Here is a 1,113,844-nt window from a genome sequence, read left to right as displayed (position 1 = left end):
TTCCTAAAACTTCTTTGTTTGTATTCTGGCATCCAGGGAGACCCTATATGTTTTATGGATTGAATCTAAATAAATTTTATGTCAAAAGATCCCTTAGGTGGTTCAAGTTGTGACAAGAACACATGACTACATTCAGAAGGGCACTTGAGCTGAACCTGGTCACACGTGGTCTCTACTGGGAGCTAGTCTCCAAAATGACTTCCTTTACGTGGCTTCTCTGGTTAAGCCAGTGAGCAGTCTGACTTCTCAGAGTCACTCCTGGCCCCCTAACACGGTGCTGGGACCAACTGGTACCATTTAGTGGCAAATGCTACTTCACTGAGGACTTTAATGAAGAAAGTTCAGGTTTGGCAGCTCCATAGTAGATCTGTTATCGCTTATGATGGTGGAGATTATATTCTAGGGTTTCTGCTAAAATGTCAATGTGTTCATATGCATTGGTCTTTTGTGAGCGTTCTCCTTGTCATATTTCACTGGAGTAAATACTGTATCCACATATTAGCACTAAAGCCTTGCTTGCCTTTACCAAGGTTCATGCTGGAGTGTTATCTGACTCCCAGAGTTTAGCCATTTCCATGTCCTCTATCTAGCTGGGAAGTTTGTTAAGCCCAGTTCATACAACTCGAGGGTCTGCCTGAAAGATTGCAGATGAGAGAGGACAATGGTCGTTCCTCCACTATTACTTAAAATTTAAGAAATTTAATTTCTTAAAATCATAATCTTATACTGATTGTTTGGCATTGTTCCCTTTTCCCCAAGTTGTTTCAACAATATAAACAGCACAATGCCACAAGATGGTGCTCTTATAACACCATACTTTTGAATTTGTTCATTCATCTGAAATTTAATATAGAAAAGGATGAAACAATATTACTGCTTTTCTATTCAATTTGTACTGTCAGATTATAACACAAAGCCCACAACATAGTGTTTAGCTAAGATAGGTAAATATAAACTATTTACATTTTGGTCTCGGGTATTAAGAACAGAAGCCTTGCTTATCTTCAACATTTTTATCCATGTTTATATTCAAAGTTGAGATCTGCACGGTCCAATGCAGTAGCAACATGAGGCTGCCAAACACTTGAAGTGTGGCTCATTCAAATCCAAACAGAGATGTGCTGTAAATGTAAAATACACCCCAGATATTGAAGACTTGGAATGAAGAGAAGCAAAATCTCATGTATAATTTTTATATTGACTACTCGTTGAAATAATGATACATTGGATATACTTGGTTAAATAAGATACTACAAAAATTAATTTTACCTGTTTCTTTTCATTATTTTTAGTGTGGCAACTAGAAAATGCTAAATTACATATGCAACTGGCATTAAGTTTCTATTGGACAACGTTGGTCTAAGATCACACAACAAACAATAACAGAAGAACCTTTTCTGGCCTCATAACCTAAACATGTCACACTCTAGTACCCTAGTACCAAGATCTACCATACTTTCTAAAAATAAGTTTATTCTAGGTATAGAGATAAGAGGGTATTTGCTAGAAAATGAAGGACTAGAGGTCATCTAAATAGAGTTGGATGCGGGGCTTCTCTGGTGGCGCAGTGGTTGGGAGTCTGCCTGCCGATGTGGGGGACGCGGGTTCGTGTCCCGGTCCGGCAGGATCCCACGTGCCGCGGAGCTGCTGGGCCCGTGAACCATGGCCGCTGGGCCTGCTCGTGCGGAGCCTGTGCTCCGCGGCGGGAGAGGCCACAGCAGTGAGAGACCCGCATACCGCAAAAGAAAAAAGAAAAAAGTAGACTTGGATGCTTTTTCTCCGAGCCCCCAACACTCATGGTTTTGCAGCAACTTGCTCCTTATCTGACCTCTGCCCACCCTCACTCCCAAACTAACACGTAACTGCTCTTACCAGCGCAGGTCAGGTCCTATCTTCCCATCACCCAGAAAATGCTTACTAAATAATTGTGGAAGAAATGAATGAAAGAACTGACTGTGTGGGTTCAGGCTGTGGCTGCAACTGAACTTGGGCTTTGCCTCCACGTTAGTGGCGGAAACTACTGTGACCCTTTACAAATTCTTCTCTACTCCCTTTCCTCAGGAATAAGGCTTTCCTTTCTTCCTGAGCTTTGAGGGCCATAGAGGACCTATAATTTGAGGTTTGTAAAATACTGTTTTGCTAATGCCTTTTTTGTTTTGGTTATGAGGGCTTATTTTTTGGTCCAATATCATTTTATATATTGGACATAGATGAGAATGTCCAGCTACACTTTATCATTTGGTTTCAAAAGGATTATAAAATAGACAGTTAGTGAAAAGAAGTGGTGGGTCATTAGGATGAAAGGGAAGGGGAAGGAAACCATCCCCTTTCTTTTTTTAAGCATGATGGTTAAACATCCACTGCATTTCATTAATGTAATTCTTTCTATGTTGGCAATATTCAAAAGATAACTCAGCCCATTAACAGAAGCAGGTACATAGTCATATATTAGATAAACCTGAATTTTTATTTGTCTAAATCATGCGTGGGATAATAGTGTCCCAAAATGGAAAAAGCAGACATTTTGTACCGTCAGACATTTCTGGTTTGGAATCCTAACTCTTTTACTTACTATTTAACATTGAGCAAGTTTTTAACCTCAATGAGCTTCAGTTTTCATGTTTATAAAGAGAAGGTAATAACACCTACTTGATATTATTAACATAACAATTAAGTGAGAAAATATAGTGTTAAATAATATTAACACTAATAATGTTAAAAAAATATATAGTGTTAAAATAAAGTGTTAATGCAATATCTGATACATAGTAAACAAATGTATGTGTTGTAATTTTTTATTATGGCCAAAATATGAATGCTTAGAAATATCTGGATGTTTATGATAGTCTAAATAAACAGGCCCTTTCCTAAATAATTCTATCATTTTGATAAGGTTAGAAAAATCTCATGTTAAATTTTCCATTACCTATGTTCTTAACTCTTGAGAATTTAAAAGGTTTTTTGTCCTCAGCAGATGAGCAAAGAAAGTAACCTTACTAGAAAATAATTTTGTTAAAGCATAAACTGAATGAAACTTCAAATGACTCACACTTAGAAGTTTACAATCATTCATTTATTTGTTTATTAAAAAAACACTTATTGTAATGGAGTACAGTGTAGTACTGTGGGTGATGTCAAATGTGTAGCCTTTCCCAGGCAGGGTTGCAGGAAAGAACTGAGCTTTAATGACCTAAGCCATCTATTATGTATAATAAATTAACATTTCTTTTAGGCATCTAGAATGGTACCAGTTAAGAGCCTTCCTTGAAGAAATTAATATCACTCAAATAATTAATTAATATCACTCAAATAATCACTCAAATAGTTTTCTGTATTCTATGGCTCAGATAAGAAATCCAGTTGAAAAAGTCTAGGGGGTAAAAAGAAAGATAAAAAGAAATACTAAATTAACCATAATAGAAAGCAAAATGAAATAAATATGAACTAAACAAAACATGATAATAGAATGGAAGGAAAAATGACTTCTAACTAGAGGCTCAGAACAAAGGAAGTACTGAAAATAATCTTGATGGTGATAAGAAGGACCTCTTTTCTTGTTCCCTCCTCTTTCCCTTTTTCAAATGTGCAAAATTTCTACTGTGTCCTGTGATTGATTCAGAGATGGATTGGTCAAGGAGCTTATATGGTTTCTGGAAAAGTAGTAAGTGCTGAGAGAGAGGTACACAAGCAAATGACTGTGTGAATTCAGCATGGAAACACTGATGTCCTCAGAAGTTCCTTTACTACTGTGAAGAAAAGTAATGCTCATCACCTATTTTCTTTACGTGACAGAAAAAACATTTCTATTTCATGCCAAGAGCTAGGAAGAGTCCGTAGAAAATTATTTTTTAAAGCCTTCAGAATAGGGTGGCAGAAAAGGAAACTCTGAAGTGATATTAGAGATTGTGACAACCCAAAACAACATGTATATTGTTGACTGAACTTCAGAACACAGTTACGTAGTTATTTTTAAGGACTAGTACTATTTTTTTATGTAAAATTTTTTTTTTAATTTTAAGTAAAATTTCTAAAAAATTCCTTTAAGGATGAGTTTTCTCATTCCAGAGGATGCACTGGAAGCACTAAAAGGAGTGGAAGATGGATTGTAGGAAGGTAAAAGAGTAGATACAGTAATACCAGTACATCAGCCAACTGAAGGATCAATTTTCTAGTCCCAGGGCAAAATAGGTCGTGTTCTTTCTCTCTAGATAAATTATCATGCACGTAAAGTCCTAGATTCTCAGAAGATGGATGCACAGCAATCTCTAATGTCACTGCCATCTTCCTGAGAGACCCAGATAAGGAGCGGAGAGGGCAATCCTTAGCCAAAGAGCCTAGTTGAGAGTGACTGTTTCTCACCAGGAATAAGAGTCTTCCTGAGGGGCTCCTGGCCTCCATGGAACAAAGGTGCTTATCTTGCTGGGACTGAGAGGAAGAGTGAAGAGAAGCATAAGAGGGGGCAGTACTTCCCTCCCCTCCTCAGCTGCCTGAGCACAGGAAAAGTATCAGTGTTGGTGACTTCATACAAAATGCTGTGCAGTCTTCGAGGTCCACCAGCCAGCTTACATTTAAGCCCTATTGCCTTTAACCACTTGAGTATATAATCTGAGAAGCAATGTTTTATTTTACACCAACTTTTGCTTGGGAGCACAGAATCAGCCCTTAGGGCCTTAGGAAGACACGTCCTAGGAATTCACGAATCCTGAAAATTCTAGCACTACAGAGGGGAATACCACACTGCCTGCTCGCAATTCCTTCCTGAGAAGGCAGTGTACAGTAGCTACATGATCATGTTTTTTTGACGTTCTGACAAATACGTTTTTTAATTAAAATGATTTCTAGTGAAAACTGTAATTCTGATATTCATTCTTTGAGATTTTACAAGATTCCTTCACACAGTTGCCCCTGTAGAGACTCTGCCGTGTGTAGCCAGTGTGTGAGACAGCTACGTCGTGTTGACTATTTAGACTTGCTCAGTATTCTTATGTCTTCTTCCTGGTAGATTTTCCAGCCATTTTCATGAGCTTGCAGACTTTTCTAGAGTCCAGAATGTCAGTGAACTAGTTCCTATCTCTTCCTGTTGCACTTCACATTCCTTGTCTCTCCTTTGGTTTTCCACCAGAGGGCATACTAAACCTAGCTAACAAAACAGTTTGGTATGGGCAGTTTTAATACATGAAGCGAAAATTTGGGGACTTATTTAGAATGGTTCTAATTTTAGTACTCCAAGGTGTTGTGGTTAAGACCTTGTCTCTGAAGCCAAACTATATGAATTCAGATCCCAGCTTATGGTCTTGGTAAATTCTTTAATTTCCTTTCTAAGCATTGCTGTTCTTATCCTTGTAAAATGAAAATAACAACCTGCCTCATAGGGTTAAATGAGTGTGGATAGATACGTAAAGCACTTAGAACCATGCCTGGCTTATAGTAAGCATGAGTAAGTGACAACTGCTATGAAAGTTTGTGAAAATGGCAGTTCTATTGGGTTGGCCAAAAAGTTCATTCGGGTTTTTGCATAAGCGGTTACCAAAAACGCAAACGAACTTTTTGGCCAGCCCAATACTTACCTAGGAGTTAACTGGAAAACACCAAGGAGTTGAAAGCTACTAAGGAATGCTAATTACTACCATTTTTGACGGTCAGATCCTATTTATAAGCATTATTTGCACCCAGTGGACACATGAGGAAGAACTCTATGTTCATTTGTTCCTTCTCCCATCCCAAGAACTAGAACAGTGCCCAGTACATCAGAGGTGTTCAAGAAGTATGTTTTAAATGAATGTAAGATAATTTTTATTAACCCATGTTTACAGGTAAGAAAACAGAGGCTCAGAGAATTGAAGTAATTGCCTAGGATCACACAAGTAAGCAGAATATGTTGTATCTAAACCCAGACGTGTCTGATTTCAAAAACTATCTTCTTTCCATGGGGTTTTCCTACTTAGGAAAAAGTTGAAAGAGTTGAAGGGATGAAGAAAATGAACCTTTGGCTTATCCTCATAACTGAACTGTCAGGCTGCATTTTTACAGTTATTGGGTAGAATATAAGACATTCCCTTTAGTAAAACTTATGAGGATGGTGGCCCCCAGGATTTAAATGGTGCTTAGCAAAAAATTAACCTAAATGAGGGAATTACTTCATTACTCTCAAGCAAGTCTGGCCAGTATTCCCCATTCACATTTTTCCCTGGGACATTTTGCACCCTATTTCCCATAATGGAAATGTAATAAGCCAAATATAAAGAAAAAAGAACTTTGAAAGCCTGCTTGCCCTTAAATTTACTCTTTGGAGGGCACAAGGGCTGGTTCAGAGTTCATGTTCAATACGTGTTTGTTTAATGCCTATGTGTGAGAGTGAACAGAAACAAATACCTATGGCTAAGGATTCTGGAGCCTTGATAAGCCTCGTGTGTAGACTGCCCAGCTGCATCAGCAACGGAAAGCTTGTTAGAAATGCCAGTCTTTGCTCGGACCTACTGATCCAATTCCACAGTTTAACAAAATCCCCAGGTGATTTACATGCACATTAAGGACTGAGAATCGGTGTTCTAGTCAATATGGTTAATTGCGGAAAACAAATGATTGATTCCACTAACTAACTAATTAATAGCTTCTTATTGGGCATGTTTCAGAAAGCAAGGAAGTGGAAGAAAATTAATGCTGGGCACCATAAAACTCCAAAACATGTGTCTTGGAAGGAAGGGAAGGGGAACTCTGAATGTGCTAAAAAATGGAAACTGCAAACTTATGTATTTTTTCTTTTTAGGGACTTGTAACCATCATGCCGATATAGGATAGGTGTCTTCAAATTTACAAAATGATTTCTTGCATGGATTACTTGTATGAAAGGTTTGATTTCCCTTTATTTATGGGTTTATATAGCCTGAAGTCATTTTATTGTCAATGATACCTTTATGCTATATATATGAATCATCAAAATGTGTTTCCTAAATCCAAGGTGGAGGTGAATAGCCAAGCTAAAGTTTATGGAACTTTCTCTGTGACAGATGTCTCATGTTAGGTTATAAAACCTCTGTCTATGAAAAGGCAAGGAAATCTTCAACAATATAAGTTTCGGTTACATGGAGATACATTGTAAAAACATCTCTGCCTAGTATACCATATACAGACATATGTGCATATATATATATGTAAAAAATACATGTATACATCTATAGATATTATTTTAATGGTATATTATTTGTATGTATTTTTATATGTGCATAACTTCTATAGAATATGTAGTACCTTCTCACATCTTTTCGAAAGTTTATAGGCGCCAAAATGTAATTTGTTATAGTAAAAACACACCTTTGTAATCACTTTAGAAAATTGTAACCCAGAGTAATAACACTGGAATATCTCGGTAGATCCTTTTCTTTTTAGTATTCAATCATATCTGTATATAGTCCAATACTATTAAAAATTGTTAGTAAACTAGGAGTAACATAGTAATAAAGAAATGATTCACAAAGTTTCTTTCATTAAATTATCTTCACATATGTTTTTCTTTCTACAAAATTGAACTCTTTTTAAAATATGAACTTGATTACTATCCTTGGGTAAGTTACTTGTGCCTCTCAGACTTGAAATTAACTCATCTGTAATGTTGTTTAATTAGATTACCTCTGAAATTACCTCAAGTTCAGAACCAAAATGGCATTGTTTCTTTCCCTCTAAATGTGTAACTGTGTTAGTTACACATTAGTTACACTGTACATTTGAGGACCCTTTCCTTCTACCAAAAGGGAAGGAAACAAAATGGCATCATTGCCTGCTGCAGTGTGTTCACCTGAAAAATACTAAGTTTCCATTTTATATTTACTTCCAGAAAGCAGGGGCTTTATTCTGCTGAAAACAGTTTGTACTTGTTTGTGAAGACAGCTCTGCTCTTTTGCTCTTTCTCTCTCTCTTTTGAACACTATTGGAGACAATGAGCCTGTAGAAACTGAAAGGGAGTTTGGCAGTGTTTTAGTGATTATTGAAGGTATTTGGAAATGTAGTCAAACTGAAGAATTTCTTCCATAGTAAGAGTTTAGGTCATTAGCAATGTAAAAGTATTTATGAAGCATAATTTTGGTTATATTTTATTATACTGCTATCTTATTTTTAGTTGGAAATGGTTTCCGTGTATTATAGAAGTCATAGTCAAGGTCCTAATCTTATGATTCAACATCTGTAAGAAAAGGGAACATCAAATATAAGGAAAGGCATACACTGATGTTTTTTTGCCAGTTAAATGTAGCCTATGGGAATTTGATCTCTGAGGACTGATAAGCGAAACATTTTCAAGGGATTTCTAGTGACAGATATTTCACGGTGCCCAAATGGATAGAGGAGCAGAATGAATATTTTCACTAACAGCAAGACCACTTCAGACTCTGAGGGAACCCACTAGCTCCTATTCTTCACATAAGGCTTTCATCTCATAGCTTATTTCGTTCTCTACTTTTACACTGAAATTAGCAGATTCAGAGAAAAAATGTATTCCTTCTATTCAATTTCATGTCCATCCTAAAGCTGTTTAGAAAGTGATTTTTTAATATACCTCTCTCTACATAAAGCAGTGGTCCAAACGTGTAGAAATAGTTGAGAGGGTTATTAGATCTCTAGTTCTCAATTGTTGTACATTTCATAAAAATGTTGGAAATGAATCCAGTTAAACATTTTTTTTTAATGCCAGGAGATTTTAACAGATGTGCTTAATGGATTTAAGTATGCTTCCTAAGTCTTGTACAGAAACTCATTTTCATTATAGAACAAATAATCCCACCACTGTAGTCATAGAAACGAAAAAAAGAAAACCTTGATAAAAGAGTGACAATAAGTCCTTGCAAAAGACTGTTAAAATTGTCCAGATAATTCTGGTATTCTATTTTTCTATCACAAAGCATTTCTGTTTTAAGAATTCCTTTTCTGAAGGTGTTCAAATCTCATTCAATTGTCATGTTGTCACGATAAAAAACAAACAAAAAAAGCCCTTCAAGAGCTTCTTAACTGGACTCCCTTCTTTCACGCCCATCAAATTTCCACCCGATGTAGTAGTGATATTTATAAAAAGATGCTCCAGAGGAACAAAAGTCTTAGAGAAACAAAAGTCTAATCTTCAAGGAGGTTTCCGTTCATTGATGGCCTTAGGAGGGAAGCTGGAGTCAGGGCCAGGTTCATGGTGCTGACCGGAACAGGCACATTGAGCTCTGCACTCAGGAGTCCAGAAGAGCTTAAGGTTCTGCTGTCACCCTCTTGAAATCCTTGTAATTTTGCCTTTTTTAATAATTTATTTTTTGTAGTTGAAGTCTAATGGGGCAACTCTGCCCTGTTGTTTCTTTAAACAGATTAAAAATATTTTCTGCACCTTTTCTAGTTGAGAATAGTTTTTTTCTTTTTTTCTTGCCACGCCGCAAGGCTTGCAGGATCTTATTTCCCAGACCAGGGATTGAACCTGGGCCCCTGCAGTGAAAGTACAGAGTCCTAACCACTGGACCACCAGGCAATTCCTAGATGTGGATAACTATAGCAAGTAACATCATTGAGTGCCTTCTATGTGTTAGGCACTAAGTAAAGCATTTTATATGGTACAAAATTGTTTGACCCATTTAACCCCCTTCTCCCCTCAAAAACAGACAAAAAAGGACTGGAGCTTTTAAACTCTCGTTTTACAAATGATTTCTTGGGACTCACAGAGGCTACGTAACTTAAGCCCAGGTGTCTGACTCCTGAGACTGTCCCTAGGTTTGAATGTGCAATACCCTTTCACCAACTCCACCTATGTTGGGTAGCCAGAATCTTTGTATCTTACTCTCTCTTCTCTGCCTTCTATCTACAAAACTCTTCTATCTAGAAAGGCTTTGTTTGATAATGAAACTCACTATACTTTTAAGTCAAAGCGTCATGTCTTTGAAGAACTTATGTTTTTGGTTTTATCCCTAACTGAAGTAAAACAGTACCTCTTGAGGCATAAATTTTGGAATTGGTGCAAAGATATTTGGGGAATGGGAGATTTGCTTGATGCCTCTGAAATTATCCTCCACAGATGTCCATCTCCTTTATGACTAACACTGATCTTTACAGGGACTATTGGGTTTTTTCCCTCTTCACTGCTGGAGCTAGGACTGCCATCTCAGATGAAAAAAGAGAAATAAACAAAAAAAGAACTAAGGCTACATATGACATAGAAGTGAGTCATAGGAAGAAAATGATAATCTAGCTATTCTCAGGTGACAATTATATTTGGTATAATCTACCTTTCATCAAATACAGGGTGTGGACAGAGTTATAATTCTTATTGCTTTTTCAAAATACATTAGAAGTTTTTACGATAGCTTTTTAATAAGATTACAAGAGAAATAGACACATCAGACAAATAAAATTATATTTTAAATGTGATTTAGAATCATGGAACTGGCTTTTGTAGAGATAATTCTCTTTTGCATATTTACACATAAGCACTATGTGTCAATTTAGGAGAAGTAATGTCTATTTTTCTTTTTTTCTGTAGTTTTCATTTTATACCAAGTTCATCTTATATTTTTAAGTGCTTTACCAATCGTTTGTTAAATTCATTCAAAATGTGTTTAGTATAATCTTTTGTTGTGGACACTATTGATTTAATAGCTTTTACAGGACAAAACACTACTAGGTGGAAATAGCTAATGATGTTGAAATATTGAGCATTTTATTAAAAGTGACACATTTATTCAGGCAGACTGAATAATGCAAGCATGAATAAAATCTGTGTATATTATTTTGAGGTAATACAAATGTGAGTAATTCAGTTCTTAGTTATCATCAGAGTTGAAAGAGAAATGAAATTTTAAAATCCTAAGATATTCTTAATTAGACTGATTTTTCTCTTACAATGCAATAGCAAAATACGTTAATGTAATCATTTTATTTATTCTTTTTAATGTGTTCACTAAGATCACATAATTAATAACAAAAATCAGAATTGGAAAATAATAAATAGGTAGATAGACCAAATATTATCTGTAGGCATTATGCAAAACGAATCAGAACATCTAATAGTCTGTCAAAATATGTTCTTTCTTTCTGAGTTTGTGTATACATTTATTTTTAAACTGTACATTTCCAATTATTAGAAGCTACTATATATTTCTGTTTAAGAATGTTTCTATAATATTAAAATGAGTTTAAAAGATAAAGATCATAAAAGGCCTTCTTTTATTTATGAGCATTAGAGAGTACTGGTTAGATGGTTATCAGGATGATTATCAACTTGATGCAAATTAACCTTCACAAAATATTTGACTTTAAAATACAAAGTGCTGTGGAAAAAGTGGACAGAGTGGAGATTGGAAAAATGCACCCCCAGTGATATTGCAACTTAATCATTCATTCATTCAAGTGTTTGTTTTATACAGGGTGGCAGATTCTGTTTTGCACAGGGATTCATCTTTGAAGATGGCAGGTATGGTCCTTGATCTCACAGCACCTATAGCACCCAGGCTAGAGGGGAAAACACATAATTAAACATTAATAACCAAGTGTGATGGATTTTATAGAGCCCTCTATCCCCACTATACCTGACCATGAGTAGATATATCACAGAGACTGCTATAGACTGAACATTCAGGTCCCCCTAAATTAATATATGGAACCTAACCTAATTCCCAAGGTTGATATTTGGAGATAAGGTTTGAGGAGATAATTAGTTCATGAGGGTGGAGACCTCATGAGTGACAGTAGTGCCCTTATAAAAGGGGCAACAGAGAGCTCCCTCACCTCTCCCGCCAGGTGAGGACGCAACAAGAAGAGGACCATCTATGAACCAGAAAGTGGGTCTTCACCAGACACCGAATCTGCCAGTGCCTTGATCTTGGACTTCTCAACCTCCAGAACTGTGAGAAATCAACTTCCTTTGGTTAAAAGCCATCTAGTCTGTGGTATTTTGGGTATAGCAGTCTTAACATTCTAAGATAGAGACCTAACACAGTGTAGGGGAGAGTCAAGAAATGATTTCCGTTTGGTCGTGATTGAAAAGTGTAAATTAAACTTAAATAGCACAAATTCAATGTCAGTACTCATGGTTTAAATATTTTGAAATTCATTCGTTGATTAACTCAATCAACAAGTATTTTTTGGACAATTACAGTGTGCCAGGCACTGTGCTGTATTTAGAGGGAAAAGCATAATCTCCCTGGTGAGATCTGACACCTGGCATTTCATTTGTGATGGCCAAGTAAACTGCACCGTTTGTTTGCAGGTTAGTAAATGGCTTATAGAACTGATTTATATCAATCACTAAACGTTTCTAAACAGATAATAGAGCACATTAGCCTTGCAAATACTTACAAAAATTACTAAGCTCCAAAAATTGCTACTTTGGCCCTCTGTATTTTGCCTTGTCCTATCCAAATACTGCTTCCTTTCTGTCCTTACCATTGTTTGTCACTTTTTTTCATCACTTAGAACATAAACATTTAAAATTCACCTGTAACAAATCAGTGAATCAATAGATGTATTTATTTACCACCAATTCTATGTATAGTGCTGATGGACTTGAGACATGCTTGGGATTCCTCCCCTGCACACTCCAGGACAACAGCCATAGCTATGCTATGTGCTTTGGAGGAGTAAAAAAGTTTGACATGGTTTTCAGGAGCTTAGAGCCAAATTTGAGCGATATGAGTAATATGCATGACATAAAAAACAGTGTGCATGAATTTAAATGCTGAATTTTGAACTATTCTGAGATTCCAAGAAAAGGAAGACCAAAGGAGACATGATCTGGGTAGAGGGTGTTGGGTTGTCAGGAGGGAGAAGGCTGGAGGTTAGGGAAGGTTTCATGGGAAGAGATATAATTTGGCCTGCAATTTTAAGGAAGGACGCTGTGATGATGAGGAAAAGCAACATTGTCTAGGCAAGAGAGGGCAGAGTATGAATGAGAACAAGAGAGCAAGATGCAGTAAGGTGTGTTCATAGGAACGACAATTTTTGGACAAAGCACATCACTGGAGAATGTCTTGGGAGTTTACTGGAAAATTAGATTGAATAGAACAAGTCCAAATTATGAAAAAATCTGGAAACCAACCAAATGGTTTAGGTAGCCACAGAGAGTATGAGAGACAGATTGATGTTGATAGCTGTGTACAAGGAAGGTAAACCTGGCAGTGGTAGTCCAAATAAATAGAACCAGGGAGATTGGGTTTGGAGACCATTCTCTTTTCTCATTTGATTCTACTCAGAAGTCCTGTGCACACACACTCTCCATGCAAACAAGAGGAAAAAAGCAATGAAACCAGTAAGATGTCATTAAATACTATTTAGATATTAAGATACCTCAGTGACTGTCCTTTTTCTTGCATACTTGAATTTTTTTCTTCGTGGCAAAGGGACAGGTGCCTTATACATTTTATATTCATAAATCTTCAGATTCTGGTCACTGAAAAAGTGTTACACAGTAAAGACTTTGATAAAAGGATTAAAAGCAGGACAGATTTTCATTTTTGGCAAAATAGCAGGAAGAATGAGCTAGCATTCTCAAAAAACATTCTTTTCTAAATAGTCTACTTAAAATCAGAAGGAATATGGCTAATATCCGAGATCTTATTACTACATGATGATATTCTTTCTACATGCAGAACAAAGAACTTTCTAACCGTATGTGTTAAGTGGGACCTGATCTTTTTTGGATTCTTAAAGAGACTGTGCTTCAAAGGTGATGTAGAATCTGGCACATCACGAGCAACTCTACAATGTGAAATGCCACTGATTGGATTTGTGCAGCCCAGATATCAGAGGCCACTCAACAAATTGTAATATTATTGAAATGCATGACAAAGAAGGAAGGACAAAAAGGGATTAATTGCCAATTAGGATCTGAAGAAAACATTTGTTTATGATTACTCACATTTTTAAAGGTTATTTAGCTACATTTTAAAAGTCTGGAACCATTAAGCCATCTTTACTTCTTTTCAAAAATGATGAAAATAGGAAATTATTACTGCAAAGAATGTAACTTTAATTTTTCTACATGCATGGGTACTGTAGTAATGAGATTTTAATTTTCATTAGGGAAAGATAAAGGAAACAAATTGCTGTTAGCCATCAATCCACCCCTTTTGTGAATTAAATGATGATTCATATGCATTCAAGACTGACCAGAACATTATTCATATAGTGGCTACTTTTCCAAGCTTCAAAAATTCACAGCAATGTAGAAAACTTGAATAGGTTTCAGGGGAGAACCAGACGTCCACATTGGTAGAATATTAATGCATAAGACCCAAGAGAAAAGCCTAAAGGAACTAAAGTCACTTGTCTGGGAAAAAAAATTCAAATATGTGATATCTTTTCTAAGAAGAACAGAACAAGGAAAAAACAGTACTAGCTAAAAGGTAAGTATTTTCGAATAGCTGTAAAGGGAAGACACTCTTTACAGTTAGTTCAACTAGACAGTTAAAATGTGATCCTTCTTTGGAGATATTTTAAAGCAGAATGGAATCATATTCATTCATTCATTCAACAAGTATTTATTAAATAGCAACCAATGTACAAAATAGACAAGATTCCTGGTCTCTTAGACCTTATGTTATACTAGAGGAAATAGACAGAAAATAAATAAACTAATACAATAAAAATTTCAAATACGAAGAAGCGCTATGAAGACTACAAAATAAGGCAATAGGAAAGAGAGTGGCCAAGTTGGGAATTTATCATTTTAACTGGGAGTTAGGGAAGTCTTTTTGGAGGTGGCAAAGTTGATGCTGAAACTTGAGTGATGAGAAGGAAACAGCCATACAAAATCTAGGAGAAAAGCTTGAGAGACAGGGTAAATAGCAAGTACAGAGGCACTCAGTTGGGCCTGAACTCGGGATACTCCTGGTAGACAAGAAGGCCCAAGTGCCCAGAGAACAGGACAGGGAGAGGACAGGAAGACAAGGGGCTGAGGCTGAGTCCCTGCAAGCTTTGTGGCTACAGTTAGGAGTTTGGATTTTACTCAAGTCCACTGGGAAGCTACTGGGTGGTAGTAAATAAGTCAGAGAATTAGAATCATAGGGTTTTCAGTTTGCTTCATCCCTATGATTTGACAATAGTAACCAAAATGCTGTTTAAAAAAAAAAAAAGTGCTGTCTTCCATAGAAAAGGACTTATTTTAAATTTGGGAATAGAATCACTTAATTTTTAAACTAAATTAAAAAAATATATTTATTTATTTATTTGGCTGCACCGGGTCTTAGTTACGGCATGTGGGATCTAATTCCCTGACCAGTGATGGAACCTGGGCCCCCTGCATTGGGAGCGTGGAGTCTTGGCCACTGGACCACCAGGGAAGTCCCTTAAACTAAATTTAATAGCCTAAAAACAATGTGAGTCTTAATCTATTAAAGTATGTCTGAAAAGACCACAGGAATCTGGCTATCTTGTGAGCCTATTTAAACCTCTTCCCATCTAAATACCATTCCAAGATGGCATTCCCCATCTATTGTCCATTGCTTTAAAAGAAGAAAGAATATTATTTCAGCATCAAATTTAACTTTATGTATAGTAATAGCCATTAAATTAACTAGAATTACTGTACTTGTTCTATTTTCAGTGTAAATTTGTTTACTAGCTTAATATTACCGAATCCATATTTCCTATATAGGGAAACATAGATGGAAAATAATCATTTAATATTTGGTAAGGTAGAGAAAGAAGTAGGTTAGCAAATATTAGGATTTATTACATCACTTTCACTCTAACTAGAGCTTCACCTAAAATACCAGGAAAGGGTGACTGTCTTGAAGTCACAGAGGGACTCCAGACTAGAGCCCTGGAATTCTGAATTCCCACTATCTTTCTACAACTCTCTGGAGCAAGTCAAATATGGTGCCCAAATAAAGGCTTTCTACACAACCCAGCCCTTAACTTTGCCTTTTGCCATGGGCTAATTACTATCAAAATGAGTTTTTCTTTTCAAGGAACATTATAGGAAATAGATTTGAGCTTCTATTCCACCTTTGTCTACATTTACCTAGATGACACTTATTTCAACTTCCTTTTGGCGTTTAAAGAGATTCTGTTAAAGGACAGACTAAGGACATGTTCATATTCACTACATTCTTCTATGTTATCATACTGCTAAGAAGTACAGGAAAGTTGGGGCCTATTGATAGAACCTGATATGATAAATATTTCTTCCTCACTATTCCTTGAGCTTCTACCATATTCACCATTTTCCCCCAGTGCTTACGATAGTCATTTACACATACTATATGTTCAGCATATTTTGTTGAGAGACTGAATCTGTACTGACAATGCTTAATATCCTTTATGAAATTCTTATTTATAAAAATATCATAGAAAATTATCCTTTCCTAGAAGAATGACAGTCCAATATTTATTCTATTCCAACGTCAAGAGGCACTGACACTCTTTCTGATAGCTGACTTAAAATTACTATTTATGTTTTACTTTGCCTGTTGCCAAAAGGATTTGAGGAAGCTTACAATAATTCAATGAAGCAAATCAATAAAAATGTGTTAGGGCTTCCCTGGTGGCGCAGTGGTTGAGAGTCCGCCTGCCGATGCAGGGGACACGGGTTCGTGCCCCGGTCTGGGAGGATCCCACATGCTGCAGAGCGGCTGGGCCTGTGAGCCATGGCCGCTGAGCCTGCGCGTCCGGAGCCTGTGCTCTGCAACGGGAGAGGCCACAACAGTGAGAGGCTCGCGAACCCATAAAAAAAAAAAAAAAAAAAAAGTGTTGGTGTTATCTGTATGCCTGGCGCATATGCAATGTGATGATATCACTTGTGTGATGGGAATACTGAAATGGATGTGATGCGTTCTCTGTACCCAAGAAACTCACTGCCTAGTGGAGGCTAGCAGTTAACTATAATACATGTGGTCAGTGCTACAGTGGTGATCTGAGCAAAGTGCTCTAATGCAGTTAAGAAAAGACAGATGCAATAAGACCACAAAATCATTGCAATTCTGATATAAGAACAAGAGTCCTGCATTGGGGGGAAGGAGATATGACCAAACAAATAAAATAAAATAAAACCTGAACTAAGAAAAAAACAACTATCAATGAGCTCTCAGCTAATAAGGAGAATCATAAGACTTTCTTAGGAGAATTATCTTATTTTTGTGGCACTAAATTTATCATGGTTGTCTCCATACGAGTGCAAGGCAAAACAAAACTGACACTGCTTATGTGGTTATACAAATACAAATATATACAAATATACAGAATTTTAAAAATAGTGTATTTTTCTTACATCAGTACTTGACAATAGCTGATAATACAATTTTCTATTATACCTCCATGAAGACATTCCTGCAGGAAATAAGAAGAGGTAGCCGGACTGAGAGTTTGTTTCTTTTCTGATCTGCTATGAGAGTCTAACATAGACGTTATAGACAAGTACGAAGCATATTCCGTATCCCAGTTGGACAGACTAGTGCTAACCACTTCTGTCCCACACCAGGGGCCTCTGCTTCCAGGGTGGCACATATTACTTGTACTGTCTTCTTATAAATGCTCAGCAGTCATTTCTCCAAGCAGCACCACCAATTCCTCCTTCAGAGGCTGGCTCCTAAAACTCTCCACCAGCCTTAAAGGCAGGCCACTAAAAGCAGAAAGTAGATTCCTTGAGAGCAAGCTTTTGACAGCTTTAGACTGAAAATGGTGCCACGGTTGAAGAGATTTGGGTGCTAATCAAAGGAAAAGGATATGACCACATAACAAACTTTATTGGGCAGTGCTTGGAGAAGATTGCATGAGAGGGGAAAGTGCCTCACAGCAGGAGGCTGTCCAGAGGCTCACAAGGGGGGCCACCATCCAGAAGGGAGGAGGGCAAGGGAGCTCCTGGGGGAGGTGGGGGGGATCAGAGAAGGAACTTGGGCTTCTAGGTGATGTGGCTCAGTAGCACTGTGGGGAGTCCCTGGGTCAGAAAGGCCACAGCAACTTGGGGTTTTATAACCACAAGTTTCAATCTTACCAATGGCCAGCAGATGGCTGGTGAGGCTTTGCAGGATATACAAAGTAGGAAGGCTCTAAATGGCTGAAAAATCTACTTTTCTGTGCTGTTTTCAAAATAATTGGGTGCATAAAAGTTTGAGTTTGGTGCTCATGAGCTTCTGAACTAACAGGTCTCACTCTGCAGTTAGAAAGAAACCTAGGTGCCAATCCACAGAGGCTGTCTTTGGCTCATTTATATATATAACAATAAATTATTATTATTATTTATTACAAGGAACCAATTTCAGTAATCTTTCCATTGATTAATTAGTAGCAATAACTAAAATATCTACCATACTTTCATAAACTTCTATTGAAATGCCTTTCCTATTTCCTGTCTTCCTTAGGTATATGGTAATTCACCTAGGGATAATAATATAATATACTGGAGTATATATTATACTGAAGTATAATATACTGAAGTATAATATACTGAAGTATATATTGAGTTATACTATTAAGTCGTGTATTCTTTAGACTAAATAATTCAAGTTTCTTGCAGGTTAATTCCCATTTTCTTTCATTCTATTTTTTAACTCAGATAAGCTTGAATAAAACTACTGCATGATAGATCCTGATAAAGTCAGTGATTTCTTTTACATTCGTCTATGTGCTCAAATACCAGTCAACTACTTTTTTCCCCTCATACAGTGATGTTAATCAAATGAATATTTCATGATTTATAAAGGTTGCTAAAAAAAGCTTGGATTAGAAAAATAATCTCACATAAAGCATTGCTAGGTTCACATGCTCATTTATAACTGTAATTATTATTGTATAATTTAACTCCCCCCAAATTAAAGGAATTTTAAGCTATTTTTATAAGTCTAGTCTTTCGACTGTCTTTAATATTTATGTATTTTTCTTATCATATTTCTAAAATTTAAAAATGGAAAGTACTAAGATTAAATATATATATTTAATAAGATAGGAATAAGATTATATATAGTATATGTATATTATATATATATAAAATCAGTGTATATAACTACACAGCTTCAAATAGAGTATTGATAATCCCAAAATGAATATGTACAGCATAATCTTGAGCATGGTATTTCTTCTCATTTTGTTGGCCCCTTCTAAAAACTAAGGTGAAATAATGATTAAATGTATTGTCATGTGTCATAGGCACTTTAGAGACATTATCTTTTTTAATCTTGAAAAACAACTTTACGAAATAGGTTCCATTGTTAGTGCCAATTTCTATATGGACCTACTTAGGTTCAAAAAAGATTAAGCTACCTGCTTAACATCACCAAGCTTGAAAGTGGGAGGAATTCAAACCTTGGCAGTTTGGTTTCAAAACCCAGGGGCTTTCCATTACACCATACTGCTTATGGGAGAGGAATCCTGAGGGCACTGACAGAAAATTTTGGGAACTGTTAATGCACTGGATAATATTAAATATTAATTAAAATGGAATAACCTATCATTTATAAATTATAGACGGTCCAAATTGAGTTATATCTATCTATCTAAAGAAATAAGCATTTTAAAACTTGAATATTTCTTGCTTTCATTCAAAAACTTACAGCCTCTTATCACATCTTATTGATCTCTCTCTTTTTTTTAAAGTTATGCTATTTTTAGTTTTCAGTAAAGGTTTAACAGTTGTCCTTATGATCGGATAAGCAGGAAGGATAATCTAATGACAAATCTAAGGTTAAGAATTTGACATGGCATAGAGGAAGTGATATTCTGCAGAGCTATTTAATGACTAATCTATATCTCATGGTGCATGAGCTGGTTGAAATACTGCTTGATGCATCTCATGAATCACTTAAACTCAAGTAATTAAATTAAGTACTTGAAGAGTCAGAGACCCATCAGATCTATTTGTGACTATGGAGATGAACAGGAAGTGATCTCTGCCCTCTGATTTGACCTCCTGTCAGTATCCTTTACTTTTCCTCCAACCCCATAGAGCCATTGGATAAGAAATTGTGACTTGTAACTTAATTCTCCCTGGTCCAATTAAGCAGTGGTAATAACTAAATTTTCCATTGCCGTTTTAAGAGAATTTGCATTCATGTTTTTATATTTTATATTCAAATAATATTCAGTGTGTACATCATTTAATAACTAATTGATCAAAATAGCTTAAACAAATTTTACAAAACTTTGAGGAGTAATTTTCAATAAAAATTATGGAGCAAGCCTTTAGTGAGTGTTGAATGGTTTTATTATGAAAACAAACATCTATTAAGTAAACTTTTATGTGTAAACAAGTCTCGATTATTACTTTTCTTTTCAATGGTCTTAATTTGTATAGTCTTAGTAGCTTACTTTTAGTCTGTGACTTTTAATATAGACCACACTACTGTACTTTAAAACTTCAGTTTCTGTGTTCCAACCTTAAATATTTTTAATGCTATGATGAATGATTTATCTTTTCAAAGTCTTGAAAATTGTGATGAATTGATAATATCATGATACCAGTTTTTCATTTCATAAAAGCAAATTTTTCTTTTTTGACATTTGAAAGTATTCAAACTTAAAATATAATAGTAATTTAACAAGAAATGTATATCATAAGTTTTTTTTGAAAATCTTTTGAAGGCCTTGTGCAGTAAGTCACAGTTCCTCATTCAAGGCAGGTATCATCTAATGGGGAAGAAAAGATTAGAAACAATCTGAAACAAATTCACTGAAACACATGTCCAAAATTTTGTATACAAAAGCTTCAGGTATTCAAAATAAGTTAAAAAATCCAAGATACATTCTACTGTAAAATAAAAATCTGATATTGCTTTATTAAAATCAGCCAAAATACATTTTAAGGCAAAAAATTACTTGAGATAATGCAAGTCATATCATAATCTATCATAATGCTAGAAGATTCAATTTGCAAGGAAGACATAATTGTTTTAAATAAAAATGCATCTAATGGTACAAGTTTGTAATATGGCAAATTGAAATAGGCCAAACTTGTTCTGAAATCTTTTTTTTCCTTAACTTTGTTAAATTATTCATGACACTCAAGAAGATGGTAAGGAAGGCTTTATTTAATACAACAATGAAGGTATTGGAGTTGGGGAGAGAGATGGGGCTGATCTCCAAATACAAGGATAAGAAGGGATTGATGGCCAAGGAGCAGGGTGGCGGGGTCAGTGGATGGAAAATTACTGAGGAAACTAAGTCTGTTACAGGGATTCTTGCTAAACAGACTCTACTGGAATCTTGCTGAAGGCAGGCCAGGGTGAGAAAATATTGAGGATGGAGATGAGAAATTGGATCAGATATGGAAGGTGATGATACACCAAGGGTGGGGGTCTTCACTAAACTGACTCAACAGAATTCTTGCTAAAACCTGGCTAACTGCGCCAAGGACAGAGCTCAAGGTCAAGGACTAGTCAGGAAGAGAGTCGTTGTCAATCATTTCGTTTTCACTCTGACACTAGTATTCTTTGCTGTAATTGCAACATAAAATTCCTTCATTGTATTCTGCCAATTCGTACATATTGTGGTTAAAACATATCATTCCCTCAGCCTGAACTTTTTTTCCTACTTGGAAAAAGTTTACTCCTAGTTATCTTTTAAAAATCAGCTTAAATATCGCCTTCTCTTAACAGTCCTCTCTGACTCACAAGTCCAGTTTGGAGGCTCCTTCTCTACATATCCCCTCATACATTCAACCAATATTTATTCAGTGTCTACTATGGATTATGTCGGGAGCTGGGCACTGAATATATGGTGGAAAACAACATGAATGAAGATTGAAGCTTCATCCATTACACGCCACAGGTCTTCCTTTATTTTCTGCCCCCTTCCTGTAGTCTTCAGTTCTGTCAGAGAAAAGCTGTGTTTTATTCATCTTTGCATCTCTAGAACTAATTCAGAATATGCTGTATACAAACACTATGAGTTCAGGAAATATTTGTGGCAGGCAAAAATAAGGGAAGGAAGTAAGATGGGCAGGTGTCGGGGAGATAGAATTAAAAACAAATTCTGCTATATTAGTTTGCTAAGCCTGCTATAACAAAGACTGGGCAGCTTAAACAACAGAGATTTATTGCCGCACAGTTCTTGGAGGCTGAAGTTTGAGATCAAGGCTTCAGCAGGTTTGGTGCTTTCTGAGGCTTTTCTCCTTGGGTTGTGGATGGCTATCTTCTTCCCGTGTCTTTACGTGGTCTTGTCTCTGTGTGTGTCTGTGTCCAAATTTCCTCTTTTTATAAAGACACCAGTCAAATTGGATTACAGCCCATTCTAATGTTCTTATTTTGTATTAATTACCACTTTAAAGACCCTATATCCAAATACAGGCACATCCTGAAGTCCTGAGGGCTGGGACTTCAACATGTAAATTTTAGGGGGACATACTTCAGCCAATAACACTTGGTTGTCTCCATGAAGGTAGGAGAGAAAGAAAGCAGTTGTGTTATCGAATAAGCATTAAATCAGAATGTGATGCACATCACACACAATCCACTAAAGAGATTGCAAAGACCGGAAGAAATGTTATCCTTTTACACAGTCAGGCAGATACAACACATTCCATACATGATCTTAAGATAAACAATAACTAGCCCTCAGGTGAGAGGAGTTGACAGTACCATTTGGCACATAGCTCATCCTAAATTCACTTGATGAGGTGGACACCTGTGTTTGCTAATTGCTCTATCCAAAGAAAAAATACATTTCTCTGATCTTTATGACAGGACATAGTTTTGCAACTTGGAGCGAGGATCCCACGGGAAGTTGGGCTTTTTCTTCCTCACAGCAACTGAGATGGGAGCATTATCTTCCTTGATGATTATATTTTGAAGAGGTCCTAAAGGAAAACATCCCTGGGCTATAAAACTGGACAGAGGCTTATTTAGCCTTTGAAAAGGATTTACATACATCTCAAAAGGACAGAAAAAGATTTACAATGACAAGTTTTCTAAAGTAAATGCTGAAAAAATAGGGAGAAGGGGAAGTCTCTTCCCTTATTTTCAGCCTTTTATTTTTAATTTTTATTTGCCCTAACAAAGACCAATTGGGAAGGTGTGCCAGTCTCCCCTCTGAGATGTTACTCCTGGTGGAGGACATGGGTCTGTCCAAGGCTATGTTCAAATCCACCGTGTCCCTTTCAACTCCAGCCCTCCTGTCACTACTATTCAGAAAGCACCATAGAATCTTAAGTTGATGGAAAGTGTAGTTTATCCACTCTCACTTATTGAAATGTGAGTCATTTATAAGCATTCATAATTTAACCCTTAATAGTAACAATTTACATGCTTTGCCCTTTTATTCATTTTTAAAATATTTTTATTAGAGTTAATTTACAATGTTGCATTAGTTTTTGCTGTACAGCAAAGTGTATCAATTATACATATGCATACATCCACTCCTTTTTATATTCTTTTCCCATATACGTCATTACAGAGTATTGAGTAGAGTTCCCCATGCTATACAGTAGGTCCTTATTAGTTATCTATTTTATATATAGTAGTGTGTATTTGTCAATCCCAGTCTGCCAATTTATACCTCTGGCCCCCGCTTTCCCCCCTGGTAACCATAAGTTTGTTTTCTACGTCTGTGACTTTATTTCTGTTTTGTAAATAAGTTCACTTTGCCCTTTTAAATGACACTATGGCATCATATTTGAGAACCACTAGAAAAGAGGTAAAATAAAAGGAGGAAAAGAAGAAGTTGTGGTATTTACCATTAAAAATCACTTTAGATTGTACATTATTAACCTTTTCTTTCCTGTAAAGGCAAGAGGAGAGAAAATGAGGAATTATGTAGATAATCACACTGATAAGGTGCATCACAAGTACAACTGCCTCAGATAAGTGCTGAATTCCCCAAAGATCATGCTACTTCAGTCACAGTAGCAAAGAATGTCAAGAAGTTGTAAGAAACCCACTTTTTTCCTGGAATCAGATTACTTGTGCAAACAAGTATTTTTTTAAACGTTTTGAATTCTACATAGAAGAGTAGCAAAAAATACAGAAAGTGTGGTGGTCTGTTGTTGCTGGGATTATGGACAATTTAAAACATATTCCTTGTCTTCTAAATTTTTTACAATAACATATATAATAATTACGACAATAATTTTATTAACATTTAAACAATAAAAATTGCTAATTCCATGATTTTCTGGGTCATTTTTCCTAACTCTGTGTGCTAGGAAAAATAAATGTACATAGAATTGTTTATCTCCACTCCAGTGCCCGTTGTCTTTTGGCAACATGAAGCATCCAGTTCTAAAGAGCAGCTGCTGAAGGGAGAAAAATAGTCATTACCAGGGCTGTACTTGTTCTTCATAATTTCCGCCACAATCTTGAAGACAGCCTTATTTACCCCCAAGGTAGCATTTGGAGTCACACATCTGGATTTTGTCATTTCCCATGTAGCCTCACTGTAGTATCAGATCTCTGAGTTCTAATTACATATTTTAACTGTGATGCAAATAAAGAAGACTTAGGGGTTCTTTTTCAGCTCTTCATAAATGTTATTGTTGTGTAATGCAGATAGATGGAATGCCAGTAGAATGTAAGATTCAGCATAGCATTTTAAAAAATATCGTGGAAGAGTAGCGTGATGGACAGCCTAGATTTCATCTGCATGGGTATTTGGTCTGTGTTTTAATTATTCATTTCTGAAAACGGAGGCAATGGCCAGGCGGAACCACAAGGATGGTAGCAAAAGCCCAGGAGCCTATTAAACTGTGGGTCTGCGAAAGACCCCTTTTTTATGGCCTCCTTAAGGGATAGGTGAACAGCTATGAGTTCCGCCAATTAGGCTGAGCTGGGAGTACCCTGCTCAATAGAGACGTGCCTGAGGCCGGGTAAAATGCCGTGACCCTCCCGTGAGCTGCATCCCTTACAGTGGTGGCACTGCCACTGATGAAGGACGGCAACTCCCTGTCCATCTCAGACAGTTGGTCCCAAGGGACTTCCCAAGTAGCCAGAGGAGGAGGAAGTGGGGGCACTGCTACCAGTTCCACAAGGTTCTCAGGCAAGGGACTGAGCATGTTGGAAGCCACATCCTTCGGTAATCTGGAAAAGGCTTTGAGGTCAGTTTTCGCCCTCCCCTGAAGGTACCATTTCCATTTTATGAAAGAGGTATCAGTGACTGTGCTGAACTTCTGCCATGAGGCATGTCTAACCCAGGGCATTTTAGGAACTTGGGTACAGAACAGCACCAGGTGGGATCTGGTTAGGACCTTGGTTTCTAAAAGAGCCCAATAGGATGTAAAAAGCTGGCACTCCAGGAAAATATATTGAGCTGCTGCTGGGGGAAGGCGTGTAGTCCAAAACCCCATAGTTAAACTCAGGTAAACTCATGTTTGGTCCAGAGACCAGGCAGAGCAAGACATGGCCAAGAACTCAACTGGGAATGCAGAGCCCGGTGGGAAGTTTATCTCAGTTTCTGCTCCTTGATTTTCTCCCATTTCCTTGACCCTATGTGTTGTTACCAAGAAAGTTTGTGAAGGATGTCCCTGTAAGGCCGCTTCATAACTGGCCACATCTTCCCTAGATGTCCTGGTTGACGTCCCCAGGATGGAGGTTTGCCTCCACTAGCGCCATATGTACAGGGTCTTTGGGGAAGCCCCTAGGCCTCTGAAGCAAAATGCCTGAGCCTTAGCATGTGGGTATGACTAAGCACTAAGCAACACCCGGGAAGCCTCCTCAGGGGTTTTGCATTTATCAGCGAGTTGGTGAACCTCCTCAGGGGTTTTAGGAGCTACTGGCACAAGTTATTCAGGACATTTATATTTTTGCATAATTTTTTTTAGCAGCACTGTGCCAGAATAATGTTCATGTTCATTGACCCATTGGGTCAGGGAACAAAGACCAGTAGCATCCAGTTAAGGCAGCAGCACAGAGACCACAGGCCTTTGCTGCCTTCCCTGTTTCATGGTGCCATTAGTTTCCTGTTGCAAAGATATTTCACTCAACAGGGTTAAAGAATTAAATGTAAGACCTGAAACTGTAAAACTCCTAGAAGAAAACAAGGGGGAAGCTCCTTGGTATTGATGCCGGTGACCTTGTGTTTTTGGATATGACACCAAAAGCACAAGCAACAAGAGCAAAAAAACCCAAGTGGGCCAATATCAAACTAAAAGCCTGTGCAGAAAAAGAAACAGGCAATAAAATGAAAAGGAAGCCTATAGAATGAGAGAAAAGACTTGCAAGCCACGTATCTGGTAAGGGGTTAATATCCAAAATATATAAGGAACTTGTACGGCTCAATAGCAAACAAAACAAAACAACAACAAAAAACCAAAACCACAAATAATCTGATTAGAAAATGGGCAGAGGACCTGAATAGACATTTTTTCCAAAGAAGACATACAAATGGACAACAGGCATGTGAAATATGCTCAACATCATTAATCATCAGGTAAATAAAAACCAAAACCACAAAGAGATCACCTGATGCCTGTTAGAATCGTTATTATCAAAAAAGAGAAAAGATAAGTGTTGGCGAGGTTGTGGAGCAAAGAGAGCCCTTGTGCACTGTTGGTGGGAATATAAATTGGTGCAGCCGCTATGGAGCACATTATGGAGATTACTCAATAAATTGAAAATAGAACTACGTTACGATATAGCAATCTCACACTGGGCGTATTTCTGAAAAAAATAAAATCACCATCTTGAAGAAATTTGTGCACTCTCCCACTCATGGCAGCATTATTCACAATAGCCAAGACATGGAAACAACCTAAGTGTCCATTGATGGATGAGTAGACAAAGAAAATGTGGTATAGATGCAGTGGAATATTGTTCAGCCATAAAAAGAAAATTCTGCCATTTGTAACAACATGGATCAACCTTGAGAACATTATGCTAAGTGAAATAAGTCAGACAGAAAAATAAATACGGCATGATCTCACTTATGTGTGGAATCTACAAAAAGCTGAACTCATAGAAATAGATAGCAGAATGGTGGTTGCCAGGGGCCGTGGGCAGGATGTGTGTGTGCATGCGTGTGTATGTGTGTGTGTGTGTGTGTGTGTGTGTGTGTGTGTGTGAGCAATGGGGAAATGTTAATCAAAGGGTATAACCTTCCAGGTATAAGATGAATAAGTCCAGGGGATATAATGTACAGCATGGTGACTATAGTTAACAATACCATATTCTATACTTCAAAGTTGTTAAGAGGGTAGGTTTAAAAAAAGGTAATTATATGAGGTGATGGAGGTGTTAACTAACCTTACTGTGGTAATCATTTTGCAATATAGACAGGTATCAAATCATACCTCTGTATACCTTATACTTACACAATCTTATATGGCAGTTATATCTCAAGAAATTTGGGGGAAAGATCCAACTTCATATACTGAATTAAACTTGAATTTTTCACTTAATAAAAAATTCTGAAAACCTTCCTCTTTCAATAAATATAGGATTAATTACTACTCTTAAGGTACAGCGTACCCCACGTGGTTTGGTATGAGAAAATACATATGAAGTACCCAGCACAGTGCCAGGCATAAAAGTCCTGGTTGCAATATATATTAATATATTTAAAATGTAGGTATTCTTAGGTATAAATCACCACAGATACTATAAGGCAAGCGGTCTTAGAAGGAGCAGTGAGGTCCCTGCACAAATTTGAGTTACACTAATAAAGGCAACACTCAATGGATGAGCTCAGATGTAGGCAAATAGCACAAGAGAAAGATTGTCTTCCAGGGTAAAAGGAGGGAGAGATCACAAGCCTGCAGCCTAAGCAGTGGTATTGACCGGGCTAAAGATTCTGACAACAGAGAGGGGTGGCCAGTTTTGAAACAGGAATACTGGAGGGGGTATGACCCAGGCACAAACCAGGGGAAAGTGTGCCTGCAAACTGACGTGCATGTTTGGCTCTATCCCCCCAGTAGTAATGGGTGAATTCCTGTCCCAGCCAGTTGACAATAGGAATGACAGCCATCCAGTTCACACCCCTGGTTCTCTTCCCAGGCTTATCAAAAAAAAGTTACTGTAAAACTTATATTTAAAAAGTGCATTTGGAAATACATTGATAAACTTAAAAACACTCTATGAAAACACAATCTTAGGTTGGCAAGAGCTTACCATATTCTGAGAAAAATCTGCATAAAAGGGAAACACCTTCTGACCTTCCTTTTTTCACAAGGATTGAGTGATGAATCTGGTGCAGGCATGTCTATAGGCCCTCAGTACACAACAGCAAACAAGTTCAGTGAAAGCCTTAGTACGAAGGATAATAATCCCAACAGAAGCCATACATAATAATAAATCAAAATAAAATCTCTCTAGAGCTGAACTAATAGTTTAATAGCCACCTATAACTTAAAAACTCATTGAATTTTAATTTTAGTACAGATGGATTAAAAAGCAAATTATCAACAGAAAAGCAATCTATCATAGCTTCTAAATGATCTTTCAAGTGGAAACACAGAGTGTGGTAATAGATACTGAATGAATTCCATTATGGTTCTGGTGTGGATAATTCTGCATTTTATTTTCCTGAAGAAAAAATTAAACAACCTTAATTAAGGCTAATTAATTAATGAATAACAAATTTAAAATTTAATATTAAGCTATTTGAGGGTTATAATAAATGCAGATCTTATCTCCCATCTCACCAAATATTAGTTTAGCCAGAATAGAAAACTTCAGTATTTGATTCAAACTCATAAACAGATCTCAATGACTTTATTAGAGGTGTGTTTAACTAAATAATTTTACTGTCTTCAAAACCTATTTTGGGGGCTTCCCTGGTGGCACAGTGGTTAAGAATCCACCTGCCAATGCAGGGGACAGGGGTTCGAGCCCTGGTCCGTGAAGATCCCACATGCCACAGAGCAACTAAGCCCATGAGCCACAACTACTGAGCCTGAGCACCTACAGCCCATGCTCCGCACAAGAGAAGCCACCACAATGAGAAGCCTGCACACCGCAGCAAAGAGTAGCCCCTGCTTGCTGCAACTAGAGAAAGCCCGTTCACAGCAACAAAGACCCAACACAGCCAAAAAATAAATAAATTAATAAATTAATTAAAAAACAAAAATGATTTTGGAAGACATTATGGGAGAATGTGGTGGGCAGGGGGGGAGCAGTAAAAAAACCAATAGGTTAATTTGTCCTTCCTAGAATTTTGACAGATAAGACATATGAAATGATAAAACAAGTGAAAAAAATCAAAGTTTAAATCAAGCAGAAAGAATATTTTCAGAAGAATAATAAGTTGTTGCAACATTAGTAAAAAGAAATTTAAATTGTCTTTGGAAATAATGAGTAACCTATACAGCAGTTCATCAAAATTTGGCAAAATTTGTTCAGAATTTAAATGCACTTCTTATATTAACTCAAGCATTATTCTTATTAATTGTATAAAGACTGCATGACCCACGTATAAACTCATATAAATATAAATGCTTTTAAGAGTATTTGTTTTTTGTTTTTTGCGGTACGCGGGCCTCTCACTGTTGTGGCCTCTCCCGTTGTGGAGCACAGGCTCCAGATGTGCAGGCTCAGTGGCCATGGCTCACGGGCCCAGCCGCTCCGTGGCATGCAGGATCTTCCCGGACCGGGGCATGAACCTGTGTCCCCTATATTAAAAGTCCGGCAGGCGGACTCTCAACCACTGCGCCACCAGGGAAGCCCTAAGAGTTTTAAAAATAAATATCATAAATATTTTAACCAGGAAGCAAAAGTCCTGCAATCTTTGCTGTCATCTCCCATACACCCACTTTCTCTATTATCCCTTAAAGTATACCATTTGAATGAGGATCTAATTAATAGAGTTCACCTTCCCCCAAAACTGTTTACATCCCTCTTTCAAGGTTGTGGCATTAAGGGGTAAGAGCTACTTCAATTATCACCTTGAGTCATCTATGATCAAATGCTTATAGAAGATAAGGTTTTGGTTGACCATGTACTTGTTGCCATAGAACTTTTTAGTGAACATAAGAAGTACGGTGTTTTGTTGGTGGTTTCTAAGAAGAACCAATTTGGAGAAAGAAAATTTGTGTTCAGGATCAAAGGCTTAGTAAAAGGCCAGGACTTCTATGTCTGCCCTAAAAGAAATTCCTGTTTCCTAAAGCTGCAGGATGGATAATTCTGAAAGACAAACACACGGTCTAATCCTGCACTTGGCTGAAGAATAATGCAAAATGAATCCCCACTCTCATTGGGTCTCTTAAGTTAAAATTAGGTCATTGACTGTAAAAGGTTGGAATCCCACAAATTTGGGGTGATAAAATGCAATCAGATTCTGATGAAACTGAGAAAATCAAATCCTAAATTCTGCCAAGAAGTTCTTTGCCAGTAGAAGCATCCCTTTCTCTCCTGCCTTACAAAGTTAGTGTCCCCTTGGCTGAAGAAACCATAATGGTCTCCATGAGGTAGTTGTCTTGCAGGGAATCCTGATTCCCCTCAAGACTCCCCTCCACCACAGCACAGAACTCAGTGTGAAGTTCACAAGTGAAAGTCTCATTCTTGTGCAAAACTCCAAATCTTTTTCTTCTACTTTTTATTCTCTTTTTATTCTACTCTTTTTATTCTACTTTTATATATGACCTGATAATCCAGACTCATCAGACATCTTAAGACATCCTATATGAAAGACAAGAACAGATAAACAATAATAAAACCACATCAGCTAGCCAAAACCAACATCAACAATAGAAACAAACCATAAACTAAGGCAGCTGGAAAAAAAAATGATGGAAGAGGGTGAAAAAAACAAAAAGACAGATAATATATCCATGAAATAAGAGCAGAATACTATACAAAGAGTAGTCAGAGAATGAGAAAGAGCCCATGGGAATTAAATATATAATATCAGAAGTGAAAACAGTAAACTATTTTAAAAGATAAAGTAAAATCCCACAAAATAGATAAAAAGACAGATATATAAACTAGGAGCAAAAGGATATGAAAACTAGATGATTAATCATAACTGTAAAACAAAACTAGGAAGAGAGAATAGAAAAAACAAAAGGAAGAAATTTTCAAACATAGTTCAAGAAAATTTCCTAGAGCTGAATGACCTAAGTTTCCATATTGAAAATGTCCACAGAGATGCACTGTAAAATAAATGAAAGAGAACCACATACATATATATCATTGTGGAATTTCAGAACATTTGGAACAAGAAGATTCTAATTACTTCCAAGAAGAAAAACACTTAAAAGTATCAAGAAGCAAAATGTAATTGAATTTCTCATTAGAAATACTTGAAGCAAGACAACAATGAATCAAGGTCCATGCACCCTTATCTGGAAGCTACTGAAAGATACATTCCACTAAATGAGAGGACATTTAAAGCAGAAGAAAAAGAGACATGAAATGCACAAGAGACATTCATGGAGTCCCCAGGATTATGGTCCAGAAGCTCTCAGGATGATGATTTGTGCAACAGACCCAGAGGGCAAGCAGTTGTCATGGGACTAAGTCAGGAAGCTTCAGGAAACTTGCCTTTCAAAGTTGAATCTAATAGAATATATCTAATATGTTTCAACTTAATGAGACAGGTTACACAATAGGGGACAAATGGAAGGTGAATTATTGCTAATTATAGGTACATAGTAAACCAAGGAAACAAATAATAAAAGACTCCTGGGAGAAAAATGTACAAGTCACCATAGTATACTACATGGCTTGGTACTAAGTATTTAACCAATTACAGTGTTGATGTACAATATTGGGAGAACAGAGAAAAGAGAAGCATGCCTATGGGGTAGGTAGTGGTGGAGAAAAAGAAGTAAGTTCTCAGCTTCCATAGTGACAAATCCATAGATTATACCTAAAACTGAAAACTCAGGGAGTGGCAGTCAGAGGAGGTTATACAGAGGTAAGCAATCAAAAGAATTAAAATTGTTGCCTGGAGAATGTGATGGAGGTGAGGTGTGTAAGGAAGTTATGGGGTTTTTATGTTTTAGGGTTTCTTTTTGGGGGGGTAAGTCATGAGGAACTGTTTGACTCCTTAAAATATGTGCTTGAATAACTTTATAGAACTGTTTGACTAAATATGTGCCTGTACAGCTTTAATTAAACCTTAAAAAATTCAAAATAAACAATTTATTATGAATGATTAAACCTTTATGATCATGCCTAAGTGAGGTTTTAGGAGATTAACCACAAACTAAGATAAATAGGTGGATAATTGTAGTTGAATACATTATAGTTCACATAATTGAATCCAAACACTATTCATCTTAAACTGAGTCATTTAAGGGTGAATCACTAATAATGCATAGATGACACTAGAAAAGGAGCAACTTGGTTTTTTAAGTTACTCACCTTTTTGGGGGTCAGATTATTCAGGGCATGGTTTTTCCAGATGTCGTCATTAGCTGTAGTCCGGTGAGGTGCTTCCCTGTACACTTTGACACTAACTCAGGACTAATTTTCTTGTGATCCTCCAAATCAGACTTGGATATCCCTAATCCCTTAATCTAGATATGTTGATCTCACTATATTTTTATACACTGTTCTTCCCTCCTAATCAGTGGTGTTTGTGACCAGTCCCTTTAGCCCTCCTTTCCTTGTCCCTATAAATGCTGGCCAGCTTGAAAGTCTAGCGCCAAAACATAATGAGCGTAATCAAGTGTTGGAGAGAAAAGCCATCTGAAAATGGTTATTCCCCCCCACCTAATGTATAGGTTCTTGTGAAAATGTTCCTTCTGTTATTTTTATGGCTGCCTAAGACAGAAATAGTTTCCTCATTGAACGAGCTATGGAGAATGAATACATCCAGGTCAGGGTCAAACTGGTCCTCCAAGACATCCTAGTTTATTTGATTAACTTCAGCCAAAAGATAAATTATATAGTTATGCGAGATCTGAAAGTCACTTTGCTAAAACTGGGTATGTGGTTACCTAGAAAACTTTAGACTTTGTCAGATAAGAGTAAGTCCTTTTTCTCCCTGTGGTCAATACTCCCTGGATCAAAATAACCATTATGTTATCCTCTGTACTTCTGTCTGCACTGGCTGCCTTCATTTAATCAGACGCTCGTTTGGAAACCCTATTTTTCCCCTCTTCAGCTTTGTTTCCTAGAGAGAACTTCTTTTTGGCCTAGATTATCTTGGCATATATTCTGTCCTTCCATTTGGTAACAGAAGAAAAAAAGAGAAATTGAATGGGATGTGACGACTTAAGGTTCCAAGGTAGTGACTTATAAATATGATGTTTATTAACACAGTTGAATTCGGATTTAAAGTCAGCATTTCTGAGATATGTTAAAATACTACATAGGAAAGTCTAACATTAAACAAGTTTATCTAATCGGTTTCTTAAGAAGCAACTTATTTAACAGTTTTAACCCTATAGGAAGTTTATGAAAATCCATTAAGCTAAAGTAATCATTCCTTCATTTAGCCCTTCCTTTTATTCACCATTATTTCTTACTGTATATATATATATATATATATATATATATATATATATATTTGCTGGTAGAAAAAGAACAGAGAGGGGAGTTTTTTCCTCTCAACTGTGACATCCTTACCTCCTTCACAAAGTAGGAAATCCTTACAAAGTTATGTTTATTGTCTCCAGAGGCCCTGTTTATAATAATTTCCATTGTATTACCTTACATCTAATTAGTCCAATCATCAAGGTAAAATCTCAAGCTTCTTTCTAAATAGATTTAATTTCTAGATCAATATGTCACAAACAGAACTTAATAAGGAAGTACTAAGAATAAAAAAAATTGTGTTATATGTTTGGATATTGTTTCACTCACTAATTTTGTCTTTGTTTCTGTTAGCTATAGGTTTAACAGTGATTTGGACGGTTTTGTTGGAGAAATGAGTCCTGAGGGACTATTTGAAGTAAAATTAGAAAATTGCTTTTCTGCTTTCCTAAGCCTGGTCAAAATGAAAGAATAAGAATAAAAGAAAAAGAGGTTGAAAATATTCAAATTTTATTTTACTATCCAGAATTAAATATTTGGAAAATATTTGGAATAATGAAATCATTTATTCCATCCACATATGAACAATTTGGACTGATGATGGTAATGCAGTGATTTGCTTGATTTATTGCCTTTGCATCAGCTTTTTAACAAAAAGACAATGAAAGCGCTTTTGTCATTGTACTTGATGCAAACAACTCATGCAAGAGTTACCAGCTGACAGTCTCATGAATACCAACTTCGGGATATACAACGTGTCATAAGCAAGGGTAAGCTCATGGAAAGGGACAATCATAAAATTCACATTTCATTGAGCGAAATAATCTTCTGAATTTTACTCCATGGTCCATGTTCTGTGAAGTCATTTACTTCCCCTAACAAAACTGAAACTTAGGGCAGTTTAGAATGTACCTGACAAATCAATTCCAGCACAATGTTCTATTAGCTCTGATGATACTAGTGGAGTGTACATTTCATTGGCATAAGGATTCTGGGAAGTCTAAGGGAAAAGCAACTCAGAAATCCAAAGCTTTTAAGAAGCTTCTCAATGGCATTTTCCTCAGGCACAAGACCTTTCCCCTACTTGAGCACTGATGGAAAATCTCTCATAAAATTCTCCATATTGTATTCAATAAAGGATCCATTAGAAGAATTTTCTAAATTTAAGATTTTGAAACTTCAACTTCATCATTAGTGGATGTCATGTAAAAAGTAAGCAATTGTATCTAATGCTAAGTCATAAATTTAATATACTTTGATTTATTTAAAAAATATATTGACCACCTACTATATCCAGGTACTATGCTAGTACCTGTAAAGTGATAGATCGATACAACTTTCACCCTCCAGGTTTTAGGGTTCCAGTGTTTGCTGCTGACATAGATCCTAAATATGCCATTCTATCAATACAGACTAAATGCAACAAGTTTGGTTTAGAGACAGAGGACAGAGCTCCCTGGAAGTGCTAAGGATGCTTTGAAATTTGCAAAGCTGTCACATAGGTGATATCTGAGATGACTCGTGGAGGATGAGATTTATACATAGAGAGAACTACATTTAATTTCTGAACTGACCTTTTAAGGCAGCCGTCCCAACATTTTTGGCACCAGGGACCGGCTTCGTGGAAGACAACTTTTCCATGGGAAGCGGGGTGGATAGTACAGGTGGTAATGCGAGCGATGGGGAGCCGTGGGGAGCGGCAGATGAAGCTTCACTCTCTCGCCTGCCACTCACCTCCTGCTGTGCAGCCCAGTTCTTAACAGGCCACAGACCGCTACCAGTCCATGGTCCAGGGGGTGGGGACCCCTGTCTTAAGGTATTCATCTTACATCCTTTATCGGTTGATACATCAATAATTTTGGAAAACTTTAGATTACTCCTCTACTATTTAGAAACAAATAATATTACACTGTTACTTTAGATGGGATAAAATGTACTCCAGTATTGGAGTCATTTTTTTTCAGAAAAACATCTTCATCTGTTTAAAGCCAACCTATTTTACCAACTTCATTATGATTCAAATTAAGTCAGTTATTTCTCATGAAAGGTCAGGGAATATCTTTCTTCGCATGCAAATGGACCGATGGCATCTAGAAAAGGTCATTCATTATTAGTAATGGAGGCTAAAATAGCAAGTATGGAAAAGCAATCTTGAAGTAGTCTTCTGTGTGAAGTGCAATATATCATATGAACCTTCATTTTGAGTGGCAAAACTACAATAGATTTTGGACACTAGGTTTTTTTATACAGGCAATCTTGAATAAGTCATCCTCTTGATCTTTGTAAGCTACATAGAGTTTCAAATAAAGCCATATACTTACCATAACTACTAAATCGTAGGAAAATTTTACTTGACTTGATAAAATAGCTGGATCTATACATAACCTCACTGCTCATGTATGCACCAAGATGGAATCCATCCTCTGAACATTGGACTGCACAGATGCCTTAGTCCAATTTTCCTACAGTGATGATTCATGCAGTTTCAGCATTCCAAAGGTCACTGAGGGTTGTGTTTGTGCAAATTTGGGAAGGCTGCTGGTTCAGAAGATAAATGGAGGCTAGGTTCTACCATCATCATATGTTATCAAAGGGTCTGCAAATATTTAATCATGAAGCCACCCATTCTCCCAAATAATTTCTTCAAGGGGCCAAAAGAAAACAGTAGTTGAGAAAATTAAATCAAAACCAATGTTGGAGAGGACTTCCCTGGTGGTCCAGTGGTAAAGAATCTGCCTTCCAATGCAGGGGACACGGGTTCAATCCGTGGTCGGGGAGCTAAGATCCCACATCCCACGGGGCAACTAAGCCCTTGTGCCACAACTACTGAGCTCGTGAGCCTCAACGAGAGAGCTCACGCACCGCAACTACAGAGTCCATGTGCCCTGGAACCCGTGCGCCACAACTAGAGTAGGAAAAAAACCCGCACACCACAACTAGAGAGAAGCCCATGCACCGCAACAAAGAGCCCATGCTGCAATGAAAGATCCCGCATGTCTCAGTGAAGATCCCACATGCCGCAACTAAGACCTGACGCAGCCAAAAAAATAAATTAAATAAATAATTATTTTTTTAAAAACGTAATGTTGGGGAAAAGAAAAAACAACAATGTTGGCAATTCCAAGAATATATGCAGGTGATATCAGTAAACAAAGACTGAAGATAAGTATACAATTCGTTAACAATTTTGGTGTTTGAATGTTTGTTTTCACTTTGAAGAAACAGGACCTAATAAAATATACAAGTTTTGAATATTTCAGAGGGTAAAGGAATAAGCCCATAGTATAAATAGGCTAGAAAGAAACATTCCTCTAGTTCACTGTTTCTATCAGTGAATAAAGATTAGTCCTGACAGCAGACATTATGCCGTTTCTAACTGGAAATGACCAAACTCAAATGAGAAATAGTAACGTTTGTGTGTAATAATTAATGCCTACTTCTATTATATAATTCAATCATGTAGAACTTTGCTGTAAAGTAATATACACAATACTTTCTCCAGCAATAAATAAAATAAAATGTCTTCAGACACTAAATAGATTGTGTCTCATAAGCGCAATGTTTGTTTCCCCTCCTAATTCTCTGTTCTCACTTTTTTTCTGATCATCTCTCTTACTGATTCCAAAAATGTATCATTTCTGTAATTTGGAGGCTGTGTTTTCACAAATGATTATATGAAATTTATTCTGAGGACTTGTTCTTGCTCTCCTTTTAAATTGGCTCCAGGAGATTTTTCGATGTAGCACACTGAGAGGTTAAGTACTAGGGTATCATCTTTCTTACACCCTACTCTTAGGTAGATAAGGACTAATTCTCCCACTATGTTAGCATATTCCACAAGCATCTCTGTTTGCCTTAATTTCTTCTATTACTTGCACTCTCTTTATGATCATTTAAATGTCTTTATCATCCCTAGGGATAAGATATATTCCCATCAACAATAGTGGTTCATCATGGCCCTGGTGCACAATCATGGGAACATGTCACTCTAGTAAGATATCTGATTCATGGTTCATGCATGCTTGCACATGCATGCCTATGGCGTGGTTTTGTAAAACTACGCAGATGGTTCTGAGGCATTTCCCCCTTCCTTCAGCCTCCCATAATCACTGATACAATGTCTCATTTTTCCTTTAAAGGTGAGAATTTTTTCTACTACTTATTAGGTCTTTGACATCTGAGCACGTTATTCTCCCATTTGCCACTACTTTACAATATTGTTTTGTAGGGTTTCTCTTGCTGTTTTTGGAAGTTCTTTCTCTTGTACTCAGTATTTCTACACAAATAAGAGGAATTAGAAGCATGTATCTCAAGGACTGTTCTTGATTTTAATACTGACAAATAAAACAAGACAAAACCGTAAAATAACCTTGTACTGACCACAATAGTACTAAACAGGGTTTTAAGTTTCCTTTTGTGATTCTAGAGGGCCATGGAAAAGGTTTTCTCCGCGGGAACCGGAGTTCCCATTGATGTGTTGTCATGATGCATAGCTAGCTACTCAGTAGCAATTTGGCCCCAGGAACAGCTCGACGACCCTTATCCTATGTTATAAAATTACCTTTTAAAGTCTGCATTTTCTCCCTTTTTTCCTGATTGCTTGCTCTTTTTAAAAAATTATTATTCAAAATGTACTTCAAGATTCTCATTAGTCTAATTTCCCATTTTACATAATCATGTACATATCCTTAGAAGTCTTTTCTAATTCTTTGCCTCACATAAGGCATTTTTAAATAAATTTTTATTTTCTTCGCTAAACTGTTACTCATCTAAGATTGAACATATATTGAATATCATTTATCTCAAACATTTAACACTATCTGGCACATCAATAAAATGACTGAATAAACTGTATTACAATTTTTCTTAGATAATTTGTTCACTTGACTTGTATTCCGACTTCTATATCAGAAAATTTTAACATATTTTAGTAACTTCCTCTTTTCTGTTCTTGGCAGTATTATGTGTGTGTGTGAGTGTGTGTGTGTGTGTGTGTGTGTCATATGCCATATACTTGGGTTCAGATTGCATTTCAAATTATCTTTGTCATCTTCATTAACCATGTCTCTTACTTGATGCTGTTCTTAAGAGCAGAGCTGCAGTGGACAAATACAATAAGGACATATGGTCAGGGTCAGCCTTGATGTACTTACATTTCTTTCCTCACCGGCACATTAAGTTTGAGGATGCTATTACCTTTCGCATCAATGTCTTTAGGTATCTTTGTAATGTTTCTGACACCCACTAACTGCATGGTCTTAAGAGAAAATGATGGCTTTAGCAAAGGTTTTCTTTTTAAAAAAAAACAAAACTAAATATAATAAGCGCTCTTTTTATTTCTCTTCTTTAGTGTATTCTGCCATTTCTCTGAGTTTATCAAACATAAATTTCCTGCCTGGTTTGACTCTATCTTGTGTCTCAAATCCTCTGTTGTTGTTCCTACAAGTTTAAGTCTTTCTATCTCCTTAATACAAATTTTCTAAAGATCTCTCCCGTACTTCAGCCTCATTTCATTAGTCATTCACCTGTCTCTCATGAGCCATAGAGAACTTGTATCAGAAGTTTGCTCATGGAAAACAAATCACAATCAAAGCTGAAGTTCTAAACCAGAATGAAAAAAACCAAAAAAAAAAAAGAAAAAAAGTGTGAAGTGATGAAATTTGCCAAATAGAGGTGTGGAATCAAGTCGCTCTGTGTCTAAATCTTGGATCTGCCACTCACTGTCTGTGTCAGCTTGGGTAAATTACTAAACCAATGAGCATAAGTGTCCTCGTCTTTCTTTAGGATCATAAAAACTATTCTTTCCATCATGAGATAACCTTGTAAAACTTCTTGCACTGTGCTTGACACTTACAAGTTGCTTCAATACAATTTTTTTTGTCAGCACAGTGCCTGACTCTAGCAAAATGAAAGTGAAAAGATACACTCTTGTTCTTAAGGAGTTCACAATGTTATTTGGTTCCCACCACACCCCTGACCCCCCTTCCCTTCAAATCAGGTGCCTTCCAGGGGAACACAAGAATGCCAGTGAGTTCTGTTATTCAAATCTCATGTTGGAAAAGGTCTTGATGTGAGTTACTGGATGAAGTTTTATGATTTGGAGAACATTGTATTAATAGAACTACAAGCACAGATGGCCCAGAGTTCTTTTTAGGGACAGATTTCTGAACCATATCCATGGCAGCTGGTTCATATGACATGGTCTTTACCAAAGGAAGAAGGAATCAGGTGGCCTGGCTCAATTTCAGCTGTGTTGTGCCCCATGGAATTGGACACTATTTAGCATAAATGTCCTGGTTTTTGAAACATTGTCTTGTGATTCTACTGCTCTTTTCTTATTAAGAGAGGTTTCATTTGCTATGAAGCTGAGCTTGGTTACTGCCTTTCTAGCTCGGACTTTGCTTCTGTGTGATTTATCAATGCCATTTGTGTTTCAGATAGAGATAAAATTAAAACTGAAATTAAAGGCAAATTTTGTTTTTAATATAGCATAATGTGACGTGGAGCTATGGAACAAGGAAATATTTTAATGCTGCCAACGCTGTTTGGTTTAAGTTAACATCATTCAACACTGCTCTTTGTCAATGGTCACTCCATGAAAAAAAATCTCAAACATGGAGAAGGCTCAGCAGTAACCGAATATGATCTCCATTTGTTGAGATGGAGCAAGAGAACAGGCCGAAGAAATGTTTACCATTTTAAGTATCTTTATGCCCGAGAACTATTTTAAATACTATTATGAAACAAAACAACAACAGCAAACTTTGATGACTTCCTGTGCTGGAAATCTACTGACCGCAGGTCATTGTGTCAGCCAGCCAGGTAGATTTCTTCTCAGCATCTACCACTGGGTCTCAGTGACAGGCTCAGTCATGACCTTTGATTGGCGAGGGCTGTTAAGGTGCTCGTGGTCAGAGAAGGACGAGGAGTCCTTGTTCAGTGCTCCACAAACCTGAATAATATCAGAATTACCTAGAAAAGCTTTTATAAAAATCTATATTTCTGGGCTCCACACTCAGATATTCTGATTTTGTAGATCTAATGTAGGGCTTAGGGATATATGTTATTATAAAAGTACTTAGGGAATTCTGATAATGAACCAGAACTAAAAACTTACTTAAGAAAATGGGCTTCTGGGTTTACTTCTAGTAACTAGGGTTCTGCCTTTCTTATCTTGTCCCCCATTTCTAGTAACTAAATCCTGGGTGTGTTGTCCAGTGCCCAAGTCCTTTTTTGATACACTACCTAGAGCACTTTAAAACTGTGGGCTTTACTTTCTTTCCAATTGGCTTTCTCCCTATATTTTCACCTAGAACAGAGTCCTTAGCTCTAAATCCCAGACAGAGGGACTTCTCTGGCAGTCCAGTGGTTAGGACTCTGGGCTTCCACTGAAGGAGGTGCGAGTTCGATCCCTGGTCTGGGAATTAGGATCCTGTATGACTAAAAAGAAAGAAAGAAAAGAAAGAAAAGAAAGAAAGAAAGAAAGAAAGAAAGAAAGAAAGAAAGAAAGAAAGAAAGAAAGAAAGAAAGAAAGAAAGAAAGAAAAGAAGGAAGGAAGGAAGGAAGGAAAGAAAGAAAGAAAGAAAGAAAGAAAGAAAGAAAGAAAGAAAGAAAGAAAGAAAGAAAGAAAGAAAGAAAGAAAGGGATAAAGGAATTAAATCCCAAATAGAAGGGACAGAATGCCTTCCTTGCGGCAGGCCTCTCTGGACCTCGTCTGCTCCCGGGTTTTCTGACCCTGTGCTGCGCTCTGTTTGTCCACCTGCCTTTCAGAACATCTGATTTTCTCATATCTGATGTCCCTAACTCCAGCTGCTTCTCTGCACTACCACCTGTTACCTACCTTCATGACCCTGGATCAAGACTGTCGAATTTATGATACATATGGATCATCTGTGTATCGTTTAAGTAGATTTTTGCACTCATTCACCCGAGTTAATAAATCAGAAGTGTTGGGAATTGGTCTTAGGCGTCTCGATTTTTAGAAGCACCCAGGTAATTCTGATGGATTTACTGCTGGACCATACTGTAAGTATGAGAAGCTATAGCTAACCTCATTTCCCTAAGTTTGGTCCCTATTTTGTGGGTACATCTTATTCAAGTTTTAATTCATTTAGTTCTAATCCGTCCTGCTAACAGTTCACATGCCAACCACCCAGCTGTGTGATGAAATTCTTCAGCATCGAATCAAATCCAAATTTCATCTCTTCCATTTCTGACCCTCTGCAATTGAGATTAATCTTGCCCTTTTCTGAACTTTCATTGCTCTCTGCCTGTTTCCTTCTTTTGCTAGTTACCATATCCAATCTTGTATTATAGATGTTTATTCATCTTAAGAAGCAGCTCTTTGAGGGCAGGCTCTGGATCTATGTTGTCTTTCTATTTCCAGTGTTTAGCATAGTGACACGTGGCCTGGCACATAGTGGGTGATCATAAGTACTTACTGAATGAGAGAAAGATGGCGCTCGACTTGAACCTGGAGGTTTGAAGAAGTTTTCCAGAGGTCTTTTCTCTTTTTAGAAGTAGTGATTTGAAGGTATTTCAAGACTTTATTTTAAAATGTCAGTAAAAAGGAAAATTTTTCTAAAAAGAGTAGTTGTTTGTAATAGTAAGGGAAGGAATATTGCGAGAAGAACTATAAAAATGACAATGCTAGGCCTTTCTATTTGGTCATGGGTTTGACTAGGAGAGTGTTGATGGATAACAGTTGGGAATTATTTGACTTAGCAACAAAATGGGGTTCTTAAAAACTGTGTGCTGTGGTATCTTAGTCTCTACAGTGGTTGCTTGTTTTTAGGTCAAAACAAACTAAATCAGCTAGCTTCAGAAATTGACTCCTTAGAAACATTTTTTCAGAATGTTTGAAACACTTTATTTAAAGAGCTGCCTCAACATTGGATGTGATTGTTCCATTTCAACACAAAGAGACCTAAGTTTTTCAGAGTGCTTAATAAAACCCTAAAAAGTGGAAAACCAATCCACCTGACCATTTCTCCCACAGAGCCATTGATGACCAGGCTTGGACTCTCAATTTTAAGTATTTCTTTTCCTTTTCATCAAGGAAATACGTTAAAGGAAATGTTTGTCTTAGTTCCTTCACTTATTTCTCTTTCTTCTATCAGTTCTGCAGTGTCACTCACGAAACAAGGGAGTAAAAATTGAAGTCAAAGGCATCTATTTAGGGCTTCCCTGGTGGCGCAGTGGTTGAGAGTCCGCCTGCCGATGCAGGGGACACGAGTTCGTGCCCCAGTCCGGGAGGATCTCGCATGCCGCGGAGCGGCTGGACCCGTGAGCCCTGGCCACTGAGCCTGCGCGTCCAGAGCCTGTGCTCCGCAACCGGAGAGGCCACAACAGTGAGAGGCCCGCGTACAGCAAAAAAAAATAGACATCTATTTATAAGAAAATCAGCCAATGTCAGAAAATTCCTAATTATCATTATTAGAAGCCCTAATGCACTCACTAGTTGGAGGAGTGGGATATGGGAGTTGATGCAACTTGACAGCAAGACCCCAATGGAAAAGTATATTTAAAGAATAAAAAATTTTTAAAAAACCCATTTGTGTACAAAGATCTGTATGTAAAGGGCACAGGTAAACTTTCAAAGTGATGAACTCAGCCAATGCACTATTCCTGTCTTCTGGACGTTTTTTGAATCCTCTTTCCTCTATTAGTCAGGATTCAATCAAGAAAGAGAAACCACACCAGTTAATTTAACAGGATTTGCTATGAAGAACTGTCAGTCAGATATTAGAGAACTGAAAATTCAAATAAGTAGGACCAGGGATTCACAGAGGTAGTAACTGCAGGAAGTAGGTTCACCCCCATGGCTGGGATAAAAAAGAAAAGACTGGGGTTATTAAATTTAGAAGTTAATTGGAGAGCTTTGTAGAGCTGGTACCCACACTTAGGAGGAAGGGGGCTTCCTGTCTACAGTTGGTACTGCAGGAACTTGCCGGCATCCGTGGAACTTGGGAGGCCTAAAGGTTACAGCATGAATGAATTAAAATCTCTTGCTCTTGCGATAACTCACAAGGTAGTGGGGAAAGTAATCATATATGTGAAGGCAGTTTGCATACTGTAAAGTACTGCATAAAAGTGAATGTATATTATGGTTATTACAATACATTTTAGACTTATATTTTTCATGAGTTATTCTGGGGCAGGCTGAACTTCATGTCTTCTGCCTGTTGCCAAACTATGGGTTAGACTTTGGCACTTGAGTTTTGGCTTGGAATGTATAATAATCAGCTGTAATCCTACGCGTCACAATCAGCTTCTAAACCTACTTGACTGGGATCTAGACTTACTAAAAGTAACATCAACATTTCAGAGGGCTCCCTATTCTTTTTGGTATTCAAGATCTGTCTATTCTAGTCTAACATTCCTGGTTAGACTGTGTGACCTTCTTGGAAGCTGGACAGGGTAGAGTCAGGACAGGGGAGGAAGTAGGGCTGTAGTCACACCTTTTGAGATATTTTACTCGCTGAGCTGAGATTGAGTCATTGAATACAGGGGAGAAAATACAAGCTGTGTTACTGCTTCTACCTTTTCATCTCATGGGCAAGAAATTGTTTATTACAAACTTTAAGAGTGAGAAAACAGTTCATCAAGAGTCCACAAATTACCTACTCTTTCAGGTGGAAAATAACTTCATATCAATCCTTCTCAGCTCTACTTGGACACACAGGTGGCAAAATCGTTTATATTTTGGTTGATTAAGAAGGAACGTGAAATTTAAGTACGAAGTAATGGGGAGAGGGAGGACCTCCTCTTGATTTAGGATAACAATCTTTTGCGGCCCCAGTTCATCCTAGAAATCAGCTGATTCCCATAAATGTCACAGAAATATTCTGCATTTTGTCAGAAAAGAAATATTCTACAAATATCTGCAGGCAGGATCTCTCCCTGTAATTAGCTTCTCATTATGCAGCTCACCATTCCCTCCACTCAAATAGCCTTTATGTTAATTGCATAATATTTCATTGTCAGCAGAATGTGTAACCGTGCTCTCGTTACTGAACAGAAGTTGGATCCTTAATCCAGATCTTTTGTGAAATAAAGCTTATTGCCTGGCATACGTTACTTATAAACTTTTGGTAGATTTATTGACTATTGGTATAGTTAAAACACAGAGGTACATTTTAATGATACTTCATATCGAGTGTATTTATATATATTTTTTACTCAACAATTGGTTTCCTGAATGGCCCAGTATGTCTCTGGATTTCTCTTTCTTACATCTAAAACTATAAATAAATGATGCTAAAATTACTTGTGGAATTTAATAACTCATCAGAAGTTATGAATTATAAAGAAGTCTATGTTTAAAATATTTATGGCCTTTTTACAATTATTTTCATCTTCCCAAAAGCAATTCTTTTGATTAATAATAGTAATACTTAATAGTTAACTTTTTGAATCTTTCCTATGGGACAAATAATGTGCTAAAATCTTTACATGATTATTTCATTTAATACAACGTGATTATAAGTAAGATCCTATTATAATTCCTATTCCATAGAAAAACTGAGGTTAAAAGGGATTAAGTAAATTGCTAGAAGATACCCACTTGGCACATGGGAGAGCTAAGATTCAAAGCCAAGTCTTTTTGACACCAAAATCTATTTTGTTAACTACTGTGCTATATGTAATAGAATACATGGTCCAAAAAAAAAAAGATCCTTTTCCAATTCTAATAGAAGACCAGATGTTTTCAGAAGTAAACCTGGGTTGGATGTGAAACATAAAATAAGACATATACTAAACAATTGCAAAGTAAAGTCTGAAATTCAGAAAAGAAGGAATAATTTTAATAGTCCATTGAGTGAGAATTAGAAACAAAAACAAAAAAAAACCTTGCAGTTTATATTCCTTAGACTTGTCAGGAAGCTACCCCTGAGGGAATTTTCTTTGAATTCTCTTGCCTTAGGTATCTGCTTGACTCACTCCCTCAAGTCTTTGCTCAAATCATACTTTTGCAAATTGGCCTCCCCTGACCATATGAATATTAAAATGTTGCCATCCCTCCTCCCACTATTTCTCTGTCCTCTGGTCCTGGTCCTCCTTTCCCTAGCAGACCATGCTCAACTTCTTTATTACCAGCAATAAATACCTTCTGAAGTACATATTTACTAATTATTGTGTTCTTTGTTGTCAGCCTATTCCCACTAGAACACAACTTTCCTGAGGCTAAGGATTTGTGTTTGTTGTGCACGCTGATGTACCCCAAGCATCTAGAATCAGGCGTGGAAAACAGTACACTTGTAGTAAATATTTGTGGGATGGATAAAGGTTTAGCAGTGAATTAGAATTTTAAGGAAGTTTATTGCCAGAAAGTGCTAGCATCTGAAAAGAGAACCATAAATGCTCCTAAGCAAAGGAAATCATCATCCCTTCAAAATATGCCAACAGGAAGAGAGGTGCCAAAGCAATGTGTTTCCAGAAGGGGAGGCTTCCTCCTGCTTCCTTGAGGTGTGGCAGGAAGGTCCTCAAAATCAGGCTGTCCCCTGAGGACTTCATTCTAATACAGAGCAGAAAGTCATTTCACCTCTCCATGGTCCTTCTCCTTCTCTGTTTTTCAAATGGAAGGTCTTTTGGGGATAATGATATTGTTTCTCCTTTCCTGTGTGTTGCGAGCTTGTTGGGATGATCACGTTCATCATTTCGCTGGACCATTTATCATTTTCCGGACCATGAGGAGCCACATTTGAAACCCACCAAGAGGAATTCACAGCCCACAGAGATCTTAAACTCAGAGCCCAATTCAGAAACTGGACATGATTTTGGTGTCTTTCTTTGAGAAGAGGATGATGCATTTTCAGTTGGGCGTAGGTATTTGAATGAGATTAGATGTGCCATTTTTGGAGTTAGATATATGACAAAAAGAAAGTGTGTGGATGTGGGCACTGAAGAAGGTGGTTAATAATGAACAATAATTGCTTTTAAAAGTAAATTTTATTGACATGAGACATAATCAGAAAAATGTACAAGTTATAATAGATTTACGACTTTACTATAAAGTGAATAAGCTCACATGATGAACACCTAGATCAGGAATTAAAATGACCAGCATTTCAAAAGCCTCTCTGTCGTATACAAATTACAGCTTCTTACCAACCCAGGAGTGATGACTCTCATGACCTCTAATACTCATAGTTGCTTTTGCTTATTTTGGGCTTTAATAAATGGAACCATGCAGTATGTGTTGTTTTTGTACCTGGCTTCTTTTGAACAATATTAGGATTGTAAGGTTCATTATGTTGTCTCAGTACCAACAGTTCTTTCCATTGTCATTGTTGTATAGTTTTCTATTGAATGAACATACCACAATTTATTTATCCATTCTACTGTTAATAGGTATTTGGTCTTTTTTTTCAGTTTAGGGCTGTGCAAACATTCTTGTCCATATCTTTTAATGTGTATATGCATTTCTACTGGTTATTTATCTAGGAGTGGACTGTAGATTTGCTGGGTCATATGATATATACTCCTGCATATATTCAGATTTGGTAGTTAGGAGTAAGCACTTTTTTAAAGTGGTTGTACAAATTTATACTCCCACCAGCCAGGTATGAGGGTTCCAGCATTTTACAATTGTTATTATCAGTCATTTTATTGATAGTTTTAGCCACTGTAGTTAAATTCATTTTAATTTTCATTTACCTCCTGACAAATAAGTGTGAGCACATTTCCCTTTTTTTTTTTTTGGTCCATCCAGCTATTCTATTGTCCTGTAGAATTTTATACTTCTTTCTTATTGACTTGTAAGTGTTCTTATATATATATAAGTCAGTCCTTTGTTAATATATGAATTGCAGATATCTATTCCCAGACTACAGATTAATTTTTCACTTCCTTAATGTCATCACTTGGTGAACAGAAATACTTAATTTTAATGAATCTTAATTTATCCATCTCTTATTTGATGGTTTTTGTGTTTTAATTAAGAAATGTCTGCTAACCCCAGGATCATATATATATTATTTTATAATATTTTTCAGAAGATTTATTATTTTCTCTTTTACATATGGAATTGATTTTTATGTAAATTATGATCTAGAGGTCAAGCTTCTTTCCTATTCAATTTACATTTAAAACAGCCCTATATATTGAAAAACACCATCCTTTCCCTATTGCTTTGTAACTCCACTTTTGACAAAAATCAAGTGTTCGTATATGTGTGGGTCTCTTTCTAGACTATTTTGTTCCATTAGTCTATAGCTTTTCACCAATACTATCCTGTTTTAATATTGTTAATTTATTATAAATGTTGATTTATGACAGTGCAGGTTTTCCAACTTCAGCCTTTTTCAGGACAATTTTGGCTATTTCCTGGACTTTCACAGGGAAGAAATATATATATATATATATATATATATATATATATATATAAAATCATATTGATATTTTCCATTAAAAATTCCTGCTAAGATTTTGATTAACATTGCATTGTTTTTATGCTTTTTCTCATATTTTAAGGGTTATTTATGTATTAGGGATATAGACCTTTATTATAACGTACATTACTAATTAATTCTTTTTTTTTTTTGGTGCCTAAACCCGGGACTAATTAATTCTTGAAGTCTGTCATCTGTCTTTTGACTTTGCTTGTGTGCTTTTTAGTCATATACTTTGAAATTTCAATTTGGCCCTCACATTCTTTCAAGAGTTATTCCCCAAGGAAAATATACAACTGTGACTAAAAGAGGCATATAATCAAGGCATTTCAGTATTTTATTTTCCCTTGCTTATTACTTTTATGGAGTCTTCATCTGTAAATTTCCATCGGTACAACAGAGTCTTCATTCAGTGCATCAAGAGTGCAGTCTGCATCTCCCAGAAGCATTTGTGAAATCTGCACAGAGAACACACCACATGGGTAAATCGCTGTGGAGAACTAAAGCAATTTCCATTGAGTGCTTAGTTAATTCACTCGAGTAGATAAATATCTTTTGAAGATTATTAAATTGTTGCATTCAGTTTTTGTAGCAAACACAAATGTGTTCTACTATTACATAATTCACCTCTTACGAAGGAAGTACTTTAAAGAATATGAATGAGTCCTTAAAAACTGTACAATGCATTGGATATTTGTACTTCAAACTATTGAGATGTAAATACAACATTTATTACCATCAGAACAAGTGGTGTTTCATTCAACGTATAAAGCATGGGTTTAATGAAACCAGTTTCCTGTGTTATTCTTTTGACAATTTTTATGTATGTTATTTGCTTCATCTAAGTAATTCAGTGCATTCTTTTCTGTGCTCCTCTCATTTGCCAATTAATTATCTAAATACAAATAAATGCCATTTAAAACCTCAGTTGATATATTAGAACCTTGTTCTTCAATTTTTGAATTCCATGTTAAGCACTTAGATCTGTGAGACAATAGGCATTTAGTAGACAAGTTGATTTAAACTGATCCCACATGAATCAGGAGCAATGTGAACTTAGAGAAATTACTTAGAACTTTCTTTTTAAATGCATGTATTTACATTTGGTTACAAAATATAGCCACTGTCATTATAGACATTTTGGAAAAAAAGAAAAAGATGAAAAAATATCCTTCTGGTTCCAACATATTTAAACACAAAGGGTGTTGGCATTTGGGTGCGGCTTCCTATCTATTAGTCCATACATAGAGAATTTTTACACATGTATTATGCACTATTTTTTACACATATGTATATTGCTTTATGTTTCTCCATTTATAATACTATATAATATTTTATTTCACCAGATGTAAAATAACTTACATGTCTGTATTTTTTCAATATTTTAAATTGAATTCACTTTTTAATTGAATGCAATCTTTTCATTTGAATCTTTAAATATTTATGGAAATCACTATAGAAGAGAGGAAAGTATAGTTAAAAATTTTTAAATCAGATACATTAATTAGGAAAATTAGTTGTCATATTTTATTTGTTTAGTCTCATGTGGTATTATTAAGAATAAAAAATGTTGTACACTGAAAGGTTGGCAGAATTACATATTCTTCTTTAGCAGTTAATGGTAATATTTACTTCTCTAGGATGCATATATTTAGATACTGGTTCTCCTATCTCAATCATTTTTGCTTAGTTCATATACTTACCAATTCCTTTGTAATTGCACAGTCTATTCAAGAATGTATGAAGAATAAGTTATTGCCAAATTCTGCTCCATGTAGATTTTACCAACTGCCATAATTCAGATCCTTTTCACCAGAATTTAATTACAGTGATATGCTTCTAATTTGTCTTCATCCAAACACTGTCCACTCATTGCCAGATGAATCTTCTTAAAATACGCCTTTCATAATAACTTTACTGTTTACAGTTTTCAGAGGCTCCACATTACTTCTTGGGTAAAGTCCACTCTGGGTCCTGAAGACTTTCTGCTTCTGACTTCAGTCTAACTCTCTGGATTTTTCTTACATTCATTCTTTCACTGCACCATCTCCCATCTGTGCTTTGTTTTGGCTTGTTGCTCAGCTGCTTAGAATGCCTTTTCTCTGTTCACTTCTACCTTTAAATATTTAATGCCAGGTAAAGTCTCAATTCTTTTGTGAAGTTTTCTTTATGGACTTGTAACATTTGTAAACATGCATTTACCTCATCCTTAATCATATATAACATTAGGCAATCATATATGGCAATATCATATATGGCAATATCATATATGATATTAGGATATCAAGTTTAATCCATAATTGTTTATACACTGGAAGCTGGGGGCAATAGAAATATTAAATTGATCCACAGTCTTGGGAAATGTACCATCTAGATCTGCACTATTCAGTTGGGGAGCCACTTGCCACCTGACGCTATTGAACACTTGCAAATGTGGCCAGTGTGACAGAGGAACTGAGTTTTAGATTTTATTTAATTTTAACTAATTTGCTTTTAAGTTTAAAATCTGAAGAAGAGTAAAGGGTTTTTCTGTTCAATACAACTGTGTTGTTTTGGTAGGATTACATTTTACTTTCCTTGTTGCATCACATAGATATTATTGCATGGAAGTGTGTGTAGGAAGGAGGTAAGCATTTCTCCTAGTATTACAAATAAACACATCATCCATCCAGTCAGGAACAATAGACTGACTCCATTCCAGTGATGTTTTATTTGAGGTTTTAATTCAGACAGCACAAGTTACAGTGATATCTATTTAATTGGTAATATAATGGGAATACTTATTAACATTTTAGTTATAATATAATTAAATTATTTTTCTAGTTAGAAAATAAGTATAGACATATTTTTAAATTTAAAATAAAGACATGCTACTGGTGTAAAATCAAGAGTTGCAGAAGCTAGCCCTATGTCTGGAACAGCTAGAGAGAGAGACAGAGAGACAGGGACAGAGAAGGAAACAGAAACTGGAAGAAGATACGTCACAAATTTCACACGAGCGACAATCAGTCTGCTGTAGCAGAGCAAAATGTAAAGCTATTTGTTGTAAAAAAAGTTTTAAGTAATAAACTGGGTAATATTAGAGGCATTTTCAGCAGATACATAATGAATTTGATAAGAACTTTCCTTGCAATAGGGAAAAGTCAAAAAAGAATAAACGAAATTAGTCACCTAAAAGCAGAATAGTCTGACCATCACAACGAAAATATTATTAAAATTCTAACAGACTCTGAGTTTGTAACTGTGGCCAGCTATTAAGTGTTTTGTATTAATGTACAAAGAAAAAAATTTAAATGGAGATATATAAAGGAAGACATTATTTCAGATATGGAAATTTTGTTAGAAAATCTTGAGGAAAGCCTAGAAAAGTTATATTATAGAAAGTGAAATATCTATAATTAAGCCACCAAACAGTGGTTTCATAATACAAGAGCTTTCTAACAATATCAATGATAAATTGAATACAAATTGGGTATACTTTTCTTCCCTGCAGTAGAGTCTTATGGTAGAAACTGTCCGATTAGCACTGTGAGTACCTTTTGTCTCAAAGAACTTTTAAATATAGAAAGAAATGTTCATTCACAGCTGCATGGTACATTTAAGACCCAGGTCCTGAACCCAAGGAACTCATAGTCTAATAAGAAAACATATGTAAATAAATAATCCAAGTATGGAAACCTAAGAGCTAAAAAAATGTAGGTTCAAAGCACTATGACTCTATAGAAGAAGGAATGCCTAAAGTACCCACTATAACATGCTAGCAAGCAGAGAAATCCTCTTTGAGACTAATGTAATAAATGGAATTTAAACATTTGAATGTAGAGTGGAGTCTGAGCAGTGGAAAAAAAATGCTAGTGGGAAAGAGATGGTAATAATAAAATTGAAGGTGAAGTAAGAATTTTGAGAGAAAATGAATTAAACTATGTCCAGTGGGTTTGGATGGAAGTTTCATGTGAAATTTACGTTGAGAAAAAAAAGGATGTGATGGTAAAAACTCCTAGGTTTGTTGCAGACTTTGGGGGCAACCAAATGCAGTAATGTAAAAGCATGCATCTCATCACATCAACCTGTTTTAAAGATACTCTTTACCTTGCGTTGGTGTTTGGAGCAGGACAATCTCTAGACAGAGATACAGAGAAAGCAGTTCTCAGAAGAGTTAATATGATTTGGGACTGTCTCACTGGTCCTGCTTTGGTGTACTCAAGTGATCTTTTGAGACCCATCATTTAAACTATTATATTATCTATGTAATGTGCTTATTTGAAATTATGCACCTTCCTTGCATTAATTGGTTTTTGCCAAATATGTCATTAATAGGTTGCCCTTTTGAGGATGTGAAGCTTTTGGTAAATTATCCCAGAGAATTTTTCTTTCTAAATAAATGGAGAAAACTACTACTTTATAAGTGGATGGTCATTTTAGGGATTACAAGGCCTAGAAACAATGATAAACTGAGGGTCTTTGGTGTTTTGAGAGATAGAAGAATCATTAGACTTTTGAAAATTCTCTACAAACGTTTCTGTGCCAAAAAAGAAGATTTAGAACTCTCCAATACTCAAGGAGTGTCCCTTAAATGGCCAGGGTTGACTGATAGAAGAAGTGGTCACCTCCTATATCTTTATCTACATACTGCAGTTCTTTACACTTCCCCTGGTTGTAAGATGAGCATCATGGGTCATTGCCCAATAACCAACCTTAGCCGTGGGCACAATGTTTTTGAATACATAATACTCCATACATCACATACACTTATAAAGTCCCTATTATGACACAGGCTATTACATTTTGTGACCAAGTGAAGATTCTGAGTTGTTAAAACTCAGTATATGGATATATCCCAGTCATAAAAAATGAACATGATACTCATACTTTTAGGGGAAATTGGCTGGATTTCATGGGAAGATTTTATACCACATTCTAATTTCTGACAAAGTGTAAAATGATGCCACTTTAGTGGGATGAATAACACTAAATTTATTGTAGCGCCTTTCCTGTGAAAGTTCAAAGTACTTCATAGTCTATAATTTCATTAATCTTAACACAGTTCCTCTAAGACATTAATTGTAATTCCTTCCGCAGCTTCTCAGATTCTTCAGTCTAATAGGAGAAGAGCTGACAGGACTGGGAAATAAACAGGACTTTGTAATTGATATTTGGTAGAAGGAGAAAGAATTCTGAGTCACTGACTGGGAATTAACAGATGCAGAAGCTATGCTAAATAAAAATCCTAGGAGATTGACTATAGAGCCAGTTGATATTTTATACATTGTGGACAGTGTATAAATACTGGAAATATATTTCCAATTTTCTAAAACCTAGCATTATGATATGAAAGTTCCTCTCATTATAAATTACAAAGGAAAAAGAAGAAACAATGGTATGGCAAGATTCTGTTGTATGATATCTTTTATGAGCACTTTCCATAAATATTTATGTATTTTTGTTATTGTGAGATGAATCTAATATGATTTTCTAATGAGACATTAATTTAATCTGGATTTACAGTACAATTTAAAGATTTTTCCACTGAAACCCTGACACTTTATTGCACCTGATTTGACTGACTTTTATGAGTCGTGGATGAAAAACCTTTCAACTAGGCAGATCTCACGTTAGCATACTGGATTTGGATCACATGTGGCATTAAGTATCAAAAGTATATTATTCATTCAACATATATTAATTAAAGGTCTGTCATGTATAACTACCAACTCCTATATAATCTCTTGGAACAAAAACCTCAATCAGAAATAAAAGGACTTGGGGGCTTATACTTGCATATCTTCAAACAAGTAACATTGGCCCCTGTGAGTACTTTTGTCTCACTAGTAAAGTAGGTAGGAAAAGACCTGTGGGTTTGCCTTTTTTTTTAACTTATAGGGTTTGTAAAGAACAAATGAGATAATTCATGTAAAAGTCATTTTGAAATTCTAAAATTCTAAATTCTAGTTGTAATTCACTCTTATATATAAGTAATATAAGTAATATATATTACTTAGATCAACAAGACTGATGAATTCAGACAATGGCCTCTGTTTTCTTATAGTATTTCTCTATGGAAAATAAACAACAAATAATTTCCTAAGTCTATAGCAAAGAAGAAAAAAAATCAAGTGGTGATTTCTGTTTAGCTCACACAATTATTTAAGAAAAGACCTTTTGTCTCACTATATTTTATCCTTTCTGAGGTAAATGTTTGTATCTTATTTGTTTTTGAATTCTCTTTGCTCTAGCCAAAGGCTTGGCAGAAAGTAAGTGCTTAATAAGTTGTTTTAAGTTTGTTAATATAGTAATGTATTAATAAGCTCTTGGAAGATAGAAGAAACTCTTAGCAATGAGCCAGAGCGTTCTGGTAAAGGCCAATGTGACTATAATAGTCATAGATATTAGAAATCGTAACTACAATCATGATTTTGTAATGGTCATTATTTTAATAGTATGCTAAAGTTGGTTCAGTCTTCATAAATAACAGAGGATATTGGAACACAGAACAATTAATTGGTGTGTTGAGTGTGCCTGGGAATTTACCAGAAAGCCGAAGAAAGCTTAGCAGTAGAATGACTCACGCTTCACACACTTGGAGAATGATATCCTACAAGTGTTAGGGCAATGCAGAGAACTCTACTTAGATGAGACTAGATAGAGAAATCAGGATAAATGAACTCTGGAAAAATGAATTCATACCTAAACCTGGAGAATAAAAATTTCTTCAATTGACAAGAATAATACATTGAAAATGCACAGAGGCAGAATTTTTTATGCAACTCCATGTGAATTCTGCATAAAAAGTCCAATAAAAATGAAATTCTGAGATGTTCCATTGCATATGACAACTGAAGCTATGCGTGTTCTAGGTACCCAAACTTTATCCACGAACTCTGGATAGAGGAAAACAGTGTGGCTGTGGAATATGTATGTAGAAATAAGTTGGCGAATTAATTTTGTAATAGATAAATCTTTCAAAAATCAAAACTCTGTGTTTATTGTTATGTCTTCAATATTAATTCTGAGATTTCATTTTTCTAAATAATTTGATTCCATGTTCTCTGGAGTAAAATACTTCTCTATGTAAAAATAAACAGTAATTACTATTACGTTTTACACAATAACTTCTGACTTATATCTTTATCACACATGTAGAAATAAGTCAGAATTCTCTACCATGCCATTCAACATCCTCTACAACATACCCCAAGCAGGTATTTCCAGCTCATTTCTGAACATTTACTCCTGTTTTGCTATATTTTTTTGTCATCCAGAACTAGCTCACAATTTAAGAGCTTTAATAAAAGCTTCCTCTTATCCCCTAACAAAAACAGAAAAACTCAAACAAACAACAACAATAAACTGGGTCAGACACACAGCATATGCTATGTGAGTTCCTTGACACCTGACATTTTGACTTGTGGTTACACCTATGTTGGTTCTGTACTCCATAGTCTGGCTTCATTTTGAGTTATAACCAGCCATGTTCAGAAGTAACCCAGTTGGAGTTGACAAGATATTAAGACATATCCTCTAGGGAAATTCTCTATGCCATGAAAAATAAAGTTGACAACCAGAGATCAATTCCTTGGTAATAAGAAACCAGTGACAGGGGACTTCCCTGGTGGTGCGGTAGTTAAGAATCTGCCTGCCAGTGCAGGGGACGAGGGTTTGAGCCCTGGTCAGGGAAGATCCCACATACTGCGGAGCTACTGAGCCCATGTGCCACAACTACTGAAGCCCACGTGCCTAGAGCCCGTGCTGCGCAACAAGAGAAGCCACCGCAAGGAGAAGCCCGCGCACCGCCACGAAGACCCAACGCAGCCAAAAATAAATAAATTTAAATAAATGAGTACCAGTTAGTCAGGACCTAAATTTTGGAACGTTGCTTTAGCTAAAAACAACAAAACAGAATGGCTTCTGGAGGACCCACACTATAAAATACTCCCATTAGTGTTAATAACTGAGAATGGAAGAACCATGTATCTTTAAAACAAAAATTACGGTTAATGGTTTTAGCCTATTCCTACAAGATTGTAAGAACACAGTATAATTACCTTCATATGTATGAAGACAAATCCATTTGACAAATATATATTGGTTACTTTCTAAGGGCTTTTTGCTTTTCTGGGCACTGGAATTCCAGGATCGTCATGGTGATTGAATGAAATAGTACGCTGTAAAGGTTAACAGTTTGGGTTTTGGCTCTTGAATTATGCTGGATTTGCCATGAGGCTCTGCTTTGCGGTTACTAGCTTCTGGGGAGGTGACTGAGCCTCTCTGAGACTCGGTTTTCTCATTTGCACAGTGGAGGTTTTTAATGTCTCATATAACAGTGAATTAATAGGGTACAAATGTTGGAAATTGCTGAACACTGCCTGATGCATAGCTAAATAATTAAATAAGGAAATAAAGAAAAATGATTAAATAATTAAATAAAGAATTAAATAAATGGCTCTGTTTTTGGACCTAGGTTTTAGACCATCTGTCCATTTGGGAAGGTTTCAAAATATCTTTACAGGTTTCCAGAAGGTAGTCACCTAAACTGAAGCCTTCCTTTACGTTTTGTCCTATATACATTTTGGGGGCTCTTTCTTTCATTCTATTCTGCATCATTCACTTTTGCAATATGAGATTTTTCTTTTGCACGTATAGTTTTTTTATGCTTAAGACAAATTTTCAAAGTGTCTTAAGCCTATTTTATCTAGTCCGTTAGGCTTTATTGTTTTAACAATAACAACAAATAAATTTAACTGAAATAATAAACTTTTAGTGAAAATATTGGGATATGTTTTAAAAAACAGATTTATTGAGGTATAATTTATATGCCTTAAAAGTCACCTAATGTAAGTGTTCTGTATAGATTAATGATTGTAGTACATTTATAGTTGTACGATCATCGCCACAATCTAGTTTTAAAACATTTCCACAACCCCCAAAAGTCCACTCGTGCCCTTTTGCAGTTAATCCCAGCTCCTACCACCAGCTCTTGGCAACCACCAATTTATCTTGTCTCTATAAATTTGCCTTTTCTAGACATTTCCTATAAATATACTTATACAGTTTATAAACTATTGCATCTGGCTTCTTTCACTTAGCATACAGTTCGAGGGGTTCACCGTATTGTGACATGTATCAGTGCCTCTCTTCTTTTTGTCGCTGCATTGCTTCATTTCATGGATGCATATATTTTGTTTATTCATGCACCAGCTGATGGACATTTGGATAATTTCCACTCTGGGGATGTTATGAATAATGCTTCTATGAACATTAGTGCACATGTCTTTTTGTGAATGTATGTTTTCATTTCTCTTGGAGAGATTCTTAGGATTGGAATTGCTGGGTCCGAGGGTAATTTATGTTAACTTTCTAAGAAGCTGCCAAAGTGTTTCACAGAGTGGCTCTGCCATTTCAGTTCCTATCGATAACGCAAGAGGGTTCTAGTTCTCCACATCTTTGCCAACATATGTTATTGTTTGTCTTTTTAATTATAGCCATGCTAATAGATGAGAATTTATTAGTGATTTTTATATATTTCATTGTGATTTTATTTTCTATTTTCCTAATGAGATTGAATATCATCCATCTTCTTATGTGGTTACTAGCCATTCGTATATCTCATTTTTCTTTTCTTCTTTATTTCTTTCTTTCTTTTGTCTATTCAAATCTTTTGACCATTTTGTGTGTGTGTGTGTGTGGTACGTGGGCCTCTCACTGCTGCGGCCTCTCCCGTTGTGGAGCACAGGCTCCGGACGTGCAGGCTCAGCGGCCAGGGCTCACGGGCCCAGCTGCTCCGCAGCATGTGGGATCTTCCCGGACCGGGGCACGAACCCGTGTCCCCTGCATCGGCAGGCGGGCTCTCAACCACTGCGCCACCAGGGAAGCCCTTGACCATATTTTATTTGAGTTCTTTGTCTTATAATTGAGTAGTAAGTGAACACATTTTTAAATGGTAAACTCTATAAAAATATTTGTATTCTATTGAGCTCTCATTCAAGGAGAATAATAAAAGCAGTTATGTGGGGAAATTTTTAGCAAAATTAAATTAGAAGAGGTTGATGTTTCTCAGGTAAGAGGTGTATGGGAATACCCTGTGAAGAGCTAGTTCAAGGACATCCATCAAGGATCGGGCTTCACTTTTATTATGGTATGGCCTCCTCCATCCGGTTTGTAAGCTAGCTGATGCATCTCTAGGCATCACAGCAGTATTCCAGGCAGAAAGAAAGGAGAAAGGTGAGGGATAAAAGGCATGTGACATCCTGATTTGGGTTGCTTTTATCTGGCCATCCTACCTAGCACAGGTCTGCTAATATCCAGTTGCCCAGCATTGGGTCCAATGACCACCCCAAACTGCTACACAACCTGAGGTGGGGGGTATTTTCAATGTGCCTGTTGCTGCAAAGGAATCTTTTATTAAAGAAGAAGAAAATATTAGCAGGTGGGCAACCAAGGTTGATGGGGCTATATTTATGCAAAAATATATCTAAAGGATGTTCATCACAGAATTATTCGTAATAGAAAATTTATTAAACATTAATTAGGGAATGGAATTAGCTAATTATGCAGTACCTATCACATAGAATTTTATCCTATTAAAATTTCATTTAAAAGATTACTTAATGATATGGGAAAACATACTTATTATATTAAGTAAAGAAATGATATAGCAAACAACATATAAACTTTTGAAGGTTTACAAGCAGGTGTATCAAATTGTTAATAGTATTTATGAATATGTAGGAAAATTAAGTAGAATGGTCATTTTTTTCCCTAATTTTGTTAATTTTCAAATTTTTTTCTAATGAACTTGAAATACTTATATTTGTCAGAAAAAAATTCAGTATTTAAATTAAATAAACTTAAGGTAGAGACAGAACTAAATATTGGCAGAGTATACCCTATGGTGTCATCATAGAGTGTTAAAAGCAGCAGGATGGGAAAAAGTTTCAAATTTGTGTCTTGCCCAGGAAGTTGGCATACTTGAGTGGACGTACTGTGGTTAGTAATAAAACACACGACGACATTAGGAATCTACATAAGGAGAAGGAAAAAACAAGTGCCAGGAACTAGGATTGAAGACAGAGGAGAAAATGGGAGGAAAAAAGCCATGCTTGATGACCTCTGCAGCTTACTGGGCTGTTCTTGCCTGTTAGAGAATCTCTGGTCATGAAGTTATTATTCATGTTATTTATTCTCCTAGATTTTCATGGCTTAGAGGAAGTAACATACTCCAGGGAATATCAGCAAATGGGTATGTATTCAGTTTGGCTCCAATACTTATTTACACACATTATGTAAGGGCTGTAAGATACTGAAAGGTCTGTTTTGCAGGAGGATATTAGAAGTTTGGGATCAGTATTGCCTAGGCAGGCAGAGCACAGCGGGTCTGGTGGCAGGAGAATGTCAAAAGAGAGTTAGGTGATCTAAAATGTTTGAATCACTTGTTTAGACTTTCATCTATTAGCCAGCTCTTCATCTTTCTATTATAGCACGGTCTAGCATCCGGTACATATGAAGCATTGCAAGTGTTTGTTGAATGAGTCAATTAATTAATGAATGCGAGAGGTCCCCTCTAGGATCTGAGATACTTGTTTAGGTACAGGACTTCAAATGAGGAGAGGCAGAAAAAATAGAGTGAATTGTTTTCATGACAGATATGGCTAAAGGATCCCTTTATAGGATGCCATATAATTTTGGTATAACAATGATGCTAACCTTTGCTCCAAAGGGTAACAATGTCATGTGAGAACAACAAACTCTGCCTCAGGGGATGGTGAGGCAGATTTTCCCTATGACCTAGTTGCCATGCACTCTACCTACTTCGTAATACAGATTCAACTAGGTATTGAATTAAAGCCTGTTTTGCCTGCTGGAGCAAGCCTAAGAGAGATCTAGTTTATTTCACAATTTATACTTAACTCCAAACTACTTATTTTATTTTAAATTAATTTTCTCTCCCACTTTTCCTTAGGGTAGACTTTTGCAAATCTATAAATTATTAAGGGAACCACTAATTATTCCATTTGTATACTACGAAAACAAGCATATCTTGGAAGTTATTTGCTAAAGGATTTTTTGGTAGTTCTTATTAATGTCCTTATTTCCCCCACACATTTAAAATTTTGCATTGAATAATCTCTTTGAGTCTCAGAATTTTTCTTTTTTTAGTTATATTTGCCAGCCTTAAGGCGCTCTCGCTGGCTCTCTTGCTCTCTCTCTCTCTCTCTCTCCTCTTTTAATTAAATTTAAATTTAATGAAATTGGAAGGTATTTAATTACAGATATGTACTAGTCAACTCATACAGATTTTACTTGTCATTCCAACAATTATTGGTAACAAGTAGGAGGTAATAGTAAACAGAGCACTTCCCAGATGGGAAGACTAGAATTCAAGTCCCAGAATTTCCATGATATGTTACTTGGTTGCTACAGAAAAAAACCAAGTATAAACAGAATGGAGTAGAAGTTTAAAATGGGCCCCAGTAGAGAAGAAGAGATAAATAAAGGCAGTGAGGGAGTGGCCAGAGAGCTAGGAAAATGATCCCAAAGGGCAAAGTACCACAACATTTTGAAGGTTATTGAGGAAAAGGAGAGCTGTTAAAAAGCCACTGGGGGTCAGTGTAGGCTCCTGGGCCAACTAGGAAGTTTCTGGGTGCCTCTGAGTGCAGTTTAAATTGAGTGGAGACAAAATTTTGATTTAAAGACGTTACAGTAGTTGGGGTGATCATAAAATGAGATCAGTGAAGTGGAGGTGATGAGAAAAAGACAGAGCAACACTTTGAGGGGACAGCAATGTCAAAGCAAGTTTTTGAGTTGTTTTTTTATTGATGGGAAGACACGCAAGATTATTAGACAAAGGGTCAGGTGTTGCAGAGATTGAGGGATCCAAGAGTAGAAAGAAAAAGAGGGATTAAGGCCATGCAATGAAGAAGTTTGGAGACTATGGAGTTAAGAGTAAAAGTTTCTACTTGAAGAGAAAGAGGGAAGAAGCATCATTTTCAGAGAGAGGCAGGAGGGAGCAATGAGAGAGCAAATGTATACAGATTTAAAGTGGGGGAAAAGGAGTGTGTAAAGTAAAAGGATTGTGTAAAGTTTCAATGGTGAAACACCAGTCATTAAAATAGTATTCTCAGTGGAGGGCTAAGCGAATGCTTTGATGGAGAAAGGAAGGTACAAAATGTGTGTGCAATATGTTCACTATCACTTTAACAGAAAGAAAAAAAATAGAGAAAGTGAGAGAGAGAGGAAGAAAAGGAAGGAAGGAAGGAAGGAAGAGAGGAAGGAAGGAAGGGAGGGAGGGAGGGAGGGAGGGAGGGAGGGAGGGAGGGAGAGGAAGGAAACTTACAGTTCTGCATAAACAAAAGGCTGGAAGGAGATATAACATGAGACTAACAAGGAGAGGAATGGAGGCATCCTGGCCAGTGAGAGCAACACCAAAGGGAGGGAGGTGCGAATTCTTTTGGGGAGATGGGAAACTAAATCAAAGAATCTCAGCTACCATGGCCATTTTTGAGCACACTTGATTTAGAAATGGCAATAGCTGTAGGGACCGTTCAATTCTATCAGTGATATTTTGGGGGATTGTGAGTTCTTCTATTTCTGCTAGCATAGGTTAAGGTAGGATAGTTATACTGATTACTATAGAACTAAGAAGAGTCCCGTTAGAAGGTTGGTGTTTGTGCAAGATGATGTGCAATAAGGATTAGATGTATTAATAGTTTGACATAACTCAAGACTGATGAAACAAATGTCAGTGAACAAAGATATAGAAAGGAGTTGGGAAAAGATGTATTTCCCTTTAAGAGATCACTGCTTAAAACTATAACCATTATAGTGTTCAGTAGTATTAAAAAGTACTGTAGTAAACCTCAAAAGGAAAAAGTCACAGAGGCAACATTCAGAGACAAATGAATTTGCAAAGGAGTTGAAAAATCTTAACGTGAAAGTAGAGGCAACTTATAAAACTCAAATCCCACAGAATCTGAAGTTCATAAAAAACAGGGTGCTTTTTACTTATACATAGATGCAGTGGAGTTTGATGAACTCCAAGAAGATCCTTAGTCCTCAAGTTCCCCCCTTTATTATTGGCCAAAATTATCGCCAAAATGCTCAGAATTTCAATATTAAAAACAGATTCCTTTGTTCGAATACTTTCCATTAAAAGTTAGCAGAACTTAAGGTTAACGTTGGTGGATTGAATGCACACACGTGTTTATAAGGGTTTTTACTCACAAGAGTACAGGAGCGGGGATGATAGAGACACAATTCTGGAAACTTAAAAGTAGATGGGCACTTGGAAATCAACTTTGCAGGCTGCAGAAAGCTCAAAGCTCAGCTGATAGCACATGTTACCCAGAAATAAGTTGATTTGCACTGCAAAACCTGAGAAAGCTCAGGAATTGGATCCAAACTCTAACAGTGAGATTCAGCGGAGGCTAGAACGGGAGGGATTGTTAGTTGCCTACATGAGAAAAATTCAGATTTCTGTTTCTGAGGTTCCATGTAATATAAAAAGATTCAGGAATAAAGACAAGTCACCTAAGAAAGTTTCTGTGTACTAGATTTCCAAGTAAGTTTTGACTTGGACTAGATTCAGAAAACCTGTTCCTCCACATCTTTGGAAGTTTGCAATGCATACCCATTACACTTTCAAACCCAGAACTTTTTTCACCCACAAATGAAGGTTTATATATTGGCAATCTTTCATTATAAAATAGGAGCTAGAGTTTTTAGCTTGAGTCATCCTTCTAAATAGGCAGCTGGCCTCTTTTGCCAGCTGATATTACATATTAAACTGTCCCCCAGATATTTCATTAAAATGGCCTGCGGCATACACCCAGCATTTACCTCATGTCCCTTTTGTGGCTCATTGTCAGTTCACACAATGGAGAAGTCTGGGTGGCAGCTGCAGATTTTCTGGTTCTCAATACACACAGCATATTTGTCAGCAATTACGTCTCAGCCTCTCTTTCTGCATTTGTATTCTCGGTACAGAGTAGTGATGGCAAATTAATTATTCCAGTGATCCGGACTGGACACTCCCTTCCCTATAATGCACACTGAAGTCCTTCCAATTCGCGGATCATTTTAACCACCAAGAAGCAGAGATAAGGAAACTACAGCCTCCGTATATTTTGAAATTCTTTGTGTCTCCCAAAGTTTCTTCCTAAAGAGAGCATTCTTTTATCTTTAATGTCCAGATAAATTTGCTACACATACTCATTGCCTTCAAAGAGCACTTTTCAAATTTTTCAATCGTATACTTTTTTTTTTTTTTTTTTTTTTGCGGTTCGCGGGCCTCTCACTGTTGTGGCCTCTCCCGTTGCGGAGCACAGGCTCCGGACGCGCAGTCTCAGCGGCCGTGGCTCACGCGCCCAGCCGCTCCGCGGCACGTGGGATCCTCCCGGACCGGGGCACAAACCCGTGTCCCCTGCATCGGCAGACGAACTCTCAACCACTGCACCACCAGGGAAGCCCCTCAATCATATACTTTTAACAGTAGAAGAGAGTAAATACTCATCCTTGGAAGGGTTAAGAACACAGCATACGATCATGGAAAGGGTGAAAAAAATTTTAATCCCAAGTTTTAGCTTAAAAGTTTACTAGCTTTACGTTCTAATAAAAAAGATCATTTTTTCCATGTCATCATAACACTCAAATTACTGCCTAGGGGGGAAAATGATGGTACAAATCTTGAAATTTATGCCATGAATTTGAGGAGACCTTGGCACATCCTCTCATATGCCTGAGCTCTGTGATTCCAGATTTCAAAAGCAAGGGGAAAGATTCCTCACAAGGAGTCATGACTTATGTTGCCTCTATATCCATTAAAATTTCTTTCTTTTCTATTATCCCCTTGATACCTCAGGTCCCTTTACCTTTTCTGAATTTGGCAGGTATTGATGGTTTCCTTATAAATCCTTTCTGGTGACCATCTATAGTTTTGTCCTCCGATGACTTTTTAAATTTCAGAATTCCAAATTAATTATTTTAAGGATGTAAATGTATATTTAGCATAGTTCCTAGGTGTGCAGGCTTGAAAGTCAGACAATCTGGGTTTGAACCACAGCTTCTTCATTTTCTTGAGATGTGAACTTGAGTTTCCTAACTATTCTTTAGTTTTCTTACCTATAAAATGGAGGTGAATATGGCACCTACGTTTTAGGGTTATCATAAAAATTAAATGAAATACTATATGTAAAATTCTTAGAATAGTGCCTGGAAACAGTACAAGTGATCACTATTATTCCTAGATGAGAAAATTGAGTCCAGAAGGAGAGAAGTTCAAACTGCAACAAAGTTTTTAGTAATTTCCAAAAATTACAACCACACATACTTGTTTCTAGAATTCTCCCATTAAGAACTAGTGACTATTTTTTTCTAGCTGGCCACCAGTTCTGCAAAATGTTGACATATCTTTCTATGTAGTCATTCTCAACAAAAAGCCCAAAGCAGCAGGCTATTGTGGTCACCTTCATAACGAACTCCGAGAGAGAAAGCAACATATACAATACATATATTTATTCCTTCATTTGTTCATTCACTCATTCCACACATGTGCCCAAGTACCTGCGGCGGCTTGTTCACATAAACTGAGTGCCACTGAAAGTTTATGCCCGAGTCCATTTTATTACAAACAACATGGTAATCCCTGACCTTGGGTTAGAGCCCTTGTTTCTACTTTTGGGTACATTTAAAAGAGCTAATGGTTCAAGTCACAACACTACACTGAATGGTTTCAGCTGTATTTTGCAAGCTTAGCTGGACTTGTACTACTGCTGAAAAAATTTCCTCTAGGAGTCTGCCTCTTCCAAACTTTTTTTTTTTCAAACTCCTCTACTCTACCACTATCCCTTTACTCCTAACCAGTGACTTGCCGAGATTTTATGAAGTTCAAGGTTATTTACAGTAAACAGCCTCAACTCTTCCTTCTCCTTCTTAAAACTGAGTGTATGTGAGCCCATCTCATCCTTTTCCTCCTTCTCTCAGCAAAGCAGACGACCCTCTTTGCAAAGGCCAATCCCCATCCCCTAAGTTCTTGATCTTGTTCAAGTTCTTTGTTTCATCATTTCCTGTGTTCTCTCCTTCTCATCTGGCTCCTTTCCTGGCAAAATCAAATCTTCTTCCCAATTCCCACAGTTCACTAAACCCCATTGTTATTAGTATCTCAGTAGAAGTTTCCTCTTCCAACATAACCATGTGTCTTCCACCAAAAGACCTAAATTTGCAAGTAAAAAACTTTAGAATTATTTTCCAAACAAATTTAGTAAATAACTTAGTTGCATATTATAAGTAATTTAGATTATTTCCTAATAACTAGATTTAGTTACATGTAGATTTAGTTGTACATTATGAATAAAATAAAATATACCAGCTCTAAAATAATCTCAAAAATCACACGATATTTTAAGAAAAGGGGCCCGCATAGAAAATAAGGACTAGCTTATTAAGAAGTTTTCGTGTTAATCTATTTACTGTGTACTTTCCTGGGATTTGCATGTGCTAGATATTGTAAAGGAGCCACCTCTGTCTGTTAAGAGTTTACCTTCAAAAGATGCTATAAGCTCCTCAACAGGCCAATGAACCACCATGGAGGATGTACAGGAAATGAAGTTGTTTTATAGACTTACATTATCATCTTCCAATACTTTAGGCAAGAAAAGAATCGGTATTAGATTCTCCCAATACTTCAGGCTAGGAAAAAACTGATGTAGAGATGCCGAATTTACCTGCTTTTAAATATTTATGTACTGGAATCTCAAGGGGATACTAAGTGACTCATTAAGTTGGATTTCTTTCACTTAAATTGTGATGATTAGATTTCTGGCTCTGTGAACAGCGAATACAGATCCACATTTCTCTCCTTCTATTTCATTACTCACTGATAATTTTATTTTATGCTGCTTTGGAATTCATCTCATAATATGCTATATGTTCTCACATTGCCTTGTGCTCCTGTTGCTTGATTCTTGATGACATAGAAAAACAAAGGTTCATAGAAAAAAAAATTGTTCTCTGTTTAGGAACATCTCAAATCTATTGACATTTGAGAATGAGAAAATGATCATGTTTTAATAAAGCTATATCTAGAAAAAATCGTTCTTAACTTACAAAATATTTTATAATAAAGAGGTATAGAAAATAATAATTGAATAGAATTACAATAAAATAATTCTTAGCTACCTAAAATGTTTACAATAAAGAACTTTGAAATTTAAGTAAAAGTAAGTTTTATATGGAAAAGTTTTTAACATATTAAAAAAATCTCACAGCTTTTTTTCTGTACCCAGACATGAAAAGGTCACCAAAGCTGACCCAGCTCTGTGTTCGGGTAGCATGGAATACTCTACCTGCCACTATAAACCTCTCCTGTTAATAGTAAAATCAATGGAAACAGTAGCCTACGTTTTAGCGCCCTCTCTAATATAATATATCCCACACAATCCTTAATCCATTGCAATTTGGCTTCTGCCTGAAAACATTTATATAAGCTTTTCTCTAAGGTCAAGAATTACTTTCATGTTGCCAGATGCAATGAACACTGTTTGGTTGTCATTTTATTTGACTCTCAGCATCACTGACACCTTTCTCCACTTCTGTCCTTTGAAAGGCTCTCTCAGGTTTTGAGATGCCACGCTCTAGGATTGCCTCTTGTTAAAAATTTTTCACTGCTCTTTCTTAGTCGCCTTCTTGGTTCCTTTCTTCTACTCCGTTCTCAGAATGTCTGGACTCGAAAACAAACATACTTAGACAGGACTTGGGGTTCCAGCTGTGAATAAAGTGATGAACAAGCGAATACACCATCCATCAATTGATTTGATTTCAGAGCACCAAGGCCCTCTATACCTACAAAATTACTCCCGCCACCCCACAGCCTTCTAAGTGATGCCTGAAATGCCCTTAGTGGGAAACAGAGCTTTGCAGGATGATTTCAAACGTGGAAAGAGCTTGGAGCTAGAAGACTTGGGTATTGCTCTAACATACACTAGCGCGTAAACCTGGGCAGTTCCCTGAGCCTCAATGAGTTTGTTTTGTCACTGTTGTCAGTATAATAATAATAATAATGATGATGATAATTTGCAGTTATTATGAAAATCAATTATTATGTAATAATGTATAAAAAACACTGTAAATTATAACGCACAATACTTGTTTTAGGGTATAATTGTTCCCGGGTAGGTAACTCATTGACCGTAATTCACTCTAAAATACAAATGAAATAAGTTTCTCTGTCTGCTATACTCCTGGACCTTAAAGAAGGATTATGCACATATCAGTCACTTGCCATCCAATAATGGTAAACTTTAGATATTGTAGAACTCTGCTGGGGTCATTATCTGGGTCTTCCGTGTCTGTTCCTGATTTGATTTCACTCTTCCTCCAATACAGAGACAGCCCTTGGGCCTGTGGTCCAGGGTTCAGTCCTGCTGTGCTTCTACCCAATCTTGGCTTCATACTACGCTCATCTGAGTCCCAGGACTGCCTTGGTGACAATTCTCTGCATTTTCCTTCACTCCTAAGATCAGAAATAATTCTGACCATTTTTTTTCCATGTCCATTCACATCAACTCTGATAGAGATATAACTGAAGAATAAGGATGAGGATTTCCAATAATTGGAATTAAAGTGAAGCCCAAACGATATGGCACATTCTGGAATGATAGAATTAACTAAGTGCAGAGAAAGCAGAGTGATGAGGGGAGATGTTGCTGAAATATGAAAAAGGACAGGGCTCAAAGTCAGAGGAATTTTTACATTTTGATTCTTCCTTTCTCTTTTCCTATGGAGAAGTCCTACTCTTATCTATTGAATTTTGAATGATTAAAGGAGATTCTTATAGATCCTGAAGTTTATTTCTGTTTTTATAAACTATAAATGGTTTTATTATGTGTGTAATTTTTGGCAACTATTTTTTCACTCAACATTATGTTGGAGAAATTCATGTAGTGCAACACATTTAGCTCTAGTTCCTTTATGTTCCCTACAGAATAGCTCAGTTTTATGTATATGTTCCTTTATTCATTCATCAACGATTTGTTGAGTATTTACAATTCATTGTTTTGGGTTCTGGGAATATAGCACCTAGCTTTTATAAACTTTACATTCTATTTGAAGGGACTAATAACAAATAGAATAAACATGGAAATATATGGTATGCTGGATGGAGAGAGCAATATGAAGAAAGATAAGAAAGAAAATGGAAAGAAATGCCAGGGAAATGGATTGCAATTTTAAATGGGAACTCAGGAAAGTCTCAATTAGATAGAGACATTTGAGTAAAGACCCGAAGGAGGTCAGGAAGCAAGTCATGTAGGTCTTTGTAGGAAGAATGTTCTAGGCAGATAAAGCAGAAAATATAAATGTCCTGAGGTAGGAACGTAGCAGGGGTATTCAAGTAACAGTAAAGAGGCTTGGTGGACAAAAATTGATGGCTAGTTCATTTATTTCTGTTGTAATACTGATTATTTCCTTCCTCTACGTGCTTTGGGTTTAATTTGCTCTTTCTTTAGTGTCTTAAGGTGGAAGTTTAGGTTATTGATTTGAGATCTTTCTTCTTTTTGACATGGGCATATACTTCCACAAATTTCCCTCTAGCACTGATTTTGCTATATTGCATAAGTTTTGGTATGTTTTCTTTTTTGTTTGTTTGTGGGTTTTTTTTGCGGTACATGGGCCTCTCACTGTTGTGGCCTCTCCCGTTGCGGAGCACAGGCTCCGGACACGCAGGCTCAGCGGCCATGGCTCACGGGCCCAGCCGCTCCGCGGCATGTGGGATCTTCCCGGACCGGGGCACGAACCCGTGTCCCCTGCATCGGCAGGCGGACTCTCAACCACTGCGCCACCAGGAGAGCCCCCTTGTATGTTTTCTTTTTGTTTGCATTCAGCTCAGAGTATTTACTCATTTCTCTAGTGATTTCTTTTTGACCCATTGTTATTCCGGAGCCTGTTGTTTAACTCCCACATATTTGCTAACTTCTCAAATTACATTCTGCTTAGGGGTAAACAGTAAAAAACATTTACCTCTAAGATATATGCAGAATTACTGCAAATTAGAGTAAATTTTTGCTTTTTTCATATCCTTAAGTTTATTAAATAGATTCCTTCTGTACCTAGTCACCTTTGGTCCACCTCAAAGTGTGCCCTTTTCAACATGGTAACTGTCCTCCATCTCACCCGACAGTCTCCTGTTACCTATGCTGAAATAGCTGTCACTACTTTTTGGAGCTTACAAGACTTCCTATGTGTTCCTATTTGTAGAACTTTATAATAAAATTCTGTGAGCAATGATTATAATTCATAGTACATAACTGCCATCTTATCATCTTAATTGGGTATTTAGGACTTATTAATATAGAAACACTTTTGGTTCTACCTGACCTCAATCCCAATTGAGATGATTAGATTATAAGTGTTCTCTTGCTCTGCAAAATATGTAAATGTTACAAATGAAAAATCATATGTGGAAATGAATAGTACCTTTATTTCTCTCCACCCTCCACTTTCCCCTCCCCCAAAGAAAAAGAGAAGAGGAGGAAACACTGCACTGCTTCTGAGTTTTGGTCAGGTCAACTTGAATTAGTCAGGACTAAAATGCCTGTTTGTGAATCATGGTTGCCTGCACTCCCCAAGTTCACTAGCATCCGTCCATCATGCTTAACGATCCACAGTTCCCTGACTCTGGTCTCCCTCCCAGGCTGCACAAAATGTTTCTAATTTCAACAACATATCTCTAATTCTGACAAAGCAGAAAATAATAATTTTCTGAAGTTAAACTGATAATACATTAAAGAAATTCTGCTTTTCAGAGTATCTGAAGTATAAAATGTTTGAGGTATAAAGTGACTTGGCAAATAAAAATATAAGTGTAGTATCAATTTACAAACCAAATAGGAAACCATTGAGTTGAATTATTTTTCTCAGCTGTTGAACTGTCACTAAATAGGGAGAAGAGAACAAGTAGATAAAGCCAAGGAAAATCCAAGGCGATGGAATAAAGCAGGTGAAGATAGAACATTGAAGGATTTGTACCACGGCAATATTTGTCTTTGCTTTTTACACAGAATAATCTGGAGTTTTGAGAAGTGTTGAAAGCAAAAATATGATAGTGAAGTAGAGAGAAAAACTTCAAGATTGACATAAAAAGGTCTGCTGAACTCAAGGCCTTAGACATGGAGTTATCCTCTAAAACCACAAAAGCTGAGTGGGTGGAGAGTTTTGTAGGAAGGGCTAAGGGTAGGCTGGCCCATTTCCTTAATGTATTCTGCCCTCTGGTTAAAAAAACAACTGGAAGCAAAAAGTATTTTCTATATTTAAAAGAAAGGCATTCTTATTATGGTCTCCTTTTATTTCTGTATCCTCAGAAGTTCTTTTAGGTGCTAAACACTGTAGTGTTCCCTATTGCAAACTTAACTTGACATTGGAATGACATGATAACAATACTCCTGTAGGAGACTCTAGGAAGCAAAACCAACACCAAACTGAACTAAACTAAACTAAAAGGGTTGCATGTTTCCATGGTGATGTTTATTTTGTTTTTATTTTCAGGTTCCATCTTATCTACACCAACTCGATTTTAATAGCAAAGACTACACTCACTTGTAATGGATATATAAACACATTGAAGGCAAAAGGTTGCTTTTTTTTTTAAACATCTTTATTGGAGTATAATTGCTTTACATTGTTGTGTTGGTTTCTGCTTTATAACAAAGTGAATCAGCTATACATATACGTATATCCCCATATCCCCTCCCTCTTGGTCTCCCTCCCACCCTCCCTATCCCACCCCTCTAGGTGGTCACAAAGCACAGAACTGATCTCCCTGTGCTATGTGGCTGCTTCCCACTAGCTATCTATTTTACATTTGGTAGTGTATATATGTCAATGTCACTGTCTCACTTCATCTCAGCTTACCCTTCCCCCTCCCCGTGTCCTCAAGTCCACCCTCTATGTCTGCATCTTTATTCCTGTCCTGCCCCTAGGTTCTTCAGAACTTTTTTTTTAGATTCCACATATATGTGTTAGCATACAGTATTTGTTTTGCTCTTTCTGACTTACTTCACTCTGTATGACAGACTCTAGGTCCATCCACCTCACTACAAATAACTCAATTTCATTTCTTTTTATGGCTGAGTAATATTCCATTGTATATATGTGCCACATCTTCTTTATCCATTCATCTGGCAGTGGATGCTTAGGTTGTTTCCATCTCCTGGCTATTGTAAATAGAGCTGCAATGAACATTGTGGTGCATGACTCTTTTTGAATTATGGTTTTCTCAGGGTATATGTGCAGTAGTGGAATTGCTGGCTCATATGGTAGTTCTATTTTTAGTTTTTTAAGGAATCCATACTGTTCTCCATAGTGGCTGTATCAATTTACATTCCCACCAACAGTGCAAGAGGGTTCCCTGTTCTCCACACCCTCCCCAGCATTTATTGTTTGTAGATTTTTTGATGATGGCCATTCTGATAGGTGTGAGGTGATACCTCATTGTAGTTTTGATTTTCGTTTCTCTAATGATTAGTGATGTTGAGCATTCTTTCATGCGTTTGTTGGCAATCTGTATATCTTCTTTGGAGGAATGTCTATTTAGGTCTTCTTCCCATTTTTGGAACAAGACAAGGTTGCCCACTCTTGCCACTATTATTCAACATAGTTTTAGACATTTTAGCCACAGCAATCAGAGACAAAAAAAGAAATAAAAGGAATCCAAATTGGAAAAGAAGAAGTAAAACTGTCACTGTTTGCAGATATGATACTATACATAGAGAATCCTAAAGATGTTACCAGAAAACTACTAGAGCTAATCAATGAATTTGGTAAAGTAGCAGGATACAAAATTAATGCATAGAACCTCTTGCATTCCTATACACTAATGATGAAAAATCTGAAAGAGAAATTAAGGAAACACTCCCATTTACCACTGCAACTAAAAGAACATAACATCTAGGAATAAACCTTCCTAAGGAGACAGAAGACCTATATGCCGAAAACTATAAGACACTGATGAAAGAAACTAAAAATGATACAAACAGATGGAGAGATACACCATGTTCTCAGATTGGAAGAATCAATATTTTGAAAATGACTAGACTACCCAAAGCAATCTACAGATTCAATGCAATCCCTATCAAACTACTAATGGCATTTTTCACAGACCTAGAACAAAAGGTTGCTTTTAAGTACATTAATCTGAGAAAGGAAAAAAGGGAGACCTGTGATTACACATGGTTCTTCCAGAAGTTATGAAACACGGTAAAAAAGATTCAGTGATGAATTTGCAGCTCTCCATTTCTCCCATAACTCTTACAAGCAACTAGAGGAGATTTTAATTTCTTTAAAGCATAAAGTTATGTGCATGTCTGCAGACGCTTCTGCAACCTAGAAAGCAGCTGGAGTCCTATTCTTCCTCTCAAAGTCATTTATCTTCAGATCCCCTTTAGAAGTTCAAAGCCCTTTTCTTATGAGCCACAGTGTCTAGGAGTTAGCCCTCTCTTCTGGACCAGACTCTTTGACTCATGTATATTGGCTTGTTTTGTTCATATCAGCCCAGACACAGATCTTAGTCTTTTTACATTTTTCCATAAGAAGTTAATACACACTAGGCCTTTGGTGAGATTAATAGTCCTAACGGAAGATTTAGGGATGACAGGAATGGGTAACATTTGAGTGTGTGAATTTTCTCTATCTCATCGAGTCTCTTTCCCATTTTGCCTTTTTAAAAAAAATATTTTATTAAAATATGGTTGATGTACACTATTATATAAGTTACAGGTGTACAATATGGTGATTCACAATTTTTAAAGGTTATACTCCATTTATAGTTATATAATATTGGCTATATTCCCTATGTTGTACAATATATCCTTGTAGCTTATTTTATACCCAGTAGTTTGTACCTCTTAATCCCGTACCCCTATATTGTCCCTCCCCCTTCCCTCTTCCCACTGGTAACCACTAGTTTGTTCTCTATATCTGTGGATCTGCTTCTTTTTTTTTTTTTGCTAATTTGGGGGGTAATTCACATGTTTGGGGGTAATTAACCAGCCTCTCTATCCTTACTCCAGGAATTCTGCAAGAAGATCCCACAAGAAGATGTAACAGGCACTGGACAGAAACCCCAAGTCAAACTCAGGTTTATATCTCTTACCATTTATCTCCTAACACCAGATGTAATTCTAACCAAATGTCCACTATTTTATATAGGAGTTAAACACTGGTAGTGAAAAGAGAGGAAAAATGTCCTTTCTGAAACACCTCTTTAATAGTTTACACCATAGAATCATCTTAGTTCTTGAATCAGGAACTCTAGTTCTTTCTGCTTGTCTTAAATATTTTGTGTTTATAAATGTGTGTCACAATTCATATATTTCTCTTGCAATAAGTACATCTATGTTAAAATGAGTAAGTGGGACCTGTCTAGACACAGAGAAAATCTCCACTTTATAATTGAGCAATCCAAGAAAAGTCGGAAAAATGCAACTTTAGCTTCAGTTGCCATCATCCAGAATTTACCTGAGGTGAACCACGCTTAATTTGGAAATGCTGACTCAAACTTTTCCAGAATTTTCAAGAACCTTGTCTTCACTCAATAGTTATTGACTATTTTGCCTCTGAATTAGATCCTCAATCTAGGAATTGAAGACTTTATGTCTGTTACAGTGTGTGCTCTCTTTTGCAGATATAACCAGGTGTTTTTCTCTTTCAAATTAAGTTTTAATCTGTCTTCCTAGGTACTTCATGATTAAACTCTCCACCTCCTCTAGTAGAATAGATTTTAGACACTGAAGCGTATAACTGAATTGTGTAATTCAGAATTGACCTCTGGGTTTTGTATGTCTCCAGGAGAATTGTTTAAACTACTTGACATTAAAATATGAAGCCATTCTTTCAATTTTTTTAGCAATTTCCTGAGTAATGTCCAATTTCCAAGCCATTTGTACACAGGAAACTGCTGATTAACAAAGGTTGCACCCAATGAAGTCAGTAGCCTTTTATCAAATTATGAGCATCCCTTATTATCTTCAGCTAAGTCTGCTGTGACCTTGAAACAACTTTGCATATCTGAAACCAAACTGTGGAAAGATGCTAATAGGTATCAAAAGCACTACTCACCTGCCCAAGCAACTAATAATTAGGATTCTGTCAAAATCTCTGCTGCAGAGATGTCTGGAGAAGGCAGGTTTAGCAATGGTTTCTATTTACTAAGAACTCACTTCCTATCAGGCTTCTAGAAATAGCCTCAGCTCAACTTTGGAGTTAACATTCCCCCTTAAAGAGACTGAAGTCCCTTGGAATTAGAGGACAAAACGAGTCTTTCAAGAAGAGGCATTCATTACAGATATGAGCTTTTTAGTTTGGAAGACTCCCTTAGGGAGGACTGAAAAGAATAGCCTTTTCAAGCCATGGGGCCTGCATTTCTACAGCAAGGCAAGAATATGCACTTCAAGTCCTCCATATTTAGTACCATGATTATATCAGGAAAGGCATCCTACTGGAGGGATGTGAGGAGATGGTGCTGAGTTAATGTAAAAGATACCAAATTAGATCACGTGTGTGTATAAATATATATATATACACACACACATATATATAGATACATATATTTTTTTTTCACCAGGTTACTACTATTTCTGGAACTTCTGGTAAAAATACCATTGTAAAAACTTAGCCTAAGTCAACATTTTATATTTTAAAATATTTTACACTGAGTTTTTAAACACTTGCAATATGAAAATAATTTAACTCTAGAGTACATACACTTTGACTTCTTCAGAAAATTAATCTGGGGAAATTTTAACTTCAGATACATATAAAATTGCATTTAAAACATAAGTTAGTCCTGAGTCTACATATGTTTTCCCTATATTCTTTCTATACTCAGACTATAGGACTCTAAGAATACCTCTGAGATGTCAAGTCATAAAAATGAAGAGGCGGGCTTCCCTGGTGGAGCAGTGGTTAAGAATCCGCCTGCCAGTGCAGGGGACACAGGTTCAAGCCCTGGTCCGGGAGATCCCACATGCCACAGAGCAACTAAGCCCGTGTGCCACGACTACTGAGTCTGCGCTCTAGAGCCCGCGAGCCACAACTACTGAGCCCGTGTCCCACAGCTACTGAAGCCCGCGTGCCTAGATCCCGTGCTCCGCAACAAGAGAAGCCACCGCAATGAGAAGCCCGCGCACCGCAACGAAGAGTAGTCCCTGCTCACCGCAACTAGAGAAAGCCCGCGTGCAGCAACGAAGACCCAACGCAGCAATAAATTAATTAATTAATTTTAAAAAAATGAAGAGGTGACTGAGGTAAAGTGAAATTGGTCTCCATAAATACTAGAACATTGCTCACATGATAAAGTCTAGCAGAGAAATATCTATTTAGTAGCTGTAGACGTTAAAATACATTATGACCTGTCCTAATTTCTATTTAACATTTGCTAATGTCATCATGGAGAAAAGCCAAAGTTAGAATGTTAGAAACAGTTTTTGTTATGGAAAACTTCCAACATAAAAAAGGTAGAAATACTTCAGAATGATTAATAGGTGGTCAATCTACTTTCATTCAGTTTTACCCAATCACCACCACTGGAATATTGTACTTCAGTTCCTAGATATAATATTACTTTACCTGTGAATACTTGAGAGTATATCTTTAAGGGGCAGGGACTTTTCAAAAAATATAACCACAATACTATTATCACATCTAAAGACAACAATTTCTTAATATCAGATTTTGTCTAGATGTGTTCTAATGTCTCTGACTATATCACAAGTGTATTGTTTCAATTGGTTTGTTCAAATCATGATACAAAGTTTACACATTGCAGGTGGTTAATATGTTTCTTAAACTTCTGTTAACCTATAATGGTCCTCCACCCTCTTTCTTTTTGCCATGTGCTTGTTGGAATCCCCCATAATCTGGATAGCAATCCCATGGCACTATTTAAAACATATTTTTTTACTTTATGAATTTCCTATGAATTAAGTAGTTAGATCTCCAAGGTTCACCTAATCCTATTTGGCAAAAATACTTCCTAGGTGGTTATGTGTACTTCTTATTGCAACACACCAGAAGGTACGTAATGTCTGGTTGTTTCTATCTCTTTCTGTGACATGAAGATTGATCTGTGAGTTCATTTGTGATCAATCTGATCTATTATAAGGCTCCCTATCAGTCTTTCATGTAATGATTTTAACAACCATTGATGATTGTTGCCTAGAGGTATATTTCATTAGCAAACATACTGCATATTGTTTCTTTCTGCATTTTTTAAATCCATTCGAAAGTGAATGTGTGTGCTTTTTTTAAAATTAATTAATTATTTTTTTTGCTGTGTTGGGTCTTCGTTTCTGTGCGAGGGCTTTCTCTAGTTGTGGCAAGTGGGGACCACTCTTCATCGCAGTGTGTGGGCCTCTCACTATCGCGGCCTCTCTTGTTGCGGAGCACAGGCTCCGGACGCGCAGGCTCAGTAGTTGTGGCTCACGGGCCTAGTTGCTCCGTGGCATGTGGGATTTTCCCAGACCAGGGCTCGAACCCGTGTCCCCTGCATTAGCAGGCAGATTCTCGACCACTGCGCCACCAGGGAAGCCCTTTTTCTGCATTTTTTAGAATTGTTTCATAAGGAAGAATTTTTCACTTCAGCTATGTGGTTATCCTCACTTGCATTGTATACAGGAAAGGCAGAATAAATGCTTAATTCACAAATTTATTGTAAATAAACTGGGACCATTTAAATATTCTTATCAAGAGCTTTTCAATGTAGCAAGAATTAGAAAAGAGCCTTAATTTAATTTGATTTCCTTAAGTAAAAGAAAGTTATTTTGTGTTGTTTTATTTAGTTTTCATGCTGTTGTGAGCAGCTAAGAAGAGTATAATCCTTTTGTAGGAGATATGATTGATTATCTAGAAATCATTTCGAATTCAGAAATTCTGCAATTTAGGGTAATGACAGTGAAGAGCTGGTGAACTAGAGTGGAAGAAGAAATGATAATGAGAAACTTTTCTTTTACAAGATGGTTTGAAATGAGATGGAAAGCCTGGGGAAAAGAGAAAGGAGTAGAGTAAAAAGGGTTATGCTTTTTTTGGTGTACCTTTTCATAGTTATGGGTTTTGGAACATGTTCTTTTTACATATTCAAAAAACAAATTAACAAGAATAGAGAGGGAACATGGAATACAAACAGAAAAGAAATTAATAACACAACACACTAAGGTGGGAAATAAAGAACTAACTCAATGAATTATTAAGTAAAGTATTTTGACTATATATATTTTCAGGCTAAAGGCAGAAAGAATTGTAAATAGTAGTTAGTAGGTTTGTTTTTCACTAGTATAAGTTAGTAATTCTGAAATTATGTAATATGAATTCTAAGAGAGAATAAATATATGAATGAATTAAGCATAGCAGAAGTCAGGAAAAGGGCATAGCAAAAATGAAAAGAAGCGAGAGTTGGGAGAAACAATCTACTACGGGCCCTGGGCCTTCCTGCACGTTCTTGCTAGGCAAGGCCCTGATCACTCTTTAACCAGACCATTTCTCGGGCTTGGATTTACAAGCAACCTTGAGGGATGAAGCCATGACACTCTAAGATGAAAAGTAGGTTTGCTTACTTTGCTATAAGACAGTGAGTTCTCCTAACTCTGTTCTTCAGCTGCAATACTAATCCACTGTCTAATGCAAATCCAGTGTCCATCCGGGCGCCTAGCATCATCCCTGAGGGACTTGTGTTCAAGAGGGAACCAATGCAAATGGTGCTGCTTGCTGTGCTGTGAGTAAAATGTTCTTTGTCTCCGACTCAGAAATCTTGTGTCTTCTGCCTGCATCTAAGAAACAGTAACAGGCTAATTTATTAGATTATAAGTATAGTAAAATCAAATTCCAACTCAGAAAGACTACTGGAATGATATAGAATATTTTATTAGAATTAAAAGTTTGAGTGTGAAGTCATGGTTTTAAAGACAAATGATAGATAGATAGATGATAGATAAAATAGGTATTGATGTGGGTATAGGTATGCAAATAAAGAAATATTTATACAAATATTTTCTAGTTATGTATGCTGAGAGGAGCTAAAAACATAGATACCCCCACTAGATCTTGGTTCCTTCTAAAAAGAACCAGGACTCCCTAGAGGACTGGTTAAATCTAGGGCATGGAATGAAAAAGTATAAGGTGAGCTTGGAGGAGCTTTCTATTCCAGAAGGTAAAATGGTACTCAGAGAATGATGGGGACATGTGAAAAGGATGTAGAGGTCACTTTCAAAGGGATCGCATTTGCCAAACCTAGGATAATTTTGAGGAACAAAATAAACAATGAGAGTAAAGAGTTATAACCCATTGAAACAAATGCATAAATGAATAAATAATGTCATCCCAATATATGTTGAAGGAAAAATGTAAATGCAAGATCAACATTTGGCAACCGCCATGATGGTCATTGTTTCGGGCAAGGAACTTCAATGGAAGTTGAAGCTGGAAGATGTTAAGTTTGATAAGAAAGAGGATATTTACACAGCCTCAAAAAATCTCGTCCATATGATACTTCTTAGATACAAAGTAAAAATAGTGACTTTACAGTGGAGAAACCTGTCAGACGCCAACGTAACCAAGAGATCAAGTGGGACAGTAGCGGGGAAAACAGATAAAACTTCCACCCTGATTGGATGCACTAAGTACACAACTTTGTAAGTACACAAACTTACTTCTGTGCTACTGCTTCTCAAAAACTCATAAATCTGGGCTTCCCTGGTGGCGCAGTGGTTGAGAGTCCGCCTGCCGATGCAGGGGACACGGGTTCGTGCCCCGGTCCGGGAAGATCCCACATGCCGCGGAGCGGCTGGGCCCGTGAGCCATGGCCGCTGAGCCTGCGTGTCCGGAGCCTGTGCTCCGCAATGGGAGAAGCCACAGCAGTGAGAGGCCCACGTACCGCAAAAAAAAAAATAGTTTACAAATATGTCCATAATTTGAATATGGTTTATGAGGGATAGTTTAGTGTTTATAACTTATATAAGTAAAAAGTGAGAAATCTTTTTATCATTTACAGATAAAATAATTTTCAGAATTAAAACATTTTGAAGATAAATATGACTACAACATTTCCTAGAAGAAGTCCTGGGTCACTGAAGTTAACATTCTTATAATAATTGCAAACAACCTTTGATTTGATGAGTACATTATTGCTGCAAAAATCACATTTTGCTCTTTTAAATTAACTACGTTTGTATAAATAGAATTGCCTTGGTCAATGGTTACATTATAATGAACTAGATTTTATGTTCAAGCATTAGGATAATCCCTTTACTCCGAACCACTAAGATGAAAAAGGAGTTGATTCACCATCATCAATTATAAATATTGTTGTACAGTTATGTTTATGCATTAGTCCACCCATTTCCTACTCGCTTGTTAGTCGTGTTACTGCACTCAGGTTTGGCTGCTCGCTGCTCAAAAGCCAATACTCCAGAGACAAGTGTTGGCTGGAAAGGAAAGACCAACAACCTGGAGGGATGGTGGACTCGTGTCCAAAAACCAACTCTGAAGATTCTGCTCCACTGTGAAAGTTTTTAAAGGGAGAATCATTTGCGGAAGGGGTCAGAGTCTTCGTTACCTTCCACTGTGTGCAGACTTTCTTTTGATTGGTTGTTGATGAGGTAACAGGGTGATGCTCCAGGAACTTTGTGCATCCTCCTTGAGGAGGAACCAGGACCCTGTCCCAAGGCTACACTATTGTTTCTTAGGTGCTCCTCCTTTGTTTCTGCATTCCCTGCCTTCCCTGCCTTCCCTGTTAAGCAACTGTTTGAATCTGCCCTTTGAGGCTCATGGTAAGGTCAAGGAGGTTGAATGAAGCTTATTTCCTACAAACAAGAAACAGGGGACACAGAAGGGGGACAGGGAAAGGGTTTGTACCCGGGAGGGCCCCACAGGGTCCTGCTCAGTTTCATTACTATGACTCTACTTTCTTGCATCTTTGTCTCCTCTTGTGAGCCTCTCTCCCCTCCAGAACATTGTACAGCTGCCTGCTGCCCTCTCACTGCATCCGTGCCCTTGTAAGTTCTCATACTTCAGGACTATGAGGATGATGTAGCTTAATGTTATAAATATTTTATACAAATTTAATCCAAATAGTAGCCTGCCCTAAAAAGCAGCCCAGATCACGTGCTTACTTTCCTATTTTCTAAAATAATTGGGGGGGTTAGTTTCAAGTTTATAACCTGGAGTTGGGGGTGGTTGCTTAGTAGAAGTAGAGAACAATTTACAAGTGGCTATTTCTAAACACCATTTTTTTTCCCCTGAATCAAATGAGCTGGTACCAACCTCAGAGTCTTAAAACCAGAATTTCCCCTGACTCTATAAAGAGGAAGGTTGAATACTCACACGACATAATAATCACATACACTCTAAACGTTATTTATTGTACATAGGTTTAGTTTCCTTCCATCGTTTTCATACACATATGATGTGTTATTCATTTAACCTTTTTAATCTCATATAAGTTTAAAGCATTTTATTTTATGACATAATTGCTATAGTGAATTACCACCAAATTTATAAGTTCATTATGCAGTTTAAAAATGTTAATAGCTCAGGATGACAGACAAAATATTTTCCACTAATGCTATCTCTTCCTACATATTGTCTATATTACTCACCAGTTAGACAAATCTGGGTAAGCAACTGAAATTTTTATTTCCTCACTACAAAATGAGGACATGATCAATACCCATCTCACGACTGCTCCAGGGACCCACTGAATGGACATGTGCAAAGTGCCCAGAACACTGCCTGCTGCACCGCAAGTGCCCAACCCAGCAAGCGTAAACCATCGTCATTATCATTATTAATATGCATGGGGTTCTCCACATGCAAGTACATTTGTCTTCTTTTGTCTGAATTGTTTCTCACATTGAATAAATTGGGTCATTCTGAATTCAAAACAGAACACAATTATTGTATTAATCTTTTCTACTTTGTGAAATGAATTAATAAAAGGGGCATCACAACTTACAAAAGAAATTTTTTTCCTTACTTTTTATTGAAGACCAGGATTTTCTGGAGTAGGTAAGGTCCTACATATGAAAAAGAATTCGTCTTATTAGGAAATAGAAAAAAGGGATAGAGTCGGGGTGTTCTTTTTGTTATAATGTATTTTCCAGACTGGAATAGATAGGAAATGCTAATTAAGTGATACTGAAAATATTCATTTAGATAGAGCAGGAACACAAAATTCTAGAGGTTTAGGTACGTCTTCTCTGACTGGGAAAAAAACATTTTACAGTTCTTCAAGTTTGAAGGTTGGACAAGATGATCTTGTTTTTAGGAAAAGGCTGGACAAAAATGAAACTTAAACTTGGAACAACTACCTTCAGCAGGATTCCACTCACTTAATCATAGAAATTTAAAGCCTGAAGGATCCTAGAAATTACATAGTTTTACACCTACATCATGTTTTGAGGGGGCAGTGCCATCCCACATAAGTCCATGGTGGTTAGGGTAGACCTTGGTCTTAAAACTATGAGTTTTAGCATATCTAAAATTTGTCTTCCATATCAATTCCTTTGGGGTTGAAATTTTATCAAACTCATCAACAATGGACTTCTGTTTCCTTCTTTTTTTAATCAATTTTTTAATTGAAGCATAGTTGATTTACAATGTTGTGTTAATTTCTGCTGTACAGCAAAGTGATTCAGTTATACATATATATACATTTTTTCATATTCTTTTCCATTATGGTTTACGGACTTTTGTTTCTAATTTCTCACCTAAAAGACTATACTTCTGCTATGTAATGCAAATGACTTAGGGGAACATACCACTTCAGAGACATTCTGTATATCTTATCCTGATATCTCCTTGGATGAAGCATTAGTTGTTAAGAGAATTGAGTTCTTAAATTTGAAGCAGAGGAATAACTCTTATCCTGTCCCAAAAAGAAATATCTATCTTTAAAAGAACTATTAGAAAGACTTCTCTCTATCCTTATTTTATTCTGCTTTTCCAGAAATCAAGTGTAACAGGTAATTTTGTCAACATAATAACAAAGGCAACTACTGTTTATTAAGAGCTTCCTGTATGTCTACATATATTGTCTATTTCAATTCCTACAATAATCGTACAAGTTCGAAATTTTTGAGCCCTTTTTATAGATGAGGAAACAGAAGCTCAGGGAAGCTGCATGACACACTCAAGGACATGGTTAATAACCTGGACCCAGATACTTCTGACTCAAATTTCCATAGGTTTTTTTTTTTTTTTTTTTTTTTTTCCGGCCCTCTCGCCGTTGTGGCCTCTCCCGCTGGGGAGCAGAGGCTCCAGACGCGCAGTCTCAGCGGCCATGGCTCACGGGCCCAGCCGCTCCGCGGCATGTGGGATCTTCCCAGACCAGGACACGAACCCGTGTCCCCTGCATCGGCAGACGGACTCCCAACCACTGCGCCAATAGGGAAGCCCAAATTTCCATAGTTTTAACCACTATGCCATAGTGCAAAATTTTTCTTTTTCCTTAAAGACATTTTAAAATATTTATTTATATACACAGCTGTTTTAACTGTTTTCTTCACTTTTTCTATGTATAATGAATCTTAATGACTTTTAGTAAGAAGATTACAGGAATTCCCTCTGACATCTAGAACCAGGAATTCCTTGTTACAATAATTTTTTCTATGCTGCTAGTTGATTATTGTTTGCCTTTTTAAATTATAACTTCATTTTTCAATATAAATTCAGAGTAAACATGTATGGAGATGGGTAATAGGAATCTATTTAGTTCTAAGAATAGTGTCTGAAGTGCAAAAATCAGGATGATCAGTTTCTTTTAGCTTTTTCATGATTATCTGTGAGGACTTGCAAGAGCAAGAGTTCCAGGAGAGAGACTTGCTGGGCACCGCTACCTGCAGACAATGCTACCCTCAGAAGAGAGTGACTCTCTCCCTTCAGAAATGCTGGCTCCAGGAAAGGGAGGAAAAAGAGCTTACTACCTGTTCTTGGAGCTTGTAGGTGAGTGTGAAGGAGACACAGGTGTTTACTTTTCATCTATATATTTCTGAGAGTAGTGCTTGCTTGAAGAGTTCACAGGAGCATGGCAAGAAGGGACCTGCTCTATTGTGCCAGGGAAAAAGATGGAGGCGACCCACCACTCCATTCCAGGTCTCCATTGTCCTCAGACATGTGAAAGAGAACTTCAAGGTTCTTGTGTTTTTATGTGAAGGGACATGAATTTAGGGGAGAGGGCAGAACATGTCCCACCCACGACATAAATGGACAAAGCAAGATGGAGGCCCAACATGAGTGGGCCTAGCCATTGGTGGTGCTGGAAGGAGAAGAGGCTGTGCATCACTGAGAAGTTTCTAAAGATCTCCCCGAGAAAGTCATCCACGTCAGTAGTAGGGATGCTCCAAGGTGCAGAGACCGTCAGCAGCAGAAGAGAACGGTTTGCACCAGAGTGAGACCAGGGTAAGTAGACGGAGCCAACACAGGACCAGAGTTGCCTCTTCACCGCCAATACATGGCCAGATCAGACAAACCTGAAAATTCTTTAGCTACCCCTTCTCCTCCCTGCCACTGCCCCAGAAAAGCTAGAAGAGAAAGGAGAAGAAGGTGTATAACTAAGAAGTTACACAGAGCTTGGACACAGAAGTCCAAGTACCTCCACCCTCACCCCATCCACTCCAAGACCGTGGTGAACAAGAAGGGGAAAGATCAGACTTTATGTCCTCCTCACTCCAGTTTTCTCCTTAATAGGAAAGGAGGGTAGCCTTCAATTAAGTCTGATATTGAAGCCTTAAAGGTGCCATTATGTGCTGGGAAAAGGATATTACAGGGTTTTGTTAAAGGCAGTGAATGGAGAAAAAGAAAATATTCATGTCTATATTCTACTGAGTTATCGCCTCAGCAAACCAGGTGTACTCACATGACATGCAAGTAGCATGGTGTGAATCTTGTTGCTTTTCTTCCTTTGATGCTTTTACACTGCATTTAGCGCATATTACTTGTGATTTTAGTTGATGATGTACACACTAAATATTAAATTTAGCAAATTTAATTGATTGGGCCAATGCTATATAATTCACAGTGCCAGGTAACATGGAGGGCACAAAGGTATGTAAGATAAGGCATATCACTTCCTTTCCAAGAGTTTACGATCTGCTAAGGTAATATATAAGCACTTTATAGGTTATACAAACAGACAGAAGTCAGGTAACAATATAATTCTGCCAATATTCATATGAAACCATTTTTCAAAAACTGCGTTTGTGTCATGTTAGAAAAAAAAATTAAATGAACTTTCTCGTATTTTCTTCAGCTACCTCCTATAATTCTCTTTGAGTCCATATTTTTTGTGGTAAACCTGGTGATACACATCTAGTTATTACTATTAATAACATGAAAATGAACAGAACACCCGTGAAAATAATCAGTTTTTGGCAGCCTCAGCAAATGGAAAATTTTTCCATCGAAAGCCAAACTGAAAAGGTCAAAGTCCTCCTCTTTATTGTTTCTAGCATTTGAAGCTTACACAGAAACTACTCTGACCAGTCCTTGCTGATGTGATTATCTGCTTTCGTCCCCTTCTCCTCCAGCAGATGCCCTGTTAGCCTTGTGCTAGATTTCCTTCAGCCTTTCCAGCTCCTATGTTCTCTCCTGATCAGCCTAGACTTTTTATCTTGTCTGAAGCTGGAACTGCCTTTAAGCATCTACTTGATTATTTAAGTTTCTAGGCTTCACTCCCTCTTGGCAGGGACCATATATATATATATAACCACTCACTGATTTTTTTTAACAGCCTTATTGACGTATACTTGATACACAAAGAACGGCACATAATATGTACAATTGGATGAGTTTGGACATATGCAAATACCCATGTTATCATCACAGTAGTAGACAAATTACCACCATCAGGCAGTAAATATATCCAATACCTCCCAGAGTTTCCTTGTGTCCCTTTGTTGGTTTGTTATATGGTAAGAAGACAACATGAGATCTCCTCTCTTAAATTTTGAAGCACACAATACTACATTATTCTCTATAGGCACTATGCTGTACAGCAGATTTCTAGAACTTACTTACCTAGCATAACTGAAACTTTATACCTGTTGAACAGCTCTGTAATACCCTCAGTCCACAGGCCCTGGAACCACTATTGTTTTCTGCTTCTATGCATTTGACTAGCTTAGTTATATAAGTGGAATCATGCAGGTTGTCCTTTTGGGACTGGCTTATTCACTTAGCATAACGCCTTCAACCTCCATCCATGTTGCCACAAATAGCAGGATTTCCTTCCTTTTTAAGGCTGAGTAATATTCCATTGTGTGTGTGTGCGTGTGTGTGTGTGTATACCATATTTTATTTGTATCCAAATATATACCATTGTCTTTATCTATTCTGTCAAGGGACACTTGGGTTGTTTCCACATCTTGGTTATTATGAATAGCGTTGCAGTGAACGTGAGGGTGCAGACACACCTTCCAGATCCCAACTTCTGGACATATAACTAGAAGTGAAATTGTGAGGACATATGGTAGTTCTATTTTTAAGTTTTTGAGGATTTCCTTAGGTGCTGTACCATTTTATATTCCCACTAACAGTGTAAAAATTTTTTCACAATCTGGTCAACACTTGTTACCTTCTGTGTGTGTGTGTGTTTTTTTTTTTTTAGAATAGCCATCCTATAAGTGTGAGGTAATATCTCACTGTGGTTTTGATTTACATTTTCCTGGTAATGACATTGAGCATGTTTTCATATACCCGTGGGCCATTTGTTTGTCTTCTTTGGAGAAATGTCTGTTCAAATTTAAATAGCAAAAATCATACCCAGTTTTCCACCTGTGTAGGGTAAAAACCCGGTTCTTACCTCCTGTGTCTTTCTTTCCCATACATCTCCTTTACTTCTACTTACTGACACACTCACACAGGGCACTTCATTTCTGACACTTCTGGCCATCAAATGTGTGATGGTTTTGCCCTACTCCAAGCAATTATGTGACACCAGCTGGGTGTCCTACAATTTTACTCAATTCTGACACTATATACTTGGAGATAGTGTCAGATTCCACAGGTTAAGGACTCAGTCCCACAAGACTGCTCCCAACCCATGCCAATCGCACATAGTAAGTCCCCAGGTTACCCACAGCTTTTGTCTGACTTGGCTACAAATCAGAGCTTCCCACAACACCCTCCTTGGGTTTAATTAATTTGCTAGAGCAGCTCACAGAACTCAGAGAAACTTACCTACATTTAACAGTTTTTTATAAAGTATATGATAAAGGATACAGATGAACAATATCACAAAGTCCTTTGCTCGTTTTAAAAAATTGGATTATTTGCTTTTTTTGCTACTCAGGTTGCAGAAGTTCAGTATTTTACATAAATAGGAAAATAATCCTAAAATACATATAGAACCTCAAAAGACTCACAATAGCCAAAGTGATCTTCTGAAAGAAGAACACACCTGGAGGCATCATACTTCCTGATTTCAAAATAAATTACAAAGCTACAGTAATTAAAACTGCATGATACTAGCATAAAGTTAGATTATATGGACCAATGGAAAGGACGAGAGATCCCAGAAATAAACCTACAAATACATAGGTACCTAATCATTCACAAAGGTGCCAAGAGCACACACAATGAGTAGTCTCTTCAACAAATAGTGTTGGGAAAACTGAATATCCACCAGCAAAAAAAGGAAGAAAAGAAGGAAAGAGGGAAGGAAGGAAAGGAAAAAAGAAAGAAAGAAAGTGGGACCCCTAGTTTTTGTGTGTACATCATACACAAAAATCAATTCAAAATGGATCAAAGACTTAAAACATAACGCCCGATGTAAAATTTCTGGAAGAAAACATGGGAGAAAAGATTTTTGACATGGGAGTTGGCAATATGTTTTTGGATACAACACCAAAAGCACAGGCAACAAAAGCAAAAATGGATAAGTAGGACTACATCAAACTAAAAATCTTTTGCACAGCAAAGGAAACAACCAACAGAATGAAAAAGCAATGGAATGGGAGAAAATATTTGCCAACCATATATCTGTTAAGGGGTTAATTTCCAAAATGTGACAAGTCATTCTGAAACATCACACACACACACACACACACACACACTACAGAAAAACCTAAAAAATATTTTGAAATGATGGTCATCAATATATTCTCTTACATTCACCTGACATACACAACACTGTAGATTAGAAAATCATATCTAAAATGAAGTCAAGGTATTATTATGCCCAGAAATCATTATTTAATTCATTTGAGAACATTTTAAGCTGACGTCAAACATTGTCATATGATTTTCTTGATGGGAGAGCATAATATGACAAACAAAACACTTGAGAATGTTTAGGTATTCTTTCAAATATATTACCGTATAAAATTGAGTCCTCGAACTGGAAGAGAGCAGTTAAGGTAGCAGGCACTGGCCGATCATCAAACTAAGGCTTTTGCTCATTAAATTGCGCTGCAGATAACAGTGCGGTTGATGATGCCCAGCGTGTTCCATGATTGTCGCAAATTGCTGTTACTTATGAAACAGAGCAGTAGCTTGAATATTTTCCAGACCAAAGAGAACTGCTTGTATATACACATATGTTTACAGGTGTTTCGTAGCTATTTCTATTTTAAAATAGATGTTTTAATACAGCAAGCTTTGGATTTCTTTTTTCCTGTGAATTGACATTGTCAAGTACACGGTCACTAAGATTAAAGTCAGAAACCTGGACTATAATATATATGTGTCATATATATTTTTCATCACCTTTTCATCATTATGGTCACATGTCTCATTAGAATACAGAACTAATACTGAGTTTTAACACTCAGGAGGTAGCTATACCTTAAACCACTATACAAAAAAAAAAAAATCTTTACCACTCTAAAGAGCTCACTGAATATGGAATGTGTTGCCTTAAGAGGACTCTCCTCAGACTTTCCTGGTGGTGCAGTGGTTAAGAATTCACCTGCCAATACAGGGGGCACGGGTTCAAGGCCTGGTCCGGGAAGATTCCACATTCCACGGAGCAACGAAGCCCGCACGCCACAACTACTGAGCCTGTGCTCTACAGCCCGTGAGCCACAACTACTGAGCCCACGTGCCACAACTACTGAAGCCTATGCACCTAGAGCCCGTGCTCCGCAACAAGAGAAGCCACCGCAATGAGAAGCCCACGCACCGCAGCGAAGAGTAGCCCCCACTCGCCAAAACTAGGGAAAGCCTGCGCACAGCAACGAAGACCCAACGCAGTCAAAAATAAAATAAATTTATAAAAAAAACAAACAAACAAACAAAAAAGAGGATTCTCTTCAACACTTGAGGTATTCCAGTATACTCTAGAGAGCCATGTAGCTGTGATGTTGAGTTGGGACTTCGAGCACCGGGTGGTGGATAAGCATGCTTTGGCTAACTCTTAAGTCTCACTGTTGAGAACCTAGTCACAACACAGCAGCTAGGGGTCTGATTGACTGGCCTGTGCTACGCTGGCAAAACTCAATGTAAACGACGACTTCTACGGTTTCTCAGAACTGGTTTCAAGAGAGCAGAAAATCTGTCATATGAAACCATGGTTAAAGTGACAGCCTCAATCCTCAGATTTATATACCACTGACATCTTCAAGTCTAGATCACCCAAACAGCAGTCAGTCAACTGGTTAGGAGAAATTTCTCTAACACACACGATGTGGTGGACAGTCTAGGGAATGGTCTGTGATGTAGAAGATGTGGGTTATAATTTATACTCTAGCTGATGGTGGAACCTATGAAATGATCATTTCCCCCATTATACCTTTTTATATCACCTGAGACCTCTCCTCAAGAGGCTTATAACAATTAGAAATTTTACCTTTTAAGTGATCATTTGATGAACGGCTGAATCCCTCCACCTGATTAAATTCCATGGGAACAGGAACCCTATTAGTTATAACTCCCACTGTATATCTAGCATTAAGCACAGTGCCAGGCATGGTGCAGATGCTCAAACATTTACTGAAAATGTGATTGAATGAATTTAAGTTTTCTGGGCCCCAGTTTCTCTGTATGTATAATAAAGAGGTAGGATTGTGGAATACTGCTACAAAGTCCCTACCCTTCAGAAGCTTAGCAACTACTTAGAAACAGAAATCATGTGCATGAAACTACCAGAGAAAAAAGATATAGTCAAAGTCAAGGGTTTTCTTACAGGTTACTGAGTTCAGGAAATAAAATAAATAAATAATGTCAGTAAGTAGGATTTTGTAATTTGGATAATGGAAAGGATATGGGAAGACATTTCCAAGGTGACTGGTAGAGAAATGACAAAGGCAAAGACAGAGGCAAAAATGAAGATGGGATATGCGGGGGAATGTGAAAAATGTTTTCCATATCTGCATATTTGTTTGATTAAAATCTCAACTTATTCTATTAATGGTGTTTCTTTATGTAATTAAATGATGGAGTAAATGTCATAGCCCAGATCTCTGTGACTGGCTTCATCAGAGTTATTTAATTGTATTTGCTGGCTCCTGGAAGTTCAGATTACAAATATCACATCTCAAATCTTGGGCAGATCAGATGACAATGCAATACTCAGAAGAAAAAGGTGGCCATCCCCATCACTCTGTGTGGAGGCAAGTTGTGACAATAGAGATGTTTGTCTTCTTTCAAAGATAAAAGGGAAAACTTCAAGTGCTTTAAAGTCTGAAAAGCAGGTAGATAGTAACAGTTTATAATAGTCTCTGAAATGACCAGAAGAGAATTCCAATTGCCTTAAATGATTAGAAGGGAGACTTGAAGTTGGGAAATTCAAAGGCTCTTTACAAAGCCATGCCCCTCACATTTATTTAAGGATATATGTGATCCCAGGCACACAATTGTACAAGTGCAGCATCCTTTTTGCCTGTCCCAGAGAATATACAGCCACTGGCACAATGCTTTTGACTAATGCTACTGAAAACAGAAAGGAGAAATCCAAGTGGGAGTCAAAGCCAAGTAAAAACATACACACAGTAACAAAGAGCTCCATTTGTTTCAAATGAAGAGTGAAGAATGAGGACTACTCGTTATTTTTAGGTTTGTTTTTTTTTTTTTTAAAGAGAGTCAACAAAGTATTTTTCAACAAGTAGAAGCCCATGTGTATGCTCCGTAGTTTTGACTAGAGGTACAAGGTACACTTAAAATATTTTAACTAGAAATGATTAGCAAGGAAAGCACTGCTTTTAGTGAAGCTCACATTAAAAAATTAACACATTAAACAAGGATTATAGCAGTTAAGAGAAGAAGGATGACTGGCATCCCTCCTTGAGGGACTGTGGTTTAATGTGGGCTTTGTAGAATTACTGAAATTTTGATGGTTGAAGAAATGGTAGATGGAAAATGGAAAAGACACACTGAACAAAGGAGTGGAGGCTGGATTTGGTGGTTTGTTTGGGTTACAGAGAGTAGGACAATCTGTTGGGAGTGGAAGATGCTTAATAAAGGTGGAGGGGGAGCAAGATTGATTTTTAAAAATATAGATCATGAATAAAATGAAAGAGTAAACATTATAATTTAAAGCCTTCTTCAATATCTATAGATCCTCTCATCTTTCCTAAGTGCTAAGTTTTTCCATGATTTCTAATATGGGGACCAATGATTTTCAATCTTAGATTGTCTTAAATTCAGTAGTAGATTTGATTTTGGAGAAAGAAGATTAATCACGGAGGCTCGCCTAGAGTTCAGGAGAGAATTCTGCAAGCAATGTTTTTATTTTACTGGCAAGCCCTCATTCTCCAATGGGAAAATCATGTTTGTATTTAAGTATCATTTTTAGTATCTGCAAATGTCACACAAAGACCTTTTGTTTTTACTTCTATAACCTGCACATAGTGTATATTTAGTTAGAAGCCCTTCCAAATTTAAGAGGTCTATTCACCCTTCTGCAAAAATATCCTTAGTTGATATATGGCTTGTGTAGACTCACCAAATATCTATCTTCTAATGTAAAGATATGATAAGACAGTGGGTTAATAATTCTTTACGTGCTTTTAATATTGATAAAGGAGGCAAATTTTTTTCTGTAGCCACTTCTGTCAGAGTGACAATATACACTGTGTCTGCAAACTGAATTCTGACATATTTAAAAAATTTAAATCGTGCTGTAATAAAAATTAACAGTACATTAAGTGTTATTTTTAAGTTTTTAAAAAAGTTTTTAAAACTCGTTTTTTAAGTTTTATGGATAAGTAAAGCAGTTACCTATAATTTGACATTATGATATGTCTATTTCTGTTTATTCTTGTGCTGGTTTATCTACAAGCATTTATAACCACATGCAATTTGCCAATTTGCTCTTTCATTTAACATTGTATCACAAATATTTTTCCATGTCTCTATGGTTTTAAAAATATCTATCATATTAGTGTCAATAATTAAACTTATTTCATACGCTTTTTAAATGCTTCTTTTAAATCTTCTTAGTCATTTTGAAAAGTTGAATTTACAGTCTTCATTTATTTTTGCTTTCATAATGATTAAATCAAATTCCCTTTATTTTTTCCAATGCTACAATTATATATTTATATTTTATCTTTATGTTACTTTCTAGTCTCTTCTAGAGAAGATAAAGAGTAAACTCAAAGCCTTATGTCTTCTCTTAGGTCATTAATTAAATTCCAGAATCTGAAACCCCAATTATTTTTATATAAGCAAACTTTTGTTACTTTAACTTTTTATTCTAAAGTTTACTTCAGTTATTTAGACTAATTAGCAACACCTCTTATCCTTGTAAGATCCTTATTTTACTACTATTAAGCAATAACCATGCACTTTAGTGATTTCATTCTGTAATGAGAACATGGCTTCAAAGGCGATCAAAGGTGTGTGTTTGCTTGTTTGTTTGTTTGTTTTGTTTTTAACCCTGGTTCATCATCTACTTGGAAAGTTTACATATCATTCAGGTTTGGCGTTCTGGATTAAATGCCTATGTATTTTACTAAAAGAATTCTTGGGTCCCTATTGCTTTTCTGTACACAGCATACACTGCTGAGTATTTTGGTTAAGATCTTTTACCATTCGTATACCAGGCTGTGAACTGACATTGATGTTTGTGATGAAGTTCAAGGTCACAATTTTAATGTCCTTGAAAGTAAATTTCCTTTGCATGAAGACTTGAAAAAACCTTTATCTTTAAAGTTTAAAAATTTCACCAGACTATGTGTAAATACTGACTTCTTTTTTTTTTTTTAGTGCTGACTTCTTACGATTGATTTTGCTGCAAAATCAAAAGAACTTTGAATGTCCAATGATATTAGTTTTTAGTTTACATCATGACCTTGACTATAAAATCTTTTTCATATTCTGTTTTCTTCCTTGATAGTAATTCCCATTAGTTGCATATTGGCAAACTTAATTGTGATCCCTTCTCATAGCTGTGATACCTTGTTTTATTTCCCTGAAAATGGATAGCATTTTTGTCCTGAAATACTGCATCATGTATATTGGACCTATTTCCAGGGTGAATATTAGTACCATGATTTTTCTTCCTTTCTTTCCTTTTTCCCCAGAATTTTCACATTGTTTTAGATTATTTATTTCTGCTTGTTCATGTTTCATTGAAAAATCTGATGAATTCTTAGAGAAAAATGCACCATGGGGCCTTCCTTCAAAATTCTCTACTTTTGGTCACTTAACAACAGAATGTACTTCCTTCCCATTTCCCAGGTTCCTTGTCAGAGTCAGATTCTTTAGTGGTACTTCTGGAGCATGAATTAATAAAATGATTCTAATGAAGAAAGAAGTTGACAAGTCTATTCCTTGAATTCAGAATTGAGAAACACACTTATTTATCTTCCACCTTTACTTAACACAAAGTGCTTCTCCAGTATCTTACTGGGAACAGAGTAAATGGAGGGGTTACTTTTGACCAGCTAAACTCCATGGGACTTCCAAATTCAGACTCTGGAGGCAATTTTGGATTACAGAGTGGCTTCTAATTAATTTAAATGTTTCATTATATATGCTTACATGTAACTTTATGTAAATGTGATGATACACATTGGTAGAAATGATGGTATAAATCATTCGATGGGTAGAAATTTCTCCATTTTTACTTGTCTCCCTCCTCTTTCTCTCTTTTTCGTGTCCCACCAACTTTATACTCCCCTGCACAGGTAATTCATGTTGAAAACTCATCAATCCATACTTTCTCCATGTTTTCTTTTTAAAAATGAGATGCTATTTTACACACTTACCTGCATCTTTACACACTCAACAGCTCCTAGTGGCAACCTAGCCAAGTGGCATGATTTATTCTTTCTAACAGCTGCATAATATTAAAAACAGGACAACAGGCACAAAATGGAAGTACTTGTGCTAGACTCCACATCAACAGAGACTTAATTACAGCTGGGCTCTCCCAGAAATGGAATCTTAAATCAGTCAGTCAGGAATGACTCGATCAGCACTAGTTAGGCAATCTGCCTGATAGACCCCTGCCAACCCTTAAAGATGAGTAATCTTGCAATAACCAACCCACTTTTTTCTTTTTTTTTTTCTTTTTTTTTTTGCGGTACGCGGGCCTCTCACTGTTGTGGCCTCTCCCGCTGCTCCGGACGCGCAGGCTCAGCGGCCATGGCTCAGGGGCCCAGCCGCTCCGCGGCATGTGGGATCTTCCCGGACCGGGGCACGAACCCGCGTCCCCTGCATCGGCAGGTGGACTCTCAACCACTGCGCCACCAGGGAAGCCCACCAACCCACTTTTTGCCTCATATAACTTTCTTGTTCCTGCTCCCTTCTGCCTCTATAAGTCTTTCATTTTGTGCAGCTCCACAGAGGTCCTTTCTATTTGCTAGATTATGTGCCGCCTGATTTATAAATTGTTGAATAAAGCCAATAAGAGCTTTATATTGTACATAGTTGAATTTTGTTTTTTGACAATAATATGATGAGTGCATAACGTTTAATGGCATGGGTGCAGCATAATTCATCCAGTCATTCCCTTACTGATGAGCTTTACCACAGTGAGCAGTGTTGTATACTGGTACTTTGATTTCTATGGGACAGATTTCTGTGAGTGGATCAAATGACGTAGCATTCTTAATTTAATAGCTGACTGCATATTACTGCCCTAAAAGCCATTATATATCACATGACAGCAGCATATTAGAATACCCTTTTCCCCATCCCTGTTAGCAATAGGCTTTTGAACAGTGTTTTTAAGTCTAACAGTGATTTAAGTAGAAAGTATACTTTGCTAATATAATTTGCATTTCTCTGGCTATTGGTTGAGCATTTTTTTCAAGTTTATTAGACATTTGAATCTGTTCTTTGATGGATTGTTAATTTAAAGTCCTTCCCCTCTTTCTCTACTGAGTTTTTTATTTGTTGTAACTTATTTTGTACTATAGATATTAATCTTCTGTCTTCTGAATTATAAATTGTTTTTACCAATTTATTGTTTATCTAGTGCTTTTTTATATGATGTCTTTTAAAATGGGCCTTAATCCTATCCCCAAATAATAGAATATTAGAGAATATCCTACGAAAAAATATGTGAATGGTTGTTATCATTTGTAACTGTGGTTCATAGTTCATCTACTTTCCATTTGCATATTATCACCTGTATTCTTAGGAGTTTATTAGCAAGATGATCCCAAAACATTTTATTCATTTGTTTCTCCTTCCAGAACACTCTGATTTTTGATTCTCTTAATTCTTTCCAATAATATGCAGCCTTATTTAATTACTCAAATTGAGTGAGGAATAGATTAAAAAAACAACTTTGTGATATTGAAAGAAATAGTCCTTCCTGGAATCTGGATTGTATTTTCCAGAGTTCTTTTTTTTTTTTTAATTGGGGTATAGTTGCTTTACAATGTTGTGTTAGTTTCCGTTGTACAGCAAAATGAATCAGCCATACGTATACATATATCCCCTCCTTCCCAGATTTCCTTCCCATCTAGGTCACCACTGAGCACCGAATAGAGTTCCCTGTGCTATACAGTTGGTTCTCACTAGTTATCTGTTTTATATGTAAAAATGTATATATGTCAGTCCCAATCTCCCAATTCATCCCACCTTCCCTTTCCCCCCTTGGTGTCCATACGTTTGTTCTCTACATCTGTATCTCTATTTCTGCTTTAATGCAATATATTTTAATGTTGTTTTTCAACAAACATAAAATAGTTTTGTTTCCTGTAAGTGAAAATCTGAATTTAGAGCTTAAATTATTGAGCTCTATCTTAAAAACCCTCTTAGATTCCTCATGATGATGGGCAAATTAACATCTAAGTATGCTGTTAAGTGCTTTCCGTGTTATACATCATTTGATTTTTACACCGCCAGCAGGAAGAAGGTGTTATTATCACAGTTTTACAGTAGAGAAAACAGAGGCCAAAATAACTTACCACGATCAAGAAGATAATAAATGTGAGAGCCGGGATTCTAGTCAATTCTGTCCTTACTCCTGTAGCCTGCCCTGTATAAGTTTAACAAAACAGGCAGTTGAATCTCAAAATCGAGGGGCAAAACCAAAAGAACTGCCTTGCCCTGAAGGTTTAAAACATATAAAAGAAAACTGATGTGCATGGCCCCCTTTTCGCTTTGTTGAAATCCATCAAAGAAGTAACTGAAAAAATTTGTGATGACAGAAAGTGGGACCCATTTTTTATCTATTCGTGAGAAAAGGGGAAAAAGCTACCAGTTCAGTGGTCTGGATTTTCATGAATTTACCAATGCTTTCCACGGAACATAATCAAGTCACCTTCTCTAATGACTCCACTCATGTCACCTTCTCTAATGACTCCACATCGCTGTCGCAGAGAAGTCCTTGGCAAAGGAGCTCAGTCCCTGCCACTTCCCCTACACTTCCCAGGGAGTTGAAGGGCAGGGTTGATTAATAATGTGCTATGGACACGGGCTAGTCTGTGAACTATTTGCTACCTGGCACCTATAAGATAATGTACATGATATAAAAGTCCACTTTCAGAAACTTTACAGAAATTTGAGAAGATAATTTTATATTTGCTGAATCTAATCACAAAAAAGGGCTTATATTTTGTATGTTTCCTTTTTAAATTTCATCTTTAGAAAAGCACTTAGCCCATATCTGCTAATGGTAAATAATAATCAAATTTTAATTATAACTTTTTTGTAATAAACAATATAATAAAATGTTATAATAAATATTATTAACAATTTTTTTTAACAAAAGTATGGTCTGTGATGGATTGGAGGAAAGAAAATCTGGTCTTTTACTACAGACTGTTGGAGAAGTAGTAGTGTAGAGCTGTGCTTACTGGTAAGCTTCACTCCTGACAGAGATCTGGGCTCTACCCATCTTCCGGCTCTTTCATTTCAACACAAGACCTCCCCCCCAGCTGCTAAGGCAGGAGAAAGGAAAACATCTCCGTGTGTTTTAATTTTATTAGATACGTGTGTATCCCTGAAATGTATACGTGTATCCCTGAAATGTTGTATCAGGTGAGTCTGAAGGATAAATAGGTATATTTGTTATAAACCTCATTTCTAGAATGTCATCTCCATGAGAAACTTGATTCTTTTGTTTACTGATTTGTGCCCAGTATCTAAAACAGTGCCTCACACATAAAAGAGATTCAAAATTTATAAATGAATTATCTTACTAATTTTATTTTTTACTGAACACTGTGCATCTGAGATCTATCCATGCTGTTGTTTTTGGACTAGCTTAATACTTCAGACTGCATCCTGTTCATTGTATTTATATATCATACTTACTTATCCATTCCCCTGGGCACGCTGGTTACCTCTAACCCTGTTATGAACCGTTCCTTCTGTGAACATTGCCCTGCCTGTTACATCTCCTCCTGAACCTCGCATAGAAAATATCCAAATACCTAATTTTACTAAGGCTTTCAGATTGTTACCCAGAGTGGCCATATCCACTCACTCCTTGTAAAGTGAATGGTGTCAATTCCCAATGTCCTTGCTAACGTTTGACAGGTGTAAAATGGTAAGTCATTGCTGTTTAAATTTTTCTTTAGTCATTTTCCTATGTGATTTTCTGAGATACTCTTGTTGACTCTTAGAGCACCTTTTCATTCTTAATATCATTTTCTCTTGATTTTACACATTGCAAATGTCTTCTCTTTCTTTATCTTTCTCTTCTTGGCTTCTGTGACTTTAAACTCTGCTTACCAATACCTTCTACTTACACATGGCTTTTTTCTTAATCATAATTTCTACTGCCACGGGATCTGGGTTTGTCTATTTCTCTGAGCCTTGAACTAAACGCTCCCAGTATCTGATTGGATTAATGAATCATTGTTATTCCTCTTGAGCAAAGTCCTCATGTAACTTTACCTCAAAGACCATGGGTCTAGCTTCTAATTGTAACTTGGATTATATAATCTTTCATGGCAAATCAGCTGTGGGGTTTAAGTGGCAGAATTAGGTTGTTCCAACATGTCATTTTATGTAGAAGCAAAATGGAGGTGCACATACTTTAGAAGGGGATGGTGAACATGACAGACATTCTGAAACTTGGGCTTTTCAGTACTAAGTCCCATGCAGTTAATAAAAACTCTTAGTAAAATAAATAATCATGTCTGGTTTGTGTTTTCTTATAGTTGTTATTTAAAATTTGTGTAAATTGATTACCTACTTATTTTTTATTTGTACATGAATGCTTTAATCCTTCTATCAATTATTTTCCTCTATGGTATGAGGTAGGGGTAGAAAAGTAATTGGTCTCACACATCTATTAAATACTCCACCTACTGATTTGAAATACCACCTTCATTATGTATTTAATTTGTATATATTTGGCTTACTTTCTGAACTTTATTCCATCAACCTTTCTATTGTATTATCAGTATTTTACCATTTTAAGTACTGCTGCTCTGTGATAAATTTCCATAACTCTCTTGAAAATTCTTGGCTATATAAGAATTTTAACAAAAATATTAGTATTTTAAAATATCAATTTTGTTTGGTGCTGGGGAGCACATCTATTTTATTTGGGAATCCATTTGTAAAATCATTATACAATTTACCTTGAAAACAAGAATCAAATATAGATATTTGTTTTTCAAGTGAATCTCATATAAAAGTCGAATTTCAGTTTAAAATACTTTTATGGGGTTCTGTGGAATTTGTTTTTATGAAATGTCACTCAACAAGTAATGTACCCTTGCAATTAAATAGTAACAAAGAGAGATAATGAACCTAGACGTGATGTTAGTGAGCTATAATAATGTCATGAAAAGGCTGATCAGGATCCATCTCTTTGCTGAGTGGTCTGCTTAGTGTCTATGCCTGGCTAGTATCCAGCTCTTGCCAATTAATGGCAATGTTTCTTATCTGAGCTCATTTAAAGGCGCTTCTAAGAGTCCAGACAGTGAGGACTAGATTGCCTTAGATGTTATCTCTGTGTTACATAGGCATGAGTCACATTGGATGATTTCACCTTAAAAAGGCAAGGACATCAGAGTTTAACTCAGCTTACAACCCCAAATGTTAAACATTTTGATTCATTTGTAATTATCTACTCTTCATCTTTTTTCTGGGTACTTAGGTTATGCCGTTGGGTTTGAAGTGAATACAGGATATACAGGTGGAAATGCCCAGTAAGACATTAAACATATGGATCAGAAGCTCTACAGAGATGTGTTAACCAAAGAATTAAATTGGGGAGTCACAGATTTCGTAAATGCTCGTTTACAATTTGGGAGTTGATGACATAAACCGGAGAGAGGACATACAATTAAAATAGATGTACAGGATGAAACTCTTCAAGAATACCAAAACTTAGAGTGTGGGTAGTAAAATAGAAGCCAGTAAAGGAAACTAAGGAAAAGGTTTCAGAGAGAGAAAGATCTGATGAAACCAAGAGAGAAGAATGCCGATCTTCAAAATACGAAGAGGACTGACTGGAAAGCATCCATTGGTTTTGAAAATTTGTTGGTGGTCTGTGAACTTACCACAAGACATAGCAGTGTGGGGTTGTGAAGAAAGCCAGCTTGAACAGAGTAGAAGAGTGAGTGGAAAAGTGAAGACATGAGGATATTGCTTTGCTCTAGCGGAGGGAGCGGGGAGGAGGAGAGGAAGACGACATGTAGTTATGTATGAGAGGGATGTGGAAGCGAGAAGCATACTTTAGGGCTTCCCTGGTGGCGCAGTGGCTGAGAGTCCGCCTGCCGATGCAGGGGACACGGGTTCGTGCCCCAGTCCGGGAAGATCCCACATGCCGCGGAGCGGCTGGGCCCGTGAGCCATGGCCGCTGAGCCTGCGCGTCCGGAGCCTGTGCTCCGCAACGCGAGAGGCCCCAACAGTGAGAGGCCCGCGTACTGGAAAAAAAAAAAAAAAAAAAGAAGCATACTTTAAGGGAGCAGAGTCTTGAAGAAACAGGTAAATAGAGTCAGATCGAGTAGAAAGAGTGTGTTAATGACTAATGGCATGACACAGGAACACTTCTGAGGAAATGGAAGTCAAAGCAATCAGTAGCACAGATATAGGGAGATTTAATCATGAACAGGAAGAAGAGCTCATTGTGGCTTTAAAATATGTTCAATGGGAAGAGCTGGAAGTTGGCGTTTCCCTGTAAAATACAAGATAAAGTTGTCTGCTGAGAAAAACAAGGGCAGAGGTAAAATGGATGGCTTTATAATGGGTGGGTAAGTATATAAGAAACTGAGGGCTCTGTGAAAGGAGTTGGGAAGTAACTCAATTTGAGCCAATGATTGGAAACCACAATACTCCATTTGCACAATCTCAGTGTGTTCTCCAATCATCTCCATCAGTCTGAGTGTGGAAGCAGAGCTGATGGAGAGCAAGCCTGGTCCAGAGACTGAGATCTGTTGAGTAGGCGAACTAAGGAATTCAGGGGGATGAACATATTGCTCAGAGAATGTCCAACTGACTCGTATAGGTTAACGTTGGGGAGGCAAGGTATGAAATGGGAAAGATAAACTGCAGGGAAACAGGGAAGCGTCTATGCAGTTGAAAAAGAGGAGAAATAAAAGGATAGGAAGTTTTCAATAAAAGAATGGAATATTGGAGTTTAAATTTTTGGAAGGTGATAATATGGTGTAGTCATATAAGATATTGTCTGAATTTACTAAGCATAAAGATGTTTATAGTTAAAGAGATCAAGAATCTTAAATCGTACTTCTATTTCTAACAGATGACTATACTACATATTTCACTAAATCTCCTGCTGAAAGATATAAAGAAGAAAATTAAATTACTGGATAAAATATTTTTTAAAAAGCTTTTGAATACATAAATGAGCTGAAAAAGAGAGATAAGTCTCCAAAGGTCAAAAACTGAGTGAAAAGGAAAAGTCTGAGAGATAAATGGAGCCGTGAAGTCAGCTTTGAGAATAACTTCCAGTTATCACCACAATTTGCCCAAATCCTTTAAATTTTCTAATTTCCCCTCTTATTGGACCAAGAGTTTTATGATTTTGTTGTTTTGTTTTTGAAGACTCATTAAATGTCTGAGAAGATCAACAAAGAAATTTTTTTACAATAGCAATAGCAGCAGAAATGCAGTTCTAAACTTATAAGATAAAGTTAGCTAATTCCTACTTTATTTTATTGGAATAGGACATTTGGGATTTGGTTGGACTTTGGTACGCTATACTGCTAATGAGAACTTGACTTTAGTATAGCTATAGTATAGCAAATATTTAGAGTAGTTTTAATATCCTATATATCATATATTTCTAATAACATTTCTTTATTTTAATTTTGGCTCTAGTAATATGTTATGAATTAAAACGATCTCATTAAAATAAGATAGAACAGGATTAACTCATGTTGAATAATCCAAAATTCCCAAACAATTTTCTGTGCTCTGAATCACAGTTAGAATTTGAGATGGGATTCCTTTTTATCTGAACTGAATTATACATTTCACACATGAACTACTTTCACTAATAATTTTCTTTTCCCAAAATCCTATTCTCTGATTTCCTTGCCAGCATTTTGAGCATAATAAGTGAGAAATAGCTAAAGAAGTGTGGGAAATTGAAGCATGGAATAGAGATCTATTTGCGCGGATTCTTGAAGCTATGCTTCAGAAGAAAATAAACTTTGAGAGTCAATATTCCCTGTGTTTTAGTTAAACTGGAACAGGAAGAGCTGTTTCTGTTTCTGTTGGTCTGTGGGTAGAAATAGTAAGCAAAGGATCTTTGCAGTTTGGCCAGGGAGCAGAAGTAAATTGTTGACCAAAGATGAGGCAGGCTCTTGGGGCCATTCAACCCCCTTCTGAGCAGAGGTGCCGCCTTGTTCTGGCAAATGGACCAGAGAAAGGTCACCGGGCCAAGAGAGACCAAATACAAGCCCTGAGCCGGGCTGCTCCTGAGCTGCAGAATGGCCCTGGGGAAGGAGCCCTATGCAAACACTCTCCCACTTTAATACCCTCAGTGTTTGATTCCTGGAAAAGTTCATCTTGCTTCTCAGCTTGCCTGCAGATGTAGACTTTCACGACAGTTCCTAAGCATTCATTTCAATATCCTGAAGCTAAAATTATTTTGGGGAATCCAGGAAGTGAGAACGTTGTCCTCAGGACCCCTTGAGTCAGTGAGGAAAGCTGGCCTCTTCTCTTTCTTGGAGTAACTCAAAACCTTATACTGCAATAATAAAGTAGGCACTAACATTGCATCAGCCCATGACTTGCACTCTCAGATTCAGTGTGGGCACTTAGGTTGCTCTGGTGTGAAGTTCACTGTGGTTCTGTAACAAGCTCTGGCTCTCAGTTCTATTCCTATACTTCTTTCTCATAGTCATCGACCAATGCTTCACTGTCAAACCCAAGAATGAGTTTCTGGGTACCAATGAGGATATATAGTGACATCAGAAGCTGTAGAGAAGAGAGGTCCCTAAAGCATTCACCTTTACACTCCAAAGCCACCTGAATACACAGGCTAGCACTTACCCAGCCAGAAAACCAGGAACACTTGGACGTGTTATTTGCTTGTCACCCATCTCTTCAGAGTCATGTTTTCCTTCTCATAACATGGACTCGAGAATGGCATCAATCAGCAATTTTTCTTATTGCAGACACATGTTGAGTGATGACACAAATTTCCTAGTTTACTCAAGCTAACGTGTGGAAGGTGTTGGTCACCTGGGTGTTATCCATTGAGAAAAGTCTCTCCTATTTAGCCCGTGCCATGAGTACCCGACTGAGAGCCATGGGATACAGAACAAATATGATGTTTCTGCTTTACTTTTTGTTCCAATACATCTTTTATCATTGATACGTGTGCATTACTTCCCAAAAGAAAGTGTGGACCTTGGCAACAACTCGAATTTAATTTTTTACCTATAATTCACTGAATTAACATGATCCATGTAATATTATTTCAGTATAAATTAGTCATACTGTTATGCAGTTTCCAAACACGTTTGCTACTTATAAGTAACTTGACAGTTATATACCACAGTTTAGTAAATAACATTCAGTTTGGGAAATAAAATACTCACTTATGTTTCATTTTTAAAAATCATTATGCAGTGTCATCATAACGCTTTAAAATCAGATGACTAGAGCAGCCCCATCATGGAAGCCAACTTTGGCTATCACCTTTTATTTACCATTTTGCTTTTACTTTGCAGGTATATTTTCAGGCTAACTCCCGTCTAATCAATTGCTTAACAAGAGCTGAGACCTTAAAATGGGAATTTTCTCAGTCCTATTCCAGTGGTCTTCTTCTCACTACCTGCACGCGATTTCAGACTTACCCATCTGTGATAAATTCTCTTTTTTGAGAATATGCTCACTGCTCCAAACCTCTATCTCATTCATCTCTACTCAAGTCTACAGAGATATGGCTAAGTTTCTTCATCTGTATAAAGTGTCATGGTAAGAACGAAATGCTTTCCAGGTAAAAACTAAGAATAATGGCACAGTTATTTCACCAGGAGTAAATTATAACCTTACATGCAGTGGCAGACTCTAGCTCAAAGATTCTATGTTTTTTAACTGGAAAGATAAATAAAATGTAAAGTAGGAAATCTACCTTAACAAGTGTCACCTGTGTGTAAGGCCTAATGGAGAGAAAACCTAAGACACAAAAAGAAATCTTAGGAGATCTATGTGAATATTCTGTCACAGGAACAAATGAGGTTGACATGTGGGTAAGGCAAGCAGCAGAGCAAGATGCCCAAGTAAATGAATCTTCAAGGCTATAGAGAACAGAAGAGCAAAAGAAAAAGGAGCAAAATTATGAAGCCAGGGCGAATTTCCAGGGAGGAGAAAAAGAAAAGGCACCCCTGTGTGGAGAGAAAATGAAAAAAGTTAAAGTATGAAAGGAGATGCACCTTACGAGAGACTTGCAATTATAGAAGGTAAAAGAGAAAGACCCAGGAAATGTTTTCTAATAGTCAGGGAGAGAAAGCTGTTAACAGAGGATTGCTTTTAATGTGTCTTTCCTTCTCTCTCCTTTCAAACAATTGCAGCTGCTATCAGTTAACCAGAGAGGGTACCATTTGAGTTTGGAGCAAACAAGAATAGGCAAATAAATAATTGGAGTGTCTTTTTTAAAAAATTTAGTTCTACTAAAACGTGCAGCTCCAAGTGTTCTCAGGAATTCACAGATATTATTATAGACTTCTTAGTCTCTATCTTTAAGACATCCTGTAGCATATTTCTGAAACCCAGGAACAGAATGTGCATGTATGTGTTAGTATTATTGCTATAGAGTATTCTACATAGTACTAATAATATATAGTAATATTAATGTAATTGTTATCCTATTTTAATATTAATATTATAGCATAAATTTCAGTATATAGTAATAGTAATATGTAGTTTTTTTACATAAAAACTTATAGAAGAAGATATGTAACTTTGCTTACTAGACTGGATAGATTCACTTTAATTCTTACAGAGATTTTAGGAAGCTAAATACCTGGAATTTATCACGCCTGGAAGTTGTAATATATGCATGTGATATAAACATGCTTAAGATGCTACGTTAGGAACTCATTATCATTATCAGGGAAAATTTGATGCCTATTACAAAAGAATATAGTCCTAAACTGAAAAATTCATCATACTATTAGACATCCTGTAACAGTTCACATAGTAAACAGCATGCATTCACAGATAAATAAAAGAGGTGTGTAGTCAGACCTCATGAGAAGTACAATCTAAGGAAGGTAAAAAATGACTTTTCTGATATTTCTTTGATTATTTTCTCCCCTCTCTTTTCTCCATTCTCTTTTTCTGAAACTTCTGTTTATTAGATGCAAGACTTCTTCTTTTGATGATCTATGACTCGTTTTTTATTTCTAAACTTATCTCTCACATTTTAGGCAATTTGCTTGATTTTGACCTACAACTCTCTCTTAAATTTTATTTTAATTCAGGGAGTTTTAAAGTCTAAGAGGTTTTTCTTTTCTCTGTTCCTACATCAGGTATTGTATTATCTGTGCAATATTTTCTTAATTGTCTTTTAGACTTTGTCTTTTCTTCTCTGACATTCTTTTTCATCCATATTCAATTTTTTAACTTGGGTCTTTCCTGCTTCTAGTTTTCCTCAAAGGCCTGGAGAACTCTGGTTGTTCACTCATATTCAGGATTTATAATAGTACCTACCATCGTTAACTTGAGGTCTGTTTGGATAAATGATTAAAGAACTATACAGGAGGAAAAACGAAAGAAGCAGTAGCAGAAAGTCTGAATCGAGTCACTGCATGGTACATGGATGAAGTTATTTGAAGGCAGGTTTCTTTCCAGGCTGAGCAGTCGGGGAACTGGATGTGACTCAGGTGGCCTAGATGGAAGAAGACTTAATTCTGGGGCATCAGCTCCCACGTTAGCCATCCTAGTTTTCCCCAGCCAGTTTTTTTTCCATTTTTAAGAGAATAACCCTCTGATTTTCATCCTTCAGGGCATCTAGGTATTTCAGCATTCTCTAGCAAGCATGGGAAGTCAGCAATCTTGTGCGTAAACTTTCTATACATGTCCTTCTGTTCAGGCCCTTCCACCATCTTGCCCTCAGTTGTAGTGTTTCCAAATTCCTGACAAATATTAATCTTTGGTGTACAGGAAAGATCAATCAGAGCTGGTAGCAATTCTCAGGAATTTCCCAAGTAATTTGTTACATATTTTTCACATACTTTATTTACATATTTCTAAAATAATAATGAATAATCATAAAAACAAAAGTGAAGGTTTTTCTAGGATAAGATCACACTAAAAGTTTCAGAGGTTTTCTGTAACAAAAGCATAATCGTAAAGGCATAGTTTGTTATTATGTACTGATATATTGTGACAAAATTATACATTTCTATAATATTTAAAGATTGTTTTTTCCTAATATCAACAACATTATAAGAAAGGCACTCCACACATCAGTGCTTCTTGCTCTTGCTTTTGACTTGACATTAGTTGTGCTATGGGCTGAATTATGTTCTCCTAAAATTCACATGTTGTAGTCCTACCCGCCCAGTACCATAGAATGTGACTCTTTGGAGATAGGGTCTTTAAAGAGGTAATTAAGTTAAAATGAGGTCATTAGGGAGTATCCTAATCCAATATGACTGGTATCCTTATGTAAACAGAAATTTGAACACAGACATATGCATGCACAGAGGGAAGACCATGTAAAGACACAGGGAGAAGACGGCCATCTGCAAGCCAAGGAGAGAGAACTCAGAAGGAACCACACTGGCGACACCTTGATCTTGGACTTCTAGCTTCCAGAATGGTGAGATATTAAATTTAAACCATGTAGCCTATAGCATTTTGTTATGGCAGCCCTAGCAAATTAATACAAGTGAATTCCTTTAAACAAGTAACATTTGTATGTAGTTTCTTAAAATTTAATTCTTTTCTTAAAAAATCATTTATTTATTATTTATTTTTGGCCACGTTGGGTCTTCGTTGCTGTGCACAGGCTTTTTCTAGTTGTGGCAAGCAGGGGCTACTCTTCATTGCAGTGCGCGTGCTTCTCATTGCAGTGGCTTCTCCTTGTTGCGGAGCTTGGGCACTAGGTGCACGGGCTTCAGTAGTTGTGGCTCGCAGGGTCAGCAGCTGTGGCTCGTGGGCTGTAGAGCGCAGGCTCAGTAGTTGTGGCACACAGGCTTAGGTGCTCCGAGGCATGTGGGATCTTCCCGGACCAGGGCTCAAACCAGTGTCCCCTGCATTGGCAGGCAGATTCTTAACCACTGCGCTACCAGGGAAGTCCCTAAACTTTAATTCTTGCATTCCCCACATCTTGACTGATTTTTTTTCTTGGGCTTTAGCGTTCGTTAAAGTGTATAAACTCTCTGAGAGATGCCAGGAAGGCATTTCCACATGGGAACGATAGTCATTGTATTTGTCAAAATACAAGTACATCTGAGCTGGTCTATAGGACAAATTATCTGCTGCAGACTCTCCACGTTGGTTGCTCTGAGGTTCCTTTAACTGTTCCATGGATCCACTCTTCAATCCTCCCCATCTTCCCCCCAAATGTATTGCAACCTCTGACCACCCATGGCTCTCTTTTTCTTATCTTTGCTCTATGGAATAATATTTCTTTACTCTTCCTATTTCTTCCTATTAAGTGAATGGTATTTGGGGAGCAAAGGGAGACATGTTCATAGGCTCAGTTTAACACCTTGAACCTAAAAAACTCTTGAAATATTGTGTCATTTGTGGGTAGATTTTGTGTGTATCAACTGAAGGCAAAGGAAGAGATGAAATGTTCATTTCAGTTCTCTAAAGAATGATATCCAATATAATTTTAGGGGACATTAATCTTAGTCTCATTCTGAACTCAGGTGTATAAGAATATGACTTTATTTTTATAACTGAAATAAATTTTTATCTCAAGCACCTATTATATTAGACTTAAAAAAATCATCTCAGTTAATTCATAATTGTCTTAGTCAATTCAAGGTTAACTCAGCAAATTCAGGTTTTGACATCTCCTTTCTCCCTGAGATCACCCTAAAAGTCTAAAGAAATGTTTGATTTCAGTAGTTTGCTGTATTAACCTTCCCTAAAACAATGGATACCCGACTCGAGTTCTATTGTAACTAGAGAAGGACAATTGGATTCATTTCTTATCGCTGCTATAAGTTACAAACCTGGTGGCTTAAAACTTGTGTTGTTTATTATTTTATAGTTCTGGAGGTGAGAAGTCTGAAAACTGGTCTTACGAGGCTAATATCAAGTTGTCAGTGGGGCTCTGTTCCTTCTGGAAGCTCTAGGGGAGAATCCTTTCCTTGCTTTTCCAGCTTCAAATTCTGCCTGCATTCCCTGACTCTTGATCCACTCCAAGAAGTGACGTCACTCCAAGCCCTGCTTTATTGTCACATCTTCTCTGACTCTGCAGCCTTCCTCTTCCATCATTTAAGAACCCTTGTGATTTTTAGTTTTTTAAGGAACCTCCATACTGTTCTCCATAGTGGCTGTATCAATTTACATTCCCACCAACAGTGCAAGAGGGCTGCCTTTTCTCCACACCCTCTCCAACATTTATTGTTTGTAGATTTTTTGATGATGGCCATTCTGACTGGTGTGAGGTGATATCTCACTGTAGTTTTGATTTGCATTTCTCTAGTGATTAATGATGTTGAGCATTCTTTCATGTGTTTGTTGGCGATCTGTATATCTTCTTTGGAGAAATGTCTGTTTAGGTCTTCTGCCCATTTTTGGATTGGGTTGTTTGTTTTTTTGTTATTGAGCTGCATGAGCTGCTTGTAAATCTTGGAGATTAATCCTTTGTCAGTTGCTTCATTTGCCAATATTTTCTCCCATTCTGAGGGTTGTCTTTTGGTCTTGTTTATGGTTTCCTTTGCTGTGCAAAAGCTTTTAAGTCATACAGAGTGAAGTAAGTCAGAAAGAAAAAAACAAATACCGTATGCTAACATATATATATGGAATCTAAGAAGAAAAAAGGTCATGAAGAACCTAGGGGTAAGACGGGAATAAAGACACAGACCTACTAGAGAATGGACTTGAGGATATGGGGAGGGGGAAGGGTAAGCTGGGACAAAGTGAGAGAGTGGCATGGACATATATACACTACCAAACGTAAAATAGATAGCTAGTGGGAAGCAGTCGCATAGCACAGGGAGATCAGCTCAGTGGTTTGTGACCACCTACAGGGGTGGGATAGGGAGGGTGGGAGGGAGGGAGACGGAAGAGGGAAGAGTTATGGCAACATATATATATATGTATAGCTGATTCACTTTGTTATAAAGCAGAAACTAACACACCACTGTAAAGCAATTATACTCCAATAAAGATGTTAAAAAAAAAAAAAGAACCCTTGTGATTACATTGGGCTACTTGAATTATCCAAGATAATCTTCCTATTTTAAGTTCCTAATATTAATCACATCTGTAAAGTCTCTTCTACCATGAAAGGTAGTATATTCACAGGTTTCAGGGATTAAGACGTGGACATCTTTATTTTTAAAACAATTTTATTATATTACTCCGCCATAAAAAGAAACGAAATTGAGTTATTTGTAGTGAGGTGGATGGACCTAGAGTCTGTCATACAGAGTGAAGTAAGTCAGAAAGAGAAAAACAAATACCATATGTTAACACATATAGACGGAATCTAAAAAAAAATGGTTCTGAAGAACCTAGGGGTAGGACAGGAATACAGATGCAAACGTAGAGAATGGACTTGAGGACAGGGGGAGGGGGAAGGGTAAGCTGAGACGAAGTGAGACAGTGACATTGACATACATACACTACGAAATGTAAAATAGATAGCTAGTGGGAAGCAGCCACATAGCACAGGGAGATCAGCTCGGTGCTTTGTGACCACCTAGAGGGGTGGGACGTAGGGTGCGAGGGAGATACAACAGGGAGGGGATATGGAGATATATATGTACGTATAGCTGATTCACTTTGTTATACAGCAGCAACTAACACAACAATGTAAAGCAACTATACTCCGATAAGATGTTAAAAAATATTTTATTGAAGTATAGTTGATTTACAATATTTTATTAATTTCTACTGTACCACAAAGTGATTCAGTTATATATATATATTCTTTTTCTGAATATAATATTCCTTTTCATATTCTTTTCCATTATGGTTTATCGCACGATATTGAACATACTTCCCTGTGCTATACAGTAGGACCGTCTTCTTTATCAATTCTATATATAATACTTTGCATCTGCTAATCCCAAACTCCCAGTCCATCCCTCCCCCACCCTCCCTCCCCCTTGGCAACCACAGGCCTGTTCTCTATGTCTGTGAGTCTTTTTCTGTTTCATCAATAAGTTTATTTGTGTCATATTTTAGATTCCACATATAAGTGATATCTTATGGTATTTGTCTTTCTCTTTCTGACTTACTTCACTCTGTATGAGAGACTCTAGGTCCATCCACGTCTCTACAAATGAACCTATTTTGTTCCTTTTTATGGCTGCGTAATCCTTTGTATATATGTAACGCATCTTCTTTATTCACTCATCTGACGGTGGACATTTAGGTTGTTTCCAAGACTTGGACATCTGTAAAGGTTTCCTACCACAATGATGTGGAAGATTTAATCTTTGGAATATGAAATATTAACATGTCAGGTTATATTTCAAAAAATATTCCACCACAGAGTAAACCAAAAATAAGTTATTTGCTAATAACTTTGTACTGCAGGTGCCTTAAAATGTAATTCAATTGCAAAAATGTATTGTGTTGCTAATTGTGCATTAGCAACATTAATTTATAAATGTAAGCCAGGGGACCTCCCTGGTAGCACAGCGGTTAAGAATCCTCCTGCCAAGGCAGGGGACACAGGTTCCATCCCTGGTCCAGGAAGAACCCACATGCCGTAGAGAAACTAAGCCTGTGCACCACAACTACCGAGCCTGCGTTCTAGAGCCTGCGATCCACAGCTGATGACCCTGAAAGCCACAACTACTGAAGCCCGCGCACCTAGAGCCCGTGCTCTGCAACAAGAGAAGCCACTGCAATGAGAAGCTCGCGCCCTGCAATGAAGAGTAGCCCCCTCTCGCGGCAACTCTCGCCGCAACTAGAGAAAGCCTGCACGCAGCAACGAAGATCCAATGCAGCCAAAAATAAATAAAACAAATAAATTTTTTTTAAAAATGTAAGCCAGGATAAAAATGAAAGTTCCTCTTTTCCCCGAGTCAGTCACCAGCATCAAAGCCACAGAAAAGACTCCGTGCAATGACCAAGTGCTAAAACCAGCGTTGTGTAATATACTAAAACAAGTCCTTTTTAAATCAAGAGGCAACTCCTTTAGAGATTGTCATTTTAGAAATTATTGCTATAAAAGCCATTTGTATCATTTCAGGAACAATAGGTTGATCTATCAAATGGTAGGCATTTTCTATCCTGGGCTATCCTTCAAAACACAGCAAACCCCAGAATCCCCAGCGATTTCAGCTCCACGTAACTACACAGGAAAACATTCGTGTGCAATGGCACAGAACATGCAGGGAGTAAAGAGAGAACAAGTTGGAGGGAGGGAACAACTGGGCAGTGAGACTGGCATGGGGGAAGAAAATAGCGTAGGCTGCTCAGAATGGGACCAGCAATAGCTAATGAAGTCCTTGTGACCAGTAGCAAATTCTGTCCAATTCCAGATAGAGATCAAGTTCCAAAGAGAGAGCTGGGACGCAGAAGGGAAAAGGGGCAAAGGCAATGTTCACAGACAAGGCCCATCTGAGACATCACCACATACGTTCAAGATGAGGTAAGGAAAAGTGCAGGGCAGTTCCGGGAAAGTTTCAGCAAAGAACAGCCCAAGAACTAGCTGAGGCTGGGTTTCAGGGCTAGACTTCGGAAAGGCAAGAGATAAGGAAAATCTGAGTACACAGGAGACCCTGGCAGAATGGAACCATAAAGCGAGACAGCGCTCCACCCCCATGGAAAGGATGAGATTTGAAAAGCTGCAAATCTAGCATCGCTGCTAAAACTTAGAGGCATGGGGTATCCTCCACGCTTGTTGAGCATGAGAAGAGAGGCAGAGTACGGTGTCTGGAAAAGCCTGGCTGGCAAGGTGAGCGCTCTGGCTTCTTTTCTGTTTGGCCTCTGAGATGCTCTAAGAGGGCGGGGCAGCCTCTACAGAGATGGGACTGAGACGGGGGGAGGCTTCGAGGGAATCCATGCACTATGCATTTAATCTTACCAATTTCAGTACTGGGTGTGAAAGAGAGAAAGATGAAGAAAGCATCTGAGTCCTGGTTCCTGCTCTGCCGCTAAATAATTGTGCTACCTTTGGAAGGTCACTTAGTCTTTCTGGGGTCTTAAGTAAAATCCATCAGGGGACTGCATGGAATATTCCCCCATGAGCTTCCAGGGCTAGGAGTCTGTTATCTACTTTGTGCTTTAGCTCCCTCATCTGAAAAACAGGTTGAAGAATAATACATGCCTCCTAGACTTGATATGATTTAACAGTGTGAAGTCCCCAGAGAAGTCCCTGCTATATGTGTTAGCTATCTCTACAATTTCCTTTCGTTTCTCATTCAGTCTAGTCCGAATCCTTTTTCATCTCACTTTTGGATGACGTTAGTGGGTTCTACCCCAGTTCCCCATTTGCAGTGACTGCACTCAGTACTTGACCACTAGAGTAAGGCTTCTTAAGGACTAATCAAGGAACCTTCTAAAATTCCATGCACAGGCATGTAAGATTCAGGGAATTCTCTGAAAGCACAAAAAAATAATATGTGCATGTTTCTTTGGAAAAGCTCCTTAACTTTCATTAAACTTTCAAAATAATAAAAAATAATTTTGGACTTAGTTAAGTGACCCCTATTTCTAAATCACCTCATTCATCACCGAATTCTTCAGGTCAGAAAAATATTTTTCCTACTTCATTTATTTTCCCACTCATCTGGTAAACTCTGTCATATATATATATATATATATATATATATATATATATATATATATACTTTTCTCACATCTTCAACATCTCCTCACTTATTCTTACTCTCAGCTATTTCTCTGAAAGAAAAGACGTAATTAAAAGAGGCATTCCATAAGCTTCTATCACTTCATCTGTTCATTCATCTGCCTTTGACCCAAACACTGTGCCTGTTGCTTTTGGTGAAGAGTATTTGTGCCATGCAAATGTCAATGTCTACTGTGTATCATCCAATTTCTCTTCTCAAGGATATCTCTCAAGCACAATCTCCCTTTACCTACAGCGTCACCAGATTTCTCTTTGTTGGATCTTTCCCTTTAGCATGCAAACATGCTCTTGATATTTCTTCCACATAAAAAGAAATTATTTGACCTCTTTTTTTCCCCACCAGCTCCCTCCTCTTTTCTTTGCTCCTCTATGCAGGAAAACAACTCTAGGAGTTGTAGATGTTCACAGTATAGACCCCTCCCTCCCCATTCTCTTGGGCCCGTACTGACCTGGCTTTCACCCACATCGCTGGACCAGGTTGATTATTGTGAAGGTCACTGGTGATAATCAATTCTTTTAATGGCTTCCCATCTCATTCAAAATAAAAGCCAAAATTTTGCTATGACCTGTAATGTCTTATTTGGCCTGGTTCCTCATAACCTCTCTTTCTCTCTTACATCTTCTCTTAATCATTCTGTCCACTTCTGCCAAACTGGTCTCCTCTCTGCTCCTCACAATGTTAGGATTGCCCCACCCCAGGGCTTTTTTTTTTTTTTAATTGGCGTATAGTTGATTTACAATGTTGTGTTGGTTTCAGGTGTACAGCAAAGTGAATCTCTTATACATATACATATGTCCACTCTTTTTTAGATTCTTTCCCCATGTAGGTCATTACAGTCTTGAGTAGAGATCCCTGTGCTAAAAAGACAAATATCATATGATATTGCTCATATGTGGAATCTCCAAAAAAAAAAACGAGAGAGAGTACAAATGAACTTATCTACAAAACCAAAATACAGTTACAGATGTAGAAAATAAATTTATGGTTACCAGGGGGTAAAGGAGGGGGAGGGATAATTTGGAAGACTGAGATTGACATATATACCCCAGGGCTTTTGCATCTGGAGTTCCCTCTATTTAGAATAATCTTCCCATAGAGACTCACAGCTGATTTCCTCACTTCTCTCAGGGCTAGTCTCAAATTCACCTTTTTGTGAGACCTTCTCTGGGAACCCCATCTAAAAGTTTAAACTTCTTTTTGAACACTTCGTATCCTCTTTCCCTGCATTAATTTTTCTCCTATCACAATCATTTTCTAACATGATACGTGTTTTACTTACCCATTTGGTTTGTCTATTTAGTTTGTTTCACTCAATAGAATGCAAGCTCCATGGGGGCAGGAATTTGTGTCTGTTTTGTTCACTCTTATATCATCAGACCGAGAACAGTACTGGGCACATAGTAGATTCCTTATAAATACTTGCTTAAGAAATCAATAAAAGAATCTTATTTCACATAACAGCAGCACTTAAATCTGTTAAGGATGCCTTCTTCCTTGAAAGGTTTTCTTCACTTGTTTCCCAGATTTACACACTTTCCTATCTTTTTTCCTATTTCACTAGCTTCTCTTTTCAGTCCTTTTTACATCATTTTTTCCTCAACACCTCAGCCTATTAATGTTGGCATGCCTCAGTGTTATGGGTTGACTTGAGTCCCCCAAAATCCATATGTCGGAGTCCTAATCCCCGGTCCCTCAGAATGTGACGTTATTTGGAGACAGGGTTTCTACAGAAGTAGCCAAGTTAAAATGGTCATTAGGAAGGATTCTAATCCAATATGACCGGTGACCTCATTAAAAAAAGGGGGGGAAATTTGGAGACACACAACACAAAGAGAGAACACCATGTGAAGATCAAGACAGAGATTGAGGTAATGCTTCCACAAGCCAGAAATTGCCGGCAAACCACGAGAGGCCAGGGAAAAGGAGCCAGTTCTCCTTCACAGTGCTTAGAAGGAACCAACCCCGCTGACACCATGGTCCAAGACTTTTAGCCTCCGGAATTGTGAAACAATCCATTTCTATTGCTTAAGGCTCTCCATGTGTGGTGCTTTGTTATGGGAGCCTGAGTAAATGAATACACCCAGGGGTCAGGTGTTGAGATTCTTCTCTAGCCTCATTCAGTCCCTGGGTGATCTTACTGTCTTGTGCTTTTAAATCCCATCTGCATGCTGAAGTCTCCCAGTAGTTTATCTCCAGCCCAGCATCTCCTCAGAACCCTCACGGATATCCCCAACTCTACACAACATCAGCTTTCACCTGTCCAAAATGGACCTCATCTTCACCAGGAACCTCCTTACCCACAATCTTCTTCATCTCATTTAATAGAAACTTCACCCTTCAAGTTGCTCAGGTCATTTACCTTGGAATCATTCTGGACTTTTCTCTTTCTTATCTTCCATTTATCCGCAAAAAACTTGACTCTACTTTCAAGATGTATTCAGACTCCACTTCTCAGCACCCGCACGCTGGTGCCCTGGTAGTTGCATTATCTTTCATGTGATTTATAGCAGTAGCCTCCTCATTTGTGTCCCAACTTCCACCCCTAGAGCCCCTTCACCCTATTCCTAGTGTAGCAGCCGAAATTATCCTGTTAAAAAGCATTTCAGAAAATCCAAAACTCTGCAATGTCTCCTCATCTCACTCATCAAGTCCTTGCGGTGGCCAGTGAAGCCCCACAAGTTCCGACCTTTGGTAACGTCTTTGACCTCATCTCGTCCTCAGCTCTCGTCCAGCTCATACTGCTCCAGCCATACTGCCTTTCTTGTTGTGCAGATGTGTCAGGACTGTTCCCTCACTTGCACCTGCTCTTGCCTATGCCCAGAACACTCATCTCTCAGATATCCACCTAGTACATCATAGTCATTCAAAAAATGTTTCTTGAAGGAATAGGAAATCAGTTGAAAATATTGCCATTAATAAGATAAAAATTAAAACTCTTTAGATTCACATTCAAATTGCACTACAATTATGCCCCCATTTGATCTGTATAAGCTCCTTTTGTGCAAATAACATCTAGACATTTTCTGTTTTCACTGCAGCGATTTGCATAGAAAAGTAATTTAACAAAGATCTAATAATTTACAGAATCAGATATGAACAAAAGGTATAGTCCAATTCACTTCAACTTGTGTAAACTGTTTTACAATTACTAGTAGTTCTAGATTAGTCTCTCCTTATAGTCATTTGTTCTAATTCTAGCAAACGAAACCAAGCAAAGTTTTACCTGTGATGATGATTTGTCATTAATAGTTAGGGTCTACCTGACCCTCGCTTTCCTTGTCATTTCATTAAGCTTTTTTGGTGAGAATTTAAGATGCATAGCCTGAGATTTTCAAAATTCCCTGCATGCATCTCTTCTTTCCTTGTTTTATATTCATAGAACCCCAGTTTTTTGCTGAGCACATGACCATCCAGAAAAAAAAACATTCCCAACCTCTTTTGCAAATGACTGTGACCATAAAACTCTATTATACTCAAGTAAGATATCAGTTAAGAGAGAACCAGCATGTACTCTTTGCTCCCTTTTCTTCCATGCCCCTTCCTCCATCCTGCTGCCTGAAATGTGGATATGATGGCTGGATCTCTAGCTGCATTTTCGGATCATGAAGAAAAGAGCCATGTCCTAGGAAATGAGGGGTGAGCTGGAAGGGGTTTAGATTACTGAGGACTTCATGGAGCAGAACCGTCATACTAACCCTTGACATTTTACTTCTGGCCTTGTATGAGAAAGACATTTCTCTCTTATTTAAGTCCCAGTTAGTTTAGGACACACCCAAAATCAAACATAATCCTACCTCAAATATCACAAAAACTATCTAGTTCCCGGAAACTTAGAGCTATAATGAAGTACTGCTGCATCGTTTAAAAGAATCAAAACAATAGAAAGTGTATGCAATGATAACCAAAGGTCTTTATTTTCTATATTTAATTTCTTACAATCATTTTGGAAAAATAGTTGTTTCTCCAAAAGTGCTTTCACTGAAGAAAGCTGATATGACCTAAGCATTATTTGAGAGATTATGGAAAAAATATTTATCACTGAAAAACAAATGTTCCTTTCAGTTTACATGTTACACATACTTAACACAAGCATAAACGAAAAGTCCGGTGTCAGAAGTAGAGGCCATTCTCCTTAACTGAAACATTCGATTTGAAGAGAGTTTTTGGCAATAAGAGATCCAAAATTGAGAGATGTAAAAATCTCATTCAAAATGAATGCTGCCTAAGAATGCGGAAACCTACAACATTTTCTGAAAATCTTTTTTGAAGAATGTCTCTTTGTTTTTGGTATTCTCTTAGACACTCTGAAGTTTATTTAGCACAGCATCCTATCTGCTCAACATTCAAATTTAGATGTGCTGATTATCTGCTCCACTCTTTTGAATAGTTAAGTATGTCCTATAAATAAACACATCAATTTTGCTCTATTACTACCCTTCCAAAAAGCCTCATATAATTGGAAGTAACTTAGTATTTACTTATCATTAAATATATTTTTGTTAGAAAGGATACACAGCATATGAAATCACAGGATTCTCATGAGTTAAAGACAAATTTTAGAACTCACAAATAATATTTACAATGTAAACATCACAGTTATTACATCAGAGTAAAATAAATCACAACATTCACAACACGGCATATCTTATTTGGTTTTGATATTGAAGTTGTTTTCTTGAATTACTTATGTAGAACTCAAAATAGAATTACTTGCTTATCGTTTTCCTTCAAGAATTCTGAAAAAGAAAGTAATGGTGATTCAAGCATGAAAACATTTTTATTTGCAGCCTCTTACTTTCATTTACTTCTCCACTCATTTGATAAATACTTCTCCTAGCCCCTCATCGGCAGCTTTTGAGAGGGGATCGCGTTTTGGGATATCAAGAGAGACTCTTCCAAAGGACTTATTGTTGCAAAGGAAGCCAGAATGTGAAGGGGTTCTCTAATTAGTCATAAATAATTACCCATTTGTAATTTTCACAACTGGTTGACCAACAAAACTTCCTGTTAAAAGAATTTGTCCAATGTCACCCATTCAAAAAGGCAAAGAATGGAGGATGGAAACTCATAAAAAGACAGAGTAATTAATCCTCCTTTATATTGTAGTGCCTATTGTATTTCTTAATTTATTGGAAAAACCTTATTTTTATAAACATTTTTTCGAGAAGCTATATGTAACTCGCTTTCTTTTTTGAGCATTTGAGGAATTTGTTTCTCTGAAATGTCTGTGCATGGTGAGGAATAAGCACATATAGCACCCCTGACCATGTATCTTACAGGTTATCTCTCATGTGACAGTAGCAGAGTTGAGCAGGTGTTACAGAAACCATAGGATCCACAAAACCAAAAGTATTTATTTGGAGTCCTTTAGAGAAATTTTTGACAACCTGATATAGTGATGCTATAAAATTTCTTTAAAGGCTTACCAAGCATTATAAAAATATTTTATGAGCTAATGTAAACAGTAATGTAACTCAGGAAAGAAATATGCCTTGTATCCATGTTCACATAAAAACAATTTTGATAACAATCTTATCACTTAACAAAGGATAAAATCTATTCGTGTTTTCTCTACTCAAAAAATGTTTTACAGCGAATATTATTAGAGTCGTTGTACCTACACTCACTTCATAGGTAAAATAAGCTAAATTTGACTTTCGCTGCATGAGGTTTACTATGTTTTAAGAAACACAGTGAGACCCAGACTGTCTTGGTATTTTCACAATAATGAGCCACGCTGTAATTTCATGGTATTTCCTTATACTTAAATTAAACGAGACGCTAACAGTCAATCACGGGACTAGACCTTAAATTAATAGAAGCAGCATGGCTTGACTATCAAAGAGAAAGCCAGTTTTTCTCATTAGTGTGAGTCAGTCTCCTTTTTTCATATCTCATCAGAAGGATAGGAATGAGTCTGTGGAAGCTAGGAGATACCAAACTGTTTACTCATTGTGAGATTTCTCTCTCATGCTATCAGAAAACTGCATGAATCGTTTCAAGCTGTTTACTAAGCTGGGGTCCACTTCAGATAGAAGCGTCCTTCTTAGATGAGGTCTCACTGAGAGAACTCTTAAGATGTTTTTCACCAAGTGACTCTTACCTACTTAAATAGTTAGATGATTGCTACTAGAATATAATAACGCACAGTGATACTCACCACTGGGAAGCTGTCAGCAGCTTTGCTCCAAAGAACTTTTCATCATTTTTCTATCACTTCGAGAAAGTTAGGAGATTCTCCCTCACTGCTGCAGACCAGAAAGAGAGAATCATGCATGTTAAGGCTCTTGGATGAGAAAGCTTCTAAAGGAGAGGTGATGTGTGACCCAGGTTGTTCTAGGTTCTCTGTAAAGTGCACTAAGAGCTAAACAATTCTCCTTCAGGTGAGTCATTACCTATGAATGGTTCTTCAATCTTCAAGTGTCTAAAAGTTTTCTTACAGAATTATAATCTGGTGGGCAAAAAGAGTCATCTTGCCTGATTTCACCCGAACAGAATTGTCCTTCATACTCACCATCTAAACAAAAATAATTGGAATAAAAAGAGAGAGTACCACATGTCCTATATATTGTGCTCCGATATTTACACACCACGGAGAGACATAGGTTTTACTGAATCTGAGAAGACAAAATAATTCATGGTTTAATTCGGTAAAATGCAGATATTACATATGCAGGTAAAGGGAATTCCATGTGGTACCAAATTGCTAGTTGACTGCCCTTTACATGTTTTAAAAATCAGCACTTTTGATAAAACCTGTTCCCAGACTCAGACTAGATGTCTCTACAGTCATCCTTTCTAACCCTGGAAGCACGGTAGAAACAACTGGAGAACTCTTAAAAAATACCAGGGTCTAGAGCCGCATCCCTAGAACCACTAGTTTCCTGGCACTTGGTCTTGGGTTAGGCTCAGACATCAGTATTTTTTAAATTCTCCAGAGTAGTCTAATGTTAGCCAAGGTTGAGAACTACTGCTTCAGAGCTAGAGAGAGAGAGACATCTCCATATGCAGCTTCTATTTTGAAAGTCGTTTACAATTTCTCATTTTAGCAAGCTCTCTGTTTCTTTACCTCCGCTTTCCATTTAGAATTGAGTTCAAGTATTTCTTTACAGCCATTTGTTTTCGAAGGCGGGTATAGTTGTCAGTGAAGACTGCATCTGAGTGGCGTTTGATTGGTCCCTGGTCTTCTGAGATGCTATTGCTAAGAAATGAGAGAATAAGGAGACCAAATAATTTTAACAAGAAATGATAAAGGTACCAAAGGTCTGAATTTCTTGGAGTCAGACAAAAATGAATTCCAACACCCAACTCATTTTCTATCACAAAAAGACTGAAAGAAAAATGCATCTAAGCCTAAGGATAGGGGAGCAAGGAATAATCCAACATACTTTGGCCTTTACTGGGAGTGCCTTTAGACACATTCTGTCCTAACTGAGCAAATAATTTATCAAAAAAAAAAATGGGGACTACTTGAAGTTGTGTTCTGCCATTGGAAGGAAAAGTTCTTTAAAAAATAAATACTTCTTTATGAAGCTATGCCACTCTGAGTAGTATCTTCTACATATTCAGTTATTGGCCATTTAAAGACAGAATCTTCCAATGTTTGCTTTGAGCAGGAAGTAAAACACAAACACTAAGGTTAACCTTAAAATTTGCTTCAGTTTGTACTATGTCTTATTTATTTTTTACTGTGTCTAGTTCAGTTTGTTTGCAGATTTATAAATGATTATTATTTAAGAAAAGCAAGTGTGTCTGGAGCCAATGAGTATGATATTACTAGGAAAACTTCTCTTCTTAATCCATGGGCCTGGTACATTTTATTGAAGAATATAAATTATTTGATAACTAAATTAAACATTATCAAGAGTTATCCATTTCAAATAAAGAAACCACAAAACAAAACAAAAAACAAATAAAGAAAATTAGTTGTTTACAGTGAAAATATAATTGTCAAATTTAATAACCATAACATGTTTTTAAAAAATAATAAACTCTCTACCTAATTCGTTTTCCAATAAGGGACTCAAGGTACTTTTTGGCAGAAAGTTGACTTAAGAGTCTACTATAGTCACTGGTGAAAACTCCATCAGCATGTCTGACATTTCTGAAACAAGGAAGAAAGAATAGTCATTATTTTGTAAATAGTTTGCTAAAATATCATTTTGGCTCATTAGATACAAAAGAAACATCAACTTATTTGAGAGCTTCTCATGTAAACTTAAATCCAAAAGGAGGTTTTCTAACAACCCAATAAACAATATAATCTATTGACTTATTCTAATGACTTTTATCTATATTTCCAGCCTTACAATTTGAAAAATTAAAGAAATTAGCTTTTTTAGAAGCATATCTCAATATTAAAATAATATTCTCTGGTAGAACCTATAAAACTAATTCTCTCCTAAGAAATACTGGTGGGAAAATATATTTAGTTTCTATTTATTTATGGTGCTTTATTTCTTCTATTCTGAATAAAGCTATATGCAAAGGGAAATTCTCCTGATTTTAGCAACAAATCCTCTTATGGCTTTTGCTATTTCTTCTGCCAAAATATTTGGAAACAAAATCTCTTAAGATAGAAGGGATCACAGAGCATATCAACCAAATTTTCCATCCAAATGAGAAATAGTTTTTGCTTTGTCTTTTGTATAGAGTTACCCTGTCTACACTGGAATGCTGCTCTGGACAAATGGTTCTGTGAAATGCATAGCTTTTATTATTAGACACCTTTTCTTTACATAGAGGTGAAACTCTTGAATGCTATAAATGCTATAGTTTTACAAGAATTGGCACACCTTCTGATGTTAAAAATTTATGCAACAGAATATAAGTGGATGAGTTGCTCAGCCTGGCCTGTTACAACCTCTCTACATGAAAATCATGTACAGCAGCAAGAACTTCAATAAATCAGGCTGAATGAAGCCGTGACACATGGAAACTTGTAGCGCTATGCTGTGAGAGTAGCTTCATGGTGACACAAAAACAAAATGTTTAGATTTCAAAAAAGCATTTTCTAAAATAAAACAATAAAAATGAACTCACCTGGTTACATCATAATAAGGTGTGTCATTTTCAGCTAATGCATTTTGTAAAACGTCAGTGTCTGCTTTTAATGAAATTTGATCAGGTTCATTTGCTCCTTCAAAAGGTATTCTGTCACCCACCCTGTTAGGAAAAAATACTGTAAAGTCTAATACATTCCTTTCTCAGAAGCTAGTGCTTATGGTTTTACAAACATTTGAAATGAGTTATTCAAAATCTTAGGATATATCACCCATTCACAATATACGGATAGCATAATTGATTTAATGGCTTCTATGGTTTACGAGAGTATAAATAGTGGAATTCCTGTTTACCCCAAAAAATACATGCCATACAACTTTTACAGGCTTTATGTACCAGAAGAGCTACTTAGTTCAGTCTTTCAGAGCATGAAGCAAAGTACACTTCCTTGGCAATAGCTTCACTTTGCAAAGTTCACAGGTAGAAAGATTTTATGCAAAGTAGAAACTTTGGAAAATTTTTTATATTCAATATGAAAATTGGGAGCAATTCATGTATTTGTTGATGGTCTCTACATCTCTCAAGAGCTGAGTACTAACTATTTTTCCTTCTCTAAGTCCCTAAACTTTGTTTCAAAGATTCACCTTGGTGTGATGTATTTCTATGTATTGACCAAGTCCGAAGACTTTCTCCATCTCTGAATAGTTACTCAAATTCAATGAATTTTGTCGAGCTTTTTTGTTTCAATTCTTACATAGTAACACAATTTTAATAAGGGATATACAATGCTTTACTGGGAGACTAAGCATAGACATGCCTAAACATGGAATATGATTATACTTGTGAACGCATGCACATTTTGAACACCAGCACACTGTTAAAATTATGTGTGTGCACATTTTCACTGTTGGGGTAAACTTCTAAGAAGTGTGTCGCCTGCCGGGCACTTGTGTATTTTTTGGTGAGGCAGTAGCTGGTAGACAGTAACAAGCAGCCCTCTTTGAGTATGAAGCCTAGCAATCAATGCAAACTTCGGCATTCTTGAGATTATTCATCTCTTGTGATATAACCATTCAGATAGACTCATTCTATTTAATTATCAAAGCAATGTATGATCTGGCTTTAAACAGACTTCACAGAGAACCACTAACAGCTAAGAGATTATTTACTCTATCGAGCATAAGCCTACGTTGAACAAAGAATTAGGAATAAGAAAATAAGCAAAGAAGTGATTATTTGTCCTTAGATATAGTAGTCCCTGTAAACTGGAAGGAAACTAATGTAGTTTCCATTTACTGTCTCCTTCCTTAGCATAAATTTATTTCAGATAAAGCTTTAAAGGTGAGTTATTATACTGTATGAACTTGAAATATGAAACACAACATAGAGAGCAGTAAAACTAAGGAATTACGATAAAAAACCAAGTCCCTTAAAATTCATTCATTGGGGAAGGATGTCTCAGTAGATCAATTACCCCACAATTCTTAATATTGACAAATTGATTCTGCCTAATGTGTCCAACATGATTTTATGCATATTCCACTAATCAACTACTCATCTTATGATTATTTGCCGACTGATCTTAAAAATGAACTAAACCCAATTTTGAATTAGTTGATGAACTAATAGAAAGTATAATTATGCTGCAAATTTTCACTTTAATAAAAGTATGAAGGAGCAAATCCAGATTTCTTTACTTCCTGGGATCAGTTCATTTTTCCAAATCAGTCCTCTTAATCACCAATTGCTTATTCTTGATGATAATGGGAAGGGAACATATAAAGTACATAATCCCATAAAAGATTGTCATTCTCTATGAACATGAAATAAAATTACATTATGATTAAAAAAATGAACTAAAATGAGGTAGGCAACTAGACACCTATTTTTCCAACAGAAACTGAACTGAACTGAGATGACAATGGAGAATAGCTCATTACTCATCTAAAACTGGTTTCGAATGAAAGGAAAGTCAAACCCTCCTTCTGCCTTGCTTGGAAATGTGATCCACGCTACCCATAAAACTAGTCATTGACACTGTCTCTCTGGCCCTGAGAGTGAATTCCAAGACTCAGAATAATCATGTGGACCTGAAGTTGAAAAAAACTTGCTTAACATGTCAACCAACAGATTTACATAACTAACCTAATGTTTTAAATTGAGCTGTCCAAAATAACATATAGGAAATTCCCATTTCCATGGAGAAGGAATGTTCAACGGTCTGAATTGAAAGAGAACCTACCTTAGAGCAGAAGGTGCTCCAAAAAGAGGCCATGCCAGGGTCTGCGAGAAAAGCACGCTGAAAAATATCAGGACCAGGAGTAGCTGGGGTTTGCTTCTCGCTTCCATCTCTCTGCACCTCAAAGGGGAGAGAAGCACATCGGCTTGTCCAACCACAGATGTTCCAGTAAGGTCATTCTGAGTGTCTAGCAGTAATGTCTTAAGGCTCTTGCAGAGTTTAGAAAAAGTAATTTTCATCATACAGAAAGAGTTAAACTGCAATATGATTACTTTTTAAATCAAAAAGGTTTTTGTGTGTGTGAATGGTGTTTGAATAAAAATTAGGATCTTTTTCAACTGCTGTCTCTCACTAGGCACAAGCATATATTGAATGCAATACTCTTACAGTACTGGAAGTAACTATAGGGACAATTTCCTTATAACAGAGTTGCAACATCCATGTCTAGTATTTTTTCTAACTAAGGAAACAACTTCAAGAAGCTAAAGTTTCTTCTTTTACTCTAAGTTTTTAGTATCTGATTAATGTAAAACTGGAGTGTCATCTATTTAATAATGTATGTATATACATATCCTTATAAAATTATTTTGTATATACATTTTTTCCTCTTAATTGTAGATGTTACAATTAACACGGAGCTTAATCTCCATAAAGAGTTTGGCTTTGAACAAACTAACTCAATTAGTAGTGAAAATTAATACAAAAAAAATCATTGAACCACATATTACCACTGAAATAATTTTTGCCATAAAAGGAAAAATATATTAAATACAAAGCCTGTATATTTTTACATCTAATACACTTACACATTTCATTTCTAAATAGCTTCTAAATAGAAATTTAGGAGTTTGATGTCTGTTTCTTGTGCTGTCTGTAAAACTCACAGCATTTAAATTTAAAGAGGAAAATAAATGCTTTTTAAGTTCACATAACTAACATATGAAATAGAAAGAACAGCACTAAAAAACAGGTTGAAACTTCCAAAACAAATGTATCCACTGAACCTTCAGTCAAAAATTTATATACAAGCCAAAAATAAAAAAAAAACAAACCAAAACCCTACTTTAACACATTATTTTTAAAGGGGCATTGAGTAAAAGAAAAAGCAAGGTAAAGCATTTTCAAACTAAAGAATTCAGAAAACCCATTCATATGTGGGAAGTTGAGGCATTTCTATACTTACCAGGTGACTTACAAACCTGTATTTTTGTTGTTGTAAAGGAGGAACACTGTAAAATTCTTTTTCAAGAGAAAGAAAAACTCAATATATCCTGAGAAAAGTTCCAGAGGCAGGGGGAGAAAAAAAAGAAGAAAGGTAAAGTTTTCACTTACCTTGTTCAGAAGTTTTCCTAGGGAGCTTTCTGTTCCAAGGAGAATATTAGAGCTGTCTCAGGTGCTGAAGCCCCTTGAGGCCGACAAAGTCTCCACCAGGTGCTCTTGCCCTTAGAGCTGAACCAGAACTTGGTACTGGCTGAGGGTTGGCTACTATTGCCAGCAACTGCTTTTCACTCTACCCTGACCAGCATTTCAAAGCCCATCATTTTATAGGGCTTAGGCGCAGGGCTGAGCAATCACAAAGCTCTCTGAAAGACGTCACAGTAATATTCTCATGGGATGAGTAGGACTTGAAGTTCTTATTAAATTGTCATTATGCCTGATTTATATAAATTTATAGTGGGTAACTTCAAGATGTAAGCTATAAAGAGGAAATTTACTTTTCTTTAAACAAAAAAAAGGTACCAAGCTTAATGTGAAATATTTTAATCTCTAATGAGTAGCAATGAAATAAAAGACAGATTAGTGTCATGGCCAAGGTCACTGGAATTCCTTCAGAAAATAAGAATTTTATGTGCAGGAACAGATGCAGAAAGCAACAAATACTTAGGCTCATATGCTTACAAACATAATTCTCCTTTATTATAAGGCATCAATTGTCCTAAAGCCTTTTTATTTTTATACTATTCATGTAGATCCTGACTTAATCTTTCTTGAGATCTATCCTAATTTTAAAAGCATCCAGAAATAAGTTTCCTTATTCTTTCTATTACTACTTTTTCTTTATATTGAAACAAGTCCCTGGATAAATTTTCAAAAAGCCTCTAAGATACTGTAATATACACACTGTTGCTTAGAATAGTAGCAGTACTGCTGTTTCACATTAGCATAAAAATGTCATAATTCCTAATGTATTTTCACATACATGACCTCAAATTATCCAAAAAAAAAAAGTTATCGTACTGGATAGTCCCAAAGGTTCATTTTTTTCTTTCTTTTTGAACATTACATTTATCAGTTTTTTAAAGTCTTGCACTGTGTGGAATTATATATATCCCTGAACACACACCACAAGCATACCAGCTTTTAATATTTCCAGCACAGTCACTTGACAGGTGATTACAAAGAACTAGTTGGCAAGCATTTACGGAGTACTTTGATAAACACTTAATTTCTATTTGTGGGTTTTTAATTCAAAGTAGCCTAGCATCAGAGTTTAAGGTAAAAATGCAGCTACCTGAACAATTTCATGGACAACAAAGTAAAATGTTACTCTCCCTTTTGTTTAAAAAAAAATGGCCAGGGTGTGTATTCTTTTATATTTTTCTTTGTAAGTCCCTCAAGGGGTAACAGCTCTAAAGCCCCCTTTCTTTCTTCTGCTTTAAGATTTCAGTATCTATTTCCTTCATTCAAAGTCAGACTGATCCAGTAAAAGAATATCCTGCTTTGCTTAATCATATTTTCTAATCCAGTTACAAGAAAAATTCAGTGAATTAAATTTCAAAACGTCTGGAAATTTGTTTCCCAGCTGACAGCTCTGACTTAAGCCAGAGTTCCTGTGGCTTAATTCCAGGAAATCTTTTTTTACCTGATAATTACAAACTAGAGGTTGAAATCATTCTCATATGGAATTTTTTTTATCCTTAGCTCTTCATCACCTAATTCCCAGTGAAGCAATTTTATCTGAGAACAGCAACAGCAAAATAGGTTGATTGAGAGTCACAGGGAACCCACCGCTGAAGGTAAGCAGAAAAATCTAAAAGAGAAAAAGACGTGAAGTTGATTATTATTTGGTCTAAGCAAGTACTTAGCATTCATACAGAGTGACTACAGTAGGTTTTCCAATGGTGAAGGCAGTTTCTCCCATTATAATAATAAAACACAAAAATAAAGAGAAATAAGTAAAACTTATTACCTCTGAATAAAAATAAACTAAATCAAAGAACTGTGTTTTTTCCTATGAATTTAAATTAGAAATCAAAACTGAATTTCAAAATGGGATCATAGCACCATCTTCAGGTTGAAAAGCCTTAATTCAGAAATTTTTTTAAAAATGTGTTTCTTCTGTTTTCTTTCAAGGAAATGGAAGTAAACCAGAGGCTCTTTATCCAGATAAATTATGGAATCTTCCAGAGAAAGAAATATATTAAAAACTACTATAGCTGAGTTTATTCTGAATACTTTGTTACTATAAAACTCAGTAAATACAAAAATACAAATGTGAATTTACTGTTTAAATCTGCTTTTTCCCCTACTTTGGCATATCTTTCCATAATGTTCCCACATCTCTAGCAGAACTTATTTCCTACCTTAAGGCTTCTCATTAAAATGATATTTATAAAAAGAAGAACCAGTTGTTCATACAACTAGAACAGATCTCCAAGACCCTTCTTTTACAAGTAAGTAAACTGATGTCCAGAGAGTTTAAGTAATTTTCAGGTGGTAGTTACAAATAAGGGATGAAACCTAGGTCTTCTGATCTTGATTAAGTTTTCTTTCCATTAAGGACTGGTGGTTTTCTGTAACTGTTGTTATCACCATTACTGATGATAAAAGGTCAGATAAGGAAAAAAAAAAACCCTCATAAAAACATCGGCATCTCCTTTTTTCACCAACTGGACCAAAGGCAGAGAAAGAAAACTGGCATTCTAAACTAAAACATACTGAATGTAGGAAAATCAGATGGAAGGGGTTTTCAGGCTCAGAAAATAGGCAGAAAGCCAGAGTCACCCTTTTTTCCTTAGTGAAAAGAGCTAATAGAAGGTCCTTATTAAAGATGATAAGCTAAAGCTGTGCTCTTCTGCGTCTTGATGTGACAGCTTTGCCTGCCTAACTCAGCCAAACTCACACTCAGCCCTGAGACCTGTCCACTGTTTGCCAGGGTCATCCTGAGGGTCTACATGAGAGTTTTGCAAACCACTGGCTGTGAGCCGCATCTGGCTCAACTCTCTGGGTTTTGTCACTCAAGCTAGGAAGGATGTTTACATTTTTAAAAGGCTGAAAAATGTTAATAGAAGGAAAATACTTTGTTTGAAAGTTATATGAAATGTAAAATTTCAGGGCTCATAAATGAAGTTTTATTGGACCATGAAAATGCTTACCACATATGTATTGTCTATGGCTGCTTTTGTGCTACAATGGCCAAGCTGAGTAGTTGTGACAGAGACCGTAGAGCCTGCAAAACCTAAAATGTTTACTACTTGGTCCTTCACAGAAAAGAAGGGCCACAGAAAAGCTGTAGACATCTGGTCTAGAGCTTCCCATTTGGGAAGATATTTAAGAAGTCATGTTTACCTTAATATTCTTAAGTCTTTAGTTTTCAATAACTTGTATTAGGAAATATATATGTGTGTATATATATTTATGTGTATATATATATATCCACATATACTTTTAGTATATACTATGTATAATATCCATGTATGTATATACATATGTGTAATGTACATAATGTATACATATATCTAAAGCACCCCTTCATTGTAGCATTCTTCATAATAGCCAAGATATGGAAACAACCTAAGTGTCCATAGATGGATGAATGAATAAAGAAGATGTAGTATATACATACACAGTGGAATACTATTCAGCCATACAAAAGAATGAAATCCTTTTTTGAAATGAAATTCATTTATGACAACATGGATGAAACTTGAAGATACCATGCTAACTGAAATAAGTCAGATGGAGAAAGACAAACACTGTATGATTTCACTCATATGTGGAATTTAAAAAAAAATGAAACTAATAAACAAAATAACACAAAAACAGACTCATAGATCCAAAGATCAGGTTAGTAGTTGCCAGAGGGTAAGGGGGTTGGGAGGGTAGGTGAAACGGGTGAAGGGGGTCAGCTGTATGGTAATAGATGGTAACTAGACCTGTGCTGGTGATCACTTTGTAGTGTACCCAGTAGTTGAATTATAATGCTGTACACCTGTAACATATCATAAAATAAATAAATGTATTAAAGATTTAAGAACAAATTTCATCTACTTCACAATGTCATGATCATACATATGCCCCTCCCTCTACTATACACACATTCCATGTAATCAGCCTTTAACTCAGTGACCCCCACCTCGACTTAGAGATCAGAATATACGAGTCCACAAAGAGTGGAGGTGTTACCAGCGGAGGAAACGGGAAGCAATGATGTCTAACCCCTGGCCCTTGACTTTAAGAACTCTGAAGTCTATATGTTAGAATGAAAGATTTGGCAAGAGTATTTACTGAGTGAGTTCACACAGTGTCTGCACCACAATACCTATTCTCCCCAGACCAGGAAAGAGCCTCTGAGATGGGGAAGAGAAGAAATGATTAGAGATGGAGAGGCAACCTTCTGTCCCTTGTCGGTAGTAGTAAGTTTATGGTAGGAGTGAAAGGATGCATGACAGAACCCTGCCTTATTAAGCTTGGGGACTAAGTAGTAGAGGCTAACTTGGCTTCTTTTCTCATCTTATTGCCACAGCAAACAATGGAGAAACACTCCGCAATGGTAGAGGAAGCAGATAGACCTGTATGACAGAGAAAAGTCTGCCACTTCCCGCTTGGGAAGACCCTAAGTGCCTTCCAGGTGGTAAAAAGTTGAAAGGGCCTACCAATCTTTAACCAAGGGCCAGACCATACCCAGAGACCAGAGGGGACTGCACATCTCAGTGGACAACAGCAAGGCACAGAGCATCCCCCAAGGACCCAGAGGAGGCCTCCTGGAATTTCACGTTGTTACGTACACATGCTCACAAACTTAGATGCTACTGTGAGGAAAAAGAGGGAGAGAGCAAATTCTGAACTGACAGAATGTTAAATCTTAAAATTACTGTGTTTACCCAGAAATGACTAAGAATACATTTTCTGTGAACTGGAGGAAAATAGAAGTTGAGTTAGAGAAAACATTTTAGAGCTGAAGGTTTTGCACATGATGCTATGTGGCCTGTGAATATTTGTAGTTGCTATTACTCTAAGAATGATCTTGAGTTTGTATGATCATGCTTTGGCTAGGAGAAGACTGCACAGGGCCCTTTATCCTACTTAGTATCAACATTAACTTTAAAAAGACTATGATTGCCTTGGCTAGGACTTCCAAAACTATGTTGAATAATAGTGGCAAAAGTGGACATCTTTGTCTTGTTCCTGAACTTAGAGGAAATGCTTTCAGTTTTTCACCATTGAGAATGATGTTTGCTCTGGGTTTGTCGTATATGGCCTTTATTATGTTGAGGTAGGTTCCCTCTACGCCCACTTTCTGGAGCGTTTTTATCATAAATGGGTGTTGAATTTTGTCAAAAGATTTTTCTGCATCTATTGAGATGATCATATGGTTTTTATTCTTCAATTTGTTAATATGGTGTATCACATTGATTGAAGATGTGATACGTATATACAATGAAATAAAAAGCAATGAATAAAAAGGCCATAAAAAGGAATGAAATCGGGTCATATGTAGAGACGTGGATGGACCTAGAGACTGTCAAACAGAGTGAAGTAAGCCAGAAAGAGAAAAGCAAATATTGTATATTAACACGTATATGTGGAATCTAGAAAAATGGTACAGATGGGGGTGGGATGAATTGGGAGATTGGGATTGACATATATACACCACTAGGTATAAAATAGATAACTAATGAGGACCTGCTGTATAGCACGGGGACATCTACTCGGTGCTCTGTGGTGACTTAAATAGGAAGGAAATCCAAAAAGGAGGGGATATGTGTGTACATATGGCTGGTTCACTTCACTGTGCAGCAGGAGCTAGCACAACATTGTAAAGCAGCTGTACCCCAATACAAATAAATAAATAAAATAAAAAATAGAAAGACTATGAGACAGAAGCCTGGCAATGTTGAGACCCATCCTGGAGTAATGAGCCCTTCCCTCGGGTCTTCCTCCAACCCCTTGTCCTTCAGTCGTTCTTGCTGGTCCCCAGCTTTGACATCTGGTTCCCTTTCTAGGCTTCCCCAGCCCACTTCTTGGCCTTCGTGTTCTCAGTCTGTTTCTTTCATTTTGCCTCAGTCCTATATGGCCCCCTGGGAAGCCTGAGTTTTGACTGCTCTCAGGACAGGTCTGATCCCACAGTTTACAAACCCAGGTACCCGCCTCTGCTGAATACTCTCCAGGTGCTGCTTCGGTTCTGCTCTCCGCTCCTCTCCACTCTGCTTTTTGTGCCCTTGAAGGTGGACCTCCAGATTCATCCATGGCCTGTGGTCCTCCGGTCTCTGGTTGGGTTTAGCCAAAGTGAGGCTCTGGTAGGAAACTAAAGGGACCAAAGATTAGAAGAAAAAATGTTCTGAATTTTTTTTTTTTTTTTTGCGGTACGCGGGCCTCTCACTGTTGTGGCCTCTCCCGTTGCGGAGCACAGGCTCCGGACGCGCAGGCTCAGCGGACATGGCTCACGGGCCCAGCCACTCCGCGGCATGTGGGATCTTCCCGGACCGGGGCACGAACCCGCGTCCCCTGCATCGGCAGGGGGACTCTCAACCACTGAGCCACCAGGGAAGCCCCATACAAATGCTCTTGACAGAGGAGTTAGTTGTTTCCAGGTGAAAATAATAGGGATAGATACTCCTTTCATACTAACTTGTTCTTTAATAATTGAATAGCATTTTGAGTGCAATAGATGCATGGCTCCTAGACCAGACACAAACAGTGGAAAGGCATATTCTTTTATAAGCAAATAGCATGACTGTATTATTGCACATGGAGGGACTAGCTTAATGGCCAAAGAGTACACTCTGGACATATACTGCCTTGGTTTGAACCCCACTGCACCAGTTACATACAGTGTAAAACCTTAAGCAAGTTATTCAATCTCTCTGGGATAGATATAGATATAGATATAGATATAGATGATATAGATATAGATATATAGATATATAAATACATAGACATATTTTGTATAGTTTATATATTAAGAATATATATACACATGTATGTATATATATACATATGTATGTATAAATTAAGATTTCATATAGTATATATTTTATATATTAAGAAAAATATATTAAGGCTATATATGTAAATATAATATACTTATATATATAGTCAATATATATTTTCTTAATATATAAAATATATATGAAATCTTAATTTGTACTCACACACACAAGATGCATAATAAATTTTTATACTTATGATCTAGCCAAGACCTCAAGAAACTTCTGGCCTGACTCGTTACTGCCAGAAAGAAAATTTTTAATTTATTTACAGCTAAAACACCATTCGGCAAGGTATCTCATTCAGTTACAGAGGGATCCATTTTGCAAAGCAATTTATGTTAGTGCATTGTTCCAGGAAATTGCGTCACTCAAAGCCAGACTGTCTATGGGTGATTTGTTTAACTTTTATTTTGTAAAATGTTTAAGATAAGCTTCTGATTAGACCAGCTTTAAAAATATTCGTGTTAAACTTATCAATGCAGTACATGAATTTTTTTTCATTTCATTTGGAGTATACACAAAATTATTTTTTATAACAACCTTCATCTTTCCTGAAAATACACGCTGGCCTTGCCTCCGAGCATATATGAAGCAGGTTACTCTACCAGTCAGTCCTAAATCAGTGCCTCAGCTTTCATCGGTGTCCAGCCCGCTCTGGCAAGCTGACTCATGGGATATATGTTTTCCTTTTTTAGAGGACATGCAGAATTTTTTCATTCTGAGAAGCAGGCAGAGAGCACAATCTCAAAGCTCCTTATCATATATATTTTTGAAAAGCTCATCAAGAAAAAGATATCCCTAATGGATGTGTAGCCTCTTTATTTCTATAAATTAGTGGTTCTCACTTTTTTCTGAAGTAAAGATCCTTCTGATAAAAGCTAAAAAACCTGTCCTCAGAAAAATGTGTTCATGCCCGCTAACATACACAACTTACAGGCTCCCTAAAACTCTTAATGTTTATCTAGCAATTCCCTTTGGGTTCTTGAAACCGCTTAAGAAGGTTTGTTCAAGATACTCCAAAAATCTCTCAAGACCTCTGAGTTGCTGCTTACCTGCATGATACCATGGTATTGGCCCCGATAGGTTTATTTTCAGTGATTATTTTTTTGTCATAATGACAACTGCCTACATTAAGACACACTCCCCAAAAACTCCTTTGCTGTAGTTATGCTAAGCATATCGTTTAGGGCTTTGTTCATTATATCACACAGATCCTATTTAGGACAAACTTCAAACCAGAAATTTTTGTGCTTCTCCTGGGTGAATAATTTGCCTTTATTTTATGAGCACTCTGAATGATATAACTGTTCATATTCCTGTTTTTAAACTTATACCTAGAAAGCTAAGAACCAAATCTGTGGCCCTTTGCTGGTAAACATTTAGGATGTAAGACTCTCTTTTTCGAGCACTAGTCTCATTACTGGCTCTACTTTACTGTTTCGTGACTTTACTGTTTACTTCTTATTTATGTTATCTCGTTTAGAAAACTTTTATAGAAATTGTATCACATTGCAAAGAAGGAGGAAAAAAGATACAATAAAGAAAAAGATGAGAAACAGTTTTTAGATGAACTGTTATATTCCTTTATATTCAATTACTTTCAAAGCAAGCAATTAATCAAATATTTGATTCTGATTTATATTTTAAAGTTTTATAAGGCTTTAGAAAATTTAGAAAAAAAACAGAAAAAGGTAATAAAAATTTTGCTAATCCACATGTTGCAAAATCTCAGTTGCCAAAACACTTTTTTCAGCTACAAAACATTTAAAAAATTATTATTGAAACTTTCAAATATATAGAAGAGTTGAGAAAAGGGTATCATGAACACTCCTTTATGTATCCATCACCTAGATTTTAAAATTTTGCCATATTTGTTTCTTTCAGTTTTCTTCTGTCGAAGTATTTTAGAGTAAATAACAAATACAGAAGAAACAAAGAATCCTCATTCTACACAAAGTCAGTATGGAAAGGCACACAGACAAGATTTTCGTAAGACAGAAAACAGAGAAATCCATACTAAATAATGTAACAACAATGGCTCTAACACATCCAGGGGGTAAGTACGATTTGTAGGAAGCAGAAAAGCTTTCCGTAGAGAAACTACTTTCAGGAGATGATTAGGTGGACTTAGGGTTTTTTTCTGCATCTGTCACTTGGCAAATGAGAAGATGCCATCTTCAGGATGTCCCATGTCGTCGTTTTATACATATATAATGATGCTATTGCAAGTGTAGTCCCATCATTACTGAAGACAAGTGGTGTGATGCTGGTGGGGTATCTACAGAACCAGCGCTGTCGCTTCTTGTTAACTGGACCCAAAATATTTACAAATCCATCAGAACCACCCATAGCAAACGTACCGTAGATGTTGTTAAAAGAAATGGCATTGACAGGATAAATCTGCTCAATATTATTTTCTTTGACACTTGAAGACATGCTTCTTCTGTATCTCAGGGCTTGGGAGCAAGTACTTAGCTGCCACTTGGCCTTCAACTGAGCTTAATACAAAACTGCTTATATGAAAATGTTCAAAGGCAGCGAGCCTGGTACGTCAAGTTGGACACCCGGCACTGCTGCACGTAACCCATGTTCTGTAATTCCCACATTAACACTTTACTGCCCACCTTGTCCACAATCAGCTGATCTCCAGACAGAGAGGGTGTTACTCACAGACAGAAGGTCACAGCATTACAAGGAGTTCTGGGATGCCGCAATTTAACTGTCTGATCCCAAGGCCCAGTAACTACCACATTCACTTCTGGACAGTATTCAACACATCTGGTAGGGGCATCACGGGTTCCAGCCAGATCTCCCTGATCAGTGTTGGAATCATGTGTTTTCAGTCGAGGGTTTGATCCCCCACTCCAGGCATGTGTCAGACCATTGAACGCACATCCAAGAGAGCGCTGGGTGCTGGTACTTGAGCTGAATGGCCGGCCCATGGTAGAGATGCACCGCCACATCTCAGGAGGAGGCCAGCAGGAACTGGGAGGTGTTGGGGCTGATTTTCACCAAGGAGACATAATCCTCAGTGGGTGGTTCAGCTTGAACTTGTTAGAACCGAACGTATCGGGCTCCACTCAGAAGTAACTTCACCATCTACTCTTCGCTTCCCTCAGATGTTACAATATCTCACCTCTGTATATTTTAGTGTGCACCCCTGAAAAGTAAACATCTATTTCTACATGATCACAGTGACATTTTCACACCTGACAAAATTTATAATGATCTCCTAATGTCACCTAATACTTAGTCTATATTCAAATTTCCCAGGTATCCTACACCCCCCCCAAAAAAAAACCTTTTATAACTGCCCAAAATTCTTAACCTTAGAATATATAAGGTAAGCATACTCTAAGTTCCTCTTCACCCCCGCTCAGCCATTTTGTTTACCTCTAAATGCCAACATGCCTGGGTATTTCTAAATGCTTAAGAAAAATAAAGTGATGGAATTGGTCATATTGTGATCCCATTCAGCAGCAAGAAATAACTCTAGACTCTTTAAGTCGCTAATAAAAATTATCTGCCAGGAAAATTTCAACTTTCAATATTACTAGAATCATTTATTATGAATTATGCAAAGGTTCTATTAATAAAAACCATTATGCACTGATTTTCAAATATAGGCACGCTATGCCAAAAATCGTACTTATTTATAATATTTATAACTTTGAAATAAAGAGAAACTTCCCAGTCAGTTCTTTTAACAATGCTAAACATCGTCACCCTTTTAACATTTGACTATGCTCTCTGCCTCCCTTTTATTTTATTTTATTTTTTTGGCCACCCTGCATGGTTTGTGGAATCTCAGTTCCCCAGTCTAGGACTGAACCCAGGCCATGGCAGTGAAAGCCTGGAATCCTAACCACTAGGCCACCAGGGAACACCCCCCCCCCCCGCTTTTGAAAAGCTAGATTCCATCCTAATAATTTACACTATTGCTTGTATATTTTCTGTTCCTATTGAACGCAGCCTTGCACTTTTATGTGCTTTAAAAACAGATATAAATTTATTTTTAAAAATTTCTTTCAGAAGCATTATCTCATAAGCATTGCCTACTTTTATAATGCATCTGTAGGTCATGGATCTGGCCTATGTTGTTGTATTTTTAAAAACAAATTTCCAGTAAATGCAGTTTTCAATTTACACTTATGAAGTCAAAATGTCAAGATGACTCAGAAACAATACGTTAAATTGCAAGTGAACTTTACAGATTTGATTTGGTAAAGATAGCACAAGATTCAATGAGACCAGACCCTGTGTCTACAATACGCCTGAGTGAGCAATCAGAGAACATTCAGGAAGATAACGTCAAAGGCCAGACCCACACCACTTATGCAAATACCTTGGGGTGGAATTAACCTAATAGAATGAAACATTTTCCTCAAAAAAAAAAAAACAATGTCAAAGCATGTGGGAAATGTTGCTAAAGTGTCTCCTCTGATGAGAATTTCAGTGTGGAAAAAACTGTGGAAAAGCTCACACTTAGAGGTAGAGCCGAGGACAAAAAGTCCCTGCACACAAGTCTCATCACCTATTTCTACCACTTATGGCTGTATTTCCCTCCAGTGAGGTGAACGGAAGTGTCTAAACATAAAGATTGGGACTTCCCTCGTGGTGCAGTGGTTAAGAATCTGCCTGCCAATGCAGGGCACATGGGTTTGAGCCCTGGTCCGGGAAGATCTCACATGCTGCAGAGCAACTAAGCCTGCGAGCCACAACTACTGAAGCCCATGTGCAGAGCCTGTGTTCCACAACAAGAGAAGCTACCGCAAGAAGAAGCCTGCGCAATGAAGAGTAGCCCCTGCAATCCGCAACTAGAGAAAGCCTGAGCAACACCACCAAAGACAAATGAATAAAATAAATAAATTTAAAAAAACAAACAAACAGAGATTGAAATTATCTCAAGCAACACCTTTGATCTTGATGTTTATCACACATGAGCATCTCTTCACTCCAAGACATTTGGGGAAGGGATTTTTTTTTTTTTTAATGTTGAGCCTTCTTTTAATTAATTAATTTATTTATTTATTTATTGGCTGTGTTGGTTCTTCGTTTCTGTGCGAGGGCTTTCTCTAGTTGTGGCAAGCGGGGGCCACTCTTCATCGCGGTGCGTGGGCCTCTCACTGTTGTGGCCTCTCTTGTTGCGGAGCACGGCTCCAGACGCACAGGCTCAGTAGTTGTGGCTCATGGGCCTAGTTGCTCCGTGGCATGTGGGATTTTCCCAGACCAGGGCTCGAACCCGTGTCCCCTGCATTAACAGGCAGATTCTCAACTACTGCTCCACCAGGGAAGCCCTGGAGAAGGGATTTGAACTATAAAATTCTACACTTGTCCAGAAGAAATAGGTTAAATGAAATTGTGGAATTAACAGGAGAGTTGGAGGCCTGAAAGGCTTGGAAAAATGGTCCAGATTCTGAAACTAAGATACAACGAAGCAGTCTTTTAGCCAACAGTAGGCATTCCACACTCTGTTTTAACTCACAAGAGATTCATGGTGGAGGAGGGCTATGCCATTAAAGTCAGCCAGCTCCTCCCAAAGGATGGTTAACTCTCACCTGTCATTTCATATCATAAGAAAAGCAGAGCCAGGGGGAATCACTACAGTATATCTCTGTCTCTAATTTTTAGAACCTATGCACCTTACGTCAGTAGATTTTTACAGCACGATTGTCTAAATTCCAAGATAAGCAGAAGCACTGCTGGAGTGATGGAATGAGGACCTCTGAAAACTTTCTTCTTCATAAAAACAATGAGGACATTGGCCAAAATTATGAACTTTTTCAGTACTCTGAAAATTAACCAAAGACTTGCAACAACCCAAGGGGAATTTATTCAAAAAAACCAAAAGTCTTGGTAAGAACAGTGAGCTACGTGGCATTTTTAACTTGCCCATTCCCAGTTCCTTCTTGCCAGTTCCATCGTAGCTTGAAAATCATCAGCCTTGCAACCACAGTACCAATGAAAACCAACAGCCTAAGAGTCACTGGAGAAGTCAAAGTAGGTTTTGTCAAAGATTAAACAGAGCTGGACAGTTAAGTGGTAAAAGCAGGTTTTATTCAGAAAAACTAATAACATAGGGGAAAAGAGACCTCAGTATAAAGAACTGGGCTCAATTCTGAATACAATAAGGAAAATTCACAATTTACAGTCAGGGAGAAAGGTGGGGGTCGGTGGATGGAAAATTACTAAGAGGAAACATCACAGTGAAGAGGGGATTCTGGCTAAATTGGCCTAATGAGATTCTTACCAAAGGCAGGCCAGGGTGACCAGACATCACTTGGGGGATGGTAGAGGAGGGGGAACCCAATTAGATACCAAGAGTGATCAGATATCGAGAATGGAGGAATATGGCTAAACTGACTTAGTAAGATTCTTGCTAAATTTGAACAATGCAGAGATGAAAATGGAAGCTCAAAAGTCAAAGTCTAGTTGAGAAGAGAGTTGAGGGGAGCCTGAGTAGAATTTCAGCAAGGAGAGAATCTTTGTCAGTTTAGAGTTCCTGAGAAAGCCCCGTGTTCACAGAATAGTCACAATTTGACCTGACTGCCAGCTAGCTCCCTGAGAACCCCATTTATAGGGCATGTCTTCATATTGCCTCATTCAGAGCTCACTCAACTCTTACCCTAACCCTAAACCTAACCACTGTCCAGCCCTTTGCTTTAATTAGGGACGGCTCTGAAGGACCATGCTATATCTCCACAGGACTGGCTGAGACCTCTATTGGAAAAGCCATTCATTTTCCTTCTGTCAAGTCCTGCTTCCCTTGCTCATTTATAGATATTCTTCCCGAGACTGCGCAGCCCCCCGTCTATATTTTTCACACAAATCACTGTTTCAGAGTCTGTTTCCAATGATCTCAATCTAAGGTGGAAGTATTGTTAATACCAGAGAGAGAAGGGGTATGTGAAACAGTAAGATCATTAAGAAGGAAAGAGGGAATGAAACTAAAAGCACTAGTGGAATATTGATTGAAAGAGGGGCGTTTTCTCCATTTTGATAAGCAGGGTGGTAAGCATAGGGACAGGTGGGAAATGGTGGCTGAGAGTTACCATAAGATTGTGTCGAATGGAAGAATAGTTTCCCTAAGAAAATTAAGTAAGCAAAAATGGACAAGTGTGCTAGACAAGCAAATGAAATGCTTGTCCACTACAAGTGGAACTCAGGAGCACAAAATAAATCTCAGAAAAGCCTGGAAACCAGAGAGCTCGGTAACTGGGGGGAAAGCAGGGAAGATTCTCTCGTTCTCTGTCTTCCCACTCCAGTAATCTTTCTCTGGTAATCTGCTTCTCTTTCTCTCCTCCTGCTTTGTTTATTCACCCTGGCTAAATTTATACTACCCACTTCACCCTTCATGTCTCCACGACTTCCGGTTCTAACTCCTGCCATTTACTTGTAACTCCTGCTTAATACCTACTTTGTTGGAGGCCACCAGGCTCTTCTACTTGAGCATTTGCAGAATGTGACAGTTGTCTGAGATCAGAGATTTTGGGTTATTTTGCGTGGAGTACAGTGAGACCTTTAAATTTGCACTCCTCCCCTCTCTGACTATAAATTCAAATCCCAGCTCATCTCATCAATCAGATAATGACTGAGCAACCTCTAAGTCAAGAGTGCATTCTTAGTCCAGTGGAGATGTAAGTGGGTTTGGGTTTGGGGAAGAGGATTGTTTTGTATGCTGTCTCTTCAGTGGAGGCTTTGGTTTAATAATCATCGGGCACCGGAGGAAGTAAGTTATAATATAAAATTTAAAACAGCTAGCTAGAATTACTCTCCCAGAGCAAATGCATGTAATCCTCAAGGAGTATTTATATTTTACATTTATATGGCCAAAGTACACTTCAGAAAAGTAACTGTCAAGGCCACGCCGGCCATTTTTATATTTTTTTTTTGCAAATTACCTGATCCATTGTGCATCTTCTATTGAGATATTTTTCTATATTAAACAGTAGAACATTTAATCCATACTAAGGTTGTTAATTGACATGTATATGGCAAAAATTACTCACAGTTCATAATTTGTCTTTTAATAGGGTTTAATAGCATCCTCTGCCCAGGCAATGTTTAATAATTTTCTTTATTCTTAAAAAATATCATTTCAGAGACTTCCACCTCCAGCCACAATAGATAAAAGGGACAAGATTTACCTTCTGACCACGAACAAACTGTAAAATTGAGCATATTAGGCAACAGGCAACACATGAGTTGGATTCCTGAAAGAATGAAAGCAAATGAGATAAGCTCTACAGTCACATCACGTTTCATTTTTGGGAAACACATTACAGAGCAGGGAGAGGGATCCAAAGCACAGCACATTGGTCTTACCAAGTTGAGGGGGGAGTTCACAGTTCAGGCGGGCTGAGGTAGCTACAAGTTGCTACACAGTTATTATACATCAGGAACAAACTAGTTGCAAAATCCTTCTGACTCTGGGGCAGATAGATATCATAAAACGTTAAAAATTGATAAAATTGATTTCACCAAAATTAAGAACTTGTGTTCTTTGAAATACACATTAACAACATAAAAGGCAAGCCAAACTTGGAAGAAAACATTTTTTAATACACATATCTGTTAAAGCACTTTTACCTAACTACATAAAGAACTCTCAGATCTTCACAAGAAGACAATTCAGTTTTTCTTAAAGGGGCACAATATCTGAGAAAGTACTTCACAAAAGAAACTATACCAATGGACAAAATAAGCAGGATAAAAGTTGCTCTGATCTTTAGTCATCAGAAAAATGCAAATTAAGACTATACTGAGGTAACATTATATACCTACTAGAATGGTTAGAACTAAACAAACAAATGAAAACAGAAAATAAGAAGTGCTGATGAGAATATGGAATACATGAAACTCATTTATTGCTAGTGAAAATTGAAAAGGGTGCAGCAGTTTTGGAAAAGAATTTAGTGGTTTCTTATCAAGTTAAACCTATACTTACTACACAATCTAGCAATGATATTCCTAGGTAGTTATCTGATAAAAATCAAAATGAAAAAAAAAGAAAACTCAAAATGTAGTTCTTGTGTTAGTTTCCTATGGCTGCTGTAAAAAATTACCACAAATAGTGTAGCTTGCTATAACAGAAGTGTATTCTCCCACAGATCAGGAGACCAAAAGTTCGAAATCTTAGCACAAGGTGTTGGCAGGCCTGCTTTTCCTTCAGGAGTTCTAGGGGAGAATCTGTTCCTTGTCTCTTCCAGGCGCTGGTGGCTGAGGACATTCCTTGGCTTGGGACAGCATTACCCCAATATTCACAGCCAGCATCTTCAAATCTCTCTCTGCTCTGTCTTCACATCACCTTCTCTTCCCTGTATGTCTAATCTTCCTCTGTCTGTCTTCTAAGGACACTTGTGATGGCATTTAGACCCCATCTGCCTAATTCAGGCTAATCTCCCCATCTCAAAATGTTTAGCTTAATCATATCTGTGTAAACCCTTTTCCCATAAAAGGTAACATTTATGGGTTCCAGGGATTAGGACCTGATTTTTTTGGAGGCTATTCCTCAGCTTACTATAGATCCCTACAAAGATTTGGACACAGATGTTCACAGAAATTTTATTCATAATAGCCAAAAACTGGGAAAGGAATGCCCCCAACAAATAAAGAAGTCATCATATATGCATTCGATGGAATATTACTTGTCTGTTAAAAAAATGAATCCTTGAAACATGCAACAACATGGATGAATTTCAAATACTTATCTTGAGGAAAAGAAGCCAGACACAAAATAGCACATATTGTGTGGTTTCATTTGTACAGAACTCCAGGATGAATAAACCTCACCTATAATGATAGGAAGTACATCCATGTTTGCTTCAACCTGGAGGTAGAAAATGAGGATTGACTGGGAAAGGAGTAGAAGAGAACATTTTGTGATGATGCAAGTGTTATGTATCTTGAATATGGTGATGGTAACATTGGTGTGTACCTATGTCAAAATGCGTTAAATTCAACACTTAAAATGCTCTGCATCTAATTGCATATGAATTAAGTCTCATAGAGTTGGTTTCAAATATAGATTTTAAATAGTAAGATTTATTCATTAAAAAAAATTAACCTTCAGAGTTAAAAAAATCTGATCTCCCACCATCCAAACTCACTTAGAAAAGTTATTTCTAAGTATATATTTTTTAAATATTTTTCTATTTTTATGGTATACCTTTATTTTATTTTAATGTTTTATGTTTCTTATTCATTTTGAACTTTTTTTTTTTTTTTTTTGCCTTACGCGGGCCTCTCACTGCTGTGGCCTCTCCCGTTGCTGAGCACAGGCTCTGGACGCACAGGCTCAGCGGCCATGGCTCACGGGCCCAGCCGCTCCGCGGCATGCGGGATCTTCCCGGACTGGGGCACAAACCCGTGTCCCCTGCATCGGCAGGCGGACTCTCAACCACTGCACCACCAGAGAAGCCCCCATTTTGAACTTATTTTAAGATAAGTGAGAGATTTTTCTCTATGGCCATCCAGTTTTCCCCAAAACATTTGTTAATCAATTTTTTCATTCATTAGAAATTCTACCCTCATCATAACTAATTTTCCATACATACTTTGTTCTATTTCTATGTTGTTTATTCTGTTCGGTTGAGTTGTACATTATTTTCTTTTGATTTTTTTGGTGAATGACTACTTAAGCTTTAAGAATATTTTGATATCTAATAGGCCAAGTCTCTTCTTATTACTCTTCTTTCTCAGAATTTTGATGACTTTGTCTCTTAAGTTTTATTTCCAACATGACTTTCTATCTTCATCTAAGTCAAAAGACAAAAAAAAAAAACAGATACAAAAACAAAACATAAACCTTTATGGAAGGAATCTAACTGAAATAGATTGAATGTATAAATTAACTTAGGTATAAAATATCTTAAAATATTGAGGCAAGGGATATATACAGCCAGCCTTCAGGAGCTGCAAGGACTAAGAATTTCAAATCCACTGGCAATTCCATTTCTTTTTTCTATTTTTCAATGGAATTATTACACCTAAATTAATTATGTATGTCTTCAAATAATGTATAAATTAATTTAGGCATAAAATATCTTAAAAATTAAGGCATGTCCCCCATATATATTCAAATATATCTTTATATCCCTCATTGTGTCTGTAGTTTGTTTTATGAAGACGTTTCTGGGGACTCCCCTGCTGGCACAGTGGCTAAGAATCTGCCTGCCAATGCAGGGGATATGGGTTCAAGCCCTGATCCAGGAAGATCCCACATGCTGCGGAGCAGCTAAGCCTGTGAGCCACAACTACTGAGCCCATGTGACACAACTACTGAAGCCCGCACGCCTAGAGCACGTGCTCCACAAGAGAAGCCACCGCAATGACGCACTGCAACGAAGAGCAGCCCCCACTAGCAGGAACTAGAGAAAGCCCGCACGCAGCAACGAAGACCCAACACAGCCAAAAAATAAATAAATAAATTTATTTTTTTAAACAAACATTTCTTGTGCTTTGCTACTTGCTACCTAAGACTCAAGATAATTTATATCTTCATTGGGATTATGGTCTTTAATATTATAAAGCAATACTCTGTTCTATTCACATATTTCATCTTGAATTCAACTTTTTCTGATATTGATAATAGGCATACTTTAATATATCTTTGCCTATACTTTCAACTTTTCTGAATCACTTCATTTTAGGCAAGATTTACAGGTGGCTTGCAGCTGGAATTTTTTTCATCCAATAGAAGCTGTTATTTTGTGTTGTGTTTATTTCGTCTGAATTCATTTTGTAAAGAATGTAATTGATTTTATTTTAATTCTGATCTTATGCTTTCACTTTTTAGTTTTCATTATTTCCTCTGTTTTCTGCCATTTGCTATATAATCTGTTTTTTGTCTACATGCCTATTTTCCTAAGATAGATACTCTAATTTTACTAGCAGTTGCTAATATAATTTCTCTTAATATGCTTATGCCCGTATTTGGCAATTTATCAGTTTCAGAGATAAAGCAGTATATATTAAATATCTGTTTAGTTAGAAACCTTTTTGGCAAGTTATCGTAGTCTAACCCAATTTGGTTTATAGAAAAATGAGAATTTGCTAGAAAGCTGTTGTGATATTCAGTCGAATCCAAGAAAGATTTTATTAGCCATGCCTTAGGAAGGCAAGGGGTGTATACAGCCAGCCTTCAGGAGCTACAGGGACTAAGAATTTCAAATCCATTGGCAATTCCATTTTTTTTTTTCAATTTCTCTCTGTGGATCAGTTTGATTTCTTTCCTACCATGTGGTAGAAAAAACACTTTTAAATTTTACTTCTTACAGTTTTAAGCATCTGAGAGATATTGGCCTCTCTTGGGATCCCTACCACAAAATCCTTTGCAAAGGACCACTGGATTTGCTTCTTCAGATGCCTTTTCCTAGACCAATTAATGAGGTTACATTTGACGCGGTGATTGTTCCTGCCATGATCATGTGGATAGCCAGGGAAAGGAATATGGTTTTCAGACTAGCAGAGGGTTTGACAGACAAAAGAGTGTGTTCTGTACTCTCACACTATGAAAGATAAGCAAGCTGTCTGTCTTTTGCTCCCGTTACCCAGAAGCTAATTAATTTTGGAAATTTCTGGCTTGATTTTTCTCTTCCTTATCTGTAAATCAGCCACCACTTGCAATAAAACTAGACACTTCTATAGCTCTTCAGCTTTTGCTTGTGGTTTTCATGTATTACTAGGGTTCTTTTTCTTAGTTTCAAAAAGTTTATTCCTAGTTGCTTCAAGACATGAATATATTAGGCAAAATTCCAAATGAATAAATGGGACTTTCTACTGATATCAGAGAACAGATTGCCAGACATGGCAGGCAGGGGAAGGAAGGAGAGATCAAATGGGTGAAGGTCATCAAAAAAGGCATAAACTTCCAGTTCTGAAATAAATAAACCCCGGAGATGTAATGTACAGCGTGGTGACTATAGTTAATAATACCATATTGTATATTTAAAAGTCTCTGAGAGTAGATCTTCAAAGTTCTCATCACAAGTAACTATGTGTGGTTATGGATGTTAATTAGATTGGACTGTGGTGATCATTTTGCAATGTATATGTATATCAAATCTTTATGTTGTACACTTAAAACCAATATAATGCAATATGCCAATTATATCTCAATAAAAACGTTTATTCTCTAAAAAAGTTAAATAATTTTGGAATTGTTTACCTAGCGAGGTAAGAATCTAATGTTTTTAACAAATAACTTACTTATTTTTACATCTGTATTAATACATTGAAAATTCTGTTTCTTTTATTTGTGATGTTACTCTTTTTCTGTTATACGTTATTAGATAAAGTAAGGTTTGTGTCTCTGGAATAGTTTATAAAGAATGGTCTTAACTGAGTTAAAACACCAAATAAATAGGAAATTGTCACAGGCTATTCAATAACTAAACTCTGAATCGAAATTGACACCAGTTTAATTTTATTCTGTAATCAACTAAATATTTCAAATAAAACAAATACAACTAAAAAAGTCTCCAATTTTTGCTTTAATTTCACATTTCATACATTGCACAATTTTTACAAGATACTCATTTTGATTGTTTCTTAACTTGGGGAGAGAGGAGGCAATAATTCTGCCAGATGGTTAAATACCCAGGGGATTTCTGCTCTCATTTTCCTCATTTGAGAGACATAAAGCAGTTTTTACTCCCAGCATAAATTCTAGACAAAAACCATACACTTTGCTTACTTCTCATGTTAAACATTAAGGATGACTCACAAGCAAAAGATAGACTTGTTACTAAATTAATGATCTCTTAAAACCTTACGTGGCTATGAGGTAACTGCCAAGTTTGTCCAAAAACAGCTTACAACAAATTCGTTATCCTGCGAGCTTTTTTTTCTTTTCTTCCTTCCTTCTGCCCTCCCTTCCTTTCCTCCTTCTTTCTTTCTTCTTTCAGGTATATTGCATTAGAGAGCATCTATTTATAGACATTTACTATAGACGTCTTTTAGCATAATTGTCCTTGAAGAACAATGGAAAATGTAAGCTAAATAAAAAACAAAGAAAATGCTATACAGAATCTTTTATTAAGTAAAAGTTATTCCACTCTTGAGCCATATTCAGACACTATTAGCTGGGACAGCTGCATTGCAGAAACTACAATGAGAGTACATTTTTCTTCACGGAAAATTCCAATGTTCAGAGAAACAAACAGCAACATAAGCTAAATATTCATTATATCAGAAACAAACCACAGGTCTTCTGAGTAATAATCCTGTGAACTCGTGTCCTTAAATGAAAAAGGGCAGCCACAGGCACCTGGCCACTGAAGCTCTCTTCCTTTAGGAGGGTGGCTACCTGTGGAGGTGGACTCCTTAAATGACTGTCTGCACCAAGGACCATTTGACATAGTTTAACCTTTGTGCAAAGACTCTTCACAGAAGCTGAAGTTGAAATTCATAGAGAAGCAAATAAAAGATGATGACCAATGAGTCCATCCAGGAAGGAGGATTCTTCATGGTTGTAACACCTATTTGGCTGAAAGACCGTCTCCCCACTAACCCTTCTGTCTGTGAAGTTGCAGAAGATCTCTAGATAAGGTGCTTTCCCAGTTGCTAGCTTTAAATGTAAGAAATAAAATTTATCCCTTAAAAAAATGTAAGCTCGGTGTTAAAATTTGTTTTTAGATCAAATGAATTGGATTTGCTGTTGTTGTTTTTATAACAACATAAGCACAACAGTAAAGAAATGTTAAATCACCGTGTGAGTAAAAACAAGGATTTTGCCTCAATGATGTGGATAACTATTCTTGGGGAAAGCACAAAAGGAGTCTGGGGGAAAAATAAGTGTCAGAATTACTATAGTATCTGCAACACCCACTGAGTTCAGCTTCCTTTACTTGCTTCCCTCACTTCTCATAAATGAGTGGAATCAAGGAACTTTAGAATCTCCTATGTTCTGTCATTTTGTGTCCATACAATCCATTAAAAATCCAAGATGGTAATGTGGTGCACTTGTCTTTCTAAAGAAAATTAAATTAAAATGCCTTAGGATAGAAATTTTTTTAAAAAAAGTTATACACTTTTAAGTGATTTTTTTCCCCTTTATAGTCACACTGGACAGCAAATGAGGATTGTAAACCACAGATAGCTAAAGTTTTTATTTTAGTCTAAAATATATATACTGCATCCAGCTGATTCTTAGGTAAGAATCACTGTCTTTAATAATTCTCACATCGAATACAAAATACATAAATATACAACTATTTGGAAACATATTATTCTTTTGTGAGACAAAGAGAAAAGATGTGTTCAAAGAAAATGTGTTTTACATTGTAATGTCCAACTTGTGTGTGCTCGTTTCAGGTTAGAAACTCATTAGGCATTTGGGCCATGTCTTCAAAATTCTGTTTAGCCTATTTGTGATTTCCTTTCAATAAAAGACAAGAAAAGAGAGAAACAAAAGCACCCTACTCAGGAGTCCGGGAAAGCCTTTATGATTGACTCATAGGCAGGTGGGGCTGGTGTTGAAAGGCCAATCCGAAGGCTGTGATTGGACCAGTGGAAATCAGGACGGCCCAGACTGTGGGAAGTGTTGATGGTGGAGGAGGTATTGGATGAAGGGAAAGTCACCATGTGACTCTCAGTTTCCACGGGAAGTGGTGGACTTTGCAGAAACGGATGGAAAGTTGAGCCCCTGAAGCTTGATTTTCTTGGAAAGGAATTGGCTTGTTCCAGGGAAGCTTGGCGCTGGAAAGTGAGGCTTGCCAGGCTGAGGTTGCTTCGACGTTCACAACCACTGTGGCGGTAAAATCCAGTTCTGTTGAGGCCGTGGGTGTAAGAAGATCTAGATCTCCGGCTTGAACTCCACTGTGAGATGGGGGCACTGGCTCTTCTTCGAGAGAAACAAACAAACAAAGCCCAAATAAATCCTCCAATTACAAGTACAGTTGCCATGGACACTGTGAAGGACATTATAACACCCTCTGAAACAAAGAAAACAAAGAGGCAATTTGCTTTGTAAATAGGTGTCCAACTAAATACACAGGCAAAATACAAATGGTTACTATGGATTACATGATTAACTTCGATTTCGGATTTGGGAAATAGAAGATGGTGCTAGGTGGATATGAATAAATGAAGCGGATATGCTTCCGTTTATCAAAGCAAAAGAATAAAGGATACAAAATGAGATTTTTTTAACTGTAGCATTCCATATTGCTTATGCTATTTTATTATCTTTAAGAAATTAGTAATTAAAAAGTCTCATTTTTTTAAAAAGGCCGTTCTTTAGCTCATAAATTTTATGGAGTTGCAAATATAGTCCAGAGATTATTTCCTTTAGAGTTACAGTAGCAACTAATGTGCCAAAAATTGATAAAAAATTTCATAGTCACATTGACTTTGCCTTTTCCTCTCTCTGCTTTCATCATCCCCACCAATGTCTTCCACCTGCAGGCTGCATGATGCCTCACTTCCTGTTCTCAGTCTGAGACAGGAAGTGCTGGGCTAGAACCACCTGGGGGGCTGACTGATTTATGTCATATTTCCAGAACTCCTGGACTCTCACCTATATCTTTGACTCATTGATGACATGACCTATGCAGACTACTGAGCTCTTTCTTGGTTCCCAACCTGGTTCATGCTGTTATCATGCCCTTGTGATCGTGAAATTCCTGTCCCCTGAATCCCCATGGAATCTCTGTTATAACACCAGTATCCTCCAACTCACAGAACTTGTATTTGTCCAGATTTCCTGTTGTGAGGAGGGGAAAATGCCATTCCCAAATGGAAATTCTACCTTATCCCTTCTTCTCGTGAACTAAAAACATATTCTTGAATAAAACTGGGTAGCAGAGACCCTGCATTGAATCGAAAGACATGCTGGATATTAGAAGACCCTTCTGGCCTTATCACCCACCACACTTACTGACCCTCTACCCCATGATCTAACCCACAAGCCATGTTGATTTTCCCACTATCCCAAAGCCTGTCTTTCTCTCTCAAATTCTATGCATTTCAACATATTTTTCCTGATATCTGGATATAATTTTAAAATTTCTCTTTGGAAAACTCAGTATGCATTGAATTTTAAATATAGTCAACCCAACAACTGAGTGTGGTCCATGAAAGAAGACCAGCAGAAAATCCATCAAGCTGACCCCAGCCCAAGTTGCCAGCCCACAGAATGGTGAGCTAAGTAAATGGCTGTTTTAAGTCACTATGTTTTGGGGTGGATTGTTACACAGCAAAAGATAACTGATTTAGGGTGCCAAACTCAGCTCTATTCCTAACATACTGTGTGATTTTTATAAAATTTATTTAGACTCACTTATTTTATTACTTTCTTCAAATGAAGGAGTTAGATTTTATGATTGCCAAAGTTCTCTCCAGTTTATTGTTGTAATCTATGATTGTATACACAAAATCTATGATGCAGAAATAACAAAACAAACCAATATTAACAAATACAAAAGAATAATCATTGCTCCTTAATTTTTGGATATATTTTAGTGTCTTTCCACCTTATATTGTCACATTTATCTCCCGTGATAAGACTATATTTGTTATGTCCTATTTTCACAATTATCACAAATGCCTTATATCGAAATCCTCTAAAACAACTATTTATGTCAAATCTAAGCAATACATTCTTTATACTAAGAAGATGACTTCTGAAATACAAGATGATTTATGACAGATCTTCTAGACCCAGTATTGTCCTTCAAAAATGTCTCTCATCAAAATAATATTGTCATAGCCTTAAAGTGCAATCTCTTGAGACTGGGATTTCATAGAGTTAGGCTTTCTCTGGAAAAAGCAATAAACACAGTCAGAACCTAAAATTAGCCTTATTGATAATACAGTAAAATTCCACATTAACTTGTACTTACCAGTGCCCCAAAATTTGGAACCTAAAAAAGGGATTATAGAAAATCTGGGCTGCCAAGGCAGTGAAACCATGAAAATCAGAATTTTCCAAAGTTTCTTCTAAAACACAATAGAGAAAAACAAGATGACCAAATAAAAATATACAAAACCATGCCTTCAGCATAATTAGAAGACAGAAAAAAAATTCAAACTTCAATTTACCTAAACGATAAACAGTGGGGGACTTCCCTGGTGGCACAGAGAATCTGCCTGCCAATGCAGGGGACACAGTTTCGAGCCCTGGTCCGGGAAGATCCCACATGCCTCGGAGCAACTAAGCCCTTTCACCACAACTGCTGAGGCTGCATTCTAGAGCCTGCCAGCCACGACTACTGAAGCCTGTGCACCTAGAGCCCGTGCTCCGCAACAAGAGAAGCCACCGCAATGAGAAGCCCGCGCACCGCAAGAAGAGTAGCCCCCTCTCTCCACAACTAGAGAAAGTTCGTGGACAGCAACGAAGACCCAATGCAGCCAAAAATTAATTAATTAATTAAAAATAAGCAATGGAAAATAGAAACCAGTAAATTAAAAATAAATGATGGGCCTTCCCTGGTGGCGCAGTGGTTGAGAGTCCGCCTGCCGATGCAGGGGACGCGGGTTCGTGCCCCGGTCCTGGAAGATCCCACATGCTGCGGAGCGGCTGGGCCCGTGAGCCATGGCCGCTGAGCCTGCGCGTCCAGAGCCTGTGCTCCGCAGCGGGAGAGGCCACAACAATCAGAGGCCCGCGTACCGAAAAAAAAAAAAAAAAACAGATTGAGGGGAAACTTGGGGATCCTTCAAAACAAAAGAAAATTTAAAACAAAGGACATACAATCCCTCCCCACCTTCATCTTCTAAAAATGAAAATCAACCAGTAAAACCCAACCAAACACACACATACACGCACACACACACACAGTCAACCAGTAAAAAAACCACGCTTTGCTACACTGAGGAAAGGATGAATCTAGAATGACTCCCAGGTTCTGGCGTGGGCAGGTGAGGGTGGATAGGTGGATACTAGTATCATTCATCCAAACAGGGAAGAAATGTGAGAATGTAGAACTGGGGCTGAAGCTGATATTAGGAAGATGTTGAATTTGTGTGTCCCTGGGATATCTATTTGGAATTCAGGGTTAAATAAATATGGAGCTTAAAGAGAAGCAAAACTGGGAATCTTCATGCTACAAGAGTTCAACCATCCATGGAGAGCACTTCTACTAAAGGAAAGGAATATGTTTATAGAAGCCGAGTTGAGAACAAACTTCCAGGAAAGCCAGAATTTAACTGGTGGTGGAAGTCAACACCGGGGAAACAAAAAGGGCTAATTAGGGTGGTCCACGGAGACAAGAGAGATTACTAGCTCTGAACCAAAGTGAGGAGAGAATTTTAGGTAGTACTGATTAGCAACCAGATGCCCCAGAGATATTTACTATTCACTTGTTAACACATAAAGCACGCACTAGAAACCAAGTACTGCTAAGTACAGAGAGAGCAGGGAAGAAAATAAAGCCTCAGCCCTGGTAGAGTTAACATTCTAGAAGACTTAAAATAAGAAAAATGTCCTTTAGATGTGGCAATGAGTGGGTCATTGGCCACTTTACCTGCAATAAGTTGGGGGTCAGATGATGGAAGACCGTGAGTACTTCTCCAAGAAGTTCAACCTCTCCACTGTGGACAAAGAAGAGGCTTGAGCAAAATTACCCATTAGGAAGGATGAAGATGGAGCAGGTAGCGATATCTGTGGTTGACTGAAAGCAGAGAAACAGGGAGGATAGTGAAGCAATGATTCAAACATGCAGTAATAATGGCTTAATCTGGGAAGTTGTAGTAAGAATAGGAAACAACCTGGTCATGAGAGACCCAAAGTGAAAAGAATGTAAAAATTATTCCAAAGTATCATACCACCTAATGTCCTAAAAATAAGACGTTGAGGGGGGTAGTGGTGATAAACTGAGGCTTAGATGCTCTTGTCCCATGATGTAAATGATAATGTTATTTTCTAGCAGTAATTTAATAATCAGATTAAATTATGTTTTAGAAATTTTAGCATCTGCTTACTTTATTATACTTACTTGTCTTTGCCATTTTATGCCATAATAGTTTATCAGAGAATAGATTTTCTGGATCAAATTTTAATTATTAGTATAATCATTATAAAGTTCCTTTAAGTTTTGTGTTGCTTATAAAGGCTACCTAAATTCTGGATTTCACTGGAAAAACTGTTTTAGTTGCTCTTAGAAAAGAGCTAAATAAAAATCATGAACTACTCAAATACTTCATAAAACCCAGTCCTTTCTCTTCTTTCCAAATAAGTATGTGAGTCCAGGCATTTTGCTAAATTTGGTTCTTTGGTTAAGAAAAATACTTAACTTTACCATATTTCAGTGAGTTTTTGGCAATCTTTGTTTTTGTGTGGCATATTGCACATAACTTGAATAATTTATTATTGTACATTGTCATCAGTTGTCCCTGAAAGAGTTTATTCATTAGTTTATACTCCAGAGATTCCATGAGTTGACTACCATGAGAAACACTTTAATCAAAGAATATGAATAAATTCACTCAGATATTCTGTCTTCCTATTTAGAATAGATGAATGAAAGATATGATCCATCTTAATGTTATTATACCTTTGAGTAGGAAAATAATGCATTAGGTAGACACTTCACTGGTAAACTATAAGCTCCTTTTAAATTTGAACTTCTATTATTCCAAGGTAGAAAGGTTTCACTTAAACTGTGATTAAGAAAATTTTGATGTTTGGAGGAATATAGTTTATAAAATGCAAATCTATTTCTATTTTATTATTGTGGTAAACAGTAATATGCATTTCTAATTTGATTAATTTAATTTATAGGTCTCGGGCACTATTTTAAGTGTACTATATCACTTAACTGTCAAACAACCCAATTAGGGAAATGCTTTATTTCTTTGGTGTGTTCTAAGAAAATATTAATCTAAAATGAAAGTGAAAATGCATAAAAACTGTATCAATTTAATACCAGATTTAGTAGCCTGTTACGGACAGAAATACTTGGGGAAAATATGGTAAGGCAGTATTATGTATTCTACAGTTATACTTTCCTAAATCAACAGCCTCCACTGGAGAATTTTAAATATCAACAACTTCAGATATAGAATCAGAGATACAAGGTTTCAATGAAAACAAACTCTTAAAAATGTTTCAGCTCACACTCCTAATTTTATTTTTTATTTCTTACTTTTTTGGGGGGCTGCACTGAATGGTGGGCAGGATATTAGTTTCCCCACCAGGGATCGAACCCATGCCCCCTGCAGTGGAAGTGTGGGGTCTTAACCACTGGACCGCCAGGGAAGTCCCACAGTCTCCTAATTTTATTGATATTGAAACAGAGTCTAAGGTTTATGTTGTAGAACTAACACAATTTATTTTAATAATTGAATATTGACAACTAGCACTGGTCAGGGGGCCTTTCACTCAGGTATGACATAAAGTGAAAAGACAAATACTCTGGTTTGCAAAGTACATGTCCTTGCTTTTGTGTATAAACCAATGTAACCACTAGGGTCTGATGGAAGATTCTAAATATCTCAGGATATAAGCAGATATAATAGATAAGATTAAAGAGACATATTTACTTTATTTCGACTATTTCAATTTAAAGTTTACAAGCATTCCTGTACATGGTCTCAGTGTATATGCCCTTTGAGCCTCTCTACCACAGTGTCTTCTGACAAATAAAATATTCCAAAAGGTTAATCTATAGAGAAAAGTAGCATAAGGTTCATTTCAAGAAAAAAAAGAAAATAGAAACTTTTAAAATGTAGCATCAAGGGGAAATAATTTTACTTCACGTAATTACAATATAATGCAACTAAAAAGACCAAATGATTGCCTTAGAAAAGGTAGATCTCCCTTAAAGGAAAAAAGGAACAAACTCTAACATTAGCAGGGCATAGCGTATAAATTAAGTGTTGTTATCCTATTTTGTAACCTGTGTCTATACAACTACCAAAGGGCCGGCACATAAGTCCTCAGTAAATGACAGCTATGATTACTAATGGTTGTATAACTTTCCCAAGTCATTTGACCCTTCCTGGCCTAACGATAATGGTCACTATAGACCCTTCTAATTCTAAGATTCTAATATTGAATCTGGTTTTCAATAAATCTTACCCACACCTAGAATGCTGTCCATTAGTGTCAAAATTTAGTAGAGGTCGCCATCTAGTGGCCTTGAGTTGAATCGTTCTGATATCTGAAAAGTGATTTTATCTTTGACAACAGAACATTGATCAATTCACAAAATCTTTTCCAATTGTAAGAATCATTAAGCTTAGCTATCACTGAAGTAAGCTATGCTGTTCTTGGTACCCTGGAGTATATAGGAGGATGGTTCAGACAATAAGACTTCAGTAAAAATCGTTTTTAGGAAGAATTATATTTAAGGTTCAGAAAACTTTTAATTACAATAATTTAAACAAAGAATAAATATTCCCTATGTGTATCTCATCTCCTGGAAAATCCTATTGGGTCTGTTTTCAGAATATATCCACAATTCAACTTCTCATTATCTACTCTGCTATCTCCCTGATGCTCCCAATTTGATCTCAATTATCTGTGCTTATCACTACTCTTCCCCTGGCTCATTCAGCTCCATCCACACTGCCCTGTTTGCCATTCCTTAAACACATCAGCTGTGCTCCCAGTTTAGGGCCTTGTGCTTGTGGTAATCTATCCCTGAAACTCTTTTATCAGCCATCTACAAGGGTGACTTCAGGTCTTTGCTCACATGTCACCTTCTCATTGAGGCTTACCCTGACTGCCCTATCTAAATTTTATCCTGCCCCACTTCTGATGCCTAACTGCCACCCTTGATTTTCTCTTTTCTTTCTGGATTACTGGAAACTAGACTCAATTGTAGGACAAGTAAGGAAAAATCTGGGAGATTTGGAAGTAGTTTTGACCAAAGTCACGAGGCATAAGTCATACTCTGAATATAATTAGTCAACAGTATTGTTAGAGTAGAAGGTAAGTTAAATTATGTTCACAAGGAACATGGTAGACCATCACTTTCTGTGTGTGATAAACTAACATGTATCAAACCACTGGGACCAATTATAAAATACAGATCAAAAATATGTTTTTAAATCTGGTTGAAGCCATCAGAGGCCTATCCAAACTTTGAGGGAGCAAATTCTAAGAGAAAAGAAAATCTCTCATACGGTGATCTGTAAAGAGAGGCAAAAAACCTGAGTAGAACTCTGCAACCTCAGTAGGCTTAGAAGACAAAGACTGGATTTCAGGGAATACCAAGGAGGATAGACTCTGGGAAATATTCTAGACTCTGAGTTGGACTTCCAAAGGGCTATTCCCTAAGAGTAATAGCAAATAGGAAAAAAAGTAGACCTCACAAAGATAGAAACACAGTTGACCCTTGAACAACACAGGTTTGAACTGCACAGGTCCACTTATACATAGATTTTTTTTCAATAAATACATATTAGTGGTTTCCTCTGGGGATGATGTAGACAGGGATTGACTAGGAAGTGTCATTAGGGAACTTTTGGGTTGGAGATAATGTTCTGTATCTTGATCGGGGTTTGGGTTACTCAGGTGTGTATGTATTTGTCAAAATTCAGCAAATGTTCAGTTATGATCTGTGCACTTCATTTTTGATCATTTTACACATTTTATTGTATGTATGTTTGACCTTAAAAAGAAAAAAAATATTGAATTCCTGTTAATAAAAAAATGCTGAATTAATTAGGGGGAAGTGTACTGATATCTGCAATTTACTTGGAAATATAAACTAACAGATTGGTAGATAGAATGAATATTATAAAAATGTTAATAGTAGAATCCAGGCGGTAGGTATATGGATATTCCCTGTAAAATTTTTCTGTATATTTGAACACTTTCATAATAAATTTTAGAAAAACATAGGAGAGAAGACCATGAACAACTTTAAGTTAACACATTTAGAAATTTACTTCAAATGGGCAAATTCCTAGAAAATACGATTCCTGCCCTAAAGCAATCAAAGAAGCAGTAGAATACCTGAGTAGTCCAATATTGTTAAACAAATTGACTTTTCATTTAAAACCTTCCTATTAAAAATACTACCGATAATTACACTGGTGAATTTTTTCAAACATTTAAACAATAAACAATGCCACTCTTACACAAAGGTTTCCAGATAATAGAAAACAATTCCTACCCTGTTTTAGGAAACCTGCATAACGTTGATACCAAAACCTGACAAGGCTATTATAAGAAAAGACTACTATAGGCAAATTTCTCTCATTAATGTAGATGCAGAAGTTCTAAAGTCAGGAACCTATCAAAAAATACATTCTTCTAGGCTCTGCTCCATACCTACTGAATCATAATCTCTGAGCATGGAGTTCAGTGAGAGATGAATCTTCAAACTTCTCTCTATGGAACTGAGATACAGCAGTTTTAAAGAAAAGCATTTGTTATTCAAACTTCCTAAGTAACTGATATAAAGGAAGTAATTAGAAGGCTGTTAATAAGAAATGTCCAAGAGTTTTTAAAATGGAAAGTAAAGATATGAATTTGAAATATAGTCAGTATCTGTTTACAATTTGGGAAGAGGAAATATAAAGAACATCTTTGGGGTGCATGGCCAGCAAAGCTTTCTCCCTCCTCAACCTCTCAGGAAACAACCTACTCCCATCTGCTGAGGTAGGTCTCTAAGTGACATATTTTTCCACAGGTTAAGGAATAAAATTTTCAGCTATTAACCAAGGTTTTCTGCCCTTGACTGCACTTGATTGCCCAGCAAATCAACTAACGATCCTCCATTTCAATTATCTGGTAGAGGATTAGGGCTATTATCAAGGATACCCAGAATAAAGAAAAAGTTAATGTTTACAATTGGTAATAGGATTATTAAATACATAGAATAGATGATAGTCTTGAAAACCAATTGTTTTACTGCAATCACTAGACAACGTGAGACAGAGAAAAGTGTTTTGGTTTTTTGTTTGTTTGTTGCAGTTTCAAAATGGTAAGAGCCTAAAGGACTCAAGAACATACCTTTTTACTATAATGAACTGTATTGGGAAAAATAAACCATGGTCTACAAGTCATGCCCTTGTCAGTTTGGGCTGCCCTTTAAATACCATAGACTGGGTAGCTTATACAACAGATGTTTATTTCTCACAGTTCTGGGGTCTAGGAAATCCAAGATCCAGGTGCCAACGTGATCAGGTTCTGGAGAGAACCCACATCCTTGCCTCAGTGCATACACGCAGACAGAGAGACAAAGAGTACTATCTCTTCCTCTTCTTTTAAGGCCATTAACCCCATCATGGCGTCCCCACCCTCTAATTTAACCCAAATTACACCCAAAGGTCTTATCTCCAGATAACACTGCATTGGGGGTTAAGGCTTCAACATATGAACGGTGGAGGAGACATAAACATTCAATCCATAACAAATAAACTTTCAGAAGCAGCATAAAGAGGAGATGTTTGGGAGAGAGAAGAAGGGCTATAAACTATGTGACCAGTAACAGTCCTGGAGAAGGGGCCATCACTCCATCTCTGCCTGTGATGAGCTACAGATTGATTTAGGGAATGCCAGAGAAATTGGTATCCATTCCCAGCTTCTTAGAGGGATCCAGATGGGAAAGATGACAATCCCCTCTGAGAAACTCTGGGTCCCTGAAAGGCAGAGGAGGAATGAGGAAGTGTGGACATTAGTATATCCAGGTCTAGGGGTCTGATATACAGTCCAAATTCCCACAGCTCCAGGGTGATGGGAGAGCATTCAACATTGTTCTGTGCCACTGAGACAGAAGGAAAAGTACGTGAATAAGAGCCAGTAGACCAGAAAGGAAAAATCATGACATTAGCAAATGTTGCACAGGCCATACGAGGCAAATTTTATGGTAAGAGCCCTCAGCAGCGGAGGCAAGAAAAAAGGGCAATTCCCCTAAAACAGATGAGAAATACACATCTGTAGTCAGCAGAGACCAGAACTTGATCAAGAACCAATGGCCCTCTCCTTCCAAGAACCTTAATAGTGTATAGCTACCACCACTGTCCCTTTCCAACTTTAGAGAAAAGTCCTAAGGAAGAGGAAAGTGGGGAGACTTGAAGTAAGTAAATTGAAAATAATTATGTTAAATCAGGTCAAACTTTTACAGTGACTTTCAAAACTACACAAATCTTTCTCAAGTTGTTCACACTTCTCCACAAATACGGCTTGTGTGTTTTTACTTCTCCATATTTGCTGATAACACTTCTCCTGAACTCCCTGAAATTTCAAACTACGCCTTATTTATCTCACTAACACCTGACGCATTGACTAATATATAAGGAGTGGTCAGTCAATGCTCCTGAGTAAACTAATGAACTGGATAGATAAACAGATGAAAGGATGAGTTAATAAGTTAATGTAGGAAAAATGAATGACTACAATGTTCTTCCTACAATTGTTTCCCTATTTGAAACTCATCTGATTTATAGGAACAGATAAAGCCTCATTTTTTTTTTCTAAGGAGGGTTTAGGGACCATTTCTGCCACATTTGTCTTTCTAACTCATAACGATCATTGTCATTTTAATGTACATTATCTTGTATTATTCCATGACAGTATAGACATATATTTGCATATTTATGGACACATAATCTCCTGCAAGAGTGTAATCTTCTTGAGGACAGATATTATAGTTTTGGTGAGGATTAAATGAGGTGAATAAATGCAAGTTCCTAAGCCAATAAATTCCCCAATTTTTCACAATGCTAGCCAAAAGGGAAAAACACAAGTGGTAAGGCAAGAAGTATAACCAAATGGTTTTCTTTAAGATTCTGAATACCAAAAAATAAACCAAGTTTAACAACACTTGTCTATTTCATTAAAGCAGAGTGCAGCAAACTTTCACAGGTTATGTTTCCTGCTGCTTTCATGGGGGATGTTTGTAGGGACGGGAAATGCATCAAAGAAAGCAAAAGTGAGAAATGCAAGGTGGTGGTCTTCAGGTGTGTTGTCATTCTCAGGCCAACTTTATTGCCCACCTTTGCACTAATTACTGTAATGTTTGCACAACATTTAATAAGGTTTAATGGGTGATCACCAAAAAAATTCAAGCTATCACTATTGGTAATAACCTGGTATCATTATCTTATTTTTCAACATTCATTAAAGTAAATCAGGAAAATTATATTTGGAAAACAACTTTTATACAGCCTAAGTTTGGGAAATTCATATGGTTAAATGTACAAGTTTTGCTTTTCTAAACTCTTCTTTCTCTATTCTCTGAATTCAAAGTGCCAAGCAGACAATTGATTTTGGAAGCAATAGGCAATGTATTGCACTGTACCTTATAAGATTTTCAAATAATATTTTTGCAGAGACAGTGATGTAGATATCAATTTAGATACAAAAAGGAAATAAAAATTTAAAAGATCAACATTTATATTTTAGGAAATTTTTACATTTCATATATTCACATTTACATTTTTGCATTTTACACTTGATATTTTCTTGAACCCCAGAAGAATTAATGTGATCTTTTATATATTTTCCCCATATCATCAAACGTTATAACATTATATCTACTCAACATATTTGTTTGGCTTTGTTAATGCTTATCAAGGTAACACTCCCCTTCCTGGTTTTCATTATTTCCATCTATTTTCTGTTGTATTCACAAAGTAAGATAAAGAAACACTAGGAACTATCTTTGGAACAATAAGTTTGAATTCTTTCTTAAGCATAGATTTCTATATTAAAAAATAAATTTCAGGATTGGTAAATAGACTCCAATTAAACATTCTGTTTTTAATTGAGGTTTATTTTATGATTATTATCCATGTTTTAATCAGTAGATAACGATTTTTTTTCCTTAAGTCTTTAAGTAAACCTGAAATTTAACTTTGAATGGCCTGAAAAAAATTGATTTTTTACAGATTATTTTTTGCAGTAAGAATTACTTTACTTTTGAATAATCTATATAGTTACTTATTTTTGCAATGATGAATTTAGGGTAAACACACGCTAGCTATTTTTTAGCGTGTGTTTAGCACATTCACTTTCTCTGTAAAGGAGGACAGCAAACTGTATTGTAAGAAACCTATATAAGTAAGACTCCCACAATTCAAAGATTTATTGTCTATTGGTTTCCACGTAGAATAACTTATTACCAAAGCCATTCTTTACAATATGCAAGTATAATTTACTTTCTTTTTCTTAATTTTTTAATAATTACATTATGATGTTTATTAATATCCCTCATTTTCAGACTTGAAACAAACATAAATGTTGATGGTAAAAAAGAATTCATTAATTCCTTCCATGCAGATTTCTGTGATGGTGGACGACCAGGTAGGTTGTTCAGAGCAGGCAGCATCGCTGCTCATTTTTCACGGGATAGTTCCCCAAACGTACCTTGGAATCACAACGAAAAGTCTGAAAGAGTTCTCTGTGAGGATGAAACATTTGTTCGGGACCAGTAAATAGGGCTATCGATCTTTTCATAAACTCCATTATCTCCTTTAAAGTTTTTTTCTGGATTTAACTCAACTTGCCGCCGTTATTTTTAAAATTTCCCTGAACCCAAGCATCCGTGTCAATTTCATGTCTCAGCCCTTCCTCCCTGTGTCTCCAGCCTTGGAAGACTCGTGGTTTTGACCTCAGCTCCATCCTGCTGCTGCTAACTGACTAGAAGCCAGGTCTGAACCCAGCCAAAAGCTACTATTGTATTGTTCCTTTTTTCCCCTTGTTAGGCTTTCTTTATAACGTTATTTGTGGTTCCACTTGTTCTATTACAGGTTTTTTGTCTAATTTCATAATATGATTTCTTATTTAATCATGTCATCACACTCCTTCAGTACAGATTTATTATTTAGATTTGCTTTGGAAATTAAAGAATATAACATTGACGATGTAAGTTAAAATAATCTCTATAGAAATTCTCAGTTTCATTAAAAAAGATACATAATCTATATAACCGTAAGACAGATAAAACTTAATTTTCTAACAAATCAATTATCAATTTCCAAACAGCAATGACTTACAAATTTTTTCTCAGTTTTATTCTTATTGCTTTCTAATTAGCACTTCCTATTATTTTCTCATTATTTTGTAACACCAGCCATAATCTATATGTGTTGCCGAGATTCTCCTTGAACAACTTCATAGCCCACTTTATGGACATTTTATATGAACAAATTTTTTGTCATAAATTTATGAAAACTTTAGGTAATCGATTCACCATAAACAAAATGGCTCAGAGATTTCCAATGTTTCAATAACTTTTAGGCAGTACCTTTCTCTGCATCCTAATTTTAAATTAAAAACAGTTAAAGAAAATCTTACCCCAAAAGTTTTCTGGCCATGGACTCCCTAAACTTGTTGTGTTATTAGCCATGATATCCACAGGAAGAGAAGAGCGAGAAGAAAAGCCAGTATGTCCAAAAGAAGCACTTTGATTTTATGTCTTTGTGGTTCAGCAAGAGAAAAATAATTTTCACACAACCCCTCATATACTTGTGTTTGCATAAAAGGAAATAAGTATATCATGTTTCCTGCTTTTATACTCAAATTAGCAACTGTTTTTCTTATCTTGGAATTCCACACAGTTCCTGAGACACAAAACAATTTCCTTCTCGTCATTTCCTCAGCTGAATTGCTAAGTACCCTCCTTTCCACCATCTCCAAACTGCTTTGGGGATAAGAGGCTCCTTTTCTTGTTCTTTCCTCTTCTCGTATTGATACAGAGGAAGATTCCAAACTCTCAGCTCCAGCTGAGATATAAATCTAACTGGGGTTAAACTTACATCGGATAAAGAAGTAGACTGCTTTCCAATGTTTGAAAGCTATACTTATGTAGTAAGTCGGGGGGGGGGAACTCTTCAGAAATCCATATTCTGTTCCAGTACAATTAATTTTATCTAATACCTATTCTATAACTCAGTTACTTACTAAAATTCTTAATGTCTCTTGCTCTATTTGGGATATTGATTTTGAAAAGTCATTTCTTTATTTCATAAATACCTCTCAAATGTAATTTATATTTAATTTTTTATGAAAATTGGTAGGTAAATATGAGAAAAAACAGTTTCCACACTGAAGGGCCCTACTTACAGCCAATTAGGGGCAACGTAAATGCAAATATTCAATTACAACAGAATGGTAAGCCCTATAGTAAGCAGTACAATGATAACAGTATGTTTTTCTTCATGGAGGAGTGATGACTTTGGTACTGTGTATGACAGTATGAAAATAATTTTACCAAGTGGAGAAAGAGTAATAAGGTAGAAAGAACAACATCAACAAATGTAGAGAAGGGACTTGAGGACACGGGGAAGGGGAATGGGAAGCTGGAACGAGGTGAGAGAGCGGCATGGACATATATACACTACCAAATGTAAAATAGATAGCTAGTGGGAAGCAGCTGCATAGCAGAGGGAGATCAGCTCAGTGCTTTGTGTCCCCCTAGAGGGGTGGGATAGGGAGGGTGGGAGGGAGACACAAGAGGGAGGAGATATGGGGATATATGTATATGTATAGCTGATTCACTTTGTTATACAGCAGAAACTAACACACCATTGTAAAGCAATTATACTCATAAAGATGTTTTAAAAAAAAGAGAGGAATCATGACAATTCATATTGTGGGTATTCTGGATGACTATAGTGGAAAGTGCACTATGGGAAAGAATTACATGAGACTTCTCAGGAGACATAGATTAGTTAAAATTTCAAGAGTCTTTGTCTGCAAGCTTAACAAGCTTAGCCTGGATCCTCTGAGCATTGGGAAGCCATTGGAAGTAGGAGTAACAGTGCCCACCCGTGCTTAATAAATGCACTAAACTGCGTTCAAGAATCTGGTTTCCTCCATCTTTGATCATTAACTCTTGTGTAACTTGCATTCAGCCTAATTGTCATCACAGCATGATTTAGTGTGAAGCAGTAAATCATCTTCATGAAGTCTGTAATATATTCCTGAGTAGATCTAGGAAAATCTGAAAAAAAACATAATATGAAGTTGATCACATACAAATTTTTGCCTTCCTAATTCTCTAAATATTAGGTTGTTTCTGCTCATTTTCTTAATTTTGATATATTTACATTATCTTTAAATTCGTTGGAAATTAAAATAGAGACACCTAAAGGAGAATAGTGGAATATTATGAAAAATTTAGAGATTTCACTGAGCACATATGAAAACTTATCTCTATAATATTCTTGCTAAGGTTTATTTACATATAATTGAGTAAATAAAATACTTATCTTTTGCTTAAGAAAAACAAAAAAAAGGGACTCATATTTCAATATTTATCTTTACAATATTTTTGACAGAATTTATAAAAATAGAAAATTAAAAGACTATCTTATTTCTGGAAAAACATAATCTGGATGAAAATATATTGTCATACTTCTATGGGATTTGTCAATTATTACATGTATTTTTAAGTACACATTTTGTACTATAGGCTACCTGATTCAATAAATACTAATTTCAAAAATGGATATATTTTTATAAAGAGTTATACAGAGTGCATTTGGCCTAAAACCACAAACCAGATGAGTGGAGTGGATGAGTCTAGTTTGGTGGAAATGCCTTCTGTGCAGAAGCAGGGCTCACTCCATCTCAGGGCTGGGATACAGGCTGAAACTTCCTTTCATTGTTTAGTGTTTAATCATGGAGATTTTCTCCCAGTTTTCACTTTTGCAGATGTCCAGAAGCCTGTCAAAACCTTGAAGAAAATTTGTTTTCTAGCACTTTGCGACCTAGGAATATTTTTCTTTTCTGTGAACAGCCTGTTGGTAGCATTCGCTTTTATCTGTGTATGTAATTTGCTTGGTAAAGGATTCATATTTTTCCTGGCAGAGATCCATATAAGAGGGTGTTTATGTCTATGTGATTTTCAAATCCCATGATTTGTAATGCCAAAACAGGAAGTTGATTTTTATCTTTCAGAAATGTTAGGTTTGTTCTTCTACTGTTGGTTATTTCACAGGTTAGGTCTTTAGATCTGGATTCTCCAGTAGTCATAAAATACTTCTGGAGGTTTGTTCTTCCCTGTAGAGGCAATCACACGGCTCCCTCCCTCCCTTCGTTCAGGTCTCTGCATCTTCGCCAGGCATTCCCTACTCACCTTGTCTAAAGCGTTTCCACTTGAGCCACTCTCTCCCTTGACTCGGCATCATCACTGTCTTCAGAGCACTTATCACTCCCTGACATTATGCTATGCTTGCTTTTGCTTTTTTGGTTGTTTTTGGTCTCTTCCACCAGAAGTTAAGTTCCATGAGGACAGGAACTTTATGGATCTTGCTCATATCTGTAAATCCTGTGGCCAATATAGTGCTAGCACTTTGTGACCTAGGAATATTTTTCTTTTCTGTGAACAGCTTGTTGGTAGCATTCGCTCTTATCTGTGTATGTAATTTGCTTGGTAAAGGATTCATATTTTTCCTGGCAGAGATCCATATAAGAGGATCTTATAATAATACAGGCTCTTAATAACAGGCTCATAATATTTATTTAATAAGGGAATGAAATAATTCTAAGGGATCTGAAGGTGAGAGTGTTACTGAAGCAGCCTTGTTTGACGTTCAGCAAACCAAAAGCTGACATCTGCAGCAGAGAAAAGGCTTACTCCCGAAGCAGCCAAGCAAGTACATGGGAGAACAAATCTCAAATCCACCTCCCCGAAGGTGACGAGCTCCGGATATTTATGGGTGAAGAGTATAGGTCAGGGGTTCAGGGGAAGGTGATTGGAGGCAGGAAAAAGGTGAGGTCATTGCTACTTTGTGCAAGCATATCTGAGCTACATGCTTCTTCACGGGACACATGTTCAGAAAATGGAAGCATTAGCGCGATCTGAGGGTGGAGCTTTTGGTCAAAGTTTCCATGGAAAGGTCATCCGTTGAAACCCAGCGTGGGTCCACTATCAGAGGTGTTATCTAAATGAGTAAAGGAGTCTAGCGCTATGTCTAAGCTTGGAGGGTATGCAATTTGCAAGAACAATTAAAGTGAGCTCAATCAGTGAAGGCAAGTTACAATTTACTCTTGATTAGACAAGCGAGGTATAGTTTAATGGATCTAATCCCCAGTTTCAAAAGTATTTTGGACATCCCAAGTCAGGTTAATAAAAATGCCACTGCTCAAAAACCCAGATTAGAAATCTTTATTAATGGGCATTCAGTATATTGAAAGTTTGACTTATAACTTGATACAGAGTCAAGTGATACAAAGAAAACTGTCACATTACATAAAACACGTTTGACTTTAAATACACATTTGACTTTAAACTTCCTTTTTTAGCTTTATCTTTTAAAACTATCATGGGTTTTGCCTTCCCCATATTAAATTGATCAAAACAATTTAGCTAAATTGAGAGTACTTTCAGAACATACATGAATTACCCACAAAAACTGAAATTTTATATCTATCAAAAAAAATCAAGTTTTTAAAAAGTAACTTGGAGGATAAATTAAAATGTAAACATCTCATTTTAACATATTGATGCTTTTTTTTCTCCTTGTTTTCATGGTATGAGAGTTGGTCTTCTTTTTCCTTTCTTTTTAAACTCATTCCTTTGGTAGGGGGATGACAAAACTAGAAAAGACCAAAAATAGAGGTCAGGTTATGTGTGTGAAAATCTTACTGCTGGGATTTAAGATTTTACAAACTGCAGTGGAGACAGAGATAATTTCCTGGGACTGGGGTAGTGGTGGTGGTATTTCTTTCTAAGTAATATGTCTTTATGAATGTCTTTTTGAGGCTATGGTAAAAGATGATCACATTAGAGAGAGAAGTTCACTCTGAGATAAACACTGAGAAGCAGAGGTAGAGCCTCAGGGTCAGAGCCCTGGACTTCATGTTCATCCTGAGGATGGCTGTCAGCACCTACTGCTCAATCACCTGCGAACTGGACAAGAAGAAGAAATTATCCCGCAAAAGGAAATTCGCTCACCTTGCCTTTGACTCAGGCAGGTGGAGGAAGAAAATAAAGCTCCACTGAGAATTCCTCATCAAAATCCTGTGCCCGAGTGTGTGAGGGACCTGAATTTACAGCACCAGCAAACATCAAATTGAAAATGTAAAGTATTTAGCTGTATTAGCACTAACCAACACACCAAGAGAAAGCAAGCTTTCTAAAGGAACACACTTTAAACCAAGATCTCAAAGAATTCCCAGAAATTCTTCTAGAAACAAGGGCTTATAAAAAAAAAACCAATAAGCACACCTGCTAAGCAGAATGCCCCGTCCACACCCTAATCCGTGGAACCTGTGAATGTCATATAACAGGCAAAAGAGACTTTGCAGATGCGATTAAGGGAGATGATCTTGGATCATGTGAGTGGGCCCCATGTGATCACATAAACTCTTATAAGCAGAGAACTTTCTCTGCTTAGAGTCAGAGAGATGTGATGGAAAAGAGGCAGTAGAGATGCAGCCAAGAGGAATTCAGAGAGATCCCAGACTAATATGGATTTATCACGCTGCTGCTCGTTCTAAAATGTAGGCGTCGGGAACCAGAGAGGCTTCTAGGAGCCAAGGGCAGCGCTCTGCTGACAGCCAGCAAAGAAATGCGGAGCTCAGTCCTACAATCTCAAAGGACTGAATTCAGCCAACAACCTGAATGAGCTTGAAAGGAGATTCTCCCCCAAAGTCTCCCGTTAGGGATGCGGGTCTTCTGACATCTTGATTTTAGTCTTAGAAGGCCTGGAGCAGAGAAATCAGCTAAAGCACACTGTGGCCAGATTTCCGACCCAAGAAAACAGATTATTTCCAAAGTAAGTCAATTCCTCTAAAAGCTGAACTGCAGTGGTAACAGTGGAAACCAGAGACAATGCAATCATATCTTCAAAGTTCTGAGAGAAAAAATCAACCTGTCTACCTAGGCAACTGAGTATACAATGAAGCCATTTTTCAAATACACCCATTTTCAGGAAAACAGTAATTGAGTGATTTTTATTATCCTAAGAATTACCAAAGACTTAAGGTCAGAAAGAAAGAAAATTATTTTAGAGAGCAAATTGGATGTAAAAAACTGGCAAGTGTGTGGATCAATCCAAAAGTTTATATTATGAAAACGAAAACAATAAATTCTAATTGTTGGACTAAACAGATCAAGACAGAACTAAAATCCTGTAGGAAAGTACAGCCTATAAGTAAAAGGTACAAAATGCGCTAAAATATTCAGGTGCTTTAATTGTCCAAAAAGGGGATAAAGATACTGATGATTAATTATAGTCTAAAGAGAAGAATGAAACTTTCTTAACCTGAAATGTAGTATGAATCAAAAACAAATTCAGGAAACATCATAAACTTGAAGAAATATTAAACCATTCCCTTTATAATTCCTTTAAAACGTTCCCTTAAGAAACAAGACAAATCTGACCACTTTTATAATTTCCATTCCACATGGGACTGCACAGCCTTGCCAGGACAATAAGAAAAAGAAATAAACAATGGGAAGATAGAAATGAAATTATCATTTTTCTTACAATCTATGTATGATTGCCTATATTACCACAAACAATATAAAACGTACAAAAGAAAGAAAGAAGTTATTAATAGCAACAAAATACAGAAAAGAAGAAAAATATAACAAATTGTGCAAGATTCATATGGAAAATGATAACATTTTATTGAAGGATGTGAAGGAAGACTTTTAAAATGTGATATAATATATTCATGGATAGGAACACTCAATACTGAAAAGATATCAATTATTTTCAATATACATTTATTTTTCAGACATATAGTTCTTTAATTCCTAAAAAAATCCTAAGAGCATTCTTTAATAAATTTAGCAAGCTGATTCTAAAATATACATGAAAGACCAAAGGGCCAAAAATAGCCAAGACACTTAAGAAGAAGAATTAGCTTAGGAGACTTATAAACACATTGTGATGTATTATAATGTATTGTACCCAGTACAGTATAGTTTTGACTCAGGGGTGAAATAACAGACCAATTACGCAGCATAGAGAATCCAGAAATGGATTCGGGATAAATAGAGGATCCATAAATGGATCCCAGGTAAATAGAGAATCCAGAAATGGATCCTTGAGTTATGACAGCAACAATGGAGAAAGATGGTTTGTTCAGAAAACTGCGCTGTCGTACAATTGAATAACCACATAGGAAGAAAATGAATCCCAAATTTGTACCATACAAAAATAAGAGTTCTAGATAGATACTTTTAGAAAACAAAGTAGGACTTGTTAAACAAAATGTACCAAAAACACAAACCTAAGAGAAAAGGTTGACTAAATGGAATATGTTAGAATCAAGAATTTATGTTCATTTAAAAAAGTCAGAAAGAAAATGAAAATACAAACCACAAACTGGTGTAGAAATTTAATCGATTTTGTATATTTGTATATTTTGTATATTGATCCAGCAAACTTTTGTGAGGTTCTTATTATTTCTAATAATTTGTCAATAGATTTCAGAATTTTGCAAATAGACACTCTATCTGCAAATAATTATAGTTTTATTTTTTATTTCCAAAGACATTGTAGTATATAATAGAATGTTACATGTCAGGTGCAAGATGCAATAACTCTTCCTATCCCTTCGAAGGAATATCCCAGCCATAGGTCACTCTGTGGGAAGATTGAAAGAAATGCTGCTATATATCTCTTCCCATGGCATTATAGTTTCTATCCTCAAGAGGTCATAGACTCCACTGTATTTGATAGACTCTGGGTCTAAGACTGGCTCAGGTCCGGGATCTGATCGTGATTTTTCAATAGCAGCTATCAGCCAAGAGAATTAACTGTTAAACTATGAAAAGCAATAAGAGTTTGGTAATTTTACTGAATAAAACACAAACACACTAACAATCACACAAACAATTTTCTTATATATCTTAAATAAACAATAGAAAATGTAGTAGAATATAGTCATCTTAATGAGAAAAACTATAAAATAGTTAAGGATACACTAATAGGAAATGTACAATATCTATATCGAGAAAACTATAAAATCAAATTTGTTCATAAAAGAAAAGAAATATTTGGAAAGAAACACCACACCCTTGGAGTAGGAAGACCATGAAACGTAAAGATACCAGCATCTTCCAGTACATTCTATACTATACCAAATATTCATTTGCAATATCTAGTTTAAAAGATCTTATTAACAAGATTTATTTTATTACCTTTATTTTATTGGATTTGGATCCAATAAAATAAATGGAATTATTTAGCTGATCTTATTAAGGACATTTAGGCTGTTCCCAAGTTTTTTGCTAATTCAAAAATTTTTTCAACAAAAATATTGCATTTTATGGTCACAATCTATGCTGCAGTGAACTGTAGATATATTTCTAGGAAGTGGATTTTAAAGAGAAGTTCATGTGTCTACATATGTATTCATTTGTACATTCTTATACATTTACTCTTCTGCGTATTATTTTATTGGGTGAAATAAAGTCCCAGTATGCTATGTAACTGGGTATGTGTAGGTGATTAAATGCTGACCACTTAGGTGCGAATGGAAGTGAGAAGGGTCACATCTCAACCCTGTTGTTAGGAGTAAGTGCCCTCTGTTTCCCCATTTTTCCTTTCTTCTTGCTGAAATGCAGAGGATATGGAAGTTGCTGGAGCAGACATCCAGGACCAGGAGATGAACAACACAGTCAGGAATGTGAACCCAAGAAAAGGACCTGCATCTCTCATAACTGGAGCTACCATACAGCCTGCATCACCTACCTGCATTTTTACATGAACAGCACATTCAAATCTCTGCATGCCTGTCACATTGAGAAGAAACCCAATGAGGTCTGAAGGATGCAGTAGAGCTGAGTCAGTGATGCTTCACTGACTTTATCTCACCCACAGGAATAGTTCACTTTGTTTGATATGATCATTGTTAATAGTGAGGGTCCTACAGCCTAGACATATTTTAATAAGAAAACTAATTTCACATGGCATGACTTGCTTTTATCGCAATAATACAGGCTCCTGCAATGATCAGTGTTCATTCTTGAGCACTCCCCAAGTCACTTATTCAAAAACTCATTGTAAAACCTATTAGGAGCGATGGCAAATATTTAAAATTTTTGGAACCAATTTCTTTCTTTTTAAAAATAAAAACTTTCGTATTCTCTATGGCTCTCTAAAGCTACATTTGATAAGTTGATACTCAAATTCCCATTATGCTCGAATCCAGCAAAAAGGTGGAACAAATCATTGTTACCTGCAAGTTGGATGAATCTTGAGGGAATTGCAAGGACATAAGCACACCCACACACGCACACACACACACGAATGCATGTAAAACTGGGGACATCTAAATAAGATCAATGGGTTCTACCAATGTCAGTATCCTGGTTGTGATGTTGTACCATAGCTTTGCGAGATGTTTCCATTGGCAGATACTTGGTGAAGGGTACAAGGGATCCCTCTTTATGATTCCTTACAACTGCATTTGAGTCTACAATGACACCAACATGAAAATTTTTGAAAAAAGGAAAGAAAGAAAAGGAAGGGAGTATAGGAAAAGGGATGGAGCATACATACAACAAAGAGGAATACACAGTTGGATTTAGAAAAAACTTTGTGAAAGATTGAAATGAGCTATGGAGTGGCGACTAATGAAATAGGACAGGAGACACAGGACGAGGTCTCTAGGGATCAAGTCTATCCCGCCAAACCTCAGAGAATCTTGGGACATGAAAATGCCAGGTTTGAGTAAAAGTATGAGAGATGTGGGAATGAAAATAAGTTGATTGACTGTAAATACGTTTATTGTACAGTCCACTGCCTATTTCCCCCCAAAGCCCCAATCTAAGAAGAACACCTGACAGCCAGGTCACCAGGTATTCTCCATTGCACCTCCCAACCCCCACTCCTCCATCACCGCTCCCCCCTCCTCCCTTCTGCAAAAAGTGGTTTTCTTTCTAAAGAGATTCTATGAAGTTTCTGGGGAAAACTAGAGCACTTAGTCTAGTAGTTCATGTTCCAGAGCAAAGCACGTGAACTCTAGCATTTATGGGATGTCACAGAACTACAGCCATCCTGTTACCCAAAAACAGGGTTCGCCTCTTGTGGGTTTCAGGCAAAAAGAAACAACCAAGCCAAAGAGCAGGAGAAGGAAGGATTTATTACTTGCAGCAAGTAAGGAGAGCACCGGGGATCTTTCCCAAAGCAGTGTCTCCCCAAACAGCAAAATTGGGGAAGCTTTAAGCTGAGTACATACATATTCATGAAAGGGTTTGGGCCATGGACAGAGTCCAAGCTCTAGTTGAAGTCATGAGGGTTAGAAAAGGTCAACAGCATCATCCCTTAGGTTCCAGTTGATCTGGTGGTTGAGCGCTTCAGGCTGATCATTACCACTGAAACAGAAGTGGGAGCCTTTACAACTGATATATTATCTTTGCTATAGTTACTTCCCTTGCCTGATATTAGTCATTTGATTCTGCATTCTTCTGATCCCTTAAGACCATTAATTACTGAGATCTGTTCAAGGGCAAGGATTGTGGCCAGGCTGAGATCACAAAACGGCTTAGGCTAAAACTGGCTTCTCTTCTGTGAAGAAGACCATACCTGTTTCTCTTTCTCCGGGGACCCCCTGCCCTGTCTGCTTACAATCTCCCCATCTACTCATAGTCAAGCAAAGGCCTTATCTGTAAAATGGAGATTCTAATATCAGGCACGTCCAGTTATGGTAAAAATTAAATAAGAGAATGGATATGAACATAACTTCACAAAATGTGATAGGCTACACAAAGTTGGGTTAATAAAAAAAAAACATAACTGTACAAAGTGTGATAGGCTATGCAAGTTTTGGCAAGTAAAAATTTGGCAAGGTTTGGTGTTAAATCCGTTAAATTAACTTGACAAGGACACCATTAGACTGAGGGGGCTTTAATGCCATAGTAACCTATACAAGCAAACCAAAACCTAAGCTTGAAATGTCTCAAGGTTAAGAAATCAGAACCTAAGAACAGCCAATCATGAACAGCCAACAGTGCTTTTCCAAATAAGGTAAATGCTTAAGCTTAGCCAATGGAATAATTTCCTTGCTTGGCTTCCACCTCTTCTCAGTAAAATCTTTCCCCTAGCCCTTATGGGTGGGGCGGGGGTCTCCCAACCTCTCTGGTTTGGCCCCACCCAATTCCAACAGATTTTTCCTCAACTAGCTCTTAAAAAGTTTAATATGCCTCAGTTTCTCTTTTAACAAATCTAAGGAGGAAAGAACAAAATGGAGAGCAAGGCTGAAGACTGTGGGTGGGAGTGTGGTGTGGTGTAGAGATAATTAACACACTACTTGCTGCAGGTCTGTCTTCTCAGCTAAGCCCTACCCTCTGCCCCTTCTGCCCTCGCTCAAGTTTTAGCTTGGTCACAAAGCATTCGGTGGTTTACATTCCACTGGGACCCACAGTCAGAAGACCAGCTGCCCAAATTCCTTCTGTTCCTGTCTGCCATGACATCAAGGCAGTTGCTAAAGTTACATCCAGGAAGCTCATTCCTACTCTCAAATAATTGGAACATGGAAAATGGCTCTGTGGAGGGAAGGAGGGAAGAATTCCCTTTTCTTTTCCCCTTCTATAATCTCCTCCCAGCCGCCAGGCCCTGCTCTAGACTTTTTGTCAACATTCAGGTACTTAAAGGAATCACTTTATGACCTTGGCCAAGTCATTTAACTACAATGAGGTTTTTCCCTAACGTGTAAAATGAGATTCAACAATTTAACCCGGAAGTCCACATACCTAAACTCTGTTTGCCCTAAAAGTTTATTTTACATGACAGTCAGTTGTCCGAGGCCAAAAGGGTTGTACAATGGAATACTCAGAAAACAAGAGAGCTTCAATTTTTTCTTTCAAATCATTTCTAACTTGATAGATTAGAAATTTAATTTCCTCTTTCCTATCATGTATAGCAGGTGTTTTACCTCTTCAGTTGTTTGACTATTGATTTCTTTCTTTCATTTCTTCCACTCTTTCCTAGGTCTCTGAACTTAAATATTTTCATGTGTTAATTGAGCTGATTATAATACTCATCCCAAAACTAACAAATGAGTTAATGAAAGGACTCTTATAAAGCGTTTAGATCCTGAGGTCAATCTATGGTAACTATAGTGCCTGACCTATACAAACCCTATTCCTAATGTCTTAAAAAATGACTTGGATTAGAAAACCTCTAAGAGCTATTCTAGGCTTTATTTTAGCTAATTTTACGGTGATAATTTCCTAATTATAGTGACATTATTATAAGTTCTCATTTTTTAAATGTCATGCTATTAATCGAGAAGATATAAAATAAAGTTAAACTGAAACAGTAGTAGTGGATTTTGACAGGACTAAAATGGATCTATTCAATATCTAAATATATATTTTAGTAGAAATTATATTTATATAAAATAACAAGAAATAAATGACTAGTAGAAATGGAAAAGGAAAACAGTAATACAATGGTAATATTTTGGGGGGAAATTAAATTTTGAACATAATTTATTGTTGTTTCTTACATGTAAGAGCATGATTTTATGATTTTGAATAACTTAAAATAAATTTAACCTTGAAGAAGTGTACTTAATAAATGAGAAAGATAGTTTGTGTTATCCCATAGGTGGAAAAAATACCTCCGTCACATTTATTTGTTTCAAGGGAATTCATGACACAGAAGCTTATGGCTAACCAGCTCAAATGAATTGTCCAGATATAAAAATATTCTCAACAGTGTTCTCCACCAAAAGTACTTTTTGGTTATAAATAAAATGTGTCTAAGCTTTGAAATGGTGTTATTATATTAAGAGAAATACAATACTCTAAATAACTAATTTTTTTTTCTCTAACTTTTGCTTCCACTAGCTTTTTTCCTTATCTCTTACAGGTCATTAAAATTTTGAAAACAAAAAGCAGGCTAACACTGGAGTAGTTGTTTTTAAGTTTTATTAAATGCTCATTTCCTCTTACTTAGTTCACACCCTAACAGAAGAATTCCAGGGGAAGAGACAGTAGAGAAATGTCCTTGAAAATCTATGTATAGTCAGTGGAATTGTATTCCCCTGTGAATGATTATTTTTTTTAATCACACACAGTTTACACTAGTGGATACCAAATGCCTATATATTCACAGTTCTCAATGCCCAAATACTTTCATTTTGTAACTGAGATTGTGTTATACACTACAAAGTACAAACTTTTCCTTGAAACAACTCTGGTTTATTCATTACTATAACCTGAATAAATTGGCCCTTATCAAAATAATGTTAGATGTATTATATGTAGGCAATAGATAAACTCCCCAAAAGATAATTATAATCTCCTTTTAATAAAAGAGTTCATTTATTAAAGGAACCTTTAGAGAATTATTTTTGGTAAAATGGTGATTCATTTTATAATACAGAAGAATCAAACAATAAATGATATTTTAAAAACAAGGTAGATATGTATTATGTGGGTCCACATTTTATCTTTGCATAATTGTTTTTATTTATTTCAAACAGATTTTATTGTATGTTTTAGTTTGTTAAAAAGATATACTTTGTGAAGAATATCTTTTAAAAAATTTATGTGAATAACATCCCCAGTTCATTTTGAGCATTTTTTTTTTAATGTTTTGATACATAAATTATATGACACAGGGATGATACCCACAATGTAGACAATGTAACCTCATCCTCTTTGTATCTTAAATACTAAATGCATGCGTACAAAGCATATAGAGAGCAATAAATGATGCTATGGAGTAAAGAAAAAAAATATTCTGTGAATTAGTGGTGTTAAAAGAAAATCTTTACATTACACATTGAAGCTAATTAAGTCCCAATTAAAGAAAAGTGTTAAGTTTTTAACATTCATTGAAAAGAAGCTAAGCAAGGGCAAAGATACATGGTGATGCCATAATATTGCTCTTAGAAATTAATATTTAAAAATAATTTCCACTGATACCCATTACCATGATCATAATCAAAGACTCAAATAATTTATTTTGCCCTTCTCACAGTGATTTCAGAGTGGCTAAATGGAACAGAAAGACCTAAAAGTAGGCAAGCAATGCTGTAAAACTACTACAACAGGAAAAAATTGGAGGAATGCTTGTACATTCTATAGCCACCCTATCCAATGTGGTAGCCACATTTGTCTATTTAAAACCAAAAATAAATGAACTAAGATTAAATTTAATTATAAATTCAGTTTATCAGTCACACTAGCCACATTTCATGTGCTCAAGTGACATGTGGCTAGTAGCTGCCATATTAGGCACCACGGATACAGATTTCCATCATCACAGAAAGCTTTATTGGACTGTGCTGTCCTACAATTACCAGATTTGGAAAAAACTTCCACTAAATTTGGATTATTTTTAAATGTCTTTGGGGTTATTCAAATTTTATAAAGTACTGATGAGATAGTAGAAATATGCCTCTACTATTTAGGTTTCTACTAAACCTAGTTTTAAAAGGTTATATAACCTCATGAGACGAACACAAAATTTGGTCTCAGATAATTCTGGGTTCTAATCCTACCTCTGCTGAGTGACCTTGGATGTATTATTTTTAGTTTCTGAGACTTTGTTCATTTATTCGCATAATGTAACGCTTACCTCCTAAGAAGTTTATTAATATTAGAAATAATGTATGGAAAGTGATTCCTACAGTACCTGAGACATAGTAGGTATTCAATTATGGTAGTTATCATTTTTGTCAATTAACAAGTAGGAAGAGAGTAAAGCTGTTAACGGTTATACACAAAAACCATGCCTTTGAATAAGGTGTGAGGTTTTATTTGCTAGAAAAAGTGTCTTATAAGTGCCTTAGTTTATTTCAGAAGCTTAGCACCAAAAATGTTTGGAATCGTGGTAATCACAGGACAGGGAGGAAATGACCACGCCAGGACAGGAAAATATATAAGCACAAAGGAATCAGTGAGTCAGGAAGAGGAAAGTGAGAAAATGAACTGGTATGAAGGGGAAAAGGAGAGATGATAAAATAAGAAAGATACAGATATACAGGGTAGAAAAGGAAAAACTAATCTCAGATGAAGTTCCTCCTGGAAATGTACCAGAGAGGAGTGTGAAGCATAATGACATAATCAAATAAGGAAGGAAAAATCATTTCTCACTACAAGACTATGAGGAAACAGCTTTCCTATAAAATTATTTTTCTTGTGCTAAAGAGGCAAATATGTCTAAAAGATTCAAGAGAAAAAAGGAGGCAAAACTGCTGAAGAACATCTATTCCTGGTGTGCTTTACAACCTTAAACAAGTCACTCTAAACTGATATGCCACTGTTTTGTGAAACACAAAATCCATTCGGTGGACTAGTTGATATTTATCCCCTCCAGATTCAGTATGTAATACGTATGGTGAGGACTTTGGCTCTGACAACCAAAACGTACATCCTCTGAGATCGTCGTTCATCAGAAAGAGGCATCCCAGTAAAGACGCAAGGTCCATCTGCCAGAGGAGCATGCGTGAAGGATAACATAGAAATGGAGAACAGAATTGTTACAAGTCAATGTGGCCAAACCTTCCATAGTAGAGAATAAAGGAGTCAACAAGATAAAATTTCAGCCCTAGGGAAAGATCTCGGGCATTGTTTGTATATTCCATGGGGAAAATATCAAGTGCTTGAAATTAACCAGGACATTGGAAGAGACAGGATGTTTGGAAGAGGAAGCAAATCAACTCTTTTATAGAAAACTGGGGCTTTTTAACACCCAGAAGTAATATAAATATATTGGATAAAACAAGAAGCAAGGCGAGGAGCTGAGAAAATTGTGAGAGAGCCCTGAGGCCTCAGACTCAGGAATCAATTTCCACTTGATTCAAAAAGCAAAGTCAGACAATATAAAGACAATAACGAAACCTATTATTATTATTCAACATATGTATCTGAATACCTAGATTGACCCTAAATAGTGTTAGGTACTGGGGATGCAATGATGAACAAAACAATCATAATCCAAGCCCTTTGAATTTAAAAACAGTCTATGTCTAGGAGTAGGTAGTTCAATGGGACTTCCCTTGCGGTCCGGTGGTTAGGACTTCCACTGCCAGGGGCCACGTTGGAACCCTGGTGGGGGAACTAAGATCCCACGTGCTGCGTGGCACAGCCAGAATAAAAGAAAAAAAACAAAAATAAAAATAGGTAATTCTTTTTCAGGCGTAATTTACACTGTTAATTTAATAAATACATATATTCATATTGATAAGGGCATTAATTTAGGAAAGTCAGCTATGTTAAGGGTCTATTGTGAAACCTTATCCACCATCTGATTAAGTACTGCCAGGAGTAGATGAAACTCACCAGAAGATGGCAACACATAACTCCGTATCTCTCTGCCATTAAATTTGCTGCAGCCAAAAGATTAGAGATTGCTTATAGTCAGCCTAAAACACCTCTATTGCGAATAACCCTTTTCATGTTAGTCATGTGCATTAAGCATGCCATGTATATTTTGCTTTTTGCTTTTTTTTTTTAAATTGGGTTGTTTGCTTGTTTCATTGAGTTTTGAGATACAAGTCCTTTTTAAAAAAAATTATTTATTTATTTATTTGGTTGCACTGGGTCTTAGTTGCGGCAGGTGGGCTCCTCAGTTGTGGCATGTGAACTCTTAGTTGCGTCCAGAATGTGGGATCTGGTTCCCTGACCAGGGATCGAACCCAGGCCCCCTGCATTGGGAGCTCAGAGTCTTATCCACTGCTCCACCAGGGCACCATCCACTGGACCACCCCCGCTAGGTATATTTTGATCACCGGGCAGTATGGGCCTTGTCAGATTTATAGGTTTTATTGATGACCAGGTAGCTAAAAAGTCCAGTGCTATAAAAATCTCAGATCCGGAGGCCGATAGGACGACATCTCTTTCATGTCCTGGTCCTCCTCATCCTGTCCTATTTTCAACAATGTACACAGCAAGATTTATGAATATAAAGTAGAATCATCTTTCAAAATTAGCTGTATTTTACATTTGCATTTTTTTTAATTAAATAAAACCACGCTGGCATGCGGGATCTTAGTTCCCAGACCAGGGATTGAACCCGTGCCCCCTGCAGTGGAAGTGTGTAGTCTTAACTACTGGACCACCAGGGAAGTCCCTCTAATTTTACATTTGAATCAACGTGTAATCAATATAAAAATTATTAATTAAATATATTACATTTTTGGACTGTCTTTAAATACTGTTTGTATTTTATACTTAAAGGGCATATCAGTTCAGATTAGGCATATTTCAAAAGCTCAATAGCAACATGTAGCTAGTAGCTACTGTGTTGGACAGAAAAGCTCTAACCATGCCAGTGAAAAGGCTGAGATCCACAGAGTGGTTAAAAAAGAACTTACTGGCTGACAGTTTCCTTAAAAAGTTAAAAATATACCTACAAAATGACAAAGAAAAAAATTCTGTTCTTAGGTATTTACCCAAGAGTAAAGGAAATATCCATCCACTCAAAGATTTATACAAGAATATTCCCAGCAGCTTTATTTGTAATTACTCAAACTGGAAACAACTCAGAGGTCTATCAGTGGCTGAATGGATAAATTGTTTCATAATCATATAATAGCATGCTACTCAACAATAAAAAGGAAAAACTTATTGATATAAGCGACAATATGAATGAATCTCAAAAATCACTGTGCTTTGTAAAAGAAGCCAGTCAATAAAAAGGATACATATTATATGATCCCATTTCTACAAAATTCTATAAAATGCAAACTAATCCATCATGACTGAAAGTAGAACAACGGTTGCCTAGGGAGGGAAAGATGGATTACCAAGGGGCACAAGGAATTTCTGCAGGGTAATGAAAATATTTTTTTACCTTGATTGTTAAGAAGAATATACATAGACATATGTCAAAACTGATAAAAATGAACACTTTAAATGTGATGTTTATCATATTTCGAGGAAGTTTAATAAAAAAATAAGTAATAAAAAAAATAAGTAATAAAACTAGAAATAAACAACATACCAGAAATCAAAGTACCCTTCCATGTGACGATTTGAATGCTCTCTTAAACGATGATTCTGTCAGAGAAAAAAATCTATGTGACAATTGCAGAAATTGAGAGAACAATAGTTTCTACAGAAACAATAACTACCACTGGACTTAACCAGAGCATGAAGTTCTTACTCTGAAAACTGGAAACTGAGAGAAAATAACTAAGTGTTTGCTCTGTCTTTCCTGAACAAACTGTATGTCTGGGTAACTCCAACTGAAGAAGCAGAGGCTTTCTTACAGAAGATTCCCAGCTGCTAAATGTAGAAGAAATGCTCAAGTTTTTTTCTTTGTTTTTTTTTTTAATCACCATTTTGCAATGCTTAGTGAAACAATTAATCAAACGACAGTCATCATTGAGTAAACCCATCAAAAGATAGGTTAAAAGGGAACATTACAATAAAAGTATCAGGTTTGGTCCTCTGAGCCCAGTCATTTTTTTTTTGGTGGTTTCCAGGTAATTTATTATTTTTTAAATTTTATTTTTATTTATTTGTTTTTTTAACATCTTTATTGGGGTATAATTGCTTTACAATGGTGTGTTAGTTTCTGCTTTATAACAAAGTGAATCAGTTATACATATACATATGTTCCCATATCTCTTCCCTCTTGCATCTCCCTCCCTCCCACCCTCCCTATCCCACCCCTCTAGGTGGTCACAAAGAACCAAGCTGATCTCCCTGTGCTATGCGTGAGCCCACCAGTCGTTTTAAACTTCACAAAAAGAATAGCCAGACACCATGTGTCTCCTTATACGAGGTGATGTCAAGCACGCAACAGCACAGATGAAAAATTTGTAACATGAAGGTGTTCCTGAACTTAAGCAGAACTTTGGACCCAATTTCCATTTGCATGAACTATGACTATGAAGAAGCAAAGAGATAAATCCAGAATGTCAGGCATTATGCAAGACAATTGACCCAGTTTCAGTAAGAAGTAAATGGCAGTAGAAATCCAGAGGGAGGAGCAGGGCGATTGCTCCAGATATAAATATACTTAAGAAATTCAATAATTAAATGCATTGCGTGGACCCTGTTTGAATCCTGAGTTTAAAAAAAAAGAAAAGAAAGTCACTGCAAAAAAAGCATTTCACAACCAATTATGAACATTTAATTACAGATTGCATATTAGATGCATCAAAGAATTGTTAATTTTGTCACTGATAACAATACTACAGTTGTGTTAAAAAAATACCATATTTTTAAGAGATGCATACTGAAGTATGTATGGGTGCAATAATTTGATACCTAAGATTTGCCTTAAAATACTTTATCAAAGGAAGACATGTTTAAAATTTGGATAAAGCAAAATCTTGAAGATTGTTAAAATTAGGTCATTGGGTGTTCTCTCTACTTTTGTATTTGTTTACAATTTTTTCATGACAAAATGTACCAAGTCACACATAGTATCTTGTTAATATCACATGAGAAGAAGCATCTGGCTCAAGACAGCAAGTAGCACACTTATTTGCCTCTCATCCATCTGACATTCCAATGAAATAAAAAAAATAGAAGCATGAAAAAGGAATAACCACAAAATGAGACAGATAAGAGGAGAGTATCTTTAGTATAAGAGCGGCGCCAAGGCATTTCTGGAAGACTGAAGGGTGTATGTTAATGAATGAAATCAGCAAAGAAAGCCATAACGGAGAGAATATCCTACGTGGATGATTTCTGTAAACAAGGTACGCAATAGGGATTCCTGCCTCAAAGTCAGAGAAGTAAGCAGAGTAGGAATGGGAAGTAGTGCTGAAAAGGGGAGGTTCATTAAAGAGCTATATATAGGGCTTCCCTGGTGGCGCAGTGGTTGAGAGTCAGCCTGCCGATGCAGGGGGCACGGGTTCGTGCCCCGGTCCGGGAGGATCCCACATGCCGCGGAGCGGCTGGGCCCGTGAGCCATGGCCGCTGAGCCTGCGCATCCGGAGCCTGTGCTCTGCAGCGGGAGAGGCCACAGCCGTGAGAGGCCTGCGTACCACACACACACACACACACACACACACACACACACAAAAGATCTGTATATAGGACAAAGATACCAGGAGGCCCTCCTAGACCTCCATCCCACCTCGTGCCAACACAGGTAGCCTAACTAGGGTGACTGTTCGTCCCAATTTGCCTAGGACTAACGTGGTGGGATGTGGGGAGGGGAGAAAAGAGGAGAAGCAAAGTTTATGACTCTTCCTAAAGAATTTTAATGAACTTTCCGAAAGAAACTAAGGCTTTCAGTGTCAATGGTTATGCCCAAGAGAGCAAAATTCTCCTCAGTCTGGTAACTGAGCAACTTGCAAGTGGACAATCATTCAGCAAGAGTGCCTGTTAGACGATACATGGCCCACCTTTCCCACACAGAACTCCCAGTCAGAGGATTAATCAGGAAAAATGGTAGCAAGAGTAAAGGACATTTACATACAATAGAAAGAAAACTCACACCAACTATCTTGTCCTCTTTGTTTTAAAAAAAAATAAATTTTTATTTATTTATATTTTTGGCTGCATTGTGTCTTTGTTGCTGTGCGCGGGCTTTCTCTAATTGCGGCGAGTGGGGACTACTCTTCGACGCAGTGCACGGGCTTCTCATCGCGGTGGCTTCTCTTGTTGCAGAGCACGGGCTCTAGGCACGGGGCTTCAGTAGTTGCGGCTCATGGGCTCAGTAGTTGTGGCTCACGGGCTCTAGAGCATACACTCAGTAGTTGTGGCGCACGGGCTTAGCTGCTGTGCGGCTTGTGGGATCTTCTGGGACCAGGGATTGAACCCGTGTCCCCTGCATTGGCAGGCAGATTCTTAACCACTGCCCCACCAGGGAAGTCCCTTGTCCTTTTTCTTAAATGCAAACTGATACCCAAGGATTGCCAGTTATATGAGAAGAATTGGCAGTATAAAGAAGAACCAATTTTGTTCTTTTTTTTTTTCTAATATTTATTTATTTATTTTTGGCTGCTTTGGGTTCTTCATTGCTGCGCACGGGTTTTCTCTAGTTGCAGTGAGCAGGGGTTACTCTTCGTTGTGGTGCGTGGGCTTCTCATTGCAGTGGCTTCTCTTGTTGCGGAGCACAGGCTCTAGGCGCGCAGGCTTCAGTAGTCGTGGCATGCAGGCTCAGTAGTTCTGGCTCGCGGGCTGTAGAGCACAGGCTCAGTAGTTGTGGCGCATGGGCTTAGCTGCTCCGTGGCATGTGGGATCTTCCCGGACCAGAGCTCGAACCCGTGTCCCCTGCATTGGCAGGCGGATTCCCAACCACTGTGCCACCAGGGAAGCCCAATTTTGTTCTTTTTATGGCTAAGTAATATTCCATTGTATGAATGTACCACATCTTCCTTATCCATTCATCTGTCAATGGACATTTAGGTTGCTTCCATGTCCTAGCTATTGTAAACAGTGCTGCAATGAACATTGGGGTGCATGTGTCTTTTTGAATTATGGTTTTCTCAGGGTATGTGCCCAGTAGTGGGATTGCTGGATCATATGGTAGTTCTATTTTTAGTTTTTTAAGGAACCTCCATACTGTTCTCCATAGTGGCAGTATCAGTTTACATTCCCACCAACAGTGCAAGAGGGTTCCCTTTTCTCCACACCCTCTCCAGCATTTATTGTTTGTAGATTTTTTGATCATGGCCATTCTGACCGGTGTGAGGTGATACCTCATTGTAGTTTTAATCTGCATCTCTCTAATAATTAGTGATGTTGAGCATCTCTTCATGTGCCTCTCGGCCATCTGTATGTCTTCTTTGGAGAAATGTCTATTTAGATCTCCTGGCCTTTTTTTTGATTGGGTTGTTTGAGTGAAGTAAGCCAGAAAGAGAAACACAAATATCATATATTAATGCATATATGTGGAATCTGGAAAAATGGTACAGATGAACCTATTTGCAAAGCAGAAGTGGAGACACAAATGTAGAGAACAAACATGTGGACACCGGGGGGGGGGAAGGGGGAGGGTGGGATGAATTTGGAGATTGGAATTGACATATACTGAGTATGAAATAGATAACTAATGAGGACCTGCTGTATGGCATGGGGAACTCTACTCGGTGCTCTGTGGTGACCTGGATGGGAGGAGGGAAATCCAAAAGGGAGGGGATATGTGTACACATATGGCTGGTTCACTTCGCTGTGCAGCAGGAACTAGCATCATTCTAAAGCAACTATACCCCAATAAAAAATAAATAAATATTAAAAAAAAAGAAGAGCCAACACAAGTAAACAAGCAAAATTGTGCTTAGAGAAGACAGATAATTCAGGAAGACAGATTAATATTCTGCAAGAGATTTGAGAAATTATTACATCCATAAATAAAACCAGAATGCTATAAAAAGCATCATATAAGAAAGAATGCTTAAAGATTAAAATTATGATTGCTGAAATAAAAATTAAAGACCAAAACTTGTCATATAATCTTCTAGAATGTATATTAAAAAGAGATTTCAAAAATTGAAAGCTGAGGTAAGAGACGCAGAGGGCCACTTAGAAGGTCTAATATTCAATACATATTCTCCCAGCAGAAGAACGAAGATAAGGTGGAAGTGAAATTTTTAAGTAAAAAGTAGAAGAGAATGTCTCAGCTGTAAGAAAAACACAATTTAAAAAAAAATCTAGCCATAACTAAATACATCGCCCTATGAAATTTCATAATATTAAGGTAAAAGGAAAGATTTTAAATGCTATTTGAAAGAGAAAATAACACCTGCAAACAAAAGAGATTCAAATTAAGAATCAACTTTATCAGATTTCTCTTTCATGACATCAATACCTGTAAGATAATCAATTTCAAAATTCTTCTGGGAAATGACATATAGGAAGAACAATTTTCTATAGGAAGAAAAATTTAGGTGTATTTGGCAGAAACAGAATTCAAATGGCCAACATGGGGATTCACAGCCTCTTAATTAATTTTCACCCCCAAACCACTTTGCAAACTCTGAGTCTTTAGACTGAGGGGGCAAATGGGTTTCTTTAAGGAAGGGCCTTGTAAACTGACCATAGATGAAAACAGTGAATCTTTCCCTGAGGCTTCTTCGGAGAATCTGAGGCTATGTAGCAGGATTGCTGGGAAAAGAGAAATACTCAGTTCTTCAAGAAGTGATAGGATTCTGTCCTGTTTCTGGGAGACCCGGAAACACCTAGTCCATTGTCACAGTAGAGACTTGTGGAGTCTGTGACAGTCTTGTCCAAGTCTGTCTTCTAGAATTGGATGGATATAAGGTAGTTCTCTCTCCTGTATACGTTTAAGACCTTTCCTAATAACATATTTAAACACACAAACATTATCGCATAGTTATTATCCTAGTTCCAAAATGTCCGGTGGGGAAACAGAAACAATTAGTACAAGACTGGTCTCTAAATTAGCTCCCTGATGTACGGAGTAAGGTCCGTTCTGGAAGAAAAGGCAGACTGGAAACCCCTGGAATTGAATTGCTCCCCCTTACCCTCCACCTTCCTCCAAGAGAGGAAACGATATGCAGTGCCACATACCTGGGTAACTGTTGAGGTAAGTGCCACCATCAGAGGCTTGAGAGGTGCAAGCCTAGTGATTCTTACCATATTCTTATTTAACATATCCGTTTTAGCTGAGCAAAAGCCAGATGGGTTAGAAAGAATAACAGTAGATTATAGCACCTTTAATCAAGCAGTGAAACCAATTATGGCTGCATTTCCAGATATGGTATCTGTGCTGGAGCAAATAAAAACAGCCCTTGGTACTTGGTATGAAGTTCCTGGCCTGGCAATTTTTCCTATTTTCAAGGAAAATTAGAAGCAACTTGCATTTATGTGGCAGAGGCCAAAGTATACATTTAATAGATTATATCCATTCTCCCACTATCATAATGTAGTCCAGGAGCATCAATCATTTCAATATTCCACAGAACATCACATCAATCCATTACATTGTTGACATTGTTTTAATAGGACTTGGTGAGCAGGAAGTAGTAAGCGCCCTAAATTCTTTAGTAATATATATTAACTACTCAAAGATGGCAGATAAATGTTCTAGATGTTCAAGAACCTGCCTCACAGGTTAAGTTTCTAGAGGTCCAGTGATAGGAGGCAATCAGAATATCTCTTCCAGAGTAAGAGACGTGTTGCTGTACCTTGCCCAGCCCACCATGGGGCAGGTTGTTTAATACTGAGTCTCCTTGGATTTTGGGGTTCTTTTAAGCTAATGAATGGATTTAATGAGGGTGATGGGAATCTTGTTTCTCGCTGTTGGAGGAAGGATTTACACACATGGAAAGATAGGACACGGGAATGAATGTGGGACTATTATCAGTGGGTGAGTGTCCTGGGGCAGCTGTAACAAAACACCCCAAACTGGGGGCTTAAACAACAGATATTTATCCTCCCCCAGTCCTGGAGACCAGAAGTCTGAGATCAAGGTGTCTCAGGGCCCTGCTCCCTCCAGAGGCTCCAGGGGAGGGTCCTTCCTGCCTCTTCCATCTTCTGGGGGCTCCAGGCATCCCTGGGCTTGTGGCCACATCCCTCCCATCTCTGCCTCCATCTTCACATGGCTTCTGCTCTGTGTCTCTCCTCCTCTGAGTGCAGGCTGAGGTCTTTACGTCCCCCATAAGTGTGGGTAAAGGTGCCGTTCTCTGAGCCTCTCCTGAAAAAGACACTTGTTTCTGTGCTCACAATGCGTCTGACACCAAGGAGGTGTGGTTTCCACATGGAGAGCTTCTCGGATTCTGCATGGACAGTAGCTGGTGTCCCAGCATCAGTGCTGGCACTGACTTCCCCAGGGTTAGTGCAGACCCCGCAGGGTGAGGGCTCAGCCCCACAGGACTGGCCCCGCTTCAGCCAAATGTTAGAGACTCACGGGTAAGGTATGGGGTGAGGGGCTCCCCTGCCCTCTCCAGGCAAATGTCACCCTTCCAGCACCTCCATGTGTTCACCGTCCAGAAGTCTCCTTGGATTTTAGAGATGATCCGCACCACATTTGGTCAAGATGCTCCAGCCCATTTACCACCACCCATAAAGTTGATTGTTTTAAGTAGGACTCAGAGGAAGAAAAGGCTCTGAAGCAGGTCCAGGCTGTGGCAGCGGCCTGACCCTTGGGCCTTATGATGCAGTGGGTAATAGAAGTATCTGGAAAGACACAGATTCTGTGTGGAGCCTCTGAAAAGCCCCAGTCAAGAGAACGGCAGTGCAGACCCTTAGGATTTGGGAGTACGGTCATACTCTCTTCTACCAACAACCATTCTTGACTGGGAAAGAATTTTCTTGGTCCTGATAGAAACTAAACACCTGCCCATGGAACCAGAGGTATACGAGATGGAATAGTGTCTCCCAAAATTCCTGGAACCTCGGAATATGACCTTATTTAGGAATAGGGTCATGGTAGATGTAATTAGTTAAGATGAGGTTATTCTGAAGCATGGTGGGCCCTTAACCAAATATGACTGATGTCCTTATAAAAAGAGAAGAGACACAAATACAGACACACTGGGAGAATACCATGTGACAACAGAGGTAGAAATTGGAGTGATGTGTAAGCCAAGGAATGCCAAAGATTGTCAGCAACCCCAGAACCTAAGAGAAAGTCATGGAACAGGTTCTTCCCTAAAGGTTTTCAGGGAACATGGCCCTGGCAACACCTTGATTTGGAACTTCTAGCCTCCAGATTGAGAGAGAATAAATTTCTGTTGTTTTAAGACACCCAGTTTGTGGGTAATTTGTTACTTCAGCTCTAGGAAACTAACACAACAAGTGACTGCACAGTCTGCGTTACATACCTTGAACTGGGTATTATATATATCTAATCGTCACTGGGAGAATTTTTGCTTAAAGTGCTCACAACCTTACACACTGTGGGTTTGAAGGTCCCCTGGCCTAGAAGAGGAGTGAGTCCACCAGGAAACATGGTTGTGATTCCAACGAATTGGAAATTGATACTCTCCACTGGCCATTGCAGGCTCCTTGGGCTTCTGCAAGAGGAAGAAAGAAAAGGGCTTCCCTACTGAACACCAATTCCAGGGGCAATTGTGTTGCTATTATTCAATGAGACATGAAGAGTTATGATTGGAACCTAGGGGATTTACTGGGATGCCTTGTGTATTCCCTTACCTAGTAGTGCTAAATTGAGCACTGCAGGAATGCATTAAAGACAATACCACCAAGAGCTCAGATTCTTCAGAATGAAGGTTTGGGTCATCCCATCAGGCAAAAATCTATCCAGCTGAGGTGCCAGCAGAGGGAAACCACTTAGGTTTGATGGTCGTGGTAGCTGTGTTTCCTAAGGTTTCTTTTCCCCACTTTTATTCTCCAGGCCCTTTTTATGAAAAACATGAGTCTGGCTAAAATTTTAGGTTTTGAAGGAATATGACTGACTTGTCATTCCCCCGCAAAGATACAATAGACGATGGGATACTTGATTCATTTGTGCATATTGAGAGGAGGTTTCGACTATTGACAGGGAAACCTGAGTGTTGAGACTGTGAAAAATTCATTAAAAATACACTAACAAAGTAACAAGGAAATTGTTAACGCCAGGGAAACCAAGGAACTGTACTGGGAGTGATGAATACTCACAGTTCAACTGTGAATTTCACTCACATGGCCATAATATCGTAAATCCTGGATATATGTCAAAGTAGAATTATGATTAAAATCTATTAGGAACATGGAGGACAGGAAGTGTATGTGTGTACAAGAGAGGTAGAGAGGAGTATTGGAATAGGTTTAAAAGCTTGTCTCCCATGGTGAAAAGTCAACAGATAATGCCTAATATATCAAAATCAAGAATTAGCAATATGAGCATGTTATTTAAAGATAAATACAAATTAAACATAGCTATAAGTGTTTCAACTTGATGGTTCTGGGGAGGCAAAAATAAAAGGAAGTAATACTTCTGAGGATTTGAGTTTTGTTTTTGTTTTGCTTTCAGTAACAAAGGAGAAGATAAATGCATCTTCAGATTGTAGGGTGATTTGGGTGGTTACTTTCACATTTGATGGAATCAAATATCCTGGCTGAATCATGTGCAGTATCATAGTAATTACTCTTTATGGGCGTTTGACACTGCAAATTTTCTTTCGATAAGTACAACAATATTTATTTGCACGCTTAATTTTTAATTTGCTAAGTGTTAATAGGTTGGCATATATTTTTGTGCAATTCAAAAAAGTTAGAATTCTTTGTAAGATGTATTATCAATGTTAATTTCTAATTGTAAATTCCTATATAATAGGGGTAGAAGTGGTTATATTGCCTTACAAATGAAGTTGAAGCTTATTTATTATTTTTTATCTTCAGCACCTGACAAACAGTATGTAAACTAAGAAATACTTTTGTCTGTCTACTATGATCAGAGTTTTCTAAATATAATGAGAAGGTATTTTTACCCAGATGCAACAGTTTTTAATTTTTGTTGTTTTGTTTTTGTTTGGTGGCAGGGATCTCATTTTTCACTCTATTAGCATGACACTTCTTTCCTAGAGTTGCCTATAGATTGTTCCATTTTGTCAACTTCAGAGAGCAAAGTCAGCAGGATATCTCATCAGCCATTTTTAGTAAGAAGAAATTACAATAGTTTCTAAACTTGTCAGATCAAAACCAGCATTGTCAGTATGGCTCTTATGTCAGCCACTGGAGTATAGTTATCCTCTCTGTAATTGATTCTGAACCTGGCTAGGTGTCCAGACTTCCGGAGTCTATTTAAAGTACAGATTTCCATGCCTTACCTCAGACCTAGAAAATCAAAATGTAGAAGGTTCGGGGTCCAAAAAAACCCCCCATATTTTTAGTAAGATCCCCAGATTATTCAGATATAGTATTTGGAAAATATTGCTGTTACATATATCTCAAAAATGTAGGAAAATACCTTCAAATAATACAATTTTCATTATAATCTATTTTCTAACAATTGTGCACAAATTTATCTAAGCCTTCATTCTTATAATATTCTACCTGGCTTCCCTCATTCCTGAGTTTATATTAACCGATTCATATTTTAGTCAGTAGCACTTTGGAAAATTTAGTTTCAAAAGCACATTTCATACTTTGTGAAGGAATACTTCTTTATTTGTATTATGTTTCCCTCCTTTAAAATGATCTCTTTACATGTACACTATCAAGCAATAGCTTGGACATAATGATTCTAAGGGCAATAATAAGAAATGACAGCAAAGATGGGAGGGGAGAAGGTTAACCAAGAAAAACCGATGAATTAGTAAACAAACAAAGCAATCAAAAGAAACAATTGCAATGCCTGAAAATGTAGGAAGAGGGGCAGAAAAGGTACAGTAAAAGTGACATGAAAGATTTGCTTCCTGGCATTGTCTTAAGGAAGATTAACCTTGTAGAGAAAGTCAGAATTTCTGTTGCTGTAGTAAATTGGAGGAGACGGGAAGTAGAGAAAGATAATGGAGTGGAGGTGGTTTCTAGAGAAAATAAATGAAGGACAAAGTGAAAGAGGCAAATATACATATAAAGAGGCCGTATTTTTGTTTAAGGACAATATCATTCTCCTTGTCACTCAGGCTCAATACTTGTGATTTATCATTGACGCCTCTCTCTTGGGCTCTGTATTCAATCAATTGCTCAGTCATTGTAGCTTTTACCTAGGAAATGTCTTTCATACCCATCTTCATTTCCTTTCCATATGATTACCTTCGTTCAGATCCCAATTTCCTCCCACTTAGAAACTTATAATTGTATCCTTGCCTCTGTTTTCATACCCCTCTGTTATGGACTGAATTGTATCTCCCCAAAATTCATATGTTGAAGCCCTAAACAATGGGACTATATTTGGAGATACAACCTTTAAAGAGGTAATGAAGGTTAAATGAGGTCACAAGAGTGGGTCCCTAATCCAATATGACTGGTGTCCTTATAAGAAGAGGAGGAGACACCAAGGATGAGTGTGCATGTGAAGGCACAGCAAGAAGGCAGCTGTCTGCAAGCCAAGGAAAGAGGTTTCAGTAGAAACCAACCCTGCTGACACCTTAATCTTGGATTTCCAGCCTCCAGAGCTATGAGAAAATGTGTTTCTGTTGTTTAAGCCACACAGTCTGTGGAGTTTTGCTATGGCAGCCTCAGCAGACTAAGACACCTTCACAAAGATGGTTGATAATGCTTTTTAAACTGCAGCACTCATACTGTTACTCTCTTCCTCCCAAAGTGTCAATGACTCCCCAGAGGGATTTCTCACCCTGGTCTTTAAAGGCATTCTTCCTGGATTTACCTTTCACCATCCCCATGTTTCAAAAGAATATGACTCCTCACCATTTCTACACATGCCAAATAATTTTTTACTTCCATGGCTTTCACAGTCTGAGCTTCTCTATCTGGGAATGCACTTCTTTTCTCCAACTTCAGTAACAGTCAGAAGTAGGAGAAACCCTGTCCAAAGAAGTCCCAGGGAGCCACCTCCATGATATACATAGTGACCAGACTGAATGCACTACCAGAAGGTCATTGGAGCAGAAGCCAAGGCAGCAGAGGCTGTGGAAGCCCCAGAAGGACAAAAATGCCTTCTGTAGTTTATTGTTGACCTTCAGGTCTTGTTAGCACTCGAGTCTTTGAGAGCAATAAGCCTCAGGATCTTAACTTGTTTGGCTTCCAGTCATGTAATCTGCTTTACTCTCCAGTTGGATTGATCCCAGCCTCACCTCTGAGATTCTCAGCCCTGGCTTAGCGGAGACAATACAAAGAGCATTAGGACAATAGCTCAATATCTAAGCATCAAATTGGTTATGATGTTGCTCTAGCTCCAGCCTGGGTGTCCTAGCGATGTGTTTGATTCTCTGTAACTAGATCTCTTTCAGAGCCAATGAATTGCTTCTTTGTTCCATGATCAAGCTGCTGCCCAATACTCAAAGTCCACTAGAGTCAAAATGATCATGATTCATGTTTCTAGGCATCCTGAGGCCTCCCTGACTAAAACTGTGTTGATCACCTGGTGTAGATCTGCCAATCACTTTTTCCTCAGCCATTCTTGCCTCACCTTAACTCACTCTGGATCTTATCCTGGGTTAAGAAACTTTGTTACTCTATCCATCCCAACTGGCCCAGAGTTTCACTTGTTAATTGCTCCAGGAGAATGGCCCACTTCCAATTTCAGACCTGTTAGAACTCATGTTTTCATGGAATCCTTTGGAAACACTCAGCTGGTCTTAATGACATTTCTCTCTGAGCTATATCCAGTCTGTCAATAAATCTTAAAATCTCTCACTTCAAAGTACATTCAGAATCTAATCACTTCTCACCACCCACACTGTCAACATGCTGCTCCAGGCTACAATCATCTCTCACCTCTTCTGTTGCAAGGGCCTCCTAATTTGTTTTTCTGCTTTTGCCTTTGATAATTCAGGCTATTCTCAACACAGTAGCCAGAGCTTTCCTAAAATACAAGTTACATCATGCCATTCTTATGCTCAGGACTGTCCAGTGAATTCCTCTATCAACCAGAGTGACAACAAGGTTCCCAAAATGACTAACCAGGACTAAAGGATCTGTCCTCCGCTACCGCTCAGCATTTCTCTGAGCTCATCTCCTATGGCTCTCCCCATCACTCGCTGCACTCCAGCTACTCCAGCTTCCTACCTATTCCTCAAATAGAACAAGTTTTCAACCTCAGGGCCTTTGTACTTGCTCTCTCCTCTCCCTGGGATGCTTTTCCCAGTTATGCTATTACTTCTTGATTTACTTCCTTTAAGACTTTTCTCAGAAGTTACATTCTCAGTGCTGTTTTTCCTGACCACCCTAACTAAAATTTCAGCCAGTTATTGGGCACAACTTTTATCTTTTCTCTGTTTTATATTTTTCTCCATAGCATCTATCATTATCCAGTATAGTTTATATTTGTGTATATATTGTCTCCTTCCCCCTCTAGAAGATAACTTCATGAAAGCAAAGATGTCTCCTGTTTTGTTCACTGCTTTAATTAGCACAAAGAACATTGCCTGGCCTATACATAGTAGGCACTCAATAAATATTGAATGAATGAATGAATGAATGAATATTCTGAACCCTAACTCTGCTTATCTTCCTGGATTTTGAATCTTGCCTTTTCTGGTCTTTACTATCATTCTATGCTTGTGTCCCTGTCATGCCACATGAAGGCTGGAGAGGAATCTGAGGGCTCTGGTTCTGCGCCTGGAGAGGAAAATTAAATGTTATGTCCATTGTAGGCCCTGTTGGTTGCCAGATTTATCTTAGAACATAAGCACAAAACTGTGCTCAAAAAAATTCAGGGGGTAAAAACTTTGGGATTTTACAGATCCTACTGTCAAAAAGTTCTCCCTCTATTTAATCTAAATATTTCATGCTGAAAGTAACTTCCTTTTCTCTTATTTTATGTTCAAGAAAGATAGGTAATAGCAGGTCTCTCTCATCCACATGATAATCTTTCATGTGCATCTTTCCTAGAAGTCATGCAATATGTCTCATCAATTAGCTAATATTCTTGATGTAGTTGTTGATACATATGATGACAATAAATATGGTTAATTAAGAAAAATAGTTGGTCCATGCTTCTAGTCACTGGGGTAGGAGAATTCTCATATGCCTATAATGTGATATTGTATGTATTTTTAAGAGGCTTTGTCTGTTTTTTGGAATACAGGTGCTTCCTTAAGTATCTTAGGAGTCCTTAGTAAGATTAGTGAGTAAAATACTTCTGGTCTATAGGGAACATTGGCTGGCTGTCTCCTCAGGATGTATTATCCCCTTCCACTTTCCTCACAGTACCCAAAGTTTGATTCAGATACTGTGCAGAGTATGAGCCGTTTGTCCTCCCACCTCTATTCTCTGCCCCTTTCCATTGTGCACCCTGCCCTGGGAGGCTGACCAGTATGGGCCACATCAACAGACCTCCTGCACCCTCAGTGCTGTTTAGGTTTGGACAATGGGAAGCCCGAGTAGAAACAGGAGAAGACAAGGATATCAGAGTACTAGTTTCCCTAGGTCCTTCTCAACCTCCTCTGAAGTTGCCTGTGTTCCTAATGGCTCACTGCTCCTTTCAACACACTATCTCCCACAAGATTCTTCTTCCAGGTTCCCTCCCCTCTTCCTTTGGTCCCAGGGTCAGTAATGGCTCTGCTGCTGCTCTCTCCAAGTTCCTGTGCTAGGCCTTATGGTTGTACAACACCCCTTTGTTATTTGGCCTTTTGAATAAAACAAAAACAAAAGCAAAAACAAATACACCTCACTTCAAATTATCCTAATCTAGAGTGTGACTTCTGATTCTTTTGGGGACTCTGACGAATACAGATATCTATAGTTTGTTCATGTAGACCATTGGCTTTGGGAAAATATTTTGTCAAGTTTAATACCCAGGATGGGTCCTGGTTGGCTAAATGAGGACATTTTATTCTTCTTGGCCACAGAAGTTGGTTAAGATGAGGATGTTGGGCACATAACCTAAGCTAGTCCATCTGGGGTAAGTTTTAGAACCCTTGCATTGAACTTCTAGACACAAGTACTTTCTTTTCTAATCAGTGAACCAAGACGTAGGTAGCTAGTCTACAACCACTAGGGCAATCAGCCTTAGAGTGAAGCCAACACGTGAGCAGCAGAAGAGAGGAAAAGAAAGAAACCAAACCCTTGATGGAAACTTTGGGTGAATCCTCAAACCTACTTTTCGAACTTTCACAAGCTAATAAATCTTCTTTATGAGTTTTGCCAGTTTCAGTTGGCTTTTCTGCTGCTTGTATCATAATGATTCTGAACTGAAACATGGTCACATATAAACTTGATTTTGATGATTTCTCACAAATTTTTCAGCTGGAAATAGGTATGGGTAGTGAAATAAACCAGGAAGAAGAAATGCACAAATAACTGTCTGTTTTCCTTTCTCAGAGGCTTCTTGGAGTATTTCCAAGGGGCCAATAAAACTGTGTTCCACTGAGCTCATTCAGCCAGTCTGGAACACTCTTTGTAGGAATCCAATTAAGAAGTTCTTCAATCCACATGATCTCTTCCCACTGCAAACCCATCTACAACCTGATGTCATTACTGGCACAGTTATTTTGTAAACAAAGGGTAAATTCAAAACAGTATTTAGGAAAGTCATTATCCAAAGTGAGGCAGAATGGAGGCGGCCTATGAAATTCATTTTTAAAGTATCCAGAAAATGTTAATACCTTCTGAAAAAGAGATAAATAAGGACAGAGAAAGGATAGATAATTTTAATATAAGACAAAGAAGAAAGGAAAGACTCCAATATGCCGAGACTGCGACACAAACCCAAGGGAAACAGGACAAGAGTAAAAAGTCGAAGTGAATTTATCAGGGGATTCAGAGATGTCTACTTATCAGGAGCCACGTCAGGCATAAAACTATATATCCAAACAGAGCCAAAAGCAGTGACAGAAGTGTTTGGAGTAGTTGCAAAATTGTGAACCAAAAAGAAAAGATAGAATGAAGAGTTGAAAAGAAAGAAAAACATCATTTTCTACCCCTTTACATCATGAAGCATGGGATTATCCTGAGTTAATGGCCCACTGAGGATCCAGATACCCTGGAGATTTGGGTAACCACTTTCTAGTGGGTTTGATAATAATGTAACAGTATAATTGATGATTTGTAGAATTTCATAAGGTATAGTGAGATTGATAAATTATTCATTAGTTTATTCAACAAATGTTTATTGAGTACGTTCTATACATCTGTTTTAAATGCTAGGAATATAAGAGTTAACAAACAGACAAAAATATCTGCCTTTGTGGAGCTTACATTCTAGGGGTAGATAGAAAAACTAGATTAGTAAGTAAACACATATACAATGTTGGTGTTAAGTGCTGGAGGAAAAAAATAAAGTGGAAAGAAGGATAGAAATTTTGAAGTAGAGTGGAGGGGATTTAAAAATATAGGGCATCCAAGAAAGACTTAGAAGGTGATATTTGATAAAAGACCTGAAAAATGTTAGGGAGTAAGCCCTGTGAGTACTTTTCAGAGTAGAATTTCTCAGCAGAAGGAATGTTACCTGAAAGGGCCCTGGGGCAGCAACTTGCCTAGTCCCCTTCAGGAGCATCAAGGAGTAAGTGCATGTGGCTGCCGGGCAGGGAGTGAAGGGAAGAGTTGTAGTTGAGACTAGAGGGCTAACAGGGTCTTGGGGGCAAATCACATAGGGCCTTATAGATCATAACTGCGCTTCAGTCTTCATTGTAAGTAAGATGGAACGCTATTGGGGGATTTTGAGCAAAGGTGTGGAAGTACCTGATTCGTGCTGTAATAAGATTTATCTGGCTGTTATATTGAGATTAGCCTGAAGTTAAGAGGTGATGGTCCAGGTGGTAGCAGTGGAGCTGCTGAATAATGGATTTTAGGTACATTTTCTGTAACCTAGAGAAAATTTCAAGAGTATTACATAGCCCTCCCATATACTTTTCAAGCAGACCCATCGATTGTTTACATTTTGCCTCATTTACTTCCTATGAATATTCTTCTTTATCTTTCATCATATTATTTTTTCTGAACCATTTGAGAGTATGTTGGGTACGCCATGCTCTAGTACTATTACATATTTCAGACCTTATTTACTAAGAACAAGGACATTCTATAGATATACTTTAAAGAAGGAATTGACATAATTTGTTAATTGACGGAAGGTGAGAAATGAGAAAAAGAATTAAGTGTGACACCAAGGCTTTAGCTTGAGCAACTAACTGAGTAGGATGGAGTTATCATTAACTAATGTGAGGAAGGCAGAAAGAGGGGCAGGTTTGAAAGGAAAGATGGAAAGATGGCAAATTTCATTTTGGACATATTTCATTTGGGATGCGTTTTTTTTGTTTGTTTTTTGTTTGTTTGTTTGTTTTTGCGGTATGCGGGCCTCTCACTGTTGCGGCCTCTCCCGTTGCGGAGCACAGGCTCCGGACCCGCAGGCTCAGCGGCCATGGCCCACGGGCCCAGCCGCTCCGCGGCATGTGGGATCCTCCCAGACCGGGGCACGAACCCACGTCCCCTGCATCGGCAGGCGGACTCTGAACCACCGCACCACCAGGGAAGCCCTGGGATACGTTTTAAACTTTAGAACCAGTGGATAGCTTAAGTAGACGATTGGGTATTCAAGTCTGGAGTTCAGGAGAGAGGTCTGAGCTAAAGATTTCAGTTCGGGAGTTCATAGTATATACATAATATTTAACACTATGAAATCGAGTAAGATTACCTAGGAATTAGTGCAGCTGGAAAACAGAAAAGCTCCAAAGTTGGAGCTTGTGGTCTTCCAAAGACTAGAGGTTGAGGAGGTGAGAAGGAAGTAGCAGAGAAGACCAAGAAGGGGAATTCCCTGGTGGTCCAGTGTTTAGGACTCTGGGCTTTCCCTGCCAAGGGCCCGGGTTTGATCCCTGGTCAGGGAACTAAGATCCCACAGCTGCACAGTTCCCCCCAAAAGAAAAAAAAAAGAATACCAAGAAGCCAAGGAGTAGTCAGAAGAAGCATTAAAGCAAGGGAAGTGTGTGTGTGGTGGGTTCAGAAGGCAAGTGACAAAACACTTTAAAGAGGAGAGAAGGGCTTCCCTGGTGGCGCAGTGGTTGAGAGTCCGCCTGCCGATGCAGGGGACGTGGGTTCGTGCCCCGGTCTGGGAGGATCCCACATGCCGCGGAGCGGCTGGGCCCGTGAGCCATGGCCGCTGAGCCTGCGCGTCCGGAGCCTGTGCTCCGCAACGGGAGAGGCCACAACAGCGAGAGGCCCGCGTACCACAAAAACAAAAAAAAAACAAAAAAAAGAGAGAAAAAATAAAATTTGTCAAGTAGTTCTAATAGGTCGAGGTAAGGACAAAGACCGCCATTTAATTTAGCACAGGGGTCACTGGTAACCCAGACAAGGTAGGTGCTGCGAGCTCAGAAGCGAGTGGGAGGAGAAAGATGGCCAGCAGTGAGTAAAGCCAGCACTTTCAAGAAGTTGGCTCGAAAACAAGGAAAGAAATGGGTGCTATTTGGTTCTCAGATGGTGATCAAGAGAAATTTTTTTTTTTAGTATGAGGTAAATAGCAGAATGTTCCCATACTGTTGGGAATAAACTAGTAAAGAGAAAAGAAATAACTGATTCTGGGAAGAGAGGAAAATACGGTTGGCAGGAAGGATGGATTGAGTAAATAAGTGGAGGAATTAGCCTTAGCTAGGAGCTTGAAGAGCTCTTTTGTAGCAAAAGCAGACAAGTTTGAATATTACATAAGGCACTGATGCAAACAGTGCAGATGTTAGTGGAAGCTTATGGAAATTTTCTTGATTGCTTAAGATGTGCAAGAGAAATAGGAAGAAAAGTTGGCAGTTGAAAATTTAGTTGGGGGAAGGATGTTGGAAGTTTGTGGAACCAGGGAAATGTATGAAATTTGTGCAGGAAAGTGGGAGAGTGTATTGATCAGAGATGCAGAGTATTCAGGGACGTTTGATTTAGTGATCATAAATGCAAAGAACAGCTAGCGTGATTGGATCTTTCTCCACCCATGCACAACCATGCACTGTGAGTGCATGCACCAAGTAGGCAGAGTTGAATTTAACAAGGTATGTGGTTTAGTCAAGTGAGTAGGAGAAAGTGAGAGGAAAGGTAGTTAAGGATAAATGCAAGGAGGTGAATTTTAAAGTAAATATGAAATCTAAATCATTTTAAGAGGAATAAATATAAAAGGGGTGGTGGACAATGAAAAACTGGTAGGATCAATAGTCACAGAACTGCCATAGGTGACTGATGTAGGCTATGCACTATATACACCTAAGGGTACCCCTTCTAAGTGGGTCCCTTTCATATTTGAAATTTGATTTGTATATTTATTACAATAATTATTTGGTGGATGGAACTCTTGTTTTATCAAAAAAAATGGCCTTTTATGACACTTGTTGTTTTCTTTCTGATTTTTCAAGCAATATATGTTCATTTCAGATAACTAGAAATACATAAAAAATAAAGTAAAAAAAATTAACAATCACCCATAATCCCTGCTCCCCACATATAACCATAATTAGAATTTTGATGCATTTCTTCCCAGTGTCTACATATTTTTAAAATTGAAGTACAATTGACCTACAATACTATGTTAGTTCCAGGTACACAACATAGTGATTCAATATTTCTATGCGTTAAAGATGATCACCTTGATATATCTAGTAACCCTATATCCCACACTACGATATTACAATAAAACTGACCATATTCCCCATGCTATACATTTCATCCTTGTGACTCATTTATTTTGTAACTGGAAGTTTGTACCTCTTAATCTCCCTCACTTATTTCATTCATCCCCTAAACTCTCTTTCCTCTGGCAACCACTTATTTGTTCCCTGTATCTATGAGTCTGTTCTGTTTTGTTATGTTTGTTCATTTGTTTTGTTTTTTAGATCCTACATATAAGTGAAACCATACAGTATTTTTCTTTCTTTGTCTGACTTATTTCACTTAGCATAATACCCTCTAGGTCCATTCATGTTGTTGTGAATAGCAGGATTTCATTCTTTTTTATGGCCAGTAATTGTGTATATATATACCACATCTTCTTTATCCATTAAACCATTCACAGACACTTAGGTTGCTTCCATATCTTGGCTCTTGTAAATAATGCTGCAAATATCTTCTCCCATTCAGTAGATGACCTTTTTGTTTTGTTGATAGTTTCCTTCACTGTGCAAAAGCTTTTTAGTTTGATGTAGTCCCATTTTATTTTTGCTTTTGTTTCTCTTGCCTGAGGAGATATATCCCTCCAAATACTGCTAAGGCCAATGTCAAAGAGCTTACTGCTTTTGTTTTCTTCTAGGAGTTTTATGGTTTCAGGTCTTACATTTAAGTCTTTAACCCATTTTGAGTTTATTTTTGTATATGGTGTGAAAAAGTAGTCCAGTTTGATTCTTTGGCATGTAGCTGTCCAGTTTTCCTCAAACCATTTATTGAAGAGTCTTTTCCCAAATTGTATATCCTTGTCTCTTTTGTCATAGATTAATTGACAATATAAGTGTGGGTTTATTTCTGGGCTCTCTATTCTGTCCCATTGACCTATGGTCTGTTTTTGTGCTAGTACCATCCTGTTTTATTACTGTAGCTTTGTAGTATAGTTTGAAATCAGGGAGTGTGATATCTCCAGCTTTGTTCTTCTTTTTCAAGATTGTTTTGGCTATTCTGGATCTCTTGTTGTTTCATACAAATTTTAGGATTATTTGTTCTAGTTCTGTGAAAAATGCCATTGGTATTTTGACAGGGATGGCACTGAATCTGTAGATTGCCTTGGGTAGTATGGTTATTTTAACAATATTAAGTCTTCCAATCCATGAACACAGTATATCTTTCCATCTGTTTTTTTCATCTTCAATTTCTTTAATCAATGTCGTAGAGTTTTCTGAGTACAGGTCTTTTATTTTCTTGGTTAGATTTATTCCTAGGTATTTATTCTTTTTGGTGCAATTGCAAATGGGATTGTTTTCTTAATTTCTCTTTCTAATAGTTCATTGTTAGTGTATAGAAAAACAACAGATTTCTGTTGATTAATTTTGTATCTGCAACTTTACTGAATTCATTGATGGGTTCTAACAGTTTTTTTGGTGGTGTCTTTAGGATTTTCTATATATAGTATCATTGAAATGGAGCAGGGCCCTAGCGGTCTATTACCCCACGTCCTCAGCCTGCCTTTTGTCTGTGGAAAAACTTTAGCCAAAGAATAAGTTTAATCAGAGAAATGAGAAAATATAGAAACAAAGGAAAACAGTCAAAGGAGACCAAATAATAATAATTTAGTCATTAAGCATAGTCAAGGACCTTTAGTTCCTTCTCAAGGGCTATAGATAATATTCTGAGCCGTATCCTGTGAGCTGTCTTATAAATACTGAAACCCCCGCCAGGTGGAAGAAGTTAACTACATGATGACCAGACTGTAGCCATGACGTAAGCTGTCACAGTTCCAAGAACTGGCCTCAAGGAAATGAGAACAAACCGACCCTGGAACTGAAGAGTAACTGTACTTAAAACAATCAAGATGACGCTGATCAGACCACCTCATGATTAATTTCAAGATGACTGTCAGAGCTGACTGTGCTGCTTCTGCACATAGCCCCCTCCCTCCACCTACAAAAGCTCTTGCCCACTGATTGTCATTCAGGGGGAGTCAGCCTTTGGGCAGGTGTCTGCCCTCCCCCCACCGTTGTCGGCGTGCAGAGTAAAGCAAACTTTCCTTTCCACCAACCCTGCCTCTTTATTGGCTTTTGAGCATCGAGCAGCCAGACACCACTTTCGGTTACATCATGTCATCTGCAAAGAGTGACAGTTTTACTTCTTCAGAAATGGTCTATTATAATAGCCTCCAAAAGAAGGAGTTGAAGCATCTTGAGGAAGGTTCCCTCTCTAATACAAAGGCAACATAAAGCTGGCAGTGGTTTATCAATGGCTATAAGGTTCTATTCAGCTGAGGGATTATTGGAATTGAAGCAAAAGAATAAGTGGGCTGGAAACAAAAGAGGAGGTGAAGAGTGGAGCGTTAACGACTGAGATTATCAGTATCAAATAATTGTTACTATTAATAATGACAAGACCAAGACCATGATCATGGGAGTGGATGGTTAAAGTAGGGGAGAGACAACAGTGGTCTAAGGACAGCTCCTGAGGGAACCATAGGGAGAAAGTGACAAGAAGACTACACTGGGTAGTCAATGATGTCATCTTAAAATTCATCGGCAATGCTAGTTTTGTGTGTGTGTTCTTTTAAAAAATAGTCTTAAAATCCTAACATGTAAAATTCTAAAATAATATCAATATGAGAGTTAAAATAGATTAAAAAGACCTAATGTTTTAAACTGGAGTTACTATGAGTTTTAATTTGAATACATGCTTGCTTTTCTTCCCAAGTCTGTGTTTGTACTGTATACCGTTCATTGGCAAACAATCTTCACTAACAATTCGTGCTATGCTCTCTCTCCCTGTATCTCAGGGGCTGGAAGTCTGAGGATTACCTTTCCCAGGCTCTTTCCTGGGGGTGGGGTGGGGTAGGGTGGATGAAATGTGCATTCTGCCAATGCTCTCACATGAGATTTGGAAGGCAAATGGGACATAGAGAAATTGTCCCTCCAGCAGCAATGACAGTAGTTCTACAGTGGCTGATACCAAGCTCCATCACCAGGAGTCAGCGCAGAGGCAGCTGTGATGCTGCTCACCATTTGCGGCAGCATCTTGACCTCTAGGTGGCAGCAGTGAGTTGCTGAGTTCTGAACTGCACCTGCAATGGCAGGTGCAATGACAGCTAAAAGCAGCCATACTAACGGTCACCTCTCTAGCCTTATCAAAAACTTTGAACACCTAAATCCTTGTTTCACATCCTCAAGTTGTCTTGATTTTTCTTTAATGAATCCTAGATGACACAATATTTCATGCCATGCCTGGGTCCAGACCTTCAAAGATGAGAATCTCAAGTTGGTTAGTTGACCTGCCTAGGTTCACATACAGTGATGATATGATTCCAATGCAAAATAGAATTCCAAAGAGTATTGGAAAGTAGTGGAGAAGAAATTAACCCCTGAAATTAAGGGCCTACTGAAGACAAGAATTTCGGAGACCAATTTGGCTACTGCTGTGGAATCTTACAGTAGGAAAGAGAACTAGAAGAACTATGATGTGTGTCAGCTACTTCTGACAATGAAGACCATAAAGAAAAGAAAATGACAAGTTCAGAAACTTTACCATCTTGGATCAAGGCATGGTCAGAGACCCAGCCAGCTTCTAGGACTCTTACCCTTGCAGCTACAATGTTGACAGAGCCAAAAACCAGACCTAAGGTGTATTGTTGCAGGTTGCACATTTATAATGTAAGATGAATTCAGAGCCTTGCTGAACCTCTCATGTGAAAGTCATGGCCCTTATTGAGAATTGCAAAAGGGGCATTTTGGAGGATTTGGTTGAATCCTAGTTCTTTGGACCCCAAATCCTCCTGAGCTTTCCTGACCAATAGAGGTAAGCCCCTCCTTCCCTGTGTGTCTTTCCTCTCTCGTTAGCAGACTGTGAGAACTCCAGCAGAGGCAATTACCAAGTAAGGGGCTGCCTAACCCAACCAGACCATTACTGACTGCGTCCAGACCATGACGATACAAAGCCCCTTTACCTTGGAAACACAAGAGCCATTTTGTTTAGTTTCCCTGCCCTGTGCATAGAGGTTTGTTTTGAAGGGACTTAAGACTAATGGAGAGAGGTGGAAGAAGAGACGTGCTTGTTAAATTGCACGTGGGCTCATCCCCGTAAAGATGCACCTCGGTAAGACTCTGGGCTGCTGCTTTTGATGAATCAACAACATATTTTTAAATGTGGTAAATCTCTGCCATGGTGTTAACACAATTACATAAAAGAGAAAGGATAGACATATAACGGATTATTTGCTGATTTCATATGGGCACTGTGACTTATTTTACAAATACATAGAACACAATGATGCAGCCATTGGGGTAACGCTGAACTAAAATCAACGGGCATTTTTTGCTGTTCTTTGCCACTTCCTATTAACTCAGGGAGGAGGTATTGGGGGCCCAGATGCCATGATGTATAGGAATAGGATTCTGTGTAAACTCAGAGGGTATGAAGAGTAGACAGATGAGGAGAACAGACCTTGGGCTCCGTGGAGGAGGAAATCAGGTTGCTCCCCAGACCGCTGTCTCTCAACCTGTGATGGCCCCCTGGTTATATTTTGCTGCTCTCAGAAACTGGTGCTCTAGCCCAATCAGCCTGTTGCAAAGTAGAGTCGGTAGTCCCTTTATGTGCCAACTTCAGAAACATCGAGAATAATAGTAATAATAACTATAATAATGATGCTAATTATATTGTGTTTCCTGACCACATGCCAGGCTCTGAAGGATGAAGTACTTGCTCATTTAGTCCCCAAAACAGCCCTATGAGTGAGATATGCTGTTATCAGCCTGATTACAGGTTTGTGAAATCTGAACTTGTGAGAGGTTAAATAACTAGCTAAGAATCACACACATAGTTAATGATGGAGCTGAGACTCAAGCATAGCCCTTTCTCGCTTCAAAACCCAAGACTTTAAGCACTATACTATTTTGACTTCCTTCTGCCACCCATGACCTTATGTCCCATACACTTTATCTATTAAACATCCCTCAAATCCATGCACTTTCCCATCACCATCACTCTAATAATTAGGCCTATGATCTTTCTAAAAGATTACTGTAGCAACTTCCTAACTGGTCTACCTTTACCCATTTTGGCCCTACTTCTAATCTGTTTTCCACATTGTAGCCGAAGGGAAATTTTCAAGACATAAATGTAATCATACTGCACCACTTACTGAGAACACTGTAAAGGCTTTATGTAAAGACCCGTCTCTTCGGGCTGGTTTTTAAGACCTGCACAATCTACCCTTCCCTTCATTTGGGGTCTCAAGGGGCCCATTTCCTGGTGTAGCTCCTGTCCCCTCCCTTGCTTTCTCTTCTGCAGCCACATTGGTCTTCACTTCCTCAAATGCACCATCTACTTTTCCTCCATTGATCCTTTGCACACTGTGCTCCCTGTCTGGAGCGCTGTTCCAGACCCCAGCCTACCTGTCTTTCTCCTAGTTAATGTTGCCTTTCCTGCAGATCACAGTTCAAAGGTCACTTCCTTAGCAAAGTCTTCCTGATCTCTAAACTAAATTAATTCCTTTCACTGAAGGCTCTCATTTTTTTTTTCCTTCTCTTGGAGGCTGAGGTTTTATAATAATTTGTGTGCCTCTTTGATGAGTGTCTCTCTTCCTGATTATACTGGAAGCTCTGTGAAGGCAGGAACCAGGTCCACTTTTACTTACCACTGTGGCTCCAATGGTTAGGACAATATTCAGTATATGGTAGGTGTTCAAACGATAGTTGTTGAATAAATGAAGCTACAACACACTTCCCTGGGGTTTATGGAGAAAGAAAAAGAAAAAAAAAGACAAGCCTGTTCCAAAAGTCGATGATGCGCGTAGTCCTGTGGAGGATAAAATTGAGCTGAGAGTGGACATTCAGTTCATCAGGCAACCGGGGCCAGCCAGGAAGCCCTAGGCTTCTGCCTGTCTGTGCCTGGGAGAAGAGCAGCTAAATCTAATGAGGAAGTTTCAGTCGGTGGGTTGAGTTGCTTAGATGAAAGCACAGGCAGAGGGGAAGAACTCAGTCAGATCCTCTCCTCCTGAGTGGCAGGCCTGCAGCTTGGATCTCAGTCTGGTCCTACCCAGGCAGAGGGAGCTAACTGGCACCACTAGGCTCTGGCCGGTTATCTCCACAAGGAGCTCTGGGCATCCACGGTGAGTGTCACCCTGAGGCAGAGGCAGGATATGTTGAGGGTGATCCCCAACATCCCCTCTCCAGGCAGGACTCCCTGGTGCAACCAGTGCTGTACTTAGAGATTCATTCTTTGGTCTCTGAGATATGTAAACACAAGGAAAGGTAACACATCAGGTGAGTTTACCAGATCCATGTCAGATATTATTTTGATGGAATCCAAAAGGGAGAGAATTTGAAGGAAATGCAAAACTAATCAGTGGAGTGTTGGCAGCAAGTGAGGAGGGAAAGGCAGGAGGCAAAGAAAAACTTCATCCACTTTAAAGCCCCATCCTTCCATTCTGCAGATGTAGAGAATAGGAAAAACAATTTTCAGATAGAAAATTCGAGAAGGTAATTATTATTTTTAAGATTCTTGCAACATAGCTTCGATTATTTGAGTTGCCACAATCCTGTTGGACTTGGGCTTCGTTGTTGGTGAAGAGAGACTATGTTTGACTTTGCTTGGAAACCATAAAACCACAAGATAAATTCTTCCTAAGGCTACTAGGCAACCCCAGACTCTCCTCTACACCATGAGGAGGACTTGTGATGAAAGCCTCAGGGAGAGCGTGAGGGAAGAACCTGAAGGTAGTTCTCCAGGGTCATCTTAACGAATAACCAAGAATAAATACGATTCAGATGTCAGGTGTCTTCTCGGGAAATTCAAGCCTTATAAACCCATGAACAAAAATCTATAGTCTGACCAGTCTCCCTAAAATTATATGCTACTGATTTGACAGCCAAAAGGTCAGCCGTTAGGATCTTTTTGAAAGTTGATTTGAAAGGAGCCAGAGGAATGTCCTCATTGAACCGCACCACTTCCTTCCCGGGACCATCAGGGAACCTCCCCAGCCTTTCAAGATAGGTTCTGCTCAGGAAGGTCAGCAGGGCAGTGGAAACCCCAGGCAAAGTTAGCAAGCCAGGGCAGCGAATCCCCTTCCCAGCGCTCTCGGCCATTTCTCTCCTCCTCGACCTCCGGGAGGTGGACCCCGTGGAAAGGCTCCCGGAGAGGGAGGCTCACGGAAAGGCTTTGCAGCTGCGGAGAGACGCCGGAGGCCGTGCTTCTCCGGGAGGTAGGGAAGCGGGTGAGAGAGGCTCGGGCGCCCGCCCCTGGCTCTGCCAGGGACCAGCGCATCCTGTAGCCGGGCGCCGGGCGCGGGGAGGGGCGTGGCGGCGCACGGGTCGCGCCGGGAACCTGCCTGGGGGCTGAACCCGCCTAGCCAACCTTCCCGAAGGGAGCTTTAGTGCGGGGGCGGGGGAGTGGGAGGAGGCCTGAACCCCCAGGGTGCACCCGGAAGGAGGACCGCTTGCAGAGGGAGGGCAGAGCCGCCGAGCAGCTGGGCGCAGGAGTGAGTGAGTGAGTGTGCGAGCGGGCCCGGGAGCGCGGCCGCGGATCCGCCGCCGGCGGGGAGCCGGCCCGGCGTGTTGTACTCGGTCACCAGGGCCGCCCGGCGCCCCGCTGCCCTGCAGCCGCGCCCCGGCTCCCGCCACCGCGGCCGGCCCAGAGCGCGCACCGGCACCGCCGCTGCGCTCGCTGCGCCACCTGGAACCAGAACAAGCCCGAGAGAGAGAGAAGGTAAAGGGAAGGAGAGAGGGAGAGAGGAAGGAGAGAGAGAGAGAGGAAGGAGAGAGAGAATATGGGTGCAAGCAGCACAAATTGCAGACAAATTGTAAGCAAGTTTGTATGTGCGTGCTCGGGGTCGTGCGTGCTTAATGGGAGGGAGAGGATGGTGATGGTGGCGGTGGTGTGTGTACGTGTGTGATACTCAAGGATGAGGAGAGACGGAGGTGGGGAGCGTTCTCCTTGCATCTCATGCGTAGATACCCCTATTAATATCCCCCCTCTGAGTTGTCACTTCCGCTTGTGGCACTTCTTCTGGGGTCCAGTGATGCAGAAGAAAAAGGCAGCCACCCTCTTATTGCGATGGTCGAGACAGTTGCTACTATCAGATGGGAGATGTAGGGCGCTGAACAAATTCCAGGAGCCTCCCTTCCTCCACTGCCGACTATTTTAGGAAGGGCTGGGGGAGGGGAAATGGGTAGCACGGCCCGGGGCTTGAGGAACAGCGGAGGCCGGGGCTTCAGACTCTACTCCAGCTGTCGCCCTGCGATTTCTGGCAGGCGGACCCTACGCTAGAGGGCAAGATAACTTTCATCTCCTCTCCAGAAAGATACGTTTCAGACAGATTTTGCATCACTGCCGGAGGGAGTTCTGTGAAATGGTGGTTCACACAGCGGCAGGTGTATGGCAAAGGGCAGGAAAATATGCAAAATAAAGCAGCTATTAGCCATCAAGGAAAGAAAGCCGGCTGGGAAACGGGGTTCAGCGGGCTGCCTCGGATAACAGAGCTTGGAGGCTGCAAGTTCAGGCCCTCTTCCACAAATAGAGTCAGGTTCAACCCTGGGGAGAAAAAGACACCAGCTGTGAAACCGGTCTTAGCATCCCAGAATGTCCATTTCAGAGCTCCTCAGTTTGGGGTAGAAAACCTGTATGCATCTGAAAATTTTCTGTAAATGTTAAGAGAGTTCAAAATGAATGTTTTTTTTTTTCTCTCTCTCTTCTTTAATGGGTATCTATTTTTGTCTTCATCTGAGAGCTGTTTTTCCAAAGAAAGCGTTTGTATTCAGGAGCTAGACTTGTGTATGAGAAATATAATAATTTTCAATTAAGCAAAGATTATTAATATGACCCACACCTGCGTAAAATGCTGATTTAGCCATGAGTCATGAGGATTGTTCTTTGAGAGGCTTGCTGTTCTCCATGATGAAAAAGATTAATAGGATGGATAAAAAGTCCCTGACATCACCAGAACAGTGTAATAAAAAACACATCTGTTTTTTTCTTGCATTTTTGAGTCTGTTTATTACTTTCTGGCAATTTTAGAACAAATTTGCCAGATCAACACTAACTTAATATATTTCAGGCTGAAGATAAAGACACATCTTCAGACTGACTCAGATAATAATATTGCTCAGTTATTACATTATAGCCTCACTTTTGTCTGTCTTTACTAATATTTGCTCAGTTATTACATTATAGCCTCACTTTTATCTGTCTTAACTAATATTTGCTCAGTTATTACATTATAGCCTCACTTTTATCTGTCTTAACTAATGATTTTTTCACAAACTGGTTTATTTCTGTCCTCGTCCCCCACGTAAGAATTTTTTTCCACTTGATTCTTCTGTGCAAAGGAGTAAAGATTGAGAAAAGGTAGTTTATCATTGAAAAATGTTCAAGAATTGCTTGTGCTAAGTGGGGAGGGTGCTACAGTAGGACCTGCTCTCTGATAATTATGCAGCCCACACAGCTACTTGGATATGAAGGGAGGTGTCACTGAAACCGGATGTAAGAAACCCATGACTGGTCAAGGTTGGTAGCAATTTCTCCCCAGGGCAGATGGCACCAGCGCTAGATACAGCAGTCACACCCTGTGGTCTGAAGACAGGCGTGCAGGACCCAAGCCTCCCCTTTGAGGAAGTCTGCATATCTCCTTTTCTGAAATGTGTTAAATGTGTGTCCTTCCTTGTGGTCTCAACCAGTGAGAACTCATGTTTGGCACGAAGTGCAATATAGACTCTAGTAAAGCATGGGAGGAAGGTAGCAGGTATCTTTGGGCAAGATTTATACTCCAGGCTTACAAAAAAATGTTCAATCATGACATAGTATCTGTCATGCTGATCAGCTCTGCACTTCATCTTTTGAGTACTTCTACATATTTTTGTTCTTCCAGGGAAAGGACCATATTTTATTTGTTACCCTGTAAAATTCATGAGTGAATAATTAGCAGCACTGTTCACTGATAGCCGGTACACAGGCATCAGTAATATTTTTGTATTAACTGCAGGATGTCCCTCTTCCTCCCCACCATTTAGCCATCTTAGCATTCATTAATTAGTACCATTACTAAAGGATGAATAGAGAAAAACAATAATTAAATGTAAAATTAGACACTTACGTGACTTGCTCCAGCAAAGGACTTAGATAGAAGGGGGGTTGAGATGTATTCAGTAGCTTTTTTCTTTTTTTTTTTTTTTTGCGGTACGCGGGCCTCTCACTGTTGTGGCGTCTCCCGCTGTGGAGCACAGGCTCTGGATGCGCAGGCTCAGGGGCCATGGCTCACGGGCCCAGCCGCTCCGCGGCATGTGGGATCTTCCCGGACAGGGGCACGAACCCGTGTCCCCTGCATCGGCAGGCGGACTCTCAACCACTGCGCCACCAGGGAAGCCCCCAGTATTCCTTTTTAATAGAACAAATAGGAAACTGCTTTAGCAGCCAGTTGTCCATTCTGCTTAGAGACTGGAAAAGTCAAGTTGTGATGATTCATTCCCGTGCTTTTCACAGGTGTTGGTGTTAAGAAGAGTACATTGTTCAGATAGGAGAATCCCAGATAGCAGATACTCTAAGTTCCCTCTGCATCCCGCATGATAAGCAGATGGTAGTGGTTGGGTGTTCTCTTTGCTCCCACGGTACCTTGGATTTCTCCATTACCATACGCAACCTACTTTATTGTAATATTGTTTGTATCATCCCCTGCTCTGGTACATAAACTCTAAGAGGGGCTTATCTGTCTTGTTCACTGCTATTTACTCAGTACCGGTGTCCTTTACACGTGGTTTCTCAATACATTTGCTGTATGACATAATAAATACAGGAATCTTACCTCTCTGCTAGGTGTGGTGGATATGATTAGCTGCTTTATAATCTTAGTTCCTTCCCTGGAAATGATTAGAAGATGGTGCAAGGACTGTTAATTGGCACACAACCTATCAGTGTCTCCCTAAGTCTCCCTTCCCATCCCTCACCCTCTCTTCCTCCCCCCCCCCCCCAATATCCTGCACCTGATTAAAAACTCTTAATTAGTCTGGGACTCTTGAGATCATTGACAGTGCTGGACATTCCTCTCATGTCCTAGTTCTGTAGGTCATGCCCACATGGACAGGAAGAGGCAGAATTAAGACTCAGCTCCATGGCTCTTTTGGTCCAGAGTCTGTGCATTTCCCGTTACCACGATCCCATTTCAGGTGGTTGTTGAGCACCTCCATACACAGAACCAGCTCAAGATCATCCAGCTAGTCAGAGCAGAGCTAAGTCTAAACTCACATCTTCCTACATCCAGAACACATATCTTGTAAAAATCTCCTTTTATTATCTTTGTCTGATTAATTTGAAATTTTTATCAAATCACATGGCCCTTTAAATTTAAGTATCCGTAGAAAGCAAGAATATCATAATTTCACAAAATAGGAAATATGTGTGTACATGAATGGTAAAAGCAAAATATTTAATCTTATGTCTAAAAAGGGAAGGATGTTGCATCAACGTCTTTTGCAGTGGGGAGGAAGGAGTTTTCTGAGGGTAGTCCTGTAGAAAACTACACGTTCATACTTTAGTGAGGAATAGAGGAAAACAATAATTAAATGTAAAATTAGACACTTATGTGACTCACTCCGGCAAAGGAGTGGGAGTGAAAGGGATTCAAGAAAACAAAAATATGTACTGGGGGCTAGGATGTGTTCGGGGATCTAGTTAATATCAGTGGGTGGGATGTCAAAACAGCATATAATCTCTATGCCTGCAGAATGTTCGAGGTCTCATTAGAGGGAGATAAGACGAACTGTTACGGATTATAAGACAGGTCTTTGCATAGTGTGGCTTGTTGGTGCTGGAGGAATGGAGGGAATTGCTGAAAGTGTGCTGCTGTGTGAGCGGGGGCTTCGCGCAGAGTGTGGGTCCTGGGCTGGGTCCAGCGAGCCTTTGGATTTGCTCAGCTGAGCGTGTGGAGGGGTAATTAAGATTCTGTTCAGCAAGGATGTGAGGGTATGAACTGCAGAGTTTGGGGAAATAGTGACCTGCACAGCTCCTCTACTGCTGAGCTCAGCCTATGGCACCGTGGCCCACAGAATCTCAAGTCAGAGCCCTGAGAGTCATTCACGATCCCCTGACTACCTCACCCCCCCACTCCCTGTCTCCCCCCAGTCACCAAGTCCTGCACGTTTTGTCTCCTCAAGATTTGTTTGGATTTTACCCTCTGTTCACCATCCTGTTCCAGTCTCTCATCACCTTCCACCTGGATGCCTGAGATACCTTCCTAACAGATCTTCCTGGAACTTTGAGCTGTCGACCTCAAATACACCCTTAAAAAATGTACCTAGAATGGGCTTCCCTGGAGGCGCAGTGGGTTAGAATACGCCTGTCAATGCAGAGGACACGGGTTCGAGCCCAGGTCTGGGAAGATCCCACATGCCGGGGAGAAACTAAGCCTATGTGCCACAGCTACTGAGCCTGCGCTCTAGAGCTTACAAGCCACAGCTTCTGAGCCCGTGTGCCACAACTACTAAAGCCTGCACGCCTAGAACCCGTGCTCCGCAACAGGAGAAGCCACTGCAATGAGAAGCTGGCGCACCGCAACGAAGAGTAGCCCCTGCTTACCACAACTAGAGAAAGCCCGCGTGCAGCAACGAAGACCCAACACAGCCAAAAATAAATAAATAAAATTAAAAAAAAAAAAGAAAAAGAGCAATGTACTTAAAAAAAAAAAAGTGTAGCTAGAATAACCTCAATCACACGTGGTCACGTCCAGCTTCAAAATCCCTCAAGGTTTCCTGTTGCCTCCTGGAGACTCAGGACCAGCTTCTGGGCAGAGCACACAGGGCTCAGCCATCTGGCTGCTCCCTCCTTTGCCAGCCTCAGCCCCAGAATGTCACCTGATAGAGTCCCTCACTGACTGTTGGCAGTTCTACATACAAATCATGCTGTTTCTTGTGTCCATGCCTTTGCTCAAGCTATCCATCCTGCCTGGCATGCATCTTGTTGCTTTTTTTTTTGCGGTACGCAGGCCTCTCACTGTTGTGGCCTCTCCCGTTGCGGAGCACAGGCTCTGGATGCGCAGGCTCAGCGGCCATGGCTCACTGGCCCAGCCGCTCCGTGGCATGTGGGATCTTCCCGGATCGGGGCACGAACCCGTGTCCCCTGCAATGGCAGGCGGACTCTCAACCACTGCGCCACAAGGGAAGCCCTAGGGGAGCCATTTGTAAGATCCCTTAGGCACTTCTCCCTGTCTATCTGTCTTCAAATTAAGGTAGCTTTGGTATGTGGGCTGGTGGAATGTTTTTCCCCAGGACATGAAGGCTGCTAATGGATGTACAGCTCCAGTAGGGCTGCAGGCCTTGAGGCATGAGGGCCAGCCATTAGTAATTATTTCTCCTCTGAGAATCCCTGGGGGAACCACCCACTGAGAGGTACCTCTCTAGCCTAGAAGCTGCCAAGTATTGGGTCCTGCTTTCTGTATCTTTGCAAGTTGCCAGGAGAAGTCTGTCTTTGCCTTCTTACCAGTCAGTGCTATTCACTGCACCACTGACCCGTAACTTGCTAAGTGACCGGTACACCCTTTCTGGCCCCAGAAATGTGCAGGGCAGCAACAGTGTGCAATGTTTTACATCCTTTTTGAGGTAGTGGTCTAAAAAGATGTTATCAGCTTATTCGTAGAATCTAACTAGATACCAGTATATACTAGTGTTAATGCCATTTAAAAAATCAGTTGTAATCTGTAATTACACTGTATTACTTAACCAATTCTTCACAAATAATACAAGTTTTATGACCACACATTCACGTTATAATGTTTGATCGCACTCATAGACACCTCTTATTTCCTTGCCGAAGTTGGACCATCCCATAGATGAAGGTGGACCACACACATAGATGCGCTGTGTTTTCTTTGCCGTCTTGCTTTTGCTGTCCTCCCCTGCCCCCACCCTGTTTCTTTTCTTCACCTTCATCATCATAGCCCAGAGATGAGTATGAATTGTAAAAGTATTATGCTCACATAAGCCCCCTTGGTTTGGTGTCTTGGTTAAATTTCTTTTCTCTGGGTACATTTTTCACCCTCCTCTTCTTTCTGTCATCAGTTGTCCTGTTCATGGCAAGGCCTCCTCTTCGGCTAACCCTAGGATTAGGAAATTCATGTTCAAAGTACATGTCTCCATGTCAAGATTTCATCAACTACTCTCTTATCTCTTTTTTACCTCCCCCCATCCAGCATGATGAATTAAACTTGACCAAAGCAGAGAATACAGGAAGGAAAGAGGTTGGAAGGAAAATGTCCTCTCTGTTAGCCCCCCATCCCACCCCAGCCTTCCAGCTTACTTTAGAATCTTTCTATGGGGAGGGAAAAGCTAGATCAAACCCATTTGTCTTCTAAAATGACAAGATTTGAAATTTGAATTTCTAGAATGAAATAGTTTTATATTTATCCTGTTTCAGTTCATCAAATTTTAGGAGCTAAGATCTGATCTCATTCCTAAAAAGTGTACAAACACAACAGAGCAAAATAGGTGTGCAAAGCAGGCTGAAATAGCCCAGATAAGAGAACCTGTGAATATTAGGAAATAGAACTGACATTTTGAATACAGGTACTTTCACTTTCATAGATCAATGAAAAAGGTCTAGTTTAAAAAGAAAACATGGAAAAAAATGAACATTTCTCCTTTTAGCGACCAATTTTACTGTGTACGTTTTGATTATGTGTTTATCAAGTACATGAGAATTCCTCATAGTTGCCTTTATAGTTTATAAAGTTTATAGTTTATAAATATTTTTACATTAGTTATTTCACTTCAGAAATAAGAGATGAATCATCTCTTCAAATTGAATAAAGATAGCTCTACTTTTTGCACTCGGGTGACCTATATAGATGTTTTAAAAATACTGAACCTTTTCTGTTTGGTTTTCAGGTTCCTGAGTTCATTTAAGAGGACAGTCTTAAAGCAAAAGAAGAAAAAAGAAGTGGTTGGATTTCCGGGAGATCTCTTCGCTGACTGCTGGGAGTGCCTGGGATTCGTCCATGACTCGATAGAACTGGAGAAGTTCAAGTATGTTTTCTGGAGGGACCTAGGGCTGCACTACGTCAGGCAAAGAGTCTCCAGTGGTGGTTCCACGCCAAGGTGGGACCATGGCAGCCTCCAGGACAGCCTCGCGGGCTTCTCGGGACATTGCCAACGTGATGCAAAGGCTGCAAGGTAAGGGGCAGAAATGTCAAGGGTTTTTTGTTTTGTTTTCTCATATGCTTTAAATTTTAAATGCCAGCTTACCTCAGATTCTCTTCAGTTTGCTTGCGTTTTTGTTCAATTTTATGAAGCTGCTGCAAGGAATAGCACCGTGATGGCTTTTATCCTAGTGTTTTCAAACTAGTCCATGCTGTTTTAAGATGCTGTCTTCTTTAAGTAGAAAAAAGACAAAGCTCCTTTTTTGGTTTCGTGTCTGCATTAGTGTGACCTTAATGGCTATTCAGTTCAGTGTCTGGCTGAGAACTGAGTCATCGGCAAACTGTCTTTCAATAAAAAATGACGATACAGCACCATGACAAGGCCCTGATAAGGATATCATGACAATGGTGGACAAATAATTATATGCTACAGTCAGATAAGTAAACCAGTAGTTTAGTTATCCCAGCGAGAAAGCTCATGGACATCTAGAAAGTCTTTAAGCAAAAAGAGGCCAAAAGGCCCAGAGGGGTGTCATGACCTGACGAGATTAATGGCTCGTGGCCCTGTGTGGACTGGAACCCCGTCCTTCACCTGTGTTCTTTCTCTAGAAAACCAAATGGTTTTACACAAGAGAGTTAACAGGGAAATGTTATGGCAGCTCATAGATGAATTCTTCAGTGTGAATGGTTCAAGTTCTTTCATTTGAAATTGAAACTCATAATTTTCAAAGGAGTTTTTGGAAGTTAATAACAATTTGGCCAATTTATGAATGGATTTTGCATTAACAGAAAGATTGGAATGGCTTGTGACTGGGTTAATTCCCAGAACCTTGTCCTTCCTTTCCTTTTTAAGTGAGTAGTTGATTTTTACTTTGGTCTGGCTCCTAAAATCAAAGGCTGTGTACAGTATGACTTCCATCTGAACTAGAAAAATATTAAAATAGGCTTTAAAATACACACTTTAATATGTGTATTCCTTGAACCAGAAAAAATAAATCATCATCCACGCCTACATGAAAATAATGCTTCTTTTGTCCCAGTCCTCCTGTTACTTCTCTCAGGCTTCAAATGGCTATTTTCAGGATATAAAACTGGCCATACTTAGCCGTGTTTGGCTCTAGGCTTTGTCAAGCGAGCTTGAGCGTAATACTGTAGCTTGGCTTTTGAGCATGTGGCTTTGCACCGCAGCCGTCATATTAATCTGTCACAGCCCCACTTTCCAGGCTTCTAATGCATTTAATATGCACATGAGCAGTCATTTCCAGTTAGGCACTTTTCACTTTCAAATACAGACCAGACTCTCACCTCTGGCTGTTCATGACCCGGAACATGCTCCGATTTATAGAAAATCAGGCTATCAGTGGGAATGGGTGTTTTTCTTTGTCTGACCGGAGACCACCAATTTGACTGAAGCTCCTGCAGTCACGTGACCCCCACCCATGTTCATCTGCCTGGGCTGATTTGTGATGCTTCAGTGCAAGCAGCGTTTGTTTCCCAACGATTCTGGAAAAATCCCACTCGTCATGCTGGAAAGAACCTGGTTAGATAAAAGACCAGATCCCTGCTGAATATGTGGGCATAAACCTCCTCCATAGGCTGAAAAACCTTTGACTGGGTCTCCCCATTGCCAAGGATCTCCAGTTTAAGTTGTACATCTTTACTTGGGTGGATGGAACACTGAACGTGGAGTTCTTTACTCTCTCTTGTCCGTCTTTGCCATTTGCCTGGGTACAAATGACTGAACCATTTTGTGCCCCAGTAACCTCAGCTTCAAAATGATGGAATGGAAACTTAGGGTTCTTTGCAAAAGTGTGGGAAGATGCTTAGGTAATGAAGCAGATTTTCCTTTGAATGATTAAACGTGAAAATTCTGTGGATAAGATACATATTGACAACAAAGGAAAGGTGTAGGAAGTAAGTTTGAAACACTTAATTCAGAATCAGATTATGGTCCTACCAGCACTCTACTCTTTATACTTATTTTGGTTTGAGTGAAAATTCTTTTATTAAAGTAGTGGTTAGAGGTGAGAGGAGAGGGAAGGGTACTGATGCCTCAGTGTTTTATTTTATTTTATTTTTTTGTAGTGTAGCAGCATGGATGGACTTGGAGGACATTATGCTAAGTGAAATAAGTCAGAGAGAAAGACAAATACTGTAGGATATTGATTATATGTGGAATCTAAAAAATACAACAAACTAGTGAATATAACAAAAAAGAAGCAGACTCACAGATATGGAGAACAAATTAGGGGTTACCAGTGGGGAGAGGGAAGTGGGGAGGGGAATATAGGGGTAGGGGAGTAAGTGGTACAAACTACTATGTATAAAATAAATAAGCTAAAAGGATATATTGTACAACACAGGGAACATAGCCAATATTTTATGATAACTATAGACAGAGTATAACCTTTAAAAACTGAATCACTGTATTATATACCTGAAATAACATATGATATTGCACAGCAACTATACATCAATAAAAATTTTTTTATTAAGGTGATGGTTAGGGGTGAGAGGAGACAGAAGGGTGCTGATGGCTCAGTGCTTTGTTCATTTGTTTGTTTTCGTGGATGTACAGATGGTTTTGCTTGAGAGGTGGGTGGAGTGGGGGAAAGCCCTGGAGTCCCACCCTCCCCGCACCCTAGGCCTGTGACGGTAAATGTCCTAATTTAGCATCTATGTGTTTAGGGACCCCACTTGCAAAATGTGGACCGTTTTCACCACCCTGCTCAGCCCTCTCAGGATTGTTGTCAAGCTCAGTGACATAATAGACAAAAGGTGCTTTAAAAACTATAAATACTGTCATATGGTCAGCTGTTCCGATTGTCATGGAAGAAAACTGGATGAGAAGGCACAGGCCTGACAGTTTGTTGCAAATTGGGCTAGTCATGCGGATTTGGGGAGGAATGTTAACCGTGTTTTTTATATTCTGTATTGTATAAAGCAAGTAACTGTATTACATAATGAAGGGACTATACTTAACTGTATAATTTTTTTCCTCTCTAGTATAAGAAAAAGTTATAACATGTCCTAAGGGTACTTGACAAATTTAGAACAATAAACCTTACAATTCAGAAGGAGAGAAAATTCCTGAGCCCTAGATACTTATCACTACTTTTAGCATCAATTATGTCATAAAATAGGTAATTGGTGACAACAAAATGTAAGGTCTGTACAAGATGCAACACATCTAGCCTGCAACAGTGAAAGCCAAATGACAGGGCTGGAAGGAAAGGTGATCTGCGGATTTGTCTGTTAACATATTGATCTGCTGGGTTAATTTTGCCGATTCAGCTGGCAAGGCCTCCTCTTCATCTCAGCTCTCACTGTGCATCCTACTGATGGCTTTGAACCCAAACAAGAGTCAGCCGGCCAGAGGAGACCTGTCTTCTGCCAGGGGTATTGAGTAACTTTTCTTGCCTGCTAGAACCTCCAAACCAGGGACCAAGGTCCTAATAAATGGAGGGCTGCTATTATTACCCAGATAATTAAGACAAGTGAGGGAATTTATTTGAGGAACAGGAAATTTTTATTAACTTAAATAGAACCAGAGTTGCTATTTTCAAAGTTCAAATATATAAGAACATTCTTCTAGAATCCTCTTCTCTTTGCCTGGATAGATAATCCACACAACTAATGTTTTTCCCCCACTCTAGGGTTTTATTGTCATATCAGCTCCATGTATAACTAATAAAAAGCATGTAACATTGAATAATGGTAAGTTGGCTTTCCTCTCTTGCTTATTTAGTTTACAACCATAATTGCTGACTGTTTTTCTGCTTTTAGTTTGCTATGAAATTAAGGCACACACATAGATTGCTACATAATTTAGCTGCTACTGTAGCAGTTCAGTATTTCACCTTTGCCAGTATTTGTACTTGTTCGGGCATAATGTTTTAGGCTGGGCTCCTGAATTATGGATGAGTGGACAGACTGCAATGAAGAGTTTTGTTTGCTCTTAAGAAGAATGAATGTTTCTGTAACTTTTATCCATTTAAATATAAGCAATTTAATATTTAAATAAAAGCAAATATTAGACACTGGCATAATACAGGGCATTTTAAATTTTTTTTTTTTTTTTTTTGCGGTACGTGGGCCTCTCACTGTTGTGGCCTCTCCCGTTGTGGAGCACAGGCTCCGGACGCGCAGGCTCAGCGGCCATGGCTCACGGGCCCAGCCGCTCCGCGGCATGTGGGATCTTCCTGGACCAGGGCACGAACCCGTGTCCCCTGCATCGGCAGGCGGACTCTCAACCACTGCGCCACCAGGGAAGCCCAGGATTTTTAAATTAAAGTATCAGTGTTGATTATTTCAAGGCAGGGTGGCATCCGTGCAACCTTACAGAGCAAGTGGTAAATGCCAGAGAAGACTCAAATGGGCAGGCTAGTGTGTCACATAGAGATCAATTTAGTAAAAAAGAAGGATTGTTGACTACAAGGTTAAACTTTGATTTTTAAACCTTGTGAATAAAATCAAAGAGAGACAAATGAGGAAAGGAGTAAACATTTACTCTTGGAGATATATCTATGAAATTTGCTAACTGTTCAAAAGAAATAATCATGGTCTTCCCCTAAAATTGTTTTTATGATCAACATTGAACTTTTTTGGTTAAATATAGTATTTCCTATAAATCTATTTTACTGTAAAAAAACCCACAAAACCTTCAGACTAACAAAAAAGCTTACTGAAAAGTAGAATAAACAACTATAACTAATGAAGACTTAATTTTCTTTTAGCTTAACATCAAATAAGCATTGGTAGGAAAAATTTGCCATCTTGTGGAGATTCTGATTTTTTATAGTGCTTTAAAGATTAAGTTTTGTTGCTTTGACTTAATGAATCTTCTTATTAAACTACAAAGTAGTGTCAAAGATCCATTTATCATATTTAGGCTGAAATTCTCCTTTTGGTTTAATCTCTTTCTTCCTATAATGGACATTATATGACAGCATCTCAAATTTAAATATAACACAAAACTCAACAAAAACAATGATGTTTTGGAACATCATAGTTCAATAAATATTTGATGAACAAGTAGATAAATCATGATCCCTAAATTAAGGAATCGAAGATGAGATTAGTCAAAACATATGTTAAAACAAAGGAAGAGGGGCTTCCCTGGTGGTGCAGTGGTTGAGAGTCCGCCTGCCGATGCAGGGGACGCAGGTTCGTGCCCCGGTCTGGGAAGATCCCACATGCCGCGGAGCGGCTGGGCCCGTGAGCCATGGCCGCTGAGCCTGCGCGTCCGGAGCCTGTGCTCCGCAACGGGAGAGGCCACGGCAGTGAGAGGCCCGCGTACCGCAAAAAAAAAAACAAACAAAGGAAGAAACCAGTTAAATTGGCTTCTACTTTATTTGCTTTCTTTAAAAAAAATCTTTAACTGAATTTTAATCAAAATTGGGTTTTGACCATAAAATCATTTTAAGGACGCCTGTCCAGTCTGAATGGGTGACTGTATTGACCCCTCAGATGTGTGTGTCGTTTTTGTAACTGTCGTGCTTTAAACACATTTTTCCTTCCTAAAGATATATTACATGTTCATATTACTATTAAATGTATTAAAGCATTTACATTTGTATAATGCCCTATCCTCCAAGCTTTTCCTTTTGCAGAGCCTTTTATCCACTATGCATTATGGAGAAAGTGCCTGAAGCCTTCAGGATTTTTAAAGGCCTGTAAAAATATTGGCTCTCAAATAGAAAAAGAAAACTGCTAAATCAAAATTCACAAAAGTTTACAAATGCTAAAATTATGTCAACTACCTTGAAGGTAGAAATTGGGTCAAACGCATGTCAGTGCCCTATACATTGAGTAGCACAGTGCATTTCCTAGTATGGACAATTCATAAGTATTGTTGAGTGAATATAATATAAATACTTAATATCAGACTGATTTTCAGCGGTGGAAGCAGGGAGACTAGGAGGGTCAACTTTGATAACTCAGAAGAGAGATAAGAGTGGCTTCGACTAGATATTAAACAGTGGATAGAGACAGAAGTGGTAAAAATCTAGATATATTTCGAAAGTAAAGCCAAAAGATTTTGCTGATGGATTGGCTGTGGTGTGTGAGAGAGAGGAGTGAAAGTTGGCCCCTTCATTTTTCATTTGGAAATGAGGAAATATATAAGACTGTTGGGAATAAGGTTGAGAAGGAAAATCAAGAGCTCTGGGGGACATGTTACATTTTAGATGCCTGGTGGACATCTAAGAGAGTAATTGAGTGTCTGGGACTGTAGAGATCAAGGGAGAAGATAGAGCTGGAAAAAAACATTTGGAAATCATAAGCACATAGAGAGTATTTAAAGCTGTGGGATGGGTTGACACCACCCAGGGAATAAGAATAGATAGAGGGCTTCCCTGATGGCGCAGTGGTTGAGAGTCCGCCTGCCGATGCAGCGGACGTGGGTTCGTGCCCCGGTCCGGGAAGATCCCACATGCCACGGAGCGGCTGGGCCCGTGAGCCATGTCTGCTGAGCCTGCACGTCCGGAGCCTGTGCGCCGCAACGGGAGAGGCCACAAGAGTGAGAGGCCTGCGTACTGCCAAAAAAAAAAAAAAAAAGATAGAAAAGAGCTTTGAGAACTAGAACATCCAACATCAGGGACGGGAGGATGAGGAGAACCCCACATATGAGACTGAGAGCTGCAGCCTCTGTGGTCAGAAGAAAGAAGACAGAAGGCTTCCCTGGCAGCCAAAGGAGAAAGTTCAAGGACGGAGTGATCAATTGTGTTGATGCCGTTCATGCTCTTTACATGTGCAGGTTTCAATGTTTATAGCACATAAAAAGATTATGTGTTTTTTATATATAAATAACAGGCCTGAGTTGATGCATATAGTTTCAAAATCATTTCTGGAAGAAGAAAAGAATGGTCCTGTGCGTTGCCCATAAAGAGTTGCAGGGTTCTTGGAAGTTAATTGGATAAGAGCAATTCCTTAAGAATTAATTATATAAATAAAATTCTGTATTGATGTTGAGCCCAATCAGTAATGCATCCTAAGGATAAAATAGCTCTCACTCAGGCCCTAATCAGTTCTCCATCCTTGTGGAGTTGGGGACCCTGCTATGAACTGAAGGATTGTCCTTGTGAGAATGGTGCGTCCACTGATGCCATTTTGGACACCTGTGTGTGACTCTTGCATCTCAGTGCACCTCCTTCGCTCATAAATCTCCATTTGCACCCCTTGACTTTATCTTTCTAGACTCGTTCCACATAACAAAACTAAGAGCATTCCTCTCCTGTTTTGGAGAAAGTCTTTATGGAGTCGGTGTCATCTCTTTTCACTGCTTTGGTCATTGTTGAGTTAGCTCCTCTAGGACATAATGAAACTATGACATTCAAGGTATTTGGATTATCTGAATCATTGTGACGACTTTGGAATTGCCCCTCCATTGAGACTGGGGTGGTAGGTACCATTCCCCAAAATGCTGTAACTGAATTTGGGAAAACGACATTTGCATTTGGGAGAACTCTTTCAGTCATTGTGCTGGTAGCTATTTAACTCTGCCTGTGTTGAGTCAAACCTGGGTTGGCCTCTAAGAAAATGAAGGCCACACAGGTGCCCGTGAACTTTAGAGTTTCATGAATGTATAATTTAGGTAATAGATACCGATAAAGGGAAAAAGTGCTAGACTTTAAATGTCATGTGATATATTCCTGATATATCTTAAAAGCCTTATAGAAACAATTCACACCCCAGGTTATTATTTTTCTCTTATATTTTCCTTCTAATTGGAGTTAATGAGAATATTGACACATTTTTTATGTGGTATTCACACCTAAATACATAGTTCCTGATCTTTGCATGACATTTTGTAATTAAGCAATTATCAGTCATAGGATTCAGTTAATCATGTACTCATTTAGCTAGAAGTTATCGTGTAAGAATATATGCTGCTTTGCCATAATTCTGAGGACAGGCAAATCATAATTTTCTGTTTGTTTTACTCAAATAAATGAATGAAAATGGGAGAAGAAGGAATTGACAACTGCCTCAAACAGAGTCAAGGTGAAATGGTTTATGTAAGATTTTAAATTCCTTGGATGTAGTGAAGTTTGCTTTAGTATTTTTTAAATAGTTTCTATGGTAACCTATGTTCTTTTTGTTTCCTCATTCTTCACAATGACCTCTTGGATTAAAAACAAACAATTCCTTCCTCTGCTGATATTAATCTTTCATGTTTAGTAAACACTGGTCCCCACCCATGTTTTAAAAAAATTATTTACCTTGAATTATACAGCTGTTCTCCATTCTTTTGCTTCCTTTCTCCTCACGTGTCACCAACATTGTTCACATGGCATTTTAAATCCCTTTTATCTATTTATTCTTTATTATACTGATGACTTGTTTACTGATTTGGGCCAGGAGCCTGCACGTCTGGAGCCTGTGCTCGGCAATGGGAGAGGCCGCAACAGTGAGAGGCCCACGTACCGCGGAAAAAAAAAGAAAAAGAATAGATAGAAAAGAGGTTTGAGAACTAGAACATCCAACATCAGGGGCGGGAGGATGAGGAGAACCCCACATATGAGACTGAGAGCTGCAGCCTCTGTGGTCAGAAGAAAGAAGACAGAAGGAAATTTTGAAATTTCCAGGACTTATCTTGTGGGTTTTTTTGTTATTGTTGCTGATTTTCTTATTATTTTATGGACCATGGTGTTCATGTTGCCAAGAATTAAACTAATTACATACTCATGGTCACATTTTTCAGCTCCTTTACTTTTCTGAGAGTTCTCACAGATTTTTATCCACTTGTGGTTGAAATGAGCATTCATTGCTCTAATATAGAAGAGAAAAATGTGGAATTCTTACCCAGAAACCCAGGAGCTAAACAGTACCCTTGATATTATAATGAAAGAGATTGTTCAAAATACAACTCCAGTCAGGTCTTTCCCCCTGTTTCAAAGCCTACAGTGACTCATCATAACCTTTAAGATAAATTCATTATTTGAAATGGATCTTCCTATGTGGCTCCTTTTAACTTCCTGTCTTTGTTTCTGATCAGCCTCCATAAATGATGTTGTTGCCACCACCCTGAACCACTTCTGGTTTTCCTCAAGCTAATTTCCATCTCACTTCCATGTCTTTGCATGTTCTCTTTCTCTCTGTGGTTCTCTCCCCTTTTTCTTTTTCTTTACCTAGACTTGACTCAGGCTTTAAGACTCAGATAACACATTGTCTCCACTCTCCCCATGCCACCAGCCAAAGTGAAATGACTCCTCCTTTGTCCTCTACTGTCAGTATGCTTCTGTTAAAGTATTGATTATATCAGTCTGTCATGGTTTGTTTCTTTCTCTCTGTGTCCCATTAGAATATTTGAACCTTGGGGGTAGGGGTCTTGTCTTAGTCAACTTTGGATATCCAGTACTGAGCACAAAACTTGACGTGTAGTAGGTACTCAGTTCATCCAATTGTGCATGCCTGCATTTAGTAAATATTTTTTGAGCATCTGCTGTGTCCAAGTCCTCTGACTACAGATGTGAATATGATATATGGGGTTTCTCTCCTTGTGGGGCTGTAGTCTACTGGAGTGACATGATAATTAACAAGGAATTTATAAACTGGGTGATAGATATGATGTGTAAGTATATGTTTGATGAATAAATGAATGAATAAATGAAATTTCCACAAAACACACAGATGTAATTAAGTAAATTGACCAGGCTAGCAGACCATTTAATGGTCTAAATTATTTTCATGTAATCTTTTACTCTGCCTGAGTTGAAAACACCTTATTCTTAAAAGTCCCGGACCCAGTTTTATAGAACTGGTGTGGTTGTTTAGATTGGAAGTGACTTATTGTTTATAATTTGATGTTCTTATTTTGAAGATGAAGTGACAGAGTTCTTGAGCAGTGAAATGATAAGCCAAGGTCATAAGTAGATATATGAGGAACTCCAACCTCTGAGAAAATTGAGGGGTAACTTGCTTTTCATACATTAGTGCATATTCCTTCAAGATTATTCTTTTGCATAGTTGCTAATGATCAACTGGATCATTATGGATAGGAGACAAGAATAGCTATGGAATTTTTTATTTTGGCTTAGTACAAATAAAAGTGTGGGCCCTTGTTCAACAGTTATTAAAACAGTTAATATGCAGCAGAACACTGAGCCATGTGTAGGGCCAATCTGGATATAGGGCCCAGCTGGGTTCAGGGCTCCATACAGTACCCAAGTCACACACCCATGAGACCAGCACTGGTAGGAGATCAGACTTTGGAGAACTTCGGACCCTGAGGGCCACTGCAAAAGCAAAATTAAGAGGTGGAAGAGGGTGAAGAGGAGAGGAAGCCAAACATCAAAGAGAGCCCTTAGCTATCTCAAAATTGTATCTGGAACAGTCTTGTAGAAAAGGAGGACTGTCTCTCTCACCTCATCTCAACCCTTCCTTGACTGGAACACAAAGCTAGTCCTTGAGCACTTGAGCGCAATCAATCAACTGGTCTATGGGTTAAATATACTGGGGGCCTGGGAGCCTTCCCATCACTTACAATCTTATCTTTCTAGGTTTCAAAATAACTTATCAAAAAATTGATTCATGGCCACTTAGTGAATTGAAGCTTGCTTATACATTTCATCAAAAGGAAAGATCATTTTGATTATTAATTATTTTAATATCCAGTTTTCTACCAAAAACATTTAGGTTGTACTGAATAATCATGATGAGAAACTAGGAATTATTTTCTTATTTCTAGATGTATTCACGTTAATTATATCCCTTTAATATCTCTGTTCTACGATTAGTAGCACTATAGTCAAATTTGTAAGAAACGTGATACAGTCCATATAAAAAGATTTGGTGGAAATTTCTTGTGTCTTGACTTCATCTTATTTAGTAAAGTTGTGAAAAATCCCTAAAGAGTGCCTGGCTTTTGTGTTTACAAGTCAAAAGGCATGAAAACATTTAGTTGTGAAAACATTGCCAAGTTCATGGGTCTCATACAGTGAGTGTCAAATATTCTGAGATCATTTCATGTTCTAATGTTATGATACTTTTCTATTTTCATAATTATGCTAGGTAGACACCTATGCATAATTAATGAATTTAATGAACTAATATAAAGCATAGTTAAATCAAACTGGAAATGTGTGTACAAATAGCACTCTTTTTTTATTCTCTTCCATTATGGTTAATTATAGGATATTTAATTTAGTTCCCTGTGCTATATAGTAGGACCTTGTTGTTTATCCATTCTGTATATAATAGTTTGCATCTGGTAATCCCAGACTCCCAATCCATCCCTCCCCGCCGCCCCTTGGCAACCACAGGTCTGTTCTCTATATCTGTGAGTCAGTTTCGCTTTCGTAGATAAGTTCATTTGTGTCAGAGTTTAGATTCCACATATAAGTGATATCGTATGGTATTTGTCTTTCTCTGACTTACTTCACTTAGTATGATAATCTCTAGGTACATCCATGTTGCTGCAAATGGCATTATTTCATTCTTTTTTATGGCTGGGTTGTATTCCATTTTATATATATATATATATATATATATACACATACACACACACACTCACCCCTCCACATGTTCTTTATCCATTCATCTATTGATGGACATTTAGGCTGTTTCCACGTCTTGGCTATTGTAAATAGTGCTCTATGAATATAGGGATGCGTGTATCTTTTCAAATTATAGTTTTGTCCAGATATATGCCCAAGAGTGGGATTGCTGGATCATATGGTAGCTCTAGTTTTAGTTTTCTGAGGAACCTCCATACTGTTTTCCATAGTGGCTGTACCAATTCATTCCCATCAACAGTGTAGGAGGGTTCCTTTTTCTTCACACTTCTCCAGCATTTATTTATCTGTAGGCTTTCTGATGATGGCCATTCTGACCGGTGTGAGGTGGTACCTCATTTTAGTTTTGATTTGCATTTCTCTAATAATAGTGATGTTGAGCATCTTTTCATTTGCCAACTGGCCATCTGTATGTCTCCTTTGGAGAAGTGTCTATTTAGATCTTCTGCCCATTTACAAATAGCACTCTTTAACATTTTCTGTTTGGTTTTATAATGTCTGTTTTCTATGAAATACATGTCTCACCTTTGTGATAAAATGGCACCTTTTCAAAATAATAGCTCACCACCACAATAATCAGACAAAGAAGGAGTGGTAGTTCTGATGTATTTTAAAGCCTTGTATATTTTTTTCTTTTGATACTTTGTACTTTTAAAAAGAACAGTTTCATGACACCATTGAGTCTTGGACATACTTTTTGAGTTTAATATGATGATAGCAGTGGTCACATAAAACTCCATCAAGTATCTATATATATTTGGAAGATATCACGTTGTCTGTTTAACATTACCCATAAAAATCTGCATTTTTTAGATTCCCTAGGTAACACTCAGTGATTGAAATCTAAGTGTCCTGAAAGGCTTATAGAATCTTATCATTTTTGAGGGAAAACTCGTAAAAGATCTTGTCTAACTCTGATTTTTAAAGATGAGTAATTGAAATTCCTGAAGATTAAGCAACTTTTACAAAGTCATGCATTTAGTTAAGGCAAAATCAGATGAGGACCTTAGATTATCTGACTTTCTCCAGAATTATGGAATTTTCTCCTCATGATAAAATTATATGTCTCATGAATAAGCATTGCCTTTTCAGCTTTGTTCTGAGTTGAAAAGCAAGGTTGATATTTAGTATGTGCTTAGTTCACATAAAAACTTACACTTTGTATTTACCTCTAATTAGAGCACTTTTTACAAATAGCTGGAGCTGTTGAGGGCATAGCCAACGTCTGTCTCAACTTTGCAAAATATGGTAAATGTTCACTGAACAATTGTTGAATGGATATTAGGTTAGTAAAGTCACCTCCTCTGCAGTGTGCCTTTGAAGAGAGAGAGAGAGAGAGAGAGAGAGAGGAAGAGAGGAAGAGAGGAAGAGAGGGAGAGAGGAAGAGAGGGAGAGAGGAAGAGAGGGAGATAGGGGGAGAGAGAGAGCTCATCACTTGACTTTTTAACTGTTGCTTCAATAGGGCTATTGCAAAAATTTCTCTGTAGAGACTACTTATTTGCTGTAGTCACTTGAACTAGAAATTATTAACTATAGGCTGTAGCTTAAAAAATGTTATTCTCAAGGACGCTTTTTCTTCTGAAAGCTTTGCCATGCAATTGACTAGTTTCTTTGCATTTGTGTGATCTTTTGTTTGTGAAATACAGTAATGAGTGGCCATTCAGCAGATATTCCATTCCTACAATAATTATAAATTGAACACCTCCTATGTTCCAGATACTGTTAAGCATAGAGGATCTTACTCTGAAACTGACAGTCGTGTCCTGTTCCTTACGGGACTTCAAAGCTAGTAACCAGTTTGTAACCACAATTGAAGAATTTTGCCACGGGTCCCTCTGGACAGGGGGCAGAGGATGCTTTGGAAGTAGGTTGACATTCCTCCTGGTCGGACGCCAGACATGGCCCCAGGAGCCTCCCTGGCTACCACTGTGCAGATGCTCTGCCTCAGGCACCGGCCCTTCCTCATGTTAATTCTCATGCCAGCTTTTGGGAACCAGGCCACAGTCTGACAGAATTGGCAATGAGCTCCCCTTCTCGCCACACTCCAGATGGGCCTTTGGGCTGTGGACAACAAACTGTGGCTCCTTTTCTCTAAGCACTGCCAAGCCACGGACTGGGAGGACGGAGGGATGAAAGACACTCGCTTCCTTCCCCATGGTGCATCCACGGTGCATTTATGCCACAGATTTTTAATGTTAACCTATTGTTCATTATACCAGGAGAAGTTGGCTTTTGTTCTGTGTCCAAGACTTTTAGGAATAGTAATTGTTAATTATTACTTTCCTGAACTTCGTGTTTTAACTTTGGTTTGGGGAAGGTATGAACTAGTTGAATGGCATACTCTGCCCATTTTTTTAAAACCAAGCATTACTCTAATGCACACATATAGCTGCAAGAGTAATTTAAAATAATTTTTAAATTACTAAAAGCCCCAATCCTTGATCGCAACTATAAAAATATCTTTAAACATCTGTGTTTAGAAAAACAAAATTGTTCCTATGCTCCGAACTATAAAGAAAGCCTTTCTACCCAGAAAGCTATGTGCAGTTCCAACCTGACATTGGTTTTAATTGGCTCAGTTATTGATGCTTCAGAAAGGGAGTTTTATAAGGGAAAAGTTGAATCAGGCTTAAGTGCTAACCACCGGACTCAAGTGCTGTAATGCATTTCTTCCTGGCAGAGTTGCTTCATAACCAGCTATACATTAATGACAGCTTTTCTGTGTTTGATAAAGATAACTATTTCCTGTTATCCAAAATAGCTTCTATGTAGGTCAGATTATCAATGCAGAACATTAGACACTCCCTTTACATTTCAAGAAACATCAGTGCTTTGAAATACCAAGTGGCTTTTGTTTCTGGTTTGAGAGAGGAAACATGAGTCCATTTTTCAAAAACGTCTCCATTGCTAGTTGGCTATTTAATAATTTAAGATAGATGTCTAGAAAATACAGAGATTTTTATCATTACTTTTTTAGCCACATGGGCTGAAAGAAAGAAGTCCAAATGGAAAGCTAGTAAGATTGCTATACTTTAAGCAAAAATATTCTTCATAAACTATAGTAATTGTTTTTAGCATTTTATCAGTGAGATTAACCAAAAAATGTATTAGACAGGTTTCTAAATTTTTTCCCAAAATTTAGATAGCTTAATTTTCCCAGATTATACAAATAGTATGTTTCTTAAAATTCAACCATTATAGAAAAGTATAAACAACAAAGTGATAATGTCTCCAATTCACTGAGGTAGGTGAATAGATGACAGATAGATAGATGACAGATGTATCTAAGTATTTTGGTGGATATCCTTCTACGTGTTTTTCAGTGCACACACCTATAGAGGAGAAAAGCTGGACCCCCTGCTGCCGGGGGGCGAGCGCATGACCCCCATCTCCCCCGCCCTCGCGCTGCCTCTGTCCCCGGGCGCGCGGCCACCCAGTGTAGCACAAACCTGCGCGTCCTGGCCGCCCCTTTGTACACACCGCCGCCAAAGGAGGCTCCGAGGGGGCGCAGGCTCAAGCCCTGCGTTTTCTCTTTTTACTTTTTTTTTTTTTTGACTTTGGAAGAGAGAAGAACAGAGTGTTCGATTCTGCCCTATTTATGTTTCTACTCGGGAACAAACGTTGGTTGTGTGTGTGTGTGTGTTTTCTTGTGTGGGATTTTTAAAGAAATGGGAAGAAGGAAAAAAAAACTCCCTCCTTCCCTTTCCTCGTTCTCCCTTACCTTCCCCTTCCATCCCTCCTACGCCCCCTCCTCCCGCCCTTTTTCTTCTGTTTGTTTTTTTGTTTCGTTTTGCTACGAGTCCACATTCCTGTTTGTAATCCTTGGTTCTTTTATTCTCTGTAGTTTTTTTCTAATGGAGCAGTATATAGTGCACTTCTTCACACGTCAATAAATATAAATCTACATTGACATTGAATGGCTAAATAATATTCCATTTTAGATATGCACCGTAGTTGGTTTAATCCTCTTTTGGGACTCACTTTTCACTATTATAAGTAAGATTAATAATCTTTTGACGTAGGATGCTCTTCTTTCTGTATTGGATTTTACATTAAGAAAGACTAAATGTGATATAGTTTATACTTTTTAAGAATCAGTTGTATAATCATTTTAGTGAGCAAGTTTTCAAAAGAATAAGATGGTGAACATCTAATTATCATTATCAGTGACTTAAAAGTTTGAATATAAGTTGGTATGTTCCCTGTTACTATGGAATATTTTCTCATGAAGTTCCCACACATTTTCTCCAGATATAGTCAAACTACCTAATCCAGAAGGAGAGTAGCTCTCCTGGTATCTGCATCTGATTTAAATGGGAACTTCTGAAAGGAGATTTATGTCAGGAGCTGATGCTTCCTTTCCTCTGAACAGACTGATTCCCATTCAGCGATGGGCAGCACCATCAGTAGCATTTTATTCAAAATGACACAAACATTTTTGCAAAACAATATACTACCTGTGTTATAATTACACTGAATTTAGTCCTCATATTGCAGAATATAATCTTGAAATCAAGAATGCAGGACAAAAAATAATCTCCAATCCTGATGTAATAATGTGTAGGCAGTTGAGGGACTGGAGTTTTATTTTCCTTTTCCTTGAATTACCCAGACCACTGGCTCAGCTCTCAGTTTGATGCTGTGAGTGGGAGGGAGAAGTTGCGAGAAGTCAGGAAAATAATAGGGGCCAAGATGCTACCATCTTGCCTTGTATTCCTGCCAGTGATTATTTCACCTGCAGAGCAGTTCCCTTAGTGTGATAATACACAGATGCTCTTCCCTGGCTGGCCCCTGCTCCTGCTTCTACATTCTGCCCTGTCTCACAGTTACTCCTATTTTATTCCTCAGCTCAAGGTTAGTGGCCACAGAGCGGGTGCCTGTCCCCCCAGGTTAGCTCTTTTGGTAGGGCTCACTCAGTCTCTTAGTCTTTCCCTCCGTGCCTCCCTGACTTCTCTCTGTCTCTGTCTCTGTCTCTCTCTGAATAGTAACTACTTAAAACTCGACAGGTATTAACTAAAAAATAAAGCACCTCTGGGTCTGGTTTCAGATCATGAGAAATTTTTATTTATATTCTACTTGTTCCAGAAAGGATTGAAAATAACAAAAATACACACAACCCAATGCAATTTGTTTTCAAATGAGGAAGTGAGTAAGTGATACCCAATGGAAAGTACTAATTAACATCACCTTCCTTCTTCACTTTGTGCAACGTCCAAGTTTGTCTCCAGCTGAGGGATGAAGAGCTCAGGATGCTGGAGGAGTGGAGGGTGGAGAAGATGCACAGTGTCTTATCTCCAGGTTGCTGAGCGCCAGACTTTGGCATCCATTGAAGGAGCATAAAATGAGTGGACATCAAGGGGCGAGACAACCCAGGACAAGGAACATCTGGATAAACAAACAAAGTGACTGGGGGACACTGGGGATGAATTTCGAAAGCCTGTGTAGCCTTCTACATGCAGCCTGTGACTGATTGTAAAGGACTCAGGATGGAATCAGTAGGGAACACATACCCCTCACCCTCACTCTTTGTTTAAACAGTCTCACATTGCCCAATGCTTAGACTTCATCATATGAACCATTTCTCTCAGTGCTGTTTAGATTTCATTCCTGTTGGAACTGTTGCTAGTCTAGTGGCTCTCAAATCATTTCATATCATGATTTGTAATCTTGTCTGCGGGTGTCCAAGGTGCCCTCTGCCCATGGCCTGAACTTCATTTTTACACTTTAGCTATTCAGCAGGGCTGTATCCTGCCAGGATCCTTTGTCCTTCAGGAAAGGAAAGCATTTATATCCTTATCGTGCTGTGGTTTTCTCATCTGACTTAGGCTGGTATCGTTCATCTGCTTCATTTACCCCTACCATTTGCTTCTCAGTGGCACTGGTGGTTGAAAGTTGACCTTAACCTATTGCTGCCTCCTCTTTGGTTTGTCTCAAATGTATTGATTAGCCCAAGTTAAGGTTGAATACCCAATTAGGTGAGCCTCAGTTTCTTCAATTAACCCTGTGCCCAGCTAGGTCTACTGTTGTTCACAGTCTTTTTTATTTTTTGAATTAAATTAAATTAATTAATTAATTTATTTATTAAAGGGAAATTTTTTTTGAATTATAGAATTTACTTTTTTATACAGCAACTTCTTATTAGTTATCCATTTTATACATATTAGTGTATATATGTCAATCCCAATCTCCCAATTCACCACACCACACCCCCCGGCACTTTCCCCCCTTGGTGTCCATAAGTTTGTTCGCTACATCTGTGTCTCTATTTCTGCCCTGCAAACCGGTTCAACTGTACCATTTTTCTGGATTCCGCATATACGCGTTAATATATGATATTTGTTTTCTCTTTCTGACTTACTTCACTCTGGATGACAGTCTCTAGGTCCATCCACATCTCTACAAATCAGCCAACTTCGTTCCTTTTTATGGCTGAGTAATATTCCGTTGTATAGATGTACCACAACTTCTTTATCCATTTATCTGCCGTTGGGCATTTAGGTTGCTTCCGTGACCTGGCTATTGTAAATAGTGCTGCAAATGAACATTGGGGTGCATGTCTCTTTTTGAATTATGGTTTTCTCTGGGTATATACCCAGTAGTGGGATTGTTGGATCATATGGTAATTCTATTTTTAGTTTTTTAAGGAACCTCCATACTGTTCTCCATAGTGATTGTATCAATTTACATTCCCACCAACAGTGCAAGAGGGTTCCCTTTTCTCCACACCCTCCCCAGCATTTGTTTGTAGATTTTCTTTTTTTTTTTTAATTTTATTTAATTTATTTTTTTATACAGAAGGCTCTTATTAGTTATCCATTTTATACATATTAGTGTATATATGTCAATCCCAATCTCCCAATTTGTTGTTTGTAGATTTTCTGATGATGCCCATTCTGACCAGTGTGAGGTGATAACTCATTGTAGTTTTGATTTGCATTTCTCTAACAGTTAGTGATGTTGAGAAGGTTTTCATGTGCCTCTTGACGACCTCTATGTCTTCTTTGGAGAATTGTCTATTTAGGTTTTCTGCCCATTTTTTGATTGGGTTCTTTGTTTTTTTAATATTGAGCTGCTCTTTATATATTTTGGAGATTAATCCTTTGTCCGTTGATTCGTTTGCAAATGTTTTCTCCCATTCTGAGGGTTGTCTTTTTGTCTTGTTTATAGTTTCCTTTGCTTTAAGTTTCATTAGGTTCCATTTGTTTATTTTTGTTTTTATTTCCATTACTGTAGGAAGTGGGTCAAAAAAAGATCTTGCTGTGATTTATGTCAAAGACTGTTCTTCCTATGTTTTCCTCTAAGAGTTTTATAGTGTCCGGTCTTACATTAAGGTCTTTAATACGTTCTGAGTTTATTTTTGTGTATGGTGTTAGGGAGTGTTCTAATTTCATTGTTTTACATGTATCTGTTCAGTTTTCCCAGCACCACTTATCGAAGAGACTGTCTTTTCTCCAGTATATATCCTTGCCTCCTTTGTCATAGATTAGTTGACCATAGGTGTGTGGGTTTATCTCTGGGCTTTCTATACTGTTCCATTGATCTATATTTCTGTTTTTGTGCCAGTACCATATTGTCTTGATTACTGTAGCTTTGTAGTATAGTCTGAAGTTAGGGAGTCTGATTCCTCCAGCTCCATTTTTTTCCCTCAAGATTGCTTTCGCTATTCAGGGTCTTTTGTGTCTCCATACAAATTTTAAGCTTTTTTGTTCTAGTTCTATAAAAGATGTTGTTAGTAGTTTGAGAGGGATTGCATTGAATCTGTAGATTGCTTTGGGTAGTATAGCCATTTTCACAATATTGATTCTTCCAATCCAAGAACATGGTATATCTCTCAATCTGTTTGTGACATCTTTGACTTCTTTCATCAGTGTCTTATAGTTTTCTGAGTACAGGTCTTTTGCCTCCTTAGGTAGGTTTATGCCTAGGTATTTTATTCTTGTTGCAATGGTGAATGGGATTGTTCCTTAATTTCTCTTTCTGACCTTTCATTGTTAGTGTATAGGAATGCAAGAGATTTGTGTGCATTAATTTTGTATCCTGCAACTTTACCAAATTCATCGATTAGCTCTAATAGTTTTCTGGTGACCTCTTTAGGATTCTCTATGTATAGTATCATGTCATCTGCAAACAGTGACAGTTTTACTTCTTCTTTCCCAATTTGTATTCCTTTTATTTCTTTTTCTTCTCTGATTGCCATGGCTAGGACATCCAAAACTGTGTTGAATAATAGTGGTGAGAGTGGACCTCCTTGTCTTGTTCCTGATCTTAGAGGAAATGCTTTCAGTTTTTCACTATTGAGAATGATGTTTGCTGTGGGTTTGTCATATATGGCCTTTATTATGTTGAGGTAGTTTCCCTCTATGCCCACCTTCTGGAGCGTTTTTATCATAAATGGGTGTTGAATTTTGTCAGAAGCGTTTCCTGCATCAATTGAGATGATCATATGGTTTTTATTCTTCAATTTGTTAATATGGTATATCACATTGATTTGCATATATTGAAGAATTCTTGTATACCTAGGATAAATCTCACTTGATCATGGTGTATGATCCTTTTAATATGTTGTTAGATTCTGTTTGCTAGTATTTTGTTGAGGATTTCTGCGTCTGTGTTCGTCAGTGATATTGGCCTGTAGTTTTCTTTCTTTGTGACATCCTTGTCTGGTTTTGGTATCAGGGTGATGGTGGCCTCGTAGAATGAGTTGGGGAGTGTTCCTCCCTCTGCTATATTTTGGAAGAGTGTGAAAAGGATAGGTGTTAGCTCTTCTCTAAATGTTTGATAGAATTCTCCTGTGAAGCCATCTGGTCCTGGGCTTTTGTTTGTTGGAAGATTTTTCATCACAGTCTCAATTTCAGGGCTTGTGATTGGTCTGTTCATATTTTCTATTTCTTCCTGGTTCAGTCTTGGAAGGTTATACCTTTCTAAGGATTTGCCCATTTCTTCCAGGTTCTCCATTTTATTGGCATAGAGTTGCTTGTAGTAGTCTCTTAGGATGCTTTGAATTTCTGTGGTGTCCGTTGTAATGTCTCCTTTTTCATTTCTAATTTTATTGATTTGAGTCCTCTCCCTCTTTTTCTTGATGAGTCTGGCTAAAGGTTTATCAGTTTTGTCTCCTCCAAGAACCAGCTTTTAGTTTTATTGATCTTTACTATTGTTTTCTTTGTTTCTATTTCATTTATTTCTGCTCTGATCTTTATGATTTCTTTCCTTCTGCTAACTTTGGGTTTTGTTTGTTCTTCTTTCTCTAGTTCCTTTAGGTGTAAGGCTAGATTGTTTATTTGAGGTTTTTCTTGTTTCTTGAGGTAGGTTTGTATTGCTATAAAATTCCCTCTTAGAACTGCTTTTGCTGCATCCCAAAGGTTTTGGATCATCGTGTTCTCATAATCATTTGTCTCTAGGTAATTTTTGATTTCCGGTTTGATTTCTTCAGTGATCTCTTGGTTATTTAGTGACATATTGTTTAGCCTCCATGTGTTTGTGCTTTTTACGTTTTTTTCCCTGTAATTTATTTCTAATCTCATAGTGTTGTGGTCAGAAAAGATGCTTGATATGATTTCAATTTTCTTAAATTTACCAAGGCTTCATTTATGACCTGAGATGTGATCTACCCTGGAGAATGTTCTGTGCGCCCTTGAGAAGAAAGTGTAATCTGCTGTTTTTGGATGGAATGTCCTATAAATATCAATTAAATCTGTCTGGTCTATTGTGTCATTTAAAGCTTGTGCTTCCTTATTAATTTTCTGTCTGGATGATCTGTCCATTGGTGTAAGTGAGGTGTTAAAGTCCCTCACTATTATTGTGTTACTGTCGATTTCCTCTTTTATAGCTGTTAGCATTTGCCTTATATATCGAGGTGCTCCTATGTTGGGTGTATATATATTTATAATCGTTATATCTTCTTCTTGGATTGATCCCTTGATCATTATATAGTGTCCCTCCTTGTCTCTTGTAGCATTCTTTATTTTAAAGTCTATTTTATCGGATATGAATATTGCTACTCCAGCTTTCTTTTGATTTCCATTTGCATGGAATATCTTTTTCCATCCCCTTACTTTCAGTCTTTATGTGTCTCTAGGTCTGAAGTGGGGCTCTTGTAGACAGCACGTATATGGATCTTGTTCTTGTATCCATTCAGCGAGCCTGTGTCTTTTGGTTGGAACATTTAATCCATTCACATTTAAGGCGATTATTGATATGTATGTTCCTATTACCATTTTCTTAATTGTTTTGGGTTTGGTTTTGTAGGTCCTTTTCTTCTCTTGTGTTTCCCACTTAGAGAAGTTCTTTTAGCATTTGTTGTAGATCTGGTTTGGTGGTGCTGAATTCTCTTAGCTTTTGCTTGTCTGTAAAGCTTTTGATTTCTCCATCGAATCTGAATGAGATCCTTGCCCGGTAGAGTAATCTTGTTTGTAGGTTCTTCCCTTTCATCACTTTAAGTATATCATGGCACTCCCTTCTGGTTTGTAGAGCTTCTGCTGAGAAATCAGCTGTTAAACCTTATGGGAGTTCCCTTGTATGTTAATTTGTTGTTTTTCCCTTGCTGCTTTCAATAATTTTTCTTTGTCTTTAATATTTGCCAATTTGATTACTATGTGTCAGTGTGTTTCTCCTTGGGTTTATCCTGTATGAGACTCTCTGTGCTTCCTGGAGTTGAGTGGCTATTTCCTTTCCCATGTTAGGGAAGTTTTTGACTCTAATCTCTTCAGATATTTTCTCTGGTCCTTTCTCTCTCTCTTCTCCTTCTGGGACCCCTGTAATGCGAATATAGGGGTGTATTTCATGTTGTCCCAGAGGTCTCTTAGGCTGTCTGCATTTCTTTTCATTCTTTTTTCTTTATTCTGTTCTGCAGCAGTGAATTCCATCATTCTGTCTTCCAGGTCACTTATCCGTTCTTCTGCCTCAGTTATTCTGCTATTGATTCCTTCTAGTGTATTTTTCATTTCAGTTATTGTATTGTTCATCTCTGTTTATTTTTTCTTTAATTCTTCTAGATCTTTATTAAACATTTCTTGCACCTTCTCGATCTTTGCCTCCATTCTTTTTCCGAGGTCCAGGATCACCTTCACTATCATTATTCTGAATTCTTTTTCTGGAAGGTTGCCTATCTCCACTTCATTTAGTTGTTTTTCTGGGGTTTTATCTTGTTCCTTCATTTGGTACGTAGTTCTCTGCCTTTTCATTTTGGCTATCTTTCTGTGAATGTGGTTTTTGTTCCACAGGCTGCAGGATTGTTCTTCTTGCTTCTGCTGTCTGCCCTCTGGTGGATGAGGCTATCTAAGAGGCCTGTGCAAGCTTCCTGGTGGGAGGGACTGGTGGTGGGTAGACCTGGGTTTTACTCTGGTGGGCAGAGCTCAGTAAAACTTTAATCTGCTTGTCTGCTGATGGGTGGGTGTGAGTTCCCTCCCTGTTGGTTGTTTGGCTTGAGGTGACCCAGCACTGGACCCTTCAGGCTCTTTGATGGTTATAATGGCGGACTCCAGGACGGCTTACTCCAAGGAGTACTTCCCAGAACTTCTGCTGGCAGTGTCCTTGTCCCTGCAATGAGCCACAGCCCCCCTGGCTCCCCCCGCATCTGCTGGAAACCCTCCCACAGTAGCAGGTAGGTCTGGTTCAGTCTCCTTTGGGGTCACTGCTCCTTCCCCCGGGGTCCCGATATGCACACTACTTTGTGTGTGCCCTCCAAGAATGGAGTCTCTGTTTCCTGTAGTCTTGTAGAAGTCCTGCAGTCAAATCCTGCTAGCCTTCAAAGTCTGATTCTCTGGGAATTCCTCCTCCCGTTGCCAGAACCCCAGGTTGGGAGGGCTGACATGGGGCTCAGAGCCTTCACTCCAGTGGGTGGACTTCTGTGGTATAATTGTTCTCCAGTTTGAGTCACCCACTCAGCAGTTACGGGATTTGATTTTATTGTGATTGAGCCCATCCTACCGTCTCATTGTGGCTTCTCCTTTGTCTTTGGATGTGGGGTATCTTCTTGGTGAGTTCCAGTGTCTTCCTGTCGATGAACGTTCAGCAGTTAGTTGTGATTCTGGTGCTCTCGCGAGATGGGGTGAGTCCTTCTACTCTGCCATCTTGAACCAATCAGAGTGTTCAGAGATCTCTGTTGTTCATGGTCTTGACAACTAGCACCATCATCCATAAATTCCGTCTCTTGACTGTCAGCAAATGCTTCTCTTCTTCCTATTTTTAAGCCTTTAACTCCCTGTTGAACATCTACCAACGTTCCTGCTTTTGGTATAAATAAGTGCTCCCTAGCTTAGTGGAGAAGGAGGCTTCCTCACCTCACACCAACAATGTTTTTCTCATTCCCAAGTTCTCTTTGGTGCCTTCTTAAATTTGGAAGGTGATCTTCCCAAATTATCTAATTTTAGGTTTTCAACTTTAGGACAGTATAAATACATCGGAAAACAAAAGCATGGTTTCCATCAAGAAAAGAGGAAAATTATTTGTTCCTACCCTCACTGGACATTTAGTTCCTTATTGAAATATTGTTGTTAGCATAGCTACACTTATGTAAGAGCTCTTTAATTTCACGGTACATTGATTCATATCCAGAATGTCCAAGAACTTCATAGATTACGTTTTTCCCTCATGAAATAAAGAGCCATCTAGAGGAAAACTTTCCTCCAGTGATTCCAAGTCCGTCCCATCTCCCAATTTCTCTGAACATCAAGGAGAATTGAGACTGCCTGAGGTCAAAGCCAAGAAGAAAGAGGAGACTGATCGCAGAAGATGGAGCTAAAAGTTTGTCAGTAGTTGGAAGGAAAATACGGAGGCAGATTTTCACAGATCCATTTGCTTCTTTTTTTTTTAAACTATTTGCCGGGTCACAAACACTTCTACCACAAGGGAGAAAAGTTACCATAGCTTCTACCTGCTCATAACCAATCCTAAAATTCTGCCTCTTATTTTCCATAGAACGTAGAGAAGAGGACACCTAAAAGAGGTTTCTGTTTTGGGTGTTTTTTGTTGGTTTTTTAAATTAGGAAACTTCTTAAAAAAACACAATTATTACGATTTACTAGCCACTTAAATAAAAATCTTGTTTGGATGATACATTTTATTGTCCTGTGCCTAAAAGAAAGCTATGCAAAGGTGAGATTCCTTTGGACTGTCAGTCCCTTGTCACCTGCGTGGTAGCATCTGCTCCTTGTAGCCTCTCGCCATCTGTTGTCTTGCTTTGTCACCTCTTCTCAGGTTTTGCCACATCAGAGCTGTCCTCTTATTGTTCACCTGTTCGTCTTTGTTACTATACGTCAAGTTTCAGGGCTTGTCAACTGCTACTACACTTAATATATTGGTCAGTCCCAACTAATATTACTGGGCTTTACTGGCCCTTGTTGCTACTAAAAGAGAGACATTTCTAATAATTGACTAAATCTTTTCAAGTCCCACATTATTTTGAGGTTCAGCTCAAGTAGTGCTCTTCATCATTCAGGTAGTTCTTGTGTCTCCACTTACCTTATCTTTCACTTTTAACCTACCAGATATCATTCCAGCTATTAATACTCAACTGCTGACTTGAGTGCTTGTGTCTAACCTTCAAGGCTAGAGGGCAAATATACAATTTAATGCTTGCCATTGCTTTCTTAGGATAAGTAAGCCATAGAAGACCTAGTGGTAGAAATAAAATGATGTCCCTGAATACACTTGACTCAAGTGAACCCAACCAATGAATTTTAATTCTTACTACAGACCAGCAGTAGAAATGTAGTGATGTAAATGATCAATTTTTTGATCAGTAGATTCTTACCAAAGGAATTGATGGTGCCTCAGCAACTTTTCTGTAGTTCATTCATCTTTATCTGTAAAGTAATTGAAAAACACTGATGAATCTGGTCGTGGTGGATAATGTCTAGAGCACTAATTCCAAGATGCATGTCTATTTGATGCTTAAAAATAGGTTTACCTCCATAGGCTTAATGGGCAAACATGTTCAAAACTCAAATGTCTGTTGGTTTGCTAACATATGTAGAGCCTCCCAGAGGGGTGCATTTAAACGAGAGCCACCATTTCATATTCAATGTAATAGAAGTCCTGCATGACATTTCTTTAGGAACCACAGTTTTTTTAGTTCATTGATCTGAAAGTGTCACTTATGTGGGATTGCGCAGCATGTCAAGAGAGGGAAGTGGCAGGAGTTCTGCAAAGATGTGGGTGTGTGATAACCTATTGCCATCAGATAAGAAGATACCGATAGGATTGCAAAAAAAAAAAAAAAAAAATCCTTCCTCTGTATTCCCAGCACTTATTAGAGTGAGCCACAGTGATGTTTTCCTTGGCAGGCTTGTAGAGCATTTATCAGCCAGTGGGGTCTCCAGTCTAAAATTTACGATGATTTGAGACACTCACAGGAGCCTGTACTTAGTGCTTTAAATAAATTCAAAATGATAGCTTTTCTCTCCTGTGAATTTTCATTATTGAAATTACTAAAGGGACAGTAAACTTTCCTGGACCACGTTGCTTATTTATCTCCTATGAAGGTTGAAAATCAAATTCCTATGTTTGTTCTCATTTTGTTTTTTGAATATTGTGGAAGACATAGAAAAGACCTCTGATCTCTTGCAAAAGAGAATGACATCAGTTGAATTTACTTCTGCTTCTCTCTGTCACACACATGAACAGCAACAAAACATCTGGGTTATTATTAGCGAGGAAGAGCAGCTAGATGAAAAATAACACTTATGTCATAAAATACTCTCTTTGGTCAGTGATCTTTATCTGTCAGATACAGATCAAATACTGAGTGTATGTGTATATATTACTGATGCTCCGTCTACCTAATTCTTTTTCTGCATAAAAAGAGCAGATTTATCCAGACTCTTAGAGGCTGGATTACTTAATTACTAGATTACTCAATTACTCAACAGTCATGAGTAATTGCCACATTGCCCCTTCCTCTTGTGTTCTGCAAATGGTAAGCTTTCTTTTAATCTTGAAAATTAAGAGTATACTATGTCCACGTGATGTTATTTTGAAAATCCTGAAGCTGAAACCATATTTATTTTGGGAGATATTGCTAAGAGACCATGGGGACTTGTGAAAAAAAAATTGGCAAATGTGAGTTAATTTAATTCTTTAAAAAAGAATGATTTTAATATTCTAATGTGTATATTCAGTTCCTGAATTTGAGCTTCTAAGCCTAAGCTCTTTTCTCCCTAAACACCGGGAAATATTTTCTCTTTCTTACCTTGTTTAGTGTAATAAGAGGGAAGTGTGTTTGCTCCACTTCATCAACTCATTGATTCTGCTACTAAATTAGAGGGAGTTCACGGATCAATTCCTAGTCTCAGAAAAAAAAGAAGAAATAAATATACGTATAAAATAATCATCATATAAAAAGTAAATGATAACTCAATACCATAGTTGCCATAGGGACTATGAAAGAAAAAGGGAGTTTTTCTAAAGGAGAAAAACTTTTCATTTGACTGTAATGTGTACTACATATTCAAGCATGTATTTTGATTTTTTTTCCTTATGAATATATTCATAACATTTACAACCAAAGAAAGAATTCGTCACCTGTGGCTATTTTCTCATTAGACATGCACTCTGCAGTTGGATGATGGTCAATAATATGGTCTTTAGAGTCACAGGTATCTGGACTGGTGAACCAAATCCAGTTCAGCAGGTATTTATCTTGCACTTGCTAAGCCACATACATTTCATAAGGTGGTAAGTTTGAGGCAAAGAGGAAAACGCTTTAGGGAGCTTTAGTTACTGTTAAATGCTCGTCTATTTAATATATAAGGACACATTTGCCTACATATGCTTAATGGGAGAACATCATGTTGCAAAAAACTCAAATGTCTGTTGGTTTACTAAAATATCACCCAGAACAATGCATGAAAACAAAGATCCACCATTTCACATTCAATTTAAGAAAAACCATTCATGTCATTAAATAAATATCTGTGATTTAAGAAGTTGGTAAGAATGGTTTTATTGGACTTTATTTTATCTACCAATTTGACATCCACATTTTCCCCGGACATATGAAAGCACTCACGTTCCTGGCACAGAGGTCGAACAGTTTTTGCTGTGCTTTTCTCTGTGCGTTTATAGAGAACCAGTCCTTTATGAAATAAACCAGTACTCCAGTAAGTTAGTCTGTAATACCAACTTAAGGTTGTTAAATTCAACAGGAAGGGAAGATAATAGGAATGAAGATCTCTTTTCCAATTAACTTTTAAAAGCTTTGTTTTATGCAGCCCATAGTTCAGATGATGTAAGTGAAACAGTCCTATAAAAATAATGCTTCCAGTACCCTTTTCTTCCACTCTGCTTCCATATAACATTTGCCTTGAGTTGAGCTAAACAGTTAATACTTCCAGTCACCATATATAGTGGAAGGCTTAAAGAAATAAGTATTATAGAAGGAGGGTCAAGTTAAAACAACACTGTAAGATTTTTTAAATGAGAAAATAATTGAAAAACATCTCATCATGCCAAGTTGGCCTTTAGGTATATACAGACAATTCATTCTTCTCTAGGGAAGTTCTAGCGAACTTCCCCCACGGATCAGAGGGGGCCATCTTTTCTGTCTTTTTTTTTTTTTAAGATCGTCATTTGCTCCGGATACACCCTTTTGAGAGAGAGGTGCAAGGAGTAGTAAAGAAGGTCAACCTCAGCCCTCCACCTCCTTCAATGGTCTTGATTCAAGCCGCCAGCTCAGCCTTCATCTTATTCCTATGTACAAGTATAAGGCCAACATCCCCAATTAGTTACTTAGGACATAGTGTGTTTGAAACAACTGGTGGGACTGTAAACAGCATAGACCCTACAGTGGCATCTTTTAGGTGAGGCAACTGTGGCCTTGAAGTCTCAGGCTTTGTCGAAGGCTGGACTCCGTGTTAGCTGCTGCTATCACACCCCCTTTATAAAGTTTCCAGAGTTCCCTCTAGGGGCAGATGTAGAGCCAAGTACATTTTCCCACAACAGCTCTGTTAACAGATATCTGTTCCAGTATTTCCAAATTCAGAAAAGAATATAGAATTTCTGGCAAGGCAATTTGATATAGCTAGTGGCAGCATTTTTCAGTATTATGATAAAAAAGAGATCAGTGATTGCTCATTTATTCACTCACTAACCATTTAATAAACTACTACAACACTGCTTGAAATAGGGTTGTCAGCAAAGGCATGTGTAAGAGATAACATTTGATCAGAGACCTGAACAAGAAGGATGGAGCCTTGAAATGGGGAGGAGGTTCTAGGCCATGTAAACAACAAACATAAAGCACCGTGGAACAAATGTGTCCACTATACCTGGGGTTTAGAAGATGAGGCATGGGGAATTCCCTGGTGGTCCAGTGGTTAGAACTTGGTGCTTTCACTGCCGAGGGCCGGGGTTCAATCCCTGGTCCTGGGAAAAAAAAAAAAAAAAGAAGAAGAAGAAAAAAGAATTGTTATATCTAAAAAAAAACCCCCAAAACTGAAAATTCTATCCTACTCTAAACATCTCCCATTGTGAAAATGGGGAGTGGGGACAGTTAAAGGACAAAAGTCATCTCTATATATAGTCTGCAGTAGAAGGTATTGATCTGTCAGGGCCAGGAGCATGTCGGTTTTATACATAGCAGCGAACTGGATTGGTGCACAGCAGATAGCCTTGTTCAATAGTAATAAATAATAATTAGGAAAAAAAAAGAAGATGAAGCATGAAATCAAGTGCAGTGCTTTAGAACTGTTCACAGTGAGATGTTATGAGATCCAGTGGAGATGTCTGTAAAGCAGTTTTACCAAACAGGCTGACGCTCAGGGGAGAATTCAAGGCTGGGGATAGACGGTTACGATCCAGGAGCATGTAGGTGACATTTTACTGGATGAGATCTCCTGGAGGTAGAATGTCAATGGAGAAGGAAGTGATTACTGCTCACTTGGTTGTCTTCAATAGTTGAAGTTCAGCAAAAAGAGAGGAGACAACAGTGGAGACTGGAAAGGAAAGTAAGGGAAAAAACAAGCAAGAGAAGAGGATGACCTGGAATCCAAGTCTGACAGAGTTTCAAGGATAATGGGGTACCTAGCAATGCCTGTGTGCTGAGAGGTCATGTACTCTGAGACCTGGGAATTCAGGGTGGGATTTGGTAAGGTGGAGGTGTGGCACTGACAGGAGTGTTTTTGTTGAATAAAAGTCTGATTGGATTAGGCTTGAGGGAGACTGGGAAATAAGCAAGTGGAGGTTGACGTATTAGAAATTCCTTGGAAGAGTTTTTCAGTACAAGAGAGTAGGGACATTGATGGTAGCTGGAGGGAGACATGACATTAAAGGGGGGTATTTATTTAGTGAATGTTTTTAGAGATTTTTCAACAAATTTACTGTAAAATTTAATAATTTAAAATAAATGACTATACATTTTTATAGTCATTTGTTGCTAGAATTTTAAAAATTTATTTTGTTGAAGTATAGTTGATTTACAGTGTTGCGTATAGCAGAGTGATTCAGTTTTATACACACACACACACACTCTTTTTCATATTCTTTTCCATTATGGTTTATCACAGGATATTGAATATAGTTCTCTGTGCTATACAGTAGGACCTTATTGTCTGTCTACTCCATATATAATCGTTTGCATTGCTTGCTATAAATTGAATCTTGTGCACCATCAGACACCAAGAAGTTTCCTAAAGTTTTCATAAATTTATTGGATATCAAGTTTAAAATAAATCCTAAAGATAGAATAATCTGACCTTGGACGTCCCTGGTGCAATGCAGGGGACATGGGTTCGAGCCCTGGTCCGGGGAGATCCCACATGCCACGGAACAACTAAGCCCGTGCACCACAACTACTGAGCCTGCACTCTAGAACCCACGAGCCACAACTAGTGACGCTGCGTGCCACAACTACTGAAGCCTGCACACCTAGAACCCGTGCTCTGCGACAAGAGAAGCCAGGGCAATGAGAAGGCTGCGTACCACGACGAAGACCCAAACACAGCCAAAAATAGATAAATAAATAAATTTATAAAAAATTTTTTTAAAAAAGAAGAATCTGACCTCTTCTCAGACCAACATCCCTGCCTGTAAGGCAGTACATTGCATCTTTGGACAGACCAGAGTCACACACAAATTCTTCATGTGTACCAAACAGAAATCTATCTTCTTGTAACTTCATTCGGATGTCCTAGTTTTACCCGTTGGGCCACGCAAAGGTTGTCTGGCTTCTGCTGCACATAAGGTGACCCTGGTATCCTTGGCACTTCTCTTTTACAGGCCAACGCTCCCATCCCCCATCCACTTTTCGTATAATATGCTTTCAGATCCCTTCGCCAGTCTGACAACCATTCCTTTCCAGTGGCCCAGGTCCCACATACAATGGCATAACCGGCTTTCCTCTGTGGAACTTCAGCTCTTCCTAAAAATGACTCTCCTATTCAGTCACTTAAGTCTGTCCAGAATCCAAATGTACAGGAATTGAACAGCCTGGGCGAGGTGGGGCGTGGCGGTGGGGAGGAAATGAGTGTATTTCTGATCTAAAGTATTGTTAAAAAGAAGTTAATGAGAAGGTGAGTGGGTGCTTCTCGGTGGAGAGTTTGGTTTGGAGGAGCCAGCACTGTTGTCCTCTCGTGACCTCCTGACCCCTCGTTTGTGGGACCCCATGTTATGTATGTGCTGAGAACACATCCAGATGCTCACACAGTGGTCGTGTATAATTTTCACAACCCTGTAAGCAGACGTCTCTAATCTCTGCTTAGTAAATGAGGAAATAAAGGCCCAGAAACTCTGGGTAAATTGTCCAAAGTCACCTGGTTTGAAAGTGGCAGCTTTGACGTTAAAGCCAAAGTCTGTCTGACTTCAGTCTCTCTTAGACTTGACCTGGGTACTTGGCAATGAACTTGGATCAAAGGCTTGGAGCACCTTGGATGTTTTCCTCTTTCTGTGGTTCTTTAAGATGTGTCATTTCTTAACACATTTCATTATATTATATTTTTTATTATGGTATGTGCTTCATGGTACTATACTAGTCAGATGTTTTATTTTCTAAAATATTTCATTATATTCTTTTGTTGAGCACCTTCTCTGGGTCTGACACTATTCAAGCCTCTGTGGAAGGTGCTAAGATGGGAAAAACTCAATCCCTGACTCAAAGAGGTTGATGGCTCTGTGGAAAAGATAACCCAAATAATTATACAAACTATTACATATAGAATCGATAAACAACGAGGTCCTAACGTATAGCCCAGGGAACTATGTTCAACATCCTGGGATAAAGCATAATAGAAAAGAACATGAAAAAGAATGTATGTATGTATATAACTGAGTCACTTTGCTCTACAGCAGAAAGTAACACAGCATTGTAAGTCAACTATACATCAATAAAAATTTTTTAAATCACATAAAAATAATTGTATAAGGCAAAATATGATGGACGATCCTGAAGAGGGGCACTAATAAGTTCTCTTGCCTCTAGATCTGTATGGAGGTGGGGAGGGCATGATCAGGTGGAAGACCTTGACATTCTTCATGAACAATGTGAGATGAGTTTCGAAGGATGAGTGAGTGAGATTGTTCATGGAGGGGTGGCATATCCACACCTCAAAAACAGGTAGAGGTGGGAAACCTTAAGATAAGTCAGGGGATATGTAATAATTTAGTTTAGCTAGAGAGAAGGATGCATCCTGCAGGTCAATGACAAGCAACTTAGGAAAGCCAGGACCATATTGACAAAGGTATGACTGTTATTTTGCAGCTGGTAACAGGAAACCATACAGGATTTATTTTTTTTTTAAAGTAATGACTTCAGTACATATAGGAGGCTTATGGTTTTTCGGGTTTTGTAATTTTTTTGTGGTTAAGAGAAACTACACTTGTAATTATTATAAGAATAATTAATTACTTTTGTCTTTTTTGACACTGTATGAAACTATTTAACAGGTAGGAATAGGTAATATGCTATGACCTATTTGGAATGATGGATTTTTGCCCCATCAATTTCTTAAAAGTGTTCTTGTAATCTGAGATCTTGTTTGTTGTATCTTCAGGTGATTATTTTATAAGATGAACACAATTTACAAAGTTATTGGTGATAAAAAATAAATAAAATTTATTTTATTAGTTCTGATTCCCCTGTTAAGTGAAATATACTTTTATATATTAAGACTATAGGTTCAAACTAGCAAAAACAAACAAACTGGTGAAATATGAAAGACTGTGTATGAGAAAAAGTAATTGATTCAACTAAGATTTGCTAAATCCTTTATTTCATTTTGAATTAATATTCTAGGTGAATAACTGTATTTCATGTTTAGTTAAGAAAACCACACTAGGGCTTCCCTGGTGGCGCAGTGGTTGGGAGTCCGCCTGCCGATGCAGGGGACACGGGTTCGTGTCCCGGTCCGGGAAGATCCCACATGCCGCGGAGCAGCTGGGCCCGTGAGCCATGGCCGCTGAGCCTGCAGGTCCAGAGCCTGTGCTCCGCAGCGGGAGAGGCCACAACAGTGAGAGGCCCACGTACCGCAAAAAAAAAAAAAAAAAAAAAAGAAAACCACACTAGATTATCACATGGCCCTTTGCTGTCCCCTGACATCCCTCAGGATTGGTAATATGATTCTTGCTTGACTCAAAAGTTGTCAGATATTAATGGCAGTGTGAATTGATGGATAAAATGTTGACTGCAGACTTCTAGGACAGAAGGTTTCCATTCAGTTCATTTTTGTACCTTTCAAATTATAATTTATGCTGCACACTTCTGTCTGTTTAGATCCATTCTATTACCCAGACTCATTTTTGTGATTACTTTTCTGGTAAGAGGATGAAAAATTTTCACATTAATTGGATTTTATTTAAAGCTCACAGAAGATAAGAACTTAAAATCAAGTAGATTCATATTAAATTTCCTGATAGGAAATGGTTTTCTGAGATTACTAGTAGACTTTTTTCAGATAACCAAAACTATTACTAGACCATAGCTTTATTACATATTTCTTCAATAATCTCATGCAACGACTATCAGATACTCCCAATCTCTTTTAAAAGGAAGGATTGAAATGGAAACATTTAAAACTCTGGGCTTTCCCAGTTTTGCTTTTGCCCTGTACTAGCTGAGTAACTCTGCTTACTACGTGGCTGTAGAGGGATAAGACGGCTGCCTTGGAAGATGCTCTTAGTGCTGTGCGCCCCCCCGGGGGGCCAACTGGATGAATCTTTTCAGGACAGTACCCCCTACCCACCCCTGCCCCAGGCCTATATGGATGCAGAGTAGGGAGGGAGCTTCTTTACAACACGCCTGCAAGCCTCCCCCTGATGCCCCTAAAGTTTGCCAGAACTGCAAGAGGAGGAAGCCTAGGCATGTGTGTTTTCAAAGAGCTCCGCTGGTAATCTGGTCTCTGTGCTGTAACCCACCCCTCCCTCCTCCGTCATCACCGGCATCCATAATGGCCCTCGGAGAGGATGTATCTTCCTTCCTTGTACTAGAAGCTTCTTGACCTTCCTTGTACCAGAACCCAGTCAACCACTGGTCAAGCCTCTTATTGGCTGTCCAATTTATATCTACTCAGGAAGTGAAGCCATAAAACAATTTGGACAAAAGAACCTGTAGAATACTTCCTGCCTTTCTGTGTGATACTATATCACAGATCATTTCAATTTTAGAATATTTTACACATTGTAAATTGTCATCTGTATGGAAGTGGTCTATTTAGTATGGTGTAAGACTCTTCGAGGCATAGATCATATCATACATTTCATTGTTTTTATTTCCTAGCACAGAGCCTCAGCATAGCAGTTATTTAAAAGTTTCTATGATTTTTGTTGTTGACACTGATGTTTGATTCTCTACTGTCTACCTTTAGCACTCAGTTTGGTTTGAGGCATCTGTATCTAATGCAGTAGATGGGTGGTTCGAGTTACAGAGTCTTGAAAGCCAAATAGATTCGTTGTCTATAGGTTCAACATAAAGGATAAAAGTGGAACATTTAAAAAATTCTGTGGCATTTGTCTTTAAGATAGGTGAACAATAAAATGTTGATACCAGTATTCCTAAACAAAACAGCACATACAAACCCAAGGTAGGGGTTTGTACCTACTTGCCTCTTTCATTCAGGGTGACCATCCACCTAACTCTTAAGTTGATGTAATATCCTTATAATCATAATTTAAGGTAGTTGAGCTCCATGTGGCATGAAAGGAGTTTCTGCCAGACAATAAGTCTGACCTAAAAAACATTTCTGTGATTACTAATGGAACCCTGGTATCTTAGCATCTTACAAATCGAGTGAGAGAGGCATTCTAATCTCTCACAGCAATATTGCCTGTATGAGAGAGGATGTGGGAAGGAAAAAATAGAGACGATATTAAGTAAGAGGAACTTGCCCAAGAGATTGTTTCTTTTATGCTCCTTTCTGCCTGAGTAGCTTACCCCTTAAAAGTAGCACTAGTTGGCACCCTTTTCATTATTCTACAGGCATCCTCTACTTTTCCGCAAGTAATTATCTGGTGTAACTGAACTGGATTTTCTCTAATCCTGGTTTTTTGAAATGCTGCTTCTTTTCAATGATATCTATTACAGTGAAAATCTGGAACTACCTAAATATCTAATTAAATACAGCTGTTCCATTAAATACATATGTTTTATTTTATATCTCTCCCTGAGACTTAACAAAAACAACAAAAAAGAACGTAAAAATAATGGAAAAAAATTTAACTTTAGTAAACTTGAAAATGCTAGTCAAAATGCAACCCCCAACTCCCCCCACCCCTGCCAAAAAATTGTCTGCCAAATAATAGTGACATTTGGATCATTGAGAAGGACATTGAGAACCAACACACACTTAATCAGAGCTCAAGCAAGGCAATGGGCTTCTCAGAAAGGAAGCATCATGGTCCTGAAATAATTCTTTACAAAGATTCCCTGAGCGTGGCAAGCCATTGTAGATGTGGAGAACATTCTTATTCAGACCTGTTTCTTCACTGAAGCACATCAGAGAATCAGGTTAAAGAAAAAACCATAAAGATACTTTTATTCTCTTTGACCTATAATAACTAGAGCTTAGCTGTTCATTGAAATAATAATATGCCATCAAATGGGGTTTCTGTAGGAATTTAGGGATGATTCAGTATTATGAATGTTATTAATATAATTTATTTTAGTAATAACTCAAAGAAGAAAAACCAAATACTCATCCAAATGCAAAATAAGTTATACAAAATTGGCACTTAATTCTGATTTTTAAAATATCTTCATAGTGTGTGTATAGCCAGCATCAGGCCTAGTAAGTTTTAGTCAGCAGTCACATACCAGCCAATTCAATCAAACAAGAATTAACAAAGATAAATATTTGAATTGTTATGGCAGACATCGTAAGTTGCATTAATATGAATGGATGACTGGAAAACACAAAGGCAATTGGAAACTGTTAAGAACAGTAACAGAATTCAATAGGCAGTAGGTTTTAAATGTGGAAGAATTGTATAAGCAAAAATTTGAACACCCTTTTGAGGAATATGTAAAAGAGAATTTGACTAAATTAAATATATACCCTTTCTTGGACAGGAAAACTCAACTGTAAAGGTGTCAGATCTTCTTAAATTAACCCCAAATTGCACTCTCCAGAAAGATATTAGCAATAATTTTTTTTAAATTTGAATTAATCAAAATGATATTCGTTAAAAAATACACATTATGTTAATATCCAGAAAAAAATTTGAGAAAGAATCGAGTCATGAGGGAATACTAGTTCTACCAGATATTGAAATATATTTAACAACCACAGTAATTTAGACAGATATATCCTGGAGCAGAATATATAGTCCAAAATAGGCTCATATATGTAAGAGATCGATATTCATTAAATCATTTGGAGACAATTGGATGTAACCATGGGGAACAGGGAGGGAACCAGCTGACTTATCTCCTCATGTCTTCACACCTCACGCATGCACAAGCGCGGGTGCGCGCGCGCACACACACACACACACACACACACGCAGACACACACAATTTCAAGTAGACCAAAGGTTTAAATACATTTGTTTGAAACTGACATTTTGTAGGCTAACATCACTTGATTCCTGGCAACTTCACATGGTTTAACTCACATTTTAAAGCATGAAACCACTTAATTAAAAGATATTATAGAGGTTTAATTTTTTCTTTTATAATCTAGTCCTGGGGAAATCCTTTCCTGTCAAAAACTCAGAACCAAAAGGGGATTCATTTGTACATTTGAGTATGTAATAATATCTGCATAACAAAGTGTGTAACTATACAAAAAGCAAATGAAAAGATGGGAGAAGAATAGGTCAGATATATAACAAAAGCTGTGTGATTTTGTAATCACAAAGGTCTTTATAAATCAGTACAAGAAAATCAGCCAGTAGAAAATGGACAAAGGCCATAAGAAAACATCTGCATTTAGGCATCTAAGTAAAGATGCGTATAAACATCCAGTCAGCAATTTTGTTTCTAGGATTTTATCCCTTGGCTGTATTGTACATGCCCTTGTATGCAAAGCTATATTACAAAATTGTTGATTGCAGCATTTTTGGCTATATATATATATATCTATATCCTAATTTATATATAAATACACATATATAAACATCCATATATATGTGTATTTATATATATATATTTATAAAAATATAAAAATTCTAATTTTGCTCTTGGGAGTTCCTTATAAATAGTAAAATGTATCCATATGATGAAATACTATGCATCCGTTTTAAAAATGAGGAAGATTTGTATTGGTGCAATGTGAAGATGCAGAAGTATATGTAACACTTTCATCCCAGAAGTACTCTGCGTATGTAAGAGGGTGTGAGCGTATATAAATATTACATTATTATATCAATAAGCATTATATTAAAAATGTAAGGATAACCAAGAATCTGTTAATATTTATTGACATCAAGATAAATTAAGTAGAAAAAGTTAGAGTATAATATGATTTTATCTGTGGTCTCATTTTTGTTCTCTCTTTCACACTATATTTATTGAAACTTATGTGAGACTATTGTAAGTGCTTCATATGCGTTTATCTTATTTAAACCTCACGACAACCCTAAAGCAACCCCAAAGAAGGCTTTTATTAATGCGTTCCCGGTTTAGCCAGGATTTGAAACCAGGCAGTCTGGCTTTAGAGCTTATGTTCAGAACCCTTAGGCAATCATGCTCTCCTGTACCTATGTGCCTAGAACTCCATCACACAAATTCACACAGAAGAAGTGTTTAGAAGAATATAGCTTTATAGTCACTGGGTAAGATCATGTAAGTAATTGTCTTTCCTTATAATTTTTCTCTATATATTGTTCTACAATGCATGTGCATTTTTTGCATGACTTTTTTTTGGTGGTACACGGGCCTCTCAGTGTTGTGGCCTCTCCCATTGCGGAGCACAGGCTCCGGAGGCGCAGGCCCAGCGGCCATGGCTCATGGGCCCAGCCGCTCCGTGGCATGTGGGATCTTCCCGGACCAGGGCACGAACCCGCATCCCCTGCATCGGCAGGCGGACTCTCAACCACTGCACCACCAGGGAAGCCCTGCATGACATTTTTAATAGGGTGTTTTTATTTAAATCATACTTCTGTATGTCAGTTACACATTCTGTGGCCATTATATGATTTTGCTGTATTAACTACCATTTTTACCATTTTACCATTTATCTGTGGGGTTTTAGATTTATACTTTCCGCTAAGAAAATTAGGTCAACACTTTCTTACGTTGGCGTTCCCGTGTACCTTTGATCAGTCTCTGTTTTCTTGTGGAAAATCTGCACAAAAGGCAGCTTTTTATTCTAACTGAACGTTTTAGCAGTCTGTGCCAAGTACAGTTTTCTTAATTTCGTTTTCCTCTTATTATTCATTATTTTTCTCATTCCTCTCTATTCCTAATTCTTCTAAAAACACTGATTTTAATTTCGAGACTCAGTGAAATGCTGACATCTTGTCTTTGTTTCATGTTCGCATGGCTTTTCCCAGCTTGACTGCCGACTACCTTGGTTCATTAGTGTCCAAACTACATTTATAGGCATATGATTGTCTTTGCGTTGCGATTTTCAGTGACGATGTGTAGTATGTCGTTTGAGGTGGCTAAATTCTATCATTTTGAAATGACACTTCCACCTTTCCTGGGCTGTTTTACAGGTGAGCCCCTGACTGTTTCTCTGAGCCGTGCTTACTAGCTGCTCGGGGTTCTTGTTCATGTAGCTCCTGTACAGAGGTCTTTCCAAACTTTTAAACTAATGGGAAGCACTGTGGGAATTATTTAGCTTGTGAATTTCATTTTTTTATTCCAGTGGGACTAGAATGCAGTTATTTTCATACGAATTTTTGACCCCCTAGATTGGTACAAAGGTAGAAGCTGAGTCTTTGCTTGTTGTGGAATAAGTAAAACTACTTCTTTTTATCTGCCTCCAGTAACTTTCTATTCCAAACCTAGGCTTACTCCACGGCAGTTACTTAAAGTGTGACTGTTGTGATCAAGTCTACAAGCCTTAGCCTTGGCCCCACACCATCAATAATACAATCTCCATGTTTAAGATGAAAATCATTTTGCATCATAGGGTGAAAACAAGTTGTGGTTTCGGTCATGGAGATAATATAGATGGAGCCATACATCCATACTAACATGTGTTTATGTTTTACAAAAGCCTTCATGAATTCTTATCTAGCTCTATTACATTTTGGTTTATACCCCAGGAGGAACTACAAGGGAAAGAATTATAAACAGTACCCCAGTGGTTGACAAAAATGTAGGAATAGATATCCCCCTCAAGTTCCTGGGGAAAGGTTTTAACGAAATACAAAGTAACTAAATCGAGAGAAAATAGGCAACTTACTTAGATGGATACTTTGTATCGATCTTTGAAGATCAAGTTCTTATTGTGGGTGGGAGAAGCTTAACAGGGAGATGAAATAAGTAGAATCCGTCCTTATAGTATACCAATATACCATTGTTATTTTGTCCCAGAAGTTCTGTATTCCCTCAAGATGTACAAGCCATGCTTCTGTACTTTTCCTCCAGCCTTCCCTATCTCCCTAATATTAGGGGGACAACACAGGGTCATGGTTAAGAATGCAGGCTCTGTGGTCATCCTGCTGGAATGTGACTGTCTCCTCTGCTACTTAGTTGTGCAACCTTGGAGCAGTTATTTAACTTCTCTCTACCTCTGTTTGCTCATGGTATCATGAAAAGGATAGACTTCTTGATTTGTTGTGAGGGTTAAATGTTTATCCATGTCAAGTGCCCAGAACACAAATTAGTATGTTCAATAAACGTTAGCTATTGCGTTACAGGAGCACTTAAGTACAATAAATTCAGCGTCATCCATCGAACCTGAAAGGGTTGATAGAAAAAGAATGGACATTGATCCAGATGGTACTGGTGATTCTGCCAGTTTCTCCCCTGGCTCTGGAGGGGCTCTGAGACAAGTGAGATGGGAGTCCAGAGCCTACACTTCCCTCGGGTAGTCTCGGCATCCACTTACCTCTTAGTGCGGGCATCTCACCTCCCTGAGGATGATTCTAGGCTTAAAGATATGCAATTTTCATATGAGGCGACTAGCACAAGCCAAGTATGTCAGCTTACGAAATTGCCTTCACTTGACTGCTTTAGACCCACAAAATTAGCAGTTTCATATGGTTCAACCTAACAAGCTATCAAGCGCTCAGCTGGAAAACTCTTGGGTTTTGCCTTGCTTTAGAACCTAATTACTGAGAAAGATAAGACGTTATGTATTTTTTTATCACTGCCCGCCCCCCACCCTCCCTATGGAGTATGTTTTCTGTTTTTCTCCTTCATTAGGTGGTTATGTCTATTTTCAAGGCAATTTGGGGTAGTGGAAATATGTTTTTGATGATACCTGAACTCCAATCCATCCCTACTTCTTCACTCTCTGCCCCAGGGCTCTTACACTGTCTAATCCACCCACATCTGCTCTCAGAAAAGGACCTGATAAATTCACTCATGCAGAGGAACAAATGACAAATAAGGCCTAGTGCTGTTCTCCGAGAAACATGCAGATTTCAATAACCACCATCCTCTGTAAGAAGGGCATGAATCACAGATAATAGACTGAAAGGCTCTACTGTGTCACTGGACGCTTTGGTGGGGTTGGAGGCAGGGGAATTTCTGGAACTTGTAGAAACAAATATGCCCTGTTTCCCAGTCTCTGGAGGTAGGGAGTTCCCTGTTTCTCTAATTTTTCTGATAAAGAGTTTAAGACTGCATGTTGGAATTGTGGTAATAAAATAGATAACACTTATCGATTTCTTATTATTGTACACAATCCTCACAGTAACCTTAGGAAGCTGGTGGACACTATTATTATCCACATTTTAGAAATGAGGCAATGGAGACTTAATAGCAGTGAGGTAACTTGCTCAAGGCCGTTCAGCTAGTAATGGTAGAGCTGTCGATGCAAAGCCTACAACCATGGGTTGGGGGGTATGAGAAAGAGAATATTGATTATAATGGTCCTACAGGTCCCTCCCCTCTAAGCGTCCTTGATTTTAGGATGCGACCATGAGGTCAACGTGTACTAAAAGCCCTGGCTCACGCTGGGTCTTTAATAAGGGTCACTATTTAGAATCTGAGTACAGCTAATTTATAATATATTTTAATGTATTCCCTTTTAGTGCAAAATAAGTTTTAGTTTGGTAAATATATTACTAGAGAGCAGCTTATTTATTGTTATCAATAAAATAATTACAAAATGTAGGATAAGATTTGTAACACTTCAAAAGCCCTCTACTCTGATACAAGTACTCATTTAATTCTAATAGCACTCCATGATTTTGTCCGTATTTATAACCAAACAAATGCTAGATATAATGATCTGACAAAAAAACCAATTTAAAATATTGAATGATTCCACCCTTCCACGAAGTATTTAGAAACAAGGAAATACATTTTCATTGCAGAATTATGAATATCATCAAATGTTGCAAAGGCCACAATATAAGTGGCCAGTAGTGTTTGAAGTGCAAGGAACTGATATAAACACGGTTATGCTAAAAAGAAAGTATAACCTTTGTGTTTGGGGCTATTAATAAGTATATATATTATGAGTCATCATTTATTTGTCAAGAAAAGAAGTATAATTTTCTAGAAATTAATAAATAAAAGCCAGTTTCTTATGAGACCACTTGCAGCTTTAAATTATATTTTGTGCTGTATTATTTGTGAATCAAGATAGCCATTTACATTTTAAAAGCCCTTTGAAACCAGATGTTAATAGAATAAATTATCACAAGGTGATATAACATGATTTCCTTCTGAATTTCCTGCTGAGATAACTTCATTCATATTTGCAGCTGTTCAGGACCATCATAAATTATAAATTTGGTCTTTCTTTTTAAATTTAACGCCATGTATACGTGTGTCTACACACACACACACACACACACACACAAAAGCTCTTTAAGCACTTTTATGGGGTGAGTGGGGCCAGCTATGTGGAAAAATAGGTAAATATTGATGTTATTAATACAAGGAAGGATGTGAGAACAAGGGCCCTGGATGATTCTTAGGCTGGTGGACACCGTACCCTTTAAGAAATATCAAGGGAGAGTTAGGAGGTGTTTGAACTAAAATTTAGTTTGAACTAAAAATTGAATGGGATTAGCCTGAGGCTAATTAGGCTTCCGGAGAGACGGCTTGTCTCTGCTCCACAATGTCTGGGTCCTCAGCCAGAAGACTTGAACCCTGGAGGCCAGAACCATCTCACAGCTCTCTTACCACATCTGGCAGCTGATTGGCTCTTGGCTGAGACTGTAGTTGGAGCACCTGCCTGTGGCTTCCCCATGTGGCCTGATCGTCCTGTAAATGTAGGGGCTGGGTTCCCTGGGCAGGTGACTGAGAAAGAGAGAGAGAGAGAGAGAGAGAGAGAGAGAGAGAGAGAGAGAACCAGGGAAAAGCCTTTTTGCCTCTAAGACCCAGACCCAGAAGTCACAGGACATCACTCCTGATACATCCTACTTGTCACAGCAGGTCCCCAAAGCTCTCCCAATTTTGAGGGGAAGAACAGTAGCCTTTACCTCCTCGTGGGGTAATAGTAGCAAGGTTCTGGAAGAGCTCGGAGGATCAGAAATACTGTTGTCTTTTTCAGAAAATGCAATCCTCCACGAAATGATGGGAAAAGGAAACATTCTTATGTTCCTAAGTTTAAACCAATGGAGCCTATTTAGTGAGAAGCGGCAGGTGAAGCATCATTTTACTTGTAGATTTACATTTTAGGCATGGGAAGTCAAATCTCATCTGAAACAAATTAGAATATTAAGTAATATTCATTTCTAAAGGCTTAAGAGGTTTTTAAGTGGATAAACTAGAAATAAAATGTGGCTCTTACTGTTTAAAACTGTTCATGAAATAAGTAGTGAAGTGACAGTGACAAAAATATTATTTTATGAATAATATATATTATAGAAGAGATATATGCATAGTTCTTAGAGGTCAAAATTCTTAATTTTGAAAGTTAATAGGAAAGCAAGGCGATAGACTTCACAGGGCTGGCCAGCCCCCAAACCTCCAAAGTAGGGAAACTTGAAATCAAAGTCAGAACATTGGAATTGAAGAATATGAAATTTTACGTCTCATGCATTTAACAAAAGAAAAAAACCTTTGCCCTGTTTTTGCTGCTTCTAATAGGAAGGAACTGATTCTGCTGCCTAGATTCGTATATTAGTAGAAAGGATGACACTTTACAACACAAGCCTGCACGGACACACACATACACCCACACCAGCCCTGTGTCACGCTATAGTTAGCATATTCAGGGAAGGAAAATGCAGTAAGTAAAGAAGATGTGGGGCTGTTCGAAGAACTGCTTGTTTCTGCCATTTACTTTCTAAGTGAGGCCTATTAGTCGTCTTCTAAGTAGGTAAGATACTGTAAAGTATTTTTAAAAAGTAAATTATATGTATTTTTTGCCATATTGCTTGCAAAGTTAAAGAAAAACAAAACACTCAGTGAAGAGCTTCATTCACTGGCATCACTGGGAGATGTGATACCAGTGAATAGAGCTCTTCAGTCCAAAGCTGGTCTGAAAAATTATCATAATGATTAGAAACATTTCAGTGTTAGAAAATGGCTTTGATCTAAAATATCACAACCATGTCTGTTGTTTTCATGGATCTTGGTGGGTTTTCTTTATCAGCAGCAGTATACACAGCCTTTTGCAAAGTGTGTGATGGTTGTGTCCATATTTCTGCCTGCAGACATGGGCTCTAGCTTAGCTGTGTGACTTTTCTGAGGCTTGACATTCAGTATAGCTCCTAATAAAATCCTTCCTGTTAGTGAACTTGCAACAGGTTTGGTTTTGTTTTAATTTATTTAATTAATTAATTTATTTTTGGCTGTGTTGCGTCTTCGTTGCTGCACGCGGGCTTTCTCTAGCTGCAGCGAGCTGGGGCTACTTTTGTTGTGGTGCACGGTCTTCTCATTGCAGTGGCTTCTCTTGTTGCAGAGCGCGGGCTCTAGGCGCGCGGGCTTCGGTAGTTGTGGCTCGTGGGCTCTAGAGCGCAGGCTCAGTAGTTGTGGCACACGGGCTTAGTTGCTCTGCGGCATGTGGGATCTTTCTGGACCAGGGCTTGAACCCGTGGCCCCTGCATTGGCAGGCGGATTCCCAACCACTGCACCACCAGGGAAGCCCGCAACAGGTTTTATTCTTGGTAAAAAATAAAAAGCATCTCATTTTCCCCCATGATTGTGAATAGCCTTCCCAGCCAAAGCTTGATTTCATTTAAAGAAAAGACAAGAAAATCTCTTTTTAATGTATGAAAGATTAGGATTGACAATTGAAAGCTGGCATTTTATGTATTCCTCAATTTGTTTTTAAAAAGCCCTTCTCGTATAAAAAGATTAGTGTAAAACATATTTGCTTTGCTCACAGTCTGTTTTCCGTAGGTCTTTTGCTAATGCTCAATTATTAAGTCAAATTGTATCTCCATTTCCTCTGCTTGCTTTGAGGGTTTTCTACTCATCTTTACTATTATTGGACTAAATAGGAATTAGATTTGGGGAAACCCAGAGACAAAGCCGGATTTTTCCACTGATTTTTGACAGTTGGCTTCGGGAGAGTGCAAGATAATTCCCATACTTCCTCTAGCTCATTTCAGTAGGAAGGTCAAGAATATGGCCATCTATTTTTATACTGGCTGTGACCCAAAGTATCTTGTCAAGGTTTTGAAAGCCCTTTGGTCTGTGTGTCATCGTGTCACTTGGAAATACCTGTGTCTTTGGGGGAGAGCCACCATTGCGTAGTAGTGATTCTTTAGTTACTTACCTCTGACATATTTAGGAATGTAGACCTTAGAAGTTATTTTGATGGAAAAATGACCAGGCGTAGAGACGTGAACACACCAAGTTGCAAAGGATTAATCATCAAGAGCCTAGTGTATAATGTACTCTTGGGAATTGATTGAAACAAACAAAAAATAACGTCATATAACTATATGAGAGAGTTGTCCTGTGCATAACAGAACTCAAAAATCAAAACCCGAGTATGTGCTAATGGCTCTGCAGAAAATGCCTGCTAATCAGGTATTCTGTGTCTGTGCTGTGAGCTGCGGCACCCTAACGTGTTGCCTTCTCTGGACCACCTGCAAATCCTCTTCTGCGTGACAATTTTTATTTATTTTGGATATACCCTAAAGCTACAGAATGTGAATATATATCAAAAACTGCACACAGCAAACAGCTAATGTGGATTAGATTTAACATTAGTAGAGAAAGACGGGTTGGTACATATTAAAAAAAAGGAAAGGGGGGAGGGAGGGAGGGAGGGAGGAAAGAAAAGAAAAGAAAAGAAAAGAAGGAAGAAGGAAAAAGAAACCACAGTAGGAACAGTTAAATAGCTGACTGGCTACCAGAAGGACATGCATGGGCATGTTTGCCAATTAGTCAAGGTCCACTTTGTTCTTATTTGGTGGATTATGCAAGAGTCGTTTCCCAGAACATTCCTGATAATGCTGCAGGAGTTATAAGAGAAACTTTGTTTAAACTGGGTATTTTTAAAGAGTTTATATTCACATCAAGTTGCTCAGATGGAGAGTAATAATAATATTAATAAAATTTACCATAGATTAAGTACTCATTATCTTCCAGGCCCTTTGCTGTATATTTTACACAGGTGTTGACCGTTTAACTCCCCAGCAACCCTGTGAGGTAGCTGTTACTACTTTCCCCATTTTAGAGCTAAGGAAACTGGTGCCCAGATAGGTTAAGAAACTTGCTCAAGGTCACACAGCTAGTAAGTGGTAGGAAACCTAGGTTGTTCTGACTCCACAGAACATGTTTATTCCCATGACACTGCACTCTAAAAATGGAAAGACATCTTAAATGATGACTGATCTATATTGAGATGCAATATCACTGCTCTCTTGACTGTTATCAGCAATTAACATAATGGCATTATCATACAACTATTTTAAGGATCTAAAGCACTGGGGTTTTTTTTGGCGGGTTTTTTTTGGTTTTTTGCGGTACGCGGGCCTCTCACTGCTGTGGCCTCTCCCGTTGTAGAGCACAGGCTCCAGATGTGCAGGCTCAGCGGCCATGGCTCACAGGCCCAGCCGCTCCGTGGCATGTGGGATCCTCCCGGACCGGGGCACGAACCTGTGTCCCCTGCATCAGCAGGCGGACTCTCAACCACTGCGCCACCAGGGAAGCCCAGCACTAGGTTTTTTAAAAAAATGAATTTATTTTATTTTGGCTCCGTTGGGTTTTTGTTGCTGCACATGGGCTTTCTCTAGTTGCGGCAAGCAGGGGCTACTCTTCGTTGTGGCGCGCAGGCTTCTCATTGCGGTGGCTTCTCTTGTTGCGGAGCATGGGCTCTAGGCATGCAGGCTTCAGTAGTTGTGGCATGTGGGCTCAGTAGTTGTGGCTCGCGGGTTCTAGAGCACAGGCTCAGTAGCTGTGGTGCATGGGCTTAGTTGCTCCGCGGCATGTGGGATCTTCCCGGACCAGGGCTTGAACCCGTGTTCCCTGAACCCGTGTCCCCTGTATCGGCAGGCAGATTCTTAACCAGTGCGCCACCAGGGAAGCCCCTAAAGAACTGGTTTTTAAACTTCATTTGGGTAAGAGTCGCATGAGGAGTGTGTCTAAGCCTTGTCTGAGAGGTTCTCAAGCAGGGTTGAGCTTGGGGACACCTTTGCCATACAAAGGTGTTGACCCATTTCATAGACACTCTCCAAAGTCATGTGCAAATATATAAATAAATATATATGATGTGGATGTATATAGCTATGATATGCGATATATAAAAATATTATATATATATATATATATCTCAACACAGTAGATATTGTCTCTCTTTATTCTTCCCCTCTTCTGCGGCTCAAGTTGTAATTACAAACTGGTGTCAATGTTCACTTTCACAGGTCGGAATCAGGAGATTCTTGCATCTGGGCCTTCTTGTCATTTCTTATTGAGAAGCTGTAATTGGTAAAGAGATGACTTGGAGCTTGGATGAATATCATTAAAGTTTTACCTTTTTCTTCTCTTTTTTTTTGTAAATTTAAAATATATTCTGTGGTTCCAACAGGTGATACAAAGCTTCAGCGAGAGTCGGCTGTGTTTGAAAATGAACCCGCTCTGTTTCTTAGTCATAGAGCTCAGCCTTCAGGGATAAATGTTATTTTAGGATAGGCAGGTGCTATTATCGCAATTAGTTTGTTAATCTTAGTCTGTTTTTTAAAAAAATGATTGACCTGATCTCAAACATGTGTGTTAGAGTACTAGGGTAATGGACTTTTATAGGGAAATCCTCAGCAAATTCATACAGAAAAGTTATTATTTATGAAAGTCCCAAGGTTACATGCTTAACATTTTTTGAGGATGAGGTTTCTAAAAGCTTCCTGAACATTTATTTCCATATTCAAAATTGGAGAATGGTAGTTCGGGGCTATCAGAGGGAAGGAGAATTGTGAGAAATGGAATCCAACCTACTTTTTCATCCTTTCTCTCTAGTATAGTTTCCTAAACCACCTCTAACTCACCCTTAGAAACTATTCCTTTCTTTATTTCTCATTACCAGGGGCAACTGAGCAAGGTGTTGTCTAATTAGAGCAACTGATGTTGAGGTGTGAATGACAGAAAGACCTACCCTTCCTGTTAGGTGTTTACATTCCTGAAATGTTTATTAGACCAAAGACTTCTCCCTGCTTCAGAATTTGTGGCTGAGATAGGTTTCACTGGTGTGCTTTCCCTGCCTATTCTAGGAAGCCAAATGACTAGGAAGACACACCAACACACAAAACCCATTTAACACAAAACAACAAAGAGCAAAATTCATGGAATTAGTTTTATTTTATAGTTTTTGGCATTACATTAATTGATTCTCTTTATCTCTGCTCTCTTCCCTTTTAAGTGAACTCTTCAACCCCTGGCAGTAAGTGAGCTGTCCTTAGGGAAAGGCTTTTCCTTCAGCTCATCTCATAAGAAGGGAACATGCGTTCTTTCTTCTCTTGTTAGGATAAAAATGTATATACATGTAAAAATTAAATATATTTTCCCCTTCATCCTGCAGCTCGTATGAAATGTCTTTGAAGGACTGTAGGTGTGTGGCTCTAACTTCGGGGATGCTGCGGGATTCACGCACACACATATATACACTTCATTTTCTAAGGAATCTCAGAGCTTTCTTGTTTCTGCGCAGTGAGTTTTCCTTTCTTCTTTTGATTTTCTTTTCTGATGTGCCATCTAAACTAGAGTTCATTGACAAGGCCGTTGTTTAAAAAGCACGACTAGTAATGGGTACTCTATTTCCCATCCTTAAGCAATCTCAGAAGACAAGAAAGCAGCCTTTGCATTAGGTATATTGGGTTAAGAGGAACCTCAGAACTGAACACATTGTAAGGTAAAGTTTGCTGGTTAAATTTATTGCAACTAGGTAGCTGAGATAAATTGTCAATTGAAAAAAACCTCTGTATTCTTACATGGGTCCCAAAAGTCCAGATTAAGAGACAGATTAAAGAAGTAATTTGATTTCTGAGCCAGACCCTTCCCTTCTCCTAGTTTTCCAAACACAAGGCTGAAAATCACCTTGTTCATCCCTTCCTGAGACTGGGCAGAGAGGTCTCACACAAATCCCTCCAGGTCGGGGCCCGATCAGGGAGAGGGTCCTGGGTAACCACTTACTTGCTGACAGTCTCCATACCGCTGTGGGGAGGAGTTGGTTTTTTTTCCTTTTCAGTGATGCAGGCAACACAGGAAAGATTTCTTTCCTTGATACTGGGGACTGAACCTTCTGAGACAGCTCTTTATGAATTTGTAGGAGGAAATGGATCTCATCTTTTCAGTTGCCTCTGATTGGAGGAACAGTTACTAGAGTCTGTGAGTCTGACTTTCTGGTGGGAGCAGGTGAAACACACCGCCCATCCCAAATTTGCTTGAGGTGAAGGAAGAGGAAGATGCAGCACCATTCCTTGCACTGTGAGGAGACACTGAAGTTTCAAGATGGCCTCAGTGAGTCCAGCTCCTAGAGATGCTAAGGCTGGGCCTCCCCAAAAGGTTCAAGTTGACAACTTTGTTCTTCAACAACCTCTTTGTTTTCCATGGGCCTCAGTGACTTCCTCATCTACCTGATCCTAAATGCACAGGTAACTCCCAGGTTATTCTGTGCTTATGAAAGGAGCTGAAAATTATACACAGAGATGGAAGAGCACACATTTGGAATGTGAGGGAGTACGTGTTATACAGGTTTTGAACAATCAAATATCTATATAAAACAGGGAAAGTAAGAATACTTTAACTTTTATATTATCATGTTTAGTCTTGAGCAAGAGTTGTTAAAAATAGGGCTTCCCTGGTGGCGCAGTGGTTGAGAGTCCAGCTGCCGATGCAGAGGACACGGGTTCGTACCCCAGTCCGGGAAGATCCCACATGCCGCGGAGCGGCTGGGCCCATGAGCCATGGCCGCTGAGCCTGCGCATCCGGAGCGTGTGCTCCGCAACGGGAGAGGCCACAGCAGTGGAGGCCCGCGTATAGCAAAAAACAAAACAAAACAAACAAAAAAAAGTTATTAAAAATAGAGAGAAACTATAAGACTGTATTTTCTGTTTATGTTGCTGTGACTTCATGATAATTCATTTAGTTATTGTTAATGACTAAATAATTGAAGAATTCAGTGGGGTTGTCAGACAGGGTTTAGACAACACTGAAATAATTACTAGACTTGCACTTTTTGTTTTAAAATTATTTCAGTAACAAAATTGTGAATCAGAAGAGTGACTATTAATAGACTGAAATCACTAAGAACACATCTTGATGACAGGCTAAGATCGTATTTGTATCACTTATAAATTAATGAAGGGTTGTTTATTTCGTCAAAGTAAGGCCTCAAGCCATGTTTCCACAGCTGCTTTATTAGCATAGAAAGCCAAACAAACACATCTTTCCCATCAATGAGATGAGTTTTCCATTCCCAGATTGTTTTAGACTGAGCATAAGAATTTGCACTGGGAGGCTTACCTCCAGGAAGATCCCTGAATTATGTATGGCCCTTGACTGTCAGAGTATTTGACAGTATTTTGGATGCAGCCTGTGTATATTGTTTTCTTCCTCACTCCTGTTCTTAGCATTCCTAACACCGATTACTAACCTATGTTTCTATTACAGCTATACAAATTAACGTCATTTTTGATAGTGTAAATATTATTTAAAAAATTTTTTTAACTTGGTCTTTTCCCTTTTAAAATAGTTATTTATTTTTTAATTTTTATTTAACAATACAGCTAGACTGTATGCTAAGCACTGTTTTGTGTTATCTTCCTAGCAACCTTATGAGGCAGGTGGTATTATTATCCCCATTTCACAGATGAGGAAACTGACAGGTGGAGAGTCTTAAGTAACCTGCCCAAGAGGTGGAGCTGGAACTTAGACCAGGCATTTTGGATACATGCTGTTAACTACTGTGCCACAGAGTTTCGTATAGCTTATGATCCATGTGGTGATTCCCACGCTTGACTGTACATAAGAATCACCCGGAAGTCTTGTTAAACCAGGTTGCTGATCAGATTCTGTAGGTCTGGATTAGAGCTGGGGAATGTATATTTCTAACAAGTTCCCAGGTGATGCTGTGAAGGCACTCTGAGAACCACTGATCTATCATCGTACTGAGACCACGGGAAATAAATAAATAAGCAAATTAATGTTGCTTAAGCTTCATAATAATAATTGAAAATATTAGCTTTTAGAAATAGGAGCTCTTTGCAGCTCAAAATCTTTCTGTTTAAAAATTACCCCTGGAATTCATGCTTATCTCACTGTTTTAAACTCCACTTTTTATTTAAGTAATTGCAAGCCTTATTTCACATGTTTTAAAAGCCATTTTGTGAATTGCTTGTTTATATCTTTGCTTAACAATGTAATAGGATTTAAAGGTTTTTTTCATTGATTTCATTTAAAATATTTGGTATTATATTTTGGGCAAATATTTTCCCCATATGCTCTTTGCCTTTAATTATGGTGATGACTTGTTGACTGTGCATTTTTTATTTTTATGCAATGAAATTTCTCCCTCTTCTGTTACTTTTAGGCCTAGAATAGAACACCTTTCTTCAATTAGTAAACATAGATATTGATGCATTTTTCTGTTAGTTGTTATAGTTGCTATATTTTCTTTAATTCCCTAACCCAGTTGTAATTTATTTTGGGGCAAAGTGAGGCTGTAAAATGGATTTTTCTGTTTAATTTGCCTTCTGGTTTTCCTTTGTCCATTCACTAAGTAATCTTTCTCATTTTTAAATAGTCTAGAGTCACCTTCAGGACTATGTATTCCATTCCATTCTGTGGTTTGTTCCTTCTCTGTTATCACACTGTTTGAATTAATTGAGCTCTTTATTGTATTTTAATATTTGGTAGGGTGAGACTCTGGCTCTCCTCATCACTATGTTTATCTTTTATAACCAATACTATCTTTGTTAAGGAGTCGGATCTCCCTCCTTTTATTCCAGAAAGCAAGTAGGAAGCTGGGTTTTTTTTGTTTTTTTTTTTTTTGCGGTGCGCGGGCCTCTCATTGCTGTGGCTTCTCCCACTGCGGAGCACAGGCTCCGGACGCACAGGCTCAGCGGCCATGGCTCATGGGCCCAGCAGCTCCGCGGCATGTGGGATCCTCCCGGACCGGGGCACGAACCCGTGTCCCCTGCATTGGCAGGCGGACTCCCAACCACTGCACCACCAGGCAAGCCCAGGAAGCTGTTTTTTTTTGACAACTCAGTAAACATCACTAACTTCTTGGATTTTGGAGAAATATCTATAGATTCAAGGCAACTGTTATAATAACTACTTGGCATTGGTACAGCAGGAGAGTTTCAGTTAGTAAAACATCATGAAGAAGAAAAAATATTCTTTTATCCTTCCCTGTTGCCTTTGCTTCAAGGAATGGTAAGAAGGGAGGCAAAGAATTCAGTAGAGGCTTTCAAAGTACCTGTTATATATACTTCACCATAGGCTTGTAGAACAATCCACTAATAAAGGTCTTTGCCGTTAAAGAAAACTAGGAATTATGTAGGTTAGGCAAACAAAAGAATGTACACTTTTATATTATTATGAGAAAGGAAAATCTATTTCAATGACAAAGAGCATGGTTTGGTTAATATTTAAAATAATGTGTAGGAAACCAAATGACACTTTATAGCACCACAAAAAACACCAAGAGATTATTTTTCTACCACTGAGATTATAGCCTTAAATGATGAAGAGTCTCTCATAACCGCATTTGTTTGTGAAATTAATATTTGAGTCAGGCCATGCTCTGTGTGGAGTGATGCTGTAAGGACATCTTGCTGAAAATGAGCCTGTGGTTTCTCTTCCTGCCTGATGTCCATTTGGCATCCACACTCTTTTGATAATTCCACTAAGCCTTATCCTAGAGTGCCGTGAATTGGAGGGGTACTGCCAAAAATGCTATTTTAACCACGCTTTTAATATAATTTGAAAGGTGATGAATTGGACTCAGATTGCCTCCGAATCTGTATTTTCCTGCTCTTGTGTCTTCCTGGGTCCCTTTTTCACTTCCTTCCTATCCCACTTCTTTGTTGTAGCTATTTTTTAACGTGGATTTTGTTTTTTATAAATTTATTTATTTTCTTTACTTTTGGCTGCATTGGGTCTTCGTTGCTGCACGCGGGCTTTCTCTAGTTGCGGCGAGTGAGGGCTACTTTTGATTGTGGTGTGCGGCCTTCTCACTGTGGTGCCTTCTCTTGTTGCGGAGCACGGGCTCTAGGCACGCAGGCTTCAGTAGCTGTGGCATGTGGGCTCAGTAGTTGTGGCTCGCGGGCTCTAGAGCGCAGGCTCAGTAGTTGTGGCGCATGGGCGTAGTTGCTCCGCAGCATGTGGGATCTTCCCGGTCCAGGGCTCGAACTGGTGTCCCCTGCATTGGCAGGCGGATTCTTAACCACTGAATCACCATGGAAGCCCTAACGTGGATTTTTTTTTCCTCCATGTTGGTATTGTTTCTTCCTGAAAAGAAACAATATTGCCCTTGACAGTGCAAACTGAAAATAAAAGGGAACGTCATGCTGGTTGCTTGCTCCAGCTAGAGCAGAGAGAACATGTTATTCTCAAACAAACCAGCATCTTTGTCTTGCCTACCTCCTTCCCTATTGCCCTTTCTCTCTGTTTTTAAAAAAAATTTTAATTGAAGTATAGTTGTTGTACAATATTATATAAGTTACAGGTGTACAATATAGTGATTCACAATTTTTAAAGGTTATACTCCATTTATAGTTATTATACAATATTGACTATATTTTCTGTGTTGTACAATATATCCTTGTAGCTTATTTTATACCTAATAATTTATACCTCTTAATTCCCTACCCCTATACTGCCCCTCCCCCCTTTCCTCTTCTTCTGGTAATCTCTAGTTTTTCTCTATATCTGTGAGTCTACTTCTTTTTTCTTATATTCACTAGTTTGTTGTATTTTTTAGATTCCACATATAAGCAACATCCTACAGTATTTGTCTTTCTCTGTCTGGCTTATTTCACTAAGCATAATGCCCTCTGAGTCTATCTGTGTTACTGCAAATGGCAAAATTTCATTCTTTTTGATAGTTGAGTAGTATTCCGTTGTATATGTATACCACATCTTCTTTATCCATTCATTTGCTGATGGACCCTTGGGTTGCAGCAACTGAAGTGCCCTTTCTCTCTTATCTCAATGGGCTGGGTTGCTTAACTCTGGGTTGCCATGTATACCACAAGTTCAAGCTTTGGGAGCAATAAAAGAAAATGGAAGCTGCTATGTTTGCATGATGTTTCTTCCCCTCCCCCCCCCCACCCCACACACACGCACACACAGCCGTACTGTTGGAGGGGAAGATACTTTTCTGGGATGTGAAGGGGCTAAGTTTACAAGGTTAGGTTTAAGATCTGTGTCTTCTTCCTCTGTTCTCTTTGCCCTCCTTTGCCCCCCACGACCCCCCAAGTCATCAGTATACCTAGTCATCACCTTGCACATAATTTGTGTGCAGTAAATCTTTCTTAAAGTCAATTAAGAAACTCTTTGCTCCTTTAGGACTACAAACTCTGTTTAACCTAACTTTTCATCCCCACAGTTCTTTGCCCTTAGTCAGCACTGAAGCACTGTTTATGGAACGGAAATAAGGTTTAAATGAGAAATTTGAAAGGATAAGACATCCTATTTGTAAATCTATTGTAAATTATTTTCATCTTATTTCTTTTTTACCATTGCTTAGAAATATATCCTTCCTTAGAGTTTTATTTATTCTTTTCTTTCATCAAGGCAAGTGTCTGAATAAGAGGACATTTTGAAGTGATATAAAGTTTAGCCACCTAATTAAATCATTACAGTGCTGCTGTAGGGCTCGTGTTACTATTTTCATCTCTGTTTTACATATGAGTCAACTGAGGCATAAAACGGCTGAGTCACCTTTATAAGGTCTCACAGTGAATGTTGATGCTGGGATTCCAAATCAGGTCTTTTTTACTCCCAGAGCCCAAAATTTACTTTTGAGAAAATTGATTATTCCATTTTTGCCTCTACTGAACTGTAGGGATTTTTTTCTAAGTCATGGTAATAGCCAGCATTCTTTATAAACAAACTTTTGGGATTAACAAATTTTATATCACAGTAAACATTCGTTACTCTAAATGGGAAAAAAAAATGAAAACAATCCCGTTGCTAATTTTGTTGTGTCGCTTAACAGGCATGAGTATGGCTACAACTGTTTTCTATTTTGCCTCGAAATCCCAGGTCAAGGAATTATTTTATTCTAGCCTGCAGAGACCCACAAATCTGTAAACATTTCTTCCTTGGGGATCTAGTCTTAAACTGCCTTAGGAAGCATAACATGGAACTTTTGAAATACTCTTTGTGGATTCTTGCATGTGTATTTGTTTATTTTTTGTGTGGCTTTAAAGCCACACAAAAAATAATGTATTTAAATAATGTAAAATCTTTCCAATATTGTTTGCATATATATATATATTTAAAAGCAGTGTGACTTCCTTAGCAACTTGTTATAATGTGTATTCCTTACATGGTAATTATAACTTTTAATGTGTGTTCCACAACATTAGACATTTGGAAAAGAATCCAGCAAACTCAAAGAACAAATTAGAAATAAACCAGATTATATCTTGTGTAAATATAACTATGAGAAACTAAATGCCAATGTAATATTGTTTACAAAGGATTCATTGAATTTCTTTCTCTCAGATTCTAAGATTAAAACTTTACATATATATCTAAGGTTAAAATTGGGGACTTGGAATAAACTGAATGATTTTTTTCAATTAAAAAAGCCTTTAAAGTTATTACGATTTTAACATAATAAGAATGCCTGAATTCCTAAACGCTGACTGAAAAAGGTGTCATTTTTTTTTCCCCTGAAAATGCATCTGAAGCACTTTTTATAAATCGATGTGAAAACTGTCTTTGTGGAAACCCTGGCATTAGGGAGCAGTGCATGTGGTCAGTAAGCAGGGGGTAAAGCTAAAAACTGAGAGAAGAAGAATATGCTTTTATAGAGGGGTTGCTCTAGGGATACTTTAAGGACAGTGCTGCAAGGAGAGTTGAAAGTTCCCTTGGTGAAAGCTGTGTTTGGTTTAGATACTGACTGAATTGGGACAACTCCCAAAAGCCACCATCAAAGGTGGAATATGATAAAAACAACCTTCAAGACTCCTGGTGCGATAAAAGGTATTATTTGTTGTTGGTGCCTTTGTGTGTGTGTGTGTGTGTGTGTGTGTGTGTGTGTGTACTCTTTCTTCTGATATAATTCCAGTCTGGATCCCTGGTACAAAAAACTGATATTATGTAGAGAAGATTTTAAAACAACTCAAGTGAAATGTTTTTTCTCTTCCTATTTTATCTGAACCTGAAACCGATAGAAGTGAAATGAATACTACTGATTTATGCTCATGATTTTGGGAAACCTAAAACCATTTAGTGAAATGGTTATTCACTAAACCATTTATAGTGAAAGCCTGAATTGTGAAAGTTTGCTAGGAATGCTAAGATAAAAGCCAAATTTTAAAACAGAAATATAGATGATTTACATTTAAGTATTTTTAACAGATGGTTTCTAAAAGTTAAGACGTCAGTGTTATAGCATTTATGATAGAGCTAAATATCTTCAAATTAGTGACCAAAATATTCTTGAAGCCTCAATCTCAAGTTGAAAATTTGTCATAGTCTCTTATGGCTTATTTTGTTTTTTTACTTCCAGTTTTATTATTTTTAAATTCTAATTTTAAAAGTACACTGACATATCTTTATGTGAATGTAATGGAATTCTTTCATCATATTTTTAATTTTGTTTTTAGACTCCTTATAAAATATGAGGTTGACTCAAAATTTCTCCTCCTTACTGTTGTGTGTAGATTCTAGAGGATGGTAACCAGATGCACCCAACTTTGCTTCTGGAATCCTAACAATTTTTCCTCAGTGGTGACGCCCCAAAACATACTTAGGTAGCTGCGCCATTTTACTTACCTGATGTAAGTAGAATGTAGATACAGTAGAAAGTCTTATGCTGGTGTTCGGCTACCTGGAATATACTGTTAATAAATTCCTCTTGATATATGTTCTGGTGATTTCCAAAGTTTTATATAAAATGTACCATGCATTTTTATAGCTGATTGAAACTTGGAATCTGGTGTTTGGTTATATATAAAAACACCAATATCTTACATTTTCATGTACCAAAACATATGTTTCCTTTATCTAACAAACAACTTTTATTTAGTTCTGATTGTTCTGAGTTTCCTTGAAATAATTCAGTTGAAATAGTGCACTTATTTAAATTTATACCAATTTAAAATATTGGGCGGTGGGGTGGAGAAAGTAAACAGAAACCTCTTCGCCTTTTCCCAAGGATATAATTAAAATAACCATATCAAAAAAGTACAATAGCTTCTTTTTATATTGGGACAGTCTTTATTCTGCTTATTACCTCTTCCTAAGATTTCTCATCATATTCCCTCCTTACCTCCCTTCCCATCTGTGCATATATGGAAGTCAGGTCTTCCTCTTTTCTAGATGTGTTAAACTCATTTACCTTCAGGTGATTTGAGATGTGGCTGGTTTAAGAAGATTGCAAGTAATGAATCTGTGGAAAACTGGGAAATGTTAAGTCACACCTAAAAACACTCAAATTAAAATGTTTTCTTAGAACGTTGCTGGTGAAAGAAAACACATTTTGGGCCCAGGTTCTGCCCACATGCCACTACTTGGCAACTCTTTCTTTTTTTTTTAAATTGAAGTATAGTTGATTTACAATGTTCTGTTAGTTTCAGGTATACAGAAAACTGATTTATATATATATATGTATATATATATACACATATATATATACATATATATTCTTATATATTATATAGATTATTTTCCCTTATAGCTATTAGAAAATATTGAGTATAGTTCCCTGCACTATATAGTAGGGCCTTGTTTGTTATCTATTTTATATATATAGTGTGTAATTTTAATCCCAAACTCCTAATTTCTTCACACCCCCCTTTTCCCCTTTGGTAACCATAAGTTTGTTTTCTACATCTGTGGGTCTATTTCTGTTTTGGATATAAGTTCGTTTGTATCATTTGTTTAGATTCCACATATAAGCGATATCATATGGTATTTGTCTTTGTCTGACTTACTTCACTTAGTATGATAATCACTGGGTCCTTCCATTGTTGCTGCAAATGGCATTGTTTCATTCTTTTTTTGGCTGAGTAATATTCCATTGTATATCTGTACCGCATCTTCTTTATCCATTCATCTGGCTCCTGACCAATGGTGTTTAAGAGCTGGGAGAGAGGCATCATCTGTGGGAGAAGGACTCAGACAGGATAGATGGTGACATGAACCCAGACAGAGGGCAGGAATAGATAGTGGTTGCCAGAGTTATCTGGCTGGAGAAGTAGAAAAGGTACCTAGGCAGGCAGGCCTAGAAGGCAGAACCAAGCTTGGTTGGTTGCCTAGAGAAAGCATGTGAATCAGTGAGCAACCATTCAATGTGGTAGAAAAATAGACGTCTGACACATTTTGGAGAACTTCATGTAATTGGTAGTCTCATGAGAGGTGTGGCCCTTTCCCTTTCTTTGCACTGTCCTCTTTGTTGCCACACTTCTAATTCAGTCCTCAGAAAAGTGCAACAGTGGACCTTGGAAACAGTGTTTGTTTAGAAATAAGTGGAGAAAGCAACATCTCATGTGATAAAGGGTTTGACTCTGGTGTTGAACAGATATGAAAGCAAATGTTGCCTCCCTTTGTATTCAGTATGTCACACGTGTACGTCTCACAGCTGAGCCCCTCCCCAGGATGTGTCCTCAGCCCAGGGGATTTGCCTCATCTGAGGTATGCCTCTCGATAGGGCAGCCCATATCCTGCCAGTGGGTACAAGGTCCCTGCCACTTATTTCCATTTAGGACCTCTCTGAAGGACCACCCCAGCTAATTGCATCTCAGGTCAGCATCTCTCTCTCTAAAATCCTGCTTCCCTCATGCCCTTAAAAGTGTTGGTTTTGAGAGCATATCCCCCAAAACACTGCCTACTGACAAAATTCCTTCTAGAGTCTTCTTCTCTGTTAGCTTGACCTTGACAAATGATCATACCAAGGCAGATACAAATATAGAGATGGGGAAGGGGAATCATTGAGCCAGCTTCCACGAACTTCTGGTTGAATTCTGTTTCTGTGGAGGGTGCCACAACAGGGGCGAGGTGGGCCCAGAAGGAGGGAGGGAAAAAGTTGGAGAATTGAAGACAGGAGGTCAAGGTGTCCCTGGGGAGGAGAGGTCCTCATAGCTCGTAGCTCAGGAAGCTGGTGGAACATACATGACCTAGCTCAATTGTCCTCACCTTTTCTTTATCATTTGCCTTTTTTTTTTTTTTTTTTTTTTTTTTTGCTGTACGCGGGCTTCTCACTGTCGTGGGCTCTCCTGCTGCGCAGCACAGGCTCCGGACACGCAGGCTCAGCGGCCATGGCTCACAGGCCCAGCCGCTCCGCGGCATGTGGGATCCTCCCGGACCGGGGCACAAACCCGTGTCCCCTGCATCGGCAGGCGGACTCCCAACCACTGCGCCACCAGGGAAGCCCTATCATTTGCCTTTTTATGTAACTTATTAGGAAAAATAAGCAGAATTTTCCCATTAATTCCCATCCTTGCAAACTGTAGAGACTGGCTTTTATTTTTTTCCCACGTTCATGTTGCCTTTAATTTCCTCCACTGTGGTCTTTTTCTTTTTCTTTTTTTTTTAATCCTCTCACATATGCCACGCCACTGTTTTTACTTTGTGCTGCATACACAGAACTTGGGCTGTGATGTGCTTCTTTTTGATTCCTGTCCTCCCTATTGGACTGTAAGGAACCACGCCCATCCTCTCCAATTGCATCCCTAGCTGGTCAGAAGTGGGTGCTGGCATACAGGAGGGGCATAATGACATTTGTTAAATACATGAATCAAACAATCAGAGAATAGATCAAAATTAGGATGGGAGTAAGACTTCCTAAATTCTGGCCATGGTTCTGTAACTTCCTAGACTTCATTTCAGTTTCTAGATTTCTGGCATATTTCTTAACCCCACCAGCCTTCATTTCCTTATTTCCATCTGGGCTAATGATACCTCCTCTGTCTGCTCAGCCAGGCTACTTGTGTGAATCAAATGAGAAGTATACACGGAAACGAGAGTAAATTCAAGTGTTGTAAAAAGATAAGGTGTTTTTATGAATTCACCATGTGATTATTTTCTTTTGCAATGTTTATACCCACAAATAGAGAAAGAAAAAAGTGACAAAAAAAACTACCAAAGTTCTGGAGAAACTATTCAAATTTATTGTCTTTATTTAGAGCTAGAAGATATTGCAGGAAGCCACCGTATGAATGGCCATAATGAGCTCTGCTGCTTTCACCCTCATTATATTTATGCTTATCTTCTCTTTATTATGATTATTACTCCTCTGTAGGGCACATGTCTATCATTGTTTTTCTGTATTGTACACACAATCCTTTATGCAGAAGTCTAAGCTTTGTTTTCAAATTCAGGACCGTTTGGACTTTAGAAATATAATATGGTGGGCCTGCCACATAGTATGTATCACCCCCAATCAGAGACTGTGTCTTTGTAATCAGAGACATTACTATTTCTGCAAAGAAAAGTACGAATTTTAACATTAAGTGGGGTAAAGAAAGATTATAAACAGGCTCTTCTCAATTTAGGTGAGTTTTTTTTTCACCAAATGATTTTTACTAAAAATGTATGAAATTGAGGCCTATTTAAAGGTTCAAGGCTGATGTATGTATTACCTTCTTTCTCCCACACCCCCATACATACCTAATTAAAATTCCTCATGGTAAGAAAGCATTTCCTCCATCATTGTTTCCCTAGAGACTGACCCACTGCCTGGAACGTTGTCTGATCTATGTGTCCTTAGAAAACCACCCATATTTAACTGCCTCCCAAACAAATATATGAAAATTCTCTAAATATTTAAATTTTCTTGTAATTTGCTGACTGACATATGCTGTTTGCTTTTCCTTGCCTAACAGTGATAAAATTAAAATGTTACAATGAATGGTTCAGACTATATTTTTAACTAACAATAGCCAACTGGAGCTGAAAGACTATCTTTTGTTTTGTTTTATACATTTCCGAAAAAAAAAAATTTAGAAGGTTTAGAATAGTTAAATAAACCAAACATGTTGACAGGATTTACACACCCTCTCCTCTCCCACCCACTCCCTATCACGTAAGACCAAATTTCCCAGATTTAAATGACAGTATCTCAGACATCATAGGATATTTTATTCATATTGGAAAAATCATGTCATCTTTCAGCAAATGTCCTTGACTTACTGCATTTTGACACTTCTTAAATTAATATATCTCGGGTAAATTTTTGTCTAAATAAATATACAAACAGTGGGAATAACCCACTATGATAGTGATGTTTTGGAGTAGTTAATTGGGCAATAATAATTCAATTGAAACAGATATAAATTTTTAAGATGTTCATACCACTTCATTCCTATTGTTACACATAGATACAGAGGACATAGTTCATTCTCAACTGGGATGATTCTTCCCCAGCAGGGTTTTGACAATGTCTGGAGACATTTTTGATAGTCATAATGACACATCTTAAAGAGCCACAGAAAGAGGAAAACATCCAAGGTGCTCCAAGCCTGTGATCCAAGTACATTGCCAAGTACCCAGGTCAAGTCTAAGAGAGACTCTGAAGTCAGACAGACTTTGACTTTAATGTCAAAGCTGCCACTTTCAAACTGGCAACTCATGAGTAAAGGCAAGGGATGCTGCCAAATGTCCTATAATGCATGGGACAGCCTCTCATAATATGACAAATAATTATCCTGCCCAAACTGTCAATAGGGTTGAGGTTGAGAAATTTCTAATTTAGGAACTGAGATAATTATATTCTTCTCATCCCTTGTGCCTTAGATTTAAAGTGAGATGGTACTAAATTTTACAAATGTAACTTTAATGAAAGTGGGCTCTTTTTATCTAGTCACTGGTTTTACATACAAAAGAAATACAACTCCACTTCCAAAGATCTTAGGAGCACTGTCTTTACTGACGTGTGCTTGAAAAAAATTGAAGCAGTAATTGGAGCACTCAATACAGGCAAAAATCCTTAAAAATTCCCTTTTCTCATCTTTTTCCTCAATCTCACTCTTCCACTGGCTCTTGATCTTCTCCCCTCCTCTCCTTCTCTGTCCTCTCCCATTAGTCTGTGCTGAACTTGTGCAGAGTAACTTCAGATGCCCTTGTTCCTTGCCACTTTTCTCTCCATTGCTCATCTGATCAGAACACCAAAGACCCAGAAGGTAGACCCAATCAAGCAAGCCTAGAATCTTTCTTTTATAGAAGACAGAGTGAAGGAGGTGTGTGTGTGTGTGTGTGTGTGTTTGTGCACGTGCACACGTGCACGTGTGTATCTGTCACACAAGTAAATGCCTTTGTTTAGTTAGCCTTTTCTGTGTAACAAACCACTTCAAAACTTTGTAGGTAAAACAATCATAATTCATCATTTCTCATAACCTGTGGGTTGGCTGGTTAGTTCATAGTGAAACATGGATGGTTTTCTGAGGAACACATATAGAAGGCAATGTTCCAGGCAATGGGTTCATTTCTAGGGATACAATGATGGGGAAAATGCTCTTTTCCTGGAGGAATTTGTAATCAGGTATGTATGGGGATGCGGGAGGGAGGAGTAACAGATGCATCAACTCTGAAGCCTTAGATGAGTCTCAGTTTGCGGGCTTCACCTGGTTTGTGTTCATCTGCAGCGTTGGCCAAACTAGAAGGTTCAGGATGACCTCACCCACGTGTTTGGCCGTTGGTTCTGCCTATTGGATAGGGCATCTCAATTCTTCTCCACATGGACCCTCCTCCAATAGAGACTGCTTTCCTTGCTTGGTGAATTTAGGACAGGGATCCAAGACAGCTAAAATAGAAACTGTAAGAGTTCTTAAGGCCCAGAAGCAGACGATATAAAGTCATTTCTGCTGCATTATTGATCAAAGCAAATACAACGCAAGATCAAATTCAAGGAGAGGGGAAATCAGTTCTGCCCTTGGGGCGAGGAAGGGCAGAGTCACGTTGCAAAGGAGAATGCCTGCTGGGGCTGGAGGATTTTTTGTCCATAATTTAATATCTGTCCTCTGATCACTGTGCTTTATATTCTTTCTACATCAAAATACACTCATTCCCTCTCAAGACATCAAAAGTCTCATCCAGTTATGTGATCAAGCTCCACCTCCAGTCTCATGTGATCTGCATCTGGTCCAGATACAGAGGAGGCCCCTGGGGTGTAATTTCTGTCAGTCCCCAGACCTGGAAACTAAACAGAGAAGTTACTGCTCCCCATTCATCCAACATGCAGTGATGAGACGGGGAAGGCCCATTCTGTGCTTCGGACAGAAGCAATGGATGCTTCTGTCCGAAGAAGGGAAGAATGGAAAGGATATGGCAATCGTGTTCTGAAGTCATTCTGAAGTCCAGCCAGGCACCCGTGGCCCCCTCCTTTAATTCAAGCGCAAGGGTCATTCCCTGTCTTTTTTTTTTTTTTTTTTTTGCCATATGCGGGCCTTTCACTGTTGTGGCCTCTCCCGTTGCGGAGCACAGGCTCTGGACGTGCAGGCTCAGCGGCCATGGCTCACGGGCCCAGCCGCTCCGCCGCATGTGGGATCTTCCCGGACCGGGGCATGAACCCGTGTCTCCTGCATCGGCAGGCGGACTCTCAACCACTGCACCACCAGGGAAGCCCCCTGTCTTTTTGATAAGAAGTGGCTCATATTTGTGGCTGATAGTCTGAGCCATATAAAGCTGCGGTTCCAGTCTTCTCTTCGTTTTGAGCTGTCCTGTCCCTTCAGTGCAGACCGGTGGCATTTTGGCTTAACAGGTTTGTTGGCTTCCTAAAAATCTGCTTGGAGTTCATTCTGTGGCCCCCCAAACCCAAAGTCTGAAATCAGCTTTGGAGCACATGTGAGGCTGCAGTGGGCAGTGCCCTTAAGATTCTTAGAAGATGGTTTGTCTGCCTGAGCACATCAACCAAACACTGAAAAAATAAATTAATAAATTAATAAATTAATTAAACAAACAAACAAACACTGCCTTAAATCTTTCTGAGTTCTTAACAATGGTTCTTACAGTCACAGTCTTGATTGATTGTTGTCCTGAAGCTATTTTTTACTTTGCAAATCTTCTTCCAGGGCAGACTGACAATGACTAACCATTATATTTTCTGATGTGCCATATCAAAGGTCTCCTATGTTTCCTCTAAATTCTGTTCGCAAACTATAAATAGTTCCTTCTTTGGTTCATCTCCCTTTCTTCCAGTACCATAAAATGTGCAGCTGAAAGAAGCCGGTTGACAGCTTTCTGCAGGGAAATCTCCCTAGCCAGTTGCAAAAGTTCAAGTTACTACCAATGACAGAATATATAACGCATAAAATATGTGTAGCTCTCCCTCCAGTCCCAGCTAGCAGTTTCCTCACTGTTCTTTCAGCCTCTGCTAACAGTCTTCTTTGTGTCCTTCAGCCTCCTTCCCCATCTGATCCCAAGGCCACCTGGGTTTGTTTCTGGTCATTACTTGAAAGTTAAAAGTGCATGTTTAGGGGCTTCCCTGGTGGCGCAGTTGTTGAGAGTCCGCCTGCCGATGCGATGTAGGGGACACGGGTTCGTGCCCCGGTCCGGGAAGATCCCACATGCCGCGGAGCGGCTGGGCCCGTGAGCCATGGCCGCTGAGCCTGAGCATCCGGAGCCTGTGCTCCGCAACGGGAGAGGCCACGGCACTGAGAGGCCCGCGTACCGCAAAGAAAAAAAGTGCATGTTTAATGTGCATTAGAAATAATGGCGTTCTTTAAATTTTATGGATATATCCAAATTTTCTCTAAATTTAAAGGCTTTGTTGTTTATTTTATTCATTTACTCATTCAACAGGATTTATTTGTAATATTTGCAGGCATTGGGAAACAAGTTACTGTCCTCATGGGGCTTATATTCTAGTAGGCAGTCCAGGATTCTGAACCAAAGCTCAGGAGAGCTCAGCTCCAGCTCTACCTGTCTAGAACTTTAATGTTTAGACTTTAGCCAAACGGTCCTTTTTTAGAAAGCTGAAATTATGTTTCTTTGAGCATTACCTTTTCAAAGGGTGAGGAATTGAAATGATATCTTGTTCATCTTTCATCCTCACAACATCTGGTTTACAGCCAACAGTTGGCACACAGTAGATGTTGGTGGAAAGAGCAGAATTCACCCTTTCCTTGAAAGGTGTTACATTGGCCCCTCTCTCTGGCCTTCATCTCTTTATATCTCTAATTAAGTCCTTCATTCCTGGGATAAACCCCACTTGATCATGATGTATGATCCTTTTAATGTTCTGTTGGATTCTGTTTGCTAGTATTTTGTTGAGGATTTCTGCATCTGTGTTCGTCAGTGATATTGGCCTGTAGTTTTCTTTCTTTGTGACATCCTTGTCTGGTTTTGGTATCAGGGTGATGGTGGCCTCGTAGAATGAGTTGGGGAGTGTTCCTCCCTCTGCTATATTTTGGAAGAGTGTGAAAAGGATAGGTGTTAGCTCTTCTCTAAATGTTTGATAGAATTCTCCTGTGAAGCCATCTGGTCCTGGGCTTTTGTTTGTTGGAAGATTTTTCATCACAGTCTCAATTTCAGGGCTTGTGATTGGTCTGTTCATATTTTCTATTTCTTCCTGGTTCAGTCTCAGAAGGTTAGACTTTTCTAAGAATGTGTCCATTTCTTCCAGGTTGTCCATTTTATTGGCATAGAGTTGCTTGTAGTAGTGTCTCATGATCCTTTGTGTTTCTACAGTGTCAGTTGTTACTTCTTTTTCATTTCTAATTCTGTTGATTTGAGTCTTCTCCCTTCTTTTCTTGATGAGTCTGGCTAATGGTTTATCAATTTTGTTTATCTTCTCAAAGAACCAGCTTTTGCTTTTATTGATCTTTGCTGTTGTTGCCTTCCTTCTTTTTCATTTAGTTCTGCTCTGATCTTTACGATTTCTTTCCTTCTGCTCACTTTGTTGCAAAACGGTGTGTGGCAGGCCAGAGGAGGCCCTTTTCAAACGCCAGTGGTCTGCAGAACCTGCCTGTCATTATTGTTGAGGTGGCCTGAGAATACCACATAGCAGAGTTGTGAGCGAACTGGCAGAGGAAGTGTGTGAGGTGCGCCTGCAGATCTGTCTGTTAGAGAGGGTCCTCCACGGAGTCAGGGTCGCCTTCCTCATCGTCCCTGTAGTAACGCTCTTCGTATTTACGTGTGGCGAGAATATCAGACAAGGGTTAAGCCGTCCTCCTCGTTGTAGTCCTCCTGTTCCTCCCGCATGTCACTGGAGTCATCTTGGCTCCGCTCTGCAGGGCGGCCTGGCTGGCGGCCTTGGCCTCCATGACGTTGGACAGCTCTTTGATGATCAGCTTCAGGGTCTTGACCAGCAGAGGAATGTTGGTCCAGCGCTCAGGGTTCTTGGCCGACTTGGAGCAGGTGCGGGTGCCCTCGTCCAGGCCGTAGATCTCCTCCCCCTTCACGCGGATGTCCTGTAGCCGCTTGTCATCTGCGTGGATGCCGTGCTGGAGCAGCTTACGCAGCGCCGCAGAGCTGGCTTTGTACTCGTACTGCCCGTAGAACAGGTGCTGCCGGCTGGTCTACCCGGCCGTCGCGAACTCCAGGGCGGGCTTGCCTCTGGACCCCAGGAGGCTGCACAGGAGCTCCAGGAGGGGCTCCAGCTGATTGTGTACCATGTGGGCGAACACCGTGATCAGGGACCGCGTGCCGCTGAGCGTCTCTGCCTGCTGCGTCTAGCTGAGGATGGCATGGAAAATCTGGTCCAGGCTCTCCCCCAGCTCCCACCCCGCCTTGGAGATGAGGGTGGACGCGAGGCGGCCCGCGAAGGCGGTGGTGAACTCGGAGGTGCGGGGGCCCAGGAGCTGGCTCTCCACCTGCATCACACACCGCAGCCCGTTGTAGCCATGCAAACCAAACCACAGTGAGCTGGCACCTCACACCGGTCAGCACGGCCGTCATCACAAAATCTACAAACAATACATGCTGGAGAAGGTGTGGAGAAAAGGGAACCCTCCTGCACTGTTGGTGGGAATGTAAATTGATACAGCCACTATGGAGAACAGTATGGAGGTTCCTTAAAAAACTAAACATAGAACTACCATATGACCCAGCAATCCCACTCCTGGGCATATACCCTGAGAAAACCATAATTCAAAAACATACATATACCACAATGTTCATTGCAGCACTATTTACAATAGCCAGGTCATGGAAACATCCTAAATGTCCAACAACAGATGAATGGATAAAGAAGATGTGGCACATATATACAATGGAATATTACTCAGCCATGAAAAGGAACTAAATTGAGTTATTTGTAGTGAGGTGGATGGACCTAGAGTCTGTCATACAGAGTGAAGTAAGTCAGAAAGAGAAAAATACCATATGCTAACGCACATATACGGAATGTAAAAAAACCGTACTGATGCACTTAGTGGCAGGGCAGGAATAAAGATGCAGATGTAGAGAATGGACTTGAGGACACAGCGGGGGAAGGGGAAACTGGGACGAAGTGGGAGAGTAACACTGACATATATACACTACCAAATGTAAAATAGATAGCTAGTGGGAAGCTGCTGTATAGCACAGGGAGATGAGCTCAGTGCTTTGTGACCACCTAGAGGGGTGGGATAGGGAGGGTGGGAGGGAGACACGAGGGAGGGGATATGGGGATATATGTATACATAGAGCTGATTCACTTTGTCGTACAGCAGAAACTAACACAACAAGGTAAAGCAATTATACTCCAATGAAGATACATATTAAAAAAATAAAGCCTTCCTGAAGCCAACGTTTTTTTCTTTGTATATTAGTTTTACCTTATTGCATAACAAATTACCAAACTTAGCAGTTTAAAACAACGTTCGTTTATTATCTCCAAACATTTGTGGGTAGTCCACAATTTGTGTGGTAGTCCATGCAGCTACCTGTGCCCTCTGCTCAGGGTCTCACAAGTCCACAATCAAGGTGTCAGCTGGGCGGCATTCTCATCCGGAGGCTGAATGAGGGAAGAATCCACTTTTGAACTCATTCAGGTTGTTAGCGGAATTCATTTCCTTGTGTATGACAGGCCTTCTTCCTGACTCTTGGCCGGAGGCTGCCCCCAACTTCCAGAGGCAGCCTGCAGTTCTCTGCTCCGGGGCCCTCTCCATGGACTGTTCACAGTGTGGCTGTTTGCTTCTTTAAGCCAGCAGGAGAACCTGTCACTCCAGTCAGCTCAGAAGGAATCTTACGTAAAGTAGCATGTTCATGGGTGTGGCATCACATCACCCGTTGCTGTGTTCTGTTGATTAGAAGGAATTCACAAGTTCTGGTTGCAGTTGCCCACACAAAGGTGTGGACTCCAGGAGGTGGGAATTTGGGGAGGTTACCCTATTATAGTGTGTTCACTACACTGCTCCTCTGGTGAAATTCCTGTAATGCCTCTATCTTGTTGCATTACTCTATAACCCTCCACTACACATGTGCCCTTTCTTGTCTCTCTCCACCTCTAAATATTTACCTTTATTATAATTTTTTGACTTTGCTACTTTTTTTCTTACAGTTTTATTGAGGCATAATTGACATGCAGCACTGTATAAGTTTAAGGTGTACAGCATAATGATTTGACTTACATAATCATGAAGTGACTATCGCAAACAGTTTAGTGAACATCCCTCATCTCTGTAGACACAAAATTAAAGAAATAGAAAAAAATTGTTTTCCTTGTGATGAGAACTCTTAGGATTTACTCTCTTAACCATTTTCATATATAACACACAGCAGCGTTGATTGTATTTATCATGTATAATAAATCCCTAATACTTCTCTTGTAACTGGAAGTTCGCACCTTTCGACCAGCTTCATCCAGTTCCCCCTCCCCACATCCCACCTCTGCTAACCATAAGTCTGATATCTTTTTCTGCGACTTTGTCTGTTTTTGAAGTGTAATTGACCTAAACACTGTGTTAGTTCCTGTTACACAACACAGTGATCCACTGTTTCTATGCATTTCAAAATGATCACCATAAGACTAGTTGCCATCTGTCACCCTACAAAGGTATTACATAGTTATTAACTATAGTCCCCGAACTGTACATTTAATACCTGTGCCTCATTTTGTAACTGGAAGTTTGTACCTCTTAATCTCCCTCACCTGCTTCTCTCCTCCCCTCAAACCCTCCCAGCAGCTGCCTGCTTGTTCTCTGTATCTATGACTCTGTTTCTCTTTTTTATGTTTGTTCATTTTTTTGGGATTTTTTTGGATTTCACATATAAGTGAAGTCGTACAGTATTTGTCTTTTTCTTTCTGACTGATTTCACCTAGCATAATATCCTCTGGGTCCATCCATGTTGTTGCAAATGGCAAGCTTTCACTTGTTTTTTTAATGGCTGAGTAATATTCCATTTCATATATATGTACATATATATATATATATATATATATATACACACACACACACACCACATCATGTTCTTTGTTCTTTATCCATTGATCTGTTGATGGGCACTTAGATTGCTTCCATATCTTCTTGGCTATTGTAAATAACGCTGCAGCGAACATAGGGATGCATATATCTTTTCTAATTAGTGTTTTTGTTTTCTAAATACCCCGGAGTGGAGTTGCTGGATCATATGGTAGTTCCATTTTTAAATTTTTTGAGGAATCTCTATACTGTTTTCCACACTTGGTGCACCAGTTTACATTCCCTCCAATAGTGCATAAGGGTTTCCTTTTCTCTACATCCTTGTTATTTTCTCTAGCGCTTGTTACTTGTTGTCTTTTTGATAATAGCCATCTAATAAGTGTGAGACGATATCTCATTGTGGTTTGATTTGCATTTCCCTGATGGTTAGTGATGCTGAGCATCTTTTCATATACCTGTTGGCCATGTGCGTGTCTTCTTTGGAAAAATGTCTATTCAGATCCTCTGCCCATTTTTCAATTGGGTTGTTATTTTTTTTGATGTTGAGTCACGTGAGTTCTTTGTATATTTTGGATATTAACCTCTTATCAGGTACATCTTTTGCAAATATCTTCTCCCATTCAGTAGGCAGCCTTCTCATTTTGCTGATAGTTCCCTTTACTGTGCAAAAGCTTTTTAGTTTGATGGGTATTACTAAGACCGATGTCAAAGAGCGTACTGCTTATGTTGTCTTCTAGATATTTACCTTTAGATATATCATGGTAGAGACTGTGTCCTCTTCATCTCTCTGCATCCCGTTGCACCACGCGTAAAACTTGGCACTTAGTTGGTCCCAAGTGAACTTTTTAAAAAACAGATTTATTGAGGTTTAATTATTCAGTGAACTTTCAATAAATGAATGAAGATAAACATAGGGCTAACATATTGCAAATTTTAAAGCATTTGCTGATAATTTTTAAATAAATAATTGACTTGCCTAATATATCTGAAGTTTTACTGGCTCTTCCTTCAAGACAATAATTGGTAAAATGAATTATAAGATAAAATAATATAATAATCATTTCTAGAGTTGTGTAACTATGAATTTTTTTCATGATACAACTTCATGACATGTTATCTAACCAGATAATTTTTTTTCTTCTAGATGAGCAAGAGATAGTACAAAAACGTACTTTTACAAAATGGATCAACTCTCATCTGGCCAAGGTAAAGGAAACTACCCAGAGTTCTATGTTAACTTAGTTTGAGCCAATACATCATTAAACGCACAGTTTAAAGTAATGCTGCTGTGGCTGTTGTCACTATTACTAGTCAGTAATGTTGGCACCTATCAGTTTAATTGTGGCATCTGCTAACATGTTTTCAAAGAAAATTAACAGATAACCAGAGTCGAAAGCAGTTACTTCATGTCAATTCCATGAATCTTGATGAAATATTTCATTCAGTTGTTTCTTCTGTACTGATGTGTGTCATATCAGAAGGAGAATTCATGGTGGAGTTTTGTTTGTGTTTGTTTCTATTTGGAGCAGAAAAAAGCAATGAGTAGTCTTGCCTGAGCAAAGAATTTTATCTAAGGAGATCGTGTCTGGGCTCCCCTTTCAGGTGTTCTTATAGAAGAGTAACCATCGTGGCAGGACACTGCAAAGGCTAAGCAGTCTGAGATTATCCATACTGACCTTAGATTGTATCAGGTGACTGGCTATCCATACACTGTAATGACTTTGAACATAAATACTAACATAAAACAAATTTCCATGTAGCTACATTATAAAAAAATTAATCTCTTATAATGCTGATGAAAAAATATGTGAACCAAAAAACATTGCATTTGTAAAAATAAACGCAGATGACAGGACAATTGTCTGCATTCAGTTAGAGGATCTTTGTCGAGAGCAGTGCCTAAAGTGTGCAAGGCATAATCCTATGAGCAGTTTTTGACTGGGGACTCCTCCAAAGCCTCTTTTCATAGTTCAGAAGCAAACAAAGCATGGCAACTTATTTCAGTCCCATTGTACAAATGGACTGCTTACTGTGTGTCTATGATAGGCTTTGGAGACAGGAAGAAAGCTAGTAAGACACTTTCCCAGGCCTTGGGAAGCTCAAAATCCAGCAAAAAGAGAAGACTAGATTAATGTCTAGGGCTTCCCTCATGGCGCAGTGGTTAAGAATTCGCCTGCCAATGCAGGGGACACGGGTTCGATCCCTGGTCCGGGAAAATCCCACATGCCGTGGAGCAACTAAGCCCATGCACCACAACTACTGAGCCTGCGCTCTAGAGCCCGTGTACCACAACTACTGAGCCTGCGTGCTGCCACTACTGAAGCCCGCACACCTAGAGCCCGTGCTCCGCAACAAGAGAAGCCACCCCAGTGAGAAGCCTGCGCACCTCAATGAAGAGTAGCCCCCGCTCGCTGCAACTAGAGAAAGCCCACACAGCAACGAAGACCCAACGCAGCCTGAAAAAAAAAAAAAAAAAAAAGAATAATGTGTCTAGATACAGGATAAAATGGGATTATCTTTCCTATAATCTCTCCAAAAGCCACTCGGTAAAATGGGAGCTTTCTGGCCCAGTGGCTGCACCCAGAATCTGCCCTGTGACAAGGCACTGAATGCCCTTGGGGCTCATTTTCTCAAGCTTTGGCTGGTGCCATCTGGCCACAGCCACTACTTATACTCCAGAATTGTCATCGTTTGAGGACAGTTCTTTTTTTTCCAAAATGAAAATAGAGTTATTATTTTTTCATATCATAAAAAGGTTACGTGCTAATTGTAAATTGTTTTGATAATAAACTTCTTAGAAAGTTTAATGAAAGTAAAAATCGCCTTAAATTCCACAGTCCTGATATAACCATCACTGACATATTGATCACCATTTTTCTACATGCTGGCATACACAATTTCACATAAGTGGCTATAGGCCACTTATTCTGTATTCACTTTTATTCTGTATGCCTCTATTCACCCAGCACATCTGCACATCACCCCATGTGATTAGATACAGAGCCATATAATCATTTTAATGGCTGACTAATACTTTGTCATTATAAATATAATAAAATTCTTTATAAATCATAATTAGCCAGTTGTCTATCAGTGGTTATATAATTAGTTTCCAGTTGGTTAATATTATATAAAATGTCACAGTGAAAGTCCTTGGGCATATATATCTGTACATTTGTCTGATTATTTTTCTTAGGATAAATTTCTAGAAGTGGGTAGATAGTCCACAAGTATACATGTTTATAACTTTAATATATACCAAGAGCTTATGAGAATGCCCATTTCCTTATACTATTAATCCTCTTTAACAGTATTTTCCAATCTGGTGAAAATAGTTTATAGTTATTTTTATATTTTTTAATAGGGTTGAATATCTTTGCAGAAGATTTTAAAGCAGAATTCCTGGGACACACTTATCTGTGTTCTGAATTCTTAAAAAGAAGCTAAAATTGGAATGTGTGCCATGGCACACAGTATACAAAGGGCCTTTGTCGAAGGATTATATGCCAAGAATTTGTTTTCTAATCTGTTTTTATCACCATTTTATCATTGTTTCAAGTTACTTTACATATTTATGTGATAACTGGGTATTGGAAGGGGGTGTACCCTTTTATGTTCTTTTTTTTTTTTAGTCCTGCTTTGTGACCTCACTCCTGCTATTTCCCGTCTAAATATACAAGTCCTGCCCTTAATGTGTAGCACATACGTCCCTCATTCATGAAGTCATTTCTGACCACATGTGAAACACTGAGCAAAGGCTCCAGAATGTTAGCGGTTTCCCCTGCACTCCTTCCCCAGCACCATCCCCCTGCCTTCTCTGCTGTTCCTGCCTCAGGTTTGGTAGAATCAGAATCTCAGCACTTCTCCAGAACCTGCAGCACAGGTGGAAAAGTTCAGCATGTCTTTTTTTTTTTTAATGTGCTCAGAGTATTTTAATTTAAAAATATGCTAGAGATTAGAGATTTCATGTATTTTGTGTATGTGTGGTCTGTGGGTCTATGAGTATTTGCCTATGCTAGTAGAAGATAGCTAGTTTCTTTATTTTTATTTTTTTTTAAAGTATTTTATTTATTTATTTATTTGGCTGTGTCGGGTCTTAGTTGTGGCACGCGGGATCTTTGTTGCGGCATGTGGGATCTTTCATTGCAGCGTGCGGGCTCTTTGTTGTGGCGTGTGAGCTCTTTGTTGTGGCGTGTGAGCTTAGTTGCCCCGCAGCATGTGGGATCTTAGTTTCCAGACCAGGGATTGAACCCGCGTCCCCTGCATTGGAAGGTGGATTCTTAACCACTGGACCACCAGGGAAGTCCCTAGTTTGTTTTTTTTTTAATGAGAAAGAAATTGTTTTTTTTTTTTTTTTTACTCTTGAGTCATTGCATTTGGATTTACCACTGCATTCTTTTTTATGGGGGGGGGAATATAGTTGATTTACAATGTTGTGTTAGTTTCTACTGTACAGCAAAGTGAATCAGTTATACATATACATACATACACTTTTTTGAAGATTCTTTTCCCATATAGATCATAACAGAGTATGGAGTAGAGTTCCCTGTGCTTATTAATTATCTATTCTACATATAATAGTGTGTATATGTCAATCCCAATCACCCAGTTTATCCCCACCCTCCACCAGTAGGTCTTAAGTGATTTTATAGTGTTTCATATCTCACCTTCCCATCAACATTGTAAAGTCTTCAAGGCATGTGCTAATTCTTGGAGTTCTTTGTAAATCCTAATAGGTCTAAGCACAGTGCCGAGTACCATGCAGAGGGGCTTAACGAAACAGCAACAGCAAAGATTCTTTATCTTTTCTTATTTTGTTAGAGTAGGAAAAACATCAGTCACATGGGGGAAAAAAGACGATTAATGTCTGGCACTGTGCTAAGTGCTTAACTCAGGTTACTTTGTAGCGTTCTTCTTCATACACCTGGCCATTGGTGCTGCTGAGATTTTAATGCAGACGTGAATCTGAAGTCCACTTGGCTTCCCTACTTTACACATTTTTGCGTCGATAGTATCATTTCAAAAGACCCAGAAAATTATTACCTCTGCAACTGCTCCATTGTAACCTTACTGCAATAGGGATTTTTTTGTTGTTGTTCTTTTGTTTTCCCCTCTGTACTTGCTATTCTTTCTTTCTTGGGCCTTGAAAACTGAAACAGTGATATACCTATGCTTGTTATCCGGAACTTATTTATACTGACATCGTAGTATCTTACCAAATGTAGCCTGCAACTTCATTGGAAAACATTTTCCTTTTCTGACTCACTTGTAGTTAAAAACATTTTGAAAATAAAATCTGACCACATTACCCTGCTTTGACAGTTGAGGGTTTTAGGATAGCTACAGAGTGGATGTTTATGTCTGCGACTGTCTCAGCAGCTGGTCCCATGATTCCCTACTCTTCCCTCTCTCTTGTACCCATCCTCTGCTTGCCTTTATCCCTATTTGAGTTTCCTATTCCAGCCCTATTTCTCTCTCATTCTCCCTCTCACCCTGCTTGCATTCCTGTATCGTCTCTATCTCTCCCATCCCATCTCCTTCTCCATCACACCTCCGCCCAACTCCCTTTCCATCTGTATCTCAATCTCTCCATCCCTATCTTTATCCCCATTCCCATCTCTATTTCTATCTGTACACTTTCTCTATAAAAACATATGCAACCTGTACATCCTGGGCTTCACAGTCTCCTTGAGGTCACATTTAAATGGAAGCACACACTTCCCTCCCCATTGCAGTGTGCTGACTTACTTCTGAGAACGATAATACCTTACTTGCAACAGAAGCAAGGTGAGGTTCATATCTTTTATCTGGCCTCTGGACAAGTACACTGTGTCACTTCTCCTGCTGTCTCTGTGAGAAGGCTTGCTCCCAAAGTCATTGTGTGATGCTAGAGTGTGCCCATCACTTAGCACCCCAGGCACAGACAACAAGCACCTGCACAGACACACACACACACACATACACACCCCTACCTTAATCACCTGGGCTCCACAGAAGCATATATTATGCCCAGAATCTCACTAAGTCTCTCGTGAAAGCAGCCTCTTAGATATTTGGTCTTCAGCTCTTCTTTACCTTTTAACAACACATGGATATCTCCCCTGGCCCCTGGTTTTCAGTCATAGAGCAGGCCCAAAGCCATACTTAGAATCAAAATGTTTCTCACTAGAAAAATAATCCACAGAGAAGCCACTTGATCTGCTTCAAGGTCTTTCCTTATCCTCCAGAGATTCTTTTTTTTTTTATTTTTTAAATTTATTTATTTATTTTTGGCTGTGTTGGGTCTTTGTTGCTGCACATGGGCTTTCTCTAGTTGAGGCGAGCGGGGGCTACTCTTCGTTGCGGTGTGCGGGCTTCTCATTGCGGTGGCTTCTCCTGTTGTGGAGCATGGGCTCTAGGCGCACGGGCTTCAGTAGTTGTGACTTGCGGGCTCTAGAGCGCAGGCCCGGTAGTTGTGGCGCACGGGCTTAGTTGCTCTGCGGCATGTGGGATCTTCCCGGACCAGGGCTCGAACCCGTGTCCCCTTCATTGACAGGCAGATTCTTAACCACTGCACCACCAGGGAAGCCCCTCTCCGGAGATTCTTGAGCCAACTTTTCCTCTTCTTTCTTGCTTATTAAAAAACCAAAGCCAATGGTTTGTCCTATAACAACAGTCTGCTCCAAGGATGGAACCATAATTGCTGTCAGCTTTGAAAGGACCTGGTGTTCTGTAATTTGTTGGGTCAGATTGAGTCTGGTTTGGTGTATTGTTTATGTTTATTTATTTTTCCCAGTAAATATGCAACCAACTTAGACCCAGTGTTAGTCAGCTTGGGCTGCTGTAACAAAATACCATAGACTATGTGGCTCAAACAAGGAACATTTATTTCTTGAAATTCTGGAGGCTGGAAAGTTCAAGATCAATGTATCGACTGATTTCAGTCCTTACATGGCAGAGAGAGAAAGAACTCTGGTTTCTCTTCCTCTTCTTATAGCATGCTAATTCCGTTGTGAGGAATTTATGACCTCATTTACACCCAGTTACCTCCCAAGGGCTCCACTTCCAAATACCATCATATTGGGGGTTAAGGCTTCAACATATAGATTTGGTGGGGCGGGGGGGGGGGGGGACACACACAAACATTCAGTCCATAACAGGCCACAGGTTCATCCGGAGGTCTGGCTTGAAGCACATGAGAACTTCTTCCAAACCTTGGTCCAAGAATGATGTTAAGTAATGAGCTTGTCTCCTCTTTCATATCAAATGTTTGTGTTTCAGTTCCAATTGTACATAGCGCTGTGCTTTGGAATGGCTTCAGATATCTAATAACCAAATCCTTCAAAATAATTAAAATGCATTTTATTCCTTGATTGTGTGTGTGTTTCCTACAATTTTCTGTTGACATCTACCAATAAAGGCAAGGAAGTGACCCATGTCAAAAATATTTTTATGCTGGTGATCAGATACTAGTCTTAATTCACCTGTTACTTATGCTATATAACATGCCAAGTTATTTATCTCTGAGAACAAGAAAGGAGAAGGTGCTAAACTGGCAGGAAAAAAGGAGTTTCGACTTTCTTCTAGAATGCAAGTTGTAAATATTTTGCCGGATCTCAATTGTCTGGAGCTATTGCACAAGTCATGGGAATTTTTGTGGATTTAAACTAGAGTGATAAACCATCTCATCCTAAATTCTGTGATTATGTCTTGCTACTGCAATGCCTTCTTTAAAGATTTTAAGCAAACTAAAAAAATAAACACCTTATTTAGAAAGAAAGCTTTATACGTCAATTATATCAATAAAACTGGAAGAAAAAAATTATACCTGTTTTCTCAAAAATCTTCTTTGGAAATTGACTGTTTCCAAAAATAGCTTTAATAATAAGTTGCAGCAGGTTTACAGAGCTGGGATGTTGAATTGAGAAGCAAAAAAAATTGATCCTCTGTCCTAAGATCATTCAATGTTGGGTGCATTGGGGGATGTGCAAAAGATGCTTTGTGTAGATAAATTTGGGGAGGGTTTTTAATGGGAAATTTTCATTTTTGTTGTAGGCTGCTTTGCTTAGTTGCAAATAAAACTATTTACTGCTAATTAAATAAAACAAAGTCTTTTACTGATGACATTTTATTCTATTGTAACAATTCTTTATAAATATTCTGACAGTAGTATGGAGACATTGGGTGCAAATAAGAGAGCAATCTGTTTTCAAAAAATACGCTTTTCTTAAAACAAAAATTTATATTAAAAATAGGAAAAAATACCCCAAGAATTTTCTGTAGATTACTCAAATTTGTGAGTATAATTATCAGTTTTAAAAAAATATTTGCTTTGTTGTCAAATTGAAGTCTTCACGCTTCTGAAATTATGCAAAACATTGCACATCATAAATTGTCGATATAATGTAATAACATCAACAAAAATTAGTGGGTTCTGTTTATTTCATATATCTGATAATTCCTTTCAGGAAGAGGGCTTCATACTGAAACATGGACCCTATAATTTTCTTCCTTTTTAAGAAGAAACCTGCCTCTTTCTATTCTGTTTGCTTTGTCAGTGAAAGAAGGTGGAGTATTTGTTTTTAAATTAGCCCAATATTGATCCAAGTAAGAGTTTTTCAAAGTTAGGTCCTGATTCAGTGCTGGCTGTCATCGCTGATCGCTGACGAGGTTTTTAAATTGCAGGGCTGCTGTCTACTGAACTTATCATGTGCCGATTACTGTGCCTTAGCAACTTTATCTTTTATTTAAATAACACAGCAATCAAATATAAGTAGTATTTTCACCATTTTATAGATTGTGAAACTGAAGCTTCGAGTTAATTAATAAGCTCAAGGTCATAGAACAGGTACGTGTAAAACCAGATTTCAATCCCAGGACTCCAAAGTTTGGGCACTAACCATTGTGTTATACACACCATGCTTCTTTCGTTTATTTAGCTATTCATGTAGCAAATACTTTTCAAGCACCTATTATGTGCTAGGGGTTGTGGATACAGTGGTGAACAAAAACAGATATAGTCCATGCCATTATGAAACGGACAGGCCAGCAGAAGAGACAGCAATTACAGAGAAGTGTGTATGGTAAATTCCACGAGCAGAGAAGTACAGGGTGTCAGGGAGCACAGGGCAAGCGCAGCCAACCATACAAGTAACCTGAAGGAGGGCATCGGAATAGGTTTTCAGAGGAAGAAACATTTAAGCTGGAGCCAGAGAAATGTCTTGGGACTGGGTAGGTGAAGGAACTAATGTTTTCAAAAGTTAAGAGGTAAGAAAGAGCCTGGCACAGTAAAGGAAGTGAAGCTCAGAATACCTGAAAATATGGGTTCCAGGAATGGGTTGGCAACAGACGAAACTGAGAATCGATCAAAGGTCAGCCATTAAAAGGGTTTGGATGTTGTGTTATGGGCACCGGAGACGTTAAAGAATCTTAGGAAAATGAAATGATCACTCTGGGCTCAACCCCTCTCTCAACCTCTCTCTCTCTCGTCTCTCTCTCCCTCCCCCGCCTCTCATTTTCCCCCACACCCCTCTCACATAAATTAGAGCAGGAACCAGTAAAATTGGAGGTGAAGTGAACTTGCAATAACTCAGATAAGAGGTGAGGATCCTTTGGACTAAAGTAGTGGTGGGGGAATGGAGAAAAGTGGATAGATTGAAAAATGGGTAGGGATGGACGCGATACAACTGAGCCATCAGTTGGAAGCTGGGGGAGAAGGAATCAAGAATGACTCCTAGATTTCTGCCTTGAACAGATGATTCGGATCATTCATGGAGACGGAGAATACAAGAGACTTTGGGGGAAAGCTAATAAGTTCAGTTACACAGAGGGAAATGACTTAGTAGAGATGAACACTTTTCATTTGGCAATTAGAAGTCATTAGCCATCACTGGGAGTGGCCAAGTCTTGGCAGAAACCCGACTGTAGCAAACTGGTAAGTAAATGAGAGGTGAGGATGTTAGGACCTGAGTGTATATTACATGTTAAGGAGATAGAGTATTAGCTAAAGCAGAACATGGGATCTGGTAAGAGCTGTTTCAATAGAGTGGTCTTAAGTGTGTGTCTATGGAAGGGAATGATCAAGAACTGGTAGAGAGGGTTAGGGTGAAAATGAAGGAAAACAAGCGTATTTTAAGATACAAGACTCCTAAAGAGGCAGGGTGGGGAGAGAATCAAGAGGACGGGTGGAGGTTTTTACCAGAAGAGAGACAGCTCCCAATCTCTGAGGCCATAGGGGGAATAGGAAGGATGGGTGTGGATGTGCCTAAGTTTGGGATGGGGGAGAGAGGAAGACAGAGTTGGGTGGACTTGAATTTGAGGGGATTCCCACCTAATGACTACACGTTTTTTAGGTCTATCAGAATAGTCTGCATTTCTAAGCAGAAGAATTTATGTTAGGAAGAATATTTTTCTTAAATTAGCAGTTAAAAATATGTTAGTTCTTTCACATTTAAAAATGTATTTATCTTAGCAAATTCCTAAACTTTATGCAAGATCCGTAGGCTATTGTACAGTGTCACCTTGACCCCCAAAGGGGACAGATTAAAGACGTGTTTTCCAAAAATCTTTCCCCTAAAATTTTATTTTTAATTAGAAAAAGATAATATAAGTAATCTTAACATTAAACATCAGTTATACTCTGTTATCAAATAATTATAGTTTCACATTTTCTCTAAATTTGTCAAATGGAATAGTGTTATATTTAAATACCTTTGATTCAGCCTTTATGATATTTGACTTTGAAATAAATATATGATTTGGCATTAAGTCCTTTGGGAAAAAAATAGGTCAGAGATAGCCATTGTTTAGTGTTTCTATAAATGGAGCTTCTCTTTCAATTTGCAATAAACAGCCCTTTCTCCATCTGCCAGCCTTAGATCTAAGGGGCCATTAAGTATAGGCACTGAACATTTTAAATACCGACTTTTGGGTGACCTCAGGCATAATATAAGCATCTCCTCATTTTTTAGACGAACTGAAAAAAAAAGCACCGTTGAACATTATTTACATTCTGTATTAGTTTGCGAGGGCTGCCATTACAAAGTATGATACACTGGGTGCCATAAAATGAGAAATTTATTATCTCACAGTCCTTGAGACTAGGCAGCCATGCTTCCCTCTGAGATTCTGGGCAGAATCCTTCTTTGCCTCTTCCTAGCCTCAGTTGGAGGCCTGGAGTACCTGAGGTTCCTTGGTCTGCAGCTGCATTAGTCCATTAGTCCCTGCCTCTGCGCCTGTCTGAGACTGTGTCCAAATTTCCCCTTCATGTAAGGACACTGGATTAGGACCCCCTCTCCACACACCCCCCATCATGACCTCATTTAAACTTGACTACTTCTCTAAAGACCCTGTTTCCAAATAAGATCGCATCCTGAGATACCGGGATTAAAACTTCCACGTATCTTGGGGGAGGAGCACATCATTCAACCCAAATGTGCTCTATTAAGAGCACGTTTTGTTTTAAGGCCAACTCAGATTCATATACTCCTTTAAAAGGAACACTTTTGATTTTCCATGTTTGTTTTTAAATAATTTAAACTAATAATGACTTTGACATCTTCACAGTCATAAAATATCACTTTGGTGGCTGCTTTTATTCTTCTTCAGTTGTCTTTCCACCAATGGTGCTAAAAGATAACATGGAAACGCTTTCGAAATTGAAATTTGAGCCCATCTGTTTCCTTGTACACACTTTGGTGGGACTATTCATGAACTAAGATGAGGAGATAAGGAGGCAAAGAGGAAAAAGTAAATGTAATAATACACCCCAGAAACCATTCTTTAACTGATTTTCTAAAACTAGTTTGATAATCTCAAGCATAATGATAAATTAGTTATTTCCAAATACGCAACTAAAAGATTACAAAGAAAATCATCATTTCAAAATGAATGGCATTTAATTTATTAATAGGAGGTATTAATTTATTAATAACAAAGACATAGCTATAGCAATGTCCATGCGGTTTAATAAAACTTTTGACAATATTTGTCAAAGTTCCTTCTTTTAGAAATGTATTTTGTCTAGTCGTACATCCATTCAATAAATATTTTTAAATGTTGTTTGTATGCTTGGCAAGATTCTAGAATGTAGCAGTGAACAGAACAGGAAAAGTAACCCCTGCGTTATGGTGTTTATATCCCAATGGAGGAAATGGACAGAGGAGAAGGAAAATAAGCTGTTCTGTCGAGAGTAGACTGAAGAGGGACATGGGCCGAAGGAGGAAGATAAGGTAGGAGATTGTTGAGTCATCCAGGTGAGAGATGGCCGGATTGGACCGAGGTCATAGCAGTGGAGGTGGTGAAAAATGGCTGGATTCTAGGTGAATTTTGAAAATAAAGCCAACAAGATTTGTTGACAGATCAGCTGTGGAGTATCAGTAGAAAAGAGGAGTAAAGGATAACCCCAGCTTTGTCCTGAATAAAACAAGTAACTTGAGGAGTGTGCTTCTTTTAAACTACATAGTGAAAAAAAAAATCATGTGGAAGTTGTTAAGAGCAGTTTTCCAGGCAGATTTAAAGTTGGGCTGGAGGGCGGTTATTGCCTTTGGGATATTTATTCTGAATTGAATTAAATAATTAAGGAAATGGAAATGCTTATGCAGTCTGTCATAGGAAACAGAAAAGAATGGGAACTACCTTCTCACTTTTGCCAAGCAGAGGTGGAAAATAATCACAGCAATGCTTTTCTAAAGGGAGTGAAGGGGAAACATATCATACATAACATTTTAAAAAAAACTACTTCACCTTGTTTCTGGAAATACTGGTAATGTCTAATTAGATTTTCTGGATAAGATGACAGAACCTTTTAGAAGTTGAATTAATTTTTTTTTTTTTTTTTTTTGAGGTAGGGCTGGACCGTACAAGGAGCTGGTTTATTTATTTATTTATTTTTGCTGTGTTGGGTCTTCGTTTCTGTGCGAGGGCTTTCTCTAGTTGTGGCAAGCGGGGGCCACTCTTCATCGCGGTGCGTGGGCCCCTGACTATCGCGGCCTCTCTTGTTGCGGAGCACAGGCTCCAGACGCGCAGCCTCAGCGGCCATGGCTCACGGGCCCAGCCACAACGCGGCATGTGGGATCTTCCCGGACCGGGGCTCGAACCCGTGTCCCCTGCATCGGCAGGCGGACTGTCAACCACTGTGCCACCAGGGAAGCCGAGAAGTTGAATTAACTTAACGGACTCCTGTCAGTGGTTATGATGATGATTTTACAGACCTAGTCCAGCTGCTTTGGCATTTTTAGACAGTTTAGTGTGGCGGGCTCCTTGCCAACCATTGGGGGGTAGCTTGCTCCGCGTCTGCTGGTCACCCTCTCTTCCCTTCCCACTCTCGTCTCGGTTCCTGTTGTTTAGCTTGCTGCTCCTGCCCATCAGATAACTGGAAAAGCATGCGAACACTCTAGGCTGGTCCTGGGATGTGATGTTCCCCCATACCCTGTCTCTCAGCCTGTGAAATAGCTCCCACCTGAAACCTGGAAAACGGAGGCGGGAGTGGTTGGTCTGGCTTGAGAAATGAGGGGCCATTGTGTGCACACAGGTTTCAAGGTGCCCGGAATACAGCTTGAGGTCCAGCCTCCGCACTGAGACCTCTTTATATACTGCACAGGAGGCCGTCTGGGGAATATGTCAGGCCATGATTTTGCATCATTTTTAGCAAGATTGACTGTGCTTGACCATGTGTATGTCTCAAGTAAAGAAAAGCATTATCTGTGCCATGGGTTCTTTCTTTAGGTCTTTTCCAGTTCAGTTTTACTGGTATCACTAGGTATCCGGCAATCACAAATTTTAAACCCGAGGATATGTATTTAGTAATTTAAAGTAAAATGCTATAATTTTTGTATTATACAATATTTTAAGAGCTCTTTCCCCAAGAGGGAAAAGCACTTAGTAAAAGACTGCCCAATAGTTGTGCAACTAAAAGTGATGATGGTAAGTGAGGACCTGGGTTGGTCCTGGAATGAGATGGGTGATTCAGCCCTTTCCTTTGCTGAGGACTAAACCCTTCATGCTGCAGAGCTCCTTGATAGCCCTGTGATATTTATCACTAAGGGGCTCTAAGATTCTTGCAGATGTGTAGATACCTGCTGATGGAGCCATGATATGCTGGTAATGTTTCAAGGTAGCTTTGTACTTTTCCACATCACTGATTTTGATCAAACACCCAAAGCTTCTTTCTCCTTAATTGATGTACATGTGCTTGCCCTATTAATGCAAAGTTAAAAATGCTAAAAATAATTTCAGTACATTAACATTTTATAATTTTGGATATATAGGCATACACTTGTCCATGAAAAATGACTTTCTTTCTTTCTTCCTTTTTTTTCTTTCCTCCCTCCCTCCCTCCTTCTCTTCCTTCCTTCCTTTCCTTCCTTCCTTCTTCCTTCTCTTTCTTTTTTTCTTTTCTTTCTTTCTTTCTTTCTTTCTTTCTTTTCTTTCTTTCATGTTTGTTTATCAGTAATACTCAACTGTTTCTACTTTCTTCATTTACCAGTATCAATTGATCAAAAGTTTATAAAACATCTTATATTAAATACAGTCAGGTTCCCCTGAAAATGCACACTGGCATCTATAAAGAATGCATTTATTAGGACAGGAATAAAGACGCAGATGTAGAGAATGGACTTGAGGACACGGGGAGGGGGAAAGGTAAGCTGGGACAAAGGGAGAGAGTGGCGTGGACATATATACACCACCAAATGTAAAATAGATAGCTAGCGGGAAGCAGGTGCATAGCACAGGGAGATCAGCTCGGTGTTTTGTGTCCACCTAGAGGGGTGGGATAGGGAGGGTGGGAGGGAGAAGCAAGAGGGAGGAGATATGGGGATATATGTATAGCTGACTCACTTCATTATAAAGCAGAAACTAACACACCATTGTAAAGCGATTATACTCCAATAAAGATGTTAAAAAATAACTGCATTTATTTTTGATGGCTTATGTGAATCTCATCATGGAGTGGGAGGGCACTGAAATGTACATTGTTAAGTTCAGGAGAGTGTTTACGAAGTAATAACAAAAGAGGCACACTTGTCAGTTGTGCTTTATTTTGTTGCAAGTGAATGAAATTGATATTAAATGATTTAACTAAGAAGTGAGATCTAGTAAAAAGGTACAGAGCACCTCAGGGTATGGAGGGAAATGCTGACCAGGCAGGAAAGGGTTAACTCAGCAGACCTGGGTTGCTCAAACCCTGCACATTCCAAATAAAGACTTGCCTTTAAGAATGGTCCTTGACTGGCTTCTGGGAGATAACCTCTGGGCACTTGGAATATTCTACCTGATAGAGGTGTTTTGTATGCCTGAGGCCTGGGGCCATGCTATACTACTTGATAAAATCAATTGATCTTAATGAGTTGTACGGTGAACACCTGTTTTTGCTGGGGATAGGGACAGGGGAAGACAAGACTGAGTAGCTGAGGTCAGTTAGGCAGGTGCCACATTGCCTACATGACAGACTCCAGATAAAAACCTGGCATCAAGGTTCAGGTGTGCTCTCCTCGTTGGCAACACTTTACACCGTTGCTGGGGAAAGTCAGCATGTCCCTGTGCACATCCACTGGAGGGGAACCAGTTACTCCGCACTGGAAACTCTCATTTGGTTCCTCCTGGACTTTGTTCTGTGTGCCTTTTCCCTTTGCTGATTTTAATGTGTCCTTTCACTGTAGTAAGCTGTAACCATGAGTATAGCAGCTTTTCTAGGTCCCCTGAGTCCATCTTGAGAGCCATCAAGCTAAGGAATGTCTTGGGGACCCCTGACACACTGACTAACCCAGGCAGGGAGAGTGGCTCTTGGGGTCTCAGCAGCAGGACCTGATGTCACTTGTCCTTAGGTCATTGCCATGTGACAACTTGGTTCCAGCCATCTTCTAGATCCAAGTAGAGAATGTGATGGGCCCAGCTCGGGTCACTCAGTTAACAAAAGATGAGGGTGTAGCACAGACATGACCACAGGGGGACATGGTGTGAGCTGGGATGATTCGTGTCTATTCCAATGTATATTTATATACATGTGCTTCTATTAGTTTTAGTCTTTCTTATATCCTACTATTATTTTTAGTCTTTCTTATATCCATTCATATAAAAGTGGCTTTTTGTTAATAAATATTTTGTTCCTAGTAGAGTGGCAGGCACCTTAGCTGATTAGTTAATACTTTTCATATTGATGTTAAATAAAAATCACATTTATAGGTTTGTGTATTCAGAAAAAAATGCTAATACCTATAATTTTATACTAAGCTTTCTAACAAGGTGGCTCAAAGTATAATAAACCTGGGCTCAAACCTAGTCACTTAGTAGGGGTGTGATCTAGGCCAATGGTTTGACCTCTCTGAGATTCAGATTCCTTGCTTTTAAAGAGGGGGTGATACCCCCATATGTGGTGGTTATGAATATTGAGTGAGGTGACATGTACAATCCCTTAGCATTGAGATGTTCAACAACGTCTCATTCATTCTTTCCTACCCTTTCCATTCTCCTTCTTTGCTTCTTCCTTTCATTTCTATTAAAACACCTACTAAATTATATATAATGTGTAAATATCTAAGCCACAAACATCTAGTACATATTGGAGTTCATATATGTAGTCTATAATAGTGACTACTTCGTCATATTTACTTTATGCACCAACATTTTCATTTCTATGTAGTTTTTTCACTTATTTATTTTCTTCCAGTTTTATAGAGACGATTGACATATAGCACTGTGTAAGTTTAAGGTGTACAGCATGATGATTTGACTTACACACATCATGATAAGTTTAGTGAACACAGTAAGTTTAGTGAACATCCCTCATCTCCTATAGCTACAACATTAGACAAATAGAAAAAAAATTTTTTCCTTGTGAGAACTCTTCGGATTTACTCTCTGAACTTTCGTATATAACAAACAGCAGTGTTACTGGTATTTATCGTGTTGTACATTAAATCCCTAGTACTTGTTTATCTTATAACTGGAAGTTTGTACTTTTCAACCAGCTTCGTCCAATTCACCCCCCCGCCACCTCTGCTGCACAGGTTCCCTCCCTCTTCCAGGCCAACAGCTCTTCCTAGACAGCTGGACCAGTGTAGGACCCTGCCTCCTGCTGAACTGCCACAACCTTGTCTCCTGCCCGATGGACCTGCTGGCCCATCCACAGCCCTGCCTTTAGTTGTCCTTGACCTCAGATTCTGGAGACCCGCCACAGCTGTGGGCTGCCTGAATCCTCACGAGGAGCAACAACTGCTGCTGCTCCCAGGCTTCTCCAGGGCTAAGTCCTCTTGAGAAAACCAGAAAATCTGATCTCTTTTTCTATGAGTTTGTTCTTTTGTTTTTGAAGTATCATTGACCTACAGCATTGTTAGTTCCTGATATACAACATAGTGATTCCATATTTCTATACATTTCAAAATGATCACAACAATAAGTCTAGTTACTGTCACCATAAGAAGACATTACACAGTTACTGACTATATTCCTCACACTGTACATTTCATACCTATGACTCATTTATTTTGTAACTGGAAGTTTGTAGCTCTTAATCACCCTCACCTATTTTTCTCCTGCCAACAACCCCCTTGCCTCTGGCAACTACCTGTTTTTTCTCTCTATCTTGGAGTCTGTTTCTGTTTTGTTACGTTTGTTCATTTGTTTTGTTTTTTTAGATTCCACTTATAAGTGAAATCATACTGTATCTGTCTTTCTCTGTCTGACTTATTTCACTCATCATAATACCCTCTAGGTCCACCCATCATGTTGTCCTAAATGGCAAGATTTCACTCTTTTTATGGCTGAGTAATATTCCATTGTATACCATATCTTCTTTATCCATTCATCTATTGCTGGGCACAAAATATAACAATTCTAAAATCTGTATGGAAACACAAAAGACCCCAAATAGCCCAAACAGTCCTGAGAAAGAACAACAAACCTGAAGGCATCATACTCCCTGATTTCAAACTATACTGTGAAACTACAGTAATCAAAACAGTATGGTACTGGCACAAAAACAGACATATAGATTAATAGAAGAGAATATAGAGCCCATAAATGAACCCACATGTATATGGGCAGTTAATCTATGATAAAGGAGGTGAGGATATATAATGTGGAAAAGACAGCCACTTCAGTAAATGGTGTTGAGAAAACTGGACAGCTACATGCAAAAAAAATCAAACTGGACTTCTTTCTCATATCATACACAGAAATAAATCCAAAATGGATTAAAGACTTAAATGTAAGACTTGAAACCATAAAACTTCTGGAAGAAAACATAGGCAATACGCTCTTTGACATCAATCTTAGTAATTTTTTTTTTTTTTTGGATATGTCTCCTCAAGCAAGGGAAACAAAAGCAAAAGTAAACAACTAGGACTACATCAAACTAAAAAGCTTTTGTACACCGAAGGAAACTAACAACAAAATGAAAAGGCTGCCTACTGAATGGGAGAAGATATTTGCAAATCTGATAGTGGGTTAATGTCCAAATTATACAAAGAACTCATGCAACTCAATATCAAAAAAACAAACAAAATGCTATTGAAGAATGAGCAGAGGATCTGAATAGATATTTTCCCAGGAAAGACATACAGGTGGCCAACAGGCACATGAAAAAATGCCCAACATTGCTGATCATTGGGGAAATGCAAATCAAAACCACAATGAGATATCACCTCACACCTGTCAGAATGGCTATTATCATTTCTATATAGTTTTAAAATGTGAGAATTCCTTAAATTTTCATTTCATGCCAAATAGTTATGCCTTTTTCCATCAAAATTATCCTCATAATCCTTTTCTCCTGAGTGTTGCAGTTGTTTGTAGGGACATAAAATCAGCATGTTGTATAGCAAACATGGTCATCCTTATATGAATGAAAATATGAAAGTAGATGGTGGATAAGCATTAAACATGTATTGGTACTTATGAACTAGTAAAGTGACACAAGTTATTCACACACACACAATGTTAAAGAATGGATTATTTTTCCCAAATACAGGAAATGGTCAGTAAAAATTATGCCAAAAATATCTGTGCTTTCTTAGATTTCATAAAGTTCAAGGAGAAACATTTGATCCCATTTCAGTCCTAAGAAAAAGGGAATGAATCTCATTATGTGGTGTTAAAAGGACTGTAAAAATAAAGGGGGAGGAGAAAAAAAACAGGAAACAAAACTCTATGAGATCTGTTCCACTCTTAAGTTAACTACCAAGGTCATTGCCAGGCATGTGCATTTTCCCTGAGTTTCTAGAGACTTTAGACCAGGCAATACTCTGACAGCCAGAATTTAGGGCTTAAACCTAGTTTGAGAAGGGTTTCTAGAAGGGAGTAGCCACAGAAGCCAAGTACCTCTTTCTCTCTCCTTTTCTCCATCTTCCTCTCCCCTCACTCAGTCAGGACATTCCACTCTTTGAGCATCTCAGATTCAGCATGCGTAGCTGTAGAATATCTAAATGTGATTCACAGGGCCAAGAATTGAATTCTTCCAAATACTGTGCAAAAGAAAGAGCTTATCATAATTTTATCTTAATAAAAAATAGATAGCTGAGGTCTTAAAAAGTGCCCAATAGATTTCTGTCTAGTGCTTGAAACTGCAAATTCTCAAGCCGTCGGAATAAACCACATTATCTTTATTTTCCATTAACTCAGGCTCCAGTGAATTACCCTCATTTCTAACTCTTCCTTTTGCCCTCCAGCACCATGACCTGAATCCTGCCAAGTAATCAGATTGATGTTGTGAATATGTATATATATGACAGGAGAGGCATTTTAGATGAAAGGTTTTCTATTAAAACATTGTTTCAAAAAATTGGGCTTCCCTGGTGGCGCAGTGGTTGGGAGTCCACCTGCTGATGCAGGGGACACGGGTTCGTGCCCCGGTCCGGGAAGATCCCACATGCCGCGGAGCGGCTGGACCCGTGAGCCATAGCCGCTGAGCCTGCGCGTCCGGAGCCTGTGCTCCGCAACGGGAGAGGCCACAACAGTGGGAGGCCCGTGTACCGCAAAAAAAAAAAAGGGTCACATCTATCCAGACAAAATTTTGTAAAGAACGGAGGAGTCAGGATTGAGTTTGGTGAATGGATACAGTTAGGAGGAAGAAAGGAGAGAGAGAGAAGAAGAAACCTGTGAACCAGGAAGGCTGATCAAAGAAGTTTGGGGAGGAACAGCTCAAGGAGAAGTTGGTAGCAACAATGTCCAGTGCAGAGGGACTGATGGGCTACTGACTTGTTCAGCGGTCAGAGCTGACCTAGAGGCCACTTCTAGGAGTGGCTAGAGGGGCAGAGAGCACGTGGACCACAAGTAGGAATGCAAGAGATCACACATGAGGGGCAGAACGGGGTCGAGAGAGAATGTTCTGCAAAGTGGTAGAGACCTGTGTACGTTTAAAGTCAGAATGGATGGATGGATGCAATTTATCGTGTTTTTTTTTTTTTTTTTTGGTGTCCAATTTCTTGGTCTCTTTATTATTTCATGAAAATTCCCTGCTTTGTTTAATTTTTAAAATATATTTTCAGGTTAACACAATACATGAAAAATTTCATTTGTATTTGTTCACAGAATACATCATATATTTATTAACTTTTCCCCTCATTATTCCACTGTATTTGTATTATTAGGATACAAATGGACATTTTGAAAGAGAAATAGATCATATTTTTAATGATTATATACAGCTAATACAATAATTTTTATTCTTATCACATCAAATATTTTGCATTGTAAAGCCTCATTTTATTCTGAATAATTTTATTTATATGCTTAGAATATAAAGTCACTATTAAGTTTTTGCTGTATAAATAGTAAGTGTGAATAGTGGAATTTAAAAGAGAAAGCTTGAAAATGAAAACTTATTTTTGAACATGTATTTTGCAGCATGAGAACAAAATGTATTCAGCTGTTCATTTTATAAAGAGAAAAAAAATGCATTCACAATTAGAATTGTACCATTCAGAGACAGTAATTCATGCAGTCATAAGAGAAATATAAATGTGCCATATCAGTGGGTAGAGAAAGTCACATTTCAGTAAAACATTTGGTGATTAAATATCTCTACAAAGAACTTTCTTTCTTTCTTTCTTTCTTTCTTTTCTTTCTTTCTTTTTTTCTTCTTTCTTTCTTTCTTTCTTTCTTTCTTTCTTTCTTTTTCTTTCTTTCTTTCTTTCTTTCCTTCCTTCTTTCTTTCTTTCTTTCTTTCTTTCCTTCTTTCTTTCTTTCATTCTTTCTTTCCTTCCTTCCTTCCTTCCTTCTTTCTTTCATTCCTTCTTTCCTTCTCTTTCTTTCTTTCTTTCTTCCTTCCTTCCTTCCTTCCTTCTTTCTTTCTTTCTTTCTTTCTTTCTCTCTCTCTCTCTCTCTCTTTCTTTCTTTCTTTCGTTCCTTCCTCCCTCCCTCCCTCCCTTCCTTCCTTTTTCTTTCTTGATAGAAAGAAAGACAATTGAAAGTCAAGTAGACAGCATTAGGCCTTTAGCATGTTCAGTGAGAATTAGAAAACTACAGAGCTTGATCCAGGTTATAAATTTTTTTTTTTTTTGCGGTACATGGGCCTCTCACTGTTGTGGCCTCTCCCGTTGCGGAGCACAGGCTCTGGACACGCAGGCTCAGCGGCCATGTCTCACAGGCCTAGCCGCTCCGCGGCATGTGGGATCTTCCGGGACCGGGGCACGAACCCGTGTCCCCTGCATCGGCAGGCGGACTCTCAACCAGTGCGCCACCAGGGAAGCCCTATAAATTTTTTAAAATTCATATTCTGTGAGAAATCTGAGGGCACCTAATTACTATTGACCATCAACTTTGACATCATCGCTTTTTTACTTTCTTCTGAGGCAAGAGATACCTAATTTCAAGATTTCATGAACTCTAGTATACTAAGTATTTTCATAATCTTCATAGAAAAACAAAAGACCCTCCATGAGTTGAAAATGGGCTTTGACTATTTCTCCAGTAGTGGTGATAGATTTGCCTTGATCAGTCTGTACTCTTGTGCTTTTGATCCTTTGGGTTCAGTGCCATGCTATGAGAGAGGTTTGCTGGATTTGCCAGCTTGTGCAAAAGAACGGATGTGGCCAGCTAACCCACAGGAGGTTCAACCTGTCCCTCTGGCTGTTCTAACAATGGTCCCACAGCAGGTCACTGAGTTAACGAGGTTACCCTGGAGAGAATGTTCAAGGAAATTTGGCACCTTCTTCAGCCCAGTAATGTGCTCACTCAGGGTGAAGGTATGGAGGTTGGTCCAGTTTATCTGGGGTACCACCTGTTCCCTGTTTACGTCCTGCTTTAACCTCTCTCTTATCTTTTACGTTTATAGTATCCTCTTTTCCTTCCCTTATCCCACACCATCCCACTCTTGTCAAAACTCCCTTTCTAGAAAGACACGGGTGTGTATGTGAAAGCCCAAGCATGAGGTTCTTGAATGTGAGGTTTACCTCCAAAGTGTCGTTTTTCTCTTTGCAGCCATCAAAAGGTAATTGCCAACCATATCCCAAATAAAGGATTTTGGCATTTAGACATTTTTCTTCAAATTTTGCCACAGTGAGTAACAAATGTCTGACAGAGAGTAAGAGAAGTGTTTTTTGCATTTATTTATTTTTTTATTTTATAGCGGAAACCCCCAATGGTGGTAGATGACCTTTTTGAAGACATGAAAGATGGTGTGAAGCTGCTCGCTCTGCTGGAGGTCCTCTCTGGGCAGAAACTGGTAAGGATGTTTTCTGTGACCAGACTTGTCAAACTGTTCCCATTTGGAATTTGGCGGCTATGGAGTTGGGAGTATAAGGGGTGCTACCCACGTGAGAGAAATTTTTTCTCTTTTGCGGTTGGTAATACACAGGAGGCACTAGTCTATCGGTCACTTCTGGGACCAAGGAATAAATTTCCTTTCTCATTCCTGCACACCTATAGTAGATTTAAAACATTATGTATAGTGGTAGTAATCCTAGAAGTAAGAGTAAAGAACTTCATCGATAATCAGTCCTGGTTAACTACTGCATCTGTACGGCATCCAGGAAGATTTGTTGGAAATTAACATCTAATGCACTTTAAGTGCTTACTTTCCATTTGGAAAGGATTGTTGGTCCATATCTGTGTATTTATATAGTTGTTGAAAATTAAGCCTTGAAATCAGCGTGGCATTTTTCATCCGCTTATGGACATTCTCTGTCATCAGTCATTTGTAATAGGAACAGCATGTTCAGAATCATTTGTTGTTAAGCTCAATGGAACCAGCAGAGTGAAAAACAAATTGACAGTGACCTATAAAATCTATTTTTCTACATTACTCGAATAATAAAATATATATTTCTTTCTGGCTTATGGTTTTTCATTTCAGAGTAGTAGAGAAGTAAGTAGTTTGCAAACATAGATTATTTATGTGATGTTTACCATAATTTTTAAAAGGCTCTCAGGAAATAATCTTCAGAATGTTGTATAATACACTAGACATGGGGTCCAAAATTGGGGGTACTTACTTTTTCTTAATCTGTTGCATCATGACAAAGAGCTACACGGTCATTATTACTTGGATAATTGATTTTTGTTTGTTTGTTTGTTTGTTTTGTGGTACGCGGGCTTCTCACTGCTGTGGCCTCTCCTGCCGCGGAGCACAGGCTCCGGACGCGCAGGCCCAGCGGCCATTGCTCACGGGCCCAGCCGCTCCGCGGCATGTGGGATCCTCCCGGACCGGGGCACGAACCCGTGTCCCCTGCATCGGCAGGCGGACTCTCAACCACTGCGCCACCACGGAAGCCCTAATTGATTTTTTTAAAAGTGTTTTTGCCTGATCATAAATTTCCAGTTCATTTCTTGTGGGGAGCCTTCACCATAGCTTTTGTAACAGAGTTGTTTCTGGGAAGATGCAAACTGATAATAATAATTTTGTGTAAGTCATTATCTACTTGAATTCATATTATAGCAGATGCTTTTGGTGCCCCCAGCACCATCTCAGATCACCTCTGATTCCAGTAGCCGCAGGAGTGGACGTGATCCACACCCTCCATCAGCATCTCAACTCAAGCACTGGCAGCCCGTCTCTGGGTTTCTGCCCTCAGGGCTTTTGTCAAAGCTGCAAGTTGCGCGCAAGGCAGCCCTGAAGTGTGGGAGAGTTAATGGTCCCAAACGGGATGGGAGTCTGAATAAAAATTCCAGCCTGGCTTTTGTAGGAGGGATGATTCCAAGGTTTATTTCACACATGAGGTAGAGTGTCCCATTGGATCCCCAGCAGAACTGAGCCATGGTTGCCCATTGTGGAGACCCTTAATAGCACATTGTACTATTATTGATTATTATTTATTGATTTTTCCTCCTTCCCTGTCTCACTCGCCATGCATCCTCACTCCTGCTACCTGGGATCACCTCATCGGTCACCTGCATGTACCCCTGTTCTTATCTCAGGCTCCACATTGGGAGAAATCAAAGAAGACACATATGAAAAGCCAGTTTGGAATAAACAGATATATGCATGAGCTAAATAAACTGGATTAACATTAGGATGTGGGAGTCATCGACCTGAAATATATACTCCCTTGGTGGCCTGTTGTAACTGGCTATCTTCATATACCCTCCTGAATTAAGCTATTTACTTGAATTGAAGGAACCTTCATTACAATTCAAATGGGTATTTAAGAAGCGTGTCATTCTAAGTGTCATTATGATTCTGCCATTGTACTCGGCCAACGGTATACAGAAACCTCAATGGGCATTACCTGCCGAGTTAAGTGATTCTAGAAAGAGTGTATATTTTGATACAAGAATCCTACTTCTGTTTAAGTGCCCTACTCATTTAGATGTGTTTACAATGATAGGATCTGGAAGCTAGAAGCAATTTCAGAAAGAATCTCAATATTCTCATTTAAGAGGTAGAAAAACTGAGACACAGAAGGACAGTTTCTGATTTAACCTTTATTATTTATTTTTACTGAGCCCTTCAGGATTCTGAATTATATAAAATGAAATTACTCTGAAATTATAAATAAACCATCGCAATGGTTATTTAAATTTTGTACATGTAGACATTTTGGTTCAGGACCACATTAAGATGAAAAGCATCATTTAAAGGACTGAGTATCCTAGGCATTCTTGTAGAGCTTTCAAAGAGAGAATGTGAACAAAAGCATTTCCCTCAGGAACATTAGCAATGTTTGGGAAATCTCATACGTACAACTCTATTAAAGAGCAGTATACTTTAACATCATGATTCACATAGCCCAGGACTGACTTTGACCATGATCATCTGGGAAATTCAGCCAAATACCTTAGTATTCCCTTTACCACCAGCATCTCAAGGTAAGGGAGGACTCTCAGTATCTTAGTTTCTTTTAATAACCTATTGTGACTCTCTTGTCTATGATTTTATTTCAGATGCTAGGGAGTTTTAAGTTTTTACGATTATTATTCTTGGATATCTCTGTGCCCTTTGATTATTATTTGTAAAACATTTACTCTTTGAATGGATCGGTGATTATATATCTTTAATCACACATAAAGATAGGAACACTAAATTTAATTTTATACTTAGGATTTTTTTTAAGAATGTGAAGAATTCCATAGAAAAATTAAAAATAATAGAAGCAATATGAATAGAGCTTAAGGACTGCAGAGAAATTCATTTCTTATCTATTTTGTTAACCTTCTGTATAGTATTATTAAAGACTCCTTAACACTCTGCGTTCAAGAGGAGCCTAAAAGGGCTTCCCTGGTGGCGCAGTGGTTGAGAGTCCGCCTGCCGATGCTGGGGACACGGGTTCGTGCCCCGGTCCGGGAAGATCCCACATGCCGCGGAGCGGCTGGGTCCGTGAGCCATGGCTGCTGAGCCTCTGCGTCCAGAGCCTGTGCTCTGCAACGGGAGAGGCCACAACAGTGAGAGGCCTGCGTACCGAAAAAAAAAAAAAAAAAAAAAAAGAGGAGCCTAAAAATCCACTTAAAAGTACACATGGGCATTCTTAGGAAATTGAAGGCCCCTGCACGTTCACCAGGTAACTTTGTTAAACATCAATCATATATTGAGAGTAGAACTCAAGTCTGCAGCTGGGTTTGGCATTATCTTTTGACTGTTCAGCTAACATATCTGGAGTCTCTATTATGGGTAAGTCACTGCCTTTGCCCTCTAAGGAGAACAAAGATGAATGAAGTATGGTTGGTGCCCTCAAAGAGCTTGTAGCCTGGTAGGGAGGATCACTGTATTAATTAGGGTAGGTCAGTTGTGTTAAAATAGATGCAAATATGGGGTAGAACTATACAATAGATGTTTATACCTTGCTCTTTTAGCCAGGATACAGCCAAAGAAGAAAAGCAGAGAAAAGGTATTTGCTTTACTAGATATCAGGTCTTACAGTGAAGCTTTATCACATAAGATAGGGTGGTGTTAATACAGGGATGGGCATATTGACTAATGCAATAGATTTGAGAAACAGACCAAGGCATGAATGGAAATTTAGTTTATGTCAGAGGTGGATGTCAGATCTGGGAAGGAAAGATGGTTCAATAAATGGAAGAGCAAGAAAAAGGTATAGTTGGATCCTTATCTCTTGGCCTCTATAGAAATCAAATATACATGGATAAAGGTCCTAATGGCAAAAATACTTTAAACTCTTAGAAAATATAGGTGAATATCTCTGAGACATCAGGACAGGGAAAAAAATAAGGCAAAAAATATTAACTATAAAAGATTGTTACCTTTGACTATTTTAAAATTCAAAACAGTTTTTAATCAAAAAACTTTAAAGAAAGTGACAAAAAAGTTAAAAATTGGTCAAAATATTCACAATACAGGTAAAAAAGGATTAAGAAAGGATTATATCAAGAATATATGAGGTACATCTTCAAAAATGAGTACAAACAACCCAAGAAAACTGGACAGCTACATGTAAAAGAATGAAATTAGAACACTCACTAACACCATACACAAAAATAAGCTCAAAATAGATTAAAGACCTAAACGTAAGGCTGGACACTATATAACTCTTAGAGGAAAACATAGGCACAACACTCTTTGACATAAGTCTCAGCAAGGTCTTTTTTGACCCACCTCCTAGAGTAATGGAAATAAAAACAAAAATAAACAAATGGAGGAACCTCCCCATACTGTTCTCCATTTACATTCCCACCAACAGTGCAAGAGGGTTCCCTTTTCTCTACATCCTCTCCAGCATTTGCTGTTTGCAGATTTTTTGATGATGGCCATTCTGACCAGTATGAGGTGATATGTCACTGTAGTTTTGATTTGCATTTCTCTAATGATGAGTAACGTTGAGCATCTTTTCAGGTATTTGTTGGCAATCTGTATACCTTCTTCGGAGAAAAGTCTATTTAGGTCTTCTGCCCATTTTTGGATTGGGTTGTTTGTTTTTTTGATATTGAGCTGCATGAGCTGCTTGTATATTTTGGAGATTAATCCTTTGTCAGTTGCTTCGTTTGCAAATATTTTCTCCCATTCTGAAGGTTGTCTTTTCATCTTGTTTATGGTTTCCTTTGCTGTGCAGAAACCCCGAGAAAACCATAATTCAAAAAGAGACATGTACCACAATGTTCATTGCAGCACTATTTAATAGCCAGGACATGGAAGCAACCTAAGTGTCCATCATCAGATGAATGGATAAAGAAGATGTGGCACATATATACAATGGAATATTACTCAGCCATAAAAAGAAACAAAATTGAGTTATTTGTAGTGAGGTGGATGGACCTAGAGTCTGTCATACAGAGTGAAGTAAGTCAGAAAGAGAAAAACACCGTATGCTAACACATATATATGGAATCTAAAAAAAAAAAAGAAAGGTTCTGAAGAACCTAGGGGTAGGACAAGAATAAAGACGCAGACTTAGAGAATGGACTTGAGGACACGGGGAGGGTGAAGGGTAAGCTGGGACGAAGTGAGAGAGTTGCATGGACATATGTACACTACCAAATGTAAAATAGGTAGCTAGTGGGAAGCAGCTGCATAGCACAGGGAGATCAGCTCGGTGCTTTGTGTCCCCCTAGAGGGGTGGGACAGGGAGGGAGGGAGAGAGGGAGATGCAAGAGGGAGGGGATATGAGGATATATGTATACGTATAGCTGATTCACTTTGTTATACAGCAGCAACTAACATAACAGTGTAAAGCAATTATACTCCAATAAAGATGTTTAAAAATAAATAAATAAACAAATGGAGCCTAATGAAACTTAAAAGCTTTTGCACGTATTGCATAATATCACTTATATGTGGAATCTAGAAAAATGGTACAGATGAACTTACTTGCAAAGCAGAAATAGAGACACAGATGTAGAGAACAAGCATATGGATACCAAGGCATGGCCGGTGGTGGGATGAATTGGGAGATTGGGATTGACATATATACACTACTATGTATAAAACAGATAACTAATGAGAACCTACTGTGTAGCACAGGGAACTCTACTCAGTGCTCTGTGGTGACCTAAATGGGAAGGAAATCCAAAAAAGAGGTGATATATGTATACGTAGAGCTGATTCACTTTGCTGTACAGCAGAAACAAACACAGCATTGTAGAGCAACTATACTCCAATAAAAATTAATAAAAAGAAAAAGAAACAGACTTGCCAAAGAACAGAGGATGAGATGTTCACACCATTGTTGAGCAGGGCAGTGCAAATGAAGACCACCATGAAAGACCATGTTACATACATTCAACTGAAAATAATTTTTTAAAGATAACTATCAAAATCAAGTGTTGGACAAAATGTGTATCCACAGGATTATTCTTGTATTGCTGATAAGAGTGAGTAGTACAAACACTTTGGAAAAGTTAGATTAGAAGTTCAAAAGCCCCTGACTCAGCAATTCCACTGTTAGGTATACATCCAAGAGAAACTCTTTATACTTGTACCAAGGGTGGAATGTACAAGAATGACCTATCAGCACAGGTCACATAGGAATAACCTGGAAATAATTCAGATTCACATCAGAAGGAGAGTAAATAAATGGCACAGTATATGGCTGTCAAAATGAATGAAATACAGTGACAGGAAACAATATGGATGAATGTTAGCAATCTTATTATGTGGAAAAGTAAGTATCAAAAGATTAATACAGTGATATTCTTTATATAAGAGCTAAGAACTGAAATAAATATTCTTTTTAAGAATGCAATAAATGAAATGAATGTGTGTAAAAGGGAAAACATTGGACTGGGTTTATGGTGATGGTTGCCCTGGTGTAGGACTTCAGGGGGATGGAATGAACGGTAATATTGAGGGATGTGGCTTTTCTGCTTACTTTCTGGGTCCTGGCTTTGTTTTAGTTGCGGGTTCCTAGGTGCTTTTTCCATTATAAAAGATAATTAATCGAATAACTAAATAAGTGGGCCATGCAAGAAAAGGATAAACATTTTAAAAGTATATTTTCTATTTAAATATTTGTTTAAAATGATGTCATAAAAAATTACCTGTCACACTTATAACTGGAAGTGAAAAGATACTTAGTTTTGAGCTCTAATGGGAGATTGTTTAGAGTTCTAGTGCCACAGAGAAGAGACCAGTCTGCAATCATGGACCTGTTATCCTCTTAGGTCTCATAAATGTAATGTTATCTACTTCACTGAAATTATTTTGAGTTTTAAAATGAACAGTGTAGCACTTACTATTTTATTCTATTTATTAAATTATTTATTAATTTATTATATTTTGCTGAATCAAACACAAGTAACTTAGTATCCTTGTACCAGAACATACTATTTTGCGAAGAACATTTTCATTCTTGCACTCCTCCTTTTTAACCTTGGCTCATATGCGCCATGCTTTTTGGTCCTTCAAACAGAGAAACGCCACTAATACTGTCAGCAACTTTCATGTTAGTATGACTGAAAAAAAATGTGAGTGACCAAGAATACTTGTTTTAAGACTTTATTTAATTTATTTTTTTATTTTTTTGCGGTATGCGGGCTTCTCACGGTTGTGGCCTCTCCTGTTGCGGAGCACAGGCTCCGGACGCGCAGGCTTAGTGGCCATGGCTCACGGGCCCAGCTGCTCCGCGGCATGTGGGATCTTCCCGGACCGGGGCACGAACCTGGCAGGCGGACTCTCAACCACTGCGCCACCAGGGAAGCCCAAGACTTTATTTTTTAGAGAAGTTTTAAGTTTATGACAAAATTGAGAGGCAAGGAGAGATTTCCTGCCCTCTCTCCACTCACACCAAGAGCACTTTTCATAAAAATACTTCCTAACTTGCAGGAATAACAGTCTTAGTAGACAACATAGGAATTTTGTGAATTTCCAACCTTAAGCACACAGAAACCTTAAGGGCAGGTGCATTCAGAAGCTGAGAATGAATGTATTTATTGAGTAAATTATACAACTTCCAAGTGCTGTGGGGATAACGCCCCTCTATGTATCTGCTAACCTTTATAGAAATTGAGTATGTTGGCTGTTCTTGAACACTCTTCAAGTATATATTGAATCCACTTAAATAGAGTTTATAACTGTCTTTGTAATGTGTGCATTTTTACTTATTCCTGTCCTTCCCCCTTTTATATAGCCGTGTGAACAAGGACGCCGGATGAAGCGAATCCATGCTGTGGCGAACATTGGCACGGCACTCAAGTTCCTGGAAGGAAGGAAGGTAAGAGGGAAACAAAAACAAAACACTTCAAGAAGAAAGCGTGGACATACTAATATTTTCATTGTTGATTGTTGGGTAAAAGCACTGCATGCAATCTATACAACATATATGTGCAATATTATTGTAAAATCATTTTAGACTTACAGAAGAGTGGCGAAAAAAAAAAAGGCACAGAGATTTCATGTCTGTACTTCAGCCAGCTTCCTCTAATGTGAGGGACTTATTTGTACATGGTACAACTACCAAATAAGGAAATTAAAATTGGTATGATACTGTTAAGTAAAGCATAGAAATTAATCTAATTTCATCATTATTTTCTCCAGTGTCTTATTTCTGTTCCAGGATCCAATCCAATAACATGCGTTGCATTTTAATTGTTGTGGCTCCTTTGTCTTTTCCATTCTATGACCTTGACTTTCTGTGTCTTTCATGACCTTAATGATAACCGCTAGGCAGTTATTTTTCATAATATCTCTCAGTTTGGTTTGTGTGATGTTCTCCCATGATTAGATTGAGGTTATACATTTTTGGCAAGAATTCCAAGGAAGTGATATATTCTTCTCAGTGAATCAGTTTAGTGGATATCGATAGGATTCTGACTTGTCTTATTGCTGGTGATGCTAACCTCAACCACTTGATTAAGTCATCTGCTGAGTTTTTTTTTATGGTAAAACTGCTATTTTTCCATTTATAATTCAGAAATAACAGGGGAGGTAATTGAGATTATGCTAATATTCTGCTCCTTGCTCGCTGATTTTAGCATCAGTTGCCCTTCAGCAATTACTTCTGTGCTGTTTGCCTAATGACGATTTTGTTTTTCCCTCATTTCTTTTATACTTACTAATTGGAATCGTTACGTAAGAAAAAGATGACCTTTCTTCCCCATTTATTTATTCAATTCCTTCTTTATTTCATTATGGACTCATGGATATTTATTTTATTCTATAGTTATAATCCAGTATGACTACTATTATTGTTATTATTGTTATTATTTTGTTGCTCAGATTGTTCTAGCTTTGTCCATTAAGAGTTCCTTCAAGCTGGCTCCTGTACTCTTTTGACATGGCCCCATCCTTTTTCAATCATTTCCTTATTTTCTGGAACTACAGATTTTCCAGGTTTATATTTTCCTTACCCCAATCCTAGAATCAACCACTTCTCTAAGGAGGCTTTGTTCCTTTCATTAGTGAATGGCATTTAGAAACCAAGATTTGGGTGCTAGGTGTGCTCATGGCTACTGAGGTTTCATTGCCCTCTCAATATACAGATCTAGATATATGTATGTTTACTAATCTGGGTATACACACATATCTATATTTCTCTCCCTTCCAGCTCTCTCTCTCTCTCTCTTTCTATATAGCTTCTTCTATTATGTGTGCATGTAAACCTTTACTTCAAATTGATACTTCTGATTTCAGTCCAATACCACAAGGTCCATTGCATGATCATTTCTTTCTGTTTTCTCTGGCAGTGAGAAACCTGGCTCTCATCTACAATATATTGTCTTCTTTTTCATCTCTAGTGTATACACATAAAGTAGTTTCAGAATTGCTAACCCACACCTTTGTGAGAAACATATTGACTAACTGGAGAACAGTATTTGTGTACAGTTCTTTCGGTCTTCAGCATTACAATATCCTGTCAAGAGAATGTTGTCCAGATTTACCTAGGTCACTTCTGTTCTCCCATCCTTTCAGTGTGATTATGTTATTCATTTGTAATAGAGTTAAGTAATAGAGTTATATTCCATTTTGGGCAACCCCACACACATCCTAGTTGACCTTAATTATTTTTTATTTTAGAGAATGAGACATTATTATGATTCTAGGAGCAAAAGTTACACTTAGAGAAGTGGCATTCCCTCCTCATCCTTGCTTCTCCATTACCATTCTCCTTCCTTTTACTCCTTTTCTTACCTCTAGGTAGCCAGCTTCTCCAATTTCTGATTTATCCTTCCTGTATTTCTTTTGCAGGAATGAGCAGGTTATTTTCATACACCATCTTCTTTCTTATACAAAGGTAGCATACTAGCGATACACCAGGTGCACTTAACCTTTTTCATTTTCCAGTATATCCTGGAAATCCCTCAAATCAGTTCACAGAGATGTTCCTCATTCATTTTTACAGCTGCATAGTATTCCGTGGTCTGGATGTTCCAGAGTTTATTCAACCACTCTCTTATGAATGAGCATTTAGGTTGTTTCTAGCATTTTTCAAACAGAAACGATGATGCAATTAATAACTGTGCATAAGTATTTTTGTATTATTGGAAGTGTATCTTCTGGGTACATTTTCAGAAGTATGATTGTTGGGTCAAAACATAAGTGTGTATTTTGTTTTGTTAGGTGTTGACATATTTCCCTCCAGAAGGGTTGCACCAATCCTTTTAGATTTTAGCCTTTTCTAATTTGTAGAAATTCAGGAAGTCTGTGTTTGGCAATACCAAAACCAGCTTTATAAATGGATATCCAGATACTGCTGGAAAATAGAATGATTCGGTTATTTACTTCTCTGTCTATATGCAATAAATTATTTCATTTATTCCACAAATGCATAATTGGATACTTTCTGTAAAACGAGAATTCTGGAAAATTAAAGAAAACTAGATTCTGGCTCTTAAATAACTTACATTTTAATGGGTTGTTAGTACAGTGAATCGGTATAAAGTTCAGCCAAGTGCGCTAACTTCACACCAAAGAGAGACTCCAGGCATTAAGATGGTGTAGAAAAACAGTCTTAGCTTCTAGTAGAATACTGGACATTGTTTTCAGGTCACTTTAACATCATTCTTAATGGAGTGTTTCTCTTCTTCCTTCTCTCGCTTCATGAGTTTTTCATGGAAAGCTGAAAAAAAAAGCCTTATTTAACAGGATGTTTATAGAGTTTTCCCAGTCATTTCGTCTTCCATTTTGGCTATATAACAATAGTGTCCTTCTTTGTTCTGATGTGTATTCGCTGGCTAGAATATGAGAACAAAATTCTTCTTATTAATTAATGTCTTGGAGAAAAATTTAATGACTTAACCCATGAAAGGCATTGTTTGTAAAGAGAACCAAAGAGTCTTCTTTTCACAAAAGACTTGTTTGTACCAGGTCCATTTTCACAGAACAAACCTGAATAACTTTTTAAAAAGTAGAGGATTCAGATTTTAAATATTATATTTACTAAGGGCAAAAAGTAATGCATTTGAGTTTCAGGACAAAATCCAAATCCTGTCCCCACAAATCCCTAACTACTTTGATTTTTTAAAAATCTACCTGAAGTACATAGTTTTGGGCTTCTCTTTCTTGCATTTCTTCACCCCATTGGCTCACAAAATAATTGACAGTGGGGTAGGATGAGTTTTTGAAGGCTCTTTGGTGCCCTCCCTCTTACTGTTTATTTTTGTTCTTTATAATTGAAGAACTTAAGTCTCAAACATATTTTCAAGAATTTGTCTTTAACCTTTGTATTTACTTTGTCCTCCATTTAGATTTTTTCTTTAGATGATAGAAGATTTGTTTAGTACTCGGATAGGGAATAATGAAGGTACTTCTCAAGTTTACTGGAGAAAACCCTACCATTGCGTTTCTTTTCCTCTTGTTTACAGGGTTACTGAGTGAAGGCATATGTTAGTATTTGATAAGAATTGTGTAAGTTTGTCTCTAATGAATAGATTCATCACTACTTTCCACAAGTTGTTCTCCGATGAGGTGTCAGGTGGATCATTGTAAATAGTAATAGAAGGAGCCAGTCACTGACCATGTTTCCTAAAGCTTGCCATAGTGCACACAAGGACATAAGTTTAGGTTCCTGTGAGGTCCAGATAGATGATGTAAACGATGAAGCAAGGTAGAAGCTGATCATGGTAGCAGGAAAACGGAGTAGTCCCATGTGCTGTCTGGAAGAAGGACACAAATACTCAATTCCACCTGGAGCTACCTCGATGAAATGCAAGCACAGTGATCCCAGGTTTAACAATTGAACGAGAAAGGCCAGTAGTCTGGATTTTTATTGAGATCGTATTATTTATTTAATTTATTTAAGTTACTTATTAACTAATGCAGGTATTTGGCTACCTATATATATATACAGGTAGAAAACAGCTCATAAAGTGGTGATGCATCTATTCACTAGGTTTTCCAATGTATCAAGAAAAGCTGGTGGTCTGGGTTTTTTATTTAAATTTTTTTGAAAATTTTCCCAAATAATTCAAATATTTTTTTGAAAGGTCTGTGGGCCCTGTATTAGTCTGCTATGGCTGCCGTAACAGAATACCACAGACTGGATAGCTTAAACAACAGAAATGTATTTTCTCACAGTTCTGGAGGCTGAAAGTCCAAGATCAAGGTGTCATCAGGGTTGATTTCCTCCTTTTTTCCAGGCTCGCCGACAGCTGCTTTGGCCCTGTGCCTTCAGGTGACCTTTCTTGTGTGTGTGCAGAGAGAGAGAGAGAAAGTGAGAGTTCCGGTGTTTCTTCCTCTTCTGTACCAGTCCTATTGGATTAGGGCTCACTCTTATAACCTTGTTTCACCTTAATTGTCTCCTTAAAGGTTCTATCTCCAAAGGCAGTCACATTGGGGGTTAGGGCCTCAACATGTGAATTTTGAAGATAATTCAGTCCATTCGGGCCTCTGGCTTACAAAATCAAACTTCTCCAAACCTAGAGGTTTTGTTAAAACAGATTCTTAGGCCGCCTTCCTTATTTTCTGGCTCAGAAGGTCTGAGGTGAGGTCCATCTATGTGATTCATCCTTTCTGGTTTCTGGAATTCTTCAGTCTCTTTGGATGTGTCTCTATTGCCCATCCCACAGTCTTAGGGCTATTAAAAGTTTATTGTATATTTCATAGGATTTTGCAAGGGAGAGGAGGTAAAACAGACAAAGGACCTGTGCTCCCCAAACCCATTATGGTTTTTAAGTTTTTAAGAAAGAAAATAATTTTGAAAAACGTTTTTTCTTCACAAGTTGAGCAAAAGATCTTCAGATTCTATAATAAGCTGAACGTATAAACTTCAAAGTGCAGTTGGAGCTGGGTTGAGGTAGGAAATTCAACTTATATATTCAATTGCATTTTAAAAAAGAATGATATATAAGGAAAGAGAAATAATTTGTCCTCTATGAAAGGCATCCATCTTGTGGTTATTAGCATGTATTATAAATTTGTGGCCCATGGACACTAAAATGGATATAGAGAAAATTCTGGAGAAATTGTAAAATGGAGCCATCAAAATGATTATAAAGATTGTAATAGGTTCTGTCATAAAAGATTAAAGAAATGTGACACTCTTTATTTTCCACCAACAAGTATTTTATATCTTACACAGTGCTAGGTTTAAAAGAAGTAGACATATGATCTTGTGATCTGTGGAAGTTCTCAATTTTTTTGTCTCTGAACCTGCTGAATGAACTTCAGCAGTGAGATGAAATCCCATGGGTATATCTCAAATTATTTACAATGACTTTTGTGCTGGCTTTTACTTTACTCCTCAGATGTATAACTAGTAAATTTAAACCAATTACTCAAGAGTAAGGTGATTGTGGGATGATTTTGCTTCTGATATTTTTTAAAAAGTAAGCTATTTACACACTTCTGAACTTTATTTTAGTATCACACCTTATTAAATCTTGGCTGAGAATTATTTTTTTTGTTTATTTTTGCGGTACGCGAGCCTCTCACTGTTGTGGCCTCTCCCGTTGCGGAGCACAGGCTCCGGACGCGCAGGCTCAGCGGCCATGGCTCACGGGCCCAGCCGCTCCGCGGCATGTGGGATCTTCCTGGACCGGGGCACGAACCCGTGTCCCCTTCATCGGCAGGTGGACTCTCAACCACTGCGCCACCAGGGAAGCCCTTGGCTGAGAATTATTGAGCTAGAAGTCTAAGAAGTACCTTAGTTTTTTTCTAATTTGTCCAGGGATTATGACGAGGAGGATAAGTAGCTAACTGTATTCTATAGAGGTTGACTGAGCTAGAGCTACCATACAAGTCTATGTTCCTGGGACTTCCTCATAGTTGGGAAGACATTGAAATGAATAATTGGAGACAATTGTAGACAGATTAATTCTGAGTACTTTATAGTTGTCAGTGCCCCAAAGTAGGGAACTGAATCCCCCTAGTCTCTTTCTACTCTCTTAACTGTTTCTCTTAATAATTAACTATTTCTTGCCTTTCCTTTATCTTTAAAATGTATTCTGCAAATCATGCTCTAAATTTACCACCTGCATTTTTATTCCCTTTGAACAAATAATGTGGATTTTGAAGGACTATTTATGTATATGTATCATCTTCTCCCTTTGTTTTTCATGTCAGTCCATGTACAGAGGATCACCGGTTAGTACAAATTTTAGAATTTTTAACTCCTGACTTTTATAGGTAAAAGAGAACATAAGTTTCACGCTATTTGGTAACAAATTTCAAAGTAAGCGCATCTTCTTAAACTTCCCCTCACAGTTTCTTTTACATTCCAGTCAACCTCTGAATGTAAAGAATAACCTTTTTTTTTTTTTCCTGTCTAGCATTTTGTTGGTAATTCCTCGCATGACGTCATATTTTTTTCAACTTTAAACCAGTTTTTGAAATTCATTCTGTAGTTGTGTTTATTGTGTGCACCTAATGAATGCCCCTGAAATTTCCACTGAAACCATGTTTTTATGGCTCACCCTGCTTCCTCTTGCACAGGCATGACCAAATGTTATTGACGTCTAGTAAAGTGCTACTTATTGCATAATTAAGTGGTCTGTAATCTTCTAGTACATTACTAGTACAGTTTTTCTTTTTAAACAGATTAAATTAGTCAACATTAACTCCACTGATATAGCTGATGGCCGACCCTCGATAGTTCTCGGACTGATGTGGACCATTATTCTGTATTTCCAGGTATTGTACTTCTTCAGCTCCCTTTTCAGTTGATATAAATGTCACAGATGGAGGTAGTGGTGGACATTTTGATGATGAATAATGCCCTCATTTTCTGTACCTTTGCGGCTGAACCTCAAGTTAGCAGAGATGTGACCTTCACATGTACATTGTTTTTTGTTGGCAGAAAATGCCCTCTTCTTCTCCGCTAACGTGTTATATATGGAACTCCCCAAAGAACTCGGCCAGGTACCCAGTCCGAGAAGTGGGTAGAACATGATGGAGATGAAATATTGGTGTAAAAAGAGTTCAGGAAGTTTTTCTTTGTCCTCTGGAAGGGAGCGGTTCTATGCTCCTATTAGACATTAAGGGGAGAAATTAACTTGCTGTTCTCTCTTGGATAATTCTTCTAGCCATAAGGTTGTTTTTTTTAAAGAAATGGACTTTATTTTTTAGAGCAATTTCAGGTTCTCAGCAAAACTGAGCAGAGAGTACAGAAATTTCCCATGTACCTCCTGCACCCGCACATGCATAGCCTCCCCTTAACCCGTATCCCCCATGGGAGTGGAACGTTGGTTACAATTAATGAACCTTTACTGACACATCACTATCATTTTAAGGTTTGTAGTTTACATTAGGATTCACTCTTGGTGTGTACATCCTTTGAGTCTGGAGAACCATTAGGTTTTGTTTTCTTCATTCATGCATGTATTTAACAAGTGTTCATTACTGTGTACAAGGTCCCATTTTAGATGTGGAAGGAAGTGCAAACAGGAATAAGACATTGGTCGTGCCCTTTAAGAGCTTATATTGTTGGGAGGTTAAGGGTGTTAAGATCAATCAAGTTGGAAAATTAAACCACCTGAGAAGAGAAGAACAAAGATAATGCTGACGTAATGCTGACGTTTTGCCGACTGTTGATGCCCACGCAGATTGAGGAGTTGACCAGCAACTTACCACAGCTGCAGCCTCTGTCCAGCAGCACATCCTCCGTGGACAGCGTGGTCAGCTCTGAGACCACCAGCCCCCCAAGCAAACGGAAGGTGGCCACCAAGATCCAAGGAAATGCTAAGAAGGCTTTATTAAAGTGGGTCCAGTACACAGTTGCCAAGTAAGTACCAAGAAGGAGTTTGTTTAAATTAGAAACCCTTGAATAATTTGAGTTATCAATTTATGACTGAGTGCACATTCCAGTGATTGCAAAATTTGTGGAGACAGAGGAATGAATGGCTTTGCTCCGGCTCTCATTTCACTCTTCCCTTGAATTAAAATGTAAACAGAAAGCATCCCTGATACTCTAGGAAAATGGTGTAATAAAACTAAATCCTTCTTCACTTGTGTGATGGGACCCAATTAAGTTGTTTAATCCCTACACTTGATTAGCATGAGGACTAATGCCATTTAGGTCATTGTTTGGATTTTCTGCTGCTGTTAGATAATCTTTACACAGATAAATTAGAGGTTTAAACGTGATTATCTCTTCGTAAGACTATTGAGTTCTATTTAATAATATTGTGGACTGAGATCCACATTCTGAAATAATCATATTTGTTTTTATACCTTGAAACTTTCTGGCAATTTTATTTTTTAATGTTTTCTTTGATCTTATCTTTTATCTGGAATGTACATTCTTTTGTCAGCTCCAGCTATATGGACTGGGAGTTTGCTTCTAAGCATAATAAATTTACATGTGTGCACATATATGTGAGGATACTGGATATAAAATTACTACTCTCAAAAAGTACTTTCTCATAGCAATTGCAATAGAGTTTCAAGTTGATCATACCAATATTTTGTGGTCAGATGTGGTACGTAATAAGATCTCTTCACCTAGAAGATGTGTTTTTGTAAGATTTTCCTAAATGACATGTAAAATTAACTCGCTTTCTATTTTGTTTCACATGCCTAGATATAACCCACATCTGATTCTCTCCTTCTGGAAAATAGTTGTAAACAAGTACTTATCATTATAAAACACTGAGGCACTAAACACAGGAAGTTCTATTTTTAAAGAGTTTGAAGAGCAAAAATAAGGAGAGAAAAAAATAAACATAGAGAAGGGGTAATTAGTGTTACTAACATATAGTTTTATTTAACTTGTAAAGTGTGTTGATGGTTTTCTAATTTGGGGTATATTTTTATGATTCAAGTTGCAATTAAAAATATTTCTGAAAGCAAAGCTTTGTGACTCTTGGGACTCTAGTAGGGATGAAATTAAAAGCCCTTCCCACATTGCTGGCATGCTCTTTGCATTCCATCTACAGTGGGTATTACTAATCTCTTTTGCAGCTTAACCAAACAGGGAGAAGAAACATGTTGGGTAGGAGAGGACTGGTGACCACATGCTACAACATATATCATGATGCTATCACGATAAAACTTTGTAATAATGTCAGTGTGACATTCTGTTGTCTGTTGCTCCACACAGCATTTAATTAAACAAAGTAAATAAATTTTCATTTAATATTATATAGCTTGAAATAAAATCAAATTCAATGATGTTGGAGTTTTCCTGCATAAGTTGTGTTTCACACATGATGTGCAGGGGTCTAATAATAACCGTCATTCCTGCAACTTGTATGTTTGTAACATTGGTGGAAGTTGTATTTTCCTTACCTGTATAAATGTCCAGATTTGTGGACCCAAGTATTCTCCACCTATCAACACCTCAGTGAGATTCATTTATTTAACAGCTGCATAAATTGTAGAGATTTTAGGGAGATGACCGCTTTCTGCCATGAATAGTCTGGAATGAACACATGATTCTGTCATGCTACCACACTGTCGATAATTTTTCTAAAAGCTATTTTACACTATCCTGGTATTTATTTTTTAAGCAATTTCTTACCTGACATGGATAAAATAACTTTAGAATCTGTACCTAGTTCAGTATATGACATGTCTGTAAAATTATAATTTGTGAGACTCCGTAGTGTGAAGGTTTATCCATCGCACAAGACTGAAGATGGCGAAAAAGGATAAAACATCCAGTGAACACCAAATTGTCGGAGTGTATTGAGTTTTCATATAAAATTTCAAAATACTTGATAAGTAAATCAAAAAACTGTTTCAGTAACACAAGACAGTTAATCCCCCCTTCTTTTTTTTTTTTTTTAACCAATTTCGTCTACTATCTGTACTGTCAGAAATGAAAGCATGTCTGACATTTGCATACCTTCTTTTCAAATGTCTAAGAACAATTGTATGTTAGGACAAAAATCAGTAAGATAACCAAACAAATGAAGACATGTGTATACAGACCCATTCAAAATAACTTGAAGCAAATATGTATTAGCCTATAAACTGAATGTACTTCTTTAAGTGATGTATCTAAGTTTCTTTCAGTTTGTATCACTTCTTTAAGTGAGGTATCTAAATTTTCTTTGATTTTGTATCTACAATTCAGAGGCTTGGACTAAAGCTTTTTAGGAGTATCACCTACTAGTTTGATCTAATACAAAACATTATAAGTGTGTGTGCGTGCGTCTGTGTGTGTGTGTGTATTCAACAAATAAGGAGGAAGACCATGTAACAAACCATTTTTAATTGTTCCAACATGGTGAATATTTAGGAAAACATTTTATATATACAATAAAGTTCAAACAAGTAATCTTTGTTTGAAGTAAATCCACGACAGAGCAAAGATTTGCCGCCAGCTCATTGCCCTCAAGGCAATTCTAAAAAAAGAGTTTAAAAAACAATTTGCTCAAACAGTTTGATGGTAGGGTAAATTAATCTTGTCTGTACTTATGTGGAGTATAGGGTTTTTTGTGACTAATTTAGAGACATCATCACAACCATTTGCATTTTGTTCATTCTACAGCATTTGATATAATTCAGCCCCATTATATCTGTCTGTTATCATCTGTGATGTACAACACAGGCTGCTTGTCATTATCATTAGAAATGTGTTAGAGACTTCTTCAAAAAAATACACAATGGTGAATTATTACCAGTTTCGGTGTTTTTAAAATGTTCCCTTTTTTTATTTTGTCAGGTGTTTTTTCTCTCTATTGGTTTCCTTTAAAAATGTGCTTTCCATTGAGTCTTTCAATTATTGAAAACTCTAATATAGAAAACTCTTTAAGTATGGAACCAGAATTTCTACACCTTATCTTGGTACCCATTAAAAATTTTGCTTTGCTTATTTTTTCTCAAAACCAGTATACCGGTATAGCTAACTGCACATCATCCATGGCCGAGGAGGATTGGATTGAGTCTTTGAGGAAGTGTGCATTACCTGTTTAGAAAGTGACATTATCATTATTTTCTTTAAAGGCAGAGCGGAATAGAAGTAAAAGACTTCGGGAGGAGTTGGAGAAGTGGAGTGGCCTTTCATTCAGTCATCCATGCTATTCAGCCGGAACTAGTGGACTTGGAGAAGGTGAAAGGAAGATCTAACCGGGAAAACCTGGAGGAGGCTTTCACTATTGCTGAAACGGAGCTGGGAATCCCGAGACTCCTAGATCCCGAAGGCACGTTGAGCGACTTCTGGCTCTTGTACCCCTCAACTCAGTAGGGTTGTATGTCTTAAACCCAGATATTACAGATGCCTTCCGAGAGGTCAGAAAACTTTGAAAAGTGGGAAGGAATAGTATCCTCCTGCCCAGTTTTCTTTTGGAAAAATATTTGCCACTGTACACGGGAGCAAAATACAGCTGTGTTGCTCCTAACAGCCCTTGACATGGGTGGTACCAGCCAGGGGAACTGTACTTACTCAGTGTACCTCTGGATGGAATGAAAGTTTTACAAGTGAGTGTACTGCAAGGAGGAGAATCTGGAGGAGTAAAAAATTGTTAGTAATCTCAGAGCGTATCCTTAAAATGTTAGTCATTAGAAACTTAGAAATGTTAACTACCCAGTATTTAGGTGTCAGTCAGGAAAACTACCCAAGTGATTGACCTAATATCTTTCACTAGAATTTCTTGGCAACTTTTTGGTAAGGCTGTGAATTTTAAGACTTTCTGGAAATGGAGTTAACTCTGTCAAGCCTTCAAAAGGCAATTTTGATGCCTTTAATAAACTTCTAGTTGTTTGTTAAATTGAAATAAAAGGGTCAAAGTGAATTTTCCAAAAGTCCCAGATAATTTCTTATTTGGCTTGGTAATTATGGAAATTTCCATTAATGAATGCAAAAATGTAAATACAGTGAAAGCAAGTTTTTTTAAAATATTTTATTTATTTTATCTGTTGTTTTTGGCTGCATCGGGTCTTCACTGTGGCACGTGGGCTTCTCTCTAGTTGTGGCATGAAGGCTTCAGAGCATGCGAGCTCAGAAGCTGCGGCGCAGGCTTAGTTGCCCTGCGGCATGTGGGATCTTAGTTCCCCGACCGGGGATCAAACCTGCGTCCCCTGCATTGGACGGTGGATTCTTTACCACTGGACCACCAGGGAAGTCCCGCAAGTTATTTTTAAAGATGAGATTTCAGAATGAACATTTCTAGCTCTAAAACAGTGTCTACCTGCTTGGCTTCCTCTGAGATGATATGGCCAGCATGGAGATCCCTTGACATTTTAGGGACCTGTGGTGCCCGCCCCCACTCCAGTCTCACTTAGGGGAGCCATGGACTTTCCACCTTGTGTCTTCACACACACCCACACAAAGCCAATAGTATCCAGGACACTACTCAGCTCAAGGGGAAAGACACACAAATATGACAGCGCTCACTTCAGAGAATGCATCAGAGCTGAAATTTCTTCCTAGAGTAGGATAGGAGGAGGATATGAATGGTTCTTTCATATCCACCAGACCAGAGGATCTTAATATTTTCTTTGATCATCAGAAATTGAGTTTGCCCAAATGCAAGGCTCTCCCACATATAAAGTGATTATTTTCCTAATGAGAACTTCCACTTCAAAAAAGTTTTTAGCCAACTTGAACATATAAACTCTTAGGAATACAGATTAAATAGACCAATATCTAGTATAACAATTGTTTTATGATTTAGTCCCATGTGTATTTAAAAACATATGCTATATTAAGTCATGTCTTAAATGTTGTTTTTCTTTCCACTTTCACTCTTCATGAAAGTTTTACTCTTCACATGCATTCTCCACATCAGCGATCATATCATTTCTAAAATCACCTCTGAGTCATCTCGTGAATTCCGGAATGCATTATCTTTAAGTCTATTAAGTGTTGTACCACTTCTTAAATCCTACATTGATGGTCGCTAGAAATTATGTTTCAAATCACAAGAAACAATACAAAGTATGAGGGCAGTTTTATATTTTGATTTTCATGGTTTTTGTTTGTTCTGGTTTTTTTCCTCTATTGGTGCAGATACTGTATTTCTAATCTCCAAATGTAACCGCTTATTCCACTGCCTTTAAAAGGGCTATTTAAGACTCGTTGAAAACATTCAGCACTTCTTATGTATCCAGTCTTACCCTGATTCTATAATTACTAAATTCATATAAATATCTTTGCTTGATTTTTACTGATTTAATTAGGTAAACATCTATATACTTTAAAATGACAGTGATTGAGATCTTTTCAGGCTCTGTTTCACTCAAAGAGTACTTGATTGTTCAAAGTACAGTGACTTAGACGGAAGGCTCCACAATGGAGAAGCTGCATAAGGACTTAGACATAAGGCATCTCTCTCTTTTCTAAAATAGATTGATCTTTGGCCATATGTAGTATGTAGACTATGTAGTCATTTGTCATTCAGTGCCACATCTGTTGGCATGTTTTACTACTCATCTACCCCAACTCTGAAATGTACATATTATTTGTATTTTAGTAACTAGACAGAATGTAGGAGCAACTATATATATCTCATATTTCTGATGAGTGTAGAGATTATTTAAATGAAACATGTACTACTTTCCTAAAAGCTCTTGGTTAAAATATGTCATCTTTCTGAGTCGTAAAATTTTCCCCATGGATTATCCAGACTAAACTGGTTTTTCCTGTCACCATCTCTAAATAGTACTCTATTTTTCTTTTGCATTTAGGACAGTGTCTTTTGGTATATTCTCTAGATTTCAAAGTTTGTATTATTAAAATCTTTTTAATGCTATTTAATTTATTCACATTTGGGTTTGGTTTTTCCAGATGTTGATGTGGATAAACCAGATGAGAAGTCTATTATGACCTACGTAGCCCAGTTTCTGAAACATTATCCCGACGTTCACAGTACAGGCGCTGATGGGCAAGAGAATGATGTAAGTGTTTGTTTTTGTTTGAGTGCTGATAATACACTCGATGGTAGTGACTTGGATTTTTAATATGCTGTTTTCAAAAAATTAAACTGGAATGCATTTTAATATGAGAGCAGCTGAGTAAAGACTGACATCACCAATTGGGGAGATTAGAGGGAAAGATTTCTCTGGTTTGTATGTTGGATATAGCAGAGAAAGAATTATTAATAAGAAATACTGAACATATAATAGTGAGGGATTAAAATCTAGGAAAGATAGGGAATTCCCTGGTGGTGCAGTGGTTAGGACGCCACACTTTCATTGCCGAGGGCACAGGTTCAATCTCTGGTCGGGGAACCAAGATCCCCCAAACAGCACGGCATGGCAAACAAAATGAAATGAAATAAAATAGTAGAGTAGAATAAAGTAAAGATAGCAGTGTCAGGAAACTTTATTGTAGCAATTTGACGATTGAATTAATTTTATATCCATCATATTATTTATGCGTTTAGATCCTGAGTTCCCTTCTTCTGTTCAGTCTGATAAAATCTAATTTTGACTTTTAGATTTGTAAGTTGCTACTCATTGCAAACATATGTAAGTAAGGCAAACTTATGAAAGTTCTAATTATTCACTGTATTTAGATTCTCAGCCTCTCAGGAGTTTAAATAACATTTACATTTTTTCATACTGCTCAAATGATATATGTTTTTGTCATAAATAAATAAAAACAAAAGTTGGGAAAAAAAGAAAATTACCTGTACTTGACCTTCTGCAGAGAATCTATTCTAAAAAAATTAATACTTTGGTGTGAGTTCCATGTGTGTAGACACATAAAATATTTTAACAAAAATATTGATAGAATTGTAGTATACATACAATTTTATAATTTTCTATTTTCTGTTAACATCATACAAAACCCTTCTCATGCCATTTTTTCTAGAACATCATATAGACGTACAGTAATTTATTTACCCAATATTAATTGTTGAAAATTTCTGATTTTTTGCTGTTATAAAAAAATACTTCTATGAACAATTTTGTAATAAGCATTGTTTTACAGTTCTTTCTTGGAAGAGAAATTCCTAGACTAAAGGGCATACGGATTTTTACTGCTTTTGAAATGATTTTTTCAAATCTTCCTGTAGAAAGATCTCCCATTTTACAGTCCAGCCAGCACACCAGAATGCCTACATTCTGTTTTGAACAACAATGGATGTTATTCTCCTATTTTTTAGAAGCACTGTAGTATTGTTTAGTTTTGATTTTGTTTTGTTGTTATTGTTTTGGTTTTGGGTTTTTGTGGGTTTTTTTTTTTTTTAGAGGGATGTGGATTTACTACTGAATTTAAAATTAATTATTAGGCAGAATGACATTAGGGAAGAATTATAAATGGAATTTTCAAGACATGTTAAAAACAATCTCTCTGTCTTTACTGTTGAGGTCTCTACTAGAGTTTTCAGAGAGGTTTGAGATTATAATGAAGAGAAACAAGAAAAACAAAAAACAAAGTGTACTGTGTGTCTTAGAAATGGATCTAAGGAAGGAAAAGGTCAGGGGAACATACACCAAAGTTTTCAAGTAGGAAAAGGTTTTGCACTAATAGAAATCTTCGTAAAAGAATTAAGCAAAACAGCGATAACTGGTGTTTCCTAGGTCACTTAGATGAAGTTAAGGTGGCATTTGATAGAACTATGTTAGTTATTTTTAAAAACTATGGTTTCCAAAAAAAACCAAAAAACTATGGTTTCAAGAAACCTTTTGTTGTTGTTGTTCCTTGCCAGGCTTCAGGCACAAATGTTGATCACCAGAGTGACTTATTCTGTAGTTAGAAAAATAGTGTTCCTAACGAGCACCACTGAAAGCGGAAGACTCTCTGTGCAAATTCCAGTGTGGACTGAGTTGTGTGCTTGGGATTCATTTGGGGTTTTCTGGGTTTTGAGAATATAATTGGGCATGGACAGTGCTCTGTGAATAAGAAACTCTGTAAGGAGGTGTATTAGACTTACCTCATACGGCATAGAGAATATCAGCTTTCCACCTGATCGTCATATCTCAAGTTCCTGTGTTACCCAGTTGGATTTACTTCTGAGCTGATTTCTAAGCTTGTACTCTTAATTTCTCTGACATTAATCATCTCTCCAGATGAGTAAACACGGTGGCTGGTAATGTCTGAGAAATAAAAGGAGATACTTACGTTAATGCTCATGAGCAAGGATTTAATGCAAAAATCCTCAGAGATTTGAAGCACACTCCTGCTTTAAACTTGTTAATATACTGTACTAAAGAACTTTATTATTAAGAAACTAATCTCATTCTCTAGAAGATAAATTCTGATTTTCCTTTTAAAAAATAAGCTTTACTCTTTTTTTAATGAGGCATTTGTAAAGTAGGGTATGAGCATCTAAAAATGAATATTTTGAGCAGAACAAAAAGGATTTAAAAAAATTTTTATGATGAAGGGCTTATGTTTGTTTAATGCAGCTAAATGGCCATCTAATTCTGTCTAATGAACCTTTAAGATTTTATACACTACATATTAGGGTTGGTGTCATCACCTAGAAATCCTCATTATTTGTCTACTCAGGTTTTATTAAATAGTTCTTTTAATTCATTTTTAAAAAATATTGGCATCGGGCTTCCCTGGTGGCGCAGTGGTTGAGAGTCCGCCTGCCTATGCAGGGGACGCGGGTTCATGCCCTGGTCCGGGAAGATCCCACTTGCTGCGGAGCAGCTGGGCCCGTGAGCCATGGCCGCTGAGCCTGCGCGTCCGGAGCCTGTGCTCCGCAACGGGAGAGGCCACAGCAGTGAGAGGCCCACGTACCATACACACACACACACACACACACACACACACACACACGCACACAAATATATATATATAGACATCAACATGTCTACCAGGCTTTCATTTTTTGGTGTATTTGATTTTCATATCCTTTTTATGAGTTTATTTAAATTAGATATTACATAGATACTATTTTAAATCGAATTTTCTTATTGGAAATAGACATTGCTATGCCTTTCTTACTTCATCCATTAAAACTGATAAAGGAACTTTTTCCCTAAAGGTAGTCCTTGGATAATTAGCACACAATTGTAAATAAATAAAATAGGCATGTTGGCTTATCTCTCTCATCTATTAAACTTTCAGTTATTTATTCACTCATTCCTTCCTCCACTGACACAAATTTTACTGACTGCTTTCAGAAGCACAGCACAGTCTTAATTGTATAGGAATACAGAGATGCATATTATGACAGTATAGAGAAAAATATGAATCCATATACCTTTTCTTTACATTGTTCTCCTTTCAAAATGTTTACTACTTCAAGACATATGTATAATATATATATATAGCCACATATGACTATTACAAATTAAAACAAAAACATCAAATGCTACAATACTACACTGCCTTATTTGATTCAAACATTTTGATACTTTCAAAAGTTGTTAAAACATCTTAAAATAATTATACCCTTAAAATTATTGTCTATTTATTTATAGACAGATGCCTCACCATTTTTCTTGTTTCCTATATAATTTTTTCCACGATTTATATTATTTTTCTATATATTATCTTTTCATATTGTTAGGAAATACTTCCAGGTTTCCCATCTTTTGCAAATTCTATCCAAATTCTTAAGGTAAGATTTAAGTAATCTTGAATTAGTGACCTCTTTCAAACATTCTGCATTCTGTAGCTTGTTGGCCATTCTTTTGCATGTATTTGTCTTTATGTACACATTTATTTTAACACCTTAATTCTGTTATTTCCTTTTCCTTTCTAGTAGAACAAATGCCATATGTGTTATTAAATGTTAGTTACAGTCTAAGCCACTCCCATGGACTTCCTCACTAATCTTTAATTCTAAGATGACATTAATTTCTTTTTAATAATACTTAATAGCACTAATAAAAGGAAAAATTAAAATAACTACAATTTCTTTATATGCGACGTGGAAAATTAAAATAAAGTTACAGATTTATTTTTGTACTTTAAAATATTAAGCAGGAAATAATTGAAAAAGGTAAGTGTTCAATTAGTTTGTAATCCTGAGTTTCATCACATCTCTTCTGTGCAATGTTGAGTTGTATGGTTTAGTAAAGTTCATGGCACATGTTGAGTGCTCAAAAAAATATTTGTGGGGCTTCCCTGGTGGCGCAGTGGTTGAGAGTCTGCCTGCCGATGCAGGGGACACGGGTTCGTGCCCCGGTCCAGGAGGATCCCACGTGCCGCGGAGCGGCTGGGCGCGTGAGCCATGGCCGCTGAGCCTGCGCGTCCGGAGCCTGTGCTCCACAACGGGAGAGGCCACAGCAGTGAGAGGCCCACGTACCGCAAAAAAAATAAAAATAATATACACTAGTAATCCAATATTACTGTGAATGTAGCTCCTCAAAGTCAGTCAAAATTAATCTGATCCAGAACAGTCCTCTGTGTTACCAACGGCCTTGGGTTAAGAAGCAGCCACAGGCCTGTTTCCACTCACATTCCAGCCATTGCTTTTTCTGAGTATTTTTGAACTTACATATTTCTTCTTAAGAACATTTTTTTTTTTTTTTGGCGGTACGCGGGCCTCTCACTGTTGTGGCCTCTCCCGTTGTGGAGCACAGGCTCCGGACGCGCAGGCCCAGTGGTGATGGCTCACGGGCCCAGCCGCTCCGCGGCATGTGGGATCTTCCCGGACCAGGGCACGAACCCGTGTCCCTTGCATCGGCAGGCGGACTCTCAACCACTGCGCCACCAGGGAAGCCCCAGCACATTTTCTTAATTAAATAAATGTTTCTTGAGAAGAACAATGGAGGTAGGTAATTTCAGTATTCAGCACAATAATTACGATTTTTTTTTAGAATTAATTTTTGTTTCTTTTTCTCCCAAAGAGGTGAGGGCAGGGAGAAAGAAAATTTTTCAGAGACATTTGGAACTTATTAAATATTCAGTATATTCTAGGATCAGTCAATTATTAATCAGCAATTAAGTAAATGCACAGATGCTAATACAATTGTAATGTCTGCTGGTTTCTAGAGAGAAGACAGGCTAATTTTGAAGGAAACGAAAGCTTGGATAGAACAATTTGAAAGAGATTTGACAAGGGCACAGATGACAGAATCAGATTTGCAGGATAAATATCAGGTAATGTATGGAAAACAGATTTCAATTTTTTTAAAAGCCTTTCATGAGTAACATTCCTATTTATCATTTAATCTGTGTTTAATCTTTCAAATGATATTAATGAGAAATGTCTTTAAAGAAATAATATACATTATTTTGTTTACATATAACTTAATAATTGTATTTCTATATAAATAGGTAGTTTTAAAAATTTAATACATTTATATATTGTGATGTGATTGCCATTGTAGCAATAATTAGCACCTCTTATCATGTTACATAATCATCATTTCTTTTTAGTGGTTGGGATGCTTAAGTTCTACTGTCTTAGCAAGTTTGATGGTTATAATACAGTATTGTTGTCTATATTCACTGTACCGTGGATTTGACATCTAGGACTTATTTACTACTCGTTTGAAGTTTGTATACTTAAATATCCATCCTATTCTCCTCTACCCCCAGTCCCCTGATAACCAGCATTTTGCTGTTTTTATGAGTTTGACTTTTTTAGATTCCATGTATAAGTGATATTATACAGTGTTTCTATTTCTCTGTCTGCTTTATCTCACTTAGTATAATGTCCTCAAGTTTCATCCACGTTGTCACAAATGGCAGGAGGTTCTTCTTCTTCATGGCTGAATAACATTCCGTGTATATATACAGCACATCATCTTTACCCGTTCATCCATTAATGGGCACTTAGGTTGTTTCCATATCTTGGCTATTGTGATAGTGCTGCAATAAACGTGGAGTGCATATATCTCTTCGATATTCTGTCTTCATTTCCTTTGGGGGTACACCCAGAGATGGAGTTGGTAGTTTTAAATTGTACGTATCTGCACCATATAGAGTTCTGAGGCTTCATGACTTTCCGAGAACTCATAGTCTTGCAGGTGACCCAAAACACACACATTTAATCGCTGTTTTTGTACAACTCATGATCTTACAGATGTTACCTAATAAAAAATTCCACCAAAAAATGACTTCAGTGCCAAGTTGAAAATTAGTATAGAACAAACTGAATCAAATAAAACATTGCAACATGACTATTTGGAGTGGGCCCATTAATGAGATCAGTTTCTCCTGCCACCTGCCTCCTTCAACACTATTGCATTCACACTTCAGCCGGTGTTATTATTGCTGCGGAGGTTCTTCTTTCTTCCAGTCTCATTACACTATCATTAATTGTATTTCAGCTTCCAATTTCCACTTCCAGAGTTTTTTTCCATTAAATTGTGACTTAACTCTGTGTAGCATTGACATTTTCTCCTACTTAAAATATCATTGCATTTTAGTGGCAAAACTATAGTATATTCTAATCTACATTATGTTTTGATCATTTTTGCTACAAGAAAAGGTGTGCGTGATATAAGAGATGCGAAGTGGCCGATGATAAAAGATTTAGCTGTTAGTGTGTGATTTTATATAATCCTCTCTGTAAAGCGTGCCTGAATTCAGATTGATGATGCCATCAGTATTGTATTTGATGGACTTGGCAATGCAATAAATTCCGTATGTGATTATATGTTTGTACTTTTTGCTGTGGAACACAATGTAATATTTTCCCCCCAAAAGATAATTTTCTGGTTAAAATGATTAAATCAGTAAATTGAGACTATAATGCAAGAACAGAGTGAATGTACTTATTTAGTCCATTAGCGAGTTTTAGTCTTAGCATAAATTATCAAAAAATAAATTCCAAGTTATAAAGTTACCGGTTATACAGATGTTAATTTATAAGATGAAAACTAAGGATTAGAAAAGTATAAATCAGAAACATTCCTTTCAGGCCAAAGATGATCACAAATCTCTAAAATAGGGTTAGACAGAAGAGGGAATGTTTTCTTTCATTTGTGTGTTTATTATATAATCAAAATCTTCTGTTTCTACTTATCAATTAATAGTGTATTTTCCCGTTTTTCCGTATATAGAATTCTGTAGAACAAAATTGAAGACTGATTTTATGTTTTGGTATTTTAAAATTACATTAAGTTAGAGGGAATGGAAGGTAAAATTTGTGGGAAAATATTTATTCACCAACTCCCCCAAGTGTTTGTTATGTGAATTTACATGTTTGTTTACTCAGTGACTTAAGAAATTCTTTCAAATGTTATCTGTTAGATTCTGCAAGGCTGTTCTCATGTTCTTTAATATAATTGCACATTGAGTGGCATTTTCAATTCATATTTGGACTTTGAGACATATTTTAGGATGTGTTAATTGAACATAAAATGTAGGACTTTCATTAAAATCACTACTTTCTGAGGTTAGTATTAGACTTAGTTAAGTCTACATATTACACATTTATGTTAACCATACTGTGACAAAGGAAAGATATAATACTTAATATTTTAACGCCATAGAATTAAAGCAAAGGATTATGACCTAAGTGATGTCCCCTAAAGTAAACCTCTTTATACAGACTTACTTAAATACAAATTAAGATATTGTTAATTCTGTACTATTTTGATATGTGCAATTTCTATTTGTAAACTGTTTGGTGCTTTAAAGGAAAGCAACTATTTTGATTACTAATATAGATTTATACTCCTGTTGATTATTATTTCCTGATGAGCAGGGAGTGGCTTGTAGGTTATTTAACTAGGAATGAGAAATCCTAGGCTTTAGTCCTAACTCTACTACTTGTCTTTGCCAGGTCACCTCTGGCCTTGGTAGTAATAACGAGGCTTGTCTAGGCTGTAGGGCAATGGGGAGCCAGAGAAGATAATATGTACAAAGCACTTAGCATGGAGCCAGGCTCATCATCCGGGCTTGATGAATGCTAGCTGCTTTTAGCATCATGATTGTCATTATTATTGTCAACAACATATACTGAACGTTATCCAAATATAAAGGATTGTTATTTAGGAAATGTGGTTTCCTTTGCTTTTGCCTTTTCTGACTAACTGCCATGTTGTTGCTGTTTTTCCTCTTTTAGTCATTTAAGCACTTCAGAGTTCAATATGAAATGAAAAGGAAACAGATTGAACACTTGATACAACCATTACACAGAGATGGTAAATTGTCACTTGACCAGGCGTTGGTAAAACAGTCCTGGGATAGAGTGTCCTCTAGGGTAAGTTCTCCAATGATTCATTTCATTAGACTCATATAATTTAGTCAAAAATATTTTCTGTCATCTCTTTCTTCAAAATGATGTTACATCAGGCCCTCCTATCTCTGTCTGAGGTGGGAAGGTTTACCTGTGGGATAGACTTTGTCCACTTGTCAGGTTTTCCTTTCAGTCAGCGGAAGTGCTTGTTTAACAACTCTTTCCTGCTTTGCCTGCCCTAAGTGTGATATCACCATTGACCAGATGACACACTGAAATCCTGAAAGACCACCTAGGTTACTTCTCACTTTGCACAGTTTAATCCTGCGTTGTTTAGAAGAGGTGACTCCCCAGGAATGTCATCAACAGTTAACCATCTTCCTATATTCACATTTATTTTTATATTCTTTAGTTGAAGCTTATCTTCTTATCTGGTCATGAACTTGAGGGAAAATTGCTCTGTAACTTTCATATTAATATCTTGCAGACTTAAAGACCAAGATTTCAAAACCTCTGAAACTTCTGTCAGTCGTGGGAATATTTGCCTCGGACTCACCCTATTTTCTTCATTTTCATAATCTAACTTTTCCCATTAAACTCCATCAAAGAATAGATTAGATCTCAGGCACCCCAACCCATCCCACCTCTCATTGCAATAAGTTAGGAAACAGTACCTGAGAATTGGGTGAAGTGGAAGAAATGACAAGATGGTTAGAGAATTATATTATTATAGTAAGAATCGTGAATACTCATTTTCTCCAGAGATGTCTAGACGACCCTGATTTTTCTGGACCTGTTTTCGTCATAGGGAAGGTTTTAAAGGATACACATCAGCAGGTGTATAATTGCTGCATCTTCGAGCGCGTCAGCAAAGCCAGTCCATTCCCTTTCAGCAAAAGCCAGTCTGAAAATCAGTGGGCCCTTTATGCTATTCCTTATAAGAAGAAAATTGCCTAATCTCCCAATAATATCCTTCCATGTCTAAGATGTATTTTAAGTTTGCTCAAAACTTGCTTCTAAGTGTCATTTTCTCCCCATTTAAGTTAATAATTTCGGGTTAATTTAATAAATATCAAATAGGAAAATATCTGTGTTGTGAACTTCTCAAAGCATCAGATTCAGAACACAGATATCCACTTTCTTACTTGATATTTATTAAATTAACCCCAAATTATTTACTTCAAGCATTTTGTAGGCTTTAAAATCATTTGGGGGAATTTTAGGAATTGTCTTCTGTGTTAAGATACTGTCTTTCCAATTTTGTATTTCAGCTCTTTGATTGGCATATACAACTTGATAAGTCTCTTCCTGCACCTCTGGGCACCATAGGGGCCTGGTTATATAGAGCAGAGGTGGCCCTGAGAGAGGAAATAACCATTCAGCAGGTTCATGAGGAAACGGCCAACGCAATACAACGGAAACGTGAGCAACACAAGGTAAACATTCTGGCTGGAAAACCTTCCAGCGTGACAGTCCTAGTGTGTTACCGAATCAGGTTTGTTTGCCTGTTGCTCAGCAAGCCAAAGGCTGAGACACCGAGGTCTGCAGCAGAGAAAGGGTTTATTCACAAGGCAGTCCAGGGAGGAGATGGGAGAACAAATCTCAGACCCACCTCCCTGAAGGTAAGGGGCTCTCATTATTTATGAGATAAGGCTGAGGCGTGGGGAGCCCAGGGAAAGGTAATGAGAGATAAGAAAAAGGTGAGGTGATACTCGATCTGTGCAGATGCAGCTAAGCCACAGGCTTCTTCATGGGATGTGTGTTCAGAAAATGGTGGCATTAGCGTGACCAGAGGGTGGAGTTTTGGGCCCTCTGAGGTCAATAGGCCCCCACTCAACACATGCCCAGATGGAGGGTTGGTGGACCTAGCCAGTCTTTTTTTTTTTTTTTTTTTTTTTTGCGGTACGCAGGCCTCTTACTGTTGTGGCCTCTCCCGTTGTGGAGCACAGGCTCCTGACACGCAGGCTCAGCGGCCATGGCTCACGGGCCCAGCTGCTCCGCGGCATGTGGGATCTTCCCGGACCAGGGCACGAACCCGTGTCCCCTGCACCGGCAGGCGGACTCTCCACCACTGCGCCACAGGGAAGCCTGACCTAGCCAGTCTTAACCGGCTGGAGCTCAAACTGGACACAGCTGACTCCAAGCTCCTAAATTCACCGTGGCCAGCATCTTATTGTTTAGGCTGTGTGACCCTTGGAGAACATGCAAGCTTTTATTAAAGCAAGCCTGATCAGTGAAGACAGGTTACAGTTTATTATTTATTAATGGCTAACTGATAACTATCCTCGTTTCACTAGTATGGTCTGGAACTTGCACTGAATCAGGCCTCCCAGGCATCCGTTCATACTGGTTCAGAGATGTTGCACCTTCTTAGAAGTTCTCTGATCTGCACTTCCCTTTTCTGTACTTGTTAAGGACAATTCCAGTAGACTCATTACCTGAGGTATTTTCCGATAGCTCTGTGATGTTTTTTTATCTGCAGTTACCTTTGTTATTTCTCTTGCTATTTGTTATCTTTGAAAAGATAAGGCAAAAGACAGTGTGAATTTACATAATAACATGATTGGCCATAGGCTCCAGACCTCGTTCCTGCCTCCATTCTCAAAGGAAGGCAAACCAAGTCACCGGGTTGTCGTGTCCTGGTGCTAAAGGAGTGGGGTCAGGGTGGGCGTTAACAGTGGCCTTAGAAAGGGGTGGGATTAGGCCTGGCTGGTCTCAGGCATTTGCGCCTCTATTTAGCTCACTGCATGGTTTGTTGTGCTCAGTGTAAGTTCTAACACGCTTCCTCCGTGTTTTGTGATAGTACAGACCTAGCTCAAAATGCTGTTTTTCGTTGTCTCATTGATGCAACCCTGCATTTTGTGCAGTTGAATTTGTGTACCTCATTTATTGTGTCATGAAGGGGGTTTACTCTGTATGTGGAAAATAAACAGACAACCAGGTCTCACTTTGTCCTACACTCCTGGTTAAACATAACCCTGGTTAAAGCCAATTCTCTGCCTAGCTCCTGCCCACACTCAGGCAGTTGACTGTGGCTGCAGAAGAACACGCCCCCAGTCACGATGACTAGCCCAAGTGGGTCCTTAATGCTCCCTGGCATTCCAAAGGCATTTTTGGACTCTATTCCCTCTGCATTTCTGGGACAACTATTTTATACCTTGTCTCATTAAACCTTCCACACCTCCTCCCTCATCCTTACTCTTAGCTGATGACACTGCTTCCTATTTCTCTGAGAAAATAGAACCAATCAAAAAAGAATTTCCGCAAGCTCCCACGACCACATCAACCCACCTACAAGCATTTGTGCCCGAATACTCCGTCTCCTCTTCTGTTACTATGGATGAACCATCTGTGCTTCGAGCTAAGGCCAGCCCCTCCACATGTGCGCTGGATCCCATCCTCCCTGCTCTTTTCTAAAAGATAATTCCTGTAGTTCTTTGCTTCTTTATTTTTTTCTCTCTCTCTCTCTGCTGGATTTTTCCCACCCACATAAAATATACCATTATTATTCTCATCTTTAAAAAGCCTCTCTTTCTTAACCCTACCTCCCTTTTCAGCTACTGTCCTTTTTTTTTTTTTCCTTCCTTTTACAGTGAAGCTCTTTGAAAGAATTGTCTTAGGTCTCATTTTGGCTTCATAGTTCTCTTCTCCCATTCTTTCTAGAACCCGTTCCAATCACGTTTTTCCTTGCCCTGCTATCCATGTCAGGTTCAGGAGGGTTCTTTTTGTTCCTCACTCAATGGCCAATTCTCAGTCCTCATTTTACCTCACTTATTAGAAGCATTTTAGATAGTTATTCATCTTTGAAATACTTTCTTCATTTGGTTCCCGAATTTTCTTTCTATTCCTCTGGCTATGCCTTTCCAGTCTTTCCAGTTAGCCAACATTTGGTCCAAAATGTCCATGAGCATATTTGGTCCATGACAAATGGTTTTGGACAGGGCCAATACCAAGAACCTTTTGCTATAGACCAAATATCTCGTGGATATTTCGGACAGGGCCAAACATGACCAATTATCAAGGACCTTTTGGCATGAGCCAGATGTTTTATGGTCATTTTGGACAGGACCAAATGGTCCTAAAAGGGTCTTTCCTTCTCTTTCAACAAATATTTACTGAGCTCTTTCTATGTGCAAAGTGGCATTACAGGCATTTGTGATACGCCCATAAGCAAAATAGGCAAAATCCCTACCCTAATGTAACTTGCCTTCTCATAGGAGGAGGCAGTTAAGAAATAATAAACATAATAAATAAATAAATTTTATATTAGAAGGTGAAAGGACAGGGAGTATTAGGTGGTGTTGCAGTTTTAAGTAGGGGGGCCAGTGAAACCTCACTGAAAAGATAATCTCAAACGTGCAAGCACATTCCCACCTGAAGGCCTTTGCCGTTGCCATCATTCTGGAATTTTCTTGTCCCTTGGCCTGAAACATTCTCCAGCGATATTCCCAATACATTCTTCCTCATTTCCTTTGGACCTTTATTGAAAGGTCAGCTTTTAGTCAATCCTTTCTTGGCCACCCCTTTGAAAGTACAACTTCCCTTTCCCCTTGCCTGTTCAATTTTTCTCTTTAGCATTTTTCACCTCAACTGCTAATTTAATTATTTATCTTATTTATTGCTTGATTTCCTACACTGTAATGTCACCTCCATAAGGCCAAGGAATTATTGTTTGTTTTTCACTCTTGTGTCCCCAGCCTCTAAAAATGATTTTAGAAATATTCAGGCTTTCAAAATTTTAATCAGGTCAGTCATGCTAATCATACTTTCTGAGAATTTGTTCATTTGACCACATTTTCAAAATTATTGTCACAAAATTATTCAAAATGCTCTTCTATATATTTTCTTGTAATCTTTTCTGTGCCTACAGTTAAGCCTCCATTTGTCCCCAGTGTTGTTTCTCTGCACCTTCTCACTTTCCTTAATTGCACTCTTGACATTGTTGATTTTCTCTGCCGTATCCTAATAGTCTTTTTCCATCTACTTTCTTACCAGAGGAATGGCAGCATCACTCTTTTAACAGCATCAGTCTGGCTGCTGTGTGAGGATAAGGCTGGATGGGTGAGAGAGGGTAGGAGCCAGAGAACCAGTTTCAGTGATCCAGGTAGAGTGGCTTGAGCAAAGGTCATAGCTGTAGAGATGTTGAGAAGTGGTCAGATTCTGAGTATATTTTGAGGGCAGAGCAGAGAGAATTTTTAGCATTAGATATTGATTGTGAAGGAAGGGGAGTCATAAATGACACTGTGATTTTTCAGCCAAGCAATTGGGAAAATGGAGTTTCCATCAGTTGAGATGGAGAGACAATGAAACAGGTTTGGGAAGAAAGATGGAGGTCAGTCAGGGGCGAGGTAAGCATGAGACTTTTTCACATCCAAGTGGATGTGTGGGGTGGGCAGTAGGAGCTAAGAGGCAGGAGGGGGATAAATATTTAGAGTCATTGAGGATGACTCTGAATATATAAAGGGATGTTTAAAGCTCTGAGACTGAAATTAAAGAAGCACGTGTAGACAGAGAAAGCATCAGGAACTGAGCCCTGAGGGAATCCAGTATTAACAGATCAGAGAGTAGAAGATGAACCAGCAAAAAAAAAAATAATAATAATAAACCAGCGTGAGAAAAAGCCATCAGCGAGGTAGGAGGGGATCCAGCTACTGTGTTTTCTTAAAAGCCAAGGGAAGTAGTGTATCAAGGAGAGAGTATTTTCAGTAGAATGGCCATAGTGATCCTTTTAATATGCAGTTCAGTTCATTTTACCCCTCTGTTCAAAACTCCCCACTGGCTTCCATCTACTCAAAAGAAACACCAAAAAATTCTTTGAAAGGCGCATGAGGCCCACAGATCTGCAGCCCTTTCCCTCCTCTGCGCTCCCTCACCCCCAATCTGCTGTTCCAATGGCTTCCTTTGCTTTCTCTCAATCACTGGGAAAGGTATGTTGATAACTCCCACAGCCATGTGGATTTCTCAGTTTCTCCCCGTGGTTCTATGAGCTTTGGCTTTATATATTTTGAGGCTTACTACATATGTTCAAGTTCAGAATTAATGTGTTTTCTAGTAAATTGAAAGTTTCATCGCTAAGCAATTACTGACTTGTAATGACTTCTGTTCAGGAATCTATTTTGCCTGGTACGGATGCACTCATACCAGCCTTCTTTCGTTAGTATTTGCCTGGCATGTTGTTTTCCATTCCATTAATTTCAACCTATCCTTGTTCTTAATGTTTAGGACTATCTCTTTTAAAAAGCAAATGGTTCTGTTAGATTTCTCTGATCTGACAATCTCTGCCTATTGATGAGTAAATATATATTCCATTCAGATATATTTATAATTATTAATATACTTGAATTTGTTTCTACCATTTGACTCTATTTGCCCTACTTTTTCTTTTTTCTACATTCTTCTTATAATTTATAAGTTGATTGAGGGGTTTTTGTTTGTTTATTCACTTGCTCGTTTTTCTTATTCTATGTTTTCCCTCGAACTGGTTTGAAGTTATAAACTCTAGTTGTGTAGTGTGATTGTCCTTGAAATTATACCATATAGATACTTAACGAAATTGAAAGTTAATCAATGTCTTAACCTCCTCTTAATCAATATAAGGAATTAAGAACACGTTAACCAGGTCATATTCTTCTAACCTGCAAACTGTTGTTGTCAAGTATTAAATTACTTACATTTTTCTAACACCGTGAATGCGTTGTTTCTGCTGATTCTCACTCATGGTAGCTTGTCTCCTGTGTTTGGTGACCTTTGCTTTACTTCTTTTTCATTTGCTGTCTACCAGGCCCACATCAGCCCTCTTTGGGGGTTCTGGCTAAATGTAGGGGGTCTCAGTTTTCAGTGTTTCTCACCTTATTCAAGTTCCAAGACTCCATCTCCTGCCACAGTGGTTCAGATGTTTGCCCGGGACGATCAGCTTTTTCAATCTGTTTTTGCTCACAGGACCATGATCCAGTTTTGGGTCATGTTTTACCGAGAGTGGGAGCCCTAAAAGGTTTCACTTACTTCCTGTGAGCCCACCAGTGAATTAAAGTCATATGCTGTGCTCAGCATCCAGCTATTTTGTGGTGAGACAGCCTTTCAGAGGACCCAGTGACATCACGCCAGTTGTAGTTCTTTTGTCATATGTGTGAAAATGTTTTTGTTGGTTTTGATTTCTTGTCAAGATTTTTTTGATTAACTAGATACGGAAAACCACAATAGGGAAAGCTTCTTGGGAGGCACCTGGACATTTGGGTATCCCAGTATAGTCACAGACCCCCACCCATACATTAACATACTGTCACACGTAAGAAATCAGAGCTGGGAGTGGTGGTGGCTCTCAGTTTGCCCTGTAGTCATTTGGGGGAGCTTTGGTCAAGATAAAAGCCACAGAAATGTGTCTGGATGTTAAGGAGGGGGTAGAGAGTGACTCAAATACACACAGGCAGTAGCTGCTCTAGGACAGTCCTCTGGCCTCCGTAATCAGCTCTGAGATGCCTGTAGTACCCTCCCTCTGGGAGCAGGGGACTTGTGAATATCTGTGCGGTTACCTACAGACTCAAAGCAGGTCAGAAGGTGGTAATAGCAAATATATATCAGGATAGAAATAGTTTGGTCCTGGATATTTTTCTACAATGTAAAAACTAATGTCCCCGAATTAAAAGAAAATTGATTTCACTCATGTGAACAAGCACATATGACTTTCACATCTTTATGTATGAAAGCCTTCATGTGTACCCTTCCATCAAGTGTATCTCTTACGATTTAGGCTGGTTTTTGCTTCTGTTTTCTCCAATTAAGCTACTAAATCTTAGTGTGAGAGAAACTGTTAGTTTTAATGTATCATTCTGGTGGGCTAATATATCTTATTTTTCGGCGAGTGACAAACTGTTGGCTATTTACTCTGCTACTGAGAAACAACCTAAGCTCTAGAAAATATGGCATGAATCTACTTTCACCTTTCTCTTTCTTTACTTCTATGTGAGAAATTGGTTAGGAATTGTGAAGTACATGTAAGTCTTTATATAAATATGTCTTTTGACAGTGAAAAACCCAGAAAACCAATCTAAATAAATTATTAAAATTTGTGGAGTTCTATACAATCTGGAAAGAATCTTTATAAAACATCACATTTACTCTTCCCACTGTGATATCTGTGGGACATTCCCTGTGCTTGATTGAAATCTCCTAACCACAAGGGTATTTTCATAATATGTTGTAATGTAATTGACTTACTTCAAGATGGCAAGCAAACATCACTTTATGGTACCCTGCATGCACTCAAAATAGAATAACCGTAGAGAATTTAACATTTTTATTTTGACCATTAAAGGGTTAAACTAGTTGTGCTTAGTTTTAAGCTTTGAAAAATCAGTAGATTCAAAATCAGGGAAAGAGAAAAACACTAACAATCACTGTTTTTAGCACTGACCACATTTCCCTTTGGACCATGTGCCTTTAAAATGTCTGAATGCATTGCTGTGCAAGTGTCATGTGTGTTTAAAAGATGCCGTAATTATTAGCTACGGCTCTAGCACGGGGCCTTATGGACAAGCACCCAGGTTCCTGTACAAGGTAAAAGCCTGTGACCGGCACCAAGCCGCGTGTGGCTATGGAAGCACGATCAGATTGTTGAATACACTGCCTCATCCGTGCAAGCTGAAGAGTATGCTTCTTAGCCTCCTGTGAACATGTTTCCTCTTTTTTTTTTTTTAATTGTATCTTAGGATCTGCTTCAAAACACAGATGCCCACAAAAGAGCATTCCATGAAATCTACCGAACCAGGTCTGTTAACGGGATCCCAGTACCACCTGATCAATTAGAGGACATGGCTGAGAGGTAAGAGAACGTCCGGTTTTAAATGAAGTGTCTTTAAAAGGCTCGGTGGATGCTTTTTTTTCCCATTTCTTTTTTTTCAATGAATTGACTTTTTTTTTTTTTTTTTTTTTACAGAGGCGCTTACATTTGGTACATAAAAATTGGGTTCCCATAACGTATGTTAAGAATGCCAATATTCTAGTATATTATTAGTTGAAAAGAGTAAACCTGCATGTACCCACAGCCTGGAAATGACAGAAATGGTTTCTTCAGAGGCTGTATTTTTATTCAGTACTGTGAGGAACATTATGTAATATTGCAAAAACAGCTTATAAAAGAAACAGTTGAGAGCTATCTTGGCAGGGGAAAGAACTAAATCAAAGACTTCCATCAATTGTGATTTGCCTTTAAACCCAGAGCTAGAAACAGAACCAGATCTCCTGAGTGATTGATCAGCCAGAGTTTAGAAGACCTTGTGCCTGCATTTTATTTAATACTCACATGTAACAGGTTAAGTAAGCCCCGTTCTGTTACTATTAGTTACGTTCTGTAAATTCCCTGTGTTTTGTTTCTAGGTTTCATTTTGTTTCCTCCACATCAGAGCTACACTTAATGAAAATGGAATTTCTAGAATTAAAGTACCGTCTGCTCTCACTGCTGGTTCTTGCAGAGTCAAAGCTGAAGTCTTGGATCATCAAGTATGGGAGGAGAGGCTCAGTGGAGCTGCTTCTGCAGAACTACATGGTAAGTCTCCCTGGCGCTGACAGAGAGGTCAGAGGACACCTGGCTTTAGTATCTAATATCTTCTAGTTTATTGGACACTTGTTACTTTTATCTTGAATTTAAACATTAAGGTACCAGTGTGTTAAATGGGTTTGATGTAAGTTTGTGAGCTTTTCACAACAATCTGAAATATATACCTATATTCTTTGGAGATATGAACGGTTTTGCTGCAGTAATCATATTGAACCATTGTGATTGGCTTTATTGCTTTAAAAAAGCAAGTTTTTGCATTGTATACAACTGACTGTGAACTCACTACTGAACCGGAATTAAAATACTTAAAGATTATCTTCATGTTTCTAAAATCCAATCATGGGTAGTTTAGAACAATCGTCAATTGTTCATGTGGGGACTATCTTTTTTTTTTTTTTTTGGATTAGGTCAAGCATGCCGTTTTTACAGTCATTCTGTGAGCTTCACTGCTTCCTGTGTGCACCCAGGAAAAGTAAAATTTTGTCTGCAAATCTCTGTACCAACTTAATTTTTGAAGAGTTTCTCGTATTTTGGGCTATCAGCATAGATAATCCTATATTTACATAGAGTAGTAGCCCTGCATTAAGGAGGAAAGTAGGTTATTCTGTAACTAGCAGTTTCCATTTACATATAATCAGAGAATTATAATTATTAAAGGCAGTTTATTTCTCTTAAACATGCCCCCCCAATTTATTAGCAATACAAATTTGCTCACAAAAGTAATGTTAATAGGGCATCTCAGTCCTGTAACTGTTCCATTTATATTGAATCACAAGTTCTAAATGATAAATTGATGAATTTAAAATATAAGCCCATTTCTAACCTGACTGCTCTCAGTGGCTCTGTAAGTGGCATGACTGAATATTTATTGAAACCATATCTTTACATCCTAGAACCATAATATATTTTGCTACATTTTAATTTTATTTTCTAAGCGCTAAATGAACAACATGAATTTGAAAAAAAAAAGTTTAACAGGCTAACAATAAAATCTTTCTTTAGATTTACTACAATTTTCTAGGAAATATTTGTCCAAAAATGTGAAATCTGTGACACTATGTTCCCTTATTCATTTTGAATGATTTTGGAAAGTAATGAGAAATCTGATTTTTTTTTTTAAGTTTAAGCAATTGCATTAGACCCAAAAATATTAAATACAGATATGCATTTATATTTTCGGGTTTAGTCACGTCAAATGATGCACTCTGAGCTCAGAGGTAATTATTCAGGATGCGTCTTTGTTCTTGCTATTTAAGGAGAGCCAATTAGGTTGAAATACCTAATGGGACTGTTCCACCAGGTTAATGTTCCAACACAAAGATGTTAATAATTCTCTTTGAACTTCTCAACTAAAGCATATGTAAGTAAAGAATGATTACTAATGAATAAAAAAAATCAGTACTTTCTGCCTACTTCAGAGACATTCACTGAGCTGCTAATTTTAAACTGCTAGGTAATGTAACTCTCAAAATTATTTGTAAAATTGCTAATAACTCTACAAATATATCGGGTTTTAATAAATATTTCCTAATATTTTATCACCTGATAAAAAATACATATTTATCGCCTAAGCTTCTATTTCAAAAAGGGGTTTAAGTTATTTGTAGTTTAATAGTTTTAATAACTGTAGGATATTGATATTTTCTATGTGCCAAGTGTTTTACATGTGTCCTCTTCCTTCTCAGTGATGACCCTGTGGGCTGGGCATTTTCACATTGTTTCACTGAGGAAATCTAGCCTTTGAACGCTCAGGTCACATGCTCCAGGTGGCAGAGTTAGTAAGAAGTGGAATCTGGATTTGAATCCACATCTTTCCGAATCAGAAACCTTTGTGCTTAAGTACTGAACTTTACTCTCTAACAAAATTGGCTGGGAAAAAAAGTTTTTTTTTTAAATTTTTTTTTTTAAACTGAAAAGACCAAATAATTAAAGTGATCTCTTGCAGCTCAGTGAACTAAAGAATATAGTTCACATAAGTATCAGTTCCATTTAATGCTGGTCCGTAATTGACAGTATTTTACACTTCCATACTGCAACCTGCTAGTTACTATCATGTCTGTTACGGGCGGCATGTTATTGGGGCAGGGTGGGGTGAGGTGGGAGAGATTATTGAAGCCTGGACACCAGTCACATAGAAATGTGTTGAACCATGGCTCAACTACTCGCTACCCATGTGACCTTATAAACAACTTAATCTTTCCCAAAGTTTTAATAACTGCAACAACAACAATAATAATAATAGAATATTAGGGATTTTTTAAGGAAAAAAGACTGACTCATTATTGTTTTCCTTCTGTCTCATACCCCATAGAGCTTCTCTCATTCTTTTGAAGTTTTTGGGAAAATCATTCTCTTTAGAACAGACTATTTCAAGGTGCATGAAGACTTTCAAATAAAATCATAAAATCAGTTTCTTAAATATAATCCTTCACTTGGTTTCTAAAAGAAATGATTGTAATGAGCCATATGCTGCTACATCAGTAAGCAAAGTAATATTGGGGATGTAAGGGTTCCATAATTATCTTTTCCTTATTCTGAATTCTCAATTCAATTTTATGCATCTGCAAAAAAAAGATACTTTTTACAAGAGTTAGGGAATTAGAGAGCTACATAGGGGCTACGTAAGGTACGTAACCCCTAAGTGCTCAAGGAATTCTTGGAAGATACTACACAAATGCTTGTTGATTAAATTAGGCCACATGATCCAGGTGAGAGATTCCATACTGTAATGTAAATCAGAAGATGATTGGTTTGAATTGTTCATGACATAACCATGTTAGTTAACACACGCTCCAATTTTACAATGGAAGAAATGAGACGTTTCATTCTTTCACATAAAAGAAGAGCTCTTGGGAGCGTAGACTATGTGAATGCAACAAGTAATGTGAACATATGGTCTGTTATTTGTAATGATTTTATTAAAGTAAATAGGCAGTTCTAATGAAACTACTTCTCAAAGTTGATTTTTAAAATCTTAAATTGTCTGGTTTACCTCCCTTTGAGTGAAATTGATGAGCTTTTAATTTATTATATCTATATTTATCTTTTGAGAGTAGAAAATTAGTTCCTTCCACCAATACTTTGCATTTTGTAGCATAAAGAGATATCTTATTTTTCTTGAAGTGCCACCAACTTTAAAAGTCCCTTGACCAACATGTCTTATTTGTTGAACTTGATATCCAAATGTAAGCCATATTTTGAAAGAAATAAACTAATCCTGTCACTGTTATTTTAAACATAACATTTGTGCTTAATTTTGCATTCTTCTGAGAAACTTTATCTAGATAGCTCACAGCAAAAAAGGTGATTGAGCAGTCCTCCTGCTAAAGTGATTCTAATAGACAAAATAATTTTGTTACTAAATGGAGTTACTCAGGACTCAGAAAAAAAGGGCAAAAATAAACGAAACAAAAATTAAAATAACAAGTAAATTTTCTTTCTTCAAAAATTAATTACCTAGTTTTCCTCATAGGAAAGCTCAAAAACACTTAAATGAATCTCGACGACATTTATAATATGCTAAAAGCATTCTCCCCGCCCCTACCCTAGGCCAAAAATGAAAACTGGAAATAACTTTTCTCTTATTCAGTTATAATGAATTTGTAAACCACTCTAGCAAAAGCATGTGTAAGTCTTAATGTCCAGTATAGGCACTATTTCCCATTTATTTGACACTTCGAACAATTTTTTTTCCATTAGCTTCTTGGAATTTGTGTCCAAACTGAATGGAGACTCTTGTTTTAAACTTTGCCAAATATATTTATCTCTTCAGTTTCTTACAGTGTCTTGAACATTAGGTGTAATCTTCCATTTTTGATCAAACCAGGACCTCCCTATTTGTTGAATTATTCAAAATTTAAATTCCACTAAATTACTCTTTCCCCACTTGGGGAGCAGGCAGAGGTTAAGGGAGTAAGACATAAGGCTAAATAATGAACTAACCAATTCTCATGCAAAAATAATAAAGCGTATTAAAGTTATTGAATAAGGTATTCATCAGGGAACCCCATCCCAGGTAGTTCACAGCTTTCTCTATTCATTATATCTTTGAAGAATAGTTACAATATAAGTAAATGCAAACATAAAATGATATGAAATGTATTATATGTATTTTAATATAATCTTGAAATACTATAAACTTCTATCAATAAAATCTAGGGATGTCTATGAAATTGCTGTATGAATAGTTTTGCCTCCGCACACAAACATTTTGCATCTCCGTATTAAGCATTCATCAACATCCTATTCAGGACTTCAGCTGGTTTTTGAAGGCTAATTTTGTATTTTATAATAGTGACACAAAGTATTTTACTGAGTTTACATCATAGGGACTAATTATGCTATTAAAAGAAATTAAGAAGCCTTTGGTAGTATGTTGTTATCTATAATTACATAAATTTTCTACTTTACAGAAGTAGGAATCATCTTTGAAATAAGAATTATTTCATATTTCCTGGAGTTAACAATAATAAAACTCACCTAAGGACTTTTTGTATATTCTCAATTTTATAGTATCCATTTGCTTATAGTAACTCTAATACATATGTAAGTTGCATACAGACATAGATATAGACAAGTCTTACCTTTAATTTTTATACTAGGTAATAGAAATATGACAGCATATGGATAACGTGGATGGAATGTGTGATTATTTAACGTTTTTCTACTTGTAAATATTTTTGTATTTACTTTTTATTTTAAGAAAGTGTGCATTGCGTTGTGCCAGTTATTTATAATCTGAAGTTCCTCAGAGTCATGATTCACCAGAATTATTGTTCAAAGAGCAACAGAACCCTACAGCTAAAACACAGTGGGACACTTTACAACCTTGTTCCAAATTTAGTGCTTTTTAAATGGTAGCCCCAGGTTCTCTGGAGAAACTTCTGTCTCTTCTAAAAGCAAACCCTTGGGTGGAGGAGAAATATAATATTTTCTCAAAGTAGGAGTGAATTAGAATTAAAAGTGTAGAATCAAGTTATATTCTCAGAAATAGTCAGGTTATTTATGGCAGTTAAATTAATTTGATATTTTTCAGAAGAATGAGGTTGGTAGGTTTGGGTAACATATCCACATACCTATACTGAAGAAAATTGACTTTGGCATGTCTGTGTAAGCCAGTATTGGTTATCGTTTAACCATTCCCTCTTTTTCTAGTCTTTTATAGAAAATAGCAAGTTCTTTGAACAATATGAAGTGACATACCAGATCTTGAAGCAGACAGCTGAGATGTACGTCAAAGCTGATGGTTCAGGTAAAACACAAGACAGAATTGGTTACAGTATTGAATACAGTAGAATTTAGAGCCTACAGGTTTCAGTATGATCAAATCATTTTTTTCTCTGCAGAATCTCTGTGTGACCATGCCATTGGCCTGGAAAGCACATACTGGATTCAGTCCCCTTGACTTTGTGCAATGCCTGTCCTGTATAATCATATGTCTGTGTGTGTGATCTTCTGAGAGAGAGGAAAATAAGCATTCTTTTCCTAAATTGTAATATTCAAACCTATTTTCAATTCCAACGGTTAAAGGCAAAAAGTGGACTGACTTGAATATTATGAAAACTTAAGTTAGTGTAAAGACACAATTGTAAAATATGTCTGTTTCAATTTGCAGATATATCTGTCATATTTGCCGAAAATGAACTATAGCATTTGTGATTATACTATATGTGTCTGAGTGCATATAAAATGCAAACAAATATATGTCATTTATTGCATCCCATTTATCAGGAATTTTAAATATATCATTGCCTTTAATCTTTATAAATACCTATGAGTAAGGTATAACATGTCCCCAACATTAGCTGAATGTAATTCTAACATTATATCTGTTGAATTTAAAATCCTAGGAAGAATTAGGAACGCACACCAGTGTATAGACTGTAGAAAAAAGGTGTGGTGGATTTAAAATATAAAATAAGGATTATAATTTGTTCTATCCGTTTCAGTGGAAGAGGCTGAGAATGTGATGAAATTCATGAATGAAACCACTGTCCAGTGGAGGAACCTCTCAGTGGAAGTCAGAAGCGTGCGCAGCATGCTGGAAGAAGTCATTGCCAACTGGGACCGATATGACAATACCGTGGCTAGTCTTCAGGCTTGGCTAGAGGATGCTGAGAAAATGCTAAATCAGTCAGAACATGCCAAAAAGGTAAGACTGCTTCCTATAAAAGGAAACAAGCACAGGTGAATTCAGAAATAGGAGATTTTCACAGCAAAGTTGTCTGGGGAGTGTTATATATCTGAAAACGTGTTACAAAAATCTTGACCTTGCCTGAAAAGCCGCATTTTCAGGTTATTAAATTATTTTAGACCAAGAAATAGGCTGCTTTATAAAAGTTGTGTTAACACAGTGTTTGACTTTTGCATTCAGAAGAGCAGTAACCCATGGAGCAGTGGCAAAACCCGATAGGCAGCAGAGGGCGCTATACACACAGTAAGGTCTGGGCTTGAAGGGGCAGGTCCAGTGCACAGCCTCTGAGGATTTCCTAATTTAAGAGAAGATGAAAACAGCTTTGGCTAAAGTAGTACTAAATGTGTGTGATGGCATACACTGGTTCAACAGATGGGTCACTACATTTTTGTCTCTTTGGCTATTCTTTTTGGGATTTTTATCAACCCTCAGTCAACGGTCTTATTCTCGGTAGGAGTGATGTTTTTCCTCTGGTTACAGGAGTGTGTGTTTTTTTGCAAGAGTTAACTGTTTTACTTTAATATCATTTACATTAAAAGATCACATGGAATGGACTGATTTCTGTATATACACTTCTTAATGGGAGCTTGGTATTTTTTTCATGGAAAAACTATTTATATGTATGTAAAAGATTAAAATGTCAGCTTCCCATTAAGAAGTACAGTACTTATATTAGAATTACTGCTTGTCATGCAAGATTGGTTCCTCTGTTATTGTGTTGTACAAGTGGATGTATAATTTTTATGTTTTCCCGTTCTATATTTCATATAGATTAAGTATTTTTGTGTGGCTGAGCAACTGTAACCCACACAGATTTTGGCTTTTCTGATTAGACTGGCAGTGCCCTAGTAGATGTCATGTGTTAATTTCATCCAAGGGAATATACCCACCAGATACAGAATTGTTCTCATCGATTTATCTAGGAAGTCCTCCTGCACATGGCTTAGGAAATCGATTTTGAATTCTCTTTGGTGTCCTTGGTTTTTACCGTGGTGTATACGTGTGTGTATGCACATGCACATATGCATTTAATTCGAAGTCAAGTGGAAGCTGTTCCATAGCCAAGTGTGTAACCTTAAGTAAGGAAGGATGTCATTGTATTGTGTTCTTGGCCCAGATAATTTAATTTTTTCCTTCAAGGGTTTATCTCTGTGATTGTTAATTATCTTCATGTACAGTATTCAGATTTTAAAACCAAAAGTTGGGAATTCCCTGGCGGTCCAGTGGTTAGGACTCTGTGCTTTCACTGCTGAGGCATGAGAGGGCACGTGTTTGATCCCTGGTTAGAGAACTAAGATCCCACAAGCCACATGGTGCAGCCAACAAATAAAATAAAATAGAATAAAATCAAAAGTAACAGGTCAAACGATTTTTAAGACAGCTATACATTTCCCTAAAATATTATGCCTTTTAGGTGACTTTGGCACTGGTATTTACTAGCCTAAAGACTATAGGCACAAGTCCCTTACACTCACCGAAATTCAGCCTTTTCCTCTCTAAAATAGGAATAACCAAAGGGTCGTCATGTTTTGTTTTGTCTTCAGCAAAAGATATTGCATATATTCTTATAAAAAGACATTCAGCGTTTCTAGCTCATATTTTTGACCTTCTTTATTAAAAGTTTCCATTTTGAAAGAAATTTAGGATTCCCCTTAAAATTTGCACAAATTTTAGAGCAAAGGTATTTCTCTTAGTCTGGCTACTTTCATATCATTTATTAACTTTTGGTGTATGGTTTACAGTAGTGCGCATTGTTTCTCGTGTAGGATTTTTTTCGAAATCTGCCTCATTGGATACAGCAGCACACGGCCATGAACGATGCTGGCAATTTTCTGATTGAAACATGTGATGAGATGGTGTCCCGTGATCTCAAACAGCAGTTACTGTTGCTAAATGGACGATGGAGAGAGTTGTTTATGGAAGTCAAGCAAGTATGTTTTTCAGGTCTATTTATGCCTAGAACATGGATGCGTCATAAATGTTGTGATCAGCAGTCTGTTTAGAGACTCTTTTATTGTTATAGCATGGGCTTATTAAGGCAGAGTACAGATGTGTTTAGAACTGTTATGTTTATATTTGGTCCTTTATTCTTTCCCATTTGTAATGGAGGAACATAACAGAAATGTAAAGCTTGATTAAGGATTATGTTGACATATGGAACCTACTTATATGGAATGATTCATGCATCAAATCATAATTTGTTGCTTCTCTGCTAGTTCCTTTCTTCTTTTCACAGTATTTGGACTAACTTCAAGTGTATCTAAAATAAGAATCAGGAATTAGAGTCTTTCCTACCACCTAACCATTCCAGAGAGTATGTAGAAGTGAAAGTTACAAACTTCCAGAGTCTTGGCTTAATGGCTTTCGATGTTGCCCCCCTCCCTTTTCTTAACAGTATGCTCGAGCTGATGAGTTGGACAGAATGAAGAAAGAATACACAGATTGTGTTACTACCCTGTCTGACTTTGCAACTGAAGCCCTTAGGAAACTTTCAGAGCCCTTAGAAGTCTCTTTTATTAATGTCAAGTTATTAATTCAAGACTTAGAGGTGAGCTGATTTTCTGGAACACAAAGTGAAAAACCAATTCTATTGTGAATAGAAAGATCGGTGAAGTTACTTTAGGCCATTGCAAAAGCTGTTTCCGTGTCTCCTTGATATCATTTGACATGTGTACATATCCTGATTTGCACCTCTCATAAAAAAATCTATTTGAATTTTTTGTAGAGGTTTATTGACCATAGAGTAACTTCAAAATAGTATTTTAATTGAGATTTTTTATTTTCTACAATCAAATTATATAAAGTACTAGGAAAACACAGACGTCTGGAGTTAACACCTCTACATAAATGCCTCCAATGATAAAGGATTTGCTAAATGAATTGTGCTGTTTACATATTTTGAATACCCTGCAGCTCTCAAAAATGAAGTAATGGAAGAATATTAATGACATAGAAAGGCTTTTCCAATATACTATTAAGTAAGGAAAGCAAAAATAGTATCATCATTTTTTTGTAAAAATAAAAAATGGGTGTAAACACACACAGGAAAAATACTAATTTTGTTCAGTAATTTTAACAGAGCCTTGTGGTGGTAAGGATGTTGGCTCTGGTGTGAGAAGACTGTATTAAATTTTCTTTAACTTATTATCTCTAATTTATAAATTTCTACAATGACAATGTATTACTTCTTTTAAAGAAAAAGTTGTTTCATTTTTAAAATCAGAGGAACTGCCCCAAATTGTTAACATGCACTTACCTGATACAATGTTTCCATACTGCATTAACATATGTATTTTGAAAGTGTAAAGATTACCTCAGTTTATCCTTAGGTTAGCTTAAGGATTATGGTGACTTTTAAAGGAAACATTTATTTGTGTGATATTACTAGTATATCATATATTAGTAATGAAGGAAAGTAGTCATTGGAATCGCCAAAAGATGATGACAGGTCTAGAGTTTTATTCAGTGCATACTGATTTGTGTCCAGTTGTCAGATCTTGAAATTAAGAGGAAATGTATCACGTGGTAATGGAGCTGTTTCAATGATTCATGTAGGACATTGAGCAGAGGGTGCCTGTGATGGATGCTCAGTATAAGATGATTACAAAGACAGCACACCTCATTAGCAAAGAGATCTCCCAAGAAGAAGCTAACGAAATGTTTGCAACCATGTCTGGGCTCAAAGAGCAGCTAACCAAGGTGGGAAAATATTTTAAAGCATGACACTCTGTGCAGGACCAACACTGCCTCCAGCTCACCTTACTCGTTCTCTGTCATCGTGGGCAAATCATTTACTTGTTAGCAGATCATGTTTTTATTTCTTATTGGGATTCTTCATCTAGTAACTTTGTCATGAGTTTAAAAAATGAAACTATGGAGCTGATACCAAGCATTACCTTTGTTAATTTAGAAGTACTAGTAGCTGTATTTTATAGAAAGATAGGCCTCCTCTGGGAGGACAGAGGACCAGTTGAAAGCCATAAAACAAAGAGGGAAGCAAGGGGAGAAGAATAGGAAGAAGAAGGGGGAGGAAGACATCATATATTTAAATGAGAAAGAATTCCCAAATACCTTTTATTGAGATGTATTTGACATACGTCCACTCTGAGATTATTTGTGGTATTTTTCGCTTACACAGCCACAATGTAGTGAAAAGTCTCCCTCTTCATCTCACAGAGCTACCTTGGATTTAAGATATGTACATTTATGCCACTTCTGTGCAGGAAGCTCAGTGAATATCAAGCACTAGCCATAAACCTTTTCTGTTCTATTGAGGGATTTTCCTTAAGAGTTTGGAAGTTTCACTGGGATTGGATTATCTATCTGAAGTTGAATTTTATGAAGATGATACTGTGGCAAAGTCCGCTTAGATTGTGTAATTAATACCTGGTAAAAGAAAGGAGTGATTATATAAGTGAATGGAAAAATTTCATAATGAAGAATTGGACAGCAAAGGAAAAAATAGCAGAAAACCCTGTTAATTAGGAGAGGAAAAGTAGAAAGAGAATAGCCAATATGAAACCAGCTGTGGAGAATTAATGAAAGAGAGGAATAAGTGAGATACATGAAAATAAGAAGAATCATGGCCATGAAAGATAAGAAAATTTTGTCAAACTGGTATATAGTAGAATGGCAATTTTAAATTCTTTCAAGCAATCAAGTTAAGATTATTTATAAAGATTGGGTACAATTTGGAGTCAACAACTTGTAACCTTCAAGCAGCCTTTAGAGCCCTGTCTTGGGCTGGCACATCTTAGCCTAGGTCAGGTTTAGTGATTTACGGAAACTTCTGAGAAAGCAAAGTACTCTTTTAGACACACGTAAGTCATCATGCTTTCTTAATTGCTGCATTAGATGTAGCATCTTGGTAAGTTTCCTGTTGTATCCAGGGAAGACTTCTAAAGCACACTGATTTTTATACATGTCAGCAGATTCTCTTTATTTTGTTCAGTAATTTTAGCTGAGCCTTGCGGCAATAGGACAGGAGCGTTCTTTAGATGATTTTCTCTTTCAGGCAGTGCATCCAAGAGCATGAGAATAATTATAATGTAAGGAAAAGAACAAATGGTCTACTAATGAGTACTTAATTTCCTTTCTCGGTTTCCAAAAGTAATGCTTTGGGAGAAACTCTAAATAAAATGAGGGGGACGGGAAGTTCTTGCAGGATTGTATGAGGTGCTGGATTCAGACATAAATGTGACAAGGCAGACACTTTATGGAGATCTTCATCTCCAGGAGCTCATCATGAAGATAAAGACAATGCAGGTGTATGAACTAACAGCATTTTTTTAAAAGACAAGTAACAGATGACGGCTGGGCCAGTTCAGACTAGAGAGACATGTTCTTGCGTGAGAACCTTTGTGAATAAGTTTGTATATGACATGAGCGCTTGTCATGAGTGGGATGTTGATAGGGGAAGAATAGCAAAGTGTGGAGCTAGGAGGAGGTTAGGAAAGCACAGGGCCTCTCTGGGAAGAATGAGTCAACATGTTTGTAAGTTTGTCTACGGTTAAGGGATCAAGTAGTAGAGTTCTTGAAAATAAAGTTGGAAGGTACAAGTTGGTCTAGATAATGTAATTCATGACTGTCTTAGGTCAGCTTCTGAGGCCAGAGGGAAGATGGGTTTCAGAGTTTATGAAGTGGAATTTGATGCCATCTGGCTCACTAACATCATTTAGATGAGCAAGTGCTATCCAGATGGATGATTTAGATGAATTTTCATGAGAAAACTCCATAGCATTTACTTGTCTCAGTGGTATAGCAGTAGTGTATTTTTTTACATCAAAATTGAATAATACACAGGAAATATTAAAGAATGTCACTGGAGCTCTGTAAGCCCAAAATGACCCTATCCTGAAGAAAACAGTCCTGAGAGCTATGGTCCTTAATGGCCTTTAATGGAATTTTTGTCTTTGCATTTTTAAAGGTCAAAGACTGTTACTCTCCACTCCTTTATGAGTCTCGGCAGCTGCTGTTACCGTTGGAAGAATTAGAAAAGCAGATGACGGTCTTTTATGACTCACTTGGGAAAATCGATGAAATTATGACAGTTCTTGAGCACGAGACACAATCAAGTGCTCTTTTTAAACAGAAACGTCAGGTAAGGAAAAGTCCCCTTCAGGAGATGGAGTTAATTTAATGCGTGTGTGATAAGACTGAGGTGCATATAATGATAGAAATTCAGTGACAGGACAAGAAACCTTTTTCTAGACTAGTACTGGCAACTCAAAACAAAAACACATGTCTAAAGATGAAAACCCTATCCACCATAGATAAAATAAAAATTTTATATCTCTCTCGATACTTATATATAGGTATATTTATATAGATAAAAATTTTACAGATAAATTTTAAATCGTATCTATTTAGCTATATAAAAAAATAAATAATTGCATTCCATTTCTAGCCAGTATCTATCATTTGTGTCTTACGAGATCTTTTCCTGCCTCTAGGACCAGGGCTGTTTACATGACCATAAAATTCTGGAAATATATTTGGAGTACTAATCATTTTTCTTTGTCTTACTTTTAGTAAGCAGATCTGTATGCAGAACAGCCTCCTGAGTGTGGCAGTTAATTTACTTATTTAGTTGGTTTATTATAAATCAACTTATGCATCAGAGGAGGGTGAAACTGATGGGTAAAAGGTTTGCCACCGTTGTCATCGAAATAGATTCATGGAAGGGAGGCAGTGTCACTTAGCAGAAAGAGCAGAGAGTATCTGACGTGAGTCAGACAGGTATTCAGATCTGATACAGCAAATTACAAAGCCTTGATTAGCTTCTTTTCCTCACCTTAAAATGGGGGTGGTAGTACCTAAGTCGAGAACTTCTCGTGGAGATTACATTAGATATTCTATAATGTGACTAACCCATTAGAGCACATACTCTATAACTGGTGGCAACTAATATTTATTATTATTATTATTAATGGTAAGCCAAAATGATTATACCACCAAGCCCTATTTTAATGGGTTCTCATTATATTGGATAAAAATTGTTTTTCATTTTGAAGTCACAGTGCCATTTCTTACGTTCCCAAATTGCTATAAGTTGCCGTCAAAGAATCCTTCTATGATTAAAATTGTATTTAATATATTAATAATAATAAATATTAATAATACTTAATAAGAGTTTGCTAACATATGTTACTCTTTTATCTCCTAAATCTTCAAAAGGAAAAAGTGTGTCCTTACCCTGTTTTCCCAAAACAAAACAGAAACCTTGCTCTTAATATTTGCATCCAAGTTACCCAAACTGGTATCCAAGTAACCAGTTTGAAATATTTTTTCAAAGCAATTAAGGATGTTGAAGTGCAAATGGTGTGGTTTCAAGTCAAAAAATGACTGCTTGCCTCGGGCTGAGCTGAATAGCTTCCATGCTGTCTAGCAAATTGCCAGAATCCTACGTTACAATCAGAGATGGAAGGGCCTGTGAGTCACCATTGCTTCTCATCTGCAAATGTGTGACAATTGCCAAGTCTTCCCAGGCCCTTTGGTCTGCTGCCTTTTTTGTTAGGATCTGGGGTCCACCATTTTATTAATGAGGTTGATAGCTTTTGAACCTTAGGAATTCAAATGTTGTGTATTTTAGGATACAGAATGATTTATAATCTGCTGCGTCTGACTTTCAGTAAAGTATTTATAATGTGCATTGGTATTAAATTTATTGAGTCAGATTATAACCTGTTATGTAGATTGATTTCATAATTGTCCTTTCAATAAATTATGGGCCTGTTAGTTGGAGGAATGCAGGTACTAGGCAGATAGCAATTTTGATGCTCTGTCATCCTCCGGATGTTATTAAGATGGGCGTGAAATGTAAAAAAATTCAGAAAACTCAATGTGACATTTAAATGCCTCGTGTAAAAAGCACTGACTTCAGTGATTGCTTAAAATTGTGCTCTTCTGAAAAGCAATACTTCTCTGTACTTTCGATTTTACTTACTGCTGATTAAAAGCCTAAAAGCTATATAGTGCTGTTCTTATTGTTTTGTAATGGTTACTCTCTTTCTTTCTTGCCCTTTTAAATACTATTGTTGTGGGTTTCCTTTCCCTGTAGGAACTGTTAGCTTGTCAAGAAAGCTGTAAGAAAGCCATGACCCAAGTTGAGAAAGGCAGTCATAGTGTTCAGAAGTTTGTGACTTTGAGCAACGTGCTAAAGCATTTTGATCAGACAAAGCTACAGAGAAAGATTGCAGATGGGCACGTTGCTTTTCAGGTAAGTTCTCTGCCTGCTTTAGAGATGTGAACTAGGGAAAATTCCAAGAAGGAGGACATGTAATCATCGCGTTTCATGTCTTCACTCTTGGTAAATGCTTCATCTACTGGTGTTTGGAAACCAATAATTTTATTTCTGCTTTCTCTAATATTAATTAATATTTAAGAGGTCGATTATTCTCATCATAATGAAATGTATTCTTTCCAAGTGTTTTTTGAAAGAAACAATACTCTTTCACAAAATGATATTTTCAGTAATGAGAGATCAGTATCCCATTATGATTATTTTTTCAATCAAGAATATGGTAAAGAGAACTGGAGATTGGAAGAAACATGTGGAAACCAACAGCCGCTTGATGAAGAAGTTTGAGGAGTCTCGAGCAGAGTTGGAGAAGGTGCTGAGGATCGCTCAGGAGGGCATGGAGGAAAAGGGGAATCCAGAAGACCTCCTGAAGAGACACACCGTGAGTGCATCCCGTGCGGGCCCTTGACCTGGAGGCGTGGGCAGACCATCTTGGAGGAAAAATAAAAAGAGCATAAAGATCTAATACAGAGAAGGAGAGAGAGAAAGAGAGAGACAGAGAGAGAGAGTGGGAAGAAGAAGACAGAGGATGAGGAAGGGGTGGGGGGGAAGAGGAGGGGGGAGGGGAGGGGGGAGAAATGAGTTAGGAAGGAAGAAACTTTTTACATATGAGACCCACAGAAATGGCAGCAAAAAGAACCTGAAGAGCAGTTGATGAGCTGCCTTATAATTGGCCATTCTTAAGTCCCTGGAGTAGTAGAGAATCACGGGATAAATAATTCAGGCTTTCCAAACTACTAATTCATTATTTAGCTGAAAAACTCTTTCATAACTAACGTATTCTTTTTAAGAGATAACTTTAGGTGGATGGCTATGTCTTTGTGCTCATTTCATAAATCTACCGTATCACAGTATAGATACCATGTCACTTGAAATTCGGTAGCTGATCTACAACTTGACCCAGTATTGTGAAGCCTTCTCCTTGTTAATCATACTCGCTTAAATCATGTCAGTATTGCAGACATGAGTAATCTGTTAAATGGTGTATGGAGATGATGGGCCCTCTGAGAACATATATTTCGAGTTACGTTTCCTGAAATTTCAGTGGATATTTGTATAAAACACACTCTCAAAGGACGAGTGCAATGTATTTGCGATGTGGCTGACTGGATTTAGGGTTAAGGTCTGTGACCATCCAACATCTCGTTCAAGTTTATACACCTCTACTGTGCGGTACTTTCTTTTGAATCACTGTTGTTTCAAAATATCTCTGCATACATAATCCTGAGACTTTGTGAGACTTAGTCATGTGACTTTGTGAGACTTAGTCATGTGTACTTGTGCACATGTTGTAATTGTCTGCTTGGGCTACCATAAAAAATACACGGGCTGGGTGGCTTAAGCAACAGGGATTTATTTCCTCAGTTCTGGAAACTAGAAGTCTATGATTAGGGTACTAGCCTGGCTGTGTTCTGGTGAGGACTCTTCCTTATGTGCAGATGGTCACCTTCTTGCTGTGTCCTCACATGGCAGAGAGTAAGATCTTTAATGCCTCTCCTTATAAGGGCACTAATTCCTTCATGAGGGACCCACCTTCATGACCTCATCTAAACCTAATCACCTCCCCAAGGTCCCACCTTCAAATATCGTTACCTTGCAGGTTAGGGCTTCGACATGTGAATTTGGTGGGACAGGATGGTGGCGGGGGGGCAACACAATTCAGTCCACAGCATGTGTGCTCATGTGTGTGCTTGGTGTGAACGCAGAAATGGCTCATAATGAACCAGCAAGGTCTGGAACACATTGCCATTAGGGAGTGAGGAGGGATTGTGAGGATTAGTCCTGGCTTCTACTCAGCTCTTCTTTTACCAGAGAGGAATGAAAACTCTATCACTGTGGGATCAAGGTTTTAAGATCTCTCATTGGCTTTCTAGAATATTCTACCAAATGTGAAAACTGCAAAGATTTTTTTCTAAAACATAAAAAGCCCTAGTTGAATCAGATATGGTGATTTCTGACTCATAACTGTAGATAATTATACTTAGTTCCTGAAAGAAAAATGGTAGTTGCCCAGAAGGTTTGAAGAGGGCAGCAGCTGGCTAAGAGGCTTGTTTAGCAGTGTGACTCCTTCACTGTCTAGTGTCTGACACTGTCTTTATCTACCCAACACTCTTGACCCCTTTCCCCCTCTCCACGCCAGGAGTTTTTCAGTCAGCTGGATCAGAGGGTGCTCAATGCTTTCCTGAAAGCTTGTGATGAGCTCACCGACATTCTCCCTGAGCAGGAGCAACAGGGCCTGCAGGAAGCCGTTAGAAAGCTCCACAAACAGTGGAAGGTGAGTCAGGACAACATGGGGGTGTCGTGTGTGTCTTGGATGATGGGCGAGAGCGTGAGGGTGTGAAGGTTCAGTTGTCAGAGAAATTTAGAAATCAGGGAAAGTTGTCATAGTTACTTTTCCCATTGAAAAAGCTGAACTTGAATAAAACAGGATAAAATATGATAGAATTTTGTCATTCCTATTTTTAAGTAGCATCAGTTTTATCATAGTACTTACGAGTATTCTTTTTCTTTTCCTGATTATTTTTGGGGGCAGGAACATCAAGGTGTTTAACTTTTTCAGCAACATTTCTTAAACTCTTCCCATCCTAGTTATGTTAGGTATGCTACTGAAATTACAAGAAATACTTCTCATTTCAGTAGCATACCTAACATAATATCTACATTGTATATGTATATAAGTATATGTAACTGAAGTTTTCGAGGATTTTGCCATCTGGTTTAGCTTGTTATGATTTGAAACATATAAATAAAAACATTGATGCTAAGGATTCAATGATGAACAAAGCATATTCCTTTTCCCCCAAAGAGCTTAGATTCCAGTAAGGGAGATGATTAGTTGCAAAATAATAGAAGTATAATATATAATAAGTCCCCCAAAATATATTGTGTAGGCAATATATTGATGAAAGCTTTGAAAGAGAGAAGTGGGCCCACTTGGAGAGCGGAAAACAGTGAAGCAGATAATTAGTTTTGAGCTAAGACCTTAAAGAAGCAGCAGATCTGGGGGCGATGAGGACAAAGAAAGAAAGCCGGAGGCTGTGCCAGTGGGGACGCAGGGATCCACGGGGTTCAGCCTGACTGGAGTGTCGTGCGCGGGGCCTGTCCCATGGAAGCCGACTTGAGAATCTGCATGTCAGGGGAAGCAGCTGCAGGAGAACAGAGACCCTTTGAAGGTGTCGTCCTTGAGGCGGACTGGAGGAAGCTGCGCGAGCAGCAGGTTCACAGAGCGGCTGTGAGGGAGTATTGAGCGGTGAATTTCATATGTACTAGAGGAAGGAGTCACGGGGTTCAGAAGATAGGCATCTGGAACACTATCAGGTCGTGTTATTCATACTTTCTGGATTTTTTTTTAAACTTTTTTTTTTGGCTGCATTGGGTCTTCATTGCTGTGCGCGGGCTTTCTCTAGTTGCGGCGAGTGGGGCTACTCTTGGCGGTGGTGCACGGGCTTCTCATTGCGGTGGCTTCTCTTGTTGCGGAGCACGGGCTCTAGAGTGCAGGCTCAGTAGTTGTGGCTCACGGGCTCTAGAGTGCAGGCTCAGTAGTTGTGGTGCACGGGCTTAGTTGCTCCGCGGCATGTGAGATCTTCCGGGACCAGGGATCGAACCCCTGTCCCCTGTACTGGCAGGCGGATTCTTAACCACTGTGCCACCAGGGAAGTCCCCGGATTTCTTTTTTTTGATCTCATTAATGTAGACTAAAAAATCAGCCCTTTGCGTAGGAAAAACAAAGTTAAAGAAGTCCTTTTTTAAAAAATAACAAGGACCTACTGTATAGCACAGGGAACTATAATCAATATTTTATAATAAACTATAAGGTAAAAAATCTGAAAAAAAGAGATATATATGTATGTATAACTGAATCACTTTGCTGTACACCCGAAACTAACACGATGTTGTAAATCAACTCTGCTTCAATAAAAATTAAAAGAAAGAAATACCTTTTTACTTGCTCAATTTGAAAATTAAAAAAAATAAGATGCTTAAAGAAATCCAGGCTTTTTAAGATGTCTTTGCAGCTTAATATTATCATATATGTACTATGGAATAGAGACTATAATTGAAGGCTGTATTTTATTTTACATACACACACACTTTTAAGCTCTCTAGGATATAGTCTGTCCTATTCTTTCCAAAGCCCTAACTCATTTTTCTCATCAGTTATCTCAGTGTTTTATTTTAAAGATAATCTTTTAGGGCTTCCCTGGTAGTGCAGTGGTTGACAGTCCGCCTGCCGATGCAGGGGACACGGGTTCGTGCCCCGGTCCGGGAGGATCCCACATGCCACGGAGCGGCTGGGCCCGTGAGCCATGGCCGCTGAGCCTGTGCGTCCGGAGCCTGTGCTCCGCAACGGGAGAGGCCACAACAGTGAGAGGCCCGCATACCGCAAAAAAAAAAAGATCATCTTTTAAACCCATAGGAGACAGGTTGGCTAAAATTAAATTGTAGGACTAAAGGTAATGATGAAGCTTATGTTTGTATCAAAGAAGAATGTAAAAAGTTTCACGTTGTTCGCGTGCTGGCTTGCTCGTTTTCTCAGTGTATGCTCCGAGGAAAAGAAGACATGGCAGGTGGTCGGAGCTGAGGGCTGCTTAATCCTGGCTTTTTCACTGATAATGTTTCCTTGAGTTCCTTCCCTTGTGTAGTGAGTATAATATCTGTCCTTCCTACCTCACAGGGCTGTTGAGAAAATTTAAAGGGACACATGCTAGGAAGAGGGTATGTGGAATCAGTGTGTGATTTAAATTTAGATTCACATCAAGTTTTTCTACTTAACCCTGAGCCTCAGTGGTCTAATCTTTAAAATAGGAACATTAATACCATGTGGGGCTATTGTAAAAATTACGTAGAATAATCACTGTGGAAACACACAACTAACAGCAGGCTGAAAAGATTTTCTGTGGTCCTGGTACTTGGGAAAATACAAAGCACAGCAGCCCGATGAAGACAGTAGGTATTAAATCATATTGGTCCTAAAGGGACTATTTCAGGTTTCCTGCCACTTCAGTTGGAAATGTACAGAAATGGTATCTTGTCTTTCGGAATCGTCCCATGGCATGTAGGATCTTCAAGGAGAAGCTCCATATCATTTGCTTCACCTGAAGATCGAGGTGGAGAAGAACATGTTCTTAGCGTCTGTAGAAGAATGCAGAGCTGAGCTGGACCGAGAGACCAAGCTGGTGCCCCAGGAAGGCAGTGAAAAGATCATCAAAGAGCACAGGGTACGTCCCACACACCTGAGTGCAGCCCCTCAAAGTCACAATGTTCCTTCAAGCACAGAACTGATACTTTCATTTGGGTCTGAAAACACTCAACAGCTTAATTACTTTGTACTGCTAGACTAGATGAGTATCTGCTATGAAAATTTGAAAGTCTTGCGTGGATTCTCACAGGGATTATAAAAACGTTTATTGCTCATTAGATCTTCTTCAGTGACAAGGGTCCTCATCATCTCTGTGAGAAAAGGTTACAGCTTATTGAAGACCTGTGTCTGAAACTCCCAGTCCGGGACGCTGTACGGAACACGCCTGAGACCTGTCACGTGACCCTCAAGGAGCTCAGAGCCGCCATTGACAGCACCTACACGAAGCTGGTGGAAGACCCAGACAAGTGGAAGGACTACGCCAGCAGGTAGTCTTGGGGTTGTTCCCAGAGAAGGATGTAGTCTTACCTAATTCCGTTAATTCAAACATCTTTGCAAAACAAGCCATTATGTATGTTTCATCTCACGCAAGAAAGATAATCAGATGGCACAATTGTGTTCATGCTCTGATACAGAAACGCCTCATTTAATTTCAAGAATGAGTTTCAGTCAGAAACAAGGTGAAGCACTTTACTTCCAAGTGACCCAGATGTTGTCTCTTTGAAGCAGAATCGGGCAATCCCTTTCTCCCCGATTTCCTCACATCCCTCAAGAGGGACATCTGCCTCTTTGGGTTTCTGTCTCACTCAGGTGGAGACACGTAAGGCCAGACCTCAGGTGGTACCTTCCTCACTCGCAGGTGCCCAGGCTCTAGGACACACCCTCCTCCACCGCCGAGCTCCATCCGCTCTGCCTTCTCGTTCCTTCGAGTGCCTGAGCACAGGGGCAGCCATTCCTGTGGAAGGGACCATTGCCGGGAAATTTGTTAATTGGTTTGCTAAATCAGTCGAATGAAATCTGTTAACCAATTTTCTAATCAGTTGATGGTTAAATTTCCGTAAATAAACTCAAAATAGAAAATGTATTCTAACCATGGGGATATTTTCTCCCTTTAATAAGAAAATACCTGTGTTATTTCAGAATTTCTGAGTTCTCCTCTTGGATATCTGCAAAGGAGACCCAGTTGAAGGGGATTAAGAACAAGGCCATCGATACTGCCAACAACGGAGAGGTTAAATGTGCTGTAGAGGTAAGTTCTGGGCCATTTTTTGTTATTAGAAAATATCCATGAATAAAAAAATAATGATAACAGTCTAACTGACGTTTTCTTTCTATAAAGAAATTAACTTCCTGAAAATTGTCGTAAAATAAGTTTTCTCCTGGTACTGTGGAGAACTGCAGGGGTTTTTTTCTATGGAATCATGTTAGCTTTGAGATTTAGTCATGCTCAGTGGTGCCTCTAATGCATCTTTAGCTAATGGGGAATCCTGAGAGGAAAATTGCATGCATGGGTGTACAACACAGCAGAGATTTAAGAACTGTCATAGAAAACAAGAACCCTATAGGTTTTTAATACATTTTCAGCTACTCAAAAGACAGGTTATAGAAAATCAGGAAATTGGGCAAGGTCTCTAAGCATCATTTCTATGTCACTTTCAGCCTGGATTGGGTCAGCCTCTGTGAGCATGAGTACCGCCTGATAAACCCAACCAGGGCAGCAGAACCTCAGGCCCGAACCCAGCCAGTGCAGCAGAACCTCAGGCCTGATAAACCCAGCCAGGGCAGCAGAACCTCAGGCCTGAACCCAGTTTGCATTCTGTGAACGGCACACAGCAATCCTCTCCCTCTTGGCTTGGCTCTTGGTTTTGTAAACACATGCTATGGTGAACATTCTTTATCTTTCAGCATTTTGCACCCTTGCAAGTCACAGAGTTGCTGTTAATGAGAATTTATTTCCTTTCTGTTCCTATCCTCTGATTTCCATTTTTTCCTATTAAATTTATAATCCCCTTAAATACTAAAGGTACTCAACGATATCATGCTACACCTGTAGAAGCATATTTATATTTGCTATTGGTTGCTGTTATAGTACCAAAACAATTCACATCTTAGAATGAAGAAATCACTTGCTTCTAAAACCAACCATTTTCCTCCATATGCATTTGCCCTGTAAGACCCTCTTGTAGCGGTTGGAGGCCCACAGCTCTCATCTACCCAAAGCTGGTGTAGGAGGGAGAGGCTGCCCCAATCACCATTGCCCTGGTCCCTAGACTTACAAGGGCTGAGGCCCGGAGTCTTTCTGGCATCGTCTTGGCCAGTCAGCTCTCCCTTCCTGGATTACAGCTGAGCTCCTGTCTGTGCTTCTTTCTGTCTAGGGTATTGACTTCCAAAAATTAACCAAAATGAGGCATAAAATATGAGTTAATGAAGTTAAAATAAATCTTTAGGGCATCTATTATAATATTCAACAAGTAAATTCTTCAACAAGAGAAATCCACTAATTTAAAAAAGGGCTCTTTCTTTTTTTTTTTCTTCAAAAAAATACTACGTTCCTTCCAGCTCACAGAAAATAAGGTGACAAAGTATATAATTCCCAATTTCACATATTCTTCTACAGTACTTTTAGAAGCGTCTTTGTTGTGATCAAGGAAATATATAGACATCTAATTATGGAGGTAATTTTTTGGCACAGAGAGTACTGATTCTACACATTGGGTATTGGAGTTGGGGAAACATTTCTTTCTAGTACTTGTAGACTTTGTTAAAGATGTGAACAGAAAGTGAAATGTGCAGGCATTCTCTTGGAGAGTGAATGCCTGGCTCTCGTACCTCCACCTTACAAACCTTCTTAGGTTGAGTACTTTCTTGCTGGAAAGTTATGATTCACAGTTGTATTTTGTTCATCAAAGGTGTTCTTTCATTCCAGGAGATCAGAAATGGTGTTACCAAAAAAGGCGAGACTCTCAGCTGGCTGAAATCCAGGCTTAAAATTTTGATTGAAGTCTCTTCTGAGAATGAAGCCCAAAAGCAAGGAGATGAGCTGGCAAAATTATCTAGTTCATTCAAGGCCCTTGGGACTTTGTTGTCAGAGGTAAAGCATTTACTCATCCTCTAAATGGACAGCTCGGGGTGAAGAATCTGGAAGGTTCCTTTGGGTTGCAGTGTAACAAGTAATTTTATAAAGAATGTGTAGCTTAAACAAAATAGCTCAGATACTTATGTATCTGAAGATTGGTGGGGAAGATGGGCAGGATGTTTGCTCTATGGTCTGTGACGTTATTGGATGTTAGTTCAGGTTAACTGTCTATATTTAAAGTACAAAGCTTATAGAGCCACACTTTGACTCTTACTAAAAGCATTCTTTCACGGTCAGTTTAAGGTTAAGAACCCAGGCTTGAGAGTCAAACGAGCCCAGTTCTAGAGCTTAACTCTGATACCCCATTTCCTATGTAACCATGAGCTTGTCATTTAACATCTCTGGACCTTGATTTACGTACTTGTAAAACAGGGCTAAAAATACTTACCGCAAAAGGTGGTGTCAAGAATTGAATGCAGTGATGTATGTAAAGCACTTAGTACGGTGCCTGGAACAGAGTAAATAACTGATAGCTAGTAATAATAAAATATTCATGTTGAGTCAGCAGCCAGTAAAGTCTCTTTCAGGCAAGATCTACTCATTTTAAACTTGATATACATTTCAATGTTTATAGTCCTTGGTAGATTATACAAAACCATCTACTCCATTTCTAGTAGGGCCACGTCTACCCTTGAAAGAATATTTTTACTGACCAGGTTGTCTTACGAATCTGATGAGTTTGTACATGGGAAGATAATGTAAGAATATAAAGTATAATAAATAGTTATCAGGATTTCTTGAAATCATTTATAAACTAGCATGGAAAAAATGATCACTTGGATGACAAAGTTCCCTGATTCTGAAAGATCTGAAATTCTCTATAGAAAATTAGATGTCCCTAATCTAACAGTTTGATCGATTGATTTTTCATGAAAATCTAGGTTGAAAAGATGTTAAGCAACTTTGGAGACTGTGTCCGGTACAAAGAAATAGTCAAAAGTTCCCTTGAAGAGTTAATGACTGGCTCTAAGGAAGTCCAGGAAGAAGCTGAGAAGATCTTGGACACTGAAAATTTGTTTGAAGCACAGCAACTACTCTTTCATCACCAGGTAGGATGCCTGTTTACTTCAGTGCATTTATGCAAAGTTGTTTAGTTACTGAGAACCAGAGAGATGGAGAGTAAGTCTGTCCACTGACTGGAGGGGGGAAGATGGGGAGCTTGGGAGGCAACTCAGATGAATAGTTAAAAGAACTTGGCACTTCTGTCCGCTCTATTAAACACTAAATATTTTAGAGCATCTTGCAAGATGAATTCTCAGCCAGAGCGATTTGATGATACCAAAAAGTTTGAGGAATATTGTGGAAGAAAAGTTGATTTTGCTATGAAAACCTTCATAAAATTGTCCTTTGCTAAACTGCTAAATTGTCCTTTTCATAACAGAGAAGGAAAGCATAAACAAACTACTTCATATTTGAGATCGCTATTCTTTTATTATGTTGCAATCTTTGCTCTTCAATTTACAACTTTGAATACATCCTGGTTTGGGAAATTATAAATTAACATGAAGTACCAGTCCTTTCTGAAGAGTGTGCTCCTACAAAGGATTAGAACCGGAACTAAAGAAATTCTGGTACATATATTGATAATTAACAATTTTAATCAGCTTTACTTGTCAAACTCAACATAAGTGGAAGTATGATTTTCAAATTAATCTAATGACAGAATTTTAGCTAACTTAGTATATAAGAAAATGTTAGCTAATTTTATATGTAATAATATATCAAAATGGAAGTTGCATTAAAAGTATATATAAAACAGCAGCCTTTAGGCTTTATAGATTTACTTAGTAATTATAAAAAGGCTGTGAGTCCAAAAGAAAATAACGCTTAGTGTTATATTGTTCTCAATCACGGTGAGTGTTGTTTGGGTTTCAATTTACTTTAAATCAGAGAAATATGAGATTATAGATATTTACATTAATATTTAAAAACTCTTCACATTTCTTGGACCAGGTGCTTGGCTATATATGGGTGTGTTTACTTTGTGAAAATTCATAAGCTGTGTTTTGAGATTTGTGTACCATTCTGTGTGTACATGATACTTCAATAAAAAGTTTATTTTAAAACATATCTTTCCCCAAATATCCCAGACTATTAATCATTCTGAATATACCCTGGAATTAAATCTCTTCATATTAGCATTTTTACAGCATGGATGATTTTAAAAAACTGGAGTTGGGACTTCGTGTTTTTAGGCAGAATATAGCTCTTTAAGGAGAATTATGTCAAATGAATAGTTCTGCCAAATTCCATCTGTAGTATTGCACGAAATATTAAATGTTATCTAAATTAGCACACAATTAAAACACTCTGGCCAAATTAATTATGCTGTTTCCCATTAAAAACGTAAAATATTTATAAATGATGCCCATTTTTGATTACTATAGAGCCTTCATTACCAAGGCAGTTTGGGCCCCTGCTGCGGGAGATTGTACCTTTCCGTAACTATTAAAGTGTGGGTGTTTATGTCCCTGCCTGGGTGCTTAGACAGTTAATATTTCTATCCATCTGTTGAACAAATGCTTCCAGCAAAAGACAAAGAGGATCAATGCAAAGAAGAGGGATGTGCAGCAGCAGATCGCACAGGCTCGGCAGGGAGAAGGTGGGCTGCCTGGCCGAGTCCAAGAGGAGCTGCAGAAGCTAGAGAGCACCCTGGACAACGTGGAGCACAGCCGGGAGAAGCAGGAGCGCCGCATCCAGGTAGGAGACCGGAAGTTACGTCATGGCCTGTATTAACTTCTGGGTCACAGGTTACACATGTCCTACTAGCAGGAGCAAAGGTTTATCGTTCCCGCCTCTGAGGTGCCCGCATTCCATTAAACACTTACATGAGTTATCTCTTTTAATCACAGCATCAGCCTTGTGAGATAGGTACTGTAATTAGCACATTTTCCAAGTGTGGATGCTTAAAAACAAAGAGAGGATTTTCCCTGAAATCACAGAGCAGTGATCAGTTGTAAAGCCAGGATTTTTTTTTTTTTTTTTGCGGTACGCGGGCCTCTCACTGTTGTGGCCTCTCCCGTTGCGGAGCACAGCCTCCGGACGCGCAGGCTCAGTGGCCATGGCTCACGGGCCCAGCTGCTCCATGGCATGTGGGATCTTCCCGGACCGGGGCACAAACCCCTGTCCCCTGCATCGGCAGGCGGACCCTTAACCACTGCTCCACCAGGGAAGTCCCGTAAAGCCAGGATTTTAATCCACACTTGTCTGAATCCAGAAATTGATGTTGGATTATTTCACTTTTCTGGACAGTCCAGCAGTCACACCTTTATGGTTTTTTGTGTCCTTAACACATTAACTTAAAACTTCCTTCTCTCTCTCTCTTTCATCCTTCCTTTTTTTTTTTTGAGAGACATTGGGAGGGTTTCTTTCTTTTGTCCCTTATCTACAGTTAAGTAATATCCTAAGATTCATAGGACTTTACAGAAGATAAAAAAAACTCAGACTCTTAGGCCATACATCCTCTTTTGGTAGATGAATTGAGAGTCAAAAGGGGAATTCTTATAGAAGACATTAAAATCATTTTTATTCTGTGTAATTGTTTGACATTTGAACTGAAAGTTAACTGGAAGTTAATAGCCTGACAAATGAATGGAAATGTGACAATATTTTGTGATACATTCTGATAATTCATAACATCATATGTTATTTATTTTTTCTAATTTAGGTCACATTAAGAAAATGGGAGAGATTTGAAACAAACAAAGAGACAGTGGTCAGATACCTTTTTCAAACAGGTTCCAGCCACGAGCGCTTCTTGAGTTTTAGCAGTTTGGAAAGCTTATCTTCAGAATTGGAACAGACAAAGGTATATTGGCAAGACCACGTAGTCCCTTGGTACCCATTATTCCCAAGAAAAACTGTGTTTCATTTCATTACTTATTATAATTATTTAATCAGTTTTTATTGTTTACTTATGATTCACTCTTCAACACATTGGTCAAGTTGCTCTGGGGAATGAAAATATAAATAAGATTGAAACATCAAGATGTTTTCATTAAAGTGGGAAATAGTTTCCTAATAGATGGATAAATTTCTAAAACATCTTTCTGAAGTCAGTGATATTTTGAACTGAAACTCGAAGGGCAGGTAAGACATAGAAAAGCAGAGTTTGGAGCAGAAAACCAGCATTCCTATAATGGGAAACGCCATGAAGTATAAAAGTGTGAGAAATGGGGATTCTCTGCTATAAAGCAGAAAAGGGGAGTGAAGTTGTAAAGGAAAGTTGGGCCACATCACAAAGACTCTTGAAGGCCTAAAGCGTTACTCTCTAGGCTACGTGGAACCACTAGAGGTTTGTAAGAAGGAGAGTCACATGAGCAGAGCTGTCCTTTAGGGAGATGAGTTTCTTAAGCAGGTGTAGAACATTGAAAGCATAGAAGTCTGGAGTCATGGGTTCTAGTTATAAAGTTATTGCATGCGTACATGAATAGGAACATGAATTAGGGTAATGGAGATGGCAGTGGAGATATTGGGACAGATGTAAAAGAGACAAAGGGAAGGAAAAAAGCATGATACCCAAGGTTCTGAGCCTGACGGAGACAATGGGAGCGAGACAGGAAATTGGAGTAGCTGTTAATGGGGGAAGATGAACAGCTGCGTTTTGAACATATTGAGTTTGATGTCCAGTGGGACATCCAAGAGATAATATTTAGTAGGTGTGCTTGGTAAGCTCAATCCTGTAAGCTCAAACACCTTGGACACTCAGAGCAGACCAGTAAATTTGTGCGAATCATTTAGAGTTGTACAGGCCCCTTTGGTTCCTATTGCATATGTTTTGGGTTTATAGAAAGACTGAATTAGTGTAGAAATGTGTTTGTCAATGTATAAGAAAGAACGTTCTTATATCCATCCTTTCATAACCTTTAGCAAGGAAACCCCTGTGCTTCCGTTTTCTCACCAGTAGAAGGCTTCTGTGTCTCTTGTACTGTAAATTTGTCACTCTTTCTCCTGTTATTAACTCACTGAGGAGTTTGAAGTTTTATAAGGCCACAGAATCTTTCAATTCTGTATGATTTTCATCAGCCATTTAAATAGAAATTATTTATTTTTAATTTTAATTATTTTACATATTAAAAATGTATCAGGTATCTTTTATAAATACAAACACATATATTGTGTGAATTATCACATGGGTGTTCCTCCTGGGTTCCATCCAGAGTTTCTGATACCCTGCGGCTCCAACTGCTTTGAATTGGTTTGCCAGCTATAGATGAAACAAATGTGGTCTTTTTGTCTTATTTTTAAAATTCTCCTTAGCCAATAACCTTGCATACTTTGGGATTGATTTAATGATGTGAGCTAACAATTATTGAACATACACCATTTGCTGATCTAATCATTTGATGTTTGTCATCTTCTTTAATCACCAAAATAATCCTTAGAGATTATTAATTAATTAATTATTAATCCTTAGAGATTATTACCATTATTAATCATGTGGTATAAATGAGGAAATATAAGGTACAAAGTTGTTACTGAATGTATCCAAGATCTCAGGATTACTAACTGGTGAGGCTGGGATGCAAACCCAAGAGGTCTGAGTCTAGAGCTCATAACCTCAGCCTCCATGTTATATTTTCATGAAAAAACTGAGTTACTTCACTAATTGTTGATATACACTGCTGCACAAGCATATGTCATCTGGAATAATTGTTCTCTGTTTCTCTGCTTCCTTGACATTGTTAATATAGCCTTCATGCCTGTTGTAACCCTTGAGTAGTTGTGCTGAGGAACTTGAGGGCTTTCTGTCTGCCAGTGTGTGTTTATAGCAATATCATGTTTAATCTTCACAGTATGGCTTTACTGATGAGATGAAAATTCAGAGAGTGGTGCGACTCAAGGTCCCACAGCTAGTTTGTGTGTGAAGGTCAGAGCCAAGTTTCAACTCTAGACCTGTCTGATGCCACAGTCCATTCTTTCCAGCTGCACCCTGCTGCCACTCATATGTCTTCTTAGGACATAGAGATAAAGCCTTACAACATTATTCTAGTTTTGTTTAATTTGGTTTTTATCAACGTCATTCTGTTCTTCGGATTCCTCTGCATTGTGCTTTCCCCATACGTAGCTCCCACAAAAGGCTCTCAGATTGAATGTATATAAGCATTTTCAAACATAACTCTACTTTCTCCATGTGTTTTCCTGGGTTCAGGGAAACACTAGGGGGAAAAAACACTTTTATGCTTCTTATTTTATTCATGGGGTTCTGCTGTGATTCACAGATTTCACAATTGAATCTACAATGACAGTAAGTTCACATATAGTGATACTAGATGCTTCTAACCACAGAATTTAATGTTGTGACATTAGTACATACTGTATTTTAGGATATTATAAATCTCTCAACCATAAGGAAGATGTACTTACTCATTCTTATTCTTTCAAATTGCAGGGTACTTCTCTGAAGTAATGTTGATCTTTCTATGAGGACGTTAAATCTTTCAGACATGAAGATGAAGTAGTATTATGTAGTAACTATCTTATATGGTGTTATGTAATGATTTTGAGAGATGCTCTGTAGGAAAAGGTGGCTATCAGGAGTCTGACTTTTAAAAATTATTTACACTACTTATTTAGGAGAGAGCAGTTTATGATCAAAATTTGAAGCTCCTCTGATATAATCCAGGAGAAGAAATGAGACCCTAAGTTACTTTTTTTCCACTCAGGATTGTCTCTGGGTTTACCTTTTCTAATTCAGTATTCAATATATTTACCTGACAAAGTTGAGATAACTAAAATTTACCAGTGCCTCAAATATATGAAATTAATTTTTGAATTAAGGTGATTCACTGTTATTGAAAATCAGTGTGTGAACTTTATAAACCATTTTATCCTCAATTTTATGTGAAGGTAGTAAAAAAAAAAAAAATGATAATAGGTATGCCAGAGTGCCGGGCACTTAAAAATGAAATTGGTAATGAAATGTTAACAGTAAACTTTTTCACCGCGTTTTATGTAAAACTGCGTTTTATGTGAAAGAGCCTGAAAAGTAATTTGCCAAAGATGAACAACTAGTAATTAGCAAATCCAGAACCCTAGTCCAGGTTTGAGTAGTTCAAAACTTATCTTCTTTCCCTCGTGTAGTATATGGATATATAGTAAACAAGATTTAACAGCATTAAGATCAGTTTATAGCTCTTTTCAGAGAACTAGTTAACAAAATGTTTTTTTAAAGATCAGTGATACTCTGTGTTGACTAAGATATCCTTCAATTAAATAAACAAGTATTTATATTCACTGGCCTAGAAATCTGTTATCTTTATGACTGAAAAAAAAATCACTAATGATCATTGCCCAACTGGCCTGTAATAAACTAGCATATGTGTAGACAAGTTAATTACTATAATGTGGCTCAGAATTCTAAACAAAAAACCCAAACCGGGAGACAATGGAGTACACATTTTTTTGAGAATTGTTGGATAACTATGAAAGTAGTTCTCCAACTGTGAAGGTCTGGTTGTGGTTTCACTTACATAAAATGAAAATAATTTAACAAAGTGTCTATTTTGGCCATAATGAAAAAAAGTCTGTTTTATTGCTAAGAATATTATATGCCAACATTCTTATATGTTTGAATCTATCTATTTGTCTATCCATCTATTCTGGGGGAGAATACAGTATGTACAGTTTATTTGAGGGCAGAGTTTAATAGAAGATGCTGTTCTAACAATTATAATATCTTTTTTAGGAGTTTTCTAAACGAACAGAAGGTATTGCAGTCCAGGCTGAGAATCTTGTGAAGGAAGCTTCAGAGATCCCACTTGGGCCCAAGAACAAGCAGCTCCTTCAACGGCAGGCCAGGTCAATCCAAGAGCAAGTCAAAAAATTAGAAGACACACTTGAAGAAGAGTATGTGCTTGACAAGTCCTAAACTTTCTTCTCTGAGATAAAGTTTCATACACTCTTTCCTGTATATTGTATTCAAAACATTCTTTTAAAATCTCCAAGTGTCCGTGTATTTCAGCATGTTTTGAGGAAGCAACTTACAATTCAAAAGACAATATCACCAATAGAGAATCCAACATCTGTAACAGAGCAGAAAAATATAAGTGATGTGGTTTTTGCATCGTAAACTGATTCTGTTCATGAGAAAGCCATATCTATAAAATTTCAGTGGCCTTTGTACACTGGAGAAGGGAATCTCAAAAAAGAACCAATATTTAAGATAATTTTTTTACTGTGTTATTCTGCTGTCACCAGTTAGAGGGAAGGGTAGATTTTTGGTTGTGTAGATTCTAGGCCTAAATACATATGGCATAGACCAAGCATCTCCAACTCCAAGGAGCTCACAGAGCTTGCTTACGGTGCCTCAGTGTTCAAATTGTCACCGATTGTATACTATTTCCAAAAATTAATTTCAAAAATATATTTTATTTTTAAACATTTAGTGCTTAAATATCTAAAAAGAAAGAAAATAGTTTGGCCTATGGTATCCTGTTATGTACAAGATAGACACACACAAAAATTTGGAGGGGATAAACATGACCAGTGTTCCTCAAAATAATATGGCTGAATCGTTCTATTTTAAAGATTATTTGGTGGCAGATCACCAACATGTATTGTTTTTAAGGTATAGGACATAATTTCTAGATGAGTATTAAAATGTAAAATTTGTTTTTAATACTATTAACACCTTATAATTAATGTTGTACCTTTGTCTAAACTTTAAAATTTATTAAATAATTTATTTAAAGTAAATTGTGACTTAAACCTTTAAATATTATCTATCAAGGTAGAAATAGTAAAACTTAGAGTTTATTAGAAAGGAAGTTACTTCCATTAGAACTATCCACTTGACTCTTTATTTCATTAAAAAAATTGAAATATAATATAGCTTGAATTAACTGTACTGATGAGAGCATAGACTCATCCAGGGTGTACATTTGAGGCCGCAGTATTATTGAATTTGACAATCAATGATGCCATTGTATTTTCCTTGATGTCTTCAAGTGCCTTTTGGTAAACAGGGAAATTCCTTCTTTTTTTTTTTAACCCAAGGACTTAACAGTTCAATGATATACTCTTAGTTTCCCAGTCTTTTTCTAAACTGAAAGCCATAATCACCTGGTTATAGATGCATAACTATCACATGGCTATATGTGCATAACTAATACAAACTGGGAACCTATAATTGAAATTTTATTCACTAGATTTATTACAAATAAGTCCCAAGTTGTCTAAAAGCAGTTAGGGTGCTCATGTACAAGAATTTATAAAGTCTTTTAGAATCAAGATCATACAGACATCTAAGAATAGCTGAAATTGTTATAGATAATAGATGGCAGCCTCCACTCTAATAACAGAAGCAGCTCCTGCACGGCAGCGTGGGATTCAGATTGCAAGCTTTATCTTGCTTCATAAAGATGTATTTTATAAAGACCTCTGAGTATAAAGCATCACTGCAGTATCTCTCCTCTAAGAGCCAAAGGGCCACGTTGACAAAAGTAGGACTGTTAAAAAAACTGTGTGCACTGGAATCTAGGTGAGAAGTTTACTAAAATAAGTCTGGCAACTGCTGTTCGCGTGCACAGTTTGACAAGATTATGCCTGGATTCAAACCCTTTGGACCCAGCAATATTTTGTTCAAAGCACAGTTCCATCCATAACATAGCTTAGTGCTACCTCATTCTCAGAAGAGACAGGAATACTTGAGGACTGACTAACTCAGATCAAATGTGCATTTTTTTCCCCCTGTTCTAATAGTTTCAGCTTTGATGTGGTCACAGATGTCTTCACTATCTTTTCACCTGGTGATTTAAAGGAAAATGTTTTGTTTTTCTCTATTAAGATACTGCATTTTATTTACTTAATTTGGTTAATTTTAGTATTAAAACCATGGAAATGGTGAAAAACAAGTGGAATCATTTTGGCACTAATTTTGAGACCCTGTCCGTCTGGATAACTGAGAAAGAAAAAGAACTCAATGACTTGGAAACTTCGTCATCTGCCATGGACACACAAATCAACCAAATTAAGGTGACCTGCTCACAAGTTACATTTATAATCCATGTCTAGGTTTTAAGAGCGCCTTTCTTACATCTCATCAAATGCTATTTGTCCCCAGAACAAATCTATTGTTGCTATGTGACTCTATTAAAATTAAATTCACACAAAATGCTGAGCTAAAAGGTCTTGATTGATACTGGGCAACGCTTAATAGATGGAATTATGTATTAATATTGTCTGGCTTATGCATTCAAAGTCATTATTGTGTGCAATATCATTAAAATGTTTTTATGGTTACATTATTCTTTTCCTTGATTTTGAATTAACCCCATTAGAGTGCCCTGTTGATGGATTTATGCGCCATGAAATGTGTTCATCATCTACAACCTTATTTTTAAGAACTATTCTAAATGTCTAGCTCAAGTATTGGTGGCATTTACCCTCACCAGCCACAAGGAGGGGTTGGAGAAATTACTTTCTTCACGTGAAGCAATCAGATTCCATCGATCTAATGCTGGCATTTATGATGCCCTTGGGGGCATGGACTGAGACGCTCTGATATGTTATCCTCCAGTTCTAAAATAACCAAGTACATAGACTATCATCGTCCATTTCATTCAAGTAGCTTAAGAAAAAAAATGGGCTGAAAGAAATGAATTCTGAATGTTCATTTCTCTTTCTTTTATGCTATTTTTACACAACACATTTTCACAATTCAACCGCCTCTTTTTCTAACTCAGCTCAGTTTTTTTGGAGTGGGAAAACCCTTTGCCATTTCATTCGATTAAATATAGTAAAATAAATACCAAGGTGAGGGAATGTTTCACATTACGACTCAGAACAAGTCATTGCCATGTGCACAGTGGGAGGATGCAATATTGTTTAGCTAAGATTACAAGCTGTGCAGATTGCTTGTCACACATCTTCTGCGGTCAGGGATACATGGAGTCTGGTGTATGCAGTCTAGCTTATGTCTTGTGTGATATACTAGGCAAAACAGATGCCCAGCCATTAAAGAATGAAATATGTTTAATCTTTGAAACTGTTTTTAAAAGTTGCCGTTTAATTCTAAGAAAACAAAGAATAGCGCATTTAAATAGTTTTGTCTCAACATTCTTCCTTCAAAAATTTTTGACATACACCCTTTAACTTGTTTATCCTTTCTCAAATTCATTTTTCTATTTTCTTAAACCTTAATTCCAGAACTTCTGAAATATGTCGGTGATCAAATGTCATCACATTGCTTTTAAGAAACAAAATGATTAAGTATTTTATTTTTAAGTATATAAACATTCAGTTGTGGATTTCCATGCCATCAGGCTGAAATACATTTTAATATTCCAATATGGCACTTTGAAAACTATCTAAAAATGAATATGAGTATCAGGAAAAATATATTTGCTAGAAATAAGCAAAGATAGAGTTGAATACACTGTACTGTGGAGTTGAGGCTCACAGGTTCACTTTCTATTTCCAAACAGAAGATTACATTATAGGAAATGTTCAAAATATGTTAACACTTGTCATAGTATTTTCACTTCAAACTCTTTGGATTAAAATTAATGAAGCATTTGAGTGTTGCTGTGAAGATATTTACCTATAAGCCCATTTTTGTTCTTTATTACATGCTATTCCAAATTGACTAATTTCTTATTCCTAATTGAGAACTCACAAATGGTAAGAACGTACACTGGGTTCATCTTCCATCTTCTCTTCGTGGACTGGAAATTTTTTCTGCCACAATCCAACAATATAATTATATAGTTTGCATCTATGAATTTGTTAATGGCATATATTACTCTAAGAACTAAGAACTTTGATCTTAACTAAGATGGTTTCACCGAGGTGTTGGAAGCACCTAGAACAACTATTAGCACATAAACAACTCAAAATACATTTGTTGAATTATGAGTAATTTTTCCAAAAAAAATCATCTTAAAAAACAGCGAAACAAAGAAAGATTGTATTGATGCTCAAACAACAAATATCTATCAGATATACCACTATAGTCATGAATATGAAAAATAAAAACAAACAGCTGTTGTGTAACTGGCACTAATCTGATGCCAGCTACTTCCAAGAGTCTTATCTAAACAGAAGTTATTTCTGACTCTGTTGTCTCATCTAGACAGAAGTCACACATTTATTTTTTCTAGGGTAACAGTATTTTCTATTTAAATTATTTGAAACTGAGACTTGTCTGAATTTTTGGCTTTATTTTGATTGAATGGTTTGGCTCTTTTTCTCAGAGAAACAGTTTTTCTACTCTTATAAATAAATAAACCTCTGTTTATAAGAGGCCCCCCCAACACACGCGCACGCACGCGCATGTGCCCACTTTCAGTACTTTTCTTGGGTTGGCTAATAGGTAAAATGTCCTCCTGCCCCAAATGGAAATCATAGTCTGTAGGCTCCTTACTGTAGAGCCTGCAGCTAGCGAATAAAGCGGTGGTTCCCCAAGTGGATTTTCTGGGTCAGCAGCAGTGCATCACCCGGGAAGCTGTCAGAGCTGCGAAGTGGGCCCTGCCTGAGACCCAGTGAGTCTGACTCCCAGAGGTTGGAGCCAGGTGACCCTAATGTATTCCAAATTTGGAAACCATTGGCATAAAGTATAGGTGATAAATATGAAAAGACTGGGCTTAGGTAGGAGCAGAATCAGAAAAGCTTTTAGTTAGGTAAAATATGAAATACTCAGCTTCATTTTAGGAAGATTAAGTGAATGCCAATATTAGCATTCCTATGAGTTTGGCAACATACTACTTCCCAGACCAGTTGGTCAAAACTCTTGACTCATAGGATAAGCAGAGAATTCTCTGTACCTTCAGAGAGACTGTAAGAGTTCCAGGGACATGTTCTTGCTTCACTGTGAGCAGGGGTGGCCTCTTCTCCTTATTCTACATCCAGCGAGTATGACCACCACCAGTTTGTATTTTTCAGACGTTGTCTGCATACCTATCCTCCCCAAACGAGGTCAGGAAACACATGGTGTGTGTTTGTAGCTAGCTGCTTTCTAATAGTGCAAGTATGTTGAAATGTCAGTTAAGGAAAAATTCTGCTGATTTTCTCTCTCTGCAGATGTTTGTATCATTTCAGGAAGGCAGGCTTGCTCAGCCTCCATTGTCATTTTTCTTGTTTTAAATATTAGGTCACGATTCAGGAAATAGAAAGTAAGATCAGCAGCATTACAGGACTAGAAGAAGCAGCTCAGTCTTTTGCTCAATTTATTACCACTGGAGAATCTGCTCGAATCAAAGCCAAGTTAACACAGATAATAAGATACTGGGAAGAACTCCGAGAACATGCACAGAGTCTGGAAGGAACAATCCTGGGACATTTATCTCAGCAGCAAAAGTTTGAAGAGAATCTTAAAAAGGTAACAATTGGTCCTTGCATGCTAAAGTTACCTATTTCACATTGCATTTTATAAATTGTCCAGAAATAATGGAATAAGGAAAAGACACAATTTGCCAGTTATTTACCAAGTTGTCAGTGATGACTGAGTTTGTAATTTATATGTAACCTTTTTTCAGGGAATATAAAAATGCCATTATATATTGTGTTCAGATAGGTATTAAGTCTTAATTATACTTCTTTCAAATAGTGGAACACATTGATTTGGGTTTTTTTTAAAAATAGATTTTATCATCCCACTGAACGTTATCCAAAAAAGATAGGCATGCTGTTTCCCCAGTAACCTTCTCTGCCTTGATGTATGTTTTCCCCATCATCATTTTTATATATTACCAATGTTTTAGATCCAGCAGACTCTGTCTGAATTTGAAGATAAACTTGCTGATCCAATTAAGATATGTTCTTCAGCTACAGAAACATACAAAGTTCTCCAAGAACATATGGTAAGAGCGTGTTTCAACGTTTCTTCTTATTTATCTACTCAGATATGTGATAATTCCTGCTTGAAAGGAAAACAGTAAATATTTTTATTAGAGTTAAAATTGAAAAAAATTGTATGTTACTTGAGGAATAATATAGATCAAACATATTCACTTCATATAACACAAGAAATATAACTGTGCAAATAAGTTTTCATTAAAAATGTATTTTAAAGAGTAGTCATTTAAGATATATTTCTCTCTCATAATTAGAACAGGTGACTTTTTCAGATTATAGCTGTAATAAGCCCCGTTACGTCTTGCCAACATTATAAAAAATTAAATGTGCAGAAAAATATGTATACATTTGCATAGCAGATTTCAGATTCTAACCCACTACACTCAGATGTGCAAAGATTATGTCCTCACTGATCTTTTCCCCAGTGGCTAGCTTTTTTGATCTGGTCCCTGAACTGGTAACCACTGTGAGATATTTTGCAAAGCAATAGATGCCTCTGGAAGAATTCAGAGGAAGGAGCAAAGCAAGAGAATCATGCACAAAGAAATACTCAAAAGAAGTGTGTTAATTAATAAACCAGAAAATAATGTATATATATATAAAATCTCTATTATGTGTGCATGCATGCACAAATACAGAGAAGGGGGCCACAGTAATAGCAAACAGTTGACAAAAGCACAAGTGGAAGAGAAAGTGGAATTTATATTGTTTGAATATTTATCATAAGAATGCATTATTGTGTTACTTATGTAATTTTTAAAAGAATAACCCCCAAATGAGGAAAAGTAGGAAAATTAGATTGGATAGAATTATTTTAATAGACAACTAAGTTAACAGTTGAGTACCAGAGAGGATAATATGGTATGTTTCTAATATTTGGATTTCCTAAAGCAAGTTGTTTTTCTCTGTCTTGATTTTCTGATCTGTAAAATGGGAGCAAATGAAAGAACATACCTCTTATGGTTCTTATGAAGATTAAATGAGATAATATATATAATGTACATAACACAGTGCCTGCCACATTCTCAGGTTCCCTAATTGTTCTTATCATGGATTCCTGACGGCAGCTATGTCAGCCATAACTTCCCATATATTTTTTTAATAAAATTATAGCATGTTGCATGTAGCTCTTATAAATTAGGAGTAGGGTTTTTTAAAATATATTTGGTATAAAATGAATAACAATTTTCACAAATTATCTAAATCCTTAAGGGAAAGTTGTAATTATTCAGATAAACAGCAACAAATTCTTATTTAGGGAATAGTCTCTCCATTCTCACCTTTGACTTCTGCATTTATGAAGTAACTTGCTTGTCACTTTCACTATGTCTCGCTGAAAATCATGGGCAGAGACTTTTTTTTTTGCTGAAAATCATGGGCAGAGACATTTTTTAGTACCATTGCTGTTTATTATGCCTTTACGAAAACGTTTGGTGATAACGGGTCTCAAAGAAAAACTTAGGTCTCCTTTCTTGATGCTATGCATTCATGGAACTCTTTTGCTCTCACATCAGGATCTCTGTCAGGCCCTGGAATCACTGACCAGCACGGTGGCTGCCCTGTCAGCCAGCGCCCGCAAGGTCTCTCACAGAGACTCCTCCATCCAGGAGGCTGCGGCCCTGAAGCAGAACTATGAGTGTTTGCTGCGTCAGACTAAGGAGAGACAGATTGTGCTCGAGAAGCTGCTGACCCACTGGCAGAGGTGAGCAGCCTTCCTTCTCCAGTTGGCAGCCAGGGTTTCAATAGCTACTCCTAACTAGGAAACTCTGGACTTTAAGTGATGGGACATGATCATCCCGCATGTAAAACTCATCAACTCATGCGCCTACCATGGGAAGACATTGATCTTCATTATAAGATGAAGATCCCTGATTGTGGAGGGGATGTATGAGTATCTTTACACATTGCACACATCTAAACACATGTGCAAGTTCATACACAAACATGAAAGGAGTGGTTTTTCCACCTTCACGTCTAGAAAAAGACAAGAAACACTGTGGTATTTATAATGGTTACTGTTGAACCCTTCAACTTCAGAAAAGTTTTCAAGTATGATAATTTTGCATGAATTTGTTTCTTATCTCTGCTTTGTGTAGGCTAGAGAAAGAACTGTCTACCTTTTTGACTTGGTTAGAGCGATGTGAAGCTATAGCCAGTCCCCCAGAAGCCAACATTTCTGCAGACAGAGTCAAGGTGGAGAATGAACTTCAATTAGTACAGGCAAGTTCAAGGAAGTGAGAGGAAAATGAAATGCTCTTTGTTATGGTTGCGTTGTAAAACAAAATCAAGTACGAAATCCCTTCTGCAACTTAACTTCTTGTTTTCGTTTCATGATCCTGCAAAGAAGAGCAGCCCTGACCTGAAAGACAAAGTCATGGTGAACTTTGTGATGATAAGTTTCCATGATGTATTAGAAAATCCTGTAACATAATGTCTGGCACTTGAATGCAAATTATTGGCAGGGGAGTTGAAGGAGAAATGGGTAGAAACATAGATGAAACAAGGTTGACCATCAGTGAATAATTTTTGAAGTTGGGTAATAGCTGTATTCCTTCTACTTTTGCATTTGTATGAATTTTGGGTAATAAAAAAGTCACAGTAATGATTATTTTCAAGCAAGACACCATAAATTGAATAAGCACAAATGCAGAAGATAGAAAGACAAAGAATACTAGCTCATTACATTCTTGAAGAAGCCAACTTTTTATACTTAAAATAATCTTTAAGTATTACTGAAACTGCAGACAACGTTACTGATTCTGGAGATTAATGACTTGCTTTAAGTGATGCTATCTGTGCCAGAAAATTCAACAGGCAATATTGCTTCACAAAAGATACTTATTGTGTAACAGATTTACACCCCAACTTTCTCCCATCACCTTTGACAAAATGTTTAAGAGGAAACTAGTTCTTTTAGTTTTCATAACTGCTTCTCTAAAAACTCCATCAGAGCATGTCTGTAGCATCTGATCCTATCCCCCCATCTTCAGATGTTCTCCTACCTTGACTTTGAGGGTTTCTCACACTCTTGGTTCTCCTGCCTTTCTAGTCTATCAAACACCAATGTTCTGCATTAATCTCCCAAAAAGTCCCTGCTCAGAAACCTCCAGTGACTGTCCTGCCTGAGGATAAAGGGCAGCCCTCAGTCCACAATCCAGTGTTTATCTTCTTATAAATGCATTGTGGGCTGTTCTAAGAAGGGAAGTCATAGCTCCTTTTCTTAAAAATGATACAAAGATATCTGCCCATATAAAACTGTATTCCTGGACTTCCCTGGTGGCGCAGTGGTTAAGAATCCACCTGCCAATGCAGGGGAGACGGGTTCGAGCCCTGGTCCAGGAAGATCCCACATGCCGCGGAGCAATTAAGCCCGTGTGCCACAACTACTGAGCCTGTGCTCTAGAGCCCGTGAGCCACAACTGTGGAAGCTCGCGCACCTAGAGCCCATGCTCTGCAACAAGAGAAGCCACTGCGATGAGAAGCCCGCGCGCTGCAACGAAGAGTAGCCCCCGCTCGCCGCAAGTAGAGAAAGCCCGCACGCAGCAACAGACTCAAAGCAGCCATAAATAAATAAGTAAATCAGTAAGTAAATAAGTACGTGTCTCTGTGTGGAAAACAGTGCTATACAAATTAGAGGACCAAGATTGGCCCCCATCCAGGCACTGTGTCAGCCAAGCTGCCTCCCTACCATGGTCTGAACATTCCTTGTACATTCCCACCTCCTGGCCTGTGTCTTCATCCAGCTCAGCGTAAGTCCTGGTTCTCCTTTGAGGTCTTTCCTGTTGTCCATAGGCTGTGTACTCCTCCCTGTGATACCTGTAGCAATTTTGCTTGTATCACACATGTGGCCTCACTAGGGAGGGGAAAGAAAACATTTTGACAAGCATCAACTATGTGCCATGCTACAACTGTCTATATAGTGCTTATCTGTTATCTCTTATTAGGTAGGAACCACAGCTTTTATGCACCACTCACATCACCTAAGAGATTCATTGCCTGATTTAAAAATGAGTAGTTCTGTTGCACGAAAGTAAAATGAAGACCCTTTAAGTTCCCTGGTTTGGCCTAATGTAGTCTTTAAACAGAGAGACACACTGTGTTCCCAGTACCTAGAATTGTACCTCTGTCATTGTTAGATATGCTTTGTTTTTCTTCAGCAACAGTTTTTCTTTGATTCTTTTCACCTACTCAGTTTCTTTATTCTGAAAGAAATTCTACAGCTTCTAAATTTGCCTAACTTAATATAACCCAGGCACTGGGAAACTAATTCAGGTTTCAGAAGCATTTTTAATGTTGCATTAGAGGTTAAGTGGATCCATTTCTAAACCAAGGGATAAAAACCGTTTTTAGCCTGGTCCCAATGACCTCCGTTTTGCAAGAACACAAAGCCTTTGGACAGCAACCACCTGTGTCACGTGGTCCTTCCTGGTCAGTCTCATTGGGATGAGATCTGTAATCCATTCTGTTTTTTCTCAGGGGCTGCAAAATGAAATTGTATCCCAGGCCTCAAACTACAGCAACCTATTGCAACTAAAGGAATCCCTATTCTCAGTGGCCTCCAAAGATGATGTGAAAATGATGAAACTACATTTGGAGCATCTGGATGAGAGATGGAGAGATCTGCCTCAGATAATTAGCAAAAGGTTTGGTTTCAAAACAAAGCTTCTAGTATTGTTCATTTTTTAAAATGGTGAGCATATAAATTAAGAAAGCCTAGCTTTGTTTATTTAACCCAATTATTCAGGGCATAATTATAGAAGGGAAGAAAACTACTTTATTCGTCATTTTAAAAATCAGAGTGCTTAATAATTAGTATTTCTAATGAACCTCAATTCAAAATTTTAGTCTTGCAATCCGGGCAAATGATCAAATTAGCTGAACAATATTGAAGAGCAGAGGATTACTCGGGTTTGTATTATTATTGCCCAAGCTGTTTATGTACAGGAGAAAAAAGGTAATTAAAATTTTGCCTCACATGTTATTTCTCAACAAAGGATATGTATTTTTTTTTCCATTTCATTCCTATATAGATCTTTGTAGAGAGCAGGGAAATTATTATTATATTAAAAGGAGACAAAAAAAAATTAAGTGTCAATTGACTAGATGATTAACAAAAAATTAAAAAAAAATTAAGTGTCAATTGACTAGATGATTAACAATTGACATTTATTCCTTTCTAAGATGCCAGAAAACAAATTTTTGACTTAAATTGGTATTGATTGTCCATGTAATCTTGAATAAGGCATTTAACCTTTCTAGTCAATTTTTAATTTATTTATTCAGCAAATATTTACTGAGTTTTTACAATGAGTACTGCACTCTTCTGAGTGCTGGGGTTATAGCAACAGTAAACAGAGTTCTGCTCTTCACCTCCGTGGAACTTGTATTTGTTCCATTGTCTATTCATTCATTTATTCAATTAGCAAATGTTTATTGGGTACCTGTTGAGTACAAGGCACCATATCAGAAATTGAAACCGTAAAAATAAATAAAACCTGACCTCAACTATTTTAGAGATCAGCATGGGAATAACAAGAAATCCAATGAGAGGTGAGCACAGGATATTATGGGAACAAAAAGAAAGGACATTTGAATGGGTTCATGAAAGGCTGACAAAAGGTTTTGGTGCCAAACTCTTGAAAGATGAGTTATTTTTTGTAAAATAGAGGAGGACCTGCCTTCTGCCTGTCTCCCAAAGGGAAAGTAAAGGGTTTTAAAATGATACAAATGTATAAAAGCATTAAAAATATAGTATATGCTTGTAAAGATAATGTGTAGAAGGTTTTGTAAGGATTAAAACATGAAAGTCTATTTAAAAAGTTGAACTTTGGATATGAACCATTGTAACAAATATTAATATTTGATTAAGGTATTATTCTTAATGCCAGCTTTGGACTCTGACCTTAGATCACCTATTGTTTATCCATCTAATTTATTACACAAGCGGTGATTGATCCCTGACCGTATCCCAGTCACCTTTCTTGGTACTAAGGATATAGCAGTAAGCAAAGCAAGTAAAGTCCAATCTCTTATTCAGTGAGGAAGAGGATAAATGTACCATTAATCAAATGAATGAACAAGACTGTTTCCGGTGGTGTTCAGTAATATGAAAACAACAAAATAGGGTTATATGTCAGGGACCATAGATTGGGTGGCCAAGCCACATCTCAGGGGACGTAACATCTATTAAGATCCGGATGCTGTATAGGAAGCAGATTCATGGTACTTTGGGGGCAAAGGATACAGGCAGGGAGAGCCAAAAGTCTCTAAGACAGTAGTGAGCTGGGATATTGGGGAAACAGAGATGAGTGGCAGTGTGAGGCCTCGCTGTATCAGATGAGGGCACAGGAGTTGATTACGTGGGATCCTTCGTAGGCCACAGTAAGGAGTTTTGGAGTTTTGCCTTCCTGTGTGCAACAGGAAATTGCCCCCGTGTCTAAGCTTGGCAGAGAATGTTCTGATTACATTAAGGTCATTTCTGGCTTCTACCTACAACGTGGATTGAAGGGAGGCCACGGTGGCAGGAAGGAGGCCAATGTGGCAGCAGTCGGAGGCAAGGCGGCAGATGAAGAGAGTCAGACCAGAATGTAGAAGCGGAGAGAAGAGCACAGAACGTACCGTGATGGGGGTGCTAACAGGATCAACGTAGAGCAGATGTGGTGGTAAAGAAATGGAGGGATGAAGGGTGACTCGTAGGACCATCTGGGTGGATGGTGGTCACATTAACTGAGACAGGAAAAGTGTGAGAGAAACGGGGTGTGAGAAGTAGAAAACACCAAGAGTTCTGGTCTGTCCGTGTATGACAACACTGCTTTTGCCCTTGGTTAAGCTTATCCCAAAAAATGTATCATCATTCTGTCCAGCTGTGGGGCATTTTAACTTCAACATCTTTCTGTACATAGGATTAACTTTCTTCAGTCTGTGGTCGCTGAACACCAGCAATTTGATGAACTGCTGCTTTCCTTTTCTGTCTGGATTAAGCTGTTCCTCAGTGAATTACAGATGACTTCTGAGATAAGCATAATGGACCATCAAGCAGCTCGTATGCGACACAAGGTAAAGTGCATTCTTTTAAGACTGAAGAATTTATTTATAAGAGAGAGCTCTTGAATTATGAAGGGATGCAACATTAAAAAAAAAACACTTGACAGCAATTTAACTTCTTACTAATATGCAAATGTTTTAATAATTGAGCATATGGGTCCAGGCAATGTGTTATACAGACAAATTAAACAGATAAAGCTACTTCAGTTAAAACAGGCAACCACCTTAAGACACTGTTCCTTCAAAGTGGAGCAAATTATTTGTAGGGTGAGGTGATAAGAATGTTCCTTTTTTTAGCTTCGTTTGCTTTGTTCCAATGCTGAAAACTACTACTGAATTCCAATGCTTTAATGATAGAGTTTTTCTGAATTACTCTTTAGCCTGAAAGTTATTTAAAATTTATGATTTATTTTCCTTATTTATAATTTATACATAATATCTATCCAGGCATCAAAAAATAAAACATTTAAAAAATCAGATACTGACCATCAAGCATTGGAATAGTCGGAGATAAGCTACATAGTTAAGCTTATAACAATATTTAATAATAAAACACTTAATATTTATTGAGTGCTGACTCTGTGCTGGGTTTGCTAATTAGTTTTACCCAAAGGAAAAGTACTTCCTCATATATTCCTGTTAGGAGTCAGGGATACTGTCTTACTTAATGACTTACATTTCAAAGGGATGGCTCCCCTGTCCTTGAGAAAGATATTGTGAGTTGTAAAGCTGGCCAGAGGTTTTAAAAAAATTTATACCGCAAAGGAGCAGACAGTGGATTTGTAAATTTTCTAACGTAAATGCTCAAAGAAGTCCTCAGAAGTTTAGTAGTCAAGCTGAGGAGAATATTTAGGCCACTGTGGTCAAGACCAAGACAGAGATGGTGACTTGTCTTTAATGGGAACCATGCTGAGATCGTTGGCAAATCTCTGCTGGATTTTAAGCCAGATCTATTGACAGCTAGCCAAATTTCCTATACAACAGGCTCACCCTGGTTAATCTACATCTGTTTAAAAAGAAGGCAGCTAAAACTTGTGCAGGTTTCTACCTGCCTTCTTCACTACCTCTGAACAGGTGTTAATGTTCATCTGTTGCTTACACTCCTTCCCTGCAAACTGTTGAAATTAGCTCTAATATATACATAAATATTGTAATTTATATATAAATAAATTATTATAATATGTAAAATATAAATACATGTATTATATATAATAGAGCTTAGCTCTAATATATAAATACTATAATTTGTATATAAATATATTATAATATTTACAATGTAAATATATAATATGCATTATATATAATAGAGCTAATTCCATATATTAATAATTCTAAATTAAAATTAATTAATTCTAAAATAGAACTAATTCTATATATATTTTAGTTATATTGTAGGCATATGTATAGTTAAAAGAAATCGAATATTTGGAAGATTTTAAAAGATATATACATATATGTATGTGTCTGTATACACACACATATGTATATAATTATATATATCTATAATTTCTTTTAACTATTTCTATCCACAAAGAAATTATTTTCCATGGAATGAATTAGTTCCAAATGAGAGCTATGCTTTATGTGAAATATGTAGGTAAAGCAAAACAAAAGAAATTTAAAAAATGTTTCTACAAGATTCACCATAGTTGACCCTTATGCCATCCATTGCATTTAAAATGTATCTTGACATCACAAATCCTGACGATATCTGTGTTGGTAAAACAGTGTATCTGGGGAATCAATAACTAACTCTGTCCTCTTCCAGGACCATGCAGCAGAAGTAGAGAGCAAAAAGGGAGAATTGCAGAGTCTGCAGGGTCACCTAGCGAAGCTGGGTGCTCTGGGCCGCGCTGAGGACCTTCACCTCCTCCAGGGCAAAGCGGAGGACTGCTACCAGCTGTTTGAGGAGGCCAGCCAGGTCGTGGAGAGGCGGCAACTTGCCCTCTCCCACTTGGCAGAATTCCTGCAGGGCCATGCCTCTCTGTCAGAGGTTCTCCACCGGCTGAGGCAAACAGTGGAAGCAACCCACAGTATGAATAAGAAACAGTCTGACTTACTAGAAAGGGACCTCAAGGCTGCTATCCGAGATGTGAAAACATTAGAAGCTACTGCCATCAGTCTTGATGGCCTTCTTACCAAAGCCCAATACCATCTCAAATGTGGAAGTTCTGAGCAGAGGACTTCCTGCAGAACTACAGCTGATCATCTCTGCTTTGAATTAGAGAGGATCCAGAACCTTCTGGGAACCAAGCAGAGTGAGGCAGATGCCCTGGCGGTATTGAAGAAAGCCTTCCAAGAGCAGAAAGAGGAGTTGCTGAAAAGCATTGAGGACATCGAAGAAAGGACTGACAGAGAGCAGCTGAAAGAACTAACCCGCCAAGCGCTTCAACAGAGGTGAATGGAAACCGTGGAAGCCGGTTGTCTCGTGTACTTTTTATTTGGTCTGGAATGAACTCTTGTGCAAAACTATAATAGTACCAGATTTAGCTACTTATTTTAAACATATTTTGAGGGGACTTCCCTGGCAGTCCAGTGATTAGGACTCTATACTTCCACTCCAGGGGCACGGGTTCGATCCCTGGTCGGGGAACTGAGATCCCGCATGCCTCATGGCCAAAAAGAAATATTTTGAGGGTAAAATTAGTGACTGTTTTAACACTTAAGAAGTACTAAAATTTCCTTGTTTTCCTTAAGGACTTTCCTAAGAGGTATATATAAGCCACTCTATTTACCATAGAGTATATTGATCATATCACCTATTTTTAAGCAGTTTTTAACTGATAGAAGAAGGGACTCGTCTTCTGTAACAAGAATGAAAGGCAGAGGAGAAAGAAAGTGAAGTAGATTTGTATTTCTGGTGGTAAAATATGAGGTAATTTTTCCCGGTGGCTTCTAGCTTCTCAGAAAGGACTGGAGTGAGGTCCTTAGTTGAGAGTGAGTGACAGGAAGTTGTGGGGAGAAAACGTAGGGAAAAATGGGAATGAAGCCTCTGGTGCTTGGTAAGTGATAAGCTGCCATTTGAGATTTGTATTCATTCACTTGAAGGGGAACCAAACAGCCTGGCAAAGTGGTTCTCCCCCACTACTTTTACCTGTTTGCTTAGAGGTGTGGAGGATGCAGAGAAGTGGGTTTAAGCAAAGTCGGGGTTTTGTCAGGTGAGATTAACAGAGAAGCTAGGGGGTCAAAGTTATTTTTCCGCAGTAAATTTGAGAAGTAATTTTTTACTATAGCGGTCTTTTCAACCTTCTTTTTCCTTCTCAGTAGAACTTCTCCCCACTCATCTTCTCAACATCGCTTTCTGTTGCATTTTTCAGGGGCCAAAGAAGAAGCAGAAATGCGTTCATGCTAAGGCGCCCGTAATTGATAAAGATTATATTGACCCTGCCACAGTCATTGCCATTTGCTTCCTTTTAACTAGAATCAAACATCAAGCTAAGGCTTTGGTTAGGTGATAATGACTCCTGAGGTTATATGCCTCATGGGCAATAAGCTATCTGACTAGCTTAGCAATAAATTTACAAAAGGGAATAAAATTTGGGAAGGAAAAATGGCCTCCAGAGTAAGGGTAGAAGGACGAGCAAAGTATGGCAAAGGAGCAAATGGCTCAGCCAGGAAATGAGCGGTAGGGTTGGTGCTGTACGGCCCTTCCTCGCAGGCTCGGTTCCAGCAGACCAGGAGATCCTAAAATTGCTGGAGGAGGCCTGGGTTGGGCTGGAAAGCCACGTCAGTACCCACAACACTGAACTCACCAAGGTTGCACAGAGGCTATGGAAAATGTTGCCTGGAATCTATTGATCATTAAATCCCAGTCATTACCATACTCATGTGTTACTGGGTGACCTTGAGCAAATCACCTCTCTTCTTATAAAATGGAGATATTTTGATAATACCTGCTCCTAGCCGCTTTGCTTTGGGAATTAAATGGGATATTGCATATAGTCAGCACTATACCAAAATGCAAGAACTACAAGAGTCAGTGGCTGCCTCTCTGTGACCACTTTCTTTTACAAATACTCAAATATTAATATATTAAGGACCAAAAAAACCATAATCATTTTCTAATGGTAATCTTTTCAAAAAGTAGGTAAAGTTTTATTTTTAAATATTACTATTAATATGAGTCGAACTTCATGGCACAGAAGAATTTCTTTTTTTTTTTTTTAAACTTCTTTTTTATTTATTTTTATTTTTGGCTGTGTTGGATCTTCGTTGCTGTGCGCGGGCTTTCTCTGGTTTCAGGGAGCGGGGGCTACTCTTTGTGGTGGTGCGCGGGCTTCTCATTGCGGTGGCTTCTCTTGTTGTGGAGCACGGGCTCTAGGCACGAGGGCTTCAGTAGTTGTGGCGCGCAGGCTCAGTAGTTGTGGTTCGCGGGCTCTAGAGTGCAGGCTTAGTAGTTGTAGCGCACGGGCTTAGTTGCTCTGTGGCATTTGGGATCTTCCCAGACCAGGGCTTGAACCCATGTCCCCTGCATTGGCAGGCAGATTCTTAACTACTGTGCCACCAGGGAAGTCCCGAGAAGAATTTCTTAGCAATGACCTTTCAATAAGTACTCACCTACTTTACCTCCAATGTCGGCCCTAGTCAAAATTCTTATACCACCAAAGCAAAATAGAAAGAGAATACAAACTTAATAGCAGTTTGAAGGTGAATAGTAAGAATGACTTAAAATGTTTTCTGAGGTACAGTCTGAATTATGCAACGTTAACTTTAAAAACATCTTTATCCATTGATATACATGAATTGCTGTGTTAAAAGCTTTTCTAGCTACCAATATGCATGCTTTATGGAAAGGAAATACTAGTTCACTACCTTTAGTAAATTAATGATAAAATAACATTTTAATTTGCAGGTTGAGAGTTTTCAGTCAGTTAGAAGATGAATTGAATTCTCATGAGCATGAACTATGTTGGCTGAAAGACAAAGCTAAGCAAATTGCTCAGAAAGATGTAGTCTTTGCACCCGAAGTCGACAGGGAGATAAACCGCTTAGAGGTTACCTGGGATGACACCAAAAAACTAATTCATGAAAAGTAAGTAAAAAACTTCTCAGTTTTTGTTTTTAACTTTCTACTTAATTTATGACATTGGGCCATTGCCTGTTGATTTGCTTTGGTGTGATCAAGAGTTTAGTATCTTTTGCCAACTTAGGTATTGTGTCTATTTAGTAATATTAAAAATTTAGTCCTACAGAACTTTGTTGGGGAAGTTGTCTTGAGATAACAATTACATACAAAATTTGACGCTTAAAATCCAGAGTTGTCAACAGTTACAAAGTGCCACCAGGAGAGTCTTAACGCCTGATTTTCTTTTTCATTTTGTTGTATTTGTTTGTAATTGAGGTATGTTCTACATACGGTAAAATTCATCCTTTTAAGTGTATACCCTTAAACTGTAGAAGTTTAACAAACTCATGCAGTTGTGTAAATATCACAACTATCAAATTTCACAGTAACAGTTCTACCACCTGAAAAAATTCCCGTATGTCTCATTGTCATCAGTCCCTCCCCTCACTCCCAATCCCTGGCAACCACTGATCATTTTTCTGTCTCTGTAGTATCATCTTTTTCAGAATCACACATAAATGGATTCTTTCCAGTCTGGACAATTGTAAATAAAGCATATCTAAACACTCATGGTCATTTTTTGGTGTACACGTAAGTTTTTACTACACTTGGTTAAATACCTTCTTTTACTTAGCTCAATGCACATTGTGATATGTATCCACAGAGTCCAATCTAGTTTTATAGCTGAATGACATTCCGTTTACCAGGTGTACCACAGTTGATCCATTCACCAACTAATGGATATTTGGGATCTTTCCAGTTTGGGCGACTACAAATAAAGCATCTGTAACATTCATATTTAATTTTTTATGTATTCATAAGCATATGTAACATTCATATTTAAATTTTTATGTATACATAAGCATCTTATAAGCATTTTATGTATACATAAGCATCTGTAACATTCATATTTAAATTTTTATGTATACATGTATACAATGTATATACATTGTATATACATATTATATACTGTAGACTATTAATATAGGCTTTTAAAAATTTAACCATATTGAAAAAACTTTATTCCATGTTGTTAAATATTCTCCTAAATTGTGATTTGTTATAGGTTGCACAGTATTCAATCATAAGAATGTATCACAATTTATTCACTTTTTGGCCTATTTTTAACATTTGGGTTATTTCTAAGTTTTCTCCTATTACAAATAATGGTGTGAAGGATACAATTTTACCCAAATCTTAGTGCACACCTCTTTCTTTTGAAAAATTCCTGGATGAAGAACTGTTTGCTCAAAGGCATTTTACTCTTATGAACAAAAACTCTCTTATATTTTGACAATTCTTGGGGGATTCATATTTAATGAAAATTTGTGTTCTTCAAATGGAAAAGAAAATCTCATATGTACTTTAATTTTTAAAAAAAATAAATTTATTTATTTATTTATTTTTGGCTGCTTTGGGTCTTTGTTGCTGTGCGTGGGCTTTCTCTAGTTGCGGTGAGCAGGGGCTATTCTTCGCTGTGGTGTGCAGGCTTCTCATTGCAGTGGCTTCTCCTGTTGCGGAGCACAGGCTCTAGGCGCATGGGCTTCAGTAGTTGTGGCACGCGGGCTTCAGTAGTCATAGCACGTGGGCTCAGTAGTTGTGGCTTGTGGGCTTAGTTATTCCACGGCATATGGGATCTTCCCGGACCAGGGCTCGAACCTGTGTCCCCTGCATTGGCAGGCGTATTCTTAACCACTGCACCACCAGGGAAGTCCCTGTACTTTAATTATTGAGCAGTAGTTTTTGTTTGTTTTGGTTTTTGGGTTTTTTGGGGAGGAGTGGGTTTCCTTCCCCTCAACTCACATACTATGAAGTAATTAAATCACAGATAATTTTTTAAAAAATTTAACAGATTTTGTTTTAATGACTAGGTGGATTCTTCATTCATGGAGAACATTTTGGACATTAGGGTTAAGTCAGATTGGCCAGAATGCTTTTGACATCAGTAGGTGGAAATAGGTTTTCCCTTGATTCCAGCATTTATCAGAGTACCCTTATGTAGTTATATATCAGGTCCAATCGTGGGGGAACTCTCCCCTATCCTGATATGTGACAATAAATGATGTATTTTCTTAATCATTACAGCCAGGGTCTATGCTGTGGACTTATTGACTTAATGAGAGAGTATCAGAATTTGAAGTCAGCTGTAACTAAAGTCCTAGAAAATGCCAGCAATGTGATTGTAACCAGAACTACTGTAAAAGATCAGGAGGACCTTAAGTGGGCTTTAGCAAAGGTAATAATTCAAGATGTATTTATTTTATTAGACTTTGTTAGTAGATTTGTTTTTACGCATAATGCATTCCCTATAAAACTCTTGTCAGTATATTTAGATATAGCTAATTCATGCTGACAAGCTCAACCTTTTCTTTTAGGAATACTTATATTCTGGGATTCTAGCAATTCGAGAAAATTATGTATGTCTGTATAGCTCATTATTACCAGTGGTTTCTGCATCAGGTCAACCATGAATTAAATTTCTTAGAGGCAAATGGTTATAAATTCTTGACATATCTCTGGTTGTTCTATTAATTAAGGAAACATTTATGTCCATAGCATGCAACTGCCAAGCATGAAATGTGTAATAAACAGAAAGAATTGGATGATTTTACCAGTAAAGGAAAACAGTTGTTGTCTGAGCTGAAAAAAATTCACAGTGGTGATTTCATCTTGGTGAAAACAGACATGGAAAGCACTGTGGACAAATGGCTGGATGTAAGCTCACCACCTGGGATTCTATGAATAGTTTATATATTCACATTTCTCAGTCACATTTTGGGGCAAGGATTATTCAGGAATGTGACTTCCTTTTTTAACTTTTAATGCTAAATTCAAAATGATACTCTAAAAAAAATAGTGTTCACATACAATTTAGAAATAGTTAAAAATTATTTGCTTTATTTTGTTGAATTGGCAGATTTTCTAGAACTTCATTTGATAGCTTCCGTCATAACATATTTATAACTCTAAATGTTTTTCTTTTCTAAACCTTGGGATCATGGATAAAATAGAAGAATAATTTATAAACATCTTCCAGAATATTAAACAATAATGGATAATAATTTAAAGTAATAAGACTATAATTGTGCATTGAAAAGCATTGGACTTGTAGTTTACATCCTTGGCTTTTAGTTCTTGCTCTGTCATTTGCTAGCTATGTGCCCATACAACAGGTCACTCGATCTCTCTGGAACTCTACATCTTAATCCATACATATTTTACATTGTTTTCCAGCTCATAATTCCTGTGACTCTGTCGCTCCCCTGTTATCAATATTTAGGTTCAGAAGTTTAACCTACAGTGGATTCCCTTACTTAAGCTAAATTACTGAAGTTAGATATTGATGTTTGCATATTATAATCAAATAATTTGGGGACTTCAGAGAACCTTATCTGCCTCCACTTTTAAAATGGCATTCTTATTATGGGAAGATTGTTAAGCAGTACTACTAATAATACTTTAACCATATGCAGAGTAGGTTGCTCTCCTGTGCATTTACTTATTCTATAAATATGTCCAAGTCTAATTATGCACATTTTTATATCTCAGCATTACAAATAAAAGGGCTTATTGTGTCATTTTCAAAAATATATACAGTACTGCCCTAGCTAGACTCCTATCCTGTAAAATTAAACCTTAGAGTGAGTTATATTACAGTAGACTGCAACAGACCTGTTATTGTTTTCCAATTTACAGATGAAAATCAAAATTCAATCAACTCTCCTAATGACAGAAATACTTTACGTAATGGTTAGCATTTACTTGAGCCAGGAGCACTAATTCGATTATAATAATTTTTGTAAAACTTTGTTTTTCAGTCAGAATATGAAGGAAGCATTGACATATTTAATACTTCGGTGGGCAAAGAGCATCTGAAAGCCTCAGATTTAATGATATGGCCTCTCTTTTCTATCCCAGATATCAGAGAAAATTGAGGAAAATATGGACAGGCTGAGAGTAGGCCTGTCCATTTGGGATGATGTACTTACAAGTAAAGATGAGATCGACGGGTGGACAAACAATTCTGTTCCACAGCTGACCAAAAGCATCAGCAACCTGAATAACAGCCTCAAAGCAGAAGAATTCCTGAAAGAATTTGAGGTAAAATGCCTTTACCTTCATATGTGAGCTTGTGGTACATCATTGACCAGCGTATAAAAAATTGTGTCTTTTTTTTTAAAGCTCATTCTTCCTTTCAAGACACATACTATACTCAATATTTTGTAATAACCTATAAGGGAAAAGAATATGGAAAAAATATATATTTGTGTATAACTGAATCACTTTGCTGTACACTTGAAACTAACACAATGTTGTAAATCAACTATACTTCAATTTAAAAAAGAAAGAAAATAAACCACTGGAAACAAAAAGTAAATTTCATTCTTCCTTTCAAGACACATAATAAGTGTAATAAAACTCTTTACTGTCTTTTGCTGTTTACTTGAAAGTTGATTCGGCTATGGATAAGAGGGATGTTTTCTTTTTTGCATTTTTATCATTTCTTAGTTGGGGCTCTTAAAGTATTAGTAGAAAAGTAAAGATTCATAAAATCTACAATTTGTCCCATTCATCTGAGATTATGGCACCTTCCTATCGGAAAACCAAATTGAAAATGTTTTATATCTAATGATATTTAATATCTATTTTTTCCTCATTCAAACAAAATGTTTACTGAGTACTTACCATGGGTCCTGAACATTTAACTTAGGTGCTGGATTCTTCCATTGGCTTTGCAGAAGTGGAAGAAAACTGGAGATTGGAGGGTCACAGATTTCCACGGTGGAGGGTCACAGATTTCCACGGAAAGTGGGCTTTTAAAGTTCTAGTGGCCAATTTATTTTAAATTCCTCTTTTAAACTCCCATTTCTTGCATTCATTTATTCATCTGCTCATCAGATTCCCAATGAGCACCTAAAATATGGCAGGCACTGTTTTGGGCACCGAGAATTTAATAGTAAAACAGACAAAGTCACTACCCTTATGGTATTTACATTACAATATATATCATATGTAAAATGTCAAGTGGTAATTGGGCTATGATGAAAAATGAAGTAGGGTAAGGGGAGATAGAGTGACCAGAGGTAACCTGTTTCACAAAGCAGGGGACTGACTGTGCCCTTGGTGAGGGAAGAGACTGTCCACATTCTGTGCTCCAGGGCCCAGTGCTGGGCCTGGCACACATACGGAACATGACAGACACGTGAAAGATGACTGCAGTCTGAATAAAATGTTGTTGAATCATCTGTATTGCCTAAGTTATCAGCGATATTTACCCAAAGAACATTCTATAGGTTGTTTCTATTTCTAAGAGCAAACATAAGCAGAGGGAATTATCCAGACCAAAAGTACAGTCAGGAGAGGGATCCCACAGTCTCTTTAGTTGTTACCTTTGATGTTAAATTAACATAACAGCTCAAACAGTGGTGTGTACTGGAGTACAGCTTGCACCAGCTCACAAAAGTCACTACGTTTTCAGGAATTTTGTGAGCCAGTGATAAACACAACCATTATTAAAAATTATTAAAAATTAAAGTGTAAATAACTGTACCATTAAGTTGTATTAAAAATGAAAGTGATGAATTCCCCAAACTTATCACTTCCTAATTATTATTTGACCATTACTGTTATCTGGCTCTTGAGTTATTGACACTTATTATATACATATGATGGAAATACTATAGAACGTGTACACCTGTATGGTGCTTCCAACTCCATGTCCTGTGACATCATGCTGTAGCTCAAAATGGTGGTAAATGGGGGCTTCCCTGGTGGCGCAGTGGTTGAGAGTCCGCCTGCCGAGGCAGGGGACACGGGTTCGTGCCCCGGTCCGGGAAGACCCCACATGCCGCGGAGCGGCTGGGCCCGTGAGCCATGGCCACTGAGCCTGCGCGTCCGGAGCCTGTGCTCCGCAACGGGAGAGGCCACAACAGTGAGAGGCCTGCGTACCGCAAAAAAAAAAAAAGTGCTGGTGAATGCTACGGATCAGGGCCAGCTGTTCAACCAGCCTGGAGGATACTCCTACTACTGACCTCTGGGATCCAGGGAGCCAGTGGGCCTCAGCCACGTTCATTATGTCCAAGTTCAGTCACTCACAGAGGTGGGATTTTTATGCTATGCTCTGTGATGCACCAGCTAGTAAAATCAGTGAGCTGGATTCAGCCTGGTGCCCGACAGTGTCGTGGCTGCTGCAGTGCAGGAAATGAAGTTTAGGTGCATAGGGGTGATTCCTTAATTTCCCAGGCTGCTTCTGGGGAAGGCCAGTGGGCCTGGCAGGCAATTCATTAATCCTTACTGGGCAAGTAAATCACTTTCTAGATTGAAGGCATCAAGAGGTTTGTTAGTGTCTACAAAGCACCAAAATACCACATTTAAGTTGAGAGGGATACTTTATTAAAATGTTCCTTCCTGGAGCAGCCGCAGGGCACAGGGAGATCAGCTCGGTGCTTTGTGATCACCTAGAGGGGTGGGATAGGGAGGGTGGGAGGGAGACGCAAGAGGGAGGGGATATGGGGGTATGTGTAGCAGATTCACTTTGCTATACAGCAACAACTAACACACCATTGTAAAGCAATTGTATTCCAATAAAGATGTTAAAAAAAAATGTTCCTTCATGGGCCCAGATAACTAATGAAGTTTCCAAGCATCTAATTTGTTCCATAATGATTCTTTGATTATTCTTTCTTCTTCTTGTGTTAGTGTTGGTGCCAAAAAAAAAAAGAAGACAAAAGTCAAAATGTTAGATGTCAATTTCCTAATTAACCTGATTTCTATTTAACCACCCTTTAAATTTCTATTTGAAATATTTCTTCTGTATTACATATAGTCTACAGTAATTAAGAGGCACTCCTGTTGTGTATTTGTTTTGAAATGCTTTCTCAAGACTTTAATGCTGCCATAGTAGCCAATGATATTAATGCTAATAGATAAACGACAGTCTGTTGAAAATCCCCGCTGACTCAAGACTTTCGGTTAATGTTTAATTTTTTCCAGGAGCATTTTTTTCCAATAAAAGAGGGTGGGAAGAAAGAAAATTCTGCATACTTCCTCACATTCCCAGTGAAAGTTAATGGTGACATTTTTCCACGTTCACAAATAATGAGAGTCCTCAGAAAATGAAGCCGAGTTTTGGTTTTAGTTTTTTGTTTTTTGTTTCGTTTTGTTTCGGTTTACCCTGGGTTAAAGTTGGGGCTTTTTGACAGAGTTAATGCTTGAAATTATTAAATGCCAAGTATAACATGTCACTGTTTTGATTAGTTATGTTTTTCCCCTTTGTCTTTTATTTTGCAGTCTGAAGTTAAAAAGAGAGCATTAAGATTAGAAGAACTTCATTCCAAAGTTAATGATCTTAAAGAATTAACTAAAAATCCAGAAACACCACCAGATCTTCAGGTAAGCACTCAATCAAGTTTGTAATAACTCTATATACTGTACATTCTCAAAAAAGTGTATATATATATGTCCATATATATATACACACACACTTTATGTATTTATTTACAAAGTACATGTATATGTATATGTGTATGTGCGTGTATATTCTTATTGTTTTCATTGTAATTCCAAGCAAGCACGTAGACGTTATCAGATATGGGGGTTAAAATATTAACATTTTTAGAATTCCTTGTGCTAGTATTAATAGCATATTTCCAACTCAAATATTATAATAAGATTAGTTCCTTTTTTCCTTACTAAATTTTGGAAGTGGTGGCATCCAACTTGCCTCATGGACCATTTTAAGCCTACACAGAAACAGAAACCACATGTATGAATATTGATATTCTTATTGACATTTTTCTAATCCATTTACTGAATAATGGCGTTTGAGGGATCACGATCCCAAATCTCCCTTCAAGGCCCTTTAGATGGCGCACGTCCACAGGCACCGGGAGACAGGCCAGGCAGACCAGGTCTGACCAGGCAAACTGGGCTGCTTCAGTGAGGGAGCCTGGGAGCAGCCAGCACTGGGCTTGGGGCCAAGGGTTCTAACTCATTACTTTAAGCTGTCTGTTTGTTGCTGCCCTCATCTTCTCTCTTCCTGTTTCTTCCTTATCTACTGTTTCTTGCTAACAAGTCAATTTTGTTTGATCACCTATACTTATCCTCTGACCCAAGGCTGTGTATCCCTCAGTTAGTGTCATTGGTGGATGATATACTTGTACCAGAAGGTTAGAAGTTTCACCTGAAGCAAGAATAAGCAAAAGAGATGCTGATCATGCACAGAACTGAAAAGGAGAGCTTGTGCGTATCAGGGGCATACACGGGTAACAGCTGGACTTTGCCAGAGTGAAGATGGAGGCAGGGTTTTGAGAGAGAGCTTCTGTTGTTCTCTGGTTTCTCTCTTACACACACACCCCTACCTATACTCAGGGAGGAAGTATGGGGGTGCCTGCATCTTACCTCAAAATGAGAAGGATTTTGACAGTACCGTCTAGAGAGCATGGCATATGCCCCCTGCAGCTGGCAGACACAGGAGCCTAGTATCTAACTCCCACCACGTAAGACCTTAAGGGTGAGAGACAGGCTGGCTGACTGCTGATGTATTTGCCAAAGGAGAAATGATTGTTTTGAGTGGCCTGCAATCCCAGAGTCATCTGGGATGAAATGCCAGCATGTGACCTCTGGCCCAGAAATGAATTATGAAAGGAAAGGAGGAGGAGAGCATTACTTGTGTGCGTCTCAGGGTACCTAAGAAGGCTTTCTGGGGGATGAACAGGCCTCGGCAGCTAGGAGTTAAAGAGATGTACAAAGTCAGCGAGTAGAAAGAATGTGAAGAAAGGCCAAAAAAGGCACTTGGCCTCTTTCTCCACTGGAGGCTTCCTGTTTGCAGCTAGTCTGAGCTGAGGATAGGAAAAAACATCTTAGCTTTCAGTTCAAAGTTTTGATTATTAAATGGGACTAGATGTTCTAACTGAGGAATTGAAACTGCTTTGCAGTTGATCACGATTATAAGTCCTTTTATTATTATGCGTGGGGCTAGAGAAGTTCAGGGCCCTCCCAAAATCAATCATCCAGGGAGGAGAGAAGAACTAGCCTCACCGAATATTTTAAATAGGAGATAAAAATGACGTTGCTCCATTATAAAATCCCCAAGTGGTGCTTGTCCAAAGTAGCGACTACTTCAGGGCGAAAAGTGTGTATTTCCCGGGAGAATGAAGAGCAGGTTTTTGGTCCCCAGCTTGGTTACTCCGTGTAAGTCGAGCTCTGCTTTGGAAATGGGATCTCGTGGATTCCCTGGAACCTCAGTCAAAGCTTCCACTTTAAAAAGCCCAGTGTTAACGGTGATCCTCACTCTTTCCATTTTCCCATTACTTAAGATATTTGGCAACTTGTACCCACTGATTTTCCTTCTTAGAAAAGTTGAATTAGCATCCATGGTTAGGCTTCTGCAATTTTTACAGTTAAGCTGCAGATGAACGAATCCTACCGAACGAATGCTCTGGTCTTCACAGATTTTAATGAAATCTTACTTTATGTTTAGTTTATAGAAGCCGACTTAAGGCAGAAACTGGAGCACGCCAAAGAAATTGCTGAAGAGGCAAAAGGAACCTTGAAAGAGTTCACCTCTCAGAGTGCACAAGTGGAGAAGTTTATTAATGACATCGCAACCTGGCTGACAAAACTAGAAGAATCGTTGATAAACTGTGCCCAAACTGAGACTTGTGAAGGACTGAAAAAAGTGAAGGTAAGTCATAAACTATCACTAAGTGTTTACATTTCAATACTAATATTAATTCTCCTGTTTTTTGGTGACTATAATAAAAATGTAACCTCTGTTATCAATTACCCATGTTAACACCAAACCAACTAATTCATGATACAGGAGACAGCAAAGCAAATAACAGATGGAGAACTGAATGCAGGTGGTAAGAAACCAAAGACAAATATTCTAAAAACAGAAAGCATGCATTGCTATAGGACCTACTCATAGGTTGTAGTCGTTGAGATTTTTTTTTAATAAAAAGGTGGGAGCCTATAGAAGAACTGTTTGAATTTCTACACATTTTCAAACTTGAATGCCTGGTAGTTTTTCATCACTTAATTACTTTTATTGGTCAGCATGACTGCTTTCATCCTGATATATATATATATATATATATATTTTTTTTTTTTTTTTTTTTTAAGTATGCGGGCTCTCACTGTTGTGGCCTCTCCCGTTGCGGAGCGCAGGCTCCGGACGCGCAGGCTCAGCGGCCATGGCTCATGGGCCCAGCTGCTCCGCGGCATGTGGGATCCTCCCGGACCGGGGCACGAACCCGCGTCCCCTGCATCGGCAGGCGGACTCTCAACCACTGCGCCACCAGGGAAGCCCCGAGGGATATATTTTTTAAAAATGGTTGAGAAAACAACATATGTGTTCTGTGCTCTTTTAGCATATTTTCTTACTGTACTTGAGACTAAGGACCTACGCTTTTAAAATTAACTACCGGTGCTTTTGTTGTGGCCTGTGATCCTGAAACAAAGCCCAAGTAGCCCAAGGAAGATGTGAACATAGGAGGGTGACTCAATTAATATAATAGCTTCTAATCTACTAACTAAACCCAAGATCCTGGGCTTGAATCCACAAAGGCCTTTTCAATTTGCTTGAAATCCTAAACTATAACCCCAATCCTAGCTACCTCTCAACAGTGTTTGCTGTTGTTCCCAAGGAGAACTGGGCAAAATTCTGAAAGAATCAACACAAATCTATCACAAATACTCAAAAAAAAAAAAAAAAAAAAGTCCAACAAAAATATATACATTATTGAGTGGATTTCAACAACATCAGTTTCCAAAAAACATTCCAGAGTGGAGTGTATGGAATATTTCTCTTGAATGTGATGAATATCCTTCACGGCATATTTTTATTCTGTAGGAAATACAAAAAGAACTTCAAAGTCAGAAAAGCAACATCAGTGCCACCCAAGAAAATCTCAATAGCTTGTGCCGCAAGTACCATTCAGTGGAGCTGGAGAGCCTGGGCAGTGCGGTGACGGGGCTGATGAAGAGACATGAGGCTGTGAGCCAGTCCTGCTGCAAGACACAGGCCAGCCTTCAGGATTCTCTGGAAGAACACTTCAGTGGTGAGCTCTGACAGGTCTTAGCTTGAACAGTTTGTTTACAAGACACAGTCCAAACCAAATGCTGCCTAGAAACTGCCAGAAAACTTTCCACAAGGGTAGCGTTTTAAATGTGTGTGTGTGTGTGGTGAGGTTTGAGCAATCGGATTGTTGTGGTTGGGCTCTCACCATACGCAGAATTCTTACTTTTTCTCCTTAAGAGAGTAGGAGTCCGCCATCTTGAGGAATCTGAACTCCATCTGGATTTTCTGTGTAGAGCTCATTTATGTGGAAAATGAGTCCCACCACTATGATGAAGTGACACGGTAAACCCGGATCTTAGGAGAGGCTGTGAAACAGCAGCCATGTAATTCAGGAAATTGCTGGTCATATATGTCCCTGACTCGGCCTCCCACAGAGTTGTGCCTCTGCTCTGGTGTGAATGTAAGATGCTCTAAGTCAGCGGTGGGCAGAGGAGATGGTTCTTCCCTTTGCCATAGGAATGGCTTTAACGCCTCTAGAGCATTGCTCAATCTGACATAATCAGGCAATTATCTTTCTTTATCGAAAGAAACACAATGGGAAATCAAACATGTCAGAAATATGAATTTCTTTTCAGCCTTATATCTGAGATAATTTCTCAGTTCTACCATGAACAGTCATGATTATAGATCATACTGTATTATATTCTATATTATTATCGTTGTTGTTTTCTTTCTGGAATATTTGTTGTAAGGCAAGATGCAATGGGCTGAAGGCCAGAACTAATTCATTGTGGTCATCCTGGAAGCTCTTTCAGTGTTTTGGATGTATTTCTTATTTTCGTTACTTTCCAAAGAGTCTATGCAGGAATTTCAAGAGTGGTTTTCTGGAATAAAGGCAGCGGCAAAGGAATCATCAGATAGAACTGGGGACAGCAAAGTTCTGGAGGCAAAGCTCCATGATCTTCAGGTATGCAAGCTGGCACTGCTTTTCCTTCTTCCCTAAACTGCACTCAAGTGCCTTCAAGTCAGACCTAAATCATCTATTTCCCCAAACCTTGTTTTCTTCAAATTTTTCTTCTTCCCTAACAGAATGAGGTTTCTTGACTTGAAAGGAGATAGTTAATATATGAAAAGTAAGTTGAGAAAATGTTAGAATTTCTAGATCCCTTTCCTCTCTTTTTTGGCCTGTTGATCATTCTTTGGAATTCATTCAGAACTAAACCTGATTTCAGTTTTTATAGCAGTAAAAGCATAAATAATTGTATTTATTTAACATCATTATCATGAAGGAGTTTTAAGAAAGAAGACATGGCTTGTGTATTTTAATAACCTATCATCTAAATTTGGAGCTACAATATATTCAAATAAAAGCAATAGATATTATAGATTTTATAGGTGTTACAGACAATGAAAAATGTATAAATTCTGGTAAGGGAAGGCCATTGTGACGCAGAGGTAAGAATGATTGGCAGGAGCCTAGGTTCAAATTGAGTTTTGGCCAGCTTGTTCAAGCGACTGATCTGAGCAAAGCACTGTTTTAAGTCTTTTAAAAATAGTTTTAGAAGTTAATGAGCATGAGAATTTTGTGGCCTAATGGGTGATGGCAATTATGTAGATAACTCATTAGCAGTCAGGGTAGGAAGAGCATTATAATACAGGAAGTGGTTTTGCAGGAGGCTTGGTGAATTCAGATGTGGAGTTGTCCCCTTTGAGGCTTGAGATGCAGTGGAATTCCACGAAGAAAAGTCTGTGTGACGATCACAAATGCCACCGTGGAGCTCAGTGGAGAGGCAGGGGTGGCGCAGCAGTCCTGGGCTTCTTGTGCTCTGTTGAAGCCACGCCCATATGCATATGATCTTCCAAGGAAGAGGTGCACACCAAGAAAGTAAGGGAACTGAAGACAGGGGGTCAGACAAGGAGGAGGGGTGGAGACAGGTAACCATGTGAGGAGGTGGAGCCTGGACCAGATTGGGATGGTGGGAATGGGGAGAGACTGAGCACAGACCTTGATGAGAGCATCATCCTTTCCAGCTCAATGCTGCTCGCAGTTGGTCCTCAGTGGTTCCAGTGACTGCCTGGCACCGTCCTCCGTTCTGAGTCTTGATTATATCCAATTGTATACATCATTCTCACTCCAGCCTTGTTAAAGGCCTCTTCCTTTGGGCTCTGTTTTTCTTCTCTTGCTCCACTTTCTCCGGTCAGAACTGTAATTAATGCTCCCATGCAGCAGGGTCTTTGAATAATAACAAATATTTTCTATTACCTTTATTTCCCGAAACAGAACCTTTTGGACTCTGTCAGTGATGGGCAGAGCAAGCTTGATGCAGTGACTCGAGAAGGGCAGACTTTGTATGCACATTTGCCTAAACAAATTGTCAGTAGCATTCAGGAGCAAATTACAAAGGCTAATGAAGAGTTTCAAGCATTTCTGAAACAGTGCCTTAAAGACAAACAGGCTCTTCAAGACTGTGCTTTGGAACTTGGGAGGTAGGTTGTTTTGACAAGCGTAGACTTCATCATACACAGAATATATTTTCAGGATTTAAAGACCCATTGGGAATAAACAAAAAATATTTGAAACTGTGCATTTAAATTATAATAAATTTTGACCTTAAGTACATGTTCATACTAGGACAATAATTGATTGCTCAAACTGATGGCATCATTTGGCTTTATTTTCTATATAGAAAAAGAAAGGAATTATATTCATTAATAATTTTTAATGGCATAAATGCATGTATTTTTTTGTCTGTTTGGCTAAATCGAGATGTTAGAGTTTTGACACCCAGGTTTTAGATCACCCAAGTCCTTTCCTGTGTCTCCTTCTGCTGGGTTGGAATTATGGCAGAAAACACTTATTGTATTTCTCTGAATCAAGATTCCAGTCAGGAAGCTATGTCAACAGGGGTGAATATAAAATTAGAAAGAAAAAAATTTTCTATTGCTAGGAAAAGAAAGATGTCAGTATAATCAAAATGCCTTTTTGGTTGGCGAGTAATGTGCCTGACTCTTGTCAAGCTTTCTTAGAGAATTTACGTTGTTTTCAAAACTTAAGGGCCCTAGAGCTCTTGTGCCACGTTCAAATCCCCATAAGGTACAAATACACAGAGGTGACTTTCCCTTCTTCTCCCAGGGCTTCCACTGCCCCATTTATCCACTGGCCCCAATTCAGGGTCTTTGTAGTAAGACACAAACTTGAGTGCCCACTGACATGGGAATGTTATCTTGTTGGTAATTATCAGCTATAATTACCAAGGAAATCAACTCAGCAAGATGAGGTGCTTCTTTTTTTTTGCTTGTATCTCAAGAGAAATGTCCAGAATTTGTCATTTTGTTACTGAAATAAGGGATAATTTAATTGGCTTATTGTCGGGTTTTCTTCTCTACTTGAAAATTCATGAGATCTTAATTGCCATAGACATTGTGACCTCAGATATTGGAATTTATTTACTATAATGAGGATATTAAAATTTCTCTAAGGTGTGTTTGTTTTCTTTAGCTTTGAAGATCAACACAGAAAACTGAATGTTTGGATCCATGAAATGGATGAAAGATTAAGTACAGAAGACTTAGGAGAGAGTAAGCAACATATTCCTGAGAAGAAAAACGAAGTCCATAAAATTGAAATGTTTCTGGGAGAACTGCTGGCTGCAAGGTAGGGTGCAGAAGTGGAATAGATTCTTTCCCTACTAACAAGTGTTTGTTTGTCTGGTTGGTTGGGTATTTGGATTGGTTGTTGGCTGGTTAGTTGGTTCGTTGGTGGTGGTTATGTTTCTATCCCCGAATGTCTGGCATACAAATGATTGTGCAGTGTTTCTGTGGCAGTGTGGTGATCTGGAGAGAGCCACTCATTTCCTATATTTCTTGATATTAGCTTTTAAGCATTGTGATAATAATAATGATAATAATAAAAAATATATTTTCCTCTTGGGGGTTATTATAAAGATATAAGGTGATTATAAAGATACCCTTCATTTACAGAAATAAATGAGACCCCAATTACCATATATTCTTCACACACATCAGCCTCCAGCACCATTTCCAATCTACCCCATCCTCATAATATTCTTAGTAAAGCAAAAGGTGTATGGTCATGAAGTCTGGCTGTCCTAGAGGTTCGTTTTGTCCACTGCAATATTTGTCTCCTTATTGCTTGCCAACTGAGCAAATGTTTCTGACTCCTTCTCAGGCAGAGTTCTCTGGCCTATGCTTTGGTCTCCACCACTTTCATGGCTTTGCTCCCTCAATTTACACTCCACCCCTGGCATTTTCAGTTGCTTCATTGGAACTCTTGCATTGGAAGATAGAACACTTTCCACTAGGGGAGGGTAGCTTGAGCCAAAACTCTTTTAACTGTCTCACTGTCGTCTTGCAGAGCAGATACACTTTGAGCAGCAGAAGGCTGGTATCCAGCCTGCTTGATCAACCAAATCAGCAACCATGATCAACTGAGTAAAATTTGCCTAATTCATATCATACTCATTCCGTTTCCTCTGAATCCTCTTTTTGGTCAAGCATGCTAAGTATTCCTTGTCTTGAAAAAAACAAGCATACAAACATGTATACAAACAGAACCCATACTGACAGCTGTTGTTGGTGTGCTAGTTTGATGACTATTATAAAATTTCCCTGGAATGTTTTGGTCCCAACTCTTTACCATGAGCCTTTACCATGGGGTAAACACTTTGTTGATTTTGCTACTGAACTCAGGTTAGGCTTCTCATCACTCAAGAATCCAATACTGAGAGACAAGTGTTGGGTAAAAGGAAAGATGGCTTTATTGAGGAAGCTGGCGATCCTAGGGAGAAGGTGAACTCATGTCCCAAAGAACCAACTCCCCCCACTGCCGATCAGAGGGCAAGAGCTTTTAAAGGAAAGCTTCAAGGGTGTGCGAACAGAGACTATGTTCAAAACAGTACAGTTAGCTTCTAGAATCATCTTGAAACTGATCACGCAGTAAGTAGTCTGGTCGGTGTCATACTGATTATTTTAAGCACAGTTAATTTTCAATTCCAGGGTCGGTTTGTTACAATTTCCTTGAGGCCAGTGTCTGGAATTGTGCAAGCCACATATTCAGTACTGCTCAAGATGGAGCAGCTTATGTCATGGCTACAGTCTGGTCACCATGCAGTTAGCTTTTTCCCTCTGGTGGAGGTTTTAGTATCTGCAAAACACCTCAGGAATGTGCATCAGACACTTATGTATCTTCAGGGAGGAACTAAAGATTCTGTGACTCTACTGTCCTAATCGTTAACTGTTTGAGCCTGCTCCTTTGTGACTCAAGGAGGCCTGGGAGACTACAGCTTTCCTATGAACAAAGAGACAGGGGACACAGAAGGGCTTTTTTACCTGGGAGGGCCCCACAAGGTCCTGCTCAGTTTCAATTTTATAAACCCCACCCCAATGGTGAGTATCTCAAGGCCAGAGACCATCAGGTCTTTATCATCTTTATCTAGTATAGTGCCAACAATAGAAAATATTTGCTGAATTAACAGAATAATAGCATTATTCTAACTCTATAACTTTCTGAAAATTACACTGCACTTTATTTACTTTTTAAATCTTGACTCTTGTTTAGGTACAGTATTACATGGCCAGACCTACTTCTCTGCTCCTTTCAAACATTTGAAATGACTTTACATATTCTTCCTGAGCTATTACTCTCTGATATTCCAAGACCAGATGCTAAGAGTCCTTAGGTGTATTTGCTCCCAGCTTCTTTAGCGCTGGCTGCTTCTCCAGATGATCCTAATGTGCTCTGCTGGTCTCCCAGCTTCTCCAGCTGAGTCATCTGACTTCTTTCACTTGCTTGCCACTTGCTCCCCCCAGTCCTTTGGATTTTTTTTGTCATAATATTTTCCAGTACTTTGCATATCTTGGGGGGATGTCCTGCATTTTTCAAACGAACACCAAACTTGAGAATCATTGAATTTTTATCATCCATTAAGCAATTCTCCTCATGGTAACAAGTGATACCTGTCATCTTGAATTATTATTTAACTCACATCTTTGCTTAAGCCACCTTCATGTCTCACCTTCATGTCTCAAGCAGATTGCAAGTAAAAGAGATGTATTTTAAAGAATATGTAATGTTGTATAAGTCTTATGTATCTCACAGAGGCCCATAGGATGCTCTTTACATAGTAGGAAAAAAAAAAAAAAAAAGACAGTGTAGGAGATGGGCTTCCTATTCTTTTTCTAGCATTCACAACAGTTTGTGTTATGTCATCTGTACTCTCCCTTCTGGTATCCCAGGCATTTCCTGATAGATGTGCTGATTGGAATTCAGACATCCATGAAACAAGATGAAGCCTACCCAGCCACATATGATAATGTTTTCCCTTGACCTAATTAACATAACCCCAAACTGAGATGAGAAAAGTTCCCAAGATACAACAAAAGAACCCATAAGTATTCATAAGATGGCCTTTTGAAAGAAACTTTTTTTTTTTTTGGCATTTTATCTCTGCCAGACATCATGCTGGGTCCTGGGATATGAGATGAATGTAACAGCCTTGGCTTCTAGAAGGTGAAAGCCTTGTGGATTGAGACAGACAGAGTGTATGAGGTGAGAGAGTAAGACAGACAGAGTGTATGAGGTGAGAGAGTAAGACAGGCAGAGGGCACCCAGAAGAGGAGTCATCATGATGCTTCCTGGGGATGTGATAACTGCACTGAGATTTGAAGGGCCGATCAGAGAAGAAGCAGAAGAGAGCAGAAGAGTTTTCACGAAGCAGGAGTCTCCGTGTGTATACAATAGATACACAGCATTTGGGGAATTTCAGGGAGCTGTTTATGGTTAGAGCATTAGCTAGGAATGGAGAAAAGTTAGAGATCGGCTTGAAGAGGCAGGCCTGGGCCATTTCCTGAAGTGAATCCCTAACAATACAGTGGGCTGGCATCTAGGCATAGCACAGAGTGAATCAAACCCCCCATGTGAATTGACTACATTCAGAGAAACCACAGGGAACGAGGTAGCCAGCCCTCTGAGGGTCCCCAGCATCCTCACCGAAAGGCATGTCAGCTGTGAGCTCTTGTCTGGTCACTGCTCTAATGTCAACAGTCAGTTGTCACTCCCCTGTGCTCCAGAATGTCAGAATTAAATTTTTGTTTGTTTGTTTTCTTTAGAGAGTCTCTTGACAAGCTTTCCCAGAGAGGACAGCTTCTCAGTGAAGAAGGCCATGGCGCTGGGAAAGAAGCCCGCCTGTGCTCCCAGCTCCTCACTGACTATCAGAACTTACTCCGAAGGACCAAGGAGAAACTCCGGAGCTGCCAGATGGCCTTGCAGGAGCACGAGGCCCTGGAGGAAGCGCTGCAGAGCATGTGGTCCTGCGTGAAAGATATGCAAGACAGACTGGCCTGCGCAGAGAGCACCGTGGGGGGCAGAGACGCCTTGGAGAGACAGCTGTTACAAGTGCAGGTGCGCGGGGTGCCGGCCCACACGGCTGCCTGCGGAAGACTTTGAGTAGATTCACAAATGCTTTAGTTGGGTCCTCGTTGTTCTGTGAGCCTCCACGTGAGGATTATGTAGGCAAATGGAGAAACTGAGCAAAAAGGATTTGGAGGGGTCATTTTTCTCTTTTGTAAAGGAATATTTTTGTTCAAAGAGCTTTAAAGTAATTTTTGAGGTTTTTTAGTAAACATTTAGCAAACATTATGGAAAAGCTGCTGTACTCTAAGCACTATACAAGTTGATAGGAATATAGAAACAAAAATTAGTCCTTGCTTTCCAGGAGTTCACAGTTAGTGGGAGACACCAACCTGTGAATTGTTACTTGCAGTGCAGCCTGTATGTAGGGGCCATGACTGAAGTACAAAAGAGGCTACCAACCCAGCCTGCAGTCAGCGAAGGTGACCTTGAAAAGCAGAAATGAGCCAGGCAGTGAAAACGGGACTGTTAAGTTTTTGACAGGTGTGTCTTCATTTTCAGAATGACTTCTTTTTTCTCTGATGCAAAATTCAGTAAAGTTCCATTTCTAGGCTAGTGACCCAAAGTTTTCCAGGAACTTAAATCGGAGTTCATCTCTGACTCCCAGACTCCCGGACATCTAACATTTAAGTAAGGTGTTACAGTGCAATAGGGCGCAGAGTTTGACGTTGTTGTTGTTTTTTCATTTTGAGATGAGTAAGGTGTGCCCTACTTTGATTCTCATGGGAAACATAGCCGTTTCTCAAAACATCAGGAGGTTTTAGTAATCCTGCTGACAAGTGTTCATTCTTCCTTCATAGGATATTCTCCTGATGAAAGGTGAAGGGGAAGTTAAATTGAATATGGCCATTGGCAAAGGGGAACAGGCCTTGAGAAGTAGCAACAAGGAAGGTCAGAAGGTAATCGAGACTCAGCTACAGACGCTTAAAGATGTGTGGGCTGACATCATGAGCTCCTCCGTCCATGCTCAGAGGTACAGAGCCTATGTTTAGTGTATCTTTGCCTGACTCAAACCCAGTGGCTTAGTAAAATGATGGTGCAGCGCTGAGGGTATCCTGCAGGAGAGTTTCCAAGCATATTATTAGAGCTAGTGGTGTGCATGTCTGTCTTCGCCTAGACGGTATTTTCTGTAACTGCAAAGGCCAGTTTTGTTTGTTTGTTTACTTACTTTGTGTGTGTGTGTGTAATATTTGCATCTCCCGTAATACCTCTCATGGAATCGTACCTCCTTTCAATTCAGCAAAGCAAGGATATGTGGTCTTTAACAACTTTAATAACTTTTTGCTTTTTAAGGGAAATTAAGTCATTGGCAACTATTAGGCTTACATATAAATCTTTTTCTCAACTGAAGTAATATCACTGACACTGGGGATATGGAGGTATGGGGAGAGTACTTGACCACCCCGGCGATGGGGTATCCTGGCATTTAGCGTGAGGCCAACCTCCTGCATTGCGTGGACACCCTCACACAAACATCCTCCAGCTCGCCCAAACCCCCTGCGCTAGACGCTGATGAGAAAGTAGAGAAGATACGGATTGTTACACCAGGTGTTGTTGTTGTTGTGTTACATTTGTGAGTGGAAGACTTGATCTTCCTCCCTCTTCTCCGAGTATCAACAAATAATCTGGCTGGCTCATTGGACAAATGACTTTCAAAAGTCATACCAAAATACCCAAACCCATTCCAGGAGCCACATTCTAAAGGTTATATGTTTGATCACTGAAGAAGTGTGTGCTCAATATGATCTTAATAAATAGATGAATAAAAGATTAAAGTTCATCCCAAAACAAAACAACACTGCAGTGACTCACTGCAGTGTAAACAGTGAACCATGGTTACAACTAAAATTTGGGGAATGGTGCTTTGTTTTGTTTCCTTTAAATATGGAGCGTAGGTGGTGACTCCCAAAGTCAGCAGGACTTGAATCTTCATCAGAACTCATAATGGGCAGCAAAGAAAAAAATCAGATCCCACGAGTCTGTTATTCTGTAGAGCAGACCGCTGGAGCATGAACTAAACTTCCCAATGCTTGGCAACGGGCCAGCTTCATAAAAGTGAATAGGAATACGGGTGAATATTTTCCTGATGCTAGAATAAAATGTTAAACACAAGAAGCAGATTCAAATCCTTGATTTCCCTCTTTCAGCAAGAAATTACATTTGGCAACTGCATTCTGAGTAGTTGCAGGGCTCAAATTATTGTGCTAAAATAATGAAACTGAACAAGGTAGGTTTTGCCCTCTAAGTGCTCGGAGGCTAGGGTAGGATACCTTCCAAAAATAAAAAACTGACTCAGATTGTGTTACTGAAATGCTATGAGACTGTGGAAGAAGGCAGGGCTTGGGGGTAGCTTCTGGAGAATTGAGATTGATTTGCACCTTCTAGAAAATTCTTTGAGGAAAGAATAGGGCTTTCGGGTATGTATGATGAGGTTTCTATTGATGTAAAAGGAACAATTTGAGCAAAAGGAACAATTTGGAAGTACATTCACCACAGATATAACTCCAGGATCATAGGATTATATGCAAGGGAGGGTGTGAGGGGTCACTGAAAGTGAGTTTTGAATAGTTTATAAAGCTGAATATTGGAGGTGTTTTAAAAATGCCAGTCTGGAGAGCCCTTTACTTGACTGTCTGGAGAGCTATTTACTTGACTCTTACTTACGCGACTTCAGTGACTAAATTTCTTATATTATTAATGCACTGAACCTTCATTCCTTCACACATTCAACACAGGAGCCCTAAACATTGTGCATTATATCCTTAAGTGAAAAATCAATCTAATTATATTATTTACCCAGAAAGAATACCTTACATTTTTAACTCCTGTCACTAAATAATCATCTGACTTTAATAAGATAAACTGAGTCCAAGAAAATAAAGAATTGATGTATATTAAATAAAATTTAACTGATGCCCCAGAGCTGATGTTTTCTCAATGTAACACATATATGTGTCTGTTCATTTAGACAATTAGCATTTGGAAGACAAACCCTCAGATGCATATGTGACTACAACATCTTCAAGTTTGACATAGATTTATTTTCATTCGAAGGAACTGTGTTGTGGGTCAGAGGAGTCATGTTTCTCCCTGCCCTTAAAAGCAGTATTTTCATCACTTCAATAGCATTCAGTAAAGCTTACATGGCTGCGATGCCCTCGTGATTGGTTTTTAGTAGAGATGTTAAGATAACTTATTTTTATAACATGTGACATTAATTCTAGCACTTTAGAGTCTGTGATTAGCCAATGGAATGACTATCTAGAGAGGAAAAACCAGTTGGAGCAGTGGATGGAATCAGTGGATCAAAAGGTAGAACATCCCTTGCAACCGCAGCCGGGTCTGAAAGAGAAGTTTTCCCTTCTGGACCACTTTCAGTCCGTCGTATCTGAGGCGGAAGATCACGCCGCAGTCCTGCAGCGACTCACTGCCAAGGCCAGGGAGCTCTACCAGAAGACCGAGGATGAGTCTTTCAAGGAAGCGGCTCACGAGGAACTGAAAACCCAGTTTAATGATATAATGACCATTTCCAAGGTTAGTGCTTTATAGTGAAGAAAAAAAACTTCAAGGTTCAGGTAAAGAATACACTATGGGTTGAATTATAGGAGAACTGGCTGCTCTGAAACTATGTGTACCTTTAGTGAACAGGTATTACATAAAGGGTCATTTCTCACCAATGAATGCTCATGAATTTTTCTCTTTCTGCAATTTTGGGATTATTTTTTATTCTTTGGTTTTTCGTCTTTTCTCCACTTAGAATGTTAATCAACCCACTTCTTTTCTTTGTAAGATTGCCTGAGACTCAATTGTCAGTGTTTAGAGTTCTTTTTCTTTTGCTGCCACTTAACATTTGTTGTATTAAAGCAAGTCTAGTTACCTCCCAGATTTCAATCATGTACCAAGTATTTTGTTTATTTCTCATTTTAGTAAAAACTGCATTTTCCTGTTCTCTAAGAAATAGACTCCTTCATGTAATATCAAGGTTTTCTCTCAGTTCTATCTCTGAATTATTACTTTCTTCCTGAGTTTTCTTTTGTGTATTTGTGAGAATGTTAAAGAAAGTAAGGGAGAAGTTTATTCCCCCCTTCTTGGTTTTACTTTTGGGAACTATCTTTGTATTATTAATACTACAATTTTTAACATATGTGTTAGTTTATCTTAAGTTTTATTTTGGTAGTGATTAAGAGCTATGACTTTTGAGTCAAAAAGACCTACATTTGAAATCTGGCTTTGACCCTCTTTTGGATATATGACTTTGGGCATGTTACTTAACCTCTGTAACCTCTGGAGGCCCCTTCCTATAATATAGTGTTAATAATAGTACCTACATCATATGGCTGTTGTGAGGATTAAATGAGCAAATGCATTTAAAGTGCTGAGCAGAATACTGTACACAAAGGCAACACAAATAATTGCCTGAATAACAAAAATAGTTATAATAATAATAATTAAGTGGATTATTAGTGAGGGATGTTAGTCAACATTCATTAAGCATAGATTTTTATTCTAAGCTAAACTAAAAAAATACCTAAAGGAAAATGGTTGCTTCTTCAATGTCTTTCAGTCTAATTAAAATTTGATCTTCTCATTTAAAGATATTAAACATAGAGAAAATTCAGGAATAAGAATGAAATCTTTTCAGATGATTAAGAGACCTGTTACCTTGTCTGATTTCAGATTCTCAATAATTACTATTGTTAAAATACTCTTTTCTTTGGCTACTAGGAGAAAATGAGGAAAGTAGAAGAGATTGTGAAAGATCATCTCATGTATTTAGACGCAGTCCAGGAATTCACTGATTGGCTGCATTCAGCAAAGGAAGACCTTCATCGGTGGTCGGATATGTCTGGAGATTCATCAGCCACCCAGAAAAAATTATCTAAAATTAAGGTCAGAAAATGGACAGATTTTTATAACTTCATTCTTTCATCGGTTCTTGAGTATCACACACCTGTGATAAAGATTCTGTAGATAAGATTTTTTATTCAAAATGTTTTCTTCCTATTTTCCATTTGTTGGTATTTATTACCTTGCCCTTAAGCAAGAGAATAAAGGGAATTTAAAACACTTTACACTGGTGAGGAAAATAGAACATTGTCTGTAGATGCTTCTGTATGCAAATGTGCTGATTGCTATAGCATCAAAGCCTAAGAAATATGCACCAGACTACTGGGCTGACAAAACCAGATACTATTTTCTAGCACAGTGGAAGAAAAGCTTATGAAGTAAGTTGGTTAAACACATTTGAATAATAACTGGGAAATGCCATTCACTTGTTTTATTCTGCCTTCCCAGCCAATAGCACAGCATAATGGAAGGCAGTACTTTAAAGGGCATTAAAACTATCACCTAGTTACTGCATAAAAGGGCAACTTAAAAAACCGAAATTCATTTATCTGAGGGAGCTGGAACAAGTATATTTCTAGTTACTTGAATATTAAATTACAATAATTTCCCCTCTGTGGAAATAATAGATTTTAATCTGAAAACTAGGAAGTGATGAAATTCTCAGTTGTTTAGTTATAGATGAGGAAATGCTGGAATACGTAGTATAATTGTGATCAGGAATGTGATAGCTGGAAATCAGAACATAAAAATAATAGTTGATGATAACAATAATAACTATATTTTGAGGATTTACTTTTAAATGTTCGGAGAGTATTACCTTATTTAAATCTTACAGTGACCACATAGGTTTTAAATGAGATAATCACATAAAGCCACTTCTTAAATTCTTATTACCTGTGTGATTCCCTAGAATACTTTCATATATTCCTCACTAATATTTTGAGTTATCCATCCATTCATTCATCCGTCCATCTATCCATTTATTCAGCCAGGGTTGAATCCTCAAGGCACTTGCAGTGTAGGAGGGAATGATGATGCACAAACTGACGTTTATAAAATAATACCTCAAATGTAACGATAGCTCATAAGACTTCTCAAGCTCAAGCTCTAGAATCAGACCCTGACGCTGCATCTTGTCTCTGCTGCTTTTCTAGCTGTGTCTTTGCGCAAGCCACTTGATGTCCTCAAGCCTCTTTCTTAGTTGGTAAAATAAGAATAACAGTAGTACCTGTTTCACAGAGTAGTTCTGAGGACTAAATTAGATCATGCGCATAAAGCGTTTAGCCACATAGAACACGATAAGAAAAGTGGATTTCGTAAATGAGTGATTTAAGTGGCTGTGGAGTCACAATGTGAGAAAAGTCAAAGGTGAAGGTCAGGACTTTACCTAGAGTCAGCAGAGCTGTCTCCACCTGAGGAAAACAAGTTCATGCAGAGGAGACGGGTTACAGAGGAAGGATGAGGTGTTCAGTGTGAACAGGTGGATTTGAACTGCCAGCTGGTGATGTCCAGGAGGTAGTTGAATGTTCAAGTCTGAATTTTAGATTAGGAAGCTGGATTGAAGACACAAGTTGGAATGATCAGCACACAGTTCATAGTTGAAGCCACCAGAGTGAACGAAACCAAGACCTACGTATAAAGCAAACAGAATGATGTGCACGGGACCAAAATCCAGGCGTTATCAATATTTAAGGGGCCTCAGAGGAGAATTTGAAAGGGAGAGGGAGAAAAGAGAGGAGAAATAATAATGAGAGGGGAAAGGACAGTGTGGTGCCACCATGGCCCCTGGTGGAGGAGGTGGTCACCATCACAGAAACATCAAGAAGTGGCCATTAAGAGGACTAATGACAGGACTTCCCTGGTGGTCCAGTGGTTAAGACTCCATGCTTCCGCTGCAGGGGGCATGGGTTCGATCCCTGGTTGGGGAACTAAGATCCCACATGCCACGCTGCCAAAAAAATTAAAAAGTAAAACATAAATAAAATTAAATTAAAATAAAAGAGGAGGACTAACGAATGCCCCTGAACTGGGCAGTTAGGCTGCTTGGCGATCACCGAGAGCCATTTCCACAGTCAGGTCAGGAGAGAAACTGGATGACATGGATTGGGGAGTGAAGAGTAGGGTGGAAGACCAGATAGCAAGGATGAACTCATGCTTTTAGATGTCGATATAAGAAAAGCAAGGAGGGCTTCCCTGGTGGTGCAGTGGTTGAGAGTCCGCCTGCCAATGCAGGGGACACGGGTTCGTGCCCCGGTCCGGGAGGATCCCACATGCTGTGGAGCGGCTGGGCCCCTGAGCCATGGCCACTGAGCCTGCGCGTCCGGAGCCTGTGCTCCGCAACGGGAGAGGCCACAACAGTGAGAGGCCCGTGTACTGCAAAAAAAAAAGGAAAAGAAAAGCAAGGAAATTCTTTTACAAAGGTTGCTTTCTGGGTTGCCAAATGCTCTTTTTCCGAAATGCTTTTATACAACACTTCAAAAAATATAGGAAATGTGGGAGAAGGAGCTGGCAGGAAGAAAATGGGGTTTGGGAAGGAGAATGCACAGCCTGACAGAGGTTGTGTATCAAAGTCCGGGTCAGGCTGGTGTGTGTGTGAGGAGGGACCTTGGAGAAAGTCAGGTAGCACCTCCTCTGTCCTTCAATGTGAACCCTCCTCACCCCCAGCAGTAACCAAGAACAGGCAACTTCAAAGCCAAACATGTGTGTGTATGAGGGTGTGTTATGTTCATATAATATGTTTTTACAGTTTAAATACAAGATGGGGAAATACATGAAAAAGTCATTTCAGAACGCCTTTTTTTTTTGCGGTACGCGGGCCTCTCACTGTTGTGGCCTCTCCCGTTGCGGAGCACAGGCTCTGGACGCGCAGGCTCAGCGGCCATGGCTCACGGGCCCAGCTGCTCCGCGGCATGTGGGATCTTCCTGGACAGGGGCACAAACCCGCGTCCCCTGCATCGGCAGGCGGACTCTCAACCACTGCGCCACCAGGGAAGCCCTCAGAACACTTTTAAACAATAATATCCTTCTTCAAAATCTGGATGAGTGGAATTAGTGATTGCAAATATTGAAATATCCCAAGGTCATGCAAAGAAAACTGGGATAATGCCTTAGAGAGTATTTTGGGAAACTGATTTTTGATAGTAGATACCCTCCGAACTCACAGAGGAAATTCGAAATCACTCACAGAGGAAAACTATAAGTATTTAAATCCAATAGTTATACCTAGCTCTTTTCAAAAAGTTATTTTCTTCATCAAATCACTACTTACCACATGCATTGATAAACAAAAAAGATTTTTAGCATCCTACTGCCGAGAAAAGGTGATGAATGTGTATATAAATGCTAAATGTATATAAGGCTTTCATGAGATTGTACTTTGGACTGCTATATAAATGCTTTCAAATGATCTATACTAAAATGTGGCTCTCGTATATACTTGTGAGAAGATATATTTATTTCAAGCTAATCTAATGAAACGTGAACTATATTATATAGATTAGCTAAGATATAGTTGTGTTTAACATAATTTGTTAAACATGCTTCATACTTAATACCCCTGTTTTTCCTATACTTGTTAATTTGTAATTGATTTTCTTCTGGAAGTTTTTTTTCCCTAATAATCATCTTTTCCTTCTATTTAATCCAGGAACAAAGTCATAATTTTGTATTAATACTAACAAAATCCTGGCTTTAGCAATAAATATGTAAATATACAAACATCCACATAGATTCTGTAAAAGAATCTATTCTCAGAAAGAAATGCCACTATTTAACCTAATCAACAATTCATATTTTAATTTTATCTTGTTATCTTTTAGAGTATTTTGTGCTTTAAGCCTAAAAGTTACAGTTAAACTGTTAAATTTCTAGTGAGGTTTTTAAAAGTAAAAATAAGAGTAATAAATGAATGCTGTCTAAAGGTTACTTTGAACTTTTGAATAAGTATGTCTGTGAATTATTTATTTTAGTTACTATAAAAATGTTTACTTAACGTTCTGAAGTATTTGAAATCGAGTTGGGCTTATTCTTTTATTGTGACGGGTTAGCTTGATTCCTAGTGGAACGGAAGTGTGGTTTAAGCCACCATCTCGGGGAAGAAAATGGAAATGGGGTAGAGACATGAGTAGAGCACAGTTCTTCTGCAATCCTCGTTCACTTGTCTTGACGTCAACTTAGGGAAAAATAGGATTCACACATTTACAGGAGCAATACACCACAGGCAAATATTTAAATCACTAACAAAATAATTTCACATATTCAAACAATGCCTGATTTCAGGGTCCCTCTTTAGTCTGTTTCAGGATGTTGTGGCTTCCTCAACTCATTTGGCCACAAACCTTGGCACTCACAATGATAATTCTCTGCTATTATGACTTAGGAGAAGGGGGATGAATTGATTCTGGTTCCTTGCAGCACACTTGCTAAAACTCCCTAGCAGGACAGGGTCCCCCTCTGTACACATTTGGAAACTTGCAGCCCAAGTGACTCAGAGCCTTCTCGGTTGCCATGGTGATATTCCATTACAGGAGCTGTTGGATTCCAGAGAGATTGGTGCAACCCGCCTAAGCAGAGTGGAGTTGCTGGCCCCTGCAGTGAAACAGAACACAAGTGCCAGTGGCTGTGAGCTCTTGGACACGGAGATGCAGGCCCTGCGTGCCGACTGGAAGCAGTGGGAAGACAGCGTTTTCCAAACTCAGACTAGCTTGGAGAACCTGGTTAGCCAAATGGCCCTTTCGGAGCAGGAGTTCTCAAGCCAAGTGGCTCAGCTGGAGGAGGCCCTGGGACGGTTTGGTGCCCTCCTGACAAGCTGGGCTCAGCATTTAGCCCTCCTGGAAGGCAGGAACACAGATCAGGAGCTAGTGGAATGCTGGCAGAAGGGCCGGGTAAGTTGGCTTCCTGTTTTCTGCTTGTGGCTCTGCTCAAATTTTTGTTTGCCGCTCCTTGTTGCTAAAAAATCCTTGCTAACTAAGAACATGCAACGTTCACACTTGGAAAAATAAGTGTTTACCTAACTAAATTTGTAAAGCTGATCTGTTTCCTTTTCTCATAAATCAAACCGTTGTAAAAATACAGACATAAGGGAGAGGGAGTTTTTAGTTACCATAAGCAGCATTTACTGTAAGTGGAAATATTTTACTTTCATTCTTATGGTGTAAGAGTTTGTAATATTGTGTTCAGCCATTCAGTCTGAAAAAATGGCCTGTGGGCACAGGCATAAATAGACCGAGAGTCATAGCTGTTTTCCTGCCAGGGAATTATCTCTAACAATTAAATGATTGAATTTATAGCTTTGGAAGAAACGTTTGGTAATCTCCTAAAGCACAACTAATAGTTTTCCCCCTGGTTAGCTCTCCTGTGTATGGATTTGACAGCTGTGCTTGAATTAACCCGTTAACAGAACTCCTGGTCACACTCACCAGTTGCCTTGTGGACTTTTTTCTTTTTTAAACTAATAGCTGCTCTTTCAGAATGTGAGGAAGGGAAGCATAAAAGGAAGAGTGAAGAATGGGCAGAAGCTTGAAGTCTTCTTTCTTTTACTGTTAAATAGTATCACGGAAAGCCTTTCGATATCTGCAGTTTTATAGTGCTCTGAATCGTGGATGTCCTTAAAAGGAAGTTTAGTATAAACTTCTCTGTTTCTATTTATGTTATAATCTTTTCAAAATAGCTTCAGCCAGTATTGTAGTAAGTCATATAGTATTTCCAACATTGTCTTGTTTTAAATCAAATATTTGAAATACAGCACACCACAAAATAAAACTTTATAATCATCTCTTTATACTATTTTATTTATAATGTTTCTAGGGTTTTTGTTTGTTTGTTTTTTCCTGATGCCTTTCCTATCCTTTAGGCTTAAGCCCTAGAATAAAGCACAGAAAACACTTCTGTAAAACAGGGACAAGGAAGTTGGTAATTGTCCCATGTGGTCAGTATTATTCACTCCAATATCAAAAAAATCATTTATAATGTTTTTAGTTCTTTTTTTCTTCCCTTCCTTTCTCTTCCACTAGTATGAATGAAATTTTTAGAAAAGAAAGATTTGGTTGTGTTTAGATTACATTACTATTCTACCAAGTTTTCATTGATACTATTAGTGAAAATAATAGGTGAATCCTATAAAAAATGCACAGGATAATGCAAAAGTGAATATGGACTTTTAATTGTACTGGTAATTCAAAGCTGACAGCCCTCTGCTTAAATCTACTTCCATATTTGGCTCCAAAGTTCATACTTTTGATGACAGTACTACATTGCCTCCCAATATTCAGATTTTCTTTTCTTTCTAATGATGCTATTTTGGAGATAACATTATGCTGTACATCTTAAACTTATACAGTGCTGTGTGTCAATTATATCTCAATAAAATGGGGAGAAAAAATAAATGAAAAATAAAAACGGAGATAATAAATGTTCTTACCACAAAAAAAGAAATGGTAATTATGTGATGAGATGGAAGTGTGAGCTAATGCTCTGGTGGCAACCATTTTGCAACATATACATGTATCACGTCAACACATTATACACCTTAAATTTATCTACAACTTGTATGTCAATTATATTTCAATAAAACTAGGAAGACATTTTAATTAAAAAAAAAAGAGAGATAATACTTCCATTACATATGAATACATAGGAAAAGTTTTACAAAATAATGGATTTGCCAGGGTTCTTTGGCATTGTTTTGCTGTAAGGCAGGGGTTGTCATTGTTGAAAATCATAATAATAGTCACAAACCTTCACAAGTGTTTACTTTCTCTTCTGCAATTAAGTGATGAGACTCAAGAAATCCTTTAAAAAACAAAAATGGACCATCATCTGTAAACTATATTAAATCATGTTGCAAAATATCTTGTTCACTCTGTTTGCAAAACTCATATTTTTTAATATCCACTAGGTTATTAGTGTTAGAAATTTAGCAATTTTATTAACCTGTATAACCTTAAGGAAAAACATGCATTCTAGGACTTAACTGAAACAGAAGTATATGAGCTGATATGTATAAAATGCTTTAATCTCTGCTACAATGCTTTAATCTATGATGAAGTTTAGAAAAAATGTTTAGTCAAAAGCTTTGGTCAAAAGCTTTGCACTTTTCATATCATCTAATTTATAAGTGACCACTTTGAATCTCTGGTTCTTTTTACTTTTTGGTATATGGTAAATTTCTTTAGCTGTTATAATGTCCTTCCTTAAATAAATGGTTCAGTGTGGTGTAAATTAGTAGTTAGTATTTTAGTGTTTGGAGAGAAACTTTCTAGTTATTATTTGTGAATTTTATAGATAAAAATATTTTAGACTCCTCTATGGCCCAGCCACTAAGCTAAGTAACGAATTTTAAAACCAAGAACAGCATCCCTCCTCTCAGAATCACAGTGTAGGTGGAAAGGCCAACAAACTCAAGACCACTGGGGACTGTGGATTGCGATGAGTGCCAACAAGTTGCTGTGCGTCCTCGAAATAAGCCCCCAAGAGGTGGGACAGAGGGCAGAGAATCCTTAGAGGAGCTGTGATTTGAGCTGAGCCTTGAGATGTGATTACATATTGACCAGATGGGTGAGGTGGAAGCACGGCATCAAGATCCACAATTACTGAGGAATTGAGAAAACACAGAAGAGACAACTAGAGAACAGGATTCACATTCAGAGAACACTGTGCCATTCTAGAGAGTAAATGGGGTCTGTGAGAGCTGAGAAGCAGAAGAAAAGAGGTAACTGAACTGATTAAAACAGGTAAGACGTAGCATAGACCAGCCCTCGTTTCTCTTGTATGGAATGAGAAGGGAAATGCGCAAGGCCAAGGTGATGCTTAGTTTTCTGATTCAGATCAGTGGGAGAACAGTGGTGCCATTTTCTAGGTTGAGGGATACCGCACAGACCTACTTTGTTGAGAGGCATGGTTTTCCTACAAATCTAGGCCAGGTCTTGATAAATATCTCTGAGAATAATAATAGTAACAGCAACAGCTATCTGAGTAGTTACTCAACTTCTTGCCTCTCCTCCTTAATTTTTTTTTTTTTTACCTTGGTGATACTATTATCCACATAGTCCCACTTAAATAACCTGCTGTCTTTACTAATTAGGCTCCTGGTGTGCCAGGAATTGTGCTAAGTATTTGACACTGGTGATCTCATTTGCTTCTTGTGGCAAGCTATAAGAAGAAAGCTCTGATTGCAGAGCACCTTGTGTAACTCAGTAGACCATGGCCTTGATTTCAGAGGTGCACTTGTCAAATCCCAACACTTTATTTTGGATTAAGTACTCACAGTACTGTGATTATTCACATCTCTCTCTCTCATTTGTTAAACTGTGAGCTCCACATGCCAGACATTTAGCAAATACTTGATGACTGTATGAATGAAGCTATGAAATGAATAAATTACTAGTTAAATTAGACCTCTGGAATGTAAGAAATTCTTAATATGCAAGTTAACCATACAAACTACGTAAAACCAGTTGCCTTATGTATTTTTTAATCCCAAATAAATATTGCTTTGCTTTGAAATGATTTCTCTTCACCTTCACCCCACACCAACAATATTCATACACATCTTCCAATGGCCTAGGCAGACTTTTTTTTTTTTTTTTTTTTAAACAATTTAGGCTATTTTTGCTTTTCTTTTTCTTGTCCCACTTTAAGTTACTTGACCACTTGATCATTTGACTACCCGGTAACATTGGATGCTATCCATGCCTTGAACAGGATGCAGATTAACCGAGCGCTATTATGTGCCTTGGGGAGTCCTGAAAATAGGTCTCATTTCTTTACTGAATCTACTGTGTTGGTTTTTCCCTCACTAATAATTTATTATGTGATTTATGCATGTATAGTATGAGGATGTGGAAGTTACCCAGTTTAAATGCTTGTTCCCTTGTCTTGTTATTTCCTAATAGGAGATACTGGATGCCCTACAGAAAGCAGAGCCTCAGACAGAGGATCTCAAGTCTCAGCTGAATGAACTTTGTCGTTTTTCCAGAGACCTGAGTACATACAGCAGAAAAGTTTCTGGCTTGATTAAAGAATATAACTGGTGAGCGTGAACCTTACTGGTATTCAAACTATTTTCACACAAATAAGAAGCCAGAGGTTTGTTTAAGTTGTGAGTTCAGTAATAATATAAATTAATTAATCTTAAATACATTACCAAATGGTGTGAGGACATACTCAGGACTGTTGACTCTGTTGAACATTATTTTAATCTACTTTATCATTTCTTTTCCTCCCATTAAATGTTTCAAATCATGGTTTTAGTCTTTGTTTGCAAGCATCCAAGGGCTGTCAGAATAAAGAACAGATTTTACAGCAGAGATTTCGAAGAGCCTTCAAGGATTTCCAGCAGTGGTTGGTTCATGCAAAGATCACTACAGCTAAATGTTTTGATATACCTCAAAATATTAGTGAAGTTTCAGCAAGTCTTCAGAAAATACAGGTGAGAGTGTGATCAATTAATTCTAATAATGGTGATGGGAATTCCCTGGGCGTCCAGTGGTCAGGACTCCGCGCTTCCACTGGAGGGGGCACGGGTTCAATCCCTGGTCAGGGAGCTAAGATCCCACAAGCCTTGCAGCCAAAAAAAAAAACTATCCAATAATGGTGCTTAAGTGGTTTAAAAAGGTGCCTCTAGGGCTCCCCTGGTGGCGCAGTGGTTGAGAGTCCGCCTGCCGATGCAGGGGACACGGGTTCGTGCCCAGGTCCGGGAAGATCCCACATGCCGCGGAACGGCTGGGCCCGTGAGCCATGGCTGCTGAGCCTGCGCGTCCGGAGCCTGTGCTCCGCAACGGGAAAGGCCACAACAGTGAGAGGCCCACATACCGCAAAAAAATAAAAAATAAAAAATAAATAAAAATGTGCCTCTAGATCTTTATAAGCATATTAAAGTTTGGCTTAAGAAACTCAGATTTCAGGTAAACCCCTGCTTGAAACAATTGATGTGTATGTGAAAAGAAACTAGTCCATTGATCTAAATGCATGCTATTTTTATATATTAATAGGGATTTAGGAAACAATAAAAGCTCTCTGTATGTGACAAGCATCGTGCCTGAACATTCTAGGCAGATTTTCTCAGTAATTTTCACAATAACCATATCAGTTACATAAGATTATTATTAGATATGATACATACATAATACAATAATACATAAAGTATTATTGTACAAATAGGGTAAGAGAACCTTAGTCATTTAATATATACAATAAAAATTGTTTATTTCTTTTCTTTGGTTATGTTGAGAAATAAGTAGTAAATTCAATGGATAAAGCGTTTTATTATGCCTAATCTCTTACCTCTTTCTTTATAGGAATTTTTGTTGGAAAGTGAAAATGGACAGCACAAGCTAAACATGATGCTTTCTAAAGGAGAACTTTTGAGTACTCTATTGACCAAAGAGAAAGCTAGTGGCATCCAGGCTAAAATTGCAACTGCAAAAGAAGATTGGAAAAATTTTCATTCAAATCTCCACCAAAAAGTATCTGCCCTAGAGGTATACTATAGCCAACCACGTGGATGTGTTCCGTGCTGTTTGTTGTACTTGTTGCCATTGCAGTTACAATACAGTGTATCGTATTCAATACCTCCAAATACCCTCGTTAATGATTTTGGTCATCCCTCTCTGAATATCAATAGATAACTGGATGACTCTAAGAAACAGCTCAGTGTTGCAGTGTGAACCTCACTGAGGAATTTGATAGCTTCTTGCATGGTAGGGACAGTTATCACAGGCTTGCCCATGCACCATCCCGCCAGGAACAACTGATTTTACTTTTAGGCAATATCACTTATTTTTTCATTTGAAATCCCTCAATTTAAGAAGTTGTCCTAAGAGAATTGAACAGAAATATCCACATAAGGCAATGCTATGGCTGAGATGGTAAAACTAATGCACATATCAGGTAGTAGGTTTTTGGAGCTCAGTATGCAAAGAGACAATGGTTATTTTATTTTATGCAGAGACAGCATAAATTGAATTTATTATAATCATAACATAATTTCTGCCACAGTGCAATTATATGTTTCTTGTGATCATCTGTTTTGTGTGCCAACTCTTAGAGTAAAATTGTGAGGCACGGAGAGTATTCTTTTCCCTTTTAAAACAACACTTCCTAGCAGAATAGAGCCTTAATTTAATTATGGCCATAATTAATGCAGGCCATAATTGAATGTGCAGGGCCAGGGTGTCATGAGTGTCAACTATGAATGGGGGACTTTGAGGGGTTTGACATTCACATAAGATCTTGTGGGAAAAGCAACAAAGAGTTGACGATTAGGACCAGATAGTGGAATGTCTTGCATACTAAGCAATTTGACCTTGACTCTTGGCCAGAATTCCTTATCTGAACCCCAGAACAGGATTTATTTTCTCAATTTTCACAAGGATGGAACATAACCCATACCATTCTAGGTACGTAGAAGAGAGATTAATTCATTACATACAATGGATACTTTAGGATACTAGGGCTTAATTCTAGGGTTGAGAAAGGCTAAGTGAGGAGCCTACTGATCTTTAAGCTGGAGATAAACATGTCACCTCTCTGGCTCCAGTGTAGACCAGAATGGCGAATAATAAGTAGCCGGAAGACCAGGGAAATCTTTTCATAATGGTCCAGATGAGAGAGACAAGAGCCTGAATTAAAGAAATGATAACGGATGGAGCTTTATCTCCAAAAGAAAACATAACAGGATTTGGTAAAGAATTCAATGAGGGGCCCAGGGAAGGAGAAGTTAAGTTTAAGTCTTTGGTTTCTAGTTCAGAAGATGGCATGAATGGTGATGCCATTAACCTGAGACGTGAATATGACAGAAAAAGTAGTTTGGGAAGGGATAGAAAAGTTGATTCAATGTAATATATGTTAAATTTTATGGGCCTGCAATATACTCAGTAGGTAATGGCCAGGGAAGTAGCAGTGAAGGTGAGTTCAAAGTTCAAGAGAGAGGGTAGAGCTGTCAAAACAGTGAGTGAATATTTACCAGTCACTGTTGAAGACACTTAACATACATTAATGTGTTTAATCCTCATAACCATTCTCTGAGGTAGAGAATCTCTTATTTCTATTTTATGGTTGAGGAAATTAAGGCAAAAGGTGCTTAAATAATCTACCAAGTTCTCACAGCTAGTAAGTGTTGAAGACAAGGTGTAGACCCAGGCACTCTGACCTGAAGTGTTGTGTGAATACAGTTCTGTAAATGGAAGGCTTTAAGGCTTTGTAGGTGGTCACTGAAGCCATTGGAGAAATAACAGGAAAATTATGCAGAATGAACATTTGGTGGGAGGCCTATACACCCCCAAGGATAGGAAGCATATGAGGAACATTAGGAATTGTTTGACTTAGTATCAAGCTGTCTTTATTCCTGTGCCCCAGGCCCCTTGCTCAGGCCCTCTGACTTTACTCCTTGGATGAGGAACCCAAACTTTTTACATGAGATCTCTGAGCCCCTACTGCTCAGTCCCGTGTCTTTGTAGCACTAATTCCTGATCATGGTTCCCAGTTTTTCCTTTAGGGGCCCCATGAGACTCCAGTGGCAGGAAAATGGAAACACCTTGAATTTATAAATTTATTTAATTATTCAACAAATATTTGTTGAACGTCTTCCATTTGCCAAGGACTATTTAAAGCTCTGGAGATACAGCAAAGAATAAAACAGAATAGAACTCCTGCCCTCATGAAGCTTAAATTTTAGTAGAATATTCCAGGAGTTATCCTGGTATCTTACATTTGTGAAGCACTTTTAATTTTCCAAAGCATTCCCAGCTACCATCTCCCTAAGAGGGGACTATGGCAGCATGACTGTCCCCACATAGTAGACACCGGATCGGATACATATGGAACCTTGAGCCATTCTCCCAGGCTCCTGCAGTCCTTGCCACATAAATTTTTAAGCTAACCTTTGTGGATTTGCTCTTTGACAATTCTACGCAAAGCTCTGATTTAAATTTAAATTTAAAATCCTTTAGCGGGTTCACATGGTAACATAAATTTCAAATTCACTTCAGTCTAGCGTTTTTATAAATAATAGAGTGTAGATATAAACACCTTGGCTAAGGTGAAATGGCACCATATAAAACTTTATCAAATACATATGACAAGCTACAAATTATCAATGAAAGTGGTGACAACATTCTTATGTAGTAAACGCAGAATACTATTTCTTGTTTCTTGTATCTTTATAAATCAGAATAAGCAAGTTGTTTATTAAAAACATAATAAGCATATCAACCATATGCTATTTCTTGTTTCACCATTAATCAAAATCAACAAAATGTTTGTGAGGACTTATTTATATTCCTGCAAGGTACCCCCATGATGTGTCCCAGGAAGTGTCAGACACAGCCCTCCCCTCATGGAGTTTGTAATCTACTTGCAGGCAGGCTTGCTGGCATGAGATGAAAACTCACAATCCAGCCCAGTCCATGATAAAGGATGCAGTGACTGGTGTAAACAACAAATGTGACAGAGGCTGAGAAGGGGGCGTGTATGAACTCTGAGGTGGGCTGGATAATGAGGGAAACATTCATTTATTAAAAAGTAGAGCTTAAAAACCTCTAAAGGGTTGTTCACAAATTAGCCTGGTACCAAGGTGAAGGATAGAAAGTTCCAGACATTGGGGACAGGAAAAGAAGGGGAGATGGGTGGGGAGGTCAGGTTGGGGTGGGCTTGGAATGCCAAGTGAAGACTCTGGACTTGCTATTAACATTTGTGTTTTTTTTTTTTTTTGGTCCCTAACACTATCCAAAACCTCATAGAATCTGAAGACGCAGATGAAGGACTTTGAAGTAAGTGCTGAGCCTGTGCAGGACTGGCTGGGTAAAACCGAGAAGATGGTGCATGAAAGCAGCAAACGCCTGTACGATCTGCCAGCCAAGAGGCGGGAACAGCAGAAGCTGCAGGTGATCAGCCCCTCAGCCCGTCTGGCCCGCCCCCAGCTACCATGCATTCAGATCAGAGGCATGGGAGCGCCCTGGAGTTAGATTTGGCCGTCCTGAGATAGAGTGCACCCGTCCCCAATTTCAGATGTCCTGTTTTCCAGCTATCCTTTGAGGTGTGATTTGTCCCGTCCTGTAGTCCACACTGTGCCGTAGCTTGGAAATAATGCCGCGCCTTCGGGGCACACCTATCACTCGCCCGTGTTTGTTTCCTCGGTCTCGGGGCCGAAGCTTTGTCTGCGATGTGCTCTTCCCCAGCCTCTTAATAGCGCCTTGCTTGTGCTTTTCAGTCTGTCCTTGAGGAAATAAACTGCTACGAGCCTCAGCTCCACAGGCTGAAAGAGAAAGCTCAGCAGCTGTGGGAGGGCCATGCGGCCAGCAGGAGCTTTATGCACCGAGTGTCACAGCTGTCTTCTCAGTATCTAGCTCTAAGCAATTTCACAAAGGTAACGCCTGCCACGTGCTGTGTGTGAGTGTGGGTCGCAGCTCTGCGAGCTGGGGCCCGGGAGCCCGGGGCCCCGGGGCAGGGCCGAGGCGTGCAAGTGCTCTCCCTAGCCTTGCAAGCCCAGCCAAACATTTGTGCTGCATGATCTCAACATGCTTGTCTGAAAAGAGCAAAGGAGGTTTCAAACATCGAAGAGACTTCCCATCTCTATGACTGCACAAAATATTCCCTTTAATCCTGAAGAGGTATGTTCCCCAGAGCTTTTATCTGGAAGACTCAAAGCATAAACATAAGGCAGAATTCAGAGTATTGTGTCTAAAGATAACGCAGATTAAATTACTTTAGAAAAACAGGAATTCAGAGCAGTTTAAATTTACTTCGTGGACTACATAGTGAGTGGGGGATCATTTTTTCCATTTGTCTCAATTCTTTACATTCATTACATAGTAGTCAAAGATGTGTTGGTTGAGAGTTTCAGCTCAGATTCTAGAGCAGAGCTCAGAATTGACAATGATTCCTATAACTGATTAAAGCGCTTTTCTAACAGCTTAGAAAAAAAGTAAATGGGATCCCACAGTGACCTCACTTAGAGCATTCAGCAGACCCATCGTGAACTTTGTAGGGTGGCCTACCCTGAGCTTTATGGCCTTGTAACATTTGTTCCCTATATTTCCCTTTTGTATTTCAGATCTGAGAATGTAGGGAATCTGCTGTAACTTGGCTTTGCCTGTTTTAGTGTGGGCTCACTCCTGGCCTGCTGTTTGCACCCCCAATAAAACATCATTGAGACAGCCAAATAGCATAGGTGCTGGAGTAAAAGAGTCTGTGTTGACACCAATGTTTTTTACTTTTTTTGTCTTGAGAAAATCTGGCACGTATCTGAAATTAGAATAAATTAAGGCCATCTTTCTATTCCTTTGTATTTATTTAGATACCAAAGAATCAATAGATACTCAAATGCTTTAAGAGCTGACAATTATATTCATAAAATCTTCACTGTTGGATATAAGCTTTAATAACTAAAACCACATTTACGGTCCCAATTTAGGGATATTACAGAATCTCAGATAATTGTTTTTTTAGAACTGGCTACAATGTAGGTCATGTGGGTATGTGGTATCAGTTGAGCCAAATGTGATCATGTGAGAGCAGAAACTACTTCATTGGGCTTCCCAGACAAGGTGTGAGGAAGACATTAATGAAATTTCTGAAAAATATCCCAATTGTCGTAAAGAAGAGTAGCGAGTAAGCTGAGGGACACTAAATTGTCATTGTAATCTTTCTGCCTCTTGACCCAATTATTCTCATATTTTTACTCTTCTTAGAAAGCTATTTCACATCTCATAGATTCATACAGCCTTGCATCGTATCTGTGAGCCTATGGACCTATGGCTGATTGCAGTTATTTGGAACAAAGGGTTAGCATTACAATCTTGAGTAGCTTCAGGGTGTGGAGTCTCTGTGGAAGGGACCGCTGGAAAACGATTTCTGTCATTTCCAGGAGAAAGTGTCAAGACTGGACAGAATTGTTGCAGAACACAATCAATTCTCCCTCGGGATTAAAGACCTGCACGACTGGATGACAGATGCGGTCCACATGCTGGACTCTTACTGCCACCCGACCTCTGACAAGAGCGTGCTGGACAGCAGGGTGCTCAAGCTTGAGGTGTGCCTTTTACGAGAAATGTCTCTCATTTACAGAATTTGTTTTTCTCAAAAGTTCTCGAGTCTCTGTCTGATATGATAATGTCACACTCTGTCCATGAGAAATCCAAGAATGCTCCGTGGATATGATCCTGTTTGCATAGGGAGGCTTTGCCTAAGCACTCCTGAATCGATTGAGCTCAGATATACTCAGTCATAAATACTTCACAAAAATTAAAATAAAATAAGGAAATTTCCTGGCAGTCCAGTGGTTAGGACTCTGCTTTCACTGCTGAGGGCGTGGGTTCAATCCCTGGTTGGGGGAATAAGGTCCTGCAAGCCGCATGGTGTGGCCAAAAAAAATAAAAATTAAAAAAAAAACATTTTTAATAAAAAATAACAACCCCAAAATGGTTACTTGCTTGATATAGCCAGTTAAGCGGCTAGTTTCAAATTACATCACAGGCACATTTATTCTGAGAAATACTTGGTTGAAACATTTTATCGGGCAAAACCTTTCCCATCTTGTTCAACTAACTTGCCTGCCTGTATCAGTTAGTCCGTTCTTCTCCCATCACAAGATACTAGTTCTGTGTTAGCTTACGTTTGTGATAAAGCAATCATTCTGCATTCATTCACCTGTCATTTGTACACTGGGTGTCTTCTGGGAGACTGGCATTGTGCCTTGATACCAAAGATTCAAAAATGAATAAAATATGGTCATTGCCCTCAAGGATTTCATTGTCTGAGGCTGGAGGCTGAAACACAGAAGACAGTAATAATAATTACGGTGCTATGGACACATAGAGGAGCGGAGCTGGGCAAGGGGCATCGGGTTGAGAGTTGAGGCAGGTTTCTCAGAAAGCCTGATACCTCAGCGGAGGTTTCAGAGTGGGACCAAAAGAGCAAAAGCTGAAGAAAGCCGACAGCATGGTATGTGAGACGTTACTAGCAGTTCTTTCCTGCTGCAGCAGAAGCCAACGGCCATGACTGGCCGAAACTGAACCTGTAGAGGTTGGCAAGGTCCAGATGAGAGAGAGAGATGAAACTTTACCTTTCAGGTGATAAACACCAGTTTTATAACTTTGAATTCAAAGATCCTTCTTATATAGAAAAAGAAGAGTGCTTGTGAAGAACTTGAAATATATAAATTAATATATAATATGAATTAAGCTATTTCTTTCAGTTTGTTGTGTGAGAGACCTTAACCTTTATAGAGCTCTTCATCCAGTGACCTTTGAGAATTCAGGAATCCTATAGTCATCTATTTTTCTCTTATTAAAAAACAGTAAAATGAAACTTCAGTGGAAATTAGGGATTATTCAGAGAATAATAATGACCTGAAAGGCCAAGGCCACTCAGGCTGGTGACTGGTTACTGGCACCACCAGCAAGTGACTCTCCCGTCCTCCACCTGGTAAGCCTGAGAGAACCGGGGCTTAACCCAACTGCAGATCACCTGCTATCCACGGGGACTCTGAAATATTTAAAGCTAGAAATGTTAAATAAGCAAATGACAAAGGACTTCTGTATGTGCTTTTACAGGCTCTGTTATCAGTGAAACAGGAAAAAGAGATCCAGATGAAAATGATAGTGACCAGAGGGGAGTCTGTCCTTCAGAATACGTCTCCGGAAGGCACTCCCGCCATTCAGCAGCAGCTGCGGACTGTGAAGGCTATGTGGGCGTCCCTTTTGTCTGCAGTGATTCGTTGTAAAAGGTTAGTGAAGCTGCAAGGCTGCTGTGAAGTCATTGCTAAAAGATCTACAGGGAAGCAGCCACATAGCACCGGGAGATCAGCTCGGTGCTTTGTGACCGCCTGGAGGGGTGGGATAGGGAGGGTGGGAGGGAGGGAGATGCCAAGAGGGAAGAGATATGGGAACATATGTACATGTATAACTGATTCACTTTGTTATAAAGCAGAAACTAACACACCATTGTAAAGCAATTATACTCCAATAAAGATGATTAAAAAAAAAAAAAAGATCTACAGGATAGCTCAGTAACAGACTCTCCCGGGGTTCTCCCTTTCTCTTTCTCCGCCCCCGGGCCCCAATCTCTTTCTCTCTCTCTATTGCCCTGCTCCGTTATTTTTGCCTCCCTTTCTTCCTTCCTGCTTCCCTCCCTCCTTCCTTCCTTTTCTCTTTTCTTCTTGGAACAAAAGAAACTGGCAGGTGCGATCTTTCATTTAGGTTGAGCTGCAGTCCTGTGTCTGTGTTTTCATATAACTACATGGTTCTTAGTGTTGATGTTCACTGCTTAAAAAGTCAAAGATAAATACATGTTTAATCATGTGAAGATATATTAGTTAAAACCGATCAGTTTACTTGGGAAGTAGCCCCAGAAAACACCAGTAGGTGGTGGGAACAACACGTGAGAGAGGGAGGGCAGCCAGTAACATGGGCAGCTGGAGCTTACTCCCAGCAGGCGTTGCTGGGAGCCAGTGTAGATAGAGCGTGTCTGGGAATTACCCATGGAGAGCAGGGGAGCTGGAATGTTTGTAAACAAACTGCCATGAGTCAGGCAGGCAGTCGAGGATTGCCTCCAGGGGACGACAGTCCCTGGCATTTCTTGCCTACAGTGCCCTCAAGCTGAGAGGGCACCAGGGACCAAAGGATGCCCTCGGGCCAAGAGGGCAAGGAGTTGGCCTTTGGAGGACCGGTTGGCAGCGTACTGCAGGGGTCTGGTCGGGGGGTGGAGCGCAGAGTGTCTGCTACAGAAGGGTTCAAGCCTGTTAGTAAAGTTAGACACAAATGATTAACGGAGTTAAACATGTAACATCTGTATTGAGAGAAGGAAGTGCTTAATTTATCAGTAAGAGAAATCATCAGGTTTTAATAATTAAACCAATTCAGGAAATGTTAGCCTATATCATTTGTGATTTTCTGATTTTTAAATCTCATGCAAGATAGTGACTATGCTTGTTCTTGTTCGGTTCTTCCTTCCTTCTTTTATTACTTTTTTTTCCTCTCCTCTGGATGTCCTATTCAACTTCATGGAGTTAAATATTGCTTCTCTTTCTGCCCTGAGTCTTGGCTCCGAAAAGCCTCACTCAGGGCATCTCTCCTGGTTTTGTCTTCAGGCCTCTCCCAGTGTCTTGTGTGACCTGGTTACCTGACTATATATATATATAAAACCTGACTCCAGGTTTTATATCCAGTCCTTCTTCTCCACCCGTTGGCCTGGACTTCACTGACCCTTGCTTCTCAAGGCTGTGCTTGCCAGGGACCCAGACTTGGATTTGATAAGCCACAGCCATTCAGCCCCTCTCAAGCTTGCCCCCGTCCTGATCTATGGGCTTCCTGCTGGGGGAGTAGACAGAACCAACACAGTGATAGAGATCAGACAGATTGAATGTACATGGCTTCTCAGTGTAGATTACTGTCCTTTCAATTACCTTTCAGTCAACTTGAAGGAGCTCTTTCTAAGTGGACAAGTTATCAGGACGATGTTCGACAGTTTTCCAGCTGGATGGACAGTGTGGAGGCCAGCCTAAACGAATCCGAAAGGCAGTATGCAGAAGTGCGGGAGAAAACAGCCGCTCTCGGCAAAGTCAAGGTGGGACCTGGATTTCAGATTCCATTTGTTTTCTGACAGGTGCTTCAGAATTGCCATAGTTGTACAGAAATGTGCTCACCTGAATCCTAGGGCTGTCCACATAGGCAAACTCTATCTGAGGGGTTTACTATAATTTCTAATGGCTTCTCAACCCAAACTTTTGTTTGTGGCTATTTTGTTAGTGAGTGAAAATGTCCTCTTCCAGGAAAACCTCATAGTCGAGTGTTTTATGATATATTTAAAATTTGGCAACTTGTAATAGCTTTTCATATCTTCAGCCGGCTCATCATTCGGAAGTAAAAGTACTTTCTTTTCTATCACATCCTTTTCTATTTCTACTTTTGTATATTTTTCATAATGCTTATATTAGTATAGTACTACATGTAAAGATTAATAGATGGGTAGCTTGATGGTAGATAGATAGATAGATAGGTAGGTACTGGAGGTATGTTCTTAAACCTCTTTTTTGTTGATATTAGTATTCACACATAACATTTTGGAAACCTTTGATTTATTCATCCAGGGCATATTCATTGGATGGCCTGTTCTACCTAAAACTTATTGTGTCCTAAACAGTACTTATTATCTTCTACCCCAAATCCTTCACACTCCTGTATTCTCGGTGTCAGTTCTTTTGTGTCACCCCACACTGAATACCCGAAACTGGGAACCTCGTTTCCCCACCTCCTTCTTTCTTACCCCCGCTTTGAATTAGGCAGTAGGTCTTGCTGATTCCAGTTCAGAAATGTCTCCTGACTCTAATCTATCCTTTTCCTAAATTGCAACAGCTCACCTCGTCTCTTGTCTCCATCTCCCGTTAGCTTCATATAAAGGTGAATGTCTCTCCTTCCTGCCTGAGAGTTCCGTTGCTTTCGACTGTTTACAGTATCGTACCAATCTCCCTCCTCTAGTTTGTAAGAATTTTAATAATCTCTTTGCCAGCCTCATTTTGCTTGCTCTCCCACCCTCCTCCCACCCTTGTGCCAGTCTTACTGTATTTCTCACTATTTCCTGAATGTACCACATTAAATGGAATTAAACGATGCCATGCCTTTGCAGAATCTCTTCCCTTTTTCACAGAATACTTTAGCTGTGCCCTGGCACCTGGCAACCTTCTACTTACCTTTCTGAATTAGTTCAGAAGCTATCTTTTCTATGATACCACCACCACCCGAGGCTTAGTTAGTTCTTCTGTTCTCTGTTGTTCATATCTCTTTATCGGTTTTATAGAATATATGCTTACATACCTCTCTCCCTCAGTGGATAAAGATGCTTAATTTTCTTTTTATCCTATGCATTTGGCTCTCTGTCTGACACAGAGCAAATGCTGAGTAAAAGTTATTTGAATGACTAAATGGCCTTACGTGACCTATGCCAAATCACTTAACATTTCTGGGCTTGCATGACTGTTTGCATCTGAAAATTAATCTACTCATAATTACCTACCCATTATATTGTTATAATGATCTATTGCTATATTAATTATTCATCTATTCAATAAATGCAGGCATTGTACTCGATTCCAGGTAAATAAAACTGACAAAGGTTGTATTCTGGAGGGGACACCTATACTCATCCGAGAATGCATGAATAAACAAATAATTATAACTGGTGATAAGTGCCCTGAAGGAAAAACTGCGTGTTATGAGAGAGAGTCATTGGGACAGGGCAATTATGGACTGCTTGGAGTCGGGGGAGGGGGAGGAGAGACTGGAAAGGCGTCTCTGAAATAGTAGATGGAAATGATGCTCTAAGGAATTTAGTGCAGAGAAGTCAGTCTGGGGAGGAGGTGGGAAAAGAGCATTTCAGATGGAATAATCAGCATGTTCCTGAGGAGGGAGAGAACCTGGCTCAGATAAAAGGGAGCTAGAAGAAAGGCTGGGTGTTGCTGGAGCCGAGAATAAATGGATGGCTGTTGCCAGGTGATCTGGCAGAGGGGCCAGGGACCAGATCCTGCATTACCATGAGGATGCTAGCCTGTGGATTTTCTATTTGATCCTGACAGCTTTGGGAAGATAATCAATGTTTTAAGCTGGGGAGTGACACGATTCCCTTTAGAATCTTACAGACTTTTATCACTCAAGCTGCTGTGTGGAGTGTGGACAAAGGGACTGGGCAGGAACTGGGGGCAGGGAATCTGCCTAGCAGGATATTGCAAAAGTCCAAGTAAAAGGTGATAGCAGCGGGGGCTGGGGGTTTGCAGGAGACAGGTGAACACATGTCAGGATACAGTGAAGAGATAGAACTAACAGGATTTCATCATGGATGGAGGGAGAAAGGGTGACTCCAGTGGTCTGAATTGACCAGCTGGGTGGGAATGGTAGCATTTACTGTTTGGAAAAAGACTGAAGGGGAAGGAAGTTTATTGGTGGCTGGGGAAGGATGGGAATGGAGTAGAGGTCAAATGCCCATTTTTGGACAAATTAAGTTTGAGGTTTCCAAGTCAACTGGAATCAGAATCTCGGAGACAGTTCTGGGCCAGATATCAAATACACCCCCTGACTCTAGATATAGATATAGATATATAGATATAGATTGATGATAGAGTGATCTATCTATCTGTCTACAGATGGATAACCTGAGATCACTTGCCAAGTATGCAGTTAAAATATCCTAATTTTAATAGTACCATTGATATGATTATATATGCACCAATTCCTTTATTTTTTTTGAATGTTCTCTAGTTACTAAATGAAGAAGTGCTGAGCCACAGCAGCTTGCTGGAGACCATTGAAGTCAAAGGAGCTGGCATGACAGAGCACTACGTCACCCAGTTAGAATTCCAGGACCTGCAAGAACGATACAGAGACATCAGAGAGCGGACCAAGGTATGGCTCACCGTGTTCCACACAAACCCACTGAAAATGCAGTGTTTGGAGCTGTGCTTATTTAAAGACTCATTTATTTGGGGCAATGACAGCCTTGTGAAAACAGATAGAACAAAAAAATGCAAAATGAATTTTAATACTTTGAATACCCCACTGGCAAAACCCTCAACTATTGTTAGGATATGAAAGTTACTGAAGGAAAATAATTCTCAATTAAAAAGTCCTAGAAATGTACCTATTGTAGAAAAATTGGGGGCAGCTTCATAAGGAAGACTCATAAATTCTTTAATATGTCTGCTGATGACAATTTTCTAAAGCTGGAAATAATCACCAATAATATTTATAATACTGGGCTTTTTTTATTTCTTTGTGAACGTTCAGCACACCTTACTTTATTAGACAAAGTACATGAAAACTTAAATCCACAGTGAGTCCAAATCCTCACTGAAGGCACAATATAAGAATTTCAGTTTTCTTCATTAGCAAAAATGTATTTTTATGACAAAGTTAATTCATTTTTTGGAATATCCATATTACATTTCATAAGGAATTCAGAGATCAGGAAGTTAATTCAAGAAAGTCATCTTTAAGACCCCTTTTACTCCTAATATTACGTTTTTTTATATTTTTTGCCTAAATCTTAATGTTTTACTTTTCTAGGAAACATTCATATTTTAATGACTTAATAATCATGCTTTTCTAAAATTCCAAAAGTGAATTCTTACAGTACATTGAAACTGCATGTAGAAATGTATCCCCATCTTAATCATCTTACATGCTAATAATAGGAAGCAGTAACCAAGTCTGAAAAACTAGTTCGCCTGCACCAAGAGTATCAGAGAGACTTGAAGGCGTTTGAAGCTTGGCTGCAACAAGAGCAAGAAAAGCTTGACCGATATTCAGTTCTTGAAGGTGATGCCCACACTCACGAGACAACGTTGCGGGATCTTCAGGTAAAGTCTACTTCATCATAAAACAAAGGAATTTTCATTCTGAATATGGAATCATTATTATTATTATTATTAATTTTTTTTTTGTTTTGCGGTACGCGGGCCTCTCACTGTTGTGGCCTCTCCCGTTGCGGAGCACAGGCTCCGGACGCGCAGGCTCAGCGGCCATGGCTCACGGGCCCAGCCGCTCCGCGGTACGTGGGATCTTCCCGGACCGGGGCATGAACCCGTGTCCCCTGCATCGGCAGGCGGATTCTCAACCTCTGTGCCACCAGGGAAGCCCCAGGAATCATTATTTTAAGCTGTGACCTTAAATCCTGTAAATAGCTGATATATATTAAGTGAAACCCTAGTACGGTCTGATCTATAGTGTTTTGGGACCTCAGTAGCGTATGCTAGCCGAGATCATTTGATAGGCAGTTTAGACTGAGCAGGGCTGGAACTTGAGGACTTGGTTGAGTTGTTAAGGTGGCCTCTGACAGGAATGGCTTGTGGCCTCATTTATGGTGTTGGCTGGTCCACCTGCCTGTTCCTCCCTAAAGGGTTGAATTAGATGTGGAACACAGCTGCAGGAGTCAATAGCACGTGACACTTCTCAAAGTCAAATTGGTGACACCATCTTAGGCCATCTGGTTTTAACCCAAATCTCCCACGTTGCTGAGGATACAGGCCCGGGGACAGAGACCTAGAAGAAGGAATTCGAGGAGCTAGAAAAAGCACTGGTGCTCAGCTAAGCAGTCTGAGATTCAGGGCGAGATGGCAAACCTCATGGGGAAAGTGGTCCTAACCCACTTATTCATTGACTCATTCAACATTTACTGAACACCTAATGCGGTGCAGACACTGTACTTGGCTAGCTACTGCAGATAAAGATGAGTAAAATATTATTCTTGCCTGCAAGGAACTTACATTCTAAAGAAATGTGGACCCGTTGATAGGTCGTAATGATCTATCTAACAATGTGATAAGGACAATAATAGAACTACTCTATTATTAGGGATCTTATGGGAGCATCAAAGAGAGCACTCTGGGCTTCCCTGGTGGCGCAGTGGTTGAGAGTCCGCCTGCCGATGCAGGGGACACGGGTTCGTGCCCCGGTCTGGGAAGATCCCACATGCCGTGGAGCGGCTGGGCCCGTGAGCCATGGCCACTGAGCCTGTGCGTCCGGAGCCTGTGCTCCGCAACGGGAGAGGCCACAACAGTGAGAGGCCCGCGTACCGCAAAAAAAAAAAAAAAAAAAGAGAGCCCCTTAATCTTACCTGGAGAGACAGATAGGGGTCAGGGGGTTCCCAAGAAGGGGAAACCAGGCACACAGATTAGAGAACAGAGAAAGGCCAGCAAGACAACTCTGTGTCCCACCAGCTGTGTGTTGGAACTTACTGAACACTGTCAGCTCTTATTGGAATTGGTTCAGGATTGGGCAAGATGTACCTACAGCTCACACAAGGTGGAAAAGCGGGACTGAGATGGTCATCGCTGGCATATAACATTTCTGGCTATTTCAGTGGGTCTCAGGGAGTGTTGTGTAATGGCGGGAGTGTTGTGTAATGGCGGGAGTGCACAGTTGGGATTAGGGAGTTTGGACTCTGACTTACGGTGAGAACTGACCCTGGGTGACTTTGGCAGAGGTAAACGTCTCTGACTCAGTTTTCTCCACAGAGTTGTTCTGAGGAAGGATTAAATGAGATGGGAGAAAAATCTTATTTAAATAATAGTCCATTCATGAAATAAATATACAGCAGAAGTTGAAGAGTCATAGTTTCATTAGCTTATTTAAGGATCTCATCCATTTTATTCTTAATAGTAGCACACCCTGGTCTGCTACGTTTAGCTGTTGTAATTTATCTTAATGGAATGGACTTGGTTTTCTGGCTATAACCCCTCTCAGCCCTTCACTCCAGACATTCTTGGCCAGCAAATGCCAAGCTCTCCAAGTTCTGTGTAGGAACTGGGCCAAGAAGCCACTTGTCACCAGCAGATGTTTCTCCTGTTCAGAAGAAAATGTTTCACTTTGGTCAGTATTAATGTAGCCCAAACCCAAACCTAACTCCTACCTCTCAGTTCACTGTGTATTAATTCTTATGGACACTGTCTTATTTTGAGTCACCACAGATGTTAAAAAGGGAGGGGAGATGCTAAGGCGGAAACTGGTGGTGGAGACGTGACATTCCAACTGCACAGCAGAACTACTTCAGGGTCCCGATGTCCTACAGCTCACTTAGTCATATGGGGGTCTGCCAGCAGTGTGAAACATGTTCACAGATTATTTTGCATTTACTGAAGGTTTAATTTGAGTCTTAGAACATATAGATTTTTAAAATATTTAACTATATTTTCCCCTCAGAATAAATACTTGAAATGTGGTATATATATAAGAATTTATCTAATGCATTGATTTGTAGAATAGTGAAAACTGCTATAAAATAGGGAAAGGGTGATATATTAAGAAAAGTAGGGGCTTCCTTGGTGGCTCAGTGGTTAAGAATCTGCCTGCCAATGCAGGGGACATGGGTTCAAGCCCCGGTCCGGGAAGATCCCACATGCCACGGAGCAACTTAGTCCATGCGTCACAACTACTGAGCCTGTGCTCTAGAGCCCGTGAGCCACAACTACTGAGCCCACGTGCCTCGAGCCTGTGCTCCACAACAAGAGAAGCCACTGCAATGAGAAGCCCACACACCTCAACGAAGAGAAGCCACTGCTCGCCACCACTAGAGAAAGCCCGCGCACAGCAGTGAAGACCCAACCTAGCCAAAAATAAATAAATAAGTTAATTAATTAATTTTTAAAAAGGAGATTAATTAGGGCAAGGATCAGTAGACTGTAGCCCAGAACCCGTATTTTAAATGAGGTTTTATTGGAACACAGCCACACCTGTTCATCTATGTAGCGTCTATGGCTGCTTTGGCACCACAAGGGCAAGGTTAGGCAGTTAAGTACTTGCAGCAGAGATTGTGTGGCCCACAAAGCCTGAAATATTTACTGTCCAACCCTTTATGGAAAAAGTTTGCCAAACCCTGAATTAAGGAAAGAGATTGTACAAAATTACCTTTAAAAAATTTTAGGAATTTTGGAATAAAATTTCTGTTTGTCATCATTTGATTAATATTTTACCATACAAATTGTTCTTCTTTTCCATTTACAATACATTCACATTACAACATTTTTGGAGTGATATCATAGCTGAGGACAAATGTATCCAATAGTCTGAACCATATAAGATTGCTATTTCTATGGGTAAAAGTGGTCAGATATGAGCAATTTCGTTGGTATTAAAGATTTTTTAATACTATTGTATTCTGACTAAATATGTTGGCACTTTTAACATTCTTGGTAGGATTTGACTTGGTCCCTTTCAACTTTAGATGATCAGATCAAGTAACACAAGTGTATAATACCGTTTTGCTAACATCTTTAAGGATATAAGTTTTTCTTTCTATAAAAAAAGTAGTTTATGCTCTTCAAGACTTGGTTCATACTAAATTAGTAGGGTAAATTTCTGGGACTTATGCCTTGGTGGAGGGAAATGTATTTGTACCTAGGAGTACCTGATGGGCAGGTGTGATAATTCAGCCTTTCAGGTTTGTATGCCCTGTACCCTCCAGGGCCAACTCCTCTTTGCCATCGCATTCCCTAGAACATCTTCGGCAAAGGATCCCTCCTGAGCAAAAGCAAGGTCCATTGTTCTTTTCTCAGCCACACATGTAGCACTGATCCCATTCAATGTCAAAGCAAGAAACCTTAGGCTCTTTAAACAGATTAGGAGCCAAAAAAAGCCTAGGTTATTATATTAAACAATAACCCTTTAATCACAGTGTTTTTTGCCTGTAGGCTGAAAAACCAAATTTCAGACATTGCTTCTAAGATGACTGAGAAAAATATTTCTCTCAGTGTGTATATGTGTGCATTCTGATTAATTTAATTGGAAATATTTCAGAATGTTTCTCCTGACTTGGGAGACAGTATGCAGTTTTCGGTACATATTTTTTGTGTGTAAGTCGGAATCAAAGCATTCTTTCCTAACGTGAAGTTTTCTTGAAGCCAATGTGAAGGGCACGGTTGGCTTGGGTGAGACATGATCACTTACACGGGTGTAAAATATAAGTGAGGTGTGGCAGCCATACCTTTCCCCTACAGGAGCTCCAGGTGCACTGCACAGAAGGGCAGGCCCTGTTGCATTCAGTGCTGCACACCAGAGAGGAAGTGATACCATCGGGCATCCCCCAGACGGAGGACCGGGCATTAGAGTCTCTCCGGCAGGACTGGCAGGCTTACCAGCAGAGGCTGTCCGAGACCCGAACTCAGTTCAATAATGTAGTCAACAAATTGAGACTGATGGAACAAAAGTTTCAGCAAGTAGACGAGTGGCTAAAAGCAATGGAGGACAAAGTGAGTCTCAGAAGTGGACGTCAGTCTAACCGGGCAGCCAAGGAGATACAATTACATCAGATGAAGGTACAACTAATGTAAATTCCTCATCTTTGTCAGAGTAGCAGTTGCCTTGCATAATTTGTTTCCTTAAAATATTTAGTAACTTTTGGTCCAAGGTTTAGCTTTTGCAAAATCTCTTTCTACTTGCAGAAAAATTTGATGTACATCATAATGGAGCATTCTTCTATCAGCAGTTATTTATTAGAATCCTAAGGCAGTCTAGTTTAATGAAGTATTTTATATTTTCTTCCCAAGCTTTATTACCTTGCTTGGTAAAGATACATGAATGCTAGTGTTGCAATAATTTGTGTATGGCTCTGATTTGAAATTGCTCTAATGTACTACATTGACATAATACTTGAAAATTAATTTTATTCTAATTTTTATGTAGAGTCAGTGCACATGATCAAAATAATCCTTAGGCCTCTGGAACTTCTTTTCCTTATTCATCTATTTTAAAATTTATCTAAGTACAACAAAAGATATAAAAATATATGTAATATAGACAGAAAAGCACTCAAACTCATTAAGTTTACAGTTTTTATCATGTTACTGGAATTACATTTTCATGAAGGTTTTATGTGAAGTATTTTCAAAATTATATCACAGAATAAATATATTCTAAAAATACACTGAAATCGTTTTCTAGTAAGAAGATATATTTATTTGTCTTACTCAAGAGTCTGTAAGATTGAGCCTTTCCCTCGATATTGTGTCATTTCAGAAGTGGCATGAAGAAATCACTGCGTACAGAGACGACGTTGAGGAAGTGGGAGCCAGAGCACAGGAGATCCTAGATGAGAGCCACGTGAGCAGCCAAATGGGCTTCCAGGCCACCCAGCTGACGTCCAGATACCAGGCCCTTCTCCTCCAGGTGCTGGTGAGTGGGCCACCCCTGCTCATCATAGGCCAGCAAACTTCCCAAGCCAGATGTTCTTCCTTTCGCTAACTTCCAGTGAAGATAATACGTGTTTATCAAGAAACGCACTGGCACAGGTCTTTCATCACTGTTGAATTGTGTTTCTTCTTTCGAAGGAACAAATAAAATTCCTGGAGGAAGAGATCCAGAGTTTGGAGGAATCAGAATTATCTTTAAGTTCCTATTCGGATTGGTACAGTTCCACTCACAAAAATTTCAAGAATGTGGCTGCCAAAATTGATAAAGTAGATAAAGTGATGATGGGGAAAAAAATGAAGACATTGGAGGTAGGCATGCAAATATCAGGTTTGTCTCCCAGCCCTTCTTCTTTCACGAGCTGTTCCTGTTTCCCCCGTAGAATTGGGAGTGTGTTCATCCCCGCCCAGTATGATTGGTGATCCGTGGCTCATCATTTCACTCTAAATTCCAAGTTATAATCTCTTAAGCTAAAGACTGGCTTTCATTTATTTGTGTTGTGAAGTCATTTCAATGTCTTACACATGGCTACACACGAAATTCTTAACTAAGTTCCAGTTTGACACTAAATATTAAAAGAAAAAAATTATCTCAAATTCATGGCACTGTGCGTTAATAGAGTTTTAACTCAGATCTATAGGAGCACTGTTACGGACAAGAGAAACATCAGGTTCTTCCTTAAGTCTCTGATTTGGAAATGATATGCTGATCAAGACTTTAAAAGACCTATATTGAAGTAAAGAAGATTCCTGATTGCTGGCAGACCAAATCTGGTTATAAACTTCAAAAAACATATTTTAAGGAGAAATCAGTGGACTCAAGAATGGGACTTGAAAGGCTGTTCTTTAAAAGGAAAGAAATAATGCTAAGTTATTTGCATTTATTTGTTTGTTTATTCATTTGTTTGTTTGTATTTGCTTCCCACTCTTTCTCAGGGTTTGCTGAAAGACATGGAGAAAGGCCAGAGTTTGCTCAAATCAGCCCGAGAGAAAGGAGAGAGAGCTCTTACATACTTGGAAGATGGTGAGGCAGAGACGTTAAGAAAAGAGATCCATGACCACGTGGAACAGTTGAAGGAACTGACCAGCACTGTCCGGAAGGAGCACATGACTCTGGAAAAAGGCCTTCATTTGACAAAGGAATTCTCAGATAAATACAAAGCACTAACTCAGTGGATAGCAGAGTACCGAGAAGTCCTATACATTCCTGAAGAACCCAAAATGGAATTATATGAGAAAAAAGCTCAGCTATCTAAATACAAGGTAGTGTGTTGTTACTGACAGATGCACGAGGACGTCATGTAGGACTGAACTGGTGGGACGTGATTCCTGGTTTGTGTCACCCTTAGTGAGTGCTAGAAAATGTCCTAATGTGCCTATTCTGCTGGTGGGGAGTGGTATAGATTTATTTGGCTGGAAACACTACATCAGACTTATCTTTCCATTCAGGAATTGTATTTGTCTGATATTCAAAGGTTGTATCAGTAAATGGAGATCTATTCTGACAGTGTGATCCAGGTATGTGGATCCTCCAGAAAAACCTTCTTGGCATTAGGATCTCACACCTACAGATTTTATCTTTTTTGTAGAGTCTTTCCTTCATCTTTTGGTACAGAAGGCCTATAAACTGACCTGTGGTAAATTCAAAATGAGACATCATATTTCTAAGAAAATAAATTCTAGTTAACCAACTGTAGTTAAACATCTTAGAAATTAATTTTTGAAAGAATAAATGGTGATGTGGATATCACTATACATGCTGTAGATATAAATATTTCACATGCTCAAATCTGTGAAACAGTTATTGAAGCTTATACATGGAATAGTCTGTTTTCTAAATTTGACCCAAATTATTTAGCGATATTCTTTAAGAATTACAGTGTGATGGCTTGCCTCGAAGCTTTTCCTGTTGGCAGCTTTTTCCTACTCCAGCCAGTATGTCTATTCCTGTCCTTGGTTCTTCTGCCTAGCCTGACAGCGTGTCTTTGAAGGTGTTACATAAGAATCACACTGCTTCTTCTTTTTTAGTTCCCTCTGAGTTCTTGATATATTTAAATAGCACTTTTAGGCCATCATAGCGACGTTGCAACTGGAATTTGTCTCCCAGACTTCACATCCAGCTCAAGCTGCTATTGATTTCACGAGTCAAAATCAAAAGATAGCACCTCGCTCCCTTCGTAGAGAATTAAGGTTTACTTCTCTGCCGAAAGGAATGAGCTAGAAGCCAGCAATATGAACCATGTTAAATTTAGCCGAATGTAATTCTTTTCCATACTTCTCTCTGCGCATGTGAAGGGCTATTTGATGTCTTACTTTTACTCTGTATTGAAAAACTGTATTAGCCATAAAAAGGCATTCTCTCTTTATTGCTTTATACTTATTAATTTTTAAAGTATATGTCAGATCTTTATTTGAAGTAGATAAACTTATACATGCCAACGTATATGTATATATTCGCCTTGATCACATAGATGAGCTGGCTCTTGTTTTTTCTTTGTAATTCAAGTCACTTCAACAAACGGTGTTGTCCCATGAACCATCAGTAAAATCAGTGAGAGAAAAAGGGGAAGCCCTCCTGGAGCTGGTGCAGGATGTTACTTTAAAGGACAAAATAGATCAACTTCAAAGTGATTACCAGAACCTCTGCAGTTCAGGAAAAGTAAGGAGTGATCAGAAATTCAATACAAATGTGTGTATTTGCCACAAAGGGGGTCCTGACTCCTTTTTATCTGTCAGAAAATTTTAAGGCGTGGTATGGGTCAATATTTTTCCTTTTATTCAGATGGGCATTTTAAATGGCGAAACGACTTTGTGGGTCGTGTTGTATCTTTTTTTTTCCGTTCCTAGTAAGTTTCTGATGTGTGTAACTCTACCTACCCTATGAGTTTTCCTGGGCTTTTAAAATTATGAAAGTTTTGAGTAGATTTTTGGCTTGAAAGTCACTTCTAACGGACACCTGGCTTCACAGGAGCATGTTTGCCGTCTCGAGGTGAAAGTCAGAGACCACGAAGATTACAATAGTGAGCTCCAAGAAGTGGAAAAGTGGCTGCTGCAGATGTCAGGAAGGTTAGTGGCACCTGACCTCATGGAGACAAGCAGTCTAGAGACGGTTACCCAGCAACTGGCCCGCCACAAGGTATGCCTGAGCTTTAAGGAGCTGAAGAATACAGGGTGGCTTTAGCAGGTGTGCGGTGTGTATGTGCGTGCGTGTGTGTGTGAGCGCACGCATGCACCTCTCTGGGTCATAATGATTGCACCTAAAGAATCAGGTCTGAGTCTCAAGAATGACTTATAATTGAGAACAGTTCAATTTAATATTTAAGTGACTAACAACAGCTGAATCTTGGCATTCACCTTCTGAACATATTGTAGCATTTTTCCCAGCCAATAGTTTTTCATTGCAGAATATAATCTTTAGGGAGTAATTTATCAAAGAGAAATTATTTTTATTTTAGAAAAGTATAGCCAAAGATAGGATACAAAAGTAGTAGTCAAAGAGTCTGGGTTCTAGCCAGACTGTCTTCTTCCTAACTGGGGGGACTTAGCCCCTCTGCGCCTCCTTTTCTCCTCTGTTAAGGGTGATAATGACACCAGCCTCATCACGGGAGATAATGTATGTGAAAGTATCTTGTAAACCATAAAGTACAGTACTGACATGTGGTGTTAGTATATTTATTAATATGTATTTTTAGTAATTATATGTGCCAGGTGACAGATGTCATATAGTCACAATTTTATGGAGCAATTTCGGTGAGCTTAATGGGAAACTGATTTTTAGTCGTGACATGGTAAATATCTAGCAGTGTGTCTTAGGAAGACCGGTTAACCATTCTGGGCTTCAAGATTCCTATAGGAGAAAATTTTATTTAGCAAATACCAACAGAAAAGTAACTACATGATATAGTCTATTTGGCACTGAGAAAATGCCCTCAGTAACCTCATGATGTAGCGGTTCCATTCCAGCTCGAAGATAAAATGTTTCTTTTCAATGTGGCATATATAATAACTTAACCCAGCACCACTGGAAAAAAAGTGGTGGACCCTGGGCTGCTGAAGGACCACATGGTTTCCCTTAGATGTATTGATGTGTCAACCCAGGAAACTTTGTGTTGGAATGTCACTTGTCATTAGCATTGTAAGGAAATTAGAACCTGATTTGAAAAAGTTGGTTCCTGCTCTCTAAGTGATCTTGTGAGAAAGCTCACTAGAGAACACAGGTGGGCATAGTGGTGTGTGTGAACTGGAATCGGGCAGAGACGGGCCCAAAGCTGGGGGATGTGCCATTTACTACTTGTGAAACCTTGAATATGGTTTTTCTTTTCTTTTCGGCTGCATTGGGTCTTCGTTGCTGGGCACGGGCTTTTTCTAGTTGTGGCGAGCAGGGGCTATTCTTCATTGTGGTGCACGGGCTTCTCATTGAAGTGGCTTCTCTTGTTGCAGAGCACAGGCTCTAGGTGCACAGGCTTCAGTAGTTGTGGCTCGCAGGCTCTAGAGTGCAGGCTCAGTAGTTGTGGCACACGGGCCTCAGTAGTTGTGGCTCACGGGCTATAGAGCGCAGGCTCAGTAGTTGTGGCACGCGGGCTTCAGTAGTTGTGGCTCACGGGCTCTAGAGCGCAGGCTCGGTAGTTGTGGCACACGGGCTTCAATAGTTGTGGCTCACGGGCTCTAGAGCCCAGGCTCAGTAGTTGTGGCACACGGGCTTCAGTAGTTGTGGCTCACAGGCTTCAGTAGTTGTGGTACCCGGGCTTCAGTAGTTGTGGCTCACGGGCTCTAGAGCACAGACTCAGTAGTTGTGGCGCACGGGCTTAGTTACTCCACGGCATGTGGGAACTTCCCGGACCAGGGCTCGAACCTGTGTCCCCTGCATTGGCAGGCGGATTCTTAACCACTGTGCCACCAGGGAAATCCCTTGAACATGTCTTATAACATCTCTGTGCTTCAATCTCATCTGTAAAACAATAGTAATAATACACATTTATCCGGGCTTATATATAGTCCCTTCACTATAGCAGGTGCTTAATAAATGGTAAGTGATAAAGGTTATTTTTATCAATATAAGTATTATTAGATCTTACATAATTTAGACATTCGATTATTACATAAATCAGATATCATATTAGATAAATTAGACATTAGTAAATTAGATTAAGTTGTAATTAGATTATTTTAGATATAAATTATACCAGAATCATAATTTATAGAGATGAAAAATGTATTAACATCCTTCTTGCTGGTAATAATACCATGGAGCAGATCTCTAACTGAGATCAGCCTCATGAAATCACTTAAAGGTTACTTCATTATTCGTATGTAACTTAATCCATTAAATTCATTAGCTTTTCCCATTGGAGTATCTCTGAAAATATACTTCTTTTTTCATTTGTTGATATGGTAACCAAGACAAATTGCAAAACCCTTTTAAAAACATTTTAAACAGTGAAATGATTGATCTTTAACTCTCTGTTTGATGAATAGATTATTTAAAGACTAAAACTGGAATGAGAACTCAGTACTTGTTTCATTTTTTGTAGGCGATGATGGAAGAAATTGCTGGTTTTGAAGACCGTTTGAACAACCTTAAAATTAAAGGCGACAGTTTGATCAGCCAGTGTGCAGACCACCTCCAAGCGAAACTTAAACAAAATGTACACGCTCATCTGCAGGGCACAAAGGATAGTTACTCAGCCATCTGCAGTACAGCCCAGAGGGTGAGTACCACTGGAACATTCTAGAATGATGAAGAATTAAGGAGAAAAACTGTGCAAACTGGAGGTTTTTAAAAATAGTTTTTGTGCTTCAGTCTTTGGGATCGTTTTGGTGTTTTTCCAGACAGAAAGATAGATTTCATAGTCTCTATGTCAACATAGAACTAACATATCATATATTTGATTGATGTGATGAAGTGGCGAATTTCAGCCATGTGGTTTTACTCAATCCCTTTATTCCATGAATTGATTATGAAAAAAATTTTAAATTTTGTTTGTTTTTATTTGCACACCATCAATAATACTTCTTTCTTATTTGCCATTTATTCTATTACATCAAAATAAGTTTATTCTGTAAGTCACACAATAATTATTTCTTTTTAACTCTATGCAGCCCAGGTTCTACTCTAATTCAGTATTTTTATGTATTCATATAGAAATTGAGAAAAGAAGTAAGCACCAATTTCAAGGTATACTTCAGTGGGTATCCCTCCAATAAAATGGAATCCTTAATGTTATAGATATAAGTCTAAGATAAATAAGAATCACCCTTTTAACAACAATTAAGTAAAATTAGTGGATTACTCTTTATTATTCTGGAATTTATAAATGACACTGAGAAGGGTCCATCTATTTTTGTTACTGAGCTATTTAGTAAGAACTGGAGAAATACAAGTGACATGGGGAGAATTATCTGTGTTCATCACGATAATAAAAAAAATGCTGGGTGACATTAGTTGATCCCTAGACTTGGAAAATCCACCTTCAGAAAGTTAATAAACGGGCTTCCCTGGTGGCACAGTGGTTGAGAGTCCGCGTGCTGATGCAGGGGACACGGGTTCGTGTCCCGGTCCGGGAAGATCCCACATGCCGCGGAGCGGCTGGGCCCGTGAGCCATGGCCACTGAGCCTGCGCGTCCAGAGCCTGTGCTCCGCAACGGGAGAGGCCACAACAGTGAGAGGCCCGCATACCGCAAAAAAAAAAAAAAAAAGTTAATAAAAAAGAGGGATAAAAGAATCTAACAAATAATTGCAAATGATGACAAAGGGGGTGAGACAAGAAAAATAGTAGCATGGAGCTTTTGGTAAGCTCATTTGTTCACTCACTCAACAGAGATTTCTTAGCACTGTCTTTGTAGCAGGCTTTTTCTGTGCATTAGGGACACAGCTTAATTTTTTTTTTAATTAGTAAATGTTCGAAAGACAAACATATTTTAAAAATAAACTTTTAAAAAGTAGATGAAATTCTAAGAACAGAGTCAGAATCTTATAATTAAACTTTGCAAAAATGTTAAAGAATGCAAAATACCTTTTTTCTTTTTGGTTCTGCTTGGAATAAAAATAAATAAGGGATAGTCCTAATATCAGATAAAAATGATTAATTTAATAGATGACAGAGAAAAGCAGAATTCAATTACTGCTTCTGTTGTCTCAATAAGGAAAGAAAAGACAGTCTAACCTCATAGTCTTTTTTTCTTTCTTTTGTTTTTGATGAAGAGCTTGCTCAGAAAACGTCATAGGTATATTTCACCTTGATTTCAAGGAAACACATAATAGTTTCTCAACATGTCTTTGTGGATAAAATGAAAATTGCTTGGCTGGTTGAGGATTAAGTAATTGAATAGATGCATTAGAAAATGTTTGGGTTATTCTAGATTAGTGTTTTCCTGGAATGTAACTTCTAAGATGAAATGAGGGCATCAAACTCTCCACTCCCCTGTGTTATAATTTAGTTCCAATTTACCCTACCCCTAAAACAGAAGCTGTTCAGTTAGAGAAATATTGGTTATCTTTTCATGAGCCAGCATTTTATTTTTACTTTTAGTTTCTAGTTTAAATGAAAAGGACGGTATTTATACCATGGGGGAAAGCTGCAAAAACTTTTGATTTATGTTTGACCAATTTCCTCCAAAGATTTTATGTATTCTAACACATTTCTAGCGTTACATTCACCCTGCCCACCTTGTCTTTCCATGATCAGGATATTATGTTGTAATGTGTGGGTTGAGAAGTTATAAACTGGGGCATAGCCCATGTGCTTTGCAACATTTTGGAACATATGCAGACTCCGTAGATATGTGTCTGGTTTTGGGGGGCATGGTGGGGAGAGGGATCCATTTAAAGTGGACTTGTTTCATTTGCTTGCAGTGATCTTTTTAGAGATATAAAACAGCTCTCACGACCGCAGCATGATTGTTCTGTCTCAGGTGTACCAGAGTCTGGAACATGAACTTCAGAAGCACGTTAGTCGACAAGACACCCTGCAGCAGTGCCAGGCCTGGCTTTCTGCAGTCCAGCCCGATTTAAAGCCAAGTGCACATCCCCCTCTCAGCAGGGCAGAAGCCGTTAAGCAGGTAGATTGTGATTCCTGCAAGTTTATGTTACGCTGTGATTCATTCATTTGATGAAAATATGTTAAGCTATTTTGTGCCATTATGTGCCAAATTGTGCTGGTTGCTGGAGATATAAAAGTATAAATAAGGTCTGAGCTTGATTCCAGTTAAGTCCACATTCTAACCAGGAAGACGGACGCACAACTGAGGTCAATCTGGTAGAATAAATAGGGCATGGGCACTGTAGCCAGAAGATCGATTCCAGTACCTGCTCAACAGGGTGACCATGGGTAAATCACTGAATTTCTCTGAGCCTCAGTGTTCTAATAGGTAAAGTGATTATAAGTATGCTTGCTTCCGAAAGTCATGAAGAAATTCAAATGCTGTACCGCAGTGTACGTGATTTGTAAACAGAAAAGCAAAATTAGCCTCTCCTGCATTTTTGGGCACAAAACGAGGTGCTTATTAAATAATTATTGAGTGAATGCTGAATGAATTATTGTTATCATGTGAAAGGAACCTGTGGCATATTCATTTGACATCTACATGCTTAAAATGTTGCTGCTGATACTTCATCAGAATATTTGAGGGATGTTTTAAAATTTTTTGTACTAAGCAACTTTTCTATGTAGTGCAAAGAATATATTTTAAAGGAATTTAGTTGTAAAGGTTGCTGCCAGATAGGAAGTAATGTAAAAATTCAATTTTTTTACCTCAGACTGATATTAAAATAATGTTTGTTCATTTAGTCCACTTAGAGAATATGTTCAGTTAATATGTCCCCCAAAGTATACTTTCTGGCTTAAATGATTTACATTGTTTAAGTCATGAAATGGCTCACAGAAGTGCATGTATTACACCTTATAAAAAATAGAATATGGGGCTTCCCTGGTGGCGCAGTGGTTGAGAGTCTGCCTGCTGATGCAGGGGACATGGGTTCTTGCCCCGGTCCAGGAAGATCCCACATGCTGCGCAGAGGCTGGGCCCGTGAGCCATGGCCGCTGAGCCTGTGCGTCCGGAGCCTGTGCTCCGCAACGGGAGAGGCCACAACAGTGAGAGGCCCGCGTACCGCAAAGAAAAAAAAAAAATAGAATATGGACAAATCAAACATGGCTCTCCTTGAATCAAGAAATGAAATAAAGATTGTCTGTATTCTGCTTTTTCATTAGACTGTGAGCTTTCTTGGGTCATTCATTGTCTTGTGGCTGTTTGTTTCCAATGTACTTTATTCAGAACAATCCAGACCAAAGCTTGATTCTTCTCCTTTGTTCCCCAAAAAAGAAGTAAAAGCGAGGGGGAGAATAACATTAATCCCAACGACGTTTCGCTAGAAGAGGAAATTTCCTACAGCACCCGCGTTAGCTGTGGTTGCAGGAGGATGCTGATCCTTCTTGGGGCCCAGATTCAGTGACTGTCTGGTTCATTGTTTTACTTTCTGCCCCTTCCACACTGCTTCTCAGAATGGGCTGCCCCCTTTTGGAAGCAACAGAGAAGGGAATTCGAGGTATTGGAAACACCTGGACCTCAGTTGTTCTGAAGGGGAAGAGGTTTTTTGTTGTTTCTTTTTGTTTTTGTTTTGCTTTGTTTTGATCAGTCTTTCCTTTGGCAAGTACTGCTTTCATGTAAAGTCGAGCAGGTCCTGGGTCATTAGTTCGCTTGGATGTGTCACTGGAGAATTCCACTACTGACAGGGTGTCAGACTCTGGGCAGGCTTTGATTGGCTGCAGTTGAATTTGGTCAGGGTCCCAGGGTGCTTCGTGTATCCCCAGGGCCTCCCACATGGTAAATGCTCAATACATATGTAATGATAATATGGTCCTCACTACCATTAGCCAATGACAGACTGATTTGATTCCATTAAGAATGTCGTTTGTTTTCATAAGGCATGATGTGAATTTGGGGGAATGAGAAAAAGTACTATCAGATTTGCCCTTGAAATTGATTTTTAGCAAAAATCTTTCATAACTGTTTTGTCATTGACAATCAACAAGCTGCTCCCAATGCTTTTGGAATCAGGCCAACTGTATACATTTTAAAATAAATCATTATTTTTTTAAAGTAAATATATTTATAAAATAAAAATTCAGATATCTCATTCTGTTCTCATTTCCAAAGGCTGTTTGGGACAGATAACTTTCTCTGAGCCATGGGTACCTGATGGGATGGTTTTGGTTAATGGCTAATGATACTAATTGGAAGTGAAACACCAGTCAGTTTGTGCAATGGATAAAAGTTTAGGTGCTACTTTCTACTTAATGGGAAATTGATCTGTATTTGTTACATTTATGTGAGAATGATGTGTCTAGGCAACCCACACAGCTTAGAGGAAATATACTGAGATGAGTCAAAAAGTTAGGCTCCATTATTAGCTATGATTTTGGAAGATCACCTGCTGTTTCTGTAGATCAACTTTATCCCATACAACTTGCAGTCAATACCTCTTTCCCAATTAATCACAAAGATGGAGTAAGCGAAAGCCACTTCTTACCACCTCTACCACCCATCGCCCTCCATCAGGCCATCATCACTTCTCATCTAACTCCTGCAGTAGCCTGACAACTGGGGCTGCCAGTTCCGTCCCTGGTTGGGGAACTAGGATCCCACATGCCGCACGGCAACTAAGCCCATGCGCCACAACTAGAGAGCCTGCGTGCTTCAACTACAGGCTCTGGAGCCTGCACGCCACAACTACAGAAGCCCACGCTCTCTGGAACCCGTGTGCCACAACTACTGAGCCCGTACACCACAACTAGAGAGAAGCCCGTGCACCGCAGTAAAAGATCCCGCATGCCGCAAAGAAGACCCAATGCAGCCAAAAATAAATAAATAAATATTAAAAAAAAAAAAAAGAAAAGAAAAGAAAACAAGCTAGAATGTGAACAGAGAATCTGGAAAAACTGTGGAAGTTTCTTGGTTGTTCCCCTTTCCCAGACCATACAGGCTAATTAGAGTAAGAAACAGCTGGTGGACGAATGGCTCCCTGCCAGTGTGTTTGGAAAGCTTCCTTTTGAGTAACTAATATATGTCATTTACAACAATGGTGAAAATACTGAGCATAGCAAGGTTATTTTTGAAATGTCAACAAAATACCACAAATGGTACAAATATTTGCTATCTAAATATAGCATGTGTCTCTTTCACTCTGACAAGTTTTTTTTTTTTCTTCTTTTGTTTTCTTCAGGTCAAACACTTCAGAGCTTTGCAGGAACAGGCAAGGACCTACTTAGATCTCCTTTGTACCATGTGTGACTTGTCAAACTCTTCAGTGAAAACCACAGCAAAAGACATTCAACAAACAGAACAAATGGTAAAAGTTAAAAAATGACATTGGATATATCTGACTATATTCTCTTGCTTGAATGTTAGATGTGAAAAAAATTTTCTCCTTGGAGTATTCTTGCCATAATGCTCCTGCAAGCATTATAATAAATATGTATTGAATTTCAACTAAGTCACAGAAAAGTAGGCACACGCTAATACTGATGCCACTGAATTGGAAGTGAAATATTTAGTCCCATTGAACTGCTAAACATTCGCACCTCTTTCCTCTTCTCTCTTCTCCTCAATTACCATTCTCTCTTTTCCTATTTTTTCACTCATTTTTTTTCTTTTCTCCTTTTCCATTGTTTTCTTTCGGTCATATTTAGTGTGAAAGGGCCTCCTGACCCTTCCTATTAGGATGGCAAACATCTGTCATGACCCTTCTAATTCATTGGCAGTGGCTGAGTGTGGTGTTGAGAAGAATTCTGAAGCTGTATCTGGGCCCTTCGGACAGTGTTGCGCTGAGTTAGCAGTACCTGCCTGCAGCAGACAGATGGCGCCACAGAGGCCGCGTGTTTGCTGCTGCTGCCTTAAACTCTGGAACACAACATGTTTGGATTAAAAAAAAAAAAAAAGACTTGGTTTTGTTATTTAACTGATTAAATATTCCAGAATAGTAAAATGATCTAAAGGAAAAAATAATGAAGAAATTAAGATAATTAAATAATTATAATATAGATATTAAAATAATTAAACTAACGTATGTATTTTTACTTTTATGTTTTATTACATTACCAAAGCAAGTCTGTATTTAAATCCTTAAGAAAGATGATATAGCTCCTCTATTTTTTTTACAGAAATGATTTATCAAAATAAGTTATATGATTTCAAAAACCAGTGAAGCAGATCTAAACATATATCCAAAATGTTAATAACTCAGTGTTCTATAAGAAGTATCAGCAACTATGCACTAGAGAACAATATAAGTCTTTTCTAGTTAACCCCAAGACCAAATTGATGACTCAGTCAAACAGATGTACCCACTGAAATGCCCAATGTGAAAAACCATTAGGGCAGCTTCTGACCTAATAAATTGTTAAAACTTCTAGACCTTCACAGTATTGATTGAAATCATATGGCATAAGTCTTAGACATTTGAAGTCTTTAGAAAACCTAAATATAAAATCTGTTTTTCTTGAAGCAAATAATTCTTTTTGGATTTATCACTCGTGTGTATGTGTGTGTGTGTGCGCACACACGTGCGTTGGCCTGTGTACATGGACAGGCTGATTCATTGAACATAAATGATTCTGTCCATTGCTGCTAAGTTTTGCCTCTGTGTTTTCTCCAGATTGAACGAAGGCTTGCCCAGGCACAGAACTTAACTCAGGGCTGGGAAGAGATCAAGCACATGAAGGCTGAGCTTTGGATTTACCTCCAGGATGCCAGTCAGCAGCTGCAGAATATGAAGAGGAGCCACTCAGAACTGGAGCTAAATATTGCACAGAACATGGTGTCTCAAGTAAAGGTAGGAATTAACGTGCCTCCAGGGGAGCTAGAGGAGACCAGGACGGGTGTATGTCAATCAATCCTTACACATAGTTATTTAAGGAATGAGATAGAACAGCTTTCATTTGGTGCCAGAAAAATATAGCTCAGAAAGTGAACATTCAGATATTTTCTTGGAGCTCCAGTTGGCCGCTTGCATTGAAGGACATTCACTCTGTAGCTTATTTCTGAATAGAGAACTGTGGTTTAGCTAGCAGAACCAGAAGACTCTGCCATTAAACAAACATGAAGCCTTATTACTCATTAGCTTTTCATCACAATATTGCTAAAGCTGTAGGACTTATCAATTTATTAAATATATATTTAATATATAAAACATATTAACATACAACTGATTTAAAATGTAATAAAATATTTATATAATTTAAAATATAATAGAAAATTATTATAAGTATATTAACTTGATTGGAAGTTGTACCAGAATTTTTTTTTAAGAATTCTTTTTTTTTTAAATTAATTAATTTTATTTTTGGCTGCGTTGGGTTTTTATTGCTGCCCCCGGGCTTTCTCTAGTTGCGGCGAGCGGGGGCTACTCTTTGTTGCGGTGCGCGGGCTTCTCACTGTGGTGGCTTCTCTTGTTGCAGAGCACGGGCTTTAGGCGCGTGGGCTTCAGTAGTTGTGGCACGCGGGCTCAGTAGTTGTGGCTCACGGGCTCTAGAGCGCAGGCTCAAGTAGTTGTGGCACACGGGCTTAGTTGCTCCGCAGCATGTGGCGTCTTCCCCGACCAGGGCTCGAACCCGTGTCCCCTGCATTGGCAGGCGTATTCTTAACCACTGCACCACCAGGGAAGCCCTGTACCAGATTTTTAACAAAGCTTAACATTTATTTTTTCTCTGTGACAATCAGCCATTTTTATTTTCTACTGGGATATTGTTTGCATATGCAGAAAGAAGAATGGAAAGAATATAAATTAGATTTTATTCTCAAAAGCATGAACTTTAAAAATTTTTAGAAAACTAAGGATACACTTTAAGATAAAATATTAACTTTTTTTCCTTAGTGGCTATAATACTGTTTCACATTTATCAGTTTTTCCTTATACTTTTCAAAGGAACACAAGAAAATACCACAGTACCCTCTGATTCTTAAACACTTGGAAATTTGTTCATAAGGAAGTATGATGATTTTAGATTTTCTCTTTGTCCCTCACTATACATTCTTCAATTACAAAAGTATTCAGAGGTATTGTATCTATGTCTCAATCTGTATTTATTTGGGGGGGCTATTCAACATTATTTTATTGTTGTTATCCTTTAGGATTTTGTTAAGAAACTACAGTGCAAACAGTCATCAGTGACCACTATTACAGAGAAGGTGGATGAGTTAACCAAGAAGCAGGAGTCTCCTGAACATAAGGAAATAAGTCATTTAAACGACCAGTGGCTGGATCTGTGCCTTCAGTCCAACAATCTGTGCTTGCAAAGGGAAGAGGATTTCCAGAGAACACGAGATTACCACAACTGTATGAATGTCGTCGAAGTATTCTTAGAAAAATTTACTACAGAATGGGATAACTTAGCCAGGTAACAGCAATTCTCCAGTGGGTCACCAAAATGCTAAGCCAGAAATTTCTTAATTTTTATAAAAATCAAAAATGTCTTTCTTACATTTTAAACGTTTTCTATCATTATAAATATTGATAAAACATTATGAAGAATCTGGTGTCATCTGTATCCATAATCACGGTTTTCCTTGCTCAATATTAATTTAAGCAGTGAGTAAAAGGAAAATATTTGAAAATGGCACCATTTCTACCTGCGACCTCAAGGAATATTTCAAAGCTGTTACACTGTGTGTTCAAAGAATATCCCAAGAATATTTCTAGTTTTAATTACCAGTTATGGGACTATCATCTATGATTTCAGGACATGAATCCTTCTTGAATCTATAGTTCCATGGGTTTCTTGTCAATTCTGTAAAGTAACACATTCTATGTAATTCAGTCTAGTTTTGTCTTGTACTTGTGGTATTCTAGAACTTAGTGAACAATCTAAATTCAATTAATGTGTGTCTTATTTGATTTTATAGCAATTGAACCCCTCTTAACTTTTTCTTTGAAAAGGATTCCCTCTCTCCCACATACATTGAGTCATCATATGGAAATCTTTCTATGCTCTGATCACTATAATTATTAAAACCTGTACTTCTTCTGCCCAGATTTATCAATTTGTAGCAATTAAAACTGAAAACATTATTCTAGCTGTAGTTAAATCATTAAATCATGGGGTTTTTTGTTTTGGGTGTTTCTTTTTTGGAGGAGGTACATGCTTTCTGATTTGTTTACTTTTTCTTGATGCTCAGCATTTTACTAATCTTTGGGATAAATCCAGTATCAGCAAAAACCCATATTTCAGACGGACAATAGGCACCTCCGTCTGGTTAACCCACAAACACCTCACATCTAATATGTCCCGAACAGAACTCATCATATGGCCTCCCAACACTCTTCCTCATACTTGAGAACTAATCGTTTTGTAAGTGAAAAAGACTCTAAGATGGAATTTTCTCATATGTGTTTTGTAGTCAAAGGGATGAGAATCCTTTGCATTTCACAGTTATTTCTAAAGGTTTCTAATGATAAACAGAAAATATCTAAGTTCCACACATGAGCAGCTGTTAGAGCCATTCGTTGTCTCTCACACATGGTAGACCATCTAGCACTGGATTGTTTACGGGAGCTTCTTCTCACAGTAAAGCACGTAAATCACAGATCACTTAATTTCTCCACGTGCCTTTCAAGAATGCAGTAGATCAGTGTTTCTCAATACTTAGTGTTTCCGCAGATCATCAGGGGAACTTGTTAATATGCAGATCCTCGTCAGTTGCTGAGAGTCAGAGGAAGAAGCTACAAAGTACACCTCAGATGTGATGGGAGGGCAGCCTTAGCTAGAAGAAGTAGCTGGGCAAACTATCTTGGTTCAACTTCTGCTATGGAAATATATGGGTCTTACGTTCCATGATAATTATAGCATCTCTGTCGATAAGCCATGAAGGGAACCACTCTAAGCTAAGAAAGAAGATGGTGATATGCACTTTAACATGACGTGAACAAACACAGGTATTAACTAAAGTTAACTTGATTTTATGTCTTTTAATATATACATACAGATCTGATACAGAGAGTACAGCCATCCACCTAGAAGCTTTGAAGAAATTGGCGCTGGCATTGCAGGAGAGAAAGCAGGCTATTGACGATCTGAAAGAGAAAAAGCAGAACGTGATAGACCATCTGAACGTGGATGACAAAGAATTAGTCAAAGAACAGACGAGTCACCTTGAACAACGCTGGTTTCAGCTTGAGGACCTTGTTGAAAGGAAAATCCAAGTGTCTGTCACCAACCTGGAGGAGTTAAGTGTGGTCCGGTCCAGATTTCAGGAGCTGATGGACTGGGCGGAAGAGCAACGACCCAACATTGCTGAGGCTCTTAAGCAGAGCCCTCCGCCTGACATGGCTCAGAACCTTCTCATGGATCACCTTGCCATTTGCAGCGAACTGGAGGCCAAACAGATGCTCCTGAAATCACTCACGAAGGATGCTGATAGGGTGATGGCTGATCTTGGCCTCAATGAGAGGCAGATAATCCAGAAGGTACTCTCTGATGCCCAAAGGCATGTGAATAGTCTCAGCGACTTAGTGGGCCAGAGACGAAAGTACTTAAACAAGGCTTTGTCCGAGAAAACCCAGTTTCTCATGGCGGTGTTCCAGGCGACCAGCCAAATTCAGCAACATGAGCGCAAGATAATGTTCCGTGAACATATCTGCCTGTTACCGGATGACGTGAGCAAACAAGTGAAAACATGTAAGAGCGCACAAGCCAGCCTCAAGACTTACCAAAATGAAGTCACTGGACTTTGGGCCCAGGGCCGCGAATTAATGAAAGGAGTCACAGAGCAGGAAAAGAGCGAGGTGCTGGGGAAGCTTCAGGAATTGCAGAGTGTCTATGATACCGTTTTACAAAAGTGCAGCCATCGGCTACAAGAACTGGAGAAAAATTTGGTTTCTAGGAAGCATTTTAAGGAAGATTTTGATAAAGCTTGTCACTGGCTAAAACAAGGAGATATTGTTACCTTTCCTGAAATCAACCTAATGAATGAGAGTGCTGAGCTGCATACACAACTGGCCAAATACCAACACATTCTTGAACAATCTCCAGAATATGAAAATCTCCTACTTACGCTGCAGAGAACTGGACAGGCCATACTGCCGACGCTGAATGAAGTCGATCATTCCTACCTCAACGAAAAGCTAAATGCACTGCCCCTGCAGTTCAATGTAATTGTCGACTTGGCTAAAGACAAGTTCTATAAAGTCCAGGAAGCAATTCTGGCTCGGAAAGAATATGATTCCTTGATCGAGTTGACAACCCAGTCTCTGTGTGATCTCGAAGACCAGTTCTCCAAGGTGAGCCAAGTCCCCAGCGACCTGAGTGTTGAAGAGGCTCTGTGTCTTCAGGATGGTTGTCGAGCTCTTGGGGGAGAGGTGGCAGCCCTTGCAGAAGCAGTGGATGAACTGAACCAGAAGAAAGAAAGTTTTCGCAGCACAGGGCAGCCATGGCAACCAGACCGGATGCTGCATCTCATCACCCTGTACCACAGGCTGAAGCGACAGACAGAACAAAGGGTGAGCTTATTAGAAGACACCACCAGTGCTTATCAAGAGCATGAAAAGATGTGCCACCAGCTAGAGAAACACCTAGAGGTTGTGAGAACAGAGCAGGCCAAGGTGAACGAGGAGACGCTTCCTGCAGAGGAGAAGCTCAAAGTGTATCACTCCCTGGCGGGAAGCCTCCAGGATTCAGGAATTCTTCTAAAACGAGTGACTGTGCATCTCGAAGATCTTGTTCCGCATCTTGATCCCTCAGCTTACGAGAAAGCCAAGCATCAGATCCAAGCCTGGCAAGAGGAGTTAAAACTGCTGACTTCCGCCATTGGCGTGACGGTGACGGAGTGTGAGAGCCGCATGGTGCAGAGCAGAGACTTCCAGACGGAGCTGAGCCGCTCCCTGGACTGGCTGCGGAGCGTGGAGACAGCGCTGAGTGGGCCACTGTGCCTGGACCTGAACCTGCGGGACGTCCAGGAGGAGATCAGAAAGGTCCAAATCCATCAGGAAGAGGTGCAGTCCAGCCTGAGGATAATGAATGCGCTGAGTAACAAGGAGAAGGAGAAATTCACGAGGGCCAAGGAGCTGATCTCTGCCGACCTACAGCACACACTAGCTGAGCTCTCCGAGCTGGACGGGGCCCTGCAGGAAGCTCTCCGCACCAGACAGGTCGGTACCACAGGGCTTTCCCTTTCTGTTTTCCACCTTGCTTCTTTGTAAATAGGTGTGAGAAATTTCTTTGGTTTCGATTTTTTGTTTAGAATTGCTTCCTTAAATGTTTCTTTTTTTGACTACTACATGGAATCATCTTCAGTTGTGACTTTAAAAGGTGCTTTTATTGTTTATCCTCATGGTATTCATTTCATGTGATTTTCATGTTGACTAGACTTTGGTTTTAATACAGGAACACCTCAGTTATGCTTCTCCTTTAGGAGAGATAATAAATGATAACACTAGTATAATTAATACCATATGTGAGGAATTAATCATAAAATTCATTCATTAGCAATGAATAAGTAGTGATGCTTTTTTAAAAACAATGTGAAACCTGGCATTTCTAAGCGTAGTCCTGGATGAAGAGTCTCCAGATGGAGAGAGGCAGATGGATGATGCAGTCCTGACTTGGTGCTGAGCCAGGCTTTCTTGCAGGGTCTCCCATCAGTTGCCCCATCTCTCCACCCCTTCCTCAGGGAGGAGTGCTTCCTCTTCTCTGGCTTCCCTGAAGCACAACAGAAGCGAGACTAGAATATCCATCATGACTTGAAGATAACAAAGAAATGAGAGCATGCTCAGAACTTCCCAGGTTAGCCTCCTAATTGTGACTTGTTCTGGGGCTCTGTGCATTCAAAAATAAGAGAGATACAACAGTGCCCAGAAGTGTACTTACTTTAATCCCTTGACCCTTTTTCTCCACATCTGTCCCTCTGATTCTATGGCATTTCAACCAGCCGTTTAAGTTAAGGACAGCCTTCCTTAGGATAATATAGTAACTATAGCTTTGGAGTAAAGCACACCTGGATTTTAATCTCAGTTATATGATCTTGAGCGAATTACTTACATCCCGTAAGTCTCAGTTTTCTCTGTGGAAGAGGGATAATAATATCTCCCTCTTCAGATTTATATTCTTAGTGCAGGGTCTCATGTAGAGGTATCCCCGGATGACTCTTAGCTATCATTTAACTTTATTTTTCACATAGATTAAGGTTAACACTAAATAATACAATTTTTAAAAAAATCTTAACATGTGGTTAAAATCTTAGTAAACTTCATCATGTAAAATTCTGACTTCTTAAACTAGAGTCTATTTAGTATATTTTTACCTTTTCATGTTGGTTCAGGCCACTGTTAAATTTTTTTCAAAAAACTATGTCCCTATAGCTGTAGGGATAGAGATGGAGTATTTAACCCAGAGTGAAGAATCAAAACAGAAGTTACCTGGAATTTTCATTCTTGAAAAACATCTGTCATGTAAGCTTGCTTCTGTTGATTTGATGATTTTTTTTTTTTTTTTGCTGTACGCGGGCCTCTCACTGTTGTGGCCTCTCCCGTTGCGGAGCACAGGCTCCGGACGCGCAGGCTCAGCGGCCATGGCTCACGGGCCCAGGCACTCCGCGGCATGTGGGATCTTCCCGGACCGGGGCACGAACCCGTGTCCCCTGCATCGGCAGGTGGACTCTCAACCACTGCGCCACCAGGGAAGCCCGGTTTGATGATTTTTGAACCAAAATCTTGAATCTGCTAAGGTGTCCCTACTTCTGCCATCTTGTAATTGGTAGTCTTATTGATTGTCTTGGCCCAAATAACTGAAGGTCGCGGTTCTGGTGGCATTTCTAACCTCCACCACTGATTCTTTGCTTTGCCATCCTCGTTCTTTCCTCATTAAGTGCTAATCTTACATGTACTTTCTCTACCACTTCTCTGCATCTTTGCTTGACAGTAATGGCTTGTCTTGTCCAACCACTGATGGCCAATTAGAGTGTTTCCTTTCCTTCTGGATCTGAATGGACTTCATTGCACAGGGGTCAGCTTTCCAATCTTCAACTTTTCTATCGTAGTCTCTATGCAAGACTTATAGGCTACTATTTCACTACCAGAAATCACTATTTGGTCTGGTAAATGCCGTTTTGGAAGTTTGGTGTTATTACACTCCCTTTTTTCCCCTCCAGCTTTATTGAGGGATAATTGACAAAGAAAATGGTAAGATATTTAAAGTGTACAATGTAATGGTTTGATATATGTACACATTGTGAAAGAATTCCTTCTTCAAGTCAGTTAACAAGTTAACACATCCATCACATCACATATATATCTTTATCTGTTTTTTGTTTTTTTGGTGAAAACATTTAATTTCTGCTTGTTAAGCAGATTTCAAGTATACGTTACACTGTTATCAGCTACAGTCACCATGTTACACGTTAGATCCCCAGACCTTATTCAACTTAAAACTAAAAGTTTGCACCATTTTTTTTTTTTTGGCTGCACCACACAGCTTGTGGGATTTTAGTTCCCCGACCAGGGATTGAACCTGGGCCCTCAGCAGTGAGATCATGGAATCTTAACCCCTGGACCACCAGGAATTCCCAAAAAGTTTGCACCATTTTACCAACCTCTCTATTTTGTTCACCCTGCAGCCCCTGGCAAGCAGTTTTCTACTCTAAGTTTCTATGATTTCAGCTTTTTCTTTTTTTTTTTTTTTTTTAGAGTCTGTATGATATTTGTGAGACCATGTGATATTTGTCTTTTTCTGTCTGGCTTATTTCACTTAGAGTAATATCCTCCAGGTTTGTCCGTGTTTTGGGAAATGACAGGATTTCCTTCTTTTTTAAGGCTGAATAATATTCCAAGGTGTGTATTTTTTTTTAATTCTTTCATCTGTGGATGGACACTTAGGTTGTCTCCATACCTTGACTATTGTGAATAACACCGCTATGAACATGAGAGTACAGATATCTCTTCGAGATAATGATTTTGTTTTCTTTGGATAAATACCCAGAAGTGAGATTGCTGGATCATACTGGCAGTTAATTTCTTGAGGAACTTCCATGCTGTTTTCCACAGTGGCTATAGCAGTTTACATTCCTACTGGTATTATTATACTCCTTCCTAAATGAGTCATTATTTCACTTTGGTGAATATTCATTCTGCCGCATATTAGTAAGCATTACATTTTTCCTTTAAAGAGAGGACATTTCAGAACCATCATAAATTTCTATTCCATCTGTGACCTTGTTTATTTATTTTAACTGCAATAATAAAATTATAACAAGAAGAACAGAAGGGAAAGTAAAGGATAATAATGGATTGCACCCAAAAAAATTTACCAGCTTATCAATTCATTTATACACATACATCCATGTGACTGAAGACTGGAAAAGAAATGGAAAGCATAAATTATTTTTGGCAAACACATTGCAAAAGAGAGTTGATTATGTTTGCAATTGCTGTTTTTCAGGCTACCTTGACTCAGATGTATAGTCAGTGTCAAAGGTACTATCAAGTGTTTCAAGCAGCTAATGACTGGCTTGACGACGCTCACGAAATATTACAGCTGACAGGCAACGGCCTAGATGTGGAGAGTGCAGAGGAAAGTCTCAAAAACCACATGGAATTTTTTAGTACAGAGGATCAGTTCCACAGCAATCTGGAGGAGCTCCAAGGCCTAGTAGCCAACCTGGACCCACTCATCAAGCCAAGTGGAAAAGAGGACTTAGCACAGAAAATGGCCTCCCTGGAAGAGAAAAGCCGGGGAACAATACAGGAGTCACACATCCAATTAGATCTCTTGCAGAGGTATTGGATTTGTTTGGTTCTTTATATTCTAGTGAAATGGATTTTCACATGGAAAATAGGAATATATTAATGATATACATTATCGTTCATTCTCTTCTCTTAAGTATCACTAGACATATTGCCATCAGAGCTCTGCACAGAGATGTGTGATTTTAAGTTGCTTATTGATGTGTGTTGGATTTTTTCAAGATGTGCAGCTCAGTGGCAGGATTACCAGAAGGCAAGGGAAGAGGTTATTGAATTGATGAATGATGCAGAGAAGAAATTGTCTGAGTTTTCTTTACTGAAGACTTCTTCCAGTCATGAAGCAGAAGAAAAATTGTCAGAACACAAGGTTAGTTTTGTTGGTTTTTTTTTAATATTCTTTCATTGTAACTGTAATGTGTCTTTGCAGTATGATAGTTCCAGAAACAAGTCAATAAATCTTCATTTCCACCTGGGCTTTTTAAACACAAAAAGGATACATTTAACCACATTTCTTAGCAGTTTTAACTTAATTAAATGCTGTCATCTTTTTAGGATTCCCGTTAGAAATGCATAGCTAGGTTTAAAAAGACACATTCAGAGCAATTTGCTTCTGATAAGATGTGATACAATAGATTTTAGTAAATGCTTTCTGGTGTAACTTAGATTAATTCAATTAAAACTCAAAAATTAATAGCTGAGTCTCACTCATATCACAGCAATATAAGGTAGAATGTGACATACTTAAATATCAAATTCCATTCACTTATATTTTTGCTAGTTTTTAAAAATGGGAGAATGTCATCTCAAGCAGCATGTAAATGTTTGTTTGTAATAAATAAGTATTCGCCTTACCTCTTTAAAAAAAGCCAAGCCTAACTCAATTACAAATTAAATGTAAAAGTAAGAATTACCAGAGGAAAATAAACATGTAGGAACATTTCCTTTTGCGGATAATTTTAGGCTTTACCAAAATCCATAGAGCTTTTGAAAAAAACCATCTCTCCCCTCAACCTCTGTTCCTCTACCCACCCAGGCTTTAGTGTCAGCAGTTAACTCTTTTCATGAGAAAATTGTGGCCTTAGAGGGTAAAGCTTCAGAACTGGAAAGAACCGGAAATGGCGCCAGCAAAGCAACCATGAGCAGGTCGATGACGGCTGTCTGGCAGCGTTGGAACCGGCTCCGCGCTGTGGCCCAGGACCAGGAGAAGATACTGGAAGAGGCAGTGGATGAGTGGAAGAGCTTTAACAATAAGGTAATCTCCATTACTGATGGGCTCAAAGTATTGTTTCCTTGCTGATGAGAATGTATTTTGAAAAGTGGTATTTTGCTCCTTTTTTCAAATCGGCCTTATGAAAGTAAAAAGCCTTTTTAAAAAAATCTCTATTTACATTGATGTGAAAACCAAAATATGAAATAAAATACATATGCAATGTGCAATTTAGTCCCAAGTCTGGGTCCAGTTATTTTAATAGGAAATAAGCCAAGTAATCACATTTGAAAGGGGGACAAGCCCATTTTGCCCCATTTGTGAGGCTGTTAGTGACACTTTCTTTCCTGGCCCTGAAAAAGTGCAAAACACTTTGTCTTTGCCATGAAATAAGCAGGAATTTAACTCATTTTCCAAATCCTGTTTAATTTAATATCTTCCCTTTTAAGTAGGGTTCAAGTTTTAAGCCACATCTTCCTTTATGACTCAAAGGCACGTATTCATGTTAGCGTAAATATTGAAAAGAGTTTTTCTTTTATCTGTTTAGTAAAAGAATTTTTTTTAAAAAAACCTTTTTCAATGTTATGAAATGTCTGATTGCCCTATTATTATTATATATTTATTTATTTATTTATTTATGGCCATGCCATGCAGCATGTGGGATCTTAGTTCCCTAACCAGGGATCGAACCCTTGCCCCCTGCATTGGGAACACAGAGTCTTAACCATTGGATTGCCAGGGGAGTCCCTGCCCTGATGTTATTTTGAGATTAAATCTTAAAACGCAGAATAATAGCGTGGTCTTTCCTTCCATGTTAAGGAGATTGTTCACATTTTAGTTTCCCGAGATTTAGAGTTGACACCATCATCTTTATCGTGCTCCAATGCATTAGTGTCAGATTTGGCATTTATGGGAATTGCCCTCTTTTTTTCAGTTTATTTACTTTGAACTTCATAGTATGTACATTTGTCATCAGGTTAAAAAAGCCACTGAAATGATTAATAAGCTGCAAGATAAATTACCGGGAAGTTCAGCAGAGAAAGCCTCAAAAGCAGAACTCCTAACTCTTCTTGAATATCATGACACATTCATTCTGGAGCTGGAACAGCAACAGTCGGGCTTACGGATGCTGGAGCAGCAAGCACTGAGCATGCTCCAGGATGGGGCCGAGCTGTCCCCTGGAGAAGAGCCACCCACTGTGCAGGAAATCACGGCAATGCAGGACCGGTGCCTGAAGTAATTATACACCTGCCCTCATTCTCTGCTTCTAAACTTGGCCATGACCCAAAGGGACAAATGTGGTATTAAGAGTCTGGGAGTGCTCCCCCCAGGCCACCTTACAAATGTGGGGCTCTGTTCCTGTCATCCTTGCTATCTAGTACATATCTAGTCGTATTTAGAAATATAGTAATGAACCAGATGCAGTCTCTGCCTTCAGGTAGTTTACAGTCAAGCGGCAGAGGTAGACAACTAAAGATGCCTTTTAGGTGGAGCGTGGGAGGGGCACTAAGGGAAATCAAAGCAGAGGCAACTAAACTAGGAGAGGAGTCAAGGAAGGCTTCTCTTCAGAAGGGTATTTAAGCTAAAGACTAAGCAGGCTTCAGCCAGCCAGTGAGGTGGGAGGAGAGCTCTGCAAACAGGGCAACGACAAGTAAGAAAGCGTGGAAGGAAGCATGTCACCTCAGGGGAACTCTTGGGTGATGGGGCGATTCATGAGACATAAAGCTTAAAAGGTAAACAGTTGGGAGCTACTGAGTACTTGGTTTTGATAAATCTTGATAACTCATTGGCTAAATTGGATGACACATAGATTAGAGCAAGGATGATACCAAAGTCCAGGTAAATAATAGTCATTTACTGATAGTGAACTTAGAGAAAGTTAATCTTTTATTTATTTATTATTTATTTATTTATTTACTTTTGGCTGTGTTGGGTCTTCATTGCTACACACAGGTTTTCTCTAGTTGTGGAGGGGGGGGCACTCTTCGTTGCGGTGTGTGGGCTTCTCTTGCTGTGGCGCACGGGCTCAGTAGTTGTGGCACACGGGCTTAGTTTTTCCGCGTCATGTGGGATCTTCCCGGACCAGGGTTTGAACCTGTGTCCCCTGCGTTGGCAGGCGGATTCTTAACCACTGCATTACCAGGGACGTCCTGAAAGTTAATCTTAATGATATGTAATGATATGTAACCAGCCTGATTCTCTTATGGGGAAACGTCACTATGTAATTTAACTCCTGTGTTAACTACTATTACTCACACATATCCTACATTCACCCCTTCACTTATAGATGAGTTCAGGATAATCTGACTCCACGTATTTAAATTTTTTTAACCAAATTTATGTCAATTCAAATAAAGACTTACAATTTGGATGTTGAACATTATTAATCATAAAATTTCCAAAGTTTGTGTCTTTATTTAAAGACTAGTTTCTAATAGGCACAAATATTCCAGTTACACATTACTTTTAAAGGCTGATGATTCTGCACCATGAGTAGATTTTCAAAGAGGAAATAAATAATCAAACAATCTCCAGGTTACTCTCGACAAGAAAATGAATTACAGTTTAGTGGCATGGGAGTATGTCAGCTCTCAATTTTCCAGGGATAAATCATTCACTTCACGTGATGTATTTTCTTCTGTTATACTTGAAGTAAACTTAAATGTTACTGAAAATCATCTGGCAGTTTGGGGGAAGTGTCTTTACTTGGAAAAAAGATAGGCGGCTTCTCTTTTTTAATGTCTGTTTTTGACAATTTGATGTCACGTATTGGGGGGGTTCCTTTCGTTTCAGTCCACATCTTCTTTCTCCCTTTATTGTGTCTAAAGCATACAGGAGAAAGTGAAGAAGAACAGAAAGGTGTTAAGGCAGGAGCTGAAGGAGCGAGAAGTGGTGGAGACCCAAATCAATTCAGTAAAATCTTGGGTTCAGGAAACGAAGGAGTATTTGGGGAATCCAACAATAGGAATAGATGCTCAACTTGAAGAACTTAAGGTACAAAACTCATTCCCTAGACCCATCATGTTAAAAAATTGTCCTGCTTTTAATCAAATGTATCAACAATAGGAATAGATGCTCAACTTGAAGAACTTAAGGTACAAAACTCATTCCCTAGACCCATCATGTTAAAAAATTGTCCTGCTTTTAATCAAATGTATCTGTTTATATTCAATGAAATAATTGAATTAAAAATTTTTAGAAATGTTTTCTATAAAAGACTTTTAGTATTATTTCATTGGGCTTTCTTTTGTTCTGTATAAAGTGGACATGCTTCTTATTGAGACTAAAGAAAATTTTGCTTTTTGTAAATGTGTTTCTCTAATTCCACACTTAATCATATTTTGAGGAACAATACATAGCCTTGCCTCTGTACCCATAAAAATTAATTTCCTTATCAGGCTCCCAGAAATTTCTTATGTTGATCTTTTCTTCAGATTCTCCTAACAGAAGCCACAAATCACCGACAGAACATTGAGAAAATGGCTGAAGAACAGAAGAATAAGTATCTTGGTCTTTATACTATATTACCTTCTGAACTCTCTCTTCAGCTAGCCGAAGTGGCCTTGGATCTAGGAACTATCCATGATCAGGTAAACCTACGGTCAAGAAAGAGTACTTTTCCGCTCTTTTATAGGCTCAGTACTCGTGTATGAGAGTTCATAATTTTCACAATCCTGTCTTCATGGAAACAGAGCTAAAAAAAAAGATCAGTATAAAATAATAATATTAAATTAGAGGTCTTATTCATAGGCAAGAAGCATATGAGAAGATATTAGATGTGAACAATACTGTCAAACATTAAAGATAATTTATCTGCTTCCAAAAGGAAATTACTCAAAGAAACAAAGATACATTTCATGTATTCAACAAGTATTTATAGAGTATCCAGAGTCTGCCAGGCACTCTTCTTTTGTTGTTTCAGTTCAGCAAGATGTAGTAGGTGAAGATATTTGAAAAAAGGGAAAATCAGAGTTAAAAAAATAAGGTAAAACCAGGAATGAGGTTTCTACCCCAAATGCATGCTATAGGATCCCCTATGATGTCTAGAGGAAGTCCTATCAGTCTAACTCTAACTTCCAAATAACTAAGGAAAGGAATGTGTATAAATTTTTTTTTTTTTTTTGCTGTACGCGGGTCTCTCACTGTTGTGGCCTCTCCCGTTGCGGAGCACAGGCTCCAGACGCGCAGGCTCAGCGGCCATGGCTCACGGACCCAGCCGCTCCGCGGCATGTGGGATCCTTCCGGACCGGGGCACGAACCTGTGTCCCCTGCATTGGCAGGGGGACTCTCAACCACTGCGCCACCAGGAAAGCCCGGAATGTGTATAAATTTTAAAACAAACCTTTTTTTTTTTTTTTAATTTAACAAATTGCTACATAGCCATTCATAGTACTGAGATCAGAGGGATATTTCTATCTTAACTCCTCGTAGAGAACATACACTTTCATGTAGGGAAAATAGCTTCAGTAGCATTTGTATGGAAACATAATGGGTTTTAGGACCTTCTTGGTGGCCTGACACTAAAGCAGTTTAACACTGGTCTACAGAAGATAAAGGGAGGATAATTCTAAACTACTACATGAAATGGAAAGTAGTATTGCATTGTAGAAACTATAAAACTATAAAATTCATGTAAGTGTGCTGTACCTTTTAGAATCTCCAGTGTATGATGCAAAGTGTTTAAAAATTTTCATCAAAGTCTAATTCTACTGCATCATACTATTGACCTAAACTAAAATATTATTTTTTATTTTAAGTATTAAAATATTAATTTTATACTAATATTTTACAGTATTACTTATTTGGTTTTTCTTCTTAGACATTGGAAGGTCTTTTGGGAAGGATGACTTGGCGAGTTCAGATCTTAAAAAAAGAAGTTCAAATTTCAGGGTTTTTTCCTCTGGATAAATTTCCCTATAATAGAGTTATTCACATGCATTCCATTTACGTTAGCGCTCAACTCAAAATAATGAAGTTGAAAAAAGTACTCTTTTAATGGTGTATTTCCTCACTACTAAGGAGATTTGATTTGCTGTTTTTATATATTACAAAATGATTAGCACAATAAATCTAGTTAGCATTCAAAACCATACATAGTTATAAAAATTTTTTTCTTGTGATGAAAACTTTTAAGAAGTACTCTCTTAGCAACCTTCAAGTATGCAATATAAGATTGTTAACTATAGTCACCATGCCACACATTACATGTGCATCACTTAAAGAGATTTTTTTAAGGCCTTTCATTTATACAAAGAAAATATTTCTTTACCATCTTCCCTTCAACATTTTATTATAAGCAAAATATGAATGTTATCATATCAAATCAAAGCCATTAGAAACTTGTAAATATTAACTGATTTTTCATTTTCCTGTCCATTGGACATGTTCTGTGCTTTTTTGTCATACTGTACAGAGGTAATTGGAAGTTAGAAAAAGAGTTAACAGATCATTAACAGCTATTTATGAAAAGGTGCATGGACACAAATCTGTGTGCCTCCAATTATCTGGAATCGTCTTCCATTTTATGAAGAAAAAGGCTTAGAAGAGTTTGTATGTTTAGGGTCACAGAGTTAGTAAGTGGAGAAGATAGAATTCAAACTCAGCTATCTGCACTGCTTCCTGTAAACATCTGATGAGTGAATCACTGTACATGCATTGCTTGTTCCCTTGCTGAAATAGCAGCAGAAAGAGGTGCAGTTAATACGTAAAATGGCGGGAAGTAAGGCTGCAGGGAAAACCATGAGAGTTTGTAATTGCACGTGGCTGGCTTGTTGAGGTACTTCGATGCCAAAGCAGTGTTGATGACCTAAAGTGCCTCTTGGCAATATCTGAAGATGGAGATATATATTAGTATTAACTATCCAATTTTTACCATGGTTGATTTTGCTGTTCTCATTGATTATTTAGATCCAGGACAAAATGAAAGAAGTTGAACAGAGCAAGGCCATGAGTCAGGAATTCAGCCAGCAAATTCAGAAGATAGCCAAAGATCTCACAACTATTCTAACCAAGCTGAGAGCAAAGACAGATAATTTAGTTCAAGCTAAAACTGACCAAAAGGTAAGGAAGGAGAAGTGGAAATATAAGGGGGGCTATTGAATGAATTAAATATTTTGAGTGCATTAGTTTATTTTGAAGATACAGAAAAAAAAAAAAAGCTTCCTTGATTAGCAGGCTTCATGAAAACCAGAGAGTAAAGGCAGGCAGTAAAGAAATTTTGTAAATACAATAATATAGAGCTACTTATATCGTATAATTTATTATCACAGTTAAACTGTATTCATAAATATACATGCATATGTAGTGTCAAAGGACTAAATGATGGTTTAGGATTACAAGTATATAAATTTCAAAATGAAGGATGTTCTTGGTAGTTAAATCCCTGTTCTCAGTTTGCCAGTGAGTAAAGTGACTAATCCTTTTTGGGTGGGACAGAAGGAAAATTTTAGCTCTCTCAGCCTCGTAGGAAATAAACACCAGGGTTACGAAACATCCTGCTCTGCCTTCTCAACTGAAGAAGCAGAAACGAACCGATCATAACTGAATTATTCTTATATATTTGGCTTTTACAAAAATCATTTAAAATATAATCCTTCTGATTCTGGAAAATCTGGAGAAATTTATTATCTATAGTCTAACGTTCTTTCCTTTTGATGACCATCCAGGTGCTAGGAAAGGAATTAGATGTCTGTAACTTAAAATTAATGGACCTAGGTGAAGCAGTACAAAAATTCTCGGAACAGAATGGCCAACTGGGTAAACCACTGGCCAAGAAGATTGGAAAACTGACTGAACTTCACCAGCAGGCCATTAGACAGGCCGATAACCGGCTCTCTAAGCTCAGCCAGGTATGTTTTCCCAGCCGGTAATCAACATCCTCTAAAGCCAAAATTCAGTTTTCTATTTTCTGCTTTTAAAAATAAGTGAAAAGATAATATGGACAGTGATGAGAGTAAGTTAAGTGTAGCTTATTTCATACCATGCCTGTATTCCTAAGATTGACATGTAAACCTGACTTTATTTTATACCAAACCATATTATAAATTTATTGACAAAGGTGTTCCTATAAATGGACTTTTTATAAATAAGTAAATATGTATATATATGTATGTTTGCCTTTACTTAATTGGTTCAGGTCACACATCATCATAATTGTTGAGCATAGACTGAACTTTTGCAAATTGATTATGTTTCTTTCTGCAATCAGGGATGAGTTAAATCAGAATTTGCAACCAATAAATTATAATATTGAAACCTATAATCCCCACCTACCACCTCCTTATTCAGTGAGGGTAGAGTAGGAAAGGAGGGAGAGAGAAGAGCTAGGTAGAGGAATAAGAGATAAGAATGGAGACTTTTTTTAAAAGATTATTCAAGCATAGTAAGAACTTGGACTTTATCCTAAAGTCACTGGGAAGTCCTTAATAGATGTTCAATAAGGAAATAATTTTTCATGATACCTTTAGATATCACAGATATCGTAATGATCAATTCCTAGGATTATTGTATCCAAAGAGAGACCGAAGACTGATTTCTAGCTCACGAAGCAGAGTTTACATTTGTTACCTGAATGTTAATGATTTTTCAGGCAGCATCCCATTTAGAAGAATACAATGAAATGCTGGAGACAATTCTGAAGTGGATTGAGAAAGCTAAAGTCTCAGTACATGGAAAGATTGCATGGAATTCTGCAAGCCAACTTCGGGAACAATACATTTCACATCAGGTAACTTTGGGAAAATAGTTTTCAAAGAGTAACTAAGAGAGTGCTTTGATTTAACTGGCTAGGCTGACAGAAAATTTAGAGGACCATGATGAAAAATTATTTCAGGTGCCAGGAAAAAAGAAAGGTAAAGTAGCCCTAACAACTTGTCCAGGGGATTGAAAGAAAGTAGCTACCCATGAGATTTCATAAGACCATATATATAAATAAATATCCTCCTCTGTCTCCCCTAGACTTTCCATTTCCCAAGACCAAAAATAATCATCCAGATAGGACTCTTTTTTTTGCAGCTTCTTTGAAATAATTGTATGCAGGAATATGGTGGGAAATTCTTCCCCAGGAAGAGCTGTAGGGACAGGTGGAAAGATTATAGCCTCCAGACTCAGACTGATGGGGAAACCAAGTTCTGACATTTAGAGCTGTGTAATTTGGAGGAAACTACTTTGCCTCTCAGAATTCAATCTTATCAGTAAGATGGAGATGTAAATGATATTCATACTGCAGAGTTATCATGAAGATCAGATGGTTTAACATATGTGCCATCATCAAGCGCAGTCCCTGGCACATGGGTCCTCAGTCAGAGCCTCAATCTCATGCCTCTTCCTTCCAGCCCTTCTGCCTGGTCACAGTGGGCTGACCTCCCGCAGGAAGTAGGGGTCAGCTGGGAATGAGTCCACACCACATGGGGGCCGCATTACTTCATTTCCTCTGAAGTTTTCTCTCGACCATATCATCCAGGAAATTATTTCATCCCTTTATAATTTAGGCTTGAATTAGATACAGATATCTAATAGCCAGTTATCTTGCAATCAAATACAAAATGGTCTTTATTTAAGTTACATGAGTATCCTCAAGTATTTTAGATTTTCTCTCTTTTATTCTGATTTATGTATATTCATGTCTTTTAAATGCATCCCCTTTTCCAATTCCAGTTGACAGGGTTCTAGATCAAAGCCTAATTTTCCCCTTCTTGGAATGCTTTAACAGGTTCCTAATTGGTTTCCCTGTATTTATCTTTCTTCTCTAATCAATCCTGCACACTCCTCCCAAGAAATCTTTCTTAAACAACTACAGAGTTGTTCTGCCTGATGTTATGCATTATACATTAACAGCCAAGGATTAAGTTACAATTGGTTGTGAACAATGAAAAAATATTCATTAGAAATCTAGAAATGCAAATTTAAAAGAGAGAGAGCATTTTAATTATCAAGTTAACAGTATTTTTAAAAGTTCATATTTAAAGAAGTGAGAGCTATCAAACACTGCTGGTAACTGCTGGTAACTTGGTTAAATCTCTTTGAAAAACAATAGGAAAATGTATCATGAGCAACAGAACATTACTACTCTGTAATCCGAAATGTAGGAAATATTTTATATGACTATTAATGACTATACTGGAATTTTAAAGAAAACTTAAATGTCAGAGTTTTCTGAGTAAATTTTTGGATTTCATAAACTATAATGTAGTCTTTAAAATGACCAAGAAGGTAGTTTTTTGTTTTGTTTCGTTTTTGTTGTTTTTAAAATAGCTCCAGCTCTCATTCATTTATGTATTCAATAATCATTTATAGAGTGCTTTCCAAAGCTAGGAATTTTGTTAGGCATTTGAAACACAAAGGATATTCCCTGCCTCTGCCCCAGGGAGTTGATAATTAAAGGGAGAAAGGAGATAGAAATGCAGATCTAGACAATTACAATACAGTGTGATAAGTGCAGGGATTGAGAGCCCAAGATGCTGAAGGAACTCATGGGAGGGTACCCAACCCAGACTGCCCAGGATTTGAGAAGATTAAGGAAGGAAAAGGTGATTCTGAGCTGAATCCTGAAAGACACGCAGCCTACTTGTCGTGGAGTTTTAGGCAGAACCGCATGTTGAAATCCGGCAGTAGGAGTGAGGGGTGCTCTAGCTGGTGCGCTGGCGAGGAGGTCTGCAGAGAGCTGGAAAGAGGGAGAAGACAAGGCAGATCATGGAAGCCTGTTAAGAACTTGGCCTCTTTTCCGGAAGTCACTCTAAGCCTTGGACAGATGTTCTGCAGGCAAGTGACAAGCTCAGACTTACAGTTTAAGAAAGATGACTTAGAAGCCTGTGGAAAACAGATGGATGAAGGTGTGACAACCAGAAGGTGGTTTCAGTATTCCAGTAGACAATGACCAGGCCTCTCTTTGGAGGCTGAGAGAGGACAAAAATCAAGGGGTATTACCCAGCAAGAACTCTGGACTTGGAGGCTGTTGGGTATGGCTGAAACAGAGGGAGGATCCAAGCATGGTTCCCAGGTGTTGTTTTTTTTTTTTTTTTTTTTTTTGCGGTACATGGGCCTCTCACCATTGTGGCCTCTCCCGTTGCGGAGCACAGGCTCCGGACGCGCAGGCTCAGCGGCCATGGCTCACGGGCCCAGCCGCTCCGCGGCATGTGGGATCTGCCCGGACCGGGGCATGAACCCGTTTCCCCTGCATCGGCAGGCGGACTCTCAACCACTGCGCCACCAGGGAAGCCCCCCAGGTGTTTTTGACTTGGGCAGTTCAGTGGGTTGAGTGTGTTGAGGGACACAGGAGGACAGATGTCAGGTATTGGTGGTGACCTCACACAGACATTCAGGAGGAAACTTAGCCTGTCACACACCGTTCTGGGGAGTTCTCCTGTGCCTGACTTTATCCAAAAACAACACAGCGAGAGAAAATGCATGTGTTCTAATATCAGGTGAAAAAGATGGAAAATTGTAGGTATGTTATGATCTCAATTACCTAAAATTATACCCAAACTGAACAGCAGTTATTGCTTAAAGTTATCTCTGGGATATGGGATTATGGACTATTTTATCTTCTTTCTTTTTCAATATTTTCTAAGCTTTATAATATATATAATATGTTATATAATATATAATATGTTATATAATATATGTATTTGATATTTATTGTGAGAAAAAAGATGTACTTTATTTTTTAAAATAAGAATCTATTGCCTAAAGTAATGTCCCATCTCCCATTTCGCCTCTTTACACATCACACAGCCCAGGAACTGCACATTTTGTGCTCACTCACCTATGTGCCTTTGCTTATTATTCTGTCTTTCCTTTTCCTCCCCATCTGTCAATACAAACATTCTTCTGACTCAGCTCAAATGTGACTCTCCCAGGAAGCCTTCTCTCAACCCTCCTGCAAGCAGCAGCACATCTCATTTCTGGCATCCTTAACCCTTTCTTCTTTCACTCTGCTTATAAAATGCATGTTACATGCTTCTTATTCTGTTGATGTTGTTATTAGTCCCCAGAGATGATACTATCTTGAATGACAAGGGCTTTGTTTTATGCCAAGTTGTTTCTACCCCTTTGTCTCACTTAAAGCAAGTGTTTGTGATGCTCTTGTCTTATTTTCATTTCTTAGATCCATATATGCTTGGGTCTTAGATACAGAATATGAGACCTGAAAAGCATCGCTTTAGTTTGAATATGAGAAAAGGGGGGGCCAGTGACCTGATGAAGATACCCAGTGCGTCAGAGCATCACCACTGCTGGCAGTACTCACGTCCTGACCCTCACCAGGGAGCCGCTTAGGGTGGCGGTTGTAGCAGTAGCCTTATGGTCCAGCACAGGTGGCCTCAACAAATTGTTTACAGCTCCTGAAATTTGATTTCTTTTTGAAAAGGGGGTAACAGGAAGTGGGGAGCAGGCACAGGGCTGTGAAGGTTAAACACAGTAAGGCACACGACCTACACAATTTGGTGCATGGAAAACGTGAATTACGTCACCTTACTCCCTCCCCAGTCTGATGGTCTTTAAACCACACCGTATTGATTACCCATACCTCTCTGCCTACCTGTCAATGTCATGAACATTGATAATTCACTCTAGACCATGCTAGAAGAATCTGAAGAGATTTACAACAATCTGGAAGCGATGACTGAGAAATTACAGCACCTCAATAGCGTGTACCATACGGAAAAAATGTCTCAGCAAGTAGCAGACCTGGGACGGGAGACTGAGGGGCTGCGGCAGAGGATCAGAATTCATTTGCAGAATCTCCATGATGCTGCCAAGGTAAAACATCAAATGTTTTCTTAAAAAAAAAGCAATTTAAATGGAAAAGGCTATCGTTAAAAAAACAATCGTGGTTGTATATCAAACGTAGAGTGCTTACCTCTCATGAGCCTTCTTGACTGTGATGGTTATGGTTGTGTGTCTGACTCACAGTGACGCCAAACAACACCTAAACATCGGAGTTTGGAGCAGAGAAAGATTTGGGCCATGCAAGGAGACGGGTGGCTCATGCCCCACAAAACCCCAAACCCTTTGCAGGGTTTCAGCAAAGCATTTTTAAAGTCCGGGAGAGGGAGAGGGGCTTCACAGCATACGTGATCAGCTTGTGCACAGTTCTCTGACTGGCTGAGGTAACAGGGAGATGTCACAGAGCTTAACAGTATCAGTCCTTAAGCTCCAGGAGGCCTGGGGCTGTGAGCTCATGGTCATCAAGTAATTAACATCTTCCATCTGGTGGGGGCTTTTCAGCTCCGTTAAACAGCTCAGGAAATGTGCATGAGATACTGTTATCTGGGTACTTCAGAGAGGAGCTCAAGCAGAGGGTACTGGGGAGGGGGTCTGCCCCAGAAGGCCCTATAGGGTCCTGCCTGGTTACATGATGCTATTCTCCACCTATGACTTCGGACTTCAAGTGCTTATATATCGACATTAACATGGCTCTTACTCTGCAGGATATGAAAAAATTTGAAACAGAGCTCAGAAACTTACAAGTTGCTTTGGAGCAAGCCCAGACAGCACTGACTTCTCCAGAAGTTGGACGTCTTAGTCTCAAGGAGCAACTCTCTCACCGACAGGCAAGCAAAAATAATTCAGGGGAAATGGGTAGGGAGCTATATTTTTGAAAAAGAAAGGATAGTTAGGAAAAGTAATTTCTAAACTCTGTTTTAGTCTGAGCACTGTATGCATGATTTAAAAAAATACCTGGGAAAATTTTTATAACTTGGGACAGAGCTATAATTTAGTAAATGCCTCTTGCTTATGAAATAAACCATTAAAACATAAAATATTTCAGAATATACATTTTAAATGGAAAACGTATATTTTATGTATACATATATTTTATGTAAATAAATTATCAAATTTGTATAAGGTATAAAATTTAAAATATAAAATATGAACTGGCACTTGCAGCATTTGCTCTCTGCGATGGAGTCACTCAAGCCAAAAGTCCACGCCGTGCAGATGAGCCAGAGTGCGCTCCGGATCCCCGAGGACGTCGTCACCAGCTTGCCGCTGTGCCACGCAGCTCTGCGCCTGCAGGAGGGGGCCAGCTGGCTCCAGCACACAGCCATCCAGCAGTGCAACATCATGCAGGCACGTGCAGCGGGGCCAGCCGGCGTCTGCAGGCGGTCCCCACGCCACCCACAGAGCAGCACCAGATGAGTCATGGGCTGCTTTTCTTAGCATTTGCGTGGGCTCAGCCATCAAAACACATCCAGAGTGTTAACTCAGACAGCTTGTTGTGGTTATATAAAATAAGGACATGAGATGCTATCATTTGGATCATCCACAAAAGCCTGGGGAAAGCTCTATTAAAAATATCCTTTGGTGAAAACTATCTTTTAGCAATTATTTTTTTTATAAGGAACAACTTATGAAGGTTAATTTTTATATTCAATCATAGATTTTTATCTCATTATTCATCTGAAAATCATCTAAACTTTGTAAATAGACTTTACTGCTAAGGTATATTACAGAATTTTTTTTCTTTTTTTATATTTCAGCTTATTGATACATTTTATTGCCTGAGAAGTACATCCAACTATAACTCTTAGCCTCTTCCCCTAATAAGAGAGCAATTATTTACTAGGAAGAAATGACACTATTTATCTCGTATCTACTTTCAACTAATATTTCACCTACCTTATCCAAAAATTGTATACATGTCCTCTCATTAAACCACTAATGGTCTATTTGGTCAACTCTACTTGCATTATCTTGTAATTTTTTAGACAGTAAAAACCTGAGGGTAGAAGTCATGCTTCATTCTTTTTTTTTTTTTTTTTTTTTTGCGGTACGTGGGCCTCTCACTGTTGTGGCCTCTCCCGTTGCGGAGCACAGGCTCCGGACACGCAGGCTCAGCGGCCATGGCTCACAGGCCCAGCCGCTCTGCGGCACGTGGGATCTTCCCGGACCGGGGCACGAACCCGTGTCCCCTGCATCGGCAGGCGGACTCTCAACCACTGCGCCGCCAGGGAAGCCCCCTATGCTTCATTCATTTTTATATCCCCTATTCCAGCACTTAGCTGAGTGCCTTACATATATATTTAGTATTTCTTTGATGGAAAAATGAAGTAATCATGCTTCAGACCATGACATTGCCGTCTTTAGGACAATACGGAGGAGAAAGAGGATCTAGCCACTTAACTATTTTCAGACCATCAATAATCTTGCCAAAATGTTTTAGAGAGAAGGCTCTGAAATATCATCTAGGGATTTTCCCCATCATTTCTTTGTTCCCTTGACACATGGGTAAATAGGAGTTAGCACCAGAGTTTGGCACATAGCAGCACAGAAGGACTTACACAGTTATTGACATAGACAGATAATTGTCTTTTTTTTTTTTCTTTCAAAGGAGGCTGTGGTGCAATATGAACAATACGAGCAAGAAATGCAGCACCTCCAGGAGCTCATAGAAGGAGCTCACAGAGAGATTGAGGATAAGCCTGTGGCCACCAGCGACATCCAGGAGCTGCAAGCCCAGATTTCCCGGCACGAGGTATGACGAGCCGAGTTCAAGGGCAGGACACTGGCTTGGTGAGGATATGTGATTGGTTTCCAGCGGATGAAAGAGAGAGGTCTTGTCTTCCCTGTCCAGGGCATAACGTGTTGGGTTCTCAGAGAGCCTCTTTGACTCTCTTTACGTTTTGAGGGCTATTTTTGCTGATACTTTCCAAGACCCAGTAGCATGAGTCTTCCCCTTGATTCCAGAACCTCTTGACCCGGCATTCATGACATATCTCCAGCATGACCCACCGACTGACTGCCTCCTGCAGAATTCTCACAGTTCATACACCAAAACACACTGTACTCCCTGTCTTTACAAACTGCAAGGAACAGCAGTGCTCAAAGCCTTGCTGCTTTGATGGTCCTCTTTTAAAAGAAGGGGTATTTCTTGTTAAAAAGAAAATCATTTGCTCTTTCACATATAGGTCACTTCACCTGCTTTTACCAGAATCAGAGAATGACTCATGTTGTTTGTTTTGTGGGTTTCCAGATGATGCCTGTTAGCATCTTCCCCATTTTCAAATGCACCTCCTTCTTTGTACCTTTGGAATCATTATGACCTTAGGACTTGGACACCCCTTGTGCAGACCTGGTCTCAGAGATCATACAAGGAGCTTGAGTGTTCCAGCTCCTTGACAGTTAGCAGTGAATTTCCTCTCCTGACCCGTCAAACCCTATATAGATCACATTTACTCTTTCCTTGGGGGCTGGCTCCCAGCATCATGAATTTTGGAAGGTGACTGGGGGGTGGGGTGGGGTGTGTCTTATTTCTCTGTGCCAAGGACAGACATTCAGTTTTTCCTTCCGTCTGCTCTATTTTAACTTCATTGTCATAAGAACAACAGTTTTTCCAAACCAAATAGCACAGTAAGATTCCCAAAAGATTCAACTGTCGCTTTTTTTTTTAATTTTTATTTTATATTGGAGCATAGTTGATTAACAGTGTTGTGTTAGTGTCAGGTGTAAGGTTGGGAAATCTTACTTCCCCTCTTTCCAAATGCAGTTCTCTAGTTTCTTGTCACAGCCAGTGAGTGCATCCAGCACTTAACATTTGCATATGCTTTACAAGTAATGTAAATAAATACCCCACCTACATTTACTTCTACACCGTAGATAATCTTCTGTGTTAACTATTCATTTCTCTTCTGCCACTAAAGCAGTTAAATGAAAAGATGTTTCGCAACTATTTGAAACACTGTTTATATGTCATACATTAGACTGTATAATACAAATTTATTTTGAAACTACTTTTAATCCCATTTTGTAAGACCCAGAAATTTGTTGTAACAACTTTTCAGTCACAGCACAGAAACAGTCACAGCACAGAAAATATGTTTTTAAAAATCTGTCTGGAATAACAATAATTATCATTGCTGCTGTGGTTGCTTTTTTGTTTGTTTTATGTTTTTTAAAACAATTCACAAAGTTTTTAGAGTATCTTTTACAACAACCCTGTGAGGTAAGAATTTTTGTGTTTGTATCATCTCCATGTTACCGATGAGAAAACAAAAACGGATTTTTTACAATGACCTCCAGATCTTCCAGACCTAGTAACTGATAGAAACCAGATTCTAATCTACTACCTTTGGGGACTTCCCTGGCGGTTCCGTGGTTAAGACTCCGAGGTTCCACTGCAGGGGGCATGGGTTCGATCCCTGGACAGGGAACTAAGATCACACATAAAAGAAAAGAATGATGGTCCAGGAGAATAAACGACTTGCCCAAGATCATTACAGAGCCGGTTCTCAGCAGAGTCAGCTGTAGACTGTCCTCTGGCTGCTGTCCAGTGATCTGTTCACTTTGTCACATTTTCTCCTCCCATTTCTAAACATTAGTGTAGATGTGTTAGTTTTGTCATATGATTTAGATTCCATTTTCTTTTTTTTTCTTTTTTTGTTTTTTGCGGTACACGGGCCTCTCACTGTTGTGGCCTCTCCTGTTGCGGAGCACAGGCTCCGGACGCGCAGGCTCAGCGGCCATGGCTCACGGGCCCAGCCGCTCTGCGGCACGTGGGATCTTCCCGGACTGGGGCACGAACCCGTGTCCCCTGCATCGGCAGGCGGACTCTCAACCACTGCGCCACCAGGGAAGCCCTCCGTTTTCATATTTAAAATGAAGTAGTCCTGTGTGAGGCTCATTGTATGTGTAAAACAAACACAGGAAGGAAAGTGCTGCATGGGGAAAGCCTGATTCATAACATAGAATTTTGGAAGAATGTTTTTTCCTGTATTTTCTGTCTGCTTTTAATGGAATTTAATTTTGAGGTGAGGCTAGTTTCCATATGGATAACTTAAACTCATTGTTCATTTCTAAGGAATTTGCATTTTTTTCTTGTAATTTTTCAAATGTTGCATTTAATTTGAAAAAACCTTATCCTGTCGCTTTTAAATGATAGGAGAGAATACTCAGAGCTCTTCGCTTTCCACATGACACAGAAGGCCTGCTCCTGTACCTGAAATTCCCACCTGTACACTCATCCTTTGTAATCATTGTCAGAAATAGTAAAAACTAAAAATACGTATGCTTCCTGAGACTGGGGAACACATTAACCCCCTTAGTGCTCCATTTTGATTTAGCAGATTTGGCCACTAAGCCACAAAGTTCATGGGATATAGGCAGGTTTATTCTTACAGAAGAAAGTTCTCGAGAGATGTTTCTCCAAGGGAATCACATGAACTAACCATGAAATGCAGATTCTCATAAGCCTAGTAAATCGAAAACTTTTGAAGCCTAGACCAGTATTGCATTTCTAACAAACAACTCAGATGAGTTTTTTTTTTTTAAATATTGCTACTAGTGTTTTATTTATTTTTAAATTTTTTTGGCTATGCCGAGCAACATGTGGGATCTTAGTTCCCCGACCAGGGATTGAACCTGCGTCCCCTGCATTGGAAGCACGAAGTCTTAACCACTGGACTGCCAGGGAAGTCCCCTAGATGAGTTTTATATACAGTAACTTGAGAACATCGATTTAGGAAATGGGCGTTTGCTGTCAGCGTGCTGGGCAGGGTACTGCCGTAGGGGCCGTGACCATCCACGTAGGCACAAAGGATGGGAGGCCTAAGACTAACTCCGCTTCACACAGAGTCTTCAAATCTACCAGATAGGGCAAGCCATGGTAAGGAGGCTTAGTGATTTGTCCTATGAAAACATAGAATTCAAGGAGTCCGGTGCGCTGGTAGATGACTTCCCTGTGTACACGTTTAGCAATTATTATAGAGTACTCATGTGTTAGGCACTAGACCAGATGTGGTAAATAGCTATTTAATCACAATTATAAAAATCCTATTAGGTTTAACTAAGTAAGTATCTGTAACAGTGAAAAGTAAAGAACTGATGATTTCTACTTTTTTTTTTTTTTTTTTTACGTGGTACGCGGGCCTCTCATTGTTGTGGCCTCTCCCATTGCGGAACACAGGCTCCGGACGCGCAGGCCCAGCGGCCACGGCTCACGGGCCCAGCCGCTCCGCGGCATGTGGGATCTTCCCGGACCTGGGCACGAACCCGTGTCCCCTGCATTAGCAGGCGGACTCTCAACCACTGCGCCACCAGGGAAACCCATGATTTCTACTTTTTAAATCCTTGCTTAAAAAATTCCTGTACTTCTGTACTAGAAAGAAGGCAGGATGCTGGCTGAGTTCTGCTGGACTGCTTTCCCTTCCACCCACCCAGTCAGCTTTGGTTGGGAGGGGAGAAACAAAATGACAACAATAGCAAAATGGTATGTGTGTACATATACACATACACATGTACATATACATGCATGTATCATTTTGCTCTTGTCATTTTGTTTGTTTCTGAACTTCAGGTTCAAAGCTCTAGTTTGAGTGTGTATACACACATTATCATTTTAAAGACTTACAAAGGGCTTCCCTGGTGGTGCAGTGGTTGGGAGTCCGCCTGCCGATGCAGGGGACACGGGTTCATGCCCCGGTCCGGGAAGATCCCACATGCCGTGGAGCGGCTGGACCCGTGAGCCATGGCCGCTGAACCTGCGCGTCCGGAGCCTGTGCTCCACAACGGGAGAGGCCATAACAGTGAGAGGCCCGCGTACCACACACACACAAAAAAACCCTCACAAGATGTGTTCCGTACAAATGCTAAATGACAGCTTTTCAGGTGAAGGAGCCAAATAAAAGGGATAGATAAAAATAGTGGTTTTGTACTTTTAGGGTTAATGTTTTACATGAATGTAATAAAAAAGAATGAATGTTTAAATCTTCATTTTTTAACTTATGTATGCATCTTTTAAGCAAGAAAGTATAAATTTAACATTTTAGAGTTACCATTTTAGATTATTCTTTTAGGATTTTTAATATATTAGATTTTTTAAGAGCTATGTGCTGTTGAGAATATATTGTCAATTAGCTCTTTGTAAAAGTTTTAAAACTTCTATCTCTCAAAACAATTTTTTTCAACAAGAAAAAAAATTAAAAGCCATTAAAATTGAACCAAACTTCAAGTTCAAAGCCCTAGTTTGAGGCATCAGAAACATTGGAGGCATGATGGCATACATGAGGGAAAATTTCATGAATGTACAAAATTTTATTTGGGGTGTAATCTGCATAAAAAAATAAGGGTTTCCTAAGTGATATTCACCTTATCTGCAAAAAAGCAACTCCCCGGGTCACAGGAATTAGGAGCAGTTTACTTTGTGATGCGTCTGTCACAAATGACTGCTCTGTTTGACATACTCCGGAGGGTAAGAGCTGAGCATTGCGTTTTTGGCAGTGTTAGTCATCACATGACCTAATTTGCCTGGCATGAACCATCTGGCAATTTTAGATTCCTTAGGCATTTTCAAGAAAGTTGCCAGGGCTTAACTTCCCATAAATTCCGATGCGGCCCGGAGCGCCTCTCGGGATTAGAATCCCCGGCCGCCTGGCGTTGTCTCTGCCGCCGCGCGCGCCGCAGCACCCCTTCCGGCCCCGCCGCGCTGTGGTCTGGCTCGGGGAGCGCGGCAGGCAGGCTCCGCGCTCGCACCGTCCACATCCTGCCTCCCCGCCGCTCCGTCTGGCGCAGCCCTGAGATTTCATTGGCCAGCCCCGGAGGAAGATGAACGCTACTAGTTCTGTTTCTTTCGGATGCTGCTGTGACACCCGGGGCGCGGGGGGGCGGGAATGTTTCCTCAGGAGCTGGCTCAGAAAATCAAGGGCTACCAGGAGCAGATCGCTTCTTTGAACTCCAAGTGCAAGATGCTGACCGTGAAAGCCAAGCACGCCACCATGCTGCTGACGGTGACCGACGTGGACCGGCTGGCGGAGGGGATGGAGAACCTGGACGGGGAGCTCCTCCCCGCGACCTCGGCCCACCCCTCTGTGGTCATGGTAAGTAAGGGTCAAGGCCAGTTTGCTGGGTGTCAGCTCGCTCTCTTCTGACTGTCTCCTGCCTAGTGGCTTTGGGCTCTTCTCCGTGGCTTGGTTTAGGGATCAGTGCCCAGTCTTGCAGATTAGAACTCAGGAACGTCCCCTTAACTCTCTGACTACCTTTGGGCGAAGGCCAATCTTTGACGCTGTAAACAGTGACAGTTGAAATGAAGCTATTTGTTTGAGACTCCTGAATTACTCAACGTGCTGAAAGTTGGCCCTGCATTTGTTTATAATTTAGCAGTAATACTCAGAAGCTCTGAGCTTCAGAACAATTCCTTTGCACAGTTTTCTAGTTTTCTGGGGGATGGGAGAATCATGCAACATATATGTTTTGTGTGTTTTTCCAGCTGAAGCACTGGCTGACTAGGTATGTTTGAGTATTCTGTTGTGTAAATGTTTAATAAATTATGGAAGGAAAGCTATTATTAGACAAATAAGAAACTAGAAAATCCAAAGTTTACCTTTGGATTAAAATAAGTTCCATTAATTTCTCTCTGCAACATTATTTCCTCATAACTTTGCATCTAAACTGCGTTAATTAGTTTGATAACTCAGTGTTTTTCAGTGCTGTGCTTTGGGTAGTGTATTAACCATACCTGGACTCTTGGCAGTATATTACTCTGGGTGCATTTATCTTGCTAGAATATTTGGAATTTGAAATATCCACAAAAGACCAAGCTTTATTTCATAGACCCTTCCCTCATTTGTATGATTCATGATTTTAATTTATAAAGATACAATCAATCAAGAAAAGGAAAATAAAATAAAGAGATAATTCATCAACAAGAACACTCTATAATGTGACGTGCATCACATTGTGACTGTTTATATTACAAATGGTCCCTAGGAGCATATTCACATGAGGACAAAATTTTCAGATGGTAACACAGAATTTGTATGTAAATTTGGGTCTCAGTAATTCTAACTCTTGTTGTATAGTTATCTCTGTTTTGGCCTGTGCGTGCCTGACCAGGTCTTCTGTTAACATAGCTAACCAATTTTCATGTCCTTTGGGCAACATTTTATGTGACAGATGACTGCAGGTCGCTGTCACACTTTGCTGTCACCGGTCACTGAGGAGTCTGGGGAGGAGGGAACCAACAGTGAGATTTCCTCTCCACCTGCCTGTCGCTCCCCTTCACCTGTGGCTAATACAGATGCTTCCATTAACCAGGTACCGCCCACTTGGCATTCCTCCAGCTAAAATCTCTGAACGGATGCAGGGCTCCATTCTCTGTTCTTATGAGATTATGGGTATGAATCGTAGACTTTGAGAAACACACCGTTAGGTGTGATAGTTGCACAAACTGTGATTGTCATGTGAGACCAATACTGGCTTAACCCACTATCTCCTCTCCCAGGCTAATGAAATGAGATGAGCAAAAATTAGGTCACAGAAATGATAGCTGGAGAAGGGCCTGTTTTAAGGCATTATGGCTTTAGTTTCTGACAGCTGTCTGTAATGGAGTACTGCATCCTAACAGAAAATGAAATGTTCGTGTCACTGTTGTAAAATAACATGATTCTATTGCTGTTTTAACGTTTTCACTGAACATAGTTTTGACGCTTACCAGCTCAGATTTTGAAGATGGAAAATGTATGTTCACTGTATCAGACTTTTTCTTTATTTGCTAATTGCCAACAAAATTAAAGGCTGTCAGTGTATATTTTGGAGTGCCTAAGTAGATTTGCATTTTGAGTTTTCTTACTTATCTTTCAATAATCTTAAATTTTATTTTTTATAAAATGGGGACCATAGCTCGCTGTTATGAGATGTCTTTTTTGTGTACACTATATTAAATATAGATTATACTAAATTAAATATGTCAAAAATTTTCACGAAAAATATTGGATAGAGTTCAAAAAGATGCTTTTACAATAACCAAAATTGTTTTAATGCGTGTTGAATAATACTTTCTTTTTTTTTCCTTTAGCCAAAAAACTAAAAAAATATTTTAATTACCTTATCATGAAATTACTAGTGTTCAAAGAAGTTAAAATTTATTATCAAGAGAGAAGCATTGAACATTGCAAGTGTTCTATAAGCTGTATTACAAATCAATCATATTATTTTTATTTTGAAGCAAAAGCATTCAAAATAGGATTTCTGTGATAAAAAGAACCTACCTCCCCCCAAAAGGGGAAAATGAAACAAAGAAACCTTTAGATAAGACAGTTCTCTTTGAGGGAATTCCCTGGTCAGGCAACTAAGATCCTGCAAGCTGTGTGGCACGGCCAAAAAAACAAACAAACAAACAATTCTCTTGGTAAAAATCTATGTAGCTTTAGGGAACATATCAATTCATGCATTCATCAGATACATTGTGAGCACCTGCTGGGCATAAAACCTTGTGCTGGGTCCCAGAGATGTAACAAAGGTGGAGACAGCAGTGGCCCTTGCCCTCAAGCACCTCGTAATCTAGAGAAAAAGTGGCTATAAGATGAATAATAACAAAAGTGATGAGAGGAAATTTAAAAAAAAAAGTTCACAGTGTTCTGGAGCATTTGGAAAACAGTTCTCCAAATTCTGATTTTAAAATATGAATTACTCATTCTTTGATGATGTGTTCTTCCCTGTGGTCACAGATGTCGTTAGAATCATAGAAGTGTGGCTAGAGTCAGCTTTTTATTGTGTAAGAAAAATGTATCCTATATAATGTGCCTAATGTTCTTAACATTTTCAAATTGAACAATGAACACGGACCTTTGGACTAACACTTGGGAAGAGTATCCCTTTCCTAAAATTATAAGTCTCAGTGCCGCATCTTGTGAAGTGTCTTTCCATGTACATGTGAAAGTATTCTGTAAATGGTAAAATATACAAACATTTTTATTATGATGACTTTAACTGTCCAGCTCAATCAAATCCCAAAATTATGAGCAAAATTGTGTTTTGTCTTAATCCCATTTTGACACTCTACTCTACCCATATCAACATCAATTTAAATCACATTATTAACCTAACATACTTACATGTGGAACTGCAAATTAGGGGGAAAAAAATCTTCATTTAGTTCATGTCAGACAGCTATACTCGCAGGAAGCTGTTGGAAAGCAAAAATATAATGGTTGGTGTTAGACAAATCGACCCCATCGTTCCAGCCACATGCTATGTTGTCCAGTGATGTAAGTAAGACAGAGGAAAATGAACAAATACTGCAACGTGGCCAGTGATGCCTGGATCTACAAAATTTTCTCTTGAAACTGAGAACATTTAGAATTCCCATAAGTTCCAGTTTGCAGACTCAAAACACTGTACAGAATGTGCACAGCTGTTTCAAGGAGCGGCCAAATATAACGGCTTTATAAAGTCGCAGCTGTTAAAAAAAGGCTGTGTGCTTGCCGCTTCTGTAAGTAGATCTCCATTATATAACTAACTGATCCCCTGCAGTCAGTGTGTTCTCTCTCTGACAGTAGTTATTAGCTGAAATGTGATAACAGTTTAGTTTACTTGAGGGTAGAAATAACGAGGCAGCCACAGAACTTGCTGCAGGCTTCTTGATCTTATTGAAAGCAAGCCAAGACTTGGGCTTCTCCTCGGAAGAGCTGAGGGCAGTAGAAGTTTGAAAAGAGTGGTAGTGTAATGGGTAGAACCCCCGGTTCCGGGTTAAAAAGCTCAGAATGGGTCCCAGCTCTTCCTCTAAGCTGAATGTACCCAGAAAGTCCCTCATTTGTAATGGGAAGCAGTGCTACTTAATTCACAAAATGGTGAAAGTTAAATGTGGGGTTAATTTTGAAAGTACATTTTAGACTGGAAAATGCTAATCAAATTGTAGCAGTGGTTTTCCAAATTTAATTCCTTAGGAATCTGATGGATAATAACTCTCGTAACATAGACACATAACCAACAAGAGACATATTTCTAAGGGTGATTCTTCACTATGCCAAATATTGCCCTTATTTAGTAGTAACTTATAGGACTGATTGATTTATTTTATTGACTCTATGTATTCCTCAAATAGATGCAAATTATTAATCTACAAAAGGTGATATATTTTCAAATTATTTTAGGAAACCAAGGGTTGTCTTTCCTGTCTAATAGACCTGAGACACACACACACACACACACACACACACACACACACGCCAGAAAACAGATTTTTTTGTGACAAATTTATTTTATTCTTTTGGGGAACCTTTATTTATTATAGAGTATTTAATTTAAATTTTTTACATTAAAGGACGTTTTGCTTTTCCTCGTAGACAGTAATGGTACTACCTTCCATGTATACAAAACAATAGAGTTTACAAAAGTGCTTTTACATATACCCTTTTTTATGAATGTATATACTTGCCTGTGATTTGCCAAATACTCCATGATACGCTCAGGATCAAAGACACTTCCACAGATTTTAAGGCACTCATAGTCTGTGTGAGAGCAGGCAAATGATGACCATGGAGTGGGACAAGTGCTGTGAAAGTGGGAAGCACAGTGTTAAGGAAGGACACAGAGTACGTACCTAAACAAGGCTGGAGTTCAGTGGGTCAAGGATGTCCCCCTTTTGTTTTAAAGCAGGGGAAGGTAGGTACAGTTGGAGTGCACTAGAGTGATGTGAAGTTTTCCAGGCAGAAGGAAGTACATGTAGGAAGTTTTTCAGTCAGCAGGAAGGAAAATGGCCCATCAAGGCAACTGTAAGTAATATCAGTATGATTGGAGAAACATAGATTTGGAGGAGAAGGTGGGAGGAGAAACGAAAATGAGAAGGTTACAGGAAACACACCCTGATGGACCTTGAATGCCACACAGAGAAATTTGAACTTTGTCCAGAAGCTGATCCTTAACCACTGAAGGAATTTAACTAGAAGCTCTGCCCGGAAGTGACTTTTAGAACAGGTTATTCTGGATCAGTGTGGACAGGAGACAAATCCAGAGCCCAGGAAGCTAGTGAGGGACAGAAGTTGCACACTCTGGTGTCTGGTCCAGACTGGTGATGTAAATGAGAGAAACAGCGCACCTGGACAGCACCTCCCCACGTGAACGAGGCAGCCTCTCCTCCGTGAGAATTACTGTAGCTGTTTGGATGCAGAGTCCTGTCTTACCTACCTTCTGGTTTGCAAGAGAAGCCATGAATCGGGATTCTTACGAAAGCTCCCTCTCTGGGTGAAGAGAAATTTTACACAATTTAAAACACTGTATAAACCAAGCTGAATGTATGCAGGCTAGAGGCAACCTGCAGGCTGCCAGCTTGCAACCTGAGAATTAGGAAGTTGTTGGTGTAACGTGAGATTGAACCAGTGTTTTGGCAAGGGTATAGACCTTCATCCTTACATAAGCAGGGGTGGTAAGGGAAAGAAGAAATCCCAAGCAAGGTGATTAGAAGTTCCATTCACTGAAAGATGGATAATACTTCCTCATTTTTCCTAAATCCATTTCTCATCCTAGATGTCGGTTTTGTTGTTTTTTTTTTTTTTTTGAAGTATTAAGTTTGAAGAGACTGTGGGATAAACTTGTACAACAGGATATGTGAGTCTGGAGCTTAAAAATACAGCAATATTTAAGAATGAGGACAAAAAACAAACTACAAAAGAGAAAGATTGAATGACTAGAGAGCTGGGAGGAGAACAGAGGTGAAAAGGAAAGTGTTTCCAAAAAGGGATGGTCAGTGGTATTGAATGCTAGTGAGAGACCAAGCAAGAGAAGATCTGAAAAATAATCATTTTATATCTTGGGAAACAGCCACTGCTGACTGTGGCCAGAGCATTTTCAGTGGAGTCGCTAGATTCGAAGCCCAGTTGGCTACTTAGAAGTGGACTGAGGGTGAGAAAGTGAACATATTAAGTGTAAACTACCATTTTCAGAAACTGGATTATGAAGCCAAAGGGAGAGGGAAGCAATGATGATTCCGAATGTATTTGTGTATGATGAGCCATCACATATTGATCTGTAGAACTTTCCAGTATGTGATATCCTGCAAGAAAAAAATCAGAAAAGAGTGTGTAGGTGTTTTCAGATGGAAAAAATGTGGCTTTATTTACATGCTGAGGAGAAAGACAGTGAAGAGTGAGTAGGTATTAATGGACCAAGACCCTTGCAAAAGCGAAGGTGGATGAGGTTGTGGGAGTCGGTAGGAGGGTCCTCTTTAATCAAGAGGTGAGTCTGAATATAGACAGCCTTGAAAATTTGAGAACTTGCAGGAGTATCTCCTCAAGGGGCTTTGAGCGAGTGTGTGTGTACTGGAAAGAAAAGTTGCATTGAGTCATGGTTGGGGTTTTCCAAGTGGCTGAAGCAGAGGTTCAAGGGGCAAAGGAAACACAGCAGTTGGCAAGAGAAGGGTTTACATAACTTAAACACAGTCAGAAATACACTTGGGGTGAATCCATTCAGTGATGACAGCCTAGCATGTTCAAGGAGTGGAAGTGGGTGAGGATGAATGGATATAAGCCTGTCAAGGACTTGAAAATACCAAGATAATCTACTCAAGATGAGTGACAGGGTTAGGAATGAAAAGGAACCAGTCTCCATGCTTCAGTGTCATCAACAAATGCTGGGACTTACCTAGAAGCCTCAGCAACAGCAACAAAATGGGTAGAAGGTCTCATGGCCACTCAGACATCACTGTATTTAATCGCAAAACCACCCAGTGTTATGCAGATGAGGGAACCCATGCATGAGATGTGAGTGACTTGCTCCAATTCTGTAGCTACTCGGAAGGAGAATTTCACTTGGGGTCTCAGGTGTCCTGACGCCTCCAGTGGCAGACTCCTGTCTGAACTCATTCTGTTGTATTCCACCACCCTGCTCCTGCCCTGGTACAGACTCCCAAGACACCAGGCTCCTTCCTGCTGTTTCCTTGGTTTCCCAGGTGTCTGGGGCTTTCGTCAATACTTTTTTTTTTTTTGCGGTACGCGGGGCTCTCACTGTTGCGGCCTGTCCCGTTGCAGAGCACAGCCTCCGGACGCGCGGGCTCAGCGGCCATGGCCCAGGGGCCCAGCCGCTCCACAGCATGTGGGATCTTCCCGACCGGGGCACGAACCCGCTTCCCCTGCATCAGCAGGCGGACTCTCAACCGCTGCACCACCAGGGAAGCCCCTCTCGTCAATACTTTTTACCAAGACATTATTATCAATAAGGCTCAGGTTTTTGATCTTAAACAGTGCAACTGCGAAAGTAGTGAACTTTATTATAGCAATTTCCAGAATATAAACATTACGTCCCAGTTCAGTTTCTATAAATATACAGATAAACAACCATAAATTAAAACATAAAAACAATTAAACAACCATAAAAACAGTTAAAAACACATGAATTATGTATCTTGAGATAGTAATGCCATTATCAATACTAATAAAATATGTAATATTATTTATTATCCAAGAAATAAGAAAATTCAGAAGCTTCATTTTTCAGTATTCACTTTATTTCTTGTGTACTTCCAGGAATCGAATAGGAGAAAACCTCTCTATTATTTGTTTCTTAGAGTAGTTTTAACCTCCCCATTACACTTTGCCTTATTAATATTAACATATTTAAATTAATTAATGAATAATGAACTCACAAATATTAAAGATCTGGCTATATCTGAAAAAAGACTTTCTATAGACTAAAATATATTTAAATCAAGGGTTTTAAAAAATTATTCAAAACTTTGATCAACACGTTAAGCAACATTTTAGGAAGTGGATCATTTAGATTCTCCTTTTTTGCTGGTTATTCAGTCTTTAAATATGTATACCACTTAAACATGTATTCCACGTTGTGGAACAACCCGAACGAACTTTTTGGCCAACCCGATATTTCCATTTTACCAAATATAAAATAGGAATGAGTTTTGGCAACTTGAAATGTTTGTAAATTTTTCTTACCAATTCTAAAAAATTCTAAAGCAACTACAGTGTGCTTTGACATGACCTTCTTGTCCCAGGAGTTTACTAACTTTGATAGGTGGTAGCCCCGGGGGATGGGTGTGAATCCTAAACCTTTCCTCCACATGACAAGCAGTACCCAGAGCGTCCTGACCTAAACCTTGTTTTCCTCTTGAATCCAACACGGTGCTTTGCACCCATAGGACATCGCTTATTACCAAGCCTTGTCTGCCGAGTCGTTGCAGACGGATGCCTCCAGGATTCCCCCCAGCACTCTGCCACCCCAAGAGCTCTGTGAACCAAGTCTGGAGCCATCTGCCACTGCTAAACTGGATGATTTACAACGCTCTTGGGAAACCTTAAAGAATGTGGTAAGTCTTCGAAATGTGGAATTGTTTAGCCCACCAAACACTGATTACCTTAGCGATTGTCTTATGAAATAAATGCATAATGTGTACACATCCCATATACAGTTGAACACCCTTTGTTGGGTCACAGAGGTAAAGCGGTGAGGAAAGAAATGTCATAATCTAGAAGATAAGGGGCTGGGGAGTATTTGGTAATATCCCTTTTCTTCTTTAGATCAGCGAAAAGCAGCGCACACTCTACGAAGCGTTGGAACGCCAACAGAAGTACCAGGACTGCCTCCAGTCCGTCTCCACGAAAATGGAGGCCATCGAGATGAAACTCAGTGAAAGTCCGGAGCTCGGCAGGAGTACCGAGAGCCAGATGGCCGAACACCAGGTAAGAATAGCGATGACTTCAGTTTCCTGCATGATCAAATAGGTGCACTCTTACTTATGACCGGCTGGCCAAGCATGTGTATAAGACAGCAGGCTGACACGTTTTTTACTGTATCACTTGTTACAGAGTAAACAAGATCCCAAGCCAAGTGGTGGTTGTTTCCATCACTGCTTCAGGGAGGGACCTATAAGAGGGAAAGTAGGAAATTGAGACCTTGATATTGCTTTTATACTTTTATTACACAAACTGCATTTCCTTATAGTTGCCACATTATTTTTATTTTGTTTTGAACCATTGTTGTAAGAATAAAGTGTACCCCACGTCTACCTTCTCGGGGTATTGTTGTTTGAAGAAACTTAGCCAGTGTGTGCCCAGCACCTCCCCGTTATCACTGAAGAGAATAACTCTCAGACTCCAGTAGGCAAAGAAGCAGCTGAAGAGTAAGGGATTCCAAGTTGTAATCTTGTGGTTTTCCCAGACTTGAATCATTTTTTAAAAGGGACACTGGACAGTGCTTCAGCTTTACGTGAGAAACAGAGATGATTACATCAACCTAACTCAGACAGATATTGTTAAAAATGCATCAACTTAAAATGCACGCTAAGAAAGTGCATAGCTTAAATCTGGTTACTGCTTTAGCAACGTTATCGGGTGTACTCTTAACGCATAATCAGGTGTGACTGGGTCTGGGTACTGAGGCGTGCAGTCACCTAAATATTCAGCCACCGTGGTACAGGAAAACGCTGCTGCGGCCAGGACTCAGGAGCATGTGACAACCCTGTCAAAGGCAGAGGAAAAGAAAGATATTTTAAAATGCAAATTAAGAGCTATGATGCAATTATGTAGTTATCAAATACTGGGTAATTTACCAGCGTTAAGAGTGAAACTCTGTACTTTATCTTTCTTCTACTTAACACCTCTGTAGTTTTGGAACCCAGGATAACCTTGGAATACATTGCTTGTTCGGATGTGTAGTCTAAGATAAAATTGTACTGTTTTACAATAAAGGACCTTGCAGTATAACACAAAGATGAGAATATTTCATCTAGAGACAGCATGTTGAGAAACAGTGGTTTCAGGTTTCTGACACTCTTGTAACTTCTTAAGATAGAAATCGGAGTGTATAGCATCCATTTATAGGCCTTATTTTGGGAAAACGACCTTCTGTGGGTCTTTCTGCTATCCTAAAGTCACCCATAGTCCATCTGGTTTGGGGAGGGTGCAGTGAAAATATAAAGTTAAAATTAACCTTTGTTTACTTGGATTAAGACAATCACGAGGACAGTCAGGGACTTAGGTCTCTACTACCATGCAGTGTCCCCGCAGCACCACAGTCCTCTCTAACTGGTACTCCAGTTTTCTGTCAACAGCCACCTCACTGTCACCTGAAGGGGCCTCCTGGGGCTCTGTCTGCCGAACACCCTCCCCAACTCTTCACTGTACCTGGAGGGGCAGGAGAACTTCCATACATTTGACTACAGCTTCTTTTAAGCAACCAAAAAGGATTTGGCATAAATTATCCAAAGGCTGGATTAAAGTGAATTTGAGTGTCACAGACTTAGATGATCAGAAGCCAGCATTCCAGGAGAGGGTTTACAGAGTTTGACTCTCTCTGCTTTTGGGTACTTTCGGGTACTTTCCAGTCACCTCTGCTTTTGTTCAAGGCTGATCATCCTTGTGTCCCAGGTGACGGACCACAGCTCCCAAAGACCCTTCAGCAGGTCCCACAGGATTTAGGACCTGTATGAAAGCAGGATCCTGGCGGTCTGCCTTGACCTTCCAGAGTTCGTAATTAAAATGCAAATTAGCTCCCAATCACCAGCATCACCCTGCCTCTCAGGTATTAGGATGAAAGCACAAGCTGAATGTAGAGCAAAAGTAGTATTTTATTCAAGGGATGTAATGGAGAAAACTCAAAATTGCACATTAAAGCTAAGTATTATGAGTTAGAAATGAACCTGTGACTTCTCTTGTAATTAAGCCCAAGCACATGACTTTTGTCCCATTCTAAATTGAGAGTGGTAATGCTAACAATTATAGCAATGAGGGGGTATAGCTAATTCAATGATTACCCATCATTGGCGCTTTTAACAATTATATTAATGCTCTAATGAGAGGGAAAGAAATATAAATAATGTATAATTTCTTATATCATCACAAATCTGACATTTTCCATCTGACCTACTTTTGCTGTCTGTACCTAAAGTCTGTGAATTCTGGGACAGCGCTGCCCACATGGAAGGCTAACGGTATCACAATATCTGAATCGGTTCTTGGCTTCTGGAATGATACTTTAAAAATTTCAAGCAATACGATAGAACTACTCTTTCTAAATTCCAGTGTAATGTGGGTGAGAAAGTCCAGTATGCTTTTAGTATTTTCTAAAAATTAATAAAAAATACTTCAATTGCTAAGTTTTTCCTAACACTCTCTTGGAAGTACTAATGTTTCTTTAGAGAGCTACTGTAATTCCTACATTTTTCCTCCGAACACTTGTCTAAACCTGCTGAATTTGGGTGGAGTGCTGTGCGTTTCCTGTTACCCTCTTTAAATTGAACCAGAAGTTTAATTTTAAGACGTCAGTGCAGTTCATAAGCTGACTTGTGGCTGTTGTTCCGGGTGGTGAGCCCTCTGATCAGGACCTTCATTATCACGGGCAGCTAATGCTTCCTGGGCATGTGTTGTCTTTGCCACACCAACTCAGTGATGGCTAGTAGGCAGAGCTCTGAGGTTATTTCGGTTCTGTTTCTTTAATATAAATAACAGCTCAAAGTTTGAGATGAACTCTGATGTAGATAGTTCTGAAAGTCACAATGAAATTCATGTTCACCTTGGGTTTTGAACCAGACATGAGCTCCATGTTCTCCCCAGAGTGAGTCATTTTAGAAAAGCTCAAGGAACCTCTCTAAACCACAAACTGGTCATACACATGCCCTCCTTGTAAACACAAGTCGGAAACGCAAAGAGGAACAACATTTCATCTCCTCTCCTTAGTTTTGAGTCAGATGTTGGAGGGAAACATCTGGCCACCAGCTGAGACAGTTATTGGGCAAAGAAATATTTAACTGCTGGATCCTTTTGTTTTTTTAGATGGAAGTGAAATTCGCATCCCATGAAATTAACCATTTTAAAGTGTATAGTTCAGTGGCTTTTAGTACTTTGTCACAGTGTCATACAATCACCCTCCCAATCTGGTTTCAAAACATTTACATCACCGCAAAAGAAAACCCCATCCCCCAGTAAGTTTGGCTGCTGGATCTTGAAGTTAAAAACTATAGCAAGCTTCCAAAAATATCCACTCTCCCCTGAGAGTAAACTGAAGCGTGAATAGGGAGGCTTGACTCTTAACAGAATGGAAACTAACAGTTGTGGAATTCCTAATTCCATCATCACTTAGTGCAGAACATTCAGAGAGCTGTTTTAGACATTGTGAGTCTGAAATGGAAGTTGTTCACTTCACCGTATGCCTGGTTGGTCAAATCCACTGAGATTAAATGAATGAGGAAGCTTTTTCTTTTTTTTATCCTGGTTGCTTCATGATTAAGATAACTTTTTTTTTTTTTTTTTTTTTTTGCTGTACGCGGGCCTCTCACTGTCTTGGCCTCTCTCGTTGCGGAGCACAGGCTCCAGACGCGCAGGCTCAGCGGCCATGGCTCACGGGCCCAGCCGCTCCGCGGCATGTGGGATCTTCCCGGACCGGGGCACGAACCCGTGTCCCCTGCATCGGCAGGCGGACTCTCAACCACTGCGCCACCAGGGAAGCCCGTAGATAACTGTTTTGTCTATTATGAATTAGAATGAATTCAACTAGATGTGTTGAGCACCTACTATGTGCACAGCTGAAATAGACACTTATTCTTTAACATATGATTTAGGGGTAGATGAATTACCAACATATTATACAAAACCCAGCAATGTGATTGTGGGTTACAGTGGTGGGAAGAGCAAGGAGACTCTAACAGGTCTTTTGGGAGACATGGATTTTGAAAATTTGGAATGGTAAGAGGAGTGGATGGGAGACACTATAAATGTAAATGTGTGAGGAAAGGCACAGAGGAGAGAATGAGAATGAACGTGGTGTGAAGTAGTGAGGGGCTCTTCTTGCTTGTACAGAGAATCAGTGCAAAAAAAAGATATAATAAGGTCAGTCTAGTTGTGGAGAAGTCCTCAAAACAGACCACATAATATGAATTTTATATTTTTGGCAATCAAGTACCAAAAATGATTATAAAGTAGGAGAAAATACTTTACTGGAACAAAACCATTTTGAATGTATAACAAACAATAATGGTCTGTACATTTGTTACAATTACATTAAAATATCCCAGCAAGTTCTTTGGTGGAGATTGATAAGATAATTCTAAAACATATTGCAAATGTACTAAAAAATATGTACTGAAAATGGAATGAGTCAAGAATAGCCAAGACAACCTTGAAGAAGATGAATAAAATTGAAGGATATGTATCCTTTCAGAGAGTGAGATTTATAAAGCTATAGCAAGTATGAGACTGTGGTATTGGCACAGACATCAAATGGGTCAATGGTGCAGAATGCGAAGCCAAAAGCACCCTCCCACCTACACGGACACTTCGCTTATGTCAAAAACTGTACTGCACAACAGTGGATGAAAAATCATCTTTTCACTAAATAATACAGAGTCAATAAGAAGAAAAAAAAAGAATTTTGACTCCTACTTACCCTGGACACGGTAATTAAGTTTAGGTGGATTGTAGATCTAAATGTGAAGATTAAAAAAAAATGTTTTGAAACAGTGCTTCTCAAAGTATCTGTAGTGTATAACCTTTTTTTTTTAATTTTTAAATTTCTAACTCAACATTTTAGTAAAATAAAATAAAATACTGGTTGGATATCGTGTCAACGTCAAGTTGCTAAAACATTTCTTAACGTTTACTTGCAATATCTTTCTCTTATCATGAACTAGAGACAAACCAGTTCATGACGCCATTGAATGGACCACACTTTGAATAGCATTCTTCTAGAAGGTAACATGTGAGAATATATTCATAACATTACGGTAGGCAAAGATCTCTTAAATAGGACAGCAAAGGCCCTAACTTTTCCAATGAAGCAAAATACTGATATATTAGACTACAATAAAATGAAGAGCTTCTGTTTATCAAAAGACATCATGAAGGAAGCTTTTACCCGTTAAGGGACAGACACGTCACAAAATGGGAGCGGATATTTGCAATACACAGAACTAAAAGAAACACAGGCATTCCTATCCCGAATATATACAGAACTCCATGCATCAACAAGAAAAGGAAAGACTTCAATAGAAAATGGGCTAAAGATTTTTAGCAGGCGGTCACAAAAGACGATCTCCAGGTGGCCAAAAGAGCATAGGGAAAAGTGCTTAGTCTAATTAACCATCAGGGAAATGCAAATTAAAGCTGCAATGAGATACCACTATGAACCTACTAGAAAGGCTTAAATGGACAAGACCCACAAACCAGGTGACAGTGGAATACAATGCAGCGTTAAAAAGGGTCGGCTCTTTTTACGTGCAACAGTCACAGTCTTGGAGGGAGTGAAAGAAGCCAGACACAGAACAGTACATCAGGAATGATTCCATTTCTGTCGAGCTCAAAAACAGGCAGCAGTGATCTATGACATTTGCAAGCCAGCAGCATGGTGATCTCTGGAAAGGGGGCTTGGAAAGGGTGATCTCTTCTCCAGGGGGCTTGTGGAGTCCTGGGAATGTTCTGTTTCTCGATCTGGGTGCCAGGAGCACAGGTATGTGTGGTTTGTGAAAATTCATAGAACTGTACACTTATAGTCTGCACTTTTCTAGATGTATATAATAATTTCAATATAGTAGTTTACTTAAACAGCAGTTGGACAGGATGACAACTGATATTAGGGAAAGAAGAGCGTTTTTGTTTTTTATATCTATTAAGAGCCCACTCTGAGGAGGCACTGGGCTTACAGCGAAGCCTACAGTCCTATGGAATAGGTGGGAATTATGCAAGTAGGGGTATATTGGAAACTGTGAAATATTGGCAACTATAAAAGCAATGATTCTTTACTTGGAGTCATGATTGCCCCTCCTGTAGGGGTAGGGCCTGTTTTTCTAACATGTCATTCAAATCCCAAAAAAGAATTCCTCCTGTCAAGATTCCAGCTAAAGAGCAAATCATAAAATACAAAAAATGAGAAATACCAACAGTGTATAATTGTGATAGCTGTTAAGCAGGAAGTAGGGTGCTGGTAAAAGAGAACAATAGAGATTTCTTTTTAGAGTCAGTGGTCAGGAAAGGCCTCTCTGAAGATGTGACAGTTAACCTAAGGCTCCAAGGATGAAGAGAACCATCTCACAGAGAGGAAGAAGAGCATTCCAGAGCTTGAGCGAACACCATGTGCAAAGGCCCTGGGGCAGAAAGTGCTGAGGGTCCTGGAGTAACTGAAGAAGGCTGGAATGTAGTAAGCCACAAGGGAGTGTGGTACAAGGGGCAGGCGGGGGTGAGACCGCACGAGTACAGTAAGGAGTTTGGATTTTATTTTACAGGCCAGAAGCCACTAAGTATTTTAAAGCAGGGGACTGAGAGGATCTGATTTACCTTTTTAAAAGGTCACTCTAATTACTCTGTGAAGAGGGGTTTGGAGAGACAAGAATGTAGACCATGAGAGCAATTCAGATAAGGAGTTTGCGTGACTTAGGTGGGAGCAGAGGAGACATACAAGATACGTTTTGGAGGTGAAAGCAGTCGGATTTGATGCTGGATATGGTGACAGAAGGTGTGAATGACTCCTGGGTCTCAAGCTTAAGCAATGAGAAGGGTGTTACCTTTTACTGAGATGGGGACAACAGAGGAAGAAGCGGGCTTTTACATGATAAGATGGAGACACCGTGAAATATGTAAGTTGAATATACAAGCCTGAAACTTAGGACAGATACCTGGGTTAGAGATATACCTTTATAAGTGTCAGGGAGGCAGAAATTTTCCTCTACTCTTCTAGGTTCTTCTGGCTGGTCTAAGAATTCAATTGACATGAGACAGATGAACCAGAGAAAATCAAGTAAAAGTTTAATAACGTGTATACGTGGGAGAGACCCAGGAAAACTGAGTAACTTGCCGAAACGGTTGAAACTCTCGCCTTAAATACTGCCTTCAGCTAAAGACACAGGAGGATGTTGGGGGTAGTGGTTTGAGACTTAAAAGAGGAGAAAGGGAACTCACGTAAAGATGGAAAAGCAAATGTTTGGTAAACAAATATTAATTGGGCCATTCAGAGACAGTGGGACACTGAGTGTACTCTGTTCTCTTAAGAGTTTCCCTCACCACACCCAGCCCTATTCTTTGCAGATATCTCGATGATAGCTCTATTCCTGTAATAGGTCCCCTTTCTAGATTCTTTAGGTAGTTAGAGGGAAGGTCAGAGTTTTTTCTTGAGTCTTTTGGACCTTGATTGTTTTCAGCTCAAAATAACCTGCATGCCAGAGACATTTTGGGGTGGCAGGTTTTATTCTCCTACTAAGTGTTCCACATTAGGAAGGGTTTAAAAAGCCTTGGCAATGGACATCGCCTGGGAGAGCTTGTGAAGAGAGAAAAGGGGGCCTGGAAACTAGCCCTGAGAAACTTCAAATTTTAGAGTTGGGGAGAAGAGAAAAATAAGGAGAGGGTAACAGCATAGAAACAGGTGACAAATTTTTCCTGTCTTGTATAATGTGAATTTGTGGTTAAAACGCAGTGCTGTTTCAGACTCAGGGAAGTTTAGAGTGGGAAGAATCATGTTGAGGAAAAAAGTGATGAATTTTATTTTCAACATAGAATTGTAGACTCAAACATAATTGAGCATACCCCCGTCGGATTACAGATGTGCCTGTTGAAAACCAGAAAGATTAATTAACTAGTTCAAATTCATTTAAGTTACCAATACAAATGGTCTTAAAATCAGAAATTTCCTGACATTCAGTCTGGTACTGTCATTTAGAAACTTAGGTTAGTAGGTCCCCTGTTTGTTGGTTAAACGACTTCCAAATGAAGTGTCTTCACTAGTATCGAACCACATGGGACTCAGCTAGTGCCACGATGCCTCAGTGCGAAAAAATACATACACGAGTATGATTCCACAGTCTTCCCCGCAGGCACTGATGGATGAGATTCTCATGCTTCAAGAGGAAATCAGTGAGCTGCAGTCAGCCCTCGCGGAGGAGCTGGTGTCTGACCCCCCAGAGTCCGACCCTTCGGAGCAGCTGCCCTTGCAGTCCACGCTCGCTGTCTTAGCGGAGCGAATGTCCACCATCAAGATGAAGGCATCAGGGAAACGACAGCTTTTGGAGGTAACAAGCCATTCTGAAGGTGCCCCTCAGGTCCAGATTAACTCTTAGGGTTATGCTGACAAGTATGTTGGGCTACTTACGTGATCGACATGTTTATTGTCTCCCACTCAGCAGAAGCTGGTATTGTGTGTCCAGGAGGGCCTCGTGAATAGAGCCCTGAGTCAGTGTGGAGCCATGAATGTGTCTTTTCACCCCTTTCTGAGTCATTTCAAGCATGCAGAACTGAGACTGTGGAAAGCTGATACTTGGTAGACATGAGTCTTGTGAGGAGTAATTATAGGAGGTTTGCATGATAGTGCGCTGTGTTTAAATAGGAGCATCTTTATGAATAGTGTCACCAATACTGTGAAGAATAAATCCTTAGTCACTGTTAGCCAATTCAAGCACATTAATTCATGAAAATATTCCTGCAGTTCTGGTTCTCATGTTACTTAATATTAATATTATTTAATAGAGAGGTAAATTTTAGTCACGGTAGCAGATGTGTTAAAAATAAGTTATTTTCCTTTTTTGTTGTTGTTTTTCTCTTATCATTCCTGGCCCTAAACATATACGATGTTCATATTGTTGATCCTAGAATTTAAAGTGTCTGTGTCCTTGTATCTCTAGGGTCTAGCAGCTTCTCTGGCAAATAATCATTTATTAGATACACTTATTTTATTTAGCTGCCGATTATACCATAATTCAATTAACCGTCCCCCTATTGTTGGGTATGTAGGCTGTTTCTAGTTTTACCTGTTATAAAATTAGTCAGACTAGGTATTCATATATTTTCTGGTTTTGGAGAAATTTTAAATCAACGTGTCTGCTCTATTTAATCTCTCTTTTAAACAATTTAATAAAAATTTTAATTAAAACATAATAATAGATTACTAATAAAATAACTTTTAAAGTAAAGTACTTAGAGTATCTTAAGGATTAACTTCTTGATTCATTAATACTGTCCCCAGTCACTCTATGAAACCGTCATGGAATTCTGAAATAAAGTGATTGGCCTGGATTTTTTTTTAAAATATGAATTATTTGCCATCATTAAAACATCCTCAGAGATCTAACCAAAATTTTTGAATTTTTGCCTTTGCTCAAGAAACTAGTAACACTGGACCACCCTTTCCTGTAGGGGATCAGTTACCTGAAACTACATGGTGCTGCCCTTTTAGGTGGACCGGATATGTTCTTCAGTTTTCCATGGACCCCACTACTCTCTACAGTTTCCGGACATCGAAGCCAAGTTACCTACTGTCTTATGCCATTGCTTCGTTCTAACCCTTGACCAGTTTCTATCATTCACATTATCTGCCTCGTCCTGTAGATGTATTATTTAAGAACGTTTAACTCTAGGCACACGTTAGAATCATTGTAGGAGTTTTTAGGGACTTCCCTGGTGGCGCAGTGGTTAAGAATCCGCCTGCCAATGCAGGGGACGCAGGTTCGAGCCCTGGTCCCGGAAGATCCCACATGCCGCGGAGCAACTAAGCCCGTGTGCCACAACTACTGAGCCCGCGCTCTAGAGCCCACGAACCACAACTGCTGAGCCCGCGTGCTACAACTACGGAATCCTGTGTGCCTAGAGCCCGTGCTCCACAACAAAGAGAAGCCACCGCAATGAGAAACCTGTGAGCCACAACGAAGAGTAGCCCCCGCTCGCTGCAACTAGAGGAAGCCCAGGTGCAGCAACGTGGACCCAGTGCAGCCAAAAATATAAATTAATTAATTAATTACAAAAAAAAGAATCATTGTAGGAGTTTTGATAAAATACTAATCTTGAGGCTCACCTTCCCAAATTCTCATTTACTAGTCTGTGATGTGGCCTAAACATGGGTTGTTGCAATTTTTTTTTTAAGTTTCACAGGTGATTCTGATGTGCACTCAGGCCTGAGAACCGTTGCTGTACTGTGTTGAATCCTAATGATTTTACCTTAGAGTGATTTAGGTTCCATTCTGCTTAATTCATTAGGAGAAGTTAAATGATCAGCTGGAGGAACAGAGACAGGAGCAGGCCCTGCAGAGGTATCGCTGTGAAGTCGATGAGCTGGACCACTGGCTCTCGAGCACTAAGGCCACTCTGGACGTTGCACTGGGGTCACCCAAGGAGCCCATGGACATGGAGGCCCAGCTGGTGGACTGCCAGGTACAAAAATGTTCTTGAGGGAATATGCCAACATCACAAGGCACATTTTTTAACTACAAAAAGCATAATGGTAACAAAGCTTGGTATGGTTGTATGATTTTTCACAACCCGTATACTTTATACATTTAGAGAGTAGAAAAACAATACCTTATTAAAGCTTAAATGAAATCCAGGCTTGGACTTAATCTTTTGAAAAACTTTACCAAGAGTATCTACTCTTTAGAACATTTTCAGCTTCCTGAAGGACCATTCTTAAAGACTATAGATGCCAAAACACTTACGGTATCTATTTGGGTGGCTAATGAGGAATGTAAGTACCCAACGAGAAGAATTAGTATCAGTGAATCGGACTGTGGATAAACACAACAGGAGCTGTCTGTTGCAATTTTGGTTCTAATTCAGAAATATTATGTGGAAAACTTGGCAAAATTGTCAGTTATAGGCAGACAGATTGAACACGGGAAGGTTGTCTTCTGGAGGAGAGAATTTCGTTCCTCGATGTGAGGTCTCTAGAAATTAAGGTAAGGGGTAATGGCATCAAGGTTTTTATTGTAAGATTATTTTCTTGCCTCTTTATTATGGAAACTTTCAAGCACACATATAAGCATAGAGAATAGATGATAAACTCCCATGTACCAATCATAGAATTTCAAAGATTATCAGCATAGTAGACTTTACACATGGGTGAAGTACGTTTTAAAAGTGCTTTCATTTAACTAACTAGCAAGTCTCTAGAAAACCCAGCCTAATCTGCAAGGTTAAATATCCATATGCACAACTTCGTATTTCTCCCATTTGGAATCGGAGGAAATATGCACAAGCCATTAATTATGAATGCCACTTCTTTTCTTAATACTTCATATGTCATTCTGGTCATCCCTTTTATGATTTGAGATTTTTTTGTCATATTATTATAATTTGGATTTTTAAATTCTCTGGACAACTTATTTATGTGTATTTGAAGCATCTCTGCCTTGATGGTGGAGAGTAGAGAGCCATGTGCAAGTGTTTTCTATTCTTTCTATCTTTTCTGAAGTTCCTTTTCTGAAGAGACATGTATTTTTAGCATTCCCTTCTAGCACTCGAAATTACCCATGCACTAGCATTTCAAAATTATGTTTCATCATTACTCCCATCTCTCCCTTTTGGATGTCTCTATTTTTATAGTTATGCATAAAGTCCATGGTTGAGATAATATATTTCAGGACTTTTCCAAAGTATTGAAATGGTATTTTTTAAAACTCAAAGCATGTGGAATCACACAGGTACACAACAGTTCCTCAGTCAATTGATTCAAGCCTTTAAGCCAGTTGTATAATTATAAGTGTGGCTATCACGTGGAATTAGGGCCCCATTATGACTTTTGGGGCCCTAGGTACTTTGCTTCCATGGGCCTCTTCCTCTGTAAAGATACTAAAAATTATATTTGATTTTACAATTGCTTTGGTACAGAGACTAATATAACCTGGGGTGGTATCATTATATATTAATTGTTATTATCTTCATTTTTTTCTTCTGATTTTAAAAGAACCTAAAATTAAGACATTTTCTTGTGTCCCCAGAAGTATTATGGGCTCTCGGCACTGTGTCAGCTGTGCCTAATGGAAAAGACAGTCCTGCACAGAATGATATTAGCTCCACAAACATAATCCTCAGGAAATCGTCCTTTAAGCCCCACTTCATGAAATATTTCACTTTCCCACTTAGTTCTAGGTTTTAGGATCATACTTTCAGTCCTAGAAGTTGATGGTAGTAATTCTGATTTTGTACAGGGAAATAAAATATCTTTTCTTATTAATGTATAATTGAGTATAAATTAGAAAGTGCATTTCAAAGAGTTCAGAGTTAAGGAATATAAAAACAGAACAGTTTTTGTAGAAAATAATATGGTTATTTGTTTTGCCTGATTAGTTATTTTTCTTTTTTGGTTTTTGTTTTAAATCGTACTTTGGAAGAGGGGAGACTATTTTTGCTTCTTTTCTGGATTTAGCCTCCATTTTAGAAGAAGAAAACCTTGCAGCACTAGAGAGTTGCCACAGAAAGTGAAAGTAAAATTCTTAGGAAAACTTTCAGAAATGTGAGGTTAAAAATATGTTATATAAAAGACAAAAATAATAAAAATCAAGTAAAAAAAGCATCAATCTGGGAAAAAAGTCAACCCAAAGAAAAATGTTTTGAAAGAGAGAGTCCTCTTTAAATTGACGCGAAAAGGGTTCATCATGTGATGTCTTTACTATTATTAGTCACAAGCATAACCGTCTAACACTAAAATAGTAAAATAATGATAATAATGGGATAACACTAAGGAATGGTCTTTTCTACTTATCTGTTGGCTATATAAAATGTGCTTTCCATATGTTTTTCATTATGTAATATCTAATCTTAAGAGAAAAATTAGGAAGCTCAAAAGAAGTTTTAGAATCTACGTGCCATTCTTGAAGGTTGTAAGAAAACTAGGTTAAAGAAAACAAACAAACCTGGAGGCATGATCTTTTGGTGAAAGACTAGTAAAGTGTTGGGTTTCGCTGTGAGACACGGTCTTTGCAGAGACTGGCAGGGTTTGTGAATTTCAGCCTTATTTCTGTTGTTCCAGAACATGCTGGTGGAAATAGAACAGAAGGTGGTGGCCTTATCGGAGCTCTCAGTCCACAATGAAAACCTGCTGCTGGAGGGCAAGGCTCACACAAAGGACGAGGCGGAGCAGCTGTCGGTGAAGCTGAGAACCCTCAAGGAGAGCCTCCTGGAGCTGCAGAGAGCGCTGCACGACAAGCAGCTGCACATCCAGGTGAGGCTGCAGCCATGGACGCTGCATCTCTGCACGTGGCTGGTCTGGCCTCTGAGCACGCGACACGTAAAGGGGACAGCTGGGGAATGATACGTACTTATGTACATACCTGCTTTGCACAGTCTGGCATAGGTTTTCAAATAGGTTTTGTAAGAGTTATTTGAAAGCAGACACCTGAAAATTGCAGCATAGGAAAAGAAAAGAAAATGAAAATAGTTACCAAAATCTATCAAGTACATCATTTTAAAAAATATTTAAACATAGGTCATGGATGAAGATATCCTATGACACTCTTATATTTCTCCTTTATTTCTCCTATATTCTACTTTTCAGATAGACTCTTTATTTAGTGCCCACAACTTCAGACTTGTCGTATATTCCAGGTGAACTGAACCTTTTTACTATCGTGTGATGACCTTAACGTTCCCTAATAGTGATTTTTGTTTTAGGTGACTAGAGCTATTTTTGGGTAATATTTGCTTCGTATGTCTTTTAATTTTCCTTTGATTTCACCCTTTCTGGGTCCTTATATTTTAAATTTGTTTCTTATAAAGAACATTTAGCTATATTTTGTTGGTTTTAAACATATGTAGTCAGAAAACCTCTGACTTTTGAAGGGCAGGTTTAGTCCATTTAAATGTATTGTGATTATTGATATGTTTGAACTTTTATTCTTATTTTTTGTTTTCTGTTTTTGTCCTGTTCTTTCTATTCTTCTTTCTCCTTTTCAACCTCTGTTTATAAGCGGTTGAATGCTTTTCTTTGTTTTCCCTCTACTTTTTAATCATGCACACCTAATAAATTCTAAGTTAATATCTTAATCCACTTCCAGCTCTATACAAGAAACTTAGAACACATTCACTCAGATTTCTTCCCATGCACCTTGCATACTATTATTGTCTAATATTTTGATTTTGTTCTTTTTTAATCTATACAAATTAGAATTATTATTATCTTACACAAAAATTAAGCAACTGTGCGGGTATTCTCTGGTGGTCCAGTAGTTAGGACTCTGTGCTTTCACTGTTGAGTGCCTGGGTTCAACCCCTGGTCAGGAAACTAAGATCTCGTGAGCCATGCTGTCCAGCCAAAATTAAAAAAAAAAAAAAAATATTAAGCAAAAGTTTATTGAGAAACTACTATGTGCCAGCCACTATTCTATGTGATAGAGTGAAAGAGCATGGGCAACATCTATCTGTATCTGTATATCTATATATTCCATCTTCAAGGGATTATGTTTGGGAGAGACAGATAGCCATATAAAATTAAGGTGCATTATTATATGCTAAGTTAGAAGATGATGAGAGCTATAGGTGAAATACCCATAAGGCAGGTAGATAAAGGCAAGGCTGGGCGGATTTGCAGTTCTAAACAGGGTGGCCAAGGAAGCCTTCCTCAGGTTACGTTTGAAGGAGTGAGCCATGTGGACATGGAAGGATAGAGTTCCAGGCTCAGGGGGAGGCAAGGGCAAAGGCTCCCAGGTGGGCTCCTACCTGGTCTGTTCAGTAAGCCCAACGGCTGGAGTGGAGTGAGCAAGGCGAGAGAGGTCAGACAGGTAACAGGGGCCCAGGGTGCAGAGGACCTTGTAGGCATCGTATGGGCTTTGGCTTTTTATGCTGGGGGAATTGAGAAGCCATTGGAGCGTTGGGGGACAAAGGAGTGACAAGATCAAATTATAACTACTGTAGGGGACCAGGGTGGAAGCTGAGAGACCAGTTAGGAGGTTAGAAGTGATGAGGACTTATTAGATTGTGGATAATTGGGAAAGTGAAAACTCTGAGGAACAGAACTGGGGGAAGGAGGGCTAGTTAGGTCAATGGTTTCCTTAGGGATAGGTTAGGTTTGAGATGCGTACTCAACGTTAAGCAGTGGTTGGAATTCAAGAGACAGACCTAGACCGAATCATCAGCCTCTAGATGGTCCTCAAAGGTTTTAGACTCCATGAGTTCACCAAGGGTGTGAGGAGAGATAAAGAGCACCAAGTGCTGGGATGCTCCAGTGTGAAAAGTTTGGAAAATGTGGAGGAGCCCACCAAAAAGAGTAAAAAGGAAACACCAGTGAGGTGGGAAGAAAAGTGAGATTTGGGTTCCTGGGAGACCCTTGAGGGTAAGTGAGTTAAAATGAGGACTGAGAACTGACCACTGGATTTAGCAACGTGCAGGTCTTCTGTGACCCCAACCACAGCTTTTCAGTGAAATAGTGGAGGCAAAAAACCCTCTGAAATGAAAGTGAGAAGGGAGTTGGAGAGGAAGCGTGCAGGAAACTCAGGAGTTTCACTATAAAGAGGAACATAGGAATGGAATAAACTATAAGAAGTAAGTTAGGAGAAATTTGTTCCATTTTAAGATCAAAGAATAATGACATGTTTACAGGGAGGTGGAAACAACTCAGCAGAGGAAAAATGGATGAGAAAGAAGTGAGATTGCCGCAACAGTCTTCTTGTTAGAAGGGAGAAGATGGGATCAAAGGGGAGGGAGTGGTCTTGGAACCAGTATCAGGAGGGAGGGAAACATCTGTATTTGAGTACAGATGCTGGCAGGGGATATGGCACAAATAATATAGTGGGAGCTTAATGAACATTCACTGCAATTGCTTCTGCTTTCTCAGTGTCATAAATTGCTTTGGACTAAACTACGTATTTTCAGTTCTTTGCTAATCATATGATTATATGATCTGGAACATCAAGCCTAGTCAACAGAAAACTATTAGAAGCAATGGAAGAATTTAGTAAGAAGACTGGCTTATTAAAAAGATGAAATAGAGAATCCGTAACTTTCCTGTATAAATAAAAAGTTAGTGAAATAATATACAATAATTTTCCATCTATAACATGAACAAAATATAAAGTATTTGAAATCTCGACATTTTAAAACCCGAGTGGTACCAAAAATACCTGAAAAAATAGAGAGAAACTTTATTTTTAGATAGGAATACAGTACCTTAAAGATGTTAAATTTTCCTCTACTAAAACATAAGTTTAAGTTATTCACAACTAAAATACTAACTGTATATATTTGAAATGTGACAAAATGATACCAGGTTTACCTGGAATAAAATAAACCTGAAAAAAACTGTAAAATTCTGACAGTAAAGAGTTATGAGGGGTTAAATATTCTCATATATTAAAATACAATATTACAATCATTAGTATTGGCACAATAAATGGATGAACAAAAAATTAGAATAAATATTCCCAAAAGAGATCCCAGTATACAAGGGCATTAGATAAATGTTTAAGGTGGCATTTCAAGTCACTGTTTAAAATACGATTCACTGTGTAAATAATAATAAAGTAATAGGGGACTTCCCTGGTGGCGCAGTGTTTAAGAAACCACCTGCCAATGCAGGGGACACGGGTTCAAGCCCTGGCCTGGGAAGATCCCACATGCCGCAGAGCAGTTAAGCCCGTGCTCCGCAACAAGAGAAGCCACTGCAGTGAGAAGCCCGCACACCGCAACGAAGAGTAGCCCCTGCTCGCCACAACTAGAGAAAGCCCGCATGCATCAACGAAGACCCAACACAGCCAAAAACAAATAAATAAATAAGTTAAATTAAAATGAATAAATAAAGTAATAGGCAAACCACTTGAAATATGATAAACTAGATTCCCTATCCCACTCTTTACAGAAAAAAGTGCATTACAGGTGGATCAAAGATTTAATGTAAAAACTAAATCTAAAACGTTCTGGATGTATGGGTATTAAAAAAAAAGAAAATCTTGGGATCGGAAGGACCTCTGCCAGTGTTCCCCAAACCCAGAATTTTAGTTTCTTTAAAATTACTACACAGAAGTGAGAAAGTTCTGTATGACCAAGAAAATATTAACCAAATTAAATGACATGGACAAATATGGAAGAAACTATGCAATTCACATGACCAGGAATTAATTCCCTTAATTTCCAGAAATCTTACTGTAAATCAATAAAAAAATAAGAAAAGGTCACCTAATAGAAATATAGACAAAAAATACGAAGAGGTGATTCAAAGGAAAAGAAATACAAATGGCCAATGAACATATGAAAAAATACTTGAACTCACTATTAGATAAATAAATGCCAATAAAGACAAAATGCAACTTTTCACGTTAAATTCACGTACTTTAAAATGCACCCACAGTCTGACTTTATGAATTAAAGCAAAAAGTAAAATGTTAAAAGTATTAAAGTTGAACAAAACTAGAAGGATTTTCTAACTGGGAGAGTATACCACAGTTCACTTAGTTTTATAAAAGATATTGTCAATCTAACACGTAATGTTTTCTTTTCCCCCTCATTTTTCCCCCGTTGTTGGTGTATGAATGAACTTTAAGAAACCAAAACAAAGGGAAGGACTTCAAGGTTTCATGTCTGGGATAGTTATCATTTATCAATCTCCAGTTGTGCCCTATGCCTAGAGGCAGGTAGGAAGGGAAGGGCCAGCCTAATACACAGGCACATCTAGAGGTTAAAGAGAGGAAGGGTGCTGGCACAGTTGCAAGGCCTCAGGGCCTGGGAAGGGAATATAAATGAGTGAAGCTGACCCAGTCAGGACCTCGGCAAGCTGGTCGCCTGTCAAAGAAGCAGTTGTTACTCAGCTCCAGAATTTACAGGCAGCATTGCTAGATCTTCCAGAGAAAGCATATTTATATCTAAAATTTTCCAGTTTTAAAACGTTGACATTTTATTCTAAAATTTTAAAATAATTTGTGTGCCAAACAAACCTATCCAGAAGCCAGGCTTGGTTCTCGAGCCGTCACTCTAGAACTGCTGCTCTGAAGTCTCCCCCACTGGCGCCACCAGTTACTGAGTAGGTGACTCTGGGGCAAGATTCTTGAACTTCCCCAAATTTGTCTCACTGATGTTTTCTGATCTGTAAAATAGGAATCATAGTAGTGTTTAACTTTTTAAAAAAATCCTGAGGATTTTCATGCAAGTAGCGCTTACAGGAAGTGCTCCAGTCTCAGTATAATAATAACAGCAACTGTTTGCAGACCGCATTCTTTGGGAGGAAAAACTCCTGACATGCTCCAAGGCCTGGCCTGAGACTGGTAGGGCTGGTGCCCACACCCAGCAGATCCTGGCCGCAGGGATTCTTCACATTGACTAAAGTTCTGACTCTGCCCGCAAGTGTAAGCTTCCCTGGGGATACTGCTGTGTGAAGTGTAAATACAGAAAAATGTGGCAGTGTTTGCACTGAAATTGGTCGTTGTTTATTTTAAAGTATCTATAAATACCATCATCTTTTCGTCTCATGAGTTCCCAGGATATAAAATATTGATTTTCTAAATACAATCAGAGCTGTTGAGGAGATTATTTTTCCAACTGCAGGAATAGAGAGTCCTGTTTACATTATTATTGCCAGGAAAAGGATCATTTGCCCCGGTGTAAAGAATTCGGAGTTGATCTAAAATTAACTAATGTTAACTGGGGGAAAAAAAAACTTCCATAATTCAGGAGAGCTGGAATACCTTCCTAAATCATGTGTGACCATACGCACATAATTCCTCAGTGCTAGTTATCTGTAAAATGGTCATATGTCTTATGGCCATTCTTTTTAACTAATTGGACTTCTAGGCATATCAGTGAATAATCCAGTTAGTTCTCCCCACCCCACCCCAAAATGGTTTCCTTCTCTATATGACACAGGCATATAATAACACCTCTCGAGTTACATGATGTCTTTCTTTGTAATAAGTTTAAATCATTTTCACACATTATCATTCATCTAAGGAACAGAGTTCACCCTATATAGATAATGAAATGCTTTATAAACAAGTGTTTTATTTAATGTTAAGCATTCTCCAATCCTCGCTAATGTTCCAAGGAATGTTCCTGGCAAAAATGGTTACTCTTCTAGTATTTGCAAAATAAACAGCTCACATAGCCCCACCCACGTGGGACCCTCCACCTTATTTCCTATTCCCTAGATAGGTCAGAAAACTGTTATCAGACCTCAGATACTGTAATTACCATTATTTTATTCCTTCTGTCAATGCCTTCGTATCCCAAGGGGAAAGGAAAAGGAATTTGAACCGATTCTTAATCATTTTTTGCTTCCTGTGGTCCAAGACTGATGTTTCAAAATGATGAAATCAGCCAGAGAAAAACTGGCTAACTGAAAAACCAAACCTCACCACAGAGAGAATGCATACTAGGCATCTGTTTTTGATGCTGCATAATTTCCTTTTTTCTAAAGCTGTGGATTCAATTAATCAAATATGAGTCCCCTTCTTAGATTTTGTCTTAGAATCTGAAATGTGTCCGTGCGTGTAAAAGTGGTTAAGTTGTCCTTAAGACCTAAGATTTCCACTGCTGTTTTTCCAAGTACAATTGGCATTTTTCCCCAGTGTGAGGAATTTGAAATCAGAGCTCTCAGTCAGACTATAGTTACCTGCAGAGAAGGGTGAGCTGGGGCCCTGAGGAGTTGCCACGGGAGTCTTCAGGCTGGGCTCTGAAAACAAACCTTTACCGAAGGGCAAAGCAGAGAGGAAGTGGCTGGAGCCCACAAAAGAGAGTTCGCAGGGCAGGACCATGGCCACTGTTTTGTCACTGGGGCTTTGACTAGGGACAGCTTTCAACCTGTTACACTGACTTCTTTGGGGTCATTCTCTACAGGTCCGTTTTGACCTGCTGTTTCCTCCTTGCCTGGAAAAGCCAGGATCTGGGTAGATGGAGCGTTCTCAGATGGGGGAGACTGCTTTATGCAGAAATGTGTGGCCTTCAGTCCTGGAGGAATGCCGGACCACCCCAAACCTCCCACCTTCAGGAAGATCACTGCTTCTCTGGAAGAGGCACTCCTGGGAGGGCGGGGAACGTACTGACCTGGGTGTCATTAGTCACCTGAAGGTCCTGCGAAATGCAAATAACATGTTTCAGGCCAGTGGCACGCCAGTTGTTCTACCTAAACCACCTTCTTTTACTGGGGAGCTGGGTCATCTTAAAGGAAAGCAAGTACCTGCGAGCTAAGGTGGCTCAGAATCTGGAAAGGATGAAATATAAATAGTACCTATAGGTTTCACTGTTTGCTTCACTGCACTTCAAGCACGGATACAGATGTTGCCAGGTTGACGATCTGGAACATTTTACAGTTTAATTATGAGATTCTATTGGGTAAGACAGAGGGGGAACAGCCCCCATCTATTTCTCTGTAAGAGTTAGTGTACAATTCTGAAAATAAGAGGAAGAGAGGGGTCTTTGTGGGCAGTCAGGCGGGCTGAGCTGGGGTGGCTGTACCCCATTCCATGGTCAGAGTCGGCAGAGAGGAGCCAGAGGCTGGGGGAGCAGCATCTCCGCAGGACGACTCCTCTATGGAAGCACCCTAAAGAATGTTCCCTTTCTTTGCGCCTGCCCCCGGCCCCTCCCCTTGCTCCAGCCATGCTTGCCCTGTCTCTGCTCCCTCTGAGATGCTAAGTTTCTTTCCCCTACGGCCTTTGCTCCAGCAGTTCCCTAGGCCTGGAGGCCCCTCCCCCAATCTTTGCCAGCACTCCACACACGTTGTCAGCTCTGCAGACGCCTTCCTCCCCAGCCTAAGAAACCCTTGCCCTTCACTTTCCATCCCATTATCTAGTTTCACATTCTTTGTAGCTCTTATCACCATCCCAGTGTATCTTGTTTGTTTATTGTCTGTCTCCCCAGCAGGGCCCTTGTCTGGTTTCTGGGCTGAATACCACCCAATGCCCAAAACAGTGCCTGACACACAGTGGGTACTGATCCATATTTAGAAATGAGTCATACCAAAATGGTGTAATTTATCCTTTGACGTATAAATATATGGGAGTAGAAAGGCACTCATTCAGAACTAGTTCCATTCTGATACACCGTATTTTAGGGCCTGTTAAATTCCATCAGGACAGTCTAGCAGGAAGAATGAACTCCTGCCCGGGCAATAAGTAATTACATTGGCTTTCTCCTTTAGCCATACTTTGTCAAAGCCAGAGTGGCAACAGATGGCAGTGGAGTCTAGTCCTGGTGGTGACAGTAAAGGAAATAAGATCTAGAGTTATATTCTCATGGAAAAAATTCCAGAATGATATGTGGTGACCACATCAGTCAGCTAAAAATCCTAGCCTCTAAAGGACAGTTTTTTCCCCTCAGGTGTTTCTGAGTATAATCATCTCCCTCCTGCAAATGCCATAAATTCGGTGGGTTTTGTGTTACCGTTTTTTTTTAATGTGGTCTCATGTCCAAATGGAACCACTTTGGTATCATTATTCAGACCACGCTAAAAAGGCGCCGTCACTCTGTTTTGGTTAAGGTCTTCCAGTGGGTAGTATGACTCTTGATTTCTGCCTCGTTTAAAGCAGGGGACAGCCCAGGAGAAGGAGGAGAGCGATGCTGACCTAGCTGCCACTCAGAGCCCCGGCGTTCAGGAATGGCTGGCTCAGGCTCGGACCGCGTGGACCCAACAGCGACAGAGCAGCCTCCAGCAACAAAAAGTAACACACTTCCTGACCTTCTCCCCTGCAGATAGACCAGACAAACACCTTGAGAGAAATGTTTTAGAAGGACAAGTTCCTTCTGTACTAAAGATAGAATGCCCCTTTATCTTCTCTTTGGACAGAAGCAGGACCTGGCTGTTTCCTTTCCATGTACTTACTTGTGACCACTGGAATGACTGGTCATTTTAAAGTCGGTTCTCAAAGAAAAGCTTGTGCTTCGTTTTAAAACAGTGTAACTCAATTATAATCTGCCCTCTATTTCTAGTCTTGCCTCTATTATAAATAATAAAAACCTCAGAAAGGCCTCTGAGAATTGGTAAATGTCTGAGTTACATGTTTTTAAAAGAAATGAAATTTGCTTTCAGCTCTCAAGTAGATACCATCACAAAATAGGATTGCAAGTTACTGCCAGGTGAAACAAATGAGCTTTGATGACTGAGAAGGATTGCTCATTGATATCTTAACTTTATGGAGAGGGCATATTAAAATATTTTATCAAAGAGTAGAGACATTTATTATAAATAATGAAAAAGTAAAACTGAGTCCATTGATGATCCAATTTATCAAGTGAATGGGAAATTGAAGAGAGCTGTTGCTCTCAAGGATCTCTTTCAGTTAGAACAAGGCAGTATGGATTTTTGAAAAGTGAAAGTGCATTTTGTACCACTTGGGGGCACCATTGCCCAGCAAAAGTTTCTTTTCTCATTGATTTTTTTTTTTTTTTTTCCCTCAAGATTATTCAGAGATTATCTTTTATCAAAGCCAAAGAAAGCTACAGAAGACTTGGAGACATGTCTGAACAGTTACCTAAACCACACCTTTTGTGTAATGTGCAAACTTAAAAACTTACTACCAAAGTTCTCTGAGAATTTTCTAGACATAGAGCTGTGATTGTAGACAATAATCATAAAGTAACAAAGATGTTTTTATTTGTCCTTTTCCTTGAGCAGGAGTTGGAACAGGAATTAGCAGAGCAGAAGAGCCTCCTCCAGTCAGTAGCCAGTCTTGGAGAGGAAATTCTAACCCAGCACTCAGCTGCAGAGACCTCTGGTGGTGTTGGGTAGGTTTCTTTCGTTTTTTTTTTTAATTCACTAGTTTGTTTTATTTTTTTAGATTCCGTGTTTAAGTGATATCATACAGTATTTGTCTTTCTCCGTCTGACTTATTTCACTAAGCATAATACCCTCCAAGTCTATCCATGTTGTTGCAAGTGGAAAAATTTTCATTCTTTTTTATGGCTGAGTAATATTCCATTGTATATATGTACCACATCTTCTTTATCCATTCATCTGTTGATTGACACTTAGGTTGCTTCCATATCTTGGCTACTGTGAATAATGCTGCCATGAACATTGGGGTGCGTGTATCTTTTCGAATTAGAGTTTTTATTTTCTTCAAATATATACCCAGGAGTGGAATTGCTGGAACTTATGACAGTTTTATTTTTAGTTTTTTGAGGAACCTCCATACTGTTTTCCACAGTGACTGCACCAATTTACATTCCCACCAACAGTGTACAACAGTTCCCTTTGCTTCACATCCTTGCCAACATTTGTTATTTGTGGTCTTTTTGATGATAGCCATTCTGACAGGTGTGAGGTGATACCTAATTGTGGTTTTGATTTACATTTCTCTGATGACAGCTTACCGTTCTCTTCTTGTCGCTGTTTTCCTAACATTTGAAGAAATGGAAACATCTCACTCAAAATTTTATTTTGAACATCTGCAAAAATTTAATCATTTTGTTTTCACTTTATGATATTACATTTACTTGCATTTTGAACATTTGGTTGTGCAGCATGAGTATAGCTAGTAGTTATAATGGCTAACTTGCTTACCCTCTTTCCACTACGCTTAGCATTTCTGTCTATAGAAGATGCTAAGTTCATTTTTAAAATCAAATAAGACATGCATTATAAAATTAGATTCATGATGTTTCTAACTGAATAATTATATCTAACTGCAAAACATTTTCCCTACCAGAGCTAATCTTCCCCTAATATCATTCTGAAAAACAAATGTATGTGCCTTCTAAGTATCTTGAGTTTTCTTGATGATCTGTTTCTACAGTTTCTGTATATAAAGTCATTGAGCTTTGAGTCCTGGTTTGGAGTAGAGACTGAAAGTCTTTTACACAGGAAAGTAAAGTGTTGAAGAAAAATTAAGGAAAGTGGAGAATTTTCAGGTTGAAGATTCTGACTTAAAAGGTAGGAAGGAAAATAAACTGAAGAAGAGTGGAAGTGTCCCTGTATTTTGAGGCAGGTCTGGGTTTTATTCCAGTTCTGTATTTGTCACCATGGAAAAGTAACTCAACTCTGAGACTTTGTTTGCTTATCAATAGAATTAGAGTAATAATTGACTACCATCATCACAGAAGGGCTGTGCTGTGAACATTGTGAATGTCAACTGAAAGGATATATAGGAGAAGTATCTTTAAAATCTAAAACATTAAAAAAAAAACTTTCAGCGAAACCTCTGTGTTCATACAATGCTAACGGTTGAAATTTAGCAGAATCCTTTGACAACCATCATGCGTCAAAGAGCTTTAACTCCATGGCCTCCAATGTTTTCATTTCTGAACATTTGTTTGGAGGAACTACATGGTATAAAGATGACTTTTGAAATATTATTTATAATACCAAATAATTAAAAAGACAGAAATGCCTATTAGTAAAAAAAAAAAAAAGGCCTAAGAAAAATTTTATGCCTATATAATCTTAACAAAAAATTATGTAACAATATCAGAAAATGTATATGTGGTCCTAAGTAAAAAATGTGATATAAAATTGAATGTATAGTACATGTATGAGTAAGAACCAGAGTAGATGTGGATGATCAAAAGTAACTTTGGCGAGGGTAGATTTGGAGATTTTTCTTTCCTTTTTTTTAAGGTTATTCAGTTTGACATAAAGTTGCTGACATATGACATGCGTGTTGACTATATATGTATATACATATAAGAAATAGGAAGATATTCAAGGAAAGACAAACAAAACAAAAAGCAGTAAAACTATTGATACAACTAATAAATATCAATTTAAAAGAATAGGAATGAATGCATACAATAGGAATGAATAACATCTACGGTCAGGAATTCCATTAAAATAACCCTAATACTGTACACATTGTGTTAAAATATAATGGGGTTTTAAAAGTCTCTGTTGTCCTCAGGCTTAAAAATGCTGATAAGGCCATAAACGTGTCTGTATAAATCTAAAACGAGGAACGCTGTTTCGACTCTGAGTAGAGACTTGCCTTCACTTTGCATTTTCTTTTCTGTTCCCAGTTCTTCTAAGATGTTTATTCATCCCTCATAGTTTTCTGAATATTTTTGCCAAACTCTGTTTTTACAAAGAACCCATCCACACATTGCCTCCTCATTGTATGTAGAGTCACGAAAAGCAGCGGTAGGAATATTCTGCAACTTTCTTGCCATGATTTCCTTTTCTTTCCTTGGCCTTTAGCTTTGGAAAGGAGCCAAATGAAAGACAAACAGCTATAAATTGCGCGTTCAAATATAAAAATATTTTAAAGAGAAATTTGCAGTGCAGTACTGGCTTTCTGTAGAACATTTACTCCAAATACTTATAAACTCTTTAATTTTTATACAAAATCTTTAGAAAAATCTCCTTTAAATCTAGTTGATGACAGAGCAGCCATGCCTTTCAAGCCTTTAGGTAAATACACCAAGCAAACAAACAACCATAAATTAAACGCTATCCAGAAGTCAAAAGAAAAATATATGTATATATTTTTAAAAGAACAGAATAACGCTGCTAGGGAAAAACTTTATATATTCAGCCTTCAGCATATTAGCTGATTTTCTAAGACTATCAAGTGTGAATTGGTTTATGTCAGAAAATCCCTGTGGGACGGGCATGGTTTGCTTCATGGCTACAAATTTAATAAATAAAGAATAAGTACTATGTGACGTACGGGAGAATTGATGGAGGAGTCCTTCCAAGATCACTAAGGAAACTCAACTGGAAATTAATTGATATAAATATCAAAGGAAAAGAAGGATATTTTCTATGGGAAACGAAAGGCTGTGTTCTTATTTAAGACTAATTTGCTGGTGGCATTATATATGTGTCAATGCTTAAACATAAGAATATATACATATTAAACATCCCCAGGAGGTTGTTTTTTTTTTTTCCTTTTTTGGCCACACGGCTTGCAGGATCTTAGCTCCCTGACCAGGGATTGCACCCAAGCCCTTTGCACTGAAAGCGGAGTCCTAACCACTGGACCGCCAGGGAATTCCCAAATATCCCCAGGTTTTATACTAAATTGTTATGCAAATATAAATGAATTAAAAGTGATGCACTGCAGTCCACCACCCCAAAAAACAGCACAATAAAGAAATTTAATTTCAGAAGAATTTTAAAACTTGTTGTTTATTTAAAATGCTTTTTAAAAAGCAGAAAAATCCTTAGTGAATTCCTTGGCAGTCCAGTGGTTAGGACTCTGTACTCTCACTGCCGAGGGCCCAGGTTTGATCCCTGGTCAGGGAACTAAGATCCCACAGGCCATGGGATGAGGCCAAAGGGAAAAAAAAAAAAAAGGCAGAAAAATCCAGAGACTAATATAACAAACAAAATTAGAGGTATCAATTTTATGTTGATATTTTTTCAGTCAGCATTACTTTTTTAGAGCAATCCATGTTGATACATACAGATCTAGTTTTTTCATTTTAACTGCTTAACAGTATTTTAACTTGTAACAGTAACAACTTACCCATTTTCCTATTGATGGGCCTTTATATTGTTGCCATTTTTTTTTGTTTGTTTTTTTGCTATTACTAGCATTGTTGAACTTAACCTCTTACATGTCTTAAGGTGTGCAGGTGAGAAAGATTCTGTTATATCCTAGAAGTGCTGCATCATAGCCTTATAGATAATTTTTTAAGGTTTACTTCAACAGACCTACCTAAAGAAGCTATTGTATTGAATGCTTATTCTGAAAAGAATTGGCTTTGGGGTAATATATAGTATTATTCTGCCAATGAACTGGTTATTTTTTTTTCTTCACTTGAACAAAAGTTTCCATCAAAGTAATAGTAATGGCTATCTAGCATGGCTTTCGGCTGACATGGTTCTAGTTAGGACTTCAAAACCCCTGACAAACTAGGACCTATTGGAACTTGGGTCCCCCAGATTCTTATCATTGCCATTACCATTATCATTAGGCCCCATTGATTGAGTGGCTGTTTTTGACCAGATAGGGTCATAGGCATTATGCATATCTTCTCTAAATTTAATTCTCATACTTCTGCAAGATAGGTACTATCTTCATTTTAAAGATGAGAAGATTGGACTCCCCTGGCGATCCAATGGTTAAGACTCCACGCTTCCAGTGCAGGGGGCCGGGGTTCGATCCCTGGTCGGTGAACTAAGATCCCACGTGCCGCACGGCACAGCCAAAAGGATAAAAAAATAAAGATGAGGAAATTGAGGCTCTGAGAAGTGAAGTGACTTACTCAAAGTCACAAATCTAACGTGCTGGAACAGGGAACCCAGATCTATCTCACCCCCAGAGCCATAGTCTCAGATGCTACCTTATGCCTCTCTTTAAGGATGACCCTTCCACATTCTGTACTCCTATTGCATGTCCTGAAACCTGTTCTGTAGTATTTTCCTTGGACTCAGGGTGAAAACTCTCAATAGACGAGGCAGCATTTTTAGGGCTTTTGAATTAGTTTGTGGGCTGTTTGTCAAAGGATACAAATCTTATCGTGTACTTTCTGGTTCTAAAAGTTACGATTATTTTTATGTTTAATGCTGAGCTATTTTCAGTGTATTCTTTTAATTATTGTGCTCATGGTTCAATTATATGAGTAAGAATATACTTGCTTTACTATTAGTCTCAAGTTTTCTATTTTAATTTATATTTTTAAAGTATAAGCTAATGACTGAAATAATCTGGTTCCAATTTTAGAAGCCAGATCTAGTACACATAATAAATTACCTAGAACTTATTGCCTTTTTACACACCTTGTAAACTTAGATTATTTATTCTTCTAATAGCGAAAAACCTGATGTGTTATCCCAGGAGTTGGGGATGGAAGGGCAGAAATCACCTGCTGAAGACCAGATGAGAATGAAATGGGAAAGCCTCCATCAGGAATTTAGCACCAAGCAGAAACTGCTTCAGAATGTTCTACAACACGAACAAGAGCAAGTGGTATCGAACATTTTGCTTTTACATATTAACTAATATAAAAGATGTACAGCTTATGCTATGGGAGTGAATATAACTGTGCAACAACCTATATTTCATTATCAATTCCAAAATAAGACATAAAAAAATTACTCATCCTACACTCTTCTTAACAAGCCTGTTTCACATATCCCTTTATAATGATATGTGGAAGTTTATTTGACTTCTAGATACTGTTTTCCTCAGAGAAGATTAATATCGGATGACTCGTTAGCGTAAACCATTAAATTTCAAATGGACCCACCCTTTTTTCCCACAACTTTGAAAATTAAGGATGCAAATTAAGGATATACACATCCAGACCAAAAAAAAAAAAAAAAGCTACAAATTTGTCAGTAAGTTATCAAGTTATCTTATTGTCTTTTGCTACTTCCAGTATTTAATCATTTCAGAAGATCTTACTGGGAAACACACTGGGACCTCAGTGGAGCTAAAGGGAGGGGAATTCAGGGGTCAGTTACAGTGGTCACTGGCCCATCTGTAGGCTGGTTCCCAAGATGGGTGGGTACTCGAGATGTTGGACTTGGTTCCAACAAGCAAGCCAAATCCAGTGGAATTAAATATAGCAATAGAAGGTTCCAGATAGATAATAGCTATGAGTTCACCCTAAGCAGAAGCCTGAGAACAGCAGAGAGTCAGAGGGATTCACCCCTTAAGAGCTAGTCAGGGAAGCCTGTGATGCTTACCACAGCTGTGGCCCAGCAGGACGCTGGAGATAGAAGCCTAGCCCAGGTCCTGGGTCAGCCCTGCTCTGGCCGTCCCACCACGGAGGTATCATCAGAGCAAGTTCTAAGACCTTCACTGTGGATCTGGGGAAGCTGCTGTTTTCACTGCTCTGCTCCGGACTAGCTTAGGAGCTGGGAGAGGCTGACCCCGGAAGAGAAAGGGTATCAATAATTACAGAGGAGGGAAAGGCAGGAGCTGACAAAGCAGGCACTGTAGGGCAGGTACACCTTGCCAGGATCACCTGAAAGGGGGATGTCTAAAGGTGCCCCATCTGCTGAGAGCTGTGCATAAGTCATACAGAGCCATTCACCTCTGTCTCCGTTTACAGCCTCTTGTGGCATTCACACCTTCTCACTCCCTGGCCAGGGCCTTCTTTGCCTCTGTCCACAGGAACACCACCAGCTCTGGCCCTGGAGAATAGAAAGCCCTCCCTTTCCAGAGGCAGTTGTCTCGAAATCATACTCCACCCTGGCACACAGGACCTCCTACCTGTGTTTGAATGAATCCTTCTTCACACCCCTGATCAAACATTCCTCAGACTCATGGCTTGAGTTCTTGATTGCCGATGTAGATCTCCTGGACTTCAGAACAGCACTATTCATGTTATAGGATTTCCCCATTCCTTTGTCTATAAGTGGTATTTACAGTCCTAAATGGTGGACTGCAGCCTTTTCTGACTCTCCTAAGCCAGATAAATCTGGGATATTTCTAGTCACATTCCATGCTTACTTAATATTCTTCATTCGTGAAATGCCCGACCCCTGATTCTGCCTCTTGTCCATTCAGCTTAAACACTTGCATGAGTCACCCATCCAGCATTGTTGACCTGGACGTCTCCGCCATACCTGCTCTCACCTGGGAGAGCTGCTTTTTCTCTCAGTGCCCTGTCAGCACTTTCTTCTCTTTGGTGAGAAGAGGTGAGAGAAAAGTACAGGAAGTAGTAGTCCGGCTATGAGTTTCCAGAAAGAAAGGGAATGATCTATTAGGAACATATTTTGTGTTCTAGGTGTTAACATAACAATGCTGTGGTGAGGTTGACGTTACCTCTCTTCGTAGATCAGTCAGCTAAGGCTTGGAGAGATTAGATAATTTCTCAGGGTCTTGTGACTAAGAAGAGGCCGAACTGGGATGGAGATGCAGGTCTGTTTAACTCAGAAGTCCCTCATTTTTCATGTTACCTTACTGACAATTTTGTACACTTGGATGATATACTTAACTAATCTCAAGTGTAAAAACAGGCACTTTTTTTTTTCTTTTTGCCTCAAGTTCATTAGGTCAAAAGGCATCAGTCTTTCACAGCAATGTTTCTTTGTTCACTTCCACTGTATTTAGCATCTCTGCAGAACACCTGGCCTCAGGATGAGCTATGGCTTCTGCTCCTAGGAACCTGTAACCCAACTAAGGAAATACTTGAGACATTTCTGAAAAATTAAGCAGCTGGGGAGGCTCCATTAGCGGGAATTAAAAAGGAAACAAAAGTAAAAAAAAAAAAAAAAAAGTGGAACGTAGAAGAGGTGTGGAATTTAAGGCAGTGGATTATAAAGGGATGCTGGGTGGTGAGCATCCAGCCACAGTGGGGAATGAGCCTGGCATGTTTAGGGGATAATGAGTTAATCAGCCTGAAAAGTAAGGACAAGATGAGGTATTCTAAAAAATTACAGGACACTGAGTTTGAGCAGAAACATCATTAAAACGTTTGAGTGCTAGGCCATATCATAGTCCTTAGTGGGGAGACATTGTGTTTGCCTATAAGAGTTTAGGGGGGAAGTAAAGGAATCACGAAAGCAAAGGGATCAGTCTAGTTCTGGTATTTCGGCTGAATTATTTCATCATGGGTTGTGCTAAAACCAAGATTAAGTTGAGAGGAAGGCTATGATAAGAATTCAGGCATTTTTTCCCACTATTTTCTTTTCTCTCTTTCTTTTTTTCTCGGTCCATCAGGGAAACATTGCCATTGCTGAATCTGGTCATCATGTTTAGTGGACGTGGTGTGTTGTAAGGTGGTTTTTCTCCGGCAGAGGTTTCCAGAAACACAGTTTTTCCAGCATCCGCTTCAGTGTTCATTTCTAAATGAGAACACCTGGATAGAGTACAACTGGTCCTAACTAAGCTCTCCTGTCTGCCTACAGCTTTACAGCAGGCCAAATCGGCTCCTGTCTGGCATGCCACTGTACAAAGGGGACGGACAGGCCCAGGATAAATCCGCGGTGACGTCTTTGCTGGATGGATTGAACCAGGCCTTCGAGGAGGTTTCAGTCCAGGTAGGGTGGTGCGCTTGGTCTGCTTGTGGATCTGGGACCCCAGGGGGTTGCTCCACCCCTGGGCGTGAGCTGTTGAGACCCAGCGCTAGTGATTAGCCCCGGAAAGGCAGAGCCACTGGACCCCAGCATCTCATCCTGGTATTTTTCTTTGATTCCTCAAAACACTGTAATTAATCCTTTGTTCCTTCCTTTTTTTCTCAGGGTGGAGGGACAAAGAGGCAGAACACTGACTTGGAACAGAAGTTATACGATGGGGTCTCGGCTACCTCTACTTGGCTGGATGATGTGGAGGATCGTTTATTTGCTGCCACAGCACTTTTACCAGCAGAGGCGGAAACTTGCCTCTTTAACCAAGAGGTAAGTTTGGCAGCCCGTGTCTGTGGGTGTATGACATTACACGGCACTTGAAATGCTGACACTGGATAATTAATGGTGCGTATAAAGAAGGTCAAGCGTAAAGCAGTTCTAATAAGGGACAAATGAGGTGTATTTCCAAGCAGCATAATGCAGAAAAGAACTGCCTAAATATAAAAAGCTGTCAAAGATATTTATGTTTTGTATTTTTATTCTTTGTCTTGTGTATGTAGGAGGTGGAAAAAGCTGAGGACTCCGTAGGAACCCTGTTGAATATTGCAAAGCTTCCCCATATGAAACACAGACTAAAAATAAGAATTATGAATTTCTAAATGGCACTTTAGAAAACTCATCTTTTCACCAATTATTATATATTAGTATTAGCAAATGATGTAAAGTTTCTGAGGAAAATAACAGTAACTTGCCTAATATTTACAGAAGTGTATGAAGTGGTCCAACTTGCCTTAGATGTAATTATCACTGAGCAGTATGAGAGATATAGTGGACTTCCTATGAGGAAATGACTCTATCTGTATGTAAATTCATGGATCTAAACATTGAAATGTACTTTCTTGTCAACCCCAGACTCTTGCCAAAGATATTAAGGAAATGTCTGAAGAAATGGATAAGAACAAGAACTTGTTTTCCCAAGCCTTTCCAGAGAATGGTGATAACCGAGATGTTATTGAAGACACTTTGGGTTGTCTTTTGGGCAGGTTATCTTTGCTAGACTCAGTAGTAAATCAGCGATGTCATCAGATGAAGGAAAGACTTCAGCAAATACTAAATTTCCAGGTAAGACATTATCAGGAGACGTTTCACCATATTCCAGCTACCTTCAGCAATAAACAGGATCTTATCGAGGTATGATATAGACCTACCTATGTACCTATCGAGGTATATAGATATAGACCTACCTTTTATATAGATATAGACCTACCTTTTTTTTCAAAGGTACAAAGGGCAAGAACATTACAGAAAAACAAGGGGATTGAACTCAAGGAATAGAAAACAAAGTTTGATGCTCCTAGAAGTGGAAGGTTGAGAAAATCAGCCAACCAAACTTAGGGCTGAATAGAACTTTAAATTCAACCAGTGAAGCTCATATATATGGCATATTATAATGATAATTTCCAGTTGATAAAACTGGAGTTTAAAACATAAGACCGAAGAAACATGCAGGAAGTAATAAAAAGCATCCTTTGGGAATACTTACATTCTAGTTGAATTTTATTTGTAGCGAACACAGAAGATTTATAAAATAGATTCATGTAATACATGTAATTAGGGCCAAGGGGTTGATGTAAAACTTTGATTTCCAAAAAAATACTGTAAAGTGTGAAATAAACATACCACTAGCCAGGAAATGTGGAATTTTCTAGATATTCATCTAGAGGGACAAATTATCATTGCCTTCCAGTAGTTTACATTCTTAAAACTATAAACTAAAATTATCACAAACATTTATGTATCATTTCTCTACTCACAAGAAATCTTCACATGTATTATTGACATAATAATAATAATATGATTTTTATCACCTACTGCTGTATAACCTTAGCTGCTTCTCTGACCTAAGTATCCTCAACTATTAAACCATGCCCACAGTAACTACCTTTTAGGGCTTTGTGAGGACGAAATGAGTTAAAATGTGTAAAATACTTTAAACAGCGTCTGAACCATAGTAAGCGCTCAGCAAGTTTTGTTACTGTTGCTGCAATTAATAGTAGTATTTATGATAATAGATATAGGATCTAAAACCAGTGGAAAAGTTAAATTATTTCTCCAAGGTTATTTAACCATCAAGAACTGGAGCCAGGATTTGACTCAAAGAATGTTTGTATATTTTATATTGTTAGGATGATGGCAGGGGAGTTGGAGAAAAGTAGACTTATTCAAGATATATTTGGAAGGCAGAATCAATAGGGGAGCGTCTGTTTGGATCTGGGCAACAAGAGAAAGGGGCACTGCTGAGGAACTCCAGGGACTCTGACGTGAGCATCTGGGGGGCGTTGGCTGACAGAAAAGACAGGTGGGAGCAGTGCCATGGACCAAGGGGCAAGACTGTGTCGTCAGCAGTACCACTGGCTGGGCAAGGATATCGGGTAGAATTAAAATACTCAGGTGAATAGCCGCAAGTCTGTGGCTTAGAAGAATGACCTGCATTGGATGTTTGCATTTGTATCTGTCATGCTGTGTAGTACACAGAGAGGAAAGAGCATTTTCCTTTCAGTTAGAAGACCTGGGGTTGATTATTTGGGTATTTGGTCTTGAATGCAAGATCTGATTGCATGTACATCTGTACATAGTATGTCTAAAATCAGCTAAACTGTTGTGCAGCTTATGGAAACTTGTTTCATTACCCTAAAATTCCTCTTGCATAAAATAACACACCGAGTTTTAATAGCATTCTAGTCAATTGGCCATGAATGAGGTGGGTTAAAAGTGCAAATGGGTGTATCACTGGGAGGCATGTTTCCCTTTTTCAAATTGCGTTCTCTATGCTAGTGTCTCTGGTACTTTTAAATTGTTATTGGTAAGCATAGCCAGTCTCAGAGTAAAAACTGAACTAAGCATGAATAATACTCTGGAACTTATTTTGGGTAGAGGATCAAGAGAAGAAGAACAAGTAATCTTGAAATTCTCTTTCAATCATCTTCTCTCTTTTTCTTCTGCCAACAAGTTTCTACTTGCTGGTGGCCAGCTCACAAACAAAAACTGACATTTCAAAATGTCTGTGCTCCAATTTAATTGAGAGAAGGGGTTCCAATGTTAATATAATTAAAAGTCAAGTCACAAACCATTTTATTTTACTTTGCACTGAGCACCTGGTATACTCTCAGTGCTCAGCGCTTATTGGAATGGTAGCCTTCATTTTCCAGTTAACTTTTTTTTGTGTGTGTGTTACGTGGGCCTCTCACTGTTGTGGCCTCTCCCGTTGCGGAGCACAGGCTCTGGACGCGCAGGCTCAGCGGCCACGGCTCACGGGCGCAGCCGCTCCGCGACATGTGGGATCTTCCCAGACCGGGGCACGAACCCGTGTCCCCTGCATCGGCAGGCGGACTCTCAACCACTGGGCCACCAGGGAAGCCCCCAGTTAACTTTTGAGTATTAGCTCTTGCCAGACGCTAACGTTATCCTATACCCAACAATCTGGAAAATGGGTAGATGTTATGTAGAAGTGTGTTATCTACGTGGAACACAAGTTAATTATCACCTATTCTGTATTTTTAAAACTTTTATTCATAGACTTAAACCCAAATAAATTTCCTAGACATTTTTATAGTTGAATATTTTATTTAAAAAGTAAATAATGAAAGAATTTCTTATTGAATGAGCAGGGCAACACAAATGATTTTAAAACTTGAAACTTCCTGTTTCTCAAACAGCTAGAAGCCCACCTCTTTATGCCCTACAAGTAATTCCAGTAACTGTAAGAAAAAAATTGTGATATCTGTTATGTGTGTAGTATATAGATACCTTAAATACCCTGCTGTATCACAAGTGTGGTATTAAGAAATGGTTAAAGCCTTTGGATTTTCATTCTTAAGAAAATACCAACATCCATATGGTTATAAGCACCTCTCAAAGTCTTTTATTTAGTAATTTTTAAATCAGTCATATTCTCTGCTTTACTTTCTTCTTGGCTAGTCTCTTCTAGTAATTAGTGCAGCTTCTAGAAATGTGAACTCTGTTCTCTGTTACCTGGAGTAGAATATGATTAATCTAGAAAATGTGCTATTAAACATGTAAAGATGATACACCGGAAATACATATACCCTCTTCATTTCTAACCCACCTTTATACTTATCTACTCATTTAGATTAACGGAACTAATGTTTTTCTAAATACATGTAGGTAATAAGGACTTTACTTCTTTTGAATCTGTTCAAATGAATGGGAACCTCTTTTCTTAGGCATATAAACAGATAAATGTGTCATGGTTCCAATGGCCCACATGGCCTTACCCTGAGCATGGCTGATGACACAGCATTATCATAACGCATAAGCAGAACCCTTGTTTCTGGCATCGTTTTTCCAGTGCTGTTCTTATAACTTCTCGTCTAGTCTGCAGCTAGGCTTGCAGATTGGTTTGGGTTTTGGTTAGTAGCAGTTATTGCCTCTGAGGACCGTATGCTTTTCTCTAAATCTCACGTTCAGTTCTATTTCTTCTTTTCTTTTTAAACTGCATAATACACCTACTCTTTTGCCTCAGCCTCGTGTTTTGTGTTATAATGCTGCCATATATCCTTAAAGACTTCTTTTCTTCTTGGTGTGATTATCCTTCTACTCATGAGACAGTCAGAATTTTTGCATCTTGGTACCATACACACATGCGATCAGCTCCCGCTGAAGAGAATCTGATAAGTCAGACTTCAGCCTATGACGAGCAACCAGCCCATCACAGCAGTTTCTAACTAATAAGAAATAGAGCTTACTTGTTGATATTTCAGGAGAAAAATCAAAAATGTTATAATTCAAGCTTTGTTCTAGTTCATTATTCCTTTTAGAATTGAGTATCAAAAGTCTGAGAGTTATCTCCTTTCTGTACAAAGTTAACTCAATATAAGTATATTTGGACATTTAAATGAGTAACGTTTATGAATAGGCTTAACTAAGATCTTTTTGTGTTGTCTTTTCATATGTCTTGGGTCATTGTGAATAATGTTTATCTTCTAAACTTCTGGATGGCTTTTTATAAGCTTGTGCAAATTCTTTGAAAATAAGAGAAAGAAGGAAGTGAGGGAGAGAGAGAAGGAGAGGAGAGAGGAAAAAAAGGATCATAATTATTCTTAAGAATAATATTTTTCCCCCAAACACAACAACACCTCCAGGTTGTTTTACTAGCTAGAAGTCCTTAGTGTAATATTTCTGCTGCAATGTTTAAATGTGCTCATTTATTACAGAAATAACAAGAACATTTGGGTGACCAATATTGCTTTTTATTTGTGTACTTCGTCTCCATCTGTGTTGTGTTGGAAATGCTTTGTATAACAAATTCCAGCACTGTGTAAATTTTTTAGCACTTGTATAAATTGTTACCGATTCCTTTTACTTTCCCATAAGATAATATTGTTTCTTCTGGAAACAGTTAAATTCCTACCCCTGTATATTATTTCTAAGAATGTGTGTTATATTTACAACCATTTTGAATTTCCTGTTACACATGTTAAGCCTTCCTGTTGCTTTCCTCCTTAGAATGATCTGAAGGTGCTGTTTGCATCACTGGCTGACCACAAGTACATCATTCTGCAGAAACTGGCAAATGTGTTTGAACAGCCTGTGGCAGAGCAGATAGAGGTATTTACAGCTGCCTTTTTCCATAAGAGCAAGTGCGATGAGTAGATCTGATTTACTATGAAATTCCACATATTCTTTGGAATATTAATGGCTTACTGTAGCATTTTTGTTTGTCGTCTATTTTGTTTTTAAGTACCAGGTTTACAGATTACATTGACTCTGTCACTTACTTCTGTGTGTAACCAGGAAATGTGAGAGAGGAAAAGGTGTTAGTGACAGATGCTGACCTGAAGGTGTTTGCCACCTAACAATGAGATTAGACATGAACCTCAGTGACACTCGACAGGGAGTCAGACCGTCCTGGTAGCATTACACATGAAGCACTATGGATGTTTAGAAGCTGGGAGATTACCTTCAGCGGTGGTAGGATTAGGGAAAATTTTGTAAAGGGAAATTCGAACTGGACTTGGAAGTTTGGACACACAGAGACTGGGAAGAAAGGTGTTGTAGTAAAGAGAACAGCAAGAACAAAGGCATAAATGTTAGACCATTCAGGGCACTTCGGGAGAAAAGCAAGTAATCCTGTTTGGCTGAACTGAACAATGAACAAAGGTGATTGAGGGGAAGTAGGGTTCAAAGAGAAAATTTGAAGCAACTTATAGAGCCTGTTGAATGTCAGAGAATTTGGACTTTGTTCTACAAATGAGTGGTCAACTTTATTGCTTGCGCACTTCATTGGTTAAAACAATAAGCACACATCACAAATACGTGTGTATTTACTTATTTATAAATTATAAGCAGGTACTGTGTTATAAAGCATACACACAACTGCAAATTAAAAATGCATGTGGTTGTATATAAAGGAAAGACATAGTGTTTCATTCTCATCGATCATCTTATACACTTTTGGGCACTTTTGGGTGAGTACCTTGGAGACCACTGGCAGTGGAAAGTCACTAGGGATGTTTGGGGGTGAGGATAAGTGTCAGTGCCAACTCCTGCATCTGGTGCTTGACATGACAGCTCAGGAGGAGGGAGGCAATGGGAAGGATGTTACACAGAACATCCCATTTCATAAACTAAGTAATTATGAAAATGTGTGCTTTAATAGAATTGCATACCCTAGTTTCAGTAGACCTCTAATGGTTCTGTGGGTAGAGGCCATAGGGAATCACCTGAAATACAGACCACCTCAAATACTTCCCTATAGGATGAGATATCTAGATCTCTCTCCCTCTCTGACCATCTAAAACAGTTTGCAAAATTATATTTGAATATGTATCTTTCTGCATCCTAATTTCACCTGTTTTTTAACAGAGATCCCTCATTCTTCCCAAATTGAAAATCATTCTTCTGCGTCATAACTTCTACTTGAAAGGACCCCTTTTTATTTTTGGCTTATAATGTACCCAATCCCAAACAGAATTTGAGCAGCCATAAGAGTGCTTTGCCTTGAATTTCTAATGTGAAATTTAGGATATGTATGATCACAAGTAACACTTTTACTGACTATTGACCAATACAACCAATGTAAATTCCAGAGATAAAAATAAATTACTCCTGATTTCGCTGAATAAATGGAAAGCAACTCAAAAAGTGCTAATCCCATCCCTACCCTCCTTGGGTTAAAGAGGTAACAGTAGCAGAAGCATGGGGATATATTCATCTTTTGAGTCGTGTCATTCTGACCTAGAACAGACCTGTTGCCCCATAAGCCTGTTGCACAGCTGTCTTCTTCAGTCTCCCTTTACTACCGTTCTGAGAATTTCTTTCACTTCTCCCTTCTGCTGGGTCTTCTCTTTCCTGAGCTTCAGGTCTTTCTCTTTACTGTATTGCTTCCTTGTTTCCTTAGTGCACATCCTTACTAAGAAAGGATGCGTGCTACATATAGTTTTCAATGTTTTGCATGTCTGAAAATGTTCCAGTCATATGCTCACATACTACTCATAGCCTGGCTCTTTATAGAATTCTTGGTCAGTTCTTTATAGAGTTTGGAGGCTTTTGCTCCATTGTTTTCTAGCTTCCAGTGTTGGCTTGAGGAATTGAAAATTGTTCTAATTCCCGAAGGTCTCAGTGTTCTGAAATTTCACAGTGACATGCCTTGGGGATGGTCTGTTTCATCCACTGGGCTGGGGGCTCAGTGGGCTCTTTTGATCTGGCAGCTCTCATCTTTCTATTCTGGAACATTTTCTAAGAGTTATTTAAATAGTTTTCATCCCTCTATTTTATCTGCCTCCCTTTCTGAAACTCCTTTTAGGCAGATGCTGGATGTTCTGGTCCAATCCTAACTTTCTTATCGAGGGACATTTCTCTCTTTGTCTTTTTGCTCTGCTTTCTGGAAACTTCCTCAGTTTCAACTCTAAACTTTTCTGTTGACTTCTGCATATCTGCTCTCATGCATTTAATCTTCTCAGAGACTGGGAGGTAGTATCCATTTTTGGGTAGTATCCTGTTCTTTTTTAAATAGATGCATTGTCTTTTATAATCTCTCTGGTATATTAGTGATTTGGGGGTTGAAAGGGTTTTGGAGGGACTTGGGGGGAGTTTTTTATTTGTTGGTTTTTCCTGTATAATCTATTCCCCTCCAGGTTGCTTTTAATTTGTTTGCCTATTTTGGTCTCTGTCTTTCATGTTAGAGGCTTTTCTCAGCTGTATGGAAATGCTTTGTTGTCTCTTCACATTTAGGATGAGAGACTGAATGGGAACTTCATGAATGGATGGGGCTTGACAATTTTGAGATTTATTGAAGGATGATCTGTGTGGGCTATTGGAGAATCCTTGTGTCAAATTTTTTAGGTCTTTTCTGTTGGTCTTTTCATATTCTCCCGCCCACCCACTTCTGTCTGGAGAGTAGAAACAAGGCTTCAGCACTCTAGGAGACGTAGGGGATCCACATTCAGCATTCAGTGGGTGTTGTCACTTTATCCCCTTGTTTTCAGTCAAGGACTCAAGCCCACAACTGTGCCTGGTGCCCCTCAGTCCAGAGACATCTGTTTTACCTTCTTGAGAAAATGAACTTTCAGTCTTTCGCCAAGGAAGGGAAGAGCCAGTGTGGAATGCGGAAGGGGACCTGGGAATCGAAGTGCTCTCTAAGCAGCTTTCCACCAACCCTCCTTATTTAGCACCTGCCCCATGTTGCCCAGGGTTCCAGAGATTCCTGTTGCTTTAATTTGGTGATAAAGAAACCCTGCTAGCTTAGGATTCAGCTTTCTCAGATTTCCTAAGTCAATTCCCACGTATCCTTCTGATTTTCAGCTGGAACATTTTGTTGGTATTACCCTCTTTTCTGTTTCCTTACCCTTGTAGATTTATGAAGGAAAAACACCCCAGAAAACAAGCAAACAAAATATTGGCAGTGGTTGTAGTGGGGACTCAGGAAAGAGAAAAGAAGACACGTGTGTTTCATCTGCCATTTGGAGTCCATATTCTTTTCATCCTTCAAGGGCAGCTGCGGTTGCTTTTCTTCCAAAAGCCTTCCTCAACTGCTCCAGGATTCACTGGTGTCTCCCTGCTCCGAAGTCCTCTAACAGGGATGAGCTGCAGCAAGCTTAGTACATAACTGTATTCAGCCTTGTTTCCTTTTCTTCTGTTTCCTCAGGCTTCCTAAGCAGACTGGAAGCTCCTTGAAGGCCAGGTTGATGCCTTGTCCTGCTTCTGTAGACCTCACCCTGGGAAGACAAGGCTCAGCGCTAGCTGTCACATTCATACTTGATTGCTTGCCCTCCCATTTCACAGTGGAGTAAGCTCTCTCTGACCGTGCTGTAACATAGTTTCCTCTTTCCTCGCTGCATCTCGCTTCAAAGATGCTCAAAACCACATTTCAGAAAACCAGAACACAATCCCCTAGAACATCTTAGGCAAATACCTTTCTCTAAAGACGTCCTAAAATCATGCTTCTTCTTCAGGGCGCTATTCATCATTTCCCTTATTTGTTCAAGGAAGCCATTGTTCTCCCAACCCTCCATGCCAAGCCCTTCCAACCTCCTTACCTTTTTTTTTTTTTTAATTTATTTTTTTTTAAGATGTTGGGGGTAGGAGTTTATTAATTAATTTATTTATTTTTGCTGTGTTGGGTCTTCGTTTCTGTGTGAGGGCTTTCTCTAGTCGTGGCAAGCGGGGGCCACTCTTCATCGCGGTGCGCGGGCCTCTCACTTATCGCAGCCTCTCCCGTTGCGGAGCACAGGCTCTAGACGCGCAGGCTCAGTAGTTGTGGCTCACAGGCTTAGTAGCTCCGTGGCATGTGGGATCCTCCCAGACCAGGGCTCGAACCCGTGTCCCCTGCATTAGCAGGCAGATTCTCAACCACTGCACCACCAGGGAAGCCCCAACCTCCTTACCTTTAAAATATCTGATTTGTAGTATAATAAAGGGCCTTCTTCACTTTTCTGTTTAATAGGGGACCATCATTTTTATGTTGCATGGAAAATGTTTTAGGTGGAGAAGAGAGGAACAAATAAGGAGACACGATAATCATACTTTGCATGGCAAATTGCTTATGGGAGTTTTAATAAAATGTCATAAATCTTATATAGGCAATACAGCAGGCTGAAGATGGGCTAAAGGAATTGGATGCGGGAATCACTGAGTTGAAAAGGCGTGGTGACAAGCTGCAGATTGAGCAGCCCTGGGTGCAAGAACTCTCCAAACTCCAGGTACAGTTTTCTTCCAATGGCATTCAGCTTCAATGGTACATCTTAACTGGAAGTCAAGAAAGAATTCTTTTCTCTGATTTTTCAGGCTTTCTCTATAAAATTCATGTCATTTAGGCCCAATTTTTCTTCCAAGTAACTCTTAGAACATTTTCTGAAACTTTTATCATATTTAGTACAATAAAATAAATTGACATATCTTGAGATTTACTACAGGGCAGTCTGTGTGCATTTGTTGGAGGACCCTTGTGTCAAATTTTTTAACTCTTTTCTTGTATTTTCTTGTATTCTCATGCTTTGAAGATTTTTCTGACATTATTATTATTCCGATGGCTAAGCATTATAGCATAGTTTAGTTGTGGCATATTATTTTCTACTGTAGAGAATTTAATAACTGGCAATCCTACCTAGAAAAGTTTAAAAAAGGCTACCTACCCTGTATTGTACTACACCCAAAAAAATTTTAAGGAAAAAATCCTTAAGCTAATACTTTTAGAAAGTGTATTTTCTCAAGTTCAAAATTATAGTTTATATTTCATACATGTTTGAATGGAAAAGAGACATTGTTTCAATTCCAGAACAACAGCAAAAAATTAAAGGTAGCTGAAATCCAAACAGACTCCCTGGCATCTTTCAGGAGTAGAGAATTAACACTTTGGATTAGTGTTTTTCTAAATCTGGCACTTAGGCAAGAATCTGACCTCAGGTTGGTAGGACGATACTGGGATAGTAAACCAGCAAAGTGTAGCATCTGAAAGTCAACACAGTTAAGTTATATTAAGAAAAAATATGTGTGTGTGTCAGGTTTTCTCTGCACACACGCCTTATTACAGAACCATTGAGGGATTAATAGTATGAGTCCAATACGGGGTCACAAGTTCTTACTTTTGAGAAAATAAAATACCTCTTATTTTAAAAAGAACATTTTTATTGCAACGATCTCATTCCATTATCTAACATTTCATCATGTGATGAGCCCATGGCCCCGACTCTGTCCTTTTTAGACAGTTTTCTGACAGTACTTAAATGTCAGGTGTAAGAGTCAAGCGTCATAGCTGCAAATAGGCATTAAAGTTGATCTTTTCCAGATTGAGGCATTTGGGCCTGCTAAACCTTAATATAATACGTTCATCAGGTCCATACGGCTCAAATAAATTTTGTATTTGGTGTATCATCGTCCGCTAAAATGTCTTCCCTGCTTAAATAGTTATTTATTTACCCCACCACATTTGGCAAAAACATTGCCTTTTTAAGTTTTAAAGGCTTTCTGCTCCCATTAAACTCCTCTGTTTCTGTAGCTCTTTATTTAAGGAATAGTCCCAAATCTGATTATTACTTAGCAGACCAAATGTTGAGGATGCTCTATTCAGTTACTCTAAAATTAGAAAATTTGAGAGCATGACAAAACTTAAAACTACATTTTCTATGACATTTCCCTCAGTCACAAGAACAATTTTTCAGCGTTTTAACCCCACGGAAACTATTGACATCCTGTGAGCACGGGTGTTAAACGTACCTCATGAAGAGGTAGGTTTGAATTGAGCGTGAGTATCTGTCTGTTTCTTAGGACATGTACGATGAGCTGATGATGACCACTGGCTCCCGGCGGGGCGGCCTGAACCAGAATCTTGCACTGAAGGGTCAGTATGAAAGGGCCCTGCAAGATCTGGCTGACCTGCTGGAGACCGGACGCGAGAAGATGGCAGGAGACCAGAAAATTATCGTGTCTTCCAAAGAAGACATCCAACAACTACTTGACAAACATAAGGTAAAAAAAAACAAAAACAGAGAGAAAGAAAATGTAGTTTTGAAAGCACGTTCTCACTCACTGACATATATTTAGTAAAACCTAACATCATCAATCGTTCATGAGTTTCTACTCATATAAGTTACTCTTTAAAATGGTCAACAAATGTATATTCAAGCCCACTGGCACTCAATAGCACAGAAAAATTAGAGAGTATATATTCCTATAATTCTGTAAGTGAACAAAGAATACCAACCATACCAGTAATTTTAATGATCACTGTCAGCCATGCTTTCTCCTTCGTAAACTGCAGTGGACAGGAAACCCAGGGACTCTCTTCAAAGGAGCCCAGCTTCATTCTTAACTCTGCCCTTTTCCTTTGCATCCCTCACGCCCATGTGTTCATCTCGTCCTAGGTGTTCTCTCTGCTTTCCCTTGTCCTGGCTGAGAACTCCCCACTCTGCTCTGGGAATGCAGAGCTGCCCACTCAGCTCTGGACTGGCTTTATGTCTGTTACATGCATCACTTTGCTCTTCTGGTCCTTAAGTACATGCGCCTCTGGTTACCGTGGGCCTCAGGAGTTTCTTCCTGGGGACAGCAAGTGCTTTTCCTATATAACCAGACTTGGGAAGCCTGAGAGTGTTCCATCAGTGTGTACCGTAACCAAGTTCAGGTTAGACACTGCTCCTTAGTGAAGGAATGCCTGTTTAATGCGCACACACACACACACACACACACAAATTGCATTATTAGTAATATTACAAAAATAACAGTTTTGCCAGTTCAGAGACTCAACCTCCCAGATAGTGGAAATTTCTTATGAGGAAACTTTAAAGATTCCCTAAGATTACAGACGATTATCATTCTACCATTACGTAGCTCTTTGGTGGCTTATAAAGGTAGATTTGGGGGTGGGGGTGGGGGGGCGGCGTGGAGAATTGTACTTGTTGCTACTTTTCCCAGAGGTTTTTGTCCAAAACTTTGTGATTTATTAAAGCCTTATCATTTGGCTTTGAAAACTTTGCTTTAAAGTTCACAGCTGGTTTTTCTCAAATCTTTGACCATAGCAATAAAATATCATCCTGAGTTATTCCAGAGGGGAAACTGGGATCAATGAGTATAAATAACAGAGAAATAAAGCTCAGTAGATGAAGAACTCTAAAAGGAGTAGGCTGCCATTGAACACACCCCCTCCTGGCCATGAGAAGTCCATCCAAGGCTGTCAGGGGGAGACGGGGTTGTAATAGGAATATCGGCTTTCTGTGAACGTTGGGCTAAATGACTTCCAAGTTCTCTTCCAGCTTTAAGATTCTATGATATAGTAATTGTCAGTTGAAGATAATGGTTCTAGCTTCTCCTGACCAGACCATTTTCTGAGGGAGAGCTCTGTGTGACCCTGGGCATGTTGCATTAGACTGAGTAGCGCAGAGTCTGTAAAGTGGGAAATAAAACTACCTATCTTAAGGGGTTGTTAGGAGGATTCAACGAGTTAGTTGCCGAAGTGTTCATAGGGCACCTGGCACGTAGTGTTAGCTGGCACTCAGTGTTAGCTGATGTTAACGATCCCTGGTCCTTTAGTTTCATCCGTGGTGCTGGGAACAGGAAATGGGATTACCTTCTCCCCATCTTCTGGGGATTTTTATGTATAGAAAGTAATATTTTAAAACACATTTGTAGGGTTGTGCAAGGCCTGCAGTTCTGCTGTGTGTAGGTATGTTCTGAGGGAAATTTAAAAATATGAATGCCAATTGGTGTGTGTCCAGCTGTGCTTGGCCATGAGTATTAAGTACAAAAGAGTAGAGCTCAAGCCCAGCCCTGGAGGAAGAAAAATTGTGAATGTGTCAAGTGAGGACATTGCAGGAGGTAGAGGGCAGGCAGAGGCTGAAGGTGGGGAGCGGCCTCTCATGTGTCCCAGGGACAAAGGAGGCCAGTGTCTGTGGTGGAGGAAGCAAGTGTCCACCCAGATGGTACCAGGAGGAGTGGAGAGGGCGGACGAGTGTGTCAGCAGCAGCTCGCTTCTCAAGGGCTCTGTTCTGGGGACAGAGTATCTGCAGTACAGCACAATGTAGGTGCTTTGAGTGGGCGCCAGGAGAGGCCAGTTAGGAGGCTGGACCCCCATCCCACCCCACCCCACCCCCGTCTCTGCAGGAAGCGGTGAGTGCCTAGGTAAGTGGAGGCCAGCAGGGGAGGACCACTATCACCCATATATTAGCCAAGTTCCATCAGCTTCCAGGTTTGAAGCAATTTTTATTGTAAGGTAGTAAATGAATGAGTTGCTGACCTCTTTCTATCTGAAAAATTGCAGGAGTACTTTCAGGGCCTGGAATCTCATATGATCTTGACTGAAACACTCTTCAGGAAGGTTATCAGCTTTGCGGTCCTACGGGAAACTCAGTTCCACACAGACCTGATGGAGCAGGCTTCGGCTGTGCTCAAAGGGGCTCACAAGAGGGGTGTGGAGTTGGAGTACATTCTCGAGGTGAGCCCCTGATGCCGCCCCTCCCCTACAGCACACTCCCTACTGCACAGCAGACCCTTCAGGCAAGACACCTTCGTTCCTGCGATTTGCCTCCTATGACCTCGGAGGTGTCTCAGACTCAGCATCACGTGTTGCCTGTGCCCCTGGTGTTTCCTGTCCACATTTAGGTAAAGGCTGTGCCTTACTGTGAGTTCAGCTAGATGAATACCAGTTTCAGACTGGGCATGACGATATTTGGGATCTCGTTAGTTGGACTGAAAGACTGCTGACTTTTGCTATACATTGTTGAAAAAGACTTCACATGATTAAAAAAAGATTTTCCGATTTTAAATAGAATAAAAATCATAATTTTATTTTTTTTTGGCCACGCTGTGCAGCTTGTGGGATCTTAGTTCCCCGACCAGGGATTGAACCCGTGCCCCCTGCAGTGGAAGCACAGAGTCCTAGCCACTGGTCCACCAGGGAATTCCCTAAAAATTATAATCTTAGGATAAGTGATTTGGTATTTCTCCTTAGTAGAATGTCTATACTATATATTCATATTTCTTAAATGTCTGTGTGGGTTTTTTAAATTTGCAAATGTAATGTATTTAGTTCACTTACTTTGGAAAGTAAACACACCCGTCCCTTTCACTGCGGTAAAGGATGAGACTGTGAATTTCAGCTGCCTGCTGTGTTCCAGGTGTGCTGCATACGTTATTCTCTATAATCCTCACAATGGACAAGATATTATTATCCCCATTTTTTTTTAATGTTGAAAATGAGGGAGGTCAGAGAAGCGTAGTAACTTGCCCCGGTCATACAGCTAGTTAGTTGCAGAAGTGAAAGCCCGTTCACAGTGCTTTTCGAGGTCACCATCTGATGACTTGCTTCAAAGCTGTCTTTCTCTTGCCAAAGCAAACCCCCAACGCAGGCATCTCCGACGTGTCTTTAAAGAGACTGTCAGGTGCATATTTGCACACGAAGAGGACTACTCTTCCTTAATGAGGATGTTTAGCTCACAGACTGATGCTGTGTTTCTAGACATGGTCCCATCTGGATGAGAACCAGCGGGAGCTTAGCAGGCAGCTGGAGGTGGTGGAGACCAGCATCCCGACTGTGGGTTTGGTGGAGGAGAGCGAAGACAGGCTTATCGACCGGATAACACTCTACCAGGTAAGCGTCTAAATGACAACTTGGTGTAAAAAGTTGCCACAGTTCCTTTGGAAGCTTTCCCATGGTTTTAACAGCATGTAAACAAACTTGCAGTCTAATATTTTATTAAGTACTTTCAGTATTTGTTTCGTGATATAACATAGAAAGGTCTTTCTTTTTTTTTAATGAAAGCCCCTTTTGAAAATTTAGCCTCCACCAAGCGTTTTCTGCTTGTTATGCTGAAGTCATACTATCCTGAAATAATTACAGTTTGTTGTTTTTTAATAGAGCACTAAAAAGCCTTTTCTTTTCTTATTTTTGAGAGAGCTCTTTTTGAAAACTTAGCCTCCACCAAGCATTATTTTGTGTTGGCGTCACACTATTCTTGAAATACTTTGACGGTTTTAAGTGCACCTAAAGTTATATTCTTAGATATAGAGGAAAAGTCTCAAAGCTTCTAATGAAGCTTGGGTGCCAATAGTTGAAATTTGACTAAAAGGTAATGGGAACATTATGGAGAACTTATCATCTTTAGGGGAGAAAAATTGCATTATCTCAACTTTTGACCCAGTATTTTCAATCATTTTAGCATTTGAAATCCAGCCTTAATGAATACCAGCCCAAATTATATCAGGTGCTAGATGATGGGAAACGACTTCTGATATCTGTTAGCTGCTCAGATCTAGAAAGCCAGCTAAATCAACTTGGAGAACACTGGTTAAATGACACCAACAAAGTGTCTAAGGAACTTCACAGATTGGAAACAATATTGAAACACTGGACCAGGTAATACAGTGACTCTTTTGCAGATTTTTACATTAGTGCTGCAGGGTATTTATAAGGCTGTTGGGTACCTGAGTTGACGAAGATGTGGTCCCTCTAGGAACTTATCACAGAGTTTGGAAAATAAAGACAAGCACAAACCTTCCAGTTGGACCTTGTATAATTGTATAAACATGTACTCAAAAATGTGGCTGGGAGGCAGGCATTATGCAATACCTCTTACCTTTGAGCTGTTGTCTCCCCTGCCTACTGACTGTACATGGGTGGTCAAGTAAATCTTAGAAGGAGAGAAAGAAGAGAAAGTTTATTTTGAGAAGGTAAAGGTTTTCTTGAGGGCAATGGGAGGTATTCAAGAGAGGTGGGGGGGTGATTTTACATAGTGAAATCCTTATTTTTATGCCACCTTTATTTCTAAGAACTTTGAATAACAATCATGTAATAATTTTCTTTTTTAAAAATTTTATTTATTTATTTATTTTATTTTGTTTCTTTATTTTTGGCTGCATTGGGTCTTTGTTGCTGTGCGCGGGCTTTCTCTAATTGTGGTGAGCGGGGACTACTCTTCATTGTGGTGTGCAGGCTTCTCACTGCGGTGGCTTCCCTTGTTGCAGAACATGGGCTCTAGGGTGCACAGGCTTCAGTAATTGTGGCACGTGAGCTCAGTAGTTGTGGCTCGCAGGCTCTAGAGCACAGGCTCAGTAGTTGTGGCACACAAGCTTAGTTGCTCCGCAGCACGTGGGATCTTCCCGGACTAGGGCTCGAACCCATGTCCCCTGCATTGACAAGCAGATTCTTAACCACTGTGCCGCCTGGGAAGCCCAATCATGAAATATTTTCTAAATAGCCTCCATGTGAAGGAGTAGGAGAAAGATATTTTTATTTGCAACTTAGAGATGGGAAAGCTGAAACTCAGAGAGACTGACTTGCTTAAGGTATGAATATTAAGAGAAGGGAATTTGAGAGTGTCAACCCAGGGCATTATTCTCCCAAATCTGTTGTGTCTCCTTTTTTTTTTTTTTTGCGGTACGCGGGCCTCTCACTGCTGTGGCCTCTCCCGTTGCGGAGCACAGGCTCCGGATGCGCAGGCTCAGCGGCCGTGGCTCACGGGCCCAGCTGCTCCGCGGCATGTGGGATCTTCCCGGACCGGGGCACGAACCCGTGTCCCCTGCATCGGCAGGCGGGCTCTCAACCACTGCGCCACCAGGGAAGCCCTGTGTCTCCTTTTAAAATTAGCATTGGTGACTAACACAGGTTAGCACAAAGTCAGAATTGGATGTTTACTTAATAGGCTTATTACTGTCCTTACAGATATCAAAGTGAATCTGCAGATCTCATCCACTGGTTACAGTCTGCAAAAGACAGGCTAGAATTTTGGACTCAACAATCTGTGACAGTTCCTCAAGAACTGGAAATGGTCCGTGATCATCTGAACGCTTTTCTGGTAAGCTCAAGAATCTAAAGCATTTGATTCAGTTTTATTGTTTTCAGGCCTGACTTACAGGTGAAAAGGGCATCAGTTGTCAATGGATGTACTTAGGAAATCAAGCTATAGAGAATTTGTCAGTGTTCACTCTGTGTGTTCAATAATTGTGCAAAATAGTAGGGTTCAACATTGCCTCTTTAAAGCAGTGTTTAAGTAATGTTGGCCTTCATTTGGGGCAAGGGTGCGTTGCTTTTGTTTTCCTCCGGAGTGTTTAATATCACCACTCCCCTTCAAGATGTAAAGAAAACTTGTTTATGTAATAAAGTAGTCTGTTTTCTTAAATGAAGGGTCTGGCTACTCAATCCTGATTTGAACATTGCTGCTTCTTTTAGGAGTTTTCCAAAGAGGTGGATGCCAAATCTACCTTGAAATCGTCTGTTCTGAGCACTGGAAATCAGCTTCTTAGACTAAAGAAAGTGGACACAGCTGCCCTGCGTTCTGAGCTGTCACACATTGATGGCCAGTGGACTGACCTGCTGACAAATATTCCAGCCGTACAGGAAAAGCTCCACCAGGTACAGAAACAATCATCGGATTAATTGGTCATAATTGGTGTAAGCAGTATTAGATGGAAAAGTACATTGACCTGCTTTTGCTCACAAACTTAAATCAGCTTTGTCTTGGACGTCTCGCCTTTTATGTCTTCCATTGTATTGCATATTAACACTATTATATATAAAATAGATAACTAATAAGGACCTACTGTATAGCACAGGAAACTCTACTCAGTACTCTGTAATGATCTATATGGGAAAAGAATCTAAAAAAGAGTGGATATGTGTATATGTACAACTGAGTCACTTTGCTGTTCAACAGAAAGTAACACAACATTGTAAATCAACTGTACTCTAATTTAAAAAAAAAAATAGTGAACGGTTCTACAAATGCCCTATCTATAAATTCCCTGTCTTCCAAGGGCTTCTTTATCATGTGTGTGTGTGTGTTTTAGAATCCTTGTCTGTCCATGTTTAAATTCTTTGTTTTCTCATAAATAAAATATGGGTAACTATACCTGTCTCATAAAGCGGGTAGTTATGAAGATTTAATAATAATAATATATGTAAAAGACCTATAACCTTACCTACAATAGAGCTGACATTCAACAATTAGGGGAAGAGAAGTAAGTAGCTCTCTTATCTGGAAATTATGCTTCTCTCCCCTGAACTCCCAGATATTTTATCTTTATCTCTCTTGGGCATTCATCACTGTGTACAAGGTGTAAAGATGTGTTTCATATAAATGTCTTATCCCTTCTAATCAGCAGCTGTACATTTCTAGAGGGCAGGAAACATCTCACATTAACTTGTATCTCTTTCTGCCCACATAGCAGTCCATAAATATTTTAAATGATTGCTTTTGTTCCTCTCAGTCATTACAAGCATTTGCATAAATGTATGATATGTTAAGGAAGATTCAGGATTCTAAGTATGTTTTAGTGAAAGACTGAGGAAATTGGCTATGCTCTTTGGAATAAACATGAGAGCGCCAAAAATCTAGAAAATGATAGTCTGTAGTGTGGTGGTAACATTCCTGAGTCATAATAGACAGAGATTTTACAAGACAATTAATAAAATACATCTGTTGAATGTTTTGTAGTTACGTCTTTTTTATACTCATAAAACTAGCTATAAAATAAGAATAATATTTTCGTCCTGCTGGTGTTTTGATTAATTAGGTAGTGTTTATGCAATGTTTATAGTATTCGATGTCAAGTGAACATAAGAGGACTATTATTGTTCAGTGTTTGCCTGATGTTTAATTTCAAGCTTCTAACAAGGTTAATATCCAAAAATGTCATTAAGAAGTGTTATCTCTGTTGGTACTTTAGTAGGAATTAATAGAGTTTTAGGTTAACAGGAATTGAGTTTGAATTTTAACACTTGCGACTTCTTCTATCTGACATGGGCAGCTGCAAATGGATAAGCTGCCTTCTCGCCGTGCCATTTCTGAAGTCATGGCTTGGATTTCTCTCATGGAAAATGTTATTCAAATGGATGAAGAGAGTATTAAAAACTCCATCGGTTACAAGGCAATTCATGAATACCTTCAGAAATATAAGGTAATTAAACATTTTTGTTTGTTTGTTTTTAGCTTTGCATACTTTAGGACTGTTTTATTTGAAGAAACTCAAAAACACAAGTTATGGAAATCAGGTCTGAAAGTATATGTTTCATATATAGTGACCGGGTAGGTCTACTATAGTAAGAAAACTGCTTCCGTAGTTATAGGCGTAGGAAAGTTGTCCAGTATTAGGAATAATTTTGAATAAGATTCTGTGTCATTTTAAGAAATCATAAAACTAAATACTATAATTTGTAAATATTTTATAGTGAGATTATATAATTTGCCCAATTCTACTTTCCTACCTAAAAAAAATGTATATTCAATATATCTATAAATTCAAATCTTTACAAGCTCAAATTCAATATATTTATACATTCAAAATGTATAAATTCAATTTATATTCAGTATATTGATATATTATATATATTCAACTTCTGAAGATAATGGGTTATGTTAATATATACCGATTGTGCCATTTGGACTCAATCACACAAGTGATAATATTAATCTTAAGGTTACTTAAGGCTTTCCAACTCCTGGTAAAATATAAGACATTTATACATATAAGCTTGTTTTCTTGTTTTCGCCTTTCCCTTTTTAGGGTTTTAAGATCGACATTAACTGTAAACAGCTGACTGTCGATTTTGTGAACCAGTCTGTGCTACAGATCAGTAGTCAGGACGTGGAAAGTAAACGCAGCGATAAGACTGATTTTGCTGAGCAACTTGGAGCAATGAATAAAAGCTGGCAAATCCTGCAGGGTCTCGTCACTGAGAAGGTGAGCCAAGTGCTCTCTGCTGTCCATGGTTCATGAAAACGCCCAGAACAGGTACACTCTGTAAAGAAAACTCATCCCACGGATAGTATGGCTACACTGGGCACACAACTGCTTCCGAAGACGCTGGCCCTTGAAGGCTCTAACATTTCTTCAGCCCTCTTCATTATTTTGTCTATGTACCCACTGCTCTTTGAATATTTCATATTGTTTTACTTTATTAAAGATGCCTCTTAATGTCTTTTTCCTTTGCCTCAAGTTGACTTAAGTTCTTTACTCGTTTACCAGTAATGGTCATTGATTTATACTTTTTAACATTCATTTTTAATCATATATACAGTGGACTGTCTTTTAAGAATTCTTAATCTGGAGGAAATAGTGACCTGCCAGTAATTTGATTCTAAAATAAAATTGCAAATTTCATTTCATTATGTTTGTTCAGATTCAGCTGTTGGAAGGCTTATTGGAATCTTGGTCAGAATATGAAAATAACGTACAATGTCTGAAAACTTGGTTTGAAACCCAGGAAAAGAGACTAAAGCAACAAGAGCGAATTGGAGATCAGGCTTCGGTTCAGAACGCGCTGAAAGACTGTCAGGTAACTGGTCCAGGTGGCTGACAGGTGCCGCTACACAATTTCATTGTGTACACTGAAGAAATTTGTGGGTCCTGAGAATTGAGGATTCAGTATGGAAAAATGCTGCATTTGGTAACAAATTTCTCTGATTATGTGATTTATAGAGTTTTTCTAACTGTTAGGTTTTTTTCACCTTTTTTTTTTGTTTGTTTGTTTGTTTTTTGGTTTTTTGTGTGTGTGTGTGTGTAGTACGTGGGCCTCTCACTGTTGTGGCCTCTCCCGTTGCGGAGCACAGGCTCCGGAACGCAGGCGCAGTGGCCATGGCTCATGGGACTAGCCGCTCCACGGCATGTGGGATCTTCCCAGACCGGGGCATGAACCCGTGTCCCCTGCATTGGCAGGCGGACTCTCAACCATTGCGCCACCAGGGAAGCCCTCACCTGTTTTTATAAATTTGAATTTATGAGTTTTCAGATACACTTGTACGTAGAGAATCCTTCTATACTGATCATCAGATTTAATAATTATCAAGATTTTGACATACTTGCCTGCATTATTTCTTTTCTTTGTAAAGATTTTACAGTGAATCCCAGACATCATGTCATTTTCTTTTTTAATTGGCTGTAAATGCATGAGTTTATTTCTGGAAGCTAAGTTCCATTCCATTGATCTATATGTCTGTCATTATGCCAGTACCATACTGTGTTTGTTGTTGTTGTTGTTTTTAAATAGATCTTTACTGGAGTATAATTCCTTCACGATACTGTGTTAGTGTCTTTTGTACAGCAAAGTGAATCAGCCATATGCATATATATGTCCCCATATCCCCTCCCTCTTCAGCCTCCCTCCCACCCTCCCTATCCCACCCCTCTAGGTGGACACAAAGCACCGAGCTGATCTCCCTGTGCTATGCGGCTGCTTCCCACTAGCTATTTTACATTCTGTAGTGTATATATGTCGATGCTACTTTCACTTTGCCCCAGATTGCCCCTCCCACCCCGTGTCCTCAAGTCCATTCTCTATGTCTCCCTCTTTATTCCTGCTGTGCAACTAGGTTCATCAGTACCATTTTTTTTTTTTAGATTCCATATATATGCGTTAGCATATGGTATTTGTTTTTCTCTTTCTGACTTACTTCTAGGTCCATCCACCTCACTACAAATAACTCAATTTATGGCTGAGTAATATTCCATTGTATATATGTGCCACATCTTCTTTATCCATTCATGTTGATGGACATTTAGGTTGGGTCCATGTCTTGGCTATTGTCAGTAGTGCTGCAGTGAACATTGCAGTACATGACACTTTTTGAATTATGGTTTTCTCAGGGTATATGCCCAGTAGTGGGATTGCTGCATTGTATGGTAGTTCTATTTTTAGTTTTTTAAGGAAACTCCGTACTGTTTTCCATAGTGGTTGTATCAATTTACATTCCCACCAACAGTGCAGGAGGTTTCCCTTTCCACCACACCCTTTCCAGCATTTATTGTTTCTAGATTATTTGATAATGGCCATTCTGACTGGTGTGCGGTGATACCTCATTGTAGTTTGGATTTGCATTTCTCTAATGATTAGTGATGTTGAGCATATTCTCATGTGCCTCTTGGCCATCTGTATGTCTTCTTTGGGGAAATGTCTATTTAGGTCTTCTGCCCATTTTTTAACTGGAGTTTTCTTTTTATATGATAGCTCCATGAGCTATTTGTGTATTCTGGAGGTTAATCCTTTGTCTGTTGTTTCATTTGCAAATATTTTCTCCCATTCTGAGGGTTGTTTTTTTGTCTTGTTTATGGTTTTCTTTGCTGTGCAAAAGCTTTTAAGTTTAATTATGTCCCATTTGTTTATTTTTGTTTTTATTTCCATTTCTCTAGGAGGTGGGTCAAAAAAGATCTTGCTGTGGTTTATGTCAAAGAGTGTTTTTCCTATGTTTTCCTCTAAGAGTTTTGTAGTGTCTGGACTTACGTTTAAGTCTTTAATCCTTTTGGAGTTTATTTTTGTGTGTGGTGTTAGGTAGTGTCCTATTTTCATTCTTTTACATGTAGCTGTCCAGTTTTCGGAGAACCACTTATTGAAGAGGCTGTCTTTTCTCCATTGTATGTTCTTGCCTCCTTTGTCATAAATTAGGTGCCCATATGTGCGTGGGTTTATCTCTGGGCATTCTATCCTGTACCATTGATCTATATTTCTGTTTTTGTGCCAGTACCATACTGTCTTGATTACTGTAGTTTTGTGGTATAGTTTGAAGTCAGGGAGCCTGATTCCTCCAACTCTGTTTTTCTTTCTCAAGATTGCTTTGGCTATTTGGGGTCTTTTGTGTTTCCATACTAGTTGTAAAATTTTTTGTTCTAATTCTGTGAAGAATGCCATATGTAGTTTGATAGGGATTGCACTGAATCTGTAGATTGCTTTGGTTAGTATAGTCATTTTCACAATATTGATTCTTCCAATCGAAGAACATGGTATACTTCTCCATCTGTTTATGTCATCTCTGATTTCTTTCATTAGTGTTTTATAGTTTTCTGAGTACAAGTCTTTTGCCTCCTTAGGCAGGTTTATTCCTAGGTGTTGTATTCATATTTTTGTTGCAATAGTAAATGAGAGCATTTCCTTAATTTCTCTTTCTGATTTTTCGTTGTTGGTGTATATGAATGCCAGAGATTTCTGTGCATTAATTTTGTATCCTGCAACGTTACCAAATTCATTGATTAGTTCTAGTAGTTTTCTGGTGGCATCTTTAGGATCTTCTATGTATAGTATCATGTCATCTGCAAAGAGTGACAGTTTTACTTCTTTTTTTCCAATTTGTATTCCATTTATTTCTTTTTCTTCTCTGATTGCCATGGCTAGGACTTCCAAAACTATGTTGAATAGGAGTGGCGAGAGTGGACATCCTTGTCTTGTTTCTGATCTTAGTGGAAATGCCTTCAGTTTTTCACCATTGAGAATGATGCTTGCTGTGGGTTTGTCATATATGACCTTTATTATGTTGAGGTAGGTTCTCTCTATACCCTTTTTCTGGAGAGTCTTTATCACAAATAGGTATTGAATTTTGTCAGACTCTTTTTCTGCATCTATTGAGATGATCATATGGTTTTTATTCCTTAATTTGTTAATGTGGTGTATCATATTGATTGATTTGCATATATTGAAGAATCCTTGAATCCCTGGGATAAATCCCACTTGATCATGGTGTATGATCCTTTTAATGTGCTGTTGGATTCTGTTTGCTAGTATTTTGTTCAGGATTTTTGCATCTATGTTCATCAGTGATATTGGTCTATAATTTTCTTTTTTTGTGATATATTTTTCTGGTTTTGGTATCAGGGTGATGGTGGCCTTGTAGAATGAATTTGGGAGTGTTTCTCCCTCTGCAACTTTTTGGAAGAGTTTGAAAAGAATCAGTGTTAGCTCTTCTCTGAATGTTTGATAGAATTTGCCTGTGAAGCCATCTGGTCCTGGACTTTTGTTTGTTGGAAGATTTTTAATTGTGCTTTCAATTTCATTGCTTATGATAGGTCTGTTTATATTTTCTAATTCTTCCTTGTTCAGTCTTGGAAAATTGTACCTTTCCAAGAATTTGTCCATTTCTTCATGGTTGTGCATTTTATTGGCATATAGTTGTTTGTAGTAGTCTCTTATAATCCTTTGTATTTCTGCAGTGTTGGTTGTGATTTCTCCTTTTTCATTTCTAATTTTATTGATTTTCATCCTCTCCCTTTTTTTCTTGATGAGTCTGGCTAAGGGTTTATCAATTTTGTTTATCTTCTCAAAGAACCAGCTTTTAGTTTTATTGATCTTTGCTACTGTTTTCCTCATTTCAATTTCATTTATTTCTGCTCTGATCTTTATGATTTCTTTCCTTCTCTTGACTTTGGGTTTTCTTTGTTCTTCTTTCTCTATTTGTTTTAAATGTAGGGTTAGATTGTTTATTTGATATTTTTCTTGTTTCTTGAGGTGAGATTGAATTCCTATTAAACTTCCCTCTTAGAACTGCTTTTCTGCATCCTATAGGTTTTGGGTCATCATGTTTTCATTGTCATTTGTCTCTAGGTATTTTTTGATTTCATCTTTGATTTCTTCAGTGATCTCTTGGTTATTTAATAGCACACTGTTTAGCCTCCATGTATTTGTGTTTTTCACAGTTTTTTCCTGTAATTGATTTCCAATCTCATAGCATTGTGGTCAGAAAAGATGCTTGATACAATTTCAATTTTCTTAAATTTTCTGAGGCTTGATTTGTGACCCAAGATGTGATCTGTCCTGGAGAATGTTCCATGTGAACTTGAGAAGAAAGTGTATTCTGCCACTTTTCGGTGGATTGTTCTATAAATATCAATTAAATCTATCTGGTCTGTTGTGTTATTTAAAGCTTGTGTTTCCTTATTTATTTTCTGTTTGGATGATCTGTCCATTGGTGTAAGTGGGGTGTTAAAGTCGCCTACTCTTATTGTGTTACTGTTGATTTCTCCTTTCATGGTTGTTAGCATTTGCCTTATGTATTGAGGTGCTCCTATGTTGGGTACATAAACATTTATAATTGTTATATCTTCTTGGATTGATCCTTTGATCATTATGTAGTGTCCCTCCTTATCTCTTGTAACAGTCTTTATTTTAAAGTCTAGTTTATCTGATATGAGTGTTGCTACTCCAGCTTGCTTTTGATATTCCATTTCCATGGAATATCTTTTTTCCATCCTTTCACTTTCAGTCTGTATGTGTCCCTAGGTCTGACATGGGTATCTTGTAGACAGCATATATATGGGTCTTGTTTTTGTATCCTTTCAGGTCTTGTTTTTATGTCTTTTGGTTGGGGCATTTAATCCATTTACATTCAAGGTTATTATTTTTATTTATTTATTTATTTTTGCGGTACGCGGGCCTCTCACTGTTGTGGCCTCTCCCCTTTGCGGAGCACAGGCTCTGGATGTGCAGGCTCAGCGGCCATGGCTCACGGGCCCAGCTGCTCCGCGGCATGTGGGATCTTCCCAGACCAGGGCACGAACCCGCATCCCCTGCATCGGCAGGTGGACTCTCAACCACTGTGCCACCAGGGAAGCCCTAAGGTTATTATTGATATGTATGTTCCTATTACCATTTTCTTAATTGTTTTGGGTTTGTTTTTGTGAGTCTTTTTCTTCTCTTGTGTTTCCCACCTAGAGAAGTTCCTTTAGCATTTGTTGTAAAGCTGGTTTGGTGGTGCTGAATTCTCTTAGCTTTTGCTTGTCTGAAAAGCTTTTGATTTCTCCATCAAATCTGAATGAAATCCTTGCTGGATTGAGTAATCTTGGTTGTAGATTTTCCTCTTTAATCACTTTATGTATTCTGCCACTCCCTTCTGGCCTGCAGAGTTTTTGCTGAAAAATCAGCTGATAAACTTATGAGGATTCCTTTGCATGTTATTTTTTGTTTTTTCCCTTGCTGCTTTTAATATTTTTTTCTTGAATTTAATTTTTGTTAGTTTGGTTAATATGTGTCTTGGTGTGTTTTTCCTAGGGTTTATTCTGTATGGGACTGTCTGTGCTTCCTGGACTGGGTGACTATTTCCTTTTCCATGTTATGGAAGTTTTCATCTATAATCTCTTCAGATATTTTCTCAGACCCTTTCTTTCTCTCTTCTTCTGCTGGGACCCCTATAATTCGAATGTTGGTGCATTTAGTGTTGTCCCAGAGGGTCTCTGAAATTGTCTTCAATTCTTTTCATTCTTTTTTCCCTATTCTGCTCCTTGGCAGTTATTTCCACTGTTTTGTCTTACAGCTCACTTATTTGTTCTTCTGCCTCAGTTATTCTGTTACTGATAACCTTCTAGTGTATTTTTCATTTCAGTTATTGGGTTCATTTCTGTTGGTTTGTCCTTTAGTTCTTCTGGATATTTGTTAAACATTTATTTTCTCAATTGTGCACCTTCATTCTATTTCTGAGATTCTGGATCATCTTTACTATCATTACTCTGAATTCTTTTTCAGGTAGATTGCCTATTTCCTCTTCATTTATTTGCTCTTCATTTATTTATAGGTTTTTACCTTGCTCCTTCATCTGTGACATATGTTTTTGCTGTCTCATTTTTAAATTTTTTTTATGAGTGGGATTGTGTTCCTGTCTTTACTGGTTGTTTGCCATGAGGCTTCCAACACTGGAGTTTGTAGGCTGTTGGGTAGAGCAGGGTTTTGGTGCTGAGATGAGGACCTCCATGAGACCTCACTCCAATGAATATTCCCTGGGGTCTGAGGTTCTCTGTTAGTCCAGTGCTTCGGACTCAGAGATCCCACCGCAGGAGCTTTGCCCAACCACCGGCTCATGAACCAAGATCCCCCAATCTGCATGGCGTGGCAGAAAAAGAAAAAAAAAGAAAGAAAGAAGAAAAGAAAAGAAAGTTTAAAAAAAGGGGATGAAAGGCCTTGGCTGTGGAGGGTGGGGCCTAAACAAGGGCAAGGTTTGGGTGGTGGGTGAGGCCAATGCTCAGGACCCACAGGGCTGGAAAAGGCCCTGGGTGCTGTAGGGGGTGGGGCTTAGGTTCAAGAAACAGAAGGGGCCCAGGCGTGCCCCACCACCCCTGGTCTCAGAGGGTAGGGGGACCTCACCTGGGTGCTCAGTGGGGCTCCCGGGCCTGAGTGGGCAGGGAAAACGCCCTCCACTCCTCTCCTGCTCCTCCTGGAGGGCCCCTCCCACCTGCCCCTCCTCAGCCTCCTTCCTGTGCCCCCAGGAGCAATGTGGCCGTGGGGAGGAGGAGGCCCTGTAGGGCAGGGGACCAGCCTGGGAGCTCAGCAGGCTCCCCGGACCCGAGTGGGTGGGGCAATCAACCTCTCCACTCCTCTTCCACTCCTCCCGGATGGCTTCTCCCACCTGCCTCTCCTTATCTCCCTGGCCTCAGGGGTGCCCATCCTGTCTGGCCTCCACTTCTCCTCCCACCTCAGTCCCCCACGTCGTACCAGTTCACTTGGGGGTTCCTCCCGTCTCCTTGGGCGTCAGGGTCCCCCACCAGCGGCCGGCAGGCATCCTAATTATGGCGAGATGCTAACTCGGCATCTTCCCACACTGCCGTCTTGACTCCGCCTCCCCAGACATCGTGTCATTTTATTCCTGCATGCTACAGTATGCCTCTCTAAAAGAAGTAGACCTTTTTCTTATATAACCATAATATCATTATCACCACAAAAAAATTCACAGTAACCCCTATACTATTTAATGCCCAACTCATAACACTATTTCCTCAATTGTCTTTAAAATATCTTTTTTTTAAGTTAATTTATTTAAACAAAGATGTCAGTGTCCACATCCTCCATTTCTTCTTAGATCTTTTAAGTCTCTTTAAGTTATTTTTTGACACTATTAACTTGTTGCAAAAACTGTAGACTGGACTCAGGTTCAGGATTGATTAGCTTGTGTAGTCCCTTGAGATGCTCTCCTCTCCCCTGTTTTTCGGGTAAATGGAAGTCAGCACTAGAGGCTTGATTGGATTCCGGTTCAACTCCAATGAGCCAGTGCTTCCCAGCGGACAGTGTTACCTCCTACTGTGTGCCATTGGGAAGACCGCGCCTGCTTCTTCTCCTGTTGGTGATAAGGGTCTTGGTGTGGAGTGGGCAGACTCTAAATGTTTTCCAGTGACTTAGGACCACTTAATATTTCCTCAGGGATTCTTGTTTATACAAAAGAAATGTAAGCTGTTACAGCGAATGCTCTAATTTTTTTTTAAATAATTCAATAATTTGTAGTGTGTTACAGATTAGCTGTGATAGTTTTTATATTTCAGCTTTCAAAAAGAATGGCCTTTGGTAATGATCTTCCTTCCAACCAGCAGTTTTTCTTTGGGGGAATATGTAAAGAGATGTATATTTAAGCTCTCAGTCAAAGCTTTTTGGTTCAAAAAGGAAGAGCACATGCTCTTGTGCTGGGCTGACAAGGTCATGGATTGCAATTTTGAGGGTGCATGAAAATGGTAAAGAAAACTATCATACAGGGAACTACCTTGAAATTTAAAAAAAAAACAAACTTCACATCAGAAGATTGGTGTGTAAAAGATGGAAGACCAAAAACATGCATCATCTAGTCTTATTGCCTTTCCAATCTTCCAGGAGCCAGTATGGTTTCAAGTAGCAGGCTATCAATTCTAAAATGTACAAGTAAACCAGAATTTCAAAATTTTACTTCAAAGGATGACTTCCTAAGTTACAATGTTTTCATTAAAATTAAAACATAATTTCAGCATTAACATTAGCAAGATTAGTGCTTCCTTGTTATAATAATAAACTTGACTATTAAAAGACTGAAATATAGGTTAATTTAACTTTTCTTTTCCTTTATTTTTCTTCTGCCTTCTTTACTTTTATTTTTCTCTTTCTTACTATTTTTTCTTCTCTTTATACTTTCTTCTGCCATTTTCCATTTTCTTTTTATGTACATGTCTTCTATTTAACACAGAGAGAGAGATTGCTAGCTGGAAAATGTAGCAGAAACTTGACCAAGTTTCACTCCTTTTCAGACCCAAACTTTTAACCCCCCAGAGGGTCACACCAGGCAGTGTCAGGAGGAACAGCTGCAAGTATGGTTGAAAGAACTTAACTCCAATGCCAATTTGTGATTTCAAATGAAAAGTCATTGTTTTTGAAACAAAGAACAGAATGAAAGTAGACCACATAGTTATTTTGGGGCATCACATATAAATCACAGTAGCCTAACTGTCAGGTTCCATTTGGCAGTACCACAAACCTTGATAAAAATGTATTGTCATTTTTGAGAAATGGTTCTTCTGGACCAGAGTGTAGAATTCAAGCCAGCAGACTTACATTGGTGACTGCATTCAAGCTTTATTTTGTTTTAAAAATCTTGGATATTTTCCACTCTTTCAGAAGTGATTTATGAATTTGAACCAACATAAAAACTGATACTTATGAATTAACCCAAGTTAAGAATGATTTATTATTGCAAAAAAAATGTTAGGTTTGGCTTTTCCCTTCATTGATCAGAAACAGAATCATCTTTTAATTATTATTGGAGGGAAAGGAAAACACCTTTGTTTTGCACAAAATATATATTTCATTCTCGTTTCCCTCCTGGGTTTTGCTTTTATGCCAACATAAATACGCAGGACACTTATGAGATGTGTTTCTAAGCAGTGGGTCATTCATTTAATATTGCTCACTTAAAAAGTTAACATCTATGGATAAATGAGAATAAATTCAATTCCAGTGGTTGAATTTTAGGATCATACTAAAGACAATGTTGGAAGGATTATTTATGGTTATGTAATCTTTTAGAGAAGCAGAGAGAAAAATCCTTAAATAGTAAAGTTCGTTATGTTTTCTTTACTGTATAAAGGACCTGTAACACTGGTAATCACTGTATTTATTCTCAGGTTAATTATCAGAGCTGTCAAAATACTGACAAAATTATAAAGTGAAAATGAAAGAACAGTTATTCAAAACAAAAATGATCTCTTTAGGCTACTAATTACATGAACTTCTAATTAATACATCAAGACAAAAATAGCTTCATAATAGTTAAGGAGAGAAAAATAAATAAATTTGCAGTGAAGCAGGGCAGATTACCAAATGGCTGAATAAAATAAACCCTTACATTTGCCTAGTTTTTAACAGCTTAAAGGGGATTTCATAGATTTATTTATCTAATGTTATCCCCTTGAGATAAGCAAATGTATTATTATTCCTATTTTATACATAAGGAAGGGAGTGATTAAAAGATTGCACCACACGAAGCAAAAATTAAAAGAGGTACATTTGTAACTAAAACAGCAGAGACCAGGACTTCTCACTAGTATCCTATCCATAGCACTACCCAAGCCCAAGGGACTTATCCATATGTGGATCATGACAGGGAGCTGGAAATCTTTTTCACAGAATTGAGACATTATCCAAACTTAAAATATTTTGCCATTTTCTTCACTCTAACCTCCAAGGCCTACAATCTGCATGTCTAGTTCTGGGGGTGTACTTCTGAATATGAGCCTGTAACCAGGATCAGTATACAGCTTCTCACATCACCCCAACATGGATTTATTTACCTCTTCTCCGCAATTCCCATCTGCCTCCAGCACGGGGCTGGGAGTCAGTGGGCTCAGAAGTCTTGGATTCTGATTCTACTTCTGGCCCTTTTGTGACTGGAGACAGGTTGCGTGACATAATCTCCCACTGTTCATCCATAAAATGTTGATAGCAGTCTCAGCCTGGCTCACTGAGCTTTCCAAAGTCTCAGATGGCTTTAAAATATAGGTGAGGATTATGGTTAAGTATGATCTCCAGAGTATTGCCTCATTTTCTTTTTCGAACATTTCATCCTGACCATTATAAATGCAAATTCTAAAGAAAATGAGCATTCGATTCATGAAAAGAAACTTGTACAACTTTTCATACTCCCTTAGAATCAGAGTATTTTAGGGAGAAAGACAGGTTAATAGAGACTCAGATTTTTCATCTGAAGAAACTGAGACCCTGTGGAAGTTTCTCACTTGTGCAAAGTGGCACAGCTTGACAGTCACAGAAATGTAACTAAATCTCAGATACTGGAGTCCAGAATACCATTCTATTGCATTTCATCCCATGAGCTAGGACTGTGTAACTTTTCCAACAGCAAGATAAATGAATGTAAGAATATAAATCATGTTACCATTTACAACATATATTTCTTTCCTTGTAGCTTCTTGAAAAAAATTATCTAGTGCCATTTAAATTTCGCGTGGTTTTATTGTTATGCTAATTTCTCGTGGAATGAAAAGAGGATTTTAAAAATTTAAATGTAAGAAGTATCACTCTGGAGACCCTCTCCTGATAATGATAAGCTTTTCAGATTGATAAAAGATTTTTCGGCTGTGAGACTATAATGGCTCAATTTCAGTGTACCCCAGAGTTCCATAATAGAATAATTTAAAATGACTGTTTCTTCATCTTTCAGGATCTGGAAGATTTGATTAAAGCAAAAGAAAAAGAGGTAGAGAAAATTGAGCAGAATGGACTTGCTTTGATTCAGAACAAGAAAGAAGAAGCCTCTGGCACTGTCATGAGCACGCTTCAGGATCTCAACCACACCTGGGCAAATTTAGACCACATGGTAACGTTTCTTGTGGAGAGCTGCCTCCAAGACTGTGCTTGCCATCTCATGTCCAAATGTGACATGGGTTTTGGTTTTCCTAAAATAAGTAAATAATCACGGAATCTACACAGCATCTGTTGGTGGTGTTAAGTCCACTTTATTAACCTTCTTTTAAAGAGCCTAGCTTCAGATGTTTCCTATAATTAACATTACTATGAACATGGCTTTTTTAATAATCTTATCCATTCCCATGTCCATAGATACCATCTAGGCACAGATGGTTATCAGATGTGTATCCTCAGACTGGATTTCTCACCTAAACTATAGACAGAGACAGACACAGAGGGAAGTCCTCTGTAGACATCTCCGCTTGCATGACCATTAGACATCTCAAACTTCCTGCCCAAACCAACTCCCATTCTTTTTCTTTTTTAAAATGTATTTATTTATTTATTTTTGCTGCGTTGGGTCTTCATTTCTGTGCACAGGCTTTCTCTAGTTGCTGCAAGCGGAGGCCACTCTTCATCGCGGTGCGTGGGCCTCTCGCTGTCGCAGCCTCTCTTGTTGCGGAGCACAGGCTCCAGACGCGCAGGCTCCGTAGTTGTGACTCACGGGCCCAGTTGCTCCGCGGCATGTGGGATCTTCCCAGACCAGGGATCGAACCCGTGTCCAATGCAGATTCTCAGCCACTGCGCCACCAGGGAAGCCCCCAGCTCCCATTCTTCCCCCACAAACCTACACTTTCTGCCACCTCAGTTCATGACAACTCTACCCATCCAGTTGCATGAGCTGAAACCTATGGAGTCATTCTTCACTCTCTTTCCCTCAGACCCACACAGGGTCCATCAACAATCTTGTCAGCCCTATTTTCAGGATAGATCTAGAATCCAGGCCCTGCCCCCGTCTGTGCAGCTAGCACCTAGGTCTAAGTCACCGTCACTGCTTGCTTTGATTATTTTCATGGCCTCCTAAATAGTCTCCGTGCCAGAGAAGTCCTGTTAAAATGGAAGTCAGATCACACCCGTCCTCTGCTCACAACCCCGCAATATCTTCCTGTCTCATTCAGAATGAGGCCAGGGCTTCCCTGGTGGCGCAGTGGTTGAGAGTCTGCCTGCCGATGCAGAGGACACGGGTTCGTGCCCCGGTCCGGGAAGATCCCACATGTCGCGGAGCGGCTGGGCCCGTGAGCCATGGCCGCTGAGCCTGCATGTCCGGAGCCTGTGCTCTGCAACAGGAGAGGCCACAACAGTGAGAGGCCCGCGTACCGCAAAAACAAACAAACAAAAAACAACAAAGAAAAACAGAATGAGGCCAAAACCATGCGGCTCCCGCTGCTAGCCCACAGGTTTCTTGTGCTTCTGCTGTCCCCCTAGTCTGGAACCCAGTGGTGTGCTCCACACTCGGGGACTTTGTCCCGGCTCTTCCCTGTGCCCGGAGCCCCCTCTCCCTGATATCCACATGGCCACTCCCTCTCCTCAAAGCCCTTGTTTAAATTCGCCGTCTCAGGGAGGGCTTTCCTGACCACCTTGTTTCAAATGACAGCCTTTGCATCCTCCCCTTACATGCCCTGACTCTCTTCTCCGCTTTGCTTTTATCTGTGCTATTTATCAACTTCTAACATATGATGTGGTCTGCTCGCTTATTTAACTTCTCTCACTAAAACGTAAGCTCTGTGAAGACGTTTGACATTATGTGCTGAATAGAGGGTTGAATCCCCAGTAAGAAGAATACATGTAACAACGACCCCTGCTCTGCACACACCTGTGCCAGTGGTTCCTGCCCGCACTTGCCAGAGGTGAGGGCTGAGGCACCAGCAGGTTAAGTGACAGGGACCAAGGTGTCCAGCAAACCGCTCTCACATGCCACGTGATGGTCTCCGAGGGCAGCTTTCTAATTACCTTATCTTTAACCCGATTTTAAATCTAGTTCATTTTATTTTATGCACTTTTATAAATCATTCACAATTCTTTGGAAACAATTTACCATCTAAATAAATTGAGTGGTTCTTTCACAGAAACATCTTCTCATGAAAAACAAACAAAACTACTACAAGGAAGAAATAGACGATTTAGAAATTCTCATTGATCTCTTGGCTTTACGTTCATGCTTGTTCCTGACTTTCCTAGGACAGGCCCTGGCACCTGCCTGTACGTGGGAGTGTTGCCTCGTTTCTGCGGCAGCATTTTCTTAGGCCTTTGGCCCATGTGATAGTACCTCGATCGGTTTCAACATTTTTTGGTTATGCTAAGAAAAAGAGCAGAGAATTCAGGTGCAAGTTAATTTATATGATCTCTTTTCTTAATCATGGCCATACTTACTCCATATTCAAGATGAGGAGTGAAATCCAGGGAGTCCAAAGCAGATATCTTTCTAAATGATACAGGTCAAACTAAAACCTTTTCTGTTCCAGATAAGTACAGGAAAGAATGTTCTTGGATGTTTTATCTTAAGATATTCATTTGAGGGTGTGTTTGTGTGTGTGCGTGTGAGAGAGAGAGAGAGAGCTTGCACATACCTGGGATGGATCGATAGGTAAATAGTTAGATAGATAAATATAGATAGGTAGGTAAGTAGATGGACAGATGATAGATAGGTTTCATTTCTTGGGACCAGTCTGCCTAGATTTACATCTAGATCTTTCACACTCTAACAGTATGATCTCAGGTGATTTTTGTAACTTCTTTGTCCCTCAGTTTCCTTAATACAAGATGAGCATAAGGATCCCATCTACCTCATAAGGTTGTTATGAGGATAAAGTGGGTTAATGCATTTAAAGCGCTCATTTAATATGTTTCCTAAACTGTGGTATTAAATATACTGACCTTTTATCACTTTTATATTATAATACATATAAATAATATATACTATAGGTAAAGGTTATATATATATATATAACCTTTTTAAGCGTTTCAATTTAGACTGTGTGATCAAAAGTATGAAAGGCTTAAATTTCAACATTGCTACATTTTACTTTTCAAATCTTTCTTTTTTAATTTGAGTTTATTTATAATGCCTGAAATCCCAATGAAGTTCTTAAATGTTAATAGTTTTCCCATCAATGCAATATATATTTATATATATTATCACTTAAAATATTATGCAATTATACGAAGCCTCTGTCTCTTTCAAAAGGTTGGGCAGTTAAAGATCCTGCTGAAGTCTGTGCTTGACCAGTGGAGCCGCCACAAAGTGGCCTTTGATGACATAAACAGTTACCTCATGGAGGCCAGATACTCTCTCTCCCGATTCCGTCTGCTGACTGGATCTTTAGAAGCTGTGCAAGTTCAGGTGGACAATCTTCAGGTAAGGGATGAACATCCTTTAACATCCTTTTTAATTTGAGAAAAATTTTTAAAAAATGAGCAAATGCAAACATCATCCTGGAATAATTGGTGTATATTGTTTACATTTAATTATTTTAAAAATATTTAAAATTAATTTTACCTGCTTTATTTGTTACATAACCAAACTTGCCCGTGGATACCAAATTCTGGAATAACTGGTATATAACTAAATGATTTTTTTAATTATATAAATATCCCCATGAATGTATTTTATAAAATGATTTTATACGCAAATCAATCGCCTGGATCCATTATTGCTGCCTTTTATATCTTCCCTTTCTCTTTTTTATCCTGCTTTTCTAAACACATTCTACAGGATTAAAAAGAAAACAAAAAGAAAAATAGCGAACGTCATAAAATTTTAAACCATTAAGTTGTTTTCTTTGCGTTCAGCAGAATGTCAATGGTGTGTACACGTAATCCTCCTTTTCTAGCACTTACTGCTTGGTTTCCTGTGTGTCCATCATCACTGTATTCATCCAGGAGGACATTGCTACTGTTTGACTTAAACAGCACACTGTCCTCTCTTAGGTCACTGCTCTCAATCAGCTACTGCCCTCACTCGCCTGCACACCTGGGCGCTCTCACCTGCCATTGCCCTTTCTCCCTGGCTAAGTAACGCAGCCTATGGGATGGGCAAGTCAGGCCCTAAGGGATGGGATGACAGCCTCGCGTGTCCCTCCTTACATCGGTCCACGTCCCTGGCTTGGCAATCAAAGTTTATATGTTGCTGACATGATATGCATACTCTCTGAAGGGAGTGCCGTTTTTTTGGGTGAGGCAGGAGGGAGGAAGGATAAAATAAGCATATACAGTTTCCTTCTTTTGAGTGTGTGCATGTGCGTGTGTGTGTGTCTGCGCTGCACGGCATGTGGGATCTTAGTTCCCCACCAGGGATCGAACCTGTGCTCCCTCCATTGGAAGTGACGAGTCTTAACCACTGGGCCGCCAGGGAAGTCAAAGTACATACAAAATATGTACTTTGTAACCTTGTACATACAAAGTACAAGGTTAAATGTCTTTAAACCTTAAACTAGTTGTTGCAGATACTAAGAATCATTAAAGCTTATTTTGAGAATAGTAAGTTTAAAAAGACATTTTATAACTTTGAGGAGGTTAGAAGTACTTTTTAATTGAGCTTACTCTGTGTTTCTCATCTTCTGTCTTAAGATATGAAAGGACTCAGGGTCTATTCCTTATATATTTTGATTTGATGGCAACCATGTATCAGTGGTAAGTGGGGACTGGATTTTTGCAGCCTGCTTCACCTATGGAGTTTTACTAAGAACTGAGTCTATCACTTCAGCAACATTTCCAGGGAAATATCTTTCTTCACTGGTTCTTGGTAGACAACTCCACCAAGCCTATAGCCTGCCTAATAAATATTCTTTGCAAGGAAGAACATCAGAGATAGAACTTAGAGCTGGTACTCAGAAAAGCTATGCCTTCTTAAAGTCTCACTATCAGGAATCTCTGGTAGAGCAACTTTGGGTAAGTAATAAAGCAGAGATCTGGACTTTGACCTTGAGCAGCAAAGAGAACCGCAGTATAATGGATTGCACACCCAGCAGCCCCACACCTTCCTCCTCGACGGTGGACAGGGGCTCCCCGTGTGAGCTTTCCCAGCAGAATTCCAGCTCCCACTCCAAGAAGTCTCAATTGTTAAGAACCCTCCTCACACCCATAAGAACAAACTCATGAAAAAGAAAAAATGGTTATCTAAAGAAAGCTCATAAAGCATTGGGGCAAAGTCATGGTTTTTGTACTTGTATGTTCATATCTATGAAAACAGCTATAAATTACCCTTAAACTTGATCATTAGAATTTTTAGATCCTGTTATGTCATCTGTGGCACATTTCCTTTGGGCAGAATCTTCAAGATGATCTAGAAAAACAGGAAAAGAGCTTACAGAAATTTGGCTCTATCACCAACCAACTGTTAAAAGAGAGTCACCCGCCTGTGACAGAAACTCTTACCGATACACTAAAAGAAGTCAATATGAGGTATGGGACGTGCCGGTTTTACACTGTTGCTCATTATTCATATCACGATCTTATTATAAATAACAATACAATTAGAACACTGGCATTTTGAATTTGAGCTTTATAGGTTCTATTCTATTAATGTTTTCATTTTCACAAAATGAACTCAAGGATAAGTAAATGTAGTGGAGATATTTGGAAAGGAATTAGAACTGCGGTATACCCCAAGATTGACCTCATCTCTACTACCTACCCTTGAAATATGAGAGTGAAATGTTACTTTTTATTACGTTCGATAGAAATGAGACATCTGCATTATTTCCATATTCACATGAACCAGGATCATGAAAAATAAAATAGTAAATAACAGCATTTGGTGAGAGGTGGGAATCAGCCCATGAGTGTTGGCTATCGTTTCCAGATGGAATCACTTGCTGGAAGAGATTGCAGAGCAGCTGCACGCCAGCAAGGCCCTACTTCAGCTTTGGCAGAGATACAAGGACTACTCCAAACAGTGTGCTGCTACAGTTCAACAGCAGGAGGGTCGAACCAATGAGCTCTTGAAGGCAGCCACTGACAAGGACATCACGGACGACGAAGTTGCCACATGGATTCAAGATTGCAATGTATGTTCAGGAACTATCGCGTGTTACCAACTTGTCAAGCTTAGACTTCTCAAGTTTAGCAGGACTGGTGCTGCTGTGTTTAAGCTTTTGTTATGTCTCTATGTGAGACAACTATCCAAAAATAATTGTTTCAAGTATCAGAGAGGCTGCTAGGTTTTCAGAACACAGTTGCACATGTAACAGATTTAAGAGATCCCCTCCCGTTGTTTTATTTTTAAAGAGTTGTTTTCCCATTTTTCCTAATGGAATACAGTCCATGTGAAAGACTTAGGCTATCTGTTTTTACAGAGAGGGTCAATATAAGAAATGACCGTATGAAGAGTAATGTTACATCTTTTAAAATTCCATTGTTCCAAGGTATTGTCTAGTGAGGTCCATTATCTCTTATGTAAGCATCAACATAATAATTTCTTCTAAGAACTTAATGGTAGGAAGAGGTCTTTCTTTCCTGATTTATAGGTATACTTCTTTTTAATAGCTTTTTAATATTTCTCTTTTTCACTGCAGCTGCCAATAACCTACTTAAGGTTTTCAAGAGCAATTCTTCTCTCGTTTCACCTATCACATGCCTCTTACTATTTGTCCTTATTTGTCTCTATTTTAATGAATTTATTTCAAAGACCTTCTTATAAACTTTCCCAAATCAGTTATTAGAATTAGGCAATAAAAAGCACATAAATAAAAGTTTAACCCATTCTAAGACCTTCACATGAAAACTGAATAATCACTTTACAGCTAAAGTTTAAGATTTACAGTAAATTCTGTGCTTTTTGTTTTCTCTTCCCACATAGTTTATCTTTATGAAATTTGTCATTTTTAGTCCTCCTTCGTTGAGTTATGCCTGTTCTAGAGTCTAGTGCTAGAGATGATTGCTGTGAATTTTCTGATCTCTCTGTCAGGGTTAAAGTTGCCCTTTGTTTTTCCCCTTCTCACTGTAGCCCCTGCACGGGTGTAGCAGGGGCTCTGCTCTCTCTGTATCTGGTGGGGCACCAGCAACAGGTGGAAGAATCAGTCAGTTGTCATCCCTCAGAGGTAGATGAAAACCAGAAACAGGGAATTTCCAGCAGCTTATTAATTTGGAGCATATAAAAGGGTCCCACAAAAAATGGAGGCAAGAGATATCACAGAAAAGAATGGACATAGAGTCTACCCTTCCTGCCGCTTACCAGAGCCATAGCTGGGCTTCTGCACCCACCAAGAGGGGAGGGTGTACTGTAACCACTAAAATGTGACCACACATATAGTTCCTCTCTTGTGTGTATAATATTAAGTCAAAAAAGGTAAAATGTAGCACTGGGTTTTCAATTTGATATCAATTACATGAAAAGGCAGGAAAAAACTGCCAAAATGTTTTCAGTTATTGGCTCTACTTGTAGATAATGTTTTTTCTTGTTTATATAAGTTTTTCTGCATTTCCCCAATGTCCTACAATGGACCTGTGTAGCTTTTGTAATCAGAATAGTACATTGTTTTAAATGTTCATACACATTTTTAAAAATGGAATTCAGTTGTTTTTTCCTGCAGGTGAAGGTTATTTAGTGTAATAATTTGACAAATAAGAATTGAATGTTTCTAATTGTTTATAATAAGGAGTACACTTAACATGTTGTTTCATGACGGGCATGTTTTCATCTTCTGTAGGACCTCCTCAAAGGACTGAGGACAGTTAAGGATTCCCTTTTTGTTCTCCATGAGCTGGGAGAGCAACTCAAGCAACAAGTAGATGCGTCGGCAGCATCAGCCATTCAATCTGATCAACTCTGTTTGAGTCAACACTTATGTGCCCTAGAACAGGCTCTTTGCAAACAGCAGGCTATGTTACAGGTACAGAGCTCACATTCACCAGCTGTTATAAATTGGGCATTCTATAAAACCTGGGCATAAACACAGGAAAAGAAAAATTTTTTCATCATCGAGGCAATGCCTCCTTCAAGACCAGAAAGTTAAAAAATAAACAAACTTGGAAGTTCCAATGGGGTCAAGGGAACGTGGGAGTCTTGCACTTTTCTCTACAATGTACTTTTGCCCCCAGATCAGTGCTTCCTTCCATGGTAAAATATGTTCAATTAATAGACATTAAGTGGCTTTAATGTTAACAGTCATGTTTACCTGACAAGTTTTTGCAAGAATCAGAATATATTTCTGTTTGATAATGTAAAAAATAACTTTAATTGGTTAATTAATGGTACGTAGAAGTAATTCTAAGTGTTAAGCAAACTATATAAATGAAAAGAAGAAAATTTAAATTATTGTAGCCTTGTCTTTTTAGGAATGGCATCTTGGGAATGGGAATTTGGCACAAGAATATGAAAAATAATTTTAATATCCACTTGCCCTTTAGCTAGATTTCTAAATACCAATTTTCTTTTGTGAAAAAAAGGCTGGAGTTCTTGACTATGAAACCTTTACCAAGAGTTTAGAAGCTTTGGAAGCCTGGATAGTAGAAGCTGAAGAAATACTACAAGGGCAGGACCCTAGCCAGTCGTCTGACCTCTCGACCATCCAGGAAAGGATGGAGGAACTTAAGGTAAGTGGGTTCAAATCCTCATCCCAGATCTTCTATCTTCAAAATCCTAAAGAAAACTCAAAACTCCTGACATACGCCTACTTTCTGTTCCCAAGGAAACTCTTGCCAGCTCTGCTTTCCTCTTCTCTTGAGAGGAGTGATGGCACTGAGCTCAAGCTGATCTCGTGGTCCGTGTTGGGAGACCCCCAGGGGCAGAGCTAAGATCCACCTCACTCCTCCTCCTGCCTCTGGTCCCTCCCTGCGCCCAATCCATCACCTCCTTCATAGCTCTTGAACCTCCCATGTCCATCACTACCATCATCCACTCCTACTTTACGCCGTCCGACCTTGCTCAGGGGCCAAGGCCACAGCCTCAGCCTCTGTGGACCTCTTTGCAGCAACCTCTCTCCCTCCAACCTATAGCTGCCAGAATGATCTTTTTCTTTTTTCTTTTTTTTTTTTTTGCGCAGGCCTCTCACCGTCGCGGCCTCTCCCGCTGCGGAGCACAGGCTCCAGATGCGCAGGCTCAGCGGCCGTGGCCCACGGGCCCAGCTGCTTCGCGGCATGTGGGTCTTCCCGGACTGGGGCACGAACCCGTGTCCCCTGCATCGGCAGGCGGACTCTCAACCACTGTGCCACCAGAGAAGCCCGATCTTTTTCTTTTAAAAGGTTTTACTTAATCATGAACGACTTTATAGTAAATAAAATAATACAATAGACATGCACATTTTATTACTATTATTCTTCTGCTTAAAACCCTCCATGGCTTCCCACTGCTCTCAGGATAAAGATCTGTGTGAAGTATCAAGACCAGCAATAGCTGGCTTCCACCTCCCTAAGGGTCTTGCCTTCACCACCGTCTGTCTCCTTCTCCAGGCACTTGGGAGCTGCAGTGCTTCCCGGCGTCTGTGTGTAAGATGCCCATCCCCCGCTTTCTGAAATCCGTTCCTTGTCCCCAAAAGGCATCAACTCCTGGTCATTTTATTCAGGGTCACTCTCAGAAAGCCTCCCCTTCTGTCCATGGTCAGGCCCCCCAGCGACACAGTTTCATAGCCCAGTGTTATTTTTCTTCAGACTTTCATCGTACCATCCAAGGATGTTCATGTGATAGGTGACTGCTGTTCTCTCTGCTATTGGAATAGTGTCTTACTCTTTCTGAGCACCAGGAGAGGGACCGTGGCATGTCAGTTTTGTTCACTGCTGATGGCCACCCGTGGAAATTCTGCCACCTAATAGTTTGTTTTTGGCTTCGACAGTTGGCAAGATTTATTCTCTCTTCAGGGTTATGAGCCTTTTGCAGAGCAGGCCAAGTGGACACACACACAGCCAAAGGTGTCCTGACCTTTTCTCCTGCCTGTAGCCGATTTCCTAGATGGAGTTACGAATGCCCACAGAAACAGGACAGGCAGCTTTGTCCTGTGTGTGAAGGGAGGAAAGCGATCTGAAAGCATACACTGCTTTCTCAGTTGAGTCTCACTAACTTTGGGGTTGGGATCAAGGACCTAAAACTGAAGCTGTTAAGATAATGGGTGGTGACTTTGGAGCTCAGGTGGGATTGTGTTCCATCCAAGGAGAACCCAACAAGCCGTGTTTACCTGGCTCTACCACTTACTAGCTGGGTGGCCTTGAGCAATTTACTTAGTGTCTGTGCCTCTTCTTTCTCATTGTAAATTGGGAATAGTAGTGGTTCTTACCTTATGGGATTGTTTTGAGGATAAAATGAGTTATTACCTGTAAAGCTCTTATAACAATGCTTGGTTCATATGTGCTCAATAAATGTTAGTTAGCTATTACTATTATAACTAATATTATTATTAAATAATAAAGGAGCAGACTAACATGGATAAATGAAATATAAAGGGTAAGAAATAAGTCCTTTCAGTCATCAGCACAATTTTCATCCTTTATCAGTTCAAGCAAGAATTACTGGGCTCCCCTGGTGGCGCAGTGGTTGAGAGTCCACCTGCCAATGCAGGGGACACGGGTTCGTGCCCCGGTCCGGGAGGATCCCACATGCTGCGGAGCGGTTGGGCCCGTGAGCCATGGCCACTGAGCCTGTGCGTCCGGAGCCTGTGCTCCGCAACGGGAGAGGCCACGGCAGTGAGAGGCCCGCGTACGGCAAAAAAAAAAAAAAGGAATTACTTATGAGTAAATAAATCAAGTAAATAATACACGTAAACTATTAAATGTTCAGTAAGGGATAGTGAGTAGCTATAGCAGCAACAGCACCAGTGGAAGCTGACGAGGAGATGCAGCTTTGCTTTCTTTGCAGCACTGGAGATTGCGAGGGGGTGGCCTAGAAATGCAGAGGAGACCAAAGACCAGCTTCTTCCTGAAATCAGAAGATCGCTGTGCACTTTTGAAAGAGCTCTGCCTTTTCTGACCGTGGTGCTAAATCTAGTTTTGCATCTTGCTTTCAGGGACAGATGCTAAAATTCAGCAGCATGGTCCCAGATTTAGACCGGCTAAATGAGCTTGGATACAGGTTGCCACTAAATGATAAAGAAATCAAAAGGATGCAGAATCTGAACCGGCACTGGTCTCTGATCTCCACCCAGACTACAGAAAGATTCAGGTAGAGTAACCCAGAGATGTTTTGGCCACTCTGAAATATCAGTAGGAATAAGTTCATGATTTGTGTATATTTATAAATTCTAGATCTTTCCAATGTTATTCACACAATTTGAACTAAAAGTGAGAAACTCAAAATGTGAAGTGATTTCCCATGTTTAATGTACTGAATATTGTTTTAATCAAAAAATAAAACTTTTATATAAGAATATATTAAAGATATATAATTTTGTCATTTAAATTTCTTTTTTTCAATTTTCTTTTTATTTTTCACAAAATTTTACTACCTAACATGAAAGCTTTGTGGAGGTCAAATTAGAATTGGAACAGAGAATATTTAATCTAGTTTTATATGCTGAAGGTATAAGAAAAAAGCAACAGTATCACCATTATTCATTTTCCTTCTTCTGTCAGTAAGTTACAGTCATTTTTGCTACAACATCAAACTTTCTTGGAAAAATGTGAAACATGGATGGAATTCCTAGTTCAAACAGAACAGAAGTTAGCAGTAGAGATTTCAGGCAATTACCAGCATCTTTTGGAGCAGCAGAGGGCACATGAGGTAAGTTATGCCAGTACATTTTTGGGTGATAAAATTGTTTTAGGCCTTGTAAGATGCTGCAAAATGCCATGTGGAAGAATGAAAGTCCTATAATGTGTGCTGAATCTGCTCAAATGCATGCGATGTTTTTGCCTTCTTTCTTAAGCTTGAAGTTTCGATATCTTAATCACAAAAATGCAGTCCAGTCTTTATTCCATAGTTGGTTATAAGCATGGGGCAGGCTTCAGTACCCTGCAAGGTATGGTGCCAGAATTGTGGTAAGATAATTTCCCAGTTGAATTACAGACTACACTAATATTGTCAAGGCTAGTTTCATTAAGAGATTATGCTTTGATCAAAAGTCTTTGATAAATAAAAATTGTGAGTTCTTTAAAAAACAGATACATATTTTATACTAGGAAATCAAACTACCAAATATCTCCAGGTGTGCCTCTTGATCAAATTGCATTATAATCATTTCTCAAGAAACATCAAGAAAGAATTAGATACAAAAACAAATTAATTGGGCTTCCCTGGTGGCTCAGTGGTTGAGAGTCCGCCTGCCGATGCAGGGGATGCGGGTTCGTGCCCCGGTCCGGGAAGATCCCACATGCCGGCCGTGGAGCGGCTAGGCTCGTGAGCCATGGCCGCTGAGCCTGCGCGTCCGGGGCCTGTGCTCTGCAATGGGAGAGGCCACAACAGTGAGAGGCCCGCGTACCACAAAAAAAAACAAAAACAAAAACAAATTAATCAATTTGCAATTAGTCTCTATTTTGCTATTTACTGGTGTAACTAGGTTGCTCCCGTGTTTATGAAATATACACAAATGGAGAGATAGGATGCAGCTAAAGCAGAGAAAAGCTTAATGCTGGACTTTAAAGAGAATGAAATTAATTTTAAGACATTTTGCTTAAATTTTTTAAAATAGAGAATTTAAATATGTGTAAGGGATTTTTAAGTCCAGTTTTATAGAGTTGACCAACAATGAAGTAATATACAATGAATCAAAACTAAAATGAGATAGTACCTCACACACACTAGAATGGCTCCAATAAAAAAGAAAACAAGTGTTGATGAGGGAATAGAGAAATTGGAATCCTCATACATTGCTGGTGGGAATGTAAAACGGTGAAGCTACTTTGGAAAACAATTTGGCAGCTCCTTAAAGTGTTAAACATAGAATTACCATGTGACCCAGTAATTCCACTCCTAGGTATACACCCAAGAGAAAGGAAAATATATGTCCATACAAAAGCTTGTACCAGAATTTTGTTCATTGCAGCATTATTCATAATAGCCCAAAAGTGGAGGTGACCCAGATACCCACTAACTGATGATGGATATAATAAAATGTGGTATATCCATTTAATGGAATACGATCCAGCAATAAAAAGGAACACAGTACTCATACATACTGCGGCATGGATCAACCTTGAAAACATTATGCTAAGAGGAAAGAAGCCAGTCACAAAAGACAGTAAATGACCTGATCTCATTTATATGAAACATCCAGAGTAGGTAAATCCACAGAGATCAGTGGCTCCCTAGGGCTGGGGGGATTGAAAGGAGATGGGGAGTGATTGCTAATGAGTATGGAGCTTTTGGGGGGAGTTACGGCAATAGTCTAAAATTGATTGCGGTGGTGGTGGTATAACTCTGGAAATATAATAAAAATCATTAAATTGTAAATAGGTGAATTGTATGATATAGAATTCTATCCCAATAAAGCTATTTAAAAAACAGTGAAAATCTGAAAGACTTTCTCTTGAGCTTTTTTAGTAGTGAAACAATTTTTTTTTTTTTTTTTGCGGCACGCGGGCCTCTCACCGTTGTGGCCTCTCCCGTTGCGGAGCACAGGCTCTGGACACGCAGGCTTAGTGGCCATGGCTCGTGGGCCCAGCCTCTCTGCGGCATGTGGGATCTTCCCGGACCGGGGCACGAACCCGTGTCCCCTGCATCGGCAGGCAGACTCTCAACCACTGCGCCACCAGGGAAGCCCTAGTAGTGAAACAATTTTATTAACTGAGTTAAATTGAAAAACAGTGAGTTTATAAAAAGGGTGGATTTTTTTCCATTCTTCAACATTTTAAAAGGTCTTAAGTGATTCTCTGTCTGAAAATGGACCATATTCTGCATATTAAAAAAAAACAGAATACAAGTTATGTGTTAACTAACTTTATTAGGTGATTTTGAAAGGAAGAAGGGAAACATAATTCTACTTTTAGTCACTTAGTTTTAGTAAACAGAAACTAAACTGTATCTTTAAGTTTATCTTAATTGATGGTTTAAAAATATTCTTACATTGCAGGTTTTCATATACAACCTGATTCAGCTGGAAATATTTTTCATAGTCTTGCTTGAACCAGAATTTTTGGAAAGTTATTGGAGAACTGGTCACTGAAATTAGGAACTCTAAATTATGTTTTTCTTTTTTAAAAATAACAGTTGTTTCAAGCAGAGATGTTCAGTCGTCAGCAGATTTTACACTCGATCATTGTTGATGGACAGCATCTTCTAGAACAAGGTCAAGTTGATGACAGGTAGGATCTTCGATATATTATTATGAAGTAAGGTTCCAGTAAATTAGCCATTTTCTTTTGAATGAGCAGGTTAGATGGCATAGAGCCAATCTTCCTAAGGCAATTGTACTGGAGAGGAGCCTCAGAAATTGGAGGAAAGACTTGTCTGAATCTCTGAAGTGACTAAGTATTGAATCTTTTTAAAGAATTGCTATTATATTACATGAAGGACATAGAGTAATTGGAAATCACCTAGCCAACCTTCGCTAGTTGTCTGTAGGGGGCTAGAATTAATGAATAGATCAGAATGAATTGTGTCAGTGATGTATCAGTGGTTTGTCAACGGATGCTTCTAATATTCTCATATGATTACAGAAATTTTATTCCTCAGAGGAGCATAGAGATCACTAGACCATCTCTCTTGTTTACAAATGAAAACTTGAGGCCCAGAAATGTGAACTGATTTGACCAAGGTCACATAACTAAGTAGCAATAGAATCAAGCCTAGCACTCGTGTACCTTGTCTTTAGTCAGGACCAGCCAGGTTTCCTATACCATGATAACACCTCCACATTTGAAAATGGTTTGCTGACTTAAGTCAGATTACACTCACCCTGAAACCCTGCTTCCTCTTTATTACTTAGCAGATTATCTCTGTATTAAAAATGCAGAGGGAAAATCTAGCTCCTCTTTAGATTTATGGCGTATGAATTGGCAGTTTCGTCCTACGTTTACATTTCCTAGTAACAATGTTTACTCTACCCCATTACTTTCTGTGGCGATATTTGGCATACAAACCTCATTTATTTTATCACATATGTATGTCTTTTCCATATTTACAACAGTAGTTGTGATTATAATTAACTTAGTTTTTTTTTCCCAAAAAATAGAAAATAAGTCATTATTTTTATTAAGAGCTTTTTTAAAAAAAGTTTTGGAAACAATTTCAGTTTTAAGTGGATATTTCTTTGGAAGTACATGAAAGATTTTCATGATTAAGCTTGGAACAACAAAATGTGATGCCATATTTATTCTATTCTAAGGAAGCCAAACTTAAATGTGAGCTTTACTAAGAATTTAAGGCCTTCAAAATAAGACACATTCAAGTGCAATTAACTTATCTTTTGCTTTATCCCCCCTACTCTGTAACAATATTATAAAAGCTTGAGTCATTAAGTAAAATAAAATTTAAAATTCATGCTCAAGCCAACATCTATTAAATTTTAAATGTTAACAGGGAAAAACACCAAAGAGATGAAAATGGGAGGATGGGAACCAAGGGTAATTTTGAAAGTTGCCAGTGAAAAAAATTACAGATGAGAGCCTGTTGACAAATAGGAAGGTCCTAGATTACAAATGTATTGCGTTTTAAAAGTTCGTTTATATGTTTTGTTTTTGAAAGTTCAAGTTGAGCATTGAGCCCAGTGTCATGTTTTGAGTAGTTCCTCATGCTGACAGATAGCTCAGAGCAGCTTGGTTCTACAGAGTGAGGATGGAGGCTCCAAAGAGACCCTGGATGGCTAGCTGATAGTGAAGCAATATATAGGGTACTTTTCTCCAAGCCCTGGAGTTAGATGTTTTCAGAGATGATAGATGCTTGTAACTTTTAGGGATGTCTCATGAACCTAATTCATCATATTTGGTTCTACTGAAATTAGATTATAAATATCAGAATTTCCTCTCAAAACCAGAAGCACTTAATGACACATTTGGTTACAAAATCAAAGTTTATAGTGGCCCTCGATAATAAGAGGTATCAAGAATATAGGAGCCCAGGACAGTAAATCCAACTCAGAGCAGAAGCCCCCCACAGGAGGGAAGAAAAGCAAGACTAGTAACCTAGAGAATGAGCAAGTAATGTTACACTTTAGTACTAAAATGTGTGAATAACACTGTAACCTACAAAGAAACTCATTCTATTTGATACTGGACAAACCAGTTCTAAAGCCACAGTTGGATGTTAAGGAAAACGTAATAAAAAACTACCAACATTTTTTAAAGGTAGTAAACAGAGGTAGGAAGAACCAACTACAAGATCTGAGATGAGTTAGCCTGAAATTGAGAAAGCGTAAATAAAATTTAATATCTCTAAGTATATGCACAACCTTTATTCAGAAAATGATGACTAGATAGTTTTCATTTTGCTAAGAACAAGTGAAGTGGGCTTCAAACGTTAGAAGGGATGATTTAGATGAGTTTGTGAAATCTGCTAAAGATTAGGACTGTCTACTGCGAGGGAATACTGAGAGTTTATGGAGCACAGTTTTTAAAAATATTTTTACGTAACATAGTTTTACTTAAATGGTTTATGATTCCAGCTAAAGTAACCCAGTCTTGTAACATAGTTTTATTTAAATGGTTTATGATTCCAGCTAAAGTAACCCAGTCTTGTTCATCCAAAGTGACTTATAATTGTAGCTGAAGACAGAGGTTGTAAATAAGCTGGGCCCCTCCTTTCCTGCTGTTGCGCACACAGGATGCTGCCACGTGCTGCACACATGCTACAGGCACGTTCGGGGGCCGTTCGCATCGTAGCTGCTGCCCTACACTCTGTCCCCTCTCATGCACTCTGAGAGAGGGTAAATGACAGTTGACCTTACAGATATGTCTTCCACCTGTGCTAAGATGTGAACACACTCACCATTTGCAAACACTGATAGCTTAACTGTTATTAATTTTTTAAATTACTTTCAGTAGACCTGGTAACAGATCATGGCATGATATATGAAAACCTCTGCCCTAGATCACCTCTTAGGGCTTAGGGTCATCAAGTATGTGTGTATGTATGTATGTATGTGTGTGTGTATCGGTTGATTATGTAACTATATCCAGGATAACGGTGGTTTTCCTTATGTAATTATTTCTTCACCAGGGATGAGTTCAACCTCAAATTGACCCTTCTCAGTAATCAGTGGCAGGGGGTGATACGAAGAGCCCAGCAGAGGCGGGGCATCATTGACAGCCAGATCCGCCAGTGGCAGCGCTATCAGGAGATGGCGGAAAAGCTTCGTAAATGGTTGGTTGAAGTGTCCTATCTCCCCGTGAGTGGTCTCGGAAGTGTCCCAATACCACTGCAGCAAGCAAGGACCCTCTTTGATGAAGTGCAGGTAAGGTGCAAAACAGGCGGTTTTTAAACCTCTTCTGCATTTCCGCTGCACACTTTACCCTGACCTCGGTTCCTCAGAAGGATATTAGAGTGACACTGGAATGAGGACAAGCATTGTTCTCAAATGTCAACAGAAACATATAAAATGATGGCATTACAAAGTCCATATTTAACAGTGAAAGTAGGGCGAGTGCCAGCCTCTCACAAAGACTGACTCCATTTCACCCACCAAGGCCTCCCAGCAGCTCAGTGAATCCCAGCGCGGATGGAAAGGCAATGACAAGGAACGGAGAACTTTGCACTGTTTATACGTATTTCACTCATGAGCAGTTTAACTGAAGTATTCCAGAAAAGATGAAAGACTCAGTCCCGTGTGAGCTGTTTGTCCATTCCCCTTGCTTTCCCCAGCCTGGGAGTTTGGGAGTCCATCCTCTTAGATGGAGGCCACCACACCCTCTCATCAGTCCCTCCCAGCATATTTCATAGGCTCCTCTTGTTTTGAAGGTCACTGCCCTCTGCTTCCTTTCTCCTCCTTGCTTCTCCGGGAAACCTCATCTGTACACGTGGCTTCCACTACTCCCTGCCAGCAGAGAAGGGTCAAGTTGGTATCTTCTGGTCACGTTCACCTCCTGAGCCTCCAGCTCATGTATTCAGCCCCCTCTTAGCTTTATATCTATGTGTATCACAGACATAATATACTCCATGGTTCCAATAGAGCCTGTGATCTCTGGATCAACCATTCTCCACCAGTCCATTCCACGTGTCCAAACCGAGGAAACATCACCGGCTATCTGGTCTATCAGTCAGCAACCCAGAGTCATTCTAGAGCTATACTCTTCATTTTACCTCCCTCCCCATATCTTATGTCCCTCAAGTCTCCATCCCTACTGCCACTACCTTAGGTTAGGTGCTCATGGTTTCTTGCCTAGATAGACAATAGCTTCCTAACCTGTCTTGAAGTATCCAATGCATGGCCTTCCATTCCATTTTCTACCCCACCGCTTAACACTCTTCCATGAATCTCAGTCACTTTTACTATAAAAACCGAATTCCTGTGCAAGGTGTGGTCTGGCGTCATCTTCTACCACTCTCTTACGGGAATCCTGTGTTCTAGCCGCTGAAAACTAAGTCCAGTGTCCTGAATTCGTCATATTTATCCTGTATAGCAGATTTGCCCACCCTATTTCTCTGTGTGGAAGATGTCTTCTCCCTGAGTCCTGGCTCTCATCACAGCAAATCCTTCTTAATCTGGTTGTGTTCCTGTGTCTTTCAAGACTCGTGAAGGCTTCACCATTTGAGGAAGCCTCCCTGTGCACCCAGCGTGGGTCAGATGTCCCTCTGTGCCCCTGTGCATTAGTCTCATAGAGCAGTTTTCCTGTTGCATCGTGATTGCGTTTAACCTGGGAGCAGAAACTAAGCTTTCTGTGTGGAATTCTCATTTATTTATACACTGCTTCAATCAGGCCCAGAGTACTGGGTCAGTAAAGCTTTTTGGAAAAAAGAGGGCATGTTATGTATGCAAAATTTTAGGATTATTTAAAAATACTTACAATGGGGAAATGGTAAAGAGAAGGATGAGAAAGTAAAAATCTACGGTTTCTTTCAGTTCAAAGAAAAAGTGTTCCTGCGACAGCAAGGCAGCTACATCCTCACCGTGGAGGCTGGCAAGCAGCTCCTGCTTTCTGCTGACGGTGCAGCTGAGGCTGCCTTGCAGGCTGAACTCGCTGAAATCCAAGAGAGATGGAGATCAGCCAGTGTGCATCTGGAGGAGCAGAAGAAAAAACTGGCCTTCTTGTTGCAGGTAAGTTCGGCTCTTTCCTCCTGTAGGCCTAATGCAGTTTAAAAAGCCCTTTATTACTCAGCCATAAAAAGAAACAAAATTGAGTTATTTGCAGTGAGGTGGATGGACCTAGAGTCTGTCATACAGAGTGAAGTAAGTCAGAAAGAGAAAAACAAATACCGTATGCTAACACATATATATGGAATCTAAAAAAAAAAATGGTCTGAAGAACCTAGGGGCAGGACAGGAATAAAGACGCAGATGTAGAGAATGGACTTGAGGACACGGAGAGAGGGAAGGGTAAGCTGGGATGAAGTGAGAGAGTGGCATGGACATATATACACTACCAAATGTAAAATAGACAGCTAGTGGGAAGCAGCCGCGTAGCACAGGGAGATCAGCTTGGTGCTTTGTGACCACCTAGAGGGGTGGGATAGGGAGGGTGGGAGGGAGATGCAAGGGGGAGGGGATAAGGGGACATATGTATACGTATAGCTGATACACTTTGTTATACAGTGGAAACTAACACACCATCGTAAAGCAATTCTACTCCAATAAAGATGTTAAAAAAAAAAAGCCCTTTTAATAGTTGTGCTGCTTCCTCAACGTTGTTATCCTGCGAATCAAATAACGCAGATCGTTACGTCAGACCCTGCAGTATTTTGATCCCCTGTGTCCTGTTTAGGACGTTGTCCTGTCTTGCATGAACTAGAAAAGTTTCCCAATTTTCAGCAGGTGGTCTTTTAGGAAAATCCCCCAACAAAGTAGTTTTAAGTCTGGTAAGACCATCCAAGCAATGAATTCTGATTCATGGCCAGTGCTAAGCCAGGAACCATGAGATGACTTTATAAATCTAGACAAGAATGCAAAGAGTAGATTCCACTCCCTAATCTAAGACTCTAAAGTGGTTTTCAAGATTGATATCTCTTCTTTTATAGCAGGGAAAAACCTATCCAAGAAGATACTCTTGATTTGATCTTAGCTTATCCAAGCAAGTTGCTATGAGATAAAATCTCCAGGAGGTATATTAAACCTTTAGTTGGATACAGATAGCAGGCTGATCACACAGCAAGTTTAGGGAAATGTAGATTTAGCAGACCTCCCACAATATGCTTTTCTCCCTCACTTTCCAATTCCTTGCATAAGACACGATTAAAGCAGCAGTTGAATTAAGGCATAGACTCTAAACTCAGATAAACCCAAGTTAAAACCATTAAAAAACCAAGTAACCTGGTTAACTCAACCTATCAAAGCCTCAGTTTCCTCATCTGTAGAGTGGGTATGACTACATTTCTTTCATAGGGCATTGTGAGGGTTTAATGAAATAATGGAAGTAAATCATGTATCAGAGTACCTGGTACATACTGAGTACTCAGTAAATGATGGTAATTATTATTGTTTATATTATTATCATTTTGAAATTGAACATGACTAAATACTGAAGTTTTATATGTGTTGATAATCACCAACACTTGCATAAGATTATTAAATTTGGACTGTCACTTTTTGGATCAAAGGTAATAACTAAAGCTAATGAAACACATTTTGCTTTTTTTAATCCTTAAAGTATGCACATTCATTGGGTTATTCTACTGAATTTTATTTAATAATATATGGGGATATATGTATACATGTGGCTGATTCACTTTGTTGTACGGTGGAAACTAGCACAGCATTGTAAGGCAATTATACTCCAATAAAGACGTTAAAAAAAATAAAGATAAAATGCTGAAAAAAAATAATATATCACGTTCTGTGTAGGAAGCAATCAATCAGAAATGCCACCCAACATATGTTAGAGAACCATTTTTTGCGCACAGCACAATTTATCAGTAATACGACATGCCTGATTCTTTTTTCTTCTTTTTTTGCTTTCAGGAAAGGATTAAAAACATTGTAAATCATTCTGCAGAGAACATGTTAATCATATCTTTTTCTTTATTTGTGACTGATTTTTGGACACGTTTCTAAGACTTAATAAGGCGAGATGGCTGAGTCACTACATTTGCTTTTCTTGTTAGTCTATTTGTTGGTGTATAAAACATCCACTTTGATAGATGTTTGCAGACCGTAACATTTAGTTATTTCCTTATAATTCATGTAGTAAAAAACTTGGTTATAGCTTCAGAACCTAAGCCATCCTTGGAAAGGGGAATCCCTATTCTCTTGTTAAAGTTTTATTTTCTTTTGGATCATACACTAGGTCCTGTTTGCCTAAAAAGGAATTTATGGAGCTAAATTCTAATGTTTATACAGCCTCATTTTACTGTATCTTTTCACCGTAGCTATAAAGCTTACATATTTTTAGCTTTTAATTAAATGCTGAGTAAATATGCCAAAAACAGTCATTATAATTCTATGCCTTGCATGTTTACCCGCTTCACTATTGCCTCTTACTTTGGTTAGGAAGAATAAAAAGCTGACCTTTTCTCTTTTAGATCAATGAACATTTCTTGCCTGCGTGTTCAGAGATTTCAGTGTGTGATGATTTAACTGAGAATGTTGTTCAGTTTAAGCAAAAGAGGATCTTTTGTCTACCCTCACTGTGCTTAGCGTTGATGAACTAAGTGTAGCCTGGGAACACCGAGATCTCTTTTTTGTTTGTTTTTTGTTTTTGTTTTTTTTTTTTGCGGTACGCGGGCCTCTCACTGTTGTGGCCTCTCCCGTTGCGGAGCACAGGCTCCGGACGCGCAGGCTCAGCGGCCATGGCTCACGGGCCCAGCCGCTCCGCGGCATGTGGGATCTTCCCGGACCGGGGCACGAACCCGTGTCCCCTGCATCAGCCGGACTCTCAACCACTGCGCCACCAGGGAAGCCCCCGAGATCTTTTACTAAAGCAGAATTGGAACAAATCTGTCCAAAATAGACATTTGGGGCTTTTGTTTTTGGGGTCCTGTTTTTGTTCTTTCTGGTGAATGGGAACAGGGAATGAGGTTATGTACTCTAGGAAGTTCCTCGAAGGAATTTTAAAGAGAAATGAGAGCTTTGGGCCAAACTCTCAGTTTATTTAGAAACCAAAAGACATTATGAGCCGGGAGGCACTGTAGCCAGCACTTCTTAAAGAAGACAGTTGTAATAGCATCGTGCATTGCTGTGCTGAAAATAAGGCATCGGGAGAGAAGATAGGAAGAGCCGAGACAAGAAAAGACCAGTGACGAAAGATGATGAAAGGGAAAATGTGAAGGGAAATGCAGCAGGATTTGGCTCCAGGCTAACTACTAAAAGCAACTCAAGTTGTCTCTCTTTGGAGCTCAGTAATTTAAGTTGAAGGGAGGGTTACTGGGGAGGGGGAGGCCAGGAATGGGAGGTATTGGACAAAATGAAGGAGATTTGTTTAGTTGAATTTAATTGGCACTGAGACACCAAATGTGGGCTAATTTGTAGATAGGGTGCTGTAAAGAATAAAGTCTCCATCATGGTTCCTCTCATTTTTTTCTTTTCTAATTACTTAAGAAATACATGTGTCTGAAAAAGATGTAGATAATAATTGAAGCATAGAGAGTAAAAAATGAAATTTCCCCTACACCACCACCCAAATCCTAGAATCTTCCCCAGAGGGAACTCTTGTCACCTTTGGCGTGTAATCTTCCAAAACACAAGCACATCATGTATGTTTTCTTTTGTCAGTACATAGGGATCTCCACATTCCACACCACCATTCTATCCTTCAGAACACTTACCAGTAGCTGGCATATAAGGTTTACATTTAAAAAATTGTGCATTATTTTTCTTCCTCTACTTTTTTTCTTTGGATAGGTTTTATGTTTTACACATTTAGCCCTTTGTTACATATGTTTCAGTACCATCAAGAGAAAGCCAGTCAAATGCCATGCTTTTTAGAGCTGTATGTTTCTACTTCTGTAACAATTCAAATCTAAGTGGCTCATACTATTTATATATTGAATTGAATCAGAGTCAGGGTTATATTATTTTTACATTTCATGTCACTTCTCTTACCTATATGTATTTTTCACCCTGAAAGAGATTTCATATCCTCTTTTCTATCCTTTAGAGTGCATTGAGGTAGTGTAGACATTAGTGCCATTATGGGTGGAGTTAGGAAAGAGGCAAAGTACTGTGTTCATACTCTCACCTCTGCAGATAGATTTGGATTCAAGTAACATTTTTGAGTACCCGTAATATTCTGGGTGTCTAGTACTTGGTGTCTTGGCACCCATCTTTTCCTTTAATCCTTTAATACAATTATAGAGAGTTTGTGTATCATTTCAGTTTTCATAAGCAACACATAGTGCATTACCTGCTTGCAGTCACCCAGAGGATGAGAACCGTCCAGTTTAGAACTCAGCTCTTCCCATGCTCCCCCCTGTAGCGTGCGTGTGGGCGCTTTCACAGTATCATCAGTGTAACTTTAATTCTTCCTCTGGGAATTGAGAAGAGAGTTTTTCTTGTTTTCCAACTTCCTGCTCCTTAAAAATCCATGAAATTTCTTTTGCTTCCCATTATAGGACTGGGAAAAATGTGAGAACGGAATAGCTGATTCTCTGGAGAAACTACGAACCTTCAAAAAGAGGCTCTCCCCACCTCTGCCAGATCACCACGACGGGCTCCACGCGGAGCAGATGCGTGGCAAGGTAAATCGCTGGACTGAGCTTTTAACCGGCAACTACTTGTGCTTCCAGTATAATAACGCCTTTGAAAGCATGCTTCAGTCAAGCTCCTATGAATGTCTGCGTGTAGGTGCAAGTTTCTGGTATTTTGCATTAGGGCAGACAACTCTGGTGAAACTTGGTTGTTGATTTATTGCAGTCGATGAAATTATAGACTAGTTTATGGATTACCTTAAGTAAGTAAATGAAAATGTAAAACACAACATTAAAAGGTATTTAAAAACTAGGTTAAGAGCAATGAAGACAATCTTTTTAAAGGGTCCACACTGGAGAGTCATTCTAGAAGAGTCTAGCTCACAGAAAGAAGAGTGAGGCTCAGCAACCTGGAAATCCTGCAGCTGATGGCCCTTGGAGAAATACACGCTGCCCTCCAGGCTCTTTCCTGTAAGAAAAGTAGGAACTATGGGCTTCCCTGGTGGCGCAGTGGTTAAGGGTCCGCCTGCCGATGCAGGGGACGCGCGTTCGTGCCCCGGTCCGGGAAGATCCCACATGCCGCGGAGCGGCTGGGCCCGTGAGCCATGGCCGCTGAGCCTGCGCGTCCGGAGCCTGTGCTCCGCAACGGGAGAGGCCACAACAGTGAGAGGCCCGCGTACCGCAAAAAAAAAAAAAAGTAGGAACTATGAGTAGCTGCTTTCAGTTACTGCATGGAGACGCACAATCCTTCAGATGCTCAGGGCCCTAACTATTTAAAGGTTATGATCAACACTTCAGATGGCACTTGGAAGCAAATCAGAAGCTAATACAGACCCCTCCCTGCATGGGGAGCTCACTGAGACCAACATGATTTAGTGTCTGTAGGATTTGTTCCGTTCACTCCTGTGTAGGCAAGTGCAGTGCCTGAATAGCAGTTCTCTGCTGAGCAGTATGCAGAGAAAATCACAACTACCCTTAAAAATGCTTTTTTCCCCCCAGATGACATGTCCTCATGTTCTCCAAGTCATTTGCAAATTACTGCACTGGAGTAATTCTGTTGAAAACTTCACACAGACTTAAATGATTTGGATTTTGATCAGGAGTTCTCTGCTTCTTTTTGGCTAAGAGGCTGTAAGCCTTTAAGAAAGATTAATTTTTAAAGAAGTCTGGAAATCATGAAAAGGGTGGATATAAGAAATTTTTTTCACTATTAAAATGTAAGGATGATCTTTGAAATTTGAAAGAAGCAGATTTAGGGAAATGAAAAGGTAGTATACTTTATGTCATGGATGGCAAGGGAGAGAAATACTATCTTGAGGTGTAAATTCAGTAGTATGCAAAGATTAAAAAGAATTTGTTTTAAGTCTGTGCCTGTGAATTTATGACAAATGATTAAAGAAAACTTTCAACAAGCAAGAATGGGAATTTACTGGGCTCCTCCTATATGCCAGTGGCTAACCAGTGTTATCTTAGTTGGCAAGAACGCAAGGTCATGAGCACAGCCTGCTATTCCCTTCTACAGATGTGAAAAGTGAGGCAGCTAGAAGTTCAGTAACTTTTCAAACTTAGTAAATATTAGGGTTTCCTGAACCCAAAGGCTATATTTTTACCACACAGATTCATCTGAAATAGAGTCTGTGAGTCTGAAACAGTTGGTTTCTGAAGGTGGTGTTTCTCTTTTAACCCATACACCAAATCTGATGTTTGAGTTGGGGGGCTGGGAGTTGAAAATTGGTATAAAAAGAGGAAAATCTTTACATTGATATGACAATTTAATATGTCTATGGTTATAAGCAGAAATGCTGCATATTTAATACACCTGGATAGTTTGGTCTTTCAGCCAAATACTGTTACCATGGGACCTCATTTCCCAAAATACACAACAGTTACAAACACACCTGCTATTAAGTTTGGAGATTAGAGGGATGCATTTTGGTCCAGCTCTCTGCTACTCTTCCGCAAACCACCTTAGCAGCAAAACAAAGCAATCACCTAGAAAATTCAGGCTATAACCTAGTTTGCTTAAATTGCCTGAGATTAGCCTCAGACGGTACCATTAATTGACTTTGCCTTTGGAAACTTGTCTCCTGTATGAAGAGACAAAAAGAGAGGGAAAAAGCCATGTGAAATACTCTATTCATGTACAAAATTAGCTGGAATCTAAAAACGTCAACAGCTGGCAAAAAGCAAGAGCTGTACAAATTGTAAAACTAGTCATCTGTTCAAAGCATTGCAAAAACTATTGTCAACTCATTCAAATATTGGATTTTTCCTTAAATCGTTCCCCAAAAGGAGAAAATACATATTTTTTCCAGTAACTTAAAGAAATCTCTTCTCCTGCAGAAAACGTATTCAGTCCATTATTTTAAACTGAGTAATAACAGCAACTGATCCTTTCAGCTACTACATTGTAAACCTGTATCACAGAATGTAGCAACTGACAGTCTTTGAACATGAAAGTTAAATCTGGTAGTTTGGGTTTTTTTTTTAATATTTCATTAACATGATCAGTCACTTGGGACAAAGGTAATGTTGGTTTAAAACTAAGGAAGATCAATGCAGTGCTGAAACTTGAACTAGAAAAGACGATCAGAAAAGATCAATGAAATGGGAAATAGATTTCCATTTCCCATTAGGAAAGATTCTGCAAGCAACCTGGTATTATATAAGAAGACCTTGGCAAATTATCAGATTATGTAGGAAGCAAATAAAGTAGCTACTAAGCTGGATGTTCAAATAGAATGGGATGGAAATGTAATGACATCAAGAGGGGATTCCGAATACACCTCAGAAACTGTTGATGATAGATGCCCATGGGTATTCAAGTTTTGTGCTTTTTTTTAAATCTAGGAATTGGAAAATGCAGTTGGGAGCTGGACAGATGACCTGGCACGGCTGACGGTGCTGAAGGATGCGGTCTGTGCCTACATCAGTGCAGACGATATCTCCATCCTTAACGAACGCATGGAGCTTCTGCAAAGGCAGTGGGAAGAACTATGCCACCAGGTGAGACAAACTCTGGTCTCAGTATCCGCTCAGAAAGGTAGAGAACTGGAAGACGATTTGGAATGTCGGTGGCTATGTCCACATTTGGATAGAGGAAGACACTGTGCTTATTATAAGAATGCTTCAGATTAAGACAATTGTATCTTAACACTATATTTTAAATGCATCCAAACTGGATTCTCTTGCCCTTTCTTTTACTGGCTGTCAAAATATTTTAAAGAGGAAATACAGTTTTGTGGTTCATAGATGTGGTTTTGCTAGGTAGATATTGGTGGTCTCTTTCTTACTTTAAATGTGAAAAAACAAGGTTTTATTTGCAGTCGTAGCTAATGCTGTGAGTGGTTTTGTACATTTAACATTTATTATTGCTGTTGATCTACCATAGTTGTTTCTTCATAATTCATGGGTGTATGGCATTTTTAGCCATATTTTATTTATTTAGTAAGTACGTTCTGTGTGCACAATACCTTAAAAGAGATCCCAGATTGGGTTTTGATTTGGAAATGAAAGGGAAAGATTGCTGGAGTAGCGAAGAGAGGACAGTTGAGGCAAAGAGGAATAACAGATAGTCCCTCAAGTGAAGAATGGCTCCGACTCATAGCCTTGAGATCATAGCCTCCAGGAAGCAGGAACCGTGTTCCTGCTGTCGTGTTCCTTCCTGTACCTCGATTGCCTTGTCTGGCACAAAATAGGTTATGATGCATATTTGTTAAGTGAATCATTCACATTAATTATTGTGAATTTCACAAGCTACAGTAGATGTCCCTACAAACTAAGGGCAGTGTGGATTGCAGAGAATAAAGGAAATGCTTGTTGAACTGGATAACTCTTGAGTCGAGTGCTGAGATCAGAGTGGAAGGGACAGCTTGGTGTAGAGGGAGAACGTGGATGTGCTAGACAAGGTTGCAGCTTGAAAAAGGCACAGGAGTAGAGCAGAGAGAGGACCTGGCTGGGGAAAAGCAGGTGTTGGAAGGATGAACTAGAGAAAAACTCTGGAGCACACTTGGTAAATGTGTGAACAGTTTCATGTGTGTGTGTGTGTGTGTGTATTTGTGTGTGTGTGTGCTTTTTAAAAAAATAATTGTAAGATGATTTTCATAAATATGTTAATGATTTGCATTCAAAATTAATTTAGCCACTTTCCCCAGAGTTCTATATTCTCAATGAACAGTGAGAAACTTACATGGAGTGTGGTGATGTTCATCACACTTTATTCTTTTCTGAGTTCTTCAGTCCAAAATCAATACTATCCAGTAAATTAGTGTACACTTTTAGATGTAAAGATTTTATCATAGCATATATAAATGAAAGATATTTGGTGGGTACAGATATTGGAAAATGCCCACAGCAATGTTCAGTTACCCTTGTGAGCCTTATTCATCTGTTTTTCTTAAAACTGGGAAAAGTCTAGCACTGCTTGCTGACTCAGTACTTTTTAGCATATTATGTGAAATGAATTAGACTAGATCCATTTCTCTAGCTAATTGATGTCTCTAAAGCTTTCAGAGAGATAACACCTTAGATATTGGCTTCCATCTCCTTCCCAAACCTACCATGAACTTCTCTATGCCAAGACCTTGCTCAGGCCATTGTTCCTGTCTAGACTTCCTGCGTAGACTATTCCTTCCTTTCTGATTTTCTAAACTATCCTCTTCTGTTGAATTCCAGTACTCTTGTGATGCCATTGTTTGAAATGCTCAGACCTCTGTTCCTCTGAATGCCCATTTCCCTTTTGGTCTATGCCATCATGTGACAGTGCCTTGTTCCTTTTTTTCCTCTTCTCCTTCTTCTCCTTCTTTTTCTCCTTCTTCTTCTTTTTTAATACCTGTGACTTGAGTTCAAGATCGTGAAGCCCTTGAGGACAAACCCTTTCTTTGCATCTCCAGTGCCTAAAACAGCTGAGCGTTTCTACTGTTGATTATTAAGACAAGACTTTAGGATATTATTTTATATCTTATGTTCCTCTAAATGTAAAATAACGACAAGGTTTCTGAATATTTAGGAGGGTAAGAAGATTATAATTATGTAATACTTTTTGATTTAGGGAAACTGATACTATGTAAGAATGCCACCAGGTACAAAGGATACAAACTTCCAGTTACAAGATGAATAAGTTCCAGGGATCTGATGTACAGCATGGGGACTATTGTTAACAGACTGGATTATATATTTGAAAGTTGCTAAGAGAGTAGATCTTAAATGTTCTCACCACACAACATAGAATGGTAATTATGTGAGGTGATAGAGATGTTAATTAACCTTGTGGTAATCGTTTCACCATATATATGAATATCAAATCATCGTGTTGTACATCTTAAACTTACACAGTGTTATACGTCACTTATATCTCACTAAAGCTAGAAAAGGGAAAAAGCAAAGAAAAGTTTATATGTTGTAAAATTACTTACCAGAGTTAAACATATCTAGGCGACGGTCTGTTTAGAAATACATTTTGAAAGCTTCTGTTGATCATATGGCATGCTGTAAAGAGATTAATACCTTGCACCTGTGAGTAGACCAGACAAGTAAAAAAAAAAAGAGGAAGCAGAAACATAGTGTTTCTAGAAACTTTCTATATTGAGTGTGTTAAGGCATGAAGCTAAAGCATACTTGTCTCACATTACTTCAGTCTAAACAGCATTATTTAAACCAGTGAGAGTTTAGTCATGTGATTCATACCAAAGGTGTCAGGGTATAATTGTAAGGAGAAATACAGACCAGTTACTACTTCTTGAGTTAGTGTTTCCGGAGAACTTCTGTCAAGTATGAAACCGCAAAAGGAAACGAGCTTGTGTCTATGTCTCATTTTCAAAGTTAAAAACTTTAGAGAAACATGGCATAATCCCTCTGTTAAAGACCAAGTAGTGCGTTCATATTCCAATAGAAGCAATCGGTCGGAGGTCCGGATTGATTGGGGCTGCAGGCAAGGAGGAGGCGGCCGCCCTGTTCATAAGCATCACAGACTAGAGGTAATGGAGAAAAGCATCCTGTCTTCAAATAGACTCACCAAATGGTTTGTTGTGCCTGTGTACAGCCATGGCTTGTATTTGCTTTTAATTCCTGTTTTGGTTTGTAGAGCTGTGTGTAATTCCAGTTGAGATATAAATATATCATCATTGTAATTGCTCGGTGTTCTTTCAAATTGTCACGGGAAAAATATCTGAAACAGAAAAGGATGTGTTTCCTGTTCAGCTGCCTCACGCTCTGGGGGTTTTAGCTGGTGTTTGTCAGCTGCTGGCAGTGCAGCGTGTTTATACCCTTGAGAAGACGTAAATATGTGCTAAACTGATAAGTAATTTAAGGGTTTCCACTGAACTCAAAGACAGTGATGGTAAAGCTCACTTATCGTACAGCCTAAATATTAGTTTTACAAACCAAAAGGAAAATTCGGTCCCCGTTATTAATTTAAATCTTTTGAAAAGATTGGGGCGCCAGTTTGTAACCAGAGCTTGTGGCCTACCTGTTTCTTCCTTCAACTGTTGCTCTGCATAAGCAAATGAAATGAAAGCAACACTTGCATGGTATGTGAGAAAGACTAGAAATATATATTTAAGCTGCTTATTGAATAACATGAGTGTCAGGAGAAAAAAATATTAAAAACTCAAATGATGCCCTGTTGTCGTATATAGTTAAGTAGACTGAACGTTTGTTAAGTCTTTAGGATATACTGGTCACTTTCTAAAATTATTTTCCTGTTTGAAGAATATATTGTATTATGAGCTTACAGTATTACGGTGCATAAGACAGTACATGGCACATAGTAGACACATGTTTACTGCAAACCAGAAACATTTGTTTAATGAATTTTGGAACAAATGAAAGATTAATTTACAAATGACAAAAATAAAGCTTAAGAAAGATGAGTAACCTTGCCCTGGTCATACCATTAGTAAGTGATGGAGATTGTTTTTGAACCTCCTCTGCCTCTGCATATTTGATCATAATGTTATATTGCAAAAACCTGCATCAGAGTGTATCAGAGATTCAAGCTTTGCTGCTGCTGGTCCTTTTTTTTTTTTGGCCATGCCGTGCAGCTTGCAAGATCTTAGTTCCCCAACCAGGGATTGAACCCCGGCCCTCAGCAGTGAAAGCGTGGCGTCTTTCCAGTCTAACCACTGGACCGCCAGGGAATCCCTTTGCTGGTTCTATTTTGTACTGATATAAACAAATGCCTCAAATTTGTCTGACCTCCTCTATCCCTGTCTCTGAAATCAGAGTAATACCTACCCCTCAAAGTAATAATATTTTTCTGTTATGTAGTCGTCTTCCCTGCAGATGTTGTTGAGAAAAGCCCTAGAATTTATTCTTGCTGATGGCCAAGATTTGGGGGAAGAGGCAGAGAGGCGATGCACATAGCAAGACTTGTTAGTCTGAAGTCTGAAAGGCAGGGGTTTCTAACCTTTGCATGGAAAACAGTTGCTTCAGGCAGTTTCAACTATGAAAATATAGTTTCAGCTTGGACATCAGTCGAAGCAGAATTTTAATACCAGCCTGACTCTGCTGCTCTGTGAATGAAAAAGAAAGTCATATCCACGAGAAAGTTCAAAATCTTAGCAGATCAGATGACACTCTGCTATCAGAGATTGAGAGGAAAATGGTGCTGGACGGATTGTACTCTTCAGTGCTGTCTTGGTAGAGCTTTAACGTAGGTGAAATTTGTCTCCAAAACTTTTAATCTTGTTGTCTTGGTTTTTCACCTTCCTATCAATACCCACACCAAGTAAATGCACTGTTGTTCTGTATTTTTCTGCCTCAAAGAAAAATTCATGGTAAACTGAATTATACTAGTGGGGAAGTACTTAATGGATTAGCCAGTGTCACTCTACCCAGAGAAATTTTTATTTTAAAAGATCATATTAACTCAAAAGAGTGAATTTCTAATGGTGGCATTTCAAAAATTATGGCAGGTTATGGGGTTCGCCATCTAAGCAGCTCACTAAGCTTGGCCCTGGTATAGGTATCCTGGGCTCATAGTCTGATTCCCAACACTTTTATTTTTTTTTTTTTGAGAGAACTTCTCCAGTATTTTTTTAACCATTTTTTTAATTGAAGTATAGTTAATTTACAATGTTGTGTTAGTTTCAGGTGTACAGTAAAGTGATTCAGAATATATATGTATTCTTTTTCAGGTTCTTTTCCATTATTGGTTATTGCAAGATATTGATTATAGGTCTGTGTGCTATACAGTAGGTCCTTGTTGGTTATCTATTTTATACATAGTAGTGTGTATGTGTTAATCCCAACCTCCTAATTTATCCCGCCCCCCCCCACCCGCTGTCCCCTTTGGTAACCATAAGTTTGTTTTCTATGTCTGTGAGTCTGTTTCTGTTTTGTAAATAAGTTCATTTGTATCATGTTTTTAGATTCCACATATAAGTGATGTCATATGATATTTGTCTTTCTCTGACTTCACTTAATATGATCATCTCTAGATCCATCCATGTTGCTACAGATGGCATTATTTCATTATTTTTTATGGCTGAGTAATATTCCAGTGTGTGTGTGTGTGTCTGTGTGTGTGTGTGTGTGTGTACACACACCACATCTTCTTTATTCATTCGTCTGTTGATGGACACTTAGGTTGCTTCCATGTCTTAGCTATTGTAAATAGTGCTGCTGTGAACATAGGGGTGCATTCATCTTTTCAAATTAGAGGTTTCTCAGGTATATGCCCAGGATTGGGGTTGCAGGATCATATAGTAACGCCATTTTTAGTTTTTTGGGGTTTTTTTTTGCGGTACGCGGGCTTCTCACTGTTGTGGCCTCTCCCGTTGCAGAGCACAGGCTCCGGACGCGCAGGCTCAGCGGCCATGGCTCACGGGCCCACGCTCCACGGCATGTGGGATCTTCCCGGACCGGGGCACGAACCCATGTCCCCTGCATCGGCAGGCGGACTCTCAACCACTGCACCACCAGGGAAGCCCCATTTTTAGTTTTTTAAGGAACCTCCGTACTGTTCTCCATAGTGGCTGCACCAATTTACATTCCCACCAACAGTGTTGGAGGGTTCCTTTTTCTCTACGCCCTCTCAAGCACTTATTATTTATAGACTTTTTGATGATGGCCATTCTGACCAGTGTCAGGTGATACCTCATTGTAGCTTTGATTTGCCTTTCTCTAATAATTAGTGATGTTGAGCATTTTTTCATTGCCTGTTAGCCATCTGTATGTCTTCTTTGGAGAAATGTCTATTTAGATCTTCTGCCCATTTTTTGATTGGGTTGTTTGTTTCATATTGAGCTGTATGAGCTATTTGTATATTTTGGAAACTAATCCCTTGTCGGTCGCATCGTTTGCAATTATTTTCTCCCATTCTGTAGGTTGTCTTTTCATTTTGTTTATGGTTTCCTTTGCCATGCAAAAGCTTTTAAGTTTAATTAGGTCCCATCTGTTTATTTTTGTTTTTATTTCCATTACTCCAGGATATGGATCCAAAAAGATATTGCTGTGATTTATGTCATAAAGTGTCTGCCTATGTTTTCCTCTAGGTGTTTTTTAGTATCCAGTCTTATCTTTAGGTCTTTAATCCATTTTGAGTTTATTTTTGTGTATGGTATTAGAGAATGTTCTAATTTCATTCTTTTACATGTAGCTGTCCAGTTTTCCCAGCATCATTTATTGAAGAGACTGTCTTTTCTCCATTATATATTCTTGTCTTCTTTGTTGAAGATTAGTTGGCCATAGGTGCATGGGTTTATTTCTGGGCTTTCTGTCCTGTTCCATTGATCTATGTGTCTGTTTTTTGTGCTAGTACCATACTGTTTTGGTTACTGTGGCTTTGTAGTATAGTCTGAAGTCAGGGATCCTGATTCCTCCAGCTCCCTTTTTCTTTTTCAAGATTGCTTTGGCTATTCAGAGTCTTTTGTGTTTCCATACACATTAAAAATTATTTTATTCTAGTTCTGTGAAAAACGCCATTGGTAATTTTATAGAGATTGCATTGAATCTGTAGATTGACTTAGGTAGTATGGTCATTTTAACAATATAGATTCTTCCAATCCAAGACCATGGTATTTCTTTTCATCTGTTTGTGTGATCTTCAATTTCTTTCATCAGCATCTTATAGTTTTCAGAGTATAGGTCTTTTGCCTGCTTAGGTAGGTTTATTCCTAGGTATTTTATTCTTTTTCATGTGATTAATTCCCACCCTTTTCTAGGATGTAGAATCACAGACATTTGGGGCTGTGAGGGACCTTGAATATTATTTACCTAATCATTAACAGAGCCAACCCTAGGCAGAATTGCTAACTAGGAAGTGTATAACACCTTAGAAATATTTTCATTTTCATTTAAAAAAAGGAAACTCGGGCTTCCCTGGTGACGCAGTGGTTGAGAGTCCGCCTGCCGATGCAGGGGACATGGGTTCGTGCCACGGTCCGGGAGGATCCCACATGCCGCGGAGCGGCTGGGCCCGTGAGCCATGGCTGCTGAGCCTGCGCGTCCGGAGCCTGTGCTCCGCAATGGGAGAGGCCACATCAGTGAGAGGCCCACATACCGCTAAAAAAAAAAAAAAAAAAAGGAAATTAATTCAAAATGCATTGAAGAGTAAAATAGATCCATGGATAAAGGATTGTATGTGTTAAAGCAAAATGTAGCAAAATGTTAACAATTTTAGAGTCTAGGGAATATATCATAGCTGTTTACCATACAATTCCTTCAACTTTTCTGTATGTCTGATGTTTTTCATAATAAAGTATTGCCGGAAAAAGGAAAATTGAAAGGTGGGTGTTTAATGTGGTGGGATATATGGCAGAATGTCTAGCATTATCAACATGACTGTTTAGAATGTCTGCAAAAGTGGATCATCTTCTTACCACTGAGATCGCATTTTATTTTGCTAACGTGCAGTTTAGCTCAACTAGAAACATTTCTTAGTATCTCAACCAGCACTGCAAAGACAAGAGTATTATGATGTCAGAAAGTTTTAGAATTCTGGAAAGGATCATTCTAGACCTAGAGATAAGAAAACAGGCGTATTGTATATATTTGTTTATTGTATAAAGAACTATTAAAACTCAATAATAAAAAACAATCCAATTAAGAAATGGGCAAGAAATTTGACCAGATAGTTCTCCAAAGAAGACATACAAATGGCCAAGAATATGAAAAGATTCTCAACATCATTAGCCATCAGGGAAATGCAAATCAGAACCACAATGAGATAGCACTTTATATCCAGTAGGATGACTGCAATCCAGAAGACAGATAATAACAGGTGTTGGTGAGGATGTGGAGAAATTGGAACCCTACTACTGGTGGGAATGTAAAATGTCGCAGGCACTTCACAAAACAATCTGTACTGTTGCCATATAACCCAGCAAGTCTACTCCTGGGAATGTGCCCCAAGAGAAATGAAACATATGTCCACACAAACACTTGTACTCAAATGTTCATAGCAGCATTATTCATAATAGCTAAAAAGTGGACACAACTCAAATGTCCATCAATAGATGAATTGATAAATAAAATGTGGTATATCTATATGGAAACATATGTTCAGCAATAAAAAGGAATGAAGTACTGACGCATGCTCCAACATGGATGAACCTTAAAAACATTATGCTAAGTGAAAGGAGCCCATCACAAAAGATAGCACATCAAATGATTCCATTTACGTGAAATGTCCAGAATAGACAAATTCACAGAGATAGAGAGTAGGTTAAGGTTGGGAGGAGGGTGCAGGGGTAGGCAAAGGAGTGAGTACTGATGGGTACAGGGGGTTTGGGGTTTTTTTTAATATTGATGAACATGTTATAGCATTGATGGTGGTGGTGGCTTTGAAACTGTGAACATGCTGAAAAGAGCTGAGTCGCACACTTTAAACAGGAAATGGTGTGGAAACTACATCTCAGCAAAGCTGTTACAGGAGAAAAGAAACAAAGATACAAAAATCAAAATAGAAAGCAGGCAGGGAAATAAAAGAACTTGCTCAAAGTAAAGTGATCAAGATAGAGCTGATCAGGGATTGTGCCTCTTCCACTGGCACTCCACTCTCTCCTGACACCTGACGCTCAATTAATTCTCCCCTCCTTCCCTATTTTTCTTTCCTTTTTTTTCTTTCCTTTTTCTTCTTTCCTTTTTCCCTTTTCCTTCCTTCTTTTGTATTTCTTTCCTTCTTTTCTTTTTTTCTACCCTTTACCTTCCTCCTTTTCTTATTCCTTCTTTTCTTTCCTGTTTCTTTCCTTTTTAGTAAAAGTACATTCCATGATCCTGTATCATAGCTGCACAGAACCAACTGTAGTGAGAAGCTAGATTTTTTTAAAATAAATTTATTTATTTATGTATTTTTGGCTGCGTTGGGTCTTCATTGCCATGCACGGGCTTTCTCTAGTTGCAGCGAGTGGGGGCTACTCTTCATTGCAGTGCGCGGACTTCTCATTGCGGTGGCTTCTCTTGTTGCGGAGCACGGGCTCTAGGAGCGCGGGCTTCAGTAGTTGTGGCTTGCGGGCTCCGTAGTTGTGGCTTACGGGCTCTAGGCGCGTGGGCTTCAGTAGCTGTGGCACGTGGGCTCAGTTGCTCCGTGGCACGTGGGATCTTCCAGGACCAGGGTTCGAACGCATGTCCCCTGCACTGGCAGGTGGATTCTTAACCACTGCACCACCAGGGAAGTCCCGAGAAGCTAGATTGTTCAGAACCTTTAATAAGTGAATGTGCATGTGGCTCTTCGGGAGGGAAGTAGCGGATTCAGTGTCTCCCACTTGTGAAACTCGCTAGGCTGGAGCAGAGCTCCTGGGACTGGGCCTCAGGGAACAGTGGCCTAAAGAGATGCACAACTACTGCTCATCTTAGTCGACCCAACAGAGTTTATTTGCTCTTTTCCTCAGGGTATGAGCTCCACTCTGATTATGCTTTTGCATTTTCTCCCATTTTAAACTTTTCAGCTCTCTTTAAGGCAGCAGCAAGTAAGTGAAAGACTGAATGAATGGGCCGTCTTCAGTGAAAAGAACAAGGAGCTTTGCGAATGGTTGACTCAGATGGAAAGCAAAATTTCTCAGAATGGAGACATTCTCATTGAAGAAATGATTGAGAAGCTCAGGAAGGTATGAGATGTGTGGCTACATGTGCTTAGATGATCTTTTAATGGGTACAGAAGACAACCTTGCTCCTAGTTACTTTCTTGAGAAAGGAGCACTCTATTATAAACATTTTATCTTTTTAATATAAAATAAACTTGACTGAAAAGACCTCCTTTACATACAGAATATATAGAATATTTTCAATTCGCGATGAAATAGATTATCTACCGATAGATAATGTTCAGTATTTTTAGATTTTATCTACCTGTTCAGCAGGAATTATTTATGTGTGTTGGTTGTCTTTGTTTTTAATTGAAGTACAGTTGATTTATTGTTTGTTTTTCAAGAGGTAAAATCACCAGAGAGGAACTAAAAGAAAAAATTCCTAGGATCAATTAAACTGACATTTTCTCTGTAAGTCATGATTTATAGACAGTTACAGGAATGAGGACTTTCCTGAGAATTTTAGCTTCATATTAATTTCAAGTTATGTATGATTATTAAACTATTTTATATGCTCAAATAGATCTAGATCATTTTTCATGTCTATACAGGACTGGTCAAATTTACTAGCATTTAAAAATGTTTTTGATGGTTTCAGTGGTGTTTCCACACTGTTTTTGAACAGCTAATCATTTAAATTTTATCTCCCTTCTAAGTACATATCACCATCTGAAGTACAATGCATTTTCCCAATTTACTTGTTTATTATCTGTCTACAGTGAAGCCCCACTGGACTGTAAGCCTCACGGGAGCAGGGACTTTGTCTGTTTTGTTCATTGCTGTATCTCCTGCAACCAGAGCAGTGCCTGACTTTTCATAAGTACTCAGTCATTACTTACTGAATAAATGAATTAGAGCTTCATTCATTATGAAAAGAAATATAACTAATTATTAGGAAAAATATATTTACCTACAAAGTTATTAATATTACATCTTGGCTTTGGAGTTTATTTTTCTCTCATGTATGTGCTTGGGCATATACACGGAAAAACAAAAACTCCAGAGCCAGTATGTGATATGGATAACTCTATAGGTTTACTTAAAATTGCAAGTTCTAGGCATCAGCATTTGTATATTTGTTATTGTAAAGCCTTTAAAATGTGGGCGGAGATGATACAGATTTCATTGCAGCATCTGCTAAAAGCTCCGCCCTTTGCTGGTTTCTGGGTGTCAGATAATGTTCTACCAGACACGATTAATGTATAATAGGTATTATAGTGAAGTTTGCTACAGAATAAATTTTAATGAAATGTATTTATACTCTGATTGATTTTATCATGAAATTTAAGATGCATATTTTGGGGGCTTGACACACAGATAATTTTGTTATACTCTTTGGTAACATTTGGAATAATTTTTAAAATATCAACTATACCATTCTGTATATATAATAAGTTATGGACTTTAAAATAAAGTCTTTATGAGCTTACCCCATGTGGTATCTCTTCTGTAAAGAAAAATAACATGGAGGCTTGGTAATTTTGACAACTTAGAAAAAAGAAATTAATAAACAGACTGTAACCATGGTATGGGTACCTACTGGCATTAACACTCAACATGGTACTTTAAAAGACAACCTAAGAGTATTATTTTACTATAAATACTATTTTAAGCTTGGCATAATTCCTTTGAAATAAACATTTCTCAGTAATATCATCTCAAATTTGTAATAACACATTATAACTATTAAGAAATGCACCCGGTATGTTGGTCTTTGACTCCCATGGGCTTGAAGTAACATAGAAAGGAGAGTAGGTGGAGGTGCTGGGCCTGAGGAAGCATTCACAACCGCAGTAGAATAAAATTTCACTGGCTCCATCCATTCTCTGGGGCCCTTTTTACTTAGATAACTGATTTGAGAGGGTAGCCCTGTTACCAAGGTAACTTGAGAGCAATAGAAGGTGAAGATACCCATATTCCTATAATATCTGTCTGGGTATAGTATTTTGCTGAGAAAATATTTGCTGCCTAACAGGAGCTTAAGCCAGAAATAAAAAACGCGATTCTAAAGTTTGGATGCTGTCACTATGACAAGAAATTAAGAGGATCAGTTGGTCCAGAGGCTGGGGGGAGGGTGGGGGGACAGGTAGGGGTCAAGGGGAGATGTCCTTTCATCATCATTTAAATCATACTGTTCAGTGGCCTTTCTGTTACTATAGACCACATTGAGAGCCTGTCCTTCTTACCTAAAACAATCTTTAAGAGGAGCTGCTACAGAAACTGGATAGATGAGGAAGGTTTGAGACCCATTGATCCTCTAAGACCAATGGTTATTGTTCTTGAGAGTTAATTTGCCAATGATTTATGTGCTGTAAAATATTGACGCTGTATAGAGGACAGCTCTTTAAAATGAAAGTAGTCTTTTAAATCATTCTGCACAAGTAACAGTTGACATACACATACATATATACATTTACATATACACACATAGTCACACATCTTATTAGCGTCTTGTCAGCTATTTGTATGAGGATTGATTCTAAATATAACATGTGGTTGGTGATTAGAGCAACAAGGTATAACTTCCCAGCATTGAAATCCTTCAAGCTTTGTCTTTTGTTTCTATGTATATACGTTTATTGCTTTTTTTAATGCCCCTTTAAAGTAAATGGAAAGCACCCCCATTTCCTTTAAGAACATCTGTATAAAAATTCAATCTGGACTTTGCCTACATACCGAAAATAACAGGTACCACTAATTCTTGTGTACTGGGGCTCATATTCACACAGTGTTCCTTATGCCTGAACTATTTCCAAGCAGTAGAAAACTGTAATTATCATGTTTCTAGTAGAGCCAGACTGAATGCATCAAGAATATGCTTTCTGACCTCTGTGATTGCCATTTATTACACAGGATTATCAAGAGGAAATTGCTATTGCCCAAGAGAACAAAATACAGCTCCAGCAAATGGGAGAACGACTTGCCCGAGCCAGCCATGAAAGCAAAGCATCTGAGATTGAATACAAGCTCGGGAAGATCAATGACCGATGGCAGCACCTCCTGGACCTCATGGCAGCCAGGTAAAAAGGACCTTAGTCAATAGGACACACATGCAGAATCTCAAAGCTTTCAGGCTGCCTTCCATTTCAGCTAAAGATCGTCCAATAAATCTCTGTGTTCTTTATCCCACCATTTTAGTTCATGCTTGTCTCATAAATGTCACTTTCGTTAACTTTAAAATTCTCCTTCTTATTTCATAAATTCAGTGGTGTTTGCATTTAACTGAAAGAGGGAAAGTCATATCCAGACAAAATCCATTCCCAAGAGAAAATTCTTTATTCTGGGGCTTCATAGTACTCAACTTCCTATAAGGAAGAAAGTGAAACTGCTGACCAGTATCTGTGGAGGGTGTGTTTGTCTGAAGTGGCAAAATATATATATATATATATATATAATTATATAAATATAGTATAGTTAATTAATATATACATATATATAATCACATTCCTACTGTCTTTTTGATTAGCAAGGTGTGGGAATAAATCTAATTATTGCCATTCTGCTTAGACGTAAAAATAATCTGCTGCGTTACTGTAATTTTGTATTTAACGCTAGTGATAACTGTACGTGTCTACCACATATCTGAGAGGAATGTTACATTCAGTTTCTGTTGCGGAAGGGCAGGGTGAGCGAAAGGGATAAAAGTCAAAAAGAAAAAGTATCTAAGGATCTTTACTAGCAATATAGAAATCTGATATGATTGAATGAAGCACTGTGTCATTTGACATAAGGGTTATTTTTTAAAGGGAAGGGCTAGGTAGATGCTTTATTTGAGGTGAACTTTGCTTCTTGTTGGAATGTAGCCTCCATGAGGGCAGGCATCCTTGTCCATTCTATTCACTGTATATCACAAGCACCAAGAATATACCTGAATGCAGTTGGGGCTCAATAAATATTTGAATGAATGTATGAATGAATACTTTAATATTTGAATGGATAGTCTTCTTTATGGCAGTTAGGAGAGTAGGAATGTTTACACATGCTTCTGATTCACAGCCATTTGGGAGCGATCCCAAAATACACTTTTTAAAAAATCCGGATTCTTTTCCTTAGCCATGCTGCATGAAGGTGGACATGAAATAGTGCCTTTTGAATACTGTGTACCCACAAAGACTTCATATGGGCATGGCAAGTCCATGTGTTGATTTTAAAAACATTTAGTATATTTCTTTTTCTATAAGGGAGTTATCAAAGAGGGTCTCCTTTAAGAAGGTGAGATTATAATTTGTTTTAGTGAGAATGAAACAAAAATGGAATCGATGTTGACCAATTTTTAAAATGTTTAACGGTAGTACTATAATAGCTAACATTTACTAAACCCTTAGTTTGTAGCAATGACCATGCTAAAGACTTCATGCACATCTTCTCGTGTGCTGTTCACAACATTCTTTGAGGTGGGTATTATTATTATACCCATTTTCCAGATGTGAAATGCTGAGGCTCAGGTTTGTCCCTGGTCATGCACGTGCTGAGTGGCAGAGTGCCCTAGAATACTGCACTCTCCTACCTGCCAAGCTTATGACTTCTTTGTCCCTGTTCTAGAGAATACAATTAAAAGGAAGTTAGGTTCTGTTGTTTATTTCTACAATCTAATTTCCCAGTCCTTTGTGAAGTACTGACAGCGACTATGAGAGATATAGGAGGTACAAAGACTGAAGCCCTTTCTTCAAGGAGTTCATAGTGGGAATTTAGACATGTGAAGAAATCTATTAAAATGATGTGCTAAATGCCTTAGTAAAAGTACCATAAAGAGGTGGAAACTTAACGGTGCAGCTTAAACTACTGTAAGTATTTAGGCATTGGTAGATTTTAGAACCCCAGTGCTATGTTTAGCCTCACTTCTCAGTCACTGTTAACCAAATCTTATTTCAGAGGGAGGAACTGAAGCCCTTTGTGCTATAAATACCCTTCTTAGGGAAGCCGCCCACTTGGTAAACATCCCTGGATTTCTTTCAGTCAGATTATGACTCATGGATTGGCTTTCATTTCCATGTAATCCAGTTAAACTAGTTGATATCCTTCTCTAATTTCTAGTTGGTTCAGTGGTGTGGAATATGGGGTTGCACTAAGTCAAAATGTTTTACATTTAATTTAATTTAATCACAAGCTGCTAGTTCGGTGTATGCCCAGCTGGTAGCCAGCGTTACATACAATGAGTTAGTTGTTTACTCCTCAAAGCCATGTTGATTTGTAACTTTTCTATCTAGTTTTTCTATCAAGAATTTTGTAGGTGTTATTTAGTTTATTTTTCCAAAGACACATTAGTAAATTTGAATCAATTAAATATAGGGTACACAGGCTTGCATGTAGTCACTAAAATGCTCATATGTTCCTACTTTTGTAGAATCTCATTATACACAGATGTAATATATATATTGTCCATTTCTAATTGTCTCCTTCCAACGTAGACCAGATGACATTTTGACCATTCATTTGTCCTGAGGTTTAATGCCACACTGGATTCATAGTTCCTTGAAGCCTCTCCTAAATGACACTTAGCCCTCACGTTTGCTTTCGACTTTTTGGTTTATTGCCTGTGCTAATGCACAGGCAAGATGACTGTCTTCCACACCCATCTTCAACTATGACCTGCCAGCTGAAATACTAAGTTTCTATGATTCAGTCTCATTCACTACTCTTCCCTCTTCCAAATTTTTTTAACATTGATTAATTGAAGCAGAACGTAACTTATGCCTTTGGGTATTTTCATGTTGTTTTGATGCTCTTGGGAATGGAGAGGTTATTTTTGAAGATGATCATATTTTCAGGTGAACAGCTTCCCAGCTAACAGAAAGATGGAAAAAAGAAAGAAGATTCACTGATAATAACCTGTTATATACAAATAGAATGCATAACTTTGAGTCAGATTCCTGTTATAGTGGATTAGCTTAGACCATTCTAAGTACAAAGTAGATAGTTTTGCTTTGAATTTTTAAACTGACTGTCACCAAGCATTGTCAGTTTTTTAGGATAACAAAAAAATTTGCTCAGTTATTTTTAGGGCTCAGTGGATAATGTTATAGTATACTTTCTAGACCTACTCAGTTCAATATAGCAGTCACTGGCTACATGTGGCAATTTAAATGAGTTGAAATGGAATACAATTAAATTAGAATTTTTTTTAAACAATCTGATTTTATTTTTATTTTATCTTATTTATTTATTTTTGGCTGTGTTGGGTTTCGTTGCTGTGCGCCGGCTTTCTCTAGTTGCAGCGAGCGGGGGCTACTCTTCATTGCAGTGCGTGGGCTTCTCGTTGCGGTGGCTTCTCTTGTTGCGGAGCACGGGCTCTAGGCGCGTGGGCTTCAGTAGTTGTGGCACGTGTGCTCAGTAGTTGTGGCTCTCGGGCTCTAAGAGTGCACGCTCAGTAGTTGTTGCGCACGAGCTTAGTTGCTCCGCGGCATGTGGGATCTTGTCGGACCAGAGATTGAACGGGTGTCCCCTGCATTGGCAGGCGGATTCTTAACCACTGAGCCACCAGGGAAGCCCCCAATTAAATTAGAATTCAATTTTAATTACAGTCAGTTGCACTAGGCACATTTCCAGTGCTCAATAACCGCACGAGGATACTGTCTACCTTATTGGATACAGCAGACACAGAACATTCTCATCATCTCAGAAAGTTCTGTTGATCAGTGCTGGCCTAGATAATTAAAAGCATTTCTGAGCCTTTAGCTTTCATTAAGAGTCAATATAATTTGACTGTAACTATAATTTATGTAAAAAAAATTGGTGTAACTGTAATTTCTGTAAAACTGTCTTCAAGGACTCTAGCTCTCATTTTATCAGTGGACCTTATGCAAAAACCCACATGGGAATTTTTCCAGCGCCTAGCACTAACAGAAAATGTCTTTTAGCATCAGTAGTTCAGAGCTTCTAATGATAGAGAATACATTATTAAACATTTCCCATCTTGGTATCTAGGAACGTCAGACTCAAGTTGTTTGCCCTGCTGTAATGACTTTTTTTTAGTTAACTGGACTCTCTAATATAAGGATATTCTTATTTCCTCTACCAAACCTAAATACCCATCACCAAAAACAAAGCACACATTAGTTATTTCGTTCTTTTTTTTTTAATAATAGTTTTATTGAGATACAATTCACATACCATACAACTCATATATCAAAAGTATACAATTCAGTGACTTTTAGTATATTTACAGAGCTGTGCATCCATCACCATAATCAATTTTAAAACATTTTCGTCACCCCCAAATAAAAACTTTAACCCCTTTTTTCCTTTCTGCCCTCCCTCCTTTTCCTCCAGTCCCAGGCAACTACTAATTCACTTCCTGCCTGTTTAGATTTACCTATTCTGGACAGTTCATATACACGATATCATACAGTATGTGGTCCTTTATGACTGGTTGTTTTTAATCTGTGTTTTAATTATAATTCCCTTAAACATTGTATAGAAGTAAAAACAAATATAATTTTTTAAAACTATGGAATGCCTCCTGTTTATGAAGTACTTCCTCTGCATGTTGCTACAGGGCAGAAGCTGGCGAACTCTCTGCTTGGGGCCATATGGTAGATAATCTAGGCTGTGTGGGCTGAACAGTCCCTGACAAAGCCCTCTTCCATTGAATCACAAAAGCAGCCTTAGACAGTGTGTAGAGAAGCAACAGGTTCCAGTAACATTTTATTACCAAAACAGGTGGCCAGACATAGTTTGCAGACACCCCTCTGGGATGAAAAAGAAAATGGTTCCCATCCAAATAAGGGTAAAAGGTAAAGTGAGGATACACGTAGTTCCTCACCTCAGGGCCTTCCCCTTTCTGTTACTTCTTCCTGCTCTCTCTCCTCTGTCTGGCCAGGCCAGCCCCTAATTCTTCTCCATGCTCCTCCTTTTCTCTAGATGAGATTAGATTCTTCTCATCTGCTCAGTAGGCTTTCTGTACAGAGTCCATAGCATTTCTCTTGATTATAATAAATATCTCGTGTGATAGATTGTTTAAAGTTTCTTTCCTCTATTGAAATGTAAGTATCTAACTTGATCACCACAGTAATCCCAGAACCTAACATAGTTCTTTGCATATAATTGTCACTCCAGTATTTGTTGAGTTTCTCAATCTGAGACATAGTGTTTGAAATGTGCCCTACATACAGATAAGAATATAGCAGAGCCTGGGCTTAGGGCTTTTGCCTGAATTATAAGGTGTTTCTGCTTCACCTACAGATGTTTGCCAAATTACTTATCTTCTCAGTGCTTCAATTACACGGTGTCAAAGGTTATCAGGGGGATTAAATGAGGTGGTACCTGTAAACCACTTAGCACAGTGAAGTGCTCAATCAACAAATGTCAGCTGTCATCCCAGAGGGAGTTTAGAGGCTTGTGCAGTACAAGGAAGGCTTTGCAAAGTTGTAGCAGCTGCCCTCAGAAGGGGTTTCAGTCTAATGGGAGTCCTGCCCAAACAAGAGGAAAAAGAAAACTTAATTCTTGGAATTTGTGGCTGGTATTACCTCATGGTGATCCATTCAGAAAAGTCAGGGCAGGATCAGGAATTCTTTGAAGCAGCAAGCAAGGAAATGACCAAGAACTAATCAAGAGTCCTAGGTTTAGCTCACCTTGTTCCAGCTGTGTGACCTAGGGCTTAACTGTATAACCTCTCTGAGCCCTCTCATTTTCAAAGTGTTCATCAAAACAACTGCCACATCTCCGATGAGACAACATAGGGGAAAGGACCGTGTATACTATAAAATGCTATATGTGCCAGTCTTATTCTTTTAGACGGCTGCAGAGCATTCCACAGTTCATTCCACAGAACATTCCATGTTCCATTTATACAGCGTGATTTATCCAGTATTTTCCCTATTGATGGAAATTGATATTATTGCCATTTTTCCGGTACTACAATAATTGTGTCTTTAAAGCCTTGCCTTATGTTTAATTCATTAGAATAAATATATTGTGCTAAGGATAATGAACATGGAAAAAAAAATTAACCCATGGGAAAAACTATATAAAGTAAAAGGGAATTAAACTAACGAAATAATGGCAATAAAAAATTTTAAAGATCTAAGTTTCTTTAATGTTAGCCGTAATCAAGAAAAAGCAAATTTGTCTACTGTTATGGAATTATGACCAATATATTCCTGTAACCAAATTTACATATTTACATTCCTGATAAAAATAATATATCAGTGGAGTGATTGTTTTATAAAGAATTCACAATAGTATATCTTTAAGTAGCAGGATTTTTAAAATAATTTTATTTATAACCAAGTTTTCTGGAATTTTTTAAATGTAAAATGCATTGTTTCTTTTATAAAGAAAATGTATTACTATTTTAAAAGCAGTCAAGTCACACAACCAGAACCAAATGCTTTGTTTTATTTTAGTTGCAATTCATCATATTGGCCTTCAAAAAAAAAAAACTTAGCAAATGTTCATTATCTATTTATTTATTTGTAAGTTATTTGTGTGTATGTATGTTAAAATCCAAAAAGGATTTAAAGCAGACAGCATTAGTCATTTTTTATTAAATTACCAGCAATGGGTAATTTGGGAGCTTATTTTCTTTACAAGCTTAAATTATGAAATTTATATAGAGTCAGTGCAGAAAATTTAGAAACTCTTGAAATTCACAAAAGAAAAGTTATCTGAGATTCCACCAAGCAAATGAACAGATCCTTTTTAAAATTACCTTAAAATGAACATGTTATTTTTGTCACTTTATATCTTTTTTTTTTTTTGCGGTACGCAGGCCTCTCACTGTTGTGGCCTCTCCCGTTGCGGAGCACAGGCTCCGGACGCGCAGGCTCAGCGGCCATGGCTCACGGGCCCAGCCGCTCCGCGGCATGTGGGATCTTCCCGTACCGGGGCACGAACCCGCGTCCCCCTGCATCGGCAGGCGGACTCTCAACCACTGAGCCAGCAGGGAAGCCCTATCATTATTTTTAAAAAGACAAAGGTTTATGTAAGGGGAGAATAGTATTTCTTCATTACTTTTCATTTTCAAATAGTCTATTTAAAGGTGAAGAGCAAGCACTTTGCCACAGAATATCTTGTCCATCCCATCTTCCCAGACAGCCCCTAAAACTCCTACTTAACACCACTTAACTGGCAAATCAGACTGAAGGAAAAAAGCAGTTGCTCCTTTTTGCTACTACAGTTTGCCGCTGTACTTGTAGAGGTTTTGCTTGTTTGCATTTGGTACATTTATCTTTGCAAATATCTTTTCCAACTTAAACTGCCTGCGAGAAAAGTTGAAGGTCCTTCCAGAATGGCAGAGTGTCTGCAGCCGGTCTTATTTTTGATCCCCTTCTTTCTTTAGACCTGGAGCCTCCCCCTCCTAGCAGATTACCCTGAGCCTTTTCCCTTCTTACACTCGTGGCCTACATTCCAGGAGATCAAGCCTGGCACATGTCAATGAATGTAGGTTTTATTTAGAAACATGACCACTTGTCACTCACTGCTCAGTGTCATATTGTCAGGCAGAGACTTACCAACATTTGTCTGGAGTGAGCATTTTCATACTTCCATACACAGACTGGGGAAACTTTCATCCCCACGCAGGATTTAGCCTTTTGCTCTGCAAACCTGACTTTTGCAAGTGGAAACTTCATGGTGGTGGCGGAAGATCCGTGTGCCCTGAGGATGGCAGAGGACGGCTGTGTGGACGCAGAGCTCCCCGATTGTAACTGCAGTGTCACAAGGCAGGCATCTCCTTGAGTTTCTTCCCTTGGGCATAGCTTTCATGTTACATGGGGGATGGATGCTGGAGCTTTAATCCGTAATTGTGTTGGCCAGTGTTACGTGGAGATGACTGGTGTGGGGAGATGGTTGGCCGTGGACTCCTCAGACTTATTTGTCGGTTTGTTTTCTTGTCTCCTGCTGGGCCTGCGGAGCTGGATGAAAAGGTCGATGGACTTTGTTATGGTTCAGTATCTACTTGTCTTGGGACTGGATGCATCATACGAGGAGTATGGTTACAGTAGAGAGCCCGAGACACAGGAAAGAGATTCAGAAAAAGATTCAGTGGAAAGATCCTGTTAGTCCACCATCTGCTATTTAAAGGACGGGCTCCTTCTGAAACTGAAATTCAGTCATGGCCAGTTCGCAGCTTTGTAGCTGAAAGCGTTCCTTTAATAAATAAAAATCTACTCATGTTTCAGGGGCCGGGAGGGTTTTGCGTGTGAGAGAAGGTTGTTTCTGTTTTATGTATGTCAGTAGGTTTTGGTCACTGACTAGTATAAAGGTTTTCAATGGTATGTGCAAAATATAGAAGGTTACATCTAAAATGGCAACTTAGTGCATTATACAAATGTTTACTTCATGATTTTTTTTCAGTTAGAATAACATTACATCAGGAATTTTCATTTTGTTTTTAAAAAATATTTTTCTTTTACCATAACATCCCCCAAACAAATCCCTTACTGATGAATAGAACTTATTAATGGTACTTTGGGTTCTTTTATATTGAGAATATGAATTTTTTTGTTTTGGTTTATGGATCTACTAAATTTGTTTGAAGGAAAGTAGTGAGGTATATATATGAAATACGTAGATATATATGTGTATATGTACGTATTCATGTGACAATATTTAGAAGCTGGACAACTGGATTTCATAGTAGAATCCTTCTCAAGAAAGGTCAAGTGTGCAGGAAACACACTGGACTCTGAAAGGGGAACCAGAGTGTAGGGACTTCAGATTCACCGGGCTTGCTAAACTTACCCAGACGTGTGACGTCCGTAAACACCTATTTTAAATTATAACCCTGTGTGCTACCAAAAGGAGTGTTGCTCAGACTTCTTACAGTGATAAATAAAACTATTGTGATGCTTCACCCAAGGATTTCCTTTAAAGAAATGATGAAAAAAAATGTGGGACGTTTCTCTTAAAGAAGAATGATCCTCGTCCTGCAAATACCAAGTTTAATAGCTCAAGGATGATGTATGGGGGCCTTAATGCCACACCTTCTCTCCGTTCACATCTGCTCCCCCCGACACACACACAATGTATTTTGCTATTTGTAGTCAAATACATTTTTTAAAAAATGAGAAAGGAGAACCACTTAAGCATTCACCCTCCCTGACTTTACTAAGATTTACACGTTCATTTGAAAGAGGAACTTGCCCCTAATAGACTGTATGAACAAGCATTTCCACGTCACGATGCCCTTGACATATTGCACTAACTGCTCTGACTGTTGGAATTCCTTCAATGTTATACAAGATTACTAATCCAGTAAAATATTTGGCTACTGTAGACAATATCCAATGGAACAGTGTTTACTTATATCCCTTTGTGCTTTGGATCTTTTGATCATTTTTGTCAGTGAATTTTGAACCAAGAAAATGAATGAATTTTAGTCCTTAGCAAACAGATCATTTGCAAATGTTGGACCTAGAGGAAAATTTAAGTATACATTTAATATCAAATAAATTAAATTAAAATATGTGAACAAAATAAGCAATATTTTAGTTAGAACACTAATTATTAATGTTTAGCAGGCATTTAAATAGTACCCGACTTTGTGCAAGGCAACAAGCTCAGTCTGGCAACCAAAAGTGGAAAGGGAAAACCCGAAGTGGAAATTCACAGTTCCAGCTTTCCAGGGAACTTCCCATGAGGAGCAGGAAGGTGAGCATTAATAATACCAGGAAGTTCGAACAAGGGCAAGAAGGAAGCAGGCACTGAGTGAAGTACCCTCCCAGCCTCCAGGTCCACACAAAACCCTGATGGTGTCATGGGTTTTCTCTAAAACCCCATCCCGAAGCATAGTCAGCATTCAAATCCTATCAGACCTGAAGACAGGAAGCTGGTCAAGTGGGAGAGCTTCCTGAGAGGACATTCTTATTGGGGTAAAACCAAGATGGACAGCAGTGCAGTGAGCCATTCTTCAGTCCTATTCCAATGGGTTTATTGATTGTAGGCTGTCCTTTCCACCTGGGACACTAAAGCAGGATGGCCAAGGTCATGTTAAATCCTAAGCCCGCACCATGGTCGTTGGTAGAATGTGTACCCCGAACTTTATACCCAGTAGCTGCTCAAAAACTGTCATTCAGTGACTGACGCTCAAGTGAATTTTGTCTGACATATGAGATACATGTAAGTGCGTTGTATGTAACAGTTCTTGGAATTATTTTTCAAGGCTAATGCCTTGAAATGCCCTAGAGACAGAGTACAAATTGTACTTATAAAGCTAATTAGAAAAGTATTATCTTGAATGGAATTATGAATTATTATAACATATTGCAATGCATGTTTTCTGTTCCCTTTCAATCCTATATATTGTGGAACGTGAACATAATTTTTTAAATGCACATTTTTTAAAACAATATAAGGTAATGCACCTCAGCATGCCTTTATACACTGATCAAATATAGGGATTTTTATTATAATTATTGAAATACAGATATTATTATCAAGAACCAACCGTCGTGAAAATACTTTTAAGCATTTGTATGACAGAGGAAAAGTGATGGTGTCATGACTGGATTTTCATTTGAGAGAGAAACATTGATTTATAGAAACTGTAATAGAAGTGATGATATCCATTTTAAGCAATTGAAAATGAATAAAGGGGCTTCCCTGGTGGCGCAGTGGTTGAGAGTCCGCCTGCCGATGCAGGGGACACGGGTTCGTGCCCCGGTCCGGGAAGATCCCACATGCCGCGGAGCGGCTGGGCCCGTGAGCCATGGCCGCTGAGCCTGCGCGTCCGGAGCCTGTGCTCTGCAACGAGAGAGGCCACAGCAGTGAGAGGCCCGCGTACCGCAAAAAAAAGAATAAAAATTCTCAAAATACTTTGGTTATGAGACAGTTTCTTCAGAGAGGTGGCTCCTGACCAGAGAAGCCTATCATAATCATCTGGGGAGGCACGGAGGGCGGGGAGAAGGTGGGAAGAGAGTTAGCAGTGGCACGTGTGGATGGAAAGCACCCCTAAGTGGTCCAGTACCGGTCCCAGCTTGAGAATCACTTCTTTACTCTCTGGAAGTAATAGAGTTGAGAAATAGTAGGTGATTCTGAGTGCAAGTTGTCTGTCTTTGAGAACATTCTATCGCAGATCCCTGCCTTGAAATATATCACATCCTTAGAGTTTTGGGGGGGTGGTTGTTTTGTTTTGTTTTGTTTCTTGGCTGCACTGCGCAGCATGTGGGATCTTACTTCCCCGACAAGGGATCCAACCTGTGCCCCTTGCAGTGGAAACTCAGAGTTTAACCACTGGACCGCCAGGGAACTCCCTATCACATCCCTAGATTTTTTTTTTTTTCTTACAATTTTATTTTATTTTATATTTTTTTCTTAAGATTTTTATTGGAGTATAATTGCTTTACAATGGTGTATTAGTTTCTGCTTTAGAACAAAGTGAATCAGTTATACATATGCATATATCCCCATATCTCTTCCCTCTTGCATCTCCCTCCCTCCCACCCTCCCTATCCCACCCTTCTAGCTGGTCACAAAGCACCGAGCTAATCTCCCTGTGCTATGCGACTGCTTCCCACTAGCTAGCTATTTTACATTTGGTAGTGTATATATGTCCATATATACACTACCACTCTCTCACTTTGTCCCAGCTTACCCTTCCCCATTCCCATGTCCTCAAGTCCATTCTCTAGTAGGTCTGCGTCTTTATTCCCATCTTGCCCCTAGGTTCTTCATGACCATTTTTTTTTTTTTTTTAGATTCCATATATATGTGTTAGCATTATGGTATTTGTTTTTCTCTTTCTGACTTACTTCACTCTGTATGACAGACTCTAGGTCCATCCACCTCACTACAAATAACTCAATTTCATTTCTTTTTATGGCTGAGTAATATTCCATTGTATATATTTGCCACATCTTCTTTATCCATTCATCTATCAGTGGACACTTAGGTTGCTTCCATGTCCTGGCTATTGTAAATAGAGCTGCAGTGAACATTGTGGTACATGATTCTTTTTGAATTATGGTTTTCTTAGGGTATATGCCCAGTAGTGGGATTGCTGCGTCGTGTGGTAATTCTATTTTTAGTTTTTTAAGGAACCTCCATACTGTTCGCCATAGTGGCTGTATCAATTTACATTCCCACCAACAGTGTCTCAGGGTTCCCTTTTCTCCACACCCTCTCCAGCATTTATTGTTTCTAGATTTTTTGATGATGGCCATTCTGACTGGTGTGAGATGATACCTCATTGTAGTTTTGATTTGCATTTCTCTAATGATTAATGATGTTGAGCATTCTTTCATGTGTTTGTTGGCAATCTGTATATCTTCATTGGAGAAATGTCTATGTAGGCCTTCTGCCCGTGTTTGGATTGGGTTGTTTGTTTTTTCGATATTGAGCTGCATGAGCTGCTTGTAAATTTTGGAGATTAATCCTTTGTCAGTTGCTTCATTTGCAAATATTTTCTCCCAGTCTGAGGGTTGTCTTGTGGTCTTGTTTATGGTTTCCTTTGCTGTGCAAAAGTATTTAAGTTTCATTAGGTCCCATTTGTTTATTTTTGTTTTTATTTCCATTTCTCCAGGATGTGGGTCAAAAGGATCTTGCTGTGATTTATGTCATAGAGTGTTCTGCCTATGTTTTCCTCTAAGAATTTGATAGTGTCTGGCCTTACATTTAGGTCTTTAATCCATTTTGAGTTTATTTTTGTGTATGGTGTTAGGGAGTGTTCTAATTTCATTCTTTTCCATGTAGCTGTCCAGTTTTCCCAGCACCACTTATTGAAGAGGCTGTCTTTTCTCCATTGTATATTCTTGCCTCCTGTGTCAAAGATAAGGTGACCATATGTGTGTGGGTTTATCTCTGGGCTTCCTATCATGTTCCATTGATCTATATTTTTTTGTGTGCCAGTACCATACTGTCTTGATTACTGTAGCTTTGTAGTATTGTTTGAAGTCAGGGAGCCTGATTTCTCCAGCTCTGTTTTTCTTTCTCAAGATTGCTTTGGCTGTTCGGGGTCTTTTGTGTTTCCATACAAATTGTGAAATTTTTTGTTCTAGTTCTGTGAAAAATGCCAGTGGTAGTTTGATAGGGATTACATTGAATGTGTAGATTGCTTTGGGTAGTATAGTCATTTTCACAATGTTGATTCTTCCAATCCAAGAACATGGTATATCTCTCCATCTGTTTGTGTCATCTTTAATTTCTTTCATCAGTGTCTTATAATTTTCTGCATACAGGACTTTTGTCTCCTTAGGTAGGTTTATTCCTAGGTATTTTATTCTTTTTGTTGCAATGATAAATGGGAGTGTTTTCTTGATTTCACTTTCAGATTTTTCATCATTAGTGTATAGGAATGCAAGAGATTTCTGTACATTAATTTTGTATCCTTCTACTTTACCAAATTCATTGATTAGCTCTAGTAGTATTCTGGTAGCATCTTTAGGATTCTCTATGTATAGTATCATGTCATCTGCAAACAGTGACAGCTTTACTTCTTTTCCGATTTGGATTCCTTTTATTTCTTTTTCTTCTCTGATTGCTGTGGATAAGACTTCCAAAACTATGTTGAATATTAGTGGTGAGAGTGGGCAACCTTGTCTTGTTCCTGATCTTAGTAGAAATGCTTTCAGTTTTTCACCATTGAGGATGATGTTGGCTGTGGGATTGTCATATATGGCCTTTATTATGTTGAGGTAAGTTTCCTCTATGCCTACTTTCTGGAGGGTTTTTATCATAAATGGGTGTTGATGTTTGTCGAAAGCTTTCTCTGCATGTATTGAGATGATCATATGGTTTTTCTCCTTCGATTTGTTAATATGGTGTTTCACATTGATTGATTTGTGTATATTGAAGAATCCTTGTATTCCTGGGGTAAACCCCACTTGATCATGGTGTATGGCCCTTTTAATGTGCTGTTGGATTCTGTTTGCTAGTATTTTGTTGAGGAGTTTTGCATCTGTGTTCATCAGTGATATTGGTCTGTAGTTTCCTTTTTTTGTGACATCTTTGTCTGGTTTTGGTATCAGGGTGATGGTGGCCTCGTAGATTGAGTCTGGGAGTGTTCCTCCCTCTCCTATATTTTGGAAGAGTTTGCGAAGGATAGGTGTTAGCTCTTCTCTAAATGTTTGATAGAATTCTCCTGTGAAGCCATCTGGTCCTGGGCTTTTGTTTGTTGGAAGATTTTTAATCACAGTTTCAATTTCAGTGCTTGTGATTGGTCTGTTCATATTTTCTATTTCTTCCTGGTTCAGTCTTGGAAGATTCCTAGAGTTTTAAAAGACATGTTGGTTGCTCTTGACATGTTTTCCAATCAGATACCTCTTTAGTTGAACCAAGTTTTCAACTCGGAGATGGAGATGTTTTGCTTATCTGCCATTCATTTCTATTAGGAGCAGTGTCAGTAAGGTGACCACATGCCCTGAACCAAAAGGTGGAAAGTATAAAAAAACTTACGGTCTAAAAGCAGAATTGAATTTTAAGTAAGGGTTGTACCAGAAATCATTGATCATGTGCTCCTCCTCCACATCGCCTTTCGTTTTAGAGCCATCTATGTACATACATCCAGTCAGCCATGTCAGGCCCTCAACAGGGACTCAGTAGTCGATTTTTGCTACTATTTCCTGGTAATAATAGAGTTGAGAAGTACTATCTGTGTCCCTCCCAAATTCCTGCTGACACCCTGCCCTCACTGGGAAATAACTTTTCAAATCTAATTTATCTATCCCTGCTCTACGCCCTTGATCCTGCCTCCTGTGCATCCTCACTCCACCATCTGTATTCATCTGTAATTTCTCTCCTTTTTCTTCTGTCTTTGGCTCCTTCCTCATGAGTTCCTTTTTCTCTGCCTAAAAGCATTCTAAACGATTCCAAAACATTAAACTACATTAAACAAAACAAACAAACAAAAAATCAGTTTTTTCTTGTAGCCAGATAGATCATTCTACAGGATTCATACTGTATTTACTTACCTTCGCTGCCTACTTTTTTAAAATAATTAACAATCCTCTTTCATTATAAGTGTATTTCTCTCAAATGCATCCTGTTTTCTGTTTCCATAGCCCTTGCTGAACTATTCACTTAGGGTCAGCAGACCTCTTCTAATGAATGGCTCTTTTTAGGCCTCATCAACTACCTTGCTCTGCCTTTGACAAAGTAGACCCATGATTCCAAACTTAAGCATGCCTAGGGCTTACTTGGAGTGCTTGCTAAGTGTAAATTCCCTGGCCACACCCCCAGAGGTTCTGACTCAATAGGACTGGGTTGGTGCCTAAGAATCTGCATTTATGTGAGGCAAACCAGGTGAAATCTAATGAAGAAGGCATTCAAATCACACTGTGACCAACACTTTCTTCTTTTTTTTAATTATTTTTAATTGAATGTATTTGACACACAACATTGTGTAAATTTAAGGTAAAATTAAGGTAAATTTAAGCTTGTTACTTTGATACATTGATATAATGTAATATGATTGCCATTGTAGCGATATTTATCACATTACAAAATTAGAGTACAATATTGTTGTTTATACTCACTTTACTGTGCATTAGATCTCTAGGGTTTATTTACTACTCGTTGCAAGTTTGTACCCTAAACTACCATCAGTCCTATCCCCCGCCCACCACCAATTCTTTCTTGAAACATTTCCTGCCTTTAGTTTTATGCTACACTTCCCTGCTTCACCTCCTTCCTTTCTGATTATTTTTTCTTCAACTGTGATTCCTCCTTCTTTAACCTTTTTAAACTCATTCTTCTTAGTCCAACCCCTTTCAGGATGAAACACATCCTTTCACAGGGCTTCAACTCTATGCCAGCAGTATGTAAATCAATGCAATAAACTTCGTCGTCTCTTCTGGACCTAAGAACTATATTTCCATACATGTCTAGCTGATCCCACAGACTCATCATACCCCAAACTTAATGCACCATTAATCCCAAGAACTTGCTCCTCATTCCTGTATCCTCTGAGGCAACAGCATCTATCTAGTCACCCAACTGGAAAAGACATCATTTCTTAACTCCTTCTGCCTCACGTCATGTCGGTTCGTGAATTTAGCAATCCGCTCCTCAACTCTATCCCCACTGTTTCCAGGTGTAGGCTTTTGATGCAAACTGCTTGGACTATGTACTTCCTGAATGAGCTCTTACCACAGCCTTGCCTCAGACTTAGGCACTCAGAATCAAAACTCATCTTAACATTCCTCTGCTAATAGATCTTGGGAAAGTTCTTATTTATCTTTGAAACTACATACAAATCCATTGTCATGTCACTGTGGGAGTTTTATAATCTTGCTCCCATCCACCCATCAGTCTTACCTCTTCCTCTGACCACTTCTGTCTTTCCTGTTTCTCTTCCCCGTGCGTCCACCACTGATCTCCTTGGCATTGTGACACTATTTACCTTCACAATCTCTGCTCTTCTTCATTGTTTCCTAGGCCAGAAATGTTCTGCTTGGCTTGTATCCACCTCTCAAGATGCAGCTCACATGTCATTTCTTCACTTTCCTTCTTTCCTCAAAGTCTAAGCTCCTCAAAGGCAAGGATGAAGCTTTAGTCATCACTGTTTATCTGTCACCTAGCACCATACATCTTGGTAGGAGGAATAAAGAAATGAACAAATGGTAAATGAATGAATGATTACTGAACATGGCCAGACAGAATTGATCACTCTTTATTTATTAGCCAGAGACTTCGTTCACTTCTTTAGTTTAGTTCTTACCACACTTTGTTATATTTCATTCTTTCCATGTTCAGATTTCTGGTCAGATTGTACATTTTATTAAGAAAATAATCACATCTGATTTCTTTTGTCTTTCTGGCATCTTAACATTTAAAGTGTCCACGGATGATTGTTAGAGAAATGACAATTCTTAAAGGAATGAGTTTTTACTCCTTCCTGGCGAGAATGGGAGAATAGTTATTTGTCGTTATTTTTTAAGCATGCTATGTAGTGAATACTATACTGAATTAGGCTCTTCAGGTGGAAGATTGGGTACCTGCCCTCTGCCACTTACAATCCAACAGGTTCTTAGTTACCTTTAACGTGATATGGCATCATTAAAGCTCAAATTGCGTAAGTGCATGTGATATCTCACTGACAGTTTTATCTTCAGTATGCTTTCTTCTTTTGACTGAGTTTCTGCCACAATATTGCTGAAATACATCCCACAGGGGGTGAAGTGATTAGAACCATGGATGTGTAATCTGTTTGGTGACAATCCATTGGAAAGGTTAACTTTTTCCTCCCAGTTATTCTTCATAGTAGTATAAATTATATTATTTGCAAAACTCAAGTAGTATAGATTATATTATTTGTGAAAGTAATAATTTCTATGACAACCATGAGGTTTCTATCACTGTTATATTAGTATAGCTGTGCTGAGTATAACCATGGTTGATATTTTTTTAATGTTTCCCATGTACTGGCACCCTCTGTCATTCACCTCATTTAAATCTCACAAGTACTCTTACTTCATTTCCATTTTATAGACAAAGAAACAGAGACACAGGAGGGGTGTACAGCTGCCCACAGTCACACAGCCAGTAGGTGGCTGAGCCAGGCTGGACACTGGCTTTAGACCCAATGCTGGCTTCTGCTCATGAGGGAAACATGAGTGAAGCCTCTCACTGAAGTTGATGTCTCTCCTTCTCTGCCCCCAGGGTAAAGAAGCTGAAGGAGACCCTGGTCGCCGTACAGCAGCTGGATAAAAACATGAGCAGCCTGAGAACGTGGCTGGCCCACATAGAGTCAGAGCTGGCCAAGCCGATCGTCTACGATTCCTGTGACTCAGAAGAAATACAGAAAAAGCTTAACAAGCAGCAGGTAAAATGTAAAACAATGGAAGGAAACTTAATAGGTTCTTGAAAATCTGTCCTCCTGGCCAGAATAGAGACATGATTGTGAGATGGTGAATTGGGATGGAAAATCTGGAGGAAGCTGGGCAGGACTGGTGAGAAAGGGAAGGCATTGGCTAGAGAGGTGTTTGGGGCAAATAGGTTCCATCTCCTCACAAAGTTGACTCTTAAGAAGGTCTGCCATCGTAGGGTTAATGTCACTGGTCTGCCAAGAAGCCATCCTAAGATGGTAGGTTAGGTTGAGCTGCAATAATGTATCCAGACCAGTGCTGACAGTTTTGTTTATTTGTGGGTCGCTAACTCACAACCATGGACTTAGAAACGAGCCTTTTTCTTTTTTCTGCGTACAGCCTTTGGAGAAAGATCACAGTGCATACTTAGAGTTTTTAGAGTCTAACATAATTTTGTTTTGCAAGGAGGATTGCATGACCTGCAGACCATATACTGTAATGTCATCTTCATGTGTGTAGCAAATAAAGCAGAATACACAACCCAGCAAAGCAAAAGAGGGTGACCCTGAAAAATACGTACAGAAGGGATTTTCACTTCCCACTCCCCTTGCTTATTCTTACTCAGCACAGTAGACTCCAGCTGTCAGTAATAAACACCATAAATCCCCCATAAGAAGTATTGCTACTTCATGCTTTTAGATTGTCCTTGAAAATTCGGCCTGTGCTCTGGTTACTTCCATTACATTAAGCCATTATATTCAAGTTGCTTAACTTTAAAAAAATGTATAAACAGACCTATTTCTTTAGTCCTATGAAGTAGTTTATGTATTTTATTTTACAAAGAGAACAGTTATTAAAATACAGTTTTTAGGTGTTGGATGTTTAAATTAGCATTTATTTTTAAAGAACTTGTTAGCAGGACATTTTTCAATTTTCTGTAAGATTAAAACCCTCTGATGGACTCTCTGATGTTTGAAATTCTGATGATTAACTCTGGGGGTTGTGGTTGACCTCCAGCTCCCCCACATTCTCCTGGAGAACATGGTAATGATATCTACATGTGACAAGAGTTAAAATGTTAATGACCAGTATTGTAATTTAGCAAATGTAAGAAAATCAAAACAGTATCTAGTTAAGTATGGGAAATTGATTATACACATCCGTAGTAGCAGCCACTACTAAAACCCTAATCAAATAAAAGGTCAAAACCTACGATGGCAAAAAGAACAGAAGAGAAGATGATAGAGCTGCCAGACATGCGAGAGAATTTGGAAGGTGGAAAGCAGACAGATGAACAGTGATGGTGTTAGCAGAGTGGAGGATGGAGAAAGCTGATTCACGCCGCAGAGTTCCCAAAACACTCACCCAGGAAGTGGAGCTATCAAGTCTGTGGGGCTTTAAAGGGAAAATGGCGTGAAAGCCTGAGAAAAGAGTGGTGAGATGAGCAGATTTCCCCTAAGCCCAGCTAGTCAGGCAGCTCTGCTTTGTTGACTCTCTGGAGAAGGCCATCCAGAGGGACTTGGGATTCGATGACACAGGACGCCATCTGTGCTGGAGCCACTCTGTTAAAAACAGAGGGATTAAGTGAAAGACTCTGTGCCAAACCCCACAGCATCGCCTCTCATGAGGTCACTAGCCAGGTTTATGCTGCAGCCAGGATTTACACGCGAGTTTCAAAATCCAATTCAGTTACTCTGTAAAAGTCCCCCTGCCCCCAAAATAAAGTGGAAAGGAAGAAATTACCAAAGGAGTAATGCAGAAAAAGCATTCCCAAATTGAAAATTTACACACTTCTAGAACACAAACCCTACAGGTGCCCAGGAAAATTAAAAACAAAGCTATAATGAAATTTCAGAACATGGGGGATAAAAGAAGATTTTAAGGCTTCCAAGATGAAAAAGTTAGATTTCTCCAAAACAAGGATGGAAGCTAGTAGACAATGATGGAATGCCTTCAAAAAGCTGAGAAAATTTTTTATGATTTAGAATAATATATCTGCCATTTCATATATAAAATATTTACCTTCTGTGCACACATTCACAAGAAGCTAATGAAAGATATGCTCCATATACTGAAATGAGAGGAAAAATAATATTCAACCCAGGAGAAGGAAGTCCCCAGGATGATGGTAAAGGGAAGTCCCAAATGACAATGGTACTGCAACCTAGGAAGAGCCTGTCCAGACAGGAGCAGGGAGTCTGGGTGCTCTAAGAGGAACATCTCCAAGGAAGAAATAGTTGAACCAGATGACCTGATGGGCTTAACCATACTGGAAGGAGCTTTATTAGCACCATACGAGAAAGAATAGCAGTTAGCAATATAATTTTTTTTTTATTAGAGTATAGTTGCTGTACAGTATTCGGTTAGTTTATACTGTACAGCAAAGTGAATCAGCTATACGTATACATCTATCCCCTCCTTTTTGGATTTCCTTCTCATTTAGGTCACCACAAGAGCATAGAGTAGAGTTCCCTGAGCTATACAGTATATTCTCATTAGTTGTCTATTTTATACATAGTATCAATAGTGTACATATGTCAATCCCAATCTCCCAATTCCTCCCACACACCCCCTCTTCCACCCTGGTATCCATATGTTTTTGTTCTCTACATCTGTGTCTCTATTTCTGCTTTGTAAATAAGATCATCCATAACCATATTTTCAGATTCCACATATATGCATTAATATATGATATTTGTTTTTCTCTTCTGACTTACTTAACTCTGTATGACCGTCTCTAGGTCCAGCCATGTCTCTACAAATGACCCAATTTCATTCTTTTTTATGGCTGAGTAATATTCCATCATATATATGTACCACATCTTCTTTATCCATTTCTCTATTGATGGACATTTAGGTTGCTTCCATGACCTGGCTGTTGTAAATAGTGCTGTAGTGAACATTAGGGTGCATGTGTCTTTTTGAATCATGGTTTTCTCTGGGTATATTCCCAGTAGTGGAATTGCTGGGTCATATTTTAAAGAGAAAAAGAGAGCGAGGGAGAGAGAGAGAGATAGAGAACTATTGATTTTAGAAAAACAAAAAGTTATGTAAGAGAAGAAATATAACCATAGCATATTTTGTTGCTTAAATGTGAAAAGTATTAAAACACCATAATCACGCAAAGACGTGATTATTGCTCTAGCTATAAGAGGTGCTAAAATAGTCATTGGAGCCCCGTGAGTCATGTAGAAGTTTATCCCTTCTCTGCTGTAGAAGCACTGATAATGTCTAACATTTAAAAATCAAGAAATAGCAATATAAACATGTTACTTAGAAAAACAGAAGTAAAAACCAGAAGACAGAGCTACAAGAGATGGAAATGGTTGTTTCTAGAGAAGAATCAGGAGTGAAATGAAAAGGGTACTACTTCATTGGAAGCTTAGTAGTCGTTTTTGACTTTTTAATATATTAATAAATGTTCATATAGCCTTTTAATTAAAATTTAAAGGTTAAAAAAAAACCTGTACACCAGTAGTTAAAATGGAAGACTTTCTGGATTCCAGTCCTGGCCTCACCACTTTTCTGTGTGAACCAGAGCAAAGTAATGAACTCTTGACCCTCAGCTTCCTAACATATAGGTTGCTGATAATAAGTGCACGGCTCCCCGAGTTATTGTAAAAGGTTAACAAGAAAAGCACTTAGCACAGTGCCCAGCGTAAAGCGGGCACTTAGCAAATTTTATTTTAATCATATCATATTTACTAGTTTCCTTTATGGAAATTGTTTGACCATGGTTTTGTAAAAATTGTAGCATTTGGGGATCCATGTTTGAAAAGACAGATAAATAGTAATCTGTCTCCAAAAGGGAAAAATTCTGACAAATATTTAAATGGACAGATTAAATTGGTAAAAAATACATCATCTTCTATTTCCCTATGTGGAGTTTCTGTATGTCTCTCTTGCCAACGTACTTAATTCTTATAGATTTAATTGGGCAGAAGTATATATAGACTTGAGATGGCTTCAGAGAACGTTTTGTCGGATTTCTCTATGTTATAAATGAAAAAGAATGAATCCAGTGACACTATGTGACAATTTGAGGCCATCACCAATGGAAGTTAAAGCTGAGACTAAAATTATGATCTGTATTTGGGTACTTATATAATTATAAGACCCCCCTCAAGCCTTATTTTATATATTGATCTGAACAACAGGGGGACTTTTCTCCAGTGTTTACTGTGTTAACCTGGTCAAGCTCCTGGAGGTAAATCTCACCAAACTGGGGGGCCCCCATGACTGGGTCGGTCAGAGGTGTCCACACTGAGCCTCCAACAGTCCATCAATTAGAGTTCTGGGTTTCACACGCCATCGCTGGTTCCCACAGTGGTTTCCCCTTATGAGTCTCCCCTCTGAGAGAGATTCAAAAGTATATGGAGGAGTGATGTCACCAAGACGGTGGCATAAGCCGTTCCTGACTTAACTCCCCATCACAAGAAGACCAACAAGCAACTATCCATAGACAGGACACCATTGTGAAAATCCCAGAACCCAGGGTGAGGCTGCAGCAGCCCTTGGACATCAGAGACCGGGAAGGACTACGTTAGAAGGTGAGAGGAGTGGCTGCACTCTGCCCACATCGCCTGCCCCAGGCTGGCACAGCACCGCACCAGAGCTCTCCAGCCTGTGGTTTCTCCAGTTGGAAAAGAGAGGCCAAGGTGGGGAATTCCCTGGCCGTCCAGTAGTTAGGACTCCATACTCTCACTGCCAGGGACCCAGGTTCAATCCCTAGTCAGGGAACTAAGATCCTGCAAGCCGTGGGGCACGGCCGAAAATTTAAAAAAAAGAGAGAGGCCAAAGTGGACACCCAGCTCCCCCAGTATCGTATGACGCTTCCCAGGAGGCCCGCTTGGGTCTCTCTTCATGGGGATCACTAAGGAAATCGATGAGGCTCAGTCACGGGGGATCAGATAGAGATGGAGAAGGGGTGTGGGGCTTCCAGCACCTGCACTCAGATCTTGGTGGGCTGCATTCCTGCTTGCAGCTGCACCCAAGCGGAGATGCCAGCCAGCGTCTCTGCTCATCAGCAGAGACCAGCCAGTGGCCCCGTCCAGCCTGCAAACTCAGTTAGCAGCTCTGCTTCATTTGGGTCCCCAGACAACTGGCATTACAGGCCTTGGAGCTCTTTCTACCCCCCGGCCTGGGCAGGGAGGCAGATTCCCAGCCCCACCCAACAGCTGAGCACAGTCTCCATACCCCCCCACCAGGAAGCCTGGCCAGAGAATCCAGGCAGCCATGGAGCCCATCCAACAGCCCTGCTTGGGCGGGGAGCCAAGCCAGAAGCCCTACCAACTGTTGAGCATAGCCTCTGGCCTTGCATAACCAAGGAGCCTGAACAGTGACCGTAGGCATCCTCAGAGCCCAGCCTACAGCCACACCCAGCCATGGAGCCCAGACTACAACTCTGCTCAGTGGTGCAGTCCACCCAAGGGCCTTGTCTGATTACTGAACACAGCCTGCAACCTTGCCTGGTCAGGAAGCCCAGCCAGTGACCCCGTCCAATTACCAAGCATAGCCTGCGACCCCACCCAAGAAGAAAGCTTAGACGACAACCCAGCTAGACCATGGAGCACAGTCTCTAGGCCCACTCCTAACCAGAGAGCCTGACCAGTAATCTTGCCCAACAGGGGAGCACAGCCAGTGGTCTACCTGATGGCAAAGCCTAGACTGTGGCCCTGCCCAACTCCAAGGCACAGCCTGCAGCCCTGCATGATCACAGAGCACAGCCTGAGGCCTCACCTGAACACAGAGTCCAGCCAGCAGCACCTTCTGGTCTGGAAGCACAGCCTGAGACCCCATCAAGAGCAATTGCAGTGAGACTTCCCTGGTGGTCCAGTGGTAAAGCATCTGCCTTCCAGTGCAGGGGACACGAGTTCGATCCCTGGTCAGGGAACTAAGATCCCACATGCCGCAGGGCAACTAAGCCTGCGCTCCACAGCTACTGAGCTTGCGCACCTCAGCTAGAGAGCCCACGTGCCACAAACTACAGAGCCCACGTGCTCTGGATCCTGTGCGCCACAACCAGAGAGAAGCCCACACACAACGAAAGATCCCACGTGCCGCAGCTAAGACCCGACACAGCCAAAAAGAAATTAAATAAATAATAAATAAATAAATTTTTAAAAAAAGGCCAATTGCAGAGACCAGCTTGTAGCCCTGCCCAATCACAGGGTCCAACCAGTGTCACTGCCCTGCCAGGGGACGTACCCTGTGACCTCCCAGTCAGAGGTGACTGTAGGGCCCAGCCAGCAGCACCCCCAGGCCCACCCCAACCTCAGAGCACAGAACGTTTTCCAGGAGAGATTATATGTTAGATCACAAAACTAGTCTTAATAAATGCAAGAAAATGGACGTTACATCAAGTATCTTTTCCAGCCACAATGATGTGAGACTAGAAATCGATAACAGGAAGAAAGCTGGAAAATTAACAAATACATGGAAATTAAACAACACACTCCTGAACAACCAGTGGATCCAAGAAGAAATCAAAAGAGAAATAAAAAAATATCTGGAGATAAACAAAAAAAGGAACCCAATATACCAAAACTTATGGGATGCAGCAAAAACAGTTCTAGGAGAAAAGTTTATAGTGATAAATGCTTCCATTAAGAAAAAATAAGGATCTCAAATAAACAACCTAACTTTATACCTCAAGGAACTAGAAAAAAAATGAAAAAACTAAGCCCAAAGTTGGCAAAAGGAAGGAAATCATAAAGAGTAGAGCAGAAATAATGAAATACAGAATAGGAAAACAACAGAAAAGATGAACGAAACTGAGTTGGTTCTTTGAATTATAAACAAAATCGACAAACTTTTAGCTAGAGTAATCAATTAAAAAAGAGAGAGGACCAAAATAAATTGAAATTATAAATGAAAATGGGCACATTACAAGAAATACCAAGGATCATAAGAGACTACTCTGAACAATTATAAGCCAACAATTTGGACAACCTAGGAGAAGTGGATAATTCCTAGAAGCATACAACCTACCAATATTGAATCATGAAGAAACAGAAAATCTGAGCAGATCAATAATGGAAGGAGGTGGAATCAATAATTAAAAACCTCCCAACAAAGAAAAGTCCAAGACCAGATGGTTTCATAGGTGAACTCTACCAAACATTTACAGCCAACTCATCTCACTCTTCCAACAAATTGAAGGGAAAAGAACATTCTCAAACTCGTTTTATGAGGCCAGCATTACCCTGATACTGAAGCCAGATAAGGACACCATAGGAAAAGAAAACTATCAACCAATATGCCTGATGAATATCAATGCAAAAATTCTCAACAAAGTACTGGCAAACCAAATTCATCAGCACATTAAAAGGATTATACACTGTGATTAAGTTGGATTCATTCTGGAATGTAAGAATGATTCAACATGTGCAAATCAGTAAATGTAATACATTACATTACTAAAATGAAAGATAAAAATCATACGATCATCACAATAGATGCAGAGAAAGCATTTGACAAAATTCAAATGATAATAACTCTCAACAAATTGGGTGCAGAAGGAATGGACCCCAACATAATAAAGGACATATATGACACACCCACAGCTAACATATTCAGTGGTGAAAGATTGAAATCTTTTCCTCTAAGATCAGAAACAAGACAAGGGTACCCACTCTCACCAATTCTATTCAGCATAGCACTAGAAGGCCTAGCCAGAGAACTCAGACAAGAAAAAGAAATAAAAGACATCCAGCTCAGAAAGGAAGATGTAAAAATTGTCTCTGTTTGCAGGTGACATGGTCTTATATATAGAAAAATCCTAAAGACTCCACCAGAAGACTTTTATAACTAATAAATTCAGGAAAGTTGTAGCATACAAATTCAACATACAAACATCACTGCGTTTCCATACACTAACAATGAAGTATCTGGAAAATAAACAAAGAAAGCAATCCTATTTACAATAACATTAAAAACAGTAAAATACTTAGGAATAAATTCAATCAAGGAGGTGAAAAATCTGTACTCTTGACACTATAAGACATTGATGAAAGACATTGAATAAAACACAAATAAATGGAAAGATATTCCATGTATTGGAAGAATTAATATTGTTAAAATGTGCATACAACCAAAGCAATGTATAGATTCAATTCAATCCCTGTCAAGATTCCAATGGTACTTTTTACAGAAATAGAAAAAAATCCTAAAAGTCATATGGAACCAAAAAAGACCCCTAATAGCCAAAGCAGTCCTGAGAAAGAAGAACAAAGCTGGAGGCATCATACTTTATGCTTTCAAATTATATTTCAAAACTATAGTAATCAAAACAATATGGTACTGGCATAAAAACAGACACATAGACCAGTGGAACAGAATAGAGAGCCCAGAAATAAACCCACACATACACAGTCAAGTAATATTTGACTAATAAGAATACTCGATGGGGAAAAGGTAGTTTTTTCAAAAAATTGTGTTGGAAAAACTGGATATTCACATGCAAAAGAGTTAAACTAGACCTCTATTTTACACAGCTTAGAAAAATTAACTTGAAGTGGATTAAAGACTTAAATTTAAGACCTGAAACCTAGAGCAAAACATAGGGAAAAGGCTTCTTGACATTGATCTTGGGCAGTGATTTTTGAAAGCACAACCAACAAAAACAAAAATGAATAGGTGGGACTAAATCAAACCATAAAGCTTCTGCACAGCAAAAGTAATGATCAACCAAAGGCAAACTAGGAATGAGAGAAAATGTTTGCAAACCACATATCTGATCGGGGTTAATATCTAAAATATACAAAGAATTCCTACAAATGAATAGCAAAAAATAAATTATCCAATTTAAAAATGGGCAAACGACCTGAATAGACAATTTTTTTTTTTTTGCGGTACGCGGGCCTCTCACTGTTGTGGCCTCTCCCGTTGCGGAGCACAGGCTCCGGACGCGCAGGCTCAGCAGCCATGGCTCACGGGCCCAGCCGCTCCGCGGCATGTGGGATCTTCCCGGACCGGGGCACGAACCCGTGTCCCCTGCATCGGCAGGCAGACTCTCAACCACTGCGCCATCAGGGAAGCCCTGAATAGACATCTTTACAAAGAAGATAGTCAAATTGCCAACAGGTACATGAAAAGATGCTCAGCATCACTAATCATCATGGAAATGCAAATAAAAACCATAATAATATATCACCTCACACCTGTTAAAATGGCTATTATCAAAAGACAAGAGATAAAAAGTACTGACAGGGATTTGGAGAAAATGGAACCCTTGTACGCTGTTGGTGGGAATGTAAGTTGGTGCAGCCACTATGGAAAAGAGTATGGACTTTCTTCAAAAAACTAAAAATAGAGCTACCATATGTTCCAGCAATTCCACTTTTGTATGTATCTGAGGGAAATGAAATCACTATCTTGAAGAAGATATCTCCACCCCCATGTTCATTGCAGCGTTATTTACAAGTGAATACATGTAAACAACCTAAGTGTTCATCAACAGGTGAATGATAAACAAGGCATTGAATTTGCCCAGAGTTCTACCATGTGAAATCTTCATATTAACCGCATAGAATGTAAATGCAAAATGTGCATTATTTTTTCTGTTGAGCTTTTAACTCAGTTTACTCAGAGTATTCCATTATTAAAAAGGAGGCCTGTTGGTGTCATGTTTTGCTTGCCCTATTCATCAAGGGCCTCAATGTATTTTCCTTTTCTTTTATACAGTTCTCGAATTTGCCTAGCTTTTCTCTTGATAATTCCTCAACTTACTCAGGTAGCTGGGATTTATATTCTTGTATGTATATTCTTCTTCCTGTTTTTCTCCTTAACACCATGTTCTAATATCTTCTATACAAACTCTAGCTTATTGTTGAATGCAATAACGGTGCCTTTGATTAATTTTGGAGATTTCATAAACTCCGTAGACACAAGAAAATAAATTCTGTACAATATTTCTATTTCACTAAACTGTCGTTTCAAATCTCTTGCATAACCTCTCAGTTATATGGAAGTTATCACAGGAATTGCTGGTCTAAAAATATAAAATAAAAATATTACAAAAATTGAACTTTATTATCATATTTCATGTCTTCCTATTTCTGTCCTACATTTGAATTTGCTCACTGAGGAGGCTGCTGCTGACAACGATGCCATACATGACAGAAAACCTAGGTCCCTTCAACCATGGTCCCTTTTAATGATGGGGGGCATTAACTGTTTAAAACAGTTTGTAGATCTTCGGATATCAAATCGCAGTTTTTGAGTGCCAGCTCTTAACAGGAACACATGTATTCCTTTGACTGATTGATCTGTGGATTGGAATGGAAGGGATATATCTGTGAAGTAGAGACTGGGGCAAGATTCATTTTTCTATCCCTAAAGAAACTCATTTTACTCAATACAGTTGACGTAGTCTCTTTTATTTGTTCAGTTGATATTTTGGCTTTGCTCACATAGCTAAAATATTTCTAGATTCATTTTCTCATACTTCTGAGGTTGCGGTATTTTATAAAGGAACTTGAAGAAACTTCACGCGTTCAAGCAAATGAAATATTTGTCGAGGTTTTGCCTGACCATTTCTGAGTCAGTGAATATACTGCTGCGGTTTCTCCCATCTGTACACAAGCGTTTGAATGAAGCATGTCTCCTTCCCTGCAGGAGCTTCAGAGAGACATAGAGAAACACAGCACGGGTGTGGCCTCTGTCCTCAACCTGTGCGAGGTTCTCCTGCATGACTGTGATGCCTGTGCCACAGATGCCGAGTGCGGTTCCATCCAGCAGGCTACGCGCAACCTGGACCGGCGATGGAGAAATATCTGTGCTGTGTCCATGGAAAGAAGGCTAAAGTAAGCCGGGCTGTGCAAACAGTTGTGAAAGAGGAAGGACCAAAAAAACAAAAAATTTACCCAGAGTGCCTACGGTTCACTATTTGCTTTTGGTTGCAGTGTCCAAAAATAGCCTTGGTTTCCCAAAGTTACCATCATCTACATTTACTTGGGAAAATAAGTACGTATAAAGGTCATATATAAATATAACAAGCCAAGTTACACCTGACCTAACAGTTTAAATATAATTCAGAGAAATTAAAATACGCCCTTGCTGAACAAATATAATGTTACAGAATTGGTGCTCTGGAAAACTAACATTCTTTCATGAAAAAGGAAATAATAAAACAAAGGACATATCTTTAAGCCCTTTGAAATTCAAGGTGGTAAAAAAAATAGTGATTATGTTAGAAAATTATCACAGTGACTTCAGGCACATAATCTTTGTGCTCTCTGGGGAACTCTTGAAAGGATACTGTTTATCTTGCCATCATCGGTAGATTTTGATTAGGGTAAATTTGACATTGAACTTAAATGGATTTTCACACCTTAGTATAAGTTCAGCGGAAGCTTGGTATGAGTGTGCACTGCAGGCACGGTGTTGCACTTTTTTTTTTTTTTTTTTTTTTGCGGTACGCAGGCCTCTCACTGTTGTGGCCTCTCCCGTTGCGGAGCACGGGCTCCGGACGCGCAGGCTCAGCGGCCATGGCTCACGGGCCCAGCCGCTCCGCGGCATGTGGGATCTTCCCGGACCGGGGCACGAACCCGTGTCCCCTGCATCGGCAGGCGGACTCTCAACCACTGCGCCACCAGGGAAGCCCACGGTGTTGCACTTTTAAACTTCCTTGCGTGTACCTGGAACAGTTCACACCATGTGCTTGTCTTACTCAGTTTGACTAATTCCAAATCCAGAGCTGCAGGATGTGTGTTTAAACACACACACACACACACACACACACACACACACACACACGCCCGCATGCACAGCTGTTTCATCTTAGCTCAAACAGTTGTTTCTTTTTCAGTCTGGGCAAGTTTGGCTCAAGGAACGGTTATTTTTTGGCACCCGGTTGCTTGTTTTGGGCACTCTTAGTCCTGTTGCAGGTACCAGACAGGGTTCTGGAGCACAAACAGTCTCAAGCGATCAGATTCTCTTCTTTCATTTCTGTCTTAGAATTGAAGAGACGTGGAGATTGTGGCAGAAGTTTCTGGATGACTTTTCTCGTTTTGAAGATTGGCTGAAATGCTCGGAAAGGGTAGCTGCCTTCCCCAGCTCTTCTGGGGTGCTCTATACAGTTGCCAAGGACGAACTAAAGAAATTTGAGGTGATTTTCAGTTTCAAATATTTCATCTTTATTTTGCTACGAGAGTAGCCAGCTGGTAGTTGGTGTCCCAAGACCTAAACAATCTGTTCACCTACATATTATTTGTTCAAACAGCTAGGCGATGACTTTCTGGCCATCTTTATTATTACCTCATAAGTAGGCAAAGAAGAAGAGAAAGGAAGTTTTTACTTTAAGATTGTCAAGAATTACAAATAAAGTAGTAACGCTCTTCATTACATTATAGAATTATTCAATTCTGTTAGAAAACACGAATCATGATTCCCCCCAAAAGATCTTGGCATTCTTTTGATTTCATAATTTTTTACAGTCAACCTTCTAAGATTCAGATATGATGGTTTTCCATACCAAAAAAAAAAATGGTCATGAAGAACCTAGGGGCAAGACAGGAACAAAGACACAGACCTCCTAGAGAATGGACTTGAGGATATGGGGAGGGGGAAGGGTAAGCTGGGACAAAGTGAGAGAGTGGCATGATCATATATACACTACCAAACATAAAATAGCTAGCTAGTGGGAAGCAGCCGCATAGCACAGGGAGATCAGCTCGGTGCTCTGTGACCACCGAGAGGGGTGGGATAGGGAGGGTGGGAGGGAGGGAGACACAAGAGGGAGGAGATATGGGGATATATCTGAATCAATAACTGATTCACTTTGTTATGAAGCAGAAACTAACACACCATTGTAAAGCAATTATACTCCAATAAAGATGTTTAAAAAACAAAACCAAAAACATCTATCTGTCTTTCAATGTATTTTCTTGATTTTTTTTTAACCTAACTGGAGCATAGATATATATGTATTTTTTAATCATTGATAAAATAGAATTGGCTCCAGAATTGATCACATATTTTAAATCATAAACCATCTCTAATTATAAATGAAGAGCAGCGCCATTCTTGAGTCACCAAGATTTTTCAATTTTATAGAGACAAAAATGGCAGCAGTATAATTGTATTCATAAACAAAGGAATCATTCAGTAACAGATTCTAGTTCCTTGCCATTCTGGGCAGTCTCGAGGCTTGCTCTGTCACTGTGACAGGATGAAATCCCAACTTCTCAGCCTCTCATTTTCACAGAGGACCTGACGTAGCCTTAAGCTGACCATTTTTTAATTTGAAGTTTCTTTTCCCATCAATGCCCACAGATCAGCAGTTGTGTTCTCAGATACGCTGACAGAGAGCAGTTCTGATGCATGGATCTTACAAAAATCATTCTTGCTTGCTAAGTCTGCCCCAAGCTCCCTGAGATATTTTAAACTAAGACTAAAAAAATCCAACCAAATTCAGCTGGATTTATTTTTACCTTGTGATGCCAGTTAACCAGGCATTTTTTGAGGCCTGTTATGAAGTTTATGAACTAAACATGAAGTTTAGTTTTTGTTCTTGTGGAGTTTAAAATCTACAAGTCATAGATGGGCAAGTCATGAATCTATAAAAGTGTTCAAATACTATGTGAAATAAATAAGTTATTCTGATGTCTGAATATGCACTTACATGCAGCTATACCACTAAGTTCCAGGGAAAAAAATCCTATCTCAAAGTGCAGTAGATTTCAGATCATCCCAGTGTGAACCAATGCTAGTGGAAATATTCTTGTACTGCATCTTATTACACTCAGCTTCATAAAGGTTAAACCTTCTATAGTTGGCTTACACTACAGAGCAGATTAAGTAAGATCCTTGTTGATGCTATTTTAGACCCTCAGATTTTATAGCAAAGGTTAGCCGTGTAGTTAAGCTTATAATGTTATATAGTTATATAGCTAGTTAAAATGAATGACTTTATTACTTATCTTTGTAGTTAATTTTCTTAAGAGACAGAAATAAATTACAAAAACAAAATTTTGTTTACGGCGGTCTTTGCCTGTTCAATTGCACAAATATTGGGGACAGATCTGGGTGTGCTGGGGTACCAAACCATGGTGCCCACGTTCACGCCAGTGAGAAAACGTATTCTGTGACTTCCAGTAATGGCAAAAGCTGAACTTTCCTTACCACTTCCTTTTCTGGGGAAATAATTTAAAGTTTGTAGAATACAAGGTTGGATTTACTTGGATAAAGGTTCTTAAAGCAACTCTCAGAAGAAAAACCATTTCAGAGGCAGAAGTGTGGTGGCATGTAAACAGTGTGACAAGCCAAAGGAAGCAGAACTTGGGGATTTAGATGAGTAGAGCCCAATCAGTTATACAATCTTCTGTCCAATGCCAGGATGAAAATCAGTCATAAATCATACACATAAGTTTGAAGTAAAACCAAATGATTCTTATGCTAGGGTTATGCTACATTACAGAGAAAAAGAAGAGAGAGTATTTTACCTGTGGAAACTCTAAGCTGTGCATGGGGTAACCTCCGAAGTAAATAGCTACTACTATGTAAGGTGTCACATCAGCTCTAAAACGTTTTATGAAAACTGAGTCATTCAGGAGGGCAACAAAAAAGAAATAGAGCATGTTCCACACTTTTTTTACTAAGCTGTTTTTCTTAAAAGTTAATAATAGCTTGCATTTAGAACCTTCAGCAAAAGGTAGTTTTATTTTTTTTAACGGACGCCAGAATTGAGGCAATTTCTGGATTTCTTAGGAAAGAACGTATTTTACAAATTAAAGAGACAGCTCTGTGATATGTTTTCTCAGTGTGGACATCAGAAATTTTGAACATTTTAAACTCACATTTCAGCATACATACATATTTATGTAATCAGTTTGCTTTATGGGAAAGTTTTTTCAGGCTGTTAATTATTTTAAAAACTATATTATATATGTGTATGTGTATGTTCTGATGTATATATTATATATGTGTACATGTTATATGTGTATGTGTGTATTCTATATATGTGTATATATCATATGTATGTGTGTATGTTCTCTATGTATGTGCATATATTATATATTTATATTGTATATATATTTGTGTATATACATATATTTATTACTGTTTGCCATTTTCTTTCATATTTTTGTTTGATCGACTCCCTTTCCTTAAGCCACACCGATTATATTACTTTACTTTAACAAGTGGAAGTATATGCTGGTTAGAAGTTGTCTTTTCCCATTTTGGGGGAAGAGTTGACTTCCTGTTCTGCCTGACATCACAATGTGAAGCCCAGACACCCTTGCTGAGAGCCCTCCGCTGATCTCCCTGTCTGATGTGCCTCTTTGTGGTCTTAGGGTTTCCAGCGACAGGTCCATGAGACCCTGACCCAGCTGGAACTGATCAACAAGCAGTACCGCCGCCTGGCCAGAGAGAACCGCACCGACTCGGCGTGCAGCCTGAAACATATGATCCACGAAGGCAACCAGAGATGGGACAACCTGCAGAAGCGCGTCACCTCCATCTTGCGCAGACTCAAGGTCTATACTACTCCTCCTCTGTAGCCTAGAGGCCCGGAGGACAGGATTGGGCCGTTTGTACACAATATTAGGACATAGTCTCATTGACTTTGTAAGACTGGGATGGCAAGAGATTGAGGTATCCAGCATGAATTTATATGGCAAAAAATTGCAGGGTTCTGGTAGCTCGTTGAGAAAATGACTTTCCAGGAGAATGTTGGAATTGGCGGTTCCATCTCAGCACGTGTTTGTGGGCTTTTTCACTTTTATTCTTTTCTTTTCACATCCAGCATTTCATTGGCCAGCGGGAGGAGTTTGAGACTGCACGGGACAGCATCCTGGTGTGGCTGACAGAGATGGATTTGCAGCTCACTAACATTGAGCATTTTTCCGAGTGTGATGTTCAAGCTAAAATAAAGCAACTCAAGGTGATAAATTAAGGGTTTTTTTCAAATTATCAGTGCTAAGAGAGTCTGAAGAGGAAAGGATTTTTTAGATACTTTTGTGAAGAACATACTAAAGAACTGTTCTTTTTTTGTTTTATAAATTTATTTATTTATATTTTTTTATTTTGGGCTGCATCGGATCTTTGTTGCTGCGAGCGGGTTTTCTCTAGTTGCGGCAAGCGGGGGCTACTCTTCATTGCACTGCACGGGCTCTAGGCACGCGGGCTTCAGTAGTTGTGGCACGTGGGTTCAGTAGTTGTGGTGCATGGGCTTAGCCACTCTGTGATCTTCCCAGACCAGGGCTTGAACCCATGTCTCCTGCATTGGCAGGTGAACTCCCAACCACTGCGCCACCAGGGAAGCCCAGAAAATTAGTTCTTCTTGATTGAAAACAAATTCAGAAAATAAGAAAGATATTAAAAATGAAATGAAGAGCATTACCCAGAGATACAACTCCCGTTAACATATACACTTTAATTATTAACTTGATCGCCAGGATTGTTGTTTTTAGTTCTTGTTGTTTTTTCTGATTTGTTTCTAGCACCTTCAAATTGTTTGACTGACATGATCCAGAGCAGTTCAACTTTCTCGTGTTGGGATTTCATTCCACATAGTCTACATTCTTAGGTGCCAAGTTAGTTTTTAAGCATGTTTGGTATGTTTCAATATATAACTCAAACACAGTGGCTAGTTGAACATTTTAAATGGGGAGGGATATATATTAGATGTAAGGATTCCCTGAAAGGAAGAGTGTTTAACATCTTGAATAATATGCAGTGCAGCTTGTGAAATTTTCCTCCTAAGATAACATAGTTTGTTTTTTTTTTAAAGAATAGTCGTTATGCCCATAACTTTAAGGTTGTTATCATAAAACAAGGAAGTTACTTTTAATCAGTGATTCTCAGGATAAAAAAAATCATAAAATAGCCCTGGTATTCTGCCCAGCCTCTCTCTCTCCATCCCTCCCTTCACCTCAATTCTTGCAAGTCATTTCACAGGTAAATCAATGTTTAAAAGCTTCATTTTCTACCAAGTGGTAGTTGAATCTTTTCTTTTTGGACTCTGACAGGGTCATGGCATTTATTAACACCCTCCTTCTCCCTTGGCAGTTTTTTTATTATTGTGCAATTTCAACTATTCCAGAGTTTATTCTTTTTTTTGGGGGGGGGGTTGCGTAGGGCCTTAGTTGCGACAGGTGGGCTCCTTGGTTGCGGCTCGTCAGCTCCTTAGTTTTGTCATGCGAACCCTTAGTTGCCGCATGCTTGTGGGATCTAGTTCCCTGACCAGGGATCGAACCCGGGCCCCCTGCTTTGGGAGCACGGAGTCTTAACCACCGCGCCACCAGGGAAGTTTCTCCAGAGTTTATTCTTGTGTTGAATTAAAATTTATCCCCTGAAACTTGTCCCCTGTAGCTGAACTGTTTTGAATCATATAGAATGAGTCTAAATAATCCTCCAGAATTACCTTTTTTTCAAATAATTATAATCATGCCTGCTTATGTCCTGAAACAATTTAAAAAAATCATCTGAGAAGAATTTGTGACATTGTCATTCGGATGGCTTTCCTTCGTCACGTTTGACGTGTCAGGAAATCTAAAATTAAAATATCCAATATAATTCTTTAAAATGCTAAATTTATTTCAGTGGCACTGTATTGGTTACCATTGCTTTTCATCAGGGGCCACCAGTGCTCTCAACTTTATGATGGGTTTGAATGTTTGTTCCTATGATTCTCTTACCCGCACCGTCTGTGGTGGTAAATTTTATTAGCGAAAGGCACCTCTCTGGTCATGGAATGCTAACAATGCCATTTCTGCCTCCCGTTCTGATTTAAAATTTTTATGTTTTACTTTAGAAAGTCATAGCCTCTTGGCTTGTCATTGTCTATGGTAAATTTAATATCCCCTACATGGTTTTTCTAAATATGTATTTTAGAATTACTTCATGTCCAAGTGAGCAATAAAAAATTACGTGCAATATGTGCTCCTTAGGCCTTCCAGCAGGAAATCTCATTGAACCACAACAAGATTGAGCAGATAATTGCCCAAGGAGAACAGCTGATAGAAAAGAGTGAACCCCTGGATGCCACGTTCATTGAAGAAGAGTTGGATGAACTCCGACGTTACTGTCAGGAGGTCTTCGGGCGCGTGGAAAGATACCATAAGAAACTGATTCGCCTGCCTGTATGTACATTGTTTTTTCATTATCATGAAATCTAAAGAGAATTAATAATGTGGACTTAGGTAACATCGTTGAGTGGGCAAGAGCCCGGACTCTGGAGCCAGAGTGCCTGGGTTCCAGCCCCAGCTCTGGCTACATCACCTTGGGCAAGTTACTTCACGTCACTTGCCTTGGTTTCCTCAGTTGTAAAGCTGGTTTAATAACAGTACCTACCTTGTAGAAAGGATTGCTTTGGGCATGATGAGTTAACATATATACATACAAAGAGCTTAGAAGTGTACTTGGTACACATCTTCCATGGAAGATAAAGAAGCTTCTAGAAGAAACAAGGGAATGAAAGTGAGCAATGTAAACAGTGGCTCAACTGATGAGGTTGTTTAGTTGAATTTCTTTTTTCTCTTCCATTTCCCTAATTGCTACCATAATCACATCTCATGGTCAAGATGCTATGATTAGAATATTTGGAATCTTCTGTGATAAAATATATTTTGTATCTGGACTATAAGGTTTTATTAGTAATTCCCTTTTGTTCCTGATATGTGCCATTCTGTACTTACTGTGTTGCAGATTAGGTACTAGGTTGCCTTTATTTACATTTTATTTAATCTTATATCAATTCTTTGAAGTAGGCCTTAATATTATTTCCATTTTTCCATGATAAAACTGAGAATTTACTAGATTCATGTATAAGACATTTTAAAAAGTTATCAGAAGATACTTTTCTATTTGATGATACGAAGTTTAAAATTACCCCCAGCGAGGTAGGAACGTGGTCCCGATAAGCTTGAGCGCTGAGATTTGGTGAAAGGCAGAGCACAGAGTGGGAAGGGGGTCAGCTGAGCGCTGCGGTAACAGGGCTGGCTTGACTGCGTTTCTAGCTCCCAGATGACGAGCACGACCTCTCTGACCGGGAGCTGGAGCTGGAGGAGGCTGCAGCTCTGTCGGACCTCCACTGGCGCGACACCTCCGCGGACAGCGCGCTCTCCCCCCAGCCCGCCTCCAACCCCTCCCTCTCACTCGCCCAGCCCCTCCAGGGCGAGAGGTCCGGGCGAGACACCCCCGCCAGTGTGGACTCCATCCCTCTGGAGTGGGACCATGACTATGACCTCAGTCGTGACCTGGAGTCTGCTGTGTCCAGAACTCTGCCCTCTGAGGATGAAGAGGGTCAGGAAGATAAAGATTTCTACCTCAGGGGAGCTGTTGGTCTGTCAGGTAAGAAAGAGCTCCTCCTATATGCTAGCTTGAAAGAAAATAAAAAGGAGTGGATACTGTGCTGGAAACCGTGTGCCGAGCAGAATCATCTGCCTTGTCCCGTTAGGGGAACTTATACACAAATGAATAATGGGATATTAGCGTGATTCGCAAGTATAAATCTGGCGTTGTGGCCACTGATTTATCCCACATATACTTATGTTCTTACTACACGACAGGCACTTTATAAGTACTGGCGATACACAGTTCCTTTTCTTCTCAAAGGGCTCACACTCTAGTGTGGAACACAGACAAGTAAGAAACGGCTGTGTGAAATGTTTGGCACTAGGATAGCAACGTACACATGGTGGCGTAGAAGCACAGCCCGGGGATGACTAAGCTGGCGCTTTGAGGAGAGGCTTTAGGGAAGAGACTTGAGCTGAGACCTGAAGGATGAATAGGAGTTGGTCAGGAGGACACAGCAATGTTCAGAGCAAGAAAGGAAAGCGTGCCCATCTTGGATTTATGATTAGCCTCAGCGCTTTTGGTCACCTGGAGTTTGTCCAGAATGACAAGGCTGTAGACTGGGAGGCATGGAATGAACAAAGAGGAGAGGTGGAAAGGCAAACCAGGACCTGGTCATAAAGCAACCTGTTCATCATGGAAAGGAGCTTGGTTTTTATCATGAAGGCCATGGAGAGCCACAGCAGGGCTCTAAGAAGGGAGGCAATGTGATCAAATGCATATTTTCTTTTTTTTTTTTGTTAATACATTTATTTATTTTATCTTTGGCCACGTTGGGTCTTCGTTGCTGCGCGCAGGCTTTCTCTAGTTGCAGAGAGCGGGGGCTACTCTTCGTTGTGGTGCATGGGCTTCTCATTGCGGTGGCTTCTCTTGTTGTGGAGCACGGGCTCTAGGCACGTGGGCTTCAGTAGTTGTGGCACGCCGCCTTAGTAGTTGTGGCGCACGGGCTTAGTTGCTCCGCGGCATGTGGGATCTTCCCCGGCCAGGGATCGAACCCATGTCCCCTGCATTGGTAGGTGGATTCTTAACCACTGCGCCACCAGGGAAGTCCCAATGCATATTTCCAAAGAACCTGTCTCAATACTATCTAGAGAAGGGCACATTGAAAGAGAGTCCAGAAGGAATTGTTTTACAATCCAGGACACAGATGTGATGGTGGCCTGAACTAAGGAAGCAGCACCGGGAATAGAAAGAATGGAAGAGCTATGAGAAATCATAAGACTGGAAGAGCTATGAGAAATCATAAGACGGCTCCTCCGTAACTGATGGTTGATTGAATCGGGATTGAAGTGATTTTCTGGCTTGGGCATCTTGGTGAAAGATGCAGGTGGTCCTAGACTCGGAGGGCCACGAGCAGGAGAGAATGTTCTGGGTGTCTGTGGAGCCACGGGGGCAGGGCAGTGAGAAAGGGGGAGGTGACGAGTCCCTCTGTGCACATCCTGAACTTGAGATGCTGTAGACTATCCCAGGGGAAAAAGCCAGCAGTAGATGGATGCATGGATCTGAATTTCAGGAACCGGAAATGCCAGTTAGGTAGTTTTCCACATAGTGGTCACCAAGGGACTTGGAAGGAGATCGCGCAGGAAGAGTGTATGAAGGGATACAAGAAGTATGAAAGTTCAAGAAACACGTATAGTGAAGGGATGGACAGAGGAAGAGGAGCATTGTAAGGAAGGTGAGTAAAAATAGAATAAGTAATCAGAGGCCAATTTGTAGCGCTTGTAAACGCATCTCACACATTCTCTAAAAGAGAATTTCTGCTTGTTTCTGATGGTTCACATTTGGATCCCCAAGGGTATGACACTGTCTAAAAGGAAGATGATTTCTCTCGTTTCTATTTTGTTTTTATGGTACAACCTAATAGTTAGGCATTTTGCATCTAAAGCAGAACTGTCCAATATGTAGCCCTCAGCCACGTGTGACAGCTGAACACTGAAATGTGACCATGCAGACTGAGATTTGCTGTGTCAAATGCACTTACACGAATACACAAAATTCAAAAACTTAGCACAAAGGAAAGCATGTAAAATATGCATAATACTATTTATGTTGATTACATGTTAGAATTAGGGTATATAGGTTTAGTAAAATTAAGTATTAAAATTATTTTCATCCCTTTCTCGTTACTTTTTCATTGTGGCCCTTAGACTCTTTAAAATAATATACGTGGCTCATGTTATTTCTATTGGACAGCGCTGCTCCAGAGCCTGACTGTCTTAGTTGAAATCCCAGTTATGTCACTACTAGCTGTTGAAACTTGGATGAGTAACTTCATTCCCCTGAACCTCAGTTTTCTCATCAATAAAATGAGAATAGCACTTCCGTGCACCCTGTAGGGTTTCTGTGAGGATAAATGAGTACTTAGAACAGAACCTGGCTCATAAAATAATCAACGTGAGCCCTCATTATGATTTATTTCAGGAACCCTTTGGTGATCGTACTCAGACTTCTCTGTATGCTCAAGAGTTATCTGCCAAGGATGACTAACTTCCTTTTTTTCCCTAAGAAAGTTATTTTCTTGCCATCAGCGAATCAAGGTTTCCAGACCTTAGCTGTCAACTTAGACTGTGTGCTCTTTTTGCAGATGTAACGATCCCCGAAAGTCCCGAGGCCTATGTTAAACTCACAGAAAGTGCAATCAGAAATCCCTCTGGTAGGCACCAAAAGCTAAAGTGCACCTCTGTCCCTCACCTGTAACAAGCCTCCTTCTCTCCCAGCACATCTACTGTACCTCTCACAGCTCTGTGCAAAAGCATGTTAAGGCAGAACTTCCTCTCTGACTGCTGTCTCAGAAAGGAAAACCAAAACATTTGGTTGATCGACACCAAGAATAACATTCCAATAATCAAGTGCAATAAAGCAACCGCTCAGCTTGCTAAATGGTAATCACTCTGAGTAAGTGTAACCCATGATGCCCATTAATGGCAGAAAATAGGAGATGGAAACACTAGTCTTAGCGCTGGTGCTTTAGTGCCCTGCTTGGTTGTAGCAGGTCTGGCTGCGTGACTTCGAGGAGGGCTTGCAGACCCACCTCTGGCTGAGGAATCAGGGCTCAAAGATCTGGTCCCAAGTCCACCAGCCTATATGTGTTACCTCAGGCCCACCATTCATCCTCCTGATCTCAGGGGTCCCATATGAGACAAGGGGTGAAATCAGATATTCAGCTCTAAAAAATTATACTTTTAGTTTAATAAGTCTTACTACCCCATAAAGCAATTTGACATGAGAATGTGTTCCACAGTATCTTAAGACTTAGATTTTCAACAAAAAAAAAAGAATTAGATTTTCCTTTAAGGACAGAACTATTCCTGAAACAAGAAGGCTTAAAGAAAGGAAAATGGAACTCGTTTTGCTTAATGTTGCTCTAGACAAACTGTAGCTCAGGGTCAGTAATTTGGAGGACATTGGAGAGAATAGGGTTTGACCACAGTGATAGGATATTGAATTGTGAGTTTATTAGTTTACACTTTGGTTTTTGCAGAAAAGCAAAGGACAGGAAGTAAGGTAGCATTACTGAAATGGTTACTGCCTGAGTGATTCCCAGTGAGAAACCTCTTCCAGGTGTATTTAGAAGGTCTTTTTTCCAAAAAAGAATTAATAAAGCTTACTAATATTTATTCTGCTTTCACCCTGTGCTAGCTTCACTCTGATGATCAATGCTCTTGTTGAATTCAAAGACTGTAATACACACACACACACAATAATTTTGCAAAAGGCTGTCGCATCTCTCAAAGGAGATGAGCTAGAAGTTCTAAGCTGTGAGTGGGAGCATGCCTGGATGGAAATGGTAAAATCTTAGCTTTCTCCTGATTGTTTTTTCATTATTAATCTTTTTTTATTTTGCATAATTTTATTTCTTAAAAGCAGTTTAAGTTTTAGAACAAATTTGAGAGGGAGGTACAGAGATTTCCCATACAAAAGCAAGCCGTTGCTAGTTTGGTACCTCCACACATACCCATCCTGAGCTAGTCTTTTCTTGGTTCCCTTGAAGTCCCACCTTAAGTGCATGATGCAGCCACCTGGGACTTAAGAGGCACTCTCTTCTACTGAGATGCAGAAAGGAAAATTAGAGGGTGTGTCTTTTTCTGTTTGATAAGTGACTGCAGAGGGAGCCTGAGATGTAACTGCCTCCTAGTTACTGGGGAGCAGAAGCCACCACCTGAGGTCTTTAGAAAGCTAACAACACGCAGTTTTCAGGGGATGAGCCAGAAGAGGGAGCAGAAGCACGGGCTGTTAGAACCCCCCACAGGCCCCTTTTGCAACACCCAGTCTGCTTGGACTCTTGGTCAAGCACATTCATTGGTCTGGTAATTCGAACTCCTAACCCACCAGCATGTCGGTACTAAATGTGCTTTATGATTACCCACACACGTACCATCTCTCTACTGCCTTAGCTGTAGAATTTCTTAACCGTCTCCTTGAATGCCAAGCTTGTAAAGATTCTTATGGTCGACACTGCAGGGGATCCTAGCACCTTGGAGTCACAGATCCAACAACTGGGCAAAGCCCTGGATGACAGCCACTTTCAGATGCAGCAAATGGAGATTATCCACAGCAAAACTCCCGCAGGACCAGAGCTAGACTCCAGCTACAGAGGCTATGTGAGTATCCGGACCCTCGTGATCCTGACACATACCTGGTAATCACAATCGTATGACAAAGAACAGTCCATCTGTGGCACGAGGGTTGTGTCGGCTCTCCGTGTACCAAGCTGCCCTTGAACTCATGTGTGTGCAAAACAAAGCCCTGTTAGTCGATTACCTTTTGAGCAAAACTGGTCTGTGCTCAGACCCACTGATCCACCCTAATGACCAGCCTGGTCCTTTACACGGAGAGCTGAGTGAAATCCATTTAATTGAAAGCGACAAAACGCTTTGGCTCTGGAAAGGGATTCAGCATTTTTCCAAATTCAGCTAGTGATTTTCTGACCAAGGATATCCTTGAAGCAGCAGATTTTAGCTGGTAGATTACTAACACGGAATTGTTTTAGTTCTCTTCCTAGGTGTCTTGATTCACTTGATGATCTTGGGACTTTTTTAATGCTCTGTTATTTGTATGTTCATTCTGGAGAAAACGGTTCTGACTAACAAGAGAGATTTGGGGAAAAGATGGCAAGAGATTGTGTGTATTACCAGTTCCATTGTCGAAGGTTTTTGTAAAGTAATAACTTCATTTGCTCTGCTTAGGTTACTGACCGAATAACTTTTCTCAGAGAATTACCTGTTTCCCTACACATACTTATGCAAGAGGATTTGAAAGTAAATCTCTTCTATGCCTCATATCATTTCTTCTCATACCCAAAAGACCGCTTTGTAAAAGGAAAGAAAAATTAATTTCCTTAAGCCTAATGACAACACCCACGTACTGCTTTTTTGAAACCAGGAGAGAGAACCATTCTAGTTATATCCGCTAACGTTAATATCCTCACAATCACAGAAGACTAATTAATCATGAGCTTACTTCCTGTCCAGTTTGGCCTATTTTACTGACTTCTATCATAGTGAAACCTCTTTTTTAAAAATATAATTTCGCAATGAGCATGCTGACATCACTGAGGTTATACTTAACACCAATCAAAAGCAATCAAGGAACTTAATAGCAATGTAATTTGTTAAAGGCTTTGAAAGAAAACGTTCTGATCAGTATAGCAGGAGTGTCTTGAAATGATTTGTTCTTTTAGTCTTTGAATACTGTGCGTGATATTAAACACGGAGTTGGAAGCTTTTCTTCTGATGTTAGAATTTATTCCCTTAGTATCTATTAACCATTGCTTAAATTTTCTCATGAAACAGCTGGCTTTAATACTGTTTTATTCTTTTAAGTATTTTAATACAAATAAATGTCCCCTTGAGATTTGTGGTAATATTACTCTTCCCGCCCTTCAGTTGAAGAAAAAGGGAGCAGCTTGCCAAAAACTATATATTGTATTGCCAGCTGGGGGCTCTGAGTGTTAAATCCCAGATCGGTTTAGTCTGTTTTGATTCATAAATTTTAAAAGAAATTTTGGAGACTTATGCAAAACCACGTGTGCCAAGTATATCTTCAAGGCATTGCTTTATGTAAACATGAATGTGTCACATGTTTAAGAAGCATGTTTTTGAACTTGACTTTTTTGTTTTCAGCAGAGCGGCTTACTCTTTATAGAGAAGTAGCGCACAGCTACTGCCCTTTTTGAGGAACTCCAAAGATATTTTCTCCAGGAGTTCTTGCACTCCTGACAATTTGAGTATTTTGTGACGGGGGACCTCTTTTCTGTATCTAAACAGATGAAACTGCTGGGTGAATGCAGCGGCAGTATAGACTCAGTGAAAAGACTGGAACACAAACTGACAGAGGAAGAGGAGCATTTTCCAGGCTTTGTTAACCTGAACAGCACCGAAACCCAAACAGCTGGTGAGTGGATTGTGCTCAATTCAAGACAGAGTGAAACAGAAGATCTCGAAGCACCTCGTTGCCCCCGAGTTCCACCGTGCCACTGACCTCATTCTGCACTGGTCTATCCTGAGAACTTTCCTCCATGTTACAATGATCTCTGGGGACAGAGGGGGAGGTGAAAATAATCACAGTGGTTTCTTTCCCATGTCCCATGTATTTTAAGGCACCGTCTCTAATCACTAGTCAGGAATCTTCTGTGTGTGCTCTGTACACTCTCAGAGCTTTCCTGCAGAAGGAAACCAAGAGTTGAATGTTATCTTCACCCACTTTCATGTTTATTACTTCTTAAAGCTCCTTACAATGTTAAATCTTATGTAGTTAATATCTTTTCTCCATTATCATTAAAAATGCAGATAGAAAAAACACAGCCACCATACTGTTCTTTTTGTTTGTTTTTTTGGGGTTTTTTTGCGGTACGCGGGCCTCTCACTGTTGTGGCCTCTCCCGTTGCGGAGCACAGGCTCCGGACGCACAGGCCCAGCGGCCACGGCTCACGGGCCCAGCCGCTCCGCAGCACGTGGGATCTTCCCGGACCGGGGCACGAACCCGCGTCCCCTGCATCGGCAGGCGGACTCTCAACCACTGCGCCACCAGGGAAGCCCCACCATACTGTTATTTACAGCTGACGGCAACAGAAATGCCCAGAGGCATTACTTTCTTTCTGTTGCTGTTTTAAAGTTAGCCACCCATGTAGGTTTCAAACATTTCCTAAACGTTCTCCATGGAGGATGATCCCTCGCTATCCTGTGCGTGTGCTGTCTTGCCAGGTGTGATTGACCGCTGGGAGCTCCTCCAGGCGCAGGCCCTGAGCAAGGAGCTGAGGATGAAACAGAATCCCCAGAGGCGGCAGCGGTTTCACTCGGACCTGGGCCGCGTTCTGACCTGGCTGCAGGAGACGGAGGACGACCTGGAGCAGCTGCAGCGGCGGCAGCGCAGCACTGATATCCAGCCCATCGCGCTTCAGATCAAAAAACTCAAGGTAGCTACCCTTGGCCTTTCCCGCCGCGCAGGCCAGAACGCTGCCACGTGGCGTGCCCGGTCAGATGAAACCACTAGCCCTGGCCTGTTGTGCAGTCACACAGCAGCGGGGGAATGGTCAGCACAACTGGACACTTCCCCAGCCATCCCAGATCAGAGTGTTTATAGGAAGGCTTGGAAGGGTTGAGAGCTGGACTGCGTTGCAGAACCAGCCCCATGAAAATAATCGTGATTTAATGAACTGGTAGCTAAGAAATGACCAATTAAAGTTTCATGAAACATCCAGGTACCTCTGGGACCTAATTAACCTCTTTTAAAGGAAATACAGCTATGTCCAGGGTCCTACAAGTCTATATTTAGAGCTGGAGAGGAGTCCCCTCCCAGATCGTATACGTGTGAGTTTATGGAGACCTAAGGAAGCCACTTGACATTCTGGAATCAGCAGAACTTCTGAAATGGATTATGATAGTGGCAGAAGCAATTTTCGGTGAAATGAATCCAAGCAAACAAAACCCGTGGAGTAATCGCAGTAAAACACCTGACGTTTACATTTGATTTTGACCTGGATGGGTGTAGTGCACAAGATAACCTCTTTTAACTCCCTCTCTAGATCTTAAAAATCCTTCTCAGCCCAGCTATTGAAATGCATTGATATGTGGAGACTTTTGTGTACATACTGTGGACGGAGAGCTCAGTTTCTTCTTAATAGGTCTCTTGGTCCTGCCTTTTTGTTTGGAGAGCGTCAAGCTGTGCTCTTCCTCAGAAGAGGAGGGCTACCGGGCCCTCCAGGCTCAAGGATTAACTGCCTTTGTTTCTCCCTGGTTTCTCTGTATGCTGTTTCTTTTGGGGTGCTGTATTTCTGGCTTGTTTTAGTTGTTTTGTTTTAAATTTTCAAACAGTGAAATGAGTCTTCCCCACAGATGCTCAAACTTCTTTTTTTTTTTTGCCATACGCGGGCCTCTCACTGTTGTGGCCTCTCCTGTTGCGGAGCACAGGCTCCAGACGCGCAGGCTCAGCGGCCATGGCTTACGGGCCCAGCCGCTCCGCGGCATGTGGGATCTTCCCGGACCGCGGCACAAACCCGCATCCCCTGCATCGGCAGGCGGACTCTCAACCACTGCGCCACCAAGGAAGCCCTCCCCCACTGTTTCTTAATCCCCATTCCTCAAACCCATGGCAACATTTCTGAAATTTTAACACATATTCTTTTTGCATATATATTCATGAAAAATGTGGATTTGTGTGTGCACATGTATTTTAAGTTACATAAATGCTGTTTTGTCACCCATATAAATCTGTTTCTCTTTCACTTTATACCATATTTTCTGAAGATTCATTCGCATCGTCAAGTATACATCTGATCCATCTCTTTTAACTACAGTGTGGTTCCCAATGCTGTGCACCCACTGTATCATCCAGCCATCCTGCTAAGGCCAGCGTTAATGAATGGATCTTTTAATTTGGGTGAAGCATGTCCAAAGGTCTTGGACTATTTTTCTTTAGTATTTTTATTTTCCTTGTTTGATTGTTCTCCTTTCTCTTTGCAGGAGCTCCAGAAAGCTGTGGACCACCACAAGGCCATCATCCTCTCCATCAATCTTTGCAGCTCCGAGTTCACTCAGCCTGGCAGTGAGGAGAGCCAGGACCTGCAGGGCCGCTTGTCCCAGATGAATGGCCGCTGGGACCGCGTGTGCTCCCTGCTGGAGGAATGGCGGGGCCTTCTCCAGGATGCACTGATGCAGTGTCAGGTCTGTGGGGCTTTGGGCCGGCCATGCTCTGAAGTCAAACATTTCCAGTGTAGCTGAGTCTGTGACTTGATTTATCAAGATCACTAGGGGGATGCAGTTACTCTCCAAAGTCAGTATTTGAGTGAGATAACTTTGTGCCCAAAGTTTTCATTTTACTGGAGAATTTGTACATGTGACCAGGAGTTCAAAGACCCTACTTCTTTACAGCTAACAAGAGACTATTCCCACACGTTTATCTCAGCCTCACCATTCCTCCTTCAACTCATTCTTTATTCAGTATTTCCTGAGCACATAGAAAGACATTTCTTGGACATCCAAGTGAGCATTACAAATATTTACTCATCCATTCAGACCACAATTATTTGCCAGGTGTTTACAGATACTGCACTAGGCAGGCAGGATACAGCCCAGCCTCTGCTTTTGTTGGGGAAGACAGACAATAAAAATGCAAATAAATGTTTAACCAAGCTACTCACAGATGTTGATGATAAGAGTAACAGAAAAAGGCACTTTGCGAAGGTGATTGGGGAAGTTCTATGGATGTTTGAGCTGATTCTTGGAAAGATGTTGCCATGAAGGAGGTCAAGCAGATGGCAAGTCCCAGAAGCAGGAAAGGGCTTAGTGTCTTCAAAGACAGAAGAAAGGCCAGTGTGATCAGAGAGTAGGCAGAGAGGAAGGAAGGGATGAGAAACATCTGGGAGGTGGTCAGGAAGCAGATCATGCAGGGCTTGGTGGGTCCTGGCCAGGAGTTTGGGTTATAATCTGAGCAGGATGGGAAGCCCCTTTCCCAGGATTATAGGTGCCCCAGGAGTAATAATAGCTCCTTGAAAGCAGGTACCCAAGCTGTGGTTTCACCCCTGCACTGCCTCCCAGTACAGCACCTCCCACGTTGGAGATCTTCTGTAACTATACCTTGAATAAATGAACACATGGACGCGTGGAGAGATGGGATTGAATTTAGGCCTTCAAAGATGGGAAGATTTGAATACAGGAGGAAGATAAAGGAGCAGAGCTGCTTCCCTCTACATAGTATTATAGCCCTAGAAATTAAGCATTTTGATGCCAATTTTCCTTATGTCTAGTTTTTCCCTCGAGTAATAAATTAGATGCTTTTGGTAAGAGCATGAACTCAGATAATTATGACAGCTCTAGTGCCTTCCTTAGAAAGGAGTTGTGTATAAGATCTCAAAACCAACGGTAGGAATTGTAAAGCATGGATATTTAAGCTATGAGGGAAAGAAAAATATCTCATTCAAAATGATTTTATGCTCCCGCGTTTTTTTAGGATTTCCATGAAATGAGTCATGGTTTGCTTCTCATGCTTGAGAACATTGACAGAAGGAAAAATGAAATTGTGCCGGTTGATTCTAACCTTGATGCGGAGATACTTCAGGACCATCTCAAACAGCTTGCGGTAAGATGTGTGGACTTGGACAGCATCTGGTTATGTTATAGTTGGTACTACTTATTTAATTTTTACGTTATAACCTCTTAGTCTTTCTTTACCCCTCATGATTTCCCATCTCTGTGAAGCAAACATGTACATAGAAGATGATATCTATTAGCTTTAGAATCTGGTTCTAAAGCCATTTGCTCATCTAAAAATCTCAGATGGGCTTCATCTTAATTAGCTTGTTTTTATCAAGGCAGCTCTTTGGCAGATTACATTTGTTTTTGTTTGTTGTTTGTTTTTCTGCGGTACGCGGGCCTCTCACTGTTGTGGCCTCTCCCGTTGCGGAGCACAGGCTCCGGACGCGCAGGCTCAGCGGCCACGGCTCACGGGCCCAGCCGCTCCGCGGCATGTGGGATCTTCCCGGATCGGGCCACGAACCCGTGTCCCCTGCATCGGCAAGCGTACTCTTAACCACTGCGCCACCAGGGAAGCCCTACATTTGTTTTTAATTTAAACTGTATGTGTTGAATCTACATCCCAAGAATATATTGGGTAGCTGATAATTAAAGGAATTAGAATAGAGACCGCTAAGACTTCTTAAGAAGAATTAAGTACACGGATTCAACACTAACCTGAGCACCAAGTTTTCTGAAAGCTAAGACAACAAGGGAAACATGATAAGTTAAATGATTTTTATTACCTGACAAAAAGGAAACCAACCAATTCTCAAGGAGCAAGAAACTTTTTCTAGTATTAAATTCAAAAGGAAATTTACAGGATTTCTGTATAGATTCTTATAAAAAGAACTTTGGACAATATAATGTACAGTGTACTTAAGTGATTTTATAGAAGATACAGAAGCATATTTGAGTTCCATTAGGAGAAAATGATTTGCATTTTGTCACTTTCTGTATTTTTAAAATGCTGTTTCTTAACATTTAGCACTCGCACAAACCTAACAGAATTGTCAGCTTTTAGTTTAGTATCATAAAGGTCTTAGAAACCAGGAGGAAATAGCTATGCAGCTGAATTTTTACTAGACTTTTGACCTCAGACCTTAAGTTGTGAGTGATGAATCACCCATATATCTTTTTAAAAATCTTGAATAGATATCTGAGTATACCTCCACATACTTGAGTTTTTCTATATTTATATGTTAATGTTTTACTTCTCTTTTTAAAAGAATAGCTTATGTCTCATTTGCGTAACACTTTATATTTTAAATACTTCAACATACATTCACCAGTTTGAACCTTCCAGTAATACTTACTGTGGACCCGGCAGGAATTAATGTCATCATTTTACCAAATGAGAAAACTGAGGTCAGAAAGATTCAGGGGTCTTATAGGATACATTCTGGCAGAGGCAGGCTTAGAACGGAGGTCCCTGATTCCCAAATGTCATGGGCTGCTGTATCCGTCCTTGAGTGAGCACGGCATTCTGATGCCCAGGTCTGATTGTCCACTAAGTTAAAGTGATGTCATTGTGCACCTTTGGAACTTTCTCGAATTATTGAAAATTCTTAGAAAAATATTTCTTATGATATTCGTAGCAAATAAGGCAGGAGCTCTTGGAATCCCAGCTCAAAGTGGCCTCGCTGCAAGACATGTCTCGCCAACTATTGGTGAACGCTGAAGGCACAGACTGTTTAGAAGCCAAAGAAAAAGTGCATGTGATTGGAAATCGGCTCAGACTTCTCCTGAAGGAGGTCAGTCGTCACATCAAGGAGCTGGAGAAGTTATTAGACATGTCAAGCAGTCAGCAGGTAAGCTCTCAACAGACGCCATTGTGTAGCATGTCCTACAGGAGACCAAACAAGCATCATCTTTATCCATTTTAGAGACTCTGAATGTAGTACTTGTGAGACTAGAGTGTCGCCTCTCAATCACTGCTCTTATAAGTCTGGCTCAAAATTAAAAAGTAACTCAAAAACTTTTATAATAGGACACTACTTTTGATTCTGTTACATCCAGAAAACCTCCTGTAATTGTTACTGCTAACACTATTACCACCACTACTGTGGCATTTTATTTTACCCAGTTTAAGAATTCATGTGCTTTCAGTAACACTGCGAGAGTAGGTCACAACCAGTTGTTGCACATGAGTTTCATATTCAAACCTTAGAAGGTATGAAGTCTCCTTAGCTGGCGGTTAAATCATACAAAATGTTCAATGTTCACTTTTATTTGTTTATCTATTTATTTGTTTATCTGTTATTTATTTTTAAATTTACTGTATCGTGGTAATATTGTTGGTTTTAAGAAATGCATTTGCAGGTAAGATTTCAAACATTCAATTGTGAAATCCTGTTATGAACACACAAACATGTTGCAGGCAAAAGAACCACCTACTCACAATAACAGCGGTGCCAGCAACAATACAGTTTCTCTGATGCTAAAAGGCAGGCTCCTGGGTGACTGACAATCTTTTGTTTCTAACTCAAATGATTTGGTTTCTCTCCCGCCTGAGCACCCTGCAGCTGTAAGGCAGATTCCTTTACCCCCTTCACTTCAACCCATTCTCCCGTCCATGTCATTAAGAAATAATAAAGCTCCAAGCGGCCCAGTAATAACAAAGCTCCACCTGTATTTTCCAGAAGGGCCAAACTCACAACCTGGAAAGCCCAACACACTAGAAGTATTAGGTTCTGTTCTTCCTGCGGTCATCTGATTCTGTTTTTCCCAGGGAATGGGTTGAGGGATAGATAGGGATGGGGTGGGAAGTACTTGCAGATCACAAAGCCATCGTGGCTCTGGGACATGGAATCATTAAGAGAATCTATTTCCCACGTAGGATTTGTCTTCCTGGTCTTCTGCTGATGAACTGGACACCTCAGGATCTGTGAGTCCTACATCAGGAAGAAGTAGCCCAAACAGGCAGAAAACGGTAACTTTCCACTGGTCATTTTCACTTGGCCCACGGGAGGGACCACTGGGGCGTGACAGTCTTGGTACCTCACGCAGCGTCCACGGGCTCTCCCCTTGCAAAGCAGGAGTCCCCCTACAATGTGGGGTTGTCACACAGTGACGCAGAGAAGCTCTGTTTCCTCAGCCCTGCCTCAAACCCTCCCCACATGCACTCAGGAATGGAAAGAGCAGTTCTGTTTTTCAAAAGAATCAGGTTCAACGTTTGGTTGGTATGCAGGGAGGCAGATTATTTTTCGTGCTCACAGGGCCATCTCTAGAGCAGTGCTCCCTTGTCCCTTTGGTGGCCCCTCCCTTCAAACCCCCTCCGCCACAGTCCACCCAAAAAAAAAGTAGGCTCCACTTAAAAGCGTGCCTCAGCCAGAGGTGGACAAAACTGTGAGCATCTCATGAGACCATTGAGTTTATAAGACAAATGGAGGTTCTGTTGACCCTCAAGCAAAGACACTCCCGAAGGTGGTCTTGAAGGTTTGGGGGCGATCGCATTGCCCCCAGAGTGGCAACAACTCAAGGTGACTCACCCACCAGGCCTGTCGGGGGGCTGTCTCACTGGCACACAATGAGGAGAAAAAGACCAATTTGACCCCTGCTACCCTCTCTACCTTGATTTCTCTGTGATTAGAAGCTTGTTTTCCGTTTTGTTACTTTTTTTGGTCTGGCTTTATGATTATATTCATTTTTATTATCATTCCATTTTCCTTAGTTTTTAGAAGTATTGGTTTCATTTGTACTTTTCTTGTTATAAACACTTAAGTTCTATGCTGGTAAATGTTATTATCTTTTTAGGATTGTTTTTTACTACATTCACTAGTTTCCTATAGATCCTAGTTTAAGAATGTGAAGGAATACTGGCTTTTCGAGTCAAATTTTAGGTTTAAGTTAAATAAAACTTGAGTACTTAACTTGTTGGGTCTTCATCGCTCTACACAGAATAATCTCACACTGCCATTATTTTTAATCTACCAAGAATTTTAATATTGTTCTAGAAGATGAAAAATATGTAAGGTATATTTGAAATACATGGCACGGCGTATTGAATTTTTTATTTATTATAAGTAAATATACAGAGATCTTTGGCTAGTGTGGAGTCATTTGTGTTTCTACCGTGAAAAGTGAGGGAAATATACCCATTGTGGTGTGAATGCGCAAACCGCCGTGTTTCTTCAATGATGTATAATATAGATGTAAATTGATTTCACTTCTTCAACAAAAGAAAAGCCAGTTTCCTTGATTCATGGGTACTGATCATTTCATTTGATTTGTATTTCCTTTGCTGAACTTTTAGTTCAATTTTCATCAGTAGCTTGTCTTTATTTGCCTGGACTGAACATTCTTCTTTCTTTACCCCTGTTCATTGCAAACAGCCACGAGGCAAATGTAGTCTCTCACAGCCTGGACCCTCTGTCAACAGTCCACATAGCAGGTACCTTATTCTCCTGGTTTCCACACTGTTCTAGAACTCCAAGAGGATGATGAAAATTGTCCAGAATTTAGGTAGGCCTATATCTGGTCTGCCTCAGGGTAGTTGAGAAACTACTCATTTAGGTCCACACCCTTGCCTAACAAATTGGAAGAGACTTTTCCAAGTGGGACGTACAAGAAAATCTCAGAGCGTAAAATATTTGGACCCCATCAAAATTTTGTTTAACTGTACCTAGGCCATCTGGGACTCTTCATCCAATGTTTTTTTATTCTGTGTGCTCGTAAAGATTCGATATCACTGATGTCACAGCGCAATTTGATTCATGGCAGAATTTTATCATCCTCTTTATTTCTAGATTTTACAATAAGTCAGGTAATAGATCAGTGAATTATTTTACCATTCCCAGAACCCACACATCTGAATAAAATATACTAACACCCCCAGCTTTTTATTTTATTTTTGTGTTTTATCCAGATTGTGGGTTTTGGACTCTCAAAATGGCAAGTCCTAATTTGGTATTACTTAAAATTTATAAGCCCCTTCTCTCTTCTGCTTATCCTAAAATTTCTCTCCGGCCAGCACACTCAGTCACTCACCTTCCTGACACTTGGCGAGCTCTTTCACTCTGGAAACAAGAGCAGTCAGTGCCCCCGCCCCCCCCCCGGGGACCTCCAGAGAGCCTCACAGCTGCCACTCTGCTTTCTGCCTGGCTTCCAACAATCCCTGTCTCTGCAGTTAGCAGTGCTTTGCCTTCTTCGTTGTCGGTGTGATGTCTGTGCTCCCTGGCCCTTCCACTAATCAGTTCATGTTTCCCCAGACAACTTTCTAAAAATGGAAATACTGTCCTTGGAAGCAGCTTCCTTGCTCCAGTCATGAGCAGTTCACTGTTAAAATAGTTTGCCCCTCTGGAAACTTACCACCACTGAGCCGGAATCCCAATTCCTGGAAGGAGGGTGGGGCATGAGGAAGCGTAAACAAGCCCTGAGTAATAGTTTTAGCTTTCCAGCTGTGTGAGGAAGGGGCTGGCCTTTGCATCTGGTTTCCACTCAGCTGCAGTAATGCAGAACGGATTTTGATGTGATTTCTGGTTTTAAGCTTCCCTCCACTATGTTTTGCTTTTTTTTTTTTTTCTTTCCCTTTGGTTTGGTTTGAGGACAATTTTGTGGGGCTTTTTTTTTGTCCATAACAAAATATCAATAATGAAACATGAATGGAGAAAAACTCACAGGGATTTTTGAAGATAATGACGGGCTTCTCCAGGTGCTCTGATTTTTTCTTAGCCCCCGACAAGAAAAGACATCGTGTACTAGAGGCAGATCACTGCTTTATGTAGTACGTCTGCTCACCACAAATTGCTGATGTGCCGTGAACAGAGATGGGGCACGTCCCCATAGCGTTCCTTCAAGGACACCAGAGAGCCATTCTGTGGTTGACATAAATGACGGTGATGAGAAGGGAGAAAGCTCTTATGTTATTATGCGATGTCAATAACAACCACAGCTCGGTTCCCGGATTTCCCCGATTCTTTCAGACAGTCACACGGCCTTCTGAAACGTCAAAGGCCTCGTTTCTCAGGGCAGCAACTGCTTCAATATTGTCTCTTAATGGGGCTTTGCAGCTCGGACAGCCACGTTCTCACTGTGACATCCGCAAGGCGCCTTTCACCTCCGCTCTGTCCAGCACTGGTTATTAACATCTTTCTGAGCACACAGCATGATGTTCACTTTGCTGCTTACAGGACCTGGAATACAAACGATCTTCACCTGAATGGCCAGCTTCGGCAAACAGCTTGGCAGACGGGTTGTGGTTGAACGTTCTTGGACTTCTTAACTCCTTGGCACCTCTGTTTGGGGTGCGCCCACGTGGGCAATGACACGGAGAGTCTGCTGGGAAAGAATTAACTTCACTCACAATCCAGGCTGTCACGGTGTTCCTTTACATTGAAACTTGAGATGACCTTGCGTTTGATCTTGCACTGGTCCAGCAAACTTGAAAGGTTATTGCAAAAGCACAAACAGTTTAGAATGTTGACCCCAGCGATCTGCAGTGGGAACATTTTAGGCATATATTCTTCCTGAGAGGAAAGAGGCTGAGTTGAAAGAAACTGGGTATTAGTTTGAAGGGAGGGTTCTTATATTATTTTTGTGGTTTAAAGTCAAATATTAATCATATCAGTTACTTGCCTGCTGTATATTTCATATTGATTCTACAGCTGCCATTCTGTGTTCTCTTACATAATATTCTAAGCCTACATATGGATTGATGCCAGTGTTTACAGAACACCTACTATGTTTAGGCCCTCGGCCCACAAAACTAATACAGTATGGTTCCCGTCATAAAAAACTTGCAATATGTCATAATCTAGAGATCCCCTAAATCAATTACAAGGAGCTTCCCAAGACTCCTTAAAATTCTAAACATTTGAAAAACATCTGAAAGTATACATTCATAATAACAATCCATAATTTTTTTTTTTTGCGGTACGCGGGCCTCTCACTGCTGTGGCCTCTCCCCTTGCGGAGCACAGGCTCCGCACGCGCAGGCTCAGCGGCCATGGCTCGCGGGCCCAGCCGCTCCGCGGCATGTGGGATCTTCCCGGATCGGGGCACGAACCCGTGTCCCCTGCATCGGCAGGCGGACTCTCAACCACTGCGCCACCAGGGAAGCCCCACAGTGGGGCTTTTGCATGTACACCAGGGCCTAACGCTAAACACCATTCAGTTTCTTGTGGAATTTTTTTTCTAAGTCTTTTCTGTCAAACTCCACCCTGGGGATTTATTTATTCAAAGCTCTCAAAGCACCTCAGCCTAAAACAGCCGTGCCCCTGGGGCAGGCTGGACACCCAGGCTGAGGACAGGTATAGGGTAAGGCTCCACTATGTTTCTTTTATATTTTGAGGTCTGCATTCCCAGTGTTTCCCGGGACCAAGTCAGACACTTTAGAAAATGCATCACCTCTTTGAAAGCACTGCTATAAATCAGGAATATTTCCTTGGAAGGAAAGGCTGAATCCAGCAAAATCCCTAAGGTTATGTATGAGTCATCACACCCTTGCTTTAATAATACAGATAAATAAGAATGATAAGTTGCTGACATTTATTTAGCACTTAGCGTGTTCTAAGCACCATGCTAAGCGTTGTATATCTGTTACCTCATTTAACCCTCCCAACGTGTTCATTCCCAATTTTACAGACAAGGACACCAGGGATTAGAGGCATGAAGGTGTAGAATTTTTTTAAAATTCAATTTTATTTATTTTTTTATACAGCAGGTTCTTATTAGTCATCCATTTTATACACATCAGTGTATACATGTCAATCCCAGTCTCCCAGTTCATCCCACCACCACCACGACCCGCCACCGCTTTCCCCCCTTGGTGTCCATACGTTTGTTCTCTACATCTGTGTGAAGATGTAGAATTGGAAACCAGGTCTCTCTGACTCTGGATCCTAGCTTGTTAACCACTCCTCCTCCATTAGGGCTCCTAATGGGTGGGGTACTTTAAACAACAGTTCCAGGGCTTGGGCTACCATGGGTTGCCTGAGATAGCTTAGGACCAGCCAGAATGTTCATCTTGGAATAAAGAGAGGCAAATCCTAAGTTGATCCTGGGAATTTGTCTTCTGAACCACATATCCAGGGAATAAAGACCATTCACACAGGAACAGGCAACACGATCGTAGACAACCTGATATTTCCTGACAAAAAATTTCTGTTCTTCTACTGCCAGTGTTTGCTAACAAGTAGCAAAATGAATTGAAAGTGTCTTTTCATTTGTATAAATGATGTATGCACAGAATTAACTCATTTTATTTCCTTGATGATGTAAAATTTTTGAGATGAGCCACACTCCACGTGCACACTCTTTAGGCTTCTCACAACCCTTGGCCAGACTTTCTTTCCTGTGGTGTGTTCGTATGTGCGGCCCCCTCCCCTATAGCCATCTTCTCCCACAACTGTACGTATTTTAGGAAAGAGATGAAACAACACCTGGGCAATTATTAACCCCCAAATTTGAATGAGTGAGGGGAGTGAGAAAGATAATAAAATAAATATTCACTTGTAGAGAATAAGCATGTTTTTGCTGGACAGGATTATCTGAAATATCTCCATTGATTAAGTTCCTTAAGTAAGTTCACACATTTAGTTTTCTCTATCGACACCATCTCTACTGCATCTATTTGTGGAATAAGGCCATTGGAAAGTGATGAGTGACGGCTCAGTGAGATGTCTTTGTTCTTCCCCTTGTCAAATTTCCCAAGACTTGAAACTTACGTGATTTTAGGTCAGTAGATTAAATCGTAAAAGTACCCTTTTACTTAGTATCATTAACCTGTTAGTACTAGAAACTCTAGAACAGGCTTACCCTAAGCGGAAGCAACTTTGGGCTTATTGAAACCTTGGTAATTGCCCCAAGCGGGTGACATTTTTTTTCAGTAGAACAGTTGGACATTTCCAAGACCAGTCAGCTGCATGGAAGCTCACTAAGGACTGTGTGTTCCCTTTGTCTCTATCTCAGCCCATTATTTCTCCCCAGGTTGGCATTCTTCAACGTTAGAAAGCACACGCTAATTAAATTTTAATACGGAATGCTCTGATGCTGTTAAATGTGCCATGTCCTTCAGCAGACTTCGCAGCCTCTGAGCCCGTATTCCAAAGATGGTGACCTTTCTAGCTTTTCTCAGGAGTGGACTAGTCAGTGTGTAGCCCTTGATCTTTGGCTTTATTGTTCAAAGAAGCTAATAATTGACAAAGAGGGGCTATTCAGCTCCGTCAGTCAGATTGTTACTATCAATTATATGCATAAATCTGCCCATCACTAATGTCCTTAAGTGTCTCCTAAAGAAAAAGAGTCAGTCAGAAATCTCCCTTATTTTATTTAAATACCAAATAATAAAGAAACGTGGAGCTCTCTTTTGTGCTTCTGTTATAACTCAGACAGGTGACAGGTGGAGAGTATTTTTTTCCAGGGCATATATTCAGGTCAAGCAAAAGATGTATTGAAGGAAGATTCAATCCAGAGCTCATGGGTAACTATCCCTTCCTTCTCCAGACACTTAAACTGCTGAATTCATAAATTGTTAGAACCAAAAAGATTTTATGATGTTAATGCATCTTCATCTTTTCAAAGGAGAAAACTGAAGGCCAGAGAGACTAAATTACTTTCCCACGATTGTACAACTGCCTCAAAACAAAATGCCCTCGTATCCATATTCTGACTTGATGAAGCTTTATGGTTAGAGGCCTTTATTTTAGACATGAGGAAACCACTCACCTCCAAGTATTTTAGGATACAAGTATTGTCTTCTTTGCTTCTATATGTGAGATACGTGTGACATAAATATGACCTGGATGCCCTTCATTTATGTCACCAAACAACAAAACATAACAGAGAGCACAGTAGGCAGGGACTCTGGAACCCTGAGTTCCGGCTAGAGCTCTTCCTTTAGTGGTGGATTTTGGGCCGATTTACTCTATTTATAAAGCTCAAGTTCTGGGAGTTAAAATACCAGAGTTGAAATCTGAATTTGCCGCTTGCTAGCTGTATAACCTTGAACTGGTTCCCTTACTTTTCTGTACCTCATTTACATCGGCTCTAAAATGAAGGTGACGAGCGCGCTGAGGACTGTTGTGGGAATTAAGTGAGAGAACCCAAGACAAATGCTTTTGTCGCCCAGCAGTTAGAGGATCAAATGTGAACGCTCCTTAGCTCTTTACCTACAGAAGTAAAGATGGATTAGATACTCTCTAAGGCCTTATCTCAACACAAATATTTTACAATTAGGTGAACTAGAGAAGTTTCTATTTAACAGGTATGTGACATAACTTCTTTTATGCTTTAATATATCATCACAAAATATACAGTTTGTCCTGTTCAGCCCTTTGGGAACAACTCATTGGTCTTAGCATAGGACAGTTAATCAGTTTGACCACTAGATGGCGATTGAACTCTGGTGGCCTCCCAGTTGGCAGACTCTTCACCCTGACCAATCAGTAGAAGACGTAAAATGTATAAACAGAACTTGCAAGTTGGAAGACCGTTTAGTCTAATTTGAAGGATTTGAAGAAGAGCTTGTAGCATAGAGGTGAAGTGAGCTGTTCAAGGTTTGTAGACCAGAAAAACACAGTCCCAGTTCAGGCCAGGGATTTGTTTTTTCATCACACTTCGAGCTGCAGTAGAAATAGCATGGTACGCGGCTGCTCAGGGCTTCTCGGGGCCAGTCTAGTCTGTTCGTCTCACGTATTTCTTGGTAGTTTAATGAAGGAGTTTTGAGTAGTCCCTCTGTTGCCTTTTATGGGGATTATGTCTGTTTTTTATTTTAACATTTATTTTCTTTGGTGTCACTCCTTATCCCTCCCTGATACCAGTGTAATCTGTCTTCAGAAATTAATGGCTAGTAACGTAGCTGGAGACATAGTGTTTTCTTATGAGAGAAACGTACAGAGTAACCAGTACAGTTTTCACACCTTCGTATTTCCCCAGTGGCCTCACGTTCAATGTTCTTACCATTAAACCATTAGAGAATTCCTACTAGGTGTGGGGCAGTGGGTCCACTTGTACACGTATTCTTTTTGCTTCTGCAGTGTTGTGTGTGTATGTGTACAAAATTCCTCCTGTAGATAACATTGCTTTCCTCATCTTTTCCACTAGTAGCAAAACATTCATGGATGCTCACAAAGAGAAAACAGTGCCCCCTACTGAGAACCTACTTCCATTTTCAACATTTCCCAGGCAGTCTTCCTTACGAATTCTGAAATTCATGGTTCATCTCTAAGGCACTGTTTCAACGTAGATGCGGAAATTAAAGTAGATAGGAGAACTTGGAACTTGGAACTTCCCAAATTCACAGAGCTAGGGATAGAAGGGTCAGCCTGGAATGGGTGTCATTCAGCACCAGGGATCTGTAGACTGGCTCCACTGTCATCCTTGTTCTTACAGCTTTGGAACCCACTAATGTCAGTGCCAGTTGCTGATTCAGTGCAAGATGAAACCAGGGTATACACTAAGAATAATTCAACCCTGTGGGTCTGTGCAAAATGACCGCAGCTGTTCTTGTCTTGCTGCATGGACTTTGGCACATCCAGGACGGCTAGATGGGAGGGATGCCTTGTATCGTCCCGACAGCAACTAATTTTGCCTGATATTCTTAAACCAAAAACGTACTGCATCAAACATCCACATTTTAATGATCCCGGATCTACTTCATTTATGCTGGTAGAGTGTGTGTGGAGCAGTTTTCTTCGTTGATGGAAAATGTTTTACCAAATTACGGGGTGGAATTTGAACCCAATTAGTTACCTTTAGTTGACTAAATGTCGATTTTTCATCAGTGCATTTTCCAGACAGCGCTTCCTTTGGTGGTGGGGAGATTACCTGGGTTTACTGGCAACTAGTTGCCAGGTTGGGTTGTGTTCAGCCTGACCCTTTAGCTTCCAGGAAGGTGAGGAAGCAAAAAGCAGCGTCCATCCAACATTTGAGATATTTGAGTCATTGATGTCGATTCTTCTCTCAGGTCCATAAAAGGTGGCTCCGATTCCTCCCTTTCTGAGCCTCAGCCAGCCCGGTCCGGCCGAGCTTTCCTGTTCAGAGTCCTCCGAGCGGCTCTTCCTCTTCAGCTTCTCCTGCTGTTCCTCATTGGGCTCGCCTGCCTAGTACCAATGTCACAGGAAGACTACAGTTGCGCCCTCTCCAACAATTTTGCCCGATCATTCCACCCCATGCTCAGATACACCAATGGCCCTCCTCCACTCTGAGCCAGGCGGTGCCATCTGTAGCAGTGCTGGTAGCATGAGGGGATTCGGCCAAGGGCAATCCCAAACTAGCAAAGAGAGGACCTGAATCTTGGCGGATGCCCTCGGCGCGGCAGCTGTAGCGCACCTCCGTATCCCCTGTGTGCACATCATGGCTTCGGAGGTGATGATAAACAATGACAGGAAGAGAGCAAATAGATGCAGACGGTCTGGAAGATATTCTGTGTGAAACTGAGCCTCAGCACTAAAGAGATTCAGGACCTCCACTGTTCCCTGGACAAGTGACCTCTGGGCCTTTGGTGCATGCTGTGCACACCCAGGGACTTCCAGAGACCATGTGGGCAGCTTCCCCACAGTGCGCTCCGTCCCCTCAATAAATGATGCTACCTGAGCACCATGTCGGCATCCAACAACCTACCCGTCAACCAGCGCTGAAGAGCTTTGAGAACCTTGTAACATACGGTTTTTAAGAGCTTATGTGACAGCTTTTTTACCTTGTTTTTCTTTGGGGCATGATGTTCTAACCTTGCTTTAGAAGCACATGCTGTAAATCTAAAAGGCACTTTTTTTAAAGGTATAAAGAAAAGTGGGATGTAATAAAATCATGGGAGGCTTTATGTGGAAAAAAAAGTCGAATGTTATAGTAAAAAAATGATATTTATGTATGTACAGTTTGCTAAAGCCACATTTTGTTTGTATCCATTTCTTTGCATTTATTATAGAGATTATGAAATATTTTGTCTGTGCTTTTTTTCTCCCTAAAGAAATGATTCTACATTTCCCTATTAAGCAGGCACTTATGAGAACGCAACCTAAATGATCATTTTTGGTGGAATAAATGAAGCTGAAACATAAGTATATATTAAAGGAAAAGGATGAATAGAGGTAGTGTGTATTTAGACATAGAGGACTCCGGATGATTCCTTCTTCCTTCTCCTTCCACAGCCAGTCACATCTCACAGACTCTTGCTTCCCAGCATCTTTCGTATTCTCCTTTCTTTTCTGTTCTCATTGCACAATTGGAAGAACCTCCTATAATCTCCTGACTGAGGCCCCTTCTCCACTCCATCCCAAGGGTACCAAAAAGCCATGTGAATACCCCTGAAGCATTCTTCTGGTCAGGTCCCTTCTTTGCTCCAAAATCTTCTGTTTTCGTTGTCTAGCAGAGGAAATACAATTGTAGGCAATCATTCGAGTCCAACTACAATCAGATTTTATTCTGTCCCTCCGATCTTGCCAGCTAGTGCCCCTCATGGAATTGTTTGGTGCTCGTGGCATTTTAATCCACCATTTAATAATTGGAGGGAGAGGATTTATATAAAGTCCACGTTTCAGGTTTCTCTTGAGAATGGAAAACTCATGTGTCCTGGACGCACATTCCCACGTGACAGTAATTGCTGGAGTGACATGGCTGCTGTCCCTTGAAGAATAAGAGACAGTTACTACATTTGCATGACTATCCTATCAGCCTCTCTCATCGCCTGTACCAGCCTAACTCCCGGAGGTATTTAGTTTACAAATCCTGCTCTAAATTGAGAATTTAAACCAAACTGGGGTACTCAGAATTACCTGGAACTGCCTTCCATAGTTTCCATGATGTTCATAGCCTGAGTGCCTTCTCAGCCAAGTGTCTCGAGGTTGTTTAGGCTTTCTGATTTCTGGACTCGCTGCAGACCTTCTAAGTCAGTCTGCTCAGGGAAGATCAGAGTTGAGATGTTCTTTTCTAAAGACGACAAACCTGTGTGTAACGTTTCCTGTCTTCCTGCTTCTGGAAAGGCTGTGAGCAGTGGTGGAGACTGGAGTTGAAGGATGCCCGGCACCCTCATCTGAGATGGTCCCTCTTCAGGCCTGGCTCTTCCCTTGCTTCCCTGTCACCCCGGCTCCAAATACCTGGAGGTCCTGGTCTTGCTTCTAGAGCAATCCAGCCCTTCAAGAGACACACATTGCCATGTTACAGAAACCACCACACAATGAGACATCGGTCCTGGTGGAGGCCAGCACAAGGACACTTCAGAGCCACTTCTCCACGTGGCAATTAACTGACTACGCATTTCCCATCACTGAAAAATTAAATGTTAAATGTGGCTGAGAAAATAGCGCGGCTTTGATTAGGAAAAACTCTTAGAGTCCCATTTGTGCCTTTCTAAAACCCCTGTGAAACACTCAACAGAAGGCAAAACGTGCATTTCTATTAAATTTTTTGAAGACTTAAACAAAAGAACATTGGAACAGGACAGAAGTGGGAAGCCCCGGTGAGTGTAAGCATTAAAGCCATGAGATACTGGCTTTCCCCAGATGATAACACACGAGTCTAGCGAGGACCGAGCCAGCCACAGAAGAGACTAGGGTTTCTGTCTAGAGCTCACACAATCTCCCGTGCTTAATGAGGGAGGGGACACAGTACCATTAGGAGCATCCTCGCCTGTGCCTGCAGCTTCCCAGGCAACAGAGAGAGATTGTGGTCAACAAAGGCTTTGTGGACGAGCAGGGGGGTTTGAAAGAATAATCAGGGGCTAAAAGGACACTGATGGCTGTTTAAAAGGCCCTCGCTTCCGGGTAAGGGCTGTCCGGAGCCCTGCTGTGGCCTGGAGATAGGGAGTGATGTCCTCAGAGAGTGGTGGGTGAGGAAGGGCGAAGAGAGGAAGGGTAGGATTGATAATACCTTGGTAATGAGATTTGCGCAAGCAAACAAAAAACATTAGAAAAGCTGAGGAAAGGGAAAATCCATAAAGCTAGGATGGAGAGAAAAAAAAAAAAAAGAGTTGGAAACTAAAAGTAATGATTTACTAAAGAGTCCAGGGAGGAGTGAAAGGTTTCTGTGGAAACTATGCCCGGGGAGCAGGAATGTTGCCGCCTGGAAAATGGCGCGGCGGCAGCTTCCCTTGTTTTTGTGAGAAGTGAGAAGAGATGCCTTCAAAAGGCTAGGATGGGTAGTTCAGGAAGCTGAGAGCTGAGATTTACTGTCAAGAGGCAAGTTGGGGTAGGCAGGTTTACAGCCCATGCCCTGGGGCCAAATATTAAGAAATTAGAGCTACAAAATTTTATTGGCAAGCCACTTAAGAGATCATAAAGCAAAGAAACATGGAGTGAATTGATTTATAAGAGCCGATCATGGCTAGAAAAGCAGGGTCTCCAGCTGGTCTGGATGGACCTGAAAGCAGTCCCAATAGCTGGGTTCTCTGCCCCCGCCCACCAGTCCACCATCACCATCCCCAAATGTACCCATAGGGAATTATACGGAAGTAAAATATTCTCAGAGGATATGCTGAATAGGACCAGAAATGCCCAGGAAGTGCGGCATCCACTCAGATCACAAGAATGTATTGAATGCCCACCATGGTGGGGCAGGAACTGCTCCAGACTCTTCCGGCGTCAAGTTTCAGCTGGGATCTCATCCCTTCCCGTTTAATTACCCATTAAAACGTCATCACTGGGCCTTTGATGTACAGGAGCCTCTGTATTTTCCTCCACCAATTATGTCCTGAAACTTGGGGTGAAGGATAATGCGGACACTTGAAGGGAACAAACCGAAACAATCTCTAATTTAGAGGAGAAAAGGGAGATTAAACCTGCCAAGTCTCTTCATTTTCTGTCAGCAAATTTCCCCTCCTTTTAACTTCTTTGTCACCTGGCTTACGTTATAGAGGGATGCGTTTCTGAAGAGTCTGTGGAAATGGGGCAGGTGGAGTGGTCTTCACTTTCTGGCTTAGTCACGTGCAGCACGAAGATGTTAATTCGGGTGTTGAGAGCAGGTGTTTCACCAAGAGTGGTCATTTCAGTTTCAGATTTAATAATATATTGTGATAACCATGGCCCACTGTTGTACCTAAAGTAACCCAGAGACGATGAAACTTAAAAGGAGTGACTTTTATTCTTCGGTTCCTGGCTTCTCACTAACCTCTCCCTCAGAGTTTTAAAATATCCGCCAGGAATGCATTGGGGACTGCCACAGAGGGGCCTCACCTGGGGGAGGAGACCCTCATTCAGGTGAGTGAGTGAAGGAACTGGGTGAATGGGGGCACTTCTGGTAGCCTTTGCTAAGCAGCCTTCTCTGCAGAGAAGCAGAGCGCTCCTCAGATGGGGGAGGGTTTCTGTTGGTTATTGGGCAGAAGGTGGGGACCAGAGGAACTCACTTGAACTCTGTGATCAGTCAGGAGCATCTTGAAAGGCTAAGGAAGTTGGAAAGTTGAAAATGGCTAATGAAAACCAGGGCGATACACTGTAACCCAGACTGAACAACGAGGAACATTTAATCTGGGGAGCCGAGGAAGCCAGTGGGACTTGGATATAATCCTTCTAAAATATGAAGGTCACAGTAACATGAATCAGACTTGCAATTTTTTTTTTAACCTGTTACCTAATACAGAAGCAGCATCATAACCGAATGTGAAAAGCCCAATTGTATCAGGAGAAGAAAGTCCTTTGTCAGCTGCGTGGCAGATGACTACATCTGATGCCACAGGTGGTCAAGAAGAAATCCAGAATCTCCCAGAGGAGGTCGCGTGAGGGCCTCACAGATGTGCGTTCCCAGCCCAGGCCTACACCCCGCGGGAGACATTCTTGAAGCAGTTGCTGGACTCAGAAGGTGAAGCTGCCAGACAGCTGCCAACATCGAGGACAGTTCAGGCAGCTACCCCAACCGCAAGCCACCTGCACAGCTCACGCCCCACCTCCACCCCACACCTCCCCGTGGGCTTCACAGGTTGACCAGAAACTGTAGGCATGATGCGTCATGCTACAAAGCAGTCCGTCCAGGCCAGTGGTTCCCAGCGGTTCCCAGTGTGGTCCAGATCGGCAGCATCAGAGTCACCTGGAAACTTGTTAAGGACGCGCCACTTTGGGCTCTAGGGCTGGGCTTCTGAGCCACCGCCTGCCCTGGGTTTCCTCGTTTTGGGACCAGCTGCCACAGTGGCGTGCTATGTAAACAGTCTTCCCCACCGACTTGTAATGTCAGCTTCATTGAATAATAGGTTTCTATATAAAACTGGATTTTTATTCTGGACTCTATCTTGTGTTCTTGATCTATCTTTCCATTGTTGTCTTAATTATAGCAGTATATAGTATAACTGAGTTTAGTAATGATGGATATATGCAATTATATATAAATAAAAGCTATATAATAAATAATATTAATAGATGGTATACATAACTATTAATTCGCTATAAAGTATAGTAGCGTATATTAGTTACTTTGTTATAAGTTTTCATTCTTCTTAGGAAAAATCCCATTTCTTTCTCTTTTTTATATGTGTCTATTTTAAAGGCTAATTATTAAAAAAATCAAGTATTTGAATTACAAAAGATTCTCTTCTTTTCTAAAGAAAAATGAACCGTTTCCTATGTCCCTCTCAATTATCTCCCAATTTGATGTTACTTTTCTATGCCTTTTGATTTTCTTATTCAAACAGTGTACACATGTGTTTTTAAAAACTGGATCTATTCTTATTGTTCTGTGACTTGCATTTTTCACCGAACAATACTCCACAGACATATCTATACATATGTGTCTATCTCCTCTGCATTGGACATCTCAGTATCTTCTTTTCAACAGTTGTTTCCTTGCAGGTTTTTGCTGTTTAAACCATGCTGCGTGAATCGTGCTTGTAGGCATATGCACGCATGTCTTTGTGTAGTGCTGCTTTTATTTCCCCCAGTTGCCTTGTTCAAGGTGGAATTACTGAATCAAAAAGGTATGTATACTCTAAACTTTAATAAATTCTGCCAGATTATTTTCTAAAAAGTGGTAATGATTTACAGTCCCACCCATAATGGAGAAGAGAACCCTTTTCCTCAGACCCTCCCTAAATCTAGAGCAGTGGCTTCCAAATTATGGGAATTCATCCCAAATTATTAATGTTCAAATTCTGTACATTAAAATCTTTCAGGGGGCATTTAAAAATGTAGAACCCCAGGCCTTACCCCAAACCAATTAAATCATTGGTCTCTGGGTATCAGTATCTGTTTGAAGTTCTCTGGGTGATTCCCTTGTGCCAAAGGTCTGGAATAGATGTTATCCATTTTCTAAAATGTTGCCCAGTTGAGGCAACATTAGCTCATTGTTTTTAAAATGTGCATTTCCATGACCAGTTTATATGACAGGTTTGTTCCAGTTATGTTACCTGTGTGTGAAGCCTGTTTTATTCTCTATTTTTCCACTGTTTTTTCTTTTTTATGCTATTTCTAAGGAACTGTTTGCATATTAGAAAATTAACCCTGTACATCATATCACTTGTCTTGACTTTAGTCACACAAGAAGTTTTAATTTTTTTTATATACTTATTTTTGGCTGTGTTGGGTCTTCGTTTCTGTGCGAGGGCTTTCTCTAGTTGTGGCAAGCGGGGGCCACTCTTCATCACGGTGCGCGGCCCTCTCACTATCATGGCCTCTCTTATTGTGGAGCACAGGCTCCAGACGCGCAGGCTCAGTAGTTGTGGCTCACGGGCCTAGTTGCTCCGCGGCATGTGGGATCTTCCGAGACCAGGGCTGGAACCCGTGTCCCCTGCATTGGCAGGCAGACTCTCAACCACTGCGCCACCAGGGAAGCCCAAGAAGTTTTAATTTTTATGTCATCAAATCTGACAGGTTCTTTTTCCTTTATAGATTCTGGATAGTGTATATTAAGGTGGCCTTTTCCACTCCAAGATTATGCAAATGTTTGCTTGTACTTTCTGCGAGTAGGTCTATAATCTATCTGGAATTATTTTTGTAGTTGCTGTGAAGCAGGGAACTACTTTGTCATTTACCAAATAAATAGATAATTGTCTCAGTGCCAGTCAGGAACAAGACAAGGATACCGCCTGTTATCACTAGTTTTTAGCAACCAAATGTCTGTCAGCACGGGGCTTGTTGAATAAATTATAGTGCATACATAAAGTGTTTACTATAATGCAACTATTTTTAAAAAGTGAGACCAATCTATATTTATTGAGGAAGATGTCTACCATATATTCTTTAAAAAAAGATGTAGAATGGTTTCTATTATATGCCCCCATTTTTTAAAAAGTTTTATTTTATATTGGAGTATAGTTGATTAACAATGTTGTGTTAGTTTCAGGTATACTGCAAATTGATTCAGTTATACATACATTATACATGTATCTATTCTTTTTCAAATTATTTTCCCATTTAGGTTATTAGAATATCGAGCAGAGTTCCCTGTGCTGGTACAGTAGGTCCTTGTTGGTTATCTATTTTAAATATAGCAGTGTGTACATGTCAATCCCAAACTCCCTAACTATCCCTCCCCCAAACCCTTGCGTGATTTGTTTTTGAGATCCAAATTGCTGCACTAATAATAATAATTTTAAAAGACAAGAAAAAGGTATTTCTGTTCTTTCATGAGGAGACACTTGATTTGGTTTTTAATTAAAAACTTTTTTTTGATCTGCCCAAAATAAATGGTGACAGGTCATCTATTGAAAGTGGCAGAATCCTAATGGCTGAGCCCATTCCAAGTGGTCATCCTGGATTTATTGCTGGTTCCAGGACCTGAGAGCAAAGTGGTGAAAGCCCCCGATTTGGGATGAGGGGGCCACCGGACCAGGGGACTTGCCGAATCCCCGGAGAAGAGCCTTCCCGGGAGAGCCGTCCTCCAAATGGAACTCATTTGTTCAGGAAAAAACTCCACTTCCTAAATGACCTCCCACCTCCAGGAGTCACTCTGCTGGCAGGTGAAACCACTCCATCAGGGACAGCCTGATGGCAGGAAGTGATGGGGGCGGGGACACCGGAAGTCACGGGCAGCTTCCGTTACCGCCTTGCCTCTCTGGTACAGGCGCCAGAGATTCACGCTGCTTTACATTTTCCTTGCCCTCTGCTCCTACTGAACAACCTCCTGACCGATTCTCCTCCTGAAAATCGGGCTTGGGAGTGAGGCTCAGTCCCTCCTCTTCCCCCCCACCCCCATGGAGTCTGAGATCAGAATAGGAAACTGAAAGCAGAACACGAAGCATCTGGACCTTTATATAGTCCTTTTTGTCCAAGTCTTATTAGAGAGGCTCTACCTATAGCAGAGACTCCGGAGTCAAAATACCTGGGCTCAATCCGCAGCTCAGCAATTTCCTAGCTGTGTAACCTGAGCAAGTTACTTAACCTTTCTGTTCCTTAGTTTCCTCCTCTGTAAAACGGGATAATAATAGGGCCCACTGCCTGGGGTTGTTATGAGGAGATAACAATGTATGTGTTGTATAGTACAAGGCAAGTACTAAGGGGCGGTGATGCTGACCAGTTTATTATTGTTTATTCCAGTTTCAAATGGATTTCAGAAATGGTTTTTGAGAAGAGCTTTCCACATCTTCTTCCCACACTCATTTTTACCCTTTTTTTTTTGCGGGGGGGGAAGGAGAAAAGCTCTTAGAAACTTGAAAACCCCAGAATCAGCCAGCAGGGACAGAGGAGCGTCTCCTGGGTTTGCATTTCCGAGGACCTCCCACAGCCTCACCAGGTGGGGTCCCCTCAGGACATCACCTCCCCAGACTCTCACTGTCTTCTTAGCTGGCTGAGGAAGAGGGGACCTGTGGCCTGATGATGCCTGACAAAGGTCACAAAACTATAAACCAAGACAAATGTCGGCCAGCTACAGGTTGTGGCCTGTTTTTGTAGGTCCTTGACCTAGAATGGGTTTCATATTTTTTTAAGGGTTGTAAAACAAAAACAGACCAATGAGAAATTATTGCCAGCCACATTAAGTAAGACACTTACTCTGGCCCTTTACAGAAAAAGTTAGCTGCCTCAAGAGATAGAGTCGCCCAAGACAAACACCATTAGTGGAGTTGTTCGTGGGAGAGCTGCACTAAGTATGACCTTGAGCCTTTCAGACTCCCTTCTCCTGACTGGACTTCTCAGAACGACATCCCCACCGGCTCAGCTCAGCACTCGATCTACAATCCCTCACCTCAGTCTGGCTGCCATTGGGGAATTCTTCCCCTGAAAACACTTCTGTGGCAGCCATGAAGAATTCTTTCTTTCTTTTATCTCCCCAGTTTTTTGTTGGATTTTGTGGGGTGAGGTGAGGCCAGAGCTGTCAGCTTTGTCTTTGGAATGGAAATGGCATCTTCTTCCACGAGTAATAGGCATAGAGGGTCCTGTAAATCCTTTGGCCTCTCAGAAGTTGCGTGTGCAGAGCCCTAGTTGGCGCACCTGCCAGGCCAACGGTCCTCGTTGTTCCCTCAGCTGTGAATGCCGCCATTAGAAAAGTGAAGCTCTGGCCCCTCCGCAGAGCTGCTTTCTCAGGGCTGGGGACTTCCCGTTGGCAGAGAGAGTGTACATGTGGCTTCCCAGAGCTCAGCAGGAATGGGAAGTATGGGACCAGGATGGTGACGTAATTTGGCAGGTGATAAACCTTGTTCGTTCAGAGTTTTGGCTCCTGGTGAGGTCCTGGCACCATTCCCTGGGGGCTTCATCAAGCAGTGTCTTCTCTTGGTGGTCTTTGTGGTACCCAGAGGTCTACACAGCCCTGGCAGCTGCTGCAGGCTTGTGTCTCCAAGGTCACAGAGAGGTGGGAGCTGGGGAATGGGGAGACTCACCTGTCAGAACACTTTAGTGGAAACGGGACACAGGACGTTTGAAAGGGCATATCTTTTATCTTCCTGCCTCTATGAAATCCTAGAAAATAAATGAAAAATTCCCTAGAGTGCTTTAAGCTCTCTGATACAGGCTTTCCTTTACTTTTTCAAACCAAGGCTAAAGCTCAGCAGCTTTTTCCACAGGAATAAGCCTAGAGCCACCTGGGGTTCTGTCTTTTCAGGATCCGGGTCTTTCTACTTCCTGGATTCAGGTTCTCGTGATCCTGGGCTAGAAAAAGTTGATACCAATATTGCCAAGTACTGACAACCAACTTCTCTATCCAAACGTCCTGTCTTTTCATAAACTTGCTAATGCTTTCCCTTATATACCTTTTTTTTTTTTTGCATTCAAGTATACATTGGCTTTTAAGGATCGTTAATGGGTGTTTCTGAATATTTAATAATAAAGTCAAAGATGAATGAATGGGTTCTTAGCTCTAGCTCTTAAATAGCTCTAGCTTTTTAATCCAGTCTTAGTGAAGCATCTAGCAGCCCCTGTTTGGCCCCTTCAGCCCTTCCCCTTATTTTGAAGGAAATGCCTTCTTTGCCATTGTTGAGCCCCAGATTTGTCCCCTCCTTAATCACGCTGTCCTTAAGGGACTGGGAGGGCACGCAGAGCAGCTCCCAGAGGCAGTGGCAGGGTCTCCCGCTGCTGACTGTGCTGTTCCCTTGTCCCTGCCGCCCCTCCAGCACGTGGTCTGGTGCCCTGGGTATTGACACGTGCTCTTTCTGGTTATAAATCTGGGAGTACTGAGGAATCTTTGCAACTTACACCCCATTGAGCCTGAATTCATGCAGCCGGTGAAATGTTTCTTTGTCTGGCCTTTCCCACAATTACTGGTTTCTCAATGAAAAGACATCTGACGACAGGTTGCGCAGCTGCGGAAGGGGCTAGCGGAGCGCTGAGTCTGGGAAGGCACCCAGAGCACTGTCTATTCCAGGGCCTTCTGGGGGACTGGCTCTTGGCAAAGGGTCTGGAGCTGGACGCTTCGGAGTCCCTTCCTCTGCTCCTAGCTGGCCTGGCCTCTGACGTTATCCCACCCCGTTTCGAAATCACTTTTAAAAATGTTTGCCTCCAGGGCTTCCTTGCTGCAGTTTTTTTGTGTGTGTGTGGTTTTTTTTTGTTGTCGTTGTTGTTTTCACCTTCATCTAGTTAGGATGAAAGCTCCTATTTGGTCAGTTCTACACAGACACCAAGTGCCTGAGACGTGGGCCATGGTCCTGTCCCGGGGCTGTGAGCTAGGAGCTGGTCTTGGGGCAAGGGAAGGGGGTGAGCCTGGCCCAGGTACTGTCGCACTGAAACAGGCCCTGCTGCCAGTGAGGGAGCCACTGCCTCTGACTTCAATGTCTCAGGTCAGCAGCTAGAAATAGAGCTTCTCCTGGTGCCAAGGGACAGATGAAAATCACTCTTCAGCTCACCCACTGTTCCTGGCAGAAACCAGGGACAGGAAGGGTGCCTGGGTGACCTCAGAAACCAGGAACACTGGCACCAAGTTCCAGGGGCGTTAGCAGAAGAAATGTTTCTCAAACTTTCCTACCCAAGGTCCACCCACTAGTGAGAGAGGGGGACACATTTCTCCAGAAGTCGGAGGACATAACCTGAAGCATCCTGCCCAAGTGCCGTATTTCTAAGAGTCACATTTTGCCTTAAAAGTTCGTGGGAATTTTTCTTTCTACTCATAAAATGTGAAAGCTTGTTTAAATACAAAAATTAACACTTTCTCTGATCTTGAGTACAATTTCATATGTACTCTGTGACTTTTAAGTCACCCCTAGGAAGCCCAAACCCCAGTTTAGAAAGTGCCAATCATGTTTCAGGTCAGGAGGACTGATCCACTGTCCGCCATTCACGAGATGTCTGATCTTGGGAAACTTACGTAACTGTATTAAAGCTCAATTTCCTCATCTGTAAAGTAAAAATAATAATATATCTACCCTCATATCACAGCTGTAAGGATGACCTGCCAAAATGTGTATGAAGCTGTTATCTGGCCTAGTGAAGCACCCCCAAAACATGGTACTTTTGTGTGTGTGACCCTGCACGTGTTGTGACTCAGGGTTGAAAGGAAAATCAAAGATCATTCCATCTGCTGCGATCATTCCATCAACGTTTGGCTTGGAGGTTATGCAGTCCATGCAGAGATGTTTCCCGCTGTAAGGAATTCACCCGACCCGTACCTTCAACCAGGTGTCCCAGGTTATCTGTAGGCAGTTCTGTCAGAAAATGTCTCTCTCTTTTGAATGAACGTCTCTCCCCTGGCCTGAGTGCTCGTCTTTTGGTGGTAGCTACAAATATTACACCCTTAAGCAGCCACGAATGTGAACATAAAACTAGCTTTGTAACGCACATAGTCCAGATAGTAAAAGTTACGAAAATTTGCCGCCCCGAGGCATCCATTCTGTATTTTTTGAGAAGCAAATCTAAATATGGCGGTTCGTGGGAATTCTCTGACGGTCCAGTGGTTAGGACTCAGCGCTTCCACTGCAGGGGGGGCCTGGGTTCCATCCCTGGTTGGGGAACTAAGATCCCACGAGCGGCGTGATGTGGCCAAAATAAATAAATAAATGAATGAAATTAATTAATTAAATAAATATGGCAATTCTGAATGCAAATGTCCCCAAAGGCTTAAGAATATGTCACACTGGAGAGTGTGATCTGGAGCCAGCGTGTGAGTGGATCGAGTCCCAGTCAGGCATTCCAACTTTGACAAACTCCCACGGATGAGATTTAAAAGTTCCACAGATTGCTAAACATTCTCCCAAAGCTGGCTGAGTACTGGAAATAAACACACGGCACCTCGAGACAGCTCTGTTCCTTAGTAGTCCCAGAAGGATAATAAGACAACACACAGGGTATGTGGAGAAGGGGGCTTCCAGGGATGGCCCAGTGAGGAGACTGGTAAATCCTTGCTCCAAAAAGCAACTATAAAGCTGAACAAAACTGACAAACACAACCATTTCAGCACTCGGCGAAGTGGCCAAAGGCACACAGCAATATGAGAAATGTTTACTCTTAAAAAAAGTGCTGAGATGGGCTTCCCTGGTGGCGCAGTGGTTGAGAGTCTGCCTGCTGCTGCAGGGGACGTGGGTTTGTGCCCTGGTCCGGGAGGATCCCACATGCCGCGGAGCGGCTGGGCCCGTGAGCCATGGCCGCTGAGCCTGCGCGTCCGGAGTCTGTGCTCCACAACGGGAGGGGCCACAACAGTGAGAGGCCCGCGAGCCGGAAAAAAAAAAAAAAAAAAGTGCTGAGCATTGGGTGAGTGCAGGGGCTTCTCCCATCCCCCACCCATGGTCTCAGGTGGCTCACTTGATTTGGTGGATGAGCAGGGAAGACCGAGGCTCTAATAGCCCCAGGTTGTTGCTGTGGTTATAGCAGGTGCCTTCCTGGCTGAGGCTGCAGACATGTGTAGCAGAGGCTGGAAAGTGCCCAGCTTCCCCCTGCACTCCAGTCTGACCCTGCAGGCAAAAAGCTGGGTCAGACTTGAAAACAGCCTGAAAACTAAATGTGCTCCCCAGTCCACATGCAGGTTCATCAGCCAAGGATAAAAGTCCTCCTGGCTCCAGGTGCTGGGAAAGGTCTGTTCAGTCATTAGATAATCATGAAGCTATACAGACATAGGGGCAGCTCCTCGGAAGTCAGGCTCGAAAACCAAAATGAGAAGAATAATCTAAGAACCTAGCAGAAATATCTGAGGCCAACGACTGCTGGAGAGACAAATTTCACCATTTTAACCCAGGTGAGTTACTAAACACAGAAACAAACAACAGTGGAACACAGCACCAATAGCAAACCACTTTAAGGGGATCTGAACCTGGAGTTGTGATGACATAGTGTCTAAAGCATTCAGCTTTCAATAAAAAAATTATGGGATATGCAAAGGAACTGGAAAATGTGACCTATGCTCAGGGACTAAAGAGGTCAAAAGAAACTGTTTATGTGTCTCCCCCGATGCTGGATTTAGCTGACAGTGACTCCAAGCAGCTATTATGAATACATTAATATATCTAACAGAGATCACGTTTAAAGAGTTAAGGTATGACAACAGTGAAACAACAAATAGGGGTTCTCAATAAAAGATAGAATTTATAAGAAAAAAGGACTCAAGTTTTATGCTGGAGCTGAAATGGATAATAACTGAAATTCACTGAAAGAGCTCAACCTCAGAGTCAAGATGTGGCAGACGAAAAAAATCAATTCCCCTGAAGATGGGTAAATAGAAATTGCCCAATTTGAAGAGCAGAGAGAGGAAAAAGGGATTAGAGAAAAATGAACAGAGCCTCAGAAACCTGTGGAACAACATCAAATGTACTGACCTGTATTTAATGAGAGTCACAGAGGAGAGGGGAGAGATGAAGAGGGAGAAAAATTATTTGAAAAAATAACGGCTGAAAACTTCCCAAACCTGATGAAAAACATCAATCTACACATCCAAGAAGCTCAGTGAATCCTAAGTAGGATACACACAGAAAGATCTACACTTAAACACATCATAGTCATGCTGTTCAATGAAGATAAAGAGAAAATCTTGAAAGTAGCAAAGAAGAGCTGACTCATCAGATACAGGTGAGCATCTGAAGGTTTGAAGCGATGGAGGCCAGAAGGCAGTGGGATGATACGTGCTCAAGACAAAACAAAGCAAAACTGATGACCAAGAATTCTACATCCAGAAAAATGTTTCAAAAATGGTGAGGGCTTCCCTGGTGGCACAGTGGTTGAGAGTCCGCCTGCCGATGCAGGGGACACGGGTTCATGCCCCGGTCCGGGAAGATCCCACGTGCCGCGGAGCGGCTGGGCCCGTGAGCCATGGCCACTGAGCCTGCGCGTGCGGAGCCTGTGCTCCGCAACGGGAGAGGCCGCAACAGTGAGAGGCCCGCGTACTGCAAAAAAAAAAAAAAAGGTGAAATAAATACATTACCAGAGAAAAACAGAGAATTTATTGCTAGTAGATTTGCCCTACAAGAAACACCCTAAGAATTTCTTCAGACTGAAAAAAATGACACCAGACATGTGAATCCACAGGAAGAAACAAAGAGCCCTGAAAATGGTAAATATGTTGATTAATATTAAAAAGTCTATAAATATATATTTTTTCTCACTTCTTGTCTTCTGTAAAAGATATAAAGTTGCGTAAGCCAACAAATATAACATTTTATTGTTGGGTTTATAACATATATAGATATGTATGACAATATTAATAATATGAAGGAGAAGTAGAGAATGGAGCTATATTGGAGCAAAGAGTTTTATTGTATCAAATTTAAGTTAGTGTTAATCTAAAATAGACTGTGATAGGTTAAGATGCATAGTGTAAGAGTAACCACTAAGAAAATAATTGTAAAATAGTAAAACAAATCAACAAAAATTAAAATATTACCCTAAAGATATTTATTTAACCAAAACAAAGGAGGGGCCAGTAAGGAGGAATAGAGGAATGAAAAAGACAGGAGACATGTGCAAAGCAGCAATAACAAAATGTCAAATGTAAATCCAATCCTATCAATGATTCCATTCAATGTAAATGCTCACAGAGCATAATAACCATTATAATAATGATGGCTAACATGTATTGAGAGCTTTCTATGGGAAGGTCCTATACCAGGCACTTGAGACATTTATCTCTTTTGATCTTCATAATAACCCTATGAAGTGGGTATTGTTCTTATTTACATTTTAGATATGAGGAAACCAAGGAAAATCTGGACTGAAGAACTTGTGCAGGGATAATAGAACAAGAAAACAAAATAAGCTTCTTGGAAACCAAATGACTCAAACAATGAAAAAACTAAACTCATCTTAATAATAAAGAGAGTGCAGACACTCAGTTGGAGAGGACTCAGGAAAGGGAGAAGCAGTGTCAGCTGCTGTCCTTAAATGCTCTCTGTGAATTAACCCGTGTAGTCTTCACAGCAACACTTCCAGGCAGGTGGCACTATTATCCATCTTTACAGGTGAAGAAATTGAGGCACAGGGAAATTACCTTGCCCAAAGTCACACAACAAATGGTAGAATGAGGATTCAAACTGACTAATCTAGCTGCAGAGCCTATGTGCGAATTATGTTGCCTCCCAGTTAGTCACATCATCTCCTCCACCCCCACGCTGCCAATTCACCAGTTAAATCACAGAGAAAATGGGGAAAAGAGAATAAGCAGGTATCTCTCTCTGCAAAGGGAAGGGAGTCGTGAAACGGAAACCAGAGGTGGGATGGGGTGGGGATGAACCACTTTCCTGCTTCACATGCGTGATGGGGGAGAGGTTTCCAAGCAACTATGTAAGTTTCAGATCATTCATTTATCCATTCACTCGTTCTTTCTTCTTCCCCGCAAAGAAGGGGTTGGGAATCAAGCATTAGAAAACAACAACTATTTTAATGAGCACCTCATATAATCTTCACAATTGCCCTGTGAATTAGGTGTTACTATCACCATTTTGTTGATGAGGAAGCCGAGGCTCTGAAAATTCATGACCAATGGTCATAAAACTTGTATGTGCCGGAGCCAAGAAGTATGGCCAGGGCTGCCTGATTCTAAGGTCCACACATTCCCTTCTGTGCCTGGGTTGGGGTGGGGGTGGGTAGGTGGAGTTGGAGGGGAGCCTGGCATCAGACTGATCATCTGACTTCACTGTGCTCCACAGATGCATGTCACCACCTTGATCCTTGATCTTGGGCAGCCAGTGCTGAACCACTAGCAAGAAGGGAGCTGACAAAAAAACCAAACGTCTTTCATGTATTTCTTTATTTGAACACCAAATAGGTAGAGAAAATTGTTTAAGGTGCTTGAGCATCCCACTGGATTCTTTACTTTCTTTAAGGTGCAAAAGAGGTTTACAAGTGTGTTTCATTAAACAAAGCAAAGCTGCAACAAAACAATCACATCAATAATAGTATATGCATCGGCAAAAGGGCATATTAATCCATCAAACACAATTTGGCATTTGAGCTTTTCCCCATAAAACAAGAGCTCTACACTGAAGAATTTGTAGTGCACAAAAAGCATTGTTTATAAGCTGTGAGAGAACATGAACTGGCATAATGTCACTTATTAATTCAAGTCTCTATGACCAATGACCTCTCTGTGAATGCAAAGGGGTCCGTGCCTCAGGCACCTGCTCATGGGGCTGTATGTGGTTTCCAGGGTACACAGCTCTGTAAAAACACACTGAAGATGGGTTTGAAACATGGCAGCATTTACATATTTAAAAAGTTCAGGCACATTTGGATGCAAAAAAAAAAAAAAAAGGATAGAAATTTTTCTTGAATCTCTGAAAGACAGTGCAAATTGAAGTGCCATAATAGAGGCAGCAGGTACTTAGGAAACAATTTTAAGTGACTTAGAAAGAGGCCACACTCACTTTAATCCAAATGGAAAGGAACTGCAGTTAGAAACAGAGATAACACTAATGAAAAGGTGGATATTTGGGACCACAGTTAAAGTCATTTGCTCCAGTTGAGAGTAAGTGTTCAGGGAGTTCATCCCGGAGGTGTGCAGTGTCATCTGGATCATCCTCCCAAGACTTACACCAAAGAGAATCACGGTTGTCTCAGAAGCTATGTATGACTCTGTTTGTCTTTCCAATAACCAGCTTCCTGAAGCAAATTTGCCTGTGAATATCAGACATTACTGTGGTCCTAGTGATCACTCCCGGTATCCACAGTCCAACTCAGAGTTGGGAAGTATGAATAGGAAGGGATTTGGAATTGGTTTCATGAACCAGTGGCCTAAATCAATGGCCATTTCAGTGTATAAGATTTTAACGCAAGAACATCTTCATGGGATCAGAAGTAAATTATCAGTAAGTCCCTTATTTGTTCAGCCCCCAAAAGGCATAGGATATGGCATGGTTAAACATAGTTGTAAGGTTAATAGGGAAATCTAATCAACGACTACACTTCCTTAGGGGCTGGATTTTGCAACCTACGTAGGGTCTTCTCTTTGGATGAACTAGCCTCTCTGATTGTTGCATGACAGCATGGCAGAATCATTACCGCAAGCCTGGAGCTAGGCAATGGCTAAAAGATACACAGACCACTAGCTGTTCCTTGGACTGTACTGCAGATGCCCCTAGTTCTTCCCTAGAACTCAAGCTGCCATTATATCTGAATGGCTGTCAGATACAGCTACTTATCTGTGGTTAACAGGGCACAAGTGAAATACTGAACCCTGGTGCATACCCCAGGCGCCAGTATTGATCTGCTTCAAAATACTTTCGAGACTCTTATTACGATATTTCCCATTCTTCAAATTCCTAAACCCACGTCCCCACCCTACCCTCACCCACCCACCCCACCCCGATCCACCATGGCTTTCAAACTTTAAATTGTCTCAGAGTGGGGGGAAAAAATACAGCATGTTCCCTACACCCAAGAGTAGTGTCAGCGGCAAAGTACCAGCTGTCCATTAGTGGCACTTCAAATAAGAAGGGACTTTAAAAATTACTTGAAACTCCCGGGCTAACAAACCAACCATCTGGTGTTCTCGGCCCCATTTCAAACGTAGTAGTATCTTAACATGAATACAAACATCTCAGATGAATAATGTAAGACCCTCCACTGGATTATTGTTTGGATTTAGCTGGTATTACATCACCTATAGTCCTAGAATTTTTTTTGTTGTTTTTATTTTTTTTAAAAGAAAATCTAAGTATAAACATTAAAAAGAACCCACTGACCCATTCACTACTGTCCAAAAATATTACTACTTATATTTTGGTAAAGCAAAATTAGCTGCCCTGAATAATTTTCCTTTTCAGGCATAATCTCTGCTACATATGATTGTCTATCATTCAGGATCCAACAATAGGCATCTGGATTAGTGCTATTTTGTCTACTGTGGATATAAAAGTTGATATGAAATGTGATCTTCATTTAAATGAATAATCACCAGGCCTTAGGCATCAATGACTACATCACAAGGTAGTAATACAAAAAAAGTAAACATTTTTCCTTGGTTTTGAATGTTAACCCAGTCAAATTAAATCCAGAACAGAATTACTACATTCAATTGTCTGACAAACAAGCATTGCAATTTCAAAAAAATATATATTATACTATATAAGGTGCTTCTTAAACAAAAACAACAGAAGAATTATGTTCTAAACATTCTTACTGCCCCCCAATTTAGATGCACTTGTGAAAACAACTTTTCTTTTTCTTGGCCCTCCCAGGTTCCCAGTCCTTTGGTGATCACTGATTGGGTCATTGGAAATGGATGAAATCCACTTTTGAGACAGGCATCCCAAGAGAAGCCCTAGAAGTTTGGCTGGGTTGTCGGCTAACGCATTGCCTATCACTGGGGTTTGAGTTAACAGACAACGCGGTCACCAGAGGAAACCAAACTTTCTTTTTAGCTGAAAAGGGGAAATAACCCATAATTGCTTTAGAGAAGCAAAGACCCAGGGAAATCTGCCCTGTGTCTGGAGTAGGCCTCTCTTCTTTAGCCTATAGGTTTAAGGATTCCTATGGCCCAATTCTGGTCTTGCTCTCTTGGCTTATGAAGGTTAATGAAATAGACTCTAGGGAAGTTTGTTTGTTTGTTTGTTTTTCCCTCAAGGCCAAACCCTGATTTTTGGATGAGCTCTAAACAACCAAGGGCAGGTGTGGTCTGACCAGGCCCCAGGCAGCCTGAGTACGGAGCGCTCCAGTCCTGGCCCTGTTCCCCCGCCCACAGTGTGCCTCCAACCTGGGCCATGTGGGGAAATGAGGAAGAGAAGGACTGCCCCATGGACCCCAGGGCAGCCCCGCAGTGCAGTATGGGGTCTGCCAGTAGCACTCCTAAGTGGCTGCAGCCTGTGGCAGGGCCACCCTGAGCCTCACAGTTTTATCCAGTTTCTGCCCTGCTTTCCTCTTTGGTCTCTAGTACCTGCAAGAATCATGCACATTTACTATTAAGCCCACTGCTCCAGGGCTAAAAGTGTCACCAGTGTGCCTGCTCATTTAAACTGCCCTTGGTCATAGCCTGGGCACTACACCTAATTCACCTTGTAAGTTACACACCAGGAAGAGCCAAGCAGAGCGCCCTCTGCTGATAAGAGTGAGATCACACCAGAACAGGTCCTGAAGCCCATTTACTGCAAGTCCTGGGGGGAAAGGGCTTTCTTTTATAAAATGGAAAAAAAACCCAAAAAACAAGAATTTATCTCTCACAGAGGAACTGGTGTATGTGGAGGTGACTTAACTGGGATCAACTTGCTGTTTTCCATGGGTCCATGGGAAGCAAGAATTAATTGGAACCCATGACCTATACCTAGTGCTCTCAAAAGCTAATGGTAAAGCATTCAGCAAATCTGAAGGTGCAGTGTATTTAGTTGACAAAGTTTTGACAGTTAGGGGCTCTTCTTTCCCTGTGTGCATCTTGTATTCCTATAGGGGAAGTGGGTGCACAGTCACCAGATATTCTGCTACAGCCATGCAACAGAGCAGAAGCTTTAAGGTCTGACTTCACTAAAATGATATGTTACTATAGGAATACAAGAGGATGTTATAATGAACCCTGGACCTAGCTTTCTCCAAGTCAGCAATTAAAGGAGCCACTTCCAATTCTTTCCTGTGGCTTATGCTTAAATAAGATCCATTAAGAAGTGCTTCACATTCACGGAGGTGAAACGTCCACTCTCCAGGCCTTGGGTCACAAGTAGCTAAAGTGCACAGTCATCTGAGCCCAGCTCATAGACGGAGCTCAGTCATGAAACGCTAAGGGAATCCTCATGCTGAGTAAGGTAGCAAAGGGAGAGAGAGAGAGCTGTTAACAAAGAAAGTAGCCCTGGAATAATCCCTTTGGCTGTTCCCAAAAGAAGGTGTGCCACTTAGAACTGAGCAAGCAAATGAATGGCCACCCATATTAGAAAGCCAGCGCTGGGTGCATGCCAGAGTGTGCGCAGGGGCAGAAGTCGGCTAGAGTGATGCATGATGTGAATAAAGTGCGACAGGGATTCTCAGAACCCTGGGGGAGCCGCGGAGCTCTCAGACTGTGGTGGGGAAATTCTCTGCCTCCCCGGTGATGTAATACGTTTGCAAGGAATGTGATGAAGTTGAGCCGGCGGTGGCCAGCTGGCTCTGGTTCACGTCCTCTGTGGGTGCGCTCCCGAAATTGGCTGGGGCGTGCAGGCGGTGGGCATCCAGCATCTCCAGCAGCAGGTCATAGAGAGGCACCACATTCTTGCACTTCATGCTGTACAGATGCTCCATGCCTTTGTTACTGTGGGCGGGAAGACACAGACAGGACCACTTTAGACCATCCCCAGATCCAGGACCGCTGAAATGCCGAGGAAGGGCAAGTAAGAAAAACCCCAGCGACACTGATATGCCAACCTTTCTTCCTATTTAAAGAGCCAGTTTAGGATTTACTATGCAGGTGAATTTCTTTCCCTCTATCACAATTACATCTAAAAAGAGAACAGATGAGATAGGCTACCAGGTAGGAAAGAGTTTTTATTTTTTAATTTAATTAATTTATTTTTAAATTGTTATTTTACTTTATTTTTTATTAATTTTTCTTGGAGTAGAGTTGCTTTACAATGCTGTGTTAGTTTCTACCGTACAGCAAAGTGAATCAGTTACATATACATATATCCCCTCTTTTTTAGATTTCCAGGAAAGAGCTTTTTAAATGTGCAACAAACCGTTCAAGAAGTTCCCTTGCTTCAAACTGTTCAGTTGCTTCCCATGTAACTCAGAATAAATTCTAAGTTTCTGTCCGTGCTATGCAAGGTCCAACTGACATGGCTTGTCCTGCCTCTCTCCCTAACCCACTCCCTTTAACCACCCTAGTTTTCATGCTGGCCCTAAAGAAACAAAGCAAGACTTCCAGACTCAGGGTATCTGCCCTTGCTGTCCCCCACCTGCATGAACTTCCCCCAGATCTTCGAATGCCACCGGCTCTGAGAGGCCTTCCACGACCCCAGTGGCATTCGGCTCAAGAACCTGCAGGTTTAGCCGTTGGCTTTCATGTTACTGTTTTTCTCCCAGCACTATGACAACCTGACATTCTCCTATGGATGTATGTCTTGTATGTATGTTTATTCTTGTTCCATAAGCATGTGCGCACACACACACACACACACACTGCCCACCCACATCCCAACACACACTGTGCAAGTTCAGTGAGGGGCTGCAATTTGTCCATCCCATAGGTCTCCAACAGTGGCAAGAACATGGTAAATGCTCAGAAAATATGGGCTGGATGGACCTATAGGGAAATGCATGTAAATGGTGCTTCTCCTTTTACCACTCTTCCCCCGACCCCCAGCCCCGTCATCCACCAGCGACATCTCTGCTCTGTCCCCACAACACTACCACCAGGAAAAAAAAACAACAACTATTCTCTAGATTGACATTTCTTTAAAAAGAATCATGGATCATGAGTAGACAGACCAAGAACATCCTAAAAAATATTTGCATTTTCAGTAGGGAAAGTCAGCCCTAGCTGGAGACGTGCCATGGAAACAAAGCATCAAAGTGATTCGGGCCATATGACACAACCACGTAAATTACGTTTTCCAGTGGGATTTTGTTTTCTTGTTTTTGTTTTAATTTAAAATGCTGTTAAAGTTAAATGCCCCTGGATCTGACACCGTCTTCCTCTTGCAACCTAATGAATCACATTTACCATCCGATGAAATCTGGTGTTAAATGCTCTGAATAACAACATATGGCTGGGGCCAAGCTTAACACAACAGAGTTCCGTGATTCAGATTGGCTGTAATGAGGCACCATAATATTGTTGGTATGTGGGTGTGTGTGTGTGTGTGTGTGAGTGAGAGAGAGAAAGCTCAAAGCTTGCAATAGAATAGCAACTTCTCTCCAGCTCGTCACACAATTCAAACAGGAACTCTCGCCGCCGTGGCCCTTGGCCATGTGTTGCCAGTAAAACTAGCAAGGTCTGTATATGCAGTGCAAATATACTTGGTATTAACTAATTAGGCTGGCTAATGCTGACAAGCAGTTAATGGATCTGAAAATCCAGCAATTCCTACCAACAAAAAAAAAACCTTCATCTGTGATACATGGCTTCTACGTCAGTGAAATTCCTAGCTTGGAGTAGAGCTAATACATTTTCTTCAAGGGGAAGGTTACTCTCTCGGTCAGGAAATTTGGTAGGGGAATATGTTATTCTGATCTATCCCCCTCTTCCCTATGCGTAATATTCATCAAAAGAAATGGATGGGAAAGACTGAAAATGTGTACTCCAAATGCAGTCACCTACTCAACTTGGCCAATGTGTGTCCTTCATCTGTGACACAGGGATTCTTGGGGACTCCCTAAGAACAGAGACTGCAGTCACTTTCTCCCCAACTTTGGCAAGTGAAAGCCATCATGTGTGAATTTCAAATTCATAGGAAAAACCTCAGGTAATTTGTTCATTCATTCATTTATTCACTCATTCACTCATATACGACATGTAAGACTTCATATACGGCACTGTGGGACATACAAAGAAAGAAAGATACATTTATTTTCTCAAGAAGCTAACAGTTGGCAAAGTTATCTCCAGAAAAGGAGGCACCTGGGACTTTGATGGGATGAACTTCTTGCCATTTGACTCAGTCTCAAGGTCTGAAGACCCCTTAAAAATTAATCGAACTCTTTCTAGACACCTTGGCCCTTCCCTCATAGCCACTAAGAAACAGAATCTCTTTTTCATTCCTGGGGCTCTGGTGTAAGCCCAAGGTCATAGAGACTTCATCATGCAGGAGTGTCATCACTTCACCTCACTGTTGTGGCCTTTCTGGAGTAAAGAAGCCGATACTTTCTTCATCTCTTCCCCGCAGGCTGGGTTCTGTTCACGGGAATGGTACCCACTAAGCCTCTGGCCAGCCATTTAGAATGGAAACAAGGCCACTTTTACCTTCTGGCACAGAAAGACTCTATTTCCTCTGCTATCGTCCTTCTATAGAAAATATTTATTGAGTAGTTACTACGTGCCAAGCCCTATGCTAGGTGGTGCTGGGTACACAGAGTAGGCAAAATGGGTTGTGATAACTGCCTCACAGAGTTTACAGTCTAATGGTGTTGAAAGATAAAAAATGAGCAGTAACCATCAGGAAGGACAGGGTATAAATCTCACCTAGGTGTTAAGGGTCAGGAGATGCTTCCTGCAAGGAGTCATATCTAAGCTATGATAGATTAGCTTACTGTTTGGAAAGATTCACTCTCTGTGCCACGTGTCCATGATCCTTGACTTTGGGCTGTATCATGTGACTTGCTTGGCCAATGGAATGTTCGTGGACATGACTTAACTAAAAGATTAAAATGCACTTCTCCAAACAGACTCACTTTCTTGTGCCTCTGCCATCAATATGAGAACATGTCCCAGCTCTCCTGTGGCTACAAGGAGGGCAAGAGGCACACGGGGTAGTCACCTGGCCAACCTTCAGGCCTGCAGCTAGAGGCAGAGTCTCCCAGCTGTGCCCTGCTTCCATCAGCTGACCCGCAGATGTGTGCGTGAGCCCAGCGGAGGTAAACAGCTGCGCGGCCCATCTGCAGCCTGCAGCGGAAGTCCCCCTTGACTCAGAGAACAACCGATTAGGGCTACAGCCCAGACTACCGGGAAGTCCTGAAAGTTAAGTAAGGCTAGAGCGTAAGAAGGAATATAAGCAAAATAAATGGATTTATACTTTCATCTAAAAGCAATGGGAAGCCATTTCAAGGCTTTAAGTAGGAAAGCAATGTGATAAGATTTGGTATCAGAATGATCACACTGGCTCCACTGTGGAGAATGGATTAGAAAGGCTCTGAGTTGAAGACAGGGAGACAGGTTAGGCAGCTGGGGCAGAAATCCAGGAGGAGATGATGGTGGCTTGGGCGAGGGTAATGGCAACGGGGGTGACAAGAATGGATTGAGAGGGATGGAGGAGTCAACGTTGACCATCCACAAGGCGTTTGGACCCAGAGTCTCTCATTTAGAATTTCCACTTGTTAAGTAAGGACAGCGCGACACAGGAACAGTAATGGATGTACGCAGCGCTTTCCGAGGAGGAGTGTGCTCGCGGACTTCCCCTGATTGGCTGGGGCCGAATGAACAACCAGACGGGACCCTCCTCCCCTGAGCTGCACGCTGCACACTCTTCCCCGGCTTAGGATCTTGCGCATGCGCCAAACTGAGCGAAAGTATCATCTCCTCTCTGCAGGCTTCCCTGACACCCGCCCACACCCCAGACTGAGTTACTGCCTCCCTCTGCTATCCTCCCACAGCCTTTATGTTATGTGCCGGGAACCGTCCCGAGTGTGTTATCTGTTCTCAGGCGTCAGCCCTTCCTGGGCCAGCTGTAGCATATTGTTGGGGGCTTGATTGCTTTACGTCTCTCCCATGGGAAACCCAAGGACGCCTCACCTCATGTGCCTGATGTGAGAGAGGATGAGGAGAAGCTGGGCCAGACGCCGGTGCTGTTGCTGCAGAGTCAGGCCCGCTTTGGCCATCAGATGGATCAAGGTGTCTGTGATCTTGTCCAGGACACGGTGGATATGGTCCTTCTCTTCCAGAGACTTCAGGGTGCTGGACAGAAATGTGTACACTCCTGAATGTGCAGAGAGAGAGTGAGAGAGAGAAACTCAAAGAGGATGAGGTCCGGGAAGCTGGGCATGTGCGTGGGACGTAAGACTGAGCCAGTGCCCCTCCCCCCACCCCGCCCCCGCCCGGCAACGGGGAAGTTCGAGATCTGTTCGGTCCAGGCAACCATGCAAAATTCCTTAGGAATATACGTGTGTGAGAGCACACGTTTAGGAAACTCATGTGGCCCCCTGTGTGGGAGCCAGTTTCCAGGATTTGTCATCAAGATTCCCTGGAAAGGCACTGTTCGCCTTGGGGCCATGGTGGTTGACACCAGCCACCTCTCCTCTGACACGCCTGCCACCAACGTTATCCTGTTAACGCTGATGACAGCTCCACGAAGGAGGCATTATTGTTCCTTTTCACATGAAGAAAGCGAAGGGCGGAGAGCTGCATTAACCTGCTGAGCAAACTCGACAGGATGGAGCAGAGTTGAGAACGAGCCAGTATGCTGACTCTACGTCCGGTTTTATAACGGAGACGCTAAGTTAGAGACACGTGACCTCTCGGTGAGGTGCACAGAGAGAGCAAAAGTGATTTGCTAAGTGACCGACAGGCAATTTTTAATTTGCTGTTACAGCTCAGGCCAGCTGTGGGGCGCTCGTACTTTTCGTCCTCAGCTGAAAGGTTTATGATGCGAGGGTAGAGGGGACCCCGGGAGCTGCTGTACTTCACTGTCAGCCATGTTCTTTTGTTTGTTTTTTTCCCCTCTTGCCTTTTTTCTGGTAATAAATCCTGCTCTCGGGGCCACAGGTAGACTCAAGGCTGAAATTAGACAATCAGGTCACTCTGTCCTTTTGGATAGTATTAGCCCCAAGATAGACAATCAGAGCTTTTTCTGAGCTTGTATATGGAAGTTGTGGGCGGAAGTTCCTTCCTCTAGGGTGGAGGCACTGGGAGTATGAGAACGTGGGACTTGTAAGCGCCATCTTCCAGGTACATGGAGCTCCCCCTGCAGAATGGAGCCCAGTGACGACCAGCAGAGGTGACAGTTACGCTGGGGGGGGGGGGCAGGAGGGGGGAGGGAAGGGAAGGGAGAAATCCTGGTTCCTGTCATAAGGTCCTGGTTCTTACTTTTTTCATTTGACCTTAGAGCTTCCATAATGTCCTTTCTAACACATGACTCCATAAATCCCCCGTTTGCTTAAGATGGTGTTAGTTGGGTTTCTGTCACTTGCAACTGAAAGAATCCTGACTCTTTGACTTAAGTTGTGAGCTCAGCCCAAGGAGCAGAGGAAGGTGAGTGATTAAGAGGTGAGAAGTACTGAAAGCAAAAGGAGGGCAGGATGGAGTATTCTTGTCTTGGGACCACAACGATGGCTGTTCTATCAAGTAAACACTGCAGAAATCAGCTCATCCTACCCAAACGCATCATCTCGCAGGGTGCAGATGACGCGGTATTTTTCTCAAGATATACGTCTATTTAGCAACATTTTTTTTTGGTCTTACGAGCCCACTGGCCCACCCATAAGTATATTTCTTCTCCTCCCCTCCCCCCATCCTCACTGGTATTTTCAAGTTAAAGGCCCCCAAGTTTATGAATCCCCGACTTTGTACTTGTAGCGCAGTGGCGAGTTACTGCTCACACGGCAGCCTGTAGGTCGGGAATGGGGAAAACACCCACACAGAGGAACTTACAGTAAATATAGTTGTAACTGCCTGGAATGGAAAAGGGCTAATATTTAAAACAAATACAACAATAGCAGAACCAGAATGGTCAGGCTCTTGGCTTACAGGCAGTAGAATAGAATAATGTAGTTTTGATACCCGGAGGCACTCTGATACAGAGGAAATTGAGCACAGAATGAGTAAGCAGTGGACAGGCAGTGGGGTAAGAAAGAAATTGCTGGATTACTTATGTTCCATGTGGGCTTCTGATAAAGACTGTGTCCACTAGAAAAATGGGCAAATGTCTAGTGGCCTTGGTGTTGGCCAGGAGGTAACGGATGGCAAGGGAGGTGTGTGCCAGTGGGCTGGGGGGGGTCAGGGGCAGCCTCTCCAGAGCCCCACGGCCATGCCTCTCCCTGCCCTCATGTCATCACACACATTCTAGCCTCGCGTCTCTCAGAGGCCCTGCGTCTGGCTGGATGTCCTGGGAACCTGCCCAGGCCACAGAGCTGAGTTAATCCAACTTGGATGATGTGTTTTCTACCAAATTCCTTTTTTGTTACCACCCAGGATGCTGGCCTCGTTCATCAATAATCCCATTCTTGTTCATGGAAACCACAGAACCAAGGAGCTTCCATGTCCCGCGTGGGAAGGTGACACTCGGCGGCACCTACTTGTGTGCACAGGGTGAGGGCACCCTGTGCAGAATCACGGGCGTCCTGAGGGCCCGCGTTGCACTCTGCCCTCTCCTGTGGAGGTAAGAGCCTTGGCACTCAGGCTCTGGGGAGTGTGGCTTTCCCTTGTGCCGCTGGTTCCCCATCCTCCCATGGGCTCCCCCCTCCCGCATGCTCTCATTGAGAACCTACTGTGTGCGGACGGTGTGTCATGAGATACGGATTCCAAGCCTTATTTTCTTTTAAGCATTAATGTCTTAAGAGCAGCTATTGCCTGTGGAGGAAGGATTGCCTTCACACTGTCTCTCGGGATGCAAGCCATTCTCAGAACAAGCCTGTTTTTCTAGTCCTGTTTTGGCACCAACACAGCTTATCATCTCATCCTTGCGAGATGCTTCCTAGCCGTGCAAATATACTTCGAAATAAATATACAGTCCTGTTGAAATGCCAATAATTGACAACTGCAGCCATCTTCCTTTGGGGCTTTTCTGGCAAAACATGTGGTCCGTGTTTGCTGCCTTTTGCCCCTAAGGGGCCGGTGGAGAGAAACAACAGAAATCCGAATTCCCAGAATGCTTCAGGTGCTCTGGCAAAAGCCAAACAGGGTTCCCGGTAATTTCCATATCCCAGGTGGTCCCTGCCACCCTGGACAGCTGCGCCAGTGTTCCCAGCAGCACGGAGCCAGTGATCAGACAGTGCGAGCCTTCAGAAAGAGTCTTACAACAAGGCAGGCTTTTGCAACTCCCCAGGCTGCTCCAAATCCCAAAGATGGAAAAAAACAATCTGTATGTCATTATCCAGTCTTGAAGTGCTGTTGGCAGATCTGAGTCTCTACATATTCTGAATCTTGCAGCCAACATTGGGAGCTTTTAGGAAGAGCCTATGGAGAAAGCACGTGGCAGAAAAGAACGGGGAGCGGGACTGCATGGGCTCCCCAAAGACGCGAGATGTCAGCTTCTCTCCCTCTCTGGCTCTCAGTGACCGTTGCCCTTGCTCTCTCCCTCCTTCTCTTTCTCTGCTTGGACACTCTCTTCCTTCTTTCCTCCTTTTTGCTCCATCCCACAGGAACACCCTTGCTACCCCTCATCACTTCTCCAGATGATGGAGTCTTCTGGAGGCTGGAAGAATGCAGATATGGACACGGTAGTGCATGTGTGCATGTGACTGTGTCCAGAGGAAACAGTAGCACAGCCCAGGGTCCTGCTCGCCCGGCCACTGACCCCCACTGAGGGGCACACCTCACTGTTCCCGGAGAAGTGAGGAAGGCTGAGGCTCACCAGATGCTTGAGGACAAAGTTTCAAGTAAGGCCATTTTCTTTTTTGTCTTTTCCAGAAGGAAGAATGTGACAACGGACCCTGGGACAGTCATTCCATCTATAGCAGCTTGACCAGAAAAGCAAAGGGAATGACTCAAAGGAAAGAGAGAGTGAAGAAAACTCCTCAAACCCACGGCTGTAAGTGGTCTAGGCCAGAAAGCTGCCGCTCAGCTGGAATAAAAAAGAGCTGCTTTCTGGATCTGGCTCACGGACGACCCAGGGATTCATCGGTAGGTCAACCTTGAAGGTGGGCTGCTGGGAATGGCTTCCACAGCCAGACGGTGTGCGCTCATAACTGCCTTCAAGGCTGACAGTTTCATGAGCACTGCGTCCATTTTAGCCTTCACCTCTGACTGCGGCTTCTCCTCCTGGGGCTGCTGGTCCTGGTGGGGTGTTGGACAGCTCGTGGCCACTGAAGCCACTTAGTGGGAAGGGCTGAGCTGGATGTCCTATGCGCGGGACAGTCCCAAACAATGAAGGATTTTTTTTTTTCCTTTTTTTTGCGGTACACGGGCCTCTCACTGTTGTGGCCTCTCCCGTTGCGGAGCACAGGCCCCGGACACGCAGGCTCAGCGGCCATGGCTCACGGGCCCAGCCACTCCGCGGCATGCGGGATCTTCCCGGACCGGGGCACGAACCCGTGTCCCCTGCATCGGCAGGCGGACTCCCAACCACTGCGCCACCAGGGAAGCCCAGGAGCCTTCTTTTTGTTAATTATGTCTGTGATATATTAAGAAACAGCCAGAGTTCTGATTTTCCTATTCTTCAGTCAATTACTACCTTTCTGAGGTCAAGAAGACAGTCTGAAGAGACACGTGATGGAAAATGTGCAGCGCATCTAATATGAAAGGGTTTGTTCACAAGGTTCCACGCGGAACTCCTAGTGCAGGTGAGCTAGCCTGGTCTCAGGAAGCCTTGAGGGTTTCACTTTTTTCCCAGAAAAGGCAGGTTAAAACATTCTGGCTGAATTTGTTTCCCTGCATCTCACCTTTTCTCACCTGGCACTTCAAAGACAACGGAGCAACAATGCAGAGCAGAGAGTGGCTCTTTACACACGTTGGGGCAGATTTATTTTCCAAAAATGACCACAACAGTATCTCCCATCCGACATGTGTCTCTGCGACGTGATCTTGGCAGTCCTGTCATGGAGATGTGTGGGTTATGGCCCTCCCTTGAGTCTGGGTGGACCCATAACTTGCTTGCAATCAATAGAATGGAATAGAAGTGACGCCACCTGGCTTCTAAGGTATGATATGCCTGTCATACAAGGCACAGAGCTTCTGCCTGTCACCTGGGACACTTGCTTCTGGAGCCCTCACCGCCTTGTAAGGGGTACAGTGCAACAGGTAGTGAAGAAGCCAAGGCCACAGATAAGCATCCCAGTGGACAGCTCCAGCTGATGTCCCAGCCAACAGCCAGCATCAATCGTCGGTGTGGGAATAAAGTCCTTTAAGATGTCTCTGGCCCACGACTATCAAATCACTCCCAGTGGATGACCCTCACCTGCGGCCCCAGACATGGTGGAGAAGAAACAGTCCATGCCCTCTGTGCTCTATCCAAATCCATGATTAATAGAATCCAAAGCTTTTTTTTTCTTCTTTTAGCCATTAAGTTTTGGTGTAACTTATTACACAGCAGCAGTAAACAAAGCACACCTGGATATCGGCGCCAGACATTCAGGGAAGAAAATGACCCAGGACCAGCAAACTGGAGACTAGGCTCCTGATCTGGAACATCATGAGATGAAACAGCATTTGAATACGTCCTGCTCCACGTTATGAATCCTACTGTGTCTCCATGCCTTGGCCCAGCCCTGACCTTCACTCTTGTTAGTATAATGGTCAGGGCTCGAGCTCATCCTATCAGACCCTGTACACAGTTAACAATTTTCATAGGAGGCCTTTATCCCTAACAACTGCCCAGCTGATTATCAAAATATATGGATGTTCCCTTAACTGGCAACCTCAAATATCTGCACCCTACTTTCTTATCAGAGAATAAAACACTCAAATTCTGGGCTTCCCTGGTGGTGCAGTGGTTGGGAGTCCGCCTGCCGATGCAGGGGACACGGGTTCGTGCCCCGGTCCGGGAAGATCCCACATGCCGCGGAGTGGCTGGGCCCGTGGGCCATGGCCGCTGAGCCTGCGCGTCCGGAGCCTGTGCTCCGCAACGGGAGAGGCCACAACAGTGAGAGGCCCGCGTACCGCAAAAACAAAAACAAAAACAAAACAAAACAAAAAAAACACTCGAATTCTCAGTTGCATAATCTTTATCGAGTGCTGGTTGTGAGAAATAGACCTTGTCGAGATGTGCCTAAAGGAGGGATTTTGTGTGGAACAACTAGTCTATTTTATTTTATTTTTATTAAAAGCCAGTGGAGCTTATAATAGAATGTGTTCCCTTTGCTTTGGCCCAGCAAAGGAAACTGAGAGCCAAATTTGTGGCCCACTCCTAGCAACCGTACAGATGGACTACTGTGTGCTAATCTGACTCCTGAATTTATTATTTTCTTCACATTATTTTCCTTTTTTTTCAGATTGGGTTAATTACTGCCTTACTCCCTTTGCATCCCATGAAATTTAGTTAAGCCATTTCTAATCCTCTGTGGAACAGGCAATGTACAAACAAAATAATGGACCGGACGCCCCTCCCTCCTCTGCCAAGTTAATAAACTGAGCTAGTGTGAATACAGATGTTTATAAAACATCATTAAACGTTCATCTGAATCAACTGCGAAGCCAGAAAAAATGACATACGACCCAAGAATATATAGTTGGTTGAATGCACATGTTCATATCATCCTGAATTGAACAGCACTATTTAAAAACCCTGCGATGAGCAACGCTGGCCACTGTGAAGTGACACCTTCTTGTGTGACTGTGAAGTCCACCCCTTCTTGGTGCTGGTTTGCATGTTTATCTCCAGAACCACAAAGGTTCATATACACTTTTTCCCCCTTTTTCCTAGATAGAAAATCAAAATGGCAAAATGGCTGATAGTCTCGCTGATTATTTTGAGAAAGATAATTAGTGTCCAAAATTACTATTTCAGAAAGATAAGTGGACATGTAGATGATACCTATTCTCTAGACGTATCAGTTCCATCATTTCAAGTGAGCTCTACAGTAGATAAAAATTGTGGTGAAAAAGTATCACATGACTGTGACCGGCTTATCTCATTTCTCCTTAATAGAGCCTTGGGAAAGGACATATTACGTTGCAAAAAGGAGACACAGAATTCCAGAATTATGGATTTAAGTTCAGTGTTTTTTCAAACCATTTTGAGAATCAAAATCCTTTTAAAAGAGTGAACTTCATGTGAAACATTCACATAGTTTATAAACTGAAGTCAAACTTCTCTGATTAAAGTGGGAGAAAGGGAGAGGGGGAGACTGGAGCCTGCTCACTCAGTGCCCCCTCCTCAGCCTCATGTCCCCATCCTCTGGTGACCAGAGGCACCTTCTGAAACATGAGGCTGTAGCAGAAGGTTTCAAAAGCACTGATCTCGGGACGATGCAAAGTCAAGCCACAGACTGGGAGAAAATATTTGCAAAAGACACCTTTGCTAAAGGACTCTTAGCAAAATATTCAAAGAACTTGAAACTCAACAAAAAGAAAACCAACAACCCAATTAAAAAATGGGCAAAAGACCTGACACTTCACCGAAGAAGATATAGAAATGGAAAATAAGTATATGAAAAGATGCTTCACATCATATGTCAGTAGAGAACTGAAAACTGGAACAACAATGAGATACTGCTACACGTCTGTTAAAATGGCCAAAATCTAAAACACTGACATCAGCAAATGCTGGCAAGGATGTGGAGCAACAGGAACTCTCACTCATTGCCGGTAGAACTGAAAAATGGTGTAGCCACTTTGGAAGACAGTTCGGCAGACATTTACAAAACTAAACATACCCTTTCTATATAAGCCAGCAATCATGCTCCTTGGTATTTACCCAAATGAGTTGAACATTTATGTCCACACAAAAACCTGCACGTGGATACTTATAGCACCATTAATCATAATTGCCAAAACTTGGAGGCAAGATGTCCTATAGTAGGTGAATGGATAAACTCTGGTACCTCCAGACAGTGGAATATTATTCAGCGCTAAGAAGAAATGACGCCACAACTACTGAAGCCCACATGCTGCAACTACTGACGCCAGCACACCGAGAGCCTGTGCTCCACAACAAGAGAAGCCACCGCAATGAGAAGCCCGTGCACCGCCACGAAGGGTAGGCCCCACTCACCACAACTAGAGAAAGCCCGCTCACAGCAACGAAGACCCAATACCGTCAAAAAAAAAGAAACGAGCTATCAAGTCATCAAAAGACATGGAAAAATCTTAAATTCATATTACTGACTGAAAGGAGCCAATCTGAAAAGACTACATAATATATGTTTCCAACTACATGACATTCTAGAAAAGACAAAACTAAGAAGACAGTAAAAACAAAATATCAGTGGTTTTCAGGGGTTATAGGGAAATGTGTGTGTTGAATAGTCAGACCACAAAGGATTTTTAGGGCAGAATGTCCTAAATGTCCTAAATAACATACAGAGTGGAAACTCCTCTGTACAAAACTATACTGATGGATACATGTCATTTCACATTCTTTAAAACCCATAGAATGTACAACATCAAGAGTGACCCTTAATGTAAACTATAAACTTTAGGTGATAAAGGTATGTAAACGTTAAGTTCATCGATTCTAACAAATATACCTCTCTGGTGTGGGATTTTGATAATGAGGGAGACTGGGGGTGGCGTGGAGGGGGGGCAGGTTACATGGAAAATCTCTGTACCTTTCCCTCAGCTTTGCTATGAACCTAAAACTGCTCTAAAAAATAAATTCTACAAATAAATAAACAATTTTGTTAATTTTTAAAATTGAAGGATAGTTGATTTACAATGTTGTGCCGATGTCTGCTGTACAGCAAAGTGACTCAGTTACACACATAGACATTCTTTAAGTAAATAATTTTTAATGTGAAAAGGGCCCTTACTGATCCACTCATTAATTTACTTGTTGGGAAACAGAGGCTCAGAGAGGTTAAGGAACTGGGGCTAGTGGATGCTACTGCTGGGAGGGTTTTCAGACAGAACAGCAAGGCTGGACTTGCCTGAGGTCACCCTGTGGGTAAATAAAGGGCAGAGTTGGAACGAGCACCCAAATACCCCTCACTCCCGGCAGTACTGAAAGGCTACACAAAGAATTTCCTAACTTCACGGTTTCTGAGAAACTAGAAATGACCGCCAATAGCCTCGCCTCCAGAGATATTTGAGAAAACTAATAATTTTGCTGGAATGATTTAAGAGCACTCCAGATTTTCCAAACAAGGTGCAAGATGGTGTGGAGAAGAGGTGCTGGTGGACCCAGGCACCTTCTAAGAGTCTCTTTAATTAAGAACATTTACCAAAATGTTAACAATGATTATTCTGTGCAGTGAAATTATGATTACTTGGGAGATTATTTTTCTTGGTGGCTTTTCTGTATTTTCCAAGTTCTCTGCCTCAGGCACGTATGCCTTTCGTAATCTGGTAGAAGAAAATGCTATTGAAAATACAAAATCAAAGTGCCTTTCATTTCTATTATTTCACAAGCTTTGTCAATGCCTGGACTGATGAGAGGGAAACAGAGCTGGTGATGGATATTCCAATGACTAAGAAGCTTGCTGTAGGGATATTACTTATTACTATTTTCATAACATTGCTATCATCCCTAAGGCTGTTCGCATTTCTGAAACTCTTCAAGGTTTGCCATTTCGGCAGAAAAGGGAACTAACAAATTTGTTACTAAAGCTTTGGAGAAAATTTTTCTTAGTTGGAAATACCTGCGACAGGTCATCAGTAACCTGAGCTACTTATCTAAGTACAGAAAAGATCAGCTTTGTCCCACGAGGACTGGCAAGTTGGAACGCAAAGGAAGCAGAGCATTAAGGTCTTACTAGAAGGTGCTGAGTGCTTGGCTTTCACTGAACGCGAAGGTTATATTATCTCACTCAGAGTAACATCCGCTCTACCAAAAGTAAGGGCTTCACCATCAAGATGAAAAAGGAAAGGTCGTGTCAGTCACACAAAGCCCCAGAACCCAGAGCAAATGAAATCTTTGGAGGAGGCAGGTTGTCCTTCCCGAGATGAGTTTTTAAAGGGAGGTTCACTTACGGCCATTCAACCTCTTGTCTTTCTTTTTATAAATATCCCTCAGTAAAAACAGTGGCAAAGGGACCAAAGGCAGAGGGTAAGATACTAAATGCCAACCCTCTGTGCATCCTGACTGCTTAGAAAAAGAGCAGTTCACCAGCACAGTGTCTGTGCAAGTCATAAAATTTAAAAATGACATAACAAGCGCCTATATAGATAACAGATAATAAAATAAACAACATTCTCTGAAGCGATAATTTGCTTCCAAAGGAGTGAGCTTGGGATGTTTGTAATATGATGTTTATAACATGTCCTGTGTAGAAATTCCTGCCTGGGAATTTCACAGCTGAGGGCAGTAGCTGGGCTGCAGGGAGCTGTCTGCATCGCTGCCTCTGAGGCGGGTGCACCCACGTCTGTCTTCCACATGCATGAAAAGGTTACATTTATGTAAAAGTGTAATTTGATAAAGTTTTCTGGGGCAGTAGGCAATATGTATCAAGAGACAATGATATCTACACTCTTTCACCCAGCAAATCCACGTCGCGAAACATTATCCAAAGTAATGATCACAAGCAGGCAAAAGACAATTATAAGAACGCAAAAGAAGCGTTGTGTATAATAACAAAAGCGAGAAGTCACTTGTGTTTAACAATATCAGATTCGTTAAATAAATGATCTTATATCTTCATGAATGATTACGGCAGCCATTTAAAGTCTTATTTTTGTTTATTTATTTATTTTTATTTTCTATTTTTGGCCGTGCGGCTTGCGGGATCCTAGCTCCCCGACCAGGGATTGAAACTGCACCCTTGGCAGTGAAAGCTCAGAGTCCTAACCACAGGACAGCCAGGGAATTCCCTAAAATCTTATTTTTAAAGAGAGTACATGTGTATGATCCTAATTAACATGGGTAAATCTAAAGATGAGTATATATACACACAGTACGAAAAGAAAATAGTTTTGAACACAAATTAAGTGTTAGTCTAAAGTAGGCACTGTATTGTAAAAGCTAACCTGTATTAACAGGTAGGCACTATTAAGCTCGCCATTTCATGGACCAGGGAATAGGAGCCCAAAGCGTTTAAGTAACTTGTCCAAAGTCATGCTACTAAATAGAAGAAAGGGGATTTGAACTTGGAACTAGAGTCCCTTGCTCTTAACCCTTATACTCTACTGCAGTAAGATCCATCAAAACGTCCACATGGTTGGTTAACCTCAGGTGGTTATTTCCTTAATAATATATTTTGTTATTCTAAAATTATCTAAATTTAACATATTTTTTGTAATCGTAATTTCATTTTTAAAAAGAACAGTTCTGAAGTCAGAAAGAGAAAAACATATACCGTATTCTAACGCATATATATGGAAGCTAAAAAAAAAAAAGGTACTGATGATTCTAGTTGCAGGGCAGGAGTAAAGAGATAAGACATAGAGAACGGACTTGAGGACACGGGGTGGGAGGGGGAAACTGGGGCTAAGTGAGAGTAGCATCGACATATATACGCTACCAAATGTAAAACGGATAGCTAGTGGGAAGCAGCCGCATAGCACAGGGAGATCAGCTTGGTGCTTTGTGACCACCTAGAGGGGTGGGATAGGGAGGGTGGGAGGGAGACGCAAGAGGGAGGGGATATGGGGACATATGTATGCATGTGGCTGATTCACTTTGGTGTACAACAGACACTAACACAGTATTGTGAAGCAATTATAATCCAATAAAGATCTGTTAAAAAAAAAGAACAATTCTCTTTTTATATCTGTCTTTATCTTAAGAGCGTGCGGTCCCTGAGGTAGAAACTGCCTTACTAATCATTGCTACTATAATCACTACTGGTATGACCACGGGGTCACTTTGATGGAGCATCCCTAGGGTCCAGGGAGCAGTCCACATGGCTCACTTCATGCAAACTAGTATGTAGGAACTACTACTACCTCCCATTTTACAGATGGGGCAACTAGAGGCAACTTTTCCTTTCCAGCATTTAATGCCTGGAAAAGTAGTAAGTCCTCAATAAATGGTAGTTAAGCTAACATAAATCCATGGATATCACTCAGTTCAGTGGGGGTATTGCTGTCTGTCTCATATGCCAGAAGAAAAACAAAACCTAAAAAGTAGATATAAAGTAAAAACTCAGAGAAAATAGAACCGAGGCAACCTCAAGCTACCTCAACATACAAAAGTAGCCGTACCCCCTGGGGGAAAGTGCTGAAGGAGTCTGAGGCTGATGTGGTGCTCAAGGACCAGGACCCCATGGGAAAGGCAGGGAGTTTGTTTTTCCACCTTTCTTTCAACCCAAGAGAAGCAGTCAGATGTAGCCGTGGGCCCACACATGAAAGGCTAGGCCCAGAAGTAGGTCTTCCAACTAAGTGTAGGGGTGTTTGGTTTAGACTGAAAACTTGACAGTCTGACTTTCCATTTAAATGTTTCAGGAAGCATACATATTCCAATACGGCTTTTACTTGTTCAATGAGTATCATGCAGGAAAGGAAAACCCCATTAAAAAGCAATGTTTTATTTCACTTCTGAGCTCAAGAAATGAGTGGGATTTTGTTGCTGTTTTCTCATGGTCTTCTTCAGTTCAAGTGTCAACACACATTTAGATTTATAGTTCAATGTGCCAGGCATGAGGGCAGAGAGAGGGCATCTACGGCCCTTCCAAATATAGGGCCTGAGTGTAATTCTTGTTCTATGATTAGAACAGGGAGATCCTGACACCAAAGTCTCTGCAGGATATTAGATCACATAATATTTTCCCCCTAAAAAAACAACGGATTATAATAGTAATGATGATATTAGCTCATATTTTAAAGCTATCTTGTTATGTCATGACAAATCCTTGAGTTAACAGGACAGTTTAGAATTATTATTTCTATTTTATAGTTGGGGAGACCAGTGAAGAGCGGTCCAGTGGCTTGATGAGACCCTGTCAGTTTAATGGTGGAGTCAGAACTTTCCCTCTTGCCTTCTGACTCCAGCCAAGTCCAACTCACCCTAATGACTCAGCTGAAGCATTGGTGCTCAGGTAAGGACCCTGCTGTCCATCTCTGCAGACACTCTGCTTCCCTTCATCATGACATTCTCTTATCTCATGACATTGACATGACATGATCTGTTAATTGCCTGTGTCCCCTGCCCAAGCCAATGTGTGAAAGACAGGCCTCCATTTCCTGTCCCCAGTGCTGGGCAATGTTCTCTCTGAGCACCAGCAGTTTTTCCCCACAGTTTGCAGAATGGTTCACTTTATAATGTACTAGAGAACTAGTTTAACTTAGCAGACATTTCATCACCTACAGCAGTAGTTTTCAAACTAATTTCCACACATTACTGAGAATTAAAAGAGGATTCTCAAAGGTCCTTAAACTGTCTCCTGGCCTTTTAAAATTGTGCACTTTAATCTTAACAATATTCTAAACAATATCATTAAGACATTAATTTCAGAATGTTCTATGTCAGTTAGATCAAGAGTTCTCAGTCCTGGTGAGACTGAAGTCTTGGTGGGAGCTTTAAACAAATACCGATATTCACGGTTAACGATATCGGAATCTCTGGGAAGGGTCCCCGCAACAGAATTTTTTCAGAGAGCCCCAGAGGATGGAAACGTGTGGAGTATTGAGATGGACCCATCTAAATAATCCATATCATCTTTGACTGTTTCCTAAGTTACATATTTTTCACCCGTGTTCATGATGGCCTCAAGTCTAACAGTTATGTCTTAAGTATCTCAGAAAAATAAATGCAGAAGCAAACAAAATACATAAATGATGTGTTCTTGCCAAAACAGGGTGCTACAGAAGCAAAGGTTTTGCCATCCTTTTGAACACAGACAAGGGGGGAGAGCAGGGTCCTCACAAGAGGCTTGGTAGACTAGCAGACAGAGATCTGCCCCAGCAGGCTGCAAAAAGCAACTCAGTTTCTGCCAAAACATTATTACCAGTTTGCCTTTCAGTCTGTATTTAATTTGTGAATTTGTTTTGGTTTTGTATGTATATAAGAGCTATGAACATGGAGTTTACACTCATTCATTTACAGAATGTGATTATTCATATTTAAGCAACATACAAAGAACTTTTTTTTTTTTTTTGCGGTACGCGGGTCTCTTACTGTTGTGGCCTCTCCCGTTGCGGAGCACAGGCTCCTGACGCGCAGGCTCAGCGGCCATGGCCCACGGGCCCAGCCGCTCCGCGGCATGTGGGATCTTCCCGGACCGGGGCACGAACCCGTGTCCCCTGCATCGGCAGGCGGACTCTCAACCACTGCGCCACCAGGGAAGCCCCAAAGAGCATTTTAAGTCAGCAGTGGGGTAGTCTGGGGCATTTTTCTTTTTTTTTTAACGGTCCCGTATATTATTCAAACTTAAGAATACAGACAGGTAATTTCTGGGCCCTAGAGAATGTGGGTGAAAGTGGTGGTTGAATCAAGGACCTAGGAGACAGCTTCCCCCTTTGTCCATGCTCCTTGGAGCATAAAAGGATGGGCAGCTGCTCCTCCCTCTGAGGTTCTTGAATATGAATGGATAACTGCTCCTAATATCAGGATCATCGGAAGGATTTCCAGTCTCCCAATGGCTCCTGCCTTTGCCCCGTCCAAAGAGTTAAGACCCCCAAGTCTTCCCCAGGTTATAGGCACTTAGCTGGTTCCCCCAGTTCCTTAGAAGTTCCAAGAAGTCTCTGCAAGAAGACGCAGGACCCAATCCACCCCTTCTGGGGCCTGGGACTATTCCACTCACAAGAAGGACATCTTTGCCGTGAGAATGCAATTTTTTTAACCCCAAATGACCTGCGTGAAGTCCCACTTCAGAATTCCCAGGCAGGAAGTTACATATCATCTGCTAAGAAAAACGTGCCAGGGTTTTTGTGTTTGGAGAGTCTACAGACTGACATTTATGGGCACATATCATGTGCCAGGCAGTAGGTGGTCACTGTTTCAATAGTCACAACAATTCTGTGTGTTAGCTATCATTATTTCCATTTTACACATGAGGCTCAGGGAAGTGGCTTAGCAAAGGGCATCCATCACCGCCTAAGTAAGTGCCCGAGTTGCTTCTCTTGAATGCCTGGGCTCTCTAAGACAAAGTCCATGCTGCGCCAAGTGTTCAAGAAATTAACGGAGGCCGAGAGGCTTCAGGCCACACCATTAGGTGGGAGCAAGGAAAGACTCCAAGAGCTGTCGACTGCCTCCAGAACCCATCAGCCAGTGAGGAGACAGTGAGCCACTTAGTAACTATCAAGTACCGTTTATCTCAAAGTTACCACAATAAGCAGAGGCTCCCTGGAGGGGAAGCTTGGCATTATAAAGAACCCAAGAGATAATACGATCAAATCTTCTCCGCTGTGACAGCAATGGGCAAACCTGACAATGTGTCTATCTGAGATTCCAAGGCGTGTTCCCATCAGGAACCTTCAACTGTTAAGAATGAATGATCCTTAACGTTTGCAGTCAACATATCTACAGTATGTTTTTTAAATGTTTTTTCATCTAAATATAGGGACGCTGAATCATTGTCTAACTTCTACACTTAAAAATATCCAGGCTTCCCCGGTGGCGCAGTGGTTGAGAGTCCGCCTGCCGATGCAGGGGACGCGGGTTCGTGGCCCGGTGCGGGAAGATCCCACGTGCCGCGGAGCGGCTGGGCCCGTGAGCCGTGGCTGCTGAGCCTGCGCGTCGGGAGCCTGTGCTCCGCAACGGGAGGGGCCCCAACAGTGAGAGGCCCGCGTTCCGCAAAAAAAATAAAAAAATAAAAAAAAATACCAATGCAGTGAATAATTGTCTAATAATTAGCAGAGAGAAAGCAAAGAATTCAGCTCCGAGAGAGGAAATAGTCTTTGTGATGGGAGCCTGTTATAATTAATCATGATTACAAACGCTTCTCTGGCGAGATTGCAGCCTCTGGTGAACATATACAAAGCAAATAGATGTCACCAACTTCAGCATCAGATGTTTCATCAAGGCGTCAAGATGACAAGATATGCCATTATTAACAAAGCAGAACTAGGTGACAGACAAGAGCTGGTACCATTTTTATGTTTACATTTAATGTATATGCACCTGTGGCATATTCCATATCCTTTTTTCTTTAAATGAACACGGGGATACACACTTTAGAGATGTTGTCATAATTCTTCCTTCCTGGCATTTTACTTTCCTTTAACTTTCCACCTCGGGTTTTTAGCCCCAGTGGTTTTGGCTCTTTATTCTTCTTTAATACTCCATCAATTGAAAGAGACATGTTGTCTGAAGATCAGCTTTGGATGAACAGGTAATCAAGGGTACAACATTTTTACAGCAGAAGACTTTCCAGGAGTAACAAACATGCCTGCCAATGGTAACACCGGGATCCGGCGGGCAAAGAGTTGGAGTAATTGGAGTTAGTTTGTGGATAAGGAGAGAAAAGAAGATCCACTGTAACACAGAGGGCAGAGGAGCTGCAGTCAGGGGTCTGACAGGCTCTCCAGGGAGCCAGTTGGATAAAGTTACCTGGGAGTGAAGTACGTGAGGCTCTTCAGAATTACTGAGGCATATAAAGAATTGTGGTCAGAAAGATGTTCAGAAAATGGGGAGAAATAATTATTAAATTGATCTTGAAGGCCAAACCCAACGTTCATTAGAGACTGTAGATTTATACGTATTAAGCTTTGACTCATGAATTTTTCCGCGTCTTGGAAAACACTTCCTAAATGGGTGGTGTTCTGAATGAGAGTGGATTCTGAAGGCTTTATGAGGACCACATAGATGGGGAAAGAGGATGGGAAGAAGCAGAGTCAACTGATGGTGAATGCGGACACCACAGGGTTTTCATTAAGGTCCGTCAAAATTAAGGTTCAAATAACAATCAGTTACTATCCATGAGATAATCTTGCTCTAAAATTTCTCTAAATAAAATTAAATAGCACAGTTAACAAAGCCGCAGGAGAGCAGTTACAATCTCTATTGCTATTATTACCCTCCTGTCCTTGCATACTTTTTTAAGCCTAGCGGAAGGGAGGCCTTTAAACTAAAAGCACTTAATTTTATTGAAAAAAAGGCATGAACTGACTCCGTTTAAGCCAGAGATTCTCGTGGGTGACGATGACAGCTGTCACTGATCAAGGACCTACTATGTTCCAGGAACTGCATTAGACACTTTATGTACAGTTTCCCCTTGATCTCACAATAACCCAAGGAGATGGGAATTATTTTTTTCCCATTAATAGTTTGACATTATCTAGATCTACAGTACACTGAAAAAGATGATATGTTTCATCATGGTGGGAACAGCACGGAAAAAATGGGGACTTTCTAGGTGCTTTCTGGTCATGCCCAGCAAATACGCGTCTATTAAATGACTGAAGGGTCTAATACTTGTTGGCAGTTCACAGGCTGTGAGGAATAAAAAAAATTAATAGTTTATAGGGAAATTAGGACATACACGCATGAAGAACCCATCCAGGCTAAAATAAAACACGGAAAACCCAAAACCAAAGAATGATGTCATTCACTTTCATATATTTGGCTTAAATTTCATGGTGGGAATTCCATAACTGATGAGTTATTGAATAAATTAATGAAATTATTGCATCAATTATTGAAATCAGTGCACCAACTTCCCAAATGCTAGATTGTGAGGTACTGGCTCTAAGAACTAAAATAGTCTGGAGAAGAAAATCTCATTATGGACTTGGGTTGTAGCAAGATTTCCTGAATGAGGTGAGATCTGAACCGGACCTGAAGAATTTGAAATCTCGGAATTACAAAGAAGAACTGAAGTCATGCTGGGTAGCGGGAATACAGTAAACTAAACGGGCACAGAACCTCCTTCCCGGTCCCCCTCTGTAGCTCCAGCTCCATCCTCCTCTCCCACTGCTGCTGCCTCCCAGCCTTTTGCCCTGAGCTCATCTGCTCTGTTCGCATTTGCCCTACCTTGAACCCTGTCCAGCTAGTTCTCAGAATGCCTTGACACTAGCATTGATTTGGCTAGGGCATCTTTGGATTAACTAGCAATGCCTCTGTCCTTTGGTGGGGAGTATAAAAACAAACAGTGTTTGTCCTATGGATGATTAGAGGCTTTTGCAAGCAAAGTAATAAATTATTCTGTCCCCGAAATGATGAATCCCTCCCACTCGCAAACAGCTGTGAAGAGGGCTTCCCCTGGAAATGTTGGCGTTTGGGAGACCTTCTCAAGGCTTCCAGAAAGACATTCCTAGCAGGTCCTCATAACAACCTTTCAACTCCCCTTGTGTCTCGGCCCTAAAGTCAAGGCCAATGTAAACACACTCTTCTCAGACTCTGTTGACAGGGGCTCAGCCCAAAACCCAGGGTTCCTCCATACACTGAGGTCTTGTTTCCCAGGGACCAGAAAAGCATCTTCTAGTGAAGGTTTCCTGAATCATTTCTAGCTTGGCTTCCGTCAGAGATTCCAGGAATTAGAGTCACTTTGTATTTTGTCTCATGACAGGTGAAGAGCTGCCCCTGATCAGAGCAAGGAATTGGTTGGGTTTTTAGAAAAGTCCATACCTCCAGTTGCGGGAAAAACCTGTTGATCGTCGTGGTGACCCTCATATGACTGATCACTTTTTGACTCTGAAAAAGGCCCTGAGCTCCACACCACTGTGTTTAGGAGTCATGTTTTTTTGATTCTGTTTTTCAGGAACAATATGAGACACCAGGAGCTGTGCTCAGCGGCAGATCCGCTTTTCCAAAACAGAGCTCACTTTTGGAGTGGAAAGAGCGATTCCACTTTTCCCAAGTGGAGAGACAGCTTCTGTTTTGCTACAGCTCGTGAGCCAGCAGTGCCGTCCTTACAAGAAAAGATGAGCTGCTGGTATCTCATGAAAAAGACAACTATAAACTCTGTCAGTAAAACAGTGCCTTGTATTTCCAAAATAGCGTTCCAACCCTCCCAGCGCAAGGGAGCTCACAGAAGATCCTGAGAAAGGGGTAAAAGAACAAGGATAGAGCAGGAAAGTTTAACTGGTGTCAGGGGGTAGCAGGTGGAGGTCCAAATCCTGCGGTGGGAAATACTGTTTGGAGATGCTGGTGCCAGTCTTTACTAAATACTTTCTTGTGAGGGCTTAAAGTTTTTCCTCTGGGATTTAAAATACTTAGGTCTATAAATCCAATATTTTGATGGCAAAAGTCCTGCCTTTTTTATTACATAATATGAAAAAAAAACACCCTCCCATAGGAACAGACCAGTAATGCAGGAAAAAACTCTGCAGATCTGAAGGATATAGTTTTGATTACCAAGATCATAGCAGCTCCTTTTGTTGATTTTATAACTCCAGCTAATTTCACTTCCTGTCCGGGGTATTATTTCCTGGTAAAGGTAGGAAGAAAGTCCCAGCACTTGACAGGCCTGCCTTCCCTGAAATTAACAGATTGCCCACACGAGAGACGTCGGCGTGTGCCAGCCCTCCAACGAAGTAAGAGAAGGTTCAGGACCTGGCACTGTGCAGCCGAGTGGCACTGCTCCCAGAACTCTCATCCAATAAAGAGCCATTATGGGATCTGGACCCTTCAACATACAGGACAAATGACTCAAATGAAAAGCACAATGCACGTTGAGTGGAACCTGAAACTTGAATGGAGTGGTAATCACTTCCTTAGTAGAGACCACATTATTTTTCATGCAACTTCATTCTGTAATTCAGTCCCTGCCTAGTGTAATAGTACAGATTTCCATTTATCAGTTAAGTGAGAATGATTACTATGACAACCATTAAGCAATATAGGTTACTAGCATTGGTGGGGAAGAGAAGTGGAAAATTGTTAGGGGATATGGGAAGGGATTGGCATTCAACAGGAAGAAACAAAACATCTCAAAACACAAGGGAGTGCCGACGCTTTCCATATGGGATCAACACAAACTGTAGTTCAGCTATTGGGAACTTTGAGACCGTATCGAATGATGTAAGAAACTAAATCTAAAATCAGGTCCAGGGCTTCCAAACAGTTGTGATTTGTATGTGAGAATGAGGTCTCTGGCATGAGGTAGGCCTGAGGCTGGGGGACTAAGGTCCAGATTAAGGGCATCTACAGTGCAGGTGGCACCTCACTGTTAAGCTTCAGGTGGTGCAGACTGGGGATCTAGTGCTTAGACTCAACTACCAAGGAGTCTGGGACGAGTCAGGGTTCTGATACAGGCTGAGCCATAGTTTCCATCTGGGTGACCTGGAGTGACTCATTATGCAACAGCCAACCTCACCACCAAAAAAAAAAAAAAACAGATGCCACTCTCAACTAAGCTTTCTCAAATGAATACATAGGAGGGCACAGTTGAATTAGACACCATGGATCAAATGAAAACCACTCTTCCAGCTGGACCAATGTACCGAACTCCACGTTCCTCGGTTTTAGAACTAGGTTTTTCTATCTCTGAGCCAATTATATATTTCAGCTAATCAGTTTTGACCAGAAACATGGTCTGTCTCAAATAAGCCTCTTTGCTTATGATCTGGAACTTAGAATTGGTCACACTGTCCTAACAGGGTCACTCGCTCTACTTACTTTCTGACATATACAACTAACAACAGACTTATGTCCACATACATGTACCACTTTAATAAAAACATCCCCCAATATCTGTGAGAGGATAAAAGTATTTCAACAGAAAGGCCATTGGATTCAATGTTCAATTTTTGGTTTTCATTCACCATTTTTGACCAGCATGGTTTCACCTCCATAAGTAATTTAAAAAAAAGATAGGCATTTTATTTATTTTTTTATTTTAAATGTGTTAATTGTTTCTATCAATTTGTGATTATGTCTTTGTAGTAGGTAGCTTGTACCTGGTTGAAAGTACAAATAAATATTTCTTCCAGTAACCAGCATTAAATTTTCCCATGTTATCCACTCACCAGAATTAAGCAAAATGATGGATTTGAGGCACACAAACTCCTCTCCCTGGAGATTCATCATACGGAACCGAGACGATGTAGCCAGCAACATGTCAAAGATCTCCACCATGCCCTCAACACATTTTCCCTGGTTCCTATGAAAACACAGGAAAAAGGAATTAAAGAACAGGAAAGCTTCCAGAAGAAATGATAAGGTTCACATTCATAAAAATTTACTGGCTCCAAATCTGTAACAAAAAACCACAGCCCATTCTCTTCATAGAGCATGAACATTCACTTGAATTCTAGAAGGCAAGATGAAGAAAGATTTTCCATCAATAAAACATTTTCATTTCAAATTCTTAGAAGAGATGTATTATTCAATCCCCAAATCTGTCATGCTGAATATGAAGTTCTTCAACCTATGGGTAATTAAAAATAATTCGAATTCAGGTAAATAATTTTTCTAACAAATATTTATCAAACTGCTACTATATTCTAGACGTTGTGGTAGTAATGAGAATAAAAATAGGGCCTCTAATCTCAATATGCTCATGACCTTGAAATAATATAATCAGTTTTAATAGGCTTATATAAAATGCTTTTGAAATACAGGACAAACTATGAAAGAGCTGTAGTTGTGCTGGAACCATTGGTGTTGCCTAGGATGACAGGTAAAGATTTGCCAAGTGGGTGGCATTTGAGTTGACATTTTAAGAAAATGTAAATAGGATTTCATTGAGCTGAGGTGTGAAAGCATCATTGGAAGAGGCCCTAAACATGGAAAGGAGGAACAGTGTGAAAGAACTTGGAGCAGTGTGCTATAAGCAGAAGGAGATAGGAGAGTAATCTGGGAAAGAAGGACAATGTCGGTTGATGAAGGATGTCCTACATCATTATATAAGAAGTTTAGGCTTTTTCCCTGTACAACAGAGCTTTGGCATCAAGGATTTAGCATTAATAGTTGCAACTACTGAATAAGCAAACTCAAAGGTTCAAAACATGTAATATTTTCAAAAGAAAGTATTAGTATCTTTTCCGTAGGGTTGGTGCAAAAATTAAATGCAGAGATAGATGATACATGTGAAAGGAATTCATTCATCTTGTTATTCATGAGCTGAATTTTGGGCATGATGGGTTTGGGGGGCTAGAAAGAAGCTAGAATATTTTATGCGTATGCAAACATATGTTTGTGCAATATATAAAAATTTAAAACATGAACAGTAAACACGTTGTCCAGCACCTTGTTTTGTTTTTAATTGATATATTTTGGGGTTCTTCATCAACGGTTTTTAAGAGCTGCATAATTTTTCACTAAACAAAATGCTATTATTTCTCTAACTACTTCTTTGTTGGTTGATATCTAGTTTGATTTCAAGTATTGTGCTGTTACAAACATTTCATGCAATGACTATACTTATGTTTATGTCTAGACACATGTATAAATAGCTATAGAATAAATTCCTAGAAGCCAAATTGCTAGATTGGAGGACTTATGTATTCTTAATTTGGACAAATAGTTCAAATATTGCTTCTAAAGAGCTTGTACCATCAGGCTGTTGGTTGGAGAATATATTGATATAAGCTCTTCCTCTGAGCTGCCTGCTTTTGTACTTTGCCCATATTTTTTGTTGGGTTTTTGGTCATTTTCACATTGATTCTTAAGAGCTCTTTATATATTACAGTAATTAGCCTTTTGTTCTATGTGCTTTTAATTATTTTCTCACTATTTGTCATATTTTTCTTTTGATTTTGTTTCTAGTATTTTCTTCTGCAAAATATTCAATTATTAAATAATCAAATTTATCAAACTTTCATTTATGGCTTTAGAACAGTATGTCTTGCTTGAAAAGGTCATTCTCCCTTCCAATAACATATTAAAAACTACCTTATGTTTCCTTCTAATACATTTCCATGTCTTTACACTTAAATCTTTGATCTTCTGGGATTTATTTTTATAACAACTTTATTGAGATATAATATCATATCATATCATTCACCCATTTAAAGTGTAAAATTTAATGGATTTTAGTATATTTATAGAGTTGTGCAATCATCATTTGAGATTTCCTTTGGTGTAAGATGCGAGACAGGGATTCAGCTTCGTATTTTTCCAGGCAGCTACTTAGTTTTCTTAACACCATTTATGGAATAAGCCATCTTTTCTCACAGTGACTTAAAATATGCTAGGTGGGGCTTCCCTGGTGGCGCAGTGGTTGGGAGTCTGCCTGCTGATGCAGGGGGCGCGGGTTCATGCCCCGGTCCAGGAGGGTCCCGTGTGCCGCGGGGTGGCTGGGCCTGTGGGCCGTGGCTGCTGGGCCTGCGCGTCCGGAGCCTGTGCTCCACAGCGGCAGAGGCCACAGCGGTGAGAGGCCCGCATACCGCAAAAAAAAAAAAAAAAAAATATATATATATATATATATATATGCTAGGTACTTTTGATAAATTCATTTACTTCTTACAACTTCTCTTAAAGGTTAGTATTATTTTCCCTATTTTCCAAATGAGGAAATTAGGACTCAGACTTGTTAAGTCAAACCACACTGCCTACCAACCAAAAGAAAGTATTCCAACAATAAGATTTTCTTTGTCTTCCTTTCTTGCTCTACTTTAATTCATTCAAAAAGACTTATTGAGGGCCCCTTATATATCAGGCTTTGTGCTAACATTAGGGGACAGAGAAGAAAGCCACGGCCCTTGTTAATGAAGAGATCAGGATGGGTGGAGGGGGTGAGATAAATTAGGAGTTTGGAATTAGCAGATACACACTACTATACATAAAACAGATAAACAACAAGATCCTACTATATAGCACAGGGAACTATATTCAATATCTTGTGATAAACTATAATGCAAAAGAACCTGAAAAAGAATATATATATGTGTGTATGTATGTATATATAAATAAAATATATATAGATATATATAACTGAATAACTTTGCTATATACCAGAAACTAACACAACATTGTATATCAACTATACTTCAATAAAAATTTTAAATAAATAAAGAGATCCAGAACAGGGGCAAACAGACAAGAAAAAGATGAGTGCAATACAACAGGATACATTCCCCAGAAGAGGTATAGAAAGAGTCTTATATCTAATGTCAGTCTCCCCAGATTTAGCCCAGATCAATATTGAAGCAATTGTCATAGAATTCTCCGATAAAGGTGAAAAGAGTTTTTATGTAAAATGCTTAGAATGGCATGTAGCACACCGTAGGGGCCATATTTAAGTCTTAGCTACAGACATATTGATAAATAGGTAGATCCATAGGTATCCGGGTAGAGGTTGGCCTTTTTACCTGAAGTATCCAGAAAACAATTGCCACAGTGCATTTTGCTTTGTGGAAGTCCAGGTGCATGAGAGCTTGACATAAGCAGAGGGGAATCTTTAAAAGCTATATTGGCAAGGTGGACCTTCAAGATGGCGGAGGAGTAAGACGTGGAGATCACCTTCCTCCCCATAAATACATCAAAAATATATCTACACGTGGAACAACTCCTACAGAACACCTACTGAACGCTGGTAGAAGACCTCAGACTTCCCAAAAGGCAAGAAAATCCCCATGTGCCTGGGTAAGGCAAAAGAAAAGAGAAAAAACAGAGACAAAAGAATAGGGACAGGACCTGCATCTCTGGGAGGGAGCTGTGAAGGAGGAAAGGTTTCCACACACTAGGGAGCCCCTTCACTGGTGGAGACTGCGGGTGGGAGGGAGGGAAGCTTCGGAGCCACGGAGGAGAGCACAGCAACAGGTGTGCAGAGGGCAAAGCGAAGAGATTCCCGCACAGAGGATCAGGGCCGACTGGCACTCACCAGCCTGAGAGGCTTGTCTGCTCACCCGCTGGGGCGGGTGGGGGCTGGGAGCTGAGGCTCGGGCTTCGGAGGTCAGGTCCCAGGGAGAGGACTGGGGTTGGCTGCGTGAACACAGACTGAAGGGGGCTAGTGCACCACAGCTAGCCGGGAGGGAGTCCGGGGAAATGTCTGGAACTGCCTAAGAGGCAAGAGACCATTGTTTCAGGGTGTGCGAGGAGAGGGGATTCCTTCCCTGTCTGCCCACAGAAGGCAGAGCACTGCCTAAACGAGCTCCAGAGACGGCTGTGAGCCGTGGCTCTCAGCACAGACACCAGAGACAGGGATGAAACACTAATGCTGCTGCTGCAGCCACCAAGAATCCTGTGTGCAAGCACAGGTCACTATCCACACACCCCCGCCACGGGGAGCCTGTGCAGCCCACCACTGACAGGGTCCCGTGATCCAGGGACAACTTCCCTGGGAGAACACACAGCGCGCTTCAGGCTGTTGAAACGTCACACCGGCGTCTGCCACTGCAGGCTCATCCTGCATTCCAATTATAACTACTGTACCCCTCCTTCCCCCAGGCATGAGTGACCCAGAGCCCCCAGTCAGCCGCTGCTTTCACCCTCTCCTGTGTGGGCGGGGCCAAAACCAAAGCTGAACCCCAGGAGCTGTGCAAACAAAGAAGAGAAAGGGAAATCTCTCTGTGCAGCCTCAGGAGCAGTGGATTATATCCCCACAATCAAGTTGATGTACCCTGCATCTGTGGAATACCTGAATAGACAACGAATCAACCCAAAATTGAGGCGGTGGACTTTGGGAGGAGCTGTAGACTTGGGGTTTTCTGTCTGCAACTGACTTCTTTCTGATTTTTATGTTTATCTTAGTAGTTTTTAGCACTTGATATCACTGGTGGATATGTTTATTGATTTGGTTGCTCTTTTTTTAATTACTTTTTTATTTTAATAATTTTTTTATTTTAATAATTTTATTTTTATTTTCTTTCTTTTTTTCTCCCATTTCTTCTGAGCTGTGTGGCTGACAGGGTCTTGGTGCTATGGCCTGGTGTCAGGCCTAAGCCTCTGAGGTGGGAGAGCTAAGTTCAGGACATTGGACCACCAGAGACCTTCTGGCCCCATGTAATATCAATTGTCTAGAGCTCTACCAGATATCTCCATCTCAATGCTAAGACCCAGCACCAACCAATGGCCAGCAAGCACCAGTGCTGGATGCCCCATAAAAAACAACTAGCAAGACAGAGAGGCTGTCTAAAATCATACTAAGTTCACAGACACCCCAAAACACACCACCGGATGCAGCCCTGCCCACCAGAACACAGGCACCAGTCCCCTCCACCAGGAAGCCTACACAAGCCACTGAACCAACCTTACGTACTGGGGACAGACACCAAAAATAACAGGAACTACGAACCTGCAGCCTGTGAAAAGGAGACCCCAAACACAGTAAGTTAAACAAAATGAAAAGACAGAGAAATATGTAGCAGATGAAGGAGCAAGTTAAAAACGGACCAGAACAAACTAATGAAGAGGAAATAGGCAGTCTACCTGAAAGAGAATTCAGAGTAATGATAGTAAAGATGATGCAAAATCTTGGAAATAGAATGGAGAGAATAAAAGAAATGTTTAACAAGGACCTGGAAGAACTAAAGAGCAAACAAACAATGATGAACAACACAATAAATGAAATTAAAAATTCTCTAGAAGGAATCAATAGCAGAATAACTGAGGCAGAAGAATGGATAAGTGACCTGGAAGGTAAAATAGTGGAAACAACTACCACAGAGCAGAATAAAGAAAAAAGAATGAAAAGAATTGAAGACAGTCTAAGAGACCTCTGGGACAACACTAAATGCACCAACATTCGAATTATAAGGGTCCCAGAAGAAAAAGAGTAAAAAAAGGGTCTGAGAAAATATTTGAAGAGATTATAGTTGAAAACTTCCCTAACATGGGAAAGAAATAGTCAGTCAAGTCCAGGAAGCACAGAGAGTCCCATATAGGATAAATCCAAGGAGAAACATGCCAAGACATATTAACCAAACTATCAAAAATTAAATACAAAGAAAAAATGTTAAAAGCAGCAAGGGAAAAGCAACAAATAAAATACAAGGGAATCCCCATAAGGTTAACAGCTGATCTTTTGGCAGAAACTCTGCAAGTCAGAGGGAGTGGGAGGACACATTTAAAGTGATGAAAGGGAAAAACCTACAACCAATATTCTCCACCCAGCAAGGATCTCATTCAGATTCGATGGAGAAATTAAAACCTTTATAGACAAGCAAAAGTTAAGAGAATTCAGCACCACCAAACCAGCTTTACAACAAATGCTAAAGGAACGTCTCTAGGCAGGAAACACAAGAGAAGGAAAAGACTGACAATAACAAACCCCCCAAAATTAAGAAAACAGTAATAGGAACATACATATTGATAATTTCCTTAAATGTAAATGGAGTAAATGCTCCAAACAAAAGACACAGACTGGCTGAAGGGATACAAGAAAAAGACCCATATATATATGCTGTCTACAAGAGACCAACTTCAGACCTAGGGACACATACAGACTGAAAGTGAGGGGATGGAAAAAGATATTCCATGCAAATTGAAATCAAAAGAAAGCTGGAGTAGCAATTCTCATATCACACAAAATGGGCTTTAAAATAAAGCCTATTACAAGAGACAAAGAAAGACACTACATAATGATCAAGTGATCAATCCAAGAAGAAGATATAACAATTGTAAATATTTATGCACCCAACATAGGAGCACCTCAATATATAAGGCAAATGCTAAAAGCCATAAAAGGGGAAATCGACAGTTTAACACAGTAATAGTAGGTGACTTTAACACCCCACTTTCACCAATGGACTGATCATCCAAAATAAAAATAAATAAGGAAACATAAGCTTTAAATGACACATTAAACAAGATGCACTTATGTGATATTTATAGGACATTCCATCCAAAAACAACAGAATACACTTTCTCCTCAAGTGCTCATGGAACATTCTCCAGGATAGATCATACCTTGGGCCACAAATCAAGCCTTGGTAAATTTATGAAAATTGAAATCATATCAAGTATCTTTTCCAACCACAATGCTATGAGACTAGATATCAATTACAGGAAAAAACTGTAAAAACTACAAACACATGGAGGCTAAACAATACACTGCTAAATAACGAAGAGATCACTGAAGAAATCAGAGAAAATCAAAAAATGCTTAGAAACAAATGACAATGAAAACACGATGACCCAAAACCTATGGGATTGAGCAAAAGCAGTTCTAAGAGGGAAGTTTATAGCAATACAAGCCTACCTCCAGAAACAAGAAAAATCTCAAATAAACAACGTAACCTTACACCTAAAGCAGTTAGAAAAAGAAGAACAAAAAAACCCTAAAGTTAGCAGAAGGAAAGAAATCATAGAAATCAGATCAGAAATAAATGAAAAAGAAATGAAGGAAACAAAAGCAAAAATTAACAAAAGTAAAAGCTGGTTCTTTGAGAAGATAAACAAAATTGATAAACCACTAGGCAGCCTCATCAAGCAAAAAAGGGAGAAGACTCAAATCAACAGAAATAGAAATGAAAAAGGAAAAGTAACAACTGACCCTGCAGAAATACAAAGATTTGTGAGGGATTAATACAAGCAACTCTATGCCAATAGAATGGACAACCTGGAAGAAATGGACAAATTCTTAGAAAAGCACAACCTTCAGAGACTGAACCAGGAAGAAACAGAAAACATAAACAGACCAATCACAAGGACTGAAATTGAAACTGTGATTAAAAATCTTCCAACAAACAGAAACCCAGGACCAGATGGATTCACAGGCAAATTCTACCAAACATTTAGAGAAGAGCTAATACCCGTCCTTCTCAAACTCTTCCAAAATATAGCAGAGGGAGGAAAACTCCCAAATTCATTCTATGAGGCCACCATCACCCTGATACCAAAACCAGACAAAGAGGTCACACACAAAAAAAACTACAGGCCAGTATCACTGATGAACATAGATGCAAAAATCCTCAACAAAATATTGCAAACAGAATCCAACAGCACATTAAAAGGATCATACACCATGATCAAGTGGCGTTTATCCCAGGAATGCAAGGATTCTTCGATATAGGCAAATCAATGAATGTGATACACCATATTAACAAACAGAAGGATAAAAACCATTTGATAATCTCAGTAGATGCAGAAAAAGCTTTTGACAAAATTCAACACCCATTTATCATAAAAACTCTCCAGAAAGTAGGCATAGAGGGAACTTACCTCAACATAATAAAGGCCATATATGACAAGCCCACAGCCAACATCATTCTCATATGGTAAAAAACTGAAACCATTTCCTCTAAAATCAGGAACAAGACAAGGATGCCCACTCTCACCACTATTATTCAACATAGTTTTGGAACTTTTAGCCATAGCAATCAGAGAAGAAACAGAAATAAAAGGAATACAAATCAGAAAAGAAGAAGTAAAGCTGTCACTGTTTGCAGATGACATGATACTATACATAGAGAGTCCTAAAGCTGCTACCAGAAAACTACTAGAGCTAATCAGTGAATCTGGTAAAGTAGCAAGATACAAAATTAACGCACAGAAATCTTTTGCATTCCGATACACTAATGATGAAAAATTTGAAAGAGAAATTAAGGAAACACCCCCATGTACCATTGCAACAAAAAGAATAACATACCTAGGAATAAACCTACCTAAGGAGACAAAAGCCCTGTGTTCAGAAAACTATAAGACACTGATGAAAAAAATTAAAGATGATACAAACAGATGGAGAGATATACCATGTTCTTGGATTGGAAGAATCTATATTGTGAAAATGACTATACTACCCAAAGCAATCCACAGATTCAGTGCAATCCCTATCAAACTACCAATGGCATTTTTCACAGAACTAGAAAAATTTCACAGTTTGCATGGAAACACGAAAGACCACTAATAGCCAAAGCAATCTTGAGAAAAAAAATGGAGGTGGAGAAATCAGGCTCCCTGACTTCAGACAATACTACAAAGCTACAGTAATCAAGACAATATGGTACTGGCACAAAAACAGAAATACAAATCAATGGAACAGGATAGAAACCCCGAGGTAAATCCACGTAAATATGGTCACCTTATCTCTGATAAAGGAGGCAAGAATATACAATGGAGAAAGGACAGCCTCTTCAATAAATGGTGCTAGGAAAACTGGACAGCTACATGGAAAATAATGAAATTAGAACACTGCCTAATACCATACACACACAAAAAAAAAATTCAAAATGATTTAAAGACCTAAATGTAAGGCCAGACACTATCAAACTCTTAGAGGAAAACATAGGCAGAACACTCTATGACATACATCACAGCAAGATCCTTTCTGACCCACCTCCTAGAGAAATGGAAATAAAAACAAAAATAAACAAATGGGACCTAATGAAACTTAAATGCTTTTGCACAGCAAAGGAAACCATAAACAAGACGAAAAGACAACCTTCAGAATGGGAGAAAATATTTGCAAATGAAGCAACTGAAAAAGGATTAATTTCCAAAATATACAAGCAGCTCATGCAGCTGAATATCAAAAAAACAAACAACCCAATCCAAAAATGGACAGAAGATCTAAATAGACATTTCTCCAAAGAAGATATATAGATTGCCAACAAACACATGAAAGGATGCTCAACATCACTAATTATTAGAGAAATACAAATCAAAACTACAATGAGGTATCACCTCACACTGGTCAGAATGGCCATCATCTAAAAATCTACAAACAATAAATGCTGGAGAGGGTGTGGAGAAAAGGAACCCTCTTGCACTGTTGGTGGGAATGTAAATTGATACAGCCACTATGGAGAACAGTATGGAGGTTCCTTAAAAAACTAAAAATAGAACTACCATATGACCCAGCAATCCCACTACTGGGCATATACCCTGAAAAAATCATAATTCAAAAGAAGTCACAATGTTCATTGCAGCACTATTTACAATAGCCAGGACATGGAAGCAACCTAAGTGTCCATCGACAGATGAATTGATAAAGAAGATGTAGCACATATATACAGTGGAATATTACTCATCCATAAAAGGAATAGAAATTGAGTTATTTGTAGTGAGACGGATGGACCTAGAGTCTGTCATACAGAGTGAAATAAGTAAGAAAGAGAAAAACAAATATCGTATGCTAACTCGTATATATGGAATCTAAAAAAAAAAAAAGGTTCTGAAGAACCTAGGGGCAGGACAGGAATAAAAATGCAGACGTAGAGAGTGGATTTGACGACATGGGGAGGGGGAAGGGTAAGCTGGGATGAAGTGAGAGAGTGACATGGACATATATACACTACCAAACGTAAAATAGATAGCTAGTGGGAAGCAGCCACATAGCACAGGGATATTAGCTCGGTACTTTGTGTCCGCCTAGAGGGGTGGGATAGGGAGGGTGGGAGGGAGATGCAAGAGGGAGGGGATATGGGGACATATGTATACATATAGCTGATACACTTTGTTATACAGTGGAAACTAACACACCATTGTAAAGCAATTATACTCCAATAAAGATGTTAAAGAAAATAAAAAGAAAGAAAGCTATATTGGCTCCTCGAGGGGATGAGCTGGTGATCACACCAAAAGGTGAGTTGGCCTTAAGCCCTAGTGAGCCTTAAACTAGAAGTGGCCTTAATCTAGAAGTGAGCTTTTCTTGTCCTGTAGTTGAATTTTTTTAAGTGGCACATTTTCTTTTTGGTGAAAAAATAAACAAGGAGAGGGGGAAATGTTTGGAGGACAAAGCTTTAAAAGTAACAACTCATAGCCAAAATAGTGAAATGTTCCTTTCTCAGTATAAAGTCTTTGTTTACTTAACAGACTGCACACCGGCAGGGGAGGACATCTCTGTGTGGGAGGGAGCCTGTGTTCACCTGCTGTGAGCAAAAGTTCAGATCAGAAACTGAGAAAGTGGAGTCTTAACAATTCTCTTCTCATTCCCTTTCAATAGTCTCCCACATTTTCCCATGAGGAGCTTGTTCTGTACTCTTCCAGAGAGAGTGTATTCTTCTCAGCCTCTTCTCACTGGATATCCTGCTATTTCTAAGCAGCAATTATTATCTGGCCACAGCACAGTGCTGGCTCTTCAGCACACATTAGGACTGAGCCCTCAGCCATGGCACACACCCACAACTCTCAATTCAGTTCTCGCTATGCGTGTGTGTGTGTGTGTGTGTGTGTGTTTTACTTCAGAGGATGTGGAGGGAGCATACGTTAAGTATAAATCATTGAGACAATATGATAGAAGGACCCTGGGGCTTACCTTCCGTACAAACAGAAGAGCTTCATATTTGCTGGTGGGAGTCTCAAATTTGAGGGCTCTTGGGGGAATATTCACTGCAGTGAAGCTGCAATTTTCTAAGCAATGCTCTAAGAGTCTGGAAGAACTTTACGCTGATGACTCCAAAAGAATGAACACACTACCTTTCAATGGGAAAAACTCACTTGGTCTAAACACTTCAGCCAATCCATTATTTGTGTAATAAATTAAAAGTGTGTACTTTGATGGCCCTGATGATATTTTCAGTAAATCACTAGAATGTTGCCTGCATGGAAATGACTGATTACGTGGTATGTGAGGGTCTCTCACCGGCATTACCACCAGGTGAAAATGCTTGCCATGTGAGCTAGTGGACAGGTGATTTGTCACCCTAAGATCAGGTACAAATCTATGTGGACTTGGAAGGTTAACTGACACTTGTCACCTGCCCGACACAAAGGAACCCTTTACTGTCCACTGAGGTCATTACACATTGGGGTCAGGGCTTCATTTTCAAAGCCCTGTCAAAATATCCTACACTAACTTCAAGGAGCCAGTCAGGCTAGCACATTTAACTCAATTTCAGGGGACCCGATGAATCAATGCCTCAGAGATGGGGTGATTGTTAAGAATCGGGAGGTAACCTGTCTATGATAAGACAAGATTAGTCTAAATCCATGAGGTACTCTTGAGGCTGTGAGACACATGGGGCTTGGAAGAACAAGATTTATTTTTAAAAGAAGCACGGCTTCAGGCATAGAGCAGGAGTTGTTTACCAAGCAGACCAACCCATGACTCCCACTGTGAGACACGTCAGCCTGCAGTGATGAATTCCACCGATCACATCAGTCTGGCATTCAGAGCACCTCAGAACTACCTAATTCTGCTCCTTACCCTCTGCCAGTGAAGTCCAACTGCACTTAAGTCAAGGGAGAAGAAACAGGTTTGAAAAGAACATTTGCTCATGGAAGTTTCTCCTCTATAGAAACGAGCACCTGTTTTTCAGAAGCCCTTAGGTACCTATTGCTCCACGTGGGAAATAAAGAGCTCTAATGAGGGTGTGCAGATCAAACCTGCTTGTATACCTTCAAAAATAATTTTACAAAATGTAAAATTACCCCCTAGCCTCTCTTTGTATAAATGGATATTGATAGATGGAAACTGAAAACCCCCAGGGGATCAACATAAGACATTCAATTTAGCTGTCCTGAAAAGATTTACAATAGAGTTAGAAAAAACGTTAAGAATTAAGAGGCTGTTTAATATCAATAGTGGCAGGTTTAGTTGTATTTAAAGAGCTTCTGTATCTTTGATGCTACAAAATCTCTCAGCAGATGCTCTGATATGCTGTGACTCCGTAACTCTTTGTATGATCAAGAGGTTTACATATACAACCCACTGATGTGTGGGACAAAATGCTGAAGATGACAAATTGTAAGTGATATACCTTGAAAGATGCAAAATTTGAATGGTTGTATCTCAAAGCTGATTACTTGAGAGGAAAGTGGGTTAAGATTCTGGAATCCAACTGCCTGGATCCAAATCTTGATACGACTATTCACCAATTATGTGACCTTGAACCAATTACTTAAACTCTTGTGTGCCTGAATGAGCATATACCCACAGTGGTAGGTTGAATAAGAAATAAATAAGTTGTTAGCCTATGTGGATCAATAAAGAAATTGGTCCTGAGAGTGGGCTACTAACATCAAAAATATTTACCCCCTTAATGCCAAGTAACAAGAAACAGATATAGCAAGCTAGAGAGCCCTGTTACAACATTGCAAAATATCTGGTAAAACCATGGTCTGAAAGAAATTGGAAGGCAGACCACTCACCTGGAGAAGTGGACAGAAGGAGTCAGAGTGATGGTGTGTGGTCACCTGTACAAAAAAGAAGTGAACTCAAGCCAAGAACTGAATGGTTCTCAAGCAGAAACTGAAAGGAATGGGGAAACCCCAAAGATAAATAGTCTTACAAGTTTGGAAAAGCCAAATGCTTCTGGCTATGAAATATTAAAGAGATGAAGTTAAAAAGTGTTCTGCGTTTAAAGGCCAGTAAGCCTTCTCAATTTACAAGGTAACTCAGTGTTCAGAGAGACAGAGAGAGGGAGGAAATTGGGGAGCAACAGCATCTCTGGCATTGGAGCCAGAGTGGAACCAGTCAAAAGGAGTAGTGGTAAGAGAAGTGGCAGATTAGGAGGGACCAAGATGTTGATGGTTAGAAGGTCAAAAGGAAAAGGCAAGCAATGGGATGAACTAAAGGCAGGGACTGAGAGAGGGAGGGAAGGAGAGAAAGATGGAATTTTTATAGATGAGTACAGACTCAGTATCATCATAGGAGCAGGAATGCCTTTTTCTAACTCAAGAATAAGAGAAGAAACAGTGTCAAAACAGGGAAAGTCTGGGCTTCCCTGGTGGCGCAGTGGTTGAGAGTCCGCCTGCCGATTCAGGGGACACAGGTTTGTGCCCCGGTCCGGGAAGATCCCACATGCCACGGAGCAGCTGGGCCCGTGAGCCATGGCCGCTGAGCCTGCGCGTCCGGAGCCTGTGCTCCGCAACGGGAGAGACCACAACAGTGAGAGGCCCGCGTACCACAAAAAAACAAACAAACAGGGAAATTCTGAGAATTTAGTGTTAGAAATAATATCACCTCAAATTGCTTAGGAAATGGGACGTAATATTATTTGCAGAAAATATGGGAAGGTAGATTGAGGCTGGAGACTTCAGGACATGGGAGGAAACCGTAAAAGTTGTTGGGGGCCTGGGATCAGACAACGCTCAAGAATGCCCTTGGATTTCTGGCCCTTGCCCAATCTTCTCAAGTCCATTTCTTACTGCCTACCTTATAATTTACGCTGCATGACACTTGTGAACAGATGCAAATTATCCATAGCACTTACTCCTGTTAAGGTTATCACCTCTATCCCACCGCATCCTGCTCTTGGATATCTCTTTCTCATCTTTCAAGGTTCAGGTACATATTTCCTCTTCCAGCAGGCCTTCCTTGACAGCCCAGCATTCTCTATCCGTTGGGTTATACACTTTTCCTCTGTGCTCTGAGACTATCCTTTACATCAGTAATCAGCAATTTTTTTTTCTGTATAAGACCAGAGGGTAAATATTTTAGGCTTTGAGAGTAATACAGTTTCTGTTGCATCTACTCAACTCTGACATTTTGTGGTGAAAGCAGCCATAGACAATATGTAACCAATGAGCATGACTATGTTTCAATAAAACTTTATTTACAAAAATAGTACCAGACTTGATTTGGCCTCTGGGCCATGCTTTACTCCTGCTGTATACATTGTTCTATATTCAAAAAACGTATTGAGCACCAACTATGTGCGCATGTTGGGTGATAAGAATGTAATGATGAGCAAGACAGGAATGTGCCTGCTTCAAAAGGAACTACCAATCTCTTTGGGAGACAGATAGTGAAAAGAAAAGAAAAAAGAAAAGAGAAGAGAAGAGAAGAGAAGGGAAGGGAAGGGAAGGGAAGAGTAGAAAAAAGGAATAATTAAAGTTGTAATTAGTGGCAGAAGGAAAAAAACTAGGTTCTGTGGAGGAGAAGTTTGAGATGCCCGCGGGATATCCAAATAGCTCTTAGAGATCTGGAACTCAGAAAAACCTTTGCACCTGGAGATTCAGCTTTGGGAGCTGCCAAGAGAGAGTGTTTGAGTGCAGAAGGAGAGAAACAGACAGCATCTCAGGGGCATCCAGCCTAAAAGGACGCTGAAGCTGCCCAAGAGGGGCAGTGGGAGAGACGAAAAGGAACCAGGAAGGAGGCGGACAAGAAGCACAGAATGATCTCCAAATGGAGGCTAGAGACGCCAAGAAGGGAAACATAAATCTGTGGGCCAGACCAAGATGATATTCCAGCTTCAGAAAAAGTATTGAGTAGCCCGGGGACGGAAGTGATGAAAGTAGACAGTGGATGTGGCCCGAAGATGAAGACTGATTCTTTAGGCAGAGAGAGGAGTCGAGGGGAGAGAGATTGAGAGGTGACTGATTATAGGTTTAGGATGAACCAGGAGGAAAACGAGATCAGAAAACTGTAATCAAAGAATAGGAGGAGTTAAGTGTCAAAGATAAAGCGTAGGTCCAGTAGGAATAAAGGAGCGAGGAAGTAGAGGCTACAGAAGCTATACTCCTGGAGAGGGAGGTTCCAATTTAAGATACTACTGGTGGTACAATCCCCAGGGGTGGCATCCACTAAAAGGGAGAAGAAACCAAATAAGTGAAATGTAGAACCTTACGAACACCGAGACCAAGTTTCCTATCATTATAACAAAGCAGGATATTAAGTGACTGGCTTTAGAGTTGACCAAAAGTCTCAGTGTTTTGAAAAATTACCCAGGGCTCTTTTGTTTCTGCAAGAATGGGCTCAATGAACTCACTAAAAGGAGAACATATCTCTCTCATGCTCAGCCTTCCCTCTGTGCACCTGTGAACATGTAAACTTCGTGGCTTTGGGTCAAAGTCTGTGCTTCATGTGTGAGTGTACTTTAACTACCACAGGCTATATGTCAAGGCAAATGAACTAAGAACACATAATTGTAACTAGTAAAAATGTCATTCCTCTTAGAAAGGATAGTGTTTAGGTAGAGAAAACTGGAATATAATGAAAACCAATAGGGAAAATTTTAAGAATATGGCCAAAAGATCATCTTCTTAGAGTTATTCTGAGGAAACGGAGATAAAAACCATGTTGTATGATTCATTTGGAAGAACCAGATTTCAAGTGGAAATAACTTGTGGTCCATTACCTTGAGAAGAGTTGCTATGAGACTGAAAGCCAGTGCTGTCTTCATTGAGAGTTGGAGGAATAAATGCATAGAGCAATTTAGGAGCATTTTGGAAATGTAAAGTCCTCCGAAGGCACATTCCAAGTCAAGCAGACCTTGCTGAAGAAGTAGGGAAGCGTGACAGTAGGAAGAAGGTTTTCAACTCTGCTTTTCTCAGCTTCAATCCATATGTAGCGTTGTTGCTATTGTTGTTTTCCTTTGAAACATAAGGGAATCTACCAAGAGAAGCCAATCAACATTGGTGCCCAGTAAATGGACTTCCAATAAATGGAGAAAAAAGCCAAAACGATTCTTTCGGCATAAGGAGGTCCATGCTCATTGAAATCACAGAAAGGAGTGAGGCTTTCTTTCAGGCAGTGACCTCAGGATATGTTCAGCTCAAGAAAAAGTCATTCTCCTTCAGAGAGGCATTAACTCACTGATGACTGAAGTTTTGGAATGGCTGCCACAGGATGCCAGGCCATCCACACATATCTAGGCATACATCCAATCCCTTCCAGAATGAGGACCCTACTCATGTCCCCGCAATCATGCCCTGACACAAGGCCAAGAGGACTCCCAGCCCCCGCTCCTCTCTCTTCATTGCAGTCTCTAAGGGTGGGCTTCAGCCTTGCAAGAGTCGCTGGGAGCCCACCTCCCATCTTGGCAACAGAGTACAGATAATTGATATGCCTATTACTCACCCAGAAGGATCCAGACCCTTTTTGTTCATACCGGTGCAAATGGTTGTCATGAAAATTACACAGGAAGCATTACAGTGACCTATCTGAAAGATGGTCTGTGTATTAGCTTCAAACACTTAGTCATCTAATATCCAATTATCTTTATTAAGCCACCTGTCACCTAGGAGTAAGACTCTAGGGAATTCGTTGCTATTTACTTTTCTCACATCAGTAGGTTGATAGTCAAAAGAGCTCTGGAGCCAAGAGATATTTTCTAATAAATAGACAATGCCTTAACATGTAGTCTTTTCATATACTTTAGGATGCTAAAGTAGCAAGAAAGGAGGTTACAGCTGGCTGTTATAGGTGCTTCTGTCAGAATGCGTAAAACATACTTCTGGGTCTGAATCGTTTGCCAAAGGGAGAAGGAATTCTGCACTTCTATAGATAACGATCCACTTGAGTTTGCTTGTTCAGTGCATACAGTTTAAGAGCTAAAGTAAGTCCCTAGAAGAAAATTCTCTAATGGTTGCGTCTATTCAAATATCCAGTTGAAAGGGAGTTGGTCAATCATTTAAGATGCCTGCATCAAGTATGTAAAACATCAGGAAGAATGCCTCCGGTTATTCACTTTCCATTTGGATGTGTTGGAATTGCACAAAGCAGTTAGGTAGTTTTTCTCCCATGTACTTAGATGAGCAGATTCTCTTAACTGGAATGAAGGTAAATGAATGAACAGAGAGTGGTCTGTATGAGAGCAAGTTTCTATTTTTGATAAACCAATAATTGTTTCTCTGTGGATGATAAACACTTCACTTCTTCATTAACTTGATTTTAGTTATATACTATGTTTTAGTCTCTTATATACGCCAGATTCAGTGCTAGACACTAGGAACTCAAAGATCAATTTTATTCATTCATTCCTTTATTCATTCAGTGAATATTTACTGAGTGAGAATCTATTATGCTCTGGGCACTAAATTAAGTGTTGAGGGTTTAACAATAAGCGAAACAATGCCCTCCTGCAGCGTAAATTTAGTAAGGTCGACAGGCATTAAATACACACACACACACAAAATAATAAAATAAGTAAAACTATTAATTGTAATCAGTGCCAAGAAGGAAGAGTACAGGGTCTTACGAAAGATAGTAACAAGAGGACTACCTTAGATCAGGGGAAAAGAGGGTGTCAGAGAAGGCCTTTTTGAGGAGGTGACACAATCTGAAACCTAAAAAACTAGGAATCAGATAGGAAAAGACTTGGGAAGAGTGAACCAAGGAGAGAGCTGTGCATGTAGGTTTTAGAAGAAAAAAAAATACTTGATGAGTTTAAGAAACTAAAAGAAGGTCAGCCTTTGGAACTCTGGAACTCCGTGATCCCTGGCACAGTGGTCCTGGATGAGGCTGGCAAGGCAGCCACAGAAACGAGGCCCTCAGGCTTTGATCAGGAGGGCAATCTTCAGCACTAGGCCAAGAGAGGCCATTGCAGTATTAAGAGAATTCCGGGGAGAACTTAAGAGTGACCAAGATTTGCGTTTTTCAAAGATCAGACTCAACAGGGGGTGTATTTCCTCCAGTCTCTATAGCAGGAAGAAAATAAAATTCACATTTCTTAACCTGGCCATTCTAATTGCAAAAGTTTTTACGTACAAAAAAACAAAACCAAAATGCACCACCAAATGCTGTTCTGTGGTACAGAAAGAAAATGCAACACAGTCTACCAAAAATAAAATAGCTAGCTAGTGGGAAGCAGCCGCATAGCACAGGGAGATCAGCTCGGTGCTTTGTGACCACCTAGAGGGGTGGGATAGGGAGGGTGGGAGGGAGGGAGACTCAAGAGGGAAGAGTTATGGGAACATATGTATATGTATAACTGACTCACTTCGTTATAAAGCAGAAACTAACACACCATTGTAAAGCAATTATACTCCAATAAAGATGTTAAAAAAAAATAAAAACACAGTCAATTACAGCCATTGAAATGTCTGAAGAAGAAGCAATTCCTTCCTTACCCTCTTTCTTTTATAGTAAACCTTAATCTGTTCACTATCCTTTAAGACAAATGACACATATCCAATACAGAATATCATGATTCTAAGCGCTAAACTAATGACCTAGGAATTCTCAGGGGAATTCTAGAATCATTCATTCAATTAGGATTTATCAAGCTCTTATTTAGATCCCAAACACTTTGCAAGATATTCAAGGTCCCTACTTTCCTGGAGCTTCCATTCAAATGGTAAAGGCAGATAAAGAAAAGTCAACACACAAGTAAGATAATCTCAAATTGTGACAAGGGCTTTCATAGGAAATAAAACAAGGAGCAGCAGGCTGCATGGTAGATGGCAAATTCAGCTAGCCTGTCCTCCAGGAGGTGACATCTGGCCTGAGGCCTGAGTGACAAGATGTTTTGAGATAACCCAGACTCCATTTGCAGAAGAAAAAATTTTCAAGTGTTTTTTTCATTAGGATAAGAAACAAGCTAGTCATTTTAATGGTTGGTTTAAAGGCATACAAGAAGTATTCTGGTTTTGAAATCAAATAGGGTAGATCAACACATGCAAAGCATTGTGCCAAACAATCCAAGAAACTGGAATTGAAAAAGGAGAATTAAAAGTGGCCAGAAAAACCACCAGTCCCTCTCATCAGGAAAATTGCACAAGCCTCTCAGATAGCCGCATCCACCAGAGGGCAGACAGCATAAGCAAGAAGAACTACAATCCTGCAGCCTGTGGAACAAAAACCACATTCACAGAAAGACAGACAACATGAAAAGGCAGAGGGCTATGTACCAGATGAAGGAACAAGATAAAACCCCAGAAAAACAACTAAATGAAGTGGAGATAAGCAACCTTCCAGAAGAATTCAGAAAAATGATAGTGAAGATGATCGAGGAACTCTGAAAAAGAATGGAGGCAAAGATCGGGAAGATGCAAGAAATGCTTAACGAAGACCCAGAAGAATTAAAGAACAAACAAATAGAGATGAACAATACAATAACTGAAATGAAAACTACACTAGAAGGAATCAATAGCAGAATAACTGAGGCAGAAGAACGGATAAGTGACCTGGAAGACAGAATGGTGGAATTCACTGCTGCGGAACAGAATAAAGAAAAAAGAATGAAAAGAAATGAAGACAGCTTAAGAGACCTCTGGGACAACATTAAACACAACAACATTCGCATTATAGGGGTCCCAGAAGGAGAAGAGAGAGAGGAAGGACCCAAGAAAATTGAAGAGATTATAGTCGAGAGCTTCCCTAACATGGGAAAGGAAATAGCCACCCAAGTCCAGGAAGCACAGAGAGTCCCATACAAGATAAACCCAGGGAGAAACAGGCCAAGACACATAGTAATCACATTGGCAAAAATTAAAGACAAAGAAAAATTATTGAAAGCAACAAGGGAAAAACAACATATAATATACAAGGGAACTCGCATAAGGTTAACAGCTGAGTTCTCAGCAGAAACTCTACGAGCCAGAAGGGAGTGGCATGACATATTTAAAGTGATGAAAGGGAAGAACCTACAACCAAGATTACTCTACTTGGCAAGGATCTCATTCAGATTTGATGGAGAAATCAAAAGCTTTCCAGACAAGCAAAAGCTAAGAGAATTCAGCACCACCAAACCAGCTCTACAACAAATGCTAAAGGAACTTCTCTAAGTGGGAAACACAAGAGAAGAATAGGTCCTACAAAAACAAACCCAAAACAATTAACAAAATGGTCATAGGAACATACATTTCGATAATTACCTTAAACGTGAATGGATTAAATGCTCCAACCAAAAGACACAAGCTTACTCAATGGATACAAAAACAAGACCCATATATATGCTGTCTACAAGAGACCCACTTCAGACCTAGGGACACATACAGACTGAAAGTGAGGGGATGGAAAAAGATATTCCATACAAATGGAAATCAAAAGAAAGCTGCAGTAGCAATACTCATAGCAGATAAAATAGACTTTAAAATGAAGAATGTTACAAGAGACAGGAAGGACACTACATAATGACTAAGGGATCAATCCAAGAAGAAGGTATGACAGTTATAAATATATATGCACCCAACATAGGAGCACCTCAATACATAAGGCAACTGCTAACAGCTATAAAAGAGGAAATAGTAAAACAAAAATAGTGGGGAACTTTAACACCTCACTTACACCAATGGACAGATCATCCAAACAGAAAATTAATAAGGAAACACAAGCTTTAATGACACAATAGACCAGATAGATTTAATTGATATTTATAGGACAGTCCATCCAAAACCACCAGATTACACTTTCTTCTGAAGTGCACACGGAGCATTCTCCAGGATAGATCACATCTTGGGTCACAAATCAAGCCTCAGTAAATTTAAGAAAACTGAAATCATATCAAGCATCTTTTCTGACCACAACTCTATGAGATTAGAAATCAATTACATGGAAAAAAAATGTAAAAAACACAAACACATGGAGGCTAAACAACACATTACTAAATAACCAAGAGTTCACTGAAGAAATCAAAGAGGAAATCAAAAAATACCTAGAAACAAATGACAATGAAAACACGATGATCCAAAACCTATGGGATGCAGCAAAAGCAGTTCTAAGAGGGAAGTTTATAGCAATACAAGCCTACCTCAAGAAACAAGAAACATCTCAAATAAACAATCTAACCTTACACCGAAAGGAACTAGAGAAAGAAGAACAAACAAAACCCAAAGTTAGCAGAAGGAAAGAAATCATAAAGATCAGAGCAGAAATAAATGTAATAGAAACAAAGAGAACAATAGCAAAGATCAAGAAAACTAAAAGCTGGTTCTTTGGGAAGATAAACAACATTGATAAACCATTAGCCAGACTCATCAAGAAAAAGAGGGAGAGGACTCAAATCAATAAAATTAGAAATGAAAAAGGAGAAATTACAGCAGACACCGCAGAAATACAAAGCATCCTAAGAGACTACTACAGGCAACTCTATGCCAATAAAATGGACAACCTGTAAGAAATGGACAAATTATTAGAAAGGTATAACCTTCCAAGACTGAACCAGGAAGAAATAGAAAATATGAACAGGCCAATCACAAGTAATGAAATTGAAACTGTGATTAAAAATCTTCCAACAAACCAACGTCCAGGACCAGATGGTTTCACAGGTGAATTCTATGAAACATTTAGAGAAGAGCTAACACCCATCCTTCTCAAACTCATCCAAAAAGTTGCAGAGGAAGGAACACTCCCAAACTCATTCTATGAGGCCACCATTACCCTGACACCAAAACCAGAGAAAGATACTACAAAAAAAGAAAATTACAGACCAATATCACTCATGAATACAGATGCAAAAATCCTCAACAAAATACTAGCAAACAGAATCCAACAACAGATTAAAAGGATCATACACCATGATCAAGTGGGATTTATCCCAGGGTGCAAGGATTCTTCAATATAAGCAAATCAATCAATGTGATATGCCATATTAACAAACTGAAGAATAAAAACCATATGATCATCCTCATAGATGCAGAAAAGGCTTTTGATAAAATTCAACACCAATTTATGGTAAAAACTCTCCAGAAAGTGGGCATAGAGGGAAACTACCTCAACAAAATGAAGGTCATATACGACACACCCACAGCAAACATCATTCTCAATGGTGAAAAACTGAAAGCATTTCCTCTAAGATCAGGAACAAGACAAGGATGTCCACTCTCACCACTGTTATTCAACATAGTTTTGGTAGTCCTAGCCACAGCAATCAGAGAAGAAAATGAATACAAATTGGAAAAGAAGAAGTAAAACTGTCACTGTTTGCAGATGACTTGATACTATACATAGAGAATCCTGAAGATGCCACCAGAAAACTACCAGAGCTAATTGATACATTTGGTAAAGTTGCAGGATACAAAATTAATGCACTGAAATCTCTTGCATTCCTATACACTAATGATGAAACATCTGAAAGAGAAATCAAGGAAACACTCCCATTTAGCACTGCAACAAAAAGAATAAAATACCTAGGAATAAACCTACCTAGGGAGACAAAAGACCTGTATGCAGAAAACTATAAGACACTGATGAAAGAAATTAAAGATCATACAAACAGATGGAGAGATATACCATGTTCTTGGATTGGAAGAATCAATATTGTGAAAATGACTATACTACCCAAAGCAGTCTACAGATTCAATGCAACCTCTATCAAATTACCAAAGGCATTTTTTACAGAACTAGAACAAAATATTTTAAAATTTCTATGGAGACACAAAAGAGACCCCGAATAGCCAAAGCAGTCTTGAGGGAAAAAAAATGGAGCTGGAGGAATCAGACTCCCTGACTTCAGACTATACTACAAAGCCACAGTAATCAAGACACTATGGTACTGGCACAAAAACAGAAATACAGATCAACGGAACAGGATAGAAAGCCCAGAGATAAACCCACACACCTATGGTCAACTAATCTATGACAAAGGAGGCAAGGATGTACAATGAAGAAAAGACAGTCTTTTCAATAAGTGGTGCTGGGAAAACTGGACAGCTGCATGTAAAAGAATAAAATTAGAACACTCCCTAACACCGTACACAAAAATAAACTCAAAATGGATTAGAGACCTAAATGTAAGACCGGACACTATAAAACTCCTAGAGGAAAACATAGGGAGAACACTCTGATGTAAATCACAGCAAGATCTTTTCTGATCCACTTCCTAGGGTAATGGAGATAAAAACAAAAATAAACAAATGGGACCTAATGAAATTTAAAAGTTTTTGCACAGCAAAGGAAACTACAAACAAGATGAAAAGACAATCCTCAAAATGGGAGAAAATATTTGCAAATGAATCAATGGACAAAAGATTGATCTCCAAAATATATAACAGCTCATGTAGCTTAATATTAAAAAAACAAAGAACCCAATCCAAAAATAGGCAGAAGACCTAAACAGACATTTCTCCAGAGAAGACATACAGATTGCCAAGAAGCACATGAAAAGCTGCTCAACATCACTAATTATTAGAGAAATGCAAATCAAAACTACAATGAGGTATCACCTCACACCAATTAGAATGGGCATCATCAGAAAATCTACAAACAACAAATGCTGGAGAGGGTGTGGAGAAAAGTGAACCCTCTTGCACTGTTGGTGGGAATGTAAATTGATAGAGCCACTATGGAGAACAGTATGGAGGTTCCTTAAAAAACTAAAAATAGAATTACCATATGACCCAGCAATCCCACTACTGGACAAATACCGCAAAAAGACCGTAATTCAAAAAGACACATGCACCCCAATGTTCATTACAACACTATTTACAATAGCCAGGACATGGAAGCAACCTAAATGCCCATCCACAGAAGAATGGATAAAGACGATGTGGTACGTATATACAATGGATTATTACTCAGCCATAAAAAGGAACGAAATTGGGTCATTGGTAAGACATGGATGGATCTAGGGACTCATACAGAGTGAGGTAAGTCAGAAAGAAAAAAAAATATCATATATTAACACATATATGTGGAAGCTAGAGAAATGGTACAGATGAACCAGTTTGAAGGGCAGCAATTGAGAAACAGATGTAGAGAACAAATGTATGGACACCAAGGTGGGAAAGTGGAGGGGCGGGGGTGGTGGTGTGATGAATTGGGAGGTTGAGAGTGACATATATACACTAATATGTATAAAATGGATGACTAATAAGAACCTGCTGTATAAAAAAATAAATAAAATAAAATTCCAAAATTCCAAAAAAAAAAAAAATAATGCCTGGAACACTGCCTTCCTCTAAGAATCTCCAGTCTTTTCATGCTAAAGTTGGACCTACAACCATTAGGAGAATAACGGCTTTCCCTGGAAGCCAGTTCACAAACTCGGCCCGTGAGCAGTCCACAGAAGATGGCAGTATTTCTTAGCTTACATTGGAAACAACCCTCTTTGATGGAATACATCTTTCTTTAATATTTACAACTGTTGTGGAGTTCTTTTGTTGCCTTCATTTTTAAAATTTTGTCTTTTATTATGTATGATCCCTGCCTCGACTTCATCATATAATTTCTACTTTCTAACTTCATTTCATACATCTCAATCTACGGTTTAGCCAAATAAAAACACGAATATAAAACATTAATTTGAAGAAGGGTAATTGACACTGACAGCTGTTACATACCCATAGACAGCACCCACCACCTCTGTCCCTCACTTAGCTACTTTTTATTGACACATTTTAAGCTTTGTCTGTTCATGTAACTATCTTACTACTTCCCCCACGCCTAATAGGTTATATGCTATCAGAGGACAGGCTTGTGTCTTATTTTTCTCTATATTTCTAATGCCCAGGAAATGCTGATATTATTAATGAATATCACTCATTAATGGTGGAGTGAAAGAACATTGATGCTGGAGTGAGGAGTCTTGATTCCTGCCACTAAGGAGCTTTACAATCGTAAGCAGATACACTAATAGCTATAACCTCACTTTCCCAGAGGAAAGATGAGCATTATGATGTCTATCTTAATATCCTGAAAGAGCTGTTTCAAGGATAATGAGAGAATGTGGAGGGTAGTACATTATAAACCGCAAATATGACACATTGTAGAATTACTGTCATTACTTAAAACTTAGCTTTCTTTTCTACAAGGGTTGTTTCTGAGGCTTTTTTGAAGCAATGCAATCTAGGAGAGGGAAAGGTTATAGCTCACAAATGCTTATTAGAAACTGAAATTAAAATTAAGAAAAATGCACTGAGTTTCATTAACAGCAAGGTTCAACATCATCAAAGTGACCTCAAAGGCCAGATGAACTGGTTCTCCTCCACCCAGAGCTGCATGTACTAGCATTTTCAGGAGAGAAATAAGAAATTATCTACATCTCCTTTATGGATGAGTGTGTCTTTCTCAGCATCCCTATCATAAAGGGCAAGGTTTTGTTTTTTGTTTTGCTGTTCATTTGTTTTTATGATACTCTTTTCTCATTTACTGTCTCTCTCCCTTTATTAAATATTCCCAAGGCTTCAGGCTGCAGTACATGGGAGAAATTATATATTTCAACTGACAGAGTAACACTAAACTGGGCCAATACCATCACTCTAATTTACCAAGGACTTCTTGAAGAAACTAAAGCAGGGATTGAAGTTTAATCCTACCATTTCATCAGTGACTGGCACTACAATATATTGTTCTGGAAACAATTGGTAAACAAAACTGGAGCCCATTTCTGGGCTTTTAGAAAAACATTTTTATCTTTTCTTTCCCTTCCTGGTGTAGTCCCAAGGACTTCGTGCTGCACTCTGACCCCTCAGGCCTCAATGATGATTAAAATTGATTCTGAACCAAGGTAAACAGGGTTCCTCCCAATGGCCTGGAGAGCTCCAGTCGGCAGAAGCTAATGAAGCCCTTGAAGCAACCTGCTCCTCTTCCACCCACGCTTTATCGAAATGCTTTTGAGTCTTATTGTGTTGTAATTACATACTATAGAAAACTCAACCATCATCTATTTCTAGGATTGGGCCCATGACTCTTACTAAAACATTTCAATTCCATTTTCCTGTACATACCATCTCTAAATGCACCTGTGAGGACCCTCCACAAGTATTTCCATTTCCCATTTCAGAAAACGTAGAGTGATGCAGGTTCCTGACTGAGCTGATGATGGATGTAAAGGGACAGCCATTCTGAGCTGTTTAAGTTGTTCTCGCTTTCCTTACTTCAGTTTCTGTCTAATATTTGATTCATACAAAAGAATTGTGATCATATATATGTATTTTATAAAGCATAATAAAAAAATAAATACCCATTTCTCCAGCGACCCACCTTCTTTTATTTTTTTTTAATAAAAGTTGTTCATTTTAGAGAGATCAACTTCAGCAATGTTTCTTTTAGGGTTAGTACTTTTTTGTGCCCTGTTTAAGACATCATTCTCGAAACTAAGATGGATATTTTCCTAGAAAACGTTTAATTTTATCTCTCAATTAAATCCTTCATCTGGAGTTAATTTTTTCACATGCTATGAAATAAAACCAGATTTCTTTTTTTTCTTTGTAAATAACAGTGGTCTCAGGACCATTAATGTAATGCTTCTTTCTTTCCCTCCCAGTCTCAATGCTCTATCAGACGTCAATTTTTCATAAGTGTCAGTTTCTGAACTCTCTTTTCTATTTCATTAGTCAATGTGCTTATTTCTATGTGATTACCACACTGTCAATTATAATAGCCTTATGAATTTATAACTTAATTATTATAGTTTTTAACCTAATCTCCCCACCTTAATTTCAGTCTTCAGAAATATTTGGCTATACTCGGTCTTTGACCTCTACCATATAAATTTTAGAATTAACTCAAGATTTTGATTGGAAATGCGCTGAATTTATAGATCAATTTGTGGAGAATTGGTATATTTTCAATAAAGGATCTTCCTAGTCATAAACATGGTATAGCTTTCTTTTTAAGGCTTTATGTTTTTAATGTCTTTCAATAGAATTTTCTAATAGTCTCTACAGAACTCCTGCAATTTCTTTATTAAATTTATTCCAAAATACATTATAGTTTCTGTTACTACTGTAAACGTATATATAATTATATAAAGCATTTATATAATTATATTTAATTGTGTTTTATATTTATTGCTGGTATATAGAAATAGATTTAGTTTTTATATATTGATTAACTAAACATTCTTCTAAACATTCTGATGGGACTGAATATCAGAAAGATAGCAAGGGAAGTTCTTGTCCAAGAGTATTTTAAACCAGATATATCAAGTCTGTCTAAATTGCTCATGATTGAACAAAAAACCTGGAATTTTTTATTTTAATGGGAGGCAGCTGCTAGAGAATGGAAGTTAATCTCATAGGCTTTCTTTCTGCCTGACTTACAAAATATAAAAACTGTGTAGCTTGAAATCTAAATGGCTTCTTCTGAGTGAACTTATATGACGTACATAGCAATCTATTGCTCCCAAAATCAAAACACATTTCAGTGATGAAAAAGGGTCTTTTGAAAGCTCCATTTGATGGTTCTGAGTCCTTCTAATGAAGGATGAATTTGTGTTTGTTTAATGCCCATTTTTAGCATGTATCTTTGCTAGTTGTTAGTAAAAACCTGGTGTGGTTGAGACCTATGATTCATTGGGGTCTGCTCTGACAATTCAGCTCTTCCAAGTACTGCTATCCACAAGGGAGATGAAAACTGTAGCCTAATATATCAGAATAAGTTAAAAATAATGAAGAAAATGGTCAAAGCTTTGAAAGAGTTGTACATTTCAGAAACAGAAAATATAGAAATGATATGATCAGGCAACAGAAAAAAATAAACAAGAACTGAGACATTTTGGAAATAAATTGTAAAATAAAGAAAAAACATTCAGAAACACAGACTAAATTAGACAGGATGTAAGAGCAAATAGACTCCATGGACACCATAGTGAGGGGAATAAAGGATGGAAAGATAAAGAGTAAAGAAAAAGAATTAGGAGAAAGTCATAAATATAGAATACAGGTAAAGAGTACCCATTGTATGCACAAATGGGCCCCTAAAGAAGCAAACCAAAGCAATATAGCAAAGCAATTACTTAAAACTATAAATCAGGAGAGTCGAGAAGTAAGAAGATTTCAATCTATGTAGTCAAAAGACACACCATGCACCTGGGAAAACTGACTTAAAATGGTCAACACAGAGACATATCTTAATAAAACTACTGAAATTTAAGTCCATGAAAAAACAAACAAACCCTGTAAGCATTCAGACAAAAAGCCCAAATCACTAACAAGGGAAAGAAAGTCAGACTGCCATCCAACTTCTTGACCACAACATTCCATACTGAAAAACTAAGGAGCAATTGTTTAAAATTACTTGAGAAAAATGTAAGACAATGACTTTGTATACAGCCAAACTTTCCACATAAAGGACACAGAAAAATAATTATAAACGTTCTAAAACTAAAAAAAAAAAATTTGATAAGTGGTCTCATGAATCTTTCCTGATAATAGAAGCTCCAGACAACCAGAAAAGATGAGAGAACCATCAGCATATGGTCTGAAGGTGGACATTAAATATATTTAATGATAGAGTTAACACTAATATTTGGGGTTGGGGTGACAAAAAAGAGCATCTAAGTGTTATAGGAACTAACTCTGCACAAAAATACAATAAATAAAAATAAGATGAGAAAGGAAGAGTCATAGAAATTACTATTAGCTTATGATTATCTCATAGGTAATAACTGAGTAAATTAATATCATTTGATCCTGACAAATCAAGTAGTAGAAGCATAAGTATATTTAACACTTTCACAAAGTTTAACACTAAAATAATGTTATGGGCTTAAATTGGAGGGAGGTTGAGGAATGTTAAATGTCCAGCTTACTTAGTAACTCATAGTAGGTGCTCATAGCAGGAAATGAACAGTTTCTAAAGGAAGAATTGACTAAATATACATAAATTTAACAACCAGAACAAAAATACAAAATACCTAAAAACAAACAAACAAAAAATTAAAAATAGCAAAGAAAAGAGATAGGCAGATAATATTTTACCTTCTATCTTAATAACAGTAAATAAACTTTCATATCAAGCATATATTAAACATTTAGAAAAACTGAAATTATATTAGTCTACAAAGAAAATGTTAATAAATTGCAAAAATAATTGAAGTAGTGTAAGCAGTATTCTCTGATTCCAAAGCAAAAAATGTTTATTAATAACAAAAAATGCCCTTCAAACCTGGAAATTAAACTGTTTATTAAACAACTCTTGAATGAAAGGGAAAATAAAATATGAAATTGCTGAATTATAAAAATAATGATAATGAAAGCAAGTATATCAGAATCTATGGGACATAACTAAGACAGAGCTCTGAGAAAATTCTTTGCATTAATTACCTATATTATAAAGTGAAAATAAATAAATTAAATATCAACTCAAAAAGCTAGAGAAAGAATTACAAACTTAACTGACTGAAAGCAAAAGGAACGGCTTAATAAATCTAAAAATATAACAATGAGTTAGAAAGTAAAAACCAGTAGAACTAATAAAAAAAAAATAAGGGTAAAAGAACTGACAAAATAGAGAAACCACTAGCTGACCTAAGTTCGAAAAAAAGATAAACACATAAAATAAATTATAAGGTGGAAGTTATCATCAACCCAGAGAAAAAATTTTTTTAATCATCAGAAACTACTTTGTCCAACTCAATGCAATAAATTTGAAAACTTAGATGAAATGGATAACTTTATCAGAAGATTTATATACCAAAACTGACTCCAGAAGATATAGTCTACAGACCAATTACTACAGAAGAATTAAAGTTTCCAGGAAGCTCCCCTCTGAGGGAGCCACCAGGTCCAGATGGTTTCAAAAGGGAACTCTATCAACATTTAAAATTTTAAAGATTAAGTAATTCCAATGTTACTCAAACTTTCCAGAGCATAGAAAAGTAAAGAAAAATTCCAAACTAGTTTTATGAGGCATGTGTAGCACTGATAACAAAAACTTGTAAAGACTACACAAAGAGAAAATTTCATAACAAACTTTCTTATGAATTTTGATGCAAAAATGACAATAACCTTCATTCCTAATAAAAACATCTAATAATACAGAAATCTATAGAACCTCTTGTAACATGAATATACAAGAACAAGGAAATGGTGCCCACTATTGCTACTATTTTTATATGGTATTAGAGTTATTATTCAATGCAACTAGATAAGAAAAAATATTTTGATGCTTAGGGATAGGAAGAAGTAAAACAATCTCTATTTGCAGGTGATGTGATTGCATATTAGAAACCCCATGGAAATTAGTGGAAACACTAAACAATAAGAGACTTTAGTAAAGTAGTAATCTATTAAAATAATATGCAAATATCAATTATCTACATACAGACGATATACATATTTATTTATACTTATATATTATATATACATATATATTAGCTAGGTATGATCTTTATAATATGTGCAAAATATATATAAGGGTATTTGAAAACACTTCTGAAAGACACAAAGATTTAAACACAAATGAAAAGGCACAACTTGTTCTTAGATAGGAAGATTCAACACCATAAAGATGTTAATACTCCCCAAGCCAATTTATATTTAACATGATCCCAATAAAATTACCAACAAAGTTTCTTATGGAGCTAAACAAGTTAATTATAAAGATCACATAAAAAAAGGAACAAGGAAGAATCACCTATAAAACCCTTAAAAATCAAAAGGCAACATTAGAGAGATAGCCCAACGAGATTTAAAACACAATTTGGAGCTACCATAAATAAAGCTAGGTGATGTTGACTCATAAAGAGATAAACCTCAGCAGGTAATTAAAATTTCAGGAAGAGACAAGTTTATAAAGACATTAAGTATGTAATTAAGAAGAAAATATTGATTTTTTAAAATAAATGGTGTTGGGAAAACTGCAAAGCCATCTGGGAAAATATAAAAGTCAATCTTTATTTCACACTGTTATATCAGGATAAATTCCAAATGGACTCAAGGTATGAGAGTAGAAAGTACTAGAAGCAGGCAGAGTGAATATAATTATAATTTGGGAGCAGAGGAACCCTTTAATAAAATAAAAGATTAATATATTTCTGCTGTATAACTTAATATGCAAACGTTTTTGCATGGCAAAATCCTCCATAAGCAGTTTAAATACAGATGAGAAATTGAGAAAATATGTTGGCAATTTACATTGAGAACAGCTACTCTACCTCTAACATATACAGAGCTCCTAAAAAATTTTTTAAAAAAAGATAAGCTAATACTAAATGGACAGAAATATGAATAGACAATTCACAGAAGATGAAATGAAAGGCTCTAAATGTAAATAAGATGCTCAATTTTATTCATAAATAAAAGGAAATGTAATTAAAACCATTCTAATATACTTCTTACCCATCAGATTGGGAAAAATCCAAAAGTTTGACAACATATTCTGTTGGAGAGGCTGTGGAGAAACAGGCCCTCTTATACATGGCTGGTGAGAAAGCACAATGACACAATATCATTGGTAGTAAATTTTCCAGTATCTACTAAAATTATGTATGCATGCACCTTTTGACCCAGTAACTCCACGTCCAGGAATCTATCACAAAGATAGACTAAGGAAAATACAAAATGACTTACTCACAGAGTTGATTATGGTTGCCTTCATTCTGTTGTTGTATATTGCATAAAATTGGAAAGAACCTACATGCCCATCAATAAGGGATCCACACAATGGAATATAAAATAATCATGAACAGGAATAAGGAAGATCTTTACACATATACATGTAGTAACCTCCAAAGCAATATGCAGAATTATATATCATATGTTACTTTTGTGTATGGGGTGCGGATATGACTACATACAAGCACACATACATATGTATATCCACCTCCCTTTTAATCTTAATTCAAACTTGACATTATAGGGAACACCCAGTGGAGAGGTTAGTAGTGCAAGTTAGACTCTTTGAATACACCTGGTTATAAAGTTTTGACTTTGGAAACAAATATTTTACATATTCAAAAAATTAAATTAAAAATATAAAAATGAAAATCAAGTTGAAATGCATGATTCTTACTCCATATCAAGGTGGCAACATAACTTCAGAGAGAAAGGTTACAACTAGTGTCTGCAAAATATAATATTTTGACTTTCCATTCTCAGTGGAACATAGTTCAAAGACAAATTGAGCTACTTAGAAATCTTCAACTACATTCAATGGTCTAATTGTTAGCTATATCCTAATTTTATCCATTGAAAAGGTCAAGAAGCAATGGCAACTCTAAAGCAGTGAACACACCAAGTGCCAAGACTGAGTTCTAAATACCATTTTCCCTGAAACAAGTGCCCCTTGTAGAAATGGTTGATTCCAGCTCTGGGGCAGGAAATATGAGGTTGGGAGATGTTATTGTGCTATTCTGTAAGGAGGCATCGAAGATTAATGGCTTATGTCAAAATGACACAAACGTCGACATGAAGAAACTCTATTAGCCAAAGATGGGACACCTCGAGCAACAAAAGAGGACAATAAATCAATCGATTGACACACACTGAAAAAAACAAGCCTCATAATGCAACTAAAAACTTTCTCATTGGACATCACTGGATTGACCTAGGACACCTGCCCCCTTGATGCTGTGCTATCAAGAACTAGAGATCCACCGCCTTTCACTACCAAACATCTGAAAAAGCTAGTTTGTATTTCCTTTCTCTAATTTTCCCTACCCATGTTCTCTTTCATACATTATACTTACACTTAACACATTTACACTCTTGTTTTATTTCCCCTACCTCTTTACATTTTTACTAAAAATGCTCTCTTCTCTTTAAGGACAACAATTATCCCCTAATTATCAAATCCTTAGTCCCCTCCTTCTTACTCCTGCCTACCCCTCTCTAGTATTTGGTGTAATTCACCACCCTTTTTCTTTTGAAAGCCATCACTCCCTTGGAATCAGAGACTTTGTGCTCCTACTTCTCAAACAACTCAATCCCAGGCTGGGATTCTTTTCTACTTGTAACTCCTAAGTGTCAGCCTTTTAACAGGTCTTTCCTCAGCCCTTTGGACACCACTTTCTCCATTGTCTTGCCTACTTATCACATTCATCCCACACTTTTAACTAAGGAGATGACTCAAATCTTTTATCTTCAGCTTTTAATCTCCATCTCTTTCTGGGCTCCAACTTTCTTCAGGACATAGCCTTGAGTATATCCTCCCTGTACCTTAAGCCCAACATACATAAGGAAAAATTCATCAGATTTTCCCAACACCTACTCTTTCTTCTGTCTTCCTATCAACAGCATTGCCATCCTTTCAATTGCCAAGACTACAAGTCTTGAAACCTTCATCTCTGCATTTCATGCCACACCCACACTGAATTAAGTGCTCCCTCAGGCTCTGCTCTCCTCAGAGGCTAAGATGGATCCAGTCACAGGCTCAACTTCACAAAGTATTAAGCTTGTCCTATCAAACTTGGAGATACAGAAGAAGCCCTTTTCTTATCAGGGGTATGATGACTAACTTTTCCTTATTATTGTAACATGTCTGTGGCATCATATTTTCCAATGATAAAGTCATGATGGATCTTAGAATCTGTGCCAATGGAGAGTGGCCAATATATAAACAGATTAAGAAACTGATTCTCTGCTGTGGTATTATAAGACCAAAGAAAATACTGACTGTGTGTTTTTCGTTTCTCTTGCATTTGATAAAATAGAAAAACAGGTAAAATAATGAATAAGAATATATAATGACTTAGAAGTGCCTCTTGAAACATCACAAGAGAAATATGATCCTTAGTATTTGGATTAGGAGCCTACAAGGAGAAGTCAATAATAGCAAAGAAGAGGTTGGAATTCAATTACAGATCATAAGGCCATATAACCATGACACTAAATAAAGAGAACTGTAACTTTACATAAGAAATGGAAATAGATATACTAACTTCATTTACTTTGAAGTGAAATTCCAAACCTCTACCCAGTCATAAAATTAAAAGCTGTAATCATAGAAAAATATCCAAGCAGTACTAATACCTTGTCAGAAATAATATTTCAAAAATGTGTAACTTTTGGTCATCTACCACAGAGGCTTAAGAAATCTCTGCTAAAACCCCCTGCTGCCCTCCTGCCAGACCCAAAAGACCAACATATGGAATGATCTTTTAGAGTTATCTATATTAGCATGCACTTTTAAGCAGGATAAATGTATAATGAGTATAGTTAGTTATGCTGGCATGGAAATGTCAAGAATGAACCAGTTTATAAATGTAAGTATAAACCAGGGTTTGATTTTCCCTTACATAGACATTAGAAAGTGAAAGAGGTACAGTCAATACAACAGAAATACAAAGAATCATAAGAGACTACTGTGAACAATTATATGCCAACAAATTGGAGAATCTAGAAGAAATGGATAAATTCCTAGAAACATACAACCTACCAAGACTGAATCATGAAGAAATAGAAAATCTGGACAAACCAATTACTAGTAAGGAGATTAAATCAGTAATCAAAAACATACCAATAAAGAAAGGGACCAGATATCTTCACTGGTGAATTCTACCAAACATTTAAAGATGGATTAATACGAAACTGTCATGAACGCTTCCAAAAAATAGAAGAGAAAGGAATAATTCCAAATTCACTTTACGAGGTCAGCTTCACCCTGATACCAAAACCAAAGACACTCTAGAAAAGAAAATTACAGGCTAGTATCCCTGATGAACAGAGATGCAAAAGTCCTCAAAAAATATTAGCAAACCAAATTCAATAATACATTAAAAGAATCATATACCATGATCAAGTGGGATTTACTCCAGGGATGCAAGGATGGTTCAACATTTGCATATCAATCAATATAGTACACCACATTAAAAAAATGAAGGATAAAAATTATGGGATCATCTCAGTAGATGCAGAAAAAGCTTTTGACAAAATTCAATATTCATTTATGATTAAAACTCTCAACAAAGTGGGTATAGTACCTCAACGTAATAAAGGCCATATATGACAAGCCCACAGCTAACATCATACTCAATGGTGAAAAGCTGAAAGCTTTTCCTCTAAGATCAGCATTAAGAAAAGGATGCTTTCATCACTTTTATTCAACATAGTATTGAAAGTCCTAGCCAGAGCAATTAGGCAAGAAAAATAAATAAAAAGTATCCAAATCAGGAAGGAAGAAGTAAAACTGTCACTATTTTCAGATGACATGATATATAAAACCCTAAAGACCAAAAAACTGTTAGAATAAATGAATTCTGTAAAGTTGCAGGATTCAAATGCAATATACAAAAAGAAGTTGAGTTTCTCTATGTTAATAAGGAACTATTAACATATAGCTCCTTATTAACGTATATTATGATGCATTTACAATTGCATCAAAAAGAATAAAATACCTAAGAATAAATTTAGCCAAGGAGGTGAAAGACCTGTACACTGAAAACTATAAGACGCTGATGAATGGAATCGAAGAAGACACAAATAGCTAAAACTATATCTCATGCTCATGGACTGGAAGAATTAATATTGTTAAAATGTCCATACTAACTAAAGCAATCCACAGATTCAATGCAATCCCTATCAAAGTTCCAATGGCATTTTTCACAGAAAGAGAACAAATAATCCTAAAATTTGTATTAAACCACAGAAGACCCCAAATAGTCAAAGCAATCTTGAGAAAGAACAAAGCTGGAAGCATCACGCTCCCTGATTTCAATCTATATTACAAAGCCATAGTAACCAAGACAGCATGGTATCAGCATAGAAATAGACACATAGATCAAGGGAACAGGATAGACAGCCCAGAAATAAACCCACACATATGTGGTCAATTAATTTATAACAAAGGAGCCAAAAATATACAATGGGGAAAGGACAGTCTCTTTAATAAATGATGCTAAGAAAATTAAACAGCCACATGCAAAACAATTAAACTGGATCACTATCTTATACCATACACAAAAGTTAACTCAAAACAGATTAAAGACTTGAACATAAGACTGAAACTATAAAACTCCCAGAAGAAAACATAGGTGGTAAGCTCCTTGACATTGGTCTTGGCAATGATTTTTTTGGATTTGACACCATAGCAAAGGCAACAAAAGCAAAAATAAATGAGTGGGAGTACCTTAAACTAAAAAGCTTTCATACAGCAAAGGAAACTATGAACAAAATGAAAAAGCAACCTACCAAATGGCAGAAAATATTTGCAAATCATATATCTGATATGGAGGTAATATCCAAAATGTATAAACAATTCATACAGCTCAACAGCAAAAAACCAAACAATCTGATTAAAAAATAGGCAGAGGATGTAAACAGACATTTTTCCAAAGAAGATATACCAATGGGCAACAAGTACATGAAAACGTGCTCAAACACCACTAATCATCAGGGAAATGCAAATCAAAACCAGGAGATATCACCTCACACTTGTCAGAATGGCTATTATCAAAACGAGAAGAAATAGGAGATTGGTTTGAGGTGGCGGAGTAGAAGGACGTGCTCTCACTCCCTCTTGCGAGAGCCACGGAATCACAACCAACTGCTGAACAATCATCAACAGGAAGACACTGGAATTCACCAAAAAAGATACCCCACATCCAAAGAAGAAGGAGAAGCCACAATGAGACGGTAGCAGGGGCACAATCACAATAAAATCAAATCCCATAACCACTGGGTGGGTGACTCACAAACTGGAGAACACTTACACCACAGAAGTCCATCCACTGGAGTGAAGGTTCTGAGCCCCATGTCAGGCTTCCCAAACTGGGAGTCTGGCACGGAAGGAGGAATTCCTAGAGAATCAGACTTTGAAGGATAGCGGGATTTCATTGCAGGACTTCGACAGGAATAGGGGAAGCAGAGACTCCACTCTTGGAGGGCACACACAAAGTAGTGTGCACATCGGGACCCAGGGGAAGGAGCAGTGATGCCATAGGAGACTGAACCAGACCTACCTGCAAGTGTTGGAGGGTCTCCTGCAGAGGCAGAGGGTGGCTGTGTCTCACCATGAGGACAAGGACACTGGCAGCAGAAATTCTGGGAAGTACTCCTTGGTGTAAGCCCTCCCAGAGTCCACCATTAGCTCCACCAAAGAGCCCAGGTAGGCTCCAGTGTTGGGTTGCCTCAGGCGAAACAACCAACAGGGAGGGAACCCAGCCCCAGCATCAGCAGACAAGTGGATTAAAGTTTTAATGAGCTCTGCCAGCTCTACCCACCACCAGTCCCTCCCATCAGGAAACTTGCTCAAGCCTCTTAGATAGCCTCATCCACCAAAGGGCGGACAGCAGAAGCAAGAAGAACTACAATCCTGCAGCCTGTGGAACAAAAACCACATTCACAGAAAGATAGACAAGATGAAAAGGCAGAGGGCTATGTACCAGATGAAGGAACAAGATAAAACCCCAGAAAAATAACTAAATGAAGTGGAGATAGGCAACCTTCCAGAAAAAGAATTCAGAATAATGATAGTGAAGATGATCCAGGACCTCAGAAAAAGAATGGAGGCAAAGATCGAGAAGAGCAAGAAATGTTGAACAAAGACCTAGAAGAATTCAAGAACAAAGAGAGATGAACAATAAAATAACTGAAATGAAAACTACACTAGAAGGAATCAATAGCAGAATAACTGAGGCAGAAGAATGGATAAGTGACCTGGAATGCAGAATGGTGGAATTCACTGCTGCAGAACAGAATAAAGAAAAAAGAATGAAAAGAAATGAAGACAGCCTAAGAGACCTCTGGGACAAAATTAAACGCAACAACATTCGCATTATAGGGGTCCCAGAAGGAGACGAGAGGAAGGAACCGAGAAAATATTTGAAGAGATTATAGTCGAGAGCTTCCCTAACATGGGAAAGGAAATAGCCACCCAAGTCCAGGAGGTGCAGAGAGTCCCACACAGGATAAACCCAAGGAGAAACACGCCGAGACACATAGTCATCTCACTGGCAAAAATTAAAGACAAAGAAAAATTATTGAAAGCAACAGGGGAAAAATAACAAATCATATACAAGAGAACTCGCATAAGGTTAACAGCTGAGTTCTCAGCAGTAACTCTACAAGCCAGAAGGGAGTGGCATGACGTATTTAAAGTGATGAAAGGGAAGAACCTACAACCAAGATTACTCTACCTGGCAAGGATCTCATTCAGATTTGATGGAGAAATCAAAAGCTTTCCAGACAAGCAAAAGCTAAGAGAATTCAACACCACCAAACCAGCTCTACAACAGATGCTAAAGGAACTTCTCTAAGTGGGAAACACAAGAGAAGAAAAGGTCCTACAAAAACAAACCCAAAACAATTAACAAAATGGTCATAGGAACATACATTTCGATAATTACCTTAAACGTGAATGGATTAAATGCTCCAACCAAAAGACACAGGCTCACTCAATGGATACAAAAACAAGACTCATGTATATGCTGTCTACAAGACACCCACTTCAGACCTAAGGACACATACAGACTGAAAGTGAGGGGATGGAAAAAGATATTCCATACAAATGGAAATCAAAAGAAAGCTGGCGTAGCGATACTCATAGCAGATAAAATAGACTTTAAAATGAAGAATGTTACAAGAGACAGGAAGGACACTACACAATGATCAAGGGAACAATCCAATAAGAAGGTATAATGGTTATAAATATATATGCACCCAACATAGGAGCACCTCAATACATAAGGCAACTGCTAATAGCTATAAAAGAGGAAATAGACAGTAACACAATAGTGGGGAACTTTAACACCTCACTTACACCAATGGACAGATCATCCAAACAGAAAATTAATAAGGAAACACAAGCTTTAATGGACACAATAGACCAGATAGATTTAATTGATATTTATAGGACAGTCCATCCAAAAACAGCAGATTACACTTTCTTCTGAAGTGCACACGGAGCATTCTCCAGGATAGATCACATCTTGGGTCACAAATCAAGCCTCAGTAAATTTAAGAAAACTGAAATCATATCAAGCATCTTTTCTGACCACAACTCTATGAGATTAGAAATCAATTACATGGAAAAAAAATGTAAAAAACACTAACACATGGAGGCTAAACAACACATTACTAAATAACCAAGAGTTCCCTGAAGAAATCAAAGAGGAAATCAAAAAATACCTAGAAACAAATGACAATGAAAACACGATGATCCAAAACCTATGGGATGCAGCAAAAGCAGTTCTAAGAGGGAAGTTTATAGCAATACAAGCCTACCTCAAGAAACAAGAAACATCTCAAATAAACAATCTAACCTTACACCGAAAGGAACTAGAGAAAGAAGAACAAACAAAACCCAAAGTTAGCAGAAGGAAAGAAATCATAAAGATCAGAGCAGAAATAAATGTAATAGAAACAAAGAGAACAATAGCAAAGATCAAGAAAACTAAAAGCTGGTTCTTTGGGAAGATAAACAACATTGATAAACCATTAGCCAGACTCATCAAGAAAAAGAGGGAGAGGACTCAAATCAATAAAATTAGAAATGAAAAAGGAGAAATTACAGCAGACACCGCAGAAATACAAAGCATCCTAAGAGACTACTACAGGCAACTCTATGCCAATAAAATGGACAACCTGTAAGAAATGGACAAATTATTAGAAAGGTATAACCTTCCAAGACTGAACCAGGAAGAAATAGAAAATATGAACAGACCAAGCACAAGTAATGAAATTGAAACTGTGATTAAAAATCTTCCAACAAACCAACGTCCAGGACCAGATGGTTTCACAGGTGAATTCTATGAAACATTTAGAGAAGAGCTAACACCCATCCTTCTCAAACTCATCCAAAAAATTGCAGAGGAAGGAACACTCCCAAACTCATTCTATGAGGCCACCATTACCCTGACACCAAAACCAGAGAAAGATACTACAAAAAAAGAAAATTACAGACCAATATCACTCATGAATACAGATGCAAAAATCCTCAACAAAATACTAGCAAACAGAATCCAATAGCATATTAAAAGGATCATACACCATGATCAAGTGGGATTTATCCCAGGGATAAAAGGATTCTTCAATATACGCAAATCAATCAATGTGATACACCATATTAACATATTGAAGAATAAAAACCATATGAGTATCTCCATAGATGCAGAAAAGGCTTTTGATAAAATTCAACACCCATTTATGGTAAAAACTCTGCAGAAAGTGGGCATAGAGGGAATCTACCTCAACAAAATAAAGGCCATATATGACACACCCACAGCAAACATCATTCTCAATGGTGAAAAACTGAAAGCATTTCCTCTAAGATCAGGAACAAGACAAGGGTGTCCACTCTCACCACTGTTATTCAACATAGTTTTGGAAGTCCTAGCCACGGCAATCAGAGAAGAACAAGAAATAAAAGGAATACAAATTGGAAAAGAAGAAGTAAAACTGTCATTGTTTGCAGATGACATGATACTATACATAGAGAATCCTAAAGATGCCACCAGAAAACTACCAGAGCTAATCGAGGCATTTGGTAAAGTTGCAGGATACAAAATTAATGCACTGAAATCTCTTGCATTCCTATACACTAATGATGAAACATCTGAAAGAGAAATCAAGGAAACACTCCCATTTAGCACTGCAACAAAAAGAATAAAATACCTAGGAATAAACCTACCTAGGGAGACAAAAGACCTGTATGCAGAAAACTATAAGACACTGATGAAAGAAATTAAAGATCATACAAACAGATGACAGATATACCATGTTCTTGGATTGGAAGAATCAATATTGTGAAAATGACTATACTACCCAAAGCAGTCTAGAGATTCAATGCAATCCCTATCAAATTACCAAAGGCATTTTTTATAGAACTAGAACAAAATATTTTAAAATTTCTGTGGAAACACAAAAGAGACCCCAAATAGCCAAAGCAGTCTTAAGGGAAAAAAACGGAGCTGGAGGAATCAGACTCCCTGACTTCAGACTATACTACAATGCAACAGTAATCAAGACAATACGGTTCTGGCACAAAAACAGAAATATAGATCAATGGAACAAGATAGAAAGCCCAGAGATAAACCCACGCACCTACGGTCAACTAATCTATGACAAAGGAGGCAGGGATATACAATAGAGAAAAGACAGCCTCTTCAATAAGTGGTGTTGGGAAAATTGGACAGCTGCATGTAAAAGAATAAAATTAGAACACTCCCTAACGCCGTACACAAAAATAAACTCAAAATGGACTAGAGACCTAAATGTAAGACCGGGCATTATAAAACTCTTAGAGGAAAACATAGGAAGAACACTCTTTGACATAAATCACAGCAAGACGTTTTTTGATCCACCTACTAGAGTAATGGAAATAAAAACAAAAATAAACAAATGGGACCTACTGAAACTTAAAAGCTTTTGCACAGCAAAGGAAACTACAAATAAGACAAAAAGACAGCCCTCAGAATGGGAGAAAATATTTGCAAATGAATCAATGGACAAAGGATTAATCTCCAAAATATATAAACAGCTCATGCAGCTCAATATTAAAAAAACAAACAACCCAATCCAAAAATGGGCAGAAGACCTAAACAGACATTCCTCCAGAGAAGACATACAGATCGCCAAGAAGCACATGAGAAGCTGCTCAACATCACTAATTATTAGAGAAATGCAAATCAAAACTACAATGAGGTATCACCTTACACCAGTTAGAATGGGCATCATCAGAAAATCTACAAACAACAAATGCTGGAGAGGGTGTGCAGAAAAGGGAACCCTCTTGCACTGTTGGTGGGAATGTAAATCGACAGAGCCACTATGCAGAACAGTATGGAGGTTCCTTAAAAAACTAAAAATATAATTACCATATGACCCAGCAATCCCACTACTGGGCATATACCCAGAGAAAACCATAATTCAAATAGACACATGCACCCTAATATTCATTGCAGCACTATTTACAATAGCCAGGTCATGGAAGCAATCTAAATGCCCATCGACAGATGAATGGGTAAAGAAGATGTGGTACATATATACAATGGAACATTACTCAGCCATAAAAAGGAATGAAATTGGGTCATTTGTAGAGACGTGGATGAACCTAGAGACTGTCATACAGAGTGAAGTAAGTCAGAAAGAGAGAAACAAATATCGTATATTAACGCATATATGTGGAACCTAGAAAAATGGTACAGATGAACTCGTTTGCAGGGCAGAAGTTGAGATACAGATGTAGAGAACCAACATATTGTCACCAAGGGGCAAAAGTGGCGGGGGGGTTGGGGGCTGGGGGGATGAATTGAGAGATTGGGATTGACATATATACACTAATATGTATAAAATGGATAACTAAAATGAACCTACTGTACAAAATAATTAATTAAATAAAATTCAAAAAAAAAGAGAAGAAATAACGTGTTGGTGAGGATGTGGAGAAAAGGGAACCCTTTTGTGCACTGTTGGTAAGAATGTAAATTGGGCGGCCGCTATGGAACACAGGATGGAGGTTCCTCAAAAATTTAAGAATAGAACTACCATATGATCCAGAAATTCCTCTTCTGGGCATTTATCCAAGAAAATGAAAACACTAATTTGAAAAGATATCTGCACTTCCATGTTCATTGCAGCATTATTTACAATAGCCAAGGCAGGCATGGAAGTAACCTAAGTGTCCATCAATGGATGAATGGATAAAGAAAAAGTTTATATATATACATATATATAATGAAATATTATTCAGCCATAAAAAGATGGCAATCCTGCCGTTTGTGATAATATGGATGGACTTTGAGGGCCTTATGCTAAGTGAAATAAGTCAGACAGTGAGAGACACATCGCAGTAGGATATCACTTATATGTGGAATCTTAGAAAAAAACAAATCCACCAGGCTCAAAGATACAGAGAACAAATTGGTGGTTGCCAGAGGAGGGTGGTGGGCAAAATGGGTGAAGATAGCGAAAAGGTACCAACTTTCAGTTATAAGATAAATAAGTTCTGGGGATGGTAATGTACAGCCTCGTGACTATAGTTAATAAAACTTTACTGTATATTTGAAAGTTGGTAAAAGAGTAGACCTTAAAATTTCTCGTCGTAGGAAAATGTATAACTATTTGTGGTGATGGATGTTAACTCGACTTACTGTGGTGATCATTTTATAATATCTACATATATCAACTCATACGTTGTATACATATGTTGTACAATATAATGTTATGTCAACTGTATCTCAATTTTTTAAAAAGTGATGGAGGAAGCTAAACTAGACACGAATGATGTGGGGTGTGGTGGAGGCTTGCTTATAATGTCTTGCTTTTGCCTGCATTCATTTGTACACCAATATTACTCTACCACTAGACAGTGAGTTCCCTGAGGACAGGTCTGCCTCTTACACATTTTTTTCATATCCTCCAGTATTAGGCAGAACCCTAGAGACATGGACGTACTCAATAAATATCTACTGAGTTGACTTAAACTGAATCCTAACTAACACAGACTTGAAGTTGTGTTATCTCCCTTTATCAATGGATTTTAATTGCACTCATTAAACAAATGAGGATCTTTCCAATTCTGACTATGGAAAAGCAGCTGCGATTAAAGCAGATATGAGAGAGGGATTACGTGATTACCTCTATGTAGCATGTGTGACTTAAATAATATCAAGATATTTTAGAACTGTCAAAAATATTATGATGATTGTATTTTAAATCAATTAGCAAGTTTAATTGTTAACAATTTATGGCAAATGCAAAAATAATGTGGTAGGTAAACATGTAAGAAAAGTTAAATTAACCTCTTACACGGGATTAATTCTTTGGTTGGAATTATGCCTTTTCCTCTGGGGCAATTTTATATTAAGTGGATCCTTACTGTTTATAGGCTTATTCCTCTTGAGGAGTTAAAGACTTGTGGCTTAGCAGCCTTTATAACATAGCACTGCTTAATTGCTTTGTTTTTAAGGAGAAATCTTGATTTGAATGTTTTGTTTTTTACCTTTTTCCAGTAGAACCCCTACAGGCGTTTTCATGATTGAAGGTTTCGTTGGTCAAATTGACTTTTTCCAAAACTCCAATATGTGTGTGTGTGTGTGTGTGTGTGTGTTTAATATTTTTATTGAGATATAATTCACATATCACATAATTGACCCACTTAAAGTGTGTAATGAAATTGGGTTTTAGTCCAATAGATATTTTGATACCTTTTCAATCAGAGATAGCAGTAATATTAACAGCTTGGCTAATTTCTCTATTCTTTGGGCCTCAATTTTTCTCCTCTGCAGTTTACAGTTTCATATTCCCAGGATTTGTCATAACTCTGCACCAAAGACTTTAAAGAATCAATCAGTTGGCATCTGCTGTTGAGTAATTAAGGACTCAGAACTGGAAAGAACCAATGGATCCAGCGCCAAGAATACAAGCTGGTAAAACCCTTTGCTACCTGTATTCTCACATAATAAATAAAATATAGTATAGAAGATAACCCATCACACTACTGTACAGATTAAAGAAGTTACATAAAAGTTGGCTTCCTTTCTTTCCTTTCCTCATCCAATTCTATAAGGTAGAGCAAAAATAAAAGTTATGAACAAAGTTCTTGGGATATGAATGGGCCATATAGGGATGCAAACCAACACAAGCCTGGAAAGTTATGAGGGAATCCAGCAAAGCCACTGGAGTAACCGAAACTGTCTCCTGCCCAGGACTGACTTTGCTGAGGAGCTGATCACTCCCCAACCCACCTGCTGCCCCTGCTACTATAACATCCCCCTTCAGTAGAGCATATATTTTTCAGAGAGAAGAAATCTAAAAAGGGAATATAAAGGGAGGTCCTTCTTTTTATGCCCAAGAAACCTTTAAACAAATTACATTCTGAATTTATCAACTTATTTCCGAAATTTCTTTTTTCACTCTTCCAAGTGAAGAAAATCTGCAAAGAATTTACATCAAATTTTACACAGGAAAAAAATTTAAAAGGCCAATTAAAAAAAGGCCAGTAAAAGCATTTGCTGGAAGCATTGTTTCATTTGCATGTTTTTATCTGCATGTTTTTTTCTGAAATATTTACAATAAATAACTTGAAATGAGCATGCTCTTGCTTCTAGAAAATGACTTTTTTTTTCAGTTTAAAGTGAATTTACGGTCTGAAAACAGTCAGCTATTTAGTAGAAGAAGCAAAATGTTCTCTCCAGTGCAACAACCTGTTTTTCTCTTAAGGAAGAGAACTTATTCCTATTCCATGCCTACAAGTCAAAGAACTTTCTGTTGTCCAATATTATTTCCTATGGACAGAGCCTCCTGATGCAGGAGCGATGGAAAGAGCTAGATCAACAACGCTCTGGCCAGACGCTTGGTAGAGGGAATATTCTCCTTGTCGAATTAAGCTTTGCTTTCAAATGGATGAATAGTTTTTTTTCTCTGAGAGTGAATAGGAATCGAAAGAGAGTGCTTTGGCTTCACTGAGAAATCCGCAAATATTTCTCAGAATTTGTTAGCATGGATGGTGCCAGCAAAACAGAATTTAGACAGTGCTCTGGAAACTGGATAGTCTCACTGAACTGGCAATTCACACTGTGTCCTCTAACATCACATCTGCCTTCCAGCGATAGTAAACTTTACTCCTGCGAAAACAAAGAGATCCCACAAGGAATGACTTATATTGAACACTTTTGCTTCTGTTTTCCGTCTCTGTTTTTCCAGGGTGAGCACTCAAGCAGGGCTAAACGAAGAGGTGCATTCCTAGTTGACACAGAGGACATATTTTGTGTTTTCTGGTGCCAAAACACACCAAGGGATTAGGTGCTAGAATGGAAAATGAGATTTCTCCATTTCCTGATTACTTTCACAGGTGTTCTTATTATCTTTAACGTCCCTCTTATAAAATACACACACACACACACTGAGAGAAATTACTGGGTTCTCTATTAATACCTGATAACAAGCTTTATTTCTTGGTTTTCACAGGAAGAGAAGACTGCATTAAGTGCTTGGGACTCAGTGCTGCAAGATACAGGGAAGAACTGGAAACTGTGGGTAGGCTAAGTGGCAAGGATAAAATTAGCCTTCAAGCATATGACTACCAGGAAAGCTATAAACTACCAGAATCAAGATATCATGGGTTATCATCGGGAGTAAATCAAGCAATAACTCTTTTGAAATGGATGCTAGATAGGAAATACAGTCCTCTGCTCACAAGTGTGGGATGGTAATCCAGCAATTTTTTTATATTCCTATAATCACTAAACCCCATTTGCCAATACTAACATTTGAGTAATTACAAGGGAAGACTGAGGTATATTCTGTCCTCTTGATAGCCTTGGAAAGCACAAGTGCCTGGATTTGCAAAGAAGGCTTAAGAAAACAGGATATCATTATAATCTATCGCAGATAAACCCTTGTCTCTAGTTAGCAACGTTGATAATCCCTGGGTGACAGGACTCCTTGGGACTTCTGGCTTTCCCTTGTCCCCAGGTCTATGCAGATGTAAACACCCTATGGAGGCCGACTTTGCAAAGGTAGTATCACCGAGCCTGAGATAAAATAAAAATGATGCAGCGAACATTCATCTTTTGCTTACCAGCTCTCAAATACCTGGCTTTGAAACTCATGGATTTCTACATTTTGTTACAAAAAATGTTTACAATGTGCAAAAGGATGGGAAAAGAGCAAAAGGGAGATCAAGGTGACTGATGTTAATCAGAAAGCTGAATGTTATCAAAAGGGCTGGGAGCCTGCAAGGCGAAAACATAAACAGTGCTCTCAACTATCACTCAGAAGTCATCTTCCAGATGTATAAAATTTCAAATGGGTTGCTGGTCACAATATTTTTTACTGTTATGCATATATCAATGTCAGCAAAAGCAGTTATCTTCTCATACCAAGAGAGTAATTTAATAATATTGAAATTTTATAATATTTAGGTACATGTTAATAATTAGAAAAATATAGAAAATTATATACTATAGACCATATTTTAAAAAATAATATTATTTATATAATTTATATTTATTTATATATTTTTCTAATCATTAACATGATTAGAAATGTATGTATGTAAATGTTCTTAAACATATTAAGACCTGGAGGATTTTACTCCATAGTGGGTCTAGTGATGGAAGAAAAATAAGATCCTCTGTTTATCTTCATTCGGAATTTAACAGGTTTGTGGAAGATAAGCAGAAGTATAAGCATAAGCCAAATGCACTTAGTAATTTTAAAAATCCTTTCGAAACAGATGTATCTTAATTTCTTCGAAGTCTAGAAGGGTCTAAGCCAGGAATTAAGTAGCCCTGAACAAGAAGTGAGTGAGTTTGATGACAAGAACAGTTGAAATGACCATCAGAAGACGTGGCTTCTCCTGACTCTACCATGAGCCACCGGGGGACCCTGGCCAGTGCAATTAACAAACACTTATCGGGGATCATGGAAGACTTTGTTCACTGGAGGGAACAAAAAGGCGAACAAGATCTGGTTCCTGCCTGTATGAAGTTCATGAGCTGAAAGGGAAGATAAGACATACAGTCATAACTTACAGGTGGCAGAAGGAGAATAAGAGAAGCAGAAACCAAACCCCATGAGAACATAGACAAAGAAAAGGCTACTTTCTGGCTAAAGAGGAGAGAGTTTGGAGGAAGGTTTTCCGGAAGAGTAACATCTGAAATGGCCTTAAAGAAGGTCCCAAGATTCTGACAAGGAATCCTAAAGGTACAGGGCCTTTCAGAAGCAGTGGAAAAAAACCTTGAAGAGTGAAGTCAAGTTCGTGGCTCTCAGGCTGCAGTCAGGGCCCAGGTGTTTGTTAGCCTGGAAAAGAGCTCACCAGGCTCACTTAATCCCCAGAACTCCATTTTGGACCCAAAGCCACTGGCCTTCCTCATTACATCATCTGACCCGCTCTGTTGATGTCTGTGTCTGCGACACTTGCAACAGGGATTCATAATCATCAAGGTAAGAAGTCTAGACGGTACTTTCTAAAGAAGGCAGAGAGCCAATGGAAGCTGAATCAGAAAGCATCAGGATCACAGCTGTGCCTTAGAAAGAAGCCTCTGGCAGCCCTGTGGGAAGAGACTGAAGGAAAGAGGGCCGGTGGCCGAGAAAGACAGTGCTGGAGAGGCAAGCCTTTGGGGAGGGCTGACTGTGCTAGGAGGGACCTGTGCTAGGGGAGGAATGGCGACAAAGGGGAGGTGTGGATTTCAGAAACAGGGCAGGAAGGACTTGACAGTTAACTGGATAATCTGGTGGGGGGAGTGGAATCCACGGTTAACTTGAACTTGACAGCTTCAGTGTCTAGCTGAATACCACTAATAGAAAAAAAGAAAAGGAACAAACGTGGTGAGGAAGATAATGTATTCAATACTGCGAGTCTGAAGAGCTTATAGGATTTTGAAATGGGAAAATCTAGAGTAGTCGTTCTCAACCAGGGACAATTCTGTGCCTCCCTTCTCCCCACACATACACAGGGGACATTTAGAAATGTCTGGAGACATTTGGGGTTGTCATCTCTGGGGGAAGAGATGCTGCTACGAGAGCATCTAGTAGGTTAAGTCCAGGAATGCTGCTAAACATCCTAAAATACACAGGACGGTCCCCCACAAGAAAGAATAATCCAACCAAAAATGTCAACAGTGCAGAAGTTGAGAAATCCTGGTCTAGAGGTAGTAGGAACTTCCTATCTGGAATTTTAGAAGGGAGGAATGGAGAGAAATGAGAACTCTTAGTCACTGACACTGCAGTGAGAAACATGGGAGAAAATTAAGCACACTGACAGTGTGTGGAAAAGAAAGGCAGGCGGTTGATAAGATCCTGCACAATATCACCTTGCTGGCAAAATGAGTTTCATCGGGGTGAGGTGATGTCACAAACACTTTCATATCTAAAATGCAATGACTGATGATTGCTCTCAGGAAGTGTGTACCTAGGAAGGTAAACATGGATGAGGCAGTAAATCATGGAACACATCAACTCAGTCAGGAATGTCCCCAATATCCTAAACCCTGAAGACACCTTCCAGTCTACTGTGGAGAAACACTGTACGTGGTCTATGATTTTCATCTGCAAATTTATTATAACTTGGTCATGGAACGACATGACTGTAACAGAAAAAATTGAAAAGCAGCAGAAGAAAAAGGAGGAGGAGAAAGAAAAGGAGGAAGAGGAGATAGGCCAAGAAAAAAAAAAAGAAGTAAAGAGGAAGCGAAGGAAAACAGGAAAAAAGAGGTGGAAGGGAAAAATGACAAGAGAAACAAGGGAAGGGAAGGGAAGGGAAAGGAAGGAAAAGAAGTGAAGAAGCACTGTAGAGACATCCTCTAAAAGGCAGGCTAAATACCGTGCGAGGGCAGTTCTACGGGACCAGACCAGTGGCCGCTCTCGATCAGTCCACAAAACTGTGATACGGGACTATATTCCATGGAAAGAAAGAGCTGCTCCTTGAACAGCATCATCACTGTTGATGACACTATAATAACACAAAATGATGAAAGAGTAACCAATACGTATACAATTCTCCAGTATTTAAATAAATAAATGTTGCCAGAACTCTGTTCCAGGCGGCTTGGCAGGTGTAGGGCAGGAAGCCAGAGCAGGACAGGAGATGAGGGGGCAGCGTGGTGCTCCGAAAGGAAGGAAAGCCCAAAGATGCATCGCGTGCAACCTGGCAGCCTTGGACTGATGAGCAGAGGCAAAAAAAGTCTGCAAGAAACAACTACAAGATGGATCGTTCCCATTCAAATGATTATGTCGTCCGTAAAGACAAGGTGCATCTGGTAACAAAAGGTCACAGCAGCAGACCAGAGAAGGCATTGCTGTTGAGGAAAGAGTGTGAAGGACGCGTGCACAGGGCAGGAGCCAACATGAGTGTGCCAGAGACAGACAGATCTTGAATTCCAATCCTGGCTCCACCATCGGCTAGCTCAATGCTCTTTGCAAGCAGCAGAATGTCTCTGAAACTTAGCATCCTTTCTGGTAAAACGTGAATGATAAGGCTTCCCAGGAGCGCTGTGATGATTAAATGAGATCATGTATGTAAAGTATTCAGCACAGCAGCTGGTGCTGGGTAGGGACTCTGTTAGTGGTAGCTGCTGTTAAATAATGTCTAAATTCGATTACTCTAAGCAATGACTGAATAAGAAAGAATAGGACCCACATTCCAAGTCAACCCAAATAGAATACATGAAATAAGGTGGCACATTTGAAAACTGAAATCTTCATTTTCTAAAATAAGCAAGTTAACTTGTATGAATTCATAAAACTGGAAGTGGCCTTCAGAACTCTGTTCAAATTTCTTCATTTACTGATGGCAAAATTGGAAAAGGAAATGAAAAGACTATTGTGGTTTGGATGCACATGAGCCAAAAAAAGATTTTAATTAAAGGAAAGTTACTCATCATTCTTTTATATAACACAAGATGAAGGTGAAGTTAGAAAATTACAGTTCACAATTTTGTAAATACACACAAATACATATGTGTATATATATTGATACATACATATGTGTATATATATTGATACATGCATATATGTATATATAAATATACACACACATATACAATATACACGTATATTTTAGAAATGAGAGAGCTAATCTGGGGAGACATCAGGCAGACAGTTATCCTTAGCCTTCTGTGAACTCGACTACCCTACATCACCCGAATCCACCCATTTGTAAATATATCTGATGAAGTTCTTGGAAGCTTCGTGCAATGCTGAATAAAGGAGCTTCAGGATCAGACTGGTGATTATCAAGAATGTGCTTCCCCCAAGCTACAGCCAGGTCACTCACCTGTCCAGGAGCAAGTTAGGAGCAAACAGGAGCTTCCCTGGGTGCTCCATGGAGCGCCAGACAAGACCAATCATGAGAATCTCTAGCCAGGCACATTCCAGAAGGTGGACCTGATCATGGAGGGTCAAATCCACAAATCCTGAAACAAGACAAGAAAACCCTGCTGACTCAAATGAAAAGTAATGCAACCAGGGATTTGAAGTGGTAGGGTCTATTTTTTATTAGATGGGAAAACATAAATTAGAAGCACACAGTAGGAAAGTCAAGTAACTATTTTTTAAACCTAGCATATCAGTGAACTTTACTGTGGCATTTTTTTAATGTCTTAGTGTCATATCTACAGAAATATACTAACTTAAGCAACCCACTTAGTTTTCTATAAAGTTCTGAACTTAGTGTTAAAATGTGTATGCTTTTTACTTAGACATTTCTAATAGCCCTATGTGATCATTACATTTCATTTCTGTTTCAGCTGAAGACATTTAGGTGCAAGAAATTTAAACTACTTGCCCTAAACCAAATAGGAATTGGAGCACAGGCAGGACCAAAGTCACTAAATTTCTACCTCTTTGCTTCATCACCAAGCCATGCTCTTTTTTTCACACCATGGAAAAGAAAGACTAATACAGTAGAATGTGTAAATAAATCACTCGGGAGAGAATGAGTCAGATGAATAAAAGTGACATTATGGTTACTTCTGGTAATAAACACTAAAAAGTGCCCTTGTTTTCCAATGGTGTATTGGGAGAGTAAAGCTTTCTCCAGTCATCACTGACAATATGGTGGATGCCTAATAGTAATAATAATAGTGAGAAGAAGGAGGGGGAGAAGGAGAAGAAGGGGAAAGAACAGGAAGATCAATTGATTGAGCCTTTACTACGGGTTAGAAGCGATGCTAAGTACTTCCCATACCAATTTTTAAAGTATTTATTAACACAATAATTCTCAGAGGTAGGAACTCACGGGGATATCATTTTACAGGTAAGGAAACAGATGGTCAGAGAGCTTATATACTAGTTAAGGTCAGAGATGGAAATATAATCTCCAGAACCTACGCCCTTGACCACAAGTGACAGTACTTCTTATGTGCTGCAATTAATTGTAGACTTTGGATCAAGTGACTAAATAAATCTAACCACACAAATTAAGACATGCCAGAGTGACAAGGGCATTGCGTAAACAAGATGTCCATAAAGTTTGCTCCTTTCCAAACTGGTTCCCTGTTCTTTTGTCCTGAGGTACCCCCATCACATTTCCTTCCTCTCTCTTTCTGCCCTCAACCCTTTGTTCTCTCTTATCCATGAGATGGGTCTAGGAATCCCATTTTTCTTTGTCCTCTTCTTTAATTTTTTCTCACTAATATTATACTTGTATTAGTTATCTATACTTGTATTTACTAAAAAGCCAAAATGTAAGTTTATTTTCCTTAAGCAGTAGTAGTGACGGTTTGCCTACTGAATGTTTCTTCTTGGGGGTGTTGATTAAAGAATCAGCATTAAACAATTAGCTCATCACTTCTTATATACTTAAGTGCCATCTTTCATATAATTCTTACCACCAAGTAGATGATGATCCGCATAGAGAAACCCAAGGTGGAGAAAGACCTCAGAGTGTAAGCCCCCTCTAGCCACCATCCCATAACCAAGCCTCATTAATTCTATCTTTGAAGTAACCATAAAATTCTTTTTCTCCTTTCTATATTTCCACCATTACTGCATTTATTTAATTCTCCGAGAGTCTCTCATCTTTTTGCCTTCTTTAACTCAGCATAATTATGTTAAGACTTACCTATGTTGTTACATGTATAGATAGTTGATTCTTTTCATTGCTGAGTGGTATTCCACTCAGCAATAAAGAATAGTTGATTCTTTTTATTGGATATAGCCAATAAATAAATACAATTTATCCTTTCATTGGATATTTGATTAACTTCAGGCTATTACAAATAAAATTGCCATGAGCAATCTATGTACAATTTTTTGTATGGACATATGCTTTCATTTCTCCTGGGTAAATATTTAAGTGTACTATGGCTGGATTATAAGGTAGGTATACAGTAGGTATATGTTTAACTTTTTAAGAAACTGCTATACTGTCTTCAAAAGTGATTGTTCCATTTTACAACCCCGACAGCAACGGACGATAGTACCAGTCTCTCCACATCTGCAGCCAATACTTAGTATGGTCAGTCTTTTTCATGTTAGACATTCTAGTAGATGTACAGAGGTATCACACTGGCACTGTGATTTTAATCTGCATTTCCCTAAGGACTAATGATATTGAGCATCTTTTCATGTGCTTCTAACAGATCATTATCTTACACTATATTCACATTAATTATGCATGTGTCTGTAAATCCTTCTAGACTAGGTACTCATTAGAAGCACAAAATGCATAATTCTATCAAATTCTGCTTTTCTAACGTCTAAATTTATTGCACCTTCTGCTACATCATCCAGCCATGCCAAGGCCAATTAAAGTGTAGCATTTATCAGAGCAAGTGTCTTCCCACTGGAAAGGGTGGGTTTCAGTCACACAAGGCAGGACTTGCAACTGGAGAGAAAATGGGCAGTTCTGTTCATAAGAAAAACTAAGGGATTAAAAAACAGTGACTGGGTTTCAGGACTCCTGGGAAGAAAAAGGAACAGATATCCCTACACCTTGGAACTGTTTACCTATAGCATGCTTTGGGTCAAAATGGACTAGCCTTGCTCTGGAAGAAGCACTGCCTAAGGCAGCAAGAAAGGCTTCTCTTTCTCAGTAGTCAACGTCTAATGGGATAAACCATCTCCAGTGAGCAGTGTTTATAAGGAAAACTCACAGGGAAGTTTCAATTCTTTAAGATTTCATCCCAATTTTTCAGATAAAGTCTCATAATAGCAATATAAACCTACCCTATAAATCAAACTCACTTTCAGAAATGTTAACATTTGAGAGGTATTTTCTCTCTTCTCATGACATTGCCTGTTTGATGTGGAAAAAAAATGTAATCCTGTGATAATGTCACCCATAATGAAACCTACACAATGTAATTCAATACCCTCCATAAGCCCCAAACAATCACGCAGGATGACATTTAGAGGGTATCTCGAGAGAGAACTGCAGCCATGTAACCAATCAATTTTGGAAAACCAAAGGAGCATTTTCTGGTAGCAACCTTACATATTAAACTGAATCATACTTTTTAATTCTCACGTCAAAACTTCAGTGCTATTTAAGTCGGACAGTTTTAGTGGTTTTGGGGGAGTCTCAGAAGCTCACCATAACCATTTGTACCACAGAGGTCTGGTGATTATGAAATCTGTCTGAAGTATGTCTGTTAGTGACAGTTTTCAGTCTGAATCCAGCAGAATTGCTGGGTCCTTCTGTTGAAATGATGTAGATCTCTCAGAAAGGAATAGTCTCTTTAATTATCTTTCCCAGCTGTGCATATCGCCTGCAGACAAGGGTTATTGTGTCTCTTCCAAAGTGTCCTCTGCAAGTTCCTGGGGCAGGGCTGCAGGGAGTGTGCAAAAACTGTCAATTAACCTTCTCAGTGAATGTGAGGGCTACTGAAGGAAGTTACTGGATGGAGTGTCTCTTCCAATATACTGATCTCAATATTATTTTAACCACACAGGAGCTGCATGCTCTTTTGGTGTAGAATAAATGTCCTTTAATACTCTCAATTCATATACCGTGAAGAAAAATAATGTAATAAATCCCAAACAAAATTATACTGGGCCAACTATAGACACCGAGTTTCAACCCTTTGGCTTATTTTCCTTCAAAACAGGAAGAATAATCTATTATGCTACTTCAGCTGAATCTGCTATCATAACTTAGAGGCATGCAACAATGTCTTTCTTGAACACTTGAAAGTGTGGCCAGTATGAAGGTGGGAGCTAGCAGCATCTAGGGGATATGAATAGAGGCATCAGTGACAGAACTTCTTACAGGTGACACAGTGAGACATGATTTACCCCTCATCACTTAGGGACTCTCATTTAGTGCCAGTGGCAAGGGGTCTTCAGGGCTGTGGAATCCACACCAGTGGGGTAGAATGCATACCTCAAAAGTAGTAACAGTAGTTTATTGAGACCAAGTGAAGTCAGCTGCAAGGAAATCTCACTTTATAAAATAAAATTTTAAGAGAAAGCGAACATGAGCCTTTTTCTCTAGTCTGCACTTACAGGTCTAGTAATAGAGTATCCAGAGATAGGATATACTGGAAACAGACAGAAATGCTTCAAGTCCTGTTCGCCACCTGTTATGTGGGCAGGGATCTGATGAAGTTGAGGAAGGCCTCTTTCAGAGAAAAAGAGTCTCTCCATACAGACAAGCAGCTTGTTATTTCCAGTCTCGTCACCAAGTAAAGATATTTCTGCCTTCTTTCTTCATTATAAGGTAACTGTTTTGCCTCCGAGATTTTCCACTGCGTTTTGACTGTGAAAGGAGCTCGTGGCATGTCTTCCCCCATCCCTTGGGCCTCATGAGATCCTAAGCCCTCTTCCCCACTCTGCTAGGGACTGCCATACTAATTGCTTAATTTGCCTTGGCACACAGGAGATACTTAAAGCTTTACCCACTCTTACTGGGTGTGGCAAGACACGGCAAAGTGTGCCGAGAGCCTGAGGCAAAATGACTAAAATAATATGAATGCCCCTTAAGTTCTGCAGTGCTGTTGAGTAAAAGATAAACCAGAGTGGGTCTTCAGTAGAGGCATGAGAAAAAAAATGAGGGCTACAGTAATTGTATTTCTTATTTCCATGGAATACAATCTATATGTTATAGATGCAAAACAAAGTAGAATCTCTGTGAAGAAAAAAGCAACTTTTTCCTGGGGAGCAGTTGTCTCAAAACTAGAAGCCAGGTGGTTGGTTCCCTTAGTAAATCCACTGGAAAAATATTAGTTTCCTGACCTTCAAAAAATTAATCATGTTCTCAGTCATATGATGACCCCAATGTTCTCCAAAATGTCAGTTATATTGCCCATTGCATTCTTTCTGTTTTGCCTTAACTCGGTGAAAGAAGATTTAAATAATTCATCTATTTTCCCCTTGATGCCAAAATAAAATAAGGGTTTTTTTTTAAAAAAAAAGAAAGAAAGAACATATGGAACATGAGATTATAGCATAAATCAGCTACAAACTGAATAAAACTTGGGATTTCTGAGAGAAAGCCTGTAGAACAGATAATGTCAGAACAACCTAGATCCCAGCTCAAATGCTAAGCAGTCTTCACATCCTCCGTTTTGCTGTTGTTTTTTTTTTTCTTTTTCTCCACAAGATAGTAACTTAATGCCATACTACGAACCATGTACCTCATGGTATAGTTGACTATAACCTCCCTCCTCCAAATAAAAATATGGAATCTCCTTTATATGCAGCCTCACTATAGAGAGACCCATTAGAACTGTGATTCTCATTCTCTAACACTTGAAGATGTCTCCGTAACATATAAGCATTGAAAAATTCTTTTCAAAGAAATGAGTTTAGTCCATTTAAATAAATAATGTAATATACCACTCTTACCAAATATGTACCACTGTTACAGAATAAAATGGTATGAGACTATCACTTGTTTAGACATACTGAATCACGGTGCAAGAACATGGGCCTCCTACCAAGCCTGCCCCACATCACATCCCTGTGTATTCTGGCTTTCCTCTGCTATAATAAAAGGAAGTGTTCCCAGGCCCCCTCTGGCAAACATCACCTATCCAAAGCCGTTGTGCAAACACCGTAGTCAATATCCACCTTGCCAATACCAAGCGGACACTTTCCAGAGGCTACAACGTCCTCACCCTCAGGCCTGATTATTAGGTACTTCCAAGTCACTTCCCAAGATGTAACTTTTTGGAAGGTACACACCCTCCCTTCTCCCCCAACAGAATGAGGAGGACAGAAGTAATTAAAAGACAATGAACCAAAAAGACACGTAGACCTGGCTTGAAATTATTCCGTGGCCCACGGCCAGTTACTTAAGGTCTCTGAAAGCTCTTCCCATCTGTAAAATAATCACTTTGGGTTATTGTAAAAATTAAGGAGTTAGCAGATGTCTCAGTACCAGAGTGGCTACTCAATGAACATTTGTACTCTTCCCTACTTCATCCCAACAGGCTGGAACTTCTGTCCAGTAGAAGGGAAGACCACTTTTGCAAAGTACCAAGAGAAATGTTTGGTTTTAAAATATTGGAGATTTAGAACTTCAAACTTAAATAGAGCACTTTGTGTTTGCCCTAAATCACGATGTCATGTTGTGTTTTCTGTTTATTTTTTCTTTTTATTTATATGTAAAAAATAACCTAATAAAAAGGATAAAAGACTTCCTGGACATCAAACAGTTCTTACAAAACAACATTTTCATGATTTAAAAGTGGAGGGAACATGAGCATGTGGGTTATATTTCTCCTAAAATACATATGTGAAAAAATGAAAAAAGAAAGCACGTTTGGGCTTTTATTATACTCAAAGCATTTCAAGATGTTTAGCAAATCCAGAATGCAGCTGTCCTCATGCCCCCCTCCCTGACCAGCCCCAATATAAGTGGCCCATGGCTTTCTATTGAACTCAGCAGACCTCCACTGAGGTCCTTTGTTGCTCCTTATTTGCCTTGGGGTAGAGAGAATGAATCTTACCCTGAGGTGACTACGTGCATTGGGAAATAAAGTGGTATTCTCAAGGCAATGCTAAGCAATAAAAACCAGTGGTAAGTGAAGAACTGAATGTGACAAAGTTGACGTTTTTAAAATCTGTCACGTTTAGCATAGTTGACAGCCAAATTAATTTGAGTAAAGATCGAAGAATTCAGCCCAGAGGTTTTAAAATAAACAAAGGTACTGCCTTGTAAAATTACTGGAGCGCCCTTCAAACACCCCTTACTTAGAAGACCGTATGTTGAAAGAATTACAGGTGATGAAAGTCATGATATCTATATAGATGCACGAACTTTCCCATCTCGACTCTGCAGACTGACGAGAGGGTCATGTTTTAGCTGACACTGTATCATGAAGATGCTATGACATCATTACTAATCCCTTCAGCACAGTGCAGCAGAGCTTAACACATTTTACTCTGTGACTTATTTTTACGTGTACAGATTCAAAGGAGGGGTTTCTAAGGCACATCCAAAAGAAAAACCAACACCGCTGTCTGCGGTTATTCTCCTTCTTCCCCAGTTTTATCTGAATGAAAGACAAACAACAGAGAGCTTGCTTGGGAGGATCTGAGATATTTCCCAGACATCTCTCCTACAATGCATACATGAGAGATAAACTAAATGCAGAAAACTGTCCTTCCTCTGAAAAGATCTTAGGTATAATGAGTAGGTTACTCACTGAGAAAGGATATCCAAAGACAACACTGGCTTCAAGTTTGCTCAATTGTTGCTTGGTTTTCTGTTTTTGTTTTTTGTTGTTTTTTTTTTGCGGTACGCAGGCCTCTCACTGTTGTGGCCTCTCCCGTTGCAGAGCACAGGCTCCGGACGCGCAGGCTCAGCGGCCATGGCTCACGGGCCCAGCCGCTCCGCGGCATGTGGGATCTTCCCGGACCGGGGCACGAACCCCTGTCCCCTGCATCGGCAGGCGGACTCTCAACCACTGCGCCACCAGGGAAGCCCTGATCTCACTTTTGCCTGTACTGTTGAATTACTAGGCACCTTGTATCAGACTTTGCAAAGTAGATAGAGGAATAAATCATTAAAATATGTATACTTGTTTTCACATACACATAATTATCCTTTTTTTCCCCTCCTTTTAGCAATAAGTAAGGTATGTGATGACAGATAAAGTCAGGAGAAAAGAACTAATCTCACAACTATATCTGACTCTAGAAAGAAAAATAGGTCAGGACTTTCAGGTATGAAGATCATACTCGGGGATCAAAAAAAATGTCCCTCAGAGAAAACAAAGCAGATGGCAACTCTACCTTGTTACCAAGCCCATCTGTATTACACTCGGGGCCTTGGTTCATGAAGAGATGGTTGTCATGACAATAAGCATTTGAGAAGAGTTCTGGAGAAGCTGATGGATTTAAGAGTGTCTCCTAGCTTCCCAATTTTCCAAACACACACAAAAATCCCATCCCCCCACCCCATCCTCCAAATAAACAATTCTATTACTTCTTGTGTTGGCTACAATTATCCTATATTGATGTTATAAAATTTTGCACTCTCATGTCAAAATCCTCCTTGGAGGTACAGAACAGCTCTTTACGCTGATACAGCACAGCTTGAAAGTAAACTGGTCTTTTATTTTTATTCAGCAAAGCAACTGTATTAACTACAGCTTAATTTTTTTCTTTCCAAGCTCAGAAAGAAATCAATTTCAGCTTAAATGAGAAAGGGGAAAAAAGTAAAAGAAATTATTTTCCAGTTTCTGAGAGTAGATGGCAAACTAAAGAAGGAAAAAAATTAATAAACTATAAAGTGCTTAAGACTGTCCTTTGACATGCTTGTCAAATGGACAGGAAGGCCAGCACCGCGGAGCGATTCTGAGATCTCTGATAAGGAGCACGGGCTGGCTGCGTTTAAAAGTCAACAAGCACTTGTACCTTGGAACATACATTTTTTCCTGTGTACCTCATAGCAGACCTACAGAAGCATTTCAAATACTATTGTCATCAGTCTGAGTTTTCTGGGTACCTGCGTGCTCCCCGTAAACACTACAAATGTCATCAACACAAAGATTGAAGGAGAAGCGGACAATCTCCTTTTTAGAGCAAGTTCCCCAAACAACTGAAAAATGATGATTTCTTCCTATCCCCACCCAGCTCAAGTCCCTTAATGAAACCAAAATTGATGACTATCTTATAATTTTAGGGAGTGTTTCCTCACACACACACACACACACACACACACACACTTGATTTAAAAGCTAGAGGAACACCTGTTGTTGCCAATTACCCAAGGACATCTCGTTCTAGAATGAATTAGGAGCAAAAAAAAGAGGCTTTTTCTCCCTTTCCTATAGTTAAATTCAGAAGGTTAAAATGGGAGTTTTGCAAGCCAAAATCATCAAGAAGTAACAGAAATGCTGAGTAAAAAGTCACATAACAACACCACTCCTGAGAAACCAGAGGACAAGATACAGGGCCCCACACCAAGAAGAGGGAGGGCCACAAGTCTGGGGCGGTGGAGGCCTGCGGGTCTCACAAGCACATGGGGATTTATTTTGAAAAGTTTGCTTCCTCTGTTCCAGGTGTCCCATAGTGCCCCACTTCCCACATTCTTTCCATTATCCTACACAAATTTCAGCCCCAGAGAGGACAAGCAACAAAAGGAAGGAGAAAGAAATATTTCAGCCTCTTCCACGCCAGATCTGAAGTCAATGAACACTGACCTTATATACACCATTGCTGAGAGGCCATAAGGAGATTAGAAAGCCAGAGACTATATTTCTTTCATCCATGGTGGATCCTTTTATAAGCACAGAAGTTCTTGCTAGGCCATTAAATAGCCACTCTAAAAATAAAGTGGGTAGCTAAGCAAACCTAAAAGAGAGATTCTCTAAGTACCAATTACCTTCAAAGCAAGAACTATTCCATTTGTTCGCTAACTCAGCATGGCCCGTGGCTTGGTATTGGGTCCCATCAGTAATGCTGACTACCTAAGGTTTACAACAGGAGTTACAATGATATTTCCTAATAAAAGTAGGAAATAAAAGCTGTATTAGTTTCATAGGGCTGCCATAACAAAGTACCACAAAGTGGGTGGCTTAGAAGAATAGGAAACAACAGTTCTGGAAGCTAGAAGTCTGAACTCAAAGTTTCAGCAGGGCCACGCTCTCTCTGAAGACTCTAGGATACAGTCTGTTCCATGCCTTTCTCTTAGCTTCTGGGGTCGCTGGCAATCCTTAGCATTCCTTGGCTTGTAGATGCATCATTCCAATCTCTCCTCCATAATCACGTGGTTTTCTCTGTGCGTCTCTGTGTCTCTTCTCTTTTTGTAAGGACAGCAGTCATTTGAGATTAGGGTCCACACTAATCAAGTATGACCTCATCTTTTTCTTCTTTTTTCCTTATTTTTTTTGCCTCCGTCGGGTCTTAGTTGCAGCACACGGGATCTTTGTTGAGGTATGCGGGATCTTTTCATTACCCCACATGTTCTGCTCAGGCTTCTCTCTAGTTGTGGCGGGCAGGCTTCTCTCTAGTTGTGGCGTGCGGGTTTTCTCTCTCTAGTTGTGGTGCGCAGGCTCCAGGGTGCGTGGGCTCTGTAGTTTGCTGCACGCAGGCTCTAGTTGAGGCACACGAGCTCAGTAGTTGTGGCACGCGGGCTTAGTTGCCCCACGGCATGTGGGATCTTAGTTCCCCGACCAGGGATCGAACTCGCATCCCGTGCACTGGAAGCCAGGTTCTTTACCACTGGACCACCAGGGAAGTCCCAAGTATGACCTCACCCTAACTTGATTATATCTGCAAAGACTAGTTCCAAATAAGGTCATACTCACAGGTGCTGGGGGTTAGGACTTCAACATATCTTTTGGGAGTGTGCAATTCAATCCATAACAGTAAGAAACTATAAACATTTTACCGCTGACATGTCATGTTCAATATTCACCAAATATTTCTTGAGTATCTCCAATATATATATAAACCTTGCATGAGGCTGGGTACTATCGGTACAGAGATGGGACAATGTTCTCATTCTCAAAAGGCTCCTAGTCTATAGGGGAAGCAGAGAAAATGGACATATGATAATAATGACAGGTGTTAAGTGCCAAAATATAGAAAAATATCTGTGGAGCAGACACCTTAATCTCTGAGGCTGAAGCAAAGGTTATTCCTTGGGCTACTGCATATGCCTTCCCTTCTTCCCAGAACACTCTTCCAAGGACTTCAGCGCTCACAGCATCAAGATCAAGTTCTCATTCCCAGGGTAGCTCTTATCTGTGTGAGTGCCTATGTGCTCATTAGCATCACTCACCAGAAAGGAAACAGACTGAGCACAGGGACCATGTCTTGATGACATTATGCCTACAGTACCTAATGCAGTGCCTGGCTGAGAAAAGACCCTTAATAAACACTTCTCTTAATGAATGAGATGATGAGTGTAAGTGAATTATCTTCTTGTAGTAGGTGCAGCAATTTGAAGGACTTCTTATAAGAAGGTATCCAGTTTCTCTGGGAAGAAGGAGGAGAGCTCCTTTCTTGGGAAGGAGAAGGCGGTGATAGGTAGGGAGTTAAGAGTAGCAAAGGAGGGGACTGAAATTGTCACTGTGGGAATAGAAAGAAAGCGAGAGTGAGAGGAAGAGAGACAGAGAGAAAGGGAGAGAGAACACGCTAAAGAGGCAACAAGAATATTTGGAAAACTCAGCTGTTAGATCCTCCAATCTCTAAAAATAATTCTAAATGTGGTCATAGGTTAAAATAGGAATATATCTTTCCCTTTAACTGGGATATTGTCCTTTTGAGTATAGTGTTGCTTAAGTCTTAAAAATTCAGTAAAATCTATGCATAAACCCAACTTTTTAAGGAGCAAGATGTGAAATTTAAATACCCAACCTTACCATTAAAAAAAAAATCAACAATACTCACAAATACAGTATTCTTTGGAGTACTTAAAAGCATAAATTAGTTACAGAGAAATTAATTTCTTCACTATTTTGAACACCTACCATGTGTCAGGAACAATATTGATGTTACGGACAAAAAATTTTAATGTCTTGGTCTCTGACATCAAAGCTAAGAGAAAAGAGAGTCCAATTTAAAAAAAGATTGTAATCACTACTATATGTAAAATAGATAAACAAGGACCTACTGGGAACTATATTCAATATCTTATAACAACCTATAATGGAAAAGAATCTGAAAAAGTATATAAATATATATATTTATATATGCATGTTTATATATAACTGGATCACTTTGCTGTACACCTGAAACTAATACAACATTGTAAATTAACTATACCTCAATTAAAAGTGTTTAAAAAATAAAATAAAATAAAATAAAAAAGATTGTAAAGTACTATCTAAGACCATGTTGGAGGTCTGTGCAGGGCTCACTGGATGCACACAGGACCGGCAGCTATAGTCCAAAGTGGCAAGACTCATATTTCTGATTTGAGTCTGGATAGCATACTTGATGGAAAGGGAGGCAAAGCTACAGAGGGACCAGAGAGGATGGCATGTTCCTGAAACTGTCTCTAGACCAGACAGAAAGCAGGGCGGGCGTGGTGAGAAATGGGGCCAGAGAAGGAAGCTGGGGCCAGGTGGTGCCACAGAGCTTCGGCTTCACCCAGAGGCAAAGAGGAGTCACTGAAGGAGTTTATAGCGAGGAGTATTAACTAGTTAAGTTCATTTTCCACTAGGAGAATGAACCAAAGGAGAGCCATTGATGAGATATTAAGGAAGGTGAATGAAAGGAATTTACCAACTGATGAGATGAAAAAAGGGGGAGAAAAGGCCAAGGATCTCCCGAGTGTCTGGGTGGTAGAGCTGTGGCCACTGTGATGGGCAGACAGAAGCAAGAGGGGGTTCACAGGGGAAGGCAGTGAGTGCCGGGTGGAACATATTTAGTCTAAGCTTCATGTGGCGCCACCACGTAGAAAAGTCTAGTGGTTTGCTGAAACAAGGGTCTGAGGCTGAGAAGCCTGGAAGGCAGGTCGAAATCAAAGATTTGGGTTTTATCAGGAACTAGGTGAGAATTGAATTCATGGGATTGCAGTATCAATTTGAAGGAATGTGCAGAGAAAAAAAGAGACCAAGATGTCATGAAAAATGCCAACGCATCAAAATGATAACATTTTTCCCATACTGGAAACAATGACTTGATAACTTTAAAAAAAAAAAGAAAGAAAGAAAAATAGAGCATGGGGCTGGCATATGCTTCCCTTTCTTTGTACTCATTATGTCCAAAGTTGTTAAACAGATGTCCAGAAAGGGAAAAATACACATCTGTTATTTACTGATTCTAAAAAAAAAAAAAAAAAAAGAAAAAACCAACTCTGGCCATGTTTGTGACTTTTTATCAAAATACTTTCAATAATAAGAATTCAAAAACGGCATCAAATACATTGCTTCTTGATCATTGCTGGCTGGGATGCAACACTTCCATCCACTTTCTCACATTAGGAGATGAACATGAAAAGATCACATGTGTTCTTTTTCTTTAACCCCAAAGGGATCCTGAGGGCAGACAGGGTCCCAGCCTCAAGGAGCCAGCTGCAGCTGTGTTCTCCCTCCCCCAGGACCTTGGGAAGGTCCACTTAGGCAGCAAATGCAGCCCTGGCTTATGCAATGATGTCACCTCGTGCCTCCCAGGAGACCTTGCACCAGATTTCTCTTTGGGGAGAGGCTGGATGGCCTGGCTGCACTGAGGGAGCCAGCCTTGGAGCTGTCCACTGCTCATCCCAGAGGGGAGCAGGCAGAGATGATGGGATAATTTTTTCTTACAAACCTGCCAGGCAAGGTATCAACCTGTAATGAAACTTGAGGAAAATGAAACTCGAAACTGCTTTGTCCATTTTGAATTCTTGCAACTAAAAATATTTTGAACATAATTATTTTTTCTTCTTATGGAGAAGTTGTCTTTATCTTTACAAGTTAAAATTAAAGAGAATATCCATGCCCACTAATGTTGGATTAGTCAGATTTCCAACCTATATTCCACTGTCATAAACCCAAAGGAAAGGATTTCTTTTCTTTTTTTTTTTTTTTTTTTCCCTTCCGACCACCTATGAAGCAGATAGGAAATCCTCCAGGGCACAATGGGCTAAAACTCCTAATCACACTTTCAACTGCTGTCAGTGTCAAGGTCAGCTTCTCAAATCAGCTTCCAATCTGGAAAGAGGAGCTAAGCCAGAACTGGAGATGGCATGAAGTGGCTCTTTTGATTCCAAGAAATTGTGTTTATCATCATAAACCTGGCTTACATTTCCTAATGAAAATATAATCTGTCTTCAAGACTGCAAGGTCTCTTGTTCTACGTATTTCAGACCACAAATGAGAAAATCATGGGATCACTAAAACAACAAAACCATTCCTCCATACCTTTCCCTCACCACCACACACAAACCAATGGCACATGCACCAAATTAGAGGCAAGATTTGTGACTATTTAGCAAGGCAGAGGAGTAGATGTCTTTTCTTGAATACAAAGACATACAGATGCCATCACTGAAAACGACATATATTTTTATTCTGTCTCATGATGACAAGCATGAGCAGAATTACTACTTTGGGGACTTCCCTGAAGGCACAGAGATTAAGAATGCCAAGGCAGGGGACATGGGTTCGAGCCCTGGTCCGGGAAGATCCCACATGCCGCGGAGCAACTAAGCCCATGCGCCACAACTACTGAGCCTGCTCACCTAGAGCCCATGCTCTGCAATAAGAGAAGTCACCACAATGAGAAGCCTGCGCACCACAACGGAGAGTAGCCCCCGCTCGCCACAACTAGAGAAAGCCCGTGTGCAGCAACAAAGACCCAACACAGCCAAAAATAAATAATAAATTTTTTAAAAAAAGAATTACTACTTTGCAGGAAGATCTAATTATGTTTCATATTTATACAAAGAGAATATCTGTTGGCTACCTTCTTAGAGTTCTGTGTTTCTCAATAGGATTTTTAACTTTTCCAATGTAGAATGAGATATTATGAAGATGCAATGTGTGATGGGAGGGACAGTGGGCTTTGCTGAGTTCAGCTTTGCCACTTCCTAGTGATGTGACCTTGGGTGAATTATTTCATCCCTGATGCCTAGCACGATGTCTCCTCGTAATGTATACTCTATGAGTATTTTTTAAATAAATGAATTGCTCTGGGCTTCAGTTATTTCACCTACAAAATGGGAATGATAACAATATCCCTACAGTACATTGCGGTGAAAAATCAAAAGTATCACGTTGCCTGGAAAACACTGGTAGTTGACAAATAAGTGATAGCTATCATTGCTTTAGTTCCTTTTTAATGATCAAAAGTGCCAAGAATATTATGACCAATTTTCTTCTGACACCCTGACCATGAGTTTCATCAGCTATAATTTGTAGGTTGAAATACATTTATGACAGGGTTCTTAAACATTTTGCTCAATTTGGAAGTCTGATGAAGTCTATGGACCCTTCTCAGAATGGAATTCTAGATGCACAAAAGCAGGCATTTTAAAAATCACAAAATAAAACCAATTATACTGAAATTCAATTATTTTTTAAGAACTCTGTGTGTCCATGGACCCCAGGTTAAGAACCCCTTGTCGGGGAAGGCTAGAAGTCAGTGACTTCCCAGATAATCAGAGGCTGCTGGTAATTTCATGCACATCACATTACAACAGGGAAGTCCTCTTCCAGCCCCTACTTTTCTTGGAATGCTCTCAAGACATTATTGAAGAGCAATGAGAATATTATTAACTATTGGAATGCTTTGTGCATATGAGACAAAGAGATCTGGAAAAAAAAAAAAAAGGTTGTAATACAGATCTAGTAAAAAAAAACCCAACTGCTCCTTAAAAGCATGTACAGGAGTTGGCCTTAATGACTCACATTCAATGACTCACCTCATAAGCTATTAAGGGAAATCATTCCTACCCTTATTTAACTAAAGAATGTCTGTGAAAATTCATCAGGATTTAAAGAGTACAGGTAAATGGCAGGTCTTACAATAAAGATAATTGAATGAATTATAAAATGACTGAGATATCAAAAAACACATTTTATTTACTTTTAAGAGATAGCAAAATCTACTAGTAAGAATTTACACATGAAATAGACAGGCAAAACCTCAAAAATACATGCTTCTCAACTTTCACATCTCTTATAAAGATGTGTCAGATGTGTGAGGTTTTTATTTTTTTTTAAATTTTTTTGCGGTACATGGGCCTCTCACTGTTGTGGCTTCTCCCGTTGCGGAGCACAGGCTCCGGACACGCAGGCTCAGTGGCCATGGCTCACGGGCCCAGCCGCTGCGCGGCATGTGGGATCATCCCAGACCGGGGCACGAACCCGTGTCCCCTGCATCGGCAGGCGGACTCCCAACCACTGCGCCACCAGGGAAGCCCTGTGTGAGGTTTTTAAATGGCCAGCTGAGAACTGGCCAGGAGCACAAAGTCATTAGCTTTGACACGACCATGATGAGGAGTGGCCAGAATGGATGAGGGCAGAAATGGCCACCCAGCCCACTTTGAAGAACTTCTACGTATTCTGTCCAAGGCATCTTAGACACCAATAAATGTCAAATTTTAGGACTAGAAATTGATAGCCAGGCCAAATAGTCTGAAACCCATGCAGATGTGTGAAAAGACGTTGCTTCAGATAGAATGAGAATGTGAAGAATACCTAAACTTCAGAATGTAAGCTGGCAGGAAGAATAGTCATAAATACGTGAAGGATCCTCAATCTTACGAGAATTGATTATACTTGGTTAAGTAGATCAATGATATCATCTTGATCTGGAGTTTACAAGACTGTGCATGATTAATGACATGTTTTCAGAAAAATGTAACTGATTGACCGAAAAAGGTTTCTGATCCTTTCTCTCATCCTTTCCTCAGCCTAGAAGATATTACCCCTCCAATGCATGGACTTAGTAGAGAGGAAGACACAGGCTCACTCATCTTTGCTTTCCCCAAAGAACCCAGAACAGTGCTTTTCATGAAACTTAATATTCAAAAGGATTCTGACTGAATGTTTGCAAGGGTCTAGAAATTAATATAAAAAAATTAATGCTGATTTTATTGGCAACTATAATATCCTAATGGTGGAGTCTCCTAGGCTAGGCCTCATTATCTTTGTGGCTATGTGTAAATGGCATGTTTACATATACATTTTACCTAGCCATTTACTATACCCCTAATTGGAATGATTCAGAGAAATAACAAAGAGAAAGATAAGAGATAGTGAATAGTCTTAACACAGAAAATCTAAAAGCAACAAATCTAAAAGCAAATAATCTTCCAAATAACAAGTTCTAGCAAATACCAAGGAGGGCTGGGATCCCCTCATCACTTCTGGAAGACTTCAGGAACACCTCCAAATGCTCTTTCCCTCCCCTTGGCTTTCAGTGGCCTGTTTTCTAATTCCTTCAGGATGGTGGCACTCTAAAGCTTTTTCATTCCCTTTTCTTTTATTTCTATGTTTTTCTCTTCTGCTACTCCATTCAGTGGAATTTTAGCAAAGCGAACTTGATTTAAATTTTGAACTCCAACAAAAATCTCAAATCACTTTTGCCCTGCTAAAAGCACAATGTCAAGAAAGAGGCAGAAAGTGGAACGATGGTTTGTTGAAAGATAACTTAGATTCCTGGTTCTATCAGCTTCCGGCAATCACAGCTATTCTGCATATTACTTCTCAGGAGGTATTTTTCTCCCGATGTATCAGTATTAGCAGTTGTAATGGGTTATACTTGTCCATTTGAAGTTCTTACAGCTATAATGTTAACCCTCTGGGATACTTTGTGTCTTCTGTCTCATTTTGCAACACTGAGACTGAGATTGAAAAAAAAAAAACACACTTTTTTTGGATCAGAGTGTAAAAGCATTCCAAATCTCCTAAGGTTGCTACAAAAAAAAAGATCATGTAATTTGAGCACAACAATTTGGGTTTGCAGTTAGCTAATGTCTCAATTTCTATTTCTTGAATGGGCTACCACAGATCCTTTCATTTACTAGCTGATTGGTAAATTACATGTTAATTGAATGGACAAAAAAATAAATAAGTACATTATGAGAAAATTCCGAAGCCAAATATATATCAATACTGATTTCACCCAAAGACTGACCAGATCTAGTCCTATCAACCACGTTTGGGCAAAACAATAAGCCCCGGTGAGATGCTCTTCACATCGTCTTTTAGTTTTATTTTGCCATTTTGTTCTTCTTTTGGCCAGGACTAGGAAGGGCATTTATATAGGGAGGGAGAGTACCTGCTTATGAAAGAGTCTCATTTGTCCCATTTTGTCAGCTGGGATCAAGTATTAAAATAGTACCCATGGATGGGCTGAAAACCTTCTTGTCACTCAAATCTCTTTTGTCTTTAATAGGGAGTGCTATTGTTACTGCTATCTGTTACAATACACTTTATTCCATAAAGAGAAAGAAACAAGAAAGCCTCTTTACTTACTTTGAGATAGTTTCTTGGACTCGCTTTTGATGAAGGGCTTTTGATACTGCCCACTGTCACACGTGGAGTAACAAGTGGGAGAGGGTTTGTCACCCACAGGTCCTGGGTCAATAGCATGGGGAGTGTGTTAGGACTTCAGCAGGCCCTTATGCTTTGCTTTGGCTTTATTGGGAGGACTGTTTTGCAACTTAATTGAACAAGTTTTTATTGAGTATATATGTGCCTAAGGTTGCTTGTGCTCATCCATCCATCCAACCACCTATCTATCCATCAATCCATCCATCTAAGATTTATTGAGCACTTATGTGCTGGAAAGTAGCCGGGAGACACAAAAGAGAATTGTACGCAATTCTTCCAGGAGCATAAACTCACAATTAAGAAAAATGAGAATCCTTCCTTGTAGGAAAGTTGGGCAGGCAGCTACTCTTACCTATCTTCTTCCTGAACTAACCTGTCTGACAAAATAGCCCCAAGCACATGCATAAAACACACAAGCACATGCACACACACTTGTGCATGAAACAAAAATTGAAGGGTGGAGAAAGAGGAAGGGGGAAGGAACAGAACAAATGATCTATATTCTTAATCTTCCACTGCAGGAAGTCAGGACTTTCCGCTTGCCGTGAGACAGGCAAATCATTTAAAATTTGGCCATAGCCACCGGGAGAACTAGTGCATTAATGAAGGATTGAAGAGAAGGCAGGAAGGGACTCTTACATTTTAAAAATTTAATACCCACATGCACTTTAATTTTTTGCCTTTTACGTTATGCCTAACAAGGTTTTCAAAACTAGGTTTTCTAAAGATAACTAGGTAGTCCACAAAATGTGCAATATATCTATTTAAATTCACTTTTAATCATAGAAATAGTACTTGCAAATAGTAGCCCACCAGCGCTCAGAAAACTACAACCAAGAGTGGACAGGTACTGAATCAGACTGTTTGCTCAAGCATAGCTAGAGTTTAACAACAGAGGTAAAAATCACTTTGTGTAAAAAATTCTGCATTTGTACATATAGGTGCCATAACTTTAGCTTAGCTTCAAATGCCAAAATTGATTACCAAATTTTTTATTTCTAGTGTTTTAGTTCCCAGATTGAATCCTACTTGGATATTTTAATTCCTCACAGTTGGGTTTGAATATCACTTCAACCCACATTTCTCAGAAAATAAGAAAATTGTATTACTGATGGGAAGTAGCCATATTAAAGATGTCCAGTGAGAAAACAGACATATGGATTAGATTCTAGGAAAAGCTTCCTATAACTCGAAGGATTATGAGATACTAAAAAACATAATCAAGGATGGCAGCAAAAGTCTCTTTTACTGAATATTTTAAGGAGTAGACAATTATCTTGTAGAAAATAGTCTTTCTTGAGAATCTTTCTAGATATATTAGGCTGTTCTTGGCTGTTTTGCTTTGGTCTTGCTTTTTGATTTGTTTGTTTCTTTTTTTTTTTTTTGGCCTACTCTTCAGGGAGAGTTGGTGAAAACAAAGCAACAGGCAAAATCTACACAGGGTCAACTGAATAGTTGGAAGTTTACTTGATCCTTTCTAGGGACTCAGAATTGCAAAATAAGCAAGGTACTGATGACTCTATGAGGGTGTTAGTTAGCAGCAGTAATGAGTCATCTGAATCTAAATCACCTGCTGTTTGTCTCAAGGAGAGGTCCAACATCCCAGACAGGTGGCAGAAGAGCAACCACTCCTACCACTGCCCCAGGTATTCAAGTAAAAGAGCCAAAGACAGGAATGAAATCTGTCCCACCTAAGAGCTGACAGTTGAAATGCCAATAAGCAAATGAATACCAGACCCTAGATGCCACAGGAAACCTTCAGTACGGCCATGCCAACCACAAGCAATAATAAAACAACAACAACAAAACAAAAAACAGCATTTTTCATTGGAAATGAATAAGCAAAGTAAATTTGCGTACAGCTTAAAAAAGTATTATTCACAGGGAAATCTTGAAGGGGACAAGCTAGATTTCTGAGCTACAGAAGCAAAGGCATTTTGGCACACCCAAGATGACACTAATATCCACCTCTCTGGAAAACAGGCCCGTGAATCATAGTTAGACTCTAAGCTACTTAAGCTCAAGGACCATGTCTATCTAACTGAAGCCCCAATACCTAGCCCCGACATCTCGCATAATGTGTGTTCAATTACTCAGTTAAATGATTAAATGAGCCTACTATTGCTACTTCACATGCTTCCAAGAGATCACATCAAAGTGTTTTCCTTCCTCCTATCTCCTTGGTAAGTTTCTATTGGGTTTTCAAGATCCACTTCACGGATTCCTTTCTTAACTCTCTAGAGCTCTCTGCTCACGCCTCTGCTATAGCACTTATCTTACTGAGTTGTCATTCTTGAGCTGCTCTATCCAATATGATAGCCGCTAGCCTCCTAAGGCTGTTGAGCACGTAAAATGTTAGTGTGACTAAGGACCAGAATTATAAATTTTATTTAATTTTAAACTGATACTCAATTCAGTTTAAAAAAAAACTTTTAAGTATATTCAGAACTAATTGGGTATGTGAACCTACTTTTTCTCCACCCTAAATTTTATAAAATCCAAACACAGGTTCAAATACTCTCAATGAAAAGTTAACATCCAAATCGAGATGCTTTACGTGTAAAATACAAACCAGATTTCAAAGACTTACTACAAAACAAAGAATGTAAACTAGCTGATTAATAATATTTTATATTAATTACATGTTTAAAAGCTAATATTTTGGACATATTGAATTAAACAAAGGATATCATTAAAATTAATTTCATCGGGCTTCCCTGGTGGCGCAGTGGTTAAGAATCCACCTGCCGATGCAGGGGACATGGGTTCCAGCCCTGGGCTGGGAAGATTCCACATGCCGCGGAGCAGCTAAGCCCATGCACCACAACTACTGAGCCTGCGCTCTAGAGCCCGCGAGCCACAACTACTGAGCCCGTGAGCCACAACTGCTGAAGCCCACGCACCTAGAGCCCGTGCTCCGCAACAAGAGAAGCCACTGCAATGAGAAGCTTGCGCACCGCAACGAAGAGTAGCCCCCGCTCGCCGCAGCTAGAGAAAGCCCTCGCACAGCAACAAAGACCCAACACAGCCAAAATAAATATAATTAATGAATTAATTTAAAAAACATTAATTTCATCTGTTTCTTTTTACCTTTTTAATGTGGCTACTAGAAAATTTTAAGTTACATATGTGGCCTAAATTTCATTTCTATTGGATAAGCATCGCTCTAGACATTCTATGAACACATTGCTATTCACTAAGATAAGCAATTTATATGTTAACCCTCTTTTACCAGTAAGGAAACAGAGGCTCCTAAACAAAAGTTATGTAACATGCCCAGGAGTGCAGTTAAAGTGGGACTAGACCCAGGTCTCCACGGCTTCTGAGTTCCAACCCTCAGCTCCTCTTTGCTCCTGGTGTGTACATGGTAGCCTGCACATTCGGCTATGAGCTCTTCCAGAGCACAGACCCTGCCTTAATCATATTTATGTCTTCCTCAACTGGTACACAGCAGGCAGCCAGTGAATGCTTGTTGACGGAATGAAACACAAAGTGAATGAATTAAATGGGATTATCTAGGTAAATATATTTGTAACACATTAAAAAATCTACATAATGTTAAGCTCAAGTTTAACAATATAAAGAGGATGAAGACACATCTGATTTGTCTGGAAACACTGCAGAACTCGTTAGTTTTGTTGTTTACATTTACCCAAAGACATACAATCCTTTTGAGGAAAACATGTTCGCTATGAACATGAAGAGTTTAGCCTAATCACAGACGGATAAGCTGCTGGGAAACCAAGTTGGGCAAATGTCTACCAAGGGAGCAAGGGATATTAAAAGATTGCACACATCTGAATTTTTAAGTTCAATATGGTTGAAACTGCTCAAGCTAGAGCAGCAGTAACTTTGTGTGAACAACGAGAACAATCTTATATTCTTAGGTTTATATTTCACAACAGACTTTTTAATAAACGTTCTACACATATTTCTCAAGTTCGTTCTGTTGGCCTTGATCTGTCACGAAGGAATGTCTTATGCTTAAATGAAGATTTGTTTTACAAGGTAAAAATTAATGATCTATAAGAAGAAGGAGAATATAGAAATTTCAGTCTTGATGTTTCCCTTAGATTGAAAGTTTCTGTAATACTATTTTCTTTACTGTCATTTACTCTACAAAAAATTCAATTCAATCCCACAAAAATCATCCAAATGCCTCCTGGGTGCTAGGTGCTGGTTATTAAAAAGTGAGTAAAGCCATGAATAAGAAACTCCTCCAGATCACTGGTTTTATCATTTCTTTCCCTTCTTACCCACTACTGAAAATTTGTCATTACTTTAGGAATGGCAATATAGAAGTAAAAATAAGACAAGTTTGCAAAGAAACAAGGAAAGGTAGAATCTACCTCTAAACCTTAAAATGCAGATGTGGAGTGGACAAGAAGACTAGAACCGCTGTACAGCTACAGACAGAAACTGCTCAGAACATCCTGTGTGGGACATGAGAAATGCAGCATAACCCTAGACTTCATGGCCTGGTCATTCTTTCTAATCATTAGAAAATAAAATTCGTCTCCTACTAAGACACCTGCAGCCATTTTAAAGCTTCAGATGGCTCCAGTTTGCAAAGCTCATCTATCTGAATTTCTTTTGGGCAAGATAACCTAGACATGTCGGATGTTACCGACTGCTGGTCTAATTCTGTCCTTAATGGCTACCCCGAAGAGAAAAGATCTCTGTAATAGTCAACTATGCAAATTAGTCATCTATTTTTTGTCACCTCTCTAGAAAAATGGTTTAGACTATTTAGACAAAAATAGTTTTTGTCTCCTATTTAAGAAAAAATATATATTCTTTCCTTCATTGCTTCTCCCCCTCCTCAGAGTCAAGAAATTGTCCTTGAGCAAATGCCAGATGCTGAAAATTATTCAAAGCATTATAGTGACACATCAAAGAGAGAAGAGACCAGGAAACTAATTGCAACAATTTCTTTTGAACACTCTAAAAACTTCTTTAACTGGTGTGTAGGAGTGTCAAAATCCAAGAATGCCAAAGGGGAGGACTTTTAGAAGAATACAAATTGGAATGTAGCTGACCATTTGAATTTATTTTCTTGTCTAGTAAAATTAGCAAGCAACATGTTCCAAGAAACCCATCACTTACTAACCAACTAAAGGGCTGTTATTTTTCCTAAGAATCCTTTCCAAAATGTGACAACCAAAAGTGCATTTTTTGTCTGAATCTTTCAACTTCAGGCAAGCAAATACTGAATAGAATGGCTGTCATTAAAAAAATTATGTGCAATTAACTAGGCAATAACATTATGCAATTTCGGAAATCTGTTCTTCCGATTATTTTTAAGGTTCTTATATGACCCACTATGTTACACAATAAAATGTTTCTTATTGAAAAACCAACAGTGAACAAAGATTATGGATTATGCCTATTGAGATTACAGCGCTAAAAGCTCATTAAGTTTTAATTCCATGTGCAATTTGGTATTTAGAAAGCAAATGTGTCCAAGATTTATGTTCCATTATCTAGAAATAAACCCAGATTAATCAAGAAAAGCAATATTGCAAACAATACTGAAGAAGAGGAATATTCACCCTAGTTAAAACAGATTATTTTCAAGAACTTTAGAACTACGTAATTAATTTTTAATTGTCAATTGCTCATGAAAGCAGGTTTCACACTCTGCTTTCTTAATCTGAGTCACCACACATTCTTGAGAGTAAATTAAAATATGATTTTTTATGATGCTATTCCTTAGAAATGATAGTTTTATAACTAAAGTAAGGAGCAGGTAACTGGGTTATGATTATGAGCCTTTTGTTTATTGTACTGAGTTTTTAAAACATGTCAAGTCATTAATAAAATCAAAAAGGAGGAGAGCTGGTATATTTAATATTCATTTTTTCTAAAATCATCTTAGGTTAAATAGCCAAGTTCAATCCTCCAAAATAACTTTGGTCTCTTCCTCTTCCAGAAGACAGGATTTTACTACAAAAGTTGCATGGTTCCAGGCTGAATGGTGTCCCTCCCAAAATCATATCTTCAAGTCCTGACCCCCAGTCCTTCAGAATATGACTGCTTTTGGAGATAAGGCTTTTAAAGTGGTGATTAAGTGAAAATGAGGCCATTAGGGCGGGACCTAATCCAATCTGAGTGGTATCCTTAAAAGAAGAGGAAATTTGGACACAAAAGAGATACCAGGGACACAAAGTTCATGGACCACTTCAAGTCCCATCATCCCCCTTCCAACTCAGATATTATTATGGTCCCATATTTTAGTTCTACTCAAATATTTAACCTTCAAATTAGACATTATCATTGCTTCATTAGTCAATGCTTATTTTTATTTACTCACATATTTCTCAATATTTTACTCACAATCTCTTTTTGCGTATCAAACATTTTTTCTAGAGTCTTATTTCTTAGGATTGCAAACTGTAGGCTTCTGAATCTGAGGATCAGCGTCTTTCAACATTTCTGGATGATTCTCGGCCATTATATTTCTTGAATGCTGTATGTTTCCATTCCCTTCACTATCTCCTCTTTAATCCTGGCTGAACTTTATTACACCTTCATACTCTGTTCTCTGTGCCTCTTAAACTGAAGTTCATACTTGTCATCTATCTATCTCCTTAAGCTTCATTCCTGATCAACTGTCTGAATATATTTTTCGGTTCACTAAACGTCTGCTAAATCCATACTGTTTAACCCGTCTAACAATTATTTCACTATAATCATTATACTTTTATTTGCAGAAGTTCTATTAGGTTCCGTTTTAAAATTTGTGTCATTTTTTATAGCTTCTTACTACTTGCTAATATTTCCAATCCTCTTTCACTTCTTAAAGAGATTTAACATACATCTTTTGTAGTAGGTGTCTAAATCTCCAATATACGAAGTCTCTGAGTCTGATTCTATTGTCTTTTTCTTTTTTTCCCCTGCTGGCTTACTCATAGTGGTTTGTTTTTGGCAGAGGTGGGTGTTTGGTGATTTCTGAGTGTGGGTACAGATTCTTTGAAATATTTTAGTGGGAATTCTTTGAGGCCCAACTTGAAATTCCATTCCCCCGTGAGGATTGGTGTTTCCTTTTCCCAGTGCCCTGTGGTCACTATCAACCTGGGTCCAAATTAAAGAACAAAGTCTGGCTGTGGTTCTTTTGGACTACAATCCTGGCTGAAAGCTCACATGAGGGCCAGCTTGTGGTTATCGTTTCACAGGGAAGATATTTTCCTTTCCTCTCTCCAGAACCAATGTTGTGTCAGGCAAGTTTTGTTACTGTTCTTTCTGCAGAGATAGCTGTTTTCTCATTCATCCTAACACTGAGGGTAGAGATTTTGGAATCCCAGATTTATGTGGGAATCTTCTGTTGGACTATGTGCAGGTCAAAATGGAAACTTGAGGTCCTTGGGTTTCATAAATATCTTCGGGCTTGCTTACATTCCAAGATTCCTGCTTTCACTTTCATTTGTTCTCTATAATGTCATACTTTCTAGCCAGCTCAGTGATGCATTTTGAAAGGTATTATTTAACATGTAATATAGCATTTATAGTTGTTTTCAATAGGTTATCCAGGATATCTAGTCACTATATTACCAGAAAAGGAAGTCTCTACGTACATTTTTAAAGACTTCAGAAAGCCTCAATTGAAAATTCTCTTATTATTTTCAGTGGTAGATTTAATTTTAACTATATATTTATATAGTTATGTCTACTTTATACATAGATACATATAAAAATTTTGGAGCATCTGTGAGTGCTGAAAGGAAAAAAATCATCATAACTTTACACTGTTAAAGGACTATTCAAGTACAGAAGAAAGCACTACCAAAAAGGTAAACTATTTAAAACATTAGGTGAGGATGACTAATAAAAGGTAATTTAATTTCTATCAATGAGTAAAATTTTGCTTTTTGAATTTTATTAGTTCTATGCTGTGTTTGTCTGAATAGGAAATAAAAGCTAAATGTGAGAGAGTTATTACTCTTACGGTATTTCTGAATTAATCCAAATCAGCACATAATGAAACATCATAAGAAATATAATTCTCATAAGTTACTTTACTGTATTTTCCAGATAAGCAGGACCTATAGAACCAAAAAGATTCTGTAAGTGCCATAATGAGTAAGGAGATTGAATCAGTAATCAAAAACCTCCCAACAAACCAGATGGCTTCACTGGTGAATTTTACCAAACATTTAAAAAGGAATTAATGCCAATCCTTCTCAAACTCTTCCAAAAATTGAAGAGGAGGGAACACCTCCAAACATTTCATAAGTCCAGCATTAGCCTCATACCAAAGCCAGACAAAGACACTACAAGAAAAGAAAACTACAGGCCAATATCCCAGATGAATATAAATGCAAAAAATTTCAACAAAATACTAGCAAATTGAATTCAATAGTACATTAAAAGGATCATACACCATGACCAAATGGAATTTATATCTGGGATACAAGGATGGTTCATGAGATGCAAATCAGTGTGTGACATACCACATTAATAGGATGAAAGATAAAAACAATATGATCATCTCAATAGATGCAGAAAAATCATTTGACAAAATTTAACAATCTTTCATGATAAAAACTCTCAAAAACTGGATATGGAAGGAACATACCTCAATATAATAAAGGTCATATATGACAAGCATACACAACTAACATCATACTCAACAGAGAAAGGTTGAAAGTTTTTCCTCTAACATCAGAAGCAAGACAAGGGTACACACTCTCACCACTCCTATTCAACATCATACCAGAAGTCCTAGCCAGAGCAATCATGCAAGAAAAAGAAATAAAAGATGTTCAAATTAAATCAGAAAGAAGAAGTAAAATTGTTTCTATTTGTAGATGACATGATCTTATATTTAGAAAATCCTAAAGGCTCTATACCAAAAACTGTAAGAACTAATAAACAAATTCAGTGAAGTTGCAGGATACAAGATCAACATACAAAAATCAGTTGTGTTTCTATACATTAACAACAAACTATCTGAAAAATAAATATGTGAAATAATCTAATTTACAACTGCATCAAAAACAATAAAATACTTAGTAATAAATTTAGTCAAGGAGGTGTAAAATGTCTAACACTGAAAGCTGTTAGACATTGATGAAAGAAATGAAAAAAGATACAAATAAATGGAAAGATATCCTGTGTTTATGAATTGGAAGAATTAATATTGTTAAAATGTCTGTAGTACCCAAAGCCATCTATAGAGTCAATGCAATTCCTATCAATATTCCAATGGCATTTTTTACAGAAACAGAACAAACAACCCTAAAATGTACATGGAACCACAAAAGACCCCAAAGAGCCCAAGCAATCCCAAGATATAAGAACAAAGCTGGAGGCATCATACGTCATGATTTCAAACCATATTACAAATCTATAGTAATCAAAACAGTATGGTACTGGCATGAAAATAGACACATAGACCAATGGAATAAAATCGAGAGCCCAGAAATGAATCCATGCATATACGTCAACTAATATTGACAAGGGAGCCAAGAATACTCAATGGAGAAAGGATAGTTTCTTCAATTAATGGCTCTGGGAAAACTGAATTGTCACATGCAAAAGAATAAAATTGGACCCCTATTTTACACCACTCAGAAAAGTTAACTCAAATGTATTAAAACAATATATGTGTGTGTATATACAATATACATGTGTGTGTATCTATATATGAATATTAGCCATAAAAAGAAAATCCTCACATTTGCAACAAATTGGATGGACTTTGAAGGCATTATATTATATGAAATAAGTCAAACAGTGAAAAGACAAATACTGTGTGATCTCACACGTGGAATCTGAAAAAGTCGAACTCATAGAAACAAAGAATAGAATGATGGTTACCAAGGCTGAGGAATGAGGGAGATCAAGAAATATTGGTCAAAGGGCATAACTTTCCAGTTATAAGATGAATAAGTTCTGACGAATCTAATGAGCAGTATGGTGATTATAGTTAACAATATTTGAAAGTTGCTAAGACAATAGATCTTAAATGTACTCACCACAAAAAAATTGTAATTATGTAAGGTGATGGAAGTGTTAATTAACCTTATTGTGGTAATTATTTCACAATAGATACATGTATCAAATCATCCCATTATATACTTTTAACTTACACAATGTTATATGTCAATTATATTTTAAGAAAGTTGGGAAAAAAAGATGGGAAAGTTTTATAATTTTCTGAAGTCATGTAAAATGGAGCAATTTTCATTCACATAAAAATCAGTTTCATTTTTTTATATAAAAATTTTTTTATATTTTTAATATAATTTTCATAAATTTTTTATATGTTTCATAATTTTATATCTCAGATGACTGATTTTTATTTTTTACTCAACTGTACATTTGAAAAGACAAACCTTTAGCTATTACTGTTGGAACTATTATTGTTAGAGTTATTATGCATGTAGAAATATACATTCAAACAGTGTAGAAGGTACAAATTAAAAGTGAAAACCTCCTACTTCTATTCCTCAGAGATATTATACTCGATTATGTCCATTTCTAGTTCTCATGGTTATTCACACTGCATCTACATTGTTTATTTACCTCAGAAAGGGCACACATTTTGAATGCTTATTAAAAGCTTGAACTGTGTACAAAATGGTGTGGCATACTGTGTTACTAAGAGATATTGTCCCCACCATAGCTTTTCAAGCAGACTTTATTGACATTTTCAGCAGAGAGCTCTAAAATGTTGATATTTAATGTAAAAGTTGTCTTTAGTACCTAATATGACCATGAACAGCTTCACTGCAACCATTACCAAACAGACATTAAAATAGCCATGTAAATTCTATTTGAATAGATTTCATGCCTTGTAAAATCTGAAGAATCTTTTAAATTGATGTGGTGTTAGAATGTTTCAAGAAATAAATTGCATTTAATACCAGATTTATCAGAATCTATGAAGGTTATATTGTGGCATAAATGAATGTACTATAAATGCCGGGGGGACAAAAAGAAAACAATCTAAGAATGGATAAATTCCCATTGGATGTGCTGTTACCAGTTTATCATTCTGAGATAACTATGAAAGCATTTGCTAACATTGTCTGCTCTAACTCTTCAAGCACATAGTTGAATTCAATCAGAGCATGATTTTCCAACTTGACAGCCACTAAAAGTAAGAATTCAGATAAGAGGAAGAAAAGGTTTTTAAGTAATTATGGTACCAAAATTAGCAACTGATTAAATCAAGTTGCTGTGAAAACTTTAAGTTAAATGGTTGGCTTAGTGTGTGTTAAACTCCCCTCCCCTATGAAAATGTAACTGGTTGATGGACTTACTTTATTTTGCAACTAGTATAGATAGTAACTGAACTCAGGCAAAATTTCTTGGAAGCAAAACAGAATCTCTTAGGTGAAAACAAAGTTATGATGCTATCAAATAGCAGGCAATCACACTTCTGTAGACTATCTCCTTTTCCCCATGTTTTAAAATGAAAGAATGAAGCTTATTTTATTGAGCATTAAAAAATCTAAATCTTAAACAGAAAAAAAAAAGAACAAGCTCTTTACAGTTCTTGGACTGGTAAAAATAATAAACACATCAACATCTTCATCCTTGACAAAAGTTCTTTGAAATTAATCAGTGTGATATTATATGCTTGAAGCCAAACTACTAGTTGGTAGAACCTACTAGTTGGGTGAACTGTAGAGCAAAGGACACTGCAGATATCTCTTGTTGCCTCTGACTTAAGAAGAGGGTCCTTGATCTCAGCATTCCATAGAAATGCCGGTTCAGAATGACCAGCATTTCTCTCTACTTCCAGTTTACAAGTAGGCTATAATGACAGGTTACTCTTACCAAACGTGATGGCTAACTTTATGTGTCAACTGGGTTAAACTATGGTGCCCAGCTATTTGGTCAAACACTAGTCTAGATGTTGCTGTGAATGTATTTTTTAGATGTGATTAACATTTACAATCAGGAAAGTAAAGTAGATTATCCTCCATAATGTGGATGGACTTTGTCCAATTAGCTGAAGGACTTAAGAGCAAAGAGTGAGGTTTCCCTATGAAGGCATTCTGCCTCAAGACTGCAACCCTCCCTGAGTTTCCACCATGCTGGCCTGCACTACAGATGTCGGAGTTGCCAGCATCCACAGTCCCAAGAGCCAATTCTTTAAAAATAAGTATTGCTCTGTAGATAGGTAGATAGATGACGGATACATAGGTACAAAGATACATAGATCCTCTTGGTTCATTTCTCTGGAGACTCCTGACTAATACACCAAATTAATATAGACATCTGTTACATAAAGAGCTAGTAAAAGAGAGCTGAGGAAAAACTAAAGGGGGAATTTCCTAAACACAGTATTGTGAAGGAATAGCTTGGGTGGAAAAAGGAGCAGCATTTAAGGTTATCTCAATTCTTTCACTTTGTGATTTTTTTCAGATGGGGAGATGTGTACCATTCCATCCCTGTGAGTCAGTTAGTAACATCTGGCCAGAGGCTGTGAGGACGGGAAGGAAGGCATTGGGAAAGGGGTGCCTCAGAACTGTATCAGCCAAATCAATCTTTAACGAGACATGGTTAAATTGGAATCACACATTTGAAATCTATAAAAATATAACTATATTTTATGTGCCCTTTGACCTCTTTCTTTGCATCCCAGCCTCACCTCTATCCTCCCTATGTCCACCCAGCCTAAGTGATTTAGGAAAAGCCCTTTGAAAGCAGTTTACTCTTGCTCAACAGAGTAAAGGAGTGAGAGAATGAATGGTACACCTTTCCTTCATAGCAGAGAGGGACCTAGATATATAACAACAAACACCCAGAAAAGGTGAGTGCTCTAGGGCTGGGAGAGATCAAGAAGAAAAACAGTGAAGATGGTTTTAGGTGTCAACATCCTGATAACCCTCTTATGAGTTCAAGAATTCCACTGCCTTTCTTAAAAATTTCTACTTTTTACTACACATTAAAAAAAAAAAGACTAAGATTGTTTTCTATGTCTATGAGTCTGTTTCTGTTTTGTAATAAGTTCATTTGTACTATTTTTTAGATTCCACATATACGTGATATCATATTTGTCTTTCTCTGCAGAGGGGTGGTGGGGAGGGGTAAATTGGGAGTATGGGATTAACAGATGCTCACTATTATATATAAAATAGATAACAAGGATTTATTGTATAGCACAGGGAACTATATTCAATATCTTGTAATAAACTATAATGGGAAGGAATCAAAAAAAAGAATACAGATATATACACAGATATATGTATAACAAAATCACTTTGTGGTACACCTGAAACTAACACGATAATGTAAATTAACTACTCTTCAATAAAAAAGACTAAGATTTATCCAAATGACAGACCAATAACTAACAATTATATAGTGTTTACAGTTTGTAAAGCACGTTCACATACGTTTTTATCCTCCCAGCTGTCTCTATGGTTGGAAGAACAAGTTCTATTATTATTCCCCTTTTATAGGTGGGAAAACTGAGGCTCAGCCTTAATGTAATTTGCCATGGAATAAAGTTGGAGTGTGAACCAGATTTCCGATTGTAAGGCCCATCTCAGTTTAGTATCATTAGTATCTGTGTAGGTGCTCATGAATCCTGAAATCAGTCCACCTGTATCAATATATTGGCGACACGTAACCCCGGCAGGCTCTCTGTGACTCAGTTTTCTTGGCTGTACATGAAGATAATAATAGTACTTGCTTTATAAATAATATAAAGCATGTAAAGTGCTTAGCAAATTGCCTGACATGTAGCAAACACTCATTACCTGTGAGATGCTATTAATCTCAGTGATTAAATCAGATGGTTGTGTCATCAACTTAGTCATTTCCTGCCCAGTAAATTTTAGAAAAATACAGAAAACACAGACTCAAACACGGTAGCATCTAATAAGCATAGCACATTTCAAATCAGGGGTCAGAAAGCTACAACCCAGGCTGATCCCCTCATTTTTTCCAATGAAGTCGGATTTGACCACGGCCATGCCCCTCGTTCACAGATCGTCTATGGCCGCTTTCTTGTCTATGGCAGAGTTAAGTGGGTGTGACACTGACCAAATAGCCCACAGAGCTGAAAATATTTACGATCTGGCCCCTTACAGAAAAAAATTTGCCAACCTCTGCTTTAAATCAATAATGAAAATTCAAACAAAACCAAACAAGTAAACGACTCTGCTAGGTATCCAACAGAAGGTAAAGGGAATTACGGAAATGGGAAGGCTCTACGAACCGCCTGTGAATCAAGAAAGCCAGGGAGCGGTGTTTTTCCAGTCCTGTCTCTATTCAGGAAACATTCACTGAGTGTTTATAGTACGCAAAGCTTTACTTTCTACCAAAAGATGCAATCATTGGCTCTCTGATGAACTTCTGTTTGTTTCCAAAAGCATCTGGAAAGTTATGGTAAATTACACAACGACTTTCTCAGTTCCGGCTTCTAACAAAGTGGAGGAGGGAAGGGGGCCGGTGGGGCTGGTGCTCGTAGCACGATGGGCGTTCAGGAAATGGTAACATTGACAGCGTAGTAACAGTTTGGGGCACCCCAAACACTCAGTGCAGAAAGTCACTCACTCAGGGGAAGTCCCCCTTGTTGATCTTGCAGTACGGTGAGCCAAGCTATCAAAATGGGAGTAGACTGAAAAGCCAGCTATATTCTTTAGTTTGTTTACAATTCAGACAATAATAAACCAGCACATACTCAAAACACAGACAGAACACAGTGGCTCTACTCTTTTCTACCAGCTGTGTATCCTTGGCAAGTTATTCAACTTCTCCAAGCCTGTTTCCTTTCCAGTAAAATGAAAATAAATACCTACTTCACCAAGTTGTCATAAGGTTAAATGAGATAATCTTACTGGTGTTATCACTACCTATTTTTCCATGAAGACTATTAGCCACGTTTAAAAATTAACTATAGGCATTCTCCCACAGATTAAAACCTCTGCTATCCAGGACACACAAATGATGCCAATTTAATATAAATCCATTCCACAAGATCTACTGATCATCTGTGTTGTACAAGGTACTATGCTAGGTACCATGTGGAATACAAGAATAAACGAAATACATTGAATCTGGAAGAAATAAAGCATATGCACCAAAAAATCTGATATAGGTAAACTATACTATAATAAACATGTAAACAAACAGCTAGATGGAACCAAAAGGTTTCTATTGGGATGGGGGTGAGGAACGTCATAGAAGAAAAGTAGCATTTAAGCTTGTTTTAGAGGATCTGACAAGCAGAGATCGGCACTCGACGGGGAGGGAATGGTGTGGGAAACACACAGAAGAAGGAGAATGGAGTGAGCTCAACAGGACAGGAAGTCGCCCTGTTGGGCAGAACAGAGAGTATGGGTGAGCCAATGCATGAGGCTGACTGCCTTGCTAAGTGCAGACACTTCATTTCTTCAAGTGCAGGGTTTCTTGGTCAGCTGTCCAGTGTTTCCCCATGTAATCAGTTACTGGTAATAAACTGTGAATAATCCCTTTAAAGTATGAATTCGAGGAGCTCCACGGCACTTCCTGTAGTAACATTGCTTTCATTATCTTGGATCTGCTTTCTAGAGTAGGAGAGAAAGAGGCCCACTTCCTGTAAGTACCAAGGCTGGGACTGCTCCGTAACCAGGCTTATCTTCAGGAAGCCCAGAAAGAAGCAGCCCTGGTGGGGTTTTCTTCCCTACAAATTTTTATCTGTTTCTATAAAATATGGGTATGCTCATGAGAAGGCTTCTTATACGGGAGTGTTCTTGGCCAGGCATGTCATGACAGGAAGACTGAGAGATGTGAGGGGCCAGTGGTGGAGAAGGCATAGGGAAGGGGTAGCAACAGAGGACTGCGAGCCGTCATTAACCTCCATCTTCTGGCAGCTATGTATCCCTGGTCTTCATTAACCTTAGTGACTGAATGCCAAGCATCATGGTGAGCATGTGGAGGACAGAGAGGGAATCAAACAGGGATACTATCTTTGCAAAGTGTCTAATCTGGTCATCATCAGAGCCATGCATTGGAAGGGCCTCTCTGGAGGCAAAGGTAGAAATAATGGAAAGGAGAAACAACTAAAAGGCAGAAGGTCAGCAGAGCCTAGTGCAAGAGTCCAGGACTACGGGGACTGCACCATAATGATGTCACTAGAAAGGAGGAGACCCATAGAGGTGACAATGGATAAACTAAAATTAGGGTATGTTTCAGAAGGAAAGTCAAGTGGGGAGGGAAAGTGCCACTTACAAAGACACATAGAACAGGATTGGGGGAGTGGGGAGAGACCATGAGTTTCATTTGGTTTCAGGAGTTCCAGCATCCTGAAATAAAGTCTCTAAGGTGTTTGTGGCTCACAGTGGACCCAGGCTAAGCAAATCAACAGAACCTGCCTCCACTACTGTTTGGGGGAGTTGTCAGCTGCAAGAGAAGAGGTAAGTGGGAGGGAAAGTCATGTCCTGATGACTCAAATATTCTACTCCTATTGTCGATACGGCTGGCTCCTGCACACATTCCTGCCAGAGCCACTGGCACTGCAAATGGTGAAACTCCTACCACCAGCCACCACTCAGCTGCCTGTGTCTGCTGGAACAGTTAGATGAGAGGAGACATGGAGAAATGGGGTGTGTGTGTGTGTGTGTGTGTGTGTGTGTGTGTGTGTGTATGTGTGTGTGTGTTCATATGCAGATGTACACACTCTTTTGCAGGGACTCACACCAGCTGTATACCTGAATGACTCATTTAGAAAAACGTTTCAAAACATTTTGGAATACTCAACTTCATTTTAGTCTGCTCCTTCCTTCCACATGAAAATAAACGCTCTTTTTTTAAATTATAGGCTGATAAAGGTTTGACTCTGGACCCAAACACTGATAAGCTACAATAATAAAGTTCATAAGTCTGTAAAAATACAAAATCTTATTTAAAAATAAATCAGAAGGGCTTCTGGTTCAGGGAAAGGGACAGAGCACACCCACGTGTCTCCCCTCCCTTCCTACCCCTTCAAGGTAGGAAGCAGATGCAATGAACTGACACAGAAATCAGAGCAGAGGTAACACACCAGAGGTAAAGGAGTTCTTCCTAGAAGCCAGAAGTTCACAAATGCAAAGCACCTTGGAGCAATTATCAGAGTAGTTCATTAAAGAACTGCATTCAGAAAAGCGTGGAAAACCATGTACGTCCCACCTCTTCCCCAATAAGCTTGAGCCTTTTAGCCTCCACCCAAAGCCTGAGCTCTGTTTACTGAAAATGTGGGTGATCTGTATGAAGAAGAATCCAGCTAGGGGTTTTGATGCCAGAGAAAGCCTAAGAAACTCTAGATCTCAACTGTAGACAGGAAGAAGAAAAAATAAATCAAGAAGGCAGCTCTGCCCAGGACCATGCACAGAGGAAGTCTTCTCTAGCTTGACCTTTTTCCAGCCTGTCTCCCTGCTTGCTCCCCTCCATCAGGTTGGAAGTATGCTTGCAAGAAGAAATGGTCCATTCATTGACCCAGAACCAGATCAGCTTGCCCAGTGTGGGGAGAGGTATGGCGGGGGAACAGATTCCCACACCTGCAGTGAAATCACTGACCAGCTGCCTGTTCCAACCTTGACTCTAACTAATAAATGTGAACACAACAAACAGACCACCATGGACCACCGAATGTTTGAGGAAAACCAAGAGCAAGAAAGAGAGGACATAAGACAAACAAATGAAATTAATGAGCCATGAAAAAAATAAAATAGAGATTATTCTGGGAATAAAAGAGAACTTTTAAAATTCTCTTCTCCATTCTCAGAGAGATCTACAACAGGTTATTTCATCCATAAAATGGGAGAAGATTGCAATGAAAAAGGAGTATAGTGGGATTGAATTCATCTCCCTTCACACCTATTATTTTTCTCACCTCACTTTAAATAAGGGAATGCAAAGCAGTACTGACAATGCAGATTTGAGGGATGACAGCATGAAATGGAAGTCTGCTGGTCCCAGTACAAAGAGTGATAGCAAAATGAAAATTGGAATTTAGCGATGTGGTGAGGGGTAGAGAAAAAGAGAGAAAGGGATGTTGACGGAGGTGATAACATATAGGCATTGGGGAGACTTGAAGACAGTAACAAAATGTTTGCCCCACAATATTCTGCACTCAGAGCGTACTCCCAATCAGCTACGAATAAGAATAAGTTCTTTCTAGGTATTGTGGAATGTAAAAGTAGGGTTTCAGGAAAAGGGAGAATACAAACAACCAATTCTTAGAAATTAAAAATATGGTTACCAAAATTGAAATTAAAAATTCAAACACAGATTTACTAATAAAATTGACATAACTGAAGATCTAAGAGGTGGTGTCCCAAAGTGAAAGAGTATTCTAAATGTAGTGTAAAAAGAAAACAAAGATATAAAAATATGAGATAATCTCAAAGACATGGAAGAGAGAGATAGGGAATCCAATATATCAAAAAGGCCTTCAAGAAGGAGAGAAGAGAGACAATAAAGGGGAAGAAGAAAACCAAAACATAACAGATGAAAATTTTGCCAAGCTGAAGAAAGATGAGACTTTAATTGAAAGGCCTTTTGAATATCTAAAGGACTAAACAAAAGAAACACTCACACCTAGAGACATGATAGAAAAGTTTCATCAGTCAGAGGATAAATAACAGTTTCCTAGAAGAAACAGTCAGGTGACCTCAAAGAAATGTCTCAGACTGACACCAGAATTTCTCATTAGCAGCAACAGATTCTAAACCACAGTTGGGCAGTATCTTCAAAGTTCTAAGGGCGAAAGAATTTGAACCTAGAAGTTGATATTCAATCAAACTGCTAGCAAATATGAAGGCAAGATTTTTGAACATATGAGAGGTCAGAAAGTTTATAACCCTCATACCTATTCTGAAAAATTACTCAAGGATATCCTCCAGTCAAAAGAAAAGGGATCCAAGAAAGATTGATCCAAAGTAAATGACCTCTCTGCGGAGTAAATTCTTCTTTGAGAATTTTATTATTATTTTATTAAATATTATTATTTTATATAAATAAATACATTTTATAACTACAGAGTAGTAATTATTATAAATCTTGACAATCTTAAAGCAGTAATATAGCAAAAAAATTGGGGGGTCTAAGAAATAAACAAAGATGTAAGTAAGTAATCAATTTACACACACATATGTATATAAAGAAATTAAAATGTTTAAAAACTATAGCAGTTTCAAAAACATTTTAGAGATACATGTCATGGCTTGGAAAGACGGTCACAGCATGTTAAGTGAAAAACAGCAAGTTGCAGATCAGGTGATATATGATCCCAACTGTATAAAAATTAATTAGGGGCTTCCCTGGTGACGCAGTGGTTGAGAGTCCACCTGCCGATGCAGGGGACGTGGGTTCGTGCCCCGGTCTGGGAGGATCCCACATGCCGTGGAGCGGCTGGGCCTGTGAGCCATGGCCGCTGAGCCTGTGCGTCCGGAGCCTGTGCTCCGCAACGGGAGAGGCCACAACAGTGAGAGGCCTGCGTACCGCAAAAAAAAAAAAAAAAAAAAAAAAATTAACTAGGTGTGTAAGTATGTGAAAATGCCTAGAAAATATCTGGAGACAGTTTCATAACACTGTTCAGCAATGTTTATCTACTAAGGAGTGCTTTTGGCAAAGTAAGACAACATAGCTTTTGCTTCTTAATTTATAAACTTTTTCATCACTTAGATTTTTTTCAGCAAATCAGTATATACCACATAATTAAGAAAATAGTTAGAGAATATGATCTATTACTCCTAAACAAAGAACGTTCTCCACATTAGTATAAAAAGCCCTACAACAGCACATGATTTAATTATTAGGTTAACATTAACATAGTGATTGGCAAAACAACATTTATCTCTAAATGGATAGCATTGATTGCACGTTATCAAGGGCCTTAACAATTTCATAAGTAACAAGCTACTCTGTTTATTGTAAGAAAAAAACTAAACTGCATCTGTAAAGTAATTATCTTCTTTGCAGATTATTTACACATTTTTTTGTCCTATCACCTAAAATTCCTAGCTTAAATAGTCACCCAGTGGTTCAATGTGTTAGAGGTTGCAAGAGAATGTGTCTAATTCATTTCACATCGCTTTCCATAAGAGCCATAAATGATTTGAGGATCCTGTCTTCATCAAGGTAAACAATACATCTCTCTTCTACTAATGAGTTTAATCAAGAGATAAGACTATCTAGTGGGAATATCGTGCCACAAGTTCAATTTCTAAAAATCAAAACTCAGGGGCCTGCCTGAAAAGAAAATGGCAATATGTTGATTTCAAAATTTGTCTCGAACAAATCTAATTATAAAATTTTATGTCACGCCTTATACAAGTTGGCTGGTGGGGAGAAGGGTAGCAGGAATAGAATTAGTGATAGATCAGCTAAAAATGCCTCAAAAAGAAACTTAACCAAATAACCACAAGTTATTCTAACCACTCAACCATAATGAGTTATTCTATAAAATGCTCAGGACAAAAGGATTCCCTGCACTGACTCTGACAAATATCAGAATTCTCTACAGATTCTATTTGCTTAAGCTCATTTAGGTTATTGGCTATTAGTCATATGGTAAAAACTATAGCTTAAACTTTAAATGGTTATAAAAATCACTTTTTTTTATATATAGCAGAGCAAAAAGTGAAAAAATATTTTATCACAGTCAATTGTTATGCAAATAAAAATCTGGTTAACTAGGTCCCTTATACCATTTTAGGGACCATAAAAACAGCAACATAACGATGTGTGAGGCTTACAAGTTGGGTCTAAGAGAAATTTTAGAATATTTTCTACAGTATTTTGAGAAATGCAGCATTACTGTCTCAGGTGTAGAGTTGCTCAAGTAGAGTTGAAGGGCAACTTTCATTTGAAAGCATGGTTTTGACATTTGTTTTTTAAAAATGGAAGTTTCTTCACATTCTGGTTAAGATTCATGTATGAAAAAGAGCATTTAAAACATAAAAATTCACCCTGAAAATATTATCAGGGAGAGATAATTTTGACACATAATACTATACTTCAAGCTTGTAGCACTTTTTAAACCTGAAAACAGAAACTAAAAGGATTTAGAAACCCTATGGCCACCGGCTCTGCTCTGTGTCCAGTCATAAGAGAACTCTTCCAGCAGGCAGACACCTTCCCCCAGGGAGAGGCAGTTCCACTGGAAAGGTGGAAAGAGCTTTAATCAGAAGGAAAAAAATCTAAAAGAAAATTACCTTTATTTTCTGTATTGGGGAAGAGTCTAAAATTCAGCTTCTAAAATCATTTCATCTTTTAGAGATAACACAAGGGGTAGAGGATGGAAAAGGATATCAGTGAGAATCAAGGCAACGGCCCCTCAGGATCCCAGAACAACTCAGAGGGATAAAGTGGCTAAGATGTCAGAGAAACTGGTGGAAAATCTGTATAAGAGGTTAAACTAACAGGCCCCCATCCTACTTATCAACATCAGGCTTCACATTTTTACTCTCTATCCCTATCCCCCAAATCCCTGTCAAAATACTTGAATTTTATTTTCTGGAGAAAGATAATTAATAGTTTCATACTTTGGAGTTCCAAGCATGATGGGGGTCGGGGAGGTCTAAGGACTGAAGACAAGCAAATTAATGAATCTACATTCTGATTAGGGGATCACTCTACCCTCACTTTCACTTCCATACAACAGGCAACTAGGCTTTCACTTCCTGAAAAGGAGATTGGAAAATTATAGATTTGGAGAAACTAATCAGTCCCAGAGAAATGCTTGTATTGAACCCCACTGAGTTTCACTCAGTGCATTTTTGGTTCCTCATGGTTAAAAATGAATGAATGGTCAAATATTTTGTGATAAACCTCCAAAATCAAGAGCAAGAGAAAAAGAAGGAAGGAGAGAGGGAGAGAGGGAAGGAGGAAGGGAGGGAGGAAGAAAGCAAGGAAGGAAGGAAGGAAGGAAATAAGGAAGGGAGGAAGGGACGGAGGAAGGAAGGAGAAAAGAGATAATTCAGGGACCAGAAGAAAAGTGTTTTTAAAATACCTATAACTGTAATTATGTAACATGATAGAGGTGCTAATTGTCACTACAATGGCAATCATATTACAATGTATATCAGATTAACATGCTGTACACCTTAAGTTTACACAATGTCATATATCTAATACATTTCACTAAAAAAGTTAAATATAAAAATTAAAAAACTGAACTCAGAAAATACCTATAACTAATATTCTCAGGGAGATAAAAAGGTAACACAGTAACAATGAACCAAAATCTATATAAAATATATGTATATATTATAGCTTTTATATATTTCTAAAAGAAAGCTTTAGAAGACAAAGAGTAGCCCCTGGAAATTTAAAATAGTTCAGACATATTTTTTTTTAATTTATTGGACAAATTGGAAGATAAGGTTGAAGAAATTTTTTAAAGTAACCCTTCCCCACAAAATTCCCAAAACCCAAAAGGGTCCACTGAGTGTGTGTACCCAGCACAGTGAATGAAAAGACCACATAATTATGAAATTACAGAACACTAGATATAAAAGAGCCACAATGCTTGGGTGAGAAAGGGGGCTGTGGTAAAAAGGACACATACAAATAATGGATAAATGTCTTCCAAATAATAAAGGAAAATTCCATACCCAGACGAATTATCATTTAGATGGAAGAATAAGAAAAAAGACATTTTCAGACATGCAAGAACTTTAAAAAATCTAGCTAACGTGTCCTTTCTTAGGAAGTTCCTCAAGGATTTGCCCCATAAATGAGGCAAGGAAATAAACCAAAAAAGAAGATGATGTAGGATTTCAATTTGAACCAAAGACGGAAGATGCTGTCAGGTATAACCCCAGGGGGAAAACTTGTAACTTTGTATTTCAGCATATTTGTGTAGGCATACTAGACAAATGTTGAAATATGTGGAAAAAGTAAAGCTTAAAAACTGGGCAGTGGAAAATATGAAGTAATTATTAACCTCAAGAAAAATGAAAGATTTGTTCAAAAAGAAAAATGTGGCCATAATTCCCTATGTGGCTTAGCAATGCACAATATTTACATATCACAGTAATGATTTAATCAGTACTTGTGATATAATTATATTGGGGGAAAGGAAGAAAGCAAAACTTGCGTTGATGAGGGATAGCTAAATTATTTTTCTCCTTGTGAGTCAACAGCAGATCAGTCAAGAAATACCTGCATAAACAGATAACTAATAAGGATCTATTGCACAGCACAGGGAACTCTACTCAATACTCTGTAATGACCTGTATGGGAAAAGAATCAAAACAGAGTGGATATATGTATAATTGATTCACTTTGCAGAAGCTAACACAACGTTGCAAATCAACTATACTCCAACAAAGATTTTTTTAAAAAGAAGAAATATCTGCATAAGTAACATGGATAGATGTAGAGATGATCATACTAAACTAAGTACATCAGAAAAAGAAAGACAAATACTATATGATATCACTTACATGCGGCATCTAAAATATGACACAAATGAACGTACCTACAGAACAGAAACAGCACATAGAGATACAGAAGACTTGTGGTTGCCAAGGGGTAGGGTGGTGAGAGAGGGAAGGATTGGGAGTTTGGGATTAGCAGATGAAAACTATTATATATAAAATGGATAAACAACAATGTCCTGGGACTTCCCTGGTGGTGCAGTGGTTAAGAATCTGCCTGCCAATGCAGGGGACACGGGTTCAAGCCCTGGCTGGGGAAGATCCCACATGCTGCGGAGCAGCTAAGCCCGTGTGCCACAACTACTGAGCCTGTGCTCTAGAGCCTGTGAGCCACAACTACTGAGCCCACGTGCCACAACTACTGAAGCCCTTGCACCTAGAGCCCGTGCTCCGCAACAAGCCACCACAAGAAGCCCGCGCACCGCAACAAAGAGTAGCCCCTGCTCTCTACAACTAGAGAAAGCCCGCGCACAACAATGAAGACCCAACGCAGCCAAAGGGGTGGGATAGGGAGGGTGGGAGGGAGGGAGATGCAAGAGAGAAGAGATATGGGGACGTATGTGTATGTATAACTGATTCACCCTGTTATAAAGCAAAAACTAACACACCACTGTAAAGCAATTATACTCCAATAAAGATGTTTAAAACATAATAAAATAAATTTATAAAAAACAAAACAAAACAAGGTCCTACTGTATAACACAGGGAACTATATTCAATATCCTTTGACCAACCATAATGGAAGTGAATATGAAAAAGAATATATATATATATATATAAAACTGAATCACTTTGCTGTACAGTAGAAATTAACACAACATTGTAAATCAATCAGACTTCAATAAATTTTTTTTAAAAAGATATATCTGGGGCTTCCCTGGTGGCGCAGTGGTTGAGAGTCCGCCTGCCGATGCAGGGGACACGGGTTCATGCCCCGGTCCGGGAAGATGCCGTGGAGCGGCTGGGCCCGTGAGCCATGGCCGCTGAGCCTGTGCATCCAGAGCCTGTGCTCCGCAACGGGAGAGGCCACAACGGTGAGAGGCCCGCGTACCGCAAAAAAAGAGATATATCTGCGTAACCGCATAATTTCCACGTTACTGTAGCTGTTGATACCAGGGAAATGGCAAAGCCAAGCAGAAACTTTTCTCTGAGGTGTGGTTCTTGAGATGATTGTTATCTATCACAAGCCTTATTATGGTACCAGACTTTTATAACTAAGTATATGCATTGTCTCAATTAATCCTTCCAACCCCTTCCAACCTTATGAGATGTACACCAGTAGAGAAGTTCTGAGAGACTAATTCAACCAAGAATAAGCAGCTAATTAGTAGCAAAGCTAGCCTTTACACCAGGATCTGTCGAACCAAGTTTGAGTGCTTCACCAGTGCTCAACCAGCTTCAGACAGGCTGCTTCTGACCACCTCTGAAAGGACTGTGGTAAAAGCTTTGCCCAAAGTCTCTGCTCAAATCTACGAACCATTTGTCCAGATCCATTTCGGTAGTTTTCCCCAGGCATGTGACACTGTGATGGCAGAGTTCATCAATAACACAGCTAAACAGTAAAATCATCTTTGCTCATTTTTTTTCTGCTTAGGGGTAGAAAAAGATCTCTGCACATCTCCTCTTGCAGAAAATCGAAAATTATCATGTGGCTTCATTTAGAATAGTCATTTAAAACCATGTCCTTTACTTTCTAATAAGAAATCCTTATGGCCTGGAAGACTCTCCTGGGTAAAACTTTACTGGTGAAGAAGACAATAAATTTACATTAGTAGCTGCTTTTGAGTACGTAAGCTGCAGATTTTTATTTATAAGAATTTTGAGTGCTTTGTCTCAAACATTGAGGGGACTATTTCAGTTTCTGGCATTAAAATGTTCTTTGCTTTTTCCTTTGCTTATTTTAGGTTTCTTTTCTTCTACTTTAGTTTTGGTTTTGGTTTGCAAAGGAAAGAAAACTCAATCACGATTTCATTCCTTGCTGGATTGCTATAGTACAAGATTCTATTTGAAAAGGAATTAGATCAACTAGGAGCCCTACATCACAACGGAGGATACGTGCTGAAGGCTGTGATCACACCAAAGCAGGTGGGAGGCTATCAGAGCAGAAACTTCATTTCAGGAGGCTCTGGGGGCTCCTCACAGGGTGGATCTGGTATGGGCTGAGGTAACCCACTTTGGTTTCAAGCAACCACAGACATTCTGCCATTGGAGTCTCCTGAAGGGCCCCTGGACTCTGGATAAGGTTACACAGAATGCAGGTCTTCCAAACACACTTCTGGGAAGATTTCAAAGCATCCACGAAGAACCCGACTTCAGAGACTTCCGTGAAGCAGCAGAGCTCCTGGGAGATGCAAGCTCTCGACCCTAATTATAAAGGACAGGCATCAGGCTTGGGGTCCCGCTCCCCTTTCACCATCCCCTACCCGCTCAGCATCTACATTCCTGCCTCACCTGCACCATTTTTATTCATTAGAATCCCTGGTCCCTCTCTTGATTCATCATACAGAACTACTGCCCTGTTACATTCGTGCCAGCTCCCCATGCAGCTGAACTGACTGAAGAGAAACACACAACCACACCTTCATGACCCAAACGTCAAGTGGGCCTGTCATGTAGCCCAACAACCTTACTCTTCTGCCCTGATCCATCCACTCTCCCTCTCATCTCTCCTGTTTCCAATTCCTTTCCTCCCAATTTCTCATGAACTCACTCCAATTAGGCCTTCACCACGACGACTCTATAAAACTGCTCTTGACAAGGTCACCAGTGACCTCCAAGTCTCTGACTACAATGACCAGCTATCAATTCTCAGTGTACTTGACTTAAGAGTAACAGCTGATACAACTGATCATTTTTCTCCCTGTATTTTCTTCATTTGTCTTTCAAGATGCCACAGTGAGGACCCCGTTTCCATCTCCTTTGACAGGCCCTCCTCTTCACTCCGACATAATGTCTGATTGTCCCAAGGCTCAGCCTTTGGTCTCCTTTTTTTTTTTTTTCAACCCTGTTAAAATAACCTTTCTTCTCAACCTTGATGAATCTAGGCAACTAGTGGTAACTAAAACTCTCAGAATGAAGGGTTGACAGGAAACGACAGCAGATAAACTGTTCACCCTGGAATCACTGGTTAATCTAACATCTCTAAAAGTGGTGTTTCCAGATCTTATCACATCCTGATGCAATTCCACAGTGTTCTGACCAATGATATTGAACAGGAATATAATCAAGCCTTAAAATCCAATTAACACGCAACAATAAAGAGAGTAGAGGAGATTATGCTAAATGTCATCAGAAAGATTCAATTGGCCACCTCCAAACTGTAGAATATTTTACAGGGTATACTTCCTGTTTCTTCAGTAAACAAATGGCAAGAAAAAAAAAAAGGGAGGGTCACAGCAACCAAGTGCATGGTTTGGACATTGTCTGGACCCAGATTGGAACAAATCAACTGTAAACAGACATTTTGAATGGAATGGCTGGGGAAAACTAGGAATTTGATATTTAAAAATTATCATTTATTTGCCTGTTAAATATAGTTATGATATGGTGCTCTATTTTTAACAGTCCTTCTCTAGTAGAGATATATGCTAAGGTATTAATATTTATGGGTGCAAAAATATAGTGTCTGAAGTTTTCTTTAAAATACACATACATACACAAGTGTTTTGGAGGGAACTGTACCATTTTTTCCACTTTTTTTTCAGATGTTTGAAAATTTCTAGATGTGAAGAAAAAGTGGCATAATCTAATAATAGAGTAGATATATAAGATAAAGAAAAAGGAATATGAAAACACCAATCTCCTTCTCTTTTTTCTTATACTCACTTCTTTAGTGATTTCAATCATCTCTGTGCTGGGGACTCATGACATTATATCAAGCCCAGACCCACTTCCAAATCCCAGGACATCTCTGCTTGGATTGTCTGAAAATATTTCAAAACTGAACCGATTACCCGCCCCAGAAAACACTACGTGTAGACTTCTCCATATCCGTTGCTGACAAGTCCACCTTCTAATTATTCAGGCCAAAATAACTGGAGCCATCCTTGACACTGTCCTTTCTCTCACACTCTACACCCAGCCCATGAGGAAAACCCTGTCAGCTCCTCCTCAAGAGATATTCAAGGTGTGACCACCCCTCACTGCCACCCTTACCACCCCTGTCAGAGCCGCCATCAGCCCTTATTCCTCACCTTATTCCTCACCTACTTACTGTCGTAGTCTCTCAACTGCTCACCCTGCCTCGACCTTTGGTCCTCTTTGGGGCTTTTCTCAAACCAGCAAGCCACAGTGAACCCTTGTAATGTAAGTCATATGTCCCTCAAAATCCTGCATGAGACCCCATTTCCCTCCAAATAAAAGCCAAAATCTTAGTTGCTACAGGGACTCACATGAGCCCCCATTCCTCCCCTCTCAGGCCACGTCTTCTCCTAACTGGCTCCTGCCTCTTTCTGCTCTTGTCCTCCTTCCTGTTCCTAGAATGTTCCAGAACTGATCTTGCTCCGAGGCCTCTGCACTCGCTGGGCCCTTTGCCTGGAATGCTGTTCCCTCCACATGACTAACCAACTCTCTCACCTCCTCCTTGAAGTGTTGCACAAATGCTCTCTCCGAGAGTTTTATTCTGACCCCCCCCTCCCCCTTCCCCACTCCTGGTCCCCTGTCTCCCTCTCTCCTTTTCCTTTGTCCACTGTCATCTTCCAAAAATAGATAGTTAACTTGTTCATCACGTTGGGTTTTCTCGTCTCCTCCACTAGACTGTAAGCACCAGGGAGGCGGGGCTTGATGTATCCCAAGCACCCAGAACAGGGCCGGGCCTGTAGCATACTCAATGAAAATTGCTAAGTGAACAAAATAATCAATATATTATTAGCCGCCATCTCCAACCATACTCCGGGCTCCTTAAGGCAGTGTTTCTCCACTTTTTAAAGTGCAGAGACTCCACTGGAACATCAGTAGAGTCTGAGGACCTACCCCAACCCCCTTCCCCTAAGCACACACATTAATGTCCTTTTAGTGAGCGTTGACTGAGAAAATGTATAATACCCAAAAACTACTGAGATCAGTAATGTGTAGACTGAATCTGTATTTTATTCATCATGCAACAGTCAACAAATAGTTAATAAGTGCTTACTATGTTCCACGTACTGTTCTAGAAACTGGAGATAGTAACAGTAAACAAGATGGATTAAAAAAAAAAACTCTTCTCACAGAACTTAAAATCTACTGGCTCCATGGGTCTATAAATACTTGAGAACATAGTCCATACATGTGTAAGACATATTATTCAATGTTTTGTGCTCATATGGAGTAGTGGATCTCTTATATTAATGCATCTGTTCTCATCAGGGACAATTATTATCTCTGACAAGGGAAAACTTAGATCTGGGGGATCAAAAAATCTTGGCTATAACAATGGTCTGTGGTCTTCCAAAGCTGCGGGTACCTGATAAAGTCCTATTCTGTAGTATCTGATAGTCCTCTAAATTAAATTACATTAAATTTTTCTACTTGGGGTAGCAATAATGAACAAAAAGGTTGAGGTACACTGTGATAAGGCAGTAGGCCTCCTGGGTTTGCGGGTCTCAGATTCACCGCCCGTGCTCCAGGAATCCCCCCAGCCCAACTTTGCAACCTCTGAGGGTCGCAGTCCCTCAAAAGCTGGTCCCTAGACAGGAGCCACCCATGGCACAGCACTGGCCATGAATCTTCTGAGACATGTTGGAGTATAGAGACTGAGAAAAGACGATTAGTGGGGTGGGGAGACATGAGAAAAGAGGCTGTGACTATTTAGCAGAAGAAACATTAAAAAAAAACTCATGAGAAAAATCAGCATTTGAGTTTGCATTTGTTCATGAGTAGAAAAAGATGTGTGCCACACCAGTGATTCCTAACAATGAAGAGTTTACAGTTTCACAGATGACTAAGTGATCTTTCACTATGGTTGATTAATGGGATGATTCAAACAAAGATGGAAGAACAAGCCAAGCGCTACCCCTGAAAATGTGTGGGTTGAAGAGGGCATTTCCTGTTGAACATTTCTGTCCCAAGATGACCAGTTCACACATTGGGGAGTGTTTGCATTTATATACTTAGGTGAGTGGTTCTGGGGCCCCAGGGAGATGCCAGTCCTGGTCGCCAATTCCCCCTCACTCTCCTCTCCACTCCACACCACTGTCCTTGCTAATGTAAAAACTAAAAACTTCAGGTCATTGAAGCTGTTGGCTCTCAGTTGGCACTGATGCTGGGTCCTGGGTCTCAGCATCTGAGGACTCAGCATCATTAGCCCTCTGAAGACAAGTATGTAATATTTGTCTACTACTTATGCTCAGAACACATTCCCTCGCATACAGGAAACCTTCCTTCAAGAACTATTCTCAGAGGTAAATGTGAGTGTGTGTATTTCGATCTACTCCACACAGTTTAAAAAATATGCATACAGTACAATCACATGGGTGCAGAATCCCAACAGTTAAATAATTTGAACAGCCAGAATTTCTCACCAGACCATAAAACAATCATCAATGCTCATGCTGACCGGCTGCAATGTCTTGAAATACTGCAACATCCTGAATGACAAAATGAAGCAGCAACATGCAAGGGCTTTGAAGGTACATCATTAGGAACCAGACTTCCCAGAGCTCTACCACTTCTTAGCTCATGCCACTTGGGAAATGTTGATAATAAAACACTCAAGAAGTAGCAGATACTTTTCAATATGGCTTTCATGGGAATTTTGTTTTTTCATGTTCTGATTCTTTTTTAAAAATGATCTATCTGTGATATATGTTGATGTTCAGCATATAAATGAATATTCAAGTCAGAATATTCATTAAAGAGAATGTCTAACTCTCCAATTATGATGTGAAGATAACTTGCAGTAGAGACTGCTATTTGTCTACCAAATATCCATTCAACTCTTGTTATTACTAATAGAACTCAGATTTTATTCCAGGTACAACGTACATAGCTTAAAGACTATACTTCCCAGTGTCTCTTGCAGCCAGATGGAGCCTAAGTTCCGACCAATGAGATATAAGAGGAAGTGCTGAGTAAGACTTCCAGCAAGGCTCCTTAAAGGAAGCTTTTTCAGCAAAGTGTAATACTACTGACTCTTCCCTCTTCCGCTTTTCTGTGGTCTATAATGCAGCTGTGATGGTTGAAGCTCCAGTAGCCACACTGGACCAAGAGTTGACCTTGAGAATGGAAGCCTTGGGCTAGGCTAGGAAACAGAAACTCAGAAAGAGCTTGGGTTGTTTTGACTGTGGAGCTGCCATACTGCTGGTAAAGCAGTACAGATTTATCTTATGTAAGAGAAAAATAAGCTTTGTATATTAGGCCACTATTACTTGGGGGTTTTCTGCTACAAGTGGCTGATTCTAATCCTAAAAGAAAAGAGTTATATTTGAAGTAGGATTTCTTCTAAAATAGGTACAATTTCTTACCCCTAGATTCTTTCCAATTTCATGTAAATATTTGTATGTACAAATACTTTAAGCTTGTAGGATAGCTTAAAGCATTTAAATGTAGCCAAAATGTAGTCAATATTAACTCGGAAAAATTGGCAGGAGCTGATATAACTCAGGAATGTTTTTTTTTCTTAATTGTAACAACGTGTAAAAACAAAACAAAACAAAAGCAAAGGACAATCAAATCTCAATTAGTTTTGATTATACAGACGCTCTTGATGATGTCTATGTCTTATGGCAGGAGAAGGGGCGGGGCAGTAGACGTTATTTTGCTTTTTTAAAAAAAATCTAATAGTGATAAAATGGTACAACTTTTTGAAACTGTGTAATCGCTTTTTTAGCCTATTCTAAGAATTTCACACAGGAAAGTATCCTAGAATACAAGTTGTTTCCCTAATACTAAACTTCATTAACCTCTCTGTCCATCAGTTTCCTATTCTATAAAATGGGAACAATAAAAGCAATCAGCCGAGTTAATATCAGTTAAATGCTTAGAACATTGCCTGACACCTAGTTAGCTACTATTTGTAACAGATAAATCACTAAATTCAGCTCCACTTCTTCTTCATGTGGAAAATGGACAGACCATAGTAACTGCATTCACATTCCTCATGTGACAGCTAGCACACTGAAAGAGAAGTTCCTTGAAAGCAGGATTTTGTCACTTTTGCTCTCTAGTGTATTCCCACACGTAGAACATGTAGGAGGAACTCATTAAATCACTGTAAAATGAACGAAACTGTGCTCTTATTATAGAGGACTCTCTAAGAGCCTAAGGTAAAACCTGTTTCTAGTTCATTATTCCACTCCACTTCATTGGATTATTAATTTATCTTTTTACAATGTGTTTATATTCTACCTAAAAATCAAATTCAAAGTTTTGGATGAGAGAAATGACCTCTGAACTTTGTATCATTTTTCTCTATTACCTTTTTGCCATGTGATGCCTCTTTCCTTTTCATGTATCTGATGTAAAGTATTATACCTCCTTTTTAATTGTGGTGAAATATACATAACATAAAATTTACCATTTTGACATTTAAGTGCCATTAAGGACATTGTTGTGCAACCATCACCACTATCCATCCATACCTCTTTTTTTCTTAATGTAGCTTCTAAGCTATATTAAGTTCCATTTACTAAACATAAACAAGACAAATCAGAAAATGATTAACGAGGCTAATAATAACCATGTTCCTGTTCTGACAGTTATTTTTCCACTAAAGATTCAGTCAAAGTGATCTGCTATTAGGAAGGAAAATTAAAAGATATTTAAGTAGATCTCTCTGATTTCATGAGATTGTGAGTCATGCGATTTGATACAGTTATTAGACACTAACTGACTATTTGATATATATCTACATATTTGTCAACCTTTTAAATTTGAAATCTTTCTTAATCAGCCTCAGTGGAGCCTTCCACTCCCACAGACCCACTATAAAGGTAGCATTCTTCTGGATCATAGTTTGGGGAATTTCCGATCTACTCAAGAAGAGGCAGTATTTTTTTTCAGTTTATATTTCTGAATTGTGCACAGCAATAAAGAAAAAACAAAAGTGATTATATCCCATTTCTGCCTTATTGATACAGGAAGAAAAACACTGCCAGATACAACTTAAATGCATGCTTAAGGCCACAGCTTAAGACCTTGAATGATTTCTCAATTCATAGCGTTTATCCACTAATTTTCAAGGATGGCTTTCAAATGCCCTAAGAAAATTTAGGCAAACACCTTGACCAGGTAAAAAGAACCAAATGTTATTATGTGACATGCTATTCTATGAAGAGACACTTTTAACACCCTCCGGAGAAAAACTACCCACCATTTTATTAGATTTCATATTTATGAAATGGTCACACGATAAACACATGCTATACTACAAAGAGAAACTTCAATTCCCTCTAGAGACGGGCACTGCCACTATTTTATTAAATTTTGTTTAGCAATCACACTTCTGATTTTTCATATTACTGTGTTAGGGGCTCTGCTAGGTGCATCTAGGTGAAAAAATCTAGACCAAAAAGACAAGGCCATTTGTTTTTTTGAACTAAATCACAGTGAATTTGACTCAAGAATTTTTAAGCAGAAATTAGATTTTAACACATCAAGCAATTTACTTACAAGGGAGAATGTTTGTAAGAGAAGTACCCATTCGAAGTTGAGCAAACTGCATGGAACAGTTTAGTAACCAAGGCAACAAGAATTGAATCTCTAAGATTCCCTGGAACTAGAGGTGCCCAACAAGAACAGCTAATTTTGTCACTTATCCTTCTGAAGAAGATGAACTAACACCAAGCTGCTTGTGGTGACTCAGGTGAACTTTAAAATTAAATATAAACAACCCCAAGGTTGTATCAACCTTACTATTACTGTTAGAATACCACAAGCATTAAAAGGACCTTACCACAGCACTTTTTCTAATTCCCCACCCTCTGTGCAACAGCAGGGTGTAGAATGGGCATCTATTTACCTAATGACTATTACCATTTTCCTCTAGGAATCACCTTAAGAGGACAGTCACACTGCCTCCTCTAGGAAATAACGTATTTGAGTTAGAGAAAAAGAACATATTTCTATATTATATCTAGCTTAATACTAATACTTTCCAACCTGCTTCACTGTTTAAGCACTTGCTAGAGGCAGTGGGTTTATTTTCACACTAGCAAGAAAAATGTTTACCATGAGTATTTGAGACCTGGGGGTTGGGGGGGAAGTGAGGAGGGAAAAGTAATAATTGTGGCCCAAACAAACAGTCAGTTTAGACTGTAGTCTAACATAAAGACTACAGCGTAAACCTGTTGATTAGAGCTCTCTGGTTCCTGTGAAAGCAATAACAGTGTGGTGGCATGAAACAAATTTCAAATCTATTGACTGAGATTCCTCTAGAAATTACCGGTTTTACAGAGTTGTATAGGAAATAGGTGAATTCTTTTAATTCTACTCCCTTACTCCTTCCGAGGTTCTCCTTGTTTTTGATGGCTCCGCCTACTTAGATCTCATTAGGGCCAATACTGATTTTCTCTGCTTTTTACAGTTCTCTGGTCTTCAACCCCCTAAAGAAAACTAACATCTTACATCACTGAGGTGTGACTTCCATTGGATAGCAGGGAAGTTGAAACTTCAGTTTGGCCATGTTGACGCTTAGGGCACACAGAGGCCAAGCCCACAGTGTGTCTAAATACACACCTGTTAGGAATAAATGGATTCCAGGGATCTAGACAGAGAATTGGTTAAGCCAAAAGATCAAGCGCACTCATCCCAAGAAGAAAGCCGCATGTGTCTCGGAGAAGCCATACAGTTTCAGGGTCATTCTGAGAACGCAGCTATACTACAGTCAGTCCAAACGGTCATAACACTAAGAAATCTCAATTTCTGAAGAAGCACATTTCAATAAAAATAAGAACATTTGTTTTGTCAAAGGAAGGATCACTTCACATAGCTGTATCTGTAGCAGGTTTTATATAAATGGAAGACACCCTTACTACAATTAAAATATGATTAATTTAATATAAACGCATTTTGCACATATACAACTTTTAAAGAACAAGCTCATGGCTTAAGCAATTCAACCCAGATTGTAAAAATACTTTTCCTTTGACAAAGTTCCCTGGACAAAAAGAGACACCCAGCCATCAAGAGACACCTATTCGTCTTTCCATTTAAAAGAAGACATCCAACCATAGTATAAATGAATCACCCAGCAACAAATCTACCATCAGAGAAATAAGAGTACAGTTTAAGAGCTCTTGCTGTGTTTTAGACCCTGGTTGATTTAGTTCATCTATATACATCTGACAAGGCACTCTGGACCATGGACTGGTTATACTGTGGTGGCAAATTCAATCCAAGATTACCCTGATTAAGCTAGTCTGAAGTTTCAGAAAGGAAGTAGAAGTTGAGGTGTCCCTTTAGGGGAAAAAAACGAGTATAGAAGTGAAACAGAGAGAGGGAGATGCAGGTATTCAAGCAGAAGAAAAAAAAAATGAACACTTTGTGGAGGGGAGACCGGCAGGAGGAAAGGGTGAGGCAAGGAGATCAGATTGGAAAGTAGAAATCAAATACGATGGGAGAGACCGAGCTGGTGAACAGCTTTTCTACAAGGTCCTTCACAATATTCTGTCTGAAAAAGGTTAGCCTAGGGTTTGGCGCCCTGAGGCATAGTCTCATTCTGCATTTTAGGCGTCAAGGTACACTATCACTTATCTGTTAAAGCCATTGCTAAGTTAGACAGTCAAGTCCACTGCCAAATTTTTAATTGAATAGCTGTTTCCCCTAAAATTCATATTCACCCAGAACCTATGAATGTGATCTTATTCAAAAATAGTCTTTGCAGATTTCATCAAGTAAGATGAGGTCATACTGGATTAGGGTGGGCCCTAAATCCAATATGACTGGCGTCCTTATAAGGAGAAGGAAATTTAGATACAGACACACAAGGAGAACATCCTGTGACAACAGAAGGGCAGAGATTGGAGAGATATATCTGTAAGCAAAGGAATGCCAAGGGTTGCCAGCAGCCTCCAGAAGCTAGGAAGGCTTCTCCTCCAGAGCTTCAGAGAGAGCATCGCCCTGTTAACGCCTTGATTTCAGATGTGCAGCCTCTAGAACTGTGAGACAATCAATTTCTATTGTTTTACGCTACCCAGTTTGTGCAACCTTGTTATGGCAGCCATAGGAAACTAATAAAGGGAGTGGAGCATTCTGAAGTGATGATTTGCAGAAATTACTCTGGCAGTGATGAGTAGAAGTTGAAGGGAGGAGAGGCTGGAACCAAAAAAGACCAGTTAGGAGGATATTACAGTAATTTGGGCTTGGAAAACAATGAGGATGTGGACCAGGCTGGTGACAGTGGAATGAAAACAAAGCCAAAATCTAGAGATGTTGAAGAGGAAGAACTGATGGTCCACAGTGAAGAAGAGCCAGACACAAAGACGATTCCAAAGTTAAGTCAGAGAGAAGGGTGGGGACTTCCCTGGTGATGCAGTGGTTAAGAACCCACCTGCCAGTGCAGGGGACACAGGTTTGAGCCCTGGTCCGGGAAGATCCCACATGCCACGGAGCAGCTAAGCCCGTGTACCACAACTACTGAGCCTGAGCTCTATAGCCTGCAAGCCACAACTACTGAGCCCACATGCCACAACTACTGAGCCCGCGCACTCTAGGGCCAATGCTCCACAACAAGAGAAGCCACCGCAGTGAGAAGCACATGTACCGCAATGAAAAGGATTGACATATATATATACACTGATATGTATAAAATAGATAAATAATAAGAACCTGCTGTATAAAAAATAATTTAAAAACAAAAACCCAAGAAGGGTGGAGTCCCTGGCAGAAATGGAGAGGATTAGAATAAACAAATGAGTTTGCCATAAGGGGGAGAAAGAGAAAACAGCTAGTTTGGTTTCATATATATCAGAAGATATGTGGGCAGTTGAAAGTGGGAACTGAAAATTTAGGTGTTAGGACCTACAGAAGGAAATCTGGAAATCGTGAGCCTAAAAGTAAACAGCTGAGGCTCTGAGGACACTAGCTTTTCAAGTTGGTTAAAAGCAGCAGGAGCGCTCAGGGCCCAGTACTGAAGTATCTGGGGAACGCTTTCAACAGATGGGGAAAGAGAGAAGGGAAGCCTTTCTCTCCTGGGAACAATTTTTCTGTCCTATGAATATTGAATGGTAATTCTACTGATTACCTCTTATCAGCACTAGTCTTTTCAAAATGTATCACGTCTCATGAACTTTTGCTTCTTATTTCTAAGATCAGTGGAATGTTATGAAATACCTCTACACAAGACAGCCAAATCACATTATATATTCAGTTAATATAAATTAGGCAAAATTTGTAACTTGTGAATAAATCCTTTATTTTCTTTTTTTTTTATTTTAGAATTGGGAAAAAAAATAACCAACCGTGTAAACTAATGGGTCATATCTACCACTCTACTTTCAAAGCTCTTAACAAATAGTCAACTTGGAAGGTCAAGAAAAGTCTTAACAATACTTCTGTAGGAGGCCGTTCAATGAATGGAATCGAAACAACTGTGCAGCCACCTGTAGAAAAACAACGTTGGAGTCGCACCTCATAGTGTAAACCAGGATGAATTCAAATGGATCAAAGATATAAATGCAAAAGAGGAAACTATTAAAGTACCAGATGAAAACATTCTTTTGTTGGTTAAAAATTTTTACCAGGTAGTTGCCAGGTAGATGCATGGAACTGTTAAAGTTCTAAAACAACTTCAAAGCCAGAAGTTCAGTGGAGTACTTGGACAGGCAAAGGAGAGAATCTACAAGAGTAAATGATTAGCCAAGCCTCCACCAGGTGAGCCAAACATCCCTTTTAAAATCAAAAGCTCCTTATTTCTTCTGCCTTAAAAATACAAGTCCCTTTTATTTTTAAAACAATTGGTAATCGTTTCCTAGAACTGTCACACAACGTATTAAATAGTGGGTGCCTTAAAACAACAGAAATGCATTGCCTCACCTTTCTGGAGGCTAGGAGTCTGAAATCAAGGTGTCAGTGGGGCCGTGCTCTCTCAGAGGCCTCTTGGGGAGAAGCTGTCCTTGCCTCGTCTGCCTTTGGTGTTTACTGGCAGTCCTTGGCGTTCCTTAGCCTGGGGAAGCATCATTCCGATCACATGGCCATCTTTTCTCTGTGAGTCTTCACATCATCTTCCCTCCTTGCGTGTCCACCTCTGAATCCAAATTTCCTCTTTTTAAAAGATTAAGGCCTACTCTAATGATCTCACTCGAACTTGATTTCCTCTATAAAGACCCTATTTCCAAATAAGATCACATTCTGAGGTACTAGAGGTTAGAATTTCAACACATCTTTTTGGGAGTATACAATTCAATCTATGTCAACACACTTCAATAGTATTACATCTGTTTAGCACATAAATAGATACAAAAAAACTGACATTCTCCATGCCAAGTTCCCCCCTGCCCCAGAAGTAGCACAGCCACAGGCCAACAACTCCCCACGAGGAGGCTTGAGAACCCTGGGCCCCCACCCCCACCCCGATTCACAGAAACAGAACCCTGAGGAGGGTGGGGCAAAGAAGCCCAGATGGGGCATTTTCCTCAAACACTCTCGAGATGAGAAAAGTATTTTAAAGGCTTAACAGCATCTGGGCCAACACGCTTCTATGGGGCTTCAAAGTTTCACGTGAAAGAAAAATCAGGAAGTAGGTGCTTTCCTTGGATTTCAACCAGAGCTTCCAGAGGAGCAGTGAAAAGCCAGGTAGGGCTGACTTGGAAGTGGAGTGCTCCAAAGAAAGCTCCCAGGGGGCTGCCACCATCCATGCGGGGGTAATTCTAACCCAGTCCCAAGGCTCTTATTATAGAAAAGTTGCAAAGTCTAAACCACAAATCTTACCCTTAAACATAAGTATCTGTCGCCTCTCTGGGATGTCACCCATGCTTCCAAGTCACTTCCAAGTTATCTTTCATCACTGTGCCATGCTGAAACAGGCTGGAAAACTTTAATGACAGCTTTAAAGTAAGGTCCACTGATCTGATTACAAGTTGGGAATCAGAGTACTGGGTAGGATTGCCAAGTCCCTGGAATCCACAGGAACCTCCCAGAATAAAATATGTTCCTTGAAGATGCTCCCAATTCCCAGACTGAGGTATTGTGCCCTCTCCTTGGTGCCTTGGCCATACCCATTTTAAGGTTTAAATTACCCTCGTGAAGTGAAACAACCTTGCTGCTAGCCAAGTGAAGCCTGTTAAAGTCCTCAGAGCCCAAGTTCTGTACATGCCTCTGGATATTGCTCTGGCCCTCACAAAGGAAAGGTTGGAAATGAGTCTCATGAAGGCAGCTGCTAGAAGGATGTCATAACAGCAGGTAGATTCTGAAGGGAGGTGAAAAAGAGTAACACCACAACTTTAAAGATCACTTCGACTTTATGGAAAAATTGAGTTCTAACAGGGCTCAGAGATTTCTTAAATATCATTAGTTTCCAAATGATATTTCCAAATATCATTCTTTCATTCATTCATTTATTCATTCATTCAACAAGCATCTCCTGAGCTCGATCCATTGCTAACTTGTGTGATGAGGATGAATGTTAGAGTCCAGGAAGGTGATTACTGGATTCCTGGTGAACAGAGCGTCAGAAGCAGCCTTGAGCCCTGGAACGGCTAAGACAACCATGAAGTCTCAGAGATAACACAAGAAGCTCCAGAGAAACGTGAGCTTGGGGTTGGTGGGGGGCATGCTCAGAAAAGTGAACCTCTCCCCTCTCCCTGGGGCCAAACAGCAAGAAAGGAACCCACAGTAAAACGATGGGGAGTCGGGCGGCTCAGAAGGAAGAGGGGACTCGTCTGGTGTTGAGTACAGAGTGACCTAGGCAGGAAAGGAGAAGGAGGAAGTCCATCTAGTTTGCCACTGAAAGAATGAAGAAGTGGATAAGGTAGTATGTTTCCCATGAGCTTAACTGTCAACATATGTCCCCTTTATTCTTCTTCCTGGGCCAGCAACTTCAGCACACTCATAACCCACTCAGATGTGCTTGGGGCTCAGTGAGACTGTCAAGCTTCCACTTTTCAGCCTTTAAAGGGCAGTGAAGAGCCCAGGGCTAGATATTTGTCCAAATATCCATTAGACAGAACTAGAACACAAACTTGAAGTATGAAATTGCCCTTGAGGTATATAAAATTATAGTGAATTTTGGCATAATTTTTAATAAATCAAATTAACGGTTTCCTGATGCAATTCAGCTTCTGGGGGAAAAAATCAAATGTACTTGATTAACACTGAAAGATAAGAATCAGCCAATCAATGATGCAGAAATTAAAAATATAACAACTTGGCAGTCATACTTTTTTTCCTTTCTGACCTTCAGATAATGATGTTACGCCTGTTGACAAGTGTCATTGTGTATAGGACAATGATGAATTAAGATTTAACAATCTCTTTTAAAACTAACTCTCCATCCACGGATAGATTATATAAAGTGCTTCTTAAAGATTAACAAATTTCAGTACAAACAATAAAGAGAAAAATCCTTCTCTATGGCTAGATATCAAAAAGCAGATATGTAACACCTGTTATAAAAAAGCATCACTTGTCAGAGTGGCGTAGATAGGTTTTATCATTCTCCTTGCTGCAATTGTTTTTAAATTGCAGAGGGAAAAAAATTAATGTCGTGATGTGATCTTAAGCCAGGTCAGCTATAAGTACTTTACAGATGGGAACTTGATTATCATACTTGTATGATGTATTTTATCATAATGCTCTTCACGTCTTGAGTCTGAGTAGAGAGATATTACAAGTCAAAAAATATGCCCTAGATAATTAAGAGAAAGGAAAATTCAACTTACAATCACCAACATTTGAAAATTCTGATAATACTCTGTTAGTAAAAATGTACTTCTAGAACTATTAGAATAGTCCAGTGAACTGATTATTTTTATTAAAATTCATCAGGCAAAATGAAGTCAACTGGGGGTTATGGTCCAAGATGGAGACATAGGAGACCTCTGAACTCAAAACTCCCACAGGCATGCCAAATCTCCCCTACAAACAGAGTGATTTCCCCTAAAAGAAATCCAGAGACTAGCCGAATGGTTCCTTCAGTTTAGGCAAATGAGAAAAGGCCCTTATTGAAATGGGTAGGAAAGGCTGAGACACAGTCTCACTGAAACTCCACCCCCAAACCCTGGCACAATGCCATAAAATCAGAAGGGAACTCACAACTCCCGGCTTCCACCTGGGAAGGGAAGGGTTTGGTCCCAACATCTAATACCCCAGGAGTAGGCCCCCAAAGCACATTGCTCTGGAAGCCAACAGGGCTTACATCAACCACACCCATAATACTGGAGCAAGCAAATCGTTCTTAATGGACTCACTGTCTTCCCAGGGTCCAGCACAAAAGACGCAAACAGATACAGGCATTTCCCAGTGTTCCCTGAAAAAGGTCCATTTGCATACTTTCAAAGCTGCTACCTGACAGTCAGGTTTCTAATTCAGCACAGTCTAGGGACTGACTGATTCTCCCCAGAGACTGGGAAAGCAGGAGACACGATCTCTGCATACTCCCTGTAGGCTGCTCCAAATTGCCAATATCTCCCTGGAAGGGGCTTGTACACACGTTTGGTACCCTAGCTTTTGCAGATGCCACCTAAGGAATACATCCCTTGATCACCTGGCTCTAGTGGCCAGCAAAGCTTGCACTTGCCAACCCCACAGGCTTTTAACAAACAAATGTTCTTAAGGGGCTATCCTGCCAAGGGTCAGCACAGAGGAAGCAAACAGAAAATCCCATCACCCAGTCTTCCCCTAAAAGGGATCTATTTGTATACTTTAAAAGCTGTTACCTGAGGGTCCAGCTACCAATCAGCCTGTATCTACATGCTCACTGAGATCCTCCCCTTTAGGATACTGACAGGTCTTGGCATACCCTCAACTATTGGGAGCCTCTAAGAACAAAGAATTGACCTTGGAAAATCACAGAGGTCTGAGAGACAACCAAGAGCTCAGGCTGGGCTGAATAGTAAGGTTCATCTCCAACATGAAACCACTCTGTCAAGACTGGAAGAGGTGGCTGTTTTATCTAAAGCACAGAAACCAATACAGAGAGTCAAGGAAAGTGAAAAAACAGAGGAATATGTTCCAAACAAAAGTACAAGATAAAACCTCAGAAATAGACTTTAATGAAATGTAGATAAGTGATTTACCTAACAAAGGGTTGAAAGTAATGGTCACAAAGACGCTCACCAAGGTCAGAAGAACAAGGCATGAACACAGTGAGAAATTCACTAAAGACATAGGAAATATAAGAAAGTATCAAACAGAAATTACAGTACTGAAGAATACAATAACTGCACTGAAAAGTTCAATAGAAGGGTTCAACATCAGCTAGATCAAGCAGAAGAAGGGACCAGCAATTCAAAAACAGGGTAGTGGAATTCATCCAATCAGAGGAGTGAAAAGGAAAAAGCATGAAAAAGAGTGAAGACAGCTTAAGGAACTTATATAAGGACAACATCAAGAAAACCAGCAGTCACATCACAGTGGTCCCAGAAAAGGTCAGTACAAGAGAAACTGAAAGGAGTAGAAAGCTAAAAATATAATAGCTGAAAACTTCCCTAACCTGGAGAAAAAAACAAACATCCAGATCCGGGATGCTCAGAGAGTTTCAAATAAGATGAACCCAAAGAGACCTACACCAAGACACATTAAAATTAAAGTGTCAAAAGTTAAAAACAAGGAGATAATCTTAAAAGCACCAAGAGAAAAACAACTTGTTACATACAAGGCTATCAACAGATAAGACTATCAGCAGTATTTCAGCAAAAACTTTCCAGGGCAAAAGGGAGTCACATCATATGTTCAAAGTGATGAAGAAAAAAAAAAAAAAAAAACACCAACCAAGAATACTCTACCCAACAAAGTTGTCCTTCAGAGTTGAAGGAGAGATCAGCACTTTACCAGATAAGCGAAAGCTGAGGGAGTTCATCACCACTAGATTAGACTTACAAGAAATGTTAAAGGTACTTCTTCAAGCGTAATGAAAGGATGCTAATTGTAACAGAAAAACATATGAACATATAAATCTATAAAATAGGTAAACAACAAGGACCTACTGTATAGCACAGGGAACTATATTCAGTATCTTATAATAACCTATAATGGAAAAGAATCTGAAAAAGAATTTACACACATGCACACACAACTGAATCTCTTTACACCAGAAACACTGTAAATCAACTATCCTTCAATAAAAAAAAGAAAGTATAAATCTCACTAATTAGGTAAATATAGAGTTAAATTCAGAATACTCTAATGTTGTAATGATGGTGGGTAATTAACTTATAGATCTAGTATGAAAAGTAGTAAAAATGTAAATTGTGACATCAAACATCAAACATGGAAGGAAAGTCAAACTATAGAGCTTTAGAAGTTGTTATCAACTTAAAATAGACTTATAAATATAAGTTGTTGTATGTAAGCTTCATGGTAGCTACAAAGCAAAAACCTATAATAGATACACAAAAGATAATGAGAAAGGAATCTAAACATACCACTAAAGAAAGTCATCAAACCACAAAGGAAAAGAGCAAGAGAAGAAAAAACAAATAGGGAAATTACAAACAGCCAGAAAAAAATCAACAAAATGGCAATAAGTAAACACCTATCAATAATTACTTTAACTGTAAATGGACTAAATTCTCCAATGAAAAGACACAGAGTGAATGAATGGATCAGAAAACAAGATCCAACTGTATGCTACTTACAAGATACTCACTTTGGGTTTAAGGAAACACACAGATAGAAAGTGAAAGAATGGAAAAAAGATACTCCATGCAAATGGAAACCAAAAGAAAGTGGGATAGCTATACTTATCTCAGACAAAATAGAATTCAAGCAAAAGACTTTAATAAGAGACAAAAAAGTCATTATATAATGATAAAGGGGTCAATCCAGTAGACAATATAATATTTGCAAATAATTATGCACCCAAAATAGGAGCACCTAAACACATGAAACAAATATTAACAGACCTGAAAAGAGAAATAGACAGCAATATAACAATAGTAGGGAAATTCAATACCCCACTTTCAACAATGCGTAGATCACCCGCACAGAAAATCAATAAGGGAAATATTGGACTTAAACTATATATTAGACCAGATGGACTTAACAGACTTTTCATCCAATAGCAGCAGAAAACACATTTTTCTCAAGCACACATGGAACATTCTCCAGGATAGATCATATGTTAGAACACAAAATAAGACAATAAATTTAAGAAGATTGAAATCATATAAAGTATCTTTTCCAACAACAATGGTATGAAACTAGAAATCAAGTACAAGAAGAAAACTTTAAAATTCACAAATATTTGGAAATTAAACAACATGCTACTGAAAAACAAATGCGTCAAAGAAAAATCAAAAAATACCTTGACACAGATGAAAACTGAAATAAAACATACCAAAACTTACAAAATACAGCAAAGCAGTCTAACAAGGACGTTTACAGCTGCATTAAGAAAAAAGGAAAGCACTCATTACATTGAGAAAAAAAGGAGCTCAAATTAACAACCAGTTTTACATCTATGGAAATATAAAAGAAGAACAAAGTAAGCCAAAACCTGGTAGAAGGAAGTAAATAGCAAAGATTAGAGTGGAAATATGAAATCAAGATTAAAAAGACAACAGAATAGATCTTTGAAACTAAGAACTGTTTTTTTGAAAAGATAAACAAAATAGACAAACCTTTAGCTAGATTTACCAAGAGAAATTAAAAAAAGATCGCAAATAAATAAAATCAGAAATGAAAGAGGAGACATTATAACTGATACCACACAAATACAAAGGATCATAAGAAACTGCTATGAATCATTATACGTCAACAAATTGGACACAAGAAGAAACTGATAAATTCCTGGAAATACACAAGCTACCAAGGCTGAATCATGAAAACAGAAAATCCAAACAGACCATTACTAGTAAGGAAATCTAATCAGTAATCAAAAACATCCCAACAAAGACGAATCTAGGACCAGATTGCTTCACTGGTGGATTCTACCAAACACTTAAAGAAGAATTTCAAACTGTTCCAAAAAATAGAAGAGGAAACACTTCCAAAATCATTTTATAAATCCATCATTACCCTGATACCAAAACCAGACAAGGACACTACAAGAAAAGAAAATTACAGGTCAGTATCCCTGGTGAACATAGATGCAAAAATTCTCAACAAAATATTAGCAAACCAAATTCAACAATACATTAAACGAATCACACACCATGATCAAGTGAGATTTATTCCAGGGATTAAAGGATGGTTCAACATCCACAAATCAGTCAACACACAACATTAACAAAATGAAGGATAAAAACCATACGATCATCTCAATAGATGTAGCAAAAGCATTTGCAAAATTCAACATCCATTCATGATAAAAACTCTCAACAAAGTGGGTGTAGAGGAAACATACCTCAACATAATAAAGGGCATACATAAAAAGCCCACAGCTAACATCATACTAAACAGTGAGAAATTGAAAGTTTTTCCTCTAAGATCAAGAACAAGACAAGAGTACCCTGTCTCACCACTCCTAATCAACATAGTACTGGGAGTCCTAACCATAGTAACTAGGTAAGAAAAAGAAAAAAAGGCATCCAAATTGAAAAGGAAGAAGTAAAATTGTCTCTATTTGCAGATGACATGACATCAAACATAGAAAATCCTAAAGACTCCACCAAAAAACTATTAGAATAAATTCAGTACAGTTGCCAGATACAAAAGCAATATGCAAAAAGCAGTTGCATTTCTATATACGAACAACAAACTATCAAAAAGACAAATGAATGAAATGATCCTATTTACAACTGCATTAAAAAGAATAAAATACCTAGAAATAAATTTAGCCAAGGAGGTGAAAGATCTGAACACTGAAAACTATAAGACATTGATGAAAGAAACTGAAGATGGCACAAAGAAATAGAAAAATATTCTATGCTCATGGACTGGAAAAAATAATACTGTTAAACTGTCCATACTACCAAAAACAATCTGCAGGTTCAATGAAATTCCCATCAAAGTCTCAATAGCATTTTTTACAAAAGCATTTAAAAAATCCTAAAATTTTATGGAACCACAAAAGATTCCAAATAGCCAAAGCACTCGTGAGAAAGAAAAACAAAGCTGTAGGCATCAGTGTCACATTTCCTTATTTCAAACTATATTACAAAGCTATAGTAATCAAAACAGCATGGTATTGGCATTAAAAAAAAAAAGTAGATCAAGGGAACAGAATAGAGAGCCCAGAAATTAACCCATGCATATACAGTCAACTAATATTTGACAAGAGAATCAAGAATACTCAATAGCAACAGGATAGTGTCTTCAAAATATGTTAGGAAAACCGGATATTCACATGCAAGAGAATGAAACTGGACCCCTATCTACACCACTCACACACATACACACACAAAATCAATTCAAAATGGATTAAGGACATGAATGTAAGACCTGAAACTATAAAACTCCTAGCAGAAAACATAGGGAAAAAGCTCCTTGACATCAATCTTGGCAATAGTTTTTTTTGGATTTGACACCAAGAGCAAAGGCAACAAAAGCAAAAATAAATAAGTGAGACTTCATTAAGAAGTTTTTGCATAGCAAAGGAAATCATCAACAAAACAAAAAGGCAGCTTACCAAATGGGAGAAAATATTTGCAAATCATGTATCTAATATGAAGAGCACATATAGCAAAAAAAAAAAAGAAAAAAAAACCCTATGATTAAAAAATGGGCAGAGGAACTGAATATACATTTTTCCAAAGAAGATATACAAATGCCAATGGGTACACAAAAATATCCTCAACCAATCATCAGGGAAATACAAATCAAAACCACAATGAGATATCACCTCACACCTGTTAAGTTGGCTATCATCAAAAAGACAACGGATAATAACTGTTGGTGAGGATGTGGAGAAAAGGGAATCCTGTATACTGTTGGTGAGATTGTAATCTTGTGCAACCACTGTGGAAAACAGTAAAGAGTTCCCCCCCCCAAAATAATGTAGAATTACCATAAGATCCAGCAATCCCATTTCTGGGTGTATATCCAAAGGAATTGAAAACAGGATATCAAAGAGATATCTGTAGTCCCATTCATTTCAGCATTATTCGAATAGCCAAGATATCCAAGATATGGAAATGAACTAAGTGACCATCAACAGATGAATGGATAAGGAAGATCTGATAAATCTATATCTACATAGATGGGCTTCCCTGGTGGCGCAGTGGTTGAGAGTCCGCCTGCCGATGCAGGGGACACGGGTTCGTGCCCCGGTCCGTGAAGATCCCGCATGCCACGGAGCGGCTGGTCCCGTGAACCATGGCCGATGAGCCTGCGTGTCCGGAGCCTGTGCTCCGCAACGGGAGAGGCCACAACATTGAGAGGTCCGTGTACCACCAAAAAAAGAAAACAAAACAAAAAATCTATATCTACATAGATATATAATGGAATATTATTCAGCTACAAGAAAGAAGGAAATCCTGCCATCTGTGGCAACATGGATGGACCTTGAGGGTATTATGCTACGTGAAATAATCCAGTCAGAAAAAGATTAATATTGCATGGTATCACTTATACATGGAATCTAAAAAAAAAAAAGTCAAATTCACAAAAAGAGAGTAGAGAAAAGTGGTATCCAGGGTTTAGAGGATGGGACAAATAGGGAGAGGTTGGTTAGAGTATAAACTTTCAGCTATAACATGAAAAAGATCTGAGGAGCTAATATAAAACATGGTGATTATAATTCAAAACACTGTATTGTATAATGGATTTGCTAAGAAAGTAGAACTTAAATGCTCTCATCAGAAAAAAAAAAGTAAATGTGTGAGGTGATAGATGTTTAATCAACTAGATGTAGGGAATCCTTTTATAATGTCTAAGTATATCAAATTACCATAATGTACACTTTAAATATAATTTTGTCAATTATACTCCATTAATGCTGAAATTTTTAAAAAATGAAATCAATTCACAATCTCTGTTATACTGATAGCCATCTGAGGATATCCAAATGTTCTATGCAGGTTTTTGTATCATACAGCTAATTCCAGGTACTTCTACAACTGCTTTCTTACTGCCCTTCTTACTAATGATGTTTTCTATTCCCTCTATATTAAATTATTATTATTCTCAAACTGTGACCATATAAATGTAATATTGTCTATATTAGATTTTCGGTGTGAACTATGTTTTTAATGACAGAGAGTATTTGGATACAAAAAAGCTTTTCAAAATGTGACTTTGTCAAATTTCTGAGAAGCTTGACAATCATCTTCAAAGATGATTCCAGAGGACATTTTTTTCTTCCCTCAGTTTTCATCTTTTTAAAATCAATGACTCTTTTTATTCTGCTTGGTCAGACTACTAGGCTTTTGATTTACAACAGCTATATTCCAATAGCATATATATAATTTCATTTTTGCCTTTATAATTATTATTTTTTTAAACCATCAAGTAACAAGATACAGTTTGGTCCAAGGATTTTGGAATCATTCAGGTCTTTTAAACTAATATAATCAAGTTATAGAGTGGTTTTGCTACACATCACATTATCATAAATTTGTTTAGTTCTGGGTTTAACAATGGGATGGCTAAGCATGGACGTAATATTTTCCTTCCCTTGATTTCCAGCTCCATTTTATTCCTAAATTCAGAAGACTATTGCCATGAAATTTTCATCCACTGGTAATGTATTTGAATTTAGTTCTCATTGTTTCAAATGCCCTTCAAATTTTTATAATTATAAAAATGTCATGATGGAAGTCTACTGATAAGTATGAAAAATATATACTTGATTTCAACAGTGTTCTAGAACTAGTATTACCAAAACTTCATTCAGGAAAATATATGCTTATAGGACAATAAAACTTAATAGTAACTAGAGTTGGCTCTCAGGGATATGACCCTTAGTTGTTCGTTTGTTTTTTCCTCTTCTCCCAAAGTATTTTTTTAAACAAAGGCAATAATAAATATAAAGATAAAACCTATAACCACATTACATGTAAATTCCAATATTTACTTATGGATCTGCTTCACATGGGAATGCTAAGGTAGGTAAGTGCTCATTAAAACTCCTAATTCCAAAGATGGCTGGGAATTTTTACTTGCCAGTTGGACTGAGTCTGAAATCTAAATATGCCTGTTAATCCCCATGTTTCCATGTAACCCAGCCTCTGCTACCTAAATAGATGCCCTCTACCAAGTTTGGATCACAATATTGCTGGCTCCTTATTCAAAGGACCACATGTTCATATGTTAAGAAATGCAAATACATGAACCAGTATCCAAGGCCAGATACATGTTTTTCTTGGCCTATAATAGATCTCTAAAATGCAAGTACAAAACTCCACATTTATTTAGTTTAATAAAAAAAAAAGTCCCCTGCTTCATAGGTAATAATTAACTTAATCTATTAAAAGAGAGCACACAAGACAATCGCTGTCTAAATTCATTACTCGTTTGATCTATAAGCCCAGAAAAAAAGATTTAACTTCCTCTTGCCTTGGTTCATCTACGTTAGCTCCTGAATGGATATGATGGGGCATGGAGGAGGTCATTTTCTAGTCTTGTTTCCATAATAACTAGAGTTCTTCTCCCTGAACAACAAGAGCAACAGTCAAGTTTTACAGGAACACCAGTTCTGAGAGTATCAACTGAAGGACCAAGTATCACTTCAGCCACTGTCATCTTTCTACAAGCTCCTCTCAGGGATGAGAACTTAATTTATTTTTCTATTGTATTACCTTTGTCCTAAAATATTAAGACTAGACAGTTGAGTGAATAAGTGGCATTCAGTAAAAAAAAAAAAAAGAAAAAGAAAAATATTATCTCTTTAGTCTATAAATACCTTAAAATAAAACTTCAAATCTTTTAAGGTAAAATTGATGATTCATAATTTAGGTGTTTTGAAGAAAAATCCTCAATATTAAAAATGTATAGGGCATAGATCACTTAGTGTTAAAAATGTCTGCCACTGTGAACATATAATATTAAATGCATTTATTACCTAGAGTCCACCCCCAATTTTTTGGTGAATACCGGTGGGTTAAAAATGTCAGATTAAAGACTTTCATCATCTAGATTTTGATTTCAAAACATTATATCCTAACTTCCAGGAGAATTACAGTGTAGGGATACTGAAAAATTTTAACCAATTCTGATGTAACCTTGAAACCAATTAGATAACAAAATATTTTTTCCCACTGTTTCTCCTATGATACCGCAACCAGTTCATGAATAGTTAACGGCTCTGAAAAACACAGTCGAACTTTGTGCTCTTACCTGGCACCCTCTTTGCCCAGTTGATCATGTGGACCAGCTCCCTGTCTGCAAGGCTGGTCAGCAAGCCCATCATTGAAGCCTCACTGAAGGGTCTGGTAGGATCGTATTCGGAGTAGATTATGGGGGGCTCAGCCTCCAGCAAGGCACTGATCATCTGATCGGCTGTCAGGGACAAGACAGGGCTGTTCTTCTTAGTGTGTTTAATCAAGAGTGGGCTCGGCCAAAGGTTGGCAGATCTCCTGTCTCCAGAGGGCTCCGCTTCGTTCCTGCCCTCCCCATCATCTCTCTGGCGCTTGTGCTTCAACATTCTCCCTCCTCTGCGGTCTTTCCGTATCCCTGAGAACATACGGGAAACAAAAAGTTTATTCTTTTTCTCATATAAACTTTCACACTAAAATCATCTTCAATGCTAACAACCCTTTATTTTATTTGAGGAAAGAGTTTGGGGCACAGTTGTGCTGGTAAGTGTTTAACAACCAGCTGTCCACGAGAAAAAAAAAAAAAAGGCTTTGATTTGTAGCATTCACCAATTTCCATGGTGTAACTACCCCCATTTCCATGGCAAATTTCAAGCTAGTTGTCTGAGATTAAGCATCACACAAAACTCCTGAAAAGTTAACAGTAAGCTTTTGTGAGCCAGTACAAGCTGGTCTAACAAGCCATTGGGGTGTGTGTGTGTGTAAGAGCTGCTGTAAAAAGGACATGATAATAGTTATTCTTGAAATATGGCTTATATCAAAGATTGCTTCTGCTATGAATATTCTTTCAACAGTAAATTAAAAAGGCATCTTTAAAAAAGCATTTAATAAACATCCTTATCAACCATCTATACCTCTTTATGGAAGACACTAAAGAGAAATGATTTATCCAAAACGTATCTGACAGCCTCTGGATCCTATAGGTGTTCAGTCAGTCTTTCATTGCTACTAAACTGTACCTCACCACCTGAGGAATTGACCCACAACCCTCAACTTGTTTACTTGGTTCTAAGACTGACACAAATGTATTTCTATTTTCCTGATACAAAAGTTTTTAAATAGTTGAAAATAGTTTCCCCCCAAAGATTTACCAGCTGTGGTTCCCACTAACTAAATTATAGGGCAGGGGAGACTCCACTCTCTTTTGCAGAGACTCTGAGGTTTGGCTCAGCATCTTAACCTGGAAAAGGCCAGGCTGTGGTGCTGAAATGTATCAGCAGAAACAAATATTTTAAAGGACAAAAATGGTCACTAGCGTCCATATTTTCAAAAACTGTAATCTTTTCAAAATATGGCAGATAGCAGCAGTTCTTAGATTTATATAAAAGAAATAATCATTTTGGTAAAAAGTTTATACAATTATTTTTAATATTAAAGACATGAGAAGTCAACATTCTTTATAACATATCACCTGTTCTCTTACTCGAAACGAATAACTAATGTCAGAACTTTGTTCTATTTCGTTCTAATTTGTCAAGGCGTTTGAACAAATGTGCGGTGGTGAATTTTTTATGTATAGCTTTTATTCTTGTAGGTCTAGATTAGATATGTTAGATGATACTAAAAATATAATGAAGCCACAACCCTTCCTATTTGTTCAGTATTAAAATAAGCATTTCCCAGAACTCCTGGAATAAGTAACAATTGTAAAGATTATTATCACTAACATGCACTGAGCACTCACCATGTGCTTAAGCACTTTAATATATACTTTACATGTGAGCATTTCACAACTAATTTAGTCCTCACGATAATCTTGTAAGGTAAATACTATAAAACTGCTGCTTTAGAAAGGTTAATGAACTTGTCTGAGACCATTCTCTATTAAGTATGATGCAAGATCCGAGCTCTGAAATGAAGTTTGTTTTTTTTTCCAGTTAACAGAGTTTTAAAACTGTATCCAACAAAGTCGACACATTTAAGGATACCTAGAAGTAACATAGTAAAGAAATAAAATGAGAAGAATCGTTGTATCTGACCAATTGTTGTCCACAGTCAGACATCTCAACTCTTTCGCTGCTAGATATGCTAACGAGAGTATAATATCTGAACTGGGGAAGGTAATACAGCCTACTCTCAGCTCATCAGAGCACACCTGGAGTATCACACAGTACTGGATGCTGCAGAGACAAGCAAAACAAATCCATTCAGAGGAACTAGGATGGGGAGGAGATGTGAAATAGGTCACATGGAGAACCACTGAGGAACTGAAAGGGGTTAGCCAAGAGAAAAAAAGACTTTGAGGAAACATGAGTGTCACCTTCACATGGGCTATACTATATAAAATGGCATTATGGTCTGAAGGTTTGTGTCCCCCCCCAAATTCATATGTTGAAATCTAATCCCCAATGTGATGGTAATCAGAGGTGGGGCCTTTGGGAGGTCATCAGGTAACGAGGGTAGAGCCTTCATGAATGGGATTAGTGCCCTTATAAGTAGAGGCCAGGGGGCCAGCTTACTTTCTCCACCCTGTTAGGATATGAGAAGACAGCTGCCTACAAGCCGGGAAGCAGGCACTCATCAGACACCAGATGTGCTGTCAAGCTTGGACTTCCCAACCTCCCGAACTGTGAGAAATAAATGTTTGCTGTTTAATCTATGAAGTCTATAGTATTTCTGTTATAGCACCCCAAACTGACTAAGAGAGATAGATGGGTTCAACTTGCTCTTTATGAGCCCAAAGGGTAAAATAGAAAAAATATGTGGAAACTATGAGTAGTTAGAGCTCACTGCAAGGAATCAGTTTGTAGGAGTCAAAGCTGACAACAAAGATAGAATTTGCTGCCGCAGGAAAGGATGTGTTAGATCACTGGAGGTTTCCAAGAATAGGCTAGACGAAGACTTTACAGGGGTGTTACCAAAGGCATTCAATTACCCAGTATTTGCACTACGTGACCTTCAATATACTTTCCATCCTGAGATTGTAGGACTCTCTGTTCTTCCACTTAGAATGTAAGACCAGTGGCCTTGGGATGAAAAACAGGAAAAGAAGATCGAAAGCAAAGAATTCCTACAGGTTCACATTTCTTAGGAAATTCTGAGGTCAGAATTTTGAGAGGATGATTCTGATTGTTATTTACGATGATTCTGATTGTTATTTACCTACTTTGGGTGGGAACTAGGGTGAAAAAAATGCATTGTTCTTCAATATTAAACAGAGTATAACTCAAATACTCTTTGCTCCCCTACTCTATAACTTTATAAAGAGATAGAGAATGTGGACAGATCTTATTGGAAAGCTGCAGCATTCCAATAAAATCTTTTAATATTAGATCTACACGGAAAGATAGAAGCAAGTGACTTGAATAAAGAAGAAATGGTTAAAGGTGACATTGTTTACAGTAAGATGAAAGCAAGTTACCTGAGTAATCAAGTTATGACTATACACATGCATTTTACTTTTTAAAAATGAAGATGATACTTTATGTTATAACTGTAGTTTATCTTCATTTTAAAAGATTTCCAAAATAAAGACAAGTAGATAGAAGGTTAATGAAGCAAAACAAAACATAGTATTACCACCCACTTTCAAAGTTCCCAGCAATCATACTACAGACAATCTGATCTCCAGAAGAAGAATTTTAAACGCAATTCAGGTTCTAGGAGTGACAGTTATAAAAAACTGTTTACCAAAGTATTTGCTCTTTTCGTAAAAATTTGTTCAATACTTACAATGTATAATCACAGATGATGCAGTGGGAAACAAAGATCATGTTACCCTCCATCAGGTTTTCAGCTTGGAGGGAGAAAGCCATGAATCAAAAGTTATTCTGTTATTTGTGGAATGAATGCATTAGCTGCCCAAAACACTATGGAAGGGAGGGGGAGGTGCTAATCGGAGGAGACAAAGAAGGCTTCTCTAGGAGACAAAGTTACATTTGAGCCGATTCATGAGATTTCCTCTCTTGGAGAAATTTCAAAGCTGACTACTCAAATGGTTTAGGTATAGCACTACTTAGAGCAGTGAGCTGAATCACCACACCACTTTGAGTCTCAAATATTTGATTCACGTTGTTGAACACAAGACAAGAATGTCCACAGGCTTGGAATGCAGAACAAGAAAACACAACCAGAGAGATGGAGGAAAGAGCTAAATATTTATAAAATCATCAAATCGTCAAATAGGGTAAGGTAGATTCAATTAGCATTAACAAATATTTTCTTAAATTTACCCCTCAATGTTCCATATTTTTCAAATGTCTAAGCCTCTATAAAATATACAGACAGAAAAAAAATAGCAAGTTGTACATACTGTGTGGCCGACTGCATGTGATAGGATGCCAGGGCACAGCTCAATGAGGAAAGCAACCATTTCTACTTGTAAGCAGTAATTGTCATATAAGTAGTGACATATCAGTGTCACTACTGCATATTTCATAGTAGTTCAAAAAAAATCAAACTGGAATTGAGTGGAACAGGTGAAAAATGGCCCAACTTCTACTATCTTAACCTAGGTTAAATGAGAATTGCAGATCACAACCAATAATTACAGCCTGTGTCACTATGGAATATACAGCCAGTTCCTAATTATATACAGTGATGGGGTATAGGAGTGGCATGCATAATTGAAATCCAAAGATAAATTAAAAAACTCATTCTATGCTCCCTACCAAGAATTTTTCCAGACAACATAGACTGATAAGTATTTTACTTAAGCTCAATTTCCTTTGTCTAAATTATTTTAACTATTTTGGTACCTGAACAAAAGTTCACAAAGCAGGGGGGGAGAAAAACAATTAGCTTAGATCATGCAAATATTAAACAGGCAGCCTCTTGACAGTCAAGATGTTTCTCTGTAACAAGTAGGACTTTGGCTTGTAACGCCATATAAACAAGATGTATTGTCATTCAGCACCCCAAAATGTCATTTCCCAGAATGGTTGAGCACAATATTTAGCAGCACAATGCAGATGTCATGTAACGGATATGCTAGTGTACAAACGTTATTAGCTCTCAAGTTGTGTCACTGATTAGACAAGAGTTGTATCACAGCAAATTTCTCTACACTCCTTTGAAAATTTCATAAGCTTACAATAATTCAGTGATTACCCTCAGGCTTGAGAAACAAACTCTCTCTCATCAAGCAAGCCCACCACACGTGTGAAATGCCACCACTTTGAATTTTATGCCCTTGGGTTAAGCCTTCTCTAATACCCTGTCGCACTGTGGTAAGGATTTAGAAGCGGAGTATAGAACCTCTGCTTCATAATACTCAATGTGAATTTGAGTGATTCTAATCCACTAGGAAGTGTTAATTTCAGGGAATTTATTAAACCAATAAGCACAGACCGCTGGAATGAGAACAAAAGGGAGAGAGATGATGCCCAGGGGACTCTCTAAGATCCCTCAGGAATCTCTCTAAGGCTGCCTGGGCTTGGGGAGGTCTGTGGTAAGGCAGTGTAGGGGCTGAGCCCTGGCAGGGAGAAAGGGGCTGGGGACATATCCACTGCTTAAACAATTATGTCCTGGCCCTAAAATTAAAAGATCTGTCCTAATGCATCAAACTAGGAGTTTTGAAAGACTGCTTCTAATACTTGAGTTTATTTAATCATCCTTTTTTTTAAATTCTTTAAACTCTTTGGCTTGGTCATTATATCTTAGGAAAAATGAATATGCTATCTGAATATTCATTAATCAATAGAATTCATTGGCTTATTTGCTTCTAATGCATTCTGCTTTTTAAATTTTCTTTTTCTGAAATGATCTTTTTTCTTCTTAGTACCCTTTGCCTCTACAAAAAGCTACTATAACTTCAGTAAAGTTATTTCTCCAATTTCCCAAGACTAATGTATTATTAAATATTTCAAACATTTGCATAATCACCTTTCTTTTGTTTTTCAATAATTCCACATTATTCATGAGGTATTAAAAACCCAGGCAGAGAAATACCCTAAAAGCTTTTTAATTCAACATGTTGAAGAAAACAGGAGTGCTGATTAGTTAAGAATTAAATAAAGATAAGAACTAATGAAACTTGCACCAGAGAAACTTCCCTGCATCAATTCTAATGCTTCCCTTCAAATACTAGAAATGAACCTCGTAAGGTAGGCACTGGTATAGTCCCCATTTAACAGAAAAAAAGAAGTTTAGAATAACTATCATGACCAAGGTCATACCAAGAGCAGCACAGAGATTTCAACCCAGGTGAATTATGTAATTATAGATTATTATTAATATTATCCTAGCCTCTAAGTGCATCATTGATGATGGTACATCAATGATCCACTTTGAGGTGATGAATTATCCAGTTCATTTAAAGCTACTTAATGCTCTTCCTCTCCCTCCTTTCACATCCAGCAAATCACCCCAACCTGTATCTACTCACATATCTCTTCCTTTACTCCCTTGCACTCTATCTTTACTGCCACCATCCTGGTTCACACACTTCTCCCTTTTTGCCTAGATTGATGCAGCAGCAACTAATTTGTCTCCCTGCCTACCTTCAATCTTCCTTCCAATCAAATCAACTGGCAATTGAATAATCTCCATTACACACCTATTTTATCCTGTTACGTATTGGCCATCTAAAGCTCTCAAAGACCTCCTTAGCTACAGCAGTTGTTTGTGCTCTGAAGACTCTTGGCAATTCTAAGCAGTAGGGGTACAATTAGGGCTTCTGCTTGCCCTGTTCCCCCCATTTGTCTAAAGCAGCTGTTTTTATATATATATATATATATATATATATATATTTTGTACTGGGATTAGGGAAATAACTCATTTTTTAAAGAGTTTACTGGTTGTATTTTAAATTTAAAAAGCCACTAACCCACTGAATAAAATCCAACACTACGCTGACTCATGAATTTCCACAAATAATCCCAAAGTACTTTTCAAATCTATCTTTACAAATCCCCTCCACAAACCTTTACTTTTTTATGAAACAGTGTTGGCCTTGCCACTTTTTATAATACTTTCCAACATCACCACCTTGTACAATTTCCACTCCTCTTATATTGGCCACCAAATCCCAAGTAAAATCTCATTTCCTCCATAGTCAATTTTGGACCCCACTCCACTCTAGTGGCTCTACCTCCTTCATTCTTGTAGCTTTTCTTTCATCTTTTTCTTTTCTTGTGTCATTCATTGGATAACCATCATGTACTAATTTCTGTGTTTAATTACACCTGAGTTCCCCCTCCCTGGCTATGGCCTCGAATTTCTCTCCAGGCAGGAAGCTGGAGCAACAGTAGGGCTCACCTCATCTATTTTCCCTTTCTCAAGAAACACTGCCCCACACTGCCTGATATCCAAGGTTTAAAAACAGTTGTTTCATACATTATATCCATTTTTTAAAGATACTTCTGTTGGGAGGCAATAAGGTTAGAAGTGGAAAGCAAAATAGATCTGCTATTATAGTTGGAAACATCATTATCTCCCTGTCCATAACTGATTACTTAAGTAAGCAGAAAATCAATATGAATGGAATTGACTTCAAAAATACTATCAATCAACTTGATCTAATTGATATTTATAGAAGACTCCATCAAATAACAGATGAATACACATTATTCTCGAGTTCCAATGGAACATTCACTGAGACAGACCCCATTCTGGGCCATAAAAAGACCCTTAACTGTTATAACTTTATCAACTAGAGTACAGTGTTTGTGTATAGCCCCTTTTGCCTTTAAAGGTTATAAGAATTGTGAAACCACTCTTAGGTATATTGGAATTAAATAATTAAGTAAATGAATGGCACATAATGGGAGCCAGGTTTCACACTGTTGCAGAAAGAAGTGACTTGTAAGTAAGAGAAGACTAGAATGATCCATGCTGTAATGGCAAGAGTTGGAGACATCAGTGTGTATTCATGTTTAGCTTAAGACAGATACAGATGTTAAGTTGTATAAAGATATATAAACAAAAATATTTATAAATATGTGTATATACATGGGCCAGTATAAACACATATATCTCCTTGCACTGTCAGCTTAGAGGTCCCAGAAGTAACAATATCCCAGGAACAGAAAGTACATCTACTGCTCAGATCTTGGTTTCCAATAAGAGAACCATGACTCCATGGAGAAATGGCTGATTCTAGGACTGGGGAAGGAAATATACAAGATGAGTCTGAACTAAAAGGAAGAACGTGCTCAAAAAAGAAAAAAAAAATCGCTCAATGATGTGTATGTCAAAAGAATACAGGAGCCAGCTCATAAAGCTCCCAGTGCCAAAGCTGGGACAACATGAGCAGCAAAATAAATAAGAATTGGATTATATCCCCAAACATAAATATCCACGAGTCTATACTGATATAAATAAATGACTGAATAAATAAATTAACTGAGAATAGCAACTCCAACTAATTTATGTAAGTACTCCAGCCTTAAGGCATAACCCCCCACTCCTTAAGTATGAGCTGCACATAAGCACTTCCTTCCAAAGCTAACTGTGTGAAAAAGGAGAAGAAAAGAATAACCTTACAGTACAGAAACCTAACAAATCCTGCCTCAAGTAAGGTTGTCAAGGTCAACATCAATAGTGATAAGTCATATTGATTGATTATATGTACCCTTGATATGATGTGATGACAATGACACTTCACATTTCTGGTCTCCCTCCCAGAACTCATTAACCCCAGTCTAACCATGAGAAAAACATCAGACAAATCCAAACTGAGAGACATTCCACCAAATATCTGACCAGTAATACTCAAAACTGGCAAGGTCATCAAAAACAAAGAAAACCCCAGAAACTGTCACAATCAAGGGGAGCCTAAGACAACATGAACACTTAATATAATATATCCTGATGGGATCCCAGAACAGATGAAAAGTATTGGGTAATAGCTTAGGAAATCTGAACAATAACTGACTTCAGTTAATGATAAAATATCAATATTGGTTCATTCATGGTGATGAAAGTACCATATAGTAGTATGAGATGTTACCCACAGAGGAAACTGGGTGTGGGGCATCCGAGATCTCTCTGTACTATCCTGGCAATAGTTCTGTAAATGTAAAACTGATCTAAAATGAAAAGTTTAGTTCTTAAAAGTCAAGGGCAAAACACTGAGCAAGAAGTGCTTTTATATAATATGAAAATTAATTTTATACTGCTTCTTGATTGTTTGGAATAACTAATCACTGCCATTCACGCCGCTGTGTTGAAGGAGAACAGCTGAGTCATCCTGCCCAAGAGCTTGCATCAAAGCATAATTCTACATTCATGATTGCATTGTGTATGGAGAAGACCATGGAGCTGGTCAAGAGGAAAATTTAAGGCTGTCAGAGACACCGACCTATAAATTGAAACTACAAAGATTATATCTTTGCTGCTTAAAAAGTTTTCAGGATGTAGAATAAGCTTTGTAACTGGGCACATAAATTTAACCCTGTTGTAGCTTTTTATCTTTTCCTAAAATATATAGAGAGAGGGAGACGGAGAAAGAGAGAGAGAGAAAGAGAGTGTTAGTTATGGTCAGTGTTTAACACAAATTAAAATTACAAGCGTCTCCTATTAAAGACATACAACAATCACAACAAAATATCAAAGGCTACTCAATTACAAACCACATGAAGGCAGAAATTATATGTCTTGTTTACCAGTAGACATAATTACCTACTAGACTTCAACAGACATGGCAGTGGAATACATAAATGAGTCGGTAGGACCTAGAATCATATTGAATATATTAATAACACAAGTTTGATATATTAAAACATCTTGGAATTCCAGTTGTTGGAATTTTATTATAGCAGTGTTTGAAATCGGTCTTTCTGGTAAGGCAACTCACTTTATGTGATCAACTTAAGTAACAAAAGTCTTAAATAAATTGCTAAATAAAAGAAGTAAGTTAGGATCAGTCTTTCCACATTCAATCTCCTGATCCAGCTATGTACCCTAAGTACCCTGTGGTCTGATTTTATGACTTGATTCCTCTGTCCCCTCCCCATATCGTTAAGTTTTGTTTCCATTATCTAACATAACTTTGGAATAAATCTGTTAGTAGTGGGGAGAAGGTCGTGTACATGATCCAGACAAGATTGGTTAATTCAGTTTTCCTTGAAAGCAGTTAATTATTAACTTTTCCACCAGGCTACTGTCACCACCACCAGTTAACCTCAATTGTCCCAAGTGCTGTATACCAACTAACTTGGTCCTTCTCCTCCAGCCCAGTGGCCTATCTATCAACCTCTCAATAGACTGCAGTACTCATGAGGAGCCATAATATCCCATGGTGTCATCTGCCAGCACCCAAATTCAAATAAACTGGCAAGTTTTCTTAACACTAGGCTCCTTTGGGGTGATTAACCATGGGGAGTTAATTGTCCTTGATGAGTAAACTTGTGTACAGATGAGCAGTGTTTCCTCCCGTGGATGCAAAGAGCACATTTCCCCCCTTTCCTCCTAAACTAGGACTCCAGTGGTATCTGCTCTAATTATTCCATTGGCATAAGAGTAAACAGAGCCCCCCATGGTGGCCAGCCATGCTACCCCAGCCCAGTCTTCATGCTTCTTCCCAGGCCCCAGAGCTAGGTTCCTATCTGCTGTGACAATAAGAACTCAGCAATGATGGAAGGGAGCAGCTGAAGTTCTATGACAGGAGAAAACTTAATTAATATGCTGTCAGCTCTGCCTGGTCATGCCTGTTCCATCGTAGAGTGTGTGCCCAGAAGTTTACAACAGCCCACGTTTCTGCCCTGTTGAGCTGGCGTCGTCTGCCAGAAAGGCACTTGACAAACACCAACTGCAGAAGTACACAGTGATTCTTCTCTGCAATTAGCATGTATTTATGTTTACAATCTGGAAAACAAAACCCATATATGTTATTATTTTTAAAAGGAATTCTGCAAGCAAGTGCGGAGAGAGTATTCATCTCTGTCTTCACCAAATCGTATTGGAAAACCATAATTTGCTTTGATAATATTTGATAATTTATCCAGCTTACTTTGATGAAATTTTATTTCAAAATGGATTGTATTGTTCCTGTTCTGACTTGTTGCTGTACTGCTTTACAAATGTCCCTTTTGGAAGCTGAAGCAACCAAAGAGGTAGCCTTCGTATAGGAATGCCCTGTTTTGGAATTTTCCCAAAAGTTTAGACAGGGAGTGCCAAGAAAGGGAAATCAATCCCAGGTTACCACACCTTTAATTGCATGTCAAATCACGCTGCCTTATCCCAGCAACAAAACCAAGTGTCCAGGTCCAGATCAAGTGTGGAGTAAGTCTCGATCCCGTGTGATCTCAATGACATCCGTTTTGACTTAAAAGCATAATGTTCACTCATAAAACTACTGTGCATTTTAATAAAAATTCGGCTAATAAACCCTTGTTTCTAGAGGCAGCTGTGGCAGGCTGTTCTATAAGAATCTGATTTATTAATAACAAAATTTATGGGGTGAGGAGAAAAGCAATACATATTTTTCTTGCCTGGCTTCATTTCCCTGTAATATCTTAGTGATGAGTCTCCTGCTGGCAGGCATTCTGTAGCCAAGAGGAATAAATAAGACACCAAGGTTTAGCCTGTGAAGTTCTCACTTTTCTCCCATTTCTTAGCAGTTCTGCTACTCAGACCCGCAGTTTTCCCTTCTCCAACTTATAAAAGAAACAGTTTGTCTCCCCACCTCCCCATGGGTCTCCTCTCTGTCTCATGCTGATCGGTGCGGCATTGGATACAAATGAAGTCCTTGTTGTCTTTAATTCGGTCATGGATGAGCCTTCCCAGCCTCGCTTGAGTCACCAACACCCAATTACATTCTCTTGGACAAGAAGTGCCTGCCAGTGGGACAGTCATCTTACAACAATCCTACAACTGGATCAACAAACTAGTTCACCCTTGCTGGTGATTTAACAAATCCTCAAGTGGGTGAATGTCATATTTCTTGAGGCTTAAAAGGGTCTATTCCTTTCTACAAACTCTCATTTGTGAACTCTGTCACCTGAAATCTATTAGAAATCTTTCATACACCCTACAGCTCAGACTGGGCAAATTAGGGGCTCGATAAATATATGTTAAATGATGAATTTGTTACTTGACCTGGTAGCTAACAGAAATCACTGGGCTCCTTTCCTAAAATGTTGACTTGAACAAGTACTAATAATAGAGGAGGAGGAAACAGAATTATCAAGAGCCTTAAGGATCACAAAATTCTACCACCCGTATTAATAGAGAGCTCAGCAAAAGGAAATATCTCATTCTTACCACTGATACAGCAGGAGCAATTCTTTGTCACCATACTTATGCCAAAGGAGCCCCTATTGCCCCAAGCCAGAAAGTTTCTCTCTCTGAAACGTGCCAAGAGATGAAAGTTTCTTAATGATAAGGACTGTGCCTAGTTCTCTGTATTTCCTGCTAGATTTAACTCTGTACCTTGTAAATAAATTAGCTTTCCTAGGTAAATGATCAATGAATGTTTCGTGTACTGACTAGAACCAGCGCCTTTCAAAGAAGACAACATTCCACTGAGGGTAGAAGTATCATCTAGGGGCCAGGTTCTCCTCTATAAAATCTCCATTTTCCTCTTCTTTGACTCTATTTCAGTGTTAGCGACTCCTCATTCAATCCAAGCAAAGTAACAGATTTATTATACTGTGATTTCTTCCTGAATATCAAATATCTTGCCCCATCTGATTTGAACTCCATTATTCACTCTCACAAGTTCTTATCCACTTTTCAGAAAAGTTAATGCATCTCGATGCAGGAAGCGTGTCCACGTCTGTTTGCCTCACCAAATACCAACTGGATCCTTTGTTTACAATTGCCAGAGCTGAAATTCTATTGAAAATATCTTAAACAAGCATGTTCACTAGATGTCAAATACTAAATGTATGCTGCTCCAGAATACTTGCTCTTCAGTGGGAGGCACCTACTTTCCCATAAAACTACCGGTTTCCCATAAAACTAGACTACCACCACTAAGGATGCAGGAAGAGAGAGAGAGAGAAAGAAAGAAGTCCTCAGTCAGAATGCAAAAGCTGATGTCAGTAGTTAGGGTAGCAGAAGATATTCCAAAATAAGCTGGCCGGAACACTCTTAAACTCAAATAAGATGCAAACTTCAAAAAAAAATCTGTAAAAACAGCTCAAGACTTGGATAACACATCAATGATAATAACAGTCCAATCATAAGTCGAACTTACAGAATCTTTGAATTCTTTGAAGTCCTAATGCTTTGTGAAGATAATTAGGTGGTTTCCTGGCCTCATATGTATTGCACCTGTGTCCATTTCTAAAAGCCAGTCATTTTGCCCATGTTTAGTGCAAACCAGAAGTTATGATAAAGGACAAAGAGTTGAGCATCAAAATGAAGATTATAGCCCACATGAAAAGAAAAATACTCCTATTGCTGCCATTTCAGAGAAAAGTTCTTAGACTTTACTCGTAGCTCATGAAATTATAGATATGTAATTAGGATATGTTCCAAAGGGAGATATAGGTGGAAAATTAATTGCAGATTCCAGCTTTCTTAGTAAGGAAAGGGCTTCCCCAGAAGCATACTGTCCCTTCTGGAGAGAACACAGGGGGACTTCTGCCCTTTCTCAGGAGGGCTGGTGCCACAGCCCCATATATAATCAGCTTCATCAAATTCTTTGATTCTTGACAGTTGGTAAGTGTATATCTCTTTTAAGCTTACTATATTTTTGGAAATGGTTATGGCATATAAAGTATATTTTTATTGTGACTCTGGGATGTCCAGTAAACAATCTGAACTTATCCTGTCTAAACTGGCAGGGCTTTGATTCAATTAAGAAAGAAGCTATTAGAATTGAACACATGGATTTTAGGTTTATTCATAGGAATACCTCAGTGTCTAGGGCCTCCAGCCTTCCAGAAAAAGCCTGTGTAGTCATTAAGTTAGTGATGACTGTCTGAATGGTCTGACTAGGGAAAAGGTAGAAGAAATTGTTTCAAGCCAGGTGATAGACTTGTTTTGTAACTGAATAAGAAATATTTTAAAAACTAGAAAGAATATCTAGTTGAGATTTGATCAGATGGGCTATTCCATCTAATACATTCTTTAGAGCTGATACCAAGGTTTTAGCTGGTAGAGGAAGTGAAAGCAAGTTTAGCTACCCATGGAGTACATTTATGCAATAATGATAATAAAATGGCTGAAGTTCACCTATCCTGAATTCAAAGCAGAAGTGCCCATTTCTTGGAAGGACGAGAATTATCAGTATGGAGGCGATTATACTATGTTCTGTGGAGGGTGCTTTACATATCACTTCATTGAAACATCTGAGATATTAACCCCAATTTTATAAATGAAAGGGCCGGTAGAGGTAACGATGGCTTAACCCAAAGGCACACAATTAGGAACTGACAAAAAATTAGAACTCAAGACTGCTAATCTCAATGTCCATGCCCTTTTACTCACTATACCATCCCCAATACTACTATGATTTGTCAAATGTCATGACGATTTGCCTTATTGGCTGTTGACTCAGTGCACAGGATATGCAGATTCTCACTATCGTTTCTTGATATTATATTTATTATGAGTTATTTTACTTCGGCTACATTGCACATTATGCAGTAACATGAACATGCTAGCAAATTCTTTCACAGTACATGATGATTTTTGAACTCATTCAGAAGTTACACATCCAATATGATTAAGCAGGACAGAGAGTTAGTTTCAATCAATAAGCAGATGGGTTTTAAATACGACAACGTACAGATGATGAAGTCAAAAGAAGGCTGAAGATATTTTAATAAAAAAGTAGACACAAGTACAAAGGATAATCTGAGAAGCTCAAAGAAATTGTGAGCCCTGAATTGCAGAGAATGGAGCAAAGTAAAACGTTCCTTACAGCAGACAGAAAAAAGAGAGAAAATTGGCTTGCCGAAAATGATGAGGGAATTGGAGACAGGGATAAGGAAATGACAGTTATTTTTCCCATGATTTTAAAGTGAAGGAATAAAACACAGAGCTCCTGAAACTAAAGATTTTATTTTTCAGAGAGAAGGCACATAAAGCCCACATGCAGCAGAGGAAAGAAAAATTTAAGTTTTGATGAAATATCCTGAATGGAAACAAGAAGGATAATGGTGGACAGGGGGTTTCTAAAGATGCTACTTTGAAAATTACAAGATTATCACAATAATTCCTTTTTAAAAGGAATCATTTTTGAACTAAGAGCCTGATTGTTAAAAGAATTCTCTGGTAATTTAGTGATGCTTATAATTTTTAGCTCAGTATGTGAAAAGAAGATCTAATATACATTATTCTTCTTCATAATATTACGATTTTACAAAATCTGAAATATCATACTGGGACTCACTCAGCCTTCTTTGGGAGAACAAAATTAAAACTGAAGATATATGAACTAAAATGGGAAAAAAAGATCACTTTGGTTACCAGGTCCTATCAGAATAAGTTTCTCATAGGTATTCTAAGAGAATAAACTTCCTCAAGTTACTATCTGTATATTATCAGCTATTCAGTACAATTATCAAATACAATAACCAGCTTATCTGCCAAAGATATGAGTTGAACTGCCATTTTAATAATTCTTCTTTGTACCAGCAAATGTCATTATTTGAAATAGGGTGAAACTTAACAGAATGAACTTGTTAAAAATAAAGCAAATGCATCTACGAGATCTTAATTATAATTACATAGTCATTTGTGATCACTTCCAATAGTTCTTGGCAAAGACAAATGAGCATAATGAGTTCCATTAATGGACTGATGTGTTCTGTTTACGTGCAAGGAAGGGATTTAATAAAAGTGTCCAAAATAGCAGGAGGGCATACCAAGTGACAAACGAGGTACGGGTGAAAATCTGCACAATGGTGTAAGTGGAAGCATCGTGTCAAGAAAGGGATTTCAAGTAATTTGAGAAAGCGATTCTCACCACAAGTCAGTAAAGACTCAGCTGGTAAAATGGCTACTCTTAGCTTTTTGCGTTTTAATAAATGAAAATGGTATTACGGTTGACATTCTCCCACTCCCAATGTTCCTGTTATCATAAGAACCTGTAGGACTGGCCTAGTAGGATGTTTATACTGATGTATTATTACAGCATGAGATCTGTCCCTCCCTGGATTTCACAAATGTCACGGTACAAGGCAATGACTGGCACCATATTTTCGTTTGGTGGGATTAGAAACCTTGGGACGATTTTCACCAGCTGTTCACCTCTTCCGTAAAGCAATATAGATTTCAGAGGGGATAACCTCTATGACTAAATTATTTTTAAATGACACACACAACAAAAAATAAGTTAGGGATTAAGTGAGATGCTGCTAGAAACACTCTAACAAGGGAGATAAGTCAAACAAAGATAGGCTAAGCAAATCATATAAAATCAAACCAGTCCTTCACTTAACTAAAACTTATTTCAACTGAATCTAAAAATGAAGGGACTCATAAACTAAGTCCCAAATGTAATGTAAGATACAGTATCTACCAATCACACCGAATGCTTTGGGGTTTCTGTTGTATTGTACCCTCTCTCCTTCACTTCTCCAATTTGATGTTTCCCAGTTGTTAACACAGCTCAATAGGCTTCTCTGTGGTGATGGAAATGCTCTACAGCTGGGCTGGACAATACGTTAGCCACTAGCCACTCTGGGTACTAGTGGCTACTGGGTACTTGAATGTGGCTGGTGCAACTGAGGAGTTGTATTTATAATATTTAATTTTAACTCATTTGAGTTTAAATGGCCACAAGGGGCTAGTGGGTACCTATTGGGCTATACAGTAGACAAATGTGCAAACACTAAGTAATATCTGAGGATGCTGAACAGTGCTTGAGGAGAACAAATAGCATGTCTTAGAATCACCCAGGGAGTTTTGAAAACAATTCTGGGAACCTCCCTCAGAGAGTCTAACCTAATTAGTTTGGGAAGAGGCAATGGAAACAGGATTGCTATCTCTAAATCAGAGCAATAAATAAGCTTAAGTAAGAAGATGCTCCCAGGACTAGAATTTCTGGCACTGTATTCATTTTACATCACTTATGGAGGCAGCTGTGAGGGAAGGAGTCAGAGCAGGTTACAAAGTGAGATGACACAGTTTGAAGCCTCTGATTGATTTTCAGAGATTGTTAGAGGGAGCTATAAAGATACAGAAAAATGAAACATCGGAAAGATACAGACATGGGAAGAAACAGGAAAATTCACTGAGCGTGAAAGAGCTATGAAACTTATAACAAGTGAACTGGCTAATAGAGTTATTGAAAAAACTGTAAAGAAAATCTTTCAGTAACTATACTACCCTCGTTACTACTTTATCAAAATATCTGAGCTAAGGATATTTAATCACATTGGTTAGCCCCAGGGATAGCTTTGTCTATAGGTTACACTATTAACCAGAGAGCTCTCTCTCTCTCTCTCTCTCTATATATATAAATATATTTTTTTTTTTTTTTTGCGGTACACGGGCCTATCACTGTTGTGGACTATCCCGTTGCGGACCACAGGCTCCGGACGCGCAGGCTCAGCGGCCATGGCTCACGGGCCCCGCCGCTCCGCGGCACGTGGGATCTTCCCGGACCGGGGCACGAACCGATGTCCCCTGCGTCGGCAGGCGGACTCTCAACCACTGTGCCACCCGGGAAGCCCCTCTATATTTTTTTGATTACACATCTCTATTAGGAAAAAATACTTGAGCAAGCACCCCCAATAGATGTATATATTTTGCAGTACTACTGTACTAACATATTATTTGACTATAACACAAGCTGAAACACAAGTTTCTTAATGAGACAAAAAAAAAGAAAAAGAAATTATTTTCTTCCAAACCAAACATTTCCCTCTTTGCAGAAATTCCACTGAACAGTCTGCACGAGATATGTAGTATATCCTTCAGGAGCTATGTCAGAGATGAAAAGGATGCTACTGCCAATAGAACATTCTCTCCACCTAGTTTGTGCAGTCTTGATAACTGGTCACAGCACCCCCTCTTTTGTCCTCTGTCTCCTCATTCACAGCGTCTTACAGCTGAATTTGTTTGTGGCCTACAGTTCAATTTCTCCCAGGCCCCAACCCAGCCAGCGCAGACAAAGACAGTATGTCAGCCTTCCTATTTGTCCCTCTGGTGAAACCTGTGATTACATCAGGCTCCCAGACACAGCACAGCCTATTTTCCACATCCACACCCAAGACCTGAGCAGATAACTGTGCAGGTCACCAAACGTACCCCATTCCTCACCTACATCACTCCCCGACGGATCAGTTGGCCAAGTTCTAGAGGTCACGCTTCTGCCCAAGGTTTTCAGAGGTGAGTCTCAGCTCTGAACTCAGTGGCAGCTGGGGAACCATTTATGGCACTTGCCCATGCATCTTCCAGCGACGGACCCCGGCCCCAGAGCCCTTTCCGACGTGGAGGACCCTGTCCCTTCCAGGCAGATACCTAACACTGGCTTACGCCATGGCTCCGCCTGAGAACCCTCCTGGTGGCTGAGCCCAGTCAGTCTTCTGTGCCACACTCACTGAAAACAGTGCTTGGACTAACACCCACTTCCTGAAGCCCATTTAGTTTTTCTCATCCTCCACCACTGTGTCCTGGCCTGAGACACTCTAGGGCCCCTCTCCCAGCCTCAGTTGGCTCTCTTCCTTGATCCCACAACTGGCTTCGAGTTGGAGACACCCTAAGTTACGACATGATTCACTAAACAATCCACACTCCCTTGCCTCACTGTGAATGGCTAGCAGCTGTCCCAGGGGGTCTGCGCCAAGGCAGTGGGGCTCTTCCTCTGAGTGTCACTGCCCTGTAATGGGAGAGGGCCCATGACCTTGGTGTCATTAGCACCCCGCTCTCACCACCTGAGTTAACCCGTCTCTAAGTTTCAGTGAAAGTTTAAGGTCACAGAGGTTGGCTTGCTCTTTTCCATCTTATTCATTGAAGATGGGGTGAATCACCTTGATTGCAGGAGTTGCCCAAATAAAAACATTTCAACTTCGCGATATTTCGGAACAAGGTGTGCCGCTAGTGGACGTGAAGCAGGCAGTGAGAATGAGCTACCACGTACCAGTTACAAAATCTCTCGGAAAGAAAACCTGATGGCAGTGGGGTGCCTGGCTGAGAAAAAAGATAACTTTAAACATAAAATTATCAAACTCTTTGCCAGTAATTGCCTTAAGAAAACACATTGAAATAAAAGGATGGGGCATACGTTATTGTTTCAGAACAACTTTTTTCTCAGTTGTTTGGAAAGCTTTTATTGTTCCCGAAATCTCTTTGTTCCCTGTTTACCTTCAAGAGGGACTGACTCCAAAACAGTCATTCGTTATTGACATTTCAATATCATGATTCTGATGTTGAATAAACTCACTCCATGATACTTCTGAGTTTGCCTAAAACATAGTTAAGTACCAAATGGGGAATAAAATAATTACAGTTGTGAAAGTTAGCAGCTAACTACAATAAGAATAATGTACACCGCTGTTATAGTAAGATAGCTGGCAACCTCATTCCTAGAAGAGAGAAATAAACATACAAAAAGAATTGCCATGAAGAAAGTTTCCTAAAAATTAAAGAAATGAAGGAGAAATATTATTCCATTAAACCTATATAAAAATATCAAAGTTTAAAAAAAATTTTATTCATAAATAATTCACGTGCATTGTTGAAAACAGAAATGACAGAGAAGAAAAAAATAGAAAATAAAAATCATGCATAATTCCCTTACCCAGGGCTAACTGCTACTAGCTTCTTGTTGGGTACTCTTCCAGAATCATGTATTCATTTACTTATTCACTCTCCTCTTTATTGCTCAGTATAAGCCTAAATAATTAAAATACTTAAATATTATTTATAATCTGCTCTCTTCATGATATAGTCCACATCAAGAAATATATCTTTATATATCATAATTTGTAATGTTTACAGTGTTCTTTTATGTGATATTATGATTTCTGAACCAACACCACTGGATTGATTCTGACAATATATATCAAAAGTCATGGGAAAAGTGCATAACTTTTGACTCAGCCATTCAAGTTCTAGGAGTGAATCCTAAGTAAATAATTATTGTGGTATACAAAGACTTAGCAAGAAAGCTGTTCACAGTCCTGTTTAAAATTGTGAAAGCGAGAAACAATGTAAATACCAATAATTAGGAAAATAATTCAATAAATTACAGTATTCCATTTTGGAATATTAATGCAACTGCACTAATAATCTTATATTGAAGGATACTCAGCAACATGGGAAAATTTTAGATGAATAAGCAATGCAATCCTGAACTCGTAAATTTTTAAAAAATATATGACATGTCTGAAACAATAAGATAATGTAATTTTTTAAAAAGATATGCCTTTAAAATGTCAGTAACACGAAATAGCTAGGAGTAATTTTTTTAATATGCAAGACCTTTTGGAGAGAATTTTACATTTTTATTAAAAGTCATTTTAAAAGATTTAAAATAAGTGGAGAATTTATATAATGTTAATGGGTGAGAAGACTAAGTATCATAAAGATGTCAAACCTCCCTAAACTAATTTATAAATTCAATGTAATTTCATTAAAAGTTGATTTTAAAACTTCTTTTGGAAGCAAAAGTAGCCATAAGTAGCCAAAACAATTTTGAAAAAGAACAAATTTTTTTCAAGAAGGATTAAAAAGTCAAAGTAATTACAAAGTTATGGAAATTAAAACTGTGGTTTTATTGACAAATAGAGGAAAGAAATACCAAAGAGAGCTCAGAATCAGATTCTCTCTTACAGAGGAACTTCATATAAAAAGGAAGTAGCTTTACAGATCGATGAGGAAATAACGTATTGTTTAATTAATAGCTCAGGGACAATTTGGTTATCCAAATGGAAAAAAAACAAAATTGTATTCCTACTTTTTGCTTTTTGGAACTTTCTGGAATTTTTTTCCAAATATTTTTGATCCACAGTTGCCTGAATCCATGGATGTGGAACCCACAATACAAAAGGCTGACTGTATTTTATTCTTTTAATATTCTCAGTATTTTTGAAATTCATCTTGCTAGGGTTTGTTCTGCTGTTTGTTTTGTTATTTGTCCTTGTATCAGATGATTCTCTAATTTTTTTTATTGGATTTAAATCAAAGAGTCACCTAGTACTGATTTCCTTATCCTCCCAGTGGTTAAATTTCAAAATATATTCCTTGAATATCTGACAGATGCGGATGGGCAATTTTCTGACCCATTACCACTATTAAAAGTCAGAAACCTACATCACTTTGGGAGTAAACAACACATCCGTGTGAAGTGAATCAATTCCACATGTACAAAATTTAATTTTGGGAAGTTCTCAAGTGAATAAATGGTGAACTGCAGCCCTGGAGCAAACATAGGTAAGTTATTCCAAAATCAATTATTATTAAAGAAAATCCTTAGAACTTATTTTTTTAATCTTTCATTTAATGAATTGAAACCACATTGAGAGAGAAAGAGAGAGAGAGAGAGAGAGAGAGAGAGAGAGGGAGGGAATAAAAATGTGTGAAAATATGTTTTTAAAAAAAATAGAGCTAATAATATCTGCCTGCAAGAAAGAATACCTGGAAAATTCATTATGAAACCATCGTACTACAACTAATATTTTATAGGAAATTCCCATGTATAGCAAAATGCATATTTTGAATCCTCAGAAACAAAATGAACATAAACGTATAGGCTAAAGGACAAATAAAACAGGAATTATCCACAATAAAGACGCTATACCTAGAACTTCTCAAAACAAATATCTATAAAAAGTTTCAACAACCAACAAAATAGTTCATCTCACCTGTGATACTAAATATTACCCAAATAATTCAATAATGAGGAAATCTTATCTTAACTTAATAAATTTGGAAACGGCTTTTTTTTAACTTCCTAAAGCTTGCTTTTCTTTGACTTAATGTACAGTTTTATTTATTTGTTATGATAGTTGTAGTATTTGGTGTCCTTACTTTTTATGCCTAAAATTACATAATACATTTCCCCCAGGACTATGCACTAGGCAAAAAGAGAGAGGGAGAAAGATGGGGGAGAGAGAGATCATTACAGTTAGCGGTGTTACTTCAGTCATGCTTAGTGATCTGAACAACAGACGAATGCCAAGAGAATGGCTCATCTAAACATTAAGATAAACCACCTCTTCTCCTTTTCCTATTAGCATTAAACTCACCATCAGTAACAAATATTTACAAGATATCACTGTGCTATCAATAAAACAAGAATATGACACTCTCTGCTTCCAGAAATTAAAAAGCTAACTGCATAGATATGAGATGAATATATTTTTAAAATACAATGCTAAGTCGTTAGCTTGGCTGAACTCAGTCTGGTGCCTAGAAGGTGAATCCTATATCCCATTCAATTAAGTGTTCAAATAAACAAAGATATATATTAAGGCAGCTGGCTGGGTGCTGGTGGAACCGCACAATCAAAGGACCAGAAGCTAAGGGACGTGGGCACTCTACCACTCGAGAGGCCAGCCTAGGGATGAGACTCAGTGACAATACTGAGGCCAGAGCTGAGTGGTCTGGGTATCTATGGGTGAGAGTAAAGTCTAGACACAGTTCTAGCAATGAGAAATGAGCAGTCAGATAAATAACCTAGTAGTCAAAAATCAAAGCTTTATGCAGATGGAATCATGCCAAAGACTGGAAATGAAAATGAGGAGGCGGAAGGCTGACAATGAAGTATATGTTAAAATCAAGGGTGGTGAGGTCAAGCAGTAGTCAAGCGTCAAGACGGCACAAACTGCTCTCTTGCGGTTGGAATTGACTGTACACCAAAGTGTCCAGCTTGTCCTCAGGCTGGCAGGGTTCAGGATGCTCAGTACCTGGGTTAGCACCAGGATACTGACAAGCAGCTCACCTGACCTGATTAACACAGGGAAGGAATATAAGAGCTATTCCGAGGAAAAAGGTGATGACTTACAGGGAGTCCTAAACGAGTGAAAGAGAGGGGCTTTAGCAATCAGGGAAACTTACTACGAATAAATAAAGTATTAATAACTAACTTCAGATTGAAGGGAGGCAGAAAGGGATAAGGTACATTCTGTGGTCAATGAGCAGACCTGCTTGCTGTAGCCAAAGGTTTCTTAGGACAGTAGGAAAAAGTCTGAAAAAAATAGGTGTGATTCAGAAGATAGAGAACTCTGAACGTCAGGCTTGGCAGGAGTCTAAATTATAGGTTCCTCGAGGCTAGGCACTACCTTTTATATATCACTGATTATCCAAGCTGAACTAAATACATAATAGTTAATTGCTAAATAATCCTTGATTAATTGTGACAGTGTAGAATTGAATTTTATATGGAGACTAGAATTAAGTACATAAGGCAAAAATTGAATGTACTCTTTATTACTACTGTAACCAACTTTTATGGAGGGCTCACTACAGGCCAAATACAATACTAAAAGCTATAGATTAATTCTTACACAAACTTGTTAGGTAGATGTTATTACTGTCCTCATTTGGCAAATAAAGAAACTGGGGTTAGAGAAGTTAAGTATGACGCTCATGGTCATACATGTCTAGACAGAGCTAAATTTTGAATCCATGGGGTCTGATTACCAAAGCCAAAGACATAACCACCATGCTACACCATATATGAAATATGAAACCTAACATTTGTGTGCCAATTTTTAATTATCAAAAGATAATTCATGCCTTTAATTCTCAGAAGAGCCTGATGAAGTAGTTAACGTTTTCATGCAAGTATGTTTTCTATGAGACTGGGACCCACAAAGAGAAAGAAATAAATCTAGTATGGGCAGGACTTAACTCGGCAATAGGACATATCCCCGTGAATATCAGCCGGAAGTTGAAACCCCAAAGTACAAAGGGCCAGCCAGCAAACTTGAGCTTGCCTGATCCTTGAGAGCACTGAAAGATATCACTAGGGTCACAACTGGTGGGTAAACTGAGGCAGCAGGAATTTTTAGGCCAACTCCAGTCCTAGGTCTCTTGAGGGAATGACGGGGCTTGGTCACCTTTTATGAGAAAAATCTCTTTCCATCATTAGGTTGTCTAGACGTTATGCTCAGTGACCATGTTTTACCCTGTGTCTCCAAACACCTTCACATAGTAAATGCTCAGTAAAGGTTATCTGTAAATGACTTAGGCTAAGAAGTTTGGACTTGACCTGGCATTTGTTAGGTAAAATTTTCTAAATAACAGTGCCAAAAATGTAATACAAAATAAGTATAATAGTAACTAGTCTTAAGCAAGCTTTTAAAGATACCAACCCCTAGGTATAACTTTGTATGTTTCTCACTACTTTTTACTTCCTCAGTCAAGCTTAAACTAAACAATGTGTCACCTCCAGATGTAACCAGAACATGTCTTTATAATGACTCCTCACTTTACCTTCAGTCTCTCTTAGGGCTGGTATATATTTCCGTGATTTCCAAGAGGTCTCACCTCAAGTGTGTTGGTTTACGCCTACTGGATAAGTTTTCAAGGAAAACTCACCAGACTCCCTTGTGTGGTATTTAAACCAGGAACTTCTCAAAATTCACTATCTTTTCAGCCTCTTCCTTTCTCTGTTCCACAAGGCAGACACCAGAAAGTTTCACCAGCTCCTGGGACTCAAGTCTTAGGCATGACTATTACATCTTTAATAACAGACAAGAACTTACTGATCTTCTCAAAGTCCTATCTCAACAAACTTTGTTCTTGAACTCTTTCTTTGATGTGGCTAAAAAAAGTGTAGTGATATTATAGCCATCTGCTCATATCACTATGGACATCAAACTCATTTTGGTGACACTCTTCACTCCAAAGAGATTGACTTTCCAAGCTAATCAATGAAGAGAATAGCTTTGTCCATTCCAACAGGTTTTTCCAGTTGCTGGTTGCTCTGCAAATTTACCTTGAAATATAAATATGATAGCTAGTGAGGTGGTTCCTCATACTGGGAAACTTGTATACATACCTTTAGCTTTAAATTCTGACCCTCCCATCATAAAACACAAAATTTAAGATTTGAAAGATGCTCTAGAGACCACTCAGTCCTAAGCCCATATTTTTCAAAAGTGACAATTGAGTTCAGAAGAATTACGTGATCTGCCCAAGGGTCTTGAAAGAGCCAGGTTCAGACTGGACCCTTAGCCAGGTCTCCTTTTACTTGACAAAGTTACCTTTTTTTATAGCAGAATAATCTAAGTATTTAAACAATAAAAAACAGATGGGCTTTCAACAAATATTGCAACTGTTACCTGAAAATAGTGAACACCCTTGGCCTGAAGGAGAAAATGTCCTTTTTAAATGATATTAAGCAATAGGAAGTAATTAAATATTAAGTAACTCTTTTTAAAATAACCATCACACACTCCATATAAATGTAATGTGGTACTTCTGCTGTGCTACTAAGCCAGATGCGTTGATTAATGTTTTTGTTGAAGAAGAGTAGTATTTTGTGCCCACAGTAATTGTTCCTAAGTCATAATTTGGTCTGTGTGATATTAGTATCTTACTTATACATGTGTCTACATTTCATTATGATCTAAATTACTCCTGGTCAGTAAGGCAGTGCAGTATAATGAAAAGAGCCCTGAACCAGGTGTCAGGAGTCTTGGCTTCTGGTCTGAGTGGTTAACTAGCTGTGTGACTTGGACGAGAACAATGAGCTGAAGAACAAAGAGGTGGACTAGGGGATCTTTTAAGTTCGTTCAGCTCTAAACACCGTTTATTATCCTAATCACAATCATTGAAACAAAATGAAAACACATGAAAATTTATGAGGTCTCAGGCTTATAGAATTTAAAAACAGCAATTTATTCATACAATTACTGCCCCCAGAGTTCTGCATTTTGTAAATACTATTGACAGAGAGGGTCCTTACATCATCTCAAAAACGATTTGCTTTTTGCAAAATCAAATTATAGGAACAAGAAAGACTGATTTCTGGAATTTTTGGAAAAACCCGTCAGCATTTCTTTTAACATTCAAGGTGAGATATGGTCATTCGTGAAAGGTAAATGAAGATCCCTCTTCCTGTCCTTTAAAAACCACAATGACCTCTAAATCAGCGATCCAAGTGACTTCAGCATAAAACAGTGAAGACAGCGTTCTAACTATAACTTATATAAAAGCAAAAGTACGACTGGCAGTGCTTCCTGGTTCATTTTATATATGCAGTGAACTTCTACTGAAATATTAAAATAGCCTTACATTTGTTTTCTAACATCCATTCATAACCAATTGTAACATACATGAAACCTACATCTAAATGCATTAGTGAAATACAGCACATCTGAAACAAGCCCATATTTTTCCAGAAGTACGGGTTCACGCCTACTCCTGGTTTTTTTCCTGCCCTATTGTGTCCACTCATCATGTATATAAGGCAGGCGCGAAGATAAAGTTCACATCCATATTCAGCACCCCTCACACAGCTGTCAGGAAAGCTAGATGGGGGATTCCTGCACTGAGCATGGAAGAAGGGTAAATGAACCTATAAGTCCCTTCCAAGTGTTAAGAGTCCATGACTCTCTAATTATTTTTCAGTTTCAAATCTGAAAAGTTCATATTTCTGGTTGTGATAGATTACGAAAAATGGTTCCAGTTTTTTAACCTTTGCCAGATAACTCTGAAGGCCCCTCTCACGAAACCTAAGGGCTCAGCCATCTGACGGGCATTGGCCCTTGGACATCAGCTGATAATGCAAGCAAAAAGCTTGAAATGGGCTTGTGATTTGGGGCTTGTTCTCTTTTGTGCCTCTGCCATTACTGGGAGAACACGCCTGGACTAGCCTGCTGGAGGATGAGAGACTTGTGAAGCAAAACTCAGTCATCCTAGTTGCTCCAGCCAAAAGAGCCAGCTGACCTCCCGACATATGAGTGAGCCCTGCCAGTATCAGCAGCTTCCCAGTCTCTCCCTGACATGTAAGAGATGCTTCTTGTTGTATTGCCATTGAGATGTTGAGGTGAGGTTCTGCTGTGTGGTGAAAGCTAACTCCTGTACAGGTTTTAATTTCCAAGCCGATATTCTCCCTTAATTAGAAAAACAGGACTCTTGACGCTCAATCTATTCAGAGCTCAACACTTACAGTGTACTTTCAGTTGTGCTCATTCATTCTATTAATTCGTGCATGCTACAACTATTTCTCGACTGTCTATTAGATGCAGGCACTGATCCACGCACTTGAAATACATCAGTGAACAAAACATACAAGCATGTTTTGTTTGTTTGTAAGCACCCATCTGGAGCTTATGCTCTAGTAAGGGAGACAGACATCAAGCAATAAATCATCTAATAATTAATTCTATGGTGTATTAGAAGGTGAAAATGCGGGATGTGTGGGCTGCGCTATTAAATGCAACAATCAGGATAAGCCTCATTGATAAATTGATAATGGAGCAAAGAATCTGAGGGAGGTGACGGAGTTAGGTGCCCAAATATTTGGGGGAATGGCATTCCAGGGAGAGGGAAAAGCTAGAGTAATTGGTCCAAGACATAAGTGCGCCTGACACGTTAAGAACGCCCACGTGGTTTAGGGTAAGCGGGAGAGAGCGGAATAAGAAAAGAGGTGAAAGAAGTAAGAATGGGGAGGAGATACGGTCTTCTGGCCACTGTAATGACGTCAGCTGGATGAACGGGGAAGCCGTGCAATGTTTTGAGAAGTGATATGATTTGATTTCCATTTTTAATGTATCTTTAGGGAGAATAGATGGTAGGGAAGCAAGGAAAAAAGCAGGTAGGGCTTTAGCAATAAGCTGGGAGAAAGATGATGGTGTTTCATGCCAGAGTGTCAACAATACAGGTGGTGAGAAGTGGTCAGATTCCAAAAATATTTGAAGATAGAGCCACCAGAATTTCCTGAACATGAGGTATGGGAGAAAGAGAAGCGTCAAGGTTAACTCCATTTGTTTTAGCCTGAGCAATTCAAAAGATGAAGTTATTAGCTAGGATGGGAAGGATTGCAGATAAAGCATGTTTGAGGGTGAAGCAGAAATTCAGGTTTGAACAAATTGAGTTTGAGATGTTTCTTAGACACTCAAGTGAGGAAGACACCTGAGAAGTTGTATACAGAAGTCATGGACTTGGGAGAAACTTTGGGCTAAAGGTATAAACTGGGCAGTCATCAGCATATAAATGGTATTTAAAGTCATGGGATTAGATGATACCAAAAAGGAGCGAGAAAAGACAGAAAACAAAAGAGAAAATAACGTGAATTCCCAACCCTGCCTTCTCAAAAAGCTTGGATTCACATGCAGCTACAAGTCTCACAAGGATTGTTGGACTATCCCAAGAAAGAAATTCACATTTACATTCTTTTTTTTTGGCGGTACACGGGCCTCTCACTGTTGTGGCCCCTCCTGTTGCGGAGCACAGGCTCTGGACGCGCAGGCTCAGCGGCCATGGCTCACGGGCCCAGCCTATCCACGGCATGTGGGATCTTCCCGGACCAGGGAACGAACCCGCGTCCCCTGTATCGGCAGGCGGACTCTCAACCACTGCACCACCAGGGAAGCCCCACATTTACATTCTTAATTCATTGATTTGGTTCTCCTGTCATTAACATTAATAAACAGTTACTTCTGGCAAAAAAAAAAAAGGGCCAATGTAGGATCAAAGGAAACCTAATTTTCTGGACTGGAAGCGCATCCCATCAATGAAACAAATTATAGTAACACATGACTATAAATATTAAACTTAGGCAGAAGGAAATATTTTATTTTCCAGCTCTTCATTGGGCATCTCAGTTATTCTGAACCCACAGCATACATTTCCCCAGTTATATTATTATTTTTATTATTTTCTCACTTTAAAATTGTAACATTAATTTGTTAAATTTATTTATTGTTTTGGAATATTTCTCAAAATTAAATTGCAATGTTGTCACCAAAATAAAGACTAGTGACAATTATTACTTTATCTCAAATTTCTTCTTAATGTGTTACAAGGAAGCACAACCAGGATGGGCAGTGCATGAGTCCTGCACATCAATTAATTTCTGGTGACAATTTCCTTGTCTGAAAAACGAAAACCTTGCCACCAACACACTTCCGAGTTTATCGGGAGGAATTTTAACAAGTTTGTATAAATCCCTGGCATCATAAAATGATAAACAACAAATCTCATTCATCATGAAGCTATATCTAGCATATGACACCAAAAAGAAAAAAAAGAAAAAGCAGATGTGTCTGAGCCAGGGTTTTACTCCCCACAAAGGAATTAGATATTTATACTTAGTACTAGTGATAAAATTGCCATTCTTTTCCTTCCAAAAAAAATCTGTGCTGAGTATTTAGGTAAGATAGGAATTATTTTTAGGATAGGAGATCTACAGGCATACCTCATCTTACTGTACTTTTAATCTCTATTTTATTTTATTTTTTTTGTGGTACGCGGGCCTCTCACTGCTGTGGCCTCTCCCGTTGCGGAGCACAGGCTCCGGACACACAGGCTCAGCGGCCATGGCTCACCGGCCCAGCCGCTCCGTGGCACGTGGGATCCTCCCAGACCGGGGCACGAACCCGTGTACCCTGCATTGGCAGGCAGACTCTCAACCACTGCGCCACCAGGGAAGCCCATCTTATTGTACTTTGAAGATATTGCATTCTTCACAAACTAAAAATTTTTGGCAGCACTGCATAAAGCAAGTTTATTGGTGCCATTTTTCCAACAGCATTTGCTCATTTTCTGTCTTTGTGTTCCTTTTTGGTAATTCTCACAATATTTCAACCTTTTTCATTCATATTATATTTGTCACAGTGACCTGTAGTCAGTGGTCTTTGATGTTACTTTTATGACTTGCTGAGGGCTCGGATAATGGTTAGCATTTTTTAGCAATGAAGTGTTTCTTAACTAGGTACGTACATTTTTTTAGACATAATGCTATTACACACTTAGTAGACTACAGTATAGCGTAAACATTAACTTTTATATGCACTGGGAAGCCAAAAGAATTTGTGTGACTCACTTTGTATTTGCTTCATTGCAATGGTCTGGAACCAAACCTGCGATATCTCTGAGGTCTGCCTGTAATCACTAACACTTGTGTTGTACTTTATAAAGTACTTCACATGTTATGAATTGTGACCTTTACAAGAAACTTGTTAAGTATAAATTATTTATTTTTATTTTACATCTGAGGATAATGAAACTCATAAAAATGACTGTAACAGGATTGCTCAGCAAATCTGAGGGGAAGCCAGTATTTGGTCCAAGAATTCCATCTCTGAGGTTTTCCCCTTTCCACCAAACCAAGCTAGAATGCCAAGTTCTTGGATAATAATATACACCTTGGAAGTCACATGGTCTGAATAACACTCTGGGTTGGACTAAACCCAGCAGTGGCTGGCCAAAGCTCTGAACTTCCACTGGCCGCTGGTCTTCCATTCTCATCTTCATCTTCCATCCAGGTCTTAACTTGTCTTCCAGATTTTTATTTGCCACTTCAGGTGCAGATGTCCCCTTTGTACGACGAAGATTCTGATGGAAGGGACTAGGTGATTATCCATGTTTGTACTCTTCATAATAGCTCACCCTTAAGCAGCCCTGAACAAATAGCTATTTAAATGAATTAAGTCATTATTTCATGGGAAATAAATATCTTGAACACTCACTTTGTGACTTGCTTAGTGCTAGATCAGTAGGCAGGACAGAGAGTCTCCCCCATCGTGGAGTTCATGGACAGATGTTGAACAACTAACAATAATAGTGAGGAGGGCTCAGGGAAGAGTTGTTTCCTATGAAAGGGAGAACACAAGAAGCTAACCTAGTGTGGGGCAAAAGGAAGACCTCCCTGAAGAAGAGACATTTAATCTGCCACTTAAGGTTGAAGGGGAGGGAGACAGATGAAAAGGAAAATGCAAGCTAGGCAGAGGCCAGCAGCACTAAGATGGGAAAGTGCATCCCCTAAAGCATGTCTTAAATCCTGCATCTTACTGAACCATCGTGGCTCAGGACCAAATCTAATAATGAGGTTGGGATTTTCAGGGTACAGCAGGCATCGTAAGAGATTAAATTTCTTCATGTAGATAAATCATGCACTGTTTTGGATCTTTAGGGTACTTTAATAAATGCATTCTACCTTGCTATAAAAGTAGGAGGGGGCTTCCCTGGTGGCACAGTGGTTGACGGTCTGCCTGCCGATGCAGGGGACACGGGTTTGTGACCCGGTCCGGGAAGATCCCACATGCCGCGGAGCGGCTGGGCCCGTGAGCCATGGCCGCTGAGCCTGCGCATCCGGAGACTGTGCTCCGCAATGGGAGAGGCCACAGCAGTGAGAGGCCCGCGTACCATAAAAAACAAAAAAAAGTAGGAGGTAAGTTTTCGGTTCTCTCTCTTTTATCTGAAATGAAACATTTTATTTCATATGGAGAGATTCAGTATTCGAATTGGTCTCTAGCCTGGTTCAGACACTGGATTCTTGTGAAACCAGTAGGAAAACGTTGTAAAGATTTATCTAGTCACAGCTGTTCTTTACAAGTAATTTCAAATTTTATAGTTGGCTATAACTGTACTTCCAGCTGTAAATTAGGTCTTTATTGGGTGGGATCTGGGGAGTTGTTATACAAGGTGTCATGAGGTTATGTGTGGTATCCCATACTGTGGAAGAAAAATAAATTATATTGCATTATGGCAAACACTATACATATAATTAAAATGAGATGTTCTCACAGCCTATAGTTTTACAATTTTAAAGCTTGTCGTAAAACTTATACACACGTATAAACTGCCAGAAAGACACATGTTTTCATTTTACGTAATGGATACTAACAACTGCTAAGGAATCTCTATGGGAAATTGTTATGGACTGAATTGTGTCTCCTCGAAAAATCACATTGAAGCCCCAACCCCAGTACCTCAGAATAGTACTAAATTTGGATATAGGGTCTTTAAAGATGTAATAAAGATTAAATGAGCTCCTAAGGGTGGGGTCCTAATCCAACATGACTGGGGTCCTTAAAAGAAGAGAAAAAAACACGACGGATGCACACACACAGAGAAAAGGCCACGTGAGGGCACAGCGAGAAGAGGACCACCTTCCAGCCAAGCAGAAAGGTCTAGGGTGAAACCAACCCTGCCGACACCTTGATCTTGGACTTCCAGCCTCCAGAGCTGTGAGAAATCAATTTCTGCTGTTTAAGTCACCCAGTCTGTAGACTTTGTTATGGCAGGCTGAGCAGAATAACACAGCAGCAAACTAGGATAGATATATATTTTGCACTCATAAATATACATGTACAAGTACATGCATGCACACATACATTGACTATGTGCAGTAATTATCTAAAGTCCTATTTGAAAGCAGTGGGAAGATTTTTATTATGTCTTTGCATGTTAAATTTTTTGTTAGATAAAAATGTGTATGCATAATTTATATTTATGCATCCAGATTGTATCTGGATGTTAATTAAGAAAAACAGAATTGTTTCTATGAAGTGGGGTCAATGTATGGGTACCCTCAAAGAAAAAAAATGTTTGGACCAATTTACAAGTTGATCATTTCAGCTTTTAGAGAGAATTTAAGAGTCTGGGCTTAATCTACCTACAATTGCCAAAGAAGAATATTAAACTTGGACTCTACTCTTTCAAAGTAAACTTTTTGCATGTAGCTGTTTTATTCCTGTCACTTATCAAGATACCTTAAGAAGCTTTTTGTGAGTTTAATTAAGCCTGACTAATTCTCCAACAGTACAAAGAAAAATGAATTCCTTAAATATTTAATCCATTTATGACTTAAAGTGTCATTTTCTGAATGTGGCTGTTAAATTCTTGGAATTAATTACCCTTTGAATCAAAGCTGCTTTTTCAGACACCCAAGACATACAGTCACAGCTCACACAATGTGTAAATTCAACATTTCATCTGTTCATCAAGATAATTTATTCCAAATGCTGTATTCAAAATCTCAACCCGGTAGATTTATTTATGGCCATTAACAAAGGAATCTTTGCCTATAAGCACCCTAATAATCAGGCATGACTGTTGGTTTTTCCTCTGCCTCCCCCTTTGTCCAAGTGTTAATGAGTTAAAGGTTAGCTTCCCTCTATTTACACAATCGCTACTCTTTTTCATGGCCACTTCGTTCTCCTTAACTAATCTCAAGCCTCCTCTCCAGAAAGATTTTTTCCCATTCTGATCAGCAGGCAGCACCATCATAGGTCTGTCTCTCTCCTTTATATCATCCTAAAACACTGGATGCACCCATTCCTTTATTTCAATTACACATTTCCTCTTGTTCTCTCCCAGTATTTTGAAGGCTCTTCAAGACTAGAAGTGTTCTTCAAAACTAGATTCCAAAGAATACAAGGAGATCAGGCAACCACATTTATGGAGCACCTAATATTCCCAGAACCAGACGCTGGATTCCAGTATAAGAAAACTGGAAGACTGGATACATGAGGAGACAGAAAACCACACATACACACACCCACAGCACAAATACACGGACACAGATCCCAACCACCTCGTGACGCTAGTGCTCAGAAATCAATGCATTGTTCCCAGCTCCATACTGGATGCTGAGATTATGGGAGCTGCTAGTTAACTCAACTTCTAAAGGAGAAAGCTGCCTTTTCATTGAAATTCAAATTCCCTAAGGGATGTGAAGGGATTGAAAGATGACAAACTAGCTCTTTAGCTTTCACATGTACAAGTCTCGGTGTAAGGAAAGTTTCTTCCCAGATACCGTTTTCTAGCATTAGGAACATAAACAGTAACGGAAAAATATTTCTAGAATAATTCTCTGAGCAGTCTTCTTTTCCTTCCACCACCACCTCCCACACACTTTTGATTTTAAATATAAGTATTTACATTGAAAATATGAAACACAAAATGGTGTGTTCGGATTTCTTCTTTTTTAATAAAATGTGTTATAAAAAATAGTTTTGTTGTGAAGAAAAGTGAGAATAGGAAAACAATTAATTAGAAGAGAAACCACTCCACTCCCGTGGTGACTAGAATGGAAATGGCCAGCAGTGGGTGGGGGACAAGGACCTCATGGTGGGCGCCCTGGGTCCAAGGTACCTACCCCCTTTCATCATGCCCACTTCGTAGCACTTGCGTAGCCGGCAGGCCTGACAGCTCTTCCTCCTGTTTTTATCAATCGTGCACTGGTTGGTAGCCGGACACATGTAGTCATTATGTCCTATCGAAAGCAAGAGGACAGAATTAGTATTATTTCAGGAAATTTAGTCGGTTGGAATCTACAGGGAAGCTGTCTGTGGGATGTTTTCACATCTCTTCCTTGGCCTTTCTATGTTGCTGCCTCAACCCATCATCCTTTTTTGTGTCCTTCTTGCAATGTTAAAAAAAAAAAACAACTCTCCTACAATTAATTTCTGCCTCCCCAAGTTGCTTTGCGAGTTCTTTGGGCAAATCCCCTTCAGTTCACACAGCCTATATTTGGGGGCATGATGTTTTATATATATATATTCTCAAGGTTAAGCTTTCTCAGTAGATAAGGCCTTTTTTTTTTTTTGGACCCAGGCCACCCACCAAAATTGTTGTCCAAATAGAGCTGTTAGAACTTTCAGACAGAGGGTTTCAAAGTGGCCTTTCGTACAATATAATTTAAAGAATCTTTAAGTAGGTCTTCAAACACAGCACAGAGCACCTAAATTCCACTTGGGGGGTGGTGGGCTGTGGTGGTGACCAAGGTCGATCCTTAAGGTAGTAAGTCAGTTCACCACTCACTAGCTGGAAGACACTGAGCAAGTTGGTTAACATCCTTAGGCCACACTTTCCTCCCGGCACCACTGCATAACATTATTCTAAGAACTAAATGTGAGACTAGATGTCACGGGCTTAGCGCAGTGCCATGGGTAGGGCAAACACTGAATGAATATTAGTTGTTGTTGCTGTTATTTTATTCTAAATCCTCTTTCTTTTCTCTCTTGTTTATTGAGTCTCTCTCACTCCAATGCTTCCTTCTAATTGGCTTTTTTTTTCAAGGTTTATTAAGATATAATTAGCATATAATATTGTGAAATTTGGGGGGGGACCTATGAGCTTCATGAACTTGGATGTCCAAATCTCTCCCCTGTTTTGGGAACGTTCTCATCCATTATTTATTTAAATAAGCTTTCTATCCTTTTCTCCCTCTCTTTCCCTTCTGGTTCTCCAATAATTCCCAAGACTGTTTCTCTAATGATGTCCTGTAATTCACATAGGTTTACTTCACCTTATTGGCTTTTATCATGTCATGCAAGTCTGACCCACAAAAAAGGTCTCCCTTGACCCACGGCACTCTCGAACTTCTATCTTATATCCTGTCCCTCCTTCTCAGCTCAACACCTAACAGATGTCTGCACTGGAGGTCTTTTTCCTCCTTTTCTCCTGCCTGGCTCAACCCAAGTCAGTCTGCTTTCCACCTTTGTTGCTCCACAAAAACAGCTTCCCAGAAACCGCCAATGACTTCTGTTGCTGAATTCAATAGACACTTTCAGCCCACATCACACTTGACCCATCAGAAGCATCTGACAGTTCCTTCCTTCCTCTTGAAACATGCTTTTCCCTCGGCTTCTGTAACACAAAATGCTCCCAGCGCTCCTTCTACCCCTCAAACTGGAGCTTCCCAGGGTTTGCAGATTTGCCTCCCTACATGCCACAATAATCCAGAGCTGCAGAGGGCTCAATGCCAGGCCCTTTCCTCTTCTGTGACTCTGAATTCTCCCACCAGAAAATCTATCTCACGCCTACGGCTTTCATCACCACTAAATACAGATGACGCACAGACTTAAACTCCCAGCCCAACCCTCTTCTCTGAGCTCTGGGGACAGGTATCCAATTGCCCACATGCAGTTTCTGCTCTAAGATTTAGAAGTCACCTCCATTTCTTTATCCCTCAAAAGAAGTCTGGTTGATAATGTACAGAATATTAAGCTTCACAAATTAAAAAGTATTATTGGCATGTTTTTATAAAGCAGCCCATTTATATGAGTCTAAATACTCGCACCTCTTGGGAAAACATCCTGAATTTAGACTAAAAAATGATATGTACTATTTTAAAATATGCTTTCCATTCACAAAAAACAGTGAGTGTATATGCGACCTTCTAATTCAGATTCTCTGTTTAAGTCTCCATTTTCTCATTTAATAAGGGCAAGACTCAACATGTAGTGAAATGTTTTAACTACAGACCTCTTTGTTCTTTATTCAACTTAAGGGTCAGCCCAATTAGAATAGGGTGGAGTGGGGACTTGATAAGAAATGTTGGTCTCATAAAACTCGATTCTCTATCTTTAGATATACATTATAAAAGTCACTGTATAAACAGGCTTCAGATTAAATTAACATCTGCATTCTTCTATTGCATAAGAGGAATCAACAAACAGTTAAAACCTTGTAACTTCAGTAAGAGACCACACACTGCCTCGAATACCCAGGCATAGTGATTACTTTTAGAATCTTCCCTATTAACAGGGGCAAATTGAGGAAATAATAGAATCAGAAATAAAATTTACCTGGGCAGATATAAACTCTAGGCAAAAGGTGTATTCTTCTGACACCTCAAAGAAACTCTTAGTGTTTGGTCTTCTATGATGTTTATGTAGTACATGTTGACTTATTTTAAATCTTAAAATATAAGTTTATATCAGAAGAAAACAGTTAATAATAATTTGAACCAAAAATTACTTTGATTCACTTTCTTTCCCAAAAGCCAGAAGTTCTGCAAGCCAGAAGATGGGAGAACTGAATTGGGTCCAAAGTCAATGGTTAAATCTTATGTTTGGATTGGTCAGCCATCGTAGATATGTATCTTTATAAAATCGAGTGAAATTCCTGAACTAACATGTTTAACACATAAAATATGCGGGATTTGTACAATCGAATTCATCCCTTAACAAGAATGAAAATAGACACACAAAAGAACCAAGTTCATAATGCAAACCTTTTGTGACAAAGCTGGGCTTTCTCCTGCCTAATGTACGTGAACATTTAGAATTGACAGATTGGCAACAAGAAAAAGTTAACAAGTACTTGTTTCATATAAACAATTAAAACAAATTCTTCTTAACCAAACACCATTAACAACTATTTATTTCTAAGTCTTCAACTTGCATCAGAAGAAAGGAAAACACGAAAGTTTTTTGTTGGCTAATGAGTATAATTTTGTAAAGATGTGTTCTTAAAGCAACTGATTTAAGTTTCTTTAAGAAGAAATTTCTTTTTAAATGTTATTATTTGGTCTTGTAAAAATAATGGAAGAGAAAATCTTATTGAATTAGAGTTCATTTAAAAAAAAAACTCGCACCAACTATCTTAATGAAACATACAGTGTCTTTACTGAAGAGACTGAGGGACTCTGTGTACCTGTGACCAGATCAGCCCCAAAGTTCCTCTTGCACAGAATGAAGTGCAAGAGGCCAAATCCAAGATGTGAGCTGCAAGTGAAGGTTTGGAGAAATAATCACTATTTTTTTCTTTGCCCACCAAAAATTAAAGCCTTTGAGCTAATGTAGGGTTTGAATAATAGGAAGCGGGGGTGGGAGAAGGGATGAGGCAAGAGAACCGTAAGCAGGAAACGTGAAGGGTCGGGAGAGGAATTACTAGGAATTGCCTGTAAGCAGGAATTACCAGACTCACCCCCGGCTCCAGGGGCCTCACACAGAGCTCTTCCCCAGGCCTCTCTGGGATTCTTTTCCTTGACTTTTCATTTCCCCCTTTCTTCTTATTTTCCGTCTTTCAGCTATTTTTGCATTATTACCATCACACAGAAAGTCTATATTTGTTAGTTACCAAAAATAAAATAAATAAATAAGGGCTTCCCTGGTGGCGCAGTGGTTGAGAGTCCGCCTGCCGATGCAGGGGACACGGGTTCGTGCCCCGGTCCGGGAGGATCCCACATGCCGCGGAGCGGCTGCACCCGTGAGCCATGGCCGCTAAGCCTGCGCGTCCGGAGCCTGTGCTCCGCAACGGGAGAGGCCACAACGGTGAGAGGCCCGCGTACAGCAAAAAAAAAGCAATGGTCCATATTCAGAGATTCAAAAGAAATATAACAACAGACCAAATTAAAACAAGCAGGGGAGGGTGTGGAGAAAAGGGAACCCTCGTGCACTGTTGGTGGGAATGTAAACTGGCGCGGCCGCTGTGGAAAACAGTATGGAGGTTCCCCAAGAAATTAAAAATAGAACCACCATACAATCCTGAAGTGCCACTTGTGGATATGCACGCAAAGGAAATGAAATTGTTATCTCGAAGAGATATCTGTACCTCCATGTTCATAGCAGCGCTGTTCACAATAACCAACGATGGAAACAACAACCTACGTGTCTGTTGACAGATAAACAGATAAAGAAAATGCAGAATACATATAATGGAATATTGTTCATCCTTAAAAAATAAAGAAATCCTGTCATTTTCAACAAGGTGGATGAGCCTGGAGGGCATCAGTTAAATGAAATAAGGCAGACAGAGAAAGATAAGTACTGCATTGTATCACTTATATGTGGAATCTGAAAAAAAAAAAGCCAAACTCATGGAAACAGAATAGAACAGTGATTGTCAGAGGCTGGGGTGAGGGAAATGGGGAGAAGCTGGTAAAAGGAACAGACTTTTAGCTGTAAGATGAATAAGGTCTGAGGAGCTAACGCATAACATGGTGACAATAGTTGGTAATGCTGCATTGTTTAATTGAAATTTGCTCAGAGAGTAAAACTTAAATGTTCTCACCCAAAGGAAAAAAAAAAAAACAGAGAAGAAAGTAAATATACGAGGTGATGGATGTGTTAACTAATTCAAAGGGGAGAAATCCTGTCACAATGTATACATATATCATCACAATGTACACTTTAAATATCTTACAATTTTATTTGTCACTTATACCTCAGTAAAGCTGAAAACAATAACATAAAACAAGCAGTAACCTGAGAGGAATTTAATAGTGTGTATCCTTACTTTTGTCACCCTTTTCCCTCAGTGCTTTCTGGCAGTCACCTCAGACCAAATCTCTTTACCAAGCTTCCCACACCTGCCCCCAGTTCATTTAGACTCGACTATCTCACAGACTCTTTGAGAGGTATGCGTCCCAAACATAACTGACCATCTTCTCTCCTCACCTACCTGTTCCTATTCACCAACACACCATGGCGCCTGAAACACGCGTGTTGTTCTAGACTCTATCCTCTCCCTCACTCCAACCCCACACACACATACTATAAAAACCTACCAAATCAATTATTTTAAAGTTCTTTTTCAAAGCCACATCAGCTTTGTCCTGGGCCTGCCGTCACTACCACAGTCCCAAGAATTTCCCACCCAGGTTATCACGATAGCCACGGCCTGCAGCCTTCCCCTGCCAATCATGCCCCACCACGTTGCCAGATGGATTTTTTTTTATGTCTCTTCTGTAAAATGTTCATTTTTTTCATCTTTATTGGAGTATAATTGCTTTACAATGGTGTGTTAGTTTCTGCTTTATAACAAAGTGAATCAGTTATACATATACATATGTCCTTATGTCTCTTCCCTCTTGTGTCTCCCTCCCTCCCACCCTATCCCACCCCTGCCAGAGGGATTTTTATAAAATCACACACCATCATGTCACTAACCCACTTTAATAGTCTGATGTTCCTCAAAGCTCTCAGGGTAAAATCTAAATGCCTCAAGACGGCTCACCAAGCTGTTCCTGATCAGCCCTTACCTCCCCTCCCAGCCTTCTCTCACCACCCTCTAAGTCCCATCCAAGCTCTAGCTGTGTCTTTCTGTTCACTCTGTGCTCCTTATCACCCCGGGGGCTTTGCACAGGCCCTTCTTTCTTGTGGGAACACACTTCTCCTACTCTCGGACCAACTGACTCCTACTCATATTTCAGGTGTTATCAGTTGAGATAGCAATTCCTCTGGGAAATCCTTTCGGCCCCTCCAGTGATGCCTGTCTTTTGTCCTGTCATAACACCTACTACATTGCCCTTTCATCGCTGTTTCAACCCCCAGGTCACTTTGGGTTTGACAAGGAATGGACTATCTCTGTCTCATTTGTCACCAGGTATCCTGTGCCCAGCACATTATCATGGCACACAGTGGAGCTCAACAAATGTTTGTTATCGGAACAAAATGGAATCCCTAAGCTCTGTGTTGCCCCTCCCTCGCCCCCTGAACCCCCTCTGTGGAGCACAGGCCTCCTGAGGGGGCAGACTGGAGTTGTGAAAAGGAAGACCCCCCCAACAAAGCAATGGTCACTACATCCCAGGACCCCAAAACTCAGGTCCACAAAATCAAGACTTGGTCCTATGGGACAAAAGCAGCAGAGGGAGAGGCAAGTCTGCTCTTCAACACTGGATGGGGCCAGACATTAGCATAAAGGAGCAGGTCTTCACAGATGTGACAGGTCGGGAAGTGAGAAGTAAGAGCTTGGATTACCCATGAATTATCTCCACCACTATTTCTATTCTGATGCCTTGCTGGTTTTCTAAGATGAGTGTATTTTATGACTGCCCCCAAATAAAAATCAACACGTTCTAATTATTTCAAAGCTTGTCCTTTATAGAAATGTTTTCGTGAATTGTATTTTTTTTTCCCTCTAACATTTTGGTTATGTATGCATGATAATATGGTTCCTTTTACTAATAGTGATTTCTTTTAGGAGTGTTTAAACTTTTTTGGAACTTCTACTTTATGACTTTTCTGAAGTTCAGTTCTACAAGGTGATTAACAATTTCTTCCTCTCATCTCCCCCCTCTCACTGCCATCACCAAGAAACAGATTTAGCTGTGAAAATAATGGGTCCCTTTTATTACTTCCCATAAAAAATTTAAAGTCTTATAAATGAATTATTAACAGCATCAAAGTATTAGTAGGGAAGGAGGCACATCTTAATTGAAGGGTTTCCTACATATAAACTACATGGACCCTTCAGTAACTGAAGCTAAAATACAATGTGTACTGCTCGTCTTAATAGTTAAAGATATTTAACATATTTGCTTCAATAATATTACATAAATCTGAACATCAACTTGCCTCAATAACAGTTCTGTGATAGGTATGTAGTGTAGTTTTCTTTTTCTTCCTTTTTTACTACTTTCTAACTTGTGGATTCAGAAGTTGTACTTGAACTGTGCTTTCCAACTATTTCTATCACTGACACATTTCAAAGTTTGAAGGAAGCACACACACAGATTTAAGTCATAACCAGAAAAACTTCAAATTATATGACATCAACTCTTATTTTATGATTTTTTATGAATGAGCTCAGTAAAAATATACACAGTTCTCTGGGGGAAAAATGAATTAAAATCAAGAAGACTGATGAGGTCAGGCAAAAAGCCAAGCATGGTAAGGAATAAGCACTTAGCATTTTTTATGAAAATATGAGTAGTTAGCTAACTGTTCATATTTTTAAGGCATGGAAATGAAAATGAATTCTCAAATTAAAGATAAATTAACTCTCCAGTGTTTAAGCAACCACAAATCCCCCCCCCCAAAAAAGAGGGTCAACTTTAGATAATCTTATCTGAAAGTCTCATTGTATGGTTTCAACAAAATAGTATTTCATTTTCAACGTCCCATTCTTTTATACCTGATTAATCCATAAATTTAGCTAGCATCTATAAAGCTTGGTTACCTTTTCATTAAAGGCTCATTGAAATTAGAATTTGAAGTATCCAAGTACACAAATTGTTTAAGGTGCCAGATAAGATGTCAAAATCAGTATTTCTTTCTGCTTCTAAGAATCAATATGCATTTATAGAGTGTTAAATACAGTTTCAAATTTGATATGGAATCACAGGATCGTATACATATTTGGCCAAGAGGAAACCTCTAACTTTTGTTTTATCAGTGAAAAATTATTCTTTTCTTGAGGTGTTAAGGTACAGAAAACATAGTTTTGAGCCTTAGCATTGGGAAAATAAGGGTTTGCTCATGAATTTTCAAAGCACTGCAATATAAACAAGCAACCATCCCAACCTGAGTGGGGGCTTCCAGCTACAGCCCCTCCTCAGCTTGTTCATTTCACACTTGTGCATGAGATCGTATGACCAAACATTCTTGCTTCTAAGAAAACTGACTCATTTGGGTACTGACCATGATGTGCCAGGCACTGCGTTATACACGGATTATTTCATTTAATTCCCCAGCAACTCTATGAGGAAGGGATTATATTTATCTCCATTTTACAGATGTAAACCTATGATAAAAGTTATAAAGCCTGCTCAAAACCACACAGCAAGCAAGTGGCAGAGATGGGATTTGAAGCAAGGGCTCCCTTGCTCCAGAGATTGAACTCTTATTCATATATGGAAGGCTCAACTTCCCCAAAGGACAAGACCTTCACTCAGGAACTGTATCTACTTTCCAGAGGCAGCAATGGGAAGACTCTCTGCAACTGGTTGACCACTGAGTGTTCTGCTTCTTAGAAAGCTCATGCATGAGAAAGTAAAAAGTGAGGAATTAATAAGACCAATGTTACTGTCTTCTATTTAACTATCTGAAAGAAAAATACTGTGCAAGGCCAAACCAATATTGAATTCTTTTGGCAACAACATTTGACTTAGATGACAGGGATGAAATGAATGGTCCAACTCTCCTGGACATGATTGTACAAAGGAACAGAAGTCTAGTCCTCCCTTACACTCCAAGGAAAATATTGACTTCCTGCATTATCTCCAGCTACTCCAACCCTGACTCATGAGGGCTGCTTGATCTTAGCAGTGCCCATACATTCATCGACTGTGACCAAAGGAAAGAAGTGTCATGGGAGTTGCTGGCTAGCACTGAAGAACCAGTCCAAACGGCGATGCCGTGGGGCCCTGCTGGCGAAAGGAAAAAGAAGACTGGCAGGGAATCTGTTGTAGAAATGAGAGTTCAAAAGCGTTTTTTAATGAAAATGGGAGTGTATAATTTTCATTAAAAAAATGAAGAATCCTAAAGTATTCAAAGTTATGTCAAGGAAAAACTCATACCAAAATACGCACTAATCATCTCTGAGTAGTAAAGTAGATGAGGCAGAGAGAAGATGTGAAGAAGTTTGAAATAGCTTTGCCAAATTCTTAGGGCTCCAGAAGTGGAGGAAGAAGTCAAAGATTCTGGTGGTCTGTGCCAGGGTGTCTGATCATTAACCACAAGGAGGATCTGATTTGGGAGGCCAGTGGGAAAAAGAGGTGCAGAACAATTTTAAACATGTTCATTTGAGGCTTCAGGAGCACACCAACAACCGACTACCCAGCAAGTTACTGTAAATGCAATACTGAAGCTTGGGAGGCAAGTCAAAATGAAGTTGGAGATCATATGATTCAGAAATTCTACTTCTGGGTGTATGCCCCAAAGAATTGAAAGCAGACTCAAACAGATATTTGTACACCCATATTCACAGCAGCATTATTCACTATAGCTGACAGGTGGAAACAACCCAAATGTCCATTGATAGATAAATGGATAAACAAAATGTGCTACATACAGTAGTCCCTCCGCCATCTGCAGGGGATTTGTTCCAAGAACCCCAGTGGATGCCTGAACCACAGACAGTACAGATATATATATACCATGTCTTTTCCTACACATGCATACCTGTGATAAAGTTTATAAATTAGGCACAGTAAGAGAATATCTGAATTGCTAGCATCTCTACTCTCACGCTTTGGTGTCATCATTAGGTACAATAAGAGTTACTTGAACACAAGCACCATGATACCTCGACAGTCGATCTGATACACCAGATGACTACTAAGTGACTAACAGCAGGATACAGTGGATAAAGGGATGATTCACATCACCAGGCAGGACAAAGCTGGATGACAAAGGATTTCATCTCGTTACTCAGAATTGTATACAATTTAAAGCTTAGGAATTGTTTATTTCTGGAAACTTCCATTTAAGATTTTCAGACCACAGTTGACCACAAGTAACTGAAACCAAGGAAAGCAAAACTGCAGGTAAGGGGGGATTACTATACATAGAAAGGAATTTTATTCAATCTTAAAAAGGAATGAAATTCTTTTTTTTAACTTTTATTTTATATTGGAGTATAGTTGATTAACAATATTGTGTTAGTTTCTGGTGTACAGCAAAGTGATTCAGTTATACATATACAAACATCTATTCTTTATCAGATTCTTTTCCCATATAGTTTATTACAGAATACTAAGTAGAGTTCCCTGTGCTATACAGTAGTTCCTTGTTGATTATCTGTTTTATATATAGTAGTGAGTATATGTTAATCCCAACCTCCTAATTTATCTCTCCCTCCTCTTCTTTCCCCTTTGGTAACCATAAGTTTGTTTTCTAAGTCTGTGAGTCTGTTTCTCTTTTGTAAATAAGTTCATTTGTACCATTTTTTTAAAAAATTCCACATATAAGTGATATCGTATGATATTTGTCTTTGTCTGACTTACTTCACTTAGTATGATAATCTCTAGGGCCATCCGTGTTGCTGCAAATGGCATTATTTCATTCTTTTTTATGGCCAAGTAATATTTCATTATATATATGCACCATTCATCTGTTGATGGACATTTAGGTTGTTTCCATGTCTTGGCTATTATAAATAGTGCTGCAACTAACACTGGAGGGCGTGCATCTTTTTGAATTATGGTTTTCTCCAGATATATGCCCAGGAGTGGTATTGCAGGATCATATGGTAGCTCTATTTTTAGTTTTTTAAGGAACCTCCATACTATTCTCCATAGTGGCTCTACCAACTTATTTATATTCCCACCAACAGTGTAGGAGGGTTCCTTTTTCTCCATACACTCTCCAGCGTTTATTGTTTGTAGACTTTTTGGTGATGGCCATTCTGACAGGTGTGAGGTGATACCTCATTGTAGTTCTTATTTGCATTTCTCTAATAATTAGCAATGTTAAGCATCCTTTCATGTATTTTTTGGCCACCTGTATGCCTTCTTTGGTGAAATGTCTATTTAGACCTTCTGCCCACTTTTTGATTTGGTTGTTTCTTTTTTTGATATTGAGCTGCATGAGCTGTTTGCATATTTTGGAGATTAATCCCTTGTCAGCCGCATCATTTGCAAATATTTTCTCCCATTCCGTGGGTTGTCTTTTTGTTTTGTTTATGGTTTCCTTTGCTGTACAAAGCTTTTAAGTTTCATTAGGTCCCATTTATTTTTGTTTTTACTTGCATTACTCTAGGAGGTAGATCCAAATAGATATTGCTAAAAAAAAAAAAAAAGATATTGCTGTGTTTTATGTCAAAGAGTGTTCTGTCTATATTTTCCTCTAAGAGTTTTATAGTATCCGGTCTTACATTTAGGTCTTTAATCCATTCTGAGTTTATTTTCGTGTATGGTGTTAGAATGTTCTCCCCATGGACCAGGCACTGTGCTAAGGGACTTCAGCCCTTTATCTCATCTTAACATCATAACTGAGGAGGTAGCGTACTGCAATTCCCATGTTATAGAAGCAGAAGCTGAGACTTCAAAAGACTGAGTAACTTACTGAAGGCCACTTGGCTGGTAGCTGGAGGAGCCACGACTGAAATCCAAGTCTGTGTCATTCACAAGTCCTGGTTCCCCCAGTAACAACACAATAGGGTTGGTGAAATGGAAAGAACTCGAGAACTATTGAACCAGAATGCCTAAATATGTTACAATTGACACTGTAATAAAAATAGAATTCCCTAATGTAATCACTGTATTATATCTTTGGGAGGGCATTTCAGAAGCAGCAAGGAAATTAAATAAAACCTGTGATTTCTAATCCTTCCACAGTTAAAGTTATGAGAGCTTAATCCCATGAAATACATTCATCCATAGGTTACAACATATATTAGACAAAAATCTTTCCGGAAAACCTTTCAGCACGCTCCAGCGTAAAATAAAGAAAAGAGAGAAAGTAGAAATAAGGTATTGAGGAAGTAAATAAAAAATTTACATTCTGTGAAAGAACAACTGCAGTATTATGTTTAGAACCGAAGTTTGACTCAGATATTAAAGCGAATATTCCCTGATTTACAGCCAATGCGACAAGCCAAACAAAATGAAACAGAATTTGGCTGTCTCAGTGAACACATTCCTAAAAATCCAGTGAGGACATTCAGTGTGCCACGATCTGAACGATTTCACAACCACATCTGTACGTTAATGGCATGCAAATAAAAACAGTATACCTTCATAATGCATCCCCAAATTATATTTTACAGCTAATCAGTTCTGGTATATCTTATCAGTGACAGCAACCACCTACAAATGACATTTTATTTTATTTTTTAATGAAAGTATTTTTTAATAAAAGTATTATTTATACCTCAGTCTATTTTTAAAGGAAAAAAAACTTTAAAGGAATTCTAGGAAAGATACTCGTCCTGGAAAGTTTAGTTTTCTAAATGAAGTAAAGGGGAAGTCTTCTATCTACTTGCCCTCGTCAGACCCCCGTCTGCTAAAAATTTTGGCCAGGGCAACAACATGATCCCTCTCCTTGTCTGGCCTCGCTTACCATGTGCAAAACCACAATTGTTTTAAGGCCATGGCACAGGATCAAACCAACAGCTGCAATAAAGGAAAACATAATGAAATCAGTAACCACCAGCTCATTGTCAAACCCCAGAGACCATGAACCGCTTCCCATAACGCCTCTTAGGGCTCAACCCATAAGCAAGGGCTGTTCCACAGCCCAGAAAAGGACTTTCTGAAATTGCTCCCCCGGAACAACTGATAAGTATCAGACAAAGAGGGGACCAGCGTGACAATCGGAGCAATCAGTTCCATGCCAGTCCGTGTTCTGCTCACCTCAAGACCCCTCTCCTTTGCTCTGTTCAATTGTTTCCAGAGCTTTTCTTCAAGCTTTCTTCCTTCCTGTGTTCATTTAAAGTCCAAACAGTGGTGGCCAAAAACAGTAGAAACAATTTCAAACTGTTCTTGCCCCAAGCTGAAGAGCAAATAAGAGGAAACTGGACAAGCGATCAGAGCAAGAGGGTAAAACTCAGAGCCTGAGCAGAGCTGTGCTTCAAGTCCTGGATGCCTAGAACCACCGATAAGTGCATCGCCCCACCCTGCCATCTCTGGGTCATTGTGGTGCTTTAAAGAGAAAATGGAAAGACTATTTACTAAGATCCGATGTGGTGTGGAATATGAATGTCCTTCAAGCTGCCACACCTGAATGTTCCCTTGTAGGCGTTTGACCATCAAACTGCTAAATAAGGGGTTTCATCCACGTTCAGGAGGCCTCCAAAATTAACGCCCCAGGTGAAGCTCCTCTCAAACATCCTGGTAAAGATAAAAGAAGAGGCAGGAGCTTCTGATCCCACGGTCAGAGGTCTCTTCTAGCATGTTTTAACAGATGAGTTCAGACATTTTCTTAAACTGAAGTCCACTTCAAATAAGTGGAAATAAACCAAAAGACAATCTGTCAAACTTAGAAAGAACTACTAGTCTTCTTTCTCAGCTTGAATACCAATTTCTCCTAACAAGTAGAAATAAATGGATACTGGTTTTCATTCACTGTGTTGCCAGTGAACCTTTACAGGATGGTTGTTGGATAAAACAAAACAAAACCTATGCATAAGGAGAATTGTTTTGTACTTAATTGTACCTATTTGCATGGTAAACTTAAATCCAAAATAGCACAGATAATCTCTTGCATTTTGTGGTCCTCATGGTGGGAGATGTTACTTCACCATAAGCTGCAGGAGCCCTGCAGCCTGGCAAAGAGCTGTGCGAGTATCAGACGCTCAGTAAGTGAATGAGTGGGAAGCAGAAGTGGTATTAAAATCCACACTGTCTGGGCATCCAGACAGCTCGAGTCTACGTGGTCATACTGCCCCGGAGGGAGCATTCTCTCAGACAAGCCGCTTCACCGTGCTTGGAAAGTTTTCTCATTTCTCAAAGGTCTATATGCAGTCCACACCCCATTGTAGCTGATGAGAACGAGAGAGCCTGGGAAAATCTAGAGTCTCCTTTCCCTCCCCTCTCCAGAACTAGCCTCAGGAAATAAAATGGCATAGCTGTATGGTCTGAACAGGCCTTTTGATGTCTTGGACGCAGATCCTCATCTGTACAGGGAAAGGGATGAATCTGTTGATCACTAGGGCCCATTCTAGTTCTAAACTATGATTATTCTCTTTTCTCACTTTCCTGAAGTACACATTTCCTTTTCACCTGGCTTCTTGGGGTTCCAGATTGATGATTTTTTTTTGGCTACTGCCAAGAGTTGACCTCCACTGGTGGTCGTGGCACTAAGTGGAAGGAATACAGGCATTTTTAGGGAATGCCACAGTGCCAGGAGCACTGAACTTCTATTTGAGTCCCATGCCATCCTGGATGAACAAGGCGACCCCTCTGGGCCTTTTGATACCTTCCCCAGTGGCTACCATGAGGCCCAGAAAGATAATATATGCAAACACTCGGTCAACCATAAAACTTCGTGCCAACAGAAGGTATTACTATGGACTAATATACAGCCATTAAAATAAAATGACACTTGTATGTACTAGTGTGGAAAAATCTCCACTATACATTACTCAGTGAAAAACACTAGGCACAAAATAATGTGTAGAGTATGATACCATTTATGTTACCAAAATATGCACATGTGTGTATAAGTGTGTATGCATATGTGTATGTATATTTATGTAATTTTTGGAAGAAACTGTTAATATAGTGTTTACCTATCAAGAAAGGAAGTATGGACTTTTGAATGGGAGCAGAGGAAGACCTTAACTTTTCATCATATACTATTTTGTACTGTTTAACATTTAACCACGTGTATTTGTGAATTCATTGTTTTTTAATAATCAAAAATATTTTAAAAATTTCAAACCAACACTACTAGCCCAGCGTTAACAATCTTCATTTCTTTTCTGGTTCTCCTGCCATTCCCATCCAGTGGTTACTTCTCTCTGCTCAGCAAGCCATGGGCCAAGCAATAAACTTAACCACCAGAACTTCACTAAGCAAAAGAAAACAGCACACTTCTTTTATAAAGAATGGGGAAAAGGTTAAGTGTGAGCTGCATTCTTTGGTCCTCAGATAGTCCAGCAGAGAATGAGTAGCAGATGCCCAAAACACAGGCAGATGCTCCTGTCTCGAGACCATGTTGAGTATGTGACTCTCCTCCTGCTCCAGCTGGGCCTGGCATCCCTTGATTTCTGCTGACCCAAACCTTTATCTGTGAAGGGTCTTGGTCCCCTCCCCATATAGAGGGTGGAGTCATCATTCACTTTTATCCTATGCCAATAGGGTATAAGTAGGCACAGGGGGGTGGCCCAGTTTCTGCTCAGTGGATAGTAACAACCCCATTTTCCCCTGGCAAACAGGACTAACCCCAGTCAACTCTGTACCCACCGTTTCTTGCCTGTCATCTTAGTGGGACAAGGAGCCAACTATGGTCAGGTGGCAGTCCTCACTTCCAGTGTCCCTTTTAGAAGCATTCCTTCCCTTGGGGGATGCCAAAGAACACAGTGGTTAACACAACACAATGGGTTCTGCAGTCCCAACTAGCTGGGTTCAATACTGGTTTTGTTTCTTATACACCTCAGTTTCCTCATCTGTAAGTAAGAGTAATTTTAGTGCTGACTTCCTAGAATTTTGTGGAGGATTAAATGAGATGATGCATATGAAACCCTAACGTAAAGCCTGGAGCAGGGCAGGTACTTATTAAACATTAACCATGATTATTATGATTTTTTAAAGGTTTATTTCTTCATTGTGGTGCACAGGCTTCTCATTTCAGTGGCTTCTCTTGCTGCGGAGCACAGGCTCTAGGCACGCAGGCTTCAGTAGTTGCGGCACCTGGGCCCTAGAGCACGCAAGCTTCAGTAGTTGCGGCGCATGGGCTCAGTAGTTGTGGTGCACGGGTTTAGGTGCTCCACGGCATGTGGGATCTTCCCGGACCAGAAATCAAACCCATGTCCCCTACAATGGCAGGTGGATTCTTAACCACTGTGCCACTAGGGAAGTCTTAACCATCATTACTATTAGAAACTCAATCTCCAGACCAGAAGAGCTCAGCTTTTAAGGGACAGCACCTAAATGACAAGACCTTCAAACCAATCTGTAATAACCTATCATTTCTTAATAGTTAAACAATCCTTTTTTACCCTTAAGTAATTCTCTTCACATTATATAACTCGCTAGGCTACATTTATGCAATCAAGTGTAAATCATCCGAAACACTTCATCCTATCCAAAAATTCACTTCAGTCGGCATAAGGCTAACTGTCAGAGCTGGAAACTATTCTTAGGCTTGAAAAAGAAAACAAAAATGTAAGAAAAGTAGCTATTTATTCGAACCTTTTAATAAAATACATTCAAACACCTTTTTAAACAACAGAGAATTGCAGTCTAACTGTCCAAGAATGTAGGAAAGTCATAACATGCCTCTGAAAAGGGCTAAACTCAACTAATAATTCACTTCTGGGCCTTAAAGTGAACGTGGCTGCCTCTCCTGCCCAAGAAGATAAAGGACGAAAGTCATCTATAGTCAGTAAGCCCCGAACTATTAAGCCAATCTGTACTCTGATTCCTGATTCAAGCTACCTGAATTATCTTCACTGAGAACAGGGAAGAAGGGCTACGCTTTATTTAACAGAATATATAATATTTCAAGAAGCGTTAAATTTGGTACAATTACCTTTTTGAAATCTATTCTTTCTACTGATTAATAATTTGGTGCCATTCCAAATTCTCATTTTGAAGCAACAATTATAAAGGTTACTGTGATTTTTTTTCTAATTCACTGCAAAATGCTTGTTCAGTTTGGAAGCAGAGCCCACAGTTTGGGACTGCTCTCACAGAGACTATATTCTTTGGTGTCGCTATCAGGACATAGCAAGATTTTAAATGGACTCTTTAGACTCAACCAACCATAAAATAAAGTCTATTCCAATAATTTACATATCCAACAAGTTTAATTTTAAAATTGTTTGCCCCTAATTCCATACTAAAAGCCTTGTTTTTCTGACCCTTCTTGATCTACTGCCATATTGGCAGGTACCAAGCAGACAGCCCCATGATAACTGCTCCTGTAAAGATTTTCTTCGAAGAATGCTACTGTAATGACACATAGGCCTTTTTAATAACAGTTCACCCCCACTTAATTGGTAACTGAAACAAAGCCGATTTTGAAGGAAAAAGTTTCTACTAAAGTCGTGCAGAAATAAATCAACGTGACCTGTTATTTCTTGATAAATGATTCATTCTTTAATTTCTAGTCCCTTTATTTCAAATGCACTATTAAGTAGTTAAATGATTTCATACCATGAATGATAAATCACAGCAATCCCTAATCCAGTTACGGCTTTAAGCAAAAGGGGAGTCCCAAGCAGGGTGGCACCATACGAGGTATGACTGTGGTCTCGTTTCTACTGAAAACACAAAGCTAAACTCCTTAGGAAAAAAATGAAGCAACTGAAAGTAAGATACTAATTCACAGATACAATACTAAAAACAGAGAGGAACGGATCAAGAGGTGGGATGGTAGGCCAGAGCTCATCTCACATTCAACTCCCAGTTGCTCGGTGGTCCAAAGGCATCATTAAAACAAATTGCAAGCATTAGCCTCAGTGTTCTTCCAACCATCCTGACGACATGCCAGAGTCATCCCCTTTCTCTCCCTCAAAATCCGATCTGCTACGAACAGTTGCCGGTTCTACTTCCAAATCGGCCGTTGCCTCTCCTTCGGCAAAGCAGCCTTTCCACGTGGTGAGGCAGGGCCCCCGTCAGCTGCCAGGCTGCGCGTCCTGTGTTCCTCTATTTGTCCCCAGTTCTATCCAATTTTACCTCTCACCTTGTCTATTCCAATGGTTTCTTGACTCCGACATGTTTCACCACATGCAGGCAGACTACTCAAGGGCAAAAGAACTAAAAGGACTAATCTACTAGGAGTAGTAGAGTGGTAGTAGTAGTACTAGTTAGTAGTAGGTAGAGCTACCTTCTTGAACAGGTAAAAGTGAAGGGATTTAAAAAAAATTGAATGGCCTTAAAAACTAAAATTAATTTGGATAAAGGAGCTCCAGCATTATGACGGTCAAGTGAGAAAATTTCACATCTCTAAAAAGGAAATCACTAAGACACGCTTTTCACATTTCTAAGACTTAATGCAACAAAATACTCTGTTTTTGCCCCGAGGCAAGAAGAAACAGCTCATCTCATCTCAGGGGCACATTAGCACAGAGAAGATGTCCTCCACCGCTGAGCCTCAGCTGGGGTAGCCGGGAGCCACCAGCGCAGAGCCCGGAACCCCCTGGCACATCAGACAGTCTATTCGAGAAGCCCAGAGCATCTGCTCCTTGTCACTGAGTAGTCAGTTTTCTATCCCAAGGCCTTCTTAAAGGTATAAATTTACTTTTTTTGTGATAAACAAACAAAAGAATAGAACCATTACAGTGATTACTCCATTACAGCCAAAGATAACTCTTTGCTTTCAATTTTTCCAGCTGCTTCAAGATGACTTTCCTACCCTTTATCCAACCACTTTCAGAATGAAAAGTACAAAATTTCTAAATGAAGAAGTGGGAGCAGAATGAACTGCTAAAGTACATGTCATCAGTCACGATGCCATCGGCACAAGGAGTTATGGCAAAGGGCAGACAGTCGAGGTGAGGATCACGCACTGTCTCCAGAGTGATCAACTCGTGTATGTCATCCATGTGTGCAGTATGCTCTTCAACTGTGTAGAGCCCTCATGACAAACGTAAGATGCAAATGCATTTGAAAGCACCACTCCTTTCATGAAAGCTTACTGTCAGGATGTGTTTTCTCAATCAGTCCTCAAATTTTATCCCCTTTCCCCTTTTAATCCTTTTTCTTGAAAGGTCTGGGAAATGCTGGCGTAATGCAGAGTCTAGTACCTTAGCCAAAAGGTTAAGACACCAAGGGAAAAAAAGCCTCATTCTAATGCAAAGCTTTGTGAATTTCAGTGGCTGTCCCACCATATTCAAATCAAAGGGGGAAAACTCTTACTAACACTAGTCCTCTTGAATGACTAAATTTTAAGTCTTTGATTGACTGGGAACATCCTTTGGAAATACAAAGACTTTTTCATGCTGTGGGACTTGAGAAATATGAAAAGGAAGTTGAGAGCTGCCAGTTCTGGACATCCGGATCGCAATTCTTCATTTCAACAGTGTTTCAGTTCTATTAGCGTGCAAATGCCATCAACAACTGTTAACACCCAAGGCCCTCCCAAAAGGCTGGCTCTTCCTCCCCGGGATGTATGATTAGGCTAAACAATCACTGTTTGGCTGCATGACTGAAATATTTCATCCTTGCTGGTCAGGCCAGCTACTCTAAAGACCTAGATTCCTTAGGTATCATTGACACAAGGCCTTTCACCTCCTCTACTATAGCTTCTCAACAACGCATAAGGAATACTACTTTACTGGCCTCAGCTACCTCATATCCAACTGATGCAATTTCACTTGGGCCCATGAATAATAAAATGAAAGCTGTTACTTCAGTGCATATGTGTCCTCTTGCAAACAGAGAATAAAAATGTTTTGGAACTCAGGTATGAAGACTTGCTAGATACACGACAATCTTTCTCTACTGAGGAAAAAGTAAAGTAAATACTAGTGTGAAATAAATCAATCACAACATGGATCTTTAAAATAATTTTTTATTACACCAGTAAAGATACTTATTAGAAAAATTAAAATCCAGATTATCAAAAAGATTAAAATTTAGTCATAATCCTATAACTCAGAGATAGTCACTGGTAATATACTGTAGTACCTATTTCCAAAGTCTGTACATAGTTCTTTCCCTCTCTATATATGAGTGTATGTGAATATGTGTATTTATGTATGTACCTATGTATATGTGCATATGTATGTTAATACATTCAACACACACACACACACACACACACACACGGAAGTGTTTACAAGAAACTTTTGACTCAAAGACTTTCTCCTGTCTTGTATTCAGAAAAAGCGTCTCCCTAGGAAGCATTTAATGAGTAATACATGGTCCACAGGGATCTTTAACAGTACCTATATTTCTAGGAAAATGGATCCAAAATCAGGATTGTGACTCTGGTGCCCTTACTCGGTTCAGGAAGGAGATACAAAAGTAAGAAAAAGGAGCAGGATACCTCAGTCCTGGTAGGAGTTGAACCAGCACCTACCTTGCCCATCCTGGTCCTTGCGTGGATTTACAAAAATTCAGGAAGGAACACAACCAGAACAGGTGGTAGAGTGAAAAAAAAAAAAATTCCATTTCTGGGATCTAAATTCACGTATTGCTGTCGTCTTATGCCTTTACACCAACTGCCTCAACAGTACCAACCTTAGGATAAAGTATTATACAGAAAGAATGGAGGAGAGAGGAATTGAAATGCTCCAAATGCCCTTTACAAAATTGATTAAAGCTGACCAAATTATTTTTTTTCTTCTCTGAGATCAGGTTTCCTGCCACAATTTTAAAAATTAAAGGATGTATCTAAGTTTATCATCTATCAGTGGTTCACATTATACGGAGGTTTATGTCAAAGCTTAGAAGTGAAAGTCTCTAGCCATTTTTTAGAACACCGTTTCATAACTATCTCATAAAATTAAAACCAGGGAAAAAAGTCAAGAAAGTTGCAAAGAGAAAAATTATGGAGTCTAAGCTAAGCCTACTTAAATACATCTTAGCTTGGGACCAACTGTTTTCCTCCACATCAAATATCAAATACATTTACCTCCATAATAGCTACATTACATATTACTTCAGAGGAACACCTTCAGATTTTTATTAACATCACTCCCATGTCAAACTTCAAAAGTAAACTGAAATAGCACATTATCCTGGAAATAAGTAAAGTGTTATCAACTTCTGAATACATGACAGACTTACTGCTAATAAAAGCGGTCCAGATATACACATGGAATACGTTTTTAAAATATGTTACAAATAATAAACCCATATATATATATATATATATATATATGGGTTTCATATATATTTATGAAAATGAATCGCTTTGCTGTACACCTGAATCTAACACAACACTGTAAATCAACATTTCAATAAAAATTAAAAAAAATAAACTACAGGTAAACTTCAAAAAAAATAAAAATAAAAAACCCATACTCCCCTAAAATATATAATGTTCTACAGTATTAAACATGCAGAAGTGAGCCATGAGATCACAACAATAAATCACAGGGCACTTACAATGAAGTAGAGCTCTCCACCTGGTCCTCTGAACAGAGTGTCAATTTAAACACCACGATGTCTTCAAGTTTACTCCAGTGCTCTGTGCCCACTCCCTCCTCTCAACTCATAACCTTATCTTCTGAGATATCCCTTTGTTCCTTTATACTGCTTTGTGGCATCTCCTGTAGTGCTGACTTTAATGCTTCTATGGTTTAGTGTGTATTATTACAATCTTTCCACTTTTGTACAAGCTGAATTCTTAATTGGATCTCACAGTCTATGGATTTTATATTTTTGCATTTCTCCCAGGGCTAAAATAAAATGGTAATTCAAGAAATATCTGTTGCATAAAAAAATCTTGTTCTAAGTCTCTGAACTCAAAGAGTTAGCCCTCTTGGGTAGAGAGGCTGTGAGGAACTTGAGGAGGGAGATCTGTAGGCTAAGAAGACATGAGCTAAGAAAAGTGCAATAAGGAAAAGCAAGAATTGGGTCTGGTGAAAGACAACACTTCGTAGAATTCAGGTTGGGTGGTGAGAGAGGAGAGAATGGCATGTACCAGATAACACAGGCAGAGGGAGAACAACTCCCACAAGGGGTTGGTGAAGACACCCACCAACTTAATTTGATAAGAACAGAGGCCAGTATGAGGAACTGCACACGAGGAGGTTGGTCGAGAGGGCAGAGATGGGGCTGGTCTGCAGGCACTTGTGTAGCAGGAAGAGTGATCAACATGCTAGCAGTCAGAAAAACAAAATAAAGAAGAAAACCATCTCCAAGGTGACTACAATCTACCATCGTGTCACTGGTTAGTAGTAGTGGTAAGTGTACTTTTACATAATTTTCAAATGAAATCTCTCATTAGGAACCCTGAAGTGTCAAAGGAACAAAACAATTATGAATTTCAATTATCTTAAGAACTATAATTTATCTTCTCTGGTGTATAAGGAAAATATTGTGTGCATCACTTAATGAAATATAGTAAAGTGTGTGTAGGATTCTTTTAAATCACTGTGCTTGGATTTGAATCACACAAAAAATGTATATTTATAAATGTAATCTAGCCACTCACCCCTGGGGGATGATTTAAGAATTTCTTTACTTATTCACTCCGCACTTCCTAATACATGATTTTGAAACCGCCAAATGGATTGGATAAAGATGATGTTCCTCTGGATAAAATTTAAAATCCATGTACCCTTTCTCAAAGAAAACAGAATAGTACCTATGGCAGAGAGAAATTATAATTTAATAATTAAATTGTTTACTTCTTTGTTCCTTTATTTCTTAGCAACTGAAAAAATGAAATCTCTTTTTTATTTCAGCTAAAGGAAGACGAAAATGTGAGGAAAATAACAGAAATATTTCCCCCACTATATTCTCTGTTTCTCAAGTAAAGCACTACTTCTCTTTAAAAATATTAAATCTGCTCTAAAACTCACACATGAGCAGAGAATTAACATAATTCCAAGAAAAATTTTACAAAGTGGATGGCAGATCTATGAAACAGATTTTTCTTGAGTGTTGTTATTTTTCAGTCAAAAAGCCAGGCGAGCAGGTTACAGTATATAACCTGTATGCACAGTTCTGAAATAGCAAAGTATAATACGTAGTTCAGAAATGATCAGACTACATCTCAAAGTATACTCTTCTCTGAATGAGTATCAGAGAATCAGCCCATTCTCTCTGAAAGGATCTAAAAGGAAATAGCATTTTAACGGTATCAACAGCAGCTTTCTATGAAGGAAAGGGAAATTTAGGCAGGATTAGGCCATGGGCCGCCATTGGTAGGTTTTGTAAGAACAGTGTTAGCACATAATTTTGAGGGCTAGTTAATGCCCTTTGAAAATGTGCCTATTAAAGGCTATCTATAATTTTTGTGTGAAATTAATGCCACTCATAAACAAGGCTTTCTAATGGAATTGTTGATAAGCTTAACCACTATATATGGGCACAAAGTCTACTACTTTAATGGAAATAGTCAATGCCATGACCAGGACAGAACCATTTAGTAGGGAAATTTAACTTCAATCAGATGGACAAAAAAATGAAAAAGAATGCTTGAAGTGGTAGCATAAAAACACCAGCGATTAAAAACATTTGGAACCTTTGCTTACCCTTCAAAGGCATTTGTTGCCATGGTTTTTAAAGACCTCTAAAAGCTTCAGCTGTGTCCACAAGAGCTGCCAAGAAATAGGGGCTCTATACTGATTTTATTTGTCAGATGCATTTTGTCTTAATTATCTCCAAGATAAAGATTTGGCTGAAGGATAAAAAAAGAACAGCCACTGTCATTTCACAGGTAGAAAGACTATGATTTTGCTTTTCTGAGCCAGTCTTCAAATGCATGCATTCATGTGTGCACACACCTCTAATTTTCATACTGTAGCATTAAAGAGTAACTAGCACTTAAAATTGGTAATAGGGATGGCACTCTTACATGGAAGGAGGTTTTCAAGTCTTAAATTTTAGGGTTGTGCCTTTCTTTTCTTCTCCGTTGACAACCAGGAGCCAAACATCTGGCAAGTTTACCAATAGCTGGAGGTAAGACTTTTCTTTTAAAAAGTTTCATTATAAATGCTTTCATTTGAAAATTACATGATAGCTCATATGTATACACCCTAAAACTCTCCTGCCCTTTGGCCCCAATTGTCTTATTTCTCTGTTGCACAATTTGCATCTTTCTGGGTTAGAAAAGATGTCTGTGGACTCCCATAGTACTAATAATTGGGGGTGGGGGGGAAGCTTGCTTTTTTATTTGAGCATCATAAAAATGCTTCGATTTGTTCCTGCCATTTACTATTTGTACAGCTAATGGGTTGGTACCAGCATGTTCTCAAATTGTAAGATCCTGGAGAGCAGCATTTGGCCCTATTGGGCTAATTTGTGATTTTCCTGTTTAGAAGGGCCTTGAACATACACGTTTAATAATGAGAGTGCTTCTTACAAGGTTTTGGTAAGATCCAGGAAACTCATATTATCGTGAGAATCAAGAGGATGCTTCTGGAGTTACTTCTTCATTATTAACAAGGGACCACCTTCAGGAAGTCGTTAAACCATTCATTTCATCAAGTCTCTTTAAAATTAATTGAGGAAATCGATTCCAATTCCCACTCCTGGACTGTGTGCAGGGTGCTGCTTCTGTTTCTGTAGCTGCTGGGTAATTCTATCTGAATGTCCAGCTATCGTGTCAAACTCAGTGCGTCTGGAATTTAATTTACTCTGCCCCTATCTGTTTGGCCTTCCTGTTGATTTTCCCAGTTCAGGTGATGACACCAGCATTTTCCCTCTGTTTCTGAACCTCTTTAATTTTCTTCTTTTCCAGATACTTCATATTGAATCATCTTAAAACAGTGTAGATTCTTTCATTATAATATCCTTCATTCTATTCCTTTTTCCCATTTCACAAACACCACAGTTCAGATTTTTAGTAAGTCTAAGGCACGTCACTATCAGCCAAGTTCATCCTCGTGCTTTTAGTTGCTCCCTTCTCTGGTCTCTCCTAAATGCCTCTGGCAGATTCATCTTAATTAAAGACGGTTTTGTCATATCTCTCCCATGACTGAAAAAATGTAATGGCTTTTATGTTGCTTAAAGCAAACTGATCCTAACCATCCTTTCATTCCTGTATCTATTCATTGAGTGACTCCTGTAATATGAAGCCTTGATTTGGGCCTTGCCTTTGGGAGACTCACAGTCAGTAAGAGAAAGACACACATACACTAATAAAAGCAGACCTCAGAGATTTTGAGGGTTGGGTTCCAGATCACTGCAATAAAGTGAATATCACAATAAAAGGAGTCACATGAATTTTTTGGTTTCCCAATGCATATAAAAGTTATGTTTACACTATACTGTCATCTACTGTTCGCAATAGCATTACGTCTTAAAAATGTACCTGTCTTAATTAAAAAATACTTTATTGCTAAAAATGCTAACCATCATCTGAGCCTTCAGCGAGTAATCCTTTTGCTGGTGGAGGGTCTTGCCTCAATGTTGATGGCTGATAACTGATCAGGGTGGTGGTTGCTCAACGTGACAATTTTTTAATATAAGACAACAAGGAAGTTTGCTACATCGATTGACTTTTCCTTTGACTTGAACAATCAGAGGCTACTGTAGGGTTATTAATATAAGACAACAATGAAGTTTGCTACATCGATTGACTTTTCCTTCGACTTGAACAATCAGAGGCTACTGTAGGGTTATTAATTGGCCTAAGTTTAATATTGTTGTGTCTCAGGGAATAGGGAGGTCCAAGGAGAAGGACAGAGACTAGGGAACAGCTCATCAGTGGAGCAGTCAGAACACAACATTTATAAATTAAATTCACCATCATGTATGGGTGCAGTTCATGATGCCCCAAAACAATCACAATAGTAACATAAAAGATCACTGACCACAGATCACCATAACAAACATCGTAATAATGAAAAAGTTTGAAATATTGCGAGAATTACCCAAATGGGATACTGAGACGTGAAGTGAGCAAATGCTGTTGGAAAAATGGTGCCAACAGACGTTCGATGTAGGGTTGCCACAAAACTTCCAATTTGTAAAAAACGCAGTATTTGCAAAAAGCAATAAATCAAAGAGCAGTAAAACAAGGTATGCCTGTACCTGCAATCCTAGGCAATGGGAACAAAGTACAGTCATTCCCTCAGTATCCTCAGGGGATTGGTTACAGAATCCCCCTCAGATACCAAAATATGTGGCAGTTCAAGTGCCTTATATAAAATAACCATAGCATTTGCATATAACCTACACACATCCTCCAGTATACTTTAAATCATCTCTAGATTATTCACAATACCTAATATAATATAAATGCAAATAGTTATAAATACAGTGTAAATGCTATGTAAATAGTTGGCTGGCACAAGGAAAATTCAAGTTTTGCTTTTTGGAACTTTCTGGAATTTTTGTTAATATTTTTAATCGGGGGTTAGTTGAACCCACAGATACAAAGTGCTGACTGTAATACAGAGTGCCAAGAAGAAAGAGAACTTCTGCATTAACATCAGAGGTTTGATGACAATCGCTTTGACTAGGACAAGAAGAAATTTTATAGGTAAATCCAGAAAGAAATTCCTAGCAAAGAAATGGGATAGTCATGTTTGAATAACAGTATGTAGTCCAGTCTAGAGGGTCTACCTCAGAAGTAGAAATGATGACTTTAAGACAACCAGAAAGATAGGCTAGGACATGACTGGGGAAATCCTTGAATGCTTGGTTGTCTAAGGATTATTCCATGGGCCCCAGAAGTCATTAAAGAATTCTGTGCAAAGTATTGTTATGATTAGTGATTTGCTAATGTTAATAGACTGTCAGTGTACAGACAGGTTTGGAAGAAGGAAAACAAATGAAGAAAGTGACTTAAATGAAGAAGGAAAAAGGAAAAATTAAATTACTGCAACGATCCTGGTGAAAGTTAATGGGGCAAACTCTAAGTAGTGGGAATTGGATGGATAGACATTAAAGAGATAGACCCAACAGGATTACACAACAGTTCTGATGGGAACCATCACAGGGAAGGACTGCAAAGTGAAAAGATGAGGATAACTACCTCCAAGCTTTTAAGTGTAGATGCCTGAGGGAATGGTGAGGGAACTGATATAAAAGTAATTAGGAGGAGTGGCTAGTGTCAGGGATATGTAGGCGTCACTAAGAAGCAGGGTTGGTACGGGAGCTAAACTTGGAAGATATTTACATAGCTGTTATACTGTAGGTCTTAAATACTGTTCCCTAGGGCTACCATAACAAAGTACCATAAATGAGTAACTTAAAACAACATAAAGTATTGCCTCACAGTTCTGGAGGCTAGAAGTCTGAAATCAAGGTGTCAGCAAGGCCATGCTCCCTCTGAAGCCTGTAGGGAAGAATTACTTGCCTTCTGGTGTTTGCCAGCAATCCTTGCTGTTCCTTGGCTTGTAGATGCATCACTTCAATATCTCTTTCCATCATCTCATGGCATTATCCTCCCTGTCTCTCTGTCCAAATTTCCTCTTCCAATAAGAACATTAGTCACCATACTCTAGTATGACCTCATCTTAACTAATTATATCTGCAACAACCCTATTTCCAAATAAGGTGACATTCTGAGGTAGTGGGGGATTAGGACTTCATCATATCTTTTTGGGGGGGGGACACAATTCAACCCATAACAGATATGTATGACATCGCTTAGGAAACTGGGTGGAGAAAAGGATGAGAAAGTGAAAGGAACAGAGGTTGCAAACTCTGTGGAATGCCTGCTTGTAGAGAGACGAAGGGGGAAAATAAAGAGGCAGAGAGAAGACAGCACGCCCTCTGTTCTTTCACAGTTGATTTACCCAGTTTCCACTGTGCATTTCTTGGTTTATGCTATTTCACATTTCTGGAATTCTTCTCCAAACTTCTTAATGCCTATGAAAATCCTCCAATTCTTTCCAGGCCTATATCAAATATACCACTTGCATTAACACTTCTCTTGCTAGCCTTACCTGATGAAATAACTCTGTTCTCTGAAGCCCTCCAGTAGGTTTTATCTACTATTCTTTTGACTTCTTGCCATGTTCTATCATTTAACAGACGTGTGCCCACATGACTGCAGACATGGGAGTTATAGCAACAAACAGGGCAGACCGAACCAGAAATCAGCTCTCACTGAGCTTCCATCCGAGTTTGGGCAGGAATATTTGAAGGTGGCACCTGTTGCAGACAGATAATAATCAACCAAATGAATAAATTTGAAAGTTCATTAAGGGTTTAAGGGCCTTAAAGGAAAATAAGAAAGGTATTTAAAAAAAAAAAAAACTAGAGGCAAAGGTTTGTAGGGGTATTTTTGGTGGGGTAATCGGGAGGTAAAAAGGGAACCATATATACTAAGGTCCTGAGAAAGGAATGTGTGTCGTGTGTTGGGAGAAGAGAAAGATGGCCATCGTGGCTGGATTACAGTGATGGGGAGAGAAGGAAGCAGCAATACGACCATGCAGAGTATTTTAAGACATAGAAAGGAATCTGGACTTTAAGTGCAGTGAGAGTTTAAGTTTAAGACCATATGACCTGATTAATGTATCTAAAAGACCTCTCCTGCTGTCACCTGGAGACTAGACTGCAGAGGAGCAAGTAGGGAAATGTGGAGACAAAAGACTTAGTATTTTGGGGTGCACGTACTGCCAGGATCAACTCTGAGATGTATCTCTGAAATGACTCTAGAGATAAGACAGTTCTGTAATGAGAGAGCGGCAGCCTCCACTTCTACCCCATCCTCTGGCCTTTTCTAGACAGGGGCGCATAGGTCAAGACAGAAGGCGACTGGAAATGGGAAACTTAGCATAAAAACTAACCCATCTTGGGCAAACAAGAGTGAATTCCTAAGCACAAAAGAACTAAGTTCTCTTTTCACAGACCAGCTGAACGGGCCTGAGGTTCTTTAGAAAGTCAGTCTCTGCTTACCCCTGGCAGTTGCTGAAGGAGCTATCCAGGGTGCTGGACTCTCACCCTGAAGCTTTCTAGGGCCTGGTGGGTAAGGACATCAGTTATCCTTGTCGGACCTAAGACCCCCACTGTGCTGAACCATAAGCAGACTCCACCCTAATACCATGTCCTTCTGGCCTTAGCTAACCTTTAAGTCAACATGGGCCTGGGCCATATCCGTTAAGCACAGTGTTAAATATCTTCCACAGATGCCTTAGAAAGAAAATATAAAGTGGCAGTGCCGCTAGGGGTGTACAGATAGGTTTGAGCCTCCACTGTGCCTCATGACCATTTATAGTATAAGACCGTAATATGATCTTTATAATATTTATTTGTAATATAATGACCAAGCTGCGAGCTCCATGGAGTCCTTTTCCTTGGAATAATGTTCAAAGGTAGTACTTGGCTGCTGAACCTATAACCAAATCTCCTTATGTAACTCATCCAAGAGTCTCTGCCTACAACACATCTTAAGGAACACTGCTCCTCTGCCTGCAGTGATTAATAAATTCACAGAATATCCAATTTCACCCGTCTCCTTTAAATCGTGTCCTTGACTTCACTTTAAAAAAAGAAAGTATGTTCAACTGGAGGCCATTATTCAATTTCTTGGGTAATCAAGTTCATACACTAGGCAGGGGATGAAAATCTGTATGCTTTCAAGTCAAACACTTTACCTCTTCAACTAAACACTTAGAGCACTAGAGTAATCTGATGGATACTCATTTCTAGCTCTCTTCTTAAGCAACAAGAAAAACAGGAAGAGCTACAGCATCTTCAGAGCTTTCTACCTGCAGCACGTCAGACCCTTCACTGTCCTTAAATAGGCTTGAGGGGCAGCGTGATTTACAAAGAGTCACAGAAGTTCAGTAAAACTTTTTAGTTCCAAGCTATCAAGACGATGATGAGAAAGACTCTATTGCTCTGCTGTTTTCCTTTTATATATGCAAACAAGTCAAATAGATGGAAACGCCATTAAAGTCAAAAGGAAATAAATTACCTTGTTTTTACACGGTCCAAGAAGAAATATACGGCCCAGGAATGTCTTAGATGGTGTATTAATTTTGTTCATTTTTATTCACAGAACTCCCCAAACTCTGCCTTACCTCCTGGGCTTTACCCACATACTCAGTCCCATTTTCATATGACTGAACACTCAACCTGCCCTTTTTCATTTTGCTCACTTGCAAAATTCTCCAGACAATTTTAAATCAGGAAACTTTCTCTGAGAGCCTGACTCAAGCCCCACCAGGAATAAGTGAAGTCTGGACTCCTGTAAAATCTGCACTCACCCTCATCTTGGTACTTATCACACTGTAATTTAATTGCTGGTTTATTTGTCCACCTCTCCTACTACCTTTAAGCTCTATGGGGGTAAGGACTATGTCTTTACTGTAATTGTATCTCCAGGACCTCACACAGTGCTTTGCTTAGTAGAGGCATTCAATGAACAAATTAATAAATTAGTGAACTTTATAATTTTTAAGGTTCCTCTCTATCTTTAAAAGTTAATAACTCTGTCTTGTTTCCAGGCTTCCTGCAGAACTTTGGACTCAATAGTCATCTCATTTAAGAAACCTTCTGTAAATGCCTTCATACCATGATAAGTAAGAAGTTTCTGAAGCCACGTAGAAATGGCATTTGTAAGCAGCTTATATGTACAACTTTAGATAGTACAATGAAATCCTACTCTTTAGTCTGTACGAACAAGTTAGATATCAGATACATACTTTAACTATCAAAGAGTAAGCAAACATTTTTTTGAATATTTGAACTTGAGATAAAGCCATACCAACAAAATATTTCTTTTTATACACTTACATTTACTTCATTTAATTTTTATAAGTATTTTTTCCCTGTGTTTTCTGTTCCGATGCCTTAACGCCTAGAGACAATACTAAGCTCAATGTGGCGTTACATAGCACACTCCTAAATGCTGAACAAACGTGAAGAAAATAATTTGTGAAAATATTGTCATTGTTCCTTGGACGAAGATAGTTTCTACCTTCAATCTCAGTCTTTTTACATTTATAACTGACAATATCTTCTTTTCTTATATTCATCTATTGTCTTCCCTATCTGTATCATAGCACAGCACTTTATACTAACTTACTCTCTAATCCTATCATGAGAACGTGTACCTTTGCCTCCCCAAATAAATTTCCCAAACAAATTCTAAATTTTGTGGGATTATGGATTACTTCTTACACATATTTTTATTTCCCTCAGACTATCTAGCACAGGTACAGAGTAAGTTCTCAATAAACATGAAAGACAAAACGTTAGATTTGGAAACCATCGATTCTCTTGTACATTAAATTCTCTTGTACATTAAATCGGGAGTCAGCAAATTACGGCCCACAGGCCTGGTCAGTTACCTGTTTGTGTATATAAAGTTTTATTGGCACACACCCATTTATTTACACAGTACCTATGGCTCCTTGCAGGCCACAATGCCAGAGTGAGTAGCTGTCACAGAGACTGCATGGCCTGCAAAGCCTAGCTAGTTACTCTCTGGTCCTTTGCAGAAAAACTGCTGACCGCTGCTCTAAATCATTTTTACAGATGAGGGAACTCAGTCTCAGATAAATGACTTGTCCAAGTTTGTGGCTGAACCTACCCACTAAATCTACCTCTGTCAGATGATTTTTCCATACCAGATTAAATGCTTGATAAAAATAATGGTATCTTAGATTATATAAAACTAAATGAAAAGAAGAATCACAAATGAAGATGGCTGTCAAAAGACCTTTAAGGGCTTATACTAACTTAAGCCAAAATACAAATATCACTTTTCTAAATTAAGATAGTATTAATATCTGCTAGTAAAATTAAATAATCTGTGTTGGTATGTATCTATATACAAAAATCCACTATCATATAATATAAATTTTATTAAAATTCTAATAAAAAAGTCCCAGTCTTACAATAGATTTCTAAAAGATGGTGAAAGTAATAGTTGTCAAAAAAAAGTGCTTTTAAAATGGACCAAGTTGACCTCACATGCTACTCTATTAAGATATGAATAGCCTTTAAAAAAATTCATCCACTGGCAATGAAAGGAAAAATGAATAGTGTGTATCATCCCCCAGCTTTCACCCCACATCAGGGCAGTGAAGAGCTACAGCAAAAAGTCCACGAGCATAGTGATTCATTCTCTATTCAAAAGTGTCTGCAATCAGTACCTATTAATTTAGTAGACTCTGGTTTTCAACAAGTTGCTTCAGCCTCAATTTCCATAGAGGGAATCACACAAAAACTCCATCAGAAATATTCTTAGTATTTATACACTAAACTTTGTTTAAGCTGAAAAGATAAAGGGATAAGAACAGAGAAAAATGGTCCAGTATTAAAACAAAAGGTTAATCCAGCTAGTTTGAACTGCTGTCAGGTCTCTGTTTTTGTCAAAGGATCTTTAGCATAGATATTTTAGGTAGTAAAAACGATTGTTTCTCCCAGTATATCCTATATAGACAGTATAGCAACAATATAGACACTCCTGGAGTAGAAATGAAATGTAGCTGGCAGTCTATCAGAGAAACTGCACTTGGAAAACTGTATAAAAGAAAAGGATTGAAGCAGACATTGCAAATGACATGAGTGAAGTCTTACGGGTGTATACTTAATAACTGCTTGATACAGATCATACATCCCTTATTACAAGTCACCAGCCATTGAATCTTCTCAGTTTAGCAAAAGGTCATGTCATCCATTGAGACAACAAAGAGATGGAAGAAGAGCGAGAGAAGAAAGAGTTAAATTAGAATTGGTCTGGAGCAAAGATCAGAATGCTTATCTGTGCAAAGCTAAGCTGGAGAAATAATTATATGTGGATAATAATTAATATCACACTACATCACAACAGCCTAGTTGCCTACAACACACAAATATCCACCTGCCATCCCCCAATCATGGCATGGACAACATCTCAGAGACACAGCTATTGAAATCCTCTTCCTCTAGAGTTGCTCAAGACTGTTGGGATCTTGCCAAATGGAGGAAGCACAATGACTCAGCCACAACTACCCTGACATTTGCCAATTCCTTCTCCTGGGATCTCGTCTCTTCTCCATGTTTCTACCATAGATACTAGTGGACCTACTAGGTATTAGTGTTTTGTACAAATGGCTGATCACATGCCTTCCTCTGTTGCTTCCCCTCTTAGGATTAAAAAATGGGATAAGTTGTTTGCAACACACTATTACCTTGAATACTTCTCTTGAAGAAGGCCTTACAGCCCTCGCAAGACCAAACTCCATAATGGTAGCCTGAGGCATAGTCATTGCACACTGCACAGTAGCGAGTCTCCTTGGCAGATTCCATGGCCATGCTTCCCTTGTCACTGGTGCTGGCCAATCTCTCTCTGCCACCCTGGCGCCGATTATCTGAATTTGGCCTGGGGAAAAAAATAGGAGAAAAAAAACAAAAAAACAAAACAAAAAAAAAACAGTGAATCCATTAACATTAGAAAAGCAAAACATGCACTCTCCTCTAAAGAATAAGAGGCTTGGAAGATGTAGCAGATCCACTTTATTCTGACATTTTGAAATAATGAATCATAATGTAAGCTAATCTTCATTACCTCTTGCCGTCTGTTGCAGCAAAAGGGGTTTGCCTATTACATTAACCTTGAGGGGAAATTGTTTATTGCAAACTTTCTTAAAAAATGGACTTCCTACACCAGAATATATTATCCAGAAAATGACAAAATGAAATTAGCTGGTTTCTCATAGACTTAATCATTTTTTTAGGGATTCTCAATTAACCCAGAACCATTAGAGACCAATGCTCATTCCAATTCTAGACCACACTAAGGGCCTTTAGAAAATGGAGACAAAGCATAAAACAGCTGGAACATTTGAAAGTCAGATGAACTGATGAACAACATAGAACATGTATAGAAAGATAATTCAAATTTTTACATCATTGTTACAAGGTAACCCCGGGTATCAGTTGTTATGACTTGAGACTGTAATTTGAGGATAGTAGTCAATATTCAATATTCCTCTTCAAGAACATGTAGAATGAGAAGAACAGAGGAACACAAATGATTACACCAACCCTGAAAATTTTCAGGGAGGAAGCGTATCTCAGAAAAGAAACTGAGAAGGCACAGTCAGAAAGTTCTAGGAGAACCAAGGAAACGGGGAAGCAAAAAAGTTTAAAGAAGTAGAAAGCTTTAAGAAGGAGAGTGTGACCAATCGTGTCAAAGGAGCAGAAAAGTCCAATAAAACCAGGACTGATAAAATGAAGTTGGATTTGACAAGGAGGACACTTAGCAAGGAGTTTCAGTAGAGGGTACAAGCCAATCCAGTGGGCGCAGAAACATAAGGAAATGACAATGGGTGAAGGCCATTCCTCTGAGAGCTTGGACGTGAATGGGAAGAGAAAGAGGTAGGGTTGTCACTAAAGAATATAAAGACAAAAAGGTGTGTTTTGAACGGAAGGGGCCTGAGAAGGCCTCATGGAGACTGAAGGGAATGGGCCAGTAGGGAGGGAATGGTGGAAGGTACAGAGAAGGGAAAACAGAACAAAGTCAAGAAGGAAAGTAAAGCAGTTGGGATTAAATACACAGGTAGAAGGAACAGCTTCACTGAAGACACCTTGAAGAAGACAGGGAGCAAAGAGGTAAGGAAAGGAGTAGATGAGACTAAGTTTGCATGTCTCATCTAACCACATATAGGAGCAGAAATGACATTGACCCAGGGTTTGCTAGGCATGTGCAACAGAATAAAGGTGGTATGAGAGAATTGGGGAGTATATAGCCAGAGCCCAGCACAGTGCCTGGAATGTAGTTGGCACTCAATAATACATTGAAATGAATGGAGTGTTCCAGGGTATATAAGGGTGGAAAAAAAGAAGTAGAAAAATATTGGAAGGAAAGATGGAATGAAGCCTATGACATTTAAAAACAAAAACAAAATAAGATGAGAAAAAGTGAATTGAAGATAGAGCTGCCAGGGTCTCTCGGTTAAGGAAGCTCATGCTTCTTGCTTTCCACTCCCCGCCCAAAAAACCAGACCACCCTGACTGTCACCACTCCTCCCCTTCACAAGCCTGCCTTTCCTTTTAGCTCAAATTGTACAACCCTTCCCTGCCCTTCTCACTCATTAACGTCACCCACAATTTTGCAGCAGTGGCTCTCAAACTACATTTGCCGTAATATTCACAAAATAAGGAGCTCCTTGGGTTGAGTGCGTCTGACTTTGCCAGTTTGTTCCATTCTAAATGACTTAGCTCTTAGGTTGGCAGCCGTAAACAGGAGATCTTTATTTTTTTAATATCCTTAGAGAGAGCTGCCTCACAGTATTCAATTCTAGTTCATATTCTGTTACCCATCTCCTTCCATTTCGTCACGATGCCGTCAACGCCCCCCCAATAACCTCAAATCTTTCTACTGTTTGTTTACTAACGTCTCATGCGCGATTCAAGTCAGCAGGTAGCAGCTATGAAGATTTCACTACAGAAGCTTAGCACCTGGGGAGGGAAGGGGTGGTGAGCAAGCATGACATTGACAGATTCGATGTCTTATAAACATTAATATTGACCCTCGGGAAGCAGCTCAGCACCTAACACATAGCAAGCGTCCAATACATGTTTGTTGAATGAATGAATGAATGAGTGAGTGAATAGTATGTGCATGGGCAAAAGTTCCAAGGTGTCAAGTATCCTCCACCCAACCCTGCATAATAAAATACCGTATTTTTTTAAAATTGTGGCAAGGCAAACATAATATAAAATCTGTTACCTTAACTGTTTTTAAGTGTACAGTTCAGTGATAAGTATATTCACACTGTTGTACAACCAATCTCCAGAAATTTTCCATCTCACAAAGCTGAAACTCTTTACCCATTAAACAACAACTCCTCATTTCTTCTTCCCCCCAGCCCCTGGCAAACACCATTCTACTTTCTGTCTCCATGCATTGGTACTCTGGATACTTCATATAAGTAGAATCATATAGTTTTTGTCTTTTTTTTGTTTATTTCACTTAGCATCATCCATGCATGAATTCCTCTCTTATCAGCCACTCTTAATCCCCACATGCTGGAAATAACGTATCCCTGTTCTGAACTCGATAGCAGGTTTTTCTTTACTTCTCTTCTGCTACTTACTACATTATCCCTCCTTCAATTGTACATTCTCGTCTTCACTGCTGTCCACTAAGTTCCTTGTGTCTTATCTTTGGAACGCTGAGCGTTTATAGCACAGAGCCTCTTCCAGAATGGGAACTCAATAAATATTGATATCAAACGAATTAATCAATGACTGAGTCAATAATATAACAATTTTCAAAACAATATAAATAGGATATGCAAATACTGATTTTAAGAATATGGGTAAAAGATGTAAGAGCAAAAGCCCATTTTCCCCAGATCTAGCAGCGTTGCATGCCGTCGGCAAAATGCCTTTCATCCACACTTTACCTTTGAGATGGCGCTGGAATACTGAAAGTCTACTGTAGACATAGGGCATAAAATCAGAAAGCTTCCGAGAAGAGAGGGGAAATTACACAGGCCATGTTTCCTCTCCATAAAGCAACGTTTTTATCCAGATGGGAAGTTCACATATATAACACTGTCAGTAATCATTTTGGCTCAGCCCTGCTCGATGAAGACTCCCAGACCAGGGTTGCATAAAAACGAATATAATACAGATCAAGCGAAAAGGCAAGTGAGATCATCTCATGGGTTGCAAAGCCCTGCGGCACCTTGAAATGCGACGCTCAAGGCTGTCTTGAGAGTCAAGCCAAGCTCACTTGGCACAGCTGCATCCAGATAGAGATCCACATCCTCAGGATGCAGGCTCACTTGGCTCCGTTATCTGCAGTGGAAAGGATCAGAGAGGGAGGTGCCCATGTCTGGACTCAGACCAACACACAAGGGTGGCTCAGGCACCAACCCAAGTTTAGACCAGTCCCCAGGGATAAGCCTACTTACAGGTCCCGGACTCACCTCTTCCAGCTGTCCTCTCTGCCTGGCCTTGCCCGACTGCAGCTGTCATAGACCCGGAACCTTTAGCCTCACACCTCTCTAGTAGGAAGTGCTTACATTACATTTAGGGCAATCTTTCTTCCTCTCCCTCTGCCTCAGAGGCCCTTTGGCTTCTCCTTATTTCCACAGGACCAACGTTAACTACTCTCATTAACCACTTTTCATGTTCTAAATGTCTTCAGGTTCTGCCTTCCTAATAAGAGGCTTTGGATAAAAGCCTTTTTATCCATTTGGATAAAAATGCCCTCCCCCTTTATCCTATGTGAAGATTTAACTCTTTTGCCAAATTGCTAAAACGTCTCCCTTTTTGTAAAACTTGTCTCCTATTCTCACTAAATTGTCACCAAATTTAGTGAGTTTCTCATCCTGGACACTTCCTCATAAGACATAGATAAGAAGTTGACTAGCCTATTAGGCTACGTATTAAGAGATTAGATGTTCTTTAGCCCTACAGATACTTTAAAAGATTCTCTGAAAAGAAGTAGGGCAGAAGCTTGAATGAGACATGGAGGGATGTTCTGCATCAGTGACTGAACACATTGCAACTCTGAGGCACACAAGTGACTAAGGAATGGAGTAAAGTAATGGCAGGAAAAAGAATGGCAGAAGCTGGAGAGCATCAAATAACAAAAGACACCACCACTGCACCTATGGAAACTAGAAACTCAACTGATTAGATTTAGTTCCATTTTCATTACACCAGTTTGACAACTAAATATTTCCAAATGGATGCCCCACTGATATTACATATTCAGTATGATTAAGAGAGATGTCACAAGGCATTCATATTGAGGTCAGAGAGTGGACTCTCTTGGACCAAGTAAAAACAGAGCCCATTAAAAAGTATTTGCCAGGAAGATTTTCATTAATCAAAGGAAAAGTTTGAAGCTCAATGTAACCAAATACTCTTGTTTTTCCAACCACAAATCGTGGTACCAGCCATCCAAAAGCACTATTCCCCTGATTAGCCAAGCATTTAAAAAATTTTTTAGAGCCTTGGTTTCTAAAGGAAATATTTTTTGCGAAGTTAAAAGAATCAACAAATATGCACTCCCTAGAAATGTGGGGGTAATTAAGTGCTAGTGGAACAACTTCATGACGTTCCCTCACCAATCAAATCCCCGAAGTTGTGAGCAGTCAAAGCTCCCTGAACTTTCGTTTCATGGCATTTACCATAATTTCCAGTCCCACGTTTGAGGCATTATTGACAAATATATGTTCCCTGTGGTAAACAGTAAATTCCATGAAGGCAGGGACCCTGTCTCATTTGCTCCCAATTTTAACTGACACACAGTAGGTCATTAATAAATATTTGCTAAATGTACCTCCTACATCTAAGCCATCATCAAATTCAGTCCATCATTTCTTCAAAACACAATGCCTATCCTTCTTTGCATCCCTGGTTTTCATCATTCTCGCATAAGAGACCAATACTCCATGTCTGAATGGCTAGAATTAAAGTTCTGTCTCCCATCATTCCTCAAACTCATCCTGCCAACCACTGCCAAAAGAATCATCATAAAAGACAACATTCATCTCTCAATAACTTCTCATTGCCTATACCCGGGGATCATTACCTTTTCGATGGGTCATGGACTTGTTTGACGATACAATGAAAATGCTGAAACTGTCTAGAAAACACATAAACACACTTTCAAACTTCTGCCTATAATTTTAGGGGAGTCATAAATCAGGAAAACTCAAGTTAAAAAACCATCATCAAGTAAAATTAAGCCCAAGTGCTTGAATTCCCTGCTCCAATCAGAACTGGTCTCTTTGTAGCTCCCTGAGCAAAATTTTATCAAATCCACCTCTGAGAAATTGCTCACACTATGCTCCCCACTTAGTCACCACCTCCTGTCACCTCAGCTGTCAGATAAAACCATGCTTCGTTTCCCATATTCCATAAGGCTTATCCTACATATTCCAACTCACACTGGTTCAGCTTTAAATTCTTACAGCAGGTAAAGTCTTCACCACTTCTCTGGACACCCACTCAGATCTCACTGGCCATTACTCCACCTCTATTTCCTCTGCAGGATTTTCTTCCCCCACCAGGCTCCTAAATGTCAATGTTCCTTGAGGTTCTGCCCCCAGCCCTCATCTGTCTCAGCTGACAGCTCTTTGTGGGAATCTCAGCCATGTGTGTGACCACGAGAAACTGCCGTCCCATACTCCTCTCCTGGACAGCAGACCTAGATGCTAATTACCCACTCTGCAGCTCCTCTTGAATGACCCTAAGAAACTTCAACCTTAATGCGCACAAAACTAAACTCAGGATCTTTCCCTAAAAGCCTGTTCTTACTCCTGCATTCCCATTTTTGGCCCCGTGGCCCACTGATCCACCTGAGGCATTCAAGCATGCTGCTCCCCTGCCTGGAACACCCTTCCTCACCCACTGAATAACTCCTATTTATCCTCCAGTTCAAAGTTTGAACTTAACTTCCTCCAGGGAGCTTTGCTGACCTCCATGAGCTAGGTTAGATGTACCCTGAACTCCCCCTACTGTAGTAGAGGCCTTTACTCCCTATGATATTATGATTTATAATAAGAAATATATATTTGGTCTTCATCCCCATTCCTTGCACAGCGTTCCTAAAACCCCTAGAATTTCCTAAGTGATGAAAGCAACAAAGATATCTCTTGTTATGTTAACAAAGTGACTTTTGGACCCCATCTAGGGAGGAGAGTTGGTTGCCAGGGGAACCAGCCAAGCATTGAGGGTTGGAACTTTCAGTTCCACCTCCTGATTTGGGGGGACAGGGGACAGGATGGAGGCTGAATCAATCACCAATGGCCAGTGATTTAATCAATCGTGCCTAGGTAATGAAGCCTCCATAAAAACCCAAAAGGAAGGGGCTGGAGAGCTTCTGGGTGGATGAACACACAGAGGTATGGAGAGAGGGGTACGCCTGGAGAGGGCATGGAAGCTTTGCACCCCCTCGCCATACCTTGCTCTATGCATCTCTTCCATCTGGCTGTGATCTAGTAAGTCAAATGTTTATAATAAACCAGTAATCTAGTAAGCAAAATGTTTCCCTGAGTTCTGCGGGCCATTCTAGAAAATTAATCAAACCCAAGCAGAGGCTCATGGGAAGCTTGGATTTAAAGCCAGTTGGTCAGAAGCACAGATGATGACTGGGCCTTGCGATCAGCATCTGAAGTGAAGGGCAGTCTCATGAGACTAAGCACTTAACCTATGGGATCAGATACCATCTCCAGGGAGCAAGTGTCAAAATTGAGTTCATCGCTTGGTGGTGTGTTAAAACACATACACACACACAGAATGTAGTCAGAATCATACTTCGCTATTCAAAACCCTCATGGCTTCCCACCACACCAAGAATAAAATTCAAAGGCCCAGCGCCATCTGTTCCCTGGCTGTCACTCTCACCTGGACTCTTCGCACTGCTTCCCTTACTCACCGAGTTTGTGCGTCCAGGTCTCAGCGCTCTTCTCCTGACTTGTTTCCTCCCTCCACTCAGGGTTTCTCATCTTCTCAGGGAGCCTTTCCTGACCTCTCTAAGGTAGCTTCCCAATTACTGTTCACCCTCTTACACTGGTTTGGTTTTTCTTTATAGCGCTTAATGGCTACCCAACGTCAAACCAAATGTTAACGTTTATTTACTGTGTGTCTTCCCCAAATGTAAGTTTCCTTTCCCCAAAACCTTCGAGAGAGCCTAGCAGAGAAATAATTGTTGAATGAACAAGTACATAAATAAATGATTGAGGCCATGGACCCACATTTGGTTGTGTTCTGTTTAATTATCTATCCTTCCCCATACACTGTAACCTCCACCATGGCAGGGACTGCGGCTACCTTACTCACCATGGTCTCCCAGCTCATGCTCGGCACAGTCTGACACACAGGTAAGTGATTAAGAAACATCTGCCATCTGAAGGAAGGTACAGACGTGGTGAGTCTTCTTGAAAGTCTTCCCAACTCGCCTGTAACTCCCACATCACAACCCTGTCCTCCACACCTCAGCAAGAACGAGACAAAATGGACGTGAAATCCTTTATGTCTCCTCAACGTCTATCATAAGGCTTCTGAATCTTCTTCTTCTGGGTGGACCCCAGGAAAATACCCTTATTTACAGAAACACAGATTTTGCTTATAATCTTTGGGTGTTCACGGGCCCCCTGAAGTCCATGAATGGTCTCCTTAAAAGACTTCAGACTAAGAGCACCCACTGCAGGTCTATGGGTGAAATGCAGGCTCTTTAGTATTGACCATGATGACTTGGCCACTGTCCAGTCTCCAGCTCCATCCCTCCCTGTCAGGGTTAATTTTAAGTGTCTCACTTCCCCAACCTGGCTAGCACATGTCTGGGCCTTTGTCCACACTGCTTCCTATCTTGGCCAAAAAGCAAAAATCTCCTGAGTGAAAATGGCCCCTTCTCAGGTAGCAACCACTGAATTTCTCAATAGAATCAACATGCGCTCCTAGAGTATCACATACGTAACTATTCCGAAATCCTCATCATCATATGTGTTCACTGTGAGTCTCCAGGAAAGAGATCCTATTAGTGTCACCTTTGCTTCCCAGTTTCCAGCACAGTAATGACAACTAGTAAGTTGACTGTGGAATGAGTAAGATTACATGCTCCATATTGTATGTCGTGCCTGCCCAACCAGGCTGTAAGCTTTTCACCAGTATGGAAACTATATTCTAAGTATTTTCTATCACCCCCAAAGCACCTGGTATGGTACTTTGCACACAGAAAGTACCCAATAAATACTTACTGGATAAATTAATCAGTAAAGAATTAAGAACAACTTTGCAAGAGACACAGCTGAATCTGTTGCAATACCAGAACGCTGTATCAAGATAACAAGAAGCCAGTTATTGATGCCTGTGTGTGTACCAACATACAAATCAATTGGAACATTGATTTGATATTCTGCTTTAAATATCAACAGGGATGGGCATAAGCTAGAGGTGGTTCGTGCCTTTGGCCAGAACTTACCTATGGGTATTTCTACTCTATGCAACTTTGTACTTGGATTTTAATATGACCTTTATTTTTTTTCCATGGAAGTATAGAAATGTTCTTAAAAAGAATAAAGTTGACATAAAATGGTAGAGTCTAGAGAGGGAAAATTCTGAATCTCATTTTTAGAAAAGCTAGTTAAATAAGTCCTGGGCCACACTTGGGAAGCCCAGTAAAACAGGTGGTAGTTATGTTCTGCGGTAGGCAAGTTAAAAATTATTTTCTGGATAACAAATATAGGTCCTTTCAACTTGGTTGGAAATTAAAGACTCTAGCTCATTTATACTGCTTACCTGAAAACTTACTCTGTCTCTTGTCTCATATTACCCACTTAATGGTATAATTTTTATTTGTATTTGTTGTATCTTCTGGTTAATAAACAGAGGCAGATAATGTTCTTCCCTAAAAGGTACAAAAGAAAACCTCTTCCAAAAAATGACTGGTGATAAATGCAGCTCACTTCGATTCCATGAAATTACCTGGGGAGAGAGTTATGGTTGCTATTTCAGCTTCTGCCCAAAGTTCATACCACACCCTGGACTTCTCGAAAACCCAGCATGACCCTTGGTCTAGCAGCTGGAAGAGTAGGCAACCAAATTTTCGCACAAAATTGATAGTTGTGGCAGGCATTATTTTAAGTGCTTTACATGGAATTAAATCATTTAACCCTCAAAACTACCCCAAGCAGTACTATTATAACTGGTTGTTTTAAACATGAGGTAACCACGGTTCAGAGGGATTAGCTAAGTCACCCAAGTCATCCAATCAGGAAAGGATGGCGTCAAGGACCCAGGCAGTCTGATCCCAGAGCCCAGGCTCCCCAAAGAGAAGAGAGTCCTTGGGAACTGCACCCCAACTCATCACAAGGCAAGGGCAGAGTATGTCACAACTGGGAACAAAATCATTACCTCAGATCTCATTCCTAAACTCATAAACAGTAATCCTGTTAGAAATTGTCTGTAATAATTTATTACAAGGCCAATAATACTTTTTTTAAAGGGAAAATGCTAATTCAATTTCTAGTGCAAAGGTTAAGAACTCTGTTATGTTCCATGAAAACAGAGATAATGGAGCTGACAGTCATACAGAAGAACGCGTTGATGAAAGTTTGAGTATCTCCCAAAAAACCATTTCAGAAAATGCCTATTTTAACTCATCAACAAATAGAAAATAATATGTCATTAGTGCTTATATACAAGAGTCCTGAAATTCTTTATACACAAAGAACGTTAGCATTTGCCAGTCAAAACTTAAGTCTCTGTGAAATGTCAAGAGGTTTTCCCACTCACTTAAAAAAATATCTTCACCCCCAAATACAAGCAAGTGTTGATTTTCCACACTAATGGGAAACAAGAACAACCTGGCATAAAATTCCCTAAAAACCCATTTAGCCAATATCTTTTTATCTTTTATCAGTTACTAATGTGTAACCAAGCGACCCGATTGGAGCTTCACCACCTCTCCTTTCTCTACTCTCACCAACCAGTTGCAAGTGCTAATGAACGGTGAGGATAAGAAGCCCAAAGTAAGATGCAAGACGTGGGGCATATGGGTGACACAAAGGAGCTAAGTCAGGAAAGAGCTGTGGTTTGACAGCACACCTTCTTAAAACAAGTCTGACTTGCAGTCTAATTTCCACAGAAAATAGGACACTATATCAGGAGAATAACCATCTACTCACATGCAGAAATATTAAGAAATTCATTCATTCAACAGCACTGGGAAAGTGTCTACTTATTACCAGCCAGGGAGCATCCTAGGACAAAGGACACATGCAAAAGGAGGAAGAACAATAAGGAGAGGAGGGACAGAAGGAAGAGAAGAAGGATAGCTTCTGTCCTAGGAAAGCAGACAACTCAAGGAGGAAGACTTGGGCCTTTGGGAAAAGGCACTTCAGGTACAGAACCCCAAAATAGCAAACACAATCCTGCTCTAACACTGGCCCCTGGTCTGCTTTTGAGTGTGATCCATAAATCATCCCATAAATCGTAAATTGATGATCCCATCCAAGACACAGGGACAATATATCATCACATAAAAAGACCATACAAACATGTCTAGAATTGCAAATGGAAATTTTTACTTAAAAAAATTCTTTGGGAATCTGTACGTCATTAGGGATAGCTTCACTGCAAATGTAATAAACTTCAATGAGGGAGGCAGGGTATTGCGGTGGAAAAATTCTACACTGAGTCAGAACTCCTGGGTTCTAGATAAAAAGCTGCCAATAACAGCTGCATGGCTTAAGCAAGTCACCAATCTCTTTGGGCCTCAGTTTCTTCTCCATCAAATGAGAATTCTCAACTATGTTTTCTAAATTGCTTTCCAGCCTTTATGCTGGGTGACCATGATTCTGACCCATGCCTCTGACCAACAATAACACCTATAACCAGCTAGAATTTCTTCAGTGGGTCTCGCCAGCGCACAGTCCATTTTTCAAAACTCTTTCCCAAGAGTAATAAAATGTATAAAAGATGAGTTGGTAAGAGGCCCTAGCACTGCATTTAAGCCTGCTCAGCGCTCAGTCCCATGACCAATCAAAGGGGACAAACACCCGTTCCATCAGAAGGAGCTGTCAGTGATGGCCACTGTGTTTCTAACTGCCAAAGTGGCTTGCCCACAGAAATGTCACTTCTCACTAATATGAGGCATGAGAAAACAGGAAGAGAAAAAAAAAAATAGAGGGAAGACAGACAAGAAATAGATAAACAAAGAAACGGGGAGGGGGACGTACATCTGTATATTTGACATATTCTTGGTTCACTGAGCTCTATTAACAATGATTGAGGTGGGAAGCTGGGTAGAAGAAAATATAGCTGAGATATCAAAGACAAAGGAGACATAATTCATCTATTGAGGCTCTGCTCAGTCAACACGCATGGCTGGAGAGGGTTCCGAAGCAAATGAACGATTCCAGAATAGAAGACAATTTGGATATGGTTTAATTTAAATTTAATTTAAATATGGTTTAAATTTAAATATGGTTTAAAATGAACAGAGGTTCTTTTGCACAGAACCTTCAATGATAGTAAGGCCAAATTCTTCACCATAATCAGTGACCAGAAATGTTGATACCTCCGGGTAGGTATCAAGAGCTCTCTTACATGCGGAAGTTAGAACTAACCTGCAGAGTTAGCCCTCTTTGATTTTCCAATCCACTCTCCAGGAAGCAAGCTCAAAGAGCAACCTATTCTTTTGCTGCTGATGCAACAAAGAAAAAAACATCTTGCTTACTTCTGAGAAGACACAGTAGATTGCTCTGTGGTGTAGCAATGACAATTGCAGATTATGTCATCCCGAGACACTAGGAGCACAGAGTTGCACACTATGTGGATCTCATGGCGAGATGAGATTGGGTTGGTGTGTGTGAGACACCCCACCAGGGGCAGCGATTCTGGAACTTGCGGGGAGTTTTGGAGTTTTGACATGCTACTGTTACCTCTTTGACTTAGGGTAACATATGCAAAGTGCTCTCTGCAACAGCTCAACTTTCTCCAGACTCATCTCCTGCTGCTCCTTTACCCACCTTCCAGGTACCGCGTACTCCAGCAGCCATCTGTGTGCACTTCCTAACCTGCCATGTCTTCACTCTTCTCATGCCTTCACTCTTCTCATGGCTTCGCTCTTCTTCTCATGCCTTCGCTCTTCTTCTCATGCCTTTGCTCTTCTCATGCCTTTGCTCTTCTCATGTCTTCGCTCTTCTCATGCCTTCGCTCATGCTGTTTTCTGCTAAGAATACCCTTGCCCAGCCCCTGTGATCCAGGAGAAATCCTAATCACATCCTGACTCACTTCTTCCCTCTGCTATCTCTATACCTTGTAGCCACGTTCTCTCTGCCTCCCTGATTGCAATAATGGTTCCACAGGTTCCATGCCCACTAGACTGTGGGAGCCTTGTGAACAATATCTAATAATATATAGGAGGCAGCCAATTAATCTTTTGATTTCATTTAAATTAATTCAATTTAATAACCCACCTGAATTACGTGGAGCTAGCTGCATGACAGCTCTTGAAATAATTAAAAATACCTTGAGAGATTAGTAAATCCATCCTAATATATGTCCAACTGCCGGCCCAAATTTCTTCTAGAGAAGAATAGGTAATAGAGCAAAAGAAATTTCAAGTTTGGGTAAGTCACTCCCCGTTTACCAGGATTTTCTCAACCACCATCTAAGGGACTTTAGAATAAGTCACTTAACATGTGAGTAACTCTGTACCACTTTTCCACAGTTGAAAATAGCAATACCAACATTTTCTCTAGCTGGGGAATTGATGGCGTTGGATAACATTTACAAAAAGAAACTAAAAATCCTGAAGGTAGATGCTGATGCTAATCTTTAAAAACTATTTTGAAATACATACATAGTAGTGTTCCAATAAATGTATGACACTGAAGAGGATTTTAATTACTGTCTAATCCTTGACTCCTCTCACATGCTACATCAAAACTCTCAGGAAATCCCAACAGCTTGACCTTCAAAGTATAAATCAATGCAAATTCTTGATACTTATAGAAATATTGTTAACTTTTAAATATGCTAATCATAGTATAGTTGTGTTTTTTTAAAAAATAGTCCCCATCCTTCAGACACGCATACAGAAATATGTACAAATAAAATATAATTGCCAAAGTTGGGTGATGAATACATGAAGGGTCGTTATGCTATTGCACGTCTGTCAAGGTTTGCAAACTTTCACAATAAAAACTCAGATCAGGTCATTCCGCTCTTCAAAACCCTCTGTTGGATCTCCCACTCATTCAGGGTAAAAGCCAGCAACCCGACAATGACCTGCAAAGGCCCTGTTCACTCTGACGCCTACACTCCTCTCCGTCCTCACCTCCAACTTGGTGCTCCACTCTGTCATCCCAGCCTCCCTGTCTCATACACACAGGGCACACTCCTGTCCCAGGGCCTTTTCACTGCTCTGACCTCGGCCTGAAATACTCTTCACTGAGATATTCTCACGCCCTTCCCTATTTCACACCTTTGCTTAAGTGTCGCCTCCCTAGTGGCACCTTTCCTGATTGGTCTGATTTCTTTACTGGTCTGTTCCCAGTGCCTAGCATAGTGCCTGGCATAGAGTAGATGGCCAATAAATATCAGCTGTGGAATGAATGAATGAATGAAAGGGCAAACTGGGCCAGCCATCTGGTGAACCTAGGTGGGGGTCCTACAACATCAACAGGGTGAAGTAAGAGCATGTCAGACAGGCTGCATTGGTGACTCTAAACCAGACTGGCAAACAGTGATTTCAAATACTCCTTGGACCAACGGTCCAGTGTGCTCCCCAGGAAGTCAGCAAAGTTAACGCAGCAAAGTTTTCTAGAGCCTGAGTCTCAAGCAGCCAGGAGATCGATCCTCCAGATCCCTGAGCCAGCCCTGCGCTCCACCAAGCAGTTGGCCACCGACACCGACTACCTGATCACGTGATGTCCACCCCTGGGCATGCCGCCACCCCACACCCTCCAGAACATCCTGACACTCCTGAAGACCAAACCCGAGGAATACAGACAGGTCACCAAAGGCCTGTGCTGTAGCCTCACCACCATGATGGCTGCCACACGGAGTTCAGACTACTGACACCCCCAGACGCCTGGCTGAGAAGAAGGTCAGGGCTGGGCTTCTGAGGTCAGAGCGACTCTCCAGAATGGATCTGTTCTAAAAATCCACCCAGGATTAGACAGAATTTGTTTTTAAAAGACTTGATTCATTTGTATCCTGGAAAAACAGTTGTAAATTAGAGGAATGTTATTTATTAGAGAAGAATTTTCAGGTGATTTTTAAAATGATCTGATCTTGAAAACTGAATTAATAAATACTGTGAAACGAAGAAAAAAAAGAAAACAGCTGCTCTGCTACACTTTGGAAACATCAGTGTCTCAGGCCTCCCAGCACAGGCTGGCATGTTGTAGCCTTTGTATTTGCAGACTTGCCTCTCATTTCTGGACAGCAGCCTCTTGAGATTCCTCCGGTTTCTAGACAGTACCCTCTCATGGTTCTGTCTAGACAGTGCAGTCAGAAGCAATCTGAAATCTCTGAGGAGAAGGGCTCAGATTTCCCAGTCACTACTCCACTTGCTCAGTCTTCTTACAAGACTTGGCCTTGGTCACAGAGAAGTCAATAGTATACATTGTTATTGCCCTTATAAGTGGTATTTATGACTTGCTATATTTCGTGCTGAAATACTCTTATATAAAATACTGATTCTTCTGCTGTAGTTCTGCAAGGTATAAGCATGCTATGAAACAGAAAACAGTCAAACCAACCAAACTTCCATTTACTACCCTCCCGTCCCTGGTGCTCTGTTCAAACCTGGCTCACATCCATTTGGGCAAAATCACTCAGCTGTTAGCCAGTGGCCTCAGTTGCCACCAGCTCAAGCAACAAGTTTCCCAAGCAGCTGAGAACCGAGTTCTAACTCTTCCTCCCACCAACCCTCCCTCCAACCCCAGCTATGCCTTGGCATGTGACTCTGGGAGTTCTTCAATGTCCTTGAGTTAGGACTGAGTAAAAGGAAATGTTTCCAAAGACTTGGGAATTCTCACTCACACTTTGTTCCCCATGGTCTCACCAAAAAGACTTCAGAGAATCTCCCTCTAGAAAATCACACACGTACGGTTATCTGACCTGTACTCAGAAGACTGTTGGAGCAATTACTTATCCCACTGACTCCCAGGCAGCTCCTTATTTCACCCCTTAGCCTTGACTTCTTTACAAACCCCCTAGTATCCATGTATTGGAGGTCCCCCACGCCATACGCCATCCCTGAAAGCCCGTTTGCAGCCATGCATTGAGGCCCCTCACGCAGCACGCCACCTCCCAAGCCACCATAGCCAAGCTCAAGTTCTCCTGTATGGAGTCAGCCACCCCAACGTGCTAAAAACTGAAGAAATGGTTAAGGGGAGTGCAGATCTGTTCAATGCTCTATCTAGATAGGAGCTGTACATTTTCTTCTGAATCTTTCACGCTCTAGAAAGCATTTCAGAGAATAATTTTTCTAAACTACTTTCTGAAATCAATCAGAATGCTGCAAAAATAAGAGAATTCCCCCCAAACAACCAAGAAAAAAGTTCACTCAGTATATTACTCGCTCACAAAATTATCTAACTAGGAGTTCTGATGACAGGTCTCTTTTTACTAGGTCCTTACTCTTTGATTTTCTCCTCACATAGAATTATAATATTGTAATATTACATTGTAATATTTTCCCTTGTACTTTGCCTATCTTTTCAGGTAACAGAATGAAGAGCTATGTCATTCTGTATTTACCCTAAACCTATGTCCTTAATTATAATCAGTAACGGTGACAAAAGTTTAAGTGTACAGATTCCACATCGGCGTGCCTCCTTTCCTGGTAGGAAAAGGCAGGTGGACATCTGTGTTCCAGCTGGAAGAGAGAGCCATAAAACATAACCTTCAGCCTTCAAAAATGAAGCTCAGCAAACAGTCAGGCAATATGGCTGGGGCTACCAGATTTACCCAATAAAAATGCAAGATACCCAGTTAAGTTGAAGTTCAGATCAACAACAAAGAATCTTTTAGTATAATATCATGTGGGACACAGTTATCCTAAAAGAGTTTTTTGTTATTTATCTGAAATTCAAATTTACCTGAGCATCCTTTATTTTACTGGGCAATCCTAAATATGATGCTTTTAAGAGAAGGCAACAGAGATGCATGAGCCTGGCAGAAATGACAGAGTTGAGTCCAGGACAGTGGGAAAGATTACACCACAGGCTTAACCATGCTTTTCTTGTCAAGAGACAGAAGTCTGCTTTGGACAAAATTAGGCAATTTTGAAGGTGCATTAACTATTGGGCCAATGGGATATCACATTAAATTAATGTTTCCTCGTTTACTAAAATTATATAGGAGTTTAAAATACTAATGTGCCTTCCGATTCACATGGCTTAGATCACCAAAGAGAAGCTCACTCAATGCTAAGTGTGATCTAGCACCACACCATGAGGCACGTGGCCTTGAATTAACTGATCATTCTCACTTTCCATCCGCCAGCTGCTGCTCTCCTTCCTGTAGATCCAATTAGAGAGTTTTAGCCTATACCTTGAGAATATTAAAATGATCATATTCCAAGGAGAAATATTGACTTAGAAAAAGCCACTATTGACCTAATCATCCTTTCTGTATATATCGATAGCATCCCTGGGCTACAAGGAACCACCAGAATGCAGAATGCGGGACAAAAGCTCTCAAAATATCACTACGGAAGTTTTGTCTTCAACTTCTTAGTGAAAGTCATTTTGCTGAGAGGCTACTGATACCATTTTCACAACCAGAAGAAAATACGTTTTGGTCTACAATTTTTCACAAAAGAGAAAAGAAATGGGAAGGGCAACCTCAAGAAATCTATAGTAACTTCTGCCACTTCAAACTGTTGTTCTTCCCCACATAAAAAAATCATCCTTTCCATGAAAAAAAGTCATCAAATGTTAATAAAAGTGCGTTTAGCCCCTCCACGCTCTCTTTACAGTGTTACTAACTGTAAGGTTATTAACACATTCTTTTCATATATTTTAATGGACAATTCTAACAGTTCTTTAACTCATTAAAAAAATGAAAGTCATAAAAATAGTATAGTTTTGTTTAATTATAAATCCTAGCCTATAAATATAAATTTCTACAGAATAAGTGGCTTCAAATCATCTTGGTTTAGTACAGTTATAACCCATCAGCCATGCCCTTCTTTCACACATTTATCAGGAACATTAATTATACCTGGGACATACGGTTCCATCAATTGCCATGCTTATTAAACTTACATTTCATTTCCTGGAAAAGTATTAAACTACAAGGGGAAAAAGTTAATAGTAAACAGTATACAGCCAACACTGGGTTTAGTGATTAGCCCAAAAAAAGACACATGATTTTCAACATGGGACCTTGTTATAAAAAAATGCCTATTGTAACGAGGCTGCTGGATCAAGTACAGACTGAATTATTTTTTAATTTTGCCAATACTAAGGTGAAATATCTATTATGAAATAATGCAAGTTCCATTTTCACATTGGTAATAATGGAATAAAAACAGCATCCAACCGCTTTAGAAATCTAAGAGGAATCAGGATAAATCTCCAGAGAAATCCAGTAAGGTAATTCCTAACCTTTACGTCCAGGAGGAAAAAAAAGAAAAACAAGAAAGGAAATCTCCAAACACACAGTAACAAGATAGAGTCGTCCCTTGGTATCCGAAGGGGATTGATTTCAGGACACTCCCCACCCCCAACTCCCGCCTAGAATCCTAAAATCCATGGATGCTCAAATCCCTTATATGAAATGGCATAGTATTTGCAGATAACCTATGCACATCCTCCCACATACATTAAATCATCTCTAGATTATTTGTAATACCTAATACAACGTAAACAGTTGTGAATACGATGTAAATGCTAGTAAATAGTTGCCTATGCACGGCAAATTCAAGTTATGTTTTTGGGAACTTTCTGGAATTATTTCCCCCAATATTTTCCGTGGGCGGTTGAGTCCTCGGAGTCAGAACCCTTGGATACAGAGGGCTGACTGTATAGATATTAGAACTGAGAGGAAATGATCTAAACGTTAAGTATAGGAAATAAGTCTTCCCGATTCTTAAAACTGAAATGTCAAACCAAGGTTAAAAATTCTCACGGGGCCAAACAACAGTTGAACTCATGGCCTGTCTAGACAGGTATAGCTGGTGCATTCACTTTAGCCATCACTGTAGTTTTGTAGTGATCAGCAACAGGCGTTCCTTCATTCCATGTTGCCTGAGCTTCTACTCTACATGCTAGAACTACAGCAAGTAGGGCACGGCCCCGACATCCTCAGTGAACAGAGGCTGGTCACACCTCCATCTGTTAAGTAGGAAGTGGTGGGCTGGAGACAGACATAGGTTCTAGCTCTGGCTCTGCCCGCACCAGCTGGGGAACTTTGGGGAAGTCACTTCCCCTCTCAAGACTTCAATTGCTTCAATTAGAAAATAAAGAGGTGGGAATCCATCAGGCCTAAGATCCCGCCTAGATTTAAAATACTCTGATTTTATATTTTTATTTGTGTAAAGAGAGGTTTGGACCAAATGAATACTATAATTCTGTCCAGATTTTAAATTCTTGGGTGGGTTTCACATACAGAGAAATGCATAAGGTTGCTATCGGGAAGTCTATGTAGGATTTTATTTAATGGCTCCTCCTGATATCAGAAGGGAAAACGTTTCCCTACTAAATGGAAACATGTTTAAACATGATTTTAGCAAGCATCATAAAAATAGTCATTTCCCATAAAACTAAAAGAAGCAGTCTTGGGATGTAGTCTAAGATGAAAGTATTGTCACAACTAAATATAAAGATATTACAAGGAATTAAACCAACTGCCAAGTAAATCAATCAGTGACAGAAGACATCCTGTCAATTTTTGTGCATGATATAGTAGGTTAAAACTGGAGTTCCAGAGTTCACCTTCTAGATTTAGATTCCCTATTTCTCCATTACTGGCTGTGTGAGCTTGGGCAAGTCACTTGCCCTCTCTTAGTTTCTTTGCCCATAAAATGGAATAATAACAGTATCAGCCTCTTATGGTTGATGTAAGGATTCAACAAGATCATCCATTTAAGGCTTACAGCAAGGTGCCTACTGCACTATGGTCAAAAAATACTAGCCACTGCTATTATTAAAGTTATTTCTCCTATTTGTAACAATTTACTCTTTTTGGTTAATTCAACAATTTGGCTCTATAAATTATTAGGCATTCATTCTGTCCAAGGAACTGGGCTGGAACTCTAGGGAGGACCAGGAAATCAGACTCAGCATCTCTTCACAGCCTCACCCACCCTTCTTTGACTGCCTAAATCCTACCTCCATCAAACCTTTCTGGGTCTGTGCCTCAGTAGATGGGAGCCCTCTGTCTGGTTAAGTGCCCCTCCTCAGTGCCTCTAGTGGGTCCCTCCTCTATCACCATTCTAATTCCACTGGTTTTCAATTGTCTATACACTTTTCAGCTCCCTCATTTAACTATGAGCAACTTAATGACACATAAGGTGTCCAATCTCTGTAGCTACAACGGGAGTCAGCATATGACTGACATTTGATAAAACTTACTGACTGAATATACACATTAATTAATAAACTGTATACAATTACTCTAAATTAATCTATAAAGTTAATGAAACAATCATTTCATTAATAATGAGTTAATATATGAATGAACATTACTGTTATTAATAATTGGTAACAATTAAATAGACGGGGGAGACAAATCTATTCACAACTATAATGAAAAGCATTCTATGGTGATTTCCACAATACAGGTACCCAAAAAGGTGCTCTATGTGCACAATGAACACTGAAAGAATGCCAGGTGGCATCTGAACTGAACTGGTGGAGGTGGCATTTGAACTGAACTTTGACTTTTGGGCAGACTCAGCCTAACATAGATGGGACAAGAAGAAAGAAAGGTATATTATGTGAGAGATGGAGGTGACTGAAGAATGGAAGTGGGAATGTGCCCGTTTAAATTTGTTTTTTTTTTATTTATTTAATTTATTTATTTTTGGCTGTGTTGGGTCTTTGTTGTTGCGCGTGGGCTTTCTCTAGTTGCAGAAAGCAGGGGCTACTCCTCGCTGCAGTGCGCGGGCTTCTCATTGCGGTGGCTTCTCTTGTTGTGGAGCACGGGCTCTAGGCACATGCACTTCAGTAGTTGTGGCTCGCGGGCCCCAGAGCACAGGCTCAGCAGTTGTGGCACACGGGCTCAGTTGCTCCACGGCATGTGGGATCTTCCCGGACCAGGGCTCGAACCCATGTCTCCTGCATCGGCAGGCGGACTCTTAACCTGTGCGCCACCAGGGAAGCCCCTTGAATTTGGTTTTGAACACGAGTGACAGGAGATGATGAGTTGGAATCAAATTACAAGGGCTTTGAACATGGCACTATATGATATGCATCTGTTCTGTGATGGTGAAAAGCCACTGAAGGCTTTGAAACAGAGGAAGGACCCAATCAAATGTCTACTTTGGGTAGTAAGCTCAGGTAAACTGGAAAATTAGAGTTTGAAAGCTCAAAATCAGTAAGGAACTATTACAGCAATAATAGACAATTGGCTGTGTGCAGAGAAAAGAGGGAAGGACACGAAAGGCATTTGAGAAGGAGCTTCTTTCTGTGTTTTTGAGACCTGCAAGAAGATGCCTGGTACCGCATTTCTCTAAACTACAGTTGTTCAACATAGAAACGCTAGAACTTGTGAATGTGCCTACCAGCCACCTAACACCTTTGCTAGCCATTTTCTAATGTTAAACACAGACTCCTTAGACGAGGGCTGGGCTCGTTATGGAAAAGCAACTTTGGTTTCATCAATCACAACTGCTGAGCATCAGACACAAAACACAAAGAACCAGAGAGCCCCAGGCCTGTGGGTTGATAGCGCCTCATGGTGTAGGGCCTAGAACATCGTGTGGACATGAGAGGAGCCCCATGCTCACTTCAATCAAACAATTGTACTGATACTTAGAGGCTGTATCAACAACGCTAGAGTCTGGTGTGTGGCAACAATCGGAAGAACTAAAGAGAAGAGAACCCTGTTGGGGGGGAAGGTTCAAGGATTTCAATGACCTCCAATTATCTAAACCTTTACCAAAAACCCAAATCATGCCCGCTAATCGGCATAGGTGTGTACAGTTGACTCTTGAACGAACACGGGGATTACGGGCACCAACCCTCAGCCCAATCAAAAATCCGAGTATATACACCTGAAATGAGCATAATGCTGTACATCAACTGTACTTTAATTAAAAATATTCCTGGTATATCTTATAGCCCGCCTCCATATCCGTGGTTCCTCCTGTATCCCCAGTTCTGCATCTGTGGATTCAGCCAACAGCATATCGTGTAGCACTATAGTACTTATGTTGAAACAAATCTGCCTGTGCGTGGATCCAAGCAGCTCAAACCTGTGTTGCTCAAGGGTCAACTGTATTCGCATTCATGTTTTCAGTCGTTTCCTAATTTCATCTTCATATCCTGTGGCCAAAGTCTGCAACCTCATACTCTTCCATTTGCCTTCTTTGTATCTAGTCAACATCCAATGCAACCGCCTACTTGATACGTTATTTTGGAAAGATGAGTAGAAATTAACGTTACTGTCATTTTTTTCCTCAGCACTCCTTCCTCCCTCTGCTTCTGAAACCCAAGAGGCTCAGTGAAATGGAGACTTGGAAAACAGGCAGCCCTGGGTATGAACAGTCTTCCTCACGGTCAGAACACAGCAAAACCCTGGGGCCACCGTGACAGACAGGTACAGGAAGATTAAATGTGGTAACACGTACAGAAGTGCTGGGAGACTTCGAATCAGAGGACTGCCCAGGAGAAAAGCCCATGGAGTTGTTTTGTTTTGTTTTGTTCTCTTAATTGCTTATTCACGCTTCACCCCCAGGGCAGTTATCCAAACTGCCGAGATATGGCACAGGTCTCAGTAGTTTTTTAATCATCTGGGTGATTCTGAAATCCTCCTTGATTCTAACGTGCAGCCAGGTTGAAAATCCACTTTTATAGATGCTCTATAAATGCTGGCTTCCATCCCTCTTCCCTCTCTGCGTCCTTCTTTCCGAATCACAGAGAAATTCCCTCCTTGCCCTTGTACCTCATGGCTTCTCCGTAGACTGCTTCCGTCAATTTCAACTACTTCCCTCCCTAGAGTTGCTTCAGTCCAGAATACTTAATGCCTTTCCCTCTTTTTTTATTGATTTATTTATTTTTTATTAATTTGGAGTTTATTACAGTTGCTTTGTTTTGTTTTGCTCGCACAGTATCTGGCATATGCTAAGCATTTCTAAAAATACTAGCTTCCTGCTTCCTTTAGGTTGGAAAAGTTTAACTTCTAATCACAATAGGGTATTAAAGTTGATCCCTTGAAGGCAAAATAAACAAATATAGGGAAGTTACAAACATTCCAGACTCTTAAAGAGCTCTCATATTCACCTTCTTCAGTGTAGAGTTGCCAATTCCTTTCTAAAGAAGTAATAAAAAATTGTGGCTGGTTACGTGCTGGGTGTGTTTTCAGCCCTTGACATCTCTGAAATTTAATCCTTGTTGTTGGGTTTAATCCTCCCAACAACCAAAAGACGTAGGTCGTATTTTGATTGGCATTTTACAATTGAGTAAACTGAGGCACATTGAGCCAGAGATTACAACTGGGCAAGGGTCAAGAAACAAGCTGCTGGTCTCCCAAACCTGTACTTTCATCACTTTATTATATACAATCAATTCTTATTACTTGCAAGCTACGTTCTATGAAGTACAGAGTAGAAGCCACAAACACTGAATTAGTGAATACTAAACCATCCCTCCTAGGGGAAATACAGGGTTAGGTTCCTGAGAGCCTGTGGTTGTAACATTTTTATGAACCAAGCAATATACAGCCTTGCTTCGTGTGTGTGTGTGTGTGTGTGTGTGTGTGTGTTTCTGTTTAAAGACATCTTATTTAACATATGTTGTTGACTTGTTGACATTCAAATCATGGCCAACAGCACTGTAACTCATGCTGAATGAAGTTTATCTGACGCGTATTTTCTCCGTAAGGCACATCACAGCATTCTTGTACTTAGGAACACTAGACAGCACTTCAGCACTATGCTTTTTAAACAGCAAAATCACTAATGAAAAGGACAAAAATGCAAAAAACACACAAACAAAGTGGCACTAAATGGACCTCAAACAGGACACTTGTTTACAGTCTGAGAGATAAAACAAGCAGGCAGAGCTCACCTCATTTGACCTCAGCTAGGAACGTGCATGTTGGATGACTCAAATTTTTCACTACTTTGTGCACGGCCGTGCTACTGTGAATGACTGAGAAAGTGCGATGAGTACTGATCGAAGGTTACAAAAATGTCAGCGAGTAAATGCAAATTCATAAAAGTGCAGTCTGTGAATACGGGGAATCACTGAACTTGAAATGCCCAGTGGAGTCCTTTGCATTTTCATTCCTGAGAAAGGGGTATTCGCAAACTCCCCGCATTCTTCCAGTCCCATCTAAACATCTCTTCCTGACTGGCCTTTCTCGCTGCACGAGACCAGAGGGAATCAGGGTAACTGGTGCTTCCTGCCTACCAGGCTTCTAGGGACTTGGGTGCCATGCACTTTGCCGAGGGCTGAGAGAAATACAGTGATGTAACATAGGCTTTCTGCTTGGACCAGTGCTCAGGGATTCCTCCTATTAGAAATCCAAGAGGCTTCTGGAGGCCTCTCAAGTTTTGTCAGATAACTAAAGAAAATACCTTCCCATTGTAACTAAATTGTATCCTGTACTCAAATTAGAATGTACATTCTCTCTCTCTGAAGTGCTTGAGATAATCCAGCAGAAATGTCTTCCCTACTCCCCCCCCAAAAAAAGCAGGAGTCCAAGTTAGCATAAAGCACCCTTAAAATCAATTATGTTTCTGACAATGTTGTATAGTGAAAGTTTTACCAACAACAACAAAAAAAAAACAAAACTAGGGACTTCGCTGGCGGTCCAGAAGACCTTGCCTTCCAATGCAGGGGCTGCAGGTTCAATCCCTGGTCGGGGAGCTAAGATCCCACATGCCTTGTGGCCAAAAACCCAAAACATATCACAGAAGCAATACTGTAATAAATTCAATAAAGGTTTTAAAATGGTCCACATCAAAAAACATCTTCAAAAAAAACCACTTAAAATACCTTCATGAAGTAAGTAAAATGAATCATGGATGTACCTACGACTGTTCAAAGAGGAATGCTTTTGTTGACGAAGTGGGAAGTCACAGTCGGTTTTAAATGCATGGTGTAAGTTCACGTGGATCCAGATTCCTGAAAAGTAGGCCACTGGGAGACCACAGCAAAGGCTGCACTTTTTGTCACCTCCATACCAAATCGATGTGCAGAAGCCTGTGGCCCTAGGATTTCACCCACTCATGCAGTAAGACTCCTGGTTGCTCTGTGCTAACACTGATATGTTAACTGCTAGGAATACAAACACACATTTTATTGATATTTCATCTATGCCTTTGATGAGCTACACACTTTGGAACAACGTAGCCAAATGAATGAATGAATGAATGAGCTACGAAAGCAACTTTACTAAGTGAAATTTTCTCCCTGAATTATTGTTAAGCGTCTATCCTTAAAGACAAGAAAAAATCATTTTTGAAACTTTTACTGTAGTTAATGCTACTTTTAATGTAGTGAATGGGTTATTAAGGCATATTCTTACATCACTGGCCTTCCCAGGCTAGGGAGGAACTCTGATGAGCCCTGTTCCAAATTTTATTAAAATAACAGACAACAGAGGTCAATAAAGAAATAAACCAGAAAAGATGGGAGGAAAACTGTGGGACTACACAGATGGAGTGACTAAAACAGAGAAGAAAAAAGAAAGCTGGATAGCCGAAAAGAAGCCAAGAAGAGTTTAAAGGGAAGAACAGTAGAAAATAAAGCGAAGAAACAAGAAAATAGGACAACGGACTATCAAAACAAAGATCAGCGGAGGAAAGAGAAAGGATGCCAATGCCAAAATTACTATTTCTAACACTATTTAGTTGCAGGAAACTAAAAGAGAATTCTCTTTTACTTTCAGGATCTTAAAAGAAATTCCAAGTCTTTATGTGAGAGAAGTGAATCGTGAATCGAGTTGCCAAGAAAACTGCCCAGTAAGTAGTGCCTGGCATGCACACATGAAGGCTGCTGGGTCCCTGCACTCGCCACTGTTTGGGAACAGGGGGAATGAGGGCGAGGGATGCAGGCTAGAAACGGGACCACAACCACAGAGGCGGAGCCTTCGGGCCAGACAGCTCTGTAGCTTCCAAGCCGAAGGTGAGAATCTGAACATGAAACCTCAGAGGTCACTGGCCCGTCTTGAAGGTGACAACTTTGGGGGAACCCTCAAAAAGAAGGACCCTGGCTGAGTTTATCGAGGGCTCACTGGGAAATATCCAGTCCTGAACGTTTCTTAATTAACTTTATTAACTTTCATTGATCTACTATAATTTTCCCAAGCCTAATTCACTGGAGCTTCAAAAAGTAGAAAATGAAAAGACAAAGTCGCCTACTATCTCATGAAAGATGACACACTTGATTAAAGGAGAAGATGTTATGGGAACAAACTAAGAACTCAATGTGTTCCTCTAAAAAGTTCAGGGGAGAAACAAAGAAAAAAATCCAGGTATGTTTGGATTTTTCTTTTTTAATTTCTGTATAGCAATGGGAGGTACTTAATAGATTCATGGTATTCATGTTATTGATAGTACTATTATTGAAAATTTTGACTATATATGTAAATTATAACTCCACAAAAATGAGTAAAGTACATTAAAAATTTTTCATTTCTGTTTGGATAGATATCTCCAGGCTACATAATAGGCATCCAGAAATACTACCCCAACTGACTTCGACACCTCCTTGCTGCTAGCATCATAATTGACATCACCGTCACCCTCTTCCTCTTCCTTCTCTCTGCCGCCACAGCCACCATCATCGTGGATTCCACCATCACACCACCATAATACTTCCAAGAGTCAACCCTACTCCTTCTTAGTCAATTATCACTTTGCTACACCATATAAAATTTTGTCGTTTGGGACCAAAACAGTTGCCTTTCTAGCCTTCATATTTTTAATAGGGTTTAAACATGTACATATAATTAAAAGTGTTGTTGATTAATGCAAAATGTTCCCCCATAATTCCTACTAATATTCTCTAATGTGCAGAACTCAGCATTCATGGTTTCTTCTCTCATGAGCTCAAGAATATTATAAAGGTGCTTCCCTTCACCTCCAGCCCACTTAAGCCCTCAGATTTCAGAGGACGCTGTGAGGGTATGTTTTAGGGATGGAGTAGGGGACAGCTCAGACACACCGCTTTTTAAAATGATGTTATCTGTCAATTCATCAGCAGAGTTTAAAATATAAAATAAAACTGCTGGATGATTTTGATGGACTGCCTCCTTTCATGAAATCCTTTACACTTTCACTTTGGCTGGTTTGTGTTCAAGCAGCTGTATTTTGGGGACTTATATAGCATCTTTTACTGGAGTATGAATTTGGGTTCTAAACAGTTGTGGCCACTCTGTTTTCCTTTCTTCGATAAGCAAACTGAGACTTGGAATTAAACCAAATGAGTAATTTGCCTCTATCAAGTCAATGTGTCCTAGAGAAGAAGGGAACACACTTAGCCCTCTCTACTGGGTTCTTCTAAAGTTACATTAAAAATAATACTGAAGTCACTGGGAGGAGTTAGATTTATAATTTTTGTGCTGAATATGCATTTTAGAAAAAATAGAATTAAAATTCATATATTTCCTTACATAAAACTATTATCACGTAATCGGGGTTTTGACTTTTTTAAAAAATGTATCTATAAGATAGATGTTCTTTATGATAACCCAGACTGCAAACAAATGTTGCAGATGGTAATAAAGATTTTATTTAAATTTGGCTTCCACAGAAAATGAGTTCATATTATCATCAATCTATATTTGCAGTGAAACTCCTGATCGCTTAAATCAGTTCTTCCCCGCAGTTTTCTTTTAGCTTACAAAAGCACCAGAACAAATATTAATATGTGAATAAAATAATAAAATAGTGATTGCTTGTACAGCTTATGTACTGCTTTCACATATACTAGCTCACTTGACAAAAGTACTAATGTCTTATCATGATCGGGAAGTTTGACATCTTTTATAGTTTTTCCTGGTATCTATTGTTCTTGTCATTGTCAATTTCTTACCCCTGTCTTTTACATCCTTAAAATAATAAGAAACCAAAATGCTGAACCTCAATCTTCCCAAATTATGAATGTCACATCTTAACTATATTCACAAAAGTAATCCAGAGATTCAAATTACCGGAGTGTGAGAAAGAAGGTTAGATTAAGTGGCAATTACCTTTCAGGGGCTTTTTACAAAACACGTACAAGCCACATAGAGTAGGTGAAAATGAAATGGGGTTTGAAGATGTGATTCCGTTTCAACCTAAAATATACTCATTCCCCAGGCAATCTGTGGCTCCTTGAACTATTCTTAGACCAACACAAAGAGTCAGGTAAACAGTAACAATTTAAATGACTGAAAAAAGTAAGAACAGGAAAAAAGGGTGCTGAGATATCACCTAACTACAAAGAAAGAATTACTCAAAACTTGAAAATTAACCATTCAAATCTCTCCCTAGAAGTGAGCCTTGCTCAAAGTTGAGAAATAGTTCTAAGTGTTCACCAATGCACAAACTAGACACTAAACATATGCATACAGACAGCAGACAAATCACTAGGGCTTTGGCTTTGATGCAAAAGGTTTGTATATTGGTCAAGTTTTTTGGAGAAGTGGGCAATATTTAGCCTTTAAGAATATTGAGTAATAAAACTGAAATCAGCACAGAGTATTAAATACCTCATTTGAATTTTTTAAAACATAGTGGATATAATTAATTTTCATCTTCAGTTTTATCCAAACTCCCTAAGATATTTGAACTTGCTAAGGACCCAGGATAAGATAACTCCCACTTGCCTTCATCATGACATTTTAGGTAAGACATATTTTGCAGAGTCACAGCTTGCCTATTTACAAATTTATTCCCTTTTAATAACAACTTGTTGCTACATGTGACAATCCTTCCCCATTACTATATGTCCAGGGCAGTTTTATCTGTTACATTTCTTCATGCATAAATAAGGCTACATATTGCGGCCAAAAGAAGAAAATACCCAGAGCATTTTAATGTTAAATGATGTGAACTTCGCATAAATTCTCTGAACATCTCTGTGGGACCTTCAAGTGGGCAATCCACACAGTAGCATTTTATAAATGGAAAAGTTAAGAACCAGAAGTAATAAAGCTTAATCTATCTGACCCAAAGTCACCAGCTAATTTGTAAGAGAAAAATAAAATAAAGACAATCAAAACTGCTTTTTGATTTGTGTCGATAAAACAACCAGCCACTTAGCTAAACTTTTTGTTTTCTACTGACCATAACATTTTAGGTCAGTAGCTTTCAAACTTCTTTACCTCAAACCATGTAAGAAATACATTTTTAATCACAGCCAGCACAAACAAGCATGTATAATTAAAACAAATTTTCAGGAAATAAAACCTTCCCTTATTAGATATTACCCATTCGGCTATTTTCTATTATATTCTTTTCTATTTTATTCCTTTAAAAAAATGTTCTAGACTCACTAAACTAATTTGGTGATCCTCTGGGTCATGACAAGCAGTTTGAAAACATTGCTGTTGGCCCCCAAAACTTTTGGTAACTACTGAAGAAAATTAGAGGTTCCTAAAAGAATCTAATCAGTTCTTTTTACCCAGAGTCAAACAGCAAAACTGAGAGGGGGAAAAATATTAAGTAACATCTGTCTATTTGAAATAACTCTATTTCACAGAGCCTTCTTTTCCTCCCTGGGTAATAAAGGCAGAATTCAAACAAAAAAGACAGGATGTTATGGTAAATAAACGACAAAGGAAAAAAAATTATTCTAAAACTGAATTTCCACACAGAATCCCACGTGTATGAGTTTTTTACCTTATTTTTTTAAGTTCCATATTTTTTTTATTATTCTAAAAGTATCTGAATATCATCTAATGCAAAAAGTTTAAGATGGGGCATGTTATAGCGCTATTATTTGCCACTGAGATGATGAACAATTTTGAATAAAACGTGATTCCCCTCTTTATTTGACCATGCTCACTTTGTAATTATCAGCAAGGCAGTAAATAATCCACTGAGAAGCAGCCTCATTAGTGCCCATTGAAATTCAGTGGCATTAATTTGCAATAAAAGAACTGAAAATTAAATGGAAAAGAAAATAGCTTCTGGAGTCTACCGTAAGGTTATGGAATTCACATCATACCACTGCCTTCCTTCACAACAAGGAGTTTAAAAGGTTTGAGTTAGACTTAATCGTTATACTTTGTTCTAACACTTTTTTTTTTTAAAGTGGGCAGAATAAATTCTTTTTTGTTTTCCATTTTAACCCTTAATTAAAACAAGTTAAATTAACGTGATAGATGCCAACTTTTTAAAGTTTTGTTCATTGTTTGTCTTCTGAGGAATAACTCAGGCTGGACCTGCTTGGCTGTGGGATGTTCTAAAGTCCTTTGAGGGGCTGAAGGATGTGGAGTATGTTCAGATACCCCAAGAGTCTGCCTTCACAATCCTCTGGGGCCTCCCTGCACCTTCCTCCTATTTCTTCTGCTACAAATATCTGTGGATATAGAACACTGAATGGAAAATCGGTCCACAGCTTGCTATACAGAAAGATCTGGGTGAAAGTGGAAGGCGAGTCCAGGCACCAGTGTACAGTCAGGCAGTGCCTAACTCAGCACCCAGCCACGTGGGTGCCCTGAGGCCTCCCAGCAGCACCTAGGGCACAGGTATTCACCCGGACCACCTGCCTACGCCTTCCTCAAGTCCATCACGAAGAGAAGGGAGACGCTGTCAAAAGGAAAATGGGAGGAAGAGGGGAGAAGGAAAGTATAATCTCTACAAGCAAAAATAAATAAGGACACAAAACATTTGCCTCTTAAGTCACAAAAGTGCCCCAAACTACCAATTGCTTCTTCTCCCTTGAAGGAAAAGCACAGAACTGGGCTGAAACCCTGCTCCCCAGTCCTGGGGCATTCTCCTCCCTGGTAGGCCAGAAATGAAACTTAGCTGTCAGGAAAGTATTTCAAAACACTCGTACTTCGATGTGGCATGTGTTAAACCCACAGGACACTTATAAATCTCTGGCTGTCAGAAGTCTTCTGTCTGCCCTGACACGGACTCAGCCGGGTAACTCAGAAATCAGAAACTCCTTAAGAGCCATTGAACTCTATTGCTCCTCTGAGCAGCGCAAGTCGATCCTACAGCCCTCCAAGGTGGGACGGAGAGGGCGAGGAAAGCAGCGCTAGGAATCGCTTCCCAAGGGAATCACCTTCACCATCATTATCATCACCATCATCACAGCGTGCATATTTCCACCCCGAAATTCTAGGAGAAAGTTAATTTTGCAAGCACATTAAAACAAAATTGTAAAATAATACTAATAATATAAATAAATAAAATTCTGAGCTCCGCTAGCCCCAGACACCTTCAGCCTTAAATACCAAAGCGGGACATTTTCTAGGGACTCAGAGCACCTTGTGTTTATTTGCTCTGGGGTGTTCCCCACACACACACACGCTAATAACCTCTGCTTTGCACAGTTTTCCAATATTTGTTTAGTTAGGAAGCACACGGGGTTTCGGATCTGCACCTCACGCAGACACTGCGGGCGGGGGGGGGCGTGGAGAACAGAATGTTGCTGTTTTTTTTTTTTTTTTTTTTTAAGCCGCCAGGCCAGAGAACTTGACTCTCGAACGCGAGATCCCCGCGTGACCCTGGGCCGGGCCGCGCGCTAGCCCTCGGGTCGCGCGTCCGCGGTTCCGGCGGCGGCCGGGTTGCTGGGCGCCCGGCCCCGCGGCCTGCGGGCCCCGCGAGCTCCCAGCGGCGCGGCCCCTTGCCCCCCCGCTCCCTCCCGCCGCCGGGCGCGCGGCGGCCACCCCGACGTGGCGCGGCGGGCGGCGCGGGTACCTGTAGAAGGCGGGAGGGCCGGCCTCGCGCACCGCATAGCCGCTCGGCTCGTTCTCCAGGTAATAGGGCACCTGTTGGCCGTGGGGATGCAGGAAGGGCGAGAGCTGCGGCGGCGGGTGCAGGAGCACCAGCGGGCTCGGAGACACGCTGTTGAGCGGCGGGAAACCCCCCAGGCCGCTGGCGCCGAACGCGGCCGCCTCGGACCCGGGGCCATAGGCGAGGCCCGACTGGCCGTAGACGGGCGCGGAGGCGGCGGCCGCGGCGTTAAAGTCGTACGCGGCGCCCTCGGGGTAGTTGTACACGGCGGGCTTGCTGCTGTCCACGTACACCTCGCTCAGGGGCCGCTCCAGGGGGATCTTGAGCTGCGGGCGGTTCAGGGGCTCCAGCTCGTTGGCTTGGATCTGGTGCAGCAGGGCCATGCCAGACGCTTTGGTGTGCAGGGTCATGGTCATGGTCAGTGGCCGCGGGCAAGGCGCAAACCGTCTCCCCCCGCGGCAGAGGGCTCAGCAGCCGACCGGCCACCTGGAAGAAGAGCACAGCCCGCGGTTAGAGGCGGCGCAGCGCATGTCCCGCCGCGACGCGAGCTCCGGCCCTGCCCCGGGAGCGGGCCCGTCCGATGGAGCGGGCCGGCCGGATGCGAGCAAGTGCAGCCCGGCGCGAGCGCGCTCCGCCAACTCCCGGGCTCGGGTCTCCAACTTTAAGTACCGGTCTCCCGAGCTCGTATGCATTACAGAGGTGCTGGAAGCCGGCCAGGGGCTGTTGCCTTGCCCTGACGTTGGCTTAAACATCACTCCAGGCGCAGCTCGTTTTGGAGCGATCCCAAAGAGCAGCTTCCCTGAACTTTACTTTACTTGTCGCTGCTCGATAGAGGCTGAATTTCACTGCAGGAGGGCGGGGGAGCCGAGGGGGGATCTCCTAAAGGTGGCCCAGAGAAGACGGGGTTTAAAACAAACTCGGAAGACTAATCCAGGGGCCGGCTTTCTCTAACGTGCTACCTTATGTGCCCCGTGCCAGGCTCCAATCTATCTCTGTTTGTCTCTCTTACTGTTTGATTCACGCTCCTCGTTGGCTGGAAATATGTAGTGTGTACATAGAATGACCCTGGGGAGGACCACTCTGTAACCGAGATACGGCAGATAGAGTGGGGTATGCGGTTGAATATGCAGACAGCTATATTTAGCAGCTGCCGGGACTGATGGGAGGCATCTGGGGGGAAGGGGGTGGAGATTCAAGGTGTACATATAGGAAGAGCCGCGCTTTGCAGCAGGAGAGCGCTGCCCGACCTCACATCTTCAAAATTCTCCCAAAGTGGTCCCCTCCAGCCACGACCTTCTGAGATTCTCCCAGCCCGACTCGTCTGTTTGTGCTGGACCACAGTACTGTGCTTGCTCCCAATAGGAATTCTAATGTGAATGACGATTTACAAAAACCTTCCGTTAGGCGGACATGGGTCTTCATGCCTTCCACTGATTATGCAACCAAAACTTCAGAAAACTGAATATGAAACGTGACCTTACCATAAAAAAAAATAACCTCAGGTCATTAATCAAATCTTTGGCAATTAGGTTACACTGTTGGTCTAACCAACAAATTTTAAAAGGCAATGATACATTTCTGTTCTTTCATCCTATGATTGGACCTTCTTGGTTCACTTGGACTAGGATATGCAGAATCAAATATCCAGATTGAAAGAGAAATAGAAAAAAGTTTTGTATTGAATTAAAAAGTAAACACGCTCAAGTACATTATATATATATATAACATAATATATACTACTATATACTATATAGTATATAATTGTATATATAAGTATATATTAAAAAGATATGGTCAATATATTGTGCACCTATAATCTTGGACAGTTTATACTTTTTAATAAACTTCCTTTGCCCCAGCCTAATGAACTCTGGTATGACCATCAGATACTTTGCTTTAACTGCTATACCAAACACCTGACAGAATACTTGACAAAATGTTTGTGTCATATAGAAATGACAAGGATGCTGTTACTGACAGTAATATTTTGGGGTATCTTTATACTAATAAGCACACATTTTACCGAATTCTTACAAGAACAGACAGACCATTTGGGGGTAATATGCAGATGCAGCTGATTTAGTATGAAGCCAAAATTGAGCTCAGCAACAGTAACTATAGATTGTAAGCAAAGAAAGGGTTAAAAACACATTAGGTGAATCACAGATATTTCTCTTTATGGCCAGCAACCATTACTTTCCAAAGCAATTTTTTTACAGATGACTTCGTTTCGGTAAATCACACTTTCAATTTTCAAATGTCTTTCTAAAACCCATGCAAAAGCACTTCAGAGGGCTCTTAAAAATCTGAACCTGCCGAATTATATGTAAATTACACAAAGAACCTTACAAGTCCTGAAAGCAGAAGGAGATGCGCACATAAACCCATGGAAAACAGCAAATCCTCGTCTCCCTGCTAGGATACAGACACTGGCCAGAAAGGTAAGTTGCTTTCTCAAAATGCTAAAGCTACAAAGAGAAATCAAAACAATCCTACCCTGCTGGATCAAGAGCGTCTTTCCAGAAACGTTCCATGGGCTTGTAGAAGTCAAGGGCTGAGACAGTGAGAATGAAGGAAAGAATGTGCTCACATGTGCCTGTGGCTCCGTGTGTGAGCAAGGCAGAGCGTGTGGGGCTGTGTTTGTATGTGGAATGGCAGGGAATCGGGAAGCAGCCAGTAGGCAGGGCACTTGGCAGCCCCTCCCGGCAGGCACAGCAACTGGGCTGCTGCACAGAGATGGATGAATGGCCGTGGGGAGTGAGGAGAAGCTTGCTGTCTGCTCCTGGGGAGAAAGGTGGCACACTCAAGTCAGCATGATTGGGGAGAAGCAAAACTCCAGCCCTTTTTGCTCCTTATACTTCAAGCCTACAAAGTGCCCCATGTTTTCTGCTGCCATCCTAGGCAAGAAGGGAAAGCAGGCTTGCTGTAAATCATAGGCTTACGCTAAAATAGGATGCCAGTCAAAAGTGCGTAGATATCAAGTTTACAGAATGTGACACGGGCGGTTTTTCCTGAAGAATATAATTTAACAATAAAAGCCTTCTGGGATACACTTGGATCCGACGCCTTGCTGGCCCCAGCCCCCAGTCTCTGAACAGACACACTGTTGCCTTGCCTCTGATTGCACCAGGAAACCAGACTTTGGAATAAATGTTTTGGCATTCTAGGGATGTGTTTCCAACTGAAACATAATATTCCTCCACCTCGTTAACCAAACCCACAAACCTTTCCATGAATAGCTCAGTTGACTGCTTTCTGTAAACATGAAAAGATATATTATTAAAAGCCCAGAATAGGAAGATAAGACAAAGGTGGGTACCTTTGTTGAACTGATTTGAGGCTTTCTGGTTCTACAGGCATTGATCATGGGGAAAGGGTCTCTCATTTCTCAATGGTGCCCACATGGGTCCACCAGGTTCTCAACTTTTCTCTTGACCATACAGCTAACACACAATAAGAAGGTGCTCCTAGGGGCCCTCACCCAGTGTCTCAGGACATGTGACACCTAGTGGAGCCTTTGTTGCCAGACATTAGTCACTGCCTTGGGTATTAAATGACTCTAATCACAATGCCAGGAGTGGCCAGTCTCTGGCCTGGGACTCTATGCAGTTACCAAGAGATTTATGAGTGACTCTTGAGACCAGTACAAAGAAAGAAGTTAAAAGTTACTTTTTTTTTAAGTTGGAAAAATGTTAATGATGTCATAATGCAAATATATATTTTGTGCTTTGAAAGACCCAAAATATTGCAGTATTGGAGCACAGAACCCTTTGTTGTTGATGGTGGTGAATCCTAACTCCTCCTTTAGGTCAGCCATGGCCACCCACACACTAGGCCAGTCCAGAATAAAACAGGAATGTGCAAGGAAGGGAGGAGAGGGAAGGGAAGGAAGGAATGGGGGAAGGAAGGAGAGGAAAAAAGAAGACAGAACGGAGGGGAGGATGGAGGACAGGGACTTTGCAGATATTCTCCTTGAACATGGGAAGGATAAGGAACCTCATTACCTCTTCATAGACTTTGCCTATTCTGAAGCTAACCATCAAAGTTAATTCAAGATGTCCAGTAAAGGCAGTTTTCCTCAACACTTTCTTTCCAGCATTCTCTTTCCTGTTCCTGGTAAGAGCCGTCTCCCAGGCTTAATAAGAGTGGGTGGGAAGGGGCACCGCACCTTTTTGCCAATTTTCTTCTAGTGCTTCTGGCAAACAGCCTCACAGTCCTGCCCCCGGCCCCCTCCTCTTCCCTTCCTCCTCTTCTCCATCCTCTCCCTGCTGCACAGACTCACACTCCCCCGCTCTGTGACTTCCTGGCACTTGCAGGTGAACTAGCGTCAAGTCTGTTTCTCTAGCTCCACCCCTGAGTGCATCTCCAGACCCACTTTTCCAGCAGTCTCCTGGGCATTGCTGGCTTCTTCAAAATATGGGTCATCATTCTCTCTCCTCCAGACATGGGGTTCCTCTCAACCCCCCAGTCTGGGAAAAGCATCCCTATCCCTCCAGTCGCCCAGATTAAAGTCTCACAGTCTTCTTTGAGGGCTGTCTTTCCCTTGCCTTCCACACTCCTGACTATTCTAGCTTTGCGATTTCTCCCTCTCCCTGACATTCCTATGGCCCTCCTGCAGCCCCTCGTTACCTTACCTGTTGTAAGAGCCTCGTAGGGACATCTGCCTCCTCCCTCCCCCTCACTTCTTCCTAGATCCTGCTGCCTTTTATTTCCTTGGTTTTTACAGCTTTGAGATCCATTTTCTCATGACCCGGCTCTACTCTTCATCCAGATCATAGCTTCCTCCGACGTTCAGGCCTTCCTCTCTTCCCATAATATCCTGTCTAGTGTACCTCCCCGTGATGTGAGGCCAATGCTTCAGCCAAAAGAAAAAAAAAACTTGACACTCCAAGCACGCAAACCTTTCCTGATGCCATTCCCTCTGCCTACAAGCCCCACTCTGCTGGCTTGTCAGCGGAAAGCCTTTTTGAAAGCCCCCCCCCCAAATGCTATCACATCGAAAATGCCTTTATTCCTTATTCAAAGGTAATTTCCTCTCCTTTGAACACCAGTGGTATTTCTCATGCATGTATTGGGTTGCCCAAAAAGTTCGGTCGGGTTTTTCCGTAACAGCTTACAGAAAAACCCAAATGAACGGTTGGGCCAACCCAATATTACATTCATTCTTGAATTCGTTATTTATATATACTTTTATCCCCTCATCCTGCTAAGAAGTTCCTTGAGGACAGGGTCTGCAAAGAGTTATTTGGGTATTTTCTGAGTGCCTAGCCCTGTGCCTGGTCATATGAGATCATCAAATATTGGCTAATTTATTCATCCAGATACTTAAAAGGATAAAATAATATTATATCTATCTGAGTAACCCATCTCTAAAAGCTAACTTTCCAAGTAACGTTCTCCCATTTTCAAACTGTTTTTGCTAGACAATTATCTTGGTATCCTCACACTGACTGAGGCCATAAAGTCACAATTCAAATTCATACAGTCTTGGGGATTAAGCCTGCAATTCTTGGCAGTATGATTCACGAGAGAGCTCTGAATTTTTAGTTCGTAACCAGATAATACTGTGACCAAACAAAGTTTCTTCTCTAGCTCCATTAAAAGCTTTTTACATTTACAAAAACATGATTCCTCCAACAGAAACACGAAAGAAAATAAATGTGGAAATATTTCCAAAGTAGCTTACTCTCCTAGAAATGGTTCCTTCAGTCTGAGACATGGAGCTCCAGCCCTGTTCAACTTGACTATTATTATTTTGATCATAAACGCTCTGTTTGGGAGTTTTCGTTGCACATTTATTTGACACCATCTATTTTTCTCTAAAGTAGAAGAAAAATAACTTCCTTTTAAATTTCTGCCCTTAAAAAAATGTTTCATACTGCTTATTTTAAGGGCTTTTGATTAGCTCCTAGAGTTTTTTTCAACTGACCTTTGATTTTTGTCTTATGAATTAAAATTTGTATGCAGTGAAATGCACGTATCTTATGTGTACAGTTTGACAAGTTTGGATATGCCCATGTGATGACCATCTTAATGAAATCATAGAGTATTTCCACCACTCAAGAAAGTTCCCTTCATGCCTTGTTTTAGATAGCACCTAACCCCTACAGGCAACCACTGTTCTGATTTCTATCATCATAGATTTATTTCACCTCCTGGCGCAAAATGTGGACCACGACCTCTTACATATTGGAGAACATAATATACTGCATTTCCGACCAATAACTAACAGTCCAGTGCTGGGCATGCAGCATTGCCAGGGTACACAGGTCAGCAAGGTACAGAGCTATCCTTCCTTCAGTCAGACCCCTCTCCCTGGGATCAGCTCCCTCAAGGCCACAGAATTTTACTAACACGCTATTCATGGACCTTTTTCTATAACAGGCTTTACGTGATCAAATGCTATAGAAGCCTGCAAAGATATGAGTCAATGAGGAGCAAAGGAAATCAGGATTCTCTAGCGTGTTCTTAAACAGCCACTCCAAAAGCTAAAATTTTAAAATTGTAATGATTTTTAAGCCAAGAATCAAACCCCAAATCCTTATTCTAATGAAACTCAGCACCTCAGATGCCATTTCCTGTCTTCCTACCCAGAACCTGATGGAGATAGTTTGGATTTTTCGTTGCCAGGCAGAATGGCTACTCTTTATTGTGAATCAATGAGTGATTCAGATTTAATTCTCAAGCTTAATAGAATTTAGTAACTTTCACATTACATTTTTTAGAGAATTGTTTATGTAATTTAACTATATAGCATGTGGCATAAGACAGTTTAGAAAGTACTTTCTCTATAAGTACCATGAGTGGTAAAAGAATTCCAATTATTCCAATTATTATTACCCCGTGTCCCACTCTCTCCCTTTATCTGGTGTTTACTTGAGGAATCTCATTGCCAGCTTACGGTATTATTTCTCTGTGGAGAGCAATAACCAGATTGTGCCTAAATTCAAGTACTATTAGTACTATTATTCAAATAGTACTCTCTACTGTTAAGGAGGGCCTTTGTACACACACACACACACACACACACACACGTGCACACACCTGGTAATTAACCAGGAACCTGGCCCAATTTCAGAACCAGCCTTATTCAAATGGTAAAACAAAACAAAACAAAACAAAACAAAGGAGATGTGTACATTTTGAGCCTTTTCGGGTCTTTCTTCCTATTTTGACCACACACATCTGGATAACTGGCTCCCTCAGCACCCAGCACCCTAGGCTAGCCATGCTTACCAGTGTTTGCCCCTTCTCCCAACCCCCTCAGTTATAATCCTACTGTCTCAAGAGAGTGATATATTTATGAACATGCCAAAGAATAACTCATGTATTCAATTCACTCAAAAAATACTGCTTACCTACTGTTTACCAGGGCCATGTCTAAGTGCTGGGCTTTGTCTTGGTTAGCTCAGGCTGCCATAACAAAAGACCATAGACTGGGTTTAAGCCACAGAACAACAGAAATTAATTTTTGCACAGGTCTGATGGCCAGAAATCCAAGATCAGGGTGCCAGCTTGGTCAAGTTCTACTGAGGACTCACTTTCTGGCCTTCTCCCTGTGTTCTCCCATGGTGGGGAGAGCTCTCTATTCTCATAAGGCCACAGTCCTGTTGGATTAGGCCTCCACCCGTGAACTCATTTAATCTTCATTACTTCCTGAAGATCCTATTTCCAGATACAGTCACGTTGGAGGTTAGGGCCTCAACATATGAATTCGGGGAAGATACAGTTAAGTCCACAGTTAAGTCCACCCAAACATAAACAACAAACGTCTCTGCCCTCAGAGAGCTTACTTCTAGAGCTTTAGTATTTAGTCCTACTTTAATGGCCCCTCCTACTCACCCTCGTCCAATAGCATCTCTGCCTCTGTCTGCCCACAGATGTTGGTATTCCTCTAGGTTCAGCCCCTAGGCCCTCTTGTCCCCTCTATACTTCTCCCTCTGGATGATCTCAGCCACTCCCAGGGTTCTAAGATTCATCTGTAGATTGAAGACTTAAAAATAGAAATCTCCAACCAAGAGCTCTCTGCTGGCTAGGAGCCATTTCCAGATACCTCTTAGACATTTTTACTTACATGTTCATTCATTCAATAAATACTTCCTGAGTACCTACTATGCGTTTGCCATTCGAAGCTCAACTTGTTCAAAATTAACTTACCTCTTGCCCAGACCTGTTCCTCCCTCTGTTTCCTATCTCAGGAAATGGCATTGCTGTTCATGTAATCGTGCAAAGCCAGAAAAGGATCCAGGCTTCAGCCTCGACCCTCTTTCTCACTCCCTACATTTGATCTCTCACAAATGTTTTTTACTTTTGTCTCCTTGATCTCTTTTGAGTCTACTCCCTTTTTTCATCGTCATTATTATTTTCAGGCTGCTATCTTCTCTCCCAAGATGTGCCTCCAGCCTTTTTCTTCCCCTATCCATTCTCCATACTATGGGAAGTGTAGTCTCTCTCAAGAGCAAAAGGACTTGAATTATTATTCTCATTTCTCCAGCGTTCTCTCCCACAGGTACTGTGTTCCTGCCATACTGAGTTATTTTCAAGTTCCTCAAACTCTGTGGACTCTGTCTGAATCTAAATATTCATATTTTCAATTCACCTTACCTGGAAACTTCCTCCTATTTCTTTTCATCTGACTTAGTCCTGCCCATCCTTTAAGTCTCCCTTGAGATATCACAGCCACCAGGAAGCCTTCCTTGATATCCTCGATTTTCTTCGGGGCCTGTCTATGAATGCTCCCTAAAAAACCCTGGTTATGGCTCTTATCACGCTGTTGGAATTTCCTGTGTATTTCTCTGTATCCTCCCACTGACCTATAAATTTTTAAAAGGCACACAGGGACTGTCTTTTTCCAAGTCATGAGCCCATCGCTTAGTAGAATGCCTGATGCATAGTTGGCCCCAATAAATACTACTTGAATAATGAAAGTTTATACCCCTCCCAGATATCACATTTGCATTGTTAACTGAATTCCTCAATAACTTAATTCGAAAGGAGTGAATATAACGGCAAGAACTCAGAACCAGAGCTTAGAGGAGAATTTGGAAGCACATTCATATTTTCTAGAACAACTCAGATTTCTTATCTCAGGCTATTAGAATTAATAGCCCCTTGGGCTTCCCTGGTGGCGCAGTGGTTGAGAGTCCACCTGCCGATGCAGGGGATGCGGGTTCGTGCCCCGGTCCGGGAGGATCCCACATGCCGCGGAGCAACTAGGCCCGTCCGCCACAACTACTGAGCCTGCGCGTCCAGAGCCTGTGCTCCGCAACAGGAGAGGCCACAACAGTGAGAGGCCCGCGTACCGCCAAAAAAAAAAAAAAAGAATTAATAGCCCCTTTATGGGTTGTCAAGCCCAAGTTCTTAATTGTATCCATAAAGAAAGGTCATACTTGCTGAATGTCTAGTCCAGGAGAACTGGACTAGAATCTCAGTCTCCAAGTTTAGGGTTCATCATTCTTTCTACCACACCCCTATTCTCTCCCTGTTGACACCTCATTCTTTCTTCTTTTAGTGTGGGCCATGATCAGTTTAATCAAACTGAGACATAATGTTAATGGCTCAGTGGGCTATTCTTAGAGTCTTCAAATTTTCCAGCTCTGGAAAACACAACAAGACTGCTTCACATTCTCAAGTCACTGGTAAAGAAATGGGGAGAAGGGTTTGGGAACGTAAGTTAAAAACATTGAAACAACTTGTGTTCAGAGAAACAGCTTGCCTTATGAACATGAGGAAATGAATTTTCATGCATTACTCCTGGAAGAGGGTTCATTAAGGTCTGACCTTTATACCTACATCATTCAAATCAAACTTTCTAGCTAAAGGAAAACTTTATATCCTTCCTGTATCTTCTAACTTGTACAGACTTGCAAATATATCTTTAACCCCCAAAATTGCTTTACTGTATTTGACACATTCCAATTTCCAAGAGAATCTAATTTGAAAGATACCTTTCCAGTTTGCTATCATACTCATCACAGGAATTACATTATGATCCACAGGTGCTAGCCTTCCTGAAAACCGTAGCTTCTTAACTGGAAAGATTGTTGGGAATAACATTATAGACACTAGAGTCAGAAGAATATAGCGGCACACTTTTGGTTGATTCTCATATAAAAACATTACTTTTCATGACACTTGCCAGCAACTTTTTGTACCATAAATACAAAAAAAAATTCTACAAACTTTTATGCCTTATGCTAATAAATGGCTAAAATGTACAAATTGTCGTTTTTTTCCCCTTTTCTCCACCCTGCCCTTCTTCTCAATTTTCTGTCCTTAATACATCTCTACCTCTTCCTTATGTGCTGTCAAGCCTACCTCTCCTCTGAGGCCAGCCCTAGGCAACAGAGGTCACCCCAATGAGGCCCAGAATTCTAGTCCAAACTCACAGCAGAAAAAAATATCTGCCAAGGGACTTCCCTGGTGGTCCAGCAGTAAAGAATCCGCCTTCCAAGGCAGGGGACGCGGGTTTGATCCCTGGTCGGGGAACTAAGATCCCACATGCCACAGGACAACTAAGCCTGCGTGCTGCAAACTACAGAGCCCACGCGCCCTGGCGTTCGCTCACCACCACTACAGAGAAGCCCACGCACCGCAAAGAAGAGCCCTCACTGCAATGAAAGATCCCGCATGCCGCAACTAACACCCAACGCAGCCAAAAAATAATAATAATAAAGAAAAAAATGCCTGCCCAGCCACTGTGTTCCCTCTCACATGTGTGATCTCAACTCCCTTGCCTCCCCTTTCAACACTCCTGGTCACAACACTCCTTCAACACAACCTTCTCAGGTCTCGATTTGGGTGGGTTGCCCAGAGTTCAAGTTGTACAACTCTCCACTCTCCCAACCCCCATCCCATCCAAATTCTAGCTTGTTCAAAGTCTTAACTTCAGCCTGCAGTTTATAGGAATATATCTGATTGAACTAATTTCCATGCTCACTTCACATGCAGGTATTTGAATTTTTTAAAAAGGGGAATCTTATTAAACTAAGGAAATCTCTACTTGTAGATTTGCAAAAGGGCCTGGGAGGAAGTATCTGTAGGTAAGGCATAGCCTGTGTTTTTCTTTCTCAAGCTGTCCGAAAATTCCAAACAGGAAGGAGCGCTATCAAACTATCTCTTGATTAACCCCCAGAGTGCCTGAGGGAATTGTTTTTCACATTTCAAGGAGGATGTGTCCTTACCCTAACCAGTGCTGTCTTTGTTCTTGTGTGAGCAATTAATGATCTATAATAAACAAGCCCAAGCAGTGCCTGGGGGCAAAGTTATGGCTTTCATAAGATATGTTCCATAAGTCAAATCAAAGGGACTAATGACTTTCCCAAAGAAAAACTGAAGGTGAGACTATTCCAAATACCTAAAATTTACTTCCTTGCTACATTGAGATGCTAGAGACAGAACATAAAAAGCAATAAAGTCATTTTCGGAGTGAAAGTTTAGGTCTAACGGTCCCATTCCCACTGGTTTTTCTTTCATGCAAAATGTGGTCTCTGACTCTTTCTGACGTGATCATTTAGCTTTTTCAGAATGGGCGTAAGAAAGATTGAACTAAATATAGCTCTTGCTCAAGAATCTGGACATGCTTATCCTTGAAAATAATGCTACATTCATTCAAATGAATGTTTCTCAATCAGCCCAAACTCACCCTTCACTCTATACTTAATATACTTTTCCATCTCTGCCCACCAGACCCGCTTACCATTTTGCATAATCTAGCATTTGATGACTGGACAGTTGCAACTCCAGTTACAAACCCTTCACATTGTTTAAAGGAGTTTTCACAGAAGCTAACCCAGAACCTCATAACTCTGAGACTGCACTTGCTCACGATGGCGGTAATAGCTTTGTGTATATTCCTGGCAATTTCAATATGTGGGGAGGAAAGAGGTTGCCAGAGGGAACCAGATTGCCTTAGCCTTTCTATAAGCCGGTCTGGTAGGGAGGATTATTTCTGTTCACTCTGAGCTAGTGCAGTATGAGCTGATACTCAGTTTTGGAGACTTTTCTTTCGGATTGGTTTGACAACAATCAACACATCCCCAAACATCCTTTCTCTAGAGCTGATTTCTTTATTGATATCTCACCAGAGGCCTAAGGTAAAGCCTGATGGCTATTCATTGAGCAACTATCATGTGCTTTATAGATATTATCTCATTTAAAATGTTTTTTATTTACTTTTAAGTATATCATGAAGTCTGTATTTTAATCTTCAAAAGATATTTCCAAAGCCATACTGACAGAATCTCCTCCCACCTCTGCCTGCCACCCACCAATTCCCCTTTCCAGAGGCAACAGATGTTACAGTTTTTAAAAGGTTCCTTCCTTTTATATTCCATGCATATAGAACACACACACACACACACACACTCTTCCGCATCCTTTTCTAAAAATAGTAACATATGCCCTGTTTTGTGCCATGTTTCTTGTTTTCATTAACAATATATCTTTCTACTTTGCTGCATAAACATCTCCCTCATTCTTTACAGTTGCATAGTATTCCATTGTGTGGAAGAATCATAATTTATTTCGCCAGTTCCCCATTCATGGCAATTAAGTTTGTCCCAAACTTTTGAAATTATCAACAATGCTATAATTAGTAACCTTGTACATAAGTCAATTCTCATAGGATTAATGTGCGCAATATTCATTTTACTAGATGTTGCCTAAATGCCCTCTATTGTGGCTGTACAATTTGAACTCTTACATACTCACTAATATGGTGGATCTTTGAACTTCTTGATGTTTCTCAAAATAGTATCTCCATGCAGTTTTTTTTTTTTTACCATCTTTATTGGAGTATAATTGCTTTACAATGGTCTGTTAGTTTCTGCTGTATAAAAAAGTGAACCAGCTATACATAAACATATATCCCCATATCTCCTCCATCTTGCGTCTCCCTCCCACCCTCCCTATCCCACTCCTCTAGGTGGACACAAAGCGCCAAGCTGATCTCCTTGTGCTATGCGGCTGCTTCCCACTAGCTATCTATTTTACATTTGGTAGTGTATATATGTCCATGCCACTCTTTCAGTTCGTCCCAGCTTACCCTTCCACATCCCCGTGTCCACAAGTCCATTCTCTATCTCTGCTTCTTTATTCCTGTCCTGCCACTAGGTTCTTCAGAACCATTTTTGTTTTTTAGATTCCATATATACGTGTTAGCATGGAGTATTTGTTTTTCTCTTTCTGACTTCCTTCACACTGTATGACAGTCTCTAGGTCTATCCATCTCACTACAAACAACTCAATTCGGTTCTTCTTATGGCTGAGTAATATTCCACTGTATATATGTGCCACATCTTCTTTATCCATTCATCTGTCGATGGGCATTTAGGTTGCTTCCATGACCTGGCTATTGTAAATAGCGCTGCAGTGAACATTGGGGTGCGTGTGTCTTTTTGAATTATGGTTTTCTCAGGGTATATGCCCAGTAGTGGGATTGCTGGGTCGTATGGTAGTTCTATTTTTAGTTTTTTAAGGAACCTCCATACTGTTCTCCATAGTGGCTGTATCAATTTACATTCCCACCAACAGGGCAAGAGGGTTCCCTTTTCGCCACACCCTCTCCAGCATTTATTGTTTGTAGATTTTTTTGATGATGGCCATTCTGACTGGTGTGAGGTGATACCTCATTGTAGTTTTAATTTGCATTTCTCTAAGGATTAGTGATGTTGAGCATCCTTTCATGTGTTTGTTGGCAATTTGTATATCTTCCTTGGAGAAATGTCTGTTTAGATGTTCTGCCCATTTTTGGATTGGGTTGTTTGTTTTTTTGATACTGAACTGCATGAGCTGCTTGTATATTTTGGAGATTAATCCTTTGTCAGTTGCTTCATTAGCAAATATTTTCTCCCATTCTGAGGGTTGTCTTTTTGTCTTGTTTATGGTTTCCTTTGCTGTGCAATACCTTTTAAGTTTCAGTAGGTTCCATTTGTTTATTTTTGTTTATATTTCTATTTCTCTAGGAGGTGGGTCAAAAAGGATCTTGCTGTGATTTATGTCATAGAGTGTTCTGCCTATGTTTTCCTCTAAGAGTTTGATAGTGTCTGGCCTTATATTTAGGTCTTTAATCCATTTTAAGTATATTTTTATGTATGGTGTTAGGGAGTGCTCTAATTTCATTATTTTACATGTAGCTGTCCAGTTTTCCCAGCACAACTTATTGAAGAGGCTGTCTTTTCTCCATTGTATATTCTTGCCTCCTGTATCAAAGATAAGGTGACCATATGTGTGTGGGTTTATCTCCAGGCTTTCTATCCTGTTCCATTGATCTATCTTTCTGTTTTTGTGCCAGTACCATACTGTCATGATTACTGTGGCTTTGTATTATAGACTGAAGTCCAGGCGCCTGACTCCTCCAGCTCCATTTTTCTTTCTCAAGATTGCTTTAGCTATTCGGGAACTTTTCTGTTTCCATACAAATTGTGAAATGTTTTGTTCTAGTTCTGGAAAAAATGCCAGTGGTAGTTTGACAGTGATTGCATTAAATCTGTAGATTGCTTTGGGTAGTAGAGTCATTTTCACAATGCTGATTCTTCAAATCCAAGAATATGGTATATCTCTCCATCTGTTTGTATCACCTTTAATTTCTTTCATCAGTGGCTTATAGTTTTCTGCATACAGGTCTTTTGTCTCCCTAAGTAGGTTTATTCCTAGGTATTTTATTATTTTTGTTGCAATGGTAAACGGGAGTGTTTCCTTAATTTCTCGGTCAGATTGTTCTTCATTAGTGTATCGGAATGCAAGAGATTTCTGTGCATTAATTTTATATCCTGCTACTTTACCAAGTTCATTGATTAGCTCTAGTAGTTTTCTGGTAGCATCTTTGGGATTCTCTATGTATAGTATCATTTCATCTGCAAAGAGTGACATCTTTACTTCTTCTTTTCCGATTTGGATTACTTTTATTTCTTTTTCTTCTCTGATTGCTGTGGCTAAAACTTCCAAAACTATGTTGAATAATAGTGGTGAGAGTGGGCAACCTCGTCTTGCTCCTGATCTTAGTGGAAATGGTTTCAGTTTTTCACCAATGAGAACAACGCTGGCTGTGGGTCTGTCATATACGGCCTTTATTATGTTGAGGTAAGTTCCCTGTATGCCTACTTTCTGGACAGTTTTTATCATAAATGGGTGTTGAATTTGTCAAAAGCTTTTTCTGCATCTATTGAGATGATCATATGGTTTTGCTCCTTCAATTTGTTAATATGGTGTATCACATTGATTGATTTGCGTATATTGAAGAATCTTTGCATTCCTGGGATAAACCCCACTTGACCACAGTGTATGATCCTTTTAAAGTGCCGCTGGATTCTGTTTTCTAGTATTTTGTTGAGGATTTTTGCATCTCTGTTCATCAGTGATATTGGCCTGTAGTTTTCTTTCTTTGTGACATCGTTGTCTGGTTTTGGTATCAGGGTGATGGTGGCCTCGTAGAATGTGTTTGGGAGTGTTCCTCCTTCTGCTATATTTTAGAAGAGTTTGAGAAGGACAGATGTTAGCTCTTCTCTAAATGTTTGATAGAATTCACCTGTGAATCCATCTGGTCCTGGGCTTTTGTTTGTGGGAAGATTGTTAATCACAGTTTCAATTTCGGTGCTTGTGACTGGTCTGTTTATATTTTCTGTTTCTTCCTGGTTGAGGCTCGGAATGTTGTGCTTTTCTAAGAATTTGTCCATCTCTTCCAGGTTGTCCATTTTACTGGCATAGAGTTGCTTGTAGTAATCCCTCATGATCCATTGTATTTCTGCAGTGTCAGTTGTTACTTCTCCTTCTTCATTTCTAATTCTATTGATTTGAGTCTTCTCCCTTTTTTTCTTGATCAGTCTGTCTAGTGGTTTACCAATTTTTTCTTCTCAAAGAACCAGCTTTTAGTTTTATTGATCTTAGCTATTGTTTCCTTCATTTCTTTTTCATTTATTTCTTTCCTTCTGCTAAATTTGGGGGGGGTTCTTCTTTCTCTAATTGCTTTAGGTGTAAGCTTAGGTTGTTTATTTGAGATGTTTCTTGTTTCTTGAGGTAGGATTATATTGCTATGAACTTCCATTTAGAACTTCTTTTGCTGCATCCTATAGGTTTCGGGTCATTGTGTTTTCATTGTCATTTGTTTCTAGGCACTTTTTGATTTCTTCAGTGATCTCCTGGTTACTTAGTAGTGTATTGTCTAGTCTCCATGTGTTTGGGCTTTTTTATGGATTTTTTGCTCTAACTGAAATCTACTCTCATAGTGTTGTGGTTGGAAAAGATACTTGATATGATTTCACTTTTCTTAAATTTACCAAGGCTTGATCTGTGACCAAAGATATGATCTATCCTGCAGAATGGTCCATGAGCACTTGAGAAGAAAGTGTGTTCTGTTGTTTTGGGATGGAATGTCATATAAATATCAATTACATCCATCTTGTTTAATGTATCATTTAAAGCTTGTGGTTCCTTATTTATTTTCATTTTGGATGATCTGTCAATTGGTGAAAGTGGGGTGTTAAAGTCCCCTACTATGAATGTGCTACTGTCAATTTCTCCTTTTATGGCTGTTAGTATTTGCCTTATGTATTGAGGTACTCCTGTGTTGAGTGCATAAATATTTACACTTCTTATATCTTCTTCTTGGATTGATCCCTTGATCATTATGCAGTGTCCTTCTTTGTCTCTTGTAACGGTCTTTATTTTAAAGTCTATTTTGTCTGATATGAGACTTGCTACTCCAGCTTTCTTTTGATTTCCATTTGCATGGAATATCTTTTTCCATCCCCTCACTTTCAGTCTGTATGTGTCCCTAGGTCTGAAGTGGGTCCCTTGTAGACAGCATATATATGGGTCTTGTTTTTGTATTCATTCTGCCAGTCTATGTTGTTAGGTTGGAGCATTTAATCCATTTACATTTAAGGAAGTTATCAATATGTGTGTTCCTATTACCATTTTTTAATTGTTTTGGGTTTGTTATTGTAGGTCTTTTCCTTCTCTTGTGTTTCCTGCCTTGAGAATTTACTTTAGCATTTGTTGTAAAGCTGGGTTGGTGGTGCTGAATTTTCTTAGCTTTTGCTTGTCTGTAAAGGTTTTAATTTCTCCATCAAATCTGAATGAGATCCTTGCTGGTAGAGTAATGTTGGTTGTAGGTTTTTCCCTTTCATCACTTTAAATATGTCCTGCCCCTCCCTTCTGGCTTGCAGTGCTTCTGCTGAAAGATCAGCTGTTAACCTTATGGGGATTCCTTTGTATGTTATTTGTTGCTTTTCCCTTGCTGCTTTTAATATTTTTTCTTTGTATTTAATTTTGATAGTTTGATTAATATGTGTCTTGACGTGTTTCTCCTTGGATTTATCCTGTATGGGACTCACTGTGCTTCCTGGATTTGATTGACTATTTCCTTTCCCATATTAGGGAAGTTTTCAACTATAATCTCTTCAAATTCTTTCTCAGTCCCTTTCTTTTAGTCTTCTTTTTCTGGGACCCCTACAATTCGAATGTTGGTGCATTTAATGTTGTCCCAGAGGTCTCTGAGACTGTCCTCAATTCTTTTCATTATTTTATCTTTATTCTGCTCTGTGGTAGTTATTTCCACTATTTTATCTTCCAGGTCACTTATCCATTCTTCTGCCTCAATTATTCTGCTATTGATTCCTTTTAGAATGCAATGTTTTATTGCATTGTTTATCATTGTTTGTTTGCTCTTTAGTTCTTCTAGGTCCTTGTTAAATATTTCTTGTATTTTCTCCATTCTATTTCCAAGATTTTAGATCATCTTTACTATCATTTCTCTGAATTCTTTTTCAGGTAGACTGCCTATTCCTCTTCACTTGTTTGGTCTGGTGGGTTTTTACCTTGCTCCCTCATCTGCTGTGTATTTCTCTGTCTTCTCATTTTACTTAACTTACTGTGTTTGGGGTCTCCTTTTTGCAGGCTGCAGGTTCGTAGTACCCGTTGTTTTGGGTGTCTACCCCAGTGGGTAAGGTAGGTTTGTGGGTTTTGTAGGCTTCCTGGTGGAGGGGACTTGTGCCTGTGTTCTGCTGGATGACACTGGATCTTGTCTTTCTGGTGGGTAGGACTGCGTCCAGTGGTGTGTTTTGGGGTGTCTGTGAACTTATTATGATTTTAGGCAGCCTCTCTGCTAATGGTTGGTGTTTTGTTCCTGTCTTGCTTTTTGTTTGACATAGGGTGTCCAGCACTGTAGTTTGCTGGTCGTTGAGTGGAGCTTGGTCTTAGCATTGAGATGGAGATCTCTGGGAGAGCTTTCGGTGTCTGATATTATGTGGGTCCGGAGGTCTCTGGTGGACCAGTGTGGTGAACTCAGCTCTCCCACCTCAGAGGCTCAGGCCTGACACCCAGCTGGAGCACCAAGACCCTGTCAGCCACACAGGTCAGAAGAAAAGGGAGAAAAGAAAGGAAGGAAGGAAGGAAGGACGGAAGGAAGGAAGGAAGGAAGGAAAGAAAAGAAAGTCATTAAAATAAAAAATAAAAAAAATTATTAAAAAATTAAAAAAAGCAAGAAAGAGAGAGCAAGCAAACCAAAAAACAAATCAACGAATGATAACAAGTCCTAAAATCTACACTAAAACAAACAAACAACAGCAACAAAAAAACCGGACAGACAGAATCCTAGGACAAATGGTAAAAGCAAAGCTATACAGACAAAATTACACAAAGAAGCATACACATACACCCTCCCAAAAGGAGGAAAAGGAAAAATATGTACATATTAAAAAAAAAAGGAAGAAAGCAACCAAATCAGTAAACAAATCTAACAATGATAATAAGCTCTAAATACTAAATAAACATAAAACCAGAAACAAATTAGATGCAGAAAGCAAACCCCAAGTCTACAGCTGCTCCCAAAATCCACCACCTCAATTTGGGATGATTCGTTGTATATGCAGGTATTCCAGCGATGCAGGTTACATCAAGTTGATTGTGGAGATTTAATCCACTGCTCTTGAGGCTGCTGGGAGTGATTTCCCTTTCTCTTTGTTCGCACAGCTCCCAGGGTTCAGCTTTGGATTTGGTCCCGCCTCTGCATGTAGGTTGCCTGAGGGCGTCTATTCTTTGCCCAGAGAGGATGGGGTTAAAGGAGGTGCTGATTAGGGGGCTCTGGCTCACTCAGGCCATGGGAGGGAGGGGTACGGAGGTGGGGCGAGCCTGCAGCGGCAGAGGCCAGCGTGACGTTGCACCAGCCTGAGGCACCCCGTGCGTTCTCCTGGGGAAGTTGTCCCTGGATCATGGGACCCTGGCAGTGGCAGGCTGCACAGGGTCCCGGGCAGAGAGATGTGGGTAGTGACCTGTGCTTGCACACAGGCATTTTGGTGGCTACAGCAGCAGCCTTAGCATCTCATGCCTGTCTCTGGTGTCTTCACTGATAGCCACGGCTCACACCCATCTCTGGAGCTCATTGAAGTGGTGCTCTGAATCCCCTCTCCTCACACACCCTGTAACAATGGTCTCTTGCCTCTTAGGCAGGTCCAGACTTTTTCCCAGACTCCCTCCTGCTAGCTGTGGCGCACTAGCCCCCTTCAGGCTGTGTTCACGCAGCCAACCCCAGTCCGCTCCCTGGGATCTGGCCTCCAAAGCCCGAGCCTCAGCTCCCAGCCACGACCCTCCCCCGTGGGTGAGCAGACAAGGGTCTCAGGCTGGTGAGTGCTGGTCAGCACCGATCCTCTGTGCGGGAATCTCTCCGCTTTGCCCTCTGCACACCTGTTGCTGCACTCTCCTCCATGGCTCTGAAGCTTCCCCCCTGCCGCCTTCTCCACCAGTGAAGGGCTTCTAGTGTGTGGAAACCTTTCCTCCTTCACAGCTCCCTCCCACTGGTGCAGGTCCCATCCCTATTCTTTTGTCTCTGGTTTTTATTTCTTCTTTTTCCCTACCCAGGTACGTGGGGAGTTTCTTGCCTTTTGGAAAGTCTGAGGTCTTCTAGCGTTCAGTAGGTGTTCTGTAGGAGCTGTTCCACATGTAGATGTATTTCTGATGTATTTGTGGGGAGGAAGGTGATCTCCACATCTTAATTTTCTGCCATCTTGAAGCTATCCCCCTCCATGAAGTTTTAATTTGCACTTTTTTTATTGTGTGGCTGCACATCTTTTCACATATTTTAGTTTGAATACTAGCTGGACCACTTAGAGGTTGAGTGAATTTGGACAAATTAAAGTTTTTGAAATCTATAAAGTTGGGACAATCCCTACCTCAAAAGGTCGTTGCAAAGATTAAATGCAATGATGTCAGAAGTGCACATTCTTCTCTCCAGTTTCCACCATTATTCTTCCAGTAGTTAACAAGTACAGGGGCCCCAGAATTGTAAGCTAATAATGCATTAAAGGTAACAGAAAGGGTGATAAGACCTAGGGTTGTGGTACCAGGAAGTTTTAGATGAGCTGAAGAGCTGTTGTTGAAGCCTTGCTTATTACCGTTCCAAAATAACAGTTTGCTTAGCACAGCATCACTGAAATTGAGTGCAAATCAGGACTGTTTCCCTGGGGATAAAAAATAACTCTGCATAGTGGTACCGTAGGTGTGGAATAGAACATTAACACCAGAAGCAAGCTATGTAAACTTGAAAAACAGAAACTCACTTATGAATCCAGTGTGTTTTGGGAATGAATTATTGAAATGCCAGTTTTAACTATTTTACAATGTTTTCACACCCATTGCTGCAAACCACCTTCTACTGCTCCCACTGAGGCACCGTACAGACAAGTAAATACGCATCATCAGATTTTAAACCTCTGTAAATAGGTGGTAGATTGTTGACAAAATCTTGGCTTTCGTGACAGGAAAAGGACTGCTGCTTTCACAAAAATAAAAAGAAATATTTTGAAGCACTGTTAAATATCAGGTATTAAGATGCTTTACTATACAGTCAAAATTCTTGGGACTCAAGTGGCAAATGTGTCCACAGCCTAATTTGGAATCCCTTTATGTACAGAATTTTCAGTAAAGTTGAAACCACAAACCACCCAATTTTTTTAACCGTATCTTTTAGTCTTATCATTTATGTCCTATCAATAAACACAACCAGTGAATTTGGAGAATGTGGGTCCCAATAAGAGACAGGAAAACAGGAATACATTGTGACCTTCAATGTTTTTTAATGGAAAAAAGAGGTTTTATATTTATGACTAATTTTTCATTTTTGCAAAAGAAGCCAAATAGCTGTTTTTATATTAGAAGAAAACCCTATTGCTATGTATTTATAAGCTTTCTGGTCCAAAGCATAGACATCAAAGGAGGTCTGATGTCACTCCTTTCCACAGTCAAATATATGCTATTCCAAATTTTTAGAAATCAAGACACAATTAAATAGCCTGGCATTAAAGATAACATCATATTCCCCTAATATTTTTAATTGTGTTTTTATCTTACAAGTACATGCATCTAAACTTAACAACTGAACCACCTAGTTTAATCCTTCACGGGGAGTAGGTAGGCGACCTGCTATTACAGGATTTTTCACTTTGAATTTTACATATTGTTTTTGCGTTGTGTTTCCTACTAGATTTTGAGAAGCCTGCAGGTCTCTAGTTCACTGCCTGGCACATATTTGGTGTTCCTTAAATATATTGGAAGAGAATTCATGAATTAATTAATTGATTGATTAAAATGACTCCAACTTACTGTCTAACTTCATGTAGATAGAGGTTTTTTCCTAGGTTTCACCTGTTATTTTGAGTCATACAGCATAGACCAGATGTATATCACTATCTGAAATATGGAACAATATCCCTGCCTCAGGAAGTACAGGGTGAGATGAGATGTTCTGACCAGCAGATGCCCTGAAAGCCACATGTCTCCGAGTGTCCCCACCCTGCCTTCCAGATCAAGAGAGGCTCTTTCTGGTAGTTACACCGAGTTTCCCCTGAGATCCTTGCATCTCAGCTCAATCCACCATGGCCTTCTCTTCGTGACCTTCAGGAACTCTGTAACAATGTGGCCCAGTGACCCCCAGGTCCACCACACAGCTGACAAAGTCAAAAGCAATGAGCAGAATTGCTCTGAGGCCCCCAGTACCATACACCCAGCAGCAGGCCAGCTGGTTTTCTCTGTTCATGACCAGAAGCAACTGTTCTACTCAAACACCATAAATCCCAGTGATCATTAACAGCATTTATTATTAATGGTACTTTGGGGAAAATCTCATGATACCCAACTCTATACTGTCTTTTATTCATGTCCAGAAATTTCAGTTATAAGACCAAGTTGCCAAACCATATTAGACATTCCTTGAAGGTGGAGACTAAGTTCAGAAATCAATTCAGGATAGCACGATGGAGACTCCTGGTGGTAGAAAGACTGGCTTCATTATTTGGGTCTTTTTCTTAACTGAATTAAGTGATTGGATGGTAAATAGGTTAGAAAAAGTTGAATCATGTTTATTTGGTCAAATGTATGCATATATCAACAAACAAAATGTTAAAATTGAGCTCTTTGGTCCTACTGTTGAGTTGAGATCCCTAAATATTAGATGGTACAATCCAAAGGGAAGTTTAAGTCACCAAGCAGTGTTTGGAGAAAATAAAAAGCGGGGGAGTACATGCCAAACAAGTAGCAAGACAGGAACACAACCCCACCCATTAGCAGAGATGCTGCCTAAAATCATACTAGGTTCACAGACACCACAAAACAAACCACTGGACACAGTCCTGCCCACCAGAAAGACAAGATCCAGACTCATGTACCAGAACACAGGCACCAGTCCCCTACACCAGGAAGCCTACACAACCCACTGAACCAACCCTACCCACTGGGGGCAGACACCAAAAAAAAAAAAAAAAAACGTGAACTACAAAGGTGCAGCCTGTGAAAAGGAGACTCCAAACACAGTAAGTTAAGTAAAATGAGAAGACAGAGAAACACACAGGAGATGAAGGAGAAAGGCAAAAACCCACCAGACCAAACAAATGAAGAGGAAATAGGCAGTCTACCTGAAAAAGAATTCAGAATAATAATAGGAAAGAATATCCAAAATCCTGGAAATAGAATGGAGAAAATACAAGAAACGTTTAACAAGGAACTAAAGCACACAAAACAATGATGAACAACACAATAAACAAAATTAAAAATTCTCTACAAGGAATCAATAGCAGAATAACTGAGGCAAAAGAAAGGATAAGTGACCTGGAAGATAAAATAGTGGAAGTAACTACCACAGAGCAGAATAAAGAAAAAAAAAGAAAAGAATTGAGGACAGTCTCAGAGACCTCTGGGACAACATTAAATGCACCAACATCCGAATTATAGGGGTCCCAGAAAAAGAATAGAAAAGAAAGGGACTGAGAAAATATTTGAAGACATTATAGTTGAAAACTTCCCTAATATAGGAAAGGAAATAGTCAATCAAGTCCAGGAAGCACACAGAGTCCCATATAGGATAAATCCAAGGAGAAACACGCCAAGACATAAAATCAAAAATTAAATACAAAGAAAAATATTAAAAGCAGCAAGGGAAAAGCAGCAAATAACATACAAGGGAATCCCCATAAGGTTAACAGCTGATCTTTCAGCAGAAACTCTGAAGCCATAAGGGAGTGGCAGGACATATTTAAAGTGATGAAAGGGAAAAACCTACAACCAACATTACTCTACCCAGCAAGGATCTCATTAAGATTCCACAGAGAAATTAAAACCTTTACAGACAAGCAAAAGCTAAGAGAATTCAGCACCACCACACCAACTTTACAACAAATGCTAAAGGAACTTCTCTAGGCAGGAAACACAAGACAAGGAAAAGACCTACAATAACAAACCCAAAACAATTATAAAAATGGTAATAGGAAAATACATATTGATAATTACCTTAAATGTAAATGGATTAAATGCTCCAACCAAAAGCCATAGACTGGCTGAATGTATACAAAAACAAGACCCATATATATGTGTCTACAAGAGACCCACTTCAGACCTAGGGACACACACAAGCTGAAAGTGAGGGGTCGGAAAAAGATATTCCATGCAAATGGAAATCAAAAGAAAGCTGGAGTAGCAGTTCCCATATCACACAAAATGACTTTAAAATAAAGACTATTACAAGAGACAAAGAAGGACACTACATAATGATCTAGAGATCAATCCAAGAAGAAGATGTAACAATTGTAAATATTTATACGCCATGTTACCGTACATGGAGAATCCTAAAGATGCTACCAGAAAACTACTAGAGCTAATCAATGAATTTGGTAAAGTAGCAGGATACAAAATTAATGCACAGAAATCTCTGGCATTCCTATACACTAATGATGAAAAATCTGAAAGTGAAATTAAGAAAACTCTCCCATTTACCACTGCAACAAAAAGAATAAAATACCTAGGAATAAACATACCTAAGGAGAAAAAAGACCTGTATGCAGAAAATTATAAGACACTGATGAAAGAAATTAAAGGTGATACAAATAGATGGAGAGATACACCATGTTCTTGGATTGGAAGAATCAACATTGTGAAAATGACTCTACTACCCAAAGCAATCTACAGATTTAATGCAATCCCTATCAAACTACCACTGGCATTTTTCACAGAACTAGAACAAAAAAATTCAAAATTTGTATGGAAACACAAAAGACGCCGAATAGCCAAAGCAATCTTGAGAACGAAAAATGGAGCTGGAGGAATCAGGAATCTCCAAAATTTTACAAGCAGCTCATGCAGCTCAATAACAAAAAAACAAACAACCCAAACCAAAAATAGGCAGAAGGCCTAAATAGACATTTCTCCAAAGAAGATATACAGATTGCCTACAAACACATGAAAGAATGCTCAACTGATTCACTTTGCTATAAAGAAGAAACTGACACACAATTGTAAAGCAATTATACTCTAATAAAGATGTTAAAAAATTTTTTTTAGATAAAAAGAAATAGAAATAAATTTGCTGATCCAGGAAAGTCAAAATATCTACTACTTCTTTTCAAGGACACACGTGATGCCTACCAGAATAAAATGTCTTAATAACTGTTCATATGTCAAATTACGGATTTTTAAAACAAGTCAACAAAAGGCACTCTGAGAGGTTCAGTTTATACCCTTGAATAAAGACGCTTACCCCTTGTAAAAAGCCAAATGTCCCCTTCGGCAACACTTGTGTATACAAATGGTTGTTTGCCTTTGGTGTTGTTTGAAAACAAGATTGGGAGAAAATGGGCATGTTCTTTCATTAACTACTCTCTAAATCAAGTCCAGCGAGGATGAGATGAAGAAAGGGTGTATTCATTTAAAAGAGCCCCAGACTCCGCCAGGTCTCTAGCTCTTGGGACCGCTGCCCTCCAGCAGAGCTCCCTGCCTGTAGCTCACTGGAACTGTGTCAAGGGCACGAAAGGCAGCCTCTGGCTGGAGGGTGGATGGGAGACTGAAGCACACAGGGTTTGAAAAGAACATCTGACTTTGGAGGTTGATCCTGGCCCCAGCAGAATCAGGAACATTCTCTCAGGAAACGGACCACTCCCAGCCACTCCTCTCTAGCAGCTGTGTCCTGGACCAGCCTTGTGACTTTTATGATAAAATTAGGTCAAGACAAGCAAGGATGCCAGGGCTGGACAGGATCTTAAAGGTCATCTAGGTTAATGGGCCACAATCTTTTCACTGCTGCCCACTCACGTGAAGGGCAAGGCTCATAAAAGCTTGAACATTCGTCTGTCCAATCCCAGGTTCTCTGCAACCCCTGCTGCACCAATGTTTTCCTCCTTTGTAAGAAACTTTGAGAGTTAAAAAGCCATTAATACGGGAAGAACCCCTTCTCTGCACAAAACACATAGACATCGTTTGATAACAAAGTACTTGAATCATACCTCCCAACCAATCTCATTCCACAGGATGTCACCACAGTGCATTTCAGACTTGCTTGTCCATTATAACCTCTTCTTTGTATCAGTTGGGAACTGAAGCCCTAAAGAGTTAAGTGGCTTGCCCTGAGTGATAACCTAGAATCATAGTCTCATAACTCATTAATAATGGGTGGAATTTGTGCTTCTTGTCACTTCCTAGACAGCCTAGTCCTTACTTGGAGCAGCCCTTTATCTTTACTTTGTCCTAGGATCTTTCAAAGCTTCCCTCTTGAGATTTTACCTTCTCAACAAAACTCTCAGCCTCTCAGGGCATGTGAGGAAGGCATTTGGAGGAAAAATGATCACTCTGAGATGTTAGGGGCCTTCCCAGGATGAATGGCATACTGTAATAGGTGTACCCTTAAACCCCATTCTTCTCCAAGTATAGTCCCCAAGGCAATTGCATCAATATCACCTAGGAATTTGTACAAAGTCCTTACTTTCTTTCTTACGTTTCCATATCTCAGCTCAAATGTCACCTTCCCATGACCACTCCAACAAAGTGCATCATCCACTCTCCTTCCCCATTCCAGCCTCTCACTGAACTATCACTAGGCTGTTTTCCCACTCATAGCACTTTTCTGTCTTCATCCCTGTGATGGTTGGTCTTACATGTCCACTTGGCTAGGCTATAGTACCCAGTTATTGAATCAAACTCTAACCTAGGTGTTTCTGTGAAGGTATTCTGTAGATATGGTTAACATCTATAGTCAGTTGACTTACAATTGCCTTCTACAATGTGGGTGAGTCTCATCCGATCAGTTGAAGGCCATAAGAACAAAAACTCAGGTTTCCTGGAGAAGAAATTCTGCCTGAAGATGATAGCATTGCATCCTGCCTAAGTTTCCAGCCTGCTGGCCTGCCCCACAAATTTCAGACTTTCCAGTCACCACAATTGCATGAGCCAACTGATAAACATTGCTGAAAATCTGAACAAAAGGCATGGCTTTAGGGTGGGAGATACCCTTTTATTTAAAAAAGAGGAACTAGTATATGCCAAAGGTTTTTGGTGGGAAGGATAATATGTTAAGGAAATTTAAAAGGTCCTAGCAACTGGAACCCAGTGAGAGAAGTGACAGTAGTCACAGTCTCTACATCATGTAGTCTAAGATAACCGAGTCGAGAGTGTTACCTTTATCCCAGGAGCAACAGGGCCACCAGGGAGATTCAGAAAGAGGCCTGGGAAAGGTACTTCTTATCAGACTGAGTTACCTGTTGCCTACCTCAGCCTTGAAAACTTGTTACTTGTTCTCTGATCTTAGCATATTAGAAAATAAACACTAATTTTTACATTACAAGCAATCAGAATTTTATTTGGTAGAATATTGGTATAAATGAGACCAGTTAAGGGTAAAAAGTATTTTCTCCTATTACTAAAGTTGACTTAGTTCTTTGATAAGAGTGTTTTTATATTAAAAAATCTATCTTCCTCCAAAGCTGGAACAATATAAGCAGCAAAATAAATAAAGTAGAAGTGTATTATAACCCAATGTATAAAATAAATATCCATGAATTTATACTGATATACATGATTGAATAAATAAAATAAATGGGGGAGAATAGACAAATCTCCCATGCTAAAGAATTCCCAATAATTTATGTACATACTCTACCCTCAAGGAGCGGGAGTATAATTCCCCACTCCCTAAGAGTGGGCTGTGCATAGTGACTTCCTTCCCAAGAATACAGTATGGAAAGGGGGTACCCTTACAGTGAAGAAACCTGACAAACACCACCTCAGCCTGATGGTCAAGGTCAACGTCAAGTCATAAATAACATAAATGTTGATAGTATATACTCTTGATGAGATGTAATGAGCATGGCATCTCACCTCTGTGATCTTCCTCCCCCCAGAACCCATAATCCTACTCTAAGCATGAGAAAAAATCAGACAAATCCCAATTGAGGAACATCCTTACAAAATACCTGACCGGTAAGCCCCCAAACTGTTAAGGTTATCAAAAACAAGGGAAGTCTCAGAAACTGTCACAGCCAAGACATAACAGCAAAATGTAATATGGTATCCTGGATACTGGAATAGAGAGAGGATATTAGGTAAAAACTAAGAAAATTGTTATAAAGTATGGACTTTAATAATAATGTATTGGTATTGGCTCCTTGATTGTAATAAATAGACCATATTAATGTAAGATCTTACTAATAAAGGAAACTGGGTGTGGGGTATACAGGACAGCTCTACCATCTTCACAATTTTTCTGTAAATCTAAAACTGTTCCAAAATAAAGAGTATATTTAAATACACACACCGTCACATATATCTTTTATAAAAAGTGAAATATGAGATATGAAATTACTTTCTAAATAGACATGTACAGAATTGCTAATACCATTTTCTGTTGGACTATTCTGGAATCAACCCATTCTGGTTGTTGTCTACACTTAATGCTAATGAGGTTCCTGCAGCCCCAAGAGGGTTCCCTCTGCCAGACTTGCCATGCAAAGACCAGTGGCACTTAAGAACCTGGCTCCCGGCAACAAAATGCCCTTCCCATTCCAGCCGGCAAAACAGCCAGCATCTCCTCAAGAGAGGGAGCAGTGGGCGCTGGGCTGCCACTGCCTTTGTGGAAACTGGCAGAATGTGCCCCATTTTCCAGGCACACGTTGCCCCGTGCAAAGGTGTTTTGGTTTGAGAGCAGTTGAGAGCTGGATGTCAGCCATCGCTTACTCTTTCCCCCAGTAAGAGTCACTGCGCTGGCCTTGGGGGACACAGGGTGACGTGTAGGTTGCTACTAGGTGACTTATGAAGGTCATGGTGCTGGCACAGGAGCCAGTTTCCATGGTTTGTTACACGGTTTGTTAAAACCACTAGCTCAGAAATCTCAAATGTTGTACAAAATAAGATTAAATTTTCTTTCAGATTTCAGCAAGTGGATATTGGGAAGAACATGAAAAAGATTGGGAAATGAGAGGCCTAATGAATATCCAGTTGACTTTGATTTACCTTTAACATTTTTCCACATTTGGTCAGGACTTAATTGTTCATTCACACATACACTTCTTGTGTTTAAATGATTAGATTTTGGGCAGAGAGTCATGACATCAGGGTAGCCTGATTTACAGAAGGCAGCCAGAATAACACAGTGGTGAAATGGGCAATTCCACACACTTTTAAATTTGTTTACACATTTCTAGAGGGAAATCTGGAAGTGTTTATCAAGAGTCTTACACATATTTATACTTTAAAAATTATTTATCTTAAGGAACTAATCTAAGATTCACACTAAGATAACAAACAGATATTCATTGAAGCATCACTTACTAAAAACTTGGAAGTAAACTAAAAAAAGATATCTATTAAGGAGGAAATGGCTAAATAAGTCACTATCCTTAAGTAAATTCAATTATAAGTTGAGTTATAATACTATTCTTAAAAATAATTTGTTCAAAAATAGACTTGCCATCTTACATAAAGTGAAGAAATCAGACTATAAAAATACACACAATACTTGCCTCGTTATAATCTTTAATATTCTCTATATTCGTCTTTCTACATGACCCTACATTACTTTTATAAATAAAAAGAAAACAAGTGATAAATTTATTTCTTTCTTTCATTTTTTTAATATCCAAAACAAGAAGGATGGAGAATCAGATTTAAGTTCCAATTCCAACAGGTTGTTAGCTGACCTTTAGTCAAGGAAATTTGAAGTCCTCATTTTTAAAACAAAGGGTTTGAACATAATAATCCAAGTCCCCAATTTTTCATAATTCTATGATTTATATGACTATAGTATACAGTTCTGTAGCATAGTACAGTTAATGATATTATAGCATATAATATAATTTATATAGCATATTACAGTTTGCCCATGTGTACCTAATCTTTTAGGATTTTAGCTGTTATTATTTCTTCGATACTACTCACCTCTGCTTCAGACTTTTACAAAAAAGCAGAGTAAAAATAAAATCAGTTATATCAGCTATTCTTAAGAGCTCTGCTGTTTCCACTAAAAATTTGGCAAATTAAATTCTAATCTGAAAATATATCTTTTGCACAGTACTTTTTAAACAAATATTTGTCACTGTTTATTAGAAATATATTTTATTCTGCTCCACTAAATAAAAACTTAAAGCCATTCTGACCTGTCGTACACAATTTGGTGTATATCAATTAGTAAATGTGTGTTGAAATAGATGAAAATATAAAGGAATGGAAACAAGGGAGAGACAGGGTGTAGGAGAAAGAACATTCTGGATTGGGAATCAGCACATCAGGGTCCAGGTCTAATAGATTCTCTGTCCTTAACTAGCTGTGTGCCCTTAGAGAAATCATTTCATCTCTTGGGAATCTCAGTTTCTTCATCTATAAAATTAAGAGATTACATTAAAACTATCTTCAAGAATTCTTCCACATATAAAATTCTACTTCAAAGGAAGTTTGAAAAAGATGTATAGTTTTAAAAGAAAAAAAGAAAAAAAAACAGATTTAGGGGCTTCCCTGGTGGCGCAGTGTTTGAGAGTCCGCCTGCCAATGCAGGGGACGCGGGTTTGTGCCCCGGTCCGGGAGGATCCCACATGCCGCAGAGCGGCTGGGCCCGTGAGCCATGGCCACTGAGCCTGCACGTCCGGAGCCTGTGCTCCACAACGGGAGAGGCCACGACAGTGAGAGGCCCACGTACCACAAAAAAAAAAAAAAAAAAAAAAAAAAAGATTTAGTTTTGCTAGTGTTTGCATCCTACAACAATGATGATGAAAATCTGAATATTTATGACCCAGTTATATTTAAGAACCCTCTGTTAGATTTTGATTAAAAAATCATGTTAAAAAGTGAGAATATCTAGCTGGAAATGTCTACTGCACTATGATTATATGTACAAAGTAGCAAAAACACTTTCAGGACTACTAAGTGTTTGAAGCTGACCGTGGGTCAGTAGTTTTGTCTCATGATTTTGATACCAAATGCCCTCTTGGAACAGTTTGAGTGGACTGAGCATTAACAACCAATGGCATCAAATGTAAGCCTAATGTTCATCTGAATTCCGCCCAAGTCCGGGCTTCCGCTTTTCGGAAGAACAGAGAAAACTTGAAAGTCCAGTGGCTTTCAATCCTGGCTACACCTTAGAATCATGAAAGGAGCTGTTAAATCATTTTCCTGCTCAGGCCCCACCCCATAGCAATGAAATCAGAGTCTAGGGGGAGTCAGCTGTATGTATTGTTTTTAGAATCAGAGTGACTCTAATGTGCTGCCAGTTGAGAACAACTGGGTTAAGTAATGAAACATATAAGGAAATGGAAGAAATGAGAACTGCTGAAAGAAAGAGAGAAAGAGAGAGAGAGAGAGAGAAAGAAAGAAAGAAAGAAAGAAAGAAAGAAAGAAAGAAAGAAAGAAAGAAAGAAAGAAAGAAAGAAGAAAGAAAGAAAGAAAGAGAAAGAAGAAAGAAAGAAAGAAAAAAAGAAGAAAGAAAGAAAGAAAGAAGAAAGAAAGAAAGAAAGAAAGAAAGAAGAAAGAAAGAAAGAAAGAGAAAGAAAGAAAAAGAGAGAAAGGAGGGGAGGAAAAAGAAAGGAAAAGAACAGGCTTTTCCCAGCAATGTACAGTTGCACAGCATTGTGTTTGCTTTTCTGTATACTGTGCACAAAACAAGAAAAAATGGGAAACTGCATGACAAAAAAAGTAGAATTCAAGAATGACAGCTGTCTGTGATTTTCAGAGGAAAGTGGAAACTACTTTTAAAAATTAGGCCAGGAACGAGTTCTGTCTTGGGGAGTTGAATGTCAAGACGTGGATTTCCTGCTTTTGCATAATCTACTGTACATTTTAAGCATGCATGGTCAACCATTTCCTCTGAGTTAATTATTCTGGCCTCTGTCTGCCAGAGGGATTCTTGGTCCTCACATGCCCATTCTTGTATTAATACCGTTCTAACCACAACCTCTTGCTCTTTACATCATCAACACTCGGCATTTGGGTCCAGTGAAATACCTAATTGCTAATTTCACCTCTTCTTCATAGTTTCCACAGCCACCAGCCTCACCAATGCCTTTATTTGAGATAAAAGAAAAAACAAACCCAAACCTCAGAGTTGGGCATGCCCTCCTCTGGCTTTTCATACACAAAGCTGGCTTCCCTATAAACCCAGACTAACCTTTCTGAGATGCCACTCTCATCCTCAACAAAGCATTTTGGGCTTGTTTTGCCTCACGTATAAAACCCAAATCCCTACCTGCTAGCCTGTCCCATCAACCCGACTTCTTATTTCTCCCTATACACAACTCCTTCTCCAACCAAGACCGTCCTGTGGCCAGTCTTCTGAACACAACACTTCCCCCTCCATCTGCATAAGTGAGAACTCATTGCTGTCTCTCCTGCAATTAATAGCCACCAGCACCCACAGCTCTATGGTTTGCTTTAGCTGCCAAGTAATCCTGCCAGTCTGTTCATATGAAGGGCAGAGAACGGACAGCCTCTGCTTTGGTAGTTCTCATAGTAAAATTGCTGTAGTAACCATTGGCATTGCCCCCACAAATCCTTTCCATGCTGAACTGGATTCCCGGGCCTCTTTTTCTTAATATTTCAGTACTGTGGTTTCAGCCTGCTCGTGCTGGCCTCTTTTAGCCAGAGCACTGCCTATTTCCCCAAACTAGTCTCTACTCCTCCCCTAGGTTCTCCAGGAATCCTACTAATAATGTATCTGATTCCTGCTGCCAGATCCACTCTGACCCAGCTTCTTTCCTTGAATTTGCATTACCTGCTCTTCCCTGCCTCCAAAGTCCTGAACCTCTCTACTTGCAGTTAAAACTGCCCCCTCCCCATCCCTTGTCCTCTTCATTTGGCCTCCCTTCTGGGATTTAAGGGCCTTACACTTCCATTCGTACAGGAACTGACTTCCTGACCACACCCTTGCTTTCCAAATCATAAAAACCCAGCATATCTTCTGGGTAGACCAGATGTCTGGGCCTGACTTCTCTTGGCCTGCCCAGTGCTGGTGCTATTTGAGACCTAGCGTAAACAGGCCTTGAACATCCATCTCTTGCAAGAGATTTTGTTTCTCCCTTGCCCACTGCTCTAAGTACTCCAAAGCCCACTACTTTAACTTGCTAGCATTTTTCTCCATCAGTAAGCAGTTCTGCTGTTTTGGGGTATGTATGCTCCATATGAGAGATTGTGTTCCTTTTAATGTCTACTTTTTGTCCTAACTTTTCCTTTTACCTCTTCTGACAGGCCTTGCCCAATGACAGAACTGGATGCCTAGAGAGCAGTCATGCAGATAACATTTTGAAGTTTGACCTTTCCTGAAATCAAAGGGATACGTTGGAATAGACATTGGCTCGAGGTCCACCTTAACCCTATTATTTCACTATTTCTCTATGGTAAGATGAAGGGAAAGTCAATTAAAATAACATTAAAATGAAGTCAGTGACAAACCAAGAGAAAAGCAGTTTGAATAAATATATAGTTATTTAATGGTTACCAGTGACGTCACTAAGTCCCAGGTTTTTTCTACCCATCTAATCAACTAATTCTGTTAAGGTACCAATAAATGTCTAGAAAGATATTGGCTTCTTTCAGTTTCACCTGAAAATGTTCAACACCATGGATGGAAGACATTTTTCCTAAATATAGATGGACTTAACTGATCGTCTCTAACCTCCGTGATCATCACAGACTTGCATCTTGGTGGTAGAAAGTAACGATAACACAGCTCTCCTAATGCTGTGCAAACACTAAGCTGAGAGTCCATCACACGCGGCAGAAGGTTTTAGAAACCGAAGGAAGACCACCACGCAGTGCCATCACTACCCATCCATAGCTAATTGGCCCCCAGTGATCCAGAAACTGTTACCCATTCTTGGCATATTATGCTTTGTTCAGAGGCAGAAAAGTTCAAACAACACAACTTAACTTCAAACAAAATGTCAGAGTTATTCATTATTGAAGAACAGCCCTTTGTTCTCACCACCCTGCCAACACCAACTTCACCGTTTTCTCTGAAACAGCTGTACTTCCCAATATGGCACCATTCGGAGTGACCAAAGCAAACTTATGGACGTAAAACAAGAGCAAATGAGTCACAGTCTCTGTCTCTGGATGCTAATAAATTTCACCAGCTAGTGAAATGGTTTCAATCCAGCATCATTGCAACATGAACCAAAACTGACCAAACCCTTCCAGAAACCTTCTTTAACTCTCTAATGACAACGTTCCTTAAAATAGCCCTGCTTATTCCAACTCCACCAATAGCTATTGGACACCTACTCTGTGCAAAGCATTGTGCTCCAATCTGTTCCTCATTCTTATTTTAGACTGCTTTCTCTTTACCAAAGATGTTACATACGTTTATTTAGTTGAAAGCCATCTGACATCATAGCATTACTGATAACAATCCAAAAAAGCATCTCACCCTCTGAACTTGACCCAGGGATCAATTTTCCAACGAGAACCTCTACAGCCCAATCACTTGGCAACAGAGGATGTGAGAGGTTAGTTTTTTCAAAGATAATCAGACTCTGTCTGAAAACTCTGTTCTTGACTTTACAACAAGCAGGGTCTCCCCCTAAATCAGTGAAAAGGAGAAAATGCCTCAGTTCCTATTTGTGCAAAGACCCGTGAAGCAAGAAAACAAACCTAGCTTTCCTGAGTCACCAGGTTGCCGCCCAGCAGCGGCCTTCAAACATACACTCTAGCAAAGGTAATTAGTCTTCATCAATAGACTTTCTGCTTTTATAGAAGAATGAGTAAGGATTGTTCCAAAGAATGAGTGTTATCACAGAGGAGAGAGTGTATTCGTTTGCTAGGGCCGCCATAACAAAATACCACAAACTGGGTGGCTTAAAAAACACTGGACACGGAGACTGTCCACCTGATAAGAATACAAAGTTCTCAATCATTGATTTGCAGATCTGGATTTTCAAGTTGGCAGAACTCAATTTTGAATCGCTCGCCAGTGTGGAGGTTGTCATGTCACTCTTGGCCCTTTTGTCCCTCTGGCTTCATTGCTCTCAAAGGTCCCTCAGTGGGGGCCTCTACCATTAATCCCCTGAAAAGCAGATAATGTCTATTTGGTAAATGGTTGGAGAATCTGTCACATATTTTGCTAAACCCTGCCTTTAAAAGGTAAAACCAAAAAGGGATCAGACTCTAGCTTTCTGTTTGGTTGTTTGTTTTGCATATACCCATGGCCACACAAGGTACAACCCACCTTTGTGTATAATGCAAAAGTTATTACAAAAGTTAATAGCAACTAATTTCTCTTTATTACTTTGCGGTAGAATCAAGAAAGTTCAGAGAGAGTCAGATTGGTGCATAAGCTAAAGGGCCACACTTCCATGACATTTGGGTGCATGTCACAGTGCCCAGTACATCTGAGCAGTTGAGACCCCTACTGGGACTTCACGTCCTGTTGTTCAAAATATCCCTTCCTGCTCCAATTTGATAAACCAACAGTTACAAAAGCATGGTTTCCCACTGACTATGGCACTGTGCACTGCCCTGTTGAACACCCACATTCCTTGATTTACCTTAAAAATCTGCATGTAGCGTTTGTTACTAACAAAACCAAAATGAGGAATTTAGGCTGGAGGTGGGAAGGTTGAGCTGTTCATTTAATCAGAAACACTTACCCTTCCTTTTTAAAGCAACCTCCTGAGAAAAGCAGCGGAGTTTTGATTTAGCAAGAGAAAATAATAGTCAAGCAGTATCGACAAATTAATTATTTAAACATATTCCATTCCAAGTAATTTCTTACTTCCTGGAGGTTTTTGTCAGTTGTTTTTGTTTTAGTGACAAAATAACACTTGCTCATTTTTAAAAATTCAAACAATACAGAAGTGTATAAAATAAAAAGCATAATGTAAAAAGTGAAAGTCTTTTCTCACTTTCCCTCATCTCACTGCCCAGAGGTTACCACTCTATAATTAAGCAAATATCTAAACATATAAACATAAATGTTACATATAGAGTTGCTTACTCAAAAAATAGAGTTTAGTCAACATTTGCACTGTAACTTGTTTTTTCTCACTTTACAATACAGTATGGACTTTCTTCCTGCCATTCCATGTTTCTTCCAAAAGAATGCAATTTTATTTTTTGATCAGTGGTGAAACAGCAACCAAAGGTGTAACTACATGAACATGGACAGCTAGGCTGCCACAAGAAATTCCAGCTTTAGTTCTTGTGCAGGACTAAATTTCCAACAGGTTATACTGGGAAAAGTGGAAACTTTAGAACAAAGCTGATTGAACAGTATTTCCTAGGCTGTGGACAAACGTGGGGGATTTCATTACTTCCAAACGCCCAATTTTTCTACTAAGAGAGGATAAACGCTTTCAATTACGTGAATTCCCATCAGGCAGACAACAATAGCATGGACATGATTCTATAGCTCTTGAGGAATAAAAAGTATATCACAGACGGAGAACGGGACAAAGAGAAACAGCTCTGCCTCCGTAATAAGGTAGAGAGTGAGGCTCGTTATCCGCAAAATACTCCTGAGGCACATTAACTGAAAATTTTAAGCAAATAAGTGGTACACTATTTCTCAGTGATTTACAAGACTTCTGTAGAAAATTCTAGTATAATCCATGCTGCTGGTGCATATCTGACGTCTCTAACTGATTCAGGTGCTTTCTTTGTATTTCTTCTTTTTTTTTTTTTTTTTTTTTTGCCCTTCAAACTTTTCCCTCTCTGATCTGAACACTTTCACTTTCTTCTCTTTTTGCTCAGAAACAAAAATAGGCAACCTAATCGTCTTCAGATCTAATTTGAGGTGCAGAGAGACTTCTAGACTCTTCATCTCTCTAACTTTTTTTTGCCTCCCATTATGACAGAATCTTTGTGAAAAAAATAGACTCAATCTGATTTATAATAGCAAAATTATATACATAACTAATCGATGATATCAAAAACACTGTCTGATGCAAGAGGGAGGGGATATGGGGATATATGTATGTGTATAGCTGATTCACTTTGTTATAAAGCAGAAACTAACACACCATTGTAAAGCAATTATACTCCAATAAAGATGTTAAAAAAAAAAGTCTGAGATTATCTATGTTGGTTTAATTCTTCTTTGCTTTGTACATATTAATCACGTACCCCATCACCTCTTGGAAAGAATTGGTCAATTTTAAGATTCCTCTTCAGATAGTTTAATTTTAACCTTTTTCCCTTATATTTATCAATTATATTTGATTATTTATATTAAATTAAATATTACAGGTAAATTATATATTAGTTACAGTTATATATCAATTATATTTAATAACTGGACTGTTATAAAACAGTCAAAATTATGCCTGTCTTTGTTACTGATAATCAAAATTTTAATGCTGCATAATAAATATTTCTAGAGTGTTTTACCCTAATTTAATAAATATTTATAATGAAGTCTCTTCCAAACAAAATAAAGAGTTTTTTTCCATTTTAACTGCATTAACACTCTCAGTTCAGCTCTTAGAAAAGTGTAGCAAGTGTTGTGTAATATTTTCTGACTTATAAATGAAAAGTTAAGAGCACATAATGTTGAAGTGATTTGTCCTGGATCTACTAGAATGTCACCACATAAGTTAGATTCACAAATCATCAGAATTGGTTTTTGAGGCAAAGAATTTCCATCTTAACTCACCTATCTTTCCCCTATCCTTGTACCCATCTATTTTATCCAGGTTAATACAACCTGACTTATATGCCAACTATCTTCGGTGTTCTTCTTTAAAACTTTTCCATAGACCATCATGCCATCATAGCTTATCAAGATCTTACTTTCCTATTGTTAAAAGAAGTCTTAAAAGCTCATTTTCTCTGAAGCTTATTGATTGATGGGAATGTAGACATAAATAGTCAACTCTTGATTTGACACCTTCATGTGGACATTTTATAAGAACCTTGTTATGGACTGAATGTTGTGTTCCCTGAAAGTTCATATTTTGAAGTCCTACCTGGCAATGTGATGACATTTGGAAGTGGAGTCTTTGGCAAGTAATAAGGATGAGGTCATAAGGGTGGTGTCCTCATAAAGGGATCAGTGTCCTTATAAGAAGAGGAAGCACACAAAGAAAAGGCCACATAAGGACAAAGAGAGATGGTGGCCATCAGCAAGCCAAGAAGAGGGCTTCACCAAGAACCAAATATGCCAGAACCTTGATCTTGGACTTCCTGGCCTCCAGAACCATCCAAAAAATATCTGTTGTTTAAGCCACCCAGTCTATGGTACTTTGCTATAGGCACCTGAGATGACAGAGACAAACCTCAAACTTGGTTGTTGTCCCAGACTGAACACCTAATCTACCCTCTGCCTGTCTCAAACTGTTTTCCCTTCAGTGTTCTCTATATTACTATGCGCCTCCCCCCACATTCCATTACTTTCAACCTAGAAATGCACTGTCCATTCAATCAATCACCAAGCCTGTCAATTATAGATCCTAAATGCTCCCTGTCATTCTGTTACTCACAATTTCAACTGCCATTATGGCAACCCATAGGAGAAATAAAGATGGTATCTATGTAACAGTGTATGTTAAGAACTATATATTGATGGGGCTATTATTAGTACAAGTGCTGCTAAATGAATTAACCTGTTGGCTTAGGCTGTTTGGAATTGTCCATTTAAATGCTGGGGAAAATCTACCCCAAACTAAGAGTTTAAGTCTGGGTAATTTATGCTAAGCTGTTCCTTCTGATAGCAATTAGCCAGAGTTCAACCACTTCTTGGCAAAACATCTAGTCAAGAAAAATAAATTTGTGACACCAGTACCAAAAAAGTGGGCTTGTCTTCTATTTCCTATAACAAGATGGAATGTGTTATTCACATGGCAGTTATACTAAGTGCTCGAGTATAAACTTAAGAAGTCAGTACAATCCTATCTGATACCACTGAAAACATGGACTTATTGGTCTACTAGATTATAAGCTTTGCAATATCAAAGACCTTGACTTGTTGTCCATTGCATCATTAGCAGTTAACACCAGGCGTAGTATGCAATTACAGCTCAGTAAATATTTTCTGAATGCATGCATAGCTCTGTTGTCTCTTCATTTTATGGTTATGCTGTGAGGCAAAATCCAAAGGATCAATAATAGTTCTAAATCAAGGCAATAGTTTGAATCACAATTATTTCTAGCTATGAAATTAAATGCTATTGAAAAAAATCAACAGCATTGGGAATGGATTTAAGTTTTCTGGACGAATTTTTCAAGTTGATAAATTTCACGTAACACGGCAAGTAGGGATTGATGTGTCCAAAACTTACGTTTTCTTCACAGTGGAAACTGCTGGTGCCAACCCCAAATCCATTTCCTTCAGTTTAATGGAATCCCAATTTAAATCGTGCGTCCCCCCAACCTCACCACCAACAATCCCAGCTTCAGAGGGAGATTCCAATTAATCCAAGGTAGCCCACTGGCCAAGGAGTCAGAACACCACTTAAATTGACGGGAAACAACTAACATTCCATGCTTTTAGGAAGAGGTTTTCTCTGTCCCCTTATTGATGTGAACAAGAAAACATTACTCCACAGGCGGCTGACATCAATTTTTTGACAGTACGGTGACCCAGTCTCAGGGTGAAGTGGACGGATGGGAAATGACAGAGCGGAAGTTGTAAAGGACCTGAGACTTTGATGACATGATTAAGCCAGTGACCCAACCAACTGTGGATTCCACCACTCATGTGGAATCTGTTACATGAGATAAATTTTCTAATTGTGTAAACCAGTTTGAGTTTTCTGCTAAAATACCTCCTAACTGATATTTCCCTTATAAAAGATAGTTTTTTGAGAAAAGAACTGATACAGGTTTTTGGGGGAATGCTCAAAATACTAATCAGTCTTTAATGTTACTGAGGGAGGATTTACCATTAAAGATAAACTTGATCTTGCTTTTTATTTATACTGAGAAAACTCTCCCTGTAAGAGTAGTAGAGAAAGTAGATATTGAAAGAATGAACATGTATTCATTTTTTTCCTTATTCAACAAATATTTATTCAACCAGTTCCTGTTTATGTACCTTATAAACTATTTCATTTGATACCCACAAAAACTCTATGAAGTAAATACCATTAACCATGTTTTAGAAAAGGAAACTAAACTTATAGAGGTTAAACAACTCGACTTAATGTCATGGAATCCCCAGGAACCAGGATCAGATCCTGCAACCGTCTAACTTCAAAACCCAACTACTCCCCACAGCCCTACATTGCCCTCCATAATGAGGTTTGGCAAAAATTGGGTCTAATACCAAATTTGGAAAGCTGATAGTAAAAATGGTATATATCCATTTATACAGTGTGTGTACACCACTGTAAACTGGTAAAGACATTTTGGAAATAATAAATGGTAAGAGTATACACACATGTGCGTGCACACACACATACACATCTATATCTATCTAATGTATCCATGTATATTCTTAGATATAGCTATCTTATTCCTGGGAATTTGTCCTCAGAAAATAGTTCAGTAGAAGGGAAAAGTATGTAGATGCTTTTGGGAGGAGCAGTTATTATCTCTTAAATTGGAGGAAATTTTTCAAATTCTAAAATTAATAAAAGAGTTGAAAAACTTCTGGGGCGAAATGTTACAATAAGCTATTACGCATATATAGCAAGTAATTATTAACACTGTAGAAACATTGGAAAGGTTTTTAATACCATTGTAAGTCAAAGAGCATAATGCAAATCATATGTCTTCTATTTTAAAATAAAACATAAATGCATGTGTACAGACCAGAGTGGAATCCACACCAAAAAAAAAAAAAAAATTAAAATAGATCATGATTAACATGGTGGGATTTTTGCATGGGTTGAAATTTTTTTGTGCTGTTTAGAGCTAAACTTCTTTTATTTATATGTGATCTACTATTACAAATAGATTTTAAACAATTTGGGAGTCAAACCATTTTCTGGAAACTTAAAGTTGCTGGTAACTAGCTGATCATACTTTAGCTTGGAAACATAATTGGCTCTCATCAAAGGGATCCCCAGTGGGCTATAGAGTCCAATCATTCATCATCAATAGAAATTGACATCTTTTAAGTTCTCTAGAAATAGCAACAACTGAGAAAAAGTACACTAAAACAGTGCTCAGCATTGCACCTGAGAGATGAGCCCAAAACCTTTCACTGGCATTTATTTTAAGACATGTTTTGAATAGACAGATTATTTATACAAAGATCTAACCTCAATAAGGATGGGGTAGCTTCAATTGGATTGTATTTGCTGTGGAGCTGTGACAAATATATGAGGGTTTTTTGGTTTGGGATGTCTCTTTTCCTACCAGTGTACAGTACCTGATTTCTAAGGCAAATGACAATCAGACAGGTTTCAACAAATCTAACATCTGAAGACATCAGAATGATAATTTTAAATTATAGGATCTTTAACTTCCTCATTGCCATAACCTCACCGGTGTGTCTGTGTGTGTGTAAATACAGTGGGCACACACATGCAGTCAGAGTCAAGACCAGGGATACTGAAGATCAGAATACATTTAATAGTAAATCATCACTTCTAAAGGCTGTAAAATGACTGTAATGGTTGCTCCTCAGTAAGAAATGAAACTAAATATTTCCTTAGAGTCCCAGAGGCTGCCATTCAATACTATAAGCTTTTGTTAGTGAACAAATTTGATCAGATCTTTTCTTCTGGGGTTCAAGAAGCCATGCTTGGAGAGATGCCTTGTGAAAATAAACTTGCAAGACCAGATTTTCCAATGAAGTCTTGGCAAAACTATTGACAATTCAGACATTCAAATCTACCCAAACATGTAAGTGGATAACAGGATAATAAAATGTTCCAGAATCTGCAGGATTGGGATGCCAATTAATAGTTGTATCCATACATTAAAGCACACTAATGTACTCTTCTTAGGAAAAATGGATCAAACCACGGAGAACTATGTTCTTTCCACATGGCTCAGAATCTCCTAGACTTATACTCTGATGTTAACTAGAATACAAGTGATCAACCCAGCTTGTCACTACCTAAGGTTGTTTGATAAATAGAAAAGCACAAGGCAAACAAAAGTTTGGACCATCCTCCTTGGTTTTATAAGGGTCAGGCTGGGACGGGTCCAGATGGCAGTGTGGGAAGACGTGGAGTTAGCATCTCCCTACAGCTAGGGCGCCTGCTGGGCACTGGTGAAGGACTCTGACACCCAAGGAGACGGGAGGAACCCCAAAGTGAACCAGTGGCTTGCGAGATCTTGGTTCATGAGACCGGGGTTGGGCCGAAGCTCCTGCAGTGGGAGCTCTGAGTCCAAACCACTGGACTGACAGAGAACCTCAGACCCCAGGGAACATTGATTGGAGTGAGGTCTCACGGAGTTACTTATCTCAGCACCAAGACCCAGCTCTACCCAGCAGCCTACAAATCCCAGTGTTGGAAGCCTCAGGCCAAACAACCAATAAGACAGGAACACAATCCCACTCATAAAAACTTAAAAAAATGAGATGGCAAAAAAATATGTCACAGATGAAGGAGCAAGGTAAAAACTTACAAGACTAAATAAGTGAAGAGGAAATAGGCAATCTACCTGAAAAAGAATTCAGAGTAATGATAGTAAAGATGATCCAGAATCTCAGAAATAGAATGGAGGCATGGATTGAGAAAATACAAGAAATTTTTAACAAAGATTTAGAAGAACTAAAGAACAAACAAACAGAGATGAACAACATAATAACTGAAATGAAAAATACACTAGAAGGAGTCAATAACGAATAACTGAGGCAGAAGAAAGGATAAGTCACCTGGAAGACAGAATGGTGGAAATAACTGCTGAGGAGCAGAAAAAAGAAAAAAAAATGAAAAGAATTGAAGACAACCTCAGAGACTTCTGGGACTACACTAAACACACCAACATTCGAATTAGAGGGGTCCCAGATAAAGAAGAGAAAAAGAAAGGGTCTGAGAAAATATTTGAAGAGATTATAGTTGAAAACTTCTCTAACATGGGAAAGGAAATAGTCACCCAAGTCCAGGAAGCACAGAGAGTCCCATACAGGATAAACTCTTGGAAAAACACATCAAGACACATATTAATCAAACTAACAAAAATTAAATTCAAAGAAAAAATATTAAAAGCAGCAAGGGAAAAACAAAAAATAACATACAAAGGAATCCCCATAAGGTTATCACCTGATTTTTCAGTGGAAACTGCAGGCAAGAAGGGAGTGGCAGCAAATACTTAAAAGTGATGAAAGAGAAAAACCTACAACCAAGACTATGCTACACAGCAAGGATCTCATTCAGATTCAATGGAGAAGTCAAAAGCTTATCAGACAAGCAAAAGCTAAGAGAATTCAGCATCACCAAGCCAGCTTTACAACAAATGCTAAAGAAACTTCTCTAAGCGGGAAACACAAGACAAGGAAAAGACCCACAAAAACAAACCCAAAACAATTAAGAAAATGGTAATAGGAACATACATATTGCTAATTACATTAAGTGTGAATGGATTAAATGCTCCAACCAAAAGACACAGACTGACTGAATGGATACAAAAACAAGACCCATATATGTGCTGTTTACAAGAGACCCACTTCAGACCTAGGGACACATACAGACTGAAAGTGAAGGGATGGAAAAAGATATTCCATGCAAATGGAAATCAAAAGAAAGCTGGAGTAGCAATACTCATATCAGATAAAATAGACTTTAAAATAAAGAATGTTATAAGAGACAAGAAAGGATACTACATAATGATCAAGGGATCAATCCAAGAAGAAGATATAACAATTGTAAATATTTATGCACCCAAGATAGGAGCACCTCAATAGAGAAGTCAAATACTAACAACCATGAAAGGAGAAATCGACAGTAACACAATAATAGTAGGGGACTTTAACACCCCACTTACAGCAATGGACGGATCATCCAAACAGAAAATAAATAAGGAAACACAGGCTTTAAATGACACAATAGACCAGATAGATCTAATTGATATTTATAGAACATTGCACCCAAAAGTGGCATAATACACTTTCTTTATAAGTGGACATGGAACATTCTCCAGGATAGATCACATCTTGGGTCACAAATCAAGCCTCAAAAAATTTACAAAAATTTAAATTGTATCAAGCATCTTTTCAGACCACAATGCTATGAGATTGGAAATCAATTACAGGAAAAAAAAACTGTAAAAAACAGAAATACATGGAGGCTAAACCGTGTACTACTAAATAACCAAGAGATCACTGAAGAAATCAAAGAAGAAATTTAAAAATACATAGAAACACATGACAACAAAAACATGTCGACTCAAAACCTATAGGACACAGCAAAAGGAGTTCTAAAAGGGAAGTTTATAGCAATACAATCTCACCTCAAGAAACAAAAAAATCTCAAATAAACAATCTAACCCTACACTTAAAACAACTAGAGAAAGAAGAAAAAAGAAAACCCAAAATCAGGAGAAGGAAAGAAATCATAAAGATCAGAGCAGAAATAAATGAAATAGAAATGAAGAAAACAATAGCAAAAATCAATAAAACTAAAAGCTTGTTCTTTGAAAAGGTAAAGAAAATTGCTAAATCCTTAGCCAGACTCATCAAGAAAAAAAGGGAGAGGACGCAAATCAAAAAAATTAGAAATGAAAAAGGAGAAATCACAACTGACACTGCAGAAATACAAAGGATTATAAGAGACTACAACAAACAACTATATGCCAATAAAATGGACACCCACGAAGAAATGGACAAATTCTTGGAAAGGTACAATTTCCCAAAAATGAACCAGGAAGAATTAGAAAATATAAACAGATGTATCACAAGTAATGAAGTTTAAACTGTGATTAAAAATCTTCCAGCAAACAAAAGTCCAGGACCAGATGGCTTCACAGGTGAATTCTGTCAAACATTTAGAGAAGAACTCACACCGATCTTTCTCAAACTCTTCCAAAAATTTGCAGAGGGAGAAACACTCCCAAATTCATGCTATGAAGCCACCATCACCCTGATACCAAAACCAGAAAAAGATATCACTAAAAAAGAAAATTACAGACCAATATCCCTGATGAATATAGATGCAAAAAACCTCAACAAAATACGAGCAAACAGAATCCAACAACACATTAAAAGGATCATACACCATGATCAAGTGGGATTTATCCCAGGAATGCAAGATGCTTCAATATACGCACATCAATCAATGTGATAAACCATATCAACAAACTGAAGGAGCAAAACCATATGATCATCTCAACAGAAGCAGAAAAAGCTTTTGACAAAATTCAACACATTTATGATTACAAACTCTCCAGAAAATAGGCATAGAGTGAACATACCTCAACATAATAAAGGCTATACATGACAAACCCACAACAAGCATCATTCTCAATGGTGAAAAACTGAAAGCAGATCCACTAAGATCAGGAACAAGACAAGGATATCCACTCCTGCCACTCTTATTCAACATAGTTTTGGAAGCCCTAGCCACAGAAATAAAAGGAATACAAATTGGAAAAGAAGAAGTAAAACTGTCACTGTTTGCCAATGACATGACAGTATACATAGAAAATCCTAAAGATGCCACCAGAAAACTACTAGAACTAATCAATGAATTTGGTAAGGTTGCAGGACACAAAATTAATGCACAGAAATCTCTGGCATTCCTATACACCAACAACGAAAAATCAGAAAGAGAAATTAAGAAAACACTCCCATTTACCACTGCAACAAGAGGAATAAAATACCTAGGAATAAACCTGCCTAAGGAAGCCAGAGACTTGTACTCAGAAAACTATAAAACACTGATGAAAGACACCGAAGATGACATAAACAGATGGAGAAATATACCATGTTCTTGGATTGGAAGAATCAATATTGTGAAAATGACTATACTACCCAAAGCAATCTACAGATTCAATACAATCCCTATCAAACTACCAATGGCATTCTTCACAGAATTAGAACAAAAAATTTTACAACTCGTAAGGAAACACAAAAGACCCTGAATAGCCAAAGCAATCTTGAGAAAGAAAAATGGAGTTGGAGGAATCAGGCTCCCCAACTTCAAACTATACCACAAAGCTACAGTAATCAAGACAGTATGGTACTGGCACAAAAACAGAAATATAGATCAATGGTACAGTATAGAATGCCCAGAGATAAACCCATGCACATATGGGCACCTAATTTACGACAAAGGAGGCAAGAACATAAAATGGAGAAAAGACAGCCTCTTCAATAAGTGTTGTTGGGAAAACTGGACCGCTACATGTAAAAGAATAAAATTAGAACACTCCCTAACACCATACACAAAAATAAACTCAGAATGGATTAAAGACCTAAATGTAAGACCAGACACTATAAAAGTCTTAGAAGAAAACATAGGAAAAACACTCTATGACATAAACCACAGCAAGATCTTTTTTGACCCACCTCCTAGAGAAACAGAAATAAAAAATAAATAAACAAATGGGACTTAATTAAACTTAAAAGCTTTTGCACAGCAAAGGAACTATAAACAAGACAAAAAGACAACTCTCAAAATGGGAGAAAATATTTGCAAATGAAACAATGGACAAAAGATTAATTTCCAAAATATACAAACAGCTCATGGATCTCAATATCAGAAAAACAAACAATCCAGTTAAAAAATGGGTGGAAGACCTAAATAGATATTTCACCAAGGAAGGCATACAGATGGCCAAGATGTACATGAAAAGATGCTCAACATCACTAAATATTAGAGAAATGCAAATCAAAACTACAATGAGGTAACACCTCACACTGGTTAGAATGGCCATTATCCAAAAATCTAGAAACAATAAATGCTGGAAAGGGTGTGGTGAAAAGGGAACCCTCCTGCACTGTTGGTGGGAACGTAAATTGATACAACCACTGTGGAAAACAGTATGGAGGTTGCTTAAAAAACTAAAAATAGAGCTACCATATGACCCAGCAATCCCACTACTGGGCACATACCCTGAGAAAACCATAATTCAAAAAGAGACATGTACCACAATGTTCACTGCAGCACTATTTACAATAGCCAGGACATGGAACCAACCAAAATGTCCATCGACAGATGAATGGATAAAGAAGATGTGGTGGGCTTCCCTGGTGGCACAGTGGTTGAGAGTCCACCTGCCGATGCAGGGGACATGGGTTCGTGCCCTGGTCTGGGAAGATCCCACATGCTGCGGAGCGGCTAGGCCCATGAGCCACGGCCGCTGAGCCTGTGCGTCCGGAGCCTGTGCTCCGCAACGGGAGAGGCCACAACAGTGCAAGGCCCGCGTACCGCAAACAACAACAACAACAACAAAAAAGACGTGGCACATATATACAATGGAATATTACTCAGCCATAAAAAGAAATGAAATTGAGTTATTTGTAGTGAGGCGGATGGACGTAGAGTCTGTCATACAGAGTGAAGTAAGTCAGAAAGAGAAAACAAATACCATACGCTAATGCATATACATGGAATCTTAAAAAAAAATGGTACTGATGAACCTAGTTGCAGGGCAGGAATAAAGAGGTAGACATAGAAAATGGAGTTGAGGACATGGGGTGGGACGGTGAAGCTGGGGCGAAGTGTGAGTAGCATTGACATATATACACTACCGAATGTAAAATAGTTGACTGGTGGGAAGCAGTGGCATAGCACAGGGAGATCAGCTTGGTGCTTTGTTATGACCTAGAGGGGTGGGATAGGGAGGGTGGGAGGGAGGCTCAAGAGGGAGGGGATGTGGGGACATGTGTATGCATATGGCTGATTCTCTTTGTTGTGCAACAGAAACTAACACAGTCTCGTGAAGCAATTATACTCCAATAAAGATCTATTTAAAAAAAAAAAAAAGAGGCTTAACAATATTTTTATTTTGAAATAATTTCAGATTTTAAATGAAATTTTGCAAAAATAGTACAAAATATTCCCACATATGTTTTACCTATATTCCCCAAATGTTAACAATTCATCACACTTACTTTTTCATTCTATCATTCTTACTATCATTCTATCTATCTACTTATCTATCTACCTATTTATTCTTTTTTCCTGAGACCTTTGAGAGTAAGTTGCCAACGTCAGGATGTACGTCCTCAAAACAGGTTATTTTATTTTACTTAACCACAGTACTCTGATCAAAATCAGTCAGTTCATACAGATACGATACTGTTGTCTAACCTATAGACCTTATTCAGATTTTACCAACTGTTTTACAAATGCCCACTTTCTGATTCAATATCCAAGGCAAAATCACCCTTGCATTAGTTGTCATGTGTCTTTAGCCTCTTTTAATCTGGAACAGTTCATGATCTTGACAATTTTGAAGACTTCCAGCCGGCTACTTTGTAGACTATCTCTCAAGCTGGGTTTTTCTTTTCTTGTTTTGTTTTGTTTTAATATCGCTTATTAGCACAGTAACAAGTGCAGACTTCAGGAGTCCTCAACGTAGAGCCAATCCACTGAACAACGCCTATCCCATGCCTTACAGCTTACAGCTTAAGGTGTTTTACTACAGGTTTTCACAAGTTCTGATGCGAACCTCTATCTTTCCATAAGAAAGTAGATTGGCATATAAAATAAAATACATAACTACTCACTTCCTATACGGTGCCATATAGCCATGTGTCCATCTTATATATATGAGATGACAGTCTCTAAAAGCTGTTAAATATCAGTGTTCCCTTCCAAGAAGGGAAAACAAATTCCAATTTTTTTAAACAAAAAACCGTATAGTCTTGCAAGGACTTGACATAAATGGCCATGTGTGTAACCTGTACAAATTAAGCTGTTTCAAGTTACAGACTACGAGCAACTGAACCCAAATGTCTATTCTTCTCTGTATTGCATTTCAGCTAATATTGCAGAACTAATGACGGTTTTAAACGTTGCTATTGCCAATCCTGTCTATTGTAGCAAGATACCTTAAGTTACAACGAAATCTTAGGAAATAAGACTGAATAATATCTGTTATAGAAATACCCTACTCTTGATCAACTCCCACCCTCCCCTACCCCATCAAAAGCATAAGCAGCTCTCTCTGTGACAGACAAATAACGTATAGAATTGTGAAAATCCAATTTATGTAGCGTACCCCTTGGTCCACTGTCTGGCCATTCTGTCGTGTTCTGCTCGGTTGGTCATATACTGAGTGGCAATACTTCCCACCAAGGGGTCGGCAGGATTACAGTCTGTAAGAAGCGAGCAGATAGAAAGAAGGACTTTAGATATGGTTAGTGCTGGACTCCAGTTATCTTTCAATATGTCCAAGCAACTAACTCCTTGACTTAATACTACAAGTGATAGATTCTTGTCCGAAATGCAACCTTTGGAGGCTTGAAGGGATATTCTGGGGTAAAAGTGATATCAAGGAAGAATACGCCACCCTCATACACGGACCCTGGAGGCCGTAGAATGGTTGATCTCCATTCCTAGCTGTTATAGCCTTTGGGACCAGCACTGCAGTTGGGTGGAGGGTCTAAAGTGATCTCCGCCAGCTGCTTCTGAATCCTCTTGGCGCTCGTGGAGAGGGGTTTGGAGTTTTTGCTCATGCTGACTTTTACTCTCCTTCTTCTTGGGGGTGTTTGTTTCTCGGTTTGCTGGTTGGAGAACGAAAATGGGGAGGAGCTGGTTCTGGCCCTCGAATTTTCATCCGCAGAGCGACCCCCCACCCCCACCCGGCAAACAGCCCCTCTCTTCGTGTCTGGCTGCTTTGCTGCGGCTGAGCCTGGCCACTCGAGTCTCTCTCTCGCTGGGAGAGAAGTGGAAGTGCAGCAACAGCCAACTACTAAACAGGCAGTGGCTTCCCCCAGCCACACACGGGGGGCACACCCCGCCCCTCCCACACCGGCCCCGTCCCACCCACGCGGGCTCCCCGCCCCCTGGACACCTCCAGGGAGAGGGGCGCAAGCAGCGCTCGGGGGACCCTGGGAAGCCCGGCCCCCTCCAGACCCGGGATGCTGGGCCCAGGGGGCGAGGGCTGTGAATTTTCTCTCAAGAGGTCTGGGGACCGCCCTGGGTTTTTCTGATGTTTCCTTTGACTAAATTCAGGTTATGCATTTGGGGCAGGAATCACAGAAATGTTCCTGCTTTGTGCGTCACCTGTGCCAGTTTGCCTCATTACTGATGACATCACCTTTGATCACTTGGATAAGGTGCTGTCTGGCTAGATCTCTTCCTCTCCATAAAGTTAATATTTTCCCTTCCCAATTAAAAAGTATCTGTGTGGCAGTAGTACAAAGCTATAAAGAATATTCTGTTTCTCATCATATTTTTCCTTCTTAGTTTTAGCATCCATTGATAATTCTTGCTTGAAACAATTATTGCTCCATGCTCTCCACATCCTACCTCCTTCCTGCACACACAGCTGAAATACAGTTCCTAGCCCTCTTCCTCAGAGGGACAATACAACTTGTTCTAGCCCCAAAACTCTGACTGCAGGTGGTGTATGTCCCTTCCTGGTTTGGCCCCCAAATGTCTCATATTATCCTACAAGGTCTTTGTGAGTCGATCGCATGCATAAGATCTAGTAAAGGGCTCCAAGAAGTCTTTGGTAATTGTGGAGCCACTAGAACCTGAAATCTAAGCCATTAAGGGAGTCCTGTGAGCTTGGATGGGGGAAATGTATCTTCATGAATTTTAACTGGACCTTAGCATTCCCTGTATTTATGAATGTAGTCAGTGGTTACAACAGTGTTAGCAAAATGTGCCTTTGTCTCCCATAGAAATCACAGATATTTCATATCACATTACACTTGATGCAGATATCTTGAAATATATTTACCTGGCACTATTTTGTAATTAACTTTGAATTTTGGTTACTAGCTCTTTTTTTTCCTCTTCCACATTTACAAACACTATTCTTAGAGGAGGCCCATAGGCATCACCAGACTGCTAAAGGGCTCCAAGACATAAAATAGGGTAACTTGGATGGAGCTGATCCCTGAGTCACCACTTGGTGGGGAGCCATCGGGAAAGCAGGTGGGGAGTATTTGCACTAGAATTTGTGTGTGAGAGAGAAATAAGCCACTGAGATTTATGATGTTATTTGTTCAGCAATTATCCTGTTCAGACTAACAGAAAGAATGAAGTCACAAATTTGGAAATTAACATTCATGGAAAGATAGTTGAAGCCATGGGATCGGACGTGATAATTGAAGAAGGAGAAAGAAAAAGAAGCCAAGTGCTGAACTTTCGGTAAATATTACATTTTGAAAAAGAAAACAAAACAAACAAAAAAAACTGTTAAGGAAGCAGGCAGAACAGAAGAAATGCAATAGTAGAAAGACAACCAGAAATATATGGGGCAAGAAATTACAGAAATGACACCATGTTTTAATTCCTCAGATGTCTTCATATAGAAAGTCCTTATACGTGGTCTCTGCTAAAAAGATAAGAAACGAAAACGTTTGGGGTAGGTTTTCTGAAATATACCTAGAAATTTGCTAAATGACAGGTATAGTACTTCTCCAAGTCTAGTTTCTTTAGCTATAAGAAAATTGCTATTCAGATTAGAAGAGGTAATAAAAGCAAACACATGCAAAAGAAGCTTGTACAGCTTCTGACGTGTACCTGTCCTAAATAAAATTGTCTCTTTCCCTCCTCAAACCTTCTCCTCTACCATTTCACAGACTATCCCAGAATTTAAGAAGTAAAGAGTACATTAAGAAAACTGTAAACATTCTGAGTCAAAGGCATTGGTATTAGACTTATTATACTAGTTACACTATGAATATTCTACCTATAAAACTAAAATAAGCAAAATCATGATTAGAATTCAGCCAGCACCTTGAGATTCTATTTGGGAGACAGACTGAGTGATAATTACAGAAAAGAGAGGCTGTGATTTAAAAATGCCACCCAAGGAGTATCAAGAAAACACACCACAATTTGATGGGGTTTTGTACCAGGGGGTCCTCATGAGCTATACAAAAATGCACATCGGGGTACTGGCACAAAAACAGAAATATAGATCAATGGAACAGGATAGAAAGCCCAGAGATAAACCCACGCACATATGGTCACCTTATCTTTGATAAAGGAGGCAAGAATATACAATGTAGAAAAGACAGTCTCTTCAATAAGAGGTGCTGGGAAAACTGGACAGCTACATGTAAAAGAATGAAATTAGAGCACTCCCTAACATCATACACAAAAATAAACTCAAAATGGATTGAAGACCTAAATATAAGGCCAGACACTATAAAACTCTCAGAGGAAAACATAGGCAGACCACTCTATGACATAAATCACAGCAAGATCCTTTTTGACCCACCTCCTAGGGAAATGGACATAAAAACAAAAATAAACAAATGGGACCTAATGAAACTTAAAACCTTTTGCATAGCAAAGGAAACCATAAACAAGACAAAAAGACAACCCTGAAAATGGAGAAAATATTTGCAAATGAAGCAACTGACAAAGGATTAATCTCCAAAATATACAAGCAGCTCATGCAGCTCCATATCAAAAAAACAAACAACCCAATCCAAAAATGGGCAGAAGACCTAAATAGACATTTCTCCAAAGAAGATATACAGGTCGCCAACAAACACATGAAAGGATGCTCAACATCACTAATTATTAGAGAAATGCAAATTAAAACTACAATGAGGTATCACCTCACACCAGTCAGAATGACCATCATTTAAAAATCTACAAACAATAAATGTTGGAGAGGGTGTGGAGAAAAGGGAACCCTCTTGCCCTGTTGGTGGGAATGTAAATTGATACAGCTACTATGGAGAACAGTATGGAGGTTCCTTAAAAAACTAAAAATAGAACTACCATACGACCCAGCAAACCCACTACTGGGCATATACCCTGAGAAAACCATAGTTCAAAAAGAGTCATGTACCACAATGTTCATTGCAGCTCTATTTACAATAGCCAGGACATGGAAGCAACCTAAGTGTCCATCGACAGGTGAATAGATAAAGAAGTTGTGGCACATAGGTACAATGGAATATTACTCAGCCATAAAAAGAAATGAAATTGAGTTATTTGTAGTGAGGTGGATGGACCTAAAGACTGTCATACAGAGTGAAGTAAGTAAGAAGGAGAAAAACAAATACCATATGCTAACACATATATATATGGAATCTAAAAAAAAATGGTTCTAACAAATGGCAAGATAGGAATAAGGACGCAGACGTAGAGAATGGACTTAAGGACACGGGGAGGGGGAAGGGCAAGCTGGGACGAAGTGAGAGAGTGGCATGGACATATATACACTACCGAATGTAAAATAGATAGCTAGTGGGATGCAGCCTCATAGCACAGGGAGATAAGCTCGGTGCTTTGTGACCACCTAGAGGGGTGGGATAGGGAGGGTGGGATGGAGATGCAAGAGGGAGGAGATATGGGGATATATGTATACGTATAGCTGATTCACTTTGTTATAAAGCAGAAACTAACACACCATTGTAAAGCAATTATACTCCAATAAAGATGTTTAAAAAAAAATGCACATCGGTCCTTAGAAACTCAACTTGAATCCCTCCAATGCTGGTACTCCTCTTATCTCATGCTCTTTTATCACAAACACAAAATGAAGGGGAGGGGAGGGATGCTAAAATGTTAATCCATGAACTTTAAACACATATATATAACTTTAGCTACATGTTATTTGTTCAGGGTTTTTTTTTTTTTTTTTTGCGGTACGCGGGCTTCTCACTGTTGTGGCCTCTCCCGTTGTGGAGCACAGGCTCTGGACACGCAGGCTCAGCCGCCATGGCTCACGGGTCCAGCTGCTCCGCAGCATGTGAAATCTTCCCGGACCGGGGCATGAACCCGTGTCCCCTGTATCGGCAGGCGGACTCTCAACCACTGCACCACCAGGGAAGCCCTGTTCAGTTGTTTTAATAATGGATGTGGATATCTTACATAGAAAAGAAATATGAAACTGTAGGCATTCTAAAACATTCACTTACAAAGTTGCCTGGAAATGAAAAAAACAGATTAACATTGCCACAGTCTTTAAAACAAAATCTACCTCTCATCTGCTTAGAAAAGTTTTATTAAGCAGCACTTGGAATCACCATTTCCAAAATATGGATTTGAGCAAATGAAAGCGTTTTGATAGGAGTCCTTTAATTGCATCTCTTTCTTCTCTCACCTTAGAGCTGCTTTTCTTTTACCCCAAATTGAGGAATGTGCAATTTTCTAGAGGCTGAGACTGTTTCCATAATCAGCAGCCATCTATACAGAATGACAGTAAAACTGAAAAGATTCTAACCTATGCCACCAAAAAATTTTCCAAAGAATTGACTCTATGAAAAACGCCAGAATCTGAGCGACAAGTCCTAGCAACTCCTCCCTCTTACAGTTTCAGGAAGAAAGTGCTGCCACCTACAGGACGTATATGGAACTAATGCCTACCAAAAAAGATGGAGAGAGTCTTTTGGCTTTTATAGTTGTAAACAGCTAAAGGGAAAAAACCAAAAAAAAGCATGACAAAGGAGAGTAATAAAATGTGCCCGCTTCCAAATTCATTTACTAAATATATTCTACTTCTCTGTTTTCTAATCTTCAACCACTAATCATATGTGGCTAATAAGCCCTTGAAATGTGGCTAATGTGACTGAGGAATGAAGAGGTTTTTTTCTTAATTTCATTTCATTTTAATTAACTCAATTGACTTCAAATTTAAAACTGACACTCAATTCAGTCATTGGAAAACTTTTAAGTATGTTTGTGACAAGTTGGGTATATGAATTTACTTTTTCAACTGTAAGTTTTATGATATCTACATATAGATAAAATATGCCTGATGAAAGATGTGCTGTAAGTGAAAAATACACACAAAATTCTGAAGACTTAGTCCAAAGCCAAGGAATGTAATATATCTCATTAATATTTTTTATATTGATAACATTTTGAAATTATGATACTTTGGATATGTTGGATAAAATGTGTCAAGGTTAATTTCACTGGCTTATTTTTACTTTTTAATTTGATGACTAGAAAATTTTAAGTGACACACATGACTCACATTATACTTCTGTTGCACAGTACTGTTCTGATTTAAAGGCCCAAAAGAAAAGAGGTAAATGTGTTCAGTGTCTCACAGAATTACATGAAGTGCTATATTATAAAATGTTCTTAGGTTCTGAGTGTTTAATTGCTATCTGGCCCCAAGATTAATCAAAAGCACGCAGTAGACACTGATATTTGTATGGATTAATAGAACACAACTTTTAGAGGAAATTATCTAACATCACTTTCAATGACCCTCATTGTGACTGATAAATATCTAAAAATGGTAGAAATTTTAGATCTTGATGAATGTAATTGTAACTATTGATAACCATCTATATCATGGCGAACGAACTGATGACAGAAACCACACATTTTTAAAGAAATTCCAATAAGTTTGTCCTCTGTTCCATTTCTTCCATCAGTTTCCAGCATTCTATCTCCAGACTATGCATTTCAAGGACTCCACCCCAGCGATCTCCCACTGCCCTTCACTCTCCCAAGTGCAGGGCACAGACTCTTCTCCGTCGTCCCTGCCTTTGTCCTTAGCTAGAAAGCAGTCCTCCATAGCATAACCATATCCTTCATGGAGGGTGTCTTCTTCCAAGCCACAAAAATCATACCTCCCCTTTCTTTCTCCTCCATAACCCACCTTTAACATATTCTTCTGTTACTTAGAAAACAAAACCAAACAAACGAAAGAAAAGACAGGCAGATGATTCAGCTGGCAGATACCCACACAAAGATAGGGAGCTCAATGTTCCTGATGTGGCGAGACTGTCCCATTTTAACCTTCAAAGTCTCACCTGGCCGCAGACCAGGACGTATGGTCACCCTACTTGAAAGTCTCACCTTGCCGGAGACCAGGACGTATGGTCACCCTACTTGCCAATCTGACCTGTTGACAGCAAAGCAAGAGAGAGGCGAACGTCATAGTTTATGCTCCAGCAACACCCCACTGCCTGTGTTTCCTGCAGTTTCTAGCCTCTTCCCTTTACCGGTAAACACAGCCACCTTTCTCCTTACCGCTCCCTTAACTGGCCTGATTTATGTTAATCTTTCAGGCATCATTTCCCTTCCAAATTCTTTACTCATTCCCCCAGGCTGAGGTCAGTTGTTAACACTGTATTTTAATCCTCTGTCCATCCCCCAAGGCCCCCATCAGCTGTGAGTTCCTTGAAGTCAAAACCGGAGATGACATCCATTTTTGTCTTCTCATCACCTGGTAGCCGAATTTGTGAGTGAATGAAGGTCGGTGTGTCTTAGAAAGGCACCTGAGCTTCGGGTAATTTCATGTTTTTATTTTTCTTTTAATTTTTATTGGAGTGTAGTTGATCTAAAAGGTTGTGTTAGTTTCAGTGGCCCAGCAAAGTGAATCAGTTATACCTATACATATATCCCCTTTTTTTTAGATTCTTTTCCTATATAGGCCATTACAGAGTATGGAGTAGAGTTCCCTGTGCTATACAGTAGGTCCTTATTAGTTATCTATTTAATATATAGCTTATTAGTTATCTATTTAATGATATAGTGTGTATGTGGCAATCCAATCTTCCAATTCATCCCTCCTCCCGCTTACCCCCTGGTAACCATGAGTTTGTTTCCTAGATCTGTAACTCTAATTCTGTTTTGTAGATAAGTTCATTTGTCAGACAGAGAAAGACAAATATGATATGATATCGCTCATATGTGGAAGCTTTGGGTAATTTCTTTGGCCTTCCTCAAGCTAATTCACCGCTCTTCTGCCATAACAACCACCAACAAACTGTTTTCAAGACTGGATGCCCATGTCTTTCTCTGCCTTGGAGAATCTTAATCAGTTCTTAGCTCCTCCAACACAGTAGATAACACTATCCCATCACTAGCCCCTGACTGGCACCATCCCCACTGCCCTTGAGAATGAATGAAGGACAGTGGGAAATTGCTGGGGGTAGGGTCCTTGAAATATATAGTCTGGAGATAGAATGCTGGAAATTGATAGAAGAAATGAAACAGAGGACAAACTTTTTGGAAGAAAAGAAACACACACACACACAAAAGCACACACACACCAAAAAGCAACAGGAACAACAACCACACACACAAAAATGAAACTTGTTTTTGTTTTCAACACTGACTAGTAATTTTTGCTCTTGGGTGTTGGAATTGCTCAATATGCATATTTCTTTCCATTGTGGGAGGAGAAGGAATATGTTTATGCCACTGAAGAATGTAGCAAGGTGGAGAGAATGTGTAGAAATAATGGAAGACGTGTACCTAAAGATTTCTGCATATGGAAAAGTGACTCTGAGTGTTTCTCAGAGTGCTGGAAACTAAGGGAGATGCAAAAGAATATCAGACACAGACCTACTTTTCCAGGAGCTACAGAGGTTATTATTTGGAACTTATATAAATATGTTTTATAAGTATTATGTAACACTTAAGGAAATAAACTGCTTTTAGAAATACACAGAAAAATCTAAACACATGTTGAACATTTTAACATATCAACATATATATTTGTTATGTATTTTAAACTTATGCATTTTAATATAGTAAAATAAAATTTACATATCTTTTATATAATAACATTTTGAAATATATTCAAATACATTTAAAAATATGTTTTCAGATACTAGAATATTAGTGTTCATTTTTGAGTGCTAATTATGTAAAATAACTTTACCAGTATGATTCTCAAAACCCTATGAAATGAGTTTTATAATTATCCCTATTACAGAGAAACCTGTGGCACAGAGAAGTGAGGAAATGAGTCCAAGGTCATAGAACTGGTAAATGGGAGAGCTGGGATTTTGAGGAGATTTATCACCCTTTAAAAGTGATAGCCCATTTGCAGCAACATGGATGGACCTAGAGATTATCATATAAAATGAAGTAACTCAGGCAGAGAAAGACAAATATTATATGGTATCACTTTATGTGGAGTCTAAAAAACTGATACAAATGAACTTATTTACAAAACAGAAATAGACTCACAGACATAGAAAACAAACTTACCATAGGGGAAAGGGGGTGGGGGAGATAAATTAGGAGTCTGGGATTAACATACACACACTACCATATGTAAAATAGATAGACAACAAGAACCTACTATATAGCACGGGATATGTTCAATATATACAAGATATGTTCAATATCTTGTAATAACCTATAACAGAAAAGAATCTGAAAAAGAATATACATACATATATAATGTTGAATCACTTTGTTGTACACCTGAAACTAACACATTTAAATTAACTATACTTCAATTTACTTCAATTTACTTCAAACTATACTTCAATATACTTCAACCCTGGTGGTCCAGTGGTTAAGAATTTGCCTTCCAATGCAGGAGACATGGGTTTGATCCCTGGTCATGGAACCACATGCCACGGGGCGACTAAGCCCACACGCCACAACTACTGAACCTGCATGCCACAACTAGAGAGCCCGCATGCTACAACCACAGAGCCCACATGCTCTGGAGCCTGCACGCCACAACTAGAGAGAAGCCCACGCAACGCAACAAAGAGCCTGCACGCCACAACGGATGATCCCACGTGCCGCATCTAAGACCCGACAGAGCCAATAAATAATAAGTAAATATATTTAAAAATAAAAAAATCTTTAAATGGTTATACAATTTTTTTTTCATTTTAAAAATCAATTGGTAGAATTCACGTGTTTAAAAAAAAAGTGATAGCAGCCCCCTGGATTGCAAAGAAAGACATCCACACTACTCACCAAAAATCAAATAACGTATCAGCAAAACTAAGTTATAAGATAATCTATAAAATCCAAAGCAATATTTCAGCACACACCATGCTGTTTTGGTACAAGCTGCACAACATGTGTCCCAACAGACGCTCCGAAGATAAGTATACACCTTAGTAAAGAAATGACTATTTCTGGAGGAATAAACCCATGCATGGAAGACTAAACAATAGAGTCTTTATGACAAATTTGTTTCTTATTCATTTAAGTTAGAATCATAGTCATTTTTGACCTGGAAGATACCTTAGAAGTGGTTGTCAATAATGACTGCTCATTAGAAGAAACTTGGGAACTTTAAAAACTATTAAGATCTGATTACCACCACAGAGATCATGATTTAATTGGTCTGGGGTCCACTATTTGCAGATGACATGATGCTATATACAGAAAACCCTAAAGACACCATAAAATATTGTTAGAACTAATAAATGAATTCAGTAATGTCACAGGATACAAAGTCAATATAAAGAAATCCATGGTGTTTCTATACACTAATAATGAACTATCAGAAAGAGAAATTAAGAAAACAATCCCATTTACAATTGCATTGAAAAGAATAAAATACCTAGGAATAAATTTAACCAAGGAGGTAAAAGACTTGTGCACTGAAACGAGAGGACACTGATGAAAGAAACTGAAGAAGACACAAATAAATGGAAAGAAATTTCATATTCATGGATTGGAAGAATTCATATTGTTAAAATACCTATACTATGCAAATCAATCTACAAATTCAATGTAATTCCTATCAAAATTTAAAAGGTACATTTCACAGAACTAGAATGAATAATTCTAAAATCTATATGGAACCACAAATGACTTCATATAGCCAAAACAATCTCTAGAAAGAAGAACAAAGCTGGTATCCTACATCCTGATTTTAAACTATACTACAAAGCTACAGTAATCAAAACAGTATGGTATTGGCACAAAACAGACACACAGATCAATGGAACAGAATAGAGAGCGCAGAAATAAGTCCACACATATATGGATAATTTATTTACAACAAAGGAGCAGAGAACATACAATAGAGAAAGAATAGTCTCTTCAATTAAACGTGTTAGGAAAACTGGACAGCCACATGCAAAAAATGACACTAGACCATTATCATACACCATACACAAAAGTTAACTCAAAATAGATCAATGACTTGAATGTAAAACCCAAAACCATAAAATTCCTAAAATAAAACATAGGCAATACCATAGCCACATCCACCAGAGGGCAGACAGCAGAAGCAAGAACTACAATCCTGCAGCCTGTGGAAAAGAATCCACAATCACAGAAAGATAGACAAAATGAAAAGGCAGAGGACTATATCCCAGATGAAGGAACAAGACAAAACCCCCAAAAACAACTAAATGAAGTGGAGAGAGGCAACCTTCCAGAAAAACAATTCAGAATAATGATAGTAAAGCTGATCCCAAATCTTGGAAATAGAATAGACAAAATGCAAGAAACATTTAACAAGGACCTAGAAGAACTAAAGATGAAACAAGCAACGATGAACAACACAATAAATGAAATTAAAAATACTCTAGAAGGGATCAATAGCAGAATAACTGAGGCAGAAGAACGGATAAGTGACCTGGAAGATAAAATAGTGGAAATAAATACTGCAGAGCAGAATAAAGAAAAAAGAATGAAAAGAACAGTCCCAGAGACCTCTGGGACAACATTAAATGCACCAACATTCAAACACCAACATTCAAATTACAGGGAATCCAGAAGAAGAAGAGAAAAAGAAAGGGACTAAGAAAATATTAGAAGAGATTATAGTTGAAAACTTCCCTAATATGGGAAAGGAAATAGTTCATCAAGTCCAGGAAGCACAGAGAGTCCCATACAGTATAAATCCAAGGAGAAACACGCCAAGATACATATTAATCAAACTGTAAAAAGTTAAATACAAAGAAAACATATTAAAAACAGCAAGGGAAAAACAATAACACACAAGGGAATCCCCATAAGGTTAACAGCTGATCTTTCAGCAGAAACTCGGCAAGACAGAAGGGACTGGCAGGACATATTTAAAGTGATGACGGAGAAAAGCCTACAACCAACATTACTCTACCCAGCATGGATCTCATTCAGATTTGATGGAGAAATTAAAACCTTTACAGACAAGCAAAAGCTGAGAGAGTTCAGCACCACCAAACCAGCTTTACAACAAATACTAAAGGATCTTCTCTAAGCAAGAAACACAAGACAAAGAAAAGACCTAAAATGACAAACCCAAAAAAATTAAGAAAATGGGAATAGGAACATACATATCAATAATTGCCTTAAATGTAAATAGATTAAATGATCCCACCAAAGCACACAGACTGCCTGAATGTATACAAAAACAAGACTCATATATATGCTGTCTACAAGAGACCCACTTCAGACCTAGAGACACATACAGACTGAAAGTGAGGGGATGGAAAAAGATATTCCATGCAAATGGAAACCAAAAGAAAGCTGGAGTAGCAATTCTCATATTAGACACAATAGACTTTAAAATAAATATTATTAGAAGAGACAAAGAAGGACACTACATAATGATCAAGGTATCGATCCAAGAAGAAGATATAACAATTTTAAATATTTATGCACCCAACATAGGAGCACCTCAATACGTAAGGCAAATACTAACATCCATAAAAGGGGAAATCGACAGTAACACATTCATAGTAGGGGACTTTAACACCCCACTTTCACCAATGGACAGATCATCCAAAATGAAAATAAATAAGGAAACACATGCTTCAAATGATACATTAAACAAGATGGACTTAATTGATATTTATAGGACATTCCATTCAAGAACAACAGAATACACATTTTTCTCAAGTGCTCATGGAACATTTTCCAGGATAGATCATATCTTGGATCACCAACCAAGCCTTGGTAAATTTAGGAAAATTGAAATTGTATCAAGTATCTTTTCTGACCACAACACTATGAGACTAGATATCAATTACAGGAGAAGATCTGTAAAAAATACAAACACATGAAGGCTAAACAATACACTATTTAATAACAAAGTGATCCCTGAAGAAATCAAAGAAAAAATCAAAAAATACCTAGAAACAAATGACAATGGAGACACGACGACACAAAACCTATGGGATGCAGCAAAAGAAGTTCTAAGAGGGAAGTTTATAGCAATACAATCCTACCTTAAGAAACAGGAAACATCTCGAATAAACAACCTAACCTTGCACCTAAAGCAATTAGAGAAAGAAGAACAAAAAACCCCCAAAGTTAGCAGAAGGAAAGAAATCATAAAAATCAGGTCAGAAGTAAATGAAAAAGAAATGAAGGAAACGATAGCAAAGATCAATAAAACTAAAAGCTGGTTCTTTTAGAAGATAAACAAAATTGATAAACCATTAGCCATACTCATCAAGAAAAAAAGGGAGAAGACTCAAATCAATAGAATTAGAAATGAAAAACAAGAAGTAACAACTGACACTGCAGAAATACAAAAGATCATGAGAGATTACTACAAGCAACTCTATGCCAATAAAATGGACAAACTGGAAGAAACGGACAAACTCTTAAAAAGCACAACCTGCCAAGACTGAATCAGGAAGAAATAGAAAATATGAACAGACCAATCACAAGCACTGAAATTGAAACTGTGATTAAAAATCTTCCAACAAACAAGCCCAGGACCAGATGGCTTCACAGGAGAATTCTATGAAACATTTAGAGAAGAGCTAACACCTATCCTTCTCAAACTCTTCCAAAATATAGCAGAGGGAGGAACATCCCCAAACTCCTCCTACGAGGCCACCATCACCCTGATACCAAAACCAGACAACGATGTCACAAAGAAAGAAAACTACAGGCCAATATCACTGATGAACAGAGATGCAAAAATCCTCAACAAAATACTAGCAAACAGAATCCAACAGCACATTAAGAGGATCATACACCATGACCAAGTGAGGTTTATTCCAGGAATGCAAGGATTCTTCAATATACGCAAATCAATCAATGTGATACACCATATTAACAAATTGAAGGAGAAAAACCATATGGTCATCTCAATAGATGCAGAAAAAGCTTTTGACAAATTCAACACCCATTTATGATAAAAACCCTCCAAAAAGTAGGCATAAAGGGAACTTTCCTCAGCATGATAAAGGCCATATATGACAAACCCACAGCCAACATCATCCTCAATGGTGAAAAACTGAAAGCATTTCCACTAAGATCAGGAACAAGACAAGGTTGCTCACTCTCACCACTCTTATTCAACATAGTTTAGGAAGTTTTAGCCACAGCAATCAGAGAAGAAAAGGAAATAAAAGGAATCCAAATCGGAAAAGAAGAAGTAAAGCTGTCACGGCTTGCAGATGACATGATACTATACATAGAGAATCCTAAAGATGCTACCAGAAAACTACTAGAGCTAATCAATGAATTTGGTAAAGTTGCAGGATAAAAAATTAATGCACTAATCCTATACACTAATGAAGAAAAATCTGAAAGTGAAATCAAGAAAACACTCCCATTTACTATTGCAACAAAACGAATAAAATATCTAGGAATAAACCTACCTATGGAGACAAAAGACCTGTATGCAGAAAATTATAAGACACTGATGAAAGAAATTAAAGATGATACAAATAGATGGAGAGATATACCATGTTCTTGGATTGGAAGAATCAACATTGTGAAAATGACTCTACTACCCAAAGCAATCTACAGATTCAATGCAATCCCTATCAAACTACCACTGGCATTTTTCACAGAACTACAACAAAAAATTTCACAATGTGTATGGAAACACAAAAGACCCCGAATAGCCAAAGCAATCTTGAGAATGAAAAACGGAGCTGGAAGAATCAGGCTCCCTGACTTCAGACTATACTACAAAGCTACAGTAATCAAGACAGTACGGTACTGGCACAAAAACAGAAATATAGATCAATGGAACAGGATAGAAAGCCCAGAGATAAACCCACGCACATATGGTCACCTTATCTTTGATAAAGGAGGCAGGAATGTACAGTGGAGAAAGGACAGCCTCTTCAATAAGTGGTGCTGGGAAAACTGGACAGGTACATGTAAAAGTATGAGATTAAAACACTCCCTAACACCATACACAGAAATAAGCTCAAAATGGATTAAAGACCTAAATGTAAGGCCAGAAACTCTCAAACTCTTAGAGGAAAACATAGGCAGAACACTCTATGGCATATATCACAGCAGGATCTTTTTTGACCCACCTCCTAGAGAAATGGACATAAAAACAAAATAAACAAATGGGACCTAATGAAAGTTCAAAGCTTTTGCACAGCAAAGGAAACCATAAACAAGACCAAAAGACAACCATCAGAATGGGAGAAAATATTTGCAAATGAAGCAACTGACAAAGGATTAATCTCCAAAATTTACAAGCAGCTCATGCAGCTCAATAACAAAAAAAACAAACAACCCAATCCGAAAATGGGCAGAAGACCTAAATAGACATTTCTCCAAAGAAGATATACAGATTGCCAAGAAACACATGAGAGAATGCTCAACATCATTAATCATTAGAGAAATGCAAATCAAAACTACAATGATATATCATCTCACACGGGTCAGAATGGCCATCATCAAAAAATCTGGAAAGAATAAATGCTGGAGAGGGTGTGGAGAATGCTGGAGAGGGTGTGGAGAAAAGGGAACATTCTTGCACTGCTGGTGGGAATATGAATTGGTACAGCCACTAAGGAGAACAGTATGGAGGTGCCTTAAAAAACTGAAAACAGAACTACCATATGACCCAGCAATCCCACTACTGGGCATATACCCTGAGAAAACCATAATTCAAAAAGAGTCATGTACCAAAATGTTCACTGCAGCTCTATTTACAATAGCCAGGAGATGGAAACAACCTAAGTGTCCATCATCAGATGAATGGATAAAGAAGATGTGGCACATATATACAATGGAATATCACTCAGCCATAAAAAGAAACGAAATTGAGTTATTTGTATTGAGGTGGGTGGATCTAGAGTCTGTCATACAGAGTGAAGTAAGTCAGAAAGAGAAAAAGAAATACCATATGCTAACACATATATATGGAAACTAAGGGGAAAAAATGTCATGAAGAAACTAGGGGTAAGACAGGAATAAAGACACAGACCTACTAGAGAATGGACTTGAGGATATGGGGAGGGGGAAGGGTAAGCTGTGACAAAGTGAGAGAGTGGCATGGACATATATGCACTACCAAACATAAAATAGATAGCTAGTGGGAAGCAGCCGCATAGCACAGGGAGATCAACTCAGTGCTTTGTGACCACCTAGAGGGGTGGGATAGGGAGGGTGGGAGGGAGGGAGATGCAAGAGGGAAGAGATATGGGAACATATGCATATGTATAACCGATTCTCTTTGTTATAAAGCAGAAACTAACACACCATTGTAAAGCAATTATACTCCAATAAAGATGTAAAAAAAAAAAAAATCTTAAAATTTGTGTGGAAGCACAAAAGATCCCCAATAGCCAAAGGAGTCTTGAGGGGAAAAAATGGAGCTAGAGGAATCAGACTTCCTTACTTCAGACTATACTACAAAGGTACTGTAATCAAGACAATATGGTACTGGCACAAAAAAAGAAATATAGATCAATGCAACAGGATAGAAAGCCCAGAGATAAGCCCACAAACCTATGGTCAACTAATCTATGACAAAGGAGGCAAGGATATACAATGGAGAAGAGACAGTCTCTTCAATAACTGGTGCTGGGAAAACTGGACAGCTACAAGTAAAAGAATGAAATTAGAACACTCCCTAACATCATACACGAAAATAAACTCAAAATGGATTAAAAACCTAAATGTAAGACTGGACACTATAAAACTCTTAGAGGAAAACATAGGCAGAACACTTTTTGACATAAATCACAGCAAGATCCTTTTTGACCCACCTCCTAGAGTAATGGAAATAAAAACAAAAATAAACAAATGAGACCTAATGAAACTTAAAAGCTTTGCACAGCAAAGGAAACTATAAAAAAGAAGAAAAGACAACCCTCAGAATGGGAGAAAATATTTGCAAGCAAATCAACAGACAAAGGATTAATCTCCCAAATATATAAACAGCTCATGTGGCTCAATATCAAAAAAACAAACAACTCAATCAAAACATGGGCAGAAGACCTAAATAGACATTTCTCCAAAGAGGACATACAGATGGCCAAGAGGCACATGAAAATCTGCTCAACATCACTAATTATTAGAGAAATGCAAATCAAAACTACAATGAGCTATCACCTCACACTGGTTAGAACGGGCATCATCAGAAATGTACAAACAACAAATGCTGGAGAGGGTGTGGAGAAAAGGGCACGCTCTTGCACTGTTGGTGGGAATACAGCCACTATGGAGAACAGTATGGAGGTTCCTTTAAAAAACTAGAAATAGAACTACCGTATGACCCAGCAATCCCACTTCTGGGCATATACCCAGAGAAAACCATAATTCAAAAAGACCCCAATGTTCATTGCAGCACTATTTACAATAGCCATATCATGGAAGTAACCTAAATGCCCATCGACAGATGAATGGGTAAAGAAGATGTGGTACATATATACAATGGGATATTACTCAGCCATAAAAAGGAATGAAGTTGGGTCATTTGTAGAGATGTGAATGGACATAGAGACTGTCATACAGAGTGAAGTAAGTCAGAAAGGGAAAAACAAATATCATATATTAGCACATATATGTGGAATCTAGAAAAATGGTACAGATGAACCGGTTTGCAGGGCAGAAATAGAGATACAGATATAGAGATACAGGTACAGATATAGAGACACAGTCTCTATATCTGTATAGACACCAAGGGGGGAAAGTGGGGTGGGGGGCTGATGGGATGAATTTGGAGATTGGGATCAACATATATACACTAATATGTATAAAATAGATAACTAATAAGAACCTGCTGTATAGCACAGGGAACTCCACTTTTCTGTACAGTAGAAACTAACACAACATTGTAAAACAACTATACCCCAATTAAAAAAAAAAAGAATAAATGTAAAAAAAAAATTGGGCATAGAGGGCACATATCTCAACATAATAAAAGCTACTTATGATCAACCCACAGCCAATATAATACTCAACAGTGAAAAGCTGAAAGCTTTCCCACTGAAATCTGGAACAAGACAAGGATGTCCTCCTTCACCACTTCTATTCCACATAGTATTGTAATTCCTAGCCACAGCAATCAGACAAGAAAAAGAAATTAAAAGTATCCAAGTTGGAAGGGAAGAAGTAAAATTGTCACTATATATAAATGACATGATACTATATATTGAAAACCCTTACTCTCTTGTATGATTATGACCTGAAGTCTGTGACCTGGGATTTTCTGAAATCTACCTGTTACTCCTCAGGTAGAAAGAGAGAATGTCAGCAGGAAACAGTTACAAAGAAGGACAGTGGTGACCATTTGTTTGTGGTACTCATCCTTCTCAATGATAATTATACATATCTTCTGACCCGAAGAGTGAGACTAGCTGAGGTTTTCAAGGGATCTCAGATTTCTTACCCAATGTGGAGATCCACTCCTCACCCATTTCTTTTGCATTAGTGAATATTTTCCAATGTAGCATTTTGATTAATGATTTTTTTAATTAATAGACTTTATTTTTAGAGCAGTTTTAGGTTTACAAAAAAACTGAACAGAAAGTACACAGTTACCATATATCCCCCCCTTCCCAATTTCCCCTATTATTAACATCTTGCATTTCTGTGGTACATGTATTATAACTGATGAGCCACCATTGAAAATTATTATTAACTAAGGTCTATAATTTACACTATAGTTCACTCTTTGTGTTGTATGTTCTGTGGGTGCTGACAAATGTATAATGAAGTATATCCACCATTAAAAAAAAACAACTATACACCAAAGACAGTACATTGAGGTCAGACCCTTAAGCAACTGCAGACAAACTGAATTTTCTCAATGATTAGAAGAGTAGCCCATACAAAAGGAAAAACTTATCTGAGGTGAATGAAATCCAAAAGGAGATTGACTGAAGATGCAGAAGTTAGGCAATTAAAAGAAGAGGACCCAGATTTAAAATACAGCAGGTAGGGCTTCCCTGGTGGCGCAGTGGTTGAGAGTCCGCCTGCCGATGCAGGGGACATGGGTTCGTGCCCCAGTCCGGGAAGATCCCACATGCCGCAGAGCGGCTGGGCCCGTGAGCCATGGCCACTGAGCCTGCGCGTCCGGAGCCTGTGCTCCACAATGGGAGAGGCCGCAACAGTGAGAGGCCCGCGTACAGCAAAAAAAAAAAAAAAAATACAGCAGGTAATTTTCCCTTTGCCACATGGAGCCAAAACATTCACCAATCCTAAATGAAGAACAACTAGAATTAACACCAGACTATGATGTTTGGGGGGCTATATATTAATTGTAGTTGTGTGTGTATGTGTGTGTGTAAAATAACTTATTTACATATTTATTTATAAAATCTTAACAAGTGGCACCTTTCAGAGGGAAAATTTTCTTCACTTAAAAAAATAACTCAATGGTATATTGAGTTGTTTTGTTTTGCTTTTTTTAATGCATAGACTCAGTAAGACCAAGAAGGAGACAACAAACCAAAGGATGAGCTGAAATATTCTGCATAAGACAACAACCCCAAACGCAAGAGTACAGAGGCTGGGATTGTTTACAAGATGGAAAAAAGGAGAAAAGAAGACGGGAAAGTTGAGAGCAGCAAGGATGTTGAAGTCTGAATTGGACAAGAAATTTTTAAGAAGAGGGATATTTAATATTCTATTTCAAGATGCTTGTTTGTTGTGCTGTAAACTCTTTCTTCTTTGGTAAAATCTGGCAGTAACTACAAGGTCTTGTCTGGGTGGCCTTTTGTGGAAATCAAAGGAAGAGAACAAATTCCCCCTCAGACTCCACTCAGTATGGAAAGTGGACAAGACATGCAGGACAGTAAAATGACCCGCATTGAATGAAGTAATTAAACAAGTCTTCTGGGAATATGTGTATATCGAAGGCACAGAGAAATTGGTCTTCACAAATTGAGGGTTGTGCCAGTCTCACCTAGATTTTACATGATGTGAACCCTGATAACAGCTTGCTCACACACAGGCATGTACGCTTCAGTTAAAGCTTTCTGTAAACTCTATATAGCTTAATCTGTAGCATAGATTCAGACACATTTGATTAAAGTTTTTACTGATTTTATAACTTTCAGATTTCCACCAACCTTTTCCAGTTCTGATAAAGAAAAGTCCCAGAAGGACCCAAATTCTGATGATGAGAGGAATGAGGCTGTACTTCACTGAGAATGACCCTGAGTAAGGACCATCTCTACTTGGGTATGGCACCAGATTTACATCACCAGAAATATTTACCAAGTGGAGCCACACGCCGTGCCATTTTTATCAAAAACGAAAATGGGTCCCAAGATATCCATTGTCTAGATATCAGCCACCAGGTGGTGTTCTGCAGCACAAAGCTCCATGGTATGGCATGCAGGGCCGGGCGTGCCAGGAAAGTATTAACATAGCTTAAATTCTTTGAATATTTAAATACAATAAAAAGAATCTAACTTATAAACACAGTTGTTTTAATATATTAGCAGAACCACATTGTCTCATGCAATGGAAATCACAGGAATATTCTGGTTTTGTTTTGAGTTCTCTAGACCATAGAATATGTCTTGATGAGTTCGTTGTTGTCATTGCTGTTGTTGTTACTCCAAAGTTCATAATAATTTTTATTTTCCCATGTGACCAAAAAATACAGAAAGCCTACTCTGAGAAATAATTTTATGTTATTTCTTCATTTTGAGAAATAACCTCTTTGTGATTTAATAATAAGAACAGCTGAGAGATTAGGAGAGGCAGCTTTCATAATGCCCAGCTCTGCCAGCAGTTCAGTGTAAGACCTTGGGCGAGTCACCACCTGGCTTCCCTTTTCTTCTTCTGTAAAATAAACAACTGGGCTAGGCTTTTTCTGAAGTCCCCTGGAGCTCAAACTTGCTGTCATTTTATGATTCTAAATGCACCATTATCATTGCTCCTGTTCAAGTATTACAGAATAATTTATGAAGAACAAACAGGCTGAAGACTTAAATAAATGCATAAAAAAGAACTGAAGAGATAAGTGCATTTTAAGCTCCAGTGATGAAAGAAGGCCCTGTGAGGCATCTATAATCATGAAAGCAGTTTGCTTCTTACCATCTATTTTGCTACTTCTATTAGGAAAAAAAACCAAACCAGCCCATAACTAACAAAACTGGCCAAAAATTCCTGCTCTATTTTTATCAAGCAGGTGCCTCTAAAGAATGCTAAATGGCCAAGACATGAAACTACAAAGAAATCACATGGCATGACCCCTATGCTCATAGCAGCACTATTCACAATAGCCAAGAAATGGAAACAACCTAAATGTCCATCGACAGAAGAATGGGTAAAGAAGATGTGGTACATATATAAAATGGAATACCACTCAGCTATAAAATGAATGAAATAATGCCACTTGCAGCAACATGAATGGAACTAGAGATTATCACACTAAGTGAAGAAAATCAGAAAAAGAAAGACAAATACCATATCACTTATATGTAGAATCTAAAATATGACACAAATTAACTTATCTATGAAACAGAAACAGACTCACAGACATAGAGAACAGGCTTGTGGTTTCCAAGGGGGAGGGGGTGGGGGAAGCATGGATTGGGAGTTTGGGATTAGCAGATGCAAACTATTATATAGAGATCAGATAAACAACAAGGTCCTACTGTATAGCACAGGGAAATATATTCAATATCCTGTGATGAACGATAATGGAAAAGAATATGAAAAAGAATGTATATGTATAACTGAATCACTTTGCTGTATGGCAGAAATTAACACAACATTGGAAATCAACTAAACTTCAATAAAATAAAATTTTTTAAAAAGCATTCATATGGCATGAACATTGAACTTTAAAACTCCCAGTGTTTTTGGAGATTTTGCAAAGCTTTCTATTCCTGCGGTTTTATCAGCTACCTTATAGTTTATAAACTGCCTTGTTTCAGAATAGAATTGAGGGTACATACCACTCTACCTCTAGCCCTAGAAATGGCCTCTGTGTTTGGAAGCAGACTTTAACAGGTTCCTCAAGTTCAGACCATTGCCTTATTACAGGAAAGCTATTACAAGATGATGTCATTTCTGGCTTTCAGTTTGTCTAGAAAACTACCTACTTTCTCAGTTTAATACACCACCCTCTGCTATCTCTTTTCTTGCCTCTTGGTGTGGCACCTGATCTCAGAACCGAAGCTTTCATCTTAGATCTAGTCAGACACGGAGAAACACGTGGGAGAAGACACAAACACATAAAGCTTCCAGATGAGAACTTCTCCTTCTGAGGGAAACAACAGCCTAGTGAGTTCTTGGTAATAGGGAATACGCATGAGCTCACTCTGTTCGAGAGCTATAACTTGAGTAGCCGATCTGAGGGCAGGACCCAAGGTTCTAGGCCAGCTCCACCCCAGTCTGCTCTGACCATAACACATTTCCTCCAGACTCTCAGGGTCTTGCTTTTGACCATTTGGGTGCAATGAAGAAAGATGAGAAGGAAAGCAAGAGACAAGAGGGATGGAAACTTTTTAATATGTCCCTAAAAGCCTCTTTATAGAGATGAGTAATAGAAAGATTGAGGCCAGCAAACATATTCAACCTTTCCACATTTTCTCTAAACTGTTATAAAACTGAGAGTCTTCTAAGGTCAGAGTTAAAGTAGTACAGCCTTGTTTTTGTATTTTAAATGGTTTTTAGTGGAATGCTAAAATAGCCTCACCACTAGTAAAAGGGCGTAGTCAAGCCATTCTGATTTGACTCAGGAGGGGATAATAGGACCCAGCAAGTAGGGAGGTTAGATCATTTTTTGTGAACTCTCACCCTAATGCCACGTATGGCTCCATGGCAGCTCCTCCGCCCCCCCGCCATGCACATGTTTCCCTTCTCCTCCAATCAAGGCACGTTATACTATGAGATCACCTAGTTGATTTTGACCAATCATAATTTATTACCCTCAATTCTTTCAAAACACATCAGTTGAATGCCTACTATGTGTTAGACACTGTTCTAAGTACTTGGGATACAGCAATGGACAAAACACTGAACTCTGCCCTCCCAGAACCTATAGTCCAGTGCAGGGAGAAGGAAGAATAAATCAGTAAAGTACACAATAGGTTCGAGGGTGATAAAGAGAGAAAATGAAGCAAGGAAGGGAGTGCAGTATATTCAGGGAAGAGGGGGAAAGTTAAGAGAGGGTTGCAATGTCAAATATGGTGGTCAGGGAAGGCCTTGCCCCAAGTGAAATTTGAAAAATGACCTCAACAAAATGAAGGGCAAGCCATGTGTCTGAGCAAATGTGAAAGTTCTAGATCAGAGGCACGTCCAATGCTTCAAGGAGTACTAGGGATGCCAGTGTGTCTGAAGCAGAATAAGTAAGAGTAAGCAGTAAATCAAAGAGGTAAGAAGGGGTGGGAGACAGGTTTGGCTTTTACCGGGTGAAAGTGGAAATTATTGGGAGATGTTGAACAAAGTCATGACATTATGTGACTTCCATTTTAAGTGCTAGAACTGACTGATCATGAGCAAAAAAAGGCAGAAGCAGGGAAACGAGTTACCAAGCTGCTACAACTCTCCAGACAAGAAATAGTGGTAGCTAGGGCCAGGGCAATGGGGATGGAAGTGATAGGAAGTATACATTTCTGATGTATTTTTTATTCTAAAGCCAACAGGATTCTCAGGTGTTTAGACTGAGAGCATGGAAGAGAGGAGTTAAGAATTACTCCATGGTATCTGGCACGAGAATCAGAAGGAAGGATTTGCTGTAAGTTAAGATGGCATGTTTGTTTGCAGACATGGTAAGTTTAAGAAACCTCTTAGGCACCCAGGTGGAGAGGTCAAGTAGGCAGGGACAAGTCTAGAGTTCAAGGAGAGAGAAGAGAGGGTGATAGATGGTATTTAAAGCCATGACACCAGATGTGACTGAGACCAAGAAAAGAAGAAGTCCAAGGACCAGATCCTGGGGAGCTCCTACTTTGAGAGACTGGAAATTAGGAGCAACGAACCAAAGAGACAGAAAGAGTGGCCAGTTTAGAAGGAGAAAAACCCGGAGAGCAGAGTATGTTGGAGTGAAGGGAAGTCTCCAGATGAAGGGAGTGATCGACTGGGTCAAGTTTGGCTGACAAACGGGTCAAATAAAATAAGGGCTGAAAATGGATACTGGGTTTAGTGATTCTGCCAAGTCAGGTCAACGAGGACTGAGTGCTGTTGCAATATGGCCACTAGCCTGAACAAAAGAAATCGATCAAGTTTTTGGCTAACTAATTAGCTCTCAGGGGAAAAACCCTTATCATCTTCAGTGGTCCTTTGTTTCACAAATATTACTTGAGAAGGAGAGAGAGTTTTATTCTCTCTATAACGACAGCCAGACTTAATGGTATCACTGCTTAGCTCACAATGGCTGGTTTAATTTCATGTGAAGTACAGATACTTTTTTGCTTCCTAGGCTTCGGAAATCACAGACGATTTTCTTTCTTAATTAAAATTACACTTTTTTTTTCCTAAATCATACCTGGAAGGCAAAAATGTATATTTCCTTTAACTATTTTGATTTGAGGGATTTTTTTCCCCTTGTTTCTCTCCTTGCAGCTAATTCTGAAGGTTTTCTGTTTGTGTGAGCATCTCAGACCACGCCCCTTTCTCATCCCCTTGCAATATCTGACGCCTCTGCATTATCGCAATCAATTTGATCTTGAGCATCATAAAATTCTACATATTCCCAGAGCAGCAGATTTGATGTCACTGACAAAATATGATGGATTCGAAGAACAGGCGAGCAAAAGGAAAGGCAGACAAGGGCAAAGATACCTAAGAGGAAAAGAGAGAAGAAGCTGGAGGAGGTGGGCTTAACTGACCACGTGCTTCCATTATTTTCCACAGAAAAAGGTTAAATCAGAAACTGCAAGATTTAGAAATTCCATGTGGATAAAGTCCAGCCAAACGTATGCATACTAAATAATTATACACATTTAATAAATAAACACCATGGCAATATCTATGCACCTCAACTAATGATATTGGGTCAGCAACTAATGTATTAAAATTCACTCAACCGATTTTGAGAATAACTTCCTATTTGCATAATTTTCCAAACTGATTCGTGTATATAGAAATTGCCTCATTCTGAACGGTTGGCAGTACAAACCAAAATAGTCCATAGGATCTTCTGGCCATGATATCACAATCCTAACTCTTAAAACACATAAACAGTTGAAGATGTCAAGTAGTTCATAAGTATGTTTCAAAGCTGCAATTTTAACATTTTTCATTTATTCATTATGGTAAATCTCAGAATATAAGCAGCAAATAAAAGTTACCATGTCCTACATTAGATTTGATTATTTTGGTGTTCTTGGCACTTTTAAAAGAACTAGGAAAATAAAGGAAAGGTATACCCTCCAATTGCAATGAAGTAATTACTTTATTAGTCCATTAGTCTTACTAGAACCTAGCAGCTCCAGAAAATGCTTAACTCAACAGATGTCTTTCTCCTATGATATCCTTTAAAAAAGAGAAAGCAGTGAAAGACAAGGGAGAAATATTATACTGCCAGAACTCGCAGAAATACTTTCTGAATGTAAACAAACATTTTCAGGGGAAAAAAAAGGGGGATATCAAATGTTCAAGGAAATAAATGCTGAAAGTATTTTTAAATAAGTACTATCTGTTTAAAATAACATTTTAGTAGTATATTGTATTCTTTTCCATTGCAGTGAATTTGACACCTTGAAAAGAAATTGAACATCTTTTTGTTTTCTATGTCTTTTTTCTGTGTCTTTGGAACTGTTATTTTTATTATCCTGGCAACAATATTTTGCAGAAAGTCATGGAAACATGAATAGGGAACCCACAGCAATATTATAAATTTCTAAGGAAACAACTGCAATATTAATATGAAGAGGAAATTCAAAATTTGGAAGTAAACTGTAGTAAAATAGTACTTTGAAATAATGCAGTTTTTAAAACGTCATTAACTCTACCTTTCCCTCTATATTCTAAATCAATAAAAACATTTCAGAGTGCTTCCATTTTGCCATTGCTGATTTTTCTTTATTCTCCCAGAGTACAAGGTTTTTGTTATTTTTGGTAAAAAAAAAAAAATAAAGCTACATTAAGATTCAGCCTCAAAAAAGGTTGAATTCCTAGTAACTGCAGATGCATGGCACTTACTACTAATTGGACATGGCTGCTTTTAGCAAATCTGGTAGCTGCTAAAAGCTACTGTTGCCGTAGTGCTGCTTCACCAACACACTGGGCACACATACACCATCCACCTCTCCTTTACCAAGGCTACACGTCTGCAAAGTCTGCCTACCAAAATGCGGAGCCGACTCCTTTGTTAGAATGCATAGGGACAGAAATCTTAAAGGGCCACCTACAAGGGCACTGCAAGAAAATGAGGACCTCTTAATGCATATTAAATATTCCTATTAAAACATTATTACAGTAAAGTATCTCCCTGTTATAATACGCTATTTCAAGCCCCATGCCTTGTAGAGTGGGATACAAAAGGAAACGCTATTAAGCACTTTCTTAATTACCTTCTCTCTAGTGTGCCATACTGCCTGGCTGGTAGACTGTAGTTTTGGGAAATATTGTGAACTAAGTTATATCTCTGTCTCATATCATCACTTGTGTTTTTGTAGGATGTTTGTTATGAGAAGTCTAAAATTACTTTGTTAAAAATTGGACCACATTTACCAGTACCACATAAATCTCCTGGTTTAAATATTAATGCTTTCCATTTTTTCTAAATTTACAGCTTCAGTACATTCTACCAATTCTACTCTCTAACAATAATTTCATAAAACATTCAAGTTCAGACAAAAATGTCCTATGTGCATCATTGTTCTTATTCATATTCCAAGACTCTTTGTGTCTTACTGTCTGCATTAGACACATTCTATGCGGGTAAGCTGAGTTATTGGAAGGGAATTATTGAGAGCAACTGAAGAGAGAAAAATCCAGAAGTAATGACTTGAAAATAATCAAAGTGTAACTCTCAAATGGCCAGTATGATTATGGACCAAATACATATAAATATTACACAAATCAGCATATGCTTCTTCCTGTTTCATAGCTGGGACCCCACAGATCATGACTCACAAGAAATTCCAACCCTTTCCCTAAAGAAGTTAATATCATCTATTTCAGGCAAATTTGCCCAAGGTCATACGGCGAAGTCCAGGTCAGCCAAAAATTGAGCCCATTAATGTTGACACACAACAGATTACCGTGCTTCCTTAAATACCTAACTTATCTATTGGACACTGTTTTAAGTGTCTGAAGACTGGTGACGAGACCATTTATACTACATAAATTGCAGTGCATCAAGATTGCCTGTTTCTATTGCTTTTCACATATCAATAGAATCATTTTTTTTTCTCCACTTGGGTTAGTTTTCCAGGTTTCTCCTCAAATGCATCTTGGACTCCTGGAACAAATTGGGTTCCATCCTGCCTAGAGGCAGGATGAACAATCTGAACCCTGACTTTTGATTTCCAGTTCAGAGAATGTGATTTAAAAAAAAAAAAAGTCGTAAAATTAGACCTGATTTCCGAACAAAGCTGACCTGCTGAGCAATGACTTCTCAAATCCCATAGCTCCTCATTTGTTGCCAAAATAAAACACCTGTCAGAGAGGGTCTGGTTTTAGGGTTAGCGTTCCAAAGGAAGGGGCTTCTACTTCAAGGAGGTAACAGGGTTGTCTCTTGTTCTGAAGGAAAAGCACTTTGGAAAGCTTGGTAAAATTGTAGCTGCTCATGAAAATTTTTTTCAGTGGAAACCCAGAAAATGCTCTTCATTGGAGACATCTTTCTGCTGGTTCTAAAGGAAAACTACCAAATACCCCTTTTAAAATACCTGGAAGTAGGGCAAGGCCACCCAGAAGACTGAAGGCTCTACGCTCGTCAGTGTTGTTGGGGAACATTGACCCAAATCTGGGAGGGAGATGAAGAGAAGAAACCTATAGCACCTCCTCGTCGCCCCCTGTCCCATTACTTTTCTCAGTTAAAAAAATATTTTTACCACTTCTTATCAGTTGTAATGGCTAAAATCAAAAATATAGATAATAACAAATGTTGGTCAGGATGTGGAGAAACTGGAACCCTCATACGGTAAGAATGTCAAAGTCTGCAACCATTCGGCAGTTCCTCAAAATGCTAAGAATAGAGTTACCGTATGACTCAGCGACTCCTTTCCTAGGTATATACACAGGAGAATCAAAAACATATGTCCACACAAAAAACTCGTATACAAACGTTCATAGCAGCAGTATTTACAATAGCCAGAAAGTGGAAACCCTAATGTCCATCAACTGCTGAGGGGAAAAACAAAATGTACTATATCCATAGAATGGAATATTATTTGGCAATAAAAAGAATGAAGTACTGATACATGCTACACTATGAATGACCCTTTAAGACATTATGCTAAGTGAAATAAGATACAAAAGACCAGATATTGTATTGTTTCATTTATATAAAATGTCTGGAATGGGACTCCATAGAGACATACAGGAATTGAGAATGTTCTAAAATTAGATTGGTAATAGTTGCATAATACATTGAATATACTAAAAACTCCTGGGCTTCCCTGGTGGCACAGTGGTTAAGAATCCACCTGCCAAGATGGCGGAAGAGTAAGATGCGGAGATCACCTTCCTCCCCACAGATACACCAGAAATACATCTACACCTGAAACAACTCCTACAGAACGCCTACTGAATGCTGGCAGAAGACCTCAGACCTCCCAAAAGGCAAGAAACCCCCCACGTACCTGGGTAGGGCAAAAGAAAAAAGAATAAACAGAGACAAAAGGATAGGGACGGGACCCGCACCAGTGGGAGGGAGCTGTGAAGGAGGAAAGATTTCCACACATTGGGAAGCCCCTTCACGGGCGGAGGCTGCGGTGGTGGAAGGGGGGAGCTTCGAAGCCACGGAGGAGAGCACAGACAGCAACATGGGTGCGGAGGGCAAACCGGAGAGATTGCCGCACAGAGGATCAGGGCCGACCGGCACTCACCTGCTCGAGACGCTTGTCTGCTCACCCGCCGGGGCGGGCGGGGCCTGGAGTTGAAGCTTGGTCTTCGGGTCGGAGCGCAGGGAGAGGACTGGGGTTGGCGGCGTGAACACAGCCTGCAGGGCATTAGTGCGCCACGGCTAGCCGGGAGGGAGTCCGGGGAAAAGTCTGGAGCTGCCGAAGAGGCAAGAGACTTTTTCTTCCCTCTTTGTTTCCTGGTGCGCGCGGAGAGGGGATTAAGAGCGCCGCTTAAAGGAGCTCCAGAGACAGGCGCAAGCCGCGGCTAAAAGCGCGGACCCCAGAGACGGGCATGAGACGCTAAGGCTGCTGCTGCCGTCACCAAGAAGCCTGTGTGCGAGCACAGGTCACTGTCCACACCCCTCTCCCGGGGAGCCTGTGCAGCCCGCCACTGCCAGGGTCCCGGGATCCAGGGACAACTCTCCCGGGAGAACGCACTGCGCGACTCAGGCTGGTGCAACGTCATGCAGGCCTCTGCAGCCGCAGGCCCGCCCCGTACTCCGTGCCCCACCCCCCCGTACTCCGTGCCCCTCCCCCGCCCCGCCTGAGCGAGCCAGAGCCCCGGAATCAGCGGCTCCTTTAACCCTGTCCTGTCTGCTCGAAGAACAGACGCCCTCCGGCGACCTATACGCAGAGGCGGGGCCAAATCCAAAGCTGAGCCCCGGGAGCTGTGAGAACAAAGAAGAGAAAGGGAAACCTCTCCCAGCAGCCTCAGAAGCAGCGGATTAAAGCTCCACAATCAACTTGATGAACCCTGCATCTGTGGAATACATGAATAGACAACGAATCATCCCAAATTGAGGAGGTGGACTTTGACAGCAAGATTTATGATTTTTTCCCTTTTCCTCTTTTTGTGAGTGTGTATGTGTATGCTTCTGTGTGAGATTTTGTCTGTAAAGCTTTGCTTCCACCATTTCTCCTAAGGTTCTATCCGTCCGTTTTTTTTCTTTGTTTTTTTAATTTTTTTTCTTTTTTTCTCTTAATAATTATTATTTTATTTAAATAACTTTATTATATTTTATCTTACTTTATTTTATTGTACTTTATCTTCTTTCTTTCTTTTTTTCTCCCTTCCCTCCTTTCTTCCTCCCTCCCTCCCTCCCTACTTTCTTTCTTTCTTTCTTTCTTTCTATCTTTCTTCTTCTACTAATTCTTTCTTTCTACTATTTCTCTCTTTTATTCTGAGCCGTGTGGATGAAAGGCTCTTGGTGCTGCAGCCAGGAGTCAGTGCTGTGCCTCTGAGGTGGGAGAGCCAACTTCAGGACACTGGTCCACAAGAGACCTCCCAGCTCCACATAATCAAATGGTGAAAATATCCCAGAGATCTCCATCTCAACACCAGCACCCAGCTTCACTCAACGACCAGCAAGCTACAGTGCTGGACATCCTATGCCAAACAACAAGCAAGACAGGAACACAACACTACCCATTAGCAGAGAGGCTGCCTAAAATCATAGTAAGTCCACAGACACCCCAAAACACACCACCAGATGTGGACCTGCCCACCAGAAAGACAAGATCCAGCCTCATCCACCAGAACACAGGCACTAGTCCCCTCCACCAGGAATCCTACACAACCCACTGAACCAACCTTAGCCACTGGGGACAGACACCAAAAACAATGGGAACTACCAACCTGCAGCCTGCAAAAAGGAGACGACCCAAACACAGTAAGATAAGCAAAATGAGAAGACAGAAAAACACACAGCAGATGAAGGAGCAAGATAAAACCCCACCATACCTAACAAATGAAGAGGAAATAGGCAGTCTACCTGAAAAAGAATTCAGAATAATGATAGTAAAGATGATCCCAAATCTTGGAAATAGAATAGACAAAATGCAAGAAACATTTAACAAGGACCCAGAAGAACTAAAGATGAAACAAACAAGGATGAACAACACAATAAATGAAATCAAAAATACTCTAGATGGGCTCAATAGCAGAATAACTGAGGCAGAAGAACGGATAAGTGACCTGGAAGATAAAATAGTGGAAATAAATACTGCAGAGCAGAATAAAGAAAAAAGAATGAAAAGAACTGAGGACAGTCTCAGAGACCTCAGGGCCAACATTAAATGCACCAAGATTCAAATTATAGGGGTTCCAGAGAAGAGGAGAAAAAGAAAGGAACTGAGAAAATATTTGAAGAGATTATAGTTGAAAACTTCCCTAATATGGGAAAGGAAATAGTTCATCAAGTCCAGGAAGCACAGAGAGTCCCACACAGGATAAATCCAAGGAGAAATACGCCAAGACACATATTAATCAAACTGTCAAAAATTAAATACAAAGAAAATATATTAAAAGCAGCAAGGGAAAAACAACACATAACACACAAGGGAATCCCCATAAGGTTAAGAACTGATCTTTCAGCAGAAACTCGGCAAGCCAGAAGGGACTGGCAGGACATATTTAAAGTGATGAAGGAGAAAAACCTGCAACCACGATTACTCTACCCAGCATGGATCTCATTCAGATTTGATGGAGAAATTAAAACCTTTACAGACAAGCAAAAGCTGAGAGAGTTCAGGACCACCAAACCAGCTTTACAACAACTGCTAAAGGAACTTCTCTAGGCAAGAAACACAAGAGAAGGAAAAGACCTACAATAATGAAACCAAAACAATTAAGAAAATGGGAATATAACATACATATCGATAATTACCTTAAATGTAAATAGACTAAATGCTCCCACCAAAAGACACAGATTGGCTGAATGGATACAAAAACAAGACCCATATATTTGCTGTCTACAAGAGACCCACTTCAGACCTACAGACACATACAGACTGAAAGTGAGGGGATGGAAAATGATATTCCATGCAAATGGAAAGCAAAAGCTGGAGTAGCAATTCTCATATTAGACACAATAGACTTTAAGAATAAAGACTATTAGAAGAGACAAAGAAGGACACTACATAATGATCAAGGGATCAATCCAAGAAGAAGATATAACAATTTTAAATATTTATGCACCCAACATAGGAGCACCTCAATACATAAAGCAAGTACTAGCATCCATAAAAGGGGAAATCGACAGTAACACATTCATAGTAGGGGACTTTAACACCCCACTTTCACCAATGGACAGATCATCCAAAATGAAAATAAATAAGGAAACACAAGCTTTAAATGATACATTAAACAAGATGGACTTAATTGATATTTATAGGACATTCCATCCAAAAACAACAGAATACATATTTTTCTCAAGTGCTCTTGGAATATTCTCCAGGATAGATCATATCTTAGGTCACAAATCAAGCCTTGGTAAATTTAAGAAAATTGAAATTGTATCAAGTATCTTTTCCGACCACAACACTATGAGACTAGATATCAATTACAGGAAAAGATATGTAAAAAATACAAACACATGGAGGCTAAACAATACACTACTTAATAACGAAGTGATCACTGAAAAAATCAAAGAGGAAATAAAAAATTACCTAGAAACAAATGACAATGGAGACACGACGACACAAAACCTATGGGATGCAGCAAAAGAAGTTCTAAGAGGGAAGTTTATAGCAATACAACCCTACCTTAAGAAACAGGAAACATCTCGAATAAACAACCTAACCTTGCAACTAAAGCAATTAGAGAAAGAAGAACAAAAAACCCCCAAAGCTAGCAGAAGGAAAGAAATCATAAAAATCAGATCAGAAATAAATGAAAAAGAAATGAAGGAAATGATAGCAAAGATCAATAAAACTAAAAGCTGGTTCTTTTAGAAGATAAACAAAATTGATAAACCATTAGCCATACTCATCAAGAAAAAAAGGGAGAAGACTCAAATCAATAGAATTAGAAATGAAAAACAAGAACAACTGACACTGCAGAAATACAAAAGATCATGAGAGATTACTACAAGCAACTCTATGCCAATAAAATGGACAACCTGAAAGAAATGGAAACATTCTTAGAAATGCACAACCTGCCAAGACTGAATCAGGAAGAAATAGAAAATATGAACAGACCAATCACAAGCACTGAAATTGAAACTGTGATGAAAAATCTTCCAACAAACAGAAGCCCAGGACCAGATGGCTTCACAAGCGAATTCTATGAAACATTTAGAGAAGAGCTAACACCTATCCTTCTCAAACTCTTCCAAAATGTTGCAGAGGGAGGAACACCCCCAAACTCATTCTATGAGGCCACCATCACCCTGATAACCAAAACCAGACAAGGATGTCACAAAGAAAGAAAACTACAGGCCAACATCACTGATGAACAGAGATGCAAAAATCCTCAACAAAATCCTAGCAAACAGAATCCAAAAGTATCATACACCATAATCAAGTGGGGTTTATTCCAGGAATGCAAGGATTCTTCAATATATGCAAATCAATCAACGTGATACACCATATTAACAAGTTGAAGGAGAAAACCATATGATCATCTCAATAGATGCAGAGAAAGCTTTCGACAAAATTCAACACCCATTTATGATAAAAACCCTCCAGAAAGTAGGCATAAAGGGAACTTTCCTCAGCATGATAAAGGCCATATATGACAAACCCACAGCCAACATCATCCTCAATGGTGAAAAACTGAAAGCATTTCCACTAAGATCAGGAACAAGACAAGGTTGCCCACTCTCACCACTCTTATTCAACATAGTTTAGGAAGTTTTAGCCACAGCAATCAGAGAAGAAAAGGAAATAAAAGGAATCCAAATCGGAAAAGAAGTAAAGCTGTCACTGTTTGCAGATGACATGATACTATACATAGACAATCCTAAAGATGCCACCAGAAAACTCCTAGAGCTAATCAATGAATTTGGTAAAGTAGCAGGCTACAAAATTAATGCACAGAAATCTCTGGCATTCCTATACACTAATGATGAAAAATCTGAAAGTGAAATCAAGAAAACACTCCCATTTGCCATTGCAAAAAAAAGAATAAAATATCTAGGAATAAACCGACCTAAGGAGACAAAAGACCTGTATGCAGAAAATTATAAGACACTGATGAAAGAAATTAAAGGTGATACAAATAAATGGAGAAATATACCACGTTCTTGGATTGGAAGAATCAACATTGTGAAAATGACTCTACTACCCAAAGCAATCTACAGATTCAATGCAATCCCTGTCAAACTACCACTGGCATTTTTCACAGAACTAGAACAAAAATTTCACAATTTGTATGGAAACACAAAAGACCCCAAATAGCCAAAGCAATCTTGAGAACGAAAAACAGAGCTGGAGGAATCAGGCTCCCTGACTTCAGACTATACTACAAAGCTACAGTAATCAAGACAGTATGGTACTGGCACAAAAACAGAAATATAGATCAATGGAACAGGATAGAAAGCCCAGAGATAAACCCACGCACATATGGTCACCTTATCTTTGCTAAAGGAGGCAGGAATGTACAGTGGAGAAAGGACAGCCTCTTCAATAAGTGGTGCTGGGAAAACTGGACAGGTACATGTAAAAGTATGAGATTAAAACACTCCCTAACACCATACACAGAAATAAGCTCAAAATGGATTAAAGACCTAATTGTAAGGCCAGAAACTCTCAAACTCTGAGAGGAAAACATAGGCAGAACACTCTATGACATAAATCACAGCAAGATCCTTTTTGACCCCCTCCTAGAGAAATGGAAATAAAAACAAAAATAAACAAATGGGACCTAATGAAACTTCAAATCTTTTGCACAGCAAAGGAAACCATAAACAAAACCAAAAGACAACCCTCAGAATGGGGGAAAATATTTGCAAATGAAGCAACTGACAAAGGATTAATCTCCAAAATTTACAAGCAGCTCATGCAGCTCAATAACAAAAAAACAAACAACCCAATCCAAAAATGGGCAGAAGGCCTAAATAGACATTTCTCCAAAGAAGATATACAGATTGCCAAGAAACACATGAAAGAATGCTCAACATCATTAATCATTAGAGAAATGCAAATCAAAACTACAATGAGATATCATCTCACACCAGTCAGAATGGCCATCTTCAAAAAATCTAGAAAGAATAAATGCTGGAGAGGGTGTGGAGAAAAGGGAACCCTCTTGCACTGTTGGTGGGAATGTAAATTGATACAGCCACTGTGGAGAACAGTATGGAGGTTCCTTAAAATACTACAAATAGAACTACCATATGACCCAGCAATCCCACTACTGGGCATATACCCTGAGAAAACCATAATTCAAAAAGAGTCATGTACCACAATGTTCACTGCAGCTCTATTTACAATAGCCAGGAGATGGAAACAACCTAAGTGTCCATCGTCGGATAAATGGATAAAGAAGATGTGGCACATATATACAATGGAATATTACTCAGCCATAAAAGGAAACAAAATTGAGCTATTTGTAATGATGTGGGTAGACCTAGAGTCTGTCATACAGAGTGAAGTAAGTCAGAAAGAGAAAGACAAATACCGTATGCTAACACATATATATGGAATTTAAGAAAAAAAAAAGTCATGAAGAACCTAGGGGTAAGACAGGAATAAAGACACAGACCTACTAGAGAATGGACTTGAGGATATGGGGAGGGGGAAGGGTAAGCTGTGACAAAGCGAGAGAGAGGCATGGACATATATACACTACCAAACGTAAGGTAGATAGCTAGTGGGAAGCAGCCGCATAGCACAGGGAGATCAGCTCGGTGCTTTGTAACCGCCTGGAAGGGTGGGATAGGGAGGGTGGGAGGGAGGGAGGGAGACGCAAGAGGGAAGACATATGGGAACATATGTATATGTATAACTGATTCACTTTGTTATAAAGCAGAAACTTTATAACACACCATTTTAAAGCAATTATACTCCAATAAAGATGTAAAAAAACCAAAACTGACGAAAGAATATGGAATGCTAATTCTGAATAGCTTCAAGATTTTAATATTAAAGGTGTTATCGAATCCTCCAAAAAAAAAAAAGAAAGAAATGCACTTTAGAGAAATATTCACAATTTCACCCAACTTGATACAGTATTTTGAGACTTAAGCTTTTAATATTTCAGTAAAAGTTCAGTTAATTTGTAAAAAAAAAAAAAAAAAAAGAATCCACCTGCCAGTGCAGGGGACACAGGTTCAAGCCCTGGTCCAGGAAGATCCCACATGCCGCAGAGCAACTAAGTCCATGCGCCACAACTACTGAGCCTGCGCTCTAGAGCCCGTGAGCCATAACTACTGAGCCCCTATGCCACAACTACTGAAGCCCGCACGCCTGCAACAAGAGAAGCCGCCGCAATGAGAAGCCCGTGCACTGCAACGAAGAGTAGCCCCCGCTCGCCGCAACTAGAGAAAGCCCACGCGTAGCAGTGAAGACCCAACACAGCCAAAAATAAAATAAATAAAATTTTTTAAATAAATAAATAAAAACTCCTGAACTGTATACACTTTAAATAGGTGAATTTTATTTATGTGGAATATTTCTCAATAAAGCTGTGGAAAAGTTTTTAAAACACTATCACATACGTTATCACATTGGCTCTTCATACTCGTCCTCAAAAACGATGATTGTAAAGACCCGATGAGATAATATATATACAACAAAACACAGAAAAGAAAAACAGCAACTACTTTTAAAATTAAAAGTCTATAGTCCTGAATAGTAGTCTGGGTTCTATTTCTGGGCTCAGAAATATTTCTGTAGTAAAAGAAACAATTTACTAGGGGTTTGCCTCCTGCAGCATATCTGCATCATCAATAATTCAGGCATTAAAGGCTCTTACAGTCACCCAGAATATATTTGTGATGCACTCATTGACTCTTTTGATACAGCCAGAGTCTAAGAGCTTCCGGGGTACAAAATGTTCCATCCATCACTCTTTCCATTTATGCACTACTAAGTGCCTAAAAGGAAAGGGGATTCTAGACCTTCGGTTAGTCCACATTTTAAAACCACTCAGTAAAAAAGAAAAACCTATTTTTTTGCAGATGACGACAACAACACTGATGCCTGAGATAATATGAAGAAGGTAGAACAACCTAAGGATTCACGGCCGATGCTAGAGAAACAGTAGCAAACTCTTACATAGCACTTCTTCCATAACAGCCATAGATCTAGCAAGTTACATATATTAACTCATTTAAACACCACAACAACCAGTTATTAACTATAGTTCACACACGAGAATGTGAGGCTCTGAGTAGCTTGCCCAGTGTCACCCAGCTCACAAGTGGCAGAGACTGGATTGGCACCAAACGCTCTGACTCCAGAATCTGTATCCTTGACCATGTCTACCAGCTCCTCATCTAAACCCAAGTTTCATATAGAAAAGAGCTGCTACACATTATGTTTTCTCTAATAATATTTTTAATCGGAGTAGAACTTAAAATCAAATGCATATAATCACCCAAATTTGTATCTTTCATCACCTTGAGTCTTCCTCAACCAGATTCATTTATATTGCATATAGCACTTCAGTTTAACCACCATATCAAATGTAATCTGGTCACGTTATCTGGTAGCTAGAGGACTTTTTGATGAAAAAATAAACTTGAGATAGTAAAAAGTTTACCTTTGTATTAAAATACATAGCGTTTGTTATAAAACACAAAAACAATCATGAACCATGTAATAAAATTATTGGAACCCCTTATAGCTATTACAGGGATAATGTTAAACAATCATCCTCTTCGTGGCCTCTGTCTAAAATAATACAAACCTCACAAACTTAAAAAGACAAAAAAATAAATCAATCAAATATTGGGGCTACACACTTCTCAAGAGAAAAAAAAGAAAAAAAGAGGAAGAGGTACTCATTGTTCTCTTTTCACTGAGATGATATATTTTTGTTGAACTGAATCGTGTTTTCCTGGAGTAATAAAGAACTAGCCAATAGCCCATCAATCACAAGAGTGATTGATCTACTTGTATTTTGAGGTCTACAAGTTTGATTAACTTCAGCACTTCCACTGTTTGAAAAAGAAAGCACAGGCAGGTGGCATTCAAGTTGTAATTTGTTCGTGATTATCCTAATGGGATATGTCTAAAAAGAAGCAAAATACATAGATAGAAATGTTCAGAAAACAATGAAAAGCCTAAATCAGGAAATAGGAGTCACTGACTGAGAATTACTTGATTATTCAGTGAGTTTAGGAAGATGCTAACAGAGAGTCCAGAGAATCCAGAAGGAAGTAGACCACCTTCATTTTAATTATGCACACTACAGGTTACAAAAGTTTGACCTAAAAAAATACAAAGTCATTTTCTTTGAGATTCATCTTGGTTTATGCAATTCTTACAAATGTACAAAGATGAAAAAGTGTGATTTAATACTTTCCTACCAGTAATACACTTTTTAAAGGTATAAACATACTGGAAGTACATGGTAATATTGGAGACAAAAAACTAGCTTATTTATGTTCCCTTAAAATCAGCTGAAAAATGAATGACTTCTCCTTGTCCACTCTTGGTGGGATTACAAAATGGTGCAACTGCTATGAAAAACAGTAGGGCAATTCATCAAGAAACTAAAAATAGAATTACCATATGATCCAACAATCCCACTCTACATATACATCCAAAGGAACTGAAAGGGTCTCACAGAGATATTTGCATACCCATGTCCATAGCTGCGTTCCCCACAAGAGCCAAGAGGTAGAAGCAACCCAAATGTCCATAGACAGATGAATGGTGCATTCATGTAGCACTCAAATATTATCTTATCTCCTTTTTGTATTCCCAATCAGTCTGTGAAATCTGAAAGAAAGAAATAAGGACTTATATTTCTTTGTGTCTATAATGTCCAGCACATTCATGCATTCACTCAAAAATATTGATTGAATGCCTATATACCTGGCCCTATTCTAGGTGTAATGACCATCAATGTACAACATACACACCTTCACTAAATACATGACTGCTGAACTTGATTATAATGATTCTATTCAACTGAATTCAACACACAGTAGCAAACATTGAACTGGCCATATTGTATGGCAGGAGCTGTTCTAGCATCATTATTATTATCTCCAGTTTGTAAATGAAAACACTGAGGCACAGAGAAGTTAAGCAATTTGCCCAGATTACACAGTTAAGAACTGGCAGGCTCATTCCAGAGTCGGTGATTTTAACTACCCTGCTCTATCTGCTCGGCATGAATACTCTGCTACGTTTAAGGGAAATGATATTAATAATACCCCGCATTTATCCTGTATGAGCTCACGGGTGAGCAGGGTAGAGAGAGAGCTATAATACTAAATTATAAGTGCTATAACAGAGAGATAAGCGTAGGAGCACAGAGGAGGATTCAATGAAGTTTATTCTAAAAATACGAAGGCTTTATAGTGAGAAACACTTAAGGTAAGCTTTGATAAAGTCACCAGGAGGAAAAGGAGGAAGAAGAGAAAAAGAAGAAGGAAGAGAAAGGGAAGAGGAGGTGGAGATGATTGTGATAATGGAAAGATTGCCATCAGGGCACAGAGGAGAGAAACTTGACATTGCTGTGGATTGCTAGGGAACAGCAGTGAACGACAGACCCTCCTCTCACACCCCTATCAGAAACGGAACAGTTTCCTCCCAATAAAGGGACCTGGCTAGCCGGAGGCAGACACAGCTACAGCAGCAGCCCCATTTCTGCTGACAGCAGCCTCTAGAGATGTCACAGGTGGTCAAAGCAAGTAGAGTAGAGGAAAGCCTTACCCATCAGTGGACTTAGCCACATTCACCCACCTGAAGAGCCGAAGGTCAGCCTCGATATTTTCAAAATAAAGCCTAGAGTTTAAGGAGGAGAGGTAGAAATGCTAAGCAAATGACTAAAGGGAAATTTTCAGAGTGAACCAAATTCTGAGTGCTTGGGCATCAGATTAAAAACAAACCTGTTAACTCAGCCATACACATGCACAGGCCAGAAACAAGTTCTGATGATACTTGGCTTCATTTTAAAAGTAGAGAAAGAAAAAAAAATTATCAAAAATTAACTAAGGAAGCTCTAAGAAATGTGAAGAATGTTCCTGGAGAATAAGAAGGAAGTTCAAGACAGAGGTGAAGGCCGAGGTGAGAGCTTTTAGAGGTGAGGACACATTTTGTCAGCTCCGGGACAGCACAGGAGATTAAGGGCCTGGGAAGCAGCCTATCTTCAGAGAATATCTTCTCTTCTATCTTCAGAGAATATTTGTTTCAACAAGTATAGGGGAACCTAGTGATAATATAGCCATAAATCTCAACTGACCTGTTAGATCTGCAGTGACGGAACCAGCAAAGACAGTGCCCAGGTCCAGATCTTAAGGAGTGCAGTGCATTCCACACAGTAGCTTCTCAATAAGTATGTGTGAGTGGATAATGGAGAAAAAGGGATAGAAGGAGGGATGTAGGGAAAGAAGGAGAAAGGGAGGGAAGAGACAGCAAATGAGGACCATGTCGTGGATGGTTGTGGGTAGATTGCTAACAGATGAAACCAAAAGATAAGGAGGAAAGAATTTCTGCCAGAAGAAACTGAAATATGATGCCTGTAAAGACAGAAGTTCAAAATCAAGTCAGAGCATGAACAACAAGGCGAAATAAACTATTTAATCTATGGCATGGTCATATTTTGGAAATTAGATCAAAGAGGTTTGGGGTTATAGCCTGTACGGACTTATCATTTGAGAGCAAAGGAAAGTGGTTTAGCAAAAAACAAATCTTTGAGGTATATCACACACACAGGGCACAGCAAAGACTTTTATAATCCTGACAACAGCTGTTTTTCACTTTGTTGGACCACATGCAATCAAAACTAGACTTGGAATCCCTTCATGCTCATGAGAAGAAAGAAAGAAAAACCATCTACCCAGAAGATAAATAGAGGATATCCGAGCTAGTAAAATTACCCTAGAAAAAGAGCCACACCATGGTTTTAGACCTTTATCTTGAGAATAAAGGTTGATTCGCCTCAACAGTATGATTACAAGATATAACAACATCAACAGCCACTATGTTTATGTAACACTCACATGCCAAAGACTTTGCTAAATGCTTTTCATGCCTTATCTCATTTAGCCCTCATGACAATATGAAGTAGGTACAAGCATTATTATCTTTATTTAAAAGGTTAAAAATCTAACAATCACCAAGATTGAGAAACTTGACCCCAAATCACCTAGTGGTCAAGCCAGGACAGCGAAGCCAAGACTCAGTGAAGCCTCATCTTTTGAATAAGATAAGATAAGACATGATATACTAGAAGGGATTCACGATAAAGAAATCTCTACCACAGCCTATATTCCATGATTTGAAAATGGTGGGAAGTGTCCTGCTGCCTTAAGACACTAGGAAATACCTTCTGAGCACTGAAAGCAGCACTAATATTCTAACCTAACAGAGGCAGGAGGTAAACCAGGTTTCAACACTGCCCCAGTACCTTCTTTAATGTAATGTCCCAGTACCTTCTTTAGCCACCACCAACTCCCAAGTCAATATGAAGCTAATAAAGTCATTTCATCTTAATCAAGTTCAATTCAAATTAATCCCACTTTGACCACAGACACCGAATTTCAGCTTATGCCCATAGAAACTATTTTATAAATGAGACATATATAAAATAGAACCAACCCATAAGAGATAAAAGTCCTCCAAATATAAGTACTCGTGGATCCATTCTAGTTTATAATATTGCTTTTACGGAATACATGAAATTGGAGAACTGTTACTTGGACATTATTTTTAAAAAACAAATTCTGATAGATATGTTATTCAAAACAATTGATTCTCACATCCACTATGATGGCTACTATCCAAAAAAAAAAAATACAGAAAATATCAAGTGTTGGTGAGGAACTGGAACTCTTAGTCACTGTTGGTGGGATTGTAAAATGATGCAGCTGCTATAGAAAACAGTATGGCAATTCCTCAGAAAATAGAATTACTGTATGATCCTCAAAAAAATAGACTTACTGTATGATCTAGCAATCCCACTTCTGGGTACATATCCAAAATAATTGAAAGCAGGGTCTCAAAGAGATATTTGCACACCCATGTTCATAGCAGCATTATTCACAATAGCCAAGATGTAGAAGCAACCTAAGTATCCTTTCACAGGTGAAGGAATAAACAAAATGTATTATAGTATATTCATACAATGGAATATTGTGTGACCTTAAAAAAGAAGGAAATTCTGTCACATGCCACAACACAGATGGACCTTGAGGGCATTATGCTAAGTGAAATAAGCCAATCATAAATTTTAAAAACTGTGTGATTCTACTTATATGAAGTGTCCAAAGGAGTCAAATTCATAGAAATAGAAAGTAGAATGGTGGTTGCCAGGATCTGAGTGGAGGGGGTAATGGTGAGTTGTTTAATGGCTATAGAGTTTCAGTTTTGTGAGATGAAACAGTTCTGGAGATGTGCTGCACAAAGACGTGAACACACTTAAAACAAACAAACTGTACACTTAAAAATGGTTAAGGTGGTAAAAACATACATACTCATTACCATAAGGTAATACTTCCATACTATTTGGAGTTTTTTCTTGCAACATTAAACAATACATCTAAAATATGGATTGCTTAAAAAATAAAAAAAGGAATAAATTATGAAAAAACAATTGAATGTATGTAGAAGAGATAAATCTGTTTGTGCTTATTAAGAAGACAAAACTAGACAGAAGACTCAAGGAGATATGTTAAAGCTCTATTCAGTAAAAGGCTTTATAAAACAGAGCTGGCCAATGGAATGTGTTTTGTTAGGTGGTGAGTTCTGGGCCACTGATTCATTCAAGCAAAGGAAGACCTGTATCTATCAGTGTTGCTATAGGGGCTTTTGCACTGACTGGAAATTTTTCCTCTGTTAACTCTAAGGTCTTTCTAGTCCAAATCCCATGATTCTATGTCAAAAGAATCCAAGTAAACAAAGGGACAGTTGGAGGCTTTGATCATCCAGGAAAATTATTCACAAACCAAACCGAAAAGATTGATAGATTTGATTATATAAAAAGAATTCTCTATAGCCACACCAAAACAAAGAACAACAACAAAAAAACCCACAATCATAAAACAAAATTAAAAGGCCAACGATGAGATGTGAAATAAAATTTGCATCATTTAGTACAAATAGGCTGGTAATTTTATTATATAAAAAAGCTTTACATATCATAAACAATAACCAAAATAATAAAAAACCACAGTAACAAAAGGCTCAAAAAATATTGACGGGCAATTGCAGAAGAAGAAGAAATACCCGTAGACAATAAACAAATGTTAATATTTGCAGCTTTTCCCTTATAATGCAGTAGTAGACATTAAAAATAGTAAGATAGTTCTTTGCTTGCTAATATGGAAAAATCTTCAAGGTATTTTGTTAAGTGAAAAAAGCAAGGGGCAAAACAATATGTATAGTGTGCTTCTGTTTGTGCGGGGAAAAAATAAGGACACACATGCATGCAGACACAGACACACACACACACACAAACGTGTTTACTTCCATGTGCCTTTCCTTATATGTGCATAATTATTTTAGGGAGGCTACTTGAGAAAATGCTAGAGTGGTTGCCTCCTGAGAGAGTTACTGATGGATGTCTGGGAAGCAGGTATTGGAGGTACTCATCCTGTATAATGTTTTGTTTCTTTAACATTTGAACCACATATACTTATTCAAGGGATAAATAAAATATTTGTTAATTTTTGTACTTCTTGTAAATCAAAAAATACGCACTGAAATGAGAATTTTTTTCTTTTGTTTTGTCTATTAAATAAAAAGAGGCATCTAGTGTCCAGGAAAATAAGCCCTCTTGTTGACTGCTAGCATTAATGTAACTTGAGACTATCTTTCTGGAGAATAATTGACAATATAAATCAAGGAACTTAAAATGTGCATATCCTGAGGTTTGGCCAAGATGGTGAGTAGGAAGACCCTGAGCTCACCTCTTCCCACGGACACATTAAAATTACAACTACTTATAGAGCAACTATCTAGAGGAATGACCTGAAGACTAGAAGAAAAGATTTTCTACAACTAAAGATTTAAGAAGGATCCACAATGAATTGGTAGGAGGGGCAGAGACGCAGTATAGTCAAGACCCACACCTCCAGGTATGCAGCTCACAAAGGTAAGGATGATTACAATTGCAGAGGTTTGTCCCAAGAAGCAAGGAGTTAGAGCCACACATTGGGCTCCCCAGCCCACAGGTCCTGCACTGGGAAGACGAGTCCCTGGAATGACTGACTTTGAAGCCAGTGAGGCTTGAATACAAGAGAGCCAGGGGACTGTAGGAAACAGAGACTCTGCTCTGAAAGGGCGCACACTCCATGTCCCAGTGCAGAGGCAGTAATTTGAAAGAAACCTGAATCAGACCCACCTGCCAATCTTAGAGAATATCCAGAGAGGCAGGAGGCAACTGGGACTCCCCCTGGGGACATAGGAGCTGGAGGCAGCCGTTTGGGGAGCTCATTCTACCACGAGGACACCTGTGCTGACAAGCACTATACTGGAGTCTTCCCTCTAGCCTATTAGCACTGGGGGCTTACCCACCCACCAGCAAGTCAACACCAGTCTTGGGGCCCCCAATCCCTACAGCCAGTCATGCCTGGATTCAATCCTGCCCGCCACCAGGCCACCAAAATCCTAGGATTCCCAAGGCCATGCAACCAGTCATGCTGGGACTCAGCCTCACCCATCAGCAGGCCAGCAGCCACCACATGAGGCAGGGCCTGGCAACCAACCAGTGCACCCACAGCAGTCAGCCCAACCACAACAGAAGGACCCATGCAGCCCACATAGGGGACATCCCTAGAGTGTATAGCTCTGGCAACCATAGGGACATGTGCTGCTGGAACCCATAGGGCACCTGCTATGTAAGACCATTTCTATGAAATCAGGAATTGTAACTGACCTACATAATACAGAGAAATAGACACAGAATTAGGGTAAATGAAGAGATAGAGGAATATGTCATAAACAAAGGAATGAGACAAAAACCCAGAGAAGAATTAAGTGAAGTGGAGATAACAATTTATCCAATAAATAATTCAGGATAATAATCATAAAGATGCTCAACAAACTCAGGAGAAGAATGGATGAACTCAATGAGAAGTTTAACAAAGAGTTAGAAAATACAAAGAAGAAACAAACAGAGCTGAAGAATACAATAACAGAAATAAAAAATACACAGAGCTGAACAGAAAAAGGAAAAAAGAATTTTTAAAAATGAGAATAGTTTAAGCGACTTATGGGACAACATCACGCATACTAACATTCACATTAAGGGGGTCCCAGAGGAAAAGAGAGACAGGAACAAAGACCTTATTGGAAGAAATAATAGCTGCAAAGTTCACTAACCTGGGAAAGGAAACAGACATCAAGTTCAGGAAGCTCAAAGAGTCTCAAACAAGATGAACCCAAAGAGGACCACATCAAGACACATTCTAATTAAAATGGCAAAAATTAAATATAAAGAGAGAATCTTAAAAGCAGCAAGGGAAAAGCAACTAATTATATGCAAGGCAACTCCCATAAGACTATCAGCTGGTTTTTCAGCAAATTTTGCAGGTCAGAAGGGAGAGGCACAATATATTTAAAGTGATAAAAGAAAAAAACCTACAGCCAAAATACTCTACCCAGCAAGGCTATCATTCAGATTTGAAAGAGGAATAAAGAGTTTACAGACAAGCAAAAGCTAAGAGTTCAGCACCACTAAACTAGCTTTACAAGAAATGTTAAAGGGACTTCTCTAAGTGAAAAGAAACGAACACTAGAATTCGGAAAATTATGAAAGGAAAATATTCATCGGTCAAGGAAAACATACACTAAAGGTAGTGGATCAACCACTTATAAAGCTAGTAGGAAGGTTAAAAGACAAAAGTAGTAAAACCACCTATAGCCACAATAAGTAGTTAAGGGATACACAAAACAAAAAGATGCAAATATGATGGCAAAAACATTAAATATGGTGAAGGAGGAGGAAAAATGCAGGGTTGTTAGAATGTGTTCCAACTTAAGAGATCATCAAATTTTTTTTAAATCTATATCTATAAATCTATAAATCTATAAATATAATCTATATCTACATATTTTGTTATATATGAACCTCATGGAAACCACAAACCTATAATAGACACACTCACAAAAAAAGAGAAAGGAAGTCAAACATAACACTAAAAATAATCATCAAATCACAAGGGAAGAGAGCAAAAGAAGAAGAAAGGAACAAAGAAGAACTACAAAAACAACCAGAAGACAATCAACAAAATGGTAATAAGTACATATCTACCAATAATTACTTTAAATGTAAATGGACTAAATGTTCCAATCGAAAGACATAGAGTAGCTGAATGGATACAAAAATAAGACATATATATTCTGCATACAAGAGACTCACTTCAGATCTAGAAACAGACTGAAAGTGAGGGAGTGGAAAAAGTTATTCCACACAAATGAACACACAAAAAAAGCCAGGGGAGCAATACTTATATCAGACAAAATAGATTTTTAAAAAAACTGTAAAAAGGGACAAAGAAAGACATTACATAATGATATAGGGATCAATCCAACAAGAAGATATAACAATTATAAATATATATGCACCCAACATAGAAGCACCTAAACACATAAAGTAAATACTAAAAAACATAAAGGTAGAAATTGATAACACATAGTAACACCCCAGTTACATCAATGGACAGAGCATCCAGACAGAAAATCAATAAGGAAAAACTAGCCTGAAATGACACATTAGACCAGATGTACTTAACAGATATATAGAGAGAGATCATTCTATCCGGAAGTAGCAGAACACACACTGTTTTCAAGGGAATATTCTCCAGGATAAGTCACATGCAATGCCACAAAACAAATAAAATGTTTTGGCCGTGCCACCCAGCATGCACGATCTTAGTTCCCCAACCAGGGATCGAACCCGTGCCCCCTGCAGTGGAAGTGTGGAGTCTTAACCACTGGACCACCAGGGACGTCCCAAAACAAATAAATTTTTAAGAAGCTTGAAATCGTATCGAGCATCTTTTCCAACTACAAAGATTTAAGACTAGAAATCAACTACAAGAAAAAATGCAAAAAACCCACAAACATATGGAAGCTAAACAACCAATGGGTCACTGAAGAAATACCATAAATGTCTTTTAATAAGAAATTTAATTGTGTAAATTATGTACTTCCATACAATGGAGCATTATGCAGCAAAAAAATCATGATCAAGAAGAATGATTTTTGACATGGGAAAGTACGAAAGTAGGGGTGGGGTACAAAACAGTATGTGCAAATAAACTATCTTTTTTTAAGTTATATGCACATAAAAATTCAGAAAGTAGGTGCAGTTCAGTTTTTTTCCAGGTTTATTGAGATATAATTGACATATCACATCATATAAGTTCACTGTATACAACATGATGGGTTTTTTTTTTAACATGATGGTTTTATACATGTATGTATAGCTAAGTTTTAATTGTTTCCATTTACCAGGTATCTTTAAATGGTGGGGAAATGGGCAGTTTTTTCATGTTTTTGAAGTTCTCTACATTAAATTCAGCTCAATTATTAGCACCATGGGCTGTGAAGCCAGACTTCCCAGGATTCAGATGCCTACGCCGTTACTTGTGATGAGACTTTGTGCAGGTTCCATAACTTCTATGTGCCTCACTTTCCTGTCTGTAAAATGGGGATAATAATAGTTACAACAGCAAAAGGTTATTGTGGGTTCAATGAGCTAATAGACATGAACTGCTTGGAACAGTACCTGGAATATAGTAAATATTTAATATCGTCGTTTCTAGTTTTAGAATTAGGGGGGAAATCTTTCAAAAACTCAAGTTTATGATCTATTATACATTTCAACTTTCACTTTATTACATGTTGCTGAAAAAATATATATATATAGAAGACTTGAGGGACAGTGAATTAAAAAAATAATCAGAAAATTCTTGGAATGGAATGGACTACTATTAATTTGGCCTTCCAAATTTAAAAAGGTTAAAGAGCTTTTCTATTATTCATATCCTTAGACAAAATCATACTCACAAACAAATAAACCAATAAAAACCACCTCCCCATTGAGGCGGTATTATCTCCTAGGAGAAGGCCGTCTTGTTTTGACACCTGATTGTAGATTCACAAGCAAGTTACATTTTTCTACTAAATTGGTGCAAGAGCAGGCTCAACAAAAAAAAAATGCTCTAGGGATGCTCTGTGAGTGCTCAGAAGCAGCACAAAACTTTTACCAGCCTGTGGGAGGCTGGTGATCAGGACGATCCTACTTAAATGAAAAATCTGTTGCTAGGATTCCAATGCTTCAAAAATCTGCGGGACACCAGGGGACTGATGAAGTAGGCTTGGCAAAAAGAATTGGAGACCATAAGCATCACAACAATGCATTATGCTAAGAAACCTAGTCCAGAACTCTGAAAAAAAACCCTGTAGATGTTAGATTGGTTCTATTAGCTATCAGCTATCCCCAAAATAACACAATCGTGGAAGATAGGATTCTCCTCTAATGAAAGAATGGTCAAAGGCTATCATTTGTCTGCTCACTGTCTGCTTTATAAACGTTTTTATTTTAGCCAATTATTGTTATATCATCCAAAGGTCCATTGGGACCTAGACTTCATTTCAGTTTATACTTGTTTTCGTTTTTTGGAACTCAGCTTTGTCCCTAAATTGACAGCAGCAAGCTGCCAAAAAGTGCAGCAAAAAGCCCTGAACCTTCTCACCCAGGTTGTGAGGCCCCCTCCCCAGGCGGGGCAAGAGTGATGAACTGCTTCAGACACCAGGGGAGCATCAAGCTGCAGGTGGGACTTGGTCAGCTGGAAGCAAGGCAGTTCCTCTCAAGTTCTCATCAATTAACCTCGTTATAGCAGCTGAGGTGGTCATAACTTGGCATTTGAAGCCACTGGCACAGTCTCCAAAGACAGCTCAGGGGAGAATGCCCCTCAGTGATCCTTGGAGTGATAGCTCCAATCTGGACCACAAAGAAGATGGAACTTGGCTTTGGATTATGCCGACTTCTTTTTCTGCATCTTTCTTGTACACGATCACCCCTCTCATCCTCTCACAAGCAGTCAGGTCTCCTGCATGGCCAACTGGCTTCATTATTTAAATGCTTCATTATTTAAATACCAGTTTGCCTTTCTTAAAGTACCCCTATGCTCCAAAATAACTTCTCAATTCTACAACAAATTAAAATTCTCATTTCTGCACTGATGTGAGCTGAGGTGTTAAAAGAAAAGCAATCTAATTGAAGAGCTTCATACTAAGTTGGAAACTAAGGGAACTGTCTCACAGTTTCAAAATGGAAGGGATAACCCAACTATCCCAAATGAATTTGTAATCAATAGAACGTGTGGAGGAAAATAATTGAGTAAAGTGGAGGCATCCAGTGGAGGACAGAAGTATCGTGAGTCCAAGAAAACCAGGGTGAACAACCTGGCCCATCCCTTTGTGGACACAGCTACACATGATATGAGTGTTCTAGAGTCTAACACAAGTATGGAAGAAATCCTAACACCTGGGGAAGCAAAACTCGTCATTTCATTGCTTTTTTTCTTACCTACTCAGTTCCTTTTTAATTTTCTTAATTAATTGACCATATAATGTACAGTTGTTAAGGAAAAGGATTCTGGAACTCACTGGAGGGGTCTTATGTCTGTGTGTGTGTCTGTGTGTGTGTGTTAATACCTGCTTTATAACAAAGTGAATCAGCTATACATATATCCCCATATCTCCTCGCCCTTGCATTTCCCTTCCACCCTCCCTGTATTGCCCCTATAGGTGGTAACAAAGCACCGAGCTGATCTCCCTGTGCTATGTGGCTGCTTCCCACTAGCTATTTATTTTACATTTGGTAGTGTATATATGTCCATGCAACTCTCTCACTTCGTCCCAGCTCACTCTTCCCCCTCCTCGTGTCCTCAAGTCCATTCTCTACTTCTCGTCTTTATTCCTGTCCTGCCCGTAGGCTCTTCAGAAGCTTTTTTATTTTTCCTTTTTTAGATTCTATATATAAGTGTTAGCATGAGGTATTTGTCTTTCTCTTTCTGACTCACTTCACTCCATATGACAGACTCTAGGTACATCCACCTCATTACAAATAACTCAATTTCGTTTCTTTTTATGGTTGAGTAATATTCAATTGTATATATGTGCCACATCTTCTTTATCATTCATCTGTTGATGGACACTTAGGTTGCTTCCATGTCCTAGCTATTGTAAATAGCGCTGCAATGAACATTGTGGTACATGATTCTTTTTTGTTTGTTTGTTTGTTTGTTTGTTTTTTGCGGTACGCGGTCCTCTCACTGTTGTGGCCTCTCCCGTTGCAGAGCACAGGCTCCGGACGCGCAGGCTCAGCGGCCATGGCTCACGGGCCCAGCCGCTCCGTGGCATGTGGGATCCTCCCGGACCAGGGCACGAACCCGCGTCCCCTGCATCGGCAGGCGGACTCTCAACCACTGCGCCACCAGGGAAGCCCGATTCTTTTTGAATTATGGTTTTCTCTGGGTATATGCCCAGTAGTGGGATTGCTGGGTTGTATGGTAGTTCTATTTTTAGTTTTTTAAGGAACCTCCATACTGTTCTCCATAGTGACTGTATCAATTTACATTGCCACCAACAGTGCAAGAGTGTTCCCTTTTCTCCACACCCTCTTCAGCATTTACTTTGTAGATTTTTTGATGATGCCCATTCTGACCAGTGTCAGGTGATACCTCATTCTAGTTTTGATTGGCATTTCTCTAATGATTGGGGATGTTGAGCATCCTTTCAGATGTTTCTTGGCAATCTGTATATCTTCTTTGGAGAAATGTCTATTTAGGTCTTCTACTCATTTTTGGATTAGGTTGTTTGTTTTGCTTGATATTGAGCTGCATGAGCTGCTTGTTAATTTTGGAGATTAATCCTTTGTCAGTTACTTCATTTGCAAATATTTTCTCCCATTCTGGGGGTGTCTTTTCTTCTTGTTTACAGTTTCCTTTGCTGTGCGAAAGCTTTTACATTTCATTAGGTCGCATTTGTTTATTTTTGCTTTTATTTCCACTTCTCTAGGAGGTGGGTCAAAACGGATCTTGCTGTGATGTATGTCATAGAGTGTTCTGCCTGTTTTCCTCTAAGAGTTTTACAGTGTCTGGCCTTACGTTTAGGTCTTTAATCCATTTTGAGTTTATTTTTGTGTATGGTGTTAGGGAGCATTCTAACTTCATTCTTTTACATGTAGCTGTCCAGTTTTCCCAGCACTACTTATTGAAGATGCTGTCTTATCTCCATTGTATATTCTTGCCTCCTTTATCAAAAATAAGGTGACCATATGTGCCTAGGTTTACCTCTGGGCTTTCTATCCTGTTCCATTGATCTATATTTCTGTTTTTTTGCCAGTACCATACTGTCTTGATTACTGTAGCTTTGTAGTATAATCTGAAGTCAGGGATTCCTCCAGCTCCGTTTTTCTTTCTCAAGATTGCTTTAGCTATTCGGTGTCCTTTGTGTTTCGCAAATTGTGAAATTTTTTATTCTAGTCCTGTGAAAAGTGCCATTGATAGTTTGATAGGGATTGCATTGAATCTGTAGATTGCTTTGTGTAGTAGAGTCATTTTCATAATGTTGATTCTTCCAATAGAAGAACATGGTATATCTCTCCATCTGTTTGTATCATCTGTAATTTCTTTCATCAGTGTCTTACAGTTTTCTGCATACATGTCTTTTATCTCCTTAGGTAGGTTCATTCCTAGGTATTTTATTTTTTTTGTTGCAATGGTAAATGGGAGTGTTTCCTTAATTTCTCTTTCAGATTTTCATCCTAGTGTATAGGAATGCAAGAGATTTATGTGCACTAATTTTGTATCCTGCTACTTTACCAAATTCACTGATTAGATCTAGTAGCGTTCTGGTGGCATCTTTAGGATTCTCTATGTATAGTATCATTTCATCTGCAAAGAGTGACACCTTTACTTCTTCTTTTCTGGATTTGGATTCCTTTTATTTCTTTTTCTTCTCTGATTGCTGTGGATAAAACTTCCAAAACTATGTTGAAGAAGAGTGGTTAGAGTGGACAACCTTGTCTTATTCCTGATGTTAGAGGAAATACTTTCAGTTTTTCACCATTGAGAACGAGGTTGGTTGCGGGTTTGTCATATATGGCCTTTATTATTTTGAGGTAAGTTCCCTCTATGCTTACTTTCTGGAGGGTTTTTATCATAAATGGGTGTTGAATTTTGTCAAAAGATTTTTCTGCATCTATTGAGATGATCATATGTTTTTTCTCCTTCAATTTGTTTATATGGCTTATCACATTGATTGATTTGCGTATATTGAAGAATCCTTGCATCCCTGGGATAAATCCCACTTAATCATGGTGTATGATCCTCTTCACGTGCTGTTGGATTCTGTTTGCTAGTATTTTGTTGAGGATTTTTGCATCTCTGTTCATCAGTGATATTGGCCTGTAGTTTTCTTTCTTTGTGACAACTTTGCCTGGTTTAGGTATCCGGGTGATGGCCTCATAGAATGTGGTTAGGAGTGTTCCTCCCTCTGCTATATTTTGGAAGAGTTTGAGAAAGATAGGTGTTAGCTCTTCTCTAAATGTTTGATAGAATTCGCCTGTGAAGCCATCTGGTCCTGGGCTTTTGTTTGTTGTAAGATTTTAAATCACAGTCTCAGTTTCAGTGCTTGTCATTGGTATGTTTATATTTTCTATTTCTTCCTGTTTCAGTCTCAGAAGGTTGTGCTTTTCTAAGAATTTGTCCATTTCTTCCAGGTTGTCTATTTTATTGGCATATAGTTACTAGTAGTAATCTCTCATGATCCTTTGTATTTCTGCAGCGTCAGTTGTTACTTCTCCTTTTCCATTTCTAATTCTATTGATTTGAGTCTTCTCCCTTTTTTTCTTGATGAGTCTGGCTAATGCTTTACCAATTTTGTTCATCTTCTCAAAGAACCAGATTTTAGCTTTATTGATCTTTGCTATTGTTTTCTTCATTTCATTTTCATTTATTTCTGATCTGATTTTATGATTTCTTTCCTTCTGCTAACTTTAGGGTTTTTTTGTTCTTCTTTCTCTAATTGCTTTAGGTGTAAGGTTAGGTTGAGATTAAGGTTTATTTGAGATTTTTCTTGTTTCTTGAGGTAGGATTGTATTGCTATAAACTTCCCTCTTAGAACTTCTTTTGCTGCATCCCATAGGTTTTGAGTCACCGTGTTTTCATTGTCATTTGTTTCTAGGTATTTTTTGATTTCCTCTTTGATTTCTTCAGTGATTTCTTGGTTATTTAGTAGTGTATTGTTTAGCCTCCATGTGTTTGTACTTTTTACAAATTTTTCCCTGTAATTGATATCTAGTCTCATAGCATTGTGGTCGGAAAAGATACTTGATATGTTTTCAATTTTCTTAAATTTACCAAGGCTTGATTTGTGACCCACAATATGATCTATCCTGGAGAATGTTCCATGAGCACTTGAGAAGAAAGTGTAGTCTGTTGTTTTTGGTTGGAATGTCATATAAATATGAATTAAGTCCATCTTGCTTAAGGTGTCATTTAAAGCTTGTGTTTCCTTATTTATTTTCATTTTGGATGATCAGTCCATTGGTGAAAGTGGGGTGTTAAAGTCTCCTATTACTGTCAATTTCCCCTTTTATTGCTGTTAGCATTTGCCTTATGTATTTAGGTGGCCCTATGTTGGGTGCATAAATATTTACACTTGTTATATCTTCTTCTTGCATTGATCCCTTGATCATTATGTAGTGTCCTTCTTTGTCTCTTGTAATAGTCTTTATTTTAAAGTCCATTTTGCCTGATATGGGAATTGCTACTCCAGCTTTCTTTTGATTTCCATTTGTATGGAATATCTTTTTCCATCCCCTCACTCTCAGTCCGTATGTGTCCCTACGTCTGAAGTGGGTCTCTTGTAGACAGCATGTATACGGGTCTTGTTATTGTATCCATTCAGCCAGTCTATGTCTTTTGGTTGAAGCATTTAATCCATTTACATTTAAAGTAGTTATCGATATGTATGTTCTTATTACCAGTTTCTCAATTTTGGGGGGTTTGTTATTGTAGGTCTTTTCTTTCTCTTGTGTTTCCTGCCTAGAGAAGTTCCTTTAGCATTTGTTGTAGAGCTGGTTTGGTGGTGTTGAATTCTCTTAGCTTTTGATTGTCTGTAAAGGTTTTAATTTCTCCATCGAATCTGAATGAGATCCTTGCTGGGTAATGTTAGTTGTAGGTTTTCCCTTTCATCACTTTAAATATGTCCTGCCACTCCCTTCCCCTTGCAGAGTTTCTGCTGAAACATCAGCTGTTAACCTGATAGGGATTCCCTTGTATGTTATTTGTTGCTTTTCCCTTGCTGCTTTTAGTATTTTTCCTTTGTATTTAATTTTTCATAGTTTGATTAATATGTTTCTTGGTGTGTTTCTCCTTGGATTTCTCTTGTATGGGACTCTCTGTGCTTCTTGGACTTGATTGACTATTTCCTTTCCCATATTAGGGAAGTTTTCAACTATAATCTCTTCAAATCTTTTCTCAGTCCCTTTCTTTTTCTCTTCATCTTCTGGGACCCCTATAATTCGAATGTTGGTGTATTTAATGTTGTCCCAGAGGTCTCTGAGACTGTCCTCAATTCTTCTCATTCTTTTATATTTACTCTGCTCTGTGGTAGTTGTTTCCACTATTTTATCTTCCAGGTAATTTATCCATTCCTCTGCCTCAGTTATTCTGCTATTTATTCCTTTTAGAGAATTTTTAATTTCATTTATTGTGTTGTTTATCATTGTTCTTTTGTATTTTAGTTCTTCTAGGTCCTTGTTAAGCGTTTCTTGTATTTTCTCCATTCTATTTCCAAGATTTTGGATCATCTTTACTATCATTACTCTGAATTCTTTTTCAGGTAGACTGCCTATTTCCTCTTCATTTGTTTTGTCTGGTGGGTTTTTACTTTGCTCTTCATCTGCTGTTTATTTCTCTGTCTTCTCATCTTGCTTAACTTACTGTGTTTGGGGTCTCCTTTTTGAGGGCTGGAAGTTCGTAGTTCCCATTGTTTTTGGTGTTTGCCCCCCATGGGTAAGGTTGGTGTGTGGGTTTTGTAGGCTTCCTGGTGGAGGGGACTCGTTCCTGTGTTCTGCTGGATGAGGCTGCATCTTGTCTTTCTGGTGGGTAGGACTGCATCTGGCTGTGTGCTTTGGGGTGTCTGTGAAATTATTATGATTTTACGCTGCCTCTCTGCTAATGGGTGTGGTTGTGTACCTGTCTTGCTTGTTGTTTGACCTAGGGTGTCCAGCACTGTAGCTTGCTGGTCGTTAAGTGGAGCTGGGTTTTAGCATTGAGATGGAGATCTCTGGGAGAGCTTTCGCCATTTGATATTGCGTGGAGCTGGGTGGTCTCTGGTGGACCAAAGTCCTGAACTCAGCTCTCCCACCTCAGAGGCACAGGCCTGACACCCGGGTGGAGCACAAAAACCCTGTCAGCCACACAGCTCAGAAGAGAAGGGAGAAAAAAAGAAAAAAAGAAAGAAAGAAAGAGGGAGGGAGGGAGGGAGGGAGGAAAGAAAGAAAGAAAGGAAGGAAGGAAGGAAGGAAGGAAGGAAGAAAAAAGAAAGAAAGAAAGAAAATAAAGTTATTAAAATAAAAAATTGGACTTCCCTCATGGTGCAGTGGTTAAGAATCCACCCGCCAATGCAGGGGACTTCGGTTCGAGACCTGGTCTGGGAAGATCCCACATGTCACGGAGCAGCTAAGCGCGTGCACTACAACTACTGAGCCTGTGCTCTAGAGCCTACGAGCCACAACTACTGAGCCCAATTGACACAACTACTGAAGCCCGCACACCTAGAGCCCATGCTCCGCAACAAGAGAAGCCACTGCAATGAGAAGCCTACGCACCACATGAAGAGTAGCCCCCACTCACTGCAACTAGAGAAAGCCCACGCGCAGCAACAAAGACCCAATGCAGCCAAAAATGAATAAATAAATTTATAAAAAAATAATAAATAAATAAAAATTAAAAATTATTAAATAATCTTAAGTAATAAAAAGAAGAAAGGAAGAAGAGAGCAACCAAACCAAAAAACAAATCCACCAATGATAACAAGCGCTCAAAACTATACTTCAAAAACAAAAAAAAAAACAAAACCAAAAAAACGGACAGACAGAACTCTAGGTCAAATGTTAAAAGCAAAGCTATATAGACAAAATCACACAAAGAAGCATATACAAACACATTCACAAAAAGAGAAAAAGGAAAAAAATATATATCTATATTTTTTTTAAAAAAAGGAAGAGAGCAACCAAATCAATAAACAAATCTACCAATGATAATAAACTCTAAATACTAAACTAAGATAAACATAAAACCAGAAACACATTAGATGCAGAAAGCAAACCCCAAGGCTACATTTTCTCCCAAACTCCACCACCTCAATTTTGGGATGATACGTTGTCTATTCAGGTATTCCACAGATGCAGGTACACCAAGTTGATTGGGGAGATTTAATCCACTGCTCCTGAGGCTGCTGGGAGAAATTTCCCCTTCTCTTCTTTGTTGTCACAGCTCCTGGGGTTCAGCTTTGGATTTGGCCCCACCTCTGCGTGTAGGTCACCTGAGGGCATCTGTTCTTCACTCAGACAGGACGGGGTTAAAGGAGCAGCTGATTCGGGGGCTCTGGCTCACTCAGGCTGCGGGGAGGGAGGGGCACAGAGTGCGGGGCGGGCCTGCGGCGGCAGAGGCCAGCGTCACATTGCACCAGCCTGAGGCACGCCGTGTGTTCTCCCGGGGAAGTTGTTACTGGATCGTGGGAACCTGACAGTGGCGGGCTGCACAGGCTCCCAGGAGGGGAAGTGTGGACAGTGACCTGTGCTCGCACACAGGCTTCTTGGTGGCGGCAGCAGCAGCCTTAGCACCTCATGCCCATCTCCGGGGTCTGCACTGATAGCTGTGGCTTGCATCCATCTCTGGAGCTTGTTTAGGTGGTGCTCTGAATACCCTCTCCTCGTGCACTCTGAAACAACGGTCTCTTGCCTCTTAGGCAGGTCCAGACTTCTTCCCAGACTCACTCCCAGCTAGCTGTGGTGCACTAGCCCCCTTCAGGCTGTGTTCATGCAGCCAACCCCAGTCCTCTCCCTGGGATCTGACCTCCAAAGCCTGGGCCTCAGCTCCCAGCCCCCGCCCACCCCAGAGAGTGAGCAGACAAGCCTCTCGGGCTGGTGAGTGCGGGTCGGCGCCGATCCTCTGTGTGGGAATCTCCCCGCTTTGCCCTCTGCACCCCTGTTGCTGTGCTCTCCTCCGTGGCTCCGAAGCTTCCCCCACACCACCTCCCGTCTCTGCCTGCAAAGGGGCTTCCTAGTGTGTGGAAACCTTTCCTCCTTCACTTCTCCCTCCCACTGGTGCAGGTCCCGTCCCTATCTTTTTGTCTCTGTTTTTTCTTTTGCCCTACTCAGGTACGTGGGGGGTTTCTTGCCTTTTGGGAAGTCTGAGGTCTTCTGCCAGCGTTCAGTAGGTGTTCTGTAGGAGTTGTTCCACATGTAGATGTATTTTTGATGTATCTGTGGGGAGGAAGGTGATCTCCACATCTTACTCCTCCACCACCGTGAAGGTCTCTCCCACTGGAGACCTTAAACTCCCATTCTGCCATTTCCTAAATGTAAAGTATTTTCAACTGTAAGATGGGGATAATTAGAACCTCATTAAGATCATTGTGAGAGTTAAATCTCATTTATGTGAAGTGTGCCTGACACATAAATGTGCCTAATAAGTGGTAGGTGATGAAGTGCAGGATGAGGATGACAACAATGACAATAATTAAGGTTAGAGGACAGCCCTTATGTGTGCCCCCAGGTGCTGGAAAGGGTGCATATTCCTCATCACAAGTAGCATAAAATTAAGCAGAAGAGATCAACATGCCGCCGATTAGTTATACCGTGATGGCGCTATGTAGTTGATCTGAGTTCAAGGTGCGGGATAGTGTGGTGACCAATAACATGGGTTCTTGTGTTGGACTCCTGGGTCCACATCCTCGCTCTACTACCAACCACGTGATCCTGGACAAATTGTTTAGGCCCTTAGTGCTTCAATTCTCTCAACTGTAAATTGGGGATATGAATAGAACCTCTTATCATTGGGTTATTGTGAAGATTAAAAGAATCAGTATGTGTAAAGTACCTGGAACACTGAACAGTATATAGTATGCTCCAGAAGTGAATGTCATCTGTTATTGTTATCTGGGCTTTTCACAGGTCCAGAGGAGATGAGAACTCCAAGATGAAAGAACAAGAGAAATGAAGGGTGATGGTCATGGGAGGAAGGAGAAGGATTGGAGTATAGGACATGTAGCCAGGCAACCCTGGGAGATGGGGCTGGAGAGGCTAGACTCAGAGGTCAAAAGCTTTTAGCTCTTCTCTTGTCCAAAGGCAACCATCCCTTTCAATCTCAATATCATGGCTCATACTATCCGTCATGGTTCACGGGCAGAGTAGCCACAGTATGCAAAATTGGATCTGATGCCTTGTAAAAAGACCCTTTCCCCTAAAATATGTCCCCTACCAACCTCTATGAAAACCCAAAAGTCTTTTTCATCATTGGGGTTAAGTTTCTGGTTTAAGGCACTATATGCAAAAAATTCTCTTTAAATGCAATAGGCGGACTAAAAACATAACCAAATTGAATTAACACTCACTAGCGTAAAAGCATGAGTTATATACATCCCATATAATTATACACACACCAGAAAAATCAGGGGAGCCCTATTTACCCATAAGAAAATCCTGAAAGTGAAAAATCCTTTTACTTTCATCAGAGAATTAGACACAGTTTCTGGCTCATAACCAGAATAACTTCAATTGACAAATACAAATAAGTTCTTAATTCTTTGGAATTACATTGGCAAGGTTACAAAACCATTTTTTACCTTTGTGACAAAAGGGATCACATAGAGTATGTGACAACAAGATATCAGCTACTTTTTAAATTTAGCTTAATGATTCATCAATGTAAATTAACTGCCTGATGAACTTGACTAGCTATTTATAGTGGCAATTTTATAATCAAAATAAAAATGTTACCCTAGAAAAGAAGCACAGCTTTCTAAAACTAAGTTACCATATATAACTTGGAGAAACTTGCATTTTTAGATTTTATCTATCTAAAAAAAAATTATGAAAAAGCTTTCAGAATTATCAGCAGCCCAGTTAATAACAATGATCAAACGTATGGGTAGAGTGGGCTATTCTCTGTCTTTGCTCAAAATTCCATGTATCCTGTCTGTTTCTTGTCTTCTGGTTCACAGTGGGCCCACTTCACTAGGACTGGTGATTTCTTTTTCTGATGAATGGGAAAACAGCATTTTCTGCTGCAGTCTATCAATGCATAACTGTAGATTTAACCTCTACCCTGTTCTTTCAGCTGCATAATGAAAGTGGTAATATAGACACCTTATGCTGTCTCCCTGATGAAGGAAGAAGGCAGATGCTAAAGGTTATTAAAAACCAAAGACCCCACTAGTGTTCATTGCACCACTATTTACAATAGCCAGGACACGGGAGCAACCGAAATGTCCAACAACAGAGGAATGGATAAAGAAGATGTGGCACATATATACAATGGAATATTATTCAGCCATAAAAAAGAAAGAAAGAATGCCATTTGCAGCAACATGGGTGGACCTAGAGACTGTCATACTGAATGCAGTAAGTCAGACAGAGAAAGACAAATATCACATGATATCACTCATATGTGGAATCTAAAAAGAAGGGCACAAATGAACTTATCTACAAAATAGAAATAGAGTCACAGATGTAGAAAACAAACTGATGGTTACCAGGGGGGAGAAAGGGTGGGGGGGATAAATGGGAGATTGGGATTGACATATACACACTACTATATATTAAATAGATAACTAATAAGGACCTACTGCATAGCACAGGGAACTCTACTCAGTGCTCTGTGATGACCTATATGGGAAAAGAATCTAAAAAAGAGTGGATATATGTATATGTACAACTGATTCACTTTGCTGTATGGCAGAAAGTAACACAACATTTTAAATCAACTATACTCCAATAACAATTTTTTAAAAAACAACAACAAAACAAAACCAAAGACCCTGCAATTCAATCTCACTGTGATCAATGGCTAGTATCCCATTAAGTCTGGCTAAAATATAATCAGTATTCCATCCTGGGTAAGCCGTGGCTGAAGCACTGGCTTGGCATAAACTCCCAGAGAGTTTATAGAAGGCTTATACAAAGATTGACGTCGGGCACAACACTGACTCCAAGACGCAGAGACCTGGCGACATCTCAAACCCCCTCTGGTGTAACTCTGGACTAGGCCTCCACATGGACCCTGCCAGCAGCTGCTCTGTTTCCGTGCTGCTCTAAGTGCCAGCCAAGCCCAATCGTTCCAAGGATTTTTTTTTTTTAATGTAAAAACCACATCTGCACCCCCGTTTCTGTCTGCTAATCAATTTCCCTCGAACAGAGAAAGAAGGTACAAAGAACAAGTGTGCCCCCTCGCTCATGGGTGACATGCAGGCACCCTTCTAGAGAAAAGAAACAAGTAAAATGTCTTTTATTATTAGTTTTATACAAAGATCCTTCTATCTGCAGTTTGGCTAGACAGAGAAAATTGAATCTATTTAATAACTTACTAAAAATTGTGTAAAAGTGGTCTTAGAGATAAAAGGAAAAATTAGGATGAACATTTCACCAGGGAAGACCAGTAGGAATGTCTTCAGCACCGCACTCTATGCTTGTAAACTTCGTATCATCCCATGCCCATGAAACACAGGGATCCTGGTTCCTCTTGGTGAGGTCCTTCAATATGAGCTATTACTTCCTTATAATCTACCAGACTGAACTCCAAATTGGAAGTGATTAATTGTGGAGACATTTATTTGTTAATGATTCATGCAGTAAGTCCAAATCTAGATCAAACAAAGGAGAGAAATCTCAAAAAGGAGGTAGTGATGAAGTCAAATGATGCAGATGAGACAGGTACCAGCTACAGGACCTGAAGAAGCCGGGACTTGAGCTCCTCTGAAAAGGAGCAGACCTTGAGGACAGATCAGCTGTGGATAATGAAAGGCTGGACCAGAACCAAAGAAGATGGTCAGAGAGAGCAGGACCCAGGAATGGGCCACAACAGGCCAACAGGACAAGGCAGGGAGTTCCCGTCAAGAGTGACGGGCAGGCAGATTTTGAGATGGGAAACAGGGAAGCAGGCAGGGTGCAAGGTAGAGCCAGCAGATGGTCAGCATCTGGGGTCATAGGCAGCAGGACGAGAAGCTCCAGTGACAGGGTTGGGGACCAGGATGCCTGACCCTGGCCCTAAGAAAAATAACAGGGAGAAGGCAGGAGCCCAGTGTCTGGGTCCTCAAAAATTCAGATTGGTGTGCATAAAAATTGGACCAGGGGGAGAAGCAGAGGATCGAGAAGGAATTCATTACTAGGTCTAGGGTGCAATTCAGAGCAGTGGCAGCAACAAGACTAATGTGATATTGAGCCACAGACCACTTTCAGCCTTGCCACTGATAACTTGGGAAATTTGGGCAAGTTATTTAACTTCTCTGAGCTTCAGTTTCCCCGTCTGTAAATAGGCTAATAGGACCTATCTCATAGGCTTGCTGAGAGATGTAAATAAGAATGTGTACAAACCATTTCAGCATGGTGTCTCGCACATGGTAGGCTTAACAAGTTTACTACTTTCCTTACCCTACTACTCCTTTCACTTCATTTCTACTAAACTCTAAGTTTCTTAAAGATGGGCCCAAGCCTTATTATTTCCCCCAGTTCCTGCCACATAAGGCTGGGGACACATAGGCTGCATATGCTCCCTGGGAAATTGACTGACAATGAGTGAAAAACAAAAGGATGGGACAGTGGTTGCGGAATATAAAAGTATTGTCTGTCATGGCAGACCTGATAAGAGCTCACCTTGGTTGCTGGAAATCAAATAAACAAACACTTTCATCTAAATGCACTTTTATTTTTTTATAAAGAAATGTATATAGATTTTTTAAAATATTTGTTTATTTACTTATTTATTTGGCTGCACCAGGTCTTAGTTGCGGCATGCATGCAGGATCTAGTTCCCTGACCAGGGATTGAATCCAGGCCCACTGGATTGGGAGCACGGAGTCTTAACAACTGGACCACAAGGGAAGTCCCTCATCTACGTGCATTTTTAGTACCACCTTTTCTGAAACAAACCCTGTATTTTCCTGTATTAGTACAGTATTAAACCCTGTATTAGTACTGGGTTTATATGGCTCAAACTCTATTGATGTTCATTAAAATCCAGTAGAACTCCAGAGAAGGGAAGCACTTTTGCTGTCTTTCTCTGCGGGGTTTTGGAGGCAGGGTTAGACTGCCACAGAGCACCAAAGCCATTTCTTGGTGGCCAGTGGGGTTGGGGAGGGGTGGGGAAAGAGATTAAAACATTGGGGGTGCAAGTGGATATGTGCCTTGTCTTGATTATGGTGACGGTTTCATGGGTATACACATATGTCAAAATATCAAATTGCACACTCTAAATAGGCATAGTTATGGTGTCAATAATACCTTGATAAAGCTGTCAAAAATTTAAAGGTTGGAAGTCGTTGAACAGTCAGATATCACAAATGACTTTTAAAAATTATTCAAGGTTTTGAATCAGGACAAAATATCGAACAACTACTCAGTGTTTTCAGTTGATGAAAATCTTTCTGGTAAATACATTTAAACAATTTTCAAATTCAGTTGAACTCTCCATTTATAGGAGATTTTTTTCTAATAACAATAATAATAGCTGAAATTAAACCACTCGCTAGAGCCTGGAATGACCTATGCACTTCAATGTGCTGTATTGTTTAATCCTCAGCATAAATCTATGCGGTAGATAGAGCGTTATCTTCATTTACACAGAGAAGGCCACTCGGAACTAAGATCCACACCAAGTACGAGGCAGAGCTGGCATATCAAACCAGGCAGTTTGGAGTCCAAAACCTATGCTTTTAGTCACAAAGCTAAGCTGCCTCCTGATTTGGCTTTGGGGGAAATCCTCTTCTCCCATTGAAGACTGTCAGTCAAAGGGCTCTCTCTTCTCCTGTCCTCAGTCCTATTTTTTCTGAGTGTGATTCATCAACTTGTACTTTGACAAAAATTAATATATCCCAATCAAGTTGGATGTAGTTCAAAAACAAAAAATTCATTTGAAAATCAACTAATATAATCATCATATTCATCATATTAACAGAATAAAGATAATATTCACGTGACCATCTCAATAGATACAGAAAAATTTTGATAAAGTTTATATTGAGTAATACTATATTAATACATATTATATTACTAATATTAAAATTAAATATTATATTAATTCACAATTTTAAAATAACTGTTATTCAACTAGTTAGGATTAACTTATTTCTTTTTTGAGAAGTATCTACAAAACCCTGTAGAGCAAACATCACTCCTAATGGTGAAAGGTTAAAAGCTGTCCCTCTGAGATCAGAAATGAGAATCCCTACCATCATTTTCTGTTTATATTGTCTTAGAAGGTCCTGGCCAATGCAATATGGCAAGAAAAAGAATAAAGCCAGGAAGAAGAAATTAGAACGTCATTATTCATACAAGATATGAAATGTTTGGAAAATTCAAAAAAAGACAAAATTATTATAATTAATAAGTTTAATTAGCAAGTTTGCTGGATACAAGGACAACACAGAAAAATGTACTATATTTCTATGTATCATCAACAGAAATTGAAATATTTTTTAAAATATCTTTGACAGTAACATAAAAGTATCAACTATCTAGGAACAGAAGTATTAATAAAAGATGAGCAAATCTTCTACATGCGTTCCTATGTTCATAGTAGCACTATTTATGACAGCCAAGACATGGAAACAACCTACATATCCATCGACAGATGAATGGATAAAGAAGATGTGGTACGTATATACAATGGAATACTACTCAGCCATAAAAAAGTGAAATAATGCCATTTGCAGCAACATGGGTGGACCTAGAGATTATCATACTAAATGAAGCAAGTCAGAAAAGACAAAGACAAATACCATATGATATCACTTACATGTGGAATCTAATATATGACACAAATGAACCTATCTATGAAGCAGAAACAAAATCAGGGACATAGAGGATAGACTGGTGGTTGCCAAGGGGAGGAGGGTGGGGGAGGGTAGGAGTGGGAGTTTGGGATTAGCACATGCAAACTGGTATATATAGAATGGATAAACAACAAGGTCCTACTGTATAGCACAGGGAACTATCTTCAATATCCTATGATAAACCATAATGAAAAAGAAAATGAAAAAGAATGAATATATATTTATAAGTGGGTCACTTTGCTGTACAGCTGTAATTAACACAACATTGTAATTCAACTATACTCAATAAAAAATAAATTTAAAAAAAGATGAGCAAATCTACACAGAAAACTGTTCAAACTATAAAAAATAAAGAGAAATTAAATGAGGCCTAAATAAATGGATGGATATACCATATACATGGGTTGGAAGACCCAATACTGTAAATTCCTTTTCTGCCTAAGTGAGCTAGATTTTGTTTCAGCTTCTTACAACCCAAGCACCCTGACAAGTCCAGTAGTTTGGGACCGAGGGTGCCCCTCCCCCATATACATGATTTCCTTGCTCTCTGTTGATCAAATACACCTTATAGTTTTCCACCTCTTCATTTTTGCTCCTCTCTTTCTTCTCCTTCTGCCCAAATCCACTCCTCCAACACAATTTCATCCTTTTATATGTTTTTTGTTATGCAACTCAATTTAAGTTCATTGCTCTTGCTTTGAATTCTATAATAATTTTTGTCATATAACTAGTCTTAACAATGTTTGCAAACTCTTACAGTGTCTGTTATATAAATATTTCTTATTTTACTTTTCACAACTCATCTCCCCAGCTAGAACACTCACACCAAGACAACAAATATCATAGCTTATATTTCTTTGCTTTACTCTTGCATAATGCCTTCCACATAGGAAATGCTTGATGCACATGTAAAGCTGTGATTTGTTTTATACACAATATGTTACCACAATTAATGGATATGAAATAGGTTGATACAATAACCCAAGATCTTAAAAATCTAAGATTTATATGGCTCTTCCCCTGTTAATTAGAAAAATATGAAAAAGAGTAGTCTTGGGAGCTTTACCAATTCCCAAGAATTTACCCAGAAAATTAAGAATTGGAGATTTTATCCAGAAACTCTATAGTCCCAAATCAAAGGACATAGCCATAAGGTTTCCTGGAAAAACAAACAAAAAAGACTCAAGACTTTTAAATAAATTCTGTGTTCTTGGAGTTTTACAATACTAGAGGGACCCAATTAAATATACCACCCCAAGATGACCTCAAGACACATGAATGGTAGTACAGCAATGTGGTTCAACAAAGAGCTGTCATAGAGAAGAGTCTTCAGTTCCTTAATCAGGGGACAGAGGTGGGATCGTTGTAATAAATTTTTGGCAGAAAGCCCTCCATGGGATCACATACACAAAATGAAAGCTCATCCTTCTAAATTCTTCATTCTGAATGACACATTAGGCAAATGCATAGAATGACAACGATGAAATATGAGGCAAAATGCATAGAATGACCGCAAATGTGTTCTTATTTCATTTGCTGACAACACAGAATAAAGTACTTAAAATCTGAAATTCAGCTTTTAGTACAACAAAATAAAAGCCTTCTCCTAGGTTTTCTGGGATTCCTAGAAAATGGTTTATGAAAACATCCATAAATTTGTTCCAGGCATTACCACCCATAATAACTCTGGATTTAAACCTGAAGATGGGGCCGTGAAGAGCATGACTGTGAACCCTGAGAACTCCGCCTCCTCCCCACTGAGGAGAACCCAGGAAAGTAGCTCCACCTGTGGGGACAGCATGTGCTCTAGAGCATGAGCTTGCACCTCTCCAACCTCTGATCAAAGAATAATGCTATCCTTTGCTTCTGAACTGAACTCTGTCTATTGGTGAGAGTGACACCGGGCAAGAGGACCCTTGTTGGAGTCCTGCTTGAAAGGCTCTCTAGAACCTGGAAGCACACAAATTTTCCTAGCTTGAACCCCCCTTGATGTGTGATCAGAAATGAAGAGAAAAGGTTTTATTGAAAAATTAAAAATCCATAAGAATTGGACCTTCAAGATTGCGGAGGAGTAAGACATAGAGATCACCTTCCTCCCCACAAATACATCAAAAATACATCTACATGTGGAACAACTCCTACAAAACACCTACTGAATGCTGGCAGAAGACCTCAGACTTCCCAAAAGGCAAGAAACTCCCCACGTACCAGAGTAGGGCAAAAGAGAAAAGGAGAAACAGAGACAGAAGTATAGGGATGGGACCTGAACCTCTGGAAGGGAGCTGTGAAGGAGGAAACGTTTCCACACACTAGGAAGCCGCTTCACTGGTGGGGATGGGGGATGGGCAGGGGGGAAGCTTCGGAGCCATGGAGGAGAGTGCAGCAACAGGGGTACAGAGGGCAAAGCGGAGAGATTCCCTCACAGAGGATCGGTGCTGACCAGCACTCACCAACCTGAGATGCTTGTCTGCCCACCCACTGGGGTGGGGGTGCTGGGAGCTGAGGCTTGGGCTTCAGAGGTCAGACCCCAAGAAGAGGACGGGGGTTGGCTGCGTGAACATAGTCTGAAGGGAGCTAGTGCGCCACAGCTAACCGGGAGGGAGTCTGGGGAAAAGTCTGAAACTGCCTAAGAGGCAAGAGACCATTGCTTTGGCATGCATGAGGGAGGGGATTCCTGCTCCATGCACCCACAGAAGGCAGAGCACCCACTAAGCAAGCTCCAGAGATGCGTGAGCCACGGCTATCAACTCAGACCCCAGAAATAGAATGAAACACTAACGCCGCTGCAGCTGCCACCAAGAATACTGTGTGCAAGCACAGGTCACTACCCACACACACCCCCGCCCCCGCCCAGGGAGCCTGTGAAGCACGCCACTGCCAAGGTCCTGAGATCCAGGGACAACTTCCCCAAGAGAATACGTGGCATGCCTCTGGCTTTTGCAATGTCACACTGGCCTCTGCCACCACAGGCTCACCCCGCATTCCAATTATGACTACCATACTCCTCCCTCTCCTCAGCCTAACTGAACAAGAGAGCCCTAATCAGATACTGCTTTAACTTCCTCCTGTCTGGGTGGGAAAGAGACACCTGAGGGCAGACTACACGCAGAGGCAGGTCCAAATCCAAAGCTGAACCCCAGGAGCTGTGCGAACAAAGAAGAGAAAGGGAAATCTCTCCCAGCAGCCTCAGGAGCAGTGGATTAAATCTCCATGATCAACTTGATGAACCCTGCAACTGTGGAATACCTGAATAGACAATGAATGTTCCCAAAATTGAGGCGGTGGACTTTGGGAGCAACTGTAGACTTGGCGGTTGCTTTTTGAGTCTGATTTGTTTCTGGTTTTTATGTTATCTTAGTTTAGTTCTTATTGCTTGCTATCATTGGTGGATTTGTTTATTGGTTTGGTTGCTTTCTACTTTTTTTTTTCTTTTTTTGAGTGTGTATGTTTCTTTTTATGATTTTGTCTGTTTAGGTTTGCTTTTACCATTTGTCCTAGGGTTCTGACTGTTTGTTTATTTCTTTGTTTGTTTGTTTGTTTTTGTTTTATGAGTGTGTGTGTATGTTTCCTAGTGTGATTTTGTCTATTTAGTTTTGCTTTTACCAGTTGGTTTGGGGTTCTAACTCTTCTTTTTTTTATTTTCCTTTTCTTTCTTCCTTTTCTTCCAAGTCGTGTGGCTGGCAGGGTCTTGGTGCTCCGGGTGGGTGTCAGGCCTGAGCCTCCGAGGTGGGACAGCCGAGTCCAGGACATTGGACTACCAGAGATCTCCCGGTCCCAGGTAACATCAGTCAACGAGAGCTCTCCCAGAGATCTTCGTCTCAACACTAAGACCCAGCTCCCTCAACGGGCAGCAAGCTCCAGTGCTGGATGCCCCATGCCAAACTACTAGCAAGGCAGGAACACAAACCCACCCATTAGCAAAGAGGCTGCGTAAAGTCATACTAAGTTCACAGACACCCCAAAACACACCACCGGATGTGGCCCTGCCCAACAGAAGCACAAGATCCAGCCCCACCCACCAGAACACAGGAACCAGTACCCTCCATGAGGAAGCCTACAGGAACCACTTAACAAACCTCGCCAACTGGGGGCAGACACCAAAAGCAACGGGAACTATGAACCTGTAGCCTGTGAAAAGGGGACCCCAAACACAGTAAGTTAAACAAAATGAGAAGACAGAGAAATATGTAGCAGATGAAGGAGCAAGGTAAAAATCCACCAGACCAAACAAATGAAGAGGAAATAGGCAGTCTACCTGAAAAAGAATTCACGGTAATGATAGGAAAGATGATTCAAAATCTCAGAAATCGAATGAAGAAAATACAAGAAACGTTTAACAAGGACCTAGAAGAAGTAAAGAGCAAAAGAACAATGATGAACAACACAATAAATGAAATTAAAAATTCTCTAGAAGGAATCAATAACAGAATAACTGAGGCAGAAGAACAGATAAGAAACCAGGAAGATAAAATAGGGGAAATAACTGCTGAAGAGCAGAATAAAGATAAAAGAATGAAAAGAATTGAGGGCAGTCTCAGAGACCTCTGGGACAACATTAAACACACCAACATGTGAATAATAGGGGTCGAGAAGAAGAAGAGAAAAAGAAAGGGTCTGAGAAAATATTTGAAGACATTATAGTTGAAAATTTCCCTAACATGGGAAGGGAAGTAGTCAATCAAGCCCAGGAAGCACAGAGAGTCCCATACAGGAGAAAACCAAGGAGAAACACACCAACAAACATATTAATCAAACTGTGAAAAATTAAATACAAAGAAAAAATACTAAAAGCAGCAAAGAGAAAAGCAACAAATAACATACAAGGGAATACAAGGGAATCCCTATCAGGTTAACAACTGATCTTTCAGCAGAAACTCTGCAAGGGGAAGGGAGTAGCAGGACATACTTAAAGTGATGAAAGGGAAAAACCTACAACCAAGATTATTCTGCTCAGCAAGGATCTCATTCAGATTCGACGGAGAAATTAAAAGCTATAAAGGCAAGCAAAAGTTAAGAGAATTCAGCACCACCAAACCAGCTTTACAACAAATGCTAAAGGAACTTCTCTAGGCAGGGAACACAAGAGAAGGAAAAGACCTACAAAAACAAACCCAAAACATTAAGAAAACAGTAATAGGAACATACATATTGATAATTACCTTAAATGTAAATGGATTAAATGCTCCAACCAAAAGACATAGACTGGCTGAATGGATACAAAAACAAGACCCATACATATGCTGTCTACAAGAGACCCACTTCAGACGTAGGGACACATACAGACTGAAAGTGAGGGGATGGAAAAAGATATTCCACACAAATGGAAATCAAATGAAAGCTGGAGTAGCAATACTCATAGCAGATAAAATAGACTTTAAAATAAAGAATGTTACAAGAGACAAGGAATGAAACTACATAATGATCAAAGGATCATTATCATCAATATAACAATTATAAACATATATGCACCCAACATAGGAGCACCTCAATACATAAGGCAACCGCTAACAGCTAAAAAAGAGGAAATTAACCATAGCACAATAATAGTGGGGGACTTTAACACCTCACTTACACCAATGGACAGATCATCCAAAATGAAAATAAATAAGGAAACACAAGCTTTACATGACACAATAGACCAGAGAGATTTAATTGATATTTATAGGACATTCCATCCCAAAACAGCAGATTACACTTTCTTCTCAAGTGTGCACAGAACATTCTCCAGGGTAGATCACATCTTGGGTCACAAATCAAGCCTCTGTAAATTTAAAAAAATTAAAATCATATCAAGCATCCTTTCTGACCACAATGCTATGAGATTAGAAATGAATTACAGGGAAAAAAACATTACAAACACAAAAACGTGGAGGCCAAACAATACATTACTAAATAACCAAGAGATCACTGAAGAAATCAAAGAGGAAATCAAAAAATACCTAGAGACAAATGACAATGAAAACACTATGATCCAAAACCTATGGGATGCAGCAAAAGCAGTTCTAAGAGGGAGGTTTATAGCTATACAAGCCTACCTCAAGAAACAAGAAAAATCTCAAATAAACAATCTAATCTTACACCTAAAGGAACTAGGGAAAGAAGAACAAACAAAATCCAAAGTTAGCAGAAGGAAAGAAATCATAAAGATCAGAGCAGAAATAAATGAAGTAGAAACAAAGAGAAAAATAGCAAAGAGCAAGAAAACTAAAAGCGGGTTCTTTGAGAAGATAAAAAAAATTGATAAACCATTAGCCAGACTCATCAAGAAAAAGAGGGAGAGGACTCAAATCAATAAAATTAGAAATGAAAAAGGAGAAGTTACAACAGACACCGCAGAAATACAAAGCATCCTCAGAGACTACTACAAGCAACTCTGCCAATAAAATGGACAACCTGGAAGAAATGGACAAATTATTAGAAAGGTATAACCCTCCAAGACTGAACCAGGAAGAAATAGAAAATATAAACAGACCGATCACAAGTAATGAAATTGAAACTGTGATTTAAATTCTTCCAGCAAACAAAAGTCCAGGACCGATGGCTTCACAGATGAATTCTATCACACATTTAGAGAAGAGCTAATGTCCATCCTTCTCAAACTCTTCCAAAAAATTGCAGAGGAAGGAACATTCCCAAACTCATTCTATGAGGCCACCATCACCCTGATACCAAAACCAGACAAAGATATTACAAAAAAAGAAAATTACAGACCACTATCACTGATGAATATAGATGCAAAAATCCTCAACAGAAGACTAGCAAACAGAATCCAACAACACATTAAAAGTATCATACACCATGATGAAATGGGATTTATCCCAGGGATGCAAGGATTCTTCAATATACTCAAATCAAACAATGTGATACACCATATTAACAAATTGAAGAATAAAAACCATATGATCATATCCATAGATGCAGAAAAAGCTTTTGAAAAATTCAACACCCATTTATGATAAAAACTCTCCAGAAAGCCCGCATAGAAGGAATCTACCTCAACAATAATAAAGGCAATATATGACAAACTCACAGCCAACATCATCCTCAATGGTGAAAAACTGAAAGCATTTCCTCTAAGATCAGGAACACGACAAGGATGTCCACTCTCACCACTATTATTCAACATAGTTTTGGAAGTCCTAGCCTCAGCAATCAGAGAAGAGAAAGAAATAAAAGGAATCCAAATTGGAAAAGAAGAAGTAAAACTGTCACTATTTGTAGATGACATGATACTATACATAGAGAATCCTAAAGATGCCACCAGAAAACTACTAGAGCTAATCAATGAATTTGGTAAAGTTGCAGGATACAAAATTAATGCACAGAAATCTCTTGCATTCCTATACACTAATGATGAAAAATCTGAAGGAGAAATTAAGGAAACACTCCCATGTACCACTGCAACAAAAAGAATAAAATACTTAGGAATAAACCTACCTAAGGAGACAAAAGACATGTATGCAGAAAACTATAAGACACTGATGAAAGAAATTAAAGGTGATGCCAACAGATGAAGAGATATACATGTTCTTGGATTGGAAGAATCAATATTGTGAAAATGACTATACTAGCCAAAGCAATGTACAGATTCAATGCAATCCATATCAAATTACCAATGGCATTTTTTACATAATTAGAACAAAAAAATCTTAAAATTTGTATGGAGACATAAAAGACCCTGAATAGCCAAAGCAGTCTTGTGGGGGAAAAAAAAGGAGCTGGAGGAATCAGACTCCCTGACTTCAGACTATACTACAAAGCTACAGTAATCAAGACAATGTGGTACTGGCACAAAAACAGAAATACAGAAAAATGGAACAGGATAGAAAGCCCAGAGATAAACTCATGCACCTATGGTCAACTAATCTATGACAAAGGAGGCAAGGATATACAATGGAGAAAAGACAGCCTCTTCAATAAGTGGTGCTGGGAAAACTGGAAAGCTACATGTAAAATAATGAAATTAGAACACTCCCTAACACTATACACAAAAATAAACTCAAAATGGATTAGAGACCTAAATGTAAGAGCAGACACTATAAAACCCTTAGAGGAAAACATAGGCAGAACACTCTTTGACATAAATCACAGCAAGATCTTTTTTGATCCACCTCGTAGAGTAATGGAAATAAAAACAAAAATAAACAAATGGAACCTAATGAAACTTCAAAGCTTTTGCACAGCAAAGGAAACCATAAACAAGACGAAAAGACAACCCTCAGAATGGGAGAAAATATTTGCAAATGAATCAATGGACAAAGGATTAATCTCCAAAATATATAAACAGCTCATGCAGCCCAATATTAAAAAAACAAACAACCCAATGAAAAATGGGCAGAAGACCTAAATAGACATTCCTCCAAAGAAGACATACAGACGGTCAAGAAGCACATGAAAAGCTGCTCAACATCACTAATTATTAGAGAAATGCAAATCAAAACTACAATAAGTACCACCTCACATCAGTTAGAATGGGTGTCATAAGAAAATCTACAAACAACAAATGCTGGAGAGGCTGTAGAGAAAAGGGAACCTTCTTGCACTGTTGGTGGGAATGTAAATTGATACAGCCACTATGGAGAACAGTACGGAGGTTCCTCAAAAAACTAAATATAAAATTACCATATGATCCAGCAATCCCACTACTGGGCATATACCCAGAGAAAACCATAATTCAAAAAGTCACATGTAGGCTTCCCTGGTGGCACAGTGGTTGGGGGTCCGCCTGCCGTGCAGGGGGTGCGGGTTCGTGCCCTGTTCTGGGAGGATCCCACGTGCCACAGAGCAGCTGGGCCCGTGAGCCATGGCCGCTGAGCCTGCACATCCGGAGCCTGTGCTCCACAATGGGAGAGGCCGCGGTGGTGAGAGGCCCACGTACCGCAAAAAAAAAAAAAAAAAAAAGTCACATGCACCCCAATATTCATTGCAGCACTATTTACAATAGCCAGGTCATGGAAGCAACCCAAATGCCCATTGACAGACGAATGAATAAAGAAGATGTGGTACTCATTAATCATTAGAGAAATGCAAATCAAAACTACAATGAGATATCATCTCACACCGGTCAGAATGGCCATCATCACAAAATCTACAAACAATAAATGCTGGAGAGGGTGTGGAGAAAAGGGAACCCTCTTGCACTGTTGGTGGGAATGTAAATTGATACAGCCACCATGGAGAACAATATGGAGGTTCCTCAAAAAACTAAAAACAGAACTACCATATGACCCAGCAAACCCACTACTGGGCATATACCCTGAGAAAATCATAATTCAAAAAGAGACACGTACCACAATGTTCATTGCAGCACTATTTGCAATAGCCAGGACATGGAAGCAACCTAAGTGTCCACCGACAGATGAATGGATAAAGAAGATGTGGCACATATATACAATGGAATATTACTCAGCCATAAAAAGAAACTAAATTGAGTTATTTCTAGTGAGGTGGATAGACCTAGTGACTGTCATACAGAGTGAAGTAAGTCAGAAAGAGAAAAACAAATACCGTATGCTAACACATATATATGGAATCTCAAAAAAAGAAAAAAAGGTCCCGAAGAACCTAGGGGCAGGACAGGAATAAAGATGCAGACTTAGAGAATGGACTTGAGGACATGGGAGGGGAAGGGTAAGCTGGGACGAAGTGAAAGAGTAGCATTGACATATAGACACTACCATATGTAAAATAGATAGCTAGTGAGAAGCAGCCACATACAACAGGGAGATCAGATCGGTGCTTTGTGACCACCTAGAGGGGTGGGACAGGGAGGGTGGGAGGGAGATGCAAGAGGGAGGGGATATGTGGATATATGTATACATATAACTGATTCACTTTGTTATACAGCAGAAACTAACACAACATTGTAAAGCAATTTTACTCCAATAAAGATGTTAAAAAAAAAAATCTGAAGTTGAGAAAGAGCCAGGCACTGAGACCAGAATGAAACCAGTCCAAGCATTGATGCTGCTAAGACCAACCAGGTTGTCTCTGCCTCCTTTAGGCAAAGAGTAGCTCAAGAAAGGTACAAGATGTTATTCACCCTATATAGTTCCTCCAACAGAACTGGAGTGAGTGTGTGTGTGTGTGTGTGTGTGTGTGTATTTATTTGTGTGTCTATCTTTCACGTTACTGCTGTTGTCTGGTGATGCTTGATTGCTCCAAATCATATTTCTACGTGTGCATCTCTAATCAGGTGGGACCTTGCCATTTCACTGAGAGACTCTTAAATATCAGTTTTGTAGGGTCCTTTCTCTTAGACTGTTTCCTCAGAGACAACTCCTCCAAAGTGCTGCCTGGATGGTATGAGCTTTGCTGTCTGTATTGAGATGCAGGGTACACGGAGTCTTCCATTTGGCAGGACAGTCTTCAGTCTCTCTTTTCTCAGGAAGACATTTACCCCTCTCCACTAAGCTGTAGACGATTCAGAAATCAGAAGCGCATCTGTTGCTCTGATTGCTCCTTTTAAAGATTTTCAACCAGTTCTCCTATTTTCAGCCCCATCCCAACCCTCATCTGCAGAGGCACCTGCTGCCTCCAAATCCCATGCCTTTCTGGGGATCCACAGTTTGATGGATTTGCTTTTCAATGGCTGCCCGTAGCCCACAGGCTTGGGTTTCACCTGAACTGGTTGGCTCGGTTGGTTACCAGTCATCCATCAGCTTTCACATCCTGTTATCTCCTCTCTCATTGTCTTTGTCCTCATGGATTTATGCCTTTTTTCATTCCTCTGTTGTCGTTTTAGCAGTGTTTCCAAAGAAGTGGATTTTCTCAATTTTCTCTCTAGGAGCCAAAAGCTCCTAGTTATATTTTATACGTAATCTAAAGGGCTTCTCTCTGTCTAAACAGCTCCATATGCCCAATGCCTACCCCACCTCCATCCCCTTCCTAATCCATAGATCAAAAATGTATGACATTGGCAAGATACAAAAATTACCTTTTAATAGAACTACACAGTTCTTTATTACTCAGAGCCTGAAATTATCTAACCTTTAACATTTTGTAGACATTGTTTCTACGTAAGTGTGACCTGTAGCCTACATTTCTGCCACATTTATATGGTTATAAACAGAGGGGCAGAGAATGGTTTATAACAAATGGTATGCAACAGACTTTGCTAAAAAGTCCTAACGCTCTGCCTCCCAAACCTCCTTTACATCACACTATAAAGTGACAACTCATGCAGATAATGAATTCGTTTGCAACAGGATTTCACCTCAGCAGCTTCATCCAAAGGTAAACGATACCTATGAGAGACCATTACTGTTTTATGGAAAGAGGATGGATTTAGAGAAGTCCAGATTTTTATTTCAATTTAACAAGACTATGAAGTTGCTCAAGACCAGAAACATATTGCGATTTATAGACACGTGGGTATGTTAGTGCCAGAATGATTACTGGTAGAGGGTCTCTACTGCTTCATCTGAACGCACGTCACTCTCAGCCAGGCTGGTTCACATTTTCTGACTCTCCTTCCTCCCAAAGGCTTTCCCACACACCGACAGATCTTTGGTCAGCGTTTTCCTCTCTTCCTTCTATCTTCATCTATATCTGCCTTTTTCTCTGCGTTGTCCTTGCCTCCTCCTGAGGCCAGGTTCTTCCCAATCTAATCCTCCCTGTATCTTGGGACTTCTCAATGGAAATACTTGCTTTTGGTGTGTCACTTTCTTGTTTGAAGAGCTCTAATGGCTGTCTGTCACCTACAGAGGAAGCCAACCCATCTTGGTAGGCAGGTCTGTCAAACTCTCCACCATCAGGGCCCATGTACCTGCTCCAGCACAAGCCCTCACTCCTCCCGGCCCTCCTTGCCCCCTGAACCCACCGCGCTCACCCCAGAGCTACCGATCCGTTGCTCAAGAGCTGTTACCATCCTCTCAGGTATATCCCTCTCTGCCTCAGTTATTCCCACCTACTTTCCAAGATCCTGACTATAATCAATCCCCCAAACAAGACTCTCTCAGTGCTTCCAGGGCAGGTCAATCTCTTAGGAAATTAATGTGTCACTGTCTTTTGGAAAGCGAATCAGACTTCACCTGAAATGTATAATTGACTAGTTTACATGTCTGTGACTCACTTCAAATAAAATGAAACATCCTCAACATATACAGCTAGCTCCCTGAGAACCTACCACGGTGCCATGTACGTTGATTGTATTTAACACACACTGGTTGGAGGAATGAATCGCTTTTGAACAAGAGTGAATTCCTGTTATCATGGATATGCCAAAAGCCCATCCTTGCAACTCTGCACCACTGAGTCTGATGAACAGGGGTTCTGTGAAGGAGGAGTTGGGATCCTTCTCTTATGAGCACCTCCCACACTGACTTGTTCTCAGAGCACTGGGCAGCCACCTGGGTCTGAGCAGAGACACACAATGCATAGATGATAAACAAGTGAACGATCTGACTTCTTTCCAAACATTCTAGTCCCATCATTTCCAAAGAGTTGGTAGCTCTGTCCTGATTTTACTACCTAAAATTTCTTTTCATATTTTTTAAGTATCACTAGATGAACTTAAATGGCCCAATCTACTCCTGTCTCCTCAAGAATCTCATTCCATCAATTATCCACTGCATCATGCTCATACTCCAGCCAGAGTGCTCTTTCTAGATTTGTATCTGATTTGTGTTATTTGGGTTTTGGTAGCCTGCTGGGTCATTGCAAGCCTCTGAGTGATCTGCTTACCCCCAGTCTCTCCACAGAATCCTGCAGTCCAGCCGTGATGAACCACTTGCAACCCCCAACTGCACCAAACCCTACCCCGTTACCCAGACATGTTCCTTGTTGCCTCTTCCTTGAATACTCACCTCCAGTGTGTCACCCTGGCCCCCCTGCTAGACATGTATGCATCTACGCCCTCTTCTTTGTTCTTATCAATCACTAGGTTCTGACCTTACATTCTCTCTGAAAGCTACTAGTTGAGTCATGGAACTAGATAAGTCACATTTCTAAGCAATCACTAAGTCGAGTACTTCTGCCCCCTCAAACATTAAACGCATAAATATACTCAGTGGCAACTTGAATATAATTCTATCTCTGTAGCTCTGGGAGAACTCTGCTTTAGTTTTCCCTTATAATTCTTCTCTGTATTGGTGAATTTAAAAAAGGAAGAGAAGTTTACGAAACAAAATTTACCTAGAGCTCTGAGGGAAGGTTAACCATATAGAAGTCTGCTTGCTAATCAAGTTTTCACATGAAAGTTGAGTTTTTTTCTAGATAGTATGAAAGCACGTTTGAGAAAGTTTTCATTTAAATTTATCCAAAGCGTTACCCTTTCAACTCCCCAACTGAAAAGCAGTTTACCTGCCCCATCCTCTCCTTAGCCCTCTGACCTTCTCTCCCAGACTGGGCTCCAAGCCCACTGGCCTCCTACGAGGAATGCTTCTCCTCAAGGCTTACCACCAGCTCTCCCCTCTGCCTGGAAATTTCTTCCCTGGGTCCCCACTGTCTCACTTCCTCATCTCGTCCATGTCTTCGCTCAAGGGCTCCCTTCTCAGCGAGGCTTGCCTTAACCAACTTGTTGCATCCTCCCTCCACACCCACGTAGCCCCTCCCCCTTCTACCTTCCTTTGCTCTACATTTTTTTTTTTTTTTGCGGGACGCGGGCCTCTCACTGTTGTGGCCTCTCCCGTTGCGGAGCACAGGCTCCGGACGTGCAGGCTCAGCGGCCACGGCTCACGGGCCCAGCCGCTCCGCGGCATGTGGGATCCTCCCGGACCGGCGCACCAACCCGCGTCCCCTGCATCGGCAGGCGGACTCTCGACCACTGCGCCACCAGGGAAGCCCCCTTTGCTCTACTTTTGCTCTTTGCCTGAGTACTTACCACCCTCTGACATCTATACCTACTTGTCAAGCTTATTGTTTATTATCTGCCTCCCTCCACCATAAGATGTAACCTCCATAAAAGCAAGATCTTTGTCTACGTTGTTCATTCCTGGAGCTGAGCATCCAGAACACCGCCTCGACACAGTAGGCGCTCAATACTTCTTGAATGAAAGACAGAATACTATAAATTGGATTGTATCTAAGATTGCAGATAAAGTCGGAGCTTGAGGAAAGGGAGGTGACCCAAGGAGGAATGAAGAACTAGCGAGTCTAGGTTTCTTTTCTCTTTTCCCCACCTCTTCCTGATTCAGGCTGCTTCTCCAATGCTTCTCCAGGAACAAGGAAAGAAGGGTGAAGGTAAGAAAGACGGGGGAGGTAAGATGGTAGGATGAGAAAGAGAAAAGGGAGAACTGCAAGGGCACTCATCTGGAAAGGGGTGGAATGAAGCTGAAACCTTCCAACAAAATAGTGAGCAGCAATCTATTCTCCTCAGCTTGTCTCTTGTCCTGATGAAATTGAAAGTAACTGAAAGATAATTTTAAGGCCCAGTAAAAGTGCATGATTTAACCAGACACTACTAATTGTCAGCAAGCGACAGGAACTTCCTTGGGGCACCAGAACCTATTTTTCAGTCATTTAGAGAGTAAAACCACTGCATCACCTCCACATGCAGCCCACTGGCAAGGACAGATGTGGGTTTTCTCCTCCCGGTCCTTGCATAATATTTCTCACTAGTATAATATATTAGTAACAGATAGAAGGACAGAAACATCATGTACGTTTTTAAAATGAGAAGCCTAATAATGCTCAATTCTCTGGTCACCAAAAATAATCCATTATTTTAAAATTAGTCTGCCAATACTCCTTAAGCACTTATTAAGCGCTAGTCTCTGTGTTAGGTGCTGAAGCAGTAAGATGATAAGATGTGACTCTTAATTGTAATTCAATGTTGTGTTTCTCATCCTTTGTATAAAGAGATAAATATCACGCTCCTTCTCCAGAAAGAACCATCTGGAGAGAACTGGCCTCCTGGGTAAAACTTCTTATTACTGATTCATAGAAGGGAAGATGTATATTCTCACCAAGCAACAAGAGATTTTTATTGAATTTCATTTTCTCATTTCATACTGTGAAAACAATAGATTTTAAATTTGTTTTCCAAATACAAAATGTTACAACATGTTGTTATAATGTTTTATAAAGTTCATTCATGATCAGATATTCAGAGTGCTTCTAGAGACCAGCTAGGTGCTATGGTTAAAATGGTGAATAATAAGGAAAATGTTTTCTTAAATTGCACACACAACACTAACAAAGAGCTCTTCCCCTTACCCACCACCTTTCCTCCTTGAGGATCACTGATCCAGGGAGATAACAATAGAATTCCATGAGAAACTGTTGTATGTATGATTTTCCAAGGCACTATTATTCCCATTCCATTTTAAAAATAAATTGTATTGACTTCTTGCCATTATAAAAATAATGCATGAAAAATATGGAAAAGTTGGGAAATACAGAAAAGTGGAAGAGGCTAAAATAATTCATTCATAATCCTACCAGGGTCACCAGGGTCAACTAATGTCAATGATGGTTTAATACATTTCCTTCCAGTGTTATTCCTCTTACTAGATTACTTTTACTCTAAAAGGAAATATAACAAGAAAGATATGAGAGCAATCCTGTATAAAGAAAATTAATCGTATGGAAGTTCCTAACACAAGGTCTAAACAAATGTGAAGACCACGAAACTGTCAAACCACTGAAAATTAGAGGACACATTTAAGTTAGTTACAACCATAAAATCAATATGCTTTGCTTTTATCTGTTTGATTATTTTTTAACAGAATTCCTTTAAAATTCATATGGAACTCTTAAGTGTTGAAAACTAGACCAAAATTAAGAAGAAGAATGTGGGGGAGGGGCATCACCTTGCCAGATACTAAAATAAATTACAGAGCTATTACACAGAAAGCAGTATGGCTCAGGCCTGGCAATAGATAAATAGACATGTGCACTAGAGAAAAAAATTGAAAAAATAGATACTAGTATATGAGGAAATTTAATTTACTAGAGAAAAGGCAGTTTATTGACTACGTGATACTTAAACAATTGGCTATCCATCTAAAAGAAAATACACTTGGACCTCCTAGTTTTATATAAAAATAAATTCAAGATGGAAAAATACTACTGGTAAAATATCATGAATACAAAAAATAAAAATTAGGATTTAAATTAGAAGAAAATTTAAGAAACTAGGTGGGAAGACCTTTTAAAGCAAGACTGGAAACCCAGATTCTGTAAAGAAAGAGCGATAGATGTGATATCACAATATTTTTTTTATTTTGTGGAAGAAAATTACAAAAATAAAATCAAAGAACAAATTGTTGATGGTGAAAATATAGCAACTAATGTGACCCCCCCAAAAAAATTTATAATATTCAAAGAGTTTTAAAAATTAATAAGAAAAAAAGCAACTATATAGGGGCCAAGGATACATATAGGTAATTGACAGATAAGGAATCCAAAGGGATCATGATAATATGAAAACACACTTAACCTCATTAGAAGCCAAAAAATTGAAATGTCTAATGCTTGCTCATTAGACTAGCAAAAATTAGGATGTAGAGAAATAGGAGTGCTGGTAGAAATGTGAGGAAAATGATATTCTCAAACATTGCTAGTGGGAGTGTGGTTTGTTACTATATTTTTAGAAAATAATATGGGAAAACCCATTAAAATTTAAAGATACACATATCCTTTGAACTAGTAATTTTACTTCTGGGAATTAGACCATAAAAATAAAACCACCCACAGCTAAGAATATGTGTCTACAAATATTTGTAGTGATAGCACTTATCTGTTGAAAACTATTCACAACAGAATGTCTATTGATAGCAGAATATCTGAATAAATTTTAGCAAATTCATACCTCATACAACTATGGAAAAGAATAAGACATCTTTCTCAGAATCTCCAAGACATATTTCAAAGTGAGAAAATCAAGACACAGAGTAATACACACACACACACACACACACACACACACGCATATACTGTGTATATAGCCTGATCCCACATTTTAAGGTAAATAGGGACCATTCCCCTGTATATCAATGTATATCACAGTGCTGTGTGTGACCATCAAGAAAGGAGTAGAGGAACACATCAAGCCGTATTCACTGGTTTCTCTGAAGGGGTACAGGCAAAGCAGAAAGAAAGGAAGAAGGGAACAAGAAAGATAAAAAAATACTGTAGCATAATAGAAACTACCCATGATACAACAAAAGACAATGTAGGAAATAAAATTCTATCCATTATCTTAATGGAAAGAGTCAATAATAGCATAAGTTCATGGACAAGGACCAGAGGTGACATGGCCAAATAAAATAATAATTTGATTTCTACGTGGGATTAAGACAATTTTTGCTTGGAATCTTTTAAGAGTTTCTGCAAAATAATAATGTTTCAGAAGGAAATAGAAGAAATCTGGCAGTACCCCCTCAAGAAGCTTAAAAGCAGCTTTGCCTTTTGACACTGTATTTCCACTTTTAGGAATTATTTTTAAGGAAATAAACAGATATAGACAAAATGCATGTTGAAACACCTAAATAATTAAATAACTTCTACAAGATACAACATAATTTCAATTTGCAAAATATATAGCTGTGTGTATGTGTGTGTGTATATGTGTGTATATTATGTATATATGTTATACACAAATGCTATACAAATATGTTAATGAAAATCCAAGATACAACATAATTTCAGTTTGTAAAATATATACTTTGTATATATATATATGTATATGTTTTGCAAATGGAAATTGTTTTGTATTTTGGGTTTTTGTTAACATTATACTGTGGGGATTTTTAATTTTTTATATAATATACAAATATGCAAATAAATATATATACATATACACATAATAAATACTAAGCAAAGACTACAAGAAAATATATTAAAATATTGTTAGTGATTATCTATGGCTGGTGAGTAGGTGATTTTTATTTACATCTTTATTCTTTTCTCTTTTCAAAGAATGTTCAAATTAACATGCATTCTATATAAAATATGCAAAACACAACAACTATTTTTAAATGGAAGCAAAGAAAGGTGATGAGTTGATTTAAAAATGAAAAACGGTACTTCAACATAATTCAACGTTCAGCAGCATAACCTTCCTCCAATGCTCTTCAACATTAGAAAGTAGTGTCAAAGCGCTCAGCAGCCTAACCTGTGTCTACATCACCTGGACAAAAGTCAAAGTCCAGCATCCCCTAGATTAACAACGTGTTCCTCCAATATCACCTAAACCTTGGATACTACACATCCTCAAATTTCGAGGATGAATTGCTCAGGTAGCCAGTTCTCAGAAAGGCTACACAGAAAGTCTTCCTATGAAAACCAGCAAAGCTGTTTTTTATATTACCTCTAGTGAACAAGGTTCATAATTAATTTCTTCAGATTTCCAGTTAGAGCAGATATCTCTAGTTTGATCTGAGCTCTCAAAACTGGAAACACCTCCTCTGTTTTCTCTGTTGGTTTTCCTCCTGGGTAGAAAGGATTTCAGCTGAAATGCAAGGCAAAGGCACTGGCGTTAAGAGGACAAACAAGCCTGCAGTGAAGTGAGCTGGTGAGGTTTCATGGCACAGGAAGGATAATCAATAAGCCTTGTTCTTATCCCAGAAAATCTTCCCTAACAGGCCAACAAGATAAACATCACCCCTCTAAAACATGCTTCTCCCCTCTCACCTGCCTTCCTACCCATCCCTTGAAAGGACTCTGGTTTCCTGGTTGACAAGGATTCCCAGCTACATCTCGTTCCCACAGTCCAGTGGGATTGAAGGAAGATCAACGAAAACATGGGTGGATTTCTTTAAAACATACTAGCCAATGTCTCCTGTTGCCAAAGCAATTGGAAGAAATGTGTTCAGCGTGCTTGTGCTGAGTAAAGTTCACAAAACTATTCTGAAAAGTTTTCATACTCAACTAGTACCAAAATATTTACACTTTGATGGTCAGTAACATTATTACTTAAATAGGTGCCCAAACAGTGGCTACGTGTTGTAATGGGAAGAAAATGTGGACATGGATGTATGCGTGCATGTCCTCAGCTGATTCTAGCTCCTGGTGTCTAGCTCTCTTAGGCATCATGGAACCCAGACTTCCAGATGACAAAGATTTTCACTTCTTATGAGAATATAATGTTGCTGTATACATATACCTTCAGACTGGATAGAAAATTCTGATCCATCTGATTTGCTACTATGTGTCAGGTCAACGATATGAACAGAAAACTACTATAATTAGCTGTGTAGCACTGTTAAATAGACAGGCCAAAATAAATTGAATTGAACCAAACTGAATCTTTTAGACTCAACGAACCATAATCAAAGTGTGCATTAGGGCTCCCGTTAGCACATATCCAAACAGATAAATTAATAAGAGAAGTGCCTTCTCATGGTACCTGGCCTAAAGGCAGGAGTTACAATAAACAATACTAGAGTATATTTACTGGGCTGCAATTTACTTAGAGACAAGATTAAAGCCAAAAGATAGAGTCAAAACTAGGAGAAATCACAGCAAATAGGTACCAGTAAGAACAGAAATACAGCAGAGAAGTAATTTGACCCAAATGGAGAGTGAAGAGAGGATAATGGTAACTTATTCAATAGTGGAAATGAACACATATTGTTATATTGTATTCAGTTCTTGGTTATTCATGTGTGATTTACCAATTTTGTGGATTATTCTTCCCTCTGCCAGTCCTTATACATCCATCTGAGTCATCTCTTGCCATCTTCAGTTCATATGCGCCCAGGGGACCCCAAAATAATGTTTACCATTAATCTATTTCAAACTCAATTAGCAAAGCAAACCTGATGGTATGGCTCCGGTTTACTGATCAAAGACCCCTTCACCTCTCTAGAAATCAAATCTGATGTCACGTTTTCACTAGAGAGCGAGAAGTCAGAATGGGAATTGAACTTGGTAAATGAGGATACGGGTCAATTAACCTTTTTTGCCTGTTGCCTTTTTGCTAAGTTAAATTGATCCAGATATAATCGGTCAACTCCATTAAGTGTCATTTACAGGCAAGACAGTGTACTCCTAGGATGATGAAAAATAGAAAAGTCACCGCCCAAAGCTGGTAAAGGCTTACACTCAGGGTTCTTGACTTGAGTGGATGAGCTCCAAACAGTAAAAAAGGAAATCATAGGAATTTGTTCCAGGCAAAGCGGATACAAATATTTCACAGTGGAAATTTGAGCTCCTCATTTCAGTGGATTATAAGCTTCTCGAGGGAAGAGACCTTTCTTTTAATACTGTTTCTGTATTTCCTTCAATATCTAAGCCCTTTGCCTACAAACATAATCTGAAAACCCATATTTACAGTGGCCAAGCTCTTGAGTTACTGTTCTACGTTCAAGTCTTGTTATACCATTTACCAACTGGATGACCCTCAGCAATTTACTTGATTTCTCTGAGCCTTGGTTTACCTCCCTAGAAAGTGGGTATAATGATACCCACTCCTAGAGATGTTGTAATGACTAAGTAAGCTATTCACTGCAAGGTGCAAAGCACCATGGCCGGCAGAAAATGCAATCAGTACAGAGAGAAGTAGTATTACTGTCATTATATTACTTACTTGACTGACTGACTCCAGGGATGAGCAAAGTAGATCATAAAAGAAACAGGACTTTAAAGAATTGGTTATTTAAACAGAACAGCTGGATCTTTAAAAAAAGAAAGAAGCAATGGTAGCGGGCAACCCCACATGTGGGTACTACACTAACCTACTAACATATTTTATGTATTTTATTCTTTAGCCCTTAGATTCTTTCTACTGATACTTAAGACCAACATTTACTAAAACATAGAGCTTTGGGAGTGGGAGAAACACGGATATTCTGTGTTGTTTATACATAAAAAATGGGGGGGGAATGATTTTGGTGTTATTACCCAAGTGACACAAGATAAATGCACAAAAAGCCCCAGGTTCCACGGCATCTGGAATCCCAGTGGTTTTGTTCAGACCTCTTTCAAAGTCCCAGCAACGGCACAACCTCAGGCCTTTTCAGGATAATCAGCTTCTGATCCAGGACCTCAAAGTGCGAAGAGAAATTCAAGCCCACTCAGAGACCGACAAGCATATAGAAACACAAAAGTTGAGGAAAGGAATAGCATCTTAAAAACTGTGTAGGACACAAACTCCCAGTGGTTTGTACTGGCTCTACTTTCTTCAGCCCCAGGTGGGTAGAGGACTCATTTTTTGGTTAAAAACCTTTTCCTTCCTTCCTCTTCATTGTCTATCTCCTTGTTCTCCAAACTAGCTCTCTGCTCTGAGCTGGCAAATTGCTACGGGCACTGTCTCCTTGAAAGTAAGAAGCTCCAGCAGTTCACCCTGTTCCCAGTTCTATGATTCACATGAGAATTCCTTCACAGCTGCTCAGACTCTTAATACAAGGATTAGAACTATAGCTGTTTAAAATTCCTAAGCCAGAGGAGGTTTTGCGGAGCTTCTAAGCAGCCAGCAGTCAGCCAGGCCCTTGCAGACAAGGCTCTGCAGGTTCCGTGGACCCAGGAACAATAGCACAGCCCCACCCTCCCTCGGAAGACTGGCCCGACCAGTCCCACTGCACTCTTGAGGACAGTGGCCAAGCCTGGCATTGGTGACATTAACATTTTGGTTAGTCACGAAGTAAAGGCTTCACCTAGAAACCTTCATTTCCTATACAGCAGGGTAGACAAGGTCCAACGGAAAATTTTCCTGAAATACTTCCCTAAAAGAGGCCAGTTCGGGCTTCCCTGGTGGCGCAGTGGTTGAGAGTCCGCCTGCCGATGCAGGGGACACGGGTTCGTGCCCCGGTCCGGGAAGATCCCACATGCCGCGGAGCGGCTGGGCCCGTGAGCCATGGCCGCTGAGCCTGCGCGTCCGGAGCCTGTGCTCCGCAACGGGAGAGAAAAGCGGCCAGTTCTACAATGAGGAAGTGCCCCACTAAGCAATATATGCCGGTTTGATCCTTAGAGAAATCAGGTTTAACCCACTAGCATCTCTAGCTGATTGGCAGACAGACCTGGGTCCCATACCCCAGCCCTCCCTTGTAATCTGGGCAGGTTACATAAAAATCAACCTTCCAGTATTACTCAGTTGACTCAGACTTCCTGTGCTTTGGAACATTTTGAATGATAGCATGGTATTTACAAACCAGAGGGGCTTTTAATCTTTTATATCACATGCTGGTACTGGATTCACAAACTGCTAAATAAATAGCCTCTCAAATTGGCTTCTAGGCAATGGTGACAATTTGTACTTTCATTGTAATATGTGCATGGCTTTTCAAGAGGTTTGCTAACTAGTTTAGAAATGTTCCTCGGAGAAAATGAGAAGTGGACTTGAAAGTCAGTTATTTTCTCTTTTAAACTTTAAATAAAAAACAATGTGATTACCTGGTGATCACAAATAAAGTGAAATGGCTACTTGTTCACCTAATCAGCTTTTTTTTTCCTTAAGAACCTGCCACTTGCCACTTTGAATAATTCAATTCAACAGAAAGGTTTCTCAGTGACTGAGAATGTAAGAATCTTGCCTCTATTTTTAGGTAGGTAATTGAAAACACAAAGTCTATACTCTGAAGATGTTCTCCTATTTTAGAGTTAAATTAAACACACATTAGACACACAGACATGGAAAACAAACTTATGGTTACCAAAGGTGAAAGGGTTGAGGGGTAAATTAGGAGTTTGGGGTTATCATATTTACCACTATATATAAAATCGCTAACCAGTAAGGACCTACTCTATGGCACAGGGAATATTCAGTATTTTGTAATAACCTATAAGGGAAAAGAATCTGAAAAGAATATATACATATATACGTATATATGTTAGAATATATATATATATATATATATATACACACACACACACACACATAACTGAATCACCTTGCTGTACACCTGAAACTAGCACAACACTGTAAATCAACTATACTTCAATAAAAATTTAAACACACACACACACACACACACACATATTTTGTTATAATTTTTTGTATAATTTTTTGTACTAATTTTCTTATTAGTACCATACAACTGGCAAAAGAAGAAGGAGGTTGTGAAAATCAAATCAGGAAATGTTTTTACTTCCTAGCAGCTATGGTAAAGCCCTGAGGGGGAAAAGAATGAAATAAAAGATCTTTTTTAAAAAAAAAAAGTTTGGGCTTTCTGTATGTAAAGTGACTACTGAGCATTGTAGATACATTCATCAACATCCCTGATAACATGTAAAGAAACTCCGACCACACAGTGTATACAGAGGATGTTTTAAGTACACCATCCACTATATCAACTCAGGTCCATAGCATGAGTTCCATTTCTGTAGGTCAATTTTGCCATTAGAGCAAAAAGTCCTGGCCCACAGTATCTCCAAACATGAGTTCAGCAGCAGAGTTGCACCTGCTGTGGCTGTGTTGTATGGGTTTACAACAGAGATTCAGACATTGCTCTATGATGGGAAAAGCAGTCACTACCCAGAGCAAGTGAGAAATTTGGCAATGACACTTAATACATACTTTTATCCTGTTCCTTATAAAACGACTTCCTTAATCCTTACTTGCATGCAAAATTCTTCTTGAATTTTTACTTTATTATAAGATATTCCAGTTGACTCCCTTGGAGTACTGCAAGAGTATTCCGTGGGCAGTTTTCACTGTGAATTTCAAACATCAGCCTGAGCTATTGAAAAAAGGCCCTGGGTTATTTTTTTGTTTTTAAAATGCTATACATAATGGCTTTCAATGTACAAGACATGATAGAGTGAAAAAAATACTTGTTTAACTTCTTAACTTTGTTTTCCTCTCTGTAATACTAGCCTGACTGTGTTTTTTCTTAATTCCAAGCAGCAGGGAACCTAATTTATGAACTTTTCCTCAATAAAAAAACAACGAATGGAAAGTTTAACATTGAATTAAGGAGGCTTCAGGATTAGCAGGTACACAATGACAGATTTACAGGGGCCAAGGACTGATAACTATATTTTAGGTCTAGGAAACATCTGCTCAGAGTAAGGAGTTTATGGTTTTCATATCAAATAGAAGAAAAAAAACCACATTGATCTGAGACTTTGGTAGTTTTATTTTTTATGTTTTAACCAATGGTAATGCAAATCCTATTCCAGTGGGCTTGTACAATTCCTTGATATGTTCTACTAAAATCCAGGGCATACAGAAATTGCCACATGAGGAAAGGGTAAAGGTAAGAGAGAATCAGAGTTTTCGATGGAAAATTCATAAGTCCATGCTGTAGGGGGGAAAGTTTAATTAAATATAACATTCAATTAATCTAAAATTCTTTCTCCATGTAAGACCATAGATTATATGGGCTTCCTTAATCACCTCGACATACTAATCTAAGATAGTGAAATCCCTGGAAATACTCAGAATTCGACGTCCCAGATAGTAAATACAGATACAGAGAAATTTTGCATAAACGTACAACAACCTTGGTAATGAACTCGTCTTTTTTTTTTAACTCCAGTCTTTCAGACTCATTCTAAATAATTGCATGAAGCCAGGAATTGGCTGTCATCCAGTGAATGTGGACTGTGGACAGTGACCAAGCTGTTTGACATTTTACCCCCTTCCCGTCTATTTTCAGTCCACATTCTCCCTCCACGGTGACTTTCTGGTTATGTCTTATCTGGTTTTGGCTGTCTCTACTGCCCACTTCAGATAACTGCTCAGCTCTCCACTTGGCTTCTTGCTGGGTAGGCTTGACCGAAGAGAATGGATGAAGAAGGAGCCAGCATTTTCCTTTGATCTCTTAGAGCTCAGGATTCCGTTATATAATCTACCATAAATCCTGGCAATAGAGATTGACATCAACTTCCAAACTTGCCATAATATGACACTCCTCGTTGATTCATTATAAATCCTGACATTTCTTAATTAACATGAACTCAATACTTCAGTTTGTCAGTGATAAGACATTTTGTTTTAGTTGCCTTCTCCATAGTTTTAAGGGTTGCCTTGATTAATTTTTCTCTTCTGCAATCTAAGCCTTAAATGCCAAATGTTCTAACTGGCTATCTGCCTCTAAGGTTTAAGCTCACAGATGTTTCCTTGTGGCCACAGCAAATACCACTCCTCTGAGAATAAGTCTGATAAACAAAATTGGCAATAAATTTAGAACTAAAGAGCTGGATAAGAAATTTAAATACAGCCCTCGTTAGCTACACTTTCGTAAATCTACAAACTTGTCTAGTGTGCTCAATTCTCAAATATTGGTGTTAGTGGATTCTAGAAATCCCGTCAACAAATTAAAGCCTTAAACAATCCAAAAACTTCCTTCACTTTAACAGTATAAATCCCTTTCCCTACTGGACACATTACCATGGCTGCTAACAAGTAGAAAATTGGCCCACTTAAATTTCGCTTCTATTCCAAGGGCTGAGGGAGGAGTAAAATGGATAGAATCCAGATGGTGAGAAGAGTGTGAAGCAAGGGCCCTGTGTAGTCTGAACATGAATAATTTGTGAACTGCTCTGAATGATGAATACTCAACCATATTAATATTGCTTATGCAACATGAATGCTATAGTAAGCAGGAGACCTTTGCTTTCTGCTTTTTCGTTTCCTAGAAAACAACACTCTTCTATGAATCTTTTCCTCCACAAACTAGACTTGAAGTACCTCTTTGCTGGATCTGTGAGGCCTAAATAATCTGGAGGAATACACCAGCAAACCAGTGTGAGCAGTGTTCTTCATGCTGAATACTATGATGTCACCCTGTCCCTGCACTTTTCTACTTAAAATACGATGCCCAGGCATTGTCCACCAGGGAGCATTCTCAGGAGTGGAGTATTACCACTTGAGATTTATTGTAACTGAAATTAAATTATTTAGTGCGCTTCCCCCCCCCCCAACTCCCAACCCCCAATAAGTCGTTGCCTTTTCTTGTTTTTTCTTTTAATTGGTATCCTGGCCTTTTATTTACCCTTAGAAGAGAAGGAAAAAAAGAGGCAAAAAGAAAGCACACTCTGACCCCTTCCCTTTATCCTCAAATCACTAGATTCAAAAGCATAAAACACTTCAGACAGCTGCAAGAGATATCAGAGTCTTCTTTTTCTGGTTAGAGTCCTAAATCAATGGAATGATGACGTGTCTTTTATTCCCAGCATAGATGCCCATGGGTTTGACTGTGCTTATATAATATCTCAATTCACTGTTCTAAGTGGAGACTGCTGAAAGCAAGAACTATAGAATCATAAAGCATGGCCACAGAGACCATAGGGCTCCCCTAGTCCGATGCCTTCATTCAACTGATGAGGGAAATGGGGCCTCAAAATTGGACTTGTTCAAACAAAGCTGGAGACATAACACTTTCTGGTTTCAAAAAATATTATGAGGCTACAGTAATCAAAACAGTATTGTACTGGCATAAAGACAAACATATGGACCAATAGAATAGAATAGAGAGCCCTGAATAAATCAGCACATACACAGTTGATTGATCTTCAACAAGGTTGCCAGGAATACACAATGGGGAAATGATTGCTCTTCAACAAATGGTGTTGGGAAAACTGGATATCCACATGGAAAAGAATGACATTGGATGCTATCTTACCTAGTACACAAAAATCGACTCAAAATGGATTGAAGACTTAACTGTAAGACCTAAAACTGTAAAACTCCTAGAAGAAAATGGGGGAGAGTTTCATGACATTGGTCTTGCCAATATTTTATTGGATATGACACCAAAAGCACAGGCAACAAAAACAAAATAAACAAGTGGAACTGCATCAAACTAAAAAGGATCTGCACAGGAAATAATCAACAGAGTGAAAAGACAACCCATAGGATGGAAGAAAATATTTGCAAACCGAATATCTGATCAAGAGTTAATCTACAAAATACGTAAGGAGCTCATACAACTCAATATCAGAAAGACAACCCAATTTTTTAAGGGACTTAGAACTTGAATAGACATTTCTCCAAAGACAGACAAATGGCCAGTGGACACATGAAAAAATCCTCAGCATCACTAATCATCAGAGAAATGCAACTCAAAACCACAATGAGACATCACTTACACCTGTCAGGATGGCTATTATCAAAAACACAAAAGACAAGTACTGGCGAGAATGTGGAGAAATTGGAACCCTTGCACACTGTTGGGAGGAATGCAAAATGGTTTAGCTGCTGTAGAAAACAGTATGGAGGTTCTTAAAAATTAAAATAAAACTACCAGACGACCCAGCAATCTCACTTCTGGGTATACAGCCAAAAGAATTGAAACCAGGATCTGGAAGAGATATTAGCATAACCATGTTCATTGCAGCACTATTCAAAATAGTTTGTTCAATGTGAAAACAACCTAAAAGTCCACCAAGAGATAAATGGATTAAGAAGATGTGGTATATACATACAATGGAATACTATTCAGCCTTTAAAAAAGAGTAAATTTTACAATATGTGGCAATACGGTTGGACCAGAAGGAAGTGAAATAAGCCAGTTACAGAAACACAAGTACTGCGTGATTCTGCTTATGTGACGTATCTAAAATAGTCAAATTCATAACATCAAAGACTGGCATGGTGGGGCTTCCCTGGTGGCGCAGTGGTTGAGGGTCCGCCTGCCGATGCAGGGCACGCGGGTTCGTGCCCCGGTCCGGGAAGATCCCCCATGCCGCGGAGCGGCTGGGCCCGTGAGCCACGGCCGCTGAGGCTGCGCGTCCTGAGCCTGTGCTCCGCAACGGGAGAGGCCACAACAGTGAGAGGCCCGCGTACCGCAAAAAAAAAAAAAAAAAGACTGGCGTGGTTACCAGGGGCTGGAGAGAGGAGGAAATGGGAGTTATTAATCAATAGACATAAAGTGTCAGTTAAGTAAGCTCTAGAGAGCCGGCACAAAGCCCATCATTGCACTTGAGGCACTCCCAGTCTGGTTGGGAGCAGAGACTGGACAGACCTTAATAAACCACAGCTCATTCCTTAAATAAAATCAGGAAAAAAATTAACAGTGTGTATCAAGTTGAACTGTATTGGATTCTCAGTAACTCTAATCTCTAAATATCCTTTAGTAAAATTTGATGCAAGGAGGGCCTGGAGGTGAGGTAAAAGGCTTTGGGGAAGAGTTTTGTGTTTCTTGCTAAAGGTACAGAGGCAGCCATCTACGTCCTTTTGTCTTGAGTGGTACCAGTTCCACTTGTTAATTATAGAAACAAAGATAAGCAAAAAAAAAAAAGAAAGAAAGAAATTTGTATCTGTATTTGTCACACAGTTTTAAAATGAAATATATTAAAATGGATTATCAGATGTGATGTGATCGTCTTTATTTACTGTACATGGTTTTAAGGAAATGAACGCTGACAGATGATGGCCATAGTAAATAAAGATGAGCGTACAAAAGACAAATGTTTTCTGTGAGATAAACTCCAAACTACTTGCAGATTTCTTTGTATCTTTTTAGAAATTCTGAAAGGAAATACCCCATTGAGACTATTTCTATGAACAGCAGAGGGAGGAAGGGTCTCAGAAATGCAGATTATCCATTTGTGAAAGTGCTTTAAGGGCTCCTGAACCAACCTAGAGGAAGAGGTATGTTTGGAGAGCTTGCTCAGCTGCTGGCTATCTGATAAGAGAACAGTTTGATGGAATCAGAGGAAAAAGAAATGCCAAAACCCCAGTGGCAATCTACTATCCCAGCAAAGGGCAAGGACCTAGACCAGGAGCCGTGACCACTCAGACTTAGCAAGTCTTACACTTGTCAGTTTCCCTAAGCTGTCATTTTGTTGGGGCCTGTCTCTTCCCCCTGGTGACTGCCAGTTCCCACAAGGGGCTGCGCGTTTTCTTCAAGGCATCGAGAAAGAGGAGGTGGAAGACTGTACCCCATTTGTATTCATTCTTAGCAGGAAACCTCAAAGAATGGAGAGTTGGGGATGGCTATGAAGAGTGAAGTCAGTTGAAGCTCCTGGAGGCCGGGGTTAGGAAAATGAAGCTCCAGGTGTGCAGCTGAACCAGTCTTTGTGGTTTTTTACAACAGAACAGCAAGGGCAGCTCCTAGCCACTTGTCTTCTCAGAGAAGTCAGAGAGCATCCTGAAGACTGCAGGGATGCCCCCGGGAGAGGATTACTCAGAGGGGGAACAGGCTGACTCCCAGCCTATCTGCCACTATCCTGCCAAAGCCCCACCCCTTCTGCCCACCCTATTTACAAGCTTTGCCACACGCTCCGGAGGCCAAGACTCTCCACCCACACCTCCACCACTGCACACACTTTCAGGTCTTTGGAACATAAACCAACCCACCTCTCATACCCATTTCACAGCCCCACACCAGGGCCACTCTCATTCACGTGGTGACAAGATTTGATATGTAACAAAGTCATTATTTATGCATTCCATATGTAAAACTTGTACTTAATAAAACTGAACTTTTCATAAAGGTCTTCTATGTCCATTATTTAATTTAATCCTCATGAATGGCCATAAAACTTCTGTAACTCAGATATCAATATTCCCCTTTTACAGATGAAGATACCGAGGCCTGGAGAGGGTATGATATTATCTCTTGTCAGCCCTAGATGCTCAACTTGCTTCTCCAAGGCAAGGATCATAATGATCAAAAACTTTAGAAATGAATATTTTGTCAAATGATGGCTGAGAGCATGGGCTTGGGAAACAGAGAAGCTTATCTTCAAGTCTTAGAACTGTCATTTATAAAGCCATCTAACATTGGACACTTTACCTAACTTTGCAAAGCCTTAGTGTCCTCAGTTGTTAAATTGGAATCATACTATTGTTTACCACTTGAGGCTGTAGTGAGGATTAAATGTGATCATGCCTTTAAAAAGCATTGTACAAAACAAGAGCTCCCTAAACGGGAATTGTTAATATTCAATATAATTGCTGTCCCTACCACCTCATGGGCATGAAGTATTTGTTATACAGCCAGTGGGGGAGAGACCATCCCAGGTCTTTGGCATCACACTGAATGAGAAGTCAGGGTACAACTCCACACGTGCGTAGACTCAGGTTTTGCCCAACCACCAAGCAAAACACTTCTTTGGACAGCAAAATGAATGTGAAGCATTTGTACCAAGTTTCATACATACTTGTCTCAGCAAGTATTTGCCCATTTTCTTTGCTACTCTTCTTATCACAAATGGATGTGACTATCCTTAGGGTCACAAAGGAAAAGAAGTCATGATGGAGGGTAGGATATGAAGGGTTTCTGCACCTTCTCTTCCAACACTTTATGCTCATTACAGAAGCAGCAGCGTTGCAACCGTGGCATGCTCAGCTGGCTGCATTTGTTGCCTTTTTTTTCAGGTCAAGTTCCCTGTTATGGTCCAATGGATGCAAACTCCTAGTCTCTGTGGTGCTGACCATGAGGTCTGGTCATTTATTCCTCCAACATCTATTATCAGATACTGTACTAGGCTTGGAATAAAAATGACTTCATTATATTTAGTTTCTAACACATGAGGACCGCGTCGAGTGGTTTAATATCATTTATTCCACACAATTATATCCAGTGGCCACTCTTATTATCCCTACTTTGCAGATGAGAACTTTGAGGGCAGAGGTTAAGTATCACAGCTAGAAGGTGATGGGAGCTGTGGCTTGGACTCAGCAGTCTCCTGCGGATTTGAATTGAACTACTGAGTATCTGAATCCTCCCCAGAGAGCTCCTGCTAGGGGAGACCTGAGCAGAAGCTTTCCAGCAAGATATTTTTAGGGGTGAATAGATAATGCAAGCCTCTGCATCCTGACTCTTTCAGATCGTGAAAGAAAAAAATTTTACACTCCTTAGAAAGAATCATAAACTCACTGATGTGCAAGGTTTTGTCAGGGTCCAGTGGGAATGATCCAGAGGAAGTCTACTGAGATGTTGCCCAGAAGGCAAGCTCACCGTCCTCACCATCACCTTCATCAAAAGCCACCTGTTAAGTACCTGCATCGAAAACTAGCACTTTATTACACCCTGGGCAGGGTGTAATAGTAATGGGCAGGACCACTTCTCAACCAGTACGGGTGAAACATGGCTATGAATATTTTACAAAACTGTGGATGGTGTTTTCAGAGGTGGGTCACTCTCATCCTTGCCTGTTAATCTTTGCAGCCAATCTGCAACCATAAACCAGAGCTGTTCTCTGTTTCTGGCAAACCGAAGCCTAACTACCAGGCCCTCAGCCCCAGCAGTTGTTCTGATCAACTGGACTCAATGCATACAGAGACAGATACTCAAAGAAGCTATAGAAATCCTCATAAGAATGTTTAGCAGACATGCGGTGCAAATATTCATATTGTATAGAGGTTTAGAGTGGGTGCTAGGAAGAAGGAAGGAGGTAGTTAGCTCTACATCCTAAACTGAATGAAAGATAGTTAACCGAAGTGAAAGATAATTGTTGCACTTTGTCCTTGCTGCAAGTTTGAGATGCATGAGCTTTATCGTTTTCCTGCCATAAAACAAAACAAATATCTCCAAGGGTCTAAGAAAAATATCCTGCTAGGAAATATGACCCTTATATTCAGATTCAAATTTTTGCTTTTTTCCCCCTCCATGTTATCTCTGATAATTACATTATTTTTATTCCTAATTTCTTTAAAATCTAACACTGTATGCTATTACATCTAACCTCTGGAATAGTATAGCCACGTGTGTTAAAGCCTAGTGAGCAGTCTTCGTAGGATATTCACAAAATTGGAGCAAACATTTGCTTTGGAGAAATAAGAAGGGGGTGTAAGGAGTAGAAATGGGGTCCGAAGCCTAGATCTCAAAAGTGCCCACCTAATTTCCCTTCCTTTGTCTCTCGGTTCATGTTAAGATAAAACTCAAATACTTCTTCTACCTCATCTTCATAAGTTCACTCTCAACATCAATATACACCATATACATGATATACGTGATACATACATTGCATTCAAAACCAGATGAGTTTCCCAGCAACCTCGTGCGTGGAGCTGCTCTGCAAACCTATTAGATCTGGCCCAGAAAGCCAATAGAAATCTGGCACCTTTGAACAGGAATCATCGCCGTGATCCAAGTCCTGATAAAGCCCAATCCTTACATTAAGGTTAAAAAAGAAATCACATTGGCTTCTATGGGCATGTCTGGGAGAGCAAAAACTGGTTACCCTCTTGACACAGCACAAAACTTAGAACTCAACGCGCATTTCCTGAAACGTGTGGCAATTCCTCTAACCAAAATGAAAGTAGGCTGCCCTGTCCTTTGTGACTGCCACATCATTACTCAAGTAGCACTCTGCTTGTGGTGGGGAGGCATTTATGGGCATACCATCCCCTGTAAAAAGCGACCGGGAGTTTTTTTACAGGGGAGCAAACTGAGGCAGGAAGACCCCAAAGAACTTACCTGAAATCACAGGGCACTTTAAGGACAGGGTGGCTGACTTTTGGATTTTGCTAGATGGCGTAGCTTTTCAGAAAACTTGACTGCCTCCAGGAAGCAAATAATGGCTTATTCAGATTGCTTAGTTCAAACGCACATAAGTTACGGCACCAAAGATTAAGAAAACAGGTAGCATGTTCATGCTAGTCCGTGATCAGGCCAATTAATAACTTTTGAAATTCTGCCGCATTTCAATAATCCAGAACTTCCTAGCTAGAGCTGGATCAAATAAATGGGCGTTATCTGGGACAGGCAGACAGCCTGTCAGTGCTGTACTAAGAAAAGGGTAGTCGGGTTGCCCTCTGACTCAGCTGAATATTATTCGAAAAGTGAATTTTCACTGTACCAAGTTTAGATTTAACATTTTAACGTCGTAGTAATGCTTGCCAGTAACTTTGCAAAATATCCCTGGAGCATTAAGAGAAAAATGAACATCTTTTCATAGGAGAGGGAAGCTCTAAAGTTACATCATGCTTGTAAATAGTAGCACATATAACAAAAAGAAAAAAATATATTGAGAAGAAGAAATAGGAGTACCTACTTGAGGAGAAGAATGTCACTGAAAGACTGTCTTCTTATGCTATAGAAGGGGCAAGGGAAAGGAACATTAACCTTTCAAGCCCGTTAAGGAGCTTCTGAGCATGGAGCCTTTATTTTCAGTTTTGGTGAAAGCTGTTCTGAGGCAGTAGACAGGAGGCTGTTATGACCATGAAATTAGGAAATGTGGGAACTCAAAAATAAAGAACTAGCACCACCATTTGACTAGGAGTGGAAACATCTCCCGTACAAAAGAGAGGAGGGGGTGGCCTTTCTTTCTCCACATGAGGCCTGTTTCTAACTATCTTAGCACTTGGGTCAAGGTAGACGTCTCACAAGGGTGTAAATCATCTGTTAATCTGCCTGAAAATTTTTTTAATGTAATCCAGCTGATTTTCTCTTCACTACTAATGAAGCTTGAAGTCTAGACAGGCATGCTGAGTTGGAAAAATAATACTAATCAAGGATTCATTCAGCACATAAATTTTGTTAATCCCGGATTAGTTAAGGAGTCGGGACACCTGTTTGGTGAGCGTTTTCGTATCTTTCTCTTTCAGCATTGACTCAACGACTCTGCATGTCTGGTCACTGATGAATTAGGTTCTGGACTTGAGTATCCTGCAGAGGTTAGCTTCTCTCTGACTCTGAAGCCATTCCTCTGCCACCTGATCTTCCCATGAACAGCTGGCTTTCCTCCAGCCATTTAAGAGTTTGTGGGATGTTCTGTTTTGTTTCATTTGCATGGGTAGTATGTATTCTAAAGGATTTTTTGTGGAACATATTAGATTTTTCTGCTCAAGTCTGAAGAAAGGCTGGTTTTCTGCAAGTGAGAATGGTGGAAGAGAGGTTGAAGAAGAGGAGGCTCTCTTGCTCCTGGGCTTTCTAGAATCTCCAAGTGCAGGCTGACATCTGTAGGGCAAGCCATGCATCTCAAAATCGGCTTAGGAGAGAAAATCAAAATTCTCACAATCAATACTTTAAAACATTTAGAAATAAAGGCTCTTAATTGTCTTCCATCATCTCTATACTTGCAAGTTAGCCTGTAAAATAATTTGAATATGCAAATTTGTCTGAGATTAATTTCCACATAGAGCAGGACATATTTTAGGTAATGTGTAAAGTATTTCATTTTGACTTAAGAAACATAGAATTTCAACAAGATGCACTTACCAAAAAAGCCATCATGTATACTAATGCATTGTGGCAGTTTTATTAGCTTTTTATTATTTTTATTATGACTTGTGGCAAAAGGTAAATTATTTACTAAAATGTTTTGAACACTTAAAACATTTTGAAAGCAAAATATTTTTTCTAAATTAATTAAATCCTTCAGTTATTTGATTTGCCAGAATGGGTGAGGTACGCTTTTCAAATAGCATTTAGCTACCTGTTAAAATCAGTTGTGCACATCAATACAGAGGAGAAAATTATTTAGAGCAACATTTCTCACAATAGAACATCTGGTGAATTCTGAAGGTTATGGATTCTTTTCTACTCATTAGAAAATTTAAATGTATAATATACAATTCAGATAAAATAAAAATTAGGTCAGTCATCCTTCAAAGACTATTACTGACATTCATTTGTATTCCAATACGTGCTTTCTCAAGTGGGAGAGTACAAATAACAGTAAAAGCCTTCTGAGCAGGCACTAGAGGTCATTACTATTCTAAGCACTTTCACGACAACTCAATGAGGTAAGTACCGTTGCAAACCATTTTACAGATGAGGAAACCGTAGGATACCAAGGTTAAGTGCCTACCCCAACATTTTATAGCTGGAGTCATGGTTCAAACTCAGGTGGTCTGACTCACTCACCAAAGCTTTTAACACTCCACTGCAGAATCAAAACCAGCACATGGTGGGAGCACAAGTGTTTTACATGTATCATTGGAAGAAAAACTTGAGAAGTTATCAGTGAATGGGTAAGAACATGTTTCTACAGATTGATATAGAAAGGTTACTATGAATCATCTTAAAGTTTATCATGCTAATGGAAACACTAAAAATAAAAATGTCTGCTTGGACTGACATTGTTTTAAAATATTCTGTGATTTCTTCTAGAAAAAAAAAAATCTCCTTTGAGGAAAAGTTTCTAATTAAATTGTGTTCACCATTGTTAGATAGACTCAATAATGAAAAAACAAATAGGAAGAAAAGAACAATGTAAGGGAAGCAGCGTGATACAGCGTAATTGAAACCAACACGGTGCAAATTTAATCTCATAAGTACAATTCAAAGAGAAGTATCACACCTTTATGCCTAATTCCCTCACATGCATTTTACAAGTGAAAAATGAAGCCTTTTATTTCATCGAAGTCAGGTTATCCACTACATCTTTACTTTTTAAAAATCAACATACACATTCCCTTAAGTGGCACGCTGTTTGTTAAGAAATACAGAACAAGGAAGTTCTAGATCTTTCCAGGTTCCAACTTTTTTTTTTTTTTTTTTAAATACTTCTCATTCCAGAAGTGATCACTAACAGCCTGGTCTTCACAAGCAAAGTAAAGCAGAAAATTGATGCAATCTGTCTGGGTCATTCAAGCAAAATTCTGCTGTGATCTGGGTGATTCAGGTTAAAATAAAACTCAGGTTTTTGATTTGGAGTGGTTCTGTCTGATGCCCCAGGCAAGAGCAGAGTTTGTGGCTCAATTACATAGTTAATTGTCCAAATTCTTCGTTTGCCCTTATTAGCAAAGATGTTTGCTTTGGGCGGCGCTCTAAGTATGATTTCATCGGATTCTGAAGGCAGCCCTGCACATTCAGTTTGCCTCATGAAGAGCAATCAAAATTGAAACTCTGCCTTGAGATACCAGTCAGTACCCAAGCACCCACTCACTCAGCTAAGGGCAATTGCCCTGCCCTCAGCTCCTGTTGCCTAGACAACCAAGTCACATCCATATGATCCTCAGCCCCACCTCAGATCAGAGCTAATTGCATCAGAGATAAGCATCTAACCCAGATAGGCAAGGACCAAGGACATGGCCTAATGTGAAAAGGTGAACTTGACCAATCGTATTCAGCTCTCAGGATGTATGAATTTTGGAAATCTAGACTGAGATAGCGAGACACACAGGCAGGAAGGATGTCTTGGGGTAGACTGGAGGCCACAGTTAGCAAAGGCCCTTAGCAAATGAAGTTACGTGAGGACAGAGAAACCCAATGGCAAAGATGAACAAATATGGGGCTCTGGGCCCATGAGTGCGTGGCAGGGTCTGTACAGCTGCGTTGGTCACTGGCCGGGTTATGAATGTCACACAAATTCTTCCATAACCCTTATTACCAGGTATCCAAGGGAGTCTCTGTTCCTTGCCATAAAAACCTGTAACTAAAACACGCATCCCGGATCCCAGGTGCTAGTTTGTGTAGCAGAAGGCAGAATATCCAGCAGTCCTGTTTTCAATGTACACGTCCAGGGTATTTGAAAACAGAGCCTTAATAGAACCGATACCTGGTGACTCAAATTGAAACTCTCTAGTTGAAGCTTATAGGGATAAAGATAGTCTCTTTCTCAAAAAAGAAAAAAAAAAAAAAAAAAAGAAGGACCAACTTCCTTCAGATAACAAAGATGTTAGGCAGAAAATACTTTTGCAAAAAGATAACAAATTCAATTAAACCTTACCCTTCATCTCTAGAAAGGCCTTTAAAATTTCCCTTCATAAATCACATGCCTCTTCTTTATATAGAAAAAGATATATAGCAAGTCACAAACATCCCATGTGAAGAAATAATTATTGAAAAAACTTCTGGTAGAAGAATAAATGGGCTTTTATACTGATAGGGGTGACAAAGGAAATAGCATCTGAAGAATACCATGGTTTAAAGTGGAAAAGCTAGGGGCTTCCCTGGTGGCGCAGTGGTTAAAAATCCACCTGCCAATGCAGGGGACATGGGTTCGAGCCCTGGCCGGGAAGATCCCACATGCCGCGGAGCAACTAAGCCCGTGTGCCACAACTACTGAGCCTGAGCTCTAGAGCCCTCGAGCCACAACTACTGAGCCCACGTGCCACAACTACTGAAGCCCACGCGCCTAGAGCCCGTGCTCCACAATGAGAGAAGCCACCACAATGAGAAGCCCGTGCACCGCAACGAGGAGTAGCCCCCGCTCGCTGCAACTAGAGAAAGCCCGCACACAGCAACGAAGACCCAATGCAGCTAAAAATAAATTAAATAAATAAAAAATTTTTTAAATCTTTAAAAAAAGAAAAGCGGAAAAGCTAGTCACTCTGCTGAGCAAAGAAAATCTCTCCGTGACCCTCCTTACTCCCCCAAGTCCCTGCCCCTCCATCTTCTCCCCAGACACCAGTCCCTGACCACTGCTCAACCCCATCCGTCTTGGTTGCCAGATACACAAACACACACACGCTTCTCCTTGGTGGGAAGCAAGGTCTCAACTAGCATTCGGAGAAGGTTGGCCCTCCCAGGAGTTTGTTTTCATGGAGTAATAGGAGAACTTCTAAGGGGAAAAGAGAACCCCACGAATGTCGTGCAAGGCCAAGGAGCCAGGGCCAGAGGAAAAGGGTTTTTAAATACAGCACAGATTTGTCACTGTTTGTCAAGTGTACTGCAAGAACAGGCTGCTATAAAAAGCAGAAGAAAAATCTCTGTAAGACATTGAGAGCAAAGGGAAGCCTTGATTCCTAAACCACATGACAACTAGGAGTGAGCTGCTCTCTGCACTTGAGGATCTGGCCACCTAAGCAGCAGGTGAACCCAGCCCTCATTGGCGCCTCTGATCGGCACCAGCGGCAGCCGCCTTGGCTTCAGCGGGCCTGCAGTGACTCTCAACACCTGGGGCAAGTTCAGCAGCAGCTTCGGACACAGGAAGGAAGAATCTGATAGGACTTCAGCTTGTAAAAAAAAAGAGTTGATGGAGAACAGAGCGAGAACAATATTATTTTCCTATTGTTTTCATCCTATTTTTTTTCCTGGGCTGGTTTATTCTAGGGAAATATGGATTACAAGAACTTCAGACTCTGTCCCCAAACCATCCTCAGCCTCCATCCCTTCTATTTCCTTCTTCATGTTACTACTCAAGCCTTCTTCAGCTCTGAGCTGGACTATTGCAATAGCATCCTAATAGCATCTGACTGCCTCCAGCCTCTCCTATTTCTGGTCCACTGAACACACCTTCACCAGATCACCTTCCTGACTAATCATTGTCGTCATGTCACTACACGAGCAAATTAAGTGCAAACCACTCACCATCTCCCCGAGAATCCAGTCCCAGCCCACCTCTTCAGCCTCAAGCTCTGGTCAGGTGGCCTCGTTCCCTGCTCCCAGTTTCCCACACTTATGTATCGACTTCTTCCCCGTCTGTTAGTTATGATCCTACCACTTCTTCAAAGTTCGTCTCAAAGAACATGTTCTCTAGGGGGCCCCTTCCTGATTGCCCACCCACCTCTGAATCCCCACTGAGCATTGCTTGCACTTGTCGCCTGGAGTAACAAGTACTTAAGAAGCACCTCCTCTATGCCAGGCAAAGATGGACAGACATGGCCTTAAGGAGTTTGTGTCTAGAAGGGATAGACCCTTCAACAGATGAATTGTATGACAACCTAATAACTGATGCCTCAGAACTGAAATATAGTTTTCCTGAACACTTGGTAACACTCTTAGGGAAATGAAAATTCAGTCTGGTACTGAGTTACTTGTGCATCTCCCACACCTCCTACCACCAACTGATTGTGGTCAATTGCAGGTTGCCTGGGAATGTGTCATACTCCACCTAGATCCGTGTCAGTAATTCACACAGTGCTGGACACACAGACTTTTTTTTTCATTAAAATGAATTTCAACTTGAAAAGAAGAGAGAGAAAGTCCTGTTCATCCCAATCTCCATCCCTCTGTCATCCCCAGGGGCCTAGGAGACCTACATTTACCTTGCTCTCCAAGTAGCAGAAACAATGCAGCTTGACCATTTACAGGAGTACTGAGCAGCCTCCACCCCCAAGCACATCTCTGCCTGGGTTTAGAGAGCTTCCTCTACAACATCAAAATCTATACTGGAGGGCTTCCCTGGTGGCACAGTGGTTGAGAATCTGCCTACTAATGCAGGGGACACGGGGTCGAGCCCTGGTCTGCGAGGATCCCACATGCCGTGGAGCGGCTGGGCCCGTGAGCCACAGCTACTGAGCCTGCGCGTCTGGAGCCTGTGCTCCGCAACGAGAGGCCGCGGTAGTGAGAGGCCCGCGCACCGTGATGAAGAGTGGCCCTGCTTGCCACAACTAGAGAAAGCCCTCACACAGAAACGAAGATGCAACACAGCAAAAATAAATTAATTAATTAAAGTCTTTAAAAAAAAAAAATCTATACTGGAAACTATTTTCCCTCAAGGCCTAATACCTTTAAAGTCCTTGAAGTAAGGACATGAAGCAAAAAAAAAATGAAACATAGAAAACAAGAAGGAAAACTAGATAATTACATCAGAGACAAGGCATAACACATTTAAGTTACACAGTTTGGGCATTAAGTAAAATAAGAGGATAATAGAAAATAAAAGGCAATCATTTAGATCACGAGATCATCGTTAAGTGTAAAATGTGCTTAAAAGGGTTAATAATATGAATATAATTTTGTTGCCATCACTTGGGCAATGAATGTGTTTGATCATTTTCCCCACAATCAAATTGTGGTTGGTTACTACATATATATATATATATATATATATATATATATATTTCTCTTTTATAAAATCATCTAGCCTTTTCTGGTTTGCTTACTCCACTTTCCAAAGCAAAGATCCACATGGATGGTTCCAGGGGATTTGGAATCCCCTGAAATCGTAGCCAAACTTTTGGCTACATAAACACATGTACATTTTTCTGAGAAGGGAGTCTAGAAACTCCACGTGATTCTTTAAGAAGTCTAAACGAGATTAAGAACTACTAAAGGCATGGGCTCATCATTATAAGCGCTGTGACGTATACTATTATGTTTCTTTGAAATTTTTTAACATTTCCTGTATGGTTACTTTTTCTTTTCAAAACTAACACCTTTTACCAAATTAATAAAGTTTTACAATTTGCACCTTTCTTCTAAAATAAATTGAGATAGTCATTTCTCATTTTTTAACATTTTACTTGTAAAACTCCAAAGAGATCTTGTTTTTAAAACCTTAGGGCCAGCCAGCAATTACCAAGCAGTAACATGAAGCAGCTCCTGGCGTTCAGAATGAACCCTAGAAGATCAAGGTTGAATACTAACTTAGCAGGTAAACATTTTTCCTGTAAAGGTGGGACAGGCAGTTGATATGCATGTGAGGGTTTGTAACCGGTTTTTGTAATCTCTCCGTTTTCAGTGCCTCTTGTGGTGTTTCTGCACTTAAGAGATGTGTGTAAGAAGCAACAGTAGATTTCCAGATGCAGACAGCCCCAGCACCTCGCAGGGAGCCTGTCTTCCAGAGTCACCACAGGGGGGTCTTTGTTTGTTGAGACATTTAAAAGGTGTTTTGCTGGAATCCACACTCCAAGGAGGAGCCGTGAAAGGAGAACTGGCCCAAGCCAAGCTGTGGGTCACCACTAAACCAATCAAAGCAGCCGGAGCCAGCAGACGCTCTCGAGCAGAGGAAGCAGTCTGTCCCAAAGAGTTTGTGTCCTATTTATTCAGGCAAAGAAAGGGTATTCATTTCAACCAGCAAGGGAAATGTTAGGTTATGTAACCCTGGGATGAAGAGAATGAGGCTTTTTTTTTTTTTCTTTTTCCTGGAGAAAAGTATTGTGAAATAGTCCAGAAACAACCTCCAGTTTCCATGGTCACTCCTGCCCCCAGAAGCCTCTAGATCACAAGATCAACAGTCAGAGCCGTGGGCTGTCTTAGGGTTAGGTTAGGATTAAGAGAAGCCAAAGGAGAACTGGTGGGCCCAGGACCCTCTCCCGTCTACTGTTGTCCCCTCCCCCATCAGAGCCTACCAGGGCCGTGGGAACCCTTGACCACGCACCTTCATCAGTCATTTCAGAACAACCACGGTCCAATCATCCTGAAGCATTTTTCCCACCTTCTCACACTCCAATGCAACCTTAGAAAGAAGCTTTATTTATGGCTCTGCTGCACAGAGCCAGCCTGAAGCATCATTAAGAATTATTGAAAAGGGATGCTTAAGTAAGCCTGAGGTTGACCAATGTATCAAAACTCCAGGCTGGTGAGGACCAGAGCTTGCTTTTTTTAAGGGAAAAATGAGAATGTGAGCCCAAGTGAGGTGTCAGCCAGGAGGTGGGTCCGGAGAGGCAGGCACAGAGGGAGTGTGAATGTTGTGAGTGAGAAGGACCCCAGCTGGCTGACGGAGCAGGGACAGGGAAGTGACCACAACCGACCCAGCACTGGCAGAGCCCCAGGTGGGCAGGACACACAATAGGCCATGGAGCCTCAGGTTGTCCAAGACGTGGGAAGTTCCACTTCTGGGGAGACTAGGGCATAAGGCCAAGACTCAGCCACAGAGCAAGGCAAACCCAGTCACTTGGGAAGAGATTAGCTAGGACACCCATTCATTTCTTTTTTTCATCTAATAATTATTTACTGAGCCCCTGTAAAATGCCAGGCATTGTTCCAGGTGTTGGGGACATAGGAAACAAAATAGACCAAAATCCCTGACTTTGTGGAGTTTATATTCTAGTGGAGGAAGAAGGGAGGTAAACAATAACTAATAAATAAGATAGAGAAGCTCAAGTGGCGACAAGTGTGAAGGTGAAGATTAAGCAGGGAATGGGGACAAGGGGCACAAAAGCAGGGTTGACCTTTAAGTGTGGCAATCAGACAGGTGACCCTAGAGATGACACTGAGTGACCACCTGAAGACGGTGAGGGAGAAGCATCCTGGGTCTGCAACAGCCCAGAGTAGTAGCAAGCACAAGGTCAGGAGTGTCCCAGGCATATCTGGGCAACAGGGTGGAGCTAGAGGGGCTGAATTGGTGCCCACAGGGGTAGACAAAGGAGAAAAGGTGGGAGAGGTAACAGGAGCTCCAAGCTGTATAGGACCATCCAAAGGGAACTGCCTTTTACTCTCAGTGTGATGGAAAACCACTGGAGGCCTTTGGGCAGGAGTGACATGATATGACTCCAGTTTGAAAAGGCCCACAATACCTGATTAGTACAAACCTATGGGTGGGGTGGGGAGAGACGGGAGGGGCAAGGACCAGGGAGGAGGCCACTGCCCCAGCCCAGGTGAGAAGCCAGGGTGCTTACACCAGGGCAGTGGTGGTCAGTGTGGCCAAGTAGTTACATTCTAGGTGAACTTGAAAGGTAGAGCCAATATGCTTGCTGATACATATGACGTCCAAGGAGTGAGAGAGAGAAAGGAGGCCAGAACACCCCCAAGGCTTTTGGGGTCCATCCTCCAGAACCCTAGTATGGAGCAGTCACTTACCCAGATAAGGAAGACCCCAGTAGGCCCAGGGTGGGAGGAAGAGAGGGTTCTAGAGTCCAGCTTTAGACATGTTAAGTTTGAGATGCCAATTTAGACACCCAAATGGATATAAGTTGACAATCGAGGTCAATAGAAAGGGCTTGAATGGAAATATAAATGGGGGGGTGGAGGTCATCAGTGTACAGATGGTATTTAAAATCTGAAGACAGTGGCTCCTGGTTGGTGACAGTGGAGCCCGGCCTCTCTTCTCTTCTGCTCAGCCGCCCAGGGTCTCTGCCTCCCTACCCTCAGGTACCTATAATCTCCCTATTACCTGGCTTCACCTGGGTTTGCTTTGCCCGTTCCTGGCTTTACCTCCCTCTTCATCTCAAATGCGTTTATTTACTTCTTCTGAGTCCTGTTCTCTCAGAGCGCTTTTCTTTGGATGTAACAGAGCAGCAGATATAAATGAAATGAAATGAAATGTTCTCATTTCTGGGAAGAGACCAGAGCATCATTTTTTTAAAAATCTCCAGGTGAATCCAATGTGCAGCAAGAGTTGCAAACCCCTGGGTTGGATTAATCTTTCGACACTGTTTTCTATGAATCTGTCCCATTCAAGGCCATTCCTGTACCTCGTACACATACGATCAAACCAGATCATGACATCACCAGTTGTCATGTTTCTATATATTGCTATTTCTGTATATTTACTTCCTGTTTCTTACATTACATTTGCTTTAACATATTTTTCATTATTTTTTTTTTACAGGTTTGCCATGTTGAACGGTACCGCTTAAGAGAATGTGTGAACCTTCATTAGCGGAAAAGAAAAACTCCCGGGCAACAGTTCCAACGCCTGAAAAAACAAAGCTAAAACAATACAGTATTCCAAATTTATGTCAAGACTTCCTCCCTTTGCAAACTCTGCTGCAGGAATTACACTGCGTACCCTGTTCCCAGAGCGATCCTCTTATTGACAATGTGGGTGAAGAAGTAAACAGAAAGAGCCATGCTCATTTCAAGCCTCTGAGAAACACAGGACAGAAGAAAAATAAAATCAATCAACCTTTGCCAAGTGGAAAAGAACAACCCAGCAGGGACTGAAGTTCTATATTCAGCTTTTAAAAGAGTATTTCAAACAGTAAAGAACAAAATACTAGGTAATCCCTCCAAAGATTTACAGACAACATGACAGAGCAATGCAAACCGAATGGATACCGCAGGGTGTACGTTTACTCTCGAAGGAAAAGCTGGACACCCCGAACTTCATTAATGAAATACTCCATGTGTTTGCACTCGTTCACAGCAGCCTCTCAGGGAACCACTGGGCTGTCAGTAATGTTCTCTATTCTTACCTTTAAAAACTTTTGGAAACACTGTCAGCAAGCACTTGAATTCCCATTTTACAGAAAGAGAGACAAAGGCAGGAAGATGTTAATTTCTCTGATCACCAAAGTAGCAGTTAAGCTGCCTCCGACACAGCTAAGAGTAAAAGGCACCCGTTTCTGAATGTTTTTCCGCGTCATCACGCACCAAAAAATTTCCGTCCATTTTCCCAAGAAAATCAGTGCCTATCATTTCATGTTCTAACTCAAATTTTCCTTTCTTTTTCAAGAACTCTTTCCTGTATTCTCCCCAGGTCTTTCTTTCTCCATACTCTGCATTTCCCAGCTGCTTTTCACGGTTCAAACTCTGTTATAATCAGCACTAAGGGTCTATCTAAAATCCTTCTGCTAGGATTTTGGTGAATATACGTGTCTTGAGATAAGCGGCCATCTGCTAGGACTCGGTAATGTTCCTTAGTGAATAGCGGTTTCTCTGGTGAGGCAGCTTCCATGAGTGGTAAGGGGTAGATGGGGAGAGGGTACAGATAAGGGATCTCCAGGATGCCTTCCCACGAGGGGTGCTAAATGCAGTGTGCCAGGGTGCCACGTCAGGGGAGGGAATGGTGCCCAAGTCTTGGCTCTGTTAATTAGCACAATTTGAAGACGATTATGACAAGACCACACGGGGAGAGCGTGATGTTTCAAGTGGAGTAGACCATTGAGTAAACAGGAGTACCGAACTGTATTTCCTGGGTGGTTGTGAAAAATCTTCCAAAACCTGAACAGAAGATGCTGAGGGCTTTAGTTCTCTGGAGTAACCAAAAGGAAAAGCACAAGCAAAGCCACATCACCACACCCTGATCACTCCCAAATCGTCCCAAGTGCACTCGACTTACTTTAATGTTTGTTAATAAGATAAGAACCTTGCAATTTCGGCTCCAGAGAGATACGTGGCTGGTGTCTCCCATATCGCAGTCCATTAAGAGCCACTGCCCTTGGAAGACCAAGCAGGACCAAGCAGGGACCTGTGCTGGGAAGGTGCTGGAAATAATGTTGGGGAGATAGGCTGGCTTCCCTCTGGCACCTCCCGGCTACCCACCCACACTCACCTTGTTTCTCCTGGTCCCTTTGCTTTCGCCACCCAGCTCTTGACTTACATCAGTCCTATTTCAATCCGTGCTTCCCTGAATTCTGATCTTTGTTGAGTTTCTAATTCTCTTGCTTTGCTCCCTTCCTCTCAGATACAGTCAAAACCTTGATTCTGTCTCCTAACCCTTTGCCACCTTCACCTGTGACCTAGGATCCTGGACCTCAGCCCGCTCTCTGCTGCCCCCACCTGGTCCACGGCCGCATATGCAGATGGTAATCTGACGAACCGGCCCTTATCCAACGCAGCTTCACCTGATTTCTGACACCAACTCGAATTTTGCTAATTTTGTTTCACCATAGCCTGACTTAATGTATGGATTCCAAGCAATTCTTAATATTTAATGGCCAGGTTATGCTAGTGAGTAAAGGAGTCACTTTAGGGGAAGTGTGTTTTTTTTTAAGGTAACTACCAAATGGTGGTAGCATGGTGAACATCCTAAAGTCCAGCCTAAAATGATGGCTTTTTTAAAATCACGAGGACACACTGTATAAATGTAGAGTTATTCCAAAAAGTGACCATTTATGTAACATTGTTTTTTTCTTCTTTCCTTCTACTTCAAATTTCCTATGACAGTAATAAAGGGGGTGGAAAGAAGAAGAAAGAGAAGGAGGAAGAGGAAAGACTTCTGGTTTGCAAAGCAGCTCAGAAACTTGTTAGAATAAGTTCCAACACCTGAAGCCATGAGTTAACCATGCAGCCATTCACAGTCAAATAGACAGCAGGAGCATAAACGCGTGTTTACCTCCGCATCACCAGCACGTGGCTGGAATCAGGTACACAGTAGACTTTCAACAAGTATTTGTTGAACAGACCAATGAATTCACATGTAATTGACAGCACTTTGTAATCCATACATTCACCTAGTAAACTATACCTATGTATTTGTTCATTTATATAGCCTGGAAATGACAGCACTGTTCGTCATATGCACAGATACTCAATAGTTACATGCGCTATACTCTCTCCTCCTATAGCCTTAGTTATTCCTACCTTCATACTCCATATTACTGGTCAAAAATGGACCTAGAACTTAAAAGCTTTTGCACAGAAAAGGATACCATCGACAAAACGAAAAGACAACCTACTGAATGAGAGAAAATATTTGCAAATGATATGACCGATACAAGGTTAATGTCCAACATATATAAACAGCTCATACAACACAACATTGGAAAAACAAACAACCCAATTAAAAATGGGCAGAAGACCTGAATAGACATTTTTCCAAAGAGGAAATGCAGATGGCCAACAGGCACATGAAAAGATGCTCAACATCATTAATCATCAGGGAAATGCAAATTAAAACCACTACGAGGTATCACCTCACACCTGTCAGAATGGCTATCATCAAAAAGAACACAAATAACAGATGTTGGCAAGAATGTGGAAAAAAAGGGATCCCTCTTACATCATTGGTGGGAATGTAAATTGGTGCAGCCACTGTGGAAAACAGTACGGGGGTTTTTCAAAAAGCCAAAAATAGAACTACCATATGACCCATCTATTTCACTCCTGGGTGTAAATCTGAAAAGCAAAAAAACAAAAAAACCCCACTAATTTGAAAATATACTTGTACCCCAATGTTCAAAGCATCATTATTTACAATTGCCAAGATATGGTAGGAAGCAACCTAAGTGTTCATCAACAGATGAATGGATAAAGAAGATGTGATATATATACATACATATATATATGTGTGTATGTGTATATATATATATGTAAGCAATGGAATACTACTCAGCCTTAAAAAGAATGAAATTTTGCCCTTTGCAGCAACATGGATGGACTCGGAGGGCATTGTGCTAAGTGAAATAAGCCAGACAGAGAAAGACAAATACTGTACAGTATCACTTGCATGTAAAAAATACAACAAACTAGTGAACATAACATGAAAGAAGCAGACTCACAGATATAGAGAACAAACTAGTGGTTACCAGTAGAGAGAGGGAAGGGGGGAGGGGCAAGATAGGGGTAGGGGAGTAAGAGGTACAAACTACTATGTATAAAATAAGCTCAAGGATATATTGTACAACATGGGGAATACAGCCCATACTTTATAATAACTATAAATGGAGTATAACCTTTAAATTTGTGAATCGCTATGTTATACACCTGTAATTTATATGATATTACACATCAACTATATACTTCAATTATAAAAAATGGGCCTAGGAGTAGGAAAAGTATTTATTTTTTATAAATCACCAAAGCACTTCAAAGGCTGGCTCAGAAGATGCTGGTCTAAAAATACATCTCTACATTTTTCTTCTTTAGAAAGCGTAGGATCTCTGAATGGAAATCTAATGCAGTCTTACTAATATTGTCTTACTAATATTGTCAGGTTCTTGCACCAATGTCTGGGGGGTATTTAGTGGGACTGGTAAGTCTGATGATCTCAGGTAGAACAGAACTGTAACTTGGGTCCAATAGAAAATCATGCACTCTCTTTTGTAATACAGAAAAACCATTTGGCTATAATTAATGTCTAAATTAAGCGCACTGAGGATAGGTAGGTTTTTAAAACAGCAAAAGGTAACACGGAATTGTTTATAGTTTATTTTCATAGACTCAATGTTGAGACATACAGTCTTAGAAAGATAAACCCAAAGGCCCAGTACAACGTGATGGGAACAGAGTTGCCTATGCTACCTTGAAAAAGAGTAACTTTAATACCATGGCATTTTAATTATTTATGGAAAAACTGACCAAACAAGATAAAGAGAGATATTATGTAACATAAAAGATACACTTTTATAAAGGAAGTATAACAATCAGTAGACTGAAGGGCCCAAACAACTTAACAGCTAAATATATAAAGCAAAAGCTCTTTAGAAGTGCAAGAACTTGATTAAAAGGCAATTATGGTGAAAGATGTCAATAGATCTCTGTTAGAAGTAAATCAATATTACATTCAATTATCTACATTTGAGAGTGATATAGGGATCCTGAGATTCAACTACAGAATATTTTTCCATCAACCATTTATAAAATTTGGTTATGAGTTTAGGCATAAAGCATACGCTAAAAATTTTTGCAGAGAAAGTATAGGTTTACAGAACAAATAATCTGATAATAATCCAATAGACCTGGGATAAAAAGATAAAGCCTTTACTTAAAAATTAGGATATATATACTTAACTAACTTTAGAACTGAAGAAATCAAAGGTGATACTCAAACTATCTTGAAGGCAATGAAAAAGATGCTTCACACCAAAACTTATGGGTCACAAAAGAAACTGAGTTAAATGAAGTTTTTTTATATATCATATAGATAATGATATATACAATATATAATTATAATACCTATATGATTGTTTCTTTATATCTGTAATTGTATGTTTACAATGTAATTATCTGTATAACTATATCTATATTATATAGACATCATTATAATTATACAATATATGTGACTTTATATTATATAACTATACATAATAATATAAAATGATAAATATATCATGTAACATTATATAATATCATTATATATGTATATATTATATATACTATATATATATAATTTAATACTCATTTTAAGAAATCACAAATGAGCAAAATAAATCCAAAAAATTTAAGAGAAATCAGAACCTGAAGCTAAAGAAAGACCAAAAAAATAGAAAGAGTAAGTAAATCTGAAAGCTGTTTCTTTGAAAAGACCAATAAAATAGATATATTTCTTATAAACCTGATATGGAAAAAAACAAGTGAGAGAAAGAATTAAAATATGTAAAACTAACAATGAGAAAACAGCAGTGTTTAAGAGAATTACACAGGCAAACCCAAGACAGTATGAAAAACCGCCTGGCAAACCTTCCTAGAAAGATATAAATTACTAAAATTGACCCAAGAAATTGTGAGAAAGTTGAGTACGTCAATTATCATAGGGCGGGAAAGGTCTCAGAGAGCTGTCTTTGAAAGTGGGTTTATGAGCTAATGGGGTCACAGCTTAGTCCTATTTAACACATAGAGGAAACACTAATTATGAGGAAACCATTCCCTAAATGGCCTGGTGGGTTCCCTACTCCTTATAGGCCAGAGGCATGGAGTTGGGGTCTGGTGGGACCAGAGCCAACAAACACTTCTCCTACGTTTGCACCTTTACTTTGTAGGGCCAAAGCAACAGTGAGACTTGAAGGAAAACCTGCCCTGATCCCGTCTTGGAAAGTACAGCTAGCTGGTGGAGCAGAATGGTTAAGACAGCAGATGCTAGAGGCAGGCCTGGGGTTGTTTCCCGGCATTCCCACTGACTAGCTGTTCAACCACCCTAAGCCTCCATTTTCTCAGCTATAAAGTGGGACTAATAGTGGCACCCACCTCAGGGGTTACTGTGTTGATGAGATGAGCGGTAAACACATGAAAAGATCTACCACCATGCCAAGCACATGACATGCTCAGAGTGTTAATATTGCTATTTCAATTAGGCCAAGAAAACTACAAAAAAAGATAAAAGAGAACAAAAAGCAAAAACAGAACAGCTGCCATCAAGTGCAAGAACTTCTAACTCCTAGTTACCCACCTTGTACTGGGAATTCTCCAGGAACTTTCTCTCCATTCCCTGGGAGCATAGCTGTACCTCTCATTTCTCTATTCCACTTCCTCTGTGATTCCTTAACACATTCCTCTGAGATCCATTCTGAGCCCAATTCTACCTCACTTTCTACATAGTATTTTACTACAATTTTTCTGTGAAAAAGGAAAAAGGAAGGTAATGTGACCCATTTCCCCAACTCCTTCCTCTCCACTTCAATACATATCTTCTACGTATTGTATATCTTTCACCTAGACTTGCCTCCCATTTTCTCAACTATTGAAACATTCGTTCATTCAACAGACACTTCATTGAGCTCCTACTGTGTGCCAGGAGCAAAGGGAGCTGTGCTAAGCAGAAGAGGTCTCTGCCCCAGTGAAGCGAGTGGAAAGGGGCGGACAATGAATAAACAAGAGAACATCAAGCAGCGAGACATGCAGTGGAGACGTGGAGACGTGGGTATTGGAATGGACACTGGCTGCTTTGGACTGGATGATCACGGAAGGCCTTAATGATACAAAGGTTACAAAGGTGATACAAAGGAGCCAGCCACGTAAGGGTCTGAGCAAAGAGCACTGCAGGAAGATGGAATTGCTGGAACAAAGGCCCAGGCGGGAGCAATCTGGGCAGGGCTGAGAAAATGCAAGAGATGTACAGTCGTCCCTCGGTATCTGTGAGGGCTTGGTTCCAGGACCTCCGTGGATACCAAAATCCTCGGGTGCTCAAGTCCCTTATATAAAATGGTGAAGTATTTGCATATAACCTACACACATTTCCTTCCATATACTTTAAATCATCTCTAGATTACCTAATACAATATAAATAGTAGCCAGTGCAAGGCAAATTCAAGTTTTGCTTTTTGGAACTTTCTGGAAATTTTTGAAAAGTATTTTTGATATGCAGTGGGTAGAATCCGCAGATGCAGAGCCCGTGGATAAGGAGGGCTGACTGTAAAAGGCAGTAGGGAATATAGGAGGAATTATAGCTAGAGAGGCAGATAGGAGCCAGTTCACAGGGGCTTTTGTGGTCCAGATAAAGAGCCTAGATTTTATTCCAAGCGCAAAGCAAGGCCACTTTTCCTTCCTCCAAGACTAAGTTTCTCCCATGCACTTATTCCATAGCCTTTGGCCTGGGTCTAAGTTTACCTCCAACAAGCTCTCTTCAATATCTTCCATTTCTTCCCTCTCCCATGTGCCCTTCCCCTCAACTTGACACATGCTTCAAGATCTCCCATTAATTAAAAGAAATCAACTTCCCTTGATTCTGCTTCTCATTCCAACCAGTCCCATTTATATTTGTTTTCACTACACTTTCTTTAAAACCTCCTAATGATGGCAAACACACATAATGCTTATTTATGCCAGGCTCTGTTCTGACAGTCTTATCCTTATTAACTCATTTAATCCTCACAACAACCTTATCAGGTGTTATATGGTTATGCCAATTTCACAGATGAAGAAACTGAGGCAGGGGTCATTAATAACTTGCCCAAGATCATCCCGCTAACAAGTGGCAATCCCAAGATTCCCAGGCAAACATTCTGGTGCCAGAGTCTTCCCTCTTAGTCTGGTTTGGCGCCCCGGGGCTTGCTCCTTGAATAGGACTTTTGTCTCCTCAGGTTCCTCAAGCAATTTTTTTTAAGGCTGTTGTTGTCCTTTCTTCCCCCACCTTCTTAAATTTCTCTGTCGATTTCATAGCGTGGAATACCTTCTCTGTGGTGGGACACACTCCTCCCACGGTTCCTGTGCAGCTCACCTTTAACCCCCTTCTCCTTCCTCCCCGTGACACTAGCCCATTTCCAGAAACGAGCTCCCGCACCCAGATCTCAGTACAACAGCTTCCTCACCGGTGCCAATCCCTTTAGGCTTCCCAGCTCCTAAACAGCTTCTCCACCACTGCACTGAATGTCTCTGAAGCCCAGTTGTCACCAACACCCTGCTCAGATATACGCTCTGGTTCCACATTTCCTACAGAACTGAGAGGTCATGGAGCCAGGTCAGGAAGACGGCAATGGGCCTGGCCAGGTCAGTGGAGACTGGATGGAGGGGACAAGTGGTCCAGGAGCTGTGGACCCTTTTGTCATACTCATCTACTGGGAACCTGATTTCTGCTTCCACAGGAGCGGGGGAACATGCAGTTTTCTTCATAGAAGTAGTTGAGCTTATTAACCAAAAATGCTCTTTAAAGTACAGTAATGACAAAAAGAAGCATCTGTCTCTCCCTCCAGACCAGCTGTGCAACTTCTTTTCCTCACTTCTGACAGCTGAACAAGAGGGCCAGTATTTGGGATCCCCTGGGAATGGGACTTTTTTCTTTCTAATATCTCCAAATCTAAGATTTAATTTTTTTCTATGCAGTTTTTCTTCCCCACTACAGGTTTAAATCAATTTCAGAATGCCAGTTACTTATGGTGGACACATTTCAACAATTTTCTAGGAAGAGCCCAAAGAAAGACGCTGAAATTAGCCAATTTCTTCTCAGTACTATAGCTGTACTAGTGGAATTTGTTTTCAATAATTTCTTAGTTTTTCAATGCAATTGAAATTCTTTAGACCCTGACAAAATAAAATGTAATTTTAAAGTGTTACTAGAAAATATAGAAGGAAATAACTGTCCAAGAGATTTAGGGGAATTGAAATAAAATAAATGATTTGAGAACTAAAATGGTATAAAATTCTTGTCTCTGTCTCTTTGTAGCAATCATTTGAGATAATATCTCTACATCCCTAAAAGAGGATATGGATAAGAATGAAATCACTTCTTAATATGCCATTCTGTTTTTGGAAAATGTGATAAAACATTTTATGTTAGCAGTTTGAGGTGATTTAGAAATCATTTATTTTTGAAGTATCTGAAACCTTTTAAGTCTTGGCATGGGAAAAGGGAGGGTAGATCTATTTCTTAAAAGGAGAAGAAAAAGAAGGCTGGGAAGAATAGTGCTGACCTAGTGGGATGACGGTGAGGCTAGTCATCTCTCCCTGGGACCACCCAGCTCTCACCCCCTGCCCAGCACCCCCACCTTCAGTTAGGTCGTCAAGGCACTGGCTCTATACCTGCCAATATCAAAGTTCACCCTGAACAGAAAATAAATGGTCCACATTTACCCCCACTAAGCTCCAACTAGCCCAAGAGAGGAGTGGGGAGAGGAAAGAGCAGCCTTGAGTAAACTTCTGTGTGGAAGACAGAGGAGGCCTTGCAGACAGCAGTCAAAATCCGCTGTCCTGACCACGGAAGAGCTATGCTTGCTCTGGTCCCGTGGCGTCCAGCTCCGGAGTCCTCTGCTTCCAAGTTCCGAGCTCACAATTCTCTACCCGCGTTGTCTCTTTAAAACAAAATCTCTCTGAGGCCAAATTTAATGATGAAATTAACAATGATTTATGTGTCATGACAGACACTTCTAAAAAACAAACCACTTTAAAAATCAGTTGCCTGGACGGCGCTTGGGTTCAAGTCCAATTCCCTGTTACCCTGCTATTTCTCTGACCCAACCCACCTCATTTTCTTGTTTAATGGAGGAGGCTCCCAGCCAGGAAAATAAGGCATGAAAGCGACCGCGCAGGACACAGCTGCGAGCAAGGAAGAATATTAATGCTGCTCATTCTAAACTACACCCCTCCACAAAGAGAATTTCGGGTGCTCACAAAACTTGCTTTGATTTTTATCACTGCTATTTCTGTTCATAATAATAACAGTAATGCGACAAAAACATATTTTGAGGACTACAAGTTTTTGGCAGTTAGATTTGGCATATTTTCTACCTATTCTACAATTGAAGGCAGTAATTTTGGAAAATACTTATTACTTTGCAAACCCAAACTCATCACAATAATAAAATGACGATGAGTGTTATCTCTTTTTCTCCTAAGACCATTTTCAAGACAATTCTCCATCTTCCTTTCCTATTTCCTTCTCAGTTTAGAAGTGGAAGAGTTTTGTTGAGGAAAAGAAAGGGTCGAAGGCAGAAAAAAAAACAGACACATCAGATTTCTCTTAACTGACTCTCAGCAACAAGGCTGATTGGTCTCACAAATTTAAAAAAGAGAAAATAAAACTTTACACGCGGGATAGGGAGATTTAGCTTGTTTTTCAGACTTTAAGAAAACGGTGCAGTTTGCGTTGAGAAAGATAATTTACTATTTTTGTCAGGCAGGTGCTGTGTGTATGAACTTGTTTGGGTGCTCAGTCGTTGACCTTTATCAGATGGGCTAGAGAGCCGGGATTTTGGCAGGTCACGCCGTCAATCTGTGCCTGGTATTTTTCTGCGAAAAGGAAAAGTACCTTCTCGTGTTATCTAAAGCATTATCCTTATCATAACCTGATACATTTTTAATAGTTATTTCTTTGGTAATCATTTTTTTCATACGCTATAGGGTTTAATAGTAGACCATTTAGAAACTAAGTATCAGTGTTGCTTAAGTTCTCTAAATTAATTTACTTCAAAATATGGTAATGGCGTCCTTGTTTATTTGCTCTCACAGAAGGTTGACCTTCTCCCAGTATCCATAAAAGCAGTGCTCACTTCCATCTGGTGGTAATACGAGTTTTCAGCATGTCCTACAATCTAAATATGGTTTTCTCCATGGGATCTGTATTTCCTCACTTCTTTTCTTTGAAGCAGGGTAGACTTACAGTGTTGTATTCATTTCTGGTGTACAGCAAAGTGATTCAGTTATTCATATATAGACATATTCTTTTTCACATTCTTTTCCATTATGGTTTATGGTTTATTTACATTTCCTCACTTCTAAGTCACCACTTCAATCTTTTTCTTACTTCAAATTACAGTTACCTTTATCCACGTACCAAGAGTGTGATGTAACTGGCACGACATCAAAGGTAACCAGAGGGCAGTGGGGAAGCTGCGAAAACACATCCAGGATCCTTCCTAGAAAGGACATCTTTGAAGAGGCAGAGAGAAGCTCTCACGAAGCAACAGGGCTTCAGTGAAAACCTACCTGCTCCAAGTTCTCTTTGCAGTTAATTTCCTTCACTTTTAGGCTGCTGATTCTTTCCTGGTCTTATTTCTTCACTATCTGGAAGAATCGGTGCTTTGTTTTAGACCACAGCCATAGAACACGTACAATCAGAACTTCCCTTGTGTATTGTTCTTGTGTGTCGGTCTCTAATTGTCCCCTGTTGTAAGGCTTTTTCTCCAACAAGATTGTCATCTCCTTGAAATTAGACAGTACTTTTTTTGAGCCACCGTTAGCACCTCTCACAATCCCGGGGACATGGTGAAAGCTCTCACAGGAAATGAATGGAATTGAACAAAGAAGGAGAACAAACCTAATTCTCACATCAGTGATTAATAACCCAAAGAAACAGCACTAATGCTTCAATTACTACGGACAATTAATGTGAAAAAAAATTGAAACCAAAGGCACCAACCCTTTGGTGGGAACTAAGTCTGAGTCTATACTAGTCAGTTCTTACTGAATGTATTGAGAGAAATGCTGACACTTAGACTGCGGTCCAGAAATCTCAGTTGTGGCAGAAGAAAAGGTCTCGAAATAAAAGTGGTGAGTAGACAAATATGAATGAGATGTTGACGTACCCAACCCACAGGAAGATCCACAGGCCCTTGTTAATTAATTAACGAATTAATTTCTAAATCAACTCCTTCCTGTAGTGGAGACACAATCTCAGACACCATGTGTCCCAGGTGCTGTATAAAATGTGCCACATGTAACTGAATAATCACCAAAAAGGAAACTGAGGCTCAAATAGGTGAGAAAAAGTCTCCAAGAGCGTACAGCCAAATCCCACCTTACCAGTGGACTAGCCTACACCATCTGTTTAACAATGAGAATCATGACCCTCCGGTAGTTTAGGAGACTTACCCAATGTTACATTGGGTTTGGGGCCAAACCATTCCTAGAACCAGGCCTCCTGAGTCACACTTGAGGCATGCTTTCCATTATAGAATAAACAATGACTTAATTTACTAGCTGTACAAAAGTTTAACAAGAATTTTCCAGAGAAGCATGGAACACTCCACACTTTTTTTCTTATAAACAAACCCCTTCATTTTCCAAATAACATGCTAAAGACTTTTAAAACTATTCTTTGCAACTAATGTTGAACAGAAACTGAGAAGTGGTGGAGTTGGTACTCCTTTGTCTCTGGTTCCTGGAGGCTGAGGCTCCTTCACCGAAGAGGAAGCAGAATCTCCAAACCCTTCCTCGTGATCCATCTCCTCTGGTTGTTGCCACTCACTGACCTGTGGTCTTCTCTGCTTTTCATGTCACGACCCATGAATTTGCTGACGCAGAGGTGGGGGATGAGGCGGTAGAGAGAGCTGGCAGCAGTAGTCCCTGGAGATATGGCACAGAGGTCGAGCTTAGCCCAAGATCCAGAGACACCTGGACTGGAAGCCTGCTTCTTTCATTTCCCAGCTTTTGATTGAGGACAAATTATTTAACCTCTGTTTTCTCCCCTTTCACAATGTTGCTTATCCCAAGGTTGATATGAAGATGAAATGAAAATCAGTTCTCAGTAAGTACTAAACATGGTTATTATTTCCCAGAACTGGAAGTAAGGCTGTGTTGTTGTCCATAAAGTAAATGCTGGCAGCCTAAAGAAATGGGGAAGACATGGTGAAACTTTGGGTTCTGTGATGGATGGCAGGCAGAGCTAATAATCACCCTGAATATACCAGTGAGGCCACGTTGGGGGTTAAAATACTGAAGTAACTCCATACCAGTTGGGTAAGAGCCACTAACTTGAGTCCCTGGAGTGACCTTTCGTGCCACCTGAACGGTCTTGGCTTCTCCTCCGGGAATGCCTCCTCCCATCTCATTTCATCCAACTAAAGCGGTTAGCACTTGGCAGCCTGGGATATGGGTGGGGGGAGAAACGTAGGGCTCTGCTCATATGCCTCTGGCCGGCATCCCTTCTGATTGATTGGTGCCCATAATTATTTTGGATATTTGTTTGCGTTTGAAAAAATATTTGGTGGCATTCAGTCTTAAGCACCAAAATGAAAGCCATGCCAAGGTAAGTGCGTTTGGAACCTTTGTGCTAATTAGGAAAAAGCACTTCTTCCTCCCATTGGAAGCAACCCCTCACCAGGAGACACACCCTGGGGAGATGACTGGGCTTGAGCCTCCACTTATGTTTCATCTGGACACCCTGCTGCAAGGCATGCTATTATTATACAGCAGCTCTCCTCTTCCCACCCTGATCCCCACAATACATATTTCAAAACAGAAGCAACAGTAAGTTGCAAAATCTTTGTAAGGAAGTCCGTCGAAGTGTGCTTTTCCCCATGATATCTATTATATGGGTGCTTTGTTAAAAATATCAGCTATCAAACTATTTCAGTTATTTTATTACTTTTTTCACTCTCCTTGCCCCCTTTATTTTGCTTAGTACCTATTGCACTAGCTCTTGAAAGTAATCCCAGTATTGGTCAATTTTAGCTTCACTTAGAATCAACTGGACGGCTTTTAAACGAAATGCTGATTCTGGGCCCAAACCCCAAATCGATTAAACCAGAATGTCTCGGAGTGGAGCCTGAGCATTAGTATATATTTTAAAGCTCCTCAGGATTATCTAACGTACAGCCAAGAATTAAAAGCACTGTCTCACAAACCGCTAGAAATTCAGAAATGAGGCAGAGTATTAGGGCTTGCCTGTGTGTGTGTGTGTGTGTGTGTGTGTGTGTGTGTGTGTGTGAGACAGAGAGAGAGAGAGAGAGAGATATCCCTCTCAGTTGTACTAATAAATAATTACTGTGAGTAAAACGTACATACAAAAGAATCTATATAACATATATATTATATATATATTTAAATTACAATAGGAAAAAGAGTATCTAAAATACAGCCCACTCAACCAAAGAACTGGAACATTTCCAAAATATGCAAAGCCTACTTTTTCTGTTCCGTAATTCAGAGCCTTTTCTTTTCCCTGGCTAGGTAACCACTACCCAGAATTTTGCTTCTATATTTCCCTTCTTTTTCTTTATGTTTTTTTCCACGGGTGTATATTTCTTAATGAAATATTGTTTGCTTCTGCCTATTTTCAAATTTCTATGACTGGATTCCTACTGGATACATTCTTATGAGACTTCCTACTTTTAGCTCAAATTTAAGTTTTGAAGAATTTTACATGCTTTTCATTTAATCATCACAACAACCCCATAAATGAGGTTTGGAAGATGAGGAAACGCTTGAAAGGGCAAGTAGTTTGATCAGAGCCACATTCTAACAATGGCAAAAGTATCTTCAGAACATAGATCTGTTCATCTCAAAGTTTAGCCACTGGGCTATACTGACCAACCATTGTACTGAACTGGCCACAAAATCATGAGGAATATGAGAAATAAAAGTCGCGGGATAACGAAGTTGAGAGTTTAAGAACAACACAAATTATGCTAATCCATTATCCTAAGGTATGCTATGTTCACAGAAGTTGCCAGAGCAAGTCATAAAGTCCTTTGCAGAGTTTACTGGGAATTATACATTTTCCCCATAGAATGGATACATTCATTGCACCTACTAGGTGGATGCATAGAACTGATGTTCATCCTGATTTCTTTGAAAGTATTGAACTCCAAAGTGCTAAACTTATGACCGCGCAGACACATCTATTATAAAATGGACATATTGCATATACATAAATGCTAGTAATTCTCTTATTCTTTTTACCATTATAAATAAAGGTGTCTTTCCCACAAGCAATTATCAGTAACAATGTGTTATTTTCAGACAATTATGCCTGACAGTTCCTTATGTTTCTATACCTGTTGCCACCTTAATTTGGCTTTAATGATCACCCATAACCTGCTCTGAATTTTAGGGGTAAACATTATGAGTTGATGTGTATACCACACACATTCTTTTTCTGTTCTTTTTTTTTTTAACTTAGTTGAGATTCACACTATAAACCTTTAGACTGTCATTTTGAATGGAAAGCTCTCGGTGTGGTTGGAGTGTTGGCAAGGAAGACACCTGCCTTCTTGACTTATTACTACTATCAAGGGTCAGTCCCTAGACTTTGCTGACAACACAGGATGGCTCGCAGAGTCCTATAGAGCAACCCGCATACCAATTTATTTCTTAGTCATGAGAACTCAATGGTAAAAAGGGCTGGGACACTTGCATCATTGGGCAAACCAAATGGAAAACCATCTTATGAATGGAAGTTTGCAGGATAAACAATGGAACCAGAAAAGGGGAGAGTTGCTGGCTGATTCTATGTAGGAAAGACTAACCTCTGGGACTGAATGAGTCCGGGGTTCCAGTCACCCCCTCTGTTGGTCAGTGCATTGCCATTGCCTTGGCATTTCTCGATGCAGGCTCTTGGGGCTTCCCTTTAGTAAGCGCTAGGCGGGCTGTTTTCAGGAAAAGCTTTTCTAGTAGACTTATGCACATATGTACTATAGTGTTTAAAAACCTGGATTTAGACCCAGGCTTGGCTGCTTTCCTAGCTCTGTGATCTTAGTGAGAAATAAATTCTCTAAGCCCGGGTTTCCTTATCTGTAAAGCAAGAGTGATGTTCCTTCCTCTTAGGATTATGTGAGGATTAAATGAGATTATAGCTTGAATGCACTAAGAACAGAGTCCACCACATAGGAGGTGCTTAATATATGATATCTACTATTATTTTGAATAAAAATGTTAAAAGCACATATTAGTTATAAATATATATTTAATATTGGCATCTGAATTTTGCATGGAAGGGAAAATAATGCAAGATTCTTGACTCATTGAAATGAACAGTCCTTAGAAAAGTGCTTTGTGCATACTGGGAATCAACTATTTTTATTAGGTAAGGAGTGTTAATAACCAAAATTTTAATAAAATTAGCAAACAACAGCATTGATTGTGTTTATGTGTAAGTAAGGATTATGAAATATTTCTTAAATTCATAGTTCAGAAACGTAGACGGCTTATGGCTACCAAAGGGGAAAGGTGGGAGGGGGGAGGATAAATTAAGAATTTGGGAGTAACATATACACATTACTATAAAATAGTGTATGCTATTTTTTATATATACTGTATTTTATATATACTATATATAAAACAGGTAACCAACAAGGACCTACTGTATAGTACAGGGAACTATACTCAATATTTTGTAATAACCTGTATGGGAAAATAATCTGAAAAGACTAGACATATATAACTGAATCACTTTGCTATACACCTAAAACTAACAAAACATTGTGAATCAACTAAACTTCAATAAAAAATAAATTAATTAATTTTAAAAAAAGAAAGGTAGAAGGGAAAAGGGATTTCAGAATCAATAAGTACTTTTGTGGGTCATTTCATCTACATGAAGGGAAATATTTAGAGAAACCAAAAAGGTCAAACTAACCTGAAGCCCAATTTTATTGACAAAAGTTTAAGTTACCTTTAGCATATTTCATTACGCTGTAATCAGAACCATCAACAAATATTTACCAAGTGCCACCACACTCAAGGCGCCACAGTGCGGGCTGCATTCATGGTTAACTGATACGAAAAATTACTAAGAATTGTACAATAAGGTACCTGTCTCGGATGATTAAAATCTAACTGCAGAGACAGAATGTAGCATAAAAATAAATCTGCAAAAAAAAAAGGGACAAAAAACTAGCCTACAAAATTTTCCAGTTTTTGGAATGTGCCTAGATTACTCTAATATTGAAAAATATTTTAAAACATAAATCTTATGATGAGTAAATAATTCTCTAGTCATCACAAATTTTTGGTCAATAACCTCACAAAAGAAAGATTTTAGAATGAACGATATGAAAATGCCAATATTCAACAAATTTTTTAATATGCACAACCAAAAACTGTATATGGTTTAATTTCAGTGAGCCATTCTTTAGAGTCAGCCCTTATTTCTTCTGGGGCTTTTTCAGATCTGAGGTAAATATGTAGAGAAAAAAATGACATCATGTTTAAACTCAGAGACTGAAGAACTAGCACAAAAAGTTGATCAGTGTTGAAGAAAACTTCATTCAATACATTTCATAAAGAAAAAATATTTAATGCACATGGTAGAGCCACTCCAGTAACCTGTGTCAATGCAGTGATATTAACTAGCAATCAAATTTTAAAATAATTTTCCCCACAAAAGGACTTGTTTTTGCTTAGAAGATTATGCAGTGTGCAAACATCTGTGGGCTACAATTGCTACCCAAAATATTTAACTTCACAGCAGATTGTAAGTAGTTTCAATGTAATATAATGGACAAAGTTTTATTTTTAAAGGTTCATGTCTTCAGAAGTTGTCCAGTTTGACTAATGTCCCTTTTTCCATGGTACAGTGGATCTCAAAATTTGAAATGCATCCATATGTTGCCATGTATTTTCAAAATAGTTTTTAATTCCCACACAACATTAAACTTATTTACAACCATAAATCTAAAATCTGAGTTTTTAAGAAGAAAGACATGTGATAACCTTACCTGAATAGACAAGGAAACATTTAAAAAAACAAGTAATTTAAATGTGTTCCCTGTAAGTAAGAGATAAACTAATTTAATATAGTTGAAGAGTTGTTTCACTATCATTTGTTGATCTTCTAAAAACTCTCCCAATGTGAAAGATTGTCATAATTTAGGAGCTCTGAAAATCTAGGAACCTTGTATCTGCAAGTCCTTGAAGACACGAAACATTGTGCCCACTTATAGCCCACATCTACATCTCAGCGTCACTTTATAGGAAACAAATTCTTTCTGCCTTGTATGATTGTAACCCATTCTGTGAGGCCTTGGTCTGATTACATCTTTTCCTAGCATGTAGATATTAGATTATCTGAAATAAATTTAATCAAGGAGAAAAAACTTAAAACTTAACCTTCTTTGAGAGCTAGAGAATATAACTCCTAATCAAATGAATCGGTTTCAGATTCTGAAGATATCTGAAGCTACACATTCATTTATCTGACTGATCAGAAATTTAGACCTACCAAAATAAAATCTATTAACCAAATTTTTTTGGACAAAGCTAACAAACACAGTTTGTTTAGGCATTGGTAGTATGTCTGGGAGAGTCACTTCTGCTCTCAGATAAATGTGTTTACTGAAAGAAAGCACAGAACAACTGTCTCAAAAGCCATGAATAATTTTTCCAAAAGATGACAAATATTGACAGTAAAGGGAAATCCTGACTGTCACTGGTATTCATGGTCAATACATCACAAGTTACTGAAAAATTGGTGTATAAAGTAACTAGCTTACATCCTGAGACTTAGAGCTAAAAAAAAAAAAACTGTATTTAGAAAAGAGATCCTGCAAAATACTAATTATAATAAACAATGGGTTAATATTTGTAATATATAAAGAGCTCTTTAAAATTCTACTCAGTACTCTGTAATGGCTTATATGGGAAAAGAATCTAAAAAAGAGTGGATATATGTATATGTATAACAGATTCACTTCGCTGTACACCTGAAACTAGCACAACGTTGTAAATCAACTATACTCCAATAAAAACTAAAAAGATTTTTTTAAATCTGTTTTTTTTAAATGGAACATGTGAACAGGAAAATTAGCCAAAGATCTACAAAAAACAAAATACTAAAGGCCAATAAACATACTTTTTTGAAGTTCAACCCCACTGGTAGTCAAAGACTTACAAAGTTTTAAAACTGTATATGCTGCCAGTTTTTAAATGATATTCACGGTGTTGATGATGCACAAAACAGGCCCTATGGGACAGTGCTGGGGGCAGTATAAATCGTTACAGTCTTCCTAGACAGCACTTTGACTTCAGTTCAAAATCTCAAAACAATCACGAGAAGCTTTCTTATCGTCTCATCTACAGATTGGAATAAAATAAATGAAAAAATATCCCACTCATAAAAGCAAAAAAAAAAATCTTTTATATATATAAAGGATCTTAAAGGATTCATTAGGTTATAGACTCAGAAACTTAATACTATAAATGTAATCTAATTTCCAAAATCAGTCCCTGCATTGAGGCCTTCTGGAAGAATAAACACATGAGAATAGCTTAGATATATCTGAAAGAAGTAAGGAAAATAGTTAACCTGGGGGAGTTCCCTGGCGGTCCAGTGGTTAAGACTCTGCGCTTCCAATGCAAGGGACGCGGGTTTGATCCCTGGTCGGGGAACTAAGATCGCACATGCTCTGTGTTGCTGCCAAAAAATATATATTAAAAACAAAAAGTTAACCTGCAAGTTTTGTTAAGCATTATTATTGAACTAAGATTGATTCAGTAAGAAAGAGTTCATTAATGCAACCAAATTACAAGTTTAAGAAGAGTACTGTTGCATCGGGCTCTGTAGGGCAATGGATAGCACATTGGACTTCTGAGACAGTACTGTTGTGAGCTGAATTGTGTCCCTCCCCCCAAAAAATTCATATCTACCCAGCACCTCAGAATGTGATTGTATTTGGAGATAAGGTCTTTAAATAGGTAATTAAATTATAATAAAGTCATTAGGGTGGGCACTAATCCAAGATGACTGGTATCCTTATAAGAAGAAGAAATTTGGACACAAAACACACACAGGGAAGACAATGCAAAGACACAGGGAGGCGAAGGAGAAAGGCCTCAGTAGAAACTAACCCTGCTGACACCTTGATCTTGGACTACTGGCCTCCAGAATTGTGAGAAAATAAATTTCTGTTGTTTAAGCCGCTCAGTCTGTGGCATTTGTTACAACAGCCCTATAGCAACCTGAAATACAAGGACCAAATATATTTAATAATTTAGTATATGATGAAAATGGCATTTCAACTCAGTGGGGAAAGAACATAGGCAAAACATTCTCTGACATAAATTGTAACGATGTTTTCTTAGGGCAGTCTTCCAAGGCAGCAGAAATAAAAGCAAAAATAAACGAATAGGACCTAATCAATTCTGTGAGGAAAGGATCGATTCAATAAATTATTTTGGAATAATATATTGGGAGAAAATGAAGTATTTTGAGTTAATAATTTGTATCTATACTGTAAAGCATAAACCAAAAAACCTTGGTTGGTCTTAATTTTTAATGAAAACATTATTATAGTAATAGAAGAAAAATAAATATAACCTTGAGGGATGGGAGAGCTTTTCTAAGCAGAATCCATATAGGAAAATATTGATAAGTTTGATCTATCGTGCTACCTGTCTCATGTATCAAACTTCAATTCATGTATGGGTCTGTTTATGGGCTTTCAAATGTATTAAATTCTACATAGCAAAAAATACAAAAAGCAAAACTAAATGTAAAACCACAAATAAAGGAAAATATTTACTATGTATATAGTGAGAAAGAGTTTTTTTAATATAACTCTTTAATATAAAGAGTTTTTAATATAAAGAGTTCTGGCTATTCAATGAGAAACAAATATCACAGTCAAAAAAATAGCCATGAATGGACAAAAGAAGAAATAAAAATGGCCAAAGGACATGAAAACATATTCAACTTCACAGTAGTAACAAAAATACAAATTAATGAATGAGATATAACTTGTACTTATCAAATTAACAAAGACTTTTTAAAAATAATAACAAATGAGAATCTTTTCTTTTATATTTAGAACTTTTTTAAAAAAGATTTTGTTCCCTACCCAAAGTTCAACATATAGTCACCAAATTTTCTGCAAAAAAATTAAAGTTTGGTTTTCGACATTTAAGTCCTTGAGACATCTGGAGTTGAACTTTTTATGTGGTATGACACAGGAATCCAATTTTCAGTTTTACCTTTTCCCATTATATTTAACCATTTTTACCCAGTAGAATAATCCCTCCTTGCCTCAATAATCTAGCATGCCACCTCTGTTATATGCCAAACTTCAGTTTATAGGCTCTCAAACATATTCTGTTGGTCAGTTTGTTTATTTCTATGTCAAGATCACACTGCCTTTTTTATGCTAGGTTCAGAATAAGTCCTAATGTCTAATAGAGCAAGACCCTCTCTTTACTTTTCTTCTTTAAAATGTTCTAGCTATTCTTAGCTCTTTACTTTTCCACAAGAATTTAATAATTAATTTATCAAGTATCAAGAAAAACCTTGCTGGGACTTTTATTGGACTTTCATTGAAATTATAGATCACTTTGAGAATTGACATCCTCAAAATATTGTTTTCTCGTGGATGAATATAATATAAACCTACTTACTTAGTCTTTTTAATATCTCTTAATAAAGTTTTACGATTTTTTTCTCCAAGAAGTCTTTTAGCATTTTATACTGTTCTCAAGTTCTTGATATTCTCTAATGTTAAAGTCTTTTTTTTCCTGTCAGTTTTGCTAGTACATTGAAATGATACTGACTTTTGTATATTAACTTTACATCCAACCATTTTGCTGCCTTCTCCTATTGTTCTGAATAATTTTTCTGAAGGCTCTTTAAGATTTTCTACATAAATAAGAATATAATTTGAAAATGATGGAATTATTTCTTTCTTTCCAATCTTTATGCTTGAATCTATAGTTCTCATAATCTTTGCTTCATATATTTTGAGGCAATTTAATTAGGTGTATACATGTTTAGAATGTACTACATCTTCCTTGTGAGTTGAAACTTATGTACTGCCTCTCTCTATTACTGATAATGATATTTGTCTAAAAGTGAGTCTTGTCTGACGTTTATAGCTCCACCAGCTTTCCTTTGCTTAATATTTGTTCATTTTCTCTATCCTCTTATTTTTCTGGTTTTGTGTGTTTTTATGCTTCAGATATGGTCATATGAAAAACGTAAGTCTGGCATATTTATGATCTAATTTGATAGTTCCTTTGAATGGGCAAATTTAATCCATTGGTAGTTATTGTAATTAGTGATACATTTGTAAACCTTTCTATCATCTTATTTTATTATTTCAATTTGATTCCGCTTTCTGTTTCTTTTTAGTCCTCTCTTATTTTTTTTTCTTCTGCCAACAAGTTAAGAATTAAGCATAATCTCACATCCCTTAACCTTTCCCCTACATCTTCATCGACTTCCTTAATGTTGAATTGATCTAGCATTTTAAGCCTGGATAATTATGAATAAACCTTCCCTTTTTTTATTCTTTCGTATTGATTATATATTTAAGTCAACAAATTTTACCAAGATGTTTGATCATCTTTACTTCACACATCTCTGTGGGTGTGAAGGTGAAGAGTCTTGAGTACCAGAAATTACAATTACTTCCTGCTCCACCAAACACCTCCTTGTGTCTGCATTCATCCTCAGCTACCTACAGACAGGCACCGTTAAGACGAGGTGGTCCTTAAATTACACCCACCCCCTTCTATTTTCCTCAACTGCCTACTCTCCCAGACAGCTTCCTCACTGCCTGGACTTTACTTCTGAGGATACACACCCCAGCAGTCTGAGCGACAGCTGTGGGGGCAGACCCTGAATACTCCAGGCAAAAGCAGGACTCTAAAAACTCATCATCTTCTATTTTATCATCCCACAGCCACACCTGGCTGCAGCCATCACCCCAACAAACACACACACACGTACACACACCAGCTCAAAACAACCCTCCCAGTTTTTTTCTGAATCTTAATGTTTTCCTTCTATGATCTGTCACGACGTGAAAGATGAGAACCAGTGGTCACTGCTAGTTCAGCATCTTGTAAGAACTCAAATCGTAGAAAACTTTATGTACAGAAATGTGCATCACAAGATCTTTATAACACTGAAACAGTTCTTTTAATCCATTGTAAAGTTTTAAATAAATAAATTTGATATATCCATAAGATAGAACACAATATAGCCATTAAATTATGTTGTAGAAAAAACATCAAATGATGTGGGAAAATAGTTTTAATGGCTGATGTTTTTTTTAAATCAGTTTACAAAACTAGCTTGCAATATGATTTGAATTCTCTCTCTCTCTCTCTATATATATATATATATACACACACACACACACACACAAACACATGTTCACATACAAATAGATATAGTAGAATGCATGTAAATAGTGGCAAAACCTGAGAAGGTCTGTAGTTCAGTTGATAGTATTTTACCAATGTCAATTTCCTTATTTTAATAATGGTTATGTGAGATGTTATCATTGGGGAAAGCTAGGTAAAGGTTACATGGGAACTCTCTGTATTGTTTTTGTAACTTCCTGTGAGTCTAAACTTATTTTAAAATAAAAGGTTTTGTAAAGTATACGTTGTAACAGAACTTTTTATGGGGGGAGGGGTCCTGCTTAGCAGCCATTCCTCCTTTCTGAGATCCCTTGATATCCCTTTGGAGAGTAAAAGTGTAAATATTACCCCACCGTGCACAGACAGTCTTGATGGAGTCCTAATCCAAGAGGCTTTCAAATTGCCAAGCCAAATGCATCCACAGAATCCATCACAGATGAGTTCAGCAAGAAAATTCCTCTCATAGCCAAGGCCTAGAGACACAATCCAAGCTGGTCAAATCAGACCCTCTCTCCAGGGACTTTTCTTCTTGACCAGAGTGATGCAGCAAAGGAAGATGGTCGGAGGCTCTTCATTCCCAAGTGCCCAAATAGCTCTTGTCCTGGTTGTCCCATGGCGGTTACTCTATGATCTACGTGGCACCCATCCAACACAATCCCTTTTTGTTTGAGTTTACTGAAGCCAGTAAACAAAGAACTATAACTGAATAAATGGTATCTTACCCATGCCCATTTTAAATAAACTTAAGTGAATTTGTCCTCCTGTGAACTCCCTTCAAATTAGGGACGACTGGTCACAGATTCTCATTTCTTTGAATAATAGCTCTAATTAAAATTTTTCCCAACTCTGCCAAAATTTAATAGATTCTTCCCATTTCTGTCTCTAGGGTCTCCAGACTGATGCTTTCACAGAACACTTTTGTCTACCAGCTCAGTTTTTTGGCCAGACAGTCTTGAGATCATTGGTTTCACCTCAGGAAAATTCTCTGTCAAAACTAAAACACTTGTGCTCACAGTTCTCTGCAACATTATTTAGACAAAAGACATCAACAGATTGATCACAGGTAAGACTACAGACTTTGGAATCAAACTGAGCTGACTGGAAGTTTGTCTTCACTGTGTGCTGGTGTTCATAGCTTGTGCAGCTTACTTGATCTCTTTGAACTTCTGTGTTTTCTCCTTCAAAAATGAAAGGTTATATCATTAACTTGTGGATTATTTGGAGGATTAAGTAACGAGTTTCTGTAAAGCCCCTGAAACTGTGTCAGGCACAAAGCAGACAGTCACTAAACCTTTGGCTGTGCATCAAACAACTCAAGGAAGAAGAATAAAAAAAAAAAGAGAAAGAAGAGGAAAAAGAAAAGGAGGAATGAAAAGGGGAGAAATGTGCCCCTTCCTCTCACATAAAGACAGAAGAATTAGAATGCTTTATGTTTTCATATGACATTATATACATCTTCTCTTTGTATCCTCACAACAGACTCATGAAATAGACAAAGCGAGTATTCTTTTTCCTGCTGTAATGAGGAGAAACTAAGGCATTGTGCTGAGTTAGGGGCAGAGCCAGGTCCAGAACTAAAGTTCTGACCCAGACTCTGTGATGTCCTCTGCCTGGTCCACATTTTTTAGAACATTTATAGATGACACCTACAACTGCCTAGTCCAGAAATATCTCCCTCCCATGCCAAAAATCAAGATAAGACTGTCACTGGTATTATAACCTGAACAATCTCTTAGGCTATGTGGGCAAAAGAAAAAGTTTTATACGTGCAGGAAAGTAACAGATATGAAAATCGTCCCCTAGTCAAGTCATAAATCAGGACAGCAACCTGCAAAATAGTTCAGACTATGTTACCTAGTGAACTGCAGTGTTATTCAATGAGCACTTGATTGTGTGACAGCGTCAGGCCAGGACAAAATCTGACTTCTTAGTTCTCCTCTGCTGGAGAAGAGATGGCCTTGTAAAAAATTCTCTCTCCATGTTCTGTATTTTGTGATTTCAATAATATCCCATTTAGGGTAGAAAAAGCAAATAATTCTAGCAAATGTATCACCACAATAAAGTATAACAACGAACAGGAGACACTTACATTCTACCACAGAATAATAGCTGGCTCTCATCACAACTTCAGTAACACAATGAAGAGTCTGTAGTGAACTTATCAAAATGTGTAATCTGTAAGTGGAGGTACAATTCAAGGTAGACTCATAAAATGTTTGGTTTGAAAAAGCATTAGAAATTATTACCTTGACCACCATCCCCTTTCTCCATTTTTAGATCATGAATCTGAAGATCAGAGAGGTTAAGTAACTTTCCAAGCTAACGAAGACACACCAAGTAAGATGGTAGAAAGATTTCAAGATTTGGAACCTGGAATATGAATTGTATCTCTACATCATGCCATTTCTATCACCTTTCTTATGTCATTTAATAATCTACACATGAGCTATAATAATTTATATTTTGGCATTTGGGGGGGAAATAGTCCAATTGTTTTCTCATAGTAAAATGGTATAATGATAAAAAATAACAAAAATAATACCTATATCTTAGGTTGTAATGAGAATTAACCGACATGCCCTTTGTATTAAAAAGCACTTTGCAAACTGTACATTTCCATGCAAATGTCAGTTATCAGTCATAGGATGCTGAGTGGTAGAAATTTCTTACTGCTTTCTCAAATTGCTGGATTCCACTGAGAGTTTTTAAAAGGCCAAGACTGTCTTATTCATCATTGTATCCTCAAAATCTATCACGGTGCCTGGCATAGAGCAGGCAGTCAACAAATGTGTAACTAGATAATTACACAGACAGTGTGATGAGCGCTGGAATTTGTTGAAAAGGATACTAATAAACTGTGAACAGGTTGGGAAGGGTGGAAACAATGGGATACCACTAAGGCACTATTTGGAGGAAAATTCAGAGCCCTTAAATGTATTCATTAGAAAACCAAAAAGACTAAAAATAAATGAGATAAGATTTCAGCTCAAGAAATTGAAGAAAACAAAATAACATCTCCAAAAAAGAAAAAGTAGAAGAAAGAAATGAATAAATAAAAATAAAGAAATCAATAAATTTGCAAATAAAACTAAATGAGAAATTTTAAAATTGTGGTCAATAATACAGCTTTTCTTTGGAAAAAAAACAATCAGGTAAATAGGCATAATAGTATTAAGAGGTACTCTCTACAAGACTTGCTTTTTTCTATCCTCTCACTGCAATACTCTCCCCCCAATACTGTGCTCACACAAAATGCCCCTCCCTCCGCAACCCTGCAAAATTAGCATCAGAATAGCCCACTCCATCAACTGTCACCACCATCTCTGATGCTCAGGGGAGACTAGCTCAACCAAGGCGGAAAGTTCTCTGACATCACAATATCTTGAAGGCTGTGAAAGGACAGTGCCCAGAAATAGAGGCAAAGATGGCCAGTGGGAGGGTGGGGACCATTGAGGATTCCCTCATTGCTGAGACACCTCTGCTGAAGTTCTGAGGGTGAAGCAAAAGACATCACAGTGATCTCTGGTGTTGACACAGTAATGAACCATCCTTTGCTGAACTTCACCAGAAAAATTTCTTATAAAAAGTACATCAACCATTACATAAAATTAACCAAAGATAGATGCCAGGAGATGAAACAATGCAGAATAAAACCTTTACAAGCAGAGATGTGGAAAAAAGCAAGCACAAAAGCACATGGGACTAATAATACTCACACTAACAGTAGGTAGCACTTACCTGTACCAGACGCGATTCTAAGTTCTTTACATGCATTAACTCTTTTAAATGTCACAGTATTGCATGGTAGGTACGATTAGGAACTCCATTTCACAAATAAGAAGCTGGGGCAGAACATTTATTTTCTCTTGTTCACAATGCTCATAAATGGTGGAGGATTTGGATACATACCTTCTAGCTCCAGAATCTATGCTCTTAGCCACTATAAATAACCCCAGTAATTAAAAAACAGACAAACAAACATGAATCTAGATGGCAATAGGATACCTTGACTCAGTAAATGATTGTATTTATGGATGGTTTTAAACATTAAAAAATAATTTTATTGGGCTTCCCTGGTGGCGCAGTGGTTGAGAGTCCGCCTGCCGATGCAGGGGACACGGGTTCGTGCCCCGGTCCGGGAAGATCCCACGTGCCGTGGAGCAGCTGGGCCCGTGAGCCATGGCCGCTGAGCCGGCGCATCCGGAGCCTGTGCTCCGCAACGGGAGAGGCCACAACAGTGAGAGGCCCGCGTACCACAAAAATAAATAAAATAAAAAAATAATTTTATTTATGGATGGTTTTTAAAAAGAAAAGTATTAATGAATCTGGCTAGATTGATAAAGTGTCATCATAACTGTGGCTATTGCTCTTCCTTATACACAGAACATCAAGATTTAGACAAATAATTGATATCACCTTGAGTTCTATACATTTATTTGATTTCTATCTATTTGTACTAGAGGCTTTTTTTTTTAATTTCATGTAGTCTATCCAAAATAAAACATCAACTTTTAAAAAGTGGGATAAAAAAGGTGATAATATAGAAATTTTGAAAAGTAAGGGCAGACTGCATAAAAATTAGTAGTAAGAAAGTTGAAATCTACACCATGTGGCTGAACTTCTAAAAATAATATGATTTATCAATATCAATATAAGAGTAAATGAACTTAAACATACCAGTAACCACAGAATAAATGAGAAACGTAGTCAAAGTTCCTCCTAAGAAAAGCACCGGGTCCAAATAGTTTTACAGGCAAAATTTATAAACCTCTCAAGCAACAGATCTATAGAAACAGGCATCTCCTAGACCAGGAGTCAGGAAACTGCAACGTAGGTTGGCCTGTCACCTGCCTTTGTAAATATAGTTTTATTGAAACACACACCCAGTATAAGCTTTGGCTGCTTTACTGCTATAAAGGCAGAGTCAAGGAGGTGCGAGAGGCCTAAACTACTTACTCTGTGACCCTTTACAAAGAAGCTCTTCCTAGAGGGAGGAAATCCAATGGCCAATAAATATATGTGGTAGCCATAAAAATGCACCACTCAGATCTGCTGTGGGGAACATACCTGACAGACCTTCTGGCTGCTGAGTTCACACCGAGGCCACGATTCCCATGGGCTGCTTCAAGCCAGTGACTGAGCAAGAGGGCTGCCGGGGACAGGATTCCTGCGAGGCACGGGCGCTGGACTCCTCTGACAGGTGACTTTGGTTCAAAGGCTCCACATCGGCCTGGGCCAAGTGTTCTAAGAACTGCACTGTGGTCTGAGAGTCTGGTTCCCCAGCCCTCCTCCTCCCCTGCTCTCCTCCAACCTGCATGGCAGTCCCACAGCTTCTACCACATCCATTGCTCTCTCCCCTTTTTCCTTCACAGGCATTTTCCCTAATAAACTTCTTGCACATCTGGTCTAGTCTTAGTGTCTGCTTCTCAGAGGACCTGAACAAGCATAACATGTAAAAATTGCTACCCTTATCTCTTCTTGCATTAGGAAAATTCAAAATAAAACAACCACACACCATTTGCACTCAGTCAGATTAGCAAACTTTCTAAATTTGACACTATCCATTGTTGATGACTGAGGAGGAACTGATTTTCCCATAATCTACCAAAAGTGAATTGGTTCTGCCATGTAAGAAAGCCATTTGAAAAGTGAGTGCACACTTTAACCCAGCAATGCTGCATCTCCGTAATCGTCCTAGAGGAGTACTTGACACACATATAAGGTGTTTCATTGCAAAGCTGTTTATGATTGTGAAAAATTGGGACTATCCAACAGTATGATTAAATAAATTATGAAATACCACACAGGATATCATGAGAGGGAAGATAGATCTATATGTATTGAAAGATCTCTAGACATCCTAGTAAGTGATGAAAGCAAGATGTAGAGTAATACATACAACGTAATACCATTTATGTTTAAATCTCCCAAAAACCTCTCTCCCTCTCTCTCTGTTTACACACACACACACACACACACACACACGTGTATATATATTTATAAACTAATTATCAGTTTATTGTATTTAGGTAGAGGAATGAAATTAGGAGTGGTGGAGGAAATTTTAGCTTTACCTGATTTTCTGTTAATATTCACATGGAGAATCTATTCATATATTATTTTCATGGGAAAAATCTATATTTTAAAAAATTCAAGTCATAGCAATTCTTCTTTCTTTCTATGCGCTGCTGGGCAATATTGGAGGCTCCCTGAACACTGCACATAATGGCATGTATTCCATAGGTAGGATCTAGAACCTGCTCCAAAGAGCAAGGTCGAAAAGAAATCACTTTATCTGGAGGTTCTGTTTCTATTAATTCAACAGAAAAGCACTGCATGGTTATCAGCGAAGAATCCATAAAAGACTACTTCCAGTAAACTTTCTAATAGGTAAGAGACAACTCATTCACGATAGATGGATAGATTGATAGACGAGAAGAAATACAAACACGTATATTCAATAGTTACCTAGATGTATCAAAATATACATCACACTATTGTTTGTCATTTGCAGTCAGTGTGACCCAGACTAAGCATCAAAGAGAAAACCCTGCTGTGTTTTCGGAGCAGGTTTTACAGAGGGAACTGACAGGTCACGAAGAGCTGTAAGAATCAAACTGTCTTCCTTTGAACGTGGTAACTACTTCTGTCCTCGAGACTCATAACTAGATAAAGCATTTTGTGAAGACCAAGCTTGGAACCAAAGAACCTCACCTAGGCCAAATGCCAGTTCTTTTTCCACTTAGCCTCACTTTCATAGGACCCATTTACTGAAGATGAGATAATTTATTTATCTGCCCAGAGTTATCCACCTAATCCTAATATCTCTCCAGTGAAACCGTTTAATACTACATGAGCTGGACATCAATTCCTAAGAGCCTCCGGAGTGCATGTTTTGGCTTCCTCTTCGAAAAAAACAATACCTCTACTCGTTAAGTTCTTGTCACCCTTAGCGCCCTCTTCCATATTAGACTGTGGAGTAAACCGTGGAGTCATGTAAGCAACAATGTTTTCTTAGTGCTTGGAGTTTTATGGCTGTTGATAGCAAACTAAGAGACCACTGGTAGTTATGAATCAATCTGAATCCCAGGATTGGGGACTTGGGGTTCTGTAGGAGCCTTAAGTAAGGTCTAAAAGGACTAGCGGGTTACTGCAGGCTGGCCATCTAGAAGTTGGTCCACAGTCCTGCCCCTTTACGCACTTCTGCCCTGTCTACAGTCAGAATGTGCCTGTAGGGAAACGTAAATGTAAGTGTCCTTGGCCTGGCCAACAACAATATAGAGAAAGAATGTCAACAGAAAGATACTGTAGCCCAAGGCACCCTGTACCAAAGCAAGGCTCACTCCCACCTCCTAGCACCACAGCCTTAATCTACCTGTGCCTCTGCATTCCACGGGTCCGCCTGTCTCTGCCAGCAGGACTTGGCATTCCTCCCTTTACTGTGCCAACACAATCTTGTTTGTGCATCACGTTAGTTCACTTAACATAACAATGCCTAACATCTCCTGAGTCCCAATCATAGGCGAGGCACTTTCCACCGGTGTTTTTATTTAATCCTCACAACAACCCCATGAGACAAGCATTACTTTTCGTCCCATTTTACTGCAAAAGATAAGAGTGATACATTGCCCAAGATCAGCCTAAAAGTGGTGAATGAGGACTCAGCGCCAATCTCTTTCCTTTCAAAGCCCAAGCTCCCAACCACTATGTAATAAGATCTCCAATGTCTTAGCGTCACAAGTTGGTCATCAAATGACATTTAAGTTTGTTTCTGACAAATCCAATTACATGGAAACCTTAGAGTATTAAATCAGTTTACATTCATTCATCCAAGAAACATTTACTAAAGTTCCGCTGTGTCTCATTTCAGACGCAACAAAGATTCAAGCGTCAGGAAGGTAATACATCTCAGGAACTCACAGTCTAGCAGAGGAGACAGACACAAAAATAACCATAATACAATGAGATAGAAGCAAAACAATGGAAAGACACTGACAATTCCCCTCTTCTCTCCAAAATTTTCCTATTTCTCAGCCTTAATTAGGTTACCTATTCTTTGATTATTTTTATAACTACATTTTTGCAGCTCACAAAGATTTTTTATTATAATCTCTCTTTCACATAAAATTATCAGATTTTTTAAAGAACCAACAACTTCCCAATTCTTTGCCCAAAATTTGATTATGGGGCTTCCCTGGTGGCGCAGTGGTTAAGAGTCTGCCTGTCAATTCAGGGGACATGGGATCGAGCCCTGGTTGGGGAAGATCCCACATGCCGCGGAGCAACTCGCCCACGTGCCACAACTACTGAGCCTGCGCGCGTAGAGCCCGTGCTCCGCAACAAAAGAAGCCACCGCAATAAGAATCCCGTGCACTGCAACAAAGAGTAGCCCCTGCTTGCCACAACTAGAGAAAGCCCGCAGGCAGCAAAGAAGACCCAGCGCAGCCAAAAATAAATACATAAATAATTTTTTTTTAATGAAACTAAAAAAAATTTTGATTATAATAGCTAATGTCTTTCTATTTGTTCTTAAAGTTTTTAAATGTTTTTGTTTACACAATGCTAAGATTAATTTAAATCTCCCAAAGGTTATTACCTTTAAAAATTGTTATGGGAAAAAAATTTGCAAAATACATAGCTGATAAAGTATTGTTATCCAAAATATACAAAGAACTCTTAGAAATCAAGAAGAAAACAAACAACCCAATAAAAAAAATGAGCAAAAGATCTGAACAGGCACCTCACCAAAGAAAATATACAGATAGCCAATAAACATATGGAAAGATGCTCCACGTTATTTGTCATTAGGAGATTATAAATTAAAACAACAATGAGATACCACTACACACCTATTAGAATGACCAAAATCCGGAACACTGACAACACCAAATTCTGATAAGGATTTGGAGCAACAGGAAATCTCATTCATTACTGGTGGGAATGCAAAATGATACAACCCCTTTGGAAGACAGTTTGGCAACTCCTTACAAAACTAAACATTCTCTTACCATATGATCTAATAATCATGCTCCTTGGTATTCACCCACATGAGTTGAAAATGTATGTCCACACAGACACAGATGTTTGTAGCATAACTGCCAAAACTTGGAAGCAACCAAAATGTCCTACAAGTAGGTGAATCAATAAATACACTGTGGTACATCCAGACAATGGAATATTATTCAGCACTAAAAAGAAATGAGCTGTCAAGGCAGCAAAATACATGGAGGAAACTTAAATGCATGTTACCAAGTGGAAGAAGCCAATCTGAAAAGACTATATACTGTATGATTCCAGCTCTATGACATTCTAGAAAGTGCAAAACTACGGAGACAGTAACAAAGATCAGCGGTTTTCGGGGGTTGAGGAGAGGGAGGAGGGTGTTGGATAGGCAGAGACCACAGAGGACTTTTAGGTCAATGAAACTACTCTGTACGATACTACACTGATGGATACATGTCATTATACACTTGTCAAAACCCATAGAATGTACAACACCAGGAGCTGTAAAGCTATGGACCTTGGGTGATAATGGTATAAATGTAGGTTCATTGATTGTAACGAATGTACCTCTTAAGGATAGGATTGTCATAGTGGTGAGGTTGTGCATGTGGGGAGAAGAGGTTATGTGGGAAACCTCTGTACCTTTCACTTAGTTTTGCTGTGAACCTAAAATGGCTCTTAAAAATAAATTCTTGGGCTTCCCTGGTGGCGCAGTGGCTGAGAATCTGCCTGCTAATGCAGGGGACACAGGTTCAAGCCCTGGTCTGGGAAGATCCCACATGCCGTGAAGCAGCTAGGCCCGTGAGCCACAACTACTGGGCCTGCGCGTCTGGAGCCTGTGTTCTGCAACAAGAGAGGCCGCGATAGTGAGAGGCCCGCGCACTGCGATGAAGAGTGGCCCCCGCTTGCCACAACTAGAGAAAGCCCTCGCACAGAAATGAAGACCCAACATAGCCAAAAATAAATAAATTAATTAATTAATTAAATTCTTTTTTTTTTATGTTCATTCAAAATTGATTGTTTTATCTATTCCATCCTAGTCATGGATTAAATGTATTTTCCCCAGAAGATTTATAATCTTCTCCAATGTGCAAATCACTCAAGTCATTACATCTAAATGCAATGAAAAAAAGGGATTCAGCAAGGGAAGCTGAGTCACTGAGACACAGCAGTGTTCGGTATATGTACTTCGGTTGGCCCATGTAGAAAGAGTAAGTCACATGTCACATCTACTCAGCAGCCACAGTGCAAACAGGCTCTCATCCCTTCAAATACAATAACATTCAATATTATTTGGTCAAGTTCTTAGAGCTCTCCAAAATAACCTGAGTCCTTACCCTACTCTTCTTACTAACCACATGTTTTGGAAAAACACCATTAGGGTGCAACTGGCATTGACATTTTCCAAATAAAACATTTATTTCTGAAAATATAAATTGTCTTATTTTTCTGTTGTAAACACTGGTTTTGTTGGCGAATGGAAATGTGAGTAGCAATTATTGTGGTGAGGCAGTTGGAGTGTCTGTGGGGTTTTTTCGTATTTCCACAGGCCCAAGGCCACAGTGATGGCTTTCCCATCAGACCTGAGTCCTGGCAACTCCCTTAGGTGCCTTCTGATGGACTTCTTGGCAACAGGACATAAGCCCACAATATAGATGTGCTACTCTGAGCTCTTTGAAAACTCTTCTCTTTCTCCACAGCTGTCCATTTGCCATTGGGATTTTAGTATTCGTGCTGCATTTTTATTACTATAGGTTTCATAAGAGGTGATGTTCCGCAGTATTATGCAGACATGACAGAGGATGCTCCAATCTTCTATTGCCGCATTGCAAACCAACCCCAAAAAGTCAATGGCCCAAAACAATACTAATTTATTAATCTCAGGATTCTGTGGGTTCTGTTCATGACTGGACTCCCCCAGGTGTTTGCACTCAGCTGGAAAACTGGCTCAAGGTTAGGCTCACCCAGAACACTGGGATGGCTGGGCCTCTCTCCCCGTGGGGTCTTAGAATCTCTCTCCAAGAAGACTAGCTGAGTCTGGTCTCTCTTGCATAGCATCTGGGTTTCAAGAGGGTAAGTCCCACTATGCGAGTGTTTATCAAACCTCTAGTTATATTACGCCCACTGACGTCCCACTGTCCAAAGCAAGTCACAGAGCCAAGCCCGGAGTCACTGTGGAGTGGGGAAGGATTAGACAAGGGCATCAACACCAAGAGGCATGATTCACTAGTGGCCATCCGTGTAACAGTCCACCCAGAGGGAGGAAAAAAATCAGTCCTTGATGATAGTGATTTAATCTAGGAACAAAGGTATTCAATATGAAAACATGATGACTGGACCTAGTAAGGGCTTAATAGTAATAATAATTTAATTAATATAATAATAATTAATATATACATAGACAATTATGCTATACCAGACATTGGACTAAACATTTTGTGTTATTATTTAACTTAACTCATAGCAACTGTAGAAGATTTGGCACCATTGTGAATCCTCATTTTACAGAGAGAACTGATGCCCAAGTATGGAAGCAAACAGTAAAAGGTAGGGGTCAGATGAGAGTCCAGTGAGCACAACGCCACATCTACGTTCTTAATCCCCATGGTATCAGACTTCTAAGCAAACGGTACAGGAGTCCCCACGACGGTGGCAGTAGCATGTCTTTTAAAAATAACCTTTAACATTCAGTTGAAGTCAATCGTCCTAACTCCCTAACCGGTGAGTCCGAGTGAGCTCCTGTCCACACAAAGATCTCTGCTGAGCAGACACCTTTCTTTCTTGGCCGCGCCCCTAGACTTCCGAGTCGCCGGCTAATCCGCATACACAGATAAAGTTCCCACTCTCCTTCAGGACAGGGCACAGCCTGGCCAGGCCTCCACCTCCAGGGCCTGGCAATAGGCTCCTCCTTGGAGGCGGCAGAAGAACGCAGGAGGAATAACACTGGTTAGACCACCCGGCGCCCAGGGGAGCCACCTGACACTAGTCCCTTAACCTCCTTTAGACCGTTTCTTCAGCTTTAAAGTGAGGCTAGTAACAGTGTCTGCCTCAGAGAGTTTAAGAGAAGATTAAATTAGATAAAGCTTACAAAGCAGTCTCTGGTGCATAAATAAATGGTTACTATTGGTGGTAAGATTAAGTGCTTTTCAGAACTTTTTTGCAACTCATCACATATGCTGAGAGGAGTGTCCAAGGGGCTTTATCATCTCTGCGGAGGACCTTCTAAGGACTATCAACAGAGCCACGTAGACCATACGTTAGCTTACTTATAAGAAACAATCAAAGAAAAGTTTTAAATAAGCTACTTGACTTAGCTGGGGGGAAAAAAAAAGAGCAGTGTGATTCTCAAAAGTATGTGGATCACGTCTCCCAAAGTCATATATTATATATCCTCTTGGTTTATATGTCAGCTCAACCTCTGTACTGAGGGTAATAAAAATTAAATTGCATCGGTGAAGAATCACATTGAAATGTGCTGTTTTTAATCTAGTATTTTACTTAATTTTATGTATTTTTTCTAAAAGAGGAAAAATTCAAAAACAAATACTGAGTTAAGAGTCCAACGTTTCAAGAGGCATAAACACTTTGTAGACGTTCTCCCCATGTTTTACCAGCTTAGCATTCCTCACACTGCTGCAACCAGACACAACTAAACTCCCATATATATGACAGGCCGTTGTATTAAGTTTACAGAATGGAGGTACCTAGGGAAGTCTTTTAGGTTACTTACAAATTCTTCCAGTTAGTTGCTTTAAACGTTATCACAAGCAAAAGGAAAGCATGAAAGATATGACACTAAAATAATGCCAGCAAATTATCTTCACAATTCCAAATTGCTTGTAGATATCATTGCCCTATAAAAAGCAAAGTGGGTCTTAGAAAGCTTTTGGATAAAATGGGCAGCTCAGGTACCCATTAGAATGTCTCTTTTCCTAAAACATGAAAATTTCAGTCTTCCTAATAAAGTCTGTTTTGAGTATTTTCTCACTTATACTCACCTTGAACAAATAATGAAAGCAACAGAGACATTCCGGTACAGTAAGAAAAGCAAGAGCTGTACGTCGGCCAGAACTGAGTGCAAATTCCACATTCTTCTACTTGCTGGTTTAATGACCTTGGGTGAGCCCCTCGTAATCACTTTAACCCTCTTTCCCCTCACCTGTAAAAATGAGAATCACGGTTCCTCCTTTAAGGACTGTTGTGAGGATTATAGGAGTTAGTGTAGATGAAAATCCTTGGCACACTGGCACAGAATAGGCATTTTTTAAATGTTTATTTTTTCTGTCTTCTCAATAGACTTTTCTTTTTTCAAACCAATTACCTTCAAACCTACACTGCATTAGAAAAAAGTCCATATTGAAAGCCTTAATCATTGGCAAATGTAAGCTTTGACCTAAAAGCTCTACATTAAGGGATTAAATTCTTTACAAACCTTACCAGTGAAATTAACAATCACCTTCCATACATGGGGCAGGTGAACTACTCATACATTTCATGTTCAATATGCACTGTCACACTCTTAGAATAAACCATCAGATTTTACACCTACTTGCATAACCAGGAACTTAATTAAAGCCAACTAATATTTTTTAGGAGTATAACAGTTGATTCACAACTGCATTTGCCATCAAGACTGCCTTGTGAGCTTAACCCCTCCTCTACTAAAAATTATAAGGTACCAATCACTCTTTTTCTCTGTTTTCCCAGGTAAATGTCAATCAGGTGTTTAAGCACACAGAGCTATTACAATGCACCCATTTTCAAGAGGAGAAACTGCTGTCCCAAGGACTAGAACCCGCTCTCCTGATTCTCAATCCACTGTACACTGTATCAGATTATTAAGTCTTTTCTGTGAGCAGCCTTAAATCCTTTTTGTTAATTCAGGGACAGGGGAGGGAACAGAGTAGAGCAGACATTGTGGATTGGCACTCAATATCCATTTCCCCTTCTTGTGGTGCAGTATTTTTCAAACTGCCAGTTGCCATCCATTAGTCACGAAGTCAACTTGGTGGGTCAAGACCAGCATTTCTTTCTTTTTTTATTTTTAAATTAATTAATTTATTTATTTATTTTTGGCTGTGTTGGATCTTCGCTGCTGCGCATGGGCTTTTCTCTAGTTGCAGTGAGCAGGGGCTACTCTTCATCGCGGTGCACAGGCTTCTCATTGCGGTGGCTTCTCTTGTTGTGGAGCACGGGCTCTAGGCACACAGGCTTCAGTAGTCGTGGCTCGCGGGCTCTAGAGCACAGGCTCAGTAGTTGTGGCGCATGGGCTTAGTTGCATGTGGGATCTTCCCGGACCAGGGCTCGTGGGATCTTCCCGGACCAGGGCTCGAACCCGTGTCCCCTGCATTGGCAGACAGATTCTTAACCTCTGCACCACCAGGGAAGTCCCAAGACCAGCATTTCTTAATGGAGTGGAGTAGCCTAGATTAGCATAGAATTGCACAGCATAGACTAGGATAGAAGCCATCATGGGGCATCACATTGTCTTGTGAATCTTTTATTTCAGTTAGACGTGAATGTGACTGCGGGTGTGTGTGAGTCAAATGAATTTTACAGTAGAGTATGTCTTAAAGTTTGAAACACATTGTTCTGGTATGCTTTTCTGTACCTCTGACATTGGGAAGCTAAGTACTCTTGTTTCCTAGAATCCTTTGAGAAAAGATTCCGGGTATAATTTGTGTTTGGCCAGTCGGAGGCCCAAGGGTGCAATTTGGAAGACGGCAGTGGTCACACCTCTACTGCCACAGCTATTTTTCTTAGCAAGCATGTCACAGACACTTTGCGTCTTCTGGGGCTTCATTAGAAGAGGTCCCACCATACGGTCATAAGATCCCTGGGTACCAAGAGGCAAGACGCAAGGCATCCATTTCCTGGCCCAGACGGCAGCAGTGGCAGTGAGGTTCTGGAGTTAGCAGCAGTAGGCGAGCCACTCTGAAAACCTGAAAACGGTGGCTTCCAGAACTTGGTGATATCGATGAGATTCTGGATCCACTGGCTTCCTGGTTGCAGAAGTAGCAGCAGCTGTCTTGGTGGTTTAGTTCTGTAATGGGCCTCTGGAAATTGCTATGGAAAGTTCAACTTCAAGTCTGTTCCTCCAGCCTTCACATGATTCTACAATCCACTTAAGACCGTGTAATAAATCCCTTCTTGCTTAGGCTACTTGGAATACCGTCTATTCCGTACCCTGTTGAAACTGATAGGAAATGGAAAAAAAATAAAATATTTTTTTGATATTCAACATTATACTGGAATCTAGTTATGAGTCTCTATAGAGAATTCTGGAAAGGAGCAGAAAAATCAAGTAATTTGTGAGTTATAGATATTTTCAGTTTTGTTTTGTTGTTTTGTGTTTTTCAGGTCTTATATCACCAAGTGATCAATAGTTGTTGACTGACTAATTGATAAAAACCACATGTTGGAAAACACCTACATTGTACTTTCATAACTAGTTGCAGGGAGAATGAACGAATCTGTCTTAAGTCAGGCTTCCTGGAAAGACTCTGAGATGGAAATGTGGATGCAGGGAGTTTGTTGAATTGCACATTCAGAACAAAACCTGGAAGAAAAGGGCAGAGGAAGCAGTTGCACTGTGATGCAGTCACAACAAAGACCTTAGCTGATCTTATTGGGGGAGGGAGGAATTCTGAATCTGAGGTGATCCTTCAGAGTGGTCCTGTATTGAGGGCAGAAGACCAGGTATTTGTAGTCCCTCATTGACCAGTCACTGGATTCAATGCCTGGGAAGGGTCTGAGACCCAGGGTGAGGTATCCCTTCAGCCAAGGGCGAGTCCTTGCAAGGGACTCAGCTGTGGGTTTTCAGGAGCCGGTAGCTCTGGGCAGCTGGAGGATGAGTGCTTCAGTCCTGAAGGGGGCACCTAGGTAGTGAACCACAGCACCTGCTCAGAAGCCAGAGAAGTTTCAGCATGTCCTGCAGCTTCCTCCGTGCCTTGTAAACACA

General features: G+C 39.1%; 5 protein-coding genes and 1 pseudogene across 23 annotated transcripts; 1 reads left to right on the top strand and 5 right to left on the bottom strand.

Moving 5' to 3' along the window:
* Nucleotides 1–117,425: 117,425 nt before the first annotated feature.
* VIP (vasoactive intestinal peptide) lies at nt 117,426–123,021 on the bottom strand. The gene is made up of 4 exons (XM_089922166.1): nt 122,744–123,021; nt 120,541–120,663; nt 119,498–119,602; nt 117,426–118,699 (listed from the first exon to the last, which is right to left on the bottom strand). Exons 1-4 carry the CDS (start codon nt 122,980–122,982, stop codon nt 118,564–118,566), a joined length of 603 nt encoding a protein of 200 aa, XP_089778292.1. The 5' UTR covers nt 122,983–123,021; the 3' UTR covers nt 117,426–118,563.
* A 9,422-nt stretch (nt 123,022–132,443) lies between these two features.
* LOC111168400 (mitotic checkpoint protein BUB3 pseudogene) lies at nt 132,444–138,863 on the bottom strand (annotated as a pseudogene).
* A 4,084-nt stretch (nt 138,864–142,947) lies between these two features.
* Nucleotides 142,948–161,138, bottom strand: MYCT1 (MYC target 1). Of its 2 annotated transcripts, XR_016395257.1 has the most exons (3): nt 160,145–160,301; nt 150,417–150,563; nt 146,783–146,888 (listed from the first exon to the last, which is right to left on the bottom strand). XR_016395257.1 is itself a non-coding variant. In XM_022559578.3 (2 exons), exons 1-2 carry the CDS (start codon nt 160,194–160,196, stop codon nt 146,377–146,379), a joined length of 564 nt encoding a protein of 187 aa, XP_022415286.2. In that variant the 5' UTR covers nt 160,197–161,138; the 3' UTR covers nt 142,948–146,376. The 2 variants fall into 2 exon arrangements, 1 of the variants encoding a protein (XP_022415286.2); XM_022559578.3 differs by lacking the exon at nt 150,417–150,563 and having other exon boundaries at nt 142,948–146,888; nt 160,145–161,138.
* A 42,749-nt stretch (nt 161,139–203,887) lies between these two features.
* Nucleotides 203,888–658,088, top strand: SYNE1 (spectrin repeat containing nuclear envelope protein 1). Of its 18 annotated transcripts, none has more exons than XM_089922151.1 (145): nt 203,888–203,997; nt 211,661–211,945; nt 281,977–282,038; nt 303,376–303,471; nt 311,261–311,344; nt 318,106–318,198; nt 319,110–319,288; nt 322,456–322,652; nt 325,238–325,347; nt 330,353–330,460; nt 333,378–333,515; nt 334,763–334,927; nt 342,197–342,309; nt 342,864–343,032; nt 348,199–348,295; nt 348,993–349,195; nt 351,004–351,168; nt 351,633–351,785; nt 352,793–352,936; nt 355,164–355,337; nt 357,297–357,455; nt 357,754–357,918; nt 359,677–359,811; nt 362,597–362,755; nt 362,956–363,164; nt 363,817–363,925; nt 365,603–365,767; nt 366,694–366,861; nt 368,342–368,512; nt 369,480–369,620; nt 373,500–373,660; nt 375,637–375,787; nt 378,903–379,130; nt 379,513–379,611; nt 381,121–381,308; nt 381,703–381,826; nt 384,083–384,249; nt 386,509–386,662; nt 388,419–389,047; nt 391,503–391,682; nt 393,801–393,951; nt 394,272–394,430; nt 395,634–395,816; nt 399,006–399,107; nt 401,197–401,400; nt 402,571–402,778; nt 403,593–403,705; nt 405,020–405,225; nt 406,238–406,393; nt 409,867–410,158; nt 410,968–411,140; nt 413,392–413,701; nt 414,893–415,057; nt 419,542–419,898; nt 423,907–424,043; nt 424,265–424,442; nt 425,311–425,493; nt 428,752–428,895; nt 429,222–429,377; nt 430,878–431,042; nt 432,565–432,737; nt 434,422–434,575; nt 437,260–437,403; nt 438,192–438,356; nt 442,491–442,808; nt 443,509–443,664; nt 443,820–443,990; nt 444,615–444,941; nt 446,185–446,337; nt 446,647–446,814; nt 449,210–449,386; nt 451,590–451,736; nt 454,897–455,022; nt 456,328–456,504; nt 457,803–458,068; nt 459,654–461,814; nt 465,098–465,435; nt 465,625–465,769; nt 466,436–466,654; nt 467,586–467,845; nt 469,438–469,603; nt 470,044–470,199; nt 472,517–472,669; nt 473,275–473,457; nt 474,198–474,335; nt 478,181–478,366; nt 479,038–479,160; nt 479,498–479,680; nt 480,942–481,085; nt 486,226–486,420; nt 487,496–487,636; nt 494,469–494,636; nt 494,848–495,009; nt 503,109–503,315; nt 505,273–505,446; nt 508,040–508,231; nt 516,510–516,644; nt 517,598–517,707; nt 522,674–522,830; nt 525,722–525,853; nt 526,055–526,210; nt 526,793–527,002; nt 531,407–531,508; nt 535,981–536,100; nt 537,665–537,865; nt 540,150–540,323; nt 541,347–541,478; nt 542,047–542,243; nt 543,549–543,681; nt 544,056–544,238; nt 545,633–545,782; nt 546,389–546,565; nt 547,005–547,160; nt 558,043–558,198; nt 561,313–561,483; nt 563,395–563,528; nt 563,929–564,133; nt 565,775–565,957; nt 566,514–566,660; nt 569,060–569,214; nt 569,625–569,772; nt 572,197–572,291; nt 575,143–575,377; nt 576,983–577,177; nt 581,623–581,748; nt 584,548–584,703; nt 594,585–594,743; nt 597,576–597,742; nt 615,258–615,420; nt 626,021–626,208; nt 627,362–627,512; nt 630,700–630,882; nt 631,152–631,289; nt 633,298–633,489; nt 634,366–634,699; nt 637,287–637,355; nt 639,164–639,303; nt 640,969–641,095; nt 641,905–642,116; nt 643,663–643,863; nt 645,149–645,277; nt 646,809–647,021; nt 648,050–648,142; nt 649,545–649,603; nt 657,116–658,088. In XM_089922151.1, exons 2-145 carry the CDS (start codon nt 211,879–211,881, stop codon nt 657,354–657,356), a joined length of 26,427 nt encoding a protein of 8,808 aa, XP_089778277.1. In that variant the 5' UTR covers nt 203,888–203,997; nt 211,661–211,878; the 3' UTR covers nt 657,357–658,088. The 18 variants fall into 18 exon arrangements, with proteins under 18 accessions (XP_089778277.1, XP_089778290.1, XP_089778288.1 ...); XM_089922158.1 differs by lacking the exon at nt 203,888–203,997 and adding an exon at nt 204,229–204,500 and having other exon boundaries at nt 634,513–634,699; XM_089922152.1 differs by lacking the exon at nt 203,888–203,997 and adding an exon at nt 204,230–204,500 and having other exon boundaries at nt 516,513–516,644.
* An 18,889-nt stretch (nt 658,089–676,977) lies between these two features.
* On the bottom strand, nt 676,978–1,067,656 carry ESR1 (estrogen receptor 1). The gene is made up of 9 exons (XM_089922150.1): nt 1,064,140–1,067,656; nt 919,390–919,911; nt 888,062–888,252; nt 855,405–855,521; nt 821,586–821,921; nt 753,822–753,960; nt 703,045–703,178; nt 682,246–682,429; nt 676,978–678,111 (listed from the first exon to the last, which is right to left on the bottom strand). The coding sequence occupies exons 2-9, from the start codon at nt 919,839–919,841 to the stop codon at nt 677,877–677,879; spliced, it is 1,788 nt and encodes a 595-aa protein (XP_089778276.1). The 5' UTR covers nt 919,842–919,911; nt 1,064,140–1,067,656; the 3' UTR covers nt 676,978–677,876.
* On the bottom strand, nt 956,439–972,763 carry LOC149747914 (ubiquitin-conjugating enzyme E2 E1-like). The gene is given in 2 exon segments (XM_089922149.1): nt 956,439–968,413; nt 968,416–972,763. Coding segments are annotated over 2 exon segments (468 nt in total). The 5' UTR covers nt 968,666–972,763; the 3' UTR covers nt 956,439–968,195.
* Nucleotides 1,067,657–1,113,844: the final 46,188 nt, after the last annotated feature.

This window comes from Delphinapterus leucas, chromosome 12, assembly GCF_059928025.1.
Source record: "Delphinapterus leucas isolate spDelLeu-1000000601 "Yukka" chromosome 12, BTC_Dleu_Yukka2, whole genome shotgun sequence".
In the NCBI taxonomy this organism is placed as follows: domain Eukaryota; kingdom Metazoa; phylum Chordata; class Mammalia; order Artiodactyla; family Monodontidae; genus Delphinapterus; species Delphinapterus leucas.
The sequence above is the reverse complement of the archived record's forward strand: the minus strand, read 5'-3'. Positions and strand labels throughout refer to the sequence as shown.

Excerpts from the sequence above, each read along its gene's own strand:
- MYCT1 (XM_022559578.3), bottom strand. The coding sequence starts at position 160,196 with ATGGCTAATAACACAACAAGTTTAGGGAGTCCATGGCCAGAAAACTTT. Across the intron at positions 146,889-160,144 it reads ATGGCCAGAAAACTTTTGGG|AGGGTGTTATAATGTCCTTC; the intron begins GTAAGATTTTCT and ends TCTTTGTTTCAG.
- ESR1 (XM_089922150.1), bottom strand. The coding sequence starts at position 919,841 with ATGACCATGACCCTGCACACCAAAGCGTCTGGCATGGCCCTGCTGCAC. Across the intron at positions 821,922-855,404 it reads AGTGGGCATGATGAAAGGGG|GGATACGGAAAGACCGCAGA; the intron begins GTAGGTACCTTG and ends GTATGTTCTCAG. Across the intron at positions 682,430-703,044 it reads CATCATTTTGCTTAATTCTG|GAGTGTACACATTTCTGTCC; the intron begins GTGAGTGGATAA and ends CTGCACATTCAG.
- SYNE1 (XM_089922151.1), top strand. The coding sequence starts at position 211,879 with ATGGCAGCCTCCAGGACAGCCTCGCGGGCTTCTCGGGACATTGCCAAC. Across the intron at positions 342,310-342,863 it reads TTAGAGGACATGGCTGAGAG|GTTTCATTTTGTTTCCTCCA; the intron begins GTAAGAGAACGT and ends TTTTGTTTCTAG. Across the intron at positions 633,490-634,365 it reads AGAAACTGATTCGCCTGCCT|CTCCCAGATGACGAGCACGA; the intron begins GTATGTACATTG and ends CTGCGTTTCTAG.
- VIP (XM_089922166.1), bottom strand. The coding sequence starts at position 122,982 with ATGATGAAAATTACTTTTTCTAAACTCTGCAAGAGCCTTAAGACATTA. Across the intron at positions 120,664-122,743 it reads GGAGCACCTTCTGCTCTAAG|GGTGGGTGACAGAATACCTT; the intron begins GTAGGTTCTCTT and ends TTTTCCTAACAG. Across the intron at positions 119,603-120,540 it reads CCTTATTATGATGTAACCAG|AAATGTCAGACATGCTGATG; the intron begins GTGAGTTCATTT and ends TCCTTGTTTCAG.